General features: G+C 38.7%; 1 protein-coding gene, 1 non-coding gene and 1 pseudogene across 6 annotated transcripts; all 3 read left to right on the forward strand.

Annotated features, from left to right (window-relative positions):
* The first annotated feature begins 6,825 nt into the window (after positions 1 to 6,825).
* On the forward strand, positions 6,826 to 7,012 carry LOC138984805 (U2 spliceosomal RNA). Its single transcript, XR_011462089.1, has one exon. It is a non-coding gene; the product is annotated as a U2 spliceosomal RNA (small nuclear RNA).
* Positions 7,013 to 82,206: 75,194 nt separating this feature from the next.
* Positions 82,207 to 661,546, forward strand: CNTN3 (contactin 3). 5 transcript variants are annotated; one of them, XM_070359491.1, is made up of 26 exons: positions 82,207 to 82,465; positions 82,569 to 82,662; positions 82,766 to 82,947; positions 168,266 to 168,361; positions 370,994 to 371,128; positions 396,872 to 396,998; positions 413,329 to 413,504; positions 478,890 to 478,985; positions 537,431 to 537,634; positions 539,085 to 539,187; positions 539,705 to 539,889; positions 543,591 to 543,727; positions 544,847 to 544,976; positions 547,646 to 547,796; positions 585,417 to 585,544; positions 587,839 to 588,014; positions 613,123 to 613,240; positions 614,278 to 614,436; positions 614,536 to 614,685; positions 616,569 to 616,639; positions 617,589 to 617,823; positions 621,596 to 621,711; positions 635,566 to 635,752; positions 656,331 to 656,443; positions 657,075 to 657,243; positions 659,555 to 661,546. In XM_070359491.1, the coding sequence occupies exons 5-26, from the start codon at positions 371,074 to 371,076 to the stop codon at positions 659,653 to 659,655; spliced, it is 3,087 nt and encodes a 1,028-aa protein (XP_070215592.1). In that variant the 5' UTR covers positions 82,207 to 82,465; positions 82,569 to 82,662; positions 82,766 to 82,947; positions 168,266 to 168,361; positions 370,994 to 371,073; the 3' UTR covers positions 659,656 to 661,546. The 5 variants fall into 5 exon arrangements, with proteins under 5 accessions (XP_070215592.1, XP_070215591.1, XP_070215590.1 ...); XM_070359490.1 differs by having other exon boundaries at positions 82,207 to 82,662; XM_070359489.1 differs by lacking the exons at positions 82,207 to 82,465; positions 82,569 to 82,662; positions 82,766 to 82,947; positions 168,266 to 168,361 and adding an exon at positions 266,245 to 266,478.
* Positions 182,322 to 182,420, forward strand: LOC138984828 (U6 spliceosomal RNA; annotated as a pseudogene).
* Positions 661,547 to 1,153,433: the final 491,887 nt, after the last annotated feature.

The raw sequence follows: 1,153,433 nt of genomic DNA on the forward strand, positions 1-1,153,433 counted from the left end.
GAGCTGGACTTGGGTTGATGGATTTTGGGTATGTTAACTTTGAGATGTCTTTGAGATATACAAACAAATATGTCCAACAGGTGATTGGGTATACAGTTATGTAATTCAGAAGAGAGAATTGAACAGTAGATGTAAATGTGTGGACAACCTGAAGACTCAGTTATAATTTGATAGATTCTAATCCATTTTTGGAGAAGGCAATGGCAACCCACTCCATTACTCTTGCCTGGAAAATCCCATGGACGGAGGGGCCTGGTAGGCTGCAGTCCGTGGGGTCGCTAGGAGTCGGACACGACTGAGCGACTTCACTTTCACTTTTCACTTTGATGCATTGGAGAAGGAAATGGCAACCCACTCCAGTGTTCTTGCCTGGAGAATCCCAGGGACGGGGAGCCTGGTGGGCTGCCTTCTATGGGGTCGCACAGAGTCAGATACGACTGAAGTGACTTAGCAGCAGCAGCAATCCTTTTTTACATGTCAATCCCATTTGAAGAAGTTTAAAAATCAAATGCAGAGTACATCATGAGAAACGCTGGGCTGGAAGAAGCACAAGTTGGAATCAAGATTACTGGGAGAAATCTCAATAACCTCAGATATGCAGATGACACCACCCTTATGGCAGAAAGTAAAGAGGAACTCAAAAGCCTCTTGATGAAAGTGAAAGTGGAGAGTGAAAAAGTTGGCTTAAAGCTCAACATTCAGAAAACTAAGATCATGGCATCTGGTACCATCACTTCATGGGAAATAGATGGGGAAACAGTGGAAACAGTGTCAAACTTTATTTTTGGGGGCTCCAAAATCACTGCAGATGGTGATTGCAGCCATGAAATTAAAAGACGCTTACTCCTTGGAAGGAAAGTTATGACCAAACTAGATAGCATATTGAAAAGCAGAGACATTACTTTGCCAACAAAGATCCATCTAGTCAAGGCTATGGTTTTTCCAGTGGTCATGTATGGATGTGACAGTTGGACTGTGAAGAAAACTGAGCACAAAAGAATTGATGCTTTTGAAGTGTGGTGTTGGAGAAGACTCTTGAGAGTCCCTTGGACTGCAAGGTGATCCAACCAGTCCATCCTAAAGGAGATCAGTTCTGAGTGTTCATTGGAAGGACTGATGCTGAAGCTGAAACTCCAATACTTTGGCCACCTCATGCGAAGAGTTGACTCATTGGAAAAGACCCTGATGCTGGGAGGGATTGGGGGCAAGAGGAGAAGGGGACGACAGAGGATGAGATGGCTGGATGGCATCACCGACTTGATGGACATGAGTGTGGGTAAACTCCGGGAGTTGGTGATGGACAGGGAGGCCTGGCGTGCTGCGATTCATGGAGTTGCAAAGAGTCGGACATGACTGAGCGACTGAACTGAACTGAACTGAAAAATCAAAATGATCTTCAGAGGTCTAGGTTGAAACTTGACAGGGAGATGCATAAGAGGTAAGGTAGTATGATGGAAAAATGGCAGCAATTTGTGTTAGAAGACCTGGGTTCAAATCCCAGTGATGCTTTTTATGTCATTTTATCATCTTCAGCAGATCACCCTCTCAATCAGAAATTCAGTTTCCTTTTCTGGTTTATAACAATAATGATACCTCCTTCTGATTGCTGTTTTAAGGAATAATGTGATGGTGTTCACAGTGAGGCTATATGAAAGTGCTTTGTCGGTGGCTATAAACACCAGTCTTATTTTATTGTGCAAATCCTACTTATGAGTATGTATGTATAGTCTACTCAATGCTTAACCCATAGCATGAAATAAGCACAGGCCTTTGAAGAGCCTAAGACCAAGCTGGCATGCTGGAGTATTGGTTCACTGGTTTTCTGAGGGTTATGTTAAAAAAAATTTTTTTTTAATCCAACCTCAGTTCCCTTTAATCACCTAGACTTTTACATCATGATACAATGTTCTCTCATTAATCATTATTAAGAATACAGAAAAGACTGTGTAAACATGGGAATTTAGTGCCTATAACAAAGTGTTTTTCAATTCCAATTAATTTCTTCACATCTCAAAAGGCCAAAGACTTCTTCTACTTCTCCTTCTTCTACTTAGGTGAATTTCTGTCTTACTCTCTTCCTGTCTGGATGTGAATAGGTACAAACTTCCCTGGTGGTTCAGATGGTAAAGCGTCTGCCTACAATCTGGGAGACCCAGGTTCGATCCCTGGGTTGGGAATATCACCTGGAGAAGGAAATGACAACCCACTCCAGTACTCTTGCCTGGAAAATCCCATGGATAGAAGAGCCTGGTGGGCTACAGTCCATGGGGTTGCAAAGAGTCGGACATGACTGAGTGACTTTCTTTCTTTTCTTTCCTAGTGCAGGATGAAGAGATACAACCCCTGGGGGAACTAGACATAGCCCTAACAAGTCTTTGAAACAGTCATAAATTAAAACTATAGAGAACAGTTTCAGAGTGCATATGTCAATGTTCTAGAAAAATTTCTGAGGGTCTGTTGTATGACTTGGAGGAAAATCACCAGAGATGCTAGGAGGATCAAGAAAGTGAAGAAAATGACACTTAACATATTAGTTACAACATCTAAAAAAATTATTGGTCATAAGTGGTATGTCTTAGAAAAGATATCCTGGCTCAGAAAACACCTTAACAAATAGCATCATAGAAAGTTTATGAACAATTATTACTCATTTGCCTCTGAAATTTTAGAGAATTTTGGTTGTTTTATTGTTTTAAAATGCACGTAACATAAAATATATCCTTGTACCTATTTTAACATGTGTGATTAAGTTTCACTAAGTACATTCCCAAAGCTGTGCAGTCATCACACAAAGGTGCTCAGTGGAATTGCGGGCTCATATAACCTCAGTGAACTCCGGGAGTTGGTGATGGACAAGGAGGCCTGGCGTGCTGCGATTCACGGGGTTGCAAAGAGTCGGACACGACTGAGTGACTGATCTGATCTGATCTGATCTGATGGTAGTTGTTTGTTTTGTTTTTTACTTTTTAAGGAACCTCCATAGTCTTTTCCATAGTAGCTACACCAATTTACATTCCTACCAACAGTGTATGAGGATTCCCTTTTCTTCACATCCTCACCAACATTCTCACAAACATTTCCTTGTGTTCTTTTTGACAATAACCATGTTGATAGTTGTGAGGTAATACTTCATTATGGTTTTGATTAGCATTTCTCTAATAATTATCAATGTTGAGCCTCTTTTTATGTTCTTTTTAGCTACCTGTATGTCTTCTTTGAGAAAATGTCTATTCCAGTCTTCAGCCAGTTTTTTCTTTTACTGGATTTGTTGTTGTTGTTTGGGGGGGGGGCGGGATTGAGCTATATGAACTGTTTGTATATTTTGACTCTAAACCCCTTATCAGTCACATTATTTGCAAATATTTTTCCCATTCTGTAAGTTGTCTTTGTTTTGTTGATGATTTCCTTGCTGTGCAAAATCTTTCACATTTAATTAGGTTCCATTTTTTTTTTGTTTAATTTTGGCTTTTATATATTTTGCGTTGAGACTGATCCAAGCAATCCAATATAAATTGCATTGCTACAATTTATATCAAAGAGTGTTTCACCTATGTTGTCTTCTAGGCGTTTTATGGTTTCATGTCTTACATTTAGGTCATCAAACCAAACAGCTACCCTATATACTTTGATCAGAGCATTTAGTCCACTGACATTTAAAATTAATGATAGATGTGTACTTATTGCCATTTTATTCCTGTTTTACTATTGTTTTTGTAGTTTTCTTTGTTAAGTTCTTCTTTTTGTTTTTCCATTTGTAGTTTGATGGTTTTCTTTTGAAGTATGCTTGAGTTCCTTTCTTCATTATACACTTGCCTTTCCTGTTGGGATTTTTCCCTTTCCTATGAGTTCTTGCCTCATTTTCATTTAGATAGGACCCTCAACATTGCTTTTAGGATAGGTTTAGGATTGCTTCTTGTACCTGGATATCTGTTTACAACTTTGATTTGGGAAATTTTTGGTCATAATTTCTTCATAAATATTTTTGATCCCTTTCTCTGTCTCTTCTCCCTCTGTAACCCTTATTACTCATATGTTTGCACAGTTTATATTATCCTATAGATCTTATATGTTGCTTTAGGTTTGTTTCTTTTTGTCTATTCTGATTGTGTGATTTCCATTATTCTACCCTTCAGATCAGTCATATGTTCTGTGTTGTTTAGTTAGCTTGCTTACTTAGTTGCTCAGTTGAATCTGACTCATTGAAACTCCAGGGACTGTAGCCCACCAGGCTCCTCTGTGCACAGGACTTTTCAGGCAAGAATACTGGAGTGGGTTGCCATTTCCTTTCTCCAGGGGATCTTTCTGACCCAAAGATTGAACCCATGTCTCTGTGTCTCCTGCATTGCAGACAGATTCTCATTGCTTTTAGATTGCCTTTTACGTTAGAAATTGAATTATCTATTTTTTGATTGGGCCGTCTTCATAGTTTATAGTTCCTTGTTAAAATGATCTGTGTTTATATCAATGCTCTTGCCTAATTCAGTTAGCATTCTTATTATCATTTTCTAAAAATTAAATATCTGGTAGACTAGCTAATTATCTCTGTTTCATTATTTCTTTTTTTCCAGATTAACTCTTGCTCTTTCAATTGGGAGTAGTTCCTCTGCATTTTTATAAACTTCTTCTGTCTCTATCAATTTAGGTAAAACAGTTACTATTTTGGTTCTGAAGAGGTTTTTTATGTTTTATCGGGACCATCCCAAGGTAGACTGCATGTGCCAGTATCTTTGGTTCAAGGGCTGGATGTGATGTGGATGCAGCCATGTCTTTCCACTATCATCTTGAGAGGGAGTATGGTTTGTGTTGGAGTAGATAAAGCCTGCTCAGGGTGTGAGGCAGGACTTCCTTTCTACCCCATGGCTCTCTCCACCCTGTCAAAGGAAGATCTGATCCCCAGTTGCTAGAGCAGAAGCCCTGAGGAGCAGACTTGATAGGTTCTGTCCCATTTAAATGTGTGTTCTTCTTTCTCTTCACACTGGGGCCTTTGCAGGGGAATGCTAAAGGAAGTGAGGCTCACCTGCTTACAGAATAGTGTCTGTGTAGGCATCTGGGTGCCACTTAGGTGCAGAGCAATGTTGTGTCCTTTCCCTGTTGTTTGTCATCCCAGATTTAGTGCACGGGCAGGAGTAGAGTATTTGCCGGGCTTGAGTGAGGATTGTGGCTTGTTGGTCACATGGGCTTAAGTAACTGTGCTGCCACTTGGTGTTTGAGCTGCCTCTGTGGTGCTGTTTGAGTATGTGCCAGTAATGGCTGCTGCTTTCCCACCAAGACCATACCTCAGGTCCCCTTTCAGCCTCCGTGTTGCTAGATCAAGTCTTTTCCCAGGATCTGGGTATCCCTAGATCCCACACTAAGCCCTGATGTGCAGTGAGTGAGACCAGGGTGTTCACCCAGTTCAGACTGGGGAGTGTGGAGACGCAGCAGCCACTTGTGCAGAGTACTCTCCACTCTGTCTGTTGGCAGGTTAGTGCCTGAACACTCTTGGCAAGTGGAGGCTAGACTTCTCCAGCCCTTTCCTCTGTTCCAGTAGTTCTTCCAATACCCTGTATCCTAGTATCTCCTCTGTGTAGAACCCTAGATTTGGGATACCCAGTCTGTGGCTTGACCTACTCACTCCCCAAAGTAAGTAGGTCTACTCGTACCTTCTTCCTTGTTCCTCTTAGATCCCTCCCAGGGGCACAGTCTGGAAACAGTGCTTCCCCCCCCCATCCTACAAGTTATGTGGGAATCTTTCTTGCAGACTTGGTTGTATAGGACTTCTTCCAGTTCCTAGTTGTCCATGAGAATTGTTCCACATGAATAATTGATATATTCGTGGTGGGAGGTGAGCTCACATCCTCTTATTCCACCATCTCGATCCCCCTTTTGCAAAATCCTTTACTTTTGACCTTAACAAATTTAGTGAAACTCTATCCTAGGATATAATTCACCCCACTCCACTGCCAATCACATTTTATCTTGTTGGGGCCCTGCATATACTCCGTTTACTCAGTATTAGAGTGAAGGAAGGGTAGAATGAACTGTCATCCTCAGAGGTTGGGACCACATAGATCTTATTTCATAATTCTATTATGAACTGAGGTAACAGTGTGAAAAGACTGCGTTTAAAAGAATCATAATAGATAGAAGCAAGAAAAGAGGACTGGCAGAGGCCACCTCCACCCAGTGCAGATACAGTGACTCTGGGAATTCTGCCTTATGGTGGGAGAATATTCATTCTCCATTCTCTCTGCTCAATTTTCTTTCCTTCCTTCCACAACCATGTATCTCTATCACTTACCATTTCAGAACTTTCTGAGTAGCATCTTATGTAATGAAATAGCATATTATAAAAACCAAGGCATCTCTGGCATAACTGGGCATTCTCAGATAACCTCGTTTTTCCATATGGCTACTTTCAGGATGTTCTACTATCAAGCAACTACAAGATTAAATACCTACCATCCTATGCCTACCTCTGAAGCACTAAAGTATAATCTAGATTTTATGGAAGGTGTTATTAGAAGACTAGGAGGAAGGTAACCTGAACTCACAGTAGCAAAATTCATTGTCTTTCTTAATCAACTTGCCTCCCAATAGTCCTCCAATCATATCCTCACTTGTAATCCTTTCTCCCTTGCAATCACTCTTTGCCATGACACCCTACACAGTTCCACTCACCATAGTTCCTTTGCATTATTCAAATATATTCCCTAATAGACCAAACCCAGACCACCTTATTGTTCCCCAATATTTCTGTGCCCCCCCAAAGGCCTTCATTCATCTCAACATTGAATTTTAATGATTAGATTCAATATCATAATTTGCTTTAAAACAGCAAGAAGGATCGCTTCTCGGCCTTTTGGCTAAGATCAAGTGTAGTAAAATAGCAAGAAGGAACCCATTCTTTTAAGACTGCTTCTGATTTATGATGTTATTAAAAAAAAAAAAAGTGGTGATGCTTTCTGCATCTGTAAACTAAGAATGTAAATTATGGTACTTTTCAGTGGCTCCACAGATTTCACTAGCTAAACATTTTGTGTCCCCAAGGCTGGAGTTTCCCCTGGAGGTAAATAGAATATACAGAATGACAGTTGGTGATCCAGATTAAAACTCTAGATGGTTTTAACCCTTTGTGGTACATTTTGCAAAAATCAAGTGCCTTCTGTTTCCTAAATTTATACGAAAACATATTTCACAACACTGAGAGTTCTGGCTTCTTTTTAAAAACCAAAAAGGCACTGGTACATATTCCATACACCAACACTCACCAGGGTTTGAGAAGGCGCTGCCATATTTCTTGTGTGTATCTGATCTCTCAACCTCACTCCTCTTTACTGTTTTCTACCTGGTCCCTTTGATAGCTTACTGTGAACATTGTCAGATTCATGATCTCCAAAGAAGAAGATTTAGCTTCAGGACCAGGGACCAGGCTTGGTCACTCAAGAGCTTTTTATAGCACAGTTTTATGAAAAAAGTATGAAAGGGACAGAGAAAGCTTCTGACATAGACATTAGAAGGGAGACGGAGAGTGCCTCCTTCACTAGTGTTAGCAAGGGAGTTATATACTTAAGTGTTATTAAGATAAATCAAAGAAGGTCTCAAGGTTTTAAAGATCTTACTAGACCCACTCTCGTAATTTACATTTTAAGATAACAGAATTAGCCAGCAGGTTTTCAGGAAGGAGAAACTGTCCTCAGGCAGGATACATTGTTGTTATATAATCCTTAGTACAGAGTTTAAACTGAGTTGTTTGTTGTGTAACCATCAGTTTAGGGCTAAAAGAAAAAAATGTTTTATGTGACTAAGACTAAGGAATGTAAAGGAAAAAAAGACGTTTGTCCTTTCCTTCTTCTTGAGAATTCCAGACCCCTGTCTCCTCCTTGAGAGCCCCAGACCCCTTTCTCCTCCTCAGGAACCCCGGACTTCTTATCAACCTGCCTAGGAAGTGACTGACTCACCTTTCACTTGCTTTCATTGTTGGACTTGCTCCTACAGCCATTTACATTTACAACCCTAGCTTAGAAATAGAAGTTAATATCAGATTAGCAAAAACATTAGCAGGGATCTCTGCTCAATGTTATGTGACAGCCTGGATGGGAGGGGAGTTTGGGGGAGAATGGATACATGTATATGTATGGTTGAGTTACTCTACTGCACACCTGAAACTATTAATAGCACAACTTTGTTAATCAGCTATATTCCAATATAAAATAAAAAGTTAAAAAAAAAAAATTAGAGAACCACTTACCATTAGATTGCTGACAAAGATTCGTCTAGTCGAAGCTATGGTTTTTCCGGTAGTCATGTATGGATGTGAGAGTTGATCTATAAAGAAAGCTGAGTGCTGAAGAATTGATGCCTTTGAACTGTGGTGTTGGAGAAAACTCTTGAGAGTCTCTTGGATTGCAAGGAGATCCAACCAGTCCATCCTAAAGGAAATCAGTCCTGAATATTAATTGGAAGGACTGATGTTGAAGCTGAAACCAATACTTTGGCCACCTGATACAAAGAACTGAATCACTGGGAAAGATTGAAGGCAGGAGGAGAAGGAGACGACAGAGGGTGAGATGGTTGGATAGCATCACCAACTCAATGGACATGAGTTTGAGCAAGCTCCAGAAGTTGGTGATGGACAGGGAAGCCTGGCATGCTGCAGTCCATGGGGTCACAAATAGTTAGACACGACTGAGCGACTGAACGAAACTACCATTAGATTATGAAAACTCCATAAAGGGGTATTTATGAAGAATGCCATATATTAGGTTGTCTTGTCTTATGTTAGTCACTCAGTCCTGTTTTACTCTTTGCTATCCCATAGACTGTAGCCTGCCAAGCTCTTCTGTCCATAGAATTCCCCAGGCAAGAATACTGGGTTGTCATTCCCTTCTCCAGGGGATCTTCCCAACCTAGTCATCATACCCAGTCTCCTGCATTGCAATAGGATGGTACAAAAATAATTTCAGTTTCAGACCCTGAATTTTAAATCGTTATAACTAGACTCAAGCACATCTTTACTAATTAAAACAGGAGCCATTACAATCAACACATTTTGTCAACAAGAAATAAGCTTGTTTATTCCTATAACATAAAAATCCATTCCTCCAGATTCTACAACCTCTTGGAAAGCATTTTCTGCTTCCTGCTGGAGGTGGAAGTGTTTTCCCAATGCTTGAAGAAGTGGTAGTCAGTTGACAAGAGGTCAGGTGAATATGGTGGATGAGGTAAAACTTCATAGCCCAAATTTGTTCAACTTTTGAAGCATTGGTTGTAAGACATATGGTTGGGCATTGTCATGAAAGAGTTGGGCCCATTCTGTTGACCAGTGCTGGCTGCAGATGTTGCAGTTTTCAGGGCATCTCATTGATTGCTAAGTATACTTCTCAGGTGTAATGATTTTGCTGGGATTCAGAAAGCTGTAGTGATCAGACTGGCAGCAGACCACCAAACAGTGACCATGACCTTTTTTAGGTGCAAGTTTGGCTTTGGGAAGTGTTTTGGAGTTTCTTCTCGGTCCAAGCACTGAGCTGGTAGTCACCAGTTGTCACATAAAATCCACTTCTTATTGCACATCACAATCCGATCAAGAAATGGTTCATTGTTGTTGCATAGAATAAGAGATGACCCTTCAAAATGAAGGGACTTCCCTGGTGGCTCAGACAGTAAAGTGTCTGCCTACAATGTGGGAGACCCAGGTTCGATGCCTAGGTTGGGAAGATCCTCTGGAGAAGGAAATGGCAACCCACTCCAGTACTGTTGCCTGGAAAATCCCATGGACAGAGGAGCCTGGTAGGCTACAGTCCATGGGGTTGCAAAGAGTCAGACATGACTGAGTGACTAAACTTTCACTTTTACTTCAAAATGATGATTTCTTCAATTTTTGGTCAGCTTGTGAGGCACCCACTTATCAAGATTTTTACCTTTCCAGTTTGCTTCAAATGCCAAATTACCATAGAATGGTAAACCTTGAGTTCTTTGGCAACTTCTCGGGTGGTTATAAGAGGTTCAGATTTGATAATTGCTCTCAACTGCTAGGTGTCAAATTCCAGTGGCCGCCACTATGCTCCTTACCTTCAAGGATCTTGTCTCCTTTGCAAAACTTCTTGAATCACCATTGCACTGTACATTTATAGCCATTTCTGGGCCAAATGCATTGTTGATAGTGTGAATTGTCTCAGCAGCTTTACAACCTATTTTGAACTTAAGAAAATCACTCAGATTTGCATTTTGTTTAACATCATTTCCAGAGTCTAAAATACATATAAAATAAACAAGTAATAAGTCATTAGCAAAAAACATAAAGCTTACACATTAAAATGATGTGTAACATAATCACATTTATTTAAGAATGTATTCCAATATCAAATGGCAAATTTCAGCAATGTAAACTGCAATTACTTTTGCACCAAAATAATATTTACACAGAAATAGACCCATGTTCCCATGAAAATTTAAGGCAAATGATACATGGTATATAAAAATATGTTAATATATTTTAAAGCAATGGTACATTGCTACCTTAAATTGAATGTTATTTTACTTTAAATAAAAACATTATATGAAATAATAAATGACTCACAAATTTAAAATTTGTTTGGGTAAAACATGAATGAACTCCATAAAATGTAAAGTAATACACAGGACTCTGAATATTTTAAAAGTTTTATTTAACCAAAGATACACTTATTTTTCTTCAAGTTCAAAATATTTCTACTAATTAACATTTTTAATTAAAAAGGATTATTTAGAGGGTTGCTGCTGCTGCTGCTGCTGTTGCTTCAGTTGTGTCCGACTCTGTGCGACCCCAAAGACGGCAGCCCACCAGGCTCCCCAGTCCCTGGGATTCTCCAGGCAAGAACACTGGAGTGGGTTGCCATTTCCTTCTCCAGTGCAAGAAAGTGAAAAGTGAAAGTGAAGTCGCTCAGTTGTGTCCAACTCTTAGCGACCCCATGGACTGCAGCCTACCAGGCTCCTCCATCCATGGGATTTTCCAGGCAAGAGTACTGGAGTGGGTTGCCATTGCCTTCTCCGATTTAGAGGGTTACAATAAAAACTTTAAATTATTAGGCCTAGAGATCTATGTTGCTGCATTTCATGGGTGTTCTCATAATAAAATGCTTTAAAAGATAATTGTATGCTTCACCTTCAAGAGATAGACATGTGTGTATTGCAACTACATACAATCCCAAATTTCTTATTATAGAAAAAAAATCAACAATGACTTAGGTTATTTAAGATAATATATGGCTATTTATTTAGTCAATAATATTATAAAAACTGCTTTACTATAAAAGATCAAAGGCAAAAACCTTTTTAAAAAATGAGTATGCAAGAAGTGGAGAAAGTGCTAGTAAAATCAGCTAGGCTGCCCTCTTCTGTGGCTCCAACATGTGTCTAGACTAATTATCTGTAAAATATAACCCACTCTGGCCAGTCATGCCTGCTGTAATTGTGCATGTTATGCTTCTAAAAAAATAACACTAACCTTTGCAATTTCCTTTAAAATTAAAACAGCAGTTAACTTTCTTTCAGTTCAACTAAAGGTTTATGCCCTGGATTTTTCAGAACTGGTTCTGAATACTAAAATGTAAATCAATGAGGGCTTTTTCCAAGAAAAACTGTCCAGTGAAATGTTATTTATCATTTGGGATTTATCTAAACAAGTGCCTCATCCACATTACAACCAGAAGCGCATGTGACTCTGTGGCTTTCTGTTTTGCCTCTTTAATTTTTGTTTCACGAATTCAAATGCTTTGTTTTACAACTGAGCAAACAGAGTATTAGGGGTAGATAGAAGAAGCAGGGAACACAAATCTAGGTCTAGGCAATAAAAACATTCTCCTCTCTTCAAATTAATATTTGTCTATTCAGTTCTAATAGCTTCTGATTATATAGGCTGAGATCTCACTGTCTCACATAGGGTTGTATTGGTTTTGAAAGAAAATCGTGTGATTGAAAAACGCTTTCCATTTTGTATTCCACCCTTACTCACTTTATTATCCAGAATATGAAGCAGTCTTTTTCATAGGAAAACAAAAAACTCAGTCCAAATATTGCTTCTAATACCCTCATCTCCTTTTTCCCTTCGAGCAAGGAATCAACAAAGAAATAAAATTATTTGGCTTTTTGTTTGTTTGTTTGTAGCCAAAGGACTGAAATAAAAATGAAGCTGCATGATATTTGCTCACCAAAAGCGTTGGCTTTATATTTCACGTTGAAAATTGGTCTCATGTTTTAGATATAAAAAGAATGTGCTATATTTTTATCTCAGTTCTCTTGTTCCACTCACTGAACAATGGCATCAAAAGTTTGCCTCAATGTGTCAAAAAATTACTTTTATTTTAGTTTAAAACCAGTAAATTGTAAGACATAATGTTTCATAATTCTCTGAATTTTGAGATCTGAAAAAGCCATGACTTATTTGTATTATTTTTTTCATGTAGCTGAGGTAAGATACTGAAGGAAATCAGAATGTGTCACCTCAAAATATGCTACTTTGGTACATTGATTATTTTGAATTAAAGGCACTTATGAAACAGCAGGTTCAGGAAGTTCACTCTGACCCTCATTTTTCTTCCTAAAATCAATCAGGAAATAATATTCCCATGTGAAATGCACACTCCCTGTATCAGGAGAAAAGGAAACACTCTTAGTAGCCAAGAGGGAACACCAGAGGAAACAGCAGACAAATGTTACTCTGTTAGTTTCTTCCCATATTTTTATCCAAAGGTTGCCATCCTTGGAAGCCTAAAACTGCTTTCATTTGTCTTATCATGTTTTTTTTACAAATTGATTGTTTTTTGTTGAAGTTTCTATATAAGCTGCAATTATAAGTGTCATTTTGAGTTAATCTCGATTTCAGTTTCTCTCATGGGATGTGTGCCTCAGGGATTAATGACTTTCTTGTTTGTTTTTGTTGTTAATTTTTCTTTTTGTTACAGGAACCTCAGAATAGTAGGAGGAAAATTACTTTTTCTCCCCTATGTATTGAAATAGTTCTGTTGGATCCTATTTTAGCCAATTTGTTAGATAATCCCATTCACTCTGATGCATCAGGATTCCCTTTAAATAGAAACATTGTTAGAGATGGAAGAGGCTGACCTAAATACTCCTATAGTGATTGAAGAAACTGACTAATTCCAAACATATTGTAGTTTTTCCATTAAACTCCATTCACTTTGTGATCCTTTCAATTTCCACCTTGCTCCAACCCCCCAATCTCCTATTTATTCATCATCTGTTCTCTCACTGAATCATCAAATAAGGAAATTCAAAATAATTCTTAGCAACCAATCTGAACACATTTCAATGGCTTCTGCCACATGAAATATAGTTCCACAACTGAGAAACTCCACAATAACCACATTTAATTTGGAGATTAGGTAGGAATGGACAAATAATGTGTTCACATCTCCATGCTGGATTTTTCACTTTATTGAATATGTCCTCACAAGGTCAGTCAAGCAGTGTTAGCTGAACCTTTGTCTCATATACAAGCCTGATCCACTAAGGGCAGCTTCTAATGAATAGTAATACTCAAAACAACACCTGGCATCCTTTTTCACAATGTTCAAACCATTTCTTTAAATATAGTTAGTATCTCCCTGTTTTCCAATAGATATTGAATGTTTCAGTTCAGTTCAGTTCAGTCACTCAATTGTGTCTGACTCTTTGTGACCCCATGGACTGCAGCACGCCAGGCCTCCCTGCCCATCACTGACTCCCAGAGAATCTCAAACTCATCTCCATTGAGTTGATGTTGCCATCCAACCATCTCATCCTTTGTCATCCCCTTCTCCTCCCACCTTCAACTTTTGCAGCATCAGGGTCTTTTCTAACGGGTCAACTCTTCACATCAGGTGGCCAAAGTATTGGAGTTTTAACTTCAGCATCAGTCCTTCCAGTGAACATTCAGGACTGATTTCCTTTAGGATGGACTGGTTTGGTCTCCTTGCAGTCCAAGGGACTCTTAAGAGTCTTCTCCAATACCACAGTTCAAAACAAGTGTGTAATTGATTTTGTAGGCAGCAAATATTACTGAGTGCATGACTGTTGAAATGTCATACCTCCTTGTACCTATTTTATCAAGGGCTGACATAAGCACTGAGTAGTAGAGAATATGATCATGTTTGTTAACAAGGTAACCTAACGTCAGATTTTAGTTAGCATGTCATTTTTCAGGTCGTAATATTCTTTCTCTGAATTGTTGGTTGATTTGCTATAGGTGTAACTATTTTGATACAAAGCTCACCCTTGATCTAGCGGATTTTCCCCTTGAAAGACTAGAATTCCACCTTTCACTTGAAGACTATGATTTTTAAAAGGGGACAGATATTTACATTCATTCAGTTAATATGTTTTAGACAGAGCTATATGGATTTCCAAAGCCTTCAAGAGTTGAAAAACTGTATTAATCTGTGCCCCAAATCTATGAGCTGACTTCATGTAGAGCCATATGAATCATATCAAATATATTTTTGCTTGACTGTTTTAAATTGTTATTGTGTGCTTCAAAAATTCCATGCTGTGTTTCATTCAACTGTACATCCTCAAGTTAGATATCGTCACTCCCAAAGCAATCGCCTTGCATTACTATTTGTCTGAAACTGTTAACATGGTCATCATCTTCCTGATTTTGGGTGGATTGAAGAAAAGCATGCCCAAAGAGTCTGGGACACATATCCATTTTTTCAGGGTGAAGCAAAAACAGAAAATGAAATATTTACTTTTTTTCTTTTGTTTTTGGTCAGAGAGAATGCTAGTTTTTTATTTCACTTCTGTATCAAAGTTTCAGAAATTATTTTTTCAGTGTTAAATATTTTTACTCTAACTAATGAAAAATAAATTACAATAAAATGTGTATATGAGATAGTTATTCATCTAAATTACATAGATTTTTTTAAGTGTTTTCATTTATGCTCTTCAATAGTAAATAGGGCCTGATTTAATAGTATTCATTTATAATTTCTGAATGATATTTGATACATAATTGCTTCACTGATTCATATACAGGAAAAATTGTCTTTCACTGAGGAAAATTTTATTTTTAAGATTTTTTTACATAAATATATTTCCTAAAATCTTTGTGCCTAATCAGAAAGTTCAAGCCACATCTCTCATTCATCACCTCTCCCTTCCCCTGCCCTCTCTTTTGCTCATGTACTCCTATTACTTCACCATAGTCTTTAGAAAAGCTATAATGTGAAACACTATGTTCCTTATTGAGGGAGCACAAATAATCTATGGTTTTAAATACAGTGGTGGTCTTATGACTATATCTTTATAACAAGAAGTTGACTAAATCAAATACTGTGACATAGACTGACCTTCTCTTTCAATCTGCAACCCAACGTTATTAAGAAGGTTTTTTCCTAATAATTATTGCAAATGGAGTCACTTGTAGTAGTTAATTAACAGGTGTGTAAAAGGCTGTGTGATGTTAAAAAAAAATACTAAACTGAATTTTAAATCTTCAAATACTAATGTCAGATTTCTGATAAATAGGATTAAAATCAGTTCAATCTAAAGTCATCTAGATTACTGATATTGATAACAGATGGATGGATATTTGAAAATAATACACTCTGCAGTTTAAAAACAGAAGTGATTTGCTTACTTTTTTTTTGAGAAATTAGTATTATAGAGGGTGTGTTCAAATTCAACTCTTTTTCCCATGCCTAATTTTTCTTTTTTTAACATCAATAACTCACAAATTAATTTACTTATTTCAAACTTTGTATTTATAAAAGAAACCCCTGATTTTATTCAGTAATTCTTTTCTTTATTGTACTTTTATCATGGCTAATTTTTTGCATTAATTTTTTTGAACATTTTCATTAACATTCAATTTTTCAAAAGATTACAATGGAAAAAAAAATGCCTTTGAATGGTAACAATATGGACAGATGAGAAAACCTGCAGTTACCCAAATATACCACTTTCCAGCTGTACAATGGCAATGTAATCTTCTGCCAAAAATTTCGGTATTTGTATAGAAACAACTTGGTGATCACCTTCTTTATAGAAGATCTTATAAGACACTTTGCTGTACATAGACACTTACATAAAACATTGACTTGAAATGTAACTTAAACACACATAACTAGCAGCTGGTTGTTTTTCCTTAAAGGAGAACAAGATAACAACAGGAAATCTAAAACTTTCAAAAGTAACTATTAACACATTAACTGCATTTTTTCATCCTTCATTAAATTTTATCCATTGAAAACTGAACATTTACTTTTGAAAACCTTTATTTTAAGGAATTCAAAGACTTAATGGAAGTTTATCTAGGAATAGTCCAATTCATAGGGTAAGAAAAAATACCACAGAATGCGTGTGATTACTATTTCTGAGGCAGATGAATGGCTACAATTTCAGAATATTAACAGTCCCTGAACTTGAACCTCAAGTAATTCCAGAAAGGATAAGTGCATAGTGTTGGGAGTATATCTTCCTTAGACCCTTTTGAGTAGAGCTCAGTTTCTCAGCCTTATCCCTGCTAGTATTTGGAACCTTTCTGTGCACTATAGGATGTTTAGTAGAATCCCTGCCATCTGTCCAGTGGCACCTGCCATCCATATTTGTGACAACCAACAGTGTCTCCAGATATTGTCAATGTCCTCTGGTAGAGAAGGGCAAATCTGCCCCAGTTGAGAACCACAGACCTAAAAGGGGAAAAAGTAACAGCCATTAAAAAATAAAACATAAAAACCTAGGAATTTTAGTGATAATATTGCCCTACTTTAGGTTCTCTTCAAAGGCAACTCTGATATAAGGATTTGATAACATGCAAATCCTTCTCCATGTTTTGGGGAAGTAGTCCCAGAAAGTACCAAAAGAGGAAGAAAGAAAGTGAGACAGTGGAGGTAAGAAGGAGTAGAGGTTAATGAACAGATTACTGCTGTATGCCACTGGGGCTTAATCCTGCCAGAACCCCTGAGACATGGGGAAGAACATGCCTGTTTCGTTCCCCTGAAAGTGAGGGACATGAGGGTTAGAGTCACCAGCTTCCCTCCCTAGTTGCTTAAAACCACTCCTGAGGTTGTTGATTCTCTGGCGTTTAATGCCTGCCTAGTGGGAGAAGCTGGGCATTACCTGTGGCCAAAGAAAGCCCCCAGGGAGAATGATAGGTGTTTATAGCAGGAAGCTTTTGGTATTTATAGCATTGGTTCTCAAAGTATGGTCCCTGCACCACGAATATCATAATTATCTGAGAACTTATTGTGTGGATGTGTGTTAAGTTGCTTCAGTCATGTTTGACTCTTGGCTGTAGCCTACTAGGCTCCTCTGTCCATGGGATTCTCTGGACAAGTGGGTCGCCATGTCCTCCTCCAGGGATCTTCCTGACCTAGGGATGGAACTGCATCTCTTATGTCTCCTGCATTGGCAAGTGGGTTCTTTACCACTAGCACCACCTGGCATGCAGATTCTCAAGCAGCACCCAAGACCTAGAGCAAGAATGCTAGGGTTGTGGTCCAGCGTTCTGTATTTTACCAAGTACTCCAGATAATTCCAGTGCCACTCAATGTGTTAGATGCTGGTCTAGGGAGAAGTTCTCAACCAAGGGAAATTTTATTCACCAGGGGTCATTTGTCAATGTCTGCAGACATTGCTGGTTGTCATAACTTGGAGAGGAAGGGTAGTACTAACTAGCGGGTAAGGTCTGGAATTCTGTGAAACAGTCTACAATGAAGAAGACAGCTCCACAATAAAGGTTAAATTGCATAAAATGTCAAATAGCTCCAAGCCTTTGAAAATTTGGTTTAGGTGAACTAGCAATGATGAAAAAATAAGGGCAGGGCATCAACAGTAGCTCCCATATTATGAGCGTCGCTTTTTTGTGTGTTTGTCTAATTCTCTTCCAAGTGCTGTTGTGTTTTCAACATTGCCAACATCAGAAACAACCAGTTAATCCATCCAGATTACATGCATATACTGTTGTTTGCTTTATGTCTTTTCACTCTGATAAGACCGTTGCACTCAGTAAGCTTCCTTTTCACTGCTCTTAGACTACTGTCCTTGGAATGTCCTTTTCTCTTAAGGGAGACAACATGCTCTTGCAGAAATCCCTTATCTTTCTTTGCTGTATACAGCTAAAATTGCTGTCACCATCCTGGTGCCTCCTGTCATGTTTTATCTAGTGATTTCTAACCTAAGGGCTCCCTTCAGGAACACAAGTCCCCTTCCCTGTGAGCAGAATGCTGTCTAATCATCAGTCCTCACAGTTTCCAGCTCTTCTAAACCTCAGAAAAGGTATAAACATTAATACTTCCTCTCTGATTTTAGTTCCTCATTTTCAGGCAAATGAAGCTGCTACTGAGATACTCTGATATTGTCCAACTTTATAAAAAGGCACCTTAAATACAATCATAGTTTCTCATGTCCCTGGAAGTTACTTCAGGGTAGCATGTTCGTTTAGAATGCATAGATTCCCACATGGTAATGTAGTGTCCTCACTGTTGCTGTAAACACCAGTAGTCAACATTCATTCTGTTTCAAGCAGGGTGTGCTAAGTATGTTACAAACTGTGGTACAGTTTGTACTACAGATTTGTAGCCCCCACAGCTTTGCCCCTGGTGTTACCTCCGTGAATGTGTACATGGCACCGTATAGTTGGCAGATGTGATGAACGCTGCTGATCAGTTGACCTTAAAACAGCTATGGTAGCCTAAATTATCCAGAGAACACCAATATAATCACATGAGCATTAACTAGTAGAACTGAAAGAGGAAGTCAGGGAAAGTCTGCAGAAGGGGAAGTCAGAGAGATGTTAAGCACAGGAAAGGTTCCATGTGCTCCTTCTAGCTTTTAAGATAAATGGGGCACAATCCAGGGAATGAAGGTGTCGTTGCTCCTGTTAAAAAATTCATTTCACTTAGTACAAGATAACAGTATTGGTACAATAGTAGGTTTTATGGTTATGGGTCTTCTTTCATTCTTTCTCTAGATTCTTTCACATAGAACACTAGATTAATTCTTTTGAAGCAACTGATTCTCTCAAGTCAACATTAAAGACCTCCCCACAAAGATATTTTAAAAAGTGAAGCATTTGCTCTGATGTTATGCAATGTTGAAGGATCTTTTTCTTCATTTCTCAGGTTCTTATTTAAATTGTCAGTTTGCACAGTGGATATCCTAAGGCCTTTTGTATAAATACAAGTGTACTTAATTCAGCAGGAGAAATGTGAGAGTGAACACATTAAGTGCTACTCATTTTTATTTCACATGTAATGCCTAGAGAAAAGGAAAGGCTACCAAAAGAGGTTGAAAAATGAAGATGAATAAAGAAAATACGTTCAAGACAGAATAAGAGTCTGGGACCAGCTGTTGCTGAACAAACATTTATTGTTTCCATCCATCTGAGGTTTTGTAGAAAATAGAAAGACACCAAACAGGAAATGCATATCTGATAATCAAATATGCAAAGCTTCTGACTCCTGAGGATAATTCTTTCCCAGGGAAACACTTGAACCTATTTAAGTAACATAAATAACTCAAAGCTTATATTGGGATAAAAGGAACAGAGCTCAGATCTCTACACAAGCAGACCAAGAAATAAACTCCATGTTATTTTGGCAAGGACACTCACTAGTAACCTCAGGATTTTTCTAGTTTGTCTTAAGCTTGAGGGTTTGAATTATTTTGCTGGTAAGTTGAGTGGTTTGGAGATCTGACCCTTTTTAAGAGTCTGTCCTGCCACCTCCTTGACCTACGCCATCTTCATCTCCCACCTGGGTCAGTTCAGAGCCCACACATATATCTCCTGCTTCCACACTTGACTCTGTAAACTGGCTGCAACATACTAGCCAGAACAATCCATTTAAAATGAAAGCATATTGGGCCATTCCTCTCACCCACTGGATCCCCATTTCATTCAAAAGCAATGTCTAGGTCTTCAAACACACAAGTCTGCCCCACCTCCTACACCCATTGCCTCCTTGACCTCAGTCCTTACAGTTTTCTCTTTAGTCTCACTCTACTCCAGACCTCTCTGTCTCTTAGTTGTTCTTCAAACAAGTCAGGGAAGCTTCTGCTTAAGGTTTTCTTACTTCCTGTGCAACTCTTCCTCTACCTGCCTGATTCTTTGTTCAAATGTTCAAATTTCTTAAAGCAACCTGACCTCACACTCACACTGACAAACACAACCTACCATATTACACCTGATTCCTCTTATGCTGCTTTAGTTCTTATTTTGCCTCATACTATTCATCAACTTCTACCATACCATATAATTCACTTAGATTTTTTGTTAGTTGTCTCATTTCTTCCTCTAGAATTGAAAGTCTAAGAGGAGAAGGTCTTCGCAAATACATAGAACAGTGCTCTCCAATATAAATGTGGGAGCCACATATGTAATTTAAAGTTTTCTGGAAGCTTCATTTAAAAAGTAGAAGGCAGCAGGTAAACTAAATGTAAAATGTATTTATTATGTGTAAAAACATAATGTGGCTCTCAAATATGATTTCCACATGTGGCACTGGCCACATTTCAAGTGCTCAACAGCTGCACATGGCTATTGACAAGGGTACTGGATAGTCTGAATTGGAAACAATCCTGACACATACTTACTTCTGAATATGTTGATTCAATCTGTTGGGGTGTGTGGGGGGGAATGAATATATGAGATTCTGAGTGTCCTGTGTGAAGTTATCTGTACTGTGACAATTGACCCCTGTTCTGTCCTTGTCTTAGTCCACCTCTCAGAATGACAGACTCAGTACTCTCTTCTGTAGTCCATCATTGGTCACACTGTGCTTGTAAGTTACTGCAAGAGGTTTCCCTTCTAAGTCCCCCCAAATTACTAAATTCTCTAACTTTATTTTCCAAGATATATCAGCAACAGTTGCTCCATCTGCGCCCTACCCATATTCTTGACGCTTAGTACCTATAAGAACCTATTTTCTCCTAACTGTAAAATCCTACATTTCTTTCCCTGAGGATACTTTCTTTCCACTGCAGGGCATCTTGCTACAATAAACCATATGCTGAAAGTGTTGCAGATCTGATCCCCCACTGAAAGCATCTTCAACCAATGACTCACGAGATCTGGTGTACATACTTACGAGTATTTGTGGATAAATCCTTGCCCACTGGGCGGTATAACTTTAGCTGTGTGTTTCATCCTGTCTCAGAATTTCCACAGAAGTGTCAAGTTCCAATTACTCATGTGATAGATGATTTGAAATGCAACCTTTATTGGTTGTCTTTCCTTCCCTTTCATACTTCTCCACTCTTTCAGCAGTTTCTAAAATCATCTCCCAGGAGTTCAAATCCTTGTCTTGCATTCAAATCCTTGTCTTACAATCTGCTATGAAGGAATCCTATCTAAGATATATCCTCTGAAAAAGGTCTCCATGAAATAGTGATACAAATGAAAATTATTCTAGTGCCCTAGAAATAAATATTGAATTCAAGGAATAAACTTAAGAATGGGGTAAAATCTATGTTTGATACACTGATCATGTCTTCTGATTAAGAATAGCAAGTACAGGTGGGAGAACAAGATGGTGGAGGAGTAGGTGAATGTGGAGTACATCTCTCTCCATGGATACATCAGGAATACACCTTGAGACACAGACGTGCATGCAGAACACCAGCTGAGTGTGGACAGGAGGACCTAACCAGTGGAAAATAATATATAGAACCACGCAAAACTCGGAAGGATGAAGGAACTAGGGGGGAAAACAGGAGTATTAGTAGGACTGGACCTACCCTCAGCGGGTGGGGGAAATGAAGCAGGGGTCTGATCCGCACAGCAGGGCAATTGTCTGAGTCAGAGGAGGAGCATTTAAGGCTAAGAGTGAAACAGTTGATCTGTGGTAACTTAAATGGAATGAGAATCAGACAGTCCTTGAAGCAGCCATACATATGCCAGACAGGATCACTGGTCTCCTGCAAGGGCCAGTAGCTGGGAGCTGGAGTTTAGGGATTGTGGAGCAATCCCAGTGCAAGGACTGCTGTTGACTGTGGAGAAACGGATTGAGGGGATGTGAGGGAGGAGATCATGGTGGCAAATACCTGTGGAGGAAAGTCAAGCAGCCATGGAAGCAAGGCGATAGTGCTGAGTCACATGTAGGGGGTGGAGCCATCACCATAGACTCACTGTCTCCACAAACCAGCTTTGGTAGCTGAACAGTAGAGAGGCTGGCCCATCAAATGCCTGACACACTGAACTACAGAGTAGGACCCCACCCAGGGTGCCCCTTTAAGTGCCTGATACACCAATCTACAGAGTAGGACCCTAGGCAAGGGATCCATCTGAGTGCCTGAACAGGCAGAGCTACGGAGAAAGACTGGCCAGAGGCCTTCTGATCGCCAGCTACTGGAGGCTCAAAAAAAGACTCTGAACTCGGAGAAGGCAATGGCAACCCACTCCAGTACTCTTGCCTGGCAAATCCCTTGGACGGAGGAGCCCGGTGGGCTGCCTTCCATGGGGTTGCTAGGAGTCGGACACGACTGAGCGACTTCACTTTCACTTTTCACTTTCATGCATTGGAGAAGGCAATGGCAACCCACTCCAGTGTTCTTGCCTGGAGAATCCCAGTGATGGGGGAGCCTGGTGGGCTGCCGTCTCTGGGGTCGCACAGAGTCAGACACGACTGAAGCGACTTAGCAGCAGCAGCAGCAGGGCGATAACTCCTGCTGTGGAGGCAGTGTGTGTCACTGAACACTTGGTGCTGCCAGGATCCCTGCAAGCCAAGCAGCTGCATCACCTTCATGCTCAACTCTCATGGGGCAGAGCTGCCACAGGCCAAAAAAAAGGGGGGGGGGAGGCAAAAAAAGGTCTTGTGTTTATGCATGCAGGGTGGCTTCGGTTCTGTCTAACTCTTTGCCACCCTGTAGACTGTGGCCTGCCAGGCTTCTCTGTCAGAGAAGGGGTTCTCCAGGCAAGAATACTGGAGCATATTAGCCAATACTGGGTGCCATACCCTTCTGGAGCACTATATTTCCTGCTGCCCTAGCCACTAACCCCCCTGAGTACCTGGTCCTGCCAGAACCCCTGCAACCCAAGCAGCTGCACCACTTCCACACCTGGCCCTCACAGGGGCAAACGCAAGCCCTCCAGGGCAGCCTCAGGAGCAAACCCCAGTGGGTGACTCACATGCAGAGGTGGAAATAAAACCACGACTGAAATTCAGGGGCAGTGTGAATAAGGAAGAAGACCTAAAACCTTCCCACCAGCTGTACAACCTGCAGATTAAACCCACACGATCAACTAAGCAGACTCTGTGTCTATGGGATATATAAAAGGCCATTGAGAGCTCCCACAAAAGAAAACGCACTAGCTCTGATAGCTGTGGACATTGGTGGCAAGAACACGCAGGAGTAGGACCAGATTAGAATCTGAGCTGCCCCCACAGCAGATTCAGAGATCAGCACAGTGTTAGAGGACATCCTAGGGAGATAAGGTGGACTGTGATTCCCAGCACAGGAAAGGACTCTGACAACAGTGACTCAAGAAAAACATTTATTATTCTTATTTTTTGACTTGTTCTGTAGATTCTTTTGGATTTTCTTTCTTTTTTTTCCTTTTCTCCCCTCTCTGTTGTAGTTGTTGATTTTATTGTAACTAAGAAGAAATCCAATTAAGTCTTTGAGCTTTTTTTTTTTTTTTTTCTCTTGCTCAGTCACATTTTTTATTGTTGTCATAAACCTCTGTCTCTGCATTGGGCTTCTGCAGTTCTGTGGGGTTTTCCTTTTTTTTTTTTTTCCTTTTCTCTTTTTTTAATTTTATTTTTAAAACCTATTATTATTTTTTCTACGTTTATTCCTTTGTTTGCTTTTGCTACTGTTCTTTTCCCCTTGCAGTTAATCTTTAACATATATAAATCTTCTTTATCTACCTCTATTTAACTTTGCATATCTATTCTTTCTTTCTTTTCTTTCTCTCCTTTCCTCTCAACATATTTGTTAGTTTTATTTTCATTGCTTGATTCCCCACTTGGTACCTTGCTTTAGTTTTGTTTTCCAGTTTGTGCTTAACTTAGTTTTGTTCTTAATTGGTAAATAAATTTTTGACTTCCTTTGTTCACCAGATCAATCTACTGTACTTTATTTTTGTTGGACTGTTTTCACTTTGCCCATGGCTGTAAATGTATATCTGTATATTCCATTATTTTAACTATTATTTGCCTAATTTTGTAACTGCCATTTGTCTGGGGTTTGTCTTTGGTTTCTCATTTTGGGATATTTGTTTTACTCTCCCTTAATGTCATAACAAACCACTTGTGAAATCTTTGTTCCTGACCAGAGATCAAACCCTGAGCCTTTGGAGTGGGAGCACTGACACCAAGACCCTATACTACTAGAGAATTAACTCTCAGATCAGATCAGTCGCTCAGTCGTGTCCGACTCTTTGAGACGCCATGAATTGCAGCATGCCAGGCCTCCCTGTCCATCACCAACTCCCGGAGTTCACTCAGACTCACATCCATCGAGTCAGTGATGCCATCCAGCCATCTCATCCTCTGTCGTCCCCTTCTCCTCCTGCCCCCAATCCCTCCCAGCATCAGAGTCTTTTCCAATGAGTCAACTCTTCACATGAGATGGCCAAAGTACTGGAGTTTCAGCTTTAGCATCATTCCTTCCAAAGAAATTCCAGGGCTGATCTCCTTGAGAGTGGACTGGTTGGATCTCCTTGCAGCCAAGGGACTCTCAAGAGTCTTCTCCAACACCCAGTTCAAAAGCATCAATTCTTCCACGCTCAGCTTTCTTCACAGTCCAACTCTCACATCCATACATGACCACTGGAAAAACCATAGCCTTGACTAGATGGACCTTTGTTGGCAAAGTAATGTCTCTGCTTTTGAATATGCTATCTAGGTTGGTCATAACTTTCCTTCCAAGGAGTAAGCGTCTTTTAATTTCATGGCTGCAATCACCATCTGCAGTGATTTTGGAGCCCCCCAAAATAAAGTCTGACACTGTTTCCACTGTTTCCCCATCTATTTCCCATGAAGTGGTGGGACCGGATGCCATAATCTTCATTTTCTGAATGTTGAGCTTTAAGCCAACTTTTTAACTCTCCACTTTCACTTTCATCAAGAGACTTTTTAGTTCCTCTTCACTTTCTGCCATAAGGGTGGTGTCATCTGCATATCTGAGGTTATTGATATTTCTCGTGGCAATCTTGATTCCAGCTTGTGCTTCTTCCAGCCCAGTGTTTCTCATGATGTACTCTGCAGTACATCATGAACGAACTCCTATGCAGGTTAGGAAGCAACAGTTATAACTGGACATGGAACAACAGACTGGTTCCAAATAGGAACTAACCCTAGGGAGTATCAAATAGTGAGAACTCACACAAAGGAAACCACTTGAATACAAGACCTGGCATCACCCAACCAACAGTAGCACCCTGTGCAGGATGCCTCATCTAAACAACAAACAAAACAAAAATACAAACCCAATCATCAGCAAACAGGAGTACCACCTCTCCCAGCCTTTCCCATCAGAGGAAAAACAATCAAACAAAAACTCAGCCCAATTCTCACACTATACAAAGCTCACAAAAACCACTGGACCAACCTTACCAGGGTAGAAATGACACGGAAGAAAGAATTCAACATTCTTCAAGGAAAGAATTCAATTTTCCTTGAAGCCTGGGAAAAGGAGACCTCAAACACAATAACTTTAAAAAAGAAAAAAAGGAAAGACAGAGAAATATTGCAAAAACGAAGGAACGAACTAGAAACACAGAAGTCCAAATAAATTAAGAGGAAATAGGAAAATTAACAGAAAAAGAATTCAGAATAATGATAGTAAAGATGATCAAAACCTTGAAAACAAAATAGAGAAAAAACAAGAATCAATTAACAAAGACCTAGAAGAATTCAAGAATAAGCATACAGAAACAAACAATACAGTTACTGAAATTAAAAATACTCTAGAAGGAATCGACAGAGGAATATCTGAGCAGAAGAACACATCAGTGAACTGGAAGATAAAATGGTGGAAATAACTTCTGAAGAGCAGAATAAAGTAAAAAGGAAAAGAACTGAAGACAGTCTGAGAGACATCTGGGACCATATCAAATGCACCAACATTCGAATTATAGGGGTCCCAGAAGAAGGAGAGAAAAAGAAAGGGTATGAGAAAAATTTTTAAGAGATTATAGTTGAGAATTTCCCATAACCATGGAAAAGGAAATAGCCAATCAAGTCCAAGGGGCACAAAGAATCCCATACAGGATAAACACAAGGAGAAACATGCCAAGACACATACTAATCAAACCAACAAAGACTAAACACAAAGAAAGAATATTAAAACCAGCAAGGGAGAAGCAACCAGTAAAATACAAGGGAAACGCCACATACTTAACACTGATCTTTCACAGAAACTCTGCTGGCCAGAAGAGAATCACAGGATATATTTAAAATACTGAAAGGGGAAAACTTACAACCAAGATTAGTGTACCCAGCAAGGATCTCATTCAAAATTAATGGAGAAATAAAAAGATTTCTGACAAGCAAAAGTTTAAGTAATTCAGTACTACCAAACCAGTTCAGTTCAGTCGCTCAGTCCTGTCTGACTCTTTGTGACCCCACAAATCACAACACACCAGGCTTCCCTGTCGATCACCAACTCCCGGAGCCTACCCAAAACCATGTCCATCAGGTCGGTGATGCCATCCAGCCATCTCATCCTCTGTCATCCCCTTCTCCTCTTGCCCCCAATCCTTCACAGTATTAGGGTCTTTTCCAATGAGTCAACTTCACATCAGGTGGCCAAAGTATTGGAGTTTCAGCCTCAACATCAGTTCTTCCAATGAACACCCAGGACTGATCTCCTTTAGGATGAACTGGTTGGATCTTCTTGCCATCCAAGGGACTCTCAAGAGTCTTCTCCAACACCACAGTTCAAAAGCATCAATATTTCGGCGCTCAGCTTTCTTCACAGTCCAACTCACATCCATACATGACCACTGGAAAAACCACAGCCTTGACTAGATGGACCTTTGTTGGCAAAGTAATGTCTCTGCTTTTCAATATGCTATCTAGGTTGGTCATAAATTTCCTTTGAAGGAGTGTCTTTTAATTTCATGGCTGCAATCACCATCTGCAGTGATTTTGGAGCCCCCAAAATAAAGTCTGACAGTGTTTCCCCATCTATTTGCCATGAAGTTATGGGACCAGATGCCATGATCTTCATTTTCTGAATGTTGAGCTTTAAGCCAACTTTTTCACTCTCCTCTTTCACTTTCATCAAGAGGCTTTTTAGTTCCTCTTCACTTTCTGCCATAAGGGTGGTGTCATCTGCATATCTGAGGTGATTGATATCTCTCCCAGCAATCTTGATTCCGGCTTGTGCTTCTTCCAGCCCAGCGTTTCTCATGATGTACTCTGCATATAAGTTAAACAAGCAGGGTGACAGTATACAGCCTTGACGTACTCCTTTTCCACAAAATGAAAGGCTTTGGCATAGTCAATAAAGCAGAACTAGATGTTTTTCTGGAACTCTCTTGCTTTTTCGATGATCCAGTGGATGTTGGCAATTTGGTCTCTGGTTCCTCTGCCTTTTCTAAAACCAATTGAACATCTGGAAGTTCACAGTTCATGTATTGCTGAAGCCTGGCTTGAGTAATTGTGAGCATTACTTTACTAGCGTGTGAGATGAGTGCAGTTGTGTGGTAGTTTGAGCATTCTTTGGCATTGCCTTTCTTTGGGATTGGAATGAAAACTGACCTTTTCTAGTCCTGTGGCCACTGCTGAGTTTTCCAAATTTGCTGGCATATTGAGTGCAGCACTTTCACAGCATCATCTTTCAGGATTTGAAATAGCTCCACTGGAATACCATCACCTCTATTAGCTTTGTTTGTAGTGATACTTTCTAAGGCCCAGTTGACTTCACACTCCAGGATATCTGGCTCTAGGTGAGTGATCACAACATCCTGATTATCTGGGCTATGAAGCTCTTTTTTGTACAGTTCTTCTGTGTATTCTTGCCACCTCTTCTTAATATCTTCTGCTTCTGTTAGGTCCATACCATTTCTGTCCTTTATCGAGCCCATCTTTGGATGTAATGTTCCCTTGGTATCTCTAATTTTCTTGGAGAGATCTCTAGTCTTTCTCATTCTGTTGTTTTCCTTTATTTCTTTGCATTGATCCCTGAGGAAGGCTTCTTTATCTCTCCTTGCTATTCTTTGGAACTCCACATTCAAATGGGAGTATCTTTCCTTTTCTCCTTTGTTTTTTGCTTCTCTTCTTTTCACAGCTATTTGCAAGGCCTCCTCAGACAGCCATTTTGCTTTTTTACATTTTTTTTCCATGGGGATGGTCTTAATCCCTGTCTCCTGTACAATGTCATGAACCTCCGTCCATAGTTCATCAAGCACTCTATCTATCAGATCTAGTCCCTTAAATTTATTTCTCACTCCCACTGTATAATCATAAGGAATTTGATTTAGGTCATACTTGAATGGTCTAGTGGTTTTCCCTACTTTCTTCAATTTAAGTCTGAATTTGTCAATAAGGAGTTCATGATCTGAGCCACAGTCAGCTCCCGGTCTTGTTTTTGCTGACTATATAGAGCTTCTCCATCTTTGGCTGCAAAGAATATAATCAATCTGATTTCAGTGTTGCCCATCTGGTGATGTCCATGTGTAGAGTCTTCTCCTGTGTTGTTGGAAGAGGGTGTTTGCTATGACCAGTGCGTTCTCTTGGCAAAACTCTATTAGCCTTTGCCCTGCTTCGGTCTGTACTCCAAGGCCAACTTTGCCTGTTACTCCAGGTGTTTCCTGACTACCTGCTTTTGCATTCCAGTTCCCTATAATGAAAAGGACATGTTTTTTGGGTGTTAGTTCTAAAAGGTCTTGTAGGTCTTCATAGAACAGTTCAACTTCAACTTCCTCAGCATTACTGGTTGGGGCATAGGCTTGGATTACAATGATATTGAATAGTTTGCCTTGGAAACGAACGGAGATCATTCTGTCATTTTTGAGATTGCATCCAAGTACTGCATTTTGGACTCTTTTGTTGACCATGATGGCTACTCCATTTCTTCTAAGGGATTCCTGCCCACAGTATTAGATATAATGGTCATCTGATTTAAATTCACCCATTCCAGTCCATTTTAGTTTGCTGATTCCTAGAATGTCGACGTTCACTCTTGCCATCTCCTGTTTGACTACTTCCAATTTGCCTTGATTCATGGACCTAACATTCCAGGTTCCTATGCAATATTGCTCTTACAGCATCAGACCTTGCTTTTTATGACCAGTCACATCCACAACTGGGTATTGTTTTTTCATGGCTCCATCCATTCATTCTTTCTGGAGTTATTTTCCCCACTGATCTCCAGTAGCATATTGGGCATCTACCGACATGGGGAGTTCATCACCAAACCAGCTTTACAACAAATGTTAAATGGACCTATATAGTCAAGAAATACAGCAGAAGAAAAAAAGATCTACAAAATCAACACCAAACAAATAGAAAATGGCAGTAGGAAAATATATATCAATAATTACTTTAAATGAAAATGGATTAAATGCTCCCATCAAAAGACACAGACTGGCTGAATGGATACAAAAACAAGATCCATATATATGCTGTCTACAAGAAACCCACTTCAGACCTCAAGTCACATATAGCCTGAAAGTGAGAGGATGGAAAAATATATTCCATTCAAATGGGAAGCAATATACAGTTTGAAAAAGTAAAGCAAAAGCAAAAAATTGCTACTGGAGTAACAATACTCATATCAGACAAAATAGACCTTAAAATAAAGAAGAGTACAAGAGATAAGGAAGGACATTACATAATGATCAAGGGATCAATCCAAGGGAAAGACATAACAATTGTAAATATCTATGCACCTAACATAGAAGCACCTCAATACATAAGACAAACACTGCTGCTGCTAAGTCGCTTCAGTCGTGTCTGACTCTGTGCGACCCCATAGACAGCAGCCCACCAGGCTCCCCCATCCCTGGGATTCTCCAGGCAAGAACACTGGAGTGGGTTGCCATTTCCTTCTCCAATGCATTAAAGTGAAAAGTGAAAGTGAAGTCTCTCAGTCGTGTCCGACTCTTAGCGACCCCATGGACTGAAGCCCACCAGGCTCCTCCAGCCATGGGATTTTCCAGGCAAGAGTACTGGAGTGGGGTGCCATTGCCTTCTCCGAGATAAACACTAACATACATTAAAGGAGAAACTGACAGTAACACTATAATAGTAGGAGACTTTAACACCCAACTCACACCAATGGACAGATCATCAAAACGGAAAATTAATAAGGAAACAAAAGTCTTAAATGATACATTAGATGAGACGGATCTCACTGATATCTTTAGGACATTCCATCCAAATGCAGAAAAATACACCTTCTTCTCAAGTGCACATGGAACATTCTCCAGGATAGACACATCTTGGGTCACAAATCAAACCTCAGTAAAGTTAAGAAAATCAAAATTGTATCAAGCATCTTGTTTGACCATAATGCTATGAGACTAGATATCAATTACAAGAAAAAAATGTAAGAAACACAAACACATGGAGAATAAAAAACACATTTCTAAATAACCAACAGGTTACTAAAGAAATCAAAAGGGAAATCAAAAAGTTTCTAGAAACGAATGACAATGAAAACATTACAACTCAAAACCAATGAGATGCAGCAAAAACAGTTCTAAAAGGGAAGTTTATAGCAATACAATCCTACCTCAAGACACAAGAGAAACATTGAATAAACAACCTAACTTTACACCTAAAGCAACTGGAAAAAGAAGAAGGGAAAAAACCCCACAAAATTAATAGAAGGAAAGAAACCATAAAGATCTGAGCAGAAATAAATGAAAAAGAAATGAAAGAAACAATAGTAAAGATTAATAAAGCTAAAAGCTGCTTCTTTGAGAAGATAAACAAAATTGACAAACCCTTAGCCAGACTCATCAAGGAAAAAAAGAAAGAAGAATCAAATCAACAAAATTAGAAATGAAAAAGGAGAGGTTACCACAGACAATGCAGAAATACAAAGGATTATAAGAGACTATTATGAACAACCATATGGCAATAAAATAGATAACCTGGAAGAAATGGACAGATTCTTAGAAAAGTTCAATCTTCCAAGACTGAACCATGAAGAAATAGAAATTATGAGCAACTCAATTACAAGCACTGAAATTGAAGCTGTGATAAAAAATCTCACAAAAAAACAACAGCTCAGGACCATATGGCTTCTCAGGAGAATTCTATCAACCATTTAGAGAAGAGCTAATGCCTATCCTTCTAAAACTCTTTCCAAAAATTGCAGAGGAAGGACCACTTCCAAACTCATTCTATGAGGCCACCATCACCCTGATACCAAAACCAGACAAAGACAAAACAAAAAAAGAAAAGTACAGGCCAATATCACTGACGAACATAGATGCAAAAATCCTCAACAAAATTTTAGCAAACAGAAATCAGCAACACATCAAAAAGCTCATACACCATGATCAAGTTGGGTTTATTCCAGGGATGCAAGGATTCTTCAATACACGGAAATCAATCAATGTGATACACCATATTAACAAATTGAAAGATAAAAACCATATGATCATCTCATTCGATGCAGAAAAAGCCTTTGACAAATTTCAGCACCTATTTATGATTAAAACTCTTCAAAAAAATGGGCATAGAAGGAACCTACCTGAACATAGTGAAGGCCATATATGATAAGCCTACAGCAAACATTATTCTCAATGATGAAAAACTGAAAGCATTCCCCCTAAGATCAGGAACAAGACAAGGGTGTCCACTTTCACCAGTTATTCAACATAATTCTGGAAGTCCTAGCTACAGCAATCAGAGAAGAAAAAGAAATAAAAGGAATCCAGATTGGAAAAGAAGAAGTAAAGCTCTCACAGTTTGCAGATGACATGAAACTACATAGAAAACCCTAAAGATAGTATCAGAAAATTACTAGAGCTAATCAGTGAATTTAGCAAAGTTGTAGGATACAAAATCAATACACAGAAATCACTTGTATTTCTATATACTAACAATAAAAAATCAGAAATAGAAATTAAGGAATCAATCCCATTCACCATTGCCACAAAAAGAATTAAATATCTAGGAATAAACTTACCTAAGGAGACAAAAGAACTGTATACAGAAAATTATAAGCCTGGCATGCTGCAATTCATGGGGTTGCAAAGAGTTGGACACGACTGAGCGACTGAACTAAACTGAACTGAATGAAAGAAATCAAAGATGACATAAACAGATGGAGATAGTCCATGTTCCTGGGTAGGAAGAATTGATATTGTGAAAATGAGTATACCACCAAATGTAATCTACAGATTTAATGCAATCCCTATCAAATTACCAGTGGCATTTTTCACAGAACTAAAAAATTTCACAATTCATATGGAAACACAAAAGACCTCAAATAGCCAAAGCAGTCCTGAGAAAGAAGAATGGAGCTGGAGGAATCAAGCTTCCTGACTTCAGGTTATACTACAAAGCTACAGTCATCAAGACAGTATGGTACTGGGACAAAAACAGAAATATAAATGAAGGGAATAAGATAGAAAGCCGAGAAATAAACCCATGCACCTATGGGTACCTTATTTTTGACAAAGGAGGCAAGAATATACAATGGGGCAAAGAAAGCCTCTTCAATAAATGGTGCTGGGAAAACTGGACAGCTACATGTAAAAGAATGAAATTCGAATACTTCCTAACACCATACACAAAGATAAACTCGAAATGGATTAAAGACCTAAATGTAAGACCAGGAACTATAAAACTCTTGGAGGAAAACATAGGCAGAATGCTTGATGACATAAATCAAAGCAAGATCCTCTATGACCCACCTCCTAGAGTAATGGAAATAAAAACAAAACTAAACAAGTGGGTCCTGATTAAACTTAAAAGCCTTTGCACAGCAAAGGAAACTATAAGCAAGGTGAAAAGACAACTCTCAGAATGGGAGAAAATAATAGCAAATGAAACAACTAACAAAGGATTAATTTCCAAAATATACAAGCAGCTCATACAGCTCAATGCCAGAAAAACAAACAACCCAATCAAAAAGTGGGGAAAAGACCTAAACAGACATTTTTCCAAAGAAGACATACAGATGGCTAATAAGCACATGGAAAGATGCTCAACATCATTCATTATTAGAGAAATCCAAATCAAAACTATAATGAGATATCACCTCACACGGATCAGAATGGCCCTTATCAAAAAGTCCGCAAACAATAAATACCGGAAAGGGTGTGGAGAAAAGGGAATACTCTTGCACTGTTGGTGGGAATGTAAATTGATACAGCCACTATGGAAGACGGTATGGAGATTCCCTAAAAAACTAGGTATAAAACCACCATATGACCCAGCAATCCCGCTCCTAGGCATATACCTTGAGGAAAACAAAATTGCTCATTGCAACACTATTTACAATAGCTAGAACCTGGAAGGAACCTAGATATCCATTGACAGACGAATGGATAGACAAGTTGTGGTATATCTACACAATGGAATATTACTCAGCCATAAAAAGAAATGCATTTGAGACAGTTCTAATGAGGTAGATGAACCTAGACCCTGTTATATAGAGTGAAGTGAATCAGAAAGAGAAAGATAAATACCATATTTGAACACATATATACAGAATATAGAAAAATTGTACTGATGAATTTATTTACAGGGCAACAATGGAAAACCAGATATAGAGAATAGACTTATGGAGATGGAGAGAGGGGAGGAGAGGGTGAGATGTATGGAAAGAGTAAAATGGAAACTTACATTACCATATGTAAAATAGCCAACAGGAATTTGCTGTATTGACTCAGGAAACTCAAACAGGGGCTCTGTATCAACCTAGAGGGCTGGGATGGGGAGAGAGAGGGGAGGGAGTTCCAAAAGGGAGGTGATGTAAGTACAACCTATGGCTGATTCATGCTGAGGTTTGACAGAAAACAGCAAAATTCTGTAAAGCAAGTATCCTTCAATAAAAAATAAATTAATTTTAAAAAAAGAATAGCAAGTACAATAGAAGAAATTATTGTAGAGAGAAGAATTGGAACTCCATTCAATGAATGTATATTAAAAATTCATTGTCAATTAAAATAAGCAAAGATGGCAAATCATTGGTACAGCACTATGCAATTTCCTCAAAAAATTAAAAATAGAGCTACCATAAAGTAATCCCACTTCTAGGAATATATATCCAAAGGAGACAAAAATAATAATTGAAAAACATCTGACCCCCATGTCTGTAGCAGTATTATTTACAATAGCAAAGACATGGAAATAACCTAAGTGTCCACCAATGAATGAGTGGATAAAGAACCTATGGTGTGTGTGTGTGTATAATTCAACCATAGAAAAATGAGGAAATCCTACCACTTTCAACAACATGGATGGATGGTCCTTAAAGATATTATGATAAGTTGAATAAGTCAGAAAGAGAAAGGCCATCCCAGTGCACCAGCCCCAAGCATCCAGTATCGTGCATCGAACCTGGACTGGCGACTCGTTTCATATATGATATTATACATGTGTCAATGCCATTCTCCCAAATCATCACCCTCTCCCTCTCCCACAGAGTACAGCTGTGGCGGATTCATGTTGATATATGGCGAAACCAATACAATATTGTAAAGTTAAAAATAAAAATAAAAAATAATAAAAAATAATAAAATAAAATTGACAATATAAAAAAAAAAAAAAGAAAAGGCAAACATTGTATGATCTTACTTATATGTGTAATCTAAAAAAACTTAAAAACAAAAACCCACCAATATCAGAAAAAGAGACCACATTTTTGGTTACCAGAAGTAATGTGTGAGATCAGGGGAAACTAGAGAAAGTTTGTCAAAAGGTACAGACTCCAAATTTTCAGATAAATAAGTAATAGGGATATAAGGTAAATCATGATGGCTATAATTAACACTACTTTATGATATTTAGGAAAGTTGTTAAGAGAGTAGATTCTAAGATTTCTTATCACAAGCAACATGTTTTGTATCTATATGAGAAGATATATAAACCTACTTTGTAATCATTTCCCAATAAATGTAAATCAAACCATCATGCTGTGTACCTTAATCTTATAAAGATGTATATCAATTATTTCTCAATAAAAATGGAAAAAACAAAAAGAAGCAAAGACAGATAATTTCCAATTTAACAATACCTACTCAGTATAGATTATGGGCACAGCACAAGGAAAACTGAGGAAATGTAAAATATTAAGTGTTCTACTCGATTTAATTATGGTTTATAACCATTGTTATAAAAATAAAAGCAGATAACATTTGTTCAGTTCCTAAGATATATAAAACATTTTATATATTTTATCTCATTTCAGCTTTTTAGTAAACATATGGACAGATAATTCCATCTCCAGTTATTTAAAAAGGACATTGAGACTCAGAAGTATTAACACATCCAAATTTAGAAAACAGATATCTAGTAGTCAGGAAATATATCCAGATATATTTGACTTTACTGTATTATGGTAATTTAGCATCTATTCTGCCTTCTGCTCAGTCACTTGGCAATCCGCCTCTCCTGCATTTATCATCTGTGTAGTAGATGTGAGCTCTTCATGGGGAGAGCCTGGGATACAGTCTCAGTGTATGAGATTGGTTCATGATCGACTGACGTCAATAAGGTGCCATGACGGCACATATGCTAGGACACCTGGGAAGAGAATTCACGTCTTTCCTTGAAGGATTTAAATCTGAGTTAAAAATAAGTTTTGCACATACTAACATCATATGCAAACACAACAGGAACTAGATACAGACGCAACGGATGAAGAAACTGGGTCCTTTGGGAATATCACTCAAGCCACTCCTATACCCCTAGGAAAACAGTTCCATGAGACAATTAATTCCATTATTGGTTAATCCAGTTTTTGTTTGGCTTTTCTCTTTCTTACAATTGAAGAGAAAACAACTAATACAGAGGCCTAAATTCTCTTTCTCAGGCTTTGTTTTCTAGAACTGCATGACTTCTTTTAAACATTCAGAGTACAACATTCTGTGGTCATTTTGTAAAAATGTTATTATACTTACTTTTCTTTCTTTTAACATTAAACATAAATTTCCCTAAATGGAAATCTTTACATTCATGGTTTTTCATTCTATATATTCATAGATCTTTTAACAGACAATGAAAATTTGTTTTCTATCCTACCAGAGTAGTTTTGGAGAAGGCACTGGCAACCCACTCCAGTACTCTTGCCTGGAAACTCCCATGGAGGAGGAGCCTGGTGGGCTACAGTCCATGGGGTCACGAAGAGTCGGACACCACTGAGCGACTTCCCTTTCGCTTTTCACTTTCATGCACTGGAGAAGGAAATGGCAACCCACTCCAGTGTTCTTGCCTGGAGAATTCCAGGAACGGGGAGCCTGGTGGGCTGCTCTTTGTGGGGTCACACACAGTAGGACACGACTGACGTGACTTAGCAGCAGCAGCAGCAGCAGCAGCAGAGTAGTTTTATATACTCTTCCAATTGTTATAGCTTCCACCCTTGCCTGTACAGCCTGTTCTCAACATAACAGCCAGACTGATTTTGTTTTGGAAAAATGGCAACAAAACAATTCCACTTCATACCCACTTTGATGGCTATAAAAAGAAGATAGATAGTAACACGTGTTGGTGAGGATGTAGAGAAATTAGACATAATAATGGTGGGGATATAAAATGATGCAGGTGTAGTATAAGAGTTCTTCAAAAAGTTAAATATGGAGTTACTGCATGATCTAGCAATTCTACTCCATGTATACTCAAAAGAATTGAAGAAAGGTACTCAAACTAATACTTGTACATGAAGGTAGAAAAAATTGATGAATGGATCAATTGATGACTGGATAGACAAAATGCATTCTAAACATATTTTGGAATATCATTCAGCCATGAAAGGAATGAAGCACTGACATACACTACAAAGTGGATGAACCTTGTAAACATTATGCTGTGTGAAAGAAGTCAGACACAAAAAGCCATATACTGTATGATTCTACTGATATAAAATTTGTAGAACAGGTAAATCCATAGAGACAGAAAGCAGACTGGTGTTTTTCAGGTCCTGGAGGGATGGGAGATGACTGCTGAGTAGAGTAGGGTTTTCTTTTGGGATGACAAAATATATTGGACCTAGATAGAGGTGGTGGAGAAGGCAATGGCACCCCACTCCAGTACTCTTGCCTGGAAAATCCCATGGACGGAGGAGCCTGGTGGGCTACAGTCCATGAGGTTGCTAAGAGTCGGACATGACTGAGCAACTTCACTTTCATTTTCACTTTCATGCATTGGAGAAGGAAATGGCAACCCACTCCAGTGCTCTTGCCTGGAGAATCCCAGGGACAGGGGAGCCTGGTGAGCTGCAGTCTATGGGGTCGCACAGAGTCGGACACGACTGAAGTGACTTAGCAGCAGCAGCAGATAAAGGTGGTGGTTGTATAGCACTGTGAATGTAGTAAATGCCACTGAATTCTGGACTTTGAGATGGTTATTTTATATTATTTTGATTTTACTATTTTTTAAATGAGAAAAATGGCAGTTCAAATCACTCATCTGGTCAAACCCTCTGATGATTTCCCAACCCAGTTACGGTAAAAGAAAAAGTCATTATGATGCCCTGCAAAGAACCCACACAGTCTGCTCCTCTGTCATTTCTCTCGGGCCCTTGTGTTCTACTTTCATCCTTTTTTCATTTCATAGCAGTCTCCTTGCCATTCCTTAAACACTCAGGTATGCTCCCTACCAGGGTTTTGAACTTATGGTTCCCTCTTCCTGGAATGCTCTTCCTCCAGATATCTGAATGATTCACTTCTTCTCTCCTTTGAAACTCTGCTCAGCTGTTCCTTTTAAAGTGAGTTTTTTGTTCATTTTTTCTTCTAACCAGAGTTCAATTATATACCCTCACTCAAAGCACTGCCTGCTCATTGCTTTCTTCCTTTTCTGCAGGATTTATCATCATCCAGTACATCATATATTTTATTTTATTTTATTTTTTTCCATTCCAGAATGTAAAGTCCATGAGTACAGGACCTAAGCCAGTGGCTGGCACATTGTAGGCACTGTAGTTATTTTACAAATACTGATTTCCACCTATTTCTGTGCTCCATGAATCAGATGCCATAGTAGAGACTGATTACAGTTAGGTGGAGAAAAAAGCAACTATGTACAAGTGTGACTCACCACTTGTGGTGTGTGGTTTTGGGGCTGGCAGTAAGGGAAACCTTCCTGGTCAGAGCTCAGGCAACAGCTACTTTAGGGGCCTAATGCTATAATGAGTTTTGAGAATCATTCCTGGAAGCTAAGAACAGAGTTTGTTTCTTCAGTCTTCACAAACATTCTATCAGCAATTGAAGCCCTTTATGGCATGCTGCGATTCATGGGGTCACAAAAAGTCGGACACGACTGAGCGACTGAACTGAACTGAAGGAGTCCCTTGGTGTTTAATCTAATAAGAATGTATAGATTCTCATTCTTCAAATGAGAACCTTAACTGATATAGTATAATTAGGTGAAGAAAATCCTGAGATTAGGCTGCTTTCACTTTAATAAGCTGCCCTATTGTGCAATAAGGCAAATATCTAATATCTCAAGAATGCTTACTCCTAAATATATATATATATGTGCTCAGTCACTCAGTCATGTCTTTGTAACCCCAAGGACTGTAGCTCGGTTGGTTCTTCTGTCCATGGGGATCCTCCAGGCAAGGATACCAGAGTGGGTTGCCATGCCCTTCTCCAGGGGATCTTCCCAAGCCAGGGATTGAACCCATGTCTCCCACATTGTAGGCGAATTCTTTACAGTCTGAGTCACCAGGAAAGCCAAACTATATTTAGATATATATATTAATACAAACAAATATATTTCTATACAATATATATTTTATATATAATATATACTAATAAAGTAATAACAAATAATAAATTATACAGATATATATCTTATATATAAAATTTGATGAAGAGAATTTCTGCTCCCAGAACCTCTAGGTAGCTTTTTAAAAAGTGTGCTAAATTTTTAAAACATCTACTTGTTTTTGTTAGGTACCAGAACTGATATCCATCAACAGCACTATTTAGTTAGTTCCAAATATCTTTTTCCTCCATTTTTGTACCAATCAACCTTTGTAGCTTAACCAAGAAGCATGGAGTCCTATTGGTGACAATAAACAATTATTTATTCCACTGGGTCAGCTGGCTGGTGGCTGACACATCTAGAGAGATAACTGAGTGTAGCCTGAGTGACTACAAGTTAGGTCTGACTGAGTTTGACTCCTCGCTTAGGACTGCTCCCCATGAAGAAAGAGGTAAGCATTTCCCAGAGAAAGATCTTTTCATCTAATTGCAGAAGAGCCAGTGCAAATAGACAAGTCTTAAAGCTTAGGTTCACAACTAGCCACGATCACTTCTCCACATTTCACTAGCTAAAGCAAGTCTTATGCAATATACAGAGGCCAAGAGGTTGAAAGCCCACTCCACCTGTTTTTGGAAGAATTGCAAAGTTTTATGGCAAAGAGCAAGGATTTGGGAAGAGATGAAAAAAATTTAGTCCAAAGGCTCCATCTATCATACCATCTCTAGATTTCATATTTGGAGGTTCACAGCAATCAGAAATCAAGTTCTAATTTTATTATTAGTCCTATTAATGTACTTTTGCATAATTGGGGAGATAAATCTGATAGCTTTTGTTTTTTTAAAAATTAGCAACCAAAATACACTTAATAATGCATGAGTTTAGTGTTTATAAATCATTTACATGTACATTATAAAGAAAGTTGATAAAAACTCCTGAATACCATCAGGGAGTACATTTCCCTTGCTTAACGAAGGAATACCTTTACCCAGCATGTAGGTCGAGTGGAATTCCGAGTCTTTCAATTTCAGGAAGGCACAGAAGATGACCATAAATTTATAAAATGTGACATTTTAATCAAGCCCCAAGCTGTTGGCTAATTACATTCCACTGCACTTAAAGGAAAAACAGGAGATGTCAGGTTGGTGTAGAGATGAGCACAAAATTGTCCTTAGTACTTCACTGATCATTATGAATACCACAGTATCAAATTACCCAGAAAAGAGCAAGTAGTAAATCCTTCTAAAAGTCATATTTCCAATATTCTTTTCAATTTCATTTTGGAGTAAATTTGGATACAGGTTTATTCAAAAGCTGACATTTTCTTTCAACACATCTTTTCTGTACAAAGATATGTATAATGGATCTACTAGTAACGTTGGAGACCATTAAGCTATGGAAGCATGAAATCAACTAGAAATTATTATTTTAATTCTATGCACTTGTGCATAACAGGATGAACACTATGCCAAATAAACCTTCATCAGGACTCTACCTAGTATTGTACATGCTAATGGGGCTTGTAGTTTAGAATATAGATGTGTGAGGATGCAGCCAGAGAGATACATTCCACAGGAGATCAGTTGTCTATTCCCAGAGAATAATCAGCTACTGAACTAAGAACTGAGGCAAAACATATGACACTCCGCTCTGGTCACTGGCTTTTCTCCTTTGTGTTGTAATTGATCTAACCTGACCTGGTTTTCTAGGGATATAATATATGAAGCACTCAAAATCTACCGCTGTTCTACTGAAATCTTTTTCCCTCACAAAAATGCTAGATATACTTACTGTATCTAAACACGCAGAGGTAACTGACCAAAGGTACTAGCCATTCTTTCAGCTCAAGGAAGCAATAACTGAGTTTTTTTTAACATCATTCTGTTTTACATTTTTTTTTCCCCACAAGGTAATCTCACTTTCCAATGAGCTATTTGCTGATATACGTAACAATTTAAAGGGAGAGGATGGTGAAGAGAAGCAAAGTTATTATGTATTTTATTACTTTTTTGCCTCCTGGAAAGAGGAGGGTCAGAGTGGAAAGCAAGGAGAATTGACAGTAAAGTAAAATCACTGAGGCACTTACCACAAAGCACCTGTTAAAAGCAGGGCATGTTTATCTTCTTTAGACTTGTACTATGTTTGAAAATGAAAAATATCACAGGACTAGAAAAAGCTTCAGAAGATACCATGTCTATTCTTTTATTCTCACAGTAGACCACAAAGAACAATCAAGGGAGTGATTACGATTTGAATTGCAATTCTGTATTTTTTCCTTCCTACATTCTAGAAAGCCCTAGGTTTAAAGAAATCAAATCCTGATGTTTTGTATCACTAACTGAATGTCTCAAAAAATCTGCATTTCTGATATCAGCTTGATATCTAAAATCTGATCACAAAAAAGATGAATTAAGTATATAAGATTATGAGATAATTATTTATCCCCTCCCCACTTTTTTTTTTTTCTTTTTAAGATGGGGACTTCACTTAACTCCTTACGGATATTAGAAGATAGATAGATGGGAAGAAAAAACTTCCTCTTAAAATACTGTAATCAACAATTTTGAAAAAAATCATTGTTCTTTCCTTAACTGATGATAGTTCTTAGGATAGGCAATATATGTTCCAAAAAAGGAACTAACCTGAGAAAAATACATTGCCCATCTAAAGGAGTTGTGTGAATTTTTCCAAAGATATGCATCTTGCTAAGACTTTTAATGAATGATTTTATCTAGCAAAATAAGAGACAGCAGTGGTATGATCTTAGGTCGTCTAAAAAGGATGTTTAATGAACTTCTGCCTCCTATTCCAGCATTTCAAGTATCAATTCTCAGCAGAAGAAATAAATTAATATTAGAATCTTGTCAATTTTGCAAAATAACAACAAAAGGAGGTGTGACCATCCTGTTGATCATAGCATACTTTGCTAAGTTACCATTAGAAGTGAACTGAGTTCTATGAAATGCGCTACAGTGAATTATACTGAAGATTCTAAACCATAAACTTTTCCAAAGTTGTAATACACAGGACTGGGAAAGTGAATCTCTCAAGCTAAAATTTGGGGAATTAAATCACAGAGTTGCAGAATATCATTACAAATGTAATAGTAAAATAGGGTTTTACTTTTCATGTTCTTGAATTTGCTGATAAAACTTATTCATTCTTTTTTCTGGAATATACGTCAGTTGTGTAGTTTTGTGTGTCTTAAAGTATGTCAAGCAAGTAGTTGTTAACTTCTTTCAGTTATAGATTTCTGTCAAATTGTTCAAGAAAAATTGTGCTTGTATTTTTTGCATAAGCATGCAAATTTATTTATATTACCATTCATTATGTACTAGAAGCTATTGAAATCATGCTTAAGATTTTCAAATGCTTGATCTAAAATGGAAATTGCATTTAGAGACACAAGAGAGAACTACTGTTTTTCTGTTTGTTTGTTTGTTTTTCAATAATTTACTAAGCTAAGAAAATGCAGTGACGAAAATCCTTGGAGACATCCTGTAAACTCAATGTGTCAAATATCAGGGTAGTTTTCTATTTCCATTTGCAAATAAACAATGTGGATCACAGTTAATCCTTGCTGTAATGGCATTCTTGACTTCATCAGTTATTAAAAAGCTACAGAGACAACCAAAGGCAGCATTGAAAGAGGCTGAAATTGTTTGGAAGAGATCTTCCATGCTATAGTTTAAGGATAAAGACTGAATTATAAATGAACCCATGAAACTTTGCAAGGTACTAGTTTTAAGTTCCATGCTGCACAGTATGCCTGTGCAAAGGAAAATCCCCCTTGAAGAGATTAGCAGAGGTTGTTTGTATGTGATCACAGTGGTTGAGATGATATGCAACTCTTCCCTAGCTTAAAGTGGATTAGCAAGACTTAAAAGATGGAAAATTGTTTTGTGTGAAGCTCACCATGCTTTTGAAAACATAAATGAAATCGCAGTCTTTGGAACTTAAATCTGATATCTATTAGTTCAATATGGTAAAAATCCCCTTCTAAAAGTTTAAACAAAAACGGGATTGTGGCTTGTCAATATTCGCAATGGCTAATGATTGTTACACATTTGAAAATCATTTCTTAGGAAGTTTTTAAGGTTTTGCATTCATCCATGTGAATATATATCTTCTGGGAGATAGTTCTGTGAACTAGAACGTTGCATAAGAAATAAATAATCAAATTTGGCTCCCAGTTAACCATTATCTGTCTGGGTGACCTTGGATAAAACACCTAGCCTTTCTCTTTTTAAAATTTATTTTTCAATTGGAGGAAAATTGCTTTAAAATGTTGTGTTGGTTTCTGCCGTGAAATAAAGCATATCACTCATAATTATATATATGTTCCCTCCCTCTTGAGTCTCCCTTACTCCCCCAAATGCAACCCTCTAGGTCATTACACAATACCAAGTTGGTCTCCTGTGTTATGTAGCAACTTCTCAGCAACTATTTATTTTATACATGATAGTATATGTATGTCAATGCTACTTTCTCAATCATCTCACCCTCTCCTTCCCTCAAGTCCCTTCTCTACATCTATGTCTCCATTCCTTCCCTGCAAATAGGTTCATCAGTACTATTTTTCTAGATTCCATATATACGTGTTAATATACAGTATTTTTCTCTTTCTGACTTACTTCACTCTGTAAAACAGGCTCTAGATTTATATACCTCACTACAGCTGTAAAATGGGAAGATATATACCACATAGCCCTTACAATTTTTCATGGTGTATTAAATATACTGTGCATCTGAAAGTCTTTATTCATATCTTTTCTTATAACTGTTGCTAACTTCTTTTATGATAACATAGTAAACCAATGAATGAAGGTATTATTTCTCTGAAAATCCTCTGATTTCATACCAGAAAGATGAAGACTAAGGATAAATTATATAGGACAAAGCAGATCATTGGAATATTGTTTTACACTCCTTCTATCAGCAAAATTTATCATTCCATCTCACTGGATAGTTTAGGTTGCCTGTAAGTATCTGATCTCACTTCATTTTTCACAAATGTAAGAAAATAAAAGTAAAAGCACATGTTTAGTAGTGACCCATGGACTATATATCTTTTCCTAAGAAACAGTGTCATAAAACAGCAGGAGGGCCCAGAAAGGGCATCTGTCTTTCTTTATTTTTATTTGGCATCCAGATGTCTAGCATTTGCTGTTCTCTTTTTTGTTAGTCTTCACCACGAGCAAGATACTTTTCAGCAAACTATACAAGTCATTAAGATTATAAATATGAGTCAACCATCTGTTTTTATATCCTCTTTTTCTTCATTGACTTTTGACAGGTGCTTAGAGAAAGAAATATTTCAGCACCTAGACATTAAAAATAAATAAATAAATAAAGAGGCCTATTGACCAAGTACTAAAGCAATCTGGTAAAGGTTAATCTCAGATTTAAGAATTTGGAGAGTCCAATACAATAGCACCTGGTCTGTTTTGTATAAGCCACAGTGCTTCAATATAGAAAGAGAATCCTCAATGAAAAGGAAAATCAAATAAAAACCAAAACAGAGTAAACTGCAAAGACCGATGATAGCAAATAACAGAAAAAATAACCCATCACTCAACAACCAACATTCCTCTAAAATTATAAACTTTTTGATAGGATTCAGATTTGTACCTTAGATAACTATAATGATTACAAAGTTGAAACTGTAGAGAATTCATGTATTTGAAGAAATGGTCATTGTTCCCAATGACCATTTGGGTATGGTATAAAATTAAAGCCAGAAAATAATACATACCGTATTGATCCTTTTCATTCACTATCTCAATTAGTTATTTCATCCCAATTAATGATGTGACCATTTTTATGATGACAGACATTTAGGAGATTAAGCAACTAATCTGAAATTTGACTCCTAAAAGTCCGATTCCAAAGACTATTCAGACTCCTATAAAATACATCATGATGAAACAAAGTAGTCGCCCATCTGTACCAGCCAAAAAATAACTTGAAATTGTCATTAATATTATAAACACATATATGACACATTAAGGGCTTCACTGGTAGCTCACACAGTAAAAAATCAGCCTTCAATGCAGGAGACCTGGGTTCAAGCCCTGGGTCAGGAAGATCTCCTGGAGAAGGGAATGGCTACCCACTCCAGTATTCTTGCCTGGAGAATTCCATGGACAGAGGAGTCTGGCGGGCTACAGTCCATGGGGTTGCGAAGAGTTGGACACAAATGAATGAGTAACACTTTCACTTTTCATGAAACATTAAATGTAAAAATATAAGACCATAATGAAAAATAAGAATATTATGATGTGCATATGTTATTCCTCAAATATTATAGTTCAGTACATTATAATATACTGTATTTAGTCAAGGCTATGGTTTTTCCTGTGGTCATGTATGGATGCAAGAGTTGGACTGTGAAGAAGGCTGAGTGCCGAAGAATTGATGCTTTTGAACTGTGGTGTTGGAGAAGACTCTTGAGAGTCCCTTGGACTGCAAGGAGATCCAACCAGTCCATTCTGAAGGAGATCAGCCCTGGGATTTCTTTGGAAGGAATGATGCTAAAGCTGAAACTCCAATACTTTGGCCACCTGATGCGAAGAGTTGACTCATTGGAAAAGACTCTGATGCTGGGAGGGATTGGGGGCAAGAGGAGAAGGGGATGACAGAGGATGAGATGGCTGGATGGCATCACTGACTTGATGGATGTGAGTCTGAGTGAGCTCCGGGAGTTGGTGATGGACACGGAGGCCTGGCGTGCTGTGATTCATGGGGTCGCAAAGAGTCGGACATGACTGAGCGACTGAACTGAACTGAACTGATAGTATAATCAAGCCTTTCCTGATGCTGCTTCCATCTACTTGTGGACTTAAAGCCTATCTAAAATCATTGGATAACTTTGGAAATCCTACTTCTTCAATGAGAAAATTTGTGTCAATGAGAAAATTCGTAACAATCTGAAAGATAAAGCTTTAGTTAGTGGATATTTGAACAAAGTCCAGCAATTCAAATTATACCTGTTACTAGACCCACTAGACCAATATAAGTCAGACCCAATGCCTCTGTTCAAACTTGTGAGAATGCAGCAATCTTTTTCAACAGATTTGTACATGAAAGGATGGAAGACTGCTTTTGATGACCATATGACTGATAATGATTTAACAGATTTGAAAAATAAGAAAGAAACCACATAACCGTGGTATCTTTAGAGCACCTGATTCCAACCATACCTGAAGACAGGAAATCTATTTCTAGGTTTATTCATTAGATGCATCAAATTAACTTTGACATTTAAGATAGTCTGAAGTACCAAAGGATCCTTAAGTCCTTTAAAACATTAAGAATTTCTCACTAATAAGAACTGTTTAACAATGGAAAATGTAATAAACTGCTTTTGTGAATGCCATGAAAATTAAATTTGCTCTTGGGAGAAAGACTTAGATGATTTAAGGACAAACCACATAAGCTGGCAGGAAGAGCTGAAATACAATATATCATCATGAGAATAGAAACAAAATAAAATACAAAAATATTTTTGAAAGAAAAGCAATGGGTGGCAGAAAGAAATAGATCAATAATGATTAAAATTTTCCACATTTAGGATTAAACACATTATCTTTGTAGCTGAAGAGAATAGAACTAAAAGGAAAAATACAAACAGCAAACATGATAGCTGCCAGATTAGCATACCTGTTAAAATGATGTGTGTCATTCTAATGTTATGTAAAAAATATTCAAATATAATCAACCTTTAGGCTAGTTCCAGATGGAGAGAACAGAACTGAATACACTGTACAATGTTTTCTACTTTTCTCCTAAGCCCCTTGCTGAGTAGTTGTGGGTTTTCAGAATAATATCATTGAGGATGCACTGTTGACCAGCCAATATTAGACTGAAGTTATCAGATGTGGATTTTATCTCCTGCCATTGTGACCCAGACAAATTGCAAGCAAAATCAAAATCTGACTCCGAACTCCACCCCTCCAAAACAAGTTTTTCGCAAAGATTAATAAGCCACAAATTTAGCCCTTCTTAAATGTTCTCACCTTATGTGTATCTTATATTGCCACATTCAGTCACAGCTTGCAATTTGAACTTTCACATTTGTCTTCTACATTTTACCTTGTTATTTTCTGTTCACTGATGCCCCACGGTAAACCTCAGAAACCCAAAATTCTTGATAGTTGTATACTAGGAGGAAAGGAAACAGTTATTCTTCACTCTTCCCACTCAGTTACAACTATTATTTACAAAGAGCTAAAAACTAAAGATCTCAAATTAAGTTCACTAAATGGGGAAAAACAAAACAAAAAGAAGCAGTCAATTAGTTGGAGGAAAAGAAAAATAATTTTAAGCAAAAGAAAGGTCTTACCCAGATAGACATTCAAAAGCTATCCTGCTTCAAGATAAAAAATGTTTGTACTCTTGGAAATAACTTCTAATGAGATTTATCATCATTACCATATCATGATCATAATAGCTTCATACAGAGTTCTGATTACTACTGGGCACTGCTTTGAGCATTTTACACGTGGTCACTTGTTAAATGTTCACAACAACTCTATGGGGAAGTATTATTATTATTTCCAGTTTATAAAAGAGGAAACTGAATTATAAACAGGTTCTGTAACTTATTAATGGTCACACAGCTACACTCCTGGTTCTATAGCTAAACAGTTCTACCATTATTCCCAAGGACCAAAAAATACTCATACCACAGGTCTCTGGGCTCTGTGAATAGAATCCATGTGTTGTATCCAGGTAATTCCATATTGCCTATACCCAGTGGCCTTGATGGTACTAATATGAATATATACTTTGGGCTTAGAATTGTTTTTTAAAAAAAAAAGAAAGTTAGAGGCCAGTGTACCATATATTAAATCATATCAAGTTAATTAAAATTAATATCTGAAACATCATTTATATGCAAAGGTTTTTGTTTATGTTTGTTTTTTTCCCTCTCATTAGCATCAGCCCCACTGAGCCTCTGAATACATCTCATTGTTTTTGCAAAGTACAGCCCTTGTCTATTTATGAAATCACTCACTGTGTCAAAAGAAAAAAATGCATTCTCCCAAAAAGTTCACACTCAAAGTAGTTTGAGTATGTAGGTTATGGGCAACTAAAATCACATGTCTGACAACTTATCCAGAATACAAAACTTGATGATGTTTTGAGCTGCCTTTAATTCTATTGGTTACATATCATTATTTATAGAGACATATAAATACATGTGTTAAATTTAAGCAAAGAAAATTTGAGTTCCAAGTAAAAGATACAGGTCTTTGAATGATATTTAACAGTAAGCTAATAAATTAGTCATAAACATCACCTAAATTTTAGTGTTTTATGATTGAAATTTAACTGTTCCTTTTCTAAAAGCAGGTAGACAAAACTCATGGCCTGCAGAAACTTATCTGTTACAATGCAGGTACTGAACTAACAACTAATTGCATGTATAATTAGTGAATATGACTATTTTTATTTAAGAATCTATGCCTGGTGCTTGAAAAATGCTTTATCTCTTTAATGCATTCGGTGTTTATTGAGTGCCTACTGTGTGTCTGGTACTCAAATCTAGGAGCTAATGATACAACTTGTGGACACAGCAGACACAGCCAAGATACAAACAGGAAACAATTAAATGGGAGACTAATTCCCCAAAGCAGAGATTATGTTAAATGTTAAGAAGACATAGTGGGGCTTCCCCGGTGGCTCAGTGGTTGAAGAATTCACCTGCCAACGCAGGAGACATGGAGCAATCCTGATCCAGAAAGATCCCACATGCCATGGAGCAACTAAGCCCATGCGCTACAGATATTGAGCCTGTGCTCTGGAGTCCAGGAGCTGCAATGACTGAACCCACATGCCGTAACTACTGAAGCCCGTGCTCTACAACAAGAGAAGCCACCACAATGAGAAGCCCACTCACCGCAATCACAGAGTAGCCCCTGCTCACCACAACTAGAGCAAAGTTCACGCTCTAGCGTGAAGACCCAGCACAAACAAAAATAATTTTTTTTTTTTTAAAAGATTTACTAGGCTGAAGAGTGTCCCTGCCAAATGCATGTTGGCTGAGTACCTAGAAATGTGACCTTACTTGGAAATTGGGTCTCTGTACCTAGTCATACTGCACCTAATTGGTTCAAAGTGAAAGTGAAGTCGCTCAGTCGTGTCCGATGACACCATGGACACCCCATGGACACCAGGCTCCTCTGTCCATGGGATTTTCTAGGCAAGAGTACTGGAGTGGGTTGCCATTTCCTTCTCCAGGGAACTTCCCAACCCAGGGATCAAACCCAGGTCTCCCACATTGTAGACAGACGCTTTACCATCTGAGCCACCAGAGAAGTCCTAATTGATTCAAAGTAGATTCCAAATCCAATATTACTGTTGATTTTATAAAATGAGGGAAATTTGGATAGAGACATGGACACACAGAGATGAGACCATGAGAAGACAGAGATTGGAATGATGTACTCACTTGCCAAAGAAAATCAAGGAAGACCGACCAGCATCAGAAGCTAGGAAGAGGCAAGGAAGGATCCTCTCCTGAGCCTTCAAAGAGAGGTTGGCCCTGCCATCACTTGATTTGAGAATCAAAGCTATGAGAGTACAAAGTTTCGCTGTTTTAAGCTACCAGTTTATGGTATTTTTGAAGGCAGCCATGGGAAACTAAAACAGTAGGCATGAAGGAAATAAGCAGAGGAGTATAATAGAAAACAATGCCTCCGGAGCTGTTCAGACAGGGTGGTCAGGGAAAGTGCATCTGCCAGAGGGTGATTTTTAAGGGGAGATTAGAAGTATAAATTAGCTTGTCAAAATGACAGGGGAACAGCATACCAGCCACAGGGAATAGCAAGAACAAAGGTCAAGAATTAGACAGGGCTGCAGGAACTAAAAGGAGGGCAGTGGGGACTAAAGGAAAGATAGGCAAAAAGAGACCAACAGACTGAGATGCATCCTTACTGAGTCCAAGCTCTTACTGCTCGCCACGTGACAGGGCAAGCCAAGAAGACGGTGAGATTGTGCCCCCAAAAAACCATTGGGCATGAACTGGAATTCAGGTGTCTTTTATAGTAAAAGGGAAGAGCGTGAAGTCAGCCACTTCCTGGTTCCCATCAGCCTCTGGAGGGGTTGTGTTAATTTCATGTTCCCTGTAGTCATTCACAAGTGGGCCTCCTCAGGATGTTTCTTGTGAGCTGAATAAAGGTATTTTAGCTTAATGCTCTTTACCTGGGAGGCAGGATTCTCAGAGATGGTCCATTATGGATAATTTAAGCTTTTAGGCAACATCCGTTTAGTGATTAACTTGTAACAGAGTACAAAAGCACTTTGCTATTACAGTATGAAAAGAAGTACTAATAGAAGAGGCCACAGTGGCACAGATGTTACCATTTCCTGAAGGAGCACCCACTCTAGTGAGGAGCAAACCCACATTACTGATATCTCTGATTAACGATAAGAAATAATAAAATCTCTAAGGAATGTACAGTATTCCCAGAAAGAAATTTCTTTCCTTTCCTGAGATTAGTAGAAAGGTTTCAGGACAACGTGCCTTTTGTACTGGGTCTAAACATACAAATACAATTTGCATATATGTTCTTAGGTCAGATACCCTAAAAAGAAAGCCTGAGGTGGGGGTTCTTATCCTAGAAATTCATTAATGGTGTGCTCTCTGGAGAAAGGGAGAAGCTAAGTAAGGATGTGGTTTCTGGTGATGTCTAGCCACAGTCTGATCCCACAGGGGAGTTCAATTTGCATAGGAAATCTCTTTTGCCTGGAGGCAAATAGCTGAGCTTTTGTGTCTCCTGCCCAAGCAGTCATTGGCCTTGGGTGAAGTGTGGGGCTTCTTTCATTCTCAAGCCCCTCCCTGGGGATCAGCTTTTGTGTCTAATAGCAATTCTGTGAAGAAGGATGTAAATGAGAGTCCTTGGGTGGAAATATGAGCAAAGGGCATCAGCTAGAGATGTACAGATATGCTGCTGCTAAGTCCCTGCAGTCGTGTCCGACTCTGTGCAACCCCATAGACCGCAGCCCACCAGGCTCTGCCATCCCTGGGATTCTCCAGGCAAGAACACTGGAGTGGGTTGCCATTTCCTTCTCCAGTGCATGAAAGTGAAAAGTGAAAGTAAAGTCGCTCAGTCGTGTCCGACTCTTAGTGACCCCATGGACTGCAGCCTACCAGGCTCCTCCGTCCATAGGATTTTCCAGGCAAGAGTACTGGAGTGGGTTGCCATTGCCTTCTCCATGTACAGATTTAAGCTGGTCACAAAGAGTTTGAGTTATTGGAGGAGGGAGAATTATAAGGGCCAACACCCTTCTATTCAAATCAACTCTAGCGGACTTACCTCATACAATGAATGAGGAAGGAACTGGCCAGACCCAGTCTCATCTAACTTTCCTCATCTATGCATCACCATCGCTTCATTCTGCTTCTATTAAAGGGTAACAGGAAAAGGAAAGAGAAGAAAAACTTCACTCCTTCCTGCAAAGTCTCAGAATGAGGAAATCAATGATAAGACTTTAAAGTTTTAAAGTTGACAGCAGGTGCTGGATCAAATAACATAATGGCTATTTCCAGACAGAACTACCATCAAGAAGAAAAAGAGAAAGCAGGACACGCTGCCCCTTTGTTTCGTCTCTGTCCCAAGAGACAGATGAATGATTAGTGGCCCCATCTTTAGGGATGGCAACTCTTGTCCCAATTTCCCTTCAATGAATCCTTGAAACATCAATTTTGTTCACTTAACTCATAGTCACTGAAATTTATTTACTATCTGGCAGACATCATCAATCCTAGGGAAGTGAGTTGCAGGAAAGTAAAGATAATTTCGTTGAAGTGTTTTGCCAGGGTAAGAATCCTAATAACATTAGTCCTGATATGAAGCCAAGCCTGTAATATAATAAAATAAAAATAGTGCCATCTTGTTTGATGTTTTTAGCTTCCTGATTTATCATTATAGTCAAGGAAATAATGAAATAATTCTTCAGTATAATATATATGTATACATATAATATATATGTATATTATACATACATACACTCCAGTACTTTGGCCATCTCATGCGAAGAGTTGACTCATTGGAAAAGACTCTGATGCTGGGAGGTATTGGGGGCAGGAGGAGAAGGGGACGCCAGAGAATGAGATGGCTGGATGGCATCGCTGACTCGATGGACGTGAGTCTGAGTGAACTCCGGGAGTTGGTGATGGACAGGGAGGCCTGGCGTGCTGCGATTCATGGGGTTGCAAAGAGTCAGACACGACTGAGCGACTGATCTGATCTGATATATACATGTATATACACATCCATATACCTATGTATACATACATAAACATAGCAATGATAGGACAATAAGGCTAGTTCACTTCTTAGAGATAATGATGGAAATATGTTGATTATCAGCATGAATACTGGTAGTTCATCAAGCCCAGGGGAACTTCTGGACCAACAGCAGATCAGAGTTAGGAGACTTGTTTCCTCTCTCTTTTTGGGCTGCACCTCACAGCCTGTGGGATCTCAGTTCCCCCACCAGCGACACCCTTGGCAGTGAAAGCATGGAGTACTAACAGCAAGACCCAGGCCAGGGAATTAAGTTTGTTTCTTAAACTCACATTATCTGTTATTGTCTTCAATGCCTTCAGGGCACTGTCTGTAACTGTTTTAGCTTGTGTTGGTTTCTCCCTGCCATTTAATAGGAGGAAATATTCAGTGGAGTAGCCAGCTACTATTATTTTTGCATTAATATCAACAATGAGCACTGTGCTATCACTGTTGGCAGTTTTCTCCTTCTAATAAATAATTTATAGTTATTTGTATACAAGCAATTATAAATAACTTCTTACACTTAAAAAGTTAACGAATTATTTTAGTTCATTTTGGAATGTCCTCCAGGATAACAAATATGATCGATTATAACATTAGAGCTAACAAATCTTTTGTGAATGCATCCAATTTCATTGGCTCTGTGTCTTTTAATGCTCCTAATCACTTGTAGATTACTTGAAGATTTTAAATAGTTTGCTTCAGTTACAAAAGTTGTTGAAGAGTACTAACTATATTTTATATGTTTCAGATGTATCTTTATAGAAATTATTTGTTGGAAGTACACCAAAATTTATATAATGAGCACATTTATAGACATAAAATACTTGCTCTGAAAACTAGGCAATTAAGTCTGTAACAGGCTACTAAAATATAGAAATTTGGTGAGTGAAAGTCCCTCAGTCGTGTCTGACTCTGTGACCTTGTGATTTGTAGCCTGCCACGCTCCTCTGTCCACGGGATTCTCCAGGCAAGAATACTGGAGTGGTTTACCATTCCCTTCTCCAGGGGATCTTCCCATCCCACAGTTCAAATCCGGATCTCCTGCATTGCAGGCAGGCTCTTTACCCACTGAACCATTTGGTAAATTACACTTAATCACCATTCAAATATGTAATTTAATTTTTATTCTGTTCATAAAATATAGCACTGGTCAGTTAAATGTTATTTTTTGTGTTTAGAGAAATATTGGGATTATTTTATAGTTTTGCTCATATTCTTGTTTTTTTTAACTCTTCTTTTAAACATTTTTACTGAAGTGTTGATTTACTAAGTTTCAGGAGTACAGCAAAGTGATTGAGTTATATATGTATGTATGTATGACTCTTTTACATACATACATATATATTCCTTTACATACATATATAGTTTTTTACAGATTCTTTTCCATTATAGGTTATTACAAAATGCTACATATAGTTCCTTATGCTATACAATAAGACCTTGTACTATTCATTTTATATGTAATAATGTGTATTCTGTTAACCGTGCTCAGTAGCTCAGTCGTTTCTGACTCTAGGCGACCCCACGGACTGTAGCCTGCCAGGTTCCTCTGTTTATGGGATTCTTCAGGCAACACTGGAGTGACTTTCCATTCCCTTCTCCAGGGGATCTTTACAACCCAGGGAATGAAGCAAGGTCTATCGTATTGCAGGCAGATTCCTTTCTGTCTGAGCCACTAGGGAAGCCTATATCTGTGAATCCCAAAGTAAAAATTTATCCGTCCCCTCACTTTTCCTCTTTAGTAACCATAAGCTTATTTACTATGTTTTTTAGTCTATTTCTGTTAGGTAAATAAGTTCATTTATGTCTTATTTTTGGATTTCACATATAAATAATATCATATGGCATTTGTTTTTCTCTATCTGACTTCATTTAGTATGATGATTTCTACATTCACTTGTGTTGTTGCAAATGGCCTTAATTCATTCTGTGTTCTGACTAATAGTCCTTTGTATATATGGACCACATCTTCTTTATCTGTTCTTTTGTTGATGGACACTTAAGTCATATCCATGTCTTGGTTATTATAAATAGTGCTGCTGTGAACACTGGGGTGCATGTGTCTTTTCAAGTTAGAGTTCTGTCTGGATATATGCCCAGGAGTGGCATCTGTGGATCATATGGTAACTCCATTTTTAGTTTTTTAAGGAACCTCCATACTGTTCTCCACAGTGGTTGTACCAACCCATATAAGGTGGTATTTTATGGTGGTTTTTGATTTGCCTTTCTCTAATAATTAGCAATATTGAGCATCTTTCCATGTGTCTGTTGACCATTGGTATGTCTTCTTTGGAGAAATGTCTATTTAAGTTTTCTGCTGATTTATGATTGGGTTGTTTGTTTTTTGATATTAAGCTGTATGACCTGTTTGTATTCTTTGGAATTTAGTTCCTTGTTGTTTGCATCATTTGTAATATTTTCTCCCATTCCACAGGTTTCTTTGCTTTGCCCATATTCTTAAAGATCGTTAATGTTCTAGCTATTCTATTCTGGCTGAACTAAAAATTTTATTAGTTTGTTTTTGTTGTTCAGTCATTCAGCCTTGTCTGACTCTGCGACCCTGTGGACTGCAGCATGCCAGGCTTCCCTGTCCTCACCATCTCCCAGAGCTTGATCAAACTCATGTCCATTGAGTCGATGATGCCATCCAACCATCTTGCCCTCTGTCATCCCCTTCTCCTCCTGCCTTCAATCTTCCCCAGAATCAGAGTCTTCTAATGAGTCAGTGTTTCACATCAGGTCACCAAAGTATTGAGGCTTCAGCTTCACCATCAGTCCTTGCAATGAATATTCAAGGTTGATTTCCTTTAGGATTGACTGGTTTGATCTCCTTGTTGCCCAAGGGGCTCTCAAGAGTCTTCTCCAACACCACAGTTCAAAATCATCCATTCTTTGGCACTCAGCCTTCTTTATGGTCCAGGTCTCACATGCATACCTGACTACTGGATAAAAAACCTAGCTTTGACATTAGTTTAAATCTCTAAAATTCATATATGGTCTAGTCATGTAAACACTTAGATTGTAAGGGTCTGTCTCTTAGGCAGTATAAGAAAGCCTTTAATAAATATAACTATGCCAAAAGTTTTTTGCTGTAATTCTTATATTAAACAAATATTGATGCCTTTATTTGTGTATGTTGAGAGCCAGAGTAACAATTAAGATGCTGGGGCTAGAGCCCTCAATTTCAGTTCAGTTAATTGCTTTATCACTTATTCATCCTGTCACCTTCCTCAAGGTATTTAAGTTCTCAGTTTGAGAATACTCATTCATAAGATGAAGACAGTAATAGTGCCAAGTGTACATGGTTGTTACAGAGATTAAAAAAGATATTGTATACAAGGCATTTGGACCAACGTCTGGACTAAAATAAGGACTCACTTAATGTTGGCCATTATTACAGATTTTAGCCAGTGTCTAAGTGCAGAACAACAAAAATATTTGTCTCAGTTAACAATTAGGAGAATGTACATAATTTAATACCTTGAAAATGTAAATGCTCATTTTCTAGTTAATATAGTATAACAAAATAGAAATGATTCAAAATTTAAATAGCTTATTCCATCCAGAACAAAAACGTGTTTATCTTTCACATATCTTAATCTGTAAGTCTCATGTAACCTTTTCTTGACAAAATTATTTTAATATCTTCATAAAATCCTGATACACCTTAGATAAAACCTACTTTCTCCTATTTACCCATTATATTAGTACTTGAAATTATCTACAATCATGGAATTTATACATTAAACTTTTTAGTAAAATATAGCAAACATACAGAAAATGGACACGGTGATGAGTGTTCAACTCATTAAGTTTTCTACAGGGTAAAACCCCCATGTAACTACTGTTCAGCTCAATAAACAGAATTTTACTAGCACCCCAGTATCTCCCACCACACCACCTCCTGGTCAGTAGCTTCTTAAAGTTAGTTACTATCTGGCTCCTATTATTTTTGCATATTTTTTAAACTTATAACTGTAACTGTCAGCCCACAGTATTCTTTTTTTTTTTCACCTTATTCTTTTATTTCTGGATTCTCTTGCTTATCATTATGCTCATGAGATTTATCCACTTGTGTTGTCTTTATTTTCATTGTGGGTACTATTTAATTTCATGACTCCATCATGATTTATTTATTCATTTGGTACTTGCAAATTGGGGCTAGTTTCTAAATTTAGCTAGTATGATAATGTTGCAATGAACATTTTTAATGTATATTTATTAGGGGACATATGAATGTACTTCTGTTGGATTTATACCTAGGAGTGGAATTCATGAGTCAGAGGGTCTTGGGAAATTTCTGAGTCCAACTGCATATATTGAGCTTAAGTAGATACTGTCAAAAGGAATATATTTTAACAGAAATAGGACTTAATGATTACCCATTTTATTGGTGGGCAAACAATGACTGGTGGCTAAGAACTTGTCAATGGGTCTCAGCAATACCAGTCATAAACATTTGATCAAAAACAGATCAAATACCCACCATGTGTGAGACATGTTGCTAGCTGTTAGGGATAAAATAGCAAGAGAAAGAAGCCTTGACCTCTACTTTCACGGTGCACAAAATATAGTACAGGAAACAAATGTAAAATAAAAAGTCAAACTGACAAGTTTATAATATTAAACAAGTTGAGTTCTTTGAATAAGAGAAACATGACCTTAGGACATAATATAACACATAATATCATTTATTCTAAATTAAGAGTTCACAGAGGTCTTCCCTTAGGAAGCACGTTGAAGCTAATTTTCATGGACTAGATAATAGTCAAGTAGGAAAAGAAGAGGCAGAAGGATCTTCCAGATATAAGATACAGTGTGTACACAGAACTGGTGAGCATGTAAAGAATGGTTTTTATGACAAGACCTGGGGAGGGACTAGTGAGCAAGGAGTTTGCAGAGATGGGCAGTGATAACAACACACTTGGCCTTTAGCCATGGTTAAAAATTTGGAATTGTTTCCTAAGAATAAAAGGTCATAGAAAGGTGGTTTTTTTTTTTTTTAACTTTTAATTGTATATTGGAGTATAGCCAAATAACAATGTTGTGATTGTTTCAGGTGGACAGCAAAGGGACTCACCCATACATACACATGTATCCATTCTCCCCAACTCCTCTCCCACCCAGGCTGCCAGAGCAGACAGAGTTCCCTGTGCTATACAGTAGGTCCTTGTTGGTTATTCATTTTAAACAGAGTGTGTATATATCAATCCCCAAATCCCTAACTATCTCTCCCACCCCTGGAAACCATAAGAATGGAAAGATTTAAATATGGGAACAGGGAGAGGTACAGAAAAGATCATGATGGCTGTTATATCAGGAATAGACAAGACAAGGGCCAGCATGAATGCAGGGTACATAATCATAGAAGAGTTGATGCTATTTCAGACAAGGGTGAGGCAGTGGAGATGATGAGAAGCTGACTGATTACAGCGATATATGTAAAACCAATAGGACTCAGCGAGGGAATGGATGGGAGCTATGCAAGTAAGCAACACATTAAGAATGAGTCCTGTGTTTCTGGTTGCTCAGCAGGATAGATAGGTAACTGGCTAATCCTGGGAATAAAATAATCCTAGCTGTTGATATCACTAAATCCAATGTAACTTTTTTTCCCTAAATTACTTTTAAATCCTGGAATTAAACCCAAGAACAAATTGACTGACTGTTTTTTGTCACCTTTAGAAATGCTGTTTTTCTCCTGACACAGCCCCAGATGCTGCCATCAGCTTTGCATTCCTGGCATCTACCTTAAATCTTCAGTATTTTTAAATTTATTGATTGCAGATTTCAGCAAGAAACATATTTCTGGAGGTGTTTAAAGATAATATCTGTTGTACATGCGTATGAAGTAGATCAATCACAATCACCCACTCACTATCTACTGATCAATTTGAATGCTACTGAGATATTGTTATGAATTTCTTCTCATTTCATCTCCTACCTTTAAACACACTCTGAATTTGTTCTGGGTTTAGTTTGTTATCATAAACCTAATGAAAACATTTTATCTACATGGAGCTGTCAAAGAGATGTCTCTGAGTGTTTTGTTTCAATATAGCAGTAGGTAAGAAGTACTTAACTGGATATATCTTTCTTCATAAACAAAAATGGCTCTAAATTATACATCTGTAATTTGAGATTCATTTAGTACATACCTTGTCATATTTAAGCTGTGAGTGATTTATATATTGTTCTAGTCAGATTATGTTTTGGATAACTAAAGAGTGTTTTTAAAAAGCTATGATAGAAATTCTTGAGAAAAGAGTTAAGCATATATTTTATTTTCCTCTCCCCAACTCCATTTTTGCTTTCAAATTAATTATGCATATCACTGCCACATTAAATTTTCTAAAAATAAATTTTGCATCGTGTCCCTGAATAGGGATATAAGATAATTCCTTATTACATACTTCAAGAGACCATTTCACATTTTAGGTCTTCCATAAATTTTTCTTTGCCTAAAACCACCAATTCATTTCTTTCTACTTCTCAGAAAACTGGGTCTACCATATTCAACCAACTTCTTTATGTCCTTTATCCTCTGAAACTTGAACTTTTGTGTATTGTTCCCTCCCATTCTCACCAGGTCCTGAAAAAGCCAAAATGCCAGAACCTCTCCACATATACCACCCATACCTCAAAGATAAAATTAAATATACAAAGCTACAGTCATCAAGACAGTATGGTACGGGCACAAAGACAGAAATATAGATCAATGGAACAAAATAGAAAGCCCAGAGATAAATCCACGCACATATGGACACCTTATCTTTGACAGATGAGGCAAGAATATACAATGGAGAAAAGACAATCTCTTTAACAAGTGGTGCTGGGAAAACTGGTCAACCACTGGTAAAAGAATGAAACTAGAACACTTTCTAACACCATACACAAAAATAAACTCAAAATGGATTAAAGATCTAAACATAAGACCAGAAACTATAAAACTCCTAGAGGAAAACGTAGGCAAAACACTCTCTGACATAAATCACAGCAGGATCCTCTATGACCCACCTCCCAGAGTAATGGAAACAAAAGCAAAAATAAACAAATGGGACCTAATTAAACTTAAAAGCTTTTGCACAACGAAGGAAACTATAAGCAAGGTGAAAAGACAGCCTTCAGAATGGGAGAAAATAATAGCAAACAAAGCAACTGACAAAGAATTAATCTCAAAAATATACAACCAGCTCCTGCATCTCAATTCCAGAAAAATAAATGACCCAATCAAAAAATGGGCCAAAGAACTAAACAGACATCTCTCCAAAGAAGACATACAGATGGCTAACAAACACATGAAAAGATGCTCAACATCACTCATTATCAGAGAAATGCACATCAAAACCACAATGAGGTACCATCTCACGCCAGTCAGAATGGCTGCTATCCAAAAGTCTACAAACAATAAATGCTGGAGAAGGTGCGGAGAAAAAGGCACCCTCTTACACTGTTGGTGGGAATGCACACTAATACAGCCACTATGAAGAAGAGTGTGGAGATTCCTTAAAAAACTGAAAATAGAACTGCCATACGACCCAGCAATCCCACTGCTGGGCATACACACTGAGGAAACCAGAATTGAAAGAGACACGTGTACCGCAATATTCATTGCAGCACTGTTTATAATAGCCAGGACATGGAAGCAACCTAGACGTCCATCGGCAGACGAATGGATAAGAAAGTTGTGGTACATATACACAATGGAATGTTACTCGGCCATTAAAAAGAATGCATTTGAATCAGTTCTATTGAGGTGAATGAACCTGGAGTATATTATACAGAAGGAAGTAAGTCAGAAAGAAAAACACCAATACAACATACTAACACATGTTAGGAGGGGTTCTGGATGGGGAACACATGTGCACCCATGACTGATTCATATCGATGTTTGGCAAAAACCACTACAATATTGTAAAGTAATTAACCTCCAATTAAAATAAATTAATTAAAAAATTAAATTAACTTCCATTAAGCCTTCCATTGGAGAAGGAAATGGCAACCCACTCCAGTACTCTTGCATCATTATTCCAGCTCACATCTATCATTCATTTTTTTAGTTATCTCAATCACACACATAATTATTACCAGTTTGCTTAAGCAATTAATTAGTTGGTTTGCAGGATGATATTTACCATGAATAGATACTATCTTCTCTAAAGCGAAGGACCTCTGTTTATATATTTCTATGTCTATATCACAATGCTGCCCATGTAGGGTCTCAATAAAGAGATGGTAAATTGATTACTTGATTGATTGATTAGAATACCTTGAGCTATTTATTAAACAAAACTTAGCCATTTTTGTACCCTATTACATTATTATTTTCTATTATTTTCAAAGTTCTAAGTACCACAGATCTACAAAACTTTACAGTTATGTTATCCAATCTTTCCCGTTGTGTCCGACTCTGCTACGGCATGGACCGTATAGTCCATGGAATTCTCCAGGCCAGAATACTGGAGTGAGTAACCTTTCCCTTCTCCAGGGGATCTTCCCAACCCAGGGATCAAACTTTCAAAACTAAATAGCAATTGGGGAATGTGTAAACAGCAACATATATAAGTAAATATGATATGCATCTTAGAATGTGTTTATATATGATTGATATTAAGATATATATGGGATAGTTATCTAATATATTCATTTATTATTCAATAATTATGTATCGGGCACTTGTCCTGTAACAGGAAATATACTAATTGCTAAAGAAACAAAAGTGACAAAAACAGACATGAACTGTGGTATGATAGAGTCTGTAGTATAAATGTGCAGAAAGATAAGTACTAAGGAAATACATGCAAAATGGATGAATATGGATTATTTCATTTATAGAAAATAAACAACTGTCATTATAGAAAAGGACAAGCAGAACCTGAAGAAAGGCCTCTCTGGAAAAATGAAATTTAGCTTGATCTCTGAAGAATGAGAAGGAGCTAGCAGTGCAAAAAGATCAATTTATCATTTTCTTTATTAAATATGTTAGAGTTGTTAGGGTAAGACATGAAGCAAATATTGTATGTCATGGGATCTTAACTTGTTCTTATGGTCCCAGATCAGTCTGCTCAACAATTTTATGATATGGGAAACTGCTTATATTCTGCTTACCAAAGTAATTGGTAATTATACTATAAATACAAAATAACTATAAAGTAATTATAGTTACAATTTCAAGAAGAAATAGATTTTATGAACAAGAGTATAAATCATTATGCTCATAATTCTATTTTCTACTCAAATAGAAGTACTCTTCATAATCATTCTGGTATCACCTTATTTTTCTAAAAATGACCTAGTGATTAAAGAATCACACCAACATGTAATAATATTTATCAAAAATAACCAGGCTTGGAGTGAAGGTATTTGTATTCTGGTTCAATCTTTATCATTCAATGGCTGTGGGCTCTCAAAAACCACTTCTTGAAATAACTTAATCTCTTCCCTGATACAATGAATACCTTGATGTTCCCACCCATGTTCCTGAAGATCCTAGGATTTCATAGAGTGACTCAGTGACTATCCGGCTGGGGAAGGAGTTAGAGGATAAGAGAAACATGGTAGCAGGAATAGCTTTATGTTTCTCCTACTTCAATATATATAATAAATAATGCATAAGTTGTGACATTACATATTTTACATTTTGGGATGCTGAGTGAGCTTTGACTAAAAGAATAGGTTCTGTCTCTAAAATTACACTGTAAACCATTGGATTAGTAGATTTGAAGACTCTGTCTTTAAGCAACAATTTAAGAATCAGTGTTCTTCAAATCTAAGATTAAAAGTATCATTTACTTAAGACGAAACAAAAATAAACTTGTAATGATAATCTCCAGATGTTCCAGCATGACTAGTTTAAATCACTAGTTAAACTATTTTAGTTAAATCACTAGTTTAAATCACTTTTTAGTAAGTAAGTTTATCTGAAAAAATGGGAAAAAAAGGTAGAGAAAGTTCAAGGCACAAATGATAGTGTTCAAGAACCAAGTTATGCTTCCCACAGGTCATTTGTGCAACATGTATCATCTACTTCCATGAATCAAGTCACCACTACCTTCAGCCACCTCCTCAGAATATTGACCCTAAACAGAGGTGAAACTTAAGAATTTCACCTTTCCATTTCTATTCTCTCATTTTAAAGTCTCACTCAACTGTATGATTATTTTTATAACATTAATAGCAGGTAGAAATTGCAATTAAAATTTTAAAACATTGTATTTGGTCATTCATACAAGGAATGAAATCTAAAGACCAGGTTGTACACAGATTCCTTGAGAATTCCCTTTTTATCGAATGTATCTGAGAAGAAAATAGCATAAATGTGGTTACCTCTGGTTGGTGACTTTCTGTCAGAAACAATGGTGACCGGACGAAAGACAACCATTTCATAGCAATGAATCATTTTCAACAATATTAAAAATATATACCTATTTCCAATAAAATCCTGTAAAGCAAGATCTAATAGAGCTTTTGAAATAAAGCCAGTTTCATTCATGCAAAGTATCTGCTGTGAAGAGTATGTTATTGTTCCATAACACTGAAAAAGAATTAAGATACATAGGAAAGAAAATAGAAACTGTTGATCTTTAAAAATTGAATTACTAAGAATGTTTTATGCCAACTTATTCTCTGGAAAATATAGAGAAGGTGCATTTTTCTCTCTACCTCAAGTGATAAAAGTTCATAAAAGATCAGAAATGTTTTCATATTTCACATGAGCCCTTAAGAAACATCCTTTCTGCAAGTGAATGTTTTCCCTATTGGCTTTAATTAAGTTTAGAATAGTGTACCTAGATACTAAAAAATGAAAGCAAATCAAATTACCGTTTAGACCAAGTTCTAATATTTCCCCTCACAGCTGTACTCGGCTTTCAATGTGTTCATGAAAAGTTCCTCTTAAATCAAATTTCTGATAATCAATCACACTTTAAAAGCACTAGGAGAATTTGTTATTTAAAGGACTCTCCTTTCAGAGTGAACTGCACAACCAATAATCCTTGGAGGTACCACACAATCTTTAATTGCTTAAACCACTACAAAAATCTGATTTTATGCCTAACTTATCTGCTTTAAGTGAAAAGCACTTGATGCAAATAGCTCAAATATCTCTCAGTGTTATCTAGGAAGATGGTGTCAGTTAAAATTTTAAGAGATTTTTTCACTCCTGCCCTTACTACATGCACCATTACTCACCAAAACTGTCCAAGGCATCTATCTGCTACCAGTGCTTTCCAATCAAAGCCCACCAGTATTACAGCTGTCATTGAACAAGTTAGGTTTATTATCCATAGCAGCGATAGACCACACTTGCCATGGGAACCATGGAATGACTAAATAAGAGGATGTTAGAAAGGACTTGTTACAGAACTTGGAATTATGTTAAGTGCTTTGGGGAAGAGTTTAAAGATATGGGATTTTGCTCTGGATTGGATATTCTCAGGCAGCGGGGATAGTTCTATGAATGGATATATTAATAAATCTTACCTAGAGGAGGAGAAGATTAAAACCTTCAGCTCTAATGGGTGAAAAAGCAATAGTCCCTTATATCATAATGAAGAATGAGGTGTTTGGTATTTCATGGTTTAGACAGTGTTAATGTTTAGTTTGTGTTCAGGCATGATTGCAGCACTTTTATTTTTATCCATCATGCTCATGGAGTTGCCATGTCTGATGTTGATGTTCTCTGAATCAGTTTATATTCAACAGGAGAACTCTAAGACATGACTGTGAACATCAGATCAGTCTACAGAAACATCAAGTTCTAGCTGCATATCAGGGGCTAGAATTCCTTTTCTCAGTGAAAATGTGTTCAGACTTCAGCTTGTTATTTGTTGTCTCATGATCATGCTTATTTTAAAGAAATTTATTTTCACTCCTCCAGAACCATCTTAAATAGATGACTTTTCAAAGTGAATTCTTCTCTTATCACTCACTTTTCCCTCTTACTTAAAGTAAATCTACAAGAGAGGCTTTTTGATTAACAAGTTCTTTTTTCCAAATTATACATAACTCTGGAAGCTATCACCTCAGATATGCAGATAACACCACTCTAATGGCAGAAAGTGAGGATGAAAGAGGAGAGTGGAAAAGCTGGCTTGAAACTCAACATTAATAATTCTAAGATCATGGGATCTAGTTCCATCACTTCATGACAAATAGAAGAGGGAAAAGTGGAAGCAGTGACAGATTTTATTTTCTTGGGTGAAGAAAATAAGCAATGAATCATTTTCAACAATATTAAAAATATATACCTATTTCCAATAAAATCTTTGTAAAGCAAGATCTAATAGAGCTTTTGAAATAAAGCCAGTTTCATTCATGCAAAGTTATCTGCATTAAGTTTATTTTCTTCAGTGATTTCCAAAATCACTGAAGACGGTGACTGCAGCTATGGAATTAAAAGACACTTGCTCCTTGGAAGAAAAGCCACGGCAAACCTAGACAGAATATTAAAAAACAGAGGCATCGCTTTGCTGACAAAGGTCCACACAGTCAAAGGTACGGTTTTTCCAGTTGTCAAGTACAGATGTGATAGTTGGACCATAAAGAATGCTGAGCACTAAAGAACTGCTGCTTTCAAATTGTGGTGCTGGAGAAGACTCTTGAGAGACTCTTGAGAGTCCCTTGGACTGCAAGGAGATCAAACCAGTCAATCCTAAAGGAAATCAACCCTGAATATTCTTTGGAAGGACTGATGCTGACCTGAAGTTCCAATACTTTGGCCACCTGATGTGACGAGCCGACTCATTGGAAAAGACCCTGATGCTGGAAAAGATTGAGGGCAGGAGGAGAAGGGAGCAACAGAGTATGAGATGGTTAGATAGTATCACTGACTCAATGGACATGAATTTGAGCAAACTCTGGGACATAGTGGAGGATAGACGAGCCTGGAGTGCTACAGTCCATGGCGGTCAAAAAGAGTTGGACATGACTTTAGTGACTAAACAGCAACAACTGGAAACTTTATGGACAAACTGTTGTTTTTACTTTTTATATGCAGATATGTAAAGATGCACTTTTTTTCCCCCTAATCAGAGAGTCAAAGAAATTAGGAGTTTAGATGTCTTGATAGAAATGAAAATCTTCTATACTGTTTTAAATAGCATTTTAGTTTCTATTACCTACACTTGTAACATTGTAAAGTCATTCAACCATTCAAAGTTGATGTTTCTCCATTGTGAACCATGCTAAGGTTTTTCTTAAGATTTTCCCTTTCTAGTTCAAGTTAGACTTAATTGCCTAGTGGACTCAGTCATCAGTTACTTTATTAACTGAATTCAGCAACACTGTGTATCTAAATTTAAGCAAGGACTTTTGTCTCTTACAATAAAGCATTAAAACACTAGAGCATTATACTAGAGAACTCTAAAGAGAATAAGCAGAACAGAAAGTGGGTTAGTTTGAGAGAAAAACAGGAGACAATGGAGCAATGATAATTGCTTCAATTCAATGCAGTAGTGTTTTCATTTCTGTTGCTCCAGAGGGCAAAAACCATGCACGATATTTAGGCAATTAGGTGTAGAATTCCTGTACCGAGAATTGGATTGGTGAGCTTACATAGTGCCTGGAAACAGAAACCAGATAGTGCCTGGTTAGGATAAACCATTATCCTAAGCCATTCGTATACTCAGTTGAAACACACATTTGCTAGGTGCCAGGCATTGGCGATGGCACCCCACTTCAGTACTCTTGCCTGGAAAATCCCATGGACAGAGGAACCTGGTAGGCTGCAGTCCATGGGGTCGCGAAGAGTCGGACATGACTGAAGCGACTTAGCAGCAGTAGCAGCAGCAGCAGGCATTGTGCTAGACCCCAGTGATGTAGTAGAGACCAAAATCGACAAAGTTATCTGTTCTTATGAAACCTATTTTATAACATACAGGCATAAGCTCTACGGAGGCCAGTATATAACCTAACACTGTAAGTATAGACTGTAATAAAAGCCACGAAGGGAAGAAAGTGGTTTAAGAAGATGGGAAAATAAAGTCCATTTTAATAAAAATATTTAAATGTTAACTTTGGATGGTTAGATAATAGGTTAATGAAGTAGCAGGTAAATTCTTCTATTCTTGTTTTTTTCTTGGCTTATATTCTGACTTTTACCTTTGATTCCCAAATATAGATAATTATCATTGGGATGACTGAATAGAAAAATACAGAGAAATCAATGTAAACAAATCTGTATTATTTATTTAAAAAAACTAGGCATCAAGTCTGTTGAAAAGTTGTTTGACTTAGAGCATCAGCAACCTCTAACTCAGCACAAATATGTATCACAGACCTTGATATAACCTGTTCAGAGTATTTTGTTTCTTATTCAATAATTTTTTTCAGTTTTTAGTGTAGAACTTATACTGGTAATAATTGTGTTTATTTCTGGCTTTGTAAAAAATTTCATTCCATGGAACACCAAGAAAATGGCCTACTATATCTTTGTATGATCTTAAATATGATACTTGCACTTAAAATATAAAAGCAACTAAGCAAATTCCATATCACATAGTAGCATAGATAGTTGAATAAAGCAGAAGCAAGTATAAATCCCATTTTGATAGGATTGAAAAATCTTTCAGTTAAATAGAGGAAAATAAACACAGAGAGAGAAAAAATATATATATATATTATTTCTTAGCAGCACATAGAAGCAACCGTGAAATTGATTAAATGTAAGATTTAGACCTATGAAAACAAAATTCAACAACAAAAATAGCAAGATTCAACCAGAAAATCTCTGTTGCTTTAAATAAAAGCTAGTAGGATAAGGTGGGATTGTCCCATGAGTCAACCTAAGCCAAAATCTTTTGTTTAAATACAAACCATAAAAATACTGTTCAATCTGAATTCTGCTTCTCATAATAAGCACATTACTGACATTTTCAAAGGGTCCATAGATTTCTCTCACGTTAGCAACTTATAAAAGTTGGTTTTTGGTTTATTTTGAAATTTCACGACTAGACTGGGTTTTGGGAAAATAAGTAGTATCCAAAGAAACTGTTCACTTGAATTCTCATTAATCAAGCATCTGAATAGTTATCATTTATTTACCTCCCGCAACAAATCTAGATGAAAGGAATAGAATTTGAGGCCAATCTATGCATCTTAACTATATAAATTGAATATTTTCATCTCAATTTATTTTATATCCAAATATTCTCACCTGTAAAATGAGTATAAAATTAATTTAAAGCATAATTTTATCTACAAAAATATCTTTCCAGTTGAAAAATTTGCACCCAAACGGGTTCACTTTTTAATTATGTGGTTTTCTTTCTCTTCACTCTATGAGTACATTATAATTTTCCCACAAAGCTATTTTTTAAAAGTTTTCATTGCTTTATTCCAATTTATCCATCTCTATAAATTTCTTATTAACTTTTTTTGCATTGCTGTGCATTAATTCGCATCAGAGAATATTTCTTCTCATTAACGTGACACTAAAATTACTCAGTAATATTTGTTTGAAAAATGTTTCAGAACTCACTTATTGTTAAATCCTTAGAAATCGAGTTTCAAACTGTCCTTCTGCAAATGAAATGAGAGCTGATTTGAAGAAATTAACATCTGAGTTACTGACATTTTTAAAGCCTTACCTTAAGTCCTCTCTGCAGTCACACAATCTCTGTGAATGGTTGTCTAGGGTTTTCATAAAACAAGACTATGACATGCTGGAGGCTGTCAAGCATTGATGAGCATCTACCTAAAACTAACCAGATAATGTGAGGTAACTGAAAATTTAATTAGAGAAAAACAAATAAGGAACCATTACACACATGAAAATGGCTATAATCCACAATGTATTTTCTTATTTTAAAATTTAGGATTTGATTCTTAAAAGTCTTGAAAATGTTCCATTAAGATATATTTAACTTCCTTGATATAGCCATAACTGTTTGCTAGAAAATAATTACCACCATGTCTCTTACATTTATTAAAAATAGGATTAAATTTTATTATCCTTCAAATTGAAGTATTGTATATAAATTTAAATAACATATAGATAAAAATTATCTAACCTTTCTTCTTAATTTTTAATAAAAAACATTTTTTACTTCATATCTAAAAAGCACATGAATCAAAAAATATAGAAAATCTGAATTTTACCACGGTAGCTAAGAGAAAAAAATAACCTACCTGTTTGCAATCATGAAGTAAGAGCTCTCTTTAAGTTGAAAGATTCACACTCATTACATTTTTTAGCTTTATGGTAAATAAGTTTAATTTGTTTTGTCACAAGGAAAGAAGGAAGGAAAGGAGAGAAGGAGGGAGAGAAAAAAATGAATGGAAAGAGGCTTCAACATAGCAGGAAAAGTAGAAAGGTTTTAAGACACACAAAATCTTTATAGGAATACATTTACTGCAGTACTTCTCAATATGTGTTACACATATTACTTAAGATAAATATTAACATTTTTACTTTAATATTTGTTTATTATAATGCCTATTAAAAGTGTTAGTCTCTCAGTTGTGTCTGACTGTTTGCAACTTGCCAGGCTCCTCTGTCTGTGGAATTCTCCAGGCAAGAATACTGAAGTGGATAATCATTCGCTTCTCCAAGGGATCTTTCTGACCAAGGATTGAACCCAGGTCTCCTGCATTGCAGGTTGATTCTTTACCATCTAAGCCATCTGGGAAGCCCCCAAGTAGGAAAGCACTGAGAAATGCTGGGAGCATCTAATGCCTATTAGAAATAACATTCTAATGCCTATTAGAAAAGTATAACTAGAGGATCAAACTAATGATTTAATGTCTTTTACTCCATAGCAGGGTTTCCCAGGAAGCACTAGTGGTAAAGAATCCACCTGCCAATGCAGGTTAAATGTAAGAGATATGGGTTTGATCCCTGGAAGATCCTTTGGAGGAGAGGGCATGGGTAACCCTCTAGAGAATCCCATGGAGAGAGGAGCCTGACAAGCTGCAGTCCATCGGGCCACAAAGAGTTGGACACAACTAAAGCAACTTAGCATGCCCTCATGCACTCCATAGAGGGAGCCAGAATTATTTAAGTAAAACAAGGAGTCACATCAAGTAAGATGCTGAATAAATCAATTTAGTTGATATGGAAGAAAATCATGAAGGTAGCCCACAAATGACTAAGGTATAAAAAACTTTCTATACATCTGGTCTTCAGAATTGAGGATAATGTAATCATAAATAACAGATTTTTTCAGTTTGCCCATTCTTTTGACATATTGGCTTTTTTGGTTTTGTATATTTTGTTGTCTTTGTTTTATTTGTCTTAGGCTTATTGTTTTATAGTTACAAGTGCCAAGTGTTCCAATTATATTCAAAACTGGAAAGAGAAGGGAAGTTTTCTGTTTTCTTTCCTGAGTCTATGTTGTCTTGTTGTTCAGTCACTAAGTCATGTCCAGCTGTTTGTGATCCAATTGACTGCAGCAGGCCAGGCTTCCCTGTACTTCACTGTCTCCCAGAGTTTGCTCAAATTCATGTCCGTTGAGTCAGTGATGCCATCCAACCATCTTATCTTCTGTTGCTTTCTTCTCCTCCTGCTCTCAATCTTTCCCAGCACCAGAGTCTTTTCCAATGAGTTGGTTCTTCGCATCACATGGCTAAAGCATTGGAGCTTCAGAGTCAGTATCAGGAAATTAAAGCTTTACTTGAAGGCCATGCCCCCACCACCAGAAGATTTCTCCTTATATCTTATGGGTCAGAAAATCTTCATATGGCTATAAATGACACTGAAAAAGTTGTACATGACAATTAGGAAAGGTGGAGATAGAGGTTTGTTTGGATCAGTCATGATTTGTCCCCTCAATTTGGACATGTTACTGTTCTTCAAAGAAAAGAAAGCAAACATACAAACACACACGGGTGCATGCACACACACACACACACACACAGAGCTATGATTCTGATAGCGAACAAGAAAGGTAGAGTTGTGGATAAGTATCATATAAGGTCTATCACATAAACCGTGCTCCTTCAAAGAACTCTAAGTTCCGTGAGCAGAAGAGGGTCTTCCTTTCTATTAATTTACTCAAGGCCATGAGAAAACTCCATTTTTAAGTAACTGAATAATCTCATGTATTCACCTATTATTTATATTCCTATTTGGAGAATAAGCATTTTATTTTTAGGGAAGAAGGGAGTGTCAATAGAAATAAAAAGAAACTAAAAGAATGGACAGAAACTTTTTACCATGAGGTTGACTTAATATTCACTACATGAAGGTGGTTGAGAGCCATGTCTGATGGATTTCAGGTTTTGGTGACTGAATCAGAAAAGAAAACATCAAAAGAAATGGAGAAACAGAGGAAATTGCTTCAAATTTAGAAAGTTGTTTTTTATATATTTAATACTTAAAACTCAGACACTTTAATTTGTATATGTGTGTATTTGCTTTGGATTTTAGTTAAACAAAAGTTAGAGTTTCAAATTATAAATACAAAGATTTTTTTTTAATTTATTAACACTTCAAGTTCACAACTTTTATTGAACTATGCCAGTATGCTCATAATCCCACCTAATGAAGTTTTCTGCAAAGTCAAATGTTGCATTTTTTAGTTCTGAAATTTCTAATTGACTCATTTTAGACTTTTTTTTCCTCTCCTGAGAAACTCGTGCCTTCAGCCACTATGTCCATATTTCCCTGTAAATTATTTAACATACTAAAATGTTATAAAGGCTGTGTATGTCTGAGTAATCTTTGGATCTGTTTCTACTGACTCATTCTTCTCTTGAATATGGTGACATTCTAATATATTCAAGAATATAGTAATTTTTATAATATTATTTTATTAAAAATTGTATGATTTGTAGAGATGCTAGATGCTGTTAAGCATCTTAGAATTTTTCTAGCACACATTCATATTATTTACAGATCACTTTAATTTTGAGAACACTTTTATTAAGCTTTGTTAGGGCAAGACTATTTTGCTTTTGCCTTTGATCTTTGGGCATGGCCCTTACTGCAGACTATTCCTAAAGTATGTCCCTTCTAAGTTTTCCATAGACATCAAAGTATCAAACCATTTCAACTTGATAGGACTCCAACATGAAACTTTTATTCTCCAATGTGGAAAATGACAAAACCTTTGCTCACATTTTAAACCTTCTATCAGTTGCTTTCTGCTGGTTTCCTTGAAGTTTTGCTCTGTGGATTGACACATAAACTGAAAAATTTATGAGTCTATCTGCAGATTTGGGGAGTTCCTTCTGTATCTAACTACTTTCTACCATTTCTTCTCAATTTTTAATCTCTCTGACAGTTTCACACTGTGATATCCAACTCTGCAATCAAGATATATTTCACCTTGAACCTTGGTATACCCACACAGACTGGAGAATCCCCTCAGGGAAAGTAAGTTAAATGTGGATCTCACCTGTGTGTGTGTACCCAGTTGTGTCCAACGCTTTGGGACCCCATGGCCTGCTAGGCTCCTCTGTCCATGGTATTTTCAGGAACGAAACTGGAGTGGGTTGCCATTTCCTACTCCAGGGGATCTTCTTCACCCTAGAAATTGGACTTGTGTCTCTTGCATCTTCTGCATTGGTAGACATATTCTTTAACACTGCGCAACAGTTCTCACCTACTTAATTTCATTTCAGGAGTTCTGTATCTACTTCTCACTGCTTCCAGTGCCTCTTTAACGCTTCAAACACTTTTTAAAAAAGTTTCTATGGCAATTTTTAATGTTTCACATGTGCAGAACTGAAAATTATACTTAAAGGGACAGAAAGAAGGAAAGATAGTTGTCAGAGCATAAGTCCACATGTAGGGGTGTGTGTGTGTCTGTGTGTGAGATCAGTCATGTCCAACTCTTTGCAACCCTATGGACTGTAGCCCATCACTCTCTCCATGGGAGTTCCCAGGCAGGAATACTGGAGCAGGTTGCCATTTTCTTCCCCAGGGAAGCTTCCTAACCCAGGGATTGAATCTGCATCTCTTGCATTGCAGGCAAGACACTGGATAAAATCATAGGGCTGTTCCTCTTTAGCATTAGGAAAATAAATAATGTGGCATTAAATTATGTACTTATTTTTTATTATATTATCACATAAATACAACACCCAAATATCAGTTGAGCCAAAAACTTTCTGGTCAGATACCAAGGGTGTATAGTTGATCTTCAGTTCAGTTCAGTTCAGTCACTCAGTCGTGTCTGACTCTTTGTGACCCCATGAATCGCAGCACGCCAGGCCTCCCTGTCCATCACCAACTCCCGGAGTTCACTCAAACTCATGTCCATTGAGTTGGTGATGCCATCCAGCCATCTCATCCTCTGTCGTCCCCTTCTCCTCCTGCCCCCAATCCCTCCCAGCATCAGAGTCTTTTCCAATGAGTCAACTCTTCGCATGAGTTGGCCAAAGTACTGGAGTTTCAGCTTTAGCATCATTCCTTCCAAAGAACACCCAGGGCTGATCTCCTCTAGAATGGACTGGTTGGATCTCCTTGCAGTCCAAGGGACTCGCAAGAGTCTTCTCCAACACCACAGTTCAAAAGCATCAATTCTTCGGCACTCAGCTTTCTTCACAGTCCAACTCACATCCATACATGACCACTGGAAAAACCATAGCCTTGACTAGACAGACCTTTGTTGGCAAAGTAATGTCTCTGCTTTTGAATATGCTATCTAGGTTGGTCATAACTTTCCTTCCAAGGAGTAAGTGTCTTTTAATTTCATGGTTGCAGTCACCATCTTCAGTGATTTTGGAGCCCAAAAAAATAAAGTCTGACACTGTTTCCCCATCTATTTCCCATGAAGTGATGGGACTGGATGCCATGATCTTAGTTTTCTGAATGTTGAGCTTTAAGCTTACTCTGGAATAAATCCCTAGAAGGTAAAATACTGTCAGTGTTTGGGGGCTCTAGGGACAATGTCAGAAAGTAGACAGAGATTTAAAGCAGTTAAACAGAGAACTTTGAAAACTGGAAAAGAAAAATTTTATGACATCCGTTTTGAAAATAAAAATTATCTGCATACCAAGAGCTATAATTTTCAAAAATAGAATCAGGCCTGATTAAACATTACTTATGACTTACTGATAAGATTATAAAACTGAAACTAAAACTCTTCTCTCTTTGAAAGAGATAGAAAACTGTATTTTCTTCTTGTAATATTGTAGGAGAACCACAAGTGTTTCACCCCCTGTCTCTTAAATGTCATTTATTCTTCTATCCACATTCTGTCCCTTTAGAAACAGTAAAAGCTGATAATTATGGCAACTTCTGCTACGTGAAAAGATCCACTATTTATTGACTAAAAGATTACAAATGAGGAAAAACCTGAATATATTAAAACAAAATACTTATTTGCCCATAATGAAATACTAATTTTCCCAGTAAGTAAAAAAGAAAAATAAAGACTGGGATTTTCTTAAAAACAAAAATGAAGCTCAGTGATTTAAAAATTCTATACATAATTCATCATTTCAAAGCAAGCATCATTAGAAACTCCTGATCTGTTGTGTAGCTAGAGAGAGAACAGAGAAATTTGGTAAATGCTAGAGCATATTTCTATTTTCATTTAAATAACACTAGCCTTACCAATTGTTAACTTTCTTTTTCACTTAAAACACTGACTGGCAGGTTAAAAAATAATAGCATGAAAGTAAAAACAAGTCTCAACTGAGGTATAAGCACAATGATTTGGGGCCACTATCTCTGCCTTACAGAGAGCACTCAGAGGTGATTTTCCTTCTTTTAAACATATGCTCACAACTTACATGATTACATGTAAGTGTGTAAGTAAAAGAAATTCTGTGGTTTCTCAAATAATTTTACAAGTTGATAATAAATTATATTTTAAAGATAAAACTATTCATTTAAAACTTAAACATCAGACATGCCACCATAAACACTCCTAGAAAGTATCATAAGCAAAACATTCTCTGATATAAATCATACCTATATGTTCTAAGGTTAGTCTGCCAAGGCAAAATAAAAATAAAAATAAATAAATGAGACCTAATCAAACTTTCAAGTCTTTGCATGGCAAAATAAACCATAAACAAAATGAAAAGACAACCTAAAGAGTGGGAGAAAATATTTGCAAACAATGCTACCAACTAGGATTTAATTTCCAAAATATACATATAGCCCCAAACTCAACAGTAAAAAAAAAAAAAAAAGGCCAGAGGACCTAAATAGATATTTCTCCAAAGAAAAAATATAGGCACATTAAAAGATGTTCAACATCGCTAATTATTGGAGAAATACAAATCAAAACAACAATGAGGTGCCACATCACACTGCTCAGAATCAGTTCAGTTCAGTTGCCCAGTCTGTCTGACTCTTTGCAACCCCATGGACTGCAGTATGCCAGGCCTCCCTGTCCATCGCCAACTCCCAGAGCTTGCTCAAACTCACGTCCATATATGATGGTTAGTGATGCCATCCAACCATCTCATTCTTTGTCATTCCCTTCTCCTGCCTTCAATCTTTCCCAGCATCAGGGTCTTTTCCAATGAGTCAGTTCTTCTTCACATCAGGTGGCCAAAGTATTGGAGTTTCCGCTTTAGCATCAGTCCTTCCAATGAATATTCAGGGCTGATTTTCTTTAGAATGGACTAATTGGATCTCCTTGCTGTCCAAGGGACTCTCAAGGGTCTTCTCCAACACCACTGTTCAAAAGCATCAATTCTTTGGTGCTCAGCTTTCTTTATAATCCAACTCTTGCATCCATACATAGTTTGACTAGACAGACTTTTGTTGGCAGAGTAATGTCTCTGCTTTTTAATATGCTGTCTAGGTTGGTCACAGCTTTTCTTCCAAGGAGCAAGTGTCTTTTAATTTCATGGCTGCAATCACCTTCTGAAGTGATTTTGGAGCCCAAAAAATGCTGACAATGGCCATGCTTAAAAATGTCTAAAAATAACAAATGCTGAAAAGCATGTGGAGAAAAGGGAATGCTCCTTCATTATTGGTGGGAATGAAAGCTGGTACAGCCACTATGGAAAGCAGTATGGAGGTTCCTCATAAAACTAAAAATAGAATTGCCATATGATCCAGCAATCCCACTCTTGTGCATGTATCCAAACTAAAGTATAATTCAAAAAGATACATTCACCTGTATATTTAAAGCAGCACTACTCACAATAGTGAAGACATGGAGACAGCCTAAATATCCATTGACAGATTAATGGATAAAGAGGATGTGGTACATATATACAATGCAATATTACTCAACCGCAAGAAAAGAACAAAATAATGCCATTTGCAGCAACATGGATGGACCTAGAGATTATCATAATAAGTGAAGTAAGTCAGAAAGAGAAGAACAAGTACTATATGATATCACTTATGTATGGAATCTAAAATATAACATAAATGAACCTATCTATAAAGCAGAAAGAGACTCACACACATAGAGAACAAACTTGTGGTTGCCAAAGTGAAAAGGGGATGGGGAAGGGATGGAGTGGGAGTTTGGAATTAGGAGATGTAACCCATTATATAGAGAGAATGGATAAACTATAAGGTCCTATGGTATAGTACAGGGAACTATATCCAATATCCTGTGATAAATCATAATGGAAAAGAATATAAAAATGTATATTGATGTGAGAGATGGATGATAAAGAAGGCTGAGCACCAAAGAATTGATGCTTTTGAACTGTGGTCCTGGAGAAGACTCTTGAGAGTCCTTTTGACAGCAAGGAGATCAAAGTAGTCAATCCTAAAGGAAATCAACCCTGAATATTCATTGGAAGGACTGATGATGAAGCTGAAGCTCCAATTCTTTTACTACCTGTTGTAAAGAGCTGACTCTTCCATCGCAAAAGACCCTGATGCTGGGAAAAATTGAGGGCAAGAGGAGAAGGGAGCAACAGAGGATAAGATGGTTGGATGGCATCACTGACTCAATGGACATGAGTCTGAGCAAACTCAAGCAGAAAGTGAAGGACAGGGGAGCCTGGTATGCTACAGTGCAAGGTGTTGCAAAGAGTCAGACACAACTTAGCAACTGAATACCAACAAATATATATGTATAACTGGATCACTTTGCTATACAGCAGAAATAACACAACATTGTAAGTAAATTATACTTTAAAAAAGACTGTGCTTTTAAAAACTTAAGCCTATAAATTTCATCTACTGTTTTCTTTAAGAAATGGATTATTAAAATAATTTTTGAAATGAGATATTAAATATACTTAAATCTTGGATTTTATGTACTTAATAAATTTTCTTAAAGAAAAGATTAAAAGCATCTAGAGATGGAACATATTAGCAGGAAACAACTAATCAGAAGCGTCTTCATTCACAGACCCTGGGCAACTCAGTCTTGGTGGAATTTTCCAAAGTTTGAAATCTCCCTGGTAGCAGAGGATGAAAATAATGTGACATTGAAAATAGTTACTCAAACACAAGGGACTCAGAGTTGCTTTTGTTTAGTTTGGTTAAAGCAGAATATGTCTTTAGCCTTTCCAAGCGTCTTAGCAAATGCATCAGCTTGAAAGTCACATCTGTGGCTTAGGGCCAGTAGGCAAAAAGAAAGACCTCATAATAAAGGAGGAAAATAAACTGGAAGATGATCAATAGTCCAATCTGAGCATAATGGCTGTCATAAAAACCAAGCATAACAGAAAGCTCCTTTTCAATCAATTAATATAGCAAGCAAGAAAAAAACACAGGAAATAATTCATCTGGCTAAGAATGATATTTTTGACTGTGTGTCCCAAATTCCAGTGCCCCAGTTCATGGTTTAGTACAGCTAACACCTCCTCATTATTACATCCTTGTTTCCTGTCTGTAGTGCCCAAACTGAAATCCCAGTCAGCAGCTTCACACCTGCAGATCAAGTCACGGGCATCCCCTGGTCAGGGAACTCCACGGGGTGAAGATCCTACATGTTCGAATCCCTAAATGAGGACTTTTGCTGACCCTAGAGGCTGGCCTTGCCATACCCAGGCAAGCTCCTAAGTCCCACTTTACTATGACATTGTATTCACCAGAAAAAAGGATTGTTCTTTAATACTCTAAACAGTTTGAAATAACCTTGCTTCAGATACTTTAAACATTGTCATGAAATTTCTACTACATTTTGGTGTGGTGTGTTTGTTTTTGTTCGGTTTGTTTTTTGCCTCTTCAGGATCTTGCATATGGTCAGAAAGAATTAAATGAATGATTATAAATTGATAGTTTGAGGATAAATAAGCTTTGTTCATTCCCCCATGTTAAAAAAAAAAACACTAGGAAATCGGTTTCCAAGTTCAAAAAGCAAAATAAAAGCAGGCTTGGTACAGCAAAATCTAAAATAGTAATTAAAGGCGATAGAAAAGTGTCCAAGGAATAACTAGTTCAGTCAAAATATGTGGTTGTCAGCTTGAAGTTAAAATAGACCAGCAGATTATTTTTTTTTAATGAGAAAATATTTATTTCCCTTAGCATTCTTTATTTGCAAAAAGCAGAACTTTATTTGAAATAAGAAGGCATTTAGGGGGAGAACATGGAATAACTTACAATTCTGAAGGAAAGTTAGCACAACCTGAGCTCAGAAAGTCCAGTAACTACATCAGGACCTAGAGAATGAGAGAATGAGAGCTGATAGACTTTCTCAGATCAAGCTAGAGTACCTGGATTATCAGTTCCGCTAAGGCTGCAAGAAATGAGGAGAAACATTTCCCTAAAGGAAAACAGAGTTGTAAAAACTGAAAGAAAGTAAACTGGACACAGGCAGGAAATACCATTAGGTACCAACATCCAAGACAGCAGGAAATCATTGCAAAGACTGCATTAAGAATAAAAAAAGGCAATAATATTGTTTTGCTTTAAAAAACTCCAGCAGTAGTTAAAGCAAAATTTTCACCTGCATACTCATAATATCGACAGCTAGGAAATGTTTAAACATCAGCCCGTAGAATTAGACTTTTTCTTTCATTGCACCTGCAGTAACTGGTTAAATTACTCAATATGGTAATATAAAGCAGACAATAAGGTGACTCAGATGAAAAACAGAGAAAGATTGTACTTACCTATGTAGCTATGAGAAGACTATTTTGAGTTTGTGCATCTCTGAATTACAAATTGAGATTTATCTGTCCTTTAAATTCTTAGAACCATTTTTCCTTGATAGAATCCAAAATAAAGGCCAACCAAAACTTCGGTTTCATTTTTGGTGAGGCAATTTGACCATGAAAGAAATAAACCCCACAGATGTGTTCATTATAACTTTAATTAAATATTCTAGAAATCAACTTGAGATACCTTATAGAAATGTAATGGGAATTTGTTATGAAGATTCAAAGTGTTTTGCATTTTCCAAGGGCAAGGCTGTGTACGAAGGCCACAAAGCAGGATGGTAATAAGGAATAGAATGTTATTTGGAACCCAGAAATTATTTTACCTATTTTTATGAAAAGCTACCCATTCTTCCTTTTGCTTCTGATTAACAAGGACTATATCATAGCACCTTTGGAAAAAGAATATGATTGACCCGTTTAAGCCAGTCACCTTCTCATAATCAAACCTTCACATAATCAAATGTGTCCAACAGAATAGTTTTTTATTTCAAAATTTACTGTAACATCCCATTCCCATAGGTAAAAGTATTGATGAATGGATTATACGGAGCCTGAAAGGCACTGCAAAAGTTATCTTGTTCAGTGGATATAAGCTGTGTAAACTTAAGCTACCTTTTATCAGCCTATGGGTATTTTTCATTTCCTTTTTTAAAAAAATGGAAACTGGGTTTGAATTTAGAAAAATGTGAAGATAAAAATGTTATATAAGTAAAGAAAAATATGTGATATGAATCACAAATTGAAAATAGTGATAAGGAATAAGTAATAGTAATAAGGAATCAAAAGGTTGGCTGAGGGAATTACCAAAAGAGAATTACTGTTAAGAACAGTGTGGCCAGAATGGCCTTGTAGCCAAGAACAAGAAGGTTGGTCGTTATGGATGAAGCTCAAAGACAGTCACAGCTGCCTTCAGGATGGCTCTATAATACCAGCAATTACTGAGGTGGGACTCAGTGATCAGGCCAGAGCTAAGAGACCAGACCCCAAGGTCACTAGCCATAGACTACAGTAGCCTAAAGAGCTGGCTGCCCAGGAATAAAGCTCAACTAACTCCACCTCAGCAGACACCACAGGTGAATATGTAAATCCCAGGTCCATTACCCGGCATTGAATTCCAAAAGTAGGTAAAATTCCAGACATTCACTATGTTTTCCTTTATAAACCATTCACTATGTTTCCCTCTATAAAACATAGTGAAGACCTGACACTTATGTCCAGATGCCAACTGAGGGAAGTCTGAAGGGGAAAGGTGAGGTAGCCCTTGTGGTGACCCAAGGACAAATGAGCAGGTAAAACCAAGGAGGGTCTTGGAATACAGGAACAGAAAAACCAGACCCTTATTGTCGTCCTTCCATCTCCCATGTTGTAACTATTAATGAATTTCAGGTCCTCCTGACCAGTATAACCTGTCTCCCTTCCTATCCCACAGGGAGAAGGCATTTGGCCTACTCTTCCCCCACCCAGTATACATGCCTCATCCAATCAGCACGTTACCCACAAGACCCCTATCCCACTCCTTGTACCCTGGGTATAAAAGTGGACTAAAGACCCCTGTTCAATGTCGGTTCTCCCTCAAGCTGGCCCACTGTTTTAACAGTGTTGCCCACTCTAATAAACTTTATTTCCCTCTCATTCTGTCTCATGTCTAGAAATTGCTTTCCAACCTGCACCCGGACCATGGCAGTTGTCTCTCCATATTTGTGGGGAATTGATTGCAGGACACCCTCAAGAACGTCTCACAGGTGCTTAAGTCCTTGGTATAAAATAGCATAATACTGTTTGCACTCCCTCTGCATTTTGGGGGCCTGCGTCTGTCAGCCTTGAGGTTCAACTAACTGGGGATCAATTGGTTGAATCAGCAAATGCATAACCTATAGATACAGAAGGCAGACTGTATACAAATTGTACAGAAGACTCTGTCTTTCATTTCAGTTCGTAAATGTAGGGCCCAAAGTAAGCTGGGATGTGGGGTTATATTTTTCCTAAGGTGATCCTAGTTTCCTGCATGCATAGCTTACTGAGATCATCCTACCCCATTGTGTGTGCTGTCGCTTCAGCCATGTCCAGCTTTGTGCGACCCTATGGACTGTAGCCTGCAGGCTCCTCTGTCCATGGGATTCTACAGGCAAGAATACTGCTTTCCTCCAAGGGATCTTTCTGACCCAGGATCAAACTGCGTCTCTTATGTCTTCTGCATTGGCTGGGGGGGTTCCACTAGCGCCACCTGGGAAGCCCAGTGGAATCCAGTATATATATAATGGATTCTAGATAGATGGATCTATATATAGATATATATTATATATACACATCAGACACACTGATACATACTCATATATTTTTACTACATTGCTCCCCAACTCAGTCAAGTGTTATAAGCAGTGATTTTATAGCGATATGGTTCTTGTTCCTGATGTTGGCTGGATTGGACTCAATGTTGCTTTATGTTTAAAACAATTTGTTTCCCAGCTTTGGAGTTATTCAAAACTTTCTTAACCAGTTGAACTTTGAAATAAAATATACTGACCTCAAATTACAGAGATTTGAAAAATTAAAATGAGTCAGTGAAAGTGAAAGTCATTCAATCATATCCTTCTCTTTGTGACGCCATGGACTATACAGCCCATGGAATTCTCCAGGCCAGAATACTGGAGTGGGTAGCCTTTCCCTACTCCAGGGGATCTTCCCAAGCCAGGGATCCAGCCCAGGTCTTCCGCATTGCAGGCAGATTCTTTACCAGCTGAGCCACAAGGGAAGCCCGAGTCAACACTTAATTAAATGTCTACAAAACATATGAACTCAACTTTTGTAACTATAACTGTAGTATTTGTAATAGATTTTCATAATTGAAAATTCTGTAATACATTTTCTCTTTGCAACAATTCATGAATATGCATAATCAAAAAAAAAAGAGAAAATTTTAAATTTAATTGGTTGTAGCCTCACCTTATCCTAATGGAAAAAAATGCTAATTGCCTCATTTAAAACAAGTCACAAGATGTTTAGTGTGGAAATTGAGTGCTTTAGAATGTATTAGATAATCTGTGGGATGAGGATTCTGATTCTGGAATCCTAGGACTTTGTAAAGTAGCTTTGGTTGCCCTTATTGAGAGTTAAAACAATAATACCACAGTTGCCTTCCCAAGGACTTTTAGGAGTAAATTTGACTACAAATCATTTTCATCTCACCTGATTATGTAAGATATGACTTAGCCCTGTCTCTCTTTATCTCATTTTATAGATACTTATAGAGCTTCCCTGTTGGCTCAGAGGGTATAAAGCATCTGCCTGTAATGAGGGAGACCTGGATTCGACCTCTGGGTGGGGAAGATCCCCTGGAGAAGGAAATGGCAACCCACTCCAGTATTCTTGCCTGGTAAACCCCATGGATGGAGAAGCCTGGTGGGCTACAGTCCACGGAGTTGTAAAGAGCTGGACGTGACTGAGCAACTTCACGTTCACTTTTCACTTATACTTATTTTTGCTATGACATTCTTATTGTCCTTCCCTGTTCCTTTTATTAATTCTTCCTCTTTGCAATTATGTTTACTTTCTGTACTTTAGATGAAATTATTAAGCTTTTTCCAATATAACTTGATTGTCAAAATGTACATATAGTCAGATGTGCATGAAAATTATAGCTTAATTATTTTATGCAACTGACCTAAACATTTTATGGACTCTGATCCTTCTAGGCAGTGAGGAAATACATTTTGTTTATCAACAATATCTCAACATCTTCCAATTTTAACAGCACCGTCTAGTTCTAACTAGACTCTCTCTGTTAATTATTTAGTCAAGTTAGAAGGCAAGGTTCTGTCTGGGCTGTGGTGACCCAAGGACAAAAGAGCAGATAAAACCAAGGAGGGTCTTGGAATGCAGGAACTAAAAAAAACAGACCCTTATCATCTTTCCCTCCCCCATGTTGTAACTATTAATGGAACAGTATAGCCTGTCTCCCCTCCTACCCCATAGGAAGAAGGCATTTGCCCTACTCTCCCCCCACCCAGTATACTTGCCTCATCCAATCAGCACATTACCCACAAGACCCCATCCCACTCCTTGTACCCTGGGTATAAAAGTGGACTAAGGACCCCTGTTCAACGTCGATTCTCCCTTGAGCTGGCCTGCTGTTCTAACAGCGTCTCCCACTCTCATAAATTTTATTTCCCTCTCACTCTGTCTCATGTCTGGAAATTCCTTTCCAACCCACCCCTGAACCACGACAACAACTTTAGCTGGTTTTTCTTCCACTTCTCTGTCATTTCTTTCTTTCCATCTCTCCTACGTGTCTCCCTGTTGTGTGCAATATAGTTTATACTTGGACTCCAAGGTACAATCTGAACGGCTGCAAGAAAGGCAGGGAGAGCACACACTCAAGTGGGAAGCATCAAGGTCAGTTTGTGAAGAAGCCACCTCTTGATATTGGCATGAAAAGAAAAATAAAATTTTAGCGCTGTTGGTTTTTTCCTGAGAGGGTTGTTGTTCTTGGTGACAGAAGCACATAAACAATGGAATAAAGGCAGCGAAGGTTGAGATGTTTGAAGAACTGCAGAGATCACAGTGTGTTCAGAAAAACAGCAGGAGATAAGGTAAGAAAAAAAAGGGATAGGAACATAACATGGAGAGTTTTTCCTAGTGTTGCTGCTGCTGCTAAGTCGCTTCAGTCGTGTCTGACTCTGTGTGACCCCATAGACGGCAGCCCACCAGGCTCCCCCATCCCTGGGATTCTCCAGGCAAGAACACTGGAGTGGTTGCCATTTCCTTCTCCAATGCATGAAAGTGAAAAGTGAAAGTGAAGTGCTCAGTCGTGTCCAAGTCTTCGAGACCCCATGGACTGCAGCCCACCAGGCTCCTCCGTCCATGGGATTTTCCAGGTAAGAGTACTGGAGTGGGGTGCCGTTGTCTTCTCCTTTCCTAGTGTTATTCCATACTATTTATAGGCATGTTAAGACAAAGAGTCCTCCATTGCCTCTCCTGCTGTCTTTAAACTACTTCTGAGTTTCTAACTTAAAGTTTGGTGATTATATCAAGGCCAGTAATTAGTACTTTCTACATTTCACATTCTGTGATGTCTTTCCTTCGAAGTTGCCTAATTAGTACCAAGTCTCATTTCCAATGCCTTGCTGTACTCATTTAATGGTATTTGCTGTAGGGCTCCTTGCAACTTGCAACAGTGATACTGGAAGTGGTAGAAAAGAAGAAAAGAAGCTGTCATTCATGCTAGATGATTTAAAAAATAAAATCTGATGACCTGGTGCATAGTATCAGCTGTAAATACCCCTCCGATAATACCAAACCAAAAGAGTTCACCCTCACCCTTTCTGTATAACCTTTCATACTTTCTGCCAAGGTAACATATTATTTTGTTTAGAAGGAAAGGGCTCTTTTTTTTTAAGAAAGTATATGTTGCTCATATTGAGTAAAATATTAATTGTTCTTATATTTTTCTATTAAACTATGTCTGCTCTGTTATTGAAGAAGCTGCAAAGGATCCCTTCTTACTTGACCTTTGACATCTACAAGAACAAATGAGTGCAACCTAACTTTTATTGGCTAGTTGTCTGTGATTGTGGTTTCAGTCTGTCTGCCCTCTGATGCCCTCTGTCAGCGCCTATCGTCTTACTTGGGTTTCTCTTACCTTGGATATGGGGTCCAACAAACGTCCGTCTAGTCAAGGCTATGGTTTTTCCTGTGGTCATGTATGGATGTGAGAGTTGGACTGTGAAGAAAGCTGAGCGCCGAAGAATTGATGTTTTTAAACTATGGTGTTGGAGAAGACTCTTGAGAGTCCCTTGGACTGCAAGGAGATCCAATCAGTCCATCCTAAAGAAGATCAGTCCTGGGTGTTCATTGGAAGGACTGATGCTGAAGCTGAAACTCCAACACTTTGGCCACCTGATGTGAAGAGCTGACTCATTGGAAAAGACCCTGATGCTGGGAAAGATTGAAGGCGGGAGGAGAAGGGGACAACAGAGGATGAGATGGTTGGATGGCATCACTGACTCAATGGACATGAGTTTGGGTAAACTCCGGGAGTTGGTAATGGACAGGGAGGCCTGGCATGCTGCAGTTCATGGGGTCGCAGAGTCGGACATGACTGAGCAACTGAACTGAACGGAACTGAACTTTTATGGAGTCCTTACTATGGGCCAGTTGCCATGTTAGGGATTTGTATGTTTAATATTTTATTTACTACTCATGTCAACTTTATTAATTATTATCCCCATTTTATAAAGGAAGGATAGAGGTTGGGTAACTTGCCAAATGTCACACAGCTAATAAATATTAGAACTGTCATAAAAACCCATTATTTACAATTCCTATACTATTGTTTATAAAACATTCTATTCATACCAGTAACAGGTGGTCTATTTATTTTCAATAACACATACATACGGTCCCATAGTTTTGCAGAAGCTCTGTGTAGAATTTGTAGTGCACCTGGTATCCTGAGTAACAAATGCATACTATACCTTATGCACATTTCCTAGGAGAGGACTTGAGCCCTGAGTTTTCCCCTCGTTTTGGAATTCTGAGTTTTGTATGCACTTGTCTAACAGGTTGTCAGATAAGTTACCCTATGACAATTCCACAACTCCTTAAAATATCCTGTGATATACTCCTGATTAAAGCTCAAAGTCCAGTCATAATATTAGTTCTCGGGAAATTGTGTTCTACTCCGTTTTCATGTCTACAAAGCATTCCACAGTGAAAAATGTGGAATACATACAGAAGTGTGCCAAAGGCATCTGGAACTATACATTCATTTAACTTGGGCCAAAATTACTCTTCTGTTAAATTCTCTGAGGATATTTAATAGGTACATGTTATGTAAATTAAAGTAAGATGATAAAATTAAAAAAATGGAGACTGTAGAACCAAGCTGTCTGAGTTCAAAGCTAAGTTTCATTATTACTGTGTCAGTTGTATAGATCACTTTAACCCCCCAAAGGTGGGTTTGCCTGACCAACTGAACCGTGATCACTATAATGCCTGCCTCACAGATCATATTATTGACAAGACCTGAAATAATCATAATATATGAAGTATTTTTCAAATCTTGTTAAAGTTTTTAATCTTAATTTTTAAAATAAGGATGATGAATTATCAGCTCATCATAACTTTCTAAATCTGTTATTTTGACTAGTCATTTGGTAAAAAAAAATACAATTAGGATATACAGTTACTCATAAATACGCCAGTTATTTCAGTGAGATTTCTGTCACATGTTTCAACAGAGTCTTTCCCTTCAAAGGATTCCCAAAGAAAGCGTCTTGAATAACTAAGTGCTTTCTATTTATATTCAGAGAACTTTTTATCCGATATAAACATTTTTGCAAGTGGATAAAGCATATTTTGTTCCACTACTTCATGATCTACATTGTGATTCATCAAAAGCATTGTGGAGCATACTTTTTTTTTTTTTAGAAAACACTGCCCCAGTGACACCCCAAAACGTGTGCATTTAACTTTTAAGGAACTTATCACAATTGTTCTCTTTAACTGTCATTTGATTTAGCTACTGTAGACATCTGCTACAAAGCTCTTTCAACTTCCCATTAAGGCAAATTACTGGAAACCAGGGTTACTGTGGCAGTAAGGGGTAGCCCTCATTGTTTTTTCATGTCAGTCATCCCAGCAGTGTTAGTCTGGTGGTGAGTGCTGCCAGTAGGGGAGTTAAGACCAGCATACCTTTGCAAAGCTTTAGATTGTGAATCCTGGGATGAAACTGCTCAGATGGAAAGGCCTGTTTCCGTGGCAACGGGAGCAGCTCCTATTGTTTCAGTTTGTCACTCATCACAGCAATGTTTGCCTTGGGAGACTGCACTCGCTAAGCATTTCTAGCTGCATTTTGTTGTGGATTCAAGAGATTGGATGGCAATGCTGCTATGGTTACCAAGAGTTTTGTCTTAGGGGAGATCCTAGAATAAAGTAACCTCTCTGGTTCCAACAGAAATTTTAAATAACTAGCAGTGGAATGAAAAGAAAAGAAGTTGTGATAATTCCCTTCTGGAATGATGATGGCAAAGTCTGACAAGTCTGACTTCCTTTTTCTCTCTTTCTCCTTTTTTTTTTTTTTTTTTGATGCTTATGGTAATGGGGTGGTTTGAAATGAGAAAATGAGAATTGGGAAAGTTTAAGCAAAATTAGAACAAGAAGTAACATAAAATGATTGTTTACCATTTCTTTTAAAAATAAAAATAGAAAAGAGAAGGGCTCAAAGAAAAACATATGGTACATATTCATATATTCAAGGAATTTCTTTTATCAGTCTCTATATAACATAATTTAATTGAATTTCTCCTAACACTTATAAAGTAATTCACTTTCCTAGTCAGATCATGCTTTGCCTAGCACTTATCACTTAGGATATTGAAGAGACATCAGAAAAAGGAAAGCCTTCAAGCTAACATTTTTAAAGCTTTTATTTATTTCTTAATCCCATTCTTCATGGGTCCCCAGACTGATGCAAGGAACGAGATACCCACTGAAAATTATAGAAAAGTCTATAAGCAATATTGTCATCTTTTCTCAGATTATATGATTAGTATTATATCCCTAGAGAAATCAGAACACTGCAAACCTAACAATCATTAACACAAATTTATTTTATAGAATATTATTTAAAGCAAAGGAAACTGTAATATGTATTATATTTTAACTTCATAATTTCATTTTAGCATTTCTCTTATATGAGTCTACAATGTGATAATTATTGAATGAAATGCATTATCTTTTCTTCACTTAAATGCCACTAAATTTTTTGAGAAAATAATTATTATTTCTATCTTCAGAAGTTGCAGAAGTGCTATGGGTAGGGTTGTTGCTATTCAGTTGCTAAGTCATGTCTGACTCTTATATAAGAGGCACAGGTCAGTGCCTCTAACCCCAGGCACTGCAGCATGCAGGCTTCCCTGTCCTTCACTATCTCCCTGAGTTTACTCAAACTCATGTCCATTGAGTCAGTGATGCCATTCAACCATCTCATTCTCTGTCACCCTCTTCTACTCGTGGCCTCAATCTTTCCCAGCATCAGGGTCTTTTCTCATGAGTCGGCTCTTCGCATCAGGTGGCCAAAGTATTGGAGCTTCAGTTTCGGCATCAGTCCTTCCAATGAATATTCAGGGTTGATTTCCTATAGGATTGACTGGTTGGATCTCCTTGCAGTCCAAAGAACTCTCAAAAGTCCTCTCCAACACTGCAGCTCAAAAGTATCAATTCTTCTGCATTCAGCCTTCTTTATGATCCAACTCTCACATCTGTACTTGACTACTGGAAAAGCTATAGCTTTGACTGTACAGACCTTTGTCAACAAAGTGATATCCCTGCCTTGTAATACATAGTCTAGGTTTGTCATAGCTGTCCTTCCCAGAAACCAGCGTCTTTTAATTTTGTGGCTGCAGTCACTGTCCACAGTGATTTTGGAGCCCAAGAAAATAGTCTGTCACTGTTTCCACTTTTTCCCCATCTATTTTCTATGTGTTCATACTCCGTGTACTCCCTTATCATTTCCTGAACATAAGTAACCTGTGAATTATCAAGAAGTTGTCAACAGCCAGACATTATTTTAAATGTCTATAAAGAGTGATAATTTCCCACTTCATTCCTGGACTTTGACAAGTCTTTTACGTTTATAGAGTTATAATGCATTCTTTTGATCTCAGCAAATATTTAATGAGCAACTAGCTAGTCTATGGTGAACTCTAATAGATTATGGATATATATGATCTGCATTGTTTTCTTAGGACACTCTTTTGGAAAATGCAGCATGAGATACTTGAGCTATATTTAATATTTTTAGCCTAGAAATGGAATGGATGCAGCCATAGTTGACAGGACACAAAATCTCTAGGGGACACCCGGAAAGAAACTGTTCTTCCCATATATCAGGGACTCGTTGTTCACCCCCACTAAAACGGGAAGTCAACTCTAACTCCCTGGGCACCTGTTCAATGGTGTTTGTTCTCCACAAGTTATCTCTCTTTATTCGAATTCTGAGAATAAGTTGAAGGCGGTCTGTAAGAAAATTCAGCTTTCCTCTTTTTCTTTTCTTTTCCTGGATGTTGGTCACATTGCAATAAGTATTTGGTAATTGCTATGTTCTCCCATGAACTTTTAAAAAAATTAATTTCTTTTCATTGGAGGCTAATTACTTTACAATATTGTAGTGGTTTTGCCATACATTGACATGAATCAGCCAAGGGTGTACATGTGTCCCCCATCCTGAAACCCTCCTAACTCCCTTGCCATCCCATCCCTCAGTGCTGTCCCAGTGCACCAGCCCTGAGTGTCTGTCTCATGCATTGAACCTATACTAGCGATCTATTTCACATATGGTGATATACACCAGTTCAGTTCAGTTGCTCAGTTGTGTCCAACTCTTTGCGACCTCATGGACTGCATGCCAGGACTCCTGGACCATCACCAACTTCCAGAGTTTACTCAAACTCAGGTCCATTGAGTTGGTGATGCCTTCCAACCACCTCATCCTCTGTCATCCCCTTGTCCTCCTGCCTTCAATCTTTCCCAGCATCAGGGTCTTTCAAACGAGTCAGCTCTTCACATCAGGTGGCCAAAGTGTTGGAGTTTCAGCTTCAACAGCAGTCCTCCCAATAAGTATTCAGGACTGATTTCCTTTAGGATGGACTAGCTGGATCTTGTTGTGCTCCAAGGAACTCTCCAAGAGTCTCCTCCAACACCACAGTTCAAAAGCATTAATTCTTCGGTGCTCAGGTTTCTTTATAGTCCAACTCTAACATCCATACATGACTACTGGAAAAACCATAGACTTGACTAGGAAGACCTTTGTTGGCAAAGTAATGTCTCTGCTTTTTAATATACTATATAGGTTGGTCATGACTATCCTTCCAAGGAATAAACATCTTTTAATTTCATGGCTGCAGTCATCATCTGCAGTGATTTTGGAGCTCAAAAAAATAAAGTCAGCCACTGTTTCCACTGTTTTCCCATCTATTTGCCATGAAATTATGGGAAAGGATGCCATGATCTTAGTTTTCTGAATGCTGAGCTTTAAGCCAGGTTTTTCCCTTTCCTCTTTCAGTTTCATCAAGAGGCTTTTTAGTTCTTCTCTTTCTGCCATAAGGGTGGTGTCATCTGCATATCTGAGGTTATTGATATATCTCCTGGCAATCTTGATCCCAGCTTGTGCTTCATCCAGGCCAGCGTTTCTCATGATGTACTCTGCATATAAGTTAAACAAACAGGGTGACAATATACAGCTTTGACGTACTCCTTTTCCTATTTGGAACCAGCCGGTTGTTCCATGTCCAGTTCTACCTGTTGCTTCCTGACCTGCATACAGGTTTCTCAAGAAGCAGGTCAGGTGGTCTGGTATTCCCATCTCTTTCAGAATTTTCCACAGCTTTTTGTTATCCACACAGTTAAAGGCTTTGATTTAGTCAGTAAAGCAGAAATAGGTGTTTTTCTGGAACTCTCTTGCTTTTTCAATGGCCCAACAGATGTTGGCAATTAGATCTCTGGTTCCTCTGCCTTTTCTAAAACCAACTTGGACATCTGAAAGTTCACAGTTCAAGTATTGTTGAAGCCTGGCTTGGAGAATTTTGAGTATTACTATCCTAGCATGTGAGATGAGTGCAGTTGTGTGGTAGTTTGAGCATTCTTTGGCATTGCCTTTCTTTGGGAGGTAATATACATGTTTCAATGCTATTCTCTCATATCATCCCACCCTCGCCTTCTCCCACAGAGTCCAAAAGTCTGTTTGTCTCTGTGTCTCTTTTGCTGCCTTGTATATAGGGTCATTGTTACCATCTTTCTAAATTCCATATATATGCATTAATATACTGTATTGGTGTTTTTCTTTCTGAGTTACTTCACTCTGTATAACAGGCTCCTGATACATCCACCTCATTAGAACTGATTCAAATGCATTCTTTTTAATAGTTGAGTAATATTCTGCTGTGTATACATACCACAACTTTCTTATCCATTCATCTGCTGATGGACATCTAGGTTGCTTCTGCGTCCTAGCTATTGTAAACAGTGTTGTGATGAACATTGGGGTACATGTGTCTCTTTCAATTCTGATTTCCTCAGTGTGTATGCCTAGCAATGGGATTGCTGGGTCATATGGCAGTTCTATTTCCAATTTTTTAAGGAATCTCCACACTGTTCTCCATAGTGGCTGGACTAGTTTGGTTTCCCACCAACAGTGTAAAAGGGATCCCTTTTCTCCACACCCTCTCCAGCATTTATTGTTGGTAGACTTTTTGATAGCAGCCATTCTGACTGGCATGAGATGGTACCTCATTGTGGTTTTGATTTGCATTTCTCTGATAATGAGTGATGTTGAGCATCTTTTCATGTGTTTGTTAGCCATCTGTATGTCTTCTTTGGAGAAATGTCTGTTTGGTTCTTTGGCCCATTTTTTGATTGGTTGTTTATTTTTCTGGTATTGAGGTGCATGAGCTGCTTGTATATTTTTGAGGATAATTCTTTGTCAGTTGCTTCATTTTCTGTTATTTTCTCCCATTCTGAAGGCTGTCTTTTCACTTTCCTTATAGTTTCCTTGATTGTGCAAAAGCTTTTAAGTTTAATTAGGTCCCATTTATTTATTTTTGCTTTTATTTCCATTACTCTGGGAGGTTTCTCCCATAAACTTTATTCCCATCAAAAATAACTTGTGAAAAGCATGAATTAAAAAGCTATTGCAAGATGTAGTCAAGAAATGTTCAGTACAGGAGAGATGGTAATTGTAGGTGTTCAGAAACAATTTTATCCTAAATAGCCAGCTTTTTTTGTTAAAGAAACTGAATGCAGGTATATGCATACATATGTGTATGTGTGTGTAAATATATACATAGCTAATACCAAGGTTTCAGGATTTAATAAGAAAAATAATGAGAGCCAGAAGTAGTGCATTTGAATAAGTTGTATTCTATAGACATTTTTGGAATGCATGCATGAATGAACATCAAGAGAAAAAGATGAATATCTCTTGAATGCCTTAGTTAAAATGGAAATTTGTTTTTATGTCTCAACTCAGAGATTAGAATTTTATAAATCGTTTTTCTTTATTGTACTCCCCTTTGCTCAAAATTCTAGTTGCCTTTTGCATCTTATGATTATTTTGTTATCAGCAAGTGGCACCAAGATCTATTTTATGCCTTGCATGCATCTATTCTTGAGTTTGGCACATTGTTTTCTCTTTGCCTTCTATCTGGTGCCACTTCCTTGCAACATTCAGAATGTTTCTCTCATTCAAAAAATGTTTATGAAGATCTCTGTGTACTTTGTTGGATATTGATGGAGGGGAGATTAATTAGCCATACATACATCTGTGAAAGATCACCTACAGTATTGTGATTAAAGATCACTATATTTTCAGTTCAGTTCAGTTCAGAGGCTCAGTCGTGTCCAGCTCTTTGCGACCCCATGAATTGCAGCACGCCAGGCCTCCCTGTCCATCACCAACTCCCAGAGTTCACTCAAACTCATGTCCAGCGAGTCGGTGATGCCCTCCAGCCATCTCATTCTCTGTTGTCCCCTTCTCCTCCTGCCCCCAATCCCTCCCAGCATCAGAGTCTTTTCCAATGAGTCAACTCTTCGCATGAGGTGGCCAAAGGACTGGAGTTTCAGCTTTAGCATCATTCCTTGCAAAAAACACCCAGGACTGATCTCCTTTAGAATGGACTGGTTGGATCTCCTTGCAGTCCAAGGGACTCTCAAGAGTCTTCTCCAACACCACAGTTCAAAAGCATTAATTCTTCAGTGCTCAGCTTTCTTCACAGTCCAACTCTCACATCCATACATGACCACTGGAAAAACCATAGCCTTAACTAGACAGACCTTTGTTGGCAAAGTAATGTTTCTGCTTTTCATATGGTATCTAGGTTGGTCATAACTTTCCTTCCAAGGAGTAAGCATCTTTTAATTTCATGGCTGCAATCACCATCTGCAGTGATTTTGGAGCCCCTCAAAATAAAGTCTGACACTGTTTCCACTGTTTCTCCGTCTATTTCCCATGAAGTGATGGGACCAGATGCCATGATATTTGTTTTCTGAATGTTGAGCTTTAAGCCAACTTTTTCACTCTCCTCTTTCACTTTCATCAAGAGGCTTTTTAATTTCTCTTCACTTTCTGCCATAAGGGTGGTGTCATCTGCATATCTGAGGTTATTGATATTTCTCGCGGCAATCTTGATTCCAGCTTGTGCTTCTTCCAGCCCAGCATTTCTCATGATGTACTCTGCATATAAGTTAAATAAGCAGGGTGACAATATACAGCCTTGATGTACTCCTTTTCCTATTTGGAACCAATCTGTTGTTCCATGTCCAGTTCTAACTGTTGCTTCCTGACCTGCATATAGGTTTCTCAAGAGGCAGGTCAGGTGGTCTGGTATTCCCATCTCTTTCAGAATTTTCCACAGTTTGTTGTGATCCACACAGTCAAAGGCTTTGGCATAGTCAATAAAGCAGAAATAGATGTTTTTCTGAAACTCTCTTGCTCTTCCGATGATCCAGCGGATGTTGGCATTTGATCTTTGCTTTCTCTGCCTTTTCTAAAACCAGCTTGAATATCTGGAAGTTCACGGTTCACATATCGCTGAAACCTGGCTTGGAGAATTTTGAGCATTACTTTACTAGTGTGTGAGATGAGTGCAGTTGTGCAGTAGCTTGAGCATTCTTTGGCATTGCCTTTCTTAGGGATTGGAATTAAAACTGACCTTTTCTAGTCCTGTGGCCACTGCTGAGTTTTCCAAATTTGCTGGCATATTGAGTGCAGCATTCTCACAGCCTCATCTTTCAGGATTTGAAATTATCTTAATTGATTAATATAGTAATATCGATCAAAAGTAAATGCCTACTTTAAAAAAATTAGTCTATCGTAGTTTTAAAGAATAAAGTTGTATCGTTTGAATACCCACAAACATTTTCAGTCAGTTCAGTTCAGTCACTGAGTCATGTCTGACTCTTTGCGACCCCATGTGTTGCAGCACGCCAGGCCTCCCTGTCCATCTCCAACTCCCAAAGTTCACTCAGACTCAAGTCCATCGAGTTGGTGATGCCATCCAGCCATCTCATCCTCTGTCGTCCCCTTCTCCTCCTGCCTCTAATCCCTCCCAGCCTCAGAGTCTTTTCCGATGAGTCAACTCTTCACATGAGGTGGCCAAAGTACTAGAGTTTCAGCTTTAGCATCATTCCCTTGTAAGAACACCTAGGACTGATCTCCTTTAGAATGGACTGGTTGGATCTCCTTACTAAGCATCAATTATCTAAGTGAAACCTTACTGCAGAAAATAGAGACATGAATCTCAGAATATCTTCTAAAATATGAACTGTACCACAAAGTGCCCAGTGCCCCACAGTCTGGAATTCTGACATTCCATCAGCTTAGCAGAAACTTCCTACCCTGGTCCTCTGTGCCAAGACCCAACTGAAAAATCACTTTCCCCTAATGCCTTCCCTGGAAGTTTGGTCTCCAAGAATAGGTGTAGTATCCTTTCTGTGCATTTTCATAGCAACCCAACCATAACTCTATTATGGAACAGACTACATTGATATTTTATTGAATTTTAATTTCTAAATAATTTAAAATATACATGCATTTGTAAAAAATAATGTGGAGAGATCCCATACACACTCTACTCAGTTTCTTTCCATGAAAATATTTTTCTTTACTACTATATCACAACCAGAATATTGGCATTTATATAGTCTAGATACAGAACATTTCCATCAACCAAAAGATCTCTCTTTTATTCAGCCACATCAGCATTCCTCCCACTTTTCCACTCCCCACCCCACACCATCTTTAACCACTGGCAAACAAACACTAATATTTTTCCCCATGCTATAATTTTGTCATTTCAATAATGTTATATAAATGGGTCATAACGTTTGTAATCTTTGGGGATTGCTTTTTAACTAAGTATAATTCCCTGGAAATTCATCCAGGCTTTCGTGCATCCCAATAATATGGGTGTACCATGGTTTGTTTAATCATTCACTGTTAATCATTCATCATTCAGATGTCAGAAGGACATCTGGGCTGTTTCTAGTTTTTGACAACTAGGAGTAAACGTGCTATAAACATTCATGTACAGGTCTTTGTGTGAACATAAATTTTCATTTCTCTGGAATAAATGCCCAAGAGTGCAATTGCTGGGTCATATGGTAGTTAGATTTATGTTTAGATATTCAAGAACCTGCCAAGTTATTTTCCAGAATGGCTGTGCCATTTTGCATCCCCAGTAGCAAGGCATATTATCTTTCCATTCTTCCCGGTCTTTGGAATTGGTACTGTTGTTTCTTTTAATTCTAGTCATTCTGACTTTAAAAAGTAAACAGATTGCCACAATACAGTATGACAAATGCACAAATAAATCATGTATAAAAAGTTCCAATCCAGTCTTGGGTGGGGATTTAAAGAAGTCCGCTGAGAGCAGAAGGTAATTAATGTGGAGTATAAAAAAATTTTTTTTCCTCCATTCAGGAAAAGAAAAAAAAAAAGATTAAAAAAATCTTGTGAGAGGAAGAAGTCATCTGTGCTGAGCTCAGGGCTAAGGGGCAGCACCAGGGAAATTGAGAAAATGCAAATAGCTTGGAAGGGTAACAGGTAATATGGCATTTAAGGACAAGAGGATGCAAAGATGAGCAGAAATTAAACAGAGAACCTTGTCTGCCTCTCTTTGACTTGGCCTTCACAAAGAAGATAAATACTTGAGAGAAAACTGATGGTCTCATTTTGATTGACATCTGCTTCCACCTCCCAATCAAATTATCTTTCAGTTCAGTTCAGTTCAGTCGCTCATTCGTTTCCGACTCTTTGAGACCCCATGGACTGCAGCATGCCAGGCTTTTTTGTCCATCACCAACTCCTGGAGTTTACTCAAACTCATGTCCACTTAGTTGGTGATGCAAACCAACCATCTCATCCTCTGTCATCCCCTTCTCCTCCTGCCTTCCATCTTTCCCAACATCAGGGTCTTTTCCAATGAGTCGGTTCTTTGCATCAGGTGGCCAAAGTATTGGGAGTTTCAGCTTAAGCATCAGTCTTTCCAATGAATATTCGGGACTGATTTTCTTTAAGATGGACTGGTTGGCTCTCCTTGCAGTCCAAGGAACTCTCAAGAGTCTTTTTCAACACCATAGTTCAAAAGCATCAATTCTTTGGCACTCAGCTTTCTTCACAGTCCAACTTTCACATCCATACATGATTATTGGAAAAACCATAGCTTTGACAAGATGGTACTTTTTTGGTAATGTCTCTGCTTTTTAATATGCTGTCTAGGTTGGTCAGAACTTTCCTTCCAAAGAGTAAGCATCTTTTAATTTCATGGCTGCAGTCACCATTTGCAGTGATTTTGGAGCCCCCCAAAATAAAGTCTACACTGTTTCCACTGTTTGCCCATCTATTTCCCATGAAGTGATGGGACCAGATGCCATGATCTTAGTTTTCTAAATGTTGAGCTTTAAGCCAACTTTTTCACTCTCCTCATTCACTTTCATCAAGAGGCTCTTTAGTTCTTCTTCCCTTTCTGCCATAAGGGTGGTGTCACCTACATATCTGAGGTTATTGATATATCTCCCGGCAATCTTGATTCCAGCTTGTGTTTCCTCCAGCCCAGGATTTCTTATGATGTACTCTGCATATAAGTTAAATAAGCAGAGTGGCAATATACAGCCTTTTTCTATTTGGAACCAGTTGGTTGTTCCATGTCCAGTTCTAACTGTTGCTTCCTGACCTGCATACAGTTTTCTCAAGAGGCAGGTCAGGTGGTCTGGTATTCCCATCTCTTTCAGAATTTCCAGACTTTGTTGTGGTTCACACAGTCAAAGGCTTTGACATAGTCAATAAAGCAGAAGCAGATATTTTTCTGGAACTCTCTTGCTTTTTCGATGATCCAGCGGATGTTGGCAATTTGAACTCTGATTTTTCTGCCTTTTCTAAATCCAGCTTAAACATCTGGAAGTTCATGGTTCACATACTGTTGAAGCCTGGATTGGAGAATTTTGAGCATTACTAGTGTGTGAGATGAGTGCAATTGTGCATTAGTTTGAGCATTCTTTGGCATTGCCTTGCTGTGTGATTGGAATAAAAATTAACCTTTCCCAGTCCTGTGGCCACTGCTGAGTTTTCCAAATTTGCTGGCATATTGATTGCAGCACTTTCACAGCATCATCTTTTAGGATTTGAAATAGCTCAACTGGAATTCCATCACCTTTGCCTTCCATCATCTCCTTTGCCTTTTGCTTCTCTTCTTTTCACAGCTATTTGTAAGGCCTCCTCAGACAACCATTTTGCCTTTTTGCATTTCTTTCTTGGGGATGATCTTGATCCAAGCCTCCTATACAATGTCACTACCCTCCATCCATAGTTCTTCAGGCACTCTATCACATCTAATCCCTTGGATCTATTTGTCACTTCCACTGTATAATCGTAAGGGATTTGATTTCAGTCATACCTGAATGGTCTAGTGGTTTTCCCTAGTTTCTTCAATTTAAGTCTGAATTTGGTAATAATTCACATCTGCTGCCTCCTCCCAGTAAATTGTCTTAGGCAATTAATATGTGAACAGAAAAGAAATCCCAGTGAAGGAGTAGAGGAGTAGTGATCAATGAGAAGAAATGAATTCGTTGAAGTCAGAAAACTAAAGGATATGAAGTGAAATGAGAAACCAATATTGAGCTTGGAGTAGGGATCATCAAACTACGCATATGGGCCCAATCCACTTCTCCAGCTGCTATTTAAATGAAGTGTGATTGGAATACAGCTGCATGCATTCATTAACATATTGTCTTTGGCCATTTTTACATATGATGGCAGAATTGAGTAACTGAGACAGACACTGTCTATCTCAAGAAATCAAAAATATTTACTATCTAGCTCTTTAAAGAAAATGTTTGCCAGTGATTTTATTTTATTTTTTTAATCCAAAGGAGCAGCTGACCAAAAAAAAAAAAAAATGCCTAAGAAGAGCCCTTTGGATTTATCAGCAGAGTAGGTTTTTGGAGATTCTGTGAAAGCATTTTTCAGGAAAACAGATGATGTTAAGTATAAAGAAGAAAATAAAAGAAACTGGAGAACGTAAATGCAGTCACGTCCACACAGTCAACTCACCCCTGCCCCAGTCTCAACAATAAAATGTATTGTCTTTATTCATTGATGAGGAAACAATTTCAGAGATTTTGAGTAACTTAGCCAAAATTGTACAGCAAGTACTTAGGGATCAGAACTGGAATTCCATTCTGTTTAATCAAAACTCATGTTCTTTCTGCTAGATTGGATATTTCCCTAGAATCTATTTGAGAGCCCAGAATTCAAGCCTCATGAAATTGTTTTAGATTCAAAAATTGTGAACTTAGAAGGCAAAGTATTCTTACAGAAAAATAAGATCTTGAAACTTCATCTGTTATCCTTAACAACAGACACACTAAGGGAGTGAGAACATTTAATAACTATGTTCAGTTAACCCCAAACCATGTCCTCTCCAAATGTAAAAAAAAAATCTTATTCCCCAGACACTTCTAATTTACAGGAACCACCTACTCAGAGTAAGTTTTCACAGACGTAATGGAATTCACTTGCAACATCTATTCTAAAATATTTTGGATAGCAAAGAAAAAAATAAATGCAACCTTTTAAATTAATGGCCATTAAGGGAAAAAATAATAACAGCAATAACAGTGAGAAGCACATCTAATGAAAGGAAAGAGAAACCTGGTAGATCTGAATCTTACTATCCTATGAAGATCTATATGAAAAACCTGAGTAAAACAATATAAATATTTTTTTCTAATATATAATTCACTGTTGTCCAAAGTCATAGGTTTATGTTAAATGAGACATTTTAGCCTCATTTTTCATCACTCCTTTATCAATTTTCAGGCCAACAATTTCAAGTATGATAGGCAGATGTGAGGAAGGGGTTGCTATAATATATATCATCATTAATTAGAAAGTATTTTAAAGCAGCAGTACTCAGTGGAGGCAATTTGGCCCCTCTGGGTACATATACAAATGTCTGGAGACATTCTGGGTTTAAACAACCTGAGGTAGAGGAAAGTACTACTGACATCTCATGGGCAGAGGCCAGAGATGCTGTTAAACATCCCACAGTGCACAGGACAGCCTCCTGCAATAAATAATTTGCTGGCCCAGAATGTCAGCCGTGCCCAGGTTAATATCCCACTTTAAGGAGCACCACTGTAGCACAGTGACACTGCAGTCAATGACATGGTCTCCAACGTTTCAAGCATACTAATTATGCATAGGCAAATGTTATTTGCAAAGCCATGAAATACAACCTTTAGACTCTCAAAGTTGGAAAGGATAGCCTAAAAGGAAGAATCATGGAGGGATAATTGAAATATCAAAAATGTTGTATTATATAAAAATAATGACATATTATATCAATGTTAGCATGTATGAATTTTAATAAAAATTTGTCCTCCTCTTCAAAGATGGTTTTACCTTCAAAGGTAGTATTACCATCTGACTGTATGCATATACCCTTTGGACCAGTAGCCTATAGTTACCTAAAAACAGTACATTAAAAACCTGTATGGGGCATGTTGCCGATTCATCCACAAAGAGAGATAAATGTGTGACTAGAAAAGTACTTGTTGTACACAAGCTGCAGCTGGGTATAACTAATACCTAATTACTCAGCTAGAACGTATTATCCATCAGGCAGAACAAAGGTAGATAATTTGCTATTATCTACTGAGATGATTTACCAAATTGCTGCATAAAAATACACTTAGCTCATATTAAAGTTATGACATTAACCAATCAAACACAAGCATGTTCAGAATTAATGGTGATTTGACCTAACTATCCTTTGTGGGATTTAGAAAATACACCCCACAGTAATAAACCAAAGGTAGTAAAAATATCTTAATTGGAAACCTGAAATTGACATCAGAATTCTTCAAGAACAACTACAAAGATTTCAATACAGTTTGATAGTCAAAAGTTATAATATGGGAAAATGTCAGTAATAACTTGAAAATAAAATACATTTGTTACTGCTTTGTTTACTTATCTGTTATAGAACAAACTATATACAGATATTAATGTATAATGAAATTTGAACAGAAATGTAATGGTGATGAATACTACCCTCTTCTATCTTAATAATAAACTTACAGAGACTTGAAGTGGAGAAAAATCTTCTGATAGCTGACTTTGTCATCAAGTAAACACTAGAAACTTCTCTGGTAAATAGGTTCATTACTCTCAATTCTTCACTCCTGTCCTGTACTGGAATTACAGACTCCATGCCCTTTGTCACATAATTTTGTTTTCAGTTCAGTCCAGTTCAGTTCAGTCGCTCAGTCGTGTCTGACTCTTTGCGACCCCATGAATTGCAGCACGCCAGGCCTCCCTGTCGATCACCAACTCCCGGAGTTCACTCAGACTCACGTCCATCGAGTCAGTGATGCCATCCAGCCATCTCATCCTCTGTCATCCCCTTCTCCTCCTGCCCCCAATCCCTCCCAGCATCAGAGTCCTCCCACTAATGTGTATAGTATGTTTCCTCATTCAGTTGTTGTTGAGTTTAGTCACATGACTTGTTTGTCCTGTAATAGCATGTGGACTAAAGTGATGGTCCTTAGACACAAGCTGAAGCCTCTAAAGGCATTTCATAACTCTGCTCACCTTTTTGGCTTTCATGCCATTTGCCATAAGAGGAACATGCCTCACACAACTATTAACAAATTAGAGAAATATAGAACTGACCCATGACTTGAAAGCAAAGAAAATATTTGCCATTGTAAGCCATTGAGATTTTTGAGGCTGTGTGTTAAAAGGGGTAAAACTACTATTTTTCTTTAAAAAAGCTTTTCTAGAAATGTTTATACTATGGATGTTTGGCGTTTACCTGCCCAGCATTTGTTTCCCTGATTTTCAATCAAAAATCTGCTTTTATCCTCCTTCTATAGGAAGGAGATGCTGCGATAAACCAAGTCTTGGCATTTTTCTAGTCACTGTAATTTGACTCATTTATGAGCATAAAAATTTAGCTGGACCAAGCACAATAAATTTCAAGACCTCATGAAAAACTACCAGAAAAGAATTCCACTGTTTCCTTCTAATATTTGAAGAAAAATGGGACATGTAAGAAGCAGAACTAAAGAGCCTCTTGATGAGGGTGAAAGAGGAAAGTGAAAAAGTTGGCTTAAAATTCAATATTTAAAAAACTTAAGATCGTGGCACATCCCATCACTTCATGGCAAATAGATGGGGAAAAAGTGGAAATAGTGGCAGATTTTATTTTCTTGGCTCCAAAATCACTACAGACATTTACTGCAACCATGAAATTAAAAGACACTTGCTCCTTGAAAGGAAAGCTATGACAAAGCTAAATAGCATATTAAAAAGCAGAGACATCATTTTGCTGACGAAGTCCCTATAGTCAAAGCTCTGGTTTTCCAGTAGTCATGTACAGATGTGAGAGTTGGACCATAAAGAAGGCTTAGCACTGAAGAATCAATGCTTTCAAACTGTGGTGTTGGAGAAGACTCTTGAGAGTCTCTTGGACTGCAAGGAGATCAAACCAGTCAATCCTATAGGAAATCGGTCCTGAACATTCATTGGAAGGACTGATACTGAAGCTGAAACTCCAATACTTTGGCCACCTGATGTGAAAAGCTGACTCATTGGAAAAGAAGACACACTGATGCTGGGAAAGACTGAGGGCAAGAAGAGAAGGGGGTGACAGATGAAATGGTTGAATGGCATCATCAACACAATGGACATGAGTTTGAGCAAAATCTGAGAGATAGTGAGGACAGGATAGCCTAGCATGCTGCAGTCCTTGGGGTCACAAAGAGTCGGACATGACTTAGCAACTGAACAACTACAACAGACATCTTCCTAACAAAGGAGAAATCTAGTGCTATGGAGACAAAAGTCAACAAAAATGAAAGTTGAGGCATGAAACAAATCCTGATGATGAGACTGCCCGGTTTCTGAACCCAACTATATTGGAAAGTTAATTTAGCTATGGATCTTTATATGTGTTGATAATTTCCTTTATTCCTTAATCCAATTTTATGGAGTTATTTGTTACTGACCACAATGAGACTCATAATGGATACAGTATCTATGGTGTCAATTTAAAGCATAGGAAATAGAGAAAATATTTTTTAATTTGTCCTTTTTAAAATTAATTAAATTATTTGTTTTTATTGCAGTAATGCTGATTTATAGCATTATATGAATTTCATGTACACAGCATTATACTTCTACTTCTCTATACCCTACAATGTGCCCACAAGAAAAGAAATGTGTTGGCTTAAGGATGAGGTTGGTAGGAACATAAACTGGTGTAGCCACTATGAAAGTCAGCATGGAGGTTCTCAAAAAACTTTAGAACTACCTTATGATCCAGCTGTCCCATTGCTGGGCATTTATCCAGAGAAAATATTCTTCTTAAACACAGTTTTCCTTTATTTGAGCTGAAACACTCAGTTATTCTGTAATGTGTATAAAAAGAAGAATTTACTGCAGAAAGAGAATAATTATAAAAGCATATGCAAAATAGATGCCTAAATCTCCTTCTATTCATATAATTTTCTTGTAAAGGTGAGTATCATTATGACATAATTATAGTTTATCCAAATTCCAATGTAAAATTAACATTTCAAAGATAAAATGAAATTATAATATTTTTCCTACAGGTCAAAATATTTTATCAATTCAACCTAAATTTATAAAATCTTCCAAACTTCCCAAGGCAGTAAAAGAGACTATCTAAAACTCTACTAAATTTTAAATGAACATGTTTAATCCCAGGTTTATAAAGAAGACACAAAACACCTCTGATGACAGAGAGAATAAATTGTATCTATCCTGAGCCAAGTCTGCATGAATCTATTTTTCTAGATAATACAGGTAAAGTGTATTTTCTGTAATTTATTAAAGGAAACTTAATCAGATTACCTGAACTCAGAGTAAAGTTTTCTTTAGCAACCAAGCAGAGAGTGGCCAAGTATCTGGTAATTATATTATCAGATGTTAATATTTCACTTTTGGTTGTTTAGAAAATAATATATTATTTCTCTGAAATAAAAGTGATACATACCATTTTGTATTATTTGGAAAATACTGAAAGTTATTAAGGAAATAATAGCCTGCCATGTTCCAAACACAAAATAATTATTACTGTTAATAATATATGCCTTTATCTTCAGAATTTTCTAGAATTATATTTTTTATAAATTGCACCTTGATTTTTTTATATACGCTTATTATATTTGAGTATTTTCCTATAACAAGCATGTGTTAAAAAAATCTTTCAATAAACACACATCTTACGTTAAGTAAGAGCCAAAGTCTTACAATGGTCTCTAAGAATTGTATCCTCTCATTATCTGTTGATCCCAACTACCTCCCCCTCCTTGATTTGATTCTGGTCACAACAAACCCACTGCATTTCCTCCAACATGTCATGATAGACTGGAGTTACTGCATTTCCTCCAATATGCCATGATAGACCGCCTTTGTAGTAACTATCCACTGGTTTGGAATCTCTCCACTCCTGATGTGCAAGGCTCATGCCACAACCTTCTCCAAATGGCAAATCTCTGTGACATGTACCATGATCTATCCGGTGACTGTGGTAATGGTTCCCAGAGTCATGAGGCTGGGATTCCCATCAAGGTCCACCTAGATCTTAGCTACTGTTGTTGTTATTCAGTTGCTCATTTGTGTCTGACTCTTTGAAACCCTGTGGACTGTAGCTCAGCAGACTTCTCTGTTTCTGGCATTCTTCAGACAAGAACACTGGAGGGTATTTGTCATTTCCTTCTCTAAGGGATCTTCCCAACCCAATGATTGAATATTCTGCATTAGTAGACAGATACTTTACCACTGAGCCAAGCTACTTGGGAAATTCAGTTCCCTTCAGTTCAGTCACTCAGTCGTGTCTGACTCTTTGCAACCCCATGGACTGTAGCACATCAAGCTTCCCTGTGCATCACCAACTCCTAGAGCTTGCTCAAACTCATGTCCATTGAGTTGGTGATGCCATCCAACCTTCTCATCCTCTGTCATCCCCTTCTCCTCCTGTCTTCAATCATTCCCAGCATCAGTCTTTTCCAGTGGGTCAGTTCTTCACATCAGATGGCCAAAGTATTGGAGTTTCAGCTTCAGCATCAGTTCTTCTAATGAACATTCAGGATTGATTTCTTTTATGATTGACTGGTTGGATCTCCTTCCAGTCCAAGGGAGTCTTAAGTAGGGAACTAGATGGGATATAGATGGTGGTTATACTGCCTCCCTAAATGGATCTAAATGCACTCAATATGCAGCAAATTTGGAAAACTCAGCAGTGGCCACAGGACTAGAAAAGGTCAGAATTTTCATTACAATCCCAAAGAAAAGCAATGCCAAAGAATGTTCAAACCACCACACGGTTGCACTCATCTCACACGCCAGTAAAGTAATGCTCAAAATTCTCCAAGCTAGGCTTCAACAGTATGTAAACCAAGAACTTTCAGATGTTCAAGCTGGATTAGAAAAGGCAGAGGAACCAGAGATCAAATTGCCAACATCCGTTGGATCACAGAAAAAGCAAGAAAGTTCCAGAAAAACATCTACTTCTGCTTTATTGACTACACCAAAGCCTTTGACTGTGTGGATCACAGCAAACTGTGGGAAATCCTTCAAGAGATGGAAACACCAGACCACCTTACCTGCCTCCTGAGAAATCTGTATGCAGGTGAAGAAGCAACATTAGACCTGGAGATGGAGCAACAGACTGACTCCAAATTGGGAAAGGAGTACGTCAAGGTTGTATATTGTCACCCTGCTTATTTAACATATGTAGAGTTCATCATGTGAAATGCCGGGCTGGATGAAGCACAAGCTGGAATCAAGACGGCCAGAGAAATATCAATAATCTCAGATACGCAAGTGACACCACACTTACTGCAGAAATGAAGAGGAACTGAATAGCCTCTTGATGAAAGTGAAAGAGGATATTGAAAAAGTTGGCTTAAAACTCAACATTCAAGAAACTAAGATCATGGCATCTGGTCCCATCACTTCATGGCAAATAGATAGGGAAACAATGGAAACAGTGAGAGACTTTATTTTCTTGGACTCCAAAATCACTGCAGATGGTGACTGCAGCCATGAAATTAAAAGATGCTTTCTCCTTGGAAGAAAAGCTGTAATCAACTTAGACAGCATATTAAAAATTAGAGACATTACTTTGCCAACAAAGGTCCATCTAGTCAAAGCTGTGCTTTCTCCAGTAGTCATGTACGGATGTGAGAGTTGGACTATAAAGAAAGCTGAGTGTCAAAGAATTGATGCTTTCAAACTGTGGTGTTGGAGAAGACTTTGAGAGTCCCTTGGCCTGCAAAGAGATCAAAGCAGTCAATGCTAAAGGAAATCAGTCTTGAATATTCATTGGAAGGACTAATGCTGAACTTCCAATACCTTGACCATCTGATGCAAAGAACTGACTCATTTGAAAAGACCCTGATGCTGGGAAAGATTGAAGGCAGGAGGAGAAGGGGATGATAGAGGATGAGATGGTTGGATGGCATCACCGACTCAATGGACATGAGTTTGAGTAAGCTCTGGGAGTTGGTGATGGACAGGGAACTCTGGCATCCTGTAGCATGTGGGGTTGCAAAGAGAGGATATGACAGAGTGACTGAACTGAACTGAACCGCTGCTGTGCTCCTATTGAATATACATTGATTAAATGAACTGAACAAAGCACAGAAGGAACCATTGTCATAACAACAGGATTGCTTGTTTGTTTTAATATTCCTGACCTCCTTCTGAAAAAAGAAGTGAGTTCTAATTCCTCTAAGATTATATTTTTTTCAGCAGAGGAATGAAGGCAAGAAGATAGAATGGTGAGACTTTCATTTTTCACCCTACCTTCAGTGTGAGATGGGCCCCCTTCGTTTTGGCCAACTATCCAAATATATTGGATTTTCCTTTATTATTTTTACCATCTTCACTCAGCTTTTACCTCCACACTAATGATTTGCAATCATAGAGCAAATGACCTTTGCTAGCTAGGTGTGTTTTTCCCCTTTTTCTTGGGAGTGTTACATTTTTTTTTTTAATTTTAAATATTATAGCACAACTTGTTAGTATAATATTAGTAACAGCAGTTTTCAAACAACTACATCATAATTTTATTCAATTCTCTGGAATACTGTGTTCTTTTCCGACTCTGTAGGTATTGTCCTTTAATATCATTTACTTTATTTGGATACAGTTTGCTCCCTGGCTGCATTATGAAACTCCACACGACTGTATTATGAAAGCACTACTTCCCAGCTGTGTTCAGCTCTGCTCTGGCTTTGCTTAAGTATGCCATGTGAGGGAGGAGGGCTCCTCCTTTAATTCTTGAAAAAAGACGAAACTACTGTTCACTGCTCCTCTCACTAAAAGAAAACAAAAATACACTTAAACTTAGATGTCCTCTAGGACTGTCTAGAGTATGATTTCTCAAAATAGAACCCACAAACAACTGCATTAGAGGCAGCTTGAGTGCTTTCTGAAAAGTGAGAACCACTATGTCTTATCCTAATCCTTTTAGTGAACTCAGATTTGAGGAGGCAGGACAGAAGAGTTTCCATTTTGAATAAGTACTCCCAAGTAATTTGGGTGTATGATATATAAATTAAATATTATTCAACAAATAAATGCTCAGCATCTACTATGTGCCATTTCCTATACTAATTTCTGGGACTACAATAATAAACAGAGACATAATCCACATCCAATTAAAATTTCAGCTGAGTGAGGAGCTGGATATTTGTATATAAGCAACACAGAGCCAAGCACCAACTCTCAACTAGGACACAGGCTATGAAGGAGAGAAATTCAGAAATATGGACATTTGGCCAGGAATTTCAAGGAAAACTCTGAACTGAAACCCAAAGTTGAGTATAAATGAACTCAAGAAGAAGGGAAAAGGTGGTTGTGTTCCAGGCAATGGGAAAACAATATCAAAAATGATGTGGGATAAAGAAGCTTGGAGAGAAAATGACAAATGCACAAAGCCCAGGGTATGGCAACAACAGGGCAGAGCGAGCAGATTGTGTGAAGAAGGTACTGAGTCTTGTGGATCAGCTCCACCTTTATTCTGTAAATACAAGGGGAACCTCTTTAGGGTTTAATGGCAGACAGGACACTGGCAGGGTTATATTTGAGATTAGTTTTGTTGATCCTAGAGCTGCACTTTTCTCCTTCGCTTTTTGCTTCTCTTCTTTTCACAGCTATTTGTAAGGCCTCCTCAGACAGCCATTTTGCTTTTTTGCATTTCTTTACTTGGGGATGGTCTTGATCCCTGTCTCCTGTATAACGTCACAAACCTCCAGCCATAGTTCATCACGCACTCTGTCTATGAGATCTAGTCCTTTAAATCTATTCATCACTTCCACTGAGTAATCATAAGGGATTTGATTTAGGTCATACCTGAATGGTCTAGTGGTTTTTCCTACTTTCTTCAATTTAAATCCAAGTTTGGCAATACGGAGTTCATGATCTGAGCCACAATCAGCTCCCGGTCTTGTTTTTGCTGACTCTCCATCTTTGGCTGCACAGAATATCATCAGTCTGATTTTGGTGTTGACCATCTAGTGAAGTCCATGTGTAGAGTCTTCTCTTGTGTTGTTGGAAGATGGTGTTTGCTATGAGCAGTGTGTTGTCCTGGCAAAACTCTATTAGCCTTTGTCCTGCTTCATTCTGTATTCCAAGGCCAAATTTGCCTGTTACTCTAGGTGTTTCTTGACTTCCTACTTTTGCATTTTAGTCCCCTATAATGAAAAGGACATATTTTGGGGTGTTAGTTCTAAAAGGTCTTGTAGGCTTAGCAGCAGCAGCAGCAGGTCTTCATAGAACCGTTCAGCTTCTTCAGCATTATGGTCAGGGCATAGGCTTGGATTACCCTGATATTGAATGGTTTGCCTTGGAAATGAACAGAGATAGAATAACAAAACAAAAGAATAGCAAGGAGAGATAAGAAAACCTTCCTAGGTGACCAGTGCAAAGAAATAGAGGAAAACATTAAAATAGGAAAGACTAGTGATCTCTTCAAGAAAATTTGAAATACCAAGAAAACATTTCATGCAAAGATAGGCTCAATAGAAAACAGAAATAGTATGGACCTAATAGAAGCAGAAGATATTAAGAAGAGGTGGCAAAAATACACAGAACTGTACAAAAAAGATATTCACGACCCAGATAATCATGATGGTGTGATCACTCACCTAGAGCCTGACATCCTGTAATATGAGCTCAAGGGGGCCTTAGGAAGCATCGCTATGAACAAAGCTAGTGGAGGTGATAGAATTCCAGTTGAGCTATTCCAAATCCTAAAAGATGATGCTGTGAAAGTGCTGCACTCAATATGCCAGCAAATGTGGAACACTCAGCAGTGGCTACAAGACTGGAAAAGGTCAGTTCTCATTGCTATCCCAAAGAAAGGCAATGCTAAAGAATGCTCAAATGCACAATTGCACTTATCTCACACACTAGTAAAGTAATGCTCACAATTCTCCAAGCCAAGCTTCAACAGTATGTGAACTGTGAACTCTCAGATGTTTAAGCTGGATTTAGAAAAGGCAGAGGAACCAGAGATCAAATGCCAACATCTGCTGGATCATCAAAAAAGGAAGAGAGTTCCAGAAAAACATCTATTTCTGCTTTATTGACTATGCCAAAGCCTTTGACTGTGTGGATCACAAGAAACTGTGGAAAATTCTTCAAGAGATGGGAATACCAGACCACCTGACCTGCCTCTTGAGAAATCTGTGTGCAGGTCAGGAAGCAATAGTTAGAACTGGACATGGAACAGCAGACTGGTTCCAAACAGGAAAAGGAGTACGTCAAGGCTGTATATTGTCACCCAAAGTACATCATGTGAAATGTTGGGCTGGAAGAAGGACAAGCTGGAATCAAGATTTCCAGGAGAAATATCAATAACTTCAGATATACAGATGACACCCCCTTATGGCAGAAAGTGAGAAAAACTAAAGAGCTTTTTTATGAAAGTGAAAGAGGAGACTGAAAAAGTTGGCTTAAAGCTCAACATTCGAAAAACTAAGATCATGGCATCTGGTCCCATTACTTCATGGCAAATAGATGGGGAAACAATGGAAACAGTGAGAGACTTTATTTTCTTAGGCTCCAAAATCACTGCAGATGGTGATTGCAGCCATAGAATTAAAAGACGCTTACTCCTTGGAAGGAAAGTTATGACCACCCTAGAGAGCATACTAAACAGCAGAGACATTACTTTACCATCAAAAGTCCATCAAAAAGTCAAATCTATGGTTTTTCCAGTAGTCATGTATGGATGTGAGAGTTGGACTATTAAGAAAGCTGAGCGCCAAAGAATTGATGCTTTTGAACTATGGTGTTGGAGAAGACTTTTGAGAGTCTCTTGCACTGCAAGGAAATCCAACCAGTCCATCCTAAAGGAGTTCATTCCTGAGTGTTCATTGGAAAGACTGATGTTGAAGCTGAAACTCCAATACTTTGGCCACCTGATGCGAAGAGCTGACTCATTTGAAAGAACCTAATTCTGGGAAAGATTGAAGACAGGAGGAGAAGGGGACAACAGAGGATGAAATGGTTGGATGGCATCACCAACTCAATGGACATAAAGTTTGAGTAAAGTCTGGGAGCTGGTGATGGATAGGGAAGACTGGCGTGCTGCAGTCCATGGAGTCACAAAGAGTTGGATATGACTGAGTGACTGAACTGAAAAGCTGCACTGCCCAACAAGTTGCCACATATGTCTGCTGCTGCTGCTAAGTCGCTTCAGTCGTGTCCAACTCTGTGACCCCATAGGCGGCAGCCCACCAGGCTCCCCCGTCCCTGGGATTCTCCAGGCAAGAACACTGGAGTGGGTTGCCATTTCCTTCTCCAATGCATGAAAGTGAAAAGTGAAAGTGAAGTCGCTCAGTCGTGTCCGACTCCTAGCAACCCCATGGACTGCAGCCCACCAGGTTCCTCCATCCATGGGATTCTCCAGGCAAGAGTACTCGAGTGGGTTGCCATTGCCTTCTCCGCCACATATGTCTATTGACATTTAAATGTAAAGATATAGAAATTTAATTCCTCAACCACACTATCTACATGTCAAGTGCTTAAGAGCCTCCTTTGACTGGTAGCTACCTCTCAGACAGCATAGATACAGAATATTCTTCATCACAAGGAGTTCCATTGGCAGAGCCACTCAAAGTGTGGTCTGCAGACCCCTGCATATCAGGCATCCCCAGCGAGCTAGTTAGGAATACATAATGTCAAGTTCCATGTTGTATTTGAAGATAACTCTTAGCTGACCTGTATGCATATTAAGGTTTGAGAACCATAATCTAAAAGGTAACCGGCCTTTTAAAGGAATCCTATTAATAATTTGCTGCTTTGAATGGGGTGAAAAGCACAGAGAAAATTCCAATATAGGGAATGACAGAAGAGATGAGGATGTTGCCAAGTACCAATCTGGGCCTCAGTTTCATGAGATCTCAAGTCCCTTTAGGAACTCAGTGAAATATACACATCACCTGGTTCCAATCAAATGCTTTACATTAGGGGAAAAAAATATTGTCTTACGGTTCTTTCCAAGCATGATTTCTAGGTATTGCCCTGCTGTCTTCCCTTCCCATCCATTCCCCTGGACTATTCCTCTGTAATATCTTGCTGTTGTAAGTAAGATTGCTACATATCATACCAATAGAATACAGGCTGTGACACAAAAAGCTTAATTTTCTTCTTTAGGGTTCCCGATGGAAAGCTATAATGTGTGAAATGTTATTTGTTAGATCGTTAAAAGAAACTAATGAACTCACTGGCTTCCTGAAACTGTAGTTCTATTTTTCAGGAGTATGGTTGCCTATTTTTTTAAACTGTGCAATTATCAAACAAATAGATCAACTTGTAATTGTTACCCATTTCAGACATGCACTCCACTCCACTTTTATTACACAGTCTGTTAGATGACAAAATACCTGAGGAAGCTCACCAAAATCCCAGACTTTGAAACAAAGCATGATAACATATGGGAGGATGGAAAAAAATCCAAATAACCAACCTAGGCTAAGGTTTAATTTTAAAACTAAAGAAAGAATACAATAACAAAAGGATAATAATCTTAAAAAATGAACACTAATCTATAATGAACACTTACTAATCATTAAGGACTGAATGCTTGTATCCTCTCAAAATTTATATATTGAATCCTTAACCCTCAATGTGTTGGCATTTAGAGACAGGGCCTTTGGGAGGAATGAGGGTTAGCAGAGGTCATGAGATCTGACAAATTGCCTCTCCTTGAGACTTTGTACAATTTCAACAAGAATCCTGCTAAGTCAGGTTAGCCATAATTTCCCATTCTCAATATCTTATCACTTTTGATCACTAATTGGATTCCTCATCCCCACTCCCTCCAGGTGACATCTGATCTCCCTGACCCCTTGAGAAAGAAACCTGTTAGGTTCATTTTAGTTAGAATCCTGTCTTACCCCTGATGTTTATTCTTGGCAATTGTCCATCTATTGATGTCACTCTGATTTTTGACTAAAAATTCCCACCATTCCTTCCTTTATTGAGAGTTGAACCCCAGACTCTCTTACTTAAAAAAAAAAAAAAAGCCATTGCAGTAACCTCCATACCCCCAAGTGCTTGAAAAGTTTTGACAACTATGTTAAGCTATTACTTGCTTTTAAACAGATGCTATTATTTTTACAGGTATATTTAGGCTGTATGTAAAAAACACATACATATTTGTATTTTTATCCAAGAAATCTTATTAATTTGAATTCATGTAGCACAGACAAGAAGGCTTGCTAAACATATAAATGTATGGATAGGAAACCTGAATTTAATCCTATTTTGTAACTAATTGTGGGACCTGGGCAGGTCAATCTAGGACAAACCTCGTAGGGCAAAATGCTCTCTGTGGGGGGAAAAAAAGGGAGCTGTTGCTTGGTAACTTTGCACGTCCCAGAGGTAATACTGTTTGATTTTTGCTCTTAAAGTCTTATTAAGTACTCTATTATCTCAGCTGGCAAAATAAAATGTTTGATCTTTATAACAAGTTTAGGTTCTGCCATTTGGTTAGTTTGAAATTTGGTCCCCAGGTTCAAAAATGAAAGGAAGATAGGAAGGAAGGGAGGAGAGAGGGAGGGAGGGAGGAAGGTCAATCATATGTGCTATTCTAAAAAAAAACAAAAAACTTTAAAATGTTCAGATGTTGATTAGCTGATAGAATCTGTCCTGTTAGCAAACATAAAATAATTAGCTGTATTGGTTAGAACCAGTTATAAGTGACAGACACCCACATCAAAAAAGACAAAGCAAAAAAAAAAACAAAAACAAAATCCAACAACAGAATATTTAGTGATTCACGCAAATGAAAAGTTCGTGGGTGGTATGGCTTCAAGAAAATATCTTTGCCAGCATCTCTAGGTTTACATATTCTCATCATCTCTTTCTAAGAAAAATCCCAGAATCAAATCTCATCAACCAGAAAGGATAATGTGCCACATTTCAGTCCTATAGCCAGTAGGCTGTATACCTATGCTTTGAACCAGGGATGAAGACAGCCTCACTTTTAAGCACCTCGAAACCACAAGGAAAATCCAGTAAAATTACTGTAAGAATTGAGAATGAATATTTGGCAAGCAAAAAACAATAATCATCCACTTTATCAAGAAAAATATTAACAGTTACAATATAATGGTAAGTGAGTGGTTATCACATCTTACTAAAGATAATATAATATTAGCTGCAAATTACTAAGCATTTCCTATATGCCCAGGATTATGCTAAATGCTTAACACACATTATCTACTTTATCTTACATACAGATGAAAAAAGAGAGGCTCAAATAAGTGATGTCACTTGCACAGAATCCCAAAAGCTAATAAAAAGCAGAACTAAAACACAATATGGATTTATCTGATTTCCCAGTTCATGTTCTTAAGAGTCTTAACCACTATGTTGCTTATGTAAGAACTAACTTGATATCTTATTCTCAGAGAGTACAAGACAACAGCAGCTGCAAAGTAAAATAACTTAATTATGCAGCTTCAAAAAACAATGGTTATTTATAACAGAAAAGTGCAATTGAATATAGTTTACTAATAATGTCCGGAAGGGGTCTGTGACAAAATCAGTAGCTGTAGTGTCTTAAATAATTCAGTTACCTTATTTCCAAAATACTACAGTGTTACAAAAAAAAAAACAACAAAGACATTACTTTGCCAATAAAGGTCCGTCTAGTCAAAGCAGTAGTCATATATGGATATGAAAGTTGGACTATAAAGAAAGCAGAATGCCAAAGAATTGATGCTTTTGAACTGCGGTTTTGGAGAAGACTCTTGAGAGTTCCTTGAACTGCAAGGAGATCCAACCAGTCTATCCCAAAGAAAATCAGTCCTGAATATTCATTTGAAGGACTGATGCTGAAGCTGAAACTCCAATACTTTGGCCACCTGATGCAAAAAACTGACTCATTTGAAAAGACCATCATGCTGGGAAGATTGAAGGCAGGAGGAAAAGGGGACAACAGAGGATGAGATTGTTGGATGGCATCACTGACTCAATGGACATGAATTTGAGTAAACTCTGGAAGTTGGTTATGGACAGGGAGGCCTCGTGTGCTGCAGTCCATGGGGTTGCATAGAGTTGGACATGACTGAGCAACTGAACTGAACTGACAGTGTTACAAAAAATTATTTTCATAAAATATATACATGTATAGATATGTATGTGTGTGTACACACAAATTAGAATGCAGTGTTTCCAAAAGAGTTATTAACAGTCAGATCCCTGAGAACCGTCCACAGCCCTCAGAATTATAAGTTTTACCAGTTACTAGTGATACCAGAATTAGCCCAAGTCATACTGGGACATCACTAACTAGATATTTGAAACTTAACTGTTCATATTCCTACAACCCACTAACCTCTACAGCCAATCATTGTTACCATTAATCTAAATAATATCCTACAGTAAGGTTTAGCAAATAACAGTCTATGGTTCAAATTCAACCTGCTGCCTGTTTTGTCAGTAAAGTTGTATTAGAACATAGTCATGAACATTAATTTACACATTGCTTATTGCTGCTTTTGCACTACAGTGGTAGAGTCAAACAGTTGCTACAGGGAGCATCTATCCCCAGAAATGAAAATATTTACTATGTAGTCCTCTATTAAAAAATGTTGCCATGTTCTACAATATGGTTTGCACAGTTCAAGAAGGATTTGATAAATTTCAACAGGCTAGAAATTGTCCTCCTATTTCATAAGTTGCTGGGAGGGAACTATTGTATCCATATTGAATTTCTCATGCTATAAAAAAAGAATGTCATATCACACCTCACACTGACCTTTGAAAATGATGTAATGAAGTGTTTACCAGGCAAGTTGATCTGGAACATCTGAGAGTTCATCCCATGCCAGGACTGTCCTCATCTGCTTTATGGCATCTTTACATTGTTTTTATTTAGACCTTTAAAAAAAGGAGTTAATGAGCTTAAATCTCTTCGTTGATTCTCTCTGGGGCAATTGTCAATTGAAGGCTATGACATTTTCTCTTTCCTTGAAAATGTTCCTTAAAATATTTTAAACCTTAAAACTTTCCTTAACAGTTTCCCTTGCATTGGTTTCTACAAACTGTACCTTATTCCCTTTCCACTAAATCATGTTGACCCTGGAGTCATATATAAATTAGACACGTTCAACTCTTAACGGCATTCATGGCTACTGAGGGACTTGTTCTTTGAAAGATTAACTGAGCACTTGGCCTTTATTGGTCTGTTCTTGGAATTACTGTATTTCATCTGTTTTCCTTAAGCAACTGGGTCTCTGGATGACCCACTTCCAACAAAGAAGGCTGTTTGCTTAACAGAAGAGCATACTGTATTTTCCCTGATTCTGAATTAAACTCTAGGGATAGTTTTTCCATTTTATACACGCAGACTGATAACGCCAACCTTACCCAATTGGGTGGAAAGATGATATTTTAGATGTGAAATTTAAGTCCTGCTCTTTTATCCTCAACTCTAGACTGCACAGGGAATCCCTGATCAAATTTCCAGCAGTTACATGCAACATATTAGGCATTAGGGTATACCGCAGAGAAATATCTCTAATGGTGTGCAAGTTGCTGAAGACATTTCACTTGTGCTGTTTAAATAAACTAGTCATGTTTTATCATGCACCATAATGTTTCACTGTTAGCTATACAAACCTTAAGAAGTTTCATATTTTCAGCAAGGACATGAATTTGAAAATGCACAAGTGTTCACCCCAAGCCAGAGCAGAATAAAATCCCCCTCAAAGGAGGAATGCATTTTTGGTTGTAATGAGACCATATGGTTACCAGAAAAGCAAAACAAGCTACAGTCCCTAGAATATTCTGAAACCCATGCAACAAAGCTCTTAACAAAGAAAACAGGATTGCAACATGGATGAGAGAATCCTATCTCAGTTAAGATCCTACTAAGGCAAGTTGTTCATTTCTGCATGTTGTTGCACTTATGGAAAGAAGTTGTGCCCTTAACTCCAGTTCCAAATACTCCAAAAGAACATTTGCATCAGCCCTTATATCTGCAAATGACATCCCAGGAATGTCAATTTTCTAGTACTGAAACTGCTAAAATGCAAATAGGAATGTCTTCACTAATCCTGTGGTTACATATGTCTTGACAAGACTGTGTTAAGACTTATTTTAAAATATACTGTGTTCGATATGTTTTTTCCCTGACCAACCATCCATGCAAGAAGACTGTGTCACCATGAGGTGGTGATCTGTTGCAGCAATCAGGATGGGACCAACTAACCAACTGGAGACAGGTCTTTCTTTAGAAGAAATACATTCTCTTAGAAGAAATGCATTCTCTTTCCACTGAGATGTCCAGCTGCTCACGGGTAACCCTGGAGGTTAATGTATATTTGCTCCAAAAAGGCAGTCCATCTGAGGGTGCAGGTAGCACAACAAGCAGTTAGGAGACTTGGAAAGACAAATCCCATTATTTAAGGCCAAGAGCGAAGTGCTACCTAATGGAAGAACCACCATAATGTTTCAGTTAATTGAAGTTAATTAATTCACTTTTTGTTTAAGCTCTTTATAGATAGGTTACTGTCACTTGCAAGAGGATACTTTTGCAAATGCTCAAAACACAATGAAAGCTCTATTATGATATGTTCATTAGATGTCAAAATGTTGAAGATATGTGACACCTAACAGGGATATTTTGATACGTGAGGAAGAAGGAGGAAGAATCTAGAACAGTAAGCACAATCCATGAGCTCTGAATGGAAGCAGAATAATGAGGTACCCAGAAAGGAGACGTGGAAGAATGGTGATGGGAGGAGCATTAAGAAGGGAAACACCTGGAGGTGAAAGACATGCATACATGTACTTGACCCCAATGTTTGGAGTTACGAATCATTTAAGCAATATTATTTCTCCACTGCTATGAGCAAGAGTGTCCTTCATATTAATATTTATATCATGTTTTTTACCTTATTAACAAATACCTCTACCACATATCAGATGAGAACTTTAAAACCACTACACCAAGCTACTACTAATGGCCTTTCTCTCTATGGATGAACAGGTGGGGATCAAATCCTTGAGCAAGTCATTGTCAACCATGAAAATCATGAATAGCAATAGTGGGAGTCATTAGGGTCTCGTGTTTTGTTCAAGTTGTTTTGCTTCCCTAAGACTTAGTTTCCTCATTTGCAAAAAGGAATAGAACACAGAGATGATATACTATAGAGATTTACAGTGAAAATTACACTTAGTATAAAACAATATATGAAAATAGTCTATGTGGCACCATAATACAGTAGGTATTAATTAAATTATGGCTGCTGTATTTTCTATAAACACATTTTACATGTTTGCCAATTACATTTACACTTGTCTGTAAATGCACATATTTAAGACAAATTACTTTTCCCAGACAGAATGTATACACGAAAGGATTTGTAAAAGGAAAAATATTGATTTTTCAGAATCCTATATTGCTGTCATGGTTTAAATACTGGAGTTTTAGAAGAAAAATTCTTCAAATCATGTAAATATCTAATTAACCCATCCTCCTAATTAGGTAATTTATTCATTATAAAGCAAGTATTGACACTGAAATTATCAAATGACACAGCAGAACAAAATTGGATTTGAGGCAATCATGTTTTTATGAGTAAATAATGCTCATAAATGAAACAGATTAATAATCTAATTAAATTATGACTTCTTTTAGAGCCTGTTTATATCCTAATTTCAGAAATGTATATGTCAACCATACTGTTTAACAGTGCAATCATAAAGGTCAGTGTACTTTACAAAAGCTAACAGGGATCTGACAGACTTGAGAAAGGTATTAGTCTTAGCAGAAAGCTAGCATTTGGAAGTTAATGAAAAATTGGCAAAATTGTGAAAGCAAATACCAAAGGAAGTGTCTATGCATAAAATATTCAGCAAGATAATAAGGTAATATGGCGCTGGTGAACTTATTTTTTTATTGAAGTAAAATTGATTCAAAAGATTGTGTTAATTGCTGCTGTACAGCAAAGTGATTCAGCTATACATACATATATACACTTTTAAAAAATATTCTTTACTATTATGATTTATCATAGGATACTGAATGTAGTTCTCTGGGCTATACAGTAAGATCTTGTTGTTTATCCATTCTTAAATATAAAAGCTTACATCTGGGACTTACCGGGTTGTCCAGTGGTTAAGTCTTCACTTTCCAATGCAAGGGGTGCTAATCTAGTTCAATCCCTGAACAGCATCACATATACAGCATAGCCAAAAAAAAAAAAAAACCAACATAAAGCAGAAACAATATTATAACAAATTCAGTGAAGACTTTTAAAATGCTCCTCATAAAAATTCTTAAAAAAAAAATAAAAGTTTACATCTGCTAAGCCCAACCTCCCACTACAACCCCCCATCCTCTTCCTGTTTGCAACCACTAGTCTGTTCTCTGTGTCTATGATTCTGTTTCTTTTTCATAGATAAGTTCATTTGTGTCGTAGTTCAGAGTCTACATATAAGTGATATCATGTGGTATTTATCTTTATCTTTCTGAGTTACTTCACTTACTATGATGATCTGTAGTTACATCCATGTCACTGCAAACGGCATTATTCTGTTCTTCTTTATGGCTGAGTAGTATTCCATTTTATGTACGTACCACCTCTTCTTTATCCATTCATCTGTTGCTAGACATTTAGGTCTTTTCCATGTCTTGGTAATTGTGAATAGTTCACATGCTCTGAACATAGGGGTGCATATATCTTTTTGAATTATAGTTTGTTCCAGATATAAGTCCAGGAATGGGACTGTTGGATCATATGATAATTCTATGTTTAGTTTTCTGGGGAAACTCTAACTGCTTTCTGCAGTGGCTGCACAAAACTTACATTCCCATAGCATTGGTGAACTTTAACAAGTATAATGTAGAGTGCATATGGAAGAGAAAAAAAAAAATATTTCAGTGGCTATGGATTTGTGACTTTATCCTGGCATGAATACAGTAAAAACAAATTAAAAAATTAAATGTATAAAAGAGATACTATGCTTTTCTGATAATAGAAATGTGGATTAAATATAAAGTCCTTGCTTCCTGTCCAAATTTCCTCTTCCTCTTTACCCCAGATCCATTCCTTCTCTTTTTTATAATGCACTTTCTGAAATTGAAATAAAACATACAAACAGAAAAATGCATATGGAAATTTATAGTCATTTATGAGGCTTATTGGAGAAGGAAATGGCAACCCACTCCAGTATTCTTGCCTGGAGAATCCCATGGACTGAGGAGCCTGGTGGGCTGCTGTCCGTGGGGTCGCACAGAGTCAGACATGACTGAAGTGACTTAGCATGCATTGAGGCTTATATAAATGGACTCACACAATATGTATTCTTTCTATTGAGGTTTCTTTTATAAAATACTATGGTTGTAAGATTTGTTTCCATGTTGTTACATGTAGTGGTTATTTTCATTGCTTTAATGTACATAACAAGTTTTGCCATTAAAATATCTTTGGTATAAATAGTCTGTACCAGCCTTTTATACTTACATATTTTGGAAATTATACCTAGGAGTGGAATTGCTAGGTCAAAGCTTTGTGGCTCTCATGCTTTAGATTTCCAAACCAATAGTGTTAACTTAGCCTATTGAAAGCACTGCTTGGACATGTCAGTGGGTCTATAAAGCCCTCAGTGCTCAGCATTACCATGTTTACTTTGCTTTTAGTTTTAGCCATTTTTATATATAGTATCATTTCACTGGATTCCTGTTTTCTTTATACTCACACAACAAAATGCACATATCTTGTGTCCATGAATGTCACAAATTTATTAATCCATGTAAACATTCTGTTATTATTCTGTCTCTAAGTCATGCCTGACCCTTTGTGACCCTATGGACTGCAATGCATCAGGCTCCTCTGTTCTCTACTCTAGAAAAGGTCACTTTTCTTTCCAATAATAAAGAAGGGCAATGCCAAAGAATGTTCAAACTACAGAACAATGGTGTTCATTTCACATGCTAGCAATATTATGCTCAAAATTCTTCAAGTTAGTTTTAGCTGTATGTGAACTGAGAACTTCCAGAGGTACAAGCTGGATTTAGAAAAGGCAGAGGAATCAGAGATCAAATTAACCAACAGTCATTGGATTATAGGGAAAGCAAGAGAATTCAAGAAAAACATCTGCTTCATTGACTATTCTAAAGTCTTTCACTTTGTACAATAAACTGTGGAAAATTCTTGGAGAAATGAGAGTACCAGATCACTTTACTTGTCTCATGAGAAATCTGTATGCAGATCAAGAAAAAAACAGTTAGACCTGGACATGGAACAACTGGTTCAAAACTGGGAAAGAAGTACAATAGGTTGTATATTGTCACCCTGCTTATTTAACTACTGTGCAGAGTACATCATGTGAAATGCCAGGCTGGATGAATCACACACTGGAATCAAGATTGGTGGGAGAAACATCAACAATCTTAGATAGGCAAATGACACCCTTCTAATAGCAGAAAGTGAAGAGGAACTGAAGAACCTCTTGATGAAAGTGAAAGAGGAGAGTGAAAAAGTTGGCTTGAAACACAACATTCAAAAACCTAAGATCATGGCATCCAGCTCTATCACTTCATGGCAAATGGAAGGGAAAAAAAGTGGAAGCAGTGACAAATATTTTTTTCTTGGGCTCCAAAATCATTTCAGACGTTGACTGCAGCTATGAGATGAAAACACACTTGCTCCTTGGAAGGAAAGCTCTGACAAACATAGATGGCATACTAAAAAGCAGAGACATCACTTTGCTGACAAAGGTCTACCTAGTGAAAGCTCTGGTTTTTCCAGTAATTATGTACTGATGTGAGAGTTGGATCATAAAGAAGGCTGAGTGCCAAAAAATTGACGTTTTTGAACTGTGGTGCTGGAAAAGACTCTAGAGAGTCCCTTGGACTGCAAGGAGACCAAACCAGTCAATCCTAAAGGAAAGCAACCCTGAATATTCATTGGATGGACTGATGTTGAAGCTCCAATACTTTGGCCATCTGATGCAAAGAGCTGAATCATTGGAAAGAAACTGATGCTGGTAAAGATTGAAGACAAAAGGAGAAGGGAGGAGCAGAGGATGTGATATAACCTTTATTTAAAACAAAATATAGTATAGAATATTTCCATCATCCCAAAAAGTATTGTCTTTCCTTTTTTCATGCAATTTCATGCTCCCACCTGAAGAATTACTGTCCTGATTTCTATCACTATAGTTCTCTTCTTGGACTTCAAATAAGTAAAATCCTACAACATATAATCACTTATGTCTGGCATCTTTTGCTCAATATTTTGTGTTTGATATTGTAATTTATTACAATATTCATTATAACATATGCCAATATTATTCATTTACTTTTAACTGCCAAACAATATTCCATTGTATAAATATACCACAGATTATTCCATTCTCCTGGTGATGACCATTTGAGTTCCTTCAAACTGGGTTATGATGAACATTTTTACAAATCTTTCTGTGAATCTTTGTTAGTTGTTTTTTTTTTTTTTTTTAATCTTGGGTAAATACCTAGATTGAAATTCTAGGGGTAAGAAGAGAATGTATATTTAATTTTATAAGAAACTTCTAACTAGTTATACATGATATCTGTACAATGTAACCTTCCTACAAGCATTTAATGGGACTACCCTGGTGGCTCAGATGGTAAAGAATCTGCCTGCAATGCAGGACATGTGGCTTTGATTCCTGGGTCAGGAAGATCTACTAGAGAAAGGAATGGTTACCCACTCCAGTTTTCTTGCCTGGAGAATTCCATGGACAGAGGAGCCTGGCAGGCTACAGTCTGTGGGGTTGCATAGAGTCAGACACGAGTGAGCAATTAACACTTTCACTTGTCACAAGTATTTATTAAAGTTATATTAGCTCCATTTCTTTGCCAGCAATTAGCATTGTCACACTCAATTTTATTCATTGTAGTAGTGTAAAATGATACATGATTTCAGTTTTAATTTGCACTTTTCTGGTAATTAATGATGTCAAGCATTTTTTCCATGTTTGTGCCTATTGATCATTCTTAAATCTCCTTTAGTAAAGTATTTCTTCAAAAGTTTTACCCTTTTTTGTTGAATCATCTGTCCTTATAACATTGATAAGTAGATATTCTTTATATATTCTGGGTAAAAGTCCTTTTTTTCAGATTTTTGAACTGTAAATATTTTGTTTGAGTCTGTGACTTGCCTGTTCATTTTCCTAATTTTTTTGATACATAGTAGTTTTATCTTTAATGTTGACAAAATACATGTTATCAATTTTTGTAATGGCTAGTGCTTTTTTGTGTGTTTTGCCTAATAAATCTTTGCCTACTCAAGATGATAAAGACATTTTCCTATAGAAGCATTCTGGTTGTAGATTTTATATGTAGGCATTTGATCTATCTTGAGTTAATTTTATTTTGGACTGATATATGGAATTGATTCAGCATTATTTGTTTAAAAAGACATTCCTACCCCACAAATTTAACACCTTGGTTTAAAATAGCAGGCTGTATAGGTAGGTAGGTAGATAGATAGATAGATAGATATAGGTCTATATCTCAACTCCATTTGGTTCTACTGACATATTTGTCATTCCTTACACTGATACTATCTCAATTAATGTAGCTTTATAGTGGTTCTCAAAAGCATGTAATATATATGTCTTTCAACTTTGTGCATTAAGAAAAAAAGTATGCTTTTATACAAATATATCTTATATAAATATATACACATATTCTTTGCAGTTGCATTTTAATTTTAGAATAAGTTCATTAATTTCTTAAAAAAATACTGCTGCAATTGTGATCAGGACTAAGCTGAATCTATAGCTTTCTGACTGCTTTTGTAATTTATTATCTTTCATTTTCAGCAATATGAGATATCTCAGTATATTTTTCTTTGTATCTGTGTTTCTTGGGTTTTACAGTACTTCTTGAATCTCTGCCTTGGACACTGATTAGTTTTTTAACGTTCTTAGGCCCAATATTCTCAACTATTGCTTCTGCCCTATTCACTCTTTTGTCTACTTCTAAGACTCCAATCACATATATGTTAGACATTTGTACTATATTCTAAACATCCATTTGTTTCTGTCTATATTCTCTATCTTATGGAGCTCCTTGATTCGGTTTGAATATTTTGTTTTGACTTATTTTCCAACTTCTTATTTCTTCAGCTGTGGTTAGTCTGCTGATGAATCCAACCACTTTGTTTAACAAAATCTCTGCCATTGAGATCTTAACCACTCATTTTATTATTTAAGTTCTAGAATTTCTATCTTTTAAAATTCCAAATTCTTTGCTAAAATTCACCATCTTGTCACAATTTCTGAACATATTAATAAAAGCTATGTTTTATAGCTCTAATATGTGCTTATTTTCTTGGTCAATTTCAGTTGCTTTTTTCCTTGTTTTGGGCTGGTTCTTGACCTTTTGCACCTTATTGCTTTTTACTCTGAATTATAGTTAAAGTGTTATATTCACTTCAGATGTACAGCCTAGTGCTTTGATATTTTATAGATTATACTCCATTTGTAGTTAGTATAAAATATTGATTATATTCCCTGTTCATTACATCGTTGTATCATATTTATTTTCTAAGTGCCTGGTTAGTTTTTATTGTTTACCACATTGCACAGCATTGTATAAAAGATTAGCATCAATCATTTGAAGCATTAGCTAATGTCATCCTTCTCCATAGAAGAATTATTTGTGTTATCATAAAGTAGGTGGGTGTGTCTCCATAATCCAAATGGAAGCTGAAACAATTTTAAGTTGGGCATTAGTTATTATGAATACTTATCTATTTCTCTTTCAATATCACATGTAGAATGCAAGATCTTTAGATACAAGCTGAAAGATTGGGGTATTTACCCAGAGCCCTTGACTCCATAGTTTTCCCTCAGCAACATGAGACAGCCAATACTCTGCTGAGTTGCTTATCCTCTCAACCACTGCTTTAGTATTTGTTATTAATTTTACTGGGAGAAGTGGCTCCAGGCACTGCAATAACTTCCTTTGGTATTCCTCATGCTTTGTCTTTTTTTGAAGTTCTCAATCCATTGGTATCTTTTTAATGTCTTAAAACAGATAGTATTCTAAGTATTTTTCTAACTTATTTCATTGTTCTCAGCAAAAAGGCTGTTCTGAAACCTCCTAGTTAGTCATTACTAGAAGCTTAATTTTTTTTTCTCTTAAAAGGTAGATATTTGTAGAAGTTAATGGACTAGCTTTCAAAAAATATGAAAATATCATCCTCTCTGATAAATCTAAAAGAGACAAGGTTCCCCTAATGTAAATTCAGTTCAATAACATTCAGAAAATTTAACTGATATATGTCAATCTGTAATTGGCAATACATAATGTTGCTTGATGGTAATGAGAAATGCAACTTATGAGTGTGACTTACTGAGAATAAAGCAAGATGTTCTGATTAAACACTGTTCAGATGAACCTCTAAAAAAGTGTATCACAAAATACAACCAAGCCAGCATAGCAAAATCTAAAAGAACTGAACTGAAATTGTAAACAACCATCCACAAAAGACAAGAGAGATCTTACAGTCCAGATGTATCCACAGTGGTTGCCTCCCAAAACAAAACCATTCACATTCCCGAGAGGACTATAATAGAAACCAGAATGTATACAATATACCAGTAACAATGAGCAATATATGACCCAAAAATTGACATGGAAAGACCTAGGAAAACGTGACCCATTTTTAAGTGAAGAGACAACCAACAGATGCCAAGCTCAAAGTGACCTGGATTTTTTAAATTATCAGACAAGGATTTTCCAGCAGCTATTGTAAATATTACTATTTGTTATAACTTATACTGAAATGAATATAAAGATGGGAAATATCAGTAGAGAAATAATTTGAATCAGTTCTAATGAGGTGGATGAAACTGGAGCCTATTATACAGAGTGAAGTAAGCCAGAAAGAAAAACACCCATACAGTATACTAATGCATATATATATGGAATTTAGAAAGATGGTAACAATAACCCTGTATACAAGACAGCAAAAGAGACACTGATGTATAGAACAATTTTTTGGACTCTGTGGGAGAGGGAGAGGGTGGGATGATTTGGGAGAATGGCACTGAAATATGTATAATACCATATATGAAATGAGTCGCCAGTCCAGGTTCGATGCACGATAATGGATGCTTGGGGCTGGAGCACTGGGATGACCCAGAGGGATGGTATGGGGAGGGAGGAGGGAGGAAGGTTCAGGATGGGGAACACATGTATACCTGTGGCAGATTCATTTTGATATATGTCAAAACCAATAGAATATTGTAAAGTTAATAAAATAAAATTTAAAAAAAATAACTAAACAAGTATTTTTAAAGTGAAAAAAGCAATATCATATAAAAAGTTCACTGTTTTGGCTCAATAACAGAATATATATATACACACACACACACCACACATGTATGTGTGTGTATATACATATATACACGCATATATACACACACATATATATATGTAACAGAGGAACATTTCAGTAATCTTGAATATGGGTTAATAGAAATTGCTCAAAAATAGAAAAGAAAAAAGACTGACAAAAATTGAATAAGACTCAGGGATCTGTGGAATGATAGTAAAAGGTCTAAAGTAAGTTGCCTTGCTAACCCAGAGGAGAGGATAAAGATATTAGGGCAGAAACATATTTGAAGAAATAACATTTGAAAATACGCCAAATTTTGTAGGATATATACATTTTTACAATATAGAAGCTCAGTAAATTCCAAATAGGATAAACCCTAAGATAGACATTCTAAGATACATACATACATAATCAAACTGAGAAAAACCAAAGACATTGCAAACAAACTTAAATACATTAAATAAAGAAGCATAACCATTTAAATTACTGAATTTCTCATTAAAAAATCCATCCAGAATATAGTTAGTGAAACAATGTCTTTAAAGAGCTGACAGAAAAAAAAAAACAAAAAACATAAAAACTTTCAACTCAGATTATATATCTAGTAAAAATCTACTTCAGGAATGAAAGAGAAATAAAGACATTGTCAAGTCAAGGAATGACAAAGACAGTTTGTTGCCAGCCAATCTAAACTAGAAGAAAAAATTTAAGGAAGTTCAAGTTGAAGGAAAATAATAGTAGAGGCAAAATTTAATTTTCAGGAATGAATGAAGAGATAGAGAAAGTCATAGCAAAATGCATACTAAAAAAAAAGAATCAAACTGATTTTGCTGGCTAGATACAAGTATCAAAGCCTTATATTAGATATTTGCCCTTAATTATTGAGACTATTCAAATGTTATTTTAATCTAAATTCTAAATTTCACCATCAATTCACTAGATAAATGTAGTAGAAGATGTGTTGTACTACTTAGATGCTTCCTTTTAGGATAAAAATCCTCATTCCCTAGTTGCCAGAACTTGTTGACTACTAAACACTCACAGAAGAGACCTGCTAAGAATTGCCCTCATTCACAGGGTGCTCCCTCACCTACATTGCACCTCTTTCCCAGGGTCTCCTGCATGTTCAATAACTGAACTATGTTGGGTACAAAAGTCCTCTTCTGCATTCAGGACAAATCTAGTGGGTCACTGAAGCTCCTCAGCTCCCCACAGAATCAGTCTTTGTTCTCACCACACCATAGTGCAACTTTTCTCTCTGCATGATCCTATTTCATCTCTGCTAGGTAGGTGTTGCTTGAAAGGCATTCCCCCCAAAATCTTGTGCATGCAAATCTCTGTCCCCTAGTCTGTTTCCTGCGTAACCTGACCTGAGAGAGTTTATCGTACACAGAATCCTTCTAAAGCTGAGTCCTTTGAAAAAACTGTGAAAGATGGGGGGGGGGGCGGGGGCGGTGAGAAATGAACAAGCATCACAGTAACTTTCAGTTGAAAATAATTATTTAGATTGTTTCTCTCAGTATGATGCACTAAAGAAAGCACATTGGCTGCTGCTGAATTCTACCAACTTCAGAGTCATACATGCATTCCGTCTACCACTGGTCTACAGTGCCAAAGATAAAAGAGTAGAATTAGAAATATTGGAAATATATGAAAAATGAGAAAATACTCTCTTAAGCCAAAGAGTGTGTAGGGAAAGAGTTGCTGAGTTATTATAAGGAGCCACAGTTATTCACTAGCATTCACAGCAAATAGACCAAATTTTCCTTAAGAAGCAATGACAGCGTTATGCTATAAAAACCACCTCAAATTCTTTTTTTAGGTAAAGCACATTTTTTTTAAAATTACATAAACATTCTCAGTAAGTCTAAAATGCTGGGGATTAAAGGTGTTTTGGTTGAGGTTTTTGCTTATCCTATTTATTCTATTTGAAAAAAAAAAAAAATCCAGTCGTCTTAATAATCCCTTTCATTATATAGCTCCCTAGAGTTTAGAGCACACTATTGTATACAGTATCTCATTTATATTTTTGTTACTGTCCACACAGCATATAATTATTGTAGAATTACTGAAAAATACAGAGGAGTAAAAAGCAGATAACAGATTATAGGTAATCCTAGTAACAAGAGAAATATTTCAGGAGGCATATTTTATTTTACCTTCTTAGTATTCCATCCTCCTGAAAGGCCCACTGTTTTTTCTGTAGAAAATTCAATCTCTCTCTTCATTCAATCCGTGTGGGTATGACTTACCCTAATTTTCACTCAAAAAAGTATGTTTGTCTTAGCCTAACTAATCAAATCTCAAAATCATTGATTAAGGGAACTATACATGAGGCAAGACAGGTCAATGAATTCTGGGACACTTGAGGCCAGCAGTTAAAGATTTGTTTTTTCCAGCTGGTGATGCTAACCTAGTAGGCAACAGATTTACATGTGACCATTTTGGCCAACATACGTGGTGATCCTACCAGAAGCTAAAGCTAATACAAAGGAGGCAGAGTACAGGTCAAGACTTTGAGTTCATTTAAGCCTTTGAATCCAGTTGTGCTCAAATCTCTTTTGAACTTTTCTGTTTGGATGAGCTAAGACAGTCTCTTTTTTCTTAAGCCTGTTTGAATTTCACTTGCATTACTTACAACTGAAAGAGCTCTAATAATACATAACTGTTCATGATTTGCTTATTATTTTTCCTGATTATATTTAGATAGATATACTCAGTTTAATAAACAACAGAAAAACAACAAAATTTGGAAGTATTTTGTCTTTATGCATAAAACCACCCAGCACAGCAGGCAAGGCAAATATTATTAATTCAATTTTACATATGAACAAACAAAGAACAAAGGACAAAGTTAATAGGTCTGATTTGGACTGGAATCTATGACTTTTTAATATCTGATATTTTTAATATTCTTTGACGTTGCCCTTCCAAATGTCTCATAAGTCTAAGAATTTATTTCCTGAATGTTAATAAAGATTACCTCCCATCTTAGAGTAAAAGTGAAGGAAGAAATCGTGAGTTCATAAAGAACCTTATCAGTCCTCAAAATGAGAAATCTAAAATATAATGAGAGCTAGGACCTTCCCATCCACTGGAGAAGGGAATGGCAAACCACTTCATTATTCTTGCCTTGAGAACCCCATGAACAGTATGAAAAGGCAAAATGATAGGATACTGAAAGAGGAACTCCCCAGGTCAGTAGGTGCCCAAATTACTACTGGAGATAAGTGGAAAAATAACTCCAGAAAGAATGAAGGGATGGAGCCAAAGCAAAAACAATACCCAGTTGTGGATGTGACTGGTGATAAAGCAAGGTCCGATGCCGTAAAGGGAAATATTGCATAGGAACCTGGAATGTCAGGTCCATGAATCAAGGGAAATTGGAAGTAGTCAAACAGGAGATGGTAAGAGTGAATGTCGACATTCTAGGAATCAGCGAACTAAAATGGACTGGAATGGGTGAATTTAACTCAGATGATCATTATATCTACTACTGTGGGCAGGAATGCCTTAGAAGAATTGGAGTAGCCATCATGGTCAACAAAAGAGTCTGAAATGCAGTACTTGGATGCAATCTCAAAAACGACAGAATGATCTCTGTTTGTTTCCAAGGCAAACCATTCAATATCACAGTAATCCAAGTCTATGCCCCAAACAGTAATGCTGAAGAAGCTGAAATTGAACGGTTCTATGAAGATCTACAAGACCTTTTAGAACTAACAATACCCCAAAAAGATGTCCTTTTCATTATAGGGGACTGGAATGCAAAAGTAGGAAGTCAAGAAATACCAGGAGTAACAGGCAAATTTGGCCATGGAGTATGGAATGAAGCAGGGCAAAGGCTAATAGAGTTCTGCAGAGAGAACACACTGGTCATAACAAACACCCTCTTCCAACAACACAAGAGAAGACTCTACACATGGACATCACCAGATGGTCAACACTGAAATCAGATTGATTATATTCTTTGCAGCCAAAGATGGAGAAGCTCTATACAGTCAGCAAAAACAAGACTGGGAGCTGACTGTGGCTCAGATCATGAACTCCTTATTGCCAAACTCAGACTTAAATTGAAGAAAGTAGGGAAAACCACTAGACCATTCAGGTATGACCTAAATCAAATCCCTTATGATTATACAGTGGAAGTGAGAAATAGATTTAAGGGACTAGATCTGGTAGACAGAGTGCCTGATGAACTGTGGATGGAGGTTCGTGACATTGTACAGGAGACAGGGATCAAGACCATCCCTATGGAAAAGAAATGTAAAAAAACAAATGGCTGTCTGAGGAGGCCTTACAAATAGCTGTGAAAAGAAGACAGGCAAAAAGCAAAGGAGAAAAGGAAAGATATAAGCATCTGAATGCAGAGTTCCAAAGAATAGCAAGGAGAGATAAGAAAACCTTCCTCAGTGATCAATGCAAAGAAATAGAGGAAAACAACAGAATGGGAAAGACTAGAGATCTCTTCAAGAAAATTAGAGATACCAAGGGAAGATTTCATGCAAAGATGGGCTCGATAAAGGAAAGAAATGGTATGGACCTAACAGAAGCAGAAGAAGTTAAGAAGAGGTGGCAAGAATACACAAAAGAACTGTACAAAAAAGATCTTCATGACCAAGATAATCACGATGGTGTGATCACTCAGCTAGAGCCAGACATCCTGGAATGTGAAGTCAAGTGGGCCTTAGAAAGCATCCCTACGAACAAAGCTAGTGGAGGTGATGGAATTCCAGTTGAGCTATTTCAAATCCTGAAAGATGATGCTGTGAAACTGTTGCATTCAATATGCCAGCAAATTTGGAAAACTCAGCAGTGGCTACAGGACTGGAAAAGGTCAGTTTTCATTCCAATCCCAAAGAAAGGCAATGCCAAAGAATGCTCAAACTACCGCACAATTGCACTCATCTCACATGCTAGTAAAGTAATGCTCAAAATTCTCCAAGCCAAGCTTCAGCAATACATGAACCATGAACTTCCAGTTCAAGCTGGTTTTAGTAAAGACAGAGGAACCAGAGACCAAATTGCCAACATCTGCTGGATCATCAAAAAAGCAAGAGAGTTCCAGAAAAATATCTATTTCTGCTTTATTGACTATGCCAAAGCCTTTGACTGTGTGAATCACAATAAACTGTGGAAAATTCTGAAAGAAATGGGAATACCAGACCACCTGACCTGCCTCTTGAGAAACCTATATGCAGGTCAGGAAGCAACAATTAGAACTGGACATGGAACAACAGACTGGTTCCAAATAGGAAAAGGAGTATGTCAAGGCTGTATATTGTCGTCCTGCTTATTTAACTTATATGCAGAGTACATCTTGAGAAATGCTGGGCTGGAAGAAGCACAAGCTGGAATCAAGATTGCCGGGAGAAATATCAATACCCTCAGATATGCAGATGACACCACCCTTATGGCAGAGAGGGAAGAGGAACTAAGAATCCTCTTGATGAAAGTGAAAGAGGAGAGTGAAAAAGTTGGCTTAAAGCTCAACATTCAGAAAACAAAGATCATGGCATCTGGTCCCATCACTTCATGGCAAATAGATGGGGAAACAGTGGAAACAGTGTCAGACTTTATTTTTGGGGGCTCCAAAATCACTGCAGATGGTGATTGCAGCCATGAAATTAAAAGACGCTTGCTCCTTGGAAGGAAAGTTATGACTAACCTAGATAGCATATTGAAAAGCAGAGACGTTACTTTGCCAACAAAGGTCTGTCTCGTCAAGGCTATGGTTTTTCCAGTGGTCATGTATGGATGTGAGAGTTGGACTGTGAAGAAAGCTGAGCACCGAAGAATTAATGCTTTTGAACTGTGGTGTTGGAGAAGACTCTTGAGAATCCCTTGGACTGCAAGGAGGTCCAACCAGTCCATCCTAAAGGAGATCAGTCCTGGGTGTTCTTTGGAAGGGCTGATGTTGAAGCTGAAACTCCAATAGTTTGGCCACCTGATGCAAAGATTTGACTCATTGGAAAAGACTCTGATGCTGGGAGGGATTGGGGGCAGTAGGAGAAGGGGATGAGAGAGGATGAGATGGCTGGATGGCATCACCGACTCGATGGACATGAGTTTGGGTGAACTCCAGGTGTTGGTGATGGACGGGAGTCCTGGCGTGCTGATATTCATGGCATCACAAAGAGTCGGACACGACTGAATGACTGAACTGAACTGAACTGAGCTGAGGACCTCCAAAGAGGTTTAAAACCTCCATTGGTTTAAATCTCTATAGAAGTTTAAAAATATCCATTCCTTCATTCAACATCTACCTGTTTTGTGCCTTCTTTGTATCAGTCTGTCTCAAAACTTGGGAATGCAACTAAGATCAAATCCTAATTGGTCCCTTAGCCTCAAAGAGTCAGCCAACAGGAGATAGAACATGTCCAAATATGTACATAAATGACATGAAAATTCCAATCCTGACATCCACTTTGTAGAGGCAATATTTTGCTGCTAATAGAGTTCATAATAGGGCAGTTTGGTGTAATGAGAAGAGTTATGCAACGTCCAAGGGAGACATAATGCTTAAACTGAGATCTTCAGGATTGGCAGACTTAAAAGGTCTTCAGGATGAGCAGACTTAAAAGGTGATGGAAAAGTATTCGAAATGGACACAAGGAAATGTGTAGGGGAAGGAGAGTGTGGTACAAATGGAGCAAGCAGCACTGAAATAGATGCACTACAAGATGTTAAATAGATAGCTAGTGGGAAGTTGCTATATAACACAGGGAGCCCAGCCTGACACTCTGTGAAGACTGAGATGGGTGGGATGGAGGCTCAAGAGGGAGGGGATTATTGCTTATACCTATGGCTAATCTGGCCACCTCATGCGAAGAGTTGACTCATTGGAAAAGACTCTGATGCTGGGAGGGATTGGGGGCAGGAGGAGAAGGGGACAACAGAGGATGAGATGGCTGGATGGCATCACTGACTCGATGGACGTGAGTCTCAGTGAACTCTGGGAGTTGGTGATGGACAGGGAGGCCTGGCGTGCTGCAATTCATGGGGTTGCAAAGAGTTGGACACGACTGAGTGACTGATCTGATCTGATGGCTAATCTGTGCTGTTTTACAACAGAAACAAACACAACATTGAAAAACAAGCATCCTCCAATTAAGAAAAAAATCCTGTGAAGGTGGAATGGTTAATTAAAATATATAGGAACTTATCCTGGTCTGTGTGTCTGGATTAGTTAGGTTAAATGATTGAAGCTGTGGCTAGTTTCCATTTGTTCAGAACCGAAGTTTGTGAGATTAGGTATCAATTTTTTAAATGACCTCAGTCCACTCTGTCCTGACATATGCATAGACATTTTCCCCACACAGATTCACTTTAGTCGCTCAGTCATGTCTGACTCTGTGACCCCAAGGACTGCAGCACGCCAGGCTTCCCTATCCATCACCAACTCCAGGAGCTTCCTCAAACTCATGTCCATTGAGTCAGTGATGCTCTCCAACCATCTCATCCTCTGTCGTCCCCTTCTCCTGCCACCTTCAATCTTTCCCAGCATCAGGGTCTTTTCCAATGAGTCAGTTCTTCACATCAGATGGCCAAAGTATTGTAATTTAAGCATTAGTCCTTCCAGTGATATTCAGGACTGATTTCCTTTATCATGATTGCCAGGAGAAATAGCAATACCCTCAGATACGCAGATGACACCACCCTTATGGCAGAAAGTGTAGAAGCACTAAAGAGCCTCTTGATGAAAGTGAAAGAGGAGAGTGAAAAAATTGGCTTAAAACTCAACATTCAAAAAACTAAGATCATGGCATCTGGCCCCATCACTTCCAGGCAAATAGATGGGGAAACAGTGGAAACCGTGAGATACTTTATTTTTGGGGTGTTCCAAAATCATTGCAGGTGGTGACTACAGCCATGAAATTAAAAGACCCTTGCTCCTTGGAAGAAAAGTTCTGACCAACCGAGACAGCATATTCAAAAGCAGAGACATTACTTTGCCAACAAAGGTCCATCTAGTCAAAGCTATGGTTTTTCCAGCAGTCATGTATGGATGTGAGAGTTGGACTATAAAGAAAGCTGAGTGACGAAGAATTGATGCTTTTGAACTGTGGTGTTGGAGAAGACTTCTGAGAGTCCCTTGGACTGCCAGGAGATCCAACCAGTCCATCTTAAAGGAAATTAGTCTTGAATATTCATTGAAAAGACTGATACTCAAGCTGAAACTCCAATACTCAGGCCACCTGATGCAAAGAACTGACTTATTGGAAAAGACCCTGATGCTGGGAAAGATTGAAGGTGACAGGAGAAGGGGATGACGGAGGATGAGATGGTTAGATGGCATTACCAACTCAATGTACATGAGTTTGAGGAAGCTCCAGGAGTTGGTGATGGATAGGGAATCCTGGCGTGCTGCAGTCCATTGGGTCGCACAGAGTCGGACACAACTGAGCAGCTGAACTCAACTGTGCGGAAGAATCCCTTAGAAGAAATGGAGTAGCCCTCATACCCAAAAAAATGAGTCTGAAATGCAGTACTTGTGTTCAATCTCAAAAACACCAGAATTATCTCTGTTCGTTTCCAACGCAATCCATTCAGTATCACAGTAATCCAAGTCTACACCCCAATCAGTAATGCTAAAGAAACTGAATTTCAATGGTTCTATGAAGACCTTTAAGACCTTCTAGAATGAACAGCCAAAAAAGATGTCCTTTTCATGATAGGGGACTGGAATGCAAAAGTAGGAAGTCAAGAGATACCTGGAATAACAGGCAAATTTGGCCTTGGAGTACAAAATGAAGCAGGGCAAAGTCTAATACAGTTTTTCCAAGCGAATGCACTGGTCATAGCAAACACCCACACAGATTAGCTTCCTATTGTTACAAAAATTCCATAAAGAGATTCTTTTGAAAAAATGTAACTGGGTTGACTCTTCTTTTTCTTTGAAATTTGTAGCCTTATCTTTTTCTTGCTTCAGTTTAAAATATTTTAAGACAATACCTTTTCTGTGCTAATGCTTCATAGAATTATGCAATTTGGATATGAAAGAGATCTTTAAGATATTATAAAATAATCCTTTAATTTTAAGGATGGAGAAATTAACACTACCCCACTCTTTCAATGTGACTGAAACAGTCACCCTGTTAAAATGGCACAAATGACTAGTTATTTCTCCAAAAATAATTTTTGCCAAGCTAAACCTCTGTTTCTATATCCAACTATTATCTTGTCAAGTCTTTAATCCTTTTCATTGACTCTGGTTTTCCCATATCTTTTGTTAAGCTCTAGAGCTCAAAGCACATCACATGGTACCTAATGACAGCCAGGGTACCAAAATGAAATGCAGTAGGTTAGATGCCTGCAGAGTTTTTCACATTACATCCCTAAGAAATTTGTGACTAAATGTACAAATGTGTTTGATATCACTATTTGAATAAGACTGTAATTCTCATTACAAGTATGTAAAAAGCTCTGTCATAATACAACAATTGACTTTGTAAACTCATATAATAGGAGGCATAGGTTACTCAAATAATCAACTTTTAATAAGAAATTATCTAAACAGTACATTTGAAAAGAGATCATAGATAAGAGAGAAAAAAAGAGATGAGATTTGTAACTAGAGAGTGAAAAACCATGTTATAAAAGTAATTGTTTAAATTTTCCTTTTCTGTGATCTTAGTTAAATATTTCACAATGACTTATTGGCAGCCTAGAAATTCACATTTGTTGTAAATTTTTCAGCCATTTACCTTTGCCCTTGTGTCTTTTTCTCAGAATCAATCTTGGAGTTTGTCTGCCTTGGTTTTTACCTATAACCCTTCATTAATTTTTTTAATAATTCTTCATCTATCATGAGATAATTGTGCCTAGAAAAATGTTGCTTTTGAATAAAGTAACATAAGAGATAAAGTAACATAAAAAGTAAGCAATTGCTCCTCCATATTGTACATAAATTAATGTATTTATTATAGTAATACAGAAAAATAATAAAAATTAAAGAGTACATAAAAATTGTAATGAAAAGCAATCATCCTCCCAATTGCACTCTTATATCATTTTTTTTAACTTTGAATAACATTTTTATAGCTCTATTTCTTGTGTCATTAACCTCAGTCAGTACATAGTTTTGTCAAGGTAAGATGGACATATCATCACCCATGCCCTTTCATCCCATCTTCTCTCACTACTTTTCACCTTCTGCCTTTTCTCAGATTTATCTTTTGCATGTTTTTAAGATTAAAATTAACATTATATTCTATATTCATAGTTACATCTGAGCTTTTTTACAGATTTATTAATAAAGTTGAAACCCAATAGGCTGTATCAATATTGTTATGAGTGTCTTAACTTCATATAAGTCTTTGCCAGATTGAACATTCTACTTTATTGTAGCTTATTTTGATTCCAGAGTAGCTCTGAAGAATAAGTCAAATAAAATTACTTTTCTTATACTTCTCTATTTCAAACCATTCCATACATGAGTCTGCTTCATATTTGGATCATCCTGAACAGTCTAATCACATTTCATTTTTCTTCTTGACCAAAAGCCAAAGCAAAAAGCTTTGCTATAGCTTCAATTTATCACATATCCATTGACAAAAAAAAAAAAAAAAAATCACATATTATATAAAATCTTTTCCCCAAAATATAAAAATCCCCAAATATTCCAATCTTCTCTAATCCTAGAGTCACGTGATCAGAAGCTGTTAACTTAGAACCTCTCCACTCTCCAAGGTAATATCTATATTTTCTTGGATGTCATAAGCTTTTTATTTTTGGTTTTCTTCTTACTTTTGCTAAAATACATCAAGAAAATGCTAAGAAAAGATACACAAATAGTAACTGTTAACATTTTGAACATTTTAAGTATTTGAACTGATTGATATTTTGAATGAATATAGAATTCTAGATTTAATAGTGTTTTTCTCAAAATGTTAAACATTAACTTCATTAACTTTTATCATTCTATATTACTAATACCTGCCTGCCTTTCTTTACTTTGTCCTATCTTCTGTTTAAATCTTTTTCAACTTAGTTTCAGGGACTTCTCATCATTCAGACCACATAAATGTGACAAGGTACAGCAATTTTCATGTTCATCAATGAACCCTTTCATATTAAAGACATGTAGTTCACCTCCAGTGTGAGAGATTTTCTTGTATAATTTCTTTGATGGTTTTTCTCTTCTCTGTTTTCTTAACTCTATCCAGGGCTCCAATTCTGATGATGAATATGCTGTACTATTTATTTCTCAAGGTTTTTTTTGTTTGTTTTTTCCAGATTTTTCTATGTCTAATGTTTTAATTCTTAATTCTGGGATATTTTATTTAGATTAATTTCCAACTTTTCAATTGATTAAAAATTTTTGCAATCACATATTTAATTTATAACAGGTATTTACACACTCTGTAATGCTTTGTATTACATAGTTTACTCTTCATGTTTTATTACAATCGTTTACCATTCAGGAAAATTAAAATTAATTTTTCAAGTTTTGTTTTACTCTATTTTGAGGCTATGTCTGTTTTATTTTTAAGAGATAGGTTTAAAGAATTATTTCTTAAGGGAATCAGTTTTTCTTCAATTTTTATCTGTCTTTTACATACGGCTAACTTTGTTCATAGTTCAGGTGATCGTCAACTACCATTTCTTATTTAAGAATAAAGAATTGAGAGGACTATTTTAGGTAGCTAATATTAGTTTCCTTTGATTTTTAATAAATTTGTCTTTTTTCTAATAGATCTTTTCTCAGAGTGGCATGCCAGATTAGGAAGTCTGGTGTTAACAATAAGACTTCAATTTAGGGTGGTCATTCAAGAAAATGTTATCAGGCCAAGCGTGGTTCTATTAAAGGACAGAATTAAAGAGAGTTTTGTTCCAAGTTGTCACCACATAAATCACATGTATTAGTTTTCCAGAGAGACTGTGTCTGATTTCTTTATAGAAGACCCTCCTGGGTTGGTAGTGACTGTTTATACTGGATTAATTATTTCTTGATTTACAGATCATCAGTCAATACCCCAATTCATACATTCGTTCTCATTATTTCTTTCTTTCCTTTCTTCCAATATCAATTTGAGCACCTTTATGCAGTTTTGTTCTGCAGACCAAATGTTATATCCACATGAGTTCGCTAGGGTCATATGTCAGACTACTGCTTCCAAGAATCTGAAATACATTGATAGTTCAAACAACAGACTTTCTGGCTTGCAGAAACATCTTAAGATCTCATGTGTGTTAATTCTCCTTGTCATTCTGGTATTATTATTACTTGCACTTCAATGCCATGATCATAATGGGATCTTTGAGGAAAAAGAGGTAAATTTTGGAAGCTAAAATTGAGCTAGAAGCTAAAATTGTTAATATATTCAGTGAATTTTCATCCCTTTTGTAATGCTGTAGCTGAATTTCGTTATTCTGTGTCATTTGTTGTGATTTCCTGGAATGTGCTTTATAATATAGTTGTTGCATATTACTCCTGAGTGGTTTGTTATAACCTTTGTATTTTTAAGTGTCACTTGAGGGAAATAAAAGCACATATTAAGCCAAATACTTGAATAGAATTGGTAAACCATTATGATTTATAAATTAGTAGTTTTTTAAGAATGTACCAGGATCTACCATAAATTACATGGGCATTAAAGAATTTTATTCTTTCCTGAGCGATGGTATAATTCCGTGTTTTAATATATAATTTTAAAACAACTTCTTTTCCCTTTGCCTACCATTGTGCCATATTACTACTGTATGTGACAGCAAATTAGTGGAAAATTAATCTATCTGTAATACATGTTGTCAGGGCCCTCCCCATTTCCCTATTTCTAATTCAGTTTTCACTGGCTCATCTTCAGCCTCTACAACCTACACTGCTTTGCCTGAGGGTTTTCTCTGGAAGGATGAAACCTGCTTTTCTGACTGTACAACAGGTTAAAAGTGCTGAGATTAACAACCTCAGGGTCAACACTCAACCAGTGAATGACTGGCAGATGTTTGGGGTGTAAATACAACAGGTCTATTCTTTCTCAGGAGCAATAATTCTGAAGAATGGCTTCTCCAGTTGTTTATGTGACTATCTGGCTTGAAAAGGAACCATTGATAATGTCTTTCTCTGCTCAATTCTCCTCTTCTGTGCCTGGAGATACCTCCCAAATAAACTATGTGCAGTCAAATCTTGTTGCTGGGAGAAATTTTCTGGAGGAACCCAAACTAAGATGCCAAGTGACACAGAAACAAATTTTAATTGTTTCATATATTAAGATTATTTAGCAAGTAATAGTAGCTACAGAAGATAAAGCACTTGATTAACACAGATCTCCCTTTCTAGAAGCTTTACTAATGAGTTAACAAATCCCATTACTACTCACTACTAATGCCCCCAAAACCCAGAATAAAACAACAGAGTGGGCATCTACTTTTATTTTTCCTTTTCATATTCAGCATCAATAATTGGCTGAACTAAATCCTAATCAAAACGCTAACAAGATTTTTAGAGAAATTGAGAGGTTCTAAAATTTATAATGAAATTCTAACAGTCTACTATAACAGAGCAGTCTTGAAAGAGAATGAAGTTGTAAGACTTTTACTACCAAACTTCAACACTGCATATGAAGCTACAGTAAGGAAGATAGTGTTCTCTTAGTTTGAAGTATAGGTAAATAAATAAATGAAACAGAATAGAGAGTCTGGAGGTATCCACAAATAACTCCAAGTTTGTTTGTTTGTTTGTTTTGGTTAGCAAAGAACCTTTTAAAGAATATTGTTGAAAAAATGAGTATCTGAGTATGTTTTCATCTATTTAAGGTTTTTAAATATTTAAGAAGAAAATCACCATGCAGGGATCTATTTGCTTTTCTGATGGTTTCCACAGCAAGGCAGACTCTCTTGCTGTTCGATTACCTTGTTACCGCTCATCCTTCTGCCTTCTGTCTTCCAACATTGTGTTGTTAGGTCTTATCTGCTGTTGTCTCTTCTGTTCTCTTGATCCTTCCAGGTTTTCTAAAAAAATTTCTACTCCTTGTCAGTCATTGTATAGAGACTTTCAGGTGGAGGCATGGTAAATGCACACGTTCCATCCACCATGTTTAACAGGGACTTCCTCCTGCTTTTCTCAGATGGATTACATAACAGACAGTCTTTACAGATTGCATAACAGACAGTCTTTACGTCCTGTCCCAACTCCCCTTTGGAGCTGACTTGTAATTGCAGTGAACATTGTCTAACAATACTGACAAGTTCTCAACAAAAGCACCTGCATCATTCTGCCTCTATAATCAAGGATTTTCTGTGGTTTCATAAAAAACTTGCTCAGCCCTTACATAAGGTATCCTAGAATTTCTGGGCATTTGACACCTCTCACCTCTCATGCAAACTAAAAAATTTTAAAGTAGTTACCTCAAGGATGGTATACATATTGCTGTTGTTGTTCAGTCACTCAGTCATGTCCAACTCTTTATGACCGCATGGGCTGCAGCACACCAAGCTTCCTTGTTCTTGCCCATCTCTTGGAGCTTGCTCAAACCCATGTCCATCGAGTCGGTAATGCCATCAAACCATCTCATCCTCTGTAATCCCCTTCTCCTCTGCCCTTCAATCTTTTCTAGCATCAGGGTCTTTTCTAATGAGTCAGTTCTTCACATTAGGTGGGAAAGTATTGGAGTTTCAGCTTCAGCATCAGTCCTTCCAATGAATATTCAGAGTTGATTTATTTTAGGATTGACTGGTTTGATCTCTTTGCAGTCCAAGTGACTCTCAAGAGTCTTTTCCAACACCACAGTTCAAAAGCATCCATTCTTCAGTGCTCAGCCTTCTTTATGGTCCAACTCTCACATCCATACATGACCACTGGGAAAACCAGAGCTTTGACTAGACAGACCTTTGTTGGAAAAGTAATGTCTCTGCTTTTTAATATGCTGCCCAGGTTTGTCATAGCTTTTGTTTCAAGGAGCAAGTGTCTTTTAATTTCATGGCTGAAGTCACCATTGTATATAATTTTGAAAATTTTTATTGGCATATAGTTGATTGACAACGTTGTGTCAGTTTCTTCTGTACAGCAAAGTGAATCAGTTATCAGTTCAGTTCAATTGAGTCACTCAGTCGTGTCTGACTCTTTGCGACCCCATGTACTGCAGCATGCCAGGCCACCCTGTCCATCACCAACTCCTGGGGTCCACCCAAACTGATGTCCATTGAGTCGGTGATGCCATCCAAACATCTCATCCTCTGTCGTCCCCTTCTCCTCCTGCCCTCAATCCCTCCCAGCATCAGGGTCTTTTCCAATGAGTCAGCTCTTTGCATCAGGTGGCCAAAGTATTAGAGTTTCAGCTTCAACATCAGTCCTTCCAATGAACACCCAGGACTGATCTCCTTTAGGATGGACTGGTTGGATGGCCTTGCAGTCCAAGGGAATCTCAAGAGTCTTCTCTAACACCACAGTTCAAAAGCATCATTCTTCGGTGCTCAGCTTTCTTTATAGTCCAAGTCTCAGTTATACATACACATATATTTACTCTTTTTTAGAATTCTTTTCCCACATAGGGCATTACAAAGTATTGAGTAGAGTTACCTGTGCTATGGAGTAGGTCTATATTAGTTTTCTATTTTATATATAGTAGTGTGTAAATGTCAATCCCAGTCTCCCAACTTATCTCCCTTCCCTCCTGGTAACCTTATGTTGGGCTCCCTGTTAGCTCAGTGCTGAAGAATCTGCTTGCCAATGCAAAAAACTCAAGTTTGAACCCTGGGTCAGGAAGATCCCTTGGAGAAAAATGACAACCCCCTCCAGAATACTTGCCTGGGAAATTCCATGGATGAGAAGCCTAGTGGGCTACAGACCATGAGGTTGCAAAAAAGTTAGATGTGACTTAGAGACTAAACAACAGTCATAAGTTAATTTTCTACATCTGTGATTCTATTTTGTAAGTAATTTCATTTGTACCATTTTTTTGATTCCACATATAAGGGATATGATATGATATTTGTTTTTCTCTGTCTGACATTTCACTCATTATCATAATCTCTAGGTCCATCCATGTTATTCCAAGTTGCATTACATCATTCTTTTTTATGGCTGAGTAATATCCCATTGTATATATGTGTGTGTGTGTGTGTGTGTGTGTGTGTTAGTCACTCATTCGTGTCTGACTCTATGCAACCCCATGGACTATAGCCTGCCAAGCTCCTCTGTCCATGGAATTCTCCAGACAACAATGCTGGAGTGGGTTGCCATTCCCTTCTCCAGGAGATCTTCTTAACCCAGGGGTGAAACCTAGGTCTCTCACATTATAATCAAATTCTTTACCATCTGAGCTATCAGGGAACTGTATATATGTAACACATTTTCTTCATCCATTCCTCTATGGATTGACATTTAGCTTGCATCCATGTACTGGGTATTGTAAATAGTGCTGCAATGAACACTGGGTTGCACATATCTTTTTGAATTATGATTTTCTCTGGATATATGCCCATGAGTGGAATTGCTGGATCATATGGTAGCTCGTTTTTTAGTTTTTTGAAGAACCTCTGTACTGTTCTCCATAGTGGCTCTACCAGTTTACATTCCCACCAACAGTGTAGGAGACTAGCATTTATTTTTCATAGATTTTTTTTTTTTTTTTTACAATGGCCATTCTGACAGTGTGAGGTGATACCTTAGTGTAGTTTTGACTTGCATTTCTCTAATCAGTAGTGATGTTGGGCATCTGTCCATGTGCCTTTTGACCATCTGTATGTCTTCTTTGGAGATATGTCTGTTTAGGTTTCCCACCCATTCTTTAACTGTGTTTTGTTGGTGTTTGTTTTCTTTGTATTGAGCTGCATGAGCAGCAATTTGTATATTTTGGAGATTAATATCTTGTCAGTCCCTTTGTTTGCAAATATTTTCTCTTATTCTCTGAACTGTTTTTTCACTTTGTTTATGGTTTCCTTTGTTGTGTGAAGGTTTTTCGGTCCCACTGATTTATTTTGTTTTTATTTTCATTACTCTAGGAGATGGGTCAAAAAGATCTTGCTGCAGTTTATGTCAGAGAATATTCCGCCTTGTCCTCTTCTAAGGGTTTTATAGCATATGTCCTTACTTGGGTCTTTAATCCATTTTGAGGTTTTTGCATGTGTGTGCATGGTGTTAGAGAATGTTCTAATTTCATTGTTTTATGTGTAGCTGTCCAGTTTTCCCAGCAGCACTTATTGAAGAGACTGTCTTTTCTCCACTGTATATTTTTGCCTACTTTGTCATGGATTAGGTGACTACAGGTGTGCTGGTTTATTTGTGAACTTTCTATCCTGTTCCATTTTTGTGCCTGTATTTCATTTTTGTGCCAGTGCTATATTGTTTTGAGGGTTGTAGCTTTTTAGTATAGTTTAAAGTCATGGAGCTTGATTCCTCTAGTTCCATTAATTACATATCTGAATGTCCTTTGTTTACTATATGCAAGTTTCATTTCTGTAATTTTAAAATTCATATGTAATATTTATAAATAGATCCTAAATATCAATGTTTTCCATGAATGAGAAATTCACATTCATCTCAGAGTTGTCCTCACCACCCAGGTTGACATTAACAGTTACAGTTGTACGATATCCACTTTTCCTGTGGACATGGTTAATTGGTAAATGACTGAACAATTGACATCAACCTAGGCCAAATTCTGTATTCCATTGACTTTTAAACTTATTCTTAATTGGGGAAAAGTGCTTTGCAGTGTTGTGTTGATTTCTTCCATAAACAATGCAAATCAGCCATAATTATACATATATCACCTCCCTCCTGAGCCTTCCTCTCCTCCCCTCATCCCTCCCTTCTGTGTGTGTGTGTGTTAGTCGCTCAGTCATGTCCAACTCTTTGCAACCCATAGATTATAGCCCACCAGGCTCCTCTGTCCATGAGATTTTTCAGGCAAGAATAGTGGAGTGGGTAGCAATTCCATTCTTCATGGGATCTTCCCAACCCAGGGATTGAACCTATGTCTCCTCACCCGTCTATCCACTGATTTTTAACAAACACACTGATCATCTTGTTTGCACATACATGAAATTGATGTGTATCCTAATAGCTTTTTAGTTCCTGATCCTAGCCAGTCCCTAGGAAGTCACTTCACACTCCTTCCCCCTGTGTTGTATAAGACATGTGTACATCAAGGTTATAAGGTATCCACTTTTGCTTATGAAGAGATGCATTATCAGACATAATAGAAGTTTATTTGTCCAATAAGTAAGCAGAGTCAAGAGGAAGGCTGCTGCTGCTAAGTCGCTTCAGTTGTGTCCGACTCTATTCGACCCCATAGATGGCAGACCACCAGGCTCTCCCATCCCTGGGATTCTCCAGGCAAGAACACTGGAGTGGGTTGCCGTTTTCTTCTCCAATGTGTGAAAGTGAAAAGTGAAAAGTGAAAGTGAAGTCGCTCATTCGTGTCTGACTCTTAGCAAAGCCCTCATATATTTTGATGGAAACATCAGTGGAGTTCAGGAAAATTTCCTAAGAGCAGATTCTGTTTGGAGGCAACTCTATGAAAGAAAGGAGCAAGACTTGAGACAGGATTTATGAACCTTGATAGAAGAGGAGATTTATCTTAAGATTCATAATCAATAGGGTTAATGACCTAGGGTGGGTGAAATGGATTGTCAAAGTCAAGAAAAAATGAACTAACCTAATGTAGATAATTTTGGGGAGTCTTGAACTAACCTAATGTAGATAATTTTGGGGAGTCCCTTACCTTAAGGTAGTCTTCCAAATATTTCACATGAATTTATTCCAAGAGTAGGTTTATTCCAACATGTAAGAAAGAAACAAATGTGTAAATGATCAGAGAAAGATGGACTAAATGACTTAGAGCAGTGGTTCTCTAAGTGTGAACCAAGGACCGGCAGTATCAGTACTTTTTGGAAACTTACTATAAATATATACTGCTTACTTCCTCTAGGTCTCAGGCATCAAGTCTGTATCCTTTCTCATACATTTGGAAGCAAATTTTGGGATATAGGTTCACAAACCTCCCTGAAATTTTAGCACCCATTTACCAAATTCTCCTGCTTAACTATCTCAGTAAAATAGTATCTTTTCCTTTATAAATACCTCTAATAACACAATTTATTTTATTATTATTATCCTATTTAGTTATGGGCAATAATTACAGTCATAATTTACTGAGCAGTAGTTATGTACCACATTCTCTTCCAATTTAGTATTGTCTCAGGTTTAACCTAAGTACAACTGTATGTGTATCATTGAAGATTTACGAATATTTCTTATATCAATATGTATGCATTAATTTTCATTTGAATTAAAAAATAATACTTCCATTTATGGTTTTCTTTTTAAATACAAAAGTCAAAATATGGGTACATTTAGAGAAACATTAAGTAAATTATAGGTGATATGTAAATATGACAGTAATTATAAATGTATTCATAGGAAAGTATTTGAGAGAATTTACCTCTTACCATTAAATCATCAAAACAATGCCATATAAACAGCTATTCTCTCTAAGGATCAGAGAGTTTCTGTAATTCCCCCAGGACCTTACAGCTTATAAGTCCAGAGTTATCCTTTATACCCAGAGCTGATACCAAATGCACATCCTTAATCTTATGTTATATTCTCATTTGTATTTCTAGTTTTATAGTTCCCCAAAATAAACGCATTTGACCTTTGAACAACACAGGTTTGAACTGTACTGATTCACTTTTATACTGCATTGGTTCACTTTTTTCAATAGTAAATACTACAGTAGATAAGATCTGAGTTTGGTTAAATCTATGGGTATGATGAATACATATACAGAAAGCCAGCTGTAAGTTACACATTAATTTTAGACTTCAGGAAGAGTTGACATCCCTAACCCCCACATTGTTTGTGCTAAAACATATATAAATGAAATATAGTTAATGATATATATTATATATATAATTATATGTATGTTATAATATATAATATAATATAATATAATAATATTATATAATATTTTATAATTATTATATAATTAATAATATATTAACATGATAATTTAATATGCTGTCCAGGTTGGTCATAACTCTTGTTCCCAGAAGCAAAGGTCTTTTAATTTCATGGCTGCAGTCACCACCTGGAGTGATTTTGAAGCCCCTCTGTCACTGTTTCCACTGTTTCCCCACCTATTTGCCATGAAGTGATGGGACCAGATGCCATGATCTTCGTTTTCTGAATGTTGAGTTTTAAGCCAACTTTTTCACTCTCTTTCACTTTCATCAAGAGGCTCTTTAGTTCTTCACTTTCTGACATGAGTGTGGTGTCATCTGCATGTCTGAGGTTATTGATATTTCTCCTGGCAATCTTGATTCCATCTTGTGCTTCTTCCAGCCCAGCGTTTCTCATGATGTACTCTGCATATAAGTTAAATAAGCAGGGTGACAAAATACAGCCTTGATGTACTCCTTTCCCAATTTAGAACCAGTCTGTTCTTCCACCCAGTTCTGTTGCTTTAAAAAAAAGAAAAAGAAAAAAGAAAATGTCTAGGTTAAACTTTTAAAAATTCTCCTCATATTAAAATATATATTTCTATAAATTAGGGTTGTGTCTGCTTACTTATGGAGAAGGCAATGGCAACCCACTCCAGTACTCTTGCCTGGAAAATTCCGTGGACGGAGGAGCCTGGTAGGCTGCAGTCCACAGGGTCGCTAAGAGTCGGACACGACTGAGTGATTTCACTTTCACTTTTCACTTTCATGCATTGGAGAAGGAAATGGCAACCCACTCCAGTGTTCCTGCCTGGAGAATCCCAGGGACGGTGGGGCCTGGTAGGCTGCTGTCTATGGGGTCGCACAGAGTCGGACATGACTGAAGTGACTTAGCAGCAGCAGCAGCTGCTTACTTACATCATGAAATAAAATGAGTACATTATAAAGTGCTATGTGAAGACAGTATTTGGTTGTATGTGTATATATATATATATAAAATATAGATAATATATGTATATAATCCTTAAATATGACCAAATTTGGTGGCATATGGTGCTCTGCAACACGTGTACACCCGTGGCAGATGCATGTTGATGTATGGCAAAACCATACAATATTGTACAGTAAAAAATAATAATAATAATAAAATTTTTTTTTTTAATTAGAGAGCATTTTCCTTAGTAGTGGACAGTCTTTGGTGGACACACTCATTCCATTTATTGCAAGATGTTTCCTGTCAATCAGGTGTATTTCATTAGTGAAAGAGTGAATGAAACTTGAACAATTAAAAGTAAACTGTGTTAGTAAATACATACTGTCTGTGTATTGTATGTATATTTACAATTTAGAGAGGTAAGTGTAAAAAGAAGGGAGGAAAGAGTAAATAAAGTGATAGAATTTAGATTCTCTACAGAGGAGCAATAACTTGTTCACAATGTAAGTGATTTAGAGATGTGGAATTCTGTGGTGAGCAAAAAGAGTAAGTAATTGGCATAGGGAATTTGGAGAGCAGACATGGGACTTCAGACTTTTATTACTTATTCATTGCATTTACTCATTTATTCAACAAATGCATAATGAATAACACTACAGTATGTGCAAAGTGCATTGAGAGGTGCTGGAATATAAATAAATCTATGTCTAGAGTAAAACAGGACAGATTGTAATGGCATAAAGATCTTTGGAGAAATACTAATGGTGGTGATCTTGATTACAACTAAATATTGATAAATAAAGGAATTAGAAATGGGGAAAATATTTGTCCCCACAAATAATGATGTCAATAACTATAAAAGTGAAAGTAAATAAAAGACTGTGAAATAAACTTTTATGTTTCTAATAAGAGCCTTTGAAATCTCAAATGGACACTGCAAGTAATTTTAACAGAGGAGTGTTTTTCACATTCCCAAATCAGCCTCTGGCTTTGGTTTTAAAGGTTATTCTTTCAGGAATATCCTAAAACACACACATTAAATTCACATGGGTTTTGTTTTTTTAAAGAGAAAACATTTATTTGTACTTTTCTGAGAGAAACCTAAGTTCATATTCTAGAAAGTGTATAATATTTCTAAGCATTTACTTTCTTATGAAACATGGGTATGATAATATTATCTACCTTATCTGCTTTCTCATCAATATATCAGCACAATAACAACTGATGATTTCCAATAAAATAAACTATATAAATAATCTAGTTCAGCAGCTTGCACATAATTAAGGTTCCATAAATATTAGTTAATGTTGTTATAAACAAAGAGTCGAAAATGACTGAGCGACTTCACTTCACTTCAATGTTGTTATTATTACCCCAGTTAACCTCAATCTAGTTTTACTAATTTTGAACATATGCTGAGAAGCTTTGGGGAAAGAAATAGATCCATTGAAAAGTAATCAAATAATTTAAAATAGTATTACTATGTTAATGTTCAATTAAGTCATTAGTTTTACAAACAGAATTGGCATAGAATAAGGAAACTAAAATTCTTTACAACTTATCCAATAAATCTCTATAAAGTCAAAGTTATTTTGTGACCCCAGAGTTTGCAATAATTTATGGTTGTTTATATAGTGGAAATTCAAGACATGGAAGTATAATTCAGAACTTTTACATTTGGCTATGAAAGAGTGACAAGTAGGAAACCTGCCTTTCTGAAATAAAAGTTAGAAACTTAACTGAATATAGGAAGCAACTGTTTTCAAACACGTGAACAGTAAGTGTAGAACTGTGATCCCTAAGGGAAGGGAAAAAAGTAAGTCACAGCTTACTACCTGAAGCTGATTTCAGAACATAGGCAATAGGAAGGAGGAACCTATGCAGAAAATGGAGATCTTGATAGGATGAAGAGACACTGATAGGCTTTTAGGGAGGCAAAATCAGCTGTAATTTGTGGACCGGAGTACTGAATGGGAGGGAGCTATCTGTGGGGAAAAGGTACCAGTGGTCTGCATAGGGCTTCCTGATGGCTCAGACAGTAAAGAATCTGGCTGCAGTGCAGCAGACCTGGGTTCCTTCCCTTGGTCAGGAAGATCCCCTGGAGAAGGGAATGGCTACCTGCTACAGTATTGTTGCCTGGACAATCCCATGGACAGGGGAGCCTGGAGGGCTACAATCTATGAGGCCGCAAAGAGTAGGACATGAATGAGCAACTACACACACACAGTCTGCACAGGAGGTTCGCTGAGTTTTCACTAAATACTAATCATACTTTTCAAAAGGAAAGATTCCATCAGCTGAAGCAATAGAAAACAAGAACAGCTGGAGATCTATAAGCAAAACCTCTGGTCACTGGAAGAAAGACCTTGTTGAACACTGAGGCAATCAGCAGAGCTGCCAGAGATCACACCTAAATATTAAGACTAAACTAAATTGGCTTTAGTGTAAAAGGTACATTAAATGTGCTGTGGTGGTAATTTAGCGGTTAAGATGTGCCCGACCCTTGAGACCCCATGGACTGTAGCCATCCAGGCTTCCCTGTCCATGGGATTCTCCAGGCAAGAATACTGGAGTGGGTTGCCATTGCCTTCCCCAGGGGATCTTCCCAACCCAGGGATCAAACCTGGGTCTCCTGCATTGCAGGCAGATTCTTTACTGACTAAGCTACAAGGGAAGCCTAAATATGCTTTAACAAAGCTTTAAAAGATGGCTTTTAGGAGAAGTAAAAGGAAAAGATAAACTGATCAATAAATAATTGAGCTGTTTTTCTGAAGAAACTTCTACTGTAAATGTACAAAAAAGTAGCATACATTATAACCCATAATCCGAAGTAAAATCCAACAAAAATAAGCCAGAAAAGCTTATACAGATCATGGAGTAGAATTAATGATATAAATCACCAATTTCAGGAATGAAAATAACAAACATCTGTGCAGATCCTACAGACACTAAAAGGATAAGAAAATATTAATGAGAAAAGTATTTGCCAATAAATATGAAAAGTTAGATGAAATTAACAATTTCCAATAAACGTTTTTACTAATACAAAAGGAAAAATTTGAAATAGTCCCATATTTGTTAAACAAAATAAAAATGCTGCTAACTTTTCAGCAAAGAAAGGAATCAAATCAAGATCACTTTACTGATAAATTGTTTCAAAACTAAGATAAAAATATTAGACAATCTGTTTCAGAAAATAAATGGAGAAGCAATTATTTTTTTATCTTATTAGGCCAGAATATTTGAGATTCTAAACTAAGTCAAAGGTAATCCAAGGAAAGAAAATTAATGTCCATATGAATATAGGTACAAAAATATTTATCAGACTTCCCTAGTGGTCCACTGATTAAGAATCCACCTGCCAGTGTAGGTGGCATGGGTTCAATCTTTTGTCCAGGAAGATCCCAGGTCATGAGCCAACTAAGCCCATGCCACAACTACTGAGCCCACATGTTCTAGAGCCCACACTCTGCAATGAAAGGAGCCACCCCAGAGAGAAGCCTGTGCATGCAGCTAGAGAGTAGACCCCCATGGCAGCAACAAAGACAGCACAGTCAAAAATAAATAATAAAATAATTAAAATTTTAAAAATATATTTACTAAAAATAAGTAAATGAAATCCAGTACATGTAAACTGTATAATACTAACTAGAATTTGTCCTAGGAATCAAAGACTGCATTTACATTAAGATTTTAATAAATACACTTCACAATATGTTCACAATAGAAAGGAAATACTATATGATTATTTCAAGATACAATAAAAGCATTTGATACATTTCAACACATATTTATCAGAACTTTCAGAAAACTAGATATTAAGAGGATTTTGTCAATGAGATAATGAGTATCTATGAAAAACATAATAATACGCTTAATGGTGTACAAGTGAATCTTTTTTCTCTGAGTTTGGGAACAATGCAGAAATGTCTACTATCTCCACTTCTGGTCAGCATTGTAATGTGCTGAGAGCACAAGGGAAAATGTCTATAGAATAGAAATGTCAAAAATGGAAGAAGTAAAAATGCCATTATTCCTGGAAGCTATGATTGTGTACAGAGAAAAATCTAAAATAATATATGCAAAAAATCATACTACTAGAAATAATAAGTGGATTTGGTATCGATGCAAGATATAAGATCAGTATACAGAAAAAAATGGCACTTTAATACCTTATCAAGGAACGTACAAAGTAAATTTTTGAATATCATTTATATCTGCATTAAAAAAAATCAATATCCTAGGACTGAATACAATAGAAATTGATCCATATTACTATAATGAAAACTACAGCATTCAAAGTCATTAAAGAAGACCTAAATAGAGATAAATACTGTTCATGTTTTAGAAGACTCAATAGTATTTAGGTTTCGTTTTTTTCCAAGTTGATGTGTAGTTTCAATGAAATCATTATCAAATTTTTCCCATCTTTTTTCCACATAAACTATTCTTAAAATTTATATGGAAATAACAAAGATCAGAAATAGTCAAATAAGTTTGAAAAAGAAAATGAAGTCAAGTTGAAAAGAAAAAAAAAATCACACCTGATTGCAATATATCTATAGCTATAGGTATATATAGCTATATATTATAGCTATAAAGCTATAATGTATAGTAATAAAGACTATAGTAATAAAGTAATATTATAGTAATAAAGACAATGCAGTTTTGGTATGAGGGCAGACTATTTGATTGAAGGAACAGAATACAGAGTTCTGAAATAGACCCATAGTATGCAGCCAATTGAAATTTTCACAAAGGTTCTAATCTAGTTTAATGTGGAAAGGGGAAAACTTTTAAACAAATGGTGTTGAAATAACTAATATCCATATGGGGAAAAATCAACATATTTTAGTTCATATCCTTTCTATATAAAAATAATTTTATTATAGCTCTTCAATTCAGTTCAGTTTAGTTCAGTTGCTGTCCAACTCTTTGCGACCCCATGAATCACAGCACACCAGGCCTCCCTGTCCATCACCAACTCCTGGAGTTCACTCAAACTCATGTTCATCGAGTCGGTGATGCCATCCAGCCATCTCATCCTCTGTCGTCCCCTTCTCCTCCTGCCCCCAGTCGCTCGCAGCATCAGGGCCTTTTCCAGTGAGTCAGCTCTTCTCATCAGGTGGCCAAATTATTGGAGTTTCACCCTCAGCATCAGTCCTTCCAATGAACACCCAGTACTGGTTGGATCTCCTTGCAGTCCAAGGGACTCTCAAGAGTCTTCTCCAACACCACAGTTCCAAAGCATCAATTCTTTGGTGCTCGGCTTTCTTCATAGTCCAACTCTCACATCCATACATGACTACTGGAAAAACCATAGCCTTGACTAGATGGACCTTTGTTGGCAAAGTAACATTTCTGCTTTTTAATATGCTATCTAGGTTGGTCATAACTTTCCTTCCAAGGAGCAAGCATCTTTTAATTTCATGGCTGCAATCACCATCTGCATTGATTTTGGAGCCCCAAAAGATAAAGTCTGACACTGTTTCCACTTTTTCCCCATCTATTTGCCATGAACTGATGGGACCAGATGCCATGATCTTGGGTTTCTGAATGTTGAGCTTTAAGCCAACTTTTTCACTCTCCTCTTTCACTTTCATCAAGAGACTTTTAGTTCCTCTTCACTTTCTGCCATAAGAGTGGTGTCATCTGCATATCTGAGGTGATTGATATTTCTCCCAGCAATCTTGATTCCAGCTTGTGCTTCTTCCAGCCCAGCGTTTCTCATAATGTACTCTGCATAGAAGCTAAATAAGCAGGGTGACAATATACAGCCTTGACATACTCCTTTTCCTATTTGAAACCAGTCTGTTGTTCCATGTCCAGTTCTAATTGTTGCTTCCTGACCTGCATATAGGTTTCTCAAGAGACAGATCAAGCTCTTAGATCACATTAAAAAAAAAAACTGAATTTGGCAAAATCTCAAAAATATTATGGAGCACTAAATAAGCCAGATGCAAGAGTACAGACTCTAAGAATTCTATTTACATGAAGTTGTAGAACAGGCAATACTGATCTGCTATGTCAGAATGCAAAAGAAGTGGTTGTCAGGATGTGGAAATGATAGGAAGTGGCTGCAAATGAGTGCCAGAAAACTTTGTTAAGTGATGGAGATGATTTATACCTGATTCTTGGTTGATGAATGAGAGTACACGTTTGACAAAACTCATTAAGCTATACAATTAAGTAGGTTAATATTATTGAATATTAACAGTACGTCAATTAAGTCATTTAAAACATCATTCAATGTCTAAAGTTACAATAAAATTAATAAACAGAATGTGTTTCAATCATGAGCTATTATAGGACACAACTTATCCACTGATTAAGTCAGAGAAAGTTCCAGATATGGAAGAAAATTTGGTATGGATTTGTCTATTTGATGCCTGAAAAATTGCCTTGGTATTCTCAGATGACCTACAGAAGTTCAATGCAAAAGACAAGTGCACTTTCCAGTAATTTGACATGTTCAAACTTGCATTGCAGATATGCACTGAAAGAGTTCATACAGTATTTCAGTGAGTCTTCCTCACCATAATCCAATTTATGAATATTAATGCTGAAATTCACATATGAGCTAGGATTAAAAGAGACGGGGAAAGTGAGACAGAGAGAAAGGAAACTTTAAAAAGTACCTGAAATTAGACATTAATAGTGAATGTTCATTTTTAATCTCTGTCAAACTCTAGATGAATGTAGGATTCTCTGCAGTGATTTTTCATGTGATGTCTACCCTGAGTCTCAGTACTAGATTAAAGGAAATTAGCATACTCAGAAGTTTTGAAGGAAAGAAGCTAATATTAGTGAGATTTTAAAAATCCCCAAGTGTATTTACCTCATTCATTAATGTCAGTGGTTAGTGACTGGCCTGGCTCATGGAAAGCACTTAATTAATGTTAGCTCTCATAGTGATGATAAAGATGGTAATATATGGCATGGTACTTTTTATACTTCTCATAGAGTGAAAAATATAAATAAACAAAACACATCAACTTTTGTTTAACTTACCTTCTTATTTAATTTATTTATTTCTAATTGGAGGATACTTCTTTATAATATTGGGCTGGCTTCTGCCATGTATCAACATGAGTCAGCCATAGGTATACATATGTCCCCTCCCTCTTAAACCTCCCTCCCACCTCCCATTCCATTCCACCCCTCTAGGTTGTCACAGAGCACCAGACTTCAGCTCCCTGTGTCATACAGCAAATTTCCACTGGCCATCTAATTTTTCATATGGTAATGCATATGTTTCAATTCTACTCTCTCAATTTGTCCCAACTTCTCCCTCCCACCCTATGTCCACAAGTCTGTTATCTGGGTCTGTGTCCATGAAGAGCAATATGAAAATTCCTTAAAAAACTAGGAGGAATAAAACTACTATAGACTTAGCAACCCCAGCAATCCCATTGCTGGGCATATACCCTGAGAAAACCATAACTGAAAAAAAGACACATGTACCCCAATGTTCATTGTAACTTACTTTCTAACAGTACAAAACATGATGACAAAATTGTCATCAAGACAATTTTCATGAAAACAAAATTGTCCTGTTTTTAAAGGACAGTTAGACTTCACTTGAAAGTTTGTTGTTTCCAGGCAGGAAATTTGAGAGACTCAGATAAAGTGGTGGCCTTTGAATTGGGAACTACTATGAGGGTCTAGAATTATGGAAAAAGGAAGAGATCCCTGCCCTGATAGTAGGAACAATATGGATAAAGGCACTGCAGAGAGACAACAGGCTACCTTTAGGAGACAATCAGCACCCCCACTTTGTCTATGGCATGGGGTGAAGGAAGGAGACTCCTCCTACTACAATATCCGATAGCTACAAATTCCTGCCATCCTTTAAGTGTCTCATCTGCATCACTGTATGTAGTTTTTATACCACCCCCCCATTCATCCCCTTCTCTCTTAACTAACCTGCCCAAATCCTAAAGAGAGTAAGGGGTAGAGTTAGAATTTGATGTTTATACAACCCCCAAACCCCCACTGGAAGACTTCAAATTTGTAAAGAAATGTCAGAGTTGGTGGGAAAATGATTAGGGACAAAACTGAGGATATGTGTTTATTTCTGTGCTGGGTAATGCACTTTACAATTAAGTCATTGGGAGATGGTGGCTTGTATCAGCTTTTAAAAAGGAAAACCCTGGAAATTAGGTTCTGTTTTAAGCAACTACTAATTTATATAATATTTCAAAATATGTCATATACTGAAGCAATATGGTAGTTTTGATATTGCCCCACAACAGCTGAAAAGTCAAGGACTTTTCTTAATACACCTGACAATTAGCAGAAATTTGAACTGTTCAGTTTCTGACATTTAACTCTTGCCCTACAAAATGACCTCTTAGAGCTAAAAGTAGCTCCCTGATGGCGGTGACCAAATTGTCCATTTAGACTCATGGTTCTTTTAAAATACTGGGTACCAAAATTCCTTTGAAGTTAATAGCTTTAAAATATAGACTATTAACCAGAACTGGCATGCACTGCTTGTAGGAGTGTAAAATGATATAACCACTCTAGAAATAAGTCTAGTGGATTCTAAAAAAGTTAACCAGACACTAAGACATAGCAATTCCATTTCTAAGCATTCACCTCCAAAGAAATAAGGCATTTAGGCATAAAAATGACTTGTATAAAAATGGTCTTAAGCACTTATTCATACCCATCAAAGGAAAATGGATAAACAAACAATAGTATATTCCTATAACCAAATATTAGTCAACACTAAAAAGGAATGCTGCTGCTGCTGCTAAGTCGCTTCAGTCGTGTTCGACTCTGTGAGACCCCATAGACAGCAGCCCACCAGGCTCCCCAGTCCCTGGGATTCTCCAGGCAAGAACACTGGAGTGCGTTCCTTCTCTAACGCATGAAAGTGAAAAGTGAAAAGTGAAAGTGAAGTCGCTCAGTCATGTCCGACTCTTAGCGACCCCATGGACTGCAGCCTACCAGGCTCCTCGGTCCATGGGATTTTCCAGGCAAGAGTACTGGAGTGGGGTGCCATTGCATTCTGTGATATGAAGTCCTTGAAGAGACAAAACTAATTTATGGTAAAAGACTTAAGAACAAATGCCACAGATACTGCTTGTGTAAGGATGTGAAAGAAATTTCTGGGAAGTTGAGAAAATTATATGTCTAGATAGAGTTGTGGATTACACATGTTTGCATTTGTCAAGATTAAATTTAAGGTATATGCTTTGTAATTTACATATAAGTTTAAAATTTTTAAAATATTTGCTCTAATAGCCACTTGAAATCAACGACTTTAAATTGTTAACTACAGTAAAGTGTTAGTCACTCAGTCATTTCCAACTTTCTTCAACCCTATAGACTGTATCCCTCCAGGCTCCTCTGTCCATGAGATTCTCCAGGAAAGAATACTGAAGTGGGTTTCTAACTACTGTAAGATCCATTTGCAATAAACTTTGGAGGAAGCCTATGCTTTAAAATTGGTCAGATGAATTTGCATCTGGACATAGCAGCCTACTCCAGTATTCCTGCCTGGAGAATTCCGTGGACAGAGGAGCCTGGAGGACCACAGTCCTTGGGGTCACAAAGAGTCGGACATGACTGAGCAACTTACACACACACACACACACAGAGTCCTACTTAGTAATGTTTGAAATATTTTTAAATACTTAAGTGGAGATAAAGTTGTAGAATTAGTGTGTGTATCTACTTTGTGAATCCACTCATTCGTACCCAAAATATTCAATGAATGAATAAATAAAATCTGAAATAACACACAGCAAAGTACAAGTGCGAGCTTCCAGTTGTGATGTCTCAGTTGAGCAATGAGCACTAGGAAGCAAGGAGAAAAACGGAGTATGTCATACAGCTCAAATATTTCAAAGAGAATGTGAATGTACTAATTTGTACCAAAATTACATTTTTTAAGAGGAGAAAATGTTCAGTGTTCATAGCAAACAAATTATACATTTTTAGATTAGCTATGGGATAATTATTTCTTCATTCACACATATACCCACACACTCAAACATACTCATAGAGATTTAATGACCTGGAAACATTTTTCAATGATGTTGTTATATTTTATTTTTAGTTAAATTCAGTTCTTTAAGAATTAATTCTCAACATGACTTCTTCCTTTGTTTTCAAATATACAGATGTACCACTGTTTCTTCAGAACACAAAACATTTTTCTATTTTGGATACAGAAATATTACTTTTGGATATAAGTAGCTAGTATTTCAAAATCACTTTTATCGAAATACAATTTACATACACTAAAATGCTCTTATAAAGTCCTGTGCTCACTTGCTTCAGTAGTGTCCAAATCTGCAATCCCATGGACTGTAGCCTGCCAGGCTTCTCTGTCCACAGGATTCTCCAAGCAAGAATATCGGAGTGTTTTGCATGCCCTCCTCCAGGCGATCTTTCTGACCCAGGCATGAATCCTGCATCTCCTGCTTTGCAGGCAGATTCTTTACCACTGAGCCACCGGGGAATGAATTTTGGCAAAACTCAGCCCTATTCCACCACTCTTGTTTTTCATCAGTACAGATCAGGGAGCTGAGTTTGCAATGTCCATAAACATTAGGTATCTCTGGTCTCCATTTTAATCAAGATAAATGGTTTCAACTGATAAGAGGTAAGAATCTATAATACAGAAAAGACTTTTCTTCTGCTTTACCTTTCCAAGACAGCAGTCCATCTGCGTGTCCCTCCTGCTATGCAGAAATGTGGCAAAGGAGAATGATGGCAGCTGAATCTCCACACAACATATGCTAGTACATTTGAGCACTCTGTTCACAGTTCTTCACACTATAATATTGCATCTAATGATACTATACACTTTATACTTATATAAATTTATCCCTATATACAAATAAAATAAGCTTTTTTTGGTTTCAGTTATTAGAAATGTTCTTAATCCTGAGGGTGGTTGATAAATAGGAGGTAAAAGAGATATTAAACTAATATTGAATTGTTACATATTGTGTAGACAGATTTGCTTTCAACTTCACTGAAGATCTTCCAGCAATCCAAACACACAAAAACATAAACTTCACCAATTCAGTTCTCAAAAGCATCTGAAATAGAACCTAGGAAAATGACAGAAACTGAAAATAAAATATTTTCTTACCCCTTCAAAGAATTATCTGTCAGAATCCTGCCTATAGGATATGTAAGCAACTGATAGTTCCAGATGTTCAAGCTGGTTTTAGAAAAGGCAGAGGAATCAGAGATCAAATTGCCAACATCTGCTGGATCATCAAAAAAGCAAGGGAGTTCCAGAAAAACATCTATTTCTGCTTTATTGACTATGCCAAAGCCTTTGACTGTGTGGATCCCAATAAACTGTGGAAAATTCTGAAAGAGATGGGAATACCAGACCACCTGACCTGCCTCTTGAGAAACCTGTATGCAGGTCTGGAAGCTACAGTTAGAACTGGACATGGAACAACAGACTGATTCCAGATAGGAAAAGGAGTACGTCAAGGCTATATATTCTCACCCTGCTTGTTTATCTTATATGCAGAGTACATCATGAGAAATGCTGGACTGGAAGAAGCACAAGCCAGAATCAAGATTGCTGAGAGAAATATCAATACCCTCAGATATGCAGATGACACCACCCTTATGGCAGAAAGTGAAGAGGAACTAAAAAGCCTCTTGATGAAAGTGAAAGAGGAGAGTGAAAAAGTTGGCTTAAAGCTCAACATTCAGAAAACTAAGATCATGGTATCTGGTCCCATCACTTCATGGCAAATAGATGGGGAAACAGTGGAAACAGTGTCAGACTTTAGTTTTTTGGGTTCCAAAATCACTGCAGATGGTGATTGCAGCCATGAAATTAAAAGACGCTTACTCCTTGGAAGGAAAGTTATGACCAACCTAGATAGCATATTCAAAAGCAGAGACATTACTTTAGCAACAAAGGTCCATCTAGTCAAGGCTATGGTTTTTCCAGTGGTCATGTATGGATGTGAGAGTTGGACTGTGAAGAAAGCTGAGTGCAGAAGAATTGATGCTTTTGAACTGTGATGTTGGAGAAGACTCTTGTGAGTCTGTTGGACTGCAAGGAGATCCAACCAGTCCATTCTGAAGGAGATCAGTCCTGGGTGTTCTTTTGAAGGACCGATACTAAAGCTGAAACTCCAATACTTTGGCCACCTGATGCGAAGAGTTGACTCATTGGAAAAGACTCTGATGCTGGGAGGGATTGAGGGCAGGAGGAGAAGGGGATGACAGAGGATGAGATGGCTGGATGGCATCACTGACTCGATGGACGTGAGTCTGAGTGAACTCCGGGAGTTGGTGATGGACAGGGAGGCCTGGCCTGCTGCGATTCATGGGGTCGCAAAGAGTCAGACACGACTGAGTGACTGAACTGAACTGAACTGATAGTTCACATTCAACATCACCATTACTTGCACTGATGTAGTCATTCCTGCTTTGAAAAGCCTACCTGTTTTCTTTGCTTTAAATCTACACTTTGCTCTGGAGATTCCTCTCTGTTATCAATCAAATATTTGTAGTGAAAAAAAAATTTTTTTTCTTGGTTAAATAGGCAAATAATAGGCATTAGAGTTGTGCCATGTACAACTTGAACAACCACATATGAATATTGCATGTCCTCAGCATTTTACAATAGAAAATGATCTGCTAATGACTGCCAGGTCTCTATTCATTTTATCGGAGCCACCATGCTATGCACTGCTTTCACATTCCCTTTGGCAATACTATAACTTTATGCAGAAACTGTATAGAATATGAAAATGTTGTATTATCCCATAAGATCTTCCGAAATTGCATATTAACATATTTGTTGTTGAGCAACCTCTAGCCAAGGCTGATGATAATCACGAGTAGCACTGACATGAGCTGGTCTGGATGGTGGAGTGAAAAAACTTCAAATGTTAAGCCAGTTTCTGTAGCTCTTCTGATGATGCTTTGCTGCTTTGTGAAATGGCGTGACTTACATGAAATGCTGACAGCACCATAGATTTAACTGTTATTTTAGAGCTTTTGAAAAATATCCTGTGTACTCTGAGGTACATTTAATGATTTGTCTACTTGTGACATATACATAACTATTGTCCTCCCCCTTGAACTGTAAACACGTAGAAAATATTTAATATCCTTTTCAGCATTAACTTGTAAATAAAATTTTGGATAACTGATTAATTGAAACATGGATCAAAGTACATGTTTTAGTTTAGCATTCATTAAGTGGGTCATTATCTTGTTATAGTAGAAGAATACATTTCTACAAAATGAATTATTAAATATCATTCAAATCAAACTCACAAAATACTTCAATTCACATGTAAAGGATAGAGAAATTTTTGAAACACGTGAAAAAATTTTCTTCTATACTCTAGATTTGACAACTGAATTATTAATAATTTAAAACAATAATTTCTGAAACCAAGCATTAAACCCATACTGCTTTTTATTTTTATGTATAAAAATACCAACAGACATTATAATTATTTTCTTATTACATTTAGCTCTCAAAATGTCCTCAATATTATATTTGATATTAGACCCCACACATCAGGGCTGGTATCAGATTTTTAAATATTATGTTAAAATTAGAGTCAGTGGTGTATATAGTAATCAGAGGCAAAGGAGGTTACCCTGCATCCAGCTGAGTTCCATTTTATGTTTCACAAATTCTGAAAGATCAACTTCCATTTATATAAATTCATTTTAGACAGTGAGTTTCTAAGTATTAAAAACTGAAATCCACTTTATATCATTCCCTGTTTTCTCTCCAGCATAGTGACAATATTCAGAGAAACAAAACCTTATTCTTCTGGCTACATGTTAAAGGTTTTTCTAAATTAAATTGCATAGTGTGGAAGATGAATTGTTCATTGAAATATAGGTGTATATATATATAAGGAAAGATCACACTGTCCTTTTACTTGTGATTCTTAATATGTAATCATGGCTTCTTCAATAAATACACCTGCAAATTCTTGTTCATTCTTACACATTTCATGTCTAAATGGAAAATAGCTACTCAGAAAATATATGTATAAGATCTAACATTTGTCAGTGTTTCCTATAGGTCAGGTAATTTAAGTGCTTTAAATGTACTTTGTCATTTAATTCTCTCCAAAGCTGTATAACAAATGCACTCATAGTATTCCCCAACCCCTCTCATTTTACAGATGAGGAAAGTGAAATCCAGGAATTAAAAGTTTGGCTTGTCCTATATCCCAAAATTAAAGATAATGGCACTGAGGCTTGACCTAGGTTAGTGTAACTCCAGAGTCAGCCTCTTGGCTTCATGTTATACTATCATTTGAAAGAACTCATATATCCATTCAACATCACCATTACTTGCACTGATGTAGTCATTCCTGCTTTGAAAAGCCTACCTGTTTTCTTTGCTTTAAATCTACACTTTGCTCTGGAGATTCCTCTCTGTTATCAATCAAATATTTGTAGTGAAAAAAAAATTTTTTTTCTTGGTTAAATAGGCAAATAATAGGCATTAGAGTTGTGCCATGTACAACTTGAACAACCACATATGAATATTGCATGTCCTCAGCATTTTACAATAGAAAATGATCTGCTAATGACTGCCAGGTCTCTATTCATTTTATCGGAGCCACCATGCTATGCACTGCTTTCACATTCCCTTTGGCAATACTATAACTTTATGCAGAAACTGTATAGAATATGAAAATGTTGTATTATCCCATAAGATCTTCCGAAATTGCATATTAACATATTTGTTGTTGAGCAACCTCTAGCCAAGGCTGATGATAATCACGAGTAGCACTGACATGAGCTGGTCTGGATGGTGGAGTGAAAAAACTTCAAATGTTAAGCCAGTTTCTGTAGCTCTTCTGATGATGCTTTGCTGCTTTGTGAAATGGCGTGACTTACATGAAATGCTGACAGCACCATAGATTTAACTGTTATTTTAGAGCTTTTGAAAAATATCCTGTGTACTCTGAGGTACATTTAATGATTTGTCTACTTGTGACATATACATAACTATTGTCCTCCCCCTTGAACTGTAAACACGTAGAAAATATTTAATATCCTTTTCAGCATTAACTTGTAAATAAAATTTTGGATAACTGATTAATTGAAACATGGATCAAAGTACATGTTTTAGTTTAGCATTCATTAAGTGGGTCATTATCTTGTTATAGTAGAAGAATACATTTCTACAAAATGAATTATTAAATATCATTCAAATCAAACTCACTAAATACTTCAATTCACATGTAAAGGATAGAGAAATTTTGAAACACGTGAAAAAATTTTCTTCTATACTCTAGATTTGACAACTGAATTATTAATAATTTAAAACAATAATTTCTGGAAACCAAGCATTAAACCCATACTGCTTTTTATTTTTATGTATAAAAATACCAACAGACATTATAATTATTTTCTTATTACATTTAGCTCTCAAAATGTCCTCAATATTATATTTGATATTAGACCCCACACATCAGGGCTGGTATCAGATTTTTAAATATTATGTTAAAATTAGAGTCAGTGGTGTATATAGTAATCAGAGGCAAAGGAGGTTACCCTGCATCCAGCTGAGTTCCATTTTATGTTTCACAAATTCTGAAAGATCAACTTCCATTTATATAAATTCATTTTAGACAGTGAGTTTCTAAGTATTAAAAACTGAAATCCACTTTATATCATTCCCCTGTTTTCTCTCCAGCATAGTGACAATATTCAGAGAAACAAAACCTTATTCTTCTGGCTACATGTTAAAGGTTTTTCTAAATTAAATTGCATAGTGTGGAAGATGAATTGTTCATTGAAATATAGGTGTATATATATATAGGAAAGATCACACTGTCCTTTTACTTGTGATTCTTAATATGTAATCATGGCTTCTTCAATAAATACACCTGCAAATTCTTGTTCATTCTTACACATTTCATGTCTAAATGGAAAATAGCTACTCAGAAAATATATGTATAAGATCTAACATTTGTCAGTGTTTCCTATAGGTCAGGTAATTTAAGTGCTTTAAATGTACTTTGTCATTTAATTCTCTCCAAAGCTGTATAACAAATGCACTCATAGTATTCCCCAACCCCTCTCATTTTACAGATGAGGAAAGTGAAATCCAGGAATTAAAAGTTTGGCTTGTCCTATATCCCAAAATTAAAGATAATGGCACTGAGGCTTGACCTAGGTTAGTGTAACTCCAGAGTCAGCCTCTTGGCTTCATGTTATACTATCATTTGAAAGAACTCATATATCCCATAAGCTGGAATCAAGATTGCCGGGAGAAATATCAATAATCTCAGATACACAGATCACACCACTATTTCAGCAGGAAGTGACTAAAGAGCCTCTTGATGAAAGTGAAAGAGGAGAGTGAAAAAGTTGGCTTAAAACTCAAACATTCAGAAAACTAAGATCATGGCATCTGGTCTCATCACTTCATGGCAAGTAGATGGGGAAACAAGGGAAACAGAGACTTTATTTTCTTGGGCTCCAAAATCACTGCAGATGATGACTGTAGCCATGAAATTAAAAGATGTTTGTTCCTTGGAATAAAAGCTGTGATGAACATAGACAGCATATTAAAAATTAGAGACATTACTTTGCCAACAAAGTAATGTCTCTAATTAGAGACATTAGGTCCATCTAGTCAAAGCTATGGTTTTTCCGGTAGCCATGTATGGATGTGAGAGTTGGACTATAAAGAAAGCTGAGCACTGAAGAAATGATGCTTTTGAACTGTGGTATTGGAGAAGACTCTTGAGAGTCCCTTGGACTGCAAGGAGATCCAACCAGTCAGTCTTAAAGGAAATCCATCCTGAATATTCTTTGGAAGGACTGATGTTGAAGCTGAAACTCCAATACTTTGGCCACCTGATGTGAAGAACTGACTCATTGGAAAAGACTCTGATGCTGGGAAAGATTGGAGGTGGGAGTAGAAGGGGATGACAGAGGATGAAATAGTGGATGGCATCACAAACTCGATGGACATGAGTTTGAGTAAACTCCGGGAATTCATGATGGACAGGGAAGCCTGGTGTGCTGCAGTGCACAAAGAATTAGATACAACTGAGTGACTGAACTGAACTGAACTGAACTGATATATCCCATAACATTGTCTCTTGCTTAAAAAATATGAGTGCTTTAGAATTGAGTAAGAGTTGTGAAGCCATAGACAAAGAGACACAGGTTTGATTCACAAAAAATTTTAATATATTTTTCCATGTAGAAATTGGGAGGAACATGCACAAATTATATGTTTTAATTTAGAAATATATATAACTAGGAACAAAGGCTCACATTAGCTCACATTAGCAATTGTATAATAGATAAGATGTATGATAATAGATAAGATGTATGGGCCTAGTTACATTATTTGTCCAGAATATACTTCATTATAAAATGTGGGTCCTTGTTGTATTAGATACTAAGGACAAAAACTCTAAGTTATGGGCTTTCTGATTATTTTGGTGATTTCATTCAAATAGATTGGGATGGTACAGAGATATATCATTACACAGGAGATACGTTTCAAAATTTTTTAAAAATGCTTTCAATGCCAACTTCTTATTTCATGAAATAATGTAAATGATAATTGATGGTGACTAGACACTTTCTTTTCAGATGTTTATCAGATTTGATTTTTTTAATCTACTTATTAGCCATATTGTTGGCACAGCAGTCACAGACTTTAGATCAGACACAAACTCTGGCAACAATATGTAGTGTCCTTCATAAAATATTGTTATGCATCCAAATGCCATGTATATAAAATTGGCATAGAGAATTCACATATCCAAAGGCTCTCATTTTTATCATAAGAATGCAGTGTATATCCAGCACTTAGATAGTGGGCATGGCCAATATGCTGAAACAGTTCTGACAAGAGAAGGAATAGAAAACTCTACCAGTAAATCTAGCCAAGAAGAACTAAAGAAGGGGTCTTAATCCAACCAAGAATTTGCTTTTGTTGTCTAGTGATAATTATGAGCCAAATCTTAATGTACGAAAGCCAAAAAGTCTGAAAAAAAATTGTGACAAGATAAAAGAAAAGAAGACGGGGGAAAGGAAGAAAATAGACCAAAGTAGGAAGAAAATAGAGGATATAAACAGCTGGCAGTCATGGCCAGCTGAGATGTAAAGAGGCTAGTAAAAATTACTTGAATATAAAGTATGTGAAAGCAATGGTCATAAGTGGAACAACACACCATTCATCAAAGTATTTTCATGTGCTAATTAACTGCTTCTTAAAAGCTCCCCCACAAAAATTCATTTATTTTATAATTGCCATCCAGTAATCAATGCTATTCCCCTTCATGGATCACAACCTTGTCATGGTGAAGAGGCTTGCATAATTCAATGGAGCTATGAGCCAAGCTGTACAGGCCCACCAAGATGGACAGGTTTTATTGAGGAGTTCTGACAAAATGTGATCCAGTGGGGAAGGAAATGGCAACCCACTCTGGCATAATTGCCTGGAGAACCTCATGGACAGTAGGAAAAGGCAAAAAGATACAGCACCCGAAGATGAGTCCAAAGTTCGGGAGATGTCCAATATGTTACTGGGAAAGAGCAGAGGGCTGGGCCAAAGGGGAAATGATGCTCAGTTGTAGATGTGTCTGGTAGTGAAAGTAAAGTCCGATGCTACAAAGAACAATATTGCATAGGAACCTAGAATGTTAGGTCCATGAATCAAGGTAAATTGGATGGGTCAAGCAGGAGATGGAGAAACTGAACATCAACGTCTAATGAATTAGTGAACTAAAATGGACAGGGATAGGTGAATTTAGTTCACATGATGATTATATCTACTACTTATGGGCAAGAATCCCTTAGAAAAAATGAAATAGCCCTTAAAGTAGACACAAGAGTCTGAAATGCAGTTCTTGGGTGCAATCTCATAAACTACACAGTGATGTCAGTTTGTTTCCAAAGCAAACCATTCAACATTACAGAAATCCAAGTTCTATGACTCAACCACTGATGCCAGAGAAGCTGCAGTTAATCAGTTCTCTGAAGACCTACATGACTTTATAGAACACCAAAAACAGTCATTTTCATCATAGGGGATTATAATGCAAAAGTTGAAAGTCAAGAGATACCGGAGTAAATGAAGCAGAGCAAAGGCTAAGAGTTTTGCCAAGAACACACTGGTAATAGCAAACACCCTTTTCCAGCAATGCAAGAGACAACTCTACACATGGACATTATCAGATGGTCAATACCAAAATCAGATTTTGTTCTTCGCAGCCGAAGATGGAGAAACTCTATACAGTCAGTAAAAACAAGACCTGGAGCTGACTGTAGCTCAAAACATGAACTCCTTATTACAAAATTCAGGCTTAAACTGAAGTAGGGAAAACCACTAGGCCATTCAGGAATGACCTAAATCAAATACCTTATGATTATACAGTGGAGGTGACAAATAGATTCAAAGGAATAGATCTGGTAGACGTATCAAATACATAATGTCTATGTCTCTTTAGACACATACTGTCTATAGAACTATGGATGGAGGTCACAGGAGGCAGTGACCAAAACCATCCCAAAGAAAAAGAAATTTAAGAAGGCAAATAGGATATCCGAGAAGGCTTTACAAATAGCTGAGGAAAGAAAAGAAGCAAAGGACAAGGGAGAAAGGCAAAGATACACCAAATTGAATGATGAGTTCCAGAGAATACCAAGGAAAACTAAGAAAACTTCAATTAACAATGCAAACAATAGAGGAAAACAATAGAATGGGAAAGACTAGAGGTTTCTTTAAGAAAATTGGAGATATCAAGGGAATATTTCATGCAAGGATAAGCATGATAAAGGACAGAAACAATAAAGAATTAACAGAAAAAAAAAAGAGATAAGAGGTGGCAGGAATACACAGAAGAACTATACAGAAATGCTCTTAATGACCTGGATAACCACAATAGTGTAGACAGTCACTTAGAGCCAGACATCCTGGAGAATGAAGTCAAGTGGGCCTTAGGAAGCATTACTTGGAACAGAGCTAGTGGAGGTGATAGAATTCCAGCTGAGCTATTTAAAATCCTAAAAGATGATGCTGTAAAGTGCTACACTCAATATGTCAGCAAATTTGGAAAACTCAACAGTGGCCACAGAACTGGACAAGTGAGTCTTCATTCCAACCTTGAAGAAGGGCAATGCCAAAAATGTTCATCATACAATTGTGCTCATTTCACATGCTATTAAGTTAAGGCTCAAAATCCTTCAAGCTAGGTTTTAGCAGTCTGTAAATGGAGAAATTCCAGATGTATAAGCTAGGTTTCAAAGAGGCAGAGGAATCAATTATCAAATTGCCAACATTCACTGAATCATGGAGAAAGCAAGGGAATTCCAGAAAAACATCTACTTCTGCTTCATTGACTACACTAAATCCTTTGACTGTGTGGATCACACCAAAAATACTTAAAGTGAAGGGAGTACCAGACCACCTTACCTGTCTCCTGAGAAACCTGTATGTGGGTCAAGAAGCAATAGTTAGAACTGAACCTAGAACAACAGATAGTTCAGTACTGGGAAAGGAGTACATCAAGGATATATTTTGTAATTCTGCTTGTTTAGCTTATATGTAGAGTGCATCATATGAATTGCTGGGGTAGATGAATCACAAGCTGGAATTAAGATTGCTGGGAGAAATATAAGTAACCTCAGATATGCAGATTATAGATACCACTCTAATGGCAGAAAATGAAGAGGAACTAAAGAGCCTTTTGATGCAGGTGAAAGAGGATAATGAAAAAGCTGGCTTAAAACTCAACATTCAGATAACTAAGATCATAGCATTCAGTCCCATCACTTCATGGCAAATAGAAGAGAAAAAAGTGGAGGCAATGACATATTTTCTTTTCTTGGGCTCCAAAATCACTGCAGACAATGCTGCAGCCGTGAAATTAGAAGATGCTTGCTTCTTGGAAAGAAAGCTATAACAAATCTAGAAAGCATACTCACAAGCAGAGACATCACTTTGCCAATAAAAGGTTGTACAGTCAAAGCTATGATTTTTCCAGTAGTCAAATATGGATATGAGAGTTTGACCATAAAGTAGGCTCATCACCAAAGAATTACTGCTTTTGAATACTTGTGCTGGAGAATATTCTTGAGAATCCTTTGGACTGCAAGGAGATCAAACCAGTCAATTCTAAAGGAAATCAACCCTGAATATTCACTAGAAGGACTGATGCTGAAGCTGAAGCTCTGATCCTTTGACTACCTGATGCTAAGAGCTGAATCACTGGAAGAGACCCCGATGCTGGGAAAGACTGAGGGCAGGAGGAGAAGGGGTGACAGAGGATGAGATGGTTGGATAGCATCACTGACTCAGTGGACATGAGTTTGAGCAAATTCCAGGAGATGGTGAAGGACAGGGAAGTCTGGCATCTGGAGTCCATGGAGTAACAAAGAGTGGACACAACTTAGCAACTGAACAACAAATAAAACAAAATCAATGTTAAAGATGACCTTGATTGGGGACCAAATAAAGTCAAGTGGTTTCTACGTCTTAAGGAAGAACAAAGTACATTACATTTAAAGAAAAAATTGCCTCTGAGTGGATGAAATTTAAAGTTATCCAATTAAAAAGAAAATGCTCATTTATCCAAACTTTCATTATTCTCCAGTGCCTAGTAAGTTTGGCACACCATAAAACTAATATGTCACAGTAAAACCCTGTTGCTGAGATATGGGTCTCATAATGCATCATTTAGATTTTCTATAATTTCACCAATATCCTCAATGACAAAAGGAAATTGTGTAACCTAAAATGAGAAATGTCTGCCAATAACTTCAGAAAGAAATTTTAATGGAAAGTTAGTCTTTAAAAAAATTACTCATGTTTTATAGACCATTCATTTTATAAATGATATTATCAACAGAGTAACAGAGGTGAGTAATCGAGTATCACACATTTTTTAAAATGACATTGGCTCAACAAAGCAAAAAAGTACTACATTCTTACATCAAAAACAGTAATGGAAAGTCCACATTTTATCTGATTTTTGAAATAGCATATCATGTATTAGGGGGACTTCCCCAGTGGCAGCAGTAAAGAAGCTGCCTGCAATGCAGGAGCCATAGGACGGGTTCAATCCCTGAGTCAGGAAGATCCCCTGGTGGGGGACATGGCAACCTACTCCAATATTCTTGCAGGAAGAATCCCCATGGACAGAGGCGCCTGGGGAGTTACAGTCCCTAGGGTCGCATGGAGTCGGGACACGACTGAAGCAACTTAGTGGGCAGGCACACATCATGCATTAGAAGGTATGCTTTCCATTTCACCAAAAGTGATCAAAAACTTGAAAGATAGTATTCACTGGGCATTATTTGAGGAGGATCAGAAAGAATCCTTTCCTTCCACAACACACCGAAATACGGACGAAAAATCGTGTGTTCCCTACATTTGTTTGTTTTTTAATAAACAATATATATTACTCACTGTGTCTGCATGATTTGGCATGGGACAAAAGGAAGAAGTGGTGTTATAAACAATGACCAGGAACCTCAAAGATTGAAGACAGACTGAAATCCTGAAATCCGTAATATGTACCAAACAGAAATTGAATCATGCACTCAGTTCTTTACCACCATGCCATTATCTCCAAACAAGCTGTTAAACGATCGATTGTCATAATAGTGGTGGTTGAAAATTTTAAGTCTACCTGCCAGGTATGCACAACAGAGCAATAGCTTTGCAAACATAATTGAATTTACAAAGAAAACTACATCACTGTTATCAATCAACTTGAATACATTTTTTAAAAATCAGAGTGGTGGAGATGAACAAATTCTAAACCATGCAACAATGTATCTTTTTAAAAATATCATGGCTTTCAAAAACTTGACTGAACTATTCTGAATGACAAAAAGAACTAAAGCAATGGCTTTTCATTTTCCTGCAAAGAGCTTATAGAAATTATTCAGTCATTTGAATGAAAGCTTCCACATTTAATTGCAACAGATGGTCTCAGTCTTTTTAACCTGCTGATCATGGAATGTTCATGTGTAAACATCCAAAGAGTAATCTTTTCTATGATAGTTTTCAAATATAAGGATTTTTTTCCCCTCATTTGGGAATAATTATTTCCCTGAATAAAAGTGAAAATCCAGCTATCACTTATACAATATTGCATTTGCTAAAATTTAAAGCATCATTAATTATAAAACAAACTATTAATTTATGTTCCATTGAAAATGAGAAAAAAGCTGCCTGTTTGATGGATTATACATTCATATTACCTGAAATTTTCATTTAAAAATATTGCAGAGGCATTTTAGACTTAGCTAACATCTTTAACATCACTTTGTGTACACCCAAAAATGGAAATATAAACCAAATAATTGGGGTATTTTCAAAATGTTTTCACATTCAGAGTGCAATTCTCCTGAATCCCTTTTTTACTTAGAGTCATTTATATCCTTGTTCTGTCTTATTGCCACAGTACTGACCCCTGTGCCATCGACAGCATTGGTGATACAGCATTTCTCAAGAGTGCTTTTCCCAAGAGCTTTTCCCAAGAGCTGCTGCCACACTTGTGGTAAGTTTTTATTCAGTGCTTTTGTGACCTTACACAGGGAATTAATCTCAGGTTTCAGACCACAACCAGCACTTATATTCTTTCTTTAATGTGTTCATACATGGTGTGTTAAAGGCCACGGGGTAGTTGTTTTCCCACTGTGCCATCATGAATGAACTCCAAGTTGGTGCATGCACAGTAGGTGACCACACAACTGCTACCATGCTGACAATGAAGTTACATCCTATTGATTAAATGACACGCTCTATTTCCAGAGTCACTAAATAAGTATTAGCAGCAATAAAATACGAAATTTCGTGAAGTTACCTAGAATTTATTTCATATTTTTCCAATACATTTGAAATTCAACATGAATAATTTGAGTTAAATAAGTTTTTAATTGCCCCAAATATGTTCCTTTACCAGGACATAAGTTTATTTCCTTCAAAGGGGGAAAATGGTTAATCGAATATTGCATCCCATTAATACAGAATTTACTTATATATGGTACTTATGACATTTTCTATCTCCCCCCACTAGCATGTCAGCCTCACTAGAAGAGGTATTTTGTCTGTTTAGTTCACTAATATATCCCTATTAACTACTTGATGAATATTTGTTGAGAAAATGGGTCACAAGAATTTTGATAATTTATTTATTAGAATACATATTTGTGCCATTATTCTTTCTTCATATAATTCCTTCGACATGATTCTTGTCATAGCAAAAATTGTGACTATTTGCATAAATCTTGAGGTTCTGAGGTCAGGAATGGTATCTTACTGATATCTCTTATAGGTACTTAGTGCCTATTTTGATATAAGGCATACAATAAGGGCCCAATAAATATTTGTAGAATTCTAAGAAGTTAGCAAAGTACCCTGGAGGAGGGCATGGCAACTCACTTCAGTATTCTTGCCTGAAGAATCCCCATGGACAGAGGAACCTTGTGAGTTCATGGGATCACAAAGAGTTGGGCATGACTGAGTGACTAAGTACAGCACAGCACAGCAAAGTATTATAATTTAGTGAAATATTAGGCTAAATAATTTTAATTAGCCAAATTAAGAATTGAATTAGAGAAGAAAGGATTCACCAAGGAAACCATCATATTAAACATGTAACTTTACCAAAGATTCAAAATTAAGAATTGAATTAGAGAAGAAAGGATTCACCAAGGAAACCATCATATTAAACATGTAACTTTACCAAAGATTCATTATCTAGCCTAAGTTTTGAAATATTCCATAAGTTTCCATCATTGAATCATCCAACTACTATTGATGATGATTAATTTGTGCACGTTGGATTATTACATAGTAAACTTTTAAGCAACTATGTTTCATATTTAGAGATTTACTTCAGATAGTATGAAATACAAGAGGTGCAAATTCAATTTAAAAGGATCTATGGTAGCTGCACGGAGAAGGCAATGGAACCCCACTCCAGTACTCTTGCCTGGAAAATCCCATGGATGGAGGAGCCTGGTAGGCTGCAGTCCATGGGGTCGCACAGAGTCGGACATGACTGAGCGACTTCACTCTCACTTTTCACTTCCATGCATTGGAGAAGGAAATGGCAACCCACTCCAGTGTTCTTGCCTGGAGAATCCCAGGGACGGGGGAGCCTGGTGGGCTGCTGTCTCTGGGGTCGCACAGAGTCGGACACGACTGAATCGACTTAGCAGCAGCATGGTAGCTGCATATTGAAACAGTTGTGCCATTACAACTTTCCTGTTTTATTCTTTCATCATGATTCTCGCCATATCATAGATTGTGATGATTTGAATAAATCCTGAAGTTCTGAGGCCAGGAATGGTGTCTTACTGGTATGGTATCTTTTATGAGTAAGGCACTTACTGCGTATCATGGTATAAGGCATAACTGTAACCATGTTAGTCACTCAGTAGTGTCCAACTCTTTGTGACCCCAGGGACAGTAGCCTGCCAGACTCCTCTGTCCATGGCATTTTCCAGGTAAGAATACTGGAGTGGCTAGCCATTTCTTTCTCCAGGGGATATTTCCAACCTGGGGATCGACCCTGAGTCCTGCATTTTAGGCAGATTCTTTACCATCTGAGCCACCAGGAAAGCCTGGTATCAGGCATACAGTAATATAATGCAACACATTGTTGCAGGAGTGCAACAATAAAACTAAAAACGGTAACCATAACAACAGTTCCATGAGTGGATTCAGTCTGGCCGGGACATTGTTGCTTCGATATTAGATGTTTGTGCTGTGTGTGTTTAGTCGTTCAGTCTTGTCTGATTCTTTAAAAGACCTCATGAATGGTACCTCACCAGGCTCTTCTGTCCATGGAATTCTCCAGGCAAGAATGCTGGTATGGATAGCCATTCCCTTCTCCAGGGGATTCTCCTGATCCAGGAACTGAACCCAGGTCTCCCTCATTGCAGGTGGATTCTATACCGTCTGAACCGCCAGAGAAGCCTGGTATAAGGCATACAGTAATACAGGCAACATTACTCACGGAAATGTATAAACTATTACATTATAACTCTAAACATTCTTAAAGCATGTAAAACTCCTTTGTAAAATGTTGCAATAAGTCATTACACAATTTTCTCCATTGCATATTAAAGATTCCCAAGATTCACCATCTTCTTCATAGCCACTTAGAAAGTAATGTTGATCAATCTCACTCATATTCTCTATCTTGATTTGTAAAGAATCTTTACTATATGATGCAAACAGTATGTTATTACAGAGTGAAAGGAGGCAGTTACAATAGAAAACACTAAATATCTATGCTTGAGACTTTCTTTCAGAGACATATTCACACAGCATATAAGGGGGAAGAAAGATAGTACACTTGAGTGTGTATGTTTTAAATTGGCCACTTAAAAGAACCAATGTGTGGTGAAGGTTGGCTTGTGGTTTGTCTACAGGGCTTGATCTTCAGGCAGAGTTATTATTAACAGTGGAAAGAAATGCATTCAGATTATAAATCTCCAAACTTAAGGTAGACTAAATATATATATTTTGAACTTCATAATGTCAGTTTCAATTGAATTGCATGTTTAAAAATAAAGCTACCTCCTTCAGAATACTTAATTGTTTATCGGAATGTAGCCTACATTCATAAATGGTACTATTAGTTCATATTAAATAATAATGTTTAAGAGCCATAGCTCCCGTAAAGAAAACTAAAAATTGACAAGTCAATGTTTCATTAGAACTTGTCAAAAAGCTACAATTGACTAAACATAGCTGGAAATGTGGTGTATAGGATACATGATCAGGCTTCAAAATGTAGAGGTTAAGATACACAAAATATGAGTTCCTGCAGTAAATATTTCTCTTTATGATACAGCTAAGCTGCACATTGAAACTCATCAGAGATGCTTCAAAGGGTGAAATATTCTGGATTGACTTTCATGGATGATAAGTTTAGAAGGTTAATTGATAGAAGGTTAATTTAAATGTATAAATATTAAAGGTCCTTTGTCACCTTCTAACATTTTTGTAACATTTCTCATTGTGAGGCAGAGAAAGTGAGGGAAAGAATCAAATCATGAACACGTATGTTAAAGAAATAATAGTCATACTTGGTAGGCTATCAAGCCAATGGACGGAGAAGGCAATGGCAACCCACTCCAGTACTCTTGCCTGGAAAATCCCATGGATGGAGGAGCCTGGTAGGCTGCAGTCCATGGGGTCGCTAAGAGTCGGACACGACTGAGAGACTTTCCTTTCACTTTTCATTTTCATGCATTGGAGGAGGAAATGGCAACCCACTCCAGTGTTCTTGCCTGGAGAATCCCAGGGACGGCAGGGCCTGGTGGGCTGCTGTCTATGGGGTCGCACAGAGTCGGACATGACTGAAGTGACTTAGCAGCAGCAGCAAGCCAGTGGAAAAGGAAGTATAACTGTAATTTAGGAAAATCTATGTAGGAGAATGCAAATCATCAGTGACTAGTTCAATCAGGGATAATTGAGAGAAAACATAATCATTATTTTGCACTGAGTAGCTCTCATATGAAGGAAATGGCAACCCACTCCAGTGTTCTTGCCTGGAGAATCCCAGGGACGGGGGAGCCTGGTGGGCTGCTGTCTATGGGGTCACACAGAGTTGGACACGACTGAAGCGACTTAGGAGCAGCAGTAGCAGCCGCAGCTCTCATATAATCTATGACTTCCAAGTTTTGCTGCCCTCCTTTCTTCCCACACAAAATGGTTAGCCTCTCTATTCTGTCCACAGATAACAAGTTTCCTGAGCTGACTAGAACCTGTAGACAAAAATAAAAGTCTTATGTTCTTGAAGGCATTGGTTAAGCCCAGGTTCATTCCCTGAAAATAAATTCATCCAACTTGATGTGCCTCTCACATGCTGTGTATTGCCATAAATGTCTTAAATCCATTTTTGAGACTGCAAAGCAGCATATTTTATGAAATATGTAATAAAATCACACATTTGAGATTAGAATTTGGCTGATTGTCCTTTCAGAGGCTAAATAAAAACCAGGTTGATTGCTATAGCACTTTGTCAAAGATATCAAATGCAATTCATATATCAAAATGGAACTAGGACAAATTCACTCCAGATTCACTGTAAATATTATATCATTTCTTTAAGAACTATCTTTCAGTAAACCATAAGTATAACCAATGTCTTTCATGGTGTTAGAATCTCTTCTAAAACATAATTTTCATAAACTACTTGAAGAATAGTTTCAGTGGCATGATCTAAAATGATTTAAATAGCGTTTTCTATGTGTTTAATGGAAGCAAACTTTTCCTCCTAGATATCAAGCTTCTATAAAATATTTATAGAATAGTATCTAAAATGTTATCTTTAGTGTTCTTGCCCTTTGTTAACTCTCTACAGAGTGATAGAGCTCATAGCAGTGAATAAAATGTGAGGTAAATGTGCCTGGACAAAAATGATACTGCATCCAATCAGAACTCGAAGAAAAAATATATAACTTACAGAGCATGTTTTATGAAGTATGTGATGCTGCTGCTCCTGCTGCTTAGTCACTTCAGTCGTGTCCAACTCTGTGCGACCCCAGAGACGGCAGCCCACCAGGCTCCCCCATCCCTGGGATTCTCCAGGCAAGAACACTGGAGTGGGTTGCCATTTCCTTTTCCAATGCATGAAAGTGAAAAGTGAAAGTGAAGTCGCTCAGTCATGTCCAACTCTCAGCAATTCTGTGGACTGCAGCCCACCAGGCTCCTCCGTCCATGGGATTTTCCAGGCAAGAGTACTGGAGTGGGTTGCCATTGCCTTCTTTGAAATATGTGATAAATTCACATTATTTATGGCATGGAAGTAATTGTAGCTGTCATATAATCATCCATATCAATAATCTTTCCTCAAATTAAAGTTAAATAGAATAGCTTTTTTGGTAACAAGGTTTTGTGTGTGTGTGTGTGTGGTAACTATTTATGAGAAGTTGATGTAAATAGTTCATTTTTGTGTTTTGAGACTTAAAAAAAAAAACCTATAAAAACTCAAAAATGGATTCATGTTGAAAATTCCAAAAGCCAAGCTTCTCCTGTTCAAGATTTGTCAAACCAAAGAATATCACCACTGTACCTGATATACCTTTCTAGAAAAGTTATGACTTATCAGCGGTTATTCAAATAGGGTTGAAAGTGGTCTTTACCTGATTGGATAATATAAATCTTTGGATGATAGTAGAAAAACGACTAGGGAGGAGAAATAAATCTTTAAGAGATCCCATAAATCATATAAAAGAGCCCTCAGCCCGTATGCATCAGGGTTAAATTTACACATTTTAGCACACTTTAATATAATGTGTGGACAGAGATGAATATTGCATAGGGTGTTGATTAATACTAGTTTTAGAAGTTTCTATAAAACTAATTTTGTGTTTCTTTATAAATTAATATCACACACCTATTGGAATGAGTATTTAATGGAAAGCTTTCATTAATATTTAAACTACAAATGTACACAAAATACAGAGACCTTCAAACAGTCACCATTTTCTACACAAAATTTGGCCAATTCTTTTGAGTTTAATATCTTTCTCCAAGAATAAATCAAGTATTAATGACAAGGCATTTCTAGGAGCAATAGATCTAGATGGCAAGGGCAGTCTGACATTAATTAATCCATAATGAAAAGTGAAAGCACAAAGAAAAACAGACAATTTCTTATTCATTATCAATTCAATTAATCAAATAGTTAGACAGTAGTGGGACATAAATGCTGAAACAGAAGCTAGTTATCAGTTTGTCCAAGTCATAGAGAAGACTGGGTTAGATACACTGAAAAGCTTCATGATTCTAGAATTCCAAAATATCCCAAGGATAATAATAAAATTAAGGGTTGAAGAGTACTGAGTCTTCAAAGAGAAAAAGAAGAGTGTAGTAAAAACTCACTGTAAACTATTTTAGTCATGCAGTTGCCTATGTGAACTCACATTTGGTCATAAACCTGGCACATCATGATGGAGTAACTGATACAAAATCAGTGAATACATGCCCCAGAGTCCCTACCCCACATTTGGGATGGCTTTGAGCTGTACTCTATTTGATCTCCCAGGTCTTCCAGTACTGTTAGTTCCAGTTGCCCACAGTGGTCAATATCCTAATAACGCTACACCATTAACTGCTTCTTTTTTTTCCTTACCTCAATTCTCCACTTCCTACTGATATCTCAGAGGTCAACTCCCAAATTACTTCTTTAGGACTCCTTATCTCTGGGTTGGCTTTTAGGTGAATCCAAACACAGGAAGGGCTTCCCCGTTAGCGTTAATGGTAAAGAACCCGCCCGCCAATGCAGGACACGTGAGATGTGGGTTTGATTCCTGGGTTGGGACGATCCCCTAAAGGAGGGCATGACAACCCACTCCAGTATTCTTAACTGGAGAATCCCCATGGACAGAGGAACCTGGTGGGCTACAGTCCAAAGCACCACAAAGAGTCCAATATGACTGAAGTAACTTAGCACAAACAGTGGACAGGCATTAATTCTAGAATGAATCAAGGAAGTTTATGTGTGAGATAGATTAATGTTGGACCAAAAGAAAACAAAAACAAAAACACCTTGCTAGTTATTGACTAAAAGGGCATTTTATAAAGCGTGAATACAATGTGTGAATGACTGGACACTGCTTGGTATCACAACAGGGTTAAAAAGCTTTGTCACTGTTGACATTTGAGATAGATAACTGTTGTGGAGATTGTCCTGTACACTCTGAGTTGTTTAGCAGCATTCCAGATATCTACCCACTAGATATCTGTAGTCCCCTCTTCCTTTCTGACAATCAAAAATCTCTCTAGATATTGACAAATGTCCCAGGGGTGGCAGAATGCAAAAAGGCCAAATCATCTCCTATTATCCCCCTTTAAGAGTCACTGGATTATGAAATGACTTCATTTAATATAACCAATTAAATTCACTCATCCAACTATCACATACAGAGTGAATCCTGCATACTAGACATTGTGTTAGTAGATGGCAAAAACACATATAGTTCCTGATTTCACAGAGTTTATATCCTAGTCAGAGGAAAATAAGTAAAATAAATGATTACATCACACTGAGAAACTTTCCATAATTCTGAGGCATTTTCTAATGGATACCGTAGAATGAGTCATTTCTTTCCAAAATAAAACACATATTTATATATATATATAAAACTATTTCAATGTGAGTGTATGGGCAGTTGCAGCAGATAACTTAATATTAAGAGGTAGGAGACTCTCAAAGTCAAGCTCTGCTAAATTTTTATAACTGATTGTTTGATCCAGATTTTTAAAACCCTTGTTGTGTATGATTTATACAGTGCTATTTTGCTGTTTTAAAATCTAGGTAAATGCAGTGGTGGCTATAATAAATTCTGTGTGTTTTAATATGATTTAATAGTAAATACTCTATAATATTAACTCTGATAAAGCTAAAGACTTGTCAATTTTTATAGTGCAAATTCTGCCTGGTGGGAGAGAAGGATGAAATACTTGCCCTTGATTCTCGCTTCACGCCTTTTGTGCTAAAATACTGTGGGACACTGAGCACGTTTTGCTTTCCTTCAATACTGCAATTTTATTCATTTCCTTTCCTCATCACATGTACTTTGCCCGTATTTTCTACCCACCTTCTCTCTATAAGTTTTATTAAAGAGCAGACATGCTTCTGTTGACAAAAATGTAAATGCTTATCCTAAAGCAAAACTGTAAGAAGCATTGGAAAGTGATTTCTAAAATTATTTTTCAGTCTTGTTTTCTTAGACTTTCTAGGCAATTTTCCCTCCTAACCTCATACAGTTTTCTTTTTATGAATCATACAAAAAATTGGTCTCCCCTGATATCTCTCTGTGCTCATCAGTCCTGCGGGCGTGGAAGGCCTCATGCTATGATCACCTGACCCTAAGGGCTTCTTTTTGCCTGGCTGAGTTCTGCATGGGACAAACAAGTGCAAAGTGCAGCAGCATTAATGGCTCCACAGCAGCCCTCAGCCAATGATAGATTAGAGCTGGAGAGTAACTGCCCCACCTTCTGAGTTGTTTCCCACACTTTCCCAGAGTTTTCCGGAGGAATTACATCACCAGTCCTACTTATTGGCTTCCCTCCCTTCCTTGTCTCACTTCCTCCTGCCCCTGTGATGCTGTTTGGGTCACTTTACCAGTAAAGCATTCCAAAGCATCCTGCATTTGAATAATGGGCCAAAAGAAAGATTGCCACTTTTTGGAGTTTACAATCTAGGGTGAATTATGGAAATTGTTATTAATGTACAAAATGTTACAATTCTCTTAGACACTAATAACCTCTGGAGTTGAACTGAGAAACCGTCAACAGATGTATAATATATCTGTTTTCTCCATACTGATTTTTTCATTTTTTTCTTTTCTTTCTTCTTTTTTTTTTTGGTTGGTGTAGGGAACAATACTGTTACAATAGTATTTATTAAGTTTCTTTGTTATTTTAACCTATCTTTTAATAACTTGGATATTTTTTAATGCCATACTTGTCTCTTGAAAGTTAGAATTCTGATAATCACTGCTCAGGGAGGCGTGTAAGAAAAAGCATCATTTGTTTAGCAGGAACATAACCCTTCATATTCACACTCTGATCTGACAAAAGCTACATTAGTACAGAATATCATTACACTGAGAGTTTAAAACACAGAGAGAAGCATCTGGTGTATTTGGAGTGGCTGCCTTTTTCTTCAGAAACTCAGCGCTGACATTAAGATTAAAATCCTACATACCTGGTTCTCCAACATGTAGAATACATAAATCGGGCAGTTGCAGCAGATAACAGCTTAATAATAAGAGACTCTCAAAGTCTAGATCTGCTATTTAAAATTTTACAATTGAATGTTTTATCCAGATTTTCAAAATCCCTGTTGTGTATGATTTATACTGTGCTATTTTGCTATTTTCAAGTCTATGTAAATCCAGTGGTGAGTGTAATCAAATCTTAATACATAATTTTAAACCATTTTTTGCTACACTTAGCCAAGTGTGATAAAAGATACAATGTGTATATAATTGTGTTTGTAAGAACTATGCTTTTAAGAAAAGAAACACTAACTAAAGGAATAATTTTGCAATTGGAATATAAATATTTCCAATGTATTTTGTTGCACTGAAAATAAAACATTATATGTCAACATAGACTTGACATGTTTATTGTTTTGAACTAATAAGTACTTTCTCTAGATTAAAGTACATTGTCTCAGGGCAGTAGATTTTGTCTTATTTCTTGTTTCCTTTTTCTCATACCACGATTCCTCTCAGAATAAATTTGCTAAGCGCATGAACTAAAACATATAGAAATAAAAGGGAAATGCATTATTCTGAAGTACAGTTATCAAAATATTAATAGCATATATTTGTAGTATAGAAATATGTGCACTCCTTTAATAACATATCAAATAAGACAATCTAGCAGTGAGTTTAACAACCAACATCATTCCAAACTAAAGAGCACTATTTCAAGATGTCAGAAATACGTGTCATGTGATACAAAATTATCTGTAATTTTTATTAGGTACAACAAACATTAGTGTGGTTTGTTACTTACAATCATAATTAATAGATGCTGAAAATAAAGATGTAATATTTTATATTTCCCCACTGAAATTCACAAGGGATTTCCCAGGTGGCACTAGTGGTAAAAAAAAAAAACCTGCCTGCCAATGCGGGAGACAAAAGAAACACAGGTTTGATCTCTGGGTCAGGGAAGATACCCTGGAGGAGGGCATGGCAACCCATTCCTGTATTCTTGCCTGGAGAATCCCATGGATGGAGGAGCCTGGTGGGCTACAGATCATAGGGTCCCAAACAGTTAGATGTGTCTGAAGTGACTTAGCACACACACACTGAAATTCGCAAACCTCTTGAGTTCTATCAAGGACCACTGGATAAGAATTCTGATTTTGGAGTAACAATATAACATTGATAGATGTTGTTGGAATAACATTGAGGATTTCCAACCCAAAGTGGTTTTAAGAAAGAAATGACTAGGTTTTAATATTTTCACAAAATAAAATTTCATTTTTGAACTCTTAAGAGCTGCAGTAGCAACTCAAGTATTTACAGGAAATGCAAATTAATAAAATGAGCAAATAAGAACATAGGAATTGTGAAGAAGACACAGGGTCTTTCTGAAAGAAATTGTGTATATATGCCACATAAAATGTCTTAGGACCCAACTAGTCCAGGGCTAAAAATCTGTAATCTCTGATAAAAATGTGCAAAACCAAAGATAGTTTTTATTTTGGAAAGCTCTTTGCAAATAGTGTCTCCTATCTTTACCACCTACCTATATTTCTACAGGTAAATAGTACTGTCTCTGCTTCACAACCTGAAAACAAATGAGTGATCTAGGTCACATAGATAATTAGAAAATCTAAGCATAATAGCCAGGGTTCCACTTTGTTTCCTCTAAAAGAATAAGTCATTGGTGAAACCTTGTGTTGATAAGACATATTTAGGGGAAAAAAGTCAAATTTAACTTATGGTATGAGAAAACAGTAAAACTTAACTTGCAAACAAATGCATAATAAGTCCCAGTGTGCTGAGCTGTCTAATATATGCATTGTGCTGAATTCTTGACAGGTATGTATTCTGCAAGGGAGGTTTTGGCATCAATATTAGATACTCGAACTAGTTTAGATAAAAAGGGAGTTAGTTGGGGAAACCTCAAAACTGTCCAATAGTCAAAACCTCTTCATAATTGTAGTCTAACATTTCCACTTCCATATGGGTGTAAACTGAATCTTCCAAAACCAGTGCCAACATGGAAATAATTTTTTGATCAGAATGTTACTACATCAGCTTTGTTGATTCAACAGTACAGAGAATTTTTTATCCGGTGTATATCTGTTGACTTTAAGGATGTCATCTAGTGTGGATCAGTTGTAATTTATAAATCTTTTTAATTGAAATTGTGAGATCAATCCTTTATGGAAGAGTGAAGAAACTTAAGGCAAAATCCAATTTTGGTAAACAGATTTTATTATTTTTTCAGTCAACTAAAACTAAAATTTAAGTAGAAATATCTATATCAGTATCAGTGAAATAGCTATTAAGATCTCTAATTCTCTTAATTACTACTGGAAAATTTGATGCTATTTTTATATAAACAAATTTATTTTAATGATACCATTATATTGTCATTTCAAATTCTCTCATCATAGCTTTCCAAAATTTTCTAGCTCTTAATAGTTTAAATTAATGGCATATTTTATTCTTATTTAAACTCAAATTTTAATAATGTATGTTTTATTGGTGTTATATCTTCAGAAATGAAAGCAAAAAATAAAATAAGTTAATATTTATAAAGAAACCCTGAAAGTGTTAAATTTAAATATTAAGCATATTTATATTATTGCATGATAAACTTTTTTTCTTTTGTCGTACAGCTTCTAATTTTTCACTAAAACATATCACTGTCATAGAAAAAATTTAAATTATATTTAAAATTGGTTTCAAAAAAAAAAAAAACATGATTTTTATTTCTTAAATGAAGAAAATTAAAGCAGGACAGTGGACCAGGGAAAGAGTAACTGAGATTTTATATAACATGGTAAAGGCATCCTTGACATGATGACATTTGAGCAGAGACTGAATGAAACAGTAGAGCCATACAGGAAGAAGAGTGTTGGAAGAGGCATCCAGGAGAGGGCAGAACAGAACGTGCCAGAGAGGCAGCATGCTTTCAAATAATATTTATCAGAACCTACTATGTATACATATATGTTTTTTTCTGTGCTATGACAGCACCAAACAGCTAAAACTCATGTTTCATACCCTCAAGGAATTTTAACTTGAGCCAGGGGAGAGCTCTGAGAAATAGAAAATAATTAAAAAACAATTCAAAACAATTTTTGTTACAGAAAAGAATCTATACATATTTTTAAAATCATCTTTCCCACTTAATCTAGGATATAAAAGACAGATTTTAAATTATTAGGTGATACTAAATGAGATATTTATTCTACTATAATTAGCAGCCATTTGTTGTTTGCATTTACATCTTCAATAATGAGTCAAGATTAAAAGTCTATGCTTTGTCTATAATTTTACTTTTAAAACTAAATTATATGTCCTCTTACAGAAACATAAAAGCAGATCCTAAAATTGTAAATTAATTCTGACAAATCTGTCAGTAGACTCTAAAATATCAAAACAATGAAGTTTCAGAATGTTCTTTAGATCTCTTTCAGTTCAGTTCAGTTCAGTTGCTCAGTCGTGTCCGACTCTTTGCGACCCGGTGAATCTCAGCACACCAGGCCTCCCTGTAAATCACAAACTCCCGGAGTTCACTCAAACTCACGTCCATCGAGTCAGTGATGCCATCCAGCCATCACATCCTCTGTCGTCCCCTTCTCCTCCTGCCCCCAATCCCTCCCAGCATCAAAGTCTTTTCCAATGAGTCAGCTCTTCACATGAGGTGGCCAAAGTACTAGAGTTTCACCTTTAGCATCATTCCTTCCAAAGAACCCTGATCTCCTTTAAAATGGACTGGTTGGATCTCCTTGCAGTCCAAGGGACTCTCAAGAGTCTTCTCCAACACCACAGTTCAAAAGCATCAATGCTTCGGTGCTCAGCTTTCTTCACAGTCCAACTCTCACATCCATACATGACTACTGGAAAAACCATAGCCTTGACTAGACAGACCTTTGTTGGCAAAGTAATGTCTCTGCTTTTCAATATGCTGTCTAGATTGGTCATAACTTTCCTTCCAAGGAGTAAGTGTCTTTTAATTTCATGGCTGCAGTCACCATCTGCAGTGATTTTGGAGCCCCCAAAATTAAGTCTGACACTGTTTCCACTGTTTCCCCATCTATTTCCCATAAAGTGATGGGACCAGATGCCATGATCTTCATTTTCTGAATTGCTATATATATATAAAAAATTTAATGTATTTTTTTCAATAAATACTATGCTGTTTTGCTGTGCTATGACACATCAGTTAACTTGACACTACTTCATTTGTATGCCAGCATTTTTATTATGTGCCAAATTTATTTCTGCTACAATTGAAGAGCTACTTTCTTATCAATACATGTGCTAGACAGAATGTTTGGTTTATCAAAATATAGGAAACCATGGAGAGTGGAATATTATAATATTAAGTGAGCATTATATAAAGCCCTTCCTGAAAAAAAAGATCACACAATTATTAGATCAGAAAGAACTCTGATTTGGGATAAAGATGGTAATTGTTGGCTTAGTAACTAGCTGGAAACAGAGGAGTCAAACGTCAAAAACTGAGTACAATTCAGTCTCCCTTCAAGTGTATAACCAATACTCTCACGCTTGCCTCTAACATAAGTAACTGAGAACCAGTGGACAACCATATGTTAAATTCTCTCAGTAAAAAGCGTACAGTTAAATTCCATAAAGCTTTACTACTCATTCAACAAATATTTAATGTACAAGCCTAGGAAAAACAATTATAAATAAGTCAGATATCATCTCTGCCTCAACAAGGCCTCTAATTTAGTAAAGATAAAAGCAAATAAGAGCATTATTGTAAGAATGCTCACTGGCAGCTATGCTGAAACTGGAATGATACAGAGAAGAGCATAGTCCCTGAGCAGAAATGACATGTAAATTCATGAAGTGTCCTATATTTTTAAAAACACAGCTTTCAAAAATTATAAAAGTTAATATTAAAAGTGTGTGCATGTTTGCTCAGTTGCTTATTTGTGTCCAGCTTTTTGTAACCCCATGGATTGTATCCCACCAGGCTTCTCTGTCCATGGAATTCTCCAGGGGTTTTTCCCAACCCAGGGATTGAATCCGGGTCTCCCACATTGCAGGCAGATTCTTTACCATCTGAGCCATCAGGAAAGCCCCAAAATATACTTAGGCCAAGTGTTTTATATATTATGAGACTTTTAATTTTTGTGTTTAGAACATTTACAGATTATGTAATTACTGATATATTTGGATCTATCGACTCCAGTACTCTTTTTTTTTTGGCTTTATTATTTTTTTTTTTTATTTTATTTTTTTAATTTAATTTTATTTTTAAACTTTACAATATTGTGTTAGTTTTGCCAAATATCGGAGGAGCCTGGTAGCCTGCAGTCCATTGGGTCGCTAGGAGTCAGACACGACTGAGCCACTTCACTTTCACTTTTCACTTTCATGCATTGGAGAAGGAAATGGCAACCCACTCCAGTGTTCTTGCCTGGAGAATCCCAGGGACGGGGGAGCCTGGTGGGCTGCCATCTATGGGGTCCCACAGAGTTGGACATGACTGAAGCAACTTAGCAGCAGCAGCAGCAGCAGCTACCAGTATTTATTTTTGATGTCTCTGTTTCTGTCTCCCTGTTTTTCCCTTTCCTGTATCTTTTTAGTTTTTTAAAATATATTTTGGTATCTGGTATTAATGTATCTTTTCTCTGTATGTGCACATTTCTAGAATTTCTTTCTATTCTTAGAAGGACACCAGTCCTTCTGAGAGGGTTCCACTCTTATGACCTTCAGTTCAGTTCAGTCGCTCAGTCGTGTTTAATTCTTTGCCACCCCATGAATTGCAGCATGCCAGGCCTCCCTGTAAATCACAAACTCCCGGAGTTCACTCAATCTCATGTCCATCGAGTCGGTGATGCCATCCAGCCATCTCATCCTCTGTCGTCCCCTTCTCCTCCTGCCCCCAATCCCTCCAGGCATCAGAGTCTTTTCCAGTGAGTCAACTCTTTGCATGAGGTGGCCAAAGTATTGGAGTTTCAGCTTTAGCATCAGTCCTTCCAATGAACACCCTGGACTGATCTCCTTTAGAATGGACTGGTTGGATCTCCTTGCAGTCCAAGGGACTCTCAAGAGTCTTCTCCAACACCACAGTTCAAAAGCATCAATTCTTCGGTGCTCAGCTTTCTTCACAGTCCAACTTTCACATCCATACATGACCACTGGAAAAACCATAGCCTTGACTAGAGGGGCCTTTGTTGGCAAAGTAATGTCTCTGCTTTTGAATATGCTATCTAGGTTGGTCATAATTTTCCTTCCAAGGAGTAAGCGTCTTTTAATTTCATGGCTGCAATCACCATCTGCCGTGATTTTGGAGCACAAAAAATGAAGTTGACACTGTTTCCAGTTTCCCCATCTATTTGCCATGAAGTGATGGGACCAGATGCCATGATCTTTGTTTTCTGAATGTTGAGCTTTAAGCCAACTTTTTCACTCTCCACTTTCACTTTCATCAAGAGGCTTTTGAGTTCCTCTTCACTTACTGCCATAAGGGTGGTGTCATCTGCATATCTGAGGTTATTGATATTTCTCCCGGCAATCCTGATTCCAGCTTGTACTTCTTCCAGCCCAGCGTTTCTCATGGTGTACTCTGGATAGAAGTTAAATAAGCAGGGTGACAATATACAGCCTTGATCTACTCCTTTTCCTATCTGGAACCAGTCTGTTGTTCCATGTCCAGTTCTAACTGTTGCTTCCTGACCTGCATACAGGTTTCTCAAGAGGCAGGTCAGGTGGTCTGGTATTCCCATCTCTTTCAGAATTTTCCACAGTTTATTGGGATCCACACAGTCAAAGGCTTTGGCATAGTCAATAAAGCAGAAATAGATGTTTTTCTGGAACTCTTGCTTTTTGCATGATCCAGCAGATGTTGGCAATTTGATCTCTGGTTCCTCTGCCTTTTCTAAAACCAGCTTGAATATCTGGAAGTTCACAATTCACGTATTGCTGAAGCCTGGCTTGGAGAATTTTGAGCATTACTTTACTAACGTGTGAGATGAGTGCAATTGTGCAGTAGTCTGAGCATTCTGTGGCATTGCCTTTCTTTGGGATTGGAATGAAAACCGACCTTTTCCAGTCCTGTGGCCACTGCTGAGTTTTCCAAATTTGCTGGCATATGGACCTTATTAAACCTCAAATACATTTTATAAAGACTCTATCACCAAATACAGTCATATTTTAAGGTATAAACATGTGATTTATATCTTTACTTAAGGTATAAACATGTGATTATAACTTCAACATGTGAATGTGGTCAGGAGACACAATTCAGTCTATAATGTCATCATTCTGCTGCTGCTGCTGCTGCTGCTGAGTCGCTTCAGTCGTGTCTGACTCTGTGGGACCCCAGAGATGGTAGCCCACCAGGCTCCCCTGTCCCTGGCATTCTCCAGGCAAGAACACTGGAGTGGGTTGCCATTTCCTTCTCCAATGCATGAAAATGAGAAGTAAAAGTGAAGTCGCTCAGTCGTGTCCTACCTGTAGGGACCCCATGGACTGCAGCGCACCAGGCTCCTCTGTCCATGGGATTTTCCAGGCAAGAGTACTGGAGTGGGGTGCCATTGCCTTCTCCGACAATTCAGTCTAACCAGATTTAAATGTACTGTACCTTGGGCTCAGCTGGTAAAGAACCCGCTTGCAATGCAGGAGACCTGGGTTCGATCCCTAGGTTGGGAAGATCCCCTGGAAAAGTGAAAGGCTACCCACTCCAGTATTCTGGCCTGGAGAATTCCATGGACTGTATAGTCTAAGGGGTCACAAAGAGTCAGACACGACTGGGAGAGTTTCACTTTCATGATAGTATTAAGTGCATTTGAATTGTTGTCAAATCATAGAAATCATGCATCTCTAGAACACTTTTCACCTTGCAAAACTGAATTTCTGTACCCATTTAAGAATAATTCCCCATTCTACCCTCCCCTACTTTCTGTCTCTATGAATTCGATTATTCTAGATGATTTATTTAAATAGATTCATAGAGCATTTGTCTTTTATGACTGGTTAATTTCACTAAGCATAATGTCTTCAAGCTTCATTTGTGTTATACCTGGGATGTGTCAGAATTTTCTTCCTTCTTAAGGCTGAATAATATTCCATAGTATGCATGTTTATCCACTATCCACTATCCACTGATGGAAATTTGGGTTGTTTCCTAAATACATTTACTTTTAAGAGACTGCAAATAACTGATTCATGCATTCTTTCCAGGTTTTACACTTGCTTCCGGTAGGAGACACGGGGTTGAGTGTCCTTACTCTATATCATCTGCAACTGGAACCCACTTAGAAGTTTCATTTTAATATGCAACCAGGATACTCATTATAAGCATAACAGAAACTTCCCTATTGCATTCGATTTGAAGGATAGCATACATCCAAATAGATCTCTTTCATCTACCGCTGTCTAGAGATGCTTTGTTTAAATGAAAATATCTCCCCCTTTACACATTGTATTTGAAGATGCAAACCACCTTGGAAAGAGTAATACAATTTTCTTTGTACAGTATTAGCCATTGATATTTTAATGTGACAGTTTATGGCTTGTTTTTTTCTTTATAATTAGTTGAAAAGTGGGACAGCGAGCAACTTATGAATAAATAACAACTCAGTATGCAAAAACATAATGTTTCCACTCCCTCTACTTATTGCCTCCCATTATCCTCAAATAACATGTATTAACTGTCTATTTTATTTGAGATAATTATATATGATCATAAAAAATCTTTATGAAAAGCATATTTCTATCAAGAGAACCCCTTAACTCCCATCACCATGCTGAGGGCACTCAAAGCAACTTTTAGATTTTCCTTAGGCCTTATTTAAATTTTCACAAAATAAACTCAAGGCAGAAATTTTCCACAGATGTTCCCTGATGATTATGAATTGGAGATTACACTCTTAGGACTGAAGAAATGATTGAGCATCTTAGTAAATGCATTCTAGTTACTAGTGAGCAAATAGTCAATTCAACTGTAGTTCAGTTGCTAAGTCGTGGCCGACTCTTCCTGACCACGTGAACTGAAGGACACCAGGCTTACTTGTCCTTCACCGTCTCTTGGAGTTTTCTCAAACTTACGTCCATTGAGTCCATGATACCATCCAACCATCTCTTCCTCTATTGCCCCTTTCTCTTTCTGTCCTCAATCTTTCCCAGCATCAGAGTCTTTTCCAATCAGTTGGTTCTTTGCATCAGGTGGCCAAAATATCTGAGCTTCAGCTTCAGCATCAATCTTTCCAATGAATATTCAGGGTTAATTTCCTTTAGGACTGACTGGTTTGATCTCAATCCAATTACCTAGGTCCTAAGAAGTTTAAATTAAGCCTCTCCAAATGTGGGGAAGGTTTTAATTGCTAATAAGATAATTGTACCTGGTTTCAAAGTAGAGGCTATAGTTTTCTTTTTTAAAAAACTCATTTTTGGGAAATAGAGCAATTCCCTGAGAGGAAGGATGATAAAAAAACAATAACTGAGTTTCCCTCATGGATGGATTTACTGCTGTATTTCTAACTTACATAATTAATAATAAGCAGATGTGTCCTTTTTCTTTTTTTACTTTCATGTGTTCCCATATTGTCTTAACAAATTATTATTGTATCTGCAATTAGTAAATGAGGAATTAGCACTGCATCTACTTATTACCATCTACCTGTTAATTTACACTGGAAATTCCATCTACACTTTGACATTCTGTGCTATTCTGTGTTGAGCCATCTGAAGTTTCAAAGGGACCTCTTATTACCAAATTAATTCTGAAAGAAGTAAGCTTTTGCCCTTCCCGCTTTTTTCAGGAGAGACTTACTAACAGATGTTCTTTCATGTTATATGCATATCTCTGTTACCCGCTTTGGGGAGGGAGTACACAATTTATCTGCTTTGTATGATGCAAATGAAGTGAGAATTTGAAAAAAAAATGGTGTCATGGACTTCTTCATATTTACTTTCTTAACCTTTCAAATTTTAATGGAAAGTAACCTTTTCCTTATTTTATTTTTAATTAAATCTCCCCCACTCTTCAAAGAAAACCATTTTTTCTCTCCATAAAGTAAACTGGAGATTGCTATTGAACCTTTCTTCTCAGTCAATAGCTCTTTTATATTCTTTTCTCAATCAGCAAATATAGTGCCTGATAAAGGTGGATTTATTGCATGAATGCTTATTGTGTATTTACAGTGAAAATGCTTGTGTCTCAAAAGATATTACTCTAAAAACCTAACATCCTCAAATCAAAAGTTGACATTAATTTAGATTTTATTTGAATATAAAATAGAGTACAAATTAAGAGACAAAAATAGTTCCACAGCTGTAAGTTAAAAAACATTTTTAATTCATTTTTTAATAGTGCTTGTAATTTGGACAAAACTCTCCAATAAGAGGGAAAAAGTTATTTTCTACTCTGGTTGAAAGAATCCCATGGTTCTCTAAGGAATCAAATCTGCCATTTATTTCAGATCTGTATCATTATAAAACCTTCACAACATTTCTGCTTCTGCTCAGAAAATGTTTTGAGATGTACAATTTTACTGATGCTGTTAAAATGTTAGAATATTTTATTTCAATAAATTCATTTCTCTAATAGTATTCTTTCTAAAGAATAAAGCGAGTGCTTTGAATTTTCTTTTTATTTGAGGCTAATGACAGAAACTGAACTATCACATTTATGGTAACTAACCTGTTCAGTTCAATTGCTCAGTGGTGTCCTACTCTTTGAGACCCCATGGACTGCAGCACGCAGCCTTCCCTGTCCATCACCAACTCCCGGAGCTTACTCTAACTCATGTCCATCGAGTTGGTGATGACATCCAACCATTTCATCCTCTGTCGTCCCCTCCTCCTCCTGCATTCAATCTTTCCCAGCATCAGGGTCTTTTCCAATGAGTCCGTTCTTCACATCAGGTGGCCAAAGTACAGGAGCTTCAGCTTCAGCCTCAGTCCTTCCAATGAATATTCAGGACTGATTTCCTTTAGGATGGACTGGTTGGATCCCCTTGCAGTCCAAGGGACTCTCAAGAGTCTCTCCAACACCACAGTTCAAAAGCATCAATTCGGTGCTCAGCTTTCTTTATAGACCAACTCTCACATCCATACATGACTACTGGAATTAACCTGTAGTTTTTGGTAAATATTTTATTCTCTTTGCTCGAATATACGGTTTACACCAGAAATTTTAAGAATAATTAAGAACATTTTTGGTATTTTTTTATGAAATTACTTTGCAATAGAGATAAATCTAACAGATCAAACAGGTCTTGTAATTTATTCATTCAGCAAATATTTATTTAACTTCTACTGTAACTCAGCACTGTTCTGGGTCATTAAAACCTATCTGTGAGTCACTCAGACAAATATTCCTGTTCTTATAGAGGTTATGCTATAGGATGAGAGTTAAAGGAATATACGAGAAATAAAAGAAGTAAGTATTCTAGGGTATAGGATGATGAATACTATAGATAAAAGGAAAAGTCAACTAGAGTAAGTAGGAGACAACCAAAAGTTGGGGTGAGAGCATAATTTTAAGATTCAAAAAATGGTCAAGGTAGGTTTTTGAAGACAAGCTGAAGGTAGGAACAAGTTATCCACGTTAATTCTGAGTAAGACCGCTGCAGGCAGGAGATAATTGAGGAAGATCCTAAGGAATGGTTTAGGAAGGAAAAATAAGTCATATGATTTAAAGGAAAAAAACTGGAGGGTTAAACAGCAGGTCCTTCAGGAGGTTAAAGCACTGAGAAAGTGGCTTGATTTCAGTGCATAAACAGAAGACTCCCCTCATTTCATGAGGGTTTGGTTTTCATGATTTTCAAAACCTCAGTTAAAAAAAAAAAACTTTTTTCCACAAACCTTCTGTAAATAAAAATTAGAATTGAATATTTAGATTACCCTGAATTATTCTTAATTCATCTAACAAAATAAAACTGGGTAAGATTGCATCATTAGAAAGTAATGAATCAGAAATGTTCTGTTCCTATTTGAGGAAAAAAAGACATCTGCAGCAGTCACCCTATTTTGATGCCAACACCTTATTGTGATGGGTTGTAGTCTTGGTAAGGAAGACTCTGCAACTAAATGTCTTAAGAGTTTTGTAATTGAGACAATGTTACCAAAGTTGAATCAGAAAGCTAAGCTCAAGCCCTTATATACAAATAATCATAGAAACAGAGAATTCTATTAAAAGGAAAAGAAATTATGAAAGAGGGACCAGGAAGGAAAGAGGCATGGTGAAAAACGTGTACAATGGTTGAAAAGCCAGATGCAAAATAAAATATGGTCTAAAACCTTGACAAGTCATGTTCACCATTTCAGTATGGAAATTAGGTCTATTAGGGGAAAATAACACATGAAATAAACTAGAAAAACACATTTGTTTCTCCCATACTTTCACTAAATGGTCACAGTGTACCAGAAACTATATGAGCATTAAGATACAATGCCCCTGGCAGTTTTCAGACAATAGAAGGTATTTTAGCTGATATTTAAAAATCACAAGATTGAACCTAGATGATTCAAACTAAAAGCTTTGATTTTCCAAAGCACAAATAACCCAGTCAGCTATATCCACAACATCAATATACTTTATAAAGAGCTCCACTTAGCTAGTTTACTAACATTGGGCTTTGAATAACTGTTACTGCTCTTTCTTCATGCCTAGAAAGAAGTTTACTCATTTGATATCAATTTTTTAACCCTCCAGATTTTCACTGAAGGTTATATTATTTGAAAAGCTTCAACAGATTTGAATATAATTGAAACTGAATAATCTGAAGTCAAATAAGTGAAACCCTTATCCTAATTAAATTTCTTCCTAACTGATTTATAAATGTGCATCAAACTAAATTGATTATTATAAACTAAAGAATGTCACTCACCATTTGGTTCTACAAACAACTGCAGTCATTAATCTGCAGTACACCCTGAAAGGAATTTCAAGGGTGAAAATCAGTAATGAGACATTCTGTGCTTGAGGAAATTAAGCAGAAAAGACTCAGATAGATATATTTTCAGGAGAAATTTTTATGAACCCAAATTCTTGCATCTTCTCATATCTAAGAAAGCAGTAAAATATGACCTGAGATATTTGTTCCTCATGATAAAATCTTCCATCAAAATGTGTGGATGATTGTATAAACCCTTTTGACAAAATCACATATATTCTGCTCACCACCCCCCACCACTTTTTCTGAACAGTTCCTCAGAGCTATCTGAGTGTCTGTATCCCAAGCTATAGTCCTTAGTAAGATACAGAATAAATTCAAATTACTGCTTTTACACTGTGTGTTTTTCCCAGTAGACTCCATTTTTGTTAAGTTTAATAAAACCACAAAATAGATTATCCATGATAATTCACAACAGATTATCCTTGATAGCTTTGATTATCTATTATATAAACAAGGCATTTTTATTATATCAACATAATCTGCTTACTTAGGCTTAAGCCTGTCAAAGGGAAAAATGTTTAGATGTTAACTAAGCTTAAGCTTTGCTTTGGCCTCCTACATAAAGATTAATTCTCATTCAGGTAACCCCAAAACACAAGTTCAAAAAAATTTTAACTCTGATCACTTATTCTTACAATTAAAAAAAATTACAATAAATACTATCCTTCAAGGACAATGATAATTATGAGGATGAACAGGCTCATTGCTAAGATGATTCTCACCTGTAATTATAGCAATGCAATGTGTGTATAAATTAATACAGTTGTTTTACAGACTGCCCTCTGCTCAACAACCAGGATAATTCTTTTTCTTTTAGCTTTTGTAGTAAAGCAGTGAACTTCTTTTACAGTAAACCCTATGGCCTATAAAATCTCATCATTAGGAAAAGATGATTTCAAGTCCAGAGAAAACACAATCAATAGTGTTAGCATACCAGACTTGACAATTGTCCATAGTTAGCACTTCTGTAATTTCCCTACACTCTTTGTCTCAACCAAGTGAAATATGCATTTTTCCTCTTCTGAAACTCAATATAAATTGTAGACAGAACTCACTAACATGAAAAGGTATTCCAAGCAACTGAAAATTATTATCACTCCAGAATTAGAAAGGAAGAAATTTTTTCCAAAATAGCAAATATGACTTACCTCATTTATCACAGGTCTATGGCATTTGCAGTATACTCCATTCAGTCATCCCAGTTTACTTCTGCAAATTTCACTATAAATCACATGCATTTAATGGGAACAATGAAAAAATACAAAAGAGAATTGTAGGTTTGAAAATCTGCAGGTAAATATATCTAGTGACATTCAGCACAGAGGCTGATACTTTCTCTTATCAACATCTTTTCAGCATAGATATTTGTATACAGAAAAAAATTTCATACACATAGATAAGAGTGACAAAATAAATATGTCCTATGAAGCTTACAATGTAAGGGAATTCAAGAAAATGAAAAGATAATCCAATGGTAAGAAAAGAAGGAAGTGTGATGAAGGCAGATATTAAATATGGGATATGCTGCTGCTGTTGCTAAGTCGCTTCAGTCGTGTCCATCTCTGTGCGACCCCATAGATGGCAGCCCACCAGGCTCCTCTGTCCCTGGGATTCTCCAGGCAAGAATACTGGAGTGGGTTGCCATTTCCTTCACCAATGCATGCATGCATGCTAAGTCGCCTGAGTCGTGTCCGACTCTGTGCGACCCTATGGACAGCAGCCCACCAGGCTTCTCCCTCCACAGGATTCTCTAGGCAAGAATACTGGAGTGGGCTGCCATTTATACTAAAGAATAAAGTACAGAAGACTCACCATTTAGAAATAAACAATGTCTTATGGAACATTAAGAAACCTAACAATAAATGACTGTCCTAATGACTGCAGTACAATTACCCACTCCATTCTCTTCTCTGGAGACATATTCTGTTCCTTACCTATCTACTTTATTTTACCCTGAAATACTCAGCTCTCCCAATACTTCATCATTCCTTCCATAGCTGTTCATTGCACATTTTTCATGGGTATCATTTAGAGTGAATGTAATGGGATATTTTTGGACACTTAACAGAAATGGGTAACATAATTGTATTTACTTTGCAACTTCCACTGGAAATTCATATTCAAAGCACATTTCACAATATTCTGTCCTACCCATAATCCACAAAGATTGGGGCAGTGAAGCTACAATAGCAAAGATTCAACATTTCAGCTATTCCCTATGATCTGTGAAACAGTGGGCTACACAATTCTCTTGCGGCTTGTGATAGCTATGTCCCTAAATTAACTACACTGGTGTTTTACACCAGAGATTATTAATGAGGGACTATGTTTATATACATTTCAAGTAGGATGTACATATAAAGTTCTTGAGGTATATTTATACACTATTAGTGGTGGTTTGCAGACCTTATAAAGTTTATCACCGAAGCCCCAAGTTATCCATGAACTTGAGGTTAAGAACCCTGACTGCAAGAAATCCTTAAGAGCATTCTCTGCCTACTTCCTCCCCCATCAATCACCACTCAGAGCAGGAGCAGTCAGCTGTGCGGAGAGTTGCTTTCCACCTTGTCTACAAGGAGATGAATTATTGACTCCAGCCCCTCCAAGAAACTAGGAGGTGTTTTTGTGCTATGAGGTTTAATTTCAGTAAGTCAGTGAATAATATTTTCTCAGTAGTTTTTTTTTTTTTTAATGTATGAGAACTTAATGCCTATATTCAACATTATTGGGAGAAGTCAAGAATAAAAATAGGAACTCTGAGATGTATATTTTCTCAGAAATGGACTCAAAGCATAAATGGGCATCAAAAACCCCTGTATTCTCAAAAAGTGAATAACGTCTTTATACACCAACATCTCATGGCAGATTTGCACTTTTAAAATTGGGTTTTATCATTGAAAACATGCTTTTCCTAAGCAAATATTCAGCACTGTATCAGAAATTTCAAGGATGAACCAAATAGTCATGAAACTCTTTCATTTTGACTGTATTGGCAGAGCATATTATTTTGCTAAAATGTTTCTGATAGTGAACATTTTTCTTCCCCTGATACATTTGTTTTGGGGATTTGAATTGTTCTTGCCTCCAAGTGTTATAAAGCACTATTATGCTCACAACAAAGTTGACACTTGTCAACTGACCGGAGAGCTGATGGCAAGAGGCATGCCTTTCATCCCAAGTTAAAAACTGCTTACTGCTGGCCCAAGCAGTCTTAAAAGTCACAACCAGCGGATGTGATGGGAAGAACACTGAATGTGGAGGTCAAGGACAAGGTTCATTTCCTGCCTTTTAGTGACTAAAGTTGTATGACCTTAGATAGTTAACCTATTTGAGGCTATTTCTCATTTTAAGGTTGGCTATAATTATACCTGTCCTATATACAATACAGGGCTATTTTGAAGCTCAAATTAAATGATGAGCTAGATCTCCTGTCCCAGATATGAGGAAAAGAAAGAGAAGGATAAAAAACATAAAAGAGCAGATAAGGTAAGTTAGAAATCTTTTCCAAATTATTACTTTCATGTTGGCTAGAGATTACCTTTGGAAGAAATGAAGACCAAGAAATATTAAAAGAGGTCACAAGATAGCATCATTAAAGATTTGTGCTCTCTTTTACAAACTAATTCTCCTTCCTACATCTCCATTTTCTGATCTGCTTGACTGAGGGGAAATTTTGCTGTCTCTAAAATGCTGTAGACTCCAGAATAAGACTCTGCCCCATTTATAAAAAGTGCAAATAATTTCGCTGTATGCATGGGAAAGAATTTTAGTAGATTTTAGACAGTTAATTTTCAAAACTTACATAAGTTTTTGTGTGATGTTTCATTTTCCAAGTGATAACAATAAGAGAACTACCATTAATATTGTCTTAATACTATGTGACAGATACTGAGCTAAGTTCTTCATGATTTTTACATTATAGAAAACCAGGAGTACCTATGATCTTGGTGTTTTTATTACTTGAAATATACACATGAAACAATGAAACTTGTTCTCAAGTATTGGAACCTAGATGTGAATTCACACATGAACACATATCTTTCTGACCACAAAGCCCATGTGTATTTCTAAGTACTACTCATTGTATAAGGGAATAGTCATTAGAAAACAAAGTCAGGCAAGATAAAATCTTTGTTCTTTAGACATTTACAATATAGATGAGGAAATTAAATGAGTATACAAATGGTAAAACCAAAAGAAGATTCAGTTCAGTTCAGTTCAGTCGCTCAGTCGTGTCCAACTCTTTGCGACCCCATGAATCGCAGCACGCCAGGCCTCCCTGTCCATCACCAACTCCTGGAGTTCACTCAGACTCACGTCCATCGAGTCAGTGATGCCATCCAGCCATCTCATCCTCTGTCGTCCCCTTCTCCTTCTGCCCCCAATCCCTCCCAGCATCAGAGTCTTTTCCAATGAGTCAACTCTTTGCAAAGGAGAGTAATAGGAGTTAATATTTATTTTTCCAGCTTTATATAGATATAATTAACATATATCATTGTGCAAGTTAAAGGTGAATAATGTGATAATTTGATATATGTTATCTATTGTGAAATATTTACCACAATGAGCTTAGTTAACACATCTTTTAGTTCACATAATCTCACTTTTGTTGCTTTGCTGTTGTTGTGGTGAAAACATTAAAGCTCTAGTCTCAGGGCAGTTTCAAGTGCACAATACAATATTGTTACCTGTAGTCATCACACTACTCATTAGATTCCCAGACCTTATTCATCTTATAACTGAAAATTTGTACTCATTGACTAGCATCACCTCACAGCCCCTGCAACCACCATTCTTCTCTGTTTCTGTGAGCTAAGTGCTTTCAGGTTTTACATAAAAGTGAGATCATACTGTATTTATATTTCTCTGATTTATTTCACTTAGCATAATATTCTTAAGGTTCATTCTTGTTATTACAAATGGCAGAATGTCCTTCTTTTTCTACTGCTTAATAACATATATATGTATGTGTATGTGTGTGCTTTAAGACCTAATAGTCAATGACTATTTATATGATGCCAGTCCTGTACTAGGCGCTCAACATCTCCCAGCAATCCTATGAGGTCAGTGTAACTGCCATCCCAATTTTACAGATGGCAAGACTGAAATTTCAGACAGGTTATGTAATTTGTTCTAAGTTACACATGGAGGGAATCACAGTTTTGGGAAAAGCTCAGGCACAAAGACTCCAGGGGCATCTTGCTAACCAATAAGAGTAGCATAGAAGTCAGCGGAGAGTGTGAGTTAATAAATGTCCAGTTACGGAGATAGAGATACAAGAAGATTTATGGTTTGGAAATATACAAATATATATTCACCGTGATATGGTGATATAATAAGAAACATATACTTTGGTGTTCTTCCTCAGCTCCTAGCCAGAGCTTTTAAATCCTTTGTAATTTCCAAAGTGGTAAAAGTGCTAAAAGCAACGTTTGTTCTAACATTTGATCTTTAACCCAGTTCCTAACATATATCTCCTAAATTCCTTGGAATTTGCGTGGTGGTAGGAATGTCTTTTGTTCTAATGAAGAAACACTTGGTGGGCTCCTGGATAGCTTCATGATGGAAGCTGGTCCCCAGAAATGCTAAGCCTGATTAGAAGCTTAGAACTTTAAGCTTCACCCTCTATCCTCTGGGGAAGAAATGGAGATTGGTATAATTATCAATCATGCTATGTGAAGTGAAGTCACTCAGTCATGTCCGACTCTTTGCGACCCCGTGGACTGTAGCCTACCAGGCTCCTCCGTCTATGGGATTCTCCAGGCAAGAATACTGGAGTGGGGTGCCATTTCCTTCTCCAGGGCATCTTCCTGATCCAGGGAGAGTCTGAAAAGCTGGCAGGTTGGTAACATCCACATCTAGGAGGGTATTATACCCCAACTCCATGACAATAGAGGCTCCTGTGCTTGGGGCTCTTCCAGTCCCTGTGCTGTTCACCTGTTTATCTGGCTGTCCATTTGTGTTCTTTAAAATACCCTTCATAATGTGCTATGCTGTCGTTCAGTTTTCAGTCACGTCCGATTCTTTGTGACTCTATGGCCTGTAGCCCGCCAGGCTCCTCTGTCTATGAGGATTCTCCAGGAAAGAATAGTGGAGTGGGTTGCCATGCCTTCCTCCAATGGATTTTCCCAATCCAAGGATTGAACCCACGTCTCCTGCATATCCTGAGTTGCAGGCAGATTCTTTACCACTGAGTCACCCGGGAAGCACACTGTTTGTAATACATTGGACACGACTGAAGCGACTTAGCAACAGCAGCAGCAATCAATAAGTAAACTCTGTTCTAGGTTCTGTGAGATTGCTCTAACAAATTATCAAATCTCCCATTTATAGCCATACTAGGTGAACCTCCCATTTATAGCCAAGCCAGACAGAAATTCTGAGTGACTTGGGGACTTACTACTTTTGAAGTAGGGAGCAATCTTGTGGGACTGAACCTTAATCTGTGGGGTCTGCCCTAACTTAAGGCCATTAGTGTCAAAATTGCATGGTGTAGAAAACCCATACGTCTGATGTCAGAAGTGTTTGAGAGTAAAGAAAAAAAAAAGGAAAAAAGGAACTGTGTTTTCCCAACAGATGCACACATACAAAATAATACATGCATATATATAGAAATAACTTGAAAATTTGACACTTATCTAGGAATTATCTATCCAAAACTCCTGAAAAGATGTCAAAGAAATCAAATACTTTTGGCTGCAAAAATTCAAGTATGAATTTTGTAGCAGATAAACAGGAAATAATTTAGAAAACATGACTAAAGTGTGAAACCACAGCACATGTTACCTGATCCTTCCACAGACACCAAACCACTGTTCAGACCTCCAAGCACTGTCATGCTGTATGAAAAAGGGTTGGTTTTCTTCTGTTCAAATTGCCTCTGACTTTATATACACATCATTGTGTCATGATCTCTGCTATGCTTTGAGAATAAAAGGTCAATGCCAACCAAGAAAGAAGGAAAGGGAGCTAGTCTTAATTTGAAATAATTTCAGGGCTAAGTTTAGAATATTAAAATGTTCAGTCATGCCATATAAAGTGAAGTTGCTGAAGTTTTACAAAAATGATACAGATAAAAGAAAATTCTGAGAAGTGTGGAAGATATGTGAACATGGACACGTGTGCTTACTGAGGCTGCAAGCAACAGATTGCAGTGTTATAGTTAGTGCTTTTTAACCACATTAGAAATAAATTTAGGCCCAACTGAAATCAAGAATACACACATTTAACATAAGCAAAATAAATGTGAAGAAATCAGCAAAACAGAGAATCATTTCTTTGTAAGCCACTTGTGCCCAGTCTCCAACATGTTCCTCAAGGAAAACCTTAGCCCCAGTAACTAAACGGCATACATGTGGAGAAACAAAACAAGTTAGTTCTTAAATCTTGACAGCCTCAATCTAAGCCATTATGAGTGATTTAGCGCTGACTTCCTAACTTAATCCTCAGGTAAGCTACAATTCCATTATACATATATCCATATGTTCCATGATTTGAAAACTTCCAGTGTAATATATCACTACTATGTATAAAAATTAGACTCTCCTTAGAGTGCTATGTCTGGATATTAGGTCAAATGCTTTCATTAGTTATATAATTTCCATTTATGTGGAATGTATCTAAGCAACAGTGGGGTGGTTGGACTAAATAATTTAAAGTTCCTTCCAAACCTGGTTTTCTGTGATGCTAATGGGGATGATATTTATAAACCAGAATGTACCTAAAAGAGGTTACTTGACTCTCAATTTAGTTATTCATAGCCTAATAGGAATGGAATCTTACAGAGACAAATTGTATGTGTAGGACATTTTATTTTTATAAACTCTATTAACATACAGTTTCCTTTCATTATTACCCTATGAAATAAATAATACATGTATTACAAGAATCTCTCCATGGAGAGCCTCTTTGCTGTTCATATAGATGACTAGTGGCAGACAAGAGAGAAAACTCATGTTTCCTAAATAAAATTTTCATATTTTTCTTTTAGAATATGCTGTCATTCTTATCTATGCTACTTTCAGCAGCTTTATGGTCTCAGTCATCTCTCTGTGACCCACTCAGAGGACAGAAGACCATGAGGATGGAAAATTAGGTGCAATTAGAATAAAAAAGAAACTAGGAGTTGAATTCTGTGGCTGTACCCATAAGGCACAAAGTGAAATAATCAGACATGGGTCCTCTCAACATGATCATCAGAGTCCCCCAAACTCAGTGCCCTCCTCTGAAGGTGACCTTGACCAGAGAGCAGTATCTGGGTTCCAATACCATCTGCAGGACCTCCAGTCGTTTATGTCCTTTTACAAATCATTTCTCTCCATACTCAAGTCAGACACTGAATGAGTTGCAATTACATATCTTTTGATTCTCACTCTATTACTGGGAGTAATAAACTGGGAGCCATTGCCCTTAATGAACACAGTGATTCTAAGTTTAAATGTGGGGTCATTTAAGTAAACGTATGGAATACATTGTGACGCTTACTTTTCAGGGGCTTCCCTGAGAGCTCAGTTGGTAAAGAATCGCCTGTAATGCAGGAGACCCTGGTTCGATTCCTGAGTGAGGAAGATCTGCTGGAAAAGGGATAGGCTACCCACTCCAGTATTCTTGGGCTTCCCATGAGGTGGTTCAGCTGGTAAAGAATCCGCCTGCAATGTGAGAGACCTGGGTTCAATCCCTGTGTTAGGAAGATCCCCTAGAGAAGGGAAAGGCTGTCCACACCAGTATTCTGGCCTGGAGGAATCCATGGACTGTATAGTCCATGGGGTCACAAAGATTTGGACATGACTGAGCAATGGTTTTTCCAGTAATCATGTATGGATGTGAGAGTTGGACTGTGAAGAAAGCTGAGCACTGAAGAATTGATGTTTTTGAACTGTGGTGTTAGAGAAGACTCTTGCGAGTCCATTGGACTGCAAGGAGATCCAACCAGTCTATTCTAAAGGAGATCATTCCTGGGTGTTCTTTGGAAGGAATGATGCTAAAGTTGAAACTCCAATACTTTGGCCACCTCGTGCGAAGAGTTGACTCATTGGAAAAGACTGATGCTGGGAGGGATTGGGGGCAGGAGGAGAAGGGGATGACAGAGGATGAGATGGCTGGATGGCATCACCGACTCGATGGACATGAGTTTGAGTGAACTCTGGCAGTTGGTGATGGACAGGGAGGCCTGGCGTGCTGCGACTCATGGAGTCGCAAAGAGTCGGACATGACTGAGCGACTGAACTGAACTGAACTGAACTGAGCAATTTTACCTCTCAAGTGATGTTAAACCATAACTAATTCTACTTTGAACCCCTTAATTTCCACAACTATTAAATGAGGAAAATAATAACCACTAAATATCTAAAAACCCTACATTGATTTCCCCCATCATGACAAGCTGAGTCTCCATAACTTCCATGGTCACACATGTTTATCATACCTCTTCCTCTTATCTCATGGGTTTTGTTCAGATGACTTGTCATAATGTCTTTGAAGGTATTTTGTAAATTACAGAGCTCTCTATTACCTATTTTTAGAACTTAGGGAGCTGATTTGGCTTGTTGATATTGATATTAAAATCTGAATAGTCTTCAGATTTGCACTTCTGTTTATGCACATGTTGCCAAGTTTTACCCTCATTTCACTCCAAAAAAATTAAAAATGGACTAGTTATCCCGCAGTTATATATTTTAATACATTCATCTTTTAAGGCATTCCAAGGGTTTTATTTGAATTGTGGATTTGAGCAATGGTGATTTCAAAAGTATTGATGAAAAGCAGTTCATTTTTTTAATGAATTCACTGGATTCAACAAACTGAATTGATTAAATTCATTGAATTATACCTTGTTCCTCTTCATAGACTTCAGTTTGCTTCTGAGAAATAACTGAAGATTTATTTTTAATTTGTGTCTAAATTTCAGGTATCTATGTTAATAAGATAGACTGTGATGATTATTGTTTCATATATGAGTATTCCTTATGGCAATTAGAAGGAAAAAACCACAAAGTTTAAACTTATCAATGTCAAGTACCACATTCACAAAAAGAAACAAGTTAAAGCAATCTTTTCTACCATCATCAAGGATCAAAGTTTATAATCACCCACAACCCTGTAGCCTTATTTTTATTGCCCTCAACTTAAAAAATAACAGTATTTCTTTCTTATGATACTGAAAAAAACATGGTGTTAATGCTCTTCCCACCTATCTTAATGATAATAAGTCTCTTCAGAATGTTTGTGAGAAAACTTATAATATTCTTTCTTTATGGTACTGTATCCTTGTTCATACTATTATATTTAATTTATTTCCACTTAGTAAATATATTAATAGATTTATGTGTATAAATTACTACATGATACAGATCTGTTTAACTAGAAACTAAAATATTATTTCTGAAATAAAAATAATCATTGTAAGTTAAATTTTTATTATTTCTGATTTTTGACATAAGTTAGAGACTTTAGTCTATTTTCTCTCTTTCTCTGTTGCCTGAATCTACCATCTTCCTCTTCTCTTCTAAACATCAGTCTGCTTTCTCTGATTAGCATTCTCCTCTGATAAATCCTCTAGCAAATTCTCATGTGATACTGAATGTGATGTGTTATACAAGCCTGGAAATACATACTCCTGGGATTGTAAGTAGAAGTAGCCATGGCTTAAGGTCACTTGTGACGTCAGCATTACAATGTATTCCACAGATCCACTTAACTGGCTCCCATATCTAAACTAAGAATTGTGTTTTATATAAAGGGAATGGTCACAGACTGAGTCTCAAGAGATGTGATCACAATCCAAGCAATGCATGGCCTTGGATAAGTCACCTCGCTTCTCTGTGCTTATCTTTGTCTACCTATCATTTAGTACTCCATTTCTTAAACTTTAGACTACCGAAGAATCACCTGGGAAATGTGTTTAAAATACAAATTTGAGGCCCTAATCCCAAAATATTCTACCTCAAAATACCTGGTACAGCCTGGGAAATTATCAAGTATCTCAGGTAATTCTGATCTAAAGAGTACAGTGGGTGTTTTTGTTTGCCTTTAAACTAATTTATACATTTATAATTGCCTGTCGTTGGCATCTTATAAATGAAATCACTCATATGTAATTTGGCAGGGGTGTCTGACTTTTTGCCCTCAACACAATGCTTTTAGTATTAGGTCATGGTATTATACTGGTAGTTATTTTTATTCAAGTCCTCTGTTTCATTACATTTAAAGTCTGTTTCTTATAAACAGCACATAGTTGAATCTTGCATTTTTATTCAGCCAAAGAATATCATATTTTTAATTGGAGTGCTAGAGAATTTTTAATCCAAACAAAATTTATAAGTGAGATCCCTGTAATCAAATTTTGGTAAATGCATAAAAATATACCAAAACTATATCCAGTTGTCTGTATATTCTCCACCTTTTCTGACCATGTTGACACATCAGCTTAACATTCCTGAACAATCAGCTGGTTAAAAAGACAGCACTTTGTATATATATACATTCACAAATTGGGGTTGGTTTTACACGGTTTCATAGGTTTGATTATGAAATGCAAGCACATAAAACCTTCAAAACACATATTTTTTAAAAAAAGAGAAGAAATAGGAAACACTAAGCAACCAAGTATGCAAGTCAGATGAACAGATACAGTTGTCAAACTAAACTCCAAGGACTTTATTTTAAAAGTATTGTGTTTAAAAAAGAAAGATAAATTTTAGTGAAATAATGTAGCACAAGGTAAAATACCCATATGGAGAGAGAAGAGAAAAGAAAAAATCCTTACTTCCATTAGAATTATTTCAACCAAGAGGAAACACAATAGAAATGACTTATGGAAAGTTATGATAACAGGCTCTATTTTCTTGGAGTAGTTATTAACTATCTACCAGAATTAGTGATTAGTTATACATATAGGATTATGTTTAAATCCTGTGTCTAATATTTTAAATCTTTAGTTTGAAAATGACAATATTCCACTCCATTTTCTTTAGGACTGTCGAATTTACTAAGTATCAGCACACGGCTTCTATTAGCCAATATGTTCAATAACGTTTGCAAACTGTTTTTCTAAATCCTCAATATCTTGGCTGTTATAAACAAAGAAAGCATTTGAAGGGGATTAGACATATGTGAGTGAATTACCATTTAAATAAAGTTGATTCAGCCCAGAAGGGACAACAGAAAAGCTTTCAGTCTTGGTAAATCCACTTTAATGTCAGTAAACAAATGGCCCAAAGTTGCTTTATCTGGTTCTGGCTGTAAAGGGTGACAAGCAAGAGACAAGACTGGGAAAATAGTCTTTTTCCGTATTGCAGCCAGCTAAAGAGAACCGACTTCAATTCTTTGATTGTGTGCCAGTGTGCTCTCAGCTCCTTCACTTAAATGTTATCTGTTTGTGTAATCTCATAACTGAATTTATCCATCTATTTTAATTTATTTAAATGTGGTTTTCACACATAGCCTCAATTTCTTCTTTAAATGGTTATGATAAACATCCCCAAACTGCAATTGTAAATGACTACAGTGGAACTTTAAATAGTATCATTTACAGATCCAAAATCTATTACTCTTCTTAATGATTTAAATTCAAGTAACTGGTGTTCACACTATTAAATGATTTGCACACTGGCCAGACCATTCAACATTTTTTCCCATATATGGTCCAAGAATTCACCTCTGCAGAATGATGAAATGTATTTATTTTAAAACATAGATGTTATGAGAATCAAGAAAATTAAAATTTATAGTTGATAGCATTAATGCAACGGTGGTTGATATCGTAGCTCTTGAAGCTTCCTAGGTGGTGCTAGTGATAAAGAACCTGCCTGCCAATACAAAAGACATGAGACGTGGTTTTGATCCCTGGATCGGGAATATTCCCTAGGGGTAGAAATGGCAACCCACTCCAGTATCCTTGCCTGAAGAATCCCATGGACAGAGAATCCTGGCAGGTTACAGTTCATGGGGTTGCAAAGAGTCCAACACAACTGAAGCGATTTAACACACATGCATGCAATAATACCAAATTGGTGTATCTGACCCTTATAATAATGAGATACCTAACAAGTGGTTCATCATGTGAGTCACGGCTATGCATCAGCTGTTGAATGTGCTTTGTTCCCATTACTTTTCACAGCTCTATAAAATTAAGTACAATTCTTATCACCTATTGTATAGTTAAATAAATGGAGGCACAAAAATAGTTCAATTATTTGAAGCAAATTCAAGCTTTGGATTCAGATAGTTGGTCTCTAGAGCACATACTGCATAATGTAGGCATAAGGCTATTTACTTCAAGTGCCTGACACATAATGAGATCTCAAAAATTATTTGGTATGATCAACAGATTTTAAAAGATCTTTTAAAATTTCTCTATCAGTTTGGTTTGGTATTTCTTATCTCAGGGCATCGAGATTAAAATCAGCCAATTGTAGTGAGGATTATTCCATTACATTGGTTTTGTTACTTTAAGTTAATCATTGACTTTTGGATATAAAAGTGTCTATACCAAAGCAAAGGTTCTTTTTCTTTTTATTTAACAAAATTTTTTATGTTGGAATAATTTTGATTTACAGGAATGCTGCAAAGATAGTACACAGTTCCCTTACACTGTTTGTCTTGCTTCCCCTGATGCTCTCGCATAACTGTGGTGCTCTTGTTAAAACTGAGTAAATAACATCGATTCAGTGCTATGAACTTAATCATGTCCATTATTTGGATCTCATGGTGTTTTCACTAGTATCCTCTCGGTTCACTGGGAGGCAGCTCAGGATTCAGCACTGCCTTCTTCTCTGATCTGTAAGAGTTTGTCAATCTTTTCTGTCTTCCATGGTCTGGACATTTCTTAATGATACTGATCAGGTGTGTTGAAGAATGTCCCTCAATTTGGTTTGCCTGGTGTCTTCTCAGGATTAGACTAGGGTTATCAGTTTAAAGGAAGAATACCAGAGATGTGAAGTGCACTCTAACTCATGACATCAAATCGGGAGTACATGATATCAAAAAATTATTGTGAAAGATGTTAAGCTTCGTCAAAGTCATGATTGCCAGGGCCAGGTTTCTGTCAGATTTACATATTCATGACTAGTTATGATTTCCTTTTCTGTCTTCTTGATTTCTCTCATTGTCTTTCAGATGTAAATAGTGCATTCTTTAAAAAGGACAAATATTCCTTGCAGAAGAATTTTACGTAAGGTATATAGATACTCTCCCTTTCAGGAAGGGTAATTTAATTCTCCACTTGAGTGTGGATTACATTTAGTTATCTCAATTCCAAAGAATAAGGTATGGCAAGGGAAATGGGATAAATTTACAGTGGAGAAATCTGGCAATTTGGACATCTGGCCTGGCTGTTAGAGTGGCCCTTTCCATCATTTAGCCATTGAGCAGATTTTCCAGCTCTCAGTTCCCAAGAATCTGGAAAATAAAATCTATTCTCTCATGTTTCACCACATTATTTATTGCTTTCTAAGATCAATTGTACAGAAAAGTCTTCTTAAAAGTCTTGCATCTCTGTTATGGGTAAGATGTCTAAAGGAAGAAAGCAAGATTAGGGCAGAGGGAAAAAAAGATAAGCAAGGGTGTGAGATATGGTTTCATTTAAGTCTAACCTTGCCTGATCCACAGGGAACTCTGGAACACAGGTGAATCACTTTGAGGTAAGATAGTGGCCTTTAGGACCTCCAGATCATTGATTTACTCTGTGACTTCCTGGGTGGCATGGCTCCTATCAACCAAAGCTAACTCTTTGGAGCAGGAAGGCTAATTTCCTTGGAGTAGCAAGCCACTAGCTGCCATCATTCACAAATAGCTGATGAATGGGCGTACTGAGCTGGAAAAGCAGGATATAGGTGGGAAACCAACAGCATCCATTACCTTGTACACCCCATCTCTCAATCCAAATGACCAAATAATTACAGAGAATAAATTATAGTCTGTATGCAAGTTACTATAGTGACTATCATGCACTTGCTTTTATTTGATGTATGGCCTCAAAATTTAAGAAGAGATGTACATGATATCCTACACATTAATAACAGCCTTCCTTTCCTTTGTCTGTTTTTTTTTTTTAATATTGATTTTTAGTTTGGAAGATGGTCTGTTTTCTTCCCATGAGGAAAATAGACAGATTATCTATTTCAAAAAGATATGGCCAAAATAATAAGATAATATTTTATAAAGCAAATTAAGATTTCATGATTTCCAGGGGGAAATCCTCCAAAGCAATAGGTACATTTTCACAATCTCTAGAGCACCAAGGACAATACATAATTCTTTATGTGAAAAGCAAATTCTATGCTTTTCCTGTGTAAATGGCATGAAACTACCCTTATAAATAGGGGATCTGATAGCAAAAGGAAGTCAAGTTTGCTTAAACTAAGCATTCAAGACAGATGGCTCAGCTTTAAAAGAACTCAGAAAGCAAGGTCTTCAGACAACACGTGCATGAGCAGCCGTCAGTGTGTATCTTGTGACTGAAGAAATGTATAACGATCTGTTGTACAATCATAAATCAACCCTTTGGAGAAAACGGGAGGTGTCAGAGACTATAAACTGGGTCAGATGCAGAATATAAATTCTATCACTTCTGCGTCAGTGGTTCAAATCCAGAAAAGCTTATAACACAGAGATGGGCAGAGGGCCTCAAAAGCCTTGCTGAGAGTAAAATATTAAAGCAGCCTAATAAAACTGGAGTGGCACCGTCCATCTTAAACAAGTATTCATGTTTTTCTGAGCATAGAGGAAAAAAGAAAAACAAAACTGATTTTCGAGTAAAAGGTGCTGGCATTAACTAGCATTTATTTTAAAGTTTTAAAAGCTGTAAGGATAGAAAATATATCAAAGTTTTAAAGAAGTAACTAAATTTATGCCACAATTAATAACACCTTTATAAGTGTAGAGACCATACCTGATTAGCGTTGTGTCCATATGACCTACTGAGGACTAGAAATGTGGAATATATTCCACTATCTGTGGAGTGAATTAATGTGTGACTAAATGAATAAAAATCTACCAGGTAGCTGGAGAAGCATCATCCTTTCCCCTGCCCCATAAATGTAAACAGCCACAGGGCTCAGCAGGCATGGGTCTCCATCTAGCCCCTGCTAATAGCTACTTCTGTGACCTTAATCAACAGCCTTAACCCCATGTAGCCCTCCCAGTCCAACTGTAAGATAAGTTATTCAAAAGGAGATTAAAGGTCTTTAGCAAATCTCAATTTCTAAAGATTTTCTCTTTAAGTATAGCTATTATCTTAGTGCCTAGAAGGGACACCATAAGGAAGCCATGAGGAACAGCACTGTGAAGTCATCAAGGACATGGACTTAGAATTCAGATGGGGAGACAGACACGATTTCAGCCTCATTGATCTCGAGCTGCTATTCCACAATTCTTTATTCATAAAATTCTGATGTGATGATTAAATAATTTAATTAATAAGTATTAATTTTGGCCACCTCACGCGAAGAGTTGACTCATTGGAAAAGACTCTGATGCTGGGAGGAATTGGGGGCAGGAGGAGAAGGCGATGACAGAGGATGAGATGGCTGGATGGCATCACCGAATCTATGGACATGAGTTTGAATAAACTCCAGGAGTTGGTGATGGACAAGGAAGCCTGGCGTGATACAATTCATGGGGTCACAAAGAGTCGGACACGACCGAGCGACTGAACTGTACTGAACTGAATTAATAAAATAATTAGTTACAGATGTAACATAATTCCAGGCACATATTGTTACTATGGTTATGGTCAGAGTTTGAGAGAGTAAGAAGTGTTCCTCAACACCATCACCACCCTACTTGTTTTCCTAAGATCAGATACTTTTTCCTTTTTAGCTTAGCAAACAACTGTAGTCACATGAGTACAATGTTCTGAGAATAGAAACAAAGCATTTGGACGCTGTCCTCAAGCAGAACTGTAGAAAAGTAACAAAACCCACCAGGTTCTTGTCACCCTTCACCATTTCTCTCTTTCTTGCTCATGTACACACACACATACGCATACGCAGAAGATTTGGTACCTTCTTGGATGGTGTGAACATTCCAGATCAAAAAATAAAGATTTTTATGTCCAACACTGTTCTCCAAAAACAAACAAACAAGAAACTGTAGAAGTCACACATATTTTACTGAAAAAAAAAATGCTTTTTAAGTATTACATGGTTCTAAATTTTGCTGTTGTAGTAAAGGTGTATTGGCTTGTGTAGTTGCTATTTGTGCTCATTCACCAAATATTTCCTGGTTCCTATTTCTAGTCATATAGTAAGTTTATTAGTTAAGGTTCTCCAGAGGAATAGAATCCATAAGACACAGAGTTTTATATTTATATTTATCTATATCTATATCTATCTATATATATATATATACAGAGAAGGCAATGGCACCCCACTCCAGTGCTCTTGCCTGGAAAATCCCATGGATGGAGGCACCTAGTAGGCTGCAGTCCATGGGGTTGCTAAGAGTCGGACGTGACTGAGCGACTTCACTTTCACTTTCATGCATTGGAGAAGAAAACCCACTCCAGTGTTCTTGCCTGGAGAATCCCAGGGACGGGGGAGCCTAGTGGGCTGCCGTCTATGGGGTCGCACAGAGTCGGACACGACTGAAGTGACTTAGCAGCAGCATATATATATACACACATATATGCCAAATACATATATATATACAGACCGAAAAAGATTTATTAAAGGTATTGATGCATGTGACTATAAAAATAGTCCCGTAGTCTGCTCTCTGCACACTGGAACTTCAGGAAAGCTGGTGGTGTGGTATAAGGCCTAAGAGCCAGAGAGTGGATAGTGTAGATTCCAGTCCAAAACCCAGGGACTGGGGGCCAAGAAGATCAAGGGCAGTAGCAGATCGGTGCACGACCTACAGCGGCCAGGCAGAGGGCCAACGTCACCTGCCTCTGCCCTGCTTTCTTCAGGCCCCCGATGGATTGGATGATGCCCTCCCACACTGGGGAAAGCCATACAGTTTACTCAGTCCATCAATTCAAACAGTAATCCCCTCCAAAACAACACCCTCAAAAACAAACCCAGAAATAATGTTTAACTAGATATCTGGGCATCCTTTGGCTGAGTCAGACTGACATATGGAACTAACCACCAGCATAAGCTCACATTTCCTGGACTCTCCTGATGGTTGGTGGGACCATGAAATTTGATGGGGTCATTATTGTGAGCGAAAGTGATATATGTTGCTCCTCAGTTAAAGCACTTAATTGCCAGCTCAAAACCCCTTGGAGCTCTCTTCTCTTCTGCCAGTCATCAGCAATAGATCAGCACTGTCCCATAGAATTTTCTGCAAAGATGGCAATGTTCTCTGTATTGTCCAATATATTAGCCAGTAGCCACAGTACATTGGGCTACTGAGGACTAGAAACATGGGTAGTGTGACTGAGGAGCTGTGTATTTTATTTCATTCCATTTCATTTTAACCAATTTAAAGTTAAACAGCTACATGTGCCTGGAGGCTATTATATTGGACAGCAAATTGCTAGGTACTGACTGCTCTCTCAACCTGGGTCCTAAAGTGAGGACACTGCAGAGCAGAGCCCCCAGGCAATCAGCAATGGAAATGTGCTGAAAGAAAGAAAGAAAACTTGTGTGAGTCATTGGGACTTTGGGCCTATTCCTTACCACAAATAGCTTAGCTCTTTCTGATAAATATGGGTTGTCTTTTGGCTCTTTCAGTTCCTCTACATTAGGTAAGCTACCCACAGGCAGATTCTTAGCAGACATGTTACTAATGAGTGATGCTATCCCTGCTATAGTTGACTGGTCCAAAAGTAGACAGCTCATTCAAGGTGGGCTAATTACAGTCTCTTGAAACTTTAAAGACAGTGAGACTGGACTCTATCAGCAGCTAAACCATTATGCAGAAGCTCCTGAATCTGCTATTAATCTTGACCTTTGTTGTCAGTTGTCCTCCCCTCCACCACCCCTCTGGCTTCAATAAGGTAAGTCAGTATCTTCGAATAGACTCTCCTTTTTTCTACTTAAAAAAAAAATTTTTTTTTAATCTAAATTTATTTATTTTAATTGGAGGCTAATTACTTTACAATATTGTATTGGTTTTGCCATACATCAACATGAATCTGCCACGGGTGTACATGTGTTCCCCATCCTGAAACCCCTCTCACCTCCCTCCCCATACCATCCCTCTGGTTCATCCCAGTGCAGCAGCCCCAAGCATCATGTATCGAACCTGGACTGGCGATTCATGTCTTATGATATTATACATGTTTCAATGCCATTTTCCCAAATCATCTCACCCTCTCCCTCTCCCACAGAGTCCAAAAGACTGTTCTATACATCTGTGTCTCTTTTGTTCTCCCGCATACAGGGTTATCATTGCTGTCTTTCTAAATTCCATATATATGCATTAGTGTACTGTATTGGTATTTTTCTTTCTGGCTTACTTCACTCTGTATAATAAGCTCCAGTTTCATCCAGTTCTAATGAGGTGGATGAAACTGGAGCCTTTTTTCTACTTTGACATTAGTAATTAATACCAAGGAACACAGATTTATATGTATGTAATAAGGAAAACAAACTTGAAAATTGACAAGAAACTAGCTTAGCTAATGTTTTTCAGAATTTTAAGAAATAAGGAGATAGAAGCTTTGTAATGGCATTGTGATTTAATACCCTTTCTGATAGATTTATTCAGCAAATATATATTTAGTGTTTTATATATATATATAAAATATAAAAATATATATATATATAATATATATATATTTGGACTTCCCAAGTGGTGCTAGTGGTAAAGAACCCAACTGCCAATGCAGGAGACATAGGAGACTTGGGTCCCATCCCTGGGTTGGGAAGATCCCCTGGAGAAGATAATGGCAACCCACTCCAATATTCTTGCCTGGAGAATCCCATGGACAGACGAGCCTGGTGGGCTACAGTCCATAGGGTTACAAAGAGTCGGACACGCCTGAAGCGATTTACCACAACACAGCATATATATATATATACATATATATTTTAATCTGGATTCTGTGCTAGATACAAAGGATTCAGTAGAAAACAAAATAGATATGGTCCCAGTCTCCATGGCATGTATAGAATACAAAGAGGTTTGAGTGCTTCAGTGGAATCAAGCGTCTTTCATTTCTACAGTCTGTGCCTGGAGCCCACCTCCCACCCAGTGTGTTGGGAAGTATTCTATTATAGGAGGCTGAGACAACAACAAAGGCTCTTCACTCCCGCCGATACCCTTTTTCTGTGCTTAAATAAATTCCAGCAAATTCAGGGATTTAAATTTGGTTATAAAGTGAAAATCTACTAACATATTTTAAGCTTACTAGCTTTCCCCAGGCATTCACAGGTAAATAATTATTATCTTAAAAGATCAAAATAGTATGATTGCCTGATTACAAACTATCTCACCAGCAGGAGACAAAAATAATAATAACAACAACTATGATACAGGCACAGCAACATCATTAACTCTTCCTTGATTTTTAGCCAGGCAGTACATGGAGGACTTGGGTATATTTGTCATTTAATCCTTACAACCCTCCAAAGCAGCTATTATTGTCTCCATTCTATAAATTAAGAAATTGATGTAAAGCTACAAGGAGAGGGACTCAAGACCAAAACTTAATTATATCTGATGTCAGAGCCTTTGTTTCTAATCACTGCCTCCCTCCCAAAATAAAGAAAGGCTCAACAATCAAAGAATAATGACACCACATTGACCTCCAACTTCTTGTATGTGTGATGGTTTAAACTTTTTGAAATAAAATATTTCTATTTTTTCATTCTGATTCTGTAACTGTTGTACTTTAACATATTGATGTGTTTTAAGGTTACTAAACACAGAAGTTTTTACTATAATCAGTCTTCTTTCCTGGTATTTTCGTTGAAGCCTGGGATTGATTGAGAATCAATATTTAAAAACCAAATTACTTCAGTGGTTATACTCACAGTTAAAATTTGGGGGCAGGATGGAAATAATCAACCACTACAGTCTCCAGAATATATGCATGTTTTGTCTATTTAAAAATAACTTAAAGCCTGTGACATTCAGCTTCCTAATATGTGGCCAGTTTCAGTTCAGTAAATTAGTTTTAAATAGTGAAAAATAACATTTCTGATGGTAAATACTAGATGGTAGATGGTAAATACTAGAAAATGTGACATACAAACAGAAACACACAGAAATTCCACCCAGTAACTGTAAATGGTATCAATCTTTGCCTTCTTTTATAGGTAATAAGCACAGTGTTGTATTAAACGTTAGTGAAAATAATTTACAATCTCTCTGAAGCCTTGCTATAAAAATCATCTATTAGAAAATAATAAATACACAATATATTGTGAAGATTACAATCTGGAAAAATTGCAATGTGGAAGAAATTAATTTGCCCACATTACTGACAGATAATCAGATCTTACTAATTAAACAAAATAAAGAATATTGTTTCTGGTAAAGTAAATATAGAAATGTAATTTGAAAAAAAATTCTTATAAGCTTTAATGGAATTCCACCAATAGTGCATGATGCCATCTTTCCAAAGATGAATTTAGACATAAGAAATTCTTGGGTTCAAAGATAATTACAATTTTAATGAATAAATGAATAAAATTGATCTCTGTATTATTCCAGTGATTATCTGTTTTTAGGTACATAAGGAAACAGGTTTAAATTTGAAAAGTTTTTTTCAGAAAACACTATAATTCAATAGTATTAAGTGGGATAATAGTAAATGAAACTAGTTACTTTTAAAACTATGAGACATTATATATGATAACAAATGTTTAGTGTTTAATGTGTATCTCAGTATTCATAGACATATACAAAATTCAATATATTTTTATTCTATCAAATTCACTAATTTATTTGAAAGTATATATTTATATCTAGCTTCAAAAAGACTTCAAAATTGCCTATACATTATTCTAATTAGATTTTATTTTGCTTTAAGAAGATGAAACCTAACCTTTTTAACAATTTTTTTCTTCTAATTTTATTTTCTTTAAAAATTTTTAACACCAAAAACATTTTGTATTGGGGTATAGCCGATTAACAATGTTGTCATAGTTTCAGGTGAACACCCTGGATGGGAGAGGGTTTGGGGAAGAAGGGATACACAAATATGTATGGCTGAGTCCATTCACTGTTTACACAAGCCTAACCTGAAACAGATGGTGATTGGAGAAGGAAATGGCAACCCACTCCAGTGTTCTTGCCTGGAGAATCCCAGGGACGGGGGAGCCTGGTGGGCTGCCGTCTATGGGATCGCACAGAGTTGGACACAACTGAAGCAACTTAGCAGCAGCAAACAGATGGTGACTGCAGCCATGAAATTAAAAGAGGCTTACTCCTTGGAAGGAAAGTTATGACCAACCTAGATAGCATATTCAAAAGCAGAGACATTACTTTGCCAACAAAGGTCCGTCTAGTCAAGGCTATGGTTTTTCCTGTGGTCATGTATGGATGTGAGAGTTGGACTGTGAAGAAAGCTGAGCGCCGAAGAATTGATGCTTTTGAACTGTGGTGTTGGAGAAGACTCTTGAGAGTCCCTTGGACCTCAAGGAGATCCAACCAGTCCATTCTGAAGATCAGCCCTGGGGTTTCTTTGGAAGGAATGATGCTAAAGCTGAAACTCCAGTACTTTGGCCACCTCATGTGAAGAGTTGACTCATTGGAAAAGACTCTGATGCTGGGAGGGATTGGGGGCAGGAGGAGAAGGGGACGACAGAGGATGAGATGGCTGGATGGCATCACTGACTTGATGGACATGAGTCTGAGTGAACTCTGGGAGTTGGTGATGGACAGGGAGGCCCGGCATGCTGAGATTCATGGGGTCACAAAGAGTCAGACACAACTGAGTGACTGAACTGAACTGAACCTTAAACACTGTTTTCAATCTCTTCCAAGTATCTCATCTCTTATCACAGCAACATTGCAATGAAGAAGAAATACCCGCTAAAGATAGGTTGTTGTTGTTGTTTCGTGCCAAGTCACATCCAAGTCTTTGCGACCCCATGGACTGTGTGTAACCTGCCAGGCTCCTCTGTCCATGGGATTTCCCAGGCAAAAATACTGCAGTAGGTTACATTTCTTTCTCCAGGGGATCTTCTCAACTCAGGGATCAAAGGGATCTAACCTGTGTCACCTGCATTGCAGGTGGATTCTTTACCACCAACTTTACCAAAGAAGCTAAGATCCCTTAAAGGAGTAGGAATCTGGTTATTATTAAAATGTGATCAACCTCATTTAGGTAACATTAAGAACAATACCAGTCATGATGGGACTAACCATACTGGGTAATAGTGGGTAGCCATTCCCTTCTCCAGGGGATCTTCCTGACCCCAGGGGTTGAATCCTAGTCTCCTGCATTGTAGGAAGATTTCTTCACCATCTGAGCCACCAGGGAAGCCCTGTATGGAATATACCAAATAAAATAAGCTTTATTAGAATATCAGTTCAGTTCAGTTCAGTCGCTCACTCATGTCCGACTCTTTGTGACCCCATGAACCGCAGCAGGCCAGGCCTCCCTGTCCATCACCAACTCCCAGAGTTCACTCAAACTCATGTCCATTGAATCGGTGATGCCATCCAGCCATCTCATCCTCTGTCATTCCCTTCTCCTCCTGCCCCCAATCCCTCCCAGCATCAGAGTCTTTTCCGATGAGTCAATGCTTCTCATGAGGTGCCCAAAGTATTGGAGTTTCAGCTTTAGCATCAGTTATTCCAAAGAACACCCATATACTCACTTCTAAAAAGACACATTCACCATGTACAGTATTAAGTTCAAAAAGATGATGGACTTCTGAGAATATTTTTCATACATACCAGCAAAAAATCCTCTACGTTAAGCCATCCTAATCATGGTGATTCTACTGTCTCATTAAATCACACCAAAAATGTTCAGAAGAGAATCACCCCCAAAAGTGATGGAAAATATGTGAAAATATTTCCAGAAAATAAAAATTCTCCAGCTAGTATATTGTACCAATAAGCAGCAATATGTTATTGGAGAGAGGAAGGTTTACGTTTTTCTTTATGGCCATTCTGTAAATCTTATTCTAAAATATTGCTTAGCAGTGAAAGCAAAAATGATTGCTCTTGTCATATATGTCCTACATAAAAAGTTTACTACCACAACAATAAGAGGTTGGCCTTTGCTACAGAACCAGCTAAGTGTGGTAAAACACAAACACTCAGAAAACGTGCCCATTCCTGCCCTTCTTTGGTGCTTAATTGTGTAGCTTGATTCTTACATTGTTTATTTCCTTCTGCTTTTTAGCCCCTCATTGTTTTCAGGTGAGATTTGTTGTGATTCAAAACCTATTAAAAAAAAAAAAAACACTCTGGGCACAGAGAATAAAGAAAGATGACTTTTCTAGAGGAAAAGAAATTAATCATACAAAAGATGCCATCAGTCTTGATTCTGATATGAAAAACATTCACTTTTGGTGTTTCTACAAAAAAGTGTGTGTGTAAAATGTGTGTGTTTAAACAACAAAGCAAGTAAATTTAAGATGTTGAAAACTCATACGTTAAAATTGTTTCTCACTTTCCTTTTTCATTGAACTATATCCTATCTTTCTTAAGGCATTTGACTATAGAAAGAAGCAGGGCAAAGGCTAATAGAGTTTTGCCAAGAACACATGGTCATAGCAAACACCCTCTTCCAACAACACAAGAGAAGACTACACATGAACATCACCAGATGGTCAATGCCAAAATCAGACTGATTTTTTCTTTGCAGCCAAAGACAGAGAAGCTCTATAAAAGTGAAATCGTTCAGTCGTGTCCGACTCTTTGTGACCCCATGGACTGTAGTCCACCAGGTTCCTCTGTCCATGGGATTTTCCAAGCAAGAGTATTGGAGTGGGTTGCCATTTCCTTCTCCACGGGATCTTCCCAACCCAGGGATCGAACTCGGGTCTCCCACAATGCAGGCAGACACTTTACCATCTGAGCCACCAGGGAAGGAATGAAGCTCTATATAGTCAGCAAAAACAAGACTGGGAGCTAATTGTGGCTCAGATCATGAACTCCTTATTGCCAAATTCAGACTTAAACTGAAGAAAGTAGGGAAAACTACTAAACCGTTCAGATATGACCTAAATCAAATTCCTTGCAATTATACAGTGGAAGTGAGAAATAGATTCAAGGGTTTAGATTTGATAGAGTGCCTGAATAACTATGGAAGTAGGTTTGTGACAATGTAAAGTAGACAGAGATCAAGACCATCCCCAAGAAAAAGAAATGCAAAAAGGCAACATGGTTGTCTGAGGAGGTCTTACAAATAGCTGTGAAAAAGAGAAGCAAAAGGCAAAGGAGAAAAGGAAAGATATACCCATGTGAATGCAGAGGTCCAAAGAATAACAAGGCGAGATAAGAAAGACTTCCTCAGTGATCAATGCAAAGAAATAGAGGAAAACAATAGAATGGGAAAGACTAGAGATCTCTTCAAGAAAATTAGAGATACCAAGGGAACATTTCATACAAAGATGGGCACAATAAAGGAGAGAAGTGGTATGTACCTAACAGAAGCAGAAGATATTAAGAAGAGGTGGCAATAATACAAAAAGAACTATACAAAAAAGATCCTCATGACCCAGATAATCACGATGGTGTGATCACTCACCTAGAGCCAGACATCCCAGAATGGGAAGTCAAGTGTCCCTTAGGAAACATGCCTACAAACAAAGCTAGTGGAGGTGATGGAATTCCAGTTGAGCTATTTCAAATCCTGAAAGATGATGCTGTGAAAGTGCTGCACTCAATATGCCAGCAAATGTGGAAAACTCAGCAGTGGCCACAGGACTGGAAAAAGGTCAGTTTTCATTCCAATCCCAAAGGAAGGCAATGCCAAAGAATGCTCAAACTACCACACAATTGCACTCATCTCACACACTAGCAAAGTACTGCTCAACATTCTCCAAGCCAGGCTTCAACAGTACATGAACCATGAACTTTCAAGCTGGGTTTAGAAAAGGCAGGGGAACCAGAGATCAAATTGTCAACATCTATTGGATCATTGAAAAAACAAGCAAGTTCCAGAAAAACATCAACTTCTTCTTTATTGACTATGCCAAAGCCTTTGACTGTGTGGATCACAACAAACTGTGGAAAATTCTTTAAGAGATGGGAATACCAGACCACCTGATCTACCTCCTGAGAAATCTGTATGCAGTTCCAGAAGCAACAGTTAGAACTGTACATGGAAGAACAGACTGGTTCCAAATTAGGAAAGGAGTAAGTCAAGGCTGTATATTGTTACCCTGCTTATTTAACTTATATGCAGAGTGCATCATGAGAAAGGCTAGGCTGAATGGAACACAAGTTGGAATGAAGATTGCCAGAAGAAATATCAATAACCTCAGATATACAGATAATACCACACTTATGGCAGAAAGCAAAGAAGAACTAAAGATCCTCTTCATGACAGTGAAAGAGGAGAGTGAAAAAGTTGGCTTAAAGCTCAACATTCAGAAAACTAAGATCATGGCTTCCAGTCCCATCACTTCACGGGAAATAGATGGGGAAACAGTGAAACAGTGACAGACTTTATTTTTGGGGGCTCCAAAATCACTGCAGATGGTGACTGTAGCCATGAATTTAAAAGACTCTTGCTCCTTGGAAAAAAAGTTATGTCCAACCTAGACGCATATTAAAAAGCAGAGACATTACTTTGCCAACAAATGTCCATGTAGTCAAAACTTTGGTTTTTCCAGTAGTCATGTATGGATGTGAGAGTTGGACTAGAAGGAAGGCTGAGTGCCCAAGAATTGATGCTTTTGAGCTGTAGTGTTGGAGAAGACTCTTGAAAGTCCCTTGGACTGCAAGGAGATCCAACCAGTCCATCCTTAAGGAAATCAGTTCTGAATATTCACTGGAAGGACTGATGCTGAAGCTGAAATCCAATACTTTGGCCACCTGATATGAAGAACTGACTCATTTGAAAAGACCTTGATGCTGAGAAAGATTGAAGGTGGGAGGAGAAGGGGATGAGACAGGATGAGATGGTTGGATGGCATCACTGATTCAATGGACATGAGTTTGAGTAAGCTCTAGGAGATGGTGATGGACAGGGAAGCCTGGCGTGCTGCAGTCCATGGGGTCACAAAGAGTCAGATGCGATGAGTGACTCACTGAACTGAACACTCAGTATTTGTTCTATGCTTTTGTTTATTTATTTACTTAATTGAAAGATAATTGCTTTACAAAATTGTTTTGCTTTCTGAAATATAAATGTCTTTCATAAAGCTACCTGAAAACTAGGAGGTGGAAAAAAAAAAGACCTCACTAAGGTGGATTCATTTAATTTCCCATTTTTGCTGCTTCCTTTATTCCATATCATCAACTCTTATACTTCCTCCCACAAAAATTAATTTTTCTCACAGACCTCATTAACTATTAGATTAATTCTAATTAATTCTTTCATTGGTCCTACAGCCAAATGCATTTTTTTCTATTACATTTGTTGTTGAATTATGGAAAGAAAAAATATATCTTAGTCTTTTTTTTTCTATTAGAGATTTTTTTCTTTTTATATTTTTTTTATTGAAGGATAATTGCTTTACAGATTTTATTATTTTCTGTCAAACCTCAACATGAATCAGCCATATATGTATACCTATAGCTGATTCATGTTGAGGTTTGACAGTCTGTTGGTTTTGTATCTCCATCATTGCTTCCTTTGGGGAAACCTTGCCTTCACTCCTAGTTTTATAATAATCATTGTCAGGCACAACATTAGCAGGAATCTAATCTTTTCACCCTTAACTGAAAGCAATTGACCCAGGTTTGACTAGGGCTCTGGTGTCAGACAGCCTGGATTATAATTCCAGTTCTATTACTCGCTAACTTGGGTAAATTATTTAACTTCTCTGTGGTTTAGTCTTCATATCTCTAAAATGGGGAAATAATAGGACCTGTCTCACAGAGCTATTGTGAGGATAAAGGAGTGCATACATGTAGAGTACTTAGAAATGTGAAGCATTATTACTTTGATAGTAATAATTATTTGAAATGCCTTCCATCCTCAGGCTGCCAAATGGAGATGGCCTATATGATTGTGTAGGCAAGAGGAGACTAAGGGAAACCAAGGCTTAAAGACAGCACTGGAACTATAGAACGTGCTGACTTGAAGAAGGACTGTAGATTTCCCATCATGTGACCAAATAAGATATACCCTCCTCTTTCTTTTTTTCTTTTTCTTTCTTTCCTTCTTCATCCCTCCCTTCCTTCCTCCTTTTCTTTTTATTCATAAACTTATTTGAGTTGACTGTTTCTTGTCTGTTAACTGAAAGACTCTTGAACTACTATAAACTATAAATTTTTAGCTAGGGTAAAATGCTTATTTGCCTAAAGGGAAATGAATTATTTAATTCAGGGTAAAAAGTATTGTAGGATTTTCTACCTAAACAGTGTATCAAGTTATTCCATGTGCGTGCATGCTCAGTCATGTCTGACTCTTTGTGATCCCATGGACTGTAGCCTGCAAGGTTTCTCTGTCCATGGGGTTCTCCAACAAGAATACTGGAGTGGGTTGCCATTTCCTACTACAGGGAACCTTCCGACCCAAGGATCAAGCCCACATGTCCTATGTCTCCTATATTGGCAGGCAGATTCTTTACCACTGATCCATCTGAAACTTTAAATCAATATAGGAAGTAAGGCATGGCAACCCACTCCAGTATTCTTGTCACGAAAATCCCATGGAAAGAGAAGCCTGGGAGGATACAGTCCATGGGGTTGCAAAGAGTCAAACACAAGTGAAGCGACTGAGTACTCAGTAAGTAAAGACCCCCCCTTATTGGGCTCATCTAGAAGCAAGAAGGATCCAACATGGGTCACAATGTGACTATTTTTGTTTTATAAAAATATTTTTATTTCTTTATTTGGCTGTTCCAGGTCTTAGGTGTGGCATGCAGGATCTTTGATTTGCCTTGTGGCATGCAGGATATTTTTTTGTTGCATGTGAACTCTTAATTGCAGCATGTGGGATCTTGTTCCCTGATCAGGGCTCGAAGTTGAGCCCCATGCATAAGGAGTGCAGAGTCTCCTTTGCACTCCTTATGTAAAATATGATTCTCTTATTTTATTATTAGAGAAATAATAAAATAATAAAATACACTAAAATGATTCTCTTTAAATTATTGTTACTAAGTTCTAAGTTACTAAGCTGAGTATGAAAGTCCACAAGAATCCTGCTACACTGAGAAGTGTCATGACCACTGTTCTGAGTAATGAGATTTACCTTGTCTCTTCCTGTTTAACTAGTAAGTCATATAATTATTTCTGCATTTATCTTGTATTTTGCTACCAAAATTTCCATGGTGCTTACATTAATTAATTTACCATCACTACCTATTCTTTTCCCTCAAGTTCCAGATTCATGTTTTTGTTGGTTGATTATCTATGAGAAGTGCATGCCTACCATATTCCCTGCATGTTTGGAAGCTTTTTCTGTGAACTTTTAGAAGATCCATTTTACTTTATCTCAGAGAACATAAAGTCTAACCTGACTCTCTTGAACTGTTTGTAATGATATTGCTTTTTTTATAATGAACTTTCAAAATATTATGTAGCTGGATTTAGTCCTTCTACAACTTCCTAGTTTCATAAATTGTATGTCTGAAAAGAACTGCCCCCACCAAAGAATGGACTATTTCTGTGTTTCACAAATTTGGTCACACATAAGCATCACCACAGTGTTCCCAGTATCTGGAACTCTTTCCTCTGAGATAGTGATTCAATGAATTTGCCATACAGCTCAAGCACCTGCTTTGCATAAACTCTGCAGGTAATTGCAATAAACTATAAGGTGAACTACAGGATGATGAGAAATGCAGGTCCTGGAAAGGTCTAGGAATTAAGAAAGTTCCTTAAGGACCTACTGCTGGCTTGAGCCAAAACTAGGATTAGAACCCAGAATTTTAATTGCAAAATCAAGACTCTTTCTATAATACCACACTGCCTGAATCTGTATAGTGTTTATCTCTTAAATCCAGCTGCTCTTACCCTCTTCTGTAGCACTCCATTTTCTAGAGAAATAGAGAAAGAGGAGGTCAGTCCTGCCACTGGGCTTCCTAAGATGTTAATCATGAATTCTCTCTTTCTTTTTTTTCTTAAGGTAATTTGAGTTGGGTCTGTCACTGAAGAAAGTATCCTAAATAATAACTCATTCTGAAAGCTCAATAGGATAAAGACAGAACTCAAGTTGGATGAACTCAATATGTATTATCTTGGCATAGAAGTCCTCTGGCATCAATAAGGAGTCCAGAATGGTTTTAGGAGATAGTTAATACTGACCATGGCCCTGATGTGGGACAGCAAAATGTGGGAGTTCAGTCTGCAGGCGAACTGAAAAGTAACCTTGCAAGAATATTTGGATCCTGAATGAGGCGAGGAAAGAGCCTAGATTAGGAGAAACTGGGATGCAGGAATCATATTTTGTTCCATGAGGCATGACCAAGTTTTCCTATAATTGTATTTTTGAAACAGTGAGGGGGCTGAATGTACTCTTTTAAGTGCTGCTGATAACACACCTCTCTGGGAGAATATTGTCTTTGTCCACAAACATTCCTGTATGGGCACACTTATTTATGAAGATGAAGTGTCTGGCTGGATGGTTTTGAGGTAGAAAAAGTGATCATTAAACTGTTCTACATAAGAAATTAGGAGAGTTTGGATTGGTGGGAGAGTTGAATGAAGAGAAACAGAAGAAATGAGAGTGCACGATGTAAAAGCATGGAGGGACTAAGCACATGAGCAGTTGACTGGCCTTAGGAGAAAGCAGAGCAGTGAGATGGGCCAGGCATGCTAGCTGAATTACTTTAAAGATTGGAATGGCTAATATTTAATTTCTATTCATTCCTAAATTCATAATGTATAAATGTCACTTGCTGGGTAGAATTGGGGTGCAAACGCTATAGTTCCCACCCACAGCGACCCCATTACACACAGGACTGAACTGCAAGAAGGGTGTCAGGAGCGTGGCCCCTGTTCTGTCAACATTGCAAGGATGGGAGTAGGACTCCACAGGAGCGATGCTAGAGGGAGGAAAGTGTGGATGGAGCAAGAAATCAGAGTACAGGATAACCATGAAAGCTATGCTTCTTGAGTTTCAGACATCTCAGGGGAATATTATACTTCCTGAGGACAACAAAGCAGGCTTGAACTAATTTTATTTGCATCTCAAAGGACAGAGTCAGTTACTTCGGCTGTTATCTGGGTTATACCTAGAACATAACTGACACTCAGGAATTCTTCCGGAATGACCTACTTCTAACGGAATACTCTGATAGTTAAAACCTACTTGCTTTTTACCGTAAACATTTGTCCAGAGTATTGTGTTTCTGTCAGATACTTTGACTGAAACTAAGTGGTAGAACCTGAGAAGTAGAAGGATATCATTTGCACCCATCATTTTGGGAAACTTTAATGATCAAATTTATTTTTAATTATTTGATTTTATCTGAGGTAAGAGGAAATAACTTGCTTATTAAACCATTGTGGTAAAAACTTTCTGGAAGGCAGTTCCATGGGTCTATCAAAAGCCTTTAAAGGACTTCTGGCCAAAAATTTTCATTTCTAGGGATTTGCTATAAAAAAGGCTCATAGATATATATAGTAAAAAGTTACAGTGACAATGAATTGGTTCACTAAGTCCTGCCACATCCCTTCAAAAGTTTAAGTAATACACAACTACTTGGGCTGCTTTTACAAGACTGTTCAATGGCATGGAGAAAAATTTTGTACAGTATGAGAAAAAAGCCATAACATATATTGCGACCTTTATTTTATAAATATATATATATACACACACACACACACATATAGTCATATGTAAAAACTAGAAATATATACATATGTATATATAACCTTAATTTTAAAAATATTTCTAGAAGCATAGACCTAAGAATTTTAACATTAATGACCTTCCTTTTAAAATTGATTAATTAATTTGATTGTGTCGGGTCTTAGTTGCAACATATGGAATCTTTTAGTTGAGGTATAAAGGATCCTTAGTTGTGGCAGGTGGGATCTAGTTCCCCAAGCAGGGAACAAACCTGGGTGCCCTGCATCAGGAGTGTGGATTTCCAGCCACTGGATCACCAAGGTAGTTACCTTCAAGTGACGCAGTAGTAAGTGATCTTTATTCATGCCTCTTTTTATACTTTTTGCAATTAATGCATGAAGTATGTGTGCATGGCAGCTTTGTCTTCAGAATTTCCTCACATGTAATTTATAATGCACATAAAATAAGAATTAGAAATAAATATATCAGTTGGGGGACAGTAAGTTCCAAAAACCTGGTCTTGAGTTCAGGTTAGTATTCCAGCTTCCTGACTTAGCAAAGAGCTGGTTAAACCCAAGACTCAGCACCTTCATCTTTCTCTGAAAATGAAACACTTTGGCATGATTTCTATTTTATCCTATTAATTTAAGCATATTTTCATTACAAAGTAGGCAACAAAAACATTCTGACTCAAAAATATTAACAAAACACAGAAACAATAGATTTTAATGTGAATGTCTCAATTCCACCCAGTCTTCCAACCCATGCCTTAATACACATACACATATATCTCTTCTTCTGTGAGGTGATTACTACATGTATCAATTTAACTTTATATGTATATTTAAATATGTGTATATAGTTAACTTAAAATGAAAATACTTTTTTTCTGTGACTTTTAAGGGAAATATTGTCCTGAATATTCATCTATGTGACTATATAAAGGGCCATCTCATTGTAAAATGCCTGCATTTTATTTTATAATATTGATGATTTTAAATTTTTTCAGCCACCCCAGTCCTGAGCATTTAGTTGTTTCTATGCCCTGGAATGCAAAAGTAGGACGTCAAGAAACACCTGGAGTAACAAGAAAATTTGGCCATGGAGTACAGAATGAAGCAGGGCAAAGGCTAATAGACTTTTGCCAAGAAAACGCACTGGTCATAACAAACACTCTCTTCCAACAACACAAGAGAATACTCTACACATGGACATCACCAGATGGTCAACACCAAAATCAGATTGATTATATTCTTTGCAGCCAAAGATGGAGAGGCTCTAACAGTCAGCAAAAACGAGACCGGGAGCTGACTGTGGCTCAGATCATGAACTCCTTATTGCCAAATTCAGACTTAAATTGAAGAAAGTAGGGAAAACCACTAGATCATTCAGGTATGATCTAAATCAAATCCCTTATGATTATACAGTAGATGTGAGAAATAGATTTAAGATCTGATAGATAGAGTGCCTGATGAACTATGGACAGAGGTTCGTGACATTGTACAGGAGACAGGGATCAAGACCATCCCCATGGAAAAGAAATGTAAAAAAGCAAAATGGCTGTCTGAGGAGGCCTTACAAATAGCTGTGAAAAGAAGAGAAGCAAAAAGCAAAGGAGAAAAGGAGATATATAAGCATCTGAATGCAGAGTTCCAAAGAATAGCAAGAAGAGATAAGAAAGCCTTCCTTGGCAATCAATGCAAGAAATAGAGGAAAACAACAGAATGGGGAAGACTAGAGACCTCTTCAAGAAAATTAGAGAAACCAAGGGAACATTTCATGCAAAGATGGGCTCCATAAAGGACAGGAATGGTAGGGACTTAACAAAGCAGAAGATATTAAGAAGAGGTGGCAAAAACACACAGAAGAACTGTACAAAAAAGATCTTCACAACCCAGATAATCACATTATCTGTGTGATTGTGTGTGTGATCTAGTGTGATCTAGTGAGTGGTGTGCTCACTCACCTAGAGCCAGACATCCTGGATTGTGAAGTCAAGTGGGCCTTACAAAGCATCACTACGAACAAAGCTAGTAGAGGTGATGGAATTCCAGTTGAGCTATTTAAAATCCTAAAAGATGATGCTGTGAAATTGCTGCACTCAATATGCCAGCAAATTTGGAAAGCTCAGCAGTGGCCAAGGACTGGAAAAGGTCAGCTTTCATTCCAATCCTAAAGAAAGGCAATGCCAAAGAATGCTCAAATTACCGCACAATTGCACTCATCTCACAGGCTAGTAAAGTAATGCTCAAAATTCTCCAAGCCAGGCTTCAGCAATACATGAACTGTGGACTTCCAGATGTTCAAGCTGGTTTTAGAAAAGGCAGAGGAACCAGAGATCAAATTGCCAACATCTGCTGGATCATGAAAAAGCAAGAGAGTTCCAGAAAAACATCTATTTCTGCTTTATTGACTATGCCAAAGCCTTTGACTGTGTGGATCCCAATAAACTGTGGAAAATTCTGAAAGAGATGGGAACACCAGACCACCTGATCTGCCTCTTGAGAAACCTATATGCAGGTCAGGAAGCAACAGTTAGAACTGGACATGGAACAACAGACTGGTTCCAAATAGGCAAAGGAGTACATCAAGGATGTATATTGTCACCCTGCTTATTTAATTTCTATGCAGAGTACATCATGAGAAACACTAGACTGGAAGAAGCACAAGCTGGAATCAAGATTGCGGGAGAAATATCAATAACCTCAGATATGCAGATGACACCACCCTTATGGCAGAAAGTGAAGAGGAACTAAAAAGCCTGTTGATGAAAGTGAAAGAGGAGAGTGAAAATGTTGGCTTAAAGCTCAACATTCAGAAAACGAAGATCATGGCATCTGGTCCCATCACTTCATGGGAAATAGATGGGGAAACAGTGGAAACAGTGTCAGACTTTATTTTTTGGGCTCCAAAATCACTGCAGATGGTGACTGAAGCCACGAAATTAAAAGACGCTTACTCCTTGGAAGGAAAGTTATGACCAACCTAGATAGTATATTGAAAAGCAGAGATATTATTTTGCCAACAAAGGTCCGTCTAGTCAAGGCTATGGTTTTTCCAGTGGTCATGTATAGATGTGAGAGTTGGGCTGTGAAGAAAGTTGAGCACTGAAGAATTGATGCTTTTGAACTGTGGTGTTGGAGAAGACTCTTGAGAGTCCCTTGGACTGCAAGGAGATCCAACCAGTCCATTCTAAAGGAGATCAGTCCTGGGTGTTCTTTGGAAGGACTGATGCTAAAGCTGAAACTCCAGTACCTTGGCCACCTGATGCAAAGAGTTGATTCATTGGAATATCTCTGATGCTGAGAGGGATTGGGGGCAGGAGGAGAAGGGGACGACAGAGGATGAGATGGCTGGATGGCATCACCTACTTGATGGACATGAGTTCGAGTGAACTCCGGGATTTGGTGATGGACAGGGAGGCCTGGTGTGCTGTGATTCATGGGGTCGCAAAGAGCTGGACACGACTGAGCGACTGAACTGAACTGAACTGATGCCCTGGAATTATTTATATGATGTAATATATATCATATAGTAACATCTTTTTTTAAAAAAAATCATGTATATAAATTAACTTACTTAAGCCCATGTATCATGGCTCAATGGTAAAGAATCAGCCTGCCAATACAGGATACTCAGATTCAATACCTGGATCAGGAAGATCCCTTAAAGAAGAAAGTGGCTACCTACCCCAGTATGCTTGCATGGGAAATCTCATGGACAGAGGAGCCTGGTGGGCTACAGTCCATTGGGTTGCAAAAGAGTTAGACCTGATCTAGCGATTAAACAACAACAAATTTGTGAATGACTTGTCCATTTATTACTAAGATAGCCATTTGTACAGGCTCACTACTACCTGAGTCAATTAAGAAACTGTATTTAGATGAGACCTTTCTCTTCATAATTAAAATAATTATGCATATTAGAGAACTTTATGTCCTATGAATTAAAACTTAAGGAACAAAGCAGACATCAGTTCTTTATTCCCTTGAAAAATACCAGGATTCCTTTATAGATATTCAGTGTAAAACTACCCTTGACTTCTGAATAAATTCTCTGATTCTTCAAGTTTCCTTTCCAAAGGCATTTGACCTCTTTTCGGGTCCATATCAAAAGTGCTTTCCTTTCTAAGAGCCTTTACAAAAACGTGCTCATTTTATGAGTAAAAGGTCCTTTCTTCACTATTGATTTCAAAATCAGTTTGGAGAAGCTTTTTGGAAAGTGAAGGTGGGGGTCCTTGGATTATGGTCATATACATATATGGGGAAGGAAGAAGTTCCCCTCCACCTTCTAGACTTCCTGGCTGGGTCTGAAAAAATTAAACTGACAAATACAGATTAAGAGGGAATAAAGCACACATGTTTATTTTCATGTGCGAGAGCCTTTCATTAGGAAATAAAAACCCAAAGAAACAATTAAACCTGAGTGTAGGCTTGATGAAGAGCAGGTAGAGTATGATAGGTTAAAGGATATGAGGTTAAGTGTAGTAAACTGAGGGTACAGCAAAGACAGGTTTGTTAGGATTCCTTTTGATGTCTTATTTGTCTTCAAAGATAAGGATGTGTCTTTCTTCTGAATATGGGGAGGGCACCTCTCATATAGGAATTTTATGTCCTGTTTCAAGGGAGCAGGTTTGGAGAAAGAGCAGAGTAACCTTCATACTTCAGCTATTTTCTCAAACTCCTTCAGCTTAAAATATTCAACATGCCGAGGGGTCATACTTTCAGGTTAGCATCTCTTCAAACAAACAACATAAACCTTACATCACAATTTCGTATTCAAAGTCTTGGCCTTTTATTTCCTCAAAATATTGTCTGGAAATTCATACATTTTGGCAAGATAGCAGTCACTTATTTTTAAATCTCCTCCATACAATTGAAGTTCACTGTATCCTTCCTATTTCTGTTTATTCCTATCTTTTCTTCTTTTTCTGTCTCAGACTTTCATATGTTTACATGTACTTTTATAAAAATAAAATAAATTTATTTTTTTTCCTGTGCAACAATATGTTTTAGATTTAACTAAAGGAAGTTTTTACTAGGCTCTTTGCCTGCCACATGTTTTTGTTACCAAGTTTCTAATTTCACTTCCTTTCTTTCTTTGCATGTATGTTAAGTATGCATGTATTACCAATACATATCCTTGAGTAATTCTTTCAAAGAAAAAATGATAAAACTCAGTCTTCCGTGATAAAAATGATTATACACTTGAATCCAGGGGAAATTCTGAATATTCAATTATTTTGTTACTGTTCTATTACATTGACTCTTATTGAAAATAACCCTGATATCATCTGGATTTTCATTTACTTGTAGACAACTTGCTTTCCTCTGTATTGTACTCTTTATTCCTCATTGTTTACCTTGAATTTCCAGACTTTCACTAGAGTGGTTGAGAAAAAAAAATGAATAATTTTAGTTTCATTCATCTTATTAGCTGCTCATTTAGAAATTTTTCCCTAATTACTTTGTCATCTTCTCTTCATCTCGCTGAAACTTATAAATGCCTCCTCTCCTTCCTATTACCTTTTAGTTCTTCTTATCATATCTTTTGACTTTTGCAGTAAATTTTCTAAACATTCCTGGGTTTCCTTTTCTTGCTCCTTAATTTCCTCCATTGTTGTTCCCATTCTGATATTCAGCACAATTTATTCTTATTATAATTTCACAAGAGTTTCTTGAAAAAAAAAAAAAATCTTGACTAGGTTACTTTTCCAGCCTATTGTTGAGGTTAGGATGCTAATCCTCCCTAATGGCTCTGAGACCATTTACCTTAAAGCATTTCCTGAGCCCTCTGCTAACTCTTCCACCAGCCCTTTTTCCCCTTGCCTCAGTTTTCCTCAGATATGTGAAGATTGTCTGCTTTCATGTTGCAATATAGAAGCTGATTATGATTATAAGAGTCTGCCCTTGACAATTTGGAGAAAGGAGCAGAACAGGCTACATGGATGTACATATGATGTACATACATATTCTTTTTCTTTTTTGAATAGATTTGGAACAGAAGGGAATATTACAGACATGTAGCCATATTGTGTCCTGAGTCCATATTTCTCAGTATTTTGTGTAAGTTTTTATCCTTGGATTATTGTCAAGATTGCCTTACTCTCGTTTTAAATGGAACAATTGATATCATTTTCAAACCATCACAATTCATCCCTAGAAACAGATGCAATAGGAAAAATATATCATATTAAACATATAAAACATAGGCCCATATCTTCCTTACAAAGGTCTTAGAAACAGGATAAAATGTAGTTCAGTTCAGTTCAGTTCAGTCGCTCAGTCGTGTCCGACTCTTTGTGACCCCATGAATTCGCGGCACGCCAGGCCTCCCTGTCCATCACCAACTCCCGGAGTTCACTCAGACTCACGTCCATCGAGTCGGTGATGCCATCCAGCCATCTCATCCTCTGTCGTCCCCTTCTCCTCCTGCCCCCAGTCCCTCCCAGCATCAGAGTCTTTTCCAATGAGTCAACTCTTCGTATGAGGTGGCCAAAGTACTGGAGTTTCAGCTTTAGCATCATTCCCTCCAAAGAAATCCCAGTGCTGATCTCCTTCAGAATGGACTAGTTGGGTGCTATGTAAATGTTATGATGAAAACAATGGCATTCATTTTCAGTTTCTAGAAAGCATGAACCATGTTTTAATTCTGACAGTAAGCCCTTGTCCATTCAAGTGATTGATGAGTCACATTTTGCTGAATGAATAACTTTGTCCATATCATATTTAATTTTCAAAACATACAATATTGTGAAGTAATTAGCCTCCAACTAAAATAAATAAATTTTAAAAAACATACAAATTGTAAGACTATCATGTTATATACATGAAATATCAAATATATAAATTTCTTGTTATTTGTTATATACAACATCATATGTTATATCTATGAAAATAACAAATATACACAAGTTTGCACTTACTCTCCACTCTCTTCTCCACATTTATGGGCTAAAGGGTAGCCTGCTCACAGTCATATGGTGAAGCCCTCACTCCTAGTACCTCAGGATGTTTGGAGATAAGATCTTTTAAGAAGTAATTCAGCTAAATGAGGTATTTCAGGTGGACCCTAATTCAATATGACCCATATTTTTATAAAAAGAGGAGATTTGAGGACAAACATATGCAGAGAAGAAAGACCATAAGGGGACACAGCAAGGAGGCGGCATCTAAGTCAAGGAGAAAGGACTTAGAGAAAAACCAACTGCCAACACCTTGATCTTGGACTTCTAGCCTCTAGAACTCTGAGGAAAAATAAAAGTTCTGTTTCTTTTTAAGCCTCCCAGTCTGTACTATTTTGTTATGACAGCTCTAGCAAATGAATACAGATAACCTGCTGTGCTTTAAGAACAATATCTCTTTTAAAACATCAAAATAGCACTACTGAAGTAGATGCATTGATCCCACCCACTTTATAGATGCAGTAACTCAAGTTTAGAGTTACTTACTTCAGAGTTAGGAACAGCCTGGTGTAAGTAATTGAGCAAGGTTTGCCTGACACCCCTTCAGGCATTTTTAAGTACCATGCTATGCTATTCAACTTCATATAGCCTTTAGGAAGGCCAGACAAAAACAATTTGCTATTTTTAAGAAAATTGTGGTAAAATACACATAACAAAAAATTTGCCATCTTCCCCATTTGTAAGTGTACAGCTCAGCAACAAGTTGAGTACTCACATTTTTATACATTCATACTGTTATGCAGTCAATCCCCAGAACTCTTCTCAGTGGAATGTATCCATTAAAGAATATGTCCCCACTATCCCCTCCCCAAAGTGCCCAGAAACTTCTACTATTCTACTTTATTTCTCTAAATACTTGACTACTTTAGGTACCTCACATAAGGGAAATAAAACAATATTTATCTTTTTGTGGCAGGTTTATTCCACTTAGTGTCCCATCCTCAGGGGTCATCTATGTTGTAGTGTGTGTCAGGGGAAACACACTGACTGACCGACCACCCTGGTCAGGCACCACAGTAACCTTTGGCATGAGTTATTTTGCGACAGGAGGTCTTGATAAGGAGCATAGAACTAATAAGCCACCACCAGCTGGAAGAGTTCAGAAAAGGTCAAAAGTAGACACCACAAGTCCTACCACCTCCCAGAATCCTTCTCACCTGCATCCATTTGGCTGAGCAATGAATGCACCACTAGGAATGACCCTGAGTCAGAAGGGTTGGCCAAAGACAATCCCAAAACTAATCCCATCACCATAAAACCTGAGGCTGTGAGCCGTGTGGCAGAGCAATTTTCCTGGGTTTCCTTATTCTCTTGTTCTCCACCTGAGCACCCTCTCCCAATAAAGTCTCTTCCACATGTGTCTCCTCAGATCATTCATTTGTGAGTGTTAGAAAAGAGACTGCTTTTAGGCCCTACATGGAATCCCCCTTCCTGAAATACCAGGATTTCTTTCATTTATAAGGCTGAATAATATCCCATTATAGTGTATATTCTATTTATCTATTCATTTGTCAGTGGAAACTTGGGTTGCCTCTACCTTTTGGATATTGCATAAAATAGTTCTAAGAACATGGATGTACTTCTTAGAGACCCTGCTTCAAATTATTTTAAATATACAACCAGAAGTAGAATTGCTGGATCGTATGGCAATTCTGTTTAATATTTTATATATATAAATATATTTTATATTTTTACATATTTATAATATATAAATATATTTTATATTTTTTGAAATATAAAAATATAAATATAAAAACCATACAGTTTTCATAGCACCTAGACTAAAAGGGCTCTAATTTCTCTACATCCTCAGCAATACTTGTTATTTTTTTTTTTTTTTTAGAAAATTTAAGTGGTAGGGATTTGAGTCACTTTCATGGTAACAATTTACATTTGTATATGTTCTATTATTTACAATATTATTTTTTCTTCCTTAAATCTTCTCTGTAAACGTACATGTATATTACTATCCTCAGGTTATCAACAAAGAAAATGACATTTTTTCAGTATAAATAACTAATCTAAGACCTCATGACCAGTGAGCAAGGAAACTAGATTGTGATTCCAAGTTTCCAGCTACAACTTGTCGTCTTTCCCCATGACTCTATGTTTCCACTTTCATGATATATTTGGCTTTTAAGTATAAAGGAAACATTTTAAAACAATACAATGCTTGAAACTAGGAGGAAAATAAACTATAAAAATTAAGACTATGAACTCTCCCTTCTTCAACAAATATAATAACAAAGTGCAAAAAAACAAATTATTATTTTTATATCATTTTTTATAGTAGTATCAGTTCAGTTAAGTCACTCAGTTGTGTCTGACTCTTTGCGACCCTATGAATAGCAGCGCGCCAGGCCTCATTATCCATCACCAACTCCAGGAGTTCACACAAACTCATGTCCATCAAGTCAGTGATGCCATCCAGCCATCTCATCCTCTGTTGTCCCCTTCTCCTCCTGCCCCCAATCCCTCCCAGCATCAGAGTCTTTCCAACGAGTCAACTCTTCGCATGAGGTGGCCAAAGTATTGGAGTTTCAGCTTTAGCATCAGTCCTTCCAAAGAACACCCAGGACTGATCTCCTTTAGAATAGACTAGTTGGATCTCCTTGCAGTCCAAGGGACTCTCAAGAGTCTTCTCCAACATCGCAGTTTAAAAGCATCAATTCTTCAGTGCTCAGCTTTCTTCACAGTCCAACTCTCACATCCATACATGACTACTGGAAAACCCATAGCCTTGACTAGACAGACCTTTGTTGGCAAAGTAATGTCTCTGCTTTTTAATATGCCATCTAGGTTGGTCATAACTTTCCTTCCAAGAGTAAGCATCTTTTAATTTCATGGCTGCAATCACCATCTGCAGTGATTTTGGAGCCCCCCAAAATAAAGTCTGACACTCTTTCCACTGTTCCCCCATCTATTTCCCATGAAGTGATGGGACCAGATGCCATGATCTTCGTTTTCTGAATGTTGAGCTTTAAGCCAACTTTTTCACTCTCCTCTTTCACTTTCATCACGAGGCTTTTTAGTTCCTCTTCACTTTCTGCCATAAGGGTGGTGTCATCTGCATATCTGAGGTTATTGATATTTCTCCCAGCAATCTTGATTCCAACTTGTGCTTCTTCCAGCCCAACGTTTCTCATGATGTACTCTGCACAGAAGTTAAATAAGCAGGGTGACAATATACAGCCTTGACGTACTCCTTTGCCTATTTGGAACCAGTCTGTTGTTCCATGTCCAGTTCTAACTGTTGCTTCCTGACCTGCATACAGGTTTCTCAAGAGGCAGGTCAGGTGGTCCGGTATTCCCATCTCTTTCAGAATTTTCCACAGTTTATTGTGATCCACACAGTCAAAGGCTTTGGCATAGTCAGTAAAGCAGAAATAGATGCTTTTCTGGAACTCTCTTGCTTTTTCCATGATCCAGTGGATGTTGGCAATTTGATCTCTGGTTCCTCTACCTTTTCTAAAACCAGCTTGAGCATCTGGAAGTTCACGGTTCATGTATTGCTGAAGCCTGGCTTGGAGAATTTTGAGCATACTTTACAAACGTGTGAGATGAGTGCAATTGTGCGGTAGTTTGAGCATTCTTTGGCATTGCCTTTCTTTGGGATTGGAATTAAAACTGAACTTTTCCAGTCCTGTGGCCACTGCTCAGTTTTCCAAATTTTCTGGCATAGTGAGTGCTGCACTTTCACAGCATCATCTTTCAGGATTTGAAATAGCTCAGCTGGAATTCCATCACCTCCACTAGCTTTGTTCGTAGTGATGTTTTCTAAGGCCCACTTGACTTCACATCCAGTATGTCTGGCTCTAGGTGAGTGATCACATTATGGTGATTATCTGGGTCGTGAAGATCTTTTTTGTACAGTTCTTCTGTGTATTATTGCCACCTCTTCTTAATATCTTCTGCTTCTGTTAGGTCCATACCATTTCTGTCCTTTATTGAGCCCATATTTGCATGAAATGTTCCCTTGGTATCTCCAATTTCCTTGAAGAGATCTCTAGTCTTTCCCATTCTGTTGTTTTCCTCTATTTCTTAGCATTGATCGCTGAGGAAGGCTTTCTTATCTTTCCTAGTTATTCTTTGGAACTCTGCATTCAGATGCTTATATATTTTCTTTTCTCCTTTGCTTTTCACTTCTCTTCTTTTCACAGCTATTTGTAAGGCCTCCCCAGATAGCCATTTAGCCTTTTTGCATTTCTTTTCCATGGGGATGGTCTTGATCCCTGTCTCCTGTACAATGTCACAAACCTCAGTCCATAGTTCATCAGGCACTCTGTCTACCAGATCTAGTCCCTTAAATCTATTTCTCACTTCCACTGTATAATCGTAAGGGATTTGATTTAGGTCGTACCTGAATGGTCTAGTGGTTTTCCCTACTTTCTTTAAGTCTGAATTTGGCAATAAGGAGTTCATGATCTGAGCCACAGTCAGCTCCTGGTCTTGTTGTTGCTGACTGTATAGAGCTTCTCCATCTTTGGCTGGAGAAATTTCTATTTAGTTTTTCTCCTCATGTTTTCATTGGGTAACAAAAACTTACATATTATTGCAAGGCACTGATGTCAGGTTCGAAGAAAAGTAAAAGAACAACAACAAAAAAAAACTATACAATAAAATATTTTAAAAAGGTTGAAAATATCTGACACTTTAAGATGAATGACTTAAAATGTTAAAGTTCATAATCCAAGTGCCCAGTAGTCTAAACTGAGGCCAAGATAACATCTATTTAGATTTATTATTAGATTTCAAATAGGGTCATTAAGACATTGTGTAATATGTAAAAACTAAGTAACTGACTTGCTGTTTCAAAACAGGCATCTGAGATTGGTAGTAAATATGCACATTACAGAGGCTCTGCCTTAGTATCAGTAATAGTAATAATAGAGAAATAACATTTATTGATCTATTAATACATATTGTTACAGTCACTCTCTGGTCAAGGTATGGTTCCCATTTTAAAGATGAGAAAATAAGGTTTAGGTATTTCCCCAAGCTCGCTGCTGCTGCTGCTGCTGCTAAGTCGCTTCAGTCGTGTCCGACTCTGTGCAACCCCAGAGACGGCAGCACAGCAGGCTCCCCCGTCCCTGGGATTCTCCAGGCAAGAACACTGGAATGGGTTGCCATTTCCTTCTCCAATGCATGAAAGTGAAAAGTGAAAGTGAAGTCTCTCAGTCATGTCCGAGACCCCATGGACTGCAGCCTACCAGGCTCCTCCATCCATGGGATTTTCCAGGCAAGAGTACTGGAGTGGGGTGCCATTGCCTTCTCCGTTCCCAAGCTCACAGATCCAGTTAAACAGTTAAGACTAAAGTCACCAAGTGACACTGACCACAAAACAATGTCCTTCACCACTGTACTACACCACCTACAAGTTGATAGAGGAAGGCCAAACTGTGCTATAACCCATTATACACCCCATCAGACTATCCAAGTTTTTCTTCATTGATTGAAACTCTGATTGAAATTTAAAAGTGATGTTATTAAATTTGCCTCTCTCCTTGAATATATTTAGATGCAGATAGTATCATGTCATGTGCTAGTTAGTATTGACAAAGTCTAAAGGGACAAAAAAGTAATAATAGCTCCATTATCAGAAAAATATGCCTAAGTTATGTGAATATCATTTAGATGGACTCATTTAGATAGGACTAACAGTATTTGTTTCTACAAATTTCAAAGTCCTATTCATCTATAGGAGAAAATTAAGAAAAAAGATGCTTTAAAAATTCAGATTATAAAGTCTGCTGATTAATTGAAAGAGAGAGTATTTATGTTATGCTAATGAAAGCATGATCCTTTAGTGTGATGTCTTACTGAAAATGAGCTGCCTAATTCTACTAAGTGAAAAAAAAAGGAAGGCTGGAATGGAGAATATATTCTCATGAAAGAAAAAATGGAAAAAAAAAAAAGTGTAAGATCGACAGAATAAGAAATAAAGGCAGATGGGAAGTAAATTAACCTTCGGGTTCATTGCAGCATGATAAAGGGAGATAGAGCTGAAAGTTGCATTCAACATTTAATTCCAGATGTGAGGAAATATTCTAGCTGTAACTGCTCTTAAGGTGATTTGTTACCAGTAATGAAATGATTATATTTAGACTCCCAAGTTTGAGGTAGGATAAATCACTGTTCCACAGTTAATCAGTGGAATGTTCATTCATGTAAGGTTTCACAAGGGGAGGTTCAAAACATATCTTGCAGAATATTAAATAACTGCGTTTGTCTAGAAGTTTCATTTATTTTTAAAATAAATTTATTGGCAATCTGGTGACAACATCTGTAATATTAACAGATACATTTAAAAAATAATATCAATCCTTTAGTCAATCTTCAAAAGAATCTTAAACAGAAGTGAACATTTTGGGGAAAAAATGTTCTATTTCATGTTAATAAATACTGCCTTTTTCTAAATGCCTTCTTTAAAAAGTCTAAGAACAGGATGTAAAGAATTGATAATGGGCCAAATCACACACACACACACACACACACACAGACACACTATTACATAAAACCCTTCTCCTTTCAACCACAGTTGAAGTCCTTGCCTCACTAAAACCCACCAAATTTACAGCAAGTGTGTTGCTCCTTTTGTTCCCTTCCCCTAAGAAGTCCCTCTTATTCACCAGGTTTGAGGAGACACTTATTTCCTTTGACAGTTTTTCCTGTTGCAATGACCTGAATAAAATGTTCATGCTCTTACATGTTGGGTGGCAGAGAATTTTTTTTAAACTTTTTATTTTGTATTGGGTTATAGCTAATTATCAAACAATGTTGTGGTAGTTTCAGGTGAACGGTGAAGGGACTCAGCTATACACGTATATATGTGTCCATTCTCCCCCAAACTCCCCTCCCATCCAGACTGCCATGGAACATTAAGCAGCGTTCCCTGTGCTATACAGTAGATTCTTGTTGGTTGCCCATTTTAAATATATTAGTGTATACATGTCCATCCCAAACTCCCTATCTGTTCTCCCTGTCCTTTCCCCCAGAAACCATAAGCTAGTTTTCTAAGTTTGTGAACTTGTTTTGTTTTGTAAGTAAGTTCATTTGCATCATTTATTTCAGATTCCACATATAAAGGATATCTTACAATATTTCTCCTTTTCTGACTTACTTCATTCAGTATGACACTCTCTAGGTCTATCCATGTTGCTGCAAAAGGCATTATTTTGTTCTTTTTAATGGCTGTGTAATATTCTATTATATATACGTAATACGTAACACATCTTCTTTATCCATTCATCTGTTGATGGACATTTAGGTTGCTTCCATGTCTTGGCTTTTGTAAACAGTGCTGCAATGAATAATGAGGTGCATGTATCCTTTCAGATCATGTTTTTCTCTGAATATATGCCCAGGAGTGGGATTGCAAGATCATATGATAGCTCTACACTAAGTTTTTTAAGGAACCTTCATACTCTCCTCCATAGTGGCTGTACCAGTTTACACTCCCACCAACAGTGCAGAAGGGTTACCTTCTCTACCCACTGTCTCCAGTATTTATTGTTTGTGGATTTTTTGATGATACCCATTCTAGCTGGTGTGAGGTGATATCTCATTTGACTTGCATTTCTCTAATAATTAGCAATGTTGAACATCTTTTCATGTGACTACTGGCCATCTGTATCTCTTCTTGGGGGAAATGTCTATTTAGGTCTTCTGCCCATTTTTTGAGTGGTTTGTTTCTTTTGATGCTGTTAAGTGCCATGAGCTGTTTGTAAAATTTTGAGATTAATCCTCTTTGGGGTACATCATTTGTAAATATTTCCTCCCAATCTGTGGGTTGTCTTTTCATTTTCTTGATTGTTTCCTTGGCTATGCAAAAGCTTTTGAATTTAAGTAGGTCCCATTTGTTTATTTTTGTTTTTATTTTGACTATTCTGAGAGGGAGATTCAAAAAGATATTGTTGTGATTTATGTCAGAGAGAGTTCTACCTATATATACCTCTAAAAGTTTTACAGTATCCAGTATTACATTTAGGTATTAATCCATTTTGAGCTTATCATTGTGTATGGAGTTAAAGAATGATCTATTTTTTTTTTTTATTTTTTACATGTAGCTGTCCAGTTTTCCCAGCACCATTTCTTAAGGAGACTGTTCCTCTAACATTTTGTAGTCTTGCCTCCTTTGTCATAGTTAATTGACTATTGGTACTTATTTCTGTTTTTTCCTGGGTTTATTTCTGGGTTTTCTATCCTGTCCCACTGATCTATATTTCTGCTTTTGTGCCAATACCATACTGTTTTGATGATGGTAGCTCTGAACTCTTGGAGCCTGATTTCTTCAGCTCCATTTTCCTTTCTCAAGATTGCTTTGGCAATTCGGGGTCTTTTGCATCTCCATTCAAATTTGAGATATTTTGTTCTAGTTCAGAGAATTTTTGAGAGTTCAACATAACTTATTAAAAATGACAAGTTTTAAAAGATAAAATGTCAATCTCCAATACTTTATTATTGAAAGAGTCCTTAGATATCCATGTATTTTAATGCATCATTATTATGCAAAATAAATAGAAACTACAGAAATAAGAATACCTTAGAAAAATATACATTTGTGGTACAGATACTTCAATAAAATAAAGCTTCCTAGGTAGTATATAACAAAACTAAATTGGTTATTTGTATTTCAACACTGTAAATTCAAGATGAAAATCTACTCACGGGAATAGAAATTCTTTATTTTTTACAAAATAATATTTATTATCTCTCTGAAGGTAATCAAATGATATTTTTGCATCTAGTCACAGATGGTTCAGTTCAGTTCAGTCACTCAGTCATGTCCGACTCTTTGCGACCCCATGAAACGCAGCACGCCAGGCCTCCCTGTCCATCACCAACTCCCAGAGTCCACCCAAACCCATGTCCATTGTGTCGGTGATGCTATCCAATCATCTCATCCTCTGTTGTCCCCTTCTCCTCCTGCCCTCAACCTTTTCCAGCATCAGGGTCTTTTCCAATGAGTCAGCTCTTCACATCAGGTGGCCAAAGTATTAGAGTTTCAGCTTCAACATCAGTCCCTCCAATGAACACCCAGGACTGATCTCCTTGGTAACCAAACCTTAATAATATTCTCATATGTCATTCCTTATTAAAAATTACACTAAAAGTTAATGTGACTGTATTCAGTCAAATCTCTGGCTTAAGCTCTTTAAAAGGCAAAATCTTATCTTTTCTATTATTTCCCCCAAATTGTTGAGGAGTTAACAAACATAGTGTCAGGGCTGGGAATTGATTTACTTTACACTACTTACAAGCTAATGTGATCCTGTTACTGTTCATAGATGCTGGTTAAGAAACAAGATGGCTGGGTCAGAGACACATGACTTTACACTTACAGCACAATCAGCACCATGAATACTGATATATCTGTGTATCTACCTCAGTGACCCTTGCTCCCAAGTCCTGTGGTGGGGGTGGTGGGTAATGTGTGTGATGCCACACACATAATGCGTCTGTGTCATAGGTGAGAACTCTGAGGTTGGGGAAATCCATTGTTTTTATAACAGATAGTAAGCAAGCCTGCTCTTTGTCCAGACAAGAAGTAATCTCATCCGTCAAGGTTACTGGCTGAATAAATAACCCTGAGAAATACCTGAAAAGGGCTGCAAAAGCTTGTACCTTTAGCGGAGCCAGCCAGATATATAGGAGAGCAAGAGGCCCAAGGAAGCTATGTCTACCAACTGCCTCTTTAAACACAGATCAGAAAATAAAGAAGAATCAAGGAAGAGAAAGAAAGATCTTGGTGAAAACAAGCCTTCTTCTTATCTGCAACAAGTTGTTCTTCCAACTTACTTGCTCTTCACTCCAGCCACTCCAGGCTCCGTTCACTCTATCTTAATTTTTTTAACTTCTTTCCTATCTCAAATCCTTTGTACATATTTTTTTTGGTAGAATGTTCTTTTCAGTCTCTGCATGTCTCCTTCTCACAGTTCAGGTCTCAGCATAAATGTAACCTCCTCAGAGAATACACTCCTGACTTCTCTATTTAAACTGGTCATCCATGTTTCTCCCAAATCCTTTATTAATCTTTGTCTTAGCAATGACTTAATTTTCTTAGGAGGACTTTTCATAATGTGCAGTAAGTATGTTTACTGATCTTTGATAATTTTTGTCTGTTTCTTTCATAATTAGTAAGTTTCAGTATGGAAAGCTCTCTGATATTTTGTTCACAGTAGATGTTGTCTGGTAGGTCCTAAGTAAATACTTCCAAACTAAATGAAAGAGTTAGCTATGGTTTCAATCACGTGCATATCTATAAACAAAAATTAAACAAGTTAAACTCATAAAAATGAATCAAAGTAAAAACACAACCTGGTATTCTTGGATATTAAGTTTTCTCTTTTAATTAAAAATAGAAAGATGGGTGAAGTGGAATTCATAAGTCCTGGGTTTTAGTTCTGTCTTCTTAACTGGCTAGAAGTGTGATCTTAGTTAAGTAATTTAATCCCTTTAATTCTCATTTTATTCATCTTTTAAAATGGAGAAGTACATATTACTAGTTTCTCATTAACTTTCAGTTCAGTTGCTCAGTCATGTCTGACTCTTTGCGACCACATGCATTGCAGCAAGCCAGGCTTCCCTGTCCAGACAAGATGTAACCAACTCCTGGAGCTTGCTCAAACTCATGTCCATCAAGTCAGTGATGCCATCTAACCACCTTCTCCTTTGTCATCCCTTTCTCCTCCTACCTTCAATCTTTTCCAGCATGAGGGTCTTTTCTAATGAGTCAGTTTTTCGCATCAGGTGGCCAAAGTATTGGAGCTTCAGCATTGGTCCTTCCAATAAACACCCAGGACTTATCTCCTTTAGGACTGACTGGTTGGATCTCCTTGCAGTCCAAGGGAGTTTGAAGAGGCTTCTCTAACACCACAGCTCAAAAGCATCAATTCTTCAGTGCTCAGCTTTCCTTATAGTCCAACTCTCACATCCATATATGACTACTGGAAAAACCATAGCTTTGACTAGATGGACCTTTCTTTGTTGGCAAAGTAATGTTTCTGCTTTTTAATATGCTGTCTAGATTGGTCATAGCTTTTCTTCCAATGAGCAAGTGTCTTTTAATTTCATGGTTACAGTCATCATCTTCAGTGATTTTGCAGCCCAAGAAAATAAAATCTTTCACTGTTTCCATTGTTTCCCCATCTATTTGCCATGAAGTGATGGGACCAGATGCCATGATCTTAGTTTCCTGAATGTTGAGTTTTAAGCCAGCTTTTTCACTCTCCTTTTTCACCTTCTTCAAAAGGCTCTTTAGTGCCTCTTTGTTTTCTGCCATAAGGTTGGTGTCATCTACATATATGAGGTTATTGGTATTTCTCCCAGCAATCTTGATTCCAGCTTGTGTTTCATACAGCCTGGCATTTCACATGATGGACTCTGCATATAGGTTAAATAAGCAGGGTGACAATAAACAGTCTTGATGTACTCCTTTCCCAATCTGAAACTATTCTGTTGTCCATGTCTGGTTCTAACTGTTGCTTCTTGACCTGCATACAGATTTCTCAGGAAACAGGTAAGGTGGTCTGGTATTCCCATCTCTTGAAGACTTTTCCAGTTTGTTGTGATCCACACAAAGGCTTTGGTGCAGTCAATAAAGCACATGATTTTCTGGAATTCTCTTGCTTTTTCAATGATCCAGCAGATGTTGGCAGTTTGATCTCTGGTTCCTCTGCATTTTCTAAATCCAGCTTGAACATCTTGAAGTTCTCAGTTCACATACTGTTGAAGCCTAGCATGGAGAATTTTGAGCATTACTTTGCTAGTGTGTGAGATGAGTGCAATCGTGCAGTAGTTCGAACATGTTTTGGCATTGCCTTTCTTAGGGACTGGAATGGAAACTGACCTTTTCCAGTCCTGTGATCACTGCTGAATTTTCCAAATTTGCTGGCATACTGAGTGCAGCACTTTCACAGCATCATCTTTTAGGGTTAACTTTAAAGTTTTGTTATTGTCCTCCACATACAGCATTTCATTTCTGGTGTGTTATCTCACAGTTTATTCACCAAAGCCATCAGTAAAATGTCAGGTACCTAATGAATTTAGTTTTTCATATACTTAGGGAGTATTATTTATCATCCAAAGCATAGCTTCAAAGTGCATTCAAACATTTGCATGTATTTATTTTTCTTCAGTCACTATTACTGTATTAACTGCCTGCTTTTTTGCAGGTTCTGTATTAGGTGTTGGGGATAAAACAGTAAACAAAACTGTTATGGCTTCTGCTCTTAGGGAGATCTGGTGTGATCTCATACCCACATGTAGGTCGCACTGTAAATGGATCCTTTGTTCACTCTAGTTGTACTTGGGTACATGGTACCATTGCAATGAACAATCTTTTTTATTAACACCAGCTGTGAAAACATATTAGTTAATCTATGATTCTCACTACACAGAAAGAGGTTTGCTGAGCCAGAGGAAGAGTCCCATAAAGAGAGAGACAGAAGATATACATACAAACAGTATCTGGAAAGCATTGAGACTTCATTTTTAGACTCTAAAGGCTTAGATCTCTACTTTTCATTCTGAGAACTACCCTGTATTATTCCCTGCTGCATCCAGAATAAACTCTTTTTGTTAACCTTAAACTAGTTTGACTGTGTTTTCTGTTACTTGAGACTGAAAAGGGTTGAAAATACTCAGGGAAAGCATAAGGAGTGCAAAACGAAGATGAGACAAACTCTAATTTAAGATCTTTCTCTATGTGATCTGAAAATAAGACTGGGAAATCAAAACAGTGGTTGTTATTGGATGGAAGATATCCTCCCACTTGCAACCCCAGGACATTGCAAAGGGGAATCTGGATCCAGAAATATAAGGGTTAACCTACTCAACCTGAATTTGTGTTGAAAAGACATGTATGTGACAACATTTAATTGAACTGAATTAAATAATTAGATTAGTCATAGCCTTAGAAAAATTATTATTTTATGCTGACTTTTTTGAAAAAGAATTTTAATCATTACTTATCATACAGGAGGGTTTCCCTGATAGATCAGTTGGTAAAGAATCTGCCTTCAATGCAGGAGACTCTGGTTTGATTCCCGGGTTGGGAAGATCCACTGTAGAAGGGATAGGTTACCCACTCCAGTATTCTTGGGCTTCCCTTGTGGCTCAGCCAGTAAAGAATCCGCTTGTAATGCGGGAGACCTGGGTTCAATCCCTGGGCTGGGAAGATCCCTTGGAGAAGGCAAAGGCTACCCACTCCAGTAATCTGGCCTGGAGAATTCCATGGACTGTATAGTCCATGGGGTTGCAAAGAGTGAGAGATAGTGTGAAGAAGCAGAAATGAGAAGGGAAGATAGTCAGTAGAGGTTCTAACACATGAATAAATGGGCAAGAGTAGCCTTTTGAAATGCTATTAAAGGCAGAGGATCTACTAAAATAGCATACATTGTAAAACCTGGAGGAGAAAGTTGGAAAGGAAAGGCTAAGTTATTTGACATCCTCACATAATATCACATACTATCAACCTGGAAAATACCATACCTCTATGGCTCTTTTCCCTGTATTCCTATACATGGCACAGTTTAGAAAGACTGCATGTATTCACAAATGTCGTATGTATGTTTCCTGCATCATTTAAAGACTAGCAACAAGATATGGAAAAGTAATTTTATTTGTATTTCTATGTTACATTTTTATATATGTTTCTGATATTTTTGTAAGTGTATGGTTTTATGAAACAGGCAGACAGAGAAATGGAGGGAGAAAAAGAGGGTACAAGCAGAAGATTGAGATCAGAATTTACCATTTTGCCCTTAAGGTCCCTTCCCTGGAGGTAAACCATTCTATTTTTGATTTACCATCTGAGGATCCGTGTTTTACTTATCAAATGATGTCAGACTGGCTTAGTAAATGCTAGTAGATGTGATCCAGAGAACAACCGACAAGGTCTGTGAAAACCTGCTTCTGAACATGTTACACATTAAGAAAACTGAAGTCATAAAGATAATGATCGATAGATGTGTCACCATTCTAATTAAGAACACCAGGATCTGTCAGATGTTTGGAAATAGAATTGATGACCTGAAAAATAACCTTGGATTAGAAAATACCAGGTTTGTGTTGCTCCAGAGGCTACTGAGACAGCCGTGTCAGCTGAAATATTCTTTGAACAGTGGATTATAAAACGTGGGAAATGGCTAAGTCTGACCACTTTCAACAATAGATAGAGGCATTCAACATAAACTAGGACAGTCACACAGGTGTGTGTGTGTGTGTGTGTAGATGAAAGGCTTTAGAAAGAAGATCTATTTGAATCTCATATTCTTCCATTTAACACATTTGTCATTCTAAGTGATCGTTTCACTCTGATGAAACTGTTCACCTGTTATGAATAAGAGCTGGAGAATGTTTTGTAGGTAGCTACTTTCTTCAGTCTTATGAAAGGCATTATGGAATTCAGATTTATGGTATGTTTGAACCTAACTTGAAGAAATTTTAGACTGTCTTTGCCGTAGTATGTGGAGACCTTTAAATGAAAGTGTATGCCAGTAGATATTGCCATTAGCTTTCTTAGTAATTCACTGTAAGAGGCTACAGCATTTAAATTTATTTTTGAAACAAAAAGATATTTGTTTCCCTATAATTCAAATACTGCATAAGCTGACAACCTCTTTGTAGAATGGAGAACAGAAAATTACTAGCCTGTAAAATTCTTAATGGAAACTACCACTTAAGTCTCAGTCTTCTCAGATATTTAGTATTTCTGTTTCTTGTTATTTTGGGTTCTTATCAATAGGATTTAACCTAAATATTCCAAAATCCACCCATAGGGAAGGCTAGAAAGGGATTTTTCAGATTTCTGCACCCCATATATTGTAACCTTGGATATTTTCAGGTTAATGTTAATGAATTTAATATTCATAATATATTGTTTATGTAAGGAGAGTTACAGAACCATATTCTCAAACTAATTGGAAATAATAGAATTTTATGAGCCAAGTGGTCATATAAGCTTTCACTTCAAGTTCTAAATCATTTACTTCTCCACATCTGCTATAATTCTCTTTTTTTCCCCAGCAGAGGGTGCAAAATATTAAACCTTGGAACTACTGCATAAATGTGAATAAAATTATACTCATTTACAACTTCAAAAAAAAAAAGATCCTTAACTGATCATGGAGTCTGACTTGATTATGAGAAAGGAGGCAATTAATAACACTGCCTCTCTGAATACAGTGCCATGATTATAATTGTTAAGGATGCAACTTACTTAGGGGAGTGTTTAAAATGAGGGTCATAATAAGGACAATCTAGTCATGAAAGACACTAACCTTAGATTTAGTAAGCATAGCACAGCAACATTTTGATATCATAAATGTATACAATTTATATTGAAAATGCAGTAAAAAGGCAACTCATAAACCTCAACTCAGGAGATCTTCAAATATGATTTAAAGTAGAATCATCGTTAGGTATCCTGGATGCCGACCACAGATAAATCCCCAAACAGCAATTGCTGAATGAAACTATCCAACTCTAGGATTGCCATTTCTTTCACGAATCTTCTTTATAACCTGATATGCCAGATGGAAATGTTGACCACAATTCTTCACCCTTGCCTGCTCCTATGCCCTTTACTTCAAGATTTTCCAGTTCTCATAGCCTCAAAGTGTACTTACCCATCCACTGACTTTAGGCTTAGCCATTTGGATTTTTATTTTATACCAATTTGATACTATATTTTTTAATTGAAGTATAGATTATTTATAATACTACATTAGTTTCAGATGTACCACATAGTGATTCAATATTTTTATAGATTATACTCCATTTAAAGTTATTGCAAAATAAGGGCTCTATTTCCCTGTGCTGTACAATATATCCCTGTTGCTTGTTAATACCAACTTGATATCAGTATCACGATGCAAGCAAAGGCTTGATATGTTTATGTGATTGGATTTGCACTCTTGCGTTTCTGCCATCACTATGACAAGGGTTTCCATGGGTAATTTGCCACATCTCCACTCAGGCCTCCAGAATCAACACATGTGGTATAGATCGAGCCCAATTTGTGGTGAGGAGCCTGGACCACCTGGATCACAGCTAGATCAAAGCACAGACACATTAGCATGAATAAATGATTGTTATCTTAATCCGCACAATCTTGGGGCAGTTTCTTATGAAGTGGTATCATGGTAAATATTAACTGTTACACCAAAGTCCATCCTTCCCTTGAAGAACTGTCTTAATTGTCTTATGTTGAATACATTGTTTCACTTATATAACATAAAAAATAATGACAGACCAGAATTTATGATCTAGGCATAGGGATTACAAAAATTAAAAATAAGACAACAGCTCATGTCTTTTGAAGGGCTCACAGAAATAGGAGATGTTATAGGCACAGAAACTATTAATAAAAATGCAACCTGACAGATGCATATAAATGGTGGACTGAAAAGTATGTGGAATGGGCCAGAGAAGCTATCAGTTCTATCTGATTGCAAGTTAGGAGTATTTATAAAAAGTACTTCTCAGAGGGGCAGCCCTTTATATATTCACAGGATCAAAGCAAAATATGGATTTCATTACCAACTACAATTGAGACGATTGAGGTACACACAAGAAATAGACATTTTTAAGACAAATGAAGACTAAAAGATTCATGCTATTCTAATAAATATGAATTGCGTACCAACTCTGTACACAGAATCCTGGACCAGGCTCTGACTAGATACATCAGTGAGTGGAACAAAGGTCCCATCCTCAAGGTGAATGTGATACTATTGGAAGGCTTGAACAAGTATAGCATTAAAAAAAAAAAAATGTGAATATCACAGAGGCAAGATATAAATGTACCTTGATCTCATAAGGTTGCTATCTGAGGCTTGCACACAATGACTCTAATTCAAAGCAGAAAATAATGATTCAGTGTGAAGTTCAGAACTTGCTGTGACGGTTTAGAGGAAAGTGGCATCTGAAAAGTTTCAATACAGAAAGAATTTTAAAGGTATTGAGGACAGAAGGCCTTTTTTGAGGATTTAAGGATATTAAAAAAATTAATGCCAAAAGTAGGTTATAAAATTTATACTTATCTTTTAATGTTTTAATGTCTTTGCATCCTATTTTCTACTGGGGATGCATTGCTTAGCAGAATTAAACCTTTCAGAAATAGCTTTTGAATAGGTCAAAGAGGGAGGCAACGTCTTAAGAGGGCTATACTGGGTTGTCAGTTTGACTGCTGCACTGCAGTGAGGATCTGCATTGTGGGGCTTAATGCAATTGGGAGGTCCCTGGTGTCAGAATGATTACCTCACCATCCTTGCTATATGATGTTCAGTATATGATTAAACGTATGTTGAATATATAGTTAAACATCTCAGAGAGGTTACAGCCACGAAACTCTGGTCCAAGTTTAAGCTTTTATTTTAATAGAGACCCAATCTCCCCAGAAACAAATGTCTTTGGGAATGAGACTTGATTTCAAGACTAAGTTTTGGACTAAGAACTGGTAGAAAGACTTCCTGCAAATTTTATATGCCTGAAGGCAGTCACATGGGAAGAGGACTCAAGGACTACAGATCCCTAAGCCATGCCTGATACTCATGACCTCCCCTTGTGCTGTGGCTGATAAAACCAAAGAGGTTTTGGTTTAAAAAGATAAAACCACAACGGGTTGTTTGAGGGAAATGAGAGAAGATAAGAAATGTAGGCTCTGGGTTCTGGTGGATGTCTGTTGTTACTTCCTGCCCAGCTTCAACTCTCTGTTTGTCTACAGGACCTTACTTTTCCTATGAGTATCACAGTCTGTGCAGTTAAGAGGAGCTGACTGCATGCCTTAGAGTCAAGAACAGGACTCAAATCCATCAATCAAAGCCTCATCTCCTCTGGTTCCAGAGACTGGATCAAAGATCAGCAAATAACATAAGGCAGGCCAAGGAATCGGAGAAGGAAATGGCAATCCACTCCAATGTTCTTGCCTGGAGAATCCCAGGGACGGGAGAGCCTGGTGGGAGGCCGTCTATGGGGTCACACAGAATCAGACACAACTGAAGCAACTTAGCAGCAGCAGCAGCAGCAGCAGGCCCAGAATACAAAGAGATTTACTTTTTTAATATTTATATTTACTTATTTATTGTGCTTGGTTTTAGCTGCAGCACACAGGATCTTTGATCTTCCTTGCTGTATGCAGGATCTTTAGTTGCAGCATGTGGGATCTCGTTCCACAACCAGGGATCAAACCCTGGCCCTCTGCATGCAGAGCACAGAGTCTTAGCCACTGGACCACCAGGTGAGTCCTAAGACTTCATTCTGGAACTTCTTTTAGAACTGTTGGGATTGAGAGCAATCTCATTCAGATACACTTAACTGTGAGAGATGTAGGCCTGCAGCTACCAGGAGTAGCCAAATGGTGAGAACACTGAACTTAATTCAAAGGCAAGAGAGAAGAGAGAGCCTGAGTGTTGATGAGATGATATAAGGCTCTGGATCTAAAGCCCTATATCTTTATCTAAAGCCTTTAGTTTTATCTAAAACCTAACTATAGCTCTGGATTTTTTGGTTTTACAAACAAGCACATTTTCCTTTTTGTTTGGGTATCTATTTTTTGATACCCAAAGCATCGTAATGCTGACAGAGTACTAATGAGAAAAAGCACAATGTAAAGTTGATGAATTTATACTTAATGTAGTCAGCAGCTGCAAGTTTCTAGAACTGAAGGTGGGGGGCATTTGAGGAACAGGTGACAGACTATGAAATGAATTTGCTCTACATCAAGTATAATGAAAAGTGAAAGTGTTAGGCATTCAGTCCTGTCCGACTCTCTGCAATCCCATAGACTGTAGCCCACCAGGGTCTTCTGTCCATGGAATTCTCTAGGCAAGAATATTGGAGTAGATAGCCATTCGCTTCTCCAAGGGATCAAACCGAGGTCTCCCGCATTGCAGGCAGATTTTTTACTGTTGTTTCCCTGGTGGCTCAGATGATAAAGAATCTGCCTGCAGTGAATTCTACCAAAAATTTAGAGAAGAACTAACACCTATCCTACTCAAACTCTTCCAGAAAATTGCAGAGGAAGGTAAACTCCCAAACTCATTATATGAGGCCACTATCACCCTAATACCAAAAGCAGAAAAAAGATGCCACAAAAAAAGAAAACTACTGACCAATATCACTGATGAACATAGATGTGAAAATCCTCAACAAAATTCTAGCAAACAGAATCCAACAACATATTAAAAAGATCATACATCATGACCAAATGGGTTTTATCCCAGGGATGCAAGGATTCAATATTTGCAAGTCAATCAGTGTGATATACCACATTAATGAACTGAAGGATTAAAAACCATATGATTATCTCAAGAGATGCAGAGAAAGCCTTTGACAAAATTCAACACCCATTTATGATAAAAACTCTGCAGAAAGAAGGCATAGAAGGAACATACCTCAACATAATAAAAGCTATATATGATAAACCCACAGCAAACATTATCCTCAATGGCAAAATATTGAAAGCATTTCCCCTAAAGTCAGGAACAAGATAAAGGTGCCCACTCTCACTACTACTATTCAACATAGTTTTGGAAGTTTTAGCCACAGCAATTAGAGAAGAAAAAGAAATAAAAGGAATCTAGATTGGAAAAGAAGAAGTAAAACTCTCACTGTTTGCAGATGACATGATCCTCTATATAGAAAACCCTAAAGACGCCTCCAGAAAATTACTAGAGCTAATCAATGAATATAGTAAAGTTGCAGGATATAAAATTAATACACATAAATCCCTTGCATTCCCATACACTAACAATGACAAAACAGAAAGAGAAATTAAGGAAAGAATCCCATTCACCACTGCAACGAAAAGAATAAAATACTTAGGAATAAATCTACCTAAAGAAACAAAAGACCTATATATAGAAAACTATAAAATACTGATGAAAGAAATCAAAGATGATATAAATAGATGGAGAAATATACCATGTTCATTGATCAGAAGAATCAATATAGTGAAAATGAGTATACTATCCAAAGCAATCTATAGATTCAATGCAATCTCTATCAGTCTACCAATGGCATTTTTCATAGAACTAGAACAAATAAGTTCACAATTTGTATGGAAATACAAAAAAACCTCAAATAGCCAAAGCAATCTTGAGAAAGAAGAATGGAACTGGAGGAATCAACCTGCCTGACTTCGGACTATACTACAAATCTACAGTCATCAAGACAGTATGGTACTGGCACAGAGACAGAAATTTAGATCAATGGAACAAAATAGAAAGCCCAGAGATAAATCCATGTACCTATGGATACCTTATCTTTAACAAAGGAGGCAAAGATATACAATGGAGAAAAGACATTCTCTTTAACAAGTGGTGCTGGGAAAACTGGTCAACCACTTGTAAATAATTGACACTAGAACACCATAAACAAAAATAAACTCAAAATGGATTAAAGATCTAAATGTAAGACCAGAAACTATAAAACTCCTACATAGGCAAAACATTCTCTGACATAAATCACAGCAAGATCCTCTATGACCCACGTCCCAGAGTTATGGACATAAAAGCAAAAATAAACAAATGGGACCGAATTAAACTTTAAAGCTTTTGCACAGCGAAGGAAACTATAAGCAAGGTGAAAAGACAGACTTCAGAGTGGGAAATAATAATAGCAAATGAAGCAACTGACAAAGAATTAATCTCAAAAATATACAAACAGCTCATGAAGCTTAATAACAGAAAAATAAATGACCCAATCAAAAAATGGGCCAAAGAACTAAACAGACATTTCTCTGAAGAAGACATACAGATGGCTAACAAACACATGAAAAAATGCTCAACATCACTCATTATCAGAGAAATGCAAATCAAAACCACAATGAGGTACCATCTCACGCCAGTCAGAATGGCTGCTATCCAAAAGTCTACAAAAAATAAATGCTGGAGAGGGTGTGGAGAAAAGGGAACCCTCTTACACTGTTGGTGGGAATGCACACTAGTATAGCCACTATGGAGAGCAGTGTGGAGATTCCTTAAAAAACTGAAAATGGATCTGCTATACAAGCCAGCAATCCCACTGCTGGGCATACACACCGAGGAAACTAGAATTGAAAGAGACACATGTACCCCAATGTTCATGGCAGCACTGTTTACAACAGCCAGGACATGGAAGCAACCCAGATGTTCACAGGCAGATGAATGGATAAGAAAGTTGTGGTACATATACACAATGGAATATTACTCAGCTATTAAAAAGAACACATTTGAATCAGTTCTAATAAGGTGGATGAAACTGGAGCCTTTTATACAGAGTGAAGTAAGTCAGAAAGAAAAACACCAATATAGTATATTAATACACACATATGGAATTTAGAAAGATGGTAACAATGATCCTACATGCAAGGCAGCAAAAGAGACACAGATATAAAGAGCAGGCTTCTGGACTCTGTGTGAGAAGGCAAGGGTGGGATGACTTGAGAGAATAGCATTGAAACATGTATGTTACCATATGTGAAACAGATCACCAGTCCAAATTCAATGCATGAAACAGGGCACTCAAAGCCGGTGCACTAGGACAACCCAGAGGGATGAGATGGGGAGGGAGGAGGGAGGAGGGTTCAGGAGAGGGACACATGTGGCTGATTCATGTCAGTGTATGGCAAAAACCACTACAATGCTGTAAAGTAATTAACCTCCAATTAAAAAAAAAAAAAAAAAAAGAATCTGCCTGCAATGCAGGAGAACTGAGTTTGACCCCTGGGTCAGGAAGAACCCCTGGAGAAGGGAGTGGCTATCCCCTCCAGTATTCTTGCCTGGAGAATTCCATGGACAGAAAGTCAACTATAATTTACTTCAAAAAAAAGAAAAAAAAAAAGAGAAACAAACACAGAGAGAGCCGTGGATCACAAGAGTGTTAAAAGAATAAATGAAGAAAGTCTCTGTGGACTTATTTCATGTATACATTAAAATACTCAGAGTGCTCTGGTCTTTCTTAGAGTTTAATCATACAGATGCATGCAGGGTGTGAGAAGGTAAGTACATCATACAACCAGAAGTGTCCTGTTCATAGCACATACCTATGAAATCATTTATAATTGTACAGGTTTCAGAACAGAGAGCTGATCACATGAAGGACAGATTCAGAAAAACAACAGTGCTTTCCAAATACATAATCTACAAAACATCGCAACAGATGTAGGAGGTTGGAGGTTATGACAATTCTATTTAACAAGCAGTAAAGGGAGAAATAAGGAAGGAGAGACACATTTTCCTCCACTTTCCTAGATTTAATGTCCAGAATACTTCCTGACTCATTGTAGCCCATATGCCTCTATCGGCTTTATGTTTTAAACCCAAATATTTTATTCTCAAATTGAGGGTAGTTGAACCAAATGGTTTTCCAGTTTTCAGGATGAAATGTTTACAACAAGCCAGAAACCATCGAAAAATCACCTACTACTTTCCCATGAGTCCTGCAAGCCAACAGATGTGCTACACAGAGAAAATGCATGTATCTTATTGCTGTCTGTGGCACAGGAACACACAGTTATCTAAGTAGGAGGGGGGGAAATGGTATATTGGGAAACATAGGTCTTTAAAAACATAGCAGTTCAGTTCTGTTCAGTCGTTCAGTCGTGTCCAACTCTTTGCGAGTCCATGGACTGCAGCAGGCCAAGCCTCCCTGTCCATCACTAACTCCTGGAGTTTACCCAAGCCCATGTCCATTGAGTCAGTGATGCCATCCAACCATCTGATCCTTTGTTGTCCCCTTCTTCTCCCGCCTTCAATCTTTCCTAGCAACAGGGTCTTTTCAAATAAGTCAGTTCCTCACATCAGGTGGCCAAAGTATTGGAGTTTCAGCTTCAACATCAGTCCTTCCAAAGAATATTCAAGACTGATTTTCTTAAGGATGGACTGGTTGGATCTCCTTGCAATCCAAGGGACTCTCAAAAGTCTTCTTCAACACCACAGTTCAAAAGCATCAATTCTTCAGCGCTCAGCTTTCTTCACAGTCCAACTCTCACATCCATACATGACTACTGGAAAAACCATAGCTTTGACTAGATGGACCTTTGTTGGCAAAGTAATGTCTCTGCCTTTTAATGTGCTGTCTAGGTTGGTCATAATGTTTCTTCCAAGGAATAAGCTTAGTTTTTTAATTTCATGGCTGCCATCACCATCTGCAGTGATTTTGGAGCCCCCCAAAATAAAGTCTGCCACTGTTTCCCCATTTATTTGCCATAAAGTGATGGGACTGGATGCCATGATCTTAGTTTTCTGAATGCTGAGTTTTAAGCCAACTTTTTCACTCTCCTGTTTCAGTTTCATTAATAGGCTCTTTAGTTCTTCACTTTCTGCCGTAAGGGTGATGTTAAAAACAGATATTTATATCTAAAAATCTATTTTTAATCTGGGCGGGAGAAAATAAATGATGCATGGACGATAACAGAGACATCTCTAAATTGAAATAATTGTTCTCATAATACTACTCTTAGCTTGTATTTTATAGACGTGTTTCCTTTATTTTGTTTTTGGAAATAGGGTTTTGTTTTTTGCATTGATGGGTCTCAGTCAGTGATGAGATTCCCTATGACTATTCATTAATTTTTATAGCTCAGTCTCTGGTGAGGTGTGAATATTTATAAAGGCTGTTCCTTTTTTGATTGGCTCTGAACCTGGTAGCCTTATTAAGAGTAAGGTTTATGAGATTTGCACTCTTGGTTAGCAGGGCAGTGTACCAGATACAGGGCAGAGTTGCAATGTTTCCAGCAGAAGCAGCACTTGGGATTATGAAAACTTGGAGGAGTGTATGTAGACCCCACGCTGCTTTTGTGAAACCTATGTCAGTTTTGGGATTCTTCCATTTCCTGCTTAAAGTTAATGATGTAAATTTTCAATGCAAGAACTCTCTAAAAAAGGAGTGGTGGCGAAAAGAGCTGAATAGTGCGGAAAAGGCAGATTTACCCTCAAAAGCTCTATACAAATCACAAGGCCACATATCTAAGAACCCTATCATCACCATCTAAACATGCAGGGTAAAAGTTGCTCCCTAAGAAAAACAACAAAATCAATGACTTCACTAATTTAAGAAAAGAACAAAATGCACATGAATGCATGCAGAAGAGGGACAGTATGACTGCTTGTGGAATTATATTGTCCTCCTGTTGTTGTCCAGTTGCTAAGCCATGTTCCATTCTTTGTGACCCCATGGACTACAGCACACCAGGCTTCCCTGTCCTTCACTGTCTCTGGGAGTTTGCTCAAACTCATGTCCATTGAGTCAGTGATGCCATTCAACGATCTCATCCTCTGTCGCCCCCTTCTCCTCCTGCCCTCAATCTTTCTCAGAATCAGGGTCTTTTCCAATGAATCGGCTGTTGGCATCAGGAGACCAAAGTATTGGAACTTCAGCTTCATCATCAGTCCTTCCAATGAATATTTAAGGTTGATTTCAAGTAAATAGTATTGCCTGAGGCTTGTTAGATAGCTTTTTTAGGTCGACAACACAAACTGTGGGTAGTTCTTGAGAGAAAACTTTCAATATGAATCAAAGAAAGGACACAGGAAAAATAAAGAAAAAAGAAGAAAGGAAAAAAGAAAGAAAGGAAGGAAAGGAGGGAGTGGGGTGATACATATTCAGAGACACAGTTCTTACCTATTTTATACAATAATAGACTTTTAGTGAGTCAAAATGTGGCTATAAGGGCTAAAAAATGAAGGCACTATTTTTTATATATCTCAAGTAATCTATTAGATTGAATGTCTTAGCTATCACCCTGAAACCTACATATAATCCAGGACATTGCATGCTAGTGGAAGGGCAGAGTTAAAATTGAAAACTATAATTATAGGCTTACACCAGCTTTTCCCAGGGGGCTTCATGGTGGCTTGACCCATGCAGTTGTCCAGCTCTTGGTTTAATGCTATATTGCAGCTGCCCTGAAATTCTTAATAAATTTATCTTTGAACTTGTGTTCTGTAAATGAAATCCATCAGACAACAGAGTATGTGCTTAAGCAGAGGAGATACATGTAGTCTTGGTTTCTGACAGTCTTTGGTGTGCCATACAAGTGTTCTTGCAAGCCCATAAGCACAGATTTCCACTGCACTCACTAAGCCTGGGTATTCAACAAGAATCAAAGGAAAAAGCTGGTTACATCTGCAACTGAGTAAGCAAGGTGCTGACAGCCCTGCTGCTGCTGCTGCTAAGTCACTTCAGTCATGTCCGACTCTGTGTGACCCCATAGATGGCAGCCCACCAGGGTCCCCTGTTCCTGGGATTCTCCAGGCAGGAGTACTGGAGTGGGGTGCCATTTCCTTCTCCAATGCATGAAAGTGAAAAGTGAAAGTGAATTTGCTCAGTCGTGTCCAACCCTCAGAGACCCCCTGGACTTCAGCCTACCAAGCTCCTCCATCCATGGGATTTTCCAGGCAGGAGTACTGGAGTAGGGTGCCACTTCCTTCTCCGATAGCCCCGAGAGGGCACATTTTCCATTGGAATCAGAATTTTGTTTCCAGTGCAGAAAGAGCAATGGCATTCTGAAGAATACTAACAACCAAAGAACACTATTATATTCTTTCTTATTTGCTATCATTTCCTGTACTAGCCAATTTTCACAAATGTGAAAGTTAAAGATAAAGCAACCTACACTTCCTTTTCCTTTCAATGCTTCCTCATTCATCACTAAACACAAAATAGAGAGTTTTGGTAGAATGTATACATATCAGATAAAATAACAACAGCTGAGTTAGCTTTGTCCAGTATTTCCATTGTTCTGGGAAGAACAAAATACATATGCATGTAGAAGCTACAAAATATAAATTGTGTAATTTTGGTGATACCACATATGAGTTAAATGTGCCTTTTTGCATTTAAAACTGGTAGTGCACAACATAAATATTCACGGTAAAATTCATGCTGAAAATTAATATTTTTAATTCTTCTTAGAATGACATTAAACAGCAAATAAAGAACACGACAACTTAAGAGAGATTAACTCTGAAAGAAAGGGAAAAGCTGTATTTATAGACATTTTTTTCCTGTGTTTTGAACAAGGGGTCCCACATTTTCATTTCACACTAAAATTATGCCACAAATTATGTTGTCAACCATTAGCTGCATATAAAATATATCAGCTCTCCATAGCGGGAGAGATCTTTCCTCTCCAATCATCTAGGTAGTATTATTGTAATTCTCCACCTTCCTTTCTTTATGCCTGCTTTCCCTGCTAAGGATCCTGAGGATATAAAAGCCAGAAACAGCCCCAGAGAAATATACCTAGTGGTCAAAATAGGACTAGCCAAAATATCAGGAATGCTTATTTCTAGAAACTAGCAATCTTTGATAACAGAAGTCAGAAGCTCTCTCGCCACTAGTGGTACTTCTATACATAAGACTCACTAACCAATGTCAAAAAAAACTCACTTGATAACTCTCCTGATGCTTTTGTAATTGTTCACCTGCATTTATGGTTCTAATTTTTGTTAGTTGTGTTTCTGGTGAATTTAAAGTTCTTGCTTCATTGAGAAAGAATACAGAGAAGAAGTGATAGGTAGTAAGAGGATTTATTGACAGAGAAACACATTCCACAGATAGAGTGTGGGCCATTTCAAAATGCAAGAGAGCCCTGAAATATGACGTGGTTAGTTTTTATGGGCTGGATAATTTCATAGGCTCCTAAGTAGGTGGATTCTTCCAATTATTTGGGGGAATGGGTAAGGATTTCCATGATTGGGCCACCACTCACTTTTTGACTTCTTGTGGTTGGCCTTAGGACTGTCATGGCACTCACTGGTGGCTGTGTCATTTAGATGCTAATGTATTACAATGAGTGTATAATGAGGTTCAAGGTCCACTGGAAGTATAATCTTCTGCCATCTTGGACCTATTTGATTCTAACCAGTTTTTGGCACCTCCTATGGCCAGGCCATTCTCTTATGCCCTGCCCCTTTTCTCCTGTCTCAGTTAAGGTGTCAGATACACAATGGTCATACTGGGGATTATAAACTCCTGAGTCTGCTCTGAAGTTTCACACACATTCATGCTATAACCAGAATATCCTCATTAACTACAGAGTCATATTTACAGTTACTTGTTTTATCACCTAAAATGAATGACTGGGAAGAGAGTTGCTTTCTCGGGTTTTGATTACTAGGTTGTTTGCACCAATGTTCAAATTATGCCTACACTTGTTTTCCCAGTGATAGTGATAACTGTGATAATAGTTTGAAAATGATTAAGAGTCACCTAAAGTCACTTTGAATCTCATATTTAAAATAATTTGTAATGTAGGCATATTTCATAAGTACTGAAAAAACAATTGGAAGAGATTGTTTTATGGGTACATATATTTGGGGACCTATTGCCTTGGCTAAAAAATTCAAGAAAAAGAAAGCTATTTCTTTTTCATTGTTTTCAAATGTTAAAATGTTTCAATTATATTAACTGACTCTTGCTTCAATTGAACTTGGCCAAAAGAGAAAATACTGGAGTAACGTGACTCAGTATTTTACGGATCATGATGGAAAGAATGTAAGCAAACAAAAGCTTGGGCTAACAAGTGGCAAAGTCTAAGCCCCAAAACAGTGACTCAAACAAATGTTTCATGCAAATAAGTGCTTTAAATTTTTCTGCCTGGCTTAATGACTGAGGTAGGGCAGAGAGAGGAATGGAAGGAGGAAGAACATTTGCTCTAGCAGTCAGTGAAAATAGCTATTGATTTAGAACCCACCCACCAATTCAGCTAGATGACTAAGTAAAAGGAGGAATCCACTAGCTGCAAGCCAGCTTTGTTCTTGGACCAACTAAGCAGTGCTGCATACATTCGCTAGAGTTGCAGTGACAAATTACTCAGTAGCTTAAAACAATAGAAATTAGCTCCCTCACAGTTCAGGAATCCAGCTGTCCAAAATCAAAGTATCAGCAGGGTGGATTTCTTCAAGGTGGCTCAGAGGGAGCAGATGTTCCATGGCTGTTCTCTTGTTTCTCATGCTTCCTGGAATTCCTTGATGTGTTTTTGCTTATAGCTGTACAAAGCCAGTTTCAACCTCCACCTTTTCATGGCTGTCTTCCTTCTGTTCCTATTTGTCCCTGGGTCTTTTCAGGGTATTCTCTTCTCTCTGTATGTCCAAATTTCCTTGACTGTAAAAGTACACCAGTCATTGCATTAATGCTCACCTTAATCCTTAAAATCTTGCATTAATTTAACTAATTCCATCTGCAAAAATCCTATTTCCAAAAAAGGCATATTCACAGGTACCTGGGGTTAGGACTTCAATATCTTTTTTGAGGGGACACATGTCCACCCACAGTGCTTCTCAAACTTAGCTGCATAGTTGAATTGCACGGTCTGTTAATACAATACTGATATACCTGGGTATCGTACCCTAGAAATATAAAGTTCAGCGTAAGAGGTGAAACCAAGCACTCAGATTGCTTAAGTCTCCCATGTGAATCTAATGTGAGGCAAAAGTCTCAGAAGTACTGAAGGATTCTAGTTATCAGTTTCTTGAAAGGATATTTAGCATAATGAAGTGTGTGTACTTCAATAAGAAAAATCTTTCCCTTTAACCACATTGACAATAATGAAAAAAAAATCAAAAGTAGGGGATCAGAATGGCACATAATCAAAAGGAATTTTAGAAATTTGCCACTTGATACACATTCATTCAATGAACATTTTAATGTTTTCTGTGTGTTAGACCCTGTGAGAGGTCCAAAAATGGTTATTAGAACCTTAGGAATCAGCTGCTTTTACTCCAGTGTCTGGAGGAAGAGAAGGTCTCCTTGAATTTTGGTCAGTTGTGACTAGGTGTGGAAGTTACTCCTCCCCAGTTATTAGCAAATAGTGGAAATGGATTTTTTTTTTATTATTTATAGATCAAGTGGCTACGATTAGATGTTCAGGAATTATGATAATTACTTTGTGCTATTTTTAGCCTGGTGGGCTCCAGTCCATGGGGTTGCAAAGAGTCAGAGAAGACTGAGCAACTAACACTACTCATTTTCGTGTTACATTAAGTTCATAAAGAAAAAAGCATTCCAATGGGGTAAACTGGCTGAAATGTAAAACAATTTCTTATATTTCCTTTTTCAGAGCCTAAAAGACTCAATTCATACAGATGGCTATAAATGTTGTCAAAATATTATTCACCATATTACTGTGTAGGCTTATTAGGATCTGAGGATAGCAAATGAAGCAACACAAACTTGTTCTTCTTTCTCTCTTCTATACAATGGTTTCTATATCTAGCATAGTATTTACCTCAACTTACTTCATGTCATTGTGACGCAATGAATGTGTCCTCCCAAAATTCATCTGCTGAAATCATAACCCCCCAATGTGATGATTGGAGAAGGAAATGGCAACCCATTCCAGTGTTCTTGACTGGAGAATCCCAGGGACGGGGGAGCCTGGTGGGCTGTTGTCTATGGGGTCGCACAGAGTCGGACACAACTTAGCAGCAGCAGCAGCAGCAATGTAATGATACTGTGAAATGAATGAAAGAAACCTCAGCTAAAATTGGAGTCTGTGCAGGTTTGTGGGGGGAGCTCTCATGTCTGCCATACATGGTCATTTCCTACAAATAGAAAAAGACATATGCAGGCATCTCACGGAGAAAGGCTTGCCTACTTTACTATCTAACATGGAGGAGAAAAGTGAACTCCACCCTAAGACAGCCCAGCCAATCAGAAGGTAGCAGCTCAGCCCATGTAAAGCCTCCATACTTTGTATTCCCAGCTTCTCCCAAAGGACCATTTATTACCACCCCTTCCCCTGACATTTCCCCATTAAACCAACTTCCTCTTCCTTGTTCTCCAGATTTGTCTGTTATCCTCCATGTCTAGGTATTCCGAATTGCAATTCCTCTATTCTTGAATAAACTCACATTTACTGGTGAAGTAACTGCCTGTTACATTAAAAATTTCACATTAAGAGGTAGAGCTTTTGGGAAGTACTTAGGTCATTAGGGTGCAACCCTCATGAATGGGATTTGCAGAGTATATCATGAGAAACGCTGGACTGGAAGAAACACAAGCTGGAATCAAGATTGCCGGGAGGAATATCAATCACCTCAGATATGCAGATGACACCACCCTTATGGCAGAAAGTGAAGAGGAACTCAAAAGCCTCTTGAAAGTGAAAGAGGAGAGTAAAAAAGTTGGCTTAAAGCTCAACATTCAGAAAATGAAGATCATGGCATCTGGTCCCATCACTTCATGGGAAATAGATGGGGAAACAGTGGAAACAGTGTCAGACTTTATTTTTGGGGGCTCCAAAATCACTGCAGATGGTGACTGCAGCCATGAAATTAAAAGACGCTTACTCCTTGGAACGAAAGTTATGACCAACCTAGATAGCATATTCAAAAGCAGAGACATTACTTTGCCAACAAAGGTCCGTCTAGTCAAGGCTATAGTGTTTCCTGTGGTCATGTATGGATGTGAGAATTGGACCGTGAAGAAGGCTGAGCCCCGAAGAATTGATGCTTTTGAACTGTGGTGTTGAAGAAGACTCGAGAGTCCCTTGGACTGCAAGGAGATCCAACCAGTCCATTCTGAAGGAGATCAGCCCTGGGATTTCTTTGGAAGGAATGATGCTAAAGCTCAAAGTCCAGTACGTTGGCCACCTCATGTGAAGAGTTGACTCATTGGAAAAGACTCTGATGCTGGGAGGGATTGGGGGCAGGAGGAGAAGGGGACGACAGAGGATGAGATGGCTGGATGGCATCACTGACTCGATGGACATGAGTCTGAGTGAACGCTGGGAGTTAGTGATGGACAGGGAGGCCTGGCGTGCTGCGATTCATGGGGTCGCAAAGAGTCGGACACGACTGAGCGACTGAACTGAACTGAAGAAGAGAACAGAGAACTCTTTCTCTTTGTGTGTCAGGTGAAGATACAGCAATAAGTCATCATGCACAAACCAGCAGGAGGGCTTTCTAGAACCCAGCATGCTGGTATCTTCATCTTGCATTTCTAGCCTCCAGAACAGTGAGAAATAAATGCCTGTGCTTTAAGCCAGCCAGTCTGTGGTAATTTGCTTTAGGACACAGAGCTGACTAAAACAACTTTTGCTTTCATTCTTTATTCCGCATCCAAGATACTTTTTCAATTAATACTTGTCATCCTCTATTCATTAAAAAAGTGTTTGTTTTTTATTCTCAAATTCTCTGTAAAGAACTTTATTTCACCATAAGTTTAAAAAAACACCCTTTGTCTTACCACATTAGCTAAGCTTTTTAGATGTATAAAATATTTCAAAGATACATATAGAGAAGAAGCCCATTTTTAACATCAAATACTTATTATTGTCAAAAATTTGCATCATAATAACAGTATGAACAGAATTAAAATATAAAAGGGATGTTTTTCTATATTTCAGCATGTGAAAAAAATCTTCATTTTATCCAAGAAATGTTGGCAGTCTTGGGGAAAACATTTTAGATAGATACAGTGATAAAATATTTATTGAAGCTCATAGTTTAAAAAAAAAAAAAAGGATGAGGTAAATTAATGAAAGGCAAGTTACTTTGTGCAAAAGCCCATATTTTCAATGAAGGGACATATGTACAAAACCTCTTTTGAAACATGATCATATTTAAATATTTAAATTTATGCCCATTAATATAGGGGCAAAAAAACCTATAAATAGAGTTACTAAGTAGGAAACTTATACTATTTGTGTATAGTCACATACATTAGGGGGAAGGGCTTTTATATTCAGTAGTCTTTATCATGCTATGTAATAGGTTATCAATTCAAGAGCTCTGAACTTCAAATGGCCTCATTTCTTCCTTAGGGTGCAACAACCTCATCTCTACCAAAGTGCAATCGCTAACTACATTTGTGCACACTCTCTTTACCAACTCTCTTAACCTTGTCAGTCTGTGCTGTTTCAAATTTCCATGCAATCTACTTTTAAAAAAACTGATCAAGAGGAGTCAGGGCTTTCTGATAAAAAACAGGACAGGTGGTTGCCATTTTAGCTCTGCCACCAGGGAACTGCGAAAAGTTACATAATCTTTCTGTGCCTCAGTTTCTTCTTCTGTAGATAGCTCAGTTGGTAAAGAATCCGCCTGCAATGCAGGAGACCCTGGTTCGATTCGTGGGTCGGGAAGATCCCCTGGAAAAGGGATAGGCTACCCACTCCAGTGTTCTTGGGCTTCCCTTGTGCCTCAGCTGGTAAAGAATCCGACTGCAATGTGGGAGACTTGGGTTCGATCCCTGCGTTGGGAAGATCCCCTGGAGAAGGGAAAGACTACCCACTCCAGTATTCTGGCCTGGAGAATTCCATGGACAGTACATGGGGTTGCAAAGAGTCAGACACGACTGAGCAACTTCTTCCGTATAGGAAATTAATATTCTTTAAAATTTTACTTTGGACTAGTCACTGTTAACCTAGATGAAATAATTCTCAGTAGAACTCTGTGATTTCATACCTATTTAAGGAATTCCAATATTGTTTTTTAACTTCCATTAATTTCCATCCCTAAGGTTTGAGATGTGCCAATTGGATGGTGTGTTAACATGAAAACATAGTTGTTCAAAGTATGGTTTCTGGACCAGCAGCACAAGCATCATCTGAGAACTTGGTAGAAATGCAGAGTCTCAGGTCTTACTCCAGATGTGCTAAATGAGAACCTGTGTTTTATCCGTATTTCCAGTTGCAGGCACATTCAAGTTTTACAAGTGCTGGACTAGAATGGGTAGCAAAGTCCACTAAAACTCACAGGAATGTACAGAAAGGAGAGTCTAGCACCAGACCCCCTCAATTCAAGGCCAAACCTTGCTACTTACAGCTTGCATAATCTTCAAACAGAGAGCTTCCAAATATATGAATTCATTTTTCTGTCTTAGTGCCTTCATCTGTAAAAAGATGTTAAAACAACAGTTACCTCCTGGGGTTGTTTTAAGAGTTGCAAGGTACTGGGTATAAGCAATGAATACCTGGCACACTGGAAATTCTTTCAGTCATTAAACATTCATGGTACACGTATCATGTGTAGGTCAGATATGTACTGGGAGCAGTGAATGCCACAGTACACAAACAAAAAAAGACCCTGCTTTTGTGCATCTTACATTCTATCGATGGATTCTGGCAACAAAAAAACGTAAAAAAAAGTCACATAGGGCTATTCTGTGAAGTAAACAGAATGACAGCAAAGCTATTACAGAAATTTTGGCAATCACCTTCGGAGGAGAAAAGTGAGTTGTTGTTGTTCAGTCCCTAAGTCGTGTCTGACTCTTTGTGACTCCACAGATGCAGCATACCAGGCTTCCTTGTCCTTCACTATCTCCCAGAGTTTGCTCAAACTCATGTCCATTGAGTCAGTGATGCTAACCAGCCATCTCATCCTCTGCCACCTCCTTCTCCTCTAGGCCCTCAATCTTTCCCAGCATCATAGACAAATGAATTAGTTATCTTAACCAAACAGAAGCTAAGTTTCAGATACATTGATAAGCATTTTTATATGCATTCATGTTTCCAGAATCCTCCAGTTTGACTCTTACCATAAAAGTGGAGAAATTGCTTGAATAAGACATTTAAGGTGAAAGTTTCATGGAAGAATGTTTGCTTGTGTTACCCAGTTATTGTGACTAGTTTTTACTCTCATTTGGAATGCTGAAAACTCTTTAGTCTGACGCAAGGAATTTCCTAAACCGCCCACCTCAGCCTTAGAGATGACAATTCTGTATACTCAATAATACAATCTCTACAGCTAGCTTTTTACTTGGGGACAGTATCATGTGAAAGTTCATAGGACTTATCTTTCCACCTATGGAAACTAGAAGACTCCTCACCTCTTTTTACAGAAATGGGTATGTTTAACATGGGGCTTTCCAGGTGGTTCAGAGTTAAAGAATTCGCCTACAATGCAGGAGCCTCAGGAGATGCAGATTGGATCTCTGGGTAGGGAAGATCCCCTGGAGAAGGAAATGGCAACCCACTTCAGTATTCTTGCCCAGAGAATCCCATGGAAAGAGGAGCCTGGTGGGCTACAGTCCAGAGGCTCGCAAAAAGTCAGACACAACAGAAGTGACTTAGCACGCATATGTTTAACTTAGTAACTTGGCTACATTCCAATTTACACTTTTCCCTCAGAATGTCAGTCTGTGGGTTTAGTAGGTATTTTTCTTCATTTCCTTCTGCTTCGCAATAAATAGGCAAACAAATAAATGTTATACAGTGTCAGTGGCATGAAATAGCTTCTATATTCCAACACAGATGGGGTATCTTAATAATGAGAAGATGATCTCACACTTTAAAGTGCTTTGATATAAAAGGTGCCATATAAAAAGGAAGTTATTATTCTTAGTTATAATCCCCTAAAAAAGAGGGGGGTTTGCCATCTAAATGGCTGCTGAAAATTAACTGCAGAATTGCTTATAATGCTACAATCAGTTGAGGCCAAATTCAATAAAAACTCCATCCGGCATTCACAGTGAGAAGACCCACATGTGCCTTTAATTTTTTTTTTTAAATTTCCTGGGCTTCCGGCCCAGAAATTGGATGGAAATTTTATTTAAACCTGCTCTTGTGTATCAACTTTTGGTAAATATCAGGTTTTCAGTTGACTCACATTATGCTTTACATTTTGAGCAAAGGGAGGAAATAAAATGATGCATATCTCTTTATATACATATATTTACACACCTCTTACCTCTTCTGATTATGAAACTGGCTCACACAAAATGCTCATCATTACTCCTGCAAATTTAGGGTGTCCCCCTCTCTGCTACAACCATAGATTCGAAATTCCACTAAATATCTTTCCAGAGCTAATCAGCTTTCGCCAGCACAGGCAATGTAATCTGAGTTTGGAAATGACTAATTATTTGCAGACAGCAGTGGAGGGTTCAGGTTTGGATTTCTCTCCCTCTCATTTAAAGCAACTTCTGTCTTTTTCCCATCATTTTGCTGCCTGGGGCCAGCTCCCCCTCCTTGATAAAAATGCTCTTTCCCTTCCCATTAGACAGGGTCTATGTTTATGTATGTATGCGAAGGAAAATGCATTGTGAGACATCAACTTGCAAATATTAAGAGAAGAGGCACTCCTATGATGGATGTGGGCCTGGCAGTAATTGCACCTGCTAGGTGAAGGCATGAACATAATTTGCATGGAAAGTTTCCTCAGTTCCTTCCAGAATACACCAGTTCTACCCAATAAAACATGCTGTCACACTCAGGGGGCTTGCCAACATGTTCCCAGATTGCAAGCAAAAAGATTATTTACAGTAACCAATAACAACTGAAGCGACCATAAACCACCGTTGGGTACCTGTTCTATTTTTTTCTTTTGCTAAGTAGAGAGACCTTAAGGAGTCCAAATTTACTGCAATTTAATTCTGATGGGGAAAAGCACATTATTTTTATTTATAGCAGTGAGCTCTATCTATGCTTGCCTCCCCTCTTTTGAAACATAAATAATTTCATCTTCTTCTTCTTCTTCTTTTTTCATTCAGCCATTTCTTTGACAGGGAAGAATAGTTTTCCTGACAAAGTGAGAGACAGGGTTAAAGTGGGCACGATCAAAGTTACCCAGTATATCCCAGGACCCTGCTGTGTGCTCAAGGGGAAAGGAGGCATAGCTGCCCACATAGTTCTGGGGTACACCGTCTCACTTTGAAGCAGTTTCTTTCTGCCAGCAGGCAGGACTGGAGCCCTGCGTGTGGGCTTCACTGGAGGGAGCGGTGTCCTGCATCTTACTGACCTGGGTTCTACCTGTTGTCTTGTATACCTCCTGAAGGGGTTTTCCAAAAGCCTGAATCCCTTTCTGAGTTGTAGGGGACTAAACAGAAACACATATTTCTGGGAGAAATAAGCAAAAATGAGAAAGAACAGTCGAGCAGCCATTTTCCTTAACCCCCCTCTCAGGTCTTTTTGGCCCAGGTCACTGCTCTTGACTCGAGGTTGTGTTCCTCTGACGAGAGGGATCAGAGAGAGGAAAGGACAGGAGAGGAGACAGGGCTCTTTTAAGTGTAATTTTTAAAAGAGAGAGTTTTTTTTTTTTTTTTTTATAAAGGAAGGCAAATTTATGCTAACTTTAAAAATAATGTCAAATAATTATAAAATTCAGTCCCAGTTTCAGTTTTACTCACAAGGACTGTTGTTATCAGTATCTTGGGACATCCTTCCAGAAATGGTGAAGGCATAAATATGCATGCACACATGTATTATGAGCAAAAAACTGAAAATACTTTTCCTGAACCCTTTTTCTCCTAGTAATACCTCTTGAAGGTCATTTCATGCCAATATCGGTATATGTACTTCCGTCTCTGTAGTTGCTGTATTATATTTTACATCCTATGCCTCCACTATGTTTTAACTAGCTATTCTCCTAATCATGGTAGGCTGTTTCCTACAGTTTTTCAATTAGAAGTAAAGCTACACTGAACAACCGTTGCACAGATAGGAAGTCAGTCTAGTCTAGCTGTTCAAAGCACGGGTTTAGGACTTCAGCAGGCTTTCATTCAAGGCCAGATTCTCCAAACACTGTCTGTTATTTAAGAAAATAAAGGTGATAAGATCTACCTCACAGGGTCCTTGTAAAAAGACACCGCCCCCCCACCCCCAAGGAGGGAATTATTCTCATAACTGACTCAATGAAGCCTTAGTCAAATTATTTCCTCATTACTAAAGCAGGGAGTAATAATAGATCTAGGGGTGCTCTGGGGACAAGCAATAAATAACTAATTCACTTCAACCGCGCAGTCTACTACCTGGTACAAAGAGAACCCTTGGTGTACTACTGACTTCGATATTAAAATTGTCCATCTTTGTGCACTTGTAGGAGCGAAGCAGCAGGAACCCCCTACCTTTAACCTCGTGCTCCCTGGAGCCCAACTGTGCGCGCACGAGGCCACCCAGTGGTGACACGTTGACCACCTCCCCCCTCCGGCGCCTCGCCCAGGGCCCTGCGGAGGGCGAACGCACGCGGGCGCACGCGGCCCGAGCGCAGGGCGACGCGGGGTCCAGTGGGGCGCAGCGGGGAGAGCCGGCGGCGCGAGGCGCGGGACCTCGTTGGCTGTTCCGCAGCGCTCCCCGCCCCTCCCGCCCGCGCGTCTCCCCTCCTTCCCGCGCCCGCGCGGAAAGGCGGAGGCGCAGGCAGCGCTTGCTCGGCGCCGGCAGCAGCCACAGCAGCCTGGCGCGCGGTGGCGGTGGCGGCGGCTGTCGGGCGGGCGCCGAGGGCTCGGCTGGGAACAGCGCGGACCGGGACACTGCGGCGGCGGCTCGCGCGGGCGCGCACTGCTGCCCGGCGGGCCCGGGCTGTCGGTGGCTGGCAAGTTGGCGGGGCTAGCGCCTGGTCAGCTAGCTGCAGGGACCAGGTAGGTTCTGACATGCCCGGCTCCTCGCGCCGGTCCAGGTACTGGAATGAGCCATCAGCTGGGGTAAACTTTCCTCACTGGCTTCATGGCTCCTCAGCCCCAAAGTTTGTTTGCGGAGAAATACACCTCAAGGGTCGAGAATAAAAGCTGCCTCTCCTGGCTGCTTTGCTTTAGAGGGGTTATTTTGCCTTTTCTCGGGGGAGGATTGATTTCCAGATAGGAAGACGCCGCATCCCTGGCAGGAACGTGGCGAAAAGCGAGGTGGGTTCCCCTGGCTTACCCTTTACGGAGCGGTTTTGGCCAGTGAAAGTTGGGAGGAAAAGTTGCTAACCATGAGGGTGCAGAGGAAGAACCCCAGGTTCATGGTGCAGAGAGTGAAAATGGGAAACCTTTTTTTTTTTTTTTGCCAGAACCCTCCTTCTGGCTTCCAGCTCTGAGCAAGCCAGGGTGGAGGATGCTTCTATTTAGCAATCAAGTTTTCCAGCTGCATTCAGTTTCCACTTTCAAATCTGCAGTCTTGGACGGAATCCTCCGTTGCGTTCATTTGCCAGGTTTTTTCTGATGGGCAGTGATCCAGTGTAATTGAGATTGGCCACTGGTCTTTGGATGCTTCTCAGTTCTCTGAGGAGCCCTGCGAAGCTCACCAAGCAGGTATCAGAATATTGAGATCAGAAAACTAGGAAGTGCTAACCGGGCAGTCCAAGTCATAACACCTTGGGGGATTTTTTTTTTTTTTTTTGGTTTGCTTGATGTGAACAGCTTCTGGGCTCTGCTTGTGCAAAGCTCCACGGCCCGTCAGTCCTATCCTTCCCTGTATCCTTCCCTGTATCGCGTTTGTTTATTGATTTTCAACACAGAGATGCGCCCAGAGGAATGATTTAATAACAAACGGTGCCCGCTATGGGAAGGAGAGCAAATCTCCGTTCTGAGCCTAAGGGAGGGACACAGATAGAGCTCTGGGAAAGGGGTGGCTAAATCTGTCCATCTCAAACCAAGATGTGGGGAAACACAGCTAGAGAAAGCAACAGACAGGAGATGTGTCTTGTGCAGGAGGGAGGTCAGAAACCCCGGCTCATGTGGTGACTAGCTAAATGCAGAAATAATTTAAAGATGATTAAGCAAGAATAACTGGGGGAAAAAAAGTAGGAAGACTGTGAGTGCTGTGGTCTCTGTCTACCCCCACAGAGATGAATATCACACCAGCTGAAAAAGAATTCTGATCTGTAAATAGATTAAAAACAGGAATTAATCAGAACAATGAATCAGAGCCCTTCTGAGATTGAAAGGAGAAGTAATTGCTTTTGAAACAGCTATTATGTCTCAATATTGAAGTCAAATGTGTTACTTTTGCCTTGTTAGCTCTGTTTACTAACAGTAACAGGACTTTGGCTGCTGTAACCTGGCATCTGAGTTTGTGGTTTTAACCCTTTGTGGGTCAAGGTACTAGCGACAAAGTTGTCAGGGGTTAATATCCATATCCGTTTGAACAGTGCTTGCAAAATGCCTACTATGTGCCAATTACTGAGGGCAATAAGACAGGTTCTCGCAAGCATTGTTCATAAAAGATGTCTGATAGGTTCAGCTTTCTTAATGGGAAGACTGCAAATTATAAAATTAGGGGCTTCAGGGATTACTCATGTTTGAATGCATGCTTGTAATCAGTTGAGAGTCAACATGTAGTTTGAGGACCCCGGAAAGGATCCATATCCATCAGGAACATAGAGCCAATTGCTGCACATTTGTTTTTACGTGAGTGGTGGGACTGAATACATATGCATGGGCCTCCTTTCTAAAGATGGGCTATCGGAGGCATTGAGTGGCTAATTGATTTGCAGCAGAATAGATTCAGGCACTGCCTGCCTCAGCAGACAATAATGTTCAGCCCCATGCCCTACTTGCTGTCTGGATGTCATTAATGTCAGCCTGAAGACATGAAGGCATTAAGTTCATTTCCACAGGAGAATGCTAACTTTTAAATATCTTTTACAACACAACCAGATAGCCCAAGTGTTCCTTCAAATGGGAACAAAACATTTAATAGGACCAAAGTGCTGAGCAATTTCAACTCGAGCAAAAGATTAGCTGCGGACAACAAGCTGTGGCCTTTCTGTTGCTGATTTATGTTCAATTTTATCACTGTCACATTTCATATATGCCTAGTTATTACAAAATAATAACCTCTTCGCTCTGCTGGCAAGGTATGTCTTTCTCTTTTATAAGTTTCTAACTCCTTCTCATCCATTTAGTACACATTTTCCAGCTTTGTTTTTACTGCATAATTTAAGTATCCAACTTGAAGTTCTCATTAACTCTTAATATGTTTTGTGCTGAAATAGTATATAGATATAATTGCCCCTTTCAAACCGCCAGATCTATATATAGCTCAGTGTATTGTTGCAATGCCACCAAACAGAGAAGCTCTATTTTCCAGTCACCAGTTAGTAAGTTGTTAGCAGTAAGGTAATGTTATCTTATGCATTAGGAGATACGCGGAGGGCAGGAGGATTTATTGATGCTGTGCATGTTTGCTTGCCATCTCTGATTTAATCATTACCAGTCCAACTTTAATAACCCTTCTGATCTTAGGGAGGTACTTTGTCTCCCTAAAGATGGGCATCTCTGAGGTGCTCCTATAATTTTATTAGTCACTTAGTGCTATTGGGCTATTCCTTTCTTACGCTTGATAATAAGCCTTGGATAATACCCCTTTTTGCAAAGATGTTTGGCAGTAATTAGCATCCTGCAGCCACAGAATATTTTAAGATAGAACACTGCTTGAGATTGATGGGTTACAGATCTCAGTCTCAGATCTAATTTGTATAAAAAATTCAGAATTGAGAATTGGATCATGTGTGTGAAATGATTTTTGTGTCCACTCCCCCCAAGCGTTCTTTGCCCCTTAGTCCCTATCCCCATTGCAGCTCAGTATGTCTCCTAAACACGATGGAATATTCCTTTTGAAAATTTGCTGCAGGATAAATGCACTTTCTCTTTGAAACTTTGTATGCCAAGTTTCAATCCACAGTAGAGTTTTATCCCCCCCCTTTTATGTACATGTTATAAACAAGAAATAAGGCTTTGTAATAGAAGTGCTGGCAGAACTTTATTGCATCTCAAACAGCTCTGCTACTTGGAATGTAAATATTTGTAGAATCTTTACTGTGCAAGAAGCTGCCTTGCCAAAAAAAAGTGAGAAGAAATGACTATTTTATTAAGTAGGATAAAATAATTCAGAAGGTATGCATATTCCTTATGGTAGACATATTGACATTTTACGAATAGATTATGTATGTTATAGCAATTCCATAGCACTCTCTTAGGTGCCTTTAGAAATCAGACTATAAATTTTCTGTGTTCTAAAATAGAACAGATTTGTTTTTCTAAATCGTGACTCTGAATGCCTTGGAAATGTTAAGAGATGAGCTCTGTAATTCAAAAAGCACTTTGATTATATTGCTGATAAATGAGCCTGACAGTATACTATTTTTAATAGAATAAAGAATTATTGGGATCACAAAACTTGAAAAACTCTTATTTTGGGAACTAGTGCAACTCAGTTCTCATGTGTCCTTTTGATTATAACTCTAAAACATTTCTCCGGTTTGCCCACTTCCCTCCAGTCATATCATCCTACTCCAACTCACCATCTTCTCTCCTGAGACAACTACGCTGGCTTCCCTGCCTTCTTTCTTGATTCTTTCCCCAAATTCTTCTTGCACAGCTGTCAGGGCAGTATTTTTCTTTTTTCAATGTAAATTAAATTAGTACTCCTCTCCTCCAAGCACTTAGATGGCTTTCTATGGTGTTCAGAGCTATTTGTGATAAGAGAGTCCTGTAGGATTCAAACACTACCAGTAAGAACTTACTATGCTAAGTTACTTCAGTCATATCCGACTCTGCGCAACCCCATAGATGGCAGCCCACCAGGCTCCCCCATCCCTAGGATTCTCCAGGCAAGAACACTGGAGTGGGTTGCCATTTCCTTCTGCTTCTAGGCTTTATTTTTTATGTCTGTGGTTTTGTTGACCTCTTTTCTGCCTTAGGGCTCCATCTGTCCCGTTGTCTCGTAGCTCTCTTTAGCCTTTACCCCCAAACACACAAACACATGAAGACACACACACACTCTGAATATTTTGCCTGATGCTCATTCCTTAGGTCACAGTTCAAATACCAATTTCTCAGAGAGGGCTCTCTTTGATTTCCTTTCTTCTCTAAATCAGGGCACCTCTGTTCATATCCTCCATAACTTTCTGTTCATGTCCTTCTTGTTGTAACTTGGAACTGTTTCCTCATCTGATACCTGTTGACTGTTCTGTGAGCCATCTTGTGAACAGTTGTTGTTCAGTCGCTCAGTTGTGTCCAGCTCTCTGTGACACCATAGACTGCAGCACACCAGGCTTCCCTGTCCTTGACTATCTCCCGGAGCTTGCTCAAACTCATGTCCATTGAATTGGTGATGCCATTCAACCATCTGGTCCTCTGTTGTCCCCTTCTCCTCCTGCCTTCAGTCTTTTCCAGCATCAGGGTCTTTTCCAATGAGTTGGGTCTTTTCAAATGAGTTGGCTCTTTGTATCAGGTGGCTAAAGTATTGGAGCTTCAGTATCAATCATTCCGATGGATATTCAGGCTTGATTTTCTTTAGGATTGACTGGTTTGATCTCCATGCATTCCAAGGGACTGTCAAGAGTCTTCGCTAGCACCCGAATTTGAAAGAATTGATTCTTTAGCACTCAGCCTTCTTTATGATCCAACACCCACATCCATGTGTGACTACTGGAAAAATCATAACTTTGACTAGACAGACATTTGTCTGCAATTTGTCATAGCTTTTCTTCTAAGGAGCAAGAGTCTTTAATTTCATGGCTGCAGTCACCATCTGCAGTGATTTTGGAGCCCAAGAAAATAAAGACTGTTACTGTTTCCATTGTTAACCCATTTTTTGCCATGAAGTGATGGAATTAGATGCCATGATCTTAGTTTTCTGAAAGTTGAGTTTTAAGACAGCTTTTTCACTCTCCTTGTTCACTTTCAAGAGGTTCTTTAGTTCTTCTCACTTTCTGCCATAAGGGTGGTGTCATCTGCATATCTGAGGTTATTGATATTTCTCCCGGCAATCTTGATTCCAGCTTGTGCTTCATCCAGCCCAGCATTTCACATACTGTATTCTGCTTACAATTTAAATAAGCAGGGTGACAATATACAGCCTTAATGTACTCCTTTCCCAACTTTAAACCAGTCTGTTGTCACCTATCCGGTTCTAACTTGCTTCTTGACCTGCATACAGACTTTTTAGGAGCAGGTACGTTATCCCTATCTCTTTAAGAGTTTTCCACAGTTTGTTGCTATCCACAGAGTTAAAGGCTTTAGTGTAGTCCATGAAGCTGCAGTAGATGTTTTTCTAGAATTCTCTTGCTTTTTCTGTGATCTGATGGATGTTGACAATTTGATCACTGGTTCCTCTGTGTTTTCTAAATTCAGCTTGTACATCTGGAAGTTATCAGTCCATGTACTGTTGAAGCATAGTTTAAAGGATTTTGAGCATTACTTTGCTAGCATGTGAAATAGGTGCAATTATGTGGTAGTGTGAACATTTTTTGGCATTGCTCTTCTTTGGGATTGGAATGAAAGTTGAGCATTTCCAGTCCTGTGGCCACCTCTGAGTTTTCCAAATTTGTTGGCATATTGAGTGCAGCACTTTTACAGCATCATCTTTTAGAATTTGAAATAGCTCAGGTGGAATTCACTAGGAGTCAGACACGACTGAGCGACTTCACTTTCGCTTTTCACTTTTCACTTTCATGCATTGGAGAAGGAAATGGCAACCCACTCCAGTGTTCTTGCCTGGAGAATCCCAGGGATGGGGGAGCCTGGTGGGCTGCCATCTCTGGAGTCGCACAGAATCGGACATGACTAATGCGACTTAGCAGCAGCAGCAGGTGGAATTCTGTCACCTCCACTACCTTTGTTCGTAGTGATGCTTCCTAAGGCCCACTTAACTCCGCACTACAGGATCTCTGATTCTAGATAAATGATCACACCATCATGTGTATCTGTGTCATTATGATCTTTCTTGTATAGTTCTTCCATGTATGCTTGCCACCTTTTCTTAATCTCTTCTGTCCATACCATTTCTGTCCTTTATTGTGCCCATCTTTGCATGGACTATTATTCCCTTGGTATCTCAAATTTTCTTGAAGAGATATATAGTCTTTCCCATTCTATTGTTTTCCTCTGTTTTTTGCATTGTTCACTTAGGGAGGCTTTCTTATATCTCCTTGTTATTCTTTGGAACTCTGCATTCACATCGGTATATCTTTCCTTTTCTCCTTTGCCTTTTGCTTTTTATTTTCTCAGTTATTTGTGAGACCTCCTCAGACAACCATTTTGCCTTTTTGCCTCTTTTTCTTGGGGATGGTTTTGAACAGTGCTTCCAGTACGGTATTATGAACCTCCATCCATAGTTCTTCAGGCATTCTATAAGATCTAATCTCTTTAATCTGTTTGTCATTTCCACTGTATAATTGTAAGGGATTTGATTTAGATACCTGAATGGTCTAGTGATTTCCACTACTTTCTTCAATTTAAGTCTGAATTTTATAATAAGTAGTTCATGATCTGAGCCACAGTCAGCTCTTAGTCTTTTTTTTTTCCTGACTGTATAGAGCTCCTCCATCTTTGGCTGCAAAGAATACAATGAATCTGATTTCAGTACAGGCTTCCCTGATGGCTCAGATGGTAAAGAATTCAATTTCAGTATTGACCATCTGATAATGTCTATGTGTAGAGCCATCTCTTGTGTTGTTGGAGGAGGTTGTTTGCTATGACCAGTGTGTTCTCTTGGCAAAACTCTGTTAGCCTTTGTCCTGCTTCATTTTGTACTCCAAGGCCAAACTTGCCTGTTACTCCAGGTATCTCTTGATTGCTTACTTTTGCACTTCATTCGCATATGATGAAAAAGACACCTTTCTTTGATGTTAGTTCTAGAAGGTCTTGTAGGTCTTCATAGAACCATTCACCTTCAACTTCTTCAGCATTACTGGTTGGGGCATAGACTTGGATTACTAATATGTTAAATGGTTTGCCTTGGAAATAATCAGAGATATTCTTTCATTTTTGAGATTGCACCCAAGCACTGCATTTTGAACTCTTTTGTTGACTATGATGGCTACTCCATTTCTTCTAAGGGATTCTTGCCCACAGTAATAGATATAATGGTCATCTGAATTAAATCTACCTGTTCCCATCCACTTTAGTTCACTGAGTCTGTTGATGTTCACTCTTGTCATCTGTTTGACCACTTTCAATTTACTTTGATTCATGGACCTAACGTTCCAGGTTCCTATGCAGTATTGTTCTTTACAGCATCAGACTTTACTCCCACCACCAGACACATCCACAACTGGGTGTTGTTTTTGCTTTGGCTCCATCTCTTCATTCCTTCTTGAGCAATTTCTCCACTCTTCTCCAGTAGCGTATCTGGCACCTACTGACCTTAGTTCATCTTTCAGTGTCCTATCTTTTTGCCTTTTCATACTGTTCATGGGGTTCTCAAGGCAAGAATGATGAAGTGGTTTGTCATTTCCTTCTCCAGGGTACCACATTTTGTCAGAACTCTACACCAAGACCTGTCCATTTTGAGAGGCCCTACATTGTATGGCTCATAGTTTCATTGAGTAAGACAGGGCTGCAATCTGTGTGATCAGTTTGGTCAAGCAGTTACCACATCTGTTTTCCTTGCTAGTGCAAGGCAGCTCCTGTCATAGTACCTGGCTCACAGTGAGTTTGATCCACCATGCAGCTTGCTGTTGCTGTTCACTTTCTAAGTTGTATCTGACTCTTTGTGACCCCAAGGACTGTATAGCCTTCCAGACTCCTCTGTCCATGGGATTTTCAAGGCAAGAATACTGGAGTGGGTTGCCATTTTCTTCTCCTGGGGATCTTCCTGACCCAGGAATCGACCTCTGTCTCCTGCTTGGCTAGTAGATTCTTTACCACTGAGCCACTAGGAAGCCCTGATCCCACCCATGAGAACTGTGCTTTGGGGGCATTGAGTTTGCAACATGTGACTGAGCACCCCTGTGACCAGGGATTCCGTGAAGATTCTCCCTGTTCAGCAAAAGTCTGCAGCTGGCTTTCAGAGTATTCTCTCTGTGGCATTGTGCATAGTCTCTTAGATCTCCTGAATACCTACTACTTCAGACTTATTTTGTCAATATGGCAGTCATCCTTTTTCTTCTCAAGCTGGTTCAAATTTAGATGATGTCTTTTTTCTTTGACTCTCATCGTGGTCCTCAAGGCATGTGGCACCAGAGGTCTTTGGCATCACCCTCTTCTTTTGTTCCTGCTGCTGCTGCTGAGTCACTTCGGTCGTGTCCGACTCTGTGCGACCCCAGAGACGGCAGCCCACCAGGCTCCCCCGTCCCTGGGATTCTCCAGGCAAGAACACTGGAGTGGGTTGCCATTTCCTTCTCCAATGCATGAAAGTGAAAAGTGAAAGTGAAGTGGCTCAGTCGTGTCTGACTCTTAGTGACCCCATGGACTGCAGCCTACCAGGCTCCTCCATCCATGGGATTTTTCAGGCAAGAGTACTGGAGTGGGGTGCCATTGCCTTCTCCGTCCTTTGTTCCTGTAGGTAGTCAATTGCTTAAAAATACAAGAACTTTTATTCAGGTTATTATGCACCAGTGTAGTGTCCGAGGGCTTCCTTGTTGACTCAGGTAAAGAATCTGCCTACGATGCGGGAGATCCAGGTTTGATCCCTGCATTGGGAAGATCCCCTTGAGAAGGCAATGGCTACCTACTCCAGTATTCTTGCCTGGATAATTCCATGGACAGAGAAGCCTGGTGGTCTATAGTTCATGGGGTTGCAAAGAATTGAACACAACTGAGTGACTAACACCTTCACTTTAGAGTCCAAGCACTTTATTTCCTGTACGCATTTTACGTAAATATGGCAGGTTAAGAAACGGTCTTCCTTCACTCCCTTTCTTGCTCCAGTCTTTCCAACCCATGGTGTTATGTTAATCCATTTTGTGTCATTGGACACTCACTGCCTAGAGAAGAAGTGCCACTGATGCAGCCTGTCTGCATGAGACTTCTTCCCCTGATTCCCCCCACATGGAGCATTCCCACTACAGGCACCATCTTTCCTTACAATTCAGTGTGACATGACTTCGGGGTCTCTGCACCCAGGGGTTCCATCTCAAGCCCCTCATTTCCATTTCAGTTCATCTCTACCCTTAATTCACTGTTACCTCTGACAGGAAAGCTCTTTACTTTCAATCCTACCATTTATCCAGCTATGCCCATCCATGTTTCTCCAAGAAGTCTTTCTTGCCCTCCCAGGCTAGATTTGCCCCATGCTGTCTGCTCTTACCTGTGTTTTAAAATGTTCTTTAGAGAGACAATGGATTAGAGTTTAACACTATTAATTTTTTAACATCTGCCTTTCCTGATAGTCTGTGAGTAGAGTAGAACCCACGTATTAGGATTTTGGTAAGTATTTGTGGAAGGAAATAAAGATAGATTCTACTGTAGTTATATTAGGGCTTCTTTTTTTGAACTTAAAATTATTTTAGTGTATATGTAAAGATTTTATTTTACTTTACACAGAGTGACAAGCCATTCGTTGACAGTAGATGAATATCTTGATAATGATCTGAATTTAGAAAATTCTTTTAACAGACCTATACCCTAAAAGAAGCATAAGCTAAAGGTTGTCAGTATTATGGATTGGTCCTTGGTGTAATTGGTTCATTTTAGCGCAAGGGGATAATTTGGAATTCTCAAATTTCATTTTTTATTAGAATAAAACATTCGGATAAGAAATAACTAAATGACTGTATCACAAGAAATCAAAAGCATTTCTTCCTGAGCTATAAGTAATTGCTTATAAATGAATGAAAGCTTTATGAGCATTAAGCAGTCTCACCAGTTATCCTTCAAACAGAAAGCCCCTTTTATTGTGCTGAATATACTCTTTTTTCACTGCTTCCCAGTTAATGATCTTTCTAGAAACGTGGACTTTCCTTCTTGAAATAATGGAAATCCCTTGGCCCTTACAGGACTTTCAGAGTTACCTGTGGGAGTGAGTCTTGGTAACCTACATCTTAAAACTTTTTGTTTTGAAGTTATTATACTCATAGCAGGTTGCAGAGATAGTACAAAGAGTTCTGAATATCCTTCACCCATCCCCCCATGATGGCGACGTTGCCTATAGCTGTAGTATGATACCAGAACCAGTAAATCGATCCTAGTGCATTGCATTAACCAGACAGCAGATCTTATTCTGTGTCACTATTGGTTTAACCTGATTGCAAGAATGTGTACATACCTCTGTGCTGTTTTATGCCATATATAGGTTCATGAGTCTAGAATTTTAATTTAAAGGACAGCTATCCTGAGAGCTGCAGTTTCCATGTGAGCCTACACTGATGTAATATTTTTCAAGTATCTTTGAGGTGTCAAAAGTGCCACTTCTACAGACCTTTTTCTATGCAAATATTTGTCTTCTTAAATATCATGCAGTTCTTTACCTTGGAGTTGCCTGTGTGTATGTGTGTGTGTGTGTGTATATATATATATATATATATATATATATAAAAAGTTGCTATAGAAATGGAAATCTTGGCATTTTATAAACCAGGATATGACATTTGGGTGGTTCTCTGTGGTCATTGGTTTGGGAATCTGTGTTGACTTTCAGTACTACTTTTAACAAGTCCTGCAGGCAAACGTGTTTGTTTAATCAGAGTTGGATGGCACTTTTATGCCACCACGACGAAGACCCAGCTGAATGCGTTCTTGTATTTTCAAACCAAATCACAGTCCATTTTTATTTCTTACATAGAAATAGTCACTCTTTAAAATAACTTAACACGTTGCAGTAGACGGTAATGACCCTTTTCAGGCAATTAAAATCAACTGAACAGTATAGCGAGGGATCTAATCTTATGGCTGCTACTCACTGGGGCTGGCCGCCTCTGTGAATGTAAAGCAGCCGAAAGTTGCTGATTACCATTCCTTGTTACTAATTCTGATGAATATTCTGAGGCCTCTAGAATATAGATAAGGCTCAGTCGTACCCAAGTTGGGTACATGCAGCAGTCGACAGTACCTCCTTTACCCCCACCCATTCCCTATACCTACAAAGGCATTCACATTTATACATTGGGCAGTTTGTCATTTTTCTCAGCTATTCTCAGTGACTCTTTACTGGGACTTCTTTTATTTTTGACAAGCGAAACCAACTGAGTGCTGTGTATACCTGCTGTGCAGTTTGGAAACTTGAGTCTTGTGTGTCAAATATTTTCTTGCTCATATTCTCATGCCATTAAATAAAATGTTTCTCATATGCAATGGAAAGATAATACATGTTTATATTTAGTGCTAATGTACTGAATTGTTATATCGCTAATATTAAGCAGTAATTGCCTCTGTGGGGTTGTTGTAGTACTCATTAGAAATATTAGTTTTTAAAAATAACAAAAAGGTCTTAGTATATAGGTTTTGTTGTGTCATAAAACAAATCATATATTCTGTAAAGGTTCTTATACATGGAGGGCATACGTATCTCCAAAGATGAGAAGTTCTAGACTTACAGGCATTATCTCTTTTTAATCTAATAGGGTCATAATTGTCTGTTGCTGTAAATGTTTTTGCATTACAACTAGCTTGGGAATACCTTGTCATTTTTCCAGAAACTTCTTATGGGGTTTTCTTCCTGAATCTTGATTTATTTTTTTTAATTATTATTCCATCTGATTATTAGTAATCTGATTATTTCTTTGTCATTCTTCCCACCCACATCTACCGAACACACCTTACCCAAGACATAGATTAAAATAGGGAATAGATTAATCCCAAATCATAAAGTCATAGGACTTCCCAGGTGCAGGGAACATAAGTGATGCAGGTTTGATCCTTGGGTCAGGAAGATCCCCTGGAGGAGGGCATGGCTACCCACTCTAGCATTCTTGCCTGGAGAATCCCATGGATACAGGAGCCTGGTGGGCTGTAGTTCATAGGGTTGCATAGAATCGGACAGGACTGAAGCGACTTAGCGCGCACACACACACACACACACACACACACACACACACAACTTCATAGAGTAAGAAATGCATCCATTTTGTATGCGTCCAAGCAGAAGAGAATAAAATCTAATGATGGGAAGGCTTTTGCAGTTTTATATAGGATTAAATGTCAGTGTTATTTAAAGTTAGTATCTTCTTCCTCCCTTCTTTTTCATCTCGCCTTCTCTTTATTTCCTTTTCTTAGTTTTATTTCTTGCTTTAGGCTCATATTTTTGAACTGACTCTTCTAGACTGACCCCTAGTAGGTAAATTTTTTCTGTTGTCTGTAATTGAAAAAATTACATATGTTTGCAGGTGTCCCCCACCCCCACCCCCAGGGTGGGGAAAGGAGAGTCTAAAATGTGTCTGTCAAGTTTGATTGTCAGAGAAAAATAACTTTAGAAAAAGATAAAGCACACATCAGCCCTGTGGGAAACTGTCTGCAAAGATGGCTGCAATAACACTGTCCTTGGTACTCTGCTCTTTCTTCCCTTTAAGCAATGAATCTGTTTCCCTTCCCTTTGGGCTAAGTTATGGTATTTGAGCAATAAAATGTAGATAAAGTGAAGTGTAGGTATGAATGTGAATGCTGATCCTCAATCTTAAGACACTGGGAGGTTCCCTTCTTGCCATGAGTTGTTTTAGTTGCTAAGTCACGTCCGACTCTTTGCAACCCATGGACTGTAGCCCGCCAGGCTCCTCTGTCCATGGGATTTCCCAGGCAATAATACTGGAGTGGGTTGCCATTTCCTTCTTCTGGGGATCTGCCAGAACCAGGGATCGAACCTGTGTCTCCTGCATTGGCAGGCGGATTTTTTTATCACTGAGCCCCCTGGGAAGCCCATCTCTCCCTGAGACTACCACATAAAAAGTCCAGGAAAGCCTTGTAGCAATGAGTAGCCAGATAAAGGCAGAGCCAATAGCCAAAATTGGTAATCAGTCATGTGAGTGATCAGTTAAGCCATCGGAAGATTAATATTACATGAATGACCCCAGGCATAATGGCAAACCAATTGCTCAGCTTAACTCATGTCAAATGCATAATAATCAGCAAATACATGTGGTTAAGTGATTCAGTTTGGGGGTAGTTTATGCAGCAATAACACACACATTCTAATTTTAAAAGCGTATTATAAAAGATAGGTAAATGTTAAAAACAAAAACTGGTCACGTTTTTAAAAAACGTGGGGTCTTATCTCTTTTTTGTTATTTTATAAATGTTTTTAGTCAGCTTTTCTTTTATAACTAACTATCTGAAAATCTCAAGGGCTTCTAACAATAGAGTCCCCTCCCCTCTGTTGCCTGTGAGCTGAGGGTTGGCTCTGGGACAGTCTGGCTCCCTTCCATTCTGTGGAGTGACTTTCCAATGTTGCTTTCCATTTTGGAGTCCAGGTTGAAGGCCCAGTTGTAGTGGATACTGTGGTGTTCTCCCCAGGTCCACCTCTTCAGGGCCAGTATATCTACCCACGTCTGCTCGGAAAACCAACTATCAGTGGCCCTCAGCTTCCTCTCTCACCTAGGAATTTCCTCTTGTGTAGGGAGCTGTCTCAGCCAAGTTTATGCCTTTTCTTGGGTGGTGGCTCATACAGGCGACTGACTGATACAGGGACAACAAAACTTGGTCCCCTGGTTTTGGCACAACTCTGAAGGATCATCCCAACTCCAAAAGCCTTTTAGGACCAACTGACGCCTCCATTGCAGCTACTGTACCAGTTCCCCTCTGGCTGTTCTTGCCTTTTTCCTTTTTTTACCTTCCTAATACCTTTTTTCCCCCTGCTTTTTTCACAATTATTTCTCCGTTAAACCTTCTTCACCTCAGATTTTGTTCCTAGGGAATTCAAGTTAAGAAGGGTCCTTATTTCAGCTATATTCTCATGGAGGGGAATAGAAACCCAAGGGGCTTACCTGAACTGTGCAGTTGCTTTCAAAACTTTGGCTAGAACTGGTCATATATCAGGTTTTCTAGCATTTTGTTGGCCAGAAGCCACCATATGGCCAATAAAAAGATAAAGTAAATGTTTACAAATAATAGTAAATCTACTATAGTGTACCTCATGCACACAAAGTATGCTTTTAATTACATGTATACAAATTTTGCTCACTCCCTCTACAAAAACTATACCCCCAAAGTCTTATCTAATCATATCATCAGGCTAGAAGTCTAAGATTTAGTAAAGTCTCAACATCTTATGAGACTAAACCAAACCCTTCCTAGCACATTATAGTTTCTTCTGGGTCCTGGCATATGCCTCATATCTAGATATGCTATCAAAAAACTGCATGGACAAGACAGTGGGCGGAAACACATGCCATATATAGGTCTGGGGGTGAAGAAGAACAATTTGTGAAACATGAGTACAGTTTACATGTATGATTGATTTATTGCCACACTGATTCTACATAAATAGCAACCAGAAAATTTCAGTAGCCTCAAAGAGAAATTTATCTAGTTCTCATTTTTGCAGATTGGCTGGGGTGGCTCTGCTGAACTCAGCTACTCTTGCTTGTATTTTTGTGGATGAGCTGAGGGTTGGCACATCTTGACTGGGCTTTGCTCAAGCTGCAGGTCTGGCTGATTCAGGTGTTTCCACATGTTATTCTGGGGTACAAGCTGAAGGAGACGCTCCGTGGTGGAAACTATTCTTATGCCAGTTGCATGAGTACAAAAGGATAAGTAGAAACATAGAAGATCTATCACGATCTTGGCTTGCAACTAGCATGTCACCTTTGTGTGTTCTGTGGGCCATAACAAGAAACACGGCCAAAGCCAAATTCCAGGGAACGGGACTATCCTCTGCCCCTTAAGTGGGAGGAACTGTCACATGGCCAAGGCACAGGTAGGGAGGGGTGGAGAATTTGAGCCAATAATGAATACTGCCGTACCAGCAAGCCTGATATCCATTAAGCGTTGTAAATGCCCTCTAGATTTTAGTTGGTTTTCAAATAAGGAACAGGAAATGTAAATGTCAGTTTATTGCCTTTAAATGAATTATAACTCTTTAATTGCTGCCTGAGTGGAAGAGTTTAGTATGAGGTCCAGTAATAGAGAGAAAATATAATGAAGGCTCTAAGGGAGCATACAGTCCAATGGGAAGAACTGACATGTATTTAGAAACCTGTGAACAATATTATGAAATTGTGCCTGTCATAATGCCTGTGCATCTTAATCCAGGCCAACTTTGTTTACCACTTAATAGTTGGTGACCTTGGCTACATTCTTCAGCTTAGTTTCATATTTAAAGTTGGAATATTGATTCCACCTGTATAGATTTGTTGTAATAAGTATAGGAGGCAAGAACCTTAGGGGAAATTCAATAGTTTTGCTACCTATTGATAATTTGTGTTTGTACAATATTAGTGTTGGTGTCCTTAGTATTTGCATTCTCTCTCTCTCTCTCTATATATATATATATATACATTCATAGAAAAATGGAAATGTGATATATGTGAAAAGACAAGGGAGTTCAGAAGAAAAGGAATCTGAGCTGACTGTCAAGTAGAATGATAGGGAAGGCCGTCCTGATCATTGGTAAGAGTTGTCCTGGCAAGTTCTTGAACCGGTGGGTCATTTCCATGCTTGTTGCAATGGAGAACATGTTAGGTGGATAGCTGGCAGGTTGTAAATTGTGACAGAGGAAGATTTTGCTTTGGGTGGAGTGTCAGGTATTAGAGCATGGAGGTAGATTGGAGGTTGTATCCTGTTGTGAATCTCAGGTACTAAGAGACCAAGGAGGGAGTGGATCTAGGTAAAATCTCTTTTTGTATTGCTTTCATGTTAGGTCCAAAAATGCTTATACAGCTTAGCATCTTAGAATATATTTTACTAGTGAGACCAAAAATATTCATTGAGTACCTTAGGTCAAATAACAGATTAACAGCCTAACCAGAAATGGAATCTGCATGTCCCATGTCCAAAAGCAATGCATATTTCACCCCAGAACAACAATTTTATTTGTTATTTATTTGTTCTTTATTATAAGAAAAACAATATATATATATAACTGTAAATGAGAGCTATTGCCTTGTCTTCCATAGTGATTGTGAGTGAACTTTTCTACTCATCTCAGACCCCAAGTAGACTCATTTTTCTCTCTATGTAAAATTTCATCTCTGTCTAAAATTGACTTTACTTTTCAGGACCTATTTCAGCTTCCTTTCCCAATTTCCCTTCCCAGCTTAACCCTGTCATTTCCCTTCTTTCCAGGGTGGTCTGCTCTTTCCTCTTTTGGTCATGGAGACTTTGATTGGCTCATTTTCCTTCTCCCTTAAATGAATCATTTACTTCCCCCCTCACTTTTTCCTCTTCATTGTAAAGAGAGGTGTGCAAAATCTAATGAAAACTTTCACCTGTCACTGTTGCTTTCCATCATCCCACATTAATATCTGGAATCCTCTTAATTTTTTTTTCTTTAAAATCTATTTATTTATGGCTACACTGAGTCTTTTTTGCTGTGCAGGCTTTTCTCAGGTTGTGGCGAGTGGGGGCTACTCCTTGTGGTACGCAGGCTCATCATTGTAGTGGCTTCTCATGTTGCAGAGCAGAGGCTCTGTGACGCACAGACTTCAGTAGTTGCAGTTTGCAGACTCTAGAGTACTGGCTCAGTAGCTGTGCCGCACAGGCTTAGTTGCTCCACAGCATATGGGATCATCCCGGACCAAGGATCAAACTAGTATCCCTTGCATTGCAAGGCTGAGTCCCAACTACTGGACCACCAGGGAAGCCCTTAATGATTTTCTTTCTTCTGTCAAAATCATGTGCTATGCTTATGAGCACAATTAAGAGTTGCTCAGTCATGTCTGACTCTTTGCGACCCTATGGACTGCAGCCCAACAGGGTCTTTTGTCCATGGAATTCTCCAGGCAAGAGTACTGGAATGTGTTGCCATTTCCTGCTCCAAGCAATCTTCCCCACCCAGGGATTGAACCTGCATCTCTTGCATCTCCTGCGTTGGCAGGCAGCTTCTTTACCACTGTGTCACCTGGGAACCCCCTTGAAAATCATACCCATCTTTTAAAAAATTCACCTTAACATCTCTCTTCTCACATCTCTCTCTCTCTCTTGCTCTCTCGCTCTCTCTAGTTAGTTTAATCTAAAAGTCTAAACCTATTTATCTTTATTGTTTGCTTTATTACTGTAAGAAGCTATTGATAATCATTTACCCCTTCCCAAGGAAAGGATGATTTCTTTCCTGCCGCATTGTTGATGGCAGGCTTGGTTCCTTAACTTACTTTGGCCAAAGGAATGTGAACATCTCACATTTTGTCCCTCCCTGCAGGGACTCCGGGAGCCCATCCATGGTTCTGTGTGTCCTCATCTGCTTCTGCAGCCAGGAAAGCCTGAGCTTAGATGGAATTTCCGTGATCCTGGGAGGTTAGTGGCTGCCGTGAGCAAAGCCCTCCGTGGACCTGCAGTGGACATCAAATATGAGCATGAGTTAAACTTCACTGTTGTCATCTACAGAGATTTGCAAGCTGTTTGTTGGTATAGCATAACCTCCTTTATGCTGGTCAATATACAATGTCTAATGTCTACTTGGATGTTTCAGAGCCCTTCAGCCTTGATATGTATAGAGCTGACCTTGTCAGCCAGAGTCCTGGCCAGAGTTATTTTTCTACCAATGTGTTCTCCATTGTCCCTACAGGGAAGCAACACCAGAATCAAATCAGTTGCTCAACCCACAAACCTAGGATTTCCTGCTGACTTCTTCCCCTTTTTTGAGGCATTAATTTGCAATAAGTCCCGTCTTTCCTACATCCAGAATATCTGCTGAAACTGCCCCATTCCCTCCACCTTTAATGCCAGCAGCTTCAGATAAACCACCATCATCATTTTTCTCAATTATTGCAAAAGCATACGGTCTGGCTTCTGTCTCCAATATCTATTCTTGACTATTCTGATTCTATTTTCACACTGCATCATGTGTTTTAAATACAAAACCCTGTTGAAATGCTTACCAAAACTCTGGTAAACTTCAGTTGATCTTAAGTTAAAGTCCAGGTTATTTGACATGAATCCTGAGGACTCTGTGATCTCTCACCCCCCTGCTCCCTCTGGCCTTACTATAGGGAGGTCCTCCCTGTGCTTTCTGATTCTAACAGTGATGGGTGTCTTCCATTTCTTGACCAGACCTTTGCATGTACTGTTACAAATGGCTGGGTTACACTTCCCATTGCTTCTGCCTCACCCTCACACATATCAATAGATTCATACATACATGCCCAGCAGCCATTGCCTGGCTTACTCCTCCTCCTCTTAAGAATTTCAGATTAAACAGCATTCCTGAACAGGTTATGTTCTTTTGCTCTACCTTTTGTATCTCTCATTATTCTTATTTGGTGTGTATTTTCCACATTGAGTAATTTGAGATAAGGAAATGTGTCTTTATTTTGGCCCCTCTGGGTTATTCTCCCAGTGGGCACAGAGTACCCTCTCAAAATTATTGAACGAATTAGAAAAAATCTGCAAATAACCTGCAAACCACTCATGAGCTTTCCCTGTTTGAATTCGTGTAACTCTTTGTATAGTTGAGATTTTTCAGCACCATTTAATGTGGCCTAATTACGTGCTAAGTGCTATGCTAACCACTTCATTTAATCCTTACAAAAAATGAGCCACCTTTCTTATGATGCTTATATTGCTTCAACATAGTTATTTCTAGATTTAGAAAAAAATCTCCATACCTTTATTTTAACTCCGTTATTTTGGGCTTCCCAGGTGGTGCTAGTGGTAAAGAACCCACCTGCCAATGCAGGAGACTTAAGAAACATAGGTTTGATCCCTGGGTAGGGAAGATCCCCTGGAAGAGGGCATGGCAGCCAACCCACTCCAGTATTGTTGCATGGAGGATCCTGCGGGCTGGAATCCATGGGGTCACATAGAGTCAGACACAACTGAAGCAATTTAGCAAAGGGCAGCACATGATAGCGTTTGGCATTATGAATTATAATTGGCTTTATACCCTTCTACACTATAAAATTTTCTACCTGCTGGTCACCTGTTCGTGGGATACAATCTGTGTCTTAGTAGCCATTCCATATTCATTTAATGAATTAATAATCGTGCTTAAATGCACATTATATTGTTGATATGACAGGATGAAGAGGTCTGACAGAATGTGGTCCAATGGAGAAGGGAATGACAAACCACTTCCGTATTCTTGCCATGAGAACTGCATGAACAGTATAGGACAGGATAGGACACTGAAAGATGAACTTCCTGGGTCGGTACGTGCCCAATAAACTACTGGAGATCAGTGGAGAAATAACTCCAAAAAGAATGAAGGGATGGAGCCAAAGGAAAAAACAACACCTGGGTGTGCATGTGACTAGTGATAGAAGCAAGGGCCGATGCTGTAGAGAACAATATTGCACGGAAACCTGGAATGTTAGGTCCATGAATCAAGGCAAATTGGAAGTGGTCAAACAGGAGATGGCAGGAGTGAACGTCGACATTCTAGGAATCAGCGAACTAAAATGGACTGGAATGGGTGAATTTAACTCAGATGACCATTATATCTACTACTGTGGACAGGAATCCCTTAGAAGAAATGGAGTAGCTTTCATAGTCAACAAAAGAGTCTGAAATTCAGTACTTGGATGCAATCTCCAAAATGACAGAATGATCTCTGTTTGTTTCCAAGGCAAAACAAACCATTCAATATCACAGTAATCCAAGTCTGTGCCCCGACCAGTAATGCTGAAGAAACTGAAGTTGAACAGTTCTATGAAGACCTACAAGACCTTTTAGAACTAACACCCAAAAAAGATGTCCTTTTCATTATAGGGGACTGGAATGCAAGTAGGAAGTCAAGAAACACCTGGAGGAACAGGCAGATTTGGCCTTGGAGTACGGAATGAAGCAGGGCAAAGGCTAATAGAGTTTTGCCAAGAGAACTTGCTGGTCATAGCAAACGCCCTCTTCCAACAACACAAGAGAAGACTCTACACATGGACATCACCAGATGGCCAAAACTGAAATCAGATTGATTATATTCTTTGCAGCCAAAGATGGAGAAGCTCTATACAGTCAGCAAAAACAAGACCGGGAGCTGACTGTGGCTCAGATCATGAACTCCTTATTGCCAAATTCAGACTTAAATTGAAGAAAGTGGGGAAAACCACTAGACCATTCAGGTATGACCTAAATCAAATCCCTTACAATTATACAGTGGAAGTGACAAATAGATTTAAGGTACTAGATCGGATAGACACAGTGTCTGATGAACTATGGATGAAGGTTTGTGACATTGTAGAGGAGACAGGGATCAAGAGCATCCCCAAGAAAAAGAAATGCAAAAAAGCAAAATGACTGTCTGAGGAGGCCTTACAAGTAGCTGTGAAAAGAAGAGAAGCAAAAAGCAAAGGTGAAAAGGAAAGATATATCCATTTGAATGCAGAGTTCCAAAGAATAGCAAGAAGAGATAAGAAAGCCTTCCTCAGCAATCAATGCAAAAAAACAGAGGAAAACAATAGAATGGGAAAAACTAGAGATCTCTTCAAGAAAATTAGAGATACCAAGGGAACATTTCATGAAAAGATGGGCTCAATAAAGGACAGAAATGGTATGGACCTAACAGAAGCAGAAGATATTAAGAAGAGATGGCAAGAATACACAGAAGAACTATATAAAAAAGATTTTCATGACCCACATAACCATGATGGTGTGATCACTCACACTCACCTAGAGCCAGACATCCTGGAATGGGAAGTCAAGTGGGCCCTAGGAAGCATGACTACAAACAAAGCTAGTGGAGGTGGTGGAATTTCAGTTGAGCTATTTCAAATCCTGAAAGATGATGCCGTGAAAGGGCTGCACTCAATATGCCAGCAAATTTGGAAAACTCAGCTGTGGCCACAGAACTAGAAAAGGTCAGTCTTCATTCCAATCCCAAAGAAAGGCAATGCCAAAGAATGCTCAAACTTGCACAATTGCACTCATCTCTCATACTAGAAAAGTAATGCTCAAAATTCTCCAAGCCAGGCTTCAGCAGTATGTGAACCATGAACTTCCATATGTTCAAGCTGGTTTTAGAAAAGGCAGAGGAACCAGAGATCAAATTGCCAACATCCACTGAATCATCGAAGAAGCAAGAGAGTTCCAGAAAAACATCTATTTCTGCTTTATTGACTATGCTAAAGCCTTTGATTGTGTGGATCACAATCAACTGTGGAAAATTCTGAAAGAGATGGGAATACCAGACACCTGACCTGCCTCTTGAGAAACCTGTATGCAGGTCAGGAAGCAACAGTTAGAACTGGACATGGAACAGACTGGTTCCAAATAGGAAAAGGAGTACGTCAAGGCTGTATAGTGTCACCCTGCTTAATTAACTTATATGCAGAGTACATCATGAGAAACACTGGGCTGGATGAAGCACAAGCTGGAATCAAGATTTCTGGGAGAAATCTCAGTAACCTCAGATATGCAGATCATACCACCTATATGGCATAAAGCAAAGAAGAACTAAAGAGTCTCTTGATGAAAGTGAAAGAGGAGAATGAAAAAATTGGCTTAAAGCTCAGCATTCAGAAAACTAAGATCATGGCATCTGGTCCCATCACTTCATGGGAAATAGATTGGGAAACATTGAAAACAGTGTCAGACTTTATTTTTTCGGGCTCCAAAATCACTGTGAATGGAGATTGCAGCCATGAAATAAAAAGATGCTTACTCCTTGGAAGGTAAGTTATGACCAACCTAGATAGCATGTTCAAAAGCAGAGACATTACTTTGCCAACAAAGGTCTGTCTCATCAAGGCTATGGTTTTTCCAATGGTTGTGTATGGATGTGAGAGTTGGACTGCGAAGAAAGCTGAGCCCCGAAGAATCGATGCTTTTGAACTGTGGTGTTGGAGAAGACTCTTGAGAGTTCCCTGCACTGAAAGCAGATCCAACCAGTCCGTCCTAAAGGAGATCAGTCCTGGATATTCATTGGAAGGACTGATGCTGAGGCTGAAACTCCAATACTTTGGCCACCTGATGCGAAGAGCTGACTCATTTGAAAAGACCCTGATGCTGGAAAAGATTGAGGGCAGGAGGAGAAGGGGACGACACAGGAAGAGATGGTTGGATGGCATCACCGACTCAACGGACATGGGTTTGGGTGGACTCCGGGAATTGGTGATAGACAGGGAGGCTTGTTGTGCTGCGGTTCATGGAGTAGCAAAGAGTCAGGCACGACTGAGCGAGTGAACTGAACTGAATTGATTATGATTATTATTAATTTTTTTTCTCTGTGCCTTATAACTAGTAGATGTCTCACTGGAAGGAAATACTTGTTCACTGATTCTTTTTTAGAATTAATGTGAGTGGAAATGACACAGTGTTTAATTCACTTATAAATGTATCAGTTACTTTTTGCAGGGTAACCAATCATTCCCAAATTTAGTGGTTTTTAAAACAGTCACTTTATCATTTACAGCTCTGTAAGTAAGTTAGAGATTCAACCAGGGCTGTTCAGGCACAGCGCATCTTTAATCTGGGTCTGGGTCTGGGTATCTAGGATACCTTTACCCCCAAGCTTGTTGCCTCCTGGGGTAACTGGACTGACTGGGACCTGGATGGGTTGCTCTCTCATCGTTACTATTACTGCACCTGTCATGGTTCAGTAAGCTAGCCTTGGCTTCCTTTACTTCCCATGAGAGTGAAAGTGGAAACCTCTCAAGGTCTAACCCTGGAACCAGCGGAATGTCCCTTCTGCTGTATTCTGTTGAGTAAAGCATGTCACCAGGCCAGTCCAGAATCAAGAATAGGCGATACATACTTGATGGGAATAAGCAGTGCGGCACACAGCATTCAGAGGAACTGTTTTAATTAGTTATTTATTTACTTTTGGCTGTGCTGGGTCTTGGCTGCATTCATTCTTCCTCTAGTTGCAGCAAGTGGGGCTACTCTATAGTTGTGGAGTGCAGACTTCTCGTTGCGGTGGCTTCTCTTGTTGCAGAGCCTGGGCTCTAGGGCTTGTGGGCTACAGTAGCTGGGGCACTCGGGCTTAGTTACTCCTAGGCATGTGGGATCTTCCTGGCCCAGGAATTGACCCTGTGTTTCCTGCATTGGCAGACAGACTCTTAACCACTGCACTGCCAGAGAAGTCCAAGAATTGCTGACTGCTATATTTTCAGATGATTTTCCACTCTAAGGGAACTCTGTATCTCCTAAATTTTCTTCTAGAAGTTTCCAAGGTACTCTTAAATGATTTGGGGTGTGGGAAGTCTATTCTGTTAAATTCAATGTCTTGTAATTTATTGAAAGTTAATATTTTTTTGGTAAAACCTGAGGTAATTTCTAAGACTTATCCATTCTATTTCCCTCATTACCACATTTATTTTTAATACTGCTAGATGTGTCTAATTTTTATGATTAAGAACAATATACAGAAATCAAATTGCCAACATCCGCTGGATCATGGAAAAAGCAAGAGAGTTCCAGAAAAACATCTATTTCTGCTTTATTGACTACGCCAAAGCCTTTGACTGTGTGGATCACAATAAACTGTGGAAAATTCTGAAAGAGATGGGAATACCAGACCACCTGATTTGCCTCTTGAGAAATTTGTATGCAGGTCAGGAAGCAACAGTTAGAACTGGACATGGAACAACAAACTGGTTCCAAATAGGAAAGGGAGTATGTCAAGGCTGTATATTGTCACCCTGCTTATTTAACTTCTATGCAGAGTGCATCATGAGAAACGCTGGACTGGAAGAAACACAAGCTGGAATCAAGATTGCCAGGAGAAATATCAATAGCCTCAGATATGCAGATGACACCACCCTTATGGCAGAAAGTGAAGAGGAACTCAAAAGCCTCTTGATGAAAGTGAAAGTAGAGAGTGAAAAAGTCGGCTTAAAGCTCAACATTCAGAAAACGAAGATCATGGCATCTGGTCCCATCACTTCATGGGAAATAGATGGGGAAACAGTGGAAACAGTGGCAGACTTTATTTTTCTGGGCTCCAAAATCACTGCAGATGATGACTGCAGCCATGAAATTAAAAGACGCTTACTCTTTGGAACAAAAGTTATGACCAACCTAGATAGCATATTCAAAAGCAGAAACATTACTTTGCCAACAAAGGTCCGTCTAGTCAAAGCTATGGTTTTTCCATGTATGGATGTGAGAGTTGGACTGTGAAGAAGGCTGAGCACCGAAGAATTGATGCTTTTGAACTGTGGTGTTGGAGAAGACTCTTGAGAGTCCCTTGGACTGCAAGGAGATCCAACCAGTCCATTCTGAAGGAGATCAGCCCTGGGATTTCTTTGGAAGGAATGATGCTAAAGCTGAAACTCCAGTACTTTGGCCACCTCATGCGAAGAGTTGACTCATTGGAAAAGACTCTGATGCTGGGAGGGATTGGGGGCGGGAGGAGAAGGGGATGACAGAGGATGAGATGGCTGGATGGCATCACTGACTCAATGGACGTGAGTCTGGGTGAACTCCGAGAGTTGGTGATGGACAGGGAGGCCTGGCGTGCTGCGATTCATGGGGTCGCAAAGAGTCGGACATGACTGAGCGACTGAACTGAACTGAACTGAACTGAACAGAAATTAATCCTGGTGAGTGAATTAGAATGAGAAGTGTCACCTGCAAAATAGCTTTGAACATTGTAAACTTGTTTCAAATATGTTGTGATGATATTTGATTGGTTTTAAAATTTACATATGCAAAGTACAAACTCTGGAAAAAGAAACTCCTAAGTCCACTGTAATGTAAGTATGGAAGAAGAAGTTTTCTTCCTCTATAAGCACTGCTCTAACTTTATCTATTTTTAAAAATAAATGTGCTGATCAATGCCATGAATAATTAAGTGAAAGGAGTTGTGGGATTTGGGGCTCTTTTCTTTTTAGTAATTGTAAATTCCATTTCACAAAGCCACAGCTCAGTAAGTAGGCGGAACAAAGTCTGGGTTACTCCTTATCCAAAAAAAAAAAAGAACCAACAACCAACTCCCCAGTAAATCTTAGTTCTAGGAAGATTTTTGCTTAGAAAAGAGTTTTGCTTATAGATATTTTCTCCATATGATATTAAATCGTGTGAAGAGGTTTATATATCTAATGAAATTATTCTTGCAAGGATAATGATGAAGTTTTTCTTTCTTAAATGGTTATAAACAGTGGTTTTTTGGTTCAGGACCAAACCTAGTATAAGTCTGATTTATCAACCCTTGTGTACAGTCAGTCTGCACTGATGATTCCCGTCAGACCTGTGAACTGATGAGACAGCGAATGGAGCCCTCTTATCCTTCTGATTACTTTGCCGCCTTAGAATTCTCTGTAAATGAAATGGATGGTATATTTAAATTGTCTGCTTCTCCTGCAAGTACGTATACCTAGGAGGATGGGAGAGACATTAATTCCAGGGCAACATTGCTCATGCATCCATTGAAGGGAAAAGGATTAATTCCAGGTCCATAAGGTTCATATTGATGCCATGCTGGAGACAGAACTCTGCCTCATAAACAGTAATACCTTGCAGTGACAGAATTATAGTTTTTCCAACTGGAAGACCTTTGGTACTCAAGTCCATTTGCCTTCTTTATTTTCCATTCATTGACTTACACAGGGAATGAGATCCATGGATTTCAGTGTTGATGATATTAATACATTGTAGGGTTTTCCGCTCTTGTTTTGTATACATTGTTTTAATGATTTTTTGAAATAGGAGAGGTTGTTTAGAATATGTAACTTCAGTACTATTTTTTTTTTTTTCATATAAGTGTAGGCACTGATGGAATTGCCCACTGCAAACATGCCTATAACCTAGCACACCCACGTGGAGTGCACTAGGATATTTCTAACAAACCAGATGCTGATAGTCTATTGAGAGGCTGGCTGTGCTTCTTAACTCACCCTTAGCTCCCTTTTCAGTTCAGTTCAGTTCAGTTGCTCAGTCGTGTCTGACTCTTTGCAACCCCGTGAACGGCAGCACGGCAGGCCTCCCTGCTGCTGCTGCTGCTGCTGCTGCTGCTAGGTCGCTTCAGTTGTGTCCAACTCTGTGCAATCCCATAGACGGCAGCCCACCAACCAACTCCCAGAGTCCACCCAAATCCATGTCCATTGAGTCGGTGATGCCATCCAGCCATCTTCTCCTCGGTCATCCTCTTCTCCTCCTGCCCTCAATCGTTCCCAGCATCTGGGTCTTTTCAAATGAGTCAGCTCTTTGCATCAGGTGGCCAAAATATTAGAGTTTCAGCTTCAACATCAGTCCTTCCAATGAACACCCAGGACTGATCTCCTTTAGGATGGACTGGTTGGATCTCCTTTCAGTTCAAGGGACCCTCAAGAGTCTTCTCCAACACCACGGTTCAAAAGCATCAATTCTTCGGTGCTTAGCCTTCTTCACAGTCCACCTCTCATATCCATACATGACCCCAGGAAAAACCATAGCCTTGACTAGATGGACCTTTGTTGGCAAAGTAATGTCTCTGCTTTTGAATATGCTATCTAGGTTGGTCATAACTTTTGTTCCAAGGAGTACAAAATCTAATTTCATGGCTGCAGTCACCATCTGCAGTGATTTTGGAGCCCAGAAAAGTAAAGTCTGACACTGTTTTCAATGTTTCCCAATCTGTTTCCCATGAAGTGATGAGACCAGATGCCATGATCTTCATTTTCTGAATGTTGAGCTTTAATCCAACTTTTTCATTCTCCTCTTTCACTTTCATCAAGAGGCTCTTTAGTTCTTAACTTTATGCCATAAGGGTGGTGTCATCGGTTATTGATATTTCTCCCAGCAATCTTGATTCCAGCTTGTGCTTCCTCCAGCCCAGTGTTTCTCATGATGTACTCTGCATGTAAGTTAAATAAGCAGGGTGATAACATACAGCCTTGACGTACTCCTTTTCCTATTTGGAACCAGTCTGTTGTTCCATGTCCAGTTCTAACTGTTGCTTCCTGACCTGCATACAGGTTTCTCAAGAGGCAGGTCAGGTGGTCTGGTATTCCCATCTCTTTCAGAATTTTCCACAGTTTGTTGTGATCCACATAGTCAAAGGCTTTGGCATAGAGAATAAAGCAGAAATAGATGTTTTTCTGGAATGCTCTTGCTCTTTTGATGATCCAGTGGATGTTGGCAATTTGATCTCTGCTTCCTCTGCCTTTTCTAAAACTAGCTTGAACATATCCTCTTATTGGGCAGAATAAATTGTTCCCCTTAGAGTTTCATCTCTTCTCTTCCATGTGTCCTTGACCTTTTCTGTCCTGTCTGTCTTCTGAAGTGCTATCTCTCTTTCTCCTCTTCTAGAGAGTGAACTGTCAGTCACTCTGTTCATGTTACCCCACTGTATTGTGGCTTGGTTGTGAGACGGTTTGCAAGAAGATATATAACATTTGATAGTTCTATTTTATAAGGATTTTTAAGTCAATGACACAGCTTTTACTATCCAGGGCTTCCTCTTAGTAGATGCTCAAATAATAGAAACAGCCACTAATATTGATCCCACTGGTAAAACAATAGCAACCAGTGAACTGGGTCAAAGCGAGGTTTTTGCATAGGTTCACACCCCCAAGTGTGTATACACACACACACACACACACACATGCATTGTGGGAGTGGGGGCTTTCTTGTGTGTATGTGTGTGTGTGTGTGTGTGTACCCTATAAAATCTCCTTGTCTAAATTAAAAATAATACGGTTTCTGGCACGGAGTTAATATTGGCACTTGTAACTACTCTGCTCAAATAGCAGTAGTGTTTTCTTAGCATTAATGAAAATACTTTCTCTTTCTATGGGCATATAGACTTTGTAACACCACTAGGAATTCTGGACTACTGTGTAATATTTTTGGAAATTTAAAGTCACATATAGTAATCTTCTTTAACCTTCAAAGTCTCTCTATTGTTCTTTGATGTTCAGTAGCAAATCACCTTTGCACCAGAAGTTGTTGTAAAAGAGAAGAGAAAATGGAGTTTCTATTCTTTCAGCCACTTACATGCATTAAAATTTGAGAGAGAGAGAGGGTTCAGTAGGATATGAGGTGAAGCTATCACAAGGCTAATGCATTATGTATGTGAAACCACAAAAAAGTCATTAATTAGCCACAGTATATTTTGGACTCCTTGTCATAAATTGTTCTAAAGTTAAAACAAATTTGCCAGGCTATAAAACTCTCAGTTAATTTGCTAGTCAGAATTTGTGAGACTTCTAAAAACAAAAACAAAATTCAATATCTAATAAGAAGTGTTAGACTATTGAGTCAATATGCATAATCATTTACTTTTTTGCAAGCTAAGTTATTTTAAAGCTATACCTATGCCTGAAATCTACTAGCCACTCAATGGTTCCTCCTATTATGAAGTGATTAATGGTAACAATTGTTGATGTAGTAAATTATACATGTTTTATTCTTTAACCTTACTAGAAAGAGATTTCCTAGAGAGAATTTATGATCAGTGAGACATATGTATCCAGAGTTTTGTTTAAGCTTTTTGAAAAATAACTTTATTAAGAATACTGGAGAGGTAAATCTTTAATTAGGTGTGACCCACAGTCATTTGCTGTGAACAAAATTGCAATTAAGAATCTGTGTTTTACCCTCATTTTTGTTCAGGGAAACAAGGGAAACAGTGACCCAGAATGTCAGTCCATCTCACAGCTAAGCCACATGGGGCAGCCACATCCTGAAGTCTGAGCGCTTTGAAAAAGTGTGTGTGTTACTTTCTTTGAGAATTATTGGATATGATTTGTATATGTCTCATTTTGTTTTTCTTTTTGCCCCGTGATGCATTTTCGAGTAGATGTATTTTTCCCCCAGTTCTCAGTTTTAGGTTAAAGTCCCTGTCTGTACCAATCAACATATCTTTTCATCTTCCATGTGGAAATCAGTAATCAGTGACTTGAGGTTTCTTCCTTTGGCCCTCTTGTACACTGCTGAGCTTCTAGAACGTGTGCCCTGTATGTGCCCCCTTGATTCCTTGTCCTCTCTGGACTTGGATAGCCTTCCTGTCTGCCTCTGATCTCACGCCTGTACTGGTGGCATTTCTGAGATCACAGGAAGCTTCTGCAGGTCAGGTTCGGTGGTTGTGTCTCAGTCCTTGTTTCCAAGCTCTCAGTGCTATTTGCTGCTGATCTCTACCATCACTTTACTTCTTGTGACTTTCATAGCACTGAACGTTTAGAGTCCTTTTATGTGTCTGCTCCATCTGGCTGATTTTTATCCTTACCTTGCTTGTTGTGGATGTTGTCTGAGCTTCAGCTGCTGACAGTCTTTTCTCTTTCTTCCTTCTCTCTTCCAGTAGAGTCCTTCCATTCTCTCTGTAACTCTGTTGTTCCTGTGTGCTGATTAGGTCTTGTCACTCTAGTCCCAGTTTCCCCAACCACACCATTTCCATCTGAATGTCTTACTGTTGATTTAAACTTGAGTACGTCTGAAATTGAACTCCTGTTTCTCCTCATCTTATGACTTCTTGGCTTATTCTACCCTATTTCTGTCTCTGGACCATCAGTCTTCCCTGTCAAAGGAGCCAGAAGCCTTGGATTTCCCATCGATTCTTTCCTCACCTCCCCACTTCCCTAACCAGACACTCATCATGCTGGAGTCATCTTTGCATCGTTCCTCAGATCCATCTCCCCAGCCATTGCACTGCTTTAGGCTTTTATCGTCATGTTACCATGGCCACAGCAACAGCCTCCTGGTTTCTCCTCTTCTGCTGCCACCCTCTGTGGTACCATATCAGTTATCTTTGGACATAGCCATGTTCATTCAGTTTTTTCACTGTGTGACTGTAATACCTTTCTGCTGCTTATAAAAGTCCTTAACCTGGTATTCAAGGCTTCTTGCATTTTGGCAACAGTATTATTTTTTCAGTTGCTGTCCTCAAAATCAGTGGTTCTCAACGAGCATACATACGAACTAGTATTTTGTAACATCCCCTTTATATGTTGACATGACATTATGGTTAATACAACAGAATTGTTCACATGATTTCAGAAAGCCTGGTGTAAGATCTTATGTATGATAAAAAAAGAGAAATACAAGGAACTTGATTCACAGTTTGTTGTTTGAAATTATAATGTTTTTTTATTTGTAATTTATTGTTTGAAATTGGTTCATGATTCTGTTGTTCTAGTCTTTCAGTGTTTTGTTATGCCCACCCCAGAAGATAAGGTTGTCTGTGCTTGCATGTCTTATAATCATTAAGCTTGGATTGAAGAGACACTAGACAGTTGTCAGCTAAACTTTAGCATTGTCTTCATATTTGACATGAACATGATAACTAAGTATGTATATGTGAATATAATCATAAAATCGCTGGGAATGTGGTGGCTACAGCTGCAGACCGGTTACCTGTGAGTCAGATTGTTGACTGGGTTCCCATTATGGATGTTGCCACTGGTGATGTGGTAAATGATAGGAGCGACAATTCTTGGTATCATCTAAACATTCATTGCAAATTTGGTCTTCCTTTGATTCACACAGTATTTGCATCCTTATGTATTAAGACCATGCAAATTATTCTTCATAGGCTCAGGTAATGATGGATAGGTTTTTTCTTACATAACCTTCCCATATGAAAACCCTGTGGGAATTGCATTGCAAAATATCTAGCTTTCATGGCCTCTGCTTTCTAAAGACCCTGGTATTCCCCAGTGAGAGAACCAGAATGCCCCCAGATGTTTTCCAAAGTATCCACACAGTAAGGTGAGGGATGGTGCCAAGAGCCACTGCTCTGATCTCTGCACGGGCATCGCTACCTCTGTGCTGTGCACTCACCTTTACCTGTGTGTGCCTTTCTCCTGGGGAAAGTCTGCACTCCTCTGGTTGCTTCTCAGAATCAAATCCATGCCTAAACCTTACACTCTGACCTCCCGCCTGCTTAAAAGTGCATTGTGGTAATTTAGCACCTGTTGTGTATGCTTATTTATTTATTTTTTGTACATGAATGGTGCCTCTTTTGTAGTAGAAGGTATATATTTGGTTGCAAAAGTCAGATTTGCAACTCAAACGGGCTCAAGCCTCTACCCTCCACCCCCTCTAAGTGCATCAGCCCTCCTTATTGAAAAGTCCAGGACTCGTTTACTGGGCAGAGTGAAACCAGAGGTTTATCATGGTTTCTGGCTTGCTCTGCCTGTATCCCCCTCTTTTCTTTTTGCCCATGTATTCATCTGGCAGGCTAAGTCCTCAGATTCACTATAGCGTCATACAGTTGCAGCTTATGTCTTGCTCATGCTACATATCTAACCTAAGCAGCAGATGAAATCTGCTCATTGTGGTTACTCAGGGACCCAAGTTGACAGAAGCGCAATTCTGGCTTGTGCCTCTGTTCTCCCAATGACGTGGAAAATGGAGCATGGCAAGATGTGTAGTTGTCTCAAAGCCTACAGGAAGTACAGGTCACTTCTGCTCACATCTCACTGGCTAAAACCAGTCAGATGGGCATGTCCGTATTCAGAGTGGGAGTGCAGTCCTCTCCTGTGCCTGAACTGAAAGGGAAAGCATAGCATTTGTGGACAGAGAAGCCCTGATGTTGAAGACACGTGGGTTTCTTTTGCATTGTTATCTGCCTGCACTGTCTCTACATACACACCCCTTCCTCCATGCTTTACCTGACTCCCCTGTTATCTTTTAAATGCTTTTTTATTTCTCTGTGGAAAAAGAGGTCGTTTTCTTATTAATAGAGACCAAGTTCTGAAATTGACTTCTTGTAGCCAACTCTGGGCCATGTGTGTATCCTTGAATTGGGAACCAAGGAAGTGGGAAACGCCCCGCCTGAATTATAAGTGCGGAGAGTAGCTGCGGAGGGAGGAGAGGTCTGGGGAGAGTAGCTTGGGGGGTGCTACTCATCACAGTAAACTCAAGGCAGAACACATGCAAGACAAAGGCAGGCAAATGCCATGGACACTCCTGTGTTCCCTATTAGATTCATCATTTCATGAACAAAGATGCTTAATACTTTTTAAAAAAATATGCCATGGGAAGTGTTTCAGACAGTATCTTTCTTAAATTGTTGCTTATTTATTCGTTCATTTATAATATAATTATATTAGTATTATTTGTTATTGTTGTTTAGTCGCTAAGTTGTATCCAGTTCTTTTGCAACCCCATGAACTATAGGCCACCAGCCTCCTCTGTCTATGGGATTTCCCAGGCAAGAATACTGGAGAGGGTTGCCATTTCCTCCTCCAGGGGGTCTTTCTGACACAGAGATCCAACCCAGGTCTCCTACATTGCAGGCAGATTCTTTACTGTCTGTGCCAGGGTTTTAAACCCAGTACATGCAGCTCTGTGTTCCACCAGTATAATTATTTACTGAGCGGCCACTTGATGTACTTTAATACATTTTTCCTCAAACTGCACAGTATATCCCTCATCATTAATGCAGATTGAAAGGCAGAAAAGGACTGTTAATTCCACAAGATCAAGGGGAGTGTTTCTGTCAGTCAACCCAAGGAAAGAAATTAATGGGGTGTGTGTGTGTGTATGTGTGTATAGTTTAATATTCTCCTTCCATTCTCCCATGTTATTAATGACCTTTATATGTTTTCTTGATGAAATACCCATTCCATGTTTGGCTGAAAACCTCCTCTATGACTAAGAAGAGCAAATATTTTGATAAGTGGTTTTCTCAGATCTGGAGTCTCTACAGAGAAACCATTGCCCGAGGCTACATGCCCTACTTTGTTTGCTGGCTTGTCCTGTGCCAGCCAAGATAAGGGTATTTTGCTTTCCTTTGTAGTTTGAAGACATCTAGCAGCTTGTCACAACTTCCAGAATCTTTGAGGAAATGAAGTCTGAATACCAAGACAGTAATTTTACCATTATCCCAGTGGGTCGGTGTTCAACTTGATACATTGTAATTTTAACAAGGAAGTTACAAGAAAAGAATTTCATACTGTGCCTCTGTAGAAAGGTGAAATAAAATAGAATGCAATTCCCATTTGTTCTTCTGTAGCTCATTTTGACAGCTAAAAGAACTCTTAAATGGGCACAGATACATCCCCTTTTAATCTATTTATCTGATATATTAAAATTACGTTTTTAGTTTTGTTTATTTCAGACAGTACAATCATTAGGTTTTGTTAAGAGAGCCATTTAGTATTTCAAGATGATAGGTACTATAAAGGTTTTTAAACTTAAAGAGTTTTAATTTTACACTCGGTTTTAAAATGTATATACAACTCACTCCGGTACTCTTGCCTGGCAAATCCCATGATCAGAGGAGCCTGGTGGGTTGCAGTCCATGGGGTCACTAGGAGTTGGACACGACTGAGTGACTTCACTTTCACTTTTAACTTTCATGCTTTGGAGAAGGCAATGGCAACCCACTCCAGTGTTCTTTCCTGGAGAATCCCAGGGACAGAGGAGCCTGGTGGGCTCCCGTCTCTGGGGTCGCACAGAGTCGGACACGACTGAAGCGACTTAGCAGCAGCAGCAGCATACTTAATGTTTAATGATCAAGTCAGCATGTAATGATATAATGTTTTTGGTATGTCTTACAAAAGGCAAATGTTATTCTATAAGAGATTTTGGGTCAATTGCAAATATGACATTTAATTCAGCTTATTATACCATAAAGGGTGGTCAGTTGTATGTAGTGTTCTGCTTGTCTAAAACCTGACTTCAAAATAAGAAATCTAATGCAATGTAAGCCCACAAATGTCAGTAAATGATTAATTCTGTAGTTTGCAAGAACTCAATTTCCACAGTTCTTTTGCAGAAAATCCAGGGAGTTTAGACTTATACACTGTTATTATTTAACACTGAAAGTAATGTGAATTAGATACTCCACTTCTGTTTCAATCATACATAAGTACAGTCTGGGATTTACAACTTTTAATTTGATTCTCCCTGTCACTCTAGCGTGGATTCATTTGTGCAGGTCCCCACTTGTGACTTGCGAATATGGACCCATCAGAAGCCTTCAATCTAATGACTCTCAATGCATGTAAAAATCTCAGCTACAATATATTTTTTAAAGCAAGATAGGCCACTTCCTAGCTTCTTCCTTTCAAAGGAATTTTAAAATGGTGAAACCCTCTTTGTGTCAGTTATTCAACTGGTTGGATTAAAAAAGAACAAAGCAGAATGGCCCTCTTTCTTCCTTCTGTACTTGGGATTCTGTATAAAGATGTGGTATCCAGTCAGAGACAGCCATCTTACAATCAGGAGGGGATGAACTGTTTTCCTGAGGCTGTCAGGATGGAAAGATGGAAAGTATCTGAGTTCTTAATGAGAAGGTTGAAATCCTTACTCTACCTCTTATCCACTTTCCGTCTTTGAGCTTGGTACTTGTTTAAGCCTCAGTTTCCTCAAATGTCAAATGAGAATAATAATAGGATCTATTTAATTGGCCTGTTGCAAGGATCACATGCAATAATATATGTAAAACAGATTGTAAGTGCTGTGCTGCAGTTCATACCTTTTGAGAAAGAAGATAATATAACGACATGTTATATTCCTGTATATTGTCTCATTTGGATGTCAACAACTGTATCAGGTGTCACATTCTATTATAAAGAGTAAAGTACAAAATTTACATATTACATGTAATAATCATATATTACAATTGTATTACCTCTAATTATCCATCCTGGAGACATGTTTGATACAGGTTTTATTAACAATATAATCTTTACTGTGACTATGATTATCAGTTATCACCTCTCTTGTGTTGTTGCCAGAATATTTATGTAGATAAGAAATAAGTACTGTTATCTCCATTTTTGTCAAGTGAAAAAGCTGAGGCTTTCAAAGAATAAGTACCTTGGTAAAAAGTCACAGAGATTTTTGGATGAGAACCAGGAACAAGAGCCAGGACTGGAAGTTAAAAGTCTGGAAACCCTCCACTTAGAACTACTGTAGTTGCCTCTCGCACGCACGCGTGCGCAGTTGCTTCAGTCTTGTCTGACTCTTTGTGAACCTGTGGACTGTAATGCTCCAGGCCCCTCTGTCCATGGGAATTCTACAGGCAAGAATAGTGGAGTGGCTTGTCCTCTTCAAGGGGATCTTCCTGACCCAGGGATTGAACCATAGTCTCCTGCAGCTCCTGCATTGCAGGCAGATTCTCTACTGCTGAGCTACTGGGGAAGCCCTTTATTGTCTTCTTCTTGGACTCTAAACAAGGATACACATGAAAAGTAAGCAATAAAAATAGAGCAATTCTGTACTTTAGATTTCTAATTTTCCTTAACAGATTATTTTCATTTTAAATAGTTGAAGCATAATTAACATGCAATTAAATGCATAGGTCTTAACGTTCAAATTGACGCCTTTTGACAATTAATTACCCTCAGGTTGTCACAAATGGATACCCACAACAAGATACAGGACACTCATGGCCCTTCCTAGTCAATCCCAAGCCCCTCGCCCCCTGCCACAATAGAGTTTTACCTGTTCTTAGAGTTCTATTAACCTGAAGCATCATGCATATATTCTTAATAGTATGGCTGTTTTGTTCAGCATCATGTTTTTCAGATTTATGTCAAGTAGTGTTGCATCTACTAGTTTTTTTTTTTTTTTTTCTCTTGAGTAGTAATCTTTCACTACAGGGATATACCATAAACCGTTTATTCATTGGTCTCCTGATGGACATTTGGTTTGGTTTCCATGTTTCCACTCTCGGACTATTATTATTCTAACTGTGTTTTCTTAGGTTCTGTTATTTGTCTCTTTGACATCTGTTAATTACAGGGCCAAACTACTGGCCAGAGTTGTTTATATCTCCCCTGTGATCCACCTCCTTTATCTACTCTGAACCACCTCCTTTATCTACTCTCATGCACCAAGCCAGTATTTCCATGGCCCTAGATCAATCCAGATTTAGGAGCCAGATACCTGGGGACAGTCGCTATTCCACACAGTTCCCCCTTAATTATTCAAACCAGCCAATCCTAAACTGTGTATGCAGCCCTGCCTTGCCCTCTCCCCAAAAAGTTCAGTTCAGTTGCTCAGTCATGTCTGACTCTTTGTGACCCCATGGACTGCAACACGGCCGGCCTCCCTGTCCATCAGCAACTCCCAGAGTTTATTCAAACTCAGATCTACTCAGTTAGTGATGCCATCCAACCATCTTATCCTCTATCATCCCCTTCTCCTCCTGCCTTCAGTCTTTCCCAGCAAGAGGGTCTTTTCAGATGAGTCAGTTCTCCGCATCAGGTGGCCAAAGTACTGGAGTTTCAGCTTCAGCATCAGTCCTTCCAATGAATATTCAGGACTGATTTCCTTTAGGATGAACTGGTTGGATCTCCTTGCAGGCCAAGAGTCTTCTCAGTCATGTCTTACTTTTTGAGATCCCATTGACTGTTGCCTACCAGGCTCCTCCGTCCATGGAATTTTCCAGGCAGAGTACTGGAGTGGGTTGCCATTTCCTTCTCCAGGGGATATTCTCAACCCAGGGATCAAACTCATGTCTTCCGCATTGCAGGCAGACGCTTCACTGTCTGAGCCACCAGGAAAGCCCTCTTCTCTGATACCACAGTTCAAAAGCATTAAGTCTTTGGCACTCAGCTTTCCTTATAGTTCAACTCTCACATCCATACATGACTACTGGCAAAACCATAGCTTTGACTAGACAGACCTTTGTTGGCAAAGTGATGTCTAGGTTGGTCATAGCTTTTCTTTCAAGGAGCAAGAGTCTTTTAAATGCATGGCTGCAGTCATCATCTGCAGTGATTCTGGAGCCCAAAAAACTAAAGTCTGTCACTATTTCCATTGTTTCCCCATTTATTTGCCATGAAGTGATGGGACCGGATGCCATGATCTTCGTTTTCTGAATGTTGAGCTTTAAGCCAACTTTTTCACTCTCCTCTTTCACTTTCATCAAGAGGCTCTTTAGTGCTTCTTCACTTTCTGCCATAAGGGTGGTGTCATCTGCATATCTGAGGTTACTGATATTTCTCCTGGCAGTCTTGATACCAGCTTGTGCTTCTTCCAGCCCAGTGTTTCTCATGATGTACTCTGCATAGAAGTTAAATAAGCAGGGTGACAATATACAGGCTTGGCATACTCCTTTTCCTATTTGGAACCAGTCTGTTGTTCCATGTCCAGTTCTAACTGTTGCTTCCTGACCTGCATACAGATTTCTCAAGAGGCAGGTCAGGTGGTCTGGTATTCCCATCTCTTTTAAGAATTTTCCACAGTTTGTTGTGATACAACAGTCAAAGGCTTTGGCATAGTCAATAAAGTAGAAGTAGATGTTTTTCTGGAACTCTATTGCTTTTTTGATGATCCAGTGGATATTGGCAATTTGATCTCTGTTTCCTCTGCCTTTTCTAAATCCAGCTTGAACATCTGGAAGTTCACGGTTCACATTCTGTTGATGCCTGGCTTGGAGAATTTTGAGCATTAATTTGCTAGCGTGTGAGGTGAGTGCAATTATGTGGTAGTTTGCACATTCTTTGTCATTGCCTTTCTTTGAGATTGGAATGAAGACCAACCTTTTCCAGTCCTGTGGCCACTGCTGAGTTTTCCAGATTTGCTGGCATATTGAGTGCAGCACTTTCACAGCATCATCTTTTAGGATTTTTACAGCATCAGCTTTTAGTTCAGCTGCACAGTGCTGGAGCAGTGGCTGTGCCATGCTGGAGCAACTTTGAGGAGATACCCTATGTTCAAGGGCAAAGGAGAAGCCCCAGCAAGACAGTAGGACGGGTGAAATCTTGTTTAGAATCAAACCCTATACCTGCCAGAGATACTCAGAGGGCTCAAACAAACCTTGTGCGCATCAGGACCCAAAGACCCCACAGAGACTGAGACAGAACTGTGTTTGAGTGTCTCCTGTGGAGGTATGGGTCTCCAGTGGACTGCTGCAGGGGTAGGGGCCCTGGGTGCTGCAGACTTGAGTATGGCATAAGCCCTCTTGGAGGAGGTCACCATTAACCCCACCATAGAGCCGCAAGAACTTACACAGGACTGGAGAAATAGACTTTTGGAGGGCACAAACAGAACCTTGTGCACACCAGGACCCAGGAGAAAGGAGCAGTGACCCTGTAAGAGAATGACCCAGACTTACCCATGAGTGTCCAGGAGTCTCCAGCGGAGGTGTGGGTCGTGGTGGCCTACTGCAGGGTTGGGGCACTAAGTGTAGCAGTATCTACATGGGATCTTTTGAAGGAGGTTACTTTTGTCTTCATTATCTCCACCATAGTTTGCTGCTAAATCACTTCAGTCATGTCCGACTCTGTGTGACCCCATAGACAGCAGCCCACCAGGCTCCCCCGTCCCTGGGATTTTCCAGGCAAGCACACTGGAGTGGGTTGCCATTTCCTTCTCCAATGCATAAAAGTGAAGAGAGAAAGTGAAGTCTCTCAGTCGTGTCCAATTCTTCATGACCCCATGTATTGCAGCCTACCAGGCTCCTCCATCCATGGGATTTTTCAGGCAAGAGTACTGGAGTGGGGTGCCATTGCCTTCTCTGTAGATTGAAGTGAAGTTACTCAGTCATGTCTGACTCTTTGCGACCCCATGGACTCTAGCCTACCAGGCTCCTTCATCCATGGGTCTTTCCAGGCAAGAGTACTGGAGTGGGTTGCCATTTCCTTCTCCAGGGGATCTTCCCAACCCAGGGATGAAACCTGAGTCTCCTGCATCGCAGGCAGATGCTTTACAGACAGACAAAGGCAGTCTTCTGAGCCACCAGGGAAGCCTCTCCATAGTTTGGCCCCAAGTAAATAACAGAGAGGGAACACGGCCCCACCCATCAACAGAAAATTGTATTAAAGATTTACTGAGCATGGCCCTGCCCATCAGAACAAGACCCAGTTTCCCCCTCAGTCAGTCTCTCCCATTAGGAAGCTTCCAATAAGCCTCTTATCCTTCTCCATCAGAGAGCAGACAGACTGAAAACCACAATCATAGAAAACTATCCATTCTGATCACATGGGCCACAGCCTGTCTAACTCAGTGAAGCTCTAAGCCATGTCCTGTAGGGCCACACGAGACGGACGGGTCATGTGGGGAGTTCTGAAAGAACGTGGTCCACTGGAGAAGGGAATGGCAAACCACTTCAGTATTCTTACTTTGAGAACCCCATGAACAGTATGAAAAGGCAAAAAGATAGGACACTGAAAGATGAACTCCCCAGGTTGGTAGGTACTGAATATGCTACTAGAAATTAGTGGAGAAATAACTCAAAAAGAATGAAGAGACAGAGCCAAAGCAAAAACAACACCCAGTTGTGGATGGGACTGGTGATGGAAGTAAAGTCTGATGCTGTAAAGAGCAATATTGCATAGGAACCTGGAATGTTAGGTCCATGAATCAAGGCAAATTAGAAGTGGTGAAACAGAAGGCAAGAGTGAACGTCGACGTTTTAGGAATCGATGAACTAAAATGGACTGGAATGGGTGAATTTAACTCAGATGACCATTATATCTACTACTGTGGGCCAGAATATCTTAGAAGAAATGGAGTAGCAATCATAGTCAACAGAATAGTCTGAAATGCAGTACTTGAATGCAAACTCAAAAACAACAGAATGATCTCTGTTTGTTTCCAAACATTCAGTATCACAGTAATCCAAGTCTGTGCCCCAACCAGTAATGCTGAAGAAGCTGAAGTTGAATGGTTCTGTGAAGACCTACAAGACCTTCTAGAACACCCCAAAAAGATGTCCTTCTCATTATAGGGGGCTGGAATGCAAAAGAAGGAAGTCAAGGTATCTACCTGGAGTAACAGACAAATTTGGCCTTGGAGTCCAGAATGAAGCAGGGCAAAGGCTAACAGAGTTCTGCCAAGAGAACATGCTGGTCGTAGCAAACACCCTTTTCCAATAATGCAAGAGAAGACTCTACACATCATGGACATCACCAGAGGGTCAATACCAAAATCAGATTGATTATATTCTTTGCAGCCAAAGATGGAGAAGTTGTATACAGTCAGCAAAAACAAGATAGGGAGCTGACTGTGGCTCAGATCATGAACTGCTTATTGCTAAATTCAGACTTAAATAGAAGAAAGTAGGGAAAACCACTAGACCATTCAGGTGTGACTTAAATCAAATCCCTTACAATTATACAGTGGAAGTGAGAAATAGATTCAAGGGATTAGATTTGATAGACAGAGTGCTTGAAGAACTATGGATGGAGGTTAGTGACATTGTACAGGAGGCTTGGATCAAGATCATCCCCAAGAAAAAGAAATGCAAAAAGGCAAAATGGTTGTCTGAGGAGGCTTTACAAATAGCTGAGGAAAGAAGAGAAGCCAAAGGCAAAGGAGGAAAGGAAAGATACACCCATTTGAATGCAGAGTTCCAAAGAATGACAAGGAGAGATAAGAAAGCCTTCCTCAGTGATCAGTGCAGAGAAATAGAGAACAATAGAATGGAAAAGACTAGAGGTCTCTTCAAGAAAATTAGAGATACCAAGGAAACATTTCATGCAAAGATGGGCACAATAAAGGACAGAAACAGTATGGACCTAACAGAAGCAAAAGATATTAAGAAGAGGTGGCAAGAATACACAGAAGAACTGTACAAAAAAGATCTTCATGACCCAGATAATCATGATGGTGTGATCACTCACCTAGAGCCAGATGTCCTGGAATGCGAAGTCAAGTGGGCCTTAGGAAGCATCACTAGGAACAAAGCTAGTGGGGGTGATGAAATTCCAGTTGAGCTATTTCAAATCCTAAACAATGATGCTGTGAAAGTGCTGCACTCAATATGCCAGCAAATTTGAAAAACTCAGCAGTGGCCACAGGACTGGAAAAGGTCAGTTTTTAGTCCAATCCCAAAGAAAGGCAATGCCAAAGAATGCTTACTTAGAAAGGCTAAGTCTTATACCTTCACCGCCGTTCTGCTTCTCCTTCCTGTCCAAAACTGGGGCTTTCTCCTGTGCCCTATGGCCTGGCTTGTCCCCTTCTCTTGGAATATGTAAGCTGTGAATCTTCTTTTAGTGGCATTTCCCTCTCTGTGTCTTCACTCAGTCACCTTCATAATTTAAAACCCCACAGGTACAAATGGGACAGTTTGAACTATGTTTTGGGCTTCCCTTTTTAACTCAGAGAGTAACGAATGTGCCTGCAATGGAGGAGACTTGGGTTTGATCCCTGTGTCAGAAAGATCCCCTGGAGAAGGGAATGTCATCCCACTCCAGTATTCTTGCCTTGAAAATTCCATGCACAGAGGAGCCTATCTGGCTACAGTCCATGGGGTTGCAAGAGTTGGACACGACTGAGTGACCATCACCATGGACACGTGTATATCATTCATTTGAGTGCTTGCTTTAATTTCTCTGGGTTAAATACCTAAATGTAGACCTTCTTTGTCCTTGGGTCATACATGCATGCATGCACAAACACACACACACTTAGTTTTTAAAGTGGTTGTACCAATTTGCATTCACATCAGGACTGTTTGGAGGTTTCTATTACAGTTCTTGTTTGGGATATTTCTGTCAAGTCTTTTTTATTTTAGCCTTTCTAGTAAAAGACAAAGTGTATAGTACTATGATTTTAATTTGCATGACTAATGGCTGTTAAGCATCTTTTCATATGCTAGTTTATCATTTATACATATCCTTCTGGGGAGAGTTTGTTCAAGTCTATTGCCCATTTTTATAGGGCTTTTTATATTTTTATTTTTTACTTACTTATTCAACATACAAGTTGACTGCTAGTATTTTTCCTGACTGGCTTGTCTAGTAATATTTTAAATGACATTGTGATGAGGAATTTTTAATGTTGAAGAAATTCAATTTTTAATTTTTTTTAAGTTGTTGAGTTTTTGTGTGTCCTGCCCATGGTCACAAAAGTATTCTCCTATATGATCTTCTTGAAGCTTTCTGGTTTGCTGGGTTATGTTTAGATGTATGCAAGTGAAAGTGAAGGTCACTCAGTTGTGTCCAGCTCTTGGCAACTCGATGGCCTGTACAGTCCATCGAATTCTCCAGGCCAGAATACTAGCGTGGGTAGCCTTTCCCTTCTCCAGTGGATCTTCCCGACCCAGGAATCTAACCGGGGTCTCCTGCATTGCAGGCAGATTTTTTACCAACTGAGCTATCAGGGAAGCCTGAGCCATGTTAGATCTATGAGCCATGTCAAATAAGAGTTTGTTGATGCAATGACATAGGTTTTGAGGATTTTTAATATATAGTTATCTGTTTCTGCAATAACACTTATTAAAAACACTTCCCCCATGAAATGCTTTGGTACCTTGTTTTAATAACAAAAACATTGTCCTAACATTTGGGGTCTGTTTCTGAAGTCTGTCTTCTCTTTAATGATCTATTTGTCTATCGATGTAAATTCAACAGTCTTAATTGTAGGTTGAAATCAATTAGTGTTTTTAAAATTTGTTCTTCTCTGAAATTTGTTTTGGCTATTCTAGATCCTATGCAGTTGCATATAAATTTTAGTCATCTTATCTCTTTGTTCAAAAGAGCCTGTTGGGATTTTGAAAGGAATTGCATTGAATCTATAAGGCATTTTAGAATGAATGGACTTCATAACAATATTGAGTCTTTAAATCAATGAGTGCTGCATAGCTTTTTATTTAGGTCATCATTAATTTAACTCACCACTATTTGTGGTTTCCAGTGTAGAAATATTACACATACTTGTCATATTTCTTCCTGGATATGTTGATGGTTTTACATGCTATTGTAAGTATAATTTTAAAATTTCATTTTCCAACTTGTCATTGTTATATTTAGAGATACAATTAATTTTAGTATATTGACCTGATATTCTGCAACATTGCTAAATCCCATTTTAATCTAAGCAGTTGTGTGTGTGTGTAATGTGTATGTTTGTGCCTGTTTTGTACATTTTATGGTGTTTTCTAAAACAGTTACAGTGTCTGTGAATGAGAGTCTTATAAATATTTCCATCTGAATGCCTTTTATTTTCTATTTCCTTTGCTTGCTTTATTACATTGTCTAGGATCTCCAGTACCATGATAAATACATGTGGTTACAGAAAACATACTTTCCATCTCCCTGATGGTATGGGAAACGGGTTTAATTTTTACCATTAACGGAAGTGCTGTGGGTTTTTGTTAAAGATAGAGGTGGTGGTGGTGGTGATACGCAGTGTATTTAGATGATTGCTTAGTATTCCTACTTTGTTGACAGTTTTATTGTGATGATCATGGCTTTTGTTTATATGCATTTTCTTCTTACACTGAAAGTGTTTATTTTATTAACATGGCAGTATTGCACTGATTAGTATTTTGAATGTTAAACCAATCTTATCCTCTGAGGTAAACAACGTATTTTTCATGATATTTTACTTTTTTTTATATTGAATGTTTGACTTCTTAGTACTTTTAAGGAGTTTGGCATTTTGCAGAATCTTAAGGGATTTTTTTTTTTTTTTGCATGAGAAAATATTGGTCAGTAACTTATAGTATTTTCAGATATTTTTAGTAACATAATAATGCTACCTCATAAAATGATTTAAAAAGTATTCTTCTTTCTCCTATATTCTGAAACAGTTTGTACAAAATAATTATTTTCTGGATATTATAACTCCTCAATGAATTTATCTGGCCTGAGGCTTACTTTCTGGGAAGGGTTTTGATTTCAGGTTCAATTTCTTTAATAGATACAGGATAACTTTGATTTTCTGCTTCAGGTTGCATCAACTGGTATATTTTTGTTTTTGAAGCAATGTATCCTTTTCATCAGATTTTGTGAATTTATGGCATAAAGTTGTTTGCAGTATCTTCCTTTATTATCATTTTAATATTTGCAGGATCTGTTGTGATACTGTTCATTTCATGTCATGAAATTGAACTTTGTGTTTTCTCTTTTTTTCATGTGTTGAATTACTGGTGACTTGTCAATGTTATTAATATAGTCAAAGAAACAGTGTTTTACTTTGCTGATTTTCACTGTTGTTCGTGCCTTAAAATTTCATTTATTTATGGTCTTTTAAAAACATTTTCTTTGTTACGTTCATTTTGAACTTCAGTTGCTCCTCTATTTTTGCTTCTTAAAGTAGGCTCTCAGATGATTAATTTTGAATCTTTCTTCTTCTCTATTGAGACTTAAAACTATGAGCGACTTAGCAGTAGCAGCAGCAGCAGTCTGGCTATATTTAACTGTTGATGTGGTTAGAGAAGAGTGTCATATGTTGGTATACGTGAATTCACTCCTGATTCCTGTTGAGGAAGGGGACAAAGTCACCATTTTAATTTTCAAAATTTACTTATTTAATTTATTAACTTTGTTGAAATATAATTGACAAACTTGAGATTTTTAAATTAAAGCTGCTGCTGCTGCTAAGTCGCTTCAGTTGTGTCTGACTCTGCAACCCCATAGAAGGCAGCTCACCAGGCTCCCCTGTCCCTGGGATTCTCCAGGCAAGAACACTGGAGTTGGTTGCCATTTCCTTCTCCAGTGCATGGAAGTGAAAAGTGAAAGTGAAGTGGCTCAGTCGTGTCTGACTCTTAGCGACCCCATGGCCTGCAGGCTACCAGGCTCCTCTGTCCATGGGATTTTCCAGGCAAGAGTACTGGAGTGGGGCGCCATTGCCTTGGTAGCCCTTTTAAAACCAGATAAAGCTTTTGCAACTAGTGATTAAAACCTTGTGATTTTTCTCCCCTCCCCTGTCTTTTCCAGAACACATAGAAAATGTAATGAGTCCTGGGGCCCTTTATGGAAGGGCCCTACATTTTAACCTTTGTGGAGCATGCTACTTTAGCCAACTATGAATTGTTAATGATTCCTGATTTCTTGATGGAATACTCTGAGGGTTAATGAATGCACTTGTAAATGAAGTTGCAGCATGGGCTTGTAGAGAACAGATGTCCGCATTCCACTTTGTAGAAGAACGGTACTTTGATTTAACTCTAGATGACCTGCCAGCCTTTCATAGAACATGATTTCATTAATTCGATACTGGAAGTGATGCATTGCATGAGAATCTCTTTTGTGTGTGATTTGTAATTTTTTACATGAATTTCCAACAGTGGAGAAACCTTTGACTGTGGTATCTGGTAGTTTGATACTGAATTTTATTTTATGTAATGTTTTCTGTAGTGTTTTTATAGTTTCAACTTTTTCTTTTATATTTTACAGCCAAAATCTGGTTATAGGGCTGTTTGATATTCTACCTCTGTTGAAAACTTGCTTAACACAAATGGGAATTTTAAGTATACAGTCATTTAGGCTTTCTTTAAGAGGAAGTTCATAAATAGCATTAACTTTACCTTATAAGGAAGTTGCTATTTTTGTTGTTTAATTTGCAAATTGGTATGGATTCATCAGAAGTTTATTGTAGTGGAAATATGGAAAATTTAAATAAATATATCCTTTTCTTAAAAAACTCTAAAATGAAACTTCCATCAGTTAGGCATTCATTAGTAAAGTTAACAAATGTATGTAAAATTCCTGCCTTGGGCCAAGCATGTTTCAAGATTCTGCAAACTGCATATATATTGGTAACGTAATTAATATTAAAATATCTAATCATAGGTTTCTGTCAGTAACATCCATCAGTGGTTCAGGAGAAAACTTTCGCCTAAAATTAATGCTAGCATGTGACCAGGTCTTCAGCTTTTGCCAATGTTATAATGCTTATTTTTTGAAATACTCAACCTTCTTTTATTGTAAAGAAAGGTGATGGGTTACAAATGCTACTAATCAAGAATGGAAATGGCTTTTCTTTTTTGGGTGAGTGGGAACATATGGATGGTACTGGGAAGGAGTGATCATGAATAATTTAGAATAACTTGAGCTCTTATATGGTAGTAAAAATGAAATATGCATTGGTTAAATGAGAGAGAACTATGCTATTTGGGTTTGAGGTCGTTGCAGTAACATACACGTAACTATAATTCTTTTTTTTCCCCTCCACTGTTGAAAATGTGTAATAGAATAAGTAATGCTGTGAAGCCAATCGAGGAATGAAGCCAGATGCATTTTAATGCAATCACTTGGGAAGTTTGAGCAGTTAGAAATCACAACTTCCAAGAAAGAAATTGCTGATATCCCTTAGATTAACAATCTGTTTTAGTGAAGGATCTCTTCATTTTTATAGTGCATGGAAGCATTTGATACTCATTTGATATTAGTTTATCCATTCATCTAAAACATCTTTGGCATGGTTCCCTGCATGGCTTTTCTCCTGACTTTAGGTCATGAGGACTTGACTTTGTATTCTGACTGTAGTAACTACATTGTTTTCTAGGAAGCAGTGTGCTTTGTTTTCCTTCCTGAATGAAGTAGGGACACAATAAACTTCCAGGAGGTGTTCATTTACGATACTCTCAGGTATAGTAGGAAGTCTGCTTACAATTTCTCTCCTGCTTCTCCTTAGAAGGCCAAGGATGGTCACTGAGATTCTTCAGGAATTGTTGGTTAATCTGAAAAGTAACATCACCTTAAACATGGGAGTTACGATTTAAGGCTTTCTTTGAATTTGTTTCATTAAAAACATGAGGATGAGATGGTTAGATAGCATCACAGACTCAATGGACATGAATTTGAGCAAACTCTGGGAGGTAGGAAAGCCTGGTGTGCTGCTGTCTATGGGGTGACAGTCGGACACGACTTAGCAACTAAACAACAACATTAAAAACATACGCTTGTTAAAGGAGTTCCCTGGTGGTCCAGTGGTTAGGACTCCATGCTTTCGTTCGGGGGACCTAGATTCAATCCCTGGTCAGGAACTGGAAGGATCCTGCAAGCTGCACACCGTGGCCAAAAAAACCCACACACACTCACACACACACAAATGCAAAAAACCATACACTTGTTTAAAGCCAGTACTGTGTAGGATTGCTTTTTATCTTTTCTAAATAGGAAAAAGCATCATTAAGCATTGCAGTATGTCCCCCCACCCCCCGTTATTTTTTTACTTAGTATAAGTTTATATCATCAGGAAAAAAATTTTTAAAGAATAAGTACAGTTTAAGGATGTCAGTTTAAGGACGTTTTGATAGAATAATGTATGATTAGCTTAATTTTTATCTCAGCCATTAAAAGGCCTTTTTTGTTTTACAATAAATGATTAATGTAATTTCAATTTCTATAGATTTATGAAATTGTTTCCTCCTTGCTTGTGGCTAGGTTAAGGATTATTGGTTTTGTACATTCAGAATATGGTGTTTTGTCTGGTTAGGTTTCGGGGATAAATTTTTCTTGTTCTATTCAACTAGACATATTGTATGTGATATTGAATTTTTTTCTTTTTTAAATGGGAAGGATGAGGCTAGGCAGGTTAGCTCTCCAGCTTCTTTCATTTTATTGATGGAAATATTGGAAGCTTATTTGATATGCTTAGATCAGAGACCTGTGTTTATTTTCACATACCTGGATGGCAGGATAATTTCTGAAGACACAGATTTGTGTGTGATATTCCTACTGTTCCTTTGCATTGCCTCTCAGGGAAAATGTCAGATTCTGGCAATGAGGGAAGGACGAAAAGAAGAGAGAAGAGAGGAGGGAGGGGAATGAGTTGATAACAAGCAGGAGAAGGAAGCTTAACATTAGAAGGAGGTGGAGGTCTGGGGTGTTGGAAGGAGCGGTGCCTGTGGCCAGTCCTGCACAGGTGGTAGAGTCTTCCTGGGCTTGGGGGTGCTTTGGTTGAGGCAGCAGTACATATGGGGGACCTAGGGAGGCTAGGCTCTGGGCACCACGGTGGCCATCCTAGTTTACCCACCCAGGCTCGCCTCTGAAAAAGTAAATAAACATGCTGGCTTTTCAGAACCCTGTGGGCTGAGATAGTAGGTATTTCCATAGTAACCCAGTGGGCTGAGAAGCTGCTCAGAAAGATTTAACATGGTTTAAGACAGGGACACCCCAAACTGAAGGAAATTAGGGGAACAAAGCCACACTGATATATCTCCTTAAATCAAGGAGCCACAAAAGATTAGGCTGTACAGTTTGAAACACTGTGTGTGTGTGTGTGTGTGTGTGTGTGTGTGTGTGTGTATGCATATGTGTGTGTTGTGGGAGAGACTCAAGGGTCAGTGACTCACAATTACGTATCTTAAAAATTAATCACTTTATTTTTATTTTTTTAATTTAATTTTATTTTTAAAGTTTACAGTATTGTATTAGTTTTGCCAAACATCGAAATGAATCCGCCACAGGTATACTCGTGCTTTTAATAGGTAAAAAATTCTGAGAAAACATCTATTTTTATCACAATTATCACTATGCTGTTTAGTATCTCATATTCACTTTCTCACCAGCAATTTTCATCTTTTTTCAGAGGTAGGACTAAGTATAGGGAGGTATTATTGCTCCTTCAGGAAATGTCAGGTATAAGCAGATTTTTCCGAGAATCTTACAAAAAGAGGTTAATCTAATTTTGTAGCATCTGATTCCCCAAATTATTGGTACTATTGGAATGATTGAAAACATAGATGTGACACTGGGAAAAAGAAAAAGCTTGTTAAAGAAAAGTGACATGAATTCTATTGGAAGATCTTGAAGTTCAAAAGCCTAAATGGCTTTGGTTTCATCACAATGAAACATAGCCAGGAATTAAAGAACTTTATTTAGCTTTGTAAATATGTTCTAAGCAGTATTCTTTTCTTTAAATATAAATCACATATTGTTTAATTCACTAAAGTGTACACTTCGGTGGGTTTCAGTATACTCAAAAGGAGGGAAATTGTAAGAGTTATGCAACCATCACTACTATTTAATTCCAGAAAATTTTATCACCCTGAAAAACTCCTATACCCATTGCAGTCACTTATTCTCCCTACCCTCCAGTTCCGACCAATGACTAATCTGCGAAAGTCCATATAAATGGAATTATACAATAAGTGGCCTTTTGTGTCTGGCTTCCTGGACTTAGCATAATGTTTTCCAGGTCCATCCTTGTTGTAGAATGTATCAGTGATTGTTTTTATGGCTAAATAATATTCCATTCTGTGCGTATAGTTCTGTTATTTTGCTGATTCTTTAGGATCGTCTGCATATAAAAATGTGTTATCTGAAAATTCTGGTTTTTTAGACTTATGATAGAAAACAAAAAATGGCATGATGCTTTTATGTCTGGCACATATATTTAAATCATTTGATCTTCAATAATCCATGTGCATTGGTAAATAGTATGATTTTTAAATAAGTATTTCATTCTTATTTAATGTAAATATAAATAATCTTACCCTTTGACATATGAGGAAAACTGAGACCCAAAGAAATTAAATGAATTTCCCAAGGTCACATAGTCAACAAGTAGTCAGTCAACCCAGAAACTGAATGTTAATGATCTGGCTTGACAGCCCAGGCTTCTAACAATTGTGCTTTTCCAATAAGCAAAGAGAGGAAGTAGAGTATTCAGTAAATTTATGTTTTCAGTTGTTTTTGTATCATTAAAATTTAATACATACATATGTTTTGTGTAGTTTGCTGCTGCTGCTGCTAAGTCGCTTCAGTCGTGTCCGACTCTGTGTGACCCCATAGACGGCAGCTCACCAGGCTCCCCCGTCCCTGGGATTCTCCAGGCAAGAACACTGGAGTGGGTTGCCATTTCCTTCTCCAATGCATGAAAGTGAAAAGTGAAAGTGAAGTCACTCAGTCGTGTCCGACTCTTAGCCACCCCGTGGACTGCAGCCTACCAGGCCCTTCCATCCATGGGATTTTCCAGGCAAGAGTACTGGAGTGTGGTGCCATTGCCTTCTCCTTTGTGTAGTTTAGCTATTTCTATATATCAATATAGATTGTGTATACATTTATATGCTTTTTCAAAATGAGAAAATATTTCATTGTATTATGAACTTTTTGTATGATTTAATGGGGATTCTTGATTAATTATAATATGAATAGTAGTAGTTTTTATTTACTGAAGATTTACTCAGTCCAAGGCACCTTTCTGAGGTGTGCGTGTGTATAGTTTAATTCTCACAATAGCCTCTATAAGTCTGATGCATTATAATACTGAGACACAGCTTACGGGTATTGCTCAAGTCTTAGCTAAGAGACTTGGTGGGAGATTTGCTGATATTTCCACAGATCACAAATGCAGTATCCTAGACTCAGTCCTAGGCTGTCTGCTTCAGGATGCCTCTGTTGAACTTTATCCCTTCTTGTCTCTGTTGAGCAGTTTTCTATGTTGAACAATCTATATCTCTACTACCCCTTTAAAAGGCACATAATATTCCAGTAGTGAGGATACTGCAGTCCATTAATCAGTCCCTAACTGTTGGATATATAAGTTGGGTATAATTTTTGCATGCCTTGAACCTTTGAAAACATTTTCTTGTATAGGTAGTCCATGACTCCTAGACTTACTTTTTATGGCTTGGCTTAGGTATTAACTGCTCTAAACTTTCATTTCTGTCAAAATTATCTTCCATAGAATACCAGTGGTGATTTGTGACTTACCGTGTAGATTTGGAAATATAAGTGCAGAGGAAATACACTGACCTTACTCTGTGGCAGCCTGGTATTATGGAACTGGTGCTTCTGAAAGCATGCACAATTAAAGAGTCTTTCATTTATCTGACCTGTCCTATCACCCACCCCCATCTCATGCCGCCCTCAGACATAGTCTGCTGTGTCTGTCTCCTTATGTCCTTTCCCTGAGACTTGGGGTGTCCTTCAGGTTGAATAGGTCCTTCCCAACTTAGTGGTGTGCTGATGGATCCCCTCCATTGGTCTGGGTAGAAGGCAAGCTGCTCTGGGTTTCATGCATTTAGGCAGGGAATCGTGTGCCCTGTGGAAACTGCCATCCCAGCTTGCTCTGTGAAGATAAAAAGGAACCTCCATTCTCTTCAGTCCATCTAAGCACTAACTATATTCCAACATGGTGATTTAAATATGGCCCTTGGAGTCCCCCCCACCAGGTACTTTTGGGGGCAGCTACTTAAAAGGTAGAATAATTCAGACTTTCCTCTTCTCTTGGCTTCTCCTAAAAGTTTTCATTTATCATCAGTTTAAGTGCTGCAAGAGGAAAAGAAAAATAGAGGTCAGTTTTTCTTATTTTAGAAATAGGAATTTTATAAACATGGATTTAATTATATAATTAATAAATATATCCTTTAATAAAATTCAAGTAGTATAGATAAGATTACCCACCATTCTAGGGACAGTCAGATTTAACAGTTTCATTTGTATATTGTGGGCCTTTTACACACACACATATATACTTGCACACACACACACACAGTAGTGTCCTATATTGTTTTAAAAAGAGTAACTTCATAATATGTCCTCTTCATCATCCTTTTATTACTTCATATTATGTTGTGTTGTAGGTAGATCTGATTCTTGCTTTTATTCCATAGTGGACTATATCATAGTTTAATTAGCCATTCCCTTTCTGCTAAACATTTATGTTGGTTCCAGATTTTTGTTATTGGTCCCAGGGCTGCAGTGAATGTCATGGACTGTGCCTCGTTCTTCAAATGTGGGAAGATTTCTCTTACATTAGATATTCAGAATTAATTGTTCATTCATCAGTAAGTGTACCATGCAAAGATAAGTCCATTTTAAATTTTGATAATTTCCAGTTGCTGTTCAAAGCAGTAACTCATTTCATTCCCTCAAGTAGTACAGGAGACTTCTTATTGGCCTCCTTTCTACCAATGTTTGATATTACCAGGTTTTGAAATGTATGTTAACCTGTTGGGTGAAAAGTGGCATTTTCTTTTAGCTTAGTCTTCCTTGGAGACCCAGGAAACTAAAATTCATTATATGTATTGGTTGGTGACCTTTGGGTATAGCTGTTCTTAGTGAAGAAAGTAGAAAAGCAAGATAGGCCCCTTTCCCTTCAGTTCAGTTCAGTCGCTCAGTCGTGTCTGACTCTTTGAGACCCCATGAATCACAGCACGCCAGGCCTCCCTGTCCATCACCAACTCCCAGAGTTCACTCAGACTCATGTCCATCGAGTCGGTGATGCCATCCAGCCATCTCATTCTCTGTCGTCCCCTTCTCCTTCTGCCCCCAATCCCTCCCAGCATCAAAGTCTTTTCCAGTGAGTCAACTCTTTGCATGAGGTGGCCAAAGTACTGGAGTTTCAGCTTTAGCATCATTTCTTCCAAAGAAATCCAGGGCTGATCTCCTTCAGAATGGACTGGTTGGATCTCCTTGCAGTCCAAAGGACTCTGAGGAGTCTTCTCCAACACCACTGTTCAAAAGCATCAATTCTTCGGCGCTCAGCTTTCTTCACAGTCCAACTCTCACATCCATACATGACCACTGGAAAAACCATAGCCTTGACTAGACGGACCTTTGTTGGCAAAGTAATGTCTCTGCTTTTCAATATGCTATCTAGGTTGGTCATAACTTTCCTTTCAAGGAGTAAGCGTCTTTTAATTTCATGGCTGTAGTCACCATCTACAGTGATTTTGGAGCCCCCCAAAATAAAGTCTGACACTATTTCCACTGTTTCCCCATCTATTTCCTGTGAAGTGATGGGACCAGATGCCATGATCTTAGTTTTCTGAATGTTGAGTTTTAAGCCAACTTTTTCACTCTCCTCTTTCACTTTCATCAAGAGGCTTTTTAGTTCCTCTTCACTTTCTGCCATAAGGGTGGTGTCATCTGCATATCTGAGGTTATTGATATTTCTCCCGGCAATCTTGATTCCAGCTTCCAGCCCAGTGTTTGTCATGATGTACTCTGCATATAAGTTAAATAAGCAGGATGACAATATACAGCCTTGACATACTCCTTTTCCTATTTGGAACCAGTCTGTTGTTCCATGTCCAGTTCTAACTGTTGCTTCCTGATCTGCATATAGGTTTCTCAAGAGGCAGGTCAGGTGGTCTGGTATTCCCATCTCTTTCAGAATTTTCCACAGTTTATTGTGATCCACACAGTCAAAGGCTTTGGCATAGTGAATAAAGCAGAAATAGATGTTTTTCTGGAACTCTCTTGCTTTTTTGATGATCAAGCAGATGTTGGCAATTTAATCTCTAGTTCCTCTGCCTTTTCTAAAATCAGCTTGAACATCTGGAAGTTCATGATTCACATATTGCTGAAGTCTGGCTTGGAGAATTTTGAGCATTACTTTACTAGCGTGTGAGATGAGTGCAATTGTGCGGTAGTTTGAGCTTTCTTTGGTATTGCCTTTCTTTGGGCTTGGAATGAAAACTGATCTTTTATTTAGAAGTAACTCAGAAACACTAAAGAAGTTGATAAGATTTGCAAAGACGTAGAGCCTGTGGCAGGTGGAGCACAGATGGAGGGGCAGTCAAGGCAGAGGTCAGTATATGACCCAAAGCCACCAGTGAAGTATTTGATGTTATACCTTATTTGACAGCTGTGAAAGACTGCAAAGCCAGAAAGAGAAAATATGAACTTGGGCAACTAATAGTTGAACAGGAAGAAGTGACAAAATGTATTAACATGGGACTTATAATTGGTGTTATTCAGACAGACCTAAGTTCTACAAGTTTTGTTTCCTAGCTTCAGAGTATAAAATGATGTTTTCTAATGTGTATTATCTTAAGAAATGACTAGATTATTTTGACAAAAGTCATGAGTAAACGCCTAAATTCATGTTTCCTGTTGTTGTAGGTTTTTAATATGTCTGAACAGTAGCTACCACTTTAGAACATAGAGGGCAGGTCCTTTGCTAAGTGCTTTATATATATGATCTTCCCTGGTGGCATAGCCCTAAAGAATTCACCAGCAATGCAGGAGACCGAGGTTCAATCCCTGGATTGGGAAAATTCCCTGGAGAAGGAAATGGCAGCCAACTCCAGTAGTCTTGCCTGGAGAATTCCATACACAGAGGAGCCTGGTGGGCTACAGGCCATGATGGGCAAAGAGTCAGACATGACTGAGTCCTGGTGGGCAGAGTTGGACACGAATGAGTGACTCATACTTATATATATTAAGGTATTAAGAGGTTTTGAACTTCCCTGGTGGCTCAGATGGTAAAAGCGACTGCCTACAATGTGGGAGACCTGGGTTCAATCCCTGGGTTGGGAAGATCCCCTGGAGTAGGATCCCACTCCAGTACTCTTGCCTTGAAAATCCCATGGATGGAGAAGCCTGGTAGGCTACAGTACATGGGGTCACAAAGAGTTGGACACGACTGAGCGACTTCACTTTCACTTTCAAGGCATTAAAGCTTCATAATAATCCTATTATGGAAGAGTTCTGTAAAACAGACAGTAAAATTGTACCCGTATTACCATGCATCAGGGTGACACAACACTGAAAGGCCAAGTTGTAGGTCTGAACCACCAAGCTAATCACCATCTTCATACAAGTCCAGGCCACATCCCAGGGCAGCCACATTAGAATCTGGGTGCAGGGAGTGGGTGTGAGGAAGCAAGCATGCCCAGGTAATTTAAAGTTCCCCAAACGATGGAATGGTCAACCCAGGGTGAAAAAGTCACTGATTCCAGTGCTACTGCTGATAGAAACATTGTCTAAAATACAGCAGTGCTTCTTATATGCCAGAGACCACATTAAGCACTTGAGATGTATTAAATGGCTTTCAAGTTGCTTTTGCTACAATCTATATTATGAAATGGGCTTCTCTGGTGGCTCAGACTGTAAAGAATCTGCCTGCAGTACGGAAGACTTGGGTTCCATTCCTGGGTATGGAGATCCCCTGCAGAAAGGAATGGCTTCCCACTGCAATATTCTCATCCAGAGAATTCCATGGACAGAGGAACCTGGCAGGCTGCACAGTCTGTGGGATCATAGTCAGACACAACTTAGCAACTAACACATAGTATGAAATATATTTTATATTGTAACCAAGCACAAATATACAGATATACATAGTTCCTAAGTTACACTTTCATGTAAAAGCAGTTATCCATGCAGATGTGACACACTGTGATGTTTCTATTCTATTGTGTTATAAATTACATTATCTTAGGAATGCCTTAAATTCAAGTATGAATAAATGCTCCACTATCCTGTCTCAAGGAAAACGTTCAGTCTAAAAATCAAATCCTTCTCAGAAGTAAGAAAATGTATTCAAGTTCAACTAAATTAAAATCTGCAATCAAATTCCTTGTCTTTCAGTTAAAATTTCAATATCTTAAAGTAACAGTTGATTCCAATTCCATTCCCTCTAATTCATTTTAAGCAATGCCTCAGAAAATTGGTGATCCTTGAGCTCCTGCAGTCTGAGGAAGACCTCAGAAATTGAGGCCAAGACTTTGATGCCTTTTCCTTTTTAAGAACCAGAGAGTTAATGTGACACACGAGATTATTACACAACATTGGCTCCACTACAACATAATCTGAGTTAAAAAAAAAAACAAAAAACCAAAACCTGTCTCCAGAGCAGTTATCCCAGGCAGCATATGTTTGCAGAACCCAGCATTTAATGTTGCCAGAAGTCCAGTGCTCCACTATCACGAGGAGCTAATAGAGAGTATCTTGATTTCAACTTCCTTTGCAGAATCTTCCTCACGAAAAGAAACTCTGTTTTCATGAGAGTTTAAAATTGATGCTATCCATTTGCCATACCTGGAAGAAAAATCCACCTTTACATAGTGTTTTCAGAGAATGGTATTTTAGACTTTAGCCTGTTTTGCAAAGTGTAGTAAGCAGGATTGCAAGGTGGCCCCAAGACTCCTGAGCCTCTGCTTTATTATATCATCTAATTGAATATGGATGGAGCTCTGTGAATATAATGAGATCTCACTCTATGCTACTGGTACCTTATAGGACAAAGAGATATTATCCACGTTGACCTGATCTAATCAGGCAAGCCCTCTAAAAGCAGAGCAGTTTCTCCAGCTGGCTGTAGAGAGATGTGCTTCTCTTGGCTTGGAAGGAAATAGCCGTTTGTGTTCTGGACTGTCCTGGATATGTGTCAAGGACTCAGGTGTGAACTCTAGGAGCAGAGAGTGGTCTTTGGTTGATAGCTAACAGGCTACCAAGAACCTAGTTCTACAACTTCAAGCGATTAATTCTGCCACCATCCAAGTCACTGTGAAAGAAGTCTCAGAGTCTCAGGTGAGGTCACATCCCCAGCTGATACCTTGAGGTCAGCCTGGTGAGACCCTGAGCAGAGGCCACAGCCAAAACGTGCCTGGACTCCTGACTCACAGACTCTATGAGAGCCTAAATTTGTATTACTATAACCAGTGAATGTGTGGTCATTTGTTATGCAGCTACAGAAAATTAATACATAAATAATAAAAGTTGCTCAGTCGTGTCCAAGTCTTTGCGACCTCATGGACTATGGGGTCCATGGAATTCTCTAGGCCAGAATACTGGAGTGGGTAACCTTTCCCTTCTCCAGGGGATCTTCCTAACCCAGGGATTGAACCCAGGTCTTCCGCATTGCAGGTGTATTCTTGACCAGCTGAGCCACAAGGGAAGCCCATGGAAAACTAGTATGCCAAGTGAAAAAAGTGCAGTGATAGTAGCTCTGATTAGTAGGTCTTATTTATCTTACCCACTAGATATGTCCATTTTCACTCCATCCAGCCCTGAGTGGAGTGTGGGTTTATCTTCTGACATGTCATCTCTCGTGATGTTGTACATTTTCACTTTCCGGCCCCCACAGCCATCCTACTGCCTCAGTGTCTCCTGGGGAAGATTTTTTCTGCATCTTCTCCTGCAAACTTCCTCTAAGCTGATCCTAGGACTGCAGGCTGCTATTGATGCTACTGGAGCTTGTACCTCAGGAGCTATTGAAAACCAGTACTTCTGTTTGAAGACTTTATTTTGAAGTTCTATTTATTTCTCCATCATGTTCCGTCAGGGTTCAGACCTTACTTACTCACCCACCTCAAAGGTCATAGTTAGGTCATCACTTAGTCACTGAGTGATTTGAAAGCTCTTCTTTCTTGAGTCCGTGGACCAGCAAAAGGCCTTCAGTCTCAGTCTTACTACGACTTCCTGCCTGCGGCCCAGAATACAGAATGGTTTCTAGGGCTCTTAGTGCAGCTGTCCTAGGTCTGGCGCTCTCGTTCTGTGTGGCAAGTGGAGCAATGCTATTAAACATTGTAAAAATTGTTGTGCCTCTCAAAGCCTACAAAATGCCTTTCTTTTGCTCAGTAAAATCCTGACCGCAACCTTGCCTGAAGACAGCGGTGTCTTCTTAGTCAACTGCAGCAGCCAGCCCTTGAGGCTTGAAGCTACCCACCTCTCCTGGTTGGAGACAGTGCTGCTTTCCCACCCCCGCCCCCCCAAGCCCCTGCAGTCAACCCCCTCACTGCTGTCAGACTTGGCTTACCTGCATCTGTACTTGTGCTTAAGGCCTAGGCTGTGCTTTAGTTCCTGTCTCTGTGTACACAGCTACTCGCTTGGGCCAAAGCTCTGATGTCTCTCAGGCTGGACACCCCAACGCTGACCCCTAGGTGAGGACTTTCGTATTAGTGAGTTTTTGAGGAAAAGCTTCCAGAAGGGGCTGGTAGACAAGTAAGGATCAGAGTAAGAAAGGGGAAGCAGCCAAGCCGTGGGCAGATCCAGGACAAGTCCTGGCTGATCTTGCTCTTGCAGGGAACTTGGGGTGTAAATTACCCCTTGAAGTCTGTCCCATGTTAACTGGGGAAAGCTGGGCCTTTTTTCTCCCATGCATTCACCTCTTGGCTTTGGGTTATGCCATGTGATGTAATTCCCAGCCATTTTTTGTTTTGTGCTTAGAAAGGTGATCTATCTCTAGGATACAAGGAGAGGTCTTTAATGGAGGTTACAGGTAAGAGGAATGAATGTTTATAAACACAAAGCATATAGAAACTGGGAGTTAGATACACAGGATACACTGTCAAATGGATATAAGCGGATCTTAGTAGAATATCAGCTATTTTCCCTAAGTCCTCCAAGTTCAAGATACCACAAGCCCCAGACATGAATCCTCGTTCTCAAGGCATGGCTGTTTAACCCCCTCTTGGCCTTACATAAGGTTTATCCATCTATTAATTTTTTTTTTAACCCATACTCTAAAGTTTAAGACTCAGCCATCAAAATTTATTTCCTTTACCCACACGATAAAATGCAAGACTAAAAGCCACAGGTTTTAGTGTCTGAGAGCACCATGTGCTTCACCAACTTTGACACTTTGATGTGTCCTTCATAGTACCCGAGATCGTTCCCCGAAGCCTGAAGACATTGAGAGGGTCCTCAATAAATAGAACCCCATTCACCTACTTACATTCTGAAACAGTGGAAAATAAAGACGTCTATGGAAGCTAAATTTTTACATTTGTTACTGGCAGAGGCCAAGTCGGAGAGCAGTTTAGGTGCTGTGGGCTAAGTGGGCTTGTTAAGGCTGAACCCTACGAGTAGCGCAGTGTGTCTGCACTCTTATAAGCAAAGATGGACAGGGTGTCACTGCTCAGACTCTTGTTCCAGAAAAGAGCAGGAGAATGAGCATGGAATCATAGGATAGCAGTGTGGAATGAGCTGAGCATGTTCAATTTATTGTTTCCAACTGGATCAGGCACTTGAATCACTCCACCTCTCCGCGAGCAGGGGAATAAGAAGGTGCAGTGGTAGGTTAGTAAGACTGTGTCCACATAGAAGGAGTGGAGGAAATTGTTTTCCCCAAACACATATACATATGCTTCCATTCAAGTGCAAACACGTGTGTTTAGAATCTGTATTAGACTTTCTGTACATGCAGATGAGAATATTTCCATTTGCCATCATCAAATCATGTAGGAATCACTATTCAAATGTCACATAACATTTTTTTTTAATTGTTAGATACATGAGTTCTTTATTGGACAGCACTGAGAGAATATTGCCTTTCAGTCATTAAGAATTGATATTGATGATTACTAAAATGCTTAACAGTTTCTTTCTACTTTGGTTTAGAAAGTTACAGGGCTGCCGTGAGGAATGTCCCTGAGAACAGTCACCAAGTGGGCTTCAATTAGTAACTCCCAGTTTACAGAGAAAGACTGAGAACTACAAGAACTGTTCCAATTTTGCTAATGCAAATATTCCTCTAGTTATTTTTCATAGATTGACAATTTTTCAAGGAGAGAAAATCCAGTAAATTATAACCAACAATGTACTGAACCCAGCTAATTGTTCTCTCGTTTGTATTCTCTTAGCTCTTTTACATACTCTTAAATTTCCCATCAAATTGTTTTTGTTTAGCTGTGTGTCTCCTCCATGCAACTCTAAGCATCTTGAAAACAGATACCCGGAAGCAATTGTCAGGCTATCAGCAGAGGAAAATTATCTTGTGAAAAAAGCCTGCACCCTTTATCTTCTCAAGATTCAAAAGGGTCTACTTCTTGGAAGATAGGCAGGTGCCTTCTGTTTCCCACCAACAAGGTCGCTGTAGGTGCTGTATTTCAGATTTTGTCATTGCTCTAGTGCTTATCATGGTATGTGTTGCACAGCATGCTGAATTGATTTCTACTAATACACATTTATCAGAGGTTCAGAAGCCACTTGAGGTGCTGTGTTGCTGAAGGTCCCTTTGGCAGAGACTGTAAGTGCCCCCTAATGTAGATTCTGTTTCCTTCTTCATCCTGCTCTCCAGTCTGCTCTATGCCCTGAGGGATTAACTAGTATGGATTGGTCTAATGGACTTTCTTGCTGCTCATTCCCCCATTTCAGTTGACACCAGTTAGTCAGTTGATGACAGAGCATCAGAGGGTGAGGAGAATGTAGTCACAGTGGTCGTTCCATCATCTGTATCCATGTTGAGTCATCATACATCAGCTTTGTTCCTGTACTGGAGGCTACAACTTCTCATATGCTGTGTTCTTAAGCTGGAAGCCCTCTCCAGTACCTGGTAACCTTCCCTTCTATTGTGGGTTAGATTATGTTCCCTCAAAAAAAATTAAAGTCCTCACCCCTGTATCTGTGAAGGTGGCCTTAATTGGAAACAGGATCTTGGCAGAGGTAATCAAATTAAGATGAGGTCATGTTGGATTAGGATGGGGGCTCCTAAATAAACCCAAGGGCTGGTGTCCAGCCTCCTTATAAGGACAAAGAGAGCTATGTAAAGAGCAGTGGAGATGCAAGGAAGAGGACCATGTGAAGTTGGAGGCAAGGAATGGAGTTATGATGGTACATACCAAATAAGGCTGAGGATTGCCAGCAACAACCAAGAGCTAGAAGAAGTAGGGGAGCGTTCTTCCCTGGAGCCTTTAGAGAGAGCCTGCTCCTGCCAGCACCGTAATTTTAGATTTCTGTCCTCCAAAGCACTGAGAGAATAAATTTGTTATTTTAAGTCAACTTATTGGTGGTGTTTGATTCTGGTAGCCCTAGGAGACATTCCTCCTTTTGCCCCTTCCTTAGGCCTAAGAGTGGTAAGCACTCTCCACTGTTGCTAATTTTAAGATAATATCCCATAATAACTTCCTCTATCCTTATTCATATTGTGGTTGTTCAGCTGCTAAGTCATATCTCACTCGTTACAGCCCCATTAACTGTAGCAAGCCAGGCCTCCCTGTCCTCCACTATCTCGCAGAGTTTCCTTGTTCATACATTTGTGAATAGTCCATTTATTAAACTCAGTCCGTTTGTTGAACTCAGTTACAGCTTTTGAATTGGCCCTCTCCTACTGAAATAACCTTGACTGACACACCCAGTTTCCATTCTTCTCATCTTCTTTTTAGTTATAGAAACCCTTGCCCTTTACCATTATTATTAAGTTTTGGCCAGGCACATGTTCACGGGGTTTTCTGAAATGTCCAGGATCTCTTGCAGCTATGGGTAGCTATGTGGCTAATTTGAAGTTGGTGAGATGTGAGTGAAAATGATAGGTTCTGCTTCTGCGGACCATTCTGTGGTTGATTGAATGATGGTCTTTCAAGTGTGTCTATGTCCTAATCACTGGAACCCCTGAATACGCATCTTGCTTTCTGTGGCAAAAGGAACTTTCTGTATGCAGTTAATTTATGGCTCTTTAAATGGCATCCTGGATTATCCCAGTGGGACCGATGTGATGACAAAAGTCTCTATAAGAGGGCTGCAGAGGATCAGAGTCATACATATGTGTTATGGAAGCCGACATTAGACTGTTGGTTTTCAGATGAAGTGAGGGGACAGAAGCTGAGGAATGCAGGCAGACTCTAAAAACTGAAAGAGCCTCCAGAAGGAACACTTCTGGCACCTTTAGTTTCGCTTGTAAGATCCATTTTCCACTTCTAACCTCCAGAACTACAAGATAATAAGCTTATGATATTTTAAGCCACAAAGTTGGGGAATCTTTTATAGCATTAGTGGGAAAAAGATCAAAAAAGAAAACTACTTGTATTCCACTCAGCTGTTTCTCCTTTTCCTCTGGTTTGAACTGTAAAAATAGTGGCCATTGAATTGAACCTTGCAGAAGAAGATGATGGAAAAAGCTCTAAGGAACCCAGATCCCCAAATGACCTCACGGCACAGAGCTATTGATGTCTGGATTATTCAGAGAAAAATAAGCATCTGTCTAAATAAGATGATTGGGTCATTAAATAAGTGACCCAAATAGGGTCACTGTATGATTGTTTCTTTGTACCAGCCTGTACTCTAACCATCATATATCATTGTTCTCCTCTGGCCATATTTGTCAGAATTCTTAATTTGTAGGCAATATAGGTTGACTCTACCTCTATAAGCAGAAAGGGGAATTTATTTAAAGGATGTTTGATAAATGAAGGAGAAAATATCTGAGACCCGAGAGCTAGGCCAAGAATTTACACAGACAAAAACCATGGACCTCACACCTTGTGTCATAAATATCATGACCAATGTAAGATCCAGTGCTAGAATAGCTGCTGTGTGTTCGGGAAATGAATGGACCTACCAGCATGGCCATCACTCTCCACTGAGAGGTGACTGTAAAGTGTGTTTCATTCTTGCTTAGCAGTAGCACCCTGAAACTTGGCACTTGCAGATGTAACCTTTTCAGTAGACAGTGATGTATCTGTTTTTAGCTCCCACTGTTTGAAGAGCTACTGTGGATTTTTTTTCCCCTTTAGGCTTATTTGATTTCAAATTTAAAAAAAGGTATTCTGTAGAGGAGAAATAAGAAGACAGAAACATCTGCAACTTGGCAACTAAAAGGAGCATGAAGAAGAGGTGGGTTGAGTAGTGGAATGTGTAGAAACAAATGGATGGAACCCAGCAGCTGTGGTGGGTATGCTGCTTAAAGCCATTCCCCCAGAAGCAGAGCAGGGGGGCAGACTGTTATTGAATTGCATGATGCATTGGAATGTTGCGCTAATCAGGCAATCTAATTGACTGAACATCTGCAGCTGCCTTATCATTATCCTCAAACGGGTATACTGTCTTTGCATGCTGGGGATGCCTCAGTGTTTCCTAGCTTTTCTAATAGAAGCTCACTGTGGGGTTTACATTTTAACTGTTTTTAACTGCACTGAAATTCAAGAAATGAGATTTAAGGTCAAATATAGTAATTTTTTTTTTCTTTCTCTCATCTAAACTGCTTTGAAGGAAAGGATTAGAAAAGTTAAAGTGAACTGGAGGGAGAAGTACTCCCAATGATGACTTGAGGGAGAGTGCTCTGGAATTGTTAATATAAAGCATCCAGAGTTCAGTGCTGAGCCAGGGTTGCAAAGGGAGAGATAGAGAGGAAGAACCATTTACAGCCAGTGTTTTCAAGATTATAGACACCTTCACCAGTTTATGTTGAACTCATTTTTGGGGAAAAAAAGAGTTTACCTTCCAAGGCCCATCATTAGCCCTTTATTTTTTTTTCTTTTGAGTTTATTACCTGAATATAATTTGTGTCAATGCTTAAGTCCTAATTATTTTCAATAATCGTGTTCTGGGTGTTGTTGCCATAGCATTTAATTCTTTGGCAAACAGAGACGAAATAACAATGATGTGTGAGCTTTCCCTTTAGATACCAAAAGAAATATGAAAAGCGGAAAGTAAACACACAAAAATGAGAAATTTAAAAAGAAAGAACGGTATTATTTTGGGAAATTATGGCTCTAACACCAGATGCAAGAAAAGCAGGTCTTCATTTATTTCAACTTGGATCTGACTTTGTAAAACTGAATGTGTTTATTTTCCTAGCTAGTCATACATGCTAGAATCCATTACCTGCAAATATGTTAACAGTTTTTTGTTTGTTTGTTTTGTGTTGTCAATCATTTCTGCTGCGAATGAGAATAAAAAATGATGTGACTGGTTGGAAATATGGGGGAAGTGCCAAGAGGCTTATAGGATCTCAATCCCAAGGGTTTAGGTGAATTACTGTCCTGGGTGAGTCAGGTTTGCGAGAATAGCTTACTTCATATTTTCTGGAAATGTTTTCTAAGGATCATGCAGAGCTGCATTTTGAATGCTAAATCCAATTCGGTCTTTCTTACTTGTGAAATAGATGGTCAGTAGAAATAAAATGCATTTCTGTAAAAAATATGATTACAAGTTCTCTTGGTGTATAAGTCATTTCCTCTATAAAAATGATATTGGGAAATCGTTCATTTACAATGTACCTAATTAGTGTTAACTGTTTTCAGTCTCTTTCTCATGGAACTTCCTTGCTAATGGAAAGGAGGTGAACAATAAGTGTAAAAAAATAAATGACTGTTATGAACCCAGGGAGTGATAATGAATAGGAGGATGATACAAGGTTTTGTAATGGGAGAGCTGAGGGACAGAGGACTCTTATGGAAGGAGGCTTCTCCTAATTGGAGGCCAGAAACATGAGAAGAAAAGCCAGCTGTGGGATGCTGGGGCAGAAGAAATATTCTAAGACCTAATGTAGCAAGTGCAGGTGCTCCAAGGAGGGAATAAATCTGTCTTACTGAAAGAGTAGGAATAAGGCCACTGTGGCTAGAGTGTAGTATGGGAGCCTGAGGGTAAAAGAGGAGGAGGTCAGAGGGAGAGACAGGGTCCAGATGTGAAGGCTCTTGTAGCCCATGATCAGGAGTCTGGATTTCATTCCATGGACAATGGGAAGCTGTTGGAGAGTTTGAAACCAGGTACTAAGTGCCAATTTGGGTTTTGAGCACTGGCTTCTAGAAGAAGAATGAAAAGGAGGAGGGCAAGAGTAGAAGCAGGTTAGTTAAATGTCGTTTTCAATAATCCTTTTAAGAGGTTAGTTTGCACAGGGAAGATAGCCTGAAGATGGGAGTCATCGATAGATTATTTCTAAGTTTCTATAAATCTTTGTTTGCATACATGTATACACATAAATATATACATGTGTAAGAAGAGAGAAGTATCATTATATATTTTATTTCATATATAAAATTAAAAATCATAATGCGTTTATATGAAAGTGAGGCATTGGAGGCATGTCTAAAAATATGTGACTTATGTTGAGGTTGTCATCAATAATAACATCACACATAATAAATAATAACCCTTTTTTTTTTATTACTCTAAGAGTAATAGGAGTTTAGCAGTGGACCCAAAAATATATTGCTGTGATTTATGTCAAATAGTCTTCTGCCTAGGTTTTCCTCAAAGAGTTTTATAGTGACCAGTCTTATACTTAGGTATTTAATCCATTATGACATTGTTTTTGTGTATGGTGTTACAGAACGTTCTGATTTCATTCCTGTACATGTAGCTGTCTAGTTTTCCCAGCACCACTTATTGAAGAAACTGTCTTTTATTGTGGCATATTCTTGCCTCCTTTGTTGTAGATTAATAAACCATAGATAAGTGGGTTTATTTCCGGGCTTTCTATCCTGTACCATTGACCTATATTTCTGTTTTAGTGCCAGTACTATACTGTTTTGATTACGGTACCTTTGTAGTAGTGTCTGAAGTCATCTTTTTTAATCCACCTACTAAAGTAATGAAAATAAAGAGAAACAAATGGGACATTAAACTTAAAAGCTTTTGCACAACAAAGGAATCCATAAATGAAAGACATCCCACAGAGTGGGAGAAAATATTAGCAAATGAAGTGACTGACAAAGGATTAATCTCCAAAATATACAACCAGCTCAGAAGCTAAATATAAAAAACAAACAAACAAAAAAACCCAACCTAATCAAAATGGACAATTATCCAAATAGACATTTCTCCAAAGAAGACATGCAGGTGGCACTTGAAAATATGTTCAACATCATGAATATTGGAAAAATGTGAATCAAAACTACAATGAGTATCATCCCATACTGGTCAGAATGGCCATCATTAAAGTCTACAAACAGTAAATGCTGAAGAGGGTGTGGAGAAAAGAGAACCCTCCTACACTGATGGTGGAAATGTAAATTAGTACAGCCACTATGGAGAACAGTATGCAGATTCCTTAAAAAACTAAAACTAGAACTACTATATGATCTAGCCATCCCACTCTGGGACATATATCTGGAGAAAAATATACTTCTAAAAGATACATGGACCCCAGTGTTCTTTGCAGCACTATTAACAATAGCCAAGACATGCAAAATAGATGGGTACACAATGGAAACAGTGACAGACTTTATTTTGGGGGGCTCCAAAATCGCTGCAGTTGGTGATTACAGCCATGAAATTAAAAGATACTTGTTCCTCTGGAGAAAAGCTATGACCAACCTAGACATCATATTAAAGAAGCAGAGACATTGCCAACAAAGGTCTATGTAGTCAAAGCTATGGTTTTTCCAGTAGTTATGTATGGATGTGAGGGTTGGACTATAAAGAAACCTGAGCACTGAAGAAGTGATGCGTTTGAACTGTATTATTGGAGAAGACTCTTGACAGTCCCTTGGACTGCAAAGAGATCAAACCAGTCCATCCTAAAGGAAGTCAATCCTGAATATTCACTGGAAGGACTGATGGTGAAGCTGAAACTCCAATACTTTGGCCACCCAATGTGAAGAACTGACTCATTGGGAAAGACCCTGATGCTGGGAAAGATTGAAGGCGGGAGGAGAAGGAGACAGCAGAGGATGAGATGGTTGGATGGCATCACTGACTTAATGGGCATAAGTTTGATTAAACTCCAGGAGTTGGTGATGGACAGGGAAGCTTGGCATGCTGCATTCCATGGGGTTGCAAAAAGTCGGACATGACTGAGTGACTGAACTGAAATGAAGACATGGAAGCAACCTAAATGTCCATTGATAGAGAAATAGATAAAGAAGATATGGTACATATGTACAGTGGAATATTATTCAGCCATAAGAAGAATTAAGTAATGCTATTTGCAGCAAGATGGATGGACCTAGAAATTTTCATAATAAATGAAATAAGTCAGACAGAGAAAGATAGAGAAAGATGATATTTCTTATATGTGGAATCTAAAAAATGATACAAATGAACTTATTTATAAAATAGAAACAGACTCACAGACTTCGAGAATTAATTTATGGTTACCAAAAGGAAAAGGTGGAGGGGATAAATTACGGGATTGGGATTAAGGTATACACACCTTTCTATATAAAATAGTGATCAACAGGGACCTATTGTATAGCACAGGAAACTCTACCTAATATTCTATAGAAACCTATATGAGAAAAGAATCTGAAAAAGAATGGATGTATGTATGTATAACTGAATCACTTTAGTGTACACTTGAAACTAACACAACATTTTAAAGCAGCTGTATTCCAATATAAAATTAAACATACATTAAATTTTAAAAATAGCCCTTATCAGGCGATCACCCGTTTTTGGGTGCTCTGTTCAGTGCTCCATAGTTATTAGCTCATACAGTTCTCAGAAGGGAAGTGCCATTGTAATTCCTGTTCTAGAGGAGGAACTAATGATAGCTGGCCAGTGAGGTCACTGCTGAGATCTGTACCCAGGGCTTTCTGGCTTCAGAGCCTGGATGGTGCTGACACTATACTTGCATCATTTATAGTTATCCAGTCCACAAAAGTGAGAAGAAAATAACGTGTTTATTGAATTTCACTCTTTGAGTAAATGATACAAGATCTTACTTTTCTTGGCGAAGCACATTTTAGACTAGGAGATTGGACTTCCAGATCATTTGAGTGCCCCAAGGTCTTGGACGCTAAATTCCATCATAACTGAGACAGTTGTCTCCATGATTCTGGTAATGGGTCCCTGAAATATACTTTGTGGAGCCACAGAATCTCTATATCATTACATCAAATAATTGCACCATGTGATCAGGAAGCCATCTAAAGAGAAGAAAAAATCGAAGTAAAATTAGGATGACTTCATTTCTTCTAAGGAGGCAGACTTTTTTCTTCCTTTTCTGTTTTTCTGCTTTGTTTTCTGTACAAGTGCTAAAATATTGCTCAGTGTTGCTTTTTTTTTTTTTTTTTTTAGTCCAGGTTGGTTGTGTGTGTGTTTGTTTATTTTAATCTTCTGTGTTTACCCTCCAGTTCTGTCAGGATGGGCTATCAGCCACAAAGCTCCCTGCTGGCCTAGGTATGTAAAGTCACAAGCCACTGCCACACGCTGAAGTCCCTGAGAATAAGGGGTCCTCTGAGTTGCTGGGGAGCCAGGCTCTAATGAGGCCCCAGAGGAGCAGGGGTTGCCAGTGCCTCTCCTTGACTGCCAAGGAGTCAGCAGCATCCCCGGAGTTGTTAATACTGAAAAACACCCTGATGCAAGTCATTTGGGTCTATGTATCCAAAGAATCATGATGTTTTTATTTTCTTTTTTTGGAGAAAATAGCTCAACAAGTCTTCCTCTGCTTTCTTCATATTGCATTTAAGGAAACTGAGGTGTAGGCTAGACAAAGAAACCTGATTAAGTTTAACACTTTAACAGTGTCAGGACTGGAGCTTAAACTCACTTCTATGAGGTTTTTCCTAGTAATTTTAATTATGAAAATAATACGTAATTTTTATTTAGCTCTGTTGCTCATTACCTTTTGTGCCAGGGATTATTTAGTTCTTAAAATGACTCCCTGAGCACAGTTCCTTTTATTTAACCCCATGTTATAGGTGAATAAAATAGTATATGTGTAGTAAGTAATTACCCAAAGTCAGAGACAGTAAGTAGCAGAGTAAGGACTCAAATTCAAGTACATCATATCAGAGACTATGCAAATCATCTGTATGCTGTTCTTTTTTTTTTTTTTTCTTTGATTTTGAAATGATATATATCTGATTTTTTTTTTTTTTAAGAAAAGGACAGCTCAGATCATCATTTTTAATATATCACTTAGGGATATACGGATATGTCAGTCACTGTTGTTGAGTTGTCTCATCTGTGTTTCCTGCAGTTCGGGTCATGAATGCTTCATTCTGAAGGACCACTGCATCCACTCCTTGTGTTGAACACATCCACTTGTGTTTTCTAATAGGTTTTGGAAACAGATTTTCCAAGATTCCTGTTGGCCTTATTTTTGAAGAAACTTACCAAAACATTTGGTCTGATTAGGGGACAGCCAGTGGGACAAAACGCATTGTTTATCTCTGCATTTGGCCTCCAAGTATAAAATCTGTATATCATTATACAGATAATATATTAAAAACACTAGACTCCCTTTGAATGGCATTTCCATCTCTACCGCCTTTTACTATAGACCATCTAGCATGAGGACCCTGAGGTGACAAGGTGCAAACTATAACTTAAAGTTCAGTGGGACTCTGGCTTTGTCCTCTGGCAGAAACGTTCCCTCTCTAGAGACAGATTCTTAAATGATCAGAGTTTCAGAAAATCTAAAGAAGAAATTTTTGATGTGAGTTAGAGTCACAAGTGAGGCCACTTCTGCTTCCATTTGTTGGTTCATAAATGTATGTGTTTTCCTTATTAAGGACACAGCACCATAGGGTGGACATTGATTTAGAGTATATTCTGTGCACTAGAGAATTCTTATACACATTCTTGCAGGGAATGCTCTATAAGCTGACGCCTCATTGGACCTTGGAAATGCTATTGCAATGCTGGGACAACTGGGTATCCACATGTAGAAGAGGTCAGACTGCTACGTCACACAGCAGGCCACGCTCTTTCAAAATAGGTGAGACCTAACTGTAAGAGCTAAAACCATAAAAATCTTCGAAGAAAAGTGTAAATACTCATAGATTTGAAATAGGGCAATGATTTCTTAGATACGTTGTGTAAGTGTAAAAAAAGACCAGTTCAGTTCATTCACTCAGTCGTATCCTACTCTTTGCGATTCCATGAACCGCAGCACACCAGGCCTCCCTGTCCATCACCAACTCCCGGAGTCCACCCAAACCCATGTCCATTGATGCCGTCCAAGCATCTCATCCTCTGTTGTCCCCTTCTCCTCCTGCCTTCAGTCTTTCCCAGTATCAGGGTCTTTTCCAATGAGTCAGCTCTTCATATCAGGTGGCCAAAGTATTGGAGCTTCAGCTTCAGCATCCATCCTTCCAGTGAATATTCAGGATTGACTTCCTTTAGGATTGACTGGTTTGATCTCCTTGCAGTCCAAGGGACTCTCAAGAGTCTTCTCCAACACCATAGCTCAAAAGCATCAGTTCTTTGGCGCCCAGCTTTCTTTTTAGTCCAACACTCATTTCTGTACATGACTACAGGAAAAAACCATAGTTTTGACTATATAAACCAATGTTGGCAAAGTGTTATCTCTGCTTTTTAATACACTGTCTAGGTTTGCCATAGCTTTTCTTCCAAGGAGCAAGCTTCTTTTAATTTTATGACTGCAGTCACTGTCCACAGTGATTTTGCAGCCCAAGAAAATGAAATCTGTCACTGTTTCCACATTTTCCCCATCTATTTGCCATGAAGTAATGACTCCACCCACATGACATTCTGGAAAAGTTAAAACTATGGAAACAATAAAAGGATCAATATTTCTAGGGGTAAAGGGGAAGAGACCCTGGAGTAGGAAATGCCAACCAAATCTCATATTTTTGCTTGGAAAATTCCATGGACAGAGGAGCCTGGCAGGCTATAGTCCATGGTGTTGCAGAATTAGATACGACTGAGAGCAACATGACAACAAGGGGAAGAGAGGGATAAGTAGGTGGAGAACAGATGATTGTTTAGAGCAGTGAAACTAGTCTTTATGATACTTTAATGGTTGCTGCTGCTGCTACTAAGTTGCTTCAGTCGTGTCCAACTCTGTGCGACTGCATAGATGGCAGCCCACCAGGCCCCGCTGTCCCTGGGATTCTCCAGGCAAGAACACTGGAGTGGGTTGCCATTTCCTCCTCCAATGCATAAAAGTAAAAAGTGAAAGTGAAGTCGCTCAGTCGTGTCTGACTCTTAGTGACTCTGTGGACTGCAGCCCACCAGGCTCCTCCGTCCATGGGATTTTCCAGGCAAGAGTACTGGAGTGGGTTGCCATTGCCTTCTCCGGATACTTTAATGGTAGATACATGTTATTATGCATTTGCCAAAACCCATAGAGGGTACAGCACCAACAGTGACTCGTAAGGTAAACTATGGATTTTGGGTGATAATTATGTGTCAGTGTAAGTTCATCAGTTGTAAGAAATGTACTACTCTGATGTGGGATATTTATAGTGGGGGAGGCTGTGTGTGTGTGTGGAGGCAGAGAATATATAGAAAATATGTGTGTTTTCCTCATTTTTGCTGTGAATTTAAAACTTCTAAAAATAAAGTCTCTTTTAAAAAGTGGCTATTATATCACTTAATCAGGCTGACAGCTTCTTGATATTATGGAGTGTGTTAATATAGTGGCTTGGGTACCATTGTGTTGTCTTTGGCATCTCTGTGGCTTCAGAGTATTCCTTTTCACCTTATGTGCTGTATGTGATCTCATGTTGGATGATTTAGATACCTTGTAAGCACTTTTATAGTGGTGCTAGCCAGGACACATGTGCAGAAAAGGCAAATCTGTATCTAGAATATAGATCAATTTCCATCCAGATGAATTACTGCACCTTCCAGTAATAGAAGGAGTTTGATGTAATCAGCTCCTTGCCAAGTTGCTTGTTGTTTGCTGGTGGGATAGTGTCATTTCAGGGACTCATCACTGGTTTCCTGATGGCAGGGTGCCCTGACTTTGGTGAATGGGGAGACCATGTTTTGGGGCACATCCATAGCCTCTCTCTGTGCTGCCAATCCATTCATACACCTGTTGTGCTGGCTCTTTGGTGGATGATGGCAAAAGTGGCTGATACCATCAGGCGAGCTGTTCTGCCTGAATTGGGTACTAGGTGCCTCTCTGTTATGTTCCTGGTAGCTCACCTGGTAAAGAATCCACCTGCAGTGCAGGAGACCCTGGTTTGATTCCTGGGTTGGGAAGATCCGCTGGAGAAGGGATAGGCCACCCACTCCACTTTTCTTGGGCTTGCCTGGTGGCTCAGCTGGTAAAGAAGCCACTTGCCATGCGGGAGACCTGGGTTTGGTCCCTGGGTTGGGACGATCCCTGGAGAAGGAAAAGGCTACCCTCTCCAGTATTCTGGCCTGAAGAATTCCATGGACTGTATAGTCCATGGGGTTACAGAGAGTCAGGCATGGCTGAGCGACTTTCACTTTCACTGGTATGCGTTAAATTGTAAGGTCTTCACATTTTATTCTCACTCCTATTTCTGTTCACAAGACTGTTCCCCAGGTTACCTTGTCTGTGGTCTACAATTTCTTTTTTTCAGGCTCCTGACCACCTTAGCCAAACTGTTTAACACTGCTTGTCAGTACATTTATTCTCACCTTGGGATACTTCTCTTTTAACAGAAAATGGATGCTCTACCCATTGTGGAGATTTTCCTTCACTGCTTTCTTTCAGGGTGACCTGTGGTATGAAGATGTGGTACAGCGGTTTACTTTTGATTTGTACCCACATACACAACTGGCTGGTCTGACCCTGTTCGTGCCTGATCCCAGGAATACCATTTTCTTGTTATGACAGGTTTCGAATGTGCCTGCCTGACTGTTTGATTTGGTGGGTTTGACTGAACCCAAGTTGTGATGGGCAGTTCTGTTGGAATGGTCGTATCATGTCCCATATAATGTCAGACATCTCTCTTTACCGGAGCTTAGTGGCATTCTAGGGACTGTTGTCCAACTGGTGTATCATTCTTCACTGCAGACGGCATGTACTTGTTCCTGGACCTGGAGGGGATATGCTGTGATTCTCTTACTGGAACTTGCCAGAAACTTTACAGTGCATCTACCCACCACTGATATCTCTAAACCCAAGCATCTGCCAGGTCATTTGGCCCTTGGAGAAGGGCTTGCTGCAGAGTCTTTTACTACTCTGGGCCTACTCAATGTTGGCAGCCTTTGTATTACATGACAGATAGGCAGAGTAGTATTCCTAAGACAAAGAGAGCAAACTGGTAGTAGAAGATCTGACACATAATAATTTGTCCTTCAGTCTGGTGAAAATGTCCTCACTTGTCCCAGATCATTGAATCATAAAAAAAAAAAAAAAAATTACAGTTCAGCTATGAGTAAGACCCCTGGATGTTGATGAGATTTTCCTCCTACCTCCTGGAACACATGTATTCTATCAGGGCTTTTAATATGCTTGACATATCTTGCTCGTTTGGTCTGATTAACATGATTTCATTGACATAACATCATTTCTGCAGAGGATCCACATTGTCTAGTTCCCTTGAAACTATACAGTGCCAATAACTAGAAGAGTTACTATATCTTAGGGCAAGACCACAAATACATACATATGGTTGTCTATCCCAAGCAGACACCCTAGAAAAATATAGAAAGCTCAGCAGTTCATGTTATGAATCCTATATAGTTTTAATGTCAAAAGCTGTTGAAAGAAAGTGAAGTTGCTCAGTCGTGTCCAACTCTTTGTGACCCCATGGACTGTAGCCTACCAGGTTCCTCTGTCCATGGGATTTTCCAGGCAAGAAGATTGGAGTGGGTTGCCATTTCCTTCTCCAGGAGATCTTCCCGACCCAGGGATTGAACCTGGGTCTCTCATAAACGCTATTATGGTATATTAAAAGGAAGTTACCAAAATACATGTGATTTTAGGAAAACTAATTCTAACAGTCCTGGGTGTTCTTTGGAAGGAATGATGCTAAAGCTGAAACTCCAGTACTTTGGCCACCTCATGTGAAGAGTTGACTCATTGGAAAAGACTCTGATGCTGGGAGGGATTGAGGGCAGGAGGAGAAGGGGACGACAGAGGATAAGATGGCTGGATGGCATCACCGACTCGACGGACGTGAGTTTGAGTGAACTCTGGGAGTTGGTGATGGACAGGGAGGCCTGGCATGCTGCGATTCATGGGGTTGCAAAGAGTCGGGCACGACTGAGCGACTGAACTGAACTGAACTGAATTCTAACTAAAATGTAAAAATTAGAATTGAAATACTAACAGCTGGAATTTAGCAGTATGTTAGAGAATAATAATTCTGACCAGGGAAGGTTTCTTCAAGGAAAGGAAGAGTATTTTACTATGTCATCAGAGTCAACAAGTTATTTTGGAAAAATCATGTGACCATGGTAAATATATAGTGAAAAGCCATTTGATAGGGTTCAGTTGTGATTCCTCATTTAGTACATAGATAAAAGAGAAGAGACAATATTTAGATATAGTAAAGGCTATATAGCAAAAACCATGAAAACTGCATATTTTGGCCAAAATGGCCAACCATTAAAGCTAAATTAAGAAATAGACAAAGATGCCTTTGATCACATTGTGTCAGAAAACTTTATTAGGGATTCCCTGGTGGCTAAAATGATAATCTGCCTGCAATGCAGGAGACCTGGTTTCGATGCTTGTGTCAGGAAGACCCCCTGGAGAATGGCAGCCCACTCCAGGATTCTTGCCTCAAGAATTCCATGGACAGAGGAACCTGGGGCGCAACAATCCATGGAGTTGCAAAGAGTTGGACGTGGCTGAGTGACTAACACTTTTACTTTAACAAATCTGTAGGATTTGACGTAAGAATAGACAAATAGATTCGTGGACTATAATAGAGAATCAGAAATAGATACTAGTATGTGTGGGAATTTAATATATACCAAAGGTGGCATTCCATTGTAATGGTATATGGATGACTCCTTTAAGAAGTAGTATTGGCACAAGTGACTATCCATTTGGAGTAAAAATTAAGGTGGGCCCCTTATCTTACTATATGGGGTGTGTGTGTGCGTATATGTATAAGATAAATAATTAGATATGAATTCTGTATGGATGAAAGACATTTAAGAGGCTCCAAGTTTAATTTAGTGGTGAGAAAACAATACAGACATTTTCTATGTAACACTTAAGGCAAATTACTTACATAGAAAATATTAGCTATCTGAATCAACAGCTTATCAGAGATTAGAGAAATGTTTAGGACAGATTTCTACTTAGAAAACTTTAAAGTAGACAGTAGAGATTTAAATTGTGGTTTGGGGTAATAGACACGAATAGCTGTCAGTTAACTAGTGAGTATTTGAAACAGTTGCCCTGCAAGGCAAACACCCCAGCAGTGTCTTGGAACTTCTGTCACTTTGTATATGCTTTTTAAGATAAGCACTCCAAGGGATTCTGAAGGGGACAGTTCAAGTCATATCTTTCTAAAGCCACCATACATTCTTTATTTTAGAATAGAAGATTGTCTATATTCACCCTCTCAACTTTAGAAAATTCGCCATGGACTTATAAATAGCTATTCTTAGATAAAATGATGTCTGACCATCATTAAATTTTAGTTCAAATACTAAAAACCTGTATTGCAAATACTATATTAGAAGCAAATATTCAGGCATATGTTCAGTGAAGAGTTCAGTAAGATGATCTGAAAATGAATAAAGCCTCCTTTAAACTTTAAAGTTTCTCAGAGTTAACCAGATTATACTCTTGAATGTTCAATGTGTATTGTTTTATCATAAGGTTGTGAGTTCATATCATAATCTATCAAGAAGAAATTCTAACAATGCCTTTCCCCTTTCAATGCCATCCTGACCTCCCATGTTAGTTGCTTCAATTTATTTCCTACCTGTGGTCTGTGATCAATATAGAAAAATCAGTCTGTTTTCCTTCTGACTTTTGAATTCCTAGAGTTGCTGATGAATTTATCCTCAATAGCTATACAAACTCCACCACTGCAAATTGAAAGTTTAACTTGAAATTCCCAGTCAAATATGAGGAACAGCCATTTGCAAAGAAATGTTAATGTTTTTTGTGTTCTTTGGGCTGTCTTTGTACTTGACCTTCTTTTCCCCCGGAAAAACTCTTAAGAGGACTTGGTTGGATGATCACATTGCTGCTCTGTCCAGTTACATTCCCCATATTGTCTCAGCTGTTCTGCCCAACCCTGGCATTTCTGTGATCTTCTGATTGGAAAAGTGAGGCAGTGGCTATCAGGTCTTTGTTAAGGTAGCCATGGTCCAATCACAGATTTGACTATATGTTGCCTATGCTTGTGCAGTTGCTATGATGGAAATGTTCCTCTAAATTTGGGGGAGGGATGGAAATAAAAAGAAGTATCTGTGCATAAGATATGAATGATAAGAATATCTTCCAGGTTAAATTATGCAATAATTTTGAAGGTCTAATGTATAGTACTTATGACCTTCTACTATGTTAATTTATATCATTCAGTTCAGGTAGGTTCAGTCCTCAGTTGTGTCCAACTCTTTGTGACCCCGTGGACTGTAGCACGCCAGGCCTCCCTGTCCATCACCAACTCCTGGAGTTTACTCAAACTCGTGTCCACTGAGTCGGTGATGCCATCCAACATCTCATCCTTTGTTTTTCTCTTCTCCTCCTGCCCTCAATCGTTCCCAGCATCAGGGTCTTTTCAGATGAGTCAGTTCTTCACATCAGGTAGCCAAAGTATTGGAATTTCAGCTTCAGCATCAGTCCTTCCAATGAATATTCAGGACTGATTTCCTTTAGGATGGACTGGTTGGATCTCCTTGTTGTCCATGGGACTCTCAAGAGTCTTCTCCAACACCATAGTTGAAAGGCATCAGTTCTTTAGTGCTCAGCTTTCTTTAAGTCCAACTCTCACATCCATACATGAATACTGGAAAAACCATAGCTTTGACTAGATGTACCTTTGTTGACAAAGTAATGTCTCTGCTTTTTAATATGCTGTCTAGGTTGGTCATAGCTTTTCTTCCAAGGAGCAAGTATCTTTTAATTTCATGGCTGCAGTCACCATCTGCTGTGATTTTGGAGCCCCCCCAAAATAAAGTCTGACACTGTTTCCACTGTTTCCCCATCTATTTGCCATGAAGTGATGGGACCAGATGCCATGATCTTCGTTTTCTGAATGTTGAGCTTTAAGCCAACTTTTTCACTCTCCTCTTTCACTTTCATCAAGAGACTCTTTAGTTCTTCTTTGCTTTCTGCCATAAGGGTAGTGTCATTTGCATATCTGAGGTTATTGATATTGCGGCAAACTTGATTCCAGCTCATGCTTCATCCAGTCCACCATTTCTCATGATGTACTCTGAATATAAGTTAAATAAGCAGGGTGACAATATACAGCCTTGACGTACTCCTTTCCCGATTTGGAACCAGCCTGTTGTTCCATGTCCAGTTCTAACTGTTGCTTCTTGACCTGCATCCATATATCTCAGGGGGCAGGTCAGGTGGTCTGGTATTCCCTTCTCTTAAAGAATTGCATGGTTGTCTGAGGACGTCTTACAAAGAGCTATGAACAGAAGAGAAGTGAAAGGCAAAGGAGAAAAGGAAAGATATATCCATTTGAATGCAGAGTTCCAAAGAATAGCAAGGAGAGATAAGAAAGCCTTCCTCAGTGATCAATGCAAAGAAATTGAGGAAAATAATAGAATGGGAAAAACTAGAGATCTCTTCAAGAAAATTAGAGATACCAAGGGAATATTTCATGCAAAGATGGGCACAATAAAGGACAGAAATGATATGGACCGAACAGAAGCAGAATATATTAAAAGAGGTGGCAAGAATACACAGAAGAAGTATACAAAAAAGATTTTCATGACCCTGATAATCACAATGGTGTGATCACTCACCTAGAACCAGACATCCTGGAATGTGAAGTCAAGTGGGCCTTTGGAAGCATCACTATGAACAAAGCTAGTGGAGGTGATGGAATTCCAGTTGAAATATTTCAAATCCTAAAAGATGATGCTGTGCGAATGCTGCACTCAATAAGCCAGCAAGTTTGGAAAAGTCAGCAGTGGCCACAGGACTGGAAAAGGTCAGTCTTCATTCCAATCCCAAAGAAAGGCAATGCCAAAGAATGCTCAAACTACTGCACAATAGCACTCATCTCGGATGCTAGCAAAATAATGCTCAAAATTCTCTAAGCTGGGCTTCAAGAGTACGTGAACTGTGAAATTCCAGATATTCAAGCTGGATTTAGAAAAGGCAGAGGACCCAGAGATCAAATTGCCAGCATCTGTTGGATCATCGAAAAAGCAAGATAGTACCAGAAAAAATCTACTTCTGCATTATAGATTATGCCAAAGCCTTTGACTGTGTGGATCACAACAATTTATATCACTAAACCTGAAAAATCTTTTAGTTTATTCAAATTAATTCATATTTCCTGTGAATGAATTTTATATATTGTCCCATTTGGATCTCAGACTGTTTTCACTTTAGCTACTTCTTGTAGAAAAACAATGTGTCATAACCAAGTCTTTGCCAGGAGTTGGTTATTAACTCCATAGTCTTAGCTTGACTACATGAATTTTGAAGTATCCTCAGTGGCAACCCACTCCAGTGTTCTTGCCTGGAGAATCCCAGGGACGGGGGAGCCTGGTGGGCTGCCGTCTCTGGGGTCACACAGAGTCGGACATGACTGAAGTGATGCAGCAGCAGCAGCAGCAGATCTGTTACCACTAGAGTTCATTGTTCCCATGCAATAAATTGTTATTTTAAACTTTTCATCTGATAACATTGTCTTCTTAAATGCCCATGTGTTCTTTTTATCTTGAGAAATGTATCCGAGTTTTCCACACATTCCATGTGTTTTCTGCCTGTTGAATACTATGAAACCTAATACACTATTTTCAACTATCAAGTCAACTTCCGAATCACTGAAACTGTATTCTTTTAATTAGTACTTTTTATTTTATGAAGAATATATAAAGCCATCAAACAACCTTTGCAATTGTAAAAGTAGAAAGAAATAAATAGAATTGAAATTAGTGAATCTTTTGCACGCTATTTAAACAGTGTGTATGACTGACACATTTAAACTGCTAGCTACATTTAAACTGATTACTACTGACTCATATCAAATTGGAACAGTCACTGTTTTTGATTCATCATATTACCTAATACTACTCAGTGCATTTTAGAGGAATCAGTTCAGTTCAGTTCAGTTGCTCAGTCGTGTCCGACTCTTTGCGACCCCATGAATCGCAGCACGCCAGGCCTCCCTGTCCATCACCAACTCCTGGAGTTCACCCAGACTCACGTCCATCGAGTCAGTGATACCATCCGGCCATCTCATCCTCTGTCGTCCCCTTCTCCTCTTGCCCCCAATCCCTTCCAGCATCAGAGTCTTTTCCAAAGAGTCAACTCTTCGCATGAGGTGGCCAAAGTACTGGAGTTTCAGCTTTAGCATCATTCCTTCCAAAGAAATCCCAGGGCTGATCTCCTTCAGAATGGACTGGTTGGATCTCCTTGCAGTCCAAGGGACTCTCAGGAGTCTTCTCCAATACCACAGTTCAAAAGCATCAATTCTTCGGGGCTCAGCCTTCTTCACAGTCCAACTCTCACATCCATACATGGAAAAACCATAGCCTTGACTAGACGGACCTTTGTTGGCAAAGTAATGTCTCTGCTTTTGAATATGCTGTCCAGGTTGGTCACAACTTTCCTTCCAAGGAGTAAGCGTCTTTTAATTTCATGGCTGCAGTCACCATCTGCAGTGATTTTGGAGCCCACAAAAATAAAGTCTGACACTGTTTCCACTGTTTCCCCATCTATTTCCCATGAAATGATGGGACCGGATGCCATGATCTTTGTTTTCTGAATGTTGCACTTAAAGCCAACTTTTTCACTCTCCACTTTCACTTTCATCAAGAGGCTTTTTAGTTCTTCACTTTCTGCTATAAGGCTGGTGTCATCTGCATATCTGAGGTTATTAATATTTCTCCCGGCAATCTTGATTCCAGCTTGTGCTTCTTCCAGTCCAGCATTTCTCATGATGTACTCTGCATATAAGTTAAATAAGCAGGGTGACAATATACAGCCTTGACGAACTCCTTTTCTTATTTGGAACCAGTCTGTTCCATGTCCAGTTCTAACTGTTGCTTCCCAACCTGCATACAGATTTCTCAAGAGGCAGATCAGGTGGTCTGGTATTCCCATCTATTTCAGAATTAATAGCTGTGTGGATCAGAATTGCATTAAGAACTTTTTCACATGTATGTTCCCAAACCTTAGGTTTTTCTTGGGTAGAGCAAAACATATGGATTGCAAAAACTGTGCCTCACAGTAATCTTCTGATTCAGTGATCTGATTTATCTTATTATAATCTTGCAAGTAACTACCAGGTTTATTTCCCTAAATGAAATAAATATTTCATTATTTATTAATTTGTTCATTTTTGGCTGTGCCATATGGCTTGTGGGATCTTAGTTGCTCAACCCGGGATTATACTCAGGCCCCAGCACTGAGTCCTAACCACTGGACTGCTAGGGAATTCTAAAATCACTTCGTTAAATAGAAGACCTTTAAATACATCTTTATTCCAAGGCCTTTGTGAGTCCCCATATTTATAGGAGAATATTTGTAAATTGCTAAAGAAGGAAATGGCAACCCACTCCAGTATTCTTGCCTAGAAAATTCCATGGATAGAGGAACCTGGTGGACTACAATTCGTGGTGTTGCAAAGAGTTGGACACGACTTAGCAAGTGAGCACATTCATACATTGTAGTGTTTCATTTATCCACTCCTCACCCTAGAGAAGGCTAGAATGTGCTACAAATACAGCCTTAATTCTAACTGATATCAAGCAACAGAAATCCCTGGCACTAAACTCTTGGGTTCCACTTGAACCCACGGTGTACACTGGCAGTGTGGCATGACCTTCGTTCCAGGTGAATTCAGTTTTGGTCTGAGCATCTTTAACATAGTTTGACAGAAAGCTATAGCCAAAGAGTAAATTAACATGTAAAGTAAAAGCAATTTTCCATCATATTCTACACTTTACACAGTGAATTTATATTATTAAATTAAAACCAAAAGTTTTGAATATTTTAAATGGAAAAATGTAGACTACAGGACAATCCATATGTTATAATTACAAACATATAAATTATATGTACCAGCTGTCTGTATATATGTGTATGTATAGTCATACACACATACAAATTTTTCCATGAGGTCACAAAGAGTCAGACTAAGCAAATTTCACTTCACTTCACACGTATAAAACAGGTGAATACTTAATTATTATTATTTGATTCAGTAGAACCACTTCGCAATGTCCTTTATTCTTTGTATCCTTTTTGTCCTAGGGATTAATTTTGCAGTTTGGATACAGAGAAGCAGAAGAAAGTCTTGGGCAGATTAGGAGGCAGTGTAAAGGAGTGGGGATAGGGAGATAGCACTTTGGGGATTGTCTACCAGCTATGTCACTAATTAGCCAAGTGCAAATTGCTTAATCTCTCAAACTTAAATTCCTCAAAACTTAAATTCAAATTCCTTAGTGTAAGGTAGACCCTAATAACGACTGCCTTATGTGTTGTGTGAAGTTTAATTGATAAAATCTATATAAAACCCTCTCTGTAGAACATGGCATGGAGTCACTGCTCAGCAAACTTAGATGAGCATCTGCTTGGAGAAACAGGACGTACATAAAGAAAGTAACAATACAGGAAAACAAATACTAACTGTCAAAAGCAAAATGATATATCATTTATGATCTAATCAGTGTTCATATAAACTCATTTTTAAGGATGAAAGTATTAACTGTTAAGCAGTACATGAAGGGGAATCCCCCAAACTATTCCTTATTGTTTATTTATCCATAGCTTTCCCCATTCCCCCTATCCCTTTTATTGAATAACCAATGAGGGGAATCTCTGAAGAAAACCTCAGGAAAAAAGTATGAACAGAAATAGAAACCAGAGAGGAATTAGGATGTTCAAAAAGCTGGCTTTCTAATTCAGATATCTACTTCTTGGAGCATGGATGGCTGCCAGATCTCTGCGAGAGAAGTGTTTTGCTAGCCATGTACTTCGCTAGTTCTTAGAAACTTTGTCCCCTGGAGTGCTAACCTTGTAGAAGATGAGCTTCTCTAATGCTGGTGTGACTGGTCATGCTGGTCTGGATTTTATGTGTAGTGCGGTTCTAGAAGGCTCTCTGCCAGGTCATTATTCGGTCACCTCTTAAAGCAAAATGGAGCCTATTTTCTGAACAAATACACTGTGGAAGTGGGGAGGAAAGCCTTGGTGTTTAGACTGTGGTGAGGGGCTTTGCATTGAACTGACATGTTCCTTTATTCCTACTTCTTTCCCATCTTAGTTCACCCACCACCCCCATCCCCGCCTCAGAGTCTCAAACGGGCAAGGAAAGTACAAGCATGTCAGTGAACTCAAATATAAACATAAAGAAGTGGCAGCCATGACCTAACAAAAAAGCAGTGCCAGAATTCCACACTGGAAGTATCTGTGCAGCAGCTGCCTGGGGGATGATGTCTTAAATTATGATTGTGTTGCCATTCTGTCCCAGAAGGAACAGATGTTTTAAAGAGACACATGGCTGTTTCAGGAAGTGGAAATTTAGTAGCTCAGTCTTAAAAATTCCACTGGAGTGGACTCCAAACCACTTTTCTGTAGCTGTGTGATGATGGATATATTACTTCACTCTCTTAAGCCTTAGTTTTTCCTCTCTAAATGGGAAGAGTCAAAGCCCTTCCCTGAGAGGGCTGCTGGGAGGATTAAATAAGCTTAGTGCCAGGCACATGGTAATCATTAAGTGACAGGAATCACTACCAGTATTTGCCAATTAATACATAAAAACATCTCTTAGCACCACTATTCAATATTAAATATTAATACAATAAATTGAATTCTGAAATTTCAAATTGACAATCCTGCCACAAAGGGCACATTAAATATTTGGATTTCACTGTTACCATCATCCTGCGCTTCGTATGTATTTCTTTTATGTCAGACCCATGTCCATGGGAGATGCTGTACTGAGAGGAAAACATTGGGTTCACCAAAATATTCATTCAGGATTTTCTAGAATATCTTATGAAAAACTCAAACTAACTTTTTGGCCAGCCTAATATCTTGGTGCACATTGAAATTATTGGGCAGCTTTCTTTTTAAAACATTAGGAAAAGATCGTTTATAAACTCCCATATAATGCGAAAAAATCCACTAAATTATTTTTTAATGTAGTGAGACTGATAGTCAAAATATTAGAAAGGGTGTGGTATTTCCCTATCAGAATGCACAGCAACTCCATGTAATTGCCATGACTGTACTGTGGACACCTGAATTAAATAGCAACCTTGAACCTGGCTTGGAGAGTCTGGGTTGTGGCTGCAAATCTTTAGCCATTTCCATTTCCAGTCTTTTAGTAACTGGTCCCTATAGAGCCAGCAGCTTTGTTTTTGATTTGTTTCTACCATTCTTGCCCCCAGGGAAGCTCCTCTCACAAAAAAGCATACCATCTACCAAGGAGCTGAGTATCCACACATCCTTTGTATCCTTTACATCATAAAATACGTAAGTTCTCAAAATGTCCAAATGACAATAAACATTATCTATTCAAATACATGTACTCCAATATAATAGGGCATCCCCCACATGAAAATAAAACAGGAAGGTTTTTATTATGGTACACCAGAATCTTTCTTGTTGTTCCTTGAAACTGTGTTTCAGAGCACCAGTTTTGCTAAATAAAATTATAAATGTCTGACCCTACAGATAATTGGGCTCAGGAGGAAATACATGGGGAGAGAACTTTCACTGAAGTTTAGCCTTCTCGGCTTTTGTAGCTTGTGATAAAACCTTAATCACTTTGCTTTCCAGTGGCAGAATTAGTAGATTATGTAACCAAAATAAGGAACATTCAACAAGAATGTTCCTTATTTTGGTTACATAATCTACTAAGCCAAAAGCTGGTTCTTTGAAAGGATAAATAAAATTGACAAACCATTAGCCAGACTCATCAAGAAACAAAGGGAGAAAAATCAAATCAATAAAATTAGAAATGAAAATGGAGAGATCACAACAGACAACACAGAAATACAAAGGATCATAAGAGACTACTATCAACAATTATATGCCAATAAAATGGACAACGTGGAAGAAATGGACAAATTCTTAGAAAAGTACAACTTTCCAAAACTCGACCAGGAAGAAATAGAAAATCTTAACAGACCCATCACAAGCATGGAAATTGAAACTGTAATCAAAAATCTTACAGCAAACAAAAGCCCAGGTCCAGACGGCTTCACAGCTGAATTCTACCAAAAATTTAGAGAAGAGCTAACACCTATCCTGCTCAAACTCTTCCAGAAAATTGCAGAGGAAGGTAAACTTCCAAACTCATTCTATGAGGCCACCATCACCCTAATACCAAAACCTGACAAAGATCCCACAAAAAAAAAAAACTACAGGCCAATATCACTGATGAACATAGATGCAAAAATCCTAAACAAAATTCTAGCAATCAGAATCCAACAACACATTAAAAAGATCATACACCATGACCAAGTGGGCTTTATCCCAGGGATGCAAGGATTCTTCAATATCCGCAAATCAATCAATGTAATACACCACATTAACAAATTGAAAAATAAAAACCATATGATTATCTCAATAGATGCAGAGAAAGCCTTTGACAAAATTCAACATCCATTTATGATAAAAACTCTCCAGAAAGCAGGAATAGAAGGAACATACCTCAACATAATAAAAGCTATATATGACAAACCCACAGCAAGCATTATCCTCAATGGTGAAAAATTGAAAGCATTTCCTCTAAAGTCAGGAACAAGACAAGGGTGCCCACTTTCACCATTACTATTCAACATAGTTTTGAAAGTTTTGGCCACAGCAATCAGAGCAGAAAAAAAAAAAAAAAAAAATAAAAGGAATCCAAATTGGAAAAGAAGAAGTAAAACTCTCACTATTTGCAGATGACATGATCCTCTACATAGAAAACCCTAAAGACTCCACCAGAAAATTACTAGAACTAATCAATGATTATAGTAGAGTTGCAGGATATAAAATCAACACACAGAAATCCCTTGCATTCCTATACACTAATAATGAGAAAACAGAAAGAGAAATTAAGGAAACAATTCCATTCACCATTGCAACGGAAAGAATAAAATACTTAGGAATATATCTACCTAAAGAAACTAAAGACCTATATATAGAAAACTATAAAACACTGGTGAAAGAAATCAAAGAGGACACTAATAGATGGAGAAATATACCGTGTTCATAGATTGGAAGAATCAATATAGTGAAATGAGTATACTACCCAAAGCAATTTATAGATTCAATGCAATTCCTATCTAGCTACCAACGGTATTCTTCACAGAGCTAGAACAAATAATTTCACAATTTGTATGGAAATACAAAAAACCTCGAATAGCCAAAGCGATCTGGAGAAAGAAGAATGGAACTGGAGGAATCAACCTACCTGACTTCAGGCTCTACTACAAAGCCACAGTTATCAAGACAGTATGGTACTGGCACAAAGACAGAAATATTGATCAATGGAATAAAATAGAAAGCCCAGAGATAAATCCACGCACATATGGACACCTTATCTTTGACAAAGGAGGCAAGAATATACAATGGATTAAAGACAATCTCTTTAACAAGTGGTGCTGGGAAATCCGGTCAACCACTTGTAAAAGAATGAAACTAGAACACTTTCTAACACCATACACAAAAATAAACTCAAAATGGATTAAAGATCTAAATGTAAGACCAGAAACTATAAAACTCCTAGCGGAGGACATAGGCAAAACACTCTCTGACATACATCACAGCAGGATCCTCTATGACCCACCTCCCAGAATATTGGAAATAAAAGCAAAAATAAACAAATGGGACCTAATTAACCTTAAAAACTTCTGCACATCAAAGGAAACTATTAGCAAGGTGAAAAGGCAGCCTTCAGAATGAGAGAAAATAATAGCAAATGAAGCAACTGACAAACAACTAATCTCAAAAATATACAAGCAACTCCTGCAGGTCAACTCCAGAAAAATAAATGACCCAATCACAAAATGGGCCAAAGAACTAAATAGACATTTCTCCAAAGAAGACATACAGATGGCTAACAAACACATGAAAAGATGCTCAACATCACTCATTATCAGAGAAATGCAAATCAAAACCACTATGAGGTACCATTTCACGCCAGTCAGCATGGCTGCCATCCAAAAGTCTACAAATAATAAATGCTGGAGAGGGTGTGGAGAAAAGGGAACCTTCTTACACTGTTGGTAGGAATGCAAACTAGTACAGCCATTATGGAGAACAGTGTGGAGATTCCTTAAAAACCTGGAAATAGAACTGCCTTATGATCCAGCAATCCCACTGCTGGGCATACACACTGAGGAAACCAGAAGGGAAAGAGACATGTGTACCCCAATGTTCATCGCAGCACTGTTTATAATAGCCAGGACATGGAAGCAACCTAGATGTCCGTCAGCAGATGAATGGATAAGAAAGCTGTGGTACATATATACAATGGAGTTATTACTCAGCCATTAAAAAGAATACATTTGAATCAGTTCTAATGAGGTGGATGAAACTGGAGCCTATTATACAGAGTGAAGTAAGCCAGAAAGAAAAACACCAATACAGTATACTAATGCATATATATGGAATTTAGAAAGATGGTAACAATAACCCTGTGTACGAGACAGCAAAAGAGACACTGATGTATAGAACAGTCTTATGGACTCTGTGGGAGAGGGAGAGGGTGGGAAGATTTGGGAGAATGGCACTGAAACATGTATAATATCATGTATGAAACGAGTTGCCAGTCCAGGTTCGATGCACGATACTGGATGCCTGGGGCTGGTGCACTGGGATGACCCAGAGGGAGGGTATGGGGAGGGAGGAGGGAGGAGGGTTCAGGATGGGGAACACATGTATACCTGTGGTGGATTCATTTCGATATTTGGCAAAACTAATACAATATTGTAAAGTTTAAAAATAAAAAAAAACAAAATAAGGAACATTCTTATTGCACCAGATTGTTTCACAGTTACTAATCAATCTGTGGAAAATCCTTTCAACTAAGCATCACCCCTGAGTTTATATAAAAAGGCTATTTTAGACAGGTGTTAGGGGTTGATAGGGATTCCTGGTGGCTCAAACCGTAAAGTGTCTGCCGGCAATGTGGGAGACCTGGGTTTGATCCCTGGGTCAGAAAGATCCCCTGGAGAAGGAAATGGCAAACCCACTCCAGTACTGTTGCCTAGAAAATTCCATGGATGGAGGAGCCTAGTGGGCTACAGTCCATGAGGTCGAAAAGAGTTGGACACAACTGAGCGACTTCACTTCAGGGGCTGAGATCTTGACCCGCACCAGCCCCGCACCCCAGGTTCATATGCTACAAACAACTCTACTTCCTATATTTTTGTGTATCTCAACTTCACCATTTGCTTTTTTTTTAATGGCATACTTATTCTGCCTCTCCAGCTACTCTCTTACATTTGCCAGAGTCATCACAGAGCCCGTGACTTGTGAATTGGGTGAGAATGAGCAAGGCTTAGAAGGATGGATCATGGGTCATTTATCCATTGAGCTTGTCTCTCTCCACTGTCTCTTCTGGTCAGACTGCCTGTCCCAGCCCCTGTTTCTTAGAAGCTTTTCCAAATTCATCTCCCTGAGAGAGCTCTGGGTCACTGTTCCTCTCTTGAGTCCAGTCACCGTCCTGTGGCCTTCCAGACCTCCATAGCTGGAAGGTATTCATGTATTTCTATCCTTTTGTTGAATCTTCTCAATATTTTCTTGGGAACAGCTTGTGCTTTTGGAAGCAGTTTGCTGGGAGGACAACTTTAACTTTCCCTCCTGCCTCCTCCTTCCTTGTGATAAAGAATCACAGAGCTAGCAAAAGGGGTAGACTCAGGGGAAACAAAGCAAGTTAAAAATATTAACAACAGCCCCAGAACTGAAGATACCTTTCAGTCTTGTCTCTGACACTAGGGCTAGAATTTGGAGGCTCGCTGAGTCCTAGGCGGTGGTTCCTGTATGCATGGATGACCCTGAAGCAGAATTACTTTGTGAAGTTAAAAAGAAACAAACAAGCAGTTCTGGGCCTGGTGCCTGGAAGTTCTGGAGCAGTGGGACCAGGGGAATCAGCGTTTCTACACAGCTCCCCCAGATAGTCAGATATGTAGCCAAATGTGGCAGTTACTGCCCTAAATCTGACGTTCATTAATTCCACACATATTGTTTTGAGTGTCTTCTGTGAACCAAGCACTGCGGCAGGGTTTTGGGCGTGCAGCGGGGATGTGCACAGAAACGGCTAGGCAGACAGTATGCACAACAGAGCTCATCTCTATGTGAAGAAGAATGTCTCTCTTAAGAGGATTTTTGTTATTCCCCCTCTCCCCCCGCCATAACTGTATCCAGAGGTCTCAGGTCCCTACAGTTTGTTAGGACAGTCCCATGTAAAAAAAAAAAAAAAAAAATCACCAACATGGAAAAACAAAGAGATTAGCAGCTATTTTCTCAAACTGAGAAGCAGCTGTCCCTTTTATTGGGTAGCCTTTCAGCAGCTCCATGCCATCACCATCTGGCATTATCACTAACTTATAATGTCTGCCTGTTCTTTAATATCCTGACATTATGAGGATATTAAGAAAATTATATATGTGTTCATGAAAACTATCACTTGTTATTTTGAAATGTGAGGATTCAGTGAACAGAATTTGTTCAGGATCTACAAAATGAAATGTGTCCTCAAATGTCCACATAATGCGACTTTATATGGAGGATCTAGAGAACCAGTCAATCCTAAAGGAAATCGGTGCCGAATACTCATTGGAAGGACTAATATTGAAGCTGAAGCTCCAATACTTTGGCCACCTGATGCGAAGAGCCTACTCATTGGAAAAGACCTTGATGCTGGGAGGATGGAGGGCAGAAGAAGGGGGCAACAGAGACAGCTGGATGAGATGGAATGGATTGTGGTATGGCATCATTGACTCAATGGACATGAGCTTGAGCAAACTCTGGGAGATAGTGAAGGACAGGAAACCCTGTGTGCTGCAATCCATGGAGGTGCAGAGTCAGAATGAGCAACTAGAGAACCAGGAAGTAAGCATCTGTGCTCTGAACAAACCAGCAATCTCAGAAGTCCATTCCTAGAAGTATATGTATTATAAATGTATTCCTCCAGGCAGAATTCTCAGTGCTAAAGAAGCAGGACTGGTATTCAGAATTGTACCTTTACCTACAGATCTGCATGTAGCCTTTTGGTAAATTTACTTCTATCTCCTAAATCAAACCATGTGGGGAAATGAAACCACAGTGATGACTGTTGTGTGAACTAAACTATATCAACTCTTAGCTGCAGCTCCTAGTCTTCATTAAGGTCTTCAAACTTTTCCTGCCAGTGGTTACAAATGCTTTCCTAAGGTTTCCTGTGTGGCATGCATAGAAATGTTTGTATCTATGTGGAGCATCTGGGTAGAAAAAGGAGTCTCCTTGTGACAGAGGTAGCCTGGGTACACAGAGCTGAGGAAATCTCCATTGAGGACACAGTCTTTGGAACACTCTGAACTTTTCTTGCAGTTTTGGTTCTTAGGCCTGAGGTCATTAGTGGATGAAAGAGAACCATCTCAATGAAGAAAACAGGAGAGTTTCTACATAACAGAGATCTCCTGCTCTGGAAAGTCAGGGAGATGTAACCTCTTCATTGTCATACTTTCCCCAGTGGAAATAGAAAACAAAATTTTTTTGAAAATGTATTCCTGGTTAGAAAAAAAATATTAAAGTGTTTTTGGTATGCAGTGTTGCATATTTCTCTGGGAGCAATAGAGTGATCAATTATGCTTTTCAGAATTTTAATCAGGAGCATGCAGTTTGGTTGGAGGTTTCAAGATGGATTGTATCTAAATTGCAGACATATTTTGTTTGGTCAACACAAATGTTTTGACCTGATGGTTTTAAATAGTTGCTTGCTAATATTTGAAAACTAGGAGATTTTATCAAAAGCTCTGTCTGTCCAGGCTTCTCTTTGCACCAGTAGACAGCCCCTGAGGCTGAGTTATATGAGCACATGTACTCCTGTTCTCCGGCTCCACCCTCCTTATGACTTTATGTGTGTACATTCCAGATTATTCCATACAGGCAGTCAGTTTGTGGTTATGGGCTTCATGTGAACCATTATTTATTTGTTTGATAACAGATAGAGGTTTGTTGCAGTGGAGGAGGGGGTCCAGGACGCTTTTCCTTTGTGTCCTCAGCTGAAAATTATACTACCGAGGTAAATTCAAGCTTCTATCACAGTTTGCTTCAGTTTAGGTTTACACTGCTCTGTTGATAGAGTGGATGTTTTACACACCTAAATACAGCCCCTAGTAGGTGTGAATGCTAAGCAGATAACTATTCATAGCCACGATTAGCAGTTCCAAAAGGTGTCAAAATCACTCCTTTCCTTGGTTGTGATAAAGCAATTTTAAACAACACAGTTAAGCAACACAAGTTTAAAAAAAAAAGATGTAAGCAGTCCATGAGGTGTTAATGTCTCTTTAAAATGATTTAGAGACCTATGGTTGAGTTAGTACTTCATTTAAGTCTTTGATTTCAATGAAGGTGTTAATTATATTTAATATCTTTGAAATAATAGCAGTAACTATCATGTCTTGCATACCAAAAGTTGGTTCATCATATAATCACAGTCATATTTAATTCTTACAGTAAACCAATTATGTGAATATTTGCCACTACCATTTTACAGCTACAAAATTCAAAAGCAAAAGAGGTTTAAGTAACAAGTAACTTGCCTGAGGTTATACAGCAGAATGTGTATATACAGATATATTTATCTAACACGTATCTGTACACACACATATACACATATACCGTGTTTAACCACAGTTACTTCTGCCTGTCCTGTTTTTAAACTTGATTTACCGCCATTCATAGTAAGAAATACTAGTTATTTCAGAGTTTAATGCTTAATAGGTCGTCCTTCCATAGTGTCCTTATACAAACCAGTTCTAGTCCTTATTTAAATGTAGTGCATTTTGATCATTTCTATTTTATTCTGTTCTCTTAGTTGCCGCTATATCAAACACACAGATGTTTTAAAAGCCCTGTGCCTAGTCCTCCAAATGGGATGCAATCTGAAGTTTGTAAAACACTGACTTAGAAGGTAGATGTTATGGAATCAATTTCGGATGATGAGAATGAGGAGGGCAGATGCTTTTAAAATGAGTGCAGATACAGGAGGTTTTGCGGTTCAGTAATTTATGATGACATACATCTGCCTCTGTATATGTGTTTCATTTACATTAGAAAGGTCTTTGTTTTATTTTACAATAAAATAATTCTATATTAAAAAATTACACAGTGGTTTTAATGTATGCAAATTATACCTTAAATAAATAAAAAGTAATAATCAGGAGGGGGTAGGGTGAGTGGAGCTATAAAAAAAACAAGAATGGCAGATTATTGATATTTGTTTGAAATTGGTGGTGAGTATATGGGAGTTTATTATCCTATTCGCTTTACTTTGTATGTGATTGGGATTTTTTTCGTAACAGAAAGATCTTTTGACAAAGTAGAAGGGCCTCCAAGATCTTTTATTCCGTTTTCCCACAAGGCTCATGGTTGTATGAGAGCAGGACTGTGTAGGTTGAAGTGTGACCTTTATTCTGTAAAGTTTTGTGAACAGAAAGTAGCCAGGCTGGACAGATGCTGGTTTTAAACCCTTCTGCTGCCAGATGGCTGTAAAGTTAGGTTTCTAATTTTGAGACGATTGACATTCCAAGGTGGATATTCTTTGTTGTGAGGGACTTTGCTGTGCACCTTAGAATTGTAGGGTGGACTACCCCCCACCCAGGCAGGTGGTAAATGCACACCCCTCCCCTTCCCAGCAGTGACAACTGAAAACCTCCTCACACAGGGACCACTGATGTCCCCTGCAGGGGGCACAGTCACTCCTGGTTGAGAACCACTGCCATAGAGCCTGTGCCCACCTTGTATATATGTCTAGCTGGGCTTTGAGCAGAGGAACAAAACTTCAGAGAACCACATTCTGCCTGTGTCTTAGGTAAATGAGGAATCCATTGGGCAGAATCATCACTACTAGGGACTGACTTAAAGATACCAGATTCAGGAGGGATCACGTGTATGAAACTGGGCACTTTGCTTAACTCTTCTCTACCTTAGTTCCCTCATCTGTAAAATGGGGATGGGTGACAGCTCCTTTGTGATATTACATGAGTTTATATTCATGAACCACCTAGAGTCTTGCCTGGCATACATTAAGGGTTTGCTGTTATCACCTACCTAGAACTTGTACTGGAATTGTGGTTTGGGTAGTTGAGAAATGAAGGGGCTCTCTGGAAAGTGAAGGGGCTTCCCTGGTGGCTGAGACTGTAAAGAATCCTCCTGCAGTGCAGGATCCCTGGGTCAGGATCTGTATTAATATCATGTTTAGATACTAGTGTTGCTCAGTGTATCTCAGGGCTTTGAGACTGTTTACTTAGAATGCTTAGTCTGAGTCATGCTCTGCACCCTCTGGAGACACTGATAAAAAACCCACAGTGATGAGCCTGAAATGCTCCACAAAGTGTCTCCACTCTAGAAGTTCACCTTTTGGTCACTGAATGGTGGTGAATCATTGCTCTTTCCTTTTCAGCATCTATTTTGAATCTTGCTCATGTGATTTTGGCTGAGGCAGAGTCATTACCATGCAAGTTCACTTCAGAAGAATCTCTCTTCTAGTAAAATATACCTTTCGTTTTCTGTAGTTTAAATTCTTCCCCTCAGTCTATAAATATGCTCAAGAATTTTTCAACTTAAAAATATCCTTCATTGACTCTGTATCGACCGACCCTCCAGCCATCTCCAACCGCAATCCCATCTCTCTCATTCTAAATTATTGAGAGAGTAGCTGATTCTAGCTATTTCCGCTTCCTCACCCTCTATTCACACTTCTGCCCACCACAGTGAGGCTGATGCTCCCCCAGGACTCTGCTGAAACTGGGCAGAATGACATCACCAGAGGCATTAGGAGACCTTAATTTATAGCCTCTCTCTCTCTTTCCCCCCTCTGTCTCTCCTAGTTTTTTCTTGCTCTCATTCTCTTTTTATTTCTGCCTTTTTTTTTTTTAAATAGCTTTATTGAGGTAAAATTCACATACCATAAATTGTACTCATAGTATTGTGCAACTCAGTGATTTTAGTAAATTTACAGAGTTGTGCAGTCATTTCTACAAACCAATTTTAAAATACTTTGATCATCCTAGAAAGAGCCTCCCTGCCTGTTGTCAGTCATGTCTGTTCTACTTCCAGCCCCAAGCAACCTATTTCTTTCTGTGATGTCCGTCAGCCCCTTGGAAAGCAAAACACTCTGCGTGCACCCTTAGCTTTCCTAACCCAGACATGCAGGAGTTGCATTGGATCTCTAGGTATGTTCCTTTTCTGTCATCCTCAAGAATTTGATCTTCTTCTGCCCACGTCCTAAACACTGGATTTCTTCGCCCTACTGTCTCAGCCCACTGCTCTCTGGATTTTCTGTGAGCCATTTCTCTCACTCCCATGAATCTAATCAATGGTGTTAGATTTTGCTAATCCTGTTCACTTCCCCATACTCATCTCCTTCCTTTCCTCCTAGATAAGCCCTCACTTTCCTTTTAAGAATGACCTCAGATGCCACCAATACTGTGAAGTTTTCCCATTTTCTAACCCCCATTCCTACTTCTTATCTACAGCTATATCTAAAGAAATATGGCCCATGAGCTGTGACCCTCAGACAACTTTGTTGTCTCTCTTTGTGCTCTTAGAGTCTCTCTGTGGATTTCTTTTCTTAGTTCCTGGCTTGCCCCTGGAATAAAACCCAGGCAGCCCTGTCCACTCCATTTTTGCTGATGCTTTCTATATCTGACATCATTTCAATCAAAAAACTGTAATATTCTTGTCCTGTATAATCATTACAACTTAGAACTTCCCTTAAAGATAAGACAAATCTCCCTCCCCAGTGCTTCACTGCTGGAGAGGGGAAGTCTGCAATCAGAGAAAGAATGTTTTGGCCTCTTTTCTCACCTAATAGGTCTACACCTTCTTCCCCTAACTTGTTTCCAGTTCTGCTTCAGTTCAGTTCAGTTCAGTCGCTCAGTTGTGTCCGACTCTTTGCGACCCCATGAATCGCAGCACGCCAGGCCTCCCTGTCCATCACCAACTCCCGGAGTTCACTCAAACTCATGTCCATTGAGTCAGTGATGCCATCCAGCCATCTCATCCTCTGTCGTCCCCTTCTCCTCCTGCCCCCAATCCCTCCCAGCATCAGAGTCTTTTCCAATGAGTCAACTCTTCACATGAGGTGGCCAAAGTACTGGAGTTTCAGCTTTAGCATCATTCCTTCCAAAGAACACCCAGGGCTGATCTCCTTTAGAATGGACTGGTTGGATCTCCTTGCAGTCCAAGGGACTCTCGGGAGTCTTCTCCAACACCACAGTTGAAAAGCATCAATTCTTCAACGCTCAGCTTTCTTCACAGTCCAACTCTCACACCCATACATGACCACTGGAAAAACCATAGCCTTGACTAGACGGACCTTTGTTGGCAAAGTAATGTCTCTGCTTTTGAATACGCTGTCTAGGTTGGTCATAACTTTCCTTCCAAGGAGTAAGCGTCTTTTAATTTCGTGGCTGCAGTCACCATCTGCAGTGATTTTGGACCCCCACAAAATAAAGTCTGCCACTGTTTCCACTGTTTCCCCATCTATTTCCCATGAAGTGATGGGACCGGATCTACTTACTGTGTTACAAAAGAAGAGAAGGGAAACTGCACCTTTAACCTGATTGATTCCATTGTTGTGAGTTAGGATCATGATCAAGCACTAACCAGGAATGTAGAACTGGTGTTTTCTTTCAGTGGTTCTTTCCTTAGATGCCCTGGCTTCCCTCTGGAAGGTTTTCCCGTACCCCTCCCCACCAACCCACAGTGGTTCTCTTGCCTGGATGATTGACAGCTTGTCCCCCCTAGGCACTCCCAGGTGTGGGGGGGGTGTCTGGCTCACAGAACACACCATGCATTCCGTGCCCTTAATGTCTCTGAGGACCCCTCTCTTCATAATTGCAATCTTCTCTTAGCCTAGTCTTTTTCCTTAGTGTGGTGCTATACCCCTGCATCCCTCAAAATGCAGCTCGCTGTGGTCTCCTTAGAGCATGTCCCCCCTCAGCAGGTTTAGAGGAATACCCTCCTTTTCCCCTGAATCAGTGGAACTCACAGGATTTCTCTCCGAAGGAGCTTTTTTTCAAATCCTCTACTCAATCTCCAAGCACCTCTGATGTGAGCGAGGGTCTCCAAGGCAGACAGATGGTTTTGCAGCATTTCCTTTGAAAATTTGTTCCTCCTTATGTTCTGGCACCTCTCTTACCTTTAGGGTATAACACCTGCTGTGTCTTGGCGACTGGAGAAGAAACTTCCCATTAACATCCTGTTACATACAGGCCTCTCTCCTCTGGTTTAGAAGTTTGTGTTAAAATATTTCTGGGTCAGTTTGCTTCTTGAGACTGTAAGTACCTGGAGGTCAAAGACGATGATTTATTTTAAAATACTCTGTCTGTGCCTGTAATTGACATGCTGTAAGCATTCAGTGAATGTGAGGTTTTTCACCAAGATTATTCTCCATTCAAAATTGCAAGATAAAAAAAAATAGAATGGCCTTGCCAGAATTGGACTGCCCATGAGTACTGCTTCATCTGGGCCAGAAAGTACTTTTTAAGCCCCTCGCATCCTCTTGACCCCTTTCTCCTCAGTCCCCACAGAAGAATTATTTACATATTTTGGAACCTATTGTGATGTTAAAGGAGGATTTTTTCCCCTGTTCAAAATGTTTGGAAGTGTTTTGAGAAATCAATATGTGGACATTGTATAAAATTTAAAATATATGTAGAATGGCGAGAGAAAAGGATTTTGTCTGTTTTCTGTTCTGAAGTGCACAGTCCTCCTCCCCAGCGACAACTGTTTCCTCCAGTCCTCAAATATTCTTTCGAACTGTTCTTTGTTTTTGTGAATGTATATAGGTATATATATTTGTCTCCATAAAAAAGGCATGGTACTTAACACACTTTGTGTTGAATCTTGTGTTTGTGGCTTCGTGTGTCTTTGAGATTTCTTGGTTTAATCTCAAATAGAGTTGCTGAATTCTTTTTGATTCTTTGCTGCAATAGGGATGATTCGTGATTACAGTGTGTATACTTGAAATCAAGCAGAAGGATTATTCATTTAAACTGTCCAGTACTTTCCCTTTATAAAAGAAGTTTAATTTGTTAAAATGTAATTAAATTAACAGTCCTGGGTGTTCTTTGGTAGGACTGATATTGAAGCTGAAACTCCAATACTTTGGTCGCCTGATGTGAAGAGCTGACTCATTTGAAAAGACCCTGATGCTGGGAAAGATTGAGGGCAGGAGGAGAAGGGGACAACAGAGGATGAGATGGTTGGATGGCATCACCGACTCAGTGGACATGGATTTGGATGGACTCCAGAAGTTGGTGATAGACAGGGAGGCCTGGTGTGCTGTGATTCATGGGGTCGCAAAGAGTCAGACACAACTGAGCAACTGAACTGAATGAAATTAAATGAAATTTAATGTATTATCAGTTATCACACTAGTTTCAACTTCCAACCATATTAATAGGAACTTTTAAAGGTATATAAAAGATTAGGTTGTACTTTATGTTTCCCTGTCAAACTGATTGCTTAAATATTCCATTTGCTACATATTCAGTGAAAAAATTGAACATATAAAGGGTCTGTCTTCATTTATCTTGGGTAAATGTCTTAACCCATGTTTGTCTTTCTTTACCTGAAAAATGGGGTTAGTAATAGAATGAGCCTCATGGATTGTTGTGAGGATGAAGTGAGTTAACTTATGAAACAATATCTGGCAAATTACAAACAATAAAACACAGTGATTATTCTATTACAATTCATTTTCCTTCCTGATATTTGGAAAATCATTTGCATCATGTGATTATTAAACTATTTTAAAATTCTAAATAAATATATAGTGGCAATGAATGTTGTGGTATAGACTTAAGAAGGATCCGTTGCTCCTCATCACCATGTCATGAGGTCTGCAGTAATTGCCCATTCAGTAAGAAGTGAAGAAAACTCATGCAGTATTTATAATTACAGAAATTTGTCTTTCTTCATTTTGTTTCTTGTTTAATTTGGAAATTGTCAAGGATAAGTATTTGCTTGTTATTTAGTTTTCCTGTTACCATTAAATGAGGTAGGACCCGGAAGTCTAAGGCTCTTTCTTAGGGCAAGGTTCTCTTCACTGCAAGAATTAAATTTAAAAAAAGTCCCCACAAGAGCACATTCACTCTGATTACCTTGGAAGAACATGAGTGTGCCAGCCTTTTTCAGGGATGAAGATTCCATTAGAAGATGCTGTAACTTTATTGAAACTTGGGCTTGCTCCATAACACAATAGTCTTCAAGGGTCATTGTTGCATGCCAGCCCTGATTGGAGAGGTGTTTGTAAAACACTGTGCCTTGGAAATGGCCACATTATTTTGAGACTTATAGTAAAGCCAAAAACTGAACTAAACCCTCTGGTAGATATACATAGGAGTATCAACATTGTGTCTAATATTTTGAAGCAGAAAATAGCTTGGCATGATTTTCTGGCTGTGTCCTCTTTAGCTTGCATTTGGGTGAAATTAGTGTAACCAACTGAAAAATGGAATTGTAATTTTTTTTTTCCTGTGGTGGTGTCAATGAAACTGTCTTTGAGTTAAGGATAGAGAGATCTCTTGAGTTGCCAGACAACTCTCTTGAGTTGCCAAAGAAGACCTCTTTGAGGACAAAGTAAAAAGAGGCTCTGAAATCAACATAAGGTGTCTCAGAGCGTTCTGGTAGTATTTTTATATAGCTGATTAATCTACTGCAGTGTGCACAAAAAGAGCTCTGATTCGCTACTGCCTGTGTACACTGATTGCTAAAAGATCAAACAAAAAAAATTAACTGGATGTGAGAAATAAGATGCCTCTCTCCATCCCAAAGACTTTCATGATTTCAGCTTGTCAAGCTTTTCAACAGTGGCCTTTTCAAAAGCATTTATTTTTTTAACATTTTTTTTCTTTCCAACATTCATGTTTTATATTAACCTCCATTTTGATTTATTTTTCATTGATTTCTGCATGAAAAAAGAAAGAAGAAATAAATCTGCAAAAAACATACACACACGTACACATGTACACACTCATACCCCACCTCTATGTAATAAATATAAACATGTAAAAGTATACACAACACACACAGACATATAACATCAATGTAAAAGAAAAAAATTCCAGTGTAATAAAACAAAATGTGTATGAAACAAAAGTTATCTTATGTCAGTCTATCTGTATTTGGAATAGAGAGTTAAGTGGGTCCATAGATTTGATTTATTTCTCAAAAGGTACCTTAACCTACATAAGGTAATGAATCACTGTTTTTTGCAGATTGTAGTCTAGTTGGAGAGAAAAGCCATAGTCTCTCTAACCATGATGGAAGGTGTTGAAAATGTTGAGGGTCAGGGAAGGATGATAAAGGTCTGTAAGTGTTTTTAAGAACAGGAGGGGCCTTGCAGCTGTCATTTGCCTTATTTGCTGATTTTGCTCCTGTAAGCATAGAACTGTTGGTGTGAAGATAACATCAAGCTTGGCTCATATTCCCCCCACTTCTTAGCTGCTGGACACCTAGAAATTGTAGGGAGAATATATGTGGAATTGTCAAGAATCTTGGACTTGGAGCCCAATGTTCATGTAAATTTCATCCTCTGCTTGTTCAGTTTCAGCAGGAAAGAGGTTGAGCATGCAGAGTAGATCAACTACATTTTTGGAAAATGTAGAGATCATGAATGAATGAATGATTATGAATGAAAACCAAGTGGTGTATGAAGCCTGATTTCTGAACTGGCATGATATGCAATCTTATCAAGTAGTAAACTCATTTATTAGCTGACTACTGTGGTCGTATGTTGCATTCCACAATGGTGAGGTAATTTCTCTATAAGACTCAAAATACAACACCATATTCATCAGACTTTTAGGTATTAATGATTAAACATTTTGGTCTGCTAAACGTCTGTAATCTGCTCAAGGTTTTTTGTGGGGGGCTTTTGATATGGGTTGGAAATAATGTATATTCATGAATAGATTTTGTTTCTTGAATATCAGAGTTGGAGGTGATTTTTTTTAGATGTGAGAAATGTGTTAAGCAATGTTTCTCAACAAAATTGCTATAAGGTTTGTCTCTTTGAAGAGGAGAATAATCGTTAGATGTCTATTCAGTTAAGTTCAGTTCAGTCACTCAGTCGTGTCCAACTCTTTGCAACCCCATGAATCGAAGCACCCCAGGCCTCCCTGTCCATCACCAACTCCCAGAGTTCACTCAGACTCACATCCATCGACTCAGTGATGCCATCCAGCCATCTCATCCTCTGTCGTCCCCTTCTCCTCCTGCCCTCAACCCCTCCCAGCATCAGAGTCTTTTCCAATGAGTCAACTCTTCACATGAGGTGTCCAAAGGACTGGAGTTTCAGCTTTAGCATCATTCCTTCCAAAGAAATCCCAGGGCTGATCTCCTTCAGAATGGACTGGTTGGATCTCCTTGCAGTCCAAGGGACTCTCAAGAGTCTTCTCCAACACCACAGTTCAAAAGCACCAACTCTTCGGTGCTAAGCCTTCTTCACAGTCCAACTCTCACATCCATACATGACCACTGGAAAAACCATAGCCTTGACTAGATGAACCTTTGTTGGCAAAGTAATGTCTCTGCTTTTGAATATGCTATCTAGGTTGGTCACAACTTTCCTTCCAAGGAGTAAGCGCCTTTTAATTTCATGGCTGCAGTCACCATCTGCAGTGATTTTGGACCCCCAAAAAATAAAGTCTGACACTGTTTCCACTGTTTCCCCATCTATTTCCCATGAAGTGATGGGACCGGATACCATGATCTTTGTTTTCTGAATGTTGAACTTTAAGCCGACTTTTTCACTCTCCACTTTCACTTTCATCAAGAGGCTTTTGAGTTCCTCTTCACTTTCTGCCATAAGGGTGGTGTCATCTGCATATCTGAGGTTATTGATATTTCTCCCGGCAATCTTGATTTCAGCTTGTGTTTCTTCCAGTCCAGCGTTTCTCATGGTATACTCTGCATATAAGTTAAATAAGCAGGATGACAATATACAGACTTGACGTACTCCTTTTCCTATTTGGAACCAGTCTGTTGTTCCATGTCCAGTTCTAACTGTCGATGCCTGACCTGCATACAGATTTCTCAAGAGGCAGATCAGGTGTTCTGGTTACTCTGATAGAAATGGAGTCAAGTCATTCTCACACCAAAACTTTCCACTGCATGAAGAAACTTAACTGAGCATTTGTTAAGACTGCATTCAAACTTGTGTGTATGCATTTAATATTATCAAATATGTATCAGTATTTCATGATCCACAAGCTTAGTAGCAATTTTGTAAAGTGTATGACTAAAGTCACCAATGGTCTCTTCCTTTAGAGCATTCAGGAACAACTGTTTTGGGCATTTTTGGTTTTTAAGTCCAAGGTCTAGTATTTTTAACTCAGCTGACATTAAGCATAGATAGTGCCATTGTTAATATGTATGAATTTGGGGGGCTTTTTAAAGACCACCATGAGAAACGTGCTATGAATATATTAAGCTTTAGCTGCCAGATGCAAATGTCTACTAACAGAGAAAATTCTAAAGGGTATCTATTTTTTTTCCTTGATTTAAAACATTTCTGTGACTAGTAGAATGTTTTTATTGTAGCAGATGACATTTTGATTTGTATTTGTCTTGCTTTATTTGCTTCCTTTGTGTTTATTTTGGCATGGTGATTTCAGAAAGGGAATGAGCTTTTGTATGACCCTTCTCTCTGTGACAATACTTGGCAGCACTGACAAGTCAGGTCATGATTGTATTAATTACCTTCATTATTTATAAAGTCAGTACCCCACTTTAGCAGTGATTAAAAATGAGCAGCATAATTTTTAAAAATAATATTCTTGAATGAGGTTTCTTTTTATCCTCAACTTTATACAGTATGTGCCTATGAATGTATATGAGCATATATAAGAATAATGGAATATACTTATTTCTTCTCTTAAATCAGATAGTTTGGTTAGTGTGGTCCAGTTTCTGATTGCTATGAATTTGCAAGAATGAAATTGGTGTCTTGCAAAATGTATTGTCTTCTTACCCTTTTAAGCCTGATACAGATTATAATATGTCTGATTCAAATGTTCATTATAAATCTGATCATGTTAGCTCCTGGTTAAAATTGTGTCTTGTATTCTAAGAGCGTTATCTTGATACTAATATTCTTAGCCAGACACAGAAGCTTGACCCTTATTATATATCTGCTGTCTCATTTCACCCCACAGTGAACTTGGCCATCTGCATTCCATCTCATCAGTCTTCTTTCTGTTCTTACAACAAGTCATGAACACTGAAGCCACGGGGCCTTTGCATATTCTATCCTTTACAATGAGAGTTGATTGCCAGAGCGTTTAACCAGCAATAGGGCATGGCCACTGACCAATTGAGAGAGAGACGGACTAAAGCAGGATTCTGGAAGCCCCTTGCTCAGCCGGTCATTAGTTTTTTAGGTGATGCATCTTGGTTTGTGGGCTAGGGTCCTGGTCCAGCCTGGGAGGCAAGGTGATAGTTGATGGGAAAAGGTCCAGACAATGGCTACTCACCAGCCTACTTACCAACTGAAGGCCATACTAAGTCTTTTGTGTATACCTGGAAAATTTCTTTCTGTCTTCACCTTGCAACACATACACAATCTGATTATATCATATCATGTTTTCTTTTCTTCCATTTTCCGTTCACTTCAGAGGAGCTTCCCCTGACCTTCCTGATGAAGGTTATTCTCACTGAGGTTTTCATTAGAAACTCCTATCTCTTCACATTGTACCTTTCACATTATCTCTCACAGTGGTCAGTTTACAAATAAACTTTATAAGTAATTGAATCATATGTCACTCCCGTTAGTTTGTATAATCCAGGAGGGCAGGGGTCATCAGTTAACTGACAGTCCCATTTCTACCTTCTTTCAGAATTAAAGTTTCAACACCTAATAGGAGGTAAATATTATTGAATGAATGCTCAAAAAGACTTTAGAACTTCTTTGAGCATGTTTATATTTTGCAAATGCAGCTGGTATGCATGTTACTTGTGGGATGCATTGTTGAGTAGATAACATTTTTTTTTTAAGTGGCCATATTCTTAATGCCTTCTTGCACAATTTTCTGAAATAAATTTTTAAGTAGTGGTGGGTGTATCCCATGCTGTTATTTTTCTTTCCAGTAGAAATGCTTCTCACTCACTTGATGTCCAGTGAAATGATTTAATCTTCAGAGCTGATTTATTCATTTTCCTTAAAGCTCAGCAAGAAAAATTACTTAAAAGCCTACAATAATGTACAGGGTGTTGGGAACACTGGAACAGCCAGTGGTGGATAATCTGTGGTCCTACCTTCAGAGACACTTCAGTTTAGTAATTTTCTCTTTATCCCATTTATAAGCATTTGTAATATTTTGTTTTCCAATTGCTGTATTAGCATGTAGACCATATATTTGCTCTCTGTAGACCATAGAGCAAAGCTTCATATTTATTTGGATGCATTTTAATGATTGTGATAATGTTTCCACAGGATCTTCTGCTAAAATTTATCCTTGTTTTTTTCTCGAAAATTCCAACAACTTGTTCTTTTTAAGTCTACTTTTTTGTTATTAACAAATTCTTTCTAAGTACATTTAATGTGTAAGCTGGGTAGCTTTAACTTCTCAAAGAACGAAGTATTATTTCAATCATTGTTACATTCCTCAAGGCTTTCCTGTGTGTGAGACTTAACCATTGTCCCCAGACTTTAATATTCCTTGCAACTGTTCCCTAACTTTTTATGAAGGTTTGACATTTCATGTATCATATTATTGCATTTAATGTTTCCAATGCCTTTTATGAATAACTGTCATTGTATTTATTTGAAATGTAATTGTTTTTCGATTTTCTACTGTGTATATATTTGTATAGTGCAGAAATTGTGAGAAGAGTGACATACACACTATGCTATCCTCACATGCATGATTGTTGTTGTTCAGTCATTCAGTTGTGTCCAACTCTTTGCAACCCCGTTGACTGCAGCACACCAGGCTTCCCTATCTATCACCATCACTTGGAGCTTGCCCAAACTTGTGTCCATTGATCAGTGAGGCCATCCAACCATCTCGTCCTCTGTCATCCGCTTCTTCTCCTGCCTTCAGTCTTTCCCAGCATCGGGGTCTTTTCTGATGAGTCGGCTCTTCACATTAGGTGTGCAAAGTATTGGAGCTTTAGTTTCAGCATTAGCCCTTCCAATGAATATTCAGCATTGATTTCCTTTAGGATTGACTGATTTCATCTCCTTGCAGTCCATAGGACTCATGCAAGGCTGTCATATTTAAGTGTATTGTAGAATCATTAAAGTAATTATTCATGTTAATGGCTGGAAATAAATACAGGGAATTCCCTGGTGGTCCATTGGCTAAGACTCTGTGCTCCCAATGCAGGAGGCCTGGGTTCAGTCCCTGGTCAGGGAACTAGATTCCACGTTTCAGAACGAAAGATCTTACAAGCTGCAGCTAAGACCCAGCACAGTCAAATAAGTAAATAAGATACTAAAAAAATAAATTAAATATCTTACTGATTGAGCAGAAAAAATGAAGGCAGGCTAGGTAACTGAAACCCTTTGGTCCAGGTGGGGGAAATCAACCACTGGAAAGCTTTGAGAAGCAATGATCGAATGAGGTAGAATATGTGTCCTTCTTTCTATCTTAAATCATTTTATGATTTTGGGCATAAATCTCTTGGAACTGAATGCTATTGAAAATAGCTTCAAAACATCTCAGCTTCATATGCACAGTGTGACAGACACCACATGTGACTCATTCATATTCTCTTTCCTTTTTCACTTCAGTACACACATCACTTCTGCTGCTGCTGCTGCTAAGTCACTTCAGTCATGTCCAACTCTGTGCAACCCCATAGACGGCAGCCCACCAGGCTCTGCCATCCCTGGGATTCTCCAGGCAAGAACACTGGAGTGGGTTGCCATTTCCTTCTCCAATGCATGAAAGCCCAATGCCTTTTTTGACTGGACCTAATAGCTTTTTTTTTTTTTTTTTTTTTTTTGCTTCTAGAGCCATTTTGCTGCCCCTTTGAGAGGCTAGAAGTGCTGGCTCATTAATACTCCCTGAAAACAGCCTCCAAACAGTGACTCCTGGGAGCTGGTATAAAAATACCTCAGCTCCCTTGCCCCTTGGCAAGAATAACTGGACAACTCAAGTGTACCTCTGTCATTACTCTGAGGCATATGTCCTACACAAGCTGGACTTCAGAGTTTCCCCAGAAGGAATAACCTCTGCTTAGCTCTCACAGCTTAGCCTTTATTGGCTGTCTTCCTTTCTTTTTCACTTCTCCATGTCCCGACTGATTTTATTGTTCACCTCTCATGTAAACTGCTTGCACTTCAATTCGTTTTGCAGTGTCTGCACTAAGGGGAACCTTAATAGTGAAAAATGGTCACAGATCCCATGATGGTGTAAGCTGTCAACCTGCAGTTCTTAGAGGAGTAGTTCTCAATTGTATTTCCATCTATCTCAGATTCCCATAGGCCAAGTCAAAGTTATGCCCAAATCTCAGAATTCTGGCTGCAGTTCTACCTCGGCCTCCCCCAAGAATTGTATTGTAAGTGAACAAGAGCAACATCATATAGCAGTAACTGATTTAATAACTTGTTTTAAGTATGTAAGTTGCAAGATACCATGTTTTTACTCTTGAAATTATTATTTGGGACACACTTAATTCTAATGGAATACATCACATGTCATGGCAAGATCCTGTAGTTTAGCACTACTGAGATTGCTCTCCTTTCTTAGCAACAACTAAGATAGCCCAGTCCATAGCAGCTGCTGACTGAAAGTTATACACATTCTCTGCTAAAACGGCTGACATTAGAGTCATTAATTCTCCTGTGTGGAACCAGTTGAGTTTCAGCAATCGAAAAGTGATTCTCTGATTTTATGCGTGTGTGCATCTAACCTACTTGATCGTTAACCGTGCAGTTGAGGTAGTTTCAGATGGCCACCAAAAATGACACAGGATATTCACATAATTATCTACTCTTAGCCAGCACATTCAAGTTTATGAAAATTCAAGAAAGCAAAAAATAAGGTCGTTCCATGTGCAAGATTATCTGACTGAACAATTTTCATTGTTAGCATTTTTATCTGTTTTATGAAACATAAGTAATTGAGGGCTTTCTACAGGTGTTCCTGAAAAAAAGGCTTAGGATGAATGTTGACAATGTTATTTATATGTCTTATGAAGGATTAAGAGACTATGAAAAGCATTGCTTCAAGATATCTACTGATTTGACTCCTTTAGTTTAACCAAAATTATTATCATGAAAGAAAATGAGAAAAGCTTTAATTTCAAGGCCGTATTTTATTTGTTATGATTACTATCAAGCAAAGTTTTAATATTTAATATTTTAGTTTTGTTGGACATTTTTAATTTTGTGAAGCTTCCTCCATATGCCTATCAGTTACATAAAGAGTTTTTTAAGCATCTATATACCATACATCTTTATTTGCCTCAAAAAGATTCGTTTCATTTGGGGATTTTGGGTGCTGTTTTGGGTGTTGTGAATGGTACAGTTTTATGAGAAGAAGAAAATCTATGTTTTAAAGCAATTCATTTTTTTAAAGTCTGACTTCTTTGTGTATATATTTTACAGATTAAAGGATTTACCTGAAGACTAAGCATTCTATTCATCAGAAACTGGACAAGAGTTACTCTTGCTTTTGGAAGTTAAAGATGTTGTTGTCATGGAAGCATTTGATCTTCCTCTCATTCATTGGCTGCCTAGGAGGTAATAATAAACTGTATTTTCTAAGTTGAAGTTAGAACTATGCTTGAGTCATATGTTAAATAATTTTTAAATGTTGAATAGTACTCCACAAATCTTTTTTTTCCCAGAAAGAAAATACTACTTTTCTGATAAATGGAGTCTTGTTTTGCTTCCTAATTTTTGCAAGCTATTTTACTTTCATCACAAATATAGTGTCACTTACTGAAACAGATCTAGTTTAGTGCTATGAATATAACAACCAGAACTTGAGAAGAGTAGTGTATGACATTTTTTCCAAAAAGTCTAAATCTTGTAAACTTTAGTATAAAGGAAGAATATAGATTTTAAGGAATTTCAGTATTTTCATGTCTAATCTGAAAAGCAATACAGTTTTTCTTCTACCAAATAACTTTTTTAAGGGAGTAAAAATAAAGATAGAATTTTAATTTTTTAAACTTTGAAAATTTGTAGCTTGAAACAAAACAAAAAAGGGAAAGATTCTCCTATATCCACCATACAAAAGCAACTCTTAAAATGTGTTTCATTTTGTTCGTTTTGTTTCATTTTCTGGAACAGTAGAGGAGTAAAGACAAAGATTGCTTTAAATGAAGTAATATATGTACAAGGATTAATTTTTTTTTTTTTTGCTTTTTCATCTTATTACTTTATTTCTTTTTATTATAAAATTTCTCCGGTACCTAAGCAGTTGAAAGAATGGTACGATGAATACCCACATACGCACCGTTTTATTGCATCTTTAATTGTACTTATTCTATCTATATGCACATGTATATGCATTTTCCATTTATTGGTAGGTTGACTACACCACTTGAAAGTAGGTTACAGAAGTTTTCACCTCTCACCCACAAAATTTAAGCATCTGTCTCCTGAGAAGATGACCTATTTTCTAGACGAACAAGTTCTTTTTGATACTTAAGGAAAGTAGAAAAAAAAAGTGGCCTGTCATTTTTCTTTTCTAAGAGGAGGAAATTGGTGTGGAATGAGGCCAAATGCAGTGTCAGGTAAAACATATGTCACTTGAAGACATGTTTATATTGGAGTAGACTTCTGAGCCCTTATGTCAAATTTTAAACATTCTTAAAATATTTAAATGATACTTAAACCTCCAACTTTTAAAATAAACTTTTTTTTTAAGCAGGTTTTTCCCTGATGCCTCAGTTTTGTTCTCTAAAAGATTTTCTTTGCTATTAACCTAGCAGTGAGCGAAAAAGGAATAATTATTTTAAATTTTTACTATTTTAAATAGTCTTTGGAGACGATCCACACAGATATGAAAGCAATTTTTTCTTGCACTGTTTCCTTCATTTTAAAAAATTTAAAATTTGAGTTCTGTTGTTAAAGGAGAAAAATGAAAGGAAATATACTTCAGCAGTATTATTATTCACAATGTCAACTTTCATAGAAACAACCTTGAAATTTTACAGTTACTTGGAAGCGGGTAGATATACTTAGAAAGTAGAAATATAGCTAAAGGAAGTGCGATTAGTGTGTCAAAGGTTTAAAATTTTAAATTGTAATTTGGCACTGTGTACAAACTGTATTGCTTGCTTTCAGTAACTTAGAAATGTTTTATACTTATGATACTGCTTTCTTATAGAGAAAGCAGTAAAAGCAGTATTCATTTACAAAATATTAAGACATTATTTAAAAAGTTTTAAAGGAACACTTGATTTTCTAGGTATGTTAAAAAACTATAAAAGTTGGTAAAGGAGAATTGGATTAATACATGGTAAATTATATAGAGAGCATTACTTACAGAATTGGTAATCTTTACAATTACGGTATGGAGAATAATTTGTCTCTGACCACTTTTCTGAAGAGTATTGATTGCATTACAGTTCTTTATATACTCAATATTGGTACTCTTTTTGCATTTATATAAAATTTAGACAAAAAAGCTAGCTTGTGAGTATGATATTCTGTTAACCAATATTGGGTCACTTTTTAAATATTAAATTTAAAATCTGTTCCTGATGTAGTAGGTATCTATAAATAAATACCAAGTAAAGACATATTATGTGAATTCACTACCTAGAGTTTATCCTAAGACATTAACTCAATAAATAGAGCAAATGCTTGATAATTTTGACTTTCTGTTTTTTCATATCTAAGCTTTCTGTTATCCATTATTTTGTGCATTTTAAAAATGATTTCCTTCTATTGTTTTGTCTCTGCATATTTCTCTCTGCAGCAAAGAGGCAAATTGCAATTTTGAGCTGGCAGTTTTTCCTAAGATGAACATGAGCATTTTTTCCTCAAAAAAACCAGGCTGCATTCATTCTTTAAAAAATATTTATTAAGCATGTATTATATGTTGTACATTGTTTCCAGTGAAGAAAAGGGACAGAGATCTGTGTCATGTAGGGTTTATATATACTCAGGTTGTGGTAGAGAATCACACTGAGTTAGTAGATGATGGCGCTATGAAGAAAAATAAGCCGCATAACATGAAAGTTTGGGGGGCTGGGACGTGAGTTACCACTTTAAATGAGGTGTTCAGATTCATCCTCATAGAGAAGGTGATGTGTGGCACAAAGACTTAGCAGTGAACGAGTTGACCTTGTGGGTATTTAGGGAAGAGAGCTTCAGGCAAAGTCAGCAATCCATGCAAGTGTTTAATATATGACATGCTGATTATTTCTTGAAATAGCAGGAAAGTTAGCCTGGTTAGATATGGAAGAGTTATGGAAAAGAAGTAGTAGGTGAAAGTCAAGAAGTAATGTGGAGATGGATGCAGCAGAACATGAAGGCATTGTGTATCACTGAAAATATTTACTGCTCTTGCTTTGACTGCCCTCAGGGGCCATAGTGTGATTTGATCAGAGCAGTGATGTAATTTTGTGTGTTTTTTTTTAAGGACCTGGCGGGACATTGTGTTGCGGATTGATTGTAGAGATAAAGGGGAGCAAGCAGAGGCCCCAGTAGGAAGTTAATGCTGTAATCAGGGAAGGGATGTTGGTAGCTGACTTCAGGGTGGTAGCAGGGGTTGTTGATGTTCAGTAGTTAAGCTGTGTCTGACTCTTTGTGACCCCATGGACTACAGCATGCCAGGCAAGCTTCCCTGTCATTCACTGTCTCCTGGAGTTTGCTCACACTCATGTCCATTGAATCGGTGATGCCATTCAACCATCTCATCCTCTGTCACTTCCTTCTCCTGCCCTCAATCTTTGCCAGCCATCAGGCCTTGACTCTTCTCATCAGGTGGCTAAAATATCAGGGTGGTAGTCAGATTTTGGATAAATTTTGAATATATACTCATGAGGATTTGTGGATGGGATGTATGTGGGATATGAGAAAAAAGAAAGGCTTGAAGATAACCTCAAGGCTCAAGTGTCACCTTGCGTCCACTTGAAGAGGTGTACCTTGTGAATGAAATGAAGAACAGGCAGAAGACAGGGATGAGTTTTCCAAACTGAAGGTCATTACGAAGTAAGGGATTAAAAGATCAATTCTTTGGATCATGTCAAGCATTTTCATTAGAAAATAAAATAACCTTAAAGTATAATGTATCAGCATTCACTGTCCATTTAGTAAATATAGTCTGCTGAGCACTTCTAGGCATTTGGGATATACCTGTGAACAAAACAATGTCCCAGTCCTCCTAGAGCTGTCCTTTTAATATATGTGAATTGAGTCTTGATCTTACACATGTTTCTTACTGAGTTGCTATGAAAAAAGTTGAGAACTATGTAGAAAACAGAGATTTAGAGATAAGAACCCTCCAGAAGTCTAAGAAACCAGAAAAAGAAGTAACACTCAGATGAGGAAAATAATAGTGAAGACTTCAAAATTAGTAATACTAACAGTACTCATTAATGGATACTTAGGCACTATGATTATACACTGGAAGTGAGAAATAGATTTAAGGGCCTAGATCTTATAGATAGAGTGCCTGCTGAACTATGGAATGAGGTTCGTGGCATTGTACAAGAGACAGGGATCAAGACCATCCCCATGGAAAAGAAATGCAAAAAAGCAAAATGGCTGTCTAGGGAGGCCTGACAAATAGCTGTGAAAAGAAGAGAAGCAAAAAGCAAAGGAGAAAAGGAAAGATATAAACATCTGAATGCAGAGTTCCAAAGAATAACTAGGAAAGATAAGAAAGCCTTCCTGAGCAGTACTCTTGCCTGGAAAATTCCATGGACGGAGGAGCCTGGTAGGCTGCAGTCCATGGGGTCACTAAGAGTCGGGCACGACTGAGTGACTTCACTTTCACTTTTCACTTTCATGCATTGGAGAAGGCAATGGCAACCCAGTCCAGTACTCTTGCCTGGAGAATCCCAGGGACAGAAGAGCCTGGTGGGCTGCCGTCTATGAGGTTGCACAGAGTCAGACACGACTGAAGCAAATTAGCAGCAGTAGCAGCAGCAGCAGCTTTCTTGTAGTGGATATTCTGTTGGTGTCTCCAGTATCAACTGTTTACTGCTGTCATGAAACAGCCCTGAGGCCTGGAAGAGACTAACCCCATGCAGAGCCCTACAGATAGACCTTTCTGATTTGCCCCAGTGATTGGCCTAAGCCACTGAGCTTAAGGGATTTTTTTTTTTTTTTTAACACAAGATTTGATTAAATCAAGGACATTTTCTTCAAACTTTAGGAAAAGTGCTGTTTCTCCTAGTGTATCTGAATGAGGAATCCTGGCATCCTGGTTGCATCAGGTGTCCAGCCTACAATCACCTGGGAAGCCAGCCTGAGGGCAGAGCTGACTCTGCATTCAGATCAGAGAAATCAGAAGACACCAGCCCCTTGATGAATTCATGTTGATATGCCCCCTCTGGCTTACACGTCATCCAAAGCAGAAAATGCCCCTCCTCCAGCCCCTGTGACCGGGCATAACCCTTTTGCCACAGAGCTGGAAAAAGGACCTACCTCTTCAGGACCTACCAAGGCAGTGAAGGTTGTGTCCACTCACAGGTATCCCTGAATGCATTATAACTGAGAAAAGACTTCAGCTTTATGAGAAGATTTATATCATCTAGATTAAATCATTTTTTTAAATTGTTGGTATTATAATTGAGGCTAAAATGTGTGATCACTGGGCATGAGCCTTGGCTTCCTTTACAGTATAGATTTAATAATGGACAGCATGTACAAAGAAAATACACAGGTTTGGGCTGCATTTGCACATCATAAACTCTGCGTGTTTTAAGGCCGATAGTTTGTGTGCAAATACAAAACAAATTGAGCTTATTGGCAAGCATCTTAGAGTGCCCTTGATCATAGGTTCCATCCTGTTCTTTGTCATCTTAACATGAAAACTTTCTGCACTAGTCTTTCATCCAAATAGTGATTAAGGAAAGTTTTGGAAACAGATTACACATTCCAAGTTCTCTTTGAGATAATTGAGGAATATTGTTCAATTGGTTTAATAACTGCCACCCTTGAAATCATTGAGAAAATGAGTTTGTGGCATTGGATGTGGTGCTTCTAGTAAACTGTTGCCATTAACGCAAATAGCTGTCATTTTTCTGTGTGTATAATATGATGTTATATCATTGATACTGGTGAGATGGAGACGTCACTGATCTGTGCTTATAAATCTTCACGTCCTCCATGATTTCACCGGTAAAGTTATTTCAAATCATTCCCTCAGTTGCACCACCCTAAATCTTGAATTGATTTTCATTTGTACTATTTATATCTTGACAGTTTATCAGAGTATGCATGTGAAAATCAGGGAGAGGAAAAGCAAGCGTCATTGGTGTGTTTTCTTCCTGTAATCTTGATCTCCAAATAATGGATTTTTGTAAGCTTTGTGGTGACTAAGAAGGCTTTGGGGGGGGGGTGCTTAAAAAATAATGTATGTTGGAAATGCTGTTAGAGTTCAACAAGCACATAAGGTTAAATAAAACCCACAATTTTATTTAGCTCTTAAAATAGCTATTGTCTCAAAAGTTTCTGTTGATTAGTTCACTGACTCCTGTGAATAAAGTGCTCATTCAAACCAATTTAATTGACTATTGCCTAAATGGTAAGCAGTCTTAAAGTACTCATCACATGAAAGTGTTTTTAAGTACCCCTGTGCAAATTATGTCTTCTATGAATTGTATTAGCAGAGCTAAATGGTCTGGACTCCTGGGATGTGAGGGTGCATTCTTAAGTATTAGCTCATGAATAATGTTGAACTTTGAGTATAAGACAGTCACACGTGTATATATACATTTATACAAACCACAACAAAAGGAATCTTGATTCTAGTCAATAACACATTTTTTTTTTCTTTTGCAAATACGCCTGTAAGCAAAGAGAAGGCAGGGTTTATGCTGTGATACTAAATTATACTTCCTCTTCATTGTCCTTTTTTCTCACCTTATCTCTACTCCCACTTCAGTATATGTTTACATGGACAGCTCTTGCCTTTATTGTCTCTCATCTCAACTATTGCCCTGGCCTTGCTCCTCCTCTCTGTGCCCGCTTCTCCTTCCTTTCTGCAGTGCATCTCATACGTTGCAACTAGACTTCTCTTTTTGTGCAGCCATCCTGCAGGCATTCACGGAGTGTCTGCTCTGTGTGAGGCATTGCGATAAGTGCTTTGGAGGAGTTCAAGATGAGTCAGTCAGGTTGCATTCTGTCTGAGAGTGAAAGAAGGCACATGCAGACAATGAGAGGAGAAAAAATGCTAGGATTTTTGTTTTTCAGTCACTCAGTCATGTCCGACTCTTTGCGACCCCATGGACTGCAGCATGCCAGGCCTCCCTGTCTCCTTCACCATCTCCAGAGCTTGCTCAAACCCATGTCCATTGAATCAGTGATGCCATCCAACCATCTGGTCCTCTGTTGTCCCCTTCTCCTCCTGCCTTCAATCTTTCCCAGCATCAGGGTCTTTTCTAACGAGTCGTTGTCTTTTTGCATCAGGTGGCCAGTGTTGGAGCTTTAGTTTCAGTATCAGTCCTTCTAATGAATATTCAGGATTGATTTCCTTTAGGATTGACTGGTTTGATCTTGCAGTCCAAGGGACTCTCAAGAGTCTTCTCCAACACTGCAGTTCAAAGCATCAGTTCTTTGGCGTTCAGCCTTCTTTATGGTCCAAAACTCACATTCATACATGACTACTGGAAAAACCATAGTTTTGACTATATGGACCTTTGTCGGCAAAGTAACATCTCTGCTTTTTAATATGCTGTCTAGGTTCAACATAACTGTTCTTCCAAGAAGCAAGCATCATTTAATTTTGTGGCTGTAGATTTAGGATCCTATTTAAGAAAAGTGAGCTTCCCTGGTTTTTCAGACGGTAAAGAATCTGCCTGCATTTCAGGAGACCTGGGTTCGGTCTTTGGGTTGGGAAGACCTTCTGGAGAAGGGAATGGCTACCTACTCCAGTATTCTTGCCTGGAGAATTCCATGGACAGCGGAGCTTGGTAGACTACAGTTCACTGGGTTGTGAAGACATGACTGTTGAAATGAATGGACAGAAAGTGTTGCCCTAGAGAGACTGGGCTGCTGAAAGGAAAATGGTGCCTGTGACATAGAGCCACTTTGAATTCAAAAAGTGTGAGGCTTAATTGGTATTAGCTTGCTTAGAATTGCCTTGATGGGCCAGCTGGCTGAGGGATCACATTGCTGTTCCTAATAAAATTCTAGGCCTGGCCTCTGTGTTTATCTCCTTTGCTTTCCCTCTTGAGGACTGTGAAGTGCTTTCCTGGAATAGACTGTGGACACACACCAGTGTGTATTGCTTCAAGTGACTGCTGATTCATCCCGCGCGTTGCTGAGTGTTGGGAGTCGGGTTCTTGAGTGTGCCGTATGTATCCTCTATACTGAGCCTGTGCCGTCTTGCTCATCAGTATATGAGCCTGACTGGAAATGCCCACCAGTGTGGAAATCAGCCGTTTCCTCACAAATGTCAGTTGTCAGTGCCTCTGAGCTTACCTAAAAATTATGACCGTCGCTGCTTGGCTGTCCTCAGTGCTCAGCACTGTGCAGGGTATTTTACTACATGTTTCTGTAATTCTCACATCATTTTGTTGATTTGTGACTGTGCTGGGTGTTCATTGCTGCATGCACGCAACCTCTAGCTGCGGCAAGCAGAGGTTACTCTTTACTTATGGTGTGCAGGCTCTCATTGCGGTGGCTTCTCTTGTGGTGGCGCACTGGCTGTAGGACCCATGGACTTCGGTAGGTGTGGTACATGGGCTCAGTGGTTGTGGCACTTGGAGTTAGTTGCTCCATGACAGGTGGCATCTTACTGGACCAGGGATTGAACCCCTGACTTCTGCATTGGCAGGCAGATCCCATACCACTAAGCCATCAATGAAGCCTTCTCATATACTTCCTGTCTTTCGTTTTAGCTCAGTTTGAAAACTTCTTTTTCTTTTGCTTAATATATCATTTGGATCCCATGGTAGTGAAAAAGCCTGACAGGCATCCCATGGGGATCCTTTCCTCCACTTCATCTTTTCCAGTGACACCCTCGCCCCAGTACCCTCGCTGTTTGCATACATGCATAGCTTGGTCATCAGAAAATGTCCATGCAGAGGGACCGTTTTTTCATCCATATTACTTTCGAAGGAAAATTCTCACCCAAAAACCTGCTGCATATTTTAATTGGGGAAGTGGCACAGCTGCTTGTTCCGTTTTGCCAGTGAAGCCTAAGGTACCCTGTCTATACTTCCTCCTCACCAAAGATCATAGAGATCCAATTTATCTTCACTTTTGCACGTCGCTTTCTTTGAACAGCAGTCCTCACTTTAAGTTTGAGACAGTGTCAAGAGACAGAACTCTGTGAGTAGATACGCAGCACTGTGCGCTTAGTTGCTCAGTCATGCCTGACCCCCTGCCGCCCCATGGACTGTAGCCCGCCAGGCTTCTCTGTCCTTGGAATTCTCCAGGCAAGAATACTAGAGTGAGTTGCCATTCCCTTCTCCAGGAGATCTTCCCGACCTAGGGGTCAAACCTGGGTCTCCTGCACTTCAGGCAGATTCTGTACCATCTGAGCCACCAGGCAATGCATGCAGCACTGGATGTTATTTTACAAAAAACATTTTTAAATTTAAAATTATTTAATGAGAATAGTATGTGGTAGGGAGCAATTGAATTATGGATACATCTTTACATGTATAAGTATCTGTGTGTATAATTTGAAGAAACTATAGGAGAAGATAGACATTTTATCTCTTTTTTTTTTTTTGATATAGCTTTCCATAAACTTAAAGCACTATAACATTATTGAACAACTTTTGGAGGTTTTATTTGCCAACTGTGGAGGTTTAGCTGTTTTTGTGTGGTTGGTAATTGTCCAGTGATTGCCAGTTTTCTTTTGTTTTTTTACAGAAGGGTAACTAACAATGCCCACAAGGAACACCACATTTATTTCTTTGAAGGTTGTCAGTGAAAATGAGAAGGCAAATGACATTTGGAAATGGCTGAAATGTTAGAATTTATTTGTCCCTCAGTAGATAAATATAATTGTTCAACATCCTTTTTTATTTATTATTTCTTTTATCTTTCAAGTGAATGGCATAATTGGAGCCTGAAATAACTGCTATTGCATTACCAAAGCAGTTGTGCAGTTGTGCATCACTGTGACACTTCTACTTGTAAAATTCCATGTTAGAAGGTTAAGATTAAAGTATTGCTGTTAATAAAATGTTTGTTCAATGTTCCATTCATTTTGAAAACCATCTGTTGAATGTGAAACACTGCTTTTTGGTCAGACTGTGTTTTGGGCATTTATTGTGTATAAAGGAAGAAAACAACAAACTTGATCTTGGCAAAAAAGGGAAAGACAAAAAAATCTACTGTATCCCTACTAGATTTACCAATGCAAATGTGCTTCCTCTTCCAACTGCTGCCTGGCAGCTGAGGAATTAAGCTCTTATCTTAGTAGGTAAGAGTCACCTGTTAGGTTTACTTATTTATAAGATTGCTGGAGACAAAGGTAATGTTCCCACCTGTCACTTAAACAGGAGGCAATTTGTTCCTTTTAACTAAAAGAACAGTTTAAAAAAAAAAGAAAGAAAGGAGGGCTTTCTCAGGTAGATCTGATGCCCGGCTTGTATTGAGTGACCTTGGGAGACTATTTCAAGGAAGAGTGGCTTTTTTCTTGGACTTACTATATAGTCACTGAGAACCCCATCATCTGTGGTCAAGAAAGAAAATTCAAGGGATGGTGTGAGATGGTGTGGTGGCTCATGAATTCACATTCTCTGAACCCATGACTTAATTCACTTTTTTTTTTCTTTTTAAACTTGAGAGTGGAATTTGTAAGCTGCTATTTTGAGTGGCTCTGATGACTAACTCAATTAATTCCAAGCATGTGAACTTTATTTGCTCCTCTGATCCTACAAGCAAGGAGGTGTGGTGAAGGATACTGTTGGCTGGACTTAAGGCATCCAGGTGGTGCTGGGATTGGTTGCTACCATTGTGACATTGATTGCTACTGCCTATGGACATGGGATTCCCCGGTGGCTCAGATGGTAAGGTATCTGCCCGCAATGAAGGAGACCTGGGCTCGGTTCCTGGGTTGGGAAGATCCCTGGAGAAGGAAATGGCAACCCACTCCAGTACTCTTGCCTAGAAAATTCCATGGATGGAGGAGCCTGGTGGGCTACAGTCCACGGGGTCACAAAGAGTCGGAAATGACTAAGGGACTTCACTTTCACTTTCGTGGACATGGGGCATTGATAAATTTCAACAGTTGTTTAGAGAATACATGAATACTGGGAACAGAATGTCCCTGTTCTTCAATATACGTCTCTTGTTCTAAGAATATGCCCACTCAAAGGGCAGTCTCATGTGCCACCCAGGTAGGTTTAAAGAAGGATGGCAGTTTTGTGTTTTTATGTGTTTTGTGTGCATTTTTATTCTAGCATTAAGTTTTTATAGCAGGACTCCTGGAATTTTAGTCTACACCTAAGACTTGCATAACTACATGTTCTTTCACAGGATTTTAGTGATTTTAATACGCTTTGACTTTTTGACTCTATAGGAAAACAGCTTTTCATTCTGACCTCATGAGTATGTGTGTGTGCACACACTCACACATGATATTTAAACTCAAACATATGTATAAGAAATATAGAAAAGCAGTCACATGCAGAGCATAATTATGTAGGTAATTATGAAATATTGGATGTTGAACAATGTGATGCATGGGTTTCTGAGTGCCCATCTATCTTTTAGTTAAGAAATAATATTTACTACAGCATATTCAGTGCCATGCAAGCCTTTTTTATGTGCTTGATAACACAGCAAAGTAAAATGAGGATCCTCAGTGCTGTGGCAATAATTTCTATTATGGGAGAAGAGAGAAGATACACCTCCTGCTAACAGCAATATAAGAGAATCCCGTGTTTTTTTCCTGCTTCATGGGGTTTTTGAATGCTCTTTGCTGTTACCTTGTTGAGTTTTCCATTGACACTTCATTGGTGGGTAATTATTTGAAGACAGAGTGGAAAGTAAATACTTGTTGGAGAATTGTCTCTCAGTGAGAACTGATGGCATGCATGTCTTGACGATTCCATATTTCAAAACTTTTTGAAGCAGTCACCCTCCACAGGCACCTTTTTTCTTGGCATAATACTTGCAATTATTTGCTCAAACCAGGTAAGTGAACACAGGTGCCAGTGTTCACAACCATCATGAAAATAAGGAAAATCACATCCTATTTTTTGTGTCATGTAGATATGAGACTCTAGTGAATGAAGTCATTTATTAGGCTGCCTTCTCATAAACTACTAGTCCTCAACCAGAGATAATTAAACATTTGACATGAGGGTTAGGCAAAAAAATGCAGTAACAATACCATTTATGATACTGCTGCTTGCTGTATTAAAATTTTTTTGCTTATCTCTGCATCAAAAGCCCTGTAATATTGGTATCATTCCTGTAGAGCAGTAGAGAATTCAGGGACTCTGAGAGCTAAAATGACTTCCTAAACCTAGATAGAAGTATTATAAAATAAATCTTTTTTCTCACAAGGCAAAGTCACTGTTCTGCTAACAGACGTAGCTTTTCCTAAAGCCGTGGTCAGCATACTCTTTAATAGAATGTTCAGATAGGATGTATTTTGGGCTTTGCAGTCCATATGGTCTCTGTCATGACTACCCATCTCTGCCGCTGTAAAACGAAAGCAGCCACAGATAGTACCTGGCTGTGTTCCAGTGACACTTTATTTATGGACACTGAAATTTGAATTTCATATATTTTTCATGTGACATGGAATATTATATTTTTGATTCACAGGTCATAACATAACAGATGCTGTTGAATTTGACCAATGGGCCATAGTTTCCTGATCCCAGTTCTAAAGCATAAATACATGTCTTTTTCAGATCATTTTTTAATCAAGCACTTATCATGCTATCATGGGCAAGGTATTTTGCTGTATGCTCTAAGGGAATAAAGGAGAAGGAAGTGGCAACCCACTCCAGTACTCTTGCCTGGAGAATCCCATAGATGGAGGAGCCTGGTGGGCTACAGTCCATGGGGTCGCAAAGAGTCGGACACGGCTGAGCAACTTCACTTTCTAAGGGAATAAAAAGGCAGTCGGTTGAGGAAAAAGAAGGAAACCTTCATGGAAATTACTAAAATATAGATGCTTTGGGAGAGGTATAATCCAGTAGATTCCATTGAATTTCTGATAAAGTGGAGTTAATTTTGGCTGGACTATCAAAATAATACTCTGTGTCTTGAAGGACAGACTGGGGAAACATTCCAGACAGAAGAATGGCATAAATCAATTAAGGATAACTTATTTAGTAAACACAGTTATTCTGCATATAATTATAGATGACATTCTTACTGACAGCCCTGCCTGTAGGACTGCCTTCAGGGGAAGCTGAGAATGTGCTCTGTCTCTGTGACAGTGCCCAGACAAGGAGGGCCAAGAGACAGACAAGACCTACTATTGCTAGACCTATGATTTTTTTAAAGGTGAATTTTGAATTTATACCTAATACATTTCGATTTTTAAATGAGGTCAAACTAAAGATTCCAAATATATATGGTGGGTCACATCATACAAGCTCCATATAATTAGAGAATCACAGATTTGCTGAACTCCAGAAAGACAGTCTAGCTCGGGTTCTATCTGAAAAGCAAACATGACTTCCTAAGTTAAACTCAAATTCTGAGGTAAAGAGAAATGTGGAGCATGTTCAGGCATTCAACAAGTGACTGATAGAAATCCTAACATTCCATCCTAACCTTAGAAGATTTAGACTAAAGTACATCAAGACTGTATATTGTCACCCTGCTTATTTAACTTATATGCAGAGTACTTCGTGACAAACACTGGGCTGGATGAAGCACAGGCTAGAATCAAGATTGCCAGGAGAAATATCAATAACCTCACATCTGCAGATGACACCACCCTTATGGCAGAAAGCGAAGAATGAAAGAGCCTCTTGATGAGGGTGAAAAAGGAGAGTGAAAAAGTTGACTTAAAACTCAACATTCAGAAAACTAAGATCATGGCATCTGGTACCATCACTTCATGGCAAATAAATGAGGAAATAGTGGAAACAGTGACATACTTTATTTTGGGGGCTCCAACATCACTGTAGGTGGTGACTGCAGCCATGAAATTAAAAGACACTTGCTCCTTGAAAGAAAAGTTATGACCAACCTGGACAGCATATTAAAAAGCAGAGACATTACTTTACCAACAAAGGTCCATCTAGTCAAGGCTATGGTTTTTCCAGTATTCATATATGGATGTGAGAGTTGGACTATCAAGAAAGCTGAGTGCTGAAGAATTGATGCTTTTGAGCTGTGGTATTGGAGAAGACTCTTGAGAGTCCCTTGGACTGCAAGAAGATCCAACCATTCCATCCTAAAGAAAGTCAACCCTGAATATTTATTGGAAGGACTGATGCTGAAGCTGAAACTCCAATACTTTGGCCACCTGATGTGAATAACTGACTCATTGGAAAAGACCCTAATGCTGGGAAAGATTGAAGGTGGGAGGAGAAGGGGATGACAGAGGACGAGATGGTTGGATGGCATCACTGAATCAATGGACATGACTGAGTAAACTCCGGAAGTTGGCGATGGACAGGGAGGCCTGGTGTGCTGTAGTCCATGGGGTCACAAAGAGTCAGACATGACTGAGGGACTCAACTGAACTGAACTGAAAAATTTAGCCTGAAGATTTAGACTAAGGGCTGATTATGTGTTAAGGAAATTTGTGATTTACGTGTGTCACAGATACAGGTATCATTGTATCACAGATCTGGGGTTGTTTTGCAAAGAGATCCATCCCATGGAATGGTCAAAGTTGTGCAGATGCTAATGTTTTGAAATCCTCTTGAAACCCGTCTTCAAAATAACATTAAGCATAAAAAACTTCCTTAGGTATCTGGGTAATAAACAGCCCACCAAAAGCTCAAGATTCTGGTGGCTATTCAAACAAGTCATTAAAATTCAGAAATGGGACTTTGCTTCAGCACTCAGAGTTTATAAACGAGATTACTAATAAAGTGTTGTTGCTTTTAAAGTGCTTTTCATGTGTGGCTTTAGGAAAACAACTCCTGTGTAGTATTTGTATTCTCAGTACTGCAAAGGAGCGTGTGTAACGTAGATGGCCAAGATCCTACAAATTGCCCAAACAGAAATAGCCACCCAATAATAGTGAATGCTTCTACTATAAGAAAGGGAAAGATACAAGCAACTGAATGAAGAGTTCCAGAGAATAAAAAGGAGAGATAAGAAGCCCTTCTTAAATGAACAGTGCAAAGAAGTAGAGGAAAACAATAGAATGGGAAAGATTAGAGATCTCTTCAAGAAAGTTAGAGATGCTAAGGGAATATTTCATGTAAGGATGGGCACGATAAAGGCCAAAAACGATAAGGACCTAACAGAAGTAGAGAAAATTAAAGAGGTGGCAAGAATACATAGAACTATACAAAAAATGTCTTAATAAGCTGGATAAGCACGATGGTGTGATCATTCACCTAGAGCCTGGAGTGTGAAGTTGAGTGGGCCTTAAGAAGCATTACTCTGAACAAAGCTAGTGGAGGTGATGGAATTCTAGCTGAGCTATTTAAAATCCTAAAAGATGATGTCATTAAAGTGCTGTACTCATTATGTTGGAAATGTGGAAAACTCAGCAGTGGGCACAGGACTGGAAAAAGTCAGTTTTCATTCCAATCCCAAAGAAAGGCAATGCCAAAGAATCTTCAAAGTACTGGACAGTTGTTCTCATTTCACATGCTAGCAAGATTATGCTCAAAATCCTTCAATTTAGGCTTCAGCAGGATGTGAACCAGGAATTTCCAGGTGTACAAACTGCATTTAGAAAAGGCAGAGGAACCAGGGATCAAACTGCCAACATTCGTTGGATCATGGAGAAAGCAAGAGAATTCCACAGAAACATCTACTTCTGCTTCATTGACTGCATTTAAGCCTTTGACTGTGTGGATTATAACAAACTATGGAAAATTCTTCAAGAGATGGGAATACCAGACTACCTTACCTGTCTTGGGAGAAACCTGAATGAGGGTCAAGAAGTAACAGAATTCGATATAAAACAGTTGACTGGTTCCAAATTGGAAAAGGAGTGCAATGATCTGTTATATTGTCACCCTACTTACTTAACTTCTATGTAGGGTATACATCCGAAGTGCTGGGCTGGATGAATTACAAGTTGGAATCAAGAATGCTGGGAGAAATATCAACAACTTCAGATATGCAGGTGATGATACCAATCTAATGGCAGAAAGTGAAAAGGAACTAAAGAGCCCCTTTATGAAGGTGAAAGAGAAGAGTGAAAAAGGTAGTTTGGAACTCAACATAACAAAAAAACCTAAGATCGTGGCATATGGTCCTATCACTTTATGGCAAATAGAAGGAAAAAAAGTGGAAGCAGTGATAGATTTTCTTTCCTTGGGCTCCAGAATCACTGCGGACGGTGACTGTAGCCATGAAATTTAAGACACTTGACCCTTGAAAGGAAAGTTATGACATTATACAGAGCAAAGTAAGTCAGAAAGAAAAATACCATTACAGTATATTAATGCATATATATGGAATTTAAAAAGATGGTAACGATGACCCTGTATGCGAGGCAGCAAGACAGACACAGATGTAAAGAACAGACTGTTGGACTCTGGATGAAGACGAGGGTGGGATGATTTGAGAGAATAGCATTGAAACATGTATATTAACATATGTGAAATAGATCGCCAGTCCAGGTTTGATGCATGAGGCAGGGTGCTCAGGGCTGGTGCACTGGGATGACCCTGAGGGATGGGATGGGGAAGGAGGTGGGAGGAGTGTCAGGATGGGGAACATATGAGCACCCATGGCTGATTCATGTGAATGTATTGCAAAACCACCACAATATTGTAGAGTAATTAGCCTCCAATTAAAATAAAAAGAAAAAAAGTTATGACAAACCTAGACAGTATATTAAAAAGCAGAGACATCATTTTGCTAACAAAGGTCTATATAGTTAAGTTGTTACATATGGATGTGAGAGTTGGACCATGAAGAAGGCTAAGTGCCAAAGAATTAATGCTTTTATACTGTGGTGCTAGAGAAGACTCAAGAATTCCTTGCCTGCAACCAGATCAAACCAGTCAAACCTAAAGAAATCAACCCTTAAAAGACTGATGCTAAAGCTGAAGCTCCAGTACTTTGGCCACCTGATGAGAAGAGCTGACTCACTGAGAAAGACCTTGATGATGGTAAAGATTGAGGACAGGAGCAGAAGGATGTGGCAGAGGATGAAATGGTTAGATAGCATCACCATCACGACTCAATGGACATGAATTTGAGCAAACTTTGGGAAGTAGTGGAGGACAGAGGAGCCTGGCGTGCTGTAGTTCATGAGTTCTCAAAGAGTCAGAGTTGACTTTGTGACTGAACAACTACTGTAAAAACATAGTGACGGTATTTTTAAGAGTCACAGATGTAATCATTCAATTAGCTTATGGGAATAAGCTCCTGTTTTCACAAAGTGAATCATTTTTCAGTTAGATATACATATTCCAGTTGGAGATAGAATATTTGCTTATACATTTATCTTGAGAATGGCTATATTCTTTCATTTGATCCTCTATTAACATTTTGTAAGTTAAAGCCGTTTGCAATGAAGCGTAAACACACACATTTCCTTTCAAATACTAATTTATCAAATTATCCAATGTATACAATATGATAGGGATGCTTAGGGGGTAAATATATATATGTTGAATATAGTTATTGTCTTCTAAAAGTTTAAAGACTGGTGATGGAGGAGTTATGAGTGAAAAATAAGTGAAGGTAATGTGTAGTACACTAGGGAAATTGTGATGAATAAAACATGGAAAAATTGTTCTAATAATTCGCAATGGGAAAAGATTGCTACTAAATGGTTACATGGAGGAAGAATTAATGAAATAATTTAGTGAGTTTCTTTAGACTTCCTAAATGACTGTAGCTTCTCATGTTGTTTTTTAGTCACTAAGTTATGTCTGACTTTGTGACCCTGTGGACTGTAGCCCACCAGGCCCCACTGTCCCTGGGATTTCCCAGACAAGAATTCTGGAGCGGGTTGCCATTTCCTTCTCTGTGTTATCTTTCCAGGGTCAAACCCACATCTCCTGCATTGGCACAGGAGGCACATTCTTTACCATTGATCCACCTGGGTAGCCTGTGACTTCTCATGTATATCAGCAAGATGTTCTTCAGGATGGTGGTACCAAAATTCTAGAGAGATGTAACTCATCCTTACTAGCCCTTAGGTTTATTATTTATAATCTGTATCAATATTAACAATAGCAGTAATGTTCAAATGAGTACTGTTTTTTATTCAGTATTCAATATTCACTTAGAATTAGGTGACTTGGTGGATATAAAATGTCTAGAGTAGGGCCTGATCCTCAATGTTTATTTTTTTCTTTGTTAACTTTTGAGACTGTGCATGTGTTTATATGAAGTATTTATGATGAGGGATTTTTCTCCATATTATACAGAACGAAGGAGCTATGTTTTTCAGAGTAAAATTTGTTTCCTTCCTTTGACTACCGGCAGGACACAATACTGTTTTTTCTCCCCAAGCCTACAGATGTAGTGATTTCACAGATTTGGAGAAGGCTCACTTGTCACCACTACATCTTGGGACCACAGAAACTTTTTCCATGTTGAATGTGGTTTGTTCTTTTCCTTCATTGCCACGATTCTTAAGTGAAGGAAATGAAAGAAATACCTTGCAATCATTACAATTTTACTCCCCTCCCCGAAAATAGTAATCTTGGACTCTGGGGATAGAAAGTATGCTTCTAGACCATGGATTGTCAAATTAGGGGTAGAAAATGAAATAGAATAAAATAGAAAAAACTGTTATGATTCTGCATGCAGTAAGAATTAGTACTATTTCAAGAAACTTTTTAATCAGTTGTGTATGTGATTATATACACATGCACACTGTATCTACAATAAATCACGATGGAAAGTGAATCTAAGTTGTAGGTCAAATGAAAAATAATTTGAAAAATTATTTAATTATTCATGTTTCTGCAACTCTGAGACTCACCCAAGAAGACCCCAGAGTTCCAGATACAGTTTTGGGAGTGGTTGTTCATTGTCTTACTTTCTTTGATCTCTATACCTACCCGATAACCCAGTTTAATTCCCCACTAATGGTCTAGAAATATAAAAGCAAGTCCCTGTTTGGGAAAAGAAGTGGGAAGAGGGAACTAGATTGTATCTCATATACTCAGATATTTACAGACACCGTTCCCGCTTCTGCTTGCTGATGTGCAGGCAAGAAAAGAATATCCTCCCTTCGACTTTATGAGATTACAGCTGCAAAAATACTACAAAATGCAATCACTGGTTCATATTACTTCTTAATAGCTTCTCCATTATAACCATTTTATAACAGGGAATTTTTTATTGTATAATTATTTTTTCATAGAAACAATAGCCTTCAACTAGAGTTTGATATGAAACATCCTTATTAAAATACACAGAGAATCATGCCTGAGCCCCAGAGAGCCTTGACCCAATCTCTTTGGTAAAGAATAGAAACCACAAATACAACCAACTCTATTAAACTCTCCAAGAGAAGTTTACTAAAGAAATGTGTGTGTTTTTTTTTTAATTTGATTAATGAAATAATGAAGTCTTTTCAGTTCAACATGGTTGGAGAGAACCTTGTGAATTTGCATACTTCAAAGATATTCAGTGGAAGTTGGTATAATAGAAAGCGGGGATATAAGTGTTGTTTTTTTTTTTTTTTCCATTTTGAATAAATGAGCCGTGAATTGTGTACTCCTGAGTGTACTGTACACATTCCACACTGTATCTTTCAATAGCATTATAAGATATTTATTATGTTGAGTTGCTATTAAGCCATCTATCAAGAAAGGTATAATTATGGACTGGGTATTATGGAACTATGTCAGAGATATTCAAAAGCACTAGAACTCACATTCATAAGACAATAACGTATTTAAATAAAGAAAGGGACAGTATTATGAAAACATTTTAATCTACTTCAACCTATCTCCTCTATGTTTGTTTTGTTCCCAATACATTATTTCTTGTCATAGGACTGTACATTGTTTAAACATCTTTCAAATGTAAAGAATATTCGACAAATCAGAAATACAGCAATTGGATTAAAAGCATCAAGATAAAATATCATATTCTCTCAGAAATATACCCAAGTTCTCTAATATTACTCAGCTATATTATATATTGAGTGTTAATCCATCCAGTGAAATAGATGGTATCTTACATCAAAATCTGTGATTGGTTTACTGAAGTGCCAAAATCCAGATATTTAACCTTAAACATGACTGTTATGTACATAAATGTGTCTGGATATGAACCTTATTACTTTTTTTTTTACAAGCAGGTTGCAGTGAGAGGAAAAATGCAATTTTTGGCTAAAAAACTTTTTCCTGCATTGAAAGGTATCTGCCACTTTATGGAAGAACATTCATTTATGTGAACATTTATTTCTAGTACTTGTAAAGCTCAAACAGCTGCTTTCAGTTCTAATTCTCTAACTATTGAGCACTGCTTCCCTTGCAGTTTTTCCATTTGGGGTATGAATGAAGCATGAACTAAAGATTGAGCAAAACATGTAGTAAGCTGTTAACTTACAATTTAAAGAATTTTTTATCAGTTTCTCTGTCATGCTGTACTACACCAAATATATGTCATGCTCCAACATTTTTCCTTTTAACCTAATTGCTTGATAGCATTTCCAATATGGAAAATGGATGAATTGGCTATTCTTCATAAGCATTGGCCTTTCTCATCTAAAGCATGCTGTATTGTCTCCCCCCCTTTTTTTAGTGTCTGGTTGACAGTAAATTCAGCTGCAGGTGATAACAATGCATTAAAGGTTTATTTTCCCAACACATAATGTTTAGAGTTAATATAGTTCTTATTGATTCAAGAGCTCAAGGATGTGAGGGCTCTTTTCTAGAAGATCCTAGTGGATTTTCCTCTACCTCTTATGGCTTAGCTGGAAAAGAATCTGCCTACAATGTCGGATACCTGGGTTCGATCCCTGGATTGGGAAGATCCCCTGGAGAAGGGAAAGGCTACCCACTCCAGTATTCTGGCCTAGAGAATTCCATGGACTGTATAGTCCATGGGGTCTCAAAGAGTGGATACGACTGAGCAACTTTCACTGCACTTGTTACTGGTTGAATTGTATCGCCTGAATATTTGTATGTTGAAGCTGTAATCCTTAGGACCTCAGAAAGTGACCTTATTTGGACACAGGGTCATTGTAGATATCATTTTTGAAGATGAGATCATCAGGGCAGACCCTAATCCATTATGACTGTATCCTTATTAAGGGGGGTTAGAATTCAGGCATAAAGACGCACACAGAGGGAAGATGTGGTAAAGAGACACAGGGAGAAGGTGGCCACCTGCAAGCCAAGGAGATGGGCCTGGAACTCATCTTAGGGCCCTCTGAAGAATTCAGCCCTGCCCATACCTTGATTTCAAAGTCCTAGTCTCCAGACTGTGAGATGAGTTAAGTTCTGCTTCTTAAACATCCCAGTTTGTGGTACTCTGTTACGGCAGACCTGGCAAACTAATGAACCCCTTTGCAGTTGTTCCTGGTCTCATAGTTAATCCCCGCTGTCTGCCCTGCTCCCCAGAGTCAGAAACTGCAGAGGTCTGGAAAGGCAACATAACTGGTGCTTTTCATATCTCAGGTGAAAGGCGGGTTCTGTTGGCAGGGAAAACAGTTCCGGAAGAACTGTTGAGTCGACAGCAGACAGTATCTGCCACAGCTGGTTTTTCATGTGGTGCACATGTCTGGCATTCAGATATTTGTTAAAGAAATTATTGAAATGTTTGGCCTTTCCTGACTTTGGAAGAATATTAATGAAATTGTATTTCAATCATTTCTTGCCTTTTTTTCTAGCATTTTCTAGCTGTAAGGCACCAATGCCAAAATCAGTGGTGATGTCCCACGGCTACAAAGTGTTTCTCTCCATCTCAAATGTCCTTCCCTGTGGAATAATAGGGCTTGTTTTATAGATCTCGTATCATTGGTGGCATATATTTTTCTTCTTTCTCTGACTTGCACTAGACATCCTTCTGTTTAGGTTGGGTATCTCTTTTAAGTACATTGAAAATTCCTTTCTAGATCCACTGTCTCTTAAATTCTTTCTTAGATAGCACTACCATCCTAGCTCCCTTTTGGATTGACCATTTCCTCCTGTATTGTGCCGTGTAGCTATGGTGCAAGTCTGCCAGGGGAAATGGGGAATATGCTTTCCTTTTCTGTGTGAATTTCAGGAGTAACATTACAGTCTTTTAGGATTTTCATTTCTTCTAGTAAAAGTAATGCAACTGCCTGCAATCCTTTGTCTGTTTCTCTCTGTCATTCTTCATAAAAATTGTACAGAGTATGACCATTAGAATTGATTTGCCACAGTTTGATCTTTTAGTGACATTACCTTAGGAGCTCATAATGCTTGTACTTACATTCAAAGGCAGTTATTCCTTATAGCCTCTGGGTGTTTGGGGGAAAGAAAAAAAAAACCACCTCAGGATTGGATTTTTCGACTTATTAGTCCCATTCGGAAATGTTATATGCCCTTTATTTTAGGTTGTAAACTTAAAATGGAGCTTAGGAGCCAGGCCAACATACCAAAAAAAAAAAAAAATGCCCTGTCACAGAAAGTAAAGTTTAGCATCAATCTAAATGTTACATTGAATCCCTTTACTTAGGCATGAAACCCTCTTCTGTTTTCAGTCAAACTGCTTTCTGCTGGTTACATGTAAATAGTCAAGGTTTTGTCCTTTGGAGGATCAAAATTAGCTTTGAAGAAACTGTTGGATAATTTCCTTTAGGTTAGTGAAGACCTCAGAAATTTTTTTCCTTTTAAGCTTATATTGCTAGCAGGAGACTAGAATATTATAACCCAGCATCTCTCATCACCGATTTCATTCCGGGGAAACAAGATTGAGAGGCCTTTGTCTCTCATGTAAAGCATGAACCAGCCTGTCATGTTTGATTATTATTTGCACTTACATTTTAGGAGTCGTTGGAGACTCGGGAATGGCTGCTGGTGGTCTGAAATGCCTTTAGGAGCCTTAAATTTCAGAAGTGCCTGGTGTGTGCCTCAGAGGCTGTTAACTCTAGTGTGTCATCAGGAAATGTTATGTGCTCAATTGCTCAGTCATGTCCAACTCTGCGACCCCATGGACTGTAACCTGCCAGGCTCTTCTGTCCATGAGATTTCCCAGGCAAGACTACTGGAGTGGGTTGCCATTTCCTTCTCCAGCAGATCTTCCCGACCCAATGATCAAACCCATGTCTCCTGCCTTGCAGACAGGTTCTTTACCACTAGCACCACCTGGGAACACCATCATCAGGAAATACTGAAGTTGACAAAGCAAGTTGATGGTTAGTTTTCACCTTTGACTCTATTTAGAACAGTGTAGTTTAATGGAAAGAGAAACAAACCAAGAATATGACCATTGGGCTGTGATCCCAGGTTTCTCAGCCAAAAACTGTGTTACCGTGGTTGATTATTTAACCTCTTTGGGTCTCATTTCTTCTGGGGAGGCTGAACAACTATAAGGTGAGAATATAAGCTCTGGAATTAAAACCTTAACTTTGTCATTCACCAGCTGTAAAATAATATCTGTCTTACATTGAGTTATTACGAGAATTTCTTCATCTTAATCACCTGTTCAGCAGATATTGAATAGCTGCCATGCTCTAGGAGTTGGAGAAGCAGCAATGAATTCGATACAAAATAAATGGCAAGCACTTATACAAATGTGTCTAATATTTATAGATAGTGAGATACACAGCTGATGTCTGTGACTGGTGGAAGTGAGGGGTGAGTCATGACATAGTTGGGGGAGGGGCAGTCTTATTTAAGCTGAGAAGATGACATTTATGCTCTGTTCTGAATGACAAAAGGAAATGAGAACACAAGAATAAGAAGGAAGGTCAACCCAAAATTCAGCGTGTCTCAGAGCCAAAGACAAGGATGATGGTGCAGCTGGACCTCAGAAAGTAGGCAGTGGGGCAAATGCAGCCTGGGAATAAGGGAGAAAAGGCTTGTGGATGGCTGAGTACAGTGCCTGGCTCATAAATGTTAGCAAATTAGCTGTTATCACCCCTCTTTCAAAAGGGTCTCAGAAAGAAATGCTTCTAATTATTTAATACTGTCGCCTTAAATTAATAGCAGTCTCTGGAGAAGAATTAGAACATCATTTGGGAATTTGACTTTTACTAAATTATGATGAATGTTTGTGTTTTCATTGTGGTCACTTGTAGGAAAATTTTTTTAAAAAACACCTCTATTTATCAATCTTTAGCAGTATGTCCTTTTTGGTTATCTTTTTAAATATAGCAGTGTGTATGTATCAATCCCAAACTCCTAATCTATTCTTACCCTTCTTCACCCTAGTGACTGTAAGTTGATTCTCTAAACACACCTGTCTTTTTCATTGAAATCACCCTTTTTATCTATACCCAATTTTCCTTTTGTTGGTTTGCTTCCCCAATTTACCTGTTGGTTTCAAGCATACACTATTATGTTAATATATTATTGCTGTCAAGCCCTGCAAACATCAGTTGGTCAGGACAGCACTGCTATACCATCTCCTAAATGAGTAAAATATATGCCACTCAAAATATTCAGAAGCCATTGCACTAGAAAAAACACTGAAAAAAATCTATTTTTTTTTTGTAAATACAGGCAGACATTGTAACAGACAGAAATATATTCAAATTTCTAAGACAGTAAATATTATTAATGATACACTTTTTTTTTTTTTTTACTTTTATGCAATAAACTGAGGGGGGAAATTCAAGAAAATGACAGCATTGGCTCTTTTTAATTAAGAGCTGTTTCTTTAGTACCTGTTTCAAAATCCCTTTCTTCTGGAGATTGTCCAAAGGGAAAGTAAGACTTTTTTCCCCCTTGTGACATTTTCCCCTTATATGTAAATAAAAACCAGGGACTTCTGAGGACAGTCCACGACTTTCTTAAATCATTGTGGGCCATAGTAGGGGTTAACTGTGTGGTGATGTTTCAGTGAAGAGTGCTCAGATTCAGCCAAAGCTTGGCGTTTGACTGCACAGTCTCCAGACTGCCGTTTCTATCATCAACTGCACATTCTGAAAAGCTGTGTGTACTTGCATGTTTCATAAACCCACTTTTAGACTCAACCCTTCTCTTCTGTACATTGGGAATAATTACAGGACTTACCTCCTAAAGCGTGGTGAAAGTTACAGAACAGATGTGGACACGTAGAGTTCACATGGTGGCTTTCATTGTGGCTTTTTCATCATTTCAATAATTATTTTCAGTAGTGTGTTATTTTACTATTCCTGTTAATATGGGAAATTTTTTGTTAATGTTATAATGCTATTACTACTTAGGTAGCCTAAATTGTTTCTAGGCTTTTTGAATGCTTTTCTATTTAATTTTCTTTGTTATCTCTTCAGAGGTTCTCTTTGTCTCCTAGTCTGGTTATTTATTTTTTCCTGCAGTTTTACTGAGCATTTCAAAATAGGAGTAAGGGGTTTGGTTGTGTTTATATTTTTTCCTGTGAATGTGTTTGTTTTCAGAATGCTCTGCCAATGATTATACAATTGCAGTGGCATAAGCTGTTAGTGATGGCATTATTTCTTTCCTTTTTAAGTTCATCATACAAAGACACAGGTTTCTAGTTGTGTATATGTGGAAATTCTCAGGAAGTTCAAGTTCTCTTAACCAAAGTAAAAGCACTTTTTAAAGGACACTTGTTCAGTGTTGTATCCTTCTCTTCAATTTGCTAGTAATCAAATGGAAATCCTACCAAATATTGAGCGTTTTGAGGTTGGAATGCAAAATGACATTGTCAACACTCAGATTTGCATTCGTGGCAAGTATTATGAGAAAGACAATACTCAGGGATTCAAGTGATTTTGAATACAGCTTTAGTTTTGTAAAGAGGCTTATGACAGAAAGACTTCCTAGACCAGGTAATTCACCAATGATAATTTAGGTAGAATTTATATTATAAAAATGATTAGTACAGCCTTATTTATTCTTTTAAGTAATCTTATTAATATGGCAGTGGTTTTGATAGTGATTTTCATTTTCTTAGAAGTGTTACTAGGTTGCAAGGACAGCTTCAGTGATGCCTTGTCAACAAAGCAGTGCCTGCAGAGCATCTTTGTGGATAAGGGAAGAAGCGGTGTCTGCTTCCCTTTTTTAAAAAACAGCACTAGAGACACTGGTTGGTTGCTTTTCTTCTTTGATTCTAGAGTGCAGCTGGTACAGTACCTTTTACTTATTATGATTATTTTTTGGATGTCTTCTACCCATATAGGTGAGCTGCTCTTACAGGGCCCAGTGTTTGTCAAAGAACCCAGCAACAGCATTTTTCCTGTTGGCTCAGAGGATAAAAAAATAACTTTAAATTGTGAAGCACGAGGCAACCCTTCACCTCATTACAGGTACAGTGGAAAAAGTTTGAAAATCCATATTAAAAAAAAAAAGCAATTTGGCAACTGTGAACTTATTTTTTTTGCTTCAGTATACTTATGCTATCAGTAAGTTATAATACATGAAGCTTTATTCAACAGTCATACCTAAACTTTGGGTCCATATTTTGTATATTTGATTGATTGTTTACTTTACAGTAAGAATTCTTGATTAAAGAAAACATGATAGAGTCTCTTAAATAAGCAATGTCTTTTCATTTGATTTGTGGTAGAAATTAATGTATAAACTTGGATTTACATGTAGTTTTGGGGAACACATCCATTGTAGGAATGAAATTAAATATGTTGTAAAAGTATGTAGCAATCACAGTTTTAGAAAAAAGTAACCGCATCTATCCTTCTTCCTTTATTATTTTACTGAGTATGTGTTAGAAGGTTCATACAGTGTAGAAGAATAAACTACGTTCCTACTAAAGTCATACTAACTGTTCTTGAAGAGAAAATAAATTTTATTGTATTTTTTTCATGTGAAAGTATACATTTTTCAAATAATATAAATAATAACCTGTTCACTAGAAACCTTCCAGCAACACAGAAAGGTATAAGGAAAAACAGAAAAAAAATACAAAACAAAACTGAACTCCCATCACCTTAAGATAAAAATATAATATTTGGTGAGATGATGATAGTTTATTTGGATGTGATGGGTATATACTTTATTAAATAATACAGGATTAACGATTTTTACTTTTAGGGTTCTCAGGGGACCCACATTAATGAAGAGATGAATTATTTATAAACAGGATATGCTGCTTTTATTTAAATGGTTATGAGAAAGTGCCCGAGGCACCTTGAAAACAGCATGCTCTTTTGAGTACTGCAAGCGTTTGTCTCAAACTCCCTGTTTACAGTCAACTTCGCTTGGCAAAACCTTTTCTATAACCTGAAGGACAAGCAGACTTCAGCCTTTATTAATGAAATTCTTAGTGTTTTGAGTAGTGATGTAGATCTTATTGAACTCCTATTGTTCTCTTAACCCATGTTGATAATAGTAGCCAACAATCATTGTTAACTTGGGTCAAGCTTAGGTTAGAAGGTAGACCTTTGTATTTTTGCATTTGCAAGTAAAAGTCAGTTTCTGTCAGCAGGACTCAACAGCGTATATATTGAGCACCTGTTGAGTATTTTCAACACAATAATTGTAATGATCCTGGTTACTGGTCAGAATTGGCTGAGGTGATAGAAGATTTTCTTCTCTGCCTTTTCCTTAACCTATAGAAATAAGAAAAGTTGTCAACATGATTTAAAATCAAACAAAAAACTATTTTATGAGCTTGGTCAGTTAATCAGACACCGTACCTGCAACAGGTGGAAATATTTTCTTCTTTGGAGGGAAGATGAACAGATCCACTTAATTAGGACATTGTCCTGGAAACATTTTCACCAGCGTTTTTGTAGGACATTCTAACACTTTCTAAATGCATCTGTTTGTTTCTCCCTGAAATGGAAGATTATCCTTTTAGATATGACTGTAAATATTTTAAAGAATCCATGTGAATGACTGATGCGTGGGCTGGTTTTTTTTTTTTTGGTTGTCAGTAAAATTATTTCCTGGCATTTTATCTTATGAATAATTTGGTGATGAATCTGTTCAGTTGAAAACTTGTCAAGATATAAGATATAGTCACGTAGGATTTTATTTCTAAATGAACAGATTAATTATGTTGGTAAAGTAATCAAACAGCAAGAAGTCTTGAGCTTAGAGATTCAGAAATATCTTTTTGTTGTGTTTATTTATTTATCAGGTACTTATTTTAATGCCAGTGTATTACAATTAGAGTAAATACAATTAAAGTACCAAGTGTTTTCAAAATGCTATTGTATAGACATGATATATGTGTTTAAATAAACTGATAACATGTATAAAATATTGACAAAGTTCTGTCATTTGCACAGTACTTTTTATGTTTTATTGTATGTCCTGAGACTATATGTTGCATGTAGAAACAAATCTGTACCTGAAAATAGGAGATGTGTGACTGAAATTAATTAATCAGTTTTAAGTTTGATAAATGAAGAAATTTTACATGCTAGGTATTGTTTTAAAATATTTGGTTTATAGGCAAATAGAAAACACTTTCATTATAACTCTAAAGATACTCTGAAGTTAAAACTTCTGACCAGTATAAAATTTCACATTAGAGTTACTAGAAATTGAGACCTAGAAAAAGCATGAGGAAACCTCCTTTCCCTGTGAAAATATTAGGCTTTTCTATAATAAGCAATGATTCCATATTACCATGTTATCTGAATCAGTAATTATGCTGATGAGTAGATGGGATTATAGACTACAGTGGGCTGTAATTATACCTCATCTACTTCAGTTCAGTCGCTCAGTCATGTCCGCCTCTTTGCTTAGACAACACCTTCACTTATGGCCTGATTTTTCTCCTAGTTTTTGATTTTAATAGTCAACCAAGTAATATCCTGCATTATTCCTTTACCTGTTCCAGAAGAAAATACACTTGCTGGTTCTTATTTTCTGCTATCCTTTAAAAATTATGAATAAATAGTGCAAATAGGTAATGACTTTAAAAGTGAAAGACAGTGTTAGTTGCTCAGTCGTGTCCAACTCTTTGCCATCCTATGGACTCTAGCCTACCAGGCTCCTCTGTCCATCAAATTCTCCAAGCAGGAATACTGGAGTGGGTAGCCATTTCATTCTCCAGGGGATCTTCCCAGTCTAGGGATTGAACCCGAGTCTTCTGAATTGCAGGCAGATTCTTTACCATCTGAGCCATCTAACATGGGCATTTTTTTTTTTTACATTAATTTAGAGAAAGGATATGTTTTTGTAAGTATTTATAAATACAAGCACATAGATAAGAAAGAGAAAAGGGAGGGAGGGAGGAAAGAATGAGGGAAGGGAAGAAGGGAGGGTAAAAGAAAGATATCAAGGAGGAAATTAACAGTTCATGTGAAAATGTAAATTAAAAGCAACCCAAACACATTCTCTAAGACTCAGAGTAAAGTCTAAGAGTCTTGTAAAGGAATATCCTTTTGAAAGCCCAGATCCTGTCTTGTAGACTGAAGCAAACTTTTCTGATGAGAGATCTTGTGTTTGTTATTATCCCACTGGGTAAAAAGAACTCTTAATTGGCCATATTAGAAATCTAAAAGTTCAGAAATTCTCAAGAGAAATTACTCATCTTAGGGTTTAATTGAGAATTTTATTCTTTCTTTTGCCTCTTCCCACTTGAGCCCCAAAGCCTATGTTTAAAGGTTAATTAGTATTCAGTCTGGTTGTAATTGCTGATGATGCTGAAAGAGGTTGCCCTGAGGAAGTATTAATAACATTTTTTAAATGGGAAGGATTTTCTCTGACTTCTCATAGGGTTAAATTTGCCCATCATTTGCTAAGATGAAAGACCCCAAATAAGAAGTTCCCTGGTCACTTCAACTAATGCCATTCAGCATTACAAGGCACATATTGGACTGACCAGGGTTTAATATGGAAATGTCAGTGGGGACCAGGCAAGTAACAAACTAGAAGAGGCGGCCCTTAATAACATGTAGACACATCGAATCATGATGAGAGACTGGCCCACATTTAGCCAGAAGTCCATCCAGTGGTCATGATTGCTTCTGAGCACTGGCCAGTTGTTATCATCCAGGAACCCTGGTCCACTACTACAAAACCTTTTCAAGAGATGTTTAAAACTGAGAAATTTTCTTTTTTTGATTCTCTGTATTTCTAATGTTGACTCTCACTTTTTAAACATAGTAAAGGCCAAAGATGATAAGCCTTAAATGTGAATGTGGGCCATGTGGGTTTTGTGTTTACAACATTTAGTCTGGCTCAAGACTTAACAGGCTGTGCCATCCAGTATGGTAGCCAGTAGCCAAATGTGTCCATGTATGTTTAAATCAGTTCAACCAAGAATTCAGTTCCTCAGTCATAGCAGCCTCGTTTCCAGTGCTCAGTAGCCACACGTAGCTAATAGCTACTGTATTGGACACACAAATGGACATTTCTGTGCTTGCAGAAAGTTCTGTTGGACAGCAGTGCTCTACTTTGATCCTTGTTGGATCCACAGCTTTTCTATAAATGTTCTGTTTTATTCTCAGCACAAGGAAGCAACCAGAATATAATTCTCTTCTAGCTTTATATAATAAGTAAACAATTTTAATGAAGTACAGGGGAGGACTCTTGGATATACACATTGTAAGGACTACATAGCACTGCAAAATGCAGATTTTCAGGCGGTAGTTTCTCCCTTTTAAGTAGCATTTGCTGTAATGGAGTTAGCTCTCATGTGTTTAATTTATTGGAATTCTACTAAGTGCATCCAGTATAAGAAAGAAAAAATAATAATAATGGACTAATTTCTGGCCATCATTTATCCAGGGAGTAAATGTAAGGTGTTTACTTGTTATCTAAAAACACACATCCTTGCAGACACACAAATGTAACACTGTACATGGGACCACATACAGTTTATAGGGTAGAGCATCCATAGCCTATGTATTATATATAGGATGTGATACATTATATTAATACAATATGACTATATTTAGTATATCTTTGATTATATGCAGTTTGTCCCTTTATTCTTCTAAAGTCTCTTGGTCCTAAGGAGATACAGTGCATTCTGCCAGGTTACTAGGCTCAATTCTCTGTTTATCCTCAAGCTCAACTTCCCTTGGCATCCCGACTTCTCTAGCTGATAAGCTGTGGTCCCCAAACCCACAGTCACTTTTACTAAGAGCAGTGAAATGTTTACATGATTGAAATGATTGCAAACACTAAGTACAAAGAATTTCTGTGGTGCCTGATGGCAAGTAGAGGTAGGCATTTTAAACTGGACTAAGCTACCATCTCTCGCATGAAGCCTTCTCGATACCCTCAGAGCTGGGTTCCGTGTTCCCACCATGCACTGCCTATTGTACCTATGCCTTCCTGTATTATTAAGTTTACTAAAATGAAGTGTACTTGCCTGGTTGAATGTAACTCCCTTAAGGTGAAGACAGTTCTTTCTTTATCCTTCATTCAAAATGCTTAGCAAATCAGTTCAGTTCAGTCGCTCAGTCATGTCTGAATCTTTGCGACCCCATGAACTGCAGCACGCCAGGCCTCCCTGTCCATCACCAACTCCCAGAGTTCACTCAGACTCATGTCCATCGAGTCAGTGATGCCATCCAGCCATCTCAACCTCTGTCATCTCCTTCTCCTCCTGCCCCCAATCCCTCCCAGCATCAGAGTCTTTTCCAATGAGTCAACTCTTCACATGAGGTGGCCAAAGTACTGGAGTTTCAGCTTTAGCATCATTCCTTCCAAAGAAATCCCAGGGCTGATCTCCTTCAGAATGCACTGGTTGGATCTCCTTGCAGTCCAAGGGACTCTCAAGAGTCTTCTCCAACACCACACTTCAAAGGCATCAATTCTTTGGCGCTCAGCCTTCTTCACAGTCCAACTCTCACATCCATACATGACTACTGGAAAAACCATAGCCTTGACTAGACGGACCTTTGTTGGCAAAGTAATGTCTCTGCTTTTGAATATGCTATCTAGGTTGGTCATAACTTTCCTTCCAAGGAGTAAGCGTCTTTTAATTCCATGGCTTCAACCACCATCTGCAGTGATTTTGGAGCCCAAAAAATAAAATCTGACACTGTTTCCACTGTTGCCCCATCTATTTCCCATGAAGTGATGGGACCGGATGCCATGATCTTCGTTTTCTGAATGTTGAGCTTGAAGCCAACTTTTTCACTCTCTTCTTTCACTTTCATCAAGAGGCTTTTTAGTTCCTCTTCACTTTCTGACATAAGGGTGGTGTCATCTGCATATCTGAGGTTATTGATATCTCTCCCAGCAATCTTGATTCCAGCTTGTGTTTCTTCCAGTCCAGCATTTCTCATGATGAACTCTGCATAGAAGTTAAATAAGCAGGGTGACAGTATACAGCCTTGACGTACTCCTTTTCCTATTTGGAACTAGTCTGTTGTTCCATGTCCAGTTCTAACTGTTGCTTCCTGACCTGCATACAAATTTCTCAAGAGACAGATCAGGTGGTCTGGTATTCCCATCTCTTTCAGAATTTTCCACAGTTTATTGTGATCCACACAGTCAAAGGCTTTGGCATAGTCAATAAAGCAGAAATAGATGCTTTTCTGGAACTCTCTTGCTTTTTCCATGATCCTGTGGATGTTGGCAATTTGATCTCTGGTTCCTCTGCCTTTTCTAAAACCAGCTTGAACATCTGGAAGTTCACGGTTTACGTATTGCTGAACACTTGCTTGGAGAATTTTGAGCATTACTTTACTAAAGTGTGAGATGAGTGCAGTTGTGTGGTAGTTTGAGCATTCTTTGGCATTGCCTTTCTTTGGGATTGGAATGAAAACTGACCTTTTCCAGTCCTGTGGCCACTGCTGAGTTTTCCAAATTTGCTGACACATTGAGTGCAGCACTTTCACAGCATCATCTTTCAAGATTTGAAATAGCTCAACTGGAATTCCATCACCTCCACTCGCTTTGTTTGTAGTGCTGCTTTCTAAGGCCCACTTGACTTCACATTCCAGGATGTCTGGCTGTAGGTCAGTGATCACACCATCGTGATTATCTGGGTCGTGACGATCTTTTTCGTACAGTTCTTCTGTGTATTTTTGCCACCTCTTCTTAATATCTTCTGCTTCTGTTAGTTCCATACCATTTCTTTCCTTTATCGAGCCCATCTTTGCATTAAATGTTCCCTTGGTATCTCTAATTTTCTTGAAGAGATCTCTAGGCTTTCCCATTCTGTTGTTTTCCTCTATTTCTTTGCATTGATTGCTGAGGAAGGCTTTCTTTTCTCTTCTTGCTATTCTTGGAACTCTGCATTCAGATGCTAATGTCTTTCCTTTTCTCCTTTGCTTTTGGCTTCTCTTCTTTTCACAGCTATTTGTAAGGCCTCCCCAGACAGCCATTTTGCTTTTTTGCATTTCTTTTCCACAGGGATGGTAGTGAAAAGTAAATAGGTGGCATGAATGAAGAAATGGGATGAAGTTAACTGGGAGGAAACAGAAACAGTTTGGGATTAGGTTTTATTTCAGGAGTCAAGAGTATCATGAAGCATCACAGGAACAAAAGCAATCTATAGTTGCTTCTATAGGATATTAAATTTGGATTGAGTCCTTCTTTATGGCTCTATTTTAAGACAGATTGCCCTTGAAATGGCAAAGATGACTGCCTAGGTCTACTTACATCCTCCACAAAATGTTAACTAGAAAAAGAGGAAATATTTCCTATTAGTGTTACCAGAAGCTCTGAAAGGTGTCAGAAAAACATGAAATAAAAACACAGCTAATACTGTCAGTAGTCAAAACCCAGGAGAAATGTAGAGGTTAGGTTTTAGATATTAAAGATGGTAGTTGAAAAATTAACATATTTTTGTTGTTGTTATGTTTTTGTCATGAGGCAAGAAGGAAGGAAAACAGATACTGATCAAACACTAGTTAAATCAACTGGATCACAGTTATACAACTAACTAATCTCTAAGGCCTGAAAGTAGGAATGGTCTCAGTGGCCATGCCTGGGTCCTGGGAGGCGTGGTCTGTCCAGAGGAGAATGAGAAAGATGCTGCCAGTAAAAGCTGAAAGGAAAGCAGAGATGCAGAAAGCTCAGCCATCTTCTTTGATTCTTCTCAGCGTAATATAAAGGTAATCACTGGTCAGTCTGAGCTAGGCTTTACCTGTATAAACTGAGGAGTTAAATTGTTTTTAATCCCAGTGTAGGTCTCATCTCTTCTTATGTCTTTTTTTATTGTATATGATTAAAATTTATCAATGAGTGGGAATCTCTGTCATGAAACACATTTTAGAAATTCATTTTTAAAAACACAGCATCACAGTTTAACTCATTTGTATCGTCACTAATTATTGCTGAAGCCTAACTAGTTATTTTTGGATAAAGTATTGAATATGCAAATTCAGGCATTCATTCTTCAAGGGCTGCAATTATTCTCATCACTTCAGTAAACATATTAACAAACATTGCATTTGAACACAAATGCATTTGCTTATTAACTTGAAAGCTGCATCCACAACCACAAATTGCTTCTGTGATTAAATTCCTAATTTTCCTGTCAAACCCTAAATAAAGTATTGCCTGTTGATTTAACAAGTGTTTAATGTGGGCATATTTTCAAAACTCAGCCCCAGCTTCTTAAAGAATTTAGTAAATTATTTTGCTTTTTTCTTGGTTTTTCATCAAACTCTAATATGTAGCATTTGTTTTTCTCCAGAATATTGTTTATGTTTCCATTTTTCCTGACCAAACTTTATAAGTTGGTGTAGATACCTTGAAGGATAATACAGTCAACCATGAGATGAATTACATCCTGAGATTATTTTGAAACTACCTGATTGTCACTCAATTTATTGTCACTGAGTTTTGTTAGTTTCGATTTCAAAGGGTGATATTCTCTAACCTTTTATTTCAGAGTTTTAGTGGAAGATCCAAGTTAGGATTTAGTGCCTTAAATTAAACTGACAACAAGATATGTCTATGTTTATCTTCATGATTCTCATTCCATACTAGTGTGGTTTTGTGTAAAGAGGTTGCCATATCCAATATTAACTAGTATGATAAATAAATAATAACTGGATGGTAGTGAAAATAATTATACATTCATTCCCTGTCTTTGAGATATTTATTGATAATATGGATGACCACAGTGAGAGGGATGACTGTATGTAGGCTAGGATGGCTAGGTTAGAGGGTAGAATAAGATTACTTCATTCAGGGAACTTCTGTGAGCACCCAGTATGCTCACCTACCTGTTACGACTGATGGTAGGAATTCAGCAGTGATTGATAGCGTGCCTTATGGTTTGAAAATACCTTTCGACACTTAGAATCTAGGCTTTTTATGTTAATTTACTCATTGTTACATAAACTTTTGTTTGCACACAAACATACACAGAATCTTACACATATTTTTTTCTCTGTATTGGAAGGTAGTGATTCATATACTCCCCATGATTGATGATTCTGTTATTTCTTAGAAGTCACAATTACTGTTTCCATCATTTAAAACTATTAACTCCCAGTTGAAATATCCCCACCTTATGCTTTATACTTAAGATTCAAAACCTGTTAACCCAAGGGCCTGTACAATGTCTTAAAGAAGTTGTAGGCCAGTAACAGCTTCCTGTTGTATAGAGTGTGTAACTGAAATTTAGAAATGGACCGATCTAATTCATGCTACCTCAGGTCAGCTGGCAGAGTAAGTGGTCCAGGACTTCTTCTGGAACTGCAACTTCTTCCAGAATCTGAACCTCGAGTTATTGACCTTAATTCACATATAAGTTCCACATCAAGCAGTTAAAGGGGTTGAGAGCCTATTGCTTGAGAATCAGAGTTGTGAAATATGAAAATTAAACCATTTCTCACTTGTGGATTCTAAAAGCAAATCCTAATTCATGTAGAATGAGCGTTTGAACACTGAAAGCTGACAGTGATCTTACAAGATCATTCAAGAGCATTACAAGATGATGAGTATGCAAAGGTACTTAATCTTGTGACATTTACCACTGAACTAAAGCTACAAGGTTAGTCTGCTTCCAGAGCACAGTGTAAATGTTATATGATTGAAATGCTAGTGTACATCACCCCCAGAGCCCCAGAGCTGTCTTCTTTTGCTCCAAATCACTGCATGAAGCTTTTTGGAATGAAATTGGAATATGCAGATTTTACTTTTATGAAGTTTTAAATGATTTCCATATTTCAAAAAGTATTTCATTCTGAGACTTTAAAGTCCTAAGGAACTTCAAAATCCCTTCATAAAAGTAGACATTTTTAACTTTCACAAAGGATTGTGCATGTTCAAAGCTAAAAGGCACTGTCTGCTTCTGAAAGCTTCCCAAATTTATGACCTAAATGCACCATTTACCTGTTGCTGTCTTACCACTGTGCATGATGTTCACGAACTCTGGACAGTTGGATTACAATTTACTCCAAAGAAATGTAGTCTAATTTGTAGATTTATTAGACACATTCTTTGTGGAAGGAGTATGTTTGTGTGCCTTCAATTTTCCTGATTATTTCTTATACAAAAGATTCTATTGAAAATATTCCGAAATAAATTTCTGTATTAGGAAGTGAAGTGCACTATTTTCTCAGAATAAAATAACACTTGGATGCCCAGGCTCACGGGTTGCTTACACATTGCAGAGTTTAAAAACAACCCTTTTGAATCAACATATTTTTAGCAAGAAGAAAAGCAACCCGTGTATAATAAGATATTGAGAAATTTTATATCACCGGGGGATGGGTTCCATTTAATGATGAATAATATTAAGAAGGAGAGACATAATTATATTGCTTTGTTAAAAGAAAATTAACCATCTTCTGAGTATCTCAAGTATATCTTCACTCTAATGAGTTTACTAAAACAAACGCAGTTATAATTTTGTTACAGCAGAAACATGTACAAGAGCAGTTTTGGTCTTTTTGCACAGTAAAATAATTTAGAGATTGTGTGTATATGACAAAGAGTGAGATAACATAAGTAAGAAACATTCATGCATAATGTAAGAAATGTTTTCCATTTTGGCTCTTCAGTCAAAACTGAGAGATATGATAGCTTTTACATCTTAGATGCTTACTGAAATAAGGTGTTTTCCCACATATTTTATGATCTCTTAAATCTTTCCAGCTATTAAATAGACAAGAAGAAGTGCTTCTATATATTTTTATTTATCTTTACAATTTGCCACATAGCCATTGTACCTTTATTTTTCATCAGCTAAACACGAAAACAGAATTTTCAAATGAAGCCATCAGGCACGCTTCATCAGGCCATAAACATTCTAGACTGTGGAGCTGAAACCTTTTTTCCTTGATACACACTGTTCTTTGTAGATAACAATGCCACAAGTACCATTTGTCATGAGAGTTCTCCATTCAAAAGTGTGTGAAATTAACTGCATTTTTCCTGCTTTGCATGTAGAGGAGTTTTCCCTTCTTCCTCCACAAGCCGTCAAATAACTTAGTAACTAGCAAACTGTTTGCAGCTTAAAAATTCAGCCCACCTACTTGTGATTTACTGTCAGATTTATTCTCTGAAGGTCAAGCCCAGCATGTGTTTTGTCCCGCGTTTCACTGACTTCTAAGTCAGGTACAAATGCAGACAAACCATATGTGGAAGACACAGTTCATTCCACATGAGAAGAGATGACCCAAAGCATTGAATCACACAGGTTGCATTTAACCAGCATATGCTCTATGAGGATAGAAGAAAAGAAAAACAAAGCAAATGGATGGACTTGCAGATTTGGATGGAAAGCCCTCCCATGTTAACACTGGCGCCTGCCTATTTTTTGGATGACTACCATGAGCCACTGGTTTTATATACACTGTTTAAATAAATTGATTGATTGATGGTTGTTGTTCAGTCACTCAGTTGTGTCTGACTCTTTGCAACCCCATGGACTGCAGCATGCCAGGCTTCCCTGTTCTTTACCATCTCCCAGAGCTTGCTCAAGCTCATTGTCAGCTGTCAGTGATCCCATCCAACCATCTTGTCTTCTGTCATACCCTTCTCCTCCTGCCTTAAGTCTTTCCCAGCATCAGGGTATTTTCTAAAGAGTCAGCTCTTCGAATCAGGTGGCCAAGGTATTGGAGCTTCAGCTTCAGCATCAGTCCTTCCAATGAATATTCAGGGTTGATTTCCTTTAGAATTGACTTGTTTGATCTCCTTGAAGTCCAAGACACTCTCAAGAGTCTTCTCCAACACCATAGTTCAAAAGCATCCATTCTTTGGTGCTCAGCTATTTTTATAGTCCAACTCTCACATCCATTCATGGCTACTGGAAAAATCATAGATTTGGCTATATGGGGCTTTGTTGGCAAAGTAATATCTCTGCTCTTTAATATGCTATCTAGGTTTGTTATAGCTTTTCTTCCAAGGAGCAGGCATCTTTTAATTTCATGGCCGCAGTCACCATCTGCAGTGATTTGGGAGACCAAGAAAATAAAGTCTATCACTGTTTCCATGGTTTCCTCTTCTATTTGCCATGAAGTGATGGGACTGGATGCCATAATCTTCGTTTTCTGAATGTTGAGTTTTAAGGCAGCTTTTTCAGTCTCCTCTTTCACCTTTATCAAGAGGCCCTTTAGTTCCCCTTCCCTTTCTAACATAAGGATGGTGTCATCTGAATATCTGAGGTTATTGGAATTTCTCCTAGCAATCTTGATTCTAGCTTGTGCTTCATCCACCCTGGCATTTTGCATAATGTACTCTGCATATAAGTTAAATAAGCAGGTTGACAATATACAGCCTTTACATACTCCTTTCCCAATTTGGAACCAGTCTGTTGTTCCATGTCCCATTCTAACTGTAACTTCTTGACCTGCATAGAGATTTCTCAGGAGGCAGGTAAGGTTGTCTGGTATTTCCATGTCTTTAAGAATTTTCCACAATTTGTTGTGATCCACGCACTCAAGGGCTTAAGCATAGTCAATGAAGCAGAAGTAGATGTTTTTGTGGAATTCTCTTACTTTTTCTACAATTGAACGGATGTCGGCAATTTGATCTCTGGTTCCTCTTCCTTTTCTAAATCCAGTTTGAGCATCTGGACAGTCTCAGTTCATGTATTGTTGAAGCCTAGCTTGGAGAATTTTGAGCATTACTTTTCAAGCTTGTGAAATGAGGGCAATTGTGTGGCAGTATGAAAGTTCTTTGGCATTGCCTTTCTTTGAGATGCCAATGAAAAGTGACCTATTCCAGTCCTGTGGCCACTGATGAATTTTCCATAATTGCTGGCATAGTGAGTGCAGCACTTTCACAGCATCATCTTCTAGGATTTGAAATAGCTCAGCTGTAATTCCATCACCTCCACTAGCTGTTGGTAGTGATGCTTTCTGGGGTGCAGTTGACTTTGCATTCCAGGATATCTGTCTCTTGGTGAGTGATCACACCATCATGGTTATCTGGGTCATGAAGATCTTTTTTGTATAGTTTCTGTGTATTCTTGTCACCTCTTATTAATATCTTCTGCTTCTGTTAGGTCCATACTGTTTCTGTCCTTTATTGTGCCTATCATTGCATGAAATATTCCCTTGGTATCTCTAATTTTCTTGAAGAGATCTCTAATCTGTCCCATTCTATTGTTTTCCTCTATTTCTTTTCATTGATCACTTAGGAAGGTTTTCTTATGTCTGCTTGCTATTCTTTGGAACTGTGCCTTCAGATGGGTATATCTTTCCTTTTTTCCTTCACCTTTGTTTTACTTCTTTTCTCAGCAGTTTGTAATTAAATTGATAGAACAACCATGTGGGGAAGATGATACTGTCTTCATTTTACATGTTGAAATCTTAGGTTTAATGGAGTTTGGTTAATTGCTCATGGTCACACGATGAGTTCAACCCATAAACCAAGGAGCACTTGGTTATGAATCTCATTTCTGTTCATTCTGCTGTTAATGGTAGGGTTGGATAGAGACTGGGCTGGACACGGGGGGAGGGACAGGAACTGAGAAACAGAAAAACGGCTTCTCGCACAGTGTAAGCTCCATGAAGGAGCTTTTTCACCCCTTCCTTAGAGCCTGGACACATAAGCACTCAGAGGTGGCTCAGATGGTAAAGAATCTGCTTGCATTGTGGGAGACCTGGGTTTAATCCTTGGGTCTAGAAGATCCCCTGGAGAAGGGAATGGCAACCCACTCCAGTACTTTTGCCTAGAGAATCCCATGGACAGAGGAATCTGGTGGGCTACAGTTCATGGGGTCACAAAGAGTGGGACACGACTGAGCAACTAACACTTTTCTCTTACCTTTCAAATATTTTTTTGCCAAGAAGGGATGAAGGGATGAAGGGAGAGAGGGAAGAAGGGTAGAATGAAGAAGGAAAGAAGGAAGGAGGGTTGATTTTTCTAATAAGAGTTCTTGAAAATGAAATGGGATAAATCAAGATTGGGTAACTCTTATCTATGTCCCTCATAGGCCGTCCATGGTTACTTCTTGGGGATATTATAGACCAATTCTTCCAAACTGGAATGGGCCTATTAAACACTGGCAACTCTCACTAAGATGCCATTTTCTGGTTTAGTAGACCTGGATAGAGTCTAAGATTCTGCATTTAAAGCATACTCTTGGATGATAATTAGGGTGCTCATGACCTTCATCTGCAGACCACCTTGTATATCAAGAGTGCAGAGTATTAAGAAAGAATGTGGATGAACAGTTTTCCTTAATTTCCTTTTCTGAGTTTCCATAGTTCTAGGATTTGGGCAGGAATCAAATGAAGAAGGGGTAATAGGTGTTTACAGTCCCACTTCAAAATTCTAGGGGCAGGATTAAAGTCCGAATAGAAGAAAGTAATCTAAAAGACACATGCAAATATAGACTTGCCTTGGGAAGGATCATAAGGGAGTTACTGTACAAGCCAAGCAAAATCAAACCAATAGCAAAAATCTGCCACAAATGAGAAAGCAGTTATGGCGTTTTTCTATTTCTTTAACATTTTGTTCTTTTTTTTTTATTTTATTTTTTTTTAAACTTTACATAATTGTATTAGTTTTGCCAAATATCAAAATGAATCCATCACAGGTATTTTTTCAGCTCAAAAGAAAAGACTTGAGGCCTCCAGATTTTCCTCTTAATTTCAGAATGTTGCTTTAAACCTAGGAGTCTTGTATGTGAATATAGAAAAAAAAAAATCAAGGAAGTCTTAATTTTTAAGTTGAGCAAATGATACAATACTACTTTGATCAATAGAAACTAAACTTTTAAATTTATTCATTTCTTAGCATTAATTTTTTTAAATGTCCTGCTCTTTCAGGTATAGAAAATGATACAAACATAGAGGCAAGTGTAATGATGAATACCACATAAAAACACTATTTGGTTTAGAAAATCAAACCTAAAAAGCTCAATTTCCAGTGTTTGCCCTGTAACCTCTTCACACTTTTCCCTCCATGAAAACTCTAAAATACCTTAAACTTGAAGTGTTTTGTTTTTATACATTTAAAAACATGTTTAATACTTCCTTAATATTACTTTATATCTTTAAATACTTTATATACATAATATTGAACTGCATTTTGCAAAAAAGTTTTCACCTTTGTAAGGCTTTTCTATGTTTACAAAATCTCATACATTTTTCACAGCTATGTGATATTTCCTTTAACTTCATGCACTTTTATTTGTGATAATGTTCACATTTCACAATACTTTATGTGTTTTCACAATGCTGCTATTTCCAGGTTAAACATTTTGTGTATTAATACAGTTTTTATATGACCCGTGACATGGTTAAAAATCTCTGGGCCAGAATTCAAATGGATAGTAGTTCTGATCTGTAATTAAGAGTTTGGAGAAAGTTGACAACAGCTCACTAAGCTGTTTTATTGAAATTCTCATCTGTGAAATGGGTGTTTTATTACCCATTTTCTGAAAGTTATTATAAAGAGGAATTGAGATGATTGTTGCCATATTACCCTTAAATTTATAGACCCGATACCAGTGTAATTTTCTTATAAAATCAAGCATTCTGGCAGGTCGATGGCTTTGTACAATGGATGTGCTCTTGAGATTGCGGGGTATTTAATGAGTTTTTAAACGTAATGTCTGCTTTTTACTTTGACGTGTCTGGTGTGCTGACTGTTTAAAAAAATTCTGGTTTTTCTGTTTAAAAACTCTTATTTAAAAACCAACTACTTTGTTTTTCTCTTTTGGCTTCCCATTGATAAATACGGCTCTCAGGTTAGTGCCTTTACCGTTTCCGACCCTCTGGGTGGCATTTAGGGTCTTGTACCACAGTGTACCATTTAGTAAATAGCTCTGTGATGGCTTAGACGAGCCGAAGGTGCCTTGGGGACAGGTTTTTACCCAGACAAATTGAAATGGATGGTTGAACACTTACCCAATTAATTTATTAAATGTGCTCAGTCAGTCTGGGTAAATCAAAGAAATGTGCTTCCCCCTCCTCCATCGGCAGCATGAGACTGGCCTGAAGTGTATGAGATAATTACCTCAACTTTCTACTTCATCTTTGCCTATGCAGACCTAGACTAATTTTCCCCCTAGTGAACAAACTAAATTATTTTCTCCTCTTCAGAAAATCTTGAAAACTTTCAGCTTTTAGATACTACTCTATTGTGCTTTCTACTATAATTTAACCTTTTGTTTCTGTTTTTTTTTTTTTAAACTGGGGTATCTTTGATTTCCAGTTATATAACAATTGAATGATATATTTGTCCCCTTTCATTCATAAGAGAGCTGATGTTTAAAGTAGATTCTCTATAATGTAGGTTTTTTTTTTTTTAATTATACTAAGGGAGAAATCCTGGACATTTGTTTTACAGATGGCAGCTGAATGGAAGCGATATTGATTTGAGTATGGAGTATCGTTATAAGCTGATAAGAGGAAATCTTGTGGTTATTAACCCCAACAGAAATTGGGATACAGGAAATTATCAATGCTTTGCCACAAATTCAGTCGGGACAATTGTCAGCAGAGAAGCTAAGCTCCAGTTTGCCTGTAAGTGTATGTTTACACATGTCACAAATCCAACATTTAAAAACATATAACTGACTTTGTGTGGTCATTTTGGATTTCAGAAACAGTATGAGGATTTTTATTAATTAAGGAAATAGGCTGAGAAATTAATTCAATGTTTTTTATCTCTATATACGGTACAAAGCAGAGTTTAAAGTGTGTGTGTGTGTGTATGAGAGAGAGAGAGAGAGAGAATGTGGTGTGTGTGTGCATGCCTGTTTTCTGTTTGACTGTTTTGTAAGGATTCTGCTTAAGGGAGGAAAAATAATCTAGTTAAGGATGTGTTTACTCATTAGTTACTCTGTGCTTTGTACTATGTTAGAACTAAAAAGAGTATGAACAAATTGTCAGTCACGACCTTTGCTCTGGCAGAACATTGAAATTAGAAAATTACATCTAACAAATCTGAAAATATAAAGGAACAAAGACAGTGAGAAAGAAAAGAATGTAACATATCTTTGACCTCCATGGCAGTTTTGGCCAGCTCACGATGACCTTCAGTGCAACCCCCATGAGGTCTGGCTCTGGAGACAGTCTGTACCATGTTAATTGGACCAGGGTGAACCCATGTCCCATCCTGAGGAAATCACATGCTCTTTAGCTGGGAATTTAGAATTGAGACCAGAGACCTAATTTAGTCTTTATCTTCCTGATGCATATTTAGACCATTTTCTACTTTTTCTTTCTTTTTACTAGTCTGTCTTCCTTTGTTTTTGCCATGTTTCGTATATAATGCATATCATCATTACCTTGGTTCTGAGATTTCTTTTAGTTCTTTACACCTCAGTTATTCCGAAATTAGAATGCAGATGTTCTAATAATGTGGTAGTAGTCTTCCCCCACTGCCACAAGCCATTAATAAATTGATGATGTGTCATTTAATGCATGGCTTATTCTTTTGCTTTCTGTTTTTATAATGGCAGTGGTTGGTTTTATTCCTGCCATTATATTCTGTGTGTTCTTTTTTTCATACTTCTTGCTCTTTCACTTCTTTCATTTTCAGTTTTTTTCTCTTTGAATATATATATATATATATATATTTTTTTTTTTTTTACCTGTATCTTCCTGGGTATTTTGATAGCTTTCAGGAGACCCTGCTTCAATTCTTGGGTCAGGAAAATCCTCTGAAGAGGGGATAGGCTACCCACTCCAGTATTCTTCAGCTTCCCTGGTGGCTTAGTTGGTAGAGAATCCACCCACAATGCGGGAGACCTGGGTTTGATCCCTGGGTTGGGAAGATCCCCTGGAGGAGGGCATGGCAACCCACTCCAGTGATCTTGTCTGGAGAATCCCCGTGTACAGAGGAGCCTGGCAGGCTGTAGTCCATGGGGTTGCAAATAGTTGAACACTGAGTTATTAAACACAGCATAGCATATGTATATATACATACATACATATATGTGTATATATATACATACATATATATATATATATATATACACATATATATTTAATTTTCCAGCATGTAGCTTCGTTTAGATCTCTTAATTTGCTTTGCTTAGAACTTGAAAATTTACTTTGTTATACTTACACATCCCATAAAGAATTTAGGAAATTTTTGTGTCTCTATTTGTTTTATGTTTGATTTATTTATATTCTTAAAAGGGTAGAAAGGGATTATTTTTGTCTTATTTCTTGAAATACTTTTTATTTCAGGTTGTTCTTTCCTATGAATTTCTGTTTCTGATTTATTGAAGTCACATCTGTTTGCTTGTATTATTCTGAAGATACAGTCAGTTCTCTAAAATGCCATTTTGGCTCTTATAGGCAGTCTTTCTTCCTACTTCCATTTGGTCCTCCCATTTTTATGCTTAAAACTTTTAATAGGTTAGAAAGCAAATTTTGTCCAAAGTCAGCCTTTATACACACATGTCAGTTGATTACTCTGAATTTGCAGAGGTCAGATGCACTTCTCTGATCTACAGGGGAAGGTGCAGTTTCCAGTCTTAATTTTGTATTGCCAGGAGTCTTTCACAAAATACATTATTTCTTCTAACTGTATTTAAGTAGGGTCTTCCTTGGTAGCTCAGCTGGTAAAGAATCCGCCTGTAATACAGGAGACTCCCGTTTGATTCCTGGGTCAAGAAGATCCACTGGAGAAGGAATAGCCTATCCACTCCAGTATTTTTGGGCTTCCCTGGTGGCTCAGCTGGTAAAGAATCAGCCTGCAATGTGGGAGACCTGGGTCCATTCCCTGGGTTGGGTAGATTCCCTTGAGAAGGGAACAGCTACCCACTCCAGTATTCCGTCCTGGAGGATTCCATGGACTATCCCTGGGGTCACAAAAGAGACACTGAGTGACTTTCACATATTTAAGTATATTTCTTAATGCATATAGAAATACTGGAGTATATTTTTACTGCATGCTATACTTTTCTAATATCTGAAAAAGTATTATTAACTTACAAGTTTTTCCTTAGTCTTTTCTTCCAATATCTGACAAAGTATCATTTACTTACAAGTTTTTCCTCAGTCTATTCTTCCTGGAGAATGTAACTTGTTTGGAAATACTTCTGAAAATATATCATGCCTCTTGAAGTCTGCCCCTACTTCATGGCCAGTAATTTATAGGCAAAGTGGGATAAAGTTGTTGATCCGGGGATTTTATTTTACCCCAGTTAGAAGCTAATAAGCTAGCCTGTTGCTCTTTTATGGATGCTACCAGAAGACATGATTTCCTGGGTCAGTAACAGAGAGGTTTATTACTCACCACATAGCAAGCTCCGTGCTTCAATTCCCCTTGCCCCCAGGTCCCACAGAGGTGATAGGATTTAGCCAGGATGGATGCTGCATTCTAGGAGGAGCATTAAGATTAGGGAATCCACCTCTTTTATAGCAAGCAGTAAGCAAGCCTGCTTTTCCTAGAGGGAGAGCTTGTCTTATTCCTCCTGGTTGCTCTCTGAAAATATATTCATGAGAAATGGGCCTGGTAAAGAATGATTAGGCCTTTCATTCTTGGCAAACCCAGAAAATCTTAAAAGGAAGCAAGAGCACATGGAGTGGATTGCTTCTCCCAACTAAGTTTTTCTATTTTTCACTTGGTACTACTGTCCTTGAGTTTCTCTTTTGGGTGCATCCCGTCAGGATAAGTGTGGGGAGTAAGGTACAGAATACCTTCCTACTTCTGTTGTGATTTCTTGCTTTCATAAAGAAAACCCAGAATGTAGCATTTAGTCTGTTGGGTTTCCCTGCAGTTTATCCTCATCTGCCTCATGAGTTTTATTTTCTCATGTGCTTGGCATGTGATTGCTTTTGTGGTTTTTGACATACAGTGATATTCTTTAGTCTTGTTTGCTTTGTAATTTTTTTTGATGGTTTCACATGTGGTTTTTGGAAGTTATGAAGAGCAATATTGGGTATTCTTAGCCCATGCCTAATTGAGCTAAGAAGATAAAAATGAAAAAATTTTTTTTTAAAATTTCTCAACCTAAGGTACAGGCTGAGATACAGGTTTCTGGTAAAGAAGCCAAAGAAGGTGGCAAAAAGTGGAAAGTATTTAATACATCAGAGTTCCAAGTTACAAGGCATTAGAAAGCATTGCTTTCACTTGGAGGCCTTGAAGGGATGTAATACATGGACTGAAAGAAGGGGTTAATAAGGAGACTTGTATTCCTCCAAGTATATCCTTCTAGGTGCTCATGACTACAGGGGAGCCGTGACTGGTTTTGTCACAGGTAAACAATTAATGAAGTGTTGTCGTTGAAAAATGTTCTAATTGTTCTATGTTTGCAAACTTAGTAATACTTCTTTGTTTCTGTCAGCCATGGAAAAATACATTCAAAATGTTCTTTGTGGAGAAATGAATAAATAACATCTTCAATGCACCACTTTTAACACTGATGAAAATGCAATGAAATTTTATCTTACTGTTCAAGATGCTTAAAAATAGTATTTATAATTAAATGAAGGTGAAAAGCTCATTCATAGTTTAAGCTGTCTGCTTTCTGTAAGCATTCTTTATCCCTTTTAACAGATACTTTGTGGAATAATCACAAAATTTAGAGAGGGGAAAAATACATGAAGTAATGCAGTGTTTGAATTGTAGACATTTTCTTAGTGATTTGCTGTTATGTTGCGTGTGTGTGATTTTTGAAGCTTTTAAAATGTGTTTCCAGGTGTTTTTGACAGAATTTGAATTCCAACCACAAAATGTTAGGACAGTACCTCCAAAACTACAAATATCTTTGCTTTGTTGACAATTAGTTTTACTTCTCTTACTCTTGAATTTCCTGACATTCTTTGTTAAAATGTTTTCATTTTACCTATTTTAAGGTGCAATACATTTTAATCATGAATTATATTAGACATGAAAATGGTATGGAGAAAAGTATAAAGAATGCCTGTGTAGCTACCACTTATCTTAAGATTTAAAAATTCAGAGTACAATTAAACTTACCTGGTAACTCACCTTGATGACATTTCCTTCTCTCTTAAGCTCCCTCTGAATAGGTAGTCACTGTTCTGAATTATATGGTTTTTTTTTTTTTTATTGTTTGAATAAATATGTATGTGTTTCTAAGCAACAGATAAAATTTTTACCTTTTTAATTTCTAAACTTTTATGTAATGACATCAAGCAGCATTCTTATATCTACACTACTTTTCACATGAGCATTATATTTGTGAATATCTGTTGATATTTGTCAACATTTGTTATTGTTCTGTATTTTAAATTGTGCAAATCTATTGAATACAAAATTGTATTTCACTTTTCAGTTTCCATTTTTATTTTTTAAATAAAATGTGATTTTGGTTTTAATTTGCATTTCTATCTCAGGGACGGGGGAGCCTGGTGGGCTGACATCTATGGGGTCACACAGAGTCGGACACGACTGAAGTGACTTAGCAGTAGCAGCAAGTTCATTTTCAGATATTTGTTGACCACGTTTATGTTTCTGTTATCTAGATACTTTTTCACTGTATGGTAGTCTTTTTTGTTTTTAAACTTACGAGTTCTTTGTATAGTTTGGATTAATCCTTTGCCAGTTATATATGTTTCTCCATTTTAGTGGCTAGGTTTTTTATTTTTCCTTGATGCTGTCAAATGATGAGCAGATGTTCTTAATTTTACATTAAAGTATTGATTTTTTTTTATAGCTCATGTTCTCTCATGAATCGTTTAAATTTTTTTTCTTCCTTACCGTGAAATGGTAAAAACATTTTCTTAAATGTACTTATAAACATTTAATATTCTCCTCTTTGCATTTAAGTCTTTAATTACCTAGAATTGGTTTTGTATATCTTGTGAAGTAGATTTACTTGTTTATTTTATTTCAGAGGGGAATCAACTCTACGTGCTCAGTTGATGGCAATTCTTAACCAACTGTAAAGCAACGTGTGGTCATGTCTCTGGCTTTTTTGGAATTTTGTGTCTGGAAAATCGTATTATTTGAAATAGTGTGAGTTTTTGGCTCCTTTTATAGCTTTTATATGAGTGCACTTTCTCTCACCCAGTACAGTGTTGAATAGGTATATTGAGCATGAATATCCCTGTCTTGCTCTTGATTTTCAAGAGTGAATAAGGTTAACATTTCACCATTTGGTATGATGGTTACTCTAGATTTCATAGGTACTCTTTATCAAGTTAAGGCAGTTCTTCTCTGTTAGTTTTTAATCAGGAATTCTTTATTATTGTAAATGCTTTTCCTACATTTACTGAGATAGTCATTCTGTTTTTCTCCTTTAACCTGTTAATACAGTGAACCATTTTTAGTATTAACCAACCTTCTAGTCCTGGGTTAGTTTCAGATTGGCTTTTATGTTTTTTAATACTTGGACGTTATTATCTGTAAGTATTTTGTTTAGTATTTTGCACATATATCAATATAGGAGATTTTCTTTCCTTCTCTCATACTGTACTTTTTTGGCTTCAGTATCAAAGTCATTTGTCTCTATAAATGAATAGACGATTACTTCTTATTTTATATTCCCTATAAGATTTTAAAAATATTGGAATTATCTACTTCTTGAATAAAAAGTAAAACATACAAATAAAACTAACTGGGCCTGGAGCTCTCATTCAGGAAATATTTTAACTATTGATGAAATCATTTGAATAGTTGTAGGACCAGCATACTATCTCTTTCTTTGTGGTATGTTGTGTTTTTTCTTCTAGGAATTATATCCATTTGGTTTTTGTTTTCTAATGAATTGCCCAAAAGTTGTTTCGAAGCATCTTCTCAATCTTCTTGTCTGTGCTTTGTCAATAGATACATTCCCTATTTCATTCTAAGTATTATTTTAGTATCTTAACTTTCAGAATTTAATGTTATTCCTTGCTTTTGAATTTTTATACTATATTTCATTCATTTCACTCAATTTTTTACTGTTCTCTCCAACTTCTTGGATTATTTGACTGTTCTTTTCTTAATCCCTTAAATTGTGTAGTTAACTCCTTACATTCCTACCTTTCTTCTGTTCTAATTTAAATATGTATGACTTTAAATTTTCTCAAAAGCACAGCTTTAGCTGTAAACCAGTGTTCTGACTTGTAGCATATTTATTGGTTCAGTTTTATGGCTTCCCTGGTGGCTCAGACAGCAAAGAATCTGCCTACGATGTGTGATACCTGGATTCAATCCATGGGTTAGAAGGATCCCCTGGAGAAGGGAACGGCAACCCACTCCAGTATTCTTGCCATGAACAGAGGTACCTGGGGAGCTACAGTCTCTGGGGTTACAAAGAGTTGGACATGACTGAGCAACTAACACTTTTCACACTGTCTATAAATTTTATGATTTCATTATTACTTTCTCTTGGATCCATGAATTGTCAGATGTGTGTTTTAAAATTTCCAAACATATGGAATTTTTCTAGTCATCTTTGGTTACTGATTTCTAACCTAGTGGCCTATTGACAAGAGAAGTGTCTTCCTTATGTTCTTTGAGTTAAAGTCCGCAATTGTATTCAAATCATATATATCATTAATGATGCTTTATCTAATTAATCTATCAGTTTCTCTCACAGTGATGGTAGATTTCTGTTTATCCTGATATTTCAGATTATTTTGCTTTTTTTAATTAATAAATTATTGATGTATGAAAGTTTAGAATGGGTATATTTTTGGTCAGTATGAGGTGACCCACTATCTCTAATAAAGCATTTAATAGATAAGTGGTGACCCACTTATCTCTAATAAGGCATTTGCCTTATAGTTTAAATATTAACATATTAATACAGAAATGTTAATATTTGTGTTCTTTCCTTGGACTGATTGAGAATTTATTTTTCCTTCAGTAACATCAAATGTTATATACTCTACTTATTTTCTTATAATAATCACCTTAGAAAATTTACTAGACATATTTAACAAATTCTAAACTTAATGTCTCCAACAATAGAAAAATTTCCAATATTTTAAACTGTATTTCCCTCCTCCTGGATGTTATATTAATATTATTGTTGTCCAGTAGTTTAGTCAAAATTTTTAACACCATTAATTAGATATTATTGCTACTGTTCCTTTTATTTTCTAGTTTTTCTTTTATATCTGAAATAATATAAGTCTGTGCAAACTTCTACATAGTTTGGGAGTTTCTTGCTTGTTTTCAAGGAAAATGTTAGACTTCTGCTCACATCCTTTTTATTTCTCCTTTCCTAGAGAGAACAACTTTCAACTTTTTGATTGGCTCTTGAAATAATTTGCTTATTTGCTACCTCTTGATTTTTTCAATTTTAAGTATTACTGTTGACCATCAAATTTGGTAGCTGATGCTTTAACGCTTTCATACCACTACCTTGCCACCATAGAAATGTAAGGTTGCCTTTCTATGAGGTTTATGAAAATAACAGCATTTTAAAATGCATAGCTTGTACAAAAACACAAAAATTAAAAATAGGGAAATCCACACTATATTCCATTCACTGTACTTTGATTGGATAGAGTGATGACAAGCCCATTCTTCAACCCAATCCCCATTCAAACCTCCACAGAGAATAAACATTTCACCTGCCTCCAGTTTCCAGGGATTAACATTTGAACATGTATTAATTCAGGGCATTTTATTACAGGCGTTTATTGGGTCAGAATTTGAATTAGGTCAATATTCAGTGTTTATATTACTCTGAATTTATAAATGATATTCAGAGCTGACTTTTATAGCACACTATAATTATGATTGTTTTTCCTTCCATGCATAATTATTTTCCTTCAAATTAGTAATCTTACTTTTTAATTTTCCATTTTGCTATGGTCTTATATTTATGTCTGGAGAAGGAAATGGAAACCCACTCCAGTATTCTTGCTTGGAGAATCCCATGGACTTGGGAGCCTGGCAAGCTACAGTCCATAGGGTCACAAGAGTTGGACACGACTTAGAGACTAGAGAGAGAGAGAGACATACATCAGCCAAAACTTTGACCAGTTTTCTGAATCTCTTCTCAAATTTTTGAGAGGTGTCCAGTATTCTATTTTACCTTCTTGGAGAAATCTTTTTTTGGAGGTTTTGGGGTGCTCCCATTTGGATTTAGTTTTCCTGCACATTAGGGGCAAGGCTGTATTTCCAGGATCTTCCTTCCGCTATAATCCTGTTCTTGGTGTTCAGTGCCTTAGAGCACCATGTCCTCAAGTATCTCAAGAAAGGATGAAGGATAGCTGTGATTGTTCTGGAGCATATGTTCTAAAAGTTATTATACTGACATGCTTGGTTGAGAGATAGTCCAAACGCCCCCTTGGATGATGAAAGGCTCCATTGGCATTTGGAAGCCTGATGGGAGAAGAGGCCTAAGAGACTGCAGCATCCAGTGTGTGTACATATATATTTCCTTAAGCCACCTGTTTCCTCACAAGATCCTCTATAAAATCTGCTGAGTGACCTGTTGGCATCCTATGTTTTACCCTCTCTAGAGAGTTAAGCCTCCTCTGACCTGATGTGGAGTGATATGTAGGTGGGACAGGGAAGCTGAGTACCTAGCAATTGCTTAAAATTCCAACTTTACTACTTCCTCCCATTCCTTTCCTCACTGTAAGTTTAAAGACATCTTTCTCTGTTATGTCGAACCCTCAACACCATCACTTCTACTTTCTAGTTTCCAAAATTTTATTGCACTTTGCTCTTGTATTACTTGTTTTTGTTGAGTTTATACCTTCAAAAAATATCTTTGCTGCACTTACGTCTTACATTGGGGAATCTCTCAGAGGAATGGAGAAAGTACAGATGTGTGTGTTTGCCCTAAGAGACTTATTCTTATTTCATATTAGTTTTTTTTTTTTAGATTTACCCACATTTATCATTTCCTTTGTGCACCATCATTCATGCATCTATGACTTTTTATTTTCTAGAAGTTCATTTTGTGAGTTTCCATTGATGGTCAGTACTCTTTTGTTTTTCTTCCCTTCCCTCTTTTGGTCTTCAGAGAGTGTGTTACTTGCCCTTATTCTTCCAAAAATAATTCTGCTATAAAATGTAATTTTAAAGGTGCAGAGACTGGAGCCAGGCTGTGTGGATTCAAATCCTTCCTCTTAGCGGCCATGTAACTTTGGACAAATATTGAACCTATTTTTCCAACTTTTCAACTGTAAATCAAAGATAACAGTAGAATTTACTTCATCAGGTGTGAGGGTTAAACGAGCTACAATATTGTTAAGCATCTGGAGCAGTGCCTGGCACACAGTGCCTGCTGTTCAAAGATAAGCTATTATCATATTTAGACAATTCTAGGTTATGATTCCCAGATCTTGAAATACATGTCTTATGGTAACTGATGATTTCATAGCTGTTATCTCTTCCAGTTTTGTTTGTCTGCTCCTTACTCCTTTTGGTTTTCCTTTATAAGTGTATATTGAAATTTCTCATTTCACCATGTCTGTTAACCTGTCTTTCATGTTTTCTATCTCTGCTTACTTAGTTCTTATCTTCAGTTCACTAATCTTTGTTCTCTGCCTAATTTACTATTAAACTGTCCTTTGAGTTTTAATTTCAGTGGTTATATTTTTCTTGTCTAGACTTTCTGTCTGATTGTTTTCCATATGTTTCTGTTCTCTCCTTAGAGCATCCTGTTTTTTCTGAGGATTTGACACCCATCTTCATTTTTTTATTACTTCAATTGTTTAAAGTTCATTTAGGTGTTCTTTCGTTATGTTGTTCTGTAAGCTCAGGATATCATTGATGTTAACCTGTGATTTGTTGATCTGTTCACTCTCATTTGTAGAACATATTACCATTTTTGTAATGTTTGATGTGAATCTGATCTTTAGGAGAATTTCCCCTCCCATGTCAACATGAGATTGTTCTTAACCTTGGTTGAAGAAGTGTCCATACCCAACAGCTTTTGTGGGTTTCCCCAGGAACCAGGGATATAACCAGCCTGGAGACTGTATTATGTTAATGTATTGGCTCAATGTAGCCTACCATCTATAGTCACTTTTTCTTATCACTCACCTGTAAAAATGAATTTGTAGATACTGCAGCATCACTTTTAGGAAAAGTAGGGTTGGCGGGTTCCTGCAAACCTTGGGCCGTATGGTTTTCATCCACCATTCAATACATAACCTTGTTTTATGGATATTTCTGTTTAAAGGCATCTTATGTAATAAACATTGTTGGTTTGCTAACATTAACCTCATGGTCAGGAACCCTGTAACTCAAGCCTGAACAAAACTCTCCTAACATGGGTTTTTCTTCATAAGACCAGCACGGCCTCCGTGTGCTTGAGATTAGATAACGTTTCAGCATTATGCTTTAGTTCCAATTTAAAAAGCAGAGTCAACAGAAAGCACAAAGATGCCAAAAAAAAAAAAAAAAGGCACTAAGTGTGTAGGAAAAAGGACCCTTTTTTACAGTTAGAGTAAAGAAGGTAAACTGAAGCAAGGCAGAAAGCATTGCTGCCTTCCACCTCAGCTGGAAACGTGCACCTGGAGTGATTCAGATTTTTCACCACTTTGAGCATATCTGAGAGTGACCACAAAAGTGCACAAATACTAATTAAGGCTTTACAAATACATTTTAGGGAGCAGATGAATTCACAAATATGAAATCCACAAATGAGGGTCTATTATATGTAAAATGCATATGAAACCCTGAATCATGTGAGATATATGCCCCCAATCATGAATTCTTCATTGAAGTGGCCGCTCCCTCCAAGTCTCCCACCTCACTGCAACCTCACTCCAAAAAGTAAATGAAGGATAGACTAACTCCCTAGCCTTCTCTCTAAGTTTGTGGGTGGGTTTACGCATGAGTGCAGCCCTTAAAGCACGAATGTGTGTTCAGCTGCTCAGTTGTGTCCAATTCTCTGCAATCCCATGAACTGTAGCCCACCAGGCTTTGCTGTCCATGGAATTTCCCAGGCAAGAATCCTGGTGAGGGTTGCTATTTCCTCCTGAAGGAGGTTTTCCTGACCCAGGGATAAAACTTGCATCTCCTGCATTGACAGGCATATTCTTTACCACTGAGCCACCTTGGAAACCCAGCTATGTCTGAAAGGACTCCTTTTCAAATATCCAGCTCCTGAGCCCAGGACCTCCTCATCTCCTGTTTCCTCAAGGGCAATTAAACCTACGCTATCAGATTGCCCAGACTGATCTCCCATTCCCCACACCTTTCTGCTGCCCTGGCTGTCACAGCCTAGGCTCTAGAATTAATCATTCTGCTTTGCAGCTTACTTTGTTTGCTCAGCTTTACATTCAACTAAATTTTTGTTGTATTTTAACCAGCATTGCAAAGCAATTTTTGGAACTCAAAATCTCCTACCATTTTTTTGTGCTTCTTTATATTTCTATTCAGTTGGATTACTTAGGAAGATAATGTTCATGAGTGAAGCCATCTTTGTGTAAGCATTAAGGATAGTGAGATCTGGAATGGATCAGAGGCCATGACATGCTCTTCCTATAGGGGTGCTCACTGTGCAGCCATCCAGTCTTTTGTAAATAATGGATTCTGGGTTATTCTGAAAAGCGATCAGATTTTCACTCATTTGCTATTAATGAGTGAAATAATGAATGAGATAATGAATGAACTATTCATGATTTCATGAGTGAATTAATGAGTGAAATAATGAGTGAGAAATGCAGAAACAGTGTTACTGTTGGGGTGCAGCCCACAGGTCTATAAATCCTGTGTTTGCCCAGATTCAAGACCCAAGAAAGAGCCCGGAGTCAGTGACAGAGACATCAGTAGTTTACTGGATGGGGAATCTGACATGTCTGAAACAAAGTCCTGAAGTGATACCCCGCAATCTTCTGCAGAAGGCAGGCAGGACTTGGTGGGAGTCTTTACTCCTGGGAAGAAGAGGAGATTGCCAGTTAGAGGGGAAATTGATGCCAGGTTGGCTTTTCGGTCACCAGGGAGACTAGCATAAGAGCAAGCCCCTCACCACTTCTTTGATAAGTACAATCTCTAGCTGGGGCCTGGGCCAGAAAGGTCAGTCAGGAGGATGTAGGAGAATCAGGTACTGGTTGAGCTGGGTCTGTACAGAGAGCAGGAGAATAGCCTGACCATACAGTTACCAAAGCTGATCACTTTTCAGAATAACCCAGAATCCATTATTTACATACAGTGTTTTGACCTTTTACATATTAGAGACTAAGTTTAATTTTTACGAAAACACTGCATGAGTCAACCCTATCTGCAGCAGACAAGTGAAAGTCAAATATAGCCCAGGGGTTGTCATTAATGACTTCCAACCTAGATGTTGAGAACAGATGCTCTCAACACATAAAAAATGTTACACTAGATTATGAAATGTTCTTACCTCTGTCTCTTAAGAAGATATTTAAGAGCTCATTTCTTCAGCCCAAAGCTTCTTTTTTCCTTTTTTATTCCCTTTTAACTTCTGTCCATTTGCAATCTTTGTATAAAACATAAATTGACTATATTTCGACTACAAAAGTTTACTTCTTCCTCTTTAAAAACACATAGAGACTTAGAAAACTAAATGTGAAGAAAGATTAAAGAAGTGCAAAAATTTTGAAGGATGAATCCCAGAGTGGCTGGCGGTATCTGAAAAGAAAAATTACTAAAGACTAATTAGCTAAAATTGTTCTGTTATAATTAGTAGGAGCTTAGTTTGCTGTGAGTTACAGGCAGTGCTATTTCTCGTAACTAAAAGTGAAGCTAAAAAAATAAATTTCATCTTTGAACATAAAGACTTTGATGAAGTTCAAAGCTACTTTGCTCTGATGGTTTAACAACAAGTTAAATTTCTTTTAAAAGGCTGTAACTTCATCAGTAGTCTGTTCATTCTCTCTGAATTTGAAAAGCAAGTGTTTTAGTCAAACACAATACATTTCAACCTAGTCACACAGGAAGGTTGTGAGCTTTAAAACTAAGATTCTGTTAAAGTCAGTGTTTTTTCAGTAACTTCTCAGTCTATGTATTTTATGTTTTTCCATGTAAATGGAATATATTTGTTGTTTGCCTTTGAATCATGAAAGGTTTTAGTTTATAAAATAACTGCTGATATCTTAGGACATTTATGAAAATATTATTTCACTTCTACATTTTGGGGCCAAAGCTAGTTGGAAGATTGCACTGACAAGTGTCTTAATCTAAGTTTCCACTGGATTTGCTGTGTTTACAATTCAGTTCTCTTGTTTTTGAGGAGCTTAATGTGAAAATGTTTACCACTATACCACCAACACAGGAAAGCTACCACAAACCTAGACAGTGTGTTGAAAAGCAGAGACGTTAATCTGCCAACAAAGGTCCATATAATCCAGGCCATAGTCTATCCAGTGGTCATGTATGGTTGTGAGAGCTGGGAAGGTAGAGCACCGAAGAATTGATCCCTTCAAACTGTGATGCTGGAGAAGACTGCTGAGAGTCCCTTGCACAGCAAGGAGATTGAACCTGTCAATCTTAAAGGAAATCAACCCTGAATACTTATTTGAAGGACTTATGCTGAAGCGGAAGATCTGATATTTTGGTCACCTGATGTATTCTTGTCTTAAGAACCCCATGAACAGTATGAAAAGGCAAAATGATAGGATACTGAAAGAAGAACTCCCCAGGTCAGTAGATGCCCAATATGCTACTGGAGATCAGTGGAGAAATAACTCCAGAAAGAATGAAGGGATGGAGCCAAAGCAAAAACAATACCCACTTGAGGATGTGACTGGTGATAGAAGCAAGGGCCGATGCTGTAAAGAGCAATATTCCATAGGAACCTGGAATGTTAGGTCCAAGAATCAAGGCAAATTGGAAAGAGTCAAACAGGAGATGGCAAGAGTGAACGTTGACATTCTAGGAATCAGCAAACTAAAATGGACTGGAATGGGTGAATTTAACTCTGATGACCATTATATCTACTACTGTGGGCAGGAATCCCTTAGAAGAAATGGAGTAGCCATCATGGTCAACAAAAGTGTCTAAAATGTAGTACTTGGATGCAATCTCAAAAACGACAGAATGATCTCTGTTTGTTTCCAAGGCAAACCATTCAGTATCACAGTAATCCAAGTCTATGCCCCAACCAGTAACACTGAAGAAGCTGAAGTTGAATGGTTCTATGAAGACCTACAAGACCTTTTAGAACTAACACCCAAAAAAGATGTCCTTTTCATTATAGGGGACTGGAATGCAAAAGTAGGAAGTCAAGAAGCACCTGGGGTAACAGGAAAATTTGGCCATGGAGTACGGAATGAAGCAGGGCAAAGACTAATAGAGTTTTGCCAAGAGAACACAGTGGTCATAGCAAACACCCTCTTCCAACAACACAAGAGAAGACTCTACACACAAACATCACCAGATAGTCAATACCGAAATCAGACTGATTATATTCTTTGCAGCCAAAGATGGAGAAGCTCTATACAGTCAGCAAAAACAAGACCGGGAGCTGATTGTGGCTCAGACCATGACCTACTTATTGCCAAATTCAGACTTAAATTGAAGAAAGTATGGAAAACCACTAGACCATTCAGGTATGACCTAAATCAAATCCCTTATGATTATACAGTGGAAGTGAGAAATAGATTTAAGGGCCTAGATCTGATAGATAGAGTGCCTGATGAACTATGGATGGAGGTTCATGACATTGTACAGGAGACAGGAATCAAGACCATCCCCATGGAAAAGAAATGCAAAAAAGCAAAATGGCTGTCTGGGGAGGCTTTACAAATAGCTGTGAAAAGAAGAGAAGTGAAAAGCAAAGGAGAAAAGGAAAGATACAAGCATCTGAATGCAGAGTTCCAAAGAATAGCAAGGAGAGATAAGAAAGCCTTCCTCAGTGATCAATGCAAAGAAATAGAGGAAAACAAGAGAATGGGAAAGACTAGGGATCTCTTCAAGGAAATTAGAGATACTAAGGGAATATTTCATGCAAAGATGGGCTCAATAAAGGACAGAAAACGTATGGACCTAATAGAAGCAGATGATATTAAGAAGAGGTGGCAAGAATACACAGAAGAACTGTACAAATAAGATCTTCACGACCAAGATAATCACGATGATGTGATCACTCACATTCATCTAGAGCCAGACATCCTGGAATGTGAAGTCAAGTGGGCCTTAGGAAGCATCACTACAAACAAAGTAGTGGAGGTGATGGAATTCCAGTTGAGCAATTTCAAATCCTAAAAGATGATGCTGTGAAAGTGCAGCACTCAGTATGTCAGCAAATATGGAAAACTCAGCAGTGGCCACAGGACTGGGAAAGGTTAGTTTTCATTCCAATCCCAAAGAAAGGCAATGCCAAAGAATGTTCAAACTACCACACAATTGCATTCTTCTCACACTAGTCAAGTAATGCTCAAAATTCTCCAAGCCAGGCCTCAGCAATACATGAATGGTGAACTTCCAGATGTTCAAGCTGGTTTTAGAAAAGGCAGAGGAACCAGAGATCAAATTACCAACATCCGCTGGATCATTGAAAAAGTAAGAGAGTTCCAGAAAAACATCTATTTCTGCTTTATTTACTATGCCAAAGCCTTTGACTGTGTGGATCACAATAAACTGTGCCAAATTCTGAAGAGATGGGAATATCAGACCACCAGACCTGCCTCTTGAGAAACCTGTATGCAGGTCGGGAAGCAGCAGTTAGAACTGGACATGGAAAAACAGACCAGTTCCCAATAGGAAAAGGAGTATGTCAAGGCTGTATATTGTTACCCTGCTTAATTAACTTACATGCAGATTACATGATGAGAAATATTGAGCTGGAGGAAGCACAAACTACAATCAAGATGGCTGGGAGAAAGATCAGTAACCTCAGATATGCAGATGACACCACCCTTATGGCAGAAAGTGAAGAAGAACCTAAAGCCTCTTGATGAAAGCGAAAGAGGAGAGTGAAAAACTTGGTTTAAAGCTCAGAATTCAAAAACTAAGATCAAGGCATCCAGTCCCATCACTTCATGGCAAATAGACAGGGAATCAGTGACTGACTTTATTTTTTTGGGCTCCAAAGTCACTGCAGATGGTGATTGCAGCCATGGAATTAAAAGATGCTTACTCCTTCAAAGGAAAGTTATGACCAACCTGGACAGCATATTAAAAAGTAGAGACAAAGGTGTGTCTAGTCAAGGCTTGGTTTTGCCAGTAGTCATGTATGGATGTGAGAGTTGTACTATGAAGAAAGCTGAGCACAGAAGAATTGATGCTTTTGAACTGTGGTGTTGGAGAAGACTCTTGAGAGTCCCTTGGACTGCAAGGAGATCCAACCAGTCCACCCTAAAGGAGACCAGTCCTGGGTGTTCATTGGAAGGACTGATGCTGAAGCTGAAACTCCAATACTTTGGCCCCCTGATGCGAAGAGTTGACTCATTGGAAAAGACTCTGATGCTGGGAGAGATTGAAGGTGGGAGGAGAAGGGGACGACAGAGGATGAGACGATTGGATGGGATCACTGACTCAATGGACATGGGTTTGGGTGGACTCTGGGAGTTGGTGATGGACAAAGAGGCCTGTTATGCTGTGGTTCTTGGAGTCACAAAGAGTCAGACATGACTGAGCGACTGAACTGAGCTGAACTGATACAGAGTACATCATGCGAAATATCAGGGTTGATAAAATACAAGCTTGAATCAAGATTGCTGGGAGAAATATCAATAACCTCAGATATGCAGATGACTCCCCCTTTAAGGCAGAAAGCAAGGAGGAACTAAAAAATTCTCTTTATGAATTTGAAAGAGGAGAGTGAAAAAGCTGGCTTAAAACTCAACATTTAAAAAAATGAAGATCATGGCATCCAGTCCCATCTCATGGAAAACAGGTGGGGAAACAATGTAAACAGTGACAGAGTTTATTTTCTTGGTGTCTCAAGTTACTGCAGATGGTGACTGCAGCCATGAAATCAAAAGATTCTTGCTCCTTGGAAGAAAAGCTATGACCCACCTAGGCAGCATATTAAAAAGCAGAAACATTACTTTGCCAACAAAGGTCCATATAGTCAAGGCAATGTTTTTTCCAGTAGTCATGTGTGGATGTGAGAGTTGGACCACAAAGAAGGCTGAGTGCTGAAGAATTCATGCCTTTGAAGTATGGTGTTGGAGGAGACTCTTGAGAGTCCCTTGGACTGAAGGAGATCCAACCAGTCAATCCTAAAGGAAATCAACCCTTAATATTCATTGGAAAGACTGACACTGAAGCTGAAACTCCAATACTTTGGCCACCTGATGCCAAGAGCTGACTCATTAGAAAAGACCTTGATGCCAGGAAAAATTGAAGGCAGGAGGAGAAGGGGACGACAGAGAACAAGATGGTTGTATGGCCTTATCAACTCAATGGACATAGTTTGAGCAAGCTCTGGGAGATGCTAAAGTACAGGAAAGCCTGGAGTGTTGCAGTCCATGGGGTCACAAAGAGTCAGACAGTGCTGAGTGACTGAACAGCAATAACAGATTTATGACATCTTCTATAAGTAACTTGAAAAGTATCTCTTCCATCTGGTGTGATAATAATAGAGCAATCTATCAGCCTGATTGTCATGCATGTTTGTTCAGGCCAAGCCTTGCCCAGAGGCACTTTGATGAAGTCTAACTAAGGCTTCCTTTTCCATTGAGACAGGCTGCCCTTGTTCTGGCTGGGTCTGCATGGAGGACAAGGTGACTTATTGTCTTATCCAGAAGAGGGAGCTTTTTACAGTTCTTACACAGACATTATATATGTCACGATGGTTCTGTCAATAGCTAGGGGTGTTTTGAGTTGAGACAATGGACAGATTTAATTGATATTACTTTATGACTGCTTCATTGAGATATAATTCACATTACCAAACAATTTCCCTTTTAAAGACTATACCTCAGTTATTTACAGTATATTCACAGAGTTTTTAAATATATAAATTCATTCATGTGTTGTGTACGATATACATGTTCACTACCAGCACAATCAGTTTTAGAACATTTTTATAATCCCACAAAGAAACTGTACCCTTTTAGCAGTCATTCTCTATTTCCTCCCAAGGGTCCTCCTCCTGGAAATCACTCGTCTACTTTCTATCTCCATGGATTTCCCTGTTTTGAACATTTTATATGAATGGAGTAAGACTATATAAGGTCATTTTTCATTGACTCTTTTTATCTGGTATAATGTCTTGGAGCTTCATCTATATTGTAAAATACATCAGTAGTTCATTCCTTTCTATCGCTGAATAGTATTCCTTATGTGGATATGTCACTTGCTATTTATCATTTCAGTAGTTGATGGTCATTAGGGTTGTGTTCACATTAAGGGATATTATACCTAATGCTGCTGTAAACATTTGTGTACAAGTTTTCTTGTAGACAGTTTTCATTTCTATTGTATTTGTAACTAAGACTGAAATCACTACACTATATGATAACTCTATATTTCACCTCTTAAGGAGATGTGCCATACTGTTTCACAAAGTCACTGCAGCACTTAACGGTCCCATTGGCAGTGTATGAAGGTTCCAGCTTTCCCCAGGCTAGCCAACATGTGTTACATTTGTCCTTTGGATTACAATGGTCCTAGTGGGTATGAAGTCATATCTCATTGTGGTTTTGATGTTCATCTCCCTGATGACTAGTGATTCAAACCTGCTTTCATGTATTTATTGGCCATTTCTCTGGTTTGGGAAAAGGTCTATTTATATCCTTTGCTCATATTCTAATTGGGTTATTTGTCTTACTAAGTTTTATGAATTATTTATACATACTAGATATAAGAAGTCCTTTGTCAGATTCATGTAATGTTTCCTAACATTCTATTGATAAGATGAATTTTTTAGTCACCTCTTTATTTTTATTTTTGTGTGTTATTTAGCTTTATTTTTTAAATTTATTTTTAATTGGAGGATCATTGCTTTATAATATTATGTTGGTTTCTATACATCATACATAATTAAATTTCTGAGGTCAGTGGTAGAAATGTACAAATAGTAGGCTGAAAAGGTTGAAAGTCATCCAGCAGGGTTAAAATGAAATATTTCAGATACTATAGTAATCAAACAATGTGATAGAATAGAATTAATTCAAGATTAGATGTGGAAGATCTTGGTTCTAGTTCTGGCTCAGCCACTATGTGGGAATCACTTGACCACCCTGGGCTTTAACTGCTTTACTTGTAAGGAAGAATTTAGCCCCTAAAAGACTCTCCTTCTTTTATTGTGTAATTCTAAGTTTAGAAGTTAAGTTGAAGAGAATGAACCTAGTTTTCCTTTCCAGGCAAAGATTCTAACTTTGGGATTTTGAAACAACTGAGAGTTTGGATGGAATATCTTTCGCCTCTTCTTTTTTTGTTGAGAACTCTCCAAATGTCAGGGTACTAACAAGGGTTCTTAGAATCCCCTTGCATTTCTCCCTTCCAAGGAGTCTTGTTGAAACTAAGAACCAAATAAAGGCTTATAAACTGTTTCTATAAAATGATTCACAGTTTGAACAATAATGTTAAATTCCTCCAGAATCTATGGTCTCAAGGAGACTCATCTGTCATGTGGAGGCTGACAATTGGAAGTGGCTCTTGTTTGCTATAACCACAGGTTGTTACTCTGGAAAGTCTAGGTACTTCCCTCTTCCTGTATTGAAATTTAGTAGCATTCTTGGAAATCCAGTTGATGGTTAATATATTTTTCTTTCTTTTTTTTTTTTGCTTTTTTCTCAGCTGTGGTTTGTCTTATCCAGTTAGTTTTGGTTAATGCCATCATTAAAAAATTTGACCAGTTAATTGTATGAATTCAAATAGAATATTTCCATCAGACATGTTGCTATTGAAATAGAGTTGTCTCATCAGCATGGGCCAATCACTGGATGTTATATAAAATTCATTAAGTTAGACTCTTTGATAATGATGGAAAAATATCTCATGCATGAGCATCTAAAAGATTTCTAATCTCTTAATTACATATATAATTTAGTTTTTATTACATTTCTTTAAAAAATAATTTAAATCTTTTATATTAAGCCTTGTTTGGACTTTAGTCCCCTTCCCTTTTTTGTCCATTATCTGTCATGGAAAACTTCTAGAGTCAAGATTTTGCTTGAGTAGCAATAACATTTTAACTTGCTATAAATATTTTTGAATGCAAAGCATGTTGATTACATCATGGTAGGGATCAAAGAAAAAATGCTGCTTAACTTTTAATGAAGCTGATTCAAATTGCTTTCAAATTAAATGCAATATATTCATTATATAGATGCTATATATATATATATATGCTGTAATATATGTACATATGCATATGAAATCCTGTCTTGTCAGAATGCAGTATCCCAGAAACTTGGAAATTTCTCAAAGCTGGCAATATCATCAGCCCATTTGGCCATTGGATTAACTGGCATTCTTTCATATGGATTTTTTTCTGTTCATACAGTAGGAGTAGATTGGATATTTCTCTGGATAGATCAGTTTTATTTCCTTGAACCTCAGAGAAGTTCTTGCTTAGAAATCATCTGCCTGTTGTTTTGTTTTACTTTCCCTCTTTGGTCACTGTAGGAGTGTTCCTTTATTGCTGCTCTGTTGGGATTTTTTTTTTTAATCACTTCTTCTTAAGGACTCTGAAAGCAATTTCCTGTCTATAGTAGAACTGTTATGGCTTGTCTGCGAAAGAAAGTGTTGCCTGGTGAAGGAAGCAGCTGCTTGGGTGGTGTATTTAAAGTTGAAACCAAATGGCTTGTGAAAAGGCTGGAATTGAACTCAAGCATTTAATTTAGGATAAGGCACTATTATATGTGTATGGTGTTTCGTAGTATATCGTGTACCATAATTTTTTAGACTGTTGTATTTCCTTGCTGCAGCATGCTAAAAATATTCTATAATTTCTTCTTCTACAGGAGCATCTATTTAATTGAGTTCTGGTTTAATGCTCATCCATTATACTGCTGTGATTCTATTTTGCAAATGTTGAAAAATGTCTTTAAAATCACACCTGAAATCCTGTAATTTTCAGAGTAATGATCTGTTTTGGAGGATTTTTCTCTTCTTCCTCCTTTCCTTTATTTTTGTTCAATTTGGAGTTATGACTTTAAAAATCAAAATAGCTTTTATAAGCATATAATACTTCACTGTACATCTTTTCATTATTCTAGTTTGGTAAATCATCTCCTGTTTGTCAGTTTTTAAATGATTTGATTTGTGAAACACATTATTCTTTTTGTTTTGTGAATTTTCTGCCCTAATTTTTTTGTGATAGAGGGAAGAATATGCTATTCAAGAGTTCATTATATCTTTTAAAAAATTCTATTGGCTTATAGATCATGCTTAAGAGTGTTTTATTTCAAAATCTCAAAGGATAGTACTTTATAAAATTTATTATTTTATAACTTCAGTTATTTGATTTGGTAAAGCTATTGATAGAAATTTCCTACTGTGAACATTAATCAGTTTCTCTTTCTTTATGTGCAGATTATGATTAACAATGCTGTCTGTGACTTTCACACTGAATTTGTATCCCTTCTCAAAAACACTAATATGTTAATGGTTTAATGTCAACAGGTAATATTCATTTCTTTAGTGTATCTTTTTTATCCATAGTATCTTGATTGTGACTTTATCAAGTTCACATTTTTTAATGGTAACTAACTTCTCATATTATTAAATTTGTTTTAATGTATACACTGAAAATGTTTCCTAAAAATCTATAGCTCCAGGTTTTTCAGTAGATAACTTATTAATAAAATGTCTCCCTCAACCCAGGATTTTTAGATAAATTTTCCCCATGACAACTCATTGAGACTTGAATCTCCTATCAGAGGAGATATTAATGATAAGGCATATAACTATACATATTATAATTTTCTCACCCATCAAAATAGTTATATCTCCTAATGAATAATAATAGTTAGCATAAATTTTAGTAGGTGATCTCAATTTCATTATTATATTTCCCTGTCTTTCTTTATTATAAATTTCTTTGTTGCTGCTAAGTCGCTTCAGTCGTGTCCAACTCTGTGCGACCCCATAGAAGGCAGCCCACCAGGCTCCCTGGTCCCTGGGATTCTCCAGGCAAGAACACTGGAGTGGGTTGCCATTTCCTTCTCCAATGCATGAAAGTGAAAAGTGAAAGTGAAGTCTCTCAGTCGTGTCCGACTCTGTGCAACCCCATAGACAGCAGCCCATGGCTCCTCCATCCATGGGATTTTCCAGGCAAGAGTACTGGAGTGGGGTGCTATTGCCTTCTCCAAATTTCTTTGTTAGTAATGTTTTAATCATGGATTTTTTTTTTTAAACATTGTGTTTCGCTAGTGTCAGCAATTCAAATTATTTTTGCCTTGAGTAGATCCTGGGCTCCTCTGCAAGGAGTTGAGTATCCAGTAAGACTAATATTACGCCACTTGGCATGTTTATCTTCTCCTGTTGTCTCGTGTGTGTATGTGCGAGTGTTTCTGCTCAGTTGTGTCTGACTCTTTTTAACCCCTTGAACTGTAGCCTGCCAGATTCGTCTGTCCATGGAATTTTACTTGAAGAATCCTGGAATGGGTTGCCATTTCCTCCTCCAGGCAATCTTCCCAACCCAGGGATTGGACCCGCATCTCCTGTGTCTCCTGCACTGCAGGCGGATTCTTTACCACTGAGCCACCAGGGAAGCCCCTGTTGTCTGTTACTGCTCCCTAACTGGCCTCTGCTCCTGCCAGGAGTCTCTTGCCCTCCCACCAAACTCACTTAGTGCTATTGTTCTCTCCTGTTGGCAGTGTCTTTCTATTTCTTTTCAGACCCCACTTATTTTAGCTTGGACTCTTTCAGTGACAAGTGATACAAACTCAAATCAGAACTGGCTTAAGCTCCAAAGGGGATTCTTGGCTCCTGCAGCTGAAAAGTCCTAAGTCAATTGGCTTTACTCAAGACTGAATCCAAGGGTTCAAATGATGCCCCGCAAGCCTTGGTTTCTCCAGTGTCGCCTTTCCTCTCTGTTGGCGTCACTCTGGGTCATCCTCTGTCTGCTCCATGTCAGGATCACTGTCAGAATCCCAAGCTTAGCGATCTCAGGCGAGAGGAGCCCAAATGTAAACCTTACCCACCTTGAATGGGAGGCCTTTCTGTCTTGGACCAACTCTGACAAGGTGGGTGGAATATACCAATGGGTAAGCCTCCTTCACTCTTTTTACAGTGAGGCATGAGGGAGTGCAGGTTGGAAAGTGATTTGAAAGGAAATTAAAGGTTCTGTTACCAAAGGAGGGATGGAGGCTGCAGAGACAAAAAGGAATATACCACGGTAACCATTTTCTTGGATAGAAATATATTTTGTGTGTGCAAAGATGGTTCCTGGACAAGGATAAGAAAGCATTTAATGCCCTGGAAACAATCACCACTTTACAGTGCTTTCTAGATTCTTTCTTTTAGAGAAGCAGCAGGAGAAAACAATTTCAGAGGTAGTTGGTTAATTGAAGCTGTAGTCAAGTTGTTTGCTTTTTTCCCCTAGAACTTTTTTACTATGTAGTTATTTTTTTCTTTCTTAAATAATGTACCAGTCACCACCCCCACTAACTGATTCATGAGCCTAATAACAGTATAAGGACCTTTATTTTTTTGTGCTTTTTGTCTATATCCACAGCACTTAGTACACTGTGTGGGATCATGTTATAGACTTTTTGTCCTCAGAATGGTATACAGTGCCTGAAGGAAAATAATTTTGATAGCTTGTTAACAGTTATGAGGGCCTTCCATATACCAATTGCTTTCTTAAGTATCTGGGAAAGCATTTTAAGATCAGTGGGATTTCACAGGAAACTGATGTCAGAGGATATTCTTAGAGAACATGTATTTACTAGTAACAGAGGTACATGTAATAGAAACAGTAAAATGTGGTACCTATGTATTCTTGACTGGAAACACCATTTTCCTCTGTGGATTCTTCTCAAATTCAACAGTTTTATTATATGGATTTACCGAATAAGACAGACTTTTCCCCTGACTTGGCACTTTTCACATACTGTCCTCTGGGTTCAGTGGTTCCTCAGTAAATGGTTTTGATGGGCCTCCTCTTGACTGAGGTATAAGTGCTATGGACTTTGACAGCTGATTTTTAAGCTGTCAGCAGGTTCTGCTACTGTCATTCTCTCCTTTAAATTCTTCTTCTTATGTCATGCTTTAGCACTGTTTTCTACACCTCTGCTGTTATATCTGCAAATACCATCAAGTATTTCAGCAAAGAAGAGATCATAATACATTAGTTTGGGTCCCATAACCAAGTTTACTTTGGGGCCAATAGATAGTATGTTCACTTGAGAATTTTCAGTGCTAGTTAGCAAAACATAGTTTATGGTTTTTTCCTTTTGTGTATTTGAGTACACATATGTAAAGCATTTATTGTGAACTTGCATCCTGGTGACTCAGGCAGTAAAGAATCTGCCTGCAATGCAGGAGACCTGGGTTTGATCTCTGGGTCAGGAAGATCCCCTGGAGAAGGGAATGGCTACCCACTCAGTATTCTTGCCTGGAGAATTCCATGGACAGAGGAGCCTGGTGGGCTACAGTCCATGAGGTCGCAGAGTCAGACATGACTGAGTGACTAACACTTGCATAGTTCTAATGACGTCATTTGTGTGGTCCTGTCATTTAATTCTTATAACAACTCTATGAGGTCACACAGCTTGCAAGAGGAGAGCCACATTTTGAAACCTAATACTTTCATGCAAAACCCATGCTTTAACCACTAACTAGATTGACTCTCGGAGAAGGCAATGGCACCCCGCTCCAGTACTCTTGCCTGGAAAATCCCATGGATGGAGGAGCCTGGTAGGCTGCAGTCCATGGGGTTGCTAAGAGTCAGACACGACTGAGCGGCTTCACTTTCACGCATTGGAAAAGGAAATGGCAACCCACTTCAGTGTTCTTGCCTGGAGAATCCCAGGGACGGAGGATCCTGGTGGCTGCCGTCTATGGGGTCACACAGAGTCGGACACGACTGAAGTGACTTAGCATAGCATAGCATAGATTGACTCTAGGGGGAAAAAAAAAAAACAACAACTATGGAAGACATTTAAGGCCCAGCTAGGTTTAGTGGGAAACACTGTCAAGGGATTCTTAGGGAAAGTTTATTTGGCAGTTTCAACTGGATCAAGTGTAATAAAAACAGTAAAACCAGACCCATATACCTTTGGTTGGAAACCACTGTTTCTTGTCCCTGTGGATTTTTGTCTTCAGATTCAACACTTGTATAGTATGGATTGATTTAAAGATGCTGGTGGACAAGACAGACAATTATTTAGACAACAGCATCATTTCATTAGAGAGAAAGTGAAAGGTGTGAATAAGACATGCTAGCTCTCCAGGAGATGTTGACCTGAGAACAAAACAACAACACAAGACATGTTTTCTCAGATTTCCCTAAGTGACTGACCAGGAAACCAGCCAAAACAGTGTTAAACTGGAAACATGTAACATTTCTGAGATAGTCTGGTCCCTGCTGTGAGATATGTCTGCATGAAGTGCAAACTCATTTGACATCTTATATAGGAAATCTGGAATCCAGAAAACCAATTAGTTCCTCCTAGTGGCATTCAGGAAGGGAGTCAGCTTTATAATGAGAGAAAGAACCATGCATTCTAACAGCAGGCTACCAGGATAGGTATGCCTCACTCCCTCTCTACTCTGCCTAGAATCCTGCAGAGTGAGCTTTTAATCGTCTACTTGGTAACTGAAATTCGTGTCTAATTGTATTGATGCTAGCTATCAATCATTTTCAGGTATTCAGAGATATTAAACATTATGGGAGAGACAAAAGGGACATGGCACATACTCATGAGGTTTCCGGTCTTTTGCCAAAAAAAGGATATACACAAAATGCAAATTAGCTAAGTCAAGACATTGTAGAACTAACACTTAATGGATCAAAGCTGTTACAAATCTTCATTGAAGCAGTGATCCTGAGCACATTTAATGCTTTATATAAATTAATAATTCTTTACGAGCAAGTTCTATGTGCCTGTCTTTATACTAAATATGTGGGATATAAAGGCATGCGTCCATGCCCTTAATTGACTTATAGCTTACCAGGAAAGATGGACTTATCTGCGGGTAGCAATTTGAAGAAATTATTGAAGTACAGACTAGGGAGATATTAACCAATTCATGAAGGTTCTGGAAGGTTGTACTTCAGAGATGCCAGTTATTCTTGGACTTCAAAGACTTACAGGTCTTTCTTAGATAAATGGAGCACAGGCTTTATTATAGGCATGGTAAAGACATTAAAGATAAATCTGAGAGCTCTTAATTCAGGATATTTACAGATTAAAAGGGAAAATGACATATGCCTTAACTATTAAAAATGGAGTGAGGTGATACTTTAAAGTCTAATAGGACTATGGGAATCTGGAGGAATACACAGAAATATTGTAGAGGAAGGAGCTCAATACATAGTTTCCCAAAGAATGCTGAGACTTGACAGTCAGACTGCTTTAAAACTTATACCAACCAGTGGGGTTTGTTGGCTGGCAGTCAACCTGTTTGTTGGTGCCCATGTCACACAGCTCATCAAAAGCTTTGAATATTGACACAGCTTTCAGTTTTTAGAGATAACATGCTAGCCAGTAGTCCTTTTTAAACAAAGTACAGACATATGGATGCAAGGAAAGAGGGTTTTTGTTTGTTTCTTGAGTAAATTTTGCACAAAGGAGACTGGTGAGAAATAAGAATAGATGACATAGGTCTTATGAAATTGTATGGAATTTGGGACTTCATTTATAGTCAATGGAAAGATATTAAATATCAGAGTTGACAAGGTGACCAGGTGTGTGTTTTCAGATGTGTGATCTGCAGGATTATATGGTAGTTTGGAGGTGAAGAGGTTAGAAAAAGGAAGGCTAATTAGACTGCAGTTAGACGCAGCAGGAAAAGAATTGATAAAACACGTTCAAGATAGTCTGGATTAGATCTGAGTAATGAATAAAGAAGCAAGATGACTCTGAGGCTGATTCTTCACTTTTACTTTTGTGTAACGGGGAGATTGAAGAGTGCTGTGATAGCTTGAGAGGACTGGGTTAAAAAGCATTTTTTTTTGAGACATTTATTGATATATTATTCAGCTGCCAATGTTTTAGTTATGTGCTAGGGGAGAGAAAAGTGTTGATAAGGAAAGTCCTGCTTATGTTTGCTCTCCCCGTATTTTCTAATTTAGGAGGATAAACTATAGTGGAAGAGCATGGGAGCTAGGTCATTTGAAGGATAGGATGCCTTCTCAATATGCAAGTTTTCATTATCTGATTCCTTATAGTTAAGAAGTACAATTGAGCAGCAAAGTGATTTTAATAAGAAAATATTCATTAATAAATTCAGTTCAGTTTAGTTGCTCAGTCATATCCGACTGTTTGCGACCCCGTGAGCTGCAGCACACCAGGCCTCCCTGTCCATCACCAACTCCTGAAGTGTACCCAAACTCATGTCCATTGAGTTCGTGATGCCATCCAACCATCTCATCCTCTGTCATCCCCTTCTCCTCCCACCTTCAATCTTTCCCAGCATCAGGGTCTTTTCCAATGAGTCAGCTCTTCATCAGGTAACCAAAGTATTGGAGTTTCAGCTTCAACATCAGTCCTTCCAATGAACACCCAGGACTGATCTCCTTTAGGATGGACTGGTTGGACCTCCTTGCAGTCCAAGGGACTCTCAAGAGTCTTCTCCAATACCACGGTTCAAAAGCATCAATTCTTCTGCATTCAGCTTTATTTACAGTCCAACTCTCATACCCATACATGACTACTGGAAAAACCATAGCCTTGACTAGATGGACCTTTGTTGACAAAGTAATGTCTCTGCTTTTGAATATGCAATCTAGGTTGGTCATAACTTTCCTTCCAAGGAGTAAGCGTCTTTTAATTTCATGGCTGCAGTCACCATATGCAGTGATATTGGAGCCCCAAAAAGATAAAGTCAGCCACTGTTTCCACTGTTTCCCATCTATTTGCATGAAGTGATGGGACCAGATGTCATGATCTTTTTTTTTTTTTTTTTTAAATATAGACTCCAGCATCTTTTAAGGTACACAGGAGTCACAAAGTCAGAAGCGCGCCACTTCCGGGTGCGCGGCGCTCGGTGGTCGGAACGAACTGTTCCTCCCCTTGCTCGCACTCGACTCCGAGGTAGGACCGGGGTTCTCAGACCCTAGACGCCCTGCAGTGCGTCTTCTAGGAAGGGACCGCCTCGCTCCGCCAGCCCGCGCCTCCGCTCCGACCCCACTGGTGGTCGGACCAAGCTCTAGGAAGTGCCTGATGTCATGATCTTTAAGCCAACTTTTTCACTCTCTTCTTTCACTTTCATCAACCGGCTTTTTAGTTCCTCTTCACTTTCTGCCATAAGGGTGGTGTCATCTGCATATCTGAGGTTATTGGTATTTCTCCCGGCAATCTTGATTCCAGCTTGTGCTTCATCCAGCCCAGTGTTTCTCATGATGTACTCTGCATAGAAGTTGAATAAGCAGGGTGACAATATACAGCCTTTACATACTCCTTTTCCTATCTGGAACCAGTCTGTTGTTCCATGTCGAGTTCTAACTGTTGCTTCCTGACCTGCATATAGGTTTCTCAAGAGGCAGGTCAGGTGGTCTGGTATTCCCACCTCTTTCAGAATTTTCCACAGTTTATTGTGATCCACACAGTCAAAGGCTTTGGCCTAGTCAATAAAGCAGAAATAGATGTTTTTCTGGAACTCTCTTGCTTTTTCAGTGATCTAACATTAATAAGTTAAGCACTTATAAAAGCATTCCACATTGAAATATCCCTCCTTACTAATACCCCTAGTATCAACTATGACCTCTCCTAAGTTTTTCTCAAGCCATCTCAATGATAATTCAAGTATCCAATAATATAATGTGGATTAAATGCAAACAGATTGAAAAGTGGAATTGCAGTTTTATCAAAACTCCAAGTGATGGAGATTAATGCATCTAGGTAGAGAAACAAATAATATCTGAACCTACTGATCAATTTTAACATCCACAAAAAGGAGCATCCAGAATTAGGTGCCTCTCGATGTGATGCTATGGAAAGTAAAACCTATAAATGATGGTTAACTTAAATAAGTAAAAAATAATGACTTTAATTAAGTTTCTAAGTCAAACTACCAGTTTAGGGATAGAAGTTCAAGTTAAAAGAAATCACAGGGATGCAATTAGTCTATATTAAAATCATTTCAACAGCACACGTGACTCATTTCCTTCAACATAAAAATGGCACGAAGAAAAAGAGAAGGAGCAGGAAGAAGGGGAGGTAAAACACATCAGTGAAACAAAAAGCTTGTTATTTTGGTTCATTTGGGCTGCTATATCAAATAACAGACTGGGAACTTATAAACATTAGACATTTATTTCTCACACTTCTGGAGGTTGGAAGTCAAAGACCAGGGTTTCAGCCTGGTCCCTTGAGGGCCCTCTTCACAGAGAGTCACAGACTTCTTGTATCCTTACATTGTAAAAGAAGTAAAAATCAACCAGTACATTTATCAACATGATACACAAGAAAAGTCATATGATCATGTTACATATTTTATCACCCATATGTGATAAAATCTCTCACCAAGTTAAAAATACAGGGGAATTACCTCACTGTAGTTAGCATGGTATTTAATGCTGAAAGATTGAATGGTTTCCATTTAAGGTCAGAAATGAGACCAAGATGTTTATTCTCATCTTTCTTATTCAGTATAAGGATAATAAATCACTAAGTCACGTCCGACTCTTTGTGACTCCAAGAGATGTAGCCCATCGGGCTCCTCTATCCATGGAATTCTCCCGGTAAGAATACTGGAGTGGATAGCTTTTCCCTTCTCCAGGGGATCTTCCTAACCCAGGGTTCAAACGCAGGTCTCACTCATTGCAGGCAGACTCTTTACCATCTGAGCCACCAGGGAAGCCCCTATAGTTAACATTGTATTTAAGGGTGAAGGATTGGATGGTTTCCATGTAAAGACAGAAATGAGGCAGAGATGCCCATTCTAACCTTTATTATTTCAATATAATACTAGAAATTGTAGCCCCTGCAATAAGTAAGTCATGGAAAAGAAAAGGCATACATATTGGAAAGTAAAAAAAAAACAAAAAAAAACCACAATTGTATTTACAGATATATGTAAAATCCAAAGGAATCTACAAAAATCTCTTAGAACTAAGTTTAGCAAGGGTCAAAGAAAACAAGTTCACACAAAAAACAATCATGTTTTTATACGATGACAAGTGAACTCACTGAAATCAAAATTGTTACAGGTGCTCCAAAGAAAATGAAATCCTAGAGATACAGACTTTTCAGAATACATTCAACATCCTTATGCTGAAATTTGTATAATGCTAATGAAGGAAATAGCATACCTAAATAAATGGAATGAAATACCATGTTCATAAAACAGAATACCATCATGTCAGTTCTCTCCAAACTGATCTGAAGGTTTAATTACATTCCAAAAGGAAAAAAAAAAAGAACTTTATTTTGATTTGTTTTGTTTTTATATATAGAAAAACTTCCTCTAAAATTTATATGAGGCATAGACTTTGAAAGCACTCCTTAAAGGAAGAATAAAGTGTGAGGAATCACTCTGATTCCTGGTATTAAGGATTAATATTTAACTACAGTAATGAAGACCATTGTGTTGGAAAATGGGTAGCGCACAGATGAAGGAGTGGAATAGAGGATCCATACCTAGACCTACACATATATTCTAAACAAAGATGCAGAGGCAATTCAAGATAATACAAGCTTTTCAGCAGATGGTGTTGGAACAATTGGATATGTCTAAGCAAAACAATGACTCGACAGAAACTTCATACTTTTTACAAAAATCGACTCAAAAATAATCATGAACTTCAGTGTAAAATGCAAAAATATAAAACTTATAAAAATAGGAAAAAAATTTCTTGAGGCCCAAGGACTAGCTAAAGAGTTCTTAGGCTTGGGCTCCAAAACATTATTCATAAAAGGAAAAATTTTAAGTTAGACCTCATTAATTAAGAATCATTTTTTGCCCTATCAAAGACCACGGGAAGAGGATGAAAATCTATCCTACGGACTAGAAGAAATTATTGCAAACATTGTGTGTGCTAATGGTAAAGCTCATATGTTAACTGAATGAAATGGGTTGTAGCTATTAGAAATAATACTACAATACACTTGTCTCTCTGTATCCAAGGGGATTGGTTCCAGGATACCACCCCACATACCAGAATCCCCCCATGTTTGAGTTTCTTATATAAAATGGTATTGTGTTTCCATATAACTTATCCACAGCCTTCATTATACTTTGTCATTTCTAGTTTGCTTGAATAACTAATACAGTGTAAATGCTATGTAGATAGTTGTAAATACAATGTAAATGCTATGTAAATAGTTCACAGCTCAAGGCAAATTCGAGTTTTGCTTTTTGGAAGAAACTTGGTAGAACTTTGTTTTGAGTATTTTCAATCTGTGGTTGGTTGGATCCCGGGATGCAGGAGCCATGGATACAGAGAGCTGACTGTATTTAAAATAATGAGCTGTTCAGATTTGCTTTAAAGTACCCCAGGAAAATATAAAAGTAGAATGTATGAAACCTTAGTAAAAGTGTGATGAAAGATGGACGTGATCTTGTTCACGGACTAAATTTAAGCAGGCTACCTTCAAGGTTAAAGACAGCTTTTAACTGAGGGCTAATGGATGAATACAGGGTGAAGACCCAAGTAGAATGATTGAAGAAAAGTTTCAACAGAGGGAATGGCACGTATAGAGTCTTAGTGGTCGGAAAAGCAGCAAGCATAGGACATGCTAGGGCTTGAGAGTACTTTGATGATTGGACTCTAGAATTTATAGAGATCGATGGAAAGAGATGAGGCATGCAGGGATCTCACAAGCCTTGGTAAGAAGTCAGTCAGTGGGAAGACATTGAAGTGGTGTAAGCTGGGAGGTAGGAGAGTGAGATTTGCACTTGGATGATTGTGGAGGATGTTTGCTAAAATGGATTGATCATGGTGGCTCAGATAAGGATCGTAACCCTGGAGGTTCATGAGGTAATTGGAAGTGTCAGAACTTGGTGATAGATTGAGTGTAAGGAAGAATAAGTGAAAAGTGGTAGCAAGATCTTTCTGGGTCTGGGGAAACAATGGGGTATGAAGAGGCAACATGGAGTAAAGAGAGCAAGCTCTACTTTGCACAACCCCCTGTTACAAGGCACAGAGCTGAAGATTCGAGGAGCGCTGAGCAGTCCAGTCAGTGTAGGAATGGCTGTGGGGTTCTAGGTCAGTCAAGGGGACAAAGGCTTTGGCTGATCTTCACATGAGGCAGATGCACTTAGCAGTCTTTAACTGAATGAAATATAGCTCTTGCATTACATGGTATGTGAATAGAGACTGCAGATTTACAGCTGCTCTGTAGCTTCCAGCTGGAAGAAAACAGAACTGAAAAGACACAAAACTGTGTTTTATTGAGTCTGGATGGCTACAGAGTTTGGAACCGAATAGATCTTTTTTCTCTCCCTTAATTATGTCGTTCACACCATTTGGTGTATATAGATATACAGGTGTTGACAGCTGCACGATGGCACAGTGAAGCGCATTTTCTCCAGCTTTCCTTTGTAGTCCAATTTCCCATATCCCTTACTTTGGGCAACCTCTGATCTCTTCTCTGTGTATATTGTTGTGCCTTTTCCATAAAGCCATATAAATGGGATTTACAGTACATAATCTTTTGAGTCTGGCTTCTCTGTGGACCATATTGGTCTCTGTCCATTCATACTCAGTTCTCCCTTTGCCATAGAAAATATATAGATAAAATGGATTTGGCTGTGTTCCAGTACAACCATCTTTTGGCAGTGAATTTTTTTTTCTTCTTATAGTTGTTAAATGTCATTAAAGAGAATTCTTCTTTTCATTATTTTTAACTAATATAATGAACAATAATAACAAAAACTAGATGGCACACTGGATTTGGCCTTTAGGCAGTAGGGTGCCAAATCTCAAACCATTAACCCCAAACATATTGTAAATCCTAGAAAATGTTAACTACTTTTATTATTGATGACTATAAAAGCCTTATGATCTCCGTTGCTGATTAGAAGAGGATAAGATATGTATTAATTCCATCAGAGAGTTGTGTACCTGAACCTCATCAAAGTACTAGCCACTCTCTTCCTCAGTCTCTCAAGAATCAACTGTTACTGATAAATTCAGCAAGGATGACCACTGATGTCAACTTGCCTGGGGCATTTTCAGCTAAGATCTATTTTCCCTTCTTGGTGCATTGTTGTTATTCAGTTGCTAAGTCGTGGCCAACAGTTTGCCACCCCCATGGACTGTAGCCCACTAGGCTTCTCTGTCCTCCACTGTCTCCTGGAGTTTGCTCAGATCTGTGTCCACTGAGTCAGTGATGCCATCTAAACATCCCATCCTTTGCTGCCCCCTTCCCCTTTTGTCTTCAGTCTTCCTCAGCATCGGGGTCCATCCCAGTCAGTCATTCACACTGGGTGTCCAAAGCATTGGAACTTCAGCTTCAGCAGCAGTCCCTCCACTGAGTATTCAGGGTTGATTTATTTTAGGGTTGACCGGCTTGATCTCTGTACAGTCTGAAAGACTCTGAAGAGTTCTCTCTAGCACCACAACTCTAAAGCATCAACTGTTTGGCATCAAGCCTTCCTTATGGTCCAACTCTCACATTCGTATATGACCTCCAGAAAAACCACAGCATTGACTGTATGGACCCTTGTTGGCAAAGCAATGTCTCTGCCCTTTAATATATTTTCTAGGTTTATCATAGCTTTTCTTCCAAGGAGCAAGCATCTGCATGTGTATTTAGTGCCTATTTTCACGTTCAAAATTGTCTTGAGGTAGATGATGTTATGTGGTCAATCCAGAGCTCATCAGCCTATGTGGAAGATGCTGTGAGAAATAGCCGTGAAACACTCAGAAATACCAACCGTTCTCTGTATGGGAACATTTAGTATCAGCTATGGTTGTGTTTCACTTGTGGAATGGAAAAAAAAAAAAAAAAAGTCTTTCTGGACATAGTGCATTGTTGAACCAAACAAATGTTTGTTTTCTTCATAATCATTAGAAAGCTCAGAATGAAATTTATGACTAGAATGTAAGAAGGTAGGACTTTATGCAGTTCCTAATTCTCCATATTTTATACCACTGCTTTTTACTTTTTACACATTTTAGATCTTATTATTCTTTTGTCTTGTCCTTCTGAGTCATGCAAAAGTTTTCTTAAAAAAGGCAAGGCATTTAAAATTTAATGCATTTTAAGTTTTGTCATGCTTTCTTTATACATAATAAATGTAAAAGATTTCTTAGTTTTGGTAGTGAGTGTAAGAGGTCAAAGTAAACATATGGAGTGAAAGTAATTTTTTTATTGGCCTAATTATTTTTAAAGGGCACTAGGAATAGCTACACAGTGTTCTTCCTACACCTACACCTTGTTCTACAAATAATGTTTAAAATTTGAATAGTGTTTTTTTTTTTTTTTGATTGAGGAAGCTTCTCGGAGGGCTATCTTACTTAATTTGGTTATGGTAAATGGTATTATTCTGTTATTCCTCTTTTCCTGATGAGAATACTGAGTCTCAAAGACTTTAGGTGATATGATTTAGGCATACAGATTATGATAAACCTTGGCTACTTACCTGTAGCTGAAAAGCTGTTATGCATACCTAACTTGTAAATTTCTACCTTTATGCAGAGTTATTTTCTGAAAACTGTTACCCATTTGGAGTACATTAAACCTTTGCAAACAATTAAAACAGTTTTTAATTTTTCTCACTCTTAATGTTAAATGGTGATTTTTTCCCCCAATAAATTCAGTTGTATAATTTTGTTTATCATAGGCTTCTGCAAAAATATCAGATTTTTATAATATTAAAATAAAAGACTATTAACTACTAGAATATTAATTTTACCATCAGATCAGATCAGATCAGTCGCTCAGTCATGTCCGACTCTTTGCGACCCCATGAATCGCAGCACGCCAGGCCTCCCTGTCCATCAACAACTCCCGGAGTTCACTCAAACTCATGTCCATCGAGTCAGTGATGCCATCTAGTGATCTCATCCTCTGTCGTCCCCTTCTCCTCTTGCCACCAATCCTTCCCAGCATCAGAGTCTTTTCCAATGAGTCAACTCTTCACATGAGGTGGCCAAAGTACTGGAGTTTCAGCTTTAGCATCATTCCTTCCAAAGAAATCCCAGGGCTGATCTCCTTCAGAATGGACTGGTTGGATCTCCTTGCAGTCCAAGGGACTCTCAAGAGTCTTCTCCAACACCACAGTTCAAAAGCATCAATTCTTCAGCCCTCAGCCTTCTTAACAGTCCAACTCTCACATCCATACATGACCACAGGAAAAACCATAGCCTTGACTAGACGAACCTTTGTTGGCAAAGTAATGTCTCTGCTTTTCAATATGCTATCTAGGTTGGTCATAACTTTCCTTCCAAGGAGTAAGCGTCTTTTAATTTCATGGCTGCAGTCATCATCGACAATGATTTTGGAGCCCAGAAAAATAAAGTCTGACACTGTTTCCACTGTTTCCCCATCTGTTTCCCATGAAGTGGTGGGACCGGATGCCATGATCTTCCTTTTCTGAATGTTGAGCTTTAAGCCAACTTTTTCACTCTCCACTTTCACCTTCATCAAGAGGCTTTTTAGTTCCTCATCACTTTTTGCCATAAGGGTGGTGTCATCTGCATATCTGAGGTTATTGGTAGTTCTCCTGGCAATCTTGATTCCAGCTTGTGTTTCTTCCAGTCTAGCGTTTCTCATGATGTACTCTGCATATAAGTTAAATAAGCAGGGTGACAATATACAGCCTTGACGTACTCCTTTTCCTATTTGGAACCAGTCTGTTTTTCCATGTCCAATTCTAACTGTTGCTTCCTGACCTGCATACAAATTTCTCAAGAGGCAGATTAGGTGGTCTGGTATTCCCATCTCTTTCAGAGTTTTCCACAGTTTATTGTGATCCACACAGTCAAAGGCTTTGGCATAGTCAATAAAGCAGAAATAGATGTTTTTGTAGAACTCTCTTGCTTTTTCGATGATCCAGTGGATGTTGGCAATTTGATCTCTGGTTTCTCTGCCTTTTCTAAAACCAGCTTGAACATCAGGAAGTTCACGGTTCACATACTGCTGAAGCCTGGCTTGGAGAATTTTGAGCATTACTCTACTAGCGTAAATTGCACTTGTGTGCAATTGTGTGGTAGTTTGAGCATTCTTTGGCATTGCCTTTCTTTGGGACTGGAATGAAAACTGACCTTTTCCAGTCCTGTGGCCACTGCTGAGTTTTCCAAATTTGCTGGCATATTCAGTGCAGCACTTTCACAACATCATCTTTCAGGATTTGGAATAGCTCAACTGAAATTCCATCACCTCCACTAGCTTTGTTTGTAGTGATGCTTTCTAAGGCCCACTTGACTTCACATTCCAGGATATCTGGCTCTAGGTCAGTGATCACACCATCGTGATTATCTGGGTCATGAAGATCTTTTTTGTACAGTTCTTCTGTGTATTCTTGCCACCTCTTCTTAATATCTTCTGCTTCTGTTAGGTCCATACCATTTCTGGCCTTTATTGAGCCCATCTTTGCATGAAATGTTCCCTTGGTATCTCTGATTTTCTTGAAGAGATCCCTAGTCTTTCCCATTCTGTTGTTTTCCTGTATTTCTTTGCGTTGATCACTGAAGAAGGCTTTCTTATCTCTTCTTGCTATTCTTTGGTACTCTGCATTCAGATGTTTATATCTTTCCTTTTCTCCTTTGCTTTTCGCTTCTATTCTTTTACAAAATATAATATTTTATGAAGGTAAAGTAAACTCTGCCATTAACATGGCATATTTGTAGAAGGAGATTTATTAATATCCTTTGTGTTCATTGGCCTTAAGAATTACTTTGTTTTATTTTTATAGTATGCAAAGTATATATTAAAAATTCTTCATAAATAGATTTTATTTTCCCTTAAATGTGTCCTAATTTGCTATTTCAATATAAAAGGAACATTGTAAATGTTCAGCCAGATGAAATGAACACCACGTGTTCATCTACCAAGAAAGTTTTAACCTAAGTCATAAAAAGGGAAATTGAAAAAGTTTTGTTTTATTTAATGGCAAATGCAAAATCACCTACAGTGTAACTTCCTACCAGTCATTGGCTTCCTAGATAGCAAAACATTCAACAACCCAACTGTTTTTAATAATTTACTTTCCACCTCTTGACACCTGCATGAATATCAGGTGCTTTTACCAACGCATACCGCCTAATGCTAAATGAGCAGATTATCTCTTTCAGTGTTTTCATCTGTTCCTACATGCTGACATTATGTTCCTATTTTAGTAGTGTACTTTACTGCTCTAAAAGAAACAAATCACTTTTTATATCTATACCACTCGTCCTGAACCCATTAATGCAATATGATTCTAACACATTGCCAAAAAAGTGTATAAGTGGCTTTAGGGTTCTCCAGATTGCAAATTTTATGCTACTGCAATAACTCTGAAGTAAGATGCTCCTAGGCAAGAAAGATATAGAGGGGTTTTGTGAGTTAGTGGAAAAGTAATTAAATTTTAATATTGTTAATTTTTTTCAATCAATAGATCTTCATTTTTAAAAGTAGCCTGTGTGCATGCTAAGTCACTCAGCCATGTCCAACTCTTTGCAACCCGATGGACTGTAGCCCTCCAGACTCCTCTCTCCATGAGATTCTCCAGGCAAGAATGTTTGGGTTGATTGCCATGCCCTCCACCAGGGCATCTTCCTGACACAGGGATTGAACCCTAGTCTCTTATGTGTCCTGAATTGGCAGTTGTTACCACTAGTGCCCTGGGAAGCCCTATAATATGTTAAAGCTTTGTATTGATAAGGGTGTCTCTTTCCTACCCCCATACCTTTGGTTGCCAAGCAACAATTCCTGTATGACTATTCAAGCATGCATAGGTTTAAAATAGTAACACCACGTTGTTCAGCACCTTACAATTCCCATTTAGTATATACTGGATATTGTTTCCTATCTGAATATATGGCTTTCCCCCACAGAGCTGTGTAACAGTCCACGCCATAGACCACTAAATTCAAAGCATAGTTCTTTCCGACCAGCAGCATCAGCTTCACCTGAAAACTTATTGCAAATCCAAATTCTAATGCAGACCTACTGCATCAGACAGTTCTGGGTCGGACCCGAGAAGATCTCAGGAGATTCTGATGCCCACGAAAGCTTGAGATGCGGGGCTTCAGATGAATCATCTTCTTTATAGAGGTGTCTATTAAAAATCACTTAGGCTTTTTCTAGCCTTTTCCTTTTATGAATAGTACTGCAGTGAAGATCCTTATATATAGACCTTTTAAGGAGATTGATGGATCTTTGTTAAACTGCTTTTCAAAGTTATACCAATGTACATCCCCACCAATAATGTATGAGATTTTTCTAAGCATTTCTAAAACAATCTTTCTTGAGGTTTTCTTCTATTTTTGTAACTTTTAAAGATTAGTATTGATAATAAATGAATGGCTAAGAGGGCTAGACAGAGGATCTGTCAGGGGGAAAAAGGCACCAAAAAAGACTGAGAAAATATGATCCTATAGATAGGTAGGTGATTACAGGAGGAGAGAATATTAAAAGGGCTGTGGAAGATTGTTTCAGGATGGCCGACCTACAGTGTGATATTAACATTCCTCCCAAAGAGAAGTAGTAGGATCTGTGCAACCTTCTTGAATCTGGGCAATCCTGTAACCACAGTGGAAGTGATCATACGTGATTTCTAAAGAAGAGGTCATCAAAGGCAATATTGCTTGTCTGTCCTCCTTTGATAGTCCCTCTTGAAACTGAGCAACTATGCAAAATACAAAACAAAGCAAAACAAAACCATGTCACCCATTGAGAGAACCAAGGTTCTTTGCTCTCAGCTCTGGCTTAACTCCCCACTGACAGTCAATGTCAGCTTGCTCTCTTTGAAGAAAACCTTCCAGTCCCAATAGCTGCCCCACCTGATGTCACATGTAGCAGAGATTATTAGAGTTCCTTGCTGAACCCTGCCCTGGTTACATATTTGTGAAGAAGCAAATTATTATTGTTATTTTAAGCCACTAATTTATTTGGAATGATTGTTACCCAGCAGTAGAAAACTGGAACAAGGGCTCTTTAAGATCTAATAGGTTTCTAGCACTCTTAGAGCAGGGAAGGTAGAGGCAGATGCTTAAAAATAATAGGTTCAAAATTAAGTATTTCCTGTTCTGCATTCTCCAGTCAAACAAACTTGGAACTGAACTTTTGGAATGAGCAAGTTCTTAAATTCAGAATAATTTATAGAGTGCACACATGTATAATTAGTCTAAAATATGGAGTTCCTGGTATGCTTAGGAAATTAAATACATGGTGTATGTCTGTATCCTTATAATTGGAAGATTCAATGGTTTTTAAAAACTGTATGTCAAAGAATTGTACACATGTAAAATATATTTCAAATAGTTATAAAACAAAATAAAAATCTTCCCTAGCATAGAGTAAGATGCTTTTGTAGAAATTTAGTAACTTAATTTTCATAAGCTTTCAAGTGAAGGGTTTTCATTTTTAGATAAGGAATGAGGGAAATACACTCAGTATATTTCATTCTCTTGTGACTAAATTATTATGTAACTACTTAAGATCACAGAAATTATTATGAAAGTAAGAAATGTATTTTTAACATGCTCTTTTGAGAAACATGGAGTTAAATTGCCTTATGTGTCCAGAATTTTCAAACACTTCTTATGTTTAATGACAGTGTTCCAAAGATATTCCTATGGATCTTAGGGTCCTGGGTACATGTATTTTACTTACTCTATAATGGAGTAGTCTTCTGTTTTCCTGAACATTTGGGAAAAGAGCAATTAAGGCCACATAGCTTTTGGTAACTGTAAGAATCAAAATGACTTCAGTCAACCCAGGCTTATATTTTAATGAAGGGTAAATTCTGTCAGCGGGTTTTGCTGCCTGTCAAGTAGACTACCCCTTTGTACAAAATATTAAAATGTGTGGCCCTCAAATCACTAACTAGATGTACCTATTTCATATTTATATTTGTATTCGTGGTTTCAATCCCTGGCGGGAAGATTCCCTGGAGGAGGAAATGCCAACCCACTCTAGTATTCTTGCTTAGAAAATCACATGGACAGAGGAGCCTGGTGGGCTACAGTCCTTGGGGTTGCAGAGTTGGACACGACTGAGCATGCATGTGTGCACATGTTTTATATTTATTAATAATAAATCCAAAAGCCTTCCGCCCCCTGCTGGCAGAATCAGAATCTTTAGAGTTGGGGCCTGGGGATCTTAACTTTAAGCATACTTCCCTGCTGATTATTATATACCAGAGTGAATTTTATTCTTCTCTCTATTAAAAATGATGGCTGGTTTTCTTTTTAATTGAGCACAGATGACTAAAGAGATTAGTGTTCTAAAAGAGCATATAAATAATTCAGGTTTAAACTCTTTGCTATAATGGTATGATTTACTTAAAAGTCAGAACCTCATCCAAATATGATTTTCAGTCCTTTTCTCTTTGTCATTCTTGTGGTAGGATGTCAGTTGACAATGAAATGGCCCCAGAGCAGGTGCAATAAGCAGCCACAGTGAATCTCCATTAATTTTTATTATAAATATGTAGATATTTCTTCATGATTTATACTTGATGCTTCCTGAAAAGACTAGAGTTGGCTTGCAGAAGAAAGTATGAAGCAGGACAGCCACAGATAATAATGGATGGAGACCATTTAAAAGACAGAGGCATCTGGGAGATGCTGATTCTAACAGCTGGGAAGTATCCTGATCACTGCCACCCAATGAAACACGTTGGCTTATACATTTTTAATCGTGGTTATAGAAAGCATATATGACTGTCAGAAGAGGCTAACATTTATTTTCTTTGAACTAAATAAGCAAGTGTGAATGTGGGCTGTATAGTGATGGATATTGTATAACAGAGAAAATAATAAATGTTTTGCAAAATATAGAGAAAAATATTTGTGAAATGTATCATTCTAGTTACTCTGAGAGCTTTGCATTAAATACAGCCATGAAAGACACTTCTTGTTTGGTTAATAGGGAAGTGAAGTCACTCAGTCGTGTCCAACTCTTTGTGACCCCATGGACTGTATCCTACCAGGTTCCTCTGTCCATGTGATTTCCCAGGCAAGAATACTGGAGTGGGTTGCCATTTTCTTCTCCAGGGGATTTTCCCAACCCAGGGATCGAACCTGGGTCTGCGGCATTGCAGGCAGACACTTTACCGTCTGAGCCACCAGGGAATTTGGCTAATACCTTATAATAATAGCTAACATTTGGTGTTTGTCCTGCCCTGGTATATGGTTTTTCATTTAATCTTCAAAAAAAAAAAAAAAAAAACCCAGAAATGTATATAATATTGTTCTTCTTGTTTTACATCTTAGAACCTTAGGTGTGTGTAGGGAGGCTGAGTAATTTGAGTTGCTTGGGTTACCAAGTGTCACCCTGACTTGAGAGTCTCGTATTACACTTTATGTGCTTATCAGATTCATCCAAGTGGTTTGCCTTCTGCTGTCCTAAATTAAAATAATAAATTGTGCATATTGGAGAATAAGGATGAATAGAGAGTTTGTCGTTTCATTATTTCAGCCTTTCATTTTCTAGACCAAGACAAATGACCTTAATCCCTTTGTCTAGTGTCCTGAGATGAAAATGGTGTCTAAAGATTCTGTTGTTACTTTATATTGTAGGTTAAAAGAAGCCCATCTATTTATGTGCTTTTATGGCAGTATACATGGCAAACATATGTGTTTGGAATGGATGTAAGCAAGGAAGAAAGATGAATTTGCCCTCTTATTCTCACCTAGACCCTGGGTTTTCCAACTGCAGTGTGGGTGTGTATCATGGAATTCATGATGGAAGCAGAGTAAAAAGATTCTTTGTCCAGAGGAGATCCATGGATCATACTGAGTATGTGTGCAAGCAATTCATTAAAAAGCCCTGGAGTTCTGCCCCATGTAGTATAGAAGACAAAGCTTTAACCTGGAAAATCTTAAAGCAGATGTTCCCAGCTGAGTGCCTCATCCATAAAGTGACATCAGGCAGTGGGCTGCAGTGGATCATCCAGTTTGAAGCTGGGCTGCATCCTGATGGATCTGCCAGAATGAGTTATTCTCCAAGTAACTGAAAAAAAAAAAAAAAAGACTTATTGAGATTGCTTTCCTCTCTTCATTATAAACTGCATCATGTTTTTCAAATAGAACAATTTAATTTGAGATCTAAATTATTTTCCTCCTTTTAGAAACCCAGAGCAGTGAAACTCCTGCACTCTTCACCTAAAGGATAATAACACCTAAAAACTAGATCATTCATTCTAAGAAAGTTAATGGTAAATCTTGAACTTGAAAATAGGACAGGTGGTGAGAGTAATATTGTGACCTCACTTGTGACAAAAATGCCACAGCCTTCAACTAAATTCAATTTCAAATGTTTGGGGGAGCATCTTAGCATGTCTTATTTTCCCTGTAATTACTCATCTCTTTATTCAATTAATTGACCAAAGAATAATGAAAAAAGAATAAAAATAAGTTGTGCTAGTTGTCTTCCATCTGCCCTTCCAGATCCATCTTCCACCCTGTTTTCTGCCCCCATGAGACCCATATGGACCACATCAGAGGGTTCCTTTGCCATTTGGCTTTTTGGATAGGTTTTGGCTCATGAGAGACAGTGTAGGAAGTTGGAGAGTGGGAAGAGGAAAGGTCGGGGTATTTACCAACCCAGCTCTCTGGCTGTTGCTGCTGCTGCTGCTAAGTCGCTTCAGTCGTGTCCGACTCTGTGTGACTCCATAGACTGCAGCCCACCAGGCTCCCCCATCCCTGGGATTCTCCAGCCAAGAACACTGGAGTGGGTTGCCATTTCCTCCTCCAATGCAGGAAAGTGAAAAGTGAAAGTGAAGTCGCTCAGTCGTGTCCGACTCTAGCGACCCCATGGACTGCAGCCTACCAGGCTCCTCCATCCATGGGATTTTCCAGGCAAAAGTACTGGCTGCTAGACACTGTATATTATCTAGGAGTCCTCCTACTAGAGGCTACAGCTCCGAACAGTACCTGTCTCTATACAGTTACCATCTCTGTGTTTTGGAAATCTCCAGTCCTCTCACTGTTTGGATCTAAGCATGTTCTTGTTCCCCACTGTCACTAGCCCTGCAATTCTGCTTCATGCTTTGTCAGCTTCCTTATACCCTGCTCTTTGTCAAACTCTTCTCCAGTTGCCCCAGTGAAGTGTGCCCCCTGTATACTGCAGGAAGCTTTATGAATACACATTTATGAAATAATTGTAAATAGACCCAAATGGAAGAAAATGTCTTTGGAACTTTCAAATTACTTGTATTATATTCATATAAATAACACCTGGTGTGGAATATTTGTGTAGAGAATAGTAAGGTAAGATTTATCGGCATGCCCTATAATGCAAGTCTTTCTGACTAAAAGTCAAAATCCATACATTCTGACCCTAATTTCTGGAAATGTATTTGTATTTTGGCTTCCAGATGAAAAATACTTTTAAGCAGCACTGTCGAATAAAAATATAATGCAAGTCACTCTTGTAATATAAAATGTCACGGTAGCCACATTAAAAGGAAAAGGAAATGGGTGAGATTAATTTTAATAATATATTTTATTGGACACAGTATATCCTAAGTTTTGTTGTCAACATGAATTCAATATAAAAAATTATTAGTGAGTTATTTGATGTTATACCAGTAGATTTTAGTAATGAGGCATCTAATTTTTTTTTTTTTATACAAAATCTTTGAAATCCAGTTACAGTATATGCAGTCCAGACTAGTCACATTTCTAAGGCTCAGTAGCTGCATGTGGGTAGTGACTGCTCTACTGGGCTGCAACAATTAATGTTTGTGAAACACTTAAAGCAGTGCCTGGCGCTGAGTTGTTCAGTCTCTTAGTTGGGTCTGACTCTTTGTGACCCCATGGACTGCAGCATGCCAGGCTTCTCTGTCCTTCACTATTTCCGGGAATTTGCTCAAACTCATGTCCATTGAGTCAGTGTTCCAACCACCTCATCCTCTGTCACCCCCTTCCCCTGCCCTCAGTCTTTCCCAGAATCAGGGTCTTTTCCAGCCAGTCGATCTTTTGCATCATTTGGCCAAAGTATTGGAACTTTAGCTTCAGCATCAGTCCTTCCAATGAATATGCACAGTTGATTTCCTTTAGGATTGACTGGTTTAATCTCCTTGCTGTCCAAGGGACTCTCAAGAGTCTTCTCCCCAACGCCACAGTTGAAAGCATAAGTTCTTCAGTGCTCAGCCCTCTTTATAGTCCAACTCTCACATCCAAACATGACTACTGGTAAAACCATGGCTTTGACTAGATGGATCTTTGTTGGCAAAGTAATGTCTCTGCTGTTTAATATGCTTTCTAGGTTTGTCAGCTTTTCTTCCAAGGAAACCTGGTGCATAGTACAACTTCGTATATGTTGTGTTTTTTGTTGTTGTTGTTGCTGTTGTTACTGGTTGTCATTAAAATCTTCTTAAGATATTCTAAGTGAGTATTATTCTTATTTTACAGACAAGGAAACTGAATCACAGGAAGAATAAGCAGCTAGCCCAGAGTTGCAGAGGTTTTATGTAACAGATCCTAGACTCATATCCAGTTCTTATGGCTCTAAAACCAATGCACTTAGAAGCCAGAGGTCCGAGTCCTCCAGGTGTGACTAGGTAGAGGTAGGTTTGACCTATAGGGGTTGACAGTGGGAAAGAGAGAAATTCTGATCTGGCATTTACTTGCTTTTGCCCTAGGCCACAACATTGTCAGACATGTGTTACATAGTGTAAAGATCAGGATCATAGAGACTTGACAGTTAAGCAGAACTTCTCTCTGATTGACAGTTGAACACAGGACACATCCTCAGGGCCCTGTTCACATCATATCCATGCGAAGGATTCTCACTTGAATTACAATCTGTGCAGCTGTGGGTGGCAGCCCTGAATTCAGGTGCATATGTACCCCAAATCAATAGACAAATTACTAGAGCTCCCTCTCTTTAAAAAAAAAAAAAAAACACTAATGAAGAATATACTCTGATGCCATCACAGAGGCCCTGACTTGTCCTGTGATTCTTAATCACGAGGCACACATCTTTCTCCACTAGCATGACTATCATATCCCTCATTTTTGTTACCCCTGGTTTGGCAATACACATTAAGGAGCTGCATAAAATGTATTGCTTTCCAAATTCATGCCTTAGTAGTACTGCTTTTGCCTACTGTCATAGTTAAATACATATCTTATTAAAGCATTTCTCTTTAATTTCATTGATTCTAATAGAAGGCTTTCATAAAACGAGTAGTTTTTAATGTTTCCATATGTTACTGTCAGAAGACTGTGACATTCTAGAAAGTGTTGCATTGAAAACATCAGCCAACCTCCTAACTAAAATATATCATGAGTGCTTTAAATATTATGAATGCTGTTAGAGGCATCAAGCATACTGAAATGCAGTATTCATCATGGAGTAATACTACAGTAGCTGTCTAGACAATATATGCTTTATTGAATGTTTGCTGATTTCAGGAAAGATAGCTATATTTAATTTCTTCTAGGTATAGTTTTTATCATGTTTCTGTATTAACATGTATCACAGGTAAGATATCTTTGTGGTATGTAAAAATATTCAGAGTCATTTATATTCAGTATTACCTAGTTTTAACCATTTGTGGATTTCAATTAAAATTAATTGTTTCTGGTTGGTAATGTCCCTTTATTGAGCAGTAAAGGAACAGGCTATATTCAGTTAGTTCCTGATAGGTTTATAATGGAGAAAATTTTAATTGTTGTTATAATAAAAATACCTGAATTAAAATGGTTTTCTTAGTGGGTATCAAAATTTAAAGTACTAATTTTAAAAAAGTTTAAGTGAAGTTTTGCTGCATTTAATGTGCCAGTTGTGTTGGAAGTAGACAACACCAAGAAAACTGGAAAACTGGAAAGTTGATTCTGTTTGACATAAAAAGAATCTAAAGAAAACTGTCATATGAACTTGAAGCTTGTGATTTAACATACTTCATTGTCTGAGAGGTGAAAAGTTCTGGGAAGAGACATAAAAAGTGTGGCTTTCAGTAGGATATCCACTGAAATATGCATAGATATAAGAAAAATGCCCAAGTCTCTATTCTTGAATACCCTTTCTGCCCCAGACAGAACATTTCTACTTGCTGCCTTTATTATATTGTTCACTACCTGTTGTGGGTTGAATTTTGTTCTCTCAGAAAAACTGCATTGAAGTCTTAACCCAATGCTTCAAAATGTGCCCTTATTTGGAAATAGGGTCACTGGAGATGTAAATAATTAAGATGTGGTTCTGATGGCTCAGATGGTGAAGAATCTGTCTGCAGTGCAGGAGACCTGGGTTCGATCCCTGGTTTGGGAAGATCCCCTGGAGAAGGGAATGGCAACCCACTCCAGTATTCTTGTCTGGAGAGTTTCATGGGCAAACACTGCAGCCCATGGGGTTGCAGAGTCGGACATGACTGAGTGACTAACGCTTTCACACTTCACATGCTGGAGTAGAGTGGGTTCCTGATCCAATGTGACTGATGTCTTTATGAGAGGACATCCTTGTGAAGATAGACACACACAGGAAGAAGGCATATGACTATGAAGGCAGAGATTGGAGTGATGTATCTACCTCCTACCTGATTATGTAATCATTAAACAAGAAATGATTTTGATTAGAATAGGAACAGCGACCTCTGTGTTTGAAAAATAGAGCTTATGGAATATATGGGGTCCCAAGTGACGCTAATGGTAAAGAACTTGCCTGTCAATGCAGGAGACATGAGTTGCGGGTTCAATCCCTGGATTGGGAAGATCCACTGGAGGAAAAAATGGTAATCAGACAAGCATTCTTGCCTGGAGAATCCCATGGACAGAGGAGCCTGGTGGTACAATCCATAGGGTCACAAAGAGTTAGACATGACTGAAGTGACTTAGCATACACTCAAGCATAGAATATATACTTAGGGAAGAATGGTAGCCTAATGTTTCATATTGGTTAAATGCTAGAGAGGGCTTATTTATGGATAGAAACATCATCCACAGCATTGATGGAGTGCATTTCTTCCACCAGCTTCATGATTTCTGGCACCTTTAATAAACAGGTGCAAAGGATAATATAACCCATTAAATAAGTTGTCTCATTTATTCTAACAGTAGTATATTTACATTTGTCCCATTTTCACTTTATTTTACTCTCTGCATCAGCACATTTGCCCTAATTGCGTTCTAATTTGTATACACATTTATGCTTTAAAAATTTAGACTGATAAGACCTTTTTCACTAACTCTTTAAGTACTGAAGTGTATGTGTGTGTCGGGGGGGCCTAGTGTCACCTAGTATCCTGTGTAATGCATTTCTGTAGCACAAAATTGCACTGTTGTTCTTTGCTTATTCTCAAATTCAGATATAACTTATAAAGAAAACAAGTAATATAAATTCATGCTTGCTTTCTTCTAAGAAACATAGGCAAATGCATATTCAGAGGTTGACTGATAGTGATGTTTCCATGGCAACAAGCAGACTATCATAATATTTATATCATCTATTATGCTTTAGTTTATTTTAGGGTTTGGTGTTTAGGGTACGATAACATACACCCTTATTTTCTTAAATAACTTTATATTAGGTTGCTTTTTTCTGTGTTAAATGGTTTTGAAGACATCATGAAAATTAAGAAGTCATTATTACACTTGTAGATTTTTTTTACTTAATTTATTTTTTATTGGAGGATCATTGCTTTATAGAATTTTGCTGTTTTCTGTCAAACCTCAACATGAATCATGTGTAGATTTTTATTATTCCCTACTTTAAATTATATACATTATTTGTTTATAAAAGTTTTGAAATTGATGTACACAACACAGTAAGTCTGACCTGTATGAAAATTAGGGAGAAATACATGCATCATGCATAACTTTAGATTTCATAATGATATTTTTGGGGAGTTTTTTTTATAGCTATTTTGCTTTGTAAGCTTTAACTTAATCATTCAGGAGATACGCAGCAGAACAACAGAAGTCAGCTGTGCACAAGGTGATGATCTAAGGTATTCTCAATCTTGCAGCAACATACAGGAATTAGTTTATATGTGTTGTTAATATAGGGGCATGGAAAATGAGAACTGTGATAACATTAATTTATGTACTTGACCCGTAATATATCCAAAACACTGTTCTGTATGCCTACTATTAAAATTAAGCAGAAGAAAGGCTTTAGTTTTGTAAAGTTTACTTTCTACCCAGGATTGAGGGATGGATGGGCAGTAAATGAAGAAACAGTAAGTACATTCTACAATATTGTATAATGACTTCAAAGAAACAGAAAGTACGTAAGATCAAGAGATTGATGACAAATGGGCGCATTTACAGCTAAATATGTTGCTATCATTTACTGAAATCTGTTTCATTGATCATTGCCTTTGATCATTGTATCAAACCCCAAGGGATTCCTGGGTGGGTGTTATCCCTCCTTGTTTTGAGAGAGAAAACCAAGGCACTGCATGGTTGAAGACTGAGTTGGCAAGGTCCAGAGGGAGAGCACATCTTCTTCAATATCTTGTTGGCACATAGTAACATTTGTTGAAGAATTGAATGGGGGTAGGGGATGATTTGGGAGAATGACATTGAAATGTGTATAATATCATGTAAGAAACGAATCGCCAGTCCAGATTTGATGCAGGATACAGGATGCTTGGGGCTGGTGCACTGGGATGACCCAGAGGGATGGTATGGGGATGGAGGTAGGAGAGGGGTTCAGGATTGGGAACACGTGTACACCCGTGGCGGATTCATGTTGATGTATGGCAAAACCAATACAATATTGTAAAGTAATTAGCCTCTAATTAAAATAAATAAATTTAAATTAAAAAAAAATAAAATAGAATGTTGATATTCACAGTGATAAAAAAAAAGAATTGAATAACCAGTTGAAAGAATCAGAAGCTTAAACTTTAATTTGGGTGTGATATTCCTCCTTTTTTTCTCCAAGTTAGAAATCAGAGGCTATGTCATCTGTCTGGCCCTGATACTTAATTAGCAGTGTGACTTTGGGTAAAATCTAACCTCTCTTGGACTTGGCTTGCTCTTGTAGAAATTGGGAATAATGATATATGTGTTGCCTGTCTCACAGATTGTTTCTGAGAAATGTGCGATAAGATGTGTCTACCTCAAGAGGTCTGTGCACATGCAAGTAATTTTGATTCTTTAGAAAGTAATCTTCATTTAATTTGAATTAAGTAAGTAATTTTTTTCAGGCACTCCCTAACTAATCTTTGATGTCTCTTTCTCTTTCTCACTTTGATGAAAATGGACAGTGTGAAGTGTTCATACAATTAAAGAAAAATAAACCTAATTAGCTTCTTTCTGTGTAAAAAAAGGTGATCTTTAAATGCCAGACCATAGGAGTTCTTATTACCTGTGAGCCCTGCTATTAGTCTGCAAATGTGCTGCTGAGTGAATCATTAAAAAAAAAAAATAAGCTATTTATAAATAAGGGTAAGAATGCAGTATTTGATATTTTTTTCTTATAATGTTAGAGGGTTATTGCATTATGCTAATTCATTTTTATTTTTCTTTATTCCTGTAATAGATTGTTCTTCAGTCACTATTTTTATTTTTCTTTATTCCTATAATGGATAGAAATAAGCATATAATGTAACACTATATATTCATTGCTAAAATCACATGTGTCTTAATGGCAACTGTTCCATGAAATGTATAAACAGTCTCAGTGACTCAGCCAATTTAGCAAATAACAGGAGCTTTTTAAAAATTCACTTCATGTGTTGAATTTCAATAAATACTACTTAGCAACTACTCTACTAATTGCAGGGAGAAAACAGTAGAAATTATTATGTTCCTGGAGAGAGAGACATGCCTGTTAAAAGCAAGAGACCAAGTACAGATAAATTGAAATATTGTTAAAATCTTCAAAGGAGAATGGAAACTTTTAGCTGGGCTTGAATGATGCAGGTCTGGGCTGATGAGTATGTAGAATTTACCCTTGGCTGGGGAGGGGAAGCAGCTTGGTAATACTTACTGAACACCTAATAAATTCCAAGAATTTTGTATTTATTTTCCCATATAATCCTCTCAGCAGGTTTCTAACACAGGTCATATTATCTGCATTTTTCAGAAGAATCTGCTTATCAAAGAGTCTGAGAAAACTGTCTAAAATCACAAAACTTACTTTAGTAGCAGAGACTCTAACAGAAATCTAACTTAGATTCTTTGCTGAAGAAGTCACTAAGCCATTTTAATCTAGACTGTTGAAAAGCTTTTTTTAAATGTTTGAGATATTATTAAGATAACTGCATTGAAATTATGTGATTTGTTCCGATTTTCAGAATATTGTCATTTTATGTGATATTTTTATTTCCAAATTGGCAAGTAGGTGTTTCTAAGTGAAAAGATCAAGCACATCTTTGTATAACTAATCATTAGAATTCCTCTGTGACACACCCAATAATGGTTAGTTTTTGAAATATAACATTTTTTAAAAGTCTTGAAAATAGTTTTCTGTATTTGGTACTGTTTTGTATAAGAAAACTGGCTTCAATGGCCCTGTAAAAATCAAATTGTCTTTTAAAGGATGGTTCTCATACAGATTTTCTGAATTATCTCAAACCTCTGGCATACCTGGAGATCTTAGTTTCACAGAAAATGAAAATGATTTATAATATTGCCACATAAATTTTTTAAAATGTGGTTTTAATGACAAAGCTAGCTTTTTAAATTATACATGAAGCATAAGAAGAAAAAATTTTCAGAAAGTAAGATTTATATTATTCTTCGGTTTACATTAAACTGTTCATGTTTTAAAATATAGTATTACAGGTGAAATTAATATCCACAGTCAACTGGGAACCATTTTTTGCTTTTCTTTTTCTTAGATTTAATGTACTGGAAGAGTAGAACTGTCAGTATCAAAAACATCATAATTTTTCTCGTTTGATTTAAAAATCCAACATTTACCTTTCCTCAAATACACAGGGGGCTTTGATATAGTCAGGACCAGTAGTTGGACTATTTAGTTGAAAAACTCCTTAATAAATTAAAATATATAACCATTTAAAGAAAAAGTATCTGGCTATTATAAAAATTTTATTTCTGCTTCAAATATGAATCTATATATGTCTTCTGCTTTTTTTTTTTTTTTAGTTTTCAATGTAGTGCCATGCACTATTCTTTGATGGAAGGTATTATTCATTTTATTATTTGTATAAACCATACCTCTTAGGAATATGTTGTGATTTCCAGCTATTGTTTTTCTTTGAATTTAAGTGATAATTTTTAAAAATATTTCTTAAGAAACCTGGGTATGGAAATAGTCTAAAGATTTTTATCTTGTATTTATAAGCTTCTATGGTATTTTGCAACATGTATTCCATCTATTTTAGCATCAATCTTGGGGAAGGGGTGAGTTTCTTTATTGAGTTTTTCAAAAGTTAAAAATTCTCTATAAGCAACAGTTCTATTTTCTCATATACTTATTCCATCAACTTTTTTAGTGTTTCACTAGTAATTTAATTTCAGCAACAGCAAAGACGTGTAGCGAAGGTGATCAGTTCTGTTAACAAATACAAGCAGTTCACCTGGTGGAAGCAGAAAGGCATGCTAGAAAGTAGCTACTAGGTACAAGCATTCTGTGTGCTCTTGACAGCCGACAGTATCTTTCTTAGAGGGGGTAAATCATACTGCTTGAGTGGAAGCCATTTGTGCTGGATAGGTGCTTTTTGAGGTCTGCAGAAAGCAAAAAGAGCAGCTAGAGGAGGGCCTAACCAAAATCCTTAGTTTTGTGAGAGCAGCTAATCTAAAACACAATTACTGTATAGTTCAGAATTATCTGAGAACTCTTCTGTCACAAAGGATGAGTATTTTTAACTGGACCAAGATGATGGTGTTTAAATGCTGCCCTCAATATGCCAGCAAATTTGGAAAACTCAGCAGTGGCCACAGGACTAGAAAAGGTCAGTTTTCATTCCAATCCCAAAGAAAGGCAATGACAAAGAATGTTCAGACTACCACACAATTGTACTCATCTCACATGCTAGTAAAGTAGTGCTCAAAATTCTCTAAACCAGGCTTCAATAGTATGTGAACCATGAAATTCCGGCTGTTCAAGATGGATGTAGAAAAGGCAGAGGAACCAGAGATCAAATTGCCAACATCTGTTATATCATAGAAAAAGCAAGAGAGTTCAAGAAAAACATCTTCTTCTGCTTTATTGATTATGCCAAATTTGACTGTGTGGATCACAACAAACTGTGGAAAATTCTTAAAGAAATGGGAGTACCAGACCCCCTTAAACCTGCCTCCTGAGAGATCTGTGTGCAGGTCAAGAAGCAACAGTTAGAACTGGACATGGAACAACAGACTGGTTACGAATTGGGAAAGGAGTATGTCAGAGGCTGTATATTGTCACCCTGCTTATTTAACTTATATGCAGAGTACATCATGAGAAATGCTGGGCTGGATGAAGTACAAGCTGGAATCAAGATTGCCAGGAGAAATATCAATAACCTCAGATATGCAGGTGACACCACCCTTATGGCAGAAAGCAGAGAAGAACTAAAGTGCCTCTTGATGAAAATGAAAGAAAAGAGTGAAAAAGCTGGCTTAAAACTCAACATTCAGAAAACTAAGATCATGGCATCCAGTCCCATCACATCATGGCAAATAGATGGGGAAACAGTGACAGACTGTATTTTCTTGGGCTCCAAAGCCCACTGCAGAAATTGCAAGGAGCTACTTTGAAATTAAAAGTCGGTAGCTCCTTGGAAGGAAAGTTATGACCAACCTAGACAGCAGACTAAAAAGCAGTGACATTACTTTGCAACAAGAGTTCATCTAGTCAACTGTGGTTTTTCCAGTCATGTATGGACGTGAGAGTTGGACTATAAAGAAAGCTGAGTGCAGAAGAATCTATACTTTTGAACTGTGGTGTTGGAGGAGATGCTTGAGAGTCCCTTGGACTGCAAGGAGATCCTATTAGTCAATCCTAAAAGAAATCAGCCCTGAATTATCCTTGGAAAGACTGATGCTGAAGCCAAAACTCCCAATACTTTAGCCACTTGATGCGAAGAACTGACTCTTTGGAAAAGACCCTGATGCTGGGGAAGATTGAAGGCAGGAGGAGAAGGGGATGACAAAGGATGAGATGGTTGGATGGCATCACTGACTCAATGGACGTGAGTTTGAGCAAGCTCTGGGAATTGGTGATGGACAGTTAGGCCTGATGTGTTGCAGTCCATGGGGTCAGAAAGAATCAGACATGACTGAGTAACTGAACTGAACTGAACTGAGATGTGGAAACTTAACATAAATTAAAAGGAGAAGGATGGGGAATAAGTAAAATTTTAGAATCAGAAATACTCTGAATGACAAACCACGCTCTCTTGTCTCAATACCTAGAACACAGGTACATATTTCACGCATGCATACAGACTCATGCACCTATATTTACAAATATAAACATGTCTGTCTAATGAATGGCCAAATGTTAGGACAAGAAAATGGACTTCATCATCTAGGCAATGAGAGACTGATGTAAAATTTTGAGCAGGTATTAAAAACTGGAAATGTGTTTTATGAAGAAAGCTAAACTCAACTCTATGGGCACATAGATGGATTGATGAGAAAGGTGAGACCACAGCTGGGGAGACCAGCCCAAAGGTTAGATAAACTTCTCACACAGTATAAAGATTAAAAGAACTGGGTTGGAAATCAGTGTAAGCGGCTCTATCCCTTACTGTGTCACCTTTGTCAAAGTCCATAACTAATTGAGCCACAGCTTTTTTGGAAAATGGAAAAAATGTTACCTTTAAATGGAGCTTTTGTGAAAATTAATTAGCTCAATTCCACAAAATTCTGTCACACAGCCTTGTAAATCCATTCATCCATTAATCCCTTCATATATCAATTTAGTGAGTTTTGATAGAGCATATTCTTTTGACAGTGGGGCTGCTGAGATTTAAAAGACAGACATGGCATGTTGGGGCCATATGCTTTGTATACCCCCAGTGAATTTGCACTCTAAAATTTTTTCAATAAAATTAAAATGGTGCTTGTGAGAAATTAGAGAAAAATGGGAAGAAAGAGGATGAACTTAGCAAAACAATTAACATGATAAAATTGAATGAGTCAAACAAATGTAGGAATGACCAGTGGCAAGTTACATGGGCGTCTTAGTAACAATACAGTACAGAAGTTGTAGGGTTTTAGAGCGGCCACTGTAAGAATAGGAAAATGAAATGTTGACTATGAGATGGCATTTAGATTTCCAAAATGTATCCAGAAGGCAAGCAGAAAATGCATGTTTTGAATCAAAATTTTGATGAGCACAGCATTGATATATGCACAGTGGTAGAAGCATCACGAATTCTGAGAGAATGTAAAGAAAAATGATAGTTATCACTTTTGAACATTTCTATGTTATACACTGTTTTAAGTGAATGATATGGCATATCTTATTTCTTCCTCATGACAATAGCAGAGATAATTTCTATTATTTTCCTCAATTTACAGATGATGAAACTGTGGATCAACAAGTGAAGGAATGTACCGTAGGTCAGGCAGTTTCAGGAAAGGGATTTGTGGCTGGGTTTTTCCGACTCCTGAGGATACAGACTTGAGTTTAACCCAAGTTAAAAAGTGGAAGGAAACAAAGAGGTGGTCAGTGGGAAAGGGAACTTATTTAACAAAAGTGGAGCATGAGAGTTATTGGAAGATGTATTTTGCTTTTGTACACATGATCTTTGCATGTTTGAAATCATATACGAGATGATGAAAGAGACTGAAATACAGATAGTTGTAAAAACAGAGAGGGAGAGGACATATGTATACCTGTGGCTAATTCATGTTGATGTGCAGCAGAGGCCAACACAATATTGTAGAGCACTTGTCCTCCAATTAAAAAAAAATAAAATGCAAAAAAAAACCAAAACAGCAATATGACTGCACCAGCAATTTCCATACGCTGTGATGGGCAGGATGCCGCAGGAATAAGCCCTCCTGTGATTTCTGCCCTGGCACCTGCTTTCAGGATCTAGAAGAATGAGAGCTATTGTCTTGGGTACCTCATCAAGCTTTCTGATTGTGAACATTAAAATAATTATGAACATCTTAGATTGTTATTGAATAATTTAAAATATATAAGTGCTGGAATACTAGAGGGGGAAGAGATTCAAAAGGAATAAGGGAGTCTTGCACTGCTAGAATTCTTTTTATTTGTCAAAGGGCTTGCAGGCCTGTGATGCTGGAGATTCCCTCTCAAAAAGCCTGTGAGGTTCAGAGGGCAGGTGTTGTCCACAGTTTACAAATGAAAAACTGGGAGGTACAGACTAATCCCAAAGATAGGCAATGCCAAGAATGTTCAAACTACCACAGAATTGCACTCATCTAACACACTAGCAAAGTAATGCTCAAAATTCTCCAAGCCAGGCTTCGCTAGTACAGGAACTGAGAATTCCCAGTTGTTCAAGCTAGATTTAGAAAAAGCAGAGGAACCAGAGATCAAATTGTCAACATCCGTTGGATCATAGAAAAAGCGAGAGAATTCCAGAAAAAAAATTTGCCTGTCCTTCACTGACTACACTAAAGCCTTTGACTGTGTGGATCACAACAAACTGTGGAAAATTCTTAAAGAAATGGGAAAACCAGACCACCTTACCTGCCTCCTGCAAAACCTATATGCATGTGAAAAAGCAACAGTTAGAACTGGAGATGGAACAACAGACTGGTTCTAGATTGGGAAAGGAGTATGTAAAGGCTGTATATTGTCTGTCACTCTGCTTATTTAACTTATATGAAACACAAGCTGAAATCCAGATTGCCAGGAGAAATATCAATAACCTCAGATATACAGATGACACCACCCTTATGACAGAAAGCAGAGAAGAACTAAAGAGCCTCTTGATGACAGTGAAAGAAGCGAGTGAAAAAGCTGGCTTAAAACTCAGCATTCAAAAAATGAAGATCATGGCATCTGATCCCATCACTTAATGGCAAATAGGTGGGGAAACAGTAGAAACAGTGACAGATTTTATTTTCTTGGCCTCTGAAATCACTGCAGATGGTGACTGCAGCGATGAAATTAAAAGATGGTAGCTCCTCGGAAGAAAAGCTATGACCATCCTAGACAGCATACTAAAAAGCAGAGACGTTACTTTGTCAGCAAAGGTCTGTCTAGTCAAAGCTGTGATTTTTCCAGTAGTCATGTATGGATGTCAGATTTGGACCATAAAGAAGGCTCAGCCCTGAAGAATGGATGTTTTCAAATGGTGGTGTTGGAAAAGACTCTTGAGAATCCCTTGGAGTGCAAGGAGATCAAATCAATCAATCCTAAAGAAAATGAACCCTGAATATTCATTGGAAGAACTGATGCTGATGCTGAAGCCCAATACTTTGGCCACCAGATGTGAAGAGCCAACTCTTTGGAAAAGAAGCTGATGCTGGGAAAGATTGAAATCAGGAGAAGAGGATGACAGAGAATGAGAGGGTTGGATGCATAATCGATTCAATGGACATTGGTTTAGCAAGCTCTGGGAGATGGTGAAGGACAGGGAAGCCTGCTACAGTTCAGTCCATTGGGGTTGCAAAGTACTGGACACAACTGAGCAACTGAACAACAAAAACAACAGACCAATCAAGTGGTAACTCCTCCAGGCTTACAGACCTGGATTATCTTAGAGCTGAGACAGGATTCCTGGTGTGCTCAGTCTTGTGTTCTTTTCCTAAATTTCACTGGTAGAAAGTTTAAAAATCTGCAACCCAGGCACACAGGATTTAACTTTGGTGGGGAGAACCAGCATGGAGATTCCAAGGAAAATGACATGATGGATGCAAAGATAATTTAACTCATTTCAAACAACTATTGATGACCCATACAGTGCCAGCAAATATGCAATAGTCTAGAGCTATCAAGATGAAAATGACAATGTTCTAATCTTTTTGGAGCCCCTAGAATAAGAGAACAAAATGGAAAAACAGGAAAGTATAGAAAATATACCGCACATCCAAGGAGCCGTGGCTGCACGGGCGCAGGAGGGCCTAGAGGAGCTATCCCACGTTGAAGGTCAGGAAGGGCAGCGGTGAGGAGATACTGCTCGTCCAAGGTAAGGAGCAATGGCTGCGCTTTGCTGGAGCAACTGTGAAGAGATACCCTATGCCCAAGGTAAGAGAAACCCAAGTAAGATGGTAGGTGTTGCAAGAGAGCATCAGAGGGCAAACACACTGAAACCATACACACAGAAAACTAGTCAATCTAATCACACTAGGACCACAGCCTTGTCTAACTCAGTGAAACTAAGCCATGCCCGTGGGGCAACCCAATATGGGCGGGTCATGGTGGAGAGATCTGACAGAATGTGGTCCACTGGAGAAGGGAATGGCAAACCACTTCAGTATTCTTGCCTTGAGTTAATATGCTACTGGAGATCAGTGGAGAAATAACTCCATAAAGAATGAAGGGATGGAGCCAAAGCAAAAACAATACCCAGCTGAGGATGTGACTGGTGATAGAAGCAAGGTCCAATGCTGTAAAGAGCAATATTGCATAGGAACCTGGAATGTCAGGTCCATGAATCAAGGCAAATTGGAGGTGATCAAACGAGATGGCAAGAGTGAATGTCGACATTCTAGGAGTCAGTGAACTGAAATGGACTGGAATGGGTGAATTTAACTCAGATAACCATTATATCTACTACTGCGGGCAGGAATCCCTCAGAAGAAATGGAGTGGCCATCATGGTCAACAAAAGAGTCTGAAATGCAGTACTTGGATGCAATCTCAAAAACGACAGAATGATCTCTGTTTGTTTCCAAGACAAACCATTCAATATCACAGTAATCCAAGTCTATGCCCCAACCAGTAACACTGAAGAAGCTGAAGTTGAATGGTTCTATGAAGACCTACAAGACCTTTTAGAACTAACACCCCAAAAAGATGTCCTTTTCATTCTAGGGGACTGGAATGCAAAAGTAGGAAGTCAAGAAACACCTGGAGTAACAGGCAAATTTGGCCTTGGAATATGGAATGAAGCAGGGCAAAGACTAATAGAGTTTTGCCAAGAAAATGCACTGGTCATAACAAACACCCTCTTCCATAAACACAAGAGAAGACTCTATACATGGACATCACCAGATGGTCAATACCGAAATCAGATTGATTATATTCTTTGCAGCCAAAGATAGAGAAGCTCTATACATTGAGCAAAAACAAGACCAGGAGCTGACTGTGGCTCAGACCATGAACTCCTTATTGCCAAATTCAGACTTAAATTGAAAAAGGTAGGGAAAACCACTAGACCATTCAGGTATGACCTAAATCAAATCCCTTATGATTATACAGTGGAAGTGAGAAATAGATTTAAGGGCCTAGATCTGATAGATAGAGTGCCTGATAAACTATGGAATGAGGTTCATGACATTGTACAGGAGACAGGGATCAAGACCATCCCCATGGAAAAGAAATGCAAAAAAGCAAAATGGCTGTCTGGGGGAGGCCTTACAAATAGCTGTGAAAAGAAGAGAAGCAAAAAGCAAAGGAGAAAAGGAAAGATATAAACATCTGAATGCAGAGTTCCAAAGAATAGCAAGAAGAGATAAGAAAGCCTTCTTCAGTGATCAATGCAAAAAATAGAGGAAAACAACAGAATGGGAAAGACTAGGGATCTCTTCAAGAAAATCAGAGATACCAAAGGAACATTTCATGCAAAGATGGGCTCGATAAAGGCCAGAAATGGTATGGACCTAACAGAAGCAGAAGATATTAAGAAGAGATGGCAAGAATACACAGAAGAACTGTACAAAAAAGATCTTCACGACCCAGATAATCACGATGGTGTGATTACTGACTTAGAGCCAGATATCCTGGAATGTGAAGTCAAGTGGGCCTTAGAAAGCATCACTACGAACAAAGCTAGTGGAGGTGATGGAATTCCAGTTGAGCTATTCCAAATCCTGAAAGATGATGTTGTGAAAGTGCTGCACTGAATATGCCAGCAAATTTGGAAAACTCAGCAGTGGCCACAGGACTGGAAAAGGTCAGTTTTCATTTCAATCCCAAGGAAAGGCAATGCCAAATAATGCTCAAACTACCACACAATTGCAGTCATCTAACACACTAAATAGCATATTGAAAAGCAGAGACATTACTCTGCCAACAAAGGTCCATCTGGTCAAGGATATGGTTTTTCCAGTGGTCATGTATGGATGTGAGAGTTGGACTGTGAAGAAAGCTGAGTGCCGAAGAATTGATGCTTTTGAACTGTGGTGTTGGAGAAGACTCTTGAGAGTCCCTTGGACTGCAAGGAGATCCAACAAGTCCATTCTGAAGGAGATCAGCCCTGGGATTTCTTTGGAAGGAATGATGCTAAAGCTGAAAGTCCAGTCCTTTGTCCACCTCATGTGAAGAGTTGACTCATTGGAAAAGACTCTGATGCTGGGAAAGATTGAGGGCAGGAGGAGAAGGGGACGACAGAGGATGAGATGGCTGGATGGCATCACTGACTCAATGGACACAGGTTTGAGTGAACTCCAGGAGTTGGTGATGGACAGGGAGGCCTGGCGTGCTCTAGTTCACGGGGTCACAAAGAGTCAGACATGACTGAGCAACTGAACTGAACTCAGCTGAACAATATTGCTTCTGTTTTATTTTTTTTAATTTTGGGGGGGAGCATGAGGTTATGGATTCTTAGCTGCCCAACTGAGAATTAAGCCCATATCCCATGCATTGGAAGGGGAAGTCCTAATCATTGGACATCCAGGGAAGTACCCCCCTTCCCCGCACATCTTTCAAACTGACAGTTCTAGGAGGCATTCTGTATACTTATCAGAGGTTCATACAGAATCAAGCCCTCATTGATTCTAGTAAGTAATGTACCACGTAATGATTTTTCCTCCATCCCTTTTTTGCTTACCTCAGACTGTTTCTCTTACCTCCTGAGATAATCATCCATATACACTCAGTCACTCAAGTCTTTCTTGGCTCTACTTTTGGAGAAGAAAAACTAAGATACTGTTGACTTTGTTGATTAAACCATTGTTTTTACAGAAGGAAACACTTATTTTCCCAGGACATATATATTGCCTGCCATGATAGAATTTTCCCTTAGAAACTTCAATGTTGATTAAACATTTTGAGAATTTGACTAACCTGTTAAGTAGGAAAGGGAACAAAAAGGAGGAGACGCTTTAAATTTGGAGGTTGGAATACAGAGCAGAAAATAATGGTTAAGTTTATGTCCTGCTGATACTGATCATGATTAAGAGTCAATGGGTTCTGTGTTATATGCACAGATTATGATTAAGAGTCAATGGGTTCTGTGTTATATGCACATTTGGGCTGCCTTCCAGAAGCTTCAGCTTTTGTCAGGAAAAAGGAGAAGTCGTGATCATCCCCTGATCCCTAGTTTTCTTTTTCTTTTTGTAGTAGGGCATCCTTTACTGAGATTTTTCAGCTAATTGCAATTATACCTCTGATCATAGAAGCTGGATCATTGCATGGGATTCTTCTTTATTTGTAACATCTGGTATCAGAGAGATTCAGACCAAAATCTTCACTGAACTGCAGTCTTGATCTTTATTGTCTTTTTGGATGTGTTCATTGTGTTTTTTTCCCCCAGCTTTTTTACTCACACGCATGACTTCTCTTACTGGAAGCTTTCTGATTCCTTCAAAAGCAATCTTGTTGTTGACACTGTTCGGGTAATGATTTAATTTGGTAACTATAAACCATTAAGCATTTCAATATTAAACTTTAAAGAAATTTCAGGAATTATGTGTAAAAAGCTATTACATTGCTAATATCTGTATTCCATTTGCAATTTAACTATCACTACTGGACAGGATTTTGCATTTTAATTGAAAAAGCAACACGTCGCCTCATAGAATACAGTAGGGTTGTATTATATAAGTAGTAAAGCTCACATGCAGTTTTCAGTGATGCTGATTTTATCAGCTTCTCGTGTTATAATTGCAAGTGATCACAAGGTGTTTTGAGACTGAGCTCTAAATTTTTAAATTTTAGGACCATTTAGTCAGCTGGCCATAGTTTCAGATTTATTGCTACTTGTATGTTCCATTTTAATCCTCTTAGGGGGATTTTGTTTTTTACCTTGACATCTCTTATTGTCATATGTTTTGTATTATGACATATTCAACTGCACATATGTATATCCAGTTCAACATATGACCTTTTCCACCATTTCCCATAAAACGATCTATACAGAATTCTTTGGTCAGAAATATATAGGCCATTCTGTAACATCCATCCCACCGTAGTAGACATTATCAGTGCATATTTTATTTTATTTTCTGTCTCTGCCATACTGTACTTGATGTTTCTCATTTTGCTTAGCTGAACACATCTTATGGCTCAAGAAACAAGTGCTTCTTGTTGGGAAACCGTCGTCATTCTTTGGCTGATTTCAAGTCCTGCTGCTAAGTCACTTCAGTCACGTCTGACTCTGTGCGACCCCATAGACGGCAGCCCACCAGGCTCCCCCGTCCCTGGGATTCTCCAGGCAAGAACGCTGGAGTGGGTTGCCATTTCCTTCTCCAATGCATGAAAGTGAAAAGTGAAAGTGACGTCGCTCAGTCATGTCCAACTCTTTGCAACCCCATGGCTCTTGCATCCATGGGATTTTCCAGGCAAGAGTACTGGAGTGGGGTGCCATTGCCTTCTCCGGATTTCAAGTCCTACAGAGGTAGAATTGTGTACTCTAAGCCGTGCAGTTATACTATGTGACATTTCACATACCCGGCTTGATAGCCTACCTGGATGAATCCACACAGAGAAACCAGCATCAGTGATATGTAGCCAGTAGACTCAGACTCCAAACTGAGCACATGCATGTCGGAGGAAATCAGAGTCACTCCTCACTCTTCTCTGTGGGCACTGCCTCTGTCTTGTGGCCTTGTCTTCCTCTCTCTGGTGTGGTGAGATCAACTTGAAAGTGAAGTGTGCGAGCAGACCTTAGAAAACCTGACCCAGTATAGAAAGTTAACATGTGTCCGGGTGAACTGTTTTATACACCAAGAATGGTCCATGTGCATATTCACAGAGAAAGCAATTAGAATACAGAGTGTATCTCTCATGGTTCTACGTTCCTGCCTTTAATGTCAGTTTGGGAGTTACTGTCTCCAGGGTGTGATTAGAACTTGGGATACCTTAGAGCTGCACAGCGCGTGGCCAGAAGGGCAGTCAAGGTGAGCCATTTGGATCCTGTAGGAGGTGGTGTGGAAGAAGGCGAAAGAAAGTAAAAAATGTGGACAGGTGGATTTTATCTTTGTTGTGGTATCTTCGTTCCTTGACCAGGGATCAAACATGCACCCCCTTGCACTGGAAGCGTGACGTCGACCACTGGACTGCCAAGGAAGTCTCTGCCTTTGATTTTTAATTCAGATTTCCCCAGTTGTATATATACTTATTTTGTGTGTGTCTGTGTATTTAGTTTTATACAGTTGTATCACATGTAGTTTGTATATCCACCTCATGGTCAAGATCCCTCACAATGCCCTTTTATAACCACTCCCATAGTCCTGCCCCCAGCTTCCCTAAACACTGCTGCTGCTGCTGCTGCTGCTAAGTCGCTTCAGTCGTGTTCGACTCTGTTGCGACCCCATAGATGGAAACCCTAAACACTGGCAACCAGTAAACCATCCTCTTTCTGAAATTCACGTTCAGCTTTGGTCCTAGATGTAGTTCTTTTTAGATGCTCCTTATCACATTGGTTTCTTGAAATCTGGCTTTGGAGGCTTCAGAATAATGTCAGAGTTTGCAAGAATTAGGAGATAGGAAGAAAATTCTGAGAAGTTTCTACCAAATAATTTCTGGCATGACTTCTTATTTATTTTGACTCCTAGACAGGCCTTGTTCTAATATAGTTCTTGTCAAGATTGAACCATATGCAGCTTTGACTTGAGTTTGGGGTTGTATATGTAATCTGTCAGGATATATCAGTAATCTGAAACTTTGAATGTTTATACTGCTTTTATCTCTATATTCCCTAAGGTTCAAAAAAAAAAGAAAAGAAAAAAAGCTGGGAAAACACTTACAGCACTACAGTTATTTTTTCTTTGCTCTTCTGGTGCATATTCTCCAGGAACTGGCCACATCAGGTTTCCACAAATAATGTACCTTGCCCTTATAGGCTGTGGGGCTTCCCAGGGGGTGCAGTGGTAAAGAATCTGTCTGCCAGTGCAGGAGATGAAAGAGACACAGGTTCGATCCCTGGGTTGGGAAGATTCCCTGCAGGAGGGCATGGCAACCAAATCCAGTATTCTTGCCTGGAGAACCCCATGGACGAAGGAGCCTGGTCAGCTACAGTCCACAAGGTCTCAGAGTGTCAGACACACACACGCCCTTATATACTGTAGAGACAGTGTCACTGCAGAGCAAGGGACAGACCTGTGACAGACATAGGTCTCTCACCTTTGGAAGAGAAGAGACATTAGTTTCTGTAGGACTTCTATCTGTTTTGGTGTATTCTAGGTAAAATCAGTGATGAGTATGTTTTCTGATGCGAAGTTATATACAATAGAAGAGAACAAGGAATTGGACAAGAAATCAGTAAAAATTATGATACACACTTGGTTGTCAGAAAATAATGTTTTGAAACTTTTTCCATGTATGGGCTAACATTCTGATATGATGTACTCTTCTCTCTAGTCTTTGGAAAACATTCCAGTATTGCAGTTTCAACTCAGTTACATTTCAAGAGCCTTACTGTTTTGATAATGCTGCTTTTGGTTATGGCAATGGCACCCCACTCCAGTACTCTTGCCTGGAAAATCCCATGGATGGAGGAGCCTGGTAGGCTGCAGACCATGGGGTCGAGAAGAGTCAGACACGACTGAGCGACTTCACTTTCACTTTTCACTTTCATGCATTGGAGAAGGAAATGGCAACCCACTCCAGTGTTCTTGCCTGGAGAATCCCAGGGACAGGGGAGCCTGGTGGGCTGCTGTCTATGGGGTCGCACAGAGTCGGACACGACTGAAGTGACTTAGCAGCAGCAGCAGCTTTTGGTTACAGATTTAAGATGCTATAATACTGTTATATAAATTTTGTAGGGTAAACTCTGAATAAGACCATGAACACTATGTTTTCTTCTTTTATAGTCACACATATGATCAGTTTTGCTGATTGTTTAATTCCATGTTTATAATCTAACAATTTAATACTATTTTTAGTAACAATAAAATGAAACAGCGTAGGGTTCTTATTTCCCTTTGATGTGTTGACTATATTCATGTGTCTACAGTTTGTAGTTTTATCAATTTGAAGATGGTTGTTTCAGTTTTTGCATTTTTCAAGGCAAAGTTGAAATTTTTGAAGTCGTATCTTAAAATTCATGCTCTGCCTTACTTTTCATAGTCACCACATAGGCAATTTATATCAACCCTTAAAAGCTGTGAAGTAAGTATATTCTTTCACAAATTGACAGTACAAGTGTTCTGATACAGAAAGTGACACCTCGCGGTGTATTAACTGTGGAATGCACAGTATTTTTTTTTTTTAATCAGAGTTTAGAGAAACAGGCTTTTCTTCTCTTTCCTCATAGTCTTAAGCTTTGTTCAAATGAAGCCCATAAATTTTCTCCATGCTATAAGCTGGAGAATATGAATTAGAATTTGCTATTCTGGATTGTTATGAGAAGAAATCAAATGGTTTTTTAAAAAGATCACTGGTGATCAAAATAGTATTTGCCTTAATTGCTTTATTAAATACTTAAAAATAATTATGTGGGCAATGATAAAAACAGTTTGTATTTTTTTCACTATAAATAAAAAGAAATATGTGAATTTAATTCACAGGGTTAGTGAGTATAGTTTTTATTTTTATTACTGAATTTTTAGAAACACTAATAAAGAAATCAAAATCCAAAGTTTCCTTCTCAAAGCAAATGCTGAAAGTTCTCCTAAGGTTCCTGAGAGGGATTTTTTTTTTTTTTTTAATTTTCCTATAAAAGGAAAGGAATGTCTCTTGTTCAAACATTTTAAATGTATGGTCCTTTCTGAAATCCTGTTTTGTTTTGTTTTCAAATCAGATCTTGAAAATTTTAAAACCAAAATGAGAAGTACAGTGTCAGTGCGTGAAGGCCAGGGAGTCGTCCTGCTCTGCGGCCCCCCGCCACACTCTGGAGGTAACAAGTGCTATGTTTTTGCTTCTTATATTTATTAAATAAGTTTCAGGGCAAGACCCACAGTATATGTGCTCTTATTGCTTCCATAAATTACTTTGAGAAACTTGATAATCCAAGCATTGTATTCTGTCGGCTGAGTTGGAATATAAGAAACTCAACAAAACATTGTCTATCTCGAGAAGTTTACAAACATGATTTACTCATTCCAACAAAAAAGATCTAAAGGCAGGCAAGATCAAGTTCATTCTAGTTCCCTAATGGTGCTGAACAATGCTTCATCCTTACACTATTACCATTTGTTATTCAGTTTTAGACCATGACATATATTGGTGTCCGTGGGGTTCTTTCCTCTCTTTCCCTCTCTCTTTCTTTCTGTCTCTCCCCCTGCCTCATACACACACACTTATACATGATTATTGATATATGCTGTTGGACCTCTTGATATATATGTAATATGTATTGAAAATGAAATATGTTTATATTCATATCATTTTTATTGAGGTGTTGAAATTACAAATTTTATGCTACATTGGTATAAATTGAATTATTGCTGGAAATTCAGGACCTTAATGAAAAAGCTGCAAGAGTGAAAATGAACTTCTGCATGTATGAAAGTAATTTAATAAGCCCTGTTCCCTGTTAAGAGCCTGGAGTGCTGGTTGGATTTTGCTCTCATGCTCCTGACCAGAGGGGAAACAAAAGTCTTCTTCCCAAGAGAGTAAAGCTTATTCAAATAAAAATATGCTAGACTTCAATTGTTTCATGACATCTGAAGCAAAGTCCTTGTGGCCCTTTGGTGAGTAGGCAGTTTAAATCACAAAACCTTCAGCCCAGTAAAACAGACATTTCCCGTCTTCAGTATCTGATCATTTGAAATGTCTGAGCCAGCTGCACACTGCAAATTTGGGGCTTATCTGCTTTGCCTGCCCTCGTGTTGGTGGGTACGAGTTTAAATTGGGCTCCCCAGTCTAATTCAGCAGTATATATTTTGCTGACATCATGAAGTTCCATCAGATCTTTGACTTTGAAGGGAAGCATAGATTCTTTTGATTAGCAAGAAAAGTAACTGATTTCAAAATGACTTGAAGAAAATAGGGAGTTTACTGGCTTATAAAACTGGGTTGATCGCATGCTGTCTATAGAGCTGTGTGGTTAACATGGAGATGTGCCACCCAGAACAGCTCGCTGCCTCACTGTGGGTAGTGGGGTCAACCGGTGGCCTCCTGCTCTCAGCTCCTTCCTAGTCTTATTGGCTGCAGGAGCCACTTGCCTGTGACCTCACCCTTCCAGGTGCTGCCTGCCTCTGGTGTCTGAACAAGGAGAGGATGTCTTGGGGTCAGCCATTTCTGCCTGTTAACACTGGGAAGTTCTGGTGGCCCGTGCTCTATCCAGAGCTACCTGCCAGGATGACCATGGCTTTTTTGGATGACCCCAATTTGACTTCTTTCTGATCTCAGATCCTGCTTCTGCCTCCTTGTTTTCACAGGTTTTGATCATTAATCAAAATCTTTCATCCCAGACTCTAGTTTTTGCTCCCTGAGAACCCAAACTAGTGAACTCACTAATTTAGCCAATTTCTTAAGCAGTTTATGTTTCTTGGTATTTTTTGGCTCTGCTTCCCTCCATGTTGATTCCGTTGTTCTGTAGACTCCCTGTGTAGCACAGGTGGCCCCTGGCAACTCTGGGCTCTCATGATCCTTGATGCTAAAGATCCTCTTGGGCCAGACAGCCTGTTGCTCAGTAGCTCCTGATGTTAATTGGACTGGCCTTGCTTATCAGATTTTTCCCTCCAGCAAAGGGCTGAAATCAGCTCCATCTAATGACAAGCACTTGAATAAGAAAGACATCGTTTTCAAAGGAAAAGGGTTTCATTATGAGAAAAAAAAAAAAGGAAAAAAAGGGAGAGGGATGTGTTAGATACACACTAACCACTAAACAGTGTTGGAATTACAGCTAGTAAGCAAGTATCAAAATTACTAAAATTTACTGTTTAAATCAACATAAAATAGTAGCTAGGCAGTCTTGTTTATGATGTATTTGGGAAATGCTGACCCGATTTATGAGCCTGCCTAGATGATCTTCTTTAAGCGCTTTTATGATGCGCTCACTGATGACAGAGGAGGGGCTCTTTGAGTTGCACACCGTGAGGGTGTCTTAATAAGCTGTTGGATAAAACATATTACAAAAGATGAATCATTTCTGTTGTCATGAAATTGGAGAACTGCTCGCCAATCACAGCTCTCCTCATGTAATGACATCCTGATTTCTCTCTGTCTTTGGTGACTTCATATAGTTCTCCTTTCATTTTTAAAGCTCACAGTCTGGGCTGACAGTGGAGGTCTGTAGAACTGTTGGCAAAGAAGGAAAGAAATCTGCCTGGATATGGTGCATTAGCTCTTAAGAACTCGGTGCATGCACGGGAGAACAAACAACTGAACAAAAGCATACTTGCCTTCATGCCAGGTTGTGCAGGAAAATGATAGGGACCAGAGCAACAGATGTAGACACTGAAAACAGGATTGTCATTGATCTAGGTCTACCTAATGCTGTGCCTGCCAAGACACAGTTTATATCCACTGCTCTGACCCCTTGGTTTGGGAGCATCTTGAAGACAGAGCCTATGTTCAAGTTTGCCTTGCACCCAAGTGCCCAGCAAGGCAATGGCACCCCACTCCAGTACTCTTGCCTAGAAAATCCCATGGACAGAGGAGCCTGGTAGGCTGCAGTCCATGGGGTCGCTAGAGTCGGACACGACTGAGCGACTTCACTTTCACTTTTCATTTTCATGCATTGGAGAAGGAAATGGCAACCCACTCCAGTGTTCTTGCCTGGAGAATCCCAGGGACAGGAAGCCTGGTGGGCTGCCGTCTATGGGGTCGCACAGAGTCAGACACGACTAAAGTGACGTAGCAGCAGCAGTAGCAGCAGCAGCCCAGCACAAGGCTGGTTTATAACAAGCAGTCAGTAAGTAATAGTTAACAAATGAACATATTCATGAAATGAACAGAGGAATCTTCTTAGATTTGGCCAATGATAAATGCTTTTTGAGAATGTACTGGAAATCCTGTTTCTAGACATAGACGCATTTAACAGTTGATATGCCCTGGGCACCAAGAAGACAGGTGCAGACATGGCCAGATCATGGTGAACTCTGACCACAGCAACTCTATCTGCCCTTCTTCATTTTCTTGTGGACTGGGAGACTTCTAATTCAGGGGAGGATATGAGGCAGCATAGAGCAGCCAAAGCCATGACCTCAGGGTTTATCAGCAGGCGTGATGTGGGGCACTGGCCGCCCTGCTGTGACCTATTTTGTCTTCTTCCCACAAAGTCCCATCGTCCCTCCAGGACATGAGTTTCCCTTTTCTGTCTTCGCCACTGTGTTATTTTTATTCACTTTGCCATGTTTCTTCCATTCTACTTGGTCTCTTTTCATTGGTCAGAAATGTTTAATGTCATTGTTACTTTCTGATTACTGAAGATACCCTCATATTTTATTCATCTGTCATATGCTCTAATAGCCTGACAGAGTAGACACAGGGGCAAAATAATAATAGAAGTAATGACAGTAATAATAACAACAACAAATAATAGTACCCTCAATTTACTGAGTGCTACTTAGTTGCCAAGCAGTATGCTGGCTCTTGGTGGAAATAAATCAACTTCTAGGAGATTCTTTTGATTAAAAGTATGGAGAGGAACCAGATAAGTGACAAGGGAGATAGATATGCAAGGAGAGAGCCTCAACAGGAGTCCCAGATTATGGACACTGCATATGTTCCTCCTACTCCCTTAATTAATTCATGTATGCAGATAATTTATAGGAAAGTAGCAGCCACCTGGGGCTGCTTTGCTGAAGAGCAGTCCCCATTTATTTGATGCCATAAGAAAGAAAAATTGTTTCATGATGAGTGACAATTAGAAATGTTTCTTGGGGGTCCGCATAATTCCTAAGCAATGCAGGCTACTGTCATTTGACAAGAGTCTTATCTCTCACGCATTCTGTGACCTTTCTGCCACTTCCTATTCATCATCATCTCTGCAGAATAATCCAGTACTTCTTTAAGGCGAAAAGGATTTGTATACTCTTGAAAATTAGTTGGAAGATCAGGAATTAGCAAGCCAAAAAAAAGGTACCAGCCAGGGATTATCTGTGGCTTAATTATTATTCTAGTTACCAGTAGTGTGAAAAGCTGGGAATTAGTATAATTACCAGTCAGTTACTGATTTCGCTACAAGATCATTAGAAATTCAAATGCATACAAAAAAATATCCTAGTATAAATAAAGATACAACACTGGATTATGAGTCCTTCATGATAAGTACTAATTAGACAGGAATTCATAGGTTAATCAAGTTATTGCATACACACATGTGAACAAAGACTTGATTTTTGTCCAAGGATGGCTAATGAGATTTATTCTGAGTAAATAATAGACCTGAGTGTTTCGCAGTGTTTCATAAGCAGATGACTTTGGTGTCTGATTCAGTTTCCCATGTCTGTGCTCTGTGAATATTCTTCTTGCAATAACAGCCCTGGACCCTGCCATCCACTTACAACAACACAGCCTCTAAGATGTGAAAAGGAGAGTGTGAGATGCCAAACAACAAGTAGTGGAGGTTGAAGCAACTTCATCTTAAAAATTGCTTTGTAAATCCTGGTGTGACAGAGGTGAGAACTGTCAGCAGCGTAACCAGATGGCATGGGATTTACACACTCTGTAGCAACATCTTTTTTTTTTTTCCTGCCCCCTTTACCGAGGACCAAAACCCAAAAGCTAACTCAGATAGTTTAGCTGGGGGAACTTAAAGAAAAGTTTCCAAGTAGGAATGTTCTGGAAAGATTCGTCCAGCTACTAGACTTTGTTTCAAGGGAATGAGATATTACCAAGCATTTTCAATGTGACTTTGACCCCAATCGAGAATTTCCCTAAATACCTTAATGTGTAAACTTCGCATGTCTTGTCTTGGGCACTCATTTTTCCTTGAACTACACTTCTCTACTGTTGAGGTTCCTAATCTATGGAATCTTAGTTGCTGGATCCCAGGTGGCTCAGTGGTAAAGAATCACCTGCCAGTGCAGGGGATGTGGGTTTTATCACTGAGTCCGGAAGATCCTCTGGAGAAGGATATGGCAATCCACTCTAGTATTCTTGCCCTTGAAAGAGGCGAGAAAGAGTTGGTCACAAAGAGTCGGACACGAATTAGTGACTAAGCAGCAACAATAGCTTTTTACAAAACTTTGAGGTAAAGAATACATAGACTGTTCATGGGCAAAATGTGCTTTCTGCCTCCCATGATCTTTGCATCACTGGTCACTGTGTAAAAGGTTTTTCTGAGAACCCAGCGATTTCCCCTTCCCTAAAACAGTGTGTCTGAAAGTTGCGCCATGCACACCTTTATACTGTCACAGATTGTGAAATCAAAATCCAGCAGATGATTGGTGGGTTACTGAGGAGTAAGCCTCTATCTACACCACAAAATATCACTCCTCAGTTAATGCCCCCAAGCCTGGAAGGCGGAGGGATATTACCATGTCATGACAAAGAGTTAAGAGAATCCATCTATACAATGACTGAATCATATTTTTCAATTGTAAAACTGTTTTTTGACTATATGCTAATGTTGATGTGACTGTCGATATTTATAGGAGTCCAAAATATTAACAAATTCCTAGCAGCATTTAGACAAGTATGTTCTGAATTTGTTAACACAAAAGCCTCAGTCACTGCTTACATGGATAACAATGAAATATTTTGATCTCTCAAGGAAGTATCTATTGTAGTAAATACTCTTATTCCTGCACATTGATTTTATAGTTGGAAATGGAAATGAAAAACCGCTAGTTTCTCCAGATTGCTTAAATGTAGAAACTGTGAATTAAAAATATTCCTTGAGGGGGGTTCAGGATGGGAAACACGTGTACATCCGTGGCGGATTCATGTTGATGTATGGCAAAACCAAGACAATATTGTAAACTAATTAGCCTCCAATTAAAATAAATAAATTTAAATTAAAAAAAATTATTCCTTGAGTCTGCCATGCCTCCTTACTTCCATCCATCCATCCACCCTTCCATCTGTCCACCTACCCATCCAACTATTTTATTCATGTTTTGATTTATTCATGCATTCATCAAGTATCTTTTGATGTAGGAAAGGTATTTATATCTTATAATGCTACTTTTACAATACTAAATATGGCCATTTACTCAAATAATTTTAATATTAAATAGAATAAAGTAGAAAGCATTACTGATAAACTTGATAGGAGTGTATCAAATCAATATTTTTTGAACCCCACCCAAACTGCTCCCCAAATGAAGTGCAATGCACTCATACTATAGGCAGTAGGAATCCACCTGTCCTCAAGGGCTATGGCTCCACTGGAAGGGAGAAAGGTGGGATTACTGGTGATGGGTTAACCCTGTAGTGACAGTAAGATAAGCGCTGTTATTCAGGTGGATGCTGAGCTTGTTGTTGATAGCATCAAGGAAGGGAGGATCACTCTGCACCAACCAGCTGGGCCTCAGAGCAGTCAGGTGATTTGTCCAAAGACACACACAGTAAATTTGACTTCAGACCTAGGTCTATTGCTTTCTGATGGAAAATTTTCTTATGCTTCCAGAAACTACAGGCTTCAGTTTTCCGATTTACATATCTTCTGCATTCTGGGACAGCATTCTCCAAACCCTTTTCACAGATGCACTGATATAATTAAAATATTTGTTAAGCACCAACACCCAGTGCACACACATGCATAAACACTGAGTCAGACCTGCAGGCACAGGGAGGACAAACCAGGCCTCCAAGAACTAGCCTCTGAATCTCTGTTTCTTATGTGTAAACAGGGAATAATCACAGAACTTATAGGGTGGTTGTGAGAATTTATGAAAATAATATATATCAATGTATGTCTGATTTATTTATATAGATCAAAATATACTATAATCCTAATATGTTTACTGTGGAGAAAATATAAAATTAAAATAGCTAAGTACATTTATGAAGAGGGTTTATTTCTGTTTTCTTCTTGTACCCCAAGGTACGTTTGTACATTTGTCTGGAATATTGGTACCCCATTTTAGAAAACACGGTTCTGGAGAGTGTTTGGGTTTCCTGCTTGCAGCCATGAGGGTCGGATTATCTGTGGTTGGAGACTTCAGACTTGTTTATGTGTTGCTTACCAACACGCTGATACTTAGAGGCCTAGAGATGCCTCTGAGGTGCCCGGCCTGTACAAGCATTAGTGGCTGCCTCTCCTCCTGCGGATTCCCTCCTTCGCCTCCACAGCCTAGACCCACACCTAGTGTGTTCCAGCCAGTCTCAGCTGCTTAGCCCAGAGAAGGGTCAATCAGCTACTCTCTCCTAGAAGTTAGAAAATTGACCTGACAGGCTGCAGTGTTTGAATTTGGAGATTTGAGGCAGAACTTCCCTATCATGCTGAGAAAGCTGATGGACATAGAACAGAGAAGCAGCCCTTCAGAGACTGAAAACAGAGACCAGGGACAGAGTGAAGGCTAAAGATTGCCTGGCTGCCGGCCCTCCAGCCTTCCTCCCTTAGCAGCTGCTTTCTTATCCTCTGTCGCCATGAAACAGCCCCAGTATAGGGATATGTATTCTGTTCCCTTAATTATTTTAATCTGAGTCTACTGGGTTTGTTTTTTACATCCAAGGGCTCGAGCTAATACAAAGGGCATTATGGTTAGGGCTACACCAGTGTGGAGGTGGAGAGGTAATATAACTGATGCAAGGAGAAGAGGAAATTTAATGTAAAAAGTAAAGGAAGAGAAGCTACATGTCTGCACAAGAGCCCCTGCGCTGTTCTAGCATCCATTTGTGATTGAAGTCAGCACAGAACATACCATAAGTGGTCCTAGAAGGAGACAGGTCACAGAAGACAATTTGAAGAAACTGCATTTAGGGTTATTTACCTGTTCATTCTATGAGTAGGTTTCCTGAAAATTTTAGGACTATCTAGGACTGCTCTGCATATATTTCATCACAGCAGCATGAATTCAGGCTCACTCCGCCCCCCATTTCATTCTCAAATCCCGTAAATGGTCTGGTATAGTCAGTGAGAAATCATTTTCTCCCACTGAAAAGACCACATAGTTTTCCTTGCTGTAGTTCCATCCACTCACAAAGAGAAGTAAGAAAGAACATTATGCTCATGAAAGCAACAAAAAAATCACATGTGTAAGCTGGAAGTTTCTTCTATAAGAATTTAAAGGTAGCAGAGCTCTGACGTTTTCTGCTTTAAGTAAAAATTGCACTGTAAATAGTAAAGGCTTTGATTCTTGCCAGCTTAAGCAGAAATTAAGGATAACTACTACTTGGTGGGTTTTGTCAAAAACAAAAACAGTAGCATTAGGGGAAACCTAAGAACTAATTTGTGTGCTAGCAAGAGAGTTAAATGCTCATTGATTTGCCATAAAAATGCATTTGTATGTACTAATGTTTTAATTAAGATTACATGAGCTACTGTAACAAAGAAATCTGAAAATATATTAGCTCAAACCAAATCATATTTCTTGCTCAAAGTCCACATCAAGTGTTTTTGATCATAGGCCTCTGGCTCCATCTGTTTATGCCTCTCCATTTCAGCATCTAAAATCCATGGTCACTACCTCTGTCTTTGTAGAGTTGACAGATAAAAAAGGAGGGGAAAGCCCCATGGGTGGTTTTTATGGACCTCTGACTGCAGGAGATGGCACGTCACTTAAGTGTACTTTCTGTTGACTGGTCCCCAGTCACACAGTCAGAGCGAGAGCAAAGGAGGACCACTGTGTGTCCCCAGGGAAGTGGGAACGGGTCTCTCTGCCACACTCTGACACGTACTTTTGAAAATAAGCACAAACATGTTAAGACCAAAGATACATGAGGTGCAGAGTGTCTCAAAAGTCTGTATTTCATAAACTCTAGTGGCAACATAAGAAGCTCATTTTGGAGAACTTGTTGAAAATGTGTATCCCACGATCCCACTCTCAGAGATTCTCATTCCTTAATGTGGAGTCTTTCCTGGGAATCTCCACTCTTTGGGGCTTCCCAGATGGCTCAGCAGTAAAAAACAAATCTGCCTGCCAGGGCAGGAGATGCAAGTTGGATCTCTGGGTTGGGAAGCTCTCTGGGAGGAAGAAATGACACCCCCACTCCAGTATTCTTGCCTGGGAAATCCCATGGACAGAGGAGCCTGGTGGACTGCATTGAAGCATTTCAGGAGTTACATTTTCTTAAGTAGGACATGTTGGACTTTAAAAGGAAAGTGGAATTTTTGCCTTATATATGGCATTGAGGTTCATTTATTTATAAGCTGGACAATTCCTATCTCAGCTCAATTTGTCCTTCATTAACATTGATCCTCTTAGAGAGTACAGCTTCCAGCGTGCCTAGGTGTATAGCGGAATATTCCCTGGGGCTCATCCACTTTCCCACGTGTGGAGCAATTGGTGCCAGGCAGTCAGCTGTGCTTGTTAATAATCACAGGAACTGTGCATTGGTTAAGTTTTCAGAGCTTTCAATCCTTGAGTATCTTATCCTTGAGCAGTTTGGATTTGTTTATTGTTGTTATTGTCTGTTTGTGTGTGAGTGTTCATCTCAAGGGGATGTGCCCATCTGGAGTAGAACCCAGACTGATCTTATCAGGGAGGAGTTTTAAAATCCTTCAACTCCCTTTACCCTTTGAGGTCTGGCTTAAAGCTCAACATTCAGAAAACTAAGATCATGGCATCTGGTCCCATCACTTTATGGCAAATAGATGGGAAACAGTAGAAACAGTGTCAGACTTTATTTTTCTGGGCTCCAAAATCACTGCGGATGGTGATTGCAGCCATGAAATTAAAAGACGCTTACTCCTTGGAAGGAAAGTTATAGCCAACCTAGACAGCATATTCAAAAGCAGAGACATTACTTTGCCAACAAAGGTCCATCTAGTCAAGGCTGTGGTTTTTCCAGGAGTCATGTATGGATGTGAGAGTTGGACTATCAAGCAAGCTGAGCACCAAAGAATTGATGCTTTTGAACTATGGTGTTGGAGAAGACTCTAGAGAGTCCCTTGGTCTGCAAGGAGATTCAACCGTCCACTCTAAAGGAGATCAGTCCTAGGTGTTCTTTGGAGGACCTGACGTTGAAGCTGAAACTCCAATACTTTGGCCACCTGATGCGAAGAGCTGACTCATTGGAAGAGACCCTGATGCTGGGAAAGATTGAGGGCAGGAGGAGAAGGGGACGACAGAGGATGAGATGGTTGGATGGCATCACCGACACAATGGACATGGGTTTGGGTGGACTCCAGGTGATGGACAAGGAGGCCTGGCGTGCTGCGGTTCATGGTGTTACAAAGAGTCGGACATGACTGAGTGACTGAACTGGACTGAACTCTGAGTTTATGGAGAGTTTATCAGACATACTTTCCATTTTCTGCTTACAGTTCTTACTGTGGCTTTTTTCCTAATGTCCTCTTGAGTTAAAGTCATTAGATACAGACACACTTGGCATATTAAACACATAGAAATATTTTTTTTCTTTATTTGAAATTTGCTCTCTATCAGTCAAGCTTTTACTAAGTTCTGTTGCAGTAACACATGACTCCAGAGTCTCAATGGCTTATAATAATTTAGATTGATTTCCAGTTTTGTAGGCTCTATGCTGGGGGTTGGTTGCCGCTATATTCCATGAAACTGAAAGTCTCTCAGTCATGTCCCACTCTTTGCGACCCCATGGACTATACAGTCCATGAAATTCTCCAGGCCAGAATACTGCAGTGGGTAGCCTTTTCCTTCGCCAGGGAATCTCCCAACCCAGGGATCGAACCCAGGTCTCCCACATTGCAGACAGATTCTTTACTAGCTGAGCCACCAGGGGAGCCCAAGATTAGTGGAGTGGGTAGCCTATCCCTTCTGTAGCGGCTCCCACCCAAGAATCAAATCAGAGTCTCCTGCATTGCAGGTGAATTCTTTCCCAGCTGAGCTATCAGGGAAACCCAAGGGACTTACTTAATTTGGGAAAAAGCAGCCCCTGTCTGAGATTTGTCTTTTTTTTTTTTTTTTTTTTTTTTTGCTGTAGCACATCTTCATTGCATCATGCAGGATCTTTCTTGGTGGTACACCAATTGTCTAGTCGTGAGGCAGGCTTCAGTAGTGGTGGCACATAGGCTCTCTAGTTATAGGTGTGGCCCTCGAGCTTAGTTGCTCTGAGGCATATGGGACCTTAGTTTCCCAACCAGGGGTCGAATCCACATCCCCCACATTCAAGGAGGATTCTTAACCATTGAACCAACAAGGGAAGTCCCTGGGATATGTCATTCTCATGGGAGAAGAAAAAAAATTGTAAGACCCATTTTGCCTGTTCACAGGTGGTATATACATTATTTTTGCTCCCATTCTGTTTTGAAAAGCATGTACTACGGCCAATACTGATCAAATGAGCCAGAAACCATTCTGTCACAGAAGGAGCAACAGATAACTTTACTAATAATGTAATTGACCATATGTTCCTATTGTTTTCTTTAGCTTTTTGGCCTTGTAATCTCTTTCAATTTCCCCAGATGTGATGACACCTAGATCCAACAACTAGTTTAAGATATCCCGCTTTTCCAACACAAAAATGTTTAAGTACAATGATATATCATGATGAAAAATGGCACACGAAAGGGTCACACCACCCAAAGTGTTCAAATGTTGCTCATCTCCAGTTAATTATTTCCATGGGGAAAGCAAGTATAGCTAGAAACTATATGTTGGCAAAATTTTCCAAAATGTTAGCAATGTGAATCAGATAGTACTTGGTCTGAGGGTGCCTTTAACCGGTGGGTTGTAGTTAGAAGTCTCTTCCTCAAGCACATTCAATTAATGTTAATTTTTTAAAAAGTCTTATTCACTCAATAGTCCAAGGGGATGTATGTCTAAGAGAAAGTTGAAAGTATTGTTTATAGCCTTTAAAAATTCATCTTTTATGAGATTCAGGAGTACATAAAATAATTCCAAATACGGCTAATTAAAACAGCTAATTATGGGCTCCTGGAGGCCTGCAGTGCTGGAAGTAGCACCTCAATCCTTCTTTAAACAGTTTTCCAAATTCATTGTATATCCATTTTCTGAAGCACTTAAGCGTTCTTCCCTTTCAGTTTGTTTTCATTATTACGTTTGTTAGCAAATGTTTTATGCCCCCAAAGTGGGAATAAACCAGTCAACTATACACAGCAAAGTCCTGGGGGTCTAATGTGTGAGGTTTTATTAGATGTAAGTACAAACTTTGTCATTTTTGAGATTCCGTTTGGTTTTATCTGAAAGGAAATGAACTTGGAAAGTCAGTGGTAGATGTCAGCTAAAGTTCAGTTGCCATAAAGAAGCACTGTATTCCCAAGAGTAAACATGACAATTCAGCAGTGTTGTGCGCTAAGTCGCTTCAGTCTTGTGTGACTCTTTGTGACCCCATAGACTGTAGCCTGCCAGGCTCCTCTGTCCATGGGATTCTCCAGGCCAGAATACTAGAGTGAGTTTCCATGCCCTCCTCCATGGGATCTTCCCAACCCAGGGATCGAACCCGTGTCTCCTGTGTCTCCTGCATTGGCAGGCAGGTTCATAACACTGGTGCCACATAGCTAGTTCTTCTGTTGTAGCTATGAGTATATCATTTTTTATTCCTAATGTAAATTTTTATGTACATGTAAAAAGCTAAGAATTTTTCAGGCATTCCCGGACAGTCCATTGGTCAGAACTCCATGCTTGCACTGCTGAGAACCCCAGTTCAATTCCTCATCTGGCAAACTAAAATTCCACCAGCCGAGCAGAGTAGCCAGAAAAAAAAAAAAAGAAGACATTTTTTTTCTTGTTTCTAATATAATCTTAATGTTTTCAGTGACATTGCTGTACTTGAAAGTATTATGTATTTTGCAGCCCACTTGTATCGCTTCTTTTAATTTCCTTATAATTTTCATACAACATTACACATACGTCTGCACTCCCTAGTCTTGATCACCCATCATAGAAAGGAACCTTCCTGTGCATTGCCCCCTGCCACGACCATCTCACGCATGGGTTGATAGATTATATACCCTGGGTACAGGTACTTTCTGTGTACCTGCCATAGACTCCGTGTTTTCTCTTGTGGTTTTATATTTTTACTCATAGACCATTTGTTTGACACTGAGCAAACATTTTTCACCGTGTTCTTGTGGAATAGTAATAGGCATCAAATAAAAGAGTGAGGCAGTTTACAAAAAAAAAAAAGTTTGCAAAAATGCTAGGAAAAGCAAAAGAAAGCACCTTTCTTTTATTTCTCAGAACTTTTAATAGCACAGTGTTAATTTTATGTAACCTAGAGGAGGATTCTAGTGTGCATCTTCTCCCAAACTTACTTGACAAGAGAACCCTTTATGCAGCATCTTGCAAGACCAGATATTCTGAGAAGTACACCTCAGGAAACATTTACATAGCTTAAAGACCATACATACCAGAAAAATTTTCAAAATATCCTCTGCCAAATGCTCTAAGGGTTTCTGAAAGTTTGGGATAGCTTAGTGTACAGACCTCACATTTCCCCAAAAGGGAAAGTGAAAATCACTCAGTTGTGTCCGACTCTACAACCCCATGGTTGTAAATTCTGGTTGGAATTCTCCAGGCCAGAATACTGGAGTGAATAGTCTTTCCCTTCTCCAGGGGATCTTTCCAACCCAGGGATCGAACCCAGGTCTCCTGAATCATAGAACAATTCTGTCTTTACCAATTTTAAATGTTGTAGTTACACATGAATTGGAGAAGGCAATGGCACCCCACTCCAGTACTCTTGCCTGGAAAATCCCATGGACGGAGGAGCCTGGTAGACTGCAGTCCATGGGGTCGCTAAGAGTTGGACACGACTGAGCGACTTCACTTTCACTTTTCACTTTCATGCATTAGAGAAGGAAATGGCAACCCACTCCAGTGTTCTTGCCTGGAGAATCGCAGGAACAGGGGAGCCTGGTGGGCTGCCGTCTATGGGGTCGCACAGAGTCGGACACGACTGAAGTGACTTACCTTACCTTACCTTACACATGAATAGTTTTTAAAGATAGAATTCTGTACTAACATATTATAAAAGGAAGGGAGGGAGAGAGGAAAGAAGAGGGAGAGGAGGAAAGAAAAGAGAAGGACAGCAGTAGAGGACATGCCTATCTTATCAGTGAGCAGGTGCAGTCAGTTCCCTGCATTTGTTCTGATTAATCTTGGCTGTAGAATTGTTAATGTATTAGGGGGTGAAGTCTTCATTATATCATTATGAAAACTGGGGGAGAAAAATAAGGGTTGCTTTGACTAGTTAATATACTTCTAGCATTTTATAAATTCGATTAATTATGTGTGGATCACATTACATCTGTTACAGTAATAACAACAGGCTGGTGTTTTCTGCTGAGAAAACGAGTCCATCAATCATCTCTAATCATTGATCTTCAGATAAGGGGCCCAATGCCGGCCCATGCTTACAGTAACCATACTGTGTTTTGAAGACTACTGCCAAAACATATTGTATTCCACAAATCTCTTGAGAAGGCCTATTCTGTTTCCACTTGTGATTTGAAATGACATTTGAAGTGGTGATGTATGTAGGCTTAAAGCAATCTTTTTCAATCATTATGCCTTTAAGCACCACTCGCGTCCCTCAGGATTCTTTGACCTTTTTTCTCTGCATTATGCTTTTTTGACAGCTCAGAGAGAGAAGTGGTATACCTGACATCTGGTGTAAACATGAAATGTTAATTCTTAGCACATACTTAATATTGCCAACTGCTTTCCAATACTCGTGTGAAATGTTTTGTTTTTTTCCCATGGCTATAACACATAATCTATATGAGTTTTCTTAAACTAATGCTGGTATGCAGTAAAAGTTATTTCTTGGTTTTCCTTCGCTGTGGTTCTGAATCTTGGATTCCTTAGTATAGATTAGTTGAGTGGCAGAGGTTCAAGAGTCCTTAGCCATAAAATGAGAGAATTTTGTCCTTTACAGTACTAGAGTGGCTAATGCATGCGTGCGTGCTAAGTCACTTCAGTTGTGTCCGACTCTGTGTGATCTTGTGGATTGTAACCCACCAGACTTCTCTGTCCATGACATTCTCCAGGCAAGAATACTGGAGTGGGTTGCCATGCCTTCTCCAAGGGATCTTCCCGACCCAGGGATTGAATCAGCATCTCTTGCATCTCCTGCATTGGCAGGTGGGTTCTTTACTACTAGCACTATCTGGGAAGCCCCAGAGTGGAGAATAAGGAAGGTTAAAGGAATACTAGAACAAGATGCAGATGCAAAAGAGGGTAAAATTAAGGCATTGCTAATGTTTCTATTATGGAAGCAGAACAGAGGCACAATTACATATCTCCAATAGGCATTGGTGAAGAAGGCAATGGCACCGCACTCCAGTACTCTTGCCTGGAAAATCCCATGGATGGAGGAGCCTAGTGGGCTGCAGTCCATGGGGTCGCTGAGGGTTGGACACGACTGAGCAACTTCACTTTGACTTTTCACTTTCATGCATTGGAGAAGGAAATGGCAACCCACTCCAGTGTTCTTGCCTGGAGAATCCCAGGGGCGGGGGTCGCACAGAGTCGGACACGACTGAGGTGACTTAGCAGCAGCAGCAGTAGCAATAGGCATTGGAATGTATCAAAGTGCCCATGATTTCTTTCTGATTCTCAGTGAAGTATTTTGGAGGTATATATTCCAAGCTACAAAGAATCATTAAGAATCCTACGCTTAATTGAAAGAAATGCTGGTTTTCTAAAGCCAAGTCATTACGATCAGCCCATTGTAATATAATGAAGGAAATCTTGAGCAAGTGAAAGGAGTAGATGAAATGCAGAACTCACTGAAAATCCAGGTATCTGCAAGTTGGGAGAACTTGAAAACAATGCATGAATTGGATACCTAGTCAAAGGAAGGAAGCATTAAAGAGATAGGCTGGGAATTTCCATTGGAAGTATTATGTAGAGAAAATTCAGAACTGAAACTGTGAGAGAGTTTTTCCCAAAGAACAGCATCTGTGTATATCTGCTGTTACACTTGTGACCCTCTCAGTCTTATGTACATGATTAGAGACTAATTCCTTGAATCTCTTTTAATAGGAATTGAGACAACTAGCAGTGGGTTGGGCTTCCCTGGCTGCTCAGACAGTAAAGAATCTGCCTGCAATGTGGGAGACCTGGGTTCAATCCCTGGGATGGGAAGTTCCCCTGGAGGAGAGCATGGCACGCATTCTAGTATTCTTGCCTGGAGAATCCCCATGGACAGTGGAGCCTGGTGGGCTACAGTCCATGGGGTTGCAAAGAGTCGGTCACGACTGAGCGACTAAGCACAGCACACAGGACAACAGTGGTTACTAGGACTATGATAAGACATCCTAATAGAGGACATAACTTAAAACCATTATACATATATATATATATATATGCACACAAATTTATTTAAAATTTTGTATCATATAAAATTGATTCTTCTAAGCTCTGTGCAAGCCTAATGAATGAGAACCTTTATACCTGGAATTGAAAAAATATAATGGAGTTGATAAATGTATAGACAATCATACTCTATCTTAGTGCTAGTAGAATCCTAGTAAGAGCTTAGGGAAATAACCTTCAAATGGTCTTTTGAACAATGGGGTGTTTCACTGGAAGACTAAAGGACAGATGAGTTCTATGAAAATTCTTTTGGAATCGGAGAATGCAAGAGCCTCCTTTGCCGGATAATTGCCCTGACTAAGGGAAAGGAATTCTTTAACAAAGTCACGTACACAATTCCACATGGGAAATGAGGGACATTCTCCAGAGAATTCCAAGTCTGTTTACCGAGGTTCAGCATGATCTCTGTCAGGATAGGGGTATGCGGTTTGAATGCACCTTTGGGAGAATGTCTCCAACAATCTGGCCCAGTTTGGAAATGCATCAGGAAACATTCCAATTGCAGGTTGGTTTCAGGCCTGGTTGTGTCCCCTCCAAGGACAGGCAAAACTTCCAAGTACAGTTGAAAGAATACCATGCACTGCCTCCTGAGCGTGCCCTATTATTGTCTCTTTTTTCTGTGATACCCTTTAAAAACCAGCCAGTTACTGTACTAGGGAGATAATCCAGGGATAAGACTTACTCAGTGCAAACCTTTTATTAAAGGCCTACAGTGCTTCGTTCTAGAGAATTTTGTTTTCCTTTTTTTAAACTCTTAGATCAGATTTTCAAAAGCACATCAGAAATATTCCTAGTCTTAAATCCAGGGATTTATATAACACAAAGTTGCAAGACCAGTGGGAAATTAATTTCCTTTGAAGTACAAGAGCTTGAAGTTTGCATCCTCCCACCATGGAGCGAAATTTATTCAGGCACTGTTGATAACCTCTTAAGGTCCTTTCTACCCCAAATTACAAGCTGACTGCAGGAAGCCAGTGATTGCCTGGGTCATTCTGGCTAATCTAGGAAATATCAGGTCAAAGAAAGGTTAACTAGAGACTGCTCACGTTGCTCACAAACATGGACCCCCATTGGAGAACGTGTCTTGTATGTACATGGCATTTATGATATGCATCCTGTATAGTTAGGGAGAAGATGATTCCTTTAAATGTTGACAAGGTATTATATTTTATCAAGCTGTTGTTGTTCAGTCACTAAGTGGTGTCTGACTCTTTGTGACCCATGGCTGCAGCATGCCAGCCTTCCTGTCCTTCACTGTCTCTCAGAGTTTGTTCAAACTCATGTCCATTGAGTTAGTAATGCCAGGCTTCCCTGTCCTTCACTATCTCCCAGAGTTTGCTCAAATTCATGTATGGAGTCAGTGATGCCATCCAACCATCTTATCCTCTGTTGCCTCCTTCTCCTCCTGCCCTCAATCTTTCACAGCATCAGGGTCTTTTCCAATGAGTTGGCTCTTCACATCAGGTGGCCAGAGTATTGGAGCTTCAGCTTCAGCATCAGTCCTTCCAACAAATATTCGGAGTTGATTTCTTTTAGGATTGACTGGTTTGATCTCTTTGCTCCAGCACCACAATTCAAAAGCATCAACTTTTTGAAAGCCATCGTTTTGACTGTAGGGACCTTTGTCAGCTAATTGATGTCTCTGCTTTTTGAATACACTGTCAAGGTGAGATATTTTCTCAAGCTGAGATATCTTTAAATGGATATCTTTGAATGGATGCGATGTGTGTTATATTTTACCATCAAGTATTTATTTATTTGTATTCCAAACTTGCTACTTAAAATTCTTCTTTGGGCACAAAAATTTCTGGGTCTTTTGCGAAGAACATTTGGCATGTATTATTCTTCAGTTCTGAAGGAGAACAGCCCTGGGATTTCTTTGGAAGGAATGATGCTAAAGCTGAAAGTCCAGTACTTTGGCCACCTCATTCGAAGAGTTGACTCATTGGAAAAGACTCTGATGCTGGGAGGGATTGGGGGCAAGAGGAAAAGGGGACGACAGAGGATGAGATGGCTGAATGGCATCACTGACTCGATGGACGTGAGTCTCAGTGAACTCCGGGAGTTGGTGATGGACAGGGAGGCCTGGCGTGCTGCGATTCATGGGGTTGCAAAGAGTCCGACTGATCTGATCTGATCTGATTCTTCAGTTTATTGTTTCTCTGAAGTTCCACTTATCTTGAGCTTTACATAGAAAAGTATAACAAATTCCAGTTGACCACTGAAACTGAAAGAAGACTTCATGTTTAGTTGTAAAGGAGAATACAGGACTCCTTCCACTCTACCACATTTTTATGTAAACCTCAGATCTGAGAACTGGATGCTGAGCACAGGAACTTTCATTTTTCTTTTGTCCCTTTGTATATTTTTCAAGATACAATGTAGGAAATGAAGTAGAGTTGTCACTGTAGCCCTGAAAAAGAATAATAAGTACGTGTTCACTGCTAAAATTCTATATATGTTTTCTTTATTGCTTTCCTCCTCTGGCAGAAAAAAAAAATTACTAACAATGAGAAATAATGTAGCTGTTATATTTCAGCTGTTTATTTCCTTCCTGTGTGCATGTGTACACATTGCTTTTTGGCAAAATTGTAGATTTGCTAAGGAAGGGAATTGTCGATGCAGGAGAATGACATGCATAGAGAAAAGGAGGTATTTATTGACACATAGTCTCCACTAAATATAGTTAAACTAAAGAACATATTGAAAAGTAAGATTTTTAAAATAAACCCAATATTTTCCCTTGAAGATACTTAAAAAAAAAGAGTTTGTGGTTTTTTTTTTTTTTTTTTTAGGTGTTAAAATCAATGGTGCTTATTATAGAACACAGAAAATTTAGCAGGTTTAAATCACAGAGGTAAAATTACCCATATTACCAAAATAGCCATCATCTTGATCTATTTATTTTATTTTTTCTTAACATATTTTGTTTCATAATCGAGAGCAACTGCACTGACATATTTACATTTTTTCTATTAATGTGGTAACATTTCTATGTTAGTACGAACACTTTAGAAACAATCCTATCTTATTGAAAACCTTTATATAAAAATAATGATTTAAATCATTCCTTATATTTTAAGATGAATATCATTTTATTTGTCATATATGGCACATTTTTGTACTTTTTATCTTATTTGTCACCTTTTATTATTGTATTTAGTTAGTTTTGTTTTTGTTTCCTTATTTTGCTTTATTAGAGTATCAAAAATAAAACTGTATAGTAAAATCCCTTTGGTTTATATACAGTGTTCTGCCTTGAGTGTCACTTTTGATAAAGTCTCCACGTTATAAGTTCAACTAAATATGTATTTTTTCAGTCTTTATGCTTTTGATCTATCTAGAATTTCTTTGATGTAATGTGTAAGATAAGGATTTAGCATCATTTTTGTCTTGCAAGAAGGGAATGGCAAGCAATCAATGCAAAGAAATAGAGGAAAACAACAGAATGGGAAAGACTAGAGATCTCTTCAAGAAAATTAGAGATACCAAGGGAACATTTCATGCAAACATGGGCTAAATAAAGGACAGAAATGGTATGGACCTAACAGAAACAGAAGATATTAAGAAGAGGTGGCAAGAATACACAGAAGAACTGTACAAAAAAGATCTTCACGACCAAGATAATCATGACGGTGTGATCACTCACCTAGAGCCAGACATCCTGGAATGGGAAGTCAAGTGGGCCTTAGAAAGCATCACTACGAACAAAGCTAGTGGAGGTGATGGAATTCCAGTTGAGCTATTTCAAATCCTGGAAGATGATGCTGTGAAAGTGCTGCACTCATTATGCCAGCAAATTTGGAAAATTCAGCAGTGGCCACAGGACTAGAAAAGGTCAGTTTTCATTCCAGTCCCAAGGAAAGGCAATGCCAAAGAATGCTCAAACTACCACACAATTGCACTCATCTCACACACTAGTAAAGTAATGATCAAAATTCTGCAAGCCAGGCTTCAGCAATACGTGAACCGTGAACTTCCAGATGTTCAAGCTGGTTTTAGAAAAGGCAGAAGAACCAAATTTCAAATTGCCAACATCTGCTGGATCATGGAAAAAGCAAGAGAGTTCCACAAAATCATCTATTTCTGCTATATTGACTATGCCTAAGCCTTTGACTGTGTAGATCACAATAAACTGGGAAATTCTGAAAGAGATGGGAATACCAGACCACCTGACCTGCTTCTTGAGAAATCTATATGCAGCTCAGAAAGCAACAGTTAGAACTGGACATGGAACAACAGACTGGTTCCAAATAGGAAAAGGAGTATGTCAAGGCTGTATATTGTTACCCTGCTTATTTAACTTCTATGCAGAGTACATCATGAGAAATGCTGGGCTGGAAGAAGCACAGCTGAAATCAAGATTGCCGGGAGAAGTATCAATAACCTCGGATATGCAGATGACACCACCCTTATGGCAGAAAGTGAAGAGGAACTCAAAAGCCTCTTGATGAAAGTGAAAGAGGAGAGTGAAAAAGTTGGCTTAAAGCTCAACATTCAGAAAACGAAGATCATGGCATCTGGTCCCCTCACTTCATGGGAAATAGATGGGGAAACAGTGGAAACAGTGTCAGACTTTATTTTTTTGGGCTCCAAAATCACTGCATATGGTGATTGCAGCCATGAAATTAAAAGACTCTTACTCCTTGGAAGGAAAGTTATGACCAACCTAGATAGCATATTGAAAAGCAGAGACATTACTTTGCCAACAAAGGTCCATCTAGTCAAGGCTATGGTTTTTCCAGTGGTCATATATGGATGTGAGAATTGGACTGTGAAGAAAGCTGAGCACCTAAGAATTGATGCTTTTGAACTGTGGTGTTGGAGTAGACTCTTGAGAGTCCCTTGGACTGCAAGGAGATCCAACCAGTCCATTCTAAAGGAGATCAGTCCTGGGTGTTCTTTGGAAGGACTGATGCTGAAGCTGAAACTCCAATACTTTGGCTGCCTCATGAGACGAGTTAACTCATTGGAAAAGACTCTGATGCTGGGTGGGATTGGGGGCAGGAGGAGAAGGGGATGACAGAGGATGAGATGGCTGAATGGCATCACTGACTTGATGGACATGGGTTTGGGTGAACTCCAGGAGTTGGTGATGGACAGGGAGGCCTGGCGTGCTGCAATTCATGGGGTTGCAAAGAGTCGGACACAACTGAGCGACTGAACTGAACTGAACTTGTCACACGAACAGCTATTAATAGTTATCTCAGCACACTTCAATGACTAATCCTTTCTTTCCTCGACATCTTTGAAATTCCATCAAAATTGTATTAAAATATCATGTAGATTGATATATACGTATATACATGCATGAATAAATTTTTGAACTCTTTATTCTGTGTTGCTGTTCTATTGCTATAGCATCACCATGGTATTTAAATGCTGTATCTATTTTAATTCCATACTGTTTTAATAATTTGTGGGACAAATCCTATTATACAGTTAGCCAAAAAACAAAAAAAAAAGTCTTTCAAACACATTCTTCTAAACGCACATCAGAGTCATTACATTTAAATGTTTTTAATTTACATTTTTTAAAAAAACATGGTGACTAAATTAAAGGGGGCTACCTAGTTTTCCATACTTATTTGCAAATTTTCTGGCCACTAAGTTAGTGTCTAAATTCTTGGGTGATGCTCTTGTGTCCCCAGAAGATACCAGCGGAGCCATTTTTGAAATACACCTGGAGGAGAGTTCCATTGCTCTTGTGTAACTAGGGCTATCTTTCTTTTGTTCTAATAGATAATCATCATGGTTTTGTTTGGTCATTTAGATTGTTTGGACTTCTGCTGTTATAATGCTGTGATGAATAGCTTTGAGTGTAAAATTTAGTTCATAGTTAAGGTTATTATAAAAGATTTTTCTCTATTTGAATTCCTTTTCAAGACCACAAATAGTGAGCCTGATGATACAGTTTTTGTAGTTGAAATACGAGCCATTCTTGTCTATTCTATCTTTTTTTCTTTTCTTTTCCACTGCTTTAAAAGCGTCCCAACAAACAAGCAAAAAAAAAAAATCAATATCTCAAGCAAACTATATTGTTTCATAACCACATCAGTATTTTGCATTAGTATGCTATAGAAAAGTCTAGTTACAGATGAGGAATCTTGAGATCTTTATAGACTGATTTGAGCAAAATCACATAGTGTATGTCAGAGCCCTAGTCAAACTCAGGTTTTTTGATAACTCTGAATTGTTCTTTTCAGTACAGGGTGCTGTCTTCTGGCTTCTTTTAAGAACATGATGAATTCTATAAGGAAAAATGGGTGTTAAGCTTTTCTTAAAAGGAAACAGACTTCAGTTTTAGTTGGGAGGAAAAGGTGATATTGTAGTCAAAGAGAGTCAAGCATGGAAATGATTTATCATATTCAAGGTCCCCCAGTTAGAGAAACCAGAATAATGGACATTGAGGAGACTTAGCCATCCTCCTTTCTTTTGTTTGTCCAATGAGTACAGCATCGCTATCTTACTGAAAAGGCATAGTAAATAATTACTGAATTAACAAATGTTTGTGAGTTCACTTTCACCAACTTAAATTAAGAAAGAAAATTTCTGATCCCTTGGCATCTTTTCTAAAATGGAATGGACCCCTTATAGAGTAAACTTAGCTTAAAAGTTAGGTAATTGTTTACTTTGTATATATTCATTTTTTGCCTTTTGTGTGGGGAAAGGATCTTGTCAAAAAGATAAATCAGAAGTAATTTCTAATGTGTAAGCGGGAGCCTTAGACATTGGTCTAATAAGGAAAGACAGAGAATGGTGAACCCATCAGAGCCAAGTGAATGAAAGTATTGGGTCGACCAAAAGGCTCAATTGGTTTTTCCTATGAGATGTTAAAGAAAAACCCAAACGAAGCTTGGCCAACCCCATATTAGGAGCTGAGAAGAGAAGATTTCAAAAAGGGGGCATTTTGTGAAAGACTGTTTTACTTGATGAGATGTAGGAGATTCCTGGCAAAGTGGCCTTTCAGAATTAAGGCATGCTGCTGCTGCTAAGTCACGTCAGTCATGTCCAACTCTGTGCGACCCCATAGACAGCAGCCCACCAGGCTCCTCTATCCCTGGGATTCTCCAGGCAAGAACACTGAAGTGGGTTGCCATTTCCTTCTCCAATGCATGAAAGTGAAAAGTGAAAGTGAAATCGCTCAGTCGTGTCCGACTCTTAGCGACCCCATGAACTGTAGCCTACCAGGCTCCTCCGTCCATGGGATTTCCCAGGCAAGAGTACTGGAATGTGGTGCCATTGCTTTCTCCATTAGGGCATGGAGTATCAATAAATCTAGACAAAGGAGAGAAACGAGAATCAGAGGAGAATACTTGAACTCCCTACATTAATGGGTTTAATGGCAAACAAGAAGGAAATGAGAATATTTCTGAAAGCCCAGGAACTTCTGTTTGATTTCATGATCACCTGAACAGGCTCCTATTTCCTATGACATTTTTCTGAGTACATGTTTTTGAAAAAAAAACAAAAACAAAAACCTGAAATTATGCAATATTGAACACCCACTGCTTTGTGGTATGTTGGGGATGGTGGTAGAGGACAGTCAAACATCGGGTTGATTGAACTAGACTTTTAAGTTCTTTCTGATCGTATTGCCTTGCTTTCTATTGAAGAACTAGAATTTTTGAACTGATCAGTTGACATCAAAAAGTTTGTGGGTGGAGTCAAAATTCTACTTTCAGTCCTGATTAAACCTCCTAGATGGGCTGCCGTCTCTGGGGTCGCACAGAGTCGGACACGACTGAAGCTACTTAGCAGCAGCAGCAGCAGCACCTTATGACTTTGCATGAGGTCATCATGGGACCTCCAGACTCCTTAGGCTGAGAGAATGCATGTGAGGTGTTCTATGTTCTTCTCTACCCTTCATCTGACCTTAGCAATTCCACTCAACAAAGGCTTGGACATCTTTTAAGTTCTCCAGTTCTGGAAACTGCCAGTGTCTGTACCTGAGGAGTCTCCTCTCAGATTTCTCATTTCCACTATAGTCTCTCCCTACAGTGCTTGTCCACACAGTAGCCAGTTATGGCTTTAAAATGTAAATTCAGTCACCTCACTCTCTTGCTTAAAAGCCCTTCAGCAGATGCTTATCACAAAGTCAAGTTCAGATCCTTGTCTTCCCCACGCAGTGTGGAACATCTGGTATCAACCCAAGGTAGGACACTCTCCCATTCCCCTCTCCAGTGTTTCCTTCTGCCTAGACCTGCTGTCCTTTACTCCTCAGAACCTCCAGCATTTAGGGCTATTCTTTCTGCCTGTAATGTTCATCTCTCTCTCTCTCTCTCTCTCTCTCTCTCTCTCTCTCTCTCTTTCTGAAAAGAGGAGAGGAAAAAAAGCACAGACCTTAGGGGTTCTGGGACATAGCCATGGGAAAGCAAACATAAACCCAAGAATCCTTTGAAGTCTCAGATCTTACTTTGAAGATTCTTGCAGTTTTTGCTTCCTGCCCCACGGTGTATCCACATGGTAAAATAGATACCCTTGGAAGATGTGCAGTGTGTGCCCCAGAGCCTCATATCCCCAGAAGCCAAGCTTCTGCTTCTGAGGAGCATACCCTTCAGTCTAAGAAACATAAAAGATCTTATATCTTTTGCAGAGTTTATCCTTAGGAGATGAGCTTGCTTCGTAACCACAGCCTGTTGCTTAAAAGTAAATATAGAATGCTGATTTCTTCTTGTTGTTCCATCACCAATTCATGTCCAACTCTTTGTGACCCCATGGACTGCAGCACACCAGGCTTTCCTGTCCCTCACCGTAGAAAGATGATACGAAAGCTTAACCATGAGCATGGTTAGAAGAGTGGGCTCGTCTGGAAAAATAACTCGCTGAGTAGCAGAGTTGTGAGCTGTGTGGATATGACAGGATGAGGGACACAAGAGGCTGAGGGAGCATTGGGAGCATTCATTACAGAGACTTCAACTCTGTCCCTATGGCTCCCTGGAGCATCTCTTAGCATCAGTTTATTACATTATGTTAACTAATGCTTTTGCTATGAGAGTTGTGTTCCTCAGACTCAGTATACTAAGAGAGAGAAGCATGTCATACATTTTAGAATGGTTCTTACAAATACTGTAATGTTTAATTAGGCTCCTAAATCAGCTTGTTTCAAATATCTGGGGTATAAGATTAAAGCATTCGAATTTAGCTAGATGGATTAATGACCTGTGGCTTAGAGGTAAATTGGTTAAAAAAAAAAAAAAAAAAATTCTTTAAATACTGGTTTCCTATTATCTTGAGCACAAGCTTTTATGAAAACTCATTTGGTTACAATAAGGACAGTTTGAATCCCTTTTTTAGTATAAGCAGTTTAAAAAGTTGTGATTAAAGAACTCATCCTGGGTAGTGATTGAGCTTCAAGAATAGATTAAGTTGAATCTTTTTTTAAGTAGTGGAACCAAAATACATGAAGCCTTTGTTTGTTCTTGATATTTTTGTTAATAACTGAGTTGGTCTCTTGGTAGTCAGGCACAAATAACCTTGGAGTTAAGATGCTTTTTTTTTCTCTTTCTATTACAAGGTCACACAATTAACCCTCTTGAGTTTTTCTTCTCTCTTCATCTTACATGAACATTAATAGATCTTTAAGAGAAGCGGTCAAAAGTCTGATTGTCTTCTGATTTGGAAATTCAAGGTAGAAGGAATCTTCCTTTGCTTTGATCTCATAACAGGTACTAAACACTGATCCATAAACTTATGGAAACAAATATTATAATAAAGTTCCCTTTGGTATGTAGATCAGTTCTTAAAATATCATTGTCATTGCTAGATTCCTATAGGAATCTATATCTAATCTAATCTAATGTTTCCCAAGGAATTGAATTTTTATGTATACCTATGTAATCTGAAGTAATCACTAGCACTGATTTACAAAGCTGAGTACCCAGAGCTTTTATCTTCTTCTTTGTAAGGTCATTTGGTATAGCATGCATGGTAATCTGAATCCTTAAATAGTCTCTAATTCTTTGAGAGTAAACAGCTAGAAAGGGACACATTGTGTTGTCATGGTTGCAGAGAACTGTTGATCACGATTACACTTTTAAACCTGAAATGGCATGGTGATTTTCACAATGGCCTGCGATTACACATTCGTATAAAACTTCCCAAAATAAGTCTTTCTCAAATAAAAATTTTCCACACTGCAGCTGTACAAAAGATTATTATTTTGCAAGCTAAAGAAAATGTGTTAATTACTTGGAAGCAGATTCTAATTGAAAGAGTAATGGGAGATATAGGACTTCTATCATGACCCCAACTGGGATGGTGCTCTTGTTTGAGAAAGCAATTTCACAGCAGCTCTGAACTTCAGTGTTCCCATCTGTTAAATGGATATGATTATGAACACCTCCTATTTGAAGATAAACAAATGGGAAAGTTAAAAGAAAAAGTAATGGGATCTTTGAAGGAGAAAGGAAGAGCCTTGTGTTAAATTGGAGAATCTTTGTGTAAAATTTACTTTCAAATTTTAATTAGACGCTTCAATCAGAAATTTATTTTTAACCATTTAAACCCAGTTATAAGTCTCTGTCCAGAGTAGGTTAACTTTTCTGGTTTTGTGATGCAGCCAGGCATAAACAGATGAGTCAGGAGGTTTTGACTCACAATATCACTTGTTCATTTAATTCAGCAAGCGTTTATTTTACTTTGTGCTGGGCTCAAAGGATATAACAGTAAAGAAGACATAATTGTTGCATTGATGCTGCTCATAATCTAGGGATAGAGAAACATGTGAAAAAGAGACCTATAAGCCACATGATAAGCAGTGAAGGCATTTACGAATTGCCCTGGGGGTGGACAGGTGGGACTCACAGGTTAGCAAGGGACTAAAGTTTCACCTTTACACAGCATTCTGTAAAACCTCTCTTATCGTATGACTCTTCATCATAGAAACTCACTTTACCAAAAGTTAATTATTTAAGAGTAAATTTAGAGATACACATTACAGCAGTCGAGCTAGATCATTTTTTAAAGGGTAGACATCAGCAGTAGGGGAAAAGAGGTAGTGTTTTTTGAACCTGCATGCTAAATACTTTTCTGTTCATTTCTATATTTTACTCCTGACAAAAATCCTGTTAAGTAAGAAGTATTCCATTTTTCAGATATAGGAAACCCTGGCTCACAGCAGTAAAAAAAAGTCACCCAAGATTGACAAGCTAATAGACACCATAGGTTTGGCCTAGCTTGGCTTTTGTTTGTTTGTTTTTGTTTTTTTTTAATTTTATTTTATTTTTAAACTTTACATAATTGTATTAGTTTTGCCAAATATCAAAATGAATTCACCACAGGTATACATGTGTTCCCCATCCTGAACCCTCCTCCCTCCTCCCTCCCCATACCATCCCTCTGGGTCGTCCCAGTGCACCAGCCCCAAGCATCCAGTATTGTGCATCGAACCTGGACTGTCAACTCGTTCATACATGATATTTTACATGTTTCAATGCCATTCTCCCAAATCTCCCCACCCTCTCCCTCTCCCACAGAGTCCATAAGACTGATCTATACATCAGTGTCTCTTTTGCTGTCTCGTACACAGGGTTATTGTTAGCATCTTTCTAAATTCCATATATATGTGTTAGTATACTGTATTGGTGCTTTTCTTTCTGGCTTACTTCACTCTGTATAATAGGCTCCAGTTTCATCCACCTCATTAAAACTGATTCAAATGTATTCTTTTTAATGGCTGAGTAATACTCCATTGTGTATATGTACCACTGCTTTCTTATCCATTCATCTGCTGATGGACATCTAGGTTGCTTCCATGTCCTGGCTATTATAAACAGTGCTGCGATGAACATTGGGGTACACGTGTCTCTTTCCCTTCTGGTTTCCTCAGTGTGTATGCCCAGCAGTGGGATTGCTGGATCATAAGTCAGTTCTATTTCCAGTTTTTTAAGGAATCTCCACACTGTTCTCCATAGTGGCTGTACTAGTTTGCATTCCCACCAACAGTGTAAGAGGGTTCCCTTTTCTCCACACCCTCTCCAGCATTTATTATTTGTAGACTTTATAATAATGAGAAAACAGAAAGAGAAATTAAGGAAACAATTCCATTCACCATTGCAACGGAAAGAATAAAATACTTAGGAATATATCTACCTAAAGAAACTAAAGACCTATACATAGAAAACTATAAAACACTGGTGAAAGAAATCAAAGAGGACACTAATAGATGGAGAAATATACCATGTTCATGGATTGGAAGAATCAGTATAGTGCAAATGAGTATACTACCCAAAGCAATTTATAGATTCAATGCAATCCCTATCAAGCTACCAATGGTATTCTTCACAGAGCTAGAACAAATAATTTCACAATTTGTATGGAAATACAAAAAACCTCAAATAGCCAAAGCGATCTTGAGAAAAAAGAATGGAACTGGAGGAATCAACCTACCTGATTTCAGGCTCTACTACAAAGCCACAGTTATCAAGACAGTATGGTACTGGCACAAAGACAGAAATATAGATCAATGGAACAAAATAGAAAGCCCAGAGATAAATCCATGCACATATGGACACCTTATCTTTGACAAAGGAGGCAAGAATATACAATGGATTAAAGACAATCACTTTAACAAGTGGTGCTGGGAAATCTGGTCAACCACTTGTAAAAGAATGAAACTAGAACACTTTCTAACACCATACAGAAAAATAAACTCAAAATGGATTAAAGAGCTAAATGTAAGACCAGAAACTATAAAACTCCTAGAGGAGAACATAGGCAAAACACTCTCTGACATACATCACAGCAGGATCCTCTATGACCCACCTCCCAGAATATTGGAAATAAAAGCAAAAATAAACAAATGGGACCTAATTAACCTTAAAAGCTTCTGCACATCAAAGGAAACTATTAGCAAAGTGAAAAGACAGCCTTCAGAAAGGGAGAAAATAATAGCAAATGAAGCAACTGACAAAGAACTAATTTCAAAAATATACAAGCAACCCCTGCAGCTCAATTCCAGAAAAATAAACGACCCAATCAAAAAGTGGGCCAAAGAACTAAACAGACATTTCTCCAAAGAAGACATACAGATGGCTAACAAACACGTGAAAAGATGCTCAGCATCACTCATTATCAGAGAAATGCAAATCAAAACCACTATGAAGTACCATTTTGTTTGTTTTAAAATAAATCAAGCACTTACATAAGCCTTACTAAACACCAGATACTATCATAAATGTTTAATAATAAAATCCGTATTTATTAGGAGTCAGACTCATATGTCTTGCTCTGATTTCAGTGTCTTTCTAATTTCCATGTATATGGGTTTGTGTGTGTGTGTGTGTGTGTATGTATATATAATAGAGTAGGCAATGACGGATGCTTAGCATCCGGATGATTACAGAAAAGCTGAATCAAGCCAATTTTGGTTTTATTTTTCAAAGCATGTGTGTTTCCCTCAGTTGCTCATTGGACAGAGCAGTTCATATGTTTCCTGACCTCTTTCCCCATCCCATGCTCTGGGCCAAAGAGGTGAGGATGATGCTCCTATCTGAGATGCTTAGGGACCAATAGGAGAAACAGAGAAGGACATGAACAATTTGTAGGAAAACAGAATATACAGGATAGGCCTATGTAATCAAGTGTATCTAATCTAGACTTCTCAGGCCACTCAGTTAATTACAGTTGTTTTGATCATTATATCAATTTAGATTATTTGCATTTTTATCTTAGTACATTATTAATATATATTTCATTTTCATTGTACATTAAACATTTTCTTATACTGTTTGAAAGAATGAGAGTTCTATATTTATAGATTCTTTTTTTCTATGAGTTCAAAGCACTTCCGTGCATATCAAATTATTAATCATCACCGCAGAGTAAAAAGGAGTGATTAAAATCATATCTTCTTTTTAAAATTAGAAGTCACTGTTAAAGATGAGAGAGGAATCAAAGGTTTTCTTAATTGTGATGGTTATTTTAACATTTATTGCAAAGGCTTAGAAACTATCTTCACCCTTTATTGTTCCACACCATCTTTTCAAATCAAATAGCTAAAAAGAGAGATTAACTTCCCATTTAATATTTGAAAAAAATTATTTATAAAATAAACATAAATATGGGGGCTTCCCTCATGGCTCAGCAATAAAGAATCTGCTTGCCAATGGAGGAGATGCAGTTTCGATCCCTGGTCCGGGAAGATGCCCTGGAGAAGGAAATGGCAACCCACTCCAGTATTCTTGCCTGGGAAATCTCTCAAGGAGCCTGGTGGGCTACAGACCATGGGGTCGCAAAGAGTCAGACACGACTGAGCAACTAAACAACAACAAACATAAATATACTTATCTCTGTGTTTACTCTTCTCTGCTGCTGCTTTTTTTAACCATGCTCGCCATTATCTTCATAATGACTTTTTTACTGTTGGCCAGACATATTGAGGTTAGATGTCACGTGCCCCAGTGTCAAACAACAAAGTCTTTGTTACTTCATTCTCTGCTGCTGCTGCTAAGTCTCTCAGTCGTGTCTGACTCTGTGCAACTCCACAGATGGCAGCCCACCAGGCTCCTCTGTCCCTGGGATGCTCCAGGCAAGAATACTGGAGTGGGTGGCCATTTCCTTCTCCAGTGCATGCATGCATGCTAAGTCACTTCAGTCATGTCCAACTCTGAGTGACCCTATGGCCAGCAGCCCACCAGGCTCCTCTGTCCACGGGATTCTCTAGGCAAGAATACTGGAGTGGGTTGCCATTTTTTTCTCCCATTTCACTCTCTACCAGATTAAAATAATAAATCTTCTATTTCTGTTCTCCAGGAGCCTTAGAATACATTGCTTCTGAATCACATTATTTTTATATTGCTAGATGCTTAATTAACATCTGAAAAGTTAATATATTTTATTAAGACTATATAATGTTCTCACTAATCAGTCCCAGGCTTGTTTTTTTTTTTTTTTTAATAGCTATTAACTTACTACCCTTTGAGTTTTTACTTAAAAATGAGAACAGTTTGTCCTTAAACTTAAATCTCAAAATCCCTTACCTTGTGTAGACTCAATTCAATAGTAATTTGAGGAGAATATCTCCACAGACTTGTCTAATGAATTAAGTGTATTATTATTATTATTTTCAGCCTTTCCCGTGAAGAGGAAGCAATTTTCTGTGCCCTCTCAGTGGTGTGTCTTAGTCTGCTACACAAATTCTCCTCTACCTGATTTAGAATATTTTAACTCTTTGTTATTAAGATTATTTTAGAATGCACTTTTCTGATGTTCCAAATGCTTAGAGTCACAATTGTTTTACTGGGCTTCCCAGCTGGTGCAGTGGTAAAGAATCTGCTTGTCAGTGCAGGAGACTCAAGAAATGCAGGTTTGATCCCTGCGTTGGGAAAATACCCTGGAGGAAGAAATGGCAGCCCACTCCCGTATTCTTGCATGGAGAATCCCAGGGACAGAGGAGCCTGGTGGGCTGCCATCTATGGAGTCACACAGAGTTGGACACGACTGAGCGACTAACACAACACTTTTATTACTATTAACCTCTTGAAGGCACATCAGCTGAAGTTGGTCTTGTCATACTCCATTCATTGATGGCAACTAAAAGGTTAGGTTCAACACTTAAAAATTCTGCAAGTGGAACAGGAAAACTGCTCTGTCTGGCAGATTCTGAATCACGTGGCTATTTCCAGCCCTTTCTCCATCTCTGACCTCATCTGTTTTCCTTCCCCCTGTTCCCAACCCATCCCCACTGTGTTTGAGCCACACTGGTGAACTTCCCTGTTCCTCTACACAATGGGCCTCCGTCCTGCCTGAGGGCCATTGTCCTCTGCCTGCTCCTCCCCTATCTTTTCAGCGTCTGCTCCTCTGTGTTAATCACATCTAAGCTTGTATTACCCCAATCATACTCTTCTTACAAATAATCAAGAAGGGGACAGCCACACACTTTGAAAAATGTACCCCAGGAAAGGAGTGATAAGTTTAAGAGGAGGAAATTCAGAGGCTTTAGAGTTACGTGAAAAATTTTCTAAATTCTGAGATGTCAGGGGATGTAAATATACAAAACAATAGTCAAATGTGCAGTGCTGGTGGGAGTGCAGAGTGGTATGTGTTCTGGAAAGTAATCTGGCACTGATCAAATTATTCTTCCTATAGATTCAGATAGTGACTTACTGCTTCTACTCATGATTTTTCTTTAAAAAATTCATATAGCTCAGTAAGTGTTAATGTTTGAGGATGTCCCTTTCCGTGTTCTTTACATGGCCGGAATGTTGGAAGCAACCTTAGACCCGTTACCAGGTTAGAGGATGAGTAGAAGTATGGTTGATGCACATCACGGAGTATGTACAGAGGTTAGAAAACATAAGTAAATAGTGTAGTAGAGAGAGGTCTTAAAATAGTGCCTGGTGAAAAAAAAAGAGAGAGAGATACAGCATGCTATTAATATCATTTATGAAAAACTAAAATACATGAACCAAATCTCTAGACATGTTCTGGACTTGATCTTGGAGATAGTTGCACAGGTATATATAGATATAAAATGCACCCTGTTGTGCATTTAGAATGCTGCTCTCTGTAGGTGAATGCTAAACCTCAGTTCAAAAATTAGGGAAGTAAATCCTGTTCCTGACCACCCTGCACCCTGTGAGTTCTCTCTGTCTTACCTTCTGACACTTTCTTCATAGTAGCTCTCATCAAATGATGTTATTCTGATACAGATTTTTGTGTCTGTTATGAAAATGCAGGCTCCCTAAGAGCAGAGTATTCCTCTAAATTGTTAGTCACCATACAGTCACACTTCTACTGGCACTGAATTTCTCTGTCTTCATGGACTTTGCAATATCCTCTCTGCTGCTGCTGCTAAGTCGCTTCAGTCGTGTCCGACTCTGTGCGACCCCATAGACGGCAGCCCACCAGGCTCCTCCATCCATGGGATTTTCCAGGCAAGAGTACTAGAGTGGGGTTTCATCGCCTTCTCCAAATATCCTGTCTATCTGATACCTAATCTTTCCGCTTTTGTTACTGAGGTTTATGTAGCGTGTATTTTTATGATATTCTGAAGGTTTAATGACGCCTGAATAAATGTTTGTTGGGTGAATGGGAGGAAAGAAGGAAGGAGAGAAGGAGTGTGAAAAGACTGGAGGGTAGGTGGGAAGCAGGAAAAAGAAAGGAGTAAAACAAGAAAGGAAAGAAAGAAAGGATGAGAAAGGACAAAGTGTCAGCAGGACAAGCAGAGCTATGGGCCTTCTACCCTCGCCTGCTGCTGCTAAATCGCTTCAGTCGTGTCTGACTCTGTGTGACCCCATAGACGGCAGCCCATGAGGCTCCCCCGTCCCTGGGATTTTCCAGGCAAGAACACTGGAGTGGGTTGCCATTTCTACCTTTGCCTGGTCACCTCTAATTCTCTTCACCAGCAGCTCTTCTTTGCCTAAGCACAGCCCTTTCCATTGGAGTAATGCTTTCTAATTAATGTCTCCTGAATTAAATATTCCAATTACTGGATTCTGATATAGACTCTGTCATTTTTTTCTCCCCTCAATCCTTCCTTAATTCCCCTTCCTCTTACTTTGTCTTCATCCCTTTTTTCCCATTCCTTCTCATTCCCTCTCTGTCATTCCACATCCCATCTCTAATTACTTGAGTAAAGTCACATAACAGTTCACATCAAAATTTGAGGGCTCTGTTCTCACCAATCTAAGTAGAAGAGTGCAAAATAATAATACAAAAAAAAAATAGACTAATAGCTAAAGTTTATTGAGCATTTAATTTGAACCACTGAAGTACGTTAAGTTATTTAATCTTCACAACAACCTCATAAAGGTCAGGGTATTATTTTCTTCATTTCACAGTTGGGCATGGAAGCTCAGAGGTAGTTGATGAGCAGCAGAGTCAGAGTTAATGCTCTTGAGCACTACTTAAAACTGCCTCTTAACCCAGGAAACAAATATTTACTGTTTATAGAAACATCCACATTCTTTGCAATTTTATGCCCGTGATATGATATGCCTCCGTATGTTCTTTAATCTGAACCCATATCACCCTAAGGAGGAAACATGTAGTTAGGCAAGCATAGATTATCCACGTGCAGCCTGTTTCCATTAAGCAGGACTGCTAACTTCAGTGTAAATCCCAAGATGATCATAATGTTTTATTGGGCTGCCAAACCCAAAGTTATTAAAACAGCTTCATTCATATCACAGGCTGTTACGTGTTTAATTCCTCTGGTAAGACCCATCTCCGATAATTCATGACCACGAATGGGCTCTTATTATACTTTAATAAATAGCATTGTGGCAGAGAAACTAATAAATGTGAGAGGAAATGCTTTCAGAGCGCAGGATGCCTTTATAATCCTACTTGCTCACCTAAATTAGCATGTGTATCATATCTCTGATTGCTCAGTTACGTTTACCTATTTGTCTGAACACTACTAAATTCTGACTTTTATTGTTAGCCTATTACCAACTTTACAGTGGTCTAATTTGTGTTGGGAAGACGTCTGGAAGTGTTAAGTGGGGACCTGAAGAACAGGTGAGCGGGTGGATACTGTGCGCTAGGAGCCCATCAGGCTGGCCCAGGTCGCCTGGTAGGCCGAGGCTGGGCTGATCATGACAGTGATGACCGTGCTCAGTCGCTTCAGTCATGTCAGCTCTTTGTGACCCTATGGACCATAGCCTGCCAGGCTCCCCTGTCCATGAAATTCTCTGGGCACGAATACAGTGCTGTGCTGTGCTTAGCCACTCAGTCCTGTCCAACTGTTTGCGACCCCAAAGACTGTAGCCCACAGGCTCCTGTGTCCATGGGGATTCTCCAGGTAAGTATACTGGAGTGGGTTGCCATGCCCTCCTCCAGGGGATCTCCCGAACCCAGGGATCAAACCCAGGTCTCCTGCATTGCGGGCAGATTCTTTACCATCTGAGCCACCAGGGAAGTCCCAGAATACAGTGACCTTGTGCAATTCTCAGAGGAAGGACTCATCTTCTGTGACTTCTGCTCTGTTTCCAGTGCCTGATTTTCCAACTGGGCTGGAGCTTCTAAATGGGTTGAGTCTGTATCCTGATTTTTTTTACCCCCAATGGAGCTTAGAGCTTTCTGAGGCTTCATGGAAGAAAGAACATTGACATAGAAAACTGTGAATCAGAACCAATTATTCTGTCATGAAATGGCCCTTTCTAGAAAAAGAGCAGACTCTCAGCAGAGAGAAAAAGTATAAAATGGCACGCTGTTAGGGTTGTTTAACATTTTTCTTCTATTTAGTCAAACCCTTTGACGAAAGCTGGCATTCTCGGCCCCTGTCCCACCCCAGTCAAATACTTCAGGATCTGGAAATCCAGCCCTGTTAGAGCTCTTAAGTTGACAGCCGGAGTAATGCTCCTTAATGAGATCGCTAGGCTAATACATTAGAATTTTGTTTTGAGTACTTCACAGAGTACTTTTTGAAGACCATTGAATGTAATTCTCAGTACCGTTTAGCTCCAGTGAGAGGTGAGGGAGACATGTGAATAGAGGATCAATTCAAAAGAAGAGATCTGAAGATAGGCAAGGGTATGTGTTGACTCCTACAAGTCATTATCATGCTTGTTCCCCAGAATCTTAATTACATCTTCCAGGAGTTCATGATTTATTTCAGAGAGAATAATAAGGTTTCCTTCCAAGTCGTTAGGCTTGGAATCTAACTTTTAGGCCTTCATTTTCTCTTTTATCTTTGGCATATGGAACAGAGCTTGGATTAAAGAGGGAGAATGGATAATGATGGCAAGCCTGAATTAGTGGATATGGAGCTGCTTAGATTTTAAGAGCAGGGTCTCAGGGACCAGGCTGGGTTCAAGTTTACTTTAGTCCCATACTGTGTATAAGAACTCATTTAATTTTGGGACCTCATTACTCCCCTCCGTAAAATGGGATTAAAATGATAAGATTCTCTTCTCATTTATGTAATACTTCTCAAACCATAGCAACCAGCACAAAAATAATGTCATGGTCCTTATGTGAGTTTTTGATGTTTGTGAGAACCGGGATTTTTTTGGTTTGGGGTTCTTTTTTAATATTTATTTATTTGGCTACATCAGGTCTTGGTTGCGGCATGCAGGATCTAGTTCTCTAAGCAGGGATACAACCTGGGTGTCCTGCATTGGGAACATGGAGTCTTAGCCACTGGACCACCAGGGAAGTCCTAAGAAGTATTTTTTAAATAGACTATAAGAGTCAGAAATATTCTTCCCATGAGAAAGGGGGATACCTGTTTCCTGTCATGTAACTCGTAAACTCTTACTTTATTAAGCAGCATGTTAATTTCCCAAATTAATTCAACCTATTGATTCAGTGACAATATGAGGGTGACTTAAATTTAGTCTTTCTGCAAATATATCTGATTCCATAGGTTTGTTTGTAAATTATCTATTTGAACATACAATTGTTGAAAGATAAGGCTCAATAATTAAAATTATATTTTATATGCCTTAATTTCTTCTAACAATAACTTGCATAGAAAGTCACTTGCTTCATGTTCACAGACTGGATCCAAACTGAAAAATTAATCAGTTGTTTAGGAAAAGTGCCAGGAGTATATATATTGATCTTTAATATGGAAAATTGTGAGAATTAGCTTCAGTAATCAAATCAAATCAAACTTGGTAACTAGCCTAAGAGATGAAAAAGAAAAAAAAAAAAGAAGAGGGTCTAATGGAATAGTCATCTTTTCTCTGAAGTAAGTATAAGGATAAATCCTTATAAAATTTTATTTCCTTGATTTTTATCCAGGACTTTCTGCCAAGTGGCCTACAAGAGTGCCTTCTTTGTTAAGGTTATAAAGGCCAGTCAATTTTCTCTTGCCTGTGTGCCTATAGGCAATTTTGTGAGATGTACTGTGAAGAAAAATGGGTAACCTATGTTGTATATCCAAAGACTATTTTAGCTTCCCCTTAGAATACAACTTTAAAGGAAAAAACTTGTTAAATGTAATAATTAGGAAATTAGGATTTATTTGAAAACCTTTTTTGTGGGATAGGAAAGTTTTTAATAAAGATAAACTTTTGCTGGGTTTTAAAAGCTTTTTTCTTTGTTTCTTTTTTTCTTTTAAACAATTATGAAACATCTCTGAGCGTTCATATGCTAGAATTTTTCTGGTACTAATTTTTGAGTCATATTTAAGATACTTATCAAAAGTTAGTGACTTTATAGCCACTCAATTTGAATATATCTGATCATAATATTATATAATTAATAATTCTAAGAGGCTTTAAATACTTACCTTTCTGGCATGTTAAATTTTCATAAATATTTACAATGTAGAATTTTATTTAAATTCATGTTCCTTTTAAAATTTGTCCACATTAGCTTATTAGGCACTATCCATTAGGTGCCTACCTTTTGAGAAACACTAGGCTAATTTTACTTCAGTGATATAGTTTTTATCAGAAATCACCCTGGCACTGGAATGGGCTATTGTCTGGCTATTCAGAGAGCCTAGAATAAACCATCCTGACTCAGCCATCAGTCAGGAGAGCTAATTTGGGCTGATCATCTGCCTTTAAACTTTCTCCCTTTAACCCCAGGGTAAGAATTCATCAACTAAAGAATAGTAGAGAGCATTCTTAATTACTGGGATCTCATTTTATGTCTGCGATATTAGAATGTTAAATATAAATTTAGTTTCTTTTCCTACCTGTGTCATTATGTCATCATTAAGGTTCACCAGTTGAGTGGGATGGGGATCTGTTCGTTTCATTTAATATCTGTATGCCTCCCAAAACAAGAGCACACACGTGAGCATTTAATTAACAGCCCTTCTGATTTTAAAGGCAAAGCCTCTCTCAATATCCTCATAGAGATGTGAGGAGATATTTCTATGACTTAAGATAACAGACAGTCAACTGACATTTAGAAATGATTATTCCCATTTGGAAATAACTCCAAGAGCAACTTAGAAATAGAACTGCAAATCATTGCTAGCTTTCAGTGCTGAGCAGAGCAGGGTACCCACTCCCCAGCTCACTTGGCACCATGTGTACTGTGAACCCCTGCTTTTGTGGCATACTTAGCTCATCTGATTAATTGTGCAAAAAGGATGCTGCATTTTGTCTTGCTTGCATTGTGACTATTTCTCAGAATCGTTGTTCAATCCTATTACCTTCCTTTTAAAGTGAGACCAGTTGATTTTTTTCAGAACACTTAGTTTAGTTTGTATTTTCTCTTAAGAGTGGCTTCCCAGGTGGCCCTTCTGCCAATGCAGAAGACATAAGAGATGCAGGTTCAATCCCTGGGTTGGGAAGATCCCCTGGAGGAGGGCATCGCAACCCACTCCAGTATCCTTGCCTGGAGAATCCCCTCGACAGAGGAGCCTGGGGGGCTGCAGTCTGTAGGTTTGCATAGAGTCAGACATAACTGAAGTGACTTGGCACGCCACAGACAGAGTGTGGACCATCTCAGAATCTCTCTTTCTCTCATGAGTAAGCTGTAATCTTGGTTGTGCTGTATAATGATTTTAATCTGCTCTGTCCAGTTCTGTCAGTTCTTTTGTTTGGGAAAAGTTGATTGCCAAGTTCTTGTTCTGTTTTTCACGTGTGATTGTAGTTAAATATCCAGAAGTACATATCTCAATGTCTCCTTAAAGTGCATCAAAACACCATCAAAAAGCAACTCTCACCACTCAACCTAGCTGGTTATAGGAGTCAAGTATCTTCATGCACACCATCATCTTAGAGCTTGACATCTGCTACCAGCATCTTAAACTCCTCCAGTTGGTTTGGTGTGCTCCCTAGATCTGCCAGTGAAAACTGTATCTTTACTCTTTGAATTTGGATGGGCTGGCTCATTGCAGTGTCTGAGCTATGCAGTCCTGCCTTTCTGTTTCCTCCACAAAATCTGCAATTTGCATATTTAGCTTCTTTGTAGGATCCCCACAGAGGACAATCAAACGAGGAAAACAACAAAAACAATAAACACAGACATTTATTGAACCTTTACTAATTATCATGCATAACTGTAAATACTCTGTGTTTTCTTAATTAATCCAAACACCAAACCTATGGGATATCTCTATATTACAAATAAGGAAACTGAGGCACTGAGAAGAAAAAAGCCTTGCCCTGGGTTACATAGCTGTAGGAACGGAACTAGGGGTGGACTCCAGTCATAGTTTATGGTTTAATTTACCAGCAATTTTTATTTTTAACTTCTACCCTAGATTATCTTTTGTTGAGATAAAACTTATACCAGAGGATATTTAAAGGATAAAAGGGAATCTGAAACACAAATAGTCCTCAACCCTTTTGAATTTATGGATTCATCTTAACTGTGAAAATTTTACTATTGTCACATGATTTAGACACCACACAGAGAAGACAGCCCTGTATCATGGGATCGACTCTGTTCCACATTGTGCTGTGCTTAGTCGCTCAGTCATGTCCTACTCTCTGCAACCCTATGGACTGTAGCCCACCAGGCTCCTCTGTCCATGGGGATTCTCCAGGCAAGAATACTGGAGTGGGTTGCCATGCCCTCCTCCAGGAGATCTTCCCAACCCAGGGATCAATCCCTGGTCTCCTGCATTGCAGGTGGATTCTTTACCATCTGAGCCACCAGGTGCTGGGTGCTAAGTCAATTCAGTTGTGTCCCACTCTTTGTGACCCCATGGACTATAGCCCACCAGGCTCCTCTGCCCAAGGGATTTTCCAGACAAGAATACTGGAGTGGGTTGCCATTCCCTTCTCCAAGCCATTCCACATTGCATGGATTCAAATCCTTCTAACACTATTTATTACTTGGAACTTCCTTCATTGTCTTAGTTACCAAGTCTGTGTAAAAAGTATGTAGACTTACCTTATAGACTTTTGTGAAAATTAAATAACATAATATGTTTAGTTTGAGAACATCAGTATCAGATTCAAAGTAAATACTCAGGTGATTTTATTACTTTTTGTATTTCTGAGAGAGAAAATGCATGATACCTAAAAGTCACAATGACTTCACTAACACTTTTTAATTGAATGTATAGTTTTGTTAATTACAGTACAACTCACATTTTAAATAGCAGAACCTTTTTATATATTTTGTAGTACATCATGTATCTAGTCTATCCATCATGATGATGCATATGGATTTCCTAGTCTTATGGCAATTCCAAATTCCCAAAGAACCCATATCCTATAGGTTAGCAACCAGAGCAATCTCATAAAACCTACAGGTTGCAACTCAGGGCAATCTTATGCAACGCTCTCATTTTTCATGTAAGGGAAAAAAAAAAGGCCAGATATTTTAAGTGAATTTACCAAAGGCACATACCTAGAATGAGAGAAAGTCAGGTGTAAACCCCAAATCCCATGACTCCAGTGCAGAAATCTTTCTTTCTTCCAAAAATGCCTCACACCATCAAAGCTTATTTCAGGTTCGTTTCACAATCAAAGACATAGCTTGGTCAAAATTTGTGTCATCCTTAAACAATATTTCAAGCTCTCTTAGTTTCCATTATCCATGTTATATTTACTCCTTCTCCTTGCTAAGCAGTAGAAAAGCTTCCCTTTGTATCTTCTTGTATGAAGCTGAAGGGAAATTTGGAGAAAAGACAGAACAGTTTCTCTCCTGTGTAACTGTTACCATTGTTAGTCTCAGGACTCCTAGGAGTTGATGACTGAATCCTCAGTGTTAAGATCTTGCCTTCTTACATGTTCTCTGTGAACAAGTGGTACAAAAAGAGAATTCTGACTGGAACTCAAAAATCTTTTTCTAAAGAGAAGAGATAAAATTTATTTTTTTAATTGGAGCCCAAGTAATTTAAGTGTCCGTAAGCAACAGAAATAAAATATAGCTCTGACCCATTTGATTTAACACATTCACATTGGAAGCTAGGAAAGTCCTTCATTGCATGCCAGCTGAAGGTCAACTAATTGAATTAATACAATAAACAAGTGAGAGAAATAAGCATTCTTATAAATTTCCCAGAAGATATGTTGTTGAAATATAATGTGGTATAAAACAAATATAAGCTGTTTCAATAATTCCCAGAGCCTTAAACAGATGGTCTCAAAAAAGACAGCAAACCTATCTAGAAGCAGAGGACTAGAGTCCTACAGGGTAACTAAAATAAATGTATTACTCTTGCTTATAATAGAGTATTAACTGCTGAAAAAATAATTGACAGAAGAAATCTTTATATCACCTCAGGTAATGTGAAAGGAAAAGAATCAAAGAAAGCAGGGTAAAGCAGCAGGACAACTTGTTTAATATGAATTTATTCTGAAAATAAAAAATATAATATTGTTAGGGAAATAAATAGAAGACATAATATTGAATTAGAAGTTGAAGGAATGAAGCTCAGTATCATTCTCAGTGAAAAAGGATCAGTGAACATTTATGTCAAACAGATTAAAATTTCTAGATATATTTATTCTTGACTTTGATCAAGGCCAGATCTAATACTCTTATACTGCAGATCTGCATATTTGCTTCTTGGAAACAAACAAACAAACAAACAAACATTTCATCATACCAGCTGAAGAATAGCTTACATGATTGCTGCTGTTTCTTTTCAAAAGGAAACCTCTCTCCTTTATTAGAAACATTTTGCAATGGAATGTTTGAAAGAGTGAGCAGGTGGTGGTTTTGTTTTGCATTTCTTTGTATTGTTTCCGTTAAATATATTGAGCCACAAAAAGGGTCAGTTGCTCTTAAAGCTTTTATTATAATTGTTTCTTGTTTGAAAAAAGTGAAAGGGAAGAAATTAATTAAAATAGTAAACATAAAATTTACTACGTTTTGGAGACAATTGTCAGTAGTACCACTAGCGGCGGACTTCAGAGATTGCAGGTTTAGTCCAGACCACAATAAGCAAATCCTGCAGTAAGGTGAATCCCATGATGTTTTTGTCTTTCCAGTACATATAAAAGATTCGTTTATACTAGACTGTAGTTTATTGAGTGTGAAATAACTTTATTTTTTGAAATGAGTGTCTTAACCTTAATTAAAAATTATTGCAGGGAGTTCCCTAGTGGCCCAGTGGTTACAACCTAGGGCTTTCGTTCCGCGAACTCAGGTTTAGTCCCTGATTGTTGAGCTAAGATCCAATGAGCTGAGCAGTGTGGCCAAAAATAAATACATAAATAAATACCTTATTGCTAAAAAATTCTAACCAATCTATGAGGCTTCAGGGAGCTGCAGTCTTTTGGCTGGTGAAGGACTTGCCTTGGTGTTGATGCCTCCTGACTGATCAGGGTGGTGGTTGGTGGAGGCTGGTATGACTGCAGCAATTTCTTAAAATAAGACAACAACGATGTTTGCCTCATCAATGGGCTTTTCCTTTCAAGGATGATTTTTTGTAGCAGTCAGTACTGTTTGATAGCATTTTACCCACAGTAGAACCTTCAGGATTAGAGAATCTTCTGAAATCTTCTGAAAAGGCAAAGTTCTCAAATATTACATATTAAAGTATGTAATATTCTAAATCTTTTATTGTTGTTTTAACAAACTTTACAGCATCTTTACCATGAGTAGGTTTTGTCTCAAGAAATGACTTTCTTTTCTTGGCCATAAGAAGCAACTCTTCATTTGTTAAAGTTTTATCACGAGATTGCAGCAACTCAGTCACATCTTCAAGCCCCACTTCTAATTCTAGTTCTCTTACTGTTTCTACCACATCTGCAATTACTTCCTTTACTGAAGTCTTGAACCCTCAAAGTCATTCATGAAGGTAGGAATTCACTTCTTCCAAATTCCTGTTTGTGTTGATATTTTGACCTCTTCTCAGGAATCATAAATGTTCATAATGACATCTAGAATGGTGAATTCTTTCCAGAAGATTTTCAATTGACTTTGCCCAGATCCGTCAGAGGAATCACTATTATGGCAGCTGTAGCCTTACAGAATGTATTTCTGAAATAATACGTCTTGAAATTTGAAATGACTCCTTGATCCATGGGCTGCAGAATGGACATTGTATTAGCAGGCATGGAAACAGCAAGACTCTCATACATCTCCATCAGAGTTCTTGGGTGCCTTGTCAAGGAGCAGTAATATTTTGAAAGGAGTCTTTGTTTCTCAGCAGTAGGTCTCAGAAAGTATTAAAGTATTGTCAACCCTGTTGTCAATAGATGTGCTCCCATCTAGGCTTTGTTGTTCTGTTTATAGAGCACAGACATAGTAGATGGAGCATAATTCTTAAGGGCCATAAGATTTTCAGAATCATCAATGATTATTGGCTTCAACCTAAAGTCATCAGCTGCATTAATCCCCAACAACAGAGTCAGCCTATCCTTTGAGATTTGAAGCTGGGCATTGAGTTCTCTCTAACTATCAAAGTCTTAGATGGCATCTTCTTCTAACATAAAGCTGTTTCACCTACAGTGAAAACCTGTTGTTGAGTGTAGGCAGTTTCAATTATTATCTTAGTTAGATCCCCTGGATAACTTGCTGCAGCTTCCACGTCAGTCCTTGCAGCTTCATCTTGTGCTTTTATGTTTTGGAGATAGCTTCTTTCCTTAAATCTCATGAAACAAGCTCTTTTAGCTTCCAGCTTTTCTTTCTGCATCTTCCTACTTCACTCAGCCTTCTTGGAAAGAAAAGAAGTTAGGGCCTTGCTCTTGGTTATGCTTTGGCTTAAAGGAATGTTGTGGCTGGTTGATCTTCTATCTAGACCACAAAAGCTTTCTCCATATCAGCAAATAGACTGTTGGGCTTTTTTTTTTTTTTTTGATAATCCATGTCTTCAGTGGAGTGGCACTTGTAATTTCCTTCAAGAACCTCTCCTTTGCCTTCACAACTTCCTAACCGGCACAAGAAGCCTAGCTCTCTGCCTGTCTAAGCTTTCCACAAGCCTTCCTCGTTGTTGTGTGTGTGTTAGTTGCTCCGTCTTGTCTGACTCTTAGTGACTCAATGCACTGGAGCCTGCCAGGCTCCTCTGTCCATGGAATTCTCCAGGCAAGAACACTAGTGACTTGCCATTTCCTTCTCCAGGGAATCTTCCCCAGCCAGGTGTCGAACCCTGCGTCCTGCATTGACAGGCAGATTCTTTACTGCTGAGACACCTGGGAAGCCCTCTTGTGGCTTGACTAATAATTAAATTGGCACAAGATAGATTAACCAGAGGAAAAGAAACACATTTTAATTCATGTGCACAGAAAGTGAATTCAGAAGTGGCCAAACAGGCTGCTGTTATACTTTTTAGAAAAAGAAACAGTACATTTGTGAAGATTTGACAGGACAAAGAAACTGAAGCTTTGGGTTCTTAATAAGTGAAGAATTTAAACAAAGTATGGGCTCTGGGTAGTAAAATAAGGAAATAACAAGGTTTGTTTATATGAGCTTCTTGGCCCCAGATTCCTATCTGTGGTGATAAGGATGTCCTTCTACCTCCAGACACAGGAGCACACCTTTCTCAGGAGACATTTATTTCTTTCTTTCAGAGAGACAGAAACGAGGGTCAGAGTGTATCTCCTGCATTGGCCATTTGAGTAACTTTAATTCAAAGTAATCAATATGCCATTGAGTCGTATTTTGGGTAGCCTTTCCTGGCCCCCAGCAATTTGCTGTCTTAAGTGGATGCTGTGAACACTTACAGCAGTAATATGAAAGGTCAGTGATCACAGTTCCCCATAATAAATATAATAATAATGAAAAGTTTGAAATAATGATTGCAAGAGTTACCAAAATGTAACACAGAGACAGAATGTGAGGAAATGCTGTTGGAAAAATGGCCCCAATAGACTCATGTACGGAGAAGGCAATGGCACCCCACTCCAGTACTCTTGCCTGGAAAATCCCATGGACGGAGAAGCCTGGTAGGTTGCAGTCCATGGGGTCGCTGAGGGTCGGACACGACTGAGCGACTTCACTTTGACTTTTCACTTTCATGCATTGGAGAAGGAAATGGCAACCCACTCCAGTGTTCTTGCCTGGAGAATCCCAGGGACGGGGGAGCCTGGTGGGCTGCCGTCTGTGGGGTCGCACAGAGTCAGACACGACTGAAGCGACTTAGCAGCAGCAGCAGCAGCAGCAGCAGACTCATGTAACACAGGGTTGCTGCAAACTCTCAGTTTGGAAAATAATAGGGTATCTGCAAAGCAAAATAAAGTGAAACTCAATAAAGTGATGTATGCCTTTATACATGTGTTAGGGAGCATGGGAGGCAGGGAAATGTGAGGTGGTCTAAAAGCTATTTTTCTGACTCTGTGATCTATCACTTTTCTGAAAACCTGCAAACTTCTGTCTATATTTGACTTGAACCTGAGGCTGCTATGAAATCTCCAGAGCATATCCTTTAGTGCCTAAAGAAATTGGCGTTTATAGAGCCCTGCAGATTTGAAGGAAGGGAATTACTTTTGGTGATTGATTTCTTTGGGTCTTGTTTTTTTTGTTATCATGTTTATTTCACTTATTCAGGCATAATTGCACATCCTGCCATAATCAAATATTTATTTGATTTGGATTCATTTGATTTTCATTTATTTTTTAATGAGATGACTTAGAATTATTTTAGTAGTATAATTTATCATGGAGCCACTACTTTTTAAAATCTGTCATTCAGAAAAGCTAGACCAGGAAGGGTGAAGATCCATTTTAAAATAAGTTTTTTTAAATGGTATTCAACCCTATTTTGATGAACAGTTTGATGTGTTACTAATGGTAAGTAGTTGTACTGTGTGTGTGTGTGTGTGTGAGAAAGAGAGAGAGAAACATTAATGTCTTTACCTTCCTAAGAACTCATTTTTTGTCTTCTGTACGAAGACCCTTGTGATTTGGCAGAATGACTTCATCTCCTACTAATAACCTGATTTCTATTTAACAGTGAGAATGAACGTTTATTCTGCTTAAAAAATCACCTACCATGGTAAGAAGAGAAATATCAAGTCCTCAACACATTCCTTAAGAAAATCATTTTAATTTTCATAAAAGAAAATGAGACTTGATGAGGAATGGACAGAGTTATTGTGATGCTGCTCCTTTATTAACTAGCCCTTAATTATTTCATTTATTTTATTGCACATTTTCCTCCTCCATAGACTTCTTTTGTATCATTTGCAATCCCATGAAATCCCTGTCTGGAATTAGCTTCTGAGGTTTGATGTGGGAATTACAGCCCCAAAACACCACCTTTAGATTCATTAAAAGGCAGCCTTCCCATAGATAGCTTGTACTAAAGACAGTTTCCATTTTGCAAGGCAGTGTAAATTTTGCATATCATTTTAATAAGCAAGGCAGGTCAATCAAATTATAATTGGCTCCAATTAGCACTCCCATGAGCTGTAGGACTCTTTACCTTCTCTTGGGCTGCACTTAAAAAGAAAATGTTATTTACTGTCACTGAAGTCATTAAAAATATCCATTATTCAGTGTAAGTGATGAAGCAAGTGCAAACCTGGAAAAAAGGATATGGCATATATTTAAGATCTGTGCACCAAATGCACAATATGTCAAGCATGTGTGTGTGCGTGCACGCTAAGTTGCTTCAGTTGTGTCTGATTCGTTGTGACCCCATGGACTGTAGCCCACCTGGCTCCTCTGTCCATGGTAGTCTCCAGGCGAGAATACTGGAGTGGGTTGCCATGCCCTCCTCCAGGGGATCTTCCCGACCTAGGGATTGAATCTTGTCTCTTATGTCTCCTGCACTGGCAGCAGGGGTTCTTGACCACCAGCACCACCTGGGTTCTTGACCACCAGCACTACCTGGGAAGCCCATGTCAAGTGTAGCAGTGTACAAAAACGTGTTCGTTACAAAGCATTTTCTTTTAGCTGCACAAGCAAGTCATGGCAATGAAACTTCCAATGTTGTAGCATTTGAGCTAATCATAAAATCACTTTTTAACATTTTCAGGATATCTACACTCTTTGAAAAGGTACATTTTTATAATAAAGATGAGGAAGTCAAGAAGAAATGAATTATATTCCCCAAAGTCTCTTTTTTCTTAACTTCTAACTACCATTTTGTGGCTCTCTTCCTGAGTGTCATTGTAATACCAGCAATTCTCATACAAGCTGGGGGATGAGTAACTGCTGATTGGGTCTGTGGCATGAGAAGTCTTGTCATATCCTCATAAAGCATCATGATGACTCCATCCTGTCCTTGTTAGATCTCATCTTCTATGAAAGTCTGAACCACTTGCTGTAGCAATATCCTTTTTCTTTAGCACCCTTGCAAAGGAAGTATGTCAGTAAATACCTTGCCAGTGTTTTTGCAAATCCATCTCTAAATCTGTCTCCTCTTTTACCCCAGATCATTTCTGGGCATTAAGTATTGAATGTCACTGCAGTGGACTCCCACTTGTATTTCCTCTTGAGATTGCCTTGTAGCAAGGAGACAGTCTCACCAGAATAACTTGAACTAAGGATGAGAGAGAGGAGGTTAATTGGAAAAATAAATAAATAAATGTTCTTGAGAAAGAGGAAGAATGCATACATGGAAGCAGGCTTCCCTGGTGGCTCAGATAGCAAAGAATCTACCTACAGTGCAGGAGACCCGAGTTCATTCTCTGGGTCAGGAAGAACCTCTGGAGAAGAGAATGACCACTCACTCCAGTCTTCTTTCCTGGTGAAGTCCATGGACAGAGGAGCCTGAAGGACTGAAGTCCACGGGGTCGCAAAGAGCCAGCTGTCACTGAGCACCTAGGCACACACGTGTATATAGAAACAAAAATAAAAAAATAGCCTCTAGAGAGGGCAGTGCACATTTCTGCCTCAACAAATATGGAAGAAAGAGTGTCACTTTGGCACCAAATCAATTTTAGCAGCCATGATACCCAGAAGGCATTTGTTAGGAGATGAGCTTCCCTCAGTTCAGTTCAGTCGCTCAGTCATGTCCGACTCTTTGCGACCCCATGAATTGCAGCATGCCAGGATTCCCTGTCCATCACCAACTCCTGGAGTTCACTCAGACTCATGTCCATCAAGTCGGTGAGGCCATCCAGCCATCTCATCCTCTGTCATCCCCTTCTCCTCCTGCCCCCAATCCCCCCCAGCATCAGAGTCTTTTCCAATGAGTCAGTTCTTCTCATGAGGTGGCCAAAGTACTGGAGTTTCAGCTTTAGCATCATTCCTTCCAAAGAAATCCCAGGGCTGATCTCCTTCAGAATGGACTGATTGGATCTCCTTGCAGTCCAAGGGATTCTCAAGAGTCTTCTCCAACACCACAGTTCAAAAGCATCAATTCTTCGGTGCTCAGCTTTCTTCACAGTCCAACTCTCACATCCATACATGACCACAGGAAAAACCATAGCCTTGACTAGACGGACCTTTGTTGGCAAAGTAATGATGTCTCTGCCTTTCAGTATGCTATCTAGGTTGGTCATAACTTTCCTTCCAAGGAGTAAGTGTCTTTTAATTTCATGGCTTCCCTAGCAGAAGCAATAAAAATAAAGACAAGGATGGCAATGCCTAGTCAAGTCAGAATGTGATGGAAGATGCAGGTACCCACTGAAAATACTCCCTGTTCCTAAAAGAAAATAGTAGAGTCAAAAGTAGTGGTCACAGAACTACATTATTTCTTGGAAGTTATTACACAATAGAATGGCTGGTATATGCTTCCTCATGGTACTCACTAAAGCAAGAGAGAGAAACAAAGAAGGTGAAGTACAGGGGACTAACGGGCTAGCATGAGCTCCATGATTTTTTTTTTTTTTCCACTAAAGAAGAAAACATGACAGCCCTATAAAGAAGGGAGGAGTAAAAATAAATAAGGCAACTAAGAGGTCATCAAACTCATAAATTTGGTCTAGAGATAATATTAACCTAAAACAAGAGTCGACAAATTAAAAAAAAAAAAAAAAGATCAGCTAAATCTTTGAAGCTTCACGAGCCATATAGTCTTTGTGTCAGCTACTCACTCTGCTCTCACAGCCCGAAAGTGGCCCTTGCACAACGATTGAAGAGGTGTGAGTACGTTCCGAAAGATGTAGTTTACAAAGCAGGTAGCAGTCTGGGTTTGACCTCCTGGGCGTTTCTTGCTGACCTGTGGCCACCTGGTATGAAAGGAGAAAAGAAGGTCACCTTTAGTGTTTTCCCTCCCCGATCGTTGTTCTAACCCTAGGACCTTCGCAAGCCAAGCCTGTAAGCATGTAAATCAGAATGCATTGGAAACCTGCATAGGTAATATTGTCACCAAAAGTTATTACAAAACAACTTTTGAAAGACAAGACATCGGAATGTTAGAAGTGGCCGTAGATGCCTTCTGCTTCAAGGTGCAGACTTTTCTATCCTAATCCTCGATCCTTCTTTGAAACTCAAAGTTTCAATTGTCTACCATTGCTTTAGTTTTTGTATATGTTATTTGTTCTAGATCCTCTGTCATTGTGGTGTCATGTGTAAACTAGCAAAATTTCCTTCTCAACTGTATGAATCAGTGTTAAAAATCTTGAGTGACATCAAGCAAGCTCTCAGACCCTTTTAAATATGTCTTATTTTAAAGTAGGTCACACTTTCCACTTGGCACCACAGAAAATCGCCTGTTACTTGCACAGATTTGCTCAACTGCAATTCTGTTTGACAGAATTTCTTCTAGAAAATGCCTATACAAAGGATTGGATATCCCTCATAATAGAATTTTATAATGGAACCTGAAATAAACCCTTAAATATCAGTAATATGCATATTAATGTATCTCCAGGTAAACACTGAGGTGACATATTTCATGTTAAGTTGACTGGCCTTACGCTTAAGTGACTCAGGAAGGCAGGTGATTGGAGGAATGATGTCATTCATCAAGTATTACTTTTTAGAAAGCTGAGGTTCAGTACTGCATTTTGTTAATTTATGGCTTCGATTGGTAAAACCTCTTTGTTCTCTAATAAGAAATATTTCTCATTCCCAATATTCATGTAACATTGTTAATAGAAAGCCCAGCGGCCAAGAAGTTTTGGCATAATGTGCTTGTGATTTATACAAGAGGTTGGGAAAGGTTTCATAAAGCCTAGCTTGTTTGAGTATATAAAATTATCATTTTTATTATAGCTTTGTATTTATCATCATGCATAAAATGATGTTGAAAAGTCTCCAAAGAATGCTGATTTGATATACATTTTACTTTGCAGTATGCAATTAACATTTATTGCAAATGCAGATTTTTGTGATGAATAAAACTCTGATAGTATTATGCCAGGTATTTTTTTTCTTTTTTCAGAATACAGTGAATTGCATAATTTTCTAACATTTTTAATCAGAGTGGCACCATATATATTTTAACATAGACATGCAGTCAATAAATGAAATAGTGCAGATCTTCTTTCTCTTCACTGTAAGACAGAAAAGTTATATTTCATTCCATTTCAATGAGAAAGTCTGTAAAGAAAGGAAGGTTGGTGCTAGAAAATTCTGTGTACCACTCATGAACAGTATATACTGTAACTATAGGTTTGATTTCTTTCCATAAATCTTTGAGGATCTGAATCTTTATATAGAACACTCACTAATTCATTTGCCTTGTGATTTCATTGTAGCTTAATATCTCTTTTGGAATTACCCCTCCCTACTTGTATTGATCTTATAAATAGATTGTGTAAAAGCTAATTCTTCCTTAGTCATTAGCCGGGTATGCTTTCTCCACTCTTTGTCCCTGGTTGTTTGCTTTTCTTTGAAAATTGTATCTGTAGCATTTAGTGTGCCTAACATATAGTGACCACTTCATTGGAACTGTCATCGTCATTTGTATTAGTTTTCTGTTGCCACTGTTAGGAATTATCACAAATTTCATAGCTCAAAACGTCACAAATTTATTATCTCACAGTGCTGCAAGTCAGAAACCTGTGGAGGAGGAAAAATAGTTTTCCTTCTAGCCTTCTAGTCTCTTGGCTTAGACACCCCCCACCCATAATAAGAGACAAATGAACAGAAGAAAAGCAAGCAGAATTTGAATATAAAACATACATATTATATATGAACACGCTAAATATGATAGCCCAGGTGGTGCTAGTGGTAAAGAATCCGCATGCCGATGCAGGAGACATAGGTTAGATCCCTGGGTCGGGAAGATGCCCTGGAGAAGGAAATGGCAACCCACTCCAGTATTCTTGCTGAAAAAATTCCATGGACAGACGAGCCTGCTGAGCTACAGTCCATATGTTTCAAAAAGTCAGACACGACTGAGTATACATGCATATGTCTCATATGTACATTGAAGAGACCCAAGAAAAATGAATAACTCCCTGTAATGGCCAGAGTCACCACCTTAACAAACATTTCCAGATAAAAGACAGAAAAAAATGTGGTCGGGGAGGAGGACAGCTGTTATAGGAGGTGGTTAGGAAAAGTATGGTCAGCAAGATGAAGACAGTTATATAGATTTCAATTCTTAAATTCCACATTGATTAGAGCTTAGTCATCCTTTTTTTTCCTGGTACACAGATAGAGATTCCCCTTATAAATGTAAACATCTCTTACAAAACGATAATTTCTACTCAGTTTTCAGAGCTTTCCCTAAGTACTGCTTCTTAAAAATAACCAACTTAACGTGATCCTTATGCCAAACAGGCATATTTTGAGGTGCTATATTCTTCTGTCCTTCAAGTCCAACACAGGTCTCACTGGGCTAAAATAAAGGGCTACGTTCACTTGCTTCTGCAGTTTCTAAGGCTACCCACATTTGTTGGCTCTTGGTCTCAGACAGCAATCCCATAACTCTGTTCTCTGCTTTCCTGGTTGCAGTTCTGACCCTCCTGTCTCCCCATTTTGTTCCTTAGGACGTTTGGGATTACATTTCATAATTCCAGATCCATCTAAGAGTCTCAACTTGATCACATCTGCAGACTTCCTTTGTTGTTTGTATTATTTCCCCTAATGCTGCTGTAATGAAATCACCATGAATTTAGTGGCTTAAAACACACACATTTCTTCTTTCTTAGTTCTGAAGGTCCAAAGGCCAAAACCAGTTTCATTTGACTAAAAGTCAAGATGTTGGCAGATGTGCTTTCCTTCCAGAGGTCCAAAGGAAAAATCTGACTTCTTGCCTTTTCCTGCTTCTAGAAGTCATTGCATTCCTGGACTTGTGGTCCCTTTCTTCATTTTCAAACCCCAAATTTAGCATCTTGAAGTAATCTTTCTCTGACTACAACTTCTGCCTCTGACATCACACATCCTTTCAATGACTCTGACCCTCCTGCTTCACTCTTATAAGGACCCTTGAGGTGACAGTGGGCCCACCCAGATAATCTGGAATAATTGTCCCATTGCAAAACCCTCAATGTATTAACATCTTCAAAGTCCCTCCTGCCTTACCAGCTAGCATAATCAGAATTTAGGAATTAGGATGTAGACATGTTCTAAAGTAAAAGTATGTAAACTCAAAGAATGTATACTATTCTGTCTACCATTATTAAGCCCGGGCTCTCTTTTAAACTTTTGTTTGCCAGGTTTCTGCCCATGTGTTAGGCATTTGCTTCTAAGTTATCTTCCTAGTGTCTCAAAATCTTTTTTCAGGACAACCTTTTTCCCATCTCCACAGTGGTATTTCTTTCTGATTTTCCTATTTCCTCTGCTTATTCCAGCTCAAAACCTTAGAGTTAGTATTTTGTGTTGTTAGATTTTTTTTTTATCCCTCTTGATTTTCTGAGGATGTCTTTGGAGGAAGCAGTGGAGGAAAACCACTGTATTATTCTGATTATATCATATTCCAATAGGTGGGTTATTGTACAGTGGTTTAAGGCTACCAAAATCAGATTGATTATGTTCTTTGCAGCCAAAGATGGAGATACTCTATACAGTCAGTAAAAACAAGACCTGGAGCTGCTGGTGGCTCAGATCCTGAGCTTCTTATTGCAAAATTCAGGCTTAAATTGAAGAAAGTAGGGAAAACCACTAGGCCATTCACATATGACCTAAATCAAATCCCTTATGATTATATGGTGGAGATGAAGAATAGAATCAATGGATTAGATCTGGGAGACAGAGTTCCTGAAGAACTATGAGTGAAGGTTTGTAATATTGTACAGGAGATGGTGACCAAAACCATCCCAAAGAAAAAGAACTGCAAGAAGGTGAAGTGGTTGTCTGAGGAGGTTTTACAAATAGATGAGGAAAGGAGAGAAGTGCAAAGCAAGGGAGAAAGGGAATGATATATGCAGCTGAATGCAGAGTTACAGAGAATAGCAAGGCGAGACAAGAAGGCCTTCTTCAATGAACAATGCAGAGAAATAGAGGAAAGCAATAGAATGGGAAAGACTATAGAAATTTCATCAGGAACATTGGAGATATCAAGGAAATATTTCATGCAAGGGTGGGCACAATAAAAGACAGAAATTGCAAGGACCTAACAGAAGCAGAAGGGATTAAGAAAACTAGCAAGAATACACAGAAGAACTATACAAGAAAGGTATTAATGACCCAGATAACCGAGATGGTTTGGTCACTCACCTAGAGCCAGACATCCTGGAGTGTGAAGTCAAGTGAGCCTTAGGAAACATTTCTACAAACATAGCTAGTGGAGGGGATGTAATTCCAGCTGAGCTACTTAAAATCCTAAAAGATGATGCTGTTAAAGTGCTGCACTCAATATGCCAGCAAATCTGGAAAACTCAGCAGTGGCCACAGGACTGGAAAAGGTCAGTTTTCATTCTAATCCCAAAGAAAGGCAATGCCAAAGAATGCTAGAGCTACCGCACAATTGCACTAATCTCACATGCTAGCAAAATAATGCTCAAAATTCTCCAAGCCAGGCTTGAACAGTAGGTGAACCATGAACTGTTGCACTCATATGTAAGAAAATTTGGAAAACTCAGCAGTGGCCACAGGACTGGAAAAAGTCAGTTTTCATTCCAATCCCAAATAAAGCAATACCAGAGAGTATTCAGACTACCATACAATTGCACTCATTCCACATGCTGGCAAGGTTATACTCAAAAGCCTTCAAGCTAGGCTTCCGCAGAGTGTGAACCAAGAAATTCCAGTGTACAAGCTGTGTTTCAAAGAGGCAGAGGAACCAACATCCATTGGATCATCAAAAAAGCAAGAAGATTCCAGAAAAACATCTACTTTGCTTCATTGACTATGCTAAAGCCTTTGACTGTGTGTATCACAATAAAATTGTGGAAAATTCTTAAAGAGATGGGAGCACCAGACCACATTACCTGTCTCCTTAGAAACCTGCATGCAGGTCAAGAAGGAACAGTTAGAACCGGACATGGAACAGCAGACTGGTTCCAAATTGGGAAAGCAGTACATCACGGCTATATGTTGTCATCCTGCCTATTTAACTTATATGTAGAGTACATCATGTGAAATGCCAGGCTTGATGAACCACAAGCTGGAATCAAGATTTCTGGGAGAAACATCAACAACCACAAATATGCAGATAATACCGTTCTAACAGCAGAAAGTGAAAAGGAGCTAACGAGCCTCTTGATGAAAGTGAAAGATGAGAGTGAAAAAGCTGGCTTAAAACTCAACACTCAAAAAACTAAGATCATGGCATCTGGTCCTATCACTTTATGGAAAGTAGAAGGAGAAAAGTGGAAGCAGTGACCGGTTTTATTTCCTTGTGCTCCAAAATCATTGCGGACAGTGACTGCAGCCATGAAATTAAAAGACACTTACTCCTTGGAAGGAAAGCTATGACAAAGTTAGACAGTGTATTAAAAACCTGAGGTATCGGTTGCCAACAACAACAGCAAAAAAAGATCCGTATAATCAAAGCTATAGTTTTTCTAGTAATCACACACATGTGTGAGAATCAGACCATAAAGAAGGCTGAGAGCCAGAGAATCAATGCTTTCAAACTGTGGTGCTGGAGAAGACTCTAGAGTCCCTTCTACAGCAGGGGGATCAAACCAGTCATTTCTAAAGGAAATCAACCCTGAATATTCATTACTTCTGAAGGACTGTTGCTAAAGCTGAAACTCCAGTACTTTGGCCACCTGGTGTGAAGAGCTGACTCATTGGAACAGACCCTGATTCTGGCAAAGATTGAAGGCAAATGGAAAAGGGGGCAGCATGGGATGAGATGGTTAGATAGCATCAGTGGACATGAATTTGAGCAAACTCAGGGAGACAATGGAGGACAGAGGAGCCTGGCATTATGCAGTCCACGGGGTTGCAAAGAATTGGACACAGCTTAGTGACTGAACAAGAAATCAGTAACTAAGCCCAGAAAGATTGCATAAATGGTGGAAATTTTTCTACTTTGAGGGGGCATGAGTTAGGTATCAAGATAGGCTTACACTGACTCTGGGATGCTGATTTGTCTGGGCTTCTCTAGAGGACAGGTACTAAGAATAAAAGTGAAAAAGTGAGAGAGAAAGTCACTCAGTTGTGTCAGACTCTTTGCAACCCCATGGACTATACTCTCCTTGGAATTCTCCAGGCCAGAATACTGAAGTGGGTATCCTTTCCCTTCTCCAGGGGATCTTCCCAACCCAGGAATTGAACCCAGTCTCCCACATTGCAGGTGGATTCTTTCCCAGCTGAGCCACTAAGAATAAACCAAAGATCAATTTGTAAATTTGAAGAGCTTGGGGGATGAGGGGCAGGACTCTCTTGATGGAAGTTGTAGAGAGGGGCAGTTGCCTGAAAGAAAGTGAGTGAAAGGCAATGTTTCCTCCAGGTCTGAAGGGAGAGGCAGTTTTTAAATATCCCTCAATGAAGGAAGATAGTGTGTTGCTCAATTTCAGCAACATCGTGTGAGTTCAGGTTTCCTAAGAGACAGACTACAAGACAGGATCAGAGAATCAGACATTAAAAACACACACATAAACAAGCAAACAAAACAGAAAAAGTGCCTGTGAAGGATAAGGAGGAAGGGAGCAGCAATGGGTCAAGGGAGATTCAGACTGAGATTCAGCTCTGAAAGCTTTGAACAAAGATAGGGGAGGAAAACTTGGGCAGGCAGAATGCCAGAGCACAGTTCTGAAAACACCGTGGCCATTCTGGTGGAGTCTGCAAGCGTTAGTTGCCCTTGTGAGGAATCCTGCAGGAATGGCAGCATTAACACCCTAGGGGAACTTCGTTAGCTGGAAGCAGCCTGTTCTGTCAGGGAGCAGCAGAAGTTTTACTCTCCCTGGATTAAAGAGAGAGGTACAATCATATCAATTTCATGAATAAAATATTTCAAAAAGCAGAATAAGATTGCTTTGCTTTGCTTTCTTTAAAACAAAGAAAGCCGGATTAGTCATTCTGTCATGTCCTGACTCTTTGAGCCCCCATGGTCTGTAGCCTGCCAGGCTCCTCTGTCCATGGGATTCTCCAGGCAAGAATACTGGAGTGGGTTCCCATTCCCTTCTCCAGGGGATCTTCCCAACCCAGAGACTGAAACCAGATCTCCTGCATTGCAGTGGATTCTTTACCCACTGAGCCATTTAGGGGAGCCTACAACATTCTTCAGCTCTGTAGTTTATTTAGTACTAGTGCAAGAGAAAGCACCATCAGGATAGGCAGGAGACCAACTGTGGAGTGGATGTTGGAGATACATTTTTGTTTTCATACAATTTAACAAACAAATCACATGACTGAGTAGAATTTCATGAAACACTCTGCTGATATGATAGCCCGATGTAAAGCTCAGTTCAGGATTACAGATCAATGTTTCTGAACATCTGCACAGTATGACATTGACTTGCTAAGCTTTAGAATCATCCAGCATTCCCAGCTGCTTTGAAGGTAGAAGAGAGACAGTCATTTTTCATTTTCACCAGGTGCTTGCTCTTCACCCAGTTCCCCTTTTACATGCTCTTTTCCCTCCGTCAGGAGCACTTTTATCCCTTCGTGTCAGAATGTTCTCCTGTTTTTTAAGACCCGTTCTTCAGTTATAAGAATGTCATCTCTCTTTCCTCTGAAACCCACAGTAACTCTCACCCAGTGACACTGTGTCACTGTTATTTGTGTAATGACTAATTGTCTCCCTCTAACAAGTAGAAAGACCCTACGCCTTTGGAATTGTGCCTTAAATATATTTCTTTGAGTTTGTTATTCATTAAAATTGATTTTTATTGCATCTGGTTTTTGAAGATGCTTTTGGAAAAGCATTACAGTATGAACCAGTGCTACAAGGTTAGTAAAATTGTAAAAGAAAATACAGCCACAGAAAGAAAAAATTAAATAGGCCAACTACAATAACTATATTACATAATGACTTGCTTCTGAAAAATATGAGCATCTAGAGCAAAGCAACCTAATATTTAGCCCTTATTATCACAGAGGAGGAGAACAACAGTTCCTTTAAAAGGGAGGAACTTGTTTGCCTTGTTCCCAAAGTTCAGGAAAACTCTAATGTTGGACTTGATTTGGACATTAGTAACATAATTTTATCTTAATTAACTCAATAAATATTTATCGAGGGCAGTTAGACGTTTTTGGATGTTTCCATTTTCTAATTTAGAAGAGGAAGGCAAGCAGGATAAAAATTGACATCTCTTTTTGTTTACCAAGTGGTGGGAAGACAGATAAGTAAATAGATCATTATATAAAAGTGACAAGTAATTTAAGTAATATCAGCATAGAGTTGCTCTGTATAGAAGCACTTACTCAGAGAATGAAAGATAAGGAAGACTTTTCTGAGTAGGTGATTCATGATATTAGAACCAATCTTTGAAAAATATAACTTTATAAGTTATTTCGACAGAATGAGCTTTGGTGTTGAAAGGGGAGGAAAGCCTTGAACAGAGCAAAAGGACAGTACAGCCTCTGAGAGCAGCATATATAAAGACCTACAAACAAGAGACAGTAGTAGGCTTCTCAGTTTCTAAGGCAGTAAGTAGGGGCTTAATCATGCATGGTCTCATTTTCAAGTTAAGCAATTTTTCATTATTCCAAAGAGTACCGAGTAATTGCCGAAAGTGTTATAGCAGGAGGTGGCATGATGAGATTGATAATTTTGAGAGATCATAGAGCATGTAGTGTGGAGACACAAATTAAAAGGGAGCAAGACAAGCCAGAGAAACTGGTTAGGAGGTGTCTAAAGTAGTGATAATGATAGCAGTGATAATATCGCTCCCACAAGAATGCGGATCGACAGTGGCCTCCGTAGAACGCAGAATAAACAGCATCATGTCACGTAATGGTTTCTCTCCATGACCTGCAAGAAAACCCTAAGTGTTGCTTTGCAGTAAAGGTGATTTCAGATATTTTTAATATATTGTAGAAATTTTTCCTTCAAGATAGAATTTCTTTTCTTTAAAAATTTTACTAGAACTGTCATATGCTTGGATCTTCAATGAATATCCATCATTTGTCGAAGAAGATAGTCGGAGATTTGTCTCTCAAGAGACAGGCCACCTCTACATAGCCAAAGTGGAACCATCGGACGTGGGCAATTATACGTGTGTGGTGACTAGTACAGTGACAAATGCCAGAGTGCTGGGTTCCCCAACTCCTTTGGTGCTTCGTTCTGACGGTAGGAAATATTTCAAGGGGCAATTCTAAGTGGAAATGCTGTTGTGAATACTAGACAAAACAAATTAGGAGAAATGAAAAGTGTATCCTGTAGAATTATTTTTTTTTTCCAGAACAAAAAATATTTATGAGTACAGTGGCTAAAATGATTCCATCAACTATAAGTCCCTGTAAAGTAATTCTTACTCAGAACTGACTTCCTAATTTTCAGGGACCAATACTGAGTAAAGATGAGGAACTGCTTGTTAAAATGTTTTAAAGAATTTCAAGATGGTGGCACTATGCCTTTAAACCAAATATGAACCCTTCAAGCCTGGGGGTCACCTTGCTTTCTCATGACGTCACCCGTCTTGACTTTTGCCAGCCTGACATTATTAAAGTTCTAGATATTTTGTTATAGGTTAAAAAGCATCTATAAATAAAATCAAAGAAAAAATTGTACATTAGATCCCTAGAATTTATTCATCTTATAATTGAAAGTTTGTACACTCTGACCAACATCACCTCATTTCCCCTACCCCTACCACCATAACGATTATAGTAATGCCGTGTTGCAAACTTGAAATTGGCTGAGAGAGTAGATCTTAAGTGTTCTCACTAGAGAAAAAAAAAATTATTTTTAAAAATTGAAAATAGTAAATATGTGAGGTGTTAAATATGTTGACTTGCCTGGTGTAATTATTTCACAATCTATATATGTATGAACTCATCACATTGTACACCCTAAAAAATGACATTATGCAGTTTTTATTTGTCAGTCATACCTCACTAAAACTGGAGGGGGAAAAAGGAAAACATGTTTCTTTAGCCCCTCAGTGACTGTTTCAAGGGAGCCCATGAACTGCAAAGCAGATTTATAAGCCTGGGTCCTGTCCCAGTTACACAAAACAATATCTGATACAGCACAATGCCATGAACACGAAGTATCTAAGTACTTCTTTCCAGTCAAGTATAATTGAATTTGACCATTCTTGTTTATTACATTACCGTTTCTTGACTTCAGGGAGCTATTTAATAAGTTTAAGGTTGTGTCTATGCTACCAGGGTACCATTAAGTAAATTTCCTCCCATAATTTTTGCTCTTTAGGAAATTTTAAGAAGTCATTATATATTGTATATTGAAGTTTGACTAGAAATTTCCAAACTGAATACAGAATAAAAAAGCCTCCCATTTTATATAATGTAAAAAAGGTCTAGTTGTTTTCTTGAAATTCCTCTGTAAGCTATAACTTATGAATCATGGAATCCAAAGTTTCCACATATTTAATGATATTGCATATTTGGACCAAGGTAACACTGCTTCTAAAAGTACCTACTAGATGGCAAGTCAGTAATTTAATTCATTAGGAAGAAGTACTTCAAAATAGAGCAAAAAAAAATTTATTTAAGAAAAATGGGAGAATTCCGAAAGGAAAGATTGAAACCATTAACTTTGTATTGTGCATTTACAGGTGTGATGGGTGAATATGAGCCGAAAATAGAAGTTCAGTTTCCAGAAACTCTTCCAGCAGCTAAAGGTTCAACTGTGAAATTGGAATGTTTTGCCCTTGGAAAGTAAGTTTTATAACATTTACACCGATATGCGGAAACATTTGGTTGCTGTGAGAGATCAAGATAGCTTTAGACAGACTCTTCTTTTCCTTACTTTCTAAAAATTTCTTTCATTTAGAAGTAAAGGAAAATTAAAATAGAGGGGAAATTCACATATATAATTTAGTTTGAGATTTTAAAGGCAATTTGCAGTAAATGACTGTGCCTGCCTAATTTCATAAACTAAATTGGTGTTATTTTTCTTTTGCTTGTTCATTTGTTGTATTATAATACTGTGGGTATGCATTTTCTCTAAATTATTAATTAACTCGAGAAAATGCACAGTTTATTTTATTAAAATATCAAGTTAAAGAGATAAATCTTTGCATTTGCAGGTTTAGTAATTGACAGCTGACTGTTTCTGCATTTGAAAAATGTGTACCATTTTTATTCTATCCTAACAAAAGTTTTATTTTGTCAAGCCTAAAAGGCTTCCAGACATGGCTTAAAATAGCAAATAACTTGATAAATTTCTTCATAGTCCTGTACCTCAGATTAATTGGAGAAGAAGTGATGGACTGCCTTTTTCCAGTAAAATTAAGTTAAGGAAGTTCAGTGGTGTGCTTGAAATTCCCAACTTCCAACAAGAAGATTCAGGTTCCTACGAATGCATTGCTGAGAATTCACGAGGGAAAAATGTTGCCAGGGGGCGTCTCACTTACTATGGTAAGCCTTCACTTTTGGCATATTGGATTTTTACCTTTTGCTCTCTCTATAAATTATTGGTATTTGGATTGGAGGCTGGGTAGGAGATTTTAGCAGAATCCCAATGTCCAGCTTGTCCTGTTCTATACTTTGTTAAATGAGGATAAATATTTATCATAAAAGGAATTAAAAAGAAAGAAAATTTTGCAATGAAGTTGGAGACGTAATATATTCGTACTGCATTTTAAACTGATTTATATGATAATGAAATATTCACTTTTTTTGGGGGGGGTTAAGAATAGCAATTTACTCACTTAACCGAATCAAGGAGAGATCTCCTTTCTGTCTGCTATTACCTCTAGAAAATGGGATTTTATATCTTTCTCTGTGATCTTTACTAAGCAGAAAGAAACTGTCTACTTGGAAAACCTGAAATTACTGCATTAGTCCAACCACATAAACTCAGGCTCGCTTGACCTCTTCAGTGTTATTCTATGCTTTCCAATAATAAAAATGTACCATGTTTGCCGCCTTTAATTTGTAGTCACATTTATTTTATGTACTATTAAATTTGGGTAAGAAAGGTTAATACAATTACCTTTGTTTAGAGTCTGTTTTTAGGAAAATTCAGTTCAGTTCAGTCACTCAGTTGTGTCCGACCCTTTGTGACCCCATGAATTGCAGCACGCCAGGCCTCCCTGTCCATCACCAACTCCCAGAGTTCACTCAGACTCATACCCATTGAGTGGGTGATACCATCCAACCATCTCATCCTCTCTCGTCCTCTTCTCCTCCTGCCTTCAATCTCCCAGCATCAGGGTCTTAGGAAAATTAGATTATCTTTTTTGCCCAAACTTCTTTTCAAATCACTTTTATTAAGAAAAATAATATTAAGTATTTTTATGAAAGTATGATTTAGAAACTAGAAATAAATCATCTACTATAAAATATGTGAAGATGTAAACTCAGTGAATGTATTTTTGCAGTTTAACCATTAAAAACATTGTAAAATGAATGAGAATTGATCACTTTTGTGAACGGCAAATGACAATATATTCTATTTATTTTAAAAACTGAAAATTGAAATAATTTGCAATGCAAACTTGTATAGTGTACATAAATATTACAGAGAGGAAAAATTTTGCAAAGACAAGTAAAGCCTCTTCAAAGGAACGTGAAGTTTGCAAGTGCATTACATCTGATTAGACTGACACTTGTTTTATTGTAAGTTTATAGGATCTGCCAGGAACAAAACGGAGGTGTGGATTGATAGCATGAGCCATTCTGTGTTGTACTTCTCCCTTCTTATTACAAGATTTGGTTAGAATACACAGCGCTAAGTTGCAGTTTCCCAGACACCACGTTCTACATGTTGGCAGGATGATACGGATATGTGCGGGGGACCCCTAAACCATGCGCTTGTATGGCTCTAAGTTGACCACAAACAAGTCCAAGCTCATTTTCTCCTTTCTAAACAGCCAGTACCTGACCCAGGGTAAGAAGTGACCAGGACCGGAAAATACAAGATATTCCAACTGTCTTAATGTTTTAGTAGGAATGTTTTTAGCTGTATGGAACGGCAGCCCTGCACCAATAATAAACCCTTGTTTGCTTGTTTGGCAAGACATTCAAAGCTAAGCTGACGTTTAAGCGCCTTATAATCAGGCCCTGGATCAGTTTCTCTGGCGTTTCTTTCTGCCCTTATCTTTTCCCTTTCTCTGCATATTGACTTCCCTGACAGTCATAGAATGGCTACCAGCAGTGACCAGCACATTCGTTCTTGTGCATGCTTCCTTTCTCTAAAACATCTTGCAGTTCACTTTTCAGATCTCATTGGCTGCATGTTCATTCCTAAACCAATCACTAACAAGACAAATTGGCTTCAACAACTTATGAGCCTTTTTTGGAATACAAAATATGGTCAGGTTTCCCTGGATTTTGTAGAAGAGAAGATAATTCAATAAAAAATGAGGGCATCTTAGGAATAAAGAAGAGAGAAAATGGATACACAATAGACAACAAACATCATCTGCTATACTTAGTAAATGAGGCAGATGGTTGCTTTAGTCCATTTTTATATGTACCTAAGAAATAAATTAGAGGGAACTCCCTGGTGGTCCAGTGGTTAGGACTCTGCACTTTCATTGCAGGGGTCACAGGTTTGATCCCTCATCAGAAAATTAAGATACCATATGCAGTGCAGTGCAGCCAAAAAATAAAATGAAAAAAAAAATCTCAATTTAAAAAAAGAAATCAGAAATCAATTAGAGAGTTTGATGAAAGTTACTTTAAAATTCTGTCTGAAGTCTAGTATATTCAATAAATGCCTTGCAGTTCTTGATTATCTGCTCTGATATTTCATGTAAAAAATGGTCCAGTAGAATATTTGAATTTCATATGATGGAATAAGGGGATAAATCACATTATGCGGCAATTGTAGTCTTAGGATTCACTTAGTCCAGCAAATTATCTTTCCATTTGGAGAACAGTAGTATGAGAAGCCAGTGGAAATTTTTGCTAGAAACTTGAGCCTCAGTCAAGGGATCATATGTGAGTCTACTGTAGTCTCATCCCACCTAGGCTGATTAATTCCTGAAAGAAGACAGTGTGTTTCAATATAGAGTAGAGAGGAGTGATCTGGGACTGAATTATACTTCAGATTGGGCAAGCTGTTTATATTTTATAAAAGGACAAAATAAGGTAAAACTTCGATGGGTACATTTTCTCTAAAAGCTGAATAGCTATAGTTTCAGTTTCATTTATAGAAAAGGCAATTTTATGAGATATAAACAGAAAGACAAATCTTCCCATGGTTGAAATTAAATAGCAATAGATAAAATCTTTCTTCATATGGAGGATGCAAATGTGAACCCCGAAGTACATATCACATGTATAATGCAATGTGAAATCGGGAAGAAATCTCACCTCCTAGTCTCAGATCGAAAACACAGACTGAGATTTGGCTGTATATACTTTGAATGTTGAGTGACTTTCATTGTGAGTGGTATGTTGCTTTCATCTGTAAAAGGACTTCCCAAGTGTCTTCTAAAATGCAAGTAAAAATGATAAATCCACTTGATGCAACTGATTTGCATACCTAATTTAAGGTTGCACGAGTTACTTCTTTTTCATAAAAAATCATTTGATTCAAATTGAATGAATTTATCCATCTTTCCCTGCTTTCATTTTAATTTGCACAAAGGTTCATAAGATGTTCACTGGTTTGTATTTAATTAAGAGTTATTTCTAACCTGAAGGAAATATTTTTTTTCTTCTGCTGTACAAGTTTCTCTTCTATTGATGCTGATTTTTAGTGCATAATTAAGACTGGTATCTGCTGTCATTCACATATTAAGTTGCCATCAGTTGTGAGCTCGTAATTCAAAAATGTACTTGGACAAGAAAATCTATATAGTTTGTGTACCTGCATTTTTCTGCTGATATCTGAAGAACGTAATACAGTGCCCAGAATTTTGAAAACAGAGAAAGCATAATGAATTTGACTTAGGAAAGGGCAGGTTGTAACATCCGTTCTCAAATCTATAAATGTTTCACATACCACTTAATAAATACCTAGTGAATTAAATACAGTTTTAGCCACTTACATTACATTAGCTTACATTAATCTATTATTGCCCATAGTCATATCCACTTATATTTATGTGGATAAAGTATTTGTTTTTTATCGTGGAGTGGTTTGAATTTTTTTTTTTTCGTTGCAGCAAAGCCTCATTGGGTTCAACTCATAAAAGATGTAGAATTAGCAGTGGAGGACAGTCTTTACTGGGAATGTCGGGCTAGTGGTAAGCCCAAACCCTCCTACCGATGGTTGAAAAATGGAGAAGCCCTTGTGCTTGAGGTAAGGTCATGTGCCTGGTTAATACACATTTTTCCCGCTTTGTATAAATGCCTTTTCTGGTACCAACTGCCAGAGTAAACTGGTGAGTTTGCACACATTCATCTGAAGAGTTTTTATCACATTCATCTGAGAAGTGGTGCAAGGGAAAAAAGGATAAAATCAAGTACCCAGTCTTCCAAGGAGGAAATATTTTCAGTATTGAATTTCATTGGAGAAAGATTATATTATCAATTTAGTTCATGATATAAAGTCAACCTATGAACAGTGCAAGTGTTAGCTCTTGTATAATTTATAATCAGTTCCCTGTGTCCCTGATCCATGGATGCAACCAACCAGGGACTATGAGGTCCTGTAGTATTTGCAGTTTTCAATGAAAAAGTATGAAATAAGTGGACTCCCCATAGTTCAAACTTTGGTCCACTGCACTATTGTTTTTTTTCATTTTGAAATTAGAGAAGGCTTTATTTTAATCATTCATAGAATGCGATTTCTATTTTTCCTGTTTAATGACATGGATGGCCTCTGGAAAATAAATGTATCAATTATATGTTTACCTTGTTACATGAGTATTTTCTCAATCACTTCTCAAGCCATGTAATTTTTGCTCTTTTTAAAAATTGTTGTACTAAGTCACTTATGTTCCTTCAGATTTTTCCACATAACCATTCATAATACTACAAATCTTAAATAGATATATGTTTTCCAGCACCCTTTTTAATACACAGAATTTATTACGTCTTCAATTTGCATGATTTTAAAAACTGGTGAAAACCTTTCCAGTTCATGGGTTGGGAACCTGGTACATTTCTTAAAATCTGCAACTTTATCCATAGGGAAAAATGAAATAGTTGCAATATTTTCCATTTATGCTTTGTTATTTATTTGACTGATATACTTTTTGACTGCAGTATATTTATTAGTATTTTTAATGTCTAGCTGTTAAGTCACTCTCAGCATTTCAAATAAGGGAATCATTTAAATTTCAGGTCAGATTGCCTAATACTATGAGGGAAGAAATTAAGGACACTTTTGCATGATTGAAATAATATTCAGTGGTTATCATTTTTCATCTAAAATGGTATATACATTTATATGCAAGGCATTTTTATTATTGTCTAGGAGAGAATACAGATAGAAAATGGTGCCCTTACAATATCAAACCTAAATGTGACCGATTCTGGCATGTTCCAGTGCATAGCAGAGAACAAACATGGTCTCGTCTATTCTAGTGCTGAGCTCAAGGTCATGGGTAAGACCAACTTTCTCATCTTAATTTATTTTTCTTAAATCCTCCATTTTTGCCAGAAGCAGAAATATTTACCTTTCATATTAGATTCCTACATCTAATAACATTTTCAGTATTGCAGCAGAATCATGCAGAGTTTTTAATCGAGGCGTACACTTTAATGATTTCTAAGGAAAGGCAACAATTATGGCCAGAATTAAACCCAAAGTTGGAAGTAGAGAAACAATAGGGAGAGAGTGTTGAGCTAAAACATCCTTATCCAGCACCAATAGTGTGAAATAAGTAGTACCTTTTAGGAGAATAAGTGACTCTGGTGTTCTCAGTTGCTGGTCCATAAAAGTAAATATCAAAATTCCAATCAATAGTTTATTGATCCAAAAGGAGTTGTTGTCCTTGTCTTTAATAACTCTGCTGGAAGGTTTAAGTTTTGGGCACACCAGAGCTTTAACTAACCGAGGCTCAACTACTTGAAATTATGAATTGTTTCTCTTGTACTTCAGGTATAAGAGAAGAAAGGAAATGTTATGTTTAGGCCCATTGTCCAGAAAAGACACTGTAAGGTGCAAATGACTTCAAGTCCAACCGAAATTGTCAGACCATAACATAATATGTATAGATAAGAAAGAAAGAGAGGAGGAAGAAAGGAAGGGTAAGAGGGAAGGAGGGAAGAGAGCAAGCAAGAGGGTGGGAAGAAGGAAAGAGAAGGGGAGTGGGGAAATGTATTGTTCATTGTAATTAAAATAGAGAATTTGGATTTCAGTTTGATTTGACTCAGGGTTCTAACATCATCACCACTCTCAGGTCTCATATGATGATCCCCAGGACATTCAATTTTCATTATCAATCTAGTGAAAGAAGGATAGCTTTCTTAATTGCTTAAGTGCAAGTCACAGTCCTGATTGATCTAACTCAGTGCTTCCCTACTGGGGACGGTTTTGCACCCTGGAAATAGTGGGAAATGTCTGGAGACATTTTGGGCTGCCATAGTGAAAGGGATGGAGCCTGCATATGCTCCTGGCATCTTGCAGACAGATACCAGAGAGACTGCTTAATGTCCTTCAGTGCCCAAGATAGCCAAAATGTTATGTGTTTCATGGAAAAACACTGGTTTAAGGAAAACAGGTGTCTCTTGGTGCCTGGAAGTTAGAAACACTTCATCTGTACCAAGAAGACTAAAGCTTGGAAACAGCAGATCATCACCTGAAAATCTGGCTGGTGTTATCCATGACAGAGACATATGGTATTACAACAGAAAGGAGGTGAAATGTGCACATATCTGAAGTGGAAGCCTGCTGTACTCTCAATCAGTCTTATAAACCATAGTTTATTCATCTTAAACCAAATGAATCTCTGCCTAGTGTTGCATGGGTTTTTTTAATGGGAAAAAAATATGACCTATGTTTGAAAAGAGATTATACTAATATATAAAGATATTTTTGGCTTGTTTTAGTAAAAATTATTCTCTTAGACTCAGAGAAGGCAATGGCACCCCACTCCAGTACTCTTGCCTGGAAAATCCCATGGACGGAGGAGCCTGGTAGGCTGCAGTCCATGAGGTTCCTAAGAGTTGGACATGACTGAGCGACTTCACTTTCACTTTTCACTTTCCTGCATTGGAGAAGGAAATGGCAGCCCACTCCAGTGTTCTTGGCTGGAGAATCCCAGGGACGGGGGAGCCTGGTGGGCTGCCGTCTATGGGGTCTCACAGAGTCGGACACGACTGAAGCGACTTAGCAGCAGCAGCAGCAGCAGCATTCTCTTAGAATTTTAATTTTTAAGGCCAGCAACCTCCAAGATAACATGTCTTCTTTATCTGCAATCACATATATGTATCATATAATTCATTGTATGATATCCAGTTATTAAAAAATAAATTATATTCATTGGGATATGCCATAGGAAAGTAGATTAGATATTTATAGAAATGCACTGAGTTCTTAACTTTTTTCCACATTTGCAGTAAAAGGAAGATGATTTTCTGATTAACATATGCTTTCCTTCAAATGATAGATTGTCTCTTGAATGTTCAGGTATTGTTTCAAGATCAGCATTCCATGCATTATTAGCAAACGTGTTTTCTACATATTATTTAATTGAATATTGTAACATAGTGTAATGATGCATGTTATTCTTCTCCAACTTTGAAGTTAAAGCTAACCACATGAACATTTTATAATAGATCTTAATAATGTTTATGATAGATCTTGATAATGTTTATCCAGGAGACTAAGTGTTCAGCACTCAGCCTTTATTCAGTAAACATTGCTGAGTACCTACTGACTATCAGGCACTGTGCTATGCACTGTGTCTTTGAAGTCACGAGAGAGAGACTGACCCTGTTATCTTTATGGAACTTTCAAGAACATTCTGTGATAAGTATTTTTAGTGTTATTAAATTTGTGACTGAGCTATTTTAAAAGTTCATGGTAAACTTAAAATTTTCATATAAAGTAACTGTCTCAAGAATTAGTACTTGCCATAAAACACAATAGTAGGAATTAGCTTTTGAGCATCGAAAACATCTTGTAAGTGGTCCCCAGTCAGTCAAACAAATCAAGAAGTCATAGCTCACCTGTCAAGAACCTTTAAAAAAATCATTATAAAGTAAACCTTTGGAATTGATAGGAATTTAAAGAAATAAAATCAAATTCATATTCTTTCCTCTTTTTCAGCTTCTGCTCCAGATTTTTCAAAGACTCCAATGAAGAAGTTGATTCAGGTGCAGGTGGGCAGTGAGGTCAACTTGGATTGTAAACCCAGAGCTTCCCCCAGGGCACTCTCCTCCTGGAAGAAAGGAGAGGTGATCGTTCAGGAAAATGAAAGGTATTCTATTGCCCATAAAGGTGGTGATTTACCTGCTTCTTGCTTTCCATAGCAATGCTGAAGTAGGCTTTCAATATGAAATGAAAAACAGTAGCATTTCAATAAAATGTGAGGTGTTCGGGAACCATAATAGCAGTATTTTTGTTCGCAATACTCTTGAGATGATACTAATCAGGTTGTGAAATCTAAATACTCTTCCAACATAGAGTATTTTAGAAATGAGTTTCTTCCACATTTGACTGGTAAGACTCAAAACTGGAATGACAAAGGAATGCCGGCCCTGGCCCAAGGCTCTCTCTCAGGTGGCCCAACGTCTCAGGGCAAAGAAAATAGAAGATGGCAGCCTATGCTAGATGAATATCAATCTTGTTGGCCTATATTGAAGTAATTTTATGGGTATTAGTTTAAGCAAAGGCTCTCTTGATTTCCTGACTGCTATGATAACATTTAAAATGAAGAAGCAGAATAGGGCTTAGTTTAAAGCACAGATTTTGGAGCAAGACTGTCGGGTTCCAATCTGTATTCTTTTACCAGATCAAGGAAGTGACTTACTCTTTGTGTGTTTTGAGTCCTCATTTGTTAATTAATAGGATTAGCAAATACATCACATTATGAGGGTTGGTATGTGGATAAAACCCATAAATATCTATACAGCACTTAGGTCAGAACCTGGCAGAGAGTAAACATAAGTATTGGGTATTGTTCTAATTGATTGAGTACTTACTACCTCTTGGAACCTTGTGCTGAAAGCTTCTGATAAGTGGACTGATGGCCACAAACATGTCCATGTCCTTCTTCTGGAGAATTTGATTATATTATGTCACATGACAAAAGATAATGAAAGTTAAAGGTGAAATTAAGGTTGCCAACAACTTGATCTTAAAATAGGGAGATTATCTTGGATCCTCTAGATGGGCACTTGAAAGGGGAAGAAGACGCAGAAGTGTTTGAAAGAAATGTATGATAATGAAGGAAGGGCAAGAGAGATTTCCAGCATGAGGGAGACCCTAATTGGGACTGCTGACTTTGAAGATGGTGGGAGGGGGCCAAGGAACAAAGGAATTCCAGATTCCTCTATCAAATGGGAAAATCCTCAGTTGACAGTGAGCAAGGAGATAGGGATATCAGTCCCACAACTTAAATGAAGTGAATTCTTCCAACAATGTGAAAGAGTAGAAAATGATTCCAGAACCTTCCAGAGTAACACAGGGCTTCCCAAGTGGCTCAGTGGTAAAGAATCCACCTCCCAAGGCAGAAGACATTCATTTGATATGTCGGGGATGGCAGTGGCTGGGAGTGGAGATCCCCTGGAGGAGGAAAGGGCAACCACTTCAGTATTCTTGCCTTCGGATATCCCAGGAACAGAGGAGCCTGGCCGGCTGCAGTCCGTGGGGTCGCAAGAGTCTGACATGACTTATCGATTGAACACCAGTGATGACAACAAAAACTAGCACAACACTAACAACACCTTGATTTTAGCCCGTTGTGACCCATACTGGACCTCTGACCTCCAGAACTGTAATATAATACATTTGTGTTGCTTTAGGCCACCAAGTTTATAGTAACTTGTAATTGGAAAAAAAGGAAACTGATACAGAGTGCCACACATCTTATTTCCTTTCAATATTTCTGCAGCTCTGTGCTGTTTATATCATATTATTATCCCCATTTCACTAATGAAAAACTAAAGCTTAGAGGAATTATATAATTTGCCTAAGTCACATAGCCAGAGTGAATCCATAGCTAGGGCATAACCATGAAGCGTTTTCAGGGCAACATTTTGTATAGAGAACACAGAATCTGAGAGGTGGTCTCAGCCTTTGAAATCAGGGGGTCCGAATTATTCTTTTTGGAGATGGAGGGAAACAAGGAAACAAGTTCTTAGACCAAGAAATGTAAATTTACTTTTCCAAAACTGCTAAGGCCTACTGCAGACAGACAACCAGGTTGAACTGCATTTAGATTGTTGTCCCAAAGTTATTTTTGTGAGTTGGTTAGGATAACACAATCTGCTATTCCTATGATACTTTGTGGGGGACTATAGGATACTTTATGCCTCAGGCAGCCACAGCGGGATGACAAGGCAAAATTGTGAACTGAGCGGTTACGAAACACAGTCTAACCAAGTGCTAGGCAGTACAGAATAGATTTCTGGAACAGAAAAGTAATTAGTGATTTCGAATTTAGTTGTCCAAGCCAGTTTAAACAGGTCAAGATACAAACCATTTAATTTTTACAATGCTGCAAGTTAAACCTTTCTGTATAAACGGTGACAGTTTTGTTGTTGAAAACATTTTAAAGACTTTTAATTGTACACACAAATTAAATAGTAATTATGTTCCAAGGACTTAAATGCTTTGCACAATAATAAACATACTTGTCCTCACAATAGTGCCTATAGTAGGCAGAGGTTTTAATCTTAACTTTAAAAGAGGACAGAAGATTAGCGGGTTTAGCTGAAGGCACACAGGAGAGATTTACTCCCACTTTAGAGAATGGTGGGCTTCCCTTGTGGCTGAACTGGCAAAGAATCCAACTACAATGAGGGAGACCTGGGTTTGATCCCTGGGTTGGGAAGATCCCCCAGAAAAGGGAGTGGGTACCCACTGCAGTATTCTGGCCTGGAGAATTCCATGAACCGTATAGTCCATGGGGTCCCAGGAGTTGGAGATGACGGAGCAACTTTCACTTTACATAATGATGGGATGATGCACTAAAAAATTTAAGGTCTAGAATCTCACCTGGTGTTTCTCACTTGGCTACTTGCTACATTAGTATCATTAGGTCACTTCTCTAACACCTATAAACATTAATGCTGCTAAGTCGCTTCAGTCGTGTCCGACTCTGTGCAACCCCATGGACTGCAGCCTACCAGGCTTCTCCGTCCATGGGATTCTCCAGGCAAGAACACTGGAGTGGGTTGCCATTTCCTTCTCCAATGCATGAAAGTGGAAAGTGAAAGTGAAGTCGCTCAGTCGTGTCTGACTCTTAGCGACCTCATGGACTGCAGCCTACCACGCTCCTCCACCCATGGGATTTTCCGGGCAACAGTACTGGAGTGGGGTGCCATTGCCTTCTCCCATAAACATTAATATCCTCATCCATAAGAGAGAGATAATAATTCTTACCTCCAGTTCAGTTACTCAGTCATGTCTGAGTCTTCATGACTGCAGTATTCCAGGCTTCCCTGTCCATCACCAACTCCCAGAGCTTGCTCAAACTCATGTCCATTGAGTTGATGATGCCATCCAATATCTTATCCTCTGTCATCCCCTCCTGTTCCTGCCTTCAATCTTTCCCAGCATCAGGGTATTTTGCAATCAGTCAGTTCTTCCCATCAGGTGGCCAAAATATTGGAGTTTAAGCTTCAGCATCAGTCCTTCCAATGAATATTCAGAGTTGATTTCCTTTAGGATTGACTGGTTTGATCTCCTTGCGGTCCAAGGGACTCTCCAACACCACAGTTCGGAAGCATCCATTCTTCAGTGCTCAGCTTTCTTTATAGTCCAGCTCTCACATACATACATGACTACTGGCAGAAACATAGCTTTGACTAGATGGATCTTTGTCAGCAAAGTAAGGTCTCTGATTTTTAATATGCTTTCAAGGTTGGTCATAGCTTTACTTTTAAGGAGCAAGTGTCTTTTAATTTCATGGCAGCAGTTATCATCTGCAGTAATTTGGGAGCCCAGTGTTTCCATTGTTTCCCATCTATTTGCCATGAAGTGATGGGACCAGATGCCATGATCTTCGTTTTCTGAATGTTGAGCTTTAAGCCAGTTTTTTCACTCTCTTCTTTCACCTTCATCAAGAGGCACTTTAGTTCTTCTCTGCTTTCTGCCATAAGGGTGGTGTCATCTGCATATCTGAGGTTATTGATATTTCTCCCAACAATCTTGATTCCAGCTTGTGCTTCATCCAGCCTGGATCTCACATGATGTACTCTGCATATAAGTTAAATAAGCAGGGTGATGATATACAGCCTTGATGCACTCCTTTCACAATATGGAAGCAGTCTGTTGTTCCATCTCTGGTTCTAATTGTTGTTTCTTGACCTACATACAAATTTCTCAAGAGGAAGGTAAGGTGATCTGGTATTCCCATCTCGTGAAAAATTTTCTACAGTTTGTTGTGATCCACACAGTCAAAGGCTTTGGCATAGTTAATAAAGCAGAAATAGGATGTTTTTCTGGAACTTTCTTGCTTTTTTGAAGCTCCAGTGGATGTTGGCAATTTGATCTCTGGTTCCTCTGCCTTTTCTAAATCCAGCTTGAACATCTGGAAGTTCTCAGTTCATGAACTGTTGAAGCCTGGCTTGGAGAATTTTGAGTATTACTTTGCTAGTGTGGGAGATGAGTGCAATTGTGAGGTAGTTTGAGCATCCTTTGGCGTTGCCTTTCTTTGGGATTGGAATGAAAACTGACCTTTTCCAGTCCTATGGCCATGGCTGAGTTTTCCAAATTTGCTGGCATATTGAGTGTAGCACTTTCACAGCAACATCTTTTAGGATTTGAAATAGCTCAACTGGAATTCCATCACCTCCACTAGCTTTGTTTGTAGTGATGATTACCTAAGGCCCACTTGACTTCCCATTCTAAGATGTCTGGCTCTAGGTGAGTGATCACACCATCATGGTTATCTGGGTCACGAAGAACTTTTTTGTATAGTTCTTCTGTGTATTCTTGCCACCTCTTCTTAATATCTTCTGCTTCTGTTAGGTCCAACAATTTCTGTCCTTAATTGTCCCCATCTTTGCATGAAATGTCCCCTTGGTATCTCTAATTTTCTTGAAGAGATCTCTAGTCTTTCCCATTCTAATGCTTTTCTCTATTTCTTTGCACTTATCACTGAGGAAAGCTTTCTTATCTCTCCATGTTATTCTTTGAAACTTGCATTCAGATGGCTATATCTTCTCTTTTCTCCTTTCCCTTAGCTTCTGTTCTTTTCTCAGCTATTTGTAAGGCCTCCTCAGGCAACCATTTTGCCTTTTTGCAGTTATTTTTCTTGAGGATGGTCTTGATCACTGCCTCCCGTAGAATGTCACGAACCTCCATCCATAGTTCTTCAGGCACTCTATCAGATCTAATCCCTTGAATGTATTTGTCACTTCCACTGTATAATCATTAGGGATTTGATTTAGGTCATACCTGAATGGTCTAGTGGTTTTCCCTACTTTCTTCAATTTAAGTCTGAATCAGGCAATAAGGACTTCATGATCTGAGCCACAGTCAGCTCCTGGTCTTGTTTTTGCTGATTATGTGGAGCCTCTCCATCTTTGGTTGCAAAGAATATGATCAGTCTGATTTCAGTATTGACCATCTGGTGATGTCCATATGTAGAGTCTTCTCCTGTGTTGTTGAAAGAGGGTTGCTATGACCAGAGCATTCTCTTGGCAAAACTCTGTTATCCTTGGTCCTGATTCATTCTGTAGTCTAAGGCCAAGTTTGCCTGTTACTCCAGGTATCTCTTGACTTCCTACTTTTGCATTCCAGTCCCCTATGATGAAAAGGACTTCTCTTTTGAGTGTTAGTTTTGAAGGTCTTGTAGGTGTTTATAGAACGTTTCAACTTTAGCTTCTTGGGCATTAGTGGTTGGGGCATAGACTTGGATTACTATGATATTGAATACTTTGCCTTGGAAACAAGCAGAGATCATTCTGTCGTTTTTGAGATTGTACCAAGTACTGCATTTTGGACTCTTTTGTTGACTATGAAAGCTACTCCATTTTTTCTAAGAGATTCTTGCCCACAGTAGTAGATAAAATGGTCATCTCAAGTAAATTCACCCATCCCAATCCATTTTAGTTCACTGATTCCTAAAACGTTGACGTTCACTCTTGCCCTCTCCTGTTTGACCGCTTCCGATTTGCCTTGATTATGGACCTAACATTCCAGGTTCCTATGCAGTATCGTTCTTTACAGCACTGGAATTTATTTCCATCACCAGTCATATCCACAACTGGGTCTTGTTTTCACTTTGGATCTCTCTGTCTCTTCCTTCTTTCTGGAGTTATTTCTCCACTCTTCTCCAGTAGCATATTGGGCACCTACCCAGTTGGGAAGTTCATCTTTCAGTGTCATATTTTTTTGCCTTTTCATACTGGGAACAAGATGGCATAATAGAAAGACATATGTTAATCTTCTCCTGTGAGAACTCCAAAATTGCAACTCGCTGCTGAACAACCATCAACAGGAGAATGTTGGATACCATAAAAAAATAAAATACCGTATGTCCACAGGCAAAGGAGAAGCCCCACGAGATGATAGGAGGGGCACAATCACATTTAGAATCAAACCCCATACCCGCCAGATATGCTTGGAGGGCTCAAACAAAACCTTGTGTGCACCAGGACCCAAAGACCCCACAGAGACTGAGCTAGACCTGCCTTTGAGTGTGTCAGTATCTCCTACGGAGGCATGGTTCAACAGTGGCCTGTCCTAGGGTCAGGGACTCTGGGTGCTGCAGACTTGGGTCACACAGCATGTGGCATAGGCCTTCTTGGAGGAGGTCACCATTAACCCCACCATAGAGCCACTGAGCAGATGACCCACAAATTGCAGAACAATTATACCAAATAAATTCTCACACTGTTAAGAAAGTTCTAGGACCCACAACAGATTTCCCATCCTGAAGATCTCGCAAAGGGACTCAGAATTCCCCCAGGGTATTTGACTTTGGAGGCCAGTGGGATTTGATTACAGAACTTACACAGGACTGAGGAGACAGAGTTGGAGGACACAAACAAAACCTTGTGTGCACCAGGACCCAGAAAAAAAGGAGCAATGACCCCACAAGAGACTCACCCAGACTGCCTTTGAGTGTCCAGGTGTCTCCAGTGGAGGCATGGGTTGACTGTGGCTTCCTGCAGGGTCAGGAGCGCTGAATATAACAGTGGATGCACAAGACCTTTTGAAGGAGGTGGCCATTATCTTCATTACTCCTTCCATAGTTCGGTCTCACATCAAACAAAAGGGTGGGACTATAGCCCTGCACATAAATAGAAAATTGGATTAAAGATTTACTGAGCATGGCCCCACCTATCAGAACAAGACCCAGTTCCCCCACAGTCAGTCTCTCCCATCAGGAAGCTTCCATAAAGCCTCTTATCCTTATCTTTCAGAGGGCAGACAGAATGAAAACCACAATCTCAGAAAACTAATCAAATTAGAACCACAGCCTTGTCTAACTCAATGAAACTACAAGCCATACCATGTAGGGCCACCCAAGACTGACGGGTCATGGTGTAGAGTTCTGACAAAATGTGGTCCACTGGAGAAGGGAATGGCAAACCACTTCAGTATTCTTGCCTTGAGAACCCCATGAACAGTATGAAAAGGCAAAAAGATATGACACTGAAAGATAAACTCCTACCTTATACAGTTGCTGTAAAGTAAGCATTTACCCACTGTCTGTAGATACACTGATCAATAAGAATGAGGTAGTGGTGGTTGCTGTTAGCATTGTTCAGTTGCTAAGTCATGTCTGACTCTTTGCAACCCCGTGAGCTGCAGCACACCAGGCTTCCCTGTCTTTGACTGTCTCCCTGACTTTGCTCAAACTCACATCCATTGAATCAGTGATGCCATCCAACCATCTCATCCTCTGTCACCCCCTGCCCCTGCCCTCATACTCTCCCAGCATCAGGGTCTTTTCCAAACAGACGGTTCTCCTCATCAAGTAGCCAAAGGGTATTATTGGAGCTCCAGCTTCAACATCAGTCCTTCCAATGAATATTCAGGGTTGATTTCCTTTAGGATTGACTGGTTTGATCTCTTCACTGACTAAGGGACTCTCAAAAGTCTTCTCCAGCAGCAGAGTTCAAAAAACCTCAATTCTTGGGTGCCAGCCTCCTTTATGGTCCAACTCTGACGTCTGTACATAACTACTGGAAAAACTATAGCTTTTACTATACAGGCCAGAGAGGTTACATTATAAATAAAACATTGGAAGAAGCAGTGGCTGCGAGACGAAGTTTTTTGTTGGTAGGTTGGGCTACTCATTGATAGGTTGGTCTCTTGAAAGGTTGGCAGTTAAGGCTACCCAGAGTCCACACACATCAAAGATACATACCTTTTTTATCTTGCTGCTTCCAGCTTCCCATCATGAACCAGGCCGGCTGCTAGACGGCTTCAGCCTCTCAAAGACATTCTTCCCAGTGTCATCCCCATGTCATCCCCTGATGACAGGAGAGAGGAAGGTAGAAACCAAAGTCTACTTACTTCCTTTTAAGAAACTTCCCAGAAGTTCCATCCAACAATTTTCCTTATGGAAAATTAGTTCCCTGACCCAGTTTGTCAGAAGTTAGTTCCCTAGCCAAATGTAGCTACCATAGAGATTGGGAAATACAGATTTGTTTCCTGGATGGGAATATGCCCAGTGAGAAATTGAGATTATGATTTAAGAGGAAAGGGGAAAGTGGTGGTCACTCCAGCCCTGTCTCATGTTTAATGTTGTTTCTCTGACCTCTGTATCAAACCTGGCTTTCCTGCATTGCAGGTGGATTCTTCACCATCTGAGCCACCAGGGAAGCCCCTTTAAGCCTTCTGACCTTCTACTTTGTATGATGTATTTCTTTTTTTTTTTATTGTTTTATTAAGTACCTTTATGTTTAACTGGAGGATAATTGTTCTACAATATCGTGCTGCTTTCTGCCATACATCAACATGAATCAGCCGTAGGTATGCATATGTCTTCTCCCTCCTGAACCTCCCATTTGAAGTATTTCTAACATCTCCTCAGTGAATAAGGAAACTTTCAGGTATAAAAATGAGGTTAAAAAGAGTAAACATGTTTAAGGCAAGGGTCACAGTGCTGCAGGTTCTCCACAGGTATCTTAGTTTGAGATTTTACAACAAAACACTGTAAACTGGACGGCTTAAACACTGGAGATTTCTTTCTCACAGTTCTGTAGGATGGGAGCCCAGAATCAGGGTGCCAGCATGGTTGACTCCTGGTAAGGACATCTGCCTTCTCATTATATCCTTGACAAGGCAGAAAGAGCCAGAGAGCTCTCTGAGGTCTTGTCTATAAGGGCACTAATCCTGTTCATCAAGGTTCTACCCTCATGACCAAATCCCCTCCTAGAGGCCCTGCCTCTGAACACATTGGAGACTAGGATTTAACATAAAAATTTGGGGGAAACACTAATACTCAGTATATGGCACCAGAGCTGGTGGTTTGGATTTTGCTTTTATCTCTTTGGACAGCAACAGCACTGATAAGCCAGGGCCTTGATGCTTAGGGGAAAAGCTGCTCGAAGCAATTATGGAACAAGTTGCAGAGTTGAATCTTCTCCAAGTTCATGTGAAATTGGAGTGGGTCTCAGCCATCACTTGGCAACAGAAACCCCATATCTATCCCTCTTGGTCTGCAGCCTTAAGCCAAATTGAGGAAGCACTTTAAATGATAGATTTATTGTGGTTGTTCAATCATGGGCTGTTCCAGCATAATACATGCAGATTCAGATCTCATCTTGGGGACAAATGAATTCACTGGTGAATTTAAAAATATAAGATAAGGCAAAATTTTTTTTGGTAACATATTTATGGCAAGATTTTCAATCCATTTCTTACTTAATTACTTTGGTTGTACTTTGTTTTTTTGTTTTGTTTGGTGTTTTTAGGTAAATCAAGAGGGGTTTGTCAATGAATAAGAAACTTGGGATAAATAGGAAAGCTTTCCCTAGCCTAGCTTAGGGGTTGCTGACAGTTTCTTTCATTAAACCTGTATATACATTCTCAGGTGATGCTAGCGGTAAAGAACCTGCCTGCCAATACAGGAGACATAAGAGACACAGCTTCAATTCCTGGGTCAGAAAGATCCCCTGGAGAAGGGAAAGGCTACCCACTCCAGTTTTCTTGCCTGGAGAATCCAATAGGAAGAGGAGCCTGGTGGGCTACAATCTGTGGGGTTGCAAAGAGCCAGACATGACTGAAGTGACCACGTACACACACACATGTATAAACGCATGTCTATATTTATATCTAGTATGCGATAGAGACATAAATGTAGATATCTGTGTATTTATATAGATATATAGTATCATTCAAACCCTAACCAGAAAAACAAATTCAAGGATTAAATGTGTCTTTTAAAAATTGGATAAAGTGATAGATATACCCGATGTAAACCACACAATATGTTTAAATAATTAGAGTTTACGTGGTGTGAAGGTTTTGTATTAGCACAGTAAGAACTTTGCAGTTTTGCATCAGCCATGGTATTGTGGATCTAAGTGAGTGAGACACCTGAATTACAGAAAAGTTTTAAAGAAACCAGTGTTAGTGCTTAGAAGTAGAGAGAACCTTTCAAGCTAAGGTAATAAAAAGATTATTTTGTAACAGAGGTCTTAGTGAAGCTGGTCTGAATAGATAATAAGGGCTTATAATGGAAATAGTGGTTCCTGAGCCCTTAAAATTAAGTGCTCATTCATTCACTTGAAATATTTTGAATACCTACTATGTGCTAGGCACTAAGTTTACATTTCATTAGAGAAGTCCATCCCATTATTTGTAGCTTTATAGGGTATGAAGACAGATATCAGAGGACAGTTATAGTAAAACTCAAATGGCAAAGTACAGAGTATTCAGTGATTAGCGGAACAGGCCCCATCTTCTAATTAGAGAGTAGAGCAGGCTTTCTGGCAGATGTAATATGTATAGCAAGACTTGAACGATGACTGGGATCCACTGGAGAAGAGTGTTCTGGGCAGGAGGAACAGCATGTGCGAAGGCACAAAGGCTATAACAGCATAGGCATCTGATGTTCAGTGAATCTGTTCAAGTGTAAAGTGATTTAGGAGAGAAGGCTGTGGAGAGAGGCCGTGGAGGTGAGCAAGGACTTTATTGTGAGTGGCACAGGAAACCAAATGAAATAAACAGTTCCAACTTTATTTCTGATGAAAGCAACAAAATAAAATGGCAATAAAACAATACATAAACTATCACGTTTATTTATTTTTAAAATTTTTATTGAAATATAGTTGATCTACCATATAGTGTTAATATCTGTTGCACAGCAAGGTGATTCAGTTTGCATATATACACATTCTGTTCATGTTCTTTTCCATATGGTTTATCATAAGATATTGAATTTAATTCCCTGTGCTATATAGTAGGACCTTGTTTTTTACCCATTCTATTTGTAATAGTTTGTGTCTGCTAATCCCAAACTCCCACTCCATCCCTCTGCCACTCTCCTCTACCTTGGCAAGCACAGGTTTGACTCTTTGAGTCAGTTTATATTTTGTAGATAAGTTCATTTGTGTAATATTTTAAAGTCCACATATGTATGTTATGGTATGTATCTTTCTCTGTCTGACTTACTTTGCTTCATAAGATAATCTCTAGGTCCGTCCATGCTCCTGCCAATGGCATTATTTCATTCTTTTTGAATGGCTGAGTAGCGTTGCATTGTGTGTGTTTGTGTGTGTGTATGTATGTATATATATGTGTGTGTGTGTGTGTGTGTGTGTGTTAGGAATTCTTCTATTGATGGACATTTACATAGTCCCATGTCTTGGCTATTGTAAATAATGCTGCAGTCAACATTGGGGTACATATATCTTTGAGAATTACAGTTTTCTCTGGATATATGAGGGCTTTCCAGATGGCACTTGTGGTAAAGAACCCATCTGCCAATGTAGAAGATGTAAGAGACTTAGATTTGATCCCTGGGTTGGGAAGATCCCCTGGAGGAGGGCATGGCAACCCACTGCAATGTTCTTGCCTGGGGAATCCCATGGACAGAGGAGCTGGAGGGCAACAGTCCATAATGTCAGAAAGAGTCAGACACAACTGAAGTGCTTAACACACACGCACCCATTAACTGGATTTATGCCCAGGAGAAAGAGAAAATTTATGTTCTTAAAAAATCACAGAAAGCATGAATTGAAATCACTGCAACCTAAGGCAACAATCCCAGTTAGCAACAATTCAGCAGTCTGAGCAAGAGAGAATTAGAGCCCAAAGTAAAGAAATAGCAAAGAGAATAGAGAGGGTTGTGAAACAGTTAAATTAACAGGACACAGGATTTGATTCAATTAAAGATGAGGAGGGAAGAAGCTAGTAAAAGTCAAATCCTAAATTCCCATTTCAGATATCAGGATTGTGTTAGACCTAGTTAGTAAGACAGGGACCAATACAGAAAGAGTGGAGGTGAGGGCAAATGTGATACATTCAATTTGGAATTGTTTCAGTTTGATCTGCTTGTTGACAAACCAACTGGATATATCTATGTGGGTTTGGAGATTGACTATTTGAATCTGGAACTCAGGAATGAGGCCGGAGGTATAGATAGAAATTTAGGTGTTGTGTGTATATAAATGGTAGCTGAAAGCATGGCAGTGGATCAAAGTTTTTGGCAGGTACATATCATTAAGTAGTAAATCATTTCCTTAAAAGAGAGCCTGTATCTTTAATTCTGAAGCTGATGGAAATTTAAATGTAAGTAGAAGATGCCTATTTTTACATCATTTAAATGACCAACAGTCACAATTGATTTATATAGTAATTGATTTGTTAAGTAAAGGTCTGCTTGTTGCTTGGAATGCAGATATTCTAAACTTTTAAATTACTACTATTAATTCTGATAAAGTTTTTCCCCTTCTTTTTGTTTTATATTTGTATCATCCAGTACTAAGAAGAACTGTTCTGCTTTTTACCCTGTAAAATGGAGGTTTTCTTTATAAACAGAAATGCTGTACCCTTTCGAGCATACAATGGTATTTCACTAAATGTCAAAATTTTAGTGCTTTTATATTCATTTACTTAAATTCACATATTTTCAAAAGACTTGAATTAAAACAGGGTGTGTTGTCTTTTTTCGGCCAAGGAGAATTGTAGAAGATGCTTGAGAATGTGAATAGGCATGGTATGCAAGAAGAGAAAGCCAGCTGGCATATTTTAGAGAATGTTTAGCTTTTTTGTATCACTTAGTGGTACTTAAAACACATTAGCCAATTATCTTTAAAAATGGGGTTTTCTCTTGAATGCTATTGCTTATAACAGTAAATATTTTATTACAATAGCCTCAATTCAGCAGAGAGTCTAAGAATGACCCATTACTTCTAATTAAACACATTAAAGTTGTCTCAAAGGTTTTAGGCAGCATTTAATACTATAGAAATTTAAATGCTTTCTAAAGAAAGAAATAAAGATTTCCCCAAATATTAATAGCCATAATCCAGTGTTTTAAAATATATTAGCCAATTTTAATGTATTTTTTCACATGTAGTTAGGAGCTGGCTTTAAAAGTCAGTTAGCTTTGTATGCTGTATAATTCCATGTATACGTAATACCTGAAAAAGTCTGCTTTACAGACATAAAACAGTGATCACTGCTTGTCCAGAGCTCAGAGTGGGAGGAGAGATTGTCTCTTTGGGGTCATGGTAGAATTTGGAGGGTAAGGGAATTGTTCTAGACCTTGATTATAACAATGGTTACATGACTGCATTGCTTCTTTAGAAGTCACCTAACTCTGTGCCAAAAAGGTTATTTTGTCTATAAATTATACCTAAATATATTAAGCAAACTTTTGCATGCAATTTTAAATATATCTGATTTCATGAGTAGCTTAATATAGGAGTTTCAGAGCTCAAGAAATGCCCCCAACTGGTCACTTTGCCCCTTTGAGGACTCTGAGTAGTTTGATGACGTTACTTGGAAGTAGCATCTAAACTTTTGCCAGTAAACAAGATAATTCATCAGAGCAAGAACCACTTGGCATCTCTGCCATTGCTGCTAGTAGTCGCCACAGTCTTATTTTGTAAAGATGTGTCTGGGGACTCTGTTACTATCCAGCAAATCTGTTAGATGGTATTTCCCTTGGCTGGAGCTTTTAGATGAAGATGAAGAATTTTTTTGCCAAATCGTTTCTGTCTCCATTCCTTCCCTATTTCCTCACATTTCTTGGCTCCTCTGTCTCTTATCACACTGGAGTCGATTTTTCTTCATACTATTCAAAAATGCTGTTCTCTCTCTGCCTGCCATTGCTCCTTTCACAAAAATCCAGACTGGATTATCTTCCTCATCATCCTTGGTGTCCCCATCTCAACAGCTGTCCCCTCACACTGATCAGATAGGTAATGAAGCTCAGAGAGTTTCAGTTCATCTACCCCTGGGCACATAAGCCAAGATCTCAAGGAACCTTTACTCCTGTACCCTTCAGTTCAGTCTCTCAGTTGTGTCTGACTCTGTTATGCCATGGACTGCAACATGCCAGGCTTCCTGTCCATCACCAACTCCCAGAGCTTGCTCAAACTCATGTCCATCAAGTTGGTGATGCCATCCAACCATCTCATCCTCTGCCATCCCCTTCTCCTCCTGCCCTCAATCTTTCCCAGCATCAGGGTCTTTTCCAATGAGTCAGCTCTTCGTATCAAGTGGCCAAAGGACTGTACCCTTAACTCCAGATTAATCTCTTACTGGTAAATTTACAGTAACAGAGGAGAATTTTATTTATTTAACACATGTGATGTTGCCAGCTTTCAGGACCTGGATATTAGTCATTTTGAGATTGCTGTCTCTGCTTCATGTCTGCAGGGAAGGTACTAGGCTGTCCACTAGTTTCTCTTATCTTTTCAACACTAGGGACTATGCACTGGGCTGGGAATATAGAGATAAACCCTCAGAGAGTCCACACACATTCTGTTTAGAATGTGGAGAATTTACCCATAAGTTAATTTGGGAGGGACTGTATGATTAAGGTGACCATACGTACTTTATTGTACAGTCTGGGGCATTCTGGTGAGAAAGGGGACCCTGTTGGTAATTCCTGCCAAGACAACACATAGAAACCGAGACTTGCCCAAGGAAATGGGACATTTCCACCCTATCATGGAGATGTTTGTAAGACAGTAAGAAGCACAGAGAAGAGTTGTTGTCTCAGCCAGCATCTTGGGGGAGTGGGCAAGCAACTCCATACATAGAGGTATCTCAAAGGAAGTGATGATGAAGCTCCATTATGAAGGATCTATGAAACCAAGCAAAGGAAAAATAGTAGGGAAAACACCATCTGAACAAAACCATTGCATGGACAGGAAGTAAAACTGCTTATGTATTACAATTATGTCCAAAGTAAAGTTCTCATGTAACTAGGAAAATAAGAAAGCCTAACCTGAGTTCCTTCCCATATAGGGAACCATCTTTCTCCTTCAGAGGATGTGAACCCTGGAGGAAGATAATTTTTCCTGAAGGGGAGGTTGATACACCTGGGTAAATACACAAGAATCTCAGAAAAGAGAGAACATTCCTCTCCTGTCACTGGGTTACCCAACCCATACCTCTGTTTCTCTTATGCTTCCAGCTGGGAAAAGAAGAGGAAAAGGATGCATTTGCCACATAATCCCCACACCGTAAGAGCATCAACTACTATTTAAGAAAAGAGAGGAGTCCATGCAGCCCAAGACTGGGTTTTGAATGGGACTCATGGGAAGGGATCATAATCACTTCTCTCCTCCTTCCCATTCTCCAGCCACAAACAAGACCTACAGATGATCTCCTCTTAACTGCAGTCAGCTTAATTTTCTGCCTATTTGTATCATTATTTACATGCATACTAATTCTGTGCATATTACTCATTGTGTCAGATGAAGTTAAGTATATATTTTATTTGCTTCTTGATTTAATTTTAGTAAGTGGAAAGAGCAGAGGATTGAAGTCAAAAAGATACTGGTCAAATTGTGACTCTGCCATTTACCACACAGGTGTGATGTTAGTCAAGTTACTTAACCCCTGAGCCTTGGTTTCCTTATTTTGTGTATTAAGCCCAGAAATTCTTACTGTGCAGAGATAGTCAGTATATTAGATGACATTTGCTTCGTGGCATAGCCAACTCTTAGCAAGAGGTTGGCTAAAAAGACTCGTCTTGGTTGACAGGTAGAGAGAGGACAACTTACTTCCAGCTCTGTCCTGCCCCATTTCTCTTACATTCTTTTTTTTTTTTTTTTTAGTTTTTTTTTTCTTTTTTTTTCTTTTTTTTATTTTATTTTATTTTTAACTTTACAATATTGTATTGGTTTTGCCATATATCAACATGAATCCGCCACAGGTATACACGTGTTCCCCAACCTGAACCCTCCTCCCTCCCCGTACCATCCCTCTGGGTCGTCCCAGTGCACCAGCCCCAAGCATCCAGTATTGTACATCGAACCTGGACTGGTGACTCATTTCATATATGATATTATACATGTTTCAGTGCCATTCTCCCAAATCATCCCACCCTCTCCCTCTCTCACAGAGTCCAAAAGACTGTTCTATACATCAGTGTCTCTTTTGCTGTCTCGTACACAGGGTTATTGTTACCATCTTTCTAAATTCCATATATATGCGTTAGTATACTGTATTGGTGTTTTCCTTTCTGGCTTACTTCACTCTGTATAATAGGCTCCAATTTCGTCCATCTCATTAGAACTGATTCAAATGTATTCTTTTTAATGGCTGAAGACGCTTACTTCTTGGAAGAAAACTTATGACTAACCTAGATAGCATATTCAAAAGCAGAGACATTACTTTGCCAACAAAGGTCTGTCTAGTCAAGGCTATGGTTTTTCCTGTGGTCATGTATGGATGTGAGAGTTGGACTGTGAAGAAGGCTGAGCGCCGAAGAATTGATGCTTTTGAACTGTGGTGTTGGAGAAGACTCTTGAGAGTCCCTTGGACTGCAAGGAGATCCAACCAGTCCCTTCTGAAGGAGATCAGCCCTGGGATTTCTTTGGAAGGAATGATGCTAAAGCTGAAACTCCAGTACTTTGGCCACCTCATGCGAAGAGTTGACTCATTGGAAAAGACTCTGATGCTGGGGGGGATTGGGGGCAGGAGAAGAAGGGGACGACAGAGGATGAGATGGCTGGATGGCATCACTGACTCGATGGATGTGAGTCTGGGTGAACTCTGGGAGTTGGTGATGGACAGGGAGGCCTGGCATGGTGCGATTCATGGGGTTGCAAAGAGTCGGACACGACTGAGCGACTGAACTGAACTGAATACTCCATTGTGAATACGTACCATAACTTTCTTATCCATTCATCTGCCGACGGACATCTAGGTTGCTTCCATGTCCTGGCTATTATAAACAGTGTTACGATGAACATTGGGGTACATATGTCTCTTTCAATTCTGGTTTCCTCCGTGTGTATGCCCAGCAGTGGGATTGCTGGGTCATAAGGCAGTTATATTTCCAGTTTTTTAAGGAATCTCCACACTGTTCTCCATAGTGGCTGTACTAGTTTGCATTCCCACCAACAGTGTAAGAGGGTTCCCTTTTCTCCACACCCTCTCCAGCATTTATTTCTTGTAGACTTTTGGATTGTAGCCTATCTGATTGGCGTGAAATGGTACCTCATTGTGGTTTTAATTTGCATTTCTCTGATAATGAGTGATGTTGAACATCTTTTCATGTGTTTGTTAGCCATCTGTATGTCTTCTTTGGAGAAATGTCTGTTTAGTTCTTTGGCCCATTTTTTGATTGGGTCGTTTATTTTTCTGGGATTGAGCTGCAGGAGTTGCTTGTATATTTTTGAGATTAGTTGTTTGTCAGTTGCTTCATTTGCTGTTATTTTCTCCCATTCTGAAGGCTGTCTTTTCACCTTGCTTATAGTTTCCTCTGTTGTGCAGAAGCTTTTAATTTTAATTAGGTCCCATTTGTTTATTTTTGCTTTTATTTCCAATATTCTGGGAGGTGGGTCATAGAGGATCCTGCTGTGATGTATGTCAGAGAGTGTTTTGCCTATGTTCTCCTCTAAGAGTTTTATAGTTTCTGGTCTTACATTTAGATCTTTAATCCATTTTGAGTTTATTTTTCTGTATGGTATTAGAAAGTGTTCTAGTTTCATTCTTTTACAAGTGGTTGACCAGTTTTCCCAGCACCACTTGTTAAAGAAATTGTCTTTTCTCCATTGTATATTCTTGCCTCCTTTGTCAAAGATAAGGTGTCCATAGGTGTGTGGATTTATCTCTGGGCTTTCTATTTTGTTCCATTGATCTATATTTCTGTCTTTGTGCCAGTACCATACTGTCTTGATGAACTGTGGCTTTGTAGTAGAGCCTGAAGTCAGGCAGGTTGATTCCTCCAGTTCCATTCTTCTTTCTCAAGATTGCTTTGGCTATTCAAGGTTTTTTGTATTTCCATACAAATTCTGAAATTATTTGTTCTAGCTCTGTGAAAAATACCTTTGGTAGCTTCATAGGGGGAAATATACCGTGTTCATGGATTGGAAGAATCAATATAGTGAAAATGGGTATACTACCCAAAGTAATTTCTTACATTCTTTTTTTGTCTCAGTAGACTCTAGTTGCAATAATAAAAATAATAAAATGAAATATATGAAGCATCCACTATGGTGGTGGCTTCTACATAGGCTCTCAAAAAAATGTACCTGCTGCTGTTGATACAGTTTTTTCAAATTTATTTGATTAAAGTACGTTTGATTTACAATTTTTTGTTAATTTAAGCTGTACAGCAAAATGATTCATTTCCTATTGTTCTTTAGTTGCTAAGTCAAGTTCAACTCTTTTGCAATCCCACAGACTGATGCCTGCCAGGCTCCTCTGTCCATGGGATTTTCCAGACGAGGATACTAGAGTGGGTTGCCATTTATTCTCCAGGAGACCTTCCTGATCCAGGGATCAAACCCACATCTCCAGAATTGCAGGAGGATTTCTTACCACTGAGCCATCAGGGAAGACTGACTCAGTTACACATATACTACACACACACACACACACACACACACACACGTGTGTGTGGGGGTATATATATACATATGTACGTTCTTTATATATATTCTTTTTCATATTCTTTTCTGTTTTGGTTTATCACAGGGTATTGAATATAGTTCCCTGGGCTATACAGTAGGACCTTGTTGTTTATCTACCCTGTATATAACAGTTTGCATCTGTTAATCCCCACATCTATGTTTTTAATATTATTTTTTTCATCATGTTACTCATATACATTAAAAGTAATAAGACTGGGTTAAAAAGAAAGATGGGCAAAGAGCTTTCTTAAAGCAAAACAAAAAAGACCTTTCTTTTTTACAGCAACCAGTTTTGAGTTTTATGTTATTTAACCTCAAGTGAATAAATTCCACCCACATATTATTAAAGAATTGGCAGCTTTCAAATGTTTTCCTAAAAGTATATCATCTAAATTTTGCCCATGACTGTGTGGTTCTTAAATCCATATTTTAAATTTGATTTTTATGGATGTAAAAGTTAAGGCCCCTTTAAAAATATTTTGTCAGTTTATGATTTTGGTAGGGGAAAGCTGGTTAATGAATTTGAATGTGCTGGGCATTGGAATTTACTTCTAGCCAGTTCTGTGTTAGAACTGGGTACATTAATTCATAACAATGCTCAGCATAGATGTTTTATTTACTGGGTGCGTCTCCCCATACCACATCCATATGGTCATATATATTTTCTCACTCAAGCCCCAAAATCCCATGTGCATTTGCCTACAGCCTAATCATGTTCTATATCCCTGCTTTCACTGAAAACTTAAAGAAAAATTATTTTGTCATAGAATCCTGTCATATCATTATGTACTACCTTTGCACATTTTCTGATAAAAATGTTTAAGATAGAAAAAAAGAGGAACTTTCTCTCAGAATAAGAATATTGATTTTAACATTATCAAGAGTGTATACCATTGCCTTTTTCATAATTCTTTTTTTTTTTTTAAAGACAAAGCAGAACTCTTATTGCAGTCTGCATATATATTCCTGCATTTATAACTCTGTATTTCCTGGGCTGGAATGTCTTTTCCTTTCAGCCCAGCAAACCTCTACTTATCAAGCAAGGCCCATCTTATTATTACTCACTATGGGAACCCTTTCCCGAGCCCAGTAGGTGAGATTCATAGCTCTTCTGCTTTACGCTTGAGACTTCTTTAGGCCCAACTGTGTCATTTAACACAGCTCTTCGTGCAGGAGGCGATCTCGGCTGGGTTCTCACCTTCTCTATCTTTGTAGCCTAGATCACTGTTCCATACATGTTTATTCATTTTAGCATTCATTTACTTATCAAATATTCATTCCGTTCCTGCTTTATTGACTATGCCAAAGCCTTTGACTCTGTGGATCACAGTAAACTGTGGAAAATTCTGAAAGAGATGGAAATACCAGAACACCTGACCTGCCTCTTGAGAAACCTGTATGCAGGTTAGGAAGCAACAGTAAGAACTGGACATGGAACAACAGACTTGTTCCAAATAGGAAAAGGAGTACGTCAAGGCTGTATATTGTCACCCTGCTTATTTAACTTATATGCAGTCCATGGGGTCGCTGGGAGTCGGACACGACTGAGCGACTTCACTTTCACTTTTCACTTTCATGCATTGGAGAAGGAAATGGCAACCCACTCCAGTGTTCTTGCCTGGAGAATCCCAGGGACGGGGGAGCCTGGTGGGCTGCAGTCTATGGAGTCGCACAGAGTCGGACATGACTGAAGCGACTTAGCAGCAGCAGCAGAGTACATCATGAGAAACGCTGGTCTGGAGCAAGCACAAGCTGGAATCAAAATTGCCAGGAGAAATATCAATAACCTCAGATATGCAGATGACACCACCCTTATGGCAGAAAGTGAAGAGGAACTCAAAAGCCTCTTGAGGAAAGTGAAAGAGGAAAGTGAAAAATTTGGCTTAAAGCTCAACATTCAGAAAACGAAGATCATGGCATCTGGTTCCATCACTTCATGGCAAATAAATGTGGAAACAGTGGACACAGTGTCAGACTTTATTTTTCTGGGCTCCAGATGGTGACTGCAGCCATGAAATTAAAAGACGCTTGCTCCTTGGAAGGAAAGCTATGACCAACCTAGGCAGCATATTAAAAAGCAGAGACATTACTTTGCCAACAAAGGTCTGTCTAGTCAAGGCTATGGTTTTTCCAGTGGTCATGTATGGATGTGAGAGTGGGACTATAAAGAAAGCTGAGCGCTAAAGAACTGATGCTTTTGAACTGTGGTGTTGGAGAAGACTCTTGAAAGTCCCTTGGACTGCAAGGAGATCCAACCAGTGCATTCTAAAGGAGATCAGTTCCTGGGTGTTCATTGGAAGGACTGATGTTGAAGCTGAAACTCCAACACTTTGGCCACCTGATGAGAAGAGGTGACTCATTGGGAAAGACCCTGATGCTGGGAAAGATTAGGGGCAGGAGGAGAAGGGGATGACAGAGGATGAGATGGTTGGATGGCATCACCGACTCTATGAACATGGGTTTGGGTGGACTCTGGGGGTTGGTGATGGACAGGGAAGCCTGGCGTGCTGCAGTTCATTGGGTTGCAAAGAGTCGGACGTGACAGCGACGAACTGAACTAAACTGTTCGCTTTAACTATTGCTGCATAACAAATCACCTTCAAACTTAACAATATAAAACAGCAATCATTTTATTATCTCTTGCAGTTTCCATGGGTCAGGAATTGGGGAAAGGCTTGGCTGGGCATTGTTTATTCAGAGCATCTCACATGGTTGTAGTCAGGCTTGTGCTGGGGCTCCAGTAGCTGAGGGCTGGCTGTGCACTGCTCTCTCTCTGGCCAGCCCATGGCTTCTCTGTGGGCTAGTTTGGGTTCCCTCAAAACATAGCAGCCTCAGGGGAAGCTGAAATATTTAAGGCCAGCAAGAGCTTCAAGAGTGAATTTTTAAGCAAGCAAAAAGTGGAAATCTGATCGCCTAGGCTTCAAAGACACGGAACCTTATTTTCCTTGCATTCCATTGGTTACCAGTGAATTCCCAACCTAACCAAATTCAGAAAGAGGGGAGTTGGACCTTCTATCTTCGTGAGAGAATGGCGAGATTCTAGGAGAGCATTTAGGACGGGAAGTCCTTCTGTGGCCACTTTTAAGAAATGCAGTCTAGCACACCCACCACATGCCTTGCATTGTGCTGGAATGGGAGGAAATAGCAGTGAACCAGACAGATATGGTCCCTTCCTCGTGGTACTTGGAGAAGGAGAGACCACATTTAATAGGGTAAAAATGCAATTATATTAGCCACCAAGGGGGAAAGTTATTTAATTATATAGGAGGTTTCAAGAAAGGCCTCTTTAAGGAAGTAACTATTGGACAAGAACTAAATAGTAAGAAGCAGTGGGTCATGCCAAGATGTGCCATTCATGGAGAGGCACTGATAAAAACAAAAGCCAGGAGATGGGAATGAAATTGAGTTATTTGAGACTGTGTGACTGAAGTGTCATGCACAGAGAGGAAGAATAATGAAATATGAGGTCCCAGAGGTGGGCCAACTCGTTGTAAAAGCCCCCGATGCTGGGAAAGGTTGAAGGCAAAAGGAGAAGGGAGCAGCAGATGATAAAATGGTTAGATAGCATCACCAATTCAATGGATATGAATTTGAGCAAACTCCAGGAGATAGTGGGGGACCAAGGAGCCTGGCGTGCTGCAGTCCATGGGTCACAAAGAGTTGGACACAACTTAGCAACTGAACAACAATAGCACCAGAGATGGGCGGAATCCAGAAATGGGATCCTTGAAGACTGTGATAAAACTGTTAGGAATAATAAGTCATTGGAGATTTTAACCCAGAGGTGTGTCATGCTCTGGTTAAGACCACGCTGGCTATAGTGTGGAGAGTGGGTTGAGGAGAGAAAGAGGGAAAGCACAATGACTCTGGTTAGGAGGCAACGTGGAGTTGTCCAGGCAGTATTTACTAGAGGCTTGATTTCAAATAAAGTGTAGGAATTGGAGAAAAGGTTACTGTGCATATTGTGATCGAGCTGGATACATTTGTACCTCAGATACAAAATTTCTTACCAGACCCTCAGGTTTTACTGGTAGTTGTGCATGAACTAAATGCACCCCCTGCAACCATTAGATTGTAAGCCTCTAAAGAGTGGGGGCCAGTCCTTACTCCTCGGTGAGTTTTTCAGAAAACTGTGTTGTAAGTGCTCAACAAGTATTTGTTGAAATTAATTTTATTCTTTTTTTTTGGATAGTTTCCCATATCTTAAAAGAACCTATAAGTTTCTTATTTAATTTATTGCAACAATTTCTTAGAAATGGATAAAATTGATTTTTTTATAGATTTATACTTGAAGCTTCCTATTAAAATATGAAAAGTGCTGTATTTTAGTTTATTCTTCCCCCTCTTGAAGCCCATAATAGAAAGAGGGGTGGAATGGATAGGATGGTTGAATGAATGATTAGGTGAGCTGGCATTGCACGTCTATAGAAAAAGGAATAAGCATGTGGACTGGCACTGATGGTTGCTGCCTCCTACATTCTTATGCTGGAAAGGAGTTATTCATAATTTATAATCTATTATATAAATTCTTTATAATCTGTTATATAAGTTCTAATCAGTTGGTACCCAGAGTTACATTTCTTACTGCCTAACAAATTTTTTAAAATTTTGAAAAATCATTTTGTACTTTTACCTGTTTCTCATTTACTGGTATTATTTGCAATGTTTTATCTTAATGTAGACCACATTAATATCTTAATGTAGACTTAATTGCTAAAGCAGTTTTTGTTTTGGGGCACGAGAGTGTTTGACCCTTTGTGAGTCTTGTAATTCTGAGAAAAAAATCTGTAATTGAGGTTGAATATATATAATCTGTCTTGTTTTGAAGAAATCATTTTCTTACCTTTTACATTCAAATGCTAAAGAAGGAAGCCCCTTTAACTTGAAGATTGTACTATGTACTTAATTTTCTGCAGTATTTCTCAATTCACATAATTGGTAAAATTGTTTTTAAAGCTTGATATAAAGTATGTTTTTCTAGTTTAGGTTCTTGAAACACCTTATATCTCACTAAATTTATTATTTGCTTATGACTCTACTGATTTAATAACTTTATATTTTCTAGTTAATTTCATTTCCTGACATCATGCCTCATTCTGAAGAGTTTGAGGATAGTTTATCAAAGTAGTCACAAAGTGAACATTGAGGAGAAAAATCATGCCAGAGTTCCAATTTTCTAGAACACAGGTTTCATCAAGACAGGATAAATTCTTCCCAGTAAATCCTTTTTGCTTATCACAGAGCATGGTCCATAGTCCACATTCATTAAATACTTACAGAATGAATGTCTGAGGTTGGTGTACAAAACATATGCCAGCAGATTAATTCATTTAGTTGAGATCCACAGTGTTGACTCAGAGCTTTTAACAAATGAGCAAAGAATAGTACTGCTAATAACAGAATCCATGCTGTCTGTAATATTGAATGAAGCCATTTGATGAGGAGATATGCAGCTATTCCTAGGCAAAAATATGCAAATGGATATGTCCAAAGTCAGTGGATTGTGATGGAGATAACATTGAGTAATATATAAATTAATGTCCTTAAGATGAAATATGACTTGAAAAGTTTTTTTTGTTCTTTCCCAAAATCCAAGGGTAACCTTGAGTTTTAAGGCTTAATACTCTTAAGGAATAGATAGCCATTATTTTTAGCTAATTTTCCATGAAGCTTATTTCTCACATGTATGTTTTAATAAGCTTGAAAACAGAAGGTTATGTTCAGTGTCAAGAGTCTTGGAGAAAGAGAAGGTGCTGCTGTGAAAATGCAGTCAAATGCTGAGTCAGTTGGACTAACATTAAAGTTTATATCATCTCATCAAGGGTTGGTGGATTACCAGATACTGTGTCGAAATAGATGATGATGATTAAACCTCTGTGTGAAGGAGGGAAAAGCAAGTTCAGGTTATTGGGGCTGAGATTCTTCTCTCAGAAAACTTTGCAACCCACTCCAGTGTGTGGATGAACGTGGGATCTAAGACTCTCCCTTCTGTGTAATATCAGTACTCTCTTTTGTGCAAAATAATTTATAAGTAGCCAGTAATCAAATGTACATAGTCATTATAAAAAGAAAAGCTCAATAAGGCACAGCGTAAAAGACTCACACAGAAACATCTAAAGCAGAGACATTCTAAATACACCCGTCTCATCAGATGAGCTGAATTTCTACCAAGAGTTGCTAACCTGGTGTCCACAGAAGCATAAATGATGCATCCTGAATTGTATCAGATCTGTTGTTATTACTATAGTTGTTTATGTGTGTGTGTTTTCTGCAGATGGAGTCCTCAGATTTTTCAAATATTCAAAGAACTTTGTGTCCCAGGTAAACACTGCATAAAGTTCTAAATGAGCCACTTAAACTTTAATGGACATCTCTAAAACAGGATGACTTTAGAATTGGAATAGTAGGGTCACTCAATTTGTGGAAAAACCTCATCCTCTCTATGTAGAAAACTGTCTCTGAACCCTTCACATTGGTTAAGACAAAATTTTATTCAACAGGTACTACGTGCATAGCACTGACTTTTAGTAACTTGTACGTTTTAGGGATTTGGGCACTCTAGCTGAGAAGCAATTCAAAGATATTGAACAAATTGTTAAATAAGCTGTAAGAACTGATTTAGGAATGGACAGGAATTGAATGGCTCCAGGAATCCTGCATTGCAACATCTTGTCATAGCAAGTGCTGAAATGAGTGAACTAATCATTATTTTCATCCTTATGTTACAAATCAAAGTCTGAAGTGGGTGAGTCCAAAGGACAGAGCCTACATTACTGTTTTTCAAAGTGTATCCCCAAATTAGTAGCACCAGAACCATCTGGGAAATTAGAAATGTAACTCCTTGGCCCTTAATCTGGCAGTGGGCTCAGGAGGGATTACTTGAAAGACCAAGTCCTCCAGGTGAATGGTACAAAATTAAGTTTGATATGGGCACAATAAAGGACAGAAACAGTATGGATCTAATAGAAGCAGAAGATATTAAAAAGAAGTGGCAAGAATACACAGAACTGTACAAAAAAGATCTTCATGACTCAGATAATCATGATGGTGTGATCACTCACCTAGAGCCAGACATTGTGGCATGTGACGTCAAGTGGGCCTTAGGAAGCATCACTACAAACAAAGCTAGTGGAAGTGATGGAATTCCACTTGAGCTGTTTCAAATCCTGAAAGATGATGCTGTGAAAGGGCTGCACTCAATATGCCAGCAAGTTTGGAAAACTCAGCAGTGGGCACAGGACTGGAAAAGGTCAGTTTTCATTCCAATCCCAAAGAATGCTCAAACTACCACACAATTGCACTCATCTCATACACTAGCAAAGTAATGCTCAAAATTCTGTAAGCTAGGCTTCAACAGTACACAAACCAAGAACTTCCAGATGTTCAAGCTAGATTTAGAAAAAGCAGAAGAACCAGAGATGAAATTCCAAAATCTGTCAGATCATAGAAAAAGCGAGAGAATTCCAAAAAAACATCTACTTCTGCTTAATTGACTCTGCTAAAACCTTTTACTGTGTGGATCACAGGAAACTGTGGAAAAATCTTAAGGAGACAGGAATACCAGAAACCTCTGCCTCATGAGAAACCTGTATGCAGGTCAAGAAGTGACAGTTAGAACCGGACATGGAACATCAGACTGGTTCCAAATTGGGAATGAGTATGTCAAGGCTCTCTATTGTCACCCTGCTTATTTAACTTATGTGCAGAGTACATCATGCAAAATCACAGGCTGGATGATGTACATACTGGAATCAAGATTGCCAGAAGATGTATCAGTAACCTCAGATATGCAGATGACACCATCCTTATGGCAGAAAACAGAGAGGAACTTTTCATCAAACAAAGACCTCTTGATGAAAGTGAAAGAGGAGAGTGACAAACGAAGATCATGACATCCAGTCCCATCACTGCATGGAAAATAGATAGGGAAATAATGGAAACAGTGACAGACTTTATTTTCTTGGGCTCCAAAACTTCTGTAGATGGTGACTGCAGTCATGAAATTAAAAGACACTTGCTCCTTGGAAGAAAAGCTATGACAAACCTAGACAGCATATTAAAAAGAAGAGACATTACTTTGCAAACAAATGTCTCTATAGTCAAAGCTATGATTTTTCCAGTAGTCATGTATGGATGTGAGAGTTGGATCATAAAGAAAGCTGAGGGCCAAAGAATTGATGCTTTTGAATTATGGTGTTGGAGAAGACTCTTGACAGTCCCTTGGACTGGGGTTTCCTAAAGGAAATCAGTCCTGAATATTCATTGGAAAGACTGATGTTGAAGCTGAAGCTCCCATTTTTTTGCCACCTGGTGTAAAGAACTGACTCATTGGAAAAGATCCTGATGCTTGGAAAGATTGAAGGCAGGAAGGAAAGGAGAAAACAGATTATAAGATGGCTGTATGGCATCACTGACTCAATGGCCTTAGTTTGAGCAAGCTCCAGGAGACTGTGAAGGCAGGGAGCCTGGCATGCTGCAGTCCATGGGGTCAAAAAGAGTCAGACATGACTGAACAACTGAACAACAACAAAAGTTTGAGAAGGTGAAACTTTTCCTGGGTGACTCGGTGATAAGGAATCTACCATTGTAGGAAACACGTTCGATCCGTGGTTTGAGAAGATACCCTGGATTAGGAAATGGCAACCCACTCCATTATTCTTGCCTGGAAAATCCCATGGACAGGGAAGTCTGGCAGGCTGCAGTTCACAGGGTGGCAAAAAGTCTGACACGACTGAGCATGCACACAAAGTTTGAGAAACGCTGTAGCCCTGTGTTCCATATTTCCCCTTTGGCTAGGATAGGATGAGGACCTTAACTCATATTCCTACCAAGACCGCATACAACAGTGGAAGAGAATTCTCCGAAGAAAGATCAATGTTGGCTACTTAGGAAAGCGAAATAGACTCTGGGCAACCAAAAATGCCCAGTACCTTCCACATTCCTTGAGTCAATGACATTTCTCTTTTGCATACACGGTATCTTGCTTCTATAGTTATTGTTGAAAGTGGGCTCCATTCCAGGACTGCTCATCTCTAGAAAAAGAGCATTCATTTGGATAACACTTGTGTCTCTCCTCAACACCTCCCCAGAGAAACCATCTGACTCCTAAAATTGGGTGGAAGACCTTGAGATTGTAGCTAAGACATCTTCCTTCTTTCTCTGTTGGTCCGCTGCCTGTAGAGAATAAATATATTCTGCTGTTCTCTTTACTGTACAGGAATGGGGATTGCCCTCACAGGGAGGATCTGTGCTCATGTACCTGTGCCAGGAAGTCTCACTTCTGTTCAGTTGCTCAGTCGTGTCCGACTCTTTGCGATCCCATGAATCGCAGCACACCAGGCCTTCCTGTCCATCACCAACTCCCAGAGTTCATTCAAACTCATGTCCATCGAGTCGGTGATGCCATCCAGACATCTCATCCTCTGTCGTCCCCTTCTCCTCCTGCCCCCAATCCCTCCCAGCATCAGAGTCTTTTCCAATGAGTCAACTCTTCACATGAGGTGGCCAAAGTATTGGAGTTTCAACTTTAGCATCAGACCGTCCAAAGAATACCCAGGACTGAACTCCTTTAGAATGGACTGGTTGGATCTCCTTGCAGTCCAAGGGACTCTCAAGAGTCTTCTCCAACACCACAGTTCAGTATACTAACGCATATATATGGAATTTAGGAAGATGGTAACAATAACCCAGTGTACGAGACAGCAAAAGAGACACTGATGTATAGAACAGTCTTATGGACTCTGTGGGAGAGGGAGAGGGTGGGAAGATTTGGGAGAATGACATTGAAACATGTAAAATATCATGTAAGAAATGAGTTGCCAGTCCAGGTTCGATACACGATACTGGATGCTTGGGGCTAGTGCACTGGGACGACCCAGAGGGATGGTATGGGGAGGGAGGAGGGAGGAGGGTTCAGGATGGGGAACACATGTATACCTGTGGTGGATTCATTTTGATATTTGGCAAAACTAATACAATTATGTAAAGTTTAAAAATAAAATAAAATTAAGAAAAATAAAAAATAAAAAACATTAAATAAAAATGCTGGTAAGAAAAGCATGGGCTAGCATGATAAGCGTGAAAAAATAAAGCTGTTGTTTCTTAAAAAAAAAAAAAAACACCACAGCTCAAAAGCATCAATTCTTCGGCGCTCAGCTTTCTTCACAGTCCAACTCTCACATCCATACATGACCACTGGAAAAACCATAGCCTTTACTAGACGGACCTTTGTTGGCAAAGTAATGTCTCTGCTTTTTAATATGCTATCTAGGTTGGTCATAACTTTTCTTCCAAGGAGTAAGTGTCTTTTAATTTCATGGCTGCAATCATCATCTGCAGTGATTTTGGAGCCCAAATAAATAAAGTCAACCACAGTGTCCACTGTTTCCGCATTTATTTGCCATGAAGTGATGGGACCAGATGCCATGATCTTCATTTCTGAATGTTGAGCTTTAAGCCAACTTTTTCACTCTCCTCTTTCACTTTCATCAAGAGCCTTTTTAGTTCCTCTTCACTTTCTGCCATAAGGGTGGTGTCACCTGCATATCAGGTTATTGATATTTCTCCCAGCAATCTTGATTCCAGCTTGTGCTTCATCCAGTCCACCGTTTCTCATGATATACTCTGCATATAAGTTAAATAAGCAGGGTGACAATATACAGCCTTGACATACTCCTTTTCCTATTTGGAACCAGTCTGTTGTTCCATGTCCAGTTCTAACTGTTGCTTCCTGATCTGCATATAGGTTTCCCAAGAGGCAGGTCAGGTGGTCTGGTATTTCCATCTCTTTCAGAATTTTCCACAGTTTATTGTGATCCACAGAGTCGAAGGCTTTGGCATAGTCAATAAAGCAGGAATAGATGTTTTTCTGGAACTCTTCCTTTTCCCATGATCCAGCGGATGTTGGCATCCAGCTGCTTCCTCTGCCTTTTCTAAAACCAGCTTGAACATCTGGAAGTTCATGGTTCACATATTGCTGAAGCCTGGTTTGGAGAATTTTGAGCATTACTTTACTAGTGTGTGAGATGAGTGCAATTGTGCGTAGTTTGAGCATTCTTTGGCATTGCCTTTCTTTGGGATTGGAATGAAAACTGACCTTTTCCAGTCCTGTGGCCACTGCTGAGTTTTCCAAATTTGCTGGCATATTGAGTGCAGCACTTTCACAGCATCATTGTTGAGGATTTGAAATAGCTCCACTGGAATTCCATCACCTCCACTAGCTTTGTTCGTAGTGATGCTTTCTAAGGCCCACTTGACTTCACATTCCAGGATGTCTGGCTCTAGGTCAGTGATCACACCATCATGATTATCTGGGTCATGAAAATCTTTTTTGTACATTTCTCCTGTGTATTCTTGCCACCTCTTCTTAATATCTTCTGCTTCTGTTAGGTCCATACCATTTTTGTTAATTCTGGGGTGAGGTGTCAAGAAACCACAGCCACTCACTTAAGCAGTTTTGAACTACCTTTTCCTGTAATACAGCTGACATTGTGATTTGCATTGATTTGATTCATGACTCTCTGTTTCAGGCAGAGAGGAACAGTGTCAAGTATGAGGCCCCTTTGAATGTTATTAAATATTCTTTATGAGGTTTTCTTTAAATACATGAGCCATCAGAGAATTGTTGATTTGTCATGTTTGTTTGTTTTACTAACTCATTCATCTGAGTATTTGTAATTTTTGCAGATTTATTGTATGAGAATTTAAATGTTTCAAATGGGTTGTTGCTGAGGCTTCATGAATTACTTAAATAGTTTTATATATTCATTCAAACTGGAAATCTCTTTTTAGGGGCCTTTTGTTCTATAGATGTGAGTCTACTTTAGGAGTAAAACCGTTGTCTGTGTCATAACAATAAATTTAGCTCCAGATATATTTGTTATGATAGATACACATTTGGAAAAGTTTTATAAATGTAATGAAAATGTTCTTTTTTTGTTGGTTCTCTTCTTATGACTATGGGTAAGTATTAATGTGAGAAATGCATATTTATTTTGGCTACAGAGTCGGGCCACACTGTATTATTTCTTTAGGACTTCAGGTGCCTGTTCCATGTAACCTGTGTATCCAACAGAGTAACAGAGCTGCATATTATTAGCCTGGTACTTACTCAAAGAATGGATAATTAACTGCTGAGTCTTCTCTACTCTGTCTCTCTTTTCCTTGGAGACTTTCTCATCAATAAATCACTAAACTAACACTGTTGAATTCATAAGATGAAAGCTCCAAATGGTATAGCTAAAAGGATGAAAATGCTAATATTATTTTCCTAAATACTATTTGTAGGTTATCTTTGAACTCAGTGGAGAGACGTTATTTACCAAGCATACGGGAGTGAGATTGGTTGTAAATGAAAACATACGCTATATGCTCTTTGTCTTTGACATTTATTTTCTCATGCATTTTCATCAATTTATATTTGCTTTTCTTAAATGTCATTATTTATCCTGTAGTATATGCATCATGAGTACTTTTTTCTTATTGCTAATTGTAAGCATCCGTCTCTTACAATATGTACTCAGAAAGTGAAGTCCAAAATAGCCTTGTTATTTTCTATAGAGCGGTTTAATCATTACAGTCTCATGTGATCTCATCTCCACTGAGATGAGGTTCCTGAGAAAACATAGAGTTGCCGTGTGTTTGTTAAAATTCAAGTTGAATAAATTACTGTAATATTCAGAACATAGGCGGGGGGAAAACAATGTTTTCCTGCCTTGCATACATAATGCTCCATACTTCTTCCATTCTGATACATAGTGTGTTTTTATGCTAAAATGTCGTCATATAGTACAGGTCAGTGTTGCATAGACAGCAGTCTACTTTCTGAGCAAACAGAGTTTCTTAACAGCCATAAATTTAATGCTATCACTGAATTACAGAATGGACCCATTAGAGCAGTGTAGAGCCATTAAGTTTCCTTATTCCAAACTAACCATCGACTGCATGAAGTTAAGTGAAATACTTAACCTCTTTTACTACAAAAGGAAAAACCAGTAAAAGGTTTCATATAAAGGTATATCGTAAAACTGATCGAGGGGATAAAATTCCACAGTGATTAAAATTACACATTTCTCAAATCAGCCCAGAGTACCACATTTCTGAATTTCAGTCTCATAAATCTTCATTAAACTTTTTGTGCCAAGACTAGAGTCACTCATGGTTATCTACCTTTTCAGCTCTACCCATTTGCAGAAAATCGTGTTCCCAGAAAGCACAGAAAGCAATTTCATTTATAGTGAAGTGGTATAAAATTTTCACTTCGAATCTCTGTAGGGAAGCACGGGTTATTGAAGGTTTTCTGTTGAGAAACAATTACTTTATCCATTTACTGAATATTGTTTATTTTTATGTTGTGTGAAATGCCCTGTGGGCCTCTTAGAATTGACTGGAAGAACCAATTGACGAAGAAAATATCCAATTAGCTCAAAATTTTACAATGTACAGAGTTTGCATTCTTTGAGCGTCAGTATGTTTGTTTTGGAGTTTTTGTGCAATTCCCGAGGTACCAGCCTTGCCTTTTAAACTGTTACTTATCTTAACGTAGCCATGAGTCTAGGCCTGCTTGTTTAGAGTTATTAAACCTCATGCACTAAAGGATTTCTAGTTCTTCCAACAGTAAATAGTTCTTTATTTGTGGTCAAAGGTTGACAGTTACACTAGTTTATAGCTTGAGAAGATATCTGAAATTGCCTATCTCTGCTCTGTGGTACCCAAATGGAGAAGTGCTATGCTTAAGTTGAATATTTGTTCAGGCGACAGTAGACATCTTTACTTTGTTTTATCGCTTACAAATCTCAGAAGTTGATTGCCCACCTCCTGGAGATTCCAGTTCTATTTCTATCCTCCAACTCAGAACAGATAAGGTTGCCTCAGCCTTTCAATGTCTTCAGGACCTTCTGATACCATATTTCTGACATCAACTTGTTTTTTTTTGCTTGCCTGTTTGTTTTGTTTTGTTTTAAATATGAAAATGTCCAGCAAACCTCCACTTTCTTTTTAAAGCAGTGGGAGGGAAAATTTAATGAGTGAAGCTGTGGATCAAGGACTGTCTTCTTTGGGGATCTTGGTCAAAAGTTTAACAAGTACATTAGTAACCAGAATCAGTCAGGAACATTGCCCGGGTTTATTCATTTATTCTCATTCCTTCTTCCTCTGAGACATTTCTCCATCAGTGTTCTCTCTTTCCCCACCCCCCGCCCCATTTCTCTTCCCCTTATTTTCAGTCCTTCCCCCTTGATTAGCATCTTGCTTAATAGTACAAATGCATTTTCAGTCCTCTTAACTTAGGAGTTGTTGAATTCTCTTCACCCAGCCCTCTACTGCTTCATCTTTCCTTTTCCACATATATATGTATGTACATATGTATAGTTGTGTATATATACCCACGCACATTTAAGAGAGCGTCAGAAGATGAGATGGTTGAATGGTATAAGCAATGCAAAGAACATACTCCACGAGATAGTGAGGGACAGGGAGGCCTGGCATGCTGCAGTCCATGGGGTCGCAAAGAGTCGGAGATGACTGGGCAACAGAGCAACAACAATATAACATATATATTTATATAGAGAAAAAACATGCATATGTGCATATATACATAAATATATGTGTGTATAAAAGTGCACACTTTCTGAACTTCAGTTCAGTCGATCAGTCGTGTCCGACTCTTTGCGGACCATGAATCGCAGCACGCCAGGCCTCCCTGTCCATCACCAACTCCAAGAGTTCACCCAAACTCATGTCCATCAAGTCGGTGATGCCATCCAGACATCTCATCCTCCGTCGTCCCCTTCTCCTCCTGCCCCCAATCCCTCCCAGCATCAGAGTCTTTTCCAATGAGTCAACTCTTCACATGAGGTGGCCAAAGGACTGGAGTTTCAGCTTTAGCATCAGTCCTTCCAAAGAAATCCCAGGGCTGATCTCCTTCAGAATGGACTTGTTGGATCTCCTTGCGGTCCAAGGGACTCTCAAGAGTCTTCTCCAACACCACAGTTCAAAAGCATCAATTCTTTGGCGCTCAGCCTTCTTCACAGTCCAACTCTCACATCCATACATGACCACAGGAAAAACCATACCCTTGACTAGATGGACCTTTGTTGGCAAAGTAATGTCTCTGCTTTTGAATATGCTATCTAGGTTGGTCATAACTTTCCTTCCAAGGAGTAAGCGTCTTTTAATTTCATGGCTGCAGTCACCATCTGCAGTGATTTTGGAGCCCCCAAAAATAAAGTCTGACACTGTTTCCACTGTTTCCCCCTCTATTTCTCATGAAGTGTTGGGACCAGATGCCATGATCTTCATTTTCTGAATGTTGAGCTTTAAGCCAACTTTTTCACTCTCCTCTTTCACTTTCATCAAGAGGCTTTTGAGTTCCTCTTCACTTTCTGCCATAAGGGTGGTGTCATCTGCATATCTGAGGTTATTGATATTTCTCCTGGCTGTCTTGATTCCAGCTTATGCTTCCTCCAGCCCAGCGTTTCTCATGATGTACTCTGCATACAAGTTAAATAAGCAGGGTGACAATATACAGCCTTGACAAACTCCTTTTCCTATTTGGAACCAGTCTGTTGTTCCATGTCCAGTTCTAACTGTTGCTTCCTGGCATGCATACAGGTTTCTCAAGAGGCATGTCAGGTGGTCTGGTATTCCCATCTCAGAATTTTCAACAGTTTATTGTGATCCACACAGTCAAAGGCTTTGGCATAGTCAATAAAGCAGAAATAGATGCTTTTCTGGAACTCTCTTCCTTTTTCCATTTTCCAGCAGATGTTGGCAATTTGATCTCTGAACTTACTTCCTTGTAATTTGTAAACTTCTCAGTGCCTTGAATCCTGCCTTCACTAATCCTCTCCTCTACACTGACTCTCTAAAAGAACATAATCATTTATTCATTCAGCAAGCTTTATATTTGAGCATCTCTCTATACCAGAAATAATTCAAGGCTCTAGGAATTTAGTGATGAAAAATCCTGATACTATCCACTCTGTGCTTCAAAAGACCTTAGCATCTCTAAACTCACAAGAGGAGGAAAATATTAGCCAGATAAGTACACAGGTATATATTTGGCCAGTTTCCCATTGCTATGACAAAGGCACAGATGATGTATAATCAGTAGAGAAAGATGTAATCCAACCGGTTTAGGGAAATGACCAAAATCTGATTATTGAGTACACATTTATCAAACATAGGGAACAGGTTTTATAAAGGCCCCAAGACAGGAAGCACAAAAGCAGTTAAAAGAAGGCTTGGGTGATGAGAAAAGCAAAGCATAGAATTCCTGAGGCCTTTTGTAGTTAGAGGGGCAGGGTCCTGATGGGACACATGGCTAATTTAGGGCTTAGGATGTCATCTTTTTCCTGCAGGTAATAAGATGCCAGGAAGGAGGTCTAAGCCAGAATTGGGCAGAAGGGAGTAAGGCAGGATTAGTGGTCAGATTTCTATTTCTCTAAGCTTACTCCCCATGTTTTTCCAAAGAATCTTTGTATCTTAAGCTTTCATTCATGTGTACCTCCCTGCAGGCTTTTCTCTTTCAGTTATTATTGCACACTATTTAAGAAAATATCTGTTCTATGATAAGGTATAAAGAGATTTTTTTTTTTTTTATCATCCCTTTGCAAAAAGTGATCAGATTACATTTCACACCCAGCAAAGAGGGCAGGGCCTCTGGAAGGAAATCAGACATAGTGCCTTTTTATACAGGATCTTAGAATTTTTAACCCTTCACTGTAGTTCTTCAAATTGAGATAAAATAGTGCTGTGTGTTCTGTGGTTAGCTGCCCAAGCCATTGCTTTTAAACCTTTGTATTTGGAATATACCTGGACATGTCAAAAAAAAAAAAAAAATCATATGAGCAACTAACAGTCATGGGTATCTGTACCCAGAATCACGAACAGGTCCCTGTGTGTGAGCTCTGATTCCACTGCAACCTTCCCACCAAGAAAATATAACCAAGTTGCAGGTGAAGGTGAATCATAAGCTATGAAAAATACATACAAATTATATATATACACACACATATATACATACACACACATATATATGTACATATACAGCATGAAATCTGTATCTTGTGTATTGTGATACATAAACTTGTCCTAATAGTCACATTTTTTGACACACACCTAAATATCTTCCCACAAATAGGATAGTATTTAGAGATTGAATTGAGATCCTCCAACTCTAGTCTAAGGTCCTCAGCATCTTTCCTGTCTACTGTACTATGTCACCCAGAAGTTGGAGCATTGTTTCTCCCAGGATTTACACTTATCATGCATTGCTGATGCTGGAGTTGCAGATCTTTTAAGAAATTTACCACTCATTTGGATACGACACTCAGGTAACAGAGATGTGAACCATAAACAATAAAAAGTATTCAAAGCATTAAATGTATAATATAGATAGTAAAGATTTTAGGGATTCAAAGAAAAGGAAAATAATTCTGGGTAGACAAGATGGGCAGTAAAGATTCATGAATCGGACTAATGACAGGTCAGCTCTTTCTCATTCTTCTTTCTCAGTTCAAATGGCACCTTTTCTAAGAGGCTTTTCGGAAGCGCTCTCTCATGGAAATATTCCCTGTGGCCATTGCCTTTATTGTATCACCCCATCTGAATCTTTTTGATTACTTCTCAAAAATCTGAACTTACCACATTTACCTGTTTAATCATTTACTGCATGTGCCACTCACTAGACTGTTATTTCCACGAGGTAGGAATTTTCTCTCTTGCGCACTCTGTGATCCCAGAGACTCTGATAGTGTCTAGCACATGTAAGGTACTCAGTTCTGTGTCCTTAGTTAATTAGTTAGATGCAAAAGCCTTAAGTACTTTAAGCGTACCCTCAGAAATTCAAATGTGATTTTCATTTACGTTGTCCCAATTCTCTGCAGTATTTCGTGAGTGACCATATGCATGTTCTTTTGCAAAATTTGGATTTATACTGGGTTAGATATGACTTTCCCAAGTTCATCACTAAAGGCCAGGGAGTTTCTTATTTCTCATAAGCTATTTCACACTTAAGGAAAATGGTGTCCTGTCTTTTTGTTTTCTCCAAATTGAGAAGGCAAAACCTTGAGTAATCTCCTTCACCGTATAGTTTTAGAAAATATACCACACTTATATGATAAAGGCATCCTTGAAATCAGGTAAAATATTTGGTATTGCTGTTAGGTAAATTTGTGTAAAAATATCGAGAAATACTCAAATTGGTAGAATGTCTCTTTTTAGTCATCTGTGTGCATGTGTATGTTAATTTTGTTTTAATTTTGTTTTAATTTTATTTTATTTTAACTTTACAACATTGTATTGGTTTTGCCATATATCAACATGAATCCGCCACAGGTATACACGTGTTGCCCATCCTGAACCCTCCTCCCTCCTCCCTAAAGAGACACATGTACCCCAATGTTCATCACAGCACTGTTTATAATAGCCAGGACATGGAAGCAACCTAGATGTCCATCAGCAGATGAATGGATAAGAAAGCTGTGGTACATATACACAATGGAGTATTACTCAGCCATTAAAAAGAATACATTTGAATCAGTTCTAATGAGGTGGATGAAACTGGAGCCTATTATACAGAGTGAAGTAAGCCAGAAAGAAAAACACCAATACAGTATACTAATGCATATATATGGAATTTAAAAAGATGGTAACTATAACCCTGTATATGAGACAGCAAAAGAGACACTGATGTATAGAACAGTCTTTTGTTTTAATTTTTTTTAATACCCAAGAAAGCTAAGGGGCTGCTTTATCTTGCTTTAAATATAGTAGCTAAAGGTGATACTTCTGTTAAAAAACTCTGTTTACTTTGGGGAAAAAAGTGACTTCTAGACATTTATTTGTTTCATTTGTATTTCCTTTAGAACTTCTTTCCTAAATGATGGAGGACTCAAAATTGTCAATGTAACTAAAGCTGATGCTGGAATTTATACCTGCATAGCTGAAAACCAGTTTGGGAAAGCAAATGGCACAACACACTTGGTTGTTACAGGTAGGTGCCTTTCTTAAAGACTTCTTTACATAGGGATATGCTGTGTGCCTTCTTACTAAGATCAAAGGGAAAAAATGTTTCTCATGATATGCAGTGCGCTATAAAGGTCGGCCTTGTGTTTGGCTCAGATGGGAGAGAATCTACCTGCAATGCGGGAGACCCCGGTTCGATCCATGGGTCAGGGAGATCCCTTGGAGAAAGAAATGGCTACCCACTCCAATATTCTTGCATGGAGAATTCCATGGACAGAGGAGCCTGGTGAGCTACAGTCCATGGGTTTGTAAAGAGTTGGAGATGACTAAGTGACTAACAGTTCCACACTTTCACTATCTTTAACAAGTGACAGTCAGAGAACAGTTCTTAATATTTCCTTAGACATCACAGTGTGTACCGGGAATCTACGAGTTACCAGTTGGAGTAATGGTCAATAGAACTGCAAGTCGCGTGTTTTGCTCCTATACTTTTATGTTATGCTATTCTATTATGTCAAATCTTTTGTACACTTTTTCCCTTTTCAATATCTTTAATATTTTCTGCAGATGTTTAAATCTCTGAAATAATCCTTGCTATCAGTCAGAGTTACTTAGAGTTGTGATTGTATTTTTGTTCATTTATTCACCGAAGAAAAACATTGAGTACCTACCATGCTTGCGTTATCCTTCCCAGCTGGTGCAGTGGTAAAGAATCTGCCTGCCAATGCAGGAGACTCAAGAGATACAGTTTTAATCCCTGTGTTGGGAAAGATCCCCTGGAAAAGGCAATGGCAACCCACTACAATATTCTTACCTAGAGAATTCCATGGACAGAGGACCCTGGCAGGCTACAGTCCATGGGGTTGCAAAGAGTCAGACACAACTGAGCAGCTAACACAGCACAACAACACGCTTGGGTTATTCAGTAAACAAACTGACAAAGATGCTGCCCACATGCACTGTACCTTCTTCCAGAGGTACAAAGAAAATAGGCAGTATATAAGTATACTGCAAGGAATATAAAGCAAGGAAATCCACTGAAAACAAAATTCACACAAGCAGAAAATACCAGAGGAGTGTCTGAGAAACATAAGCTGGAGCATGAAACCAGGGGATCGGAGAAGGAGAGATGTGAACCAAGATTTCATGGAGAAGAAGGAATTCAGTTGGTTTCTTAGGGACAATCCTGTAGAGGTTCTGTAACCCTTGTTAGCACTTAGTTGGACTAAGGTTTTAGTTGGAGTGAAAAGTAGAGACCGGTGCAGAGTTTTGAGCAGAGAAATGAAATGATGGAAAGTGTATATTTAAAGGTTTACTCTTCACTGCTCAGTAGAGAACAGACTATGGAGAGTCAAGGGCCGAAATGGGAGGAGTCCCAGGAGACACTGCAGTAATCCAGGCGGGAGTGATAATGACCACAGTGAGATGGCGGCAGCAGCTGATGGACGGAAGGCATTCAAATCTAAATATATTCTGAGTGTGGAGTCACTGGCATGGCTGGCAGACTGGATATGAGTGCTCAGAGAAGCATTCCTGCAGGGTATGTGGTGAACAGCAGGAAGAACACCAGCCAAAACAACCGAGATGAGAAAGGCTGAGGTCCTACCGGGTGGGGTAGGAGGAGCATCAGGAGATTGCTGTTGTAGAAAACATAGTAAATGACTCTTTTGAAGACTTTTGCTGTGACGTGGAACAAGAAACGGGAGTAGCAATGGAAAAGTGGAGTCAGAGAACTTTGAATTCATAAAAGTTGGAAGGACTATGATGACAGAAATGCGCATGTGGATATTTGCATTTAGGAAGAAACAAATTAATTAGCATTTTAACTAAGTATCCTACCTATTCTAAACATCATTTTTTTTTTTTTTTGTAGTATCTCAAAAGTTTTGAGTCTATTTAAATCTTGGTAGTAGTATATTTTCCAATCATTGAAAATGCAGTGATTTCTATTTCTACTCTTATATTTCATGAAGCAATAAAACTAAAATGAAATTGATTTTGTAATAGTATTATAACTCTTGTTTACAGGTGACTTTAATTTTTAAACTTCTATAGCCTATAGGTTTAGATATCCTAATTCTTTTAACAAGAATTTGTGTGTGCAGTGAAATATATTATGGATCTTCATCAAAATGTCTGTTTTAATCCTGAAGACTTTTCATTATATAGAGGTATATTTACACACACACACACACATACACATATATATACCTACACAAACATGCATACTGTAAGTGAGATTAACAATCTGCCTCTGAAAATTGCTTTTATTGAAATAAAAATGCTGAAGCTTTGCTGAACACTTTATTGTTTCCCCAATAGAACCAACGAGGATAACCTTGGCACCGTCCAACATGGATGTCTCCGTGGGTGAGAGCGTCATTTTGCCCTGCCAGGTGCAACACGACCCCCTGTTAGCTACCATGTTTACCTGGTATTTCAATGGGGCCCTCACAGATTTTAGGAAAGACGGATCTCACTTTGAGAAAGTTGGTGGGGTAAGTCGTGACAGTTTCCTCCTGCTTTTTACACGTCTCTGATGTTTTATCCCCATAGAAACATCAGGGACATATGTGTTGCGCCAGTAATGTTTGTTCTTTGAGACAACTAGGGTTTCAATTCTGTAGTGATCTGTGATCTAACTTTATCATTGTAATTACCAGAAAGTGATCACATTTACTTCAATCTGTAAATTATAATTTTATTTAAAATTAATGTTTGTTGTGTTTATGTTAAATATTACTTTAACATGAACATAAATTTGTATTTGTGTTAACAGTACTTTGTGATACTTTTGTCATGAGTATTCCCTTCCAGAAGGGAAGGTGTTCTTATGCAAGTGTTTATTTTCAACATAAAATGTTATGAAATTGAATGAAGTTCACATTTATGAAGTGCTTCCAATGTATCAGGTCAGGTTCTTCATCCCAGTTAATTCTTGCAGTGGTGCTGGATGTTAGTGGTAAGAATTGTCATTTTGCAGGTGTTTTAACCAAGGATTTGTAAACTTATTAATCTGTCCAACGTCACTGAGCTGGTTAGTGGTGGAACTTAGATCCAAGTTTAAATATGTGAGTCCCCAAATTACACATATATTTTCTTCTGGTCCATTTTTTCACCTCATGTGTGATGGTTCTACTTGAGGAAGAATTATAAATTTCAAGGGAAAATAGACACATTGAGGAGAACTGCTGAGAAGGGACTCAGTGTTGTGAACCACTCAGAGTTAAACCTCATACCTGGCCACATGTCTGTGAATCCAGAATCACAAGGCCAGCTTTCCTTGCCAGCAAGTTTGCATCGACACAAGATTATCTTCACTCATTTTGGCTAAGATGTCAGTGGTGCATCATTATGAAATCTGGGTTTTCTCCTTATGGACAAAACAGTATAATGGTTAATTCATCTATATTCATTTGAAAGTATTTATTAAAAGTACATATGTATATACATGGGCCTAGTAATGTGTCAGGATTGTGTGCAACTTCAAAGGATGGTGTTAAAACTTGAATGTGTGTGTGTATGCTCAGTCGTTTCTGACTCTTTGCAACCCCATGGACTGTAGTCTGCCAGGCTCCTCTGTCCGTGGAATTTTCCTGGCAAAAGTCCTGGAGAGGATTGTCATTTTCTTCTCCAGGGGATCTTCCCAACCCAAAGTCGAACCTGTGTCTCTTGTGTCTCCTGCACTGGCCGGCAGATTCCTTACAGTTGAGCCACCTGAATGGTGTTCCCTTAAAAGATCTGTTCTAATCCTAATGCCTAGCTGTGAAATAGAATTATTAGTCTCTGTCCCTGGTTCCTAGCAAAGAGCTTCTAAAATCTTTAGAGTTTCCAGGGTGATGAAACCTCTTTTGCCATAATGAAGTGAATCTGTGGGCTCCTGGATAGCTTCAGGATGGTCATGAGAAAGACCAAGCCATGATTAGAAGCCTGGAATTTCAGCACTCCCTACCCCATCCCCATCCTTCAGGAAGGAGGGAAGGGTTGGGGATTGAACTTATGATTGACCAGGCCTATGTGATGATGCTCCCAGAAGCATCCCAAAAGTAAAATACTTTTCACCACAGAGAGCTTCTGAGTTGGTGAACATAGCTACATGCTTCGTGGGTGACACACCCCACATCCATGGGATAGAAATTCTCTCACTTGAAACCCCTCAGGATCTCACCCTGTATCTCTTCCTCTGGATGTTTAGGTGCATTCTTAATGATCCTTTATGGCATTAATGTTTAAAGCATCATAAAATAAATAAGTACTACCCTGAGCTCTGTGAGTCATTCTAGCACATTATTGAGCCCAAGGAGCATGTCATGGGAACATCAGTTTATAAGTGATTGGTGAGGAGTACAAATGGCAATCTGAGACTCAATCTGATGCTATCTCCAGGCAGTTAATACCAGAATTGAATTATAGGACTGCCTGTCATTGAATTACCAGACCTAGTGTTGGAAATTTGCCTGATATGGAAGACACACACGTTTGGTGTTCTAAGTGTGTGTAGAGTAGTTGACCGTAAAGGTGACACAGAAAGAGTTTGTCCTTTACACTAGTACCTCAGAATGTGACCTTATTTGGAAAGGATTGTTGCAGAAATAGTAAGTGAAGTTATGGTGATGTCATACTAGAATAGGATGGACCCTAATCCAGTATGACTGTTGTCCTTATAAGACAGGGGAAATTTGTACACAGACAAACACACAGAGAGAAGATCACCTTGTAAAGTCATAGACACAAGGAAAATGGCCCTGTGAAGATGGAGGCAGGCACTGTGAAGTTATGCTTCCACAAGTCCTAGAGTGCCTGGAGTTGCCAGAACCTGGAAGAGGCAGGGAAGGGTCTTATCCTAGAAATTTTGGAGAGAGATCTTGATTTCAGATTTCTGGCTCCAAAACTCTAAGAGGACAAAGTTCTGTTGTTTGAAGCCCCCCAGCTTATGTTACTGTGTTATAGCAGCCCTACTGACCCTCTACAAATGGTCTTCAAGAAATTGAAGATGTTTAGATATCTAGCCACAGTTAAGTGCAATTTCAATGCTGTTTCTATTTTCTGTCATCTGGCTTTTGTTTTCAAAGTTCTAGTTAACTTTCCAAATTATTCTGACCAATTCAAGGCTTTTAAGAACTTCATCAGTTGCTACAAAGCATTACCATTTCTTTCACTATTGCTTTAAATGCTTTTTTAAAAAATCACCAATCTCTTCTATCACAACAGGAAAAGGCATATGCCAGTATCCTCTGCCAGCTCTTTACTCCATGCTTAGGGTTTATCATTTGCATTTTCTTGGAGAGGAGGCAATGGGGAGGGAAAAAAAAAAAAAAAGGCAAGAATGTTACCTTCACAATAACTGCTTATCCAATCAGAAAAATGCTTCTCCTGTAACCCAGCTCTTACTCTAATTCATAAAGAATTTGATTTAAAACTTTTGCTTTTCTGCATATTGTAGATAACAGTATTTGTGATTTATCCTCTGGATTTTTTTTTTTTATCCTCTGGATTTTAAACTGTTGATAATATTTTATCCAATACAATGTCCTCCATCTGAGCTAATGCTAAAGAAATATATGTTGATATACTAAAAATTCAAAGTATTTTGATTTTATATGCATCAAACATCCTCAAAGAAACATTTGCTAAGACTGAAGTAGACAGCTGCTTTCTTAAGAGGATCTTAGAATTGAGAATATTCAAGATAATAATGTTACTTAACTGCTGCTGTGCTGCTGATAGGTTCTACATAAAAAGTATTAAGTCAGCCATCTCTCTACAAGAGTCGGGTATCTGAACCATGCAATTTCATGAATTAACCCTATCACTTGCCAATTCTGTTCTTTTTCTAACATCCTTGATCACAGCCTATGAATTTTTTATTGACTTGTCACATTAGTTAAGTTAATATTCTCCCATCAATGTAAAATGGTAAGCCCTACAAGATGACATTACCCTCAAGTACAGGCTATTAAATAAATTGGTTTTCTGTTGCATGAGAAGGGAGTCACATAACAACACTTTATCCTCTGATTGTGTGTTCATTGCAGCATCCACGTTAATATCTAGAAAGTCTGCTTTTCTTTTATCGCATTGTGTTCATAGATAGATTCCCTGTTTTCAAAAGCAATGGAATGTGAGGGAGGAGTTGCCAAGTGGGAAAGTAGTCTAGAAAGCTGGATAGTCTAAGAACCATTTTTTTTTTTTAAGAAAAAGAGAGAAAGAATTTTAAAAATGGAAAATCAAGCATACAGCTTTAAACTATTTCAGCCACTTGTCCTTGAGACTACTCTGAGTACTCAGTATTCATTTGTTATAAAAAGCACACACTTTTCGAGAAAAACCCAGAAGCTCAAAACAACCTCTAACAATTTAGATTAAATCTGTTGTATAGACTTGTACATCATGCCAAAGGAGTGTGATGACTGTTGGAGGAGAGGAAATTGTCATGTCCAATACAGGTCACCAAGTGAGGGTCATTGGCTTCATGAAGAAAAGAATTCAAGAGCAAGCCAGAGTAAATTGAAAGCAAATTTATTTAGAGAGACAGATATTCCATAGGCAGAACGGGACCTCCTCAGAAAGTGAGAGGGGCCCCAGGGCATGGGATTGTTGGTTTTTATGGACTGAGTAATTGCATGCTGTAAGGGTTCGGAAGAATATTCTAACTATTCCAGGGAAGGATGCAGATCCCCAGGAACTGGGCTACTGCCCACTTTTTGATCTTTTATGGTCCACCTCGGAATTCTCATGGTGCACAAGAGACTGGTTTTGAGTATTGTAATGAAGATACAATGAGCTAAAAGTCAGTGACCAGACTGTTCTCCGTTCCACCTTGCATTCAGCCAGTTCCATCCAGTTTTTATCACATCCTAAAGGCTGCACCCCTGCTTCATTAATCTTATTGTTGTGCCCCGCCTACTTACCTCCTGTCTCAACTGCAGTTCAGGTTTCTGCTCTGTCAGAATGTATAACATTCAGAAAAGCTCGTTAAGCTAATTGTGTAAAGCAAATTGACACATCACCAAGGAGAAATATAGGTCAAATACAGGCTTTGTTCCACACGACAAATCAAAGTTGTATAACTAAGTCAACAGTAAAAGGCTTCCACTTAAGTCCACTGTTGGCCAAGCAAATCTTGTTTGCAGGCGCCGTGTGGTATAAATAGAGAAGCAGGGAGTTTGTGTTCAGGTACAGGTGAGGTCTAGATCCTCTTGCTCACTAGATGATACCCTTGCCTGGGGTCCTTTATGTTCCCCATTTTCTGGTTGCTTTTCCCAAAACTTTTTAGTATTTGCCATGTTCCCTCCCGCCACAAGATTTTGCACACATTGATCCCTCTTCCAAGAATACTGTTCTCTCTCCTTTTGCCTGTTTAGATATCTTCATATGTAGTTGTGTATATGTAGGTAAGAATGTATGTGGGTTTGTGTATACACTTAAATTTCATATATGCACAGTAATAGGATGAGACACAGTCCTAACAGTATGTTTACAGTAGCATTCTATCATACCCATGTTTAATCAACAGAACTCTATGCCATTCACTCCCCCTCCAAAAAAAAAAAGAAAGAAATAAAAGAAAAAGAGAAAAGGAGAAAGAAAAAAGAGGAATTGCATCATTCACCCAGTACCCAGTATAGCATCTTTCTTTCTCTGCTTTTAAATATATCTAAGCTTCTACTGTGGAGAAGGCAATGGCACCCCACTCCAGTACTCTTGCCTGGAAAATCCCATGGACAGAGGAGCCTGGTAGGCTGCAGTCCATGGGGTCGCTAAGAGTCGGACACGACTGAGCGACTTCACTTTCACTTTTCACTTTCCTGCATTGGAGAGGGAAATGGAAACCCACTCCAGTGTTCTTGCCTGGAGAATCCCAGGGACGGGGGAGCCTGGTGAGCTGCTGTCTATGGGGTCACACAGAGTCGGACAGGACTGAAGCGACTTATCAGCAGTAGCAGCAGCAAGCTTCTACTGACAAGAAAAAGGGGATAATAGCCCCAAGCACAGGAGAAATGAAAGAACATTATTGGCTGGTACCTAAGGATTTAAAGGGCCTGACAACTTAAGTATGCTTTTAAGAACGTTCAAAAATAATTTGGCTTGCTGTGATAAGTTAACTTTTGGACTTAGATATATTACATAATGGAGACTGACTATAGCTTGAAACTTTCAAACCTAAACATCTCATGAGTCCCCTGTATATTTGATAAACCTGATGTGGGGCAGATAGTTTAGAAATGAGGAATGTATAGAGCCAAGCTGTAGAGCTTTATACACGGTTTGTGGAATTGGATCTGTGATGGATTAGAATGTGTGTGGATAAAAGTCACTGGAAGCAATAAGAGGTTTAGCAGTGACAACCAATCTGCCATTCATTGAACTGACTGCCTTCAGTGTGATTTATCTCCCACGGGCCACAATCACAGTCGAGTGACAGCCACTCCTTGTGAGCCTGAGTCTTGATGTATTTCCCAGCCCTCGATGGCAGGAAAGAGTATCTTTGAAAGAAATCCTTTCTGTGTAATAACACAATATGGTCACTTTGACTTGATTAATTTCATAGAATTATTTGGGTATGATGACTAAGGGTTTGAAAATACCAGTTATTTTATGATACGAAATTCTGTAAGAGGTTTTATGTGCATTTGAAATACAGAACCGAGGCAAAGCACTCATTCCAAACAGTACCAGTGGTAATACACTGTGTTTTTAAACATCTTCCACTTAGAGTGTCATATAAATGTTATACCTTGTCCAAATTCAAAATATTAACTGACTTGGAAAGATCATTAGGAGACTGTATTTAGCAATGAGCCCATAAAAGTTGGTGATTCCACCAGAAGAATTATTTTTATTCATCTTGAGCATAGTACAATAGCCCCTCACAATTCCTCCCACAAAACTATTTGGGGATGAAAAAATAAGAATTCTCCAATGCCTGTTGGAAAAAGGGAATTGCACAAAATAGCTGAAGTTGAGCTTGTTTTACTAGCTCATCATTTGCCCACCCAGGCATATAGACTCAGTTCCTTATTAAGGTGTGATTAGTATCCCAGGAATGTGTTTATTATATACAGTGTTTATTAAGCTCCACCCCAGTAGAAACCCTGCAAGATTTAAATTTATAAGAAGATGAGCAGAAGTCAGACCAAGTAACTTATAACTTGAGCTAAAATCCATAAAAACAGCCAGAGTTAAAACAAAACCAACACTATGAGTGAAAAGATGTGCAAATACTTATCAGTCATATTTAACAGAAGAAAAAAAAAGGCTAACAAGTGTTAATTTCAGAAACAACAATAACCCTGTGTACGAGACAGCAAAAGAGACACTGAAGTATAGAACAGTCTTATGGACTCTGTTGCAGAGGGAGAGGGTGGGAAGATTTGGGAGAATGGCATTGAAACATGTATAATATCATGTATGAAACGAGTCGCCAGTCCAGGTTCGATGCACGATACTGGATGCTTGGGGCTGGTGCACTGGGACGACCCAGAGGGATGGTATGGGGAGGGAGGAGGGAGGAGGGTTCAGGATGGGGAACACATGTATACCTGTGGCGGATTCATTTTGATATTTGGCAAAACTAATACAATTTGTAAAGTTTAAAAATAAAATTAAAAAAAAAACAAAAACAAAAAAATAAAATTAAAAAAAAACAATAGTAATTCAAGGCAAACCTTTAATGTAAAAAAGGAAATTTATTTTGTAAAAAGTTTGCTCTGCCATAAAGATAGTAATCATGAATCATAATAGTCTAATTAATATGCCATTAAAATGTATCAAGTCAGGAACAAAGAGAAAAGTGAGAAACAAAATTATCATGTAGTCTGAGAATTCCTCTTTTAATCATCAACAGATAGTTTGCCAAAAATTAGAAAAAAACTATTTCGTAATGGAAGTAACATACATATAAAACATTGATCCTAAAATTAAAAAATATACCTTCTTTTTCATCCTTTTCACACCTTTGTGAATTTTAGAAAATAAAAATAACAAAACAATTATATAGAAAGGAGATAGATAGAGGAAGAAATGGAAGGATGGAGGAATGGCCAAGAGCAATGGTTGAGCTCTGAAAGATACTAATGAAGAATACAGCTGTTAAAACAGCTAAAATTAGAAATGAGAAAGAGAATGTGATAGGTAAGAAAGAATTAATAAACAGCATTCCATGTTCAAGTCATATGTATGAAAACTCAATTAAATATAAACTTTTGGGAAGAATATAAATGATCAATATTAATAAGAATTCCTTTGTAAATCCATAATCATAAAAAAAACTGTGTAACCCCCTGCCCCCACAAAAAAAGGATTCTAAAACTAGAGTTTTACTGGTAATTTTTTTCAATTCTTTGGCAGTAGATAAATTGTTATATAAGCTATTTGAAAATATAAAAAGTTTTAAATCTTTCTAATTTATTTTGTTAGGCTAGTATATTCCTGAGGACAAAACCTGGCAAGATTACAAAAAATTAGTAAATTTGAATCAATTTCATGATTATAGTGTGAAAACCTAAATAAGATTTTAGCAAAAAAATTTGAAAAGTTTAGTTGCTCAGTCATGTCCGACTCTCTGCAACCCCATGGACTGTAGCCTACCAGGCTCCTCTGTCCATGGGATTTTCTAGGCAAGAGTACTGGAGTGGGTTGCCATTTCCTTCTCCAGAAGATCTTCCTGACCCAGGGATTGAACCTGGGTCTCCACTTTGTAGGCAGATGCTTTACCATCTGAGCTACCAGGGAAGTCCTAATAAAATCTGAAGTACTCAGTGATGGTTTCAGAAATGTGCATGCTTCATATCAATAAATATAATAAAATAGACCACTGTATCCTCAATGGACATTTATAAGACATTCAATAAAATTAATGACCAATATAGGAAGAAATAATTGCTTCTTCACACCTCAAAAATACCACTGATAGCTCAGTTGGTAAAGAATCCGCCTGCAATGCAGGAGACCCTAGTTCGATTCCTGGGTCAGGAACATCTGCTGGAGAAGGGATAGACTACCCACTCAAGTATTCTCAGGCTTCCCTTGTGACTCAGCTGGTAAAGAATCTGCCCACAATGCGGGAAACCTGGGTTCGATCCCTGGGTTGGGAAGATCCCCCGGAGAAGGGAAAGGCTACCCACTCCAGTATTCTGGTCTAGAGAATTCCATGGACTGTATAGTCCATGAGGTTGTGAAGAGTTGGACGTGACTGAGCGACTTTCACATAGACCATTACCTTAAATCCCTTTGGAGGGTTTTGGGCCAATACAGTTGATATGAACAAGAATAAATGTCTAATTTGTGAAATAAGGAGACAGAATTATCATTATTGGAGAACAAAATGATACTGCTGCCGCTGCTGCTGCTAAGCCACTTCAGTCGTGTCCGACTTACTAGGGCTTCTCAAAACCGAATAGTATCAACTCTAAAAATTTTTAAAACTAACCAGAGTTCAGTCAACTACTGTGATACAAAATAAATTCACAAAAAGCAATAGACTTATTTATGTGTCAACAATAGCCAATGAAAAGTATACAAAAATGTCCCTCAAAAGATAGATTAAAATATATGTTAATAATTTGCACAAGTGCAGAAGGTCTAAATAAAGCCAGCTACAGTACTTTCTTAGGATGAATGGGTGGATGTAGAGAAACACAGGGAAAGAATAATAAAAACCATCAGTGCTCCTAGATGAAATATAAGAGCCATATATCGTAAGGCTTTTCATTTTTCTTAGATTTTTCCATGGTTCCAAAATGACTATCAGTCAGATTCCACTTGGGACAATTCTGAGGTAAAGAAAAGAAAAGTTTAGAGTATTCTGAAAGAAGAGTAATGACACTTTGTCAGCAATTCCCAGGTTGTTTTCTGGAGGATATGTGTTCAGGTATGAATTACTGGATAGGATTGGAATTATACATATAGTTACATCACTGAATCATCTGCACTCAAAATTCCAACTCTTGTAACCTGTTTCATTCTCCTGTGAACTGCTGTTTATCTTTCTTTGCCTCATCTATAAAACTTTTATCTACTCATCTATAAACCTAACATGATAATAGTAATTTATTCTAAGGTATGCATAAAACACTTGGACCAACTTGTGTTAGCTCTTGCTGCTGCTGTTGTTGTGGTTACTACAACTAGCACCACTGGTAGGACTGTTTCTAAAGAATTCTCTAGGAAAACTGCAACAATTTACAGCTTCCTTAGCAGAGCAGGAGGGTGTCTGTTTCCCCAGTCGTTTCCACACATCTTTTCCCTTGAGGTTTTTAAATAAAAAAATTCCCAAGCAGATGGTTGAGAAGTGTTATCTCTTTATGAACAGTTTCTCATTTCTCAGAATAAACAGTAAAATTGAGAATCTTTCCATTTTGCTTATTAGTAACTTGGATACTTAAGGAAGATTCAGAATTATAACAGACTCCTCCAAATCAAGAAAATTTGGGGCTTAATACTGACTTATGAAATGCATGAAACTTCTGCAGAAAACAAAAAAATTTTGCCTAATTTCTAGCTCAAGAAATTTACAAAAGCCCAGCTGCCTGAATTATTATACAGAAGAATATTCAAAAAATTATTTTAAATCTAGCAATAGAGAATGACTTCCCCAGATCGCAAAAGCAGAACACGTTGCTTCAAGACAACCATCAGCTAAATCAGACCTATTTTATTTCTGCTAGAAACAAAGTAATGATGTTGATATTTTCATATAATAGATTTTTAATCTCACGTATTTTTTGTGTCCTTTAGACAGTGTTCTCCTTAGGTCATAGCAGGAAATATTACACACAAATTCACAGTATGTACTGGCCATTTCCTGTTCCTCTTCCATACCTTGCAGATTTGTATCCTCCGTTCATTTCTTCCATTAGAAGTCAGGTCTTTTGTTTTACAGGTTTACAGTAGGTCTTTATATAGTCAGACTCTTAATTATATCTTATCTTAGTGTGATTCACTGGAAATGTCTTCTTTTAGTATGCCACTTTTGTGTTAAACTTGTCTATTATTATATCACTCAGAATAAAACTTTTCATTTTCATGTAGTCAAAAAAATCTGTATTGTTCTTTTCCTAATAGTTCTCATAACTTTTCTTGGATTGAATGGAAAATTCAAACTGTAGCAATTTGAAAAGGAATATGAAGATTTTAAAACTAGTATTCATGGAGAGTAACATTAGAAAATTTGGAGAAGTTAGGCTAATGCTATGGGAGAGGAACTTTGGGAGATATGCAGATATTTACAGAATATTTCAGGGAGATTTTGCTGTTAATTTCATATTGTTCCCCACATAACTTCTATAAAATGTCACCACTCCAATTTTTAGGAATTGAATTTTTCTTAGGGGTGGGGGTATCTATTGTTTACTGTTGATCTTAGGACATACTGAGATTCCACCACGGGACCCATCCTCCAGTTAGCCAGTTGAAAACCATAAGCTACCACCAAAGAGATACTAATGTGTATGTTTGTGTATCTATAAATATGTTTGTATATATCCCAGCACATGAAAATCTAAATGCAGCTATGTACAGATACTTTTAAAAAATCTCCAAAGGAAGTTCTGAGTCAGTAATAATTCATTCAGTATTGCTTATAATTCTTTCAGATCCACCATTGTAAATAACAGGTGTTTGCTTGTATCTATGATTTGCAAATTTAAAATATCTCATCTCTGGAGGTGGAGGAACAAACTAGCAGTTTGTAATTTTGGTTTTATTTTTGGGGTGAGCCAAAGGTTCATGAATACATTCTGAAAAATGTCAAAAATAGGCTTAAAACTAACAAATCCAATAAATGAACAAATCAGTCAAACCAAATGAGGAGGTAAATGGTATCTGCTAATCACAGCATTATCTTTTATTCCTGATGACTTATTATTTTAAAAGCTTTTTTAGGAAATAATTCTCATAATTCAACTATTTAAAGTGTACCATTAAACAGCTTTGGTATGTTCAAAGAGATCTACATCTATCATCATCATCAACTTTAGAGTGTCCTAAAAACCCTTGGCATCCTATAATCTTTACTATCTCCATGCTGCTGCTGCTGCTGCTAAGTCACTTCAGTCGTGTCCGACTGTGTGCAACCCCATAGACGGCAGCCCACCAGACTCCACTGTCCATGGGATTCTCCAGGCAAGAACACTGGAGTGGGTTGCCATTTCCTTCTCCAATGCATGAAAGTGAAAAGTGAAAGGGAAGTTGTTCAGTCGTGTCCGACTCTTCGTGACCCCATGGATTGCAGCCACCAGGCTCCTCCGTCCATGGGACTTGCCAGGCAAGAGTACTGGAGTGGGGTGCCATTGCCTTTTCCTTACTATCTCCATAGTTTTGCCTTTTTCCAGAATGTCCTGTAGTTGGAATCACGTGGTATATAGCCATTTTGGATTGACTTACTTCACTTAGTACTGTACATTTTTATTTCCTCCCTATCTTTTAGTGGCTTAAGAAGTGGTTTTCTTTTCTTTTTTTTTGTACTGGATATAATAGTGTACCACTCACCTCCTGAAGGCCTGCTTGGTCACTTCCAAGTTTTTGAAATTATGAATAAAGCTGTGTGCAGGTTTTGTATGGACATAAGTTTTCAATCTGGTTAAACATCAAAGAGTAAGATTTCTAGGTCCTTTTTGTTGTTGTTGTTGTTGTTCAGTCACTCCGTCGTGTCCAACTCTTTGCAACCCCACGGACTGCAGCAGGCCAGGCTTCACTGTCCTTCACTATCTCACGAAGCTTGCTCAAACTCATATCCATTGAGTCGATGATGCCACCCAACCATCTCCTCCTTTGTTGTCCCTTTCTCTTCTTGCCCTCAATATTTCCCAGCATAAGGGTCTTTTCCAAAGAGTTGGCTCTTTGCATCAAGTGGCCAAAGTATTGGAGCTTCAGCTTCAGCATCAGTCCTCCCAGTGAATATTTAGGGTTGATTTCCTTTAGGATTGACTGGTTGATCTCCAGGGGAGATCTCCAGGGAAATCTCAAGAGTCTTCCAGCACCACAATTCAAAAGCATCAATGCTTCAGCACTCAGCCTTCTTTATGGTCCAACTCTCACACCTATACATGACTACTGGGAAAACCATAGCTTTGACTAGACAGACCTTTATCAGCAAAGTAATGTCTCTGCTTTTGAATATGCTAAGTTGGTCATAACTTTCCTTCCAAGGAGTAAGCATCTTTTAATTTCATGGCTGCAGTCACCATTCACAGTGATTTTGGAGCCCAGGGATATAAATCTGTCACTGTTTCCACTTTTCCCCCATTTATTTCCCATGAAGTGCTGAGACCTGATGCCGTGATCTTGGTTTTTTAAATGTTGAGTTTTAAGCCAGCTTTTTCACTCTCCTCTTTCACTTTCATCAAGAGGTCTTTGGCTGATGAAAAATTCCTCTTTGATTTCTGTCATAAGCATGGTGTCATCTGCATATCTGAGGTTATTGATATTTCCTCCTGGCAATCTTGATTCCAGCTTGTGCTTCATCCAGCCTGGAATTTTGCCTGATGTACTCTTTATATAAGTTAAATAAGCAGGGTGATAATATACAGCCTGAGGTACTCCTTTCCCAATTTGAACCAGTCCATTGTTCCATGTCAAGTTCTAACTGTTGCTTCTTGACGTGCATACAGATTTCTTAGGAAGCAGGTATGGTGGTATGGTATTTCTATCTCTTGAAAAATTTCCCATAGTTTGTTGTGATCCACACAGTCCAGGGTTTTAGCATAGTCAATGAAGCAGATGTTTTTTCTGGAATTCTCTTGTTTTTCCTATGGTCCTACATAATGGCAAGAATATGTTTAGTTTCACTTTCCTCCTAGCAGTGAATTGTTATTTTGAAAAAAACTATGAGATCAATTAGGAATATTTTACTTATTTATTTTCTGATGTTCTTCTTTTCTTATTTAGGCCTGTGTTTCTGGCCTTTATCACTTTCGTACTCTCTGGAGAGAGACCTGTGGTTTGATTTCAGATATAAATCTGGGAAATTCTTCATCACCACTGCTTCACATGTTATTTCTGTTCCTTTTTTTCTTTCTTCTCCTTCTGTTACCACCATTATACAGTTCTTAAGTATTTTCTTCTTTATTTTCAGTTGTTTCATCTTTTAAGTTTTGGAACATTTGATTGTCACACACATACACACTTTATCCTCAAGCTTAGAGATTGTTTTCTCAACCATGTTTAGTCTACTAATGAGCCCATCAAAGTCATTACTTATCTCTTTACAGTATTTTTGATCACTGGCTTTCTTTTTTAAGAATTTTTAAGGAGATTTAAGAATTTTTCTTAATTAAAAATTAAATTAATTTATTTAAATTAAATTAAATTAAATTTTCTTAATTAAAACTAAAATTAAATTTTTAATTTTAAATTTAAAATTTTTTAAGGAGACTTTCTTCTCTACAGATCCTTAAGAAAACAGGTGCCTTGTCTTATACTGCTTCCTATAGATGATAGGAACTTGCCCTTCAACTCACATATTTCTTTTTTAGTTTTTTTGTGTGTTTTTTTTTTTTTTAGAATCTCCATTCCTCTGCTTACATTATCCATTTTTTGCATACTACCTATTTTTTTTCCATTAAATACCTTAGCATATTAATCATAGTTCTTTAAAATTTCTGGTCTGATAACTCATGCCATGTCTGATGCCTGTTCCGATGTGTATTCAACCTCTTAATACTGTTGTGGTTTGCATTTTAACATGCTGTGTAAGTTTTCTCTTGAAACCCATGAATGATGTACTGGCTAAAAGAAGTGCAGTGAATAGGGCTTTACAAATATAGTGGGAAAGTATGGGAGTGAGAGGGAGTATTCTCTAGTTATGTGTCTTGGTCCCATTGTTTTGGTGAACCTGTCCTCCTGAATTATCAACTTCACCAGTTCTTTGTCTCCTCCTCACCCATTTGGTGAGATAGGATGGCTGAGGGACTGGAGCTGTGTGTTTCTTTTCCCCCGTGTGGAAAGCTATATTTGGGTATTTTTCTTAGAAAGAGGTGGTGGTGCTGTGTTCCTGTCATGTGTGATGCTATGCGACCCCATGGACAAGATTTACTAGGCTATTACAAAACCCCAGCAGGTTAGGCTCTGGTAAAATAGTTTCTTCTGAAGGCAAAATTTGTTTTTTAAGAAGAATATAGTGCTGTGGCTTGTTGCAGAATGGTTCATTTTACCTCCCCCTCCCAGAAGTATGAGAAGATCTTCAATCATTATTCACTATGATGATCCAGTTGAGTTCCTGGAGGTAAAACTCAGAAAAATGTGGGGAACCACCTATGTCCTGGGTTCCCAGGAGTGTTAGCTCTTAGACTTGTTCTGCTGACCCTCCAGAAATTCATCAATCACAGTTCAGATTTTTCTACTCCAGTACTGGCTTCCAGGGAAAATTCTGCTGTTGGATTTCTGCTCCGGAAAGTTGTGGTTCTCTGTATTTGCCTATTGTCTCTCCATTTTAGAGGTAGTGGTTTTATTCTTGACCTCACTTCTCTGTCAGATTTAACAGGAGTTGCTTAGCTTCTTACTTGTTGTCAGAACAGAGTGATGACTGCTAAACTGTTTATATGCCAGTTGAAAATCAGAAGTCAGGGTGATTGTCCTGTTTTTTAATTAGGTTATTTGACTTTTTATTATTGAGTTGTAATTGTCCATAGTGGCTTGATTTTTATGTCTCAATTTCAGAAAGAAAATTACTCTACTTTACAAGACATAATATTTAATTATACCATATAGTTGATCTGGACATGAAAAAGAAAGTGAAGAATAAATGGCTCATTTTGGGCAATTGAAAATTTTAGACACAAAACCCAGGAATTTCAGCCATTTTTTATTACAGTAAATACTCTAATTTTGAAAACCATTTATTAATACTGACTTGAAAATTTTAGATGATGCTTTTTACTAGAAAAATAGTCTAATGATAATATTTGACGTCCAACCTTCTGTCTTTGATAGCTTACAGTGAATGATGTTGGATTCATGATCTCCAAAGAAGAAGAAGATTTAGCTTTGGGATCACGCAAGAGCTTTTGTGTAGCAGAGTTTTATTAAAGTAAGAAAAGGGGCAGAGAAAGCTTCTGACATAGACATCAAAAGGGGGATGGAGAGTGCCCCCCTCGCTAGTGTTAGTAAGGGAGTTATATGCTTTTTAATTGGTTATTACAGTAGATCAAAAGAATGTCTCAAGGTTGTAAAGATCTTACTAGACCCACTCCCATAATATACATTTTAAGATAACAGGATTAGTCAGGTTTTCAAGAAGGAGAAACTGTCCTCAAGCAAGATATATTATATAATCCTTAGTACAAAGTTTAAACAGAGTTGTTTGTTGCGTAATCATCAGTTATGGAAAACATTTTATGTGACTAATTTATATAACATTTTAAAACATTTTATGTGACTAAGACTAAGGAATGTAGAGAAAAAAAAAAGACATTTGTCCTTTCCTCCTTCTTGAGACCTCCTTGGGGACCCTGGACTTCTTATCAACCTGCCTAGGAATTGACTCTCTCAGTCTCTCATCTTTTTTGTTATATTTTTAAATAAGACTTTGAGATTTTGGAGAAGGAAATGACAACCCACTCCAGTACTCTTGCCTGGAAAATCCTATGGATGGAGGAGCATGGCAGACTACAGTCCATGGGGTTGCAAAGAGCCAGACACGACTGAGCAACTTCACTTTCACTTTTCTTTCTTTCACTTTGAGATTTTAAAAATCTATATTTCTGGAGTATCAGGAAAACTGTTGGAATATTTTGGTCTGAAGTCGTAATAAAGCTAGCATGATCACTTTGTGAACAACTCTCCTAGGAGAGAGTATGATTTTATTCTCTCTGACTGTGGGTATCTTTTCTCTGGCTTATCACACAGGCTACTGACATGCAAGGACATCTAGCTCAGGGTTGTTGGAGTTTTTCACATCTATTTTGGTTTCTTGGCACAGTCAGCTTAAAACAACCCTGCAAGGATGAATTTTGAACAAAAACTATAAACTCACCATTCTCCCTCTCTCAGAACTGCTGATGGGAGGAAGCCGAGGAAAAGACAGAAAGTAAGAGGACCATTTTGTATAGTCTTTGTAGGTCACCTACCCTCAAAAGAGGCAGTATGGCAGCTACAGAATGGATCTGAAGGGACGTGGCTCATGGTGTTTTCCAAAAATGGCTACACAAGCACACTTTGCCCAACTTGCTCTTCTTTCACTATGACTTTGACACTGTTTCTCATCAAGTGGTGAAATGAATGCGTCTCTGCTTAAACCCAGGTAGACCTTTGTCACTGCCTTAACTGATAAAGAAAATATGATAAACTGATAAAGAAAACTTAACTGATAAAGAAAATATGATAAACTGATAAAGAAAAGTGAAGCTCTGTGATTGCTGAGGCTAGCTCATAAAAATGCATGCACTTCCACCTTGTTGTATTGGTACAGTTTTGCTTGGAATCCAGCCAGCATAATATGAGGAAGTACAAACAGGTAGACAGAGAGGTCTACCTTAAGAGCAGGGCTGTGCTTCCACTCACTAGCCAACACCACTCAACAGTCATGTAAGCTGGTACTGTCCCCATTCAAGCTGCCCCAGCTGATAAGGTTTACAACTGAGATGAGCTGATGATCTCTGCTCAGATTACACATTGTTGAGTGGTGTGAATGATCATCATTTTTTTAAGCCACTAAATTTTGGGAGTAATTTATTACACACCAAAATTAATTGGAACTAGGAAGTCAACGCAAGACATTTGGCACAAATTGCTTGCTCAAGTTTCCATGAAACAGTGGCTTTTTGTACCTTTGTATCAGTGGATTTCATTTTTTTATGTGCTACTTTATAATTCTACAAAGGACAGATCTACTCCCAGTATATTTTAAACCTCTTGTATCAGGGTAAAAACAACAAAAAGAAAAAAGACATTTGATCTGTGAGATGTGATTGCCACTCAAGATATGCTCTTAGATATTATGACTTGAAACACCTTCATTCTTTGTCAGAATTGTCACATCAGTTCAGAGTAATCTTAGGGTGATTCACATTGACTAACAGTTTCTGTAGAAACCTATCACTGTGTTGAATTATTTCAATGACTATTGTTTTTAAAATGACTACAGGTACGTCAGTGCAACTAATGTCAAGGAAATGAGCCTTGTGCTTGACCTATAGTTCCTGTTTCACAAATATTACTTTCTCACCCATCCTCCAGAATGAAAATATGTACCGGGATACTTTCCTCTGCTTATAAATCCAGCACTAAACAACCTAACTTGATGATTATTTTTTGCATTTATTGACTGTGGAGCTTTAAACCTAGGGAGAAGATGTTGGTGACTGTCTTGAGCCTTTTCGTTCCAGGAGGAGTGAAGATGAAGAATATAAAATCTCAGGAGTTTAACGAGTTTTGATACTAGCTGATCATTAGAATTAGCTAAAAGCTCTCCATTTCTTATCCATCCTAATTTAACTGTTCTGAGATGTAGCTTCATGAGTTCTGGTATGTTTATAAAGACTGTCCAGGTGAATTTATTGTACAGCCAGTGTTGAGAACTACTGGCTTAATGATCTGAGTAGCCAAGTGTTTTGCAAAGCAAAGATAAGGTACCATAGACAACAAAGCAGAGTAAGATCCATGCTGTTTTCAATTTTGTTTCAATCATTTAGGTTAAATCAATGAGAGTAATTCAGTATGATGTTAGGTTGGTCACAAATGATTTTCCAATTCTTGTTAATCTGCCTTTTTAATTAAAAGAGCAAAGGTCACATTCTCAGAGACTTTGAAAATGTACAGCTAGTGTCCATTTACATTATTGTGGACCATGTCTGTTTGCATTATTTTCTATTTCTACACTTTTCATTTTATCAGTTAACTATTATTTTGGTCAGCAGTGTTCCATGTTAGATAAAAGTACACATATTTCTGTGTTGACTTCTATATAATTTAAGTTTAAGAAAGTTAAATAGTTTAAGAAAAAATTAAGTAAATAATAGAGCATTTTGTCCTGAGATGTGGCTTACCAAAAATGCAGAGGTGTCCTTCTAATGGCTGAAGTTTAGGAAGCATTGAGGAAACAATCACTCTGGGAACAGACACTTGGGATCTTGAGATCACCAGCTTCCAGTAAGATACTCCATGAACACTACCCTGACCAGAAAAAAAAAAAAATCCCCAGGTCGTTAATATGAGCTTGATGTTGAAATAGAAGCTGATACCTCAAAGGTAACTTGGATATTAGATACAATTAAATATATGTCTGAAGAGTCTTTGACCAAGCTTTTATCTTCTATATGTCACTCTCGCAATAGTTAGGATAAAAGAAGCTGATATCTAAATCCTGTAAAGGATCAGTTCAGTTCAGTTGCTCAGTCGTGTCCAACTCGTTGTTTCCCCATGGACTGCAGCATGCCAGGCCTCTCTGTCTATCACCAAACTTATACTCAAAAGCTTACTTTTGGGTTTACTCAAACTCATGTCCATTGAGTTGGTGATACCATCCAACCATCTCATCCTTTGTCATCCCTTTCTCCTCCTTCCTTCAATCTTTCCCAGCATCAGAGTCTTTTCAAATGAGTCAGTTCTTTGCATCAGGTGGCTGTGGCCAAAGTACTGGAATTTCAGCTTCAACATCAACCCTTCCAATGAATATTCAGGACTGATTTCCTTTAGGATGGACTGGTTGGATCTCTTTGCAGTACAAGGGACTCTCAAGAGTCTTCTCCAACACCACAGTTTGAAAGTATCAATTCTTTGGTGCTCAGCTTTCTTTGTAGTCCAGCTCTCATATCCATACATGACTACTGGAAAAACCATAATTTTGACTAGATAGACCCTTGTTGCCAAAGTAATGTCTCTACTTTTTAATATGCTGTCTAGGTTGGTCATAACTTTTCTTCCAAGGAGCAAGTGTCTTTTAATTTCATGGCTGCAGTCACCATCTGCAGTGATTTTCGAGCCCAGTCTGTCAATGTCTCCACTGTTTCCCCATTTATTTGCAAAGAAGTGATGGGACCAGATGCCATGATCTTAGTTTTCTGAATGTTGACTTTTAAGCCAAATTTTTCACTCTCCTCTTTCACTTTCATCAAGAGGCTCTTTAGTTCTTCTTCACTTTCTGCCATAGGGTGGTGTCATCTGCATGTCTGAAGTTATTGACAATCTTCATTCTAGCTTGTGCTTCATCCAGTCCAACATTTCTCATGATGTACTCTGCATTTAAGTTAAATAAGCAGGGTGACAATATACAGCCTTGACACACTCCTTTCAAATTTGGAACCAGTCTGTTTTCCCATGCCCAGTTCTAACTGTTGCTTCTTGACCTGCATCCAGGTTTCTCAGGAGGCAGATAAGATAGTCTGGTACTCCCATCACTTTTAAGAATTTTCCACAGTTTGTTGTGGTCCACACAGTCAAAGGCTTTGGCATAGTCATTAAAGCAGAAATAGATGTTTTTCTGGAACTCTATTGGTTTTTCAATGTCCCAACAGATGTTGGCAATTTGATTTCTGGTTCTTTTGCCTTTTCTAAATCCAGCTTAAACATCTGGGAGTTCACAGTTTACATACTGTTGAAGCCTGGCTTGGAGAATTTTGAGCATTACTTTGTTAGTGTGTGAGATGAGTGCAATTGTGCATAGTTTGATTATTCTTTGGCATTGCCTTTCTTTGGGTTTGGAATGAAAACTGATCTTTTCCAGGCCTGTGGCCACTGCTGAATTTTCCAAATTGGCTGGCATAGTGAGTGCAGCACTTTCACAGCATCATCTTTCAGAATTTGAACTAGCTCCACTGGAATTCCATCACCTCCACTAGCTTTGTTTGTAGTGATGCTTCCTAAGGCCCACTTGACTTCACATTCCAGGATGTCTAGCTCTAGGTCAGCGATCACACCATCGTGATTATCTGGGTCGTGAAGATCTTTTTGTACAGTTCTTCTGTGTATTCTTGCCATATCTTCTTAATATCTTCTGCTTCTGTTAGGTCCATACCATTTCTGTCCTTTATCGAGCCCATCTTTGCATGAAATGTTCCCTTGGTATCTCTAATTTTCTTGAAGAGATCTCTAGTCCTTCCCATTCTGTTGTTTTTCTCTATTTCTTTGCATTGATCACTGAGGAAGGCTTTCTTATCTCTTCTTGCTGTTCTTTGGAACTCTGCATTCAGATGCTTATATCTTTCCTTTTCTCCTTTGCTTTTTGCTTCTCTTCTTTTCACAGCTATTTGTAAGGCCTCCCCAGACAGCCATTTTGCTTTTTTGCATTTCTTTTCCACGGGGATGGTCTTGATCCCTATCTCCTGTACAATGTCACAAACCTTATTCCATAGTTCATCAGGCACTCTATCTATCAGATCTAGGCCCTTTAATCTATTTCTCACTTCCACTGTATAATCATAAGGGATTTGATTTAGGTCATACCTGAATGGTCTAGTGGTTTTCCCTACTTTCTTCAATTTAAGTCTGAATTTGGCAATAAGGAGTTCATGGTCTGAGCCACAGTCAGCTCCTGGTCTTGTTTTTGCTGACTGTATAGAGCTTCTCCAACTTTGGCTGCAAAGAATATAATCAATCTGATTTCAGTGTTGACCATCTGGTGATGTCCATGTGTAAAGTCTTCTCTTGTGTTGTTTGAAGAGGGTGTTTGTTATTACCAGTGCATTTTCTTGGCAAAACTCTATTAGTCTTTGCCCTGCTTCATTCTGTATTCCAAGGCCAAATTTGCCTGTTACTCCAGGTGTTTCTTGACTTCCTACTTTTGCATTCCAGTCCCCTATAATGAAAAGGACATCTTTTTTGGGTGTTAGTTCTAAAAGGTCTTGTAGGTCTTCATAGAACCGTTCAACTTCAGCTTCCTCAGCTTTACTGGTTGGGGCATAGACTTGGATTACTATGATATTGAATGGTTTGATAGCCATTATTTGAATCAATGATCATATTTAAAAAGATAGTGCTTTCTAGAAAGAGCTAAAATTCATATGACTTAGTTAAATGTCTCCCTCATCTTAAAACCCTGTTTAACCTGTAGGAACAGGGCTCTTCTATTACTGAAAAGCTTCGTTTTCAAGTAATACTGTTATCAGCAGCGTAGAAAAAGGACTTGCTTTCTGAAAGACTGAAATTATACTGCTGAAGTTTGAGGGAGATGTTTTAAGGGAAATAGGGATAGGGAAATGAAGATTTGCTTCTGTATTGTTCTAATTCTAGTCCATTGTTTTTGAGGTGAGGGGAAGGAAAATTTAGGAAAACTGTATAAAGAAAGACTAAAATACTAATTTAAGAGATAATAAAGTAGAAGCTATTTTTATTCAAAGAATTATTGTGCTTCTAAGAATTTATTCAAAGAGTATTAATGTTTGTAATGTTTATAAGTTGCTTTATGTGAATTATGTTTACACTCAAGGGATTACAAGCTTGTTTCTAAATATTTCTAAATGATAGATGTAATTTTCCTGATGACTATATTGAAAAATAATCTATCAAGTGCTATTATACCACAAACAGACTAATTCTACTTGGATTTTTTTTTACACTCTTCTATTATCTTTATTGTAATCAGTAATTAATTGCATGTATTTTAACCATTAACAGTGAAAACTAATGGGGACAAGATTGGTTTGGTCAAAGTGAAACTTTCTTTTGGAATTCCCTTGTCCTTTTTTATCTTTTTTTTTTTTTAATGTCTGGGAATAGTCATTTTCATAAGAAAGTATCAAATGGTTTAATTAATAGTATTTTATTATTATTAAGCATTTTATTCTTGTGAAAGAAATTGAAGTTTAGAATTACAGCCATGTTTTTTTGACAATTTCAACTATGGTCCTATTTAGAGTGGTGCTTTTAGAGCCGTAGTTACACATTAGAATAACTACATCTTGAGAGCTATTATGTTCTCACCAAAAATACACAAGCTATAAATGTATAGCCTGATGAATTTTCATAAAATGAACCCATTCAAGTAAACAACAGTGAAACCCAGAAGCAATGGAAGCCCTATTCCAGAAGTCTAGTGATTGCTTCATTGCAGTGCTAAATAGCCCACCAAAGATAGTCACAATCCAGATTTATAATATGATAGGTCAGTATCATTTTACTCTTTTCTATCTGATTTATATCTTTTATTTATGTGAGTCTTGGCTCTGCATGATCTGTGTAGTTATAGTTCATTGATTTTCATGGTCTATTAGTATTTCATTAAATGAATATTTCACTGCTTATTAAGCTGCTTTATTGTGATGGACATTAGATTGTTTTCATCCTTTAGCTATTATGGTTAGTACTACCACAGACGTTCTTATAAATGTCTTTGGGGAGCATATGTACACATATCTGTAAAGTATGTAATAGGGGTGGAATTGCCGGATTGTAGATTATGCTTATATCCTGCCTTAGTAGATATTTCTAAACAGAGTTCCAGGGTAATTGCACCAGTCTGCACTCCCATAAGTAATAATAAAAGTTCCAGTTGCTCCATATCCTCAGCGGGACTGGAAATTTCTTTCCTCTTTCATTCTGAGGTTGTGTATATATGGTATGTGCCATGTGATTTATTGAACCTTTATTAAGTAAACTTCCATAAATTTGTAAACATAAATTCTTTCATACACACACACATAAAACCCTGACTTAGGTTTCTATCCTAGGGAGCAGAGGTTATGTATAAGGCACTTCTCTAACCTCAAGTGAGTCATATATGGCAAGCATTTAATGAAATTTTGTTAAGATCAATCTTGACTCTTTATATTGCTTCATTAAAAGACAACAGATAGGGTGAGAGAGAAAAAGTGCTAGAAGAGGAATAACATAAATTTTGTCTACTGAGAAAGACAAAAATTAAGGACAGGATCCTTCTTTGTTTTTGCTGCATTTTGTTTTTCATTAATGTATTCATCCACTCAATTTCATGTTGGTTCTGAAAGAAAAACTCAATTGTTCCTTGTGTGCATGTTCATTGTTTCTGTTTTCACTCTCAGTGTAAAAAATAATTAAAAGTTATATTTCTCTTGATCGTGAGTGAGCCTAGCTATATTTCTTCAGGAAGATGGTTTGGGTATTACATAAACTAGCTAAGTTATGTCTCTCTTCACCCATCAATACCGAAATGAACAGAAATGACAAACCCAACATCAGTCTTTTTTTTTTTTTTTTTAACTTCTTCAAGAAACAAAACCAGCTTATATGCCTAGAAACTGTATTCATGAATCTATGGACATAAAGAAAATCCTGCTTTCAGCCCCTTTTTACCCAACTGCTTTCAAAATAAGCAAATAAACACAGGAAATAATAACAGCTTACCCTAATGCCTTAATGGAATTTAATCGTTAAAAAGTTCTTACTTCACTGAAAATAAGAGATTTCTATAGAAATGATAATCAACCTCCTGTGAGGATATGGAGCTCATAAAACCTGAGAGTTTCTAAAGGTCAACAAGCATTGAAGGTTTTGTCCTAGGGATAAATTTCTAAATAACCCTGAGGAGAAAGAGAGAGAGGGAGAGAAAGGAAAGAGTTTAACTTGATCAAAGTAAAATGTGCAAACTTAACAGTTTCTGGATTATTATTTAATTACAGCCATCAATCACCTCACATCTGTCTATTCCCAGTACTCAAGAAAATCATGCTGAAGCCACTGTCCAAACCGTCAGAGAATGTATAGACCATTAAGAGTCCTGAGGATTTGAAGCAATATTTAAGAAATCAACCTAGAGAAGATCTCGGGAAATTACCTAAAAACAAGATAGTGGAATCCATCTTTCAACAAATACTAGGAAAACCCAAAAGTAAAACTATCCTTTTAATGTATAATACAAACCACTCATTGCTTCCTTGTCTGTACAGTTTAGAGATTTTCCCAGTAAGTGATCCTTTTCAAAAGGCTTTGCTTTCCAAATCATTTTATTTCAATCCATACTTTTACTAATGCGTGAAACTGGCCTGCAGTTAGTCATTTTATGAACATGATTTTACATTCTTTTAAAATGAAGACTATTTGAAGTTGAGCTTTTAGAAATACATTTGCTTCATTAATTGGCACTGGGAAACGCCAGCCAGTGTCTTTATGGGCAGCTATTATTTTTTGGTTTAAAATGTTTAATTTCTTCTTACTGAGGGGTTCATACTGACTGTCCCTAAATTCTGTAGCAAAGGAATTAAACAGCATTAGGCTTTTTAAGCTTCAAAGAGCTCAGAAAAGTGTCTCAACCGTGGTAATCCCCTTGTCGTGCTGCATTTATCTCTCACCAGATACCTAAATGCTTCCCTCTTCTTCTCAGGCAGATAATTGCAGAGAGGCTGGAACAAGAGAAAAGAGTTGAGCTGGTGCTGAGCAGTGGATATAAAAAGAAGTGTCACCCTAGTGGAAGTAAATAGACTCTGAGACTGTAATCTCTGCCCTTATTTATCTGTGAAACCATAAACGCTCAGGGGAAAGCTTGTCATTTATTTAGCTACAGAAACCTATGTCTGCAGTCATGTGTGGTTTTTAACTTGTTTTTATTTCCATACTTTCCATTGGAGCAATTTTCTGTTTTGTAACCAGCTAGGTCTTCTTTCTAAATATGGGTTTTGTCCCAATGGTGTTGCATATGGCCTTTAAGATTCTCTGTGTTTTCTGAATAATAATATGTTCATTACCTGTGTTTTCCAACAGAGTTCATCAGGTGATTTAATGATCAGAAACATTCAACTGAAGCACAGTGGAAAATATGTTTGTATGGTGCAGACGGGGGTGGACAGCGTTTCATCTGCTGCTGACCTCATAGTAAGAGGTAAGCGTTAATGGCTCAGTGTTTTGTTTTGTTTTGTTTTTAAACATGTTAACTGAGCCTTCCTTGCTGAAGAAAAAACCATGATGAGATAGCAATGCTATGCTAAGTCACTTCAGTCGTGTCCAACTCTATGCAACCCTATGGACAGCAGCCCACAAGGCTCCTCTGTCCACAGGATTCTCTAAGCAAGAATACTGGAGTAGGTTGCCATTTCCTTCTCCAGAGATAGCAGTATGAGCATGCAAGTTATAATATTGATTTGATACCCACCCCACCCAAATAGACCAGAAGTTGTACCAATGAGGACAGATGCTAATTCAAAGAAATAAAAATCTCAATTCTGTCATTCCAATAGCTCTCACAGTAATAAGCATTCCACAGCTGCTGCCAAGCTGATGTGTTTTTGAATATGTCATTAATTCAGTGATAGTGTTTAATGTGAAAATGTGAAAGATAATAGTGATAGAGTGTGCGTGTGTGTGTGTGTGTGTACTTCCAAAAAACCAGGATCATCCAGAATGCCTGAGAAAATTTGCCAATCTGAACTACTGTCCAAAGTACTGACTTTCTACTGGGCTGAAAAATGACCCAGAGTGCGTTGTAGAATAAAACAACTCTAGATAACAAACTGGAAACTACAGAGATGTCCCAAGAGGTTAAAAAAAAAAAAAAAAAAGGCTTCACACAAAAGTGAAGGTTATTGAATTTGGAAAGAGACAGGAATCCTGCCAAACAGAGGACTCAAAAAGCAGATGTACATTTGCAGTCATGGAGTGTTACGCCTTTGGAATTCATGGCTCAAAATCCAGATTAAATATCTAACAACAGGAATGCAAAAGAAAATGGCTGTTTTATAGCCAGGGAAATTTCCTTTTTCCATAAGTGCTTTTGAAATTGGGATCCATTGGAGTGTCATGAGGTGTCACATGTCATGAGGCAGGTTCTTCACTTTGGTTTATGGAATTGCTAACTAGAGTCAGACGTGACTGAGTGACTGAACTGAACTGAACTGTTCTTTGCATTTTTGCTTTCCATAGGTTCACCTGGGCCACCAGAGAGCGTGAAGGTAGATGAAATTACAGACACAACTGCCCAGCTCTCTTGGAAAGAAGGTACAGACAACCACAGCCCAGTTATAGCCTATTCTGTCCAGGCGAGGACGCCCTTCTCCGTGGGTTGGCAAACGGCCACAACAGGTAAAGGGGGTGAGGCAGATGCCACTGGTACAAATGAATGGATTTCAGATCAACCCTAAGATGCGCAAACGTTCACCTCTCTGAAATATTCCTTTGTAGTGCCTGAGGTCATTGATGGGAAAACACACACAGCTACGGTAGTCGAGTTAAATCCATGGGTGGAGTACGAATTTCGGGTTGTAGCCAGTAACAAAATCGGAGGTGGAGAACCCAGTTTACCCTCAGAAAAAGTAAGAACTGAAGAGGCAGGTTAGTGTTTTGTTTTCTGAGTCTTGGCTTCATAGGTCTTCCTCGGGGTGTGTTTCCACTTCTCTTGCCCTTGATCCCCAGGCCAGCAGGGGTTCAGCCTCAATAATGCCTCGTTGCAATTATCTGACCTATCTCACGGCAGACTGGCCATATGGCGTTTGTCAAAAGACACACGTGTAAGTGAATCTGATGTAGTGTGACATTTGCAAGAGTTCAGTCCAGTGCCAGCCTTCATTAGTGCATGTAGAGTGACTATGTTTTTGTCACTTAAGGTTATAATTACTATCTGACATCGTCACCTTGTTAACAGGGGAAGTGCTGTTTTCATTTATAACAAGCATTGACAAATTGGTAGGATAATGACTTTTGGGAGATCAGCTGCTAGGAAATCTCATTCTGCCCTCCAAGCTCAGTGAATGAGCTTAAGTGATTGATGAATAGGTATATTTTGGCTCCTTGAGTATTAAATTAAGGGAGAATTATTTTTAAAATTTTCATGAAGGGTAACTATTAATATTAACCATAAGACCCCTTTGTAATGCTAAAAACAGCCTAACATTGAAACCGCAGAACAGAAAGTGTGTATGGTATCACGTTATTGAGGCATCAGACAGGATTTAAGACTTTCCTTTTCAGAATCTGTAGTGTTAAGACTAAAATTATGTTTGAAATACAGCCGATGTATCACTTTGGAACAAAGCCAAGATAGAAGTCATGGAATGTATTTCAGTAATTTTAATGATGCTTTTTCACTTAGGACAATGCATAGAATGTTCGTGCCAGGGATTATGAGAAATTGGGGAGCACATCCATCTTGAGACTCAGTTCACTTATTCACAGAAATATGTTTAGAAAGTATCTGCTGTGTGCTGAGCACTTTCTAGGTACAGTGGGTACAGCTGTGAACACAACAAGGACCTACCTTTAGGTATCTTATGCTCTAGGTGTGTCGTGAGATTTATAAAACAAATTTCTGTTAGTGAGAAATCTAATGCCTGTGTGAGATTCATAAAAGAGCAGGATTTGAAGATTTCAGTGTGAGTCATTTTTATATAAAACCAGTGTTGTGGGAACTCTACTTAGAGTAGTCACAAGTTAAATGTTCATGCTTACATGGATAGGCCTAGAGATTATCACACCAAGTAAAATTAAATCATATGATATTACTTATATGTGGACTCTAAAAACATGGTACAAATGAACTGATTTATAAAACAGAAATAGATTCACAGACGTAGAAAAGAAATGTTCCCAAAGGGAGAATGAAAGGGGCAGGATACATTAGAAATTTGGGATTAACAGATACACTACTATATATAAAATAGATAAGCAACCAGGACCTACTCTATAGCACAGGGAACTGTATTCAATATCTTGCAATAACTGTAAGGGAAAAGAATCTGAAAAATATATATATGTGTGTGTTCATATGTATGTATATATGTCTATAACTGAGTCACTTTGCTGTACACCTAAAACATTGTTAATCAACTATATTTCAATTTTAAAAAAAGTAACTTTGACACTTGGGGAAAAAAATTTCCATGCTGGATTGATTTATCATAATCCCTCGTGAAACGCTTTTTCTCATTTTATTAACCTTCATACTGAGTAATTTTTTCTTACTGTTTGAAATATTTGAATCTTTAATAATTTTATGCAAATGTAAATCATGTGACTATCTCCTCAAAAGATAAATATATTTAGATATACACACATGTATATTGCATGTATATATGCACACGCACACATGCACACACACACATGTAATATGCCAATCGTAGAATTATTCAGATATTAAAAGTAAACAATGTTGAGTCTTCCTTCAGATAAATATTACCAAATGTGAATAGGGTTTCATTTCTTCTCTCTAACCTGTGTAGTACCAGAAGTGCCTCCTTCAGAAGTCAGTGGAGGAGGTGGGAGCCGGTCTGAACTGGTGATCACCTGGGATGTAAGTGTCTGGGCCGCGTCTGCCCCCTTAGGGTGATGGTCTTCCCATAGCCATGGCTTCCTGGGTGATGCTGATGGTGCTGATGGTGGTAGAACTATTAATACTGGCTCATATTTTTTAATGTTCACTTTGTGTTATTCTCTGTTCCTAGCATTTTGCTTTTTTTTTTTTCACTTTATCCTCACAACATTTTTTAGGTTAAAAACACTAAGGCATAGAGATATGAAATACTTTGCCCAAGGTCATCTGGCTGGGGATGAGTCAAGTCTTGACTGTTGGCTCTGGAGCTGTTCCCCCACTGAGGATGCACACGCCACGGCTCCAGGCAGTGCTGCCTTCTGGCCATTCTCTCAGCCCTTGCTTTATGTCATAATTGGGAAAAATGTTAACTAACAAAGCAGAAGGCGCTAAAGTTATCTTTATTTTTTGAAGATGTTGATGGAGAAATAAGAAGTCAAGAGATCATGGAGTATCAGTAGAAATTTTTGACATGATGCAAATACAGCTTTGAGTTTAAAACCTTGTTTTTACTTCCTTTTTTAAAGTTTTACTCTTGCAGTGAATTATCATGTCAATATATAATTTTTTCTGTAAGATCAACATTAGGGAGGAGATGATTTTTATTTAATTTAGAGATACAGTATTTCAACTGAAAGTATATCTTTATTACTCAGAACTCAAATTGGGGCTACAGGATGCTCAAAAATCTAAATTATTTTGGAAAATTGTAGTTAGTTATCTAGATGGCTATGAAAGAGTGGCGTGTGTCTGTTTTAAAGCAGCTCACTCTCTCCTTGTCCCTTTTCTCCTTTCCTAATCCAGCCACTTCGTACAATGAAGATTATTATTTGATGACTTTTAGTTTTAGAAAAGACTCCGCATTATAGCTGAAATTATTTTTGCCTTGCCCTCATGTGAAAGTGTGATTTAATATGTCTTCCCTTTATAGCCAGTCCCTGAAGAACTACAGAATGGTGAAGGTTTTGGGTATGTTGTTGCTTTCCGCCCTCTTGGAGTAACCAACTGGATCCAGACAGTGGTCACGTCTCCTGATACCCCAAGATACGTCTTTAGGAATGAAAGCATCCTGCCATTTTCACTGTATGAAGTTAAAGTGGGTGTTTATAATAACAAAGGTGAAGGGCCGTTTAGCCCAGTGACAACGGTTTTCTCTGCAGAAGAAGGTATGGAAAGGCTATTAATGATTTGTCAACTTCACAGTGGTGTGAAGTGGGCCACATATTCAGTGGAAATTTTACTTTGGTTCAGTCTTTTCCTGGGCTGGTCATGTGGAGTCAAATAATGTATCAGGGTGTTGGGCAGCAGTAGACACATCTAGTTTTGGCTACTTTCAGTACAGTAGCCAATAAATTACATGAGATGTTCAACACTTTATTGTAAAATAGGCCTTGTATTAAATGATTTTGCCCAACTGGAGGCTAATGTAAGTGTCCAGGGCCTGTTTAAGATAGACTAAGCTAAGCTAGAGCTTCCCTGGTAGCTCAGCTGGTAAAGAATCCGCCTGCCTGCAATGCAGAAGACCGTGGTTTGATTCTTGGGTTGGGAAGATCCCCTGGAGAAGGGTCAGGCTACCCACTCCAATATTCTTGGGCTTCATTGGTGGTTCAGACAGTAAAGAATGTGCCTGCAATGTGGGAGACCTGGGTTGGGAAGATCCCCTGGAGGAGGGCATAGTAGCCTAGTCTAGTATTCTAGACTGGAGAATCCCCATGGCCAGAGGAGCCTGGGCAGGCTACAATCCATGGGGTCGCAAAGGGTAGGACATGACTAAGCAACTAAGCACATAGCACAGGCTAAGCTATGCTCTTCATATATTGGGTGTATTAAATGCATTTTCAACTTATATTTTTGACTGACAATGTGTTTGTTGATATATAAGTGAAGTCACTCAGTCATGTCTGACTCTTTGTGACCCCATGGACTGTAGCCTACCAGGGTCCTCCATCCATGGAATTTTCCAGGCAAGAGTACTGGAGTGGGTTGCCATTTCCTTCTCCAGGGGATCTTTCTGACCCAGGGATCGAACACAGGTCTCCCACATTGCAGGCAGATGCTTTACCATCTGAGCCACCAGGGAAGCCTCATCATAAATAGAGGAAGCTCTTTTTATCAGTTCCAAACTTAATAATCCAATTATGATCCAAAACCCCAATTTGGAAGTTCTTTGTGAGTTCAGATATATTTCTTCAAAAGAAGAATGTTTGAAGTCACAGTTAGAGTCCTCATCCAGGTAATAAAGATCAACCATGCTTACCTGAAGTGTGAAATTCAGTGAATAGTCAGAGGGATTCACAATTAGTTAAACATCTCTTTAGGGGGAAATACATTGAATCCTAGTCTGTGAAGCAGGGAGCAGCTCTGCCTTCCAGAGCTTTCTTCTTTTGGGGGTAAGATTAAGATACTCTCTTTGAAGTGCCCTAGTCTCAAGTTATAAAGTGGTTCCTAATTGCTGAAAGAGAGGTTTTAGCAGATTGGAGAGGGAAGACCACAAGTATGGCTTTGGTGAAGCACAGAATGTGCAGGTTCGAGGATGGGGTTCACCAGTTCCAGTTAGTATAGACTCACACACACTCCACTCTGGACTCATTCCCTTTGTCTGCCTTTCTGTCCCAGTTATTGCATCTCTTTACAAAATAATAGTAGTGTTAGGAGAAGTCTATAAAGCCATTTTATAGGTTAAAAGCAGCTGAATATTTTGCTAGCTCACGTGGTTCTACCTAATTAGAATGGCAGGAGTAACAAGTATTGAATGCTTACTATGAGCCAGACATTACCTAATTTGAATTTTCCAAAGAGGAGTGATGTGTTGGTACTATTGTCATTTCCCATTTACATAGGAGAAAATGGAAGCTTGGTGAAAAATTAATGAATTTGCCAAAATCCATACAGACCTATTGAGCTAGTATTTTAACTTAGGCTTTTGCTCTTGAGTAGTCTGAGCTCATGAAATAAGATTTAACAGCATCTCCTCTATCCACCAAGCCTTACAGTAAATTGCAGAAGTGGGTCCACAGTTGTCATTCATAAAAACAAATAAGGAAAGCTCACTTTTTCATCATACCATCACCCTCTAGTTTTATTCTTTTTCCACCAAGTTCTGAGAGAAAAAGGAAAAGGCATTATCCGAATTTTTGCAGCAGAAAGAGCTTTTAAATTCATAGCCAGAACTCTTCTCCAAGAGTTACTGAGAAGGATTATCATTACAAAGGCAGGTCAGGGGTCTGGGGAGTGATGGGGAGGGACCAGGGAGTTTTGGGGTGCTGTCCACCCTGGGCATCCTGGACAGGAGTGGAGCTGGTAGCTAGGAGGGAGGCAGCAGCCGGAGGCTCTTGCCTCCTGCACGTTCCTTCTCCTGTTACCTTCCCTGCAACCACTGATGAGTCAGTTAAAGGTCTTTCTGTCTGTTCCAGATGTCAGAATCTGACTTGACTGGTCTTTGAAAAAAGCAAGAGTTATTGGAAATATCCTCAGACATTTCACTGAATCAAAGGGGGAGGTTTTGAATAGCAGACCTCATGAAGAGTCTTAATCAAGGAAGCTCTGAGCCCTCAGAAACCTAAGGCTTCTCTAGGGTTCTAGGGCTGATTGACTGGCCTCAAGTCCTCCTTGTTTCTCCAAACCCACGTTCTCAAGAGAAAGTTTTTTTTTTTTTTTTTTTTTTAACAAAATAAAAGTTTATTTTATTAGAATTAGGAATGTTCTTTCCCTCTGGGCAACCTGAACAGTCCAGTTACAATGAAAATCTAAGAACAGTTATTTCCACAGCACAGTGTGCTCTACGCACAAAATTACAGGGTTAGGAGCATTTAATCAATTTACCGATCTGATTGTCTCACCAACCCGCCCCCACCCATCCCCCAAGTGCTCTATACCGGGATTTTTGTACATCAAGTCCTTTTCTCTCTTATGCTAAATTTCAGTTCCTAATCATGGCTGATCCACATTTTACACTGCAGATTCAACCATTTCAAATCAAGTCAGTCAGTCTTGGATCTGCTATATTTGTGTGTATGTATACACGTGTATTTAATGTATTTATTTAAACACACATAAAACATACAATCTGGGTTGCAGCGGATTACATAGAATTTAGAGTCTGATGATATATGCTACTCAATTTTACCACTGTGGTTTGTAGTCCTGCGCTTTGGATCAACAATTTTATTGTAAATTATTTAAGTCCATCTACTGCTCAATGAAGGAGAAAGTTATCTAATAGGCCCATCCTTGGACCAGGCTGTCAGTATCCATCAGCCATGGCCAGGGAGCAGGATCCTTTAACATAGAAATGAATGTTGGGGGAGGAGACAGGTCTACTCAGAGCTGTGTCCTGAGATGGGAGAATCACTGCGGAGGGCCTGTGAAACCCCAGGAGTTCTCCATTAGCAAGGGGATCTCTGTACTGTGTAATAGCTCTGTGCAGGTTTATCTCCTTCTTCAGCAGAGTACAGGATCTCATTGAACTTTGCCCCTCTTGTGAGCCTGGTTGGACAAGACACTCACTAAATGCTTATTGAGTAAATGAATTCTGTAGACCTTGACTTTTGTTTGGCAAGGCCAAAAATAAAAATAGGTAGCATTTATGGACATAGGATTTCCCACCAGGGCTGAAGGATGAAAAAGAGAGAAATAATGATATAGTGGAAAGAACAAAGGGGGAAAAAAGGGAGAAAAGTAGAATACCCAGAAAGGAGTGCCAGAGAGGAGGGTAGCATTGTTCTGGTTGTTCAGCAAGAAGCCTGTGGTTCTGATGCCATCTTTTCCTAGGAAATGGGACATGACCAAGACATGATTCATATTTTCAAATATTTTTAAAGAGTATTTTATAGTATTTTCAAATATGTTGAAATGTTTTTTTTTAAATAAAGACTTCAGTAGATTTTTTAAATTAACTATCAAAATTATAACTGGATTTCACATTCTGTTCCCAAACAGAGCCTACAATAGCTCCATCTCAAGTTTCTGCAAATAGCCTATCTTCCTCAGAAATTGAAGTTTCATGGAATGCCATTCCTTGGAAATTGAGCAATGGACACTTACTCGGTTATGAGGTAATATCTTTTAAAATTAATTAGCTCGTGTATGAATGTTGGCAGGCTACTTTGCTTTCGTTTACAAGTCTTTATAGTAATGAAATCTTAGCTAAAGTCTGACTTTGGATATTGTTCCCTGTGACTATCAACAAATATTGGTTTTAATTCAACCAATTGAATGAAAATAACTTTAGCATGGTAGAAAAGAAAATAATAATAAAATGAAAGGAAATAATGTATCCCATGGGCCTAATCTTTTAGCTGTATTGACAAAAAATAAGATTGAACTCTAGTGTTTAAGTTCATAGGATGACTTTGACGACAATTAACTCAATCTCCAGTGCTTTGGCTTATTTTCTTGGTGGACTTGTTGCTTCTGGGCTCTGAAGAAGCCATCTGTGTAGAATATAATTCTTGCCTTCAAATAATTGCCTTTGGTGAAAGAAGATGAATGGTGTGAAATAGGATAACACACAACCAAATGTCATGAAGATCAGACTAGGTCACACAGAGTGGCTGAGGGCTGAGAGACCTTGAAAGACTTCATAAGGGCATTCAGGCTTAACAGAAAAAGTAAGGAAACACAGAGAAAGTGGAAACATTCCAGACTGAGCATGGCACTTTGGAGGAATGGAAGGAGTAGCGGTCTGCCTGTGGAAGCTGGTTTCAGGTGAAGAAAAGAAAAATACAGTGGGGCCACGTCACAGATGGCCATAACTGTTAAGAAGAACCATTCTGACTGGGCCCCATGTTTAGGAGGGAGCCGTTAGGGAGAACTGAAAACAAATGGGCAAAGAATGGACAAGATAAAAAGTCCAGTCTTCAGATTTCTCTACCACTTTGTAGTAGCCGTCGTTGTGATTTACCTCCACCCCCAGCCATCTGCTTAGGAAGCTTCCCTCATGCTTCTAATTCCTGATTCTGTGGCAGGTTTACATGCAGCACATGTTTGCAGTACAGGACCATGTACCCTGCCACCTGCCAACATACCCTCAAATGATTACACCAGGGTGGCCAAAAGGTGGATCAAAGGCCACTGCCCATGGACAGGTCAGCTGAACTAAGTCAGATTCTTGTATGATGTCTTGAAGCAAGCAACACAGAGGTTGTGTTTAGTAAGAGTGATACCATGATATGTCAAATTTAGGACCCACGTCAGACTTGCCAAGTGAAAGTGAGAAAGAGTTATTCTCTCAGTTATGTCCAACTCTCTTTGAGATGCTGCGGACCATAGGGTCCCAAGCCCCTCTGTCCGTGGGATTCTCCAAGCAAGAATATTGGAGTGGGTTGCCATTTCCTTCTCCAGGGGATTTTTCTGACTCAGGGATTGAACCCAGGTCTCCTGCCTTGTAAATGGATTCTTTACCATCTCAGCCCCCTGGAAGCCCAGTGATGGCCATTGGGAAATAGAACAAAGAAGCTCTACCAGGACAAGATGGAGCAGACATACTCTGCTGCTGCTGCTAAGTCACTTCGGTCATGTCCGACTCTGTGCAGCCCCATAGACGGCAGCCCACCAGGCTCCCCCGTCCCTGGGATTCTCCAGGCAAGAACACGGATGCAACCCTAAAAAAAATGCAGGAGACAAGGACCCACGGAGCCTTAAAGAACAGAACAGAATAGCTCTTTGACAGCACCCAGTACTCAAGTTGGCTGTGTTCTTTCTCATAATGTCGCCTTGTCCTTCTTTTCAGTCAACTTTCTTTACAAGTGAACTTCCAAGAGTTCCAGGTCCTTGTAACCAAACAAGCAGTGACTTGAGTAAGCACTAATGACAAAGCCAAGAAAGGATAAGCTAGAGCAGAGGTGTTCAGAGGAGGCCCCATAGGCCATCTTGCCTGCAATTACCTGAATTTTTGCTGAAGATGAGCCCCCAGAATCATCCCTGGACCCACTGAACCCACTCATCTAGAGACAGATGTCATGAATGTGAATTTTTAGTGAGTACCCATAGGGAAATATCTTCCTGCACATGTGTGTATAGGAGGCCCTGGTCTTGGCACAGTGACCCTTGATCAGAGACAGAGCTGTTCAGCTTAAGGAAGGTAAAATGATATTGAAGAAGCAAAACACCACATACATATAGAAGAGCAACTTGGTTAGCATATTAAAGGGAGCCAGGAACATTTGGATGAAAAATTCCTGTAATTCCCTAGCAGTGAATGGAAGCAGTGAAAGACAGTGGGCAACCAATAGTAGGTCCCCCATAATTAGAGAAGTGGCATTGACAGGGAAGGTAGGTGGGATAGACGGAACACAGATGTACTAGTATAGTTCTGAGGTCAAATCTGTGCCAGATCCCAACCCTGCCTTTCCCTTTGCTGCAAAAGTGATGTAAATTCTATGAGCCTTACTTTTATCACCTGCAGAGTGGGAACAATGGACCTAACCTAACTAGGATTTTGAGAACATAAACTGTGATTAGATACTTGTGCATCTCACAGTTTCTGGCTCATATTAGTAACCAATGAAGAAGCATGAGCCATATTCCCAAAGAATTTTGAGATATAAATTTATAGATTTCTTCCCAGTAAATATTCTCAAACAATTCTTCAACTCTAAGCGCTTTTGCCTCAGGAGAGTTTGTGACAGCTATTAAGATGGGATGACCTGTGAGATTCCTTCCTTCCTGGCTTTGTTTCCAAAGCTCAGGCCTTTAAGCCGATTATTTCATGTATCCTAGAGAGTGGGGAGAGAGAAAATGCCACAGCGGAAAAAAATGCAAGAGAAATTTCAGGTGATTTTGGAAGAAACAAAGATCTTAGGCTTACGAAGTCCTGTGAGTCCTATCACTTTCTCCCTGGCAGTGCCCAGGGTGATGGTGAGACCACAGAAGGGAACAGATGCGCTTCCTATACTCAACAAGGACTTTTTATTTCCCCAGCATGGCAGAATTGCTGGGCCTACAGGGATCAAACAGTTTAAGAGTAAGTTATCTTGGCAAGGCTTTGGGAAGGGAACCCCAGGAGTGATTGAAGTCAAGCAGGATATGAAATTCAATGTTAAATCAGATTTACTTAGAGAAAATAAATGAGCTCATCGTACATCCCTCCAACAGGAGACTGAGGTACACCTCCCCCATTCAATAACTTTGTCCTTTACAAACTCTGTGTGTGTTTCAGTGTGTGTTAGTCATTCAGTCATGCCCGACTCTTTGCAACCCCATGGACTGCAGCCCACCAGTCTCCTCTGTCCATGGGATTTTCTAGGCAAGGATAATGGATTGGCTTGCCATTTCCTTCTCCAGGGTACACTCTATGACAGGGGCATAATTCTCGACCTGGTTGTAGCTTGTGAAATACTTAAGAGAAATAAATAAGAGACTATATATAAATGAGCTTTGTAGGCTTCCAAGGGCCACAGGAGTGTTATCAGTCACTGGTGATTGTCTGACAGCTTGAAGGCAGGTAGATGTTGATGTTAGAATATGTCAGTTTAAGCAGATCAGGAGTCATCCAGATAAGCAACTCTATAAGAAAAGAGAATTATACTGCTGTGGCTCAGGTCAGGAAAGAGAGGTTGATTGAACAAGAGAGAAAACCAAAGCATCCATGTAGTTCCACAATAGTTATCTTGTTAAGTTCACACCATTTTTGAATTAGACAAACCTGCATTCAGATCCACTAGAGCAGAATACAGTCTCCATCAGGGACAAGAAACCCTGCCTGTTTGCTCACTTACGTATCCCAGGTGCCAGCAGTTGTATCCAGCACAGAGGAAGTTTGCAGAAAGCTCATGGTGACTGATGAAATACAATTTCAGCTCCATTATCTTATTGCTCTTTGGCCTTGAGCACGTGATGAATGTTCTCCAAGGCCCTGTTAAAATAAAGATAATAGTAAGTAACTCACAGCATCATTGGAGAAGTTTTAAATGAGATAAAGCAGCCATTGCGAAAATGGGCCAAAGAGACTTTGGGAGCTTCTGCTTTTCTGTTTTTGCATATTGGGCTTTGGGATAAGATTTCACTGGAAGGAAAATTTTGAAAACCAGTGAAGTAGTATTGAAACACATAGCACAGTCTTGAGCATGGGACTCAGTACTATTTTTTGTGTTGCTACTGGTGTTGCCATTGGCGAGGAGAGCAAAAAAGATGAGGAGCTGATGAGCAAATGGAAATTGCCTTGAATTAATTATAGCATCTTCCCTATGAGAGTAGCGAACTTAACATCCACATAAAGCCTGAGTACAGTATTGAAAGGAAACAGCTAGTGAAAATTTCCCCCGCAAGGGCTTGCGTGTGCTGGGTGTGCTCGGTGGTGTCTGACTCTTTGTGACCCAATGGACTATGGCCACCAGGCTTCTCTGTCCATGGGATTTCCCAGGCAAGAATACTGGACTGGGTTGTCATTTCCTCCTCCAGGGGATCATCCCGACCCAGGGATTGAACCCTCATCTCTTGAATCTCGTGCATTGGCAGGTGGATTCTTTATCACTAATGCCCCCTGGGAACTCCCCAAGGGTTTGGTGTGTATGAAAAGAAAGAAACAAGAAAGAAGGAAACACTCTGTGCGACAACTTAAGAAATAGTGTATATAATTGTGCCAAGATAGAAATACGTATTTTCATAGTCTCAGTAATGATTTAAACAGTAACCTGGAAGAATAAATGACTTAGCTGAGTATTTAATTAGCAGTCGTGTGGCTAACTTTCTGGGTTGCAGTTTCCCCAATATATCTTCGCAATTGTTAATAGCTCCTGCCTTCCTCTCATCTCAGTGGGGGTTGATCATGTGCCATGGGGCGTGCTGAGCACACATCATCATTAGCAGCTAGACTAATTTTTTTTTTTTTCTGATTTGACCAAGAAGTCGTTGAGGAGCTCATTTCCCTGGGCTCCAATTTATTTCATCTTCTAACCACAACACTCAGGCTCAGATCTCTTCTTGTGCCCCTTTTTGTAGAAACAACAGATAAGAACAAGATAAAGAGGAGACAGATGGTTTAAATTCATGGGTAGTAGGTGCCTGAGAAACAAAAGCTCCAAAGTTCTATTTTGGTACATACGGTCCATTTCTTTACAGTCATTTTGTGACTTGAGAAAATAAAACTTGGAAGAATAATCTTGACAAGCAATGGGAAAAGCTATATTGTGAAATAGTGTGTGTGTGCATGTGTGCGTGCACACACACACGCTCAGCTGTGTTGGACTCCTTGTTACCCCATGGACAGGATACTGGAGTAGGTTGCCATTTCCTACTCCAGGGAATCTTTTCGACCCAGAGATTGAACCCAAGTCTCCTGAATTGGCAGGCAGATTCTTTACCACTGAGGCACCTGGGAAGCATTTTGAAATATTACAGGTAAGTATATTTTGAGAGGGGAGCTAGTAGATTTTTTTTTTTTAATATTTGACAGAGGAACATAACTTGGGCAGTGAAGGGGTGGGGGACCTAGTAGATTTTTGTTGTTGTTGCCAGGAGAATATAACTAAAAAATGTATACAGAAGACCAAACTGAAACTTCACTGATATCTCTGTTCAGCCTCCTGTTGTAAACAGCTATATGGAATATATTTAGCTCCCACTATTTTAATTAGAATAGGAAAAGATGTTAAATACTTTGAATTCTTTTTGAATATAAAATTTCTACTGGCAAAAATGAAAACATATAGACAGAGTCTGATTCCTTACAATCAGGCAAAGAATTAACTTCATTCTAGAACGAAGAGTCACAGGTACATAGGAAAATTGGATAGAGACAATTCAAACCCTTTTAAATAAATAGAAAGCTGGCAAAAAATGAAGTGAGTAAATAAAAAGCAGACTATTGGGAGGTAATGGAAGGATTTGTTATGCTGGAGAGAGCAGTAAGTATGTGTGTGAGTGAGGGTTGCCCAAACAAAGCAGGGTTTGTTATTAGGCACATATTGTCCTTACCAAACTGTGACTCACTCAGCACTGAGAGAGTAAATACCCAGCCTCTCTTACCTTGCACCGGCCCATCTCCTGGCTTCTCTGTTTCTAAACTCAGGTTTGGCTGCTCACCTCTCAAAAGGTCAAGAGACAAGTGCTGATAGGAATGGAAAGGTTGCTTTATTCAGGAGGCCAGCAACCTGGGGAGATGGCAAACCGATTCTGAAGATTCTGCTCGACAGTCAAGTTTTTAAAGGGAGAATCATTTGGGGAGTGGGCCAGAACCTTCATCTATCTTTGTCATGTGCAGACTATTTTCTTATTGGTTGGTGGGGAGGTAACAGGAAAGTACTCCAGGAATCTTGTGCTCCTCCTTCACCTGGGTGAGGGGAAGGGTGGTGCTAAGTTCCTGCAGAAGAACTCAGAGGTATTGTTAAGTATATTTCTTGAGGACCCTGCACCTCCACTCCACTTCCATGCACTATTAGTTTTTTACTGCTTCTCCTTAGTTTCTGCATTTCCTCTCTTTCCTGATAAGCAACTATTTGAATCTGCCCTTTGGAAATCAGGGAAGGTCAAGGAGGTTAAATGAAACTATTTTCTGCAAACAAGAAATAGGGGACACAGAAAGGATTTGTACCTGGAGGGTTCCACAGCGTCCTGCTCCATCTCGTCTCCATCCAGTGAGAAGCCAGAGAGAGGGTCAGAGAGCCTGGCATGCAGTTCTCACAAGTCAGCCCCCCAGGGACTGAGTGCCAAGCAGGGAAGGGCTGTCAGGGAACCCCTAAAGAAGAGCAGAAGATAGATCTGGATTTGTCTTCTTAAACACCATCGAATGCATTTGCCTGCCTGATATTTATCGAAATGTGTTTTGTCTGGCAGCTAAGAGAAAATATGTCTCCCTGAAAATCTAGAAGTATGCACAAAATTATTTTGGTCTATTAAAACTGCATTTCTGACAATACCTGTACTTTAATGGCTTAAAAAGGTGCCATTTTTCAATACATTATTTTCATAAACTGCATTTGGTTTAAGGTTAAGTGAAATCTGTGATGCCATAATATGAAGGACTCCTCACTGCAAGGACATTAGTTTTCGGAATAACCACATTACTTGCAGGAATAGAGATAGCATTTAAAATGCTGATATTCCTCAAGTTTGCTTCTGTTTACCTACCCAGATCAAAATATATTGGTTTGTGAACTGGTGTTACGGTTCTAAAGAAAAAATTATTATCTCATCAAGAAATTGGAGTCCCAGTGTTTTATAGGCACATACAGTATTAGGACTTGAGTAACTAGCTTGGTGAATTAAAGGAGAAAAAATATCCGTCTCTGTTCTATCCACAGAACAGTTCTGACATGAAAAATGTGTTGTTGTTGTTGTTGTTGTTTTTCTTTTTTCTCTACACCAGCCTGTTCTCTGATACCAGCAGCTATGCTGTGCTTAGTCACTCAGTCATGTACAACTCTTTGCGACCCCATGAACTGTATGTAGCGACCAGGCTCATCTGTCCATGGGATTCTCCAGGCAAGAGTACTACAGTGGGTTGCCATGCCTTCCTCCAGGGGATCATCCCAACCCAGAGATTGAACCCAGGTCTCCCACATTGCAGGCAGATTGTTAACTGTCTGAGTCACCAGGGAAGCCCCTGATACCAGCTAGGTGCCCCAAAATACAATTCAATTCTGACACTGTATGAGGAGTTAGCTTCAGATACTACAAGGCTTACTGGGTTGGGAAGATTTCCTGGAGAAGAGAATGGCTACCCACTCCGATATTCTTGCCTGGAGAATTCTGTGGACAGAGGAGCCTGGCTGGCTACAGTCCATGGGATCGAAAAGAGTAGGACATGACTGAATGACTGACACTTTCACTTTCCTACAGGTTAAGGGTTCAGTCCCACAAGACTGGTACCCACCACACACAAACATAGATGCCGTCAGTCCAGGTCTCCTCTGGTCAACTAGGGGGGTTACCACAACCCCCTCCTTGGGTTTGAGAACTTGCTAGAATGGCTCACAAAACTCAGGATAGCACTTTGCTTACCATTATCCATTTATCATAAAGGATACAACTCAGGAACAGCTAAGTAGAAGAGATGCCTAGGGTGAGGTTCGTGAGAAGGGGCACAGGGCTTCCATGCCCTTCCCATGCCCTCCACTCTCCCAGCGCCTCAATATGTTCAGTTACTAGGAAGCCCTCAAACCTTGTCAGTTAGGGTCTTTTATGGAGGCTTGGTAGCGCTAGGGGTAAAGAACCTGCCTGCCAGTGCAGGAGACGTGAGATGTGGGTTCGATCCCTGGGTTGGGAAGATCCCCTGGGGGAGAAAATGGCAACCCACTCCAGTTTGCCTGGGAAACCCCATGAACAGAGGAGCCTGGCAGGCTACAGTCAACAGAGTTGCAAAGAGTCAGAGACAACTAAAGCAACTTAGCACTTCATTGAAAGGAAGGAAGGATTGAATCATTTACCATTCAGTTTAGTTCAGTTCAGTTGGTCAGTCGTGTCTGACTCTTTGCGACCCCATGAATCGCAGCACTCCAGGCCTCCCTGTCCATCACCAACTCCCAGAGTTCACTCAGACTCACGTCCATCGAGTCAGTGATGCCATCCAGCCGTCTCATCCTCTATTGTCCCCTTCTCCTCCTGCCCCTAATCCCTCACAGCATCAGAGTCTTTTCTAATGAGTCAATTAATGGAGAAGGCAATGGCAGCCCACTCCAGTACTTCTGCTTGGAAAATCCTATGGATGGAGGAGCCTGGTAGGCTGAAGTCCATGGGGTCACGAAGAGTCGGACACAACTGAGCGACTTCACTTTCACTTTTCACTTTCATGCATTGGAGAAGGAAATGGCAACCCACTCCAGTGTTCTTTCCTGGAGAATCCCAGGGACCAGGGAGCCTGGTGGGCTGCCGTCTATGGGGTCTCACAGAGTCAGACACGACCGAAGTGACTTAGCAGCAGCAGCAGCAACCAAATTAAATTAACCTCCAGCCTTGTGTCAGGAGGTGGGCCTCTAAGTTCCAACCCTGTAATTACAAGGTTGATGACCAATTTCCATCCTGAAGGTAACCAGGAAGGCACAATCACCAGATATATCATTGGCATACAATGACACTTATCACTTCTGACATCCTAAGGATTTGGAGGGAGGGGTGTGTCAGGAAACTCCAGCAAAGGCCAGATACATATTTCCGCTGTATCTCTGTGATGGGAAGGAGGGAGGGATTTGTAAACTGCATGTGTTTAAGTTATTTACAAATTAAACAATATTGGGTACTTGATGTGTACAAGCTTTGTACTGAGTGGCAGAGCTATGGTGATGACTAAGACAAATCTGCCTCCTATGCTTGATTCTACTTTAGCATCCTCCCTTCCTGCTATCTGCTGTGCCAAGGAATGCAGTTGCTACCCCTGGGGCACACTCCCTCTAGCAAAAACCAAGGCAGCGTCATCCTCTACTGATGAAAGGAGTGCCCTGTACCTCTCAGGTGATGAAACAGTGTTGAGAGCCACAGTTCAGTCTTAATCACCTCTTTCTTTGGAGTAGCTTTGCCTTTTATTTTTGCTGGCTCTGAACTCATAGTGAAGCTACCACATGAAAATGTCTGTGTTTCTTCAGGTCTGGAAAATTCTCAGGACATTTTCTCTTTAATTGGTGCCTTTAATTGTTGGACTTTTCCTTCCGGAACTCTGGTTGGAACATTTCATTTTATTCTCAGTGTTTCTTAATTTGGCTTTCATAATTTTTGTTTCTTTCTTCATGTTCTGGAATTATCCATTCTTCTATACCTTCCAGCCTTCAGCTCAGTTCTAGGACTGATTTCTTTCTTAACACTGTATTCTTCAGGGGTCGGAATCCTACTTGATATTTTTCAGATTTGCCCCATCTTTTTTCTTTGTCTCCTCTTCTCATATCATAAATTTAGTCTCTTCTTTAGTAAATGTGAACATTTTAAGTATACTTCTTTCAAGGTCATTTCAGATAAGTGTGTTATAGCTCGTCTCCTGTCATCCAGTCTGCTGACTCTGTTTCTTGTGGGCAGAGCTCTTCCTGAGCTTTGTAGTATTTCTTTCTCTGCTCATCCTTTGTAGCTGCTGCCTTCATGTTCTGTCAGTGTTACACTAACTCTTTTTACACAGTTGTGTTCCTGGGACCCATTTCCTTTCTTCATCCCTGTATTGCTGTTGTGCCTAGGAAATCCAAATTAGTGTGGAGTTACATTCTGTCCTCTCGGGTGTAGAACTTTTGGTCTCTTTTCATGCTTGGCTTTTCCCTCTTTAAAAATAGTCTATCCTCATATAAATATTTTGAACAAAATTTTATAGAATATAAGTAATTTATTACTTATATAATAAAAGTATCTATCCTCTTATACATATTTTTGACCAAAATGTAACTGATTTATTACCTGGAAATATATATGTCATTGCTTTATTTCTTTATGCTTTAGTTATATGCATTTTTATTCAACTTTTAAAGTAAAGCTATTTGAGAAGATCATATAATCAATTCGAACTAATACCATGCTCAATTTTTGCACTAATTTTCTCTATGATTAAATATTGATAATACTTGTCAGCAACTGAGATCTAAAAATAAATCTCTCATTCTAATACATGGAGATTGCTTCAAGTGCTTCAGAAACTGCTGTTAAGAGCCTTCAAGCACCTTTTAGGAATTGATTTATAAAAGATAATCCGTATGCCAATCGAAAATTGTTTTTATCTCTTCTTTAAATCAGTCTTCTAAGGAGAGATTTCTTAGGCAATTTATATTGAGGTAATTTGAATACAAGAAGAACGGTGCAAGGATTGCAGCCTAACAAGAGGCCGGTATGTAAGGATCCTGATTGATTACTTAATTTCAACTGACCTCTGCCCTTCCACCTGTTGAGTGACCTTTACTAAAGCTCATAATTATGTGATCTTTTCCCCAATCTGTGCTATATCTCAGGCCACAAGTTTTGAGGTTGCCCATGATGTTTTATTAAAATCATCAATTATGTGTCATTCTTGGTTAATAACTAGACAATGCTTTCAAGGGCAGGGAGAGCATTTTATGTTTGGAGTCATCTAAACCTAGCAATACCTCTAGTGCTTACAGTTGGTGAATTTAGAATGTACTGGGCTGTCAGAAACGTTTATTTGCATTTTTCTGTAAGACATTATAGAAAAACCCAAATGCAGTTTCTGGCTAACCCAGAGTATGAGTTTTCAGTGGCCGTTAGCCGTTTGTTGCGTGTGTGAGTGTGCGTGCTCAGTTGTGGGTTGCCGCTTCCTACTCCAGGGGATTTTCCCACCCCAGGGATCGAACTCATCTCTTAAACCTTCTGCACTGGCAGTTGGATTCTTTACCGCTGCACCACCTGGGAAGCCCCAGTTTATTGGGTGTGACTTTATAAAAGACAATTTGGCATGTTATTTCTAATTAATAAAAACAATATGTAGTTTTGTTTGAGAACAGTAAATGGTGTCAGATATATGGATTTTTTTTTCCTACAATTTTATCATCAAGTTTTAGTATGTGCTGTGCTGTGCTTAGTCGCTCAGTCATGTCCGACTCTTTGTGACCCCGTGGACTATAGCCTGCCAGTCTTCTCTGTCCATGGGCATTCCCCAGGCAAGAATACTGGAATGGGTTTCAATGCCCTTCTCTAGGGGATCTTCCCAACCCAGGGATCAAACCCAGGTCTTCCGCATTGCAGGGCAATTCTTCCCCATCTGAGCCACCAGGGAAGCCCAAAAATACTGGAGTAGGTAGCCCATCCCTTCTCCAGGGAAACTTCCTGACTTGGGAATCAAACCAGGGTCTCATGCATTGCAGGCAGATTCTTTACCAACTGAGCTACCGGGAAGCCCAAGTTTTAGTAGATCTAATGCTTTAAAGCTGTAGGAACTACATGTTAAGTTTAATCCTAATCACTTGGGCTTGCATCTTCCTTTCAAGGTTTTTTCTGAATATTGACAACTGCTTTCCAGGAAAAATGCACATACACCTATCCATGAGCCCAGTATTTTACATGAATTTAAGGGGTCATTGATATAAATATAAAAATATATAAATATACATGCATATATACATGCACATATATGGGGAGAATATCTAGCATAATATTACTGTGGCATTTTGTGATTATTATTGGAAAACATGAGATTTTATATTTTACTACTAATTTTTTAAAGAAATAATTTTATAGTTGATCATTTAAAATAAAAAACAAAGCAAAATGTAGCTTTAGGTGTATTTTTCTCAGAGAACTGAAATGGGTTTGCCCTATGCAGCCTATAAACACATTTTGTTTGTCCACACATTATTTTTAAAAGATTGAGCCAACTCTTCACTTAGGACAATTTGACATTTAAAGCAGGATTTCTGCTTTCTTTTATATAAAGACCTGAAAACACTGGGTCCACCTTCTCCCCATCAGTCAGAGCTGAGCAGAGGTTCCATTACAAAGATGAGACTTGCCTGTCTTTTTTCCACAGACCCCACAAGTCTGTATTGCCTTCATGACTCTGATGGCTAGGGTTTGATTGCCGTTTTCATGGTGCTCAAGAAACCGTTTACTTACTCAAATTATAGAAATGGTTTCTTGTTTTCATATTTTGCTGTCAAAGTAGAACAATGAAAATCAGACCAAAGGGCACATATCACAGGAAAACCTGAGGAATAGTTTGGTAACTGTCTTGCTGCTGTTGGTTTTGTCTCTTTTTTTACTTAGGAAGGGTACAAACTGTCTACCAAATATAGCCAAACTTCATTGCATAAATTGGAGTTCACTGGGGAACATGTCTTATTATGGTTATCTCTTCTACCCTTATTTCTTTAATTTATCAAATACTCTCATAACTTACTTTTATATTTTTATACTGTGAATGTAAATATATACATTTATAAGAAGTTTCAGATCATATTACACAATTCAGTATGCTATGCTATGCTAAGTCACTTCAGTCGTGTCCGACTCTGTGTGACCCCATAGACGGCAGCCCCCCAGGCTCCCCCGTCCCTGGGATTCTCCAGGCAAGAACACTGGAGTGGGTTGCCATTTCCTTCTCCAATGCATGAAAGTGGAAAGTGAAAGTGAAGTCGCTCAGTTGTGTCCGACTCTTAGCGACACCATGGACTGCAGCCTACCAGGCTCCTCCGCCCATGGGATTTTCCAGGCAAGAGTACTGGAGTGGAGTGCCATTGCCTTCTCCACACAATTCAGTATAATGAAATACAAATAAAATATTGCAATATATCCATAAATTTACCTACTACATGCATTCCTGTTTTCTGCAGCAGCTCTGCCTGCACAGGGGGACTTGGTGATACTTAGCTATCACTGTAGGACAAGCCAGTGGACAGTACTGGCTTTTTGATCCTCTTTGCTCTGACAAGTCGGTTTCCTCATAGAAGGAATCTTCACAATCCTTTAGAGTTTAAGCATAGCTGTCAGCCTTCTGGAGTAGAACTTGGGCCAGGTTGATTAGGGTCTAAGAAAGAGGAGCAGCTCACTCTATTAGAAATGCAGATTTCCCTTCATTTTCCCATTTATAAGGCTATGGTCTAGCAGCATGTAGCACTTACTCTTTGAATTTATATGCTTTATTTGCATACTTAATATGTCTCCTCTGGGGTCCCTTTTCTTTCACCTCTGTGAGCCTAAAGCAGCACCCAGCACACTGCCTGCATGCTAAGTCACATCCAGCTTCTTGCGAAGACCCATGGACTGTAGCCTGCCAGGATCCTCTGTCCATGGGATTTTCCTGGCAAGGATACTAGAATGGGTTGCCATTTCTTCCTACAGGGGATCTTCCCAACCCAGGGATTGAACCCTCCTCTCCTGTATTCGCAGGGAGATTCTTTATCACTGAGCCACCTAGCACGTAGTAGGTCCTTAATAACTCCTGTGGAATAACTGATGAAGTACATAAATTACAGTGCCTGTGTTGGTGAAAATCATTTAATGTAAGGATGCTGTTTTGTCAACCCTCCGCATCTTTTATGTTTTCTTTCTACCAGGTGAGGTACTGGAATAATGGAGGAGAAGAGGACTCATCAAGCAAACTGAAAGTGGCAGGAAATGTGACATCAGCCAGACTCCGTGGCTTGAAGAGCAACCTGGCATATTACACGGCTGTCCGGGCTTTCAACAGCGCTGGTACCGGTCCCTTTAGTGCCACAGTTAATGCAACCACCAAGAAAACTCGTACGTACATTCTGATATTTTAAATGGCAAAAAACATACTTTTCACTTAAAAATAATAGTCTTCTTTATTATTCTAGATGGACAACCCAAGTCAATAAGCCCACTGGATTTTTTAAAGCCAGCTCAAACTCAGAGGCACACATACATGTCTTCCTGACTCCCCTAAATCTTTGGTTAAAAATTCCATGTGAATATGAATGTGCACTTTTTGAAAAGTCTTAGTGTGGGATGTTCTGTCAAGGCTATCCACTTTTCTTTTAAAAATGTGATCACATGAATTGGGTTGTTTCATGTATTTTTAGGTCTCCAAAGCTTGAGGATATTTGATAAGCATGAATAACTTAAAGTGAAGTCTCTCAGTCGTGTCCGCCTCTTTGTGACCCCGTGGACTGTGGCCTGTCAGGCTCCTCCGTCCATGGGATTTTCCAGGCAAGAGTGCTGGAGTAGATTGCCATTTTCTTCTCCAGGGGATCTTCCCAACCCAGGGATCAAACTTGGGTCTCCTGCATTGCAGGCAGACGCTTTACCATCTAAGCCACCAGGGAGCTTAGGCCAAACAATCAAAAGTGATTTTTTTCTTTCCTACATTATTGCAAAGAAGGAAGTGTACAATAAAAGGTTACCATCCAAAGATGTTGGTCCACATGAATATATTGATATATTTAGAAATCTGACCAGAGATGTCAGTCAGTGATTCCTTCAAAGCTGAGTCTTTGGTAACTGTATTCACAGATACATTCACAAACACCAATTATGAGCTATACATTAACCTGGCTTTAAGTTAGGCTACTGGAGAAGGCAATGGGACCCCACTCTAATACTCTTGCCTGGAAAATCTCATGGATGGAGGAGCCTGGAAAGCTGAAGTCCATGGGGTCACTAAGAGTTGGACACAACTGAGTGACTTCACTTTCACTTTTCACTTTCATGCATGGAGATGGAAATGGCAACCCACTCCAGTGTTCTTGCCTGCAGAATCCCAGGGATGGGGGAGCCTGGTGGGCTGCCGTCTCTAGGGTCGCACAGAGTCAGACACAACTAAAGCGACTTAGCAGCAGCAGCAGCAGCAAGTTAGGCTACAAGAAAATCAGTGATTTGCAGTCTGATTGCTGTTCACATATATTTCCACGAAACTGATAGCAGCCAGTATCTATGTAGTCACTGTATGCAATGCAGCCACTCGAGTCACATTGTCATCATCACAGCGACTGAGAACATTTTATGTCCGCTTGTTTGACATGTATTTCCACATCTACACTTCAGACCTACCACATTAAGATAGGTGTCATTTTTCTTTCTTTTTTAAAGGTGAGGAATGTGAGGCATGAAGGGATTAATTTAATTTTACCATAATGATGTATCACTTTGACTTGGAGAAAACAATTTTTTCTTCTAAGTTTATTCCCAAAATTAACTCAGTAAAAATGTTTTTAAACTTTCTGTATATGGGAATGAAATAGTTATTTTGCTTGATCGCCAACTTCATTTAATCCTATTTCCATATATAATTCCCAGATTTTCATTGGCTGGCCAAAAGTGCTAAGAACAAAGATAGTATAAAATTTAATTGTATTGGCTAGTGTTGTGGGTAAATTAAAACATATGTTAGTCACTCAGTCTTGTCTGACTCTTTTGGGACCCCATGGACTATAGCCCACCAGGCTTATGTGTCCATGGTATTCTCCATTCAAGAATACTGGAGTGCCATGCCCTTCTCCAGAGGATCTTCCTGACCCAGGGATCTCCCACATGCAGGCAGATTCCTTACCATCTGAGCCACCAGGGAAGATCTAAGTTAAAACATATATATAAAGATAATTCTAGAGATTTCCCTGGTGGTCCAGCAGTTAAGATAGTCCCACTACAGAGAGCCACGGGTTCAGTCCTGGGTCAGGAAACTAAGATCCTGCATGCCATACAGTGTGACCAAAAAGTGAAAAACAAACAACATAATTCTACTACTTTGGATTTTTTTTTAACCAGTGTTAATTTGATTAGGAAAGTCCATATGGTTACTTTTGTATCAATATTATCTATAAAAAAGAGAGTTTGGAGTAGAAGTTTAGCAATAAAACACTTTAATCCCTTTAAGCAGCATGTATTTACAAGCAGCCATCTAATGTGATAATTAATTGTCCTTCACTAATTATTAGGAGAAGCCTGACCCAATCTCTTATTTATAGCACATGGTTGGGGTTTAGACCATGGAACATATAGGTGTGACAACAAGCTAAAAATATTCTGCATTTAGAACTTCTCACTAAGTATGTTTGGTATTCCCAATAACACTTGTGAATTAGTAAGATTTAAATACACATCATTATTTATATATTCAAAGGCACAGTATTAATCAAAATTTCTGATTGCACAAATATATGCAAACAGATTTATCTGGTTCTTTCATCTGACTTAATAATTGATGTGATTACTCACTAAGAAATTATGATTGTAAAAGACAGTGTGACATCATCATAGAATCAGTGAAGAGTTTCGTGAATTGGTTAGACAGAAGAGATTGATTATAAATCAATAGGAATATCATGGTAATGCACAGTGAGTGAAATAAAATTTTAAAAGGAAGCACAACCCCTTTGAAATTTAAAGATAGCTTATAAATACCCCATCTAAAGTAGAAATTTGCAGGTTACAATAATGATGATGATGATTTTAATGACTAGCAATTTAGAGAGCAATTTCCAGTCACTGTTCTAAGTGTGTTTCATGTATTGATTCTTAATACTCACAGCAACACCATGACTTGGAAATTATTAGTAGTCTCACACTTTGGAGACGAGTTTGCTGAAACATCATATAACTATATTTATAATTATATGAGAGGTTATATAACTCCATGAGATCACAAAGTAGCCAGAGAGCCATACAAATTAGTCTTAATCACTGTACTATCTTTTCTTTCAACCATATAATTAGAATGTTCATGTCATACATAGCACCAATATTTATCGGGACTTTACTTTGTGTTTAGGAACCAGGTAAGGTGATCAGAGATAAACAGAACTTCTGTGCTCATGGAGCTGGAGCGTGATAGAACTTCCAACAATTGAATAATATCTGCCTGAAAATGATACATTCCTACTGCCATTAACTGGAATTTGTCTGTGGGGCTGTCAGTGTTATTAAAGAAAGTTTTCTTATGCTGAGTGGGAAATTCATAGAGATAATTAAAATCCCATAACTATTCAAAGATTGTATATAAAGATCATTGTTAATTTTGAAATTTTATGGTAATAATTTTTCAAATTTATCAAAATAACAAAATCTTTTAAAAGTTTTTCTGACAGCTCTTAATAGTCATCCTAACCTTTAATGTGGTATTAGCTTGAAATTCTAGTTAAGAACTTTGATAAGGCTTTTGTGATTATCATTATAAGAATTATTGTCATGCGTCAGGCATAAAGAATGAAAATAGCATCTTTGAGTCCTTCCTTTCTATCTGTCTTCTCCTCTGGATTGTAAACTTTATGGGGAAAGAGTCCTTCTGTGTCTTGTTTACCCAGCCCCAGTGCCCAGCATGGCTCTGAGGGTCGCTCGTTAAATATTGAGTGGGTGACTAGATGGATGAATGAAATCTAAAGAAGCCCATAAGTGTGAAGTACTGAACATGATGAATTCAAAACTCCAAAATGTCTGGAGTCCTTCACCATCTTGCTTAGAATGTGCAAGTTCCATGTACTTGTAATCAGGGAATTCTGTATGCAAGGCTTTATATTCATACAGATCTTGGGTGATATTTTTGATTAATGTAAATAATATGAGGATTCTCAAGTACTGCACGTGTAGCTTCCATTAAGCACTTTATTTCTGATATCCAAATACTTGTATTTTTTAAAGCATTTCTAAGTTAAACACTAATTAGCATCTTTAAATAAGATGGGTTTTTTTTTAACTGGAAACCCAAAGAGAGCTAACTCTTAAGAACAACTTTTATCTAAAGGTGCTGATGAGGAAAAATTTCAGATGGCATATAAATGATGAAATGATGTGGCTTCTGAAAGGAGACATGTATATTAAGAAGTTTATGTTTGGAGATTGCAAGAAAGAATGTGGAGGCCACATATTCTGCTTTGTATGACTGAAAATTCAGGTGTTAATTCTGGCTTTCATTGTGGGTAGATTCAGCTCTTTGCATCCTTGAGAATCATCCATTATCTCAAATTGACTCTCAGTCATATCTGACTCTTTGTGACTCCATGGATTGCAGCCCGCCAGGCTCCTCTGTCCATGAAATTCTCCAGGCAAGAATACTGGAGTGGGTAGCTGTTCCCTTCTCCAGGTAATCTTCCCAACCCAGGGATCAAACCCAGGTTTCCCACGTTGCAGGGAGATTCTTTATCATCTAAGCCACCAGGGAAGCCCAAGAATACTGGAATGGATAGCCTATCCCTTCTCCAGGGGAACTTCCTGACCCAGGAGTTAAACCAGGGTCTCCTGCATTGCAGGCAAAATTCTTTACCAACTGAGCTACCAGGGAAACCCATTTCTAAAGCTAAATTATTTAAATTATTTACCCCATTTCAAACCTGGCCCTTCTACAGTATTCCCCCATCTTGGTGAATTCAATCCCATTATCTCATTTGCTCAGGCACAAAGTTTGGGTGGGGATCACTCTCAACTTTTCTCTTTCTCTTATACCCTACACCTGATCCAAAACCTGACTTCTACAAGAATCCACCACTTCTTAAGGCATTCACTGCAGCCGCCCTGGTACCCACTGGTACAGCCCTCACAGGGATCAGAGCAGTGGCCCTGGTCATTCAGCCCAGCTGCCTTTGCCTCCCTTAGCCAGAGTGGGAGTGATGGTGTCAATTCTCTGCTCTGATCCTTCCAGTCACTTCCCATCCCACTCCAGATGAATGCTAAATCCTTAAAACATTGGACAAGGCCTGTATAATCCAACTTCAAATCCTACTTAGACTTGCTTCCTGCTATCTTCCACCTGACTCATTCCACTTTCCTTTCAGGGCCACTGCATTTGCTTTTTCCTCTACTGGGAAAGCTCTTCCTCTAGATGCCCATGTGGCACCCTCCCCCAGGCTCACATGTCACCTCAGTGCCCCCTGACTGCCATATTTAAAAGCACTGCACCTCATCTCCCAGCCTTCCCTCATCTTCCTTGCTGCTTTATTCCTGCCCATCACGCTTAGAGCCATCATACATACTGTGGCATGTTCGTATTTATTTTATTGTTTCAGCAGTCTTCCTTGACTGAAGGGCAGACTCCTGCAGGGCAGAGATTTTCCCTGTTTTGATCATTGCTCTATCATTACTGTCTAAGTAATCGTAGTTGGTGCCCTATACGTATTTATTAAACCAACAAGACTATCTCTTGGCTCTGTTCCATGGTGGCATCATTCTCACCAGACACCCTCTTCAGAGTAACAGAATTTCCAGTAAGCACCTCCAAGCCCATTTCTATCAACTCAACATGCTGGGAAATTGGGCAACTCCTTCCTGATTCCTGCACTCAGAGCCAAATTGTGGCCAGTAGGGAGAAAACCTCGATTGGCCTGGCCTCTGTCACATGCCCAGATTCTCCCCTTGAGAAAACAATGAAATTAAATGGTGAAATCAGTTTTTCACTTGAGTGTTCACATGTCCAAATGGAAAGCTCATCCGTGTAAGTTGAGCCAAAATTAATTGCCTGGATTTAAGGAAGCCAATTAAGTGTGTCCTCAGGAAGTAAAAAGGAAATGTGAATAAAACCAGCATAGAAAGAGTATGAGTCAGAATATTTCAGAGTCTGTTGATAAAATGAATATTCCTGCTTCAAATACCTAATTTGAAAATTCTAGAGTTTTTATAGGTACAATTTAATTATATAAGCAACCACTCTAAGACTCAGGATCCATATATATATATCAGTGCAAGGCTTCTCATTTTAGATGATCCGCTTTCTCAATTTTTGCCATTTCTGTAGGCCTTCTCTACTAATGTGTACCTAGTATTTTTTCTTAAAAACTAACTAACTTCTCTTTTTACTTAAATAAACTTAAAGAAAATGAAAACTAACTTCCTGTGTAAGGAAACCAATATCATTGGATGTTAAAAAATAATAAATAACAATGACAAAATAAATATAATGAAAAATAAGCTATTCTCCATTTTAAATACTAGCAACATGGTCTTGTCTGTTCAGACATCTGAACCTGCTTCCTCTTTGTTTGTGATGTAGCACTAAAGGAATATGAAGGACCTGTTGTTGTTTAAGTTGCTAAGTCATATCCAACTCTTTTTTGACCCCATGGACTATATAGCATGCCAGTTTCCTCTGTCCATGGGATTTCCCAGGCAAGAATACTGGAATGGCTTTTCATTTCCTTTTCCAGGGGATCTTCCCAGACCAGGGATTGAACCCATGTCTCCTGCAATGGAGGAAGGATTCTTTACCACTGAGCTACCAGGGAAGCCCATAAAGGACCTATGCATGCATTTGTGCTTATGGCCCCCAAATCCAGCTTTCTCTTGAAACCAATAAGACTAAAAGACACTTCCTCTCCCAATGACTAAATATTATTTGTTGGCTTTTGTGTGTATCACATACCATGTATATATGTTTGTTTATGACATGCCAGAGATCACACATACAGCATTAGAATATACTGTTTACTAACAATGCACATGCCTCGGATTTAGACTTTTTTCCCCCCAATCTGTGGACTTCAGGAAATTGATTCCTGATTTTGTAAGCACTGAAGCAAGATAGCAATATAACAGTGAATTTAATCAGGATTCCATTAGGAAGTTTCAGCTAATACAGAGTCAAATCCTCCCTTTGGAAAAATGTATAAATCTTATGAACTTTACTTGGTAGGAGATTTGGTACTTTTTTTTTGAAAATTGGCCTACCTTGCCCATGAATTCTCTAAAAATGTGTAAATGTTCTAATTATAGACTACAAATTTTCATGTTGATATTATTCTAAAGGAGAGATTTTGGTTAAGGAAATCCCTGGTCATTTAAAAATGAAGAAAGAATTTCTTCCCTGACTTTCTAGATTAGACCCCAAGTAACGTCTTTTCTAGCCTTCCCAGGTGGTGCTAGTGGTAAAGAACCCGCTAGCCAGCGCTGGAGACATAAAATACGCAGATTTGATTCCTGGCTTGGGCAAATCCCCTGGAGAAGGTCATGGCTACCCGTTCTAGTATTCTTGCCTGGAGGACACAATGGACAGAGGAGCCTGGTTGTCCGTTGCAGAGAGTTGGACATGACCGAAGTGACTTAGCATGCACACATGCAGAGGCTTTTCTGGGTTTATGCTAAGTTAAGAAGCAGGTGTTTTTGTTGGGTTTTTAAAAAATGGTGTCAATTTCCTATGGTAAATAAATTTATAATTCAGTGATTTCAGGACAAATATATCTTATTATTTGGGAAAAAATGGCTTTTGGTGATTTGTTTTCTGCACCATGTCATATATTTTAGCAGTTTAATTACAAATGCTGATGTTTAACTCAAGTGAAATCCGAGTGGAAAGTATATCCTCAAGCTACCACTTATCATGTAAGTCAGCTCGTTACCATCAGATAGTCAAGAAATCTATTGAGTTTTGCCTTAAGTCACAGCAAACATATGTTCTTAAAATTCCATGTTTTGAAAGTCAGTGCCAACTTCCCTATCCACACTATGAAGATATCACTACTGAAAATTCTTGACAGCAATATTCTTTAACAACCTCTACTTTTTATAAATAAGGGAAAACATTCATTGCTAGAAATTGGAGGAAAGTAGAAGAAAGTAATCACCCATAAGCCTATCACTCAGAAAGACCATTTTAAAATTGTTCTTTCTTTCCAGACTTATGTTCTATGGTATTTCTCGTAGACAGTGCCAGTTTTGCCATGTATTTAGCTACCTGGTATCAGAACTTTCACTAGGTCATTAATAATTTTCGTAAATATGTTAGTGTATGTATAACATTCCATTGTGATAATGCGCCACAGTTTAACCATTTTCCTATTGGTAGACATGTCTTATATTTCCAGCTTCATCCAATCAACAGCCTTGTAATCACCTGTATGCAGTCAAGTGGCTGCAGACTTAGTAAAACTTACAGAGATGGTGTTGAGGAGTCTGATAAGCATATATATGGAGGATATCATTATAGGTGCTAAAAAATGATAATAATAAAAGCCTTCGACATAATATTATTCTTGTCACATAACATTTGAAATTACTGAAATAATGCTGCAGCCTATCAATTAGTGTTGTCACTGTGCCACATTTCTACTAGAATTAGATTAGTTTTTATTATTTTCTTTCTATTTTACTGTACTGCCAATACAGTAGAGATTGAGTTGACAAAGGAAAAATCTACAGGTTATGAAAGTTGCGATATGATTACACAAATTTCAAAATGTAGATCGTATATCAAGTTAGTTTTAATAAAGTGTGAAATTCAGCCAGCCTTCTGGGTTGGGTTTCTAACCAGATGGAACTGAAAAATAAAACTGGAATTCCTAAGAGAGATGCCATCGACTCTCCTGCCCATTTTCGCTTCAGTACCTAACTCCATGCAGGTACAAAAATGCACTGTGTTTCATCAGAGCTGCTTCAGTTCAGTTCAGTTTAGTCACTGAGTCATGTCAACTCTTAGCAACCACGTGGACTACAGCACGCCAGACCTCCCTGTCCATCACCAAATCCTGGAGTTTACTCAAACTCATGTCCATTGAGTCATTGATGTCATCCAACCATCTCATCCTCTGTCATCCCCTTTTCTCCCGCCTCCAATCTTTCCCAGCATCAGGGTCTTTTCAAATGAGTCAGCTCTTCACATCAGGTGGCCAAAGTATTTGAATTTCAGCTTCAGCATCAGTCCTTTCAATGAATATTCAGGATTTATTTCCATTAGAATGGACTGGTTGGATCTCCTTGCTGTCCAAGGGACTCTCAAGAGTCTTCTCCAACACCACAGTTCAAAAGCATCCATTCTTCCACGCTCAGCTTTCTTTATAGTCCATCTCTCACATCCATACATGACTACTAGAAAAACCATAGCTTTGACTAGACAGACAATTTTTGGCAAAATAATGTCTCTGCTTTTTAATATGCTGTCTAGGTTGGTAATAGATTTTCTTCCAAGGCGCAAGCATCTTTTAATTTCATGGCTGAAGTCACCATCTGCAGTGATTTTGGAGCCCAAAAAAATAAAATCTGTCACTGTTTCTATTGTTTCCCCATCTATTTGCCATGAAGTAATGGGACCGGATGCCGTGATCTTAGTTTTCTAAATGTTGAGTTGTAAGCCAGATTTTTCACTCTCCTCTTTCACTTTCATCAAGAGGCTCTTTAGGTCTTCTTTGCTTTCTGTTGTAAGGGTGGTTTCATCTGTGTCTCTGAGGTTACTGATATTTCTCCTGGCAATCTTGATTCCAGCTTGTCCTTCATCCACCCCGGCATCTCGCATGATGTATTCTGCATATGACTTAAATAAGTAGGGTAACAATACACAGCCTTGATATACTCCTTTCAAATTTGGACCTAGTCTGTTGTTCCATGTCCAGTTCTAACTGTTGCTTCTTGACTGCATATGGATTTCTCAGGAGGAAGGTCAGGTGGTCTGGTATTCCCATCTCTTTCAGAGTTTTCCACAGTTTGTTGTGATCCACATAGTCAAAGGTATTAGCATAGTCAATAAAGCCTGAGTAGATGTTTTTCTGAAACTCTCTTGCTTTTTCCATGATGCAACCAATGTTGGCAATTTGACCTCTGGTTCCTCTGCCTTTTCTAAACCCAGCTTGAACATCTGGAAGTTCACAGTTCACATACTGCTTAAGCCTGGCTTAGAAATTTTGACTTTACCTGCTAATGTGTGAGATGAGTGCCATTGTAGTTTGAACATTCTTTGGCATTGCCTTTCTTTGGGATTGGAATGAAAACTGATCTTTTCCAGTCCTGTGGCCACTGCTGAATTTTCCAAATTTGCTGGCATATTGCATGTGGCACTTTGACAGCATCATCTTTTAAGATTTGAAATAGCTCAACTGGAATTCCATCACCTCCACTAGCTTTGTTCGTAGTGATGTTTCCTAACCCCCACTTGACTTCTCATTAGGATGTCTGGCTCTAGGTGAGTGATCACACCATCATGATTATTTGGGTCATGAAGGTCTTTTTTGTACAGTTCTTCTGTGTATTCTTGCCACCTCTTCTTAGTATCTTTTGCTTCTGTTAAGTCCTTACCACTTCTGTCCTTTATTGTGCCCATCTTTGCATGAAATGTTCCCTTGGTATCTCTAATTTTCTTGAAGAGATCTCTAGTCTTTCCATTCTATTGTTTTCCTCTATTTCTTTGCATTGATTGCTGAGGAAGGCTTTCTTATCTCTCCTTGCTATTCTTTGGAACTCTGCATTCAGCTGGGTATATCTTTCCTTTTCTCCTTTGCCTTTCGCTTCTCTTCTTTTCTCAGCTATGTAAGGCGTCCTCAGACAATCATTTTGCTTTTTTGCATTTCTTTTTCTTGGGGATGGTCTTGATCACTACCTCCTGTACAGTGTCATGAACCTTCTTCCATAGTTCTTCAGGCACTCTTGTCTATCAGATCTAAAATCTAATCCCTTGAATCTATTTGTCATTTCCACTGTATAATCATAAGGGTTATAACCCATATAATCATAGCCCCATGGACTATAGAGTCCATGGAATTCTCCAGGCCAGAATACTGGAGTGGGTAGCCTTTCCCTTCTCCAGGGGATCTTCCCAACCTGGGAATCGAACCCAGGTCTCCCACATTGCAGGCAGATTCTTTACCAGTTGAGCCACAATAGAAGTCCAAGAATACTGGAGTGGGTAGCCTATCCTTTCTCCATCAGATCATCCTGATCCATAAATCCTGTATTGCAGGCAGATTCTTTACCTACTGAGCTATCAGGGAAGCCTAAAAAATGAAAAAAAAAAAAATTGCTCAGTCGTGTAATACCCTTTGCAATCCCTTGGACTGTAGCCTACCAGGCTCCTCCTGGAGCATGCAAAATCCTTGGCATTTTCCAGGCAAGAGTACTGAAGTGGGTTGCTATTTCCTTCTCCAGGGGATCTTGCCAACCAGGGGATTGAACCCACATCTCCCACATTACGGGCAGACGCTTCACCCTCTGCGCCACCAAGGGAAGCCAGAACTGCTTAGGCTACTGCTTCATAGCTCTGTCAGACTGGGCTAGCATAGCTCAAGTATCGAAAATTTCCACACCTCAGATGCTTTAAACTTACAAGAGTTTCTTTCCCATTCATACTACATATCCATCACTGGTGTAGCTCAGATCCAGTCTATTCCGTCTTCATTGCAGGATCCAGACTGGAGGAGCAGCCACTTTCCAGGTCGTGCTGGTCTCACGGCAGAGGGAAAATGATGGACCATGCTCTTCAGTGCCTCCTAAAGGGGTCATTCCACATTTGCTTTCCTTCCCCTGCCTGAAGAAAGCCATATGACAAAGCCTGATGTCTGTGAGATGCCAGTGAGAAGGGGATGCATGTCTTCCTAAGAGCAGGGGACCACAAGTACTGTAGCCAAGCTGCTTGTCAGTGACAGAGAGGCAGGGGAGCTTGATCTTCTCACAGAGGGTGAGGAACAGAGGATTGCAGAGACTTTAAATAATAATACAGTCTACCCCAAAACATTTTTAGACACTGATAATCAATCCTACCAACCAATAATAAGGATCATTAAAAATGTTTCTGGAGGAGCTAAGAATAAATTGCAGGTATCAAGAGATGCCTAGGGATCCCTGAGTTGCTCTTTCATCTGCCTATACTGCCTGTGCCTTCGTCCTTCATATCCTTCCTTCAGCATCTTCAACCTCAAGCCTTTATAGGTATAACAAGTTAATTTATTCCAGCCAGATGGATTACTTACATAAATATGTCAATTAAATATCCCCAAGACATATAAAAATTACCCCAAATGACTCTTGATTTAGAAAGAAGAATGATAACCTCAAATGCCTTCAATAGACAGGCAGGTTTAACTAAGCAATGGGAGGTGAGTGGGGCAATCTCTTCTTCCTTCACCCCATCCTTTATATCCATCACTGTAGGACCAGTGTTTCTCATTGTTTGGTTTTGCAAAAGAAACCAGAAGTCTAGAACTTAAATGAAACTTCCCAAATTTAAATGTTGGCACCTACCCCAAATTAAAATACAGTATTTGGATTAGACAAGAAATATTTGTTAGCTGGGTCTGGCTTTCAGGAACTCTCAGGTTGCGGTGTCTGATTTGAAGCTTTATAGTTTCAGATGTTTCACTGTCTTGTGTTTTTAACTTCAGCAATAGCTCTGCCGGCCGTTTTCCTTCTTTTGCAGTTGAGACACTGGCGTCTATCAGGTCAGGGGAGTAGACTCATTACAGCTGACTTGTGAATGGCCACAGTGCATCTAGAAAGTCTGAAGTGTATTAGGTAGATCTGGTCTGTGATGTTTCAGGCTTGCTGTTTGTTGGTGCACAAAGGTAAATTCTTAGCGAAGTGGCAGCACATCAACCTCCTAATCTGAAGGGTCTGAGCTCATGTCTCAGAGAAGGCATAGTGTTAGGACTTCCCAGGTGGCTCAGTGGTAAAGAATCTGCCTGCAAAGCAGGAGACCCGACTTCGATACCTGGGTCAGGAAGATCCCCTGGAGGAGGCATGGCAACCCACTCCAGTATTATTGCCGGGAGAATTCCGTGAACAGAGGAGCCTGGCAGGCTACAGTCCATGGGGTCCCAAGGAGTTGGACATGACTGAGTGACTAACACTTTCACTTAAAGGTAAATAGTTTTGCTAGTTTGTGGAAGGAAAGGGTTAATATTTGAAGTTTGACATTAGTAAGCTAGAAAAGAAGAGCAGTTAAGACTTAATACAAGGTACATGCGTGCTCAGTCACTTCAGTCGTGCCCAACTCTTTGCCACCCTCTAGACTGTAGCCTGCCATACTCCTCTGGCCATGGGATTCTCCAGGCAAGAATACTGGAGTAGGTTGCCATGCCTTCCTCCAGGGGAGCTTCCTGACCCAGGGATTGGACTCAGGGATGAAACCCATGTCTCCTGCATTGCAGGCGGATTCTTTACCACTGAACCATCACAGAATCCCCTAATACAGGGTAACTAAAGATTACTAAGGGTGGAAGTCAAAAGTAGGAATGAAGATAACTAAAGAGAAGTTTGGATCATACAATAATCAAACTTTGTTCATAATTTGCTTAATGTTTTACAATCTCCAGTCATTGAATGATTCTTGAAAGATTTTAGTCACATACTCAAACAATCTGATTATTATTTCCCTAATTTATTTACTTTAATACTCAAATATATTTATTTTATTATTTTGTTTTTTTGTTGTTGGAGAAGACTCTGTTGTTAGTTTATTTATTTATTTATTTATTTTATTTTATTTTATTTTTTAAATTCACAATATTGTATTGGTTTTGCCATATATCAAAATGAATCTGCCACAGGCATACATATGTTCCCCATCCTGAACCCTCCTCCCTCCTCCCTCCCCATACCATCCCTTTGGGTCATCCCAGTGCACCAGCCCCAAGCATCCAATATCGTGCATTGAACCTAGACTGGCGACTCATTTCATATATGATATTATACATGTTTCAATGCCATTCTCCCAAATCATCCCACCCTCTCCCTCTCCCACCGAGTCCAAAAGACTGTTCTATACATCAGTGTCTCTTTTGCTGTCTCGCATACAGGGTTATCGTTACCATCTTTCTAAATTCCATATATATGCGTTAGTATACTGTATTGGTGTTTTTCTTTCTGGCTTACTTCACTCTGTACAATAGGCTTCAGCTTCATCCACCTCATTAGAACTGATTCAAATGTATTGTTTTTAATGGCTGAGTAATACTCCATTGTGTATATGTACCACAGCTTTCTTACCCATTCATCTGCTGATGGACATCTAAGTTGCTTCCATGTCCTGGCTATTATAAACAGTGCTGCGATGAACATTGGGGTACACGTGTCTCTTTCAATTCTGGTTTCCTCAGTGTGTATGCCCAGCAGTGGGATTGCTGGATCATAAGGCAGTTCTAGTTCCAGTTTTTTAAGGAATCTCCACACTGTTCTCCGTAGTGGCTGTACTAGTTTGCATTCCCACCAACAGTGTAAGAGGGTTCCCTTTTCTCCACACCCTTTCCAACATTTATTGCTTGTAGACTTTTGGATCTCAGCCATTGTGACTGGCGTGAAATGGTACCTCGTTGTGGTTTTGATTTGCATTTCTCTGATAATGAGTGATGTTGAGCATCTTTTCATGTGTTTGTTAGCCATCTGTATGTCTTCTTTGGAGAAATGTCTATTTAGTTCTTTGGCCCATTTTTTGATTGGGTAATTTATTTTTCTGGAGTTGAGCTGTAGGAGTTGCTTGTAAAATATATTTATTTTAAAAGGCTTTGTATCATTGTTATTTACAGAACATGGTTAATATTCTCTCCATTACAAAGTGGTAGTCCTACATTTTTTTTTTCTATAAAAATGAAAGCAAATCAGTTATTTAAACAGAGAAAAGTTTAACAGTTAAAACTACAGTGAATAGCAAAAAGAAACATAATCATTTGCCAGAAATGTGTCCATGAAAATAAGTTTTGCAATGAGCGAATCGGAGTGTTAATGATTGTTACTAGTAGAGTGATATTCTGTTCTTGATTGCTCAATTTGAGATGAATTATTTGTAGTAAATATATCCTTAGGTCAGAGTTAATTTGAATTATGACTGTGTGTTTTGGGGTGTTTACCAGACATCTGTGTGCAACTGAAAACATCTGAGTTATTTGTTTGTATAATGCCCTTTGTTCTGTGTCATTATTTAGATCATAGTTTAATCTATGTGTTGTATTTAAAGTAGATTGCCACTGATGTGCCAATTTCAGCGTCATCAAAAAGAATCATATTTATGAATAATTGCATCCAACTAAGAGTTGGATGTAGTAGGTTTTTTTTTTTCCCTAATGTGAATATAGGCAAATAATTGCAATTAAAATGTTATCCACGTAAATCATCTTAGTGGTACAAGTACTGATCTCTGGGAACCACTAACGTGGTTTGTGGTTAGAAGTCAGAAAATATCTTTACCTTGTTCTCACTGTACTTAGGAGAATCTCTGACACAGAGCAAGTGCTTATTGAGTATGTAGTGACTGAAAGGGATTTCCAGATAGCAACCTTTTCTGCAAGGCCTGTGTCATTCATCCGGTCTGCCATGCCTTCCTTCTTATCCCACCACTCATATGACCACCATCATCATGGCCTGTTCACAGATTCCAGTTCTGCCCCATCCCTCCGACTCCACTACCATCACTTGCGTTTGGACCTTTATTGCCTTTTACACAAAATGCTACAGTGTATTCCCTACGGAGCTTCCACCAAGGTTTTCCTCCTCCCTCTGCCCCGCAGAAGATCTATGAGCATACACCTATTGGTTCCACAAATCTGATCCTTCTTCAGCCTTCTGCCAATTGCCTTCAAAGCAATATTCCTTTTCTAGTTCCTTTGACCTTCTAGACCCTTTAGAATATGGTTCCTACCTGCCTCTCCAACTGCCTTTGCTCTGATCCCTTCCCCTCATCCTTACCTGTATTGTCAGGACTCAGCTCCCCATGGCACCGTGTTAGTTCTTGGCCTCTGCACCCTGGCCTGTGTCATTCCTTCGCCTTGGATACCCCCTGCCACGCCCGGCTCAACCCCCACATGTTCAACTCTTATCATCTTTCAAAATCCACTTGAGATGTTGGCACCTCCTTATCTGCTTTTTCCCTTAACACTTAGAACTATGTTAGTTAACAAATCATTTAAGTATTTAACTAACACACCAATTGTTTAACTGTTTTTTTCTTATTTTTTCTTTCTGTTATGTTTCTTGTCTTCTTAGCCTCAACATGATCAGCTATATTCAAACTCTCAAGCTGATGGTCAGCATTAATGTCCCAGTTTGGTCTTTGTGAAATTTATAGCATTTATTGGGTTGTGTCTTAGAGGACTATAAAAACCATGGAGCTAGAAAATACATTCTAAATCCTATTATGTCATATTTGAAAACACTGTCCAGCCATATGTTGTCCTGATGATACCATGGTGAATAAACTGATATTTTTTTTCCTGATTCTTTACCCAATTCATTATCTTACTTTATCATTGCATGAACCATTCCTTAGGGACACATAGGGAATAGATCAAACTTATTTTCTAATAATGCTACAAAAGTTTTTTTCTTAATCCTTGTGTTTTATTTCTTGCCTTAAAATGGCAGCCAGTTACATATAAAATCTTAAGTTGATATCTACCTTTGACAGGATACTGGATTCGTGACTAAAAACTATGGACATATGGACAAATCATTTGTCAACTCTTTCAAGAGCTGTAGTCACAGATAGTCAGCACAGTGTAATAGGGGAGGCGTAGACTTTGGAATTAACAAGAGCTTGTTTGAATCCACATGGTATCTCTTACCAGTTGTGCATCTTAGCAAGTTCTTTGCTTTTAATTTTTGTGATAAAAATACACATGACATAAAATTTCCATCTCACTTGTTTTTAAATGTATAGTTCCTGAGTGTTAGGCTTGGTTGCTGTTAGGCTTGGTTAGCTAATCTCCAGAACTCTTTTCACCTTAGGAAAGAGAAAATCTGTACCTATTAAACATCTCCTCTTCTCCTCTCCTTCACCCCTGGCAAACGCAATTCTACATTATGCCTTTATGGATTAACTGCTCCAGCTGCCTTGTATATGTGGATTCACATACAGAATTTGTCTTCTTGTGACTGGTTTATTTCATAATTTCCTCAAGGCTCATCCATATTATAACATGTGTCAGGATTTCCTTCCTATTTAGGGCTAAATAGTATTCCATTCTATGGATAAGCCTCATTTTGATTACTCATTCATTTGTTGATGGACACTTAGGTTGCTCAACCTTTCATCTACTGGGGATGATGCTGCTATCAACATGAATGTAGAATCTGTTTTTATAAACTCTCTGGGTCCAGATTACCCATGTACAGAAAATGGGCATTATTATAATGCAATATAATGAGAATTGAGTAAATTACTAAAAAGTATATTCTACCATTCCTAACATAGTTTAGGTTTTAATAAACGTTAGTTGCTAACAGTAATAGAATGTTAAATATGAAGAGAAAGTTGGTCTGATCAAGTATTTTCCAGATGTTATTCTTACCAGTAGTGATAAGAGATGATTTTAAAATAGCTTATAAATATGTTTTAAATTTTAATAATGCTTCATTTATTAAATAGAATACCATAGGAATGTAACTAGCATAACAGGCTCATGATTATGTGACTATTAGTGTTTAGGAAAAGGCTAAACTGTGTGGATCACCACAAACTGTGGAAAATTCTGAATGAGATGGGAATACCAGACCACCTGACCTGCCTCTTGAGAAACCTGTATGCAGGTCAGGAAGCAACAGTTAGAACTGGACATAAATAGGGAAAGGAGTATGTCAAGGCTGTATCTTGTTACCCTGCTTATTTAACTTATATGCAGAGTACATCATGAGAATCGCTGGGCTGGATGAAGCACAAGCTGAAATCAAGATTGCCGGGAGAAATATCAATAACCTCAGATATGCAGATGACACCACACTTATGGCGTTGGTGAAAGCAAAGAAGAACTAACAAGCCTCTTGATGAAAGTGAAAGAGGAGAGTGGAAAAGTTGGCTTAAAGCTCAACATTCAAAAAGCTAGGATCATGGCATCCGGTCCCATCACTTCATGGAAAATAGATGGGGAAACGGTGGGAATAGTGGCAGACTTTATTTTTTGGGGCTCCAAAATCACTGCAGATGGTGACTGCAGCCATGAAATTAAAAGACGCTTACTCCTTGGAAGGAAAGTTGTGACCAACCTAGATGGCATATTAAAAAGCAGAGAGATGACCGTGCCAACAAAGGTCCGTCTAGTCAAGGCTATGGTTTTTCCATTAGTCATGTATTGATGTAAGAGTTGGACTATAAAGAATGCTGAGCACAAAGAATTGATGCTTTTGAACTGTGGTGTTGGAGAAGACTCTTGAGAGTCCCTTGGACTGCAAGGAGATCCAACCAGTCCATTCTGAAGGAAATAAGTCCTGAATATTCATTGGAAGGACTGATGCTGAAGTAAAAACTCTAATACTTTGGCTACCTGATGCGAAGAACTGACTCATTTGAAAAGACCCTGATGCTGGGAAAGATTGAAGGTGGGAGGAGAAGGGGACAACAAAGGATGAGGTGGTTGGATGGCATCACCCACTCAATGGACATGAGTTTGTGATGGACAGAGAGGCCTGACTTGCTGCAGTCCATAGGGTCACAAAGAGTGGGAAACAACTGAGCAACTGAACTAAACTGAACTGAAAGTCAATGTTTATGTGTTTTTTTGTTCAATCAAGTTCATTTTTTAAAAAATAGCAAAAATGATGGAAATGGAACATGACTATCTGATGCTTAGAAACACCAATATGGAAAATGAGTAATCAGACCCAGCATGAAGCTTTTATTTTCCCCCCTTTCCCATTTCCTGGTTTGTTATTATTTTTTTTTCTTTTTGTCCATTCAAAAAGTATTGAGTTTAGGATGCACTCATTCAGCTCGTCTGTTGATATTCTGGGACTCATACAAAATAAGACTGAATGCTAAACATGAAGTCACTTCTTCTGTAAGACTAGTGATGGAATAAATCACTCCAAAATAAATTCCACCAAAATCACTCAACTTTTGTATACTCTGCAAGCACATATCTCTTGACAGGACACATCATGATGAAGTATATTATCTGAACTGCATCAAATGGAGCCTGTCCTTTTCTGGTGCTGCTAGGCCATGGGGAATCACAGACTTTGGTAACTTCTCACAACAGTGCATTCATAACATTTGGATGGAGCCCCCAGAACATAGTCATTAGGAACCCTAGGCAACTGCCATTATGTATGTTTTGTTATATAAGCTTTGCAACTTGAATGCTCTGAGCTGACCTGAACTCCTTGTGAATATCAGATCACAGATTTTAAATGCAATGTGGAATAGTATGAAAGAACAGACAGGAAGCCAAAGAATCTGCAGGGAATAGTCTTGTTTAGCATCATTAGTCACTTCAGTGTATCTGTGCAGTCTTCACATGTGTAAGTCCAGCCACCTCTCCCTCATGGCATGAATCAGCGATATCTAGAAATGTCTCAGCATGGCCAATCTTTTATATCATTTTCCCGTAACAAATTCAGTTAACCAAGTTACATTTTGTGGCTAAATCTACAAGTACAATGTATTTCAGCACTGTTTTGGGCAATTGTGATGTTGTTGCCAAATGGATAATATTATGTTTGCTGTTTTGTGATTAAGAAACTGACTTTTCAGTGCCCTATGTTGCTCTTGACAAATGCTACCAAACCCCCCTCCTCCTGCATCTAGTGTTCATGCTGCTGCTGCTGCTAAGTTGCTTCAGTCGTGTCCGACTCTGTGCGACCCCATAGACGGCAGCCCACCAGGCTTCCCCATCCCTGGGATTCTCCAGGCAAGAACACTGGAGTGGGTTGCCATTTCCTTCTCCAATGCGTGAAAGTGAAAAGTGAAAGTTACGTCACTCAGTGTGTCAGACTCTTAGCGACCCCATGGACTGCAGCCCACCAGGCTCCTCCATCCCTGGGATTTTCCAGGCAAGAGTACTGGAGTGGGGCGCCATTGCCTTCTCCGCTAGTGTTCATGAGAGGAAACTAAATTATAAATCCACGTTTTTAAACCTCAGAGAGTTTCATTAATTATGTAATGGAATTCTCATTAACGTTTTAGTGTTTTGCCTTATTTTTCTCAAAAATTGATTTAAACTTGGAAAACGAAGACTAAAATATAGACTGTTTGCTGCAATTTTTCATGTGTATAGCTATTACTTCATGGGAATAAATCTAAGTAATCTTTATTTTTGATTGCCTCCCATTTTGCTCGTCTCATCATACATGGCTGGCTTAAAAATCATCTGCACTTCATTTCCTACAACTTTAATCTGCTCAGTTGGCAATTTCTCTCAGCCTCTGGATGTATGAAACAGGACACACTGCCTGCCTTTCCTGGCCCATCAACAGGCAACCCTCTAGTGGTGGATAAAAGAATTTCTTTATCTCCAGTATCAACAAGTTTTCCAAGACATCACTGTGGTGATGGTGGTTTAGTTGCTAAGTTGTCTCCAACTTTTTGCGATCCCATGGACTATATAACCTACCAGGCTCCTCTGTCCATGGGGTTCTCCAGGAATGGGTTGTCATTTCCTTCTCCAGGGGATCTTCCCAACCCAGGAATCAAACCCATGTCTCCTGCATTGCAGATGGATTCTTTACTGCTGAGCCACCTGGGAAGAAATGCCCTAAAGTGTATCATGAATATGCTAAAATGAATTGTCTCACAGTGTTCTGGAAATGACTTTGTAAAAGGAAATTTAGCTATTCTGTTATTTTTTCTGATTCTGCCTATGCACTATGAGTTACCAAAGAGATTCTGCCTTACTTCTGCCGCCTCCTTTATCTATGTGTCGTATGTAAAATATCACTCCATGCTCAAATCTATTTTGCTTTTCTCATTCTGCATTTCAAGCTCCCAGTCAGCCACCAGGAAATGTTGTTTGGAATGCTACAGACACGAAAGTGTTGCTTAATTGGGAACAAGTGAAAGCCATGGAGAATGAATCAGAAGTAACAGGATATAAAGTAAGTGGTATAATTTGCAATGCTTTCTTTTCCCACTTCTGGTAGTACTTTTCAAAGAAAGCTAGATTTGAACAGTTTTTGTTTGTTTGTTTGTTTGTTTTTTCCCCTAAATGTTGATGGTGTGGTCTTTATAAACTACTTTTGACATACAGATATCAAGCTGTTTGTGAAAAGAATATTTTTCCAAAATGCCTGATTTCTTAAATATAAATTTAAGTGAAATAATTGTGCTCATATGGGAATTTTAGGCCAAATGTTGGTAAAGTGTTTGTTGTTTCCTATTTCTGATACTCATCTATATACTACTTAAAATGAATCCATAGTTTTGGCTCTGATTCCTTGGTCTGGTGTTCAGGTCCTTGCCCCGTCTCTGAAGCCTTAGAAATACCCAACCAACTGAATGTTTCATGGAAGAAGTTCAGTCTCCCCACCTCATTGATTTTGAGGATTTGATGAGTCTTACCATGTGCTGACCCTTCATCTAAGATCTATGATAGATCTATGAATGCAGCAGATACTGTAGTGGGTATAGAAAAACAACTGATATAAATGAAGTAACATCAGGGGAATAATTCTGATGAAAAAATAAAAGCAGGCAGTAAAAAAGATTATGTTTGTTCATGCATTTTAGGTTTTCTATAGGACTAGCAGTCAAAATAATGTGCAAGTGCTGAACACAAATAAAACTTCAGCTGAACTTTTGCTGCCCATTAAAGAGGACTACATTATTGAAGTTAAGGCCACAACGGATGGCGGGGATGGGACCAGTAGTGAACAGATCAGGATTCCAAGAATAACCAGTAAGTCGGTCGAAGTCAGTGTCTCAATTCCCAGCATCAGTTATGAGCCTGCAAGAGAGAGTCTGTTTGCGCACACCCCACCCCGTCTTTTTTCTTTTTTTTTCCTACTGTGTCTTTTGTCTGAATGCTGAGAAGGTTTTAGAATATGAGAAGTGAGGGAAGGAGGAATTCCTCAAGAGTGCTGCTAAGTAAGGAGAATGATAAGAGCCGAAAGACAGGAAAAAAAAAAAAAAAAAAAAACCCTTGAGAAATGTTTAGCAAATGTTATTAGTTTAACTTTTGTATTCTGAGCTTTGCATAAATTTGCCTTTGGAGTTCCATAAAAATAGAATTCTTTTTCTCAAGGGCAATGTTGAACCCACAAAACAATTTTAAGATCTTTAATATTCCAGTTGTTTGCCTCCTAGAAATTATAGATATGTCTTATCAGTTCTTTACCAAGTAGAAATTTTAACATTTTTAAGGTCATAACCCACTTTTGGCCAAACTGAAAGACACTTTCTAAACAAATTCTTGGTTTCTGATTTCAAAGGAAGTTCATACTTACTTTTTCTTTCAAAATCCACATGAAGCCTACTTTATTACAATATAAAGTTACACTTTCAGAGTTGAGGGAAACAGACTTTTCATACATATTTTATCAGTGACAGCGGTAGAACACATTTTATCTTTTCTTTTAAATCTCAAGTGTGGAGTTTCAGGGCCTCATTTAAGTACCGCAGAAGCCATCCTGTCTTCATACTTTATTCTCTGGTCCTTAGTAACCTAAATTACTTTGTTTCCTTTCACTGAACTCTACCTAATCTATAGTCTTGGACATTCAAAATTAAAACCCTTATCTGTAATCTTGGAAAACAAAATGGGACATCTTTAGCAAATATAGAGAAAGGGAGATGCGGAAATTTGGAAGAATTTTATCTTTTCATGAAAGCATAAAGACTGCAATACTTAGACCAAAAACAAACAAGTAGCCATGTGAAGAAAATGCGAAATGTTTATCTCAGAACTGAGTTCTGCAACATAAAAATCTGTAGAAACCATTTAGGACTACAGACATTTTTAAAAGTGTATGCACTTCAGTAGAGCAAAACCAGAAATTAATTTAAGCTTATTATTGGTAATATTAGTGTTAATATTTAAGTTTTAAAATTAAGATTAAGATATTCTGTCCTATTTCTATGATAGCTCAAGGTTCAGAGTTAAAATTACAATATGGCCAGGTACTTTTGTGGTAGTCAAGTGGCTAAGACACCACAGTCCCAATGCTGGGGGCCTGGGGTTCGATCCCTAGTCAGGGAACTAGATCCCACATGCCACAGCTAAGAGTTTGCATGCTACAACTAAAAATCCCGCGTGGGGATGTCCTTGGTTTGCATGCCGCAACTGAGAGTTTGCATGCCACAACTAAAGATGCCGCATGCCATAACTAAAAGACCCTGCATGACGCCACTGAAAATTCTGCATACTGCAACTAAAGACGCCACAGGCCGAAATGAAAAAGATGCTGCATGCTACAGCTAAAAGACCCAGCATGGGGACTTCCCTGGTGGTTAGCATGCTGCAGCTAAGAGTTCGCATGCCGCAACTGCTGATCCTGCATGCCACAACTAATGAACCCATGTGCCGCAACAAAGACCGAAGGCCCCGTGTGCCCTCAACTAAGATCCGGTGCACAGCGTGGCCAAAGAGGAACTGTCAACAGGAATGGGTTCTGTGTGTTTGCAGGAACAGACATGATTTTAGCATTTGAGGGCTGCCATCTCAAGAGTAGCCTTTTCCTCTGACATCTGCCATCTTGCTGAGCATGCATAGGTTGCCGGTCTTAAGTGCAGACAAAACCATCTCTAGGAAAATGGAGCTTGTTACTGATTGCTTTTTTAAGATGTTGTTTTATATTATACATAACAATTTATGTACAAATGCACAAAAGAGAAATAAACACAGATTTTTCAGAACCCTTCTCTGATGAAGCTTTAATTAAACCATTGAATTAGCTCAAAATTGTCTGTAATAGAGTATAGTTGTTTTCAAAATGATTAAGTTGCTTTTCCACTTTCAATTAAAGTTAAATAATACTAGATAAACAAAACCCAGAATCATTTAAGAAAACTTAAGTACGTCAGGGTGTTTATAGATACCCATGGCAAATAAAATCGGCTACATTGATAAATAAACTGAAAACTAATGTTAACTTGTGGTAGTAAATTAGGTCCCTGATATGATTTGCTTATGATTGGAAAGACTTTGCTTTTGTCCTGGTTGCTTAAATTGGTGCAGTTCTCATTAATGAGCTGTTTATCGTCTTTGACAGATATGGATGCAAGAGGTTGTACGTCAGCCATCTCCACTGTCTACCCTGTGTCAAGTTATGTCTCTGTAATAATGTTCTTTATTGTAAACACCTTGTGGTGATAGTCACTTTTTAATTATTTATTGGAAACTGAATTGGTTACAAAAGAAGTGCTTTCATGAAATCCAGTGATGATGCATGGTTTTTTTTCAACTGTATTTTTAAATTTCTACATAGGTAAAATATGAATATAATAGAAAAAAACAGTAAATCCCTTTAGGGGACTCTGAAATGCCTTAATATTTACTTGATAAACCAAAGGAATTTATATATTACATCTACCCGATTTTTGATAGAGACATTCTTAAGCTATGATTAGAGGCCTGCCTGTGGATAAAGACTCACATGCCACCATGTGTACGCACATGCAGACACATGCATGGCTGTGGTGCTTTTGGGGTTTTTTTTTAATTAATAGAGAAAAACTCATGTAATCCAAATGCTTTCTTCCCATTGTAATAGCACTATTTGGAAGATATAATTAATATTATTTTGAAATGCTCATTTGAAATACTCAAGGATGAAAAATTACATTTTAAAATTTACCCTGTTTGGAAAAGGGTGCATGTGATTCAAAAGAACGTTGTTAGAGATGCTCCGCTAGAATGTGGAAGTGTGCTATTTGTTCAGGTAAACTAGTGAGTGTTTGTGAGATTGTTTACAAATCACTTTTCTCGCTCTGCTTCTCAATTACTCATCCCTAAAATGTGGAGATAGTAATACCCATCTTATCTGCCTCTGCCCCGTACATTACTTACTAAAAGATAAAGAAGGAAATCTGAAAGTGCTTTGTTACCCCTAATGCACTAAGCCTGTACAAAATATTAGTGTGAGTTTATTTAATAATATTAAAGTCATGAGAACCTGTCATATTTTTAAAGTTTGCACTTTAAACAAAGTTTTCATTGTAGGTAATGCTTTCTCTTTCATTCCATGATATTATTTTGGCATGATCACATTCTATCCTTTTCTCAAAAGTTTTAAAAAGTGAAATAAAATTAAAAGGAATAGTTTCCTTCATACCTATGAACAAGCTTTCAGGTTTTATTAAAACCTGGTGGAGGAAATAAGAAATGACCTGAATCTTAACCCATATATTATACAAAATTCACATGATCCTTCATTTCCAATTTTTTATTCCATTACGGGACTCTTTTTTGGATGGTGGAGATGGTTTTTTAATGAAGTCCAACAGTCTATCAGAGTGAGTCTGGCAGAATTTTTAGCTCCTGAGCTAAATTTGTAATAGAACCATGGCCATGCTGCTGACTTTGATATGTATGACTCAGTCTCTCAATGCATTGTGTTCAAAGGATTGTCAAAGACATGACTTCATAGCAATATGTTAAAAATATAAGAAAATCAGCAGATTGAGTGTTAAACATTGCAAAATCAATTTTTTACCTATTTCCAACAGTTTCACATTTTGCAGGAACTTGTTCTTTGCAAAGATACCTGAATTTGAAACCAACAGATATCAAAAGAGAATACATATTAGCAAAATTCTGATATCACCATAAAGCATTACTTTACATTTAGAGATTCCTTTTAAGATAACATCATTATACACAAAGAAAAAAATATTTATAACTTTTCTCTGGAAGTTCTGTATATAGTGTATATATCTAGAAAAAAATCTGAACAAGTAGATTTCATATGACCATTGTTATTTCAGGTCAAAAAGTGGGGGAACACTTCCTCCAATACCTGTATTTTATGCAACATGTAATGGAGTTGTACCTTTTTATTACTTAGTAATTCCTAGAATATGTTCCTATAGTTTTCATTTTCAAGATGATTAATCTCTTGTTTCATGGTGTTTCTAGAAATATATCTCCATGAGATATGTACTTTGTTTCATATTGAAAAGTATGACATTTACCTTTAAATTCCTGTGTGTGTATCCTATGGTTATCTGTATGTATTATTTTTTATTATTCTAATAAAATTTATAAAAAGCAAATGCCTATGTGTGATTAATTGTGTTATGGTCAAAAAGAACATTTTAAGGGAGAAATAAGAGGGCATCATAATAGTTGTTCTGATGCTATCATTTCTTATATTTTTCAGTCTACTTTTTGTCTTTCTATCTTTTAAACTTTTATCTTTTTATAATCTCATGACAGTAGTTTGAGACAATGCCCTCTCTATTAAAGGCATTTCAGCTTTGGGTAGATGGGAGAAAAGAGAAGCAGAAAATTCTCTTATTGAATTATAGTATTTAGTTTCTTCTGATTTTATTTGGTTGATACAGCTACTCCCACTTTTTTGACAAGTATCTTCTTAATATTGGTGTCAATTTATCAACTCATTCATTAATTTTCTCCTTGGTATCAGGGTTAGAGACTTGCTTCTAAACAATCCTTGTGCTATAATATACACTAAGTATTTGAATACATGCAGTAGGAAAAGATTGATTTTTAATTAGTAAAGAGTTTTAAATGTTATCATCGATGTAAGGAAAATTAGACGTGAAATAATAATTCAATCATTTTCTTACATGAAAACCTAAGGTATATTTAGAGGCAGGAGAATTCAGTGGAAAAAGTATGTGTAGGGCTTCTGCCAGGGTGTGAGAATACATGTGTGTATGCACACATATGTGTGTGGCTCTGATTTTAAGTCTAGTTGTACTGGTTGTATTAGTGTAACTTCAGCTTCCCTGGTGGCTCAGTGGTAAAGAATCCACCTGCCAATGCAGAAAAAATGAGTTTGATCCCTGGGTCAGGAGGATCCCCTGGAGGAGGGCATGACAACCCACTCCAGTATTCTTGCCTGGAGAATCTCATGGACAGAGGAGCCTGGCGGGCTCCCATCCACGGGGTTGCAAAGAGTCAGACATGACTGAGAGACTGAACATGCAAATAAAGGTCAAAGAACTGGGGAATGTGCAGAAACAGATTAGACCATCCAAACCAGCCCCAGTGGTATTATCTTCTCAGGGGTGTCAAATCTTCAGTGACTGCTCTTTGTGGAAGTTTCTACTCTTAAGAAAATGGCGGTTATTGGTGTTACTTGTTGAGAGTTAGGAAACAAAATGATGTGTGTGAGTGCCTAGAATCATGCCCTTATTATTCTTCGTATCAGTAGCTAACTATATGACACTGGAAGACAAAAGACAATGTTCGAAGGTGGCCTTATGTATGTTCAGAGCTCTCCTTTGGTCTCATTCTGCTGAGAAGAAAGGTACATGATTCCAGGAGTTCCTAGAAGAGAGAGTAAAGTGATTCTAGTATCAGATTAGCTTTTCATCATCATGTAATATTGATGCTGTTAACTTGTCTTCACTCTCTAGGTGCCAGATTCTGCGGTAAGCTCTTTATCTTTTCTCAATTCATCCACACAGCCATCTTCTTAACTAGATACCGTTATCCAGCCCTTTCTACAAATGAGGAAACCAAGGTTCAGGAAGATTAAGGACACTGTACTAGATCATCCCAGCAGGGACACCGTTAAAAGGGATTCTAGCCCAGGCAATCTGGCTGCAACCCCTGAGGCTGAGGCATGATTAGGTTTTTAATCTCTCTGAAAATCAGATCCATTAGATTTAGAGATCCCAAATAAGTATCTCTAATGCCAATTTGTGGTATACTTTGTTCTGCTGCTATTATTGATAATTCAAGTTGGAGAACCAAACACCTAGGAAGACTTCTTTTAGGTATTGTGGATTTTGATAGTCTCTAATTCTTACATGGAAGGCTATCCAATCTAAAATTGACCAAGTGTCAGAATTCTTTTAGTAAAAATTACGAAAATATTTTTCTGTTTTAAAAATATTTTTCAAGCTGTATGTTTAATTTTCTTCAGACATTTTTAAAATGAAAATGTTTTGTGTTGATTTTCAGTAGTATTACCATTTTCAATGAAAACCTAGGAGTATAGTTCAATTAAATAAAGAAAAATTATTAGAGTGTTACAAGTTTTATTTCCTAATTAAAATCACCCCTGCTGTTTCATATTCTTATAATAACATCTCTTTTTAAATTTAAAATTAATCTTAACTGGTTTCATTTTTTTCCAAAGTATTTTACCCTTTTTAAAAATGAAAATTGCGCTGATATTCATTATCATTTGGATACACTTCAGTAAATATTGGAGGTAAAATCACCAGAACAGCAATTACAAATTTAGCAATTAGTAAATTGTACCACTCTTTTGAAAGAAAATATGTAAACAGATAGGACTATAATTCTTTTGAATGGTCAGGTTTTCTGCTGTTGTTTTTATTTGAACCCTATCCTGATTTAATGTCTTGGTTTACATATAGGTGATAATTACCTCTTGAACTTGCACCAGAATAATACAGAATTAAATTTGTAAGAAAGGGTTGTTTCTATTGATTGTCAGCATTCATTCTTATTCTTGAATCTTACTTTGCCTGCCGAAATTATCTTGCAGGCTGATGATTCTACCTTGATCAGTAATACCATGGGGAAGGAAAAGAATTAAATCCTGTATAATTGGATGTTACCTGGGAAAACTCAGGAAAAAAAAACAGAGACAAGTGATAAGAATAGCAAATTAGTAGAATTATTTTACCATCCATCAGACAGTGGAATGGGACAGACTAATGTAAATGCCCATGCTAATGTGAAGTGTTGGTGGAGACTGGCTATTGATGAAGTGAAGGATCCATTCAGTGTGATTGGTGTTTTGACTTTTCCAAAGCCTTCAGACAGGAATGGCTGCCCTTGCAAGAGTAAGTTTCAGATTCACATATGGAAATGCTCATTGGGATCATAAACTGTGGCACAATAAGTACACTCGTCATTGTGTGCAGCTCCTATTCAGATGCTCAGCACCTAACAGTTGAGTGAACCATTTTGTCTCACCCTTGCATATCTTACTTACTTACGTTTTTTCTCCCATGCTGCCCCTGGAGACATTAAGATATGCCAATTAGGAGACTAAAATGCATTTTAAAATGTATTTGAAATAAAAGCAATAGATCATCTCTGTTGGGAAAGTTGACCAAATTGGAAAGAAGGAAGTGTGACATAGTGGTTAAGAACATTTGTTCTCAGTAGTAGGTCTGTGTTGGAACCCTAGGCATGTCTCTAAAGAACTGTGTGACCTTGTGCAGGCAGGTTAAACTTTCTGAGATATGATGCTTATCTCTAAAAAGACAACAATGAACGGAAGGACCTGCCTTGGAGAATAGTCATGATAAGAGGACATGATCCAATCACAGTAAGCTTTCATCATGTTAGGTTAATGAGTACTCAATAAGAGAGTCTAATAATAATACTATTATGATGATTGGGTTTTAAATGCTGAATTATTCTTCAAAGTTACTTGCAAAATACACAAACAATATTAAACCTCCAATGGGAGTTCATTATTTCATCCATAATTTCAGATACTGGTCTTGGGACAAGATATCTCCTTTTATGGAGGTTCCATGTGAGTTATAAAGCAAAGAAAAGGACTAAAGAGTAATTTGAGGATGAGAAAGATATTGTAGAATACATGCTTAAGTATTTGTGAGAACTAAAGTAATATTTATAGGGCTTATGGCAAAATACTGGGTACATGTCAGGCACTCAGTCTCTGTTAGTGGTAATCCTTATTCTCTGAAAACAAGATCCAAATGGCAGGTAGCTCAGAATGTTGTCACAGGTAAGTGCAGTAATACTACTCAGAAGATGTTGTTCAGAAAGATGTTAGATCTCAGACTAAAATGTCACTGCTTCTGCCTTCAGTCAGGCAGGCCTGTTTATGACCTCATACTTGTTCCTCATGTAATTAAGTTGAAACCAGTGTCTGTGGCCTACTACAGCTTGTTTGGCTACAGAGAAGGTTCCAGATGTTATTCTGAAGAGCAAGAGGAGCTGAGAATTTTTGCAGAGCTTTGGCATAGAGGAATGTATTGAGTAAAAGGAAATCATGGGAAGACTGTCTGAGAGCCCCATTTTGAGGACAGCTCTTAGTTTGGTGTCTTACTTAGAGCAGTTTACTGTCATCTGTCAGGACCACAGCCCATGAGTGACAGGCTAAGTTCTGCTAGGACTGCAAGTGTCAAGGGATATTTTTGGGGGGATACCACATGAAGAAAAGCTTTCTTACTTCAGAAATTAAGCTCATTTATCTTAATTTGCAACACCTGACTAGACCCTTTCAGTAGGAAAGAAAGCCATTCTTTCCTTGGGTCTCCCCTCTCCTATAAGAGGAGATGCTAAGGAATGCAGAATGGGGGGAAAAATCTAGTTGCCATAGCTCTGCATATTCATTGGTATAGTAGTGAAATGATCGTGAAGAGAGAGATAAAAGAGAAAACAAAGATCTAGGCCAAGGTTTGAGTCTACAGAAAAGGCACAGGGGAGAGTAAGTCCTAGGAATATTTTCTAGGGTAATACTAACTGCCTTTTCATACTGTTCATGGGGTTCTCAAGGCAAGAATACTGAAGTGGTTTTCCATTTAGGAGATCTAACCGGTACATCCTAAAGGGAAAAAGTCCTGAATATTCATTGGAAGGACTTATGCTGAGGCTGAAACTCCAATACTTTGGCCACCGGATGCAAAGAACTGACTCATTTGAAAAGACCCTGATGCGGGGAAAGATTGAAGGCAGGAGGAAAGGGGGATGACAGAGGATGAGATGGCTGGATGGCATCATTGACTCAATGGACATGAGTTTGAGTAAACTCTGGGAGTTGGCGATGGACAGGGAGCCCTGGCGTGCTGCAGTCCATGGGGCTGCAAAGATTCGGACACGACTGAGTGACTGAACTGAACTGTATACTAATTGAAAACATTTCACTTATTTTCAGGGACATGTACCTTTCACTGAAAGGTTGTTCACTACCTTCAAAGAGAATTTTCTTTAAAATGACACATACCCATACTTCTATTCAGAGGCTTGCTAACTTCTGTGGAGATCATTCTGCAGTGAGCCCCATTGAAAAGGCAGCTAAGTGGCTACAGGTGTTTTTGAAGGTAGATGAGCCCCAGCTGCTCAGGAGAGAAGCAAGGAGGCTGAAAGGTCGTAGACAAAGCCAAAGGTGCTTCCTCCGGGGTGGTGGGGGGAAAGAATTTCCAGATCTGAGCAACACAGTGGTGGAAAAGAAGTGGTGCAGACCTGTGAGCTGAGCATCCAGTCTTGGTAGGTACACTTAAATCATGTTTTAAAAGGGTTGGTGTAGGAGGGTTTAGGAAATGATTACAATAATGTGCTTTCAAATCAGAGCCTGTAGTGCCGGAGCCTGTCTCTCACTTGCCTGGGGCTTTCAAGCTCAGTGCTTGAGCAATCAAAATCCCTTTCCTCACCTGTGAAAAGAAGGCGGGATGTGCCTGCCTCTGGTGCGTGATAAATAAGGGAAAAAATACGGAGAACGTGGTTACAGCTCTGCCTGAGAAAGGAAGCCCTCTCGGCTTTCTGAACTTAGAACCAGTTCTGTTCTTCTCCCATCTTAAATATTACAGAAAGGAGAAGGTGAGTGCTAATTTCTTAATACTTGAAGTTTCATTTTGTGTATCATTTTCATTGACCCCATGTGTACACTTGCTTGTTGCTCAGGGTGAAAATTGACACACAAAGCACCATATTGAAAAGAAATACCGACAGCTTTTTCTTGGGTTTAAAAGGGAGATCAAAAAGGAAAAGTAGCCTTCATTCTTGACTGATTCAGAACACTTTCCCAAAGTGGTCACATGTAAATAATTTTAGGGCCATGCATCCCTAACTGTTCTTTTTGAATTATTATTTTCCTTGAAACAAAATGGTATTCTTAAGGAAAAAAATGTACCAAAAATTAACTCATTTCTCCCTCTTCTCTAATAGCATATTCCCATCTGAGTCTTTTAGTTTTAAAGCTTTTCTATATCAATAAAGGTAAAACTTGACTCTTAGATACTTTCAAATTTTTATGAATAAAACAAGTATGAGCCAGCAGGAATATCTTCAGGCTTAATCTTATTTGTGAGATTTTTCTCGAGAATTTGAGTAAGACTCTAACATGAAAACCGTTTTGAACATGTATATACATGTTCAACAGCATTGAAACATGTATAATATCATGTATGAAACGAGTCGCCAGTCCAGGTTCGATGTACAGTACTGGATGCTTGGGGCTGGTGCACTGGGACGACCCAGAGGGAGGGTAGGGAAGGGAGGAGGGAGGAGGGTTCAGGATGGGGAACGCGGGTATACCTTTGGTGGATTCATTTCGATATGTGGCAAAACTAATACAATATTGTAAAGTTTAAAAATAAAATAAAATTTTAAAAAAAAATCTTTACCTGAAAACATCTATCTGAAAAAAAAAAAAGAAAAGAAAACAGTTTAATCATGCTGCTGCTGCTGCTAAGTCACTTCAGTCGTGTCCGACTCTGTGCAACCCCATAGACGGCAGCCCACCAGGCTCCCCCGTCTCTGGGATTCCCCAGGCAGGAACACTGGAGTGGGTTGCCATTTCCTTCTCCAGTTTAATCATGACATCCTGATTTTAAGGAGTTCGGTTCAGTTCAGTTACTTAGTCGTGTCCGACTCTTTGCGACCCCATGGACCGCAGCACTCCAGGTTTCCCTGTCCATCACCAACTCCCAGAGTTTATTCACACTCACGTCCATTGAGTTGGTGATGCCATCCAACCATCTCATCTTCTGTCGTCCCCTTCTCCTCCCGCCTTCAATCTTTCCCACATCAGGTGGCCAAAATTTTGGAGTTTCAGCTTCAGTATCCATCCTTCCAATGAATATTAAGGACTGATTTCCTTTAGGATGGACTGGTTGGATCTCCTTGCAGTCCAAGAGACTGTCAGGAGTCTTCTCCAATACCACAGTTCAAAAGCATCGATTCTGTGGTGCTCAGCTTTCTTTATAGACCAACACTCACATCCGTACATGACTACTGGAAAAACCATAGCTTTGACTAGACAGATCTTTGTTGGCAAATTAATGTCTCTGCTTTTTAATATGCTGTCTAGGAGAGTGGTACCTTAACTAAACGTATGGATCTGGATATTTTTCTTTTACTTGAACAAACCTAAGATCTCTTTTCCAACAGCAGGAAAAAAAAAAAAAAAGGAAGCTTTCCAGCCACTAACTTTGAGATAGAAAATCTTTGAATGCCTTCCTACCAGCATATACTATGGATTTTCTTCTTGACTCTTCGTTGAAAATCCCATGTTTCCCAGGCCAAACCTAGGCCCTGTGCAGAGCTATTTGTGATGTATAGATGATATCAGTGGTTAGAAATACCAGCAAGTCCCACAGTTTTCTGTGTCAGGACATCAGAGGTTACTATCTAGATACTGCTGCCATGGCACAGCATAGCATATGCATGAAAATAACTTACCCTGAGAATTTTCTTTAAGAAAATGTTTACAGAAGGACGAGTGTGTCTTTAGGTCTTTTTTCTCTATTATGGTCTTTGAAACCAAAGTATCAGAATTGGGCTCCTCCCCAAGTGTATTGAATCAGAGTCTCTCAGGATAAGGGAAGGAATCTACAAATTTTTGTCTAATGAGCCGATTAAAATGATTTGGTATCCAATGTTCTAAAATACAAATGAGTAAAGAATATCTGAGACAAGGCAAAAACATTTCTTAATAAGACAAATAATGTGTAAAGTAAAATCAGACATCATGATTAAGATCTATGAAAGAATGAATCTAATTAAAGTATTTATCTTTTAGCCTTAAGAATTTATAAACTGAGATTTATATCAAAATGCTTTCTTAATAGTATAAGAAGGATATTCATTGTCTGTGAAAAAAAAAAGAACAATTTAGAAATCCACAAGAAGGAAAACTATTAACTATGATATGATAAATAGATGCTGAGGATTAGCGTGGAGTACTTAAAAAGGAATCTGCAAGTAAAAAATATGCAAGAGAGATTGCTGCTTCATAACCTCCTCAGGAGCTTCCTGGGTTTAATCTGAAACAGGTGGAGGGTGTGAGAGACCAAAGGAAAAGGCATATCATCCAGATTCCTAGGTGGCAGGTTTGTAATAATAATAAGCAGGAGAGCATGGAAGAAGGCTCATCTTGATGGTTGCAAGAAGAGACTATCTCCTTGCCCACCAGACAGAGGTTAAATGTTTATATAGAGCACCTAAGTGGATTTGTCACTCTTTTGAGGCTGTATCCCTGGAGCAGCTTCTAGGAACAGAGAAGGCAAATTGAACACACATACCAAGACAAGGTAGGTGGGATGGAAGCCTCCAGCTGCCTGGGTCTAGCTTGTGGGTCAACCAGCAGTCAAGTTTTCCTAACTGCCTCCCCCAGTGCAAGTTTCGGGAGTTACAGGCAAATATAAAGATGAAAAAAATGAATGGTTCTAATCATGTGAAAATGTAAGTGATATTTTCAATGGATATACTTTCATTATAATACCATAGGTCTGAAAGAAAACATATTATATCAAAAATAGTTATCTCTGGAATGAAGTGGCAGTATTGAGATTAGGAGTTGAAATATAAGATGTATTTAGCCTTACCCATGATAATTTTGTTAAAATATTCACCTTAATTAAAATAATGCATTCCATGCTTCATGATTTACTTCCGTTCAGTTCAGTCGCTCAGTCATGTCCAACCCTTTGCGACCCCATTAACTACAGCACACCCGGCTTCCCTGTCCATCACCAACTTCCAGAGTTCACCCAGACTCGTGTACATCGAGTCGGTGATGCCATCCAGCCATCTCATCCTCTGTTGTCCCCTTATCTTCCTGCCCTCAATCTTTCCCAGCATCAAGGTCTTTTCCAATGAGTCAACTCTTCGCATAAGATGGCCAAAGTATTGGAGTTTCAGCTTCAACATCAGTCCTTCCAATGAACACCCAGGAGTGATCTCCTTTAGGATGGACGGGTTGGATCTCCTTGCAGTCCAAGGGACTCTCAAGAGTCTTCTCCAACACCACAGTTCAAAAGCATCAATTCTTCAGTGCTCAGCTTTCTTCACAGTCCAACTCTCACATCCATACATAACCACTGGAAAAACCATAGCCTTGACTAGACGGGCCTTTGTTGGCAAAGTAATATCTTTGCTTTTCAATATGCTATCTAGGTTGGTCATAACTTTCCTTCCAAGGAGTAGTTCAGTTCAGTTGCTCAGTCATGTCCGACTCTCTGCGACCCCATGAATCGCAGCACACCGGGCCTCCCTGTCTATCACCAACTCCTAGAGTTGACTCAGACTCACGTCCATCGAGTCAGTGATGCCATCCAGCCATCTCATCCTCTGTCATCCCCATCTTCTGCCCCCAATCCCTCCCAGCATCAGAGTCTTTTGCATTGAGTCAACTCTTCGCATGAGGTGGCCAAAGTACTAGAGTTTCAGCTTTAGCATCATTCCTTCCAAAGAAATCCCAGGGCTGATCTCCTTCAGAATGGACTGGTTGTATCTCCTTGCAGTCCAAGGGACTCTCAAGAGTCTTCTCCAACACCACAGTTCAAAAACATCAATTCTTCGGGGCTCAGCCTTCTTCACAGTCCAACTCTCACATCCATACGTGACCACTGGGAAAACCATAGCCTTGACTAGACGAACCTTTGTTGGCAAAGTAATGTCTGCTTTTGAATATTCTATCTAGGTTGGTCATAACTTTCCTTCCAAGGAGTAAGCGTCTTTTAATTTCATGCCTGCAGTCACCATCTGCAGTGATTTTGGAGCCCAAAAAAATAAAGTCTGATAGTTTCCATTGTTTCCCCATCTATTTCCCATGAAGTGATGGGACCAGATGCCATGATCTTTGTTTTCTGAATGTTGAGCTTTAAGCCAACTTTTTCACTCTCCACTTTCACTTTCATCAGGAGGCTTTTGAGTTCCTCTTCACTTTCTGCCATAAGGGTGGTGTCATCTGCATATCTGAGGTTATTGATATTTCTCCTGGCAATCTTGATTCCAGCTTGTGCTTCTTCCAGCCCATCGTTTCTCATGATGTACTCTGCATAGAAGTTAAATAAGCAGGGTGACACTATACAGCCTTGACGTATTCCTTTTCCTATATGGAACCAATCTGTTGTTCCATGTCCAGTTTTAACTGTTGCTTCCTGACCTGCATAAAGATTTCTCAACAGGCAGGTCAGGTGGTCTGGTATTCCCATCTCTTTCAGAATTTTCCAGAGTTGATTGTGATCCACACAGTCAAAGGCTTTGGCATAGTCAATAAGGCAGAAATAGATGTTTTTCTGGAACTCTCTTGCTTTTTCCATGATCCAGCAGATGTTGGCAATTTGATCTCTGGTTCCTCTGCCTTTTTGAAAACCATCTGGAAGTTCCTGGTTCACGTATTTCTGAAGCCTGGCTTGGAGAATTCTGAGCATTACTAGCATGTGAGATGAGTGTAATTGTGCGGTAGTTTGAGCATTCTTTGGCATTGCCTTTCTTTGGGAATGGAATGAAAACTGACCTTTTACAGTCCTGTGGCCACTGCTGAGTTTTCCAAATTTGCTGGCATATTGAGTGCAGCACTTTCACAGCATCATCTTTCAGGATTTGAAATAGCTCAACTGGAATTCCATCACCTCCACTAGCTTTGTTTGTAGTGATACTTTCTAAGGCCCACTTGACTTTGCATTTTAGGATGTCTGGCTCTAGGTGAGTGATCACGCTATCATGAGTATCTTGTTTGTGAAGCTCTTTTTTGTACAGTTCTTCTGTGTATTGTTGCCACCTCTTCTTAATATCTATTGCTTCTGTTAGGTCCATACCATTTCTGACCTTTATCAAGCCCATCTTTGCATGAAATGTTCCCTTGGTATGTCTAATTTTCTTGGAGCAGCCGAGAGGAGCTACCCCCTGTCCGAGGTCAGGGGCGGTGGCCGGGAGGAGCTATCCCCCACCTGAGGCCAGGGGCAGCAGCCGAGATGAGCAACCCCATGTCCAAGGAGTGGTAGCTGCACTGGCGCAGGAGGGCCTAAAGGAGGTATTCCAAGGAGCAGCTCTTAATTTCATGGCTGCAATCACCATCTGCAGTCATTTTGGAGCCCAGAAAAATAAAGTGTGACACTGTTTCCACTGTTTCCCCATCTATTTTCCATGATTGATGGGACCAGATTTACTTGGGTATATATTTTAAAACGGAGAAGACAATGGCACCCCACTCCAGTACTCTTGCCTGGAAAATCCCATGGGCAGAGTAGCCTGGTGGGCTGCAGTCCATGGGGTCCAGAAGAATCGGACACGACTGAGCAACTTCACTTTCACTTTTCACTTCCATTCACTGGAGAAGGAAATGGCAACCCCCTCCAGTGTTCTTGCCTGGAGAATCCCAGGGACGGGGGAGCCTGGTGGGCTGCCGTCTCTGGAGTCGCACAGAGTTGGACACGACTGAAGCAACTTAGCAGCAGCAGCAGCATATTTAAAAAGTGGTATAAACTTTTATATCAAAAAACAAACAAGCAAGGCTCTTGGGATATAACTATAAAGCATCTTATTTTTGACTTATCACCTTGTTATTTTTGTATTTTTCTGGATTTTTTGAGATATAATTGATACATAGTAGTATAAGTTTTGGGGCTTTGCTGATAAAGCTTACCTCAGTTGGTAAAAAATCTGCCTGCAATGCAGGAGACCCTGGTTTGATTCCTGGCTTGGGAAGATCCACTGGAGAAGGGAAAGGCTACCCACTCCAGTATTCTTGGGCTTCCCTTGTGGCTCAGCTAGTAAAGAATCTGCCTGCGATGTGGGAGACCTGGGTTCGATCCCTGGGTTGGGAAGATCCCCTGGAGAAGGGAAAGGAGTCGGACATGACTGAGTGACTTGTACTTCACATCAGTATAAGTTTAAGGTGTACAACATGATGACTTTTCTTACATGTATCATTAAATGATGACCACAAGTGTAGTAAACATTCATCATCTCATAAAAATAAGGGGAAATCTTTTTCTTATGGCGAGAACTCAGAATTTAAGAACATTCATATATACTATATGTCATTGTTAACTCTAGTCATTATGTTGTATATTGCAGCTCAGAATGCAGGCTGAACACCTTGTCCTCAGATAATCCCATGTGGGAAACAGGTTACTGAACCAAACTTGGGTCCACTTGCCCTCATGTGGTAAAGCCAATCTACTAACTCCTTGTGGTAAAGGAAAGTGTATCATTTATTGTAGGTGTTGTACAACGAGTCCAGGCAGCACATGCTCTAAAAACCCAAACTATCTACTGGATTTCAGAGAAGCATTTTTAAAGGCAAAGTGAGGGAGGGAAGTTACAGATATGTGATCAGCCCTGCACAGTTCTCTGACTGGTTGACAGTGTGGTAACAGGGTGCTGTCACAGGATTAGCATTGTCAGTCCTCAAGCTTCAGCCAGTCTGGGGACTGTGTGTTCATGGTCATCAAGCAGTTGACTTCTTCCATTTGATGGGAGCTTCAGCATCTGTAAAACAACTCAGGGACTGTGCATCAAATAGTGTTACCTGTGTACTTCAGGGAGGAACTAAATATTCTGTGATTTCCATGTGACTGGTACACTATTTAAATTTTCACCAATTAGGCTGGGCTAACTGCTATCCTTTAGTAAAAAATTATTTATTTATGGCTGAGTCTTTGTTGCTGCTCTTGGGCTTTATCTTGTTGCAGTGAGCAGGGGCTGCTCTCTAGTTGCGGCATGCAGACTTCTCACTGTGGTGGCTTCACTTGTAGAGCCTGAACTCTAAGCACGTGGCTCTGTAGCTGTACTCTCGGTTCTAGAGGGCTGGCTCAGGGTTGTGCTGCGTGGGCATAGTTGCCCCTCGGCATGTGAGATCATCCTGGACCAGCAAGCAATCGAACCTGTGACCCCTGCATTGGCAGGCGATTCTTTGGCAGGACCACCAGAGAAGCCGCTGACAGATATCTTTGTCACTTCATGTTCACATCCTTTCAGTCATTAATTCTTCAGCCAGACTTTTGTGATTCAGAAGAGGCCTGCTGCTGCTGCTAAGTCGCTTCAGTCGTGTCTGACTCTGTGCGACCCCATGGACGGCAGCCCACCAGGCTCCCCCGTCCCTGGGATTCTCCAGGCAAGAACACTGGAGTGGGTTGCCATTTCCTTCTCCAATGCATGAAAGTGCAAAGTGAAAGTGAAGTCGCTCAGTCGTGTCCCACTCTTAGCGACCCCATGGACTGCAGCCCACCAGGCTCCTCCGTCCATGGGATTTTCCAGGCAAGAGTACTGGAGTGGGGTGCCATTGCCTTCTCCACAGAAGAGCCCTAGGAGACTACAAGTCTTCTATAAATAAGAGGCAGGCAGAGAACACAGCAGCAGGAGTCTGTCCTGGAAAGGCCCCATGGGGTCCTGCTCAGTCACACACACATCAGTCCATTATGTTCTCAAAATACAGATGATACATAAAGTGAACTCCTTGAAGCCTCTCTCTAAAACTGAGTTAAAGAGGAAGAAACATTATCTTTCCAATGCAAGGGAATGAGTATTTGTAATTTTAACAAACAAAACCTTCCTCAAAATTCTTATAATAACTTTGTATGGAGTGTATTCTATATAAATATTGAGTCATTATGGACTTACCCTGTAAGAGAATTATACTTCAATAAAATTCAATATTTTAAGAAAATGTTTCCTCATAAATTTCTTACATTTGTTTAGCATGAATGAGGGCTTTGACTCCTAAAATTTGTTTTTCCTCACGTTGATTTTTATTATTTAGTTTTTTTTTTTTAATTGAAGTATAGTTTGTAAGTATCACATGGAGGTTGAGCTCCACACTCTTAAAATGTGGACCCTGTTGTCTTCAGGCTTCATCTCAGATTTAAGTCTCAGATTCAGTTATCATAGCATTGTCTTCTCAGGGGTGGTCTGAGTATGTTTTCCTTTATGGGCTCATAGCCATGGCAGTGAGTGAAATAAGGCTAATCCAAGCAAGAGAGAAAATACTTTGTTTTCCCCAGTCCTTAGAGCCAGCAAGGTGGATTTCAAATGAAGGTTTTCTTGATTCACACAGAAAAGCTTCTGGTTATGAGTAAAAAGTTTTCCTTTACTAATCTTAAATCAATATACCAGGAAATTTGGAAAACTCAGCAGTGGCCACAGGGCTGAAAAAGGTCAGTTTCATTCCAATCCCAAAGAAAAGCAATGCCAAAGAATGCTCACACTACCGCACAATTGCACTCATCTCACACGCTAGTAAAGTAATGCTCAAAATTCTCCAAGCCAGGCTTCAGAAATACGTGAACCGGGAACCTCCAGATGTTCAAGCTGGTTTTAGAAAAGGCAGAAGAACCAGAGATCAAATTACCAACATCCACTGGATCATCAAAAAAGCAAGAGAGTTCCAGAAAAACATCTATTTCTGCTTTATTGACTATGCCAAAGCCTTTGACTGTGTGGATCACAATCAACTCTGGAAAATTCTGAAAGAGATAGGAATACCAGACCACCTGATCTATCTCTTGAGCAATCTGTATGCAGGTCAGGAAACAACAGTTAGAACTGGACATGGAACAACAGACTGGTTCCAAATAGGAAAAGGAGTACATCAAGGCTGTATATTGTCACCCTGCTTATTTAACTTCTATGCAGAGTACATCATGAGAAACACTTGGCTAAAGGAAGCACAAGCTGGAATCAAGATTGCTGGGAGAAATATCAATAACCTCAGATATGCAAATAACACCACCCTAATGGCAGGAAGTGAAAAATAACTGAAGAGTCTTTTGATGAAAGTGAAAAAGGAGAGTGAAAAAGTTGGCTTAAATCTCAACATCAGAAAACTAAAACCATGGCATCTGGTCCCATCACTTCATGGGAAATAGATGGGGAAACAGTGGAAAACAGTGTCAGACTTTATTTTTTGAGGCTCCAAAATCACTGCAGATGGTGTCTGCAGCCATGAAATTAAAAGATGCTTGCTCCTTAGGAGAAAATCTGTCACCAACCTAGATGGCATATTAAAAAGCAGAGACATTGCCAACAAAGTAAAGGCTAGTCAAGTCCATCTAGTCAAGGCTGTGTTTTTTCCAGTAGTCATGTATGGATGTGAAAGTTGGACTATAAAGAAAGCTGAGTGCCGAAGAGTTAATGGTTTTGAACTGTGGTGGTGGAGAAGACTCTTGAGAGTCCGTTGGACTGCAGGGAGATCCAACCAGTCCATTCTAAAGGTCAGTCTTGAGTGTTCATTGGAAGGACTGATACTGAAGCTGAAACTCCAGTACTTTGGCTACCTGATTCGAAGAACTGACTCATTTGAAAAGACCTTCATGCTGGGAAAGATTGAAGGCAGGAGGAGAAGGGGATGACAGAGGATGAAATGGTTGGATGGCATCACCAACTCAGTGGACATGAGTTTGAGTAAACTCTGGGAGTTGATGATGCACAGGGAGGTCTGGCATGCTGCAGTCCATGGGGTCACAAAGAATCAGACACGACTAAGCAATTGAACTGAACTGAATCTTAAGTCATCGTTCTTGGAGCCAAGTAAAACAGGAAAAGAATGGGCTCATAATTTGAATAATACAATAAAGCACAGGGTAAATTTGCAGTTTAGACAAAGGAGCAGGGGTGTGAAAGGAGGAGTTCCTTATAGAAAGATTGGGTGATTAATCAGAAGAGGTCAAAGGAATTTCTGAAATGCTTGCTTGGCTTGGAGGCCGTGAAATCATGTTAAGGTTACTAGCTGGGGCCTGAGGGAAATCTTGTTTTGCAAAATCTTGGTGTTGTATATATTGTACTGTTTCATTTTTATTTTCCTAAATATATATATGTATATAATTTGATATAATTAATATGGTGCAAATAAATCATGCATTCATTATGGAATATTTATATTCTTTATATTCCTTAACTTTTTAAACTTTAATCTCTAAAAATCTGGTATGACATAAAACAAGCATGAAAAAGAGAAGAGAATGTTGCAAACTGAACATAGAAATTATATTGTTATTTAAAAATAGTTTTTAAGCATGGGAGTATATAATAATCAGTGTTATACAAATACCAACAAAGAGAAATATATTTGAATCAAGTGTAAGAAAGAAAATAAATTTTTAAAGTCTTATAAATAAACCTTTCAGGAATAGAAATGCTTTTGTCAAGTATTTGTGTTTACAATAATGTGTTTATATTCCCAGCAACATTAATTTGAAAAGATGCTTTAAATTTGACTTGTCAGTACAAAAATATCGCTTGGTTTATAAGACAATAGACTGTCAAGTATTTTGCATAGATATGCTGGACATTTTATAGATATGTAGTCACTAATTTATCCTTAAGAATTATTGGAAATCAAATTTAGATTGTTTTCCTGAGAAGGGTAAACTTGTCTATTGTGAGAATAGAAAAGTTGAAACCATCTGTCAGGCAGTGGCACTTAGGAATTAAATTCAGACAATCAAGGATAAAGTTTTGCATGAAAGCATGCATTAATCTGACAGCTTTATGTCTAAAATAAATAGCAATATGGTATGAATTTGGTGAGTGGGATAAGTAAGTAAACAGTCAAACAGTAATAAAGTAGATTTTCTTATTTCACAGCAATTTTTCTATTTCCTTCTGGAAACTGTTTTTTGATTATATATCTATTAATATATACTGTGTATAATTATTTCATGAGTTGTGTTTTCAATGTTTCCCTACTTTCTTATAAGAGAGCATTTGACGCCAACTGGTTTTGCACTGTTTCCTTTACTCAGAAGCTAAGTATATTTAACTCCTAAAGTTTTCCGTAAACACCATGTATTATAGAAGTTATTTGGTGTACTTTTATCATTGGTTTACTTGTCTCTGCTCAAATGACAGTCACTGAGTCTAGGGCAGGGAATACATTTTGTTCATCTTTGTAACTCAGAGGTAGGCACTCTTCTTGATAACTGGTAGAGAATCAATAAATAAAATAATTAAATGAATTAATAAGAGTTCTGGAATCTTCTCTCCCATCCGTTAGTCTGATTTCATCTTCTCAGTCCTGTTGCTTCTGATGCCAGTCTCTAATAACTGACATTTCTGTGTGAATTATGGGGAAAGACATGAAATGTCCTTTCCCTTAATTAACTAGGGATTCCACAGTGTCTCCAGTCTCTAGCAAGAGATGGAATTTAAACTAAGATTCATAAATGGTTAGACACAGCAGTGAAATCTGCAGTGTCTTCATTTCTATAAGCCTCGCCAATGATTTGCTGAAGTATTATTTCTATAGCCTGTTGAGATAAGAGACTCAAGATTCCCTAATCTGCAAAATGACGACAATGGTCATAGCACCTCAGTCAAGCTGTTGTAAGAATTAATGTGGAACCCAAGTAAAGCAAAGTGCATAGTCTGGTGTAGCTAGGAGTGCACTGAATTTACTGAGATGCATTTTGATAGAGGAATGTTTATAATCAGGCTCCTGTTGAATCTGGGGACATAAAATCAGTTACATAAACAAAATCATTCTGATTTTAAGCTTTCTTATGTTTTTTCAGCATAAAAGAGTTTTTGAATTTTTGCTATTATAATATTTTCCCTCCCTTGTCTGTCTACATTTAATAGCTGATTATAATTATGCCATTTTCAAAAAATGCCTAATTAAGACTTGAGGCTTTAATTATAAAATATCTGGTTCTGTGTGTGCATGCTTTTCTTATATTGCCATTATTTTATCCTTGGATCTGCAGAACTTCCATCCTTTGTGTGTATCTCATTCATTCCTTAATGCCTGATAATCTGTTGTCATTGAGAAATTAATCATTTGTGGCAAAGAGATAGAAAACTTTATTTGAGCCAAATTTGATGATTATAACCCAGGAACAGCATCTCAGAAAACTCATGAGTACTGGGCTTCCCCGGTGGCTGAGTGATAAAGAATCTGCCTGCAATGAGGGAGACATGGGTTCAATCCCTGGGCTGGGAAGATCTCCTAGAAGAGGAGCATGGCAACTCACTCTATTATTCTTGGCTGGAGAATCCCCATGGACAGAGGAGCCTGGTGGGCTACAGTCCATAGGATCACAAAGAGTCAGACGTGACTGAAGCGACTGAGCAGGCAGGCACTCTGTTTTACCAATTAGAAATCAAGGCACAGTTATATAAGTTTTTTGAGGCAGAGGAGACTATGTCAAATGACATATTATTGACAGTTTATGTAATCCTGATCTAAGTGTCCTTCCGGTGGGTCATGTGACCCCTTACAAGATCAAGAAGGAGTGTTAGTTTTTTGCAGAGTTGTCTGGTTGATTCTTGTTGATGCTAGAGAATATTGGTTTTTATGGTTGAGCAGGTGTTTCTGCCAGTGGAGGAGGTTCGGTTCATGTGTAATTCAGATACACAGTGCACAGCCAGGGGGAAAGGGCACAGAAAAAAATTTTATGTATAATTTTTTCTTGTCTTGCCAAACAATATGAATTTTACTTCACATTTCCAAACAGAGAAAGCATTTAAAGACTTTGAGCAAGAATAGAGTTTGAACAAGAGAAAATAATACCACATGAAATATGCAAACATCTTGTAGACTTGTCATGATAAAGTTGGATTTTATAGTCAGTAAAATGGAAAACAATATTTAAGCATAAGAGTGGTATGATCTAGATAGTTTTAGAAGAATCAAATTGGCCAATGTGTGTTAAATTGTTTAACTGGGGAGGGCAGTTGGGAGGTCAGTGTGATTGTAACAATAAGACTTTCGGTTGTGCAGACTGGAGTAAAAACTGGAAAGGGTGATAAAGAGTAATGGAAATGAAATGCCTGTGAGATTCTGGGGACAAGATCAATAATAGTGTTAATGAATTCAATAGGGGAGGATATGGGAAAACTAGAAATACAGGATGATGTCTTATTTTGTTTTTGTTTTTGGTGTCAAAGTAAAACTCACAGGGCATTTCATTTTTTAAAAGTCTCTAGGAGAATGCATAAGGATAATTTTCTTTTCCTGTGTATTTGGTATTCTCGTTTATACCACATGTTATAAATGTTGTCTTCTCTTCAGATAGATTGTAGGTCACTGTCAATAAAAATCGGGAAATCCATCCTACCCTAATACTAAGTTACTATTTTTGGTCTAAAGTTAATTTCTATCTTTATCAAATTAATACACCTCTAGAGCTTAACTTTGTAAATTGATTTTATTTGAAAAGAGAATGTTGAATTATTTTCCAAATAAAGCAACTCAAGAAATCCAGATCAGGTCCTATAGGTATAATGTTCTGAGGATGGTAGGATTTATTTTTTATTGCAATGTTTATTTGGTGATCTTTAAAAAATATGGAAAACTTTGCAGATCCCTGTTTTCCTTAGACCCTTTTTTTTTTTATTCTAGAAAAGTAGGTTCAATCAAATTTATTGTAAGGCTTAATGGCTTAGGTAAAATACCACTCATGGAAATATTTTAGACATTTGCAATCACAGAATGAGTAAATTGGAGGAGAACTTTGTTTTCTAAGATAGACACCTATGTCTCTATCAGTGAGTTGGTTTTCCAATTTTTGACAATAAATCTACACTGGTAAATAGTTGAACTGCCATTAATATAACAATTTTGGATGATACTTGACATTTTTAATGAACACTTGATAAGAAATACATCCATGGCATTGTTATTTTAGCAAAGTGTTATTTGATGGTGTGTAGAAAAAAGGTCAGGGTTACATTGCACCACATTCAGTTTTAACTTTACTGTATGAAGTACCACAAAACTTCCCCAGCGAGCATTACAATCAAAGTCAGCTTGCTGCCCTTTTACTTCTATATAACACAGTATCAAAAACATTTTATCTGCCAATATGTGATTCTAGTGACCTCTGACATTTTTGAGCATATATTCTCATACATCATTAGAGGTTTTATGCCAAACCAATAACAAACTTCTCTGCTGTTGTCAAATGCCTCCTAAAGCAAAAGGTTAATGATCAATAAAATGCACTGACATAGTTCTTTTTGCTGCCATACCTCATCTATTTCTTTTTTCACTTAATCTGCACATGCTTTTAATATATTTTCTGAGTAGTTTTTGTTCTTTTCATTTAATGAAGAATAAATGATGTGCCATTTTCTCTTTATAAAGTAACAGTCTACTGGGATTCTCTCCACGTGGGCCAGTTATATTCAAGATGCCTTTTATTTGCCCTGTGATAGTGTTTTACTCATCATTTGACAATTGTGTGCCTTTAGAAATTAAAAGTCTCTGTGAAATCTCTAGTTTCCATGAGTTTGCACAAGGATATAAAGTTCATGTAAATGCTGTCTAGCTTAGGGGACTAGGAACTAGTGTTCGATACTGAAAAGTGATCTAAAATAAGGCTCAGCAAACAGAAACCTTAGGTGAAGTTGACCCACAACCGGTTTTTTGTAAATAAAGTTTTATTGGAACACATCCATTCCTATGGATTTACATATTGCCTTTGGCCGCTTTCATGCTACATTGACAGAGTTGAGTAGTTGCTGCAAAGACTCTCTGACCCTCAAAGTTGAAGATATCATCTGGCCCTTTACAGGGAAAAAAAAGATTGCTGACTCTCGGTTTAAATAAAATCAAACCTGTTTCTTTTTGAAGCTACAAAATCACAAGAATATATATTATTGACATGACATAGATTGTCAGATTTGAGCTGTTTGAGGGTCTATAGAAACTAGAATTTGCAAAGAAAAACGTGGACTGTTGTCCCTTTTTAAAATATAGAGCCCAGTGTTAGTCAGTGGTTATACATGCTTCAAAAAATATACCAGCCTCAATAAATGGTTATTCTTTAGGAGGAAAAGAAGGAATTTTGGCTTTTTTACTGCATATACTATTATACTTGCAGAATTTCTGTATAGTAGGCACATGGCATATCAGGGTACTTTTACTTTAAATAGATTTCTATATTACTAGACTTCTTTCATAGCTCTGTCACAACCTCTGTAATTATTATATGAGACATATACCTCAATTAAGAATTCTTAGGATTTCTGTTAAAATATAATTTTTAATAATACTACTTTAAAATTATGTGAAATGTAAAGGATATTGTAGTCAGCATTTCCCTTGAGCTCCAATGCAACCCAGTAAAATGGAGCCAGTATTTTAACCACTTCCAAGACAACAAAAATGATACTTCCGGTATATAATGCCTGTGCATGTATACAGAGGATGATGATGATGGCCATTCAAAGTGGCTCTGATGTTAGGATAATTGCTTAGAACTGCCTAATGAAGTTAGTGCTATTACCCCTGCTTTATAGAAACAAACAAAAGGAAAACAGGTTTTGAGTGTCTAAGTGTTTCCAGTCTAGATAAGTATCTAGGTGTTTGACACCAATCATGAGATACCTCCTAGTAGGTTGAGTGAGTACATTTAGGGTAGAATGAGTTGATCAGGAACATTCATGGAAGTTCTCTGTATAAGAGGGGTCAGTTTCTGTGCTTTTGAGGAATTAGTTAGTTAAGATGAATTTGATAGTCCACATTCGACCCTCAAAGAAATGAATTTGAACTTCTGGGAGCCACTTACACGTGGATATTTTTCAATAGTAGATTCTATTGTGCTACATAATTTATGATTGGTGGAACAGGTGGATTTAGAGGAACAGAGGACACAGAAGTACCTCCAGGATCTACAGGGCTGACAATACATGAATATTTGTGGAGAGTGGGTGCCCCAACCCTGATATTGTTCAAAGGTTAAGTATGTATCGTACCGATTCTAGATGCTGGGACTAAAATTTTCAGATACTTTTTAAATAGTCACTTCACTGTAATCCTACAAATTTGAACAGAGCTAGCCATGTGCCTTTTTTCTTTCCTATTACACGTTACTTTTATAAGTATCCTGGCCAACGTGTATGCAAGTCTTTAGGCCTACCTTCTAGAAACAAGATGGCAAGGTCAAAAGATAAGCAATAGTGTTAATAGATATTGCCAAATGCCCCTCCAATATGGTGTACCAGAATGTAACCATCAATGTTTCACCAGGATAGCCATTACCTACAGTTTAATTTTTTACTAAGGGAGCTCTTAGACTCTTAGATTAGAACCACTAGCATACCAGCTAATAAATAATCACCTGTCAGTACACAAAGGGCCTACTCTTAGTTCTTGACTATGCTGAGTTTTTTAGCATGCTATTATGTGTCTGTTTATATGGGAAATAAAATGTATCTAATATATTCAACTAACAGACTGGCTATATTAGGGGACAAGTGTATTCTCATTTTATGAGGAAGTACCTTCTGAGATAGCCATTAGAAAACATGGTTGTCTATCCTAACTTCTGATTTCTTGCTTTATTTCTTTTAATCCTGCATAAGCCAAGTCACCTCTTTGCTCTTCTGTATTCCATCTGTCAAATGAGTGTAGGATTGGATCATCCCTAAATATTCTTCTAGGTTTAACTTGTCATTAATGTGTAAATGTGGATATAATGAATAATGTATTACTACTCAATGTTAGTTCTTGATTTTTTTTTTTTTTTTTTTTTTTTTCTTTTGTTTATCTAGTAATTTGTGATTTAATCTTTTCAAACAGAAAACACAAATCAAAGACCTGGATCTCTCAGTTTTCACCTGCATGAGTTTAAGTGCTGTCGTATCTAGCTGGTTCATTAACACATTGTGCTTATAGGGCACACTGGGCTTTTGATGGATGAATGAAATAACTGGGACCCCTTTAGGTTGACTGGGATAGGGGAAACCATTCAATAGAGCAAAACCATTTTTTTTTTTTTTACCATACTCTAGGAAGGTTTTCAAAAATTATGGTAGGTTATTTAAACAACAGCTTCTTAAATTTCATTTTTTTGGCCACTCAGGGAGGCGGGTCTTCCTTGCAGCATGTGGAATCTTTTCATTGTGGCTGACACTCCGGATCTTGTCCTGGCTGCGCCCGGGCTCCAGAGCACATGCGCTATGTAGTTGCAGCGTAGGTTTCTCTCTTGCTGAGACGCGGGGATTCCAGAGCTCCTGGGCTCAGTAGGTGTGACACGCAGGCTTAGTTGCCCTGTGTCACGTGGCATCTTAGTTCCCCAACCGTGGATGGAACCCACGCCCCCTGAATTGGAAGGTGAATTCTTACACACTGGACCGTGAGGGAAGTCCGTGCTTCAGGTATTTCTGAAGTTGATAATTAAGGGCTTTCCAGAATCTAAGCACATAAAATATCTGTATATAATATTTCATATTTATGTAACTTGATATTTTTGAGGATACACCCTCTGCTTTGAGCTTATTAATATTTACAGTGATAGTTCACTAAGTTGTTGAAATATCACCAATGTCTAATACTTTATTTGAATTTTGATTGATTTTATTCAACAAAATCTGACGAACTTTTATAAGCTAAGTGCCACTCTAGGTGCTGGGAAACACATCCAATAAACAAGAGAACAACAACAAAAAAAGCCCTGCCCTTGTGAAATTTACATTCATGAGATTTTATGTCAGGAAGTGCAGTGATTAAACTTAATACTGTTTTGTTCTTTTAAAATCCCAAGACTTGACTACATCAGAGTATTTTTTTTTTCTTTTTTGTTCTGGTAAAAGAGAATCATGTTGATTAGAAAAATAACTTGATCCCAAACAGTGAGTCCATCTTTGCTTAAGATTGTGATATTTGACCTTTATTCACCTCAGCCACTTAAAGGATCTTTTGGGAGCCGTGATCATTCAGCAGGGGGGAACAATACATTTAGGCCTGTAAATCATAATTTTGTACATACTTTACAAAAGCATAAGACCTTCCCTAGTCCATCCATAGAGCTAAAAGCTCTGACCTAGAATACCTATTTGATAAGTTAATGGATGGGGAACACATGTATACCTGTGGCGGATTCATTTTGATATTTGGCAAAACTAATACAATTATGTAAAGTTTAAAAATAAAATTAAAAAAAAAAGAATAATGTGCTATTTGATTTGAGCTATTTTAAATGTGTAAATCCGTTACACATTTTATTCATTCAGTGGTTGATTTATTCCACATATATTTTACTAAATACAGATGCTCTTAGGTGCCAGACACTGTCAGGCAATACTATTATTCTCAAAACATTTTAATATGATTACTTAACATGTGGGTTTTGTCATAAAACCAATCAGTGAAGTATCTTGACTGAACCAAGTTTTGTGTAAAATTTACAAGGAAACATTCGTGCATTTACTAAGCATTACTCCTTCTAGTTTTTATCAGAACTTAACAAGAGGAAATTTTCATCTTATTTTTTATCAGGACTTAAGCAACATAATTTGACTATGTAGTTGTTAGAAACCTATATTTCATATAAAATAAATAGAAGTGAAAATAAACTGTTGGTTTTCTCTCGGTACATTCCAGTGTGTTTCCTTTGTGAAGTCCAAGATTATGCATAAGATGAAAAGAAGCAGCTTCACTCACTGAATTCTAAAAGATGAGTCATTGAAGCCCTTATACGTCTGTCAAGTATCTGTACTGATTTGAAGTATCATATTAAATACTGCATATTTTAATTATCTAACACAGTTTAATTTGTCCAAGTGGCATTGGTAAGTTTTAATGTAATAAGCATTACCAACTTTAGATTAGGTCTTGTGAGACCAAATGACACCAGAATTATAAGTAGAAAGTGTCTGCTATGCAATTATGCATCAATTTAAAATCAACATGCTCGAAGATCTTATGGTTAGAAATGAGATTTAGGTCCAAACCGGCCTCTTTGTGATTTACTCTTTACATCTGTGTATTATTCTTGTCCATGATTAAATGCTATAGGAAACACAAAACTTTCCACTTGAGATTACTAACTTCTTAAAGTTGTAGTCTAGAGAGATTGTCACTTACCAAGTGATACAGTTTTTTAGTATAGAAGCTAGCATAGAACGCAAGTGTCTGTGTGGGCCTGTCAATAAATCATTATCCCTTAGAATATTGAGAGAAAATTATTGAGCTTCTATAAAAAGAATAGAAATCCATTAACAGGGGAAGATTAAAATAGCTTAAATTTCTTATTTGAATTTAAAGTTATGAGACAATCCATGCCATCTATAATAGTTTCTCCCCAGGTAAATAATAATGCATATCATTGAACTTTTAACTATAAAGTTTGAATAACTGAATGGAAATTAGTGAAAAACTTACCCTCTGGTTCCATTTCTAGCAATGTAGCAGGTGAGGATCTAGGACCAGTCTTTCTTCTGAAAACAGTAAATAAAATAGAGAAATGTACATGTAGTCTAGCAAGAAAGCAAAAAATTTAAAGCAATAATTAAGTGAAGGCAAGAACTGGAGAATAATTGGAAAACTGCCACCCGCTTTCACCTTGAGGGCACATGTGAATCAGATTTGCTGAGTATCATTTCTTGTTATACTTTTTCACAGGACTGGAAAAGGTACTGGTACAGAAGGGAAAAAAAATTCTAAAGCTAATTCAAAATGAGAAAGGGAAACAGGGATCCTCTTTTATGATAGCTGGGTCTCAAAAGGGCTACAGTCTCCATCTAAACTTGAATTAAAAGTAACTGTGTATTCACATGAAAATGGGGGAATTGCCTGTAACTAGAAGCTGATATTTGAACCAGTCTATGACATAAATTCATACTATGTGGTCAACACAGAACCACTTCAAGCCAGAAATTTAGATATAAGTGTTTCCCAAGTAATAGTGCATTTAAGACCCATGCCAGGACCAGATGACAAATCCCCTCAGGAGGTACCCACCTGCATCCCACAACTCAAAAGGTGTTTCACATGTAAGTCTACGAACAAAATGAGCAGCAAACAGTTAAAAATTGATAAACACATAAGGAAATAAGGTACCACGAGTGAAAGTCAGTAGAAACAAGAAAAAGCAAACTCAGCTTTCTTATAAAGTGTAAATTTTCTTATAAAGGGATAAAAGTAGTAACTCATTACCTTAGAAAACACTTGATTATCTTAGAGCCATAAACGTTTCATCACTGGTTTTTTCCTTAGAATACGCAATGCTAATGTATCCTGGTAAGAGAGTATTTATTGTAACATACTTAGTGAAAGTTGGCAATGCTACATTATTAGAAAGTCTACTGTACCTGAGAGACTACTTTTCTTTCTTTCTTAGGAAAGAAGTAAAAAGACTGAAAATATGGGCTCAAAATCATACGAAGGTCTTTTACCCAATAATACATGCGTATTCAAAGGCCCAATTGTGGCACTTGGGATGGGTTCTCCGATCTTTGTTGCGGCATGTGAGATCTTTAGTTGTTAATGAGGAACTCTTAGTTGTGGCATGTGGGATCTAGTTCCCCAATCATGAATCTGCTCCCAACCCCTTACATTGGGAGCACAGAGTCTTAGCCACTGGACCATCAGAAGTCCCTGGCAATGTATTTAACTTTGAACCTTTGCACTATTCATCTGAAAAATAGTCTTACTATATCCATATTCCCAATACCCACAATGCGTTGCTGTGAGAATTGAGAAAACACCTGTAAAGCATGTATCGTAGTGCAGCACATTAATCTGTTGATTGTTAGCAGTCTTACCCATTCCTCCTTTTCCGGGGTTAGTCCCATGAGACCGAGTAAGTTACTCTTCTACGTCCTTCAGAGGAGAAGGATCATCTGTCCCCACGTTTATCAGGTTTAAGGCTCTTCAGTTTTTAGGTGGCTGAATTGGGCCTTTAATCTGTACCTTTAAGTCTATGATGTGTAATTATGTGCTAAGTCTCAGGAAAATCTAAGGATTCATCTGAGACTCATCTGTTGGCTAGCAATGTAGTTTCACGGACTTGAATAATCAGATATTAGAACTTTCCAAGTGCTTCCTCAATGCCCTCTCATAAAAGGGATTCAGTGGGCACCAGCTTAGTTTCTGTGGCATTTTGGTTTCTGCATTTTCTGACAATGAGAATCCCAGCCTCTACATCCTTTGAAGCGTTGGGTTGACCAAAAAGTTTGTTTGAACCTTTCCATGTTATAGAAAAATCCAAGCAAACTTTTTGACCAACCCAGTATTTACTTATTTGCTCACTCTGCTTATGTGTAACCAAGATAGAATTGCCACCACCACCTGCTAAAACCCTTACCACCTCTCCTTTCCCTGTCCACATCCCAGTTCCTCATACCAAGAACTGCACCCTCAAACATCCCCTAACTATATTCTCCTCATGCAGGGATGCCTTCATCATCTAGATAAGTCCTGACACCCTGAATCAAGTTGCTTTCCCGTGTGGATGACAACTTTAGTCTGCTCGGGCTCAGGTACCCCATGGCAGACCGTCTTCCGCATGCCTGCCCTCTGACCCCTCTGGGGCTCTAACACCCCACACTGGATAGCACTCTGTAGCCTGCTAGGACTCTGACACTACCTCCAGGCTATCTGCCAGGCTGCCTCCTCCACCCCATTCCATACTTGCTCTAGAACACCCCTCTTCATCTCTGATCTCTGGTTCCCCTTGTACGTCCCCGCCCCAGAACCCCACCTGGACACTTACTTTGCTCACCTCCACCTAATGACTTTAGGCCTGAACTCTCTGAGGAGGGAATACCATGCTAAATTGAGTCCTGAGAAAAGTGAGGCTGTCAGCTACTACTGAAAACAAAGAGGCCTTTGTTTCTTGAATTCTGGAATATACCATCTTCTACTTGCTGAAGTCTCCCAGATATTGTCCAAGTATTGAAGTCTCCTTTGTCTTGGAGAATGTTAGGATAAGACAGAATTTTAAAAAGCAAATACAATGTAATACGCAGAGTTCATTTCTATAAATACATGTATACACCACTCTCAAAGAACCCCAGATTTTTGAAAATTAATTTCTATTTCCATGATGTATACAATTTCTTATTAGAAATAACTGCAAGATAAAATTACAGGGTTGCCTTAAGAGGACTTAATATTTGAGATTTGCTAGCTATCAGAGAGACGGTTTAACCTCATAACACTTTTTGTCAGACACTCTGAGATCTAAAGATTATGTAAGTAATAAAGACATTGTATTCCATGTCCCTAGAAGAAGCTTTTGAGGATGAATCTCCTTAGAAGTTAATTGGACAGTATTCTCCTGAATGCTTGGAGAAGGCAATGGCACCCCACTCCAGTACTCTTGCCTGGAAAATCCCATGAACAGAGGAGCCTGGTGGGCTGCAGTCCATGGGGTCGCTAGGAGTCGGACTTGATTGAGCGATGTCACTTTCACTTTTCACTTTCATGCATTGGAGAAGGAAATGGCAACCCATGCCAGTGTTCTTGCCTGGAGAATCCCAGGGACGGGGGAGCCTGGCAGGCTGCGGTCTATGGGGTTGCACAGAGTCGGACACGACTGAAGCGACTTAACAGCAGCAGCAGCTCCTGAATGCTGTAAGGAAGGACTTAAGACATTTCAGTGTGCTTGCTTTGGGATGTAAGGATTATGATTGAGTAAAGAAGGGTGAAGACTCCCAAGAAGAAGTAGAAATCACTGTGTGTCAGGTAAAATGAGTGATGCCCCTTGGGCATATTCTGGTGTTTTACATAACACAGAAAAAGTCAAACCATTCTTAGCTTGTCCTCCTAAGGTAAGGAATAAATATAAGTAAAAATATTACATTCTTCCTCTCCCAACTTCTTCTGAGAACAACGTTTTAAACTTGGCTATATTTCTATGAAATTTTCATTTGTAGCTAAGGCTGTTCAGCCCAGATATAGGAGCTGTTAATACCCAGGGTTTTAGTGAATTACACACTGCATCTCCTGGGTAGAAAAGAAACCATTTGCAAAGACTGTTCATTGCATTACATAATTCCACATGAAATTCCTAGAATAATTCTCTTTTTATTACTCAGAACTCATTAAGGAAGACATGTGCATTAAAACAATATGCATGTGGTGAGTGGTATGTTTTCACCTTAAAATAAGTTAGACACCTACTTGAAACCTTTTATACCATCAGTTTGACACCTCCATTGGCTCACAAGTATGTTAGGCTCTTAATCAGTTTCACTCACATACAAAAAAAAAAATTTCTATTTGAATATTTCCTGACTATTTTTGGAAACATAATTCCAGGGCTTTACTGTAAGTTTTCAGCAGCTTTGCTATATTTTATTTTGGTTCAAAAGAAGAAGATGATGGAGATTTTTCACATTCTCATATAAATATGATATCATGAGAAACAGTCCATAGGATTTATTAGAACTGCATAGATGATACCTTTTCTAAATAATTTACAGCTGGAAAATGAACTGAATATCTAGGAGAGCCGATTATTTTTAAAGACATTTCACTGCAAGTAGATACTGCTGCTGAACAAGTGGCTATAATTCTCAGTAGTTGCATTTAGTCTGAGAAAATGATTCTTTCTTTGGCAACTCAGTTACATTTGTCTCAAAACACCAAAGATCATGCACATAAGCTTTTATGAAGGTGGTATTTCATATACAGGTATTTAATGCAAATATTTAATTTCATTGAGACATATGATGTCACAAATATTATGGAATCTTACAGATAAGAATGATTCTGAAAATACCACCTTTATGCAGCCAAGAGCTCTGGTTGGAAATCACGCAGTCTAGAGTTCACGGAGAAGGCAATGGCACCCCACTCCAGTACTCTTGCCTGGAAAATCCCATGGACAGAGGAGCCTGGTAGGCTGCAGTCTATGGGGTCGCTAGGAGTCGGACACAACTGAGTGACTTCACTTTCACTTTTCACTTTCATGCATTGGAGAAGGAAATGGCAACCCACTCCAGTATTCTTGCCTGGAGAGTCCCAGGGACGGGGGAGCCTGGTGGGCTGCCGTCTATGGGGTCCCACAGAGTCGGACACGACTGAAGTGACTTAGCAGCAGCAGCAGCATACTAACCTTCAACTTGTTTGACTATAATTAACAAACAAAGTATATTTATATGTTTATAATATGAAAGTAAGTGAAGTCGCTCAGTCTTGACTATTTGCGACCCCATGGACTGTAGCCTACCAGGTTCCTCTGTCCATGGAATTTTCCAGGCAATAGTACTGGAGTGGATTGCCATTTCCTTCTCCAGCGGATCTTCCCGACGCAGGGATCGAACCCAGGTCTCCCGCATTGTAGACAGATGCTTTACTGTCTGAGCTACCAGGGAAGTCCTATATGAAAGTAAAATATATCTATTTATAGGCATAGGTAAATATGTAGATAGATAAATACAGCTTAGTCATAAACACAGATATATATAATAAAACATAGATATGTCTTGCCTCTTAAAGTGGTTAAATTGTAATGCATTTTAAAGAATTTACCCAAATTACCCAAGTATACAGTAATTTCTCAATCAAGTGTAGGTCTTATAAGTGACAAGGCAGAAGCCAGAGTGAGTTTGTCCAATCAGGGATTAAAAGAGAAGGAAAATGATCATGTTAGAGAAACATTATGACTAATCATAGCCAATTTAGCAATTTATATTAAGATACTCCCTTCCAAATGTGACTTTGTTATGAAACAGAGGGAAAGAATATCTCCCAGGCTGGCACAGGGAAGAGCAAGGTATATATAAAAGATGAAAAAGGTAATGATTTTCTTTGTATAGAGTGGGTACTTTTGGTGCTGAGTTAATATCCTGAGAATTTTGCTTACTGCTTCACACTGAAATGTGCAGGTAGATTTCATAGGTAGGACTCACTGGCTCTGCTGATGACATCTAAACAGACAGGGGCAGGAATGGTTACAGAGCTGATTCTTGCTAGAATCAGTACTATTTGTCATAGAGTTTAATCCCACAGAAATCATTAACTAGAGTGCCAAGCAATTAGAGTGAAAAAGCAAAATGTATAAAGAAGTCTCCAGAGCAAGACGGAGCTACTGTGTGTTTTGATTATTGATCCCTTTGAGTTTAGCCTCCTTATCCAGCCTCCAGTCAGTTAGTCATCTGAGCAGAGCCAAATGAAAATCCATTATGTTTATTTCTTTGCTTTCAAGATACAGACCAAGGCAACCATAAGGTCAAGTTTACTATTATGTGAACACTTGTGGATTGGAACTGGAAAACCATGTAAACAATAAAAGTAGTTCCTAGGCTAGCTCAGAGTCTTTCTCTGGTGATTCACAATCTCTTTGGTTCTGCCTCCCAGGCCTTTGAATACAAAGCCTAAACTCTCCTCTATGCTATACTGCTCCTGCAAATGTTAGTGACCAACATGATTAAGTTTAATTTTTATGAACTCTAGACTTGCATAGTGAGAGCTGAGTCCCTATGGCCTCTCCTTATGAATGCTGATAGACCTTGAGAAAAACTGAAAATGAACCTTTGATCTTGTTACCAAATCCAAGCTTGCCCTGCTCACCACACGACAGGCCAACAATTGGGAGATGAGGTGTTGTGGCAGGAAATAGAAACTTTATTCGGAAAGCTGGGTGTCTAAGATGATGACAGGCTAGCGTCCTAGAGTACTGTCTTATTGGGGCCCGGATGCCAGTTCTCTTACAGAACAGAGAAGGAGAAGAAGTGAGCAAGTAAAGTAAAAAGGCCATAAATCTTGCAAAATGTCTCCTGGCTTGGCCAACATCAGGGAGGAGATGTGTCGATTTCTGCTTTTCTGCAGACTTTAACAGGTGAGCAGGGTCAGAATGTCTCCCTTGAGCTGAACAAAGGATTTTAGTTTAACATTCAGGCCAAAGGGAAGGGTTCCCTAAGATAGGCCATTTTGTATGTTTACAGCTATAGACAGCATGCTTTCAGTGATGACCCTATCAAAAGCAACAGAGAGCAAAGGTTAAAGGAAAAGAAAAAGATCCAACATGGATAGATTCTGTTCTTCCCTAGTACAGTCTCCCCTGACTCTGAATATGGAGGAGATGACACCACTACTTCAATCCTTATTTACCCCAATCCCTTGTATTCATGTCACCACCAAATTATCTTGATTATTTTACCTCCTGAATGTATATCAGATCTGTCCATGTTTTTCCATGTTCACTACCATTATTTTTGTTCAAGCCACCCTTTGTCTGGCATGAAATATTTACGAGGATCGTTTGTTTCCTTGTTAGTCCTATCCAAGACAGTATTCACACTGTGACCCAAGAGATCTTTATAAAAATGGAATCCGCTGTATGACATTTAATTTGTACGTCTTCAGATCTTTTCTGTTGTTCTTTAAATCTTCAATGAGGTCACAAATGCCGTACCTCTTTGCCCTCCTCCCACTATGTCAGGGCCACCGTGTAGGGCTTCTCTGGTGGCTCAGCTGGTAAAGAATCCACCTGCAATGTGGGAGACCTGAGTTTGATCCCTGGGTTGGGAAGATCCCCTGGAGAAGGGAACGGCTACCCACCCCAGTATTCTGGCCTGGAGAATTCCAGGGACTGTCGCAAAGAGTCAGACATGACTGAGCGACTTTCACCATGTCCACATAGTGAGTTCTTTTTCCTGCTGCGCAGAGTAGCTTTTCCAAGTCAAGGCCTTCTCATCCTTTTCTTCTTTCCTTGCTATCCCCCGTTCATATCTGACCCTCATGACATAGGTCATGGGGACAAGAATTATATATAATATTATATGTTGTTCATCTATAGCCCCGGTACCTAGCATAGTACGTGGTACTTAATGATTTGACTAAAGGAGAATGAAAAGAGAAGGTGACAGAAAATTTTAAACCATTTGTTTCACATTGAAGGAGCTTTTTATGAGGTACAACAATTGTTTAAAGACCAAATGGAGAAAAGTGATTCAATTTAAACTGGCATAATTTACACATGAAGAACTTAGCCAACAGGGACGGGAGGAAAATCTGTCCAAGATGTGACTAAGACATTCCCCTGGATATCTGTATTAGTGCTGCTTTAGAACATCTTTAAACCCAATGATTATCTAAAAACATATGGTGATGACAAATTCTCATGCATTCATTATTATGTCATATGGTTATATATGAAACAACTTTCAGATTGTTGTTGACATTTTCGTCTCATTGAATCGTTGAGATGGCTATGTCCCAAATCTAAATCCGCATCTGCCTGTCAACACTCCGAGTCTCTAAAAGTAAAGAGAGCACCCTGAAATTTGGTGCATTCGTATTAATGCAGGAATTTCCCTCTTAGATTCCTTTTGATCTTTGACACAATTGGACAAGTCTGGGAGATTTGAGAGCCTCAGGAATTCATAGAAACTTCAGGTTGTTCCATGGTGGGGGAAAAAAAAATCCACCATGACTGCAGCAGACATAAACAAACTTGTCAACTCTTTAATTAAAAAGAAGCCTTAGTATGTCTTCCATTTCCCTTACTCTCTGGATAAGCTGGGCTCTGATTGATCTTGGACAATTATATTCTTTGAGTTTTAAAACAAGAGTGATGATGGATTGAAAAGTTGGGAGGTCCCCTCCCAGGCTAGGTATTAGCATCTGACTGCTGAGTTCATGGGTCAGTTGAAGGGAGTTGTGTGGGTAAGGAAGGGAAGGGAAGGATTTACTTCTTTCAATGAAGGGCTCCAGAAAATGACAAATTACTACATGTCATAGACATTTATAGGTTCCCAGGTGGCGATAGTGGTAGAGAACCCCGCCTGCCAAAGCAGGAGGCCCAGGAGATGCTGGTTTGATCCCTGGGTCAGAAAGATCCCCTGGAGAAGGGCATGGCAACCCATTCCAGTATTCTTGCCTGGGAAACCCCATGGACAGAGGAGCCTGGTGGGCAAATGTCCATGGGATCACAAAGAGTCGGACACAACTGAAATGACTTAGCATACATTCATAGTCACTGCCAGTTGTCAAAATCATGAGGTTTAAATCTCTGAATGATGGTGATCTACTGTAGACTGTAAAAGTGTTCAATTTAAGAGGATGAGAATGGTTTTTTGAAGGTGTAATAATAAGAGGATCTGAGGTTACATTCACATTGACTTTTTAAAAGTAGCTAAAATGGTACTATCATACTTAAAGGCACTTTAGAAATCAAGTGATCATTGTACCTGGGAAGGACATACATTTAAAAAAAAACAAAAAAGTCACCACCTCCAGGTCATTATGTTGTCCTCAAAATGTGCTTGCTTGAAAAAGATTATACTTTGAGGGTAAAGATTAGATTCCAAATCCTTTTCAAAGGAAAAAGATAGATGTAGTTTTTTCAGGTCACTTTTGAATTCATTAAGAGTTCAATCATCTCTATCCAATAAAGGGTCCCCAATTCAAACATCACCACATGCATCAGCGAAACACTGAGAGTATTTGGTGAGTTTCGTTGCTCAAGCTCAAACTTTGTTTTGACATGCTCCTATTAGGTATTCGTTTCTCTTCTTGAAAGGTATATTCTAATTACATTTCATCTGCTCTTTAGTTTGTGCATAGAAATTATAGTTTAGCAATAGAAATAGAAAGTTCGAGGCTAGAGATCCAAGCTTTTAACAGTTCATAAAAACAAACATTGACAAAGGACTGGATAAATATGCTCATCTCAAGGTATTAATCATGGGTCTAGCGACACAATGGGTGTGAGAACGTTTGGGTATTTATTTGAAGTGCCTTTGTTTCTTTCCGCGATTTTCTTCTCAGTTATGAGTGTGTTCGTCTCCCCTGTGTTGTGGGGAGATGAACTGTCCGCAGGCCTCTGTGTACTCACTGCCTTCTGAAGGGCGACAAAGGACCCTGCGTTCTCCACTTTGCACAGATTCCATCATTGTTATAACGAAAGGCCCGATTCCAGTCCTCACTATAGTCGCTGCTGCACGCAGCCTAGGGTGTTGGCTCTGTCTGTTGTCTGCCCAGAGCCTTACTCTCCATAGAGAAATCACCCCTTCCCCCTTCCATGTCTTTTGCTAGGGCCTGGGCCTCTGCTGTGACTGCGCAGGTGGACGAGGATGAAATAAAGGCTTGAGCTTCTAGCTCCAAGCCCTGGCCCCACAGGCCTGGAGGAGGAACAGCCTCTTGATTGTGCCCCATAGAGAAGGCCTTGCTTATTATTTCCTTAAAGGAATTGGCAAGGCCATGTTTCCTGTTAAAAACCACAGACAAAAATGAAAGCCTTAAGCCTCTTCACCAATTTATGTGACGGTAACAGTAGGAGTTTAAAACCAGAGAAGGAGCCCTCTGCCCTGTCCCATTTCTTCCCACGGAGCTGTACCCCCATGCAGGGTTGGGGGGAGGGCTGGGCCTTCCCCTGCTGATGAAGCTGCAGACCGAGGGCTCTGGCAGCTTTGTGGACCCTGAAGTTGAGGGCAATAGGAAAGGGAAGACCTCAGAATAGTAAAATGCTGGGTGTGGAGTCACTGGGAGCTGACCCCTCCTTAACAGGGGGCCTCGGCTGAGGTACCTGAAGGAGACATCGGCCTGAGAACTGAGATAAAGAGTCCGGGGGATGAGGACTCTGGAGCTGGAAATGGAAGTGTGTGAAGAGCATGACCTGACCAGGGGCCTGTGCCCTCGACTGCGGCCCCTTGCAGAGACTGCATGCCTGCATCTGATGCACAGCTCTGCACTGGACCTGCCGGTTGAAGCCTTTGCAAACTGCCATGGTCAGGCCTGAAAACACACTACTCAGGACTTTCACCAGGAACCAGACTCCTCAGTAACCCTGTCCTCTTCCTGACGCTTTTATATTCAGGCTTGTATCCTGAAAACTACAGTCTAATACAAAAGATCTTGAATTTTCATCTTATTTTTTCCATTATTTTATGTGTTTTTTTTACAGAATCCCATCATTCCCTTTGGAAAGATGGTCTTTTTTTGTCATTTACCACCAAAACAACACCTTTTTTTTTTCTTTTTTAACTCTTGTTGTTTAGTTATGATCCTGGTCTCTGCCACTGATATTTTGTAAGAATAAACTCAGTGTACACCTGCTGGGAAGTGTCCAACACAGAAGTGGGCCCTTCCTCTTTATAAACTACTGAGACGTAGTTTCTGTCCATTCTCCTTAGTTGCCGGTAGGTTTCTTTTTCTCTTGTCAAGTTGGGCATGTATTATATGCTTCAAAAATACATATCAACTTAAATCAAGATGACTCTTTTTTTGAAAAAAAGAAGCTGCCATTTCAGAGTGAAGTAAAGGAAAGCTTGATGAAATACTGAGCTGTACAGAAAAGTGCTGTAAGTTCGGAATCCAGAGAAGAAACAAGAATGTCCTCAAGAACTTGGTAGCAGTGAAACAGCTTATGACACTGTCTCTAAGGAGGAAACACAGACTGGTTTGAATTGTCCACTGACTTTGCTTGCTTTTGTACGTGACTAGGGAAGGCAACGGAGAAGGCAACGGCACCCCACTCCAGTACTCTTGCCTGGAAAATCCCATGGACGGAGGAGCCTGGTAGGCTGCAGTCCATGGGGTCACTAAGAGTCGGGCATGACTGAGCAAGTTCACTTTCACTTTTCACTTTCATGCATTGGAGAAGGAAATGGCAACCCACTCCAGTATTCTTGCCTGGAGAATCCCAGGGACAGAGGAGCCTAGCGGGCTGCCATCTGTGGGGTCGCACAGAGTCGGACACAACTGAAGTGACTTAGCAGCAGGGAAGGCATAGAAAGAAAACCACATAAACTAGATAACTGGATGTGAGGAGGGAGAAGGGTAGAGAAGGAAGCAAAGATGATGAAGGGTTTCAAGCCTCGTCTTAATTAGACATTGACTCTGTTAGTGTCAAATTCTGACTCTGCTAACAATCATTGCTATGCATAATGGAGATAAGGAAAGGAAAACAGCAAACGAAGGCATTTGTTTGTGTCCTGGAGACAGACTGCGCAGTTGGCCAGCATGCTAGATTTTAGGTAACAGTGAGAAGGAGAGGAAGTACCCAGCAGGCAGTGTGAGGTGTGAATTCAAATTAAGAAGAAGGTTCGGAGATGCTGATTTGGGTGAACATCCATATAATGAGCATCTTTAAGTTGGCGAACACATACATACACACACATACATAACCACCACCACTAACAGTAAAAGATGAGATGACTAAGGGGAATATCCGCATACGCCGATTTTGCTGCTGTTGTTCAGTTGCTAAGTCATGTCTAACTCTTTGTGACCCTGTGGTCTGCAGCACACCAGGCCTCTGTGTCTCTCACCATCTCTCAGACTTTGCCCAGTTTCATGACCATTGAATGGGTGATGCCATCCAACCATCCCATCCTCTGTCACCCTCGTCTCCTCCTGCCCTCAGTTTTTCCCAGCATCAGGGTCTTTTCCAATGAATTGCCTCTTTGTATTAGGTGGCCGAAGAATTGGAGGTTCAGCTTCTCCATCAGGGGAGAGTCTCTGGACAACAAGGAGATCAAACCCATCAATTCTGAAGGGAATCAACCCTGAATATTAATAGTCCAATTTAACTGACGTGTAAAAACCAAAAGAATATACCATTTATAAATAATGGTGAATATCATAGAGATGCTGTTTCATAAGAATTCCACCTAGTACGTAATTTGCAGAGAAGGGCACTTAGATAAAGACCATAAACATACTTCTGATTTTGGCTTTAAGACATGTGAAAATAGGAGTCAATTTCCAAGGAAGGACAATGTAAATGAGAAAATATATCTTATTTGAAAGTAAACACAATCAGCTAGAGAGGGGTAAAGGCAAGGGATTATATTCCAGACTGACTGTGTTTCCCTTTCTTGTAAATATATATATTGCATTGGGTTGGAAAACGCTTGAAATTCATTGGTTTATGAGGGAAAAAATAGAATTGAAAAGTACTCTCGGGCTCTTTGTAAAAGAAAATATCTTCCCTTGATGATTCTGTTACATAAGGGTAAATGTAGTCTTATGTATTTCTTTGAATAAAACACACATTTTTTTGTTGTTGTTGTTGAAGGTGTTTTAATCTTTTACCTGTGTGTTCAACTGATAGACCCAGCTTCTATCAATCTAGGTCATTGTGTCTCTTGGAAGGGTTATCTCTTGTCTCTAGGTACACACCAAAACTATGATGTTGTCTAACCAGTGAATCATCGCATCCCTTTATGTCAGGAGAACTTGTCACCTGTATAACCGAAATGTTGTCTGTGCCCTCCCTGAAATTATAAGCTTTGTCCACTCTGATTGTAGGAACAGTATTTTTTCTCTGTTTAGAATTTAGGTTGTTCCTCATATAGTGCAGGTGTGATTTATTTGTGTTTGTGGTACATCATGGTGTCTTGTGTTTATGAGTCTCCTTGTTTATCTCCTCTTTCTCATCAACCTATGATTTAGAGTTTTCATCAGAAAGGTCAAATGAAATGTACAGCCTAGAGAATTTCCTTGCTTTCTCTAAATGGACCCACTTGCCTGTCTTCAAGAGAAGGATATGCTAGATTGTACTTAGGATATGATTGCCTTTCTAGAAATGGAGGATGTAGTGAGACTAGTGATAGAAACATCTATTTTTCATATTCTCTGGTTAACTTTTCTTCTCCAGCGGGTCCTATTTGGCTCGAGATTCTGCAGCAGCTCATCAGTATCTGTCCTCAGGGTTGGACCCTGTCAGTATCACACCTAAAGTTCACTAAAGACAAGATATAAACTCTTCTAAGGTTATTTACAGTTTTAAGTCTCATCTTCAAAGTAAAAATGAAAAGTTTTGCCCCTGTCATGGAATTTCAAGATCATTTCAATATCGTGTGCACCATAATTTTGTCTTCACTGTAATAAAATTATGTTTCCAGCACCAGAATGGGCCACAGAAGTGCCTGTAGAACAATTTAAAAGTTTAAATTCTCTTTCCTACGCATCCTATTAATATATATATATGTATCTATATATATATAGAGAGAGGCATATATATATATATATATTTATAAAATGGGGATCTTGTTTCTTTCTTTGATTTGTCAAAGCATATCTCTTTCTGAGAAAATAAATATTTCCAGCTATAGAGACTTAAAGTTGCTTGTTGTCATTTTTTGACTGGTCAACTATAACAAAGAGATTCTATGTGCACAAAAATATCCTGTTTTTGTAATTTTTATAACATGAAGGGGACAATTCAAATATATTAGTACAGATGTATTTGTTTTTAGAATAAACAGTACTTGACTCCTTTCAGGAAAAAAACTAAATTGAGAGTTCTGCTTCACAAAATGCATCTAAATAAGCTCTAAATGGAAAAATGCCAAGTCCAAAAATATGTGAAAATGAAAGTCACTCGATGGATTCCGACTCCTTGTGACGCCATGGACTGTAGCCCACCAGGCTCTTCTGTCAATGGAATTTCCTAGGCGCATTGACAGTGGGTAGCTGTTCTCTTCTCCAGGGGATCTTCCTAACCCAGGGATTACCCAGGCCTCCTGCATTGCAGGCAGATTCTTTACTGTCTGATTATATATACAATATTTAATAATATATGAATAAGAAGAAAAATATATATAAATAGGTAACAGAAATGGAGAGTTTTTTCTAAGTAGAAATGCAAAGAAAGAAAGCATAAAGGAAAAATTATATACATAAATATATAAAGTATATACAGATATTAATAAAGGCTATCATCTATATATGATAAATAGTAGACAAAACAGAAAAAATTTGGCACATGTATTCTACAGTAAAGTTAATACCTGCAATATATAAAGAGTTCCTTGTAATAATAACATAATGAATAACTCTATTGAAAAATGAGCCAAAAATAAGAAAGAAGTTTTTCACAGGACTGATAAATGTAGAAAGTAACAAGGCCACTTCACTAGTGTTCTGAGAAACACAAACTAAAGAAGAAAAACGTAAATATTTTGCCTGTCAAATTGGTGAGCCCTTTGTATCAAATTCACCTACAATGAAGGAGACCCTGGTTCAATTCCTGGATTGGGAAGATCCGCTGGAGAAGGGATAGGCTACCCACTCCAGTATTCTTGGGTTTTCCATGTGGCTCAACTGGTAAAGAATCTGCCTGCAACGCAGGAGACCTGGGTTCAATCCCTGGATTAGGAAGATCCCCTGGAGAAGGGAAAGGCTACCCACTCCAGTATTCTAGCCCAGAAAATTCCATGGACTGTCTCTAAGAGTCAGACACTATTGAGAAACTTTTACTTTTCTATAACATGTTGCTTAACCAAAGAAAAAGATGCTCTATATCAACCCAGTTGGAAAGGCTAACTGGGTTTGGACTTACAGAAAGATTGCATGTTAGACTTTCCTAACATCCTTCCTTTCTAGAAGAGATTTGGAAGAGCAGCCGTGTGTGTGTGTGTGTGTGTGTGTGTGTGTGTGCTTATAATTTTATTCCTTCTTTAAGCCTGTATATTTTTAAACTACTCCATTGAGGTATTCTTGGTAAATAGAAAGCTGTACATACTTAATGTATATAAGTTTTTGAGTTTGGAGATATTTTAATAAAAGTATAAGAAATATAGAGAAGAATATAGTAAACCACCATATACCCATTAAATAGATTAAACATTTATCAAGATTCAAAGGCAATTTTTATCAAAAACCTTTTTAATTGTTTTATGACCTATTCTTAGATATGACACCAGCAAATGGTAACTATCAAAAGACTTTATAATGTGCAAAAATTTGACTCTGCACGTCAACCAGTAGGATATTATTCTAAAACAATTATCTAGGACTTGAATATAACCTATTTTTCAGATGTTCAGAATGATAGAAAATGACTTACACATTTACTTTTCCTAAATGAACCTTTATGCTATTTATGAAATCAGGCAGAAAATAGTCACTCTTCTTAAATTATCTGGACTTAGGCTAAACCATTAGACTCCATAAGCTCTGCTCTTGTCACCGCTTCTAGAAACTAATGGGTCTTCACCCCATGTATGGATCAGCCTCAGTGATTTAATATGAACACTTGCATCCTTATGAAAGCCATGAGGTTGTTGTTATAGTTACTCCTGTTTCCCAGATGAGGACGAGTAAATGGCCTATTGTTCACACATTGAGGTCATGCTAGCATTGGGGCATCCAGGATCCAGAGATTCTTGTTAAAGCCCTGGATGATTACTGCAATGCTGAGATAAGAAGATGTAACTGCTTTAAGAAATGAGTCAAAAACAGCTGAATCCAGAATGCTGAGTCCTGAAAACATGCATGGTATTTGTTCTGTTTTTTTTTAAAGGGTATTCATTTTTCTTTTTAATGTGATTTTAATATTGCTCCAGTAAAGTAGATGCCTTAGACATATTTGTAAAGAGCCCAATGTGTAGAAAAGGTAATATTTATTCTCTTGCGTAGAACCACACTGTCCTACCAGATGTGTTAATATATTTTTTATAATAAAATAAAGTATACATTAAAGAAAAACCACACAAAGCAAATGTATGCCCTAATAAATCTTGCATGGCAACTATGACCAGGATGAGAAATAGAACTTGGCCACCTACCCCAGTACCTTCCATGGACTCCATCTCAATCACACCCCCTCCCCCTTCCATAAGTAGTAAGTAGTCATTACCTTGGTTTATAGTAAACATTATTATTGTGTGTGTGTGTGTGTGTTTTTTTTATCACCCAGATGTGCAGCAGAGACACTTACATTTTGTCTTGCCTCTTTATTTTAATCCTTTAAGTCTCTTAATCTATGGGTTCTCTCTCCATCCTTTTTCTTTTCCTTATAATTTGTTAGCATAATGTTATTTTTAAAAATCATCCATTATAGGTGGTGACATGCTTTTCCTGCAGATAAATCCAGCCATTGAACATGAGTAGTTATTCTGTGTTCAAAGAAGCTGAAGCTAAATCACTCTTTAAACCTCAACAGATGATTCTTCCAGATCCTCCAATGTTATTTTTTCTCAGTGTTTATTTTCATGCTGCTTTAGTATAGTGTTAGTCGCTCGTCATGTCCAGCTCTTTGTGACCCCATGGGCTGTAGCCCACCAGCCTCCTGTGTCATGGGATTCTCCAGGCAAGAATACTGGTGTGGGTTGCCATTCATGTTGCTTTGGGGAGGGAAATTGTTTACAAATTAAATGTAAAATTTGTTTTAAGAAATGAAATTGATTGAATAGGTAAAGTGGAGCTTTCTAGGTTCTGCTAGTTGCAGGTAGCCAAAGCCTACTGAACTAGAGGACAAAGGGTGTAGATGACAATGACTTCAAAGTATTGCAAAGAGTCAAAAGCTTGGACTGATCAACTATCAGTAACAAAGTACGTCAGGTATTCACATGCCTGCAGATCATCAGAGGATTTTCTGAAGATGCAAATTTTGATTTAGTCAGTTTACGGTGGGGTGAGAGATTTTGTACTTTTAGTGAACTCTTAAGTGAGGTCGATACTGCTGGCCCGTGGAATATTCCAGTAGAAGAGACCAGTCATCAGTTGTGGCCAACGGGGTGTTGTCATGCTTACGACTATAGAATCTCCCATTGTATTCATGTGTCAAAATCTAGGGGAATAAATGCATATGCAAAGGAGTTGCAATGGCATGTGTAAAATAGCAGGTACACGCTGCAGGACCCCAGGATGGAAACGTCAGAGGCAAATGCATATGCAAAGGAGTTGGAATGGCATGTGTAACATAGCAGGTACCTGCTGCAGGACCCCAGGATGGAAACGTCAGAGACATTTTGTTTTCTTTGAGCACAGGGACATGGGCTACCAGACCCTGTGGAGAAATCCTAGAAGTTATCAGCCTTCCCCTCCTGGCTCCGTGTAACATCTTTCCAATATCCCTGTACACACCTTCATCCCTAAATCTGCCCTGTCATTCTACAAAATGAAGTTCCTAAGAGCCATTGGACACTGCCTTGTGGGAGCTGATACATCTATCCTATCGCTTCCCCTGTAAATGAATAATCGTTATTTAAATTTTGTGGATGAGATAGAAAGTTAATGTCATAGAGCATGTTGGGCTGTCCTGAGTTTATTATTTAATCCTTACTTGGTCTCCTAATTAAGCATGTATTGTTAAATGAGGTAACACCCAGGCTTCAAAATTACCAAGCAGGTGTTTAAAAGACATCAGTAAGCATTTCTGCAATAGTCTAATTAGTGTTCTAATACATTTTACAGTGCACGGTCATCATATTTCTTCTTCATTAGTTGCTGATATATTGCATAATGCATCTTATGGAAATGTTTCAGACAAGTTTCAGAAGATAGGAGTGCACCCAAGGTAAAAATGTCTGTTCCTTTAAACACCACACACACACCACACACACACCAACAGCATGTAATCTAGGCTTAATATTTATTTATATACAATAAAATAAACTTGTAAATATTTATATTGTGCTGCTGCTGCTGCTGCTAAGTTGCTTCAGTGTGTCCAACTCTGTGCAACCCCATAGATGGCAGCCCACCAGGCTTCCCCATCCCTGGGATTCTCCAGGCAAGAATACTGGAGTGGGTTGCCATTTCCTCCTCCAATGCATGAAAGTGAAAAGTGAAAGTGAAGTCGCTCAGTCATGTCCGACTCTTAGCGACCCCATGGACTTCAGCCCACCAGGCTCCTCCATCCATGGGATTTTCCAGGCAGGAGTACTGGAGTGGGGTGCCATTGCCTTCTCTGTTATATTGTGCAGTTCTGTTTATTCTGTATTGAAGAAAAGTACTCTATATAGTTAGAAGAATGAGCCACAGTCATTGTCATTTTTATGCTGAAAACTACTTAGCAAATAAATGACGTTACACTATCTCCACACCCCATCCTACCACATACATACACACACACCCACTACCCACCCACCTACCACACACACTGGGTAAAAATGCTCGGTGCTGTGTAAAAATTCAACCATGATAACATATCCTCTGTTACATGTATTCTTTTTTTTAATGGAGATTTCACTTATAAATATATAACACTGTGTAAATTGAAAGTTTACAGTGTAGTGATTTGATACACGTATATTGCTAAATGATTACCACAATAAGCTTAATTAACACTTCCATCACCTCACCTGATTACCACATATGTGTGTATATATATATCGTGTGCATGTGTGTGAGTTGAAACCATTTAAGATTTACTCTTTCAGCAATTTTCAAGTTTTTAGTACAATTTTGTCAATCCTGGTAACCATGCTGTTTCTTAGATCCCTAGAACTTACTCCTCTCATAACTGGGAATTTGTAGTCTTTGACAAATGTCTCCCCATTTCATCCCTCGCCTCCCAGTCCCTGACAGCCTCTATTCTACAGTTTCAATGAGCTTGTTTTGTTTAGATTCTGCATATAAGTGAGGTCGTAACAAGATTTGTCTGACTTATTTTATTTCACATAATGCCTTCAAGGCCCCTATATGTTGTCACAAGTAACAAGATTTCATTCATTATTTATGGCTCAATAATATTCCATTGTCTCTGTACACTCTGTTTCTTTATTCATTCATCCATCACTGGACACACAGATCATTTCGAAGTCTTGGCTATCGTGAATACTGCTGCAGTGAACATGGGGGCTAGCACAAACCTGTATGTTTAATGGATATGTGGGCTGTATTGCACTCTTCTTAAGGAGAAATTAAAGTTTAGGTTAAATCAATTGTATTAATCCATTTTACATAAATTTAAATGTCATTTAATTTTTCTGCTGAGGTGAAGGGAGGAGTTGATAAGGAAAAAAATTTAGAAACACTGCTGTAGCCTATATAGATTTAAAGAACTGAAATTGCAAATTAATTCAAATTGAAAATTCAGGAAATATTTATCTGTCAAGTTTGGGGCACTGTATTGAATACCTAGGGAAGTGTTAGAATAGATTGGTCCCCCTAGATTACTGAGGATGTAACATCCTTAGGATGTTTTATTTTTCCTTATATAACTTCAATTAAAAATTGGTTAAATAAGCACATGTATTATCGCATCTTCTGCCCGGTGATACGGCAGCTGTAGGTGAGGCGGTATGAATAGATCAGTAACATCATCAAGGACTTGGGTTGTTCCATTGTCTTTTCCTTCATGATGGCTTATTATTCTAACTCTGTAAATTCTGTTCTGTGGTACAGATTAAGTCAGTTGTAAAAACCTGAATAGTCACAAGTTTACGTATCAAAGTTAAGTAAAGGTTGTGAGTTTTGCCTTCTGTTGGTTGCTCTCATATTAGCTGTTACTCCCCAGATCCTGTAGTAAAGACAGGAATCCTGCATCTTTCCTAGTGCCTCTTTCTGAGCAAAAGGAAAAAAAAAAACTTTCCCCAAGCCCCACCACCCTCCCCTCACGTTACCTCAAGCAGAAGTGAGATCACAAAAGATTAGAAATCTTCTACATCAATTGTTAGCAAAGAATGAAATTTCCAAAATGGAATTAAATCATCTTGGGTGTGCTCTCTGCTTTTAGTAGCTTTTAATTTTGTGTTTGTAAACTTAGTTCAATTGACAGCTTTACACACACAAAAACTATATAATGAACGTGTTTGAGAATTTGCCAAGTAAATTCTGTAATGCATGGTTTATATTTATCATCCAAAGAAATAATGGTCAATAAAAATAGCAAATGTTTCAGAAGATTCAGAGGGAAAGTGTGTGAAAAGAAATAGATAATATAAGCAATAAAAATGAAAAACATCTAAGTTGTATATATATATTTTTATTTTTTAGTTTGCCCATTGCCTAACTCAAGAAAGGAAGTACTCAAATGCTCAAACTGTTAAAATTTTGATATATTTTCATTTTTTTGAAGTATTTATTTCCAAATTTTTATTTGGCTTACTGTTTTAATTATAATATTTTTACATAAAGGTAAAATCAAGTGAAACAAAAGTTTTAGTTTCTCTAAAAAGACTTTAGAGGAAAAAGGAAATTAATTTTACTGGAAATCTGGGGTTATTTTTCAGGAGCTGATACTTTATTTTTAAACTTTCTTGCAACTGATTTTAGCTATGTCTCATAATGGTCATTGATGTTCGTGTGAGGGGAAAAATTGAAAAATTAGTGAATTTTCAAATTGGAAATAGTCGAAATTCCAAAATTGTTAGGATTTAAAAGATGGCCAAAGGTTTTAATTTTAAAAATATTTTTAAAGTATTATAGCACACATAATGTACACAGATTATCAGCTCTGGTTCATTTCAATTCATTTGCCACAACATGAGCCCATTCATATAACAAGCACCTAGAACATCATCAGCTATTAGTGATCTTGCTTCCAGAGTACTTCTACCTGTTTCTGTCAACTTGCTGATGTATAGCCTTTGGCTTAAACTTATCATCTTATCAAAATGGGCTTCCCTAGTGGCTCAGATGGTAAAGCGTCTGTCTGCAATGCAGGAGACCTGGGTTTGATCCCTGGGTTGGGAAGATACCCTAGAGAATGAAATGGCAGCCTACTCCAGTATTCTTGCCTGGAAAATCCCATGGACCGTGGAGCCTGGTAGATTACCGTCCGTGGGGTCGCAAAGAGTTGGACACCACTGAGCAACTTCACTTTATCATCTTTTTAAAATGAGCTAAAGTTTTCATTCAGTAAAACTAAAGGAAAATAATTAATTCCACCAAAAAAAAATAGTACACAGTAAATTCTAAAGGAGAATTTTAAAAACCTTTCCCTGAAATGATGCTTTTCACATTGTACTTGTGAAGACATACACCCAACACATACCTAAAACCTAACAGTCCAGTAATAAACTGTTTTTTTAACCTCAGCAAACCTGCCTCCTCTCTTCAATTTCTCAACTACATCTCTCTATTTCCTGAGGTAGACGGTTCAGACAAGTATAATTGTCTTGTCCTGTGACTCCTTTGAACTTTACACTTGAACAGCCCGAGTTTCTTTCAGGAAATTTCTTTTGAGTCTGTCCACTGTTCTCTGCACCTTGAATCACTGCCTTCATTCGAGGGTTTTTTCCACTTTACTTAGATTTACCTAAGTTCATTGTCTTTTCTTCTTACCATGGCTTTGTCCCTACTTCAGTGTCTTTTCCATAATACTGTTAAGAATAGTAGTATATTAATTGAAGAATCTGGGGGTGCTTAGTGGTAGGTACATAGGCTATGCTGGAGGGGCCCAGGCTGGAGATATAGTGGGTGATGACATTGTATGTCTCTGTTCATCACAGTGTCTGAAGCTGCTGGGATCTCATTTCACTCAGTATATTATACATTTCCTTATTATTGGCTGAATGTGTTCTCCATGCCCTCAACACACCCCTTTCCTGCCCACCACCCTCGACCTTCTCATTTTCTGTTCTACTCCTATGTACTGTCTCCATCAACACTAGGTTTGTCATAACATGTTTTTTTCAGATAAATTATGCTTTTGCTATTGTTATTGATATCCCCTCTGATATTGACATGGCTCACTTGTTCATTACTTTTCAGAATCTGCTGAAATGTTACCTTGAGAAAAAGGACTTCTCAAGAAAAATGATTTTTTCAATTAATTTTTCTTGAAGTGTAGTTGTTTTATAATATTGTGTTAGTTTCTGTTTTACTGATATAACCACTATGGAGAACAGAATGAAGTTTCCTTAGAGAACTAAAAATAGAACTACCATATGACCCAGTAATCCCACTACTGGCCATATTATATTAAATAGATCTTTTTGTGTGTGTGTGTACAGTTCTTCTGTGTATTCTTGCCACCTCTTCTTAATATCTTCTGCTTCTGTTAGGTCCATACGATTTCTGTCCTTTATTGAGCCCAACCTTGCATGAAATGTTCCCTTGGTATCTCTAATTTTCTTGAAGAGATCTCTAGTCTTTCCCATTCTATTGTTTTCCTCTATTTCTTTGCACTGATTGCTAAGGAAGGCTTTCTTATCTCTCCTTGCTATTCTTTGGAACTCTGCATTCAGATGTTTATATCTTTCCTTTTCTCCTTTGCTTTTCGTTTCTCTTCTTTTCACAGCTATTTGTAAGGCCTCCTCAGACAGCCATTTTGCTTTTTTGCATTTCTTTTTCTTGGGGATGGTCTTGATTCCTGTCTCCTGTACAATGTAATGAACCTTCATCCATAGTTTATCAGGCACTCTGTCTATCAGATCTAGTCCCTTAAATCTATTTCTCACTTCCACTGTATAGTCATAAGGGATTTAGGCCTGGTGTGCTGCGGTTCATGGGGTCACAAAGAGTCGGACATGACTGAGCAACTGAACTGAACTGAAATAAATGTTAGGTCCCGTTCACTCCTCTTCACTTTGCATTCTTAGCTGTCATAAGCAAGTACCTGGTATATTATGTCTGCTGTCTGTTTTCTCCTTCTTCCCATTAAAAACAGAGGCTTTGCTGTGTTATGTACACTTATATTTCAAAGCACTTTTAAAAGGTATTGTCACATAGTAGTTTTCAGGTATATGAATCTGTGAATGTATTGGGAACTGATGGTAAGGAGGAGACGACAGGTGCTCATTATAGTGTTGCTTACAAGAAGGTGAGGAGATAAAAGGCAGAATAAATGAACAAAGTTCTCATATTCTAACTAAATATTTAATAGTGTCTCACATTGATAAATCTAGGAATATCAATGTAAGTGTACTAATCAGGATTTAGAGGTAATCTTTAAAAGACCTAATATCAAACGTTTACAAGTAGTTGATTCTGTTTTGGGGGATAGGGTGAGGAATACATTAGAGCTGGGCATGATGGCTTCATTTCTAGTGCTTTGACTTCATAATACGTGAGTAGTTTTGATGTTATTCTTTAGTCTAAGTGTTCTCCAAGATTCATATATACACCTTATCTCTTCTCACCACCATGATCCACTTGCAAAAAATAATATATCAAAAATATGGGGAAGGCAAAGACATTACTTAAAATATCTAAAAGACTCCACATTACAAAGAATTTTAGTCCCTCAGTCATGTCCGACTCTTTGCAACCCCATGGACTGTAGCCGGTCAGTCTCCTTTCCCATGGAATTCTCCAGGCAAGAATACTGGAGCTATTCTCTTCTACAGGAAATCTTGAATGACCCACAGATTGAACCCAAGTCTCTTGCATTGCAGGCAGATTCTTTATAGCCTGAGATACAATATATAAAAAATATGGGGAAGAGAAAGATATTACTTGAAATACCTAAAAGACTCCACATTACAAAGGGAAAGAACAAAATACTTAAAAGAAAAAAAGGAAATTTTTGATGTAACTGGGTATCTGTCATAGTAACCATTACAGAATACACTGATAGAGAGAATAAATGAACACACAAATTCAGACTAAACTGGTAAGGTAGTTTTGAATTATCCTTGGTAAGATGTTGGCATTGAAGTGGAGTGCCTGGCATAGTTCCAGTTAATTCAGTTTTTTAGTCTCTTCCTTTATAAGCCTCTGCAATGTCTATAAAGCACTTTGCAAAGATAACTTTTAAATAATCCCAATTATTTAAGATTATATCCCCAGACATAATCTTGTCAATGTGCATTAACAATTCAGAAACCTATATCTATGTGGAGGAAAAAAGCTATATAGAAACCGAGGTTCATGAAATCAGAAACTTGAAGACAGGGTCTAGTGAGAGTACCAGTGGTACAGAAGATAATAAAGCAGTTTAGTAGATGAGGCATGACAATTTGTTTTTTGAAATTGTTTGCAATGGATCCCTGGATTTGACAACTTGTTAAAAATAGGCTGGGGAACAACAGAGCTAATATTTGGTCTTGAGACTCATCATTCCAGGAAGCTAAGGTCGATAAGTAGAAGCATGACACCACATAGAAATGTCACTCAGTGAAAACCAGAACTGAAATAGCCATTTATTTTGACGTATGTTAGACACTAAAGAGTAACACTTGTTTGTTCAGTTTGCAACACATTATTGAATGATGTCAAACAGTGTAATATCAGAGTCGAATGCCAGCAAACCTCCTGACAGGCTTTTGATTATCAGAGGAGGAATGCAAGTCCATTTATGACATGTAACACATCTTTTAAGAAAAGAGCCATGTTGACTGACACTAAAATATGCTTGTGCAGTGGGCAAGAGGGCAAACGATACAGAATAATGAGTGTGGCATATGGAGAATCAGTTCCCATTGTGAACATATTTGAGAGGACGGTGTAACTTGCAGGATATGCAAAACTATGACTTCTTACCCTCTCTATCTCTCAAAACGGCAGAAAGTGTCACAACATTCTTAATGGGAACATTGTGGCATATAAACAGTAAACTGAAAAGGCAGTCTCACATAGTTGATAATAGTTTAATGCGTGGAAATCATTTCTGTATTGACATTTGGGACATCCCATATACAATTAGTTGTGTGTGAGTTTCAATCTGTGCTTGTCTGGAATGTTGTTGACTCTGTAAAGTAAGCTGATTGACCTATTTATCAACTAAGTGTAGGAAAGCTATTGTGCTTTATGACCTCTGAAATTATGTCCATCCATGTTAATGAACCATGAAGGAGGGTTTAAAAACCCATTAAAGTAGCACTGCATTGCACACCTGATTGTTCCTGAATGACAAGGCCTATTCTGCAATAAATGACCAAGACCCCGAATATTGAAAATTCCTTTCCAGTACACCGGCTAAAATAGCTTGAAGATATACTTTGGCTGTCAGAACACCCAAGTGAATATCCGAAGCTCATTACTTAATGACTTAATCTTACAAGCTATTTAGAGTGCATGTTTTCAGAGTTTTAGATCACCTGGTTCAGGCCTATTCATTTTGCAAAATTAAGAATCAGTTGAGTGTGATTAACTTCAAAAAGGTGGGACAGACTTAAAGGTGGGCATGAATGGTACATCGCATCATGCTGCTTCTCTTTTTCATACTCATATCCTTTTAGGCATCAGATGAAGCTGGGAACTTCAAGACCCTTAGCTCTTTGGCCCCAGACTGAGCTTTCCCTCTCCCATGGGATATTTTACCTTCGGGATCTTTGAAACCTGGAGGTGCAAAGAGAGTAGTAATGAAAGAAGGTTTGTATCAAGTTCCTAGCCAAAATGTCCCCTACATTTTATGAAAGTCTTATCAGGGTATGAATAGCCCATGACTCTACTGCCCACCTGGGAAGACTCACCTGGTCTATTCAACCTAATAGACATCTTTTTCTCCCCTCATTAGTACAAAAGATGCATGCTTTCACTTTCAAAATCCAGAAAAAAAAATAATAAAAAATAAAAATGCAGAAACAAGGATGTACTGACAGTTTTCCTCTTACAGAAAAAAAATGTTAGCATAGCATCCCAGACCTTGACTTCCCTCTCCCAATCCCTGGAGTTGGCACTAAAAGCTCAGGTTCCTAATGTGTGACCTGTTCCCCTTGGTTACCATGTATTGAGCCAGGATTGATACTGTGACCCATGTTAGGTGAATGAGAGACTCACCTGAGTTTTCTAGTTGCTTAAAGTGAGACTGTGTGAGCGTGGACACAGTGGGATGTTCAGTTTCTGCCACACACACCCAGAAGCAAAGAAAGCCAGTCTGGAGAGCAGAAGGAGATAGGTGTTCAAAGGAGCAGAAGATACTGTCCGAAAAGTCCTGAGGAAAAAGAGATTCCATGCGTGTTACCATCTCTCTAGTTAGTTTCCACTGCCATCTCTCCTGAAGCCCAATTCTACTTCCATCCTTGACTGCATTTACAGACCTTTGGATCCTCATGATAAATTCACTTTTTATGCTTAAGCTAAATATAATACATTTCTCCTTGCAATCACAACAGTCTTTGCAAAGAAATTCCCATAATCCTTTTATTCAGCAATAACCAAAAACATCTCTCTATATATTGAAATAGAACTATAGAGTTGTATTATACATATATTATACATAATATTTAGTGTCTTGCTCCATTTTATATACTGTAAATATTTTTCATGGTATATATTGCTCTATGAAAACATTTTAAATGGCTTCAGAATATTCATTGTTTAAATAATAATTGATTTACCCACTTTCTTTTGGATATTTAATTGCATTCCAATTTTTTACTATTCTAAACTGCATTGAAATGTAACAAGCTGATCACATTCAGCCATTTAGAAAATAGTTTTAAAATTAATCTTGCTGTTTGAAACAGCGCAAGAACTTTTAAACTTTGGCAACATGCTGTCACATGTTTTAGAAAAATTGTACAATCCCAACAACCCTATTTTTATTTGTTGGGGAGGGACCTGATATGAGAGAGATCAATAATAAATGGAGCTCTAACTATGTGAAGGGGATTCAGTTTGAGCTTACAGATTAAAAAATAGCTCAGTATGGAAATTATAATATTGTGAATAAAATCAAAAGATATCTACAAATAGGACAAGGACTGGCAGTAGGAAAAAAAAAAAAAAAAAATGTTGGCTTAATTCAGATTCAGATTCGAATCCCAGCCTGGCACGTTATCACTGTACCCCTGCCTCTCAACTGGAAAGTAATATTAATTGTGCCTACCTGAAAAAGTCATTGTGGAGGTTTAATGAGAGAAGTATGAAATATACCTAGCACTGAGACTGGGGCATTGTTAAAGTTCAATTTAGAACAGTCTACTTTTGGATATATGACTGATGTTTTGTTTAGGGATTTAAATCTGTTTTAATAATTCCTGGGCTTTAGAACTCAACTGATTACTTCAATTCCAGTTTAATTCATCATCCCTACATTTAATTACACATGGAAAGTTTGTTAAGGATAAAGAATTAAGTGGCTTAATAGGGACTCTCTCCAGAGGCTCACCAAGATCTTAATGAAAGTAGAGGCCTCCAGTTAGCTGCTTAGGGTTTGGTCTTAAGTGAAGACCTTTTGTGCATTTATTCTCTGAGCAGTGTCAGGCATCATTTACTGAGCGTTCACTCTCTTAAAAATTGTATTAGTTTTGAGGCTTATGAGCAAATATCTGCTTGGTTTTGCTACATTAGTTACTTTATCATATAATGGTTTTGTTGTCCATATGTATTTTTTTTTCCTCCAAGTTTTTGCTAAATTTCAGTGATTTGTTTTCAATAATAATAACTTATTATAGTAACCCTGAAAATATAACCTCTGGGGTCTAAAAATGAGGTGGCAGAAATAAAAGTATTATTTAGAAATCTTAGATGTTATTTGTTGGGTTACATGTGTGTGCATGGACAGTTACCAAGGCTAAGAAAATAACGACACTCTGATTGGCTTAGGCTAAGCTCACATGATCCACTTTTGAGCTAAGCGAGAAAAGAGTCGGTTACTGAGAGAAAAATCTAGGTACTTTTATCAGAAAAAAGTCAGATTAATGCTGGATAGGGAAAACATATGCCCTGAGTTGATGCTACCTGGAAACCCAGAATGACCCTGATTCATCTTTTTTTAGAAGACTATTCTTGTTTTGATTATGAGAATTATCCTATTTTCTCCCAATTGACTTGTATGCGTGTGTGTGTGTGTGTGTGTGTATACATGCTCATGTGCTTATTAGAGGAAGTTTCTCTGTGTGGCCTGAAGTCAAGAAAGTCACATGAATTTGCTTTCTTTCTGGTGATTCTTTTAATTCTTAAATTCTTCCTTATGATCAACAATGTTCATTTTTGCTCTTCACCTAGATTTCAGCCAGAAACCAAAGGCAATGGAAAGAGCTGATACTATATACAAGAACCCATCAAAATGACCTGTTGTATTATATGTGTTCTTTGGTTTCTCAAAATTTGCGATTCATTGTTTAAAACACAAGTGGCCTATCTAGCTCATCTCTAATTTCCTGTGTGTGACTTTTGAGTGTTAAATTTTAGAGCATCTGAAGCTTTTCTTTCTATCACTGTCAAGATACTATTCAGACTTTGAAAGGCAAGTGCAGGATATTTAAAACTTTCTATGAAGTTGTTGATTTAAATCCTATTTCAAAAATAATATTTGAGGTGAGAAAATTCTCAGCTACACAAAGATTATATCTTGTGATTTCTAAAATTCTGTTTCAAACACTAACCTAAAAATGCATTTATCAGAAAGTAACAGAACACTACCCAGTGTGGAAAATGTGGTGTTTTGTTACTATGGTTTGGGGCCAGTGATGCTCTAACAAGTTCTAGGCTTCATATCCTTCTCATAGTGTGGCCAGCTTTCCTGAGAATCAATTATCAAATGTCCTTCAGCTTCTTTTGAAACAATAATTAAAGAGGCATTTTTAACCTTAAAGACAGATTTAACTTTTTGTTTTTGTTGTTTTTGACTCATAATTTTGTTGAAATACCCCTTTTGCTGGGTGAGTTGTTTAACTTGAAAAACCAGTACCATCAGTATAATCCTTGGAATCTAATAAAGATTGCATCAGTGTAAAATTGTCATCCGTAGGCAGAAAGAGAACCAGTTCAATTATGATGTTGGTTGAAAAATTGAAAGGCTTTTTACCTTGAGGGTGGAAAAGTTGTAGTACATATTAAAATGGTTAGTACAAAATTCGTGCATCTAGGCTAACAAATGCTAATATGTTCTTTTGTTACCCTCTAATTTATATGATTCATGTAAGCCTCCAGCCAGGGAAACTTGTACTAAATTTCATGTGCATTAAAAAATAGCAAAGCAATGAATTGTAAAGTTATTAACATTCGTGTCTACTTGCATTATTAAGCCATACACATCAAATCTGGTAGTACAAGGAGGGAAATGTCATAATGAAGTACAACAGCATTTAATCAGAAGAATTTCTAAAGGTCGTCAAAGCATCCTATGTTACCCAATCATGCATAACTGCAATCTGAAACAAATATCCAGTATAACATAAAAAGGATTAGTTTAATAACTGTCCTATGGCCTGCTTCTGTTAATGAAGGGATTTACCATTGTGATGTTGGGAGATAAAACAGATTCTAGTCCCCAATCATATGTGCTGCTCCCTAAATAAATTGTAGATTAACAAGGAGATAAGAGAGCACAAACACGAAGGAGATTAATCTGCTTATTTACCTTCTACCAATGAGTAGATGCCTGGCTAGCCCAACCAAAGAGCTATTTCATCATTTGGGGGGCCGCAGGCTGCACAATTTAAGTGTGCAACAATTTATTAATATTTTCCAACTTGTAATGGTATTTTATGTGCTTCAGGACAGCTATTCACATTTTCATACTTAACAGCTGCAAACATTTGACCCCTCTAAATATTTTACATGAACATTCCATGGGAAGGACTAAAACAATTTCTCACTTTGTTAGGAGGCTTTAATGGGAAAAGAATAACAAAGTCAATGCCCATATAACTGCTTGGTTCTAGATATAGTCATATATCTAATTTTTAAGATTTGGAGATTTTTCCAATGGCTTTAAAGGCAGTTATAGTTTGTGCAGTTGAAAACACCAACAGAGGAATGGAACATAGTTTAAGACGGTTACCGTGGATTTGTGGCTGGAACTGCTGTTTATGGCAGCTGTCACTTTTTATCGTGGCCCTTCACACTTGACTTTGACCCTGCAGTCATAGCCAGAGAAAGCCTCCTCCACTTCTTTATAGACTCATGCCTGGCTAGACTGTCTCTACTATATCTGCAGTCTGGTTCCACAATGTGATGAGTAACTGGGCTCCAGCATTTTTATTTAAAGGCTTTGATTTACTTCCCCTGTTTCCTGCTCACCTGCTGCTCCCATCCCACAAATATTTGCCCTGTTTTACTGATAAGACTGTCTCATGTGTGTGTATTACCCTTTTCCCAGATGCAAATCAGAAGAGTGAAATTCTTAGCTTATATTACTTAAAGACTATAAAATGTCTGCTTAAATAAGCTTACAATTGGATGGCTGAATATATAAAGTTGTATATCCAAATTAATGTTTCTGGTTAAATAAGGCTATTTTTAATTGTTAGTATTTCCTCCATGAAATATATGTTTGTTATATATAGTTATTCTGTTCAGTAATCAATGCATTATGTCATTAGCGTTTTAAAATTTTTTTTCAAAATATAATACACACACAGAAGAGTATACATATCATAAATGAGGAACACAATAAGTTTTCTCAAAGTACAAGTATCCATGTAATCAACAGCTATAGATTTTTTAAAAAGAACCTCATTGGTGTCCTTAAAAGCCCTGACTTGAACAGCTTAGATTGGTTTGCCTCTTATTCTACATTATCTACGTGGATTCATTTGGTAGATACTCTTTTGTGTCTGATTTATTTTACAGACCTTACATGGAAGATTCATCCATGATGTGTGTAGTTGTAAGCCCTTTATTCCCTTGCTGTATAACATTCCATTACATAAGTCTACCACAGATGATATATCCATTTTAGTACTGAAGGACATCTTGCTATTTTATAGTATGGCAGTATTATGAATGATGCTGCCGTAGGCCTTTGAGGATCCTTTTGTTAAATGTACTAACACATGGATGTAATGGGTTTAAACTGAAAAGTGGAATTGCTGGGTCATGGGCTATGTAGTAGATAAAAAAGTAGAGATCATTTTCACAGGAGGAAATAGGCTAAGTCCCCTTAATAGCAGTGTGATATGTGAACTCAAATACAATGGCAACTGGGAAAACACCAAAGTAGATGTTAGTTACATTATTAATTAAATTTTATTACTTTAATTCAGATTCTGGTGAAAACTAGGACTAGAATTAGACTGACTGGGTTTAAATCTTGGCCCCATGAATTTCAGAAAGCTGTTGATCACACTGTGCTTCATTTCCTTATTTACAAAATGGGGGCAATTTCAGTTTACCTTGTGAGTATATCATGGAATTAAATCAGATAATGCATGTAAATTGCTTGAAATAATTCCCAAGTTATTAAAAATGTGAATTTCAAAAGATTGTTCCCACAACTTCAAACTCAAAACAAAATGGAGTTTAGTTATAATAACTTGTACTTATGATGTGATATAATCAAATTACCAGATTCTCTGAGAAAGGCTAGAATTACAAGTGAGTTCATCAGGTATTATAGGAAGGAGTAAAATCATACCTTTTGTCTTTTCGATTAAATCTCCCAAATATGCCCTATATATGTGACCTCCTTTATGCATCTTGGAAATCTTTTTCTCCTCCATGAAGTCCCTGTTAAGCCCCAAACTCCCATCCCCACTTCCTCTTCCCCTCCCTACATAATCTGTAACTTGTATTCAGTCTATTGTTATTCTTATCTCACTTTATTGCTGTTATTTATAGTTACATTTGCTTCCTGTTTTCATCTATGATCATGCAGACTGCAGGATACAAAGTTCAAAGTAGAATCGGTATTTAATAAGCTTGAACTGAATTAAAAAGGTAACAGAACTTTTCAGTAGCCAGCAGCTTGATCTTTGTTTACACTATATTGCTGCTGAAGGAACTTAGGTTTGTTTTCCAAAAATTTTTTAATATGTTGCTCAATAAAAGTTATATAGTTAATGGTTGATTATTGTTGAAATAATGCCATGTATTTCAGTTGATTAATTGTAGATATAACCTGTAATTATGAAGTGAAAAATGTGTTCCAACATAGAAACGATTGCCTTCAAATTGAACGTCTAATACTTATTTATAACCAAGTTCTCATTGACTGTATGCAACAGAAAATAATATATAATTGAATGGAATTTGGACACAACTTATATAATTTAGTGTTTTCTTTTTTTTTTTGTTGGGAAGACTATTTTTTTTCGTTTTTTTTTTTTTTTTTATTTTTATTTTATTTTTAACTTTACAATATTGTATTGGTTTTGCCATATATCAAAATGAATCCGCCACAGGTATACATGTGTTCCCCATCCCGAACCCTCCTCCCTCCCTAATTTAGTGTTTTCTGTTTCTTGGTTAGTTTTGCTTTTTATACCACTCTTTCAACCTGAACATCTTAATATAAAACTAGACCAAGATAAACTGTTTTCCTTACTAATTCTGAATTACTATAAATGTAGAAGTCCTGCTAGCAGTTCTTAATTAGATTAAATCATCTCTCACACATGGTAGATTTCATATAATGAAAATATTGAAAACAATACAATATCTAAACTGATCACAATAAAGTGAACTTTGGGAAATAAGCCTGCAAGATTATTTCTAACATGTTGTGATTCTTACATTATGAATTATTGGTATACTTTTATTATGATTCTAGCTAGGCTAGGAACAACTGAATCCCCTTCCTTTCAAAGGGGGAGAGAATAAAAAAAATCTATTTTAGTAACTGTACATTTTATATAATTTTAAGGAAATCTTTAAAAATGTATTTTGTTTATCTTTTATTGAAGTATACTTGATTTGCATTGTTATATTAAGCACCTCTTAAATGCTACTGAAAAGCAACAAACACATGCAGTTCTTTATTTACAGCACAATTGAAGATTGAACTTTACCAAATTTGAATGTACATAATTGTTAGTGCATCGCCTAAGGTATTATATTTGAAGAGAGCAAAAGCCACCTTGCTGTCCCCAAAGAACAGACCCTATGTAATGGCCAGTAGCCATTAAAAAGATATGCCAGTCACCTGGTTTGTTTCACAAACCGAAGAGCTCACACGTTTGAAGGTAATGCTATCCATTAAGATGCATTGATCAACCTAGAAGCTGTTACAGAGTGAAGTAAGTTAGAAAGAGAAAGACAAATAACGTGTATTAATGCACATATGGAATCTAGAAAAAATGGTGCTGATGAACCTATTTGCAGGGCAGGAACAGAGACACAGATATAGAGGGTAGGCTTGTGACACAATGGGGGAAGGAGAGGGTGGGATGGATTGAAAGACTAGCATTGAAATATATGCATTATCATGGGTAAAATAGGTAGCTAGTGGGAAGTTGCTATATAAGATCGGAGCTCAACCTGGTGCTCTGTGATAACCTAGAAGGGTGGGATGGGGTTGGGAGTGGGAGAGAGGTTCAAGAGGGAGGGGATATATGTATACTTATGGCTGATTTACATATGAAACTAACACAACATTGTAAACCAACTGTCCTCTAATTCAAAATATATATTTTTTAAAAGGATGCAGTGATCAGTCTTCATATTCCTAAAAGGAGATGGGGTGATTTTTTACACAGGATTTTTTTTTTTTATTCTATATTTAAAATAACAGGGCTGGCTCTAATTTATGAAGGTATGGTGTGATCTGAGAGAAGTGGTAAATCATGATTAAGTAGTCTTTAATTTTTTGAGATGGGACTTTCCTGGCACATGTGCATTTGCAGACACACTCAGCACAAGGATGAGCACGCTCAGATCTCAGTCCATTTGGGCTGACCGTATTAAAGACAACTGAACAGGCAGATTCAGCATGTTTGTGGTTTATTTGCTCTGTGGCACCGAGTATTGATTAATGACATAATAAATCTTTGAGACTACTTTCCGCTGTGAACACGCCATCCTGCAATGAGAGCTACAAGCATGAGTAGAGGTGATGAGATGTATGTCAAATAAGATAAGTTGGTCTGGGCTCGTGACTGATGAATAAATGCTTTGGGGAAGTTACCTGCTTGCTTTTCCTCAACCTTACAGTGTAAAAGTGCCTTTCAAAGCCATCCTCAGATGCTTTCATTGGTTTCTATAGCATTTGTTTGGATATAAAACTTTCTACCATGTTTGTATACTCTTAGGGAACACATTCAAAAGGTGGATACTGTAAATAGATGATTCTATTCATTCAAGGACTGTTAAAGTTAACTCAATTATATCTAAAGGATAAATAAGTCTAGATGAAGGTTTGGAAAAATTTGCACTGAAAACGGGCTTCTGTCTTACTAGTTGTGTGACTCTGAACTAAACCTTGGTTTATCTACAAACTCTGATTCTGCCACAATGTGGCAGCTAGAGTAATTGTGTGTAAGGCGTATATTATAGTGCCTCATACACGATAAAGATTCAGTACATAGGGGATACATTTCACCCTTCTCAACAAAGGTCACAGTTTCTCCCACCAACATTCATTCATTTAGCCATCATTAATGAAATCTCTCTAATATGTCAACCACTGAGGTAGCTTTTAATATCAGATAAAGGTTTTAATGGGAGAGCGGGAGTGGGAAAACCCTTTATTTTAGGCTCTAATATTCTAAACATGCTATACTTATTAAATAATACAACCAGTTATAAAATACCGTGTTTATAGAAGGGCACGAGGCCAAGTAGGTGGTACTTTAAAAAGTGATGTAAGAGCTACTCCAAGCCCTCAAAAAACATAAGGCTAGAGTAGTAGTTCTAAATCAGAGATACTGTCCCCCTGGGGGTGTTTAGCAATGTTTGGTGACATTTTGGTTGTTATACAAAGAAAGCAACGTATGCTACTGGCATATAGTGACTTGGAGTGCCACTACCACAATGCCAAGGGGAGCCACCATCAACCAAAAATTAACCATCCCCAAATGTCAGTAGTGCTTAGGTAGAGTAACCTTGTGCTCCATGAAGCAGGAAAGCGAGCACATGCAGAATTAGGCCACAAAATACATGACCAGCAGCTATTTACGAAAGTACAGGCAACATTTGGCTATAATCATAGTAGCCACCAACATTCTTCATGCCTTATTATCTGCCTATATGTCTTAACTCATTCTCTAGGGGGTTGTAATTATTACATTCACTCCACAGATAAAGAAACTGAGTTCTGGGGAAACTGCATTAATTGTTGAAGTTGCAAAGTTAGTATATGGTACAGTCAAAATTTGAACCTAGGAAGTCAGCTTTCAAAAGCCTTCCATCTTAACCCATTATGCCAATTATGCAAAGCATGTTGGGATCTCTTCTAATAAGAACAGGACTTTTTGTGTTAGGTGGAAGTTGAGAATATGGACTGTAGTTTCATTGTGGCTATAAACTCTCTGAGCCTCAATACCCAGAAGGGAAGGGTTATATTCTGTCAGTTGTACTGTCGCCTTAAAGTTCTTCTTCAGCTCTAAAATAGTATTATTCTGGTATTGAGCAGATAGCATCATTTAAACAAACTTTTGAAAGCCTCATATGATATAGGCAACATCTGGGTGCTTGGAAAACTCAGGAAAGATACTATTCTATGTGAAATAAAAGATGATGAAATAATATTCCTGGACTCAAAGATTTTATTTTTTTTTTTCCAAAGATTTTAAATAGTCACTAACAGTCTAAATTCCATCAGAGGAATTTAGACAAACTTCTGTGCACATGTAAAAAAATGGCTGTAATTGATGAGGCTGCAAAATCCCATTTTCCCAATGAAAAAGTTGAAGGTCAGAGCATTTGAATGATATCACTAGTAATACAGATCAGATTTTAGTACTTAATATACATTATGTTTTAAATAGTTTCCAAAGAAATTATGCATTTACAGTTATGAAATTCTTTGTACTGTAGAATTATATAAGTGATGTGAGGGGGTGGTTTTAAGATGAAAGTGAAAGAGGAGAGTAAAAATGTTGGCTTAAAGCTCAACATTCAGAAAACTAAGATCATGGCATCAGATCCCATCACTTCATGGCAAATAGATAGGTAAACAGTGGAAACAGTATCAGACTTTATTTTTCTGGGCTCCAAAATCACTGCAGATGGTGACTGCAGCCGTGAAATTAAAAGACGCTTACTCCTCGGAAGTAAAGTTATGACCAACCTAGAAAGCAGAGACATTACTTTGCCAACAAAGGCCTGTCTAGTCAAGGCTATGGTTTTTCCAGTGGTCACGTATGGATGTGAGAGTTGGACTGTGAAGAAAGCTGAGCGCTGAAGAATTGATGCTTTTGAAGTGTGGTGTTGGAGAAGACTCTTGAGAGTCCCTTGGACTGCAAGGAGATCCAACCAGTCCATGGTAAAGGAGACCAGTCCTGGGTGGTCATTGGAAGGACTGATGCTGAGGCTGAAACTCCAATACTTTGGCCACCTCATGCGAAGAGTTGACTCATTGGAAAAGACCCTGATGCTGAGAGGGATTGGGGGCAGGAGGAGAAGGGGACAACAGAGGATGAGATGGCTGGATGGCATCACCGACTCGACAGACATGAGTTTGAGTAAGCTCTGGGAGTTGCTGATGGACAGGGAGGCCTGGTATGCTGCGATTCATGGGGTCGCAAAGAGTCGGACACAACTGAGTGACTGAACTGAACTGAAGGTGAAAATAAAGCTGAATTGTGCCTAATTAAATTTACCCTTGAAAATTCCTTATATTTCCTCTCAAATATGGGATACTTGGTATAATAGTTTCCTAAGGCTAAATGTCACAAACAGTGGCTTAAACCAACAGAAATGTATTCTTTCACAGTTCTCGAGGGCAGAAGTCCAAAATCAAGGTATTATCAGACCATGCTTCCTCCGAACATTGTAGAGAAAAACCTTTCCTTGCCTTTTCCAGGTGTCCAGCAAGCTGTGGTGTTTCTTAGGTAGCTGCACCACTGCAGTCTCTGGCGGCCTTCCTGGGACTTCCTGTCTGTATGCATCTCTGTGAGGCCCCTCCTCTTCTTAGGAGGACCCTAGTCATTGGATTTAGGACCCACCCTCATTAGTATGACTCATCTTAACCAGTTACACTGGCAAACACTATTTCCAAATAAGTTCACCTTCTAAGGTTTCTGATGAATGAGACTTTTGCGGGGATTTCTCTTCAATCCACTATGCGTGATAGCACATATATGTATACACACAATGCTGCGTGAGAAAAGGGATGCTTACATGTACAATGCCTACCCAGGACAAAATGTTTTTGCAAAAAGAAGTTCTCCAGCAATGTGTCTTTAAACACTAGAATCAGATGCAACATAATGAGACACTTAAAGTATTAGTAGCTGTAAGAACTAACTTCTGTTAACGACCCCAACCCATGCATGGTAAGGAGCAGTGCCCACGCATTTTTTTCTTCTCATGCTCTCTTTGGTGCATGGTTAATTCCATTTAACTACTATGACATTTGATGTGTATTTCCCCAAGAAAAAAATGATGAATCACTGTAATTATTCTACCTTTTTGTGATTTTCCTATGCATCTAAATTATCTTATTAAAATAAGTATATATTTTAGATAGATCAGAATGTCTTAACCTTTATTTTTTTTTTTGCATGTTTCAAAATTATTAACCCTATTGTCTATCATTTTTATAAAGTTCTATTTTGGATATTTGACATTATCACTATAAAAAAAGTTTATTATAAACTCTACCAGAGTCATAGAAAATCTCCCAATATTCATATACATGGCTGTTTTTTAATAGTTTGAATTCACTAAATTCCGTCAAGCCGTTAAAAAAAATTGAGAAAACTTACACACATGTAACTAAGGGAAAGAAGCCAATCTGAAAAGGCTTCATTCCAGTTCTGTGACATTCTAGAAAAAGCAAAACTATGGAGATAATAATAAGGTCACTGGTTACCATGGGTTGGGGATGGGCAGAGGATTGCATACACAAAGTACAGAGCTGTGAAAATACTGTGTAAGATATTTTAAAAATGGGTACATGTCATTATACCCCCAAAAGTGTGTACCATCAATGAATGAGCACAAAGGTCAACTTGGACTCTGTGGGAGAGAGAGAGGGAGAGGATGGGATGATTTGGGAGAATGACATTGAAACATGTAAAATATCATGTATGAAACGAGATGCCAGTCCAGGTTCAATGCACAATACTGGATGCTTGGGGCTAGTGCACTGGGACGACCCAGAGGGATGGTATGGGGAGGGAGGAGGGTTCAGGATGGGGAACACATGTATGCCTGTGGTGGATTCATTTTAATATTTGGCAAAACTAACACAATTATGTAAAGTTTAAAAATAAAATAAAATTTTTAAAAAAATGGGTACATGTCATTATACCCCCAAAAGTGTGTACCATCAATGAATGAGCACAAAGGTCAACTCTGGGGTTTGAGTAATCATGATGTGTCAGTGTAAGTTCAACTGTAACAAATATACCATCTGAAGGGTGATAATGGGCGAGCCTCTGCATGTGTATAAAAATCCTTGTACCTTCCTTTTAATTTTGCTGTGAACCTAAAACTGCTCTAAAAAACTGAAGTCTTAAAAAACTCAAAATGAAACAAGTCAAAGAAGCAAGGAGGAGTGACTCATGAAGTATTGAATTGGCCACAAGTTTCATTTGGGTTTTTCTATAAAATGTTACAGAAAAACCTGAATGAACCTTTTGGCCAACCCTAGTACAAGGGATTCTCAATAATTTTAATATTGAGAGTCTCATCAGTAACCAAGGAAGTTAAAATTGCTTCTTATATTACTAGGAAGTATAGAAATAAAAAATGGGGTAAAAGTCAGCTTTCTGGCTGAAATTAAGAGAAGAATTGGTTTTGACTATGACCTTGTGATTGGAATTGCTTGTAGTGGTGAGAGCAAGATTAATATACCATCTAAAGAAATGAATCACCTAAAATAATATTTCACTTCTGAATTTTATCATTTCATAAATCATCTCCCAAATGCCTCATTGGACTGAAATTAGGCCTAATCACTCATATCACATGCTTATTCTTAATAGGACAAGTCAAATTAAGGCAAATAGCCTACACATGACAGATTTTATTTTAGTGGGCTCCAGAATCACTGTGGACGGTGACTGCAGCCATGAAATTAAAAGCCACTTGCTCCTTAGAAGGAAAGCTATGAAAAATCTAGACAGCATATTAAAAAAGCAGAGACATCACTTTGCTGACAAAAATCCATATAATCAAAGCCACAGTTTTTCCAGTAATCATGTACGGATATGAGAGTTGGGCCATAAAGAAGGCTGAGTGCCGAGGAATTGACACTTTTGGATTGCGGTGCTGGAGAAGACTCTTGATAGTCCCTTGGACTACAGGTAGATCAAGCCAGTCAATCCTAAAGGAAATCAACCCTGAATATCATTGGAAGGACTGATGCTGAAGCTCTAATACTTTGGCCACTTGATGTGAAGAGCCAACTCATTGGAAAAGACCTTGATGCTGGGAAGGATTGAAGGCAAAAGGAGAAGGGGTTGGCAGAGGATGAGATGGTTAGATAGCATCACAGACTCAATCAATGGACATAAATTTGAGCAAACTCTGAAAGATAGTGGCAGAAATGAGCCTGGCATGCTGCAGTCCATGGAATTGCAAAGTGACAGACATGACTTACGACTGAACAACAGCAGCAGATGGCTGCTGTGTTGGAATACATGTGTATTAAGCATTTGACACAAGCTGTATAGATTATTACAACTTCAGAGTTTTATTTTTTAGAACTCTCATGCTTCAAACTCTTTTAATTGGTCATTTGTTTTAGTACATTATTGATATATGTGAAAACAGAAAAAAAAAATCCAAAAAAGAATTTCATAACTTAGGAAGTCCTGTAATTAAAGAACTTTTCTAAGGTCAAGAATGGAGAATAGATATAAACCATAACTAGTCAAGTTCGACCTGTTGAAAACCTGGCTTGACTTCAGTTGATTAATTCCACCGACATGACAGAGGAGTAACTGTCTTTTTGTATGTATGTGGTCAGCCCAACTCTTATTTATAAGGCAATAAAGCATCAATGGTTTTCTTAACAATACAAAGTCTTTTCATAAATCTTGGTCTGGGTCTCATAATGACCCCCATCATCTTAGCTTTTATGCAGTTGAGAATGGATTCCTATTTCATTTGGAAGTCTGATTTAACTTCTGTAATTCCCATTTGAGCCTTTGATCGGTTTTGTTTTAAATGGTTTCCTATTTGTAAGTTTGGGTTATGACCCCTCAGACACTGCGTGAGCACATGAGTGGTTCTTCACCTCCCTCCTATTTCTTCTCATCTTATACACAGTATACACTTCCTGTTATTTTGACTGCGAGTCACAGCTGTTTGAGGCTAGGAGCTATCCTTCATCTCCTAATTCTTCCTAGGAGCTAATACAATTTAAGGTGGAAAGGTACTCAAAATTTTCCTGAGTAAATGAATAGCTGGACTTTGTATATAAAGAAAATCTAATTTGCTTTTGGAAAGTTGGCTGTCTATTTTCTGGGCTGTAGTTTCTTATTTTCCATATATATATTAGAGCTTATTTCCAGCAACCAGTCAATATCCTGTTTGAATGTGGAAATAAATGTATCAATTCCTCATCAGTAAAATGGAATCAAAATAGCATTTACTTGTTAGGACTACTAAATGGATTAAATAATTCAGTGTATGGGAAGTGCCTGTTATATTCATTCGGTTATTCTACAGATTTGAGTGAGCACCTACTACTAGAGATACATCAGTGAAAAAAGCAGCAAAAAAATTTCAACTCTTGTGTGGTTTACGGTCTCATAAGAATATGAGTATAGTGTCCTGAATATACAAGTGGACTTTGTTGCTGCTGCTGCTGCTAAGTCGCTTCAGTCGTGTCCAACTCTGTGCGACTCCATAGACGGCAGCCCACCAGGTTCCCCCGTCCCTGGGATTCTCCAGGCAAGAACACTGGAGTGTGTTGCCATTTCCCTCTCCAATGCATGAAAGTGAAAAGTGAAAGTGAAGTCGCTCAGTTGTGTCCGACTCTTAGCGACCCCATGGACTGCAGCTCACCAGGCTCCTCCGTCCATGGGATTTTCCAGGCAAGAGTACTGGAGTGGGTTGCCATTGCCTTCTCCGAGTGGACTTGCTATCAGGCCAGAAAAATCCAAAGTAACATTATGGAAGTCTGACTCCTGAGTACATAGAAAAGGTAGTGATGATTGCTTAAAGTGACTGTATATTCAGTAAAAAATTTCCCTGTAGACCCAATCATTCCATTATATTTTTGAGGTCAATAAACTGTAAAAGCGACAAATATAATGACCTGCTCTCAAGTCTAAAATATTCCAGCTGTACAGTTATAGAAATGGTATTGTCATTTAAAACACCTTGTGTGGAAAGCCTTCAGGAGTTTAACTGACCACAAGATCAATAAGAGGAAACAGTATGATATGGATAGAAAAAAAGAAGTAACTTGTTTTTAATTCTAAGGCTATTATATGTGTGTGCTTAGCTGCTCAGTCACATTCGACTCTGCGACCCTGTAGACTATAGTCCCCCAGGCTCCCCTATCCATGGGATTCTCCAGGCAAGAATATTGGAGTGGGTTGCCATGCCCTTCTCCAGGGGATCTTCTCAACCCAGGGATCGAACCCAGGTCTCCTGTATTGCAGACGGATTCTTTACCATCTGAGCCACTAGGGAAGCCCAAGGCTATTATAGAAATGTACATTCCAGAACAAGTGCTATAATACTCTGGCTCAATTCTGCACTTAATATATTATGACTCTTACAACTCTGAAAGAAGTATGGATAAACCAGAAGGCTTCTAGCGAAGAACAATCAGTACGTATATGAATGGGTGAATAATAATGCTGTATGGTGAAAGAGGAATTTTTAATAAAACAACAGATGTCAGATGCAGAGATTTGAGAGGAAAATAAGAACTGAAAGATCACACGGAGAAAAGGAATTTAGACAGAATTCACATCAGATGAGTGAATCTAAGAAAAAGAATATTTGAACTAAATATGATTAAGAGCACAAAGAAAGTTCACACACCTGTGACATTTATAGATTTAATGCCTATAGAAGCGTTCCCTTTATTTAGCAACTATAAAAGAGTTCTCCTTCATTTTCCTGGGCTCCAAAATCATGGCAGATGGTTACTGCAGCCATGAAATTAAATGACCCTTGCTTCTTGGAAGAAAAGCTATGACAAAGCTAGATAGCATATTAAAAAGCAAAGAGGTCTGTATAGTCAAAGTCATGATTTTCCCAGTAGTCATGTATGGATGTGAGAGTTGGACCATAAAGAAAGCTGAGTGCCGAAGAATTGATGCTTTTGAACTGTGGTGTTGGAGAAGATTCTTGAGAGTCCCTTGGACAGCAAGGAGATCCAACCAGTCAATCCTAAAGAAAATTGGTCCTGAGTATTCTTTGGAAAGGCTGAAGCTGAAGCTCTAGTACTTTGGCCGCCTGATGCAAAGGACTGACTCATTGGGAAAGACCTTTATTCTGGGAAAGACTAAAGGCAGGAGGAGAAGGGGATTACAGAGGATGAGATGGTTGGATGGCATCACTGACTCGATGGACACGAGTTTGAGCAAGCTCCGGGAGTTGGTGATGGACAAGGAAGTCTGGTCTGCTGCAGTCCATAGGATGACAAAGAGTGGGACACGACTGAATGACTAAACTGAACTGAGAATAGTTCCCACAGACAGTGAATGAAGACAGTGGCCAGCTCCAACCAGTCTGGTTTTTTATTTTGAAAGCATGTCCCCTTTTGACTTTTGTCCCATTGTTAAGATCTAGGGGCTAATTTTCTGAGCAAGTTCAGATAGACTCAAAGAATTTTAAGTTTAGAACAAAGAAAAATAAATGTAGATAGATAGCTCAGTTGGTAAAGAATCCTCCTGCAATGCAGGAGACCCTGGTCCATTCCTGGTCAGGAAGATCCCCTGAAGAAGGGATAGGCTACCCACTCCAGTATTCTTGGGCTTCTCCTGTGGCTCAGCTGGTAAAAAATCTACCTGCAATGCAGGAGACCTGAGTTTGATCCCTGGGTTGGGAAGATCTCCTGGAAAGGCTAACCACACTAGTATTCTGGCCTGGAGAATTCCATGGGCTGGATAGTCCATGGGGTTGCAAAGAGTTGAGGGATACAACTGAGGGACTTTCACTTTCAGTCTTCATAAGAGCAGGTTTTATTATTACTACTTCTAATAAAATATTTTCTCTTGATAATCAATCAAACATAGCATTCATAAGTTGGTTGGTGAAGCTTGAAATTCATTTTTCCCTTAAAAAGTAATGTCTTAAATCTTGATTAATTACCTCACAGCCTCTTTAAATCATAAAATCGATAAAGATTGAGATCAAGAGATTAAGAAAATCCTATAAAAGGGCAACCCTTTATTGAATGCTGTGTTGACATTAGCAATCGTCTCTGCAATCAATTCCACTGAATTGGAAATGACTGCCTAGTTATCTGTGTTTAGAAGGATTCTGAAGCAGATTGTTTCATCACTGGGGAAACAGTGCCGTGATAAGCATTGTCTGTCATTTGCACTGTTATTATCTTGTTACACACATGTCACATGGCATGAAATGAAGAGATCTTTGGTCTTGGTGGGTTATAGTTCATCCTCTCAGGTTTCTGTTTGTGCTTGACACCACATCTCATATCCAGCCTACCCTTGTGGAGGCCAGCCTATCTGATTGCAACAAGTGAAACCCAAAACCAGGTACAGAAACCATAGCCTTGCAGGGACCTAACCCCTAGCTCTTGCATTTGCATAATGTCCTATTCTCATACATGGCTCATAGTGGTCCTCTTTTGATCAAACCCTCCCTGATACACTTGACAAATATCTCACATAAGATGGGATTCAATGTGAAAAGTTGAACCAAGTGTACAGTATTTTCTTTTGGTTAATAGTCCCTAATAAGGATAAACACTTAATGGTTCCATATATCAAATAAGCCATTGACAGAACCCAGGAGCCTTAGTAGGTTCTTGCTTCTGCCAAATGCTGAATCAGACCTTACTGTTAAAGACCAGTGTGTGACTAGGAATGGGAAATACCAACACAGCACTTAAGGTGTTCCGGGTTGCTTATTTCTTGGGATTAAGTGGAATGAAATGCTCTGTGCAGCTTTATTGCCAAGAGTTTATTTGGAGGTGCGTTTTAAGGAAATACATGTGAGCTGTACAGTGTTAAAGGTGACTTTATTATTGTTATTTTTTTAATGCCTCTATTTTGGGGGAAATGTAATCAAATCTCTTTGTCTTATTATTGTGACATGTGAAAAACATTTATTATAATAAAATCTGTAAGCATTAACTTTTTAAAACTTCTATGAAAACAAATGAAAATAGTACCTTAAAGGATTTTTTCTCTTCAAATTTCTTAATTAAGGAAATAATAGATAACGTATAAAAAATACTGTGGTTTGTTGTTTTTTTTTTTTGGATTCCTAATAGATATGGAGGTGACTGATTAAACAAATCAAATCTCTCTCTCTCTTTCCCAGTGTCTAATTTGTATTTATGCAGAAAAAAAAAATTGAGGAAAGCCCCTAAATTAACAAATTAAGGCAACTCTGTCTATTTGATAGAATGAAAAACTTTATAAATGCAGTCCCTCCTCTTCTTCCCAAGATCTTACAACATAGAAGCATTCTCATTTCTATCTAAAGCCATTGTTAAAAAAAAAAAAAAAACATAAGAAACTGCATTTCTTCTTGCCTATATGCAGCTCAATTTCTACAGCTGTTTTGAAGGAGATGCCAAAACCCATATCTGAAAAAGAGGCAAATAATGGTTTTCCTCTTCCTGAAGTATGTGCATAACCCAAACTCAATTTTAACTGAGGGACAAAATGGAATTCAGAGCTCACAGTGAGTTTATTTGATGAATGCAGCAGCATTTTTACATTTTCATTGTATGCTCAATTTCCTACTTTAAAAATATCCTAAAATTCATCAAGCATTAAGCCCTGCTGGGTAGTGACAAGGTGTGGGCACAGCAGTGTCTGTAAGCCTGCCTGAGTTTTTCCCTTAGGGATATTTCTAATTAAAAACTGGCTGGGGCCTGCAAGTGGCTTGCATTGCTGTATATAGAGATCACCATGAATTTCAAAGTTCTACAGAGGTGAAGCTGTGGTATGCTGAAAAAGGAAAAACCTATTCCAGGTGGATAAAAGCAAATGTGTCTCCTAGATAGACCAGGTAAAAAGGGAATTCAAAAATTTCAGATTTAATAGTCTTTCTCCTCTGCTTAGAATTCAGTTTTTTCTTGATCTTTACAGTTCAATGTCTTTTAAATATCAGGATGCATCAGTGTTACCTAGGAAACTTGTAAAAATGTACAGATTTTGTAGGGCTCCCTCCATTCATTCTTAACTGAATCCAGAATAAGTCCCGGGAATCTGCTTTGATACCAATGTCTTTGGAAATTACGGCACATGGTACCGTTTGAGCACAACATATCACAGTGCAAAACTTCCAGGCTGTAATAAGAAACTGTAAGGTGAAAAATACAAAAGACATCTGGTGAAGACTTAGTCCAGTGCTGCACCACAAACCCACACTTTCCATATACTCTGTAGGCTTAGTAACCATGAAGGAAGAAGGTCCTCATCCACTTCTGTGTGTGACCAGTGCCAGCTGTCTAAGAAAAATGCAGATTATCTGGCCTCACCATTTTCCCTAGAAATCTTAACACATCTGGCCTTGAACCCAGGAATGTCTACTCTTGGCCCACACTCCACGTGGCCCTGTTGTACGTGGTTCTCAGAGTACGCTTGCCAAAATTCGGTTTAAGAAATGTGGTCAACACAATACGGGAACCAAAGATGTGATTACAACAGCGGTAACTTTATACAATCACAAATTGAGAAGCAATGAATCCACATTACTCTATGAACTACATAGAATTTTCTCACAAAGTACATGAGCATTGGGTATTTCTGTTAGCATCTTTTCTATCTAGTAATAATTTTATGTCACTCTGGGTTTATTTGTATTAATAAAAAAGAGAACCAGTGGCTTTTGAATTTAAAAAGTGCAGAGTTAGCTTTGCCTTCAGGCATCGAATTGTTCCCACAGAACTGTTTATCCCTAGGTGTTTGCTCTGCTGTCCACATGCTATCTTCTTCCTCTAATGCCAGCCTCTTTACTTTGGTGGACAGTTGGTTGCAGGAGCTCCAGTCTCACAGCCCCTTCAGTTCATATCCAGTGGGAACAGCTAGAATCTTGTCAGCGAGCTCTGCAAAATCTTGAGATTTGCTATTGGGCAAATGTAGCTCATGTGGCTGGTGGAATGTGATTTGTTTAGCCTTGGTATACGTGTTCATGGGATAAAAACCTCCAAGACTGTACTTATTGAGAGAGATTAAGGCAGTGGTGGGGGGGGGAGGGGCGGTGCCCACTAACTGACTGCACTTGCCAGGAGTGGGGTGGATCTGGGAAGAAATCTCTGGTAAACATCCACTGTGACACTGTGCATGTATAGATGCAATCAGAAATAACATACAGAGTTAGTGCCTGGAAGGTTGCCTGATGTCTGGTATTGCAAGAGGCAATCTAATATTTTGAGCTCTCTTGCTAGAAAACACAGTAAAGAGAAGTACAAGTGCAGTCAGTATTTGTGGTTTCTAATTAAGCCAGTTTGTTACCTTGTTGGGATCTTTAGTTTGTATTGATGCTTCAACTCTTGGCTACTGCCCTGCATATGGCAGGAATTACCTTTCAGAATCTCTGTATATATGTGTGGAATCCTTCTTTGGGGGAGGCTCTTAGCTTGTTTAATCTTCACAGAAACTGTACCGCTACCGTCACTAGCCCTGTTTTGAGGAAATTGAAGCTTAGAGAAGTTGAAAAACTTGCCCCACATCACATAGAAGCTAAGGGTTTTGAGGCCAGAAGATAAGGTTTCAGGTCTCTCATTCTTACGGCATAATATACTGTTGATTTTGATCAATAAATTACCCTATCACATATGCATATAATGGAAGTATAGGCATTTGTGCCTAATGTACATGTCCACACAGAGTTTTCTTGCATGCATCATTCTTATTTTTCTGGTTGAATATCCTGACTGCAGATTTGATGTTCATGTTTCTCTTCTAGGAGAAAGTAAAATTTTAGAAATAGCTGATGAAGTAAATATTCTGAGTTATACCTGAGATCTTTACCATTTTCCTGCTCATACTGATTCTGTGACATCAGTTATTTTCCAATATATCATCTGGAACTAGTGCTAGGGTAACACAGTTTGGAAGTAGCAGACCTGTGTTCAACTTTAACTCAGTTCTTTGTACTTTGAAATTAAGCTACTTACTTACTCCAGACCTCAAGCTCCTCATTGGGAAAAAGGGATGATCCCTGCTCAGATTTAAACCTAACAAACTTAGGTATATTTTGAGTTTTCTAACTGTATCCACTGCTATTTGATTAAATTTTTGAAATATGAGATATGAGCACCTTAATACAACAGGTATTGTGTCTCTTTTCGTCTTTTGAAACATGGCTTCTTCTCAACACTCCTAAGAAAGGAGAGGCTTATATATGACAATTTTTCAGGTGTCATTACTTCTATCCCACCTTGATAGTTCTTATCAGATCCAAGTATCATCTAATTAAAAAATATTATTTAGTTGATCCACTTTTTCTTAAGAGATTAATTTATAAAGAAAGCATCATTTCTGTAAACTTACTAGGTAGATATAATTTTTTCTTTACTACATTAAGATAAATAAAAAAGCAAAATGCAAGTCAATAGGAATGGGCACTCATGTTACATCATCTGGAAAACCAAGGGTAGTGTTTGTACTTCCTTTTGGGAAATGCTGGCTTAAGATTGGGCTCTGAATTGGCCCTCTATCAAACCTCCCGTAATTAAAGTTCCTGGCATGTAAAGGCGTCATCTGCTCACTCACTGTAATTTACTCTGATTACAGCCCTCTCCAATTAAGGGCTTCCCAACGGCAAGGACTCCGGCTGCCAATGTAGGAGACACAAGGGACATGAGTTTGATCCCTGGGTTGGGAAGATCCCCTGGAGAAGAAAATGGCAACCCACTCCAGTATCCTTGCCTGGAGAGTCCCATGGACAAAGGAGCCTTGCAGGCTAAGTCCATGGGGTCATAAAGAGTCAGACATGACTGAGCACACATGAATGCTCTCCAGTTATACTCATGGCTTTGACCATATGGCATTAAATGTGTAGTTTTGACCATGGGTAGGAGCTAAGGGCAAAGCAGGCCATTGGCAAAACTGTACAACAAAAATTTATCTAACTTCAGAATTGCCTCTTCCTTCTCCATTTTTCTTACCTCTTCAAGAATTCTAGCCACCCATATGCTTTCGGTGTCCTCCCCATACTGAAAATCTATTGATGGTTTGTCCTCTAGAAGCAGAGATCTTGGAAGAAAGCATTTTCTTCTATCTATATTCATTTCCTCTGTGTTGACTCAGAACTTCAGAACACAACTTTCCTGGGTAATTTCTCAAATACATGGTTGATAACTCTCTGATGTAATATACTGATTCTTGATGAGCTTTCTAATTTATAATAATGTGGCCAGATTTCTTAGTCTGTGCTAGAGAAGAGGGCTTCCCTCATAGCTCAGTCAGAAAAGAATCTGCCTGCTGTGCAGGAGAACTGGGTTCAATTCCTGAGTTGGGAAGATCCCCTGGAGAAGGAAATGGCAACCCAGTCCAGTATTCTTGCCTGGAGAATCCCCTGATAGAGGAGAAGAGATTTGAATTTTAATGGAGAAGTAGCCTTGACTCATTCTCTTTTATTCTAAAATGATTGAGAGAGAAGTTTAATCTTCTTCCTGGGTTGATTTTTCTTGAGCAGAGAGCTTTCCAACATCATCCTGCAGATCATACTATCTAGCATAGAAATTCTAAATCTTTGGGAACTGAAGTCCCATTAGTCTTGCTGTAAAAGAGTCTGGAATCTTCAAAGAAATAAGCAAGAAAACCTTTTCTTTAAATATTTCAAAGTACCTGTTACTGTTCTTATTTTCAGTAAGCTTTATAAGCATAAAGAAGCAGAGTAGTTAGAAGCAGATTATGTAGCAACTTGCTCATCATTATTGTGAAAATCTAGTGTGTGGCTGGTCTGTGTAAGTCGCAGCCTACGATAGAGATGCTATTGGCTAGGAAAGCCTGAGGCATCACCTGGGCTCCTGCTATTGGGCGTGAGGCTCACACACATTTCCCAACAGGAGCCAGGGCTGTGGCTGGACCAGCCCTTATGATTCTTACTATGATTGCCAGATCCACCTCAGCAACAACCCTCCTGGAACTTTAAAAAAGTGAGAGTTACTACTCTATCTTATGTACTTATTTTTATTAAAAAAATTTGTATTGTACTTTGATTATACTTGATTCACAGTGTTTTGTTGTTTTCAGGTGTGCAACAAAGTGAGCTGGTTCTATATAAACATGTATATATTCTTTTTCTAATTCTTTTTCTATTTAGGTTATTTACAGAATATTGAGCAGAGTTCCCTGAACTATGCAATAGGTCCTTTTTGGTCATGTATTTTAAATATAACAGTATGTACATATCAGTCCTTAACTCTCAGTCTGTCCCTAAGTCCTAGAGGGTACACGAGATGCCTGAGGGTCACACAGTGTGGTTGTGGGTTGGGAAGGTATGGTGGGGAAGAGGGAGAGAGGGGGCGAGAGAGAGAAAGTGGGCACGCCTGGGGTTCTGTCTCTTTATTGGAGTGAACTATGGATGGAGGTTCATGACGTTGTACAGGAGACAGGTTTGAAGACCCTCCCCGTGGAAAAGAAATGCAAAAAAGCAAAGTGGCTGTCTGGGGAGGCCTTACAAATAGTTGTGAAAAGAAGAGAAGTGAAAAGCAAAGGAGAAAAGGAAAGATATTCCTATTTGAATGCAGAGTTCCAAAGAATAGCAAGGAGAGATAAGAAAGACTTCCAAAAGAGACACTGATGTATAGATCAGTCTTATGGACTCTGTGGGAGAGGGAGAGGATGGGGAGATTTGGGAGAATGGCATTGAAACATGTATGATATCATGTATGAAACGAGTCACCAGTCCAGGTTTGATGCACGATACTGGACGCTTGGGGCTGGTGCACTGGGACGACCCAGAGGGAGGGTATGGGGAGGCAGGAGGGGGGAGGGTTCAGGATGGGGAACACAGGTATACCTGTGGTGGATTCATTTTGATATTTGGCAAAACTAATACAATATTGTAAAGTTTAAAAATAAAATAAAATTAAAAAAAAAAAAAAAAAAGCCACCTTCAACTAAAAAAAAAAAAAAAAAAACTTCCTCAGCGATCAATGCAAAGAAATAGAGGAAAACAACAGAATGGGAAAGACTAGAGATCTCTTCAAGAAAATTAGAGATACCAAGGGAACATTTCATGCAAAGATGAGCTCGATAAAGAAGAGAAATGGTATGGACCTAACAGAAGCAGAAGATATTAAGAAGAGGTGGCAAGAATACACAGAACTGTACAAAAAAGATCTTCATGACCAAGATAATCACGATGGTGTGATCACTCACCTAGAGCCAGACATCCTGGAATGTGAAGTCAAGTGGGCCTTAGAAAGCATCACTATGAACAAAGCTAGTGGAGGTGATAGAATTCCAGTTGAGCTATTCCAAATCCTGAAAGCTGATGCTGTGAAAGTGCTGCACTCACTATGCCAGCAAATTTGGAAAACTCAGCAGTGGCCACAGGACTGGAAAAGGTCAGTTTTCATTCCAATCCCAAAGAATGGCAATGCCAAAAAATGCTCAAACAACCGCACAATTGCACTCATCTCACACGCTAGTAAAGTAATGCTCAAAATTCTCCAATCCAGGCTTCAGCAATGCATGAACCATGAACTTTCAGATGTTCAAGCTGGTTTTAGAAAAGGCAGAGGAACCAGAGATCAAATTGCCAACATCCGCTGGATCATGGAAAAAGCAAGAGAGTTACAGAAAAATATTTATTTCTGCTTTATTGACTATGCCAAAGGCTTTGACTGTGTGGATCACAATAAACTGTGGAAAATTCTAAAAGAGCTGGGATTACCAGCCCAGCTCACCTGCCTCTTAAGAAACCTATATGCAGGTCAGGAAGCAACAGTTAGGACTGGACATGGAACAACAGACTGGTTCCAACTATAAAAAGGAGTACATCAAAGCTGTATATTGTCACCCTGCTTATTTAACTTCTATGCAGAGTACATCATGAAAAACGCTGGGCTGGAAGAAGCACAAGATGGAATCAAGATTGCCAGGAGAAATATCAATAACCTCAGATATGCAGATGACACCACCCTTATGGCAGAAAGTGAAGAGGAACTCAAAAGCCTCTTGATGAAAGTGAAAGTGGAGAGTGAAAAAGTTGGCTTAAAGCTCAATATTCAGTAAACTAAGATCATGGCATCCGGTCCTGTCACTTCATGGGAAATAGATAGGGAAACAGTGGAAACAGTGACAGAGTTTATTTTGGGAGGCTCCAAAATCACTGCAGATGGTGATTGCAGCCATGAAATTAAAAGACACTTACTCCTTGGAAGGAAAGTTATGACCAACCTAGATAGCATATTCAAAAGCAGAGACATTACTTTGCCAACAAAAGTCCGTCTAGTCAAGGCTATGGTTTTTCCAGTGGTCATGTACGGATGTGAGAGTTGGACTGTGAAGAAAGCTGAGCGCCAAAGAATTGATGCTTTTGAACTGTGGTGTTGGAGAAGACTCTTGAGAGTCCCTTGGACTGCAAGGAGATCCAACCAGTCCATTCTAAAGGAGATCAGCCCTGGGTGTTCTTTGGAAGGACTGATGCTAAAGTTGAAACTCTAATACTTTGGCCACCTCATGTGCAGAGTTGACTCATTGGAAAAGACTCTGATGCTGGGTGGGATTGGGGGCAGTAGGAAAAGGGGACGACAGAGGATGAGATGGCTGGATGGCATCACTGACTCGATGGATGTGAGTTTGAGTGAACTCTGGGAGTTGGTGATGGACAGGGAGACCTGGCATGATGCACTTTATGGGCTCGCAAAGAGTTGGACACGACTGAGTGATGGAACTGAACTGAACATTGGGGTGCCTCATATTTTGTGGGTTCACTCTTTATTGATTAATTTAAAATGCAAGAGAGAAAATTGGGATACAAAGTGGGAAAAGCAGGATCACTCAAATGGCAGTTATGTAGGGCACTCAGGCCCTCCTAAATGGGGAAATTTGTGAGTATGGGTGCCCTGTTCCTTATCTGGCTGATTGCTAGTAAGAGTGTTGTACAGTTGGCTATACCTTTAATTGAGATGGACTGTTTTTGCAATGGACACTTCAGCAGTTAAAACCGTACTGCTCGGCACTCACACACATTGGCCCACACTAGTTTTGTCTTGACAAAGTGTGGCCACCAGGGTTCAGTTGAGAAGCACAGAGGCTGAGCAGAGGCACTTGCTGTGAAAACTAGTGAAGCTGAGCGAAGCTACAGGGCTCCTTGTGTACACGGCCTCCTGCCAGATTGTAGCAAGAGCCCAGCAAAGTGTACACTATGGGTTGACCATGATGTGTTCTTGTAAAATTTGCAAAAATAGGATATTGTGATTTCAATTGTTTAGGATCACTTTTGCCCACCTCTGAAATGCCTTTCATCTCGTATCTTCTGTGAAGTGACTTCGGCCAGTTATACATAAACTTTGCTGAAGGAGGTGTAGTTGAGGTGTACACTCAGCTTCACTTTGGGATGTGGGGGAGGTTACATGAAATGCGGGGCTCGAAGTCACTTCCATGTCTCTAATGAAAGTATAGCCAACCATCCTGGATTCTGAATATGCCTCCCTGGTATCCTACTGCCAGTTTCCCTGACATCTTGACCAAAAGGTGCAGGGTCAGGTTTATGTTAAGATACGAATTAAATGCTGTGAAGGTTTTCTCTGAATTTGGGGCTGTTTGTGGCATATGTTAGGTTTTTAACATTCTTAATCAGTTACGGTTTCTTTTGTCACTCCAGATAAACATTCCTTGTTAGTTTTCATTAGCAATTTTTTTTTTTTTTTTTTAAATCACTTGGTGAAAGGCCCCAAGTTGTCCATGCTTCAAGCCCTACAATTCTACCTTCAGGGCATGAGCTCTACAGGTTGTCCTCCAGCTGTGACTAGTAAGACCACTTCAGCAGACTGCGCCCCTTGTGAGATGAGTACCGTCACTGTATTTGGTTTCTGGAATATCAGTGACTCCATTATGATGTTAGTAATTCTTAGCAGAAATGTGCCATGTTATTCACAGCTTCTACTACCACCTGTTTCAGCAAGAATGTGGCCCACAGTAAGGGCTCTTTGTTTTCCTTTTTTTTCCTCCAAGAAGTTTTCATTTTGCTTTATTTCCTTCATCCTTAGGGCAGTCCTCTTACACGAGTCCCTTTGATATTCGCTCTCCATCTTCCATGCCTTGAAACAATTTCCTCAAGATTTAATTAGCTCTCGCCTCAGTGAAGCCGTTCTTTGCTCTGGTGCCTCTGTTTGTAAACAGGAACGTCTTTCATCTTTGGCTGCCCAGAGAATTTGCTACTCAAAATCCATTTCCTGATCCAGTTTATTACTTCTTGAGTTCAGAATTATGCATACTTACATTTTTGCTCGTGGCTACCTTACCTCAGGGTGTAAGACTCAATGACATATATGGCATCTTCCACTTCAATATTGGATTTGTTGTTGGAAAAATACCCAAAAGACTTCACATCTTATCTCCAGCTTTCATTACTTTGTGGATTTTGTAGCTCAAGGATCTTTAAAAGAGTGAGGAATTTTTCAGTTTTTCTAGATGGTTCAAATGCCATGATAAGTGTCCATTTCACCAATTACTGATCAATGTGCTTAAATATATTTTTTTAAAATAGTGAGTACGTTATTGCATCATGTTGATTTGTTTGTCTTCTTATCTCAAAATGTTTCCATCTCTTACTTAACTATTTCAGCAATTATAAAGCTTGAGAGGGTGTAATACAAAAATCTTTTATATTTACCTTCAATAAATCTCAATCTATATTTAATGAAAATAGATTGTTTAGTTTAACTTGCTTAACATGAAGTTTCTTTTAACGTTAAGATTTATTGTTGAAGGTGATTTTAAAATAGATGTTTCTATTTTCTTTTTTGATCATGTTTACATGATCTAATTAAATTTTACTTTGTGTTTGAGGATTCTGTTGCACTTAAAGTCATTATTCTGATCCTCATCAATTTCAATTGAACAATACTTAACAGAGACAGTAAATGTCAAAAGGACAGGGTCCAGAGTTGAATCGGAAATGAGTTGGAAAGTAAAAACAAAAAAAAAAAGGATAAAAGGAAATCATATTTCTTATCTCAGTTTTTCTAGTATATTAGTAGATTTAAGAAAACAATAACTACGAATTATTAAAAGTGTGAGTTCCAGTTAGACCTTGATTTTCATATACTAATTTTTAATACACAATATTTGCCTTCTAAATTACTTGAAGCCTAGTACTGATATGGAATTTGTTTCTGTTTAAGCACACGGAAGGGTGAAAGGAAAAGGAAACTGAAAATATTCTGGTTGATCTTTAACAGTCTGACTCTGATGCATGAGATCTTAACAGCTAAGCTGTTCTTCCTTCCCCAAAGTTTCAGTTATAAAATAATGAAAATAGCCCTGTACATTTAGGTGGTACTTTAGATTTTTATATAGCACTTTTACATCCAGTATTTGATTTCCTTTTTACCATGGCCCTATTGAAGAAGGAGAGGAGATAAAGTATCCTCTTTACACAGATGATAAAGTGGATGCCTTGGCAAGTTGATTGCTATTAATAGATCGCAATAATGATTATTTCCAAAGGTAAATGCAACTATGGATTTAATGTGGTGCATTGTACAGAATTCACGATTATAGAAAGTTATACAATAGAAAGTAAATCTCTGTTTCTTGAACTTCATATATCTAATTTATTTTCCCCGGAGGCAGCAGTTGCTTCTGGGTCAGGAGCCTGTCTTTACCAGAGGTTGAAAAGCTGCAACCCTCAGGCCAAATCAGCTGCCTATTTATGTGATAAAGCTTTACTGAAACACAACCCCACCCATCCATGTATGCATTGCCTATGGCTGCTTTGGTGCTAGGGCAGATTTGAGAAGTTACAACGGAAAGGATCAGCCACAGAAAATGTTAGCCGGTTTCAACTTTCAAGTGGTAAGTGTAAGATAGGGAGTTTGAACCCCCATGCCTGTCTTACTCTAAGGCTTGCATGCTGGTAGGGGGCAGTTTGTAAGCTATTTGTTGAACATTGACTGAATCAGAGAATAATGCTCGTTTTGATGTGTATACTTCATCCAGGCAGAGAAGAAAGTGTCTTGTAAGCTGGTTATGGACTTGCTTTTCTAAGACGATGCCCAGGTCTTGACCACTGTGGGTTTTAAATGCACTCAGTCAGTTGATTTCAACCTTTTCAGTTTAATCTCTAGCTTACAATTTTCACATTGTTGGTTGTTTTACTCCAGAGAAAGCCTCAGAAGTTTGCCAGCTCTCCACAAAATACTTTTACCCTTACTCCACAACCCGCTCCCCCCTGCCCCGGAGGGAATGGATGAATCTGATGGCTAGGCTATGGATCTGATTAGGATAATTAAATTAAAACTTCTCAAATGCTCAAAGTCTTAAATTAGATGATAAAGTAAGAAGTACACATTGCTAAAATTACCTTTGAAAATCCATTCAATTTCCCATAAAGTATAGTGTACAGGCATACTATTTCCCAATAGGGCCAACAGGGTAAGTTCTTCCTTTCGTGCTGTTTTCTTGGTTGAGGAATAGATGAAGATATTTAGGGGAAATATTGTATGCAGATACTTAACCTTCTTCATTAGAATCATTGTTAAGGTAGAGAGATGCTCACACTCTTAGAAGTCACTGAAATGTAAGGTCAGGGACGAGCATCTTCATTTCTTTAATCTTATGACCATTTTAGCACATGATTTACTGAGTAGAAAGAGTGAAAATGATTACTGATTCTAACTAAAATGCTTTTCTCCTTCACTTTCTCATGCTTTTCATTCTTTATTTTGTATAAGTACACTGCATGTATGATTCAACTGTACCCACAACTTCCTTTACAATTTTTTTTTGTATTTGAAAAACTCGCTGTTAAACTTTTTTGCAGCCATTTAATGCTAAGCTCACCTAAATATTTAGAACTTCAAAGAAGGGAGAATTCTCCATGCTGAGTGCCACTTGCACTCACGGACTGTTTCAAATGTCTTAAAAAAAAAAAAAAAAAGAAATTCTGCTCATTTTCTAGCTTGCTTAAACTAGACAGAATCCCCCTTTTAGGCATAAATAAAACAAGACATCAGAATTCCTAAAACCTCTTCCTAAAGTCTAGGGAATACAGACTTCAAATAGCATACAAACAGAATTATTTTTGAGGTCATTTTGTGACTATTAATATCATCATCTGGTATTTCAAATTCAGGGAAAACAAGCATTAGTTAAGGTACAGTGTAATATCATTCTAATGAAATTACTGATTAAATTATTTTACAATAAGGAATGCTTGCAATAATCTGCTATAGGTGAATGATGACAATATTTTCTCCATATCTCATAATGTAGGTTAAAATACCTCTCTTGTCCACTAGTCCATATGAAGAATAGGCTGTGTTTCATCATAATGAAAAGGAGTTAACATACAAGAACACTTGGAAGAGTTTCAAAACTCCCTTAGGCACATCTTTGCTAATCAATGTGAGCAGAGTAGGAAGAAATCTGTTTGCTTTGCTAAAATCATAATTTGCTTACAAAATACTTGAGATACTGATGAATAATAAATTTAAATTATTATGAAATATGGTACATCACACTTTTAGGAACAAGACTAGAAAAATACCAATCTAACTTGCATGGCATTAATTTTTAAAACTTTTGACGCTGTCAAAAAATTATTTTCCTCATTTTATTATAACACTTTTTACATGATCCATGTTATCAAAGGAAAGAAAAAAATATCTGGCTATGTTATTTTTATTCTGTGTTGCTTTTAGCACTTAAAAATAATGCTGCAGTTTTTACATATACATGCAGAAAGAGTTTGGTGCAAGATACTTTGGTTTTGTTAAAGAATCTGAGAAACAGAATTCATATCCAATGAGAAAAAAATATTTTTCTTTATGAGAAGGACCCTACTAAATCATACCCATGCCTGCTACTATGCATGTCTGCTTCTACTCCTATACAGGCCTACTGAATCAAGTTTCAGGTAACCTGGTTTCAAGCCATGAATCATTTGAAGCTTATCAAATAAATCCCTTGGTCAACATGCAGAAATTCAAAATCTGAGTTACAAGGTTGAGAATGTTACGATAGTATGTTCCACTACAATTCTACCAGAAATATCTTTTTATGTGAAGGATAGCTGTGATGAACGCAGCTAACAAGTACAGTTTGCTGGAGCAGTAAGATCCATGGAAAAAAGCCTGGACCAGCTCTCGGGAAAGTTGTGTGCTTGGTTTTGCTGTAGATGTAGCAGACAGAGGGTCATCAAATAATCCCATGTGTCTCTATATTTCCCAGTCTGCCTTGTAGTTTGGTCAAGGTCACATGACTACTTCTGGTCAATGGACTACGGTTAGAAGACACATGTGTCACTTAGGAGCCAAGACAGTTAGGAGATGTGCTTCCTGCCTCTCTTCTTCCCTGTCTTTGCAGCCTTAGAAACCACAGGCAGCATATATATAAGATGGAGGAAGGCCATCCAACCCTCAGTAGGCTTTATGTCAGAGACAAAAGGATGTAGAAGCCACTGGGTTTTGTAGGTTTGCCTGATGTGGTAGCTAATACAAGTTTCCTCTGATACAAACAACATAAATCATAGATTCTATTTTTATTTAATTTTTATATGAAGGTAGCTACTTGCTTATTTAAAACATAGAATAATTCCTGTAAAAGTATTTGGCAAAATTGAATGCTAGTAATTTGCTAGCCCAAAAACTTTGGGATAAGTTGGTTTAAACTGTCACAGGTAAAGGAATATATCTGCACAGTGTGATCTCACAAAGAATTTAGTATGGAATTCTCATTGTTTGGCAATTTACTTTGTATTTCTCCAGTCACAAATTAAGACCTTCATAATTTGGCTGCTGCTGCTGCTGCTGCTAAGTCACTTCAGTCGTGTCTGACTCTGTGTGGACACATAGACGGCAACCCACTAGGCTATGCCATCCCTGGGATTCTCCAGGCAAGAACACTGGAGTGGGTTGCCATTTCCTTCCCCAATGCATGAAAGTGAAAAGTGAAAGTGGAGTTGCTCAGTCGTGTCCGACTCTAGAGACCCCCATGGACTGCAGCCCACCAGGCTCCTCCACCCATGAGATTTTCCAGGCAAGAGTACTGGAGTGGGGTGCCATTGCCTTCTCCTCATAATTTATCTAGCTTCTACTAAATGATAGGAAAATCTATTCACTAACCTCAACATTTAAAAAAAAAATCTTTAGATGTTTGAAATAAATACTTTTAATTAAATAAAAATAATTTATCACTTTTACTTTTATCAAAATAATTCTATAGGGATATTATGTTTCTCAGTCTTTTCACAGTTTGCTCTGCTCTCCTCAGCCCTGGAACTCAGAATAAAATGCACAATTTATTAGTGATGGATTCAGTCAGAACCTATGGTTTTGATCTTTAAGGTATATCTTCAGATCATAATTAAGATGGCTCTAAATTAATGGTTCATTTTTGGTTTATAACCCTGGAACAATTCAATCTGTTTCTTTTTAAAAAAACAGAACTGAAATCTTATCTGAATTTATATTTTTCTTTATTTTTTCAAACCTTAATTTGAAACCAGACAGTAGAGCAGTAAAATTGGTGAGAATCTGGTTTGGTTTAACAGTATTTACTTATGGTTATACATAGATATATCACACACACACACACACACACACACACATATATACACATAGTAAGCTTACTGTTATGTATATGCATACTGTTATACATACCTCGGATGTACTAAAATAGACTCAATTTGCAGCATGAAACAAATTATTCAACTTTTATTTTCCTATGTTTCAATATAAATTACTATAAGGTGAAATGTATGCTAGCTGTGAGGAAGGTGGGGGTACAGGGAAAAAAAATAATTAAAGACTGAGATTGTGTCCTCCAAGAGCCTGCAGTAACTGGTACAGGTTTCTATACATGGAAAATGTTTAATTACAGATCATGTGATTGAGCTAAAACTGTGAAAAAGTCACTAAATGCCTCTGAAAGTTTCAGTTATAGAGTCAGACTTAAGCTTGAGTTTTGATTTCAACACTTAGCAAAAGAGGGGGATATTGGTATATTTATTTTAAACAGTGAGTTAATGAGCTTAGCCATTAGCCTAGAGCCCTTACTCGATGAAAACCAATTGAGGCAATAATAACATCTGTATCAACATTACAAGACAAAAATGGGTACATGTGTTTGTATCATTCACTAATTTAATTATTCTACCAATATGTACTGAGCATTTGCTATGGTGAAGGCTTGTGCTGGTCTCTCTGGGCAAAGCACAGTCGTATCAGCAGGGCAGGGATGGCTACTTCCCCTCCTAAAATGTGCGCTCCCACTTCTGCTAGGCTGCCATATAGCCTGAAACTACACGTCCTCACCTCTGTGTCCGTGTGACTAGTTCTTGTCAATAGAAAATCAGAGCAAGTGTGACTTCTGATCCTTTAAAGAAGCATGTATGCTTTCTTCTTTATTTCCTTGGCATTAGCTAGTTGCAGAGGGCTCTAGGGCCCTGAAAGTATGCAACCACAAGAAAGACAAAGTTTGGGTGTTTGAAGATTGACAAGGACAAAAGGCTCCCATATTGGACTATTAGATAAACAAATCAACATTTGCTGTTTTAAGCCATTGACATTTGGGGATTAATTTGTTATAGTAGATAGTACTAATCCTCACATAATCAGATAGAACTTGACCTAACTGAATTTAGGATCTGAAAGAAAATACCTGTTGGAGCAGGTTGCCTTATTCTTGTGAGTTGGTGGGTGTGTGCAAGCCATTCAAGCCCTTTGGAAATTCAGGATTTCGTGGCCATAACAGGACAGTTTCTGCTTCCTTTTCCCTATGTCTTGCCTTTATTTTCCCTCTGGTTAGACAGACATGAAATGAGATGAAGGCATGGATTTTTGTGTTTGACTTTTATCTTTTCTCCTATTTTTCACCCTCCTGTTGGTGAACTCAGTGCCAATCTGAGAATACTTTGACAACCGCTTACCACCCTCGCAGTTCACTGTTCACTCTGCCATGCCATTTTGTTCTACACTGAAACTGGTCTAAGATTTAAATAAAAATTTAATTGATAGAGTATAACCAGGGAGTCTAGATTTCCGAAGACTGTGAATATAAAATGACATCAAATTAACTTTTAATGTTTTACTTAGAATGACTCAAGTTATATCTTAAAACGGCCCTTACAAAATATGTCTTATGTTTTGGTTTTAACTGATGCAAAAAAAATCCTTTGAGACTTTAAATGCCATTTCCAGGATGTGCCTGGCATCTGCTTCCAGTCAGCTATAAGTGCTTTGTATTGTTACAAACACTCCTCACAGTGACTTGGCAAATGGTCCCCTGTAATTTGCCTCCATGACTTTTTAGATGACTTTCATTAACAGTCAGGTGGCATTCAAAAATAAACATTGATTTCTCCTGTATCAGTCCTGGTCTTGGTGTGGTTCACTCAGATATGTGAGAGTTGGCATGAGGCCAGCTGCTCCAGATGGGGCTTGGATGGGAACACTCATTTCTGCCCCGTGTCTCCCATCCCTTCCCTTGGAGCAGTGGGCCAGCCCAGGCACATCCTTTCCTTGGCCATGATAGAAGCATGAGAGCAGAAACCCAGTCTCACAAAGAATTTTCAAGCTTCTGGTTACATCATGACAAGCTGTGCATCAAAGAAAGTCAGTGATCAAATCCAGATTCAGTGGGTTGAGCAATATACTCATCCTCTTGTTGGGAGGGCATGCACAGTTATGTGGCAAAGGCATGTCCTTAAAAACATGAAGTATTGGTATCATTAGGGTAACTTACCATAATCACCCTACCATCAGAAGACAGTAATTTTCTAATTCTCACTCCCTTCTTAAACACAGTCATTTTCCATTTGAAGCTAAGACTTATTTTATTAATTCATTAAGTTAAAAAGTCTATGTACTTAACCAGAACAGATAACATAAGAGGCAGCAAAGCAGTATTTTAAAAGGAATTTTGAGTAAAAAATTGCAGCCAATAGCAAAATTTATCTTTCAAAGAGCATATGTAAATATGTGTTCATAAATTTATTCATTCATTCAACAAATCTTTGTGGCACTGATAATTTACAGAAAGTCGAAGTGCTTCAAGGAACAAAATACTAATAAGACAATATCTCTACCTTTTACAATGATTCATATCAGAAAACTGACCCCTCCCTGGACACATCAAATAACTCATAATAGTACATAAGTCCAATAAGGTAATTGACTTTTTATCTTTCGTATTATCTAATACCTTTCTCATCACAACTTCCACTAAAAAAGTGCGTATTATTAGTTATGTTACTACATATGCTAACAATCAATGATACTGGGTAAATGACATTCCCCACAGGGCTGTGTTAAAATGGAAGAGGGGAATCAGATAGAAATTGTGAGCAGCACTGTGTTTACCTGAGAAGTTGAAACGAGTCTTCTGTAGAAAACTGTAACATAATAGTCCTGAGATCGCTATCCATCAAGAGGGCCACTTCTATCGTAAACCCTTGGGTGATGTCTAGGAACCCAGATTTTAAAAGAGTTCCCACCATGCCTAGAGATAACAATGACTCACTGTGCCTAAACTGTTGATGCAAACAGTATGATATATGCAGAATATCTGTTTTCCTTCAAGGAGTCTACAGTTTTGGTATGGGAAGGAAAGTTATGACCAATATAGATAGCATAATCAAAAGCAGAGACATTACTTTGTCAACAAAGGTCTGTCTAGTGAAGACAATGGTTTTTCCAGTGGTCATGTATGGATGTGAGAGTTGGACTATGAAGAAGGCTGAGCGCCGAAGAATTGATGCTTTTGAACTGTGGTGTTGGAGAAGACTCTTGAGAGTCCCTTGGACTGCAAGGAGATCCAACCAGTCCATTCTGAAGGAGATCAGCCCTGAGGTTTCTTTGGAAGGAATGATGCTAAAGCTGAAACTCCAGTACTTTGGCCACCTCATGTGAAGAATTGACTCATTGGGAAAGACCCTGATGCTGGGAGTGATTGAGGGCAGGAGGAGAAGGGGATGACAGAGGATGAGATGGCTGGATGGCATCACCGACTCGATGGACGTGAGTTTGTGTGAAATCCCGGAGTTGGTGATGGACAGGGAGGCCTGGAGTGCTGCAATTCATGGGGTCACAAAGAGTCAGACACGACTGAGAGACTGAACTGAACTGAACTGAGGCAGCAGGTGCATATGGGACAAGCCCTCAGTAAAACTGTGAGTCCAATGAGCTTCCCTGGAAGACAGTGTTTCATATATGTTGTCACATCTGCTGGAGAATTGAGCATGTCTTCATGACTCCATTGGGAGCCGGTTCTTGGAAGCTTGCATTCATTTTCCTAATATCCTGAATGCATGACTGATTTTGCTCTGTGGCCCTTTGCTGTAATAAATCATAGCTGAGAGTACAGTTGAGTCCTGGGAGTCCTCCTAGGAACTCATCAAACCTCAGTGGGATCTTGAGGACTCTTGACCAAAAGGCAATCTTCTGTTCCTTTGTTCCTGGATATCAAAGGTGACCTTGTATGACAAATGCACTCATCCTTTCCATGGAAATTTACTGAGCACTTACTATGCAGTAAGTGTCATGCTAGATAGAATCTAAGAGTAAATTTGTGAATAAGGTCTTCATGGTCCCTACATTCATGGAATTTGGGTTCATCAGGGATTGAAACAATAGACTAAGACAAAGATAACATTATTTTCAGCTTATCCTTCCTCTTTTATTTTTTTTCCTAAAATGGAAAACATGCCCATAAGTTGTTAAATAGTAAACAAAGGACCTAATTCTTTAATAGAACACTTCACTAAAATGTAGTGCTTGGTTTCTCTGTTTTTCTTAGGAAAAAAATGGATTATGTTGTTAAGAGTAGCATATGATTTTAAAACTCAGTAAAGATATAAAGATAATTGTTAGATAAGTACTGTCCAGTTATGCACAGTTATGTAGGATGATGTACAGTTATGTAGGATGATGCTAAAATGGTTACTGTATATTTTCTTAACAGAATTTGCCAAAGTACTTCAAGGGCTTCACTTCCAAGAGAAAATAGCAGATGTCATACATGTGTTATAACTGGAAACTCTATTGCTATGAATTCTGACAGCAAGTTCAAATAATGAATTTGTAAGTGGAAACAAAACATACTGGGTATTGTAATTGATTTTTTTTAAGTGACTTCAGCATCCTTGCAATAATTAGGTCAGATGTAATATTTGAAATATGTGTGGATTTCAAAAGGAATCAGATGAAGTGGAAATGGCAGCATTATTATCCCTTTGAAAATTAAAAAATTGCAGTGACATATTGGAAATTTAAATTCCTTGCTTCTTCAGTTTTATGCACAGTTTTTCTTGGTGCAGATCAGCCTCCAGTTTTTATTTTAAGATGTGCTTAGAACATATGAACCAGATAAAGCTAGCTTCCATCTGCACAGAAGTGGGAAGGTTTTACTGCCTGGTGTATCGACTGCAAATATTTTCTCTTCTTATATCAACTTCTGCTGGGAGATTGAAAAAAGAAGATGGAATTGAAAAAAGTAGCATCATGATCTAATTTCTTGCAATCACTTTGAGTCTTACCAGAGAATATGTCTTATATTTTATGGACACTCATTTATCTCCTGTGCTTTGATGCTTTTGTAATCGCATCATTAACAATATATGAGCAGAATAGTTCTTCAGATTTACGTGTAACTGTGACTTGTTCATGGCTGCCAGCACACAGCAGGTGGATTAGCTTTTGTTGTGAATCATTTGTGTGCATGATTTAATATATGTTTGGGCCATAAGTCTGGCTTTGATTTTTAAACATTTGGCAGGTTGAGTCAATCTTGTGTGAATGTAAGTAAAATGCAGTGTGCACTCAACATTATCTCCCTAAGCATCAGTTTTTCAGGCGGGTAATCATTTGAGGTCATGGCTGTTGTGAATTCACAATCATTTAAAATTATACTTCAGCCTGTTTTTGGTGCTCCAAATCTTGAACAGAATTGTTGAGAGAGTTTGAAAAAAAACATTGACCTAAGAAGCAATGAAAGCATTACATTTAGTGATAAAAGAAAATGCATTTGTCAAACAGAAGGATCTGGGTTGAAATTTCTTGACTCTTTGTATCACACATACTTGGATTGTTTCATCAGCTTTCAAGAACTTATTTCTTTATTTGTAAAATGAAGTTAAAAACAGAATCTGCCTTATGAAATTGTTTTGAATATTAAATGGTACGTGCTTGAAATGTGGTTATTTCCATGCCTCAATAAATATTACCTATGACATTTAATGTAAACATTTGTAGTTTCACATACATAAAGAAAAAAGTGCATAAAAACCTAATTGTATTAGCTCAGTAAATTTTTCAAAAAGGAAGCATATCAGTCTAGATAGCACTGGGATCAAGAAGTGGAGTATTCTTACATGTTCCTTGCAGAAACTACTTCTTTCCATTACCCAGGAGCTATTGTTAATGTGACTTTCTTCATTTGAGATGAGTTTAGCTTATTTTTAAACTTCATTTATGATTCTTTCAGATTTTTCTCCAGATACTCTCATGTGTCTGTGAACAAAGATGTATTTTTCTTGGCTAACTTTTCTTTCACCGTTCCTTCCGTGTATTGGAGAGGAGTTTCAGTACAGTGGTGACCAGAAATGGTAAGAGCAGCCATCTTTTTCTTAACTCTCTATCTCAAGCAGAAAGTATTTCGTAATTCATCATTGTGTATAATTTCTGCTTCATTTAAAACTGATAGCATATTCAGAAAACTCTTATCTATTCCACCTTGGCCAAGAACATTTGTATTTTGAGGATTCCCTGGTAGCTCAGTTGGTAGAATCCGCCTGCAATGCAAACCTCGGTTTGATTCCTGAGTCGGAAAGATCCACTGGAGAAGGGACAGGCTACATAGTCCAGCATTCTTGGGCTTCCTTGGTGGCTCATTTGTTTTGCTTTTAGTAAAGAATGTGGAATTTAATCACAGACTTTATCAACATTCATAGAATTTGCCTTTCTTTTCGTGGTTAATGTGTTATATTACATTTTTTCCCCAAATGTTAACCGAGTTTGCATTTAAAAAACAAACCTCACTTGATTGTGGTGTATTATCCTTTCTATATATAAGTGAATTTGATATAATACTTTATGAAGATTTTACATCTATGTTGATGAATAAGAACTGCCTATAATTTTTCTTTCTTGTAATGCCCTTATCAGGTTTTGTATCAAAGATGTGCCTCATTAACCACAGGAGAAGCAGCCCTCCTTTTTTTAGAAATTCACATTTTCTTCCTTAAATATTTGGAAATGTTCATTGCTAGAACCATCTGGACTTAGGGTTTCATGTGTTGGGTTTCATAATCAGTAGTTTTCAAGAATGATACACTTTTCACTGAATTACCAAATTTATCTTTTGTTCTTTATTACTTCCTTCCTTTACTTTCTTAGGATTAATTTGCACTAGAATCTTTTAGTTTCTTTAGATAGATGCTTGGTTTGTTCTCAATCTTTATTATTTTCTGATATATGCATTTTATTAGACATGCCTCTAAATACTGTGTCAGATGTGTATCTCTAGAGATTTCATATATTATACTTTGTTAGCATTTAATTCCAAAGATTACTTGATTTTCTTTCTGATTTCTTTCTTGACCTATTTTTTTTTTAATTTATGGCTTAATTTCTAAGAATCTGGGAAATATTCTGATTATTTTTTATTGGCCTAATTAATTATCATATGTCCCCAAAACATAATTTGAATGAATTAAATTCTGTGCAAATTGTTTAGGCTTATTTGATGACTTATCATATATTCTATTTTGGCAAATGTTGTCTGCAGACTCACAAAGATTGTCTATTTTCTCATTGTTGGGTACAGTTTTCAAATTAGGTTAAAAGTGATGTTCAGATCATCTACATCACTGATTCTAGTTGTTTTGGGTGGAAGTGATGATATCCTGACAGTGATTTCATCCTATTTTTGAGAAGGAGTCACTAGTCTATAGTTATCTTATTTCTGCTACTTAATTTTGATGAAAGATGTCTTAACTTTGGCAAAAATTGTCTTCATATGCATGTTGATGCTTGAATATTGAATCTTAATATCAATGGATATGATTTAGTGTTCTCATTCAGAGCATCACTTTACTTAGTTGAAAAGCCATCTGAATTCTTATTTTTTATTAGGTTATTAATTTAATTTTTATAGAAAACATTGTCATAGTCAGAACAGTTTCTTTCTTAGACACCTAAAGAATCTTAAGAATAAAGTGCTAAATCTTAATTTATAGTTCATTGAGTCAGTGGGTAATACTAATGATGTCTAATTGTCCTAAAGTTGACAAAGTTAAGTAGACCTTCTGCTTTGCTGTTGTTCAGTTGCTAAGTCATGTCCAACTCTTTGTGACCCCATGGACTGCAGCATGCCAGGCTTCCCTGTCCTTCATTATCTCCCAGAGTTTGCGCAAACTCATGTCCATTGAGTCAGTGATGCCATCCATCTAGCTCATCCTCTGTTGCTGGCTTACACTGTAACAATTAGGTGACTTGGCAGCCAGCTTTCCTGAGTAGAACCCTCAGAGGATTTTGAAATGATAAATGAGTGAACTATTATCCTAGAATCTCCAATTGGTAATGATTTTTCATGAAAACAAGTTACATATTTCAGACTAAAATATTCAAACATTTGTTGTCAATCAACAAGTTAAATTGTATCTGATATTCTAATACTCTAAACATAAGGCTATGCTTCACCTTTGGTAGCTCAGCTGGTAAAGAATCCGCCTGCAATGCAGGAGACCCCGCTTCGATTCCTGGGTCAGTAAGATCCCCTGGAGAGGGAATGGCTACCCACTACAGCATTCTGCCCTGGAGAATTCCATGGATAGAGGAGCCTCGCGGGCTACAGCCCTTGGGGTCACAAAGAGTTGGGTACGACTGAGCGACTTTCACTTTCACCTTTAAACAAGAGATGGGATTCTATGGATGAGCAGATAGGACAGGTTTTCAGTTTCAGTTGTCCGACAATAAATAGTTGTCAAACAAGTTGCTTTGTTAGTAAATTTGGTCTGACCCATCATATCTATGACTAAATGCATGGGGACTAATACAGCTGCCTCAGTGCTGGAAATTATATTTAACATTTTAATGCATGTACTTGGTACAATAATAGTTTGGGAGTTTAAAATTTGTTATTATGTACTGTAAAACTATCCATTGACTGAAAGGATATAAGTCATGCCAAAATGTTGCAATATTTATTTGCCAAGTTTTCTTTTTTGTAATTATCTTGTCTTTCAAAGTCAAGAGCTAGAATGAATGAAATAGGTTTCTATTAGAATATTCTAAACATTTCCTGTTGAATATTGACCAAAGCCAGTGGTCTAATACTTTTGAAAAAGTAAATGATTGCTATTTTGCTCTAATCCTAAAAGCAAACATACTTTATTTTTCACAAAGTGTTAAATGCTCACTTTCACTTTTAACTTCTAAGAGCTGAAGTTGAAGCTGCTTGGGAAAAGTTGGCTGAATCACTGACTGAGGCGCCATGCTATAGACCTGAAACTAACTCAAGGAACACAGCACTGTAAATCATCTGTCCTTTAATTAAAGAACAAAGAACCATTGGCTGTTGGGTACTGCTGTTCTCCTGAGGCAGTATGAGAAAGGAAAATTATACACAACAGAATAGATGTTGATTATAAAGAGAATTTGGAATATTAGAGAAGTAATATTTTGAGGCTATTCATTTCCTTTCTGAATTTCGTGATTAAACATCCTTGTTTTACTTTGTGTCCTATCTTATCTGTGAAAAAAAAAAAATGTTTTGCTTCCAGTTTCTCCCAAAGCAAGGTGGGCTTCGATATTCAGAGATAAACTGCATGATTTCCATCAAAGAAAAGAAGCTTAACATTCAAAGGCATCAGAACACAGTGATCATATGCTTGATCTTTAAAGAATTATTTTGAATGCACATGATAGAATTGGCCACACACTACATTCTTAGTTCGTTTACTCTGCAAATGCCATGACTGATATTCCTCCTACGCATATTAGAAAACGTGAATGAAATAGAATGCTCTTTAGAGTTCTTTACAATATGGGTAAAGCTTGTGTTTTAAGCATTAAGCTGTTTTGCTTTTTCTTTCTTCTAAGGTAAAATGCACAAAGAAAAAAGGCAAGAAAATGTAAAATTAGGGTAAAAATCCAATGTGGGTTATTTTATTTTCAAAATAAATTTTACCTTAGCTTACAATTCTAAGGCTAGACATCACCAATCTAAGGCTAGATTCTTACATAAGATTTCATCTTTATACTGGTATTTATAAATTGAGAAACTAATATATATTAAATTGAAATCCCTCCTCTTCTAGTATTAGATTTACTGGAGTTATCTTTCACTATAGAATCTCTGTGGTTTTTGGATTCTTTACTTAATATTAAAAATGCATAAGGATGGAAGCCATGATGATAAGAATAAATTGATATCTTTCATTATAATCATTTTAAAGATTCTAGATAACCAATTACTATATTATTTTTTATAACATTATGGTTTTGTTTTCCTAGATGAGTATAATAAATATTATATATTTTAAAATTTTTAAATGTAACTTTAATAATTATACAATGAAAACTCATATATGGAATCCTTGCAGTATATTATTAAAATTGTGATAAAATATAAGTAACATAAACTTTACCAATTTTTAACATTTTAAGTGGATAATTTGGCAGCCTTCAGTAAAGTCATCACATTGTGCAATCATTACTGCTGTCCAGTTTCAGAACTTTTCATCATACCACACAGAAACTTTATTTGTAAAACAGCTCCCCCATCCTCTCTTCCCTCGGCCCTATCCCACATTTTGTCTCTCTTAATTTACCTTTTATAGATACCTCATAAAATTGGAGTCATACAATATTTATCCTTCCCTCACTTATTTCATATAATGTATTTCCAAGGTTGATCCAGGTTTTAGTATGTATAAAAATGTTTTTTCTATTTAAGGCTGAATAATATTTCATTTTAGTGATATATTGCGTTTTGTTTATTCATCTATGATAGACATTTGGGTTACTTCCATCTTTGGGCTATTTGAACCATACTGCAATGGACAGTGGACTTCCTGGTGATGCTAGTGGTAAAAAATCCACCTGCCAGTGCAGGAGAAGTAAGAGACTCGGGTTTGATCCCCGGGTCAGGAAGATCCCCTGGAGGAGGGCATGGCAACCCACTCTGGTATCTTGCTTGGTGAATCTCATGGACAGAGGAGTCTGCCAGGCTACAGTCCATGGGGTTGCAAAGAGCTGGATATGACTGAAGCTAATTATGCACTCATGCATGCATGCAATCAGCATTGGTATACATGCATCCCACTGAGTCCGTGCTTTCAGTTTTGGGGGGCTATATATAAAGAGGATTGCTGAACCATGGGGTTCAGTTCAGTTCAGTCACTCAGTCATGTCTGACTCTGCAACCCCATGGACTGCAGCATGCCAGGCTTCCCTGTCCATCATCAATTCCCAGAGTTTACCCAAACTCATGTCCAATTAGTCAGTGATGCCATCCAACCATCAGATCCTCTGTTGTCCCCTTCTCCTCCCGCCTTCAGTCTTTCCCAGCATCAGGGTCTTTTCAGATGAGTTGGCTCTTCACATCAGGTGGCCAAAGTATTGGAGTTTCAGCTTCAGCATCAGTCCTTCCAATGAACATTCAGGACTTATTTCCTTTAGGATTGACTGGTTTGATCTCCTTGCGGTCCAAGAGACTATTAAGAGTCTTCTCCAACACCACAGTTCAAAAGCATCAAGTCTTTGGCGCTCAGCTTTCTTTATAGTCCAACTCTCACATCCATACATGACTACTGGAAATACCATAGCTTTGAGCAGATAGACCTTTGTGGGCAAAGTGATGTCTCTGCTTTTTAATATGCTGTCTAGGTTGGTCATAACTTTCCTTCCAAGGAGCAAGTGTCTTTTAATTTCATGGCTGCAGTCACCATCTGCAGTGATTTTGGAGCCCCAAAAATAAAGTCTGTCACTGTTTCCATTGTTTCCCCATCTATTTGCCATGAAGTAATGGGAGCAGATGCCATGATCTTGGTTTTCTGAATGTTGAGTTTTAAGCCAACTTTTTCACTCTCCTCTTTCACTTTCCTCAAGAGGTTCTTTAGTTCTTCTTCTCTTTCTGCCATAAGGGTGGTGTCATCTGCATATCTGAGGTTATTGATATTTCTCCTGGCAAACTTGATTCCAGCTTGCGCTTCATCCAGTCCAACATTTCTCATGATGTACTCTGCATATAAGTTAAATAAGCAGAGTGACAATATACAGCCTTGACGTACTCCTTTCCCTATTTGGAACCAGTCTGTTGTTCCATGTCCAGTTCTAACTGTTGCTTCTTGACCTGCGTACAGATTTCTCAGGAGGCAGATCAAGTCATCTGGTATTCCCATCTCTTTAAGAATTTTCCACAGAACCCTGTGGTAGTTCTGTTTATCTGTTTGAAGATCCACCAAGCTGTTTTTCATAGCAGCTGCAGCATTTTATATTGCCACCAGCAACTGAAAAAGATTCCAATTTTTCCACATTCACCCCAACATTTGTTATTTTCTGTCCTTTTTTGATATTAACTATCCTAATCAATGTGAGGTGATTTATCTTTGTGGACTTGATTTGCATTTTTTAAGTGACTAGTAACATCAATCATCATTTCATGTGCTTGTTTCATACTGTGCATCTTCTTTGGATAAATGTTCTAGTGCTTTGCTCATTTTTGAATTAGGTTAGTTGGTTAATTTTTTTATGGGTGAGTTGTAGGAATTCTTTGTATGTTCTGAATATTAATGTTTTATCATATATATTATTGGGAAACATTATCTGCCATTCCTTGTAGCTTAGTGGGTAATCAATCTGCCTGCAATGCAGAGGACCTGGGTTTGATTCCTGGGTGGGAAAGATCCCCTGGAGAAGGAAATAGCAAGCTACTCCAGTATCCTTGCCTGGAGAATCCCATGGACAGGGTAGCCTGGCGGGCTTCAGTCCATGGGGTTGCAAGAGGCAGATAAGTCTTAGCTACTAAACCACCACCACCATCTGCCATTCAGTAGGCAGGTTGCCTTTCATTTTCTAGACAGTTTTCTTTCTATGCATGAAAGTTTTAAAATTTTGATAAAATCCAGTTCATTAGTTCATCTGACATTTCTGTTCAAACAACATTTCTGTTGTTGTCCCCTGGGTGTCTGGTGTTATATTCAAGCAGTTATTGCCCAGTTCAATAATATGAAGGCTTTCCCTATGTCTTCTTCTATGGTTTCTTTAGTTTTAGCACTTAAGGTCTCTGATCTATTTTGAATTAAATTTTTTACACGGTGTTAGGTAAGGGTCCAGCTACCTATTTTTTGCATATGGATATACAATTTTTCCAGCACTATTAAAAGAGTACATTTTTCCACCTACTGTCCTTGACACTTATTTTGTATTAATAAATAAATTGACGATATATGTGAAAGTTTATTTCTGTGATCTTTTCTATTCCCTTGGTCTGTAAATCTGTCATTATGCCAGAACCACACTATTTTGATTAATATAACTTTGTAGTAAGTTTTGAAACTAGGAATCATGAGTCCTCCAACTGTGTTACTCTTTTCAAAATTGTTTGGCTGTTTGGAGTCCCTTGATATACTATATGAACTTTTAGGTGGGCTTTTCTGCTTTTGAAAATAAATCTTGGAATTTTCATAAAGATTGTGTTGAATTTATATATTTTTTGGATTGTATTGCCATTTTAACAATATTAAGTCTTCTAATCCATGAATACTGGTTATCTTTGCATGTATTTAGATCTTTAATTTCTTCTAGCAGTGTTTTGTAGTTTTCACTGTACAAATATTTTGCCTCTGTAATTAAATTTATTTCTAGTTATTTTATTCTTCTTGATGTTACTATGAATAGAATTTTCTTTATTTCCTTTTGCATTGGTTCTTGTTAGTGCAAAAAAAAATGCAACTGATTTTTGTGCATTCAGTTTTTACTTGCTACTTTGTTGAATTTGTCTATGAACTCTGATAGACTTTGCCTGTGTGTATGTGCCCAGAAATGTGTACTCTTTAAGTCTTTCTGCATACAAGATAGTGTCTTCTGAGATCAGAGAAAATCTTGCTTTTGGCTTTTAATTACTTTCTCTTGCCTAAATGCGCTGAGTAAAATTTCAGTACCAGCTGATAGAAGTGGTAAAAGTGAGCATCCTTGTCTTGTTCCTAATCTTAAGGGAAAAACCTTTCGTGTTTATTCAGTATAATGTTAGCCATAGGTTTTCTTCACATATGCAATATAAGAAATGACTTTTGGGGACCTACATTCCTGAATTCATTTTACTAATGAATTGTATAAATCAGTTAACTTCTATAAATTCAGTAGGGAGTATACTGAGTTGTATACTCCCTTCTGAATTCATTTTATTAATGAATTGTATAAGTTATTTAAGTTCTGTAAATTCAGTATACTGAGGTGTATACTCCCTACTGAATTCATTTTATTAATGCACTGTATGTTAAATAAGTTCTGTAAATTCTGTGTACTCCCTACTGAATTTATAGAACTTAAATAACTTATACAATGCATTAGTATAATGATTTTGGGAATATAAGTCCCCAAACATCATTTCTATAGTGGCTTTATGTATTCATTACAGAAGACTCAAACAAGAATGGATTAAATAAGACTTGGGTTTCTTTTTCTCTTATGTCACGTCAGAGTCTGAAGTCTTATATAGTAATAGTTTTACCAAAACTTTAGGAGGCAAGTTTCCTGATATTTGGTTCTCTGTATTTTTAGGACAGCATTGTACTTATAGAATGTAGGTACCAAGACTATTTGGGTCAAGGGGCTAAGATCTTTTCATGATAAATTCCTTTGGAAACCCCATCTAATTACTTCTTTTTTATTGATAAAATAGACTTATTTTTTGTTCATTGAAGAATTTGCTAATATAGTTATGAGAACATGTACACGTGTGGTTTACTTTTTTTTTTTAATTGGAGTGTAGTTTCTTTACAATGATAGTTTCTACTGTATCTTGAAGTGAGTCATCTACGTACATAGACATACACACACACATATATCCCCTCCCTCTTGGATCTCTCTCCCACCACCCACGTATCCCACCCAGCTCGGTCACCACTGAGCACCAAGTTGAGCCCCTGTACTAAAGAGCAGGTTCCCACTAGCTCTCTGTTTTACACAGGGTAGTGTATATATGCCAATGCAAATCTCCCAGTTCATTCCACACCCTCTCCCCCAACCGGTATCCACACATCTGTTCTCTACATCTGCATCTGTATTCCTGCCCTACAGGTAGATTCATCTGTACCCTTTTCCTAGATTACACATATATGTATTAATATACAATATTTGTTTTTCTCTTTCTGACTAACTTCCCTCTGTATGACAGTCTTTAAGTTTGCTTACATCTCACAGGCTAGAATCTATTTTCATGGACACCTATATAGGCAAAGAATGCAAGACAGTGCAGTTTTTAAGGTGGTTAGTTCTTCAAATCAAAGAGGAATGATAAAATGGTTCATGTGAGGATAACATTTATTCTGTGTCATTTTGCTTCTTCATAAAACAGAGAAGAAATATTAGTATCAAATTAATGTGTGCATATGCCTGATATAAAATAAATATTTATGCAAAAAATGAATAACTGCATTGAAGTTCTTGAAGTGAAAATATCAGAAAGTTGCTTTCAGCCATACGTTCCATTTCGCTTTAAGAGTAATATTAACCATAACAGAATTAACAATTCTTTCAGTTCAGTTCAATTCAGAAGCTCGGTTGTATCCGACTCTTTGCAACCCCATGAATCGCAGCACGCCAGGCCTCCCTGTCCATCACCAACTCCCAGAGTTCACTCAGACTCACCTCCATCGAGTCAGTGATGTCATTCAGCCATCTCATCCTCTGTCGTCCCCTTCTCCTCTTGCCCCCAATCCTTCCCAGCATCAGGTTCTTTTCCAATGAGTCAACTCTTTGCATGAGGTGGCCAAAGTATTGGAGTTTTCAGCTTCAGCATCAGTCCTTCCAATGAACACCCAGGACTGATCTTTAGGATGGACTGGTTGGATCTCCTTGCAGTCCAAGGGACTCTCAAGAGTCGTCTCCAACACCACAGTTCAAAAGCCTCAATTCTTCGGTGCTCAGCTTTCTTCACACTCCAACTCTCACATCCATACATGACCACTGGAAAAACCATAGCCTTGACTAGATGCAGAGTAATATCTCTGCTTTTGAATATGCTATCTAGGTTGTTCATAACTTTCCTTCCAAGGAGTAAGTGTCTTTTAATTTCATGGCTGCAATCACCATCTGCAGTGATTTTGGAGCCCCCCAAAATAAAGTCAGCCACTGTTTCCCCATCTGTTTGCCATGAAGTGATGGGACCAGATGCCATGATCTTCGTTTTCTGAATGTTGAGCTTTAAGCCAACTTTTTCACTCTCCACTTTCACTTTCATCAAGTGGATTTCTAGTTCGTCTTCACTTTCTGCCATAAGGGTGGTGTCATCTGCATATCTGAGGTTATTGACATTTCTCCCAGAAATCTTGATTCTAGCTTGTGTTTCTTCCAGTCCAGCATTTCTCATGATGTACTCTGCATATAAGTTAAATAAGCAGGGTGACAATATACAGCCTTGACGTACTCCTTTTCCTATTCGGAACCAGTCTGTTGTTTCATGTCCAGTTCTAACTGTTGCTTCCTGACCTGCATACAAATTTCTCAAGAGGCAGGTCAGCTGGGCTGGTATTCCCATCTCTTTCAGAATTTTCCACAATTTATTGTGATCCACACAGTCAAAGGCTTTGGCACAGTCAATAAAGCAGAAATAGATGTTTTTCTGGAAGTCTCTTGTTTTTTTCAATGATCCAGCAGATGTTGGTAATTTGATCTCTGGTTCCTCTGCCTTTTCTAAAACCAGCTTGAACATCAGGAAGTTCACGGTTCACATACTGCTGAAGCCTGGCTTGGAGAATTTTGAATATTACTTTACTAGCATGTGAGATGAGTGCAATTGTGCGGTCGTTTGAGCATTCTTTGGCATTGCCTTTCTTTGGGATTGGAAGGAAGACTGACCTTTTCCAGTCCTGTGGCCACTGCTGAGTTTTCCAAATTTGCTGGCATATTGAGTGCAGCATTTTCACAGCATCATCTTTCAGGATTTGAAATAACTCAACTGGAATTCCATCACCTCCACTAGCTTTGTTCATAGTGATGCTTTCTAAGGCCCACTTGACTTCACATTCCAGGATGTCTGGCTCTAGGTGAGTGATCATACCATCGTGATTATCTTGGTCATGAAGCTCTTTTTGTACAATTCTTCCGTGTATTCTTGCCACCTCTTCTTAATATCTTCTGCTTCTGTTAGGTCCATACCATTTCTGTCCTTTATTGAGCCCATCTTTGCATGAAATTTTCCCTTGGTATCTCTAATTTTCTTGAAGAGATCTCTAATCTTTCCCATTCTGTTGTTTTTCTCCATTTCTTTGCATTGATTGCTGAGGAAGGCTTTCTTATCTCTTCTTGCTATTCTTTGGAACTCTGCATTCAGATGCTTATATCTTTCCTTTTCTCCTTTGCTTTTTACTTCTCTTCTTTTCACAGCTATTTGTAAGGCTTCATGACAGCCATTTTGCTTTTTTTTTGCATTTCTTTTCCATGGGGATGGTCTTGCTCTCTGACTCCTATACAATGTCACAAACCTCCGTCCATAGTTCATCAGGCACTCTGTCTATCAGATCTAGTCCCTTAAATCTATTTCTCACTTCCACTGTATAATCATAAGGGATTTGATTTAGGTCATACCTGAATGGTCTAGTGGTTTTCCCAACCCAAGATGGATGGGTCGTGGTGGAGAGGTCTGACAGAATGTGGTCCACTGGAGAAGGGATTGGCAAACCACTTCAGTATTCTTGCCTTGAGAACCCCATGAACAGTATGAAAAGGCAAAATGATAGGATACTGAAAGGGGAACTCCCCAGGTCGGTAGGTGCCCAATATGCTACTGGAGATGAATGGAGAAATAACTCCAGAAAGAATGAAGGGATGGAGCCACAGTAAAAATAATACCCAGTTGTGGATGTGACTGGTGATAGAAGCAAGGTCCAATGCTGTAAAGAGAAATGGCAAGAGTGAACTTCGACATTCTGGGAATCAGCAAACTAAAATGGACTGGCATGGATGAATTTAACTCAGATGACTATTATATCTACTGCTGTGGGCAGGAATCCCTAATGGAATAGCCATCATGGTCAACAGAAGAGTCCGAAATGCAGTACTTGGATACAATCTCAAAAATGACGGAATGATCTCTGTTTGTTTCCAATGTAAACCATTTAATATCATGGTAATCCAAGCCTATGCCCCAACCAGTAATGCCGAAGACTCTGAAGTTGAATGGTTCTATGAAGACCTAAAACCTTTTAGAACTAACACCCAAAAAAGATGTTCTTTTCATTTTAGGAGACAGGAATGCAAAAGTAGGAAGTCAAGAAACACCTGGAGTAACAGGCAAATTTGGCCTTGGAGTATGGAATGAAGCAGGGCAAAGGCTAGTAGAGTTTTGCCAAGAGAACGTGCTGGTCATAGCAAACACCCTCTTCCAACAACACAAGAGAAGACTCTACACATGGACATCACCAGATGGTCAACACCGAAATCAGATTGATTTTCTTCTTTGCAGCCAAAGATGGAGAAGCTCTATACAGTCAGCAAAAACAAGACTGAGAGCTGACTGTGGCTCAGATCATAAACTCCTTATTGCCAAATTCAGACTTAAATTGAAGAACAATTCTTTACATTATTCAAATGAAAATGTTGCATTTGCCTGGTTCAAGTGAGTGGAAAAATTTAATAAACCTCCCAGTGTCACTCTATAATCCCATTATTGTTTCATTCAACATTAAACAATTAAGCTTAATAGAAAAAAATAAATTGAAGGAGGTATATTTAAGAATATACACATACACAAATATTCATTGAAGGTTTTTGTATCACAGAGTTTTTTTATTTATATAGTCTATTGAAAACTTACCCCAGTTTCTCATTTCCCCTACAATTTCATTAATATACTCTAAGTCAGGAAGATTCTTGGAAGGCAGTGCCTTCGAGTAGCCAATCATTTTTCACTTCAAAAATTAAAACACTATTTACTCTTGCTTTCTACATGCAGTCATTGAGGAATGCAAATTACACAATTAGATGCATTTTGTTGCTCAAATGAAAATTCCATATACCAAAATCTCAGCTCAAGAGTGCCAATGGTAAAACCCAACCTCAGACCCTGCACTGCATACTAATTTGTATTTTTGCTTAAATCTTTCCTACTTGAAGGCTTAAAATATCACACTTCATCGTTAAAGTATTGTTTTCTTAGAATGCTTTTGATTTCTAACTAAGTGGTGAGTGATGAATTGAGGTGAGATAGTTAGATTCACTGAGTGTTGAAATGTTGCTTCCTACTGTTTTCCTTTTACATCACAAGATAAAAATGAATCAAAATGAGAGATACAGTATAACATGAGAAATAGTGCTACTTTAAATGAATCTCTCAGTACAAATCAGAAAATCTCTTTATAAATATATCAAAATTTTTTCAAATCCTATAGAATGACAGAATTTAAATCTTTTCACTTATTATTTCTGAAGTTCTGTCATAACAAGCTCAGATATTTTATAATTGTATTGCAATGGCAAATATTTATTGAACATAAACTTAGAATATTTCCTCTGTTAAAAGTTTATCTTATCACATTTAATCTTTATAAAAACTCTATAAGATAGGCAATTTAATCTCCATTTTATAAATGAATTTACTCAGCCATAGAACTAAAAAGTTAATAGATGATTTGGATCCAGGACTGGACTGCAGATGATCTTTATTTAAAACTCATTATCTTAACTGTTAGGTTATATGTATCATTGGAATACACATTGTATTAGCTGAAATACATATATACATATTTGCACATGTAGTTGTTCCTATGTATCTGTATACCAAAAATAGGAAAACTCTTCTTAGCATATATTAAGATGCAAAATTAATTAACAGAGAAAGGTTTAAAACAGTAATTTATTGACATTTAGGTCACTTAGACCAGTGTATAAATTATATCATTCAAGAGACAAGTTGATGCACTTATTAAAAGTTAATACTTAGAGACCCAAAAAATATTGATTAGGATTGGTTTAACTCAAATTGAATCTGACCATGTCTTCCTTCATTCTCTAGTGATATAAAAAGTGTTGCCCAAGTAACAGTAAGAATAAGATTTAGTAGAGGATAATTCTATCTATAAAATTCTAGATTCATGTATATCAGACAGAAAAACCTGGTTTGGAATGAAACAGTTATTCCAAGGAACTGTATTAAAAATAAAATTATGTCTTACCATAATATTCTTTATTAAAAAGTCAAATCTTCAAGTAGTTGTATTTAACAAGACCCATCTGGTGTAATTTACTAAACTACCAACAGATATTTTTCTTTCTAAATTGATGCCATTATTTTAGGCCTTAAATCTTGCCATGCAGTGTAAAATATAACATAATTGTACAAGAAACATTAATCCTTTCAAAAATTTAAATCACTAACAGAGTTTAAAAAAACTGAAAACAATGGGATGGTTACTGATCTCAAAGTTTTCACATGATAGAGGATATATTTTAACCTAGTTTATCCCCATACAAAGGTAACCATTGTGGGCCCTATAGTGTGTCTTATTGTAGTCAAAGTCTAAATTCCTTCTTACTATTGATTAGATCAGTGGTCTCCAACCTTTGTGGCACCAGGGACCAGTTTTGTGGAAGAATTTTTCCTCTGAGTGGGTTCCAGGAGCAGGGATATTTTGGGGATGATTCAGCTACATTCAGAGAAGGCAATGGCACCCCACTCCAGTATTCTTGCCTGAAAAATCCCATGGATGGAGGAGCCTGGTAGGCTGCAGACCATGCGGTCTCTAAGGGTCGGACACGACTGAGTGACTTCACTTTCACTTTTCACTTTCATGCATTGGAGAAGGAAATAGCAACCCACTCCAGTGTTCTTGCCTAGAGAATCCCAGGGATAGGGGAGCCTAGTGGGCTGCCATCTATGGGGTTGCACAGAGTCGGACATGACTGAAGCAACTTAACAGTAGCAGTCAAAAACCCTACAGTAGAAATGTAAGCTGTTTCTGTGTATCTTGGTACAAAGATGTCTTCATCTTATGAAGATGAAACATCAAAAGGATTTTAAAATCATGTTAGATTGGATCTTTGCTGAAAGTACTTAATTATTTGTTCATGCATGCATACATTAATTCACTTATTCAATGAAGACCTTTTGAGTGACATTCACCAAAGACAAGGTATTTCATAAGATCAGCATGGTTTCTACTCTCATAGAGTTTAATATCCCAAAAGCAGAGACATTACTTTGCCAACAAACGTCCGTCTAGTCAAGGCTATGGTTTTTCCAGTGGTCATGTATGGGTGTGAGAGTTGGACTGTGAAGAAGGCTTAGCACTGAAGAATGGACGCTTTTGAACTGTGGTGTTGGAGAAGACTCTTGAGAGTCCCTTGGACTGCAAGGAGATCCAACCAGTCCATTCTGAAGGAGATCAGTCCTGGGTGTTCATTGGAAGGACTGATGCTGAAGCTGAAACTCCAATACTTTGGCCACCTCATGTGAAGAGTCGACTCATTGGAAAAGACAGGATTGGGAGCTGGAGGAGAAGGGGATGACAGAGGATGAGATGGCTGGATGGCATCACCGACTCAATGGACATGAGTTTGGGTAAACTCCGGGAGTTGGTGATAGACAGGGAGGCCTGGTGTGCTGCGATTCATGGGGTCGCAAAGAGTTGGACACAACTGAGTGACTGAACTGAACTGAATGGAGACAGATATTACACATTGATCGCACATGTTGGAAATCAGGAGACAGCCTACAAATCATAAGGAACTAGTGAGGGATTTTAACAAAGAATCACAACTGAGATTGAAGGGGATATTTTTCTGAGGAAGTGACATCTAAGATGTCATCTAAAGGATGAGTGAGAATTTGCCCAATAAAATTATTTCTAGAGGCAGGAACAGCATGCTCAGGAGTTATAAGGCAGCAAATCAAAGTGGGGCAGTGTGAACGGAGCATTACAATACACACAGAGGAGAGTGTGGATGGATTTGTTGGGAGTCTAGACAAGGCCAAGTTTTGCAGGCCTCATAGGGTGAGTTAAAAACATAAAATTTTCCCCCTGTTCACATTAGGAAGTTGCTGCAAGGCTTTAAGCGGGAAAAAGATTGGACAGGCTTTGCCTTTTAAAAAGACATCTGGCTGCTTTATGAAGAATGAGTTGCAGGCATCAGAGTGCAATCCAACAGGAGGCCATGACAGTTGCTGGATAAAAGACAGAGTCTTGGATGCTTAGCTGGAGGTACTGGCATTGTAGATGGAATATGAGACAGAAAAGAGACATAGTTTGGAGCATGTTATTGGCGGTGGAATAAATGTATGACAGACCATTGTACAGAGTGTAACGGGTGTGTCTGTTTCCCACATTCTCTGTCTCCTTCTCTTCTCTCTTTGATACAGAGAGTTCATTGCATGCTCTTGCCTTTCTGTACCACTAGCAGTGATTCTTAAATCTTTGCCTCCTTGCAGAGATTTTTTTAATGCTACTTTTTTCCCATGAAATCTGCTCTCAGAAGTAACTCAGTCCAGTAGGCTCTGCTTTTTGCTGCATCTTAGGGTTAGCATTATGTTACAGTGTGGCATTGCCATGTGTACGGGAGCCTACCTCCTCCTTCTGCCCTACTTGTAAGCATCTCAAATGCCACAGCTCTATCTTGGTCACACTAGGCAGCACATCATATTACTTAGTATTCAATAAATATTTCATCAATTGATTTTTGTCAAAAGGTTGGAAAAAGAACTTTGAAGGATGGAAACCCAGATTCTGTATTTTGGAGGAAGAATTTTTAAAATAGCATTAAAACCAGTGCATAGTATAAGGATCAGTATATATTTGATTATCTTCTATCTAGCTCAAGTTTTACAAATCAATCATCCAGAGACACTCTTTAAACATTTCTTATATTTTAAGTTCTGCTCATTTTAGTTCAGTCCTGCTCCCTCCCACATTCCCACATTATTGTTTCTTTTTTTTATTTTTATTTTTAAACTTTACAATATTGTGTTAGTTTTGCCAAATATCGAAATGAATCTGCCACAGGTATACATGTGTTCCCCATCCTGAACCCTCCTCCCTCCTCCCTCCCCATACCCTCCCTCTGGGTCGTCCCAGTGCACCAACCCCAAGCATCCAGTATCGTGCATCGAACCTGGACTGGCGACTCGTTTCATACATGATATTATACATGCTTCAATGCCATTCTCCCAAATCTTCCCACCCTCTCCCTCTCCCACAGAGTCCATAAGACTGTTCTATACATCAGTGTCTCTTTTGCTGTCTCGTACACAGGGTTATTTTTACCATCTTTCTAAATTCCATATATATGCGTTAGTATACTGTATTGGTGTTTTTCTTTCTGGCTTACTTCACTCTGTATAATAGGCTCCAGTTTCATCCACCTCATTAGAACTGATTCAAATGTATTCTTTTTAATGGCTGAGTAATACACCATTGTGTATATGTACCACAGCTTTCTTATCCATTCATCTGCTGATTGCAGCCCAAGAGAGACATTATCTATTGTTTAATTCTTTTACCAGAGTTAATTCTGTGAATGACAATGAGACTGTATATATTTTTAAGAACAGAACACTTATTTTTCTCTGCATCTTCCAAGAGGCCAATCCAAATTCCTGATGGTATTTTCTGTTTTCCTGAGTCATACTGTGTTACTACAGCACTAGGCAATCTTTCTGTACCCTCCCCCAATTCCCAAATTTCTTTTTGGAGCCCCGCACCCTGGCCTGACTGGAAGAATGTACATTCTCTATCCTGTGTCCTCATACCAGTTTTCTTTGACTCTGCCCATATTCTTTGAATCAACAATTTTTGGCTTAGTTGTTTCATATTCACCAGTTTCTGTTGGAGCCATTCAATGATTAGTTTTTATACTGCAACCTTGCCACATGCCCTGGCAGCTGAGTACATCTGCCTTGGGCTGTCCTCATGGGGATTTTACATCTTAACTATCTCATGTGTGATACAGTTCTCAGCATATGCATGTAATTTTATGGCTCAGTGATCTAGAAAGAAAGATAATGGAGAAATATCAAACAGTCAATTGATACAAAATTTACATTTCCACCTCCATTAATGTTTGTGCCAGAAATGTTGATTACCTCTCGTATCCTTTCCTTTCTTCTTTAGTAATAGGTCTTCTCAGTTGTTATTGGGCACATGGCCAAAAAGTTAAAAATTGTATTCACTAGCTGTGCTCTTTCAAACTGACATGGTCATACAAAGAAATACTCCCTCTGGCCTGCAAAGGAAAGTGCTCTGAATGTTTGTGTCCTCCTAAAATTTCTATATTGAAATCCTAACACCCGAAGATGGTGGTATTCTAGGAGCTGGGGCCTTTGGGAGGTGCTTAAGTCATGAGAGTGGAGACTTCACGACTAGGATTAACGTTCTTGCAGAAGACACCCCAGAGAGGTCCCTGGTCCCTTCCACAATGTGAGGACACAACAGAAGGACCAACCAGGAAGAAGCTCCTCACCACCTTGATCTTGAACTTCCCAGCCTCTAGACCTGTGAGATAAAAGTTTCTGTTGTTGATGAGCTCCCAGCCTGTGGTATGTTTTATAGCAGCCAAAGTGGGCTGAGAAAGAAAGTTACGTGTGCAACTTCTCAGCGATGACGTCACAGCACAGAAACACGGCCACTTCTTGAATTACCGGAAAAGTGAACTTAGCAGTAGGACCTGGGCGACCATTTCAGAACACAAAACGAAGCCATCCCTCGACGCTCTCAATGCAAAAAGAAGCCGATTCGACCCTCAAGACCGAGGTGCTGCCCCTGCAGCCCTGAATTACTTAGGCTAATATCCAAAATATATTTTAAAAACTCAAAAAAACTCATAAAACTCAGTAGTAAAGAAACAACCTTACCCAGTTAAAAATTGGGCAAGAGACCTGAATAAACATTTTTCCAGGAAGACATTCAGATGGCCAACAGACATGTGAAAAAATGATTAACATCATTAATTATCAGTTCAGTTCAGTCACTCAGTCGTGTCCGACTCTTTGTGACCCCATGAATCACAGCATGCCAGGCCTCCCTGTCCATCACCATCTCCCGGGGTTCACCCAAACTCACATCCATTGAGTTGGTGATGCCATCCAGCCATCTCATCCTCTGTCATCCCCTTCTCCTCCTGCCCCCAATCCCTCCCAGCATCAGGGTCTTTTCAAGTGAGTCAGCTCTTCGCATCAGGTGGCCAAAGTATTGGAGTTTCAGCTTCAGCATCAGTCCTTTCAATGAACACCCAGGACTGATCTCCTTTGGGATGGACTGGTTGGATCTCCTTGCAATCCAAGGGACTCTCAAGAGTCTTCTCCAACACCACAGTTCAAAAACATCAATTCTTCAGTGCTCAGCTTTCTTCACAGTCCAACTCTCACATCCATACATGACCACTGGAAAAACCATAGTCTTGACTAGACGGACCTTTGTTGGCAAAGTAATGTCTCTGCTTTTCAATATGCTATCTAGGTTGGTCATAACTTTTGCAAATCAGAGCCATAATGACATGTTACCTCACGCCTGTTGTGATGGCTGTTCTCAAAAAGATGAGAGATACCAAGTGTTGGTGAACATGTGGGGAAAAGTAAACCCTCGTACACTGTTGGTGAGAATGTGAATTGGTATAAGCACTATGGAAAATAGTAGAAGTGTCTTTAAAAATTAGAAATAGAGCTACTGTATGACCCAGCAATACATTTGGGTTTTTACTCAAAGAAAATGAAAATACTAACCTCCAATGATATAGGTACCTCCATGTTCATTGGTACATTCTTTGTAATAGGCAAGATATGGAAAAAAGTATCCATTGATGGATGAATGAATAAAAAACTGTGTTAACTGCCCCCCATATAATGGCTGAATTATGTATACATATATAATTATTTAATATATATATTCATACATGTAGTAAATATAACAAATACATGTATGTGTGTTTGTGTGTATATATACACACATTTATATATGGCTAATATATATATTAGCCATTAAAAATAATGAAATATTGTTATTAGTGACAATATGGATGGACCTTGAGGGTATTGTGCTGAGTGAAATAGAGAAAGACAAATACTATATGATTTCTCTTATATGTATAATCTGGGAAAGAAAAAACATAGCTTGCTCATGGATAGTACATATTGGTAGTTGCCAGAGGTGGGGATTGGGGGATGGGAGAAATGGGTGAATGCAGTATAAATATAAATATATATATAACTTTGATGTAATAATATTTTTCCCCAAGTAACAAGCAGAGGCAATGTCTTTGGAAAAGTATAAAATGCTAAGGTAGAGCATATCTTTCCATGAATTGGATATATAATTTATTTCTTCTTAGTTTCTATGTATAAACAAAAAAATTTAAGAAAAAAAAGAAAATCAGGAAGACCTCTACTATAGGATAAGTGTTTTTTGCTTTTGAGAATCTCAAGAAACATTTTAAGCTAAGTCATCTAGAAATATGATGGGGATGTTACATTTTGGCTTAAGTAAATATAGTGGTGAATTAAAATTAAAAACTGGGGATGCATATATTCTCTGATTTCTTTCAAAGTAGCTTCCTTTGAATTTTTAAAAAAGCATGCCTGTAATTCACATTTATTAAATAACCATTAAAACAAACCTAGACAGAGTATTAAAAAACAGGGACATTATTTTGCCTACAAAGGTCTGTATAGTCAAAAACCAGTCCAAATACTGATTTTTCCAGTAGTCGTGTACAGATGTGAGAGCTGGACAACAAAAAAAGCTGAGTGCCGAAGAATTGATGCTTTCGAACTATAGTGCTGGAGAAGACTTTTTTGAGTCCCTTGGACTATAAGGAGATCAAACCAGTCAATCCTAAAATAAATCAGTCCTGAATATTCTTTGGAAGGACTGATGCTGAAACTGAAGCTCCAATACTTTGGCCACCTGACGTGTAGAACTGACTCATTGGAAAAGACCCTGATGCTGGGAAGGACTGAGGGCAGGAGAAGAAGGGATAACAGAGGATGAGATGGTTGGATGGCATCACCGCCTCAATGGATGTGAATTTGAGCCAATTCTGGGAGATGGTGAAGGACAGGGAAGCCTGGCATGCTGCAGTCCATGGGGTCGCAAAAAGTTGGACACTACTGAGCAACTGAACAACAAGAAGAACAACAAAACAAAAGGAGAAGAAATAAATAATAATAATTTTTACCATCCAGTTAGTTGTAGACCACCATTGTTAACATATTCAGATATATATATATATATATATATATATATAATATATAAAATGCTCTGTAGCCAACTTCAAGAAAATGGAAAGAGGATAAGCTTTAAGTACACAACTGGGATTATCAAAGAAAAAGATTGAAAGTGGACACAGCCAGAGCTGTTACCTTAACTTTCAGTTGAATCAATATTTATTGGGCACCTAGTGTGTAAGGCATAATTACAGTACTGGGTCTTGAGTATGTGTTCAGGGAAGAGTGGGTGCTCGGGGTGACTCCCACTCCTAACATCCAAAGTGAACTATCAGGGAGCAGTATACTTATAAGGCAACATACTCAGCTGCATATTGTGATAACGATGAGCATGAAGTGAAAATATTTCTTAGTTAACCATGAAATAATAGCATAAAGACCAAATAAAAAAGGAATAGTCATTTCCCTTTTCTCAAAATGTGGAATAGAAAAGAGTGAATCTTGAAAATCTTTAAAAACGAAAAATTTTGACATAGCAAGTGGCAAGCTGCTGTTCCCAGTAATAAATTGGAATCAATACAGATTCGTTCTTTTTAAAAAATGTGGTATTTGTGGTTCTGTGTATTTCTGTATTCATTTTAATCTTTAGAACTAGTGCATTAAAAGCACTGTTTGTCTTGATCACTGATAATTTTGGTGTCTCAAACTTTCAGCTTGAGGCAGGTTCTTCACTTGCCTTACGGAAGAGATGACTCTTCCTGACTTAACCTTGAGGGAAAGTCATTTATCCCCCAATAAACATCTAATGTCATTTTACCTAATAGCTTCAACCTGGGCCTCATGCCCAACCCTGTACATCAATATCAAATTGGTTCTCTATAAGATAAAATAAATTAGCTAATCTCTGATTGAAAATTATTTTTCCCACAAATGATGCAATAGTTTTCATGGAGGAATTTTACAAACAGGGTGTTTGACCTAGGATGTAGTTTTCTCTGAAATAAGGGTGTGTCTGCATATTCTGGATCACTAATTTCAGTTGTTTTCAAAATAAATTGTTTTGACCTTACATGCTTTGTAAGACCCTAGAATTGTGTTTGTTTCCTTTTTAATTATATTATCACTTTAAGCTATTGAAACCCTCTAAATCTTCAAAATATGTGCATCTAAGCCAATTGTTAGTTTTTTGGATTTATTGGCACTTCCACAGTTAACATAAAGTTAATAGGAAGCCAGATGTACATAAAATATATATTTGGCTTTTAAAAAATCATCTAAATATGTCTTGGAATTTGACAAGAAAATATCATTTTCCATTTAACTTAATGTTCAGAAATTTTACTGTCTACATAACTAAATTTTATATAAAAGGGAATATATTAGCAAACTCAAGTACTCTTCTATTTTTCTCATTTGTTTTCATTCTCTACATGGACAAATTAACTTTAAACGTCTATAAATTTATCTTTACCAAGCCCTCATGGGAACAGATTGTTGTCCTGTGGTTAATGCTGCACATTTCTTACTCTTCATCAAGGACCTTTCTTTAATGTCTTATGGTCCAGTGTGATTATCCATCATCACATTTAAACCTCAGAAACTGAACTCTAGCAAATTCCCTATATCATTGTTCGTCTTGGGCCTGGTGGGGTTTGTCAATTTTATCACATATGAAGGATAACTAACTTGCCATTTATCTCAGAGTAGAGAAGATAATTTAAAGAAAAACTATGGATTAAATTCCAAAGACTCTAAGCTCATTTAGAAAATAGCCAGTCTTTCATCACTTAAACCCTGGCTAGTTTTTAAATACATATGTATTTTAGTATACACATTTTCATATGTGTATTATATATTATGTATATATATGGACTATATCTTATATATATGTGTGTGTGTGTATATATATATGTATATATATATATATGCCCTTAAGTAATAAAATACCAAGATTATATGAATATGGATTTAAAAGGTTTTATTTGCTCTGCATTTTATTAAACTCCATTCCTTTTCAGTACATAGGTACAGCCTCATTTACAAAGTTACTCTGAATCAAAAGAGAGACCCAAAGTGGTTAAAAAATTAAAGCTGAAAACCAATTCCAAGAACTACTTTTAGAGTTAGAAAAGCTAACCTAAAGAATAAGAAATAGAAATAGAAATCCAATACCTCTCAAGAATGTTTGAAGGGCAACCACACAGCAGAGCAGGCATAGTTACAAATTCTGTCAGTTGCTGGGAAAGAGTGGTGTTTAGAGGCGTGTATGTGGCGTTCAGTTGTGTCTGACTCTTTGTGATGCCATGGACTGTAGCCCGACAGGCTCCTTCTGACCATGGAATTTCCCAGGCAAGAATACTGGAGTGGGTTGCCATTCCTCTTCCAGGGGATCTTCCCAACCCAGGGGTTGAGCCTGGTTCTCTTGCATCTCCTGCATTGGCAGGTGGATTATTTGCCACTGAGCCACCTGGACAGCTCTTTAGATGCATATGAGGAATTAAATTGAGTATAAGTATAAACTGCCTTCTTGAATGATTGAGTTATAAATTTTATCTAATTTTTCTAGGAGATTTATTAAAATTATAGCATGGGTTTTTAAAAATATCTTAAATTTGGTTCTACACAAAAACTAATCCATAGTGAGATATATTGAAGTCACCTTTAGAAGTTTGAGTTTATGAGAGTAAGAAATTCAGTCCCCAAGCTCCTTAAACTGAAGTATTGCTATAGCAGTGTCTAAGAAAAGAAAGCTCTAAACATCATTTTAAGAATTTGCAGTGATAAAAATCAGGAAATAACATATCCTAAATAATGACTTTTAATCCCACTAGGAAATAACTCATTGTTTCTCTTTGGCACTTTGCAATTTCAATTTGGAAATAAATCTCTGCCTGTAAACATTATTCTAACTTTATTTTTAAAACTTTGATAGGACATGAAATTAAAAAATTCCATTGGAGAATAGATTTCCCCCTCCACCCTCTTTGGTGATTCTGTGCTCATTCCTTACTTGGAATATATGAGTATTCTTGCATGATTTAAATACTCAAAATTCTGTTCACTCACTATTATTGGTGACATCACCACTCTATCTTATGGGCAAAAAAATATCCAAGTGCTAAAAAAGAACACTATATTAAACCTGCCTGAGATTTGAAGGCTCCAAAACGCCCAGGAGGGATTTGAAAAAGTGATGCCTTAATGAAAATGTTTGAAGTTTTTCCTACTCTTAATCCCGAAGTTTTTGGGGTTTTTTGTTCGTTTGTTTTTTAAACCAGTGTCATTCTTGGAATGCCACAGCAAAGTATGGTGATGTTCTGATGGTGTATGTGTATTCATTATGCTCCTGAGTTTTGAGGGGTTTATTTCTTTTTTCTATTTTGGGGGGTTACATTGCTGATCTAGATTTAAATTGAACTTGTCATGCTGGAGTGCATATGTCCTGGTTCTGAATCTCCCCTGTTCTTGTTGCTATAGTGACCAGCAGACATCAGAAGCAAAGTGGGAAAGAGGAATCTTCATTTAAACAAGCATGTCCATCTGGTACCACTTTAAACAGCAGTTCTCTTTACTGTAACTTTCAAGGTTAATGTGGCCAGGGGAGCCCTATTTTGCAGTTTCAGATTTTATTCTCACAACTTTTAAAAAATAGTTTCGTGGGTAATTTCAACAAGATTATTGTAACAATGCCAGAATTTAAGGGATGACACAAGCCAAGATATTTATATTATGGTGTTTGGGGAAGGAACATATTTTCCGCTGCCCTGTCTAGGTTCTTCTGGCTGTTCTAAGAATTAAATTAAACTAAGAACAAGTTTAATCTTATGCCTACAAGGGCCCCCATAAGAGAAATGAGACCAAGGAAAAGTTAGGCAATTGAAGCTTGTATGTCTTTTGAATGAAAGGGAGAGGGGTAGGGTTTTGAGACTTCAAAAAGGAGGAAGGTAATTCACATGGAGATGGGAAACTAGATGTTTGGTAAACAGATGTTTGCTGTGCCCCAGAGACAAAAAGGAACACAGAGATGCCTGTGGTCTCCAGCCCCTTCTGAGCTTGCTCTCCCATGCTTAGCCCACATTCTTTGTAGACATCTCTTATGATAGTGCTTTCCTAGACCAGGGTCTTCAACTAAAATGTTTTAGGCAGTTAAGGTGGGGGGGCGGGGGGAGGGTAAAAAGAACAAATTCCCGAGTCTTCTGTTTCTTGGAAAAAGCCTAAAATAACCCTCATGCCAAGGAGACACATTTAGGCGTGGCAAATTTTGCCCCGCCCCCAGAGGCTTACAGTTTTCACATTATGTTGGTAAAATGTGTTCCACATATTTCACTGTTTTTATTTCAGATTTTAAAGCAGTGGTTCTCAGCCAGAATGGATTTTGCGCCCCAGGGGACATTTGGAAATGTCAGAGACATTTTTGTTTCTTACAAAATGGGGGGCTGGTGCTGGCACCTTGGGTAGAATCTAGCGTGTTGTTGAATATACTGCAGCGCGTGAGAGTGTCCTCTGCAGCTGTGAATTATTTGGCTCAAAATATTAATAGTGCTGAGGTTGTGAGAGAGTACTTTAAAGCAACTGTGTTCATTTTTAAAAATGATACCACGCTGTGAATCTTCTAGGTTGACACATTGACAAGTCTGAATAAGGGCTGATATTCTAATTCTTGGTGTGGGATGGGCAGAAGATAGACAAGATGCTGAGGCCGCTACCTAGCATATTTCTCTGTATACCCATAATTCACTGAAAGGCATAGCTTCCACAAAAATATTTGAGCATTTCTTAACTATTTCATTCATCAATTCTCTTTCTTTAATTCACTTAGTCTTGTAAATGTTTTCTCTTTACTTAAAACCCAATACAAGACTTAAAAGTAGATGAGATTTCACTTTTAGTCATGTGACTGCTGTCTCTGGGATGTGAAAAGAAAATGAAAATAGAGGCAGTATTGTTAAGAGAGCTCTCTAAAATGGAGCTGGGGGCCACTGTGAAAGGAAGACTTAGGCGTCTCCTGCTGATGGAATATGAGTTCTGACCACTTGCTGTCTTAGTGCAGGTGCTCAGGACATCTGCACAATGTTCCAGAAACTCAAGCTGTTTATTGGGTCCCTACCCTAAATAACTCATGATAGCCTGTCCCCTAAGGACAAATATTCATTTGTGCTTCAGAGCCAATCCTAATTCTTGCAAGATAGCTTTAAAAACTTCATGGCTTTGCTTTAAAAATCCCTAACCCTTTCTGGTCTCCAAAACATCCTTTTAGTTTTTTGAATTTGTCTCTAGAATTGCCATCCCTAAGTCCCCAAATCATGCTTTTTGTTCCTCGTAGCCGTGATACTAGCTACTGTTTGACAGGACCCACCCTGAATTTCTGGCAGCTAGAGGTTATGCTAATACAGAACTGTTCAGTTCAGTCACTCAGTTGTGTCCGACTCTTTGCGACCCCATGAATCACAGCATGCCAGGCCTCACTGTCCATCACCAACTCCCACAGTTCACCCAAACTGGTGATGCCATCCAGCCATTTCCTCCTCTGATATCCCCTTCTCCTCTTGCCCCCAATCCCTCCCAGCATCAGAGTCTTTTCCAATGAGTCAACCCTTCGCATGAGGTGGCCAAAGTATTGGAGTTTCAGCCTCACCATCAGTCCTTCCAATGAACACCCAAGACTGGTCTCCTTTAGGATGGGTTGGTTGGATATCCTTGCAGTCCCAGGGACTCTCAAGAGTCTTCTCCAACACCACAGTTCAAAAGCATCAATTCTTCGGCACTCAGCTTTCCTCACAGTCCAACTCTCACATCCATACATGACCACTGGAAAAACCATAGCCTTGACTAGATGGACCTTTGTTGGCAAAGTAATATCTCTGCTTTTGAATATACTATCTAGGTTGGTCATAACTTTTCCTTCCAAGGAGTAACCATCTTTTAATTTCATGGCTGCAGTCACCATCTGCAGTGATTTTGGAGCCCCAAAAAATAAAGTCTGACACTGTTTCCACTGTTTCCCCGTCTATTTGCCCTGAAGTGATGGGACCAGATGTCATGATCTTCGTTTTCTGAATGTTGAGCTTTAAGCCAACTTTTTCACTATCCTCTTTCAGTTTCATCAAGAAGTTTTTTAGTTCCTCTTCACTTTCTGCCATAGGGTGGTGTCATCTGCATGTCTGAGGTTATTGATATTTCTCCCAGCAATCTTGATTCCAGCTTGTGCTTCTTCCAGCCAAGGGTTTCTCATGATGTACTCTGCATATAAGTTAAATAAGCAGGGTGACAATATACAGCCTTGACGTACTTCTTTTCCTATTTGGAACCAGTCTGTTGTTCCATGTCCAGTTCTAACTGTCACTTCCTGACCTGCATACAGGTTTCTCAAGAGGCAGGTCAGTTGGGCTGGTATTCCCATCTCTTTCAGAATTTTCCACAATTTATTGTGATCCACACAGTCAAAGCCTTTGGCATAGTCAATAAAGCAGAAATAGATCTTTTTCTGGAACTCTCTTGCTTTTTCGATGATCCAGCGGATGCTGGCAGTTTGATCTCTGGATCCTCTGCCTTTCCTAAAACCAGCTTGAACATCTGGAAGTTCACGGTTCACATATTGCTGAAGCCTGGCTTGGAGAATTTTGAGCATTACTTTACTAGTATGTGAGATGAGTGCAATTGTGCGGTAGTTTGAGCATTCTTTGGCATTGCCTTTCTTTGGGATTGGAATGAAAACTGACCTTTCCCAGTCCTGTGGCCACTGCTGAGTTTTCCAAATTTGCTGGCATACTGAGTGCAGCACTTTCACAGCATCATCTTTCAGGATTTGAAATAGCTCAACTGGAATTCCATCACCTCCACTAGCTTTGTATGTAGTGATGCTTTCTAAGGCCCACTTGACTTCACATTCCAGGATGTCTGGCTCTAGGTGAGTAATCAGACCATCATGATTATCTGGGTCGTGAAGCTCTTTTTTGTACAGTTCTTCTGTATATTCTTGCCACCTCTTCTTCATATCTTCTGCTTCTGTTAGGTCCATACCACTTCTGTCCTTTATTGAGTCCATCTTTGCATGAAATATTCCCTTGGTAGCTCTAATTTTCTTGAAGAGATCTCTGGTCTTTCACATTCTGTTGTTTTTCTCTATTTCTTTGCATTGATTGCTGAGGAAGGCTTTCTTATCTCTCTTTGCTATTCTTTGGAACTCTGTATTCAAAAGGGAATATCTTTCCTTTTCTCCTTTGCTTTTTCCTTGTCTTCTTTTCACAGTTATTTGTAAAGCCTCCTCAAACAGCCAGTTTACTTTTTTGCATTTTTTTCCATGGGGATGGTTTTGATCCCTGTCTCCTGTCCATAGTTCATCAGGCACTCTGTCTATCAGATCTAGTCCCTTAAATCTGTTTCTCACTTCCACTGTATAATCATGGTCTAGATCATCATAACCATGGTCTAGTGGTTTTCCCTACTTTCTTCAATTTAAGTCTAAATTTCACAATAAGGAGCTCATGATCTGAGCCACAGTCAGCTTCCAGTCTTGTTTTTGCTGATTGTATAGAGCTTCTCCATCTTTGGCTGCAAAGAATATAATCAATCTGATTTCAGTGTTGACCATCTGGTGATGTCCATGGGTAGAGTCTTTTCTTGTGTTGTTGGAAGAGGGTGTTAGCTATGACCAGTGTGTTCTCTTGGCAAAACTCTGTTAGCCTTTGCCCTGCTTCATTCTGTACTCCAAAGTCAAATTTGCCTGTTACTCCAGGTGTTTCTTGACTTCCTACTTTCGCATTCCAGTCCCGTTTAATGAAAAGGACATCTTTTTGTGGTGTTAGTTCTAAAAGGTCTTGTATGTATTCATAGAACCATTCAACTTCAGCTTCTTCAGCATTACTGGTCGGGGCATAGGCTCAGATCACCGTGATACTGAATGGTTTGCCTTGGAAATGAACAGAGATAATTCTGTCATTTTTGAGATTGCATCCAAGTACTGCATTTTGGACTCTTATGTTGCCCATGATGGCTACTCCATTCCTTCTAAGGGATTCCTGCCCACAGTAGTAGATATAATGGTCATCTGAGTTAAATTCACCCATTCCGGTCCAATTTAGTTAGCTGATTCCTAAATTGTCGATGTTCACTCTTGCCATCTCCTGTTTGACCACTTCCAATTTGCCTTGATTCATGGACCTAACATTCCAGGTTCCTATGCAATATTGCTCTTTACAGCATTGGACCTTGCTTCTATCACCAGTCACATCCACAGCTGGGTATTGTTTTTCCTTTGGCTCCATCTCTTCATTCTTTCTGGAGTTATTTCTCCACTGATCTCCAGTAGCATATTGGGCACCCACTGACCTGGGGAGTTCCTCTTTCAGTATCTTATCATTTTGCCTTTTCATACTGTTCATGGGGTTCTCAAGGCAAGAATACTGAAGTGGTTTACCTGTCCTTTCTCCAGTGGACCACATTCTGTCAGACCTGTCCACCATGACCTGTCTGTCTTGGGTGGCCCCACACGGCATGGCTTAATTTCATTGAGTTAGACAAGGCCGTGGTCCATGTGATCAGATTGGCTAGTTTTCTGTGTTTATGGTTTCAGTGTGTCTGCCTTTTGATGCCCTCTCGCAACACCTACCATCCTACTTGGGTTTCCCTTTCTTTGGGCGTGGGATATCTCTTAATGGCCGCTCCAGCAAAGCACAGCTGCTGCTCCTTACCTTGGACGAGATCGCCCCTCCTGCCTTTAAATGTGGAGTAGCTCCTCTTGGCCCTCCTGAGCCCATGCAGCCTCCGCTCCTTTACATGGGGTTGCTCCTCCCAGCCGCCACCCCACACAGATAGCTATTAATCTCAGGATTCCACCTTGAAATCCTGAATGCATTGCATTTTGGAAAACAGAGTCTTTGTCCTTTGAGAGCTTCTTTTCATTGTTCTAGTTACTTAGAAACAGTGAGTGTAAGCATCTTTATGTCAACAATAGGTGGATAAAGGAGATAGTACTTACAAAAATTAGCACTTGGCCATGCTCAAAAGAGATGGATTTCACAATGCAACAAAGCATCCAACAAAATAAACACTTAACAAGTAAGGCTTCCCACAGTGTGCCTGAACACCTAACCCTTCCTTGTCCCTAGTTTCCTCTTTAAGAACCATACTTTTGAGATTTCTGATTGAGAACATCAGACAGTTTCTGTTTTCTCAAATGGAATTGATACACCCTCTATGTGTTGGTAGCCCACACCACAAGATTAAAAAAAAAAAAAAAGGAATAAAATTGATGATGCTCCAAGCTGGTTTCTCCTGAACTTCTCAAAGATGATTGTAATATCACACATTTGTTTTCAAAACAAATAATTTAGGAGCCTTTATGGAGTATTATTTTGCCTCTGCAGAATTTGTATTTTCTTTTCTGACATCACACCTTCGTTTATCCTTTGGGGAAATCTTATTCCCCTCTTCTCACTGTATGTAGTTTTAACAAAGTTGGCTCCATCTTCCACTGCAACCCAGATGTTTGTTGATTTTCCAACAAACATCTCCTTCAGCAAGGAATTTGATTAAGGAGATGGGCAATTGAAACAAGACAAGTCAGTGCAACATATACAGGAAATTTATTGAATATAATGACCCATTATGAAGTGAAAATTTAACTAAAAATTAAGGCAGCAAGAGAAAAAGTTTGGCCTGGAAGGGAGAAAGACCATTTCTAGCATAATCTGGGCATCTGGATACGGCCATACTTGAAGCCAGACACACCTGAATATTTTAGTTATGTGCACCAATAAATTTGTCCTCTTTTCTTTCAAAGTCAGTTTGGTTTTATTTTCTGCTGCTCATAACCAAAAGTGCTAAAATGTAAGAAGAGAGAAAACTGAAATGTGAAACAGTTGAAAATCAGTAGATACTTGTGTGCTAGAAAATGATGATCTTATTTCTTTTATCTCCTCTTTAGTATGTAAACAATTTTAAAGAGATGTTTCAACCAATTTAGCCAATTTGTTTCTCATCTGACACTTTTTTTTTTTTTTTTTCCTGCTAATGGATGTGTTACATTTTGGAAGATTGACTCTGGTTCCCTGGAGAATTGATTTTCTTTGTTCTTAATATCATGAAATAGCCTTCCAATGAATAAAAGAAAATTTATTTCAGTGCTACCCATTGTGTAGTGAAAATGATTGACTTACTAAACACCAACCACAAGACCAGTCTATCTTGTTGATTCAACAAAAATATCACCTGCCACTGAGAAATCTTTTCAGCTCCTGAAGCTAACTTGCAAAACATTTGCAATCATCATGCCTAGAAATATTGAGCGTAGTTAAGATTCTTTATTTTCCTTATTGAGTAATGATTTGAGAAATAAGAAACAAGAAATTATTGCATCTAAAAAACAAACTTGAACTACAAACAGCATTTAAGAACAAAGAATTGTTGACATTTCTGGGTGAAGAGACTTAGCAGTCTTTCTGGATTTCTCAGACCATTTGTCAGTTACAGATCTGTTGCAAATTAAAATGAGTATCATTGGAATTTGAGAAATTGTTTAAGTCATCAGAATTTGGAAATTTAACCATGAATTTTTTGCGGTAGGACTTATTGAGATTTTCAATACCTAAGTTACCGGGAAAACCTCAGTGGTAATCAGTAATGCAAAGTTTGGGGGCATGTTCTCACTTGAATGCAAATGTGGTTATCATCTTTAAGGCTCTGATCATCAAATGTGTCTACTTATTGGAATCTCCTGAGGATTTAAAAAGTACTAGTAATAGAAATATATGATATTGAAGTACAATTTTATATTGGTATTTCAATATCATATATTTCTGTTACATTGGTACTTCAATATTATATATTTCTGTTACTAGTACTTTTTAAATCCCTAGGAGATTCCAATAAGTAGACACGTTTGATGATCAGAGCCTTAAAGATGATAACCAATTTTACATAGGGATGTTTAAAAAGCTCTCTAGGTGAGTCTAATGTGCAAAGTTCGAGAATGGTTGCTGTAAGACACTACTGCTATCATTTTAAAGGTCATGTAAATCATTGAAAGTGAAAGCATTAGTCGCTCAGTCCTGTCTCTTTGTGACCCCTGGACTGTAGCCCACTAGACTCCCCTGTCCATGGGATTTCCCAGACAAGAATACTGGAGTGGGTTGCCATTTCTTCCTTGAAGGGACGTTTCCAACCCAGGGATGGAACCTGTGTCTCCTGTGTTCCCTAAGGTGCAGGCAGATTCTTTACCATCTGAGCCACCAGGGAAGCCCCTAAGGATGTTTAAATTAGCTTGTGATGCATTAGGACTGGAGAAGGGGGGATCATTTCAAAATCTGCATTTTGAACTTTTCAGATGTTGCTGGGTAAGTTTCACACTGAGTAGCAGGGCTCTAGGGCATGGGTTGTATTTTTGGAGTAACTATGAATAAGGAAATTTTCTAGTGTTACCCACTGCCCATCTGGAATGAAGAGTGGGAATCTCTTCTACTGTGGATGTTTCTGGTAATCCAGTTTGATCCGTGGAGGACATTCTATTATTATAATGAAGACTAGTGAAGAGTTGTTATTCCCGCGGGTGGTACCACCTTTGCAGAGAGTGGGAGAAAGAACTGGGTGTACTTGAGTCTCCTGCTTTTCACAGCCTCTGGTCTCTGTTTTGGTTAAGCCTTGGGCAAAATGGCAAAGCTTGACTTTCACGCCTCCGCCCACTCTGTCTCCACTTCCCGTCTGCCTCCTCCTTGTGGTCCACTGGCCCAGCCATCCTCCTCCTCCTCATCCCTGCAGGCTGCCTGTGCTTCTGGGGCTTTGGCTTTAACTGATGAAGAACACGGTTTTGAATAAGCCAAGTCTCAAACTCTCTTCCTCTAGTCATACCACAGCATGAGCCTTTTAATGAGTCCTTTTCTGGATAATTTGGAAGTGGAAGTTTCCAATTCCACAAACTGAAATTTCCACTTCAGTTTGGAAGTGAAAATGGAACCTTCTTTCCTCACCTTCTGTTCAGTGTTCTGCTGATATTTCAACAGTGTGATGAAATACCTCCTCTTCTGAAATAAGGTGTGAGAGCAAACACACCTTAGTCCAAGAAACTAATGTCAAAAAAGACCCTGAACTCTAACTCTTAAAAACCTTAACTTCAAATCTTATTTAGTGTATTTTTGAATGTCAGCATATATAGGAAAATTTTTATTTATTTTTAGCAGCAAAACCCCAAGGGAAGGACCTGGTTTCCTTGGGTGGACATTTTAATCAGTTTGGGTCGAATAAGGGATGGAGCCTTTCCAGGGACATGCTTGAGAAAATAAGAAGTATGCTCTAAAGTTAAATAGAGAACACTTGTTTTGCCATGTGAAGTAGAGAGGTTGAAAACAAGAGCTGAGAACAATAGACAAGAATTTTGGCAGCTCAGTCAGGAAGAGGGGAAGGAGACGCTGTTACTAGCAGTAAGAATTTTTTTTTTTTTTTTTTAAGGGCAAGTGGAGACATGTTCATGGAAGGGAATTTTAATACATTTCCTCCATGTGATAGGCAGTAGGAATCCTCTTCTTGTTTCCTTATGGTGCCTCTAGCAGACTATCCATTTTTCATGAACACATTGGGATATCTTGGTGTCTATTTTATAATTTAAAAATACAAGTTAGATCATGCTACACCTACACTCAGAACTTTCTAGTAGCTTTCCGTTGCATGCAGAGTGCAAGTTGGTGGCTTCGCAGTGATCCAGAAGGTCTGACGTGAGCTCATCTTCTGGTTCTTCCTGACCTCTCCTCTTTCCTCTCCAGTCCACATCTCACTTTTCTTAGAACACGTGGCCATGTTTCCTTCCTTGTGGCCTTTGCCATTCCTCCCTCTAGAAGGATGGGTCTAGAATAGCTGCAGGGGTCATTTCTCCCCCTGCTGCCAGCCTTTGCTCAAATGCGTCTTTCTCAGCAGCTGAATTTAAAATGGAAAGCTCCCTCCCAACCTTCCAACCGTTTATTATGCTCTTTCTTTCCCAGCACTTCTCTTGGTGTGCTCAAGAATGTATTTATTCATTATTTTGGTCTCTGCTCCCAAATGTAAGCACCATGAAGATAGGGGTTCATGTCTTTTTTCCGGTGACAGAGAGTCAGCATCTAGCACATACTCACTGAAGAAATGAATGTAGAGAAATGCCCATTAGACTTCCAAGTTGCCTGTAAGAAGTTAGTCATAACCGAATTACTTGGACACTACTTGCCATGGGGCTCCTCAGTTCAGTTCAGTCGCTCAGTTGTGTCGACTCTTTGTGACCCCATGAACCGCGCAGCACACCAGGCCTCCCTGTCCATCACCACTCCCAGAGTCCACCCAAACCCATGTCCATCAAGTCGGTGATGCCCTCCAACCATCTCATCCTCCATCATCCCCTTCTCCTCCTGCCCTCAATCTTTCCCAGCATCAGGGTCTTTTCCAGTGAGTCAGCTCTTCGCATCAGGTGACCAAAGTATTGGAGTTTCAGCTTCAGTATCAGTCCTTCCAATGAATATTCAGGAGTGATTTCCTTTAGGATGGACTGGTTGGATCTCCTTTCAGTCCAAGGGACTCTCAAGAGTCTTCTCCAACACCACAGATCAAAAGCATCAATTCTTCGATGCTCAGCTTTTTTTATAGTCCAACTTTCACGTCCACACATGACCACTGGAAAAACCATAGCCTTGACTAGACCAAGCTTTGTTGACAAAGTAATGTCTCTGCTTTTCAATATGCTGTCTAGGTTGGTCATAACTTTCCTTCCAAGGAGTAAGCATCTTTTAATTTCATGCTTCTAGTTAGTGGCTAATAAATTAATTAGATGGAAATACATGAATTATTCCTCCATAATCCTCCCACCCCAGTTCTAATCTCTTGCATCACCCAGTTTCTCTATATTCGGTTTTAGAATGGATTTACTTGGAGCAGTAACATTAAGTCCTTAGCACAAATGTGAGGCTCCCCTGGTAGGTGTTTATGCTGCACCCATACCCTCTCCCTTTTGTCCCCACACCTCCCACTGACTGCCAGCCCTTCCCTCAAAGGTAGATTCTGCAGCTCCTGCCGCTTCAGCCAAGCACCAGCTTCTGACTTCTCCTTATTTATCTCTTTCAATTTGTCTTACATTTACCCTCGACAAAGATTCTTTGCTTGACCTAACTTGATCCTGAACCTTCTCCTAGGTCCATCTCTGTGCTTCCTTGGGAAACCAAGTTTTAGCAGAAACATACTGAATTAGCTGAATCAGAACTCCTCACCCTTGATACCTGATTGGTCTCCTCATCTTCCACCGGTGGTGTGTCATTAACATGGTTGGTCTTCAGTGAGGTTCCTTTTCAGTTGGTTGAGCCCAAATCTCTCCTACCCCTGGCATTTCCTTTTAATAATTTCCCATCCACTGACCTCCACGCTTACTTCTTGAATGTCAGTCCCCACTTGCCTGTCTGTATTTAGTGTTGAGCCCAATCTCTTTCCCACACTGTAAATTCCTTTGCAGTGGTTCATGTACCTTCTATGGTGTGTGTGTGCATGCTCAGTTACTCAGTTGTGTATGACTCTTTGTGACCCCATGGACTATAGCCTGCCAGGCTCTTCTGTTCATGGGATTATCCCAGTAAGAATGTTGGAAGAGGTTGCCATTTCCTCCTGTGAGGGAATCTCCCTGAACCAGGGGTCAAACCTGAGTCTCCCACAGCTTCTGCAATTGCAGGTGGATTCTTTACCACTGAGCCACCTGGGAAGCCCCACCTACTGGGGTGATCCTGAATGAATTTAGTCTGCCTTGCCGACTATAACAAGTGTCATTGAATATTCTTTTTCTTTAACAGCTTCCTTGTCTCTTTTCCAGTAGCTCTACATCCACTGTTTTTTTCCTTCTGCTTATGAGCTTTGCTTAGAGTCAAAAAGATCAGAAGTTCAGCTGAGGGTCTGCTATTATACAACTGTGTGGTGTTAGACATATTTGTATCTTATGGCTTCCCTGGTCACACAGATGGTACAGAATCTGCCTGCAATGCAGGAGACCTAATTCGATCCGTGAATCTGGAAGATCCCCTGGAGAAGGAAATGGCAACCCATGCCAGTAATCTTGCCTGGAGAATCCCAAGGACAAAGGAGCCTGGTGGGTTACAGTCCATGGGATCACAAAGGGTTAGATATGACTGAATGACTAACACACACATACACACATATACATATTATATATACTTATAAATATGTGTGTATATATACAAACATAAATACTCTAAACCTCAGTTTTCATGTCTGCAAGATGGGCATATAATATCAGATTTTTGTTCCTTGTACATAAGGTAGAAATGGGATATTTTAACCTAATGGGCAATCTTGACCTTATGGTGAATAGTGAGATGATGCATAAATAGTGTTCTTAACTGGGTGGCCAATAAATTTTAATATTTCCCCCCTTTCTTCTCCTTCCTTTTACTAGCTTCTGTTGAATCATAAAATATTTACTTTGAAAGATATATTAAGGGTACTTGATGTACCTCTTTATCTACAAATCTATTCTTTATCACCTTTGAAAGTCATTATCATGTCTCTGGTTGAAACTTTTGTTTCCTGCCAAAGCAGCCTGTAATCTTTCTGGTGTAGATATTGTTAGGGTTTCTTGTGTATTGAGATTGAATTGTTCACCCTGAAACCTCCATTTTTAACCCTAACACCTAATGTTGGGTGTTCTATAGACAAATGTAACTTTTACTTCATGGTAACTTTTCAGAAATTTGAGAATAGTTACCCTGTCTTTCCCTGCTTTTAATCATACAGACTAATTTCCCAGAGTAATATTGGTCATTCAAAAAACAGTATTTTAATTTCTTTCTCATCCCAATTATTTCTCTGGGCAAGTCTATCTTGTGAGGCAGTAGACGAAAGTGGTTGAAGATGCAACTAGTGTTTGAATCTTTTCAGTCTAAGCTCTCCTTTATTAGCTGAGAACTTGGGGTAAATGTCTCTAAATGTTTGTATAATATGGATATTAATGAAAGGTCTTCCATGCGCTGGTTGGGGGAATCAAGTGGAGAGTGCCTTCTGTGTGCTTAACACAGTACCTGGCGTATGGCTGTTGCTCTGGAAATGGGGGTTTGCAGTTGGGGAGCTGTTTTGCTGAAAGTTTTCACTTTCATCTCAGGTTCAGAGGATTTGTTAACAAAATAAACTACTCATTATATACACATAAATAATGCAAATATTTATTAGAGAAGCATCTAGCTTATTTTCAGTATACTAACATTAAAAGAAAAAGAGAGATAGAGCAAAGAATAAGTCACTAAATTGGATTTTGACCAGCATCCAGATTTAAACAGTGCTGGGGAGTCCTGTATCACAGCACATGTAGAGTCCCCAGTTGGGAAAGGGTCCCAGGCAGCATGTCTGCTCCACAGGTAAGACTTCAGAGATTGCGGTTCAGGGTCCCTACTTATAATCCCAGGATAGACACAAACTGATATCATCATCAATCTGTGACCCAACTGCAAGCCTGGTTTCAGGTTAATGCTGTTTGTTTTCTAAAACTTGGAATGTTGCTAAGCCTGGGGCTTGGTTGGCCAGGCCCCCTTCACGGGCTCAACAATTCAACAACAAGATTCCTCCCCCATCTTATCTAAGATGCTGCAAGTCTTTCACACACAGCAGGCAGTCACTTACAGTCACTCAGTCAGGGCAATGTCCAGGCAAGTGAGAAGCAAGGTCAGAGGCCTGCTCTGCTTTGTTTTTGAAGCCTAAACAAGAATATATTTTTTTTAATTTTCCTAACAGTACCCCAGCCTGCCAGATGCAGCCTGGTGGGAGTGAGGGGCAGAGCAAAGCTAGATCAATGCTGTCCCCTTTGTTCTGGAAACTGTAGTTCTACCTGTGTAGTCTTAGACAGAATGGGGTTTTGCTGGCATCTACATCAGTCAACTCACACTCACTCCATTTAGAATCAATAATGCTAAGGATATAAGTAACATGTTCCTAATGAAGCATTACAAATGCCAAGAGAATACATGGCATTTTTCCTCTACAAAGTTGAAAAGACTACATACTAAAAATTTTACTCAACATACAAGGAGATCACATGTTAAGAAATTAATTTGGAGGTCAGTAAGAGCTCATTCATTCATTCATTCACTTTTTCATTGAATATTTATTTAGTCACAACTGTATTCCATTCACCATGCTAGGAAAGAGTATCTTTCCTCACATCCCTCACTATTATATTTTTGATACTGGTAAGTACAATTCCCCAGGTCGGTAGGTGCTTGGTATGCTACTGGAGATCAGTTGAGAAATAACAACTCCAGAAACAATGAAGAGACAGAGCCAAAGGAAAAACAACACCCAGTTGTGGATGGGACTGGTGATGGAAATAAAGTCTGATGCTGTAAAGAACAATATTGCATAGGAACCTGGAATGTTAGGTCCATGAATCAAGGCAAATTGGAAGTAGCCAAACAGGAGATGGCAAGAGTGAACATCGATATTTTAGAAATCAGCGAAGTAAAATGGACTGAAATGGGTGAATTTAACTCAGATGACCATTATATCTACTACTGTGGGCAAGAATCCCTTAGAAGGAATGGAGTAGCCATGATGGGCAACATAAGAGTCCGGAATGCAGTACTTGGATGCAATCTCAAAAATGACAGAATTATCTCTGTTCATTTCCAAGGCAAACCATTCAGTATCACAGCAACTCAAGTCTATGCCCTGAGCAGTAATGCTGAAGAAGCTGAAGTTGAATGGTTCTATGAAGACCTACAAGACCTTCTAGAACTAACACCCAAAAAAGATGCCCTTTTCATTATAAGGGACTAGAATGCAAGAGTAGGAAGTCAAGAAATACCAGGAGTAAAAGGCAAACCTGACCTTGGAGTACAGAATGAAGCAGAGTAAAGGCTAATAGAGTTTTGCCAAGAGAATGCACTGGTCATAGCAAACACCCTCTTCCAACAACACAAGAAAAGACTTTACACATGGACATCACCAGATGGTCAACACCGAAATGAGATTGATTATATTCTTTGCAACCAAAGATGGAGAAGCTCTATACAGTCAGCAAAAACAAGACTGGGGGCTGATTGTCGCTCAAATCATGAACTCTTTATTGCCGAATTCAGACTTAAATTGAAGAAAGTAGGGACAACCACTAGACTATTTGGGTATGACATAAATCAAATCCCTTACGATTATACAGTGAAAGTGACAAATAGATTCAAGGGATTAGATCTGATAGAGTGCCTGAAGAACTATGGATGAAGGTTTGTGACATTGTACAAGAGGCAGGGATCAAGACCATCTCAAAGAAAAAGAAATGCAAAAAGGCAAAATGGCTGTCTGATGAGGCCTTACAAATAGCTGTGAAAAAAAGAGAAGCAAAAGGCAAGGAGAAAAGGAAAGATACACCTATTTGAATGCAGAGTTACAAAGAATAGGAAGAGAGATAAGAAAGCCTTTCTTAGTGATCAATGCAAAGAAATGGAGGAAAATGATAGAATGGGAAAGACTATCTCTTCAAGAAAATTAGATACCAAAGGAACATTTCATGCAAAGATGGGCACAATAAAGGACAGAGGTGGCATGGACCTAACAGAAGCAGAAGATATTAAGAAGAGGTGGCAATAAGGCACAGAAAACCTATACCAGAAAGATCTTCATGACCCATCAATCATGATGGTGTGATCACTCACCTAGAGCCAGACATCCGGGAATGCAAAATCAAGTGGGCCTTAGGAAGCATCACTTCAAACAAAGCTAGTGGAGGTGATGGAATTCCAGCTGAGATATTTCAAATCCTAAAAGATGATGCTGTGAAAGTGCGGCACTCAACATGCCAGCAAAGTTGGAAAACTCAGCAGTGCCCACAGGACTGGAAAATGTCAGTTTTCATTCGAATCCCAAAGAAAGGCAATGCCAAAAATTGTACAAACTATTGCATAATTGCACTCAACTCACATGCTAGCAAGGTAATGCTCAAAATTATCCAAGCCAGGCTTCCACAGTATCTGAACCGTGCACTTTAGGTGTTCAACCTGATTTAGAAAAGGCAGAGGAACCAAAAATCAAATTGCCCACATCCATTGGATCATTGAAAAAGCAAGAGAGTTACAGGAAAACATCTACTTCTGCATTATTGACTATGCTAAAGCCTTTGACTGTGTGGATCACAACAAATTGTGGAAAATTCTTAAAGAGCAGGGAATACCAGACCACCTGACCTGCCTCCTGAGAAATCTGTATGCAGGTCAGGAAGCAACAGTTTGAACTGGACATGGAACAACAGACTGGTTCCAAATCAGGAAAGGAGTACATCAAGGCTGTATATTGTTACCCTGCTTATTTAACTTGTATTCAGAGTACATCATGAGAAATGCTGGGCAGGATGAAGCACAAGCTGGAATCAAAATTGCTAGGAGAAATATCAATAACATCAGATGTGCAGATGACAACACCCTTATGGCAGGATCAGATCAGTCGCTCAGTCGTGTCTGACTTTTGCGACCCCATGAATCACAGCACGCCAGGCCTCCCTGTCCATCACCAACTCCCGGAGTTCACTGAGACTCATGTCCATCAAGTCAGCGATGCCATCCAGCCATCTCATCCTCTGTCGTCCCCTTCTCCTCTTGCCCCCAATCCCTCCCAGCATCAGAGTCTTTTCCAATGAGTCAACTCTTCGCATGAGGTGGCCAAAGAACTGGAGTTTCAGCTTTAGCATCATTCCTTCCAAAGAAACCCCAGGGCTAATCTCCTTCAAAATGGACTGGTTGGATCTCCTTGCAGTCCAAGGGACTCTCAAGAAATCTTCTCCAACACCACAGTTCAAAAGCATCAATTCTTCGGCACTCAGCCTTCTTCACAGTCCAACTCTCACATCCATACATGACCAAAGGAAAAACCATAGCCTTGACTAGACGAACCTTTGTTGGCAAAGTAATGTCTCTGCTTTTCAATATGCTATCTAGGTTGGTCATAACTTTCCTTCCAAGGAGTAAGCGTCTTTTAATTTCATGGCTGCAGTCACCATCTGCAGTGATTTTGGAGCCCAGAAAAATAAAGTCTGACACTGTTTCCACTGTTTCCCCATCTATTTCCCATGAAGTGATGGGACCGGATGCCATGATCTTCATTTTCTGAATGTTGAGCTTTAAGCCAACTTTTTCACTCTCCACTTTCACTTTCATCAAGAGGCTTTTGAGTTCCTCTTCACTTTCTGCCATAAGGGTGGTGTCATCTGCATATCTGAGGTTACTGCTATTTCTCCCGGCAATCTTGATTCCAGCTTGTGTTTCTTCCAGTCCAGCGTTTCTCATGATGTACTCTGCATAGAAGTTAAATAAGCAGGGTGACAACATACAGCCTTTACATACTCCTTTTCCTATTTGGAACCAGTCTGTTGTTTCATGTCCAGTTCTAACTGTTGCTTCCTGACCTGCATACAAATTTCTCAAGAGGCAGATCAGGAGGTCTGGTATTCCCATCTCTTTCAGAATTGTCCACAGTTTATTGTGATCCACACAGTCAAAGGTTTTGGCATAGTCAATAAAGCAGAAATAGATGTTTTTCTGGAACTCTCTTGCTTTTTCCATGATCCAGCAGATGTTGGCAATTTGATCTCTGGTTCCTCTGCCTTTTCTAAAACCAGCTTGAACATCAGGAGTTCACAGTTCACATATTGCTGAAGCCTGGCTTGGAGAATTTTGAGCATTACTTTACTAGTGTGTGAGATGAGTGTAATTGTGCAGTAGTTTGAGCATTCTTTGGCATTGCCTTTCTTTGGGATTGGAATGAAAACTGACCTTTTCCAGTCCTCTGGCCACTGCTGAGTTTTCCAAATTTGCTGGCATATTGAGTGCAGCACTTTCACAGCATCATCTTTCAGGATTTGGAATAGCTCAACTGGAATTCCATCACCTCCACTAGCTTTGTATGTAGTGATGCTTTCTAAGGCCCACTTGACTTCACATTCCAGGATGTCTGGCTCTAGGTCAGTGATCACACCATCGTGATTATCTGGGTTGTGAAGATCTTTTTTGTACAGTTCTTCTGTGTAATCTTGCCACCTCTTCTTAATATCTTCTGCTTCTGTTAGGTCCATACCATTTCTATCCTTTATCGAGCCCATCTTTGCATGAAATGTTCCTTTGGTATCTCTGATTTTCTTGAAGAGATCTCTAATCTTTCCCATTCTGTTGTTTTCCTCTATTTCTTTGCATTGATCGCTGAAGAAGGCTTTCTTATCTCTTCTTGCTATTTTTTGGAACTCTGCATTCAGATGTTTATATCTTTCCTTTTCTCCTTTGCTTTTCGCTTCTCTTCTTTTCACAGCTATTTGTAAGGCCTCCCCAGACAGCCATTTTGCTTTTTGGCATTTCTTTTCCATGGAGATGGTCTTGATCCCTGTCTCCTGTACAATGTCATGAACCTCATTCCATAGTACATCAGGCACTCTATCTATCAGATCTAGGCCCTTAAATCTATTTCTCACTTCCACTGTATAATCATAAGGGATTTGATTTAGGTCATATCTGAATGGTCTAGTGGTTTTCCCTACTTTCTTCAATTTAAGTCTGAATTTGGCAATAAGGAGTTCATGATCTGAGCCACAGTCAGCTCCTGGTCTTGTTTTTGTGACTGTATAGAGCTTCTCCATCTTTGGTTGCAAAGAATATAATCAATCTGATTTCAGTTTTGACCATCTGGTGATGTCCATGTGTAGAGTCTTCTCTTGTGTTGTTGGAAGAGAGTGTTTGTTATGACCAGTGCATTTTCTTGGCAAAACTCTATTAGTCTTTGCCCTGCTTCATTCCGTATTCCAAGGCCAAATTTGCCTGTTACTCCAGGTGTTTCTTGACTTCCTACTTTTGCATTCCAGTCCCCTAGAATGAAAAGGACATCTCTTTTGGTGTTAGTTCTAAAAGGTCTTGTAGGTCTTCATAGAACCTTTCAACTTCATCTTCTTCAGTGTTACTGGTTGGGGCATAGACTTGGATTACTGTGATATTGAATGGTTTGCCTTGGAAACGAACAGAAATCAATCTATCATTTTTGAGATTGCATCCAAGTACTGCATTTCGGACTCTTTTGTTGACCATGATGGCCACTCTATTTCTTATGAGGGATTCCTGCCTGCAGTAGTAGATATAATGGTCATCTGAGTTAAATTCACCCATTCCAGTCCATTTCAGTTCGGTGATTCCTAGAATGTCGACATTCACTCTTGCCGTCTCTTGTTTGACCACTTCCAATTTGCCTTGATTCATGGACCTGACATTCCAGGTTCCTATGCAATATTGCTCTTTACAGCATTGGACCTTGCTTCTATCACCAGTCACATCCACAGCTGGGTATTCTTTTTGCTTTGGCTCCATCCCTTCATTCTCTGGAGTTATTTCTCCACTGATCTCCAGTAGCATATTGGGCACCTACTGACCTGGGGAGTTTCTGTTTCAGTATCCTATCATTTTGCCTTTTCATACTGTTCATGGGGTTCTCAAGGCAAGAATACTGAAGTGGTTGCCATTCCCTTCTCCAGTGGACCACATTCTGTCAGATCTCTCTACCATGACCTGCCCATCTTGGGTTGCCCCACGGGCATGGCTTAGTTTCATTGAGTTAGACAAGGCTGTGGTCCTAGTGTGGTTAGATTGGCTAGTTTTCTGTGAGTATGGTTTCAGTGTGTTTGCCCTCTGATGCCCTCTTGCAACACCTACCATTTTACTTGGGCTTCTCTTACCTTGGGTGTGGGGTATCTCTTCACGGCTGCTCCAGCAAAGCGCAGCCATTGCTCCTTACCTTGGATGAGGGGTATCTCCTCACCACTGCCCTTCCTGACCTTCAATGTGGAATAGCTCCTCTAGGCCCTCTTGCGCCCGCACAGCCACGGCTCCTTGGATGTGGGGTTGGTCCTCCTGGCCACCATCCCTGGCCTCGGGCGTGGGTTATGGCAGGAAGTGAAGAACTAAAGAGCCTCTTGATGAAAGTGAAAGAGGAGAGTGAAAAAGTTGTCTTAAAATTCAACATTCAGAAAACTAAGATCATGGCCTCCAGCCCCATCACTTCATGGCAAATAGATGGGGAAACAGTGGAAACAATGACAAACCTTATTTTGGGGGGCTTCAAAATCACTGCACATGGTGACTGCAGCCATGAAATTAAAAGACGCTTGCTTCTTAAAGCTATGACCAACCTAGACAGCATATTGAAAAGCAGAGACATTACTTTGTCAACAAAGTTCCATCTAGTCAAAGCTATTTTTTTCCGGTAGTCACATATGGATGTGAGAGTTGGACTATAAAGAAAGCTGAGCACCGAAGAATTGATGCTTTTGAACTGTGGTGTCGGAAAAGACTCTTGAAAGTCCCTGGGACTGCAAGGAGATCCAACTAGTCCATCCTAAAGGAAATTAGTCCTTAATATTCATTTGAAGGACTGATGCTGAAGCTGAAACTCCAATACTTTGGCCACCTCATGCGAAGAGCTGACTCACTGGAAAAGACCCTGATGCTAGGAAAAGTTGAAGGTGGGAGGAGAAGGGGATGACAGGATGAGATGTTTGGATGGCATCACCAACTGACATGAGTTTGAGTAAGCTCTGGGAGTTGGTGATGGACAGGAAGGCCTGGTGTGCTGCAAGTCCCAGGGGTCACAAAGAGTTGGACACTACTGAACTATTGAACTAAACTGAAGTACAACCAAAAACTAAATTTAATTTTTTAATATGTATTTTCCTCCATAACCTTAGATGAGAGGATAGAATACAGTGTGGATTTATTTGTTCTAATCTCGATTATGAAATTTAAAAGCATACAACATGATAGTGTGAATAAAGTCTGTATTTTAAAAATAGAAGAAAGATGAGTCTAAAATTTTTTAAGTTTCTCAGACTTGCAAAATGTCCATGGTAAGTGACCTCTTCACAGAAGGCACTGGCACCCCACTCCAGTACTCTTGCCTGGAAAATCCCATGGATGGAGGAGCCTGGTGGGCTACAGTCCTTGGTGTTGCTAAGAGTCGGACACGACTGAGTGACTCCACTTGCACTTTTCACCTTCATGCATCGGAGAAGGAAATGGCAACCCACTCCAGTTTCTTGCTTGGAGCATCCTAGGGACAGGAGAGCCTGGTGGGCTGCCGTCTATGGGGTCTTACAGAGTCAGACACAACTGACGCAGATTAGCAGTCAGACACGACTGAAGCAGATTAGAAGAGCAAGTGACCTCTTGACTGGGCCAGTATTGTTGCCATGCAGGAGCATTACTTCATTTGTCAGAGTGAGACTTGGATTTATGCAAGTTTTGATTTGTGGAAGGACTTTGGAATATATCCTCCACAAAAAACATGTTATCTCCCAATATGGTCATCAAACTTATTATCTAAAGAGCTTCTAAAATGTGGGATTTCTGACAGTAACAAAATATCCCATAAAGTATCAATAAGACATCAAAAGATGACCTAGAATGAAGACATTCAGTCATGAGCAGTTGATGGCAAAGCAGTACAACAATAATGTCAGCCTCATGGCAGCCAGGAGTTGCCAACATATTGTAGAATGGTGAAAGAGATAACATTTTGCAAGCATTCTGGAGACCAGGAAAAATAAATCTGTAGAGAGACACTTTCCATTCTTTAACAATGGACCAACTGGAGCAACCAAAGCATATTGAGAGATTTGTCTCCGCTGTCTGAATACTGACTGTGCTAATCACAGGAAGTACCTTGCTCTTCAATTAAAACTCAGTACTTTGACAATAAACATATGATATGCACATGAAGAAAATTTGATTAAAATATAAACTAAATGCACATAATTGTTAAAAGTACTTTGACATGAGGACTGGCAATTTCCCTCCATTGTGATGCCAAAGTGGGATCTCCTGGAGGAGAAAAAACTATTGAATGCCAACTTGGTGAAAGATCAAAGAAAGGGAAATCATTCCAAATGAGAAATTTGATTTTTAGAGTAGAAATTTTATATATGCTCTGATAGAGTTCCTGGGTTTTGCCTTTTCTGCCCTTGATATGCAGCACATGAAAACTGCCAGTTTTGTTTTTTGATGTGCAAGGAAAAGGACTCATAATAGTCATGATTCAGAAAACATGAAATCTGTGTAACTTCAGTGAAGCATACAAAGCTAGTATGGAGGTCTGGGTTTTCTTTTGTCTTTATTCTAACTTAATATTCAAATGGACAGAATGTAGACAGCAAAGAATTACATGTAAATTTATCTGTAAGCATGGAGAGTCTGGTCACAGCTTCCCCCAGCATAAAAGGAGGCAGTGATTTTAGTGATACAAGTGTGTCTCAAGGAACCAAATTTCTCAGGTGGGTATCCCAGCTATAATCTTGGGATAATAATAGCATACCTATCTTACAAGGCTATTGTAAAGCTATATTCATGCATATTTAAAGCTGAGAACAGTGCCTGACATATATTAAACAATAAATGCACTCTATTATTCCTACAGCCCCAAATGAAATAGAGCCAGGTCACATCTCTGAAAACATTATCTATCTTGCCTTCCCAGTTTCTCTCTAAAAGTTAAAAGAGGAATAAATTCTGTAATAGAATAGAATCTATTTCAAATAATCAATAGCAAACACTTTTCTGGGTAAAGACGGTAAAACGAACACAGCCAATTAAAACCTTTCCTACCCACACGCTCTCTCATTACCATCCCTAATGCTCAATGAAATCGCTGAAATAATAAGGACAAGCATTTTAGAAAATACATTGGTTTTCAGCCCACACCCCCAATTTTATGGGATGTCTAATGACCCCATGAATTGTAGCCCACCAGGCTCCTCTATCCATGGGATTTCCCATGGATAGAATACTGGAGTGGGTTGCCATTTCCTTCTCCAAAATAAGAGGGTTAAGGGCTAGTTAGATGCAATCGACAGAAGAATCAGTGGGAATCAGCAGCAGGTCCGGGCACCACTCAGTGTACAAATCTTCCTCCACCACTGAAGAGCAGAGCAGCCCAGCCTGAATGGCTGCCTAGATGAAGACCAGCACTGAAGCAGCAACAGATGGGTTGCTTTCAATGGAATCTGCTAAAACAACGTGGTAAACAACTCCCTCCAGTTCATTTGCCACCGTTGCTATCTTTGCTTCCTTTTAGGAATGACAATTATTTCCTATGCTATTTCTGACAAGACCTGTTCTCCCTTCTTTTATCTTCAACAGAAGTTTCTCTCCCTCCCCTTTGAGATCTCAGCATCCTTCTGAGACTTCTTACCTGCTCAGGCCAGCTCTCTTTGTAGTCCTCAAGGGAAAGTAGTCGATAACAGATAAACTGTCTCTTCTGGGAATGTTGGAATCTGGTAAGGGAGCCTTTAAAAGAAAGTGCTCTAGCCAATGGAATGAGACTTCTGATGTGTAATACACTCACCCTACTTTCTAGGTGCCGGAGGTCTAATGAGGATCCTAACACTCTAGCTGTAGCTGCGTTGATAATTCTAGATTGTTGGGAACCACCATGCTTTTCCTTACTTCTATGTTGATTTTCAGGCTGTTTTCCTTCTTTCCTACTCACATCTACCTAAGGAATTTTTTTTCTCCACAATAGATTTCCTCTAGCAGCAGCTCTCCCTACTGGTCTTTCTGATTCAGACCAGAGTTCAAAAATATCTTCAAATAGTCTTTTGAGAAGGAGATGGTGTTGCTGTTACCTCTGGTTTAAAATTTTTGTTTGTTTGTCAGCAACTTGTTAGAGACCCACCTGGTAAAACAAAATCCAGGTGGGTCTCTGACTTTTGCCCTTTGTGAGGAAATTTTTAATGGCATTTGAGTTTGATTGGGGGGTGGTTATTCTTAAAATGTGTGACAAGTGGTAGAGAGCTTAACTTACCTGGGTTAACCTTTGTACCAAAATTGATATTCCAGCCATGTACATTTTTTAAAGTTTTATTGATGATAAGCTGGGATGAGGTTCAGAACAATCTACCACACAGCCTGGGACTTTGGCATATTTAATATCTTAAGCTAAAAGAGCTTGAAAAAAAAATGGCAGAAGCAGGAAGATCACTCACTGTGATCACCCACCCCTACCTCAAGCCCTTCTTTCTTGAGACTAGTCATAAAGTTCCCATGTGAAAGTCACCCTCCTTGAACCAGGAGGATGGAATATATTCTTGTCACCAGAGACTGAGAACCTGGGGCTGAGAAATCTGTAAAAATAAACCTCATTAAACTAATCCTTAACTTCTGATTATCTCTTAGCCACTACTACTCCTGGCCCAAACTCTTTGGTGAACTCTTCACAAATTTATTGTTTCTCTATCTGAATGACATAAAAACTTTCTGCTCTTGTCACTTCTTCAGGCCTTCATTCTCTTACAAAAGTTCCCATGTACATGTAAAAATTCATAACAAATGTATGCTTTTCTCCTGTTCATCTGTCTTTTTCACCTTAGTTTTCATACCCAGCCAGGGACCCTTAGAGGGGTGAGGAAAACTTTTCCATCCCCTACAGTTAAAAAGTATGTCCTGTTATATTACAATTGTTAGAGAAGAAGACATTTTTATCCTTTTAGATTCTTGTGGCTGGTCGGAAAATCAAACTGACGTGGGATAGACTAACAGGAGAAAATTAAACATTTAATAACATGCATGCATGACAGAGAACTACACAACTTAGAAACTCAACAAAACCTTCACTTTAAATATCATCTTCAGCTAAAGACAGAAGAGGATGTTGGGAATAGGGATTTGAGAGTTCAAAGCAGAAAAAGGCATTTGACCTGGAGATGGAAAAGCAAATGGCTCACAAATGTTTGCTGGGCCAGGCAGAGCTGCTGGGACACACAGTGGACTCTGAGCCCTAGGCTCTGCGAAGTTTGCTCACCACATCGAGCCCGTATGCTTGGCGTATATCTCTAGTGGTAGCTCTATTCTGGCAACAGGCCCTCCATCTAGTTCTTTCAGACAGTGAAGGGGTGGGGTAGAGAAAAGGAGATTTGTATGAATCTTTTGTTTCTTAAAAATACTCAGCCTAAATTAATCCTCATGCCTAATGAACATACTGGAGGGGGTGTCGTGGCAAACTTTACTCTCCTACATAGTAATACTGCAATCACTTAGTTATTATTTTTTTTTAATCTTTGAGTAGGAAAATCTCAGTTAAAAAAAAAAAAAGCAGCCAAGAAAATGCACACATGCGCACACGCACACACACGCACACACACACACACACACACACACACCCCCCAGAGAGAGAGAGAGAGAGTCACAGAACTTAATTTGAAGGTATTTAGGTCTAATAGGATAGCTTTTTGCTCCAACATTCATTTGAACTTGAAAATAACAATAAAATGTGCCAAGTCAAAGGAATGATTTTCCTTCTCTCTCTCTTTTTAACTAGTCATCTTGGTTTTAAAACATGAGATACAAGTCATCAATTTCATTGTGACTTAGCAATTTATTTACACAGTTTTACTGCTTTGGACATAACACAGTGGAGTTTCAAGCTTGATGAAATATTGTTATCCACATAATTCATTTTTCTGCTGCTTCAACAAGGTGTTTGGATTTGTGGGAACTCCCATTTGAAGTCAAAATCAAATTGAAAATTCATGTGAAGGCTATATAGATAAGGCAAGTCTGAATATCAGGGAAGTGTCAATTAAATTTACTCTCTAGTCTCCGACATAAAAACCTGCTCCCAAGGCCTTGAAAATATCTCTCATTATCATATTGATTCAAGTCAACAAGTATAACTCATACTAAGGTGAGCATAAGTTTATTTCTAGATACTTATAATAAATTTCTTTTATATATTGGTCACATTGAGTTTAGTGTAAGTTATTAATGCTTACCATAATGATCTATTGGTTCTTTATGGGCAGTCCTCACTTATTAAAGATGTTCTTGATTGTACTGAAATTAGCAGTTCCCTATTAATTCATAATTCATCTTTCAGTGGTAGTCATAAAACAAAGGCAGCATTGATCATAAATTAATTTAGAAACAGATACAAAAGTAGAAATAAGATAGCAGCAGCTGTTTTCTCACAGGGGTACCAAGTAACATCACAGCACAAAAAAATTTGAATAGAAAAAATTACTCTTCTCCCCTCTAACTGTTTCCTTTTACTTAAAGAAATGGGAGGCAATTTTCTCTAGAGGCTGTGGGAAAAAACTCTCTCAAAAATCTGTGAAAACCCAATTCAAGTTCCTTGGAGAATCTTTAGATGGTATTTCAGCATCAAAAAGAGAAATACATTTTTTTTTCTTCAGAAAATAGGGCTGAATTAAGTCTTCTCAAAAAGGAATTTTTAAAGCTCTCCAATGGCAAATCTTTTGGTAGATCATAGCTTTAAATTAAAAATGCCAACTTCTTACACTTGTAGGAAAGAGGGATGAGTGGCTGAGGGAAGCTGGGCAGGACTGTTTTCTAATATTTTGCTGAAAATGTACTGTTGACCAAATGTACTGTGAAATGTATTCTGCTTTGGAGGTGAAACTGCTCATTCATTCAGGGCAATAAATGTAGGCAAGTGACCCATACACAAACTACAGAACAAAGATAAAGATCACAAAAAAAGGGGTTCATGTTGATTAGCAGAAAAGACAGGGATGAAAGAAAACTGCCCATTCTCCGAAGGAGCATATAACCTAGGGCTTGTATTCATTCCAATCCCAAAGAAAGGCAATGCCAAAGAATGCTCAAACGACCGCACAATTGCACTCATCTCACACACTAGTAAAGTAATGCTCAAACTCCAGGCCAGGCTTCAGCAATATGTGAACCGTGAACTTCCTGATGTTCAAGCTGGTTTTCGAAAAGGCAGAGGAACCAGAGATCAAATTGCCAACATTTGCTGGATCATCAAAAAAACAAGGGAGTTCCAGAAAAACATTCACTTCTGCTTTATTGACTATGCCAAAGCCTTTGACTGTGGATCACAATAAATTGTGGAAAATTCTGAAAGAGATGGGAATATCAGACCACCTGACCTGCCTCTTGAAAAACTTGTATGCAGATCAGGAAGCAACAGTTAGAACTGGACATGGAAAAACAGACTGGTTCCAAATAGGAAAAGGAGTACGTCAAGGCTGTATATTGTCATCCTGCTTATTTAACTTATATGCAGAGTACATCATGAGAAATGCTGGGCTGGATGAAGTACAAGCTGGAATCAAGATTGCTGGGAGAAAGATCAGTAACCTCAGATACGCAGATAACACCACTCTTCTGGCAGAAAAGGAAGAACTAAAGAGCCTCTTGATGAAACTGAAAGAGGAGAGTGAAGAACTTGGCTTAAAGCTTAACATTCAGAAAACTAAGATAATGGCATCTGGTCCCATCACTTCATGGCAAGTAGATGGGGAAACAGTGGCTGACTTTATTTTTCTGGGCTCCAAAATCACTGCAGATGGTGATTACATTCCTGAAATTAAAAGACGCTTATTCCTTGGAAGGAAAGTTATGACCGACCTATACAGCATATTAAAATGCAGAGACATTACTTTGCAAACAAAGGTCTGAATAGTCAAGGCTATGGTTTTTCCAGTAGTCATGTGTGGATGTGAGAGTTAGACTATAAAGAAAGCTGAGTGCAGATGAATCGATGCTTTTGAGCTGTGGTGTGGGAGAAGACTCTTGAGAGTCCCTTGGACTGGGAGGAGATCCAACTAGTCCATCCTAAAGGAGATCAGTCCTGGGTGTTCATTGGAAGAACTGATACTGAAGCTGAAACTCCAATACTCCGGCCACCTGACGAGAAGAGCCGACTCATTTGAAAAGACCCTGATGTTGGGAAAGATTGAGGGCATTAGGAGAAGGGGACGACAGAGGATGAGATGGTTGTATGGCATCACCGACTCAATGGACATGAGTTTGGGTAAAATCCAGGAGTTGGTGATGGACAGGGAGGCCTGGCGTGCTGCAGTCCATGGGGTCACAAAGAGTCGGACATGACTGAGAGATTGAACTGAACTGTATTCTCAATGGAGGAATTTTAACCCCCAGAGCATCTTGCATGTGTGCATGTTTAGGTACTCAGCCGTATCCAACTCTTTGCACCCTCATCAACTATAGCCCACCAGGCTCCTCTGTCTGTGGAATTCTCCAGGCAAGAATACTAGAGTGGATAGACATTCTCTTCTCCAGGGGATCTTCCCAACCCAGGTATTAAACCCGGGTCTCTCACACTACAGGCAAATTCTTTATCATCTGAGCCACCCAGGAAGCCTCCATGAAGGCTCATAAAAGAAAGAAAACAATTCAGTGATTTCTCTACATCAACTGCAAACTTGAAATATTCATATATTAACATAAAAAATGAAAGTGCAAGTAGATAAAGGTGACTGGTATAAGTATTAGGTACAAGAAAAATGAGTGAAATATCTTCATTATCCTGCCATAATTGGAAGTTCTTCAAAGAAGATCAGTTCTTTTGATGCTTATGGATAGATACAATTTTCTATAAGAAATTCCTAATATAAGAATCTACCCCACCCTTCTTTTGGTGGCAATTTCTGTTAACTCTTTTTAGCATTTTGAAATTGTAGGTTAAATACATGGGCCATGTGTCCATACCCATCCTGAGGAGTTGACAACAATACACATCTTCATGAAGTTTAAAAGTCAGTGCTGCTGCTGCTATGTCACTTCAGTCGTGTCCGACTCTGTGTGACCCCATAGGCGGCAGCCCACAAGGCTCCCCCATCCCTGGGAGTCTCCAGGCAAGAACACTGGAGCGGGTTGCCATTGCCTTCTCCAATGCATGAAAGTGAAAAGTGAAAGTGAAGTCGCTCAGTCGTGTCCAACTCTTAGTGACCCCATGGACCGCAGCCCACGGACTCTCAGCAACCCCATGGACCGCAGCAACCCCATGGACTCTCAGCAACCTCCTCTGTCCCTGGGATTCTCCAGGCAAGAACACTGGAGTGGGTTGCCATTTCCTTCTCCAGTGCATGAAAGTGAAAAGTGAAAGTGCAGTCGCTCAGTTGTGCCCGACTCTTAGCGACCCCATGGACTGCAGCCCAGCAGGCTCCTCTGTCCATGGGATTTCCAGGCAAGAGTACTGGAGTGGGGTGCCATTGTAAATTCATGCTGGCCGTAGTCCAAAAATAAGGTTAATTGGAGTATGAGATCTTCAGGCATGTTGCATGCAGAAAATCAAATCATATTAGGACTCTTTTTTTGTTGACTGAAAAGACAAATTGGTAATAGACTTATCAGCACTTTATATCAGGCTTTCTTACGTATTATGTGGAAAAGAAATCTCACAAAGGTCATGGGGAAAGTTTCTCTTCCTATCCAGTTCTAGTAAAAGTTTCCCAGCTGTAACCAGGTAACCAGTGAACGTTCTGCATCCATTTCTGAGCCAGTCATTGCAGTCAGAGGGCCAGAATTATACTGAATTACAGATTTAAAATGTCTAGTTAAAGTCTGATTCTGGCAAGGCTTCTGAACATGGCCCCCTTTCCGAGATGCTTGTAGTTTGAATAAAGTTCTGGCACTTTGAAAACTAATTGAATTTCTATGGGACTTAATAGGAGAGTAGAATATGTTACCTTTAGAGAAATCATAACTGTTTAAATGCAGTGCTTAGAAGTTTTTTTAAAACTTAGTTTCTACCATTCTTATCCTTTATTGTAGAGAGATAAAACGATATTTAAAGATGAAAGCGAGAAAGCACAAAATAAATGAAAACCTGTTAAGGTCAGTAGACCAAGAAAAGGAAGAAGCAGAATTTCTTTGAATGCTCATCTGCAAAAGGATGTTTGTTTTTCGAAGTACAAAGTTCAGTTCAGTTCAGTCGTTCAGTCCTGTCCCACTCTTTGTGACCCCATGGACTGCAGCACACCAGACTTCCCTGTCTACTCCCAGAGCTTACTAAAACTCATGTCCATCGAGTCAGTGATGCCATCCAAGCATCTCATCCTCTGTCATCCCCTTCTCCTCCTGCCTTCAATCTTTTCCAGCATCCCGGTCTTTTCCAATGAATCAGTTCTTCACATCAGGTGACCAAAGTATTGGAGTTTCAGCTTCAACATCAGTCCTTCCAATCAATATTCAGGGTTGATTTCCTTTAGGATTGACTGGTTTGATTTCCTTGCTGTTCAAGGGACTCTCAAGAGTCTTCTCCAACACCACAGTTCAAAAGCATCCATTCTTTGGCACTCAGCTTTCTTTATAGTCCAACTCTCACACCCATACATGACTACTGGAAAAACCATAGCTTTGACTAAATGGACCTTTGTTGGCAAAGTAGTATCTCTGCTTTTTAATATGCTGTCTAGGCTGGTCATAGCTTTTCTTCTAAGGAGCAAGCATCTTTTAATTTCATGGCTGCAGTCACCATCTGCAATGATTTTTGCATCGGCCCCCCCACCAAAAAAAAAAAATAATAAAGTCTGTCACTGATTCCATTGTTTCCCATCTATTTGCTATGAAGTGATGGGACCAGATGCCATGATCTTAGTTTTCTGAATGTTCAGCTTTAAGCCAACTTTTTCACTCTCCTCTTTCACCAAGAGGCTCTTTAGTTCTTCGCATATTGCCATAAGGGTGTGATCTGCATATCTGAGGTTATTGATATTTCTCCCAGCAATCTTGATTCCAGCTTGTGCTTCATCCAGCCCAGCATTTCACATGATGTACTCTGCATAATTTAAATAAGCAGGGTGACTATATACAGCTTTGACATACTGTTTTCCCTATATGGAGCCAGTCTGTTGTTCCATATCCGGTTCTAATGGTTGCTTCTTGACCTGCATACAGATTTCTCAGAAGACAGATGGTCTGGTATTCTCATCTCTTTCAGAATTTTCCACAATTTGTTGTGATCCATACAGTCAAAGGCTTTGGCATTGTCAATAAAGCAGAAATAGGATGTTTTTCTGGAACTCTCTTGCTTTTTTGATGATCCAACGGATGTTTGGAATTTGACAACATGCTGGTTCCTCTGCCTTTTCTAAATCAGCTTGAACATCTGGAAGTTCATGTTTCACATACTGCTGAAGCCTGGCTTGGGGAATTTTGAGCATTACTTTGCTAGTGTGTGAGATGAGAGCAATTGTGTGGTAGTTTGAGCATTCTTTGGCATTGCCTTTCTTTGGGATTGGAATGAAAACAGACCTTTCCCAGGCCTGTGGCCACTGCTGAATTTTCCAGATTTGCTGGCATATTGAGTGCAGCACTTTCCCAGCATCATCTTTTAGGATTTGAAATAGCTCAACTGGAATTCCATCATCTCCACTAACTTTGTTTGCAGTTATGCTTCCTAAGGACCCCTTGACTGCATTCTAGGATGTCTGGCTCTAGGTGAGTGATCACATCATTGTGGTTATCTGGATCATGAAGATCTTTTTTGTATAGTTCTGTGTATTCTTGCCACCTCTTCTTAATATCTTCTGCTTCTGTTAGGTCCATACCATTTCTGTCCTCTATTGTGCCCGTCTTTGCATAGAATGTTCCCTTGGTATCTCTAATTTTCTTGAAGAGATCTCTAGTCTTTCCCATTCTATTGTTTTCCTCCATTTCTTTGCATTGATCACTGAGGAAGGCTTTCTTATTTCTCTTGCTATTCTTTGGAACTCTGCATTCAATAGTATATCTTTCCTTTTGTCCTTTGCCTTTTGCTTCTCTTCTTTTCTCAGCTATTTGTAACGCCTCCTCAGAGAACCGTTTTGTCTTTTTGCATTTCTCCAAGCATCTCTGGTGGGTATGGGGTTTGATTCTAAACACGATTTCATCCCTCCTACCGTCTTGCTGGGGCTTCTTCTTTGTCCTTGGACATGGGGTATCTTTTTTTTGGTGGGATCCAACATTTTCCAGTGGATGGTTGTTCAGCAGTGAGTTGTTATTTTGGAGTTCTTGCAGGAGAAGATGAGTGCATGTCCTTCTACTCTGTCATCTTGGAAGGTACCTTGATGTACAAAACGCAGCCATTAAAAAAAAAAAAATCATGCAAGTTGCCTCCTCTCGAGTCTAGAAATTTCTCCACCAGCAGTAGCTGAGACACTCATCCCTCATTTCTCAGCCTTTGACCTTTGTTGATTTCCCCAGGCTTCTGCATTCTCTGAACACCCAGACCAGCATAGTCATTTTGTTTCCTGTCTGCAGGTCATCCTTTAAGATCTTTCTAGCATTCAAATGCATTAGCAAATGCTAATGCTCAGACCTCTTTCCTCTGGTTGAATGAAGAAATGGAAAGTTTACTAGATTCAGAGTCACCTCTTGGGGCTTGAGCAAGACTGTTTTTCCATCTTAGGAATTGAAAGCTCAGTTTTTTTCTACTTGTGTAGAGAAAAAACCAGTTCTTCCCTACTTGTGTGTTTCTTCCTTGTGAGTCTCCTTTTCTACTCCCACAAAATATTCCATTTAGGATCACCAGATTTGTGGATATTTTCCCCACACCAAGCAGTCCTCTGTGACATGAGCTGGGTGTCTTCCAAGGCAACTCACGTCTGACACTGTTGACAAGGAGATAGCTTCAGATCCCAAAGGTTAAGGCCTCAGTCTCAAAAGACTACCCCTCCCCGAATCCTTACCCCCTCCACTGCATTCCTCAGCAACACATACCTCAGATAACACTCAAAAACCTAGGTTATCACTCGTGCTTCTGACCAACCAGCTCTAGGTTGGAGGTTTCATGATCCCCTCCTAGGGTTGGATTAATTTGAAAGAGTGATTCACACAATTCAGGGAAACACTCATGTTTACCTGTTTGTTAAAGGATAGAATAAAGGGTACAGATGGGCATCCACATGGTGAAGGAGCACAGAACCTCATAGGTACTAGGGGTGTGTGTGTGTGTGCGTGTGTAATCTCCATGCTGTCTCCCAGCAGCTCCACATATTCACCCACATGGCAACGTACCAAACCCCTGTTCTTTATGGATTTTCCCAGGGCTTCCTCACATTGGTATGATGGGTTATTATTGCCATTTCCAGCCCTTCTCTGTACTCAAGGGAATGGCTACCAGGGCTAAAAATGCCATACTTCTCACCATGGCTTATCTTTCTGATGATGAGCTCTAACTGAGGAGCCAACTCAGAGTCACCCCCATTAGGATGAAAGACACTCCCATCACTGAGGAACTTGCATGGCTTTTAGGAAATGTGGGCCAGGACTCAGGACAGATGCCAGTGCATTTTGTGTTATCCCATACACTTGCCCTTTTTTTTTGGAGGGGGGTGGGGCTTATAAGAACAAAATAGGCAGCCCTGTGCTCCCAAGTGCTCCATTCCCTAGGTGCTCTTGTGTTGCCTTGGATCCTCTCCCAGGACCCTCAGTATGATCCAAAATCCTGTCTCTAGAAGGTGAAGACCAGAGCCAGCCATGGACCAGCACTACCTCTAGAGTCCGTCCTGCCTGCCCTCCTGGCCCTTAAAAAATTTCCGGAAGTGAAATTGCTGAATCATGTGTAATTCTATTTTTAACTTCTTGAGGAACCTATAGACTGTTTTCTGTAGTAGTTGTACCAATTTACATTCCCACCAGCAGTGTAGAAGCGTTCCCTTTGCTCTACTTCCTTAAAGACGTATGTTATTTCCTGTCTTTTTAATAATAGCCAAGCTAACAGATGTGAGGTCATATCTCATTATGGTTTGATTTATACTTCCTTAACGATTAGTATGTTGAGCTTCTTTTATGTGCCTGTTGGCCAAATATATGCCTTCTTTGGAAAAATGTCTATTCAGATCCTCTGCTTATTTTAAAATCAGTTTTTTGTTTTGTTTTGTTTTTTTGCTGTTGAGTTGTATGCACTCTTTATATATTTTGGGTATTAATCCTTTTGCAGATATATGATTTACAAATATTTTCTCCTGTTTTGTAGTTTGCCTTTTCATTTTATTGATGGCTTGCTGTATAGAAGCTTTCTAGTTTGATGTAAGCCACTTACATATTTTTGCTTTTGTTGCCCTTGCTTTTGATATCAAATCCAAAAAGTCATCATCAAGAGACATGTCATAGAGCCTACTATCTTCTTTTCTGGGAGTTCCTGGCTTCAGGTCTTACATTCAAATCTTAACCCATTTTAAGTTAGTTTTTGTTCCTGGTGTAAGATAATGGTTTGATTTCCTTCTTTCACATGTGGCTGTCTGATTTAATTAATCTTGAAGGATATTTTATATCCAAATATTTTTTGAACCTCCACAGAAAAGGAGAAAGGCTTGTTTATTAAATTTTATTAATGAAAGAAACTCATATCTATGTTCTTATATTTATTGTTCCACCCCTAGTTCCTGAGCCAGGTTTTTCATGTCCCTGGCTTCCTTCTCCCAGCAGTGTTTGGGGCTCAGGATGAAATCCCATTGATGGATTGCTGTATCGTGTGGTCTGGCCACTGTTCCTGTTTAAGAAGAGTGAGATATAAGCTCAGTCTTGGAATATCTTGCAAACAGTACAGATTTTTGTACCAATTCTACCATTTTCAGTTTAGATTTGGGTCTCAGAGCTTTTGCAATGCTTTCTCTTCATGTCCTTTCCATTAAAGCAGAGCTGGCTTTTTTTTTTTTTTGATGTCCTGGGTCTTTGTTGCTGCGCAGGCTTTTGTCTAGTTGCAGAGAGTAGGGGCTACTCTGTAGTTGCGGCTTTGTTGCTGCGCGGGCTTTTGTCTAGTTGCAGAGAGTAGGGGCTACTCTGTAGTTGCGGTGCGCAGGTTTCTCACTGCAGTGGCTTCTCCTACTTTGGAGCACGGGCCATAGGGCACAGGGACTTCAGGAGCTGCAGCTCTCAGGCTCTAGAGCACAGGCTCAATAGTTGTGGAGCATGGGCTCATGTGCTCCATGGCCTGTAGGCTCTTCCCGGATGGGGGATCAAACCTGTGTCTCCTGCACTGGCAGGCAGATCCTTTACCACTGAGCCACCAGGGAGGCCCAGGGCTGGCTTTTGATTGATCCAACTTTCACAAGACTTTTCCATCAGAAGTTGGCCCATATCTGTCGTTACCATATCTTCCCTAAACCTACTATAGTAGAGTAGAGGTCTAAAAATGACTGATCCAGCTGATTAAAAATACAAATTCAGAAAAACTGAAAAAAAAAAAATGTTTTCTGATCAAGTTATGCCAACCTATATTCATGTGGCAGATGCTGTGTATATAAGGATGAGTAAGACCCAAAATGACATCCGCCTGAATGGATCTTAAAATATAAGTTTATATTTATAGTATGTAACTTAAATTCACGGGAGAGTTTATACAAAAAAAAAAAATTCACTCGAATGTAGTCAGTATAACTTTTCTTTTTTCCTAAGGGGAAATAATTATGACAATCTGAAAAATTCTTCAGTAGTGCTGATAAGTCATTCTCTTTTCTTCCTCTATTCCAGAGCAAGGTAGTTATACAGAAAATTTGAAATTTCATGAAAAGAAAAATCATTTATTCATCCACAAATAGTTTTTGAATGCCTATGCTATGCCAGATGCTGTTTTAGGTGCCAGAGACACAATAGTGAATAAAACATTCTATGGTTGAGTGATGGAAGTAATGAATGAATGAATCATGGTGATGAGTGTCATAAAGTAGATAAAGCAGAGAAAGGGGGTTCTGAGGGATGAGGGGATAGCTGTACAGGGTAGATGTGAAAGACCTCTCTGATAGGGTGACATTTAAGCCAAGAACCAAAAAATGTACAGACAGAGCATGAAGGAAGAAGAGCATTCTGTATAGAGGGAACAGAAACAGGGAGCCAGGACCCCTGAAGTGGGAGCGTATCTGACCTGATGGTGATGACTGTGGAACTCCAGGTGATATCTTTGGGCCAGGCCATAGTGGAGGCGGTGGGAAGGGGTTGTATTATACCTGTGTTTTGATGACATTTTGTGGGTCAATTGAATATGTGCTGAATATGTGCAGCACAATTGAATATGTGCTGAATATGTGCTTGCTTGCTAAATTCAAGACAGGAGTAAGAATGACTCCAGATTTGAGACGTAAACAACAGAAAGTATGAATCTGCCGTTTACTGAGAAGGAGAAAGCACATGAAAGTAGTTGGTTTGTTTGTGAGGTTCATTATCATTAAAAAACAACAACAACATTAAAAAAAATCTTTAAATAGTAGCATCACGATTAGTACTGCCAAACAAAGGAGGAAAGAATCATATCATGCTTCCCATTGTCCCTAACCCATGAATGGCAGGCAGGATTGCAAACACTATTCCCACCCTTGTTCTTTTTGTAGTTATTGTGATAAATGTGTAAATGAAGCAACATCTTACTAGAATGACACAGCTAGAAGTAGGAAAAAATGCAATGAGGTGTACTTGATGTACACTACAGTCTCTAACTATCTCTTGTTTGAATACATTTTATATTTACAATGTTATTCATTTGATAGTCCCTTGACATAAATCCCTTGACAGTGTCAAAATTTCTCCAAGCCCTGTGCTTCTGGAAAATCACAGTGGTCAAGAAATTGCTTTGCACTTTTGTGTTATGGGAAATAGCTTACTGCAAAGAACTACACATCCCCATGAGACTTAGATAAGATTTTCAAATGTCTTGCTCTTCCCCCTTCTTGTTTACAAGGCCAGAGACAGACCTTCCAAATTCTCATTCTTTGTCTTATTAATGATTAGATGACTTTTTGCCCCCACTATCCAATCTGGACAAAATACATGCTAACTTGACTTGAGTAAACTAATCAGAACAAGCCTTGGAAAGCAGAACAGCACCTCCTTAATGGTTCTTACTGAAACAGGCTAACATCAGGGAAGAACATTCCTGATGAACTATCCAAGGTCACCATATCCTTATTCCACCTTACCCAACAACACACACACACACACCCCCCTAGTTCTTTCTAACCTTGTTTACCCCTTCCTGTACCAGACTAATCTTTCTACATGTCCTTTGAGATGCTTACAGACCTTATAGTCAGGGTCTTCTCTCTAGAGCACCACCTTCCGTTCCCCAGTTGCAATATGCTCCTTCTGCACCTGGCAATAGTATCTTTGAATCAATTCTCTCCTTATCTAATTCCAGATTTGTTTTCCACTTGACAACCTTTATTAATCAGTAGCTTATTATTGTCAGTTTATGTGCTTATTCATTTATATTCAACAACCATTTATTCGATTTGTCCTCTGTGTACATTCCTGGGGATAAAGCAGCGAACAACAACAAAAAAGAAAAACATAGTCCCTTTTCTGTTAGAGCTTGCATTCTAGTTTAGGGAGACAGATAAATAAGTGAAACATTTAACAAAGAGGATGGTCGAGTTTGTGCGCTGAATACCTTCTGTTTCCTCCTTTAGATCCACTGTCCACTCACTGCTGCCCAGTACACTGAAACTGTGCAGAGTAAGTCAATGGGCTCCTTTGCTCACCGACTTCAGCTTAAGTATGGGCGAACACCCTAGCAGGAGATTGGTGAAAGGGAGGCAGGAGAAGGCAGGTAGTAATTCCCTGGCTACCTCCCAGTAAGTTTGCCTTGGGCTAGCTATGAACCTCCTTTGAAGGTAATTCCCCTCTCAAGATGGCTTGATGAATAGGACTCTTCAGATGCTGTAATTTCTCCCTTTTCTCCCCACCCATTCAGGTCAAGGGGTGTTAACAGCCCAATAGGTTCCTGAACTACCTCTTGTCTTCCTCTATACCCCACCCAAATGTTTAAATAGTCCCCTTGTGAATAAACTTTTGTCTAATTATTCTAAAAAAAACTGAACAACAAAAAAAGAGAATGGTACTTCATGCTATAGAGAAAATTAAATCTATCAAGAGAGAGAAGAGTTGGGAGGATTACATCCCTAAGGAAAGTGATTGGAAATGCATTTAGGTTATTTCTGCATTTCAGAGCAAGAAGGAAGTAGAGAGTTTGGGTCTCTAAATCTCAAGTTTATAAATGGTAATTATTGAGGTTTCTGAACAACAGACTGGTTCCAAATAGGAAAAGGAGTACGTCAAGGCTGTATATTGTCACCCTGCTTATTTAACTTATATTCAGAGTACATCATGAGAAATGCTGGGCTGGAAGAAGCACAAGCTGGAATCAAGAATGCCAGGAGAAATATCAATAACCTCAAATATCAAATATCAATAATGCAGATGACACCACCCTTATGGCAGAAAGCAAAGAAGAACTAAAGAGGCTCTTGTTGAAAGTGAAAGAGGAGAGTGAAAAAGCTGGCTTAAAGCTCAACATTCAGAAAACTAAGATCATGGCATCTGGTCCCATCACTTCATGGCAAATAGGTAGGCAAACAGTGGAAACAGTGTCAGACTTTATTTTTTTGGCCTCCAAAATCACTGCACATGGTGATTGCAGCCATGAAATTAAAAGACACTCATTCCTTGGAAGCAAAGCTATGACCAACCTATACAGCATATTAAAAAGCAGAGACATTACTTTGTCAACAAAGGTCCGCCTAGTCAAGGCTATAGTTTTTCCAGTAGCCATGTATGGATGTGATAGTTGGACTATAAAGAAAGCTGAGCACTGAAGAATTGCTGCTTTTGAACTGTGGTGTTGGAGAAGACTCTTCAGAGTCCCTTGGACTGCAAGGAGATCCAACCAGTCCATCCTAAAGGAAATCAGTCCTGGGTTTTCATTGGAAGGACTGATGGTGAGGCTGAAACTCCAATACTTTGGCCACCTGATGCGAAGAGCTGACTCATTGGAAAAGACCCTGATGTTGGGAAAGATTGAGGGCAGGAGGAGAAGGGGAAAACAGAGGATGAGATGGTTGGATGACATCACCAACTCAATGGACATGAGTCTGGGTAAACTTCAGGAGTTGGGAATGGAGAGGAAGGCCTGGCGTGCTGCGGTTCATGGGATCTCAAAGTGTCGGACACGACTGAGTGACTGAACTGAATGGAGCATAAGTGATGCTCAAGTTGAGTAAGAAAGCCCCCTGACTCTTTGGAAAATTTTATTTAGAATTGACTGCTTTGTTTCAAATCAAGATCACGGAAGTGAGGAGAGTTAAGATGTTCAGAGTAGAGTTCTTGAGTTTATAGCATTGTTCCCAAGCTGATGTAACCAAGAGAGTTTCCCATTCCACATACTTCAGATGAGTATTGCACTAGCAATAAAAATGGATGTTAATGGATCATCTCCAGCCAGTTTTGGATTTTATCATTCCCAAAGAAAACTGTGTCCTAGTCTATTACCAACAAACCCAAAATAAAAATTAGTTGATGTTTTAGGAACTCATCTATTCTTGCATTTTCTTGAGTCACTTATTTGAAGTGAAGTGTTTCTGCAGGGTTTTGACAGTGTTTTGTAGCCTTGTAACTTACTTAAGTAAAACACTCTCCTTTAAATGTTCTGTGTTATACATCTGTCAGATTCTGAGACAGTTTAAATGTTTTAAAAAATGACACTGTGACTCAGCGCAGGTTGAAAGCTTTTTGTTTCATGAAAGCAAAATGGATGAAAATTTGAAGGCCCAGAGGCCATATTTATAACTTCATTAAGGTTATTTATAATTAGTACTTGGTATTTTCTCAAAAGACCCATTAGTCTATAACAGACAGTGTAAATCAAATGAAGATATAAAGATTGAGTATGTCCAAGGGTCCCCAAACTGAGACAATAAATCCCAAGGCAACATTAACTATTCTATATTTCTTTCATGAAGCCCAAGAAAATAGCCTGGGTAGAGCCTAGGTATTTTTTTCCATTATATCTGGCCCAACACTTTCCATCAGTGTCTAATAAATTTCTCATAACTGGCTGTAAAAATCACATTGTAGAGCTTTCAAATGGGTAACACTCAGAACAAAATGGATAAATTGGAAAGCTTATATCAAATCTAGTAGGTTGCTCCTCTTTGGTACAGATGCTCAGAGATGTAGCTACTCCAACTCCCAACACTTTTAAGGTAGCTATTTGATATTTAAACTCACTCTGCCATTATATCCCAGATCACTCAAGAAGCAATAATACAAGGTAATCACTAAGTTATTACATTTTGCTGCCCCTCCCAATAATAGTAAATTATACAAACTGCTGAAATAGTTCAATATTGTTTAAGTTGTCAATAAATGACAGATTTGTTTATAATGCCTGACACTAAAATGAAGCATTGTAGGGTAACTCCTGCCTCTTGAAATACTTGTAGCCATTATGTATAATTACTTAAGCTTATCCTGGTATTCTAGCTGTTAATAATTGGGAGCGGGGTGGAAATAATACTCACTTTAAAAAGCTAGTTTGGAGATGCGTTTTGGAATTTTCTATTTTCTTCTTATAGAAATCAGCTTCAAATACTGGGGACTTCTCATTTCCTCTCCTACTGTCTTCCTGTATTTAGAAAGTGAAAGTGAAGTTGCTCAGTTGTGTCTGACTCTGCTACCCCCATGGATGGTAGCCTTCCAGGTCCCTCCGTCCATGGGATTTTCCAGGCAAGAATACTGGAGTGGGTTGTCATTTCCTTCTCCAGGAGATGTTCCCAACCTAGGGAGTGAACCCAGGTCTCCCACATTATAGGCAGACTCTTTACCATCTGAGCCACCATATTTAGAAAGACACATAAATCATCAAATTTTTCATCTTCACTCACCACCATTGTCTGAATCTGTATGGTTACTTAAAGCAGATGTTGGTAGGTTGATGGCTGAGCAGATGAGCAGATTTTAATTGGCTAATTTGATTCAGCCTTCAAAAGACTTTTAAGAAATTCTAAAATACAATATAATTTCTAGTATTTCAATTATTTAGACAGCCAGTTGGATTATCTTCTGAGCAATTGACCAATTAAACAGTTATCATCCTGGGAAATAGAGCTTCAAGTGGCCAAGTATTGACCTTGCAACCATGGGCTTTGTTAGAGTAGAACTTGAAATTAAAAATGGATTGAATCATTCATCAATCGATGGATTGCATGGAAGTCCAGGCCATTCACATGACTTCCTGAAGGGTGGGGGTGTTTAAGAGAGAGTAGTATCTCCTACTACTTCTTCCCTGGTGGCTCAGCCGTAAAGAATCCACTTGGAATGCAGGAGACTTGGGTCCAATCCCTGGGTTGAGAAGATCCCCTGGAGAAGGAAATGGCAACCCACTCCAGTATTCTTGCCTAGAAAATCCCATGGACAGAAAAGCTTGGCAGGCTACAGTCTATGGGATCATAAAAAGTCAGACACAACTCAGCAACTAAACAACAACAACAAAAGTATCGCTTTTCATTCACTCATGCTAGTGATTATTACAGTTTCAGGACGTGATGTGTGATGCAAGACTGGAGCACAGTTGGTTGCACCTAAAGTAAACCACTTTTCTCTGAGTATTTTTCAAAGAGAATGAATTGTACTAAAAGCAGATGCCTGCAAAATTCCACCTGTTTTTTGCTAATTGCAGCAATTTTCTGCGGTTTCTCACTGGAATGGCTGTTTGCTTTGCTGATACAATCAGTTTGCCAATGGAAAATCTGCCATAACAGATTTAATTCCCAGCAGCACAAACATTTATGTGTTCATTCATTCAACAGCAATTATTGAGGACCCATTATGTAAGAACAGTGTGGTAGGTACTGGGAATAAAAACATAAATAAGACTCGATCCTAAAAGAACTTCTCTGTCTGCATGCTTAGTCGCTCAGTCGTATCCGACTCTTTTGCGACCACATGGACTGTAGCCCACCAGGCTCCTCTGCCCATGGGATTTCCTAAGCCAAGAATACTAGAGTGGGTAGCCATTCCCTTCTCCAGCGGATCTCCCCCACAACAGGGATTGAACCCAGATCTCCTGCATTGCAGATGGATTCTTTACCACACATGTAAATAAGTGAACATGTACAACTGAATGTAATATTGCTCTAATGTAATTGCTCATAGTATAATAATTGCTATCGTTAACATAAGGTCTAGATGAATGGGAGCTAACTACAGGTCGCCCAGTGAATCTTGGTTAAGGAGAACTCCTCAGGAGAAGTGGCATCTAAGCTGACTGATAACAAGAAAATAAGTAGGAGTCAGTCACGTAGAAGTGGGAGTATAGAGACGAGTGTTTTCCACCCAGGATGGCCACCATGTGCAAAGCTCTTTACCTGAGAGGGGGCACAGAGTTGTGTCAGAAAATTGCCCACCATGTCACGATCATGGAGTTTGGGGCTGGAGAGTCCCTGGGGCCACATGACAAAGAGCTTCGTCAGACATAAAAAGCACACATGAATTTTATGCAGAGTTTAGTCAGGGACTGTTGAAAGTTTGTATGCAAAACATTGGAACCGCAGAAACTTTAAGGGTGGGGATGAGAAAAGAAATTTATTAGGAAAACTTGCAAGAGAGAAAGCCCTTCAACTTTTGTTTTAATCAGATACCCGTTTACTAGCATAATAAAATACAGCCAGCTGAGGCTCAGAGCTTATCGTATGGATATTCTGCATTTTCCAGCAGCGTGAAAAAAGTTATTGTGACTAATTATAGTGCCTATTTGAATGCAGTCATGCCCCATATCGCATGAAGAGTTCTATCTCTCTTCTGCATACTCAAAGAGACAGCCAAATAACAGCTTTGTGTATATAATTTCTTCCCCATATTTAAATTTTAAAATAAGTGAGTGAAATTGCAATAGCACAGTTCTTCTCTCTTCTGCTATGGGAATGAATTTTGTGTGTAAAAATTTCAGCCAAAAATGTGATAGTGAATAATTACAGTAAGCTTGACCTTACGGTGTACATCTGGTTCTTTCCATGATTGCTTTAATTATGAAGTGAAATCCTGAGGAAACAGAAAAAATTTATTGAAACATTATATCATGACATTCTGTGAGCTTCTGAGGCTTTGTTAAGTTATTATTATTATTCTTTTGTTCATGCTTACACACTCAGATCTTTCAATGCTGAGTCTGTTGCAGCAAATTCAGGATATTCAAGACACAGGTTCTACCTCACTTTAACAAAGTTCCCAAGACATCACTTTGATGCCTTTTGTTAGAAATGTGACTCGTTAAAGCATAAATCCTCTTACTCCTATCTCAGAATAGGGCCTCATCAAAGATACTTACTCCAACAGCTAAAGTAATTTTAAAAGAATCCATTCCTTAATAGATAATATAAAGAAGGACTGACAGATTTGAGCATGGGGTAAGTACCAAATGACCCAACATTTGGGACATCCTTACATTAAAAATTATTTGTTGTTTGAAAATCACATTTAACTGAACATCAGTATTAGGAAAAACCCAGTTTTCCCTCCTGTGTCTACTTACTGCTTATTACAGAACACTTAACTTCTGACCTTTGTGGTCACCAAATGGGAGGGAGTGATTTCCACCACCAAGCAATTTTCATGACACTGACTGAATGTTCTTCAGTTCAGCTCTACTGTGACACTGCCAGCCTGCAGATAGCATCAGATCCTGCCGGTTACGGGCTCAGTTGTATGAGACCTCTCCTACCCGACTTGAAGTGACAGTTGCAATTCTGCGTTATCACTTGTGCTTCTGTTAACCTCAGGGTGCCATGACTTCCTCCTTAGGTTCATTTAATTTGCCTAAGATTCTTGCAGAACTCAGAGAAACACTAATGTCTACCAGTTTATTAAAGGATGTGAGAAGGGCACAGATAAACAGCCAGATGAAGAAATATGCAGGCAATGGTGTGGGAGTGTCATGAGCACAAGAGCCTCTGCCCCCATGAAATTGGGGGGTGTTACCCTTTCAGATTGTGTTCACCTACATGGAAGTTCTCTGAACCTTGTACGGTGGGCATTTTATGGAGACTTCCTCATGTGGGCATGATCAACCATTAAGCCTGTTTCCAACTCCTCTCCCCTCTCTGGAGAATGGGTGAAAATTCTAAGTTTGTAGTCATGGTTTTATGTCTCTGGTAACCAGTTTGCATCTAGGGGCCATCCAGAAGCCCCCCCAGAGTTGCATCATTAGAACAAAAGTTGTTCCTAGTGCTGTTATCGCTTGGGAATCTACAGGATTTGGGGGAGCCTTTTGTTAAGGGTGGGGTCAAAGACCTCATATCAGAAAAAGAGAAAACACCCATTCCAAGCCGGTGAACTCCTTTTGTGTTATCCAGCAACAGCCCTTGTATTTTTTGATAACCATACAAAAAAGGAATCTAGGACTATTTTCCATGGAGAATCTAATATCTCCTTTTCTCTTATACTCAATTCTGTCACATGGGCTAGATAGTTTCTCAGAATTTCCCCCATCCCTATACCATTTAGTCCTTTCTAGATCTTTCCATCGCTCCCTCTCAGTCCACTCCTGTATGCTATAGGTTGACCTAGCTTTTCTCTAGTGGAATGAGATATTTGCTCTTTAGAAAGGAGAAGAAGGGAGAAGATAGTTGTGCTAATTATGAGACTCGCAGAGGAGGAAGGGAGAGGGTGGAAAGACTGTGAATATTCCCCAATTAATTTGTGTCCCATTGCATACACAGAAACTCTAATACCTGTCAGTGGGACTAGATTTTTCATTTCTAAGATATCAACATCTTTTGTACAAATGTCAGTGAAATTTAAAAGTAAAATAAGTTTTGTCAAAATGAGAAACTAGTTCTATGGTTGTTAGACAGCTAAATTAGGTCTTTGGGCTTAGATTGTTTCCCAGTCTGCTTTAGATTTTATCACATTGTTTTTACTTTCACTTCATATGCTATTCGAAATCTTAGGGTAGCTCCTTTTCTTAGAAATCAAAGCTAAGCTTTGAAATTACAGTTAATTATGTTTCTAATTGTCAAACAAAAGAATTCACCTATAAATTAAAACAGAAGAAAAATGTGATCACTCAATAATATTCAGAGTTGAGAACTACAGACAATATTCATTAAAATATTGAAAAGAAGCATACCTATCATGATGCTAAATTTGGTTCTTGAGAAAAACTCAGGAACACTGTCTCTCTAATTCTTTGTGAATTAAAAAGGGGCTTTGACAGCTGATTGTGTTTATAATTCATGAAAAATTTCAGGTTTATTGTTAGAAAATTATAATACTGTGAGCAATAATGGCAAAGCCAGATGTTTACCATATAATTACCATTCTTCTAGTAAATTTGTGGTTAGAAAATTAGACAAAGAAACTCTCAAAAAAATTATACGTGTCAAAAACCTCTGTCCAAAGAGGAAATAATAATAGCATTTCAGAATAATCATTATAATTTTAAAAAGACAAAGATCTTTGCCCCCTTGTAATCATAATGAAGAGGGTTTTGTTAGTAGTTTGGGGGGACATTTTGGAAGAAGACAGGTTAATTAAAGAGTATAAAAGATATCAAAGCATAGAGGTCAGTGCTTTAAGATTTAAAATATCCATCTCAAAATATATGTTGATTTCCCTGTAGATTCCTCCTTTAGATGTTCTAGCTGCCCTGTCCATTCCAGTTACCACAAGCAAGGGAGATGTTTTCTTCATATTCTTGGATTATTGTGATAACATGGTCCCTCAGCTCAAACCTCTCCGCACCCAACTTTTACTCTACTAAAAGATGAATTTGTCTGAACGATTGCTTTCCTGGTATGTAATAATGAACTTTTATATTGTACTTCCTTGCTTCCACGTGTACTCCTCATCCTCTCTCTGCTGATGTGGAACTTATCCCTTCTGCAGAAGTGCTAGCAACTCTCCACAGAAAACACTGACAGACAGACAGAGCTTTGGACCAAGAGTTAGAAAGCCTGGTCCTATAATCTTTCTTGCTGTATGAACTTGAGTAACTCACTGTCTTTCTGCCTCACTTTCCTTATCTATAAAACAGTCATAATAACTCCAGTATCACAAAATAATTGCGAGGAACAGCAAATGAAAGCGTTCTAACAATAGTAAATATTCCAGTCAAGATTATTATTTAATGATTTTAGATCCTTTTAGAAAAGCTTTCCATGGCGCCTCATTACTTCCTAGACCCACCAGGTTCTGATTCTGGATCATGAAATTTTGAACCTCCTGATTATCTGGCCCAATCTATGTATGACTGAAGCTTTGAAATCATCATTGATAATTACCAAGTGCGTATTGTATGGCAGGCACTATGACAAACTCTTTGTACCCATTTTCACATTTTGACATCACAACCGTATTATTAAAAAGTGCCCTTTTCATCATGTCTTTTTATGGGTGAGGAAATGAGGCTCAGAGAGGTTAGATAACTTGCCCTATATTAAATGGCTGGAACTAGGCACTCCAGTATCAGAATGTGATATTTTAACCACTGAGAAATATTCCACAAAGAAATTTCTCTTTGGGCTGGGCTAATTGCTGTCATTGAACTCAACTATATATATTTCTCTACCTTTTGTTGCATCTGTTTACTCCTCAAAGCCTATCGTGTCCTCTTTCTCTTTACATCCCCAAATTGTATTATTATGATTTTGTGTATTTTCCATTTCCTGCTTTATAAGTACACTCAAATCTAAACTCTCTTGTATTCATTGAGCACTTTCATATTGTACTGACCAGAACCATACTGAGTCGTGTTAGCTTGTATGTTCTCTGATCCATTCATATGTTTGAAAACTGATAAGCTGCATCTTCCCCAGGAGGGAAGGCCATTCTTCTCCCTCTTTTGCACATCCTAATATACACTGAAAAAAAAGCAATGAACTATAGACAGCATGCAAATACATAGAAAGAATACTTGTTGAATTCTGTAATAGTCTTTTGAGACTTACAGGCTTACATTGTTCTGGAGGCTGTCTATTCAAGTCCTGGCTCTTTTCAGAAGCAACTCTTAACTTCCTGGAGTAAGTCCTGGTTATGCCAAATACCCCCTCATCTTCTTAAGCCACCATTCTGCTGGTTTGCACTGTTTCCTCCACTAGTAATGACTAACAGAGCTATAGTACATCACCTCAACAAGGTTATTAGCTTTGATGCAGTTGAGATGCAGAACATTTCCTTTGCCAAAGGATTTACAGTATAGGTCCTCAATTTAAGGCCTGATATGGTGTTGTTTTCATATCAAGAACAGAGAGGTCCTCCAGTGACCTGATCATAAGCCCTCTCCCTCTTCTGCCCCAGCAGATAAGGACCCTTAACTAAAGAACACTGCTTACTATGGGGACAAGCCCCGTTCCTACTTAGCCCTGAGCAGTGAGCTTTGGTCCCCTGGCACCTGTGGATTTATTCAAATAAGCCAATCACATCTCTGCATTGGAACCAACGGTCATCCAAAACCCTCGATACCGCAAAAGCCTCCTACAACCTTTGGTTGTTCACTCCGTTTTCCAGTGCAACCCCCGTGTGGTGGAGTGTGGTGCAGTGTCATCCTTCTCTGGGCTCTGATTGCATGAGACTGATAAGCTTCATTTGATCTCACTTGTCCAGGATTGGCCATCCCCATAGTCCCAGGGCAGGAATCTGTCCTTCACTAATGGAGTAAAGAGGAAGTGATTAAAATAGAATTCCTCATGGAGACTTTTGTAACAATACTGCTTTCCTCTCATGCCCATTTGCTTCTTAATCTCTGGTGGCCACAAGTCTGTTCTTCATTTCTATATATATATTTTTTTCATTTCAAGAACTTTAAATGAAATTATACAACGTATAATTTGTTTGGATTGGCTTTTTTCACTCAGCATAATTCTCTGGAAATTTATCCAGGTTGTTACATCCATCAATATTTCATTCCTTTTTACTGCTGAGTAACATTTCAGGGTATAGGTCTATCTGTGTTTGTTAAACCATTCATCATTGAAAGACTTCTGGATTTTTCCAGTTTGGGGCTTTTATAATAAAGTTGCTGTAAACATTCATGTACAGCATTTGTATAAGTGTAAGTTTTCATTTTCCTGGGATAAATACTGAAGAGTGCAATTACTGAGTCATAGTGCAATTGCTTGTTTAGTTTTTTAAGAAACACAACTAAACAGTTTTCCATAATGGCTGTACTACTTTACAAGGTCTTTAGCAATTTATTAGTTTTTCGGTTCTTCCTCATCCTCACCAGCCTTTGCTGTTCTCACTACTGTTTAGCCTTTCTCGTAGGACTACAGTTATGTCATTGTGGTTTTAATTTTCCTTCCCCTAATAGCTAATAGTATTGAACATCTTTTCAATGTTAGGTGTTTATCTGCCATCTCTGTGTCCACTTTGGTGAAATACCTTTTCATATATTTTATCCAGTTTTGAATTGAGTTGTGTGTATTCTTTTACTGTTGGGTTTTAAGAGGTTTTTTTTGAAAATAAATTTTAGTTACTAATCCGTGACAAGATATATGGTTCACTAATATTTTCCCACATTCTGTACATCAAATAATTTTTTGAGTCACCTTTTAAAATTTCTGGAGTCAGTTGTAAAATTCTTCTGTATCTAGTAGATTAAAAAGCAGTACCTTCAATTTTTGTTTTGTTTTTTGTTGGAGGATGTTACTTTAGTGCCATTGTCTTTAAGTATAAATTTAAGAATAGCCTTATATTTATTTTAAAAAAGAACACGCTGTACTTTTTATAGGAATTTCATTATTGTATATAAATTGGGGAAAATTGACATCTCTGGTATGTTGAATCTTCTGATCCAAGAAATGTTACATCTCAATTTATCTAAATCTTCGATTTCCTTCATTAGTGTTATAATTTTCAGCATATAAGTTTTATTAGATTTACACCTAAGCATTCTGTTTCTTTGAGCCATTGTAAATGGTGTTACACTTTTTAAAATATGGTTCCCAAGTGTTCATTGTTATCTTATTCTATATCCTGTAACCTTGCTGAATTCTCTTATTAATTTTACCTTTTTTGGAGATTTTCTTGAGATTTTTCTATATAGACAATCAACTTTAAATAAATATAAAGGAACAGTTTCACATCTCATTTCTAATTTGTGTACTTTTACTTCCTTTTCTTACCCTTTCCTTGCCTTGCTGGCTAGAATTTTCAACACTGTGATGAATCAATGTGGCGAAAGCAGACTGAATTGCATTGTTCCCAATCTTAGAGGTAAGTGAAAAGTGACAGTGAAAGCGAAAGTCGCTCAGCTGTGTCCGACTCTTTGCGACCCCATAGACTATACAGCCCATGGAGTTCTCCAGGCCAGAATACTGGAGTGGGTAGCCTTTCCCTTCTCCAGGGGATCTTCCCAACCCAGGGATTGAACACAGGTCTGCTGCATGGCAGGCGGATTCTTTACCTGCTGAGCCACAAGGGAAGCCCAAGAATACTGGAGTGGGTAGCCTATCCTTTCTCCAGTGGATCTTCCCGACCCAGGGATCAAACCAGGGTCTCCTGCATTGCAGGCGGATTCTTTACCAACTGAGCTATCAGGGAAGCAATCTTAGATGTAAAGAATTTGTTTAAAATGTTAGTTGAAGGTTTTTGCAGATGTTTTTTATTGACTCGTTATAGTCCCCCCTCTGTTTCTCCTTTTTCTGAGAGCTTGTATCATGAATGTGTATTGCATTACGTCAGATCCTTTCTCTGCAATGATTCATAATGTTAGGTAGGTAGAATAGGGAACAGGAGTCCAAAATGGCGGAGGCTAAAAGACAAGGAAGGGAAAAGCCTTCGAAAATAGAACAAAAGAAGGTCCGAGGACCGGAATGAGGACCTCACGTAAAACAAACAACACTCTTGGCTGGCCCAATGTACATAGGACAGGCCCAGGGAGAGAGAAACATATACAAAGAGGAGCCAAAGCTCTCTCTCTCTCTCCCTGCCGTGCACTGGGGTACTCTTCTCCTCGTGTCTTTGGATTGCCATGTCCTCACGCCTCGAAGATGGGTTTTCCTGCTATCTTCTAAATAAAATAGAGCTGTAACACTGAGCTGTAACACTGATTTGTCTAAGAGCTATAACATGGTCCTTTCGAGACCTGAGAGCTATAACATGGTCTATCCAAGACCTGAGAGCTATGACGCACCGAGGAGGGCTTTAATGTCCGTCACTCCAAATCTTTGTTGTGACGAGACAAAGAGCCGAGGAACATACGCTCACGTGACAATACTATCTGAAAAAATTTCTTCTTTAGTAATATAGTGAATTATACAGATTATCTTTCTAGTTTTGAAGCAGGCTTGCATCTGGAGAATAAATGCCACTATGGCACCCCACTCCAGTACTCTTACCTGGAGAATCCCATGGATGGAAGAGCCTGGTAGGTTGCAGTCCATGGGGTCGCTAAGAGTCGGACACAACTGAGCGACTGCACTCTTACTTTTCACTTTCATGCATTGGAAAAGGAAATGGCAACCCACTCCAGAATTCTTGCCTGGAGAATCCCAGGGACTGGGGAGCCTGGTGGGCTGCCGTCTATGGGGTCGCACAGAGTCAGACATGACTGAAGTGACTTAGCATTAGCAGTCATGTTTTATAATCCTTCTCATACATTGTTGAATTCTATTTGCTAACTTTTTAAAGGATTTTTTTTGTCTATATTAATGAAGATGTTTGTAGGTCATTTTCCTTTATTGTACTGTTTTTGACTGGTTTCAGTATCAGGATAATATTAGCTTCATAAAATGAACTGGGAAGGGTTTCTATCTCTTACACATCCTGGAAGAGATTATTTAGAATTGGTGTGAGCATGCGTGCTAAGTCACTCCAGTCATGTCCGACTCTTTGTGACCCCTATGGACTATAGGCCTCCAGACTCCTCTGTCCATGGGATTCTCCTGGCAAGAATACTGGAGTGGGTTGCTATGCCTTCCTCCAGGGGATCTTCCCAACCCAGGGTTCCAACCCACATGTCTTAAGTCTCCTCCCCTGGCAGGCAAGTTCTTTACCACTAGCACCACCTGGGAAGTCTTAGAATTGGTACTAATCTCTTAAACATTTTGTAGAATTCTCCAGTTAAACCACCTAGGCAAAGAGTTTTTGGATACATTTTTAATAATGAAAGAATTCGGTTTACTTAATAGGTAAAGAATTATTAAAATTATCTATTTCATGTTGCATGTGATATGGCACACTGATTTTTTAGAGGAATTGATCTATCTCACATAAATGATCAAATTTGTATGTGTGCATAGTTTTTTGTACTATTTCCTTTTTTTGATTTTGATTTTTGATCCTTAGTGATAACTACTTTTTCTCCTGATGCTGAAAATTTTGTCCTCTTAATTTTTTTCATTGCTAATCTGGTTAGTTTGCCAATTTTATTGATTTTTAAAAACAACCAGTTGTTTATTTCATCATTTTTTTTCCTGTTATTTTCCTGTTTCCAATTTCACTGAGTTTTGCTTTTCTTTTTATTAATTTCCTGTTTCTACTTGATTTGGAATTATTTTGCTATTCTTTTTAAGGGTCTTTTGATAGGATCTTGAACTATTAATTTGACGTACTTTTTTTCTTTTCCAGTGTACACAGTTAGTGCTATAAATATTCATCTCAGCACTTACTTGTCTGTATCCCACATATATTGAAATATTATATTTTCAGTTTCGTTCAATTTAATGTTTTTATTTCATTTGAGACTTTATCTTTGGTTGGTGGATTGTTAGAGGTGTGTTGCTTAGTTTCCAAATATTTGGAGATTTTTTTCCTATTATTTTTCTGTTATTATATGATATCATCAGAGTCAGAGAACATGCTTGCATATGGCAGTTCTTTAAGTTTTTTGAGGTCTGTTTTATAGTCCGTGATATGGGCAGTCCTGGTATATGTCCGTGGGCACTTGCAAACCATGTGTAGTCCGCTGTTCTTCTGCAGACTGTTCTGTATTGTTGATTAGGTTCTATTGGTTGATGGTGTTGAGTTCTTCCATATTCCTGCTAATACTTTGACTTGCTATTTCAAGAATCATTAAGGATGGTCATTTAAGTCTCTAACTATACTTACAGATTTGCCCCTTTCTCCTTTCAGTTCTACTAATATTTGCTTCACATATTTTGCATCTCTTGTTTGCTACATACTTATTTAGTGTTGGTTTATCTTTTGGGACACTTCTAACATTAGACGATGCTCTTTTCTTAATCTGGTCATATTCATTGCTCTGAAGTGTTATACAACTGATTTTAATGTAGCCGCTCCTGCATGCTTTTGCTTAACCTTTTGCATTTTCTTTCAACAACCTGTGTTACTATTTTTGAAGTGAGTTGGGTCATGTTTACAAATTCAGTCCGCCAATCTCTGCCTTTTAATGGGTGAATTCAAACTATTTGGTTTTACACTTAATATAATTATTGATATATTGGGGTTTAAATGTGCTACTTGTTTGTTGTCCTCTTTTTCATATCTTCCCATGAATTAACTTGAATATTTTGTAGTCATATTTTATATGTAGCATTTTTCAGTGTGTTTATTTGCATAATATTAAGTGGTTACTCTAGGTAGTACATTGTTATACACGGGTAACTAATGGAAGTCTACTTGTATCCTCAACTTATTATTTAGAACAAATCAAAGACATTTATTTCCCTTTATCTTCCTTTAATTTCTCGCGATTATTACATAATCGTCTTGAATATTCCTTCTAAATGTGTTCCAAACAACAGCAGATGGTTGTTATAATTTTTTTGTTGTTATAACATCAAACATGATTTAGAAAATTAAATAAAGAAAGAAAGTCTAGAATATTTACACATCTTTTGGATTACCATATTCTTTCTACCTGAGGTTCCTAGCTTCCTTCTTTTTTAATTTCCTTTTAGTTTCTGTTTAGAGAATTTCTTGTAATCATTCTTCTAGGGTAGGTCTGCAAGCGACACATTCTCTGAATTTTCTTTCATCTTTAGAATATCTTGGTTTTTTCTCCATTTCTGAAGGTACTTAGCATTCTGGGTTGATCTTTTTCTCTGCAGTTAAAAAAAAATGTGCCACTTCCTTCAGATGTCTGTGGTTTCACATGAGAAATCTGCTATCAATAAAATTGTTTTCTCTGTATGTAATGCATTTATTTCTTTCTAGCTTTTGTCATTTATGGTTTTTCTTTGGTTTTAGTTTTCAGAAGTATAATTATACATGCTTGTGTGAACATTTTTGGTTTTAACCCATTTGGCATTTGTTCAGCTTCAACAGTCTTTAGGTTTGTATTTTTTTAAATCAAATTTGGCAAGTTTTCAACCATTACTTCTCTCACTATCTTTTCATTTCTGCTTCTTTCTTCTCTTCTTTAGGGACTCCCATGGCAAGATTGTTATAGTCTCACAGGATCTAAAAGCTTCGCTTGTTTTTTTGTTGCTGTTGAATTTTCTTTTTCTTTGTTGTCCAGGTTGGCTAATTTCTATTGTTCTACCTTCAAGTTTACTAATTCTTTGCTCTTTCCCCTCCATTCTGTTGATAAGATTGTTCAGTTCAGTTCAGTTCAGTCACTCAGTCGTGTCCGACTCTTTGTGACCCCATAAATCGCAGCATGCCAGGCCTCCCTGTCCATCACTAACTCCCCGATTTCACTCAAACTCACGTCCATCGAGTCCATCATGCCATCCAGCCATCTCATCCTCTGTCGTCCCCTTCTCCTCCTGCTCCCAATCCCTCCCAGCATCAGAGTCTTTTCCAATGAGTCAGCTCTTTGCATGAGGTGGCCAAAGCACTGGAGTTTCAGCTTCAGCATCATTCCTTCCAAAGAAATCCCAGGGCTGATCTCCTTCAGAATGGACTGGTTGGATCTCCTTGCAGTCCAAGGGACTCTCAAGAGTCTTCTCCAACACCACAGTTCAAAAGCATCAATTCTTTGGCGCTCAGCTTTTTTCACAGTCCAACTCTCACATCCATACATGACCACTGGAAAAACCATAGCCTTGACGAGACGGACCTTTGTTGGCAAAGTAATGTCTCTGCTTTTGAATATGCTATCTAGGTTGGTCATAACTTTCCTTCCAAGGAATAAGCGTCTTTTAATTTCATGGCTGCAGTCACCATCTGCAGTGATTTTGGAGCCCAAAAAAATAAAGTCTGACATTGACTTAAAAAAAAAAAATCCCCATTCATATATATACTTAGTTATCAAATTTCCAGTTGGTTTCCTGTATTTCTCCCATTTCTTTACTGAAATGTTCTATATTTCCTAAGACATTCTGTTTCTTGTTTGTTTCAAATGCATAATTAATTCCTTATTGAAGCTTTTTTATGATGACTGCTTTAAATCATCTGTGTCAATATGGGATTGACAGCTATTTTCTTTTTTTCATTAAGCTTAAGATCTTTCTGGTTCCTTATATAATATTTTTTTTTATTAAATCTTAGACATCCAGGATATTATGCTTTCAGACTCTAGATCTTTATGTCTTAAATGTTGTTACTTCTTTTCACATTGCTCTGGCAGGAAGGATGTCTGCTTTTATGTTATTGCTAGGTAAAGGGAGAAGTCTGTATTTTCCACTCTGTCTCCATTAACACTTATTTCAATGGGGTGAACTCCTTACTGCTAAGTTGATCTCAGTAAACTCCAATGATAAGATAGTTACCTGGCTGGGAGGGGTAAGAAAGTCTCTTGACTATTCCCTTGTTTTTTCTACTGGCATCATGAGGAGGGACAGGGACCTTATTACCCACACTGGGTGGTGGTAAAATTCCTGACTCTTCATCAGGTCTCCTTTGACATCACCCCAGTAAAGAGCAGGAGTGTATCTCCATTCCTGCCATGTGGAGGTGGAAGTCTAAGTTTCTTATGTGGTCTTCATTGATATTACAGGGAGGAGAAAAATGGGTTTATTACTGTCACATAGAATTAAAGGGCTTTTCTAGTGGCTCAAGACGATAAAGAATCTGCCTGCAATGCAGGAGACCTAGGTTCAGTTCCTGGGTTGGGAAGATCCCTGGAGAAGGGAATGGCTACCCACTCCAGTATTATTGCCTGGAGAATTCCATGGACAGAGGAGCCTGGCAGGCTACAGTCCATGGGGTTGCAGAAAGTCCTATACAACTGAGCAACTTTCACTTTCATAGAATTAACGTCCAAACTCCCTACTCAGCCTTTTCTGACACCAGGCTGGAGGGGCAGTTGGAGGTCCCTATTACAGCCTGGAGAGGGGAGACCAGAGGGTGGGCCTTAACATTTATTGGCATCAGTTCAGCTCAGTTGCTCAGTCGTGTCTGACTCTTTATGACCCCATGAACCCCAGCACACCAGGCCTCCCTGTCCATCACATGGGTAGAGGAGATTCCACAGTTTTTTCCTGTGATGGTTGGCTACAGTACTGTTGTCTAAAAATTGTTTTGTTTTGTTTTTTTTGTCTCGGTCCGCTATCTTTTCCTTGTCCTTAGGTTGAAGATACCAGGCTTTCATTAGGATATTTTGCCTTTGCCCTTTGGTATGGCAGTAAGCTATCAGGCATACATAGAAAACTCAGGAAACCAATCACCCTGTCATTCCTTGGGCCCAGAGTATCCCAACAAGCTCAAAGATTTGTTTACTTTATATCTACTTACTATATAATTTTTAGGGTTTTGAGTTGTACTTGGTGGTGAAAACACCTGTACTCCTTCTTCTCAAAAGTGAAAGTAGTCTGTTTTTGGTTGTAGTTGGAGCTCTATGTGAGCTTCCCAGGTGGTGCTAGTGCTAAAGAACCCAACTGCCAGTGCAAGAAACAGGAGATGTGGGTTCTATCCCTGGGTTGGGAAGACCCCTGCAGAAGGGAAAGGCAAACCAATCCAGTGTTCTTGCCTGAAGAATCCCATGGAGAGAGGAGCCTGGCGGGCTACCGTCCATAGGGTCACACAGAGGCAGACCCACCCGAAGCAACATACCATGCATGTAGAGCTCTATTTACCTTAGATTTTTAAATTTTTATTTCGTATTGGAGTGCTTCCCTTGTGGCTCAGTGCCTACAATGCAGGAGATGCAGGTTCACTTTTGGGTCAAGAAGATCCCCTGGAGGAGGGCATGGTAACCCACTCCAGTATTCTTGCCTGCAGAATCCCATGGACAGAGGAGCCTAGTGGGCTGCAGTCCATAGGCTCACAAAGAGCCAGACATGACTGAAGCGACTTAGCACATACACATAGGCAATTAACAATGCTCTGTTAGTTTTAGATGTATAGTAAAGTGATTCAGTTATACATATATCTATTATTTTTCAAGTGCCTTTCCTATTTAGATTATTATAGACTAATGAGCAGAGTTCACTTGCTAGCTATATTGTAGCAAGGGAACTCTTGCTACCAATTCCTCATTGGTTATCTATTTAAAATAAAGCAATGTGTGCATGTCAACCTCAAACTCCCAATCTACTTACTTTAAATTAGTAGCATTCTTGTCACTAAACAGTTTAGATTTTGAGGAACATTTAATCAATACTATAGATTCTAGGTATCAAATTGCATTAATGATTGGGGCTTAGAGATACTTTATGCAATATTAAAACTTTTTTCCTGAAGATTAAGAGAGACAAAGCATGTAAAACTCCACATGTACTTTCTGATGCACTGAGTAAGCACTCAATAAATACATGTCACAGTCTGTTTTTTTATTTGTTTTATAAAGCACTGTAGTAATTACAACTCTGTATTTGGAGTCTGGGGTAGTCCTACAACTGAACTAGTATATGTGCTATGGAAAAGTGCTGAGCTACTATGATCCTCAGTTTCCTTATTTGTCATCTGGGGATAATATAAACAATTACCATAAAATATGCTTGTGATGATACAGTAGAATGACCCAGAGACTCATTCTTATTCGATTCCCACTGGCACATAGTAAGTGTTCAGTGAATATTAACAACTGTTATGGCCGCTGCTGCTGCTTTTATAGTAAGTTACCCCCAAATAGATACCTAAGATGCATCTCCTAAGAAACATTAGGGGGATGTTGAGAGCAGGAGGGCATTATTTTGTTTCTTAAGTTTGCTAAAGTAGAGTAAGGCTCTCAGCTCATCAAATTTGTGCTGACTGTTGCCCTGGTATAATGTGGTGGTGGTGGTGGTTTAGTCACTAAGTCATGCCCAACTCTTGCAACCCCATGGACTGTAGCCCGCCAGGCTCCTCTGTCCATGGGATTCTCCAGGCTAGAATACTGAAGTGGGTTGCCATTTCCTCCTCCAGGGAATCTTCCCAACCCAGGGATCAGACCTGTGTTTCCTGCATTGCAGGTGGATTCTTTACCACTGAGGCACCAGGGAAGCTCTGGTATAATATTTGCCTCTCACAAAAATGGCAGAGGGAGCATGTGTTCTTATCTTTTAGCCATTAATATTCTCATCATCCTTCTTATTTTCACAATCTGTCAAACTCAAATACGTTGCTCTAAAATCTTCTCCTGTCCTCATTCCAACACCCCCAACCTCTCCTTCTTAGTTTCCCTTGCAGCCTCTTCTCTCTACTCTCTAGATAAGCTCTTTATTATAAGACCCACATATCCTTGCTAATTCCCTTCTTATTTTTATTTCCACTTCCCTGTACTTTATCCTTTCAGAGGTGTTCAGGATCTGACCAGGTGAGCAAAAATGATTCCTTCTCAGAAACATCTTGATATTTCAAACACTTACCATTTAGTATCTTTTCTTTGTATCACTGATACATAAATATTAGCAATAAACAGTGGGACAGCTTGTGAAAACCTAGACTCTAGGTCTAAGCAACTTTCAACTCTAGGACATAAACAATTTTCAAACAACTCATCCTTTACAAATCTCAAAGGAAATTATTTTCTGAATTATAACAATCACTACCTGTCTTAAGGGGTGGAACCATTGGCAAGAATTGGTGTATTGATGATTTGTTAAGACTCTCATTCATTTCCCACTTGATTTCTTACATTTCCAACCTGATTGCTTTCTGTTCCAAGAATGCAGTTATTTCTCCTCTGCATGGTTGCTTTTGTTTCTTTTTACACCTGTACAATAAATGCTTCTTATAGCCAAGGGGTTAGATCATTCATTTAAAGACAACAGTACCAAATCCTATGGATTTTTCAAAACAGAAGTTTAATTTCACAGAGAGTTGTATTCTTCTTTCTTTTAATGGGATTATGCACTTTTTTCTCCCCAGAACCATGGTGGCATAGGTAATTTAATTAAACTAAGAAGCACAATTCATGTCAGTTGTTTCCCTCTTATCAGTGCAACTGGGGAAATAATTTTAATGAAAATATTAAATTTGGTTCAGGTTGTTGTTAGATGTTATTTTTATCTGTCATGTCAGAATTTCTCATCCATTGGTTACCATGAGCTGGTTTGTTTATGAAACAACCAGTACATACAGGGTGGCTTCAGAGCGTGCCTGTAATGAACAGTACACATAAGAACGAAATGCCTTCTCTCCCTGCAAGAAGCTTACCAACTGTTTGGAAACACAAGAAATATATACAAATGAAGTAGAAGAAAAGGAGTCAGTGATAATCTAGGACAAAGATAAAGAGAATCACCAGCTGTGTGTAAGTAAGTTACATAATGGGTGAAGACTAACAGAGTTATTAGAGGGAGAGAAAGAGATGCTGAAGAGTTTTTAAGGATAAAGATTATCTTTTAAAGACTGTCTATTACTTACCAGGTGTTGTGCTAGGCAGTCTATGTTGGATGTTTTTCACTTTGGAAAACTCTGTTATTTTTAATCGACTTTTTGGCCCACCCAGTACATGAGGACAATGCACAGGGACTGTTGGTAAATGCCAGTAAGGGGCCCATGTGGAACTTGAACCCAGAATTCTCTCTCTCTGAATCTTGGATTCTACTTGCTACCCAGTGCTGCCAAAATGTACCAAACAGTGAGAAGTAGGACTTGATTTGATTATTAAAACAGAAGTCAGAGTTAGAAGGAGAGTTAAGAAGGGAGGGAAAAAGAGAGGTAATAGTTAGAGGTTTTAAAAATAACAAGAATGGAGGCAAAAAAGTACAAAATGAATTTAGTGGACAACGATTATACAGAGTTGTCTGGAGCAAAAACAGATAATGCTTACAAATGTCATGAAGAGCATAGGCTCTGAATTTTGATGGATCAGTTTAAATTTAAGCTCATCCTTTTATAACTGACCTCTTTTAGACAGATCACAATATCACATAAAATAATTGTGATGATTAAAGCAAATAATGAAATTTGGGAGCAGGTTATAGAGGGGTGTTTTGTACATGAAAATTCATCAAGCTGTATAATTAATTACACACCCTGCTCTCTATGTATACGTCAGTAAAAAGATATTTCATTTGTAGAAGCAGCTAATGTTTGTAATAGTGCTGGCATAAGTAGTAACCATTCATTTGATGTTAATTTATTGTTTCAATATACTCAAGGCAGAGAGATACTAGAATCAGGACTTAGCAGAACATTGGCACAGTTGTAGAGCATTTCTGTGCCTTGTGAGGTCAAGGAAGGATTGTAAAGATGAGATATTTTCACAGTGTTGTTAAGGAAGACTGGTCTTTGTGACTGTGTAGAATGGATTGGAAGGAAGGGTATAAACCAGTAAGAGTATAAAGAGAGAATATAAATCACTGAAGGATTTGAACAAAAATATATAAACTAGTGAGACCAATTATACAATTTTGGCCATCACACAGGCATCTGGTATCATGTTTCTGAATCAGACACTGGCAAGAAAAAGTGTCTGATTCAGAATCCAAGAATTCCATGAAAGAAAAATCAATAGTTGGGCAGTGAAATGTGATTGGGGAAAACAGTAAAGATTCAAAAATGTTTTCTGTAGTTTATACAGTCAGAGTGACTTGAATAAAAAGATGATGAGGTACAATGGTAAAGAGTTGATGATAAATCAGATTCCAATTGGCAAGGTCTCTTTGGCACCTGGAAGTGTCAATCAACAATAGAGGCTATCATCCAAGAGCAAGTGTGGCTCTACAAGACCCAATTTGTAACTATGTAACATGAGTTTCTTGTGGTTATTACACAAGTGAAAAATCCAAAAAATGTGGTAATTCAAAGAAAGTACTTTTAGATTTGATTATATATGTGTTTTATAGTGCTACTTGCTGGTCCTGTAATTGAACAAGGTCTTCTGCCCTCTAAAATTATTCAGGAATAATGTACTGATCTCAACCTACAGAAATGAATAAAATTCCTTTGTCCAGTAATATTTTCGTTATAGGGAATTGGATTTCTTTAGTCATAATGGACAGAGTTTAAATTAAATGAATGTCACAGTTTTATTTAAGTGAAAGTATAGTTTTGAAGACTATATATTCTCTCCTTCAAACTATTTTTATTCTCTCCTGGACTTATCTTTGAGACATTTAGAAATAGAGGATTAATTATTTTGCATTTATGAGAACAGTTAAAAACATTCTTGAGGGCAGCCTACATATCTACCAAAATGAAGATTCAGTCATAATATATTGAAAATCTACATGCCCTACTCAAAAATTTCTAGAAACAAAGTTCACACAATACTGAACAAAAGTCATTTCTATTTATTTTAGACTAAAAATAGAGTGAGAATAAGTTTTCAATTTTTGTATTCAGGGAAAGTGCTTGTGTGTGTGTGTGTGTGTGTGTGTACAAGCACATGCATGCATGTGTAAATATGAAAGGGTGGAAGAAATATTGTAAAACCCCAGTTCTTATCCAAGGGAAATTAATTTTATAATTAAATATTTTTAAAAATTATTAATAGTTCTCTGGTGATGAAATATGTTGAGATGCATGACATTGAAAAATAGTTGTGCTGCTCAAGGCTTTAAACTTTTTTTCTGAAATCAAACATTAATATTTGATGCTAGAGTGTGCAGAGAAATGCCAGTGACACAGAGTGTATTCCTCTACTATTCCTGCCTGAAAAATAATAATATTCTTTCAGCAATCACACTTTGGGGTATCCAGTAAAAAGTGGGAATTGAGTCTAGTCATCAAAGAATGTGTCTTTGAAGTTAAGAACTTAATTGATTCTATTGGTCTTCAAACCATCTCTCCCCTCCAGCTTCTCCAGACAAAATACTGGTCATTCATTGGTGATTCCATCAATGAGTTGGCTGATTCCCACCTAGTACTGCCAGGCGTTGTATAAAACAGCAGAACTTGTAAGATATTACCCCTGTCCTCAAAGAGCCTAATTGGTTATGGGACAGAAACATTTGAAAAGCTAATAAAATATTATATATAATCTGGTGCACATGAGAACATAGAACATAAAATAATTTGGACTTTAAAAGAGAAAGAACTCAACACTAATGATCCATTTGATGCTAACACCATGTTGCATGTTTTATACTTAAAATAGGGCTGTTTCTTAACTGTTGTACCCTCAGCATCTAGAAGAGTGCTTTCAATCAGTAGATACTTAATAAATATTTGTTGAGTAAATAAAGGAATAATTCTCCCATTCAAGCCTCACAAAGTCCCTTTTCAGTAGGTATTAGTTTCCCATTTTACAGACGTTGAACTAACAGCTTGAAAGATAAATAATCATGCAGTGCTACAAATTAAGTTTTAAATTCAGGTCTACTTGTGGACCAAAGAGCTCACTTGTGCCACTGAAAGCAGGCAGAACTCGGTAGAAATGACCAAGTTCAGTGTTGATTGGAGCAAAAAACATGAAGTCTAAGCAAACTGACCAGACTTCTCTAGCAGTTTGATGAATGAATATTGTAATTGGTAATATTAAGCACTAATATTGTTAGAAATCAGGTAACTTTATTCTAAGTTAGTTGACTGCCAGCCTATCAGTACTTAATTTCCAAAGAATGCAAGCCTTGTTTTCAAAGGAATGCTTGTATTTTTCTGCAGTTAGAGATGAACAGACGGTAAGAATGACCTTCAACTTTTTACGGCATTTTTACAGCCAACTGTAGAAAGCGCCACATGTAAGAGTCACACTTGACTAGACTGGTGACAATTGCAGCTACCATCCTAACGACCTACGAGATATGCTGATACAAAGCAAGAAGACAAAAATCGTGGCATAAAGTCGTACACAAAAGTTTGGCTTTGAAAGTGAGATTTATATACAGTGCAAAGTTTCACAGTTTGATTGGAATGGTTTTCGCCCTTTCAAAAATATTTACATACTGTTAGCAAATACTCCATTGTAAATAAGGGTGTATACATTTAAGCATAACAAACTTAAGACCAATATCAAGTAAATACAAAGTCATGAAAAAATAATGTGACATCTGGTGTGTAAAAAATAGGCAGTATTTTTTGGGAACAGCAATTAATTGGGAAGTCTCCTTTATTTATTTAAAATGTATTTATCAATGTTATGTGCTTAATATGATACATTATAATGTAATATATACATTAGAGATATGATCAGACATCATCTACCTCTTTTTAACAGTATGGATTTTTGAGACTCAAATTAATATGGATCTGATTCAGACAGTAAATTGGAAAACTTCCACAAAGTGATCCACATGTGTTTTTGTCATATTGAATAAAGAGAGACAAATACATGCCATCTACACATTCCTCTCTCACTTACCTCCATGTGCCCTCCAACCCATGGACAATGCCATTACTCACTATTGAAATAGTAGTAATAATATAATTGTGCCAATATGCTCAGTGCTTTGCTAACCTGCTTTACACATTGTGTCCTGTAATCTGCCCAGGAATTCCATGACACAACCCTAGTTTATGCTCGAGTATATTAACTGTGGTTCTCCAGGGAAGCAGAACCAATGCAATATATCTCTATCTGTATCTGTGTCTTGGAGAAGGCAATGGCACCCCACTCCAGTACTCTTGCCTAGAGAATCCCATGGATGGAGGAGCCTAGTAGGCTGCAGTCCATGGGGTCGCTAAGAGTTGGACACAACTGAGCGACTTCACTTTCACTTTTCACTTTCATGCATTGGAGAAGGAAATGGCAACGCACTCCAGTGTTCTTGCCTGGAGAATCCCAGGGATGGGGGAGCCTGGTGGGCTGCCATCTCTGGGGTCACACAGAGTCGGACACAACTGAAGCAACTCAGCAGCAGCAGTATCTGTGTCTATGGCTATATCTATATCATCTCTCTATTATAAAGAATTGACTCACAGGATACATGTTGATGGAGACTGAGAAGTTCCACAATCTGCCAATAGCAAACTGGAGGCCCAGGCAAGCCAGCAGTTGGATTCTATGCCTAATCTGCAAGGTCTGAGAACCAGGAGAGCTGGCGGTCCAGCCAATGGTAAATTCTAGTCTGAGTGCAGAAGGCCATTATCTCAGCTCAAAAACAGATTTAGCAGAGAAAGCTAATTTGCCCTAACTTCTTTTTGTTCTCTTCCATCCTCAAATGGACTGGATGAGGCCCACCCACAAAGGAGTGAATCTTCTGCTTTACTCAGTCTACTGATTCAAATGTTAATCTCACTCAGAAACACCCTCACACACGCGCACCCAGAATAATATTTAGCCTATTATCTACGCACCCTGTGGCCCAGTCACATTGATGCATAAAATTAACGTAAACGTTGAGTGAACTGGATTAAAAAGGAAGGTCATTGTCATAGGACAAGCATGGAGCATGAGCGTGGTAGAATGGGTCCTGCCATCTTACTCTGAAGGCCCTGTTCTTCCCTCTGCCCTGCATCCTCTGACTTTCTCAGACAAGGACTCAGCACAGCACTTTGGATGTGATCCGAGTTGGCATTCAAGGTAGATCATGTCCTCCAGCCCTGAGCATTTCCACTGACAAGTCTCAATTTCAGAAAATAAAATGGTATATGTTGAGGCAAAGGAGAAAGCAAGGGTGGCTGGTAAGATGAGACCAAATAAAAAAGAAACTGTAGAAGACAAGCAGAGACATTTGGACTATAGATTAGGAACTGGAGACTAAGTTGGCCAACACATCCAGTGTACCTGGGACTTTCTTGGTTGTAAAAAGTGAAAGCCCTGGGTCCTGGGAACTCCCTGAGTCCTGGGCAAGTGGGATGGTTGATTACCTCCCAGGACAGAAGTGTTGCTAAAGTTATCTGGGGCAAAAGCCCTTTTTCATTTCTAATCTATTGCATATCCATACTTGTATAAAATGTGATAAAAAATTACTGTAAAAATGAAAGTAAAAGGGACATACAAAAAATCCAAATTCAAACGGTCATCACTGAGTTCGAAAGATGGAGATAACTCTGATGCATAGCTATGTGACTGAATGCGTGTTTTCCATGTCTGTGTTTCCCTTGCCATGGACCAGTTACAAGCCATTTAGAGACGGGCCCTGGGACACAGACCACACAGGAATGAGGGGCTGATTGTGCAGACGGAGAAGGAAGAGTGAGGGTGAGCACCTTTATCCTGGCACAGTGGATTGAAGTGGAAAGACTGGAGCTAAGAGTCTCGGTGGTAATACAAGAGCCAGGTGATGAGGATGGGCAGAGAGCAGGAGAGCTTGTGACCCAGATGTAAAGACTGAAGAAACAGCTAACATGCAAGTTCCTCCCTGAAGGAAGTCTTAACCTTGAAAGCTTAAGAAATTATAAATGTTTAAGAAATAATTTTTGAAAAACCTGAATCTAAATGGCTAAGAGAGTAGGCTTTGGCTGTAAACTGCCTATGCATAAGCAACTTTAGGGATTAACCTAGTTATTTAACCACTCCCTACTTTGGTTTCTTCATCAACAATATTGAATTCCTAATACCATCCCTCACACTGAGTTGTTGGGATATAAGAAAAATTGTACATACATGAATTGGTACTTACAGCTATCTAAATTTTATATATATATATATATATATATATATATATTAATTATGCATACCTAACTTATATACATAATTATATCTATCTAAATTCTCTCTATATAATTTAATTATCTAGAGTTGGCTCATAGTTAATGGTTATTGTTTGCTTACTACAGGGATTAATATAATATCTCAGTGATAATCCTCCCCACTGCCTAGCTTTTGAAAAATATTTTAATTTACAAAGTGATTTGTGGTAGGTATGAAAAAGCAGGAATCCATATTCATTAGAAGAAAACTATAGTATATGCTTCCATTGACTCACATTTTTTAACACTTGCCAACCTTGTCTATGTTCAGTTCTGTGCTTGATGTAGTTCACAGTGGTTTGACTCTCTCCAAAATACCATGCATTGCTTAAAAGAAAAGAAGTCTCATTAATGGTGATCAGTTTGCTCTTATGTGTCTTGTGGTCACTTGAAAGCCTTGTTGTAACTTTGCACCAGAGTATTTTCTTCCTCCTTAGCATTTCTCAATTTTCTCTTAGTTTCCTTTGATCTCATCTATTCACGAATCTCATTCACTGTCTAGATATTGCTTGTACCTCCTGTTCAGGGCATATGTTTCATAAAACTACTAATGTTGGTTAACAGATGTCCCGATGCAATTATTCCCCTGTAGTTCGTGTAACTTCACCTTTCTAGTCCACATTCACCACAATTTATAAAAGCCTTAGGTGGTAGGATGCCCAGCATGTCTGAGAAACAGCAAGAGAAGGGTATGGCCACAAGAAAGGGGACCAAGTGGAGAGAATTGTACACCCTTGGGTCTTGGAGAGGGAAGGAGTCAGACAATAGGTCCTTTAGGTCATGGAGAGAATGCCGAATTTGCTTGAAACGTGATGGAATCCATTAGAAGATCTGAACAGAGAATGATATGCACTGACTATCAGATGGAAAGGGTCATTCTAGATGGTGAGTATGGACTAGACTCTGGGGGCAAGGGTGGAAGCCACATTCCCAGGGAAGACTCAAGATTCTCTTTAAAGACCACTCGTTTTCTCTTTGCTGATACTAAGGACTCATGATGCAAGGGGCTCTGGTTTCATTCTGTTTCTCCTTAGGCTATTTCAACTTGGAAACCATGCCAATTCACAAAAAGGTCAACAGGAAGAGCATGAAAGCAGCAAGAGGAGTCACAAGAGGCTCTGAAATTCTAGGGTTACAGAGAGAATCATCTTGGTTGACTCTTCTCTATCTCAGGTTCCATCCCTTATGAGACCCAACTGCCAATGGTCAAAATATAGTGGTATGCCTGGAAAAACAAAAGCCAAATAATAGATCCACAGCCTTTGCTAATCCCCATGGTATAAATTATTCTATCTTGGCCAATTTTAAGCAACCAACAAGATACCACTTAACTCAAGAAGTAATAGGAATAATTTCATCCTTGTTGGAGCTGGCCCCAGCACACCACTGGTGCAGGAGATAAGTGTGGTTGCTTCCTGTGATTTCCCTGCTTTATTCACTTCTTTGAGAGGGTGTCTATTTTAACCTTGGATGCTGGATCATCAAATTCCCCCATTTTACCTCTTGTGACCCTTCAACTTACCTTTAAAGAAATTCCTGTCTTTGTTTCTGAGTTATCAGAAATACAAGACATCTGCAGAGGATATCTTTAAGTTTTAGGACATAACACTTACAGTATATTTTAATGTTAATATTAAAAAAATGTTTTATATCCTTCACATCAGTTGTATTAGGTTTATATATTCCTGAACTGGCATAGTTGTTAACAAAATGGAAAAATATAATCCTGCTTACTACACTGACATATACAGTGCAGTCAAATTACTTTTAATTAGAACATTAAAACAAGCCTACCCACATTGTCTACAAGTCAGAAAAGTTTCCGGGAAATGTTGACTTTGCAGCCACAGAACTATTCTCTGTTTTAAATATTCCCTATCTAATTATTTCCCAGAAGTAGGTGGAGGATAGCAGGTCTGTGGGTGAGCTTTCAAATTAACTTATCCTCCAAGCTCACTGAAATTCTCATCTGTGAACAGGGAAACACATCCAGCGAATGAGAAATAAGTGGTAGAACTCTCCATTATTGTTGGCAAATTAAATTATAGTCTCTATTCTCAACTCAAGAATAAATGATTCCACCTCGTTTCAGAAGTGACAGGAAAAGAGAAGCTTTCCTGGGCCAGTACCTTTGCATCATGAAACTGATCAAAGGTGAAGCCATTGAAAACATCGGGGAAACCACAGAGTTGTTTTTAGACAAGTAACATTTTGGAAAGTTGGGGATTTCACACCTCCCAGCAGCCAGGGTGGGAATGAAGAAATAGACCCATTAAATGTGTGCACACCTCAAACTGCCAACTCTGAAGTCGAGTGGTTATTAAGATATTAAGAGTAAGTTCTTAATTTGCAAAAGAATATCTGCTAATACACCTGATAATTAAATTACTAATCATGTAATAATCCCTGATGTTACATTACCTAGAAAATGGAATGACAAGGTCATCATCATCCAAAGCGTTCCTTTAAAAGACTGGGATAGAAAAGCTAAATAAGCTATGGCTGGTTGAAAAGGCAAGAGGCTATGAGGATATTCAAGTGGGCATAGTTCATTAAACCACCTTCTTGGCTATTCAGAAAATTGTGTTCTGTACTCTCTAGCTCATTTAGTACCTGGAGTGTGCCATTCAGATGGTTAAACAAATGAGATTCTTACAAGGCTTGTCACCCTGTAATTCACATCTCATTTGCTCTTTCCTTTGTGTTAACATCTGCTACATCACTCTCACTGTCTAGAGGACTCTCGAAAACTTCCCTGCTGAAAAGGTGTGAGGCAGTGTTCTGACTCATGGACATGATATATATTCTGCCATCGCTCCAAAATGGAATGTAGGCACTTTTAAAACACCATGTAGGCCTTACCATTTAGGAAATACCTATGCTTAAAAATTAAACCTAAAGAGAGCCAAATACTGCTTTCCTGAACCCAAACTCATGCTCCTGAAATGTCATGTAATAGAAGTCTAATTCAGCAAAATGTTCTTTCACAGGCACTGAACACTCTTCCTAGTCAGGATGCATCTGGTGTTTCTGATAAACCTGTGTGCTGAGTTTACAAACCCTTCCTGAGCCTATAATCAGAATCCTATGAAAGTACCAGGCCTTTCCATTGTCCAGGGAGTTGCTGACACTCAAATAGAGCTTGTTTGCGGCCTTTCGGTTTCATCTGAGATGTTTTTGGGTATCTCTGATAAGCCACCATATTTTACAGACCAGTAAAACAGATCTCCTCTGGTCCATTTTAATTAAAGCTTTCTTTTCCACAAGGACATTTTTTAAGTCCAAGTATCTGTTGAACTACGTGGTAAAAAATAAGGTGATTTAGATTACCTGGAATTCATTAGAATGTTTATCTCTATGATTATTTTGTGAAAAATAACTTGTTCCTGTCTCAGATTAAAACACTCTTCTAGCAAACTGAGCTTAAGACTCATCTCAAATACTAGTTGAAACTTTCACTTAATTTGTAAGTCATCTTTGTCTCATTTGGTTGAAAACTGTCCATTTTTGACCAAAGTATTAATTGAGGACCTATTCCAAAGAAACAGGATACAAAGATAATCAGTAAGACATTGTCATTAAGTTTAAGGAGGTGACAGTCTATTTGAGAAGGCAGATGCAAAACCACACTTTACTGTGAAATAGTAAATCCTGATGTTTCAGTGGGCCCTTCCATTTTATTCTCCACTGTGCCCCCAATGTTTATTATGATGACCCCTATGGATAAGAATTTCTCTGTTAGTATTTGTTGCAGAAAGAGAAGGTGAAAATATGAATATGTGATTCTGGAACACAAAAGGTACGTCCTTTATCTGAGCTGAATTCCAAGACTGCCCCCAAGAAGGGATTATGCCTAAATTAAGTCTTAAACTATGAATAAACATTTACTGGACACAGTAAAATAACAGACAGGCAGTCTTTCTAGGCAAAGGAAATGGCGTTAGCTTGAAGTCGTGAGCAGCATATTGTGCCAGGAAAATAGATCCAATTTTGTGTTATGATGGAATGATGTGCAGGATGAGAAGAGCTGGGAGGGGAAAGCTGGTGAGAGAGGAGGGGCCAGAGAAGCCCTGGCATACCTTACTTTACCGCTCATTCTGGCTCTGAGAAGAGTAGATGAGAAAGAGAAAGATGAAAGAAAGGAGACCTGGAGACCATTTAGGAAGCCTCTGTAAGAGTGTAGATGACAGGAATGAGAAGGAACAAAAGAACCGGAGAATTATCTAGGTGATGTAATCAATAGGATTTAATATTGGTACTAGATGGGAAATGGGGAGTGAATGAGAAGCAGCAGAGAGAGATTTCTAACGTGGTTGCCAATAAGATATAGAAAGAGTAGATTTGTGGGGAAAGGTGATGTCATTTGAATTTGGTCACTCTGAATCTGCTTGCTCTCTGTTTGGATAGAGTCCGTAGACAGCTGGATATTGTGTGTGTAATATTCTTGGGAGAGGTCAGAGCTGGAGATGTATTTCTGGGATTCATCAGCATATCAGTGGTAATTAAAACTATGTGAGTGAGTAACATTACTAATACTTCAGGACGTTATGCAGGGTGAGAGGAGATAAGCCTGAGGTAACCACAGTCGAAGGGCTGAGCATAAAACGAAAAGCTCCATGGGACAGACAGAGGCAGGAGGCAGGCCAAGGGGTCAAGGGCAATTTCTTTAAACTCTTATTCAGTGCGTCAGAATTATCAGGGAAACTTGTCAAAAGTTCTGGTCAAGGGTGGGGGTCTAGGACCCCACATTTTAACCAACTCCCCTAATTCTGCTCATCTCCACTAGAATTTGAGAATCGATAGGGTTGGGAGATTCACACACACACAAGAGAACCATCTAATACCAGTTGCTACAGAGAAATCCATTAGAGGGATATCAGTTGGTGAATTCAGTCCTTTTGGAAGAAACTTTGGCAATAGCTATTAAATATTTTGTTCTTTGGACTTGTTGATTCCATTTCTAGAAATTCATCTCAGAAAAAAGACCCCCTGCCTGTACACAGAGAGAGGTCAACAAACATCTTCATAGCAGCATCATTTTTTATGGCCAAAGACGGAAAATAAATGTCTGAAAGTAAAGGGAATCTCTTGTAGTTCTTTTATATAATAGTAGTAGAGTGAGGAAGGAAAATCTAGATAGAAGAGGCATAAGAAGAAGAGAGACAGTAGGGTAGTGGAGGCAGAGGATATAAACAGTTCGTTTAAGAGATTTAAGAAGAAAGGCTTGGTAAAGAGCAGTAATGGGATGAGGTTGTAGGATCTTATTTAAGATGGAAGAGGTTTGGTCATGGTACAGACTGAGGAAGGGAAGAAGAAAGAAAGGTAAAGAAGGTAAAGGAAAGGACAGTAAAGAGAGAGTGTTGAAATCTTCTCCCCCGGCCTCACCTGCACCCCAAGGTGATTCTTAGAATAGATTTAGTGTTCCTCCAAGGGACCCCGTATGCTCCATCATGACAGTGTGCACTTGCCATCTGTTTTTTGTGCATGTCCTTATTCTCTTATTCGACTGCAAAAGAGCTCCTGTTTCTTTTATTTTGTCGTCACGGCCAAAAGAGGAAGCATAAAAGACAAGATTATGTGTGTTCTTTCTTTAAGGTTTTAAGGCATAAACTGTTGTTTTTAGCATATCCAGGACTACACAGCACAATCATGTAACGTGATGTCAGAATAATAGATAATAGTAATAATAAAAAAGTTTTGTGTGCCACCAACAGCATTGTAGGCCCTTAGTGCCATATCCACTATGGTTGATGAAGTTAGCCCTGTGTGAAATGAAAATAAATAATCTGTATCATACATAAATGTGCACAGTGTATGCAATGGAACCATATCTAAATTTTAATTGCTAGTTGTAGAAAATTTAGTTAAATATTTGATCAATTTGTTTCTCTTTTTTAAGAATTTGTATGTCTTTTCCTGTTTGCTTTTCAATGTGTGAATCACATAACCTACATTGTGTAGGATCTAATCTTGTGTGTGGATTAGTCACTCAGTCATGTCTGACTCTATAATCCTGTGGACTATAGCCAGCCAGGCTCTTCTGTCCATGGAATTTTCCAGGCAAGAGTAGTGGAGTGGGTTGCCATTTCCTCCTTCAGGAAATCTTCCCGAACCAGGAATAGAACCTGGGTGTCCTGCACTGCAGGCAGATTCTTTACTGTCTGAGCCACCAGGGAAGCCTACGATCTAATCTTAAAAGGTTGAATCAATAATTCTTTCTTTCTCTGTGGACTGGAAATAAAGGAATTAATTGAATATGATTCTTTTACATCTCTTTATTTATTGGCTCTCTTCTTCTGCAGCTGCTATTCTCTCAACATCACGGGCACCCTCAAAAAGAAAATAAGGCCTAAGGAATAAAATGCAAATTAAGACAGAATTACGGTTTTCTCAGAGTATATGCCCAGTAGTGGCTCAGTTGGTAAAGAATCCGCATGCAGTGCAGGAGACCTGGGTTCGATCCCTGGGTCTGGGAGATCCCCTAGAGAAGGGAATGGCAACCTACTCCAGTATTCTTGCCTGGGAAATCCCATGGACAGAGGAGCCTGGCAAGTAAATAGTCCTTGGCATCACAAAAGAGTCAGACATGACTTAGCAATTTAAAAGACAAGCCAAAAAAAAAAAAAAAAAGGCAACAACAGTCTTTTCATCTGCCTCTTGCCCATTTGTATGTCTTTTTCAGAGAAATATCTATTTAGGTCTTCTGCCCATTTTTTGATTGAGTTGTTTGCTTTTTTAATATTGAGTTTCACTAGTTGTTTGTATATTTTGGAAAGTAATCCTTTGTCAGTTGCTTCATTTGTAAATATTTTCTCCCATTCTGAGGGTTGCCTTTTCATCTTGTTTATGGTTTCCTTCGGTGTGCAAAAGCTTTTAAGTTTAATTAGGTTCCATTTGTTTATTTTTGTGTATTTGCATTACTCTCAGAGGTGGATCAAAAAGATCTTTCTGTGATTTATATCAAAGATAGAAAAAAGATACCATTTCAAAATCTGTACATTTGGCAAGAATGGAAAAGTTGTGTTAATATTGAAGTACTGTGGGATCTGGAACACTCATGCAGTGATGGTGGGAAAGGAGTCCCTATTTAATGGGGGTCCATGTGGCACTGCTGAGCCTAACCAAGCATGTGAATATTGTCAGACCCAGAAGTTCACATCTAGCTTCCAGATCCACAGGAGATAATGTACTAAGATGGTCATTGCTGTGCTGTGGGGTACCAGATAGTTGGAGATTACTTTGATTGCATTAACAGGAGAAAGGATGAGGACTGGTCTTAAGTACATATGATAGAATTCTCTGCAGCCATCCTGAGTAATGAACTTTATTTACCCATGGCTGTATGAATCTCAAAAACAATACTGTGTAAAAAAAAAAAGAAAGAAGCAGAGTGAGATATGTCTTAAACTCCTGGTTGTGTAACTTAAACATACAGAACAACACTATATATTTTCAAGGATCCACAGATCTAAATAAATGTTTTTAAGGAGCCATATATCTAGACAAATCTATAAAATATGGATTGGGAGAGCATTTTTAAACCACTAGAGAGTCTGCCAATGTTAAGGGGAGGGAATTTGGGGTGGAGACATGCATACGTTGGATAAAACAAAAGAGAGAGAAATGGTCACTGTTATGCCGTGATTTGATTGATTTGATAAATAGAAGCAACTTAATTCTCTGTTAAAACTAACTGATCCCTGTAAAACACAACAACCTTTGATTGCTGGAATATGTTATTTAAAAAAAGATGTTGAACTTGACTTTTGAGTATTATCTTCCAATTTTAAAACATTGGTTACTTTAAAGTATAATTTAAGAAAGACAGTATAATCATGATTTTCATTTATGTGGAAAATGAATATGTATCAAATACTTTGCCTAACTAATGAATTAATAATAGAAACAGTCAGATGTTACAACTGGTTGAAAGAAGCATTGGAATAGCAGACACATATATAGGCAATCAGGATTACTGAAATAAATTTGCTTACTTCATGGAAATTTGGGCAATATCCATAGGGCAATAATCAATTCCTATAACTGCACTAGGAGCAATTTGCATTTCTAGGGACAAGAATCATTTGTGTTGTTATCAGTATTTTACAGCTTACAGGGCTATAAAATAACTCAAAGACAATGAAATGCCCAGGGATCCCATGGAGTCAGACAATCTAGGCAATATTCTGATGGTGGGGGCGGGGGGGGGAGGCGGGGAAAGACTGTAATGTTTTTGGTCAATTTCTAACTATTTTCCTGTGAAATGATGAATTCAATTAAAAATGTCTAATAAGCACCATACAGCACAAATATATAAACTATCTGATGTGTATTCGGATGTCTAATCTCCTCTGTATTTCTGGCATAAGATGAGAAAAAGTAAATTTTGGCTTTCGTCATGGTCATACCCGAGAAGGCAATGGCACCCCACTCCAGTACTCTTGCCTGGAAAATCCTGTGAACGGAGGAGCCTGGTAGGCTGCAGTCCATGGGATCTCGAAGAGTCGGACATGACTGAGACTTCACTTTCACTTTTCACCTTCACGCATTGGAGAAGGAAATGGCAACCCACTCCAGTGTTCTTGCCTGGAGAATCCCAGGGGTAGCAGAGCCTGGTGGGCTGCTGTCTATGGGGTCGCACAGAGTCGGACACGACTGAAGCGACTTAGCAGTAGCAGCAGCAGCATGATCATATAGTTTATAAAAGCTTTTTAAATCTCCTCCTCCCCTCTTTTCTTAAGCCCTTTTTTTCTCTTGTTACCTCCATGTGGTATAGATGGTATACTGTGGCACCTGCCTTGTATTTCCAGAAACTTTCAGATAAATGAGTAAAGAAAATTGTTAATCATACTGTGTTAAAAAAGAGTGGTGAACTGGGATGAAATTCTTTAAACCAAATGAAATCTTTCCAATGAAATTCAAGTCTTTTTTTTTTTTTTTGGTCAGAAAGGTCATAGGTTGTAAAAAAAACTTTGGTAAGAGAAGCAAGTAGAGAAGTTAAGAATACTTCTTGTGGAAACATAAACTTTTGCGAAACATGAAACTTTTGCTAATTTCTAAGCTTTGGCTTTCCATTAATTTTTTAAGAGTAAGCAGAAACTGCTGGTTTCATTTTTAGTTTAACAGACACTTGATCTTTGCAAAACTTACAGCAAAATGTCATCTCATCATCTTGCCAAAATTTAACTAGATTCATGCCATTTATCCCCTTTTGATTACAGCTTGAAGAGAAGTGCTTTGTCTTTTTAGGATTAGTGTCCCCATATAGAGAATAATAAATGCAGTATGCAGTCTGATCTCAGCTTTTTCCAAAATTCTGTGTTGGTATAAATCCTGAAACATTAACTTGAGCTAACTTAATTGCAGTCTTGAATTTAAAATACCTACTTCATAAGCTTTCTTTTTATGGGCAATAATTCCTGTGGACTCCAAACCATTTTGTCACAGAGTTAGGTGGGATAGGTAGATATATGACACGAGCCCATTTTTAGAAAAGTTTCTGCTTTGCTATTTGAAATAATTTAATACTTGCATATTAGTATTATGTGGCAACAGACATAATCTCCAGTACAGAAGTTGCTATGTAAAGAATAAGTTTGATCTGACTTAATCTTTGTCATGAAACATATACCATCAGTTTCCCTCACTGTTTTTAAGTCAGAGTCCTATCTGTCTTAAAAATGGAGTGGTGTGCAGGCAGCTCAGATGTGCCCTTTCAGCAATGTTTTCACTTGGTCTAAAAATAAGGACTTTTTCTGACTTGTTTTGCTGTTCCTCTCATCACTAGTGACATTTTGGAGCTTACCCAAGGGTCCATCGTTGGTCACTATAAAAGATTTTCACCTCGTCTGGCTTTTAGCCCAGAACTGGCCTTTGCTCATGCCCTCTTTCAAGATAACAGTAAAGCTGACCATGCCACAAATTGCTTTTTCTAAGGAGCATCTTTGCCTGGAAGATTGCTGATTCCTCCCAGGATTTTAGACCAGAAGGCCACCTGCTTTGGACATGTGTTTTAAAGAGCAAAGTGAGGGGATTCTGTTCTGTGATTTCAGAAAAAAATGTCAGCTCCTCTGTTTCTGGAGATACTGACTTTGAAAGATTTAAGGTTCTTTATATATTGAAGCTCCATCAGAATCTTCTCTTTCATAAAAAGATGGAATGAACAAATTTGGAAGGCTAGGCAATGGATAATTTTTAAGGAAACATTTACTTGTTTAGTAAGTTAAGAAAAAAATCAGTGCATCTATGTAAAGGGTTTTTTCCAACCTTAGCATCATTGACATTTTGCACTGTTTATGTTTGGTCCATGTGGAGCATTGTAGGATGTTTATCAGCATCCCCACCTCCACCTACTAAATATTGTTGTTCCTGTTCAGTTGTTCAGTCATGTCTGATTCTTTGCGACTCCATGGACTGCAGTACGCTAGGCCCCTCTATCCTCTGCTATCTTCCAGAGTTTGCTCAAACTCGTGTCCACTGAGTTGGTGATATTCTCTAACCATCTCATCCTCTGCTGCCCCCTTTTCCTTTCGCCTTCAATCTTTCTCAGTTTCAGGGTTTTTTTCCAATGAGTTGGCCCTTGGCATCAGGTGGCCAAAATATTGGAGCTTCAGCTTCAGCAACAGTCCCACCAATGAATATTCACGGTTGGTTTCCTGTGCACTTGTTTGACCTCTTTGCAGTCCAAGAGGACTCTCAAGAGTCTTCTCCAGCACCACAATTTGAAAGCAACCCACTAGATGCCAGAAGCATAACCCTCTGCTGTGACAACCCTATGTTATGGCAATGAAATGTGTCTTAAGAAATTCAAATAATCCCCATCTCAATGGATCATCACTGATTGAAAATCAGGTGGAGTGGTAAAGAGCTCAAGTTGTTAACTGTTGGATTGGTAAAGAGTTGGGAACACATCATTTTGAGGAAAAGCAGACGTCATGCCATTATTTTATCACTGAGAAATCTGTTCTAATGTAACATCAATTTTATACCAGCATCACATGATATCAAGTATTCTACAAGAGCTCCGCTCTGCAGTTTGCTTCTAGATCACTGACTCCACTCTCTTAACTTGGTATGATAGGTGCGTCTACATAGATTCCTCTCTCGGATTGGATCATTTGATGCTAAGCACAAATTTTATAAGTCAATTCCATGGTGGACAGCAACACTTTTTGAAAACAATAGCAAATTGATTTTGTCTGCATTTTTTTCCTCCACTCTGTTGTAAAATTGAAGAGAGCTCTCTTAAGGCCACCGTTGTGCAGTCGTGTCAAATAATGGAGTTGAGCTGTTTGTAAGAGCTAATCAGCTCTCCTATTAGATTTGCCAATTAGTGTAAATTCTTCCTCATTATAGAAGATTTCAAGTGTGTAAACATTCTCCCTTCAGTTGAAACCCCAAAGAATGTCAAACTGAGCATTTATGATGCCTTTTTGCAAACAAGGCAGCTGTAGTGGCGGCTTAAATAGCTTTCATGCCACTCCCTTCTACAGAATACAGAGTGTGTTTATTTAAAAATTATGCTTAACTTCAACTTCACCTCTGGACCCAGGAATACACCTTAGATTTAAAGATTATTAAGGAAATGAATCAGATATGTGCCATATCTGTCGGTAGGCGGCTTTTCATCCTGAGAGAACCTTGATTTAATGGCACTTTTACCGTCCTTAATTTTATTCAATTTGTTAAGCAAAATAAAGATGGTAAACTACAATATTGAGATCCAGGGACTTAACCTTCACAGGGTGCTAAGCTTTTCTGAAACCAGCATCAAAGCATGTGTGAGTCCTTTGAAAAGGAAGGAGAAAAGCAACCCTATGTCTGGCCACACCCCCGAGACAGGAAATAATCCCTCATGGTTGTTCTTTTTTCCTGTTAAACCTTAAAGTTTTAACACTATCTCCTGTTTCCCAGATGAAAGGAGCATCCACTAAATTAAAGAGCACTTTTGAGATGAATGTTGTGATTGTTAATCTGGAAATGTGATCCAGTCTCAGGCAGCTTTAACCTTCTCAATCAGCAGTCTTTTCTTACCTAATTACAGGATTCTAAGAAAACCTAATGAGGTGCTGTCAGATGCACATCGGAATTCTTTTAAATGGTATCACAGTAGCCATGGTGATGATATATAAATGGACAAAATGCCAAAGATGTGGAGAAATGTCCCAATTACACCCACAGTCACTCTTCACCTCAGCATTAAGTCAGCATATTTTAAGCCAAAAGTTTTCAAGAAAACGAATTTTCAGTGGCTAAAGTGATATAAAATGGAAACATTTAAAATCACACTATCAAATGGGTCTTTATTTCTCTGTATGAATGCTCCGATAGCTCAAAACAGAATTCAGAGATCCTCACTGCTTCGGTATTGCTATTTGTTTTTTTAAAGGACTTGTTATACGGGCTTTCTTATGAAAATTTTAGTTATTTTAATGCTTTAATTGTGTTTTCCATGGCTCCTTAGGGAGATGAAATAACTTGCTATGTGCATTTCATATTGAAAATCTAGGAACAAAATAATTATAATACTCACAGATACTAGTTATTAATGAGGCTGCCACTGGCAAACAGAGACTACCTTTCACTTTTGTGGGGACTGCATAAGAGACCAAGAAACCGCATGCTTACTCAGACTCAGAGATAAGACAGGGTGCAAAGAAGCCATTTTGAAATTGTCTAACTCCTGAAACATCTTCTTTTTTTAAAATTTATTTATTTTAATTGGAGGCTAATTACTTTACAGTATTGTAGTGGTTTTTGCCATACATTGACATGAATCAGCCACACACAGCACGGGTGTGCATGTGTCCCCCTCCTGAAGCCCCCTCCCTCCTCCCTCCCCATCCCATCCCTCTGGGCTTTGGGTGCCCTGTTTCATGCATTGAACTTGGACTGGTCATCTGTTTCACATATGGTAACATACATGTTTCTGTGCTATTCTCTCAAGTCATCCCACCCTCGCCTTCTCACACAGAGTCCAGAAGTCTGTTCTTTATATCTGTGTCTCTTTTGCTATCTCGCATATAGGGTCATTGTTACCATCTTTCCAAATTCCATATATATGTGTTAATATACTGTATTGGTGTTTTTCTTTCTGGCTTACTTCACTCTGTATAATAGGCTCCAGTTTCATCCACCTCATTAGAACTGATTCAAATGTACTCTTTTTAATAACTGAGTAATACTCCATTGTGTATATGAACCACAGCTTTCTTATCCATTCATCTGCTGATGGACATCTAGGTTGCTTCCATGTCCTGGCTATTGTAAACAGTGCTGCCATGAACACTGGGGTACACGTGTCTCTTTCAATTCTGGTTTCCTCAGTGTGTATGCCCAGCAGTGTTATTGCTGGGTCGTTTGGCAGTTCTATTTCCAGTTTTTTAAGGAATCTCCACACTGTTCTCCATAGTGGCTGTACTAGTTTGCATTCCTACCAACAGTGTAAGAGGGTTCCCTTTTCTCTGCACCCTCTCCAACATTTATTGTTTGTAGACATTTTGATAGCAGCCATTCTGACCAACATGAGATGGTAACTCATTGTGGTTTTGATTTGCATTGCTCTGATAATGAGTCTTGTTAAGCATCTTTTAACGTGTTTGTTAGCCATCTTTATGTCTTTGGAGAAATGTATGTTTAGTTCTTTGGCCCATTTTTTGATTGGGTTGTTTATTTTTCAGGTATTGAGCTGCATGAGCTGCTTGTATATTTTTGAGATTAATTCTTTGTCAGTTGCTTCATTTGCTATTATTTTCTCCCATTCTGAAGGCTGTCTTTTCACCTTGCTGATAGTTTCCTTTGTTGTGCAAAAGCTTTTAAGTGTAATTAGGTCCCATTTGTTTGTTTTTGCTTTTATTTCCATTACTCTGGGGGGATGGGTCATAGAGGATCCTGCTGTGATTTATGTCAGAGAGTGATGAAACATCTTGAGAAATGATTATTTTCATCTGCCTTCATAACCACAACACAGACGCAGGACAGAACATGTACTAATTCCCATGTCTGTAAAGCAGCATCATTTGGTTGGCCATTTATTTTAAGATGATGATCCAGAATAGGCTTAGCAACTTATATATACGTACACACACACACACACACACACAATCACTTCCCCTTCTAAAAGCTATTGCAGACATCACAAATTGGTCTTTGAACATTTTTGTCTCATATTTTCCACTCTCCACAAACCTTTGGACTTTGCACAGTGGAAGTGAGAAATAGACTTAAGGGCCTAGATCTGATAGATAGAGTGCCTGATGAACTATGGAATGAGGTTTGTGACATTGTACAGGAGACAGGGATCAAGACCATTTCCATAGAAAAGAAATGCAAAAAAGCAAAATGGCTGTCTGGGGAGGCCTTACAAATAGCTGTGAAAAGAAGAGAAGCGAAAAGCAAAGGAGAAAAGGAAAGATATAAACATCTGAATGCAGAGTTCCAAAAAATAGCAAGAAGAGATAAGAAAACCTTCTTCAGCGATCAATGCAAAGAAATAGAGGAAAACAACAGAATGGGAAAGACTATGGATCTCTTCAAGAAAATCAGAGATACCAAAGGAACATTTCATGCAAAGATGAGCTCGATAAAGGACAGAAATGGTATGGACCTAACAGAAGCAGAAGATATTAAGAAGAGATGGCAAGAATACACAGTAGAACTGTACAAAAAAGATCTTCATGACCCAGATAATCATGATGGTGTGATCACTGACCTAGAGCCAGACATCCTGGAATGTGAAGTCAAGTGGGCCTTAGAGAGCATCAGTATGAAAAAAGCTAGTGGAGGTGATGGAATTCCAGTTGAGCTATTCCAAATCCTGAAAGATGATGCTGTGAAAGTGCTGCACTCAATATGCCAGCAAATTTGGAAAACTCAGCAGTGGCCACAGGACTGGAAAAGGTCAGTTTTCATTCCAATCCCAAAGAAAGGCAATGCCAAAGAATGCTCAAACTACTGCACGATTGCACTCATCTCACACGCTAGTAAAGTAATGCTCAAAATTCTCCAAGCCAGGCTTCAGCAATATGTGAACCATGAACTTCCTGATGTTCAAGCTGGTTTTAGAAAAGGCAGAGGAACCAGAGATCAAATTGTCAACATCTGCTGGATCATGGAAAAAGCAAGAGAGTTCCAGAAAAACATCTATTTCTGCTTTATTGACTATGCCAAAGCCTTTGACTGTGTGGATCACAATGAACTGTGGAAAATTCTGAAAGAGATGGGAATACCAGACCACCTGATCTGCCTCTTGAAAAACCTATATGCAGGTCAGGAAGCAACAGTGAGAACTGGACATGGAACAACAGACTGGTTCCAAATAGGAAAAGGAGTACGTCAAGGCTGTATATTGTCACCCTGTTTATTTAACTTATATGCAGAATACATCATGAGAAATGCTGGACTGGAAGAAACACAAGCTGGAATCAAGATTGCCGGGAGAAATATCAATAACCTCAGATATGCAGATGACACCACCCTTATGGCAGAAAGTGAAGAGGAACTAAAAAGCCTCTTGATGAAAGTGAAAGTGGAGAGTGAAAAAGTTGGCTTAAAGCTCAACATTCAGAAAACGAAGATCATGGCATCTGGTCCCATCACTTCATGGGAAATAGATGGGGAAACAGTGGAAACAGTGTCAGACTTTATTTTTCTGGGCTCCAAAATCACTACAGATGGTGACTGCAGCCATGAAATTAAAAGACGCTTACTCCTTGGAAGGAAAGTTATGACCAACCTAGATAGTATATTCAAAAGCAGAGACATTACTTTGCCAACAAAGGTTCATCTAGTCAAGGCTATGGTTTTTCCTGTGGTCATGTATGGCTGTGAGAGTTGGACTGTGAAGAAGGCTGAGCGCCAAAGAATTGATGCTTTTGAACTGTGGTGTTGGAGAAGACTCTTGAGAGTCCCTTGGACTGCAAGGAGATCCAACCAGTCCATCCTGAAGGAGATCAGCCCTGGGATTTCTTTGGAAGGAATGATTCTGAAGTTGAAAGTCCAGTACTTTGGCCACCTCATGCAAAGAGTTGACTCATTGGAAAAGACTATGATGCTGGGAGGGATTGGGGGCAGGAGGAGAAGGGGACGACAGAGGATGAGATGGCTGGATGGCATCACTGACTCGATGGACGTGAGTCTGAGTGAACTCTGGGAGTTGGTGATGGACAGGGAGGCCTAGGGTGCTGTGATTCATGGGGTCGCAAAGAGTCGGACTCGACTGAGCAACTGATCTAATCTGATCTGGCTAATAAAAAAAACAAATTTACCACCCAGAAATGGAAAATAATGGCCCATATTTTAAAAAGCACCTACTTTCTATTCTAAAACACATTCATAGGTAAAAATAAATCATTTATTTTTCTGGATGGTTGGTTCATTGTTTCCTCCAATGATGGTCGTTCATCTTGATCTGTGTCAGTTGCACCCTGTGGCCATACATATATCAGTGATGGCCAGAGTAGAATGGTCTTATTAGAGAAAAGCCTCTAATCCCATCCAGTCATTGAATTTTAGATAGAATTCTAAAAATACGGTTACCCATTTACCAAAATTTAGATGTTTGTAAGTGCTAGAGAAAGTTTTCCTTCAAGGCACACAAACATAACCAGGCGCCTCATAACAAAAGTGAGAGAAAATGCTTAGAATAGTTTTAAGATCTCGACTCAGTTAATTTAGGAAATGAAAGACTTCCAACTCTTCTGTTACTACTGAGGTTATCCTTGATAATTAGTTGCTGTTCATTGTGATATTCCCATTTATTGAGAAAAGTTTAGAGTGTGTCTGTTCTTCCTTAGCTGCTTATAGATCCAACAGTGTATCTTTAGATTTTTTAACCTAAATTCAAATCTCTCCTACGTAAAACTTCTTCACAGTCTCCCTCTCCCATTGTTTTCATTGCTTTGTCTACTGAGCACTTCTAATCTTCCTGGGCCATTCTGTTCTCCGTGTATTGATTGTTTGCTGGCTTCATTTGACCTTCCTCTCGTTCCATCAGAACAGAACTTGGAGAAAAATTAGGTTCAAGGGGAACACTAGCACCCAACATTCAGAGGAGAGTACAGAATGCTTTCTGGTATAAGACATCGCAAATCACAGAGCGACTCTCCCATTTACTACTTATGTGACCACAGACATTATTTAATGTCCTTGCTCTTTAGTGTTTTCACGTGTAAAAAGGAGAATAATAAGAATATTCACATCAACATTGCTGTGAGAATTAAATATGTTTAATGACACTTGGAACAGTTCAGTTCAGTCGCTCAGTAGTGTCCAACTGTTTGCGATCCCATGAACCGCAGCACGCCAGGCCTCCCTGTCCATCACCAACTCCCGGAGTTTACCCAAACTCATGTCCATTGAGTTAGTGATGCCATCTAACCATCTCATCCTCTGCCTTCCCCTTCTCCTCCTGCCCTCAATCCCTCCCAGCATCAGGATCTTTTCAAATGAGTCAGCTCTTCGCATCATGTGGCCAAAGTATTGGAGTTTCAGCTTCAACATCAGTCCTTCAAATGAACACTCAGGACTGATCTCCTTTAGGATGGACTGGTTGGATCTCCTTGCTGTCCAAGGGGCTCTCGAGAGTCTTCTCCAACACCACAGTTCAAAGTGCCAGGGCCCATACCAATTGCCTAAGAAATATCACCTATCAATATTATGAAGGGTTGCTATTTTGTTGCTTAGCAACAAAGTGCTTCTAAGACAAAGTACTGTAATCTTTGGATCATAAACTCCATGAATGGAAAAACCTTGTTTTTCTGGTTCAACTTCATATTCATAGTCATGTCTACAGTACATAGAAAGAACCACAAAATAAAAAAGGTAAATAAGAAGGACATGTAGAAAGAGATACCCAAAATGAGTGTATAAAGTTAAGAATTTTTCCCTTTGACTCAGCTTCAACTCCCAGCCTTGGAAGCATTTCATGTAGTCTTTCAGCCATAGCATTTATCCACACATATTTTGTTGTTGTATTCATTTCAATGTCAGTCTTTCATGGAAAGTATATTCAAGGGCAGTGAATATGTTGATATTTTTTAGAATAGCTAATTTGTGGGTTGAACAAGGGAAAGAACAATTAAACCATCCCCTTGACAGTTGTTCATTAATTTCACTTTTTGATTTTTGTGTACACCGTCTAGATCTGAGCCTTCCCAAACTTGCCTCCAGTTTGTCCATGTGGTATCGGAAGTCAGTGCAGGAATGAGGAGCCAGTGTCCCGCAGAGTGCAGGAGTCCCTGGTCGCTGTGCCAGAATGCTTCCGTGTGCGTGTCACGAAAGGGTGAGCATCAAGTTGTGTTCTGGGAATTAAACAAGGTCATATGAACAAGGATGCCTGTAAAATGAGTTCAAGTAATTACACTCGACAGAGAGTTTGATTACTCTATCTGATCCGTTTATCTTTCTCGTAATTCAGAGATATGCTTGAGAGGGCAGAACTGACATCAGCCCACATCAGTGATTCCAGAGGAGCGACTGATGAGCATAATGTGGGACATGGCCCCGTAATAAACATGCTGGGCGTCGAGCTTGAAAACCCATTTCCTCATGGCATCGTTAGGTCTTTCATTTATTTGTCCTGGTGACTTTTTCCTTCAGCAGGCTGATTGCTGATAAGGATTCACACACTATAGCAAACATATCAGTCATTGAGGCCAACACTGCCTTTTAATGATGTCCAAATCGATATCTTCACAGATTTTCTTACCTGTTCAAAAGAGGGATGTTATGAGAAAGATGTCTAACTTTGGCAAGAAGCAGCCAAAAAGTTAAAGAATGATGAAGTGTGTGTGTGTGTGTGTGTGTGTGTGTGTGTGTGTGTATGTGTTCAGGGTGGGGTGGGGATTAAAATGCACAAAGAGAAATTGAATAGAAAGCATTGTGTGCCAATGGAAAGGTTGTCAACACCAACCAGGAGAAAGTTTTCTAATAGTTAAAGTGGGAGTTCTTTTAAAATACTGGTCTTCCTTGACTTTCATGGGGTTACAGCTAGATAAGCCCATCATAAGATGAAAATATCTCAAGTTGAAAATACCTTAAACAAAAAATACATTTAATATCCCTTCCTTCCAAACATCATCATTCATCCCAGCCTCCCTTAAGCATGCTCAGAACACTTACTTTAGCCTACCATTGGGCAAAACCATCTAACCATTGGGCTATTTCATGATAAAGTCTTGAATAACTCATATAATTTGTGAGACACTGAACTGAAAAATGAAAAATAGAATTGTTTTCTGGGTACTGAATCACTTTAAGTGTGTCAGTTGTTGACCCTCCTGATTAAGCAGCTAATTGGAAGCTGAGGTTTGCTGCCACTGCCCAGCATCACGGGGTGGTAGTTGTTTGGTTTGGTTGGTGGGATAATTTTTCAAAATTCCCCAAGTGCAAAGTGCAGTGAAGTATACCTAGACCAGGTATCTCACAGAATGCACACCTAAGCCCTTGAACTTTGATGTCACTGCCTTGGCCCTCATGCCTGCCCAAAGAGAGTCTAAAGCCCTCTGCTGTATTTCAGTGGATTCCTGAGAACTTGACTTTACGTTATCAATTCTGAGTCCTTCCAAACCAGTCATAAAGATCAGTTCATTCTCAATTGATGCTGACAAATAAATGAATGGCATCACTCTGACTGTACACTTCTGAGTGTAATGTGTTGATTTTACAAAGTTGGAAGAGGAGTTTTATTACAAGTAGTCATGTTAAAAATAAACATTAGATATCCACATTCTTAAAATGCCTACTGGATATCTTTTAACCAGGACATTGTCCTTGTCCTTCAACCACACTTTGGTACAAGCCTTTTCTGTCCCCAAAGACTGTTTTGCTTGTTTCCCCCTTCTTATTTTCTCAGAAGCAACATTTCTCCTTACATGAGATGTGATTAAACTTTCTCCCATGTGCTTTAGCTTAGGGGTAAACAAAATGTGTTATATAAACTGATACACACAATGGAGTAGTATTCAGCCTTAAAAATGAATGAAATTCTGATACATGCTACATGGCCGAACCTTAAAAACATTATGCTAGTGAAATATATTGGTCCCCAAAGGACAAATATTATATAGCTCCAGTAATACGAGGTACCTAGAGTAAGCAGATCATTGGAGACAGAGAATAGCAGTGGGATAACTAGGATCTGTGAGGAGGGAGGAATAGAGAGTTATTATTTCATAGGTACAGAGTTCCTGTCGAAGGTGGTGGAAAAGTTGGGTAGTCGTGACGGTTGGCCAGCATTGCTGGCGGGTAGCAGAGTACGTCACCCTAAAAAAGGCCACTTTACCATATGGATTTTTGTTGAGCTCTAGGCACTTAATAAACAGCAAATGCAAGGAGATGCTTTCTTTGAATTTCCCTTATCTATCTAAAGACAGATCCTTCAAAAGGATTTAAGTGTTAATCCCCTCCCTGGCAGTTTCATCAACCAGGAAACTTTGACTTTTATAACAGGAAAGGAGACTAGAGGTTGACATTACACTCAGATGAATTTTGTCACGAGCTATCATGTCTCCTGCTTGTTCTTTTAAGCACCCATTCATCTTTCCTGGAAATTATCTGTGCTCCTCTAAAAGGTTTATATAGCCCCCAATCTGGCCCCCTCTTTTCCTATTAGGATAGTGTTTAAGGCTGCATTCTAAGCCACTTGAGGGAGTTACTAATTTTCCCTGGGTGTCTCCTGTGTGTGTGTGTATAATATGTTATATATTATATATATATATATAATATTACACATATATGTATGAGGTATACATGTTAACAAATTCTGTATGTTTTGTCTTATTAATCTGTTTTGTATTGCAGAAGTATCAGCCAAGAACTCAGAAGGGTAGAGGGAACTTATTTCATTGACCAATAAGTTCACTTGGATTTTTCTGTAACATCTTCTGGAAAAACCCAAACAAAACTTTTTGGCTAGTGCAATGTTTTTCTTTCTCTCCTACACTGTGAATATATTTAGTGTCACTGACCTGTACACTTAAAACGAGTTAAATGTTACGTTTTATGTTATATATATTTTACCACAATAAAAAAGTAATTATGAGTCAGGAAGTTAAAAATTCTGAACCTTACTGTTTTTCAAAAAAATGGAAATTATTCAATTAGGAAGTAGATAAAGATTTTTAAAATATAATGCTCAATACTGATGAGAGCACACTCAGATAAACACTCTAACACACTGTTAATGGAATGTAAATGCACGTTACATTTCTGGAAGCAAATATGACAACATGTGTCATGAGAATTTAAGATTGTTAATTTTCGATTCAAAGATTCAGTTCAGTTCTGTTGCTCAGTCGTGTCCGACTCTTTGTGACTCTGTGGACTGCAGCACACCAGGCCTCCCTGTCCATCACCAACTCCCGGAGCTTGCTCAAACTCATGTCCATCGAGTCAGTGAGGCCATCCAACCATCTCATCCTCTGTCATCCCCTTCTCCTCCCACCTTCAATCTTTCCCAGCATCAGTTTTTTTTTTCCAATGAGTCAGCCCTTCGCATTAGGTGGCCAGAGTATTGGAGTTTCAGCTTCAGCATCAGTCCTTCCAATGAATACCCAGGACTGATCTCCTTTAGGATGGACTGGTTGGCTCTCCTTGCAGTCCAAGGGACTCTCAAGAGTCTTCTCCAACACCACAGTTCAAAAGCATCCATTCTTCGGCGCTCAGCTTTCTTTATGGTCCAACTCTCATATCCATACATGGCTACTGGGGCTACTGGAAAAACCATAGCTTTGACTAGAAGAAATTTTGTCAGTAATGTCTCTTCTTTTTAATATGCTGCCTAGGTTGGTCACAGCTTTTCTTCCAGGAGCAAGCATCTTTTAATTTCATGGCTGCAGTCACTATCTGCAGTGATTTTTGAGCCCAAAAAAATAAAGTCTGTCACTGCTTCCATTGTTTCCCCATCTATTTGCCATGAAGTGATGGGACCAGATGCCGTGATCTTCATTTTTGAATGTTGAGTTTTAAGCCATCTTTTTCACTCTCCTCTTTCTCTTAAATCAGGAGGCTCTTTAGTTCCTCTTCACTTCAGTGATTATATTTCAGTCGATTCAATGGTTATATTTCCCTTAAGAAAACAATGGATGTAAAAACAGCTATTTTTGTATTAACTGCTCATTGAAGCTTTTTTTTTGGTCATTTATTGTGTTGTTGTTCATGTCCCACACAAAATAACTGGGTTTGCTGTATCAGCATTTAAGGAAATGGATATTTTGTGTCACTCAAATCTACTCCTGGAAAGCACAGTGAGTCTTGTTTATATGGGCAGAAAATGAAGTTGATTCCATTTGTTTTCTGCTATGGGAATATGGTGTCTATTGGAAGATTCTAGTTTCCTCAAGGTTTACATGTATGGTGTTAGAGATGTTCAGTGTTCTTTTACTCAGTTTCTGTAACTGTTTTATTTAGTAATGCTAGACAAAAATTAAGGAAGGAAAAGTTTTCATTAATGCATAAATGCCCAGAAAGGCTTGCATAGACTGTTCAAATATCTGAACTGTTCCTATAAAAATGTTCCCAAACTTTGCATCTTTTTTGAGCCATTGGTTTATAAAATCTGACCATCTATATCAAGCTCTGATCCTTTCATTAACTCTGTTTGGGTGGAGCTTAGAGCAACTCATTTGAATCACACAAAGTAACCTTTCCATTCCTGTTTGATAGCCTTGTTTAGCAGATTCTTTTCAGCAAACATTTGATGATGTGGAGTTTAAAATTGAGTTTAAAATTAGAATCAAAAGAAAAATTGAACAGAATTGGCTTTGTGGTCACAGTGAATAAGATCATATGTTATTTCAATACTCTCTTCAGTCGTTCCACAATGATATGGTGATTTGTGTCCATGAATCTGAGACTTAAATAATGCCCTGAACCATTTATTGTAATTAATATTCTGTCACGTCATAGAGCCCTTCCTTACATGATGTGTGTGCGTGAGTGTGTGTGCGTGTGTGCTTAGTTGTGTCCGACTCTTTGTCACCCCCTGAACTGTAGCCCTCCAGGCTTCTCTGTCCATGGGATTTCCCAGGGAAGAACACTGGAGTGGATTGCCATTTCCTTCTCCAGGGATTCTTCCTGACCCAGGGATTGAATCTGCATCTCTTGTATCTCTTGCATTGGCAGGCAGACTTTTTGCCACTGTGCCACCTGAGAAGCCAGAATCCTTAATTTTATAAATCTGACCTTAATTTTCATTTCTTTAACTACTTTATGAAGATATCACTCGTTAGGTTCATGAGAAGTTTGGGCATACCTACATTTCATGAATCATCAAGTTTCTTTCAGTAAAGGGAAACAAACACCTTTCAAAAATGTTGGGTTTGTCTCTTCTCATGGTGTTGAAGTGGTAGGAAAATACTTAACAAAAACTCAGTTCAGCCAATTCTGCTAAAATAAAAGGAAGTTTGTTGAAGAATATTTTTTATTCAAGTCAAGTGTTTGACCCTATCTCATAAGCAGTATGAAATATAGATTTAAAATTTATTTCCTAACTGTTCTGATAGTAACAGGCCTCTTATAAAGTGTCTTTTCTCATTCCAGTCACAATGCTATGACTTAGCCAATCAAGATTCTCAAAAGTGAACAACTGTAGTCTCTTTCTGACCTAGTAGAACTTACTCTATTAGTGTAGAGAAAAAGAAATAAATGAGCAATCAAGTAAATATATAATAGTAGGTGGTGGTATTTACTACAAAGAAAAGTAAAATATATAAAGAGTGGAGAAAGTGGCTGGCAAAGATTGCTATTCTTATGTTGAAAGTATGAAAGTAAAGTCACTCAGTCGTGTCCCACTCTTTGCGACCCCATGGACGGTAGCCTACCAGGCTCCGCTGTCCATGGGATTTTCCAGGCAAGAATACTGGAGTGGGCTGCCATTTCCTTCTCCAGGGGATCTTCCCAAACCAGGGATCAAACCCGGGTCTCCTGCATTGCTGACAGACGCTTTACCATCTGAGCCACCAGGAAAGCCCTTATGTTTGATGATCATGAATATTCCTTTCATTGATGGTATTTACTGCTACTGATAGGCATTCTGTCTCTGGTCTGGTTATCTAATGCTGTGTAACAAACCATCCTAAAACTCGATGTCTTAAAATGATGACAGTGTTTATTTTGCACATGAATCTGCAATTCATGGAGCATTTAATGGCATGGGTCCTCTTTGCTCCATTTTATGTCATCTGGGGCAGCTCATAGATGGGGGCTGGAATCATACAAAGTTCACTTATATGCTGCTAAGTCACTTCAGTCGTGTCCGACTCTGTGTGACCCCATAGACAGCAGCCACCAGGCTCCCCTGTCCCTGGGATTCTCCAGGCAAGAACACTGGAGTGGGTTGCCATTTCCTTCTCCAATGCATGAAAGTGAAAAGTGAAAGTGAAGTCGCTCAGTCGTGTCCAACTCTTAGCGACCCCATGGAATGCAGCCTACCAGGCTCCTCCATCCATGGGATTTTCCAGGCAAAGTACTGGAGTGGGGTGCCATTGCCTTCTCCTCACTTATATATTCATGTACTATATGTCTGAGCTTGGAAGCCTCTGGAATAACCAGGGCTCCTAAGGCACCTCTCTCTGGGGTCTCTTTTCATGATATGGTCTCTTTATCACAGTGTCTTGAGGGCAATGGACCATCCCATGTATCAGCCAAGGACAGGAAGTGACCAGTCTAGGAAGTCTCAGAGCATCAGCTCTGCCAGCCTTGTCTACATAGTCACAAGGTGTCCAGGTCAAGGAGAGAAAAATAAAGTAAGAAGGTTCTGGAAAGCAGCATGTTAAGCAGAGATATTGCTGTGGCCATTTTTTTTTTAAATGCCACCATATCTCTCTTTTTATTTAATATGAAAAACTGGGAAGAGGGTGTTAATTGAGCACAGAAGTCTAGATCTCTTATCCAAGGTCAGAAGTGAAGCTGGTACAGCTATGAGGAGTCAGCTCTACCTCCACATGTCTGGGCTACATCATCTTCAAATAGAAATTGCTGCTCTTACACTTAACACTTTCATGATGCTGGCATTTCATGAAATTCTTTTATAACACTTTGCTTTTAACTCCGCTTATGAGAGAAAATGACCAGGAGTAGATGTGTGTAAGCCTCACGGGGACTGTGTGTACCTCTTAAGGGTTGTGATGACTCATAGCACTTAGCTCAACTTGAAAAATATAACACACTGACACACCACCACTTTCACTGGTGAAAAATCTCTTCAACAAGAGGTTGTAAGAAGGGATGTAATAAGTAGTATCAGCCCAATACCAAAAAACCCAGAGTACAGATTCCACTCAGACTATGATTTCAGAAAAATGAGATGCTTTCCAGTCATCATTCATGTGAAATTCCAGTTCATTCAGAGGTTGGCAGCAGCACAGGGCACCCTCTGTGTTCAGAAGCTGGGATCTGCTGACCTGGCATTTGCCAGGACCCCCGTCCTTATTCAACTTTGTACCTGAAGCATAATCTCCTGTGGGTAGTTCCTATTCTTCTAACTCTCCATTCTGTAAAAGTCTTCAACAATTTGACATCAGCTCCCACAGACAGCCTTTGCTAGAGGCCATCATGAGAAATAAATGTTTTACTGAAGATCACATGGGCACATGGATAGAAGGACTGATGCATTACCCTGTACACCGTAAAGGTATTGAAAATCTCATCCTCGGTTTTCCCATCTTCCCCTTCCCCTTCTGCAGTCACACACCTCCCTTAAAAATTTCCTCTGTTCCCTAGAATAGTTCAGATTTCACTGTTTACCAACCCATTCACAGCCCAGTGAAACTGTAGGAGATGCCCAGCATTGAGCGTCTACCATTGTTTGAGCAGGACCTTGGAGAGTTCCATTTACACTGACCCAGTCCAGGCTGGCCTCCTGTGTCCCCTAGGATAGTGGTTCTCAAGCTTAGTTGCACCCAGCATCCTCTGTGCTGCTGGGGATCCAAGTCAGACAAGCTGAATCTAAAACTCGGGAGGAGTTCGCAAGCTTCAGGTGATTCTGAGACAAAGGAAGTCAAGAACTACCTTGGGTGGGGGGAACTGTGTTTCTTTTTGGTGCTTCTGCCTCATCTCCTTTCTCTTTTTCCTGTTACCTAGTTCCACCCCCAACCTGTTCCTTCACTGTTACAATCGCTCCATCTCAGGAAGCAGCCAGAAATCCTCAGCTCACATTCTGACGTATAGATTTTGAGAAACATTTCTTTCAGTGGTGGTCTGGTAATTCCTACAGTTTATAGGACTAATACAATCCAAGCATGTTTCACATACAAAATTAGGAAAGCAATACAAAAAAGGAGAACAAGTAATTCAAACACATGGAATTGTGTCTTGTGTTCTGTGGCTTTTACAAAGAGAAACCAGCATGTGGGATTTAATGGATATATGCTATCTCTCAAATATTTGGGATATTTGCATATATGCGTGTATCTTTATGTGTTTGTGTTTATTTTCAAATACACAGTTTTTCTTGCATCAAATAGGCCCGGAATATGCATACCTAACAACTTGTGTGCTTTATGGGTTGTGATGATGCCTTCAGGTACTTGATGTAAAGCTTTCAGCATAACACTAGGGTGCATTGTGTAAGGTTGAGTTTTTAACTAGATAATAATCAAGGTAGCTGACAATCAAGGTAAATATTATTTTTCTGCTATATTTTCCAAAATCAAAATTAATGCAAAAAACACCCCAAGTAACATGTCAAAATTATAAATAAAGACAGGATCAGTCATAGTGGTATACCGGAGCCTGAAACAAATGAAAAACTAAAATGGAGCCCATCTTTATTTAAAATTTTGCTATTTTCTTCCTCATGGATTTCTTACATTGATTGTAATTTTTATTGAAGTACGGTTGTTTTACAATGTTGTGTTACTTTCAGATGTACAGCAAAGTGATTCAGTATACACACACACACACACACACACATATATATATATATATAAATCTTTTTAATGTTCTTTTCCTTTATGGTTTCTCACCAGATATTAAATACAGTTCCCTGTGTTATATAGCTGGACTTTGTTGTTTATCCATCCCATATATAATAGGCCCAGCTTGCAGCTGACAGTCCCAAGTTCTCTCAGTCCTTCTCTGCATACTTGGCACCCACAAGTCTGTGCTCTGTGAGTTTACTGTGAAGGTTTAAAATGCTGCATTTTAACCCACTACTGACTAGTTGTTTAGCCCCTTTGATCTTGCAGTGGAGGCAGTAGCCTCACCCCTCTCACCTTGTCCTAGCCCTAGGACTTGGTGATGCCCCAGTAAATGTTGATGGATTGATCATAACCAGTCACAATTTCCCTTGTCTTGCTCAATCTAAGATGTGCCAAGACCTTCAGCTTTCATAAAAAGTAGCCCCCCCCCAACCCCCAGCTCAAACACATGCCCCTCTTGCCTTTCTTCCCCTGCAGGGGCACTGGGCACTCACCACATGCCCCCAGGGTTTCCATTTTCCAGTTTAGAACTCAGTGAGATTCACCCACATGATCTCTTTTACACACTTGAAGTCCCTCTTTAATTCTTGAAAAATGGTCCAAAGTTTCCCTTCACTTCCAGAAAACTCTGTCTACTTCATTCCTTTCTAATTAAAACTGATTTTCATCAAACACCAGAATATTTTAAGAAAGTGCCACTTTGTCTAAATCATATTCTGGTGACAATATCCCTGTGTTGTTGGTGAATATTTAGAGTACTTCATTCACAGTATAAGGAGCTTTGATGTCATGAGAAGAACACTGGTTTTGTGTTCCAAGTTCTGGATTCAAATCTTGACTCCCTACTCGGTGCTAATTGTATGCCCTTAAGAAGTTTCCAGAATCTATTATGTCATCTATTTGAAGCCTTTCTTGTAAACTTAAGCTTGTATGCTTTACCATCAGTACTATTATTAGAAATATAGTAAACATTCTTGTGCTAGTCTTAGAATCCAGCCATCAATATTTAAATCAATGCTATGAATAAAATACATCTTCAGGTGCATAAAAATAATTTGTGTGTTCTGGAAAATAGTTATAGCATGTAAAGATTTTTTTGTGTATATATGATAAAAAAAACAAGTGTAAAAAATATAGTTGGTAACATACTGCACGATTGTAATGCATATGATACCATGCAATTTCCTAAATACAACCTGTTCAGCCCTCACTCTAGTCTAGTGGTTGTCAAACTTTCATATGTATGCTGTTAAAATGCAGATTTCTGTGCCTCACTGCCAGATATCCTGCCTTGGGAGGTCTGCGGTCATGTCTGAGTATTAATATTAACTTCTAGCAAGTTCCTCGATGCTGCTGAATATGTACTAGGGGACTTTATTCAAGTATTCAGCAGCACCACGATTCCATGATTCAAGGAACAAGATCTGATAGAGTGCATGAAGAACTATGGACGGAGGTTTGCGACATTGTACAGGAGGCAGTGATCAAGACCATCCTCAAGAATAAGAAATGCAAAAAGGCAAAATGGTCGACTGAAGAGGCCTTACAAATAGTTGAGAAAAGACGAGAAGTGAAAGGCAAAGGAGAAAAGGAAAGATATACCCATTTGATTGCAGAGTTCCAAAGAATAGCAAGGAGAGATAAGAAAGCCTTCCTCAGTGATCAATGCAAAGAAATAGAGTAAAACAATAGAATGGGAAAGACAAGATCTCTTCAAGAAAATTAGAAATACCAAGGGAACATTTCAGGCAAAGATGGGTTCAATAAAGGACAGAAATGGTAGTGACCTAACAGAAGCAGAAGATATTAAGAAGAGCTAATAAGAATACACAGAAGAACTATACAGAAAAGACCATGACCCAGATAATCACGATGGTGCGATCACTCACCTAGAGCCAGACATCCTGGAACACGAAGTCAAATGGGCCTTAGGAAGCATCACTACGAACAAAGCTAATGGAGGTGATAGAATTCCAGTTGAACTATTTCAAATCCTAAAAGATGATGCTATGAAAGTGCTACACTCAATATGCCAGCAAATTTGGAAAACTCAGCAGTAGCCACAGGACTGGAAAAGGTCAGTTTTCATTCCAATCCCAAAGAAAGGCAATGCCAAAAAATGTTCACACTACTGCACAATTGCACTCATCTCACACACTAGCAAACTAATGTTCAAAATTCTCCAAGTGAGGCTTCAATAGTACATGAACCATGAACTTCCAGATGTTCAAGCTGGATTTAGATAAGACAAAGGAACCAGAGATCAAATTGCCAACATCCACTGGATCATCGAAAAAGCAAGAGAGTTCCTGAAAAACCTCTACCTCTGCTTTATTGACTATGCCAAAGCCTTTGACTGTGTGGATCACAGAAACCTGAAAAATCCTTCAAGAGATGGAACTATCAGACCACTCACCAACCTCATGGGAAATCTATATGCAGGTCAAGAAGCAACAGTTAGAACTGGACATGAAACAACAGACTGGTTCCAAATAGAGAAAGGAGTACATCAAGGCTGTATATTGTCACCCTACTTATTTAACTTATTTGCAGAATATATCATACAAAATGCTGGGCTGGATGAAACACGTGCTGGAATCAAGATTGCTGTGAGAAATATCAATAACATGAGATGTGCATGTGACACCACCCTTATGGCAGAAAGCAAAGAACGAAAAAGCCTCTTGATGAAAGTGAATGAGGAGAGTGAAAAAATTGGCTTAAAACTCAACATTCAGAAAGCTAAGATCATGGCATCGGGTCCCATCATTTCATGTCAAATAGATGGGGAAACAGTGGAAACAGTGTCAGACTTTATTTTTTGGGGCTCCAAAATCACTGCAGATGGTGACCACAGCCGTGAAATTAAAAGATGCTTGCTCCTGGAAGAAAAGCTATGACCAACCTAGACAGCATGTTGAAAAGCAGAGACATTACTTTGCCGACAAAGTCCATCTAGTCAAAGTTATGGTTTCTCCAGTAGTCATGTATAGATGTGAGAGTTGGACTATAGAGAAAGCTGAGCACCGAAGAATTGATGCTTTTGAACTGTGGTGTTGGAAAAGACTCTTGAGAGTCCTTTGGACTGCAAGGAGATCCAACCAGTCCATCCTAAAGGAAATCAGTCCTGAATATTCACTGGAAGGACTGATGCTGAGGCTGAAACTCCAATACTTCGGCCACCAGATGCAAAGAACTGACTCATTTGAGAAGACCCTGTTGCTGGGAAAGATTGATGGCAGGAGGAGAAGGCGACAAGAAAGGATGAGATGGTTGGATAGCATCACCAACATGATGGAAATGAGTTTGAGTAAATTCTGGGAGTTGGTGATGGACAGGGAAGCCTAGCAGCTTCAGTCCATGGGGTCGCAAAGAGTCAGATATGACAGCAACTGAAGTGATTCAGCAGCACCATGATTCCACAGCCCAAGGAGACTGCATTAGAGAGAGAAATGAAAAATAAACAGAGTTGAATCCTGTATTGTTACTACAACCACCACCACCACACCCTCACAAAATATCATCTTACAGTTTTGTGAGTTGTTATCTAGACTTTAATTAAATTAGTTTTTATGAATATGTATGAATAATTCTCACCCTCATGTAACTCCTTGAGCCCTGTTGCATCCTTTGAGATCATGAGAGCCAGTTGAGTACACAGCCTTTTTATTTCTACTGCAGATGCCAGGCTTTGATTCTGATTTCTGGTTCCAGAAACTTTCTTGGCTTTCATGTTAGCCATTATCTCCTTACTCTGCCAACCTGTTCTTTAGCTGGCCCAGCCTCAATCTGGGCAAAAAGCCCTGATAAAGCCAGGAAGCAGAGTTGATTGCTACCAAGAAAACCTCACCCTCTTTGTCCATTCCTGTAACCAGGTTGGAAGGAAAGAGCTGAAGGCTGCACCCTACTCAGGGAGGTAGAATATTCAAAGTCGCATCTGAAGCACAGTTCATTTGAAAACGATTGAGGGGCTAGTCCCTACTCACTAGTGTTTCCTTGAATCTCAGGAATATTTCTCCAGCATTGCCCTCTAGTGCTTGTGGGCATGTTTCTAATGGTGCTTGACATCTTCTAATTAGGGTGTTTAGAATTAAGTGCTTAGAAAGATGCCTCCCCATTGTTTCACAGCAATCAGAGGGAAAAAAAAAATCAAGACTCAGACAGCATGAGAAATCTTATGAGTGCTTCTTAGTTGGCAAAGAACAAAAATATATAGACTTGTTGAGATATTCCACTTTCAGTCACTTTATCCATTACGACAGACAAGATTTGTCTGTACCCTTTGCTTGTCTGAGAAGAAAGTGTGTGTAGGACAGCAGGTGATTTGAAAGAAATAATTGAAGCCATGCTTGTGTTTGTGTGTATCTGGCCTATAATGCCTTTTGTTCTGCGAACTTGTCTTGTCTGTATCGTCTAGACACAGGTTAAGATGAATTGCATCTCTGGCATGTGCTAAAAATCTCATTTAGGATCAGCTAAAAAATTTTCTGGATGAGTCTGGGCTGGGGGATGTTGTTCTTCATCTCAGAAATGTCTGAACTTTCCCTTTCTACTTGGAAAACCAAAAATGACCATAATAAAAAAGGAAAATGAAACAAAGGAATAAAAAAAAAAAACCCTCCCTAATAACCTTACATGTTTCATTTTGAGCCTTCTTAGAACTGCAGGCAGCTCCCTGCACAGCATGGCCACCAAAGGTCACAGACAGGATCTGACATCCTCACATGTTCCTATGACAAGAAAAGTGCCCTCTGCATTCTGGGCTGAAAAGCCAAAGTCAAGTGTGCAACCTTCCTGATTTCCTGTGTTGTTCTTCTGGACACAGAGCTTTTGAGTTTTTAATTGGATTAGAGGTGCAGCTGCGGCTTGTGTGCAAAGATGCAATGAGATTTTCCAGGCTGCTTGGACCAGTAGTCAGTGCTACCTAGCAATTACATCACCAAGAACTAAACCAGGTGATAGAAAGGGGTGATCATGTTCTGTCAGTAAAATTCCTAAGATATCAACCCTAATTAGTTAGCTTTTTAAATTAATACACATCAACTGAAAAAATAAACTTGACTTGCCCTGATTTTAAAATTAAAATCAGTAGGTAACAGCAAAACTGAAAGGATATGTACCAAATTATATTTTTAAGTGATGGAATAATTATTCATAAGTACTTTCTCTTTATACTTTCCTTAATAATTTCAATTTTATACAGAAAGCATGTTTTTCAGTTTTATTGATATATTAAGTTATATAAAGCAAAATCTACTTAAGGAGATAATTAAATATTTTAAAATAAATTTACTAATTTTCTACCATCATCTCTGCAGTCATTTTTAGAGCATTTCTCTCACCCCCAAAATAAGCCTTGTGTATATTTGCAGTTACTCCCAGTTCCCACCCCTAACTCCTGGGAACCAATGACTTACCTTCTGTCAATGTATATTTCCCTGTTAGGGGCAGTTCATGTAAATGGAATCACACACTGTGTGGTCCATCCTTAGGTCTGTCTGTTACTCAGCATAATGTTTTTAAGGTATGTGTATGTGTGTGTGTGTGTGTGTGTGTGTGTGTATACACATATCTCCATGTTGTAGTATGAATCAGCACCTCTTTCAGTTGTGTGGCTGAATAACATCCCATTGTATGCTGCTGCTGCTAAGTCGCTTCAGTCGTGTCTGACTCTGTGCGACCCCAGAGACAGCAGCCCAGCAGGCTCCCCCGTCCCTGGGATTCTCCAGGCATGAACACTGGAGTGGGCTGCCATTTCCTTGTCCAATGCAGGAAAGTGAAAGTGAAGTCGCTCAGTCGTGTCCGACTCTTAGCGGCCCCATGGACTGCGGCCTACCAGGCTCCTCCATCCATGGGATGTTCCAGGCAAGAGTACTGGAGTGGGGTGCCATTGCAACCCATATTTTGTGTATCCGTTCACCAGTTGATGGTCATTTGGGTTGTTTCCTTTTTTTTTTTTTTTTTGGCTGTTATGAATAATGCTGCCATTAACATATTTTTTATTTCTCTTGGATGGATAATTAGGAGTGGAGTTGCTAAGTCATATTGTAACTTTGTACTTAACATTATTAGAAACCACTTAGCAGTTTTCTGCAGGGGTTTTACTGTGTTACATTTGTACCAGCAATGTAGGAGTGATCCAGTTTCTCTGCATCCTTAAGAGCATTAGGTGTTGTCACTACTTTTTATTTTTAAATATTTATTTTTAAATTTATGTTTGGCTGTATCATGTCTTGGTTTTTCGTCAAGCCTCGTTGCAGCATGTGGAATCTTTAGTTGCAGCATGCAAACTCTTAGTTGTAGCATGCAGGATCTAGTTTTCTGACCAGGGATCAAACCCAGTACCCCTGCACTGAAACTGTCTTAGCCACTGGACTACCAGGGAAGTCCCACTATTTTTTTAGCTCTTTGATTTATGTTTGTAGTGATATCTGCTTGTGGTTTTCATTTGCATTTATGACCAACCTAGATAGCATATTGAAAAGCAGAAACATTACTTTGCCAACAAAGGTCCATCTAGTCAAGGCTATGGTTTTTCCAGTGGTCATATATGGATGCAAGAGTTGGACTGTGAAGACAGCTGAGTGCCGAAGAATTGATGCTTTTGAACTATGGTGTTGGAAAAGACTCTTGAGAGTCCTTTGGACTGCAAGGAGATCCAACCAATCCATTCTGAAGATCAGCCCCGGGATTTCTTTGGAAGGAATGATGCTGAAGCTGAAACTCCAGTACCTTGGCCACCTCATGCGAAGAGCTGACTCATTGGAAAAGACCCTGATGCTGGGAGGGATTGAGGGCAGGAGGAGAAAGGGATGACAGAGGATGAGATGGCTGGATGGCATCACTGACTTGATGGACATGAGTCTGAGTGAACTCCGGGAGTTGGTGATGGACAGGGAGGCCTGCTATGCTGTGATTCATGGGGTCGCAAAGATTCAGACACGACTGAGCGACTGAACTGAACTGAACTGAACTGAACTGAACTGAATGGCTAAATGATGCTGGATGTCTTCCCTTGCCTTAAATCACTAGTACATTTTCTGTGGTAAAGTGTTTATTCAAACATTTTACCCATTGTTTAAAAATAAGCTTTTCATTTTGGAATAATTTATATTGACAAAGAAGATTCTAAGGTAGAACAGAGAGTTCTTGTATATCTCTTAATACTTTATGTTAACATGGAATATTTGATACAAATAAGAAACTGACATTGATAAATTACTATGAACTGAAGTATGGATTTTATATGCATTTCATCAGTTTCCCCATTCACTTCCCCTTTCTATTCAGTATGCAGCCTAGGATACTACACTGCATTAGTTGTCATGTTTCTCTTCTGGTCTTTGACAGTTTCAAAGACTTTCATTGGGTTTCATGACCTTGAAAGTTTTAGAGTGTTGGCCAGTTATCCTGTAGACTCTCTCCCAATCTGTGTTTGTCTCATGATTTTTCCCATAACTAGACTAGAGTTATGAGTTTGGTAATAGAATATCATAGAGATGAAGTTTTACTTTTAAGCTGTTTTTTAAATCATTAATGAGGTATAAGTATTCTTTATATATGTACACACAAGTTCTTTATCAGATATATTACTTGCTGATGTTTTAAAAGGATATTTTAGTTATATAGTTAATATAACTAATTATATTTTTTATAGTTTTTCCAGTAGTCATGTACAGATGTGAGAGCTGGACATAAAGAAAGCTGAGCACTGAAAAATTGATACTTTGGAACTGTGGTATTGGAGAAGACTCTTGAGAGTCCCTTGGACAGCACGGAGATCCAACCAGTCCATCCTAAAGGAGATCAGTCCTGAATATTCATTGAAAGGACTGATGTTGAAGTTGAAATGCCAATACTTTGGCCACCTGATGCAAAGAACTGACTCATTGGAAAAGACCTTGATGGTGGGAAAGATTGAAGGCAAGAGGAGAAGGGGACGACAGAGGATGAGATGGTTGGATGGCATCATTGACTCAATGGACATGAGTTTGGGTAAGCTCTGGGTGTTGGTGATGGACAGGGAGGCCTGGCGTGCTGCAGTCCATGGTGTCACAAAGAGATGTACATGACTGAGCAACTGAACTGAAGTGAATTAATATAAATTCTATAAACCCACTAAAAAAGCAAATGCAGAGAACGCATTTTGGCCAACTTAATAAAATGAAGTAGACTATGATGATAGTTCTATATATATATTATATATATATAATATAGTTCTATATATAATATTCATTCTATAGCCAGTGTGGAATGTAGCCATAACTAATACATATTATTCTTGAACCAACCTTTAGAAAATAATATGTATTGTCTCTTGGCAATTCAATCCAGCTAGATTTTCCAAGCAGCATTGGAACTGTCTTTCTTTCCTTGATTGAGTATGGATGAGGTTTAATTGCTTTTGGAAGCCATTTTATACCAAAATATATAATTTAATGTAGTGTAATATTTGTGCCAAAAAAGCAAGAGAATTGGGAATTTTGGAAAGACCATAAGGTCCCATGATCCACCTCTGAAATACTCCATCCACTAACTCAGTCTTTCTCTACCCTTAAAATTGAATGCAAATACTCAAACTTACACAAGGTAAGTTTTCCATAAAATATGAGGCTGCGTGAGATGATTTGTGCTGTAGAAAATGCTGCCTGCAAACAAAGAAAGCGTTCTGACATTTCCTACGAGGTTCTGTAGGTGCACCTTCCCTGGAAGGTGAGGGGAAGAATGCTTGGAGCAGAATCTCCAGGGCAGAGACTTGACCCGTTTTGTCAAACTCAGTATTCACACCAGTGAGTGGATGGACTGTGCTATCCGGACAGTAACAGGAAGCGTGGTGTCCTAGTTCTCTGGGGAAGTTCTTTTCTTCTCCAAACAGAAGGGTCTCTTCCCTCTAGCCCCTCTTTTTCAGCCATCCTTCTTTTATCTCTTGTCTCCAAGTATACCTAAGAATGTTTTGCATCACAGTAAATGGCAACCCACTCCAGTATTCTTGCCTGGAGAATCCCATGGACAGAGGAGTCTTGCAGGCTACAGTTCTTGGGGTTGCAAAAAGTTGGGTACGACTTAGCAGCTAAACAGCCACTAAACAATAGCAACAACAGATGATTCCCATGATCCTCTTGGGAGAAATCATGTGTAGTGGGAGGGAGAGAGAGGAGAGACAAGGGCAAGGAATGCCCTTACTGTATGATTAAGAGATTTAGTAGTGACTGCGCAAGGTGAGTAAGAACAAACAGGAACATTTAAAAATAGTAGTTTACTGCATTCGACTATATGTGATTCTCTGATAGCACAAATCCATGGAAACTGTTGCAGAATTACTCTCACACAGCTTTACAGCTGTTTATCCTCCTTTTGAATGTTCCAATCATTTGTTACTTTTTATTATGTTATTACCACCAGCTAATGGAAATGTAAAAGTTAAACCCACTTAGAATATTATGACACTATATGTCAAAAACATTTGTAATACATTTGCATTTTTCCATGTAGAGTCTCCAGTGTTATACCAGTGAACCAAATCAACTTGAAAAAGAGAAGAAGATTTAAAATGTACCTGCTTTAAGGGGCCATGAGTATGACTTCCAAAAATCAGATTTCCAAAAATAAAAATAGACAGATGGCTGTTCACTCTAAGACCGAGATAGTGACATGGTGATAATGATTTTTTCCAAATATTGAGCACACAAGAATATTTAGACATTTACATTAAAACCTTATTCTGCTTTTCAGGGACAGTCCTGTTCTATAAGCCTAGAATCACCTCAGTTGGAAGTATTTTATTTTAATCATTCAACAAACAAAAAATGTATTGAGCTGACTTTGGGAATAACAATACCAGAATTGGCGTTTGGGGATCTGATGCAACAAAGATAATTACTATGCCGTTCTTGCCCAGCAGTGGTTTATTACACTGATTAGGAAAAGAAGAAGAACCAATAAGGAGAGCTAACTAGTGATGCAAGGGGAGGCTTAGTAAGTGATGGCTTGCCAGGTATAGCCCAAAAAAGTACAGAATTAAATCCAAAATTCTCGGATTGATGTTCTAACCCTATTTTTTTAATTAATTTATTGAAATGTAATTCACGTTATACAATTTTCCTATTTAAATTGTAAAATTCAGTGATTTTCAGTATATTCACAGAATTGTGCAATGATAGCCATAATCAATTGTGAATACTTTCATTGCCCTCCCCCGCAAAAGCATCCATACTCATTAGCAGTCAATCTGCATTTTCCTTCAAGTATATTCCCTCTCTTCTTAACCTAAGGTAACCCCTATTTCATTTTTTGTATTTGTAGATTTGCCTGTTCAGGACATTTCATATAAGCGGGTTCAGTTAATGTGTATTCTTTTATAACTGGCTTATATCACTTAGACGTTGTAGGCTGCATCTGTACTTCATTTCTCTTTATTGTGAATAATATCCCTGTATAAATATTCCATAGTTTGTTTATCCATTCTCAGTTGGATATGGACATGTGGGTTGTTTCTCTAGTTATTGTTATGTTCAGTCTCTCAGTTGTGTCCGGCTCTTTGCGACCCCACTGTTTGCAGCACACCAGGCTTCCCTGTCCATCACCAACTCCCGAAGCTTGCTCAAACTCATGTCCATCGAGTTGGTGATGCCACCTAACCATCTCATCCTCTGTTGTCTGCTTCTCCTCCTGCCTTCAGTCTTTCCCAGCATCAGAGTCTTTTCCAGCGTGTCAGCCTTTTGCATCAGGTAGCCAAAATATTGGAGCTTCAGCTTCAGCATCAGTCCTTCCAATGAATATTCAGGACCAATATCCTTTAGGATGGACTGGTTTGGTCTCCTTGCAGTCCAAGGGACTCTCAAGCGTCTTCTCCAACACCACAGTTCAAAAGCATCAGTTCTCTGGCTCTCAGCCTTCTTTATGGTCCAACTCTCACATCCATACGTGACTAATGGAAAAACCATAGCTTTGACTAGATGAACCTTTGTTGGCAAAGTGATGTCTCTCCTTTTTAATACACTGTCTGGTATTTTGTCATAGCTTTTCTTCCAAGCAGCAAGTGTCTTTTAATTTCATGGCTGCAGTCACCATCCGCAGTGATTTTGGAGCCCAAGAAAATAAAGTCTGTCACTGTTTCCATTGTTTCCGCATCTATTTGCCATGAAGTGATGGGACCAGATACCATGATCTTTGTTTTTTGAATGTTGAGTTTTAAGCCAGCTTTTTCACTCTCCTCCTTCTCTTTCATCAAGTGGCTCTTTAGTTCCTCTTCACTTTCTGCCACTTGGTTGATGTCATCTGCATATCTGAGGTTATTGTTATTCCTCCCGGAAATCTTCATTCTGTCTTGTGCTTCATCCAGCCTGGCATTTCTCATGATGTACTCTGCATATAAGTTAAATAAGCAGGGTGACAATATATAGCCTTGACATACTCCTATCCCAATTTTGAACTAGCTCATTGTTTCTTGTCTGGTTCTAACTGTTGCTTGTTGATCTGCATACAGGTTTCTCAGGAGGCAGGTAAGGGGGTCTGGTATTCCCATCTCTTGATGAATTTTCCACAGTTTGTTGTGATCCACACAGTCAAAGGGTTTAGCAGAGTCAATGAAGCAGATATTGACTTTTTTTCTGGAATCCCCTTCCTTTTTCTATGATCCATCGGGTGTTGGCAATTTGATCTCTGGTTTCTCTGCCTTTTCTAAGTCCAGCTTGAAAATCTGGAAGTTCATGGTTCATGTACTGTTGAAGCCTAGCTTCATGTTTCTACAAGATTGTATTTATCTACTGTGTGAACCTGGGCAAATATCATAGTGATTAAGACCTAGGTTCTGTATTCAGCTGCCTGACTTCAAGATGTAATGCTGTTACTAAGTGTCTTTTCCAGGGGATGTTTGTTGAACCCCCTGTGCCTCAGTTTTCTTATCTATGAAATGGGGATAATTGTAGTAGTGTATTATAGAATTACTGAAGAGTTTCACAAGCTAATACACAGAAAACCTATTGCACATTTTGGTCCATGGTCCAGTCTCAGTAAGCAGTGGCTTTGGTGTAGTCCTCTTAATACTATGATCCTTTCTTATTTTCTTATCTCTTCATCTTAAAACTTATAATTCTTCTTCAGCAAGTTTTTCTGAGATTAAATAAGTGAAGATATTTTAAAGCCTTTGACTCAATATGTGGCCCATAATAGATATTCAGTACATGGGGTTCAGAGGGAGAATATGTCATTGTGTGCTGGGAAGTCAAGATGTGAAACTTTAATTTGAGGAGTGAATCTTGGGTAGTATTCTTATATGCAGAGGGAAGGCGATATGAAGACCTGGGAAGAAGATGGCTTCTCAGTAGAGATCAAATGTCTCAATGATTAAAACAATTGCCAGAGTCACAAATTTAGTTTTACCGTCTTTCCCGAGTTCTAATGGTGATCTTACACATAGTACAATGACCAAGAGACAAGGAGCAGAACAGGAAGTAGAGATGAGTCAAGCAGGATTGGGCCAGCCAGTCACTAAAAGAAAGGAAGAAGGCACATTCAGACATCCTAAATCCCCAAAGAACCAAAGCAACCACAAGAATGTCGGGATCACATTTTGTTTGGAACTTAGTTAATTTCAGAGCTAGGCAAGTTTTCTGCGGCGCTTGCCTCTGCCTCACCCAGGACGATCAAAGCAGCATAATAGCAGAAGGAACTGGATAACTGGATTCCAATCCAGATGATGTTTCAAAATAAATGCAAGATCCTGTATCTTAAATCATTTTCTACTTTGTAAAAGCACAGAGTTGAAGAAGAGAATGTAAAAGGTCCTTTTTGACTCCAAGAAATTAAACTATTCGTTTATTCTTCCATCCACATCCAGTATCTGAAAGACTTTTGGAAGTAGAGTGCCAGTGTGCAGATGTGGTGGCCACTAGGACCCACAGAAGGAGTGGGAAGAAAAGATAATGGAAGGAAAGCCTCAGGCCAAGGGCTCTTAGGCAAGGTATCCAGGAATGAAGCCTAATTTCTTGCATAAAATGGTGCAGTACTACCTACCCTCTCTCTGTATTGAGCGGTTAGTCAGTTGTTAGTGCTCTGACTTATTCAGTATCATGAGCCATTGAAATGAAAAGGTCCAGATCAAGCTACCTCTTCCAGCCCACTTTCTTATCCTTTTCCTAATAGTTTAATGAGATGGAAAAGAAACATTTAAGTGTTAAACAAAAACGTGTTGATTTGTCATAAATTGAATGATGTGATATATTATTATAAGTTGCATTTTTAAATCACTCTCGAATTTTCAGGATGAATCACATTTAGCCAAAGAGGTAATTCTTTTACTTTTAACATGCTTTAATTTTATTAGCTACTGTGTTTATTTAGGTTATCCATATTGTATCAATATGCAAAGATGAAATTAATCTGTAACTTTTTCATTTTTTTTTTCGTTGTTATGGGGTGGTTCAAAGGATGAGTTAATTCCCACAGAGATGCCCAAATTTCAAAACCTATGAGTATGTTATTTTCCAGGGAAGAAGAGAGTTTGCATATGTACTTAAGATTATTTGGCTTGAGATGGAGAGATAGTTCTGGATTGTTTGTGTGGGTTCTATCTAATGGCAGACATCCTTAAAAGTAGAGACATTTCCAATTTCAGAGACTTGCGATGGACTAAAAGAGGGGAGAAATTTTAAGTATGAGAGAAACTTGACCTAGTTACCAGATTTGCATATAGAGGAACATATCCACAAGCAAAGAGGTGCAGGCAGCTTCTAGAAACTGAGAATAGCCCTCAGTTTGCAGCCAGCGAGGAAACAGGGAGCACTGGGACAAAGAACTGATTCTGCCAACCCCAAGGGAGCAAGGGAACAAATTGCTTTCTAAAACCTCCAGAAAAGAACAAAGACCTGCCAGCATCTTGATTTTGATCTCATGAAACCCATATCAGACTTCTGAGCTTTAGAACTGTGAGATAATAAATGTATGTTGCTGTAAGCCACTTGATATGACAATAACTCAGTTCTGAGAGCCCATGGCAGGTAAAACATACTAAATCTAGCAGAGGATTTGAGTAATATCATTAATAAATTAGAACTAACTAACATATTCTAAGAAAATGATCTTTGTTATATTTGAAACATATTGGGTGTTATAAAAAGAATTTGGAGTTTTATCTTCTTTTGTCGTTTTCTGCAGTAGTTTAAGAAATGAAATATTTAGGTTATGTGAAAATGCTTAAAAAGATATTAGTACAATGTCTCGGGCTCTCTGAAATGAGCTCCTAGTGTTTGCAGATTTATTTCTGTCTTTTCTATATCAGGATCCATATTGTTGGCTCATATTTACAAAAGATTAACTTCATTCAGGTTTTCAAGTGTGCTTTGTTAGAGTTTTGAAAAATTGCTATTATTCATCTTTATATGTGATCATCTCCATGTTTTTTAATTGTCCTTTTGTATTCCTGATTAGTGTAACTGGGGATTGATTGTTTTATTTGTGTATGCAAATAATAAGCCACTGATGTTTTAATCACTTTATTTTATTACTTTTTTATTTCATCAGTTTCTGCATTCATCTCTATTTCTTGTCATCTTTTTTAAAAGATTTATAAATCCTTTATATTTCTTGAATTAAATATTTAATTCACTTATTTTTGTATTTCCTTTCATAGTTACATGTTTCATGCTAAAATTTTTCTTCTGAATACAGCATAACTTTTTTTTTTTTTTTTTAACGCTTGCAGTCTTTTATTTTAACTAAGTTCTCAAGGTCACACTGACACCACATTGTGCTCGCCCACCTTCCATTGGTTTTATCAATTTGGCCCTGTATTGTATTTCCTTCCCATTAGCCTGTTTTCTAAAAACACACTGATAAGATGTACAAAAATACTGCGATGATCGCTGTTCTAAAAACACTTTAGTATTTTATTTGAAAAACTTAGGTAAAAAGATAAATATATTTTTATTTCCCCTAGAAAACAAAGGAATTCACTAGTGATAAGCAAGCAATCTTTTCTCACAATAGATATAAATTATATAAAATTTAAGCTCTTGCCTTACATCATACTTTATTTTCTTTAATATATCACATTTATTGAAGGAAAAAGATTAAAATACATATCAAACACCAAAAGAGATGATATGTAACCAATTATTCTTGATCCAAAAAAATCATATTAATACAATTGTAAATTTCAGATAGAACAGCCCCATTCTGATAATACTAATTTGTTATATATTCTGTATTTGCCAAATAAATATTATCTTACTACTTTTCAAAACATTTTAACCTAACCAAGGTTTTCCTTATATCTCATTCTCTCATTTGTAATTTGGGGACATACCTCTTTTTATAGATCTACCAGAAATTAAGATTTTGCTAATAAGAACTGTCCTCAACATCTTACCAACAAAGTCAAGTCACATCAAATACATTTAGATTTGTTTAAAAAAAAAAAAACAACTGATTTTGAATCTCATTTTTGGTCAAGTTTCAAAGTCAGAGCCCAAACAATTCTTTGCAAGGGGCATCATATGAAGAGATATGTCATCAATTAGAAGTTTGCTACTTTGGCATTTTCCCTCCAGTGATAGAATACATCAGTTTTTTGTTGATTTAAACACCAGACAAAATGAACAGACAGTTGAATTTAGAGTCCACATGGTACAACAAACACATTCCTTTAAACACCAGACTGACATGCAGCACAGGATGTCTACACACCTCACACCTACATCCTAGCTGACGCTGAATTTCACCTTGAATTCAGTCCAGGGCAGACACAGAGTGAAAGCCACCTTTAAATGACTGCTCTCTGTTTTTGCTGAATGTATATTTCTGCTCCTCCGTTTAAGCATACCTACTCACAATATCTAATAAGGAAGCAAATGAATCTTTAAGTAAAGAGATGTTTATTAATATTAGGTCATATCTTCAAACTAACTCTTAAGTTTAGATAATTTTTAATGTACAGTTAAATTTAGAACTAATCTTGTTTAAAAACAAAAATCCCTGAAACCTCTCATTCTACTTTTTCCACATATGTGTATTCCAGAATTGAGGCAAAATGGCAGAGCTAGAGACAGGGTTAGCAAAGAAGAGAGTCCTGTGTGGAGAGCAGATACAGAGCAACTGCTAATAACCCAGGTCAACATGCTGCTTACACATTACTGTGACCAGAGCAATTACTGGGATTCAAATTCTTATGATACAAAGCATAACTTATTTGTTTGATATATTTTTATTATGATTCTTTAGACTTAGTGTTTTCAGCTTTATAGTCTTCTTTAGTTTAAGAGTTGCATAAAGGAAGGTTCTTTTGAAATCCAAAGACGAATTTTTTCTTTGTTGATTTACTTTTCTGCTACTATTTTCTTACTTATTTCTATATTTATTATATTTTTGTCAAAGAATGAGATTTTTATGATTTTTGCCTTCTAGAATTTGAGATTTTTTGGTCATCAAGTTTATAGGCATTAAATGAAGATGTGTGCTCTGTCAAGATGGTATACATATAAATACTAAATATGTTTCAGTTAGTTCATATTAAAATATTAATGTATTAAGCATATGTTACTTAGTTCAAATTTTTTGATGATATTAAATAAAATCCTCTGAAAACTATGCTATGTTTGCTATGATGCCTTTGAACTGTGGTGTTGGAGAAGACTCTTGCGAGTCCCTTGGACTGCAAGGAGATCCAACCAGTCCATTCTGAAGGAGATCAGCCCTGGGATTTCTTTGGAAGGAATGATGCTAAAGCTGAAACTCCAGTACTTTGGCCACCTCATGCAAAGAGTTGACTCATTGGAAAAGACTCTGATGCTGGGAGGGATTGGGGACAGGAGGAGAAGGGGACGACAGAGGATGAGATGGCTGGATGGCATCACTGACTCGATGGACGTGAGTCTGGGTGAACTCTGGGAGTTGGTGATGGCCAGGGAGGCCTGGCGTGCTGCAATTTATGGGGTCGCAAAGAGTCAGACACGACTGAGCAACTGAACTGAACTGATCTGTTAAAGGGTCTCTGAATGGAGTTAGTAGTCTCTAATGTGATGTTTCTTTTTTCCTCCCATTTCCTTCACTGTATACTTTGATTTCTTTAATTGCTTTGTATGATTCCAAAATCATGACCTGCCAAAAAAAAGATAAGTTGGACTTTATCAAAATTAAAAACTTTTGCGTTTTAAAAGTATACCATCAAGAAAGTGAAAAATAACCCACTGAATGGGAGAAAATATTTACAAATCAAATTTATCAGTCTTCTTCTTTAGAATAAAATTTCAAGATTTTCAGAAGTCCTTTTACAGCATCCAGGAGTAGTTCTCTAACCTTATTGCCTTAAATTGTTCTGTCTTTGTATGAAATACTCCCCCGGCAAACTTCTAAATTCATTTCTCTCTTGTGCTCACCACATGTCATGGTTTAGACAAGGCTTCTCCATGGATCTCTGTGACCTGGCGCCTCTGTTGCTGGTGGCTTTGATGTGGAGTCTCAATAGCCTGATTCATTCACCCACATATCTTCAATGAGAAATCAAGGAAACCCCCTAATTGGAAAAGGAAGTCTTCTTTCATGTTTAAACAAAGATAATAAAGAAAACAAAGATAATACATAACAGAGAAATAGACACATCCTATGGGAAAAAAGACAATGAAGTATAATGAAATCAGCTCAGAACACAGAATATCAAGCCTACCTGTTGGCTGAGAAAAGGTATTTCATATTTATTCAGGAATAACTATATAATACAAAGCAAAGAAACTTTATGAGAAATTCACACATTCATATATGAGACTTGGAGCTATGTTGAAGAGTCATGTATTAATTTTCTTCAGCCAGCTCGTAGAGATTGTAGAACTAATTCAGTTTATCTTTGGTTGGGCAAAGAAACCACTTCAAGGAAGAATGTAACCTGTCTTTCTGCGTATGTCTGTGATATTAAAACTGCTGTTCAGGTTCAGCCCTCCTCTGCATATATTTTTCCCCATACCTCCCTTGCCCAAAAGGGACCAACCAACTGTTTCAGGCACTGAGAATTATTTAGGAGCAATCTTAACCTTACCACAGGGAAAACTTCCTCACTGTTGCTGCCTGAAACAATAATTACTGTGAAAAAAATTACTAGGAAGTTATTTCCTATAGAAGAAGCATTTCAATGCAAGAATGCTCATGATTTGGACTGACTGGTGTTAATATCTCATTCATATAAAGAGTTCTTTCTGAGAGAATTACTTTTCAAAATAATATTGCAAGAGACCAGGTTAATGGATAAAGTGCTGAAGTTCAAGTGAAGGAAAGTGGTGATTTTTAAACATCTGTTTTCTCCTTTGCCTGTGAACCTCTGTTGCTCTAGCAAGGTAAACAAGGCTTAATTAGTACTAGCACATGACTGCTTTGCCCCAAGGGTGAGAATATTTCCAGTTTTATACCATCTCATAAATGTTCACTTACATCTCTTTCCAATCTCAGGATTGCAAATCCCTGGGCCAAAAGAAGATCATACCTAGGGCCTGATTTCCTTTTTTTGGTAACAGGCCATTAACAGGCAGTTTTAGGTCTTTTGCTTCTATCAGACACCCATAAGGTATGACTTTTAAATTGAAGTTCCATTAGATAAAACATATGTAGGCTGGTAAAATCTCTTTTTCCTTTGTCCCCATATTTCTTCTCTCCTTCCCACCTTCCTTCTCTCCACGTTCCTTTCTTGGTTATCAATAGTAATCCATTTGGTGGCTAACACTTGTTTAGCCAAGGGTTAATACCATGTCTAGGCCCTTTAAAACCATTGTCTTCATTATTGGCCTGTGACATGTCCAGTGGGTATTAGGTCATCTCCATGTGTAACTCACGAAACAGGCTTAGCATTTAGGTAACCTACCCAAGTCACTTTGGCAGCACTGAGATTCACATAGTGTGTCTGACCCAACTCAGCTGTACCTTAGGTGCACATCAACACAGGCCACACTTCCTCAACTCTCCTGATCTCATATCATATTCTTTCTTATTCAGCATCTTCACCAAATATTATGCTATTGATGCACTGTATATGCAAAGGCTTTTGTTCCTTAACCATGTAATAAATCTACTCAGAATATAGACTGCCTAGGTTACAATTTAAATAGTGCCTCTCCGCAATTTGTGTGTTGAATCTCTAACCCTGGGTTCAGTTCCGTTCAGTCGCTCAGTTGTGTCTGACTCTTTGAGACCCCATGAATTGCAGCATGCCAGGCTTCCCTGTCCATCACCAACTCCCGGAGTTCACCCAAACTCATGTGCATTGAGTCAGTGATGCCATCCAGCCATCTCAACCTCTGTCGTCCCCTTCTCCTCCTGAACCCAATCCCTCCCAGCATCAGGGTCTTTTCCAATGAGTCAACTCTTCACACGAGGTGGCCAAAGTATTGGAGTTTCAGCTTAGCATCAGTCCTTCCAATGAACACCCAGGACTGGTCTCTTTTAGAATGGACTGGTTGGATCTCCTTGCAGTCCAAGGGACTCTCAAGAGTCTTCTCCAACACCACAGTTCAAAAGCATCAGTTCTTCGGCGCTCAGCTCTCTTCACATCCAACTCTCACATCCATACATGACCACTGGAAAAACCATAGCCTTGATTAGACGAACCTTTGTTGGCAAAGTAATGTCTCTGCTTTTGAATATGCTATCTAGATTGGTCATAACTTTTCTTCCAAGGAGTAAGCGTCTTTTAATTTTATGGCTGCAGTCACCATCTGCAGTGATTGTGGAGCCCAGAAAAATAAAGTCTGACACTGTTTCCACTGTTTTCCCATCTATTTCCCATGAAGTGATGGGACCATATGCCATGATCTTAGTTTTCTGAATGTTGAGCTTTAAGCCAACTTTTTCACTCTCCACTTTCACTTTCATCAAGAGGCTTTTGAGTTCCTCTTCACTTTTTGCCATAAGGGTGGTGTTATCTGCATATTTGAGGTTACTGAGTTAAATAAGCAGGGTGACAATATACAGCCTTGATGTACTCCTTTTCCTTTTTGGAACCAGTCTGTTGTTCCATGTCCAGTTCTAACTGTTGCTTCCTGACCTGCATATAGGTTTCTCAAGAGGCAGGTCAGGTGGGCTGGTATTCCCATCTCTTTCAGAATTTTCCACAGTTTATTGTGATCCACACAGTCAAAAGCTTAGGAATAGTCAATAAAGCAGAAATAGATGTTTTTCTGGAACTCTCTTGCTTTTTCAATGATCCAGCCAATGTTGGCAATTTGATCTCTGGTTCCTCTGCCTTTTCTAAAACCAGCTTGAACATCTGGAAGGTCATGGTTCACATACTGCTGAAGCCTGGATTGGAGAATTTTGAGCATTAGTTTACTAGCATGTGAGATGAGTGCAATTGTGTGGTAGTTTGAGCATTCTTTGGCATTGCCTTTCTTTGGGATTGGAACGAAAACTGACCTTTTCCAGTCCTCTGGCCACTGCTGAGTTTTCCAAATTTGCTGGCATACTGAGTGCAGCACTTTCACAGCATCATCTTTCAGGATTTGAAATAGCTCAACTGGAATTCCATCACCTCCACCAGCTTTGTTTGTAGAGATGCTTTCTAAGGCCCACTTGACTTCATATTCCAGGAGTCTGGCTCTAGGCGAGTGATCACACCATCATGATTATCTTGGTTATAAAGATCTTTTTTGTACAGTTCTTCTGTGTATTCTTGCCACCTCTTCTTAATATCTTTTGCTTCTGTTAGGTCCATACCATGTCTGTCCTTTATTGAGCCCATCTTTGCATGAAATGTTCCCTGGTAGCTCTAATTTTCTTGAAGAGATCTCTGGTCTTTCCCATTCTGTCGTTTTCCTCTATTTCTTTGCATTGATCACTGAGGAAGGCTTTCTTATTTCTCCTTGCTATTCTTTCAAACTCTGCATTCAGATGGGAATATCTTTCCTTTTCTCCTTTGCTTTTTGCTTCTCTTCTTTTCACAGCCATTTGTAAGGCCTCCCCAGACAGCCATTTTGCTTCTTTGCATTTCTTTTCCATGGGGATGGTCTTGATCCCTGTCTCCTGTACAGTGTCATGAACCTCCATCCATAGTTCATCAGGCACTCTATCTATCAGATCTAGTCCCTTAAATCTGTTTCTCACTTCCACTGTATAAATCATAAGGGATTTGATTTAGGACATACCTGAATGGTCTAGTGGTTTTCCCTACTTTCTTCAATTTAAGTCTGAATTTGGTAATAAGGAGTTCATGATCTGAGCTACAGTCAGCTCCTGGTCTTGGTTTTGCTGACTGTATAGAGCTTCTCCATCTTTGGCTGCAAAGAATGTAATCAGTCTGATTTCGGTGTTGACCATCTGGTGATGTCCACGTGTCGAGTCTTCTCTTGTGTTGTTGGAAGAGGGAGTTTGCTATGACCAGTGCGTTCTTTTGGCAAAACTCGATTAGCCCTTGCCCTGTTTTATTCCGTATTCCAAGGCCAAATTTGCCTGATACTCCAGGTGTTTCTTGACTTCCTACTTTTGCATTCCAGTCCCCTATAGTGAAAAGGACATCTTTGAGGGTGTTAGTTCCCTCACTAACTCCTATGGAGATAGGGCCTGTGCGGATGCTTTGATGAAATCATTTGATAGGGAAAGGCACTAGTACAATAGGACTGGTGCTCTTTTAAGAAGAGGAAGAGACACAGTCTCAGTGTCACATGAGCACATAACAAGATAGATTTCTGCAAGCCAGGAAGAGAACTCTGACCAGAAACTGAACTGGCCAACACCTCGATTTGGACCTCCCGGCCTCTATAACTGTAAAAAATAAATTTCTGTCACTTAAAGCCACCGATGGCATTTTGTTATGGCAGCCCAAGCAGACTAAGACAATGCCTTACACGTGTGAGTACCAAACCCCACCTTGTAGCATTCTTTGCATGCAGTACGTATATATATATACATAAAGAAGCTGTTGTTGCCCACCAAGGATTAGAAGGTGCATGTGAAAATAGGCAGTCATTTTACATTCTCCTGAAAATGACTAAAACTTCATGACAATAGTTTTCATAAAAAATAAATAAACAGATATGGAAAAACTAGAAGATTGCAACAAAATACATTTTGTCAGTGGAGTTGATACCTGTTTTCAAGGTTTTTGTGATAATAATGAGATCAGACCACATTGCTAAGGAAGTTCTCAGCAAGTACTACTTGAATTTGCTCTCAAAAGTTCCCCTCCCCTACTAATTCTCATTTGTTCAGTATAATGGAGTTGTTCATTATAGTTTTTATCATTTTTTATTCATTCGGTTATTTAAAATAAGAACCATAGACACAGAGTCCTTCTTTATTTTCAATATTTTGAATGTTTGGTTGTCTTTTTTTTTGCTTGTTACTAGTATTATATTTATAGCACCTAGGAAATTACTTGACTTACATTATGTTATCTAAAAAATTCCTGAATAAATAAATGAATGAATATTCAATTTCTAAGATATCTTTATGTTACTTATGAAATGAGGCCAGGACTCTTAAGTTTAAAAACAGAAGCTCTTTGCTTTTATTTATTTTTTATTTTATTTTATTTTTAAACTTTACAATATTGTATTAGTTTTGCCAAATATCGAAATGAATCCACCACAGGTATACCTGTGTTCCCCATCCTGAACCCTCCTCCCTCCTCCCTCCCCATACCCTCCCTCTGGGTCATCCCAGTGCACCAGCCCCAAGCTTCCTGTGTCCTGCATCGAACCTGGACTAGCGACTCGTTTCATACATGATATTATACATGTTTCAATGCCATTCTCCCAAATCTCCCCACTCTCTCCCTCTCCCACAGAGTCCATAAGACTGATCTATACATCAGTGTCTCTTTTGCTGTCTCGTACACAGGGTTATTGTTACCATCTTTCTAAATTCCATATATATGCGTTAGTATACTGTATTGGTGTTTTTCTTTCTGGCTTACTTCACTCTGTATAATAGGTTCCAGTTTCATCCATCTCATTAGAACTGATTCAAATGTATTATTTTTAATGGCTGAGTAATACTCCATTGTGTATATGTACCACAGCTTTCTTATCCATTCATCTGCTGATGGACATCTAGGTTGCTTCCATGTCCTGGCTATTATAAACAGTGCTGCGATGAACATTGGGGTACACATGTCTCTTTCCCTTCTGGTTTCCTCAGTGTGTATGCCCAGCAGTGGGATTGCTGGATCATAAGGCAGTTCTAGTTCCAGTTTTTTAAGGAATCTCCACACTGTTCTCCATAGTGGCTGTACTAGTTTGCATTCCCACCAACAGTGTAAGAGGGTTCCCTTTTCTCCACACCCTCTCCAGCATTTATTGCTTGTAGACTTTTGGATCGCAGCCATTCTGACTGGTGTGAAATGGTACCTCATAGTGGTTTTGATTTGCATTTCTCTGATAATGAGTGATGTTGAGCATCTTTTCATGTGTTAGCCATCTGTATGTCTTCTTTGGAGAAATGTCTATAAATGGGCCAAAGCTCTTTGCTTTTAATACATAATTGTGGAGTGTGTGTGTGTGAGTGTGTGTGTTAGTCAATCATGTCAGACTGTTTGCAACCCCACTGACTATAGTCCATCAGGCTCCTCTATCCATGGAATTCTCCTGTCAAAAACACTGGGATGGGTTGCCATTCCCTTCGCCAGGAGATCTTCCTGACCCAGGGATCAAACCCATGTCTCCTGCATTGCAGGCAGATTCTTTAGCATAAGAGCAACACAGAAGCTCCAATTTTGGAATACTTAATTACATAAAATGTAGCAAAAAGATTTTACTTTTTATAAAATTATGGGAAATTAGAAATATAACCAAGAAACCAGTGTTATATACTTCATGACATATATTTGTTTGATATTTATATAGGCACAAATTTTATGATTACATGTTTGACAAGTAATACATTATGTCTAATCTTGAAATTTATGGTACTATATATAGTACATTTTATATTTATGACTCTAGGATTCTGGTGAACTTATTATTATTTTCCAGGATTAGAGTGCTTTACTCTTTGGAAACTCAAAATCCTAAAGTATTTGTATTTGAAGAGCTAAACTAGCATGAATAAATATAAACAATTAATCATTCTTACTAATTGCTTGGCAATTTAAATGTTTACCAATAGATTTGATGAGTCTGCTAACATAGCACTATAATAATAATCCAAATATTGTGTTTTAGTGTTCAAGGGTCTTCCTTGTTGATTTGACAGAAATCATAAACACTCCTGTCTTCCCTGGTGGCTAAGTGGTTAAAAATCTGCCTGCCAATGCAGAAGACGCAGGAGATCTGGGTTCAGGACGCAGGAGATCTGGGTTCATTCCCCAGGTGGAGAATATCCCTTGGAGGAAGAAATGGCAACCCACTCCAGTATTCTTGCTGGGAAATCCCATGGACAGAGGAGCCTCATGGGTGACTGAGCATGCACACATGTATAAACATTTCTCTAATAAATGAAGGTAGTTCTCAGAGCATGATGAAAAACCTTTAGCCAAGGTAATTAGATGTGAGCATATGAAAAGTCGATTTACAGAACGCTAACGTAAAAGGGAGCTGTTTCAGAAACGTTGTGTGCAGCGCTTTCTATTATCTGAACCTTATCACCAAGAAACCAGAGGCTGCAGAAGCCATCTGATTCCAGGGCAGATACATGAGGAAAGATGGCAGAATGAGTTGAAAGATGTGCTCTTGTTTCCAGCAGTTATGACCTATGAGAATTTAATTATCAGCTCATATCTGTTACTGTTAAGATGTTAAGAGGGAGATCACCATTTGCAAACTGAAAGCTTTCTGTGTAGCCTCACCATAATTGATTTTTCTTTTCATTAAAATTCTTGAGACATGATACTCAAGAAAAGTTGGAAAGGTCTTTGTAAAGCTTTATTAGCATGTAACATATGCCCGAAGAAAAGAACCAATGTAAATTCCCTGTATATATTTATAATGATAACAAATTAGTAGAACTTGGCTGACCATAAATGATTAAAATATGCTGTGGCATTTAGGCAGCATTTCTAGGCTCTGAAAGGGTACTCACTGAAAGAGGCATGTTATTAGAAGCATTTCAGTGTATGTCAAAGGAAGGTAGATTCAAACACCTCAGCTCTGTTTTGCATGAAATTCTATAATAATCAACTTTCTAGATGCTTAAATACATGTCAAATGTTTTTGATATTTTACAATTCAAACTCAAAAAATCTCCATCTTTTTTAAAACATGTCTAAGTTCACATTCTAATGATTGCCCTTCTTAAATGTCTACATTTATAATGTATACATACAGGAAAAGCAATGCTACAGTACGGATTGCACACCATTGTTAACTGGAAAAAAATGTACTAGCTGAAAGTTGAGAGTTATATTTTATTTGGAGGACTTTCTGAATATTTCAGATGTTGGGACACAACATCTCAGATCACTCTAAGAAAACTGTTTCACCAGAATTGAAAGATAACGTGTACCCCAATGTTCATCGCAGCACTGTTTATAATAGCCAGGACATGGAAGCAACCTAGATGTCCATCAGCAGATGAATGGATAAGAAAGCTGTGGTACATATACACAATGGAGTATTACTCAGCCATTAAAAATAATACATTTGAATCAGTTCTAATGAAGAGGATGAAACTTGAACCTATTATACAGAGTGAAGCAAGCCAGAAAGAAAAACACCAATACAGTATACTAACACATATATATGGAATTTAGAAAGATGGTAACAACAACCCTGTATGTGAGACAGCAAAAGAGTCACAGATGTATAGAACAGTCTTTTGGACTCTGTGGGAGAGGGAGGGGGGGATAATTTGGGAGAATGGCATTAAAACATGTATAATATCATATAAGAAACAAATCGCCAGCCAGGTTTGATGCAGGACACAGGAAGCTTGGGGCTGGTGCACTGGGATGACCCAGAGGGATGGTACGGGGAGGGAGGTGGGAGGGGGGTTCAGGATGGGGAACATGTGTACACCCGTGGTGGATGCATGTTGATGTATGGCAAAACCCATACAATATTGTAAAGTAAAATAATAATAATAAATAAAATAAAGAAAAAAGAAAACTGTTTCAAAGAGGCAAGGGTTGGGTAAGCAGGGATGTATAGGTGTTTTTGCAACAAAAGACCTTGTAGTCAGAACATCAAAAGATTACTGTTAATAAAAGAAAACCAGATTTCTCAAGTTAAGGAATTTAGTGCTTTTGTATATATGGGTAGATGCAAGAGTTACAGTTCAGTCACTCAGTCATGTCCAACTCTTTGCGACCCCATGGACTGAAGCATGCCAGGCCTCCCTGTCCATCACCAACTCCCAGAGTTTACTCAAATGCATGTCCATTGTATTGGTGATGCCATCCAACCATCTCATCTTCTATCATCCCCTTCTTCTACTGCCTTCAGTCTTTCCCAGCATCAGGGTCTTTTCAAATGAGTCAGTTCTTTGCATCAGGTGGTCAAAGTATTGGAGTTTCCACTTCGGCATCAGTCCTTCCAATGAATATTCAGGACTGATTTCCTTTAGGATAGACTGGTTGAATCTCCTTGCAGTCCAAGAGACTCTCAAGAGTCTTCTCCAACACCACAGTTCTAAAGCATCAGTGCTTTAGCACTCAGCTTCCTTTATGTCCAGCTGTCATATCCATACATGACTACTGGAAAAATCATAGCTATGACTAGATGGACCTTTTTGGCAAACTAATGTCTCTACTTTTTTAATAAGCTGTCTAGGTTGGTCATAGCTTTTCTTCCAAGGAGCAAGCATTTTTTAATTTCATGGCTGCAGTTACCATCGGCAGTTATTTTGGAGTCCTCCAAAATAAAGTCTGTCACTGTTTCCCCATCTATTTGCCATGAAGTGATGGGACCAGATGTCATGATCTTCTTTTCTGAATGTTGAGTTTTAAGCCAACATTTTCACACTCTTCTTTCATTTTCTTCAAGTTTCTTTAGTTATTCTTTGCTTTCTGCCATAAGGGTGGTACCATTTGCATAGCTGAACTTATTGATATTTCTCCAGCAATCTTGATTCTAGCTTTTGCTCCATCCAGCCCAGCATTTCACATGATGTACTCTGAATATAAGTTAAACAAGCAGAGTGACAGTATACAGCCTCAGTGTACTCCTTTCCCGATTTGGAACCAGTCTGTTGTTCCATGTCCAGTGGAACTGTTGCTTCTTGACTGCCGGGGACCAGCCCCGGCTGATCCAGGGTATTCGAAGGAGAGACGGCGTAGGCGAGGATCAGGATACAGTAGCTTCAATTAGATATTAATTAAAGATATAAAGAGTAATAGAATAAGGATAGCTCAGTAGGAAAATTCAGTGGAGAAAAGAGGCTGAGCAGCTTGGTTTACGCGGGAGACCAATAAAACTTCAAGACAAGAAGTTTGCACCACTTACGTAGGCCGCAGGCGTCCTTCCGTTCTCCCGAAGGAGAGGAGACACTGAGGCCTCCCCGGTCGGATCTTAGAAGCCCAGGCATAATTAGTAAGCATGGTGGGTTCCGCGCTCCAGATGGAGACTCAGCCAGAGTGAGAGAGAGCGACATGGGGAGACCAGTATTTCAAGAAACTGATCCCAATTCTTTATTTTCCAGAGTCTGTTTTTATACACTAAGATGTTATACAAAAGTCACGTGGGGACAGCAGTCCTGACTTTTATCAAAGTCAGGTGCTTCATACAAATGTATACAGAGGTCTTAGGGGTGTTACATCATCTTCTGGCCAGGGGGGCCTGCTGACAATTTACGACCCTCTCCTTGTGACAGCGGTCAGTCAATCAGGACACTTATTTCTCCAGGGCTGATTATTCTCAAAACAGACGCCACCCAAATAAAGTTACATTCCTACAGGGTGAGGGTGTAGTGGGTTTTAGTTAAGGAAAGAATTTACTTAGCCTAAGGTCTAACGTGATTAATATCAAAGGTTAATTCTATATATTCATTAATGTGTGTAAGGGCAGGGGATGTGGAGACTTAGCAACAAACATTGGCTCAACAAATGAAAAACCCTTCACCAATACAATTTCTAATCAGCCCATTATACTTATACTAATAGTTTTCTAACTTTTCTAAGGAACCTGTTTTTAGAAGGTTTAAAGCATCTCGTGCCTCTCACGGTTGGGAGGCTGTGAGCAATCACATGTGGCCGGAGGAGCCTGTCAGGCAGGCTAGAGAACCTTCAGAGGAGTTTGTAGGTTAAAACACTCTTATCACGCCCAGGAATTATTATAAACTGGAGCTCTAAGTTAACTCCTTCTCCAAAAGAGGTGGTAGGGGACAGCCCCCCGTAAAGTCAGAGGTGTAGGTGAGCACAAAGTAGTAAAGTAGGCAGGCTCTGGTTATGGGGGTAGACGCTCGAGGATTTCCAGGGGGACTCCTGAGGCTCGATCCCGCCTTTGCGTATGTCGAGCCTCCTTCCTCATGACCTTTGTCACGGGCGGAGTACCTCACTCTGGCCCCCAACACTTGACCTTCATATAGATTTCTCAGGAGGCAGGTCAGGTGGTCAGGTATTCCTGTCTCTTGATAAATTTTCTACAGTTTGCTAATCCACACAGTCAAAGGCTTTGATATAGTCAATAAAGCAGAAGTAGAGGATTTTCTGGAATTCTCTTGCTTTTTCAATGATCCAACGGATGTGAGCAATTTGTTCTCTTGTTCCTCCTCCTTTTCTAAATCCAGCTTGAACATCTGGAATTTCATGGTTCACATACTGTTGAAGCCTCACTTGGAGAATTTTGAGCATTACTTTGGTAGTGTGTGAGATGAGTGCAATTGCATGGTAGTTTTAACATTTTATGGCATTGTCTTTCTTTGGAATTGGAATGAAAACTGACCTTTTCCAGTCCTGTGATCACTGCTGTTTTCCAAATTTGCTGGTATATTGAGTGCAGCACTTTCACAGCATCATCTTTTAGGATTTGAAATAGCTCAACTGAAATTCCATCACCTCCACTAGCTTTGTTCTTAGTGATGAGGCCCACTTGACTTTGCATTTTAGGATGTCAGCTCTAGGTAAGTGATCACACCATCGTGGTTGTCTGGGTCATGAAGATCTTTTTTGTACAGTTCTTCTGTGTATTGAGGCTACCTCTTCTTAATATCTTCTGCCTGTTAGGTCCATACCATTTCTGTCCTTTATTGAGCCCATCTTTGCATGAAATGTTCCCTTAGTATCTCAAGTTTCTTGAAGAGATCTCTAGTCTTTCACATTCTGTTGTTTTCCTCTATTTCTTTTCATTGATCACTGAGGAAGGCTTTCTTATCTCTCCTTGCTATTCTTTGGATCTCTGCATTCAAATGGGTATATCTTTCCTTTTCTCCTTTGCCTTTCACTTCTCTTTTCTCAACTATTTGTAAGATCTCCTTAGACAACCCTTTTGCCTTTTTGCATTTCTTTTTCTTGGGGATGGTCTTGGTCACTGCCTCCTGTACAGTGTCATGAACCTCTCTCCATAGTCCTTCAGGCACTCTGTCTATCAGATCTAATCCCTGGAATTTGTTTGTCACTTTCACTGTATAATTGTAAGGGATTTGATTTGGGTCATGCCTGAATGGTCTAGTGGTTTTCCCTGCTTTCTTCAATTTAAGCCTGAGTTTTGCAATAAGGGATTCATGATCTGAGCTACAGTCAGCTCCTGGTCTTGTTTGCTGACTGTATAGAGCTTCTTCATCTTTGACTGCAAAGAATATAGTCAATCTGATTTTGGTATTGACCATTCAATGATGTCCACATGTAGAGTCTTGTCTTATGTTGTTGGAAAAGGGTGTTTGCTATGACCAGTGCATTCTCTTGGCAAAACTATATTAGCCCTTGCCCTGCTTCATTCTGTACTCCAAGGCCAAATTTGCCTGTTACTCCAGGTGTCTCTTCACTTCCTACTTTTGCATTCCAGTCCCCTATAATGAAAAGGACATCTTTTTGGGTTGTTAGTCCTAGAAGGTCTTGTAGATCTTCATAAAACCATCCAACTTCAGCTTCTTCAGCATTACTGGTTGGGGCATAGACTTGGATTACTGTGATATTGAATGATTTGCCTTGGAAACGAACCAAGATCATTCTCTCGTTTTTGAGATTGCACCCAAGAGTCGGACATGACGAGCGACTTCACTTTCACTTTTCACTTTCATGCACTGGAGAAGGAAATGGCAACCCACTGCAGTGTTCTTGTCTGGAGAGTACCAGGGATGGGGGAGCCTGGTGGGCTGCCGTCTATGGGGTCGCACAGAGTCGGACACGATTGAAGCTACTTAGCAGCAGCAGCAACTGCATTTCAGACTCTCTTATTGACTATGATGGCTACTCCATTTCTTCTAAGGGATTCTTGCCCACAGTAGTAGATATAATGGTCATCTGAGTTTAGATGCAAGAGTTTAGGCTCACTGAATCATACCTACCTTTGATATGCACTTCAGCTATCTGGGGCCAGTATCCTGTGTTTCCTCATCCTGAGTTTGCCCAGGCAGCATTGTGGGGGTGGTAACAGTGGCTGACTATTAGATGAGCTTAACACTGGGTGGCCCCTTTGTCTCCATCCTGAGTTCCTTCAGGGCTCACCATCTGGGCAGATGTAATGTGTTTGATGGCTGTTAACATCCTTTATTTACTTCTGTGGCAGGCAATATTTTATTTCTCACCAGTGAAATTTAGCTATTGTTATAATTGGGTGATTTGTATGATTTCAGGTGTACAAAAATCCATGTTTTATAACTGAGATTCAAGCAAAAGTCACTGTACTAAAAATCTTTGTTGGGTGGGAAATAGTCTCAGCCTGTGGATATATAGAACAGACCACTAAAATTAAGACAAATGGATAGACTCTAAAGTTGCTGTTTTTCCTTCCACAAATTCCATTAGATCTCATGCATCTGTCTATGATTTAAGTTTAGCAAATCAGTATTGATGGAAGAATTTGAAATTGCTGAGCCTAATGTACAGCAGCGGTTTTGATTTTAGGGCAGTGTTTATCATTGCGACTTTTTTAGACATTGTTTTGTAGCACATATATTTAATTAAATTGGACATGCCTAAAAATGCCATAAACTTAACCAAATGGCATGTGTGTGCTAAAACATTCATGATGTAGCTAACTACATGTAGTGTTATTTAATTAAGCTCAACATCTTCCAGGTGGTCCAACACATGAATAACTTTTGAAATCACTAAACTATAAAAATATCATTATTTCACATTTGGGCTTTTAGCCCAATTGCTAAGGAAATATCAGTGGGAATGATTATTATTCCCATTGCCAGTCATTTATACAACAACATGAATTTACGAGTTCTCTTTTTATTATTCTCTAGCACCCTGTTTATTTTATGATAACTTTTATCACAAACTATAATTAATTATTACTTAAATTTTCTTCTGGCCTCTCTCCCACACTAGACAGTAAATTCTCAATTTTATCTCAGAGCCCAGCCCGTCTCAAAGCAAAAGCATAATAAATATTTGTTGATTAAATTCATCTGATAGAAATCTGTGTACCAACTTCCAGTCTGGGGGGTGTGTGTGTGTGTGTGTGTGTGTGTGTGTGTGTATGCATTCATTGGTTCTTTGACAAATTGACTAAGTAGCTATAAGATGAAACAAGTAGAGTCTGTGGATTCCTGAGTTTGAACCTGATATCAGATGTGGCGCTAACTATAAAGGGTGCTACTGGAAACCGCAGGAGACTCCCCAAGTCTAAAGCAGATATATACACAAAGATGATGCATACTTCAAAATCCGTGCTCATTTTGATGTAAGAAGATAAAGCAGAGTGTTAAAAGTGTCAAACACCAAAGCTGACCAGTAATTGAAATGGTAAAACAAATTTTATTCAGGACTATTGCAACTGGGGGCTTCCCTAGTGGCTCAGACGGTAAACAATCCACCTGCAATGCAGAAGACCTGGGTTTGATCCCTGGGTTGGGAAGATCCCTCCAAGAAGGGAATGGCAACCTACTCCAGTGTTCTTATCTGGTGAATCCCATGGACAGAGGAGCCTGGTGGGCTGACGTCCATGGAGTTGCAAACAGTTGGACACAACTGAGCAACTAACACTTTCACTCTCATATAACAGAAGTCAATTCCAAATACATCACAGGAAAAATGTGAATTTATAGCCATGGAGTAGGGTGGAAGAATAATTATTACATGGACACTTCAGAGATAACAATAGGATTCTTGCTGAAGACAGGCCAGAGTGATCAGACGTCACCTGGGAGTTGGTGGGGGATGAGGAACCTAATCAGATATGTAAAGTGGGAGGATATCAAGGGTGGGAGGTTCTGATTAAACTGACTTAGATGGCTTCCTGATGAAACTGAATTTTATATGGAAGTGCACAGGCCTCAGAGAATGTTCAGGAATTTGATAAAAGTTTGGTCAAAGAATCTTTGTCAAAAGCAGAAGTAGTAACCCTAGCTCATGATAAGTGCTGATTTGGCCTTATAACAAACTCTGTAATACAAGGGACCTTTAAAAAACTTTTTAATTGCTTTTCAGTAATACCAATATTTGTAGGTTATAGAGATAATGTACATCCTCCCATCTGTATATTGGAATTATTTCTTTCACTTTACTAAATTAGATCCCAGTTCACTTGTTGAGAACATTATTTCCATACCTTTGTTCTAAAGAACATAACTATCACAGGAAGCCATTAAGCACAGCTCTGTTCTATTTGAAAAGATAATTAAGACAAACCTTTGATATGTTGGTGCCTATGTCCCCTAGGTTCCCCATTGTACATAACTCTACTGCGAACAGATTTGGTTTTGTTTTTCCTGCTTTCAATATCAAGTACATAGCCTCCTGTGGTTTTGACCAGAGCTGCTTCCTGGAGAAGGAAATGGCAAACCACTCCAGTGTTCTTGCCTGGAGAATCCCAGGGACAGGGGAGTCTGGTGGGCTGCCATGTGTGGGGTCGCACAGAGTCAGACACGACTGAAGCAACTTAGCAGCAGCAGCAGCTTGCTGGCCACATGAGAAAATCCATGTGACATATGTTTTGGTTCTTTTTTTCTTTATCTCAGTGACTGGCACAGGCAGACACTGCCTCCATTCCCTCTCTCCAAGCATAGTAGGATGTCCATCAGCTGTGCTGGACTCCTGCCGGTCAATGTCATCCTGGAGTAGCTAGGCCTTCAACCCAGTGCTCTTAACATCTTTGTATATTACCTGTGATCATAAGTAGGAATTTTTCCGAGGCACCCTTTCTACCTTTCAACTTTGGAAGTAGAAAATCCTCAACTAGAGGAGGAGGGACCAGGAAATGAAGCCAGCTTTCCCCAAATGTGGTATTTGAACTCTGGATAATGGAAACCCTCCTCAGTAACTGATTGACTTCCACCCACAGTCTGACCGTGGACACCTTTGAGTTCCTTCATTTAAGATGCTGTCTGTTCCTCCATTTCCTGACACAATTTTTTCTTAAGCTCTTTCCGTTTTTCCACCTGTTCACTTTCTAAATAGATTTTGTTCTGAGACCATTTGCTGCATACATCATATCCCATTGTTTTATGTTTTGTTCTATTTTTTCCTTTTTCTTATCTTAGACTCTTACAGATTTTGTCACTTTTTTCCAGAACCCATTATTAGACTTCACGTTTTCTCAGTTCAGTTCAGTTCAATCACTGTTGTGTCTGACTCTTTGTTACCCATGGACTGCAGCATGCTAGGCCTCCCTGTCCATCACCAACTCCCAGAGCTTACTCAAACTCATGTCCATTGAGTTGATGATGCCATCCAACCATCTCATCCTCTGTCGTCCCCTTCTCCTCCTGCCTTCTATCTTTCCGAGCATCAGGGTCTTTTCCAATGAGTCGGTTCTTTGCATCAGGTGGCCAAAGTATTGGAGTTTCAGCTTCAGCATCAGTCCTTCCAGTGAATATTCAGGACTGATTTCCTTTATGATGGACTGGTTGGATCTCCTTGCAGTCCAAGGGACTATCAAGAGTCTTTCCCAACACCACAGTTCAAAAGCATCCATTCTTTGGCACTCAGCTTTGTTTCTAGTCCAACTCTCACATCCATACATGACTCCTGGAAAACCCATAGCTTTAACTAGATGGATCTTTGTTGGCAAAGTAATGTCTCTGCTTTTTAATATGCTGTCTAGTTTGGTGATAGCTTTTCTTCTAAGGAACAAGTGTCTTTTAATTTCATGGCTGCAGTCACCACATTTCCTACTCCCGTTTATAATTTCTATCTTCTGTATCTATGTTCTTTTAACTTCCTTCAGCTTGACAGGTGGCGCAGTGGTAAAGAATCCTGCCAATGCAGAAGACATGGGTACTATTCCTGGGTCAGGAGGATCCCCTAAAGTAGGTAATGGCAAGCCGTTCCTGTATTCTTGCCTGGAAAATTCTATGGACAGAGGGGCCTGGTGGTCTATAGGCCATGGGGTGGCAAAGAGTTGGACACAACTGAGCACATGTGCACATAACCTGACACTGGAGTATCTTCCCTTGGTATTTTGTTGGCTCATTTGACTAAATGCAATAAACCATAAGCCTGGAGACACTAACTTCAGAGGTCACTTATTTGTCCTCCACCATCCTATATCCATTTGCCCTCCAGGAAGCCATTCTTTCCCCCTTCACAGCTGTATATTTTAGATGAAGTTAACTGCATGCAATCATGTAGTAGTAAACATTGAATCAATGCTTTGGGGGCACATTCATTTATATATTATCTAAGGTAGCTTTTACACTACTTTGCAGATGAATCAATGCTTGAACCAGTGCTTTTGTGTGTAAGGAAAAAACAAAAGCCCCAATTTGTAATGCTTTCTGATGCCTATGGGGTAAATATTCCTATAGCTGATCTCAAGTTACAAGTCACTGAATATAATGTTTGAAACATGCAAACATACTATTTCATAATATTTTCATCATAAAGAAACACTCAAATAATCTCAAGAGTATCTATCAGGAGTAAACAAACTTTTTCTGTGAAAAGCTGGATAGCAAATACTCTAGGTTTGCCAGCCATAAGTTCTCAGTCACAACTACTCTACTCTGTCAATGTGGTGTGAAAGCCGCCTTAGATAATATGTAAATGAATGTGTTCCAATAATACTGTTTAAAAAAATCAGCTACAGATTGGATTTGACATGAGGGCTATAATTTACTGATCTTTGGCATAGATAATGGTCAAGTGTAGTAAAGCAGTTAAGTGATGGATTTTGAGTATTTGCTGCCTTTGTTTTTCATATTATTTATTTAATTGCACATTTATATATTTAATACTGAATAATGTCTTATCGAACCTCCATTTGGAAAGTTTTCTCCTAAATTAACAATTTAACTTTGTGAACCAGTACAAACCAGTGCTGGCTCATCACTGAATTTATACCTGCTTGAGGTGTGGTCTCTCAGTGACTGAGGTAACCAGTGTATTCAAAAACCTTAAAGATTTTTATGGGTTTGGAACATAGGGAAATGACCCAATGCAGGAGAAGAGATTCATGAAAATATTTATGTTTAGTCGAGCCTATAGAAAGTAAGATTTATTCCAGAAAAGCAACCAAAAGAAAACATCTTCTTTTAGTTCCATTAGGTAAATATAGGAGTGTGATACGAATCCTGGAACAGTGGGAACCATTTACAACCATGAGGGGAGAGCCTGGATGCTTTTACAGGGACATTCACTGTTTAAATCCTGAGAACTGAATTGTTACCATGAAGGAAAGAAGAGAGACAGGAAGGTGCACCCTTAGTAACATTACCTGAGTGGCTGGATCAAATCTTGCCTGAAAGCTGGACTACTTTTTAATCTTAAGAAAGTAAATATCCTTCATTGTTTGAGTCAGTTTAATAGCACTCCCTTTCAACCCAAAGGTTTGCCACTAAGGCATCTGTTCATTCTGCTTTTCACAAGTTTCTTTCTACTCTGGGTAACACACAAACATTACTGCCACTAAGGGAGAAGTCTTGATGCAGTTCGAATTTAAGTATCTTATTTATTTCCTAGCTATTTGCCTTTTTCTCATTCGCCCTTGTGGGCACCTTATTTCCTCTTGAATGATGGGTAAAGATGTGTTATGTGATTGTATATTTATAGGCTGTTCTCAAACTTGGTGATCCATCCAAGTCATCTAAATGCTTTAGAAAAATAGAGATATTGAGGCCTTACTGTTTAGGATTCTTCAGTAGGTCCGAGGTGGGACTTGGGTATCAAAATTCTGGATAGTTGCGAGTCTGATATATTGTTTTGATTTAGAGCCCCTGTTTGTCGTATGTGCATTTCCCTGCTGGTTTTGATAGACCTAGAGCATGTAGAGAAGAAATAATTCACTGGAAAAAATGAATCTTGTGAACTCTGTTATCCATTTATATGAGGAAAATAGCTAACAATTTATGTATATTTCCATTCAGTCATTTTTCCCATAACTATTATTTGATGTCTTCCATTTGCCAGACAAATGGAAATGAATAATTTTTGGACACTGGAGGCACAGGACCAAGGCAGAAGAGGTCCCTGCCCTCATGAAGTTTGTAGTCTAATGGCAGAGGCAGGCAATGACAAGCAAACACATGAATGGGTCATTATAGAGTCATAATGCCATGAGGAAATAAATATGATCATGCAGGTGGTTTTACTGACAGTGCCAGGACTAGGGCGAGAGAAGTCCTATGCACTTGTTTGACCCTGAGAATGCATGCCTTCTTTGGGTAAGCTAGCCATTCAAAAAACTGCTGGGGAAAGGCTAACTACTCACTCATCCATTCAGCAAATAGTGATGACCTACCAGGTGCTGGATGAAACGTGGTGAAGTCAGTTCCCTTGTAAAGGACACAGGGCCTCATGAGTACAGAAATAGAACTAATAGGATAGTGTTTAAGGTGATTTATTCCCTTTGAATGGGTTAAAAATGTGCAAAGTTCAATATTCAGAAGGTATACAGGTCAACACTGAAAACAGATTTCTTTTCTCCTATCCTCCAGCAACCCAGTTCCCTCCTGTAAAACAACACGTTACATGTTTCCTGAGGGTTCTTCTGCTGCCAAGTCGCTTCAGTCGTGTCCGACTCTGTGCGACCCCACGGACTGCAGCCTACCAGGCTTCTCCATCCATGGGATTCTCCAGGCAAGAACATTGGAGTGGGTTGCCATTTTCTTCGTCAATGCATGAAAGTGGAAAGTGAAAGTGAAGTCACTCAGTCGTGTCTGACTCTTAGCGACCCCATGGACTGCAGCCTACTAGGCTCCTCCATCCATGGGATTTTCTGGGCAACAGTACTGGAGTGGGGTGCCATTGTCTTCTCCTGAGGGTTCTTCAAGAGATCCTAAAAGCAGATCTCGGGGTATGTGGTTTTTGGTGGGAGGCAGGTGGTTCCACAAATAGTGGCATCCTGTGCATGTTACATTAAATCTGGCTTGCTTTTAGTTTGGTAATATGTACTGGACACTTTTCCACATCATGTACACATAATGGATCTTGGCTGTACCATAACTTATTTAATGAGATCCACATTGAAAAATGGATAGGGAAAAAAGATGGATAGGTTGTTTGCAATCATTTGCCATGATACTTTTGCAAGGAATTTTCTTACCTAGTCATCTTTTAAGACATCTGAAACTATCCAGAAAATACATTCTTTGAAGTGGAATTGTTGGGGTCAAAGGATATAAGCATTTGTGATCTTAAAGATATTCACAAATTGTCCTCAGTACAGATTGTGCCAATTGACATTCTCACCAAAACTTCATGAGATTATCTTTGTTGATGCAACTCACCAGCTATTGTCTCTGTCTATCTAAGTGGCAGTTATTTTAATTTGTATTTGTTTTTTTTTTAATTTTTATTTTTTAACTTTACAATATTGTATTGGTTTTGCCATATATCAACATAAATCTGCCACAGGTATACAAGTGTTCCCCATCCTGAACCCTCCTCCCTCCTCCCTCCCCGTACCATCCCTCTGGGTCGTCCCAGCGCACCAGCCCCAAGCATCCAGTATCGTGCATCAAACCTGGACTGGCGACTCGTTTCACATATGATATTATACATGTTTCAATGCCATTCTCCCAAATCATCCTACCCTCTCCCTCTCCCACAGGGTCCAAAAGACTGTTCTATATGTGTATTTGATTTTTCTTATAAGTAAAGTTAAACTTTTTTAAAAAAAAACATTATGACAGTTGATCTATAATGTTGTATTTCGGGTGTACAACAAAGTGTTTCAGATATACACATGCATGTATTCACTGTTTTTCAGATCCCTTACCCACATAGGTTATTACAGAATATTGAGTAGAGTTCCCTATGCTATATAGTAGGTACTTATTGGTTATCTATTTTATACATAGTAGTGTGTGGCACCCCACTCCAGTACTCTTGCCTGGAAAATCCCATGGATGGAAGAGCCTGGTAGGCTGCAGTCCATGGGGTCACTAAGAGTCAGACACGACTGAGCGACTTCACTTTCACTTTTCACTTTCATGCATTGGAGGAGGAAATGGCAACCCACTCCAACGTTCTTGCCTGGAGAATCCCAGGGACAGGGGAGTCTGGTGGGCTGCCATCTATGGGGTTGCAGAGTCGGACACGACTGAAGTGACTTAGCAGCACCAGTGTGTATATGTCATCCCAAACTCCTAATTTATACCCACCTCATGTTTTCTCTTTGGTAATTGTAAGTTTGTTTTTGAAATCTGTGAGTCTGTTTCTGTTTTGTAAATGTTATGCTAAGTCACTTCAGTCGTGTCCGACTCTGTGCGACCCCAGAGACGGCAGCCCACCAGGCTCCGCCGTCCCTGGGATTCTCCAGGCAAGAACACTGGAGTGGGTTGCCACTTCCCTCTCCAATGCATGAAAGTGAAAAGTGAAAGGGAAGTCGCTCAGTCGTGTCTGACTCTTAGCGATCCCATGGAGTGCAGCCCACCAAGCTCCTCCATCCATGGGATTTTCCAGGCAAAGTACTGGAGTGGGGTGCCATTGCCTTCTCTGGTTTTGTAAATAAGTGCACTTATACCATTTTAAAATTATGTTCCACATATGAGTGATTTCATATAATATTTGACTTTCTCTGACTTACGTCACTTAGTATGACAACCTGTAGGTCCGTGCATGTTGCTGCAGATGGCATTATTTTGTTATTTTTTTATTGCTGAGTAATATCCCATTGTGGGCTCCCCAGGTGGCTGAGGCTTCCCTTGTGGCTTAGCTGATAAAGAATCCGCCTGCAGTGTGGGAGACCTGGGTTCTATCCCTGGGTGGGGAAGATCCCCTGGAGAAGGGAAAGGCTACCACTCCAGTATTCTGGCATGGAGAATTCCATGGGGTCCATGGGGTCGCAAAGAGTCGGACACGACTGGGCAACTTTCACTTTCACTTTATGGTGTCTCAGTGGTAAAGAATCTGCCTACCAAGCACTAGATGTGAGTCTGATCCCTGGGTCAGGAAGATCCCCTGGAGAGAAAAATGGCAACCCACTCCAGTATTCTTGCTTGGGAAATCCTATGGACAGAGGGGCCTGGTGTGCTGCAGTCCATGGGATCACAGAGTCGGACACAATTATCAACTAAATAACAACAACAACAATGTTTCATTGTATATATGTACCTTGTCTTCCTTATCCATACCTCTGCTGATGGACATTTAGGTTGCTTTCATGTCGTGACTAGTCTTGAATCAGAGATGAATCCAAAAATGTGTTGCTGTGATTTATGTCTAAATGTGTTCTGCTTATGTTTTTCTGTAAGAGTTTTATGGTGTCCAGCCTTACCTTTAGATCTTTGACCCATTTTGAGGTTTTTTTTGTGTATGATGTTAGAGAATATTGTAATTTCTTTCTGTTAAGCATAGCTGTTCAGTTTTCCCAGCACCACCTATTGAAGAAACTCTCTTTTCTCCATTGTATATTCTTGCCTCCATTGTCATAGATAAATTGACCATAGGTGCTTGGGTTTACTTCTGGGCTTTCTATCCTGTCCCATTGAAGTATATTTCTGTTTTTGCACCAGTATCATACTATTTTGATGACCAAAGATTTGTAGTAAAATCCAAGGTCAGGAAGCCTGATTCTTCTAGTTGTTTTTCTTTCTCAGGATTCCTTTCGTTATTCAAAGCCTTTTGTTTTTCCACACAAATTTAAAAATTTGTTGCACTAGTTCCTTGAAAAATACCATTGGTAACTTGATAGGGATTGTACTGAATCTGCAAATTGCCTTGAGTGATATGAGCTTTCTAAAAATGTATGTTTAAATGTCAGTTTTATTCATCTGTGAATTTTTGCTTCATGTCTCAGGCAAAATTTTTTTTTCATTGAGTTGTTAACCTTTTAATTTTTGATTTGCAATATTTATTTTTATGTAAAGAAAAATGGAAACTCTGTTTAGTGATTTATATTGCAAATACTACTTACCAAAAATATCATTGGATTTCATTAGTCATTTTTCCTATGTAAAATATTATTTTTAAGCCAGATATAACCAATTTCTTGCGTTAAATATTCCACCATGTTTTATTCTAGAAGATGCTTGTGTTTTTTCATGTATAATTGCTGATCCTTCTGGAATTTATCTAATTAAATCCAGTAAGTTAGAGATACAACTGTTATTTCGAGGATCTCCATCTCCCCTCCCTGACATACTACACTCACTTTATCAAACTACAATCAATTTACAATATACATTTGGGTCTAATTCTAAAGTCTGATTTTTCTTCCATTGACTTAGAACAATAAGTTTTGAGGGATAGAGTAAGAAGGAACTGGAAAAATCTAGCAAATCTAGCAACAGAGCTGTCCAGATTACCAGAGTCAAGGGTCTGGGTGTACTCAGTGAGATATAAAAGATGGCAAACTACTAAACGAAGAGAAAAAGGCACCAAAATGGTCACAGAGGTCAGGGGGCAGGTTGATCTGTGAACTCTCTCTTCTAGCACAGTTTTCCCCAAGGTGAGTTGCAAGTTTGGGGTTTTTCTCCAGTTGGGGTTTTTATGTAGGCTTCAGATCATATCAGATCAGATCAGTCGCTCAGTCGTGTCCACCTCTTTGCGACCCCATGAATCGCAGCACGCCAGGCCTCCCTGTCCATCACCAACCCCCGGAGTTCATCCAGACTCACGTCCATCGAGTCAGTGATGCCATCCAGCCATCTCATCCTCTGTCGTCCCCTTCTCCTCCTGCCTCCAATCCCTCCCAGCATCAGAGTCTTTCCCAATGAGTCAACTCTTCGCATGAGGTGGCCAAAATACTGGAGTTTCAGCTTTAGCATCATTCCTTCCAAAGAAATCCCAGGGCTGATCTCCTTCAGAATGGACTGGTTGGATCTCCTTGCAGTCCAAGGGACTCTCAAGAGTCTTCTCCAACACCACAGTTCAAAAACATCAATTCTTCAGCGCTCAGCCTTCTTTACAGTCCAACTCTCACATTCATACATGACCACAGGAAAAACCATAGCCTTGACTAGATGAACCTTTGTTGGCAAAGTAACGTCTCTGCTTTTGAATATGCTATCTAGGTTGGTCATAACTTTCCTTCCAAGGAGTAAGCATCTTTTAATTTCATGGCTGCAGTCACCATCTGTAGTGATTTTGGAGCCCAGAAAAATAAAGTCTGACGCTGTTTCCACTGTTTCCCCATCTATTTCCCATGAAGTGATGGGACCAGATGCCATGATCTTCATTTTCTGAATGTTGAGCTTTAAGCCAACTTTTTCACTCTCCTCTTTCACTTTCATCAAGAGGCTTTTTAGTTCCTCTTCACTTTCTGCCATAAGGGTGGTGTCATCTGCATATCTGAGCTTATTGATATTTCTCCTGGCAATCTTGATTCCAGCTTGTGTTTCTTCCAGTCCAGCGTTTCTCATGATGTTCTCTGCATATAAGTTAAATAAGCAGGATGATAATATACAGCCTTGACGTACTCCTTTTCCTATTTGGAACCAGTCTGTTGTTCCATGTCCAGTTCTAACTGTTGCTTCCTGACCTGCATACAGATTTCTCAAGAGGCAGATCAGGTGGTCTGGTATTCCCATCTCTTTCAGAATTTTCCACAGTTCATTGTGATCCACACAGTCAAAGGCTTTGGCATAGCAATAAAGCAGAAATACATGCTTTTCTGGAACTCTCTTGCTTTTTCCATGACCCAGCAGATGTTGGCAATTTGGTCTCTGGTTCCTCTGCCTTTCCTAAAACCAGCTTGAACATCAGGAAGTTCATGGTTCACATATTGCTGAAACCTGGCTTGGAGAATTTTGAGCATTACTTTACTAGCGTGTGAGATGAGTGCAATTGTGCGGTAGTTTGAGCATTCTTATGTAGGCTTAAGTAACCCAAAGACAAGAACGCCTGAGTACAACTGGGGTCACATCCACATCTGTCCTGAATGTCCCCAGAGCTGAGCTCCTTCCCTTTTGACTGGAGGTCTTAGGCTTTTTTTTAACCTTAGAGTTGTCTATCATACTCAGGAAATCCATGCATGCACTTCCATCCAGTACAATCTGGCTGGCACTGTGTGTCTGGAGGCCACGGGTGCTGGGGAGCTGAACACACACCACTCCTGGGCCAGTCTGCCTGGCTCAGTGGGCACTGAGGCTGCTCTCCTGTTGTTCCACTGTGCTGCCCTGGGGCTGCTGCTGGGCACTCACTGAGAAATGTGTGAAATACCCTTCTTCCCACTCTTCATTGATCTTGATCACGTAGAACCTGAAGTAACCCTGCTGGTATCTCGAATCTTACAGACTTTCATGAACTTGCCTCTTGACACCTCTGCCCATAGTCTCTTTTCCCACTAGGGCTCGAAATATGTCCATCAGGAGGGACCACTGGATGAGAGACAACCAGTTCATAATATGCTTCTTATCACCGTTTCCATCTTCCGCAGGAGCCCCTGCATTGAGAAACTTAAACAAAATCCAAACAAACAAGACAAAAATCAAAAATGTTTTCTTTCTCCTGCTTATACCAAAACACCTGACAAAAACAACAAAGTGAGCTTTGTCCCTCCACTGAAATACAATGAGTGCTTGGGGGCAGGTGGGGTTGGGTGCTAGGCAGTTGATTAAATCCAAAACCCAGGCATGTGTCTAATCAGGGTGTGCCCAAGTCAGGGTGAGCTGGATGACAAATGTGACTGTGGCATTGTTCATGAAGTCCCTTCTCTTCCGTTTTTCAGAGCTGGAACAATAATTTTAAGATGCTGTAACTTAACTTTGCCTCCAAGCACACAAAATCAATGATCTAACTGTAGAGAGTCTCCAAATACTCATTTAGATTTCCTCTCTCAAATAGGAATGTAATTTAAAGTGTCTGGTTTTCTTTCCACAGGAATTGCACATATAAAGTGATTTTTAAAAATTTTAAATTGCTAACTTTATAAACAATAATAAAAGCTAAATAAGCAACAGAATCAATAATGTTTTCCATGAAATGGCAGCACTCCCTCCCCACTTCCTGCCTGATATGAAATTAGAATGCAGCCATTAATGCTGCATCTGAATTAACAGGAAAAGGCTATTAGTGTCCCCTTTTTAAAAAGAATCTATTATATTTCCTTTACTTTTGCCATGAGGCAAATATCCATAGAGTAATTCACCAGCAACTGAGTAATGATAGACGACAAACAGGAATAGATGTAAGAGCAAAGAGGAGATTTTTACTTTCTCTTTCTCTCATCTGTATATTCCATTCCTCGAGCCTACGTTGCATTCATAGGGCTATTTATTGAGGAGACTCTGGAAAGACAGAAAGTACCTTGTCCACCAAAACAAAGGAACTATTGAGAATAAACAAAGTATTGAGTTTCCAAAATAGTCAAGCAAGTTCTCTTGCTGTTATTTATTTTGGCATCCCTGTAGCATATTTTTGTCTGGCTATAAATTCTTAGGGCTTTTTCTGTCTGGGGCCTGTGACCTATCTGCTTAAGACAGGAAAGAAATAAACAACTTACCAGTCAAGGGTATGAACAAAAGTTATGCCATAAATAGGAAAATAGAACAGTTACAGGGCATGGGAGGACACAGTGGGGGTCTTTATCCAGAGTACGGAAAAGCAATGATTTGAGAAACTCTGCTCACAAGTAGATTTTGTTATCTTATAGTAGCTGTTCAGATACATTTTGAGTGTGGTAGAGAAGGAAGCCACTTAGACCGCATACACTGCTCTGCTTAAGGTCTTTTGATTGCTGAGAGAGACTCACTTGTGTCTCTCCAGAGATGATGGACTTTATTTTGAGCTTAGACCTAAGTAGAATCCGGAACTGTAAGGTATCAGGAATCTAGAGGACTCAGGGTCTACTGGCAGCCTGGGTTTTTGCCTCTTAGAGGCAGGTGTATGTGCCAGAAATTTAGAAAATCAAAACATGTAGACACTATAGGTTGAAGGCTCAAGAAAGGCCAGTCTTGGAAGTCTGCAAATATTTCTTTTTTCCATCTCAGCATTTTTGCTTTCTGATTTTATCTGCTCCTAAATAGTCTCAGCCAAGAACTGTGGGCCTTGGTCACACTGTTATCAGCCTCATTTGCTTGGTATTTTCTAGATTATGTGCTCAGAAGAGGGAAACAAATTGGTTCATGTCTCTCTCACACCATGTCATGAGCAAGACTAAAATTAGGTTACCTTTGGCTCTGTTCTCACCCTTGACCGAATTACCCATGGCAGGTTTGTAAGCATGCTTCAGAATATGGCCATTTCAGCATTTGGGGTTGTGGGCTTGTCTGTGTCCCTTTAAATGGGCATCGCTGGTCATGTCTTTGATAGCTCCAGTATACCACTCGTCCATTTCTTTGGATACATATAAGAACCTCCTGCCTCATCAGTATTCCAAGACATTTATATATTTTGACTACTCCCATTTCTTTTGTAAGAAACATGTTAAGTGCATATCATTCAATGATTCAATGAAAACCATCTGTTTTAAAGTCCCAGTATAATAGGGACAAAATTATTAAGGAGTGGAAACTCACTATATCGACTCACACTGGGCTTTCCAGGAGGACAAGCTATTGCATTTTTATTTAAACTGCTGAAAACCAAAATTCAGATGAATAAATTGTAAAGATCTTATTGGCTTTATTCAGTGATTCATGGCATCCCATCTAGCAGCTATAAAGGAGCTCTGGAAAGCTATTGACAGAATTAAAGACCTTTAGAGGTAGAACAGGACAGGAAAGTTATATCAGGCAAAAAAGCAAGTTAATTATTATAAGGTAGCTTTCTTTTAGGGGATGGCCTGGGTCTTTGGCAGGCAGATTCTCTGATTAGTGTTAATCAGGTGGTTACTGATGAACTGGTTTAAGTTTCTATTTGGGGAGAGCTAAAACTACTTTGCCAACAAAAGTCCGTTTAGTCAAGGCTATGGTTTTTCCAGTGGTCACGTATGGATGCGAGAGTTGGACTGTGAAGAAAGCTGAGCACTGAAGAATTTGATGCTTTTGAACTGTGGTGTTGGAGAAGACTCTTGAGAGTCCTTTGGACTGCAAGGAGATCCAACCAGTCCATTCTAAAGGAGATCAGCCCTGGGTGTTCTTTGGAAGGAATGATGCTAAAGCTGAAACTCCAATACTTTAGCCACCTCATGTGAAGAGTTGACTCATTGGGAAAGACTCTGATGCTGGGAGGGATTGGGGGCAGGAGGAAAAGGGGATGACAGAGGATGAGATGGCTGGATGGCATCACCAACTCGATGGATGTGAGTTTGAGTGAACTCCGGGAGTTGGTGATGGACAGGGAGGCCTGGTGTGCTGCGATTCATGGGGTCGCAAAGAGTCGGACACGACTGAGCAACTGAACTGAACTGAACTGAACTTAAAACCATTATTATGTCTCAGCTTGCTGTTGTGGGGCCTAGCATAAATGACTTCATCTTTGGCCAGTTGATCCAGTTGTCTTGTTTTTAATAAGATTTAAATCAGTAAAATTCATTATTCTTTTATTAAGTCAAATAAAATTATTTGACTTTTTCTCCCTTGAGGCTTCAGCCTAATACGTCTGCATATTTTGATGTTCTAAAGTGCTAGTATTTACTCCCAACTCCATTGATTCAAATGGCTTTACTCTAGACAAATTATAAGCACATATTTCACAAATTACAAGTAACATTTTTTCCCTTAAATATTACTTTTAGGGCTGAATGAACTTTTTGGCTAACCCAATACATCTCTAAATGTAACCCCAAATCCCATCCAGTTAACCTATTTCTATGAATCAGTATCATTATATTTCTACAATTTTAAGTGACAGGAAATTTTTTTGTCATTCAACTGAAATTTATACGATATATGCTATTTGCTGGGAACTACTTACAGGTCAGGAAATACCACTGTGAACAACAGTTACAAGAGCCCAACAGTTTTGCAGCTTCCATTTTAATGGAAGAAGAGAGGCAATAAACATTTCATTTACAATAGAGCAATATAAAAATAAAGGAAGGTGAACTTAATTTCTTGACACGCATTATGGAAAAATACACTTAATTGATGAACTGTGTGAAGCTGATCCAAATTTATTGTCAGTGGAGAGCTCAGGACCTTTTAAATGACACATATTGATGGTTTTTATTTTTCATTGCACAGTTCTGCAGTTCTGTAGCTACTTCACATCACTGACATTAAAGACAGTGACATCTGGGACTCTGGATTGCCAAAAATATATAGTAACTATTCCTCATAAGCTATGTTTGAGCCATCTCTATGTACTACATGGAGTTAATAGAAATATCTTCTTGATTCGGGGAAGAGCAGGTTGAAGCAGAGTAGGTGGGGTTGAGATGAAAGGAAGGAGAAAATATGGAAGAAAGTGAAAAGAGGAAAGTGATTAATTTTATATAAAATGTTGAAGAGACCCAATAAGATGTCTTTCCATTTTTGATAGAATGGGGGTTTTGATATGAGGTTGTAGGAAAGCGTTTTAAAGTAGTAAGTATGAATGGTGAGGCTAGGTCATTCACATACAGCATGAACTGGTTGAACTCAAGTAGAAAGGTACTTCTTTAATGATACTGAGACCAACGAGGTTAGGAAGCTGCCCTTTGTATTGGTTTGTCAGGACTGCTCTTTTGGAGTGTTTGAAGTATGTGGTTTAAACTGCAGAACTTTACCTTCTCACACTTCTGGAGGCGAGAAGTCTATGATCAAGGTGTCCGCAGAGTTGTTTCCTTCTGAGGGAACGACCTGTTCTACATCTTGTTCCTTGACTTGTAGACAGCCATCTTGGCTCTGTTTATTCGTGTCTTCTTCCTTTGGTCTGCAACAGGATCCACATTTCCTCTTCTTATAGGAACAGAATCATATTGAATTGGGCTCACCCCCATCATCTTATTTTTTTAATTTTAAATATTTTTAATTGAAGTATTTTGATTTATAATGTATTAGTTTGAGGTATACAGCAAAATAAATCTGTTGCGTATACATATATCCATTCTATTTTTTCCTTTTAGATTCTTTTTCCAGATAAGCCATTATAGATTATTGAGTAAAGTTCCCTGTGTTATACAGCAGGTTCTTCTTAGTTATCTATTTTACATATGGTGGTGTGTATATGTCAGTCCCAATCTCCCAGTTTATCCCTTCCACCCCTTATCCTCCTTGTAACCACCAGTTTTTTCTACATCTGTGATTCTACTTCTCTTTTGTAAGTTCATTTGTACCCTTCTTTTTAAATTCCACATATATGCAATACTATATTTGTCTTTCTGTCCCTGACTCGCTTCACTTGGTATGATAATTTCTAGGTCCGTCCGTGTTGCTGCAAATGGCATTATTTTGTTGTTTATTTTTTTTTTTTTGGCTAAGTAACATTCTGTTGCTTATATATACCACATCTTCTTTATCCATTTCTCCGTTGAAGGACATCATCTTATTTTGACTTAGTTACTTCTGTAATGTCTCTATCTCCAAATATGTAGGGGATTTTTTGTTTCGTTTCGCCATGCAGAATCATATTACATAGATATTTCAAAAACAGTTATTTGAGGCCTTTCAAAGTCTGACATCAATCTATACTTTCAGCTGTATGCTTCCCCCATATCCTTATCCTTTGAATAAATTATTTATCTTGAAATAGCCATAGTCTTCCTCTGCCTGTTCAAGCTCAACCTACCTTTCAAGGACTTGCACAATTTTCACTTTCTCCCTGAGGCCTCCTCAGGATCAGAAGAGAAACAGATCTTCTGGAGTGGAAAGATAATAGACATGGAGGTCAATGATGTGGGCTCTTTTTCTAGCATTTTCACTTACAGGCCATGGGTTTTTGAGCAAGCCAGTCCATCACTCAACCATAAATTAGTACAAGGTAGTATCCATCATACAATTATGCCAAATATTAGATAAAATTACACAAATTAAAAGTCTGAAACAGTGTTCAGAAATCATTAGTTTTATATGTTCCCATGCCACGCCCATCTCCTTTCTTTTCCTACGATTGCTAATTTTGTGTGAATTCCTCTGCTACAGTACTTATCATTTTGGTTTGCATTATCATGATCTGTGTGTGTGTGTGTGTGTGTGTGTGTGTGTGAGTGAGTGTGAGTAAGGTGGTGATTGAGGCAACAGTCACAGTTTACCTTGGCTTCCTAGCTGACTTCTGAAATGATGTCAAGCCAAGAACCTAGCACAGAGGGGACAAACAGAAATTGTGGTGGCCAAGTGGAAAGGCAAAGGAATTGGATTGAAAGAAAAGAGGTACGATTTCATCCTATCTCTGTTATCCTAGCTACATTCACATAAATTGCCAACGAATGGTAAAAAAACTAAAAGCCAATGAAATCTGTGAAAAATGACTGAAGAGCTGGCTCGTCCTCAGCCCCAATGATTAGTCTCCGAATAATTGAAAATAGATGTAGTCTGATTGTTTTCTTAAGTGTTTTAAACATAGTAAGATGGACGAATAACCAGGTCATAGTGTACTTTTATCACCAGGCTTTTGCCATTTAATGCCTATTTCCATTCCACACATTCTCCCCTCTGCTGTGGTAAAGAGAAGCAGTACATGCCATACTTCCTAGCTATCAATAAAATGATCCTTAAAATGTACATATTAAGACTAATTATTGAGACTGTTTATAAACCTTGACTAATTAGTTAATCAATAATACCTCAGGGGCTTGCTTTTCCCATGACAGCCCCGCCCATGACTTCATTTCATGTTTTTTGGGTTTGGTAGGATTTCTTCCACCTGTACCACTATTGTTAATGGCAGTTGCAAGTCAGAAAAAGCAAAGGGATTAACTCACAATCTCCGATACAATTAATATAGCCGTGTAGCTGTTAGACTGACAAATACACCAGAAACAGCATCCTAGTGAAATGGACCTGAAGGCATGTGTTAGGGTTTAGATTCATCCAGAAGCTTAATTTCTTTTCACTGCAAATTGGAGGGGATACTCAAATTCAGTGTTACCATATGCCAATGGAAAAGAAACATATGGAAAAATTTTAAAGCAAAAACAGATAATCATCGCTGCACTGCTTGCTTAAATTCAAAGGAGTTAATCATTTCATTTTAACAGGAACTTCCAGACAAACTGAATATTTTCTTTTGGTTCTCTTGGCTGAGCTGTTGACTAGAAACTTGGAGAACCAGTCAAGCTTGACTTTTGCTTTGGAGACAGTTCTGCAAAGTGGTTGAGATCTTACTCTGCATCAGGGAGACCATGGTTCACATTTGGATGCCAATCCTTAGTGGTTAAAAAACCCAGGGCAAGTCACAAATGTCTGTAATGCTCAGCTCTCTCCTCTGTAAAAGAAGTATGATACTGTCTACCTTACAAAATTGTGTTATGAGGCTGATGTCTGATAGGTTGACATTTGAATAAATGCATGATGCATATATAATATATTGAGCATAATTCCCAACATGGGGTAAATATCCAATAAATGTTGGCCATTTCTGTTACCAGAAGATAGTTCTTACCCTGTTTCTTATTCATCAGATTACCCTTAAGCACTCAATAGAAATGGGAGGCCTGGGACAAAAAGATAATTAAAAGCTAAAGTTGAAGGGAAAATGATTATTATGGTCCCTTATAGAATCCTAAATCCTTTTCAGGACACTTTAGGTTTGCCAGTTCAATTAATAGTTCACAATTACCCTCCACTATCGCCTGTCCTTTTCTTTTTTTTATTAAGTTGAAATTTATAACAAGCATTTGATGAGATAAAATGGAAAATTACTTTATCTCTTATCATGCTATGGCTAAGCTGATATATCTCAGGTTTTATTTCTTGAGAAAAGATAGACCAAGTTTAGAATTGGGCTTTTGTAGTGACTATCTTTTGTGTCTTTCCAGAAGTGATGGATGTGATGATCAGTGGGTTTGACCAATCAGAACAAATTAAAATGGTCATGGAAACCTAGGTTTTGCCAGGTGTAAATATTTTAGTTGATGGATCAAGTCGAGATTCTGGAGAAGTTTCCAAGTCTCACAGAGGTCTCATGGGAGGGCACTGGTGAGACTCTTCTCACTTCGAGAATTTGTAGCAGTGGTTACACAGGAATCACTACTGAAGCATTTTAATTCTTTCACACCAATTTAGCCATGCTATGATGTATCAGTTGAATGTCAGCTCTACATGTTTTTTCACATGGTTGATTATGGTCTCAGTTCCCCCAATTCATTGGAATCACATTTATCTCAGCACAGTTTCAAATGATGAAAGTTGGTATACTCTGTCCAGAGTAAAACAATATAGGACAGTCATTAAGAATTTGAGTTCTGAAATTAGTGTGACCTGGATTTGAGTTCCACCTCTGTTACTCAATAGCTATATGACCTTTATATATGAATCACTTATATTTGAATATATGAATCACCTGTATTTCCCAAAACTCGTTTATTCACTCACACATGCCTTTAATCAATGTGTTATGTACCTAAACTAAATGTCCCAGTGAGTCAGTAGAGAGTGATGAACAAGACTGATATGATACATCTGACATGAAGATTATATTCTAATCAGAGAGGTATGATATAAAAATAAATGACTTCATAAGATAGTTTCCCATGGTAATAGGTGCTATTAAGCAAAAGGTAAAAGAAAGAAAGAAATAGGGAGAAATCTTTTTGAAAGGTGATCAAGAAATATCTCTCCATGTGGGTGACATTACAGCTGAGACCTAAATAATAAAAAGCCAAATATGAACAGTCAGTCAAAGAGCATTGCATGTAAAAGTGAACAGCCAGAGAAAAGACTGTGAAGCAAGGATATACTCAGTGAGTTCAAAGAATTGAGTAAGGGAAGTCTGTTTGGAAGAGAGATCATGAGATAATGTCAGAAGCGTTGTTGTTCAGTTGCCCAGTCGTATCCAACTCTTTGCGACTGCATGTACTACAGCATGCCAGGCTTCCCCATCCTTCACTATCAGAAGAGTAGGCAGAGGCTAGATCCCGCAGGACATTACCAACCACAGAGAGAAGTTGAGGTTTTTAATTTTATTTAATTCATTAATTTGTGTCAGAGTATAATTGGTTTATGGAGAAGGAAATGCAACCCACTCCAGCATTCTTGCCTGGAGAATCCCATAGACAAAGGAGCCTGTCGAGCTACAGTCCATGGGGTCTCAAAGAGTGCGACACAACTGAGACTAACACACACACATACACACACACACACAGTTACTTTAAAATGTTCTGTTAGTTTCTGCTGTATAGCAAAGTGAATCAGCTATATGTGTACATATGTCCTCTCTTTTTTTGATTTCTTTCCCATTTAGATAACCACAGAGCTCTGAGTTGGACTATAAAAAAAGCTGAGTGCTGAAGAATTGATGCTTTTGAACCGTGTTGTTGGAGAAAACTCTTGAGAGTCCCTTGGACTCCAAGGAGATCCAACCCCAGTCCGTCCTAAAGGAGATCAGTCCTGAGTGTTCATTGGAAGGACGGATGTTGAAGCTGAAACTCCAATACTTTGGCCACCTGATGTGAAGAACTGACTCATTTGAAAAGACCCTGATGCTGGGAAAGATTGAAAGCAGGAGGAGAAGGGGATGACAGAGGATGAGATGGTTGGATGGCATCACAGACTCAATGGACGTGAGTTTGAGTAAACTCTGAGAGTTGTTGATGGACAGAGAGGCCTGGCGTGCTGCGGTTCATGGGGTCCAAAGAGTTAGACACAACTGAGCAACCGAACTGAGAACACTGAGGAGAGTTCCCTGTGCTGTATACAGTAAGTGCTCATTAGTTATCTATTTTACACATAATAGTGTATATATGTCAAGTATATATGTCAATCCCAGTCTCGCAATTCATCTTGGAGCCTATTGCTGTTTTCAGGAGAGAGATCACATGATTTCAGTGTCCCTACCTACAAATATGATAGGATTGGTGGTGGTGGAATGTTAAAAGAAATAGTGCATATAAAGTGTTCAGCGGTCTGTGGAATATGTTAGCTAGTATATTAAAAGCTAGTCAATAGCTAGTAGATTAAAAAGGTTCGGCCTCTATTGTTTAGCCAGGAGGCATCCTTTTATCGTCTATGTGAAGGAAAAGAGAACAAAAGATTAAACCAAATGGACCTTGGCACAGAACAACCAAGCATTCTGGACCCTTCAGTGCACAGAGGCTTAAGCTGGATAGCTGTTGAATGTAATTCAGGATAACAAATGTCTTTTCATTTCATAGAATCGTGGCATGCTGGGACTGTCTTGTTTATGAGCTTGATGAATCAGATGAAAGGCTTTCCCAGCGTTGTCTGATACTAATTATCCATCATTGAAACTTGTTGATTGCTGTAAAAAATACCCTGGAGTCTGCCTTCCAGGCAACCAGCCAATGGCGCACACCATCAGCACCAGCTAATGCTACTGGTGTGTTTCCATGATGTGAGATTCCTTGCTTACCTTTCCTGAAACATAGAATATCAAGTTTCATGTTCTTGTTTCCATGCTGTCCTTTGATAGACATTTTTGACATTTTCTTTGGAGACGGTGCGTGCTACCTTTGAGAGTAAGGAGAATTTATATCAAATCCTTCTCTCTGAGACCAGAGGCCTCTGACAGTATCTGTTTCCAATACATTGGCTTTTATCTTTCAACAATAGTGTGTTTTGAAACAGACCATCTCTAAGCTTGAGTTGACAGTCACCATTATTTCTTCAAGAGGCATGATTCCAACCACTTCTTGAATGACCTTCTGTGTGAGAAAATCCTCAATTTTCCAAGAAGTAATAAAAGGGCAGAGGACAGCACAATTGCATGTATCTTCCAATGCCCCTTAGTCACATGGACGTTCTTTGGGGAGATGTTGAAACTGTCAAAACCCTTCCTCCTTTAGACCCAACTCAGCCATTGTCTGACCCAGTGGCGTGGCCCTTCTGTGAATGTGTAGGGTGAGCACGCCTAGTCACAGATTAATGGGCAGAAATCCACAAGGGCTAGCAGGCAAGATGGGGCTAGTTAGGAAGGCCTGAACTGCTCTAGTTTCAAGAAAAAGTAAGCAGATTGTCCTGGCAACTGTCAGAGCAGACACTGATGCCATTTTTTTTTTTTTTTCTAGTTGCTATGACCACAAGTCCCAGAAAGTGATTTTGTATTAACCTTTCCACCTCAGTCCCTAAAGTGTCACTGAGACCTTTGAAAATCAGCAGAGGATTATAAGAGCTTCTATCTGTTATCGGTCCTCAGTGATTGATGGGGTCTCAAAGAAGGTGACTGGCCCTGCCCTCCACTTGGAGGTTCCAGAATTTAGCTCTTGTCAGTGCCCCTGAGCCATCACACTAACCATAATACAGAAGACTGAGGTGGCAAACGGGGTGCTGATTTATTAGCATACAATGGAAAGGATAATGCCCCATGAAACTGAAGCCCCTGAATTTACATGATTCTTTCCTTCTTTGTCTAAGATATAGGGAGCAAAATATAGGATATATAGATATATGAGATTTCTCTGGTGACATAGACAGTAAAGAATTTGCCTGCAATGCAGAAGACCGGGGTTCAGTCCTTGGTGTGGGAAGATCCCCTCGAAAGGAAATGGCAACCCACTCCAGTAGTCTTGCCGGGAGAATCCCATGGACAGAAGAGCCTAGTGGGCTGCAGTCCACATGGTTGCAGAGTCAGAGATAACTAAGCGACTAAGTCTAGGATACTCTTTGTCTAGGATATAGGCAGCAAAGATCACAATCAGAAGGAAACCTAGGCAAATCACTATAAAGAGATAAGCAATATTAAACAGTCTAAGTCCATAAGTTTCTATATTTACAGACTTCATTGCAGTAGTTTCTTCGGCTATTCACAACAGAAATTAACATGGACTAGCTTATATTAAAATTTAATTTAAGGTAAATCATTGACTTGATGGACATGGGTTTGGGTGGACTCTGGGAGTTGGTGATGGACAGAGAGGCCTGGTGTGCTGTAGTTCATGGGATCACAAAGAGTCGGACATGACTGAGCGACCGAACTGAACTGAACTGAAATCATATGGGCAAGCTCTATGCAAGATTCAACCCTGACAGAGAAATTTTACCATTGCTTGTGTCAAAAACCAACCCTTGGTCAGGGAGAAGAACCTTGATTCCCACCCTCCCACCATGCCTCCTCCAGTCCCCAGCAAACAACCTGAATTACGGGTGGTGATTGGACTGAGTAGACCGAAAAGCAAATGCCCTGAGAGGAAAATTCCAAAGTTGCCTGATGGGCAGGGAATCAAAATAAAAGGATACATAGGTAGATGCTGTATCCCAAGACAGATAGGTAGGTAGGTAGGTAAATAAATATCTTATGTCCTTTTATTTTGTATCTTTGACTTTTTACTTTATGGTTTAGATGCTTTGACATCTTAGGGCCTTTCTAATCCTGGAGGCACTGGCCCTCCCAAAGTTAGCTAATTCCTAGAGATGCTGCAGAACTTGCTTGAGATGTGTCTTTGCAAGCAAAGCAATTCAGAGCCCATACATCCAGCCACTTCCTTAACTGGGCACTTATTCTGGGTCATTGTCAACTACACTAAGCATCCTAGGACCAGATACCAGGCAACAAAGAAAGGTTCCTCTGCCCCACAGACCCCTGAAATTATTCAAAGTATAACAATCCTAAGCCTGCTTACCCTGTCTCATCCCCCCTTTGCCACAGAAGCCACAATAAGGACTTGCCCACGTTTGCTCCTCAGTGTCTCTGTTTCCTCTCTGACGCTGGTGCTTCCCATTGTGACCCTGTGTGGTGGGCCTTGCCTCCTGTGTCTAGGTAACTGTGGGCAAGCCTCTTCCTTCATAACAGTCATTTCTGTGTCTGCATGTCTTTTTGTTGTTGTTCAGTCGCACAGTCATTTCTGACTCTTTGTGACCCAATGGACGGCAGCATGCCCGGCTTCCCTGTCCTTCACCATCTACCAGAGCTTGCTCAAACTCACGTGCATTGAAATGGTGATGCCATCCAATCATCTCACCCTCTGTCATCCCCCTCTCCTCCTGCCTTCAATCTTTCCCAGCATCAGGGTCTTTTCTAATGAGTCAGCACTTCGCATCAGGTGGCCAAAGTATTGGAGCTTCAGCTTCAGCATCAGTCCCTCCAATGAATATTCAGGGTTGATTTCCTTTAGGATTGACTGGTTTAATATCCTTGCAGTCCAAGGGACTCTTAAGACTCTTCTCCAACACCACAGTTCAAAAGCATCAATTCTTCAGCACTCAGCCTTTTTATGGTCCAATTCTCACATCCATACATGACTACTAGAAAAATCATAGCTTTGACAACACAGACCTTTGTTGGAAAAGTAACATCTCTGCTTTTTAATATACTGTCTAGGTTTGCCATAGCTTTTCTTCCAAGGAGCAAGCATCTTACTATATGCATGTCTTACTATACCTGATTGAAAGAACTCCAGAGTACCCTTAAAAATGTACATGTGTGCTCAAAAGCTCACCTGAACTGTTTGAGAGATGGTAGGTGGATCTCCAGTATGGCATCTTTCTAAGGATTCTTCAAGTGTAATTTCGACTGGACCTTATCTGGGATTCACCTGCTGCCTTGATGACTTGACCCTGGTGTAAGATAGGACCTGGTTACATACCTCACATGATTTCAAGGTATGCTTCTTCCTTTTTCACTTCATTGCCTGGAACTGACCTCCAATCCAAAAGCAATAGCTTTTCCTTTCAGCATTCTGAGGAAAATATTTACTTTCTTACAAAGTAAACAAGTAATTTTAGAAGAAAATTAATGAGCTCCATCTCAATTGCCACTGAGAGTAACACAAATAGAAACTTGAAATGGCCTGGTGAGCTTTTGAAATCTCAGTGCTACCTACAAAAACCGACATCTGATGAAGCTAACACGGCAGCGTAGGGGTCCATGCCCCAGCCTTACCTGAAAGAGTTAATGCAATTTCCAAAGATCCTCTGCTTGTTCCCAGGGAGTGGTGAAGGCACCAGTAGTGCCTTTTGCCATGTGGTGCAATTTCTAATCCTTTTTAAAGAGACAGAAGCTGCATATGTGTGTTCTGTGGCGACCTTTTAGAGATGCTTTTTCTTTAAAATATTCCTGCTAAACATTTTAGACTGTGATCGTGTTTGGTGCCACATGAAGAATGGCAGAAGGGGCTTGAGGGGAATCTGCACATCCTGAAGTCTGAGGTTTTTTAAGTTCCTCCTGAGGGCAATTCTGAAGCAGAAGAAATAGTTAATTAAAACCAAATCAAATGGGGGTTAGGTGGACTTTTTCAAATGCTCTCTCAGTCTCTTCCTCTCTCTCACAGGTTCCAGTTTGTGTGCTATCCGGTCTAGACCCCGACTCCTTATTTTGTGTGAATGTGATAAAAGGAGACAAAGAACCAGGGGTAAATGCTACAAAAATGATCTAAATAAAAAAGCACTGTGGATACTCAGCATCCACGCCTCTGGACTCTGAGTCCTTCCACCACCAGGGCACTTAAAAAAGGGAGAGAGAGGTTTATCCCCCTCAAAGGGTTATTTATTGTTTTACATGATATTCCATTTTCTGTTCTTTGTTGTGCCCGTCTGCAGAATTCTTCTGCAGCTAAAACTGTCAGGTGAAAGCCTGTCGAACACTTGAGGTGGGCGAGAAGGAGGTCTTCACCTCTCCCTCTAGATACTGACACCAAAGTGAACCTGCCAGCTGCTCTCAGAGCTAATGCCATCACTTTCTAGAGGTCACTCCAAAGTCTGACTTAAGAGAATTTTCCTGGAGCTCTTACACTTTTGGTAAATTGTCACACGTCTAAAAGTCCTATTTGAGCACTAAGTCTTTTTTCAAAACCTAGAGTCAGAACTCAGCCAGGTTCAAAATGGAATTAATACCTATGATCATCCCAGAATCTATGAAAGGGAAATTTCTGAAATGTGGGGGAGGGAAGAAGAAGGTAAAGGCTTTGTGACTGAAAGCCATTGGTTCATTCAGTAAATATTTGTTGAGTAGAAATTAAAGGTAAATACCATGAGAAGCACCAGAAAAGGTGTCTTTGGATAAGGGACACTTTGAGGTCATTTTGTCTGACTCTTCCTTGGGATGGGAATGTTAATAAATGTACAAGCGGCTGTGCTGGTATCTGATCTAGACCCTAAACTGGGAACCAAACACAGGAGTGTGTTTCACAGACTGGTGGCCAGTCTGAAGTCAGTTTGCAGAGGAACTGGGGAATATTCTGGCTGAAACTCCTGCTAAGTTCCTGCTATACCTAGGAACTCCATGCATACTCTGACATCTATTGCTTACACTAACACTATTCAGTGAATACTATCACCTACCTGCTTGTTTTAGTTATAAATAATTGAAATCCAAAGAGCTTTGATGATTTTCACTCATTCCATTCAGTAATATGTACTGAACACCTACTAGGTTGAAGCCTTTTTCTTTGGCTGAGGGATATAGCCATGAGTAAGAGGGACCAGACCTCTGTCTCCTAAGAGCTCAAATTCTTAGATCACTTGGGACATCAGGCAGTCATATGTTTTGTTGTTTTTTTTCCAAGTCAATGAATGGGAGTTGTTTGTGTTCACAAAATCATGTAAACAAAAACTATAATTTCATCTCAGATTTCTCATATCTGTTTGCCATACTGCTGGAAATTTCTTAGACTCCAAAGCCAGACTCCTTCCAGTATGCCAGGAGAATTTACCAAGAGAATTTAGAAGAATTTGTTCATGTCTTGAATCTTCCCATTTCACATCCTTTGACATTGCCTTTGATGTTATTTTCAACTTCATGTTATCCAAGCCCAATGATGGATAAACTAGAGAGTGGAAGTCAATGTGTGACTTCCTCTAGATAAAGTTAGGTATTGAGGTTATGGAAGTTTAACCTTTTGTTACTGTCATTACTAGTCTTTGAAATCCTCAGTTCACCTTATGTCAAATTTTATTCAGCACAATTTTCTTAACTCTGCACACCCTTGAAAATATGTATTTTATAATAGGTCAGGGATGAGGGGCAGTGAAGAGAGTCATACCCCACACTTGGTAGGATGTTAGCAATTTGATTGAATTTGAAAATAGAGCTATGAAAGTGTGCTAACAATAAAAAGAAAGACTTTCACACTAAAGTACCCAAGAATAATAGGAAGTATATGTACTGGTGCATGTGGGTAAAAAGGGAGCCCATAATCCCTAGCCATAATGTCAGCTCACTTAGGACATTTTAAATATTCTTTTATAAGTCTATTTGGCTGAAATCATCACTTGAGAAGTTTTAAAGAAACTATTTTTAATATACTGTTTTAAAGATACTGTTATGAGCTGAACTATATCCCTCCCAAATACATAGGTTCAAGTCCTAAACCTCAGTACCTCAGAATGTAACTTTAAAAGAAAGAATTAAGGTAAAATGAGGTTATATGAGTGGACACTAATCCAATTTAAGTGGTGTCTTTATAAGAAGAAATTAGGGCACAGACAGAAGCGGAAGGCAGTGTGCTGACAGATAGAAAAATATGGCCATTTGCAAGCCAAAGAGAGAGGTCTTAAAAGAAACCAATCCCATAAACACCTTGATCTATGATTTCCAGTTTCCAGATCATGAGAAAAATACATTTCTGTTGTTTAAGTCTCCCCATCTGTCTACTTCATTATGGCAGCCCTGGCAAACTAGTACAGAGGTATAATCATGACTCTTGGTGAAATTTAAAGTGAACAAAAGCCATAGCTGCTTCCAGTGAAAATCCAAAAGAGAAACACTTAGGGACATCAGGATTGGCAAAATGATTTTTCAAATGTGTTCCAAACTGGGCAGTATACACTGGGCAGTAACCATCATCTCATTTAACTGGATAGCACTTGCATTTCTGTGGATAAGGAGTATTTGTGTTATTGTCAGTATTCTATGACTTGTAGACCTGTAAAATAGCTCAAGGTAGAGATAACCCAGAAGGAAGGACAAGATATCTAGAAATGTTTTGTTTGTTTGTTTAACCCACTATTATCTCCCAGAGGGCTTCTGGGCACAGAGGAAACTTAAGTTCTCAGTTCAGATCATTTCAGTTGCTCAGTCGTGTCCAACTCTTTGTGACCCCATGAATTGCAGCACACCAGGCCTCCTTGTCCATCACCCAACACCCAGAGTTTACTCAAACTCACTTCCATCAAGTTGGTGATGCCATCCAGCCATCTCATCCTCTGTCGTCCCCTTCTCCTCCTGCCCCCAATCCCTCCCAGCATCAGAGTCTTTTCCAATGAGTCAACTCTTCGCATGAGGTGGCCAAAGTACTGGAGTTTCAGCTTCAGCATCAGTCCTTCCAAAGAACACCCAGGACTGATCTCCTTCAGAATGGACTGGTTAGATCTCCTTGCAGTCCAAGGGACTCTCAAGAGTCTTCTCCAACACCACAGTTCAAAAACATCAATTGTTCGGTGTTCAGCTTTCTTCACAGTCCAACTTTCACATCCATACATGACCACTGGAAAAACCATAGCCTTGACTAGGCAGACCTTTGTTGGCAAAGTAATGCCTCTGCTTTTCAATATGCTACCTAGGTTGATCATAACTTTCCTTCCAAGGAGTAAGCGTCCTTTAATTTCAGGGCTGCAATCACCATCTGCAGTGATTTTGAAGCCCCAAAAAATAAAGTCTGACACTGTTTCCACTGTTTCCCCATCTATTTCCCATGAAGTGATGGGACCAGGTGCCATGGTCTTAGTTTATTTTCCCTTAAAATATAAATGGGACACAAGTCTCTGAGATTATCTTGGATTCATCCAGAATTTACAATAGTCCTTCCTCTCTTGGGACTTGGATTAGGTGCCTGGCTGGGGAAGAATGTGCTAGAGAACAGACCCTTCTTAGAGGCTATATCCCAGAACCTAAAGTTTGAGTGTTCTTCCTTCTCTCCAGTTTGGCTGATGGGGTGGAGGAAGCAAGGGGAAGGTTGTAGACACTCTCTTATCATCCAGAGACTGGCCTCAGGCCAGAGCCATTTGAAACACAAACTCTCTAAGCCTCTGAAACTCAACCACCAAGAATTGTTGTTTACTCTGCTATGTGTTCTCAGTTATAGATGGACTCTAAAAACTAAACCACAGGGGTGAAACAGTCTCACAGATATAAAAACAAATTAATGGTGACCAATGGGGACATGGATGAGGTTAGGGACAAGAGAAGGGTAGGGAATAAGAGCTATGAACTTATTTTATTACATGTAAAATAAGTAAGATACAAGCACATAATGTACAGCAAAGGGAATATAGGCAATATTTTATAATAACTTTAAATGGAGTATGAGCTATAAAAATATTGAAACACTATATATTGAAACTAATATAATATTGCAAATTAAATATACTTACAAAGAATAGTTGTTTTCTATTTCTCTATGCATTTCTTCTTTGACTCCCTTTTGAAAATACTTAAGACACTTGGGGAGGTCAAGAGGAAACTTTGGAAACAGGGCAATATTTCCAAATACCAGAGTTATCTCATGGTGGACGTAATATATGCAAATGTCTGTGCTAAGTAATTTCACATATTCCCCCAGTTAATCTTTATACTGAGTTCCTTATGTGGAGGCTAATATTAGCTCTGTGTTTTAGGTGACCTAGTCTTAGGGAAAGAAGTGTTTAAGTGCTGACACTAGGCTAGGAGCCTAGTTTTGTGTGACTTCTAAACTCAACATTTTTACCTGCTATACAACTTCTTTCCAGGTGAGAGGAGGAAATATAAGCATAATGAAGCCCAGACCATGTTCTCATTAGCCCCGGCTAAACTTACTAAACTCTAAACCAGTTTCCATGCTACTAACTCAATTAATCTTTCTTGAATTTGATTATGAGAAAAACGCTCTGTGAGATGCTATTTTGGTTTTCTATTGCTGGGCAATTATCACTGCCCCCAGCTGAATGGCTTAAAACAGCAGTGATTTGCTACTTCTCAAGATTCTGTCATAGACTGAATGATCCATCTGCTCGTCTTCTTGATCAGTTGCATTTAGCTGGCAAGAGGGCTGGACTGGGGGCCCAAGAAAACTTATCTCACGTGTTTTAAGCCCTAGGGTTGCTTGTTACCTGGGGCACCTCTGCTCTACTGTATTCCTCAGTCTATTACTTAGACTCCATCTCCACTGGCACCTCTTTCTCCAGAGCCTCTCCATATGCTCATGGAGTACATTTATTACCTTACAGCATGGCAGCTGGGCTCCAAAGCAGCAGAAGAGGAAGCTTCTAGGCTTCTCACATAGCAGCACTTCTGCATTGACCTTTTGACCAAAGCAAGTCACGGCCAATGCAGAGTCAAGGGGAGAGGAAACAGAGTCCACCTCTTGCTGGAAGGAATTGCTGGACGTCATATTTGCACTGTAAAGGGAAACGCTCTTCCTTATACAGGTCTTTCATGCAGCTTCTGCTCAAATAAATCATTTTGAGAAGTCGATGTCACTGTTACTCCTCTGATTAAAAATTTTCAGAGGCTTGTCAATGCACACAGATAAAGTTCTAACTCCATCCTCTGATATTTAGTCTCTTATGATATGTCCTGACCTTATCACTACTACTTTACTGTCTTCTTTCTAGGTGGTCCTCCTCCATTTCCATCAATATTCCAGGCTTGTCCCTGAATCTACAAACTAAAGATTTAGAATAACTTTCCAGCATACCACATAGAGAAAGATATCTTTTACTGTAATCCCATAACCACAATGATCGGTGTTTTTACAAAACTAAAACTAGTCACTTCGGTGGGAAAACCCAACCAAAGATTCAGAGCTGTGCTGTGAATTGAATAAGGTGTCAACATATTCTTTGATGGTTCTCTGCCAGATTCTGCTGATTTTAGAACATACCCTGTATTAGAGACAAACAGATCATCATCAGTCAAATACCCATGAGTGTTTGCAACATAGGATTTCCAAGCAGCCTTTTCATTTTTAGTGTAAAAGCTGATATAAATATTTATTTATGTGTCAGATCGTTTCAGTTGAAGTTATGGGGTAAAGCAGACAAAGACATTTATCACATTAAAAGTGGTATATTTCAATGTTTTGACTCATATAATGAACCTTCTCAGAATCCACTGTTCACGGACATAGCATCTGGAAAGCTATTTAATGATCATAAGTTTTGTCTAATAAATAAGTCGGCTTTGTCAAAATGATGTATGTTAATCAGTATCCTTAGGAACATAAAAAAAGAATGGAGACTATATTTCACTCTTTTCATTCTTGTCTCTACTGCCTTAGTGTTTTTAGGAAGTTTTCCCAAAACAGCCATAGAACTTCCAGAAAGGACACTTGAAATAGGGCCATTTTTCTTTTAAACTGTAAGTGTTATCATTCATCATCTCTTTGGGATATTGAATATAGAATCATATATCTGCTTCCATTGTTCTCATACAATACTTGCCAAACACTTGTGAAAAATGAGAATGTAAGAAGTTTACATTTTTAGTTATTATCAAGGGCTAAAAATTGCCTATTGTACCAATTTCAGAATATGTTGGTGTAATGCACATTTCAAGAAGAATAAAACAACTCCTAATCCAATTTTTCCTTCTTCTCAAGCAGGTTTAACACTATGACCCTTGGCATGATTTAATGAAATACTTCCTTTTTCCTGCACGAAAAAAACAAAACCTCAAATAACAGCTAGTTGAACCATTTAGGATTAGAATGTGTAAGTACCAAAATATTACAGTCACTAATGGAAGGGGTCATGAGACTTTGAAGGAAGCTAATCCTCAATTTATGATGTGTCTACCCAATATTTTAATTAAAAGCACATTAGGCCAATGCTGGATTAAAACTATAAAATTAACAGATCATGTCTTAATTCTTAGACTGCCTTGAGTCAAGACTACTGTAAAAATGCACAGATGCATAACAAAAACCAAATGTATGCTAAAAATTAAGAGTTTTGTGAATCTTTGGAATCCTTAGATCTGTAATACCAGAAATGAAGAGCTCCTAATAGAAATAAACGCACAATAATCTAACCTCTGCTTATGTTTCTACTTTCATCTTATACCACATTTTGCAACCCTCTCTCTACTTTATTCACTTTGGATTTCTTTTGATTCCTCAAGCATGCCAAACTCATGACATAGCCTCTTAACTTGTTCCTTCTCCAAACTGAAACAGCCTTTCTCCCAAATTTTTGCAGGCTGGCTTCTTCTCTTCACTAAATTTTAGTTCTAATGTCATTTTATACTCTCATAGGCAGGACATTAAACAAGTATTGTGATGTTATTTTACCCTCAGTACACACATGCATGTACACACACAGGTATATAGAGTGTATTGTATTAAGGTACTCACAGACATACACAGAGGCATATAATGTAGTGTATTAAATTGTGTTAATTTCTTTCTAACCTTATCACTCCAAAAGCAGATGCCATGCCTATCTTGCTTACCACGAGATCACTAATATCTGGCTCCTTAAAATATGTTGGATATATGTTTATTGAATAAATATATGGATGATTGGATGAAAGAACAGATAAATAAAGACTCCTTTGAATTCAAAGTGTATTTTCCACTAATTGAAACCTGTTTATGTTTCTAAACATCGCATGATGTATCAAAACTTCTGTTTAGTGAATGTTCACGTGCATTTTTAATCTCTCATCTCACCCATGACAAGCTGAAACAAAAATATGACATGAAAAAAAAAATTCACAAACAGATGTAATCAACAAAGAGATCAGATGGTTGGCAAGATTTTAAATAGCTTCTCTTTGTTCTTACCTCTCATAATCTTTCACAGGTTTTGGAGATGATCAAAGGCACAGTTTTATAAGGAGGAGATTCTTAAGAGGGAAGTGTTTTGACAAAGACCAAACTGAAAGACAAACAAAGTGAATAGAAAATGAGGAGTTTGGATTCAGGGATGAGGACATATTTTGTTAGAGGAAATTGCTCTATGGTGATGAAATGAATCATTAGAGACCTTCAGCAGGCAAGGTGTATGAATCACAAGATTTATCATTTCAGACCTGCTGTTCTCCACATGTTCGTTTTTGGCACTGTAGTAGGCATCTGGGAATTTTATGTGCTGGATACAAAATAAATGATTAACATTCCATTATTAAAATGCAACGCCCTAAGTTCAATGGTTGTTTTACCAAATTGTTGTCTGAGGAGTTTGATACCTCATGTATTTATTGAGAGTCTTTGGTCAGGAGTATCCAAAATCTTATGACCTTGATCCCTGAGAGCTGAATTTGTCTGCAAAGATTATTCTCTAAGAGAAACTTAATTTAGTCATATTATACAACCATTCTGAGCCTGTGGTTAGATGTTTTCTCAAAGTTCTTTGGGCAGTTTTTGAGGTCCCACTCACTTCTTGCCTAGTAGAATGCTTTGCAGCTAATAAACGATGAATTGAATGGGCTCCTTCAATTAATTGGAGCCTTGCACTAAGACAAATTTATTTGCTTGTCCATTCTTCATTGGGCTAATTCCTGTTGCTCTCTGATATCCACAAATCACATTTCTTGACTCAGTCATTTTTAAATGAATTTATTTAATAAAAATAGCAATCATTTTATTTTCACTCTCAGCCCTTATCACAATGACTGATTGTACATTGATTTCCCAAGACCTTTTATTTAATATCTGACTCCTGAGTAGAATGTTCACACCACAAGGACTAGGATCATGGTGTTTTCATCCCTTTTATGTATGCTGAATAGAGTACCTGGCTTATAGAAGCCTATCCGTATAAACTTGTCAAATAATTGAATGAACGTGAATGAAAAATAGACTTAGACAATGTTTGTTCTTTGATACGTCCATACATTCAACCATGTACTGAGTCAGCCCCTATTCATGAGTAGCTTATTATCTAGTGGGTGACGTACCTACTTCCTACTACAATATGATTTGGAGGGGCTATCTTAAAAGTAGATCAGGATGGGGTAGGGGTACAAAGCTAGTAAAATAAAAAGCTGTTTGAGACCAGATAGGAAGGACAACTTAAGGAGTTTGCTTTCAATCATCTTGTAGTAGGAGTCCACAGAGCTTTTTAAATAAAGAAGTGTTCAATAAACCTGGTATGTGAGAAGTATAATGTTTCTGGCACTGAAAATACGGTGGTGCCTGGGCAGCAGTTACTGCTCCAAAGCTGGTGAGAAGCAAAGTCTTCGATTCCTTGAAGTCCAGATGAGGACAGGTTTAGACCGACATTTATTGTTGCCCATCAGAAGGTGGTTTCCAGGGAGAGTCAGGCTATTGTTTCAAGAGAATATCTCTATTTATATTTTAAAATATAAAGGAACTGGCCTGTATTGAGACTGTAACATGTGTTTTCCTGAATGTACTTTGTCAATTTGGCTAAACTGGACCTGCTTTTCCCAGAATTTCCTTCCCTGTGTCCTGAAACTTAGTGTTAGCCACAAGAGAAATTATGTATGTTATTTGCAAGACAGGTGCAATGCAGCAACCGTACCTTTATACTCTGAAGGTTAGCTTGGGTGCATGAAGCTTGAATACATTATTGCCAGTGCATGCTATTGGCTAGACCACAGGTAGTCCACCAGATTCTCTCACTCTGGTCCAAGTATAGAGTGAGCCAGCTTCTTATGCATCTCAACACCAAATCAAGGTGGGAGACATGTATCCACATGGGAGAGCAAAATGGGATAGCACAGGTTCTGCTTGTCCACGTGGGTTTCATGTCATCATTTTGCTCATCCATATCTGGCCTTCCTTCCTTACTGCCAGTCTGCTTCACCTCTGGTGATGCTGAGCTCAACACTAGATGCAGAGACCACAGCCTGCCTAAGCATCCCCATCAGCTTGTACAATCATGCAAGGACTAGCTTCATAACAAATCCCTTGTTCTACAGCATTCACAGAAGCCACAGTTCTTTGATCAAACCAGTAATTATGTATGGATGTGAGAGTTGGACTACAAAGAAAGCTGAGCACAGAAGAATTGAGGTTTTTGAACTGTGGTGTTGGAGAAGACTCTTGAGAGTCCCTTGGACTGCGAGGAGATCCAACCAGTCCATCCTAAGGAAGATCAGTCTTGGGTATTCTTTGGAAGGAGTGATGTTGAAGCTGAAACTCCAATCCTTTGGTCACTTGATGAGGAGAGCTGATTCATTTGAAAAGACTCTGACGGTGGGAAAGATTGAGGTCAGGAGGAGAAGGGGATGACAGACAATGAGATGGTTGGATGGCATCACCGACACAATGAACATGGGTTTGGGTGGACTCCGGGAGTTGGTGATGAACAGGGAGGCCTGACTTGCTGTGGTTCATGGGGTTGCAAAGAGTCAGACACGACTGAGTGACTGAACTGAACTGATACACAACCTCTTTGTGCTTCATATTGTTGATATTACTAGGGGTTTCCTGAGCGTACTGGGTAGAGGTCCTCATGCCAGATAGCACCTTACATGTAACAGGCACTCTTGTTGTTCCCAAATTATTGATAAGAAAGTTGAGGTTGAAAAGGGTCCGTAAGTGATCAAAGCCATATAGTTAGCAGCACACCTTGGGTTGAACCCAAGATCATCTAGGTCTTCTCAGTCGCTGCCTACACGACCTCCTCCCAGAGATTCCATGGGCAAGAAGTAGGATCCGGACTCTTGGGATTGGTCCCCGTGGCATTGGAGACACTCTGTTGACACTGTCTGGCACCCATGGTGCCACTTCTTTCAGGTGACATTTGGTGTCTCGGTAGTTAAAATGGAGATGAGTGTTCTACTTGTATAGGTTTGTTTGAGACTAAATGAACTGATAGATGTAAAGTGGCACATGGTACTCTTGCTCCTGCCTCATCCCTGTCCCCCAGTCTGCTCTCAGCATCTCAGCAGCTTCAGATTCCTCCATCTACTGTCACTGAATATCAGACAAGTAGTGTAAGCCCATTGCATCTTTTAACTCCCAGCAAAACTAACCTATTTCATGTCTCATTTCCTTGGAGCTGTGTTGTCTGCTAGATGCTTGAAAGTGCTAAAGTGAATTAAACAAATATACCTTTGTTAATTTATTACCTAGTTGAATTGTGTGCTCAAGAAATACCTTAATCCTTAACCAGGTTTGACAGCAATTGACATCAAGAAGGTTACCTGAAGAGTAATGCTAGTAGTGAGAATTTCAAATAGGGACTCAGATAAGGGTAGCGTATCTGTGTGTGTTTGTGTGGGGTCATTTGACTGCTATCAGTCTGTGGTCCCCAGTGAGCTGAACTGGCTTATGAAGAGTACCTCAGTAATGTAAAGTAGCTTGACCCTTTGAATTTCCTCCTTCCTTCCTAGCTCTTCTAAACTCTCCCAGGTTTTCAGTAAAGCTTTTCTTGCTGCGTTTATCATAAAGCCACACCCCTAACAGGCACTCACCTTCTCCCTTCTTTCTCTCTCTCTCTCTCAGCAGGTGTGCTTTCTTTCATTTCTATTGTAATTGCATTTAATGGTCTCTTATTCATGCCCTTTTAATATCAATTTGCACTTTGAATTTTACTGCCTATTGTTATGTGAGAGCCATTAATGGTGAACCAATGGATAAAGTGCATTTCTTTTTATAAGGTGGACCAAGAATCAATAGTCATTATTCTTGGGTCTTAGACATAAGAAACCTGGGAAGACATCATCTTTCAAGATTCCATTTTGTTCAGTTCTAAATAAGTCAGCCAGTATAAATGAGAAGACATGTATGTGCATGTGTATATTTGCATATATATTTTGCATAGAAATGATCTTTGTATGATAATATCCTTTAATATTCTTGACCTTGCTGTATTATTCTAAAAGATCATAAAATTGAAGGGCAATTTGCAATTCACGAGGAGAAATATGGAATTGAATTTAAAAGAGAGAAAATTGCAGAGCAAATGTACTTGTTTCATTTTCTTTTAGAGGACAGAAGTTTCAAACGAGAACCTGAGTCATACCTCTTTACATACACAGATACTCGACTGGTTCTCTTGACCCTCTTAAAAATTATTGTGAAGAGTTATGATGCTGAGTTCCTCTGTGATCCTCATTATCCTCCCTCTATACAGTTACAGTTGTGGAAATGTAATCAGTTCCTCTCTCTTCAAAAGTCTATTTTCTCAAATCCAGGCAAATGTATTTAAGAGGAAAGTAGGGAAAGGCATTTTAATTTTCATCAACAGCAGCTACTTGTCAATTTCCTCAACTCTTGAGAATTTACTTTCTGAGGAATCAAGTTAAATGACTTTGGGTGCAATGATAGGTTTTACCTAGCAGAGACAATATAGACTCTTATTTTGCATAAATGGCCCCACAATTTCCAAGAAAGCAATTAAATGCACCACTGTGTCCACTGAACAATAAAAAATTTAAAGCACAATCACAGGGTGAAATTGTCTGGAAATATTATGAGACCTGTTTGAACCTAATATTGGAAGACACGTTTGAGCCTGTTGAAATTCAGTATTAATTTTTGTTGTCATTTCTTTTAAGAAGCCTTTCTTGCCCAGAGAAAAATGAATCATCCATAACACAGTGTTCCCTGTGGTTTTTCACAGCAGAAAGCTATACATCTGCCATGTAGTTGCTTTCATACTTCCAATCAGGATCCTCCTCAGAACAGACACTATTTCTGGATCCCAGGGCCCACCACAGTATATGGTACACGGTTGCATGGTTAATGTTGTGGTTCAGTCACACAATTGTGTCTGTTTGTGACCCCATGGACTGCAGCACACCAGGTTTCCCTGTCTTACATCATCTCCCAGAGTTTGCTCAAACTCAAGTCCATTGAGTCAGTGATGCCATCCAACCATCTCGTCCTCTGTTGTCCCCTTCCCCTGCCTTCAATCTTTCCCAGCATAAGGGTCTTTTCTAATGAGCCAGTTCTTAGCGTTAGGTGGCCAAAGTATTAGAGCTTCAGCTTCAGCATCAGTCCTTCCAATGAATATTCAGGGTTGATTTCTTTTTGGATTGACTGGTTTGATCTCCTTGCAGTCCAAGGAATTCTCAAGAGTCTTCTTCAACACCACAGTTCAAAAGCATCAATTCTTCAGCATTCAACCTTCTTTATGGTCCAACTCTAACATCCCTAAATGACTGCTGGAGAACCTGTAGCTTTTACTATACAGACCTTTGTCTGCAAAGTAATATCTCTGCTTTTTAATATACTGTTTAGGGTTGCCATAGCTTTTCTTCTAAAGAGCAAGTGTCTTTTAATTTCATGGCTATGGTCACCATCTGCAGTGATTTTGGAGCCCAAGAAAATAAAGTCTGTCACTGTTTCAATTGTTTCCATCTCACATTTCACGTGATGCATTCTGCATATAGGTTAAATAAGCAGGGTGACAATACACAGCCTTGACGTACTGCTTTCCCAATTTGTAAGCAGTGCATTGTTCCATCTCTGGTTCTAACTGTTGCTTCTTGACTTGCATACAAGTTTTGCAGGAGACAGGTAAGATGACTCTGGTCTTCCCATCTCTTCAAGAATTTTCCACAGTTTGCTTTGATCCACACAGTCAAAGGATTTTGCTTAGTCGATAAAGCAGAAGTAGAGGTTTTTCTGGAATTCTCTTGCTTTTCTATGATCCAACGGATGTTGGCAATTTGATCTCTGATTCCTATGCCTTTTCTAAATCCTGATTGAACATCTGGGAGATCTCAGTTCACATACTGTTGAAGTCTAGCTTGGAGAATTTTGAGCATTACTTTGCTAGCATGTGAAATGAGTGTAATTGTGCGGTATTTTGAAGATTCTTTGCATTGCCTTTCTTTGGGATTGGAATAAAAACTGGCCTTTTCCAGTCCTGTGGCCACTGCTAAGTTTCCAAAATTTGCTGGGATACTGAATGCAGCACTTGAACAGCATGGTACACGGTAGGAGTTTATAAAGCTTTAGTAGAGTGGATGGAAGGTTGACACTGACTTGACACTTCAAAATATGATAAAGTACTTTGCTTTGGGGGGGATTGGGTAAAAGTGAGCATGTAGGGATGAAGCACAAGCTGGAATCAAGATTGCAGGGAGAAATGTCAATAGTATCGGATATGCAGATGACGTCACACTTATGGCAGGAAGCGAAGAACTTGAGGAAAGCCTCTCAAGGAAGCCTCACGAGGAAAGTGAAAGAGGAGAGTGAAAAAGTTGGCTTAAAACTCAACATTCAGAAAACTAAGATCATGGTATCTGGTCCCATCACTTCATGGCAAATAGATGGGGAAACAATGGAAACAGTGACAGACTTTATTTTGGGGGGATCCAAAATCACTGCAGATGGTGACTGCAGCCTTGAAATTAAAAGATGCTTGCTCCTTGGAAGAAAAGCTATGACCAACCTAGACAGCATATTAAAAAGCAGAGACATTGCTTTGCCAACAAGGGTCCATTTAGTCAAAGCTATGGTTTTTCCAGTAGTCATGTATGGATGTGAGAGTTGGACTATAAAAAATGCTGAGCACCAAAGAATTGATGCTTTGAACTGTGGTGTTGGAGAAGACTTCTGAGAGTTCCTTGGCCAGCAAAGAGATCCAACCAGTCCATCCTAAAGGAAATCAGTCCTGAATATTCATTGGAAGGACTGATGCTGAAGCTGAAACTCCAATACTTTGGCCACCGGATACAAAAAACTGACTTGTGGTAAAAGACCCTGATGCTGGGAAAGGTTGAAGGTGGAAGGAGAAGGGGATGACAGAAGATGAGATGGTTGGATGGCATCACCAACTCAATGGACATAAGCCTGAGTAAACTCTGGAAGTTGGTGATAGGGAGGCCTGGAGTGCTGCAGCCCATGGGATCACAAAGAGTCAGACATGATTGAGTGACTGAACTGAACTCAACTTAACTCAAAGGAAGTGTTAGTTGCTCAGTCAAGTCTGACTCTTTGTGACTCCATGGATCATAACCCTACAGGCTCATTTGTCCATAGGATTCTCCAGGAAAGAATACTGGAGTGGGTTTCCATGCCCTTCTCCAGGGGATCTTCCCCACCCAGGGATCGAACCCACATCTCCTAATGTTTCCTGCATGGGCATGCAGGTTCTTTACCACTGGTATCTCTTGGGTAGTCCAACATGTAGAGAATAAAAAACCTATTTTCCAAATTGGAGAGTAAGCTTCTGAAATATAGATCAAGTTTCTAATTTTAATGTATTCTGTATTAGTGTTTTATTGCTATATAACAAATGACCACAGTGTAGCAGCTTAAAATAATTCTCATTTATGATCTTACATTTCCATAGGACAGAAAACCAGTGGAACGAGACTGGGATTGTTACTTAGGCAGTCAAGGTACTGACTGCATTATGCTCTTATCTGTAAACTCTAGGAAAGAACCTGCTTCAAAGTTCATTCCAGTTGAGGAGGATCTGGTTTCTGGGCATGAGAGACGATCACAGTCACCAGTCCACCACACTTAATGGGGGAAATTATAGAGTGATGAGGGTCATAGCAGGTATTTTTTATCATTTTAAAAGTGTTATGTCTGTAAGAGTTAACTGAGAAATGCTGAGGAATACATAAGTGACATGAATAACAACAGAAGCTCTGGCTCCCAATTCCTTTAGATGAAGGGCCTGTGGTTGGAGAAAAGATAGGGTCACCTGATCCCCATTGTCTTCTGGTTTTGTCCTGTCAGTTGTCAACTGCTATCATGTATCCAGTCTTGAAACATTAATGGTCAAGACTAGAACGTGTGCATTCGGATTGAGAAAGAAGAGCCACAACTGATAGATTTTATTGCAGAACATTCCATTTATAGTACAATATAGATGCAAATTGGAGAATAAAATGGCAACACTCTAGTATTCTTGCCTGGAGAATCCCATGGACAGAGGAGCCTGGTGGGCTACAGTCCATAGGGTCACAAAGAGTTGGACACGACTGAGCGACTATCACTCACTCATAGATGCAAAGTAGTTTTTGTTTTTTATTTTGAAAGTTAGTTCTTAAGATATTTTCTGGGACTAAATGTGCTTCAGTCATGTGTGACTCTGTGCGACCCCATGGACTGTAACCCGCCAGGCTTCTCTGTCCATGGGATTCTCCAGGCAAGAATACTGGAGTGGGCTGCCATGCCCTCCTCCAGGGGATCTTCCCGACCCAGGGATGGAACCCACATCTCTTACATCTCCTGCATTGGCAGACTGCTTCTTTACCACTAGCACCACCTTGGAATCCATACACACACACACACACACACACAGATACATACATAAATACATACATACATATGCATGCTAAGTCATTTCAGTCGTGTCTGACTCTGTGCGACCCCATAGATGGCAGCCCACCAGGCTCCCCCGTCCCTGGGATTCTCCAGGCGAGAACACTGGAGTGGGTTGCCATTTCCTTCTCCAATGCATGTACACACATATGTACATACATACATGTACCCAGAAACTGAGAATATATGTAAAAGTGTTTTAAGTCCACTGTCACGAGTCTTTCAGTATGTGGCACTGGAAACACACGCATATATCCCCGTTCCCGCCAGAGACAGACACACATCTTCAGATACCAGCTGAGTTTACCATCATACTCAAAAGCCACTATTAGCCTTGAAACTTTTCTGCCCTGGAGATGCTTATATTAGGTTTGACTAAGAGATTCCAAATTTTGGAAATAACTGTATAAAATGACTTAATAAAGTGGTTCATTAACTCTAAAGTGCCGAATCGATGATTCAGCTGTAATTTGTTACAAGTTTGCTCCCCACACCAACCTAGGCACTGTAGGAGCAGCCACTTATTGGTTTTTGTAGGTGATACAGTTGAACTGGGATGGTGGTCTACTCATGGCTGCAGATAAAAGGTTAATCTGTAGTTTGTGCCTGGGCCCCAGGAAAGGCAGGAACTGTTCTTGGCACCTGTACCTGCCTTTAAATATCACCCTTCCTCTCAGATCCCCGGGTCTCACAGAACCACTCATCCCCCGTATCCATAAACCCTGTAGCGTGTCTGCTACTCCAGTTTCCACTCTTCTCGTGACTGTGTTACACAGCTGGGCACCAAATTTCATCATCTTTGTCCTTTTCACCCATTTTCTGTCTCTTTTCGACACATCATGTGGAGCGCTGATAAGCTAAATTTAAAGGAGAAGGTAATTCTATTTCAAGCATAATATTAAGTGCCTTGGCCTTTAGAGATCAAAAGAAATCAGATAACCCGACTAGAGGAATTCAAGGACAAGTGTAAAATCTGTTGGGTTTGTCTTTTTTCCAACTTCATGGGAGTATCCAGTAGTTATCAGTAATTTGAGGGTTGTGCACCAGCTTTACACAAGGTGTTGGTATTACAGTTGTGAATTCAACAAAGCCCCTACTTTGATGAATGTATATTCTAGCAAGGAAAATAGAGTGAAATTAAAATGTTGCATATTTTATAACTGCAGTGTTGCAAAGCACTTTGAAGGAGAGATACAGGATGTCATGAAAGCATATAGTAATAGGAGTTCTAAGACAATATGAATGAGTCGAGAAATTTCCCTCAGAAAGTGGTATTTCAGTTAGGATCTGAAGGAAAAATAGTTGAACTAAGTCCAGAGAGAGTAGAATGGCAGTTGAGGCAGAGGAAACTTGGATTCCCAGAGCTGAACATGCAGGAAGACTTCAGGTCTAGAAAGGGTGTGGCATCCTCCAGGACCAACGACAAGGTCAGTGTGGCTAGGGAAGTGAGGCGGAGATGGGACACCATGCATGGGACCCCCTGGGGTAAGCAGGGGGCTCTTCTCCACACAGTAGTTCAGGGACCCAGGCAATGGAGGCTCTGCCATCTAGTAGCTACACCACTTAGGGCACCAGTCATCCTTAGCCACCAAGGCAGGGGAAAGAGATACTGCAGAAATTCATGTGAGATTGTCACTGTTTCCGCCAGAGAGGGACACCTGTCACTTCTCATCGTATTACCTTGCCTGATCTAGTTACCAGACTCTGCCTAATGGCAGGGGATCTCCAAAATCTAGAGAAGCACCTGGGGTATTTGATGGTCATCACTGTGTGTGCCACAGAAGACTTGGGTGGTTTTACGCAAGGGACAGTCGTTGTCTGGTTTTCTAAACAGATGCCATGTAAACCGCAAGCCTAATTAGAAGGGAGATATTCTACTTTTATACCCAGCTTCCCAGGTGGTACTAGGGGGAAAGAATCTGCCTTCCAGTACAGGACACAGAAGAGATGAGGGTTCAGTCCTTGGATAGGGAAGATCCCCTGGAGGAGGGCATGGCAACCCACTCCAGTATTCTTGCCTGGAGAATGCCATGGACATAGGAGCCTGGTGGGCTACATCCATGGGATCGCAGAGTTGGATATGACTGAAGTGACTGAGCACACAAGAAATAACTAAGATATCACAGGATGATACTGTTGTGCATCTGTTATTGAATAGAGCAAAGAACAAAAAAAATCCTCATAGTAACCTCATAGTCAGAAGGGCAAGTTAAGACTGTATCATATAACCTGTGTGAGTTATAATCGGTGAAATTATCTTATATATGGGATCTTATTAAAGCTTGGGGAGCTTTTTAGGGGTACATCAAAAGGCTCTGTTTTTAGTCCTGTGATGCTCAATATTTTAGTAACTTGAATAAGGATTTAGAAACCATCCCATTGAAATTTTCATATTAATCTAAAGTAGAATTAATACCAAAAGGTCATGATAAATTGAGGAAAGATAAGCAAAAGCTTAGGCAGTCTACTTGAGCAGGGAAGACAATAAGATCTGGTTTGGGGGTCAAATAACCATCTTACTATCCAGTCGAAAAACCAGGCACTTGCAGTCCAGAAGCAATACTGTGTGAAGTGAACTGTGAGAAATAGATGGAGACTTGGTTCAGGATGAGTAAGGGATACAAGAAAAAGCTGGGTTATTCATGTGTTAAGATCAAGACAGGGGAAACCTGATTCACAGCCCCAACTGCCTTCTGGTGAAAGCAGACCTCAGATATTAATAGTTTTTTAAAAATATGCAGTAAAGTTAACCAACTGTAGAAATTAGGGTCCTAGAATAGAATGCACAGATCCAGAATTTGCTCAGAGGTTTGCAGCTTGAGTCCTGCTCAAGGTCTGGGGCATCGCTCTGTTATTTTACCTCCTTATTTCAATCTCTTCACCTTCTCGGCAGATCATCTCAGTCAGTTACAGAGAGATAGCTATGGCTGCTGTTGACTAGTTTCATCCCTAGTAATGCTCTGTAGTAGGAGTCAGCAAGCCTTTTTTATAAAGGATCAGATAGGGACCAGTTTAGGCTTCACAGACTGTATAGGTTCCACTGCAGACCTACAGTGTGCCAAAGATTATGCTTTGGGCTGAGAAACCTGCCAGAAACAAAACAGACTGTGCTTATCATGAAGTGTACAATCTAGCAACAGGGGAGAAACGCAAACACATCATTTGTTACAAAGGTGAAAGACATTCTGTGTCAGACACTATGTTGTACAAATACAGCCGGGAAGAATTTACAGTGGTCAGGTGATAACGCAGTATGAATAAAACATGTTAGGGGAAAGGGACAAAGGGATGGGATGGAGTATGCTATTTTTTAAAAAAAGAGGAAGGGAATCATGCTTATAAGGTGAAATTTGAACATGAGATGTATAAGTAGGAAAGGCGTGCAACATAGAAATATTCCAAATTTATGGAAATAGTTCTAAAGACAGAAGTAGGGCTAAGCCAGGATGCTGAAGAACTCTGGGGATGTGAGGGTGTTCAAGGGGGATAAAGACAGCAAATAATATAATACCACATCCCCCTACTTCCCAAGCCATGTATTTCTATTCTCCCTTCTATCCTACCAGAGGTAAAATTGTTAAGTCCCCAGTGAACACCCTCTTGATCTCCTTCACCCAGATAGAGAACCCTTTGCTCTCATTTTCTTTTATGTTACCATAGCAAATTATCTGAAAGAGTAACTCATATAAAAATATGAAGTGTGAAGTGTTTCCACTCTCAGAATATTTTTACAAAAGTTATACTCCAAAGGAGGATATATCTAATGACAGAAATCTGAAATTAGCAAAGGCAAGAAACTGCAATAGGCTGATCAAAAAATATTCACACATCCGTCTTATCATACGTGCTCATTGTGGATAGTGTGAGGAACTCAGGTCTATGCTTAAATTGTGTCTCTGGGTCTGCTGTTACATCCTGGAATGACTGAAGTTTAAGTCTTTTTACCCTAATGGGCGTTAGTTTTGTCTTGTGTAAATTAACGGGTTGGGCTACAGCCAGAATGACAACTATTAATATCTGCATCAGCTCTACCCCATTTCTACACTCATGGTGGACACAGAAATTTATCATGGCTCATTTTGCTCAGAACCCAGACTTAACATGAGAATCCTACTTAACATAGTATTCCCAATGACCATGCTCAATCAATGACCCTGGAGATGAAACTTATTTGACCTCTATGAATATTAATCCCTAAGACTCGTTCTATTTTTAAAACTAAATATCTAAGTTGGACCTTTGAATATAGGCAATGAGCAACTGGTGAATAATTCCTTATATCATATGAGCAAAAAAATTTTACAAATGCATTCCAGAACTGTTCTTCTTTGCAGCCTTCCTGACCTAGGCATGCTAGCTCTAGCTAGTTCAGTCAGTTCAGTCACTCAGTCATGTCACACTCTTTGAGACCCAATGGACTGCAGCACCCAGGCCTCCCTGTCCATCACCAACTCCCGGAGTTTACTCAAACTCATGTCCATTGAGTTGGTGATGCCATCCAACCATCTCATCCTCTGTCATCCCCTTCTTCTGCATTCAATCCTTCCCAGTATCATGGTCTTTGCAAATGAGTCAGTTCTTCACAGCAGATGGCCAAAGTATTGGAGTTTCAGCTTCAGCATCAGTCCTTCCAATGAATATTCAAACTTATTTCCTTTAGGATGGACTGGTTGGATCTCCTTGCTGTCCAAGGGACTCTCAAGAGTCTTCTCCAACACCACAGTTCAAAAGCATCAATTCTTTGGCACTCAGCTTTCTTTACAGCCCAACTCTCACATCCATACATGACTACTAGAAAAACCATAGCTTTGACTAGACAGACCTTTGATGGCAAAGTAATGTCTCTGCTTTTTAATATGCTGTCTAGGTTGGCCATAGCTTTTCTTCCAAGGAGCAAGCGTCTTTTAATTTCATGGCTGCTGTCACCACCGGCAGTGATTCTGGAGACCCCCCAAAATAAAGTCTCTCACTGTTTCCACTATTTCCCCATCTATTTGCCATGAAGTGATGTGGTCAGATGCCATGATCTTAGTTTTCTGAATGTTGAGTTTTAAGCCAAATTTTTAACTCTCCTCTTTCACTTTCCTCAAGAGACTCTTTTGTTCTTCACTTCCTATGAAGTGAACTGAAGTGTGGTGTCATCTGCATACCTAAGGTTATTGATATTTCTCCTGGCAATCTTGATTCCAGTTTGTGCTTCATCCAGCCCAGCGTTTCTCATGATGTACTCTGCATATAAGTTAAATAAGCAAGGTGGCAGTATACATCCTTGACGTATTTCTTTCCCAATTTGGAACCAGTCTGTTGTTCCATGTCCAGTTCTAACTGTTGCTTCTTGACCTGCATACAGATTTCTCAGGAGGCAGATCAGGTGGTCTGGTATTTCCATCTCTTTCAGAATTTTCCAGAGTTTGTTGTGATCCACACAGTCAAAGGACTTGGCATAGTCAATAAAGCAGAAGTGGATGTTTTTCTGGAACTCTCTTGCTTTTTCCATGATCCAGCGGATGTTGGCAATTTGATCTCTGGTTCCTTTGCCTTTTCTAAATCCAGCTTGAACACCTGGAATTTCACATTTCACAAACTGTTGAAGCCTGTCTTAGAGAATTTTGTGCATTACTTTGCTAGTGTGTAAGTTGAGTGCAATTGTGCAGTAGTTTGAGCATTTTTTGGCATTGCCTTTCTTTGGGATTGGAATAAAAATGACATTTTCCAGTCCTGTGGCCACTGCTGAGTTTTCCAAATTTGCTGGCATATTGAGTGCAGCACTTTCAGAGCATCATCTTTTAGGATTTGAAATAGCTCAACTGGAATTCCATCACCTCCACTAGCTTTGTTTGAAGTGATGCTTCCTAAGCCCCACTTGACTTCACATTCCAGGATGCCTGCCTCTAGGTGAGTGATCATACACGTCATATGACATCGGTCACAGCTCTGTAGTTAATGACATAAAACTACTCTAATTTTATTTGTCGGATCTTTGAAGCCATACTTTTTAAATTGGGAGTGATTTGGAGTTAAAAAAATTAAAGTGCCTCTCTACCTGGAGGAAAAAGAAATTGCATAAAAGGTAAAAAGAAAAAAAAATAGCAACCATTCAAGTAAAAGTTGGCTGGTGAACAGGAATAATGGAAGCTATTCATGAAATGATTGATATACAAATAAAATTCAGCACCTGACATTTTCCTTATTGTCTTTTCAGAGTGGCTTGTTGGCAGCCTCTATTTCTTTCTTCTTGTATGAAGCCCCATCCCTGAGGGTCCCTTTTGACCAGCCACACAGTTCTCACAGAGGAAAGCAGGCTGTCTGAGGCACTGTTTACTGGACTGTTATGCTCCCAGGGAAAGTTAATAGATCAAGTTTAAAGGCTATCTGTAAAGCTGGTGGCCTTTTGAAGTAATCAAAACAAGGGGAAAAGAAAAAAAATAATAATGTACCTTAACAAGGTCTAAAATCGACTTTATCAGGAATTTCCAATGGGTGAAACAAACTTGCTGTGTTTTTTGAACTTTGTCTGCCTCTGAACCAATGAAGCTGAGCTCTAGAATGAATTAATTGATTCCTGGAATCTTAAGCACTCATTCTTCTCCTGCAATATTGTCAGATGCAATCCATGACAGAAAATAAACTGTTTACTTCCTAGGTCACAGATAAGAGTCTGGAGAAGGATGAGACAAATATTTTGTACTTTCTCTTCAAGTCACCCCCTGGTCCCCTCAGCACCCATCACAGGTGGCCTCATGTTACTCCTTTATCAATTTGCTCTTTTTCCGTCTTCTGTCTTCCATCTCCTTTCTACAACACTTCTGGCTTCCTGATCTATTTTGATTCTCTGTCACCCAACAGACTTAAGTCTTTCATATATTTTATAGTGAAGCAGCTACAATAGTAATGACACTTCTACAAATAATTGTCTATATTTTATAACATAACTTTGATTTGTTTGAATGAAAAACAAAGTTATTCTATTCCCTGTTTTACCAGTTAATCCCTCGGATCAGGGAAGAATGAACGGATGAGAAGATTCTGAGGGAAAAAAGATCCAATTCATGCAACACAGGAGCATTGCTGTGGCAGATGCCTGCCTGGAGGTAAGGTTACAGCCATCTTGATGCTCGTCCACAAGCAGTTATTATTACCTGAGGATAACCCAGGCTCTCAGCACTGAGACCCCGAGGAAGGCAGGGGAACCAGGCTCAGCACTGAATACTTTCTTTTGATGTGATGCCTTTTATATGTAGGGTCACATAATTTCTTTCAGAATCTGATAAAAATTACATAAAGTTTCTCTAGAAAAATGCAGTTTCCTAGATTCATGCATTCCCTTGAGTATATTTGAAGAAATCAATGATCCTGAGTTTATGCTAGAAGTTTAGGAGCTGTCATAAGTAATCACCAAAAAGTTAATTTTATATTGACTTTCTTTCATGTTCTCTTTACCCACTGCCTTCTCAGACTTAAGGCATTGTGACATGGAGGTTAGGAACTTTAAGACAGAAGTTCCTAGACTCAAACTCTGACCCTGTCCTCACTTCCTGACCTTGAGCACATTACTAAACTGACCTGAGCCTCTGTTTTCCTCCAGTAAAATGGGATAACAATGTCATCTTACTGTGTCCATGTTAAGAGCGGTGTTTAACCTAGCAGAGCCTAAGCATTCAGTAAACAGGAAGCTCAAGGTGGCTGAGTGGTAAATAATCTACCTGCCAGTGCAGAAGATGTAAGGGACACAGGTTCTATCCTTAGAACAGCAAGATCCCCTGGAGTACTGGGAAATCCCATGGACAGATGAGCCTGGTGGACTACAGTCCATGGGGCTACAAAGAGTTGGACACAAGTGAGCAACTGAACATGTAGCCAACATTTCACTATTTCCAAAACATAAAATGGATTTGATTATTTTTTCCTGTTACTTGTATAATTAAATCATTTATTTTTTTAATGAATTTCAATTAACATGATCAGAGCACTTGTGATGAGGACGAAGACTAGTTTTTTCCTACCCTGAACTCTAAAGTATCTTGTTTGTTTTAATAAATGGAACTCAGAGTTCCTATGCAGTTCTGATCTCTTGTAACCTGTGGAGTTAGACACAGGCATTGACTCTTTCACAGATGAACTGCTGATGAAAGCACAGAGGGCGATCCCATGAATGCAGAAGGGGCATTGATTTGTCTCAGAAGGGCTGGTGCTAGCACTCTGACTGTTGTCTTCATGGCCTGGGGGAAGCGAGTTTACTGCTCAGAGCCCCAGCTTCCTCAGTGATAAATTAGGCATCACTGTGAGGGTTGAAGATATGTGTACACTCAACGAATGTCGTTGTTACTATGCCTCCATCTCAATTCCCGCCAGATTTGTTATTTCCTGGGGAGAGCGGAGGCTAAACTATAGCAGTAACTTTAACCTTATTATGTCCTTTGGCATGATCTTTCTAAACACAAATCTGATCAAGTCCTTCCCCATCATAAACCCCTGAAGGGATCCCTTCAGAGAAAGTTCTGCTCCCCCAGAATCATGGCCAGGATTCACCATGGCCCAGACCTCCACACCCAACCCACTGTCCCTCCCCAACCACTGCTGTCCACAAAGCATCCCACACTCAGGCTGGACAACCCTGGGTCTCTCTTCCTCATACCTGGCATTTTCTTCACATTCATGTTTTAAAGTGATACCAAATTATGCTATTCTTAGATAAAGGCAGCATTTTGACAAAAACTGAAATTCAACAGCTCAGCCCCAAATCCTTGGGTAGTAGAACAATGAGACGCTGGAAAAATGTGTATATCCCCCTTTCTCGTGAAACTTTTTTTGCTGTAAATAATTGTCTTTGGATAACTCTAGGAACAGCTACCCTGTGACTGTAAACTATTCCTCTGTTTTGGGGTTTGAGGACCTGAGTGTTACTCATTTTAAGAGGAAGGAAATGGGCAGTGCTTTCTACTCATTTGTTCTGTGTATATTACTGATGTGATAATTGTATGATGGAATAACTTACCAACACGATAGACAATATATGCTGAATATAAGGCTCAATTTCTCTGCCTAAATTGTTTTGTTCCTTAAAAGCAAATGTTACCTGGTACTCAAGTTGTCATAAAGTGTCTCAGATTAAAGGTTTTGCAGAAGGGGGATCCCTCCCAGGGCCCATGAGTGAGCTCTTGTCTAATACTTGAAAGTGAATTGTCCAAAGAGACACATAGGCTGACAAAGCAAAAGACTTTAAAAAAAAAGTATTACTTTATTTTTGGGTGTCCTGGGTCTTTGCTGCTGTACACAGGCTTTCTCTAGTTGTGGCAAGCAGGGGCTACTCTTCCTTGCAATGCAAGGCTTTCTCATTTCAGTGGCCTTTCTTATTGTGGAGCATGGACTCTAGGCACTCTGGCTCAGTAGTTGCGGCTCATGAGTGTAATTGCTCTGCTGCATGTAGGGTCTTCCCAGACCACAAGTGGAACCCATGTCCCCAGCATTGTCAGTCAGATTCTTACCACTTGACCATCAGGAAAGTCTCAAAGCAAAAGATTTTCTTGGGCATAGGGAAGGGGTGCTGAGTGGAGAGCAGCAGGTTAAGGGAACACAGCAGAAGTTTTGCTACATGGCAGTTTCAGTAATGGGATTAGTTTCTGGATTGTCTCTGGCCAGTCATTTCTCTTGGCTCATATTTGGTCTGATTCAGCTCAGTGGTAAAGAACACACCTGCCAATGAAGCAGAGGCAGGTTTAATCCCAAGATCCCCTGGAGAAGGAAATAGCAACCAACTCCACGGATAGAGGAACCTGGCAGGCTACAGTCCACGGGGTCACAAAAAGTCAGAGACGACTTAGCAATTGAGCACACACACAGCCATAGCGTCCTTCCTGGTTACACAGAGCACCTCTTAGCCAAGAGGGATACCGGCGTGAAGGATTCTGGGAAGGTGGCAGGACAGGATTATGGGCTGGCATCTCCCCCCTCCTTCTGGCCCCTCCCAAATTCTCCCTGTTAGTTTTCAGCAGCAGCGCCATGTTAATTATTCAGACCTCCTATAGTGAGATAACCCATGCTAGCAGTTATTATTGTGGCTGGTCAAGTCAGGCAGTTTTGGTCAACGGTTCCCTAATACACGTATGCTCAAATATTTGTTTCCTGTCACAAATTCAGAGTCCTAGCAAAGCAAATTTATCATCTCACAGTTCCATGGTTGGAAGTCCAATACGGTCTCTCGGGGCTAAAATCACAGTGTCAGGATGACTATTTTCCTATCTAGAGGTTTCTTTCTGGGGAAAATCAATTCCTTGGCTCATTCAGGCTGTTGTAAGTGTCAGTTCCCTATGGTTATGAGACAAGGGCCCCTGTTACCTTACTGGCTGTCGGCTGAGGACTGTTCCCAGCTTCTAAAATCTTCCCTCATGAGCCTTCCTCCATTGTCAAAGACAGCAGGGCCAGTGGAGAGCACTTCTCATGTTTCAAATCTCCCAGCCTCTTCTTGTGTCATTTCTTCTCTTTGACTAATTTTCAACCTCACTCCTTCGCTTGAAAGGACCCTCATGATTATTTGGGGCCTGTTTGTATCATCTAGGATTATCTTTTTTTAAGATCAGCTGATTAGCAATTTTAATTCTTCTGCAAATTTAATTCTCATTTGCCATATAAGCTAACGTATTCAAACTAACATATTTTCAAATTCTGAGGACAAAGACATGGACGTCTTTGGAGTAGGGGGTGCTATTCTATTTACAACATCTCTAGTTACCTTTTTTTAATCAAATGAAGAACTGTTTGAAGGTCTACATTAGCTAGAGATGACCGCAATCAACGCTAGTTGGAAAAGGTCACAGGGACCAGAAAGTAGAATTGTTAACAAGTGAGGCAAGATGTGGACATTTAACAAAGGTCTGGTAATTATCCTGGTATGTGTGACCTTAGAATTGCAAACATTGGATGCCTGTTGTAAACAAGCTTTTCAGGTTACTTTAAAGGCCACCCAGTAATTGGAGAGCATGACTTTACACCTACAGAATGAACAAGAAACCAGCTCTTCTCAGGTTATATGAATGAATACTTGTGGCTTGGGATAAAATTCTCTATTGACATCCTCTTACATGGATTTAAAAAGTCTTGAAGAAATTAGAGAGAAATGGAGCTGTCAGAAAAATGTCTTGGATGATGCAAACAGTAGCTCTGGTGGTGACAAAGACACTAGTGTTAAAGATTGTTAGGAAGAACTTCAAAAAATCATGTTTATAAAATGTGAGAGTATGAAACCAATAATTTAAACTTAACATACAGAAGCAATTTAAATATGCGTAAGGTAGTAATTTGAAAATCATAAGTCAACAAATAGTTCAGAATTTTTTTTTAAGTAGCATCATTGGAAAAAACAAATTCACTATACGCTTAAGATTGCCTAATATGTAGTATTTAGCTATAACAGAATTGAATTGGAGAGGGCAATGCCAACCCACTCCAGTATTCTTGCCTGGAGAATCCCAGGGATGGAGGAGCCTGCTGGGCTGCCGCCTATGGGGTTGCACAGAGTCAGACATGACTAAAGTGACTTAGCAGCAGCAGCAGCAGAGTTGAATTATTTTCTAGATTACCCTTCTAATTTACTTTGGGACTAGAAGAAGTGACTATAGTTAAAAAAAAACAAAAAAAACAGTTTATTTCCTTCAGATTCAATAATCAATGGTATTGCATTAGCCTTGTGAATTTCTAGTAGAGGTCTTAGGTTACAAAAGTTTCCAGTAGGATGATTAGAACCAGATTTTCTTGTCTGTTTTACCTGCTACTTCCTTAAAGTTCTGCATTATTTGATATCCAAAAGGGGGAAAAAAATACACTGCCTACTAGCACCTAAAATTAGAATTCTACTCATTAAACTCCAAGCTACTGCCCCCCCCCAATAATATCACTGTTATAATCTCTTTTCCAAGCCAAAAATTCAAAGGAAAAAGAACTTCATAAAAGGTGATTTTGTACTGCCAATTCACTTCTTGGCGCATAACTATGTGTGATTAGAGGAAAAACTTGTGGAACTGGATGTGGTAGGGTGGCAAAACCTAGAGGGATTTCCTCAAGTAATAAGGATCAGTTGCAAAGCTCAATATGGTGCATTTCTGTTTTACTAAACACTGCAATTTGTAGAGTCCACAGCTCAGTTTAAATAAAGAGAAGCAAGTGTGAATAATGTAGAAAAAGAGGAAAGGGGAAAACCATTTGAACTTTGGAGATACTCAAACTCTTGAGAATGTAGGAAGTTGCCTGCAACAGTGAGGTCTGTATATGGAAATAATTCCTCTATATTTCTGCTAAATTTGTAGTAAAGGCAATAAAATATTCATGATATATTGAATGTGATGAAATTTCTTGAGGAAAATACTAAGGAAGCTAAAATCTGCATGTCTTTGGGCATGGGGCAGACAGACTCAGTACATCTAGATGAGGAAACAGTGGGGTTTATAAGATATATAAGCAATTAAAAAGTTACAAATTTATATCTCCAGTGCCTTATAAAAATTCCTGGCTATTTTGTGGGGGAAAATAAAAATCCCTTGATTATTTATAGCTTCTTGGCAGTTATTTATTTATTTTTGAACTCTGGCATTTCAAGAGACAGAGAAGGCACCCAGAGATGTTTTCTTCCATCTACTAAGTTTGGGTCCGTTCTCAACATCAACGTATCTCAGTATTTATAAAACTTAACTTCAAGTGCCCCCATTTAAAAGAAATTTTGACTGAAGCTAGCTCAAGGGAGATTTAGATGTCAAGAACCTTACTGTTACTTTCCCACTGGAAATGACAAGACAGCTGAAAGACTGATACAGGTCTGGGCAGTTATATTTTACCATGCTTGTTGGAAAAAAAAAAAACAAACAAAAAATACCATCACATTAAGTAGACCAATTGAAAAATGAAGTTGTTGCAGGCGGATCCCTATGGAATCACTAAAATGCAGGGGGAAATATCAAACGCAGCAAATTAAATTCAAGATAATCAGCCCTGTGTCTTACCCTCTGTGGATTCTCTAATCTAGCTCTGTCTAATTGCATTCTTTGTAGGACATATTATTCCTGTTTTCCCAGTAGGAATTTTTTTTTTAATTTTTTAGTTTGAAGACTGTATAATATAATTGCTATCTCTTTATGTTATAAATGTCATGATTTTAAAAAGGAAATTTTCATGGCATATGTAATGTCAATCATCTCTCTTTGTGGGAGAATATGTCATTCATTTTGTTTAAATGGGCTTGGGGAAAATACCCTTTATTCCAAGAGCTGTAGGTTTTTAAGCATATTTTGACCTAATTTGCATGACAGTGTAGTTAGAGGAGGCTTATACATTTGGGAGTGGAATTGTGCTCTGTCCAAATGTGGCTATTTTATATTCCAATTATATCCTTCTAAATAGCCAAATAAGATTTATACAGAAACCGCTCTCCCTGCTTCTCACTCATATTCAGCGCTCTCAATTCACACATGTTGATGTTTTAATACTTGGAGACAGGTTTGAACTTCATATTTGGACAAGGTCGCTATACTTCTCCCATTCCTTTGAAGCCCAACTAATACAATAATTGCCACACCTTGGAAGCTTCCACAGGCCTCAGAACCTTGCAAGGTATATATGTTTCATGACCTGAGCCAGCCTTGCAGCTCTGATGACCTTATGTCATATTGATAAGTTAAAAACCAGAAGTGACTGAAAGGAAAGTGCTTTCGCAGAATCAAAAGCAAAAATCTATTCAGCTCTCATGGAAAAGACTTTATGCTAACTTTTTTATAACAATTAACTCCAGATCAACAGTGTAACTATTGCAGAGCTCAGGGCAATAAAAATGGTATTTGAGACATTCTGTGTAAACGCTAAACTGATGTAAGCTGTAAACTAAGGGACCTGTAAACTCCTTTTATTACACCCTCACTTATTATCTAGGAGGGGTATCCACATATCCAGTGAAATTTACCTTTTTCCTTAGGCCCTGAGCATCCCACTTACATAAATTTACATGTGTCCTCCATACTGTGACGTGAACGTAGGTTTCCTTTTCTCCTGAACCCCAAAGCCCCTTGGTAATATGGATCCATCTTTGTTTCACTCCAGAGATTCTTCTTCTTAGCTATTGATGGACACTGCATATTAGGCAATTGAACAAAGTTAAAGCAGTTTGTTAAAGGAGTGCATTCGTGTTCAGTCACTTCAGTTGTGTCTGACTCTGTGCGACCCTATGGACTGTAGCCCTCCAGGCTCCTCTATCTCTGGGATTCTCCAGGCAAGAACACTGGAGTGGGTTGCCATGCCCTCCTCCACAGGAATCGTTGGAGGCTGGTTCTTTACCCACTGAGCCTACCTGAGAAGAAGTGAAATGAAAGTCACTCAGTCGTGTCTGACTCTTCACGACCCCATGGACTGTACAGTCCTTGGACTTCTCCAGGCCAGAATACTGGAGTGGGTAGCCGTTCCCTTCTCCAGGAGATCTTCCCAACCCAGGGGTTGAACCCAGGGCTCCCACATTGCAGGCCAATTCTTTACCAACTGAGCCACCAGGGAAGCCCAAGAATACTGGAATGGGTAGCCAGTCCCTTCTCCAGCAGATCTTCCCAACCCAGGAATTGAACTGGGGTCTCCTGCATTGCAGGTGGATTCTTTACCAGCTGAGCTACCCAGGAATCCCTGCCTGAGAAGCCCTTGTTAAAGGAGAGCCTTTATGTTTGTTTGTTTGTTTTTCTTCCAATAGCATTGGCATGTTAAAAGGATATTTCTTGGCAGAAAGGGATCAGTTTCTAATGCAAATCAGTCTATCTGCAGTAGATAAGATCATTACTCACCAACTACTCACTGCTGCTTCTACCATCTCCAAGGTTAGAGTGATCTTTTCACTCTTTGACTTTGAACTTAACTTCCTCCTTTGACCTGCTTTATTTTTTTAACTTTTTTTTTCCTTTTAATTGAAGTATAGGTCACTCAGTTGTAAAGAATCCACCTGCCAATGCAGAAAACTCAGGTTCCATTTCTGGGTAGGAAAGATACCCTAGAAAAAGAAATGGCAACCCACCCAAATATTCTTGCTTGGAGAATTCCATGGACAGAGGAGTCTGGCAGGCTACCTATAGTCCATGCTGTTACAAAGAGTCGAAACACAACTGAGTGACTAACACTTTTCACTTTTCCATAATATTAAATATCTCTGTGCACAATGGCATCTTGGGCTTGGCACGAATTAAAATGTGTTAAAATAACACATTTAGCAGCGAATGAAGGTCTTATTTAGCAAGAAAATGAAGTACAGAAGTTATGTCAGCTGTTATTTTAAGCCCTGATAGCTTTTCACGCCATACCCAACCAAGATATCGTGTGTTTTTTAAAGGTTTGCATAATGAAAGTAATTGATGTGTATATAAGACCACAAAAATGCTAAGATCAATACATGATTTACATATAGAATACTGTTATTTTTACAATAGAATGATCTGTTTTCTGCCTTTACCTTCTCAGTCCCAGTATTTTAACAAACAAGCCAAATACCATCCGGGATATAAATCTTACTGAGCGGGAGGAACCTGGAAAAGTTTATCAGTGTCATGACAGTATATGAGCATTAGGACACATGAAACCCAAGCATGAAGATGCTCTATAAGAAAAAAAAATCCTTCAGTATCATGTAAATATCTCTACTTCTTAAAAATTTACTCTGTATATTAGGCTCTGGGAAGTCCTGCGATTATACTTAATACTTGTTTAATCAAAGAATTCTTTACATAAATAAGTAGATAAAATCACACGCAGCTATGATCCCTAAACAGGTTTATTGGGAATGTTATATTAGAAAAGAATAATTATATGGAAAAAATGAAGGTAAGTGTGTTCCAATATTGAGAAAATAACATAAAGTTCAATTTAACAGAGTTTCAAGTGTTTGAAGGACTGAAAACATAGAAGATTCTGATGTCCATCTCTACTGGGGAGAAAACAAATATACGTAAACTTGAACTGCAACAAAATGAAAATTATTATGCATGTAGAAAAAAGGGAAGAAGGTCATCAGAGTGAAACATTGAAACGGTTAAAGTGCTTAGTTGCAACTCAGATTTTTAGAGAATGCTGGAGTGGTTTAAGTATGATCCTCTAACAGGGAGCTTAACGAGAGAAGCTCATGTAATTCCATTTAGTCCAATAATTGCTTAGTTATCTATACTTAATGCTATTCTTATTCTGATCTATAAGCAATCTTCAAAATAAGCACTTTATGGAGCAAAGATAAAATTAAAAAATATTCAGTGTGGTCCATAAAACCAGTCTGCAACATTATCAAATATTTTAAACATGCCTTTTGTGGACATAAATGAAGGCCACCCAAATGGGAATAAGCAGAGGCTCTTTCTTTATTCAGAGTTTGCTGTAGCAAAGGGATTGGCCCCCATCACTTGCATTTGACAGAGATGCAAAGGCAGGCAGAGGAGTGGCAAGTGTTACCATGGATTAAAGGGAAGACATCCAGTGTGTCCTCATTGGAGGCTGTCAGCGTGGGGAGGGTGTAGGTGAGCTAAAAAGTTCTGTCTGCTGGGAAAACACATCCTGAGAAGGCAAGGGTGGGAACTGGGAGACCCGTTTGGCATCTACTGCAGAAATTTAGGTGGTGGTACTCTTGCCTGGAGGATCCCATGGATGGAGGAGCCTGGTAGGGTGCAGTCCATAGGGTTGCTGAGAGTCGGACACGACTGGGCGACTTCACTTTCACTTTTCACTTTCCTGCATTGGAGAAGGAAATAGCAACCCACTCCAGTGTTCTTGCCTGGAGAATCCCAGGGACGGCGGGGCCTGGTGGGCTGCCGTCTATGGGGTTGCGAAGAGTCAGACATGACTGAGCGACTTCACTTTCACTTTTCATTTTCATGCATTGGAGAAGGAAATGGCAAACCCACTCCAGTGTTCTTGCCTGGAGAATCCCAGGGACGGGGGAGCCGCCGTCTATGGGGTTGCACAGAGTCGGACACGACTGAAGTGACTTAGCAGCAGCAGCAGCAGCAGAGTGGCAGAGAAGGCGATGGCACCCCACTCCAGTACTCTTGCCTGGAAAATCCCATGGACCGAGGAGCCTGGTGGGCTGCAGTCCATGGGGTTGCGAAGAGTCAGACATGACTGAGTGACTTCACTTTCACTTTTCATTTTCATGCATTGGAGAAGGAAATGGCAAACCCACTCCAGTGTTCTTGCCTGGAGAATCCCAGGGACGGGGGAGCCGCCGTCTATGGGGTTGCACAGAGTCGGACACGACTGAAGTGACTTAGCAGCAGCAGCAGCAGCAGCAGAGTGGTAGCAGCACAGGTGATGAGTAACTAGACCTCAGTATTCTTTGAAGGTAGGGCCAGCAGAATTTGCTGGCATATTGGATTTAGAGTTTGACAAAAACAGTGACCCCATGGGTGACTGTTTTTGATCTGAGAAACTAGAAGTTTAGAGCTGAAATCAAGAGAAGTGGGAAGGTGTGTGGGTGGAGCCAGCTTGACAAGGGTGGAGATCATGAGCTCATTTAGGGACATGTTGAGTTTGAGGGTCCAAGTATTCAGGTCAAATATGAAGATCAAGAGGGCAGGTCTCAAGGACCAGAATTCAGAGTTGAATTAGTCAGCCTGAACTGCTATAACAAAATGCCACAGACTGGGTGGCTTAAACAACAGAAATTTATTTCTCATGGTTCTGGAGGCTGAAAGTTCAAAATTAAAGTGCCAACTGGTTTGGTTTCCCTTCAGGCTTCCAAATGCTACCTTTTCGCTGTGAGATCCCAAGGTCTCTCCTCCCTCCATATAGGCACATCCCAGGAGTCTCATCTTCTTCCTCCAGCATCAGTTACATTGGATTAGCATCTACCCTAGCGACCTCATTTTAACTTAATTTCCTCTTTAAAGGCCTTATCTCCACATGCAGTCATATTCTGAGGTCCTAAAAGTTACAACCTCAGCATATGAAGAGGGAAGGCTGCATAATTCAGTTCATAACAAGGGTCGATGCAGGTTTTCCAATTCCAAGTTCACTACTATTTCCCTGCAGAAAGCAGCAAAGTTAATTGCCCTAAAATGTTACCTCCTCGGTGAAGTCTTTGCACACTACCTTGTTTAAAAATTCCAACTTCCCTCCTCACTTCCTTGGGACATTAGTCATTCCTTTTACTTGCATCATTTTTTTCTTGTAGTTATAATCTTCTAAATTCATATCTATTTTTATTTAGCTTATGTATTGTTCCACTCCATCCATCCACAGGTGGCTCAGACAGTTAAAAAAAATCTGCATGTAATGCAGGAGACATGGGTTCAATTCCTGGGTGGGAAAGATCCCCTGGAGAAGGAAATGGCAACCCACTCCAGTATTCTTGCCTGGAGAATTCCATGGACAGAGAAGCCTGGTGGGCTATATAGCCCATGGGGTTGCAAAGAGTTGGACATGACTGAGCAACTAACACTTTCATCCATCAATAAGTAATCCATGAGGACAAGGGTTTTCCTGTCTTTTTTACTGCTATATCTCTGGAATATAGAGCCCCACACATCATAGGTATTCAATAAATATTTCTGACTGTGTGTATGGATGTATACATGCATAAATGAATCATCTAAATAAAATATCTTAACTCGTGTGCTGGCACTAGACAAGATTTCATTGAGCAAACCCAGCATGGAGTAACACATCTTCTGAAAACAGGTCCTCCATCTGCCCTGCCACATAAATGATCAATGCAAGAGAACAGGCCATGGTAACATCCCAGCACCCTGATGCTTCTGTTTCAGTGCCATTTCTCCCACACAGGACCAAAGCTTTCCAAACTGAAGCCTTCCAGCACAGAATTATACTCATCGTATCTCTACAGGGCAGCAATCAAACATGTGATGTCACCAAAGCAGAAACCATCAAGAAACAGGTGCTAAGACAGCAGGAGCTGATCAGCTCCTGGAATCCTGTTCTAGGGGCAGACTGCAAAACATGCCTTGGGAATGAGGCAACCTCTTGCTGCTGTGGGTGAGAGTGTGCACAATTTATAGATGCACTTCCCTAGTGGGGTTTTCTTGCACTGGAAGAGAAGTTTTAAAACAACAACCCTGAAACGACTTCTTCTGTTCTTTGGCAATCCGTCTTATAGTGCAGGGTGTAAAAAGACATTACAAAGAGAGGGGAGAATGACAAACTATATGTAACAGATGGAAGAAGGGAGTGAGGGGCATATTGGAATCTTCCTATTCATCCAAGTACAGAGAAGCTGAATTATTATATTTGTAAATTACTGTTTCCTGTTTCTCTTCTGTCTGAGCTTCAGAGGGGTTAGGTCTTCAATGTGTCTTTCGAGAGGAAAGTTACAATTCACCCCTCAAAAATCTTCCTAGAATATAGAAAGTAGAAAGGACCTTAGAAGTCAATAAGGAATCAAGTGGTTTTTAAACTGCTCTATATAGAATGGAGTTAATCCTTTTTTTTCCCCCAAAAGTAAATCTTACATGTATTCTCAATGTAAACAAAGTAAAAAGGGAGCTTTTGGAAATATGTGAGGTTGCCAGCATTACTGTCAAAACCAGGAGTGGAGACTGGGAAGAAAGGGGAAAAAGTCAAATGAGAAAAAGTCAGGAGTGATACAATGATGAAAATATACCATTGCAGGTGGAGAATCATAAACTCTGCACTCAGTACATTGGTTCCAATACATTAAAAAAAAAAAAAATCAGACTGAAATCGAGTTGTCCAAGCTGAAATTTGGTGCAGGGGAGTCTTGAACTAGGTCCCATGAAATGATTTCCCCTTACCTTCCCCTCTAGAAACCCAAGAGGTATTTCCATAGAATATATATTTTTTAAACCCAATTCTCTTGTTCACTAGATGAGGGTACTGAAATTCAGAAAGGTACGTGATTTGCCAAGATCTCCCCAGGGGTTAATGGATGTGCTATCTAACTCCTTTCTTACATATCATCCCTGTGCACTGAGATGGTGTGGGTGCCAGTGTGCAGAAACACAGCTTTTGTTACTTTTGTACACACCAGCTTAATTGTTCTTTCAAGCACTCACTCTTCCAAGAGGCAGAGAATGCATTTCAGTCTGTTGAGGGTCATTTCAATCCGTTGATCTCTCTGAGTTGTGCCTCTAACGTTGGGAGAGAAGTGTGACATGCCAAGGAATGAAGTCAAGTGTTGTCCCCCGTCCACTCTGATATGTAATGAACAGTCCGCCTGACTGCAGAGTCTTGGAGAGGTCACTTCACCTCTGCCCTTCCTTATCCAGCCTAACCCTGGTGCTTTTCAGGTTGGCGGGCTTTCAGCCATTTTCCTGACCACCCAGAGATGAGAGAAACATTTGGTTTCTCCTGGAGCCAAATGAAACCCAGAGAAAATCTCTCTAATGAGATCCCAGTCTCAACTTCGTGGAGACCCTCTGAAGCTACCTCTTCTTAAAACTCCCCAGTAATTCTGAGGGCAAGGGGGTGGTGAGCGGCATGTCACTTCCCCAGGGAGAATCAGAGGAAGGAAGGACAGCCTTCTAAATTATTCAACTCCTCCAAATTGACCCGAGGTTTCTACTGCACCCTGGCGGTGGTGGTGGTTTAGTCGCCAGGTCATGTCCAACTCTTGCGACCCCATGGACTGTAGCCTGCCAGGCTCCTCTGTCCCTACCAAGGGGTTAATACCCAGGTCACTTCTCAGGGTCACTTAAGAAAGCTGTCCAGCTTCTGGTTGGACATAGAAAAGGTGACTCTTACCATCATTATTGTTCCAGATCTGTTGTTTAAAGGGTCAACTTTTCAGGGCTTTTGATACTCAAAAATTCATTTCTCTGCCTTTGTGTTATACTAACAGTTCTTTCAGGCCATGAGACCTCTCTAATCTTGCATCCGTGGAGAATGCCCAGAGGATGAGAAACCGTTATTAGAAATGAAAAACATATCGATTGATAAATTAAAATATGATCCCATGATGTGCACATCACATTAATAACTAACATCTGTAAACCATAGCATAATTTCCAAATTGCTTCCTGTTTAAAAGCCTTTTAATGGAATGCAATCCTTTGGAAAGCAGACCACCATGTTTCTCATCCAAATTAAGTAAGACTGTGAATATAAAACTCATTGCAGAGTGCCTGGGACTGAGTACTGTTTGAGAAATATTTGTAGTAGTAATACAAATTATTCTGATTTTTGCACGCACTCAGCACTGGTGACTAGGTTTTTAGTCATTCTCATGGACAGCCATGTACTTGCCCATCTTTGAACTCATCCTCCTTTCCTATATGAAAGGTGGCATCCCCTGGATTCTAAAATCTTTTCAAGTCTTTCTTTTTCATCTTTGTCAAGGGAAAAGTCTCCAAGATAACTGAAAACCATAGATGGGACCCATCCAGAATACTTGATTTACTACGGCCAAAAAAAAAAAGAGAGAGAAGTTAAATTGAATTGTGACTGTTAAAGCTCTCGAAAGAAAATTGCAATAATGAGCTAAAAATCAACTCTAAATATGTTACATGGAGAAAACCTTGGGCGGCACAAACAGGCAGGCAGCATTCTGCCCTTTCAAACATGTTGGTGGGTGAAGACATCTTTGATTTATTTTGTCATTTAATTTCCCTTCCGTCTCTTGGCCTTAAGCCACAGATGCTTCAAGCCTCTTGGTTGGATAATCAGAATTTTCTTTCTTTGCCCATTATTTTTCCTGTTGGCAGTGTTCCCATAATAACAGCCTGATGAAAATGTGCTTTCTCTGTGGCTCCTCACTGCCTCTGAACAATCTCTAAGGGGGTTAGGTCGCCTTTTATCAAAAAGAAGTAGGGGAAAGTTCAAATGGGTTGGAAGTCAGAGTTGGGTGATTTTCTCCCTAATTGTGTATGCATGCTCACAATAACGGAAGGCACTCTTCAAAGCTGGTCTCTTCAAAGATGTCCTAGTGCTCGAGGGGGGGTGTTTGCCAAGACCCCTGATACCTGCCAGGATTCCTCTTCCAAATGGTCACAGAAGCGGGTTGCTTGTTTCCTTTTAAGAAGCCACCCCAGAGAGAGGTTATTATCACATTGGGCTGGTTCCTATTGCTAACAGAAGACTGAGAACACCAGCTTGAACAAGATGCTTTTTTCTTGCCTGTCGTTTGGGGAAGACTCCCCATTTTTTCCTCCCACTGGTCCCTCACCCCATCAGTTGATGCCAGTGATGCAGTCTAGACTTGTTTTCTGATCTTAACCTGTTCAAATGCTCTATTTGCAAAAATTAACAGCATCTATATTGTCAGAAACAACAAAGGAACAGGACTGTGTAGTATCTTTAGTAATAGGCTTTACTGGTGTCCTGTGTACCCAGTGTATTCCTATTCCTGGTGACCCTGGAACATTTCAGTTATGCCCGGTTTTTACTCATTCCCTCAAGTAATTCACCAGGCATCACTAAACATCTTCCATGAGGTTGGCGAGTGCTAGGCCCTGTAAGTGGTCAATGAGAATTAATGCTATGAATCCTGAGTCTGAATGATAGGCTGTGTTGAAAGATCAAAGCCACTATTTCTTAACCTGTAAGCCCTGGTGTTCTTAAACTAGGTTCTTGTTAGTATCATTCCTTACTAACTCCTCAGCTTAATGATGCCTTTCTATGAATTATGTATTTTTATTTTGCCTAAGCTAGAATCTGCTTTAGTCAATACCTCACATACATAGCTGTGTCTATCAAAACTTGTGCCCTTATTCTGACAGAAAAGTAAGCATTTTGGACCACAGAAATAGAAAATTAGCCCGGTTTTTCCATTTGCTTAAATTTGTTCCTGGGGATGGAGACATCAGCCAAGAAATAAGTGGAATAAGTGAGAGCACAAAGGATGAATCGGAGGTGCTCTGTCTGAAGCTTCCAGATGCCTCAGCAGGCCTGAGATAAGCGTGAGAATCAGGGCTCTGCCAAGGACAGTGGGGAAAGCACTGATGCCAGAAAGACACCAGATGGGAGCAAGGAGACCTGAACACCAACCTGTCATTATCTAATAATGTGTGCACGCTAGCTTTCTTACATTCTTTTGGATTCTGTGATAGATTTCTGTCTGAATAAGAGGTAGGGGAATATGTGAATGCCAGGCGTCAGTCGTGTGAAGAAATTGAGAACATTGGCTCTGGCACCTTGTCTGAATTCAGATCCCAACCACTAGCCAACTTTACTAAGCTTAGGAATGTCCCCTGTGCCTTCATTCTCTCCTGTATAAAATATTGCTGTTGACGATAATACTAGCACCAGCCTCAGAAGGTTTTATATTTTGTTGGTTTTTTTTTTTTTTTTTTTTTGCTGAGTATTAAGTGAGAACATAGATGCAAGGGTTTAGAACAACTCGCGATACACAGTAAACCCTGAATGACTATTAGCTACGTGGGCTATTTAGCTATATTAAATAGCTATTAGCTATATTCGAGCTGTTTATCAAATAGTCCCCAGTCCCTGCCTTGGGATAAGAGTCCACTTGAATATCATGGATCTCTGTGATTGGAAAATTTTCAGCCAATGAGTTGGGAGAAAGTGTTAGTTGCTGTCGTATCTGTCTCGTTGCAACCCTATGGACTGTAGCCCGCCAGGCTCCTCTGTCCATTAGGATTCTCCAAGCAAGAATATCGAAATGGATTGTCATTTCCTTCTCCAGGGGATCGTCCCAACCCAGGGATCAGGTCTTCTGCATTGCAGGCAGATTCTTTACTGTCTGAGCCACCAGGGAAGTCCAATGAGTTGGGAGTGAAAGAATTCAGGAAAAACATTTGGTTACCAGAGTGAGACCCTATAGAGTTCCTTTTTCCTTCTTCCAGGAAATGTTCCATTTTGTGGCAGCTTCAGCAGTCTGAATCCTGAGATGAAGATGCAAGAGCTGAGCTCCCAATCAACTGCAGTGGACATGTAAGTGAAAAACTTATCTTTACTATCTTAAGTTGCTGAGATTTGAGGTTTGTTTGTTGCTGCTGCTGCTAAGTCGCTTCAGTTGTGTCCGACTCTGTGCGACCCCATAGATGGCTTCCGGCCAGGCTCCGCCATCCCTGGGATTCTCCAGGCAAGAACATCAGAGTGGGTTGCCATTTCCTTCTCCAATGCATGAAAGTGAAAAGGGAAAGTGAAGTCGCTCAGTCATGTCCGACTCCTAGCGACCCCATGGACTGCAGCCCACCAGGCTCCTCCATCCATGGGATTTTCCAGGCAAGAGTACTGGAGTGGGTTGCCATTGCCTTCTCTGGGTTTGTTTGTTACCACAGCATAAATGAGTACATCCTGACTGATGAAACTATAACTCTGATCATCCTCATATTTAAAATATAGGGACAGAACCAAATTTTATCATAAGTGTGTTAATTACAAGTCTACTTAATTAGTTTTTTGAAAAATGGCTTTATTGAGATGTAATTTACATACCATATTGTTCACCCATTTAAAGTGTATGTTTCAGTGGTTTTTAGGATATTCACAGTTGTATGTAATCAACACCACAGTCAGTTTTAGAATGTTTTCATCACCTCACCAAGAAATCCTGTACCCTTTAACTATCACTATCTAATGCCACCTCCTCCCCACTTTGGTTGCTGTAAGAAATCATTAATCTACTTTCTATAGATTTCCATATTCTAGACATTTTATATGGATAAAATCATGAAGTACGCAGCCTTTCGTGACTGGCTTCTATCATTTAGTATGGTGTTTCCAAGATTCATCCCTTGTAGCATGTATGAACACTCGATTACTTTTTATGGTGGAGTAGTATTGTATCATATGAAGGCACCACATTTTACTTATCTGTTGGTTCATTGATGGGCATTTTTGTTGTTTCTACAGTTTGGCTATTATGAGTAATACTGGTATAAACCTTTATGTACGAGTGTTTGTGTGGACATCTGTTTTCATTTCTCTTGAGTCTATACCTCAGAGGGGAATTGCTGGGTTAAAAGATAATTCTGTTTTGTCATTTGAGGAACAGCCAAACTATTCTCAAAGTGTCTGTACCGTTTTACCATTGTGGAGTCATGCAGTATGCGTCCTTTTGTGACAGGCTAATTTCGTATATTATAATGTCTTCTAGGTTCCTCCAGGTTGTAGCCCATTTCCAGTTTCCTTCCTTTTTGAGACTAAATAATATTCCATTGCATGGATATATCATATTCTGGTTATTTGTTCATCTGTTGATGGACACTTGGGTTGATTCCAACTTTTGGTTTTGTGAATAATATTACTATGGACGGTAAGTGTATACCAGTAACTGTTCATATCTCTGTTTTCAGTTCTCTTGGTCATATACCCAGAAGTGGAATTGCTGAATCATATAATAATTCTATTAATATGTTGAATTTTTTGAGGGTGCTTTATTCAGTTTTCCAAGGTTGCTGCAACACTTTGCATTACTATCAATAATCCACAAGGGCTCCAATTTCTTCACATCCTCACCAAGATGTGTTATTTTCTATTTCTGTTTGTTTTTATAGCAGTCATCCTAATGGGTGTAAAGTAGTATTTTATTGATTTGCATTTTCTTAATGATTAGAGAGGTTAAGCATCTTTTCATGTGCTAATTGTCCATTTGTATATTTTCTTTAGATAAATATCTATTCAAGTCCTTTGCTTATTTTTAAATCAGGTTGTTTGGTTTTTGTTGTAGAAGTTTTTATGTATTTGGGCTATTAATCCTTTGTCAGAAATACGATTTGCCAATAGTTTTCTCCCATTTATAGGTTGTTTTTCATTCTGTTGATAGTCTTTCAATGCACAAAAGTTTCTATTTTTTGATGAAGTCCTGTTTAGTTTAGTTTTCTTTTCTTTGTTGGCTGTGCTTTGGTGTTATATCCAAGAAAGTAATTGAGTGTTGTGAAAATTTCCCTCACATTTTCTTGACTTTATAGTTTTCATCCTTAAATTTACATCTTTGATGCATGTTTACATCATTTTTGTGTGTGATGTAAGGGAACAGTTTTACTTTTTCACATGTGAGTATTTTTCACACATCATTCATTGAAAAGATTAGGTACTTTCTTTCACTCAGCATAGCTATTTAGTATTTGTCCATGGGAAATGTATTGCGTTTATCAATAGTTCATTTCTTATTATTGCTAACTTACATTCCATTGCTTGGATATGTAGCAATTTGTTCATTCATTCATCTACTAATGGGCCTGGAATGTTTCCAGTTTGGGGCTATTACAGAAAAAGCTGCTGTGATCATAGGTGTGTGAATATATGCTTTAATATCTGCTGGGTAAATACTTAGGAGTAGAATGGCTGGATCATCTAATAGGTGTATGTTTAACTTTTCAAGATTCTGCCAAACCATTTTCCAAGATTGCCTAATTTTACATTCTCACCAGTAGTGCGTGAGAATTCCAGTTGTCTTTTAACCACTCGCAATGGTAAGACCTTTTAAGTCATTCCTAAAGGTACATATATCACTGTGGCTTTAACTTGCCTTTCGCTAATGAATGATGTACTTATTTGTAATTATTTAATGTGCTTATTTGTCATTTGTATGTTTTCTTCTCTGAAGTGTATGTTCAGAATTTTGCCTACATTTTTTGAGAATTTTCATATATTATTTATATATTATATATTATTTATATATTTTAGATGGAAATCCTGTATTAGATATGTTGCTTTGCAGATATTTTCTCTCAGTCTGTGACTTTGTCCGTTCATTCCCTAAAGAATGTCTTTTGAAAACACTTTAATTCTAATGAGGTCTACTTGATCAGTTTGTTTTTTGTAAATCAAGGTTTTGATATTATGTCTAAGAAATGTTTGCCTACCCAAAGAACGCAAAGATTTTCTTCTAGAAATTTTGGTTTAAGTTCTTTCAGTTAATATTTGTGTATGGTAGAAGAAAAGAAATATTTCAGTGTTTTGGTATTATTTGTTGAAAAACTCTTCTTTCACCTCTGAATTTGCCTTGTATCTATGTCAAAAATCAATTGTCCTTATATGCATGGGCATGTTTCTGAAATCTCTATTCTGTGTCATTGATCTATTTGTCTAACTTGATGCTGAAATTACAATGTGTCAATTACTGTAACTTTTTAATAAGTTTAAATCAGATAGTGTGTTTCCCAACTTTGTTCTTCTTTTTCAAAGTTGTTTTGGCTATTTTAGGTCCTTTGCATTTTCGTACACATTTTAAAGTAATCTTACCAATTTCAAAAAGGCCTGCTGGGATTTTGACTAGGATTTTCAATTATCAAGAGAGTAGTATTAAAACCTTCCATTGTAGTTGTGGATCTGTCTGGTTTTCCTTGCAGTTCTGTCGTTCTTGCTTCAGTTGCTTTGAAGCTCTGTTACTAGGTGCATAAATATTTTGGATTATTTTGCCTGCTTGATAAATTGATCCCTTTATCATTATGAAGTGACCTTTATCACTGGAAATATTCTTTGCTCTGAAATCTAATTTGTCTGATATTAGCACAGCCCCCTTTGCTTCCCTTTGAAAAATGTTAGCATGGTGTATCTTTTTTACCATCTTTTAATTTCAATGTATGTGTGTTTATATACTTGAGGTGTATTTCTTGAGTTGGATCTTGCTTTTTTATCAATTTGACAATCTCTGCATTTTAAGTGGAGATTAAAGGCATTTTAACATTTGATGTGATTAAAATTTAATTTGTTCATCTTGCTGTTTATTTTCTTTATGAAATATCAGGTTTTTGTTTCCTTTCTCACATTTTCTTCCTTCTTTTGATCAAATATTTAGTTTTTAAATTGTGCCTTGCTTCTTTTATCAGCCTGTTACCTTGAAATTTAACTTCAAGTGGTGGTGCTACATTTCACATATTAGAAAGTTCATAATTATATACTTCAATTTCTTTCCTCTTTGTCTTTGTGTTATTATTATCATATATTTTTCTTTTACAAACATTATAAACCTCACACCCATTGTGACTGTTTTTGTTTAAACACTTAATTATCATCTAAAGAGGTTTAAATAATAAGAAAATATAGTGTGTATCTACCCATGTAGTTAGCATTTCCAGCTAACTCTTTATTCCTTTTTGTTCATCCATATATCCACTGGGTATCATTTTCCTTCTGCCTAATGGACTTCTTTTAACATTACTTGCAATGCAAGACTAATGGTAGGGAATTATTTCAGCTTTGTATGCCTGAAAAGGCTCCATTGTACTTTCATTTTAAGATATTTTTACTGAATATAGTTATATATTTTGGGTTGATGGGTTTTTTTTTCTTCTTTTCTCTCAGTACTGTATAGATGTTACTCTATTGTTTTTCAAATGTATTATTTTCAATGTGAAATATGCAATTTCCTTATTTTATTTGTAAATGTAATACAGCTTTTTTGTCTGGCTGCTCTTCCAATTTTTCTTTTTAATTCCTACTTTTAAGCAACTTGATTATGATGTGCCTTGGTGTGATGTTCTCCATGTTCCTTGCATTGGGAGTTGGTTGAATTTCTTAGATCCATGGTTTTATCATTTTTAACAAGTTTGGAAACTTTTAGCCATTCATATATTTTTTCTATCCCTCTTCTTTTTTTGTGGACTCCAATTACATGTATATTAGGCTGCTTAAATTTGTCCCACAGCTTAATAATGTTCTATTCATTTTTTAAAAATCACCTTTCTTTGTGTATTTCATTTTAGATACTTTTGTATTGCTGAATCTTCAAGTACATTTACATTTTCCCTAGCATGGTGAATTATCCACTAATATCATTCAGTGTATTTTTCCTCTCAGATATTACAGTCTTCACATCTAGAAGTTAGATTTGAGTTTTTGAATCTTCCATGTATTACCTAACTTTTCAAATGTAAGGAATACAGTTATACTAGCTCTTTTTATATTTTTGTCTTCTAACCCCAACATCTATGTCAGTTCTGGTTCAATTTTGGTCATTTGATTTTTCACCTCATTATTGTCTTATTTTTAACATCTTTGCATTCCTGGTAATTTTTTTTTTTTAATGTCAGGTATTGTTAATTTTATCTTGTGGGATATTGGCTATTTTATATTTCTATAAATATTATTAAGCTTTCTTTTTATATACAGTTCAGTTATTTGGAAATCATTTAATTTTTTTTTCCAGTTTCCTTTCTTTAAGACTTTTTAAGCAGAACCAGACCAGTGTTTAATCAGGGCTAATTTTACCCACTAGGCAAGGCTCCTTTGGTTACTATACCCACTGCCCTGTGAATTTTGAGTTTTTTCCATGTGGCTGGAGAGAATAGGCTATTATTGGCCCTGCCTGGGTTCAGTGCCCTGTAAAGGTGCTATACACCTTTCCGGTGACCTTTGTGGGGCTTCTGGTAGTTTCCTCGCACATCACATAAATTAGTCCTCCACTGAATATTTGAGAGACAGTCCCTCCAGTTCTCTGATTACCTTCTATGTAGACCCTCCTTGTTGGTACTCTGCCAACTCTAGCAGCTCTACTCTCTCCAGACTCTCAGCTCTGTCTCTTCATCTGGGGAGTCCACCAGGTGCTGCATCAAATTCTTCCTTGTATTGTGGCCTGGAAACTCTCAAGTCAGTATGCTGGGTCAATTGTAAAGCTCACTTTATTTTTTTAATATCTTTCTGAAATTACTTTCCTTCATTGCCTCATGTCCAATGTCTTGAAAAACATTGGTTCATATATATATTTGGTTTTTCCATTATTCCAGGTGAGAAGTCCCAGTTACTTCACATCAGTTGGATACAGAAGTCTCCCTTAATCCATTTTTGATTAACTAAAACATGCCCTGATTTCTTGTGGCAGACCATAGGAACATTTGTGCACTCTTCATGAACAGAAAGATTTTCCAAAAGCTGTCCACATAAATTTCCCTTAACGTACAAAATGGCAATGTAATCTGTCACTGACTGAGACACCCACATGTATTTAATATTTGATGTTGCGTTGAAAAATAAATAGATAATCAAAAACATAATAAGCACAAAGTCTTCCTGTTTATCCTCTGTAGTATTTTGTCATCCTGGGGATGGTTTAAATATTCTGTCCCCCCATGCATGCCCAACCTCCTGATCCATGCCTGTAGATCTCCTACAGGCCACCGCCCTTGAAATTTTACAAGCAAGTTTGTTGACAGAAAATCACTATCCTACTCTACCCAGATGGTAATGTTCATTTGAGGCCACTGAATACCAGGACTTCCTCCAATTTATCACAATTAAACACCTGTGCTAAATAAGTTGCATAGCTCCACTGTGGATTTAAAGCCACGAAATTGTAACCGTCAAAATCTCTTTTTCATTTAATGGGATAAATAGTGTGAGGGCCCTCCAGATGTTGTTTAAAGATAATGCATGATGTTTTGAGCAGGGAATTCCTCTAGAGGCTTTTCAGACTTTGGTTAATCTTTCTCTTCCATCCTCTGTGTTGCTTCTCTGATGGGATGACTCTATGCTTAAATGTCAAGATTCTGCCTCCCTACTTATCACATTCTTATTTTTATTTTGTGGCAAACCTCCCTTATATTGCTCCAGGAAAGGCATAAAAATTACTTATGATATTAAATGAGGATTAAGAACATGGGCTTGGATATCTGACAAGGCCAGATTAAAGTTCCAGCCATTTCCCTTACCAGCTGTGTGACCCTGGGTCTGTTATTAAAGATTTATGGCCCACAGTTTCCATCCACTCCCCTTTTAAAAAAGAAATAGCACAAGAAATTTTGTATAGACAAGATAATGAATGTAAAAAGGGTTGAGTACAATACCTTCCAACAGGAAATGCTCAGTAAAGGTGACATTTTGATACTCAATAAGTTGGTGGTGATAGTAGGTATCAAATTGTCACCACCCTTTATAATAATTCTCGGTGCAAAGGTTACTTTCAGAGTCTGATGGGCTATCCATTGTTAAATACCTGATACATTACCTCACTATTCTCAGCCAGATGTCTCAAACTGATGGTCCACAGGAAAGCAGCATGAAGTTTTTAAACATTAAAAACAAAATTAAGGAAAAAGTGATTTCCTATTGAATCCAGAGTTCAGTAAAAAGTCATACACCTGTCTTAAATGTTTGGACTGTCTTTTAGGTGTAGACTCAGGATTCCATGTGTTTTAATAGGAGGCAGCTATGAACTAGCTATCATGTTCAGTAGCGCAATGCTTGCCAATTTGCCTGGACCCATCTATCTCATTTGCCTTCCCCACACCAAATTGAGAGGCACCCTCATCCAGCACAGGAACTCTTCATTATCCTTCCTGTCCCCTGCTTTATCTGTGACCCTGCATGAGGCTGCTTGATCTCCATAAATGAGATGCACTAAAGTTTACAAGGTATTTAGAATAGAAACTAATATAAAGAGCAGCATTTCTGTAAATGCTCTTTGTCCTGAAACATAATAAAATGATTTGGGGATGAGTTCTGGCCATTCTGCCTTTTGGTGTTTGAGCTGAGACTGCAAGTAGTCACCAAACATGAATTCTGCTTTGCTTCTCTAGCATAAAACTAATATGAGCTGGGTTCATTGCTGAACAAAATAAAAATTCCAAGTATCCCTCTCAGTTTGGCGTGATAATGTGAATAAATGAAAGATATATATGTAGCTCTTGATTAACATCATTAAAGAAAGAGGCATGCCCCTCTCCTGCCCTTACTTGTCCTCTTGGGGCCAAACTGTGGGTATGATGACTGAAGTTGGAGTAGCCATTTTGTAATGAAGTAGAAGGCAAGAGCTGTGGATGATGAAACAACAAATTAAAAGGCACCTGGGTTCCTGGTACTCTTTGTGCCAACTTACCTGTCCTGGACTACCTACATTTTTATTAGAGAAGTATATATTTCAGTAATGTTTATGCCACCATTATTTGGGAATTTCTGACACTTAAAGATGAAATTAATAAAACTGATACTATTATATATTGATATGACACATTTAATATCAACTATTATGTTGATAATACATTTCCTATATAATTTATAGAAATAGGCATCTCTGACATTCACATTAATTAATGATCTGCATTAATTATGTTTTCCATGTGACTTTTCTTCATTTAAATAGTTCACACACTTTAAAAAATTATTTATCATCTCTTCTCACTAATTCTACTTTATGTATATTAAATTCTGTTGTACTTTAGTATTGTATATGTATTGTATTGTATTTTTGTAACAGATTTGTTGAGATATAATCCACATATCATAGAATTTACTCACTTAACATGTATAATTCAGCTTTAATATGCTCACAACCTTGTGCAACCATCACCAGTATCAGTAGTACTGTCACTTCCACTTGCTTTCCATTGGTTCAAGCAAATCATATAACCTTGAGAAGGAAAGCCTCCTGTAGAGAGGCGTCTCATACCGGAAGGCAAATGCTATGAAGAAGAATGCAATCTAACATACATATTATTCCCACTGGGTAGATATTAGGGGTCATGGTGATGAGAGTATATGTGGTAGAGAAGTTGAGATTTGAGTAGGTGTTATATTGAGTTGGATTTGCTGATAGAAGGAAATGGCCTTTAAGAAAAAAATGTCCTTGTCATTTGAAGTACAATGAAGAAAATAAACAAATAAAAGTATTGAATAACAGTAAGAAAAGTATTGAAGAAATACTTTTGAATAAAAAATAAGAAAAGCATTCTTACAAGAGAGGAATTTTTTTTTTTTAATTGAGAGTGTTAAATTAGGATGTAATGTAAGGCCAGCTGTAGCAGAGAGTCTTGACTGAAAAGTTACAGTTGATTTAAAAAACCAACTATAAAAATAGTAATTAAAATAGGAAAATAGCTTTCTTATGTAATAGGTACTGTTTTGTGTATTTTACATGCTATATCTCCTTTGATCTTCACAATAACCAGATGCAATAGGTCCAGATAATATCTTTTTTTTTAACCATGTTACAAAACAATTCACTTTATTTTATTGCAGTACTTGTCCATATCCACGAGTCACAGACTGTAACCAGAAAAATCCTAACAGTTACAGGTTATACAAATGGTTTTGCAAAAGAGGAACTAAGTAAGATGCTTCTTAATATTAAAGCAAACCCTCCAAACGACTGGAACCAGATAAGCTAACTGAAACTCAGAGAGGCAAATGTCATTCAATATGAAATTTCCTATTGCTTCCAATCAAGAATCATAATTCATACTGAATAGAAAAAGTCTAAAATAACATACACCATAATTTTTTTTTTTATTCTTCCAATTTTATTTTATTTTTAAACTTTACATAATTGTATTAGTTTTGCCAAATATCAAAATGAATCCACCACAGGTATACACGTGTTCCCCATCCCGAACCCCCCTCCCTCCTCCCTCCCCACACCATCCCTCCGGGCCGTCCCAGTGCACCAGCCCCAAGCATCCAGCATCATGCATCGAACCTGGACTGGCAACTCGCTTCCCACACGATACTTTACATGTTTCACTGCCATTCTCCCGAATCTTCCCACCCTCTCCCTCCCCCACAGAGTCCATAAGACTGTTCTATACATCAGTGTCTCTTTTGCTGTCTCGCATACCGGGTTATTGTTACCATCTTTCTAAATTCCATATATGTGCGTTAGTATACTGTATTTATGTTTTTTTCCTTCTGGCTTACTTCACTCTGTATAATAGGCTCCAGTTTCATCCACCTCATTAGAACTGATTCAAATGTATTCTTTTTAATGGCTGAGTAATACTCCATTGTGTATATGTACCACAGCTTTCTTATCCATTCATCTGCTGATGGACATCTAGGTTGCTTCCATGTCTTGGCTATTATAAACAGTGCTGCGATGAACATTGGGGTACACGTGTCTCTTTCCCTTCTGGTATCCTCAGTGTGTATGCCCAGCAGTGGGGTTGCTGGATCATAAGGCAGTTCTATTTCCAGTTTTTTAAGGAATCTCCACACTGTTCTCCATAGTGGCTGTACTAGTTTGCAATCCCACCAACAGTAAAATAACATACACCATAATTTTAACAGTGAAATTATGTGTTGGGTAAAGTTTCAGGGAAATTTCCATTTATTTGTATCTTCTTTAATTTTTTTTTCAGCAATGTTTTTTCCTTAGTTTCCAGTATACAAATCTTGCACCTCTTTGGTTAAATTTATTCTCAATTATTTTATTTTTTCTGATGCTATTGTAATGGATTTTCTTAACTTCCTTTTCTGTATATTGTCACCATGCTTATTGAACTTATATGCGGAGTACATCATGAGAAATGCTGGGCTGGAAGAAGCACAAGCTGGAATCAAGATTGCTGGGAGAAATATCAATAACCTCAGATATGCAGATGATACTACCCTTATGGCAGAAAGTGGAGAATAACTAAAGAGCCTCTTGATGAAAGTGAAAGAGAAGAGTGAAAAAGTTGGCTTAAAGCTCAACATTCAGAAAACGAAGATAATGGCATCCTGTCCCACCACTTCATGGCAAATAGATGGGGAAACAGTGGAAACAGTGGCAGACTTTTTTTGGGTGGGGGCTCCAAAATCACTGCAGATGGTGACTGCAACCATGAAATTAAAAGACGCTTACTCCTTGGAAGAAAACTTATGACCAACCTAGACAGCATATTCAAAAGCAGAGATATTACTTTGCCAACAAAGGTCAGTCTAGTCAAGGATATGGTTTTTCCAGTGGTCATGTATGGATGTGAGAGTTGGACTATAAAGAAAGCTGAGCGCCAAAGAATTGATACTTTTGAACTGTGGTGTTAGAGAAGACTCTTGAGAGTCCCTTGGACTGCAAGTAGATCCAACCAGTCCATCTTAAAGGAAATCAGTCCTGAATATTCATTGGAAGGACTGATGTTGAAGCTGAAACTCCAATACTTTGGCTACCTGATGCGAAGAGCTGACTTATTTGAAAAGACTGTGATGCTGGGGAAGATTGAAGGCGGGAGGAGAAGGGGGCGACAGAGGATGAGATGGCTGGATGGCATCACGGACTCAATGGACCTGAGTTTGTGTAAACTCCAGGAGTTGGTGATGGACAGGGAGGCCTGAAGTGCTGCAGTCCATGGGGTCACAAAGAGTCAGACACAACTGAACGACTGAACTGAACTGAACTTCATTTTCAGATTACTTATCGCTAGTGTGTAGAGATACAAGAGATATTTACATATTGATCTTGCAGCCTTGAACTTTGCTGAATTTATTATCTTTAATAGGCTTGTGTGTGTGTGTGTGAATTCTTTAGGATTTTCTCTACATAGAATCGTGTAAGTTGTGAAAAAAGATGGTTTAACTTCTTTGCCTGGTGGCTCAGCTGATAAAGAATCCTCCTGCAATGCGGGAGACCTGGGTTCTATCCCCGGGTTGGGAAGCTCCCCTGGAGAAGGGAAAGGCTACCCACTCAAGTATTCTGGCCTGAAGAATTCAATGAACTGTATAGTTCATAGGGTCGCCAAGAGTCGGACACAACTGAGCAACTTTCACTTTTAAACGTGAATGCCTTTTGTCTTAGGCAATTTTACTGCCTAATTGTTCTGGCTGGAACTTCTACGGGAGAGTTAAATACCAGTTGTGAAGTGGGCTTCCCTCTCTGGTCCTTAATCTTAGGGGGAAAGCTTTCAGGCTTTCACTGTTGAAACGACGTATTACTTTTAAATATAGAAAACCACATGATTATTTTAGGCAACTAATAAAAACTGAAAATAGAAAAGTAGAATGAAATCTATTTGAGAAGTTCTTTAATGTATAAAGCTCCCATTGACCTCTTAGTATTCTGTAGGAGAAAATGACAGATTAATATTGAAAGGGAAGCTAGAGTCAGCCACACAGGACTACAAAGAGATAACTAGAGACACCTTTCCTTGGGGAATAAGAAGGACTAAACCATCAGTGGGATAGAATGAGAACATTGAAGACTTGAAATTAGGTACTCCCTAAAAGATGTAATAAGGAGAGAGCTGTCTTCAAAAAGAGAACTAGATATTTCAGACTGCAAGGCCAAGATCAAGATAAAGGAATAGTAGTTACTAGTTGCCACTCACTATAGTTAAAGAATTATGAAAACCAACATGACTGAAGAAACAGCAACTTAGAAGAAACTGCTAGGGTTGAAGGCTTAGGGTTTCTGAGAAAGAAGCACAATTAGGGGAAAACAGCAAGAAGTATGACTTGCCAATCTGATCTATGTTAGTAATGGTCAATAGCTCATTATACTGAAATTGTGGGTTCTGTGTTTATGGCTTCCATTTAGTACATTCTTAATAGATATCAGTCACTGAGCAACGATTTCTATTCATTCTTATAACAGCCATGTGAGAGATACAGTTTTGGTTTCATTATATAGAAAGGGAAATTGAGATTCAGAAAAGTGAAAGTGAAAGTTGCTCAGTTGTGTCTGACTCTTTGTGACCCCAAGGACGATAAAGCCCATGGAATTCTCCAGGCCAGAAAACTGGAATGGGTAGCCTTTCCCTTCTCCAGGGGAGCTTCCCAACCCAGGGATCAAACCCCGGTCTCCCGCATTGCAGGTGGATTCTTTACCAGCTGAGTCACCAGGGACAGATTCAAAAAATTTCTGTCCTTTTTTCTAGCTACACAGTGAGTAGATATTAGAAATAGGATTGGAGTCTAGAGTTTTTGTTAAATGTTGTAATTTTCATAGATGATACAAAATATTTTTTAGTATAGGTACCTATATTCATACCATATGGTCAGTTTAGGTGAGGTGATGCTAAGGTAACAAAGAGGCCCCAAGCTTCAGTGATTTAAAACAATATTCCATATCCTCTTCACTATGCAACACAGAATAACAGATTATGTGTCTTCTATGCCAAAATTTCGGTAGTCCATGATTCTACCATTTCTCCATTTCCCTCTTGCTATCCCTTTAATTTTTTACAAATTAATGTGTCTGTGTGAGCGGTACAAACAGTTTTTGAGCATGAAAGAATGTAAAGTGAAAATCAGCATCTCCATTTTAGACTGACATTTTGAATAAGGAAAGTTGTATGTGAGGGCATTTTAAGCTCCTTAAAGAAAAAAATCATATCAAATTCAAGATATAGCAATAGCAGTGGTTCCTGTCATTTTGAATTGTTTAGTTTCAATATAAAGCATCCAAATCTAAAAATACATCTTGACTACATAAAATTTTTCAGGAGAGTTTTTATTAAAGTTTTTTATTAAAGGGCAGAAGTTCAGCTTAATCTTAAGCAGAATGAAGGATTACAATCCATTAAAGTGTCTGAAAAGATATTGAATTTGGTTTTGACACATGGGAAAAGTAGATTTTAGCTTTGTGTGTGTGTATGTAAGAGGCCACTGAAAATAAGAGAATTAAAATTGTCACACTGTGTGCGTAATGACCCATCATATTTATGAAGTTATTGCAGTGATAAATTTGTAGTTTTCACTGATGCCAGGACTAGTAATGTGTAATGCATTTAACAAATAAACTTCCATACAGAAAATATCATTGACCTTTGAATCTCAAAAGACAAAGATTTACAAGGACCATCATCCCCAAATAAACTATTTGATTGATGTTCGTGTGTTTTCTTGTAGCAGCAACAGAAATGCAACAAACTGCCATTCCACAATGAGAATAAAAGAGGAGAAATACCTTCCCAAGTGTGAGATAGACCAATTTGCATTGAAAATTGATAATTATATAATCTGATTTCTCCTGATTCTTATTTTAAAGCATTTATTTTTGTTCTATAATTGAAAGCGTTAAAATAACATATGATCATGGTGAAATGGTTCTTTAAAATAGTAGAATTTCAGGAACATAGATTAGTTTTATTTTAATCATAAATTCAACTGGGATGTGAGGGCTGCTTCCTGTTGTGCTACCCTGCTGCCTTCAATGTGAAACATCTAGAAAGAAAAATCTGTATTTGCTTTCTTTCCTAGCTGGCCACAACTCACCCTGTTGCAATCTGTCCTCTTAGTTCACCTTAAAATTATATAATTGCATTTATTTATTCATTTCTTATTTTTTGGTCATTCATTGATTACTATTAAGCATTTGCTTGTGTGTATCAGGCAGTGTCCTCATCCATGGGAAAGTAAGGCTACCACCCATATGGTCCCTGGCCCTTAGACTTTCTATCTGCCAGAGGGTGAGATAGAGGAAAAATACCAATAAATAAATGCATGACGAGAATAAATCCAGAGAATATAAATTCTATAAAGAAAGTAATGTAAGGTGGTATGATAAAGTAGCTGAGTAACAATGGGTGCATACAATAAATTAGGAACTTGAAGAAGTCTCTTTGAAAATATGATATTATGTTGAGAGGCAAATGATGAGAAAAAGTGAACTCAGAAGAGAATTACATACAAATTGCAGAGTAAAAACAAGACCCAGAGTTGGGCACAAGCTGGGCTTATTCAGGAAACTAAAAAGTTCCTTCTGCACTGGCCAACTTTGTTCTCTCTGTATGCTTCTTCTACCTCTCTCTGATACTGCAAGGAGGTGATAAAAGTGGATAAGAGCACAAGTTCTGGAGGCTGGTGAGCTGTGATTGAATCTGTATTCTTCTACTTCCTCCTTTGCGAGCCTCTGTTTTCTCACCTGTAACGCGTAGGACTGTCTTGTCAGAGTTCTTACAGGAAACAAATGACATATCCAAATAAGGTTAATTTGAGGAGGTTTATTTGCAAAGGGGTAAATTACAAAGGCATATGTGGGGTATAAAGGAAATAGGAGATTCCATTCCAGAACTCTTGATACATAGCAGCCAGTTTATTCCTGCCTCTAGACCACAAGGGACAAGAGAGAGAGAGATTACGAGAACTCGAAAAGAGAGAGAGCACAAAGTCCTTTGAGAACGACAGCGACCCTAACTGAGACTGAATGGTTTATCATAAGATACTGAATATAGTTTTCTGTGTTTTACAATAAGACCTTATTATTTATCCATTCTATATATAACAGTTTGTATTTGCTAAGCCCAACCTCCCACTCCAGCCCTCTCCCAGAACCCTCCCCCTTGGCAACCACCAGTCAGTTCTCTATGTCTGTGATCCTGTTTCTGCTTCGAAGATAGGTTTATTTGTGTCATATCTTAGATTCCACATGTAAGTGATATCGTATGGCATTAGTCTTTCCCTGTCTGACTTACGTCACTTAGTGTGATAATCTCTGGTTGCATCCATGTTGCTGCAACTGGCATCATTTCATTCGTTTTATGGCTGAGTAATAGTCCATTGCATACATGTACCACATCTTCTTTATCTATTCATCTCTCAATGGACATTTAGGTCATTTCCATGTCTTGGCTGTTGTGAATACTACTACTGTAATATGAATATTGGGGTGTGTGTATCTTTTTGATTGTAGTTTTTTCTGGATATATGCCCAGGAGTGAAACTTCTGGATCATATTGTAGTCCTCTTTTTAGTTTTCTGAGGAACACCCATACTGTTTGCCACAGTGGCTGCACCAACTAACATTTCCACCATCAGTGTAGGAGGGTTCCTTTTTCTTCACACCCTCTCCAGCATTTATTATTTGTAGACTTTTTGGTGACGGCCATTCGGACTGTTTTGAGGTGATATCTCATTGTAGTTTTGATTTTCACTGTTGAGCATCTTTTCGTGTCCCTATTGGCCATCTGTATTTCTTATTTGGAGAAATGTCTATGTAGGTCTTCGCTCAGTTTTGAATTGGTTTTTTTGTTTTTATTGTTGAGTTGTATGAGCTGTTTGTATATTTTGGAAATTAAGCCCTTGTCAATCATATCATTTGCAGATATTTTCTTTCATTCTGCATTATTTTTTTCTCCAAAAATATATGCCAATTTGTAATGAGAAAAATAAGAGATGCTATCAAGAGGGGAATGCGTTAATGGATTCAGGAAGCAGTGCAGGTAGGTGACAAAGGAAAGACAGTGAGAGACTCGGGGTGTCCAGCAGGTAGAGCCTCATCTTTCCCCCCACCTTCATTGCCTTTGCTCAGGCTCCCCTCCCTGAGAGATACAGGCTCAACTTTGGACCTCAGGGGCTTGCTTGGATAATGGAACATACCCAGGCTTATGTGATCCTCCAACCTTCCTGAAGTCACTGAGTCACTGTTAATGCCAGCATCCCTTGAACACATGTGTATAGACAGAGCGTCTCAAATTTTAAGATAGAAGAGACTACTTTTAGAAGCTTATTGAAGACTCAGACATTCTACTCCAGCCCAGCAGTATATGTGGAAAGAAACATTGATATCTGCATTTTTAAAGCCCTTCCAGATGATCATTTTGCTGGTGGTTAGTTAACCACCTAATAACAATCACGGGACAGTTATGGTATAAATGTACCTTTTTGGGTGTCAATCTCATGCTTTTTCCTCCAATGGAAAGATAAGTGGTTACCTGCAGAGGCTCAGGGCATGCTATATGACCTAGGGGCAGAGATATGTGAAGGCGGGCGGGCTGGATTTTGATAGGTAACAAAACTAGGAATGGCTGGCAAGTGAAACGAATGATCCTGAACTTATCGTGAGAGCAGAGATGGACATGGTGCTCTTGGGGAACTTGAGCATTCTGTGGGTGTCAGGACTGGAAGCGTAGGTGAAGGCCAGATTGTCCTTTTCCTATAGGAAGTAGCAGATCACTGAAGATTTTAGAACAAGAAAGTAAAAAGACATTTTATGTGCATTCTAACAAGGCAGTGAGCATGCAGACCAATGGGGCCAGACTTAGAGCCCAAAAGACCTGGGTTTGGGCCCAACTCTGCCTGGGCTTCCCTGGTGGCTCAGCCGGTAAAGAATCTGCTGTAATGTGGGAGACCTGGGTTCCATCCCTGAGTTGGGAAGATCCCCCTGGAGAAGGGAACAGCTACCCACTCCACTATTCTGGCCTGGAGAATTCCATGGACTGTATAGCCCACGGGGTCGCAAAGAGTCAGACACGACTGAGTGACTTTCACTTCGCTTCTGCCTGTTAATGGTAAGTGATTAGGGGACAACTTAAAAACCTTTCACAGTTTCAGTTTCCTTTTCTCTAAAGTGAGCTTAATACAAATTTGTAGAGTCAACATAAAAGGCCTGTATTTTCGTATACATTTACACTCAGGTATCCAGTAAATGACCCTTAAAGGAGCTTAGTGTCAGAATGGGGAAACACAGGTAAAGATGAAAAGACTGCCTTCAGGGAAAGTGAAAAAACAGAGACTGTAACCACGCTGCAGTACTCTTTGTGATCTTCCCTTTCTGTACTGATGGCATCTTCTCCCAAAGTCAGCAAAGCTCTTAGATGACAGCAGCTCTGTGGAAGCAACCGATCACTGCACTGCAGTAGCGTTTCTCAAAGTGGGGTTTTCCAACCCTGCTGACTCTTGACCAGCAGTCAACTGTCACACATGGTACATGTATTTTGGGGCGATTCCAGTAAACACACTTTTCATATGAATTTCACAAATAATGAGATGTAAGGTTTGTTGTGTTAGTTATAGAATTCTCATTACATTTTAGGGTTTTATATGTTTGACCCAGACTGATGGTCAGTTCATCTCGGCTAATGTGAAATTAACTGTGAAATTTGCATTTTTATTCCTATTGAATATGTTATACTTTTTCAAAATTGTTCAAGTCACAAAAAAAGGAGTTCATTGGGGCATAAAAGTGGTGATTAAATTGGAACATAAACACTACATACATCTCAGAAAGCATCACAACCATAAAGAGTGATGAGACTCTAGTACAAATCTATAATATGAATAGGTATTGTTTTAGGAAAAATGAATCTTAAGTGACAATTTCATGAATATCCTAAATATTGTATGTACTTAAACTAGCAAAATATAGAAAATTTCCATATAAAACTTTATTCAATATTGGAATAAACCCATAGTACTATTCATATTATGCTTTTTTTTTTTTTAAGTGACCTCGACCTCTCTGTTTTTCCTAAACAAGCTCAAAATAATACTTTCTGAAGCAAAGTTGATGACTTCTGCTGTCAGTGGTGGAAAAAAAAAGACCAGAACTACAGAGGCATCTTTCAAGGTTGCATTCATCTTGCCAAAACACAGGTACAAGTCACACCAGTGCCAAGAAGCTAATAACAACAGCTGCCACGTTAATGACAAATAGTGTGATCACAGGCAAAGCAGAATGAGGTATTGGCAAAATTCCTTATCAAATAACACTGATGGATGTTGCAAAATATCAATGGGATACGTTGTGGAAGAGCAATTACACTCTTGTGCGTCTACTGGTAGATATTTCACTGTAGACTTGGGTGATGCCATTGATGGAGAGAGTATGAATTAGCTGCTCTTGGCATAAATGCAGTACGTAAAGGAAGAAGAAGTGCTTGACATGCTTTATTCTGTTTATCCAGGATATAGGAAAAGGGAGGTGTCTGTTGTTTTACAATTCTTTTTCATGATCTGTGAGCCAGACTAGAAAATGTGCAATGAAATCAGTCCCACTGGACTCCAACAACCCATACGTAGCATGGATGGAGTTTGCTTTGCAAAGAAAAGGATTCTCACCTTAGTGCCAACAAGAAGACATATTATTAGCAAAGAAAATTTGGTGGTCAACAATTCTACTTTGATTCAAATTAAACAAAAAAAAAGTGCAAGTGGTGACATAGATTGAGAAAATGAATGTAAGATTCTGCTTTTCTACCCTGAAGTATGTTGCCTTTCAAGATAAAGTTGTTCAGAAAACAAGTTTGAAATGAAAGAGAAAGAAAAAGAAAAACAAAACAAAACAAAAACCTTCAAAATTGGGAATGGAATATGCCAAGACTATACATTGTCACCTTGCTTATTTAATTGTATGCAGAGTATATCATATGAAATGCTAGGCTGTATAATCACAAACTGGAATCAAGATTGCTGGGAGAAATATCAACAACTTCAGATATGCAGATGATACCACTCTAATGGCAGAAAGCGAAGAAGAACTAAAGAGCCTCTTGATGAGAGTGAAAGAGGAGAGTGAAAAAGCTGGCTTGAATCTCAGCATTCAAAAAACAAAGATCGTGGCCTCAGGTCCCATCACTTCATGGCAAATAGATGAGGGAAAAGTGAAAACAGTTAGATTTTCTTTTCTTGGGCTCCTTAAACACTGCAGGTGGTGAGTGTAGCCATGAAATTAAAAGATGCTCCTTGGCAGGAAAACTCTGACAAGCCTAGACAAATATTAAAAAGCAGAGACATCACTTTACGAAAAAGGTCCATATAGTCAAAGCTATGGTTTTTCCCGTGGTCTGTACAGATGTGAGAGTCAGACCATAAAGAAGGCTGAGTGCTGTAGAATTGATGCTTTTGAACTGTGGTACTCGAGAAGACTGTTGTGAGTCCCAGGACATCAAAGAAGTCAAACCAGTCAACCCTAAAGGAAATCAATCCTGAATATTCATTGGAAGGACTGATGCCAAAGCTGACGCTCCAATACTTTGGCCAACTGATACAAAGGGCCGTCTCATTGGAAATGATCCTGATGCTGAGAAAGATTAAAGGCAAAAGAAGATGGAGGCGATAGAGGAAGAGACAGTTAGATAGCATCACCAACTCAATGGACATGAATTTGAGCAAAGTCTAGGAGATAGTGAAGTAAACAGAAGCCTGACGTGCTGCAGTCCATGAGGTTTTAAAGAGTCAGACACAACTTAGTAACTGAATGACAACAACAACGAAAACCACTCTTTGGGGAAACTACTAATAATAGTTTAGTTCTCTGATTTTACATTATTTGCTCAAATGGCATATCTCAGCAGTATATTCAGTATCAGGAATAGAATGACTCCATCACTTCAGAACTAGAATATCTATATTGTTATATTTTATGTTGAAACTAAGATATTTAAAAAAATTATGGTACTGACTTTCTTTTTTAGAATTTTTTATTGAAGTATACTTGATTTACAGTGTATTAGTTTCAGGTGTACAGCAAAGAGATTCAGTTATACATACGTGTATATATGTGTGTGTGTGTGTGTGTACACACACATAGATATATTCCTCTTCAGATTCCTTTATCTTATGTTATTACAAAATATTGAGTATAATTCCCTGTGCCATACAGTATTTCCTTGTTGGTTTTCTATTTAATATAGAGTAGTAAGTATACGTTAATCCCCAACTCCTAAATTATACCTCTCCCACACTTTCCATCTCAGCAACCATAAGTTTTGTTTTGTTGTATCTGTAACTCTGCCTCTATTTCATAAATAGCATTTTTATCATATTTTGGATTCCATATATACGTGATGCCATATGATATTTATCACCTTTTTTCTATATTCCCTTCACTTAGCGGGATTATCTCCAGGCCCACCCATGTTGCTGCAAATGGCATTATTTCATTCTTTTTATGACTGAGTAATATTCCAGTGTATACAAGTACCACATCTTCTATATCCACTCCTCTGTCGATGGACATTTAGGTTGCCTCCATGTCCTGACTTTTGTGAACAGTGCTGCAATGAACATTAGGGTGCATGCATCTTTTTGGATTATGGTTTTCTCTGGATATGTGCCCAGGAATGTGATTGCTGGATCGTATGATAGCTCTGTTTTTAGTTTTTTTAAGGAACTTGCATGCTGTTCTCCATCATGGCTGTACCAGCTTACATTCCTATCAGGAGTAAGCAGGGTTCCCTTTTCTCCACATCCCCTCCAGCATTTACTGTTTATACTTTTTGATGATGGCCATTCTGACCAATGTGCAATGATGCCTCTTTGATTTGCATTTTTCTAACAAGTAGTGATGCTGAAAATCTTTTCATGTGCCTCTTGGCCATCTGTATGTCTTCTCTGAAAAAATAATGTCTATTTAGATAGATATTCTTGACTTTTGCTAATCCATCAACCAAATAATTAACACTGGGTATTTTAAAGGGTTGTTTGTAATTGGAAGGTGGGGGAAAGAAGGCCCTCAGTATATCTCTGTATGATTTTTATTTGTTAAAATGAGGATACATTAATTTTTAATCTCAGATTTTAAGAACATAAATTTAGTTTTAAAATTATAAATTGATTTCGCTTTACATCAGGAAATTTGGCAAACTATTAAAATTCAAAATAAGAATACCTTTTACTGCTATAATTTTACTCATAAGACTTTATCTCATTTTTTAAAAAAGTTTGTCTCTATGTTTATATAAGTGTGTGTGTCCAAACATGAATGGATATTCACTGTAGTTTGATTTAAACCATTGAAAAGCAGAAAGAATTTAAATGTTCATAAGTATTATAGAGATTTTTATTTTCAATAGGGTGTATTTATACAACACAGTACCAGAAAGTTAGTAAAAAGAATGAGAATGAGATGACTACTCATGACCTAGAAAGAGATCCAACACAGTGTTTAAGGGAAAAAGAAAGTTATAAAAAAGTATATGTAACATGAGCCAATTTTAGTGACTATATAAAGAAGTACAAATATGTGTGTATGTATAAAATAACTTGAAGGATGTATGAAACACATTAAGATTTCTACTCCTCTGGCGAATAAAATTGAGATAACCTGGAAGAAAATGGAGAGTGGGCTAAGAAGGAAAATATTTTTTATATTTTATGTTTCTATACATTTTTATATTAAGTTTAGATAAATCTTCATGCCATACATCATTGTATAAATTATGGAAAAATCCAGTTATCAACACTCCATCACGTAATGCAGTAAGGAGAAAACTTGAACCATTAAGATAGAAAATCAACTGATAAGATGGAAAAACAGTTAAGCAACCACTTTGACGAACAAAAGCTAATGTGGTAGAAAAAGGGAACCATGAAAATAAATGTGGAAGGAGAAGACAGAGAAGAAATCAGAATAATCATTATCATAGTAATGATGATTGTGCTGATCATTATAGTACTAGTAGTAGCAATAAAATTATAGAAACATGGCAACCCATTCCAGTCCTCTTGCCTGGAAAATCCCATGGACGGAGGAGCCTGGTAGGCTGCAGTCCACGGGGTCGCGAAGAGTCAGACACGACTGAGCAACTTCACTTTCACTTTTCACTTTCAGGCATTGGAGAAGGAAATGGCAACCCACTCCAGTGTTCTTGCCTGGAGAATCCCAGGGACGGGGGAGCCTGGCGGGCTGCCGTCTATGGGGTCGCACAGAGTCAGACACGACTGAAGCAACTTAGCAACAACAGCAACAGAATATAGATATGTAACAAGAAAGTTGCATATTTATCTCTTCACTATATTTTGCCACAGTGAACAGTGCTTCTCAATCTTTTGGGCCATTCCAGTTAACTCACTGAATTATCTCAATTATCTTGAGTGACTGTATGGAGTGATGCATATTAAAACAAAATTTAAAAAAAATATTAAAAACAAACCAAACATGTGTTGGGTCGGCCAAAATGTCATTTGGGTATTTTCCTAAGATGTTATGGACAAACCTGAATGAACTTTTTGGGCAACCCAATAGGTATGTATTGTATACAACTTTCTCTCTCTGTCTCTTTTTTTGTGGGCCAAGAGACGGGGCTGGGGGAGTATGAGAATAGTAGCTGGTGCTCTGGACCTGGAGGCTTGTGCATCATGGTGCTCTGCTGGTTACAGGGAGGTGACCCAACTACCTTGCTGAAATTACTCAAGTGAGGAGTGGAGACATTAGTGATTAGTGGGTTCTAGGAAGGAGGATTCTGAGGTCGCATATTCCCAGCCAGAGGTAACAGGCCCTATTTTCTCCTTCCTCCCTCTCCTTCCTCCCACTTTCCCTGCCCTCTCGTCCCATTAGTCTCCTCCCTTGCTGATCCTTTTCCCCTCCACTTCCCTCCTCTTCTCATTTCGCCTTTCTTTTAAAATCAAAGATGACAGATATTTATTAATCATGCTATCTGCCACTCCTGTAATAAATCTCCCGTTTGTATTTAAACTGAGAAATAAAACTGTCTTCATGGCCAAGGTCTTATGGTCGAATGTGTGTGGGAACCCCAGTAGTCCGTGCTGACTGATGATCAGGTGTTTGATTTTATTTTTACTTAAAAGTCAGCGGTTAGCATAGTGATATCCCGAAGCCCAGCTCTAGGTATCATATGGCCTGAGAAAGCCAGGGGCACGCAATACAGATCATCATCTATCAAATGCTCACATCTTTCTAGCTCTCAAGTTTCCAAAGCCCGGGCAGTCTCCGAAAGCAGTGTGTTGTTTCCACAGCTGGAAGGATGCTGGTCTGAACCCTTCAAGTGGTGCTTATATATCACCGCCTGTGACCCTGACAAGCTGCCCTCTCACCTTGTTGCACTGCTGTCGATTCCTAGCAGTCTTGGGAAAGTTCATTCTGTTGGGAAAGAGGCTGTGTATCTGTGAGTGCTTTCACATGAATGTTTTCACATGATATACTTTTGGATAGCATTTGAATTGTAAATTTTGCGCTGTTTCCTTTACATCTGAATGAAGAAGAGATTTCTCGTTTCAATCTGGGATCCTGAGTTGATGATACTCATTCATTCACTTGTTTACCCTGCCACCCTCATACAATCATTTATTCATTCATACACCTCCTCACCTACCCAGTGTTTCATCATGAAACAGAATACATTTGCTTGAGCCTATTCCTGGCTGTATGTTAATCAAATTGCTTAGCTTTTCTGTGTCGTCTGCAAAAGTAGAGGTTTTCATTGCACCCACTTCATTGTTTTAAAGAGTAAAGGGGGCCTTGTATACAAAGTATACCTAGAAAGGCTCCTATAATATTTGTGGTGGTGGTGGTGGTTGGCACTTTCCTAATACGTCTTATTTATGCATGTTTGTGAGGTATTGTGTTTTACTCATTCATCCAACAGATTTTTTTTCTTTTTTTACCGAGATTTTATTTCTTTATTTACTTAATTATTCATTTTTGGCTGTGCTTGGTCTTCGCTGCTGCACGGGCAACTCTCTAGTTGCCGTGCACAGGCTGCTCACTGTAGTGGTTTCTCTCGTTGCAGAGCACAGGCTCTGGGGCCCTGACTTTAATAGTTGTGACGCATGGGCTCGGTAGTTGCAGTTCCCGAGTTGTACAGCACAGGCTGAGTGGTAAGAAGGAATCGACTTTGCAGAGCCATCACAGCAGTGCACATACAGGGCCTAGAATCAGACCACATCAGGCCTTTTTGAGCCACGGAAGAAGCTGAAGGTGCTGGAGCAGAGTGAGTTTGGGAAGAATGACAAGAGATGGACTCAGGAGGAGAGGGAGGCCAAAACGTACAGCCCTCAGGGCCAAACTCATGAGGTGGAATGTGCTTTAACACAGCAGAAGCCAAAGGAGGCTTTTACGCGGGCCACCCCCAGGGTCATTCTTGATGCTGTGTGGATGGCATAGGAGAAAGCAAGGAGCTCTCACTGAGGAGTAAGGAGTTTAGGTCTGAGGATTATCTGCTCCAGAATCTTGCTGGAGGATTGTTAAGAACGCAGTTGCCCACGTGCAAAGAATATAGGTCCCTAAGTTAAGCAGCATCAAAATGTTTGGGAAGAACCCAGGAATCACAAGCAGAACCCTTATGCACATTGAAATCTGAGTGCTACTGCACATTCTTAAAACTGATGGACAGAGGTATGTGAATAGCAACATTAAAAAAAAAGCATCAACAACTTAAAAACTTCCCACTGACGTATAACAGTGCTTTTTGTTCATTTGAGTTAGTAAACTTCATACCATCTACCTTAAATAATCTGTTCACTAACTGAAGCGCTTATAACTTTAAGAATATAGAAAGCAGTGGAGGAGGAGATGGGAATAAATATTTCTCACTTATTTTCAATACTTCAAAACATATCCAACTAAAAGGTTATATTAGAAAATAAAAACTCTTTGTATATTTATAAAAACTTGAAATATTTTGCTTTTACCTAAAATTCTACCAACTCAATATGCTAAAGTTGATTATATTATGTGGTCCAAAATGTCATATTTACAACTACATACTTTTTGTTCTAAAACATTAAAAATCATGAGATACCAAAGGATGATTCATAGAGTGCTTAAGAGGACTGTCTTTAGAAACATGGGTTTAAATTAAAACTGTTCCTCTTTCTATAGGCAACACACTCCAGTATTCTTGCCTGGAAAACCCCAAGGATAGAGGAGCCTGGCAGGCTAAAGTCCACGGGGTCACAGAGTCAGACACAACTTAGCAACTAAACAACAACTCTTTCTATACACTATTTCTTGAGACCTCAGTTTCTTCATCTGTAAAACAGGAATGTAAAAATCCCATTTACATACAGTTTTTTGAGGATTAAATGAGCTAACCATATAAAAGTCATATAAGATACCTAGTATGTAATAATGTGGATATTAATGCAAAAAACCGTTAATATTATTGCTATTTAGTAATGGTATTTTCAAGGCTTCCCAGGTGACACCATGGTAAAAGAATCCACCCGCCAATGCAAGAAATGCAGAAGGCATGGGTTTGATCCCTGAGTCAGGAAGATCCCCTAAAGGAGGAAATGGCCACTCACTCCAATATTCCTGCCAGGATAATCCCATGGATAGAGGAGCCTGGCAGGCTACAGTCCATGGGGTCACTGAGAATTGGACACAACTTAGCAACTACACAACAGTGACCTTTTGCTTAATAGGCAAAACTATTTCAAACTGTGGAACACAACTGGAAAAAAGGTAAAATCCTGTATTCTTAATTGTCTGGGAAAATGGCAGTGTGGTGAGGTTGCTGGTCACATTAGCATGACACCTTGATTTAAGAGCTGAGATGGATTTCAGATTCCATAGCTCTTCTTTGCCAACAAAATGTTAATAACCATAGAGTCAAGATTCGTTATTAATGCTTCTTGGGGAAAACTCCACATGCAGCAAGAATGTTCATGTCTTTGTTCAGATCAGTTCCTCAACGTTGTGTAACTAAAGACTCACTAGGAATTTAACTTTCTTGCTAAGTGTGATAGATGTTCCAGAACCAAGGAGTCCTCTGGGAGCTACATTTATAGTCACGTGATGACAGGAAGGTCCATTAACTTCCTCTTTGGTTACCTCTCCTTTTCATCTATGCTTGATTTGGCTCAGCTGAAGAGCTGAGATGTTACTGAGACATAAGCCCTTGGAAGAATTGCAGGGCGTTTCAGCTGAGCTCTTTTGATTGCCTGCAGAAGTATTTTTCTTGGATATATATTCTGAGCCTGTTGAGAGATTGACTGTATTCAAAGTGGTTACAGTGACACACAGGTGGACTTTAGAAAGGGTTTCTCAGGACTTTGGAGAAGTCTATGTAGTTATTAAAGAGGTAGTAAGGAGTTTTCCAAAGTCTATCTCAGTATAAGACACAGAGTTATAGAACATAGGTCTCTCATCTTCAATGTTTCAGCAGCTCAAAATACGTCACTTAATTTTGAGTCACTGAAGGCCATAAAGCATTGAGGTGTGTTTGAGTAGGGCTTGTATCTTGTATGTTAAAGCTATACTTCTAAGAATGGTCTGAGCTAACGCTTTCACTTTTTTTATGAATTACCGTGACATATATGAATAATTCATTCATAATACTGAATGTGTAACCACAGAGGCTTCTTCCCCAGTGCGTCTTGGAAAAGCTATTGAAATACTAAAATGAGCGTTAACGGAAGAACATCACCAGGGAAGGGTTGGAGGGAATGATCGTCAGACCATCTCTTGAGGTTGTCTGTCAGCTTTTACAAAATGGGATCCTGCACAAATTCAAGTGTGGTGCTAGAAAGCCCACAAATCTGATGCCAGTTAAAATGCTTCCAAGGTATGTTTGCAGGGAACTATATATATGGCTGGAGAGTATCTTGTCATTTTTCTTTAGGTTATGAGTAAGAAATAGGAAGTCAAAATTTCCCTGCCTTGGCAGTCCTTCCTGAGAATATAGTATTCCTTAATAGAATTCACAAAAAAAAACGCCTTGAAATGAGACACAGATAGCTACCGATGCAGGAATTTTCTATCCCAGTGGTACAGTGGGTTATGAATTTCAGGTATCGCTTTGAGCTGACTGAAGGCTACCAAATAATTCACATAATAGCCAACAGTATGCCTTGCCTGTGTTTCCAGTTATGATGATAGCTAATAAGTATTGAGCTCTTCATGTGCCCCATCTCATTTAACGCATACTACAATTCTGTGAGATAGAGTTTTTTTTATAATTACCTTCCCATTTTACAGATGAGAAAGGTGAGGCTTCAGTAAGCAGGATACTTTACTCAAATCACCCATTAAGTAAAGGTGAGTATCTGGATTTGAACATGTGTCTGCCTGACCGGTGTGCTTTTTCACTGCAGGAGAGCACAAAAATGAAGATGCCAAGAAGGCAGTCAGGACAGGCAGACTTTGTTTTGCTCCCACCCTAATGGGCAGAAGGGATTATATGGGAATCATGAACCCCAGACTTGGCTCCATCATTGCAAACTCACATAAGCTTCTGAACCTCTGTTTTATCATTTATGAACTGAACTTGCTGGGTTTTCCATGACAATGAAATTAATTATCACGTGTGGAAATGATCTGAGATCGTGAGAAGGTACTACAAAAAGTGAGGGCCTCTGGCTGGAGAAAACGGTAGAGGTGGGAACCTTGTCTTCAGGGTACCAGCTGCATTTAACACAACATAGAGAAGTGATGGGTTTAAGGCATACATAATAGAGCATTGAAAGGTTTCCTGGGCTACACATTAGGTCCTTGTTAATTATCTATTTCATATATATTACTCTGTATATGATAACCCTCTTGCTAACCATAAGGTTGTTATCCAAGTCGTCGAGTTTGTTTCTGTTTTGTAAATGAGTTCATTTGTATCAATTTGATTTTTTAACTCTACCCATAAGTGATATCGTAGGCAATTTGTCCTTCTCTGTCTGACTTCCTTCACTTAGTATGATCATCTCCACATCCCTCCATATTGCTAGAAAAGGCATTATTTCACTGAGACATACTTCAATAAGGGATGTATATATTTTTCCTGCTGTTTGACCTACTTAACTCACTACGACACTTTCTAGGTCCATCCATTTTGCTGCACATGGCATCATTTCATTCTTGTTAATGGCTGAGTAATACTCCATGGTGCATATATGTGTACCATATCTTCTTTATCCGTCACTCTGATGGTGGACTTTTTGGTTGCTTCTATTAATATGGCTTGCCTAAAGCAAACAGTGATGCAGTGAAGGTTGGGGTGCGTGTATCATTTTGAACTATGGTTTTTCCCCATGAAATGGCCCAGGAGTGAGACAGCCGGATCATGTGGTAGCTCTATTTTAGGTTTTTTTAGGAACCTCCATACTGTTCTCCATCGAAGCTGTAACCAATTTACATTCTCTAAAACAGCATAGGAGGGTTCGCTTTTCTCCATGCCCTCTTCCGTTCACTGTTTGTAGTCTTTCTGATGATGGTTTTTGTAACTGGTGTGAGGTAGTTTTGACTTGTAGGTAGTTTTGAATTGCAGTTTTGATTTCAGGTCTCTTAATAATTAGCCATATGGAGCATCTTTTCATATGCTTTATATTGAAAAAAAGTGCATTAAATTGACCTATAGAGATTGACTTCTTGAAAGTCTGCCCTGAATTGAATTGTTTTTCAACTACCTACCCCAGAACATTTCTTGAGGGCAAGTGTTCTTTACGGCCGCAGGAATATAAAGTACCCAGAAGCCCGGGTTTTCCAGTTGTTGTTTTGGGAAATGTCCACAAGGCGGCAGCACTTGTCCATGCTCCTTTTGGATTCCAAGAGCCCTGGAGAAAGCCGTGTTACTGGCTTGTAGATTAGAGTGTAATGTGCCAGGGTTTGTGTCCCATTACTTTTTCCCCTTTACCCTGCACCTCCCAGGCAAACCTTAAACCCTGGCAAAACTGCAGTGTTGAGGATGCTGTCCTACTTAGGAACAGCAACTCCGAAGAAGGAGCATGCTGGCGGGAACCCCACCACTGGGAGACTTGGCGGCCAAGTGATTTTTCAGAGCTCTTCCAGACCAGAGGGTCCACCATCCTTTAAGTGCACTAGACTTGCTGGAACTTTGGGAGGGCCCACCTGGATCTGGAGATTGGGGTCTCATCCACAGGGGCCCAGGCACTGCATGTTCGGGGGGCAGCCTCCTTTACTGATACATCCTCCCCAGCTCGTCTCTGCCTCAGCCCAGCTGTGGGGACCCCAGAGCAGCTCAGGCTCCAGGGATGTGACTCCAGCCCAGGTGACCAAGGCCTGAGGGAAGTATAGTAGCTATTTCTTTGTTTATCTCTCTTCTTTCTTTCTCTTGCTTTCTTTGTTTTGTTTAACTTCTATTTTAGATTGGAGTATAGTTGTATATGTTGTATTTGTTTTAGGTGGATAGCAACCTGATTCAATTATGCATATATTTATTTTTTCTTGGATTCTTTTCCCATGTAGGATATTACAGAGTGTTCTGCAATATATAATATGTATTCCATGGGCTACAGTGGGTCTTTTTGGATGATTTATTTTATATATATATATATATATATATATATATATATATATATGTTAGTGTTTATATGTCAGTCCCCACCTCCTTATTTATCCTTCTCACCACCTTTTTCCTTTGGTAACCCTAATTTTGTGTTTTACGTCTGTGTATCTTTTTCTGTTTTATAAACTAGTTCATTGGTATCAATTTTTCAGATTCCACATTTAAGTGATATCATATACTATTTATTTTTCTCTTTCTGACCTTACTTCACTTAGTGTGATCATCTCTGTATCTATCCATGTTGCTGAAAATGCTATTATTTCACTTTTTTATGAGCTTCCCTGGTGGCTCAGACAGTAAAGAATCTGCCTGCAATGCAGGAGACCTGGGTTCTGTCCCTGGGTCAGGAAAATCCCCTGGAGAAGGGAATGGCTCTCACTCCAGTATTCTTGCCTGGAAAATTCCATGGACAGAGGAGCCTGGTGGGCTACAGTCCATGGGGTTGTAAAAAGTTGGACATGACTGAGTAACTAACACTTCACTTTTCAAATATGTGTTCAAGAGTGGGATTTCTGGATCATGTGGCAACTCTATTTTTAGTTTTTTAAGGAAATGTCATGCACTTTCCATAGTGGCTGCTCCCATTTATTATATATTCCCACCAACAGTCTAGGAGTATTCCCTTTTCTCCACATCTTCTCCAGCTTTTTTGTTTGCAGACTTTTTAATGGTAGCCATTTTGACTGTTGTGGGGTAATAACCGCATTTTAGTTTTGGTTTGCATTTCTCTAATGTTTAGCAATATTGAGATGAATTTTACGCTTAATGAGTTGATTGAATGAGACATGAATAAAATCTTCACAAAGCTTGTATTAAAAACAGGCACAACCTAAGATTTAATGTCATCCTCTTGGGTAGTCAGTGAAAGTGAAATTAAAGAAATGAAAACAAAGCTGCCCTTTAGTGTTATGAAGAATTGTTATTAATAGTAGTGGGTCTATAGTATTCAGTGTTCACACTGATCTCAGTGACCTAGACACATCTGTTCTTTTTTTTTTAAAACCAAATATACACGTTCTTTTCTCTTAGTTCTCTAATTCAAAGACTACCAGACATGAAAGCATTCTTTCAGACCTTTCCTATTACTTTCCTTTTCATAATCAAGTTCATGATCAGGCCCAAGGGATAGTATGTAATGACAGCCTCTGCCTGTTGCTAAGTGTTTGGTTCTCTTATATAACTCTCAATTATACTGAACTCTGGCTGCAGTGGAAAGAGTCTTCCCAATGAATGATGCTGTTTAAATGTGAAAAATGTACTTCAAAAATACCTTAGGGTAACAGTAAAGGAAATCATCAGCAAACATCTTTCTAAGCCTGAATATCGTTTTGAGTGAGTAATATATGGTATTTATCTACTGAACACATTTTATAAAGACTCTTTATGTTGCATGTATCTTCCTAGTTTTTCAGGTTGATAAAATACGTCATCCCTGGAATTCTGTATTATTATCACAGTCAGAAGTGGATTTCTGCAAATAGCAAAAATATGTACGTAGGCTTTGAGGTAAAAAAGGAAAAAGACAAATCCCTTAGTGTTTGTTGTCTCACAACAAGAGAATAAACTGCAGCCATTTGATGTGGAGGAGAAATGGACCTCAGACAATGGGCCTTTACGACAATGCCGTAAAGCTGTCCGTGTCATAGCTACCCGAAATCACTAAGAGACGGTTACTGATGGGCCTCCTGGGAGGGCTGGTCACTTTAGAGTAACTCAACTGTGTAACTGATTTTATATGCATAAATATATCAACATAAGGTAAAGGTTTTTAGAGAACAAAAATTTCCTAAGAAAAAAACTAAATGTCAAAAGAAGAATAGCAAACTCATAAAACTGTGAGATTCAAAACACGATGTGTGCGTCCCACTCCCCTAGAGTGTGGCAACCAGTGTTTATTTCAGTTTTACATCTAAACGGTTAGAAATGAGCATTAAGTAATATTTGAGCTACAGATGGATTTATTTATATAATTTTAATAAATGTGTGCACATTTGCCTTAGAGCTTAGCATTCAAAGAAACTCCTTGATAGACTAAGAAGTCTAACCTACATTTGAAAACAATTGGAAAAAGGATAAATACATGGATATGTATAATCTGAATCACTTAGCTGTATACCAGAAACTAATGCAAACTGTGCACCAATATAAAGTTAGTATTTTTAGAAATACTAATGTATATCATGAGCTAGTGATCAGCAGATGAAACTGGGTATCAGAAACAGGTCTCTTTTGGTTTTCTTGGTAGTTAAAAAATACAGTATGTTCCAACATTTAAGAATCAAAATGTTTAACAGAAAAATCTAGATTTCTAATTGATCTTGGGAAATGAAAAGCTACAGAAACACTGAATTCAGATTGTAATGTGACCACAGCTGGCGGAGTGATCAATGGCTCTCTCCTTTTGTCAAAATAACTCGATCTCTGTGTTGAGCAAATCTCTGCCATTCATCACGATATTCTTCCTGATTGGTTTCACTATGTTATCTACTTGGCCTCAGGTATGTTTTTAAATCCATGATAACAGTTGGCTGAGTGATCAATAGTTCCCTCCTTTAGTCAAAATGACTAAATTGCTGTATTGACCATATCTTTGCCATTCTTTACTGTATTCTGCCTGGATGGTTTCGCTACTCTATGTTATCTGCCTGACTGTGGTACCTATTTAAATTTGTCGCATAAAGTATTTCATACTGAATCTATAAACCAAAAGCCACAGCCCTTATAATGTGAGGTAGAGACCAGACAGCTGTTCACCAAACCGTTTTACTCATTCTTAGCACATAGCTAGACTCCTCTCCCAGATTCTTTTGCTACGTCAGGAATCCTGGCAGGCTACAGTCCATGGGGTCACAGAGAGTTGGACACAACTGAGCGACTAACACTTGCTAGGTCATTAAGTTTTATTTAATGGAAGAGGGATTGTAACTCTCTTTTCTTCTTGTGTCCACTGGCAACCACCTAGGTCATCTCAAAAGCTACACATGCAGAAGTGCAAAGACTCCATCAACCTGGGGTCAGGAGCCAACTCACGTATTCTCCCCCTCCACACAAAAAACTGTATTCTAAATAACTGTTCTCTTAAGTCACTGAGAGTTAAAGCATTACCTTAATTAATTCAAGATGTAATCATCTTTCCTTCCATCTCTATACGCTTTCTCTCAGGAAACACAACCAGTAATCTGGAGGAAAGAAAAAGGAGGAAGAAGATGAAGGAATATTCATCCCTCCTTCTCTAATGCTGTTTTTTTATTCTTTCATTTGATTGGCATTCCTTTGATGAGTTCTTAATCCTCACTCCACGTCTTTCTCCATATTATGTCCTTGAGGCAATATATAAACCAAAATGCTTTTAGCTGAAATATCAAAAAAAGCCCAGTTTAAATTGGCTTGAACAATAAAAGAGAATTTTTTGGTTCCCATGATGCCAACAGTACAGCGGGAGGACAGGCTTTATGTACAGTTGGATTCGGTCCCCTGGAGCTCTTTAACTTCTGCGTTTCTCAGATGAGTATCCCTTATGGTACCAAAATGACTGCAGGAGTTCACACCTATGTCTGTACAACACATCCTCCAGAGCAGGGATGCAAGTCATCATACTAGAAGCCCTGAGTTTCTCTCTCTTTGGAGCATTGAAGTCATGTGTCTACCCTGAACCAGTGTCTGTGGCTAAGAATTGCTCTGTGCTTGGCTGTTCATCCCTGAACTAACACTTTGGCAAGAGGGATGGCCTTGTGCCTGCCTGTTGCTTATGCCAACTTGGGAGCTCATCAGACCCACTCAAATGGCAGAGTAGAAGAAGAATCCAGAATCCATGTCAGAATTCAGTGATACATAAAACTAATTCCTGGTGCCATGGCAACCTGGCTCTTAAGAATGATTTCCAGTTACCCAGTGCCTTAGACTTTCTAAGACTTTATAGTTTCATGTGTTATTAATGGGCTTCCCTGGTGACTCAGACAGTAAAAGAATCTTCCTGGAATACAGAAGACCCAGGCTTGATTCCTGGGTCAGGAAGATCCCCTAGAGAAAGGAATGGCTACCCACTCCAGTATTCTTGCCCGGAAAATCCCATGGACAGAGAAGCCTGGCAGGCTACTGTCCATGGGGTTGCAAAGAGTCAGACATGACAGAGTACCAAGCACACACATATTATTATGTATTAATACACTAATGATTCTTTGGGATATACAATACATATTTTATTGTATGTATTTTACAGATACATTTTAGACTGAGAGTTGTTAGGGAGTTTGCCCTAGATCACAGACTGGTTAGTGGCAGAACTAGCAAATTGTTTATTTCACCATGACTCTTCCTCACTTTCTTTGAAAATGTATTAGATAAAGATTGTGTTGTAATTGCATTTCTGGTTCAGAAAATCAAACTACTACTGCCATAATAGACCCTATAAAGCACCACTGTGGCTGCTTTTAGTTCTAAATTGCTTAATCTTTGTGAGTTCAGGTAGCCAGATACATCTGCAATTAGGCATCTTACCCATGAACACAGAGCCCCATTGAAGGCTAAGGAGTGACTCAGCCTTTGTTATGATTGAATCCTAGGGTTGAAAATAAATACATAATTATAGTTAAGGAAAACAGGCCCTCTTTCTTTTGTGCTCTTCTGAGAAGTCAGTATACTGCAGATTAAAGGGAGTGATAGTCTGGCTGCATATAAGCATAAGCCATTGATTGGAGTATTAATGCATTACAAGTTCATTGCTGTTAAAAGCAAAACCATATAATTACTCTTCACAGAAGGCAGTACACAACAAGCGAAGAACTACATTTCCAGGCTCACATATTTAAGTTGTGAACATACAGCTCATTTTCACCTAAAGAGAAGGCATCGTGATTTCCGTTATTTAATCATTTTTCAGCAGAGATAAGGATTCACCAGAATAAGAGAGAGAAGTGCTTTCATTAAGACTCACATTACCATATTCCATGTAGAAACTATTGAGCCAGAGAGATATTTTTGGAAAATTGAATCCACATCAAATCATACTGAACCAAAAAAAAACAAAAGTTAAAGAAGAGGTACATGCTCCAGGTAGTTGAAGTAATAGTTCAAAAGAAAGGAGAAATGACAGGAACTTGAAGGTAAAGGTTACAGTTAAAGCAATAGGAACCAAAATTGGTAATAAATCACTCACTACTGACTTGATCTCAGTAGTGAGAGTGTTTTAAAGACAGATGCCTGAACAGGGGTTATGAAATCAGATTTCTTTTCCTACATCCACTGAAGGTTGCTTATGAGAATAAGTCACTCAACTTCCTATCTATTTTTCCTATACAATTGAGCCATAGAAAATATTGATACCAATCTTTGTGGTTTTCACAACAATTACACTCTATTTTAAAGCAGTGTTTCACCCGGTTCACCAAACACAGCAGCCTATGTTGCTGACCATAGGCAGCATTTGCTATGAGTATTGTTCAGTCGCTAAGTCGTGTCCTACTCCTTCCAACCCCATGAACTGCAGCACGCCAGGGTTCCCTGTCCTCACTGTCTCTTGGAGTTTGCTTACCCTGATATCCATTGAGTCGGTGATGCCATTCAATGTTCTCATCCTCTATTGCCCCCTTCTCCTTTTGTCCCCAATCTTTCCCAGCATCAGGGTCTTTTCCAATGAGTCAGCTCTTGGCATTAGGTGGCTAAAGTATTGGAGCATCAGCATCAGTCCTTCCAATAAATATTCAGGGTTGATTTCTTTTAGGATTGACTGGTTTGATCTCTTTGCTGTCCAAAGGACTCTCAAGAGTCTTCTCCAACACCACAATTCAAAAGCATCAGTTATTTGGCATGCGTCTTCCTTATGGTCCAAATCTCACATCCATACATGACTACTGGAAAAACCATAGCTTTGAGTATAGGGACCTTTGTTGGCAAAATGATTATTATTTTAAAAGATTGTTGACTTTTAAAACCTAGTTCCTAAACATTTTTAGTAGCCTATGACATTTTCATTATCTTTTCACACTTGGAAAGGTCACTGCCATGTTATATTTATAGGTCTCTCTGGCAGGAAAAAAGTGAAACAAGAACTATAAACTCTGTTATTTTCCTTAAAATTCTTACTTACTGTCTTAGATAGGGCCCTTTGGTTGCAGGTAAGAACCTGGATTCTGGCTAATCCAGGCAGAAAAGGAATATACTGGTTGTATGAAGGGCAGCTCACAGAATCCAAAGAATACTAATGACATCGGGTGGGAATAGGAGATACATAGCCCTGAGAATGTGGTCCCAGAAACTCACTGAACATTTCAAGACATGAGCATCCCAGTGAAAGACATCCTGTGGGTTTTCCATCTTTGTGCAGCTTCCCAAAGATTCGAATTCCAGAAGATAAATTCTGTTTGGCTTAACTTGAGTTGGCTTCCCTGGTGGCTCAGATGGTAAAGAATCTCCCTGCAATGTGGGAGGCCCAGATTCAATTCCTGGATTGGGAAGATCCTCTGGAGAAGGAAATGACAACCCACTCCAGTGTTCTTGCTTGGGAAATCCCGTGGACAGAGGAGTCTGGCGGGCTACAGTCCATGTGGTCACAAAGAGTTAGACTTGACTGAGCGACTGACCCACACACACCAAAGGGTGGACAGGCTCTCTTGATAGAGCTCTCACCAGAAGAGCCATGGGTGTCTGTGACGATGGTCTTATCATTCTCCAAAAGGCGGCCTGAGTGCTGGTCAGCCCCCAGAATGGCCTTGCAATTCATTTTCTGAGCTCATTGCATCCGCTTTACTTTTGTTTATAGTAGGGAATATTAGTTTATTCATTAGTATCTCGTATACCTGTTAACTGGGTGAGAAAACTTATTCCTAATTGGAGACTATTTGCTGAGAATCAGTAAGACAGTCTGAATAGCTCCCTTAAAGGAAAATATTCTGAAAGCTGTGGCCACACTGCCTTTCATGGGAGGACATAATGGTTAGGCAGTAGCGAATTGCACTGGTATTGTGTCAAACAATAGGAACAAAACACTACCTTTTGCTGGTCTATTAATAAACACCTTGCTGAGGAACACATTATTTCAAATATATACAGCGATGGCCTGATGGCCTGCCATTACCTTGAACATGAACTGTGAGGCGGGGGCTGTGAAGGTGTGCCGTCTTGGGACTCCCACACAGGTAAACAGGGTTGACTATTACTGCTCGTCTGGCCATCAGTTCCCATCTAAAGCCTGTAAGGACAGAAGACCTTAAAACAATAGGCTTGCATTAGGCTGTCATTTTAAAAAAAGAAGCAGGTAACTGCCTCCTAATTTCTACACAGTGGGTCATGACAACTGCTGGCAGCATAAAGTGTTTTAAAATACAGCAGGACAGCCCGCAGATCAGTCAGTCAGTCACCAGAATTTGCATGGTGTTCCTAGGGAATAGCAATGTAGAGAGCTTTACAAAACAGACTAAGCTCCGTGAAGAACAAACCCCCAAATCAACCCTTTCGACAACATGGGTATCTATTCTGGTAAGGAATTGGTCTAATTTCAGAGAAAGACATTATAAGAACTTGCTACCCGCAACATTCGCTCCATAGTAAGTGTTTTATTAGAGGATTATAGGAAAGTCAACAAAATAGTACAGTTTTAAACAATCCCCCAGAATAAGAAACCAAACCCTCCGTCTGCAATTCATACTCCTTTTCTTCACCTTCATCACTTTCTCCCTCCCTCTCTACCCCGCCTCCCACTCTTCTTTCTCCTTCATCGTTAGTGCCACAAAAGAACTAGGTTTCACTCTATAACCCTCAGAATCTGTGAAAAGACTCTGCCATTAAGCTATAATTAATGGGGGGCAAGTTGTCCATGACATCCTAACCCAAAGTTAATTTTGTCAATCTGCTTACTAAGTGGGTGTTCTCTCTCTCCCTCTTTCCAACATCTGGAACTCTGCTGGGAAAATGACTTTCCCATATCCAAATGAACAGCTCATAAATCGATGGAGTACCAAGCAGCAATGGTAGGATGTCAATAGTTTAACTGGAATCCTTAGTTCCTGTGCAAACAGGGCAAAGAGTGCCTATGCTTTTATAGGCTTCCCTGGCAGCTCAGAAAATCCACCTGCCAAAGCAGGAGACACAGGGGACCTGGATTCGATCCCTGGGTCAGGGAGATCCCCTGGAGAAAGAAATGGCAACCCATTCCAGTGTTCTTGCTTGGGAAATCCCATGGATAGAGGAGCCTGGCAGGCTGCAGTCCATGGGGTCACAAAAGAGTCAAACATGACTTAACGACTAAATAAGAGCCTGTCCTATTGCCTAAAACAAAGGTTGGCAAACTATGGCCCAAAGGCCAAATCTAGCCTATTTCGTTTTATTGGGGGAAAAAGCCACATCGATTTGCTTATGTATTGCCAAATGGCTGCTTTTACTCTACTCCTGCAGAACTGAGTCATTACACCAAGGACCACGTGACCCTTAAGGCTGAAAATACTTATGACCTGGAGTTTTTGAGAAAAAGTTTGCCAACCTCTAGCCTAGAACTTTGCTAAGTGAATGGGAAAGAGCTCCCCTTACATGTTAAAGAATGTGTCATCTTACTAGACTGGGAAGCTGATCACAGAGAAGATGTTTAGTTAATGGTGTAATACAGAATTGAATAAATATCAAACTTGTGCAGTATTGATTGCATTTGTATAAATAATTCAGAGAGGAGGGATTAGGCTGGTACCATTGCAGAAAACTGCGTGATGAAAATGGTCTTCGTAGAGTGGGTGAGGTTAGAATTGGAAAATTTCAGAGCTGGAAAGCAGCTTTGAAGACATCTGATTTGGGGGTTCCCAGATACTGTGCTGTGGGCCAGTGTGAGCTTGTGATGGGTTTTTCCCTAATTACTGGCAAAAAGAGAAAAAAATCACAAGTGGGTTACAAGTTTTAAGGTAGGGCTTTCCCCAGATCTATGTAACATGGACGGTGTCCTCTTATACCTGGTAAGCTTCATAAAGCTAAATTTATTCAACCTAAATGTTTTCTCCTTCTTACATTTGTGTAATATTTCCCTTCTTTTGGAAATGACACAGAGAATTGAGTGTGTGTGCTGGTGCTGCAATTATTTGTACTCTTTGTTGGCAGAAGAAAATTTAACAAACCTAGTGTTTGCTTGGTCAATAATTTTTTTATGTTCGTTGTGCTGTGAAATCCACGAGACTTGGAATTACACAACAGAGTGGATGCTAGTCATTGCTTCAATATCTTCTATATTTGGCAACAGGCAAAATCAATGAGAAGAGAAAGCCATGTAGATGGAAGGAAGAGAAATAAGTTTCAAATGGAGATTGTGTTGATTTCCTCCCAACTCAGGGCTCTCACTCTGCATTTGACTTTTGCACCCAAAGCTCTCAATGTTTTAAAAGTTTCTCTTCCACTGAGTATTACTCTGCAGAGCCTACCAGGGATTTTTTTAGGTTCAGACTCAAGAGCCACCATAGGCCACAGTGTGCTGAGAAGGCTGGGATTCAGAATCCAAAGCTCCCAGGAGGGAGGCAGTGGCATTCTCCTCCTGTGGGAAGCCTTGCAGTGTGAGTGGGACAGTTATTGTGGTTTTCAGAGCATCTCTCCTGAGGTGATTGCTCGAGTGCAGGAAAAGCATATGGGGCAGGTATCTGAGCAGCCCTAGCCTCACAGGAGCCTATATGCTCAAACTCTGCAGCACAGGCAGAGTTTCCAGGGTCCGTGCAAGGGCCATGCCGAGTTGTCAGAGCCACTCAGGAGAGCCTGGAGCTGTGACTTCCCATCAGGTAGATACACTTCTTCCAGTCTAAATGTAACCTTCCTGTATGGAGTCATTTTATTATTGACAACATTGCCTAGCAACAGTTGACATATTACCTTATGAGGTTACCAGGGGAACAGAGTAGAGAATTAACCAAAAGGTTAAGTTCTTATGAAGAAGGGGGAAAAAGCTCTATTAACTCATTATCCATGATTGTCTTCTAAACCCTTAGAACAGCAGGTAACTAGGAGCATCTCTAAATCTCTCAAGTTATCCGAGAAATTGAACAACAAGCTGTCCTATTCAGACAGGAAAGGGATATTGACTTTTTCAAGAAAGACCCCAGAGTTTCTAAGTCACTGTTATACTGTGAATAAAAAGCTATTTCAATAAGCAACACCACATCTCTATCTAAATATCTCCTCTTCCTGGAAACCCTCCTTGAGCACCTATAAAGTGTATCCTTCTCAGCTATTCTCCATCACATCACATTAAAATATATATATATTTATTTGTTTTAAATGAAGACTAGTTACTTTACAATATTGTAGTGGTTTTTGCCATACATTAACATGAATCAGCCATGGGTGTACATGTGTTCCCCATCCTGAGCCCCGCTCGCACCTCCCTCCCCATCCCATCCCTCAGGGTCATCCCAGTGCACCAACCCTGAGCACCCTGTCTCATGCATTGAACCTGGACTGGCGATCTGTTTCACATGATAATATGCATGTTCCAATGCTAGTCTCTAAAATCATCCCACCCTTGCCTTCTACCACAGAGTCAAAAAGTCTGTTCTTTATGTCTGTGTCTCTTTTGCTGTCTCACATACAGGGTCATCGTTACCATCTTTCTAAATTCCATGTGTATACGTTAATATACTGTATTGATGTTTTTCTTTCTGATTTATTTCACTCTGTATAATAGGCTCCAGTTTCATCCACCTCATTAGAACTGATTCAAATGTATACTTTTTCATGGCTGAGTAATACTCCATTGTGTATATGTACCACAGCTTTCTTATCCATTCGTCTGCCAATGGACATCTAGGTTGCTTCCATGTCCTGGCTATTATAAACAGTGCTGCGATGAACATTGGGGTACATGTGTCTCTTTCAATTCTGGTTTCCTCAGTGTGTATGCCCAGCAGTGGGGTTGCTGGATCGTATGGCAGTTCTATTTCCAGTTTTTTAAGGAATCTCCACACTGTTCTCCATAGTGGCTGTACTAGTTTGCATTCCCACTGACAGTGTAAGAGGGTTCCCTTTTCTCCGTACCCTCTCCAGCATTTATTGTTTGTAGACTTTTGGATTGCAGCCATTCTGACTGGCGTGAGATAGTACCTCATTGTGGTTTTGGTTTGCATTTCTTATTTCCTTCTCTAACTTTCCACTAAATGCTAACTTTAAAGGGTCCTGTTTATTTCCCTTTGGGATTATCACCCTCACTAACACATTAGTCACTTTCTCTAAGGCATCTAATTTCATATCTAGAACATGGTGCATACTTCAAATTCCTGTTCATCTCATGAAAGAATGGGGCAATGAAGCAAACAGAATGCACAGAGCTGTGAGTCCTCGCTGACATAAGGTGCATTTCACAGTTGTATTCTGGATATTTCTCTCACTTCACTGGAAGAACAAAGGTTAAGATTCATGTGGTTTGATCTTTTTCCCCTAAAACTTAGATCTAGATCTCTCATTATATCTGCCCCAGAGGTCTGACAAAAAGTCCATAGGAAGTCTTCCTAACCACATTCTAAACAGCTGCAGGTTTCATTTAAATGCCCTTTCAAATGCAGAAGGAACACAGCCTGGCTTCCTGTGGCATTCCTTTGGGACCAGTCAGCTCTGATTCTCATTAGCATCCCTGGAGGTTAAACATGATGAGTTTGGCACAGAGAGCAAGGACTGCTTCTCTCTTTCCGTACAGATCACTTTGATAAGCCCCAACCTCAAACTTCAGCTAAAATAGAAGTAGAAAGAAGAGATTATTTCTACTTTGATCCAGGGGGAAAACAAGTTCTTCCAAAAATATGTCAAAATTAAGGGTTTACTTAAAAAAAACTCACAATATAAGAAGAGGATAATGTTTTCCTAAAGAAAACTTTAGAATATAACTTACCTTTCAGGCAAATTCATAAAAGGGAGGAATTCTGAGAAAATATTAAAGAAAAATTCCGCTCTTGCAGATTCCTGTGCTAGTTGATATCATAGCAGCTGGTTCTTTGATGATGTTCTTTTACTAATAAATTTTTCAGCTGGAAAGAGAAACTGGCTTCCCAAAATGAGCATCAGCTCAGGATTTTTGTGGTTAGAATTTTGATGTGACTCATTGAAAACATACACCGGCATCAAGGAGGGCTGGGTGAGGCATGAATGGCGTGCCTAGGGACCCACTGTCCAGCCCTGATGCCTGGAGGTGTCGATTCTTACAAAATGGGATGAGTTTGTGCAGTGGGCTTGAATTTCAAACACCATGTTGATGTCTCAGATATCCATGTCAGTTTTATCTCAAAGTTAAGAAAATGAGTAGAGACTTCTTTCTTTCAGACTGGTTTAACACTTCTCACTCTGCTTGCCAGTATTTACTCTGGGAAAGAAAAGTATATAATACCTTGAATTTCTGGGTGGGCTCTTGGTTTGTTTGTTAATATTGGAAAATGGAGTTTATTCCAGGTATTCTAAGTGGCTTTTTGAGCTCAAAAGCAGGTGACCCAATATTGGAGGTACCAGGAGATCCTCATCAAAGTCCAAAGTGGGAGATATTACAGAAACTCTTCTTTCCTAGGGTAGTTGGCTCAAAACTTTATCTGTTCAGTTCTCTATGTGATCAAACTGATGCAGTGCCCTTTCCAAAAATGACATCATCAGGTATCCAGATATGCTGTCATTTCTAAGTATAACAGCTGGTGCTAGTCGTATTTTAATATAAAATGGATGGAGACCAAGAGGGGACCAAGTGAACTTTAGTGTGTTTCTTTTACTAATTATTTCTCCATGTGCATTCTAGAAAACTACATAAAATAGGACAGACCAAAACCAGCTTTTTCAAAAAGTGATGTGACTTGCAAAACTACACAAATTAAAATCACAATGAAATGCCTATCAGACTGGCTTGAACAATGCTTATATCCAGTGCCAGATGGGGTGTGAAGAAAAAAATAGTGTCTTACACATCTTGCAAGATTGATACACAATTGATAGAGAGTTGTAAACTAGTTTAGTCCAGCAATTTAGCTTCTGGAAATTAAACTTAAGGAAATAATTGTAAATATAGACAAAGATGTATGTTCACAGAGGTTCATTAAGTGTCATTTATTGGAAAAGTATAAATGGAAGCAAGCTAAATGGCCAAAATAGGTGATTAGTAAAGTATGGTACCTGAACGCAAGTGAATACTAGGAAGCCATTCGTTAACTAGTTTTCATAAAGAACTCATTCCATGAATATTTGTGGGGCTCCTCTCCTATGATGTGCCACGTGCCATTCTGAACACTGGAGATTCAAGAAAACAAATTAAAATCTCTCTCTTTGAAAATCAGTAATCTAGTGAGACAGAAAGACAATAAACAAGATAAATAAGTAAAACAATATAGTATATTATAGTATGTTAGATAATTAAGTGCTAAGAGAAAAAGACATAAAAAGAGAAAATGCATGAAGTAGGCTTTTTGACAGTGAGCTCTTTGAAGACAAGAGCTGTGGTTTCTTCCTCAGTGCATCTGCAGTGTCTTGCTCAGAGCCCGGCATGTAGTAGCTGAACAAGTAAATGATTGTTAAACATTTATGAGTGGGCTTCAGACAGAAGGATTGCTGTGTTTGGGGGCCTCATGAGTGTGGTTTCAGAGATACTCTAGAGTTATTAGTAGTATGGTTGCCTGGAGCCTCATATGAGTAAGCGATGAAGCTTGAAGAGTGGTGAAATACAGAATCAATTTGGATTTTATTCTGAAAGCAGTGGGAAGCCATTGACAGATTTAAACAGGTGAATAGCTTAATCTAGTTGGTGTCTTAGATGCATTACTTTGGGAGCTGTAGATGGGGGTGAGAGGGAGGGAGCAAACCCGGAGACAGGACCACCAGTTAGTAGATGTTAATTGTGTATTACTGCTGCCAAGCACACACGTGCACACACACACACACACACACACACACACCCCCATTCCCAGAGAGATCTGCAGCCAGTCCCCATACATGCTGATGGTTTCCTGTGTGTCTCTGTTAAAAGTCCCATCTGGCCCAAGGAAAGAGCTTGGGTGAGTAGATAAACACCTCAGCTTCCTGGCACTTCAGGAAGACAATTCCAAGGCACGTGCAGTGAAGTCTCTCAGGGGCTTCCCAGTAAATTCAGCCCAACTGCCCACAGCATTGACCCTCTAAGTAGCATATTGCTTAATAGCCCCTCCGTCCCCAGTTTCGCTTCCCCACAGCATCTCTTGGGTTGTCATTCACACAACTTGAACCAAAAAAAATAAAAAATGGTAGATGGGGATAGATATGTTTTAGATATGGTAGCCCATAAAAGTCACAGTGAGAAACAGGCAGGTGTGAAATCCTAAAGGAAGGAAGGGAGCTGGGTAGGTCTGAAAGAAAACTATCCATGCAAAAGGACAGTACATGCTAATTCACTAAGCCTTGAGACAGCGGCATGCCTGGTGAGACAGCAGTCAGTATGGCTGATGTAGAATAAATGAGGCCAAAGCTAATAAGATACGAGGTCAGGACAAAATAAAGCTGAGGATGTTTAGGGAGGCATATTAAATTTTGTCTTTGACTTTGTGTGTAATGCAAAGCCATGGTCATTGAAAGATTCTGTCTAAGCAGAGAGGAAGCTTTCTGACATACGTTTAAGTGCTATCTCTCTGGCTGGCTGAAAAGGGACTAAAAGGGGAAAAGAGCAGAAGAGTGGAGACCACAATCCAGGTGAAAGATGATAGTACTTTGAATTATCTTGATAGCAGTGGTGGTGATAAGAAGCCTTTGGAAACCATGTTGTAGGAAAATTATTTTCATGATAATTACTTAAAAGCAAGCAAAGAAATATGAAAGTTTGTCATGATTTTGTAGACTTGTAAAAAAAATTCCTTCAAGGGCATATTCCAGAATAATCACATTGGTTATTTTGGGTGGTTGGAGAATGCTTCAATCTTTCCAGTTTTCTACATTATTTTTCTAGTCAAGGGAAGAGGGGCCTTCATAATTTGGAAGCTCAACAATCAAAGGACCAGACCTCTGAATTCTCTTTATCAGAACCATGTGGAATATGTCTGTGGAGTTTTGCATTTCTACAGATCTCTGCTCCATTTCCTTTTAGAGAATAGCTTTCTCTTCCTCCCTTTCTTTCTCTTCTATATTCCACTGAGACCACGGAAGAAAACATACTACAATTGGCTTTTCAGAAAACGTTTTCATGGGTTCAGGACTTAGACTCTTCCTGTCAAGGCCTCACTGTAAGAGCTGCTAAGCTGGACGACACAAGTAAAGACGCTAACTTTTGTTTTTACACCCAAAGAATGTGCTGTTTTCCTATCTGGGTCAAGAGGGACCATTTTGATGGTTTCTGGTGTCCAAGAACATAGCATTTAAACTGTAGACTGAATGCTTTCTATTTATTTGAATTAAATTGTACACCCCTCTTTTTATTCAAGAATAACCGAGTGTGTTTATCACCAGACATGTTTTGCATTGATTCTTCTGGGACTCCAAGGCTTGTTAGACATACTTTCCTTTCAATCCTATTACGAAACAATTCCATTTTCTTTTTATTTCCCCTCTGCTTAGTGACTAGAAAGTATGTAAGAAAACATTTTTATACAAAAAAAACGAAGTCAACAGAATAAACTCATCAAATTGTAAAGACACAGAAGTGCTACACAAGCTCTTCTCTTTTGTCAAGGCAGTTCGAATAAAAGGTGGTTAGATTGGTTTAGTGAGATAGGTCACACTGGTGATTAAATCAAGCTTGAATGATGCAATTCAACAGATTCTGGGCATCCTTACACTTGTACTAGAACATTCTTCTGATAAGAGTTTAACTAATTAAGCCAATTGCAAGAAAAACATATTTTAGTTATTGTTAAGTAAAGAATGTGTAGCTAGGCATTGTTGTTTATTTAAGGACATTTCCCCAGGTTTAGTCAGGGAGCAATAATACCATTAGCATTAGTAATGATTGTAGTGATCGTAACAGAGTGCTAAGGTTGAGTAAGGTCTGTGCTAAGCAGCTGACTTGTATTATTTTATACAGTTTGAGGGAAATTTATTATTATCATTATTTTACAAATAAAGAAATGGAACATAAGAGAGCTGAACTAAAGAAGTTCATTGCTCTTGTGATTTGCCATTTAGAGACTGAAGCTTTCAGAGGAGCGTTCATAGTATGATCTTCACTTGAAATTATTTAAAGGTTGTCTTGATAATTTTGAACTTCTCTTGCCCATTGAACTCAGCAAGATGACTTGATGAGTACAGAAAAATACACCTCCATTAAGTGTTAAAACTTATTTATGGATGTGGTAATCCTGACAATTTATGAACCTACGTATCTGGTTGTGATTTACTGATCATGCATTCAGAGAGCCAAGTTCTAACCCAGATCTTGGTCATTTCTAGTTCCGTGTTGCTGAGCAAGTCTCTTAATGTTTGGGGGCCTCAGATTCCCTAAACTGGGATCTGAGAAGATAGACTGGATTATTTCCAGGGTCTTTTCCATTTGGGACATTTAGAAGTGGTAACCTGATTGCTGTTACTAGGATATGAATTCTGAGTAGGCCTGTCAGTGAGGGACCATAGGCTTCCTCACACAGATGCTTGATTCATCACAGAATTGGAACAAATCTGGGCTGAGGAACTAGGGAAGTCAGTTACTATATATATGCTAAATCCACCGGATATGCCTTAAATGAGTTTCAGAGGAGTGGCAATTTGAAGAAAATATTTTTTAAAAAAGGAAAAGGTACAGTTAGAAGAAAGACAAGTGGATTATGGGCAGCAAAACAAATCGCACACCCTATGCCATACTTTAGCCATGTCTGGGTCTAATAGCTGCTTCCAAAATGCCCGTTTCCCCTAATAACTGGATAAAATCATAGTATTTCAGAGTGAAAAGAACTTAGAAAGTTAACCTTTCTCTCATCTTTCACTGATGAGGAAATTCATTCCCTTAAGCAGTTACATGATAAAGTATTTGGAGCCACATTGCCTTCATCTGATTTAATTAACCAATGTAATTTTAACATTTTCCATCTTTGAATTCATAGAACAAGCTCAGAGCAATAAAATATTCTTCTTTCCATTGCTCCTTCAAAACCAACATCTGGAGAATTTAACACAAATAGAATTTAAATATAAATATGTACATTAGAGTTTTGATCCCTGCACCCCAAGAGGGCCTTCATGGATATTGGCTTTGTTTTTAATCAGTTAGACCTACAGATCGGTAACCATATCCATCTACATTTTGTCACTTAATCATTTCATCATTTCCCTCTAATCTGTTGTATTCTATGGCTGATTTTAAGAACAGAGTCCCTGGTGGCTCAGATGGTAAAAAGTCCACCTGCAAAGCAGGAGACCCAGGCTCAATCCCTGGATCGGGAAGATCCCCTGGAGGAAGAAATGGCAACCCACTCCAGTATTCTTGCCTGGGAAATTCCATGGATAGAGGAGCCTGGTGGGCTACAGTCCATGGGGTCACAAAGAGTTGGACACAACTGAGTAACTTTTACTTATACTGATAATGAAAAAATAATGACTAAGCATGACTAAATAAATAATGACTAAAATATATCATTCTTAGAAGACACAGAGCAAATAGTTGTTACTACTTCAATCATCCACTTTAGTTTTATTCTCTCAGATTATGTCTTAGTTGTGACATCATGTTGATGTGCTTTAAAAAGTACAAAATAAATCCAACCAAAAGCAAAATTGGTAACAGAAGATTCCTGAGTGTGCAATTAAGGCCCTTGTAAATTACTGGAATTATCATGCCATAATACAGCCCTGCCGTGTATGTCCCCTCCACCCCCTGCCTCCCAGGAAAAGTTCAGACTTCAGAGAATTTGAGAGGCAAGTAGCTGGATATAGAAATAGAATGAGGACTGATGGTGCCGAGCCGTAGCCCTTGAAAACTAGTACTACCATGGGCCCTTCTAACTGCCAGGGCTTGTCTTCAGGAATCACTGAGAGTCATTCAAATCCAGGCAGTTTCCCTGGCAACCAAAATAATCCATGGAGTCTTTTCAGATTTAGGGGCTTCTGTGGAGACTTGACATATAAGCATCACTACAACAAAAATCTGTAGGAAAACCTACTGGTTTTAATTTGGTGAATCACATCAAGATAGTTTGAAATTTAGGATATGATAGGAAGACAGGTCTCTCTTCTCTTCCCCTCCCCTGCCTCTCCCACCTCACCTCTCCTTTTTTTTTTTTTTTTCCCCTTTTCTCTTCTCCTGCTTCTTTCTTTCACTTTTGTCACTACTTTGGAATTAAATTGAAATTTCCGGACATTTTCAAAATTTGAGGGCTCTTTCTTCTGTAATAATTCAATATGCTCTTTCTGGTTGAACAGATTTCCTTTTTGTTTTTCCCCATGCTTTCCAAATGATAAAGCTTCTGAAAAAATGAATTTATTATAACAATAGTGAAATAAGAAAGGAAAATTTCCTCTTTGAATCTTGGCTACATTTCTGCATAATTTGTCTCCCACAAAAAATGGAGAGACTAGGGTGCACATCATTCTTTGTCTGAACTGGATTTGTATTCCCCAGACCAGAAAAGTGTTACCCAATGTGGGACCCAATCGAGATGCCAACAGCCTTGCTCTTTGTAATTCCTGTGGTGTGCTTGGTGGGCTGTATGATGGGATGAGATCTTTCTTAACCTTGATGGGTTCTCTTGTTGTCCTGTTTTTCTCCTGGCTTTCAAGTCTTCTCCCAAACTTGGTGAGAAACTGAGAGATGCATAAGTGAAAAGATGTGGAAAGGAGTTAAGGGGGCTGTATAAGAGCAAGGGCCCTGGAATTGAACAGCCAAGGATTTGAGGCCTTGCATTTACTAGCTGGGCTTCTCAGATGGTGCTAGTGGTAAAGAACTCGACTGCCAATGCTGGAGACATAAGAGACATGGGTTCCATCCCTGGGTCAGGAAAATCCCCTGGAGAAGGGCATGGCAATTCCATCTAGTATTTTTGCCTGGAGATTCCCCAGGGACAGAGGAGCTTGGCGAGCTACAGTCCATAGCATCACAAAAGATTTGGACACAACTGACTTAACATGCATGCACTGTTACTAGCTATGTGAAAGTGGCTGTGAGGAACTTCTCTGAAACCCCATTTCTTCTCCTATAAAATGGGACATTGAAATATCCATTCTCCTTCCTGTATTTAAGACAGAAATACAATGATCTTTATTTTCTAAAAGAATTATCCCTCACCACAAATTCATCCTGGTACATGGTTGCTGATAGAGTGACTAGATCCTGTGGTCTTCCTACAGGTTAGCTGTAGCCATGTGGTAGAGGTACAATTGGTGCGATTTGAGCAGAAGTAATGGGTGTTCTGTGCCTGGAACCTGAAAATGTTGAGTGTGTACATTCTGGCACACTCTGTACAAAGAAGGCACACTCTGCCTTCTTTCCCATGGCTGGGAAATGGGAGCACCTGGAAGATCCAGCTTGGAACAGGGCTCATGAAAGCTGAGTCACTCTCCCAGCTCTTTAGCACTCATCTTTGCAAAACTAGGTGTGAAGAAGAAATACTTCTTTGACTGTAAACTTTCTTTCTGTTACTCATTTTATGGTATGTCTTCTTCCAGTCTCTTCAGCCTGTCTGCATCCTTTATATGTAAGGTTTTATTTCATAAGCATTACATTTTTGAATTATTTCATCCACTTGGGCAATCTTGTCTTTTAATTTTTATATTTAATATAATTATTGGCATATTTAGGCTTATATCTACCATCTTATTGTTATTTTCTATTTAACTCATCTGTTTAATGTTCATAACACCTATTTTTTTAAACTGGAAGATAATTGCTTTATAATGTGTTTATTCTATACAATAATATGAGTCAACTATATATATATATATATATATATGTATGTATCCCCTCCCTCTGAAGCCTCCCTCCCACTCCTCCCCTACCCCACCCCTCTAGTTCATCATAGAGCACCGAGCTGAGCTCCCTGTGCTAGCAGCAGCTTCCCACCAGCTATCTATTTTACACACGGTAGTGTACACAGGTCAGTTCTACTCTCTCAGCTTGTCCCAGCCTCTTCTTCCCCTGCTGCATCCACAAGTCCATGCTCTACATCTTTTCTATTCTGTGTCTCTATTCCTTCCCTGCAAATAGTTTATTTTATACTTAAATGGCAATATTAGTTTACATATATATTTCTCTCCTACTTGAGATCCTCAAGGCCAGGTGTTTTGGTTAATCTTCGTAATAAAAGTAGCCCTAAGCATTTAGTAATTTCAGACACATTGCTGCACACTTCATGAGAATAAATTCGCTTCATTCACATATCCATTCTGTGAAGTAGATGCTATTTTAACCCTCATTTCACAGAAAAGCAATTAGATACTCAATGAGAATTTAACTTGTTCAAGATTCTCCTAATTGGATGTATTGAAAAGAGAGTAGTTGTTCAATAAGTATCTTCTGAATGTCAAAGGAAAGAATGAGCCCCACGGGTGACTGTTCATGTCCCCATGGCTGACAAGGCTTTTCTACTCATGTGCCTTTCTTAAGGGATCAACTTGTGTCCAGTGACCATTAAAGACAATAGATGAGCTAAGGAACTAGATGTAGTTGAGGTGAAAGGGCTTATAAATTTGTCATCCAATTTAACAGAAAGAAATATTACCTGTCTGCTATCAAGATTCACTTCATCAGTTTTTTTAAGTTTGTTTATTTTTAATTGGAGCGTAATTGCTTTACAATATTGTCTTGGTTTCTGCCATACATCAACATAAATCAGCCCTATCACCTCATCAGTTTTGATGGGATGGATAGATCTAATGGTGAATGACCTGCTCCCTGTATATGCGCCCTTTCTTGTTTCCAGTAGCTCTTATGCATCTAGATTACTTGATACATACACCTCTGTTGGTCTCCTTCAGGATTCGGACTATCAGCGGATAGTCTATGTCTTCTTATGTGAGCAGTAAATACAGATTTTTGAGAACTCTGAAACTGAAGTTAAGAAACAACATTTCGTTACATCCTACCAGGCTCATCACAAGTATCTCTGCCTAATTTATGGCACACAGTTTCAGATTGCTTCCATCTCTCTACACAAATGCTCTTCTGCTCTTCCCTTGGGATGTTGACCAGACAAGCTCATGAAACAGTACCATAGTATATGATTCAGGATAATGACTGAGTCCATGCATTTATGTATTTCCCCTTCCCAAGACTCCATTACAACTGTAGTAAAAAAATTTGAAGTGTACAAACCCCCTACAATGAGGATACCATTATAAACTCACAAATGCCATTCACAGCAACATAGACAGATCCAGAGATTGTCAAACTGAGTGAAGTCAGACAGAGAAAGACAAATATAATATGATATGGTTTATAGATGCTTTTGAACTGTGGTGTTGGAGAAGACTCTTGAGAGTCCCTTGGACTGCAAGAAGATCCAACCAGTCCATTCTGAAGGAGATCGGCCCTGGGATTTCTTTGGAAGAAATGATGCTGAAGCTGAAACTCCAGTACTTTGGCCACCTCATGCAAAGAGTTGACTCATTGGAAAAGACTCTGATGCTGGGAGGGATTGGGGGCAGGAGGAGAAGGGGACAACAGAGGATGAGATGGCTGGATGGCATCACGGACTCAATGGACATGAGTCTGGGTGACCTCCGGGAGTTGGTGATGGACAGGGAGGCCTGGCGTGCTGCGATTCATGGGGTCGCAAAAAGTTGGACACGACTGAGCGACTGAACTGAACTGAACTGATAGATGGGATCTCTAAAAATGGCACAGGTGAAATTATTTACAAAACAGGAATAGAGTCACATATGTTAAAAAAAAAAATTATGGTTTCCAGGAGGAGGGGTAAATTGGAAGGCTGGAACTAACATATGCACAATACTATAATCTTTCCTGAGGCCAAAGATTCAGGAAATCAGGAGAGCAGTCATTGACTTGGTACCACCCATGAGATGCTACAAGAACATAGGCTGCATTAAAAGCAGATGATGCTTGAAGAAAGAATGACAAATAGAAATTATAAAAACTTCTAAAAGAAATGAAATATAGTCATAACACACTACTTGACTGTGTAACAAATATCTGCAACACCATAATAATGCAATCCCTGCTCATTGGTTGGCAATGATTGGATTCATGCTACCTGTAAAACAAGAAAATCTTCATTAAGGTTATGAAAAACACAAACTAAAAAATAATTTGAGTGGGTACAGATAAACAAGGAAAAGAGAAGGATGAGAGGAAACTGGAAAGAAATAGAGGTGATCAGAAAGCTTAATGTAAACAGGGTGATCCAAAGCAATATGTAGTGAATGAAATGATAAATAAAAGTGGAATCAAAGTACAAAGCCTATAATTACAAATATTGCTCAGATAGAAACTAAATCTAGAAATATGGTTATATTTTAGGGAAGGAAGGTAGAATATTGTATTACTGAGCTAAGTCCTCATCTGTCACATCAGTAATCAATAGAAAAGGTCTAAAATTGATTAGACCTTATTGATTCACAATACACTGTGGAAAATTCTGAAATAGATGGGAATACCAGACCACCTGACCTGCCTCTTGAGAAATCTATATGCAGGTCAGGTAGCAACAGTTAGAACTGGACAGGGAACAACAGACTGGTTCCAAATAGGAAAAGGAGTACATCAAGGCTATATATTGCCATCCTGCTTATTTAACTTCTATGCAGAGTACATCATGAGAAACGCTGGACTGGAGGAAGCAGAAGCTGGAATCAAGATTGCCAGAAGAAAAATCAATAACCTCAGATATGCAGATGACACCACCCTTATGGCAGAAAGTGAAGAAGAACTAAAGAGCCTCTTGATGAAAGTGAAGAGGAAAGTGAAAAAGTTGGCTTAAAACTCAACATTCAGAAAACGAAGATTATGGCATCCAGTCCCAATACTTCATGGCAAATAGATGGGGAAACAGTGGAAACAATGACAGATTTATTTTGGGGGGCTCCAAAATCACTGCAGATAGTGACTGCAGCCATGAAATTAAAAGACGCTTATTCCTTGGAAGAATAGTTATGACCTACCTAGACAGCATATTAAAAAACAGAGACATTACTTTGCTGACAAACATCCATCTAGTCAAGGCTATGGTTTTTCCATATATCGTATGTATGGATGTGAGAGTTGGACTATAAAGAAAACTGAGAGCCAAAAAATGCGGCTTTTGAACTGTGGTGTTGGAGAAGACTCTTGAGAGTTCCTTGGACTGCAAGGAGATCCACCTAGTCCATCCTAAAGGAGATCAGTCCTGAGTGTTCATTGGAAATACTGATGTTGAGTGATATTGAAGCTGAAACTCCAATACTTTGGCCACCTGATGCTAAGAGCTGACTCATTGGAAAAGACCCTGATGCTGGGAAAGATTGAAGGCAGGAGGAGAAGGGGATGACAGAGGATGAGATGGTTGGATGGCATCACTGCCTCAATGGACATGAGTTTGGGTAAATTCCAGGAGTTGGTGATGGAAGGGAGGCCTGGCATGCTGCAGTCCTTGGGGTCGCAAAGTCGGACACAACTGAGTGACTGAAATGAACTGAAAATTAATTAATCAAGAAATATCTGTGTGTACATGTATTTGGCAGCATTACCAATTAAATAATAGAAGAAATAACACCAGAAAGAGTTGAATTAAATAAAAATAATTCCTTCTGAGTTATAGCATGAAGAGGATAAAGAGTTGCCCAAAGGACTATTTTTTCACACGGGGTTCTTAGGCAGCATTTTAAGTTCTATCCATGTGCATGTGATCATTTGAAATATTTCATGTTTCTCATAAAGCAATTTTTCACCTCTACTGAGGATGTAGAAAGCAGAAAAGAAGTGTCCCTTCCATTTTTGCCACTATACTAAAAAATACCAGATACTCACCCAACTCACAACTTTACCTGAACCCATCAGAAAGCTGTCAATCTTCTGAAATCTAAAGACAAACAAGCCTTTTAAAGAAGACATGACATCTGAGCATTCAGTTCATGGTAAATGAGAAAGCCAGCAAGCCATTAAGAGGAAGCTAGCAAAGGCCAACAGAAGACCAGCATCTGCTTAGTCTGATGCTGAACATGAAAGGCAGGGTATACCCTTCCTCTGCCCCAACCATCAGGACCAAGCAAGTGTCAAGTTACAAATAAGAGTCTTATCTTTGGAGCAAGAACAAAAGCAGAGAGAAAAGGCCCTTCAAGGGACAGGTGTAAAAACTTGTCAAGCTGCAGGTGGACCAGATACTGAGAAGACCCTCTGGCAAACCAACACCCACCCTAAAGCCCAAGTAATGCTGCAAGAGTTTGGACACTTGGGTGTTTAAAGGCAACCCCAGAAAAATCAAACCCTAAATTCAGGGGACACTCCTGTCTAACTTAATTCAGGCCCAGAAACGGAAGTTTTAGTGAGAAGTTATGTCCATTTCCAACCTTGTTATTGATGTTCAGTTCCAGACTTAAATGCTATCACATTCATTGCTACAAGTTACACCTGTTGCTCTTTTTCCCCTGGACTCTTGCACCATAGACTGGCACTGCTGATGGTCAGCATTGCTCCTTTTTTCCAGGCAGTGGCAGGTGCCATGGGAAGACCATGCCTTCGATTCAGACACTTTAGTTCAGGTGTCAACGATGCCACCCAGCGACCTTGAACACACTGTTTAACTCCAAACATCAGTTTCTTTATGTGAACTAAGGGCTTTAAACCTACTTCAAAGGATTTTTATGACAAGGAAGGGACTTACTGAGTATAAAGAGCTTAGCACCCTGAATCTCTGGTGACTCTTAGACACTGAGCAGAGACTGGTCAGTCATGGCTCAGGAACCGAATGACAGGTCTTCTTTGCACTCTGCTCGCTGATGTCTCTTCCTGGTTCATAGCTTTCTAGTTCAGTGGCTCTAAGTGAGAGGATTGTACAAACTGGGGGAAGGACTGTTTTGGGTTGTTACAGAACTTGGTATATGAAGGCGATCCTTCTTGGATTTAAAAGATGGGAGCCATAGGTGTTGGATTTCCTGCACAGGAGAGAGAAACCACACAAAAATGATTCTCTATACTGCATTTGGCATGAGCTTCAAATGTCTCTTTGGACATTTTTGTAACTGAAAGCCTTTTTGTAATTATTTGAGCTACGAAAATAACTCCATATGATCTACAAAGTCTTCCTAGCACCGTTTTTATATCACTGATTTTGCAAAGAATGCAACCACAATGCAGTTTTAGGGAAGATGGTCTTTCATTCAAAATTTTACTAAAAGTTGTTCACTGTTTTGGAAAATTCTATCACTAATGGCAGTGGTGCCTTAACTTTTGAATTCCCAACAAAACATACCTGGAGCAACATTTTTTGTTGCTGTAATAGTCAGGGTACTATTGTGTCTGAATGCAAGCACAAACTGCTCTATTGTCTTCTGGCATAGTTGGATATGAACATTTAAATATCAAAGTGTTGATTTGATATAAATTACTTTCACTTCATTTCTAGTTTTTATTACTTTAGGAAAGTGTGTGGAGTTTTTGGCACTGCTTGAATGGGTAGGTTAGATTTTTCGTTGATGATCTAAGAGGCTCAAGGAAGTGTTACAAAATTGTTCCTATTAAAAGGGGTCTGGGATCCAGTGGCTGCAAGTCCCAGCACTCATCTAGGTTGTCTTAAGTTTGTGTACATTAGTACTGAAAGTGTCCACATGAAGACTTACTTTAAAAATATAGATTTTTGTATTGTATCCCAAAATGCCTGCTCTATGGTCCAGGTTATCTGCAGTTTTAACAGGTACTTGATGAGGGCTCTTCCTAATACACTTTAAGAAGCAGAGTCCTGGTGTCTGAAGCTTGATCCAATGCCATTGTCTCTTTCTGGAGAGGGCCAGACTGAAAACAGTCTCTCCACCTGTCTCACTCCCCCAACACCTTCATTAGCCTCCTCCCTTCTCCCAGCCATCACCTTGCCTTCAACTCACTTTTGGTCACTGCTAATTAACTGAAGCCTCTGGATCAGTACAGAATCATTCCTTTGTAAGCAGAGAGTAGAACTTAAATAGGACATAGGAGATGAATCAGAGAATATGAAAACGCTATAAAGATCTGAGTTGTAGCTAACTAAATAGGGGGAAATTCCCATTAAATTTCAGCAAAGTTTTGCAAATCTTTTATAAATAAAGTAGAACCTAAATGCAGAGAAGGCAATGGCACCCCACTCCAGTACTCTTGCTTGGAAAATCCCATGGATGGAGGAGCCTATTAGGCTGCAATCCATGGGATCGCTAAGAGTCGGACACAACTGAGCGACTTCACTTTCACTTTTCACTTTCATGCATTGGAGAAGGAAATGGCAACCCATTCCAGTGTTCTTGCCTGGAGAATCCCAGGGATGGAGGAGCCTGGTGGGCTGCTGTCTATGGGGTCGCACAGAGTCAGATATGACTGAAGTGACTTAGCATAGCATAGAGTCTAAATGAAACAGTATTAGAAACATAGGTGAATTGGAGTAAGGAATTTATTTATTTAAAGAAATTTTAAAGCCCTCCATTATGTTAGCTGTTAAAATCCCAATGAAGAAATTATTTGAATCATTAAAGCTTAGCAAGGTGAGAAGTGTCAGCATCTATTTTTCCCATTTAAAATATAAACATGCTTTTCGTCTACTTTTTATATATAACTGCTGACATTGAACATAATGATTGTGCTCAGGAAGTATTTAGCATTTGTCATTGAAATATAACTCACAAAGACTTGAAACACAGAGAATAAAGCTCCAGGTGAAAGAAGGAAAGGGATGTAAATTATGTGACCTCTTTAGTCTGTATGAGACCAATCTGAAACTCCTAGAGGAAAAAATAATAGTAATACTATTTATTGGGCCTTAATAGACTAGCAGCTATACTAAAAACTATCATCTCTCATTTATTCTAAATAATGGATATTTATTCATTCATTCTAAATAAATTTTTATTCATTATCAAATATAACTACTCATTAAATCTTATCACTAATATTTTAATATCTTGATGAAATTATAGTGATTACATACTTTATGAATTAACTAAAATTGATATAAAATTATTTATTCACTGTTCTAAATAAATATTTATTGAGTGCTATGTGCCACACCCTGTGCTCAGCACCAGGATGTAAAAGCAAACAAAGCAAACAATATTCCTTGATTTTTATGGAGCTTCTGTTGTGCAGAAAAGCACTTTTACAAAGGGGCTGAATTATCTTGGCAAAACAGACGAGGATACTGAGCACTATAGTCATCCAGGGCTTTGCCCAAAGTGACATAGCTTGCTAGTGACAGCAGAATTTGGAAACTGGATCTGCCTGGCCCCAGTGCCAGGTATTAATCAGTGGTCTACGCTGCAGTATTTAACATGCATCTTCTATTCACACCCTCAGCCTTGGATAGCTAGAGTAAGGCTGTCTACCGAATGCAAGTTGTGGTTGTTTAATTAGAAAGTCATGTCTGACTCTTTGCGACACCATGGACTGCAGCCCACCAGGCTCCTCTGTCCATGAGATTTCCCAGGCAAGAGTACGAGAGTGAGTTGCCATTTCCATCTCCAGGGGATGTTCCCAACCTAGGGATTGAACCCACATCTCCTGCATTGGCAGGTAGTTTCTTTACTGTCTAAGCCACCAGAGAAGCCCTGAAGTATGCAAGACTCCTTTTCAAATTCCAGTAATAGCCACACTGTATGAGAAATTAGAGAAAAAGGGAGATGAGTGAGTCACTTTAAGTGCCCCAAGGATCTCATGAGAGTGTAGGAGAAATCCACAGAGAGCAGTACCTGATCACACAATGTTGCCCTCAAGTTTGTTTGTTTGTTGTTGTTGTAGTTTTAAAAAAAAAAAAAAAAAACTTTTGAGAAATTCAGAGGCTTGTAAAATGGCTGAAGTTAACAATTGCATTTCATTTTTTTGAGCATGCCTGTTATTTGTCTAATTAAAAGTGATAAAAGGGAATGACACTGGAAAACAGTTCCCTTTATATCACAGGTATTGGACACCAGGTTTGTAAGCAATTCTTACAGTGTAACTGAAAGAACTTGCCTTAAAATCTGGGGAAATTTTGTATCTAAATCCCTACCCACCACTTCAAACCATGAGGATAGCCAAAAAGGATGTGAAATGCTCTCCCTGACAAGATTTTTATAGATTTTTCTTTTTTATAGAAGTGACAGAGGAGAAAGAAATTCTTTCTCAAAGGCCTGCCAACCTCAAGAAAATAAAGCATTTCTTTACCTTCCTCTTCCCTGCAAAATAATCATTATGATTATTTAACTTCTATTCTGATGCCAGTTAAAGCATATAGATAAAATCCTGCTGGAAGTAGATAGCTTTTAACAGGGACAATTACTCAGATCTTTTGAAGATTCCTTAATCACAAGTTGAGCACAATCCAAGTGTTGCCATCCCACTGATGTTTCACTAGATGGACACTGTTAATAAAATCTAGCCCTCCTCAGAGGAGGCTCAGAGGGTGCAGAACAGCAGTGATACCAAACCGTCCAGGGGGTAGTTTCTTCAGACTGGAGACGTGCCAGAGGAGAACCAAGGGACCAAGTCCCAGGGCAGATTTAGATGGCATGCATTCATGAAAGAGTCGTTTTAACTGGGTGGTACTCCTGAGAACACAAGGAGTCAAGTCTGAGATGGAAAACCGAGTTGGTTATTGATTGTGTCCACATGGCTTCCTCTGTGAGAATCTGCACAGAGCCCAGGACAGAATTGGAGCAAACAACACTCCAGTATAGCAGGTGATGAGGAAACCACCCCGTTCTCCTAAAGTTAGGAACATCAGCCCAGCATGCTGGTTTTCTAAAGTGAAGCAGGAAATTGGGCACACTGGAGAATCTCTTTTGGTTTGTTTGCTTATTGGCATCAATCCTGCGCTTGGTCTGGCTAAGTGAGACTGATGGACTCATAAAGGAATCCAAGTATAGTAGATTCAAGTTAGACAGGGCTGGCCGGGGATTTGAGTTCCTTTGCTTATGAGTTGTACAAACTTGGGTAAGTCACCTGGTCTTTCTGAACCCACTTCCCCATGTTGTTATAAGTTAATCCAACTCATCGTGTTGTTATAAGTGTTGAACAAACAAAAAATACTCTAAAAAATACTTACATATGGAGGTTATGACAAAGGATAATGTCTCTCCCTGTTAGAAGGCTATAGACTATTGACTATTATCTAATGAGACATCTGCTGCTGCTAAGTCACTTCAGTCGTGTCCGACTCTGTGCGACCCCATAGATGGCAGCCCACCAGGCTCCCCCATCCCTGGGATTCTCCAGGCAAGAACACTGGAGTGGGTTGCCATTTCCTTCTCCAACGCATGAAAGTGAGAAGTGAAAGTGAAGTCGCTCAGTCGTGTCTGACTCTTAGCAACCCCATGGACTGCAGCCTACCAGGCTCCTCCGTCCATGGGATTTTCCAGGCAAGAGTACTGGAGTGGGGTGCCATTGCCTTCTCCGAATGAGACATCTAGCCTTCCTCATCTAGTTCAATTCAGTCGCTCAGTCGTGTCCTACCCTTTGCAACCCCATGGACTGCAGCATGCCAGGCTTCCCTGTCCGTCATCAACTCCTGCTCAAACTCGTGTCCATCAAGTTGGTGATGCCATCCTACCATCCCCTCCTCTGTTGTCCCCTTCTCCTCCTGACTTCAATCTTTCCCAGCATCAGGGTCTTTTCAAATGAGTCAGTTCTTTGCATCAAGTGGACAGAGTATTGGAGTCAGCCTCAACCTCAGTCCTCCTAATGAATTTTTAGGACTGATTTCCTTTAGGATTGGCTGGTTTGATCTCCTTGAAGCCCAAGGGACTCTCAAGAGTCTTCTCCAACACCACCGTTCAAAAGCATCAATTCTTTGGTGCTCAGCTTTCTTTATAGTCCAACTCTCACATCCATACATGACTACTGGAAAAATCATAGCTTTGACTAGACAGACCTTTGTTGGCAAAGTAATATCTCTGCTTTTTAATATGCTGTCTAAATTGGTGATAGCTTTTCTTCCAAGGAGCAAGTGTCTTAATTTCATGGCTACCGTCACCACCATCTGCAGTGATTTTGGAGCCCAAAAAAATAAAGGCTGTCACTGTTTCCAGAGTTTTCCCATTTATTTGCCATGTAGTATTGGGACTGGATGCCATGATCTTCATTTTTTGAATGTTGAGTTTTAAGCCAGCTTTTCAGTCTCCTCTTTCACTTTCATCAAGAGGCTCTTTAGTTCCTCTTCACTTTCTGCCATATGGGTGGTGTCATCTGCGTAGCTGAGGTTATTGATATTTCTCCCGGAAATCTTCATGCCAGTTTGTCCTTAATCCAGCCCAGCATTTCACATGATATACTCTGCATATAAGTTAAATAAGCAGGGTGACAATATACAGCCTTGAGATACTCCTTTCCCAATTTGGAACCAACCTATTGTTCTACATGCGGTTCTAACTGTTGCTTCTTGACCTGCATACAGATTTCTCAAGAGGCAGGTCAGGTGGTCTGGTATTCCCATCTCATGAAGAATTAGCCACAGTTTGTTGTGATCCACACAGTTAAAGACTTTGGCGTAATCAATAAAGCTGACGTAGATGTTTTTCTGGTATTTTCTTGCTTTTTCAATGATCCAACGGATGTTGACAATTTGATCTCTGGTTCCTCTGCCTTTTCTAAATCCAGCTTGAACATTTGGAAGTTCACAGTTCATGTACTGTTGAAGCCTGGCTTGAGAATTTTGAGCATTGTTTTGCTAGTGTGTGAGATGAGTGAAATTCCTCATCTAATAGGTGATGAATTCAAATTTCCAAGTTGGAGTGGGGATTAGAGGACATGGGCTCTAGAGTTGGAGAGAACTAGGGTAGATTTCTCTTTCTCCAGTTTGCTAATTATGTTATTTTGAGCAAATTAGGTAGTCTTTTAAGTCAGTTTTCTCCTCTTGAAAATTGATATATTCATAATAACTCACAGGTTTATTAAGAGGATACACTGAGGTATTATAGGCAAGACTTGTTAGCCCAGTGCTTGACAAGTAATGAGCAGCACATTTTTGGTAAAATAAAAAATACCCTATAATTATGGTAAGAAGCAGGATATGGCCTAGAACCCAATAGGACATGCAGCCAGACAGGAGAGGCAGGGAAAAGAAGATAATCAAGGTATTGGATGAGGAAAGAGAAATATGGACATGAGCTCAGAATGAAGAAGATTCAGACAAGCACCGTGCTCTGCTGAGTTGTCTCTGGTTTTCTGTCTTCTCACTCACACATCTACAGTTCCTAAGCATCTGCTGGGTTCTAGAACTCTGCTGTGCAGTGAGAGATCTGCTAAAAACAAGGAAGTCTCATTTTTGCCTTCATTATTGGAGCTGATGATGCTGCTGGAAAAGTTGAATAAGCAATGAGGGGACAAAGGGGAGGTTGACTTAGCCAGGAAACCTTTACACATGTCAGAGAAGGGATGACTCAGAGCCTGGTGAGCTGTTGGATGGAAAGCCCTGTAGCTTGGTGACTCTCCTGGTTATGGTGCTGTTACCAGGGGTGCTGTGCCATCAACTAGTATTGGCAATACCAGATTGTCAAATACACTTGCTCAGGCCGCTCAGATGAATTTATTCATTATGAGACCTTGTGCCTGGAGGATAGAGTTCAGGTTACTCTGTGACACAGGCCTGGCCATTCAGTCACCTGGAAATAAGAGTTGGGATCAAAGAGCTCTTGAAATTTTCTGTGCCATGGGTACTTTGTAGTACAGCTCTGCCCATAAATCCCCCTTAGAATAATATTTGCTGCTGCTGCTAAGTTGCTTCAGTCGTGTCCAACTCTGTGCGACCCCATAGATGACAACCCACCAGGCTCCCCTGTCCCTGGGATTCTCCAGGCAAGAACACTGGAGTGGGTTGCCATTTCCTTCTCCAATGCATGAAAGTGAAAAGTGAAAGGGAAGTCGCTCAGTCGTGTCTGACTCTTAGCAACCCCATGGACTGCAGCCCACCAGGCTCCTCTGTCCATTGGATTTTCCAGGCAAGAGTACTGGAGTGGGGTGCCATTGCCTTCTCCAAGAATAATATTTAGAAATGACCAAAATAAAATACAAAAAATTGTAAAGGGATCCAGTTATAGCAAAACAGTTATCAAAATATATAAATTTCTATTTATAAAATAATATGTACTTTTTAATGAATAAAATAATGAGGACTAGCTGTGGATGCGATAATTACCATCATTTCAAAATAGTGTTGAGTATAAATGATTATTTGAGGTATTAGAAACAATTGTAATATGATTGGGAAAAGATTGTGATTTCCATCAGTGACAAAGTCATGGTTATTGCTTATCTTACTGTGGTTTGTTGTCAACAAAGAAATGCTGCATTTCAGTTAAAATTTGGTGAACATGGCAAGGGCATTTGGGCCCAGCCAAATTCACAGGCACTGAATTTTCACCATGAACTTGCAGAGGTGTGGACCTCGGATTAAATCCCCTGTTTAGACGCAGACAGAAATAAAGCTGGGACCAGAGACCCTTGCAGTCATTGACCCACATGGACATAAAGTACGACCCACTTCCCCCTACTGAAATATTTACTTCAGGGAATGAAAAAAGACAAAGAACATGTATTAGGCCCCTCTGGTTGCCGCAACAGACTAGCACAGACTGAGTGGCTTAAGCAACCACATGTACTTTTCTCATAATTCTGGAGACTGGAAATCCCACGTGAAGGTGCCAGCAGCCTTGATTTTGGGGAGACCCTCTCTTCCTGGCCTGTAGACACTCACTTTCTTGCTGGGTCCTCAAATGGCCTTTCCTCTGCACTCCTGCACCTCTGGTAGCTCTTTCACTTCTTAAACGGCCACCACTGAGGCCCCACCACTGAGACCTCATTTAGTCATGATCACCTCCTTAAAGGATTCGTGCATAAACGTGCATATGCTCACCTGTTGCCCACAGCATCTCGGTTCTCTGTGACCTCACTGCTCCACTGCTCCTGGCATTACTTAAGTTTGCAATCCTGATGTTCAGAACTTCCCCAAGAGACAGTCTAGTAAATGTAGATTTTTATTTTTTCCATGCCTTTACTTTTCCAGTGATAGTTTATCACTTCCTTGAAATTGACACCTCAGTCAAGTGCCCAGATTGGCTATTAATTGTGGTTTGGTTAAACCTAGCAAATTCTCTAAAACATACAGATTGTAAAGATGTGTATTCACAGCACAACAGTGGTTAGGGCAGAGGGACAGGGGGAGTAGACAGAGATTGGGACATCATGGGTGGCCTTTACAACCTTGTCAAAATTATGCCAGAGGCAGGCTGTACAAATGTAGCCTAGTGATTATGCAGGCTAGTTAAATAAAACTTAGCATGCTAATTTCTCTCCTTTTCTAGATCATCACAGGGGTATCTTTGTATTCATAATATACCTCCTGTTAGAGCAATTCAAACAATTGATGGGGGAGGCAGCCATAAGAATCAGTCTAAATTCTAGGGTCCTGTCAAAAATACAACTCTCTATTTCTGTCACTTGATCAGATAATTTTTAACTAAGCAGGAATCTGTCAACTGACCCTCAATTTTATGTCCCATAGACCTGGTGGAAAGAGTTTTTTCCCCCTTTCCCATTGCTTCCTACTGTGTTAAATTGGCAATTTTCAGAGAAGCATCTCCTGTCAGTTAATGAGAATCAGCCTTGACTTTTGCAGATTGAATTTTGTAAATTGGTTTTATTGAAAGTGAGAAATGGCGTAAAAAACTACAGAAGGGAGAAAAATTAAGAATATGCCCAAAGAACAGAGGCCTTGTCATAATCTTGCTTTAGAAAAGTGATCATGAGCTTTGGGGGCTTCCCACCAGGGAATCCACCTGCAATACCGGACACCCAAGTTCGATCCCTGGGTCGAGAAGATCCCTTGGAGAAGTCAATGGCAACCCACTCCAGTATTCTTGCCTGGGAAATCCCATGGGCAAGGAGCCTGAAGGGCTACAGTCCATGGATCACAAAGAGTCGGACATAAATGACTTAGTGACTAAATGACCACAAGCTTCGGATCTGGCACCATATGAGATAGCTTAGGGGTCTCTTCCAGGTTCAGACGCTGACCTTTTCCCTACTGATCTGTGCACAGGGAGCAGTAAATTATAGTCACTCTCCACCTCTGAGGTATTGCAAGGGTTAATGACTTTACAGTGCATCTTCCGCACTAGGATTTGAAAGGTCTCTTTGCAGAGGAAATTATTGCTGTAGTCCTTTGACATTGTACTGTTCATCCAAAGAGATGATGTTGAATGGTCTCCCTGAATTTGAAATCTGACAGTTTTCAGACTTTGAGTTTCTCTCTGTGCTCTCCAGAATTGTCTCAAATGCCTTAATATACACTTGATTTCATAGAAAGGGTTTTTTTTTTTCATCTTTCATTGTTTACTGTTGTGATTATGTTGAAGTATATTTTTTAAACATTTTGTAATATTTAAAAAATTTTCTCTGGGTAAAAAGGTTGAATGTGGGGGGAGGGGGAGCTGATACACTGCAGTTTTCATTGGTCTGTCATATCTGATATGTAGCTAGCGTTGCCTGTTTCTCTTCAAAGAAGAAAGAATGATTTATGGTGCAGAATTTGATACAGAGTACCAAACCCCGGTGATCTACTTTGATGAGAATAGTTCATCTCATCCAGATCTATAAATCTACTTTCTTTAAGTATTTTGTTATTTCAGGATAATGTGAAATGAAAAAGAATGACAAATATTTATTGAATACTTTAGTGCACTATGAACTGTGCCAAGCAGGCACTTTAACTGCATTAACTAACTTCATACATAAAACCCAGTAAAGATTAATACTATCCTTTTTCTATAAGAAAGAGCTCAGTGAACTTTATATCTTTTGTGTTATCCTGCTTGGGAATATGTTATCATATTCACAAGGTTCTTCAGGTTAGAAGCCTGTCCAATTTCTTTTGCCTGGTATTTCCCAAAGTTACCAAACCATGGAAATTATTCTTTCATGGAACACTGATTAATACTAAAATTCCCCATAATATAGTTGGGAAAGCCCTGCCTTGTACGTTCTCAAGTATGCACAGTTCCTGAGCACCTCTGGTCACACCGCATACATATTCTTGCTTATACAGTGCTTTTTGCCTGAAGTGCCCTATCTCAGTCTACTCAAATACCACTCACCATTTAAAGCTTAGAATATTTTTTACCTCCGTTGCGAAATCTCTCCCACTGACCCATGTTATCTCCCTTTGCTTAATAAAAACCAAATGAAATCAGTTTTCTAGCACTTGGACAGTCTCTTGCTACTGCTTATTTCCAAGTCTCCCTCTGCATTTGACTATGAACTCCTTAAGGATCCACTTTAATTACTGTATACCTAACTGCTACCTTAGAACTTGACACAAAGTAGATATTCAGTGAACACTGAAGGAATAAGTTGTTGATCCCTTTGTATTCGAAGAAATAAAAGTAAGTAAAAATGTTTAATGGCTTCCCTCGTGGCTCAGATGGTAAAGAATCTGCCTCCAATGCAGGAAACCCAGGTTCGATCCCTGGGTCAGGAAGATCCCCTTGAAAAGGGACTGGCAAGCCGCTCCAGTATTCTTGCCTGGAGAATTCCATGGACAGAGGAGCCTGGTGGGTTACAGTTCTTTGGGTCTCAAAGAGTTGGACATGACTGAGCGACTAACACACAGACAGCACACTGTTCAAGAAAACAGAAGTGATCCTAAATGGAGAGAAGTTAAGTAGGAGGACAGAGGCAAGAAAATGCAAGCTAACTGTGAAAAATACAAGTGTGGCCTTGGCTGTTGAGTTTGGTCACTTTATTTTTGGGGGGCTTTCCAGGTGGTGCTAGTGGTAAAGAACCCGCCTGCCAATGCTGGTGACTTTATTTTTGCCAGTGCCAAAATATGAATGTGCCGTAATTCATGGCAGGAACAGCAATCACAGTTTTTGGAGGTTTCTCATGTGCCCGTTACTATTCTCCTCTTTCCACATTAGCTTATGAAAGAACATCTTCACAAAGTAATTGCAGTTCTTACACACAGTCTCCACCAATAAGGTATTTTAAAAAAGTAGAAATTTAATCCCAGACTGTAGAATGTTCCAGTGACTTCCAAAACAGCAGGCAAAACAGATGTTGCCCTGACTTCCACTCACTGGGTTGTGACAGCCACCTTGATTGCCCTTTTCCAGCCATTTAATTTGGTTATTTAGGGAGGCAGTGACTTTGATGCATCGGTAAGAGGTAGCCTGACATAAATCAGATCCTCTTACATTTCTCTAAGAAAAAAACTCTCCACCCTTTTCATCCGAGAATTGCATTATTTCTACAGTGAGGCTGGAAAAGAAAAGAGATGAGTCGTGTCTCCCAGGATTCTAGAACAAATGAAAAATCTGCCAGCCTGGCAAGTAGGTAATGCTGCTATTCAGAAGACACGTGCATATGACCAAATCACCAACAGATGCTCATAAAATGTTCTTTCCCTTCTTTTGTCACCTAAGAATGAATTTTACATCTTTTTTTTCCCCCTTCAATTTCCGCAAATTTCCAGAGCTCCGAATTCTGCCTGACATTAGTGAGGCCTGGCATGCAAACACAAATAAGGAAAGGGCCCTGTGTCAGATGGTTCACTATTGGTTAGAAAAAGCAGATACATAAATAACTAACTGTCTTCCATATAGATAATGGCAAAACTTCAACTGGCTTCTACCCAACAGAGACCAGCATTTTTCCAGGCTCAATGATGTATTAACAATCCTATAATGAGAACACCAGCTGTCAGCCATGAGAAATATTAAAACAGGGAACAGAACATTTTCAACAATTCACTTAATGATTTCCAGCACGTGCTTGCCCATGTCCACTCAGCATCCTTGCATCTTCTTACGCGCGTGCTTTAAAACCTTCTGTGACTCCTCAGTGCCTCCTGGAGAAAACTGTGCTTCGTTTTCAGCATTGCATGGTGCTACGGTTGAGTAATTTAGAGTTTACTTCCTAGAATCATACATGCTGTAACTCAACAGCTCTGTGACCTTGAGTAAGTTCCTTAGACTCTGTTTCCTCTCCTGTTGGATGAAGTAATAATAGTGCCTAAGTCATAGGGTTTCAGTTCAGTTCAGTCGTTCAGTCGTATCCAACTCTTTGCAACCCCATGAATCGCAGCACGCCAGGCCTCCCTGTCCATCACCAACTCCTGGAGTTCACTCAGACTCACGTCCATCGAGTCAGTGATGCCATCCACCCATCTCATCCTCTGTCGTCCCCTTCTTCTCCTGCCCCCCAATCCCTCCCAGCATCAGAGTCTTTTCCAATGAGTCAACTCTTCACATGAGGTGGCCAAAGTACTGGAGTTTCAGCCTCAGCATCATTCCTTCCAAAGAACACCCAGGGCTGATCTCCTTCAGAATGGACTGGTTGGATCTCCTTGCAGTCCAAGGGACTCTCAAGAGTCTTCTCCAACACCACAGTTCAAAAGCATCAGTTCTTCACTGCTCAGCTTTCTTCACAGTCCAACTCTCACATCCATGACCACTGGAAAAACCATAGCCTTGACGAGACGGACCTTTGTTGGCAAAGTAATGTCTCTGCTTTTGAATATGCTATCTAGGTTGGTCATAACTTTCCTTCCAAGGAGTAAGCGTCTTTTAATTTCATGGCTTCAGTCACCATCTGCAGTGATTTTGGAGCCCCCAAAAATAAAGTCTGACAATGTTTCCATAAGTCATAGGGTTTAGAGACATTTAAATGATATAGTCTATGTCAAGTGTGTGCATATAATAAAAGCAGAAACGATGATGGTGGGAAAAGTTGTGGAGGTGATGAAGGTACAATAGGAAAAAGGTACAGATTCTAGATTTTGGTTTTCCACAATCAAACACGTTGTTACATTAATATATTTGTGTACATATATGTAAGTGTATAGATATGTGTGTATGTTTATATATATCTATTCATATGTGAATCCCAGGGACGGGGGAGCCTGGTGGGCTGCCGTCTATGGGGTCGCACAGAGTTGGACATGACTGAAGCGACTCAACAGCAGCAGCAGCATACGTATATGTGTGTGTGTAATTTTAATTAACCTATCTTAGTTTGAAATAACATTTATTCCATTTACTTGATATGGGACAGCTGACTTTAGCTTGGCCTCAGTTTTCCATCTATAAAATGGGAATAGTGATAGTGCCTACTTCTAAGAAGTAGGTTTGTCATAAAGATGAAATGATATAAAGCATTTTTAAATATATTTATTTTAATTGGAGGCTAATTACTTTACAATAGTGTAGTGGTTTTGCCATATATTGACATGAATCAGCCATGGGTGTACACGAGTTCCCCATCCTGAACCCCCCTCCTGCCTCCCTCCCTATCCCATCCCTCTGGGTCATCCCAGTGCACCAGCCCTGAGCACCCTGTCTCATGCATCAAACCTGGACTGGCGATCTGTTTCACATATGGTAACAGACTTGTTTCAGTGCTATTCTCTCAAATCATCCCACCCTCGCCTTCTCCGACAGAGTTCAAAAGTCTGTACTTAACATCAGTATCTCCTTTGCTGTCTCGGATATATGGTCATCACTACCATCTTTCTAAATTCCATATCTATGCATTAATATACTGTATTGGTGTTTTTCTCTCTGACTTACTTCACTCTGTATAATAGGCTCCAGTTTCATTCAGCTTATTAGAACTGATTCAAACACATTCTTTTAAACAGCTGAGTAATATTCCATTGTGTATATGTACCACAGCTTTCTTATTCATTCATCTGCTGGTGGACATCTAGGTTGCTTCCATGTCCTGGCTATTGTAAACAGTGCTTCCATGAACATTAGGGTACATGTGTCTCTTTGAATTTTGGTTTCTCGATGTGTATGCCAGAAGTGTTATTGCTGGGTTTATGGCAGTTCTATTTCCAATTTTTTAAGGAATCTCCACACTATTCTCCATCGTGGCTGTACTAGTTTGCATTGCCACCAACAGCGTAAGAGAGTTCTCTTTTCTCCGCACCCTCTCCAGCATTTATTTTTTGTAGACTTTTTGATAGCAGCCATTCTGACCAGCATGAGATGGTAACTCATTGTGGTTTTGATTTGCATTTCTCTGATAATGAGTGATGTTGAGCATCTTTTCATGTGTTTGTTAGCCATCTGTATGTCTTCTTTGGAGAAATGTCTGTTTGGTTCTTTGGCCCATTCTTTGATTGGGTCGTTTATTTTTCTGGAATTGAGCTGCAGGAGCTGCTTGTATATTTTTGAGATTAATTCTTTGTAGTTGCTTCATTTGCTATTATTTTCTCCCATTCTGAAGGCTGTCTTTTCACCTTGCTTAGAGTATCCTTCGTGGTGCAAAAGCTTTTAAGTCTAATTAGGTCCCATTTGTTTATTTTTGTTTTTATTTCCATAACTCTGGGAGGTGGGTCATAGAGGATCCTGCTATGATTTATGTCAGAGGGTGTTTTGCCTATGTTCTCCTCTAGGAATTTTATAGTTTCTGGTCTTACATTTAGATCTTTAATCCATTTTGAGTTTATTTTTGTGTATGGTGTTAGAAAGTGTTCTAGTTTCATTCTTTTACAAGTGGTTGACCAGTTTTCCCAGCACCAATTGTTAAAGAGATTGTATTTTCTCCATTGTATATTCTTGCCTCCTTTGTCAAAGATAAGGTGTCCATAGGTGTGTAGATTTATCTCTGGGCTTTCTATTTTGTTCCATTGATCTATATTTCTGTCTTTGTGCCAGTACCATACTGTCTTGATGACTGTGGCTTTATAGTATAGTCTGAAGTCAGGCAGGTTGATTCCTCCAGTTCCATTCTTCTTTCTCAAAATTGGCTATTTGAGGTTTTTTGTATTTCCATACAAATTGTGAAATTATTTGTTCTAGTTCTCTGAAAAATACCGTTGGTAGCTTGATAGGGATTGCATTGAATCTATAGATTGCTTTGAGTAGTATACTCATTTTCACTATATCGATTCTTCTGATCCATGAACATGGTATATTTCTCCATCTATTTGTGTCATCTTTGATTTCTTTCATCAGTGTTTTATAGTTTTCTATATATATATATATATATATATATAGACATATATATATATACACATATATATATATATATATGTCTTTTGTTTCTTTAGGTAGATTTATTCCTAAGTATTTTATTCTTTTCATTGCATGGTGAATGGAATTATTTCCTTAATTTCTCTTTCTGTTTTCTCATTGTTAGTGTATAGGAATGCAAGGGATTTCTGTGTGTTAATTTTATATCCTGCAACTTCACTATATTCATTGATTAGCTCCAGTAATTTTCTGGTGGAGTCTTTAGGGTTTTCTATGTAGAGGATCATGTCATCTGCAAACAGTGAGAGGTTTCACTTCTTCTTTTCAAATCTGGATTCTTTTTATTTCTTTTTCTTCTCTGATTGCTGTGGCTAGAACTTCCAAAACTATGTTGAATAGTAGTGGTGAAAGTGGGCACCCTTGTCTTGTTCCTGACTTTAGGGGAAATGCTTTCAATTTTTCTGCATTGAAGATGATGTTTGCTGTGGGTTTATCATATATAGTTTTTAATTTGTTGAGGTATGTTCCTTCTATGCCTGCTTTCTGAAGGGTTTTTTTTTTTTATCATAAATGATGTTGAATTTTGTCAAAGGCTTTCTCTGCATCTATTGTGATAATCATTTGGCTTTTATCTTTCAGTTTGTTAATGTGATATATCACATTGATTGATTTGCAGATATTGAAGAATCCTTGTATCCCTGGGATAAAGCCCACTTGGTCATGATGTATGATCTTTTTAATATGTTGTTGGATTCTGTTTGCTAGAATTTTGTTAAGAATTTTTGCATCTATGTTCATCAGTGATATTGGCCTGTAGTTTTCTTTTTTTGTGGCTTCTTTGTCAGGTTTTGGTATTAGGGTGATGGTGGCCTCATAGAATGAGTTTGGAAGTTTACCTTCCTCTGCAATTTTATGGAGGAGTTTGAGTAGGATAGCTGTTAGCTCTTCTTTAAATTTTTGGTAGAATTCAGTTGTGAAGCCATCTGGTCTTGGGCTTTTGTTTACTGGAAGATTTCTGATTACAGTTTCGATTTCTGTGCTTGTGATGGGTCTGTAAAGATTTTTCTATTTCTTCCTGGTTCAGTTTTGGAAAGTTATACTTTTCTAAGAACTTGTCCATTTCTTTCAAGTTGTCCACTTTATGGGCATATAGTTGCTGATAGTAGTCTCTTATGATCCTTTGTATTTCTGTGTAGTCTGTTGTGATTTCTCCATTTTCATTTCTAATTTTGTTTACTTGGTTCTTCTCCTTTTTTTTCTTGATGAGTCTGGCTAATGGTTTGTCTATTTTATTTATCTTCTCAAAGAACCAGCTTTTAGTTCTATTGACTTTTGCTATGGTCTCCTTTGTTTCTTTTTAATTTATTTCTGCTCTAATTTTTTATGATTTCTTTCCTTCTACTAATCCTAGGGTTCTTCATTTCCTCTTTTTCTAGTTGCTTTCGGTGTAGAGTTAGGTTATTTATTTGATTTTTCTCTTGTTTCTTGAGGTAAGCTTGTATTGCTATGAATCTCCCTCTTAGCACTGCTTTTACTGAACCCATAGGTTTCGGGTTGTTGTGTTTTCATGTTCATTCATTTCTATGCATTTTTTTAAATTTCTTTTTTGATTTCTTCTGTGATTTGTTGGTTATTCAGAAGTGTGTTGTTTAGCCTCCATATGTTTGTATTTTTAACAGTTTTTTCCTGTAGTTGGCATCTAATCTTACCACATTATAATCAGAAAAGATGCTTGAAATGATTTCAATTTTTTTGAATTTACCAAGGCTATATTTTTGGCCCAGGATGTGATCTATCCTGAAGAAGGTTCCATGTGCACTTGAGAAAAAGGTGAAATTCATTGTTTTGTGGTGAAATGTCCTATAGATATCAATTAGGTCTAACTGGTCCATTGCATCATTTAAAGTTTGTGTTTCCTTGCTAATTTTCTGTTTAGTTAATCTATCCATAGGTGTGAGTGGGGTATTAAAGTCCCCCACTATTATTGTGTTACTGTTAATTTCCCCTTTCGTATTTGTTAGCATTCCCTTACATATTGCAGTGCTCCTATGTTGAGTGCATATATATTTATAATTGGTATATCTTCTTGGATTGATCCTTTGATCATTATGTAGTGTCCTTCTTTGTCTCTTTTCATAGCCTTTATTTCAAAGTCTGTTTTATCTGATATGAGTATTTCTCCTCCTGCTTTATTTTGGTCTCGATTTGCATGAAATATCCTTTTCCAGCCTTTCACTTTCAGCCTGTACGTGTCCCTTGTTTTAAGGTGAGTCTCTTGTAGACAACATATATAGGGGTCTTGTTTTTGTATCCATTCAGCCCGTGTTTGTCTTTTGGTTGGGGCATTCAACCCATTTACATTTAAGGTAATTATTGAAGTATGATCCTGTTGCCATTTACTTTGTTGTCTTGAGTTCAAGTTTATAAATCTTTTCTGTGTTTCCTGTCTAGAGAAGATCCTTTAGCATTTGTTGGAGAGCTGGTTTGGTGGTGCTGAATTCCATCAGCTTTTGCTTGTCTGTAAAGCTTTTGATTTCTCCTTCATATTTGAATGAGATCCTTGCTGGGTATCGCAATCTGGGTTGTAGGTTTTTCTCTTTCATCACTTTAAGTATGTCCTGCCATGCTGGGGACCAGCCCCAGCTGATCCAGGGTATTCGAAGGAGAGACGGCCTAGGCGGCTATTTATATGCTAATTAGAGATATAAAGAATGATAGAATGAGGATAGCTCAGTAGGAAAATTCAGTGGAGAAAAGAGGCTGAGTAGCTTGGTTTACGCTGGAGACCAATAAAACTTCAAGACAAGAAGTTTGCACCACTTACGTAGGCCGCAGGCGCCCTCTCGAATAGCGGAAGGTGCCTCACCCTAGACACCTTCTCGAGTGGGTCTTAGAAGCCCAGGCATAATTAGTAAGCGTGGTGGGTTCCGCGCTCAGATGGAGACTCAGCTGGAAGTTAAAGGGAAGAATGACATGGGGAGACCAAGCGTTGGTGAACAAGGCCCATAGCTTTATTTTTAACAGGGGCTTTTATACCCTAAGTTACACACAGAGGATAATAGGGGATGCAAAGTCAGCAGTCTTTGATTCTTATCAAAAACCAGGGTTTCTTTCCTGCAAATTTATCGTATACAAATGGTTTAGGTGATTTAATCATCTTCTGGCCAGAAGGCTTACTAACATTTTATGACTCTTGACAAGGACTTATCAACAAAGACTTATTTTCTCTAAGAGTAATTATTTTAAGGTTTGGCGCCATCTTCCAAAGATAAAATTGCATTCCTATAGGGCGGATGTGTAATGGGCTTACAACAAAGAAAAGAATTTATTACCTTAAGGGTCTAAAGTTACTAACACCAAGGCCACTACTTATTTTTTCTATATACCAACTATTAATTAATACACATTCAAGTATACAATTCAGGGGATGTGAAAACTTGGCAACAAACATTGACTCATCAATGAAATCCTTTACTAGTCTTATTCTGACAGTTTCTAACTCTCTGAGAGGCTCTAAGCTATTTGAATATCTTATGCTTCCCGTGCCTCTGGAGGCTGGGAAACTGTAAACAATCGTATGCATAGCTGCAGGAGTCCGGGTAAACTTGTCAGGCGAGTTAGAGCGCCATCTGAGGGGTTTGGATTTAAACACTCCTAATTGCCCAGGAACTTTATTAATTGGAGCTGTAAGTTAACTCTTTGACAGAGAGAGCGAGATGGTGGTAGGGGACAGCCCCCAGTAGAGTCAGAGGTGAGAGCACAAAGCAATAAAGTAGGCAGACTCTGGTTTTTGGGGGGAAAATGCTCGAGAATATCCGGGCGGACTCCTGAGGCTCAATCCCGCCTTTGCCTGTGCCAAGCCTCCTTCCTCATGACCTTTGTCACGAGTGGAATGCCTCACCGGCTCCCGGCACTGCCATTCCTTTCTGGCCTGGAGAGTTTCTATTGAAAGATCAGTTGTTATCCTTATGGGAATCCCCTTGTGTGTTATTTGTTTTTTTTTTCCCTTGCTGCTTTTAATATTTGCTCTTTGTGTTTGATCTTTGTTAATTTGATTAATATGTGTCTTGGGGTGTTTTGCCTTGGGTTTATCCTGTTTGGGACTCTCTGGGTTTATTGGACTTGGGAGGCTATTTCCTTCCCCATTTTAGGGAAGTTTTCAACTATTATCTCTTCAAGTATTTTCTCATGGCCTTTCTTTTTGTCTTCATCTTCTGGGATTCCTATGATTCAAATGTTGGGGCGTTTAACATTGTCCCAGAGGTCTCTGAGGTTGTCCTTATTTCTTTTAATTCTTTTTTCTTTTATCCTCTCTGCTTCATATATTTCTACCATTCTATCTTCCATCTCACTTATCCTATCTTCTGCCTCAGTTATTCTACTGTTGGTTCCTTCCAGAGTGCTTTTGATCTCAGTTATTGCATTATTCATTACTGATTGACTCTTTTTATTTCTTCTAGGTCCTTGTTAAACATTTCTTGCATCTTCTCAATCCTTGTCTCCAGTCTATTTATCTGTAACTCCATTTTGTTTTCAAGATTTTGGATCATTTTTACTGTCATTATTCTGAATTCTTTTTCAGGTAGACTCCCTACCTCCTCCTCTTTTGCTTGGTGTGGTGTGCATTTATCATGTTCCTTTACCTGCTGAATATTTCTCTGCCTTTTCATATTTTTTTCAATTTCTCTGTTTAGGGTGGCCTTTCTGTACGCTGGAAGTTTGTGGTTCTTCTTTATTGTGGAGGTTCCTCCCTGTGGGTGGGATTCGATGAGTGTCTTGTCAAGGTTTCCTGGTTAGGGAAGCTTGCATCAGTGTTCTGGTGGCTGGAGCTGGATGTCTCCTCCCTGGAGTGCAATAAAGTGTCCAGTAGTGAGTTTTGATGTCTATAGTGTTTATGGATTTGGTGTGACTTTTGGCCACCTGTATTTTAATGCTCAGGGTTATGTTCCTGCATTGTTGGAGAATTAGCTTGGTATGTCTTACTTTGAAACTTGTTGGCTCTTGGGTGGAGCTTGGTTTCAGTGTAGGTATGGAGGCTTTTGGAGAAGGCAATGGCACCCCACTCCAGTACTCTTGCCTGGAGAATCCCATGGATAGAGGAGCCTGGTAGGCTGCAGTCCATGGGGTCGCTGAGGGTCGGACACAACTGAGTGACTTCACTTTCACTTTTCACTTTCATGCATTGGAGAGGGAAATGGCAACCCACTCCAGTGTTCTTGCCTGGAGAATCCCAGGGACAGGGGAGCCTGGTGGGCTGCCATCTATGGGGTCACACAGAGTCAGACATGACTGAAGTGACTCAGCAGCAGCAGCAGCATGGAGGCTTTTGGATGAGCTCTTATTGACTAATGTTTCCTGGAGTCAGGAGTTTTCTGGTGTTCTCAGGTTTTGGATTTAAGCCTCCTGCCTCTGGCTTTCAGTCTTATTTTGAAATAAGACTTCTCCATCCATATAGCACTGATGATAAAACATCTAGGTTAATGGTGCAAAGATTCTCCACAGTGAGGGACACCCAGAGAAGTTCACAGAGTTATATGGAGAGAAGAGGGAGGAGGGAGATAGAGGTGACCAGGAGGAGAAGAAGGGGGATCAAAAGGGGAGAGAGCAATCTAGCCAGTACTCAACTCCCTATATGTTCTCCACAGTCTGGAACACTCAGAGAGGTTCATGGATTTACATAGGGAAGAGAAGAGGGAGGAGGGAGATAGAGATGATCAGGAGGAGAAAAGGGGGAGTAAAAAGGGGAGAGACCAATCTAGCCAGTAATCAGTTCCCTAAGTGTTCTCCACAGCCTGAAACACCCAGAGAGATTCACAAAGTAGAGAAGAGAAGAGGGAGGGAGAAGATAGAGGTGACCTGGGGGAGAAAAGGGAGATTCAAAAGGCGAGAAAGAACAATCAAGCCAGTAATCAGACTCTTACATAAAAATGGGTACCGAAGATTAGATTCTTAAAGATTATAAATACTAAAAAAGCAAAGATTAAAAATCTGGAGTAGAGGTTAGACTCTCAAAAATACAATATTAAAAAAATCACAAAAATTATAAAAGATATATATATGAAATTTGCTTTAAAAATAGGAGTTTTTTTGCAAGGTAATGCTGCTGCTGCTAAGTCGCTTCAGTCGTGTCCAACTCTGTGTGACCCCATAGACAGCAGCCCACCAGGCTCCCCCATCCCTGGGATTCTCCAGGCAAGAACACTGGAGTGGGTTGCCATTTCCTTCTCCAATGCATGAAAGTGAAAAGTGAAAGTGAAGTTGCACAGTCGTGTTTGACTCTTCGCGACCCCATGGTCTGCAGCCTACCAGGCTCCTCCATCCATGGGATTTTCCAGGCAAGAGTACTGAAGTGGAGTTCCATTGCCTTCTCTGAAGGTAATAGTAGGTTATAAAAATGAAAATTAAAAGTAATAAAGAACTTAAAATTTTTAAAAAATTAATTAAAAAATGATAACAGTAAAATATATCTAGGAATTTCTCTGGAGCTGTTAAGGGCAGTGTGGGGTCAGTTCAGTTTCAGATAGTTCCTCGTTCCAGCTTATACTTCTTCTCAAGGTCTACAGGCCGCTTCCAATGTAGTCAATGCTAATTACAGGGTTTTAATCTGTTGCACCTGTCACTTCCAAAGTGGTTCTCTCTGTTTATTTTGGCTTCCTCTGTTTGCAAGTCTCTTCAATGCCTAATTTCTGCATTGACACAAGGGGGCAAAAGTTGTCACTTATTTAGGCTCCCTTGTTCAGGTGTGCTGTGGGGAAGGAGGAATACTGCAAACAAATATCACTGGCATGTGTGGGGAGTGCTCGCAGTGTCTGGACCACACTAGATTTGCCCCATCTCACGGAGGTGTGTGCTTTCCCAGTCTACACTGCTCAGGCTCCAGGTTGCTCCGCAGGGGACCTGTCCTAAAGCAGGCCCTGAGTGGCATGCATTTCCCAGGTCTAAGCCGCTCAGGTTCAGGTTCTGGGGTACTCCACAAAGGCACAGACTCAGTTGGGCCTGAGTTTTGTGCCCTTTCCAGCTCTGAGCAACTCAGGCAATCAGGTGTTTGAGGAGTGCCCTGTCCCGGGTGCGCGGTGCGGCTTATCACCTCCCTGGTCCCGGCCGCTAGGTTTCCTGGGTGTGCCACGAGAGCAGCGTCTCAGGTGTGCTGGTGTGTCTCCTCTGGGAAGCTCATCTCAGGCTGCGACCCTCCTGGCAGATGTCAACTGTCCAGGATCCCAGGAAGACTTGGTTAGCAGTGGGAGCCTGCTCACAGTTTGGTGGAGGATGCCGTCTCTGGGGCCAAGACTGCCCCTCGCCTTCTGGCTCTGGCTGTCGCCTGCCTGCCTGTCTGCCTCCAGGTGGGGATGGTCCGGTCTGCTGCAGCCAGCTAGCTCTCCTCCGGTATTCTCTCAGTCCTTTGTTCTATGAGCAGGCCCAGCTGTGCCTTAGGTTAGAGCTTTTTGAGAGAAAGTTCTCTCTCTCTTTTTTTTCTTTTCTTTTTTTTTTTTTTTTGCTCTCTCTGGCTGTCTCACAGTTTGGGTTGCTATCTCACGTTAGCTCCCTCTGATTGTCCTCAGGGCATTCAGGCCCTGTCCTTACCCTAAGAATGCAGTGTGCACTTCCCTGTTCAGCCTCTGCTCGCTGGTGGCAGACGTGAGCATCTGGGCCAGTTGTCCGCTGGGAGTTGCAGTTAGGCGCATATTCTGTGGGTTTGGTTTCTTTTTTCTCTCCCAGTTATGTTGCCCTCTGAGATTCCAAAATTCACCACAGACCCGCGGGTGAGAGGATATCCTGGTGTTTGGAAACTTCTCCTCCTTCACAACTCCCTCCCTGGGACGGGTCTCTGGCCCTAACTCTTCTGTCTCTCTTTTTGTCTTTTATATTTTGTCCTACCTCCTCTCGAAGAGAATGGGCTTCCTTTCTAGGTGCCTGGTGTCCTCTGTCAGCTTTCAGAAGTTGTTTTGTGGCAGTTGCTCAGCATTCAAATGATCTTTTGATGAATTTGTGGGAGAGAAAGTAGTCTACCTGTCCTATTCCTCCGCCATCTTAGCCAATATAAAACATTTTAAGTAGCTGTCGCATGGTAAGTTCCCAATAAATGTTAATTTTCAAAAACACCTTTTGGAAAATAATACAGTATCATGTTTTTAAAATCGGAATATACTTGATTTACAGTATCATGTTATTTTAAAGAATAACACAGTGTCTTTATGCCTATCAGTTCAGTTCAGTCACTCAGTCATGTTTGAGTCTTTGTGACCCCAGGGACTACAGCACACCAGGCTTCCCTGTCCATCACCAAATCCCAGAGCTTACCCAAACTCATGCCCATCAAGTCAGTGATGCCATCCAACCATCTCATCCTGTGTCATCCCCTTCTCCTCCTGTCTTCAATCTTTCTTAGCATCAGGGTCTTTTCCGATGAGTCAGTTCTTCCCACCAGGTGGCCAAAGTATTTGAGCTTCAGCATCAGTTCTTCCAATGAATATTCAGGCCTGATTTCCTTGAGGATTGACTGGTTTGATCTCCTTGCAGTCCAAGGGACTCTCAAGAGTCTTCTCCAGCACCACAGTTCAAAAGCATCAATTCTTCAGCACTCAGCTTTCTTTATGGTCCAACTCTCACATCTATACATGACTACTGGAAAAACCATAGCTTTGACTAGACACACCTTTGTTAGCAAAGCAGTGTCTCTGCTTTTCAGTATGCTATCTAGGTTGATCATAGCTTTTCTTCTAAGGAGCAAGTGTCTTTTAGTTTCATGGCTGCAGTCACCATCTTCAGTGATTTTGGGGCCCCCCAAAATAAAGTCTGTCACTGTTTCCATAGTTTCCCCATCTATTTGCCATGAAGTGATGGGACTGGATGCCTATAGAAGAAAAAATTATTATTATTACTAGTTCTGATCCATAAAAAAATCATTTGTTTCCTATCCCCTGAAATTTGCTCAGTTCTACTGATTTTGAGAAGCAGAAATGAAAAGACACCCTGACTGTTCTACCCATAGGACTGATACACAATTTCTCTGGTGTGGGTACTCTCTGGTTTAAAGCCTGAAAACCCTGAGTTATTGTAATTGAATTTGAGAGTATAGAAATCTACTCTGTCACAGTCACTTTCGATGAAAACTACAATTTATGATGAGTTTCATAAAACCTGCTTAATTCAACATTTATGAGAGACACTGAAGATAAATGGAAGGTGTAGAAATGGAAAAATTTCTAATCAGTCATTTTGTCAAGAAAAAGGGACTAGAGTGATAGGCATAAAAAGGAGCTGGATGTGCATATAAATAATCTACTAGAGATAAATGATTAAATATTTTTATAAATTTTACCAAAATATTCTTAGTTCTATAATAAAAAGCTTAGTTTGTGTGCACCCTTGAAAGATTAAGTGCATTTGCCTACATCATGCACCTGAGCCAGGGCCCAGGTTAGGTTTGGGGAAACAAGTTCTACAAACGTATATTCCAACAAGCGTAAAAGAAGCTACAAGAAAGCTGATTTCACAAGCCTGGTGCAAATTGCCTGTCTCTCCCTTCCCTCTAATTGCTGTGATAAGGTGCAACATCTAATTAAACCCCTGGAGGAAGTTTATAGCTGTGTCATGTTGTTGGAAATGAGTGAATATAGAAGAACTAAAGTAGCCCTCAAAAAGGAAGAGAACAGATGTATAGCGTGAGTGAAGAGGATGCCACGCATGGACCCCTTTTGGAACATCCCTTTCTCAACAGAAGAGGCAGAAACAGGAGGCTGGCCCATTTTCTGGCCTAGCCAGGTGGCTGGAGCTCAGGGAGGGATGGAAGTGTGGTCTACCCTCTACGGTAGCCCATAGTCCTGGCTAGGGAGCTTCAGCAAAGCACTAGGGACTGAGCTTTCTTTATATTGTATCCATTTCCCCAGGCCCTTGGGGAATAATAAATACGTTGAAGTGAATGAAGTCTCCCAAGTCAAATTATTTTCCTCCATTAGAACTTCTGGTTTTTCATACCCTCCAGCCCTGGTTATGTCCAGTGAGTGCTGAGTGCTCTGTTTGATGGATTGCATGGAGTTACCCAGCTCTAACCAAGCAGATTTCTGCTAGCCTGGGGTGCTCGAGCACATAAGGATCTCTACACATGGGTCCTCATCCATATTTGTAAACCCCAGATGACTATAACTTATGTAACAAGTGGAGGAACACTGTCAAGCCCTTTCATGACTTAAGGCTTCAGTCTCATGCTGCTCAACTATCTCTTAGCTCCATTCACCTAAGTAATAGTCCTTAAGAACTTTCTTTATGTGCCAGTAAGCCTAGAAAATCTTCCAACTGTTCTAGTCCTCTTGGCAAAAAATGAGCTTAACTTGCCTTGCCTGGGTTTAAGAATTCATTTGCCAGCTGTTGTAATTTTAAATTTTTAATTGCACTTTGGGGCTCCAGGATGAATATCACAGAAAGATTATATTTACTTTTAAATTGATCTAGGTTAGTGATTCTCAAAGTGTGATTCCCAGAGCAGCAGCATTAGTATCATCTCTGAACGCATGAGAAATGCAAATTATTTCGCCCCATCCATGTCCCAGTGAATCAGAAATATTGGGGAAAGGGTCAAGAAATCTATATTTTAACAGCCCAATTAGTTGTTGCTCATACTTAATCAAACTTGAGAACCAATAGTCCATATGCAGTGTACCAGTAGTGCACCCCAGGGTGTATACTTCCTAAAGGTTCTTAGATGGTAGATCAGGAGGGCATAAGAAAATATGTATGTGCTGGCTTTTCTAAAGAATTTTAAAATGTCCATAAGAAACCTGGAAAAAATCAGTTTTCATCACAATCCCAAAGACGTGCAATGCCAAAGACTGTTCAAACTACCGTGTAATTGCACTCATTTCACATGGTAGTGAAAGGTTGTTGCTCAACCACGAAAAGACGCCAGGATTCTTGGCCTCTGGAAGAGAAGAATTCAATCCAGGGCCAGAGACGAGGCTTGATCACTCAGAGCTTCTGTACAATAGAGTTTTATTAAAGTATAAAAGGGGTAGAGAAAGCTTCTGACATAGACATCAGAGGGGGCAGAAAGCATACCCCCTTGCTAATGTTAGCAATGGAGTTATATACTCTCCAATTAATTATTACAGTGAATCAAAAGAATGTTTGGAGGTTGTACAGACCTCACTAGACCTACTCCCATAATTTACAGTTTTAAGATAACAGGATTAGCCAGAAGGTTTTTTCCAGAGACTGTCCTCAAGCAGGGTACATTATTGTTATATAATCCTAAGGAATGTAGAAGGGAAAAAAAAGTTTGTCCTTTCTTCCTCCTTGAGAATTCCAGACTCCTCTCTCCTTGGGGACCCCTGGACTTCTTATCAACCTGCCTAGGAAACGACTCTCTCAGTAGCAAGATAATGCTCAAAATCCTTCAAGTTAAGCTTCAACAGTATGTGAACCAAGAACTTCCAGATATACAAGTTGAATTGAGAAGGCAGAGGAACCAGATATCAAATTGCCAACATCTGTTAGATCATAGAAAAAGCAAGCGGATTCCAGAAAAACATCTATTTCTGCTTCATTGACTACACTAAAGCCTTTGTGTAGAGCACAACAAACTCTGGAAAATTCTTCAAGAGTTGGGAATACCAGACCACCTTACCTGCCTCCTGAGAAATCTATGTGTACATCAAGAAGCAACAGTTAGAACCAGACATGGAACAACAAACTGGTTCAAAATTGAGAAAGGAGTATGTCGAGGCTGTACATTGTCACCCTGTTTATTTAACTTATATGCAAAGTACATCATGCCAAATGCTGGGCTGGATGAATCACAAGCTGGAATCAAGATTGCCAGGAGAAATAACAGCAACCTCAGCTATGCAGATGATACCATCCTGATGGCAGAAAGCAAAGAGGAACTAGAGCCCCTTGATGAATGTGAAAGAGGAGAGTGAAAAGGCTGGCTTAAGACTCACTGGGATGACCCAGAGGGATGGTATGGGGAGGGAGGAGGGAGGAGGGTTCAGGATGGGGAACACATGTATACCTGTGGCAGATTCATTTTGATATTTGGCAAAACTAATACAATTATGTAAAGTTTAAAAATAAAATAAAATTTAAAAAAAAGATAAACACATGGCCAATAAACATAAAAAAAAAAAAAAAAAACTCAGTGTTCAAAAAATGAAGATCATGGCATCCAGTCCCATCACTTTATTGCAAATAGATGGGGAAAAAATGGAAGCAGTGACAGATTTTATTTTCTTAGGCTCTAAAATCACTGTGGATGGTGACTGTAGCCATGAAATTAAAAGACACTTGCTTCTTAGAAGAAAAGCTGTGACAAAACTAGACAGCATATTAGGAAGTAAAAACTTCACTTTCCCAACAAAGGTCTGAATAATCAAAGCTATCTTTTTTCCAGTAGTCATATATAGATGTTGAGAGTTGGACCACAAATAAAACTGAGCCAAAGAATTGATGCTTTCAAATTGTGGTGCTGGAGAAGACTCTTGAGAGTCCTTGGACAGCAAGGAGATTAAACCAATCATCCTAAAGGCAATCAACCCTGAATATTCACTGGAAGAACAGATGCTAAAGCTGAAGCTCCAATACTTCGGCCACCTGATGCAAAGAACTGACTCATTGGAACAGACCCTGATGTTGGGAAAGATTGAGCACAGGAGGAGAAGGGAATGACAGAGGATACGATGGGCGGATGGCATTATTTACTCAATTGACATGAATTTGAGCAAACTCTGGGAGATAGTGAAGGACAGGGAAGCCTATGCTGCAGTTCATGGGGTCGCAAACAGTTGGACACTACTTAGAGACTGAACAACAGAAGAAACCTGAACTTTAGCATGGTTTTTCCCTTATATTTATTTATTTTTTAAATTAGGGTGTAGTTGCTTTACAATATTGTCTTAGTTTCTGCTGTACAACAAAGTGAATCAGATACACACACACACACACACACACACACACACATACACATATCCCCTGCCCCTTGAGCATGCCTCCGACTCCTCCTCATCCCACCCCTCTAGGTCACCACAGAGCACTCATCTCCCTGTGATGTACAGCAGGCTCCCACTATCTATTTTACACATGGTAGTGTTTATAGGTCAATCTCAATCTCTCAGTTCATCCCTCTCCTCCTAATCCCCCCACAGTGTCCATACATCTGTTCTCTACGTCCATGTCTCTATTCCTGCCCTGCAAATAGGTTCGTTAGCACCATTAGCCTAGATTCCACATGTATGTATTAATATACAGTACTTTTTTTTTCTCTTTCTAACTTGCTTCACTCTGTATGACAGACTCTAGCTCCATTCACATCTCTACAAGTGACCCAATTTTATTCCTTTTAATGGCTGGGTAACATTTCATTGTGTATATGTACCACATCCTCTTTACCTATTCATCTGTCAGTGGACACTTAGGTTGCTTTCATGTCCTGGCTATTGTAAATACTGCTTCAATGAACATTGGGGTGCTTGTGTCTTTTTGAATTATTATTTTCTCATGGTTTATGACCAGTAGCAAAACCACTGGTGATCACAAACTGAAATGCTTATAGAGACCAATAAAGTAAATAAAGAAGTAGGCCAAGCATGAGATTAAACCATAGGAATGTGGTGGAATCATGAAGAAGTATGGAATCTATATTCTACCTAAGATATTGAAAAAATCATTCAAAAACCATTGTGCAAATCCAGCAAAACATTTCTTTGGGGTCCCAATTTGTCCTTCAGGCAGACTAGTTGTGGTTTTGATTATATATCATCTCTCTGGCTGTAAAATAGGCAGTAAGCATGCCTGCCCTCTTGACTAAGTTTTCTGATTCATACAAAATGGATTGGTTATTTAAAAATGGGTTTACCACTAATACACTGAAGAATTTTGCCTCAATACTCACATGTTCTTACAACCAAGATGAATGCTACCTTTGACTTTAGATCTGAATTCTGATGGTGAATTCAGAGTGATGAATGAACAAATTCCTATAACACCTGAGAGGAGACTTATATTAGAAGGAATACTTCTTTTTCGGGAATAACGCATGTACTGGCTTCCCTGTTGTCTCAGCAGTAAAGAATCCACCTGCCAATACAGGAGACACAAGTTCAATCCTTAAGTCAGGAAGATTCCCTGGAGAAAGAGATGGCAACCCACTCCAGTATTCTTGCCTGGAAAATCCCATGGACAGAGAGAGGAGCCTAGAGGGCTACAGTCCATGGGGTTGCAAAGATTCAGACATGACTTGGCAACAAAACAACCACAAAACTTATCAATTACTTGGTAATCAAAAGACGTTTCATTTTTCTTTGCCTTTTTCTCAACAAAATCTGCTTCCAGTTTGTCAGCCTCCGAAGAAGTAACTACCTTCTGTGAAAGGGTTAAAATTTAGTGACACTTAATCTGTTATCCAGGCTTCCCTCATAGCCCAGTTAGTAAAGAATCTGCCTGCAATGCAGGAGACCTGAGTTCGATTCCTGGGTTGGGAAGATCCCCAGGAGAAGGAGATGGCACTCTGCTAAGTATTCTTGCCTGGAAAATCCCATGGACAGAGTGGCCTGGCAGGCTACAGTCCAAAGGGTTGCAAGAGTCAGACATAACTTAGTGACTAAACCACCACCAATCTGTTATCCAGAGTAGGGCTACTTGTATTTTGACAGAATTGACTCCTGTGATGGAAATTAAGCATTCTCTAATCCTGGGTGTTGGTAACAGCTTATAGTGAAGGTATGATCAAGTCTGTTAATTCTGTAACCATGTAGTCAGAATTTCTGGTATTGCTAACCTTATTATTATTTTTTAACTTTTTTTTTTTTTTTTTTTTTTTGCGATCCCAGCCCTGACCCCGGGGGCGAGGGACCGGGAGGGGTCCCATCCACAGAGAGGGCCCCAGTTCTCAGAACCAACTAGGTGGGGCCGGACAGCCGAATGTATTCGCCGCATTTTGTCTTAGGCTCTCTGAAGACATTTTTTCAAATAATGCATCGAATTTGGGCATTTAAAACCAAACTAACTTCCAGAACTGCCTTTATTGAGTGGTTCTGAAATCTGTTTCCAATAAGCTGCTTCGTTTGATGCTATAAAAACATTGACCTCGTCTCGTAAATAAAATGGGAGTTGATGACAGTTGATTTTATTTACCTATTCTGTCAAATTAGATTTAAAGTCATATAATGTAAACATATTATTTGAACCATATTTTTCTGTACATTTCAGTGGCATTCAGTACATTCACATCACTATGCAACTCTCACCATCATCTATCTCCCAAGTTTTTCACCTTCCTCAACTGAAACTGTTCCTGGCATCTAGCAATAAACTTTCTGACTCTGTGAATTTGAATCTTCTAGGTAGCTTGTATAAATGAAATCAAACAGCATTTGCTGTACCTAATGTATATTGGAATGAATTTTTAAGGTTAACTTAATATATGTCCTACAAACAAATTGTACCTTCTTTTTTTCACCTCTGCTACACACTAGTTCTCATCTGTTTTATACGCAGGAGCATATATATGTCAAGCCCATTTTTTTTAATGTACAGTGAAATGACTGAGTATATACACAGAGATGTGTAATGGACATCACAATCAATTTCAGAACATTTTAGTCATTTCAGAAAGAAACCACATACCCATTAGCTGTCATGCCTAAACACCCCCAGCCAACCATTCTTCCCAATAGATTGGGTTATTCTGGGCATATCATGTGGGTAGAATCACACTATATGAGGTCCTTTCTGACTGGCTCTTTTCACTGATGACTTCACTATACTTACTGCGATGTTTTTTGATGTTAATTCCTGTTGTAGCATGTACCACTATATTATTCCATTTCCATTGCTGAATAATACTCCATTGTCTAGCTATAAAATATATTATTTATCCATCCATCAGGTGATGCAAATTTGGGTTGTCCAGTTTCTTCATGTTATCTTTTAAATTAAAATCATCCTAATAGGTATGAAGTGATATTTGTGATTTTGATTTGCATTTTCTGGAGTCAAGATTGCCGGGAGAGATATCAATAACCTCAGATATGCAGATGACACCACCCTTATGGCAGAAAGTGAAGAGGAACTCAAAAGCCTCTTGATGAAAGTGAAAGTGGAGAGTGAAAAAGTTGGCTTAAAGCTCAACATTCAGAAAACGAAGATCATGGCATCTGGTCCCACCACTTCATGGGAAATAGATGGGGAAACAGTGGAAACAGTGTCAGACTTTATTTTTCTGGGCTCCAAAATAACTACAGATGGTGACTGCAGCCATGAAATTAAAAGACGCTTACTCCTTGGAAGGAAAGTTATGTCCAACCTAGATAGCATATTCAAAAGCAGAGACATTACTTTGCCAACAAAGGTTCGTCTAGTCAAGGCTATGGTTTTTCCTGTGGTCATGTATGGATGTGAGAGTTGGACTGTGAAGAAGGCTGAGTGCCGAAGAATTGATGCTTTTGAACTGTGGTGTTGGAGAAGACTCTTGAGAGTCCCTTGGACTGCAAGGAGATCCAACCAGTCCATTCTGAAGGAGATCAGCCCTGGGATTTCTTTGGAAGGAATGATGCTAAAGCTGAAACTCCAGTACTTTGGCCACCTCATACGAAGAGTTGACTCATTGGAAAAGACTCTGATGCTGGGAGGGATTGGGGGCAGGAGGAGAAGGGGACGACAGAGGATGAGATGGCTGGATGGCATCACTGACTTGATGGACGTGAGTCTCAGTGAACTCTGGGAGTTGGTGATGGACAGGGAAGCCTGGCGTGCTGCGATTCATGGGGTCGCAAAGAGTCGGACACGATTGAGCGACTGATGTGATCTGATCTGATCTGTTGGAAATTCTGTGCAGAATTTACTCTAGATGAGACTGGTAATACCACAGTCACATCTATAGTGTTAAAAACTTGAATGCCTTGTGTACATGTCATATCCTATTGCTTTTTAACTAGGTATGTCTCCAAAAAAAAGGCAACAATTTTGATGGTATAGTAGAGCAGCTAAAATTTATTGGTTACTTATTATTTGCTACAAACTATGCTTAATGTTTCATAGGCATGATCCCATTATCTCCCATAAAGTGTTATTTGTAGGTAGTGTTGTTATTCCCACTGTACAGATAAGGACTCTGAGGCATGGAAAGATCCTGAGATTGCTCCAGATCAATGACACAGATGTTGATGTTGCCCAGAGAGAAACTTGAGTCAGCTTGCCTTCAAATTACATGCATTCACTTCTGAGAACTGTTCATTGTGTATTTTCAACTGAAATTTTTCAGGTGGAAAAAAATGAAAACAAGTATAATTTGCTGATTTCTTTGCATTTGGTCATTCATTTCATGAGAACAAAGCAGAGATTAAAGCCATGAGTTTGGTTACTTGGGGAAAAAGACCTGACCCCAAAATTCAAGAACGTCCCAGCCCCAGTTCTGGATCTAATTGAAAATGAGTAGATTTGCTTGTTTACCTCCCTCTACACACAGTTAGTTACAATGAATCCAAATTTCCAAGTCTGAAATATGAAGTATTCTGATATTATTTAATGGAAACTCTTTGGATTTTAAATGGGTTTTCTTGGGTTTGTTTGCTATAATTTGAATTTAAATGATTTCTGTGACAGTAACCAAAGCACCATGAAATTTCATTTCATATCAGTTTTATTCTTAAATTGACAATGTTACATATGTATTTACAGGCTCATCTTCTGACAGTTTTCACTTGTCCACCATTTGCAACCACTTTACTGACACAGAATGGATAATAGATTAATTCTAGTTACCAATATGAATACCCCTTTTTGAACTTCCCATGGATTTGTTTTTGTCAGCTAACATACTGTAAATGTCAATGCTCCTTTTGGTTCTTGCAAAAGTCTATGTGGATAAAAGGTGACAATTTACTAAAAATACTGATTATTCCCCACTGATCAATAAGACAGGAGGATTTATTATGTTAAAATAACTAAACTAATAAATAAAATGAATGAAAGTGCTGATGATAGTATATTTTCTCTCCATTTTCACATTGTTACTAGATTTAGCTCTCAGAATAATTCTCTTTTGTGCTTATTGCATTGATAATTGCTCCTTCTAATAGGAACAGACTTTTTGTTTATCATATTTTTCCAGCAGCTTTCATTGTTGTGTGTGCCATTTAAATTCCCAGGTTCCCTCATCTAATTTCTTCTCGAGTGTCAATTCAGTATCTTTGCTTGTTCAGTGAATGCACTGCTTAGTTAGGCTTAATTCTCTCAGTCACTGTAAGAAAGATGATATATTGAAAACTTAAAAACCATTTTTAAGGCCAATTTTTAAAACAACCTGAATAACACCTTGCAGGAGGTCAAGCATATTTTGTGACTTAAAAAAAAAAACTTGGCATATAGAATATCTAGTAGTAACTGAGACTTGTATATTATTTCTGTATTTTCATTCAGCATCTCTCTATTACTGTTTGTCATATTATTTTTATTTCCCTATATAAACTGATTTCCCAGTTCGCTTCTATTGGCAGAGAAATTCAAATTGGATTAATAAAAATGTCAAAATTATACAAATGTTCCACAATAGTTTGTTGTCTTCAGCAACATATATTCTATTCCTTCTAGTTAAACCTATATTGCATGCTCTAGGATTCTGTATGCTTGACAAGCATACCTGAACTCTCCTCTGCTGTAACCATGACAGACGTTGTTAATCAATCATGGAACTCTTTCCCATGCATTTGAATCTTTCTCAGAAGTATATGTGAGGCAGACATTACAAAAGATTGGATTCCATTGCAGGTCAGCTGGAAATGTCCTTTTCAATTTTGGAGAAATATCTGTAATTAACATAAAGATGCAAGTAGAGGTGAATCTCAATAATTAAGTCTTTAAAGAGATTTAGAACTCCTCCTTGCAAACCTCTAGAGTGAGAATCTGAGCATGACTTCTCTCACTGGTCTGGAATTATAGATTAAGACCCTAAGCTGGGACAAAAAAGGCATAATACTGAATCTTGCAGTCAGAAGTAAGAATGGATGCCACCTCCAGGGCTAATAAAACAGCAGCCACATAGTCTCTGGCAGCCCCTAAAAAATCCAGCCACCCTTCCCTCCAGTGGTCCATATAAGTATTCAATTTGACAAGGAATGGTGAAACTTTCACCAAATGGCAGATGCTGCCCATCAGCCCCTCCATATCTGTGGGAGAATGGGGCTGCAAGGAACCCATGCATAGACATCAAGAGGGCTGCAAGAAGAGGAAAACTCCCTTGAGCTTCTTCTTAGGCCAAGGATTTGCTAACCTGCCTGGGACTTTTGTAGACATGAAAGAACAGAATCAAAGGGAGATGACAAAATAAAGAAAAGGGATCCCAGTGCATGAGATGAACCAATGGAGGAGAAAGGAAGGGGATGGGGAAAGGGTTCTAGAAGGAATTTAATCTTCTGAATCAGTGAGTTAAAACCTGAGCAAAATCTGCAGGGCCCCCAGCTGTCTGATACATGTGCTCCAGGGACAAGCCACTGCTGGGCAAGCCCCGATTCTGTTCAGTTCAGTTCAGTCACTTAGTCGTGTCTGACTCTTTGCAACCCCATGGACTGCAGAGTGCCAGGCTTCCCTGTCCATCACCAACTCCTGGAGCCTGCTCAAACTCATGTCCATGGAGTCAGTGATGACCTCCAACCTTCTCATCCTCTGTCATCTTCTTCTGTTGCTTTAAATCTTTCCCAGTATCAGGGTCTTTCCCAGTGAGTCAGCTATTCACATCAGGTGGCCAAACTATTGGAGTTTCAGCTTCAGCATCAGTCCTTCCAATGAATATTCAGGACTGATTTCCTTTAGGATGGACTGATTGGATCTCCTTGCAGTCCAAGGGACTCTCAAGAGTCTTCTCCAACACCACAGTTCAAAAGCATCCATTCTTTGGTGTTCAGCTTTCTTTATGGTCCAACTCTCACATCCATACATGACTACTGGAAAAACCATAGCCTTGACTAGACAGACCTTTGTTGACAAAGGTTATCTGGGTCATGAAGATATTTTTTGTATAGTTTTTCTGTGTATTCTCTCCACCTCTTCATATCTTCTGTTTCTGTTAGGTCCATACTGTTTCCATCCTTTATTGTGCCCATCTTTGCATGAAATGTTCCCTTGGTATCTCTTAATTTCCTTGAAGAGATCTCTAGTCTTTCCCATTCTATTGTTTTCCTCTATTTCTTTGCATTGATCACTTAGGAAGGCTTCCTTATCTCTCCTTGCTCTGCATTCACATGGGTATATCTTTCCTTTTCTCTTTGCCTTTTGCTTCTCTTCTTTTCCCAGCTATTTCTAAGGCCTCATCAGACAACCATTCTGCCTTTTTGCTTTTCTTTTTCTTGGGGATGGTTTTGATCACCACCTCCTGTACAGTGTTGCAAACCTTCATCCATGGTTCTCCAGGCACTCTGTCTATCAGCTCTAATCCCTTGAATCTATTTTTCACTTCCACTGTATAATCTTAAGGGATTTGGAGGTCCTTAAAGGACACATCACACTTGAGCTCCAAAGGGAAGGAGATACATTGTACAGACTAGACCTGATAGTAACTAAAGGAGATGGATGAGAAAGAGAGATACATTTGTTGATGGCCAAGAGCTGGCCTTGTTTTACCAGCTCGGCTGGGTGCTACTAGGAGCTGCACTGTCCTCACAGACTGGGTTTGGCTTTCTCCTCATGCAGGTATACAATTTCATAGACCGCCGACATCTGACAAGGCCCTGCTACACTGTGAAGGCAGACAAAAAAACCACTTCATAATTTTGTCTAAGCAGAGACAAAGGCAAGGTCACTGTGCAAACCACAGAGTTCCAGACAACCTCTCTGCTGGCTGACAGGAGTGACCACTGCTACTCTAGCTGTGACAGCTTTCACCCAGCCTGGGTCTGTACTCCCTCTAGAGAGACTCAGATTGCCTTCGTAGAATCACCCATCTCCTGATAAAATCCTGTCCAGAGAAAGCTTCACTTCTTGAAACCCTTCCCCAAACCTTAAACCCTTTTCAAATTGACCTAACACAAGCCCACGTCTTGTAAACAGTCCATTCTAACACTGTCCAGTGGAGATGCCTCACAGTTGCCCACAGCCCGGGGTTTTCCTCACTTAACCCAGTAATGACCCCCATTCATTGACCATAGGTATGTTCTGGTGGTACTTGGGCAGAAGTCATTGACAGGGAGGTGTTATATATTCTGTTGAAGATGTCCCTAAAGGACAGGAAATATTTAGCAGCATAGGGTAGAAGGCACTTACTGAAAAAAATTAGACAGTTTTATGATGCTGCTCTTTCTGGTTCAGTGTTCAATAAACCGATTCCACTTAGTATCCTCTTTCTTTGCCAAAACTGAAGATAAAAGAACAAAGTTCAGTCCAAATCCTGTATACACATTTCAGATCGGCCATGTACAAATTAATCGGATACAGCTCTGTGTTGCTCATGTATGTGCTTGAACAGCTACAGAATATTTTTGAAAATGAAATGTAGTCTTGGAACAGTTTAAAAGCACTGAACACATCTAATCCTCACAGGCAGGGATGATGACTTTTGTTTCTTCTGCTTCCAATCCAAATCAGCCTTAGTCCTCATTTTCCTAACATGTGCTTAGTAAATATTTCTTGACTTACTTTGAGATGCATAAACGTACAAGATTCCCTAAGTGTTAAGATTGCAATAGCACTTGTGAGAAATGAAAAAAAATTAAAATGTAATGGTCATGCTGGCTTGAAACTGTGGCCAATTTGATCCAACTTAACCCTTATTTATGTCCAAGTAACCTTAAAATTTCTCACTCCACATTCCACTTAGCTTCGTTCCCTATTTCCTAATAAATGGATAAGTAAATTAAAATTAATTTAAGCTTCTCATTAAGTTAGAAGCTTTATCTTTTCTTAAAAATAATTTTAAAAAAGGTTTACAACAGTGCTCTCTGATACTCAGTTATGTTTTCTCCCCATTATCAGTTCCACCCCAAAGCTTCAATCTAAAATTGTCCTGAATTTCTATTTGAAAAACAACAAAAATCTTAGTACTGTCACCCCCAAGGAGGCCATTCCCACTTACTTTCATTTTGCATTGTCTTTAGAAATGTGCATGCATAATCCAGTCTCTAAACTATAAATAGGCATAGCCAAGTTCTTCCTTCAGGTGGTTTTATCCTTAGTTTTTTAAGAATAGAGATGGTGAAATCTGCCAGACTTTAGTTTAACTTGATGCTTTCCATAATCATTTCTGTAAAGCAGGAGCTACTAAAGATATGATGAATTTCTGTTGAGAATGTCTTTTCTTTCAGTTGTCAGTATACTGTCCTCATTAACACTGCCAAGTCATTTGAAACCAATCTCAAATCTTTCTTGAAACAGCACTAGATATAAATGAAATAATAAAGATGTCGAATACTAAATGACAGAAATGGTATTCAAGAAGCAAACTTTCACTTCTCATCATCACTTCTTGACCTTAAAATTCAGTACAGTCTGAAATGTTGGGGTCCTTTATTGATAATATCATTTTCCTTTGTAGAGGACTGAAAAGTGTGTAAACAGTTAATCCTAGAGAGTCAGTATGCATTTAAATAAGTTATTTTTATCTACCCCAGAGTTGCAGAGTATTTCAAAACCTCAGAGAAAAGTAGACTATTGACAACTGAAACCCTTATAATCATACTGCTCTTTCATGTATCAAGGTCCACCCGAGTATGATATGGAAAGGCATAATGCTAATGGGCAAAATCATGTTTGCTTTCCCTCAGTGGAGCTCACACTGTATTAGCATGAGTTGATACAGATGTGAACATGCTGTCAAATGAACCTCCTCCTTCCTTTTGGCTGAGGCCTTGAAGCCAAGAACACCATAAGAAGTGCCCAGCCACCATAGCAGGCTGTGATAAAATGTTTGTGGAACTAGTTTTGTAAACTCTTAGCTTATCACCCACTATGAAGATATCAGAAAAGAAGGGCTTGCAGACACAAAAAGGATAAATATATTGTATGATTCCATCTATATTCAGAACTCAGAATAGGTAAATGTATAAAGACAGAAAAAAGAATAGAGATTACTACAGGCTGATGCAGGAAGGCGGGGAGGAGGCATAGGGAGTTATTGTTTAATGGGTGTAGAATTCTGTTTGGGATGATTAAAAAGTCTGGAAATGGATATTGGTGATGATTGTACAATATTAGGAATGTACTCAGTGCCACTAAATTGTATACCTAAAAATGGTTAGAATGGTGAATTTCATGTTATGCTTATTGTATCATAATATAAATACATAGGTACATGCATACATATGTATTGTACATACATATGAGATTTTAAAATAAAAAATAATTGGTAATAGAAGAAACAAATGGCTTCCTCCTCCCCTCCAGTTGAGCTGACCCAGCAAATTCCAAAGGCCAGTGTTCAGAACTTTACCTAAGGCCTTCTTTAGCCCCTTGAACTCACTAGGTCTGTGTACAAGTCAGGCAGAGATTCAGGAACTCTAATATACCCTAGGAACAACCCTCAGTGAAAGGCCAAAAGAAATTGGTAGTTTATTGCCCCAGATCATCTTTGTGCAAAGGGGATGACTCTAAAGCGTGTTCAGCAATATCTCCCAGGGCTCCCAATGAGAATGAGGCCCAATCGCCTGCCATGTTCTAAATGCTTGAGAATATCCCTGTTATTGGCTTCCCTCATCCCCTGTCTCAGTTCCCTATTGATGCTTTCTGGGATCACCTCTCTTACAAATTACTTGCCCTGAAATCTTGGTCTCAGAGTCTGCTCCTAAGGAAACTACTCTGCAAGCTTGCAGTGTGGAGCTGGGATTTGAGGATGGAGGGATGGTTCCTAACACACACCAGGGAGATCTGCTTACCAGGATAACAGAGCCTGGGTTGCCTGGAGAAAAGCTTGCTCTGCTGAAGCTTGGAGGGGATGAAGCACTCACCGATGTAGACTGGAGAGATGGGATTGTTTGAGAGCTATCCTTCTAAGAGAAGTTCCTGGAGGGGAGAGGTGAGCCCTAAAGAATGGTAGTCTTCCAGAAGTAGGTACTAAGGTGGTAGCCGTATCTACAATTGATACTTTCTTGGGGGGAATTTGCATCTCTGGAGGACTCACAAACAGGAGATACAGAATGCATTTGGAACATCGGACATACCAAATGGACACCAAAACCAGATGGTAACGGTACCAGCCTGGTGAGAGATTTATAGACCCTTCCTTTTCTCTTCCTGTCTGCTCCTGTCCTGAGGTAACTAGGAAAAGCATAGGAAATTTGAAGTTGGAAATAAAACATAAGGTGTACAAACTGTGAAGGAACTGGCTGGGACTTCCCCCAAATCCCTGTTCCATCCCCATGTCAGGCTTGTAAGCCCAAAGCAGGTCTGAGCCAGAGGAGGAAAACAAGATTTAAGCTGCTGGAAATCTGGTCTATTTAGATGATACTGCCATCAAATCTGTGAGACTGGCCTGGTTTCTTATCCAAGAGCCAGAAAGGCACACTCCTGTGAGAATGGGTTAGCTGAGATACTACCTTCTGCTCAGATTCTACAGATTATGGCTTGTTCAACAAACTGTTCAAATAGATATTTTCTCCATCTAAATTTTTAAACATAACAAAACAATGTCTATGAAGGATAATATCTAACAGAAATGATTAAAAAAGAATGATGTCAAAGTTGATTAACACAGTCCCATCCATCGGGCACAGGAAACATCTGTGGTACTCTCAAGTCTCATAGTACCAACACGAGGCTTTTTGCCACAGTCATATTGAAATAAAATGACCTCGTTTTCCTTGTGTGTTTTGAGCACTTACTCATTTTTCTACAGTATCTTCAATGAGCATATGTTGTTTGTATGATTAGAAAATAAATATTCTAAGAAGAAAGATGTTGTCCTAAATCAACGAATAGGAGATTGAAAACATTGAATGAATGGAAGTATATCTGATTTTCATCCTGTTATTAACCAGAGCAATAATGACCAACAGATTGTGCTCCATTACTGGAAGGAATAATTCCTGTTTATAATGAAAACCCTAAGGTCAACAGAAGGTCTGAAAGCACATTTGTGTTGTTGGATATAGATTGATTCACAAAGCCAATTCTTAAATTAGTCCACTTCTCATACCCAAGATAGAAACAAGACTGATTCACTAGAGTTTCCATGCCCTTTGTAATCAAGTTTTTTACCATGTATCTTCTTCTGGGGTCCTAGTATCCATAGTGAACATGCTACTGATCAGCAAACAAACTGGTATTATTCAAAGTGCTCAACAGCTTCTTTTCTCAGAAATCCCATTGATCTTTTTGGCCTGCCAGGTCTCCTTAGTCAGATATCCCTTTTGTCCAAAGACATCCATGAATGTCCAGCTGAGAATTTCTGCTAATTAATGTTCTTCTTCTGTAATAATTAAGGTCCTTTAAAAGTCATGATTTTTTCTTCCTTTTAATTAGATGCAATGATTAGAAAGTATTTTATATTACACAGCACTGTAGCTCTAATTGATTCCATTCTTCACTTGCTTTAATTAATTTTTGTGAGATGATAAAGCATTTTTTGCCTTTGGGCATTTGTCAGAGTTGGTGTGTGAGTGTGTGTGTATATATATACACAGCCATTGTGTATCTATAACTGCTACTATTCCACTGACTTTGCCTACAAACTGTCTTGAAAAGAGAAGTGAAGAAAATATATGTTGTACATGATATGAATATTTCCACCATGTGGTATTCATCTTCTGTTTTGAAGTATGTGTTTAGCCATTTTTTTTGGAAGAAGCACAAGCTGGAATCAAGATTGCCGGGAGAAATATCAATAACCTCAGATATGCAGATGACACCACGCTTATGGCAGAAAGTGAATAGGAACTAAAAAGCCTCTTGATGAAAGTGAAAGAGGAGAGTGAAAAAGTTGGCTTAAAGCTCAACATTCAGAAAACGAAGATCATGGCATCTGGTCCCATCACTTCATGGGAAATAGATGGGGAAACAATGGAAACAGTGTCAGACTTTATTTTTTTTGGTTCAAAATCACTGCAGTTGGTGATTGCAGCCATGAAATTAAAAGACACTTAATCCTTGGAAGGAAAGTTATGTCCAACCTAGATAGCATATTCAAAAGCAGAGACATTACTTTGCCAACAAAGTTCCATCTAGTCAAGGCTATGGTTTTTCCAGTGATCATGTATAGATGTGAGAGTTGGACTGTGAAGAAAGCTGAGCGCCAAAGAATTGATGCTTTTGAACTGTGGTATTGGAGAAGACTGTTAAGAGTCCCTTGGACTGCAAGGAGATCCAACCGGTCTACCTCAAAGGAGATCAGTCCTAGGTGTTCTTTGGAAGGAATGATGCTAAAGCTCAAACTCCAGTACTTTGGCCACCTCATGAGAAGAGTTGACTTATTGGAAAAGACTCTGATGCTGGGAGGAATTGAGGGCAGGAGGAAAAGGGGACGACAGAGGATGAGATGGCTGGATGACATCACCAAATCAATGGACGTGAGTTTGAGTGAACTCCGGGAGTTGGTGATGGACAGGGAGGCCTGGTGTGCTGCAGTTCATGGGGTCGCAAAGAGTCAGACATGACTGAGTGACTGAACTGAACTGAACTGAACTGATACTTGCTTTACAATGTTGCGTTCGATTCTGCTGTACAGCAATGTGAATCAGCCACATGTGTACATATATCTCCTCTTCCATGGACTTCCTTCCCATTTAGGTCACCACAGAGTGTTGAGTAGAATTTCCTGTGCTATGACCAACCTAGACAGCATATTAAAAATCAGAGACATAACTTTGCCAACAAAGGTCCTTCTAGTCAAAGCTATGATTTTTCCAACAGTCAGGTATGGATGTGAGAGTTGGACCATAAAGAAAGCTGAGCACCAAAGAATTGATGCTTTCGAACTGTGTGTTGGAGAAGACTCTTGAGAGTCCCTTGGACTGCAAGGAGATCCAACCAGTCCATCCTAAAGGAAATCAGTCCCGAATATTCATTGGAAGGACTGATGCTGAAGCTGAAATTCCAATACTTTGGCCACCTGATGCAAAGAACTGACTCATTTGAAAAGACCCTGATGCTGGGAAAGATTGAAGGCGGGAGGAGAAGGGGGCGACAGAGGATGAGATGGTTGGATGGCATCACCGACTTGATGCACATGAGTTTGGGTGAACTCCAGGAGTTGGTGATGGACAGGGAGGCCTGGAGTACTGCAGTCCACGGGGTTGCAGAGTTGGACACGACTGAGTTACTGAACTGAATTGAACTGACAGTCAGGTCTCATTATTCATTTTACACATAGGCTAATTTCAGTGTCCCAATCCATTCCATATTACATGCCACCTTCCCCGCCTTGGTATCCATATATTTGTTCTTTACATATGTGTTTCTATTTTTGCTTTGCAAATAAGATCATCCATATCATTTTTATAGTTTCCACCTATATGTGTTAATACATGATATTTGTTTCTCTTTCTGACTTAATTCACTCTGTGTGATAGTCTCTAGTCCATCCATGTTTCCGCAGATGGCACAGTTTGTTCCTTTTTACAGATGAATAATATTCCATTTTATATATGTACCATATCTTCTTTATCCATTACTCTGTTGATGGACATTTAGGTTGTTTCTATGTCCTGGCTATTGTAAACAGTGCTGCAATGAACATTGGGGTGCATGTGTCTTTTTGAATTATGGTTTTCTCCTGGTTAGCTGTGTTTTTGGTCTTAACTTTTCTTAAAACCCTAAGCATTTGAGGAGTTAGAATTTCCAAGACACTTTGTAACTTCTTCCACCATCAGATCATCCCCAAACTATGAAGAACAGTTCACTATTTGGGGTCTGGATAGACCTACAATTTTGAACTTTGAAATACCCTAGGATCCAGTTCATATTTTGATAACCACAGATAGCAGCTCTCCTACACTACAGAGAGATGCTGAGTGTGGGGTGCCTGTCTGTGAAAATATTTTTTAAAAACTCTTTGAAATGACCAGTACAGGGGACTGAAAGCAGCTTCTCCCCCGTTTCCTTCCTATGCTGCTGCTGCTGCTGCTAAGTCACTTGTCGTGTCCGACTCTGTGCAACCCCATAGACGGCAGCCTGCCAGGCCCCCCCGTCCCTGGGATTCTCCAGGAAAGAACACTGGAGTGGGTTGCCATTTCCTTCTCCAATGCATGAAAGTGAAAAGTGAAAGTGAAGTCGCTCAGTCGTGTCCGACTCTTAGCGACCCCATGGACTGCAGCCTACCAGGCTCCTCCATCCATAGGATTTTCCAGGCAAGAGTACAGGAGTAGGTTGCCATTGCCTTCCTATAGAAGCATCAATTTCTCATTCTGTGCATTTATGTGCTTTATTTTATCCTTCTTTATATTTCCATCTAAATGTGGAACACATCTTATTCATGTGAGTCCTATCATTGCAGGTAAATTGTAAATTCCCCACAAGAAGGACCCACATCTGATTGCCTGTTCTCTACTGTGGAGGTCAGCAAGTAACTGCTCCAAAGACCTTACTGAACTAAATTTAGCAGCCTGATGGTCAAAGCATACGACTGGAAAGCAAAAATCATTGTCAAAGAATATTATTACTACAGAAGTCCCTACCCTCTCTTTACTGCATGGGGGGAATGATCTTAATGGGATTTTCTATTATTTTTAGAAGTATGATCTACATACAATGTCCGTGACCTAGACCTTTACTTCAGGTATGATCCTCAGACCAACAGTATCAGCATCACCTCAGAATGTGAGAGAAAATATCTAATTCAGTATTATCTGGCTCTACCTGTAGATATGGGGCTTCCCTGATGGCTCGGAGGTTAAAGCATCTGCCTGGAATGCAGGAGACCTGGGTTTGATCCCAGGGTTGGGAAGATCCCCTGGAGAAGGAAATGGCACCCCACTCCAGTACTCTTGCCTGGAGAATCCCATGGATGGGGGAGCCTGGTAGGCTACAGTCCATGGGGTCGCAGAGTCGGACATGACTGAGCAACTTCACTTCACTTCACCCGTAGATATACTGAATTAGAATCTGTATTTTAACAAAATCTCCAGGTGATTTGTAAACATATTACAGTTTGCAAAGGTCTCCTCTAAAAGGTGGCTTCCCTAGTGGCTCAGTGGTAAAGAATTCACCTGCCAATGCAGAAAACATGAGTTTGATCCCTGGGTTGGGAAGATTCACTGGAGAAGGAAATGGCAACCCACTCCAGTATTCTTGCCTGGGAAATCTCACGGACAGAGGAGCCTGGCGGGCTACAGTCCATGGGGCTGCAGAGTCAGACACGACTGAGTGACTAAACAACGATGCTAAAAGAGACATCTAGTGTTTTCCCTCAATACCATCCCTAACACTACCACCGTCTTTTATTGTTTTTGGAGTATTATCATATGCCAGAAACTGTGCCATGCACTTCATATGCCTTATCCTATTAAGAACTCACAATTACTCTATTTGGTAGATACGACTTCATTTCAGTTTTGAGTAACAAAATCCAGTAGCTGGTAAGTGCTAGATCTGAGTCTCAAATACAGTTTCCTTTTGGTCCCCAAATATTTACTCTTCACATTTTACTGTGAATGCATTCTACTGCCTTTCATTCTGAGAGAGACATTATGCAGTCGTGGATTCTTTTCAGTAGAAATACTGTCCTATTGGGGGCTTCCCAGGTGGTGCTAGTGGTAAAGACCCAGCCTGCCAGTACAACAGATATAAGAGTTGCAGGTTTGATATCTGGTCGGAAAGATCCCCTAGAGGAGATCGTGACAACCCACTCCATTATTCTTACCTAGAGAATCCCATGGACAGAAGAGCCATCCTATTGACAAAAGTTACACCTGAAAATAAAGTTCTTTCTGCCATACAGAAGTCTGACTCACTTCTGTTAACGCATAACTTACTTTTTTTAATCTTTTTTTTTTTAGTTTTTTTCCCAAGAAACCCTTTATAATTAGCCCCCTTAAATACCTATCATTTGTTATTTCTCCCCAGAGAGAAAAGGAAACACTAAAGAATTTAGAAATGATCATGATTTAGTCTTGTTGAACTCAGCTTTCAGTTTTTCCATTTACTTATGAAATTCACACACATAGAAAAAGTGTAGGTTAAAGAAAATCCAAGATTTCAACCAGCGCCACTTTCTGTAACTGAATATAAGGCAGTATTTCTGCATAGGGCAGAAAATTCTTCAGTCAAAATACATGTTTGTAGGGGGACTTCCATGCAGTCCAGTGGTTAAGACTCTGCTCTTTCAGGGCAAGGGGTGAAGTTTCAATTCCTGGTCAGGTAACTAAGATCCTACATGTTGCACAGTGCAGCTAAAAAAAAATTAAATACATGTTTTTATTCAAATGTTTTATTTCTGAATCTTAAGTAAATGCTGCAGAGATACTTGAGGGAAGAGGGAATATGGAGTAATGATGAAGAGCACTGGCCCTGAAGTTCAACTGAGAGGGTTTTCATTCTCTGTGCCACCACCTATTGGCTTTGTGGTCTTGACCAACTTCTCTTTTATCACTGGTTTCTTCTCTACAGCATAGAGATGACAATCCTCACCTCTTATGGGCACCATGAAGATTAAATAAGATAGTACATGTGAGAAATACAGTTCTCAGCAAAAAAGCAAAGCTAGCATTTAATAAATAGTAACAACCAGTAAAATTGTTTTCTTGTAAAAGTTTACAATTTTCCTAAGAAAATATTAGGTTTCTCTTCTGCTTTCCTTCATCTTGCTTTAAAAGAATTTTCCTTTTTCCTTTAATCACCTCAGTAGGTAAAGGTTTTGAGGGAAGTAAGATGTTTTTGAGGGGCTGATTGATTTCAGGCCTTGCTTTTGAAGTCTCCTCTTTCTCTTTCAATTAGCCAAGCCCCCTCTCTTTGACCCAAGAGTAGCCAATACCCATGAAGTCATGAATACCAATCCAAACTTTATTGGATCTCAGACTGATTATTGCAATGCTAGCTTAATTGCATTGTACCTTGCTATGATCAAAGGTACAACCAAAGCAGGGTTGTTTCATAGTAACATGTGAAACTCGGTCCTGGCCCATGTGCTCTCATAACCCCCAGGTTTCATTCTTAGTTATTTATTTTTATGTTCCATCACATCTAAGTTATTTATTAATTTAATCTATGCCTTTTTTAGGACACTAAAATATGCATACTGATAACCTTGAGTGGATAAAGCAATATTTTTAAATACAGGAAATAGCATGAAACCTGTTATTACAGCAGATAAAATTTTTCATTTAAAGAAACCCTGAATTTTATATAATGTTTTAATGGGAAAGTTTATATATTAGTAGACACTTAAATTTAAACTTGTTTCAACAGGCAAACATTTTACAATCCAGAGTGGCTGTTGACCTCATCCAAGGTCTCATGACTCTGTTATGGTTCACACTAATCTTGATATTAGAAGTCATTCAATATCTGCCTAGACATCCCAGTATTTATTTTTTGTTTCTTCTGAAGATTGGCAGTATAACCTGCTGAGTTTAAAAGTCCATCTTTAGATAAGCAGGTTGATCAGAAGTGAGGTTATCTCAGTTGAGCATGCTTGCTAGACAAAGACTCACTTGAATTAATGGAAGTCCTCAGAGTGGTCTAATTTTATTAATTTTACTCTAAATATGTAAATATGTATTTTATTATCCCTTTGTTATAAAAAAAAACTTAGATGGTTAAGAATTTTTGTCATCTTCACTGAAACTTGTTTCCATTTTCTTGGGCATATACCAAATCAATGTAATGTAACTAAACATCATTTTAATTGTAGTATTCTAGAATATGGTCATTAATTCCATTGAGAGTGGAATAATTGCACTCTCAATCTACTTTGTTGGTTTTTAAAAGGGTCAGTATACATTTTTGTGCCTTCTTTGTTGATGTCCTTTTGTACATCCTAACAATGAGGAGTTGAAAACTTTCCAGGTTGTCTCAAGACTAGCCAAATTCATAATCTTTTTCCAGACATTATCACCAACAACTGATCTTGCCCCCTGTCGCTCTAGATCTTCAAAGTCTCCCTCAGTCATCTCTCAAATGAACTTCTGGTCATTAATACTAACATATACCAAATCCACACTTCCTTCAACTCCCTTCTATATATGGCTGCTGCTGCTGCTAAGTCACTTCAGTTGTGTCCAATTCTGTGTGACCCCATAGATGGCAGCCCACCAGGCTCCACCGCCCCTGGGATTCTTCAGGCGAAAACACTGGAGTGGGTTGCCATTTCCTTCTCCAATGCATGAAAGTGAAAAGTGAAAGTGAAGTCGCTCAGTCGTGTCGGACTCTTAGCGACCCCATGGACTGCAGCCCACCAGGTGCCTCCATCCATCCCCCAATTCAAAAGCTTCAGATCCCATTGCCCTTAATAGTCATACCAAACACCTTTCCAACACTGACTGATTCCTAGAACAGTGCTAAATGTTTACATGCCTTTGGTTATTTGCCCCTCTCAGCATTCAAATGAGGTAAGAACTATTGATATACCAACATTGCCAATCACTCTCAGAGAGAAACCTGATAAACTACTTAAGGCCACACAACTGCTGGATGTTGGCACCCGGTCTTGAACTTATTTTTGCCAGATTTCTAGCTCCCATACCAATAGCCCCTATGCTTTATTACTTGTGGAATTGACATTAGGCTTCTTCATCTGTCGCCCAGTATTCTCTGTGCTAGGACTCATACTGTCTTCCCAGCTATATCTTCTACAGTATGATTGCAGGGCAGAGCCATGCTGTCCATGGTCTGTGAACATGCCCTGTATTTTAGTACTTCAGTGTTTCGCTTATGCTACTCCCTCACTTCTAAAGTATTTTTTCCTTTTTATGCATGCTCAAGCATCCTTATCTTTTGGATGCTGTTGTCTGTGATTTCTAAATTAAGTCTCTCCTCTTCCACATTCTAATAGTGCTGTCTTTTCTTGCCACATTCAGAGTTTGATTTACTAGTGGATTTGTCCTGTAAGCTTCTTGAGGCACACTGCTCAATAAACACCTCTTGAGTAGAATTAAAGGTATACCTACAATTGACTCTTGAACAGTGCAGGATTTAGGGGTGTTGACTCTCCTTACAGTCAAAAATCTGAGTATCCTTAGAGGAAAACATAGGCAGAACACTCGATGACATAAATCAAAGCAAGATCCTCTATTACCCACCTCCTAGAATAACAGAAATAAAAAGAAAAGTAAACAAATGGGACCTGATTAAACTTAAAAGTGTTTGCACAGCAAAGGAAACTATAAACAAGGTGAAAAGACAGCCCTCAGAATGGGAGAAAATAAGAGCAAATGAAACAACTGACAAAGGATTAATTTCCAAAATATACAAGCAGCTCATACAACTCAATGCCAGAAAAACAAACAACCCAATCAAAAAGTGGGGAAAAGACCTAAACAGACATTTCTCCAAAGAAGACGTACAGATGGCTAACAAACACATGAAAAGATGCTCAACATCATGCATTATTGGAGAAATACGAATCAAAACTACAATGAAATATCACCTCACACCAGTCAGAATGGACATCATCAAAGAGTCTGCAAATAATAAATGCTGGAGAGGGTGTGGAGAAAAGGGGATGCTCTTGCACTGTTGATGGGAATGTAAATTGATACAGCCACTATGGAAGATGGTATGGAGATTCCTTTAAAAACTAGGAATAAAACCACCATATGACCCAGCAATCCCACTCCTAGGCATAAACCCTGAGGAAACCAAAATTGAAAAAGACACATGTATCCCATTGTTCATTGCACCACTGTTTACAATAGCTAAAACATGGAAGCAACCTGGATGTCCATTGACAGATGAATGGATAAAGAAGTTGTGGTACATATAGAGAATGGAATATTACTCAGCCACAAAAAGGAACACATTTGAGTCAGTTTGAATGAGGTAGATGAACCTAGAACCTATTATACAGAGTGAGGTGAGTCAGAAAGAGAAATATAAATATCATATTCTAATGTATATACATGGAATCTAGAAAACTGGTACTGAAGAATTTATTTACAGGGCAGCAATGGAGAAATAGACATAGAGAACAGACTTAAGGACATGGGGAGAGGGGAGGAGAGGGTGAGATGTATGGAAAGAGTAACAGGGAAACTTACATTACCATGTGTAAAATAAGTAGCCAACAGGGTTGAGGGGGTGGAAATATGAGTATCACTTTACAGTGGGCTTTCCATATCTGCAGTTCTGCCTCTGCAAATTCAGTCAACCCCAGGTCATGCAGTATGTATTTATTGAAAATATTCCACATGTAAGCACACCCACACAGTTCAAACCCATGTTTTCAGGGTCACCTATATTCTCTTCCACCTTTAATTTCTGCCCTTAAAATAGAAACATACAATTAAAAGTTAGAAAGTAAAATCTTAAGATGTTGTTCACCTTGCTTGTTTAAATTAGAAAATAGAAATTAAATCTGTTTTTTCCCTTTGCTTTTGAGATCCTTGTTCTATTACTATAAAATAAAAATCAACATTTGATTGAGCTATTACTACTGCTTTTTGTTTTTGTGTTTTACAGGCATGAAATATTCCTAAAACAATTGCTCTCTCCCAATGGAGTCATGTAGTTTACGGGTCCCCTCTCTTTAACCAGGAGGCTGAAGAGTAAGTCTCAAAACACAAAACCTAAAGGACATATCTATGAAGCCTCCCAGATGGGGTCCACAGTCACAGCCCAGTGCCATGGACACATTTTGTCCCTTGTAACTTTGTAGAAGCCACAAAAGCCTAGTTACTTTTGATTTATAATAGACGGAAGGTCATTCTTATAATGAAAAAAGATAAAAGAAGGAAAACAAGGTCTATATTTTCAGACCCCGAGATTCAATTTGTCATAAAGATCAATGACAGTTTTATTCTCTAGAGAGATGAACTATCCTTTTGCTGTAAAAATCATCACCCTTTTTCAGACCTTATTTTGTTGCTAAAGAGTTGTGAGCTGGAGATCTAATAAGATGCTTTAACAACAGGAAAATACTACATTTGAGCTATTTTTTACAAAAATACAGTACTATTTTGTATAAAGTGCTTCTCCTCCAAACAAAAGATATATGAGTCTACTACTTGAATTGTGGGGACTAAGTGAGATATGACCTCATTAGATTGTTAATGGAACTAGAAGACTGGGTATTTTCTGAGAGATGCTAGACAATGAGAAGTCAAGAGATATGATTAAAAATATTTGGAAGTCAGCTCAAAGGAAAAAAAGAGTAGTTGAAAAGTAAAAGAGAAATTCTTATTGACCTCAAAATACTATAGGAAAAAAAAAAAAGAAGAAAGAGAAAACAATTGAGGTTTCAAAGGGGAAATGTGCTACCTCCACCAAGCTATCCAGGGTGCCTTTATTGAGAGTCTACCATCTACTCAACTTTGCGCCAAGTGCCAAGGGAAATAATGCATCACAAAAGCATCAGCCATTATCTCTGAATCTGAGACGTCAAAGTCTAATTGTAAAATCAGGCATACAGTCATTTTGCCATGTATGCATTCCCCAGAAGTTTATCCAGTGCCTCTGTACTGCCTACCTAGAGCTAGAATGACTGCTGGGGAATTAGAAAAATACAGCCCCTGCCCTCACACAGCTTTCAGTTTAAAGAGATGGACATGCACTATAAATACCTTCTCAATGAACAAACATAACCAGAGTATCCCTTTCCAATAGCCTGAGATGGCTCACATTGACATCCCCTATGTGATCAGATGAGCAGGAGTTCATTCTTTTCCTTTGACTTTTTTTCCCTAAGGGTCATGTCAAAAAATATAAATGTGGCTTATTCTTATTCAAACATCAGTTTTACTGCTCTATGCTCTTAACCAAGTCAATCAGAAATGAGACACAACCCTCTTTTTGGACATTTTTCCAACTTTATTGAGGTGTAATTAACAAAAATCATATATATCTAAGGTTTATAATGTGATGTTTTGGTATTACATTGTGAAATGATCACCACAATCAAACTAATTAACATATCCATCATGTCACAGAAGGTTATCTATTTTTGTGTGTGGTGAGCACATTTAAGATTTACTCTCTTAGCACATTTCAAGAATACATTACAGTGTAATTAACGTAGTCACCACACTATACATTAGATCTCTAGACTTGTTTATCCTGCATAACTGAAGCTTTGTACTCTTTGATCAATATCTCCCCTAGCTCCTGGTAACCACCATTCTACTCTCTACAAGTATGAGTTAGACTCTTCTAGATGCCACATATAAGTGAGATCATGCAGCACTTATCTTTCTTGCCTTGCTTACTTCACTTAGCATAATGTTCTCCAAGTTCATCCATGCTGTCACAAATGCCGTGATTTACTTCTTTGTTAAGGTAGAATAATATTCCATTATATATGTATCACATTTTCTTTATACATTCATTCATGGACTGACATTTGCGTTGCTTCCACATCTTGGCTCTTGTGGATAACACTGCAGTGAATGTGGAAGTGCTGATGTCTCTTTGAGATACCATTTCATTTTCTTTGGATATATATCCAGAAGTGAGATTTCTGGATGACATGATAGTTCTATTTTTTTTTTAATTTTTGATGAATCTCTATACTGGTTTTCATAAACTTATACCAGTTTACATTCCCAACAGTATACAAGGGTCTTCTTTCCATCATGTCCTCACTGACAATTCTTGCCATTTATCTTTTTGATAATAGTCATTCTAATAGGTGTCAGGTGACATCTAATTGTTGCTTTGACTTGGATTTCCCTGATGACTGGTAACATTCAGCATATTTTCATATACCTGTTGGTCCCCTGTATGTCTTCTTTTGAGAAATGTTTATTCAAGTCCTTTGCCCATTTTAAAACTGGGTTATTTGTTTTCTTGCTATTGAGTTGTTTGTTTTCCTTATAGATTTCAGACATTAATCCATTATCAGATTATGCTTTGAAATTACTTCCTCTCATGTCAAAGGTTTCCTCTTTACTCTGAAGCTTTGTGATGTGATGTAATTCCATCTGCCTGTTTTTTTTTTTTTTTTTTTGTTGGCTGTACTTTTAGTCATATCCAAAAAAATCGTTGCCCAGACCAATGCGAGGAAGTTTTTCTCTATGTTTTCTTCTAGTAGTTTTACAGCTAAGTTCTTATACTTAAGTCCTTAATGTATTTGGAATAGATTTTTGTATATGGTGTGAGATAAGGTTTCAGTTTTATTCTTCTGCATGCACCTAGTTTTCCCAATACCCTTTAATGAATAAACTGTTCTCTCCCCATTGTATGCCCTTAGCACCTTTATAGATGGTTCAGTTCAGTTCAGTTCAGTCACTCAGTGGTGTCCGACTCTTTGCGACCCCATGAATTGCAGCACGCCAGGCCTCCCTGTCCATCACCAACTCCCGGAGTTCACTCAGACTCACGTCCATCAAGTCAGTGATACCATCCAGCCATCTCATCCTCTGTCGTCCCCTTCTCCTCCTGCCCCCAATCCCTCCCAGCATCAGAGTCTTTTCCAATGAGTCAACTCTTCGCATGAGGTGGCCAAAGTACTGGAGTTTCAGCTTTAGCATCATTCCTTCCAAAGAAATCCCAGGGCTGATCTCCTTCAGAATGGACTGGTTGGATCTCCTTGCAGTCCAAGGGACTCTCAAGAGTCTTCTCCAACACTACAGTTCAAAGGCATCAATTCTTCGGCGCTCAGCCTTCTTCACAGTCCAACTCTCACATCCATACATGACCACAGGAAAAACCATAGCCTTGACTAGACGAATGGTTATCTGACTATAAATGAATGGATTTGTTTTGGGGTTCTCTCCGCTGTTCCATTGTCTATATATTTGATTTTATTTCAGTACCATATTGTCATTACTACTATAGCTTTTCAGTGTATTTTGAAATCAGGTGGTGTGATGCCTCCAACTTTATTCTTCTTTCTCAAGATTGCTTTAGATATTTAGGAGTTTTGTGATTCGTTATGAACTATAGAATTGTTTTGTTTTTTCTATCTCGGTGAAAACTGTCACTGGAATTTTGATAGGGATTGCAATGAATCTGTTGATCACTTTTGGTAGTATGGCCATCTTAACGATTCATGAATACAGTGTTTGTTTCCTGTCTCAAAGGAAAAGCTTTTAGCTTTTAACATTGAGTGTGATGCTCAATGTAGATTTCATTCTGTTGAGGTATGGTCCTTCTGTACCTCACTTGTTAGGAGTTTTCTTTTTTATTATTACTATGAAATTGTATTTCATATATTATTATGAAAGGATATTGAATTCAGAAAAAAATGCTTTTAATGAATCTATTGAGATGATCATATGATTTTTATCTTCCATTCTGTTAATGTGGTTTATTATGCTTATTAACTTGTATATGATGAAACATCTTTAAATCTCAGGGATAAATCTCAATTGATCATGGTGTATGCTCCTTTTAATGTCATGTTAAATCTCATCTGCTAGTATTTTGTTGAGAATTTTGCATGTATATACATCAGAGATATTAGTCTAATTTTTTTGGTAGTATCTTACCTGGCTTTGGTAAAATGGATTTGGAATTATTTCCTCCTCTTCAATTTCTTGGAAGAATTTGCAATGGATTGGCATTAATTCTCTGAGTGTTTGTAGTATTCACTAGTGCTCAACTAAAGAAATCAAGGTCTTTTTTAGTGATGGAAGAAAGGGGGCTGTGTTGAACTTGTTGAGAAATCCTTTTCAGTTTTCAGTGTGTTGCATAAACGTAGCCACAGCAAATCTTGCATCTATGCTACCAAGAACATATGGAACAGAAAAAAGCCACAGTACCATGCATTTCACTGGGTACAGTGTTGGAAAGTCAACCACAAGATAATGGCAATTTGACCATTACTGTTAAATGATCATTAAATGGTAATTTCATCTTGCCTAATGTCTTTATGTTATAACATCCAAGGGAGATGCAGCTCTATCATATTTATGGTATTATTCTAAATCTAAGCTTAGAACATTTGTACTTATTGACACATACCTTCTTATCCTCATCTTAATTGAATTTGAAACACACATAGCATAGCTGTATAACCTTGAACCAGTCACATAAATTCTGTTTCATCATCTATAAAACCAGTGGGTGGGACTTTTAATCACTAGTGCACCTTCCAGTAGTATCATTCTCATTCTAAATACATTAAATCCCATTCTGTATGCAGAATAATCTAACTGGGAGATGACTTGGTTAAAGCTTTATTATGAAAATCAGACCAAGAAAGTCATTTTGTGACATGGACAAGAGTCAGGCAGAATTGGACATAGGAGCTTGCTGAGTGAATTATTAAGATTAGTAGTAATGAGATTCTATTTTTATGAGTTGTCCCTTGACAGCAATTCTTAAATAAAAAGATAGGACTAACATCACAGGCAAAATTCACTGCATCATTGGCAAATCGAGCAATACCTTTATTAAATTACCCTTGAGTCAAAAGCCTGTTGTCTGTGAGATTAACCCTTATAATAATTTTTCATTAAAAAATAAAAAATAAAACAATTCCCATTTATGGCCAAGGGTCTAATTTGAGGATGTGTTAGGAAAATGACTATTTACAACATTTTTATATATTTGAAGAATTTGTTGTGTGCATTTGAAATTTTGTTCACAATGAATACAAGAGGAATATAAAAAAAAAAAGTATGAATCCTGATTATTTTCTGCAAGCTTAAATTCTGCAAGGTTAAATTTTCAAAATTTAACCCTGCCAGGCCCATAGTGTAGTGATAAACCCATACTTCAGTCACATATAATACTATGTATATTCTGTCTACTCTAGGTTAATTGCTGAGATGTGTGTAAGAAAAATTTCTCTGGGACATTGTTAATATATGAACTATTAGAGATATTTCAAATTATATACTTATTATGAAAGTTTAAGTTTTAATTCAGAGATCAGCATTGCCTATACTCTGAAGAAAAGACTGTTGGTCCACGGGGGAAAATGTCTCTCACAGTTAGCTCTTTGCAAGAAATATATTTTCTGTACTTTGTTATATAAAACATACTTAGCCATTTTTAAAAAATATTCCTCATGCCCTTTGTGTATATAGACAGTTATCTAAGAAAATAGTGAAACTCAGAATTTTGTCAAAATTAATTGAAGACAACAGGAGCAAAAATTAAAAGCCAGGTTATTTTAGAGTCCAGGTTATTCACATTAAAAAAATAATTTTATTTATTTATCTACGTATTTTTGGCTGTGTGTGGTCTTCATTGTGTGTAGGCTTTTTTCTAGTTGCAGCGAGGGCAGCTGTTCTGTAGTTGCAGTGGGCAGGGTTCTCACTGCAGTAGCTTTTCTTGTTGTGGAGCAAAGGCTCTAGGGCGCGTGGGCTTAAGTACTCACAGCACGTGGACTCATTAATTGTGGCTTGGAGTCTCTAGAGCATAGGCTCAATAGTTGTGCATGTGGACTTACTTGCTCCACAGCATGTGGGATCTTCCCAGATCAGCGATCAAACCCGTGTCTCCTACATTGGCAGGTGAATACTTTAACCACTCAGTCACCAGGGGAGCCCCACGTTTTGCACATTTAATCAAATAATGTCTTAATATCTCAACCAGTGTATCTTTAGTTCCAAGAATTTAGCATTACTTCATGACCCTCCCCCATTAAGGCACTCACTTATATGTTTTATGCTCATAGCCTCAGAAAAATGATGACTGAGAACAACAAAAAACAATCCATTTTTTGGCTTTTGATTTTTAAGAAGCTTGATTGTTGCTCTGCAAATGGTGATTGCTTCAGGAGAGAAGGCTTCCTGACTGCCTCTATCCCTCTCCCGAACTTCCATCACAATAATAATACCCTGTGCTGCTGAAAGGAAGGAGGACTAGAGCAGAAAAAAAGAACTTAGACATGAGTGGACAGAAAGAGCCCTGAACCCTTAGATTTAGGCTCAAGGTGGTGTGTGCATGTGTCAGTCTCTCAGTTGTGGCCAACTCTTAGCGACCCCCCTGGACTGCAGTCCACCAGGTTCCTCTGTCCATGGGATTTTTCAGGCAAAAAACTGGTGTGAGTTGCTGTTTTCCTCCTCCAGGGGATCTTCCCAAGCCAGGAATTGAACCCACGTCTCGTATGTCTCCTGCATTGCAGGTGGATTCTTTACCTGCTGAGCCAAAATGGAAAACCTAGAACAGGTTGACGGAAAGCTGTCCCCCAAATAGCAGATTTTCCTTGTTACCCCACCTATTGTTGTTTAGTTACTCAGTCACGCCCGACTCTTTGCAACCCCATGGACTGTAGCCCACCAGGCACCTCTGCCCATGGGATTTCCCAGGCAAGAATACTGGAGTGGGTTGCCATTTCTTTCTCTACCCCACAAACCAAATTTACTTCCTCTTTTCTTCAGTCAGAGAACTTGCAAGATTTAATTGCCACCTGGCCTCCCAAGCAAAAGGCTATTTTTCTTGGTCTTCTGTGCAGCTAAATTTGATCATGTGACCAAGTATACCCTCATTTCCTTCTTTCTCTTGACTATAATGAAAAGAAATAGTGAAAACTGGACCATAGGTTGAAGTAGAGCAATGAGGTGAAAGAAACCTGGATAATGACACATTTAAAGCATTGTATCAGCACAGGACCACTTTCCAATATTTTTCTGTGAGGAAGAAATAAACTTCTATTTTATTTAAGTGACATTATTTGCTGTCTCAAAATAAAAGAGCTCAGTTACTATCCTAATATACTGGATAAAGCCCTGAAAATGACCAGATATTGATTTCTCCACCCAGCATGGTGGGGAATATAGCAGAAATTTCTGCAAGATGTGTGTAGGCAGATGAGACTGTGACCTCCTCAGAGAGTTCCCATGGCTACAGCAGAGTTTGGGAAGCACAGGAAGTGGGCAGTAGGTCCCATTCAGCATAGTGCAGGAGTGGGAGATGATTTACCATGTGTCTGCACGTGACAGAGAGCAGAAGGATCTGAAGATGTTGACAGCTGGAATCAAGGCTGAATTCAATAGCCACATGGACCAGTGACCACATCCAGATACAAATGAGAACTTATCAGCAAATGCCGATGTTAATAGACGGTGTTGACCCAAATAAGCTTGTGTTCACCCCCACTCTAAGCTAATATGCCCTGATATTACATAAACTCACTAGATTATAGACCCAAATGTAGAGAGAAAGAGAAGGAAAAGCAGATCCCTGAATTCACTGAAATTAATTTTTTAGCTTTTAGAAAAACAGAATCTTATAATAGACATTAAGTTCTAAAAACTAAAAATATTCCCAATTCTTACATTTCTTAGTTTGTGGTCTGGGACTTATACTTGCTGCCCAAAATAATTGGTGGATGGTGGAGAACGGTAGAATTAAAAATGCTTAAGCAACCACTAGTTGCTGAGTTATTTACTGCAGTCATCTATCTGCCATTCTGTCTTCAGTCTACATAATGTCTGGCACATAGGGAGTGCTCAAATATGTGTAAATATTTCTTGACTTACTCTAGTTCATTGACTGTGCTCCATGAGTAATTGTATCATTGGTAAATTTTTTAACTATCCCCTCTGTTTTAAGAAATTACTTAAAGTCGTAGGAGAAACTACTTAAAATTCCTACACACGTCCCCTAACTAATATACTAACACAATGACTTGAATATATGCATTTCTTATTAGAATCTGTCTTGTAATATTCTATTAAATTTGGTGCCAGAATTGGGTGACACTCTTCTTTTCAAAGCTATTTGAGTGGTATTTTGCAGTTGACAAATTGTTATGTAAGTTTTAGATATACAGCATTATAATCTGGCATCTGTACACAGTGACAAGTGATCACTACCCATATGTTCTAGCTGCCATTCATCACATGTGATAGACTCATCCATTTCACTCACCCCCAAATACCATTGCCCTCTGGCAAGCACTAACCTGGTAAGCACTGTTCTCTGTATCTCTGGGGGTTTTTTGTTTAATTTTGATGGTTTGTTTCTTTTGTTAGTGAAATCATACAGTATTAGTCTTTCTCCATATGACTTATTTCACTTAGCATAGGTTCACTCATGTTGTTGCAAATGGCAGGATTTCATTCTTTTTTAAGGCTGAGTAGTATTCCATTGTGTGCATGTGTGTTTGTGTGTGCACATGCATGTGTGTGTGTGTGTATGCACACTCATGTCTTGAAATCTTAGATAGAAGGAACTGTGTCTGAGGAATTCCAAATTCTGAATGGCTATTTCAATGAAGGAGAAAGGGGAAGTGGAGGAGAAATAAAACTGGAAAGTTGTACATACACTAATGCAGATTTCAGGACTCATAAAATCCCTAGAAGGAATCCAGGAATAAAACCCATTTTCCTAAAAATTATCATTAAAAATTAGAGCCCTGATATTGTAAGTGAGATGCTTTCAAACCTGAAGCCCCCTTGAGGTGATCAACTATTTTTCTTTCCACCTCTAGAAGATATAAAGAGTAAGGGGAGAGTGAACAGCAGACTTAACTACTTCTATAACTGTATGTTTTAACAATTATTTAGAAACTTGACATATACTTTAGATTAATTTCATTGATTTTTTCACAAAGATTTACAGTTTATAGATTTATTTAAAGAAATTTTTTTCCACTCCCATTGCCCATCTTCAATATTAGCCTGGAAATCTTTTCAGAAAAGAGATACCAGTTGAGATAAGCAGGGAAGAAAATTGCTTTGCCCTCAGCCCCTTATACTGTTTTACTCTAGGAATAGAAACAGATAATGCCTCTTGACTAAGAGTTGATGGTTAAGTGTAAAATTCTTAAATTAGAAAATCTTATTCAGTTAATTAACAGATTTTTTTTTAACTGACAGAATTTGAGGGAATTCAAGCTTGCCAAGAGATAGATAATTTATGAATGTTCAAGGGAATAAGAGTATACTTTGGGGGAAAATATTACTGATCGTCACATCCTAGATACTAACTTACCATGGAAGGATTGCAGTGAGTTAAATGCTACTGAGGACTCTAGATGAAATACCCAACCTAACAATCCATAATAGAAGAAAGAATCTGCACTTTAAAAAAGCTGACACATTGTACAGTACTCCCTTAAAATTGCTAAACCAGAATGTAGATCTGAATCAGAAGAATTTAAACCCTAGTTCAGAGCTGAGTTAAGGGTCATGATTACCGTGCTTCAGGAAGACAGAACAGAAAGTTATGGAATTCCAGATCTTGTAAGAAATTGTTTACTATCCTGAACTACTGTATTTTAACAAACCCATTCACTAAATTGTAAGCACCCAAATTAGGGAAAATGTTTGAAAATTGCAGGAGGAGAAAGACCAGGAGAATATTTAAATACTCCAAATATACACAGTTTGAAAATTAACCTTAAAATGGAAAGAGAAAAAGGCACTATGTAAACTCTGAAAGCCTTTCTCTTAAGAGTAGATTGGTCAAATATTCCAAACTGTAAACAAGTTAAAGATGAATAAATAGGAGACTTTAAAAATAGACTTTGGGTTATAAGATTCAGGGGTAAAAGAAATCAAAGAAGCTGTGTTTTCTCTTTTGCTATGGATTGTATATGGGGACATGGTAAAAAAATAACTAGAGTGGAAATTACCAATTTAGAAGATCTCCAAGATGTGGCTAAATATTTTTAAAATATCCAAACAAGTAAACAAGCTAGAAATAAAAACAAACATTTGACTCTACAGATAAAATAACTGGCCCCCAAATAAAAATATGAGCAGAGGGTTCTATGTTCTTTAAGAATAAAAAATCTATAAATAATGGTACTTATTTTTTATAAGTTTTTATATGTTTATAAATAAGAGTCATCAGAAGAGTCAATATCACTTATTGGCTGAAAAACAAAAGGACAGCTGTCCAAAATCTGTTCAGTGATGCTGCCCCGAGAGAAACATTAGAACACAGTTACTCCAGTCCGTTCTTTAAACTCTTGAGGTGAATTATTTACAAGTGAAAATCAAACAGCAGTACACTTTACTTGTTGATACAATGCAACTCTGTATACCTTCAACTCCACTGCCACAGCTGCTGCTGCTAAGTCGCTTCAGTCGTGTCCGACTCTGTGCAACCCCAGAGACAGTCTGGCAGCCCACCAGACTCCCCCGTCCCTGGGATTCTCCAGGCAAGAACACTGGAGTGGGTTGCCATTTCCTTCTCCAATGCATGAAAGTGACAAGTGAAAGTGAAGCCGCTCAGTCGTGTCCAACTCTTAGTGACTCCAGGGACTGCAGCCCACCAGGCTCCTCCGTCCATGGGATTTTCCAGGCAAGAGTACTGGAGTGGGTTATTCAGAGCGCTATGCTATGCTAAGTCACTTCAGTTGTGTCCGACTCTGTGTGACCCCATAGACAGCAGCCCACCAGGCTCCGCCATCCCTGGGATTCTCCAGGCAAGAATACTGGAGTGGGTTGCCATTTCCTTCTCCAATGCATGAAAGAGAAAAGTGAAAGTGAAGTCGCTCAGTTGGGTCCGACTCTTAGTGACCCCATGGACTGCAGCCTACCAGGCTCCTCTGTCCATGGACTTTCCAGGCAAGAGTACTGGAGTGGGGTGCCATTGCCTTCTCCGTTCAGAGCGCTAACAGCCTTCAAAAAATGGTAAAATTCCTAAACCCCTTCCAGTGTCCCAACTTCAGATTTTTACTTTGGGATTACTTTTAGAAACACACTCCTTTCTCTTCTAGGACACAGCCTCTGTAGATTTTATAGGTAAAAATATACTTAGCTGAATGAACTGCCAAATAAAACCTACTACACAAAGATTATTTTTAAAAGTTTCAGAAAATTCTACACATAGTGAGATTATAACTGATACGGATAGTAATAGACCTACATTGTATACAATTTCAAAAATACCCAGGGTGTTAGCGGTGGGTTCAGAAACATGGGCAAAAGACTTTACGATTTGGCAGAAGTTACTTGAGGAGAACCTGTCAGATTGCACACTGATTTTCCTAAAACTTTGCCTGACTTTCCTCACTGCCCTTTTACTGATAGCTGAGACCATGAAAGTTAAGCCAGTTCTGTATCTGGGACATTCCAACTTGCCTATCAACTGACGAAAAGCACAGTCTGGTGGGACATGTTAGTTGTGAATTAAGCAAGGCCTTCTCCTGAACCCCCAGACTTCACTGTCTTCATCACTCTCAGTATACTACTGCTGCTGCTGCTAATTCGCTTCAGTCATGTCCGACTCTGTGAGACCCCATAGACGGCAGCCCACCAGGCTCCCCCCGTCCCTGGGATTCTCCAGGCAGTATACTGGAAGAAGGTAAAAAACTAGTAAGAAATAAAAACTTACTTTACCTAAATAATCGAATACCCCTGAGGACCCACAGTCTTAGATTCTCCCCAAGCTCTTATGTTCTTGTATTCTTCCCCTGCAGGATCTCATAGATTCCTCATGACCCAGTCACTTCTGGACATCTGTTTTAAGGCATAACCACACCAGCTACCTGATTCCAATCTTATATAAGTCAACGAGACTAAATATAAAAAGGAACAAATCCAATATATTCTGTCCTATCATTAACAGGTACCAATCACCTAATCTGTATTCTATAACCTAAAGGTAAGTGATCTGGTGTACTGGAAAACATCAGAGTGCAAAAGGTGTGCATTTATTGTCTCAGATAGTACAGCAATGCTTTGAACTAGGTATTTTAATACCATTACCTCCATTTCACAAAGAAGAACACTCTTGGTTAATTTATTTCCCCAAGGTCAGATGTCTAATAAGTGGTAGATCTAAGATTTGGACCCAGATTGTCCAAGGAATTTAACCACTTGCAAAAAATAATGTATGCAAAGAACTTTTTAATTAATTGATCTCAAATTTTGTCAATACTGGGTAACACTTTAAAAATGAAATAACATTTGGTGTCTTACCCCATAGAATTTTGGCCTAATTTATTTACCAAAACTGTCCAGTGATGTCTTGGTTACTTTTCTCTCCTTCATGGATTTTGTTACATTAATTCCTTAGAAATTGTTACTCAGAGTGTTTATTTTTCATGTGTGGAATGAACAGGCCAGAGTCTTAATGATTAAACACACAGTCTGGATGTCATAGGAAGACCTTACCAAAAACAATGTTGGTTTTTGAGAGTAGAGTGATTAGTAAGAGAATGAACAGGTTTTCAGAGTCCCAGCCAGTTCCATCATTGTGTGGTAGTAATTATCATGAAAAATGACCTGACTTCTTGAGTATTCACAATGATGGGGTAAAATTTCCTCCTCTAGAACTTTCTTCCAGCTCTTCAGATATGTGAAGCTGACAGAAACGAAGCTGGCAAATTAATGCACAGAGCATCATCTCACATATGTAGCTGTGCCCAGATTATGCATATGCATATCGCTGGCTCATTAGCATTTACTGAAAGGAAAAAAGCATAAAATAATAGAGGCACATTGGCAATCTGTAGAGAAATAGAAATAATGAGGACCTCATCGCTTTTAAATTCCTCTAGAAATATTTTTAGAAGGCAATTTCTGTTGATCTTTATTTTCACTGGTGTATGTTAAATAGCTCTCTTGGATTTGTTTTTGTTTGGCAATAGACATGACATGCATTTTCCTAAAGCCTGGGAAATTAGATGCAGGCCCCACGTGCTTTTCTCATTCTGAAATTCATGTTATAAGCACTTGATTTATTGGTCTTTTAAAAGTCCAGAACACCCACAGATCTGCCAACTGACTTTTATTTATTATCAGTTTTCTCTAGTGTAGAATGAAGTAACTCCATCCGTTATTCCTCACCATTACCATATTCACGATCATCTACCTATACTCTTTTTCATTATGTGAAGTATTAATGTTCCTTTCAAATCCTTCTCTGCCCACTGCTTCTCTTCATTTTATTTCCCCATCTTTGCCTTTCATTTCCTATGCTAAATTTCTACTTATCTGGTGATTGCTTTCAAACCCTTTTGTATTAACCTTAGATTTTGAACTTTGTCATAAATGCTTTATAGACCATTTTCATTAAACAAAAAAAAAAATGCATACTTGGACTCCAAAACCCATTTGATATAGAATCCAACCATTTGATTTCAAAGTAGATGTATATAATAAAGGATACATTTTAAATATACAGAATTCCACACCAATACCTCAATTTTCTAGGATCAATTTTTTTTCATTATTCATTAGGTCCTGACAGCTGAGTAAATTCTAACTGAATTCATCAAAGGAATATTCTTGAATGACAAATGCAAAGTGCATCCTTTGCAAGAAAGACCTTGTACCCCATTATGAATTTATGCAACCCATGAATAACCAAAATCATGTTCATCTAAAAGCCTTGTTAATCTGCAATGAATTATTTAAATATAACCACCAGCCATTTTGTAGATCTGAGGTGCCACATTGATTTCATAAATGAATGTGTAAAGGATTGATAGAGCTAGGGAAAAATTTTTTTAATACAGACATCTAAGAAAAAGTACGTTTCTAAAGCTGTTTTCAAAACACACAATTAATATTTCTCTGGACATCCTCAAATTATGGTCCCACTGTTTCTCCTACCCAGTTAAGTATAACTTGCTCATTATAAAGTTAATCACAGTGTTGTAGTATATTGGTTTTCTTCAATTCTGACACCAAAATTGCCCTTAAAAGTCCCTGTGTTTTGAAGTGACTGAATTTATTTTCCAGTAATCTGATGAATCAAATAATTCAAAATATAATCATAGTAATTTTATTCAGGAAAACATTTTGCTGCAAGACACAGAAAAACACACTTTAGTAGCTTAAAAACTTACTTTGGTGTAGCCGTTAGTTGGCGATTCAGGAGTGACATAGCAGTTCATTGGTATCGACAGGGATACAGGCTCTTCTGTTTTTCCACCTTTGATCTGTGGGCCTTCATCTTCACGTTGTTTTACCACATGGTCACAGATGGCTGCAGTACTGCTCGGCTTCACATCTTTGTTCAGACAGGAATGAAGAGTGCAAAGAAACATAGGTTTCTTTTTTTTTTTTTTCCCTTCCCCTCCACATTTTGCCTTTATTTCAAGGAAGAAAATCCTGCCAGGAATTTTGACCTTGTTAGCAAAGTTTATATAACCTGGCCATTTCAAAACTCCAAAACAGAATATTTTGGCTTGCTTTTCTGTATATTGTGCAAACATAGGTGAATAGGAGTATGAATGACTTTGGGGCAAATGGTTTTATTTTTAGTTTGTTACTATTTCCAAATATAAAAAGAAGCCATGCGACTTAGGACATTATTGGGAATAACAAAGGGATTTTTAAAAAAAATAGCAATTGAAGATAAGATAAACAGGGTAAGGTTGATGGCACATGGTTTATTCTGAAGCTAGATTGAGTTGAGTCTATTAGGAAAAGCAAGGAATACCATGCTGAGGAGATTAAACTTGATCCTATGGACCCCTGTTCTCTACTGGACTACAGATTAGAATCACTTGAGGGACTTGTCAAAAATATTAATGGCCAGTTAAATCAGAATTTCTAGAGGTAGGATTAAATATCTGTTGCTAAATTTTCCTTCAGGTGATTCTAAAGTGCAGTGAGGGTTCAGAGACGTGCATCTGCACTTTATGGGAGGGCATTGGAGATTTTAGAGCAATGCATTAAAATAACATACCATTCATGGATTTATTCACAATATAAATATGGAAGAAAATTACCTTGTCAAATAAATGACTTTTATAGATGACTCGTGTAAATATGTCCTTAATGTTTGGAACCTGAACCCATGAAAATCTGGAACTTGAACATCTCTAGAGAAATTATTTGCAAAAGTGTAACAGTATATTGTTATTTGTCGCCTTACCGTCATTAACCTTGAAGACCTTAAAAGCCCAAAATATGTACGTGCCAATTTTGTAATACATATGTTAAAGAATTTTGATTTAAAACACTTTGTTTTAATTCCTGCAATACAATTGCAAGCTTGATAAATTATTAAACTTGCTGTCCATAGAGTATTTTTGAATTGGCCAGGAGAAACTAACTTTTGTAACAAACAATCCCAAATCTCAGGAGCTTAGGAAATACTTTATTTCTTTAAAACAAGAGAAAAGAAGGAGCTTGGAAAAGAAGTGAGAAGTTTTAGGGAGTAGGTCTGGACTTGACCCACTATCCAGAGCTAAGTTACATGACTGAGTGAAGAAATACAGTCATCTTCTGTGCCCAGAAAGAAACGTAAGCAAATTTTGGTAAACACATATCATCATTTCTACCACAACTACTTAAACAATTGGAACTGAAATTTTAAATAAACTGGGAAAAGCCATGTAACTTTTCTCTAGAAAAAGTGCACACAGTCATATCTTTTATGTGTAAAGATTTTATGGATTTAGCTTTAAAAATTCTGATCCAGAGAGGGTTGACTATCTGGATTTGTTATTAGTAGTTTTCATAATATTAACAGAAAGTAAATTATTATTTGACAGTTTCAATAATTATAAAATTATACTTTAGTCTACCCGTAACTTCAACCATTCGTCCTTTTTCATCTTGAAGTATGTTAGTTGCTCAGTTGTGTCCAACTCTTTGAGACCCCATGGACTGTAGGTAGCCCACCAGGCTCCTCTGTCCTTAGAATTCTCCAGTCAAGAATATTGGAGTAGGTTGCCATTTCCTTCGCCAGTGGATCTTCCCAATCCAGTGATGGAACTATATTCTCCTGCATTTCAGGCAGATTCTTTATTGTCTGAGCCACTATGGAAGCCCGTCTCTTCTTGAAAGAGCTACATAATAATCATTCTTTCATATGTCCACACTTCAATTATTTGAAGAATGTTTTATGACTCCATATGTCAGAGAGAACACAACTACTTAAGGACTAGCTTTGGTCTGCAGATGGCTGTTATTTAGGCTGAACAGTCAAGTTGTTGTTATTGTTTAATTTTGAGCTTGCATGCTTTCAGACTAAGTATCTCTGTCCCAGTTTCTGCCATACTGTAGCTTTTTCATTTGATTACCTGTCTGGCATCCAAAGGAATTTTAGTTTGCAACCCACTGCTGAAGTCATGTGTTTTCTAGGAAAATTAGGTGTGGTAAATAAGTTTTATCTTGTAAACCAACTTGGATTCTGTTTGAGACTTTATGCCTAGGGAGCTGCCTTATAAAAAGGGGTTCTTTCCCTTATGAGCCCTCCAGTACAGCAGGAAAAAACCTTGTGATTGAACATTAGTGTCTGCCATGAATGCAAAGAAGGGGAGGAGTTGCATGTGTAAACCATTGTTTATAATAACTGTGCTTCTCAGTTCTAGTCCCTTCAAGAATTTCATTCCTAGACCCGCCTTTTCTCTACTTCCCCAGGGTATCATTGAACCTTTACAAATATTGTTCCAAGGACGTGGAGTCTTTATGAAGTATAAGCATCTCATGCAAAAATATGGGACTATGACTTTTAGAAATTATTACTCTAATTCAACCTCAGTTGGAATCCATATGATACACTTAATTATCAAATGTTGTTTTACAACATCCCTAGAGATTCTTCACATATATCATAGCATCTACATTTCCTCCATTCCATTGTTTTGTATGATTAAAAATATATCATTTATTTATTATTATTTTATATTTATATTATTGATATATATTATATATAATCACCAAATTTTATACTTATTCATATTAAATCTCCTCTTGTTTACCCAAGCCCCCATCACCACCCCAGTAATAACTCACCGAATCCTCTTATGTTCATCTAAGTTATTTGCTATCTCTCCTACTCTTGCATTATCTGTCAATATGATTATCAGTAATTATTATTTAAGGATTTTCAGCTGCAAACAGAAGTCTATAATCCATTTTTAGGTTTTTTTTTTAATATGTTGTGAGGAGCTGTCTAGTTTTACTGGCACCACTTGTTGACGAGACTCATTCATTGTATATTCTTGCCTCCATTGACACAGATTAATTTACCATAGGTGCATGGGGTTTTTTCCCCTAGACTCTGTATTATATTCTGTTGATCTTTGTGTCTGTTTTTATGCCCGTATCACACTGTTTTGATTACTGTACCTTTGTAGTATAGTTAGAAGACAGAACAGGTGATACCTGTAGCGTAGTTCTTTTTCTTCAAGATAACTTTGGCTATTCAGAGCCTTCTGTGGTTCCATATAAACTTGAGGATTGCTTCTTGTAGTTCTGTGCAAAATGTCATGAGTATTTTGATAGAGGTTGCATTAAATCTATAGATTCTTTGGGGTACTGTGGTCATTTTAGCAATAGTAATTATTTCAAATCAAGAACATGGGATATTTTTCCACTTCTTTGTATCATCTTTAATTTCCTTCATCAGTGTTTTTAATTTTCAGGCTATAAGTCTTTCACCTCCTTGGTTAAGTTTATTCCTAGGTATTTTATTATTTCTGATGGGATTTTTAATGGGACTAATTTTTGTACTTTATCTTTCTGATAGTGCATTTTTATTGAAAAGCTACAAATTAAAGATCTAAATATAAGACCTGAAACCACAAAACTCCTAGAAGAGAACATAGGCAGAACACTCTTTGACATAAATCACATTATATTTTGGATCTATTTAGATGGTGGAATTTTATTCAGCCATTAAAAATAATGAAATTCTGCCATTTGAAGCAATACAGATAGACCTAAAGAGTATTATGCTTATGAAGTAAGTCAGACCGAGAAAGAAAAATACTGGGGCATCTAAAAAATATAACAAATGAATTTATATAGCAAAATGGAAACAGACTCACAGATATAGAAAGTAAATGAACAGTTACCAATGAACAGAGGAAAAGGAGGAAGGACAAGATAGAAGTATGGAATTAAGAGATGCAAAGTACCGTGTATGAAAAAGGCAACCAGAATGTGTTATACAGCATGGGAAACTATAGCTATTATTTGGTTATTTGTTTTAATGGAATCTGTAAAAGTACTGGATCACTGTGTTATACACCTGAAACTAATATAATATTATAAATAAATTATACATCAATTAAAATCACAAGTCTAAGTCAGACTCGTTTAATTAACAGGAGACTTTGGCTCATATAACAAAAGTGCAGGGGTAAGCCAGGCTCTGGAGCTGGATGTTTCAGTCATGTTATGTTACCAAGGACTCACGGCCTTTCCATGCTTCATTCGACAGCAGTGTCATCTTCATTCCAAGGCTTAATGTCCGTCCTTGTAATCATAGGATGCCTGCCAGAGCATTCTAGGCTTCATGCCATCACAGTCACATATCAGACAGGATACATCTTCTTCTCCACTGGCAGTCTCCCAGAAGCCCCCCAGAAAATGTCCTACTGGACCACACCAGCCCACCTTCTTCTCACATCACTGTGACTGAGTGTCTTAAGCCAGGACTGTGAACTAATCATTGGCAAAGAATATGGCAAGGATTGATTTCACCAATCAAGTCCAACTCCTCAAAATGTGGTCAGAGTATAAGTCCCTAAGCCTTTCACAAAGTTGCTGGTATACAATGAATATTAGGGAGACAACACCATTGACCGTTATACTGGCCTCTTTAATCCTTATGCGAGTCATTGATGAGACAAAAGACTTTTGTATATGTTTTTCCTTCTCCCTGAAACATCTTTCCCTGAGGATGATCTCCCACACCCACCTTGCATTTTACCAGGTTCAGTTTTAGTGACCTTTCAGCTCCCATTCAAGATGGCATTTTCCCCATAACGCTTTCCCTAAGATTCTGTTACACTCTCTTTCTCTTTTAGGCACAGCTTTATCACCATATAGAACTCCAAACCTGCCACAGTATTCATAATATGTACAGGATGTATCACTCCCTACTGTTAGTGCTCTCATCTCCCTTGGTCTCCCCCAAAATTGCAAGTGTCTTGAATGTCCAACCATGTCTGGCATTGTGACATCTACACAGTGACACCCCCAATGTGTAGCCCAAACACCTGCTACAGAGAACAGTATCACTAAATAATATTGAATGAAAATATGTTGAATAAGAATTGCTTTTGAATTTTGTCCCCACCCCACCACCACTAGGATTCTTCTACAATGACTTTAATTCATCAATCAACTTTAAACATAATCGTCCAAACAGATGTCAGTCTACTTAACTGTCCTATCACCTAATCCAAATTTTTGCAAAAAGGTATCCTAGAAGCCTAAGGCTGAACTTCCACTGAAATAGTTTCTTGTTTGCCCACATCTCAAATTTAGCAAATATCAGAAATTGAGATTCGTTTCTGGGACTGGTGCTCAGTAAATCGATACTGGTTTCCTGAAATTACTGATGTGTTTCTTTTCTTCTGTTCCTATAGGTCTGCAATGTATCTGTTCATTAATAAAATAAATAGGGGGATTGAATGTGGTATCATGAATCTAAGTCAAATATTCTTAGCCTTTGGAGGAGTGGAAGGTCAGATTAGCTCAGATAAATAGTAGAAGCAACATTTTGTCATGTTGCCAACTGTGTCTGGATTGTGGTTTGTCCTTTTCATTAGTGTTCCTTTCCAGGTATTGATTATCAGCCCCACTCCCCTCAGATTCTTGACATTCCAACTTTGGTTACACTGGGGGAAATTCAAAAGCATATGAGTAATGTATGTTTTTCTTTTGTTATAAAAGTCTTCTTGAATTTTTCTCAGAAAGACTAATTTCTTATGGTATAAATTGAAATTACATATTTCTACAAGACAATGCAGGAGGAAAGAAAAGAAACCAGGAAAAGCAATGTTTTACACGAAGCCAATAAAAAGGAGACAGATTAGCTCTAAATCAACTTGCAGTGTGTCAGAGAAGTAAATTTAACTGCTCAGACTCACAGAGGGAGAATTCATCTTTGTCTTTGTGGTTTAGGAAGATTTTGACAAGAAATTTAATAACATGAAAGAATAAGGGTGATACTACACAGTGGTTTATTTCATGAAAAAGAGAATGAGAAAGTCACTAGATATTAAGTCATTGTTCTCAGTTCATTGTTTCTAATTCATTGCATCTATTCATAAAAACAATCTTCACTGAGTCTCCATGACTTCGGCATTTGGAACAGAAATAGAAGGAGAGAAAGAGTTCCCCCAGAGCTCTGCACTGAACATTTGAGGTCATAAATGGAAAAGCAGGACATTAAAAATGCTACACCATGAACACAAAGCCTTCCTATATGTTGAAATGAAAAATAAATTAATTCCAGATTTTCTTATTGTAATATTGTAAAATTTTTGATAGGCTTGTCAAATATTTACCTTTCCTCAGGTACTCCTGTTATGAGGTCTTACAACATACACCTGTCATGTTGCCAGTCCTGTACTCTGTACAGGAACAAACACAGGGAGGAGATGGCCATCTACAAGCCAAGAGAGAAGACAGTAACACATCCTTCTCTCACAGCCTTCAGAAGGATCAACCTCTGTCAGTACCTTAATCTTGGGAAGATCACCCAGAGAAGGAAATGGCAACCCACTCCAGTATTCTTGCCTGGAAAGTCCCACAGACAGAGGAGTCTGGTGGGCTACAGTCCATGGGGTCACAAAGAGCCGGACATGACTTAGTGACCAAACAACAACGATGATAGACTCCAGAACGGTGAGGTTTTAAATTTCTGTTGTTTAAGCCATGAAATTAAAAGACGCTTACTCCTTGGAAGGAAAGTTATGACCAACCTAGATAGCATATTCAAAAGCAGAGACATTACTTTGCCAACAAAGGTCCATCTACTCAAGGCTATGGTTTTTCCTGTGGTCATGTATGGATGTGAGAGTTGGACTGTGAAGAAGGCTGAGCGCCGAAGAATTGATGCTTTTGAACTGTGGTGTTGGAGAAGACTCTTGAGAGTCCCTTGGACTACAAGGAGATCCAACCAGTCCATTCTGAAGGAGATCAGCCCTGGGATTTCTTTGGAGGGAATGATGCTAAATCTGAAACTCCAGTATTTTGGCCACCTCATGCGAACAGTTGACTCATTGGAAAAGACCCTGATGCTGGGAGGGATTGGGGGCAGGAGAGAAGGGGATGACAGCGGATGAGATGGCTGGATGGCATCACTGACTCGATGGACGTGAGTTTGAGTGAACTCCGGGAGTTGGTGATGGACAGGGAGGCCTGGCGTGCTGCAATTCATGGGGTCGCAAAGAGTCGGACAGGACTGAGCGACTGAACTGAACTGAAGCCATTCACTCAGTGGTACACTGTTACAGAAGCCCTAGCAGACTCATCTAGCAGGTCAAGAAAATTGGTTTCCCACATGTTCACCTTTGGTCTCCCTCTTTTACTAAGTCATTCCCCTTCATTGTAATCCCAACATTTTCTTTTTGCCATGAGGGTGGGCATCCTCTAGGAAATGGTTCAGAGTTACCAAAACCTTGCTCTAGTCCACCCGGACTCATGGCCAGTCAAATGCACTATGATGATCACTTTTTGTGGCCAGGTGAAGCCTGTCTTTACCCAATAAAATGGCTTTAATCCAGGCAAGAAGGACAATTAATTAAATTAATTTCATTGGTCCTTTTGGATAGAAATAAGCAAAAGTTTAACATAATTTTTCATGATGTAATTAATTTATAGTAGTATAGTGTCTAAATCTTTTAAAATTAGCTTCATGTGAAAGAATTAAAATTAAGAATTGAAGAATAGTTTTCATTCTCCTGGATTTAGCTGGGTTGATTTAGGTAGAACCAGGTAGTAAACCTGTTCACTTCTTACTATAGGAGAAAAACTATCTCCAGGGCCCTACCTTGAATGGAAGAAACAGATGAACCAACACTACGGATTCTGATCTTGAATTAAAATTCCATTTTGTGTACATCAAATGGACTAAGGATTCAGTAGCCCTGAATTCATGATTTTTCAGCTGTTCAGATTTGACACAAATGGGCAGGTACCTGGGTATTTGGTTAACACATAAGGATGAGTAATTTTCCAGCAAAGCAGCAGTTTCCTAGTAGAAATTAACTAAAAGGTGTCTGTTTCCATTAATATGTGTATTTGCTTCTTTGGCTGCATGCATTTCATTTTCCCTCAGGTATTACTTCTTTCAATATTTCTTGACTGAGTTCAGTTTGATTTCTGACACTTTGGCAGCATTAGTTCAAGAGATGAATGCAGCTAATTTGGTAGATAAAATTGTAATCTCTCCAGTGTTGTCAATTTTTGAAAGGTAATCTAAGATGATGTCTTTATCCTATAAGTTATTTTGTCTAGATTTGACTAAAGCCAGCTTTGAGCAGTTGATTATATTCTCTCATCTCATCTACTCTAGGCTCAGACCAATGACATAGGCTCTAAGTGTGGGAAAGAATATACTTCTAAAATTTTTGTGATATGTCATTAGCTATTAATTTGCCAGTCCAACAGAGTGTTCATGAAGTTGCTAATGAGTGAACTTAGCTTTCTTCTTTGACGTTTGCCTTACTTTGTTCTCCTTGGCCCAGCAGAAAACTCTGTGGCCATGATTTTTGAAGCACTGGGAAATACAATCTTTGAGAGTGAACTCTTTTGACTCCAAACCAAATTCCATTCCCCAAAGTAAACTTGATATCAGCCTAAGCAGGTGCCAGCCACTGGAATTTGACTCTAATAAATGTATTTATTAAATTGTAGGTTTGGTGCAGAAGCCATTAGAAAATAATCTAAATTAGTTGTCTATCACTTTTAAGAAATTATATAAATACACACATACTCCACTCCTTTGGAGCTCACTAATGCTTAAATTGTTTATTCTCTTCATCTTGAAAGATTCTGTTTACACAAATGAGTTTAAATATTTTCACTTCAACCCTGGGCTTTTTTAATTTGAATCAGTAATGAACTTACTCATCCTTACATGTTACCAAAAGGAAAATCTCCCCCGCGTCTGTGGACATGACCTCCTCATACTAGTCCGGGGCAGAACTGCCTAGACTTTCTCAGCTTTAACCTTTAATGTGGCACAGGCACCCTGAGCCCTGCATGCATGATGAATGGGATCTCTGGCCCCGTCTAAAAACGAGTTTGTGTCGGCAGGAAGATTTAGTACCCCCTGTGCACTCTCAAGATAAAAAATCATCTGGGCTTGTGGGAGCAATTTGTCTAAGAAGAGTAATTTTAGAAATTCTTGCAATGACTTTAGAGGGGCTGAATTCATAGTGGTTTCCCCTTGATTTTATTTCCAACACCTGTTCTTCATGAACAAGCATAATTTGAAGCTGAGGTAATGGGAACCCACGGATGCACAGAACATACAGAGCTGACTCTTGTCCTTTCCGTGGCTCCTCTCCCCAGACTGCGTGTGAGCCCGGGTGTGTATTAGGAACAGTTGCTAACTGTATTTTCAAAATCGCAGTCCCTATTATGAAGCGCTCTCAGTGTGATAAGTCTAACTGATAAATTACTAAAACAAAAATAGAAAATTGATAGTTGCAGTAACTTTCTTTAGTGCACAGCTGGTGCGAGCATCTTGTTCTCACATCTGTGTGTTAGCGGTCTGCCCCCGCCCCCACCACTGCAGGCACCTCTTTTCTTCTTGGAAGTAAATTTCTTTGCCAAAAATCTGTTTGTTTGTTCTGCTCAACAAATGGCACATGTTCTTATTAATGAGCTCTCTTCCAGTTTTTATAGGAAGATTTTCAGACATCTCTTCCTTTTACATAGCCTTTTGGCCAGTCTTAACGGCATAACTGTACGTTTTCTCCAGATGAGCGGTGTTGTGGGGAGAGTTTGTCTCTGGTCTCCTTGCCATTTTTTCTCAATAGCAAACACTGTAAACATTTAGTCTGTTCAGTTTGTCCTGGCCAGTCTTAGGCCAAGTGGAAGAGTGTTTGAGAACGCAAAATCTGCACTCATGCAGATCTGAGTTATGTCTGTTGCATGTATGGTCTCAGGACCACTCCGTCTCTCCTGGGGCTCAGGGTTCCCATCTCCAACAGAACAATGGTGACACTTGGTAAATACAGAATGCGGGAGAATATTCATTTAGCCTGAGTCTAGGCCACTACAACAAAGACATCTGACACTAACCCAGTGGCTTAAGTATAGGAGAAGTTTCTATCTTCCACACATCTGAGTCTAAAAGGAACATTCCAGATTGGTGGGTAACACCACCCCATACAACAAAATCACTCAGAGCTCTTTTTTAAAATTTGTATTGGAATAGAGCTGATTTACAATGTTACGTTAGTTTCAGATGTGCAGTAAAGTGAGTCTTTCATATGTATACGTATATCTACTCTTTTTGAGATGTTCTCCCCATATATGCTATTACAAAGTATCGTGTAGCGTTCCCTGGGCTATACAGTAGGTCCTTATTAGGTATCTATTTTATATGTAGTTTTATATACAGTAATGGGTATATGTCAATCCCAATCTTCCAATTTATGCCTTCCCCCTTTATCTCCTGGTAACCGTAGGTTTATTTTCTACATCGTAATTCTATTTTTGTTTTGTAGATAAGTTCATTTGTACCTTTTCTTTTAGATTCCACATGTAAACAGCATCATATGTTATTTGTTTTTCTCTGTCTGACTTACTTCACTTCGTATGATAATTTCTAGGTCCATTGATGTTGTCTCAAATGACATTATTTTGTTCTTACATCTGAGTGGTATTCTATTCTATATATGTGCAACGTCATCTTTATCCCTTCCTCTGATGATGGACATTTAGACTGCTTCCATGCCCTGGCTATTGTAAATAGTGCTACAATGAACATTAGGATGCAAGTATCTTTTCAAAGCATGTATTCCTCCTGATATATGTGTGCCAAGGGGTGGGATGGTTGCATCGTATGGTAGCTCTGTTTCCAGTTTTTTAAGGAATGTCCATACTGTTCTCCATAATGGCTGTACCAGTTTATATTCCCACCAATAGTTTAGGAGGGTCTGCTTTTCTCCACACCCTTTCCAGCTTTTATTGTTTGTAGATTTGTTGATGATTGCCATTCTGATCATGTGAGGTGATACCTCATTGTAGTTTGACTCGCATGTCTCTAATAATTAGTGATGCTGAGTGTCTTTTCACATGTTTCTTAACCATCTGTATGGCTTTGAAAAATGTATATCTAGGTCTTCCACCCACTTTTTAATTGGGATGTTTGCTTTTCTTGATATTGAGCTGCATGTGCCATGCATATATTTTGGAGATTAAACCCTTGTCAGTTGCTTCATTTGCAAATATTTTATCCCATCCTGAGAGCTGTTTTTTTTTTTTTTTTCATTTTGTTTATGGTTTCCTTGGTCTTCATTGGGCTTCCCTGGTAGCTCAGTTGGTAAAGAATCTGCCTGCAATGCAAGAGACCTCAGTTCAATTCCTGGGTCAGGACACTCCCCTGGAGAAGGGATAGGCTATCCACTTCAGTATTCTTGGGTTTCCCTTGTGGCTCAGCTGATAAAGAATCCGCCCGCAATGAGGGAGACCTGGGTTTGATCCCTGGGTTGGGAAGATCCCCTGGAGAAGGGAAAGGCTACCCTCTCCAGTATTCTGGCCTAGAGAATTCCATGGACTGTATTCCTGTTGCTCTGCTATTCCCTAGAACTTTGTTTTTATCACTAGAGTCCAGGCTGGGTTTTGATGGGTCTAGCTTTCACTTTTCCCTTTCATGCATTGGAGAAGGAAATGGCAGCCCACTCCAGTGTTCTTGCCTGGAGAATCCTAGGGACGGGGGAGCCTGGTGGGCTGCCCTCTATGGGGTCGCACAGAGTTGGACTCAACCGACGCAAATTAGCAGCAGCAGCTTACTGAAAGGAATACAGAACATCAAGGAAACTTGACTGTGGTCTTACAGCACATATTGCTTCTACTCACATTCCACTAGAGTAGATACAGTCACATGACCACAATTAACTGCAACGCAAGTTGGAAAATGTAGTCTTGCATGGGCCCAGGAATATGGAAGACACGGTAAGATGGAGAATTAGAACATTCCACCACAACTGCAATAGACTCTATCTCAAAACACATGAAAAGATGCTCAACATCACTCATTATCAGAGAAATGCAAATCAAAACCACTATGAGGTACCATTTCACGCCAGTCAGAATGGCTGCAATCCAAAAGTCTACAAGCAATAAGTGCTGGAGAGGGTGTGGAGAAAAGGGAACCCTCTTACACTGTTGGTGGGAATGCAAACTAGTACAGCCACTATGGAGAACAGTGTGGAGATTCCTTAAAAAACTGGAACTAGAACTGCCTTATGATCCAGCAATCCCACTGCTGGGCATACACACTGAGGAAAACAGAATTGAAAGAGACACGTGTACCCCAATGTTCATCGCAGCACTGTTTATAATAGCCAGGACATGGAAGCAACCTAGATGTCCATCAGCAGATGAATGGATAAGAAAGCTGTGGTACATATACACAATGGAGTATTACTCAGCCATTAAAAAGAATACATTTGAATCAGTTCTAATGAGGTGGATGAAACTGGAGCCTATTATACAGAGATTATACAGAGAGTAAGCCAGAAAGAAAAACACCAATACAGTATACTAATGCATATATATGGAATTTAGAAAGATGGTAACAATAACCCTTTGTACGAGACAGCAAAAGAGACACTGATGTATAGAACAGTCTTTTGGACTCTGTGGGAGAGGGAGAGGGTGGGATGATTTGGGAGAATGACATTGAAATATGTATAATATCATATATGAAATGAGTCACCAGTCCAGGTTCGATGCACGATACTGGATGCTTGGGACTGGTGCACTGGGACAACCCAGAGGGATGGTATGGGGAGGGAGGAGGGAGGAGGGCTCAGGATGGGGAACACGTGTATACCTGTGGCAGATTCATTTCGATATTTGGCAAAACCAATACAATATTGTAAAGTTTAAAAATAAAATTAAATTTAAAAAAATCCTTAGAAGATTAAATTAAATCACACATATTTGTGCCTGGCAAATACATACAAGTCCATATTTTCATAATAGCAGTATCTGATAAAATCAAATGCCAGGATGAAGAAAGACTACTGGTTGACTTGATTTCACTTAATCCCAGCACTAATAAGACCCACTTCTCACAGGAAACTAGTCTGTGTCACAGTGTCCACTGGTCTGGATCCTTGGGAGGTAGCTCTCTGCTTGGTTTTCCAATATGGTTGGAATCCTACTTCCAGTATGGCTTGGAATCTATTTCATTTCTCTGCTAGGTTAAGACACTTCCCTCTCTCTGTAGTTCTTGATAGTTTTCTTCAGGATATGGACCCTGCTTTCTCAACCCTGAGCATCTAATTGGGCTCCCACCTCCCTGTGGACCACCAAGTATGGATTAGGATGAAAACTAGCAGAGCACCTTCTTTGCTCTCTTATCCTGTCACCTCATATAGCTCATCTTACTGCAGTTGTTTGCTTACCTGTCTGCCTTCTGCCCCAAACTATGAATGTTCCAAGAACTTTGAAATTAGATATGCCTCATTTATCATTATACCCTCAATTGACATCAGAAAGCACTCAATAATTATCTGAATGAATGAAGAAAAAAAACTGAAAAATATCTCTAGAAAGTCAATATATCAGTTAGATTTCTTGGACATAAGTAACTGAAGCTGACAGTGGACAGATTGAAATAGGGGAAAAAAATGATTGTAAAAGGTTAATATGTAGGAAGTCCCAGGATTATTGAGCACATGTAAAAAGGTGGGCCTGAGGCCAAGTGACCAGGGCAGCACCCAGATCCACACTGGAAATGGGTTAGAGGTGAGAAATGGTACCACCACTGACTATGACACTACATTTGCATTGCTGCCACTTCTGTGCTCAGAAATAGCATGTTGATCTTGAAATAACCATCAGACCATGCATGGTTGTTTTTGGTTGAGGCTTTATCTTGTGCCAGTACCCTACCTGCAAGGGGCTTTGTAGTATCTTGGTGTGATTCAGTATCTGCTGCCCCCCGCCCAGGATTCATAGAAGGAAAGTTCACCAACAAATACAAGAAGCACCATTTGGCAAATGTCAGTTGGCCAAAAAGGAAGATAATCACTTATTATATGCAAATTACCTATTGCTGTTTTAATGCTCTGATTCCATCCAGAGAAATTTGACCTAAGACAGAAAGGATTAAAGCATACCATACCTTATCATACAAAATTTTTTTTTCCAAATCCTGTCTTGCTTTCTCTTAATCTGTCACCACTGTGTGCAGGCACATTTCTGAATGGTTTCTTCATCATTTTATTTATCATGTTGTCAGCCATATTTTACACTTCTCTAGACACAGAAAAGAATTGCACAAAAATTTCTCAAACTGTACTGCTTTATTAAGACAAGAGTTTGTTTATATACAAGAGATTAAGGAGGGTACTAAGCCTTAGGGCTGTGGTACATTTCCTCTGTGAAAGGACAAGAGCCATAATCTGTATTTGTATATTTATACCCTTGTTTAGTGTCTTTTTTCCCCACAGAATGCAAATTTTGTAAAGGTAAGGTCAGAGGTGTTTGGGTTTTGTTTTCTTGTTTGTTTGTTTTTTTACTATTGTATCCCTGGAACACTTTATAATGAATGGTAAGCATCCAATAAATACTTGTTGAATGAATGAGTATATGAGTAGAGGCTTAGCCCATAAGTTAACATTCTGACCTGTTTTTTCCTCTTCTTCATGCATCAGTGGTCTTTATGTATTATCTTTCTATAGAGTAGGATAAGGAGACTATAGGAATCCATGAAGAACCTAAGTCCTTGTACTCTCTATCTTTAACTAAATGCCTAACGCCCGATGTCTCCAATTATAAAATTTCCTTCAGTCAATAAAACCCTCATCCTCTTACTTCTGTTAATCTTAACCTCAGACTCCTCTTTGGTCCCATAACCACACTGAGTTGTTTTATTTCGTCATCACCTTTGTCAGTTCTTGACTGTTCAGTCTCTTCTACAGCCATCATTTCACAGCTTTCTTATGAGTTTACTGTATTGAATAATAGCCCCCTAAAATTTATGTCCTCTTAGAATCTCAGAATGTGACCTTATTTGGAAATACAGTCTTTATATATGTTATCGAGTTAAGATGGGGTTCGTATTGGATTAGGGTGGACCATAAGTCCAATGACTGATGTCCTAATAAGAGAGAAATCTAGAAACACAGACTTACAGTAAAGAAGGCCATGTGAACAGAGATTGGAGTTATTCTGCCACTAACCAAGGGATTCTAAGGATTGCTGGCCACCACCAGAAGATAGGAAGAGGCAAGGAAGGATTCTTTTCTAGGATCTTGGGAGGGAGCCCTGCCAACACCTTGATTTCAGACTTCAGCCTCCTGTACTGTGAGAGTATAAATTTCTATTGTTTTATAGCAACGATTCATGGAACTTTGTTAAGACGACCCTAGGAAATAAATACCCTAGCCCTGAAGTCCCTTACCACTTTCTCAGTCATGACAGCCATCCTCAATCCCAAGTCTTTTCCAATTTTTGCCCCTGGTTCTTGTTAGCTATAAAATTTGCTTTAAAAAGTCACAAAGAAGGCCATCCTTGGCCTTCACCCCATTTTCCCACCTAACATACCATCTTACTCCACTAAAATACCTGCCTCCCCAAAACTGATTCCTTACATCTAGAACCACTCCCTTTTCACTAACTCCTTTTTGTAAACTTACCCTTAAAAATCTTCCCAATGGCCCTATTACTTCTAAGGCAATAGAGGTAATAGGGCCATTGCTGTCTCCCTCATGAAAGACTTAAAAGAATAAACAAACATGCTTTCCCTACATTCAGTGACCTCTCATCCCTCAAAAACAGGTCTGTATATACTTCTTATATTAATTGACATCTCAAGGTGATGGCACCCCACTCCAGTACTCTTGCCTGGGGAATCCCATGGACGGAGGAACCTGGTAGGCTGCAGTCCACGGAGTAGCTAAGAGTCAGACACGACTGAGCGACTTCACTTTCACTTTTCACTTTCATGCATTGGAGAAGGAAATGGCAACCCACTCCAGTGTTCTTGCCTGGAGAATCCCAGGGATGGGGGAGCCCGGTGGGCTGCCATCTATGGCGTTGCACAGAGTCGGACACAACTGAAGCGACTTAGCAGCAGCAGCTGTGGGATTTGGCCATATTGAGCTCTTATGAATTTCTTCCTAAACCCTTTCTCATACATCACATTCTGGGACTTTATGTTGTTCTGCTCTCTTCCCTCATTTACTATCACTTCTTTTCAAATTTCTCTGCCTCCTGCTTATACCTCTTCAAATAGACACTCACTGAAGTCTGGCATTTCACCTTCTCTTACCATTTCCCTTGATGATCATGTTTGTTTTCCCAAATTCCTCTATCCCCTCTGTTTTGTATATCACATGCTTTGGAACACCCCGAATACACGTTTTAATGAATAAACAAATAAACACCAAATCTATATCTTTCAGACCCATGCATTTCTAAGCACTAGTTTTATCTATTGTATTTTTATTTATAAAGCTAGTTTTATTGTGTATCTCTAATGCTTAATATAGATCTGTGTTCTTTATGTGCTGAGTTAATAAATAAATGAATGAATGATTCACTGTTTCTACACAAATAGCCACTTTGTACAGAAAATTCAGTAAATTCAGCAATGAATGTATTTCCCCTTATGTACCCACAGCCAATATTGTCCTTTCAATATTTCCCCAACCATAAAGTGCCGTACCAGTATTTGGGATCCTTTTCATTTCCTCTCTTTTTCTTACACTCTGTCAGTTTCCATAGTCTTTTGAGTTCCACATCTATGGAATGTTTCAAATCCCTTTTTTTCCAGTCCCAAATCTCATACTCTGGAATGGCATTCATTTCTCTAGTGTTTTCCACATTCATTTTCATCCATCCTGAACCTCATAATTATAACCCAAATGTTCATTCCTTCTTTCTTCCTATCCAACCCCTCTAGTAGAATAGCAGTTCTGTTAAGAATATCAGCTGGACTCAAATTGAACCCCTTCTCTGCTGTTTCTCATCTGTAAAATGAGAGGAAACATATAGTATTGGGTTAGCCAAAAAGTTCATTCAGGTTTTTCTGTAACATCTAACAGAAAATTCAAATAAACTTCTTGACCAACCCAATGCCTGTCTTACAGGTGTGAAGCACAGCATCTGGCATATAGAGTGTTCAGTAAATATGAGGAATCATGCAAATGACAATGTGATCCTGGTGGCAGCACCAATAGCAGCTCTAGAGCCTGTCTCCATCCACTGTGGCTCATCTCATAATCTTTCAGAAACTCCTGAAAGCATACATCTAATGAGCAAATGTTGACAGTCAGCGCTATGTATCCTGTGAGTAAGAAAACAAATGACAGGAATTCACCAGACAGAAAGATGCTAAAACCAACATCAGAGAAATTTTTTTGGAATACAGAGAGAAAGTTCCTATTTAAAAGGTCAGCCCTGTACCTGACATTCTAGCTGAGCTCTTTCGATCCTAAAAGATGATGCTGTGAAAGTGCTGCACTCAATATGCCAGATTTGGAAAACTCAGCAGTGGCCACAGGACTGGAAAAGGTCAGTTTTCATTCCAGTCCCAAAGAAAGGCAATGCCAAAGAATGCTCAAACTACCACACAATTGCACTCATCTCACACAGTAGCAAAGTAATGCACAAAATTCTCCAAGACAGGCTTCAGCAATACGTGAACTGTGAACTTCCAGATGTTCAAGCTGGATTTGGAAAAGGCAGAGGAATCAGAGATCAAATTGCCAACATCCCTTGGATCATAAAAAAAGCAAGAGAGTTCCAGAAAACATCTACTTTTGCTTTATTGACTATGCCAAATTTGACTGTGTGGATCACAAGAAACTGTGAAAAATTCTTAAAGAGATGGGACTACCAGACTACCTGACCTGCCTTTTAAGAAATCTGTATGCAGATCAGGAAGCAACAGTTAGAACTGGACATGGAACAACAGACTGGTTCCGAATAGGAAAAGGAGTACGTCAGGGCTGTATATTGTCACCCTGCTTATTTAACTTATATGCAGAGTACATCATGAGAAATTCTGGGCTGGATGAAGTACAAGGTGAAATCAAGATTGCCAGGGGAAATATCAATAACCTCAGGTATGCAGATGACACCACCCTTACAGCAGAAAGCGAAGAAGAATTAAAGAGCCTCTTGATGAAAGTGAAAGAGGAGAGTAAAAAGTTGGCTTAAAACTCAACATTCAGAAAACAAAGATCGTGGCATCTGGTCCCATCACATCATGGCAAATAGATGGGGAAACAGTGACAGACTTTATTTTTCTGGGCTCCAAAATCACTGCAGATGGTGACCGAAGCCATGAAATTAAAAGACGCTTACTCCTTGGAAGAAAAGTTATTACCAACCTAGACAACATATTAAAAAGTAGAGACATTACTTTGTCAACAAAGGTCCATCTAGTCAAGGCTATGGTTTTTCCAGTAATCATGTATGGATGTGAAAGTTGGGCCATAAAGAAAGCTGAGCACTGAAGAATTGAAGCTTTTGAACTGTGGTGTTGGACAAGACTCTTGAGAGTCCCTTGGACTGCAAGGAGATCCAACCAGTCCATCCTAAAGAGATCAGTCCTGAATATTCATTGGAAGAACTGATGCTGAAGCTGAAACTCCAATACTTTGGCCACCTGATGTGAAGAACTGACCCATTGTAAAAGACCCTGATGCTGGGAAAGATTGAAGGTGGGAGGTGAAGGGGATGACAGGGGATGAGATGGTTGGATGGCATCACCAATTCGATGGACATGAATTTGAGTGAACTCCAGGAGTTGGTGATGGACAGGGAGGCCTGGCGTGCTGCAGTCCATGGGGTCACAAAGAGTCAGACACAACTGAGCAACTGAACTTAACACGACTGTACTTGACATAGATAAACATTCAATAAATGAAAAAATCTGAGAATATTTAGAGACATGTGAGTTGCAGTACTAAAATGAGGATGTATTCTTGTGGTAACAACACATGGAAATTGGAACAGACATTAAAACCATTCTCCCTTACTTAAACCCGCAACAGAATCATATTTTCCTGCACTCTTAAAGTGAGGCGAGTGTAAAAAGTGTTTTCTGACCAGGGAAGTGTGAGCCAAAATGACCGCTTGTAGACAGAAACATTTAACCGCCAATGTTCAGTTTTCTGAAATCCCTCTGCCAAGCAGAATCTCTCTCTTTACTTTCAGTAGAGATCTAATGAGAATTAGAAATAAATGTTTGTTTTCTTAAGCCACTGAGATTTGGAGTTCCTTTTATCACAGCATGGGCTTCCCTGGTGGCGCAGTGGTAAAGAATCTGCCTGACAATGCAGGAAACACAAGAGACATAGGTTCGATCCCTTGGTTGGGAAGATCCCCTAAAGAAGGGAATGGCAACCCATTCCAGTATTCTTGCCTGGAAAATCCCATGAACAGAGGACTCTGAGGGGCTACAGTCAGACATGACTGAGTGACTAAACCACCATTACCACAGCATAACTCAGCCTATTCTTACTGTTAGGGGCCAATAGCCAGGGTCAGGGAGGAATTCTATATATATATCCAGAGAACTATCTAAACTTCCTTCCCACGTTTGAGTACTTTTTAAAGTTTTTTCCTTAATTATTTTTTATTGGAGTATAGTTGATTTACAGTGTTGAGTGACTTTCTGCTTTACAGCAAAGTGAATCAGTTATTCCTACACATACCCTCTTATTTAGATTCTGTTCCCATATAGTTCATTACAGAGTATTTAATGGAGTTCCCTGTGCTAGTCCATAGATTCTTAGTAGCTCTGTATTCTCTCTATAGTAGTGTGTATATGTCGATTCCAATCTGCCTATTTATCCCTCCCCTCTCCTTTCCCCACTGGTGACCAGAGTTTGTTTTCTATCTCTGTGACAGAAATAGATTTTGTAAATAAGTTCACTTGTACCATTTTGTTCTGTGAATAGGCTCATTTGTACCATTTCTTTAGATTCTACATAGAAGTGATGTCATATGATGTTTGCCTTTGTCTGACTTACTCAGTATGACAGTCTCTAGGTCCATCCATGTAATTGCAAATGGCATTATTTCATTCTTCTTATGGCTGAGTAATATTTCATTATATATATGTACCACATCTTCTTTTTCCATTCCTCCATCAGTGGAGATTTAGGTGAACAGCGATTGTTAATATGAATTATTTAGCAAAATACTTCTGGTTTTCCCTTTAATTTCTTCCTTCACATACACATTTTCACTATTCCCTCTACCTCAAAAGGTATTCTAAAACAATCATCATTCCTTTATCTGCATATCTGAATTGTATCCATCATTTGGGGTCCAACCATAAATTCTCTCTCTCTCTAAAAAAAACTTCTAACCCTTCCCACCTGGAAGTTACATCCACTTTTCTGATGTCCCCATGGCATTTTATGTATACCTCCCTAATTTACTCTTTAGTTTTTAAATTTTGCACTCTTTATACACACACACACACACACACACACACATATATATATGTATATATATATTAATCCTTAGTAGATTGAAGCTTTTTGACTGTTTGATCCATGACTTTGATGTCTTATCCTGGGTGATTTAACAGATTGTCCTGGCCTTGGTAAGTCCTTATAGATAATTATGATACCTGATAATGATGATGAAATAAAGTTTTTATTTTTAACTGCATGACAAGACTTGGCAGTTTGTAGTACAAGAAATAAACTGTGCTAAGATTTTTAAAAGATATTCTGATTTGTAGGAAACCTAACTTCTTATTACCATTCTCTTTCAAATTTTGAGACAATTGAGAAATTGCCCCAGAAATGAGTGGTAGTGGTAAAACTGGATTGGATAATGTCATTTGGATCGAAGGTCAAAATGGGACTTCCTGCAACAAGATCTCTGCTGCTGCTGCTGCTGCTGCTAAGTCGCTTCGGTCATGTCCGACTCTGTGCGACCCCATAGACGGCAGCCCACCAGGCTCCCCTGTCCCTGGGATTCTCCAGGCAAGAATGCTGGAGTGGGTTGCCATTTCCTTCTCCAATGCATGAAAGTGGAAAGTGAAAGTGATCTCTAGAACTGATTAATTGTACCCACCTAGTCACAGACGTGGCATCTGGGGCCACCCAGGCCTCCCCTGGCTGGGTGGAGATCTTGACCCTGGGGAAATTCCAACACAGTGGCCAGAAACACAGGGGGAAAGGGAGAAGGGTCCTCCCTCCCAGAAGACACTCAGAAACCTGAGCCATAAGAACTGAACTAAATCATAAGCAAAAGAGATGAGAGAACAAAAGGAAGAACACAGAATTCTTCCAGCTTTCCGTGGTTTTAAGGTCAGATTTTTCAGAAACAATACACATGCTCAGAAAAATCGACTTTAGATCATATTTAGAGATCTTACATCCTGGAGTCTCCAAAGATGAATTTTTAAAATATGCCAATTTTGTACTGTTTACTCGTTTACTCAAGTGCAATGTGTGTATTTTGATTAAATAATAGTATGGGGTGGACAACATCATATTGTCTGGAGGTCTTCTGGAAAGCAGAAGCCTTAACTAGGCATCACTGCTTACTGACTGTCCATCCTATCCCGGTAGCCATGGTGGCATATGTGCAAAAGTGAGGGCATATGCTCACACTTGAAATATGTAACATTTTCACGTCTGATAGTACAATCTTTCCATCTGAACCAGAAATCTAAACATCCAGTTTTTCAAAAGAAGAATGTCAACTCTGTAGAGATTTAGCAATCCAGCAAGTAAATAAATGACTTCTCAGATGGGAAAAAAAATATCCTGGCTCTCAATAACATACACTCCATTAAAACTTAGAAGCAGGATGAAAATGTGTTATTGCTCTTATTGTTTGAATTGTGTCTCCTATGGGGGTTTGTAATGCAGTATTTCATATTAGGTCACTTACAAAGAGTTTTCAAATTATTAAAAGTCCACCATTAATAGAGCGGTGGGAAAAGAAGAAGAAAGTGCCCCCTCCCCCTCCAAAGCCCTCCTCCCTCCCCAAAGACCAGCATCTGGAATAAGCCATGCTGTGCTTTCATAAAAAGCTGCTGGAAGCCAGAGAAAAACAAGCCTGATAGAATTAAGAAAAATGGATGTATCCCACTGACCCTGAGTATAGAAGAGAAATGTGGAGAATGTGTGAATTATTAGCACAGTAGAAAAATATTTTATTTAAGACCCACATCTTCACAGCTCTGCCTGAAGGGTTTCACTCAAGCAACAAAAAAAAGTATGGATTCGAAGCTCAGGATACTCAAGAATCCATCATGTTGTGTGTAGAAGAATCATAAAATCACCAGCAAAAAAAGACACAGTGGGAGTCCCAACTTGTAAACCATTAAGCTCCCGGGCATGCATCATACTTCATCCTAAGGGACAAAAGAGGAATTTCAAATGAATTTCCCAGCTCTGTCTATGAAGTGGCTCTGACAGTAGAGTTTTCTCTTAAGAAATCAAGCTCAGGGTTTTATTTTATTTTGTTTTGCATTCACCTTCAATGAGACATGAAATGAGTTTATATTTTAGTTTTAGGTCCTCAAAGTAAAAGGTTGCAAATAAGTCATTGCAATTTGTTACTTATGAAAGAAAGATGGGAAGGAAGGAAAGGAAAAAAAGAAGGGAGGGAAGGAAGGAGGAAGGAAAACAAAATCTGTCTTTGCCCTTAATATAATGAGTGCTTGGACAATTCATGGGCTTCCCTGGTGGCTCAGATGGTAAAGAATCTACCTGCAATGCCAGAGACCCCAGTTCGATCCCTGGGTTGGGAAGATCCCCTGGAGGAGGGCATGGCAACCCACTCCAGTATTCTTGCCTGGATAATTAATGGGCCACCAGGATAAGAGCCATAGCTAAAACTATAATAATATCTGCACTTAATTGAACTCTTTTTTTTCTTTTATAAAGAGTCAATCTACTTAACACTGCTGTGTGCTATATGCGAAAGTTGTTAAGAGTAAATCCTAAGAGTTCTCACTAGGAAAGAAAATATTTCTTTTTCTTTTATTTTGAATATATAAAAGATGATTGGTGTTCACTAAACTCATTGTGATAATCATATCATAATGTAGAAAGTCACATCATTATGCCTTATGCCTTAAACTTACATAGTGCCATATGGCAGTTATATCTCAGTAAAACTGGGGGGTGGAGGGGAAGCAGTAAAGAGCAGCCTACATTTGCTCACCTTATTTGCAAACAACCACACCAGTTTAAAACTTGGCGGTAGAGGACACTGGTGATTACAGTGACAAAACATTTTGCTCGTAGTCAAGGAGAAAAACTTCTCCACTGGAGAAGGGAATGGCAAACCACTTCAGTATTCTTGCCTTGAGAACCCCATCAACAGTATGAAAAGGCAAAATGATAGGATACTGAAAGAGGAACTCCCCAGGTCGGTAGGGGCCCAATATGCTACTGGAGATCAGTGGAGAAATAACTCCAGAAAGAATGAAGTGATGGAGCCAAAGCAAAAACAATACCCAGCTGTGGATGTGACTGGTGATAGAAGAAAGGTCCAATGCTGTAAAGAGCAATATTGCATAGGAACCTGGAATGTCAGGTCCATGAATCAAGGCAAATTGGAAGTGGTCAAACAGGACATGGCAGAGTGAACGTCAACATTCTGGGAATCAGCGAACTAAAATGGACTGGAATGGGTGAATTTAACTCAGATGACCATTATATCTACTACTGTGGGCAGGAATCCCTCAGAAGAAATGGAGTAGCCATCATGGTCAACAGAAGAGTCTGAAATGCAATACTTGGATGCAATCTCAAAAACCACAGAATTATCTCTGTTCGTTTCCAAGGCAAACCATTCAATATCACAGTAATCCAAGCCTTTGCTCCAACTAGTAATGTTTAAGAAGCTGAAGTTGAACGGTTCTATGAAAATCTACAAGATCTTTTAGAACTAACACCCAAAAAAGATGTCCTTTTCATTATTGGGGACTGGAATGCAAAAGTAGGAAATTAAGAAACACCTGGAGTAAAAGGCATATTTGGTCTTGGAATACAGAATGAAGCAGGGCAAAGGCTAATAGAGTTTTGCCAAGAGAACTCACTGGTCATAGCAAACACCCTCTTCCAACAACACAAGAGAAGACTCTACATATGGACATCACCAGATGGTCAACACCGAAATCAGACTGATTATATTCTTTGCAGCAAAATTTGGAGAAGCTCTATACAGTCAGCAAAAACAAGACCAGGAGCTGACTGTGGCTCAGATCATGAACTCCTTATTGCCAAATTCAGACTTAAATTGAAGAAAGTAGGGAAAACTACTAGACCATTCAGGTATGACCTAAATCAAATCCCTTAGATTATACAGGGGAACTGAGAAATAGATTTAAGGGACTAGATTTGATAGAGTGACTGATGAACTATGGACAGAAGTTCATGACATTGTACAGGAGACAGGGATCAAGACCATCCCCATGGAAAAGAAATGCAAAAAAGCAAAATGGGTGTCTGAAGAGCCCTTACAAATAGCTGTGAAAAGAAGAGAAGTGAAAAGCAAAGGAGAAAAGGAAGGATATTCCCATTTCAATGCAGAGTTCCAAAGAATAGCAAGGAGAGATAAGAAACCCTTCCTCAGTGATCAATGCAAAGATATAGAGAGAAACAACAGAATGGGGATGGCTAGAGATCTCTTCAAGAAAATTAGAGATACCAAGGGAAGATTTCATGCAAAGATGGGCTCAATGCAGGACAGAAATGTATGGACCTAACAGAAGCAGAAGATATTAAGAAGAGGTGGCAAGAATACACAGAAGAACTATACTAAAAAGATCTTCACGACCCAGATAATCACGATGGTGTGATCACTGACCGAGAGCCAGACATCCTGGAATGTGAAGTCAAGTGGGCCTTAGAAAGCATCACTATGAACAAAGCTAGTAGAGGTGATGGAATTCCAGTTGAGCTATTTCAAATCCTGAAAGATGATGCTGTGAAAGTGCTGCACTCAATATGCCAGCAAATTTGGAAAACTCAGCAGTGGACACAGAACTGGAAAAGGTCAATTTTCATTCCAATCCCAAAGAAAGGCAATGCCAAAGAATGCTCAACTACCGCACAATTGTACTCATCTCACGCTAGTAAAGTAATGCTCAAAATTCTTCAAGCCAGGCTTCAGCAATACGTGAACTGTGAACTTCGAGATGTTCAAGCTGGATTTGGAAAAGGCAGAGGAACCAGAAATCAAATTGCTAACATCCGCTGGATCATGGAAAAAGCAAGAGAGTTCCAGAAAATCATCTATTTCTGCTTTATTGACTATGCCAAAGCCTTTGACTGTGTGGATCACAAGAAACTGTGGAAAATTCTGAAAGAGATGGGAATACCAGAGCACCTGACCTGCCTCTTGAGAAACCTATATGCAAGTCAGGAAACAGCAGTTAGAACTTGACATGGAACAACAGACTGGTTCCAAATAGAAAAAGGAGTATGTCTAGGCTATATATTGTCACCCTGCTTATTTAATTTATATGCAGAGTACATCATGAGAAATGCTGGGTTGGAAGAAGTACAAGCTGGAATCAAGATTGCCAGGAGAAATATCAATAACCTCAGGTATGCAGATGACACCCCCCTTATGGCAGAAAGTGAAGAAGAACTAAAAAGCCTCTTGATGAAAGTGAAAGAAGAGAGTGAAAAAGTTGACTTAAAGCTCAACATTCAGAAAACGAAGATCATGGCATCTGGTCCCATCACTTCATGGGAAATAGATGGAGAAACAATAGAAACAGTGTCAGACTTTATTTTTTTGGGCTCCAAAATCACTGCAGATGGTGACTGCAGCCATGAAATTAAAAGACACTTACTCCTTGGAAGGAAAGTTATGACCAAGCTAGATAGTATATTAAAAAGCAGAGACATGACTTTGCCAACAAAGGTCCATCTAGTCAAGGCTATGGTTTTTCCAGTGGTCATGTATGGATGTGAGAGTTGGACTATGAAGAAAGCTGAGCACCGAAGAATTGATGCTTTTGAAGTGTGGTGTTGGAGAAGACTCTTGAGAGTCCCTTGGACTGCAAGGAGATCCAACCAGTGCATCCTAAAGGAGATCAGTCCTGGGTGTTCATTGGAAGGACTGATGCTGAGGCTAAAACTCCAATACTTTGGCCACCTCATGTGAAGAGTTGATTCATTGGAAAAGACTCTGATGCTGGGAGGGATTGGGGGCAGGAGGAAAAGGGGATGACACAGGATGAGATGGCTGGATGGCATCACTGACTCGATGCACATGAGTTTGGGTGAACTCCAGGAGTTGGTGATGGACAGGGAGGCCTGGTATGCTGTGATTCATGGGGTCACAAAGAGTCGTATACAACTGAGTAAGTGAACTGAAGTCAAGGAGAAAACATTGTTAAGTGGCAGAGCAGGTGTTTGACTCCCACGTCTGTCTGATTCTAAAGCCATGTTCTGCAGGTTTCTTGATCTGGGCACTACTGTCATCTGCGTCTGCATAATTCTGTGTTTTGGGGACTGTGTTGTACACCTTGGAATGTTTAGCAGCCTCCCTGCTTTCTACCCACTAGATGCCAAAAGCAACGTGCCAACTCAGTTGTGACCAGCAAAGCAGTTTCCAGACAGAACTAACTCTCCCTGGGAGGCAAAACTTCCCCCAGTTAAGAAGAACTACTCTAAACTAGTCTTACTCTACTTGTAAAACAGAAATAGTCTCAGACATGGAGAATAAATATTTGGATGCCAAAAGGAAAAGGGAAGTGGGGGGAGGGCAATGGGAGGAATTGGGAGAGTGAAATGGACACATATACATATACACTATTGATACTATGTATAAAATAGGTAGCTACTGAGAACATACTCTACTCGCTGCTCTGTAGTGACCTATATGGGAAGGCAATCCAGGAAGGAGGGGATATGTATACATGTATAGTTGATCCACTTTGCTGTACAGCAGAAAGTAACACAAGTCAACTATACCCCAGTGAAAATTATTTTAAAAAAAGAAAAAAAAACAAAAACAAAACTAGTCTTACTCAAAAATGTGGACTATGCACTAGTTACCAGAGAACCAACATAAGAGACTTGGGCCAAAATGCAAATTAACTATGTCACTAGAGCATACTCTTTCTGTCCAGTGACTTTTTTCCCTTTGGGATGATTTTTTTTTTTTTCAATGAAGAAAGCAATATGTACCTTTTCCTTCTGGGCCAAGCTCTTTATCTCTTCAGAGACCAGCCCTATGCGACAGGAAGGCTCTGGATGATGGTGCTCCATGGCCTCCGTGAAATGATGATGTTCAGTGAGGATTTGATAAATCAATAGTTTCAGAGTTGTTTTTCCTCTTAAGCCTGTATTAAGTACTGTTTATTCTGGCAAAACATCACTCATCAGTGACAAGAGGATGGTAAAGCAGGGCTTCAGAAATGGCTTTCAGGTTTATTTTAAGGGAGAATTGTTTTGCTTGCTTCTTGACCTTCAAGTTCCAAGATAATATTCCCAAGTGGAAAAGTTCTATGCCCAGCTGGACAAGCTGTCCTGTGCCACAGTATTATGATATCTGACACAACTCAACTCAATCACCATTGCTCCCCACAGGTTACTTGGGACTCCATGGTCCCCAGCAGCCTCACAGCTGCTATTCTCCTTCAGGCCCACCTACTCCTGTACCAACTCAGTAGTCTCTTGTCACACCCTCCTCCTCCATCTCATCAACCAGTGCCACCAATATCAGTGCGTAATGAAGGGTAACAGTAGCAGCAATACTGTTGGCAATAACTGAATGCTTCATTATGTGCAAGGCATCCATTAAGTTCTGGATAGGCATTAGATTCCTCCACAGTCAGTCCCTCTCATCAGCCAGGCCCTCCACAAGCCTCTTAACCTTATCCATCAGAAGGGAGACAGAATGAAAACTATAATCACAGAAAACTAACAAACTGATTACATGAATCACAGCTTTGTCTAACTCAGTGAAACTGTGAGCCATGCTGCGTTGGGCCACCCAAGACAGGTCATGGTGGAGAGTTCTGACAAAACATGGTCAACTAGAAAAGGAAATGGCAAACCACTTCAGTATTCTTGCCTTGAGAACCCCATGAACAGTATGAAAAGGCAAAAAGATATGACACTGAAAGATGAACTCCATAGGTTGGTAGGTGCTCAATATTCTACTGGAAATGAGTGGAGAAATAGCGAATGAAGAGGCTGAACCAAAGCAGAAACAATGTCCAGTTGTGGATGTGACTGGTGATGGAAGTAAAGTCTAATGTTGTAAAAAACAATATTGCATAGGAACCTGGAATGTTAGGTCCATGAATCAAGATAAATTGGAAGTGGTCAAACAGGAGACGGCAAGAGTGAACATTGACATTTTAGGAATCAGTAAACTAAAATGGACTGGAATGGGTGAATTTAATTCAGATGACCATTATATCTACTACTGTGGGCAAGAATCCCTTAGAAGAAATGGAATGGCCCTCATAGTCAACAAAAGAGTCTGAAATGCAGTACTTGGGTGCAATCTCAAAAATGACGGAATGATCTCTGCTCCTTTCCAAGGCAAACCATTCAGTATCACAGTAATTCAAGTCTATACCCCAACCACTAATGCTGAAGAAGTTGAAGTTGAATGATTCTATGATGACCTACAAGATCTTCTAGAACTAACACCAAAAAATGACGTCCTTTTCATTATAAGTGACTGGAATGCAATAGTAGGAAGTCAAGAAATCCCTGGAGTAATAGGCAAGTTTGGCCTTGGAATACAAAATGAAGCAGGGCAAAGACTACAGAATTTTGCCAAGAGACAGCACTGGTCATAGCAAACACCCTCTTCCAACAATACAGGAGATGACTCAACACATGGACATCACCAGATGGTCAATGCTAAAGTCAGATTGATAATGTATTCTTTACAGCCAATGATGGAAAAGTTCTATACAGTCAGCAAAATAAGGTCGAGAGCTGACTGTGGCTCAGATAATGAACTTATTGCAAAATCCAGACTTAAATTGAAGAAAGTAAGGAAAACTATTAGACCATTCAGGTATGACCTAGATAAAATCCCTTACAATTATACAGTGAAAGTGACAAAGAGATTCAAGGGATTAAATCTGATAGACAGATTGCCTGAAGAACTATGGACAGAGCTTTGTGACATTGTACAAGAGGCCATGATCAAAACTAACCCCAAGAAAAAGAAATGCAAAAAGGCAAAATGGTTGTCTGAGCCGACCTCACAATAGCTGAGAAAAGAAGGGAAGAGAAAGGCACAGGAGTAAAGAAAAGATATATTCATCTGAATGTAGAGTTCCAAGGAATAGTAAAGAGAGTTAAAAAGCCTTCCTAAGTGATCAAGGCAAAGAGATAGAGGATACTAATAGAATGGGAAAGACGAGAGATCTCTTCAAGAAAATCAGAGATACCAAGGGAACATTTCATGCAAAGATGGCCACAAAAAAAGGACAGAAATGGTATGGACCTAACAGAAGCAGAAGATATTAAGAAGAGATGGCAAGAATACACAAAATTACTATACAAAAGATCTTAATGACCCACATAACTATGATGATGTGATTTTCGCTCACCTAGAGCCAGACATCCTGAGGTATGAAGTCAAGTGGGCCTTAGGAAGCATCACTATGAACAAAGCTAGCAGAGGTGATGAAATTCCAGCTGAGCTATTTCAAATCCTAAAGGATGATGCTGTTAAAGTGTTGCACTTAATATGCCAGCAAATTTGGAAAACCTGGGAGTGGCCACAGCATTGGAAAAGGTCAGTTTTCATTCCAATCCCAAAGAAAGGCAATGCCAAAGAATGCTCAAACTACCGCACAATTGCACTCATCACACTAGCAAAGTGATGCTCAAAATTCTCCAAGCTAGGATTAAACAAGACATGAACCAAGAACTTCTAGATGTTCAAGCTGGATTTAGAAAAGGCAGAGGAACCAGAAATAAAATTGCCAGCAATCTTTGGATCATATAAAAAGCAAGAGAATCCAGAAAACATCTACTTTGGCTTCATTGACTACATTAAAGCCTTTAACTGTGTGGACCACAACAAACTCTGGAAAATTCTTTAAGAGATGAGAATATCAGACCACCTTTCCTGCCTCCTGAGAATCTGTATGCAGGTCAGGAAGCAACGGTTAGAACTGGACATGGAACAATAGACTGGTTCCAAATTGGGAAAGGAGTATGTCAAGGCTGTATATTGTCACCCCGCTTATTTAACTTATATGCAGAGTACATCATGAGAAATGCCAGGCTGGATAAAGCACAAGCTGGAGTCAAGACTGCCGAGAGAAATATTAATAACCTCAGATATGCAGATGACACCACCCTATGGCAGAAAGTGAAGAAGAACTAAAGAGCTTCTTGGTGAAAGTGAAAAAGGAGAGTAAAAAAGCTGGTTTAAAACTCAACATTCAGAAAACTAAGATCATGGCATCTGGTCCCATCACTTCATGGCAAATAGATGGAGAAACAATGGAAGCAGTGACAGACTTTATTTTCTTGGGCTCCAAAATCACTGCACATGGTGTAGCTCCTCTGTCCATGGGGTCACAAAGAGTCGGACACGACTGAGCGACTTCACTTTCTTTTCTTTCTTTCTAATCTCTTATTAAACTTGTCAAATGTACAGGAATATTCAGAAATATCACAACCCAAGAGGAACTACTGCTTTCCTTCCTCAAACACTCATTTCTGCTCCAAATCATTTAGATAACTTATTTTAAAAAATGTTAGGTCCACTTCATTTTCAAAAAAGGCATTTGAGAAGAAAGAAATATCCTGGCACACCTCTGAGATATTATGGATTAGTTCCAGTGATGGTGGTGGTTTAGTCTCTAAGTTGTGTCCAACTCTTGCAACTCCATGGACTGTAGCCTGCCAGGCTCCTCTGCCCATGGGATTTTCCAGGCAAGAATACTGGAGTGGGTTGACATTTTCTTCTCCCGGGGATCTTTCTGACTCGGATCGAATCTGGGTCTCCTCCTTGGCAGCTGTCTCCTGCATCATAGGTGGATTTTTACCACTGAGTCACCTGGGAAGATCATTGCTAAAAAATGCTATCCATCATCTGAGACTTCATGAGTCATAAACTTTTCACTGGTGGAGAATGTTGCTGCCATATTGATGGCTGCTGAGTGATTGAGGTGGTGGCTGCTGAAGATTGGGGTGATTGTGGTAACTTCTTAAAGTAAGGCAAAAATGAAGTTTGCCACATCAATTGACCTTTCCTTTAACTTGAGCATATAGATGCCATTGCTGGACGATTTACTGACTTAATTTTGGAACAACAGACTGGTTCCAAATAGAAAAAGGAGTATGTCAAGGCTGTATATTGTCATCCTGCTTATTTAAGTTATATGCAGAGTACATCATGAGAAGCGCTGAGCTGGAAGAAGCACAAGCTGGAATCAAGACTGCCTGGAGAAATATCAATAACCTCAGATATGCAGATGACACCACCCTTATAAAAAAGTTAAGAGGAACTAAAAAGCCTCTTGATGAAAGTGAAAGAGGAGAGTGAAAAAGTTGGCTTAAAGCTCAACATTCAGAAAACGAAGATCATGGCATCCAGTCCCATCACTTCATGGGAAATAGATGGGGAAACAGTGGAAACAGTGTAAGACTTTTTTTTTGGGGGGGGCCTCCAAAATCACTGCAGATAGTGACTGCAGCCATGAAATTAAAGGACGCTTAATCCTTGGAAGGAAAGTTATGAACAACCTTAGATAGCATATTGAAAAGCAGAGATATTACTTTGCCAACAAAGGTGTGTCTAGTCAAGGCTATGATTTTTCCAGTGGTCATGTATGGATGTGAGAGTTGGACTGTGAAGAAAGATGAGCGCCGAAGAATTGATGCTTTTGAACTGTGGTGTTGGAGAAGACTCTTGAGAGTCCCATGGACTTCAAGGAGATCCAACAAGTGCATTCTAAAGGAGATCAGTCCTAGGTGTTCTTTGGAAGGACCGATGCTGAGGCTGAAACTCCAGTACTTTGGCCACCTCATGTGAAGAGTTGACTCATTGGAAAAGATTCTGATGCTGGGAGGGACTGGGGCCAGGAGGAGAAGGGGACGACAGAGGATGAGATGACTGGATGGCATCACCGACTCGATGGATGTGAGTTTGAGTGAACTCTGGGAGTTGGTGATGGACAGAGAAGCCTGGCATGCTGCATTTCATAGGGTCGCAAAGAGTTGGACATGACTGAGCGACTGAACTGAACTGAACTGTGTCTCAGGAAATAGGGAGGCCCACGGAGAGGGAGACAAGGAAACAGCTGGTTATTGGCATAGTCAGAGTGCCAACATTCATTAAGTTCACCATTTTCTATGGATGAGGTTTGTGAGAGGCCCTAAAACAATTACAGTAGTAACATCAAAGGTCACAGATCACAGATCACTATTGCAAAACATTATAATGAAAATATGGAAAAATAATGCAAAAGTTTAAAATATTGTGAAAATTACCAAAATGTGACATGGAGACATGAAGTGAGCAAAAGCTATTAGAAAATATGGCACCAATAAGCTTGCTCAATGCAGGGTTGCCACCAACCTTCAGTACAATAAAACATATGTGTCTATAGTAAAACAGCAAACTTGATCAAAGAGGAGGAAAGTAAATCAATTACCAAATTAGTCAATCCAGTGCTCTGATTGATATAAAATGTGGCTGGAGACTCGAAGAGAAAAAGGAAATGGAAGTAGTATTACAGGGAAGAACTGACTCCATGTTTGATCTGTTTCTTTGACTTTAAACTTTGCTTCCCATTGCTTTTCTTCACTGAAAGGGTACTCTCCATATGTAATGGCCTACTACCTCAAGGAACCCTGCCCCTCTGCCTGAATGTTAAACCAAATTACCTTTGTTTAGGATACTGTCTACCTGTGGATGGCTATAGGAAATAAGAAATTAACACATCTCCTCCATGGAGCTGGCCATTTCAGGAGATTCTGCAAGATTAACGGCCTTTTTACTTTACTTTCTCACCTCCCCCATCTCTGTTCTATAAAAGAACCTGGGATCCAGACCCGGATAAGATGGTTATTTTGAGACATTACTCTGCCATCTTCTTGGTCAGCCAGCTTTCCGAATAAAGTTGTACTCCTTGCCTCAACACCACATCTCTAGATTAGTTGCAGTGAGCAGAGCGAGCTTGGACTTGGTAACAGTAGGAAAGCAGGGTGACAATGCCTATTTATTAAGCCTCTCTGCATCTGGTACTGTGCTGCCAGTGATTATTTAACATAATTCAGTTAGTATCAAATATGTCTACAAGGTATTTGAGAGATGATAAATTTTTTTCTTTGAAGACAAAGTTCTTGAATGTCAGTCCAAAGAAATATTTCACATAGGAGGAAATTATGTGGAAGCCAAAGTTATCAGAAAAGCTTCAGAAACAGCATATGCCACGGAACACTCTGCCAATAACACCCAAATCCTTGTCTTCAGCCACTTTTGCCAGTTAATACCCAAATGTTGCCAAACTCATGACAATGAATTTATCTCAGTGTGCAGTTTCAATATGTCCAGACTCTGACAAGTAGCAAAAACTAGCATTAGTCAAGATTAGTAAATGGAAATAATAATGATTATGATTAATAAAGCAGAACAGTGATGCTTATGATAAAAGCAGACAAGCAGATGAGTATCTGACAAATAGGATTGCAGGGAATAAGATAAGGATAAAATCAAATCTATATAACTTGAACTTCAAAAGGGGATTGGTAAGGCCATCTTCTCTATAACAGATGGTCTCAAGATAATAGATTCTTCTGGTTCGGATTAGGATTTCTAAAGACAGCTTTCTCCATGAAAGTAATTTTTCCTTGATTCACACACGTTAGCCTTGGTAGCATTTGTTGGTAAGAGAGAAACTTGGGGTGTGCTGTAGAGACAGATTAATTAATTAAATTGATGATTATTCCTGTGAGAACATTAATGCACATGAATGAAGCAATAAGGTGCTAAGATTGAGGGGGGATCTTCTATTCAAATATCTAATTCAAAGTATTTCTGAAATAAGTTGAAAATAATATTTTTACATGAACTTAAATATTTATACTGGTTGTGGTTATTCTTTAAATGTTACTAAGCTGAACATTTCAGTGCTTAGAGCATGCGGACCTACTCTTATGATAAACAGCAATTTCTAAATGATTCTGAGTAAGTATTTCCCTGTCATTTCCTTAGAGTGACCCTCCTGGGTTACTGTGAATTGGCTAAAAATATTGATTCCAGAAATGAGTATGAAATGTTGTGATTTCCAGTTATTCTAAGAAATTGGTCTTTGAAATCTGAATGATGAAGGATAAAGCGGCTCCAATTTATTCTGTGAAACAGGACTTTTATTTAGAGTCTTTGGTCAAGTTAGCAAGGCAAATAAGACAAAAATACTAGTGGGATAGTAATATTGTCAACTGGTGCCCTCCAGTGGTGGAATTTGAAGCAGTTTGCAGTCAGGTAAAATTCGTAATGTCTTCTGCTGTTCAAATCTCAGATTTTTTTTTTTTTTTTTTAAACAGAAATGAACCCAAATCTTTCGAGAGCCTAATAGTTAAGAATAAAACCACAAAGATGTTAGATCAGACTTTGTTTGACTTTGTACAGTCATTGTAAGATGCTGGTGAAGGAGGCTGTTTGTTTGCCTTTAAAGTCAAGTCCTCTCCGGAGGGTAAAAGGCTAAGAGCCACAGGTGCTCAGTGTCAATTTCAATTTCAATTGACTGAGCAGGAAGCAGTTGGGAAGGCATTTTTGAGTCCTCAGGCTAATCTAATCTGATGTCCCTTTTATCACATTCCTTTGTGATACCCTCTTTTGCTTGAAGGAATTACCCTTCTGGAATGAGCAGGTCCTCACTTGGGGATACAAACCCTTTGCTTCCTGTTGGAGGCACAACCATCCTGCCTGTCCATATGGGTGTTTGATGAAGAGACGGATGACCACGCATTCATGTGAAAAATGTCTAGGTGTAGGTATCCCCACCCTGGGTCATTATTTCCCTTCTTATTTTAAAGTCTTTCCCTCGACCACCTCAGGATGTCTCTGGGTCCTGTCCCCACTATAGTTTAGTGCAGGGTTTTCCTTTTAGGTTTGGATCTGAGGGATCAGGTGCCTGTCAGACGTCAAGGGGGGGCCTGGAGCATGGATATTCTTAAGCATCTTCTTATATTAAAACATTTAAAAAAATGCCAAGACAGATTTAGCAGAATTGTAGTATATTTTTTCCTTCCCAAATTGGAATACTTTATTCCACTAATAATTTTAACACCAATTCAATATTATTACCAAACCCAGGTTCAGCTGCTCACCACACAGAAGCCAATAATTTGAGAGGCAAGCGTCAGTATAAAGGAAAGATGCTTTAATCAGAAAAACTGGCTATCTGGGGAGATAGTAGACTCCTGTGCAGAGACCAACTCCAGAGTCTGCTCAGCCATGACAGTTTTTAAGAGAAAATGAGGTAGTGGTGGGAAGAATCTCAGTGAATCATTGTTGAGAATGTTGGGTTCTGCCTCATTCTCTGTTGCTTGCAGACTAGCTGACTGTTACTTCAGATATTATCTTGCTCAAATGATCTGCCTGCAGGATTGCTTAGGGGGCTGTTGAAAGTAGAGAGCTAGACACTTTTTTAAACTGCTTAAATCTTTATTCTTATTTCGTTTTATCTAGGAAAAGCATCAACAGGTTCAGTTCAGTCACGTCTTACTCTTTGTGACCCCATAAACTGCGGCACTCTAGGTTTCCCTGTCCATCACCAACTCCTGGAGTTAACTCAATTTCGTGTCCATGGAGTCGGTGATGCCATCCAACCATTTCATCCTCTGTCTTCCCCTTCTCCTCCCACCTTCAATCTTTCCCAACATCAGGGTCTTTTCAAATGAGTCAATTCTTCGCATCAGGTGGCCAAAGTATTGGAGTTTCAGGTTCAGCTCAGTTCCTCCAATGAATATTCAGGACTGATTTCCTTTAGGATGGACTGGTTGGATCTTGCAGTCCAAGGGACTCTCAAGAGTCTTCTCCAACACCACAGTTCAAAAGCATCAATTCTTCAGCACTCAGCTTTTTTTATGGTCCAATTCTCACATCCATACATGACTACTGGAAAAACCATAGCCTTGACTAGACGGACCTTTGTCGGCAAAGTAATGTCTGTGCCTTTTAATATGCTGTCTAGATTGGTCATAGCTTTTATTCCAGGGAGCAAGCTTCAGGGCTACAGTCACCATCTGCAGTGATTTTGGAGCCCCCCAAAAATAAAGTCTGTCACTGTTTACATTGTTTCCCCATCTATTAAACATTTGACATTCAGGATATTAGTTACAACTCTTGGTTACCTGTAAGAGAAACTCAATTTCAACTATTAATAGCTAGGCAGAGAAAGTGAAAGAGGAGAGTAAAAAGTTGGCTTAAAGCTCAGTATTCAGAAAACTAAGATCATAGCATCTGGTCCCATCACTTCATGGCAAATAGATGGGGAAACAATGGAAACAGTGAGATATTTTATTTTGGGGGGGCTCCAAAATCACTGCAGATGGTGACTGCAGCCATGAAATTAAAAGATGTTTACTCCTTGGAAGAAAAGCTATGACCAACCTAGACGGCATATTAAAAAGCAGAGATATTACTTTGTGGACAAAGGTCTCTCTATTCAAGGCTATGGTTTTTCCAGTAGTCATGTATGGATGTGAGAGTTAGACCATAAAGAAAACTGAGCACTGAAGAATGGATGCTTTTGTACTGTGGTGTTGGAGAAGACTCTTGAGAATCCCTTGGACTGCAAGGAGATCCAACCAGTCCATCCTAAAGGAAATCAGTCCTGAATATTCATTGGAAAGACTGATGCTGAAGCTGAAACTCTAATACTTTGGCCACCTGATGCAAAAAACTGATTCATTTGAAAAGACCCTGCTGCTGGAAAAGATTGAAGGCAAGAGGAGAAGGGGACAACAGAGGATGCGATGGTTGGATGGCATCACCAACTTGATGGACATGAATTTGAGCAAGCTCTAAGTGTTGGTAATGGACACGGAAGCCTGGCGTGTGCTGTAGTCCATGGGGTCGCAAAGAGTCAGACACAGCTGAGAGACTAAACTGAACTGAGTACCAGCCATGTGGTTCGAGTCCCAGACTGGTAAATGGTTTCAATCTCATTCTTGGAGCTAGGTTCTTTTAAGGTTAGAGGGGAACAGAAATAGGCATAGGAAAGGGTCAGAAGAGTTGCTTTCAGTATAATTGCATTACCTATAAGATGATTGCAGATAATACTTATAAAAATTTGGTTCCAAGTGAACTATGAAAAGTGTGATCTAGTATAGGCTCATAATTTTAAAGGTGCTTCCCTGGTGGCTCAGACAGTAAAGAATCTGCCTGCAATGCGGGAGACCTGGGTTCGATTCCTGGGTTGGAAAGATCCCTTGGAGGAGGGCGTGGCAACCCACTCCAGTATTCTTGCCTGGAGAATCCCATGGACAGAGGAGCCTGGCAAGCTAGAGTTCATGGGGTCACAAAGAGTTGGACACAACTGAGTAACTAAGCACAGCACAAAGAACACCACCCTTCTTCAGTCCTGTCAGTACATCTCGCTAACAATAAGTATACATTCATTGAAAGAAAATATGGTAGCATCAAAAGTCTAAAAGGATGCAACATCAAAAATATAAGCCCTTCCTAAGTGGGAAACGTGGGCCAAATAAATGGCTTAGCCTTTTTTTTTGAGAGAATGTGTGAAAAGTAGACTGTTTCTATGTAACTAAATACGGAAGTGCATTTAGGCTCAAAAACAAGCAGGAATTGAGAATATTTCATTTAGAGACGAGCTAAAGGACCTCTTAGTAACAACCTCCTAGACAAACCTCAGTAAATTCATATTCAAATCACACAGATTTTAAGGGCAGGAGATCCGCTTTATGGGGGGCTTGGAGAGGGAGTATATCTTTACAGGGATAATTATTGACTCAGAATGAAAGCAGATGGTTGAGGAGCTCTCTTTTTGGATGCTCATGTCCAGTAGAGATAGTTCATATTCTAATGCTTTTATCAGCCCATCCTAATATTTTATAGCATCTGGAGGAAATAGGAAAAGCTCATTATCATTTACCTTCATTACCCTTGTCATCACAGTCAGACTTCTCCACTCCGTGTCTGCAGGTAGTTGTAAGCAGTCAAACAGAGTTTTGAGTGTAAATCAGAGTGACTGGTAAAGGAGACAATAACCTTAATACCCCCTACATGAGTTATCTCATTTTCTTCTCATTCAATCTAAGAAAGCTTGTGCCCCAGTCCCACTCAGCCTCAACAGATCCCATAGCTGTTTAGAGCATATAAATTTCACCTCTAATCTCTCCACCTTTCCATTTAGCTAATTTGAAGTTTCAATAATAATGATTCTCTGGTTACTAAAATGCTGCATTATAATCCCTTTCCCTTGTTGTAGTATTTTGACCAGCATCTACTTCTTCATGGATTTCCTTGCTATTTAATGCTAGAAACGAAGTGTTCAAAATCAGTGTTGCAACACTAAAGGATCAAGAGGGCAAAGCAATAGCATAGTCTAAGGAGACTGAAATATTTAGGTTTATCATGGGAATTGATTTCATTTTGAAAGCAGATGTTTGGACTTGTAGTATGAATTTATTGGTGGCATGCACCTCGTTGTATAATTTAACATCTCTTTCCACTAAATCAGTGCTTTAAAATCTCTTGGATCACAGATACCTTCGGGAAACTGTGGAAAGCTAAAGACCCTCTCCTTGCCCCTTTATGATTTGTACCCCAAAATGCACCTAAGCACGTGGACACTAATGCCATGTGCAGCTCCGGGTGGTTCACCAACTTCATTTTAGAATGCTTACTCTATATTGGTGATTTTCAGCTGGAGTGATGTTATCCTTCCAGGAACATTTAGAGATGTCTGGAGATATTTTTGATTGTCACAGTTTGAAAAAGCACTACTAGAGTCTGGAGGCAAGGGATGATATCTTATCATGTATTGTTACAATTCTCCGGAGCCAAGTACATTCCTGCTCAAAATGGCCATAGTGCCAAGGTGCTCTGGATCTGCACTGTCCGGCACAGGATCACGAGCCAGTGTGGCTCCTGAGCTCTTGCAGTGTGGCTGGAGCGAATTGACATGTGCTGTCAGTGTCCAAGACACACCAGACTCCCCAAAACTTCAAGTAAGAATGTAAACTATCACATCAATACATCTACATTTTGAAACAGTATTTTGAATATATTTGGCTACATAAAATACATTCTTAAAATTAATTTCACCTCTTTGTTTTTATTTTTTTGTTATGGGGCTGCTAGGAAATTTTAAATTACATATTTGGCTCACATCTGCGGCTCACAATACATTTTAATTGGCTAGAGCTTGACTCTGTATTACATGCAATCAGTGAGAACTAAGAGTTTGATTCTAAAATAGGGGACAACAAGCTAGAGCCTGGGCGCCAAACCCAGCTGCCACCTGTTTTTATAAATCAAGTGTTACCGGGACACAGTCTGACTTATGTGTTTACCTATTTGTTTATCTATGACTGTTTTCATGCTCCAACCAGAGTTGAGTGTTGTGACAAAGATCATATGGCCCCAAGAAAGCTTCAGATATTTATTATCTGCCTCTCTACAAAAAAGTTTGCCAATGCTGGATCAAAGGGTATTTCCACTAGATGGGTGGGATAAAAATGTTGTCATTCTGACAGTAATAATATTTTCATAGTTGAAGTAAGCAAATCTGGGACTTTTGAAGAAGAGCTGACTGAACAGATGGGAGCAGGTACAGCAGAACACACTAATTGGCTAAGCTACCCTCATATGACTGTACTTTTCCTGTTCAACTGGAAGATGGCTCTTTACAAAGGAGAATAAAAGATACTATTAATATCTCATGTTAGAAGCAGATCATTACTCAAAAAAAAAAAAATTATTGAGCACCTACTGTCTGCTAGGCACTCTTCTAAGAGCAGGAGTTATGACAGTGAACAAAAGAGCAAAGTCCCTTCTCTTGTGGGGCGTATAGTTCAGTTGGAGAGAGAATATAAACAAACAAATATATAATATGCCAAGTGGTGATAAGCACAGTGAAGAAGGTAATAGGATAAAGAGCACTGAAGTGGAAGTGATGCAGTTTTATTTAGAATGATACCATCATAGAAGTCTTCTCTAAGTAGCCAACATTTTGAGGGTGTGGAAGACACACAACTGTAAGCTTTCCCAGAAGAAAGTTGTATAGTATGTGTTTAAATCTTAACTGTGACCCAGTGTTTGCACTAGTAATAACATAGCATAAGCAGTTATTAAAGCAGTTGTGCTGAAATATGTGCACAGGAATATTCCTTGGAGCAGGTTTCTCATAATAAAAAAAAAAAATGACAACTATGTATTCAACTAAATTTATTAAGTTAAACAATGTTCATGACATAGTAAGTTTCTTTAAAGAAGCAGAAAAAGTATTATAGCATAATCCAAGTTTTGTAAAATTTGTAGTTGCAGAGAAAAAAGTCTCAAAGTCTTAGCACAAATGTTAAGATAACTAAATGGCAGAATTTTAGGTGTTTCTTACATGCTTCTTTACACTTCTCTGTAAAAAAAAAAAAAAAAAAGTCAATGAACAAATTTATTTAAAAATAGAAGGGAAATTCTATTCCTCCAAAAATGCCAATGGAAAAAAAAATTGCCATTAAAGATCTCCCACAGTGTGGCTATCTTCCACTGAAGCATCAGAAGTGAGTTGGCAAGGTGTGAGATAATTAGTAGAAGGACAAAGTGAATAGCTTCTCTAGACAAATCCTGTAGATTCTGGGACCCCGATCTCACATAATCTACCAGAGAATTATGGTAAACCCAATTAATTCCTTAACCTGTGGCCATGTTGAAATGTTTAGAGATGTCAGGAAAAGGAAACTCCAGAGAAAACAAAGATTACCTACAAGTAGCAGGTGGCAATTCTAGACTCTATACCACCGGAGAAAACTCAGAGTTCTCAGTGTTTCTCAAAGTGTGGTCCTGGGACCACTACACAGGCATCGTTTGATAACGGTAGTAGTAGTTGGGGATAACAGGGGAGATGCTCATTTAACATTTGGAGTCTTGGGTCCTACTTCACAACCATACCTGGGTGAGTCCATTATTTTCATTCATAAGAGATTCCCTGATAGATTCTTGTGCAAAGCAAAGTTTGAGAGAAAGTACTTGTAGGAGAGGAAAATGATTACTTTCAGTTTTGTTATCTCTTTAGCTTAGAAGTGCTTATACTATAGGAGAAGCCCTTTGGAAAAAGAAAGGCAATTGGGACTTACCTAGTCATCACGTATTATTGAAAAAGGGACTCCTGCTTATGTTGGCCCTGTAAGGAGGACCCTGGCTAATACAGGCCAATCATAGCCATGGCCTGCTTTTGAACAATCCTGGTACTCTTTGAGAACTGAAATCAGCCTTATCTCCTGTCCCTGGGTAAACAGTACTAAGGTTGGGCATATTGTCCCATGCATGTATTAATACTGAGAACAGGTAAAAGTAAGTCCCTACCTGTTCCTGGAAGGAAATCCTCCCTCATATAAGATTGGAATGCCTACCAATTAAAGTATCTTATTTATAAAGACTTAGTGCTTGCAAGAGAGTTCCAGAAAAACATCTATTTCTGCTTTATTGACTATGCCAAAGCGTTTGACTGTGTGGATCACAATAAACTGTGGGAAATTCTGAAAGAGATAGGAATACCAGACCACCTGACCTGCCTCTTGAGAAACCTGTATGCATGTCAGGAAGCAACAGTTAGAACTGGACATGGAACAACAGACTGGTTCCAAATAGGAAAAGGAGTACGTTAAGGCTGTATATTGTCACCCTGCTTATTTAACTTATATGCAGAGTACATCATGAGAAACACTGGGCTAGAAGAAGCACAAGCTGAAATCAGATTGCTGAGAGAGACATCAATAACCTCAGATATGCAAATGACACCACCCTTATGGCAGAAAGTGCAGAGGAACTAAAAAGCCTCTTGATAAAAGTGAAAGAGAAGAGTGAAAAAGTTGGCTTACAGCTCAACATTCAGAAAACTAAGATCATGGCATCTGGTCCCATCACTTCATAGTAAATAGATGGAGAAACAGTGGAAACAGTGTCAACTTTATTTTGGGGGCTCCAAAATCACTGCAGATGGTGACTGGAGCCATGAAATTAAAAGACGCTTACTCCTTGGAAGGAAAGTTATGACCAATCTAGACAGCATATTAAAAAGCAGAGACATGACTTTGCCAACAAAGGTCCATCTAGTCAAGGCTATGGTTTTTCCAGGAGTCATGTATGGATGTGAGAGTTGGACTGTGAAGAAAGCTGAGCGCGGAAGAATTGATGCTTTTGAACTGTGGTGTTGGAGAAGACTCTTGAGAGTCCCTTGGACTGCAAGGAAAGCCAACCAGTCCATCCTAAAGGAGATCAGTCCTGAATATTCATTGGAAGGACTGATGCTGAAGCTGAAACTCCAGTACTTTGGCCACCTGATGCAAAGAGTTGACTCATTGGAAAAGACCCTGATTCTGGGAGGGATTGGGGGCAGGAGGAGAAGGGGATGACAGAGGAGGAGATGGCTGGATGGCATCACCGACTCAATGGACATGAGTTTGGGTAAACTCCGAGAGTTGGTGATGGACAGGGAGGCCTGGCATGCTGCGATTCATGGGGTTGCAAAGAGTCGGACATGACTGAGCGACTGAACTGAACTGAACTGAACTGGAGTGCTTGTTCACTAAGGTTAAATTTCAGATCTTTTCCTCTTTGTGTCTACCACTGACAGCTAATATGTCATAAAATACGCCCAATTCCAACCATTCACCATCCTGTAAGACAAACCTTAGAAACATCCGTACTGGGCCCTAAAATCTCAGAAATGCCTTCCCTAACTTCCCCGTTTTAAACACTACTCGATTCTGCCATGGTGGTGTCTGCCTTAGGGCTGGAGGACTAAGATGCATTGCATTGCCTAATCAACAGTCTATTCTGAAGATCCATAAGATATTTACTTTCAAGATGCCACTATTTCGGTTGCTGTGGGTTGGCACACTTCAGCTTCCCTGGGATATCTGTGATGTGTGACTCATACACATTCTGTTTCTAGGCTTCACTGTTCCCCTTTCAAGAATGGTAATGTTTCTTATTCCCAAGTAAGGCTCTTGGCAAACATCCCCATACAAGTTGCACTTACCAAAGAGACACCCAGATGAAAAGTATAAAAGGAAAAAAAAAAAAAAAAAACCAGCTCTGTAAAAGTGTGTGTAAGATTCTCTCCTAATTTAAAATCTAGAGGTGCTTGTAAGCAGTGGCAGCTGAATTCCACCTTTTATTAACTTCCTTAGTGCAGCAGCTGTCTCACTGATATAGGATTTAAAGTGTAAGTTCCAAGCTCAACAGAGAACCAAGGAGAACACACAGGAAAAAGTCTGAAGCAAAAATAAACAGAGTAAGAACTTGGGCATACCTGGAAAACAGGATCAAACATATCTGAATGGGTATTTGGGTCTTCCCTTTGTGACCTGTGAGACCTTTGGCATCTCAGTGTTCCTAACCGTAGTGAACTGAAGTAGAGTGAAAGTCGCTCAGTCGTGTCCAACTCTTTGCGATCCCATGGACTGTCCATGGAATTCTCCAGGCTAGAATACTGGAGTGAGTAGCCTTTCCCTTTTCTAGGGGATCTTCCCAACCCAGGGATCAAACCCAGGTCTCTCGCATTGCAGGCAGATTCTTTACCAACTGAGCCACACGGGAAGCCTTTCTAACCATAAGTTGCCCTAACTAAAATAGAAATTTAAATTGTGCAGTGGTACAGATTAAGTACTAAAGCTAAAACATGAGCTTTCTAAATGAAAACCAATTGTTTTTTTTTTTTTTTACTTTCTGCAAATTGTATCTGAAAGCTCTCAGATGAAAGTTGAAATAAGATTTAAATGTAGATTTATTTTTGAATCCTGGTTTTTTCTCTTGTAACCTTGTGTCCTTGGGTAATTAATCTCTTTAAGTCTTAGTTCTCTTATCCACAAATCTTAAAATATTATATTCCCATGGATAATAAATAATATATTTAAAGTACTAAACATCATTCCATTCAATCAGCTCACACCTTGGTCAAGGTATGTAACCTTCTATGCCTAATTCAGAACATTACATATGCCAGATATCCTACAGAAGCAGAGAACTTCCCATTCCAGTGAAACCCACCATCGTAGTAAGCCAATATTTCTCTCCTTTTTGCTTCCAGGAGATCTCTGCTACATATCAGCTTGAACTCTAACCTAAGAAACTCTAACAAAGAAACTCATGTAGTTCTAAACCTTTAACTTTCAACACAAGTCCAAGCTACATTATCGGGTTTCTCTTTCTTTGTTTTCCTGTTTCTTCTCCATTTTGTGCTTCTGTACTCATGTTTTAACCAGCGATGTATTGTTCTGAGATATACCCACCAAGCAGTTAAAGAATGTTAGGACCCATGAGTGACCTGATGCCTGCTGTGAGCCTCTTTAAGGGCTGAAAATTATAAAATTGGAGGTATATTAGGAAGCAAGTATTTCCACGGTCTATTCAGATATTTGGTCCATCACTTCATGCCAAATAGATGGGGAAACAGTGGAAACAGTGGCTGACTTTATTTTGGGGGCTCCAAAATCACTGCAGATGATGAATGCAGCCATGAAATTAAAAGACACTTACTCCTTGGAAGGAAAGTTATGACCAACCTAGATAGCATATTAAAAAGCAGAGACATCACTTTGCCAACAAAGGTCCATCTAGTCAAGGCTATGGTTTTTCCAGTAGTCATGTATGGATGTGAGAGTTGGACTATAAAGAAAGCTGAGTGCTAAAGAATTGATGCTTTTGAACTGTAGCGTTGGAAAAGACTCTTGAGAGTCCCTTGGACCGCAAAGAGATTCAACCAGTCCATCCTAAAGGAGATCAGCCCTGGGTGTTCATTGGAAGGACTGATGTTGAAGCTGAAACTCCAATACTTTGGCCACCTGATGTGAAGAGCTGACTCATTTGAAAAGACTCAGATGCTGGGAAAGATTAAGGGCAGGAGGAGAAGGGGATGACAGAGGATGAGATTATTGGATGGTATCACCGATTCACTGGACATGAATTTGAGTAATCTCTGGGAGTTGTTGATGAACAGGGAGGCCTGGTGTGCTGCAGTTCATGGGGTCACAAAGAGTCGGACACGACTGAGCAACTGAACTGAACTGAATTCAGATATTCAGAGACTTTCACTAGTATAAGTTTGCATTATTTAATTTCTCTAGGAACAAGCAAGAAAAATACCAAGAGTCTGCCTTTGGGGAGATGCCATTTCATGAGCAATCAAGCAGTAATAAATGATAATTCTGGATTTTGAGGGAAAAATATGAAGCTATAAAGCCATTCATTTCATGAGACTGCCATGGGATATTCTTCCTTTTCAATAATCTGCCCATGCAGTTGATAAATGTTTATTTAGTGACCACAGCATCTTGAGTACTGTAACATCAAAAAGGAATTCCCACACTCACTGAGACCTGCAGTGATGGAATACTTTATGACTTGCGTTATGGGAATGCTTTTATGCAGAAATAAGCTAGAAAGTAGGGGGTCAGAAGCTCAGTAGACAGCCCAGGAATCTGAGGGTGGGAATAATATTGTGTATTTGAGAAAATGGTGGGAGGAAGGAACCAAAGGGAAACTGGACTCAAAATATACACTCAGGCAGATGGAGCACAAGGATGTGCGCGTGCATGCTCAGTCGCTCAGTCACTCAGTCGTGTCCAACTCTCTGAGATCCCATGGACTGTAGCCCACAAGGCTCCTCTGTCCATGGGCTTCTCCAGGCAAGCGTACTGGAATGGGTAGCCATTCCCTACTCCAGGGGATCTTCCAAACCCAGGGATTGAACCTATGCCTCCTGCATCTCCTGCATTGCAGGCAGATTCTTTACCACTGAGCCTTCTGGAAAGCCCTGGAGCACAAGGATAAGGTGGTCCTATTACAAACTGCAAAATGGACTTAGATGCACGATCCAGTTGCAGTGTGAGGTTTCACCCATTTAGACCCAAGATCTGAATTCACTTCAGATGCCAAAGCCTTGCTTTTGACCACTATACTAGTGTGTCTTTCAAAGTTTCTTGTAGATGGCTGAACTCAAGTGAGGCTCCTCCTACTCCCAGGTAGGCATCATTCCTCCTCAAAGCCTTTCCTGGGTGCCCCCTCCTATCTTAGCTCCCCTGTTTCCTTCTCCCATTGCATCCACTTCCTTCTCTTAATGACAATTCCAGTCCCTCTGCACAATAGTTGCTGCCTTGTCTTTCTCCCATCCTTGGACTATAGTTTTCTTAAAGCCAAAGGCTGTCTCCTATTTTCTGTAATCTCTCCAGTGCCTGGTTTACTGTTCATACTTTACACGGTCTATTGAATGTGGGGGTAAATGGAAGAATGGATGTCAGTGAAGCCACGGGGGAATGGACCTGTAAATGGTGAGAGTTACGCATGAAGACTTGTTTACCTGAGAGGGATCTTGTTTACCTGAGAGAGGTCTAGGATAATCAAAGTAAAAGTAAATAGACAAGTTGGCTGTTGTTCATCAATTTAGATATTGGTCTGGTAACTGATCTAACTGGAATTCAGAATCTAAAATACAATGGCAGATTTAGTTTAAACTAATACAATTATGTAAAGTTTAAAAATAAAATAAAATTTTAAGTGGAAAAAAAAATAAATAAATTTTCTCTGTCTCCACTAAAGTGAGAAGCAGCAGAGGCATGGTAGTCACTGCTCCATTCTATGCTGTGTTAAGAGCCCAGGGGCCCTGTTCCCCCATCACCCCACCTCTACTATGGTCTGCGTGCATGGTGCCTTGAGTATTTATATCTCTATCCTGAAAAAATGGCTACTAGTCCAACCTCTTCCTTATGAATCAGCCACAGACATTCCTCTGCTTTTCATTTCTTTACACTGTGCTAATGGAGAATAAAGTATATTCTGAAGCCCGGTTCACTGTATGACCTTACTTGCATTAAAAAAGAAGGCCAGTTATATGTGTATGAAAAAATATAGAAGAGACGCCCCAGTTGATAATGGTGGGTATTTCTGAAGTGGAGGGATGCTGGAGAATCTTGGAGCTTTTTTCTCTATTGTTTAGGTTTTTTCCTACAACTAAACCATGTACCTGGCGAACTGAAAATAATTTAAAAGTTAGGATAGCAATTCTGAACTCACAGCAATCATTGTGGCCACTATGGCTGTACTACTCGATGTATACCTCCACTCAACACCCCTACCCCCACCCGACCCCACTCCCATTCACCGGGAGTCCTTGGAGTCAGATCATGCCCTTAGGGGTCAAATCCTTACCCTTGAGCACAGGGCTCTGCAGAGAAAGGACTAGACTGAATGAACTCTCAGTTTCTGTTTTTAATTCGAACACCTGTGCTTTGAAGTGAACATGATGAATTTTTTATTCCTCATCTAAAATTTGGAGAAAAGTCTGAAGGATATTTGTGCACTCTGGGATTGTCAGTTGTTGAAATAATGTTAGCCTGAGGTCAAAAAGAATAGCAATAGATGCTGAGTCAGTTATGCAAATATGCTCATTGATTCTGACTAGCATTGAATGGTAAACGGTCTTCATCTATCTTCCACATTCTTCTTAAAAGCATTTTTTCCATTGCAAAACAGTCCTGTCCTTATGGTGCCTTTCAAGGGAAGCCTTTGTCTGCGTTTGCAGTCTGACTGAGAGTCCAGGGAGGGACACAGAGGCCAGCGTTCAATTTATTCCATCTCTTCTGAAACAGGCAAATTGTGCATAACCACAGCCAGCCTGACAGGGTCTCACTGAGTGCATTTCATTAGGGTTGTCATTTTTCATGGGCTTCCAGCAGACCTGGTGAAAAGCTGACCTCATACTTCGAGAAGGGTCAACTTTAATAATAAACAACAAAGACGGACCAAGGAAGAGCATCTCTGGGCCGGACCTGGATTTATTCCCAAGAACTAGAGCTATAAGCATTTTTTCCAAATGGAATTGAGAGAGACTCCTTAAACAATATGGAAAATGAGCCAGGAAAGCAGAGCAACCAAGGGTTAACAGCACAGGATTTGCTGTTAGGTAACGTGTGAGTCAGTGACTCTCAGCCTCACTTTCCCCATCTGTAAAATGGGGAAAATATTCATCTCTACTCCCTGATTCCCAAAAGGTTTAAAAAAGTCAGTCTGTATGTTTCACTATACATAGCACAGTGCCCGGTACGTTATTGGTACTTAATAAATGGTCTCATCATCATGAACAGTTGGAGCACAGCATTGTGGGATAATTAGAAAAATCTAATACTGCAATTGGAGCCAGACTCTGAATCCAATCTCCATTCTACCACTAGTTATGTCAACCGGGGCAGCTGTATAATTTCTGGTTCTCCATTTCCTCATTGGTGAAATAAACAATTGGACTGGATTTAGGGTTGCAAGCTGGCAGCCTACAAAAGTGCTTCATTTGGCTCCTTAACAATGTTCAAAAAATTAGAGAAATTTAAATTTCTCTAAAGTACCTATATATCTGGTTTCTAATGAAAATCAGGGCAGCATTTCCACATGGCCATAACTGAGCAGCAGAAGGTTTTTAGACAGGTTTTTAGTCCAGTGTTCTGTTCACCACAGTCCCCACCAGGCCCTACTGTCTTACACTGAGACCACCTAATTAATTTGCATTAAGTTCCTGGTCCCTGAAACCATTTAGGCTTACAAAACAAGGATTAGATCAGTGGTTCTTAACTTTAGCATCACCTGAAAAGTGAAAGTGAAGTCGCTCAGTCATGTCTGACTCTGCGACCCCGTGGACTGTTGCCTACCAGGCTCCTCCATCCATGGGATTCTCCAGGCAAGAATACTGGAATGGGGTGCCATTTCCTTCTCCAGAGGATCTTCCCAACCCAGGGATTGAACCCGGGTCTCCCACATTGCAGGCAGATGCTTTAACCTCTGAGCCACCAGGGAAGCCATTGTCTGGGGAGTGTTTAAAAATAATAGTGAAGCCTCCTCCCATACTAATTAAGTCAGAATATCTGTCCATAGGGCCTGGACACACACACACACACACACACACACACACACAGTTTTTCAAAACTCCTCAGGTGTTTGAAATCTACAACTAGAGATAAGACCTGCTGAATGAAGTATTCCCTAAAGTTCTCTCAGTGTGATGGTTCCCTGATTCTGAATTCATTAACTTTTATACCACTCTAGCTTCCCTGGTGGCCTAGCTGGTAAAGAATCTGCCAGCTGTGGGGGAGACCTGGATTCTATCCCTGGGTTGGGAAGATCCCCTGGAGAAGGGACTAGCTACCCACTCCAGGATTCTGGCCTGGATAATTCCATGGACTATATAGTCCATGGGATTGCAAAGAATTGGACAGGACAGAGCGACTTTCACTTTCTTTCACAGCCTGAATGCGTAGACAGCTACTGTATGAAAATTGCATGTTCAAACTACAACTGCTACACATTAAAACATGATGAAATAGAGCAAATGAAAGCCTAAACGATTCCTTTCTGTGCCTTCTCTTTAATAGCCTGGGAAGACTTGGGGATAAATTTTGCTTACTCCAAAAAGAATCATTGTAAAAGAAAAGATATACATAGTCTTTGTCACTTTTCTATTTTCTTTTTGCATCTTATTAGTTTCTAGTTCCTACATCAGGTTTTGAAACCTCTTCTGGATCTATGTTTGGATGTCTCATTGTAATTACCCTAGTAAGGAAGAAAAGATGTACTATTACTCACACACCCCTCCTATCGTATTAATACCAAAGTCATTGAAAAATAAGCATTCATTTCTTTAGACAGGGAGTTTCCAAGTTTTAAAATATTTTCATTAGCCTGCTCTTTTCCTTTCAGCTCCTCTGATTTTATAAGGATCTTTTGGATAAACTTCATCTATGTACAAATTTTGGTCACTTTATCTTAATGGTCTTTAATTTTAGAAGATTAAAATGTACTTGATTTTATCATTTTAATTCTCCTATTGCCAAATTTAGTATTTGTATTAACTGTGCTGTCTAGAGCGTTTGCAGGGAGACTTTTCCCACCCAGGGGGACATTTGGCAGTGACTAGAGACGACTGAAGTGAGTTAGCAGCAGCAGCAGCAGCAGAGACATTTCTCTCGACCGCTGCCCCCGGCCTCAGGCCTGGAGTAGCTCCTTTCGGCAGCACCTGTATGCCGTCGCAGTAAAGTGATGCTTAAAATTCTCCAAGCCAGGCTTCAGCAATACGTGAACCGTGAACTTCCAGATGTTCAAGCTGGTTTTAGAAAAGGCAGAGGAACCAGAGATCAAATTGCCAACGTCTGCTGGATCATCAAAAAAGCAAGAGAGTTCCAGAAAAACATCTATTTCTGCTTTATTGACTATGCCAAAGCCTTTGACTATGTGGATCACAATGAACTGTGGAAAATTCTGAAAGAGATGGGAATACCAGACCACCTGACCTGCCTCTTGAAAAACGTATATGCAGGTCAGGAAGCAACAGTTAGAACTGGACATGTAACAACAGACTGGATCCAAATAGGAAAAGGAGTATGTCAAGGCTGTATGTTGTCACCCTGCTTATTTAACTTATACGCAGAGTACATCATGAGAAACGCTGGGCTGGAAGAAGCACAAGCTGGAATCAAGATTGTCAGGAGAAATAGCAATAACCTCAGATATGCAGATGACACCACCCTTATGGCAGAAAGTGAAGAAGAACTAAAGAGCCTCTTGATGAAAGTGAAAGAGAAGAGTGAAAAAGTTGGCTTACAGCTCAACATTCAGAAAACAAAGATAATGGCATCTGGTCCCATCACTTCATGCAAATAGATGGGGAAACAGTGGAAACAGTGGCTGACTTTATCTTTTTGGGGCTCCAAAATCACTGCAGATGGTGACTGCCGCCATGAAATTAAAAGACGCTTACTCCTTGGAAGGAAAGTTATGTCCAACCTAGACAGCATATTGAAAAGCAGAGACATTACTTTGTCAACAAAGGTCCGTCTAGTCAAGGCTATGGTTTTTCCAGTAGTCATGTATGGGTATGAGAATTGGACTATAAAGAAAGCTGAGTGCAGAAGAATTGATGCTTTGAACTGTGGTGTTGGAGAAGACTCTTGAGAGTCCCTTGGACTGCAAGGAGATCCAACCAGTCCATCTTAAGCAAGATCAGTCCTGGGTGTTCATTGGAAGGACTGATGCTGAAGCTGAAACTGTGATACTTTGGCCACCTGATGCGAAGAGCTGATTCATCTGAAAAGACCCTGATGCTGGGAGGGATTGAGAGCAGGAGGAGAAGGAGATGACAGAGGATGGGATGGTTGGATGGCATCACTGACTCAATGGACATGGGTTTGGGTGGACTCCGAGAGTTGGTGATGGACAGGGAGGCCTGGCGTGCTGTGGTTCACGTGGTCGCAGAGTCGAACATGACTGAGCAACTGAACTGAACTGAAGTGAAGAGACATTTCTGGGTGTCAGGAGTCGGAGTGATGTAGCCACCGGTGCCAGAGGCTAGAGACCCTTACGTCCCACTGCACAAGATAGTGTTCACCACTGAGTTACCTGCTGGCCCAAAATGACAATTGTGCAGAGGCTGAGAAACCTTATATAAAGTTTTATTCTAAGAAAAAATGTGTTCCGCATGCATAAATTGTGGGATTTCAATCCCTGACCGTGGAAAAATCATTAAGACGGTGTTTCAGTTTAAAAATGTGAACCTTTAATTTTCCCCCTTCCAAGTACTTTGTACTCTGAAATGAACAGTTACATGCAAATACTGGCCAATTAGTCTGTGGTTCAGTTAAGAACAGAAAGCAGACAAGGTGTGGCAAGGACTCAAGAAAGGAGTCAAGGAAAAAAATGTATTTTTATTATATTTAGGCCTTCTATTTGCATCTTCATAAACAGAGGAAATTCTCCTGGGAAAGTCAGCCCCTTCTTGGGGAATAAGAACTTGCCAATATTAATCAATGGGCATCATTAACAAGTGGTCTGGGAATCTACAGCTCCTGTTAAAAGTGCATTGTCGGCAAAGAGTGGTCGGTTATAAATAGCCAAAGTCTGGCTCAAAGACACACTGTCTATTTCCAAGAGTCGAACCCTCTGGTTTTGAGGATGGTTCTTGGTTGGTATGCATGTTCTCAGAGTTCTCAGTGACCACAATTATGCAAGATTCATGGCAGTTTAAAAAAGAAAAAGCCACCTTTGAAATAAGACTAGGAATGAGATGAAACACACCCAATAACATTCTTGGGTTGATTAGAATTTTATTTCGCTACGGATTCTTTCCTCCTATCTCCACCTGGCCATTCTACAAAGTTCAACTGACCCACCATGAGAAGAATCTATGAATCAGAGGGTGCATGTTCTAGCTAAAAACTAAAAGAAAAAAAAACAGTAAGACACACTCTGGGGACCAAACTAAAGAAAATATACTTTGGGACCGTGGGGCTGACTCTGGTTCATGGGTCAGCAGCTTGAAACTGATGGAAAAATTATCTAGAGGCTCAAAAATTCTATGGTTGGAATTTTTAGTAAGAAAACTGTCCACTGCTAAGACATGCTTCTAAAAGCAGCCATTTCCCTGATTGTGTTGTTTTCCTGTTCAAGAATCCACCATGGCTCTCCACTATTCTTCAAACTCAGTCCAAGCTTCAACAAATGCAAAACTCTGAAATTTGACTCGAGCATCCATTTTCATCCTGATTTCCCAGCATCTTCTGACATTAGCGCTAGCTCTTAGCCCCCTAACATTCCTTCCTGTTGCCAAGATAGGCTCCTTCCAAGGGCTGCATCTTTGCCTCCAAGCAAACTGCTCTGTCCTACCACTTCTTGTCCCAAGCCAGACATCCTCCACTCTCAAATGTCTTCTCTTTTAGACCTTCCTGATTACCCCGGGGAAAGATGTCCATCCATTAAAACAGTCTCTGCCACAATCTACCTGATAAAAATTCAGACCTGCAAGTCAGCTATACTGTTAACCAGTGCTTCACACTTGGCTGTCTCTTTAACTTGTTAAACCTGAGCTTCCTCACCTCTCCTGAGTCCTGTCGTCTATAGTCCACATAACTAGTTCACAAACTAGTTTCTGCAAGTGATCCACTACATTTTCCATTCATACTTTTTGTTGAACACCTATTTTACTTGAACTTGAGTGTGTGTGTGTGTGTGTATACACATACTCTCTCTTCAAAGTTCTTCCCCTTGCTGAAGTCATCCTCCCCTCCCCACTTCCTTTTTCACCCACTCAGCCCTTCAGTCCTTTATTTCCAACGTCTTCTTTCTTGGTCTCTTCAGACATTTTAAATGCCCTAGACTCAATTATACAGAGAAGCTTACTTTGTAATTCCTGTCCCCATGCACAAAATTCTGAACTTATCTTCCATTTCTGTGAAATAAGGGACTCTTCTACATCATAGGAAGTAATGGTGAAATTAACATTTTTGTACCAGAGGTAATACTAGTCCTCACTTTGTGGTGTTACCATAAAGAGAAGGGACATCTAACCTCTAGTTAAGTACTGAAGTCAGATGTTTGTCTCATTTATGAGATCATCGAGACATTAAGAGGACTCCTCCTTTATCCATCTTTCAACAAATACTGTGCCATTCTGTTCTCCACCTGGGCTCCACATTACAGTCACTGAGAGAATTTGAAAAAAAACAAAGGTCAGGTGCCTAAACCAGGAGTAGATCAGAAAGTTTGCAGCAGGGGCTGGGGTCATCGTTTTCCAGGTGAGTTTAATGTGCTCCCTGGTGTGCAGCCCCACAGAGAGTAATGCCCCACAGGCGGCAGCAATCTCTGCTAATGAGGATCATGCTGTCCTCATAAAGCAGGCTTTCGGCTAAGCACTTTCCTAATAACACCTAATAACACAGATCTGCAGGTGATGCCATTGCACCACCAAGGTGGAGAACCAGTGCCAGTCGCGGCTTTAGTTCGAGAAGCTTCACTACCTCCTCATGAGGTATGTTGGCTGTTGCAGCATTTTACAGATGAGGCAACAGGATAAGGGAGGTTGAGTGTGCTCGAGTCCCTCTGTGAGCAAGTCCCGTGGCGAGGCGGCCAGTCCAGCCTGAGCAGTCTGACTCTGGAGCACCGCTGTCCTCTCCTGCCTTCTTTAGGAGGAAGCAAGTCAGTGTCACTGAACTGCGTTCTGTCGCCCTTCACCCCACAGGACTCGGTTCGAGGTAAGGGAAGTGTCCCTGGGATGCTCCGTTTTCTTTCACTATCATGCGGCTTTGTGTTGCTTTTGGTAGCTCTGTGTATATGCTTATAGCCTTTTTACCCTCTCTGTGATGCTTTTTAGCTCAAAACACTTGAAGCCCCAATATATTAGTTTGTATTATGAAAAAATCCTGAGACCTTAATATAATTAAAAGAGGACATGACTTGATTTCAAATGCACATTTGCAAATAACAATATTCTCCCATCCTAGGATATTTGATAATGATGGCTTTCTTTTATTATTATTTTTTGATGATTTTAAATGAAGCAAGGTGGAATAGTATGTCTTTGCTCTAAAGGATTTGCAGTTTGGGTTTTCACTGTGTGTGCGAATAAAACTTTAGTTACTTAAGGGATTTAGTTTAATCTCATAAATGATTTTAGCATAAGACCAAACAGAAAACCTAAGCCAACATTTCCTTTATTTTCAAGCCTTGGTGGAAAAAAATCAAATTCCTTTGTTAGAAAAAGGAAACGTTGCCAATACCTGAGTTCTATTTTTATCAGAAATAAATATTCTCTGAAGACATGCAGGTGGTCTGAGCTGTTCTCACTACTCCCCTCTTCTCTTCTGTAGGCACTGACCTCAAAATATTGCCCATTCTGCCCATTCTGTAGGAACCCCCATTTCCAAGCTTTCAGATTCCTGGTTCTCAAACTTTAGCATGCATCAAAACACTCTGGCTACCCTGGTAGAACATCGATTTTTCAACCCCTCCTGCAGAGTTGCTGATGATAATTTTGGGGGAGAGGGGAATCTAGGCATTTGCATTTCTAAAAAGATCCCGGGTAGCACTGCTGCTCCAGGAATAATACTTTGGAAACTACTGATTTGCAATGAGCATCCTGTGAAGAGCTGAACGCGTGTATATTTTTTAAAGTTCAAAATTTGGGGGCATGGTAGTAAAGCACAAGTATCTTTTCATGTATTAAGCTAAAGGAGTGTTTTTCTGACTAACAGAGCTAACAATAATGTATTAACAAGAAAGCTACAAGAATGTATTGAGGCTTCCCAGATTCTGAGCAAGCGCCCTGCCTCAAAAGGCATTTAATTAGTATTAACAGATGCAGCTCATTTTCCTGATCGTTGTAGCACCCCTTGGTTACCTGCAGATGGCAGAATATTCTAGCATAAATGCCAGCTTCTATTTATCTTGTGAAATGATTGATAACTTTCAGAAAGTTTTCTGAAAATCAATGTGTGTGTTAAAGGAAAATATTTTAAAGTGTAATGCACAGGGAAATGAATATTATTAACAATTTGGGTAATTAATTTGGCAGATCTTGAAACAGCAACATTTAATCGTAATTACTATACATAGGTTTTCAATACTGTATAACAGGCTGTGTATTACTTGCTTTATATGAAGTCTGTCTGTTTATGCTCAGAGCACACCTGTAAATGTTAATGATTTTTGCTGTTACATACAAAACAAATCTAAGTTTCAAAATTCTTCAAGTTCTGTTTAGGCTTGTGCCATGAAGCATCTCTCTGTATCCCCGTATATGAAGCAATCTGTACTGTATCTTCCTCCACCTCTCCACTTCTCTCATAGTCATTTCATAGTTTTGGATTTCTGGCGTTTTGTTCTCATATTCCTCATCCACAGAGATGTTGTGATAATTACAGTTTTAAATGAGAATATGTTATTGAAAGTGGGGTCTGGCTGCTTGCCGCTCTAAAGCCAGGAAAGAAACAAGCTTGCTGGAAAGAAAAGTTTGCTGTTTTCTGGAGGCTGGCAGCAGAGTTGAGGGGGGCTACACCTGTCCAAAGCATCATTGATAATCACTGGCCAAGACCTTTTACAGAGGGAGGAAGGGGGCTTCATGTAGAAACAACACAGTCAGCTCTGATGGTCGTCTTGAAGTTGGGTTATGCGGTGGTCTGATCAGCATCATTTTGATTGTTCCAGGGTAGGTTTGTTCCCATTTCTTTGAGGCCACTTTTTTGTGGCAGCTTATGTCATGACTAGTCCGGTCACTATATAGTTTTCTTCCAGCTGATGGGGGTTTCAGTATCTATAGACAGCTCAAAGGATATAGCTCAGAATCTTAAGGAGAAACCAAAAGTCCTTGACTTTGTTTAACTAATAGTATTTAGTCTTGTTTGTGTTTGCTCCTGCATTTTCTCACTTCTCTGATTGAACTTATTCTTCAACTAAAGGTTTTCTATAGATAAAAGTCAGACAGAGGACATGAGTCGGGGAGAAGGACCATGGGGTCCTCCTCCATTTCACATATACATGAAAGTTAATTATTTTTTAAAAAGGAAAGGCCATACAAATATACACTATGTAGTGAGTTGAAAGGTGTCCTCCCCCCAAATCCAGAACTCATGAATATGACTCTCTTTGAAAACAAAGATTTTTACATATGTAATTATGTTAAGGATCTCTAACTGAGCTCATTCTGGATTATCTCAATAAACGCTAACTCCAACAGCAAGTAACCTTGCTAGAGGCAGCCACAGGGGAGAGGAGAGGCCATTTAAGACAGAGGCAAAGATTGGACTGATATAGCCAGAAATGTAAAGAGAGGTTGAGTAAGTTCTCCAGGTCACACAGCAAGTGGAGAGCAGTTCAGAGACACTACATTGCATCGCCTGCCTCCAAATTCCAACCTGTCCAACATCGTGGACATAGTCAGTCCTGTCTGACTCTTTGTGACCCCATGTCCTGTAGCCTACCAGTCTGTGGGATTTCCCAGACAAGAGTACTGGGGTGAGTAGCCATTCCCTTCTCCATGGGATCTTCCTGACCCAGGGATCAAACCTGTGTCTCCTACATCTCCTCTATTGGCAGGCAGATTCTTTACCACTTTACCAAGTAAGTGACAGTGTTGCAAAATTATAATTTTACTAGATAAATAGAAATTTTAATTTTAGGTCTACTCAGAAAAAGACTACAGAACAAAAATTCTGACCAGACCTTGCCCCCAGAGTTTTGGGGGAAAATGAGACTCTTCCTGGAGTATGGTACAAATCCAGTTTAAAAGAACATATTCAATATTGTAATTTCATATTTCTCAGATGAGTTACTTGTTGTTTAAGAAACTCAAGTCTTTATTTAATTGTGTTCCTCAAAGTGTCATTACAATCATTTTATCCCATGCACTAGCTTTACCTGAGCACTTACAAAGATGCCCTTTCACCCCCACCTCCCAGGTATATTTTTCCTTAATATGTATCCAACCTGTGCACAGAGTTGGAGAATCACTACCCTCCTGTTGCCCTTGGCTATGACACCACCAAAGTAGGACCTCATATTACAGATGTGATATGTGGTACAAGCGGGGTTTGAAGTCAGTGGATTTGGGCTAGAATATCAATGCAACCACTTAGCAACTTTCTCCACTTGAACATTTAAGCTCAGTCCAGTGAATGGAGTAGTATCTTCACACTGGGAGAGTAGTGGCAGGTTGGGGGTGGGGTGATGGTGAAGGGGAAGTTTAAAAGTAAGGACTTAAAACACATCAACCAGTAGTATTTAAAATTAATCTTGAAAAGGAGCATTTCAATTGCCTAGCACTGATGGATTTCTGCTGCTTTAGTTGGAAATTAAGACCTTTTTTTGTTTTTTAGTGATGATATGTATAGGGGGAAAAAACTGCATCTTTAAACACCTGACTTATCCTCACCCCAGTATGATTCCCACCCATTGAGAAAGACAAGAAAGCAGCCTGCACCTCCCTATTCACACCAACTTCTGAACATCATATCACTTTGTAGAATTCAGAGCAAACTCACCCAGCACTGGAACGTCATCCCCACCCTCCTGCCCTTGGCTTCTGTGTCTTCCTCTAACTTTGCCAAGGGACTCTGGTCTAATTCATGGCAGTTAAATACATTCATGATGAAATTCAATATATTCTCCTCTGAAAAACAGATATCGCACCTTGAGAGTATATTGAATTGCAGCCTCAGTGCAGTGCCTGGCAAACCATAAGCATGAGGCATGGGAAGCACTTACTGCCCCTGATCCTGTCATTAGTTTCAGGCTTATTTGAGAATTAAGTGAAACCTATATATTGTTGTTGTCCAGCTGTGTAGTCGTGTCTGACTCTTTGCGACCCCATGGACAGCAGCACACCAGGCTTCCCTGTCCTTTACTATCTCTCTGACTTTGCTCAAACTCATGTCCATTGAGTCAGTGATGTATCTCTCTTTCTCTCTCTCTCTCTCTGTGTATGTATGTGTATATATATACACACCTATATAGATATATATAGGGTTGGCCAAAAAGTTCATTCAGGTTTTCCTGTAAGATCTTATGGAAAAAACCCTTCTTGGCCAATGCAATATAAAGAACCTGAACTTTTAAAAATAGCTAGTATAATACCCTCATGGCATCACCATCTGTCTGGACGTTGAAAACTCTGAATGCATCCCTGTATATTACAATCCTGAGTATCAAAGCCACATGAGATACTGGCTACCTGAAGGACTTAGGTACTGACTGCTTAAAAAAAAAACTTTAGCACACGTTTCTGTTTAGTTGGAAGTTTTATCTTTTTTTCCCCTCTCGTATAATAATTCCTGTCCAAAAGGAAGTCATTACTTTAAAATGTTGGCCAGACCAGCAGACTCCTGCAATACCACTTTGCTTCTTATGAACCATTTACCCCTTCTAGATATTTCTAATTGGCTACTACAAAATATTAGTTTGAATGACCAGCCTATGTGCCACTTGCTCACAGCCAAAGATGTTGCATAAGGAAGAAGAGATGATTTGAAATGTCTATGAATCAGCACGATCAGTTTCTCCACATGGCTAAATTTGGTCATTTTGGGAAATATAATATTATTTATTCATTTTGGCAAGCCTCCGATCCCTGTCTGCAGTTTGTTATTATATGTTGAATTAGAAGTCATTGGCCCTCTCCACTGGATGGAATTATCCACTGCATAATTGCATTCTCAGACTCCTCAGCACTTAGACCCTTGATGTGATGGGCCATGATGGCTCCTGTGGTGCCTCTTGGTATATTGACACAAGCCAATAATTAATTCAGCTAATCATCAAGGAGAGTATCTGGTTTTAGGCACTACCTCTGGGATATAGGACATCATCCTTAAAAACTGCAAAGAAATCCAAAATGTGGTGAGATCCATTCATCTCTTTCTACTTGCTTGGTAATTTTTGTTTTCTGATATTCCCCAGCTTATGAAGTCATCTTAAATGGAGTCAAATATTTCCTTGAAATGAGAAAGATATATTAGGCAAAAAATAAGTAGGATGGAAAGCTGACAGATACTGAAATGAGCTCCCAGTAAGCAAAAGGCAAGAATGAGAACATCTATTAGATCCCATTGTAGAAAAATTCAACAGGAAGAATTCAGAGGAGAAGCATTTCTCTGCCTTTTTCAGGAGATGCATTTTCTTTCTTTGAATTAATTTATCCTAACATGGAAGCTATCTCATCTACTCTTTAAAGACTAACAAAGCATTAGTTTATGGAAGCAATATTTCAGGGTAACATTTCAATGTCTTACACCCAATTCTTAAAAGAAAAATTATGTAGGGATATAAAGAATCTACCTGCAATGTAGGAGACCTGGGTTTGGTCCCTGTGTTGGAAAGATCCTCCGGAGGAGGGCATAGCAACCTACTCTAGTATTCTTCCCCAAAGAATCCCCATGGACAGAGGAGCCTGGCAGGCTATATAGTCCATGGGGTCTCAAAGAGCTGGACGTGATTGAGCAACTAAGCACATAGCATACATAGCTTCCCAGGTGGCTCAGTGGTAAGGAATTTGCCTGCCAATGCAGGAGACACAGGTTTGTTCCCTGAGTTGGGAAGATGCCCTGGAGGAAGAAATAACAACACACTCCAATATTCTTACCTGGAAAATCTAATGGACAGAGGAGCCTGGGAGGCTATACAGTTCATGGGGCTGCAAAGTACTGGACTAAGTGACTGAGCACACACACACAGCATACATACCAGAAAAGGGTGCATAGCATACGTATAGGGCTCTTTCTGTTTTTTCAAACACAGTAGGTATGACCGTGTAACCAGTGCACAGATCAAAAGATATTACCGGTAGCAGACTTTGACTACCTTTGACTACGTGGATCACAACAAACTGTGGAAAATTCTTCAAGAGATGGGAATACCAGACCGCCTGACCTGCCTCTTGAGAAACCTGTATGCAGGTTAAGAAGCAACAGTTAGAACTGGACATGGAACAACAGACTGGTTCTGAATTGGGAAAGGAGTACGTCAAGGCTGTATATTGTTACCCTGCTTATTTATCTTGTATGCAGAGTACATCATGCGAAATGCCAGGCTGGATGAATCACAAGCTGGTATCAAGATTGCCAGGAGAAATATTAATAACCTCAGATATGCAGATGACACCACCCTTGTGGCAGAAAGCAAAGAGGAACTAAAGAGCCTCTTGAGAAAAGTGAAAGAGGAGAGTGAAAAGGTTGGATTAAAGCTCAACAATCAGAAAACTAAGATCATGGCATCTGGTCCCATCACTTCGTGGCAAATAGATGGGGAAACAGTGGAAACAGTGGCTGACTTTATTTTTGGGAGCTCCCAAATCACTGCAGATGGTGACTGCAGCCATGAAATTAAAAGACGCTTTCTCCTTGGAAGGAAAGTTATGACCAACCTAGACAGCATATTAAAAAGCAGAGACATCACTTTGCCGACAAAGGTTCATCTAGTCAAGGCTGTGGTTTTGGCAGTAGTCATGTATGGATGTGAGAATTGGACCATAAAGAAAGCTGAGTGCCAAAGAATTTATGCTTTTGAACTGTGGTGTTGGAGAAGACTCTTGAGAGTCCCTTAGACAGCAAGGAGATCCAACCAGTGCATCCTAAAGGAGATCAGTCCTGAATATTCATTGAAAGGACTGATGTTGAAACTGAAACTCCAATACTTAGGCCACCTGATGCAAAGAACTGACTCATTGGAAAAGACCCTGATGCTGGGAAAGATTGAAGGAAGGAGGAGAAAGGGATGGTTGGATGGCATCACTGACTCAGTGGACAAGAGTTTGAGCCAGCTCCGGGAGTTGGTGATGGACAGGGAAGCCTGGTGTGCTGCAGTCCTTGGGGTTGCAAAGAGTCAGACACGACTGAGCAACTGAACTGAGTGGCAGACGTAGCCTGATCAAGGTTCTTCAAGGCTGAAAGTGAAGTGGAAGTGTAAGTCACTCAGTCGTGTCCAACTCTTTGCTATACAGTCCATGGAATTCTCCAGGCCAGAATACTGCAGTGGGTAGCCATTCCCTTCTTCAGGGGATCTTCCCAACCCAGGGATTGAACCCAGGTCTCCCACATTGCAGGTGGATTCTTTACCAGCTGGGCCACAAGGGATGCCCTGTTCAAGGCTGCTGTCCTCTAAAAGGTAAGCAGTGACTTGTAACCCCAGAGGTGTGTTTCACCTGTTTCTGAACTCTTCATAAACAGACCCATACAATCTGTGTTCTTTTAGGCCTGTCCATAGCCCACCAGGATCCTTTGTTCATGGGATTCTCCAAGGAAGAATACTGGAGTGGGTTGCCGTTTCCTTCTGCAGGGGATCTTTCTGACCCAGGGACTGAACATGCATCTCCTGAAGCTCCTGCACCGTGGGCAGATTCTTTACTGCTAAACCACCAGGGAAGCCTAACATTAAGTTTCTTTTATGCAACAAGTTTTTGCCCAATTTTCTCTTAGGTCATCTGCTTTTTCCCTTATTGATTTGTTGAGTACCTTTGTAAGCTCTGATTCCTAGTTCCTTCTCTTATTTATCTTCTGTGAATATCTTCCTCCACTTTTTGAGTTGCATTTTCACCCTCTAAATGATATTTTTTGAGAAACAGAGGTTCTTTAAATGTAATGCACATTACGTCTTCTAACAGCCTTTTCTGCTTAATAAATCTTTACCCCAGATCAAGAAGATATGCTATTTTATTTTTCTAAACGCTTAATTGTTTTATCTTTACCATTTAGATTCACAGTCAATCTAGAAGTGATCTTTTTTTGTAGTTGATGAGACTGTCCTCTAAAGTATTTAAGTCAAGTCATTCTTCCCATCAGAGGATAAATATTTAACAAAATAGAATTATATTTTTCTTGTTTTCATGCTTTATATTTGGTAACTAGTTTTGTAAACTTCAGTTCAGTCGCTCAGTCGTGTCCAACTCTTTGCGACCCCATGAATCGCAGCACGCCAGGCCTCCCTGTCCATCACCAACTCCTGGAGTTCACTCAGACTCACATCCATTGAGTCAGTGATGCCATCCAGCCATCTCATCCTCTGTCGTCCCCTTCTCCTCCTGCCCCTAATCCCTCCCAGCATCAGAGTCTTTTCCAATGAGTCAACTCTTCGCATGAGGTGGCCAATGTACTGGAGTTTCAGCTTTAGCATCATTCCTTCCAAAGAAATCCCAGGGCTGATCTCCTCCAGAATGCACTGGTTGGATCTCCTTGCAGTCCAAGGGACTCTCAAGAGTCTTCTCCAACACCACAGTTCAAAAGCATCAACTCTTCGGCGCTCAGCCCTCTTCACAGTCCAACTCTCATATCCATACATGACCACTGGAAAAACCATAGCCTTGACGAGACGGACCTTTGTTGGCAAAGTCATGTCTCTGCTTTTGAATATGCTATCCAGGTTGGTCATAACTTTCCTTGCAAGGAGTAAGCGTCTTTTAATGTCATGGCTGCAGTCACCATCTGCAGTGATTTTGGAGCCCAGAAAAATAAAGTCTGACACTGTTTCCACTGTTTCCCCATCTATTTCCCATGAAGTGATGGGACCAGATGTCATGATCTTCGTTTTCTGAATGTTGAGCTTTAAGCCAACTTTTTCACTCTCCTCTTTCACTTTCATCAAGAGGCTTTTTAGTTCCTCTTCACCTTCTGCCATAAGGGTGGTGTCATCTGCATATCTGAGGTTATTGATATTTCTCCCGGCAATCTTGATTCCAACTTGTGCTTCTTCCAGCCCAACGTTTCTCATGATGTACTCTGCATATAAGTTAAATAAGCAGGATGACAATATACAGCCTTAACACACTCCTTTTCCTATTTGGAACCAGTCTGTTGTTCCATGTCCAGTTCTACCTGTTGCTTCCTGACCTGCACATAGGTTTCTCAAGAGGCAGGTCAGGTGCTCTGGTATTCCCATCTCTTTCAGAATTTTCCACAGTTTCTTGTGATCCACACAGTCAAAGGCTTTGGCATAGTCAATAAAGCAGAAATAGATGTTTTTCTGGAACTCTCTTGCTTTTTTGATGATCCAGTGGATGTTGGCAATTTGGTCTCTGGTTCCTCTGCCTTTCCTAAAACCAGCTTGAACATCTGGAAGTTCACGGTTCACGTATTGCTGAAGCCTGGCTTGGAGAATTAGCAGTTTTGTGCACTTAGCAGTTAATAATGTACTTTGTTAAAATATAGATACACTTTATTATCTTTATAACTCTGATAGTCTATTGAATGGCTGTGGAATTATTTAAGTCACTTCCTGTTGGTAAATATTGAGGTTGGTCCAAATCTTTCCAAATAATCAATGCTATGAAACCAATCTTTAAATGGATTTGTTGTTTAGTTTCTAAATTACATCTGACTCCTTTGCAACCCTGTGTACTATAGCCTGCCAGGCTCCTCTGTCCATAGGATTTCCAAGGCAAGAATACTGGAGTGGGTTGTCGTTTCCTTATCCTGGGGATCTTCCTGACCCAGGGATTAAACCCATTGTCTCCTGCTTGGCAGGTGGATTCTTTACCACTGAGCCACCTGGGAAGCCCAAGTGAATGTATAGCTTTAAATATTTATTAAAACAGTTATTTTTAATATAATCAAGAATTAGGTTGCTGGGTCGAAGGGTATCCACATTTTAGAGTTTTGAGCAAAAGTGGATGTACCATGGAACTTAAATTTCAGAGCCCTCTACCTTCCACAAGCATCTTTGATGTCCCTGTAGCAAATTTTTTATTTGTAATTTTGTATCTTATAGCAGTGATGGCAAAAACTTTTTCTTTCATCTTGGCCCTTAGGGTATCATCAATTGAAGGTATCATTTAAAGGGCCCATTCTTGCTTTGATACAGTGTACCTTTGGTTTGATAAAGTCCACGGGGCCTTTTGTCTGTGTTTATTGTACAACTAGTTGTTAGTGGGAAGAAATGCTTGGCTGACCCACAGGGTAAAGAGTGCCTCTCTAATACATTTCTGGTTACATTTTGTGTTGATCTTTACATGATAACAAAGAATGCTATCCACGTGGATTCCAGATCAAGAAAGAAACAACACATACTTGCCCTTGTGTGCTAAGGAAATGATAGTATTTCAAGATGTATCTGTGACTTGGTGCAAAGAGGAGAAAACAAAAATGCAATTTACTATTTTTTGGAATTCAAGTGATTTGAACCTGATTTAAAATGAAAGCTAAGGTCAGACTACCACACTACCTGCTTAGGTTGCAGCTTTATGTCTTTATCCTTAAACTTTCACTGAAATTTTCTTCCCTGGAGAGTAAGTGCCTCCAGTTTGTTTTTGCTATGAGGTGTGATAAATTCAGCAGCATCTAATCTGAGCCTCTTGTTTAAATCATTAAAATCTTTATCTAATCTCAGTCACTGCCTAAAAACACATGAGTGATCAAACTTCTCTGTGTCCATTTAAAACAGGGCATCTAGCTACCCTCTTACTTAAAACTGGTAAGTAATCCTTTAAACTTAGGAATGCTTCTTAATAAAAGGAACATGTAGAAGTCATTAGCATGGAATGTAAATTTAAAGCTGCTTGATTTAGAAAGTATTTCAGTTCTTGCTCCTCCCTCATATTTAAATTTTTTAGCTGGTGGCTTTTTTTTTTTCAAGTGATTTTTTTTCTGCTTGATGAGTGAATACACCAACTGTCTAACAGCTTATCAGCCATTTGCACAAGAAGTGAAAGCACTTTCATGAATACAAGTTACTCAATTTTTGGCGTGGAGTTTGATTTGGACCGTAACCGTCAGTAATCATTGCTGCCTGCAGATGTTAGTGGTTGCTGTCCATCATGCTGAGTGGTCCCAGGCCATCAGATTAAGCTGAGGCATCTGGAAACACCACATCTGAACATCGGTTTTATGACACCCAGCAAGGAGCCTTCTTTTATCGTAATACCTAAAAGTTTCTGAGCCAAGAGGCCACTGCCTGATAAACTTTGCAGAAACATCACCTGGAATTAAGAGAAGAAATTTCCTTCCAGAACAAAGACCCCAAAGGAAAAAGCAACTCAATTCATGAAGGATGTAAATAAACACACCCTAAATTTTCAGGGAGCATCTTTGGGTAGATTTTTTTTTCTCTTGTCACCTAAGCATTTTACAAGTTCTGCTGACTTTCTAGATCAAGTGGAAACAAAAAATACCATTCTTCATTTTTACAGTCACATCCACTTATATGGATAGCACCATGGGATGGGCAGAACTCTGAGCTTAGGACACTGTTGTTTGTGTGTTAGTTGCTCAGTCGTGTCCGACTATTTGTGACCATGTGGAATATAGCCTGCCAGGCTCCTCTTTCCATGGAATTCTCCAGGCAAAAATACTGGAATAGGTTGCCATTTCCTTCTCTAGGGGATCTTCCCGACCCAGGGATCGAACCCTGGTCTCCTGCATTGCAGGCAGATTCTTTACCACTGAGCCACCAGGTAAGCCAAGATGCATTGAGAATAACCCAAAATGCCCTTGGGCTTCCTAGGTGGCTCAGTGGTGAAGAACCCGCTTGCCAAGCAGGAGACGTGGGTTTGGTCCCCGGGTCAGGAAGATTACCTGGAGAAGGAAATGGCAACCTACTCCAGTATTCTTGCCTGGGAAATCCCATGGACAGAGGAGCCTGGCAGGCTACAGTCCATGGGGTCACAGAGTTGGACATGACTTAGCAACTAAATAGTACAGTAGCAGAAATGCCCTAAATTACACTGTTCCCTTCCGCTGCCAGAAATTAAAAAGAAAAAAAAAAAAAGAAGAAAAAAAAAAAGAAACCTGGAAACCCTACATACTTAATTTCCTCCTTGTGTTAAGGACTTTTGGTTATTTTTCAATTTTTTCTTTCAGTTTTATTGAGATATAATTGCCATACAGCACTGTATAAGTTTACTGTGTATAGCATAAAGATTTGACTTACATTAAGAAACAAACATCTTCAAGGTATTGCATTTCTTCATTATTTTAATGAACTAAACAAGGTAAAATTGAGTTATCTCTATGAAACCCTCTCTGATCCATGTCTGTTTTTATAATTGTACTGAGTATTTTTATTAATAAATGTTCTAAACTATTCTGATATGTTAAAATATATTTATTCATTTCACTTGCATGTATGAGATTAGACTTCTCAGGGAAAAGGTATGAACATCTTTAACTTGAGAAATGTGGCCAGATTGGAAATACTGCAGATAATGGGGTTGTACCATTTTCTCCCACTTATTTCTGTACTTTCTATTTCTTAAAGATTCCATACTTTATATTAAAAAGTATATTTCTTAGCCTTATTGTTTGCCTTTTGAAAGTACTGTTATGAGGTTTTTGGGTATTTTGAAATTTTCTCTTTTCCCTTGATTTTCAATAATATGATGATAATGGGTCTCAGGGTGTTCTTTGTACTTCATGAGAATCGCTGCTCACAGAATCTGTGATATGGGGTTTTTCACTTTAGAAAATTCTTGGCCATTGTCTCTTCAGCTGTTGTTTGTGACCCTTTATTTTCTCTCCTTCCAGTACTCCAAATAAATGTACAATATGTTTAGACTTTTGGCTGTGTCCCTCATGTCTCTTATACGTTTAAAATTTTGTCTTTTTCAGTTTATGCAATTTATTGAGTCGTCATCAGGTTCACTTACTCATATTGTTTGCTGTCTCCAGTATGCTGTTAAACCTATTCAATTTATGAGTAATTTCCAGTGTTTTAATTTCTAGGATATTTGCTGCTTTTTATAAGTTCACATTTTCTATTGAAATTCTCAATCTTCTCATCCATTTTATCCATCTTCTCTGTATTCATCATGGTCATGTTTAAGTTGTGATTTGTTAACTCCCACATCTGGACCATCTGTGGACCCACTTTTACCGTGTGTTTCTTTTTGGATTGCCAATCACAATTGTATTATACATTGCATGTCTCATACTTCTTGAATGTGTGTCAGACACTATATTGAGAGAATCCAGGAAGTTAAAAGTAATGCTTTTCCTAGAGACAGTTCCACTTTCTTCTGCTTGGAAGTAAAGAGAGAAGCCTATTTTCTCAATCCAAGCAGAGACTGAGCCAGCCCAGGACAGAATTTTTCTCTCAGTAAGATAAGATTCTTCTCTGCATCATCCTTGTTGCTTAGGCATGGTGCTTCTGATGTTGTTTGCAAGCCTGACTCTTTAGGCCTAAAAAATGACAGATTCAGTGCAGCTCTTGGGAGGTTTTCTCTTGAACATTTCATTTCCAAAGATTCAAAACTGAGCAATGTTTTTAAAGAAAAATAAAACAAGTGGTTTGTTTGAAGAGAGCCCCACTTCTCCACTTTGTCTTGCAACCATGTCAAGATTACCGGGAAATTCACTCTGGCTTTAAGGATCCTTTTGTCTCCTCTTCCAGCTTCACTATTAAATGTCATGTGGATAAAACCAGTTGCATTTGGGCCTCCTTAAATTTCAGTCCATCAGCCAGCATCAATATCCACAAAAAAATTTCCAGTTTCTCTTTCCTTAAGTAGAGTTTCCCTGTTTGGATCAGGCCTTAGCCTTTATGCAGCCCAAATCAGTAAATATCCCAGGATTAAAAAAAAAAAAAAAAAACTGGTGATTCTCAGCTCACATTTGAAATCCCCTCCATTCTGCTCTGAGGTCCAGTTTATCTAATCCTTGTCACTTCTGTAGCTTTCCAGTGTCTTCAAATATACGTCTTCGGTAACTTGTCTGGCTTTTCTAGTGCTTGCAATAAAGGTGTTGCCCTGTTTTGAGTTTCTACGGCCAGACTAGAAGTAAAAAGCATTCACTTCATTGACTAAAATGTGAGGCTGAAGGAGTCTTTGTGACTTTAGGGGGAAACCTGGAAGCTTAGAGTTTTGATGCTAATCCCTGCTGCTTCCTTGGGATCACTTGACTTTCTCTGCATTCGGAACATCCCCTTTTCTTTACAAATAATCCCGAACTAAGTATGGGGTGTTTAAGAATCTCTAGTCTGGTATTACCACTCACCTCATGTTTTTGGCTCTAGTAACATCAGCTGGCTTATAGTCCTTTCTCCTGGGAAATCCATCAGCTTGTTCAGTCCTCTGTGATTTTGCTTGTTCCCTTCTGTGCACTGCATATGCTTTTCTCAGACCTTCTTTATCTGCTTAAGTATCCTTCATAACACTTGGTGCAGGTATCATCTCATTACTATGGCTTCCAAATTAAAAAGGGTGCCATTCCTGTCTACCTCTACATGCCTCTCCATACTCAATTGTATTCTATCATTCTATAGAGTCCGTTGAAAACAGGCATTAATCTCTCCACAACTAAGGAGAGCTACCAAACAGTTGGGGCCAACAGCTTGCACCTCAGGCTTTCTGATAGTTGGTTGAAAAGTCCCTACCACCATCAGTCAACTCCATCTATTCATCCCCATTCACATAAACTGATTACTAAAGAGGAGAAATATTGACTTGAGCTACTCAAGTCAATAAACTACTTAAGCTACTCTATGATACTGCTGCCTTGGCATCTGTTTTGTTTGGCAAAATGACCAGCAGAGACCTTAAACAAACACTAGTCCCTTCATGCAGACACACATCCTAGTTGTCAGCCTGCAGAGCAACAAGCAAATGTAAGTTTCTGGTAAGACTTCCCCAGCAGCACTTAATCAGCTGTCTCCCTGGCCTTTCTGCGTCTTAACGTCTTTTTGTTTTATGCACCTCTTAGGTAAGACTCTCATGAGGTTTACCAAAATTCTGTTCTTTTGGTTTGAATGGACAAATCTGGCCTTAGCCTGGGAAACCTAAAGCACTCCATCCATGGATCCTAATAAAGGAATGTGCCCAGGGTCCTGCCTGTCCTCTCCATCTCTCTCTGAACTCTGCCTTGACCTCCCCATGTAACCCCTGGAGGCAGGCTTTGCACTTCCTCCAGGACCTGTGAGTCATAAACTTTCTATTTCACTTTCTCCTGTGACCTGTTGTTGAACCACAGCTCACCATCTGGCATCATGCGCTCCACTTAACAAATGTTCATTGAACTAGTCCTACCAGAAAGGAGAGAGAAAGGAAAGTCAGACTCAGGTGCCACAGACTTTCTCCAACAGTCCGATCCTTTTCTGTGTTCTCCCTAGAAACTTCTTCACAGTTCATTTCCATGCAAGTGAGAAAGAAGCTTTGAAGTATCTGTTCATAGACAGGACAGGAATTTCTTATTTCTTTATTTTTATCGAAGTATGATTGATTTACAATGTTGTTAATTCCTATTGTACAGTAAAGTGATTTGGTTATACATATATATATATACATTATTTTTTAAAATATTCTTTTCCGTTATGGTTTATCATGGGGTATCTTTTGTAAGTTGGAGAATGACTGCTTTACAATGCTGTGCTGGTTTCTGGTGTACAACAATGTGAATCAGTCATAAGCATATGTATAGCCCCTCCCTCGTGAGCCTCCCTCTTATCCCGTCTCACCTCTCTGGGTCATCACACAGCACCAAGCTGAGCTATCTGTTTTATACATGGCAATGTGCGTGTGTCAGTGCTTACTCTCCATTTGTCCCACTGTCTGCTGCTGTATCCTTAAGTCTGTTCCCTACATCTGCCTTTCTATGCATGATCTGCAAATAGTTTCATCAGTACCATTTTATAGATTACATATGTATGCATTAATGCACAATATTGGTCTTTCTCTTTCTTACTTCAGTCAGTATGATAGACTCTAGACTCATCTGCTGCTGCTAAGTCGCTTCAGTCGTGTCCGACTCTGCGACCCCAGAGATGGCAGCCCACCAGGCTCCCCCATCCCTGGGATTCTCTAGGCAAGAACACTGGAGTGGGTTGCCATTTCCTCCTCCAATGCATGAAAGTGAAAAGTGAAAGTGAAGTCGCTCAGCCGCGCCCAAGTCCCAGTGACCCCCTTGGACTGCAGCCCACCAGGCTCCTCCATCCATGGGATTCTCCAGGCAAGAGCACTGAAGTGGGGTGCCATTGCCTTCTCCGCTAGACTCATCTATATCACTACAAATGACTCAGTGAAACTTTTTACGCTGGTTAGATATTTGCTTAGACAATGTACTTGAAATCCCCTTCCCCCCTTTTTTTCTTTTTCTGCTCAGGAAAGAGAAATTTGGAGGAAAGATGACATATCATTTACTCTTCACAATCTGAGCCACTTAACTGTTGTCATGCAAAAGGGCTGCCTGCCAGCCAAAAGGCTTATGCCTCCCAAAGATGTGGAGGGGAGCCCTGAGTGTAGAAGTGAAGAGGACAGGAAAAGGGGTTGAATTTGAGTCTGACTCTGAAGTGAGCCCGCTGGTCCCAGTATCACTCACTGGCTTCAGGGACTTGGAAAAACTCTTCCTTTTACTAAGCCTTAATTTTCCCATCTGTAGAAAGGGGAAGTCTAAAAACTGACCTTACAATATTTTAATAGGGAAAATACAAAACAGTGAAAAAAGGTGTTTAATATAGGCTTAGCATAAAATAAAGGCATATTTAAGGTTAGCAAATAAATGTAAGCATTGATTTTTTTTTTTTCTCTGCTTCTAAGATTAGACTTTATTACAGTTCATTATCAGAGTTGGAGTCCTAAATCTTCTTTCTCTTCCTTCTTCACCCTGGCATGGCCTGGGTCACCCTCTGCCTTGTTTAGTTATACAAAACATATATATAATGAGATTCTTAGCCCCAAATCCTCAGCTACCAGCAAAGGAAATCAACTGACTATTTATGAGTTAGACTTGCAGTAATCAGATTGCTATCACCAGTAACAATCAGGAAGCCAAAAAAATAACCCCTGTAACATTGGTCCCCAAACAGGCAGGACTTGATTATTATCAATAATAATTATTATTGACAGTTTCCCTAATGTTATTCCTGCTTCTAAGTTAGGACCAACCAAAGAAATTCAAATATGCCAATAACAAATCACCCAGGATGCCTTGCTTCTATTAATAGTTTTCCTGGGTACTTCTTCCCATGCCACCAGCCTATAATCCAGGCAAGATTGAAGCCTTCGCTTTGTCCTCTATAAAGCTCCCCCACTCCTCTGCTTGCCTTTCAATCTCTGTCAAAACACAAGTGACGGTGGCCGACTCCTTTGCTCTAGCAGTCTCTGAATGAATTGCCCTCGTTTGTTTTCATTTATGTGGTCTTTGTTTAGTTCCACAATATTTAAGTGCAAAATCTTGCTTCAACTTTATCTTAATGAAATCTGATCACATATTAAGCTGTGATTGTACAGTATCATGAGAATGCCTGATCCTGCTTCAAGGTACCACAGAGGCTTAATCTCTGGCATCTCAAAAGCACCCAGACTAAAACAGAGCACAGAGAGGAATAAGTTAAAGTCCAGAACACCTGACAGGAAGCAATTAAAATTTAAGAACCACTAAAAGTGAATGAGGGCTCACTCTGCCCTAGCAGAGTAGGTCAGTTCTGAGAGGATGACCTGGTTGATCTGTAAGGTAATTAGAAGTGTCACCCTAAAATTAATTACATAGTCAGATGAACCATTGACCCACTGACATCATCACAAATGGTCAGCTCATTTCCTCTGTTCTCAAATTACCCAGAAACACCAAATGTGTTAGGAATTCCCAAGCTTTCAACAGCAATTTTTGTTAATGCTTTTTCATTAACCTCTGCATACATTACTTTAAAAGAATAATGTAAAGATACACTGATATATTTTTTAATAAATAGATTGTTTTCTCCTGCTAAGGAGTTTAGCTTCCTTTTGTTTGGGGCTTTCTTGGTGACTCAGACAGTGAAGAATCTGACTGGAATGCAGAAATCAAAAGGAATTAGGTTGTCTTAGAAGGCTGAGTGGTGGAGAGTGAGGGCAGGTAGGGAGTGTGGGGAGAATAGAGCACCAAACACACAGCAGAATGTGGAAGAGGATTAGTCTTCCATCTTTAAGTGTATTTTGACAATAACATCCTCCAGCTAGAGAGTTAACTTGCTTTGATCATTTATGAGCATCTGTGTCTCCTCAATAAGTCTTTAACTCACACAGGGGAGTGATGAAGCCAGAAATAGTGATCATCATTAATCCAGGAGAACCTCACTATGGTATGAGGTCCAAAATAAGACCTGCTTGTCTTAGACTTTAATTTTCTGTGTTAAAATGTGTTATCTATGGATATAAAGAGAAATTTCAACGTGCTCCGTCTCTAGCTTCTTGGGCCTAATAAGGGACTGTCAGTAAGCTTAGTTTCCAGCT

This window comes from Bos mutus, chromosome 22, assembly GCF_027580195.1.
Source record: "Bos mutus isolate GX-2022 chromosome 22, NWIPB_WYAK_1.1, whole genome shotgun sequence".
NCBI classification, from domain to species: domain Eukaryota; kingdom Metazoa; phylum Chordata; class Mammalia; order Artiodactyla; family Bovidae; genus Bos; species Bos mutus.

Bases quoted from the DNA above. Each gene is read 5' to 3' on its own strand.
- CNTN3 (XM_070359490.1), top strand. From the start codon at position 371,074: ATGTTGTTGTCATGGAAGCATTTGATCTTCCTCTCATTCATTGGCTGC. The intron at 413,505-478,889 runs GTAAGTGTATGT...TTTTCAAATCAG, and splicing joins AGCTAAGCTCCAGTTTGCCT to ATCTTGAAAATTTTAAAACC. The intron at 539,188-539,704 runs GTAAGTTTTATA...ATTTCTTCATAG, and splicing joins GAATGTTTTGCCCTTGGAAA to TCCTGTACCTCAGATTAATT.